Source organism: Linepithema humile, chromosome 6, assembly GCF_040581485.1.
Source record: "Linepithema humile isolate Giens D197 chromosome 6, Lhum_UNIL_v1.0, whole genome shotgun sequence".
Taxonomy (NCBI): domain Eukaryota; kingdom Metazoa; phylum Arthropoda; class Insecta; order Hymenoptera; family Formicidae; genus Linepithema; species Linepithema humile.
Genome location: NC_090133.1, coordinates 16,131,129 through 17,251,485, shown reverse-complemented (window position 1 = coordinate 17,251,485; position 1,120,357 = coordinate 16,131,129). Strand labels below are relative to the sequence as shown.

Below are 1,120,357 nucleotides of genomic sequence, written 5' to 3'. Positions count from 1 at the left end.
GGCAGATATAAAAAGATATGACACGTGGACACAATGATAGTTTCCTTTTGAAACCGGAAAATTATAAATGGACTTTAATATAAAAATAACGAATTCTTTTAAAGAGCCGGAAATGCATAAAACAATCGTAAAAGGGATAGATATCCCTTTCAGCATCCCTCAATCTGCCGCTATAGTTGCGTCTGCAGATATATGCGTAGACGGATCCGGAAATTTTTTTGCAATGGCATTAATAGTCATCATAGTGTAACTCAGGTTATCGAACGTGTTATTATTATTATTTTTTTTTATTGAAAAGAGGATAATTTTGCAAACACATATTATTTGAGATGTAAAACGATAAAATTTGACTCGGTTAAACTCGACGTGAGGTTGGCACAGATGAAAAATAATTGCACGATCGATGCTGTGCAGAATGTGTGACGCTGACACAAATATTTCTTTACATCTCGAATTTACAAGGAGCGAGAAATTCCAGCGAAACGAGTTTGAGCTCCGTAATCTTTAGCTACTTCATGGCACGTGGTCCGGCGCTCCTCTCCCAAATCCGTCTATATGCGTACGCATCGCGCGATTGTAGGCTCTCTCGTGGGGAAAATAAATCAACTGAGGAAAACCTGCCGGAAGGTATTAACGTCGCATCGCGCGGGGAATCCTTAGCGAGAGAGGGTTAAGCCGGCGCCCTTATCGCGCATCCCCGAAACGCCGCGTAGTCCCGAGGGGATCTTCTCGTTCTCTGCCTGATCCTGCCTGACGCGCGGACGATTTGCCCGGCTCCGATTCTGCCGGTCGCATGATGTGGGACGACGAAGAAAGAGGATAGTGACCGGAGGGGGGGGGGGGCGGGAGCAGGGCACAGTGGGCCCTTATCAGAGGTCGCGCATGACGAGACAAGCTAATTGTGTTATCAGTGTGCAACGGACGCCACCATCCCCCGCTGCACCGCCGTCCCTCAAGCTGTCGCCCTTTCAACGTGCATGGCACGCGTGTTTGTTTTCCAAACGGTGCATCTGCTGCAGCGTAGTTACCGAGAATTGCAACGGGCGCGTGACTTCACGTATTCTCTCTCCTCGCAGGGCGTTTTAGAATTTCCAAACGTAAACTTTGAGAGAAAAGTTGCATTACTTACGTTGACTGGTCTGAAGAAAATCTTGGCAAGAAGTTTGCAATTTACATTTCAAAGTTAAGAAATATTCGAATAATTTTAAGTAACCGTCTTTTTCTATCGCAACGCTGATAACACAACATCGATAATGCACATTTTTTTCAATTACATTATCTTAACACAATCGTTGAACTTTATTTTACTCAATACATTTTATATTTTTAGGTATTTTGGGAATGTCAAAAAGATAGGTAAAGAACAAGATTAAACGAAAAATTCTAAATTTTTAGAAGCTTTAGAATACCATTTTATGCATACCGCGTTTATCTATTTTTGTTGACTCACCAGTGTTTAAAATTTGTCATTTTATATCAGTGACCATAAAGACAATTTAGAAAATGTTACAAAGTATTTCTTTTAATACGCTTTTTGACAATAGATCTTTTTATCGTCGAGACGTTTTTAGAGGCAGAACACTCAACGTTTCAAAGCACGAAATACGCAGTGTCGATCTGTTGCCGCAAGTCTGGCGCCGTTACTTATCGCTCTAGGTAATGCGTATTTTCTATTTGTTACACATTAAGTTAACGCAATCCACCGGCGCGCGCGCGGCAATTACAGTAGTGCATGCTGTCATCGCTCGAACGAACTATTAAAATAATTACAGGTGTCGACACGGTGCAGCGGCAGCGATAAGAAAGATCGGCCGCCGGCGGATATTGTCGTTGCAACTTTGTTACAACTACGCGTGGATAAAAGCCTGCCACTTTCCGCCCCGGGGATAAGAAAAATTGGGCGGGGGAGGATCCCGCACGGTGTCCGACTTAATTATAATATGGCGTGCGGACCGGAGCCCGGGGTCCATTTGCCCGCCTTGGTATGAATATCGCATTAAGTCGTGAGTGCGAGACAGCTCTAGGCAGGGGTGGGCCCCGACGGGAAACTACGAATTTAATAGAATAATAAATGGAGCTGCGCGGAGATGGCGATGCGGCGGTGTGCCCGAGGCATAAATCGATGCGCCAATCGTGATCACCCTATATAATAACTCAGATTGCTGAAAATTGTAGCGGTCTCGCTGCGACAAGGAAGCTGGGGAAATCATCCGCGGTCGATACGCTTCCCTTTGCGCGATATGCAACAAGAAACGTAACATTCAGTATTTTTTTTTTTTCACTTTCAGCATTATGAAAGAATTGATAGAAATTGTGCTCATCGTTCTTTATTACTTTAATGAATGGGATTACTTATGCTGATACCAACATACATGCGATAAACTGTAGAGTCCCAAAATCTTACAATTATTTTGCTCACATACCGTGGAAACTTTAATTTGATTCTATGTCACTCAAAATGTAAAAGTTATGCTACACCGGAGTAATTTGCACTCAAAAGAATTTTTTAATTACGAATAGAATGTAGGATTAAGTCAATTCTCTCGACTTTTTTTTTGTTTCAAAGTCAACGAGTCGAGGAAACGGAAACCTTCACCGCGGCGCGGCATGTCCCGCGAAGGAATGCGTCTCGGCATATAGGTCTGTGGAGTAATACCTAAATTAATAATCGCACCTTCCCGGCGGTAATTATGTGTACACTTGCCTGCTCGTACAGGAGGGTGAGGACGGGGGAGGAGCGGAGGTGGGGAGACTCGTAGGTAATTGCATGCGCGCATTCCCGCGTATCAGTATGCAGGCGTGCATAAGTGCGCTCGCATACGGGGTCGAACTCTCGGTACATTTGCCATAATGAATCCCGCCGGCACACGCGCGTTTCCGTCCGTGGAAAACAGGGAAATGTTAAGCGAAAATAATAACATAAATAAAAGATATCTATCCGGACTGTGGAACTGAGTTATGTTGGCATATGATATAAATACGCATGGCGTTATAAATTTAGAAGTTGAGAAAAGTATAAATTAGTGATTAGCAATAATTTATAGATAATGACTATAATTATATATACAAATATCTTGGCGATTAAAACTTAAATTGAAATTCTATTTAATTAAATTTCCATTAAAGTTCTTTGAAAAAGTAATTTTCATTGTTGATTACGTGGAAAATTAATTGATTTTTATTTTAATGGGAAATTCTTTGTTCTGTAAAATATCGGTATAAAAATTAATTTAAAAAAAGCTGTACAAAAGAGAGATAAAAAAAGACAGTAATTTTGTATTTTTTTTATTGTTTTATAATATCATTTTTACTCCGAATTGTGTATTAATTTAAAATTTCTCTTATACATTACTTGAATTTTTTGAAATAAAAAGGGAGAGGACAAATTCTTATTATCAATTTAGAACCTATTATCTCCGGTAAGCTCGCAGACCGCAATTTCTCTCGAAAGGCAAAGTCTTGCTCGAAAAATACGCGGTGCATGTTGTTGGTTATCATCGCGTACACGCATCACCGGATATTCTCGTACACAGGGACAGCTCGCGCGACTCGATACATTTCCCATAATGAACCCGCTGGCACGTACACGCGTGTATACGGTCATCGTCGGGCATCAGGGGGGTGTGGGACGGGACAGATCGAGCTGTTGGAGTATAGCCTCTGTGATGTTACAGGTTCAATGCATTAGTTTGCCTAAAAGGTTTGTGCCATCAGTCTCTAAATGTCCCTCTGTCGTTCGCCCCTCTCTCACTTCTCCCTTCTGTCTCTCTGTTGTCCCTTTCTCTCTCTCTCTCTCTCTCTCTCTCTCTCTCTCTCTCTCTCTCTCATTCGCTCGCAATTTGCTCGTTCTCTATCCCTCAATCTCTCCCACCATTCGCTACCGCTTTGCTCGCGCGAACGCATCCTCCGGGGAAAAGGAGGGCAAACACACCCCCGTACACGATATACACACGCGCACGCGGTCGATGCTCGCACGTAAATTAAGTGCGTTGCATCAGCGGAATTCAGATGAGTTAGTGCAGCGCGTTAATTCGCGCTAATGGACAGGTTATGAAAGTTTAATTGTCGGTTAGGCACACCCGCAGCGAATCCGTAGGAAGAGAGAGAGAATGAGGGAGACACGGAGAGCGCCGGAGAAGGCAGAAGCTGTTGCTTTCCATGTTTTTCGAGACCGAAGAAATTCCCCGGATGCAGATAAGCCTCTCTGCTGAAATAAGTTATGCTAATTTAAAAGAGAAGTGTGTAAAACTTTGATGAAAATGTAGCGTACGATGTATATTAATCACGGATGCCCGAAGATTATGATAATTTAAAACTAAGTTGCATAGGATAGCTTATTCTTCAATCTATATAATATTAAATTTGCTGCATTAAAAGTATGCTAAATTACCAAAAAGTAACCTTAATATGGCAATAAAAAGGGACTGTTAAGGTTACTTTTTGACTTTTTGACTCCCTTGTACTTATAAATCCAATTACATAACCATCGAGTGAAAAAATTTACATAACTATCTTTTCTTGAATGAAAGTCTAATCTACGTATGTATAAATGAAAATAATTTCAGGTAATTAGCATCAATAACTAATCAATCCATGTTACAACCGGCTAAAATGTTGATAAATATATCTTCAAGATGCCTGTTGGAGAAACGTTGCGCAACGTGCTTTCCAATTCTCGCAGTTTCGCGTTATCGATCGACCTTTAATGCGCCATGGAGCCGACCAGCTGCTTCGTGATTAGCAATCGCGATTTGTGCATGCTGCAATTGCAGCGATACGGCCGCGTGTACCGTATGCCGTTCTTTGCTTTCTCGTTTCTCTCTCGTTTCGGTCACGCGCTTTATGTTACGCAAAACGGAATCGCGTTCGCGAGATAAATCCCTGCACACAATTTCTACAACGAGGTGATATAATACGACCGATTATAATGCGAGGTCTGACACAGACCGTGTGTCACCGTGTTATGCTTACTATGCTGTCTACTAAGATTGACTTAAAAGTTGTCGTTTTCAGCCGTTCAAAGTACGCTTTAGTTGGATCTTATTTTGCTTTACATTTTTTGTCTAGAGCTTTAGTTATAAACGTTATTTATATACGTAATATTACTTTTTACTATCGAAAAACTTAATAATAATCTGGTGAACTTTTCGGTTTAAGATTTGTCGAAAATTTTGATGCAGTATAATTGACAATTCTGTATTTATTAGAAAATTTTCCATTAACTCTCATAAAAATTGGCAAAAACATGTTTTGTGTTTATGCAGAGCATAATCATTTGCATGATGAGATGATATAATCTGATCACGGATTTAATCCATGTTTAACACGTGCTAGCGTATCTTTTTCTATTACTAAGATTAAAATAAAGAGATTTTTAACACTTTATGTTCTTTTTTAATTAAATAATAAAAGTAAAATTGAATAATCATACTTTTTTGTACTTTTTTCTCAATGTTAAATATCTTGCTTAGTCTTAGATTAAATTTAAAAAAAAATTTTCTGGAATTTTATATAACTAAAAGAAAAGTAGTATATAATTGCACTCCTAGAATTCCATGCGTAGAATTCATTTGCAAGAACTCTATTGTCGACTACTTCGAACCTACTACAGGACATCGATTTCTTTAGCGAGAAAGATTTGGCTTTGACCGCGAAGTGCATGTTTGGTATTTTTTCACGCTATACCTTAGCTTTGCCGTGTATTTTTCATTAAATACTTGTACATGCTGGGTGTTCTTATTCCAACTGCGTGCGTAATTAATGGCGACGCGCGGCGCCGATAAAAACGGCACGGACGTATGCTACTGCGGACTGAGATACGCTCGCGACGAGCTATTTAGAAGAGACGCGGTAGGTAGGTATGCACGTACACGAGGAGGTAGTCTCTCATTTGCATCCCTCTCCTCGCGGGAAGGAGGCAGCTGGTCGCGGCGGTTGGTCACTTGCTTCATCTCGTTCCACCGACCGAGAATTCCTAGACAGTGGAGGCTCTGTGCGCTCCCGACGTTTCTGCTCGGTTTCACCGTTCAGGATTTCCTGTTTCCTGCACTGCAGATGACTTTGTGAGCGTCCATCGACGCACAGCCGCGTGCATGGCGCCAGCGCGCTTCGCGGCGAATGCATCGCGCGATGCGTGAACCGCGTTTCTATGTTCATATCGCGAACTCGAGAATTCTAAGAGAATAAGTTTGAAATGCACGAAAGGTGGTCTAATTTAATTCCCTCTTCAATCAAGTGCTCGTGCAAATATCTGTAAAGCCAACAATTTTTTACACAGCAGGAAATGTAGAGGAAATGTAGATAAAACCCAGTCTTTGCTTTCAACGGAGTTCGAAGTAGTCCAATAAAAAAATGGATTAAGTAAATTAAAGAGTACTAAAACGCACAAGATATCTGATTTCTTGTACCTCTTTGCACTTATAAAGATTCCATTCAGTACTGTGCTCCTTTGATTCTAGTCCGCGGCACTCTTGCTTCACGGTAGTAATTAATAGACGAGTTAATTAATTGCTCGGCGCTTCTTCGAGAAATTTCGCCCTCGTGCCCCGAGTTTGATTACGTATACACCAACGTGTTTCTACGAAGAATTCTGCATTCCAGTGCAGTATTCAGAGAAGTAATATATTACATATGTCTTAATTTATTTCTTGAAAGCTTAGAATTTTTTATTTATGCGCGGTAAAAATTCTGGAGCTCAAAATTTGAAAACCTTATCTTTATTTCATTGTTAAGACGAACAATCGACCTTTAAAAAATCATAAATTACTTTAAAATGAATTTTACTGTTAAATTTTATAACTTTTTATAACTTGGAAAGTTATAGTTAGGTTTCCTTCGGATACCTGGACACATTGTGCACCTGACGAATCATATAATCTTCTTGGGTTTCATATACCGTCACTTATCATTTTTTACCGTCGGTTTTTCCCATGGACTACCTGAGTCCAGATATCTCGAAACTAAAGCCGCCCATCTCACTTTCACAATGGATTTTTTAATCTGAAAGATAAAAAATTGAATCTATTTTATCAGATAAATACTGTTCAATAATTCAGTATTTTAATTTTATCCGTGTTCAGATATATATTCGTAAAAAAATTTAGAATTATTTAGGCTTTAAATGGTGATTTTCGTGAGTCGAGCTTAAGTGCTTTGTCAATGGTGAAACATTAGAGCTCATTATGAATTAGCGATAACAGTACGCTCGCGTTTGCGGCATGTGTCATACACAAAATATGTGGAAACTGCTTAATGTAGAACGGAAATATCTTTCGAGAAAGGTAACGCATTGCGATGCATCTATTAAGGCCGATAATTTTTTAAGCAATAATGCATGCTGAGAAATGGATTTATGATTCATTTTAAATTCTTCGGAAAATCACAGGACATGTCCATCATTTAAATGCACCGCTTTCTCAATTCTTATTAATGCTTTTAGAAAAAAAGATTAACTAATTAAAGGGGGATTTTATTCTCCACGTATAATAAAATGCTTTTTATATTTTACAGAATAAAATGCATACGGTTTCGTATTTTTTCCCTTCTTAAAAAAATTAATTCAACTGACTACCGATTTTTTCTCTTTTACTGCATTTAATATTTAAAATAGATTCTTTTAGAGAGAATTTTGAGAGATATGCTACACAGAGACGCGATACACTTTTTAGAAAAAATATTCTGAAATGTATATCTTTCTATATTTTTCAGTCTATTCTATTTTATTTCTTCTCTTAATGTAAAATATAAATATAAATGTTAATGCTTTTTTTCGGCATTAAAATAATCATCAACCATTTCTCTCAACTTCCAAAATTGACGGCAGAAAAGTTCGCAATAATAAGTTTGACGAACAACTGCATTTTTTGAGAAAAACAGATTCACATCTCGAAGAATCAATTGATGATGCATACGGCATCGTTCGCGTGCCGTTGATCTCGACGCGGCTGCAGATCGGGGCGGCTTGTGCCTTAAGACGTATTTTTGCGTCGCGATGTGCCGCGTAGCGTCAATATTAAATTCTTTCGCCGACAAAGAACCTAGTGTTCGATGTTGTACGACAAGCATACCGGCGGGTGATGCGTTAATAACTGCGGCCCCGCTATAAAGCAATAAGTAATCACCGTCTTCGTAACTGGGTTAATTGCTCCGGCGACGGAAGATATGAAAATGCGATCGAAAACGGACGGTTCACCGGCGGACGGTGCACTCCGCGAACGCATACCGGAAGTGCATTTTCGCGGGGCAGCGGCGGTAACGACGACGTCGACGCGCAGCAGCCACCGAAAATAACCCCGCCGACGAAACTCCTGTAATACGCGGAGTGAGAAAGCCGGAGGGTCGCTTAACTCGTTGCAAGCTTTTGTCCGTTAGAAAGCTGACTCAAGGCTGGACCGAAATGTACTTTTATTGCCGCAAGATTCGCACGAATAAGGGAATGCCGACGTTTATCCGGATATTTTTGTTTAAGAACTCGAGCTTGCATTTTACAAATAAATTTTTTGAATAATAATAAAATTGTAATATGTTTGAGAACTAATATTTATAGTACAATAATGAAAAAGAAAAAATATGTTTTAATTAATTAATTTTAAAATTCTCTAAAATTTGTTGCTATTATGTTACCAACTCAATTATATTCCAATTATATCGAGTAAACAAATAAAAAAATCGCATCAGTAATACCTTTTCACCGAGAAAACTTTGTTATTGTACTATATCCGGTCGCATTCGCAAATAATTCAAACAAACGATTGGCGGATCAGCACGAGTTTGCCCACTGTTAGCCGGGTTAAGCGAGCCGTTTTTCACGGGCCAGAAGACCCTGCGCGTCTGTTTCTTCCGCGTCATATTTTCCTTTCTCAAAGAAAAATATTATTTCGCGTGGGAATTTCTGCGCGCCCTATACGGAATCGTTCTGTCTTTGTTGTCTCGCACACGCCTGTGTTTCTCCATTGCCTCGTATTTCTCGAGGGAGACACATAAACAACCCCCGTTCTTTCCCTTCCGCGCTTTCTCCCCAGATGTAAATAGCAGGGGAGATAACGCGTTGCGCAAACTTCGAGTGGAATCTCCGTCAGCTCTGAGGAGCATTGCCGTACAGGTGAAAATGAAATCCGTGTTCTCGAAACGCGCCAAAGATATGCAGAACTGGATTGATTCATCGCGCAAGCTCTCCTTGCTTGTTTTCGATTAATGTCACGTATTTTACTTCCATATTGTTTGCATCGCTCTGTGAAAAACAATTAACCAGTCGAGCTTCGGAATCTTGTAAGCCTGGACAATTTCGGTTTTAAATTTTTAGCTGTATAATCCAATTTATTGTAAACACGACAGGAAGTGGGCAGCCAATTTTGTCGAAAAAATATTTTTTCATTTCTCTCATTTACTTAAATAAATTTCTGATATTTTAGGAGTCTTACTCAGATTGCTTTATATTCTCCGGGTCATAACAAATTTCTGTGAAAACTTTTATCTTTATCTTATTTTCTTTTGTAGATTGCTAGGTTGTGTACATTATTTTTAGTATATTTTTATATTACAAGTGCAATTTGCTTTTTACTTGCAGCAGAAAAATTTATATTTTTTTTAAACAGATATTTAAATAAAGAAAATACAATGTAATGTTTTTCTAATTTCCCGCATAGTTAACATGTCGTTTTTCTTCGAAAATGTTTTTTTAATCACTATTTGATTATTTATAAATAATTATTTGTTAAGCAATAACGTATAAACGTGACAACAGATGATAGCAAAATAAAAGAAAAATTGCGTAACGGAAAGTTATTTAATAGCCACTTGTTTAGCCAAGCGGAAACGTTTTTGCCTCTCGTGCGTCTACCGTGACAACAAGAAATAAATTTCACTTGCAAAATTGATTCTTCTGCGTACAATATCTTCCTGCTCGCCAACGATTACTCTGAGATTTATCGAATCGGTAATGGCAGTAAAAGAAGCAAATTGAATTTTTCTGCTCGATCGCACCGCCAAGGTCGTCTGGACGAGACGGAGAAAGGAACGGAGGCGCCATTCAAAAGACGGAATTATACGGAGCATCCACGTGTTCTCTCCCGGGAAGTCATCGAAAGAATGACACGAGACAATGAATTTAGAAAAAAAAACAAATGACATGTTTTATTTTCCTGGATGGTAGCATTATATAATGCGTCATCTTCGTTTATAATTATACATTGATTGCCAACTCGAAGGAGACATAAACAATAAAGTATCTCTATATTTATCTATTGCTACACTTGACATTATGGCATTCTGGCTATATTGACTCTTACGTAGAAAATAAAAGTATAAAATTCTCAATTTTAAGCAATTCCAAGTACTTTTTGTGTGTTAACAAGAGGAGTTTAAAATACTACACAAAATTTACTTGCAAATTTTTGCAAAATATTTTGAGAATTTTTCCTTAATAATGTAATTAACAATAATTTTTTCTCATATTTTTATTTGAGAAAAAAAGAAGAATATAATAAATTAATATTTTTTAGATTTATTATCAATGCTATTATTATTATCAACATTTTACTTAACGCAGACGACAAAATCGAAATCTTTGTTTTATCTCTATTTCACAAATGACGTCAGACGTCAATTTATAATGTATCTGTCACACGGATCTTGAGAATCATTTACCATGTCATCAGAAAGATCAACATGATATTTCGGGAACTCTTTCGGCAATAGTGCCAGTAACCTTTTTTTACATCCTCATCATTTTTTTGCGAGAAGTTCTATTGGACAATTTCCAAAATGCTTTTTACAACGCTTGCCGTCGTAAACCTGTCAAGAATTGATCATAAAGTTTTGTTTCCAGAATTGTCAAAAATGTCAGATAAAATATTTTAAAAATATATATATATAATAAATTTTACTTTATTTATTATTTGAACTCTTTAATTTTTAACTGCATCAATTTTTGAAAAATTATAAGTATTTAGATATCTGTGAAAAGTTTATATACACAGTTCGATATTTGCAATATAAAGAGATATAGGAGCATCAACTTAAGAAAGGAGGATCCATTAATCGTGTGATTTAATTGATTTATAATTTGTTTCTAATTCTGAATCTTGATAAAAATAGTTTAATGATTGATATAATTGTGGATGTCATTTCTGTCATTGTTCATTTGTTCATTTGTCGGATATAATTCAGGAATGTCGCTATTCAGTCGCTATAATTAGGTTACATTGGGAATCTGCCGACAATTCGAGTTAATAATTAATGATTTAATGGTGAGTCAAACTGAAAATAGAGAATCGAACGAGGATGAAGCTGCATTGGAGCTTCACAAACTCCAACAAGCTGCCAAGCTTGCGGCTATCTATTACAGCGAGGAAGGAAAGTTTGAGAGAAGGACAGATCTCTCTCATATCGTGCACGCCAGTCTACACTGTGTTCAATTTGTAAGAAATCGAATATGATGAAAAATTTACCTTAATTGTGAGCGGACAAATTAATTCTCATATGCAAATTAATCTCGCAAGAGCTAAAGGTGGTATTAATAGCGGAAAGTAATTACGATTTATTTTTAATGTTTAACAATTATAATTAAAAGAAAAGTCTATAATAGCGCTGCTAGAAGTATCTGAAAATTTATATTAAGTATATTTGTGTGTGCACATTGCATTGTAGAAATGATAAATAATTGAATCTGTGGCTCTGCGATCGAAATGTAAACGAAGTAAATATGTACAAGATATTTTTTCACACGAAATCCGAATGCATGAGAGAAATAAAATCATTTGATGATCTAGTTTTCTCGTGTGATGAAAAATACGATACATAACACCTCAAGATAGCATCGTTATCTTTACGTGCCATATTCCATGCGAGATAAACATAACTTTATATTAAACAATGCAGTTGAGTGTGACCCAGTTTTTTTCGGTTCGGATTCTTCGTCGTTGCGTCGTGATTCAGTAACGATAATCGTGACATCGATATTTTTATTATGTAATCGGATACGACAAGAGGATACACGCATTTACGTATATAAATATGCGTGTCAGCGCGTACGCTTCGTGCGAATCTTAATCGTTTAAAAAAAAAAGAGAACCAGCGACTTCTCGGTTCGATTACCCGCGACCGGTGTTCAATTACGCGCGTTCTATTTCAGCTGACAATTTTGTCACAATCAGAGGAAACCTGCTAAGAACGTTGATGACACAATTCACGTTAGAGCGCATATCTCCGAGTTCTTGTGAGAAATCGCTTGCAACATTTTTTCTGTTCTTATATTTTGCCGTAATGTATTTTACTTCTAACTTGATCATTGAGATTTTTTTGTCTTAAATTTATTTTTATCATTGTCGATATTTTTGTTATTAAATAATGTTATCGGAGATATTTCTAGATAATGATATCGTGCATTGAACTTTTTCATCACGTGCATTACTATATGAATCAACTCGCGCACGAAGAAGACTGGACGATTCCGTTATTGCCGGAGGAAAGAAATCCCATTTTCTTTATGTATCCTATTTGCATGCTGGTGAGCATTGTTCTTGCCGTCCTTTGGTTTGTTAAAAAGATACTACCCGGCAGACCTATGATAGTGAGTCCTTTTCCAAGCCTGTTTACAAAGACGTGCTAACGAAGAATACAATACACTTAATTATTCTCCACGGTGTTTCGTTTCACATAATTTAGATGCAAGTTTGAGATCTAGATATTTATTTAATATAATTGCAATCTAAAATATAATATTAAATTGTCAAACCTAAAATTTGTGCTTAACATTTACTTTCATTTGCAACAGATATAATAATTTTTGTCACAATTGTTTTCAAAAGGTTAGATAATTTTATTGTATCTCTGGTAAAAGGATAAATATTTGTGACTTTTCTTAGTTAACGTCTCAATTTAGCGAATAAAATATTATTCGAGAATTAAACATATCTACACCAAATAATTATGCGTTGAAAATAAATTTACAAGCCTCTCGCAGCATGCACGATAGCAGCTATTCTGATGCTTGTGGCAGGAATAACGGAGATGAAACAAGCTGATATATATATTGACGTTACTTTATTTACTGACGAAGAAATACTTGATCATCCCATTTTCATTCATAATTTTGTGATGTGCATATTATCACTCTTCGTTATGACTATGTATTTGATTCAAACGTGGGTTCTCGTCGATGAATGGCAATGGGTGCGTTTAAACAGAAAACAATTATTCAATATTAAATACACTGTACAATAATTTTTTATTTTAACATTACCAGTCTTGCCTGACTTAGTAATATGTTTTCGTTATATATGTGACATTTCATAGGAGAATAATAATCCTCAATACTTTAAGAAATTAAAAATGATTGATTAATTACGGCTTTAATAATTTATTTAACGTAATATCTTGTTAACTTTGCATCATTTAATTCGATAAATATGAAATAACGTAACTGTTTACGATCGCGACTAGGTTCGAAGGCAACAAGGCACAAGTACATCGGCAGACACGCAAAGTTCCGACTCTAGCGTAAGTTCTGACGTAACTGATACTTCTATAACTGGACAAAAAATAGATGAGTCCGAAGCGCAGGTTGGAGAGTTGGCACCGATTCCCACTTTGCAAGATTTATCTACCCCCGTTATGATCGCCGATAATGTTGTAAGAGTGACGATTTATCGATATCTTGGAACTTGAAATAGATCATGTCATCCTATAATAAATATAATACAAGCACAAGAGCATTTTGCGTTTAGATGTGAAGCAAGTATCTTATTTTCTGTCCATGGAATATAACATTTATCGTTTCAGTTCTAAGGTTATCGAATAATCAGCAGAATCGTTCCTAAATATTTTCTAAGAATATGGATAATCCTTATAAATTAAAAAACCATAACATATGAAGAGGCAAAAGTCTTTAAAAAAAAATAGTTCAAAAAGTTTGAAGTTTGAAAGTTTTTGTAGAAATAATTTGCAGTTATTTTATCTTTATAGGATTTGGAGGACGAACCAATTATTTATTGCTGTTTCGTTGATTGGTATAATTATATTAAAATGAAGATGAAAAGTAAACCAAAACACGAGTTTCAAGTTGTTCACATTATGTAATATTTGGAAAGAATAAGATTTGTAATTGTAAAAACAATTAATTGAATAAATTAAGGATAACGATTGCCGGTACATCGCTGTTACTGCTGTTCCGTAAAATCTCTGAACTGGGATCCATCGCGACATCTTGTGAAACGCTTAAATGTCAGTCAGTAAACCGCTTCAGCTCTGCGAATAAAACAGTTAATTTGTAACGAGTCGTAATTATTTATAAAACAAATGTATTTTCTTCATAGTGCACAATATTTCTAATAATAAAATATTGTTATCAAGTCTTGAAATCTGCTTGCGTGATTTGTTTTATTAATAACAATGTTTATGTCGGTCAAATTTTTTTTATATACCATTTAAATGCAATATTTTTGCAATTTGTTGAATAAACAATGTGGTTATTTTCTAAACTATGAAACTACGATAACGATTTTATTTAGATATCAATTTATAATATTTAAGTAATAATCAATGGCAGCAATGTGTGCCTGTATGTGTATGTGTAAGTTACGTCGCTATAGAATGACGCATTCAATCAGATTTTTCTGATGATATAATCTTCTTAAGAAATTTGATACTTCATACTGTCAGCTTAATCACACGTCATATATCATTAACATGCGTACGCTTAAGCGCATTTAGATTCTCGTCACAATTCTGTTGATACTTCAAAATTTGTTTCTCTACACAAGGAACAATCTATTTCTGCACAAGCAGAATATCTGATTATAACTACATTCTATTAATAATCTAAAATAATTATTTAAGATTAGATTTAAACGAGATGTTTGTAAGCCACATAGAAATTTTATGAAAGAATTTGAAGCGGTGGATTATTAAGTAAAATCTACGGTAGGCGTGTCAAATTCGCGTGAATCCTGCGAAAACGCGTGTTGTATCGTAAGTAACCGGCGAAAGGAGGCTAATGCATACGAATGCGTACGGTCATGGGCAATTTGCTGGTAGTATGCACACATGTGGTAAATACGGGTCGAAGAGCAGCGGCGGAAATAAAGACGGTGAAAATGTAACACGAGCAAGCGAGTCCGACAGATGTGAGCGAGGAAGGTTCTAATAGGCACAAGTATATATGGGATATTTCAAAGCTACTGCTATACGATCTATCCTGCATATGTGGGCAATGTGTATTAAAGAATGCAGTATAATATTTTGGTATATCGAGCATAAAATTCTAAATTTATTTTTGCCCGATTAAAGCATCATTAATTGTCTTAGAAGTATAAGAGATTAAAAATCTCTCTCTATTCAGCATTCCCAGAAGATAAATTAAACTTTTAGAATGCAGTTAAATAAGGAAGTATTGCTGCTCACTTCAATTTGAGCGGTTTTTATTGTTATAAAACTTTTAATCCGCTGTTTAAATATTCGATGCTAAAATATTTAATATCTTGATGAGTTTAGCCAAAAAAAGTTGGAATAAAAATATTCAGCTTCCCCCTATTATATAACGGAAGTTGCTTATTGGTCATTATAGAACTCCGAGTTCAGTTTGACATGTCATATTGTTTGGATCGCTACGATATGTGACGTCATCGTATTATACGAACAACATGATGTCACGCACAAGGCAGAATTGACGTAATTCTTGAAACACGATCTGATTCATGGATTCAGTTTTATCTCTTTTATCTTACGGATGATACTCCCTACTTACACCATTGCGAAAGAACGAAGCGTAATTACTAACAATAAATGGAATCTTCGCGATAAAACAAGAAGATAAATGGCCAATTTAAACGTGGACAGTCGACTAGATATTAATATATCATAATTTCCAGATTAATTAATGATTTTATAGCTATTTACAGAAATGATAAAACTGTCTTAAAATATGCAGCAAAGTTGATTAAACAAATATAATTTTTGTGACCGAATCAAAAACATTTTAATTATCAAAATGAGAGAACTTTAGGTAAAGTTAGATAAAATGCTATTTAAAAAAAGATGTCTTTAAAACATTTATTTTAACATCATAAATGTTTGAATTAATGGAATATACAGTATTTTATAGTACAATTCAATGTGGCATAGAAAAGTTTTTCAACAAACAAATAATTTCCTGAAAATATACAGCATGCATGCACAGCAGATTATTTATTTATTCAAGTTTTTAAAATAAATAATGTTTAAATATTCCCAAACCAAATTATGTATTCTTTTATTAATTTTTCTTGAGAGTATTCCTATGAATCTGAATAAAAATCAATTGTACTTTAAATAGCGTTTATAAAAATAGATTCCTAATTAAATTCTTAAATATTGCGTTACAATTTTTTTCATTAGTATACTTCTAATCTTCTAAGCTCTATTATCACGTATGTGTTAGTCGGACAATCTCGTTATTTTATTCTTGTTCCTCATTAAAAATCATGATAAAACGTTTATTTATGGCAACATTCGTCAAGCTAATCTAAAGCTAAAATGAGCGCCACTGGACCGTAGCGTCTGTACCCGCCCGATGCGTGAACATACTATGGTGTTTCCGTCGAACGTAAAAATCGAGGCTGGGGCTGACGCGCCTCCACAATGCGTGGTCGGTCTTCAGCATCAGTCACCGTTGAACTCTCGTCTCGTGAGCAGCTACGACTGTACGGTGAATAAAAAACGCGGACACGTAAGTACTCTCTACGATTATACGACGCCAAACTCACGCCTGATGTATGAATGAACCTTAGCTTCCGAAATTTTCTTTCTCGTATTTTAAAAATGGGAAATTTTACGGTAACGTTTACTTAACAAGGCTTAAGGCTCTCTTTCGACGCCAATACTCGGGGTTCTTTGTTCGTACTATTCTTTTGTGTGCTAGTTTATGGACTGACCAACCTTGGCTGGTTAGAGCAAGATATTAGTGTAACAAACGAAAACGCTGTATTAAATAAAAATTTGAAAGTTATAATATATTTATGCAAAATTTAATTTATTAATTGTAAAAATGCAGAATTTATTTTTAGAAAATATTTCGAACGGAATAGATGCTGTAAAAGAATTAATATTTTATTTGAACGAAATCAGATTTTAATCTGCGGTGACGCGTAATTTCATACCGGAACAACTTTTTTTTATCGTTTTATGCAACGCAGTTCATGAAAAAAAGTAGTTGAACTTAAGATAGTCGTGTATTCATATGTAGCGCGCAATATGTTTTAATCAATATTATAGAATAAGAAAATTTTATAAAAGATAAAAATGGAAGGATATAAATAACACCATATCGCGATAAAATATCTTTTATGTAATTATGTTTTTTAATTTTGCAAACTTATTAATTACTGCAAAATAATTATCAGTGATATTCAGAAATATAAAAGGCAAAAAATATTTAAAACTAATACGACAATATAAAAAACACAATTTTTATGTTTTATATATTTATATATTTATGTTGTATTATGTTGTTTTATATATTTATGTTGTATATTGTTTATAAGAAAATTTTATAAAAAATTTTTCAATTATTTGCACTCGTGATTTGTTTCAATGTATTGTCGAAAAGCACAGTTTCATTTAAAAGGAAAAGATACCGATAGAGATTGTAAAAACTAAGTCAAGGCAGTGCCAAGTAACGTGAAAGTATCTTCTTTTTTGGAGTAAAAAATGCGTTCTCAATCTTATGCGATATATGACCGCGATTTACGCTTCGACGCTTAATTTACGTCGCACACACATTGAAAACTGTGGGTTATTGAGTATAATAACGAGACTCCATATCAGATTTTCGACGTAATTACATGTCACGGAGGATAAACAACCTGAACGATTCTCATTTTCATCTTTAATGACACCACATCGTCCAGATCGATAAAACTATATTAATCTTATAAATATTATTTTTGTTACTTTAAAATTTATTTTTAAAAAATTTTTATATTTCTATATATTTCGATGACTCAGTAAATTTATGATATATGCATTTTAGATATATGCATGTACGCACTCGATTACCTATATTTTATGTTAGTTTCTCATACATATTAATAAGATTGGAAAACGAAAACAAATTAAATACAACTGTATTATATCTAGACTTACATTTGATATATATTTAGATTAGGTGACTTGAGATACGCGTTATTGACAGAGGTTCAAATTCCGCAAACTTTTGCCAAAAATAATAAATATTCATGATATAATTGTATTAAGTCATAATAATTGTAATTTAATGTCTTGTTATCAATTGTGTACAGGCAAAAATCAAAATTAATAATTTTGAAAGTAATTATATCCGATACTCTTTTTCCGTATGTGATAACTCATGTTGTTTTCTGCTAAGATTACGTGTTTGTTAATTAGAAAGCCGGCCGGCCTATTTAAATATCACTTTAATGACTGAAGTTGGCGCAATTAACAAATTCACCTCTTGACATACTGATAAATGAGCGTTCTTGCTCAATGGTGATATATTTATATGCAGGACACATATCGCGCTATTTCTACCAGTTTCGTTGCATTTTATCCATCTTGGGTATGTCATGGTCGTCATACATGCCGACCTGCTCAAGTCATCCAATGAAGGATGACGTAAAGTTTGACTTATGCTAGTACACGTATGCAATTAAGCACGTATTATTTGCCTATGCAACTGACGATATCATAGCTATTTTTTCATCCATACTCATTTAATGTCGTGTTGTTATGAATCGAGAATTTTGCATAATTTGACGGAGACATAAAATTATAATTATTTTTTATTTATCTTTTATTTGCTCTGCAATCCTGGCAGGATTTTGATGTGCTCACATAATTCATGCCACGATTTCCTATTGTGTAGAATATTCTTCTATTCATTTTCTTTAAATCTTCGAGTTTTTCTATTCGTATTCATCCGAGGCTATTAGTTTTCTCAAATGTGTTTTTCCCGGTTAGAAGTGTTAGCCTTATGCCCAACTTTTTTGTAAGGGTTAGAATGGATAACATTTCCTCTATTCAAAATATTGAGATTATATCAACCATCCTTGCCAGAGTCTTGTTAGATTATGCAGGGTGCACTACGAGCAAGAGAGATTGGCATCCGCCAGACGAGCTGGCTTTACATCCCAAATTATAATTATTATAACTTGATAATATGAATTATTTTCTAAGAAATTTTTTTATTCTTTATCTTTTCCGAGAAAAATTTGTGTAGGTTTAAATTTCATGAGTAACACGTGCCTTAAGTCATTCGATATGTATATCTAAATATAGCATAGTTGTTATTACAATGCTCCGATTCGATGACTGCGATACGAAAGTTTTGTATGTCCTATATTGCGTTTTAATATGATTCTAATAATACTTTTTGCGGGTAAATATTTTTGTCACTCTTATATTGAATCACAAATAAAATTTTTCATCTAAAGATAACATTGAATTTTATAAGTACGCACATAAAATGTTAGAGTTGAAAATTCGTGGAAATGATCAAAGAGTTAGATTTAGACTCGCAACTATTAAAAAGACCAATATATGTTGCAATGATATATTAAGGTCATTCTATCTTTTAATATTTCATAAAATAAAAACGCAAATTTGATTTCGGCGAAGAAGAAGAATTTTAACTTGGCTATAATATGAAATTGTTAATAGTAATATATAAAAATAATATAAATGGTAATTTTTACAATAAAATTGAAATTAAATTACGATTTAAAAAATAAGCAGATTGCACTATTCGTCTGCCCATTTCTGTTTAATATAAAATAAGAGAAGGAATTTACGCTCCTTAGTGTTATCTATGCACAGCTGCAAAATCTAATCGTATTTTTTTAAAGTTTATCAAGCATATCAGTACGCGTGAATCACATGTAACAGTGTTTGATTGAGTATTCATGTGAGAGGTTTATTTTATTGATAACGATTTCTTTATATAAAAAATCTTTCATAACATAAAGAAATATTCTTGGAAAATTCTATATTTACTTAAATGTCTGGCGAAAATTTTCGATCAAAAAGCTCATTAAAAGAGGTCTTTAGAAAAAATTAATCCATTAATTTAGTTCTTGTATTTAAATTTTATATCTAATTGTGAATTTATTATACTAATTTTGCTGCAATTTACACATTAATCTCATTGAACGGTACGTGATTGTTTTGCAATATGTTCATGTCTTTGCGTACAAAGTAGCACATCTCACATTAATAACATCCTGCGTTTCCAATTTTCTTTACATACGACTCTAGTACAACTATACTATATCGATTACTATATCTCTATTCTACTTTGCAGTTTATTTTATTTTTATGCGACTTACATTCTGTACTCTTGTAGTCGTTATATTTGCATTTGAACAGCGAGTCTCCTACCAATGGACACGTAATCATAATCTATCATATAACTTCGTGTAAATAGAATTTTTTATTTTGTATTTATTTTAATGAATAAATCATTTATACACTGATTTTTTTTTTACAGATTAAACGAAATGGCTACCATTACAAGGCTCTCAATCGTAAAATTCCTTGAGCTTGTAAGTATATTCATAAATTTAAATAATTATTAGTGTTTTTTAGTTAGTAACTGTGATATCATTGAATCATGTTTAATTCGAACATAGCACATTATTTTATATCTTCGTGTAAAATGCAGATTATTAATACGCATAAATTATGATTCATTCAAATGACATATGTAATTATTCAGATAATGAATCATAATATAAATTATATGAATATAAATCATCCCAATGCTATGGCATCATAAAGAAGAAATTATCAACGTTGTAAAGCTACGATGTTATATTACAAAATATTAATTAGCACAACCAGAAACTTATCATTTACAAACTATTATAAATAGAAAAAAAAAAGTTATTTTAAAGAGGACTGCTTTTTTCTTAGCGTTTTAAATTAAAAATCAAAATAGCCTTGAGAAAGTACGAGGGCTGAATTGCATAAATCTGTCAGTGTTTCTTTCATGCGTATTTCCAGCCGCAAGAGAAACATTATCCTCGAGGTCGTCCGACACTTCTCTAAGAAGGTCCATCATGCTCTCGAATTTATTTTTAACTGCGTTACGCCGCTTTTCTTCCGATCGATCGGCCTGATTTTGAGTAGTTCGCGTCCATCACGAGCTGGATCGCGCTTTTCCGAGATCAAGGAAATCAACATACGTCAAAGACGTATTGTTGGCATTCCGCATTGCATATCTTTTGTGATTCGTAAGGCGACGAAAATGGAGAATGACATAACCGGCACTGATTAACGCACAAGAGCGTTCTCTTCTCTTATTATAGTTCACTCGAAGTCGGCCGGAAGTGAACCGGTATGAGGGTTTCCGTTAGGATTACACTGTGAGAAGTTCGCGCCCTTTGTGTATAAGCAGCTCCCAGTTGTGTTTTTAAACAATATAAAATTTTTACTTCGTATTAAATCTGGATAATGTCATCGAAATGCATCGTATATTTTGTTGTATACTTAAGAATATTTATTGACAGTATATTAATGTAATTTTTACAACACATTTAAATATTTGCATTTTAAATATTTGCAAAATAGTAAATGTGTGAACTTATCAATTGATAAAACATGTTATCAAAAACATGTTATTTATAACATAAAACAGCCAAACTTTGAAAACATCTATCTCTTAGCGTCATGTTTATTTTGATGAACATTTATCTAGCTTTATTTAGAAATTAACGCCGGCCCTCAGCATCACGATTGCGCATATTTCGTTTGCGTCTGGTATTTTCTAAATATAATTTTAGTTCCTTCCTGTGTTTGATATCTGCATTCTTTCTTTCCTTTGTTTAATATCACTTAGCACGTAAAGTTTCTTAATGTGCTGAATGAGAGAGAAGAATTTTAATTTGTTTTCTGGCGAGTTATACAAAAGTAAAGTTGTCTTTATAAAAGCGATTGTTTAATAAATCAAGATATATTTTTTTATAATTATATTTTGAATGATAAATTAAATAACATTGTAATTCAACTATGTAGATACAAGCTTAAACTCTAAATTGATACTGATCAAAACGTATGAATAAGAATTTGTAGCGGAGCTTTCTTCAAATGATGCGAGAGAGCTCAGAGTATATATTTATACCGCTAACGCAGCGGCACTCCTTAGCGGCAGATCGATCTGACTGTGGTAAATGCGACGTATCGCGTGCTTATCGAGGTACACGTGGGTGACCCAGCCCGGGATTCTTTAAGATACATTGTACTTAGCATCATGCGTATATTCACCACGTCAAGGCTAACCAGTTTCATTTTAACATTGAATATAGCGGAGCATTGAAGCAACGAATATCTTCAAGATGAGAATTAATTAATAGTGAAATCAAGCGCCTATATTATTCTCTATTTATCAGTTGATTATTATTGAATGACTATTAGTGAGAAAAATTTTATATTATTATTTAATTCTCTCTATGTATTAGTATTATGTACTCAGTAAGAACAAAATATTATCGATATTGACAACAAATTTCATCAAATTTAATCAACAACATTTCATTAAATTTTCTGTCAAATAGCCAACATTTTGCTAACATTTTGTTTAGATGAGAATTAGATTCTTTCTTGAGAGAAAAATCTAAGAACAATTTTTGAAAATTGACCGATTTTATATCTTAACCATTATTGCATGTATTTTGCTTGTGACAATCGATGATGCACTCAAAGTAGATCTTATGTTTATACTTGCGTTAATAATTTGAAAAGCATTATCGAACGATTATATTCATAAGTCGACCTGTTGCCTGAAAATACAAGTTGTTTGCCAACTAGGGCAATAGTGGGTAATATTTTATTTATGCTGGAATTGAGAGAGAGAGAGAGAGAGAGAGAGAGAGAGAGAGAGAAAGAGAAAGAGAAAAAGTTGACGTACTCTCATCGGGTTGACCTAGTTTCGTGGATATCAGTACCTTCACTTTGGCATTAAAAACTTTTACTGTTATAAAATTTCTGTACGCGAATGATAAAGATCGAAAATGAAAGAAAAAGAATCCGATGAGATCGAAAGAAGGAGAAATTTTGATACGTGAAATAAATTTTTGTTTGTTAACTATCTATTTAATTGCAGCTCTTGGTATGCATTCTTATCGGATTGCATTACAACTCCTACAATGGGGGAGATCCACATACTGCGATGATAATCACGGGTACAATCTGCGGATACCTTATTATTCTCGTTGGCTTATTCATTGGCAGTGTCATGGGAACACCGGTAAACCGCCGTGTGGTACGTTGAAACAGATCTTTGTTATATCAGATATCGTAAAAGATATAATATATTTCACTGAATGCAGAAATAGAATTAACAAGACTCAAATATAAATGAAGAAATTGCTAAGTTTAGAATTATCATTGTATTTTTTATTAAATGCGATTTTTTGTCTTTTAGGACCTCTTCTTCTCCCTCATCGGATGTGCTCTGTTCATCGCTGTGGGTGCACTTAACATCGATTATTTCCAAAAGCAATACAAGACGTCATCATTCCGCGATACCGGCTTGGCCAAGGGTTCTCTTTGTATCATTGAGGGTATCATCTTTCTCGTGGATGCGTTTCTTACATTTCGGGGGGAGAACTGAGAAACCTGAATAGCCTTCAAGTACAACGGGGGACTGCGCGCGGCAATCGATATTAAGCACATTCCGTGATCTTCGAACGCGGAATCTTCTCTAATTCATAAGGGATGATACTGCCAAAAAGTTTCCCAATGTAAAGGAAGCTTTCTTTCCAGCCGGATAGTTAAGTGTGGAAAAACTATTATAGCTTCGCAAACTTTTTTTTTTAAATAATATGGAGTGCGAGTAAATAAAATGAAGTACGAAGTTTTGTAAAATTCACGAGGTGTCTATTTTGTCGAATTCCATCTCTCTTTCATTGATTTAATCAGTCAGAATTTAGATTTAAAACTTTCAAAAATTTTTTAAGTAAGTTATTTATTAGACATCATTCCTTCTGCTAATAAGGAAAAAATTCTTAATTGTTTAAGCAATGTGTTAAAGTATGATGTAACTTTGCGACAGTACCTAATTAATCATAGTACAAAAAACATGCGAGATTTATATTTAAAAACAATTTATACGTATATATATGCTAATACTAATCAGCTGCAGTCCCTTCGTAGAAGCAGGCCAGTTACGATACTATAATCGTTAATAATGTACTGATATCACACTCGTAAGTTTAAGTTATGCTACTTTTAAGTTTGATAAGCAGCAGCAACAAAAATATCATGACACATTTTTATATAATGCCATTCGTGCGTGTTTCAGCGCTAAATATTTGTCGCGACGGTCTCAAATTGTTTACCGTCTTTCACAAGTATTTGCGGATATTTATCTTTTATTTGTACGTTTTTACGCTAAGATTTCAACAATATAATAAAGGAAATTTATGAACCAAATGACGGAGAACGTCATTTTTATACCATTTTCCTAATATCTTCTCTTATCCGGCACGTACAAAATGTGAAAATATTTGAATACGAATCACATCTGGTGTAACATTGTACAATCAATGTTATACAAAGTGTGGAAAATTTTATGAATAATTTCAATAATTTTTGTTAAAGTGTGCACAATACGTTTAAAGAAATAATTTTAGAAATATGTAAAAAATGTCTATATTTTAATTTTATAAGTATCAAATACATATCAGTCATATTTAATACTTGAAACAAGATAAAAATCCAGAATATTTAAAAAAAGACGGAGTCGATGTTGGTGCTGTATTTTTTATTTTGGATAGATATTTAGTATTATTTGATAAGTTATATCTCAGATGGTCGTTTAGCAATATTAGATGCCAATACATAAACAAATATATTATTTTACTTATCAGAATTACTGTCAATCTGTCAAAATAGTTAACATTTTGCTTACTGAGTATAAAAACCATATTTATTTGAATGAATTTTGATAAGTAGAATAATACGTTTGTCTGTGTCATCATCCAACAACGATATGCAATCGGAATAAATTGCGATACATCGAATGAAACAGCCATTATCTTTTTTTCTTCCATACGATTTTATCCTTAATGTTGTACATATTCTGTCCAATTGTTTGCTACGTCCAGGACAAGGATCGCATGTTACTGCACGATTCGAGATCTCTCGAAGGCGTCGATTCACCGTCGAGTTTGCTCCGAGAGTCGACTAGTATCGGAGTCGATAACTGCGTTACGAAAGAATGCTTGCGTGCGCGTCTGTGTTGGATGCCAGTGTATATGTATGCGTAGTGCGGGCGAGTGAAGTATATTACCGCAGTCGCGCGTTCCTCTGGCAGGAGCAGCGGATACTTTATTTACCAATTATAGCGCCGATGCGCGGTGCGGAGCGTTAAATGCGCGTGCAGAATGTCGAACCCGTGCGGTAGCAGGAGGAACGGGGCCATGAAGATTCGTCTGACGAGTGAGTGTTTAGCGTCCTCGTCCACGGGAGCGTCGAGCGTCTCGCCACCGAGCGTGAAAGTCGCCGCGACATGGGTCTCGGTTTGCACACGCAAAAGCACCCACCTACCTACGCACGGCCTGTTTTTTTGTTGTGCATTATTTAATTAGTGCGGGAGGGCCTCGATGGGTGATGCAAAACGTCAATCGTTTGGCTCGTCCTCATTGGGTCACGGAGATATCGCGCACCCTGGACAGAAGCCGCGGCCTCCATCGGAGCTTTCTCGTCCTCTAGTTATGATAATTTTCTGACTCGAGACCCCACCACGAGCCCTCTCCGGGAGGTCGATGAAAATGTTAATTTTGGACTGTTATCGGGTTTATTTAACGTGTTATTTTTTCATATTATTCTCTCGTTGATCCGCAATATTTTGGAGTCAGTATGGGGAATTTCTGGAACATTGTATTATGTATATTTCACATAGAGTGCAATATTAATTTACACTACTACAACCAAGTGTTAAATTTAATTATAATAAGGATATCTTATAAAGCATCAAAAAGAGAAAGTAGCTTATTCTATGCTGATATTATTTTTTGCCAGTTTTTTGTTATGTATGGTCATTCCTTTTTTATTTGTTATGAAGGCCATTGAATCATTGTTAGCAATTTGTTAACATGATTTATTACATCATTTATTACACCATTTAAGGCATTAAGCACAAATTGTCTTCATCATAAAAGTGAAGATGTAGTCGTACTTCCATCATAGTAGTTCAGAGAATATTATTTTATGCATAATAAACATGCATGGATATAAAATTGCATTGTAGATTATCAAACAAACTAAATTTTTTAAGAATTTTTTAAAAATTAAATATTGCCATAGTGTGATTAATTTACTAAATTATATTAATAAAAATGAATAAAATGTATATTTTATTTAGTTTTAGGCTATTGGAATTTTATACTACAAATCTTAGTAGGCTTAGCATTTTAAAATTCATATTTTCTTTATTATAACGCATTAAAGTCTTATATTTTAAACAAAGAAATGGTCTAGAATTTCGATAATTGCATATATATAACTTAACGTAAGAATTATTGAGTTAAATATGATGAAACGTACATTTTAAATTTTATTTTATTCAGCTGTATTTTCTTTTTATATTATATTTGATATGTTGAAGGTTAAATTGCACACATGATGTGAATTATACATAATGCATAAATCAGAATTAAAATATTTTAGTGTAACATTAGCTTATTTTAAATATAAATTTAATCATATAATACAATATTGCATATTTCAGTTTTATGCGCCCGTAATCTTGCTAGGAAGGATTTATTTCGTGAGTATTTTTATTCTAATTCTTATTCTAATAAGGTGTTTGGTTCTATTATGTAGGGACATGAATAACATAAAAATCATTTCTTTTAGGTTTACCCGATCCCTTTGCTAAGATAAGTGTCGATGGTTCTGGACAGTGTCACAGTACAGATACTTGTAAAGCTACTCTTGATCCTAAATGGAATCAGCACTATGATTTGTAAGTTTTTTTCTTAATTCTTTATAAAATAAATTTTGTATTAGAATAAAAAATAACTTATTTATTTATGCAGATACATCGGAAAGAACGATGGGATCACTATATCTGTGTGGAATTACAGAAAATTCCATAAGAAACAGGGTGGAGGATTTCTGGGATGTGTACGCATATTATCGAATACCATTCAAAGACTTAAGGATACAGGATGTATGTTTGTGTTAATTTTATGTTATTTATTTTAATCTTCACTAAACAGAATTAAAATTAAACTAAAGTATAAATTTATTTAAATACAAAGTCTGCATTATATGTGGCGCATGACTTGTTTTCGTGAATGCGAAAGCAATACCATTTTTATAACAGTTGATCAAACAATGATTATTTTTATGTAAATATCTTCTCAGACTTGTTTTTTAAAGTCAACACTGGATATTTTGATATATGTTAGTTTTAAAAGAGAAAACGTCTTATATGTTATGATTACATATTTTATAAGGAATGTTTTTTGTAACGTGTTTACTTTTAGATCAACGTTTGGATCTGTGCAAGGCTCATTCTGAAGACACAGACGTTGTTAAAGGACAAATTGTAGTGTCTTTAATGTCACGGGATGGTCATAATGGTGCCGTGAGCAATACTGTCGGTCACAATGCTGTGGTCGATGTGCTTGGAGATCTGAGCTGTCCGAACGACTTACCGGACGGCTGGGAAGAGAGAAGGACGGAAAGTGGTCGGCTTTACTACGTGAATCATCACACGAAAAGCACGCAATGGATCCGTCCGAATGTCCGGTAATATTCAACAACTATGAATGTCACTTATGCTGAAACAAGATATTATGACGAGATTTATTTGAATCATTTTATTAATAGGCCTAATAATGCTATTATACCGACAACACCGGAACCACCTCCATTGTCGTCATCAGAGCCGACGTCTCCCAGCAGTAGCGCAAGCTCACCGAATGTACGAAACGAAGAGAGTCCTGCAAGGCACACGTCGTCCGAATGGAACAGCGATGGGACGCCCTGTCAGACGCCCAGTCGGGACAACTCGACGCAAAATACTCCGAGAAACACGCCGACGCAGCAACAGCAGAATCGCAATCAACAGCATAATCAGCACAACATGAGAAATGCTACGACGCCGGCGTCGTCTGTGAGAGAACGACGTGTCGTCAGAGGGACCGACGAGCAGAACGGCAATCAAAATGTGAACGGGAGGATAGAACGTGGCCTTAGTAGCGGCAGCCAAACGCGAAGGCCTAATCGCAGTAACAGAAATAGAAATAGTGTTATGCCAAGTAGTGACAGACGAAACGATCCCCCGCAACCGCCAGACTTGCCTCGCGGCTACGGTACGGATAAAATGCCAGTATAATTTTAAATGCAATACAAATTATTTCGAGAATAGTAAAAATGCAGTTTAAATTATTATTTATCAGAAATGAGGAAGACCCAACAAGGCCAGGTATATTTCTACCACGTACCAACTGGATCTTCCACCTGGCATGACCCGAGGATACCGCGTGACTTACAAGCTAACGAATTGGCGAGTGAACTTGGTCCTCTTCCTAGCGGATGGGAAATGAGACAGACGCAAAGCGGACGGGTGTACTTCGTGGATCACAATAACAGGACAACACAATTTACCGATCCCAGACTGTCCAGTCAAATCATAAGCAATCTGCTAAAGTAAGTACAACGTAAGTAAAAAACCAGTTATTTACAATTAAGAGGATATAAATTGCTTACTTAATCAACAGTAGGAGGCAAAATAACAATATGAATGACCAAACCGCGAATAATTCGATCAATTCTGTGACGAGTGAAACTGCTGAGGCGAATACGACGAGTTCATCGATGGTTCAACCTAACACGCCGCAGCAGCCGACGAGAAATGAAAATGGAAGCAATAACAATTCTCCAACAGGTGAATTCTTGCAAAATTTCTTTAAAAACAGTATGTTCTTAGAAAAAGATATTATTTTACAAGCACACATGATGCAGAATAACTCTGAAGATCTTATATACTTACATCTGTGATGTGTATTTCATATTTGATAACAGCAGTACAATAAGCAACACTGCTTATTTCTGTATGAAAACAAAACAAAACGCATGTCTCAAAGTTTTATCTTATCTGCGTATGCGTTTATCTATGTAACGCATAACTGACTGTTAATCAGTCTCGGTTGTTTTGTCACTTTGAAAATGCCGTTTCACTTTGGAAGAATTTTGTTCATTAGGGCGCATTATCGTAAAAATCAGAATTTTTAATTTTGTTTGAATAATGTTATCGGCGCTTATAACATACGTTTGTTTGTGTTGCAGTGGAAAGCACGCCGTCTCAAAATACTCAAACAGTGTCAGAATTACCAAAGGAGCTTATGGACAATGAACTCCTTCCAAAATACAAGCGTGATTTAGTGGCGAAGTTAAAATGTCTTCGAGCAGAATTGAATGCTCTTCAACCTCAAAGCGGGCATTGTAGATTGGAGGTGTCGAGAAATGAAATATTCGAAGTGCGCAATTTTTGTCATACGTACAAATTCTTTTGTTCTAGAATACTTTGTGTCATTATCGTATTGTGTAAATAATTAGAATTTCTTTTTGTGAAGATATCGTGTTTGTAAGAAGTATCGTTTTTTTTTACAGGAGTCGTACAGAATGATAATGAAAATGCGTCCGAAAGATATGCGCAAAAGACTTATGGTGAAATTCCGTGGCGAGGAAGGGCTTGATTACGGCGGTGTGGCACGCGAGTGGTTATATTTATTGTCTCACGAGATGTTAAACCCGCAATACGGACTCTTTCAGTATTCGAGAGATGACAATTATACGCTTCAAATTAATCCGGATTCAGGTATAAATCCAGAACATTTATCGTATTTTCATTTTGCTGGGAGGATCATAGGCATCGCCGTTTTTCACGGTCATCACGTCGATGGTGGTTTTACAACTCCGTTCTACAAAATGTTGCTTAACAAAGCTATAACGTTAAGCGATATAGAAGGAGTCGATCCTGAATTGCACAGGAGTCTTACATGGATGTTGTAAGTAACATATCTTTTAAGAAAAATTTATGAATATTACATTTGTATGTTATTTTGAAGGACAGTTTGAAAAAGTTGTAAATTTATTTCTCCGTTATCAGGGAAAATAGTATAGACGGCGTGTTGGAAGCTACGTTTTCCGTGGAACACAGCAGTTTTGGAGTGCTGAAAAATCACGAATTAAAGCCGGGCGGTAAAGACATCACGGTCACGGAAGAAAATAAGAAGGAATACGTTCGTTTATACGTGAATTATCGATTCATGCGCGGTATCGAGCAACAGTTCTTAGCGTTACAGAAAGGATTTCACGAACTGATTCCTCCTCTGCTACTAAGACCATTTGACGAGCGTGAATTAGAGTTGGTTATCGGAGGGCTAGGTACTATCGACATAAACGATTGGAAGATGCATACTCGACTAAAGCATTGCACGCCTGATACACCAGTTGTGCAATGGTTCTGGCAGATAGTAGAGTCGTATGGCGAAGAAATGAGGGCGAGATTGCTTCAGTTCGTCACCGGTAGCTCCAGAGTCCCGCTACAAGGATTCAAGGCTTTGCAAGGTAAATTTTCATTTTAATATCAGCTGTTTAAACACACGTTGTATGAAAAATGATGTGCAAATAACTTCACGCATTCCGTTTAATTCCAAAGGATCGACGGGAGCAGCAGGTCCTCGACTTTTCACAATTCACGCTATTGACGCTCCGAGCGAAAATCTACCAAAAGCGCATACCTGTTTCAATAGAATAGACATACCGCAAAATTATCCGACTTATCAAAAGATGCTTGACAAGCTTACGCAGGCTGTTGAGGAAACTTGCGGCTTTGCTGTCGAATAGTATGGTATGTTTTTGCAGCTTTAGTATGATCGTTTTTATGCGTTAGTATAAAAAGGATTTAGGTAGTTTTCAATTTCCACGATAGATGACATTCGACAAGGTTTGCTGTTACTAAGAAGAAAAACTTTTTATTCTCTACACTTATAAAACACCAAAAAGAAATTTAGAAGAACCCAGTGAATTACACACACACGCACACACGCGCGCGCACACACACACACACACACACACACACACACACACACACACATAGAAAGAATGTTAATAGATAAGCTATCAGCAAAATTATTCTGACTTGTGTACAAATACCTAAATGGCCTTGCAATTATGAATTAGCAATTGTGAATCGTACCTTGCATATCCCACACGTATGTTCCCTTTGGATTCCATTAAGTAATATTCTTCAGAAAACTGATATATTAGTCTTCAAATATTTATCAAGTGATTAAATAACTCACGTTGTTAGGATTATGCTGTTGCTAGGATTCTTTGCAGTGAATATCTTAATCAATTTGTTTTCTACATTTACTTACGTTCTTCAAGATTTTTATTGACTCATATTTTTCAATTATTGACTCATATTTATCAATTAAAATCACTCATTGTAGTAGATTCATCGAAGTTAGCTTTACTATTTGAGTTACGACATAAATGTAAGATAAAGCGTGCACAAGTATTTGTGGAAGATGAAATCTTCCAAAAATTACGAAATTATGATTTTCATATTGTACAGATTTTTTTATCGAAACATGAAAAATATCTAAATAATATCAACTTGTCAAGAATCTCGAAGTTGCAAATATAGCAATAAATGACAGGAAATCAATTCATATTTGGAAGTTTTCAATTTCACTTCACAAGTATCATAACGAACTGCACAGTCAATTAATTCCATATCAGAGTTATCTATCAAATAATAGGATTTAGTATTGTACGAAGAAGAATATATATAGATGTAAAATTCGCTCTAATAGGGGCAAACAACACGATGCTGGAAATCTAGTATTTTAAAACGTATTATTGGCGTCTTGGAGAAAAAAAAAAATAGAGAGTTTGTACATATGTATATTTCTGAACGCAAGTGTTAAATAATAAAGTATGATTTAAAAATTGTTATAACTTATAGAGAGAGACTATAAAAAAATGGCAATTTAATTATTATTGGCGTATCTTCAATTATTTATCAAACTCTGAATTTGGGGAAACATGTGATATATTAAAATGCTAAATGTAAATTGATTTATCTTACTTTTTGACAGCATTTATGTTTCAATATATCTGTTTTATTTGTGGAGAGATTGATATTTGACAATTTATCGTATTTTTATTTTCAGAAATTATATTGTAACACTTTCGTTCAGAGTTTTCGTAACGCAATCGGCAAATGTTGTTATTGCTGTACAACCTACGCGGCAAGAAGATAATTGTTGCTTGTTAAAAGTCAATATTACCGAATGCGTTGACAAGATGTAAATAGTTTATTAGAAGTTAATATAATAGTAAAACGTAATAAGTTTTCAAGCGCGCAAATGAAATGTAGTCGGCTCTGCACATAATAGAATCACGCTGATTTAAAAAAATTGGCAAGTAAAATCATGTATATTAGTTTTAATTTAAAACATACTTATTTAAGGAAAGAGTTCATTCGACGGGTTTATGTAAGTTTAAAATGTTTCGATCGAACTGACTCTTTTGTTTGAATTTCACGAAACATGTCTATACCTTACTAAATCGCTTTTAGTAAGATATAGCGCTATTTCTTATTTATCGCACAAAATCCTCATTTACTGTTCAGCAGATAATGCTGTTGTAAAGACGTTTAACAACATAACTGCACGGATCATTGTTTTGTACAATTATTATTGCATTATTATATTTGTATTATGCACATAACTGTGATGAAACATATCATAGACAAAAGCCACGCAATGGGGAGAGCACCTAATATCTCACTTTTCGAATTCTGAGTGTTGGTGCATAATTTTACGTTCACTTTTATATACACGATATTATTGAGATCAATATATATTCGTTTTGTTAATTCTCCTTCAGAATAAAGCGTCCCCGCACCTTGTTGCGCGAAGTATCATCCGTTTTTAGTGCCTGAAACACGGTCTGAATACTAAGCGTTGATATAACGGAAAATGTAGCTATTACGACTCAAGTAGAATAATGAATACAGCTCTTAGTGCTAAGCCAATATTATCGCCTGCGCATATGGACACTTTTAGTGATGTCTATGTCTGTTGCCTTAATTGCAAACTTGTACACAAACTCTCGTATCACATATATAGTCTGCTTCTCAGATGCAGCTAATGCCTCAATATTCTATAGATGATATAACGTGTTAAAGTAAATTTACATTAATTTTTTATGAAATATATAACTACGCCAAATATGAAATAATGAAGGAGAAAGACATATTTTCGGAAGACATTGCGATCAGTTTAAGACGAACACCAGACAATTGATAAAATTGAAAAAGATATAAAAAAAGTATAATAAGATTCGTATATGAATCAATGAATATTTAGAATAACACATTTTTAAATATTTTTTTCTATATCAAAATTTTAAATAATGTTTAAAATGAGAGATAACAAGAAAAGACGGCGGCGAAGCTTTACCATAATTCTCTTATTATTCTCTCTAATCGTTATCTTGTCGAAAGAGCAATAAAGGCCTTGAAAGTGCCTTGTTGTTGACGTTGGTGATAAAATAGCAACAAAAATTATATTCACAATATTTTGAGAAGCGATGTAAATTCTATTCTCATTTCAAAACTATATTTTAACAGATACATATGTTACAACTAATACTTATACTCTCTATGACGATTATATTAGTGGTTAAAAATGATAATAAGAAGACAGATAATAATATGACAGATAATAATAAGATTATGATTTAAATAAAAAGTAGCCAAAGAGAAAAAAATATCTTGGAAAGTTCAATATCTCTTATACAAAAGGATTTTTTTTTTCTTATATGTCTCTAATTAACGAAAATATTATGCGTAATTTGTAGTTTTTTTTATTGTTTATTATTATCATTACTATATATACATTTTTTAAAAATAAATCACGTTGTAAATTTTGATTATGTTAGATTAATAATGTTTAATATCAGAAGTTACATTATATATCAGAATATTGTATATACGTACGGCACGAATTATATTAATTTTAATAAATAGTGTACAATACATTTTTTTAAATAAAAATGATCGTAAAACAAGCATTTATAATTACTTTAAAAAAAATTCTTTGAAATATATTTGGATCAATATTATTCTATGAAAAATATATAAATATGATTTTAAGTTTATTTGAATTTTTAGTATTAAATAATACATTGCTTGAATAATAAAATGTTGTTACTCTGTTATTCATTGAATATATACTGATTATACAGATTAAACAAATTATAAAAAAGGGAGATAAAGAAAAAAAAGAGAGAGACAATATTTAGGATTCACATAAAATACGTACAAATGAATATATCCCACATTACACGTTGCACAAAATAATTTTGCTTACAAGAAATAATTATTACGATGTTTGTGGATCAAAAAGGATGTGCAAGCTTCAATATATATATTATCACTAGAATCTGCAATTTGTCTTATATTCTAATGTCACGAGTCTATTTTTAATCCTTTATCAATCCAGCTTGCTGATTTTAAAGATTTTTAAAATTAGTGAAAAAGAAGGCCTCAACAAAATGGATCTGTTTATAGAAAAGATACAGCTTTATGAGTGCATATACATGAAAATTTTACAGAGCAAAACGAGAGATATTGATAAAGGATTAAACATTACAAGAGCAGAAAATAATAAATAACACTTCGCAGTAAATTATAGATACCGTCTTTTTTTCTAATGACAATTAGTGAGTGTGCATGTTTTATTATCAGTTCTATTTTTAAGAATGAGTATCCAATTAATAAAAAAAATACATAAAGAAGATTATTATCACTGTTGACAGAAAATTTGTACTCGTTTAGAAATTAAGATTTATTTAACAGTTTAAAATTAAAATTTGCAAATATATATAATTATAATATAATTGTTTATACTTAAATTATAAATGATTCCCTTTTCATGTTTATAACTACATGAGATTATGTGTACTATTATTACTGCGGATGTATTATTATTACAGCTAATAACACATTTATTACTATTGTCATTATTAAGCAAACTTTTTAGAAAACAAGTGTATATAATTTTTCCTTTTGTATTCTGGACAAAATGTATATTTTAATAAAATATCCAAAATATGGAATCTTATAATGTTAATGCATGTAATGTGATTTTCACTATCATTATAAAATTATGCAATAGATTAATATTTGTTACTTGTGTTTTATTTGTCGCTATACTTTGACAAAACTACAATTTTCTAATTTTAGTTATATTTAATTTAAATATAGAGTTATAAATAATGTGATAAAAAATATCAAGGTTTGATTTATATACTAACCTAATCTAACCCAACCTAATTTACAGTAGCAGTCTTAACCTCTAATTTGCTGTTTGATAAACTAAAAAAGTGAAAATATGTAATAAAGCCGGATAACTAGAAGAGTTGTTTTCAATAAAGATAACAAATATCTATGGCGATATAGTTATAAAAATAATCATGGCAATGTTCGAAGTGCTAAGGAAAGACTATAGCGTAAGTAATAATCTCTTGACATTTGCAATATATAAGAGGATGTATGTACTGTTTCTTTATATGTTATAAAATGGTTTGTAACAATAAAAATTAATAGCTATATAAGCCCAGAGCCACGTTGTAGTTGCTCAATAAAATGTATTTAAATAAATTAGTTATAACATACGTTTCGGCCCATTTGTTTTGGCCATCCTCAGTGACAGAAAATGGTTTGTTTCTTCAGGATTATTTACAACAATATTTCAAACTATCAGATATCTCGTCATTTCAAAAGAGATGTATTGAACGTTGTGCTAATGATGGTGACAGAAAAGCGGCCATCGATCAAGCGCTTAGAGATACTCTGTTAATTCTGCTGAAGGAAAACCCATCAGGCAATGTTCATTCTCTTGAATCATATATTACATTTTGCATAGAATTATGCAGGAGAGATTTAGCAACGGCAAGTATGCCGGTGATGCTTCTGAGTGATATATTTGATACAATGACGCTGGATTGGTGTGAACAATTGTTTACTTTTGTGGAAAATAATGTCGCCATATGGAAAGAGGACTTATTTTTCACCGCATGCAAAAACAATTTATTAAGAATGTGTAACGACTTGTTGAGGAAACTATCACGCTCACAGCAAACTGTATTTTGCGGTAGAATTTTATTGTTTCTCGCAAAGTTCTTTCCTTTTTCTGAGAGATCAGGTCTGAATATTGTTAGTGAGTTTAATCTAGAAAATCAGACGGAATTTGGCTCTGAGAACCCAGAAGGAGATGATCTGGAGCAAATAACTAAAGATGATGATAAGTCAGAGAACAAAATATCAATCGATTATAATTTATATAGAAAGTTTTGGGCATTGCAGGATTTCTTTAGGAATCCAAATCAGTGTTACAGTAAAATATATTGGAAAGTTTTTTCAGCTGTAAGTTTATATCTTCTATAAATTATAATATATATATTTATTGTAGATAACTTATTGAAAAATTTATATTTTTTGATAGCATGCATCTAATGTGCTGTCAGCATTTGCATCTTTTAAATTGGAAGAGCAACGCAGCTACCCTACAACATGCAAGATGGATTCTTCTATGGAAGGCTCTCACAAGGAAACTCACTACTTTGCAAAATATTTAACTAATCAAAAATTATTGGAGTTGCAGCTATCTGACTCCAATTTCAGGCGATACGTATTGCTGCAATTCCTCATTCTTTTCCAGTATCTGAATAGCACTGTAAAATTCAAAGCGTAAGTATTCTCTGTTAATGCAATACAACAAATACCTTGTAACAAATCAATTTCCCTTCACTGAATTAGCAAATTGCTTGTCGACACAATTAGTAACACATCCCTGAATAGTCATAAAACACTGTTTGTTTTTCAAAGCTTCCTTGCCAGTGGCTATGAGACAAGGTCTGCTTTTCTTAAATTAAATGTATTGTGATATGTACATTATTGAATCACTATGATATCTGTCGTTTTTAAGTGAGACGCATGAACTCAAGCCGGATCAAGTGGAATGGGTAAAGATTACCACTGAACAAGTTTACACTTTGTTGACTGAAACACCACCTGATGGGCCGATATTTGCGGAGACTGTGAAAAACATTTTGAAACGTGAGGAGCATTGGAATGCATGGAAAAATGAAGGTTGTCCGCCATTTAAGAAACCAGCATCGGAACTCAGCAGCGACGAAGAACCGAGAAAACCGAAGAGATCAAGACGAAGAATCGGTGATGTAATCAGGGATGCACAAACGGTTGGCAAATATCATATGGGAAAGTAAGATAGATTTCCACTAGAAATAATAACATTTACGAGTGAAATTACATGATTAAACATACATTATTCTTCAATAGCCCTGAACTTACTAAATTGTGGAATCTATGTCCTAACAATCTCGAAGCTTGCAAATCTAAGGATAGAGATTTTCTCCCGTCTTTAGAAACATATTTCGAAGATGCGATAGTAGAATTGGATCCTGCTGCAATGATTGATGATAAATACAAGTAAGTGCTATTGTTTGCAATATATTTATTCTCATTGGAATTATTAACATTTTTATACTTTTGCAGAAAAGTAAATGACGGTAATTTTGGTTGGAGAGCATTAAGACTGTTAGCGAGACGAAGTCCGCACTTTTTTGTTCATGGGAATTATCCCATAAATAAATTGCCTGAGTACCTAGAAACAATGATAAAAAAAATTGCCAAAGACCGTCCAGTAAGTAATATTAATTATTTTTTTATGATTATATTTTCAATTTGCTTTATCACAACTTATATATTTGACTACATTTCATAGCAGACACAATCTGATGCGAAATTGGAAAGTGAGGAAACACCATCATCAGAATCTAACGAACAAGAATTTAACGAAGATGTCTTAAAGCAAGAAAGTGAGCAAGTAGATTCTGAAAGTGCTGACGGAAAAGCTAGAAAATTGAATAAAGTTACATCAGAAATGGTGGCGAAAATATCGGAGAGCCTAAAGAATGATTGGAAGAAGTTGGCGACGAAACTTGGTTATACAAACGATGAGGTATATTAATATACGAATTTTTATCATAATATTGTAATGCTAACTATGAAATGACGAGATTTTAACAGGCAGTATTGCATTTTAGATTGCTTTCTTCCAAGGTAAAACCACACCATATGAACAATGTAAGAGTATGCTTGAGATATGGGCGGAAGAAGATGAGGATGCGTCAGTTGAAAATTTAGCTTATATCTTAGAAGGCTTGAAATATACAGAAGCATTAGCAGTGCTCAAATCTTAATATATATATATATATTTTTTTAAATTTACTTAAGAAAAAAATACAAAATTATAATGAAGCGTGAAAACTGTGTATACAGTATCTATTATAATAAACTTTTTGATCCTTTCATCTTATTTTAGATGGAATAAAAAGAAAAAAATCGTTAACTTTTATTTATATACTTAAATTTGAATTAGAAAAATAATGCAATATTTAAATAAAATTATTAAAATAGTTTTTTTACATGAAGGTAATATTATGTTGGCAGCAGTGGATACGCGATATATTGCTAGTCTCGCACCATGGTTGCGTGTTGCTGAAATGGCGCAGACTGGCGCAGACGCACGTAAAGCACATGGTAAGTTAACATTTCAAGTTTTATCATAATTTGCATAATAATCTGAATTTGCGAACAATTTTGAGTACAATGCAATTCTAATAATATTACAGAAAATGTACTGTTAAGCGATTTTTGAAAATTTGATGTAACGATACTGCAATTCAAGTTTTAATTTTCTCGTGAGAGATACGCAAATTTGCATATAATTTTGAGATATATAATAATTATTGGATTTATAAAAAATTATTGCATTTTTTACGGGTACTTGATATAGTATTGTTTTATGATGCGATATTAGTATATGTTGATTAATCATTCTAACCTTGCATGATAATTACTATAAACAATACAATTTCAATTTCATTATTTTAATTATTGTGTATAATTTGTGAACACATAAACTCACATAATATCGAAATTAAAAAATTTAAATTTATTTTTTCACATATAACAACAGTAAAATAAAGTTGGTAACATGGAATATTACAATTCCCGCTCATTTGAGAGGAAAAGTACAGTTGTTCTTCGGAGATGCAGATGAAGCATGTCGTAAGTTTAAACTCTAAGATTTAGATTATAATTTGTATAATAATCAAAATTCGTAAGCGATTTTGAGCATAATAGAATTCTGACAATGTCGAGTACGTCAGTTTTATAGATATAAACCGAATATATCAGTTTTGCGATTTACAAAATAGAATTTGCATACGGGCAACGCAAGTTTTGATTTTCTCGTAAGATTTATATAAATTTGTTTTTGATTTTAAGATATAATTAAAAATTATTGTTTTTTTATAATAAATGTGTAGTTTTATAAAATATTGTATGCGATACTTTTTGTCTATTAATTATATTTTATTTTTTTACTGATTAGAAATAACCTGAAATTCGATTATTTTAATTATTAAATACATTCATGAGTATATAAATTTACATAACAATATCAAAATTAAACATTTAATGTAATTTTTTTCACATGTAGGTTGTTTTCAATCACAAATATTATACTATAGGTCTGTTTTTGTTAGCTGAACTAGTGCAGCTAGTTTACCTAAAAAGAACAGACCTTATATACTAGACTAGTCATAACCCCAAAGATAAAAATTAAGTTGGCAGCATTGTATTGCCATTCCTGCCATCTATGCTAAAATATTTTAACGGTCATTGTACTATCTCTGTGCGCTACGTCTCAGCAGAGTGCGAACATTAATTATGTATTTTTCATATCATTCTGTGTTAAAAATATATAACAAATTCATATTTTTGCAGGAATGCGGATCAAAATAACGAGGGGAGTATTGGAGTGTATTCTTTTCTACATTTGTTCTCACTTAATGGTGTTTTGCCGATTGCTGTATCATGGATTCAAACCGGCGCCAATTCCAGTAATATAAAGTGCCTGTTTTTTATTCGATTCTTCGATGGAACTAATAAGCAGTCTAAAGCAGATTTGAGGCGGACATAGCAAACTGCGATATTCTATAACTGGTGAGTACAATTATAAAAAGAATATATATATATATTTTATATATACCCAGCAAACAACAATAACATAACATCAATAATAATGTTATAATTTTCTACTCAACAATGTTATTGTAGTATAACATGTTTTGTACGTAACTATTATATTGTTGAGTGGAAAATTATAACATTGATGTTATGTTACTGTTAGTTAATGTTGCTGGGTATATATACTTATGTAATTATGTATTTATTAAATTTATTTAATATTGTTTATTATTTAACATTAATTATGTACAATCTAATATATTTGTATATGATATATATTAAGATGTTATATATTAAGATATATGTATTCAGATTTTCAACAATATTCTTTGACAATTAATTACATTTTTGTCTATAGTTTGAATTTTTACAAAAAAAGTAATAAACAACTTAATTATTTTTTTAACAGTAAAGAATTTTACATAAATTAAATATGTAAGTTATTAAAAAGATAAATTAAATAATGAATAATATAATTAAACAATAAATTTATACATTACTTTTTTATTGTAAAATTACACAATTAGAAATATATATTATATAAATAAATATGTAGAAAAAATTTTTATGAAGGTATGAATTATAGAAAATTAAATTTAGAAATAAAAATTCTGAAGATATAACTTTTGAGAATATAATATTTAATATAATTTTAATGATTATAAAAATATATTTTTTATATAATTAAAAAAAATAATATTAATCTTTTAACATTTCTACAAAAATTGAATTGTCAAAATATGGAATGCACAAATTGTAAGGGGGGATGAAAAGTTATGATTATAGATACCATTGCTGTGTAAGCAATTGATATATAATTGATACCCCTTTCATAATATGCATTTTTTATTGAATTATTTTTATCTTTTGAATACTTTGAAAAGAAACTCTTTGGTACAATGACTAAAAAAAATATACATTACATTTTTTCTCACTGCAATTTTATTTGAATGTTTATAATGTCTTGAACAATTTTTTACTGTTTAAATATTGAAATTTGTTATTGTTGTTCCGAACCAAATATTACCAAATATTATCATTTTATGTGTTATATAACATGTTTGAATAAAAATATATAATTTTATACATGAAGAAAATTTTATATAAAAAATTACTATGTACGGCAATAACCGCGGATTATAAAAGAATTATAAAAATTTTTACTGTTTTTCACATGTGAAACATAGTAAAAATTTTCGGTTCGCGGTTTTGTGGTTCGCGGCTACAGCTGTACATAGTAATTTTTGACATAAAATTTTCTGCGTGTAGTAATGTAATTTATATATATAAGAAAAATGAAGGAAGGTGGAGAGAGAGAACTCGAGAGAAAGCTCTTTTTCGTCTTTTATTTAGAAAGACAATAATAAAGTGTATAAACAATACAAAATTTGGAAACAAAACATTCTCGGTGCAAACTATATCGAAGGTCAATCGATTGTACATTCTTGAATGTCACGAATTACTACTGACGACATTTAAAAAAGTTTACGTAGGAAATATTCGCCAACAAGCATGTGCTGACAACCTAAGTGTACATATAACGGTCTCACGATTAATCTCTACGTAACTGTAATAAATAATATTAACGTTAACGGTATATCTTCGAGTTATAGACATTGACTTAGATTCGATTTATGCTCAGTGTAATGTAAGGGTTGGAAATACAAGTTCGCTTAGAAATGAGCTGTGAAAAAATAGCACACACAAATGAAAGATATATTAATTATTATTATACATATTTCATGGCAGTATCATAGAGTTAAACGATTAACGTTTGGTAAATGTTAGTTGTTTGTATACTTTTAGGCCAGCTTGATGAGGTTTATACATCATGCGCAGATGAAAGAGATATTATATCATATATGTAACTTAAAGTTATATATCAAAGATAGGCAGGTGCTACTTTTTAAGATCTTGTATACAATAGAGCAATATTGAAATCATACACGATTGTTAATATCATGAAAGTTGTTTAAATAAGTATGAGAAAAGATTGTAACTAATTTATAATTTTTTATTCTTTTCTCAATTCTTAATTTCTGATCATTAATCTCAATTTTCGTAAAATTTTTCCCAAAAAAATCTCTGTGTCAAAAATCTTCAAAGATTTAAATATAAGTCGATCGTAGATTATCGTCTAAACAATCGATGTATGATTTTAAGAAAAAGTAAGTTTTTACATGTTGACCCACGAGATACACGGAGCATAAATCTTTGACAGCCGAGCGATTCACTGTCATCTGAAACTCCTTAATCGATGTGCCTCTTACGTCTAACATACACACTCAATATGTATCAGCTAAAATGTAAATGCAACTTGATCGCGGGTATGAACTTTGTTTAGGTTTATTTAGAGCAGTGTTAATTAGTTATTTCTTTAAATAGTCCGCACTCGCAGCACACATATTGTGCCGAACATGATCATTTGTATGACCATTTGAAGACTCGCGCAATTGTATCAGCTGTTTCTTGTATTAAACATGACAAATGAGAAAATTTACACGAACAATTGAGACTTGAATGTCAAACCGCGTTAAATCCATAAATAGTCATAATTGTTTTAGCTTTATGAATGAGACTTTGCACAATATTATAACAATGTTTTAACTTCTGTTTTATGTTATATAAAACAAACTTTAAGAAAATGGTCACTGAACTATGCTACTCATCAAAAGTCATGAACTAAAATCTCATGCTATGTTAATTTATTACATTTTTTTAAAAAAGACATAATTTAAACAAAATATATATTTTGTATCTTTAAAAATTTATAGGTTTTTTTTACAACAAAAAAAAAAAAGAAATTAAAAAGATGAAATAACAAGAAGAGAATTAGTCAGATATTAATTTTTTCAGAAAATTTCTAATTTTTCTTAAAAATTCCTCATTTTAATTAGAAAACTCCATATTTTAGCACGGTTTTAAATTCAAGTCTCTAATTCTTTCAATGATATGTTATTATGAATCTAAACTGCAAGACTCATTACTTGCATTTTCTGACTTCTGAATATTTCGAAATGTTGAATATGTATCGCGGAATCCTCAAATATGGTCTTTAATCACAAGAAGGGATATAATAACTAGACGGTCGTTTTTGAAGTGCGCCATAAACACGAATCTGAGCGAAACGTGTATGCCTTGTCCGGATTCGTGTTACTCGTGCGGCGATCTATAACTATTTTTGGACGTTTATCGCGATGAGGGTAAACGCTTAACGAACGTTGAACTGTGATGGGCGTTCGAAAAACTTCGAACGGTCGAAGTGCTCGGGTCCGGCTTAAAAGGAGGGAGAGTACTCGGTACGAATACTCACTTACGACGAAACACTGACGAATGAGTATCTAGACGATCAGTCTTCTTTTTATCTTTAAGAAAGATCGAGACAAGAGAGAAAGAACTGAGACGCGATTGAAGCGGATGGCTAGTGACTCGCGGTGAAAGTACAAGTAATTATACCTTTGGAATCGCAGATAGTTTCGTGATTTGGGGGGGAACGAGATGAGACGCGACGCTACTCGCGATGGCTCGCGCACTATCATTTCACGATATGTATGTCGATATGAATTATTATTATTCGAACAAGGGGATATGCTTGTCGCGCGAAACAGCGCAGTGCGCGCGCATCTGCATTCCTATTTACATAACGGTTCGATTTTCGCGCTGCTGGTGATGGTGGAAATGACCGAAAAAGAGTGTTCAGTATTGCATGAGTTCCTCTAAGTACTCCATATAGTCGTTCTCCGTCATCTCGACATCGTCCTCCGGCCGATTGTCGGTGCTCCGCCGTCTTCTCACCACCTCGCTCGTCACCTCGATGCAGAGCAACGCGAATTTATTGTCGCACGAGTATCGCACTTGTTCCAACAGTCGACCGCCGGTCAACGGCGAGCCCAGTCCGTAGCGATCCGAGCTGCTCGAGTGCCAGGCGTCGCAATAAGTGTCCATTGCTCGATCGCCGAGTTTGTGAGAGCCATGCCACGCGACTTTCTCGGGCCTGAAATTGAGACGAAATTTATTTAATAGCGTTAAGAAAATCGCGGAGATTAAAAAGTGTCACGTCTATTTCTGTTAATAATACTATTCGCAGATTTTTCTGACATTTTTAATGAAAGTGTCATTTCCAAGTTATTAATTATGTCTTATATGGTAAATTTATATTTGGAAATTACTTAGTTCTATGATAAAATTTTCATAAATTTCGTCCTATTTTAATAAATTTTTTATGCATTTACCATGCGAAGTCAGTTAGGATGTTCTTCCCATTAAAGCTGTAGATTCTGGGATTCTGAGAGAAGTACGCTCCGTTTCCATTGAACATTTCTTTCCAAGAATTAAATAGCACATCGCCCTATACAATTCAAATTGTTTATCACTTGATCAAATGCATCATTTAATAAAAAAGCGCATAGTGATAAAGAAATATTTCTTAATTCCACCGTAATTACCTTTATATTAACGATCGGGAGATCTCGATCTCCCAGTCTGACGATACTATCGACGTTCTGAACTCGAGAGCTCAGGAAAGCGCGGAATGTACCTCTCAAACCCGCTCGCTTCGCTTGTCGATAGCAAGCATAGTCTGCTCCTCGTATACCATGCATATCTCCAGTGAACGGTTCATTCAATGCAGCCATTCTTAACTGAAAAGTATAATTCGCATTTGAAATATTTATTTGCACGCGCAGTATTATTATTGCAATATTATTAATTAAACATAAATGTACAGAAATCGGAACTAAATTCTTTTCCATTACTTGCGTAAGAATCTTAAAAAATGCAAAATAGCCGGTTACAAAAAAAGTCTCGGTTAAATATGGTACAATCTCACCATTCGCGGATACCACTGTGCAGCATAAAAAAAATAATAAATTATTTATTAATAAATTATAAATTATTTTCTGAATCGATACGATTTATATTTGCAAATATGTTTTACGCGAAATGTAGTTAAACTTTCAACTTACTCCTGTTCCGTCGGCTTTCACGGGTATCTGGTTAATCAAGTTAGATGCTTCGAAGGGAGGATTCGCTGGTGGCGGTGCTGTGGTTGGCGGTGCTGGCGTTGTGATAGGCAAAAGTGATCCGAGCTGAGTAGAAAATTAAAGAGCAACTTTAGTATACTTGTAACACTAAGCTTGTAATAATAATTAGTATCAATACTGACTGCTATGTATTGCCATCCGTTGTTAACTCTAACTAGGAGAGCTTGTTCGTCTATAATGTAAGCCAGAGTTCCAACCGGGCTAACGCTAGACATCTGCAATGTAAATGCAATGTAATGGGAGTTAAAAATAGATATTTTAAACGTTCATGAAGAAACAACGAGTCTTGATAATTGGAAAACTTTACCTTTGTCATGGCTTCTGTGTTTTGGAACGTAACAGCTCCTGGCACAATTTTCGTTGTACTTTCTAAAGGTCCCCTTGTAGCGGCAGTGACAACGCCTTGAAAAAAATATCGTTGAAGTCGATTAAAAAATAGTGTTACACGTAATTTATCGGAATAATAATTCGAAATACAACGACGGCCTTGGTATATAATTATTTTAATGTTATACGGACATTACCTAATTGTTTCAACTCTTTCAATTGCTTGAGTTCACGTAGAGCTTTCAATTCATCCAGACTACTTCTAGGTCCTTCAAGTATGCGAGTGGGAAATTTAATTATATTATAAATATTTGATAAGCTTAAAGCTTGATGAAGCATTCTTTAATAACGATATTTAAAATAGCTTAATAAAAGATACATAAGTATATTATTAGCAAAATGGATACTTTGATTAATATTACTTTGCAATATCGCAATTAAAGTCGCAATTATTTAAAAAAAAAAAAAAAAATAATATTAAAGTTATCATCCAAATGTCATCAAATTATAACAACTTTTATTGAACTTCTTTAAAGACTTTAAAACTTTACCTTGTCGGGGACCGTGGTAATCTCTTTCTCCGAAAACGTGGCCCCTCCCAATCCCAGGTTCTCCTTTTTGTCCGATTAAAGATAATCCAGGTGGACCGGGCGGTCCAGGGGGACCTGGAGGTCCTGGAACCGGGATATACTTTCCTTGAGACGGTGGTCCAGGGGATCCAGGAGGTCCTGGAGGTCCTCTCTGGCCGTCTCTTCCCGCTTGACCGGGAATTCCGGGGAAACCGTCGTCTCCTTTGTCTCCTTTAATCTAACAAGTGAATAGATTCATGATATTTTTACAAATGATATTTTTGTAAAAGGGTATTGATAATCAAAGGCTGCTATTTTGTGAATTTTCTTTTTCGTTGCATCGCTTCGGTGAATAAACAGGAAAACAGATGGATAGGTTTGTAGTAAGTAATAAAATATTGCCAGGAACAGGAGTATAGAGAGAGAGAGAGTTGATTTATTGGAAGTACTTGAAGAATGAGATGCAACGATCGCTTAGGCGCATCACGTCGGCTTTCTGTCGACGTTCCTTCGTTGTGTTCTTTTTCACGAATGTTCAGCCGAGACGGTTTACATGCTAAGCATGAGAGGTAGCTTTTCGATCGTGGGAAGACGATATCGGAATTTTCGCTCGACTGTGATCACTCTTTTTCTCTCTCTCTCTCTTTCGAGGAATAATTTATCTTTGTCGTTATCAATGTTGTATTATATTTTTAGAAAAATGATGAATATCTCGAACAATTTTTATTGTTACCTACGTATTTTATATTTTTATGGAATTTCCATCAGAGAAATTTCTTTTTATTGCATTCGCCAGATCTTTGCAATCTCTTGGTCGACAGCGTTGTTAGAAATTCTGCACCAGTAAAATATCTCAAATACAGCAAAAAAAATTTTAGGAGCTTTTAAACAATTTTTGTCGAGCTTTTTTAAATTTTAATGCAAAATTTATCTCAAACCAAAACTGTTTAAATAAAATTGACCCAAAAATCAGAACTAATCGGAAAACCAAGTTTGTTATTTACACATTCTCAACTCTTAATCAATAAAAAGTTTTATCTCTGAAAAATTTTAATTAAGGCGGAATTAATTTCGAACTTTTTCAAAAACTTGCATTTAAAGTATTGTTCGGCTTTGGAACTCTTTGCATAAATAGTAAATTGTGAATTTTTTTTATTTAACGTAATTATGTTGATCTATATTCTGCAACGCATACTGGAGAGTCGTAACATTTAAAAGGATTGTTATTTATGTAGTGTATGCCTGGATACATACAAAAACAAATACAAGTCTGTGGTAAAGCGAGGCGCTATCGCGCGTATCAGCATGTGTTATTTGTCAGTTGTCAGACCGTGACAGCTCGCGAAACTCCGCGCGCCGCGGCGGAGAAAATTTCTGTTTGGCGCAACGAATAAATCCAGCGACGAAGACGCGAAAAAAAGAGTTTGCACGCCAGGTACACTCTTGCATTAATTTCCATCACTCGCGCACTACGCTGCCCGTTGTTCAAAGACTTCCGTATCGTCCCATTCGCAGGGATATATATGTCCCGCCACTTTAATCTGTCAGACCAGAAAATAGCGCAAAGCGAAACCTGTTATTTTTTACTTTCGTCTCTCTTTCCGTTTCTCTTTGCAACGGAAAGCAAGCTTTCTCGTTCGCCGCTGATCGACTGACACGTTACTCTTCGCGCTTGATTTTATTTTCCGGAACAGGCTTGCTCCACAGACTTCCGCCTTCTTGATTTTTGCCTTTTATCAGGCTCTTAGATTTATATGTAAAGTTAGCGCGGGAAGTTACGCGGCCGATATCACGACAGTAGAAACTGTAAGTTACTTACACCAACGGAAACACCGTAAGGACTCGGTGCGCCGGGCTCCCCCTTTTCTCCCTTGGGTCCCATTGGTCCGATACTTCCCGGAATACCCGGATTCCCAGGACGACCCTGCGGAAGACAGTGACAGATGAATCGCTCGTTTGCGTTTTAATTAGCGCGGGGATTTGGTTGTTGCGACACAGTCGACGGGCAGCAATCTATTTTGATCTGCGTTTAAACGTTTAATAAACGTTTACGTAAATGCTAAACGGCTAAATTCACTTCTCATCTCACATAAGAAAATGCAAGACACCATTTTTTATTATTTGCTCCAGAAATGATAAAAAATGCTGCATAATATGTGTGTTAAATACATATTGTTTGGTGCAAATTGAATGTAGAGCTCACCTTCATGTTCTTCAGTTGGCGTTGCGAAACAAATGAAAAAAGTAGCATTGTTTAGAAATGAAATATTTCAATGTAACATGTATCGTATGAAATGAAGGAGTTATTTGCTTGATATTTGTCGCTGTTGATAGCAAATGCCAATGCATATAATTACAATACAATAATTATATTATATAAATACTATTTATTACGATCAATAGTATTATTGTATAATTATCGTTATTAGCGTTTCCATCAATTAGCGTTATTAAAACGGGATAAGAAATTGAAATGCGTACCATCCATCCCGGTAGACCGGTTTCTCCCATGGTTCCCGGTTTTCCGGGCGGACCCACAGGACCGGGCGGTCCAGGCCGTCCTCTCCTACCGCGTTTTCCTTCGGCGCCTTTCTCGCCTTTGATGGTGATATAGTCTCCGGAATTGGCTACGGTGGTGGCTCCAGGAGGACCTCTTTCCCCCCTCTCGCCCTTGGTGCCGGATGTGCCGGGTAATCCCGATACGCCGTCTTTACCGGGCTCGCCTTTATCTCCTTGAGGTCCTTGAATACCGTTTATTCCGGGAATACCAGCTGGCCCGGAGTCGCCCTTATCGCCCTTCTCGCCCTTCGTGCCCTTATCGCCCTTGTATCCACGCGCACCAGTATCGCCTTTGTCGCCTCTTGTGCCGAATCCTTAATTAAATAATATTTCGAATCTTATATCCCGCCATCCTTTGTTTTGATACAGTAGATATTGAACTTCTTCAGCGTAAGAAAACAACGTTAATAACGGTCCGTAATCCTCGATCACTGTGATAGTATCACGTCCGATGTTACACAAAGCATTAGGAAAAATGTAATGAAAAGTAGAATCATCGTCCCTTTTCATTAACATGAATTATAACGCGATTTATTTAATTTAATATCACCGTGTCGTCATTTATTTAATTTAATTTAGAGTTTCATTAATGTCAAACTCGCGTTAGCGCGATAATTACAATGAAAATTTCATAAAATATCTAAAATATAAATAAATAATTAAATAAACAATGTGATATTCAGGTTAAACGTATTATCATGCAAAATATTTAAAATGACTCACCCAAATCTCCCACATTTATGCCACCGGGGCCGCTCGCAACGGGTGAACCGGGTGGTCCCGGAGGTCCCGGTTTGCCTTCAGGCCCTATGTCGCCCTTGTCGCCCTTTTCAGCTGGCCGTCCGTTCTCACCGGGTGCACCAGGCAGTCCGGGCGCACCGGGCGCTCCGGGTTCACCCTTGAAACCCTGAATTCCTCGCGGACCGTCCTTTCCGTGGTCACCTTTGCCACCTTTGTGCCCGGGTTCGCCTTTGATACCCTTGGAGCCGGCTATTCCGGCCTCGCCTTTAGGACCAGGGTTTCCTGACGTCCCTGGCTCACCCTTTTGTCCCGGGAGTCCTGGCCTCATCGTGATACCTTCCGTCTAAATGCGATAGACGAGAGATTTAAGAAATAATATAATTGAACAATGAAATTGCATAAATTGCTTATTGGCATCTTATCACTTAAAAAGAGAATTCAGAATATTTGGAGGTATTTACGGCGCAATCAGAATGCTCCAGTCCGTACTCACCCTGTAAATATTTCGAGGTTTCCAACTGGGCTGCATGCGCATAATAATCGAAATTTCCCCGTTAGATCGTTGGAATAACGTTGCGAGAGACTGAAAGCCTTGCGGCTGGTTCGACATTGCCGTCTGCACGTTTGCATCGCCATTGATTAGCGGCCGAACAATTGTTGAGGGAACAATTGTTGATGGCGCGTGATTTGCAATAGCTTTAACGTAAATCGAATCGCGCGATATAGAAGCATGAGTGCAAATTTCATTCTTAAATGCTCGAGTTTCCTTCACTCGCTACGCGATTTCAATCTTTTCAAAGACAAACCAAGTTTTCAGATGTGCGGAAAACTGCGGAAACTGAAAGGAGATTTTCTCTTTTTTTTTTGTATAACGATTCTCTAGGGAATGTATGATAATTGCGTATTATATAAGAAAATAATTATTCATATAAGAATACTTTAAATATATATAAATATTTTGCACACACACACACATATATGTATGCTAAATTATGCAATTAATTTATACATTATATTGTATTATTTATGAATCTTTTTTATTTCAACATATTTTGCATCTAAAAGTTCTGAACAAAACAAGATTAATTATCAAGCACCAACTCGTGATGCTCAATGCACGGCTCTCAGAATCAAATAGAATACGTTCGTATAAGTGTTCGTATGTGTGTTTCGCTTTTTTAATATTTTTTTTGGTCTGTAAATCTGCTTTTTGAGGCGATTATTCTCTTTTTCGCATTAGTACGGTATTCCGCTATAAATCATGTCGCCCGCGATTACAGCAAACCTATATATCAACGCCACCGTTCATTCCATCGCTCGTCATATCTATTCAGAGCTTCTCACGAACGGTTTTGAAACTTTTAGACTTCTTCGGCTATTGATAAAATAGCAATATATATATATGTATAGTTTCTTTTCCGCTTTCTATGTCCAACTGCATCGATATTCGTAGGATCACGCTTCCTCTTCGTAAATTTTACGGGGATAACTTGCATTGTATTTATCCCGTTTTATAACAATTGTTGTCAGACACAATTCACGTTATGTATTCGGCAAATATTAATAGTATTAATTAACTCAATTAACAGTCTGGTTGGTGATTCATTAATATTGATATTCTGTGTACATAACACATTCGCTATTTCCGAAACCAACAATAAATATCTAACAGGTCTTGTTTGCGGTAAAATTGATTTTCTCAGATTGTAAAATTAGGGGGATTTATTTTACATGTATCTTTCGGCTGAAATTCGATGGCACTTTGCTCTGAATGAATTCTATTTCCGCGCGTACCGCGCGTACCGATAAATCCGCTTCTGTTTTAAAGCTGTTCTCCCCCCGACGGTAATACTTCGCGACGCGGCCTTAATACAGTTTCCGAATTTCCTCTTGTGCTCTCCATTCTATTCATTCAAATTTCGGCCCGTACGATCGCTCTCGCTGCGAAACTCGTCTGCCAAACCGATCGGCACGCATACATGCACACGTCAAAACGCACTAACATCTCAATCGAGCGTTGCCCGTCTTCAACGACGTTCTAGGATGCAACACCCGCGCATCTCCGTGCCCGCCTTCCTTCCTTCCTTCCTACCTGGCGTACACACCTAGCCGGCATGCAATAGGCAGCCTAGAAATTGGTTTCTGTATTCCCCAGGGAAATTGGGCTCTCGCACATCCGAGGAAGGGACCGGTGTACGGCGAGGTCACGTAAGATAACCGTTTCAGTGTGCGTGTATGCGCGCGAGTGTCTGTCTTTGCATGAATTGTCCCGACGACACAAGGTCGGTTGTTGATTTTGCCGTGAAGTATCTAGACCTTGTTCAGCCATTTGTACTCTAAATCGGTCCATTTGGATCGGATACATTCGCGAACAATCGTGCAATAACGACGAAGCTATTTGCGGACGAAAAATCTACTGGCAGATCCTCCTGATTGCTTAATATCGCGATGCAATTAGAAACAGATGTTAAACGCATTCAGTATTTGGAACAATGTGATTGAAACGATAATTACCTATCGACAAATATAAGACGGATTTAACAGATGTTTTTGCAGCTAATAAAACATTATTGTTATTATTTTTAATATAATTATTCGACAACCATAAGTATTTTTTGTTACTTGGTAAAGAAAAATTAATTTTAAATTGGATGAAAAATCTTAAAAACCAATAGAAAAAATAAATAAATCGAACAAATCATATTTGATACATTAAACAATTTATATATACATTTCATAATATTTTTAAAATTTATATATATTTTATAATATTTTATTTTTGTTAAATGAAACGTACATCTATTCATTTGGTTGCGAATAAGTGTCTCAAAAGAAGATTAATAAACATAAAACATGCACGTCGGGAGCAACAATCCGGAACATTATAACGACTTAGACATTATCCGCGCAGACTTCTTGGGGGACGTCTTTATCAATGGAATGCCAGCGGGCATTAGAGTTAGCAACAACACAGTTCTATTGTCTCAAATCGCTCTGTATGCAACGACGTGTATATCCGGTGGTATAGGTTGTTGTGTCGCATTTGCAGCTTGTGGTTTTGCTCGTTTCTAAGCAAAGCTGTGAGCTTACTGTTCCGTAAAGACGTATGTCTCCTTTACGGTTGCACGAATCATCGATATTGTTGCGTCGTCGCAATACGAGAATATATCGTGTGTACAATGAATGGCATAATATAATTCTCAGTTATCGCGTTTTCTCTCCTTTATTCTGTTGCAATGTGATAAATTCTACGGAGGGAATTTGTACAGACAAAAACACTTAAGGTTTTCTTAAATATAATTTAAGAACTCAACGGACAATAAAAATAGATAGAAATATTAATTATTTCGAATCTATTTAAATCGACATTAGTTTAGTAAAATCGTTTGTTGACAGCATCGATGGACATAGCGATATTAAAAATTCGCATTTTTAATCAATGAGGAATAATAAAATTTGAAAATGACACAGATGATATTGAATATATTATTAAATGAATGGTCACAAAGAAACGCAATACAATTATTTAATCGAGAATTATAATAGCGTATTAACGCTCTAACATTTACTGGATTTGTCATATATAAAATTCGAATGTGTGATAATTGAATGAAATAATATCGCGAGTGTGATTACAGCGGCAGGAAACTGCCGCGTTTTCAACGCTTTCAGCTCCGAGAGTAACGAAATTTTTCCACCGTTGCGACGTCTCAACAATTACCGGGTCGGGTCAGACCGGCCTTTTTTTCCGGCGATGTAAACTTTGGAAGTGTGCCACCAGCATGAAAACAGAGAACGTGTAACGTGAAGCACTGCATTCTTTTTTTGCAATTTCTCTCATAGCGAGGTATGGCTATGAGGGTGGAATAAATATTGCGTCGCCACCCATCTTCCAGTGGTATGCGGGCGCATCTGTGTCAGAGGTTTCGTGTCGTTGATAAAACGGAGCGATGCGGTCCGATAGCGCGACGATGATGCCTCCGTCGCTCTGTTACGCCGCTTGCCGCTGCATTTCTGTCGTTACGCTTTTCCTTCCGCAAAAGCCGCGTAACAAGAGAACAAGGTGAAAAACGACCGCATCTCCGGGAGTAAATTGACGGTTTGAGGCGCGACAGGATCGTTACGTTCCCGCGACAGCGCGGAGATTTCTTTTCCCTCCCGTGGCCAGAAGCGGTCTCAGGAATTGGACCGCCTCCCGCTGACTTTGACAGCGCGGAATATCAATCTTAAGTGGATTTAAGTTGTTCTACACGCTGCGCTATCTGAGCGTTACCAGAATGAATATCTGTCCGAAAGAGTTGTACACAAGTCTAGAAAATCGAAAACATCAGTAAAGATGATGGGAAACGTTGAAAGTGGCGCGGAACATCGAAAAAGTAAGGAATTTGAGGAAAAGAACTCATGAATATATATACTGTTGTAGCAATGAATAGAAATATAACGAGAAAATCGTTTAATAGCCAGTTTCAATATTATGCTAGCAATTATTATATGTTATGTTTAAAGACAAATATAACAAAGAATAGCAGTCATTTTCTTTCTATGTGCACACAAGTCTCTTTACTTTTCCGTTATCAGATGATTTTTCATCCGTGCTCATTGAAACGTTGTAGTTACAGTTACGGAGAGAGTCAGAAATTTCGCAACTACACTCCATCGCAAGGTCAGAAAGAAAATAGTTTATTTATCGGGAAAGCCGGGAGAAGTCGGGAATTTTTCGAGTTATACGCGTGTAGCATCTATGGCGCCGTATATCGTCCACGCGAAGTTTTCGCTGAAAACTTTCACCACCATCAATATCGCACATATGTAGATGTATTGCTCTATACACCATGCACCGTTTTAATATCGCAAGCCTGTCAGCGCGATTCGCAACCATTTTTCGTGGCTGGCAAAAAGCTGAGTGAGACTCGCCGTGTTGTTAAGAATGGTTTGGGGCAAACTGTGGGCGGCAAGAGAGGGAGAGAAAGAGAGAGAGAGAGAGAGAGTGGGAGAAAGAAGGCGCAACGGCGAACGCGAATACATGGACGAGAAAAGGGAGGAGGCTGAGGGTCGGACTTACAACTCGGCCGTTATTACGTGCAGCGTTTCTTATTCCCCGCGGGGCGATACGCGTTCCATTTCCATTCAACGAATTTCTTGTCGCGTCGTTCTCCACGGTGGTGAGGCAGGATCACTGTAGTTGTCGTCGTCGCTTCGATATACGTAAAAGCGGCTGCACGGGGAATAGTGCACTGCGATGTGCGCAATGGGGCCTTGGAATGCACTATCGCGTGCATTTTCATGCACTTCGGAACGCGATAGTACGGATAATAGGGCAATAATATTGCCGTCTCGAAAACTAGATATAAATTGGATACTCATAGTTTATGGGAACGTCGAAATTCTATGCATGATTAGTACCATAAATTTCTAACGTTTATTTGATATCGATATAACCCCGGTCCTTTATGCCGAACAATAAGTACCTAATAAATATTGTCGCGCTGCTTCTCTTGACTTGAATTGCGTTTTAAAGCGCAAGTTAATAGTTCAAATGATGGAAACCATTGTAATATAAACAGTTTTTATTCTTAAGACAAGTTTGTCTTAAAAGATTGCTTGAGAAATTGGAAGCACACTGTCTCTTCGGAATTTTCACAATGTTAGAAAATATTAAAAAAGACATTTCATAAGAAGAGTTTTTGTACACAACGATAATCCGCAAACCTGAATAAAAAAATTGTTAACATAGATAATTTGCTGAGTTAATACTCGGTGGATATCAAATACGATGTTTAAATAGCATACTTTTGATAATAGCTCGACGACTTCACGAGAAAAGATACGGCTTCCATTTCCGTCCGCGAGTTTCTCGCTGCCGCGTGTCCGTTTCGGGAAAATAGCGAATAATACGGCTGAGCTAGATTCATACGCGGATAATGAAAATTTCTTGAATGAAGATACTTATCTACTTATTATAGCGACGACTTCGTACGGTTGGACGCGCTTGAATTTCCGCTACTTCGCAGTAATCGCATACACAATAAATTCTCCTCTAGCAAATTCCTCAATGTCATATCTCTCGCGTTAATATTACCTTTTCTCCCTCTCTGTCCTTCCTATCTTTGTTTTCATATCCAGTAGACATCATCATTTGTATGACAAACATTCTGCATTCTCTCCCAGCTTATCCTCTGATATTAATGGAATTTATTAAGTTTTTAATTCTACAGTCACCTGCTGTTATTCCAAATGTATAGTCATATCATTAAACAGACAAAAGCCTGTTTCACAAAAGTCTTACACATAATAAATGTTATTCATAGACACATTGTTGAAGCAAACGCAAAATTGCTTATATAGCGTAAAAGATATTTTTTTATGGGGACGACTATTATCGTCGCGTCCTCATTTTCGCTATAATAGCTAGTGCGGCTAATGGGCGTGAGTTATATATATATATATATATATAACAATAGTAGAAAGCAAATACAAATCTCAACGCAAGTTTTATGTAGATTGCAACTTGTCACCGGAAATAGCGGGCATAAAGGAAATCTCACGGGGTAAGCAGAAATGGCGAATGCAAACTGCAAAGAGGGCGTCGAAGAAAATATTTTAACTCGGCTTTCGGTCTCACCGCATGACAGATCATATTCAAGCGTGGTAATCTACTTACGTCATAGCCAGAGAATTCTCCTTTTCCGGGCGGTCCCGGTGGACCTTGCGCACCCTTTTCACCAGGAATTCCATCGCGACCCGGTTCGCCCTTTTGACCTTGAGGACCTTCCGGTCCCGCTATTCCAATATCACCCTTGTCACCTTTCGCTCCGAACGGACCCTGAAGTCCTCTTTCCCCTGGCGGTCCTGCCGCACCCTGAAATTGTGATATTGACCTTGCGATTAAGCATACTTTTCAATTGCGAGAAATGAAGTGCCGAAAGTAATATAGTTTTAAACAAACAAAATTAATTTTTAGTGAGAGAAGAAAAAGAAATCGAATAAATTTGAAACGATATGCATTAATATGTCTTTTGCAATGTTATATATTAACAATTGCTGCATTATTGGGATAAATTTTTGATATAATATATTTATTCAGATTTATTTATGTATAAATTGATTAAGGCTACACCACTTTTAGCACTTTGATTAATGATATCTCAGAATAGCAATGAGAGTAAAAATCGATACCGTGAGGCCCATCAAGCCCTGCTTGCCTTCCTGTCCCGGTGTTCCTGGCTCGCCCTTTGGCCCTTGTATCATCTTTGGCATCGTAAAGGAAGACATTAAGGCCGTGGCGTTGCAGATACAAGTGCCAGGGTCTCCCTTCTGACCAGGTGGTCCCTGTGGTATCTTCATCAGCCAATCCTTCAAAGATGAATTTATTTAATTTATATAACAGTGCTTTCGCGAATTATTCCTAATAGTCTTTATAAGTATTGATGAATTATTTATTGTGGTAATAATTAATGCTATAACAAAATAATATTGAAATATTATACAATAGTATTTTATATCTAACAATCTGACTTACAGGAGAAATCAAGTTAAAATTAAGCATTCCATAAACTGTCGCAATTTTTTGTTTTCTTATTAGTTTAATTTTATGCAAATTATTATTAATCTTCTTTGCGACGATATTATTAAATTTCAACGGTATGTGAAATTAAGTAAATACGTATGTGTATACTGTGTACCAATAACAGCGGAAGATAGTAAGCACCGTGAAAGCCGCTTTGGTGTAATCAGTGTTACATGCGACAGGCACCGGTTCTCCGGTGTCGATGCTAAATTGACTCACGCGAATAACAAGATAAATGAGTGATCCTGGATTCAGGCGCATTCAGGCGCCTTCAATATCGTATCTGTGGTCGGATCAACGGATGCGATCCCTACGTTCAATGTAACGAGAAATGTCTACATCCATAAGAAAATAAATTTTTGTGCTTTCATATACGCGAAAGTACACTTAAATACATATGTATTTTTGAAATATTCTAAAACCATTTATTTTTTAATGATACAAGTGTATATCTCGATTGTCGCTCTATTATTATTTTATTGACAATTTTTTTGCACTACCTCAAACGTATTTATGCACAAATCTTTGAATGATTTTTCCTCGCGTATTCTACACTTCATGTAATTTTGTGTTTTGTATGTTTTATATAGATCATGTAAAATATGGTCTTTATATGTAAGTTAATCTACATTATATCGTTTCCCTTTTGCCATAAATGTGCAAATTTTAACCTAACCTAATCTTGTTTTTCTTTGTAAAATTTATTTTGTGTTACTCGATTTTATATTTACAAAGCTTCAGAGTCTAGGATACTTTAGATACTTAAAGTATTTAAAATACCCTAGACTCTCTGAAATTTTGTAAATATAAAATCAAGTAGCACAAAATAAATTTCACAAAGAAAAACAAGCCTAAGTTAAAATTTGCACATTCATGGTTTTGGCATAAGGGGAATGATATATAAATGTAGGTTATTGACATTATATATAAATGCAATAAAATAATTAATTTAAATAAAGGCGTTTGTGCGATAAAAAAATTCTTTTCTGCCAATGTACATTTGTTGGTGTATTTAAATTTTGCGCCAAAATTGAGGTTTAATGGTGATCACGTGATCTCGTGATTATCGTGACGTCACAATGGCTGCTTCACTGTCGCAGAGAATGGCGGGATTGTTGCGCATAAAGTAAGGTTGTTTCGCGTGTTTTCCTCATTTCGACGTAAATCTATGCACAGATGATATCGGATGTGTCGAATTAAGCAACGCACGATCGCCGCGGATACTTAATTAGCACGTACGATTGCCATTTCTCAGTCTTTCGATATTTGTGGAGTCAAACGCTTCGTGTTGAAACTTTGTTGAACCTTCTAACATAAATTCAAAGTTGCCACTGTAATTATATGTCTTCGGTAAATACGTGTCGAAAGCTTCCGGAGAGCATTAAATCGAAGAGCGATTGCCACGAAGAGTAAATCCGCGCATATAATCGCGATTGAATATAACCTTATAATACTCGTAAAGCTAATCAATTGCGTCGATCGAACATTGCCGAATCTTTTAATGTATCGTGAAGTTGCTTCTGTTTTTTGTATTCTTTAACCGTGTTTAAGTGAGACGCGAATGTCGAGCAAGGTTATGGACGATCATTGTTTTTCGTATTTATTTGTCGAGTGTATCGCGCGTGTAATTGCCTTCGGGAGTGTCGAACATATTGCTGGTCGACGAAATGATAAAGGCAAGTGATGAAAGATCAGTTCTTTCAATAATATTTGCATTCGATATGTTTTGGCTCGCTATTATTGCTCCACTGAACATTGTTGCAATGCTAAATTTTTTAATAGACAGAATTATTTAGCTTATAATAATCAAAATTACTTTGGAATTTCAGGAATGCCGAATTGACTGACTGAACATCGCTACCCGAATCTTCGAGCGTCGTCATGAAGCTGCTTCCGTGTTTTATATTTTTCATCACATTGGGTTAATCTCACAAGCGACAATGAATGCCATATAAGTGTGCGCTTGGAGCAAAAGCAGGGGCAACGGATTGTAACTGCAAGACATCGGCCGGTGAGTTTTTAATATTGCATCACATGATTATTTAATTATTTATGATATTTTGATATCATTATATGTTATAATGATTGAAGTAATAACTTTTAATTCACTTTTGTGAATTAATAGCAAAGAAAGATATTTTGCTGTTTGTTGCATTGTGCAATGAATTAAACTTGGCGTTTTGCAAGAAAAGAAAGTTAAGCACGTAAACAGAAATAGATAAACAAAATTGTTATACATATAAATTACACGATTATTTCTTCAAATCATATTGATGAATGAATTTTGTATATAATTATTTTGTATCTGATTTTTATTAATTACTGTTGTATTAATTATTTGTTGTATTAGCTATCAAAGCTGCAATTATGAAATTATCAATTTTCTTGCAAGCTGCCAAATTGATTTTTGAATCCGCCATTACTTGCGTATTTTTTAAATGCAATTATTCATGCTGAATATACTTGATTTCCCCAAATTACTATTATACTATATTATAATCGATTATACATTACTATTATAATTGATCTTCTAATGTTTCTTATTGAGTGGGAATTGAAAAGCCACTTTTTTTTATTGTGGTTATTTTGGAATTAGTCTATAAATAAGTTTGTTGACTGAGCTTACCTCGTCGCGACCAGGCGGGCCCGGCGGTCCCGGGGGACCTCTGACGCTTTCGCCTTTATCCCCTTTGTCGCCCTTTTCGCCTTTCGGACCTTTATCTGAAAAACGAACGCGTCGCTGTAAGTCCACGCAGCTTCGTCGCTCTCTGTTTTGACATGCGGGGTGATTTATGCGCGCGAAAAGTAGATTAAAAAAGTTTGCTTCATATTTTATCATCGTTTCTTCGATGCGATACCTCTGAAGTCGACGGCGCGCGTCGACATCGGCCATGGCAAAATTAATAAACGATTTTTAACGCGCCGTCCCATCCTTACTAAGGATATCGGATTAAAAAAAAGCGCGAGTAAAGATATTGATGTTTCGGCGCATTGATTAATTGAGGAACTGTTGAACTATCTCAAAATATCGATGCATTGATATTTTAGAACAGTGTGTTTAAATATTCTTGCAATAAATTAAAATACTACGAGCATAAGAAAAAATAATAAAATATATATTTGATTACAGGAAGAACAGAGAGAGTACAAATATTTGCTTTATATTTTTCGTTAAAATAAATAACAACTTTGTAATAATAAATAAATGATTATCAAATATACAAGGGGAAAAGGAGAAATATTGAATAAGTGTCAAACGTTTCTTGTGCAAAATAATCTTAATTAATTTTTATTAATTGGATTATTTATCCATTAATTCGAGATAAGACATAATTTCATAAATCGATTATTTTGTTCAATATCCTTAGTGATTATGAATGTGACGTCATTTGGTGTAGACGTTTTCTAAATTGCCGGGACGTAATTCACGATATAACGTTATATTTTATAAGCGGTTAAAAAATCGTTACTGCGGCTACTTGATGGCCTTACTCACAATCTGGATTGGGAGGCGGGGGCGTGATGAATGGCGGTGGGTTACTCTCCTCGCTTTTGTCTTCGTCCGCATCTCGACTGATCTGAAAATGTATCATAAGCAATGCCGATAAAATTGGATTACACCATTTTGTCAATGACACGTAATAGGACGATTATTGGATGTCGTCATCGTCGATTGTCGGTTTCGAGATTCCACGCGGATAAGCGGGTGAATAGTACAGACACTTTATTTATAGCGTTTGCAATTGCGACGAAGATTGCGAAACAGTGGTCTGTTTATCGATCGTTTGCTGATTAGTTATTTTATATGCAAATTACAAATATATATTGAACCACAATGTTCAAGCGACACACGGAAATGTGTTGACTGTTGTTGATTAGCTTCGCGAAGGGGCGACAAATATTTGCCAAGTGTTTCACATATAATATCATTGAAATTCATGAAACCATATTAACGGAAAACTTTCGCGGTGCTGTGACAAGAGACGAGAATCAAGATGACTCGAGGTGAATTTATAATTAGTTACACACAATAGAATCTCAGAATCGAGGCACAATAAACTACAAGAGTAAAACGCATTGACTAAATAAGAAAATATATTCTTCTATATAATTCAAATAGATATGATTACTATATAATTCAAATAGATATGAAATATAAAATAGAATAATTTCTCTTATATCTATACGATGTGTTCTTATATTTCGCTGCGTCCCGATCCTATCTTGTCATGACTTGCCAGCGCAAATTATTAGTCAGTAGTATAAATGATCGCATGCGCCAGTTGTGAACAATGCAATGTCCAAGTAAAGTTCCTCAGACGTGATACCGGATCTGTCTTGTACGTTAAAAGCGAATAATACATCAAGCAGTGACGGTGATTAATGAAGTTCCAAGCCAATCAGGCAGTATGGTTAGCACACATGACACCAGCCCTAAGTGTTTTCCGATAATTATCGGTAACGACGGTGCTTTATCGGGCTGAGTCGACGTCCAGTTAAAATTTTTCGCCGATCGAGCGTTCTTGCATTATTACAAAAAATATCATTTTCCATTTCGCGCCGCTAAAATCTGTTAAATCCATTCAAATCCGCAAAAATTACTTTTCGGATCCTCGAATTTTTCCTTCGCATTTACCCATTTAAAGATATTAAAATTTCCACAGATATCATTAAATGTCCAAGCGACAATTGAACATCAATATTTGATGAGATTTAAAGGAATATTATTGTTTTCTACTTTATATTTTTATAATCTTTATAGTAGCAATTTTCTAATAAGCTTTCGAATTGATTTGTGGTCATTATGCAAATGGTACAAGGCACGAATAAATCGATTTATAATTTATAAGATTTGAAACGTAATATCTCATATTTAAAATGAATAAATAAATGATAAATTTGACTTCATTATAATTTATCATTTATGTAGAATTTGCATATGTATAATTTCATAGATGCACTATTGCAAGCTGTGCTACATGCATATAGTACGAATGTAGCGAAGCATGACCTTTTTGAAATCTCTTTTTGTCTGTGTCAAAAGAGAATGCGATAAATATTTCACTTTTAAAAATTGGGTGACGCCGCAGTGTGATTCGTTTTTCGAAGACTCGATTCGATCTTTTGGATAGGGTTTATTCGTGGCATCGCACCATCGCAAACAATTTAATATTTTCATACTATTCTATTTCATAGACTGATATTTTTTTTCGACAATTCAATATTTTTCGAAACGATTTAATAAAAGGAAACTTCGCGGCAGGTCGTATTTCTCGCCACAATAAAGATTCTGATTTTTTTGATCGCGGATTTTGTAACGTTTTTTTAAATGCTACGTTTTTAGTTACAATGCGTATTCGAATACTAGAGACACGTGCGAACAAAAAATACATTTTGTCGCATCTGCCGTCCGATTGCAATAACGCGTAGTATCGAATAAAACAAAAGGGTATTCAGCATCTATTCGTGTGTAACTTACATTTGTTACACGCGGTTCGCTTATTTCGTGTTACGGTAGATTTATAATTTTGCTTAAATCATACTGTCGTTATTATTAAAAACATAGTTATTTACGAGTACGATGCATACGCGCGACGAGAATTTAGAAAATATAAAATAACGATAATGCATAAATAAATATTATAATACGTTCGGAAACTATAGAACGGAATATCGTTATTGCATATTTTAACGCGAGCGCTGCATAAAAGACATCCCGAGGCTGCAATAATCGATCGTTATTACCTCACTTTTGTATTCGTCCGACTCCGTTAGATTTATAGCGTATACATATAATAATAATAGCCCGCAATTCTTACGTTATTTCAATATTCGCCCGACCGCGTGAGATTTATAGCTCACGGCCAGCGTAGTTTGAATAATTATGCATTTAGACTTACGCAATGGGTTATAGCGTGAAACTGGCGGAAACGCGCGCGTTGGGAATACTGGCGGGGGTTTTCGCAGTTTCGGCGAGAGAAGTACTCGAGTTAGCTGCCGGCGTACTCGTCATGTTTAATTCCCGTTTTTTTTCCGCATAGGATATGGTGAAATTACGCGAAAGCACACACGCATCTCTGCACGGACGCGCGCGCGCGCACACACACACACACACACACACACACACACACAGCGAAGCGGGCGCGTAACACCTGCCGCACGATCGCAGTAACACGTAGCGCTATAACGACACATTGGGGGTATCTCGCGCGAACGCTCCTCCAGGCGTACCATTGAAATCGTTCACCCGGTACATACCCTGATCAGCTCTCCCATGCACGACCGCGTCTTTGCATCCCGCCGCCGTACATTCCCGGGGCTTTCCGCGAGAGTGGGATTTTACGGGTGAAATAAATTCCGTTCTCTCCACGCGCGAAGAAAAGCCTCCGTGCGCGTACGAGCCTGCCACGACTGAACTTCGACTGAATTTCCGGGTGAGCGCCAAGCGGCAGGATCCTGCGAAGGATTCGGGATGATGTGGGATTGCTATCATAGGAATACGCATTTACCGTTATTTGTTCGATATATCTCGTGAACTCTCTGTAATCGGACGGGATGAACGTCGGATTTTTGACTCGGATTGATTTTTATCAATTGGTATTTGATATATACATCAATTAATATAATAGAAAGGCATAGAGAGCCGTCGCGGGATGTTAGTGCGAAATTATAATTTTCTTAAAGAAATTAATTTGTTAGTCTACGTGAGACAGTTAAATTTGTACACCGATCTCTGGTTCGAGATACTTAAAGTGTACGAAAAACGTTTTCGTACACTTTAAGTATCTCGAACCAGAGATCGGTGTACAAATTTAACTGTCTCACGTAGACTAACAAATTAATTTCTTTAAGAAAATTATAATTTCGCACTAACATCCCGCGACGGCTCTCTATGCCTTTCTATTATATTAATTGATTGTTATCATTTGAGCCATTCCTTTATATGTGTTAAATTGATATATACATTACTTATAATATCGAACTTGGCTTGCTCCTTAATTATTGAATAGTATTGAAATATATGGTATATTTCTTACATCTCCAACTTACGTATAATATATAAGCTTTCGATTCTCAACTCGAAATATAATATTATACCCGAATCTTATATAAAAGTAATAAACTTGAAATTAAACGTATTATACGTTTAATATTGAATTTGAAGTTCTAATAGAAAATCTATATGTTAAATGTCTAAAGAGAAAATTATTAATTTAATGGAAAGATCAAAGAATATAACTCTTTTGCTAAATAATTATTTTACAATAACATTTAATCTTCGAATATATTAATTTGAAAGAAAATTTAAGAAGAAAATTAACTCTTGCAAAAGAGAAAAACGAAACAGAAATAAGAATTGAATTAATAATTCAAAATGGATTAGAATAGGCGAATCAGAGTGAATCGTCGCCATACAGTTGACAGTCACGTTTTGCGGTTGAAATTGATATCAAGCCATCTGTGCTAATGTTACGTTAATTCAATATCGTGATGTTTTGCGATGTGTTCTGAGGATGAAATCGATAAGAGTATCAAAAATTTCGCGACTCGTCGACTAAAGTTAAAAAATGCTATCGATTTCCGGTAGACAGAAATAGTAACGATTTCCGGTCGACAGAAAAACGTCGTGATATACGCGAGTCGGATTGATTTAATGAATTTAGTAAACGGTAAAAGCGTCGGAAACTGGGTCGAAACCGAAGACGGCTTCATCAAAATGCTATTGGCCTGTTACGGATCACCGGTCACTGTGACAGAAACTACCATCTCAACTTCCGGTGAGGTGTACACACGTAGCGGATCGTCAATTCATTACGGAATTTAGTGGGGAAAGGGGCGAATCGTCTGTCTCTCTGTACTGCGCATTAGACGCATCGCTGCAGTTTGTCGGAAGTTAGTTCTGATTCGTTCTTAGAAATGTATCAGACAGTTCTTCATCTTCTCCACATGTTCGATTGACATTCCCATGTACGAGCTTTACCGAGTTTGACTTCAGTCATATAAACCGAAAAGAATCAATTGATTTTCGAATACCCAATTCGATTAGTTGCATTAATTATTATTATTAAATCCTATTTTTCGAAAGATTTTTTAGTATTAATCTCTTGTTTATAAATAAGTCAGTATAACGCACATGGGTTTAAATATAAGCTGAATAACTAAATTTAAATAATTTACTTATATGAAAAATTGGGATAGTTGAGATATTATTGCGATAACGCTGTAAAATCCGCGTATGCTGATGCGTGTTTCTTTTGAGAATAAATTTGACGGTTTGACATAATTTATACCCGCATTGCCTCGAAAACATGTCCAAATTTCATTCGGATTACGTCCAACTTCGTAATGACTGTAGATGGATGGCAAAAGATAGAGCGTCAGCAGGACATTTCGGATAGGCAAAGTTACCAATGCGAAATCCTAACAGAATTTTAGAGATTATCCTCCCAGTATTTACGAGATTATCCGCGTAACCTAATTTCTCGTTCCTCTTTCTCTCCCCGCTTTCTCCTAATGGCCGACAGCTTTTAAGAAAGTTCTCATTAAAACTTCGGTCCATTATAAGGATTAGTTAATTCTGAGGATATAAACCATAATGTCGTCGGCGCATCTGCGCGATCGAAATCAATAATCTATAAATTGGACAGATTATTATAAGTGATTATTATATATGCGCGTTGTTTGAGATAATTGATTTATTAATTATTTAATAATTAAATTTAGCGATAGATGCTTAACGAACATTGTGTAATGAAATTACTTGTTAATTATAGTTATAATTTAATCGATTAAAAATCAAAATTCTCGAGTTAATTAAGTTATAATATAATATATTGTTTTTTTTAAAGCAAAAAAATACTTATTTTTATATTATCTTTACTTGTAATGAATTCTAAGACGCGTGTTTCTTTCTACTTTGAAACTTGAAATGAAACATCCAGTACATACGTCGATGTGGATAACTTTCTACTGTCTGTAACTATAATAATTACGATAATTATGATAAAGCAGTCATCTTTTTTCTTTTTTTATTTAGAAACTGTTAAAGTAACATCTATCAGTTTTTAAAAATATTGGATAAGTAAAAAAAAAAAATGCAGATGGAATATTTCTTTTTATTTTTTTAATTATTTTTTTAAATGTATTGTAAAATATGGTCGATAAAAGTACAATTAAAAATGGGATGTAGCTTCATCATTAAAAGATTATTTTTATAATGGCCCCCCATGCACGCGGACTCTCAATCTCGTTAGTAAATTACCCAAGCTTCATATTAACGCTTATGAGTTAGTGGTCCAGCGGTGATGCAACGGATAATTAGTTAGTGCATATATTGTCAATGTAGCGTCAATTTAGCGAAGCTGGAGCGCAATTTGCGACCGAGCTCACGTCTACCTTATTCAAATCACTGTCGCCGGAACCATCGAACAAGTTGAGATCGTAATCACCTGAGCTGTGCTCTTCGTCTGCTGAAAACTATAAAAACATGTGGCATTAGTGAATGACAGCATCGACAAATTATAAATCCTTGTTAGAGCAACATTAAAGATCTTTGGCTCAAACGAGGTCAAAAGCAATATTTTTTTATATAGTGCGCGTAAGAAAATATATCGTTTGCTAAAGTGTATGCATATAAAATAGAAATCAAATTATTGCTATTTTATTTGTAATATTATTTCGGTGATAATATCGTCTTACTGATTTTTCTATTTTATCAGAGCTATACAATTATTTAAAATATTTTAACATTTAAATTTTTAATTGTGTTAAGGTTAAGAGTTTTCAAGTACTTGATTATTTAAATTATGTTTAACAACTTGCTTATTCGCTTAACTAATCGAATATTCAATTACATTCAAAACAACTGAACATATTCACGATATACAAATACAGTTTAATACTAATATATTGTATACCTGCATTCTGCTTAGAATAATATTGCTATCGATGGATGAGAAGACGATAAAGAATATTTGTATACGCATATCAATAGCATTATATGGCATTATGGAGGATTTGAAGTATAATTATTAACATTGGAATAATGAAATATAATATAGGTAATATTATAGATATATAGAGGTATCCAAACACACGGATTTAATTAATCGCGTTTGAAGTGATTTGTGTCGTGCATCCTTTTCAAACTCTCATGTTGTGTGCTATATACGTATCAAAAGCGACAAAGGGAAGGTAAATAATTATCGCAGATTAGAGTAGCATTTAATTATTAAATTACGCATTATTAAAACTAATCGTGTTTGTCGAAAAAATAATAAAATATTACCGTAACAAAATAATTCTTTTTATGAAGTTATACATATGTATTTGTTACGTTGTTTATTAAACATTCAAATTAGATTCACTCATACTGGATTCATTATCGTTTACAACGAAATATCGTATCGTATGTATTGGTACATATATCGCGGATATGCCGATCATAATTTGCTTCATGTTAATTCGAAAATTTGCAGTTCCGGCGAACAGTATGCAAACGTATGAATAAACACCTTAATAATGATAGAGGAAACATGATGCCATATAACTGCCAGCAACTGATGTCAAATACACGCAACGATAGCGTATCGATTTTGATCAAATTAGATTTATCCAATCTTGTACATACCAGTAATCTCATATGTTTGGTATCAATATATATACCGATTTCCAGGATAATTCCAGAATTTCGTATACATTAGATATATTACACACGAGCAAATAATGTAGGTGCCTATTAGAGTAAAAACATGATACTTTTACTTTAGAGAAAGCTGTACGTTCGAATCGAGTAATCATTGAACTTTCAATAAATAATTTTTTTTATAATGGACACTGTATATAGTTTATATATGGAGCAAACTACAGTTTTTTTTATAAAATATAATTTATTTGAATTTAACTTTGTGAAAAGTTATGACGTACTGTGAGATAAATATTACGTATTGATAATCCCAGATTTCTTTTTTTGGTACTTCCTCTGCTAGTGCTCGTTGATTTGCACTTAAATATCGGCATTTTCCTGAAATTTTTCGGGCTGGTATCGAATAAACGTATCTTCAAGAGCTGAGCACTCGAATGAAAGAGCACTCGACCTCGATCACAGACAAGCCCAAAATATTCGATGATATAGAGAGATAAAATATCGCTGCATTTGCAGTGAGTATTTCACGATATCGAGGGACGAGGTTAGGACTCAAATATGAGAGTATTAGTTGTACAATATGCTGATCTATCTTTCGAGAAAGCTTAGCATTTTTACGGCAAAGAATATTATATACATAATATTCTAGAATAAAAAGTGAACAAATAACGTTGTTGTTCATCGTCAAATGTAAAATAAATTGTCTCCTTAGGGAAAATATTGAATAAGCATTAATTTAAAAAAATTTTTTAAATTATAATTGATATTTTGATCATGAAATTTTTCATTAAAATCTTGTTAAAGTCCATCGTAAGTTGAATGACAGATTTATGTAATATCTCTGAAGTAATTCGCGAACAGTATTTCAGTTTTATTGGTTTATAAGTTATTTTACTTGTTCGAAAATTATTAATGGCTGGATATTTTTACCAGTAGAAATTTATTCTAAATTTTGTAAGAAATAGTTTATTTATTATCAATTTTGGAAAACTTTATACTTTAATTCATACTTAAACAGTTATGAATAAAAAGTTTATAAGATAATAATTATATGATTTTATTTTTTATTTTTATTTAGTTAAAACTAGATATAATAGAGATAATTCACATTCATCTTAGGGAGTTTATCGCGCATTTTTATTAAAGTTTTCCAAATACGCACATCGCGTGTGCCACGAGAGGATCTCTGAAAGGATTTTTTAATTTCACATACTGGAGACGCAGAGAATGGGATTTGCAGTGTGAATTGCAGGGGTAGAGAAGTGGAGAGTTGTAAAATCTTCTGAAGGAGAATGTTATGAGGCAACGAGGGGCTGTGAAAAGGGTAGGGTGCTCAACGAAATGTAAATCCCGCGGCACGTGAAGCGAGTGTGAAATCTGCCTGTTATTCGCGCGATGCTAAGTATTAAAGCAAACTGAAAAATCGGCGCACCTGTCACGCTTCGTGTCGTTATACGTAAAGCGACTGAACATATTGATTAAATCGTTTCTGAAATTTCAGTGCATTGATTCTGCATTGACTTGAAATTTTTCTACTAAAGCATGTATCGATAATAAAATATTGGAATAAGAAACTTTATTTGCGAAGAAGAAAATAATAACGTAGATATACGCGAAGATAAAATTTTTTAAAGTTTTTAATGAAAACGTAGAGTACATAGAAAATATAAACATTTTTTTTCTTTTTTCCTAATTAAACTTAATTAATGTTATCGAAACTTATTGATTGATATTGACCTACTCATACCAAACATATGAAATATTATAATTAAACAATTTTTAATTTATTAACACAAATAATTTTCAACTAGTGAAATATGTATTGACTTTTTTTTTTATGAGGAACAAGTTGGTCGCTTTAACTGCACGAGACCCCGCTATAACCCTTGCGATACGTAAGATCGACAGGTTCAACTCTCGATTATACAGCGAATTATCGTATCGCGCGCATACATACAGCCGTATACAGGCTGCTTCTAAATTCATGGCCGTGAGCTGCAAATAACAATAATTTCAACTTGCCGCGAGTTACAAAAGGAAATAAAGCGCGCGGTAACTCGATTTACGTGAACACCCCCGGGACTTCCGCTCTTTTTTTTCTTCCTTTTTTCCGCTGGATTTTATGCTTTTTTCGATACACTTGTGTTTTATAGAAGAGCATTATCGGTATCCACGCGAACCGCGTGCGTTTAACCGCGTCTGAAGCAATTTACATGTGGCATGTATGAACGTGAGTCGCTCATCTTCGGTATATGGCGCGAGTGACTTTTCCTTTATGAATTTGTAATTTTTGATTAATAGAGATTAACTTTAAGAACTTTATGTGAAATGCATTATAATAGTTTCATAAAACTTTCTCGGCGATTCTCTGACAAGACACTTACGCATTAAATATGCGATATCTATCTTTATTTCAATTAGACGATTAAAAACTCGCTTCTTTTATTAAAAGTTTAACGGAAAAAGATGTCTGTTCTATCATAATTATGAGTTTCCAATATATATCAGTATTAATGACACATGCAGAATGTACTTTAACTAAATTTTTAATAAAAGAAAGTCTGTCCGATATTTTAATTATTTGCTATAAATAATAAAAATATAGAATGCTTGAAACGTAGAAATATCTTTTCAAGACTTACTTCGTCCATAATGTCCAGTCAGACGGACTTTACAATGACGTATTTCCGATATTTCAGATCATAGTATGAATAATTCATAGAAAGCTCCAAGTTTGATTGAGATATTGCGGAATGACGTCCGAGTACTTCAATTTGTGTTTGATTCCACTTGATTTTAGTCTAAAAGACGTAACAATGCTTCCCTTCTCCGTGTTATCGTGCAATATGAAGGAATTTATCCGTCATTATCTTAAATAAACGTTATATTCGTCACGCGAGGTAGTTGAAGCAAGACAACTGCAGTTGAAGTCAGGTACGGTCACATTTCTACGAGGACATGGATAATGAGACATTTTTGCTGAAAAAGCTTGAATCTTGAATACGAAATTTATGCTGCGGATTTTTTGAATTAGCCACGGACTTTACGTTAAATTCAGATAACACGTATACCCGAGACTCGTGGAACGGTCACTCCTCGCCCTCTTTCTCTTCCTTTCTTTTCATTGTAAGCTTTCTTTGTTTTTGCTTTCTTTTTCTTTCGTCTTTGAGAATGTATTTAACGTCCCATGAAATTAAAATGTCGTCGCCATCGTCAAAAGAATGAACAATAGCCTTACTCTATCACGTCGTCACATTTACTATTACAAATTTATATTTCTCGCTCTTTGTTGCTAATCTGTAATTATATTCTTTGCTACGTCTTACCTTATAATTATCATATTAGGTATACTTTGAGTCTCATTTCATATTCTACATAAGAGTGTATATAAGAATATTTTTTATGTAACATTAATTTTTATATTAGTATTTTTATCGCGTGGACGAGAGTTATTTTCTTGAAAACTAGTAATCAAACATTTATTGTATATACTTAGCTTATTTTTTGTGGCACATTTTTTTTTATTTTATTCTTGTTTCACATTTAAATATCTATATCAGCTCAAGCTTTTTTAGTCCTGTCTTTCTTGCAGAGGTACATTAAATTTGATTAAAAGCAAAAACTTCTCTGTTTTAAATATAGTTCAATAGTTTCAATTTTTTATCCTTTTGTCTTTTATTCTTAAAAAAAGAGATTTATTGCATTTTCTATCTTTATATAACCTCTGTAGTATCATATATCATATTGCAGTGAAATCTATTCTATTTACTCTATCACATATATTATGTATGCGAAGCCAAGCTCAATCTAAAACCAATTATGTCATTTACCTAACCAGAGATTCGATTAAAATAGCGCGGCTAACGAATTATAATTAGAAGTCACGCGCCACATGTTTAATTCGTTCCGTAAACTCGTCGCGTAAATAAACCCTCTCGTATCGTGCTGAAAATACCACACTCAATGATTAGAATTCACGAGGATCCAACACACACCTCTCTCTTGGTGGTAACGCAGTGATTTAGCCGTCGTCACTCTCGTCTCTTTGCTTTTCTCGCCCATTTGTTTCGCCGCTCTCAAGATCAACCAATCTTCACGCCTTCGCCGTGAGATACCGATCGACTCTGTTGTATTGGGCCTTTTTTTCTCTCTTCGTCTTCTTGCGAATTAGCTCGCACGAGAAAGCCTCAGCTCTATAGTCAAATTTCGATTATCGTTATTATAATAATATGGATTTTGGTAAATTTATCGGCGCGTCGAACGCTTCGGGCGTCACGCCAATTTGACACAATTATCCGACGTCTTACGTTGAAATCCTGATCTCTTTATTTCGATCCATTATATAGCCGGATATTTTCTTACTAGTGATTTTCAATCTGCCTCAGTACGGGATAACTATAAGTTATTGTCTTCTTTTGATGATTCCATTTTATAATTTAGGAAGAAAATTGTATAGTTTGTTTCGTGGTGAAATAATGCGAAAATATTAATATTTATATTTTACGTAAATCATAACAATAATTTGAGGTGTTTTATTTCTTCCGAGAATTTACCGAGTTGATCGAAATGTAATTATTTACAATCTGTTGCCATCATTTTCGAAATCAGGCTGGAAACTTAATAATTAATAATACTTCTGGATATAGCATTTCTATTTCTATGACAGTTTCAGATTAGTTAAAAAATATTTTCTGGAGAGATTTTTATAGTTTGTAATAAAAATGAGTCTGAGTGGATTTCATGATTCTTCAAAATGTCTTTCCATGCGAGCGGCTTATTTCATGCCGCACTAACATCACTCAAAAGTCGCAGTGCTGCTGGAAGAAATTTGATTTATATTGGTGGTGTTGCTTCGCCTTCCAGGTACAATTTCCGTCGAGCACTGTGAGTGTATTTGTTCTACTCTCACTCTTTTCATGTTATCAAAAATCCTCTGAAATTTGAATGAGATCGCGGAGCACACGATTCTTCTCGCTATACTATGCCATTTTTCTTTCGTTTCTCGGTTAATACTTAGATAAAAGTACCAACGTCGTTCCTTCTCAGATCGTCGGGCGGGATGAGCGAGGAAAACTCATAACTCGCGAGAGTCGACGAGAGGCGATATTAACCGCAAGATTTGTGTCGCGATAAAAGACGCGCCGTACTAGGGATCAAGATAAATGCGCTTATCATCGAAGAAATTGGTCTCAGTATCGACAAGCAATTTCTTTTTTCCGCGGGTTTAATATCTTACATTGCAGTGTTTTTGTAATCCTTATGCTTCCAACGCTTTTATTGTTTGAAAAAGGCAATTAAAATCATACAAGAATAGTAGCAATAATATAACTTATCGTAGTAATAAAGCATAGTAAATTTGTAAGAACAATTCTTGTAAAGATGAGCTCACTTAAAAGCTTGCGATATTTTTATCGAAGGATTGGTTTGAAGCCTGTCGAAATATCCATCTTTAAAATATTATTTGATAGTTTTGGATTATTCTGTTATTTTAATGATTTTAAGATCATCGCAGTGTAACTATTACGAATATACATTTTTTTTTACATAAAGCGATCTCTTATATCACAGAGAAAATACTTTTCTTTGCAACGAAAGCAGTCGGATAATGGACATTGAAGGTAGTGGCCGACGTGCATTCGAGCAGAATTGTTCGCCCGTTCGAGATTTCAATAACGTCCGTGCAACTTTGTTTTACTTCGCGGCGATAGTCAGCCGCTGCCTGTTATCCAACATCGGTAGTCCATTTCCATTTTCAAGAAGGAAGATCCTTCCCGTATTTTCAGTGGATGCTGTGCGAAAATGGCGGGACGTATCTTACATCCTCGGATGATCTCTCTCGTCGTCCTTCGAGAACACTTCGACTATCGATCGCGTAAGATTGAAAATCCCGTCGACCGACGTCGCCGGGTCACCATGGACCGGCGGGTAGCGTTTTTACGATTCTTTGGCAGACGTTTACGCTTTATTGATTTACGTGTCGCTGCGACGGTTTATGTCTCGGCAATTTCAGGCGCGGCAGCATTGTGCAATATTACGACCGTGATTTCGCGTTACGATCGCGTCGCGCGTGCGATAGGTATTTTCTTCGGCGCGGAAATTAAGTGATAAAATCATAAGTGTTATCGCAACGTTAAGTCTGGGTTTGGGGTCGCGACGAAGGCAGATGCCGTTCATACGAGATCTCTTTACGCAAAACGAGTTAACGTGAGACTTTATGAAGCAAGTTTTGCAATATCACCGCGCGTACAGTCGGCCATGCAATCATTTCCTTCGACTGAATTCGCCATACTCTTAAAAAAGGGACAGGATAACGGTACGGTTCTCTGGTGAATTTTTTAACGGTTCACACTCAGTCGCAGCAGTCGTTTGCAACACCATTATCGAGAATTTCCAACACTTTAACGAGCGCCCCGCGTAACTGGTGAAAATTAAAAAAAGAGTAGTTTAAGTGGCGATAAATCCCAGTCTCCGCTTGATGCGAATTGATCAGCTGAATTTTGCCGAATTAAATCGTTACCGGGGGCACTCTTAATTACCATATCGAAATAGTAGCTTCTGGCTAGCGAAGGTTAATGAATGATTTATTATATTTCGCGTTTTATCAAGAAAGCCATCATTACGTCGATTAATGGTATCTTCTAAAGTGCTTTTTCGTTGCAATAAATACGGAAGGACGCACGGCAAAGTGCAACGCGGTCTTGCATCAATAAGAAATTATTTTTATAATAAAATTACATTAATATTTTTATAATAAAACTGCATATTAGATTGTTGCTAGTTTTTCCTTTTATAATAGTTTTAAAGCAGTGATTGCTTCTAATGATCTCTAATGTCACATTATGAGAAGATCGACTTTTTGTGCGTTCAAGTAGTATTTATTTAGTACCAAAGGGCAGGTTGAAATTAATTAACCGTCAATAATTATCGAACATACTATTTGCACTCTGCGCATTTACCCAACGATCCTGAATAATTCTTCGGTGCTATACATCCTCGATAAATAGTTAATTACTGTAAGCTATTTTCCAGTCGATGAATTAAGTGGTTGAATATAAAATTGAAACGACTAAAAAAATAATCCGTGAATGAATAAAAGAAAAAAAAATTGTTTTGTACCTGTATTATATCTGCCAACTGGATTTAGTTATATTAAGCAATCGGGTTAGTGCGGAACATCTCGTTTATTGTAAAAATACGCGAGACCGCGCTACGTCGATTTTCCAACCGTTTCCGAAATGTTTATCTTGTCGTTACATCGAGCGCGCATATTTCCGGCAGAATTTTTTACCGATGGATTTTCCAATCACTGCCGTTTTCGCTACGCTGTTTATTGAATCGTACCTCTTGTTTTTCACCGATGCTTGCTTGGATAACATTTAAGTACGGCTGTTAAACTTGCATTCGCTCACTTTGCCAGGAAGATTAATAAAACATAAACATTGTACAGTGTGGCATGAGATGAGCGTGTCGTATGATTTATAGACAGCGCTTTCAAAGGTAGATGTATGCGAGATTTGCGAGATTGTATCAGCGCGTGCATGTTCCCCATGATTGGATAATTACCGTAGCTTCAACGTCGAAATCATCTTCTATGTGCCGTTTGAAACCTTAACGATCATGTGTCAAGATTCTCCTATATATTCTCGTAACCTCTTTACCTAATCGGGAGCCAGACTCTAAGCAAACTTTAGGGCGGATCGTATGATTAACGGCATGTTTCAAAGGGTACGATGTCTTGTTGTTTAGACACAGAAACGGTAATTATCGACCGTATCTTTCTACGCAATAAATCCGACGTTAATTATTTCATTTTGGGACTATTATTTTCGGTAGTTTCTTAAATGCATATGATATTATTTTAGATTTGTACAAAATGATCTATGAGTAATGCAAGCAGGTTGAAAAAAGTAAAATCTTATTGTTCATTTTATTATACCGCTTTATTATATCATAAATTTTAATAGATGTTTAACGACTACATTTTTAGTCGATATATAAATTTGCAATTAAAATTGAATTATATACTACACAGTTAAATTTAGAAATTATGCTTGAAAAGAATTTTTCATCAATTTATTACTATCATTTTCATCAATTTATTACTATCGTCTTATTAAAAATAGAGATTATCATTGTATTACAATCTTGTAATCTTAATTTATACTCAATAATACTTTACTTCGTTGTGTATTCGGTTATTTTTTTCCGCTTATTATTTTGCATTTTAAGATTAATATTGATTAATAATTTCTACGACACAATCATCAATATATTTCGGAAAAGATGTGATTTATTGTTTTGAAGTTACGAGAAACACGACAATTATGGACAAAATATCATTGTAAATCGATCTACTAACAGACACTTTTAATTTCCCTTCGTTGTAATCCTTCATTGGAAATAGGTATCTTGATGTAATATGATGTATTCGCTTGAAATTTCGTCCAGTATCATTTGTACGCGAATGGACGTTTGTGGATGTATTTTGAATCCTAGTAATTGCCAACCCAACCCTTCGAAATTCAAGTCCGCTATGCGGAAGTCCGCTATTTCGAACTGCACGTGCGAAGTTTCGTCTTTGATGTGGTTGATTGCTATTTTCGATGCATCCATGGACAGTAGAGCGAGGTTCGTTTAATGCAACAAGTTCGAATCGAGGTCGGTATGTATGTATACGTATATTTGGTATAGATTTGTCCCCGGTAAATTAGTAAGGATTTGAAAAGAACTTAGAAACACGAATCTATTAACGGTTTTGTATAAATTCTATGAATATAACTATTTTATTTTATATGATGATATAGGCATCAGTAGAAAAAAGCGAATGAATCTTGGAATGGATCTTGGTTAACTGCAAAATATAACAATTTTTCCAATCTCTTTTCTTTTAAATAATGCTAGCGTTTGGTACGCTGGTGAATAAAATATTTTCACTATTATTGGAATTAAAAAAAAAGCAATTGAATATCTCCACCAAAAAAGAGAACTTCTCGTGCGCGAAATTGCGGCCCAAGAACACTTCCTTTGTGCGAGCACTGTAAAATTGACCAATGCCATTTGTATGTTGATATCCGGGTGTCGACGACCAAGCCATCTCCACTTTCAGAAGAAATTTAAGATTGTACTGCAGCTTTGTAGTGAAAGTTAAAATGGTTGTCGCGAGTATGTCCTATGTTAGCCGATAAAAAAACTCATTCTCTCGAGTGTAAAATCCGAGAAATAAGTGGAAAATATTTTAATTAAAAAACACGGAGGAAACTTTGATTAGTCAAAGCTGTTGTTTTTCATTCGTTTTTATTTTGTTTCCATCATCCTGCCATTACGGTACGTGATAGTAGTAACAAAAATAAAACAGTGGTAATAACATAAAACTTTACCATGTGAAAAAAATTAAATGTGAAAAAAATTTATTATCGGTTGTTGCAAATCGAATTTCTAACAAAAAACGCGTCATATTCTTAAATAGAGAGAAAGCTTTTCAAACGGCATTTGAAAAATTGGATTGAAATAGAATAGAATCAAAGATAGTGAACTTAAGAATAGAGAAAGTGAATGTAAGCAGCAGTTTGAGAATATCAAGTGATTTACAGAAATGATAGATTGCATAATCTATGATCACATATTTCCGATAACTTTTGAAATTTAATACCTACAAATTTGCAACGATTATGTCTAATATGGTATAATAGATTTGAAATAACAAATTAAAGTTTGATGTAATCTAAAATAGCAGATTGCACATTTGTCACGCTGACTACATCGCATTTTGAATAGCGCTTACATAATTGATATCGATCTAATAAAGTTTAAAATCATATTTCATAATCTACGAACTCGCAACAGAATTCATAAGTATGTTCATTGAAATGTGAAATCAGAATGAAACAAATCGTTATAATTATTGAAGTATTTTTAACTGAATATGTTGGATAACAACCGTATCAGAAAATTTCATATTTTTCAAAGTTGTTCGTAGATGGGATGATACGCATTATGTAGCTGAAATGATACACCGATCTATTTTATTATATACGCCTTGGTGACTCGTCGTTACGTCGAAAATGAAGGGAACGAGTATCTCGTAAATATATGGGACATATTTAGAAATATCTTATTACGAGCGAAATTTTTTATCCACAAAATTATGAGATATCTTGGTTAATGAAGACATGGAAATTGTACATCTTTTTTTTCATATATTGATAGATTTTTTTTACATTATAGTATATATGGCTTTGATAATGAATATATGAAAAATATATTTTTTCGAGTTTTTATTTGCCGACGATACGATAATTATATATTATGTAGCTGAAATGTAATGCGTGTCTCAATAACTCGTTGTTAAAACGAAATTGGGGTGGGGGGAGGGGGGGGGCTCGGGTATCCTTCACGTCACCATGTAAAACGGTCTTATCGCGTTACCGTATAACGCGAGTGGCAAGAGATTGGAAAATGATGGGAGCGAGGGAATAGGAAAGAGGGAATATTTATGATATATACCGTGGATCGAGCCCTTAAGGGGGACACGTATAAATTGGACGGCTGGCTTATTTGTAACAAAACCATTGGCTGAAAACTAGCAGCGCGCGAAGTTTATCGTAGTAGTGGGGGAAATGTGAGAATTATATCGTGATAAAAATTGGTGCGGTAAATCTTCCTTATTTCATTCATTTCGTCACCGGCATCACTCGAATTGTTTGTGCTGCATTATTCGCGATAATTGCGATCCTGGTTTCTCCGAATCGCGCACTGAAAAATGTACGACGCGAGACGCACTCGTGAATAACGAATCGGAACGGACAATATCGGCGAATGAAATGGACGGCTGCGAACTACCGGAGAATAAGGACGCGGGATTATTCATTTAGCGCAATAAATTACATTCAAGCAGCGCGAGTGTTTGTTCGTATTACGAGTAAGCCGATTAGGCGGGACAGTGGAAAAACGTAAAGTCGAAAAAAGATTGAACGCCGGTCGAGCAGAAAGTACTTCACGAAAGATACATCGAGCAGACAAGTAGGCGTGCAGGTGCTTCGATCGACGATTAATCGATCGCTGGCCCTATCGCATAACCGACTATTGAATTAACGAGAAATGTTTATACATTTCTTTTTCTTCTTCTCGCGCTCTTTCTCTCTTCGTTCTTTTTGTTCATACTGCCTTTCGCGATCGCGCCTTTTTTCTCTTCATCCATTCTCATCTTCTCATTTGCTCCGTCCTCTTGATCGTTTATCGGTTCTCTTGCTCGCTCTTTGATATTCCAGCTGATTGGAGCGTACGCAGCCAGTGTGGAGCATTAAATTCAATCGGGAACTATTTTTTCCCGTCGGCATGCCGGCGCAGACAAATTGTACTCTCCACATATGCCGGTCCCGTACAAGGCCGGAATGTTTGATGTTATTTAGAGCTCGCGTCCGATTCGCACCCAAACTCGATTGTGATGGAGGAACAACGATACTTTCATGAATATACACGTGTTAGTTTATATTAATTGCCGTGTCTTTTATTTATGATTGGCCGAAATGTGAAACAATTACGAACATATGGGCACATAATAAATCATATAAATAAAAGTGAAGCAGATGCTCTTAGCAGAAAGCAGGATAGCATTTGTTTAAAAGATCGCAAGGCATTAATCTATCTTTTTATATTTTAAACAATTGTTTTCTTTTATTGCTAAATAATTTCTTTATGTTTGCACGTTTTTATTTATATTTTTTTCATCGGTGTTTTAGATTGATAACGCAGCTATAATAGCATGATAAAATTTTTAATATAATTATAGATTAAATAATGATAAATTTTGTTTTATTTAAATTATTAGCCAATTTTAATTGATTTTGTTTTTATCGAAGAATTTAATTTCAAAAATAGCAAGTCTTCTTTCTATTTATATACATTTGTATTAAATATATGTAAATGAGTATTCTAATATCTTTGTTTTAATTTTTTTTAACGTTTGTTCAATAAATAGAAACAAATATCTTTGCTTCACTTTGCTCATAAAATCTGTAAATTTCATTCTACGGAATTAAAAGATATTGAGTGAAGCTTTGCTCGTCGCTTTTATATTTTCACGATGGTGTAGATTGTGTAGCATATTAAATCCATGAAAAGTATGTATAATTAGTTTTTGACGAACGGTTGCAATGAAAAATACCAGCGCATAAAACAGCAAAACTCAATGCTGGCGCGACAATGTTGTTAAAAAGTTATTGTTGACCGACCGAATTTTATTTTTAGCATTGCTATAACGGATATTACAACAGATAATATACAGTCGCTATAGTGAAAATTTGTTGCATGTTCCACATATTTCGTAGCAAATGTTCGCGTGCTTATCGAGTTTTAATTAAGATGCAATGCAATCGCGAAATTAAAGTAGTACGCAACAGTTAGGGAGCGTCTTCAATGCTTTTGCATCATTAACACAATTATCAATTGTGTTTCATGCACGATAAAGGGATAAATAAACGGGTGTGCAGAGAAAGAAAAGCGTCTGCTTATAAAATAGTACTTTTTTTCGAAATCTTAAACGCTGCAATCTAAGCAACGGCTTTGAATTTTAATGAAATGCGATCGATTAATTTATATCGTTTGTATTAGTGCTCACGAAAATGTAATCCGTATAATATTCGTATGAATAAACATTACTTCGTCGTTCCGCTAAATTCTATATGAACTTCAGATGTGAAAGATATCTACTTTCGCAATTTCGTAATTTCGCAGAGTATAGAATAACGAACAAACGATCGAATTTAGATCGAGATAAATCTGAGACCGCGGTATTTGGGTTTGGGAAATCATTACGGTAACATTGGAGCGCGCGAGAATATTGAGAGAATCTGAAGAAAATTTGCCATAGGAATTCGTTATTATACGTAATAATGTAATCAAAATATCGGGCGCGCTCAAGGCGCGCGCTATCGAAATCTTCGCATAATTTCTAAGAAAATTACATAACAACTGGGAGAAATTTTCTCAACGGAATAACATAGCCGTTTTAATATAATTTGTAGGAAAAGCTGTTTATATGCATGGTGCTAAAAGAAAAAACTGTATGTATAAACTTCTACATTGCGTTAAGAATACGAAGTGAGAAAAAAGTTCTCATAGGTCCAGAAAAACTTCCGTTTTAAGTTAAGCAAGAGATTAAAATTAAACGGTCTTTCGCGAATTAACTTTCATAAATATAAATAGAGATAATAAATTCTTAATTAACATTTTATTTTAAAGGTTTTTTTACTTGAATATAATGTTTATGTAATGCAATTACTACGATATTTAATATTAGTTAAAAAAATAACTTAGAATCGAATTTTTATTAAAATAAATGATTTTAAATTAACTTACAGGATTTGTATGAGAAATTCGTATGTATAGTCTTTGAATATATTTCGTAATTTGTAGCTATCGTTGAATGCAACATTCTATCATATCAGACGGACAATCAATAGATTACTCCTTCTTGATAATTTCTCTCGTTAAAGTATTATTTACAAATCACATTCTCGTGTAATGGTACAGTAATTTATCGTAACGAGCTGTGATGTGATCTCGTAATACCGTTAATGGCCACAGCGTATCTAGATCGTAAAATGGGTGTAAAAAGTGTGACACTAATTAGCCGTACAGCTTTTTGCGTGATCGATTAAATTAGCCTTCTCCGATAAAAGTTATCAAGGAAATTGTGAGAGATACTGCGGATAATTAATGTATACGGGCTTTGCTGAACACTTTGGTAAATCTATGTGATAAAAACAACTGTGATTTTGAATTCTTTACAATATATTTTATCAAGGAAATGTACTATATCAAAGATAATGTACTATAATTGACATTATATAAAGTATTATGAATATTTTAAAACTCTCGAGCTTAATGATGATATAGCTTATTTTAAATTTTAAAATAATTTTAATTTAGAGAAAATATATATTTAAAAAATTTAGTGCTTAAAGGACATTTTACTTTATAATTTGATAATTGATATTTTGACGAGTAATAATTAATCTTCTGAAGCACGCTATATGTGAACATTATATTTAATAATATGTAGAATAAATTAATTAGAATTATTAATAGAGATACAAAAATTACAATCATAAATTTTTGTAAAGTATTTGATTTGTAAATCGCTTTACTTAGCAAATTTAAATGCAATTGCAGGATTACGTATTTAAAATATTTTTCCAGACGTTTTAAAAGAATTTTTTAACGCCTTGTGTTCTAAATAATTCAATGTTACGATCGAGAATCGATTTAATCATTGTGTTCTGCAGAACTCTTCGATTCTTATCTGAGACAATTAACAAGGCTGATGGGCGTCTGAAAATTCTGACGATCCGCCTCAATGTCGTAGATCGATCCCGACATTATTCCTCGAGAATGGTCGTTGGCCGTGCCGCTTCATAAATCGCTCGATTTATCGTTGCTGACTCACCGCGATCCGTTCGCGGCACATTGCTGCCCGCAAGGGGTACTCGCCGACCCCACGTAGCAGCACAGGTGAGCTATGGAGGAGCCAGAAAATTGTCGAGGATATCCTCCACGGTAATCACGGACATAATCGAGCGACAAAGTAGCGTTGCGCGCATCCTTACCGATATCAAATATCGTATGAACCTTTATTTGCTAATAGATTTTTGTTGCGACCAGTATAATTGGCAAATTTGTGTTTTTTTATAATGTGCAATATTACAATATTTTATATTTTATTACATTTTAAGGAAAGACATGGTGTCTCAGAATATTTATAGTACTTTTCATCCACGAATTCTTGAACTAGTTTGAAATAGACTTTTCCTACAGCATAAAAATATCGAGGCACTAACTGCTTTTGAATTAAAATTACAAAACAATTGGGAAATCGAATTTTTAGGATTTAAACGAACTTTTCAGATCGGCAAATAGAGAAGATAATTTAATTTTTTAATTAATTTTGAAGTTGTTTTTTAAAATTTAATAATTATATTTATAAATATTTCATTGTTAAGTGAATAAAAATATGAGGAATATAGTGCACCGTATTTTCATAAAATAAAATATAAAATAATATATTACAGAGATATGTTGTAGAGAATAATTAAAAATTGTTAGATGACATAAATGTAAACCATATATTAAATATGCAAACGGATAGGAATAATTATACTTATATAAATTCCTCCAAAATTATTTCATTATATTCATTTGTTTGACCAGTAATATGATATTTGTTTCAATTCAGCTTCCAAATTGTGATGAGATATAATAATTACATCTCTGAATAAACATTTCTTTTTATTATTTCATATATTAGAGATTATAATATATCTTCTATATATTTCTCTTATGTATTGAGAATTGTGTAGTAAAAAAAAGAGATATACTTACGGCAAAGTCAGCAGAGCATTTTACAAGATCCGGAGGATGGCCGGAATATAGCTTCAAAGATTGTAGTAGGCCCTTTAAATAAATAACCAGGAAATAATAGACTATCGTACGACATATAAGGTTCATTGTCTTGTTTCACGAGTTTCGTTTTTGCTTCTTCCTTTCTTCCTCTTGTAAGGAACACTATTTGCAAGTTCCCATTAAAGCACTTTTATTATAAACTATCAGATTTAAAAAAAATATATAAATACGATATAAAGAAATGGAGTATTTTAATTACTGTATTTTTATATTAAGAGGGTTCTCAGTAGGAAGAATATTATCGATTTATCGTATCGGGATAAGCAAAGTAAATTGCATATCAGATTGCAATTGAGAGATTTCACGATTCTTGACTCGCGACGTCTAGCTTTTTAATGAAGAATCGATTATTACACTCAAACCTTATAACATTAGTCGATATCCGAGTCTGAGACGGATATAAAAAGATGATTTTTAAATATATGCGCGGAATCAAATAATGCAGCGCTTCCGAAAACTTTGTACACTAGCGAGATTACTACAATTTATGATTCTCGTATTTTTCAATACACACTGTTGGAGAAAATCGGTGATTTATCTCTGCACAGGCAACGATTTCAGTCTTCTATTTTGGAAAAAGGAACCGGCATACTGGGACGATGCATCGATCATTCTGAAAGTGTTCACGGGATCGATCGATCTTTCTAAATGGCCCGCAGTAACGCGCTTTACGGTGCATTTTACGGTTTTCGGTTGGTGCGAAAGCTTGTTTCTTGTTTTTTTATGCCCCTACCGGTCCTGTTAGTCTGCTGTAGTCGTAATACTTTTTTCGTTCTCGAAACAACTGCCGCGGATTTGTACAGTTGAAAAGTCGCTTCGGGTTGTACCAGCAATGCTTGTCTATACTTTTCCACTTTGCCGATAAAATATTGCATACCGATAAATCGGTAATGTAAGCATAACATATCATTATTCTGTTAATGTATCAATTATCAGACGTGAATAATGATTTTTAAAATTCAAGAAAAGTAAAATAAAAATTTGGGTTTTATGTGCACGCATATATTTGCGTATATTTGCGAAAGATCATTAAAATACGTTTTCAATTTGTTAATGTTTCATAAGTATTCTCTTATCGGGTAAATAAAATTCATGGCTTTAGCCGTAGCGCGTAAATATATTATCATAATCCTGTGGGGGTTATCGCGCCGCAATTAAAAACGTTCCGTAATTCAAACGTAAACGTGTTAACACAGCAATACAGAACTTTTTCGAATTCAACTGAGTCCTTTATTGATTTGTAATTAACTAACATTATTATTATTATTAAACACTGTTTCACATAATTTAATTGTCGAGAAATAAATAATTGTTCCGTGCAGTAATTATTTCTCACAAGAGGATACATTTGTGCGGAGAGTCGCGAGATAATAATAAAATGTCAATTACTATGCACCAACAATTTCAGTCACGATCAATTGATTTCTCTAATTTCCGACCGCCTTCCGTTGCGAACGTTCTGCGCGAGATGACTGAGGATGACTGTTGTAGTACGTTAGCCAAAGGCTGCTATAAACTGTGGGAAAGAGGGGATCCGCTTGTGCGGCTCGTTTATATTCGGCGTTTATAATATCTAAATTCGTTGCAATACATCTTGTATAAACTTTCCATTTTCGTCAGTATTACTTCTCAGTTGACGATACTTTATATCAAAGTATGTATATGAAGTATGTATATGAAAGTATTAAAAAATCAATAGATATTGCATGTGCAAAATGCTGAGAATGATATAGATTTGAGCTATAAAGATTAATTTTTTTTTTAAGAGAGCAAAGAGAAATTTTTTAATTTAAGACATTGCTAGGTAATTGCTATGCTAATCGTGGAATAATAATCGCAGAGATAATTGGGAAGCACTTTTTGATTAATTTTATTTTTTAATCTACTATTTTATTGGAGGTATAAAAGAGACATTTAAAAATTAGATTACATGTATCAATATTAATTAAATAAATTCAATTTTTGCTGTATTATATATGACAGCTATGTGATGTACGCGCGCGCGTATAATGCCATAAAATAATAATATCAGAATAAAACGCAATATTGCGTGCATTATTGCGTCAATTTAATGCGAAAAACAAACTTCACTACGCCATAAGGTTTTAAATCGATTACATTTATTTTTTATTATTAACATCACAAACAAGAAGTCATGCATATTTCAGAGCTCATAAATATTTTATTGCGGCAATCCTTGAAATAACTTAATTTTTTTGCATAGAATTAAAAGAATAGACTTGATAGATTTTTACTCTCTTTTTTCTCTCTCTCTCTCTCTCTCTCTCTCTCTCTCCCCCCAAGTTCTACGTTTCCAGTAATATAGATTTCGTAACAGTTAATTAATTATGATAGTTATTTATCTATTTTGAAACCAAAAATGTTTAATAATTTATGAGTTTATTGCTTCACATGCGAGTTGTGGAATGTCAAAAAAGTTATTTTAATGTGGTAGCGAAAAAATTTCGTTACCACATCAAAATTCAATATAGCTGACATCACAATTCAATATAGTTGCTAATGTAGAGTCTCTTAAGATAATTTTTAATAATATATCATGATAATAAATTATTATTGTATGATTATTAGCATGAAAAACTCATTATAATATTGAATCAATAGGGAACAGCGTAACGAGTACTTCTAAAAGAAATATCTAAATTATTTCAAAATATTATTTACCTCTCAATTTGCTGACAGGCAAGCATTCTGCTGTACTTTCTCTTAATTTATTAAGTCAACGTCAATTATTTTGCTTAGACGGAAAGAATATGCGGCTCTCGGCCGAAGTTAGACAAATTTAATCCTACGCGCGCGCAAGGGAAGTCAGTAGTGCGCGGATTGAGAGCAGGGATAACAATAATAAGCTTAATTTTCGTCGAGTTATTAGAGTACAAGGAGGGAAAGAGGGGAATTGAGTTAGTTGAGAGCGTACACCGTGAGGATTATTGTGCGGCCTGTAAAATCTAGACTGGCTCGGGCGCGATCAAATATTTAGAAGAATTTTCCAAGCGTATCTGACTAGTGTCCTGATCGTGTTTTATATATAGCAGAGCCCCTTGCAGCTGCCCACTTCAAAAGAGCCTGGGCAGCAAGTCCACGGGAAAGTCCGTGAAACTTTAACAGCGTCTTAAATACTTAACTCTCGCCCGCATCGATTCCAAACTCGGCGATGGAATTACCGTAACTCTCATCCACTTACAAATAGCCCTCATATCCGAAATCTGTGGAGCGGCGAGCGTATTCTCGCGCGTAACGAACGCAGACAACAACCTGGCTGTAGCGGTATCAAGTGATTACAAATTAATCGGTTATATAAGCGAAACTCAGAAACATTTTCGCTTTTATTTATTTAAAGTTTTGAACGATATAAACTGGATAGTGGAGCATCCGACTATATTATGAATTAGCCCATTGTCCATCATAGCATTTTAGAAATACGTTTTCTATAAATATATATTTTTTATCAATTTTTTTTATCGAGCGATCTATCTGTCGCGTGAAAAATAATATCTTAATTTAGTTTTTATTTCAGAATATATTTTTAATCGATGAGTTTTAAAATTAACTAAAAAAGTAAGGATAATCGATTTTGGTAGTTGGTCACATCGCTTCTATATTTTCCAAGAGTTGCAATATTAAAGATTATTTATTCCAAATGTATTTCTGCTTTTTCTTCATATTCTTATTTTAAAAAATCAATATTTGTGTCATTCTCTATTGCTAATGTTAATTAACATATATTATTAACATATAATTATACATATAATACATATAATTATTTGAATGTTTTTATTCATATAACTTATTGTGAGATCCGACATAATTTTGTTTTTTATTTTTGGAAGTATTATCGAGTGCTTACCAGCGCGCGAGAAATATCTTAATTTAACTTTTATTTTGGATATATATTTTAAATTTATAATGTTAATTAAAATAGTTTACGATCTTGGAACTTGGAACGGAAATGTCAAGAATAGATTTATGGAATATGTAGGTTGAATGATAAAATATTCAACTATCGGTGTTACTTGAAATAGCTCTCTTTAATAAAACAAGAGTTTACGCTCAATTAGAGTACGCTAGTAACAAATGGGTTAATTTTGGTGCTAAGTAAAATATCCACAGTGAAGGGAACGTTTTAACACTATACATACAATTGATTGCAACTGTAAATGTCAGTTGGTAATGTGCCCTGTGGTCAGTACGAGAAGTGCGTTCACGATACCCGAATTAACCCAAATTATGATTTACATACATGTATTTCGAACTCCATTATGTTAAACAATACTGATTGCTACCTAAGCGTTAAATGATTAAACCATTTATATGCAGAAATGGTAATTTAGGTGACGGTAATTCAGTCCACTAAATCAAAATAAATATATTTCCGAAACTTATGCAACTCACAAATACATCAATAATAACGGTCTTTTCAAAATTATATTTAAATAATAATTTAATTTTCCTTTATTTGTCATTTTTATTAATTTTGAAGTGCACTTGTTTCTGGCAAAATCACTTTTCCGAAACAGAGGTTATAGCTTTCTGCCGTAAACGCCGATTTTGATTATTTTTTCAAATTTATCAATGGAAATTTAAAAGCCTTAATTTATCCACGCTAATATAATTTTCAAAGCGAATTATAATTAAATTGTTACAATTGCTATAATTATACATTCGTTGACAGATTTGTTTTACAGACAAATTTTGTCGACGATAACCACGAACAAGGAGAGAGAGAAAGGGAGGTCAAGCGGTACTTATTTCGTTAACCCGTGCAATTGCCATGGCTAATTCCTCGGCGTGCCTCCAAGACACGACATTTTGCGCTTGACCCGCTAAATGCATAATTTTACAGGCAAACAAATGCCAGCCTTTAATGGATCTGCATTATTCCGACAGCGCCGCATGATGCAAACGAAGCTCTTGCCGTTCCGTTCCACAGATCTCTCTTTTCATCCTCTAAATCCCATCGGTTTTGAACTTCGGAATACCAGGCATTACTTCACGCGCAATTTTTGACGCATCATATGACGCCTGTCTATTAAATCTCACCGGTCGAATATCTCCTTGTCACCTTTTGATTACCGAATTTGCGCGATTTAATTTGGAAATTTTGCACCATTTCAGCACCATTGAATTAATCTCGGATTTCGCGTTTAGGATAGTAGATGGTATGAAGCTGAAAGAGAGAGTTGAGAGTGGACAGTTTTTATGTAAAACGTACCAAATTCCTCTGTCATCTGATAAAAGATATTTGATTCTTTATACAAAAATTATTTCTTTAATTTATTAGCGCTTAGGAAGTGTTATCAATTCAAACATGACACTTTGATTGCATAAGCTATGTTATGCATTAAAGTAAAAGCAATTTTAAACATTAAAGTGGAGTTTTGAACAAATAGATTTGAATTTCATGTAAATTTAAAGATCTGAAAAATAAAAGTTAAATAAATCAGTGGAGCGTGAGTTCTTCGAACTCCATTAATGCAATGAATACGCTTTTACGTGCCTACGCGTGTTCAATCTTTGATAAATGTATTTTATTCAGACTACTACGCAACGGAACTACGAAACGTATTAGTACGTGCTTAGCGAAAGAATACCTGATTGGAAACTTAAATAAGACAAAAGCAGCCAAACGTTTATAGCTGTGGTGATATATAAATACGTATGACAGTAAATATTATGAATAAGTAATAGCTGAGAAGTAATTTGGGGGGGGGGGGGATGGAGAGAAACTTCAAGTACGAAAATGAAAGGAATGCTCATGTTACCATAGAATGAAATGACATTAATTAATTAGTTTGTCAGAAGAAGAGCGAGCAGTCAGTCCAATTAAAATTAAAGGATGTTTTGATGAAAATATCTTCATTAAATGCAGAAATTGGAAATGTAGATGTAGAAACTTCGGGTATCTTGTATCGGCCCCTTACATTATGCACGAGAGTTCAACTCGTTAGTTTAATAATGAATTAATCACATGTTAAGAGAAAGTAGCGGAGTGAACGTCCGACGTACGGTCGGACACGTCGAATAGTTGAATCTACGTGACCAGATAGACGCGAGTATCATCGGCCAGGCTGTCGCATGTTAATGAATGCGTGCTTGTCAATGTCGCGGTTGAACAGGAACAAACGCATAAGGTTCGTTTTCCATTCGACGGCCGACGTAGCGGAAACGTCGCGCGTCGTGATTTCAACTCGTTAGGAATAATCGAATCCATTTTGCTCTGTTGACAGTATCATTTTAATATTAGCCATTATTCTAGCTGCAGTTTGAGAACTTTATTCCCTTCGGAAAATTTACTAGTCATTTTAATCAAATCGACGCGTCTTTAAACAGATAAGTGCCGCGTAATTCATTTTGAGTAATGTGATTTCGTAAGATGTATTTTATTTTCGAAACATAAAATAGCTTATTTATGTAACTTCCATATTAGGTTTTTAATGTGGATTGACTTAAGAACTGCCTGAATGTTTTATGTTTAATCAATAATTATTTTTGTGTTTGTATTTTTTAAATAAGTTAAATCAAATATGCTTATGTCACATGAAGTGATAAAAACATCATTCTTATATGATAAAATACGATATCAATTAAATAGTAATGAAATAAAATGATATCGTACTCTTCTGCCAGTCTTAATTAATCCATTTTTGACGTATTAATTAGCGAGGCAAATATTGCTTGAGATAAAAATATTTTCCCGTTAAAAATTAACAGAATAATCATAAACAACAATATTTTTAACAATTTTTCCAGATGTCATTAATAACGTTTCATTTTATTCGAAAAGTTATTGCGCGACTTGGTTTGTTTTTATCTCGATTAATAGCTGTTTATGTTTCTGTTATTTTACTCGCCGGACTGTATAGCGTAACATCATATTTCAGCATTACACGATAAATTCTAATCTGCGCTAACCAGGCTTGTCTGCCACGTTACCGACTTCATTATACTGTAAACATTTGTTCCACATCACGTATTAATTAGACGTAGCTCCCTTGACGTTTTATGTACAGCCGCAAATTACGACGGTAAGGAAGGTTTTTCAAATAAGCACATTTCGCACGCTATACATCATGTTTTCCGCCAAGAATTTTACGACGCCAGCCATCCCTTTTTTCCGTGACGATGAGGCCGACTGTACTTTTTTTCCCGTCGATATACCAGGTGATATACGTATGATAATAAAAATTACCCATTTGAAAAAGTGTATATCAATACATATAAAATTGATGTACAATATATATCACGAATGTTATATAAAGTTCCAAAAATAATTTAAACAGACTTGACAGGTTTTAAAATGTTCAATTATTCATTTAGTTGCAAACAATACTTGGATATACATTTTATGATCATTTTTAGAATTTCGTTTCAAATTAACGTTCAAAAGTTGTTTTGCAAGATAGATAATTATTCCTTTATGATATGTGCGACAGCTTAGTTTCTAATATAGTTTACGCGTTGTTCTTTAATATAAACGTAAAACATAGTGTTTTTTATTTTTCAATTATTATTCGTTATTAGCGCGCTATTTGAAACAATATATTTAAAGGTAAATATTTTTCGTGCAAACTGAACGTATACTACACGCCGCGTTTAGTACTAATTACAACACGAAGTGAACATTTACCATCGATGCTGTTGCGCGCCCGCTGTTCGTGGCGTCGACGCGACGGGCGCGCGCGATAACAAGTGCACGAAAATCGTTTCAAAGCGCGAGTATGCAAAGACAATGGCGGGTAACAGTCGTCGATCCTATCTTAACCTCGTTCTGTAACCGTATAAAAGCGGTCAGAACTTTATCGGCGCCGGTATTGCCCGTCTCGTGTAACGTCGTAGGATTCGCGCGTTTCGCGACCGGCATGCAGTTGTCCGGATGTGTGCTGCTGCGCGACGCGATACAGGCAGGCATCGGCCTTGCGCTACGTTGGTACACGTTGCATTTGACACACAGCTTATTATTGGCCGTGAGTGCATAATAAGCTCCCGGGCAAACTGTCGACTTTACTTTCCACCCGAGACGCAAGATCTTTCGCGTGCGGTCAGAGAGAACCACATTGTGGAGCTCGGACCGGTTATACACGGTTATCGATTTTCGCGCGTATTACCGCAAGGATTGCACTCGATTAACGGGGAAACGCAACGGGAGGACGAGCAAATTGTAATCGAGTTCGTGACAATTTCCCGCTAATCTTTTGCGCGCTGATCTTTTTGTTTTGCTACTTCATATGCTTGGCGGTGATTGATTTGTGTTACACGCGTAAAACTTTACGTCGCGTCTATTTGGTCTGCGTTGAAACATGAAGATTTTATGTAGCTTTCTCGATATGTACATAATTGTAGGACCAATTAAATTTTACGAGCAAATAAAATAATCAAAGTGAAAAAAGAAGGAGTTTTCAAATTTGTAAAATATTTATGTGCACTATATATAATTAAGAAATGCAGCGCGCGGTCCATTATTAGCTATTATTGTCCGCATTAAACTTGAATAGTGAATTCTTTCACGCATAAAAAAGCAGCTAAGGATTGCAGAGTGCATTTACTAATACTCTTGCCACGCCACGGGTTCCTTATCCGGCAAGTACCTTTTCGATAATAGGTTAATTTATTTCAGTTTGAAAACAGATAACACTCGACCGTAATTACGCAATTAGAAGATAATTAGCGTGGCGCTAATCGTAATTGCACTCGCATTCTGTTCTACTTCCCTGATTGTATGAACCATATGAACATAAGGCACATAAGGATATATATAGCCCTGAAGAGCGGTGTCTAATAATAGGTAAATGCTCTCTACAACGTACATCGAGTGTTCCGTTAAATGCCGAAAGTTACTTGACGACAGACACGGATTTTGACATGTAACTCCGAGCCGTTTCTCCGTGATCCGAGTAATCAAACTTCGATACGTTTTACCCGCGTTATATAAACTTTATCGTCATATACATCCAAGCTGTCGGAGTTTGAGGAAGCAAATAAGCCCTGCCTCGAAATAATGTCTTCCTCGCCACGAGAGTGGAGGCACATCTCGCGCGGGGAGCGCAGCTGAAACTCGCTGAAAACGTAGCACGAGCATCGCGTTTAACCGTGGAAATAATAGACCCGCGATACCACTTAATGATATTACTCGTGCACAAGAGAACCCGGGCCGGGAATCCTTGTTAAGCTCAACCGGCAATAATGTCCCTCTATTCCGCACATGTGTAGCCCTCCTCCCTATCGGCCGTAACTCCGATGATGGTCCATCGCTCGTTTTGTCAGAACAATGAGAGTAATGTCCGTCAGTTTTACCTCTTATTGTTAGACGGATGAAGATAGCAAAAAATGAAAAGGTGGTGTATAAACGGGAATGATTAATCTCTATTACGCGTTGCTCAGACTTTCTCAAAGCAGCATCTTCGTCATTCGTTGATAAGAGGGAGACAATGGGGAAACCCGGGAAACTATTGTCCCCCCTTTTATTGGAGGGAAAAAAGAGGTAAAGAGAATTCAGGAGGCGAGTTTCGGTAGCGTGGCGGTTCTAATTAACGAAACCGTATAGCGTGACGGCACAAAAGCCGAAAGAGGAGAAAATGAAGAACCGTTCGCTGTCGATTCGTTCCGCGTATCGAGAGTTAAAGATAAAGTCGCTCCTCTTTGCTGCATTCACAGCATCCCCCACTTCTTAAGCCCTCTTACTTTTATCTTCCGTTTGTTTCTCTCGTTCTCTTTTTAGCCACTAGAGAATTGGACGAGAATGAGCCGCGGTAGAATTGTAATGTTGCTTTTTATTGGTAGTTAAATCTATATTATTAACTGTCACGCGGTCGTGCACTAAAAAAAACGATAATTCATCGTACTGTTAATAAGAGTTAACGGAAGAAATGTTGGTAAACAATTAAATTAGTAAATCTATTATTCTGATATTAGGTTTGTACGATGTTACTTCCAATTTGTTTTATATTTGCAACAACTTTATATTATTTAACATTTAGATAATTTTGTTATTTGATAAATATTTCACAACTCTCTTTTTGATTCAAGTTTTTAATCGTATTTCTAAAGTGTGCTGAGATACTTTTATTTACTTAAGGAGCTCTAAGCTAAAAGTTATTAAAATTTATCGCTTTTCCTTAACTTTCGACTCCCGCATTCGGGATTACTTTCACGGCAACATGATGATAGCGAACGGATCGAATGGCGCAGATTGATTGATATTCATAATGAGTCGCCGTGAAAGGGAGAGCCCAAGGGACCTGATTTTTTTTCATCGTACGCGCAATAACGGATGCCGATCAAGCCGGCCGTGCGATCGATCGACCCGTCGTGCTTTCACGATGCCGGACGTCGGCCGCCCATTTAACGGTGGAATTACAGCGTCAAGCATTACGGGCTCTTATTGCGCCTCGGACACAGTATATAAGCAACACGTTTTTTCAACTGTCTGCGGCGAGTGCTTAGAACGTTCTGAGTTATGCCGTGCCGGATAAACTATCTGGCTTATTTACGGCGACGTTGGAGCATTCAAGTCAGACGCGGAGAAACATAAATGGAGAAACATTTGCAAATCGGATAGGGAAGAGAGATAGTCCTTAATTTGAATAACGTTTTCGCCGACGTGCGTCTGGTAATTAATTTCATAATGACCTACTACTTTAAAAACCACTTGAAAAGTACCAGTTTTAATTATTTTTATGTGAATTTATTTCTATGTCATTACGTTTAATTAATTTTATATAAGCTTTTTTATATGAAATAAAATGTTAGAAAATTAAATATTAATTACTCGTATAAAATACTTTTAAATTACGATTAAGGGAAGTTTAATTTAGAAAATGTTAGTAAAGTTATTTATCTAATTGATACTGAGAATTACTTGGCGATATTAAAAATATAATGTCATTATTTTATCTAATTTGGTGCATATTTTCCATTGCGTTTCTCTATTATTTTAAGATAGAATCTCGATTATGAATTTGAATGCGTTCAACGGAATTGAATGTTTTAATGTTCGAGCAGCAGTCTTCGAAGTGCTGGCAATCTGATGTGATATTTATTGCAGCCGACGGATACGCGCCAATACGAATAATGCAAAACCGCCACGAGGCTCCCGGGTGACAAAGTTATCGTCGTTCTGTAAGTGGCGCGAACTGTACCTTCGTTGCGTTATGAATGCTCGCGATTCTCCGTTCTAGATACTCGGTGATTTGTGCGTTTCCTCCCGTTGTGCTTTTATTCCTCTCGGAAAGTCGAATCGCATTCATGACTGCCCGGAAAATCACCGGATCCGAAAACTCGTAAGTCAATCACATTTGTCCTGCCTCGAAGTCGTTGAATGGCGCATCTTAAACGAAGTCTTTTCGTTGAAACTCCGCATGCATTACTCGCTTGATGCATTAGAATAGTGATTAGTAAGAAATATTAAATTTTTACTCTTTTTTTTTTTACTGACCGCAATATGTGGCCAATATTAATTGATCAAGAATTAAAAAAAAATATCTGTTGAAAATTTATGGCAAACTGTAAATTTCGAGTGTGCGAAAGCAGTCGCTGCAATTAATCGATTGAAGAAGGAATGAAGGCGTTTTGCTCGTATTGGCAAAAACTGAGAGAACGTTGAAACTCCTCAAGGAAGTCATATTAGTCGAGACACTCCTCAGAGTCCGAGTTATGCTCGAGGTATTTAAGTTGATGTATTCGGGCTCTTTCGGCTATACAGGCCACCTCTCTTCCCTCTTTTCACGCTCCTTTCGCGTTCCTTTTGCTGCAGCCTTCCAAGATAGATGCGACACGAGAGTACGCGGTATAAGATTGCCTTTCTATAAGAAGTCCCCGGCCGGCTTTATATTAAACCCCGATTTTACGCGAACGTAATCATAAAGATAAAGGCGCGTAAACCGCCGCATAAAGGGGCTCTTCTTTCGCTCCCTTGCGCTCCCTTTCTAACAGAACTGGCGCGGATCGTTAAATTGATCCTCCTTTCAACGCGAGCGACGTTTTATTCGATACGTAACTCCCGGTCGACAAGAGGCCGAGACTCGACGTCGCGCCGCGATAGCGATACCGATTACTACTGTCGCTGGATATATACGCCGCTCGTATTACTGTCGCTATGTAATCGCGGACTGAGCGAAATGACACCGCGGAACGGTGAAATAGTTTCCGATTATACACGCGTCGTCGCTCCCCAGTTATTTTATTTTGTGATTTTGTTCCCGCGATATCCACACGTTGCGGAATATCCGTTCCACGGTCGGCCACACCGACGCGAGTTTCCGCGATTCCCTAAGCTCTACGGAATACGATGTTGTGTCTCTAATTTAATATCTTAAGTGCGACTGCGGAGGTCAGTGCAGCCCCGAGTCACGCAAATGTTGCATAGTTCGCTCGGAGACCTACTGCATGTAGTTAGCCGCGTATAATATGAAAAATGAAATGGCCATTACCGTTGTATGTTGATAAGTTGATTGTGAAATGATAACATGATATGGTCTGCGCTTTATTTAAAAAGCATGTAATATTGAGCGTAACGATATTATGATGAAGAAGCGTCTCTCGTTTCGCTATTATGGTTTCATCGTAAAGGCTTTCGTTAGACCTTCGAATAAAGAAGGCAATAAAGATGAAAATGAGTTGTTTCCACGATAGAACAGTCATTGTAATTTTATTAAATAGTAAAGAAAATTTTGGTCAATTTTACAAAAGTTATACGGTAAATGAATATGTATAAGAAAAATTTAAGACGGACTATACTAACATTTAGAATTGTTACTACCTTCGTAGATTATTATATTTTATTATTCTTTAATTAATTAAAGAATAATTCTAATGTTAGTTTAAACAATTCTAATGTTAGTATAGTCTGCCTTAATTTTTCTCATACATATTCTTTTACCCAATACTTTTATTTTTTAATTAAGGAATAATGAAAGAATAACGAAAGATGCTCTCATTAAAAATAACTAGATTTAATTAACGCTTCGATGATGTTAATTTGACGTTTGACTTAGAATAATAAAGGTCAGGGTAGACATTAGTTTGCAAAGGCTTGTTATATATGCTGATTTCGATTTAGGTCAAAGGGTAGTAAAGTGGAAGGTAATCATGTACGCCAGTTGAAACAGTTAGGTCGATATCCGGTATTAATTTCAAAAACACGTGACCCAAACTGACATTAACGGCGATCGCTCGGGATGGTTTATAGTTTTAATTAAATATCTCCGTTTAATCAGTCTTCCGAATTTTTGATCGGTTTACTAATAACAATCAATCGTGTGATGTGTTTGTGCATATTCCGTTTGTAATCGGGTCCAGATTAGTTCGCGAGTGATTCTAGATAGTATCTTCATTATCTCGAGATTAACTCAATACGCTGGGCTTACTCGTCCAAGCTGTGTGCATTCGAATAGCAGGGCGTTCCGCAGAGATGCATTAATTAATAAACTAATGTTATAAATGATGAAATTAATATTTGATGGACTTAATCAATGCACGTTGACATTATTTGTCACTTTTACACGCGGCGGAGAATCGCAAAGAAATTAAGCGACAAGATATGTCTATTTTATATTTATTACATTACATTAAAATAATGTTATTCGAAATATATTTTATAATTAAGCAGTGAAAAAAAATTAGCAGCACAACGGTAGAATTCACGGAGATATGGGATGTGTTATGATGAATTGTTATGCCATCTCGATGCAATATGCATTCACGGCCAAGCTGGTCTCTCCTCTGGTGAGATTGATAGGGCAAGTCGGTGTTTCCAAATTAGTTGCGTATTTGGCGTCAGAGTGACGTTGACTAGCAGGTTCCCAGAATAATCTATGATCTTATGTACGTGTCAATCTATTATCTTATGTACATTCATAATTGTTGCGGAACGCGAGCTATGTGCATCTCGGACAAGTGGATATATTCCGCAGTTTAATATCCTCGCGAATTTCTCTATTACTTAACTCTTTAGCGAGTTCGTAAATAAAGACCGCGTTCTGCGTTTAGTTGGCAGGCAAAAGCTTCATGCTCCCCAATACTTTGATACTTTTCCATTAACCCAGATTTTGATATAAGGAGCAGAACATTAACAATTGACGAACACCGCTCATTTTACTTCATGAAGATCGCTTTTAAGAAGAAAAGGAGTCGTATCCTTGTTTTGTACGATAAATAGCTTCGAATAAAATTTTCGCTTGCAATTTTCTGTTTGTCAGGAAAAAGATATCATGAAGAGAAGTTTGCGTGTCGTATATTTATGACAGGTGCATTTCATTATTTCATTTCTCATGTATTTTACGCGAAAACTTATAAATTAGTGTTTTAAATAATGAATCAATGATTAATTATTTAAGTAAAGTTGCTTCGCTGATGTTTGATGTATCTCCGTCCTCTCAACAGTTTATCTACGGCTGCTTCTTTACTCTCAAAAATACAATTAGATAATTACGATCGCGCGAGTAATAAATAATCAAGATATGACAATCATGTGATTTTATCAACATTATAATAAAAGGAAAGTACAATTGTGCAAAGCTGCAATTCGTTCAACTCACGTGGCATAAAAAGCAGATAATAATAACGAAAGAAAATCGAAAATTGCACAACTAATTTTGCAGGTCACTTGTCGCGGCTATTGTTATATATTTGAACTTTCGTACGCTTTCTGTGTTTTTCTGTGTTTTCATACATGTAAAGTAGTATACATTTGGATCGGCAATTTAACAAATATATTATTACGAGATAATGTACTCCGTTATATATACTCCGTTTTTCATGTTTTATATTTTTGTATTAAAATGAATCATTGTTGTATGAGTATAACTTTTAATATTTTGGTTAACGTAAAGATTAATCTCACTGTATTGAAATTTTAAAATATTTAAAGCGTTTTATTGGCGATCTGAAAATATGACGGCTGCTTTTCACCGCGCAATGAATTTTAATGGAATATGTCTTAGGAAACTAAATTTTCATCGCGTAGACAGTCAGCAAAGTGGCGATCATGGTTTGGATATATCATCCCGCTCGTATCTATATTTTATTTTGTTCACTTAAATTATAATACAGACGGTAAAATTCTCTAAATAAATAAATACTTTAAAAGGTGGAATTTTAATTGACTGGAATTAATCTTTAAACTAATACTGGTGTAGAACAAAAATAAATACGAAATACGAATAGTAACATGTTTTTTAAAGTTAACATTTTTGACGCGAGATACAAAATATATTATCTTGTAATATGTTGAATATTTTAAATGTATTGTGCCAAGTGTATCGTGCGCGTCTCGTGGCGCGCTGTTTTCGTTTCCTTGACTTACGTCACGGCGAACGTCCGCTGTTGTGTTTACACATGCCTACCACCCTGCTATCAATCGTACAGAAATATTCAAGTGAGCAAGACGCGACGGAAATCGCTCCGTATATTGTCAGAAATCTTTACGTAAGTAGTTTCACATGAGCCAAAATCGATAGGCATTAATATTTTACTTTACGAATAATTACTGATTTGCTATATTAATCATTTCTTACGATTAACACCCGGGAATTTACATAGAAAGCGCATATGAAAATTTAGGTGTACAATAGAATAACCGCGGCGGCTAACGAGTAAAGTTAGTACGCAACTTTTGATTTTTCTCTGTAATGTTTGTTTACTTTTTACTCCGCGAGTAAATATTTTTAAATTGTAAAGTCTTAATAATTATAGCTCAGTTAATCCTAATTAATTGTTTCGCTATTAAGTGCAATAAATAATCATGAATGGATCACTGAAAAAAGAAGCAGGCCTAGGATTCATCAAGCATTGACAAATCAATTTGAAGATAATCGATTTATAAATATTTAATTTCTCATGTATAATATTTTACACGTAAATTTATAAATTAATGTTTTGAATAATGAACCAATGATTAATTATTTAAGTAAAATTGCGTTGCTGATGTCTGATGTATCTTCGGCCTCTCAATAGTTTATCTACGGCTGCTCCTTTACTTTCAAAAATACAATTAGATAATTACGATCACGCGAGCAATAAATAATCAAGATATGACAATCGTGATTTTATCAATATTATAATAAAAGGAAAGTACAATTGTACAAAGCTGCAATTCGTTCAACTCACGTGGCATAAAAAACAGATAATAATAGTGAAAGAAAATCGAAAATTGCACAACCTAATTTTGCAGGTCACTTGTCGCGGCTATTGTTATATATTTGAACTTTCGTACGCTTTCTGTGTTTTTCATACATGTCAAATAGTATACATTTGGATCGGCAATTTAATAAATATATTATTGCAAGATAATACACTCCATTATATATACCTATTCCGTTTTTCATGTTTTATATTTTTGTATTGAAATGAATCACTATTGTATGAGTATAACTTTTTTATTTTGATTAACGTAAAGATTAATTTCACTGTATTGAAATTTTAAAATATTTAAAGCGTTTTATTGGGAATTTGAAAATATGACAGCTGCTTTTCCACTATTCGCGCAATGAATTTTAATGGAATATGTCTTAGGAAACCAAATGTTCGTCGCGTAGACAGTCAGCAAAGTGGCGATCATGGTTTGGATATATCATCCCGTTCGTATCTATATTTCATTTTGTTCACTTAAATTATAATACAGACAGTAAAATTCTCTAAATAAATAAATACTTTAAAAGGTGGAATTTTAATTGACTGGAATTAATTTTTAAACTAATACTTGCGTACAACAAAAATGAATACGAGATACGAATAGTAACATGTTTTTTAAAGTTAACATTTTTGACGCGAGATACAAAATATATTATCTTGTAATATGTTGAATATTTCAAATGTATCATGGCAAATGTTATCGTGCGCGTCTCGTGACGCGTTGTTTTCGTTTTCTTTCGTTACGGCGAACGTCCGTTGTGTTTACATGCTACCACCTTGCTATCATCGTACGTTGCTCAATCGTACAGAAATATTCAAGTGAGCAAGACGCGAAATCGCTCTGTATATTGTCAGAAATCTTTACGTAATTAGTTTTACATGAACCAAAATTGATAGGCATTAATATTTTACTTTACACGTAATTACTGATTTGCTATATTAATAATTTCTTACGATTACGCGTATTTATACCGCATAAAACATAGAAAGCGCACATGAAAATTTAGGTGTACAATAGAATAACCGCGGCGGCTAACGAGTAAAGTTAGTACGCAACTTTTGATTTTTCTCCGTAATGTTTGTCTACTTTTTACTCCGCGAGTAAATATTTTTAAATTGTAAAGTCTTAATAATTATAGCTCAGTTAATCCTAATTAATTGTTTCGCTATTAAGTGCGATAAAGAATCATCAATGAATCACTGAAAAAAGGAGGCCTTGGAGGCATCGAGCATTGGCAAATCTATTTGAAGATAATCGATTTATAAATATTGTAAGAGGTCGTGGGATATAAAATTTAATAATATCTAGTATAATCTGCTGATTTATCTGATTTTAAATGAAAGATATTTCAAATATTATTCAATTTTTTAATATTAAATATTAAAAGTTTATTTTTTTCAGTCTTTTATACTTAAATTTAATTATCTATAAATTATTAATAAGAGAAATATTGAATAGATGACAAATATCTCTTTTAAACATTTTATAAATCAATTTTATCAAATATCCAGTGGAATAACGATAATATTAATAATGTGATATTGACTTCTTTTAAAGAAAAAACACAAAACTGTTTATTTTCTGTTTTTAACGCGTACTATTTTTGCTTAATTGTTTTCACTCTATTTAAATTGCTCGAATTTTCTTCACTCGGTCTGAATTGTTTGAATTTTCAAACATTTCAAGTTGACATTGCAAATTGATCACTGCTTTAATCTGATGGAATTGTTCGAGATGTTTGAACTTAACTCTTTTTTTGTTTACTTTAGTTCTAAAATAAAAATAACGTGTTATTTAGTATAATTTATTTCTTAATTATACATAGAATTGTGCACTACATAAATTGAAAGTTTTTCGTAGATTTTTTTTATCATGCATTTTCCGTTGGTAAGCATAGAATTAATTGTTATAGATTTAATAATGCAAAACGCGATAAAAATCGTTGAAAACATATAACTATTGTTATATGTATATATTATTATATAATTATTATATATTATTATATTATTATATAACAATTATACTTCGTTTTTTTCCCATTATTTTTGCTTTTCACAAGACAATGATGCGCAATATACTGAAATTTGCACGTGTGGTTTACAGCAAATGTCGTTCATGACGTAAATTGCAGTTGCAGTTTCATTGACAGTCCGGAAATTTCGGTGGCGTACTCGGGTGTGCATGCACACCCACATAGTGCTACGTACACGCGAAAGTGAGACTCGGTCGTACCGTGCGGTTCACTTCTGTTCTAATCTTCTAATTGCGTTTCCCGACGTACGTCAGTGCGGGTTTGGCGTGATATACTTTATCAGTTTTGTAATGAATTTCGAGGGGGATAGAAATACAGATATAGTCAGAGAAGATGCGTTGTCGTTTCAGTTCTCAATCTCTTGAAGGGAGACAGGCTTAAACGGATTTATCAGCGGGAACGGATGTACGTTTATCGGATGACTCGGAAATTGATTTATAGCGAAGTGGTCTGTGCCAAAATTTTTAAGCTTGCAGCAAAATTTTGACGTGCTCGCGCGTTCGCCGACCTGTTTGACAAACGGAATTGTAAACTTGGATATTGATTGGAATATTGTCAGAAACCAGAATAGAGAGCGGGGAACAATAGCGCGTGTGGGGGAGGGACGCAGGAATTTAGAACTGTATTGTGCCGCAACGATACATTGTTATACATTATCGCTAAATAGCACGTGAGCTTTTAATGGTAAAAGTAAAAATCTTTTTTATTAGATGTGATTCGGTGAAACTCTAATTGGTGTTTTAACGGGCCCGTGCTTTTACTGCTCAGAGAAACGCACCGCTGAGCAAGCGCCTGTGCCAATCAACGATACTATGTTTCTTGCCGATTTCTGATATTCCACGCTAATGTTTGCGCTGTTATCACTGACGACGTGTTATTTGATTTTCATTCAACAGAGTAGAGCACTGAAAGTTTTATTCCGCGCTAATTAAAAGCCTTGATTTCAAATGGAAATCTCTGTTAACGAAATTCAAATAATTCTCGAATCACATCTCATTATAAAAGTTGAATATTACTCAAATTTATTACGACCCAGAAATGTGGCATACCACTAGGCAAACTTGTTCTTCCTATATGTAAATTATGCAGTTTTTACTTATACTTTGCAGATACGTTGGTCGAGTACCAAAAATGATTTCGCGATTTTTTTTCATCAAGAAGTTTTATCAATCAATAATGCAAATTTGAAAAACTTATTAATTCTACAGTGTGTTTTAAAAATAGGAATAAAATCTTATTATACTTTAAATGTGATCGGATAAATTTGATCTCAAAATGGAATAAGTTTTAATGCAATATGGAAATAAAATTCTTTAACATGCAATACAATATTAAGTAGCACAAAATCAATTTTGCAACGAAAAAGATTTTAGACTTTTGTTTCATCCACCAAACAATTTTCAAAAAATTTACTTTTAATATATACAGAATCTTTTTCACATATCGATTTTTTTTCAGAATGACGATCTTTGGAATGATTCTGAAATCTTTTTCTGCTATACAATATTGATCTTGCTACAACAATCTTTTCAACCTTATAATAGACCAACTGTATAATGATTTAGAATTACACAATTAAAATTAGAAATAAATTACAGTGTAGCTTAATAATAATATTATTATTTCTCATAAACCTGTTTTGAACGCTGTTATAATGTATGTATATGTATTTATATTTTACAGATAAACCTTCGCGCTTCAAATCGCGTCGTATTTGTTCCGCCGTAATTTCGTAATATAATAAAACGTGCGTCGGGAGTGGCGTGATAGTTTCGCGCGAGTACGAAACGCCGTATTTTAACGAATCTATAGATGAACGCATTTTTGCTATATGACAAATATTGGGACACGATTTTTTTTTACTTTAGGCTTGGCTCGGGGGAGGGAAAGGTCGGTTTTAATCATAAAATCTCGACTACGGCAGGGCAATCTTCGGTTCTACGTGCAGCGCGCTAGTTGTACAGATAGCCGGACTGTCGAAGGTAGTCGAGGACGGCTACCGGAGTTAGTCAAACGCTACCGATTGCTTTTTCAGATGTCTTGTATCTAGTCGGTTGATTGGATGACTAATCGCACCTCATCTTCTTCGAGCTTACCTTTGCCCTCTGTTTTGAGAGAATCGTGCCCCAATTGAAAAATGTGGTCGTCTGAAACGCGGACGAAATTCGCGCGTAACGTCGCAGCTTGGACAGTTCGGTTCGATTCGCCTGCGATGTCGGGAGTGTCGTTTTAAGTATCGCGCGATTTTCGTATTTAGGTACGCATGCGAGCAATGCATGCGCCGCGAACGCGTGTGATTCAGTGTAAGTGCTTCGAAGGACCACTGAGAGGAAGAGGAGGCTCAGGAGGAGCATCGGGCGCCGGCGGAGCAACTTTACGGTAAGCAATAATTCATTTATTTGTTATTCGCAAAATTTTGCATATAAAATATTATATAATGTAGCGGATATAAAATATTTAAAATACTTTAAATATTTAGTAAAATATTTATAATAGTAAATTAATATTCACCATTTTTAGAAATTTTTTACATATTATTATTTCAACTAATTAAACTTTTTTCTTTATTCAAAAAATATATTTTTGAAAATTTTAATTCTTTGTTTAGACGTGTGCATAAACAAACGAATATAAAGTTTAATGTGCGCAGTAATTATTTTATTAATATTAATTATTTCAAACACTAATCTGCATTTATTTTTTTATTTTACAGATCAACTTTGTGCGCGTAATCGGTGCTACAAAATATATTCGTTCCGTCGTATAGTATAACAAAATGCGCGTCGGGAGTGCCGTTAATGCCGAGAGTTATAGCGAATCTATAGATGAACGCATTTTTGCTGTATGACAAATATTGGGACACGATTTTTTTTGACTTTAGGCTTGGCTCGGGGGAGGGAAAGGTCGGTTTCAATCATAAAATCTCGACTACGGCAGGGCAATCTTCGGTTCTACGTGCAACGCGCTAGTTGTACAGATAGCCGGACTGTCGAAGGTAGTCGAGGACGGCTACCGGAGTTAGTCAAACGCTACCGATTGCTTTTCAGATGTCTTGTATCTAGTCGGTTGATTGGATGACTAATCGCACCTCATCTTCTTCGAGCTTACCTTTGCCCTCTGTTTTGAGAGAATCGTGCCCCAATTGAAAAATGTGGTCGTCTGAAACGCGGACGAAATTCGCGCGTAACGTCGCAGCTTGGACAGTTCGGTTCGATTCGCCTGCGATGTCGGGAGTGTCGTTTAATGTGAGTCGCGCGATTTTTCGGACACGCACGCGAGCAAGGCGTGCGCCGCGAACGCGTGTGATTCAATGTTGTGAGTGCTTCGAAGGACTACTGAGAGGAGGAGAAGGCTCAGGAGGAGCATCGGGCGCCGGCAGAACAACGTTGTGGTAAGTAATTTATCGCTAAAAATGTTAATTTTTTTTAATGATAGTGGAGGGACTGGTTTAATACAGGTATAGATGCCGAGTTATTTTTCATATTTAGACATTCACTCGCAATTGCGAGCATAGAAATATTCATATTACTTAGCGCAGCAATAAAGAGATTTATGGCGTTTTTGATTGAGATGCACCAGCATCTCGTATCAGTGTCACTAAAAACGCGTTCCGCGTTAAACGTAATGGTTGGTCATATGGCGCCCTACACTAGTGGAGGACAAGCTAATCGAATATAGAAAACTGAAAAAGGGCGCATTCAATCGAAAACGCCATTAAAGAGCAATAAATCTGTGTAAAATGTCGTTTTCTGCGTCGTTTAAAATTTTTCAGTAATTTGGATGTAAATATTTTACGTTCGAATGTTTAAATAGTCGAAATTAAAATAAAGAAAAGCAATTTATTGCACATGTACATGTTTTATTTATGAAATTAAATAAGAATTGTAAATGAAAACTTTGTTCTCTTTATTGCGAAGGATATATTTTAAGTAACTGAGCGATTGCCGCAATTTACGGCGTTGTTACACCAGCTCAGCCCCAAAAATACGTCTCCGACACGTAATGAGGTTGTATACGAAGAAGAAGCTCCACGCTAAATCTCCTGTCGCGGTTCGCATTACTTATTCCATTCGCGACTACAAGGACACACTCGAAGTGTTGCTAGGGGAGCGCGTGTTTTTTTGCCGTATGCGACCACGTCGCATCTTCGTCGTCCTCGTTTTACGAACTCCACACCTGCGGTTCTCCTTCGCTTTCGACAAACCCGGTCTTGTTTACACGGGCAATTCTCACGTCGGGTCTCTTTTCCCCGGCGAAAGCCGAATGTCAACCGCGCTGCGTCAACAGTGAGTCCCATCGAGGAAAATCTCGGCGGGATCGTAAACACATCCGTTCCGCGTTCGTACGCGATTTTTCGCCTGTGTTCACTAGAATCCTGGATGTTTAATAAGAATTTCTGCTCACACCCGACCGAGCGCGAAGCAGCACGATGAAAATTTAGGATTAAATGTAGATAGTACACTATAATGCACGGCGGCGAAACGACTTTTTTTTTTTTTAATTTATCTAGCTTGTAGGACCACATAACACGACTAACCCAGTCCCTAATGTGCCATCTTTTATCCGTTCTTTACAAAGTTAAATAAAACACAGATGCCTCTGTGAATAGCCATAAAAAAGGAGAAAAATAATAAGTTTTAATTTTAAAGCAAGATAAACAATTTTTTAATATTAAAATATTAGACATTTGTATACGATGTGCTATGTAGAATGGAAAATTTATATTTTAGTTTGAAAATAATTGAAAGAGGAGACTTTAGTCCATTTTTATAATTTATTATATAATCGATTTTTTTCCATGTCGCGGTAGTCTCGTCGTTCTTCATAAATTTAACAAATGTTCCCACTTGCTGCATGATTTTACTCTATTGCATAGAAAGCATTAAACCGTTTCTAACGTTATTTTATACGCTCGACAATTATATTTTAACATCGCTTCTAAAATAGCGAGCTAAACGAGTGTTAATTTCAACTGTCGTTATTGCGTAGAATAGGAAGTTTCTGTCGTTTCGCGTGTACCAACTCACTGCATTATAGTTCTACAAATGGTAGTTTCATACATCGGACATTACTAATATGCTCCTCTCTCTCTCTCTTTCTGTTTGCAGGAGCTGCGCAACGCACGCAACGTGGATCCACCACCTGCAGCGGAGCGGTAAGTTGTTCTCTTCAAATTATATGCCAGCTCGCAGTATAGCGTAACAAGGAGCAATTTAAAACGTAGAAAGAGCGTACTTGTAGTACGCATTACTTAGTCTTTAATTAATAGAACTTGTCGCTGGGCGTCCCCCAGTCGCCCATACTCGCGCGAAGATGCGCCGACGAGATGGGAAACAAGGGTGGCGAATGACGGCGGAGTTCTACTCTCTCCCGGAGAAACTCGTTTAGGGGTTCACGCGTTTCGGTGTACATCCGAAGTAGCGGAGTTTCCATTGCGCTGTTACTCGCCGAAAAACTCCCCGTGTCCCGTAACTTCAAAGGGATTTCGAAACTTTTTGTCGACCAGGTCGGGCGTTATTTCTCTGTCAGCTGGTTGGAAGCGTTCGTTCCAAAGCGTACGATGTAAAAGTAATTTAGAGAGCCCGCGTTTGGCCCTGCATTCGGCCCCGTGTATATTTATGAAGCAGTTCGTAACTGCGCGGAGATACGCGCGGTATATATTGGAAATAACTTTGATCTAACAGACTGAAAATCGGGCGGATAATCTCGACAGTAGTTTCTTTGTACGATTTTCGCAGTGATTCTGACAAATCCTTTGTCGCCGTAGGAAGATTCATGGCAAGGCGCCTCGTCTATGCGAACGTCGTTGTTTAATGAACGCTCTTTTCGTACACAGAAGTTGATACCGAATCTGGGACAAGTCTCTTTGGGTTAGCGAGAAAAGTTGCTAGTGTTTGCGTTTTAATGTAGGATGAGCACACGATTATTGAGATTAAAGTTATATCTACAATCATATGAAACTGCAGGAAAAACACTTTATTAAAAAAATATTTTAGTATTTTAATAAATTTTTTGAAGATATTAATATATCAGATAAATATATCACGTTTTGTGTCCAACATTTCTACACATTCGTATTTTCAACGGTAATCGATGTACGATAACTCTGTTAAATCTTCTCGCCGTGTAAACCTTGCGCTTTCGTCGCCGATCGAAACTTCAAACTTGCTTCGTGCCGAAGTGCAGCATGATCGAAGTTTCAAAGAAATTTCCGAAGTGTTTGTCAAGCGTACAACGTTATTTCGAGGTGCTCGCGTGTTATTCCTTTGACGTAGGATCGTTTCAAGGTGCGGGCTATCGACGAAGCAATCGCTCGGAGCGTCTTATATTACATACATGTTTTAAAATGAGGGAAGAACGAAATTGTGTCTTTATCTTATATATATTATTATTTGTATAATCCTAAATTTCGTACTGTACATTTTGTTAAAAAAATTTCTTATTCTGTTTATTCTTATTCTGTTTGTGTACATAATATTTCACCTTTTCTCAACTATTCATAAAAGATGAAAATATTCTTATCTTTCAAATATTCTTTCAATGCTCACAATATTCTTGATCTTGCGTCTTAAGAATTGTCACATGAGAATCGGCGAAATACCACGAAATACCGGTCCTATGCAATCGCCTGCGCGATATTCAAAGTCAACAGAGAGACATTTAATACATGCTTGACTGCTCACCCGATATACGCAAGGTGAGCCCGACAGTTCGAAGTCCGTGTCACAAAAAGTTTATTTTTACTGGGAAACAGGAGCATTACGGAAACGAATGCGTCTTGAGACTAAGTTCTATCAAGTGTGGATACGTTTATCCAATCACGCTGTTACACTTGCGAGTCGTTTATTATTTAAACTCGAAGTTCTACTAACGATGTAACTTTTGATGCAAGAACGCGACACATTCCTGTGCGCGACAAAGGTCGCAACACGATATTATCCGCTGTTATGGCGGGTTGTTCGGTGACAGAGAATTCAAAAATGTCGATCTCGACTTTTACTTATTAAGATTTACATTAACATCTCAATATTGAAACTTAAAAAATCAGCGTTCGATCAAATTTTGATAAAAAAAAATATATATATATATATCGGAATACATTGTTCTATTTAAAACTGAGTCTTTTACAAAACAAGATATATATTTACATAGAGTGCATTGTGTTTATCCGTTTGTTAAATTTTCTCTCATCTCAGCGCGGCGTCAATCTTTTTCGTCAGTCGCGTCGCTACCACGGCTTCGATAAAAAATGTACTTAGCGGACGTTTCTATACTCGTGGTGTACTCTAGAGTCTCGAGGCGTTGACGTCGTTGGTAAAAAGTTTATTTCCGGCCACGGCGAACGGAAACTTGGAAATGAAAAGGCTTCGAGACAAAATTTCATGTCACTGCCAGACTCACTTATTCATTGCATCGTTCGCGCGCTTTCACGATATTCGGGACACGCGAGGGAGGGCGGAAGACCGCGGGCATAAAGGCACGCACATTGTTTCCCCACGTTGCTTTGCAGAGTACGAAATAGAGCTCATTGCGGGTTTACTGTCGCATCTAGAAGATAAGCGCGTATAACATAATTGATTTAAGATTGCTATGCAGATTAGACTAAAAAAATCTAATCTACGATACACCTGAATTGCAACCTGCGGAGTATACGAGGCAACAGAACACGAGCTTTACGCTCACGGCACACAAAGCGCGTTTTGTTGCTGGATTCCTTGACAAGCTACCTTGCCTACTGCTGTGCATGTTTGCAGCAATGCTCGTTGCAGGCTGTTTCGTTGTCTGCTTTTACTGATAGATCTTGTGCTGTTTTCTGCGCGTGTCTCGTTACATGCAACTTCCTGTGAACCTGTTACAGGAATCGTTTCATAGGAAATTTCACAAAACATTTTCACTTTACTGTATATGTTTATAAAACTAAAATAATTTTTACCACCATTCTATTTCTATTAATATTGACTGATATAAAAAAATGTTCTGTGGACGTTTTAGATAAAAAAGATAAAAAAGATAAAAAAGATTGTTTAGTTTAAATCTTTTTTATATGTCATATTTAGCTTTGAATAGATTCGAAAAACTGCCAATCGATAAAGTTGATATCTAGCTATAAAAATAGTAAACCGAAACTATTTTTTACGCCTTTTCTATTTGCTTTATTATTTTAATATTATAACAGTTGTATATTTCCTTAGAAATTGTTTAAAAGATCTTATTTTAAATATATACATTTTATTCATTGAGAATTAGGTCAGTTTGATTTGTAAAAACCAGAAGTTGAGTTAGGCTCGAAAGAAATTTCGATTAGATTATTTTTCACTTTGCATTTTACGTCTCCTTTTTTTTCCGAAAAAGAATGCTTAAAAAAGAGTAACATTTTAACCCAGACAACGTTATTTCACGGTGGTCGCCCTCTGTTGTTTGTAGTAGGTGTAGCCAGTAAGTTTATAGCGCTAGGGAGGACGTTTAACCTCCTTCGAAGTCGCAACCGCGTTAAAAGAGTTAGTGCACTGGTGCCGGCGTGTTCGTCGGGTCTCACTTTGTATATGAAGTTAGAACCAGAAGACTCGCGTAAGAAGCTCTATTTTACTGACTACCGTCCGTTGTAGACTGCACAGCTAACACAGAAATGAACGTGTTTTACAACGTAACTTGTTTATGAGCTGCTTTAGAAGCGGCCGTGCTCGCTTTTTTTTCCTAACGGCGTCCGCTTGCACACTGGTGTAACTGACGCAAGATCACTTCCTTCTGTGAAAACTACAAAGCAACATCGCAGATACACACAGCGCAAGCTGTAAGGGAGAGAATGTAGTATTCAGTATGAATTTAGCAATTTATGTAATGTCCTCAACGAGATTTGGTCCGAAGAAATTGCAAATATATTTAGCTACATTACGTAAAATCCCACATATGATATGAAAATGATTAGTGTAGCGTTTCATAGTAATTAAAATTATATTTAAGCGTAAAATTATATCTATCGTAATAACTGTTTGTAGACACATTTTACATCTTTATTTTCAACTTTTTTCACTTGTAGGTACAATACATAAATTTTCATACATTATTTAAAATGGTTTAATTTGATTTTTATACACTAGTTTTTTTACATTTTAACTTTTATATTAAAATCTGTGATTTTAAAAAATTTTTAGTACTTAATAAAAGCAGATCTCTCTCAACATCTTTTCATCAAAAATACCCAGTCATTTATTAATCTACAAGTCGAAAAGAAAAATCATTGTTGCATATTCTTTATTAAATGAGTCGTGCGGCATGCAGAAACGCTAATTTCAGACTATATGCGATCAAAAATTACATATACTTTTTCGCGACTAACGCCACAGTGCAATATGATTGCGGGGATGGATCAGCTGCGATCTAATTAATTTTTCTTCCTGGCTCTTCAATTATTCATAGGCCAACGTTGCATTTTCTAGACCATACTCTCCGAGCGAGTCGAGCTCGTTCGATACAACGAAATCTCGCGGCTTCGACGCGTGTACGGCCGCGTGCTGTATCCCGGGACAGCCCGCATTCGCGCAGACTGTAGTATATTCCATGTTGGATCAAATGCTCGAAACATGGATTTCCGGCCGCGCATCGGACCGAACTAACTGCAACGGCGTTAGAATCAGTGGCAGCGTTAAACGGCGCGGCTGGCACCTTCGCGTGACTGCTGCCGCGGTGCCGAGCCGAGCCGAGCCTAGCCGCGCGGTTTGATTTATGAATCAACGGCTCGTCAGTAGCCCCGGTGCCCCGACAAGTTAGTGACGGGCCAGTTATGGTTCGCCGTAGTAGCGGGTTTACAGGTTCGCGCGCGCGTCCTACGTAGTGATATAACTAGTCCATCACCCCCGCGAGTTTGCCCCTCCCCTCCCCTCCCCCCCTTCAATTGCGGATGCGAACCCTCCGGCTAACAAGCCATTCGAACTTCGCCACAGCACCCGCCCCGGGGAAACCCCGTGGCCTCTTCTCTCCTGATAGAGTGCGAAACTTACTTGCCTTCTACTCCTTCTCCTCCTCTCTCTCTCTCCCTTTTCTATCCAACCTCGCGCTCGTTTCCTATATAGACAACATGACACCCGTTTATCCGCGCGCGCCCTCGCAGACAACATCTCCCTCCTTCCCTCTTCTCTCTCTCTCTCTCTCTCTCTCTCTCTCTCTCTCTCTCTCTCTCTCTCTCTCTCTCTCTCCCTCTGTATAACGCGCATCGCGTGGAAAGCCGAGTTATTCGAGGGTGATGGATTGTTTGATCAGTATTAGCTTGAGCCAAGCGACACCGCGTGGCACCGCGTTGCCCTTATCCTTGTGAGCGAATTAAGACTTGATTGCTGACACCTATAGCTGGGGAAACTTTCATCACAGATATAATGCATATTAAGTTTATAATTTTCTGTCGCACACGTTGTGTTATATAAAAAACAGGGAGAAGGGAGGGTGAACTCTGATTTTCCATTGTAAGATTGCAAAATCTAAACGGGGAATTTTTACGATAACAAAATAATTTTAATTATGTAAGTACGTTTTTTTACATATTAATTTCTAGATTAGTGTTCTTTAGAATATCACAAAGTGAAAATATCTTTGTATGAAAACTGTGTAAAATAAATCTGTAACGATACACGGCTTTAGATGACCTGAAAAAGCTTGAGATAAGTTCTTTTATGTAATACAACGTAGAGCCAATTTGTTGAACTTATTCGCATTTATTGTGAAATCAGAATGAAAAAAATAATTGTTAATATTCCGAGCGATATTTCAGACAAAATTCGAGGTTAGGGCATGGCTAGGAATTTACCACTTGACTTAACCGCGTTACATCTTAATTAAAGTTCTGCATTCCGTTGTTAAGAGCTGGCTGTCTCCCCGATTGCTAGTGGACGCTCTCGGCTAACAAGCTATTTCAAGTTTGTTGCTGCGTCATGGAGAAACTACGGAAGGGTCTCCTTTCCTAATACAACGTACGCTCTATACGTCGCCCACCTCTATATAAACGGTTCGATGCTTAGATCGCGCGCGCACCATCCCTATTCTGATTCTAGTCTTTGAATAGTGATATGAGTGACATTTGTAGATATTAATGCAAAGCAATAGTTATCTTTCATCGAAGACATTCTCTGAAGAAGCACAGCCAGCATATTGTGTTAAAGAAAAACGTAATAAATATATAAGTATACTTTAATATATGTAAGTATACTTTTGTGTGAAATTTATACAAAACATTTTTCATAAGAAAATCTAAGAGAAACATATCTTTGAACTTTTTCTATTAGTCTACGATTTTCCTGCGGAAGTTTAATATAATATAAATAAAATTTGTTTAACTAAAAAATATATAAAATATCTTTTTTCTGAACATTTGCAGAAATAATTAATTTGCATTAAATGGCTTTTAAGCAAATAGCTTTATAATTCTTATCAAACTTGATAACTCTTTTGTTCGCATAAATCCGCGATCTCTCATCGCTTTGATGTTTGGCATTACATTTAGTAAGCCGGAAATTTTACATCTCTATAAAAAAAAAAAAATACGCACTCTGACGAGTTAACTTGATAATCGTGTTATTTGATTGGGAGGCAAGATGCACAGGGAAATATTGATGAGTGCGTAGCTCTTTGTACAATTAAAAAAGCAGTTGTGTACTTTATTCACAGGCACGCGAAAATTCACCCGTATACAGTTGCAAATTTGCGAATAATTATCGCGTGAAGTACCGCCAACCAAACAGCGCCCAGTCTTTAGCGAATGCATTGTGCGATGCGTGTCCTGCATTTTTAAAGCCGTGATTGCGCGAGGGGAAATGCATTGCTCTCCGAGTTCCTCGTTCGGTACTTCGTTATGTATCACGATTTTTCCTATTTTCTTACCGTTCCGTACCGAGTCTCTCACTTCCGCTACGTGCATACTTCATTGAATTATATGAAAAAAGTATTTTTCTATACTTTATTTATTCGTCTGGATAATTCTAATGATAGAAAGACTCGTTAACATTTCATTAAAAATTTTTTTAAGAAAGTTAAATGTACAAGAGATATATACATTCTTTCTGCAGATTGCATATTTTGTGTCAATTTAGCATCTTTGAAATTTTCATATCTTTACGCTTCATAATTTTATCAAGCTACATTTAAGAAGATACTTCACTCACGTGACGAAAATTGTTCGTTAACATTTATTTGAAAAGGAATTTAAAGCGTTTTAATGCAAAAGAGGATACGTATACTAGTTAGTAAATATGTCACATCGTGTGTGTATGGCAATTAGCAGAAAGCTTTTATCTTTTCAGTCTTAACTCGATTTTCGACAGGCGAACAGTCATTCATGTGATGTTTAATTACTAAACGACAGCAAGAAGATAAGTCAATGTTGTAAGAGAAAAGTTCTTCAGAGATCTTTTGTACGGGCTATTTAGCTTTTGTATAAAATTTTTATGCAGTAAACGAGCGTATAAACGGAAAGTTCCCGGACCTAATTAACATCTATGATATATACGCGAGTTGTCGTAACCAACCTACAGAAAAATTCTCTCGAGAGCACGCGAGTTTGTAGGAAAATCACCAAATATGCTGGCAAATCGGCCGCCCTACATTTTTCGTTTTTCTCTGCACTTTGATTACGCTTGCTAATATTACTCATCCCGAATAACTAATGTTACTCTCGACACTGGCCTTATTAATTTAATGAAACGACGGAAGTCGCGCTTTTTCGCTTTTGCATACTCGACGAAACCCGTCGCTTCACAAATAGTTGGTGATTTTTAAAACGCATACGCGCGTATTGTACTTTTATAACAACCTGTCCCGCTAAGTACTTTCTAGCGCGAAGGCGACGAGCGGAAGCTGTCTCGCTCCTTCTCATCGTTTTACGCTTGTCAAAGTACAGGACGAGGCAGCCGGCAGCGATAACCGCGCACGTTCGTTTCCGCTAATGGAGCACTCGCGTGATTCCTTTTCCTTTTTCTTCACCGGCAGTCGAGATGCGAAGCATTCGTAAAGGAAGCCCGCGGAACCTGTATGTACCGCTGGGAGGATTAACACGTCGTACATTAAATGATTAAGGATTGCTGCAACGCGAAATTTAATTTAATTTCCTCTTCGGATTAAAGGAGCTATATAAAACACAACCTTCGGATTGGAAATTTGCTTGTATATATTTATTCGAAAGATTTCGTAGTTTTTACTTGCAGTAAAAGTATTATAAATATTAATCCAGTAAGAATCATTTGACTTTTGAGGTAAGTTGAGGCAAGTATACACATTAATGCGAAAGTGAATCGAAAATGAAAAATTTAAAGCGAGTGTTGAGATCCCGGGAAAGAAGTAGAAAAGTGACCGTAACTTAACGTTTTCGTAGTTACCTGCTCTGGATATCTTTCTCAACAGCTTTGTTTACTTTGCGAAGTTAATTTGGCAAAACATTTATATGTTTGTACTACGAACCGCTTTCCGTCGCCGTCGTTTGTACTTTCATGAAAATGGCAAAAGCGTTCATCACCGTTATAACCAAGCTTATATAACGGCTTTCAATTAATTTTGTCTGGTCTCAGTTTTACGATGCTTTTCGACGATCAATAATGTAAATTTTAAGTAATTACTAACTGCTCTGCATGCTAACCAAGCAATTGGGTCGAGCGCTCTTAAAATTCTTGCATCCTACGTTCATGATAACATCTCTAACTATGGATCTTTTATTTTTGATCCTCATCATTGTCCATACTTTGTCCGTCTGTCAATATTTATGCATATTTATGATATAATAAACTACAAAGCAGAGTTATTTCCACAGCCAATATTATTTTATTCTAGTTTTATCTCAGCAAGATTTAAATTTATCAAGTTTATTTTTATCTTATATGCGGATTTGTGAGGGATTTTAGAATTTTTAAATGTTACATCTTAGTAAGAGATTTGCAATTTTAACTTCTTATATAGCTTACTTATGGCCTTAATTTCTGATACTTTTGCCAATTTTGGAATTAAGTCTTTGTTAAAGTAATCCAATAGTAGCTATATTCAAAATCGATTTTTTCTTTTTTTATCCGTTATATTTACGTTCGAAAAAAATGTAAAGAATTCAGAAGAATTCTCACATTTTGTCATGCGCTTTCGTCGCAGAGTCATAGCTCGCAAAACATGTATATCGCGTGGCAAAGTGCAGGTTACGGTTTCAGGTCGCGACCTGTGACGCGATCGGCAGTGGTTCAAACGTCGGGTCGCGCTCGCTTTTGAGAATGGAGCAACCAGAGTAATTCACGCCAATTAATCTCGCTCTTTGCGGCAAGACATGCCGACACATTGCAAACACGGTGGTACACATGCCGTGAAACTCTAATTGCACGCTGTGAGAAGGCGAACTTTGTCATGTCGACCGTGTCGCCCCCCAAACAATTGTGCACGTAGACGTCGTATTATTAACCGTGGAATACGTCGCGCCATAGAGATTATGAATCGATTATTCTTGCTATTACACCTGGTCGGTAATAACGTATTTAAATTTTATTTTTAGTACACTTCTGCGAAAATTAGAAGTGAAACGATAATAATCGATCGATATTTCTTAACACTTGAAAGAAATTAACGAAACTAATTTACTTAGAAAAATTAGAAAGTCATAAAATTTTTTTTTTTATAAATTACAGTGATAAAAGCAAATTTCAATCGCCGTTAATCGTCGTTGCATCGAGTTAAAAATTTTAGAGTAGTTTTACAGTAGTGTGGATGTTGCATGTAGTCAGACAAAAGTTATTTGCAACTACGAATTCTAACTCCGTTCTCTCTGCCGGCAAATCGTTTATCGTAACGCATTTGTTTAAAACTATCTTATGTGTTACTGTGTCGGTCGCGCATTCTCGATTCTTTGTTTTCGTTCGCATTGCAAGTCCACGCGCGCGACAACGTAGTAATGCAGTTTTTGAATTTTCGATGTGATGCCCATCTGCAACTTGAAACAGTCGGGAAGAACATTGTGTAGAACGTGCTATATGATGTGATACATATTCACGCACATGTGTGACACATTTCAGTATGATTATGCCGTAATAGTGGAGCGGATAAATCATAAAGCATTTGCTAGATATGAATCATTTTTTATTTATCAGCGCTACACAGAATGTTCAGATTTCTCACTTGTATTTCAATTTTAACTGAATAGAATTTTAATTCAATGTTTAGCTGCAAATACGTTTAATATTTAATATTCAAACATAGCGCAAAAATATGAAAACAAATAAAATATTTGTTGAATCACAATTGATTGTAAATCAAGGAATGTAAAGAAAATCAGAAAAATTTGAAACATCCTGTATATATTGATAAAAAAAATTAATATAATAAATTTTCCGCGTTGGCGTGCTTTTGGAATGTATAAAATTGCAAATATATATATATATATATATTTTTTTTTCCATAATTGTAAAATTACACATTTAAATGACTTTTTAGACATCAGATCGCACAATGATAAATACGCTGCGTTTGAAATTAATCATTTATAACAAAAGCGGTGCATTTCGATAATCTCGACCGGGTTGCAGTTGCTTTGTAAGTCAACGGTAATTACGGGCGGAAAAAAAACCATGACGGATTCTTGAACGAAGCCAAACACAAAAGGGAGAGAGAGAGAGAGAGAGGGGGGGGGGCAGAGAGAACGGAATTCGTCCAGAAGTCGGTGTAAATCGGTCGGAAAGCGAGCAAGTTCGGTCAGCGTGCAGACTTTACGGCGAGGCACCGCGTGCGAGCCGCAAGTACAATTCATTTGGCTGCGCCGATAATTATAGCGATTTATTCGCGGTGAACGGGTGCCGTTAATTCCAGTCGCGGCATAATGCGTAGTCATACGTCACCGGAATAAATTATGCAAACACACTGAGATGTAGGTTGAGGCTGGTATCCGTGTAAAGGAGGGGGAGGGAGGGGGCGCAAATCGGTGATATACATAATATATATTTATGCGAGTATCAACATATATTTTTGAGCGCGATCAATATAAAATATTATCAATATAAAAAAAGGTGTGCGGAGTTGTCATCGATATGATTTACTAGACCGTTCCGAGTTTATGGTACAACCATTAAAAGTCACAATTTAAAACGCGCATATCGGATTGATACGTGAAACGCAATCGCACGGGCGGGCTTTGTTGCAGCTATCCGCTCTCCACTATCCCTCCATACCTCGGTCCGCGGATCCCTAAAACCCAAAAGGGATTTGCCGCACTTGATAACTCGAGCCACCTGCCTCTGCATGCCGTTATTAATTACAGCCATATAATAAACGTCGATGAAATGACATTTCGAAAAATTAGACCGTGCCAATTCTGTTGGTGAGATTTATCATTTGTATCGCCGCGTATCATCCGGGCGCGCGCGGAGTAAACTGATACGGACGGAAGTTAGTTTCTCGTGAAACGAGTTTCTACAACTACCAATTTTTTTTCTTTCCTTTTTTTTAGTGCCGGAAATTAAAACGGAAAAACAGAGAAGAACATTCTCCCCCATTAAAAAGCAGAAACACAATTATATTTTTGCAATAATATCGCGAATAGTCATAATGTGCTAAAGTAAAAAATTCTTTTAAATATCTTTATTCTTTTTATTAAAAAGAATCATTCTCTGGAAATATCTTTAAATCTGTACGCTTAATTGATTTCAGAAGTTTAAGCTTTTCTGCGAAATGCGGTTTGTCATAAAATGTTTTGAAATACAGAGTTTCTTGTTTGTCAGACAAAGACAAATTTATTTATTGATATTTCTCATTGATAATTAGCAACGCATTAACAAATTCATTAAATAGATCGTAGCGATTGATTTAGATTATTTTAAAGTTAGCTACGATTAAGAGCGTAATGAGAGCATGTGCTCTCAGGTCGATGTCGTTGTTAATTCTGCGCGACATCTTTGCTTTAACTTCCTAGCTAGTTCTGTACACCTCAGTGGTCGTCTTGGAACTTAAATGCGATTGGAATAGTGCTGTCGTTTAACAAGCGAATCATTCAATTAGTAGAAATATACTTTGCAAAGTCGTCTACAGTTGATAAACTCGAAATCCACTTTTAACTTTGATAATATTTTGTTCATTTTTGTATTGACTTCTGATCTTACGTAGTTATGTGAAATTTACGTAATAAGGTTGTTTTCTTTTTTCCTTGTTATTCATGTTTCAATAGAAATATGCAAAAATGTTGACTGATATACAGTTCTGTGCTACAATTTTAATGGCGGATTTTAATATTAATAAACTGTAAAATGTTGTGCGTTTTTGTATTTAGTAAAGTATTGTTTACTTGTTTTTTTATTCGCCTATAAAAGATTAATAAAGTGCGTCACATAATTGTACATTAGAATACATCTGCATACAATGCATTTTCTATGAAGCTGTGAATAGTTAATTTTAGAATGTGATTTTTAGAATGTGCGAGCTGATGCATAACACCGCGCGATGAGCTGTAGTTGTAAGTGATTGTGCAAGTTAAACAAAAAATAGGTGTTTGGCGACAAGCAGAGTATCTAAATCAAACTATTTTTGCTGAAACATATTTGAACTTAACGTCATCATGAAAGATAATTATTGTCGTGTTCTTTAACACATGAATGTTTTTATACGATTATCATTTTAAACATATTATTAATATGATATTATGCGATTTCGATTCTATTCTTTATGATTGATTGAATTAATCTTTAAAGATTAATTATTTCTAAGGAAAAGTCACTTTGTAATTATGCATAACCTTGATAAATAATTAGGATAATGAATTAATTGTGACAAGTAAGTAACAATATATTAATTGACAAATTACAGTCATATTTTATATATTTTTTTCTGATTTCTTTCTTTATTTTTGCTTCTTTTCTTGCGATGTCCTCTTGCTATTTCACATTTATCTGATCACATTAAAGTATAAAGCGAGTGAAGAACAAAAGTTATCATCCAATGCACTCGTTGATTCATTACCACAGAGTACTTTTTTTGTCTGATGTCATCAATCAATATTAGAATTTATTATATGATATCTTTTACTCATCTTTCACTCTAATGTAATCTTATTATGCGGTTAAATAAATGAACAGTGGGAAAACAGCACAAAAGGAAAATCAGAAGAGAAAAACTGAAGTTTGACTGCAAATAAAAATTATGCTTATTCCGTTACATTGCTTATTTATTGCGCGATGATTTGACATCGTCGTTTCAACATTAATTACTGTACGTTAACACACGATTCCGATTTCCTTGATTAATTACCGTCAATTAAACGTAAATTAAGGCAAAGTAAAGACTTCTTATTTACTTTACTATTTCCTCTTTGGTATATCGACTCGGCAAACGCCGAAATTACCGCCTGGGATTCTCGTTCATATTGCCAACAACGCGTTATCAAAGGAAGTAGGATGAGTAGGGAAGGTGGTAACATGCTGAAACAGCTCTCCGAAGTACTACCGGCGATTTGCTTGCCGCGATAACGATGTCTGTCCTGAAATCAGTCAATCGAATTTTACGCGGAATCGTTTCATCGCGTTAGCCTCCCCCAGCCTTTCCCTTCTCATTCCATTCCGGTAGATATGTCGTATATGATACATATGTATCGGCGGGTATGTGCCGAAGAATATTCCGTCGAGCTTCGTTCAGCGGTTTTCACAAAGGACAGTCCGCCTGTATACCAGCGCCTCTCTATCTACGACGCCGACGTCGTCCGAATGCAGTCGCAAAATTGCAGTCACGCGGGAAATTCTCTCCACGAAATTCCGGGCGTTCTCCTGCGGGACAGCTTCGACTTCCGCTTTACGGGAACGCGACGTTGGTGGACCGCCGTAATGGATCCGAGTCCCGCGCATGCAATTATTATAATGGACGCCCAGCGCGACGATATAACTTGATTTGGTCCATCCTACTGTGGAACGCGGGCGACGACTATGACGACGGCGAGAACGACAACGATGAGACGTTACCGTTATAGTTCGGTCCGTGGAGAACGCTACCGTTGCCTACTGTTGTCTATTGCGCGCGTTGTATTGCCGCGCTTCGACGCGTGATTGGACGATCTAAGGGGCTACTTCGCCCCGCGATTACCCGCGGGACCCCCGTGGCGGATGAAGGCGGCCTTGTATTAAGCGTCCGCGATTTCACTTCATCGTTCTCTAATCCCGCATCGATATTGCGGCCGTCGCGCATCTCCTGGAACTTCGCGATACTGCTAAACTGTGGAATTAGCGCGAACGTGGTTATCTTAGTTTGGTTACGATCGCATATTAACTAGTTCGGGGGAGTATTTTTGAGAGTAAAGTATCGCAAGTTTTGAGAGCGTAAACTTTAATGAATTTATAAATAATCGATCGGAGATATACTCGTATCTATGCCACAAGTCTGCAACTTTGTTTGTTTTCGGACTCTTGAAGCTGTGTCGATCTTCCAGAATTTTTTTCACATTTATTCATATTATCAGTAAACCGCGAGAAAAATTGTAGGATAATTTTTTATAGATAAAATTATGAAATAATTATAAAATTTTATGCATAGCGTCATGTGAGATAATTTTGTACGGTTGAAATATTTCTGCAAACGTATAATTCTAACAGTTATGTAAAATTATTTAAAATAACGGAGAAATATCATATTTTAGATGGAATTGTCATGAATCGATCGGGATAATTAATCCTTGTATTGTTTTACAATGAAATTTTCATACACTTTGAATTGATTGTAGCATGATCTGGGGATTAAAAATTGAACTGTTATCGATTTTATTCGGCTCACTTATCTGGAAGTTTCTACGTTAGCGAAGAAGAAATTATATTTCGACGTTTTACCCAAACGAGCGGCTTTATAAGGATTTACAACAATAATCTACCTGTAATCTCTCGCTTAATGCTGGTGCGCACGTAATTTTCCAATACGTTACATGCGATAGTAAATAATAACTGCATCCTTAAAACGCGTTATCCTTGTTACGGCCGTTCCTATACGTAAAGTAATAATTAATTTAACCGATGATCCGCCTGTAACAATAAAACATCGCTGTATGTGAGTCAGCCGCATATACAAACTACGTTCTCTTATATTTGCCTGATTTGTTGGCGCTTCGAGCAGCTTCAGAAATGGGTTAATCGTGCCGCTTGTTTAATTAATCGAATCTCGGTTCGCATGTAGTAACGTACATGGGCGATCTGTAAAGTTACAACGGGAGTAATTGCACCCGAGGGTATCGAAGAAGCGTAGCCAGTTAAAAGTTTGTATTAAAATATACATATATTAAAAATCACGGCAAAATTTTTTTCCGCATTGTATAATTTCTGCAATATTCGAGATTTGTATACATTCGACGTACGCGCAGGATGTTTGATGTAGTATGTTTAATTTTGCATATGTACTAAAAAACTTTAACCAATAATGATATTTACTTCTTTCTCAAAAGATGAACTCTAAATTGATCAAGAAATCATTTTTATGTATGCAAGCATATAATTTGCAGAATTCTATAATATATTAATGCTAAACGTCAAATTACATTTTTATTTAACACAGTGAACATGAAACGATTAAAATATTTAACATTTTTCTAGAATATTATAAAATATGGAAAGATAATTTGGAACGAGGTCAAACATTCTTTAATTTAAATATTTTATATTTTTTAACGTTATCTAATTTGATTAAAATATTAGCAATTAAATTAGTGACAAATGTGACAATTCAAATGTGTTATTTTATTTATAAATTTTTTATCAGATAGTTGAAATAGAAATAAAGCTTTTGATGATCAAATTGTTGAACTATTTATTTATTCTAGTATATATAATATCGAATTTTCTTTTTAGTTGTTTTTTCATGGAAATATTATAACTTATTAGGTCAACCTATTTCAACGCAATAAAGGAATATATAGGTCATTTGTTTTTATGTCATTTTAAGTTTTTTATTTTACTAAATTAATTTTTTTTTAACTTTGTGAATACATTGTCATTTTTTAAATCTGAAACTTGATGTGTTCATTTTTTTATCACTTTAACTTTATTAAAAATTAACTCAAATTGATAAATAATTCATATCGATTTTAGATGTCAAAATTAAATTTACCATTATAAAGTTAATAAAACATATATTTTTTGATGGCATTTTGAATTAACGTAATTGTTAATAGGCGACATTAATTTATACAGTCTGTTCTAGTTTTATTCTCAAAACTAAACGTTTAACATATTATAAATGACTACATATATGTTCAATATATGTTCAATGCTCAAAATATTTTCTTAGGAAACTGTGTGGACGCTAAGAATATTTGTAGATACTCTTTCAACTAAATTGTGATGATGATCTCTCCATTTTAAACGATTTATCAGTTGTGTAGTCTGCTTTATCCTTCACGGCCGTCTCTTAGCGAAAACGTGATATAACGTCAGTTTACGGAGCTGTTAGATTTTGCTGTTATTACTGCAAAGCGTTTCTGAGAGACAGAGAGATCTTCTTGTTATTATTACATTTTGTGTGTGTGTGTGTGTGTGTGTACGCGCGCGCGCGCGCGCGCGGTTGTATGCACGTGTATGCACATGTACAAAGGTAGAGTACAACGACTGTTATCGCGTCGAGACGTCGATATCCGGTAGATCGAATCTTGCCCGCCCTTGTAAATTCGTAGATGGACAGTGGTTCTCTTGTAGTAGAACGTATCTTGGTTTGCATCGACCAGTGTCAACACGCTCGCTACTTGTGCTGCGACGCTCTATTTGAATAAGTGGTACAGCATCGTGATATATATGTTCAATTAACACGAATTACAAACCGGCATTATTGCCCGGATGCTTTATCGCTTTATCTAGATGAAATTTCAGCAACTCTTTTGCGAATTGCATATTTAGATCAATGTTACGCGAAGAACTTTTTTTCATCCCCACAATAAAACTCGTGGCAACTGTTACTCGTGCCGCGAGTAGATTTCTAAGCACAATATATTTCATGCGATCGATATAGACGTACGTGTTTGAATTTACAACCAGACTCCGGCGTTGTCTTGGTCGTATGAGCAGAACCGAATTTGCGAATAGCGTTTGTACGCCTCTCCGAGTGTCTCTCTCCCGTATCGGCGTATCGCTTCTCCGGCTTGTCGTCTCTGCTCCGATACCTCCCTATGCGGCTACGCTTTGCGTGTAATTGCATTGGTCGTGCGCTCATTTGAGCGTCCTGTGATGAACCATAGACGCGTAATAAGTCATTATATCTACAATAACAGACGTGAATCTGTTATTACAAGGTATTGAGAAGAGAAACATTGTTCATTCTTTTAATTTAGGAAGAATATACCGACGATAACTCTCAGCTATATATAATAGATTAACTTGCATAAACTTTATTATTCATACAAGTTTAGAAAAAAGTAGCAATAATATTTGAATTGCGATCATAAGAATATATTATGAAATAATAAAATAAAAAATAAATTTCTTTTTATATAAAATTGTGAAAAAAAAGTTTAGAGCGTTTTCCTCAAAGTAAAGTTTTTTTATACAGTTCCTTTATACATAAGTATAACTTCTCACTTTATTACTCGAGTGTGACTGTACTCGACACTTAAGACGCAACGTAGTAGTTTCCATCTTTCGTTTTGTCGATGCTGTAAAACTTCTCTTGATTGCCACTTACGCCAATAAAAGGACGCAGAATTTTGTTCCTAAGTTTCGACTCACTTGAATAGTGATTCTCGGCGGAGAGAGAATCGCGCGCTTGTGCGAACTGGATTTTGATTTAGGCAGGCAGACATCCGGGGAGATTAATTAAACGGATTTAACAGAAATCTCGAGAGACAAGGTTTCTTCAGAGGGTCTTTTGCCGATCGATAAGACGGGAGGCGGCGACAGCGGAGACGCAACAAGTTTTGATATGTGCTTGCAATATGACTCGGCAACGAATAATGAAAGACGACGATGTTGAAATCTGCATTGTCACCGTTATCGAGATAACGCCATAAATTACTAAAAAAAAATAATGAAATTAATTATTCAAAATGCAATTTACTTCGTGATATTTAGGTGTCATCTTTTTAACAGTTCTACCACGAAATATTAAATCTTTTCGGCAAATTAATTTCTGTTGAAACTTGCTTAATGTAATAAACGAGAAACCATAAAAGAAATTAAAAAAAGATTTAGCCCACAGCTTTCTTGAATACTAAGAAACTTTCATCCTTTGAATTCTTAAAACGACTAAAAGATTGAATATGATATAACAAGATTCATAAAAACTACGTAGCTATAATATTAATCTTCAGAAGTTAATTGCACTATCTGTTATATACATATTACGAACAATTTTGCATAATTATATTAATTATAATTAATTATATTGTATTTTCTATAATTATATTTTAATTTTCGTTCCGCGCTACATAAATAAATTATTCATAAAATGTTTCTGAAGAACTATAACTAAATAATGATATTCGCGCTGTAACAACATTAATTATGAGCACATTGTGCAAATGTTAGTTTCAAAACTTTCAGGTTTCCCCTGAACAGCTCTTCCTTCCGGAAATTTTTGCCGTTGCATGCGTGGCTGCGAATTTCTCACGCACAACACAGAGATATTTGCCGGCGGTAATAACAATTTATTAGAAAAGTTTGTCTCTCTTTCTCATCGCAGCCGTGGGCTAACTCTTCCTAATGCCGTCGGGTGCTTAGCCGCAAATTTGCCAGGTCTAAGGTGCGCTTACGTCACACGAGCATTCGTTGACTTGTTAGAGGTACTGGCGTCTGCATTGCCGCGAATTCTTCTTACCTTCAGTGATTTAGAAAACTGACGTATACTACACACGTTTTATACGCTGTATTATATTTATTATTTAACTAAATACTTTTGAACAAATAATAATTTGTTATAGTTTTCGTGCAAGACGTCTTCTTTTATATCTTTCAGCAATGACAGTATTAATAAATGTTTAAAAGTCTAGACATTGTAGGTCACTTGCGTCTACTATAGATCTCGTAGAATATGCTCTGAGTACCAATATTATGTGGATAGAGGACAGTAGCGAGCGCGATTATACGAGCGTATTTGTCCTAAATCCTCACACACATTACTACAAATCTGTTCGTTCGGTCGTGCTTGTCCGGCAGTGCTCGCGGGAGTATTAAACGCAGCTTTAGAGCGGCGAAGTCACGCATTTCTCCATGGTTACACCGCATTCGGGGTGCCGGCGGGAGCGTACGAGGAGACGTACAAACATCGCCGCTAGGCTCCTGCGACGTCGACCGCGATATGCACCGCGAAAATGCGCGCAGGGATGCGGGTCAACGATATGTCGGCCGGCTTGAATACTGCATTAAAGTGCCTTCGTTATTAGACGCATATACACTCCGCGCGCGTCTCCGCGCGTATCTGGGAACGACGATATTTCGAGAAATGAATAACTGACGCTGCATATAAAAAATTCAGCGGGCGAATTAACGCCAGAAAAGCCGTCGTAATCAATCCCGCGCGCGTTTCGGGGATTTGTCGCGTTGAAGCTTTAACGGACATCCATTCGGAAGCAATTTTTTTTCGTTGGAAACCGGAAACACGGGTGCACTCAGAGATTATTAAAAAGTTTCGCTTCTGTGGTTGTCGTTTGCAATATTTATGTGCCGCATGTTTGCATGATATATCGCAAAGATTTTATAAAAAAAGCTTGATATTCACAAATTTAATCTTTTGGTGCATTATTTTTAGGCTTTATAAAAAATTATCTGTATTAATTAAAATAGCAAAGTTGTAGACGAGTGATGAAACTATATGGTGCAAAAAGGGGAGAGCATGTGTTAAAAAATAAACCACAGCTATAAAGTGTACTATAAAAGTAAATTAAAGTGTTCTCTCTTTTCCGCGCTCTTTGTATCACATTAAAACAAAAAGCCCTATTTTTCACTCCTCCAACATAATACAACTATCTTTTTCTTTTTTAAAATTTCAGATTTATTATCTCTTCTCTCCTTTGATGGTTATATTTTCACATTTTGCTAAAAAATAGATGGCAGGTTAAAAATTGTCCACTAGGGACCACGCGGTTGCTGAGCAAATGCTCTTCTCGTAGCTATCTTGCTGGTCGCAGAAAAAATATAAGTACTGTCCTTCACACCACGTAAATAGCAGAAAGTGCTATTGTACAAAGTAGAAGATGGTACAGTTGTTTTTAGGTCAATTTACAAAATAATTTTCCTCTTTTTCTAAACATCTCGCTGTTACTCTTCGTAACTGTGGTAACTGTAGATGAAAAGTTTAGACTATGTCATAACAAGCTCTCATATTTCCCACGTGAAGTATGTTTCCTATATGAGCATTACTAAAGAAAGTTTAAATCCGAGGGGCGAGCTTTTAATTTGCTTTGGGAACAAAACCGCAAATTTTTTAAGCTTAATGTCAAGAATGTAATGTAATTGCACATCACTCACGTTTCGTAACGCGACTTTCTCAAAACTATATGACGTAATCCTGAAACACTACATTTTACTCGCCAAGTTTTCAGCGAGCGCAGAAAAATCTTCCCGGAAGGAATCGCGGGTAAAAGCGTCAGCAAAACCGATGATTTTTCCAAAACTTTGGAAACACGTAGAGTGGCACCGAGTTTTTGTAGCGTAACTCGATTTTTCGGAGTTAGTTAAAAGCACTCTTTAAAGTTCCACTCGCCGCAACGCTACATGGGAAGCTATCAGAGATGGGAAGACGAACTTCACGGGCTCGAAAGTTTTATGAGTTCTAATGCAGAATAAAGGGATAGTTACGAAAGTTAACCGCGGAACAACCGTTTATTTTAACGCTCAATCTTTACATCCTGTCTTCGTGCGATCTCATCGAGCGAGACCGCGCCCCAGCAATGGTTCATGTTATAGAGTTATCTATCCGCTGCGAGTAGTATAGCAAGAAACTAACATCGCCGCGCGAAATCGCCGTTTCTCGGCGCGTAGCGACCGCGTTTCTCTAATTCGGTTACGGGGTGGCGAGACGGTCGAATTAAAAGTGCGATAAAAGAGAGATGCCAGCAGTCAGGATATAAATCGAAGTTAGCGGCGGGTCGATTCTTCCCTCAGTTACGGAGGGCACTTGCGCGGACGTGACCTTTCTCGTTCTCTTTCTCTTTCTCTCTCCTTCTCTGAGGTCTAGTAAACGGAATCGCTTGAAATTCAATGGACGTTGGCAGGCCGCATAGCCATTCGTTTCTGCCCAAATACCTTTCAGAACGCCGGCTCCGCGCGCATCGTTCCGTCGCCAAGCTCACGGTCTGATATCCCACGTTTCTCGCTTGCGCGGTTCAGGTATCGTAGATCGAAGTAAAGTGAGAATGTTACATCGTCGTCTTCGTGGTCTACCAATGCCGTTCCCTCCAGGGAAGCGTCGCTGTTAGCAGAAAATTACCTCAAGCCCAAATAACATCGTTACCGAATTAATCGCATGTTGCCGTCGAGATAAGTCAATTTCTCGGTCTTCGGTAAATCTCGGGATTTGTGAGATCTTACTTTAAACTTCAATAAACTGAGGGAGTTAAGCACAAATTGTATTCTTAACAGAAGAACTTCAAAATAATTACATATTTTAATTCTTGAATTATAATAGATAATATCTATATTACAAGTCTAGACAGATAAATAAAGAAATATATAAATGCATATCCGATTTTTTAATACAAGAATAATGATTCAGACATGATTGTTTGCATTTTCTCAAAAATTTGACAACAGTGAACTGTTCTACAATTTAAACCGTTTACGTTACTAAATTTTAATAACATTATGAATTAATTGCAATACGTAATTTTTACTACTTGCAATTGATCGGCGGTGACTTAGCGCGGTAGTATAAACTTGCCAGTAGTGAGTTATGGAAGATTCGACTGTGAATATTCCTCGGAAAGGAAATATGTTTTACGGAAACTTCCATTTCGTTTCTCTCTAAGGAGATTTGGATTACGAAGGGCCGATTCCGCGGTATATCAGAATTCCTTCTACCGCCGGCCATTTAGTACCTCGTAAAAGTGCTTTGCTTTGGCTTCGAGTGAGATTTTCCTCAGCATCGTGACTCCGAGAGAATGTTCATATCAGGGCCATTTGAGTTAAAGTTCATTTTGATATTACGGATGACTTCTCTCATTAGTACAAATCTCTGTAAGTTGTTGCAAGGCTCTTAAGCCATTATTAAACGTGTATTATGCGATCAATAAAATATCTAAATGTAGTTATATATGATAATGCTGATTATATTTTGGTGAAAAAATTTATGCTTGTAATTAAATTCAACGCCGATATGTGATCTATAAATTACATTACGTTAAATTGTAGTGCTTCAAACGAGAAATTTAAGAGATGGCTTAAAAAGTACGTAATATATTTGATCGTTTCTCATTTGTTTTACGTCGTTGATACCGTGCTTTTGCGTTTCACGTGTTTAGTTTGCGCTGCGGAGAGACAGCATTATACGGGTATGCCGTAATTTATCAAGCCGCTGCTTAAACGCGACGATTTTCCGAGCTGTATTTAAGGTAGACAAATTTCTCCGAGCATTTTGACAATAAAAAAAGGAGCGCGTTGCTACGTGCCGCGAGATTTAGTTGTTCTCCGGCAGGAAAGACCTTCGTAACATTTGTAGGAACGTGAATATATCGTCTACCTGACTACATGGGATCTCTAAAGCGATTTGGATTACCTATTTCTTCTCGGAGCCATGACTGATATCGCCAAGATTCCTACATCCAAAACGATTTGTCCTCGAAATCACCTGGTCAAATTTCGGTATTATTATGTTATGAGCATACGTGTCGGTGTTTTTCATAATATTTATGTCGTGTTCGTTATTTTAGAAAGAAATTGTTGCCATAAAGAAAAAAAGGTCACTCGGTTATAAAACTATGCAAGCTTACGTCTTTCAATGCTCGTAACTTTTCAACTTTTGACATTAAGTAACAGTGCCCCGGATTATGGCGGTGAACTTGGGAAAAAAGAGACGCGAGTTACTTTCTTTCATGTTGAGGATCTTTCAAATTCACAATTCATAATTATTTATTTCACTATAAGCACAATACAGAGTTTCGAGGACAATGAGGAAACTGCAATTTTTTTCCATTTGACAATTTTTACGGGGAAATGATATCAGATGATATTAAAAGTTCTAAAATATAACAAATCAGTCCTTCCTTGCTTTCACATTTTTACAATATTCATAATATCGAAATAAATCCGTGCTACTTTGATATAATACCTTGTTATTGTAATAATTTAGTGACGAATAAATAAAACGCGATAGTCATGTACAAAATAGATACACTATATCTCTGCCTGAGGTTTTTTGTATATTCTGTCTGTTCCAGAATGCAAATATTTAACGCTTCTTGGATATATGTATGTATGTATGTATGTGTATACGTGTTATTTCTCTTTTTACATTGATGTGAGACTATATTTGAAACGAGGATATGACAGGAAATTTGATCAGGAGATAAAAGCGAAAAGTCCACAAAATATTTCGATATTGGTTCAGAATAGAAATAAATAACATATTTCATTGATTTTTTGTGTACGTCATTTTAAAATTCGACGATTGAAAACAGGATTAAAAATAGTCCCTTCAATGACGAAAATGCTTTTTTGTGCTCTCGAGAATTAGTTGCAAATAAATTGCACCGGACAATATATGCTTTTTTTTTGAATCTCTTCAAACTTGATTAAAGTGCAAATGGCATTCATAGGTTTTGACAGCTAAGACAGATGAAACATACGTTTAAAAAAGCATTGTGCGCCATTTTCCAAAATTTCCCTTAAAGTGATAAGTCCGAATTGGTATTGTACCTTTTGTAGAGTCTATCTTTTATAACAAAATAATTGATTTATTCGTCAGAAAATCCGCAACGCAAGATTCGATTATCGTTGATTAACGACAAATCAATACAGAACGCATTGCAATGTGTTCCCAATTTTAATTGCCGCAATGCGATACAGAATCATTTGCTGACTCGCGTAACACGAAACTTTGATAATTGCGAAAAGTAGCCGCGAACAGGTAGGAATTTTTAATTAGCAATCACCAGTCACTAACATGACTTTTTTATTCGTAACGACATTGACAGATTCACTACGGAGATAACTACCATCGCTCAGCGAATTCGACGCGAATACTATTCATGGAACTTCGACGTTTTCTCCTAAATAAAGTATTTTAATCGCGAGCGTCGGCCGTCAAACCATTTTATATTTCGGCCAACTGATACAAACTACAACGGCGAATTTCCATACATGCCTTCGTCATGTAATAGGACTTTTCTGGTATGACGTAACTGCGATACCGACACGGTTTACACCGTGTAATATTAATACATATGCATGCAAACTGTGGAAATCAACGCGAAGCAGCGCAGCGCGAAACAGATTCAGGGATGCAAATACGTATCCGTGTATTTGTGCAAATCAATGTATAATTTTATTCACGGCGGAACTGGCGCGGTGGAATATGTAAATTATAAAGACCTACTTAAAAGTTTTCTGTCACGACGCGTTATTCCGTCGATAAACGGATTAAACATTTGTAGTTTTCAATGTGTACGGAACTCGCGCGACGACGCTTGTTTCCGCAATCGTATATATTCGTCGTTTTTCAATAAACAGAGAACAGCAGCATGTTCCTCGAGTTGTACCTCTTCGATGCAGTCGAGGGAAAATTTATTCCCCGCGCAGCACAGTCGATAATGGCGACGTTAATTTCGTTTATTTACGGCGTTGCACTTCTCAAGCGCAGGCCCAGTGATTTAGGAACCTCGAGCACATTCGCGGTTCACATCGAATAATATTAATATGCATGAGAAGACGAGCGCAAAGAGAGAGAGTGCGCACATCTCACGCGTGGCAGGGACGTAGAGCATTCCGCCGCGATCGTATATATACACGGATATATGTGATAACACGCGTGCAGCGCGGCAATGTCGAAAATTGCATCTCGGGATAGGTGCATCCAATCAAGCGCGATGTTAAGTACGTTAACTTAATTATGCAGAACGGTAGGAGAAAGGCGGAAAGTAGGGTTGAATTTCAGCAATACATGATATTATTTCATCTAGCGGAATGAATTTTTTATGTGTGTGTGCCCGCGGTCCCGAAAACTGTATAAATTAGTCCGTGCTGCAGGCGTCTGTCTTCGTGAAAACTTATAATAAAGCCGATCTTCTCGTGAAAATTAGATGGCTTTTACACGGAATGTTTCGTAGTAAATGCAGTTGGCGAAGCAGGCGGTATTCCTTGGAGAAAAATTAAATGATTTTTACGCTACTAGAATTTAATTAAATGCCATCTTTTTTTGCAATTCACAAAACTTTTTTTTCATTAAGTGTTAGTCAAATTCTAAATGGAGCTTTTGATAAAATATCTTACAATTAATTTGAGAATAAAATTATTTTATATATTTGTATGCAAAAAATTTATTTTTTTTTAAATTTTTTTTATCAAAAAACGCTCATAGTTTAAATATATTAACATCGTACAAAATGAGTTTAGCCGTTGACAAAGAGAACGAGATTTTTTGTATCAAAGAGAATAATTATTCAAATTCTTATATTTATTAAACCGTTCAATTCCCGCGGAAAGATCGACTGCAAATTCTAATGAAAGTAGAAACCATGTGATATTTTATATAAAAGAAAACAAACGCCATGTTAGAATTGTGAGCTGAGTTTCTAAAACTTTCTCAGCAGAAAAGTATGTGGTGTGTGTTAATGTAATAATAGCTATTTTATACCACAAATATATTTTATAAAATAGTCAATATTTTAATATGTTTGATAATATCTGTTTGTAAATGTTTTCACATTTATATAAAATAAGTAATCTCGAATATCAATTATTCTAAATTGTTAAAAAAAATAATGAATATAGCACTTGGTTTTCTTGATATAATTCTCTTTAAAACAAGAAAGCGAAGTGTTTCAAAATAATTGTATCTAAATAATTAAAAATGGCGCCTGATTCATTGTATATAAAAGCCAATTTATTCCGTGGTCTCTCTACTCTCTACTATCATATTTTAATTACCGTCAACTATGTGCTAATTACCAATTTATATTCGCAGTATGATAAAAACCTATTAATATTAATTTTCCGACTTTATGCATTCTCCAAAATTCTTTAACATCTCAGTATCACAGTCTTCGGCTATGTATCCGCCAAATAAAAAACATGTATAAAAAAATTGCTATTAAGACGTATGATTTTCGAGACACCGACTGATCAGTATTCTTATTAAATGTAAGAAAACTTATCGAGCAATCTCGAATCTTTGCGAATTCGAGCAGTTAAGCTTTACTCACGTGTTGCATGGCGGCATAGCCGGTGATTTGTTGCAGCTTACTGCTGACCATCTTTGTCCCCGCGCCGCTTGTTTTTTCGCTCTTTCCGCTCCAGATGCCGATCACGCCCGTTATAATAAGAGCCACCAGAGTGATGATGCCGATGAGTAGGGACAGCGTCACGATTTTGCTGCGGGGCGATATTACCATCGCCATCTTTCTCCCGGATTAAAGTCCGCCGCGATCACTCGCGTTCGAATATGGTTCGAAATAGAAATTTACACTCAACAGACAACGCTATCCATCCGACGTGGGATGGATCGAAAACATGCGTATATGTATTTATGTATATATATATATATATATATATGTATATATATAGGTATCTCTATGTATATGAATAGCTCTTTCTCTCCTTGGTGACGATGAACGCGGGGGGATTAAGGGGATAAATATATAATTTTCTCTCGTCGCGCGGCGCGATACCCCGCGATCATTATAACTTTATCACTTCCTCGCACTCGAATATCGACGACGACGACGACGGCGACGATCTGTCGGGCGAATCCTCGTGTGTCATTCTTGAAGTCGTCCGCTTGGACACACGCTCGCCTCTTCGAAGCGATTTAATTGAGAGACCGCTGGATGCAACACTGAGATATGACGTAATCCGGCATCGCTTCTCCGTCGCACATCCGATCGGTTTGGTGTGATTTGCGAATGATGCGCGAGATTTTCGAAATTGTCGTTCCGGAGACGCGCATCCGGCATGTGCGGCGAGGAAAAATCTTAGGCGCCTCGTGGAAATCTCTCGTGTTAGCACGTTCGGGCGAGTTCAGCGGAGCTTCCAGCGCCTCGGAAGATTTTAAGAACGCCGTCCTTGTCGCCTCGAGGATCCTCGAGCGAGCCTCTTCAGCGACGATTCTTTCAGTCCGCCCGATAGATGCACGCGCACGGATCAACAAGTTCAACGAGTGCGGGTGTGAGCGAGCGCGCGCGCGCGCGCGCTTACACCGGCTCAACAACAACGACTCGCGATAAATTCGTCTGAATAATCAACAATAAAGTTCTCCGAGAGACGTTTCAGCCCCCGGGGTATATACGGGCGACGATATTTCTCTGCAAGGATGCATATAATGAGAGCGCGAAGCGGAACGGAACAGGGTCGAAGACGCAACTTCTTGTTTCTCGAGTTTCTTAGATTTTCTTTCAATCCACTCGCTACCTTCGTTTCTCTCTCTCTTTTTCTCCTTCCCCCTCTCGCGTTTCATCCACTTCTCTCTTTCTCCGTTTCTCACTATATCTTTTACCCCCCTGTGTTTCCTTCGTGCTTGGAGGACGAACTTTGAAGGTCTTTAAATGTCGAGGGAACTTACCGCAGTTTACATCGCAGGAATAATGATTCCACGCTTCTGTATTACAACGATCGCTCGCTGCAACGTTGCATATTAAATATGTTGGCTTTCGTCATTTTATCAACGCTATTATCTCGGCTCAGGTGAGATTTATGATAAGTATGAAGATAACATTAATATTGATTATTCCAACTGCAGCGGCGATGAGTAAAGAAATATAACGATAGTATTTAATTATAATGCCTGTCTCAGAATTTAATGCGGAAAATATATAGAGCGTTCTGGAATATCTCAAAACTTGGAAAACTCTATTTAGTGAAAGCTAGATAAAACATATTAGCCGACCGAGGAAGATGTCTTATTGCTTCGTAGATGTCTCATTTTCGCCGTCAATCGAGTTGACATCCACATAAATTAGCGCAACGCTGCAGCGTCGAGTAGAGTGTCGAGATCTTAAACGCGAAAATCAATTTCACCGAGTTGCAGTGGCACGCGGCGAAGTTATTTCCATTCCATCCACTCTATCCTCTCCGGTAATGCTATTTTCATTTTACACAGCAACGCAGTGTCGCCCGCTCGTGTTGTCGGTTCGCGACCCGCTGGCAAATGGTAGACGCGAATGTAAATGCGCCGAGCACACCCACTTGATCGAATAGCGCTGACGAACTTGAAGAAATGAAGTCATCGACTTCGAGTCTAGTAGTCTCGAAATTATTAGGATAAGTCTTATGTAGACACTTCTGTTTTTATCGTTACAAACATATTTCAATTGTTTACAATAGAACTTAATAATACGAATATTTTTTTTTTGGTCTAGAAAAACAATTTTAAACTCTATTTTGCCTCGTGAAAGAAAAGATTGGAATTGTTTAATGATAAAAGAGGATGTTATCAGAGGCTAATGATATCGCAGATCATTGGCAATTATTATTGCTTTTTCTATAGGACTTCGATATTATTAATTAACGAAATAAATGGGATCGCGTGTTCTCATTTATAGATTTTAAATTAATTAACTTTTTAAAGCGAATAATATAACGGTTTATTCAAAAATTTTCCAGGAATTTTGAATGTAATTGTTAATTATTAGTAATCGGATAATTGGTAGCATTGATAACGAATAAAAGCATCTTTTTTTCAGAATTTTATATTCTGATGATAAAGTGTATTATTTATTGAGTAATTTAATACTTTGATTAATAATATATCTTTAGAAAAATTGTGAATTTTCTATTATCGTCGAAGATTTTAAAAGATGCTCCGCTATTTCTCCTATGAGAGAATCTTTTTGAGATTACAGCATAATAAAGTGCAGCCTTCGTGGAATACCGTCGGCACATAATTTTGCGCAGGCAAGGGAAAAACCACGAATTATTAAATATGCCCGTCTGAATAACGCCGGTTCTTTACACTTTATTGCTAGTATAGAGAAGTTTAATCATAATCCTGTTGGAGAGATATAATCTGTCGTTTAAGGCTCCGAAATATCGTCCGTTTGCCGAATATAATTTTACGCTCGCTCAAGATAATTGCTGCATCACAGCGGGAAAGAACGAGGTCGAATTGCGCTGACGTGTTACCGCGAAAGAATAATTATAACGAATAAGAGACGAGTATATTAACGTTGTGTAATGCTCCGGGCAATGTGTTAGAAATTCAAACGAATTGCGCGTATGCAACTCGGCAATTTCGCAGTGTTTTTGTACGCATCAAATCATTAGCAACCGGTGAATTTTTTAAGTTGCTTCCGCGTTGCACTTTTCGAGAAATCCGCGTCTGAAATACTTTCTGTGTACCGGAAAATAATTAAAATCGTCGAGAATATTCTGTTTTGTTTTTGCGAAAAGATTTAGTATTATAGATTAAATTGAGCTGTTGGAAATATTTTTTGCAAGACTTTAAACAATTAATATTTCTGGTAAATTTAAAAAGTAGCACGGAAAAATATTCAGTATCCTTTTTTACGAGAAGAAATCGTAGAATGATTCTGAGAACAAAGCCTGAAAGATGGAATATCTAATCAGTTCGAAGAAGTATGTAAACGAGCGAGCTTCATTTAGAATATGACGCTTACAATCTACGCGATCCGCACAGGTAGAGAATGTCCTTTTCACAGTGTAGACTTTCCGGTTTCCATTTCCGCTGTTTTTTCTCATTCCGCAAACGTAATTCAAGAAATTTCTTTGCACTCACTCTTTTGCAGTTTGCCCGACGTTTGCAAGGGGATTCCTATCTACCTTCTTCATTCTCTCGAGAAAAATTTCAAGACCTAAAACGATCCTTTGATTATGCGATTTCGTAAGTTTTTAATGCATTTGCACTCTCTCGTGTTTAAATACTCGTTGATTTATTTTTGCAAAAATATTTGGTATTTACATTTTTTTTGCGATTGATTTTAGGTATATCAGTAGGTATATGCTATTTAGATGCTAGATACTGTGTCTCTTTAAAATCCTTAAAGTGTTTTTACGTTTTGATGCTTCGATTTTTCGATTCGCAGTTATTTTTACTTTGATTTATTTAGCGCTTTCCACATACATAGCATTGACGAGCTCAAATCGAAGTATTGGCTGTTTAGAAAGAAGTGAAATAAAGAGAAGTGACTTATCAAGATTGTGGGATCTCCGGCTGGATAGTTTCTTCGATTGAAAAAGTTCGAAGGTTGTATAAAGGGTCACTGTGTCAAGTGCCAAGAAAAATTACCCAGTTTTGGCGTGTTCTTTTCTTTGTGGTCTTCAACTTTTCGCCACAAATAGTTTTGTTATACCCATTTTGTTTGACGTTCCTCTCCTTCTTTTACTGCCGACTCTTATCACTTCATTGCGCCATTTCCACTCGAAAAGGAAACGTTGCCTTCTCGGGAAGCTCGCGAAAATTCAATTTTCTGTCTCGTTTACGATACTTGAAATATTTCTCAAAGACATGTTACGTATTTTCTAATGTATGTTAGGTATTATATTAGTAAATTTTCCTGCAATCATGCTTTATATTTACAAGAGCTTAAAACACCGTTATTTATTTGAGCACTATCGTAATATATTGATTACAAAATTGAAATAAACATCAAATATAAAAAAAAATGTTAAATAAATATAAACAACAAAAAAATGATAAATGGAAGAATTTATTTTGCACCATAATTATTATTGATAAAAAGTAATATTCAATAATAAAAATAATATTATTACTAATAGTACTGATTATTATAATAATGAAGCTATGAATATAAAGAATAAAATATCAAGAAGTAAGACGCTCATAAATAGCCAAATGTTAGCAAAGCATATTTGCTTACTGAGTAAAGTAGAGAAAATTTTAACAGAAATTGCGTTACTTTCTGCGTAAATGTCAGAGTTGTTTTTATATCTTTTTCATCAGGTTACTTCCGCTCATCCGGTCTATATCTATAAGTATAGAACGAAACATTTCACCTGGCGTGTCTTTTTTGCCAAGGCACCAGTATTTTCCAGATTGTCATAGCGTATAAAAGAGCACGAGAGAGAGAAAAGTCTCCACACGCAAGCGTCTGTACCTACTTTCTCCAATCCTGCGTACATGCACTTTTCTATACATTTTACTTAGTTTCATCTCCGATACTGCGCTCGCAATTCACTACATTTTCGCGGAGAGGAAAAGGCGACGGCAGTCCTTCCTCTCGCCCCTACGCTACGGTTGTCGCGGTAAATTTCTGAGAGTGGCATGTCGAGTACGTTAGGTTTTTTCACAAGCTTTACACAGTTGTACGTGCAGTCCGCGGGGGTTACTTTCTGTTTGCACGTACACAATTTTTGACTCTCACCTGGGAATATTATTTTTTGAACGTAACTATATACATATGTGAAAGCGTATGCTTCTCGTTTTACCGTGTGCTTATCAGTTTTTGCCGTTATCATTACAATTTTAACAGTTTTTTAATAATTGTTTTTTAACATTGTTTTCCTTTTTGTTACGGCCTTGTTTTGTTTACCACATCTGCGTTTTGAGTTACTTGAATCTTTTTAGTAATACAGACGTTGCTATAAATATTTTCTATTTTTCAAGTCTTGAGTTAAAATTTAGTTTGTTCAATTTTATCGCATGTTGGCAAAAAAAGAAAAGCTAAATATGAAATATTTCAGTTTTAGAAAAAATAGCAAACGTTCCAATTGTTAAGATTTTGTTATATCTTTTTTTACTGAGATTTTGCATAAAAATATGTATGGCATAGCTGAAAAATATATGAGGAAGAAATGGATCACAAATTTTCTAACATTACACGGCTAATGAAGAAGTGAAGTACAGTGAACTCAATGTCGCGAGATAAAATTATAATAGTATTATGTATTACAGAATAAATATAGCTTTGTCGCATTACAGCGTCCGCTATTTCAGTTCTCTTATACCTACAAACATTTCGCAAGACATTTCGCGCGGAATAGGTGCCGCGGTGCGATTTTATTTCGACTATATTATGACACGAAAGAATGCACTTTTACAGAATACGGCGCGGCAGCGGAGACATCGGCGACAACGTAGCGGCGCTTTTAATAAATTTATCCCGTAAACGAGTAAAAAGAAGAATGAGTAATTTCCGGGGAATGCCGGCATATGCCCCGTTTCCATATTTATTTGCCGCGAGAGAAATGCGCATCCACGATTCTCACACGTTTACGCAAATCAAAGCACTTCCGCCAATTCGGCTGTTCTCGAGGCCAGCCCGCCGGCGCGGCGGTCCCGTTCGTGCAATAAAGGGAGTTTTAACTTCCTCGCTGTTCCACATTGTTCGCGCTTGCCATATTGGCCAATCGTGCGACTCTTACTTTGGAAGTGCACCCATGTGATATTGCTACCATAACTAGATATTCGCGTACCCTCTTTCCGTTCGAAAATTTGCCGTTCATACTCTCCGGACGATCGCATAACGCGACCGAAGCGCGCCATTAGAGCTTTTACAAGAGTTGTTTTTACGGTCGAGCGAGCAGCATTATTAGAGAGCATGTCGTTCAATTAACTGTCGTTTATTATCGCACAGGTTCGCTATATTTGGGGCTATTATATAGTCGATTGTCTGGCTTTTACTGGCAGTAACGCAAGATAATGTTTTTACAGTACGCTGGATTTGGATGACATGAAAATGATAAACGCGAAATAATATCGCTGGAGTGGTATTGTACGTTAAATTCGCAGTCGTATTAAATGCTTACGAGCTATAATGTCAAATTTGGAAAATTTTGCTTGATATACTTATTAAATATATATCAGATAGGATAATTTTGGATCAATCCTGCGACGATCAATTCATAATAACGTAAAATAATCTTAGACTATTACTGATCAGAGATTAATATGTCATTCGACGTCGTCTATTATTGGCGATTAAAATTAAAACTGTGCTGTAGATTGAAAGCGCGAACTAAAGAAACATTTTGTCGAGAAACAAAACGAAATAATTATGTCGGTTAACGCTCGTTTTAATTAGAACAGGGACAATGTCTGCCAAAAGACGTCAGCAAGTTCTACGGTCTACAAGCGAGCAGAACTTTTTTTGAACATACCTTCGGACTTTCTGTCGATTTTACGTTATGCTGGATAAAAATTCCCAACCAAGTTAACGGTAGCTCATTCTTTCTCAATTAATTCCGAAAACTTTCTTTGACCATGTTCTATCAGATTCGCGTAATTAAATCAGTACCGTCACTAATTGCATTTCCTGTATAAGAGAAACCGAAATATATTCTGCATGAAATGTTTAATTTATAATATATTTTTACATACTGTTATGATTTTATTTTAGCACGGATATACGCGGTTATTTTTTAAACGGAAATGTTTAATAATTTAATTTCGCTATTTCTAAGAAAATTATTTTTATCTCTCTGTAAGTATAAGTAGGTCTGCAATATTTAGCTACAAATGCATTATAAACTCTTTCGGTAAACTAACGGTTCAGAAGAGCGATACTGAGCGGTGCTACTATCCGCTACTTAAAGTAGAAGACTGGTTAGTTAGGTGGTGAAATTAAATAGCAATTCCGGTCTAACTTGAAACTTAAGTAATTACGATGTTTCAATGTGCTTTCCTATCAAAGACGAGTATGAGGAACTTGGGTAAAAAATTAATTAAAAGAACACGGAGAGACATTGGAATTGAAAGATCAAAAGCTCGGCAGCTTGCAGCTTCGATCGCAAACGCGATTTCGTAATTCATTAAAAGCCGATGGGATTACCTACCAACTGCGTTCACAAACACTCCCAGTTACTATCACTATCGATAATCAAATTAATAATCTCAAGTAAATTGGGATTGTTTGACCTGAATGTGGGTAATTGGTGGCATTTATGCTACATTTCAACGATATCTCTAACCAACAAGCGAGCAATATCTCGAATGGCAAATCTAGCATAAAAATATGGTTTGAATTATACGCATTTTTAATTGAACGTTATATAATTGGCGAAATCAGTTAACTTGGCTATAATTATTCTTATGTTTTCGCCGTCGAGAATAAATAAGATTTCGCAGACAACTTTGCCGAGTAATGGTCTAAATATAAATCAGTTTAATCTGTTCCGATAATAGACATGGAGTTTCAGAATTGATAAACTTTTAAACGTTGAAGATTAGATAACAAACTCATCTTAATCGAATTTGATATCTTCGATAATTTAATAGAGAGGCTTCAAAGTTACAATTGCAATATTTCTAGTGGAATAGCCGTTTCTCGCGAGAATGTATAACTATAGCATTAACTAACTTTAGCGTGGAAATGCGCTATTTCGGAATCATCATTGGACAAAGTTACGCTTCCCGGTGCCCAAGGGGCCCGGATTCTGTCCATCGCGTTTGAGAGGATCGAAAATTCGTACTCTGCCATCCTTGTCTTCTTCCCGAGATATTTTCTCACAGTAATCTTCATTCCTTTTTTTCTCCTCGAGGAAAGCCATCGCTGTGACGTGCTGCCGCGGAAATTGAACAGTTCGAACGAGCCGCGTCGTGCTGGTGTCATCGAAAAAACATCACGCGAGATTGGAAAAGCATTTTTGAGTCCGGTTTTTTTGAGTACGTTTTTTTCAGAGATCACTGGTCAACTCGAGTCGATCACGATGGAAAAAAATGTTCCAGATTTTTGCAGCAAGTTTTGTTTGCTTTTTTTCATAAATAAGTCTTCATTTTCGTTAATTAATACGCGATTTTCCATTAAATAATTAAATTATTTTATGTTAACTATGATATGCATTGCATAAAATTTGTATAAATATTTAATTGTTAGTATTAAAATTGATATATAATGAATGACCCGTTATTGACCCCCTAAATGATTATTGCATTTGTGTAAAATGTGTAAAATTAAGCTGTGAAAAAGCTGCAGCATTATCTCTTTCAAATCTGATTGCGAAATTTTATTTCAAAATCTCGCAGGATATTTTTGTGGACGATCTAACGATCATGTGATTTAACGGAAGTTGCAAAAAAGAATAAAACGTTTTACATCAATATTATCGTTCATTTATCGTAAAAATCTATGATAAAGGAAAGAAGTAGTTCTAACATGTGTATGTGACATTAGAACATATTTGTGCATTGATCGATTGAGGCTTTAGTGGCGTCACGTTTCATTTTTGCCGAAACGAAACCTCAGCGTTGGTTACAACTTGAGAAAGCCATCGGTTACAGCCTGCTGTTTCCGACGTAAAGTACTTTTCGACATGTATGCGATTCAGCGACCTGCAACTTTGAAATGGCTACGAGCGCAGCAGTCGTGCGGTTCTGCAGCCTTCAGCATTGCATTGTGCGATACATACGTGTTATGTGACGAACGTCACAATCCGCTGATTTTGTCGCAAGTTGTAATCTGCTCGATCTCTTCGCGTTTATCCGCTGGAAAATATATTTGCCTTATTGAATCATTGTTGCATTTCAAGCAGTTTGATACGCTTTGATCTATTTAATTTGGAAAATTTTGAAAGATCTTAATTGTGGATTGATAATTTTAAATATATGTGATGCGTGAATATAATGCATATTAATTATGATGCATTTGAGAATCACGAGAAAAATCTCGCGTTTAGCGTAATAATATCTTTCGTTTTCTTCCCCTGCGTAATTTGTAAAATGTATTTTTAAGAATAATGCAAGTACCACAGAGACGGTGAGGAGTACAATGCGCTAATGGTACGCTTCAAGCAATGCATTAGCGTCCGTAATATAACCTCAGGTTGAATTCTCAATTCTAGAGATAATATTGTAGATGTTACGAGACGCCCTCGTTACGATATGCAGACGTGAACTCGAAATGAATCATAATAATTTCGGTGCACTTTGTATATTAATCGAATATTTCCTTTGAAAGACAAGAACAATATATTCGCAAGTATAATCCATTCAACTTTTTTTTTTTACATAATATCTTTTTTTATATAATATCTTTTATATAATATCTATTTTTTTATATAATATCTCTTATACATTGTAAAGTATTTTTGAATCATTGTTTCAACATAATATTTTCCTGTTTTTTAATCGCACACACACACACACACACACACACACACACACGCGCGCACACACACACACGCATACACTCGTTTCCTATTTGTTACATTTTATATTAAATTTACAAAAGCCGTTTTTTGTTTATTTTATTTTATTGCGTATGTAAAATTATATATAAAATTGCATTATTATATATAAACCGATACATTTAATTCATATAAATATAATTTATAATATTTGTTACTCAGAGAGATTATATAACCAGATTAAACTACGTATATTCAGATACCATCTATTTCTATTTCAGAATTTTCTAAATATTGAAAAAGTATTATTAGAGATTGCTTGATAGTTTTATCACTAATTGATTTTTTTATTGACGTTATTCACTTATTCCGTTTCTGTACACTAGAAAAACTATATATATATATATGTATATATATATTCTTAGGAAAGTAATTTTATATATTTATCTAAAATAATTTTTCAAAGCCTGTCACCACTCCTCTATTAATACAAATTGTATGAAATTTAATTTGCAGAATTGAAATACTTTTGACAACAATTCTATATTAATTGTGAATGAACATTTTAATTATAAAGTTTGACGAATTTTACATATCATTTTACAATATCATGATATTTTGTACTCTTTCGTTGACGGTTCGGAAAATAGCTCGAGAAATGAATCGACAAGTCACTTACGGCCGACGTGCTCTCGCGCGAAAACGCCGTTTTAATAATAGCCACTTTGACCCTGTTAATCACGAATTCTACGGTATACCGAAATCGCGCGTCTCGCGTAGCCGTTCAATGCGCTATACGGAAATGTTTGTCAGAGCGCCATAGGATAACTCGATTTTACGATGTTGCGTCGACGACGCGTAATTGAAAATCCATCCCGAAGCGTTTTCGGCGATCTCGCCGTGTGCACGTCAAAAAACTTTATCATACCGCACAGCGAGACAAACGTGTATGTGGGAAATGAAGAGGAAACGATGGAGTGCGTGATGTGGTACGTGAAAAAGAAAGGCTGAGGGAGGGGGGGGGGAGGGGGTAGAAAGCAAGGGAGGGTCGAGAGGAAGGATGTATCCCGCGTGCTTCGTGCCCATGGGCGTTGAATTTTCTGGGTCGACAGCTGTCAATTGAGAGCAATGTCTACTGAAGACTACTCGTTAACGTATCGCGCTGCATCCTGCGCGCCGCAGCGTGTGTTTTTTCCCCTTTCCCGCTTTTATTTTCCTTTCCTCTTTTTGCAAAGCCTTCGCTGATATTCCGCGGTAGAATCGAGTAATTTTCTTACAAACGCGCGGTATTCCCGGATTTTTCGCTTCGCTATTTCCATATGATGGTTCCTGGCTGCCTTCGATAATCGAGTTTCTGTCAACGATTCGTAACCGTTTATGCAAGTACGAATTTTTGAGGCTGTTGATTAAGCGCGCGCGCGCTCTCCACCGGAATTAAACTCGACGTACAAAGGCGATTCGCTCTGCGGTTTTGGTGAATGTGAATCGTTCAAGAATTTATCACCGTAGAGGAACGAGCGAAAAATCTCATCGTGCCGCGGCCTCGTCGTTATCGGGAATTGATAGTGGAAAATAAATAAAGCGGCCACGGGGTTTTCGTTCGCCGTACGTTCAGCCCTGGGAAAAGAGCACCGCGAAAAAGAACGAACGGTAAGATAAACCGAAGTCGCAAAGTGCATTCGCCTGAACAAAGGGTGAAAGTTAGTCGCGAGGGACCACATCCGCGCGGTTCTGCTTGACGATATTTGCGAACCGAATACAAATACCGCGACGTCGATTCGACGACGAACGTAGGTGGGCGAGCTTCAAAGTGCCGTCGGGATTTCATTTTTGGCACGGATGTTTGTGGAAGTGACAGAAGTCGCGGTGGGCCGCGACTATTTGAGGCGCATTCGGTATTGAATTCAAAATCCGGCGGCGGAAGATCGGCTCCCGCGAAAACGGATTAATTTCCGCGTAAATTGAAAACTATTTTCGGCGAGTTCGCCTTTTGTGACGCCTTTAAATTGACGGCAGGGGTCGACGGGCAACGTGTGAAAAGCTGCGATCCGTATAACGCGCCGAGTGGTCAAGCGTGTAGACAAAGCCTGTTGAAAGCAAAGGCAAATTTTTGCCCGATTTCGTGTTGTGACATATGTTGCTACTATATATCGATGTCAACGCAAGTCACCGTCAAAAACGGCTGAACGTCATGATATTGTGATTGTTGAAAATTGCTTCTACACGCAGAGCCGACTCAGAAGATGGATTTATGCACGTTTTTTGAAGCACCACAATGGATGGCGGTACTAAACATCCTTTCCACATGAAACTCATAGTGTATCAAATCTTTTTAACTTGTAATAACAATAAAAATAAAATTTTTTGAGAAGTTTCGCAAATATTTTACATTAAGAGGAAAAAAAGTTTTCGAAAATTGTGGATAGAAATGGCGAATATGAAAACTTTGCTTTTGGGAAGCTTTTTTCCGTGCTATTTTTAAGTTTGGAGTATTCACGCCGTGCCAAACAATGCAATATCTGCGCATTCTTTCGTTGAGCTCACTCGCAAAACCTAGTTAGCAAACTATTTTTTTATTTGAGTCCTATACAGAGAGTTTTTGGCTGGTCCTATTACTACGCGTAATGTCACGTGAATCCTTTAGACGTGAAACAACGCCGAGCTTCGCAATGCGTTCGTTTCGCAATGGGATTCGGTCGGCCGCGATTATTTAACTAGACAAAAAAAAATGTATTTTCCAGGCGCGGGTTCACTGGGGCAAGCAATATTTTTTGTCCTACGCCGGCAGCATTTTGTCTCTAGGATCAATTAATGGTTTCAATATCCACATTGGTGTTTTACGATTCTGCTCAGCGGGACAGGAACATTGTTTTTTTCGATCATGCGGCGCGAAATGCATCGCGGACTGAAAACGGGAAGCGGCGAAAGGAATGAAATAGAGAAGGAGGGACGAGGGGGAAAGAACTGTATTTCGTATATGAACTTTATCACTTGATATTGACTTTCCATTTTTCTCGGTAGAAAATTTCTATAGTTACACAATTCGCAATTTTACTATCCGCCGTAGATATAGGAATACAATACTATCAGTATTTTCCCGGTTTTAGTATTCTTCTCTCAATGAGCGAATTTCAATTAGTACTCTTTTCACGTAGAGCTGACAATATATCCGATTTAACTCGGATGTTAATTGACATCTATGAAATAAATATGCGACAAATATACACATATATACCGCTGCGTTTGTCTTCTACTTTTTTTCCAAGTAGATCAATAAACCGGTGTACGGACAATTTGTGCACGTATACGCTTGAAAAAATAAACGAAAAGCGTCATCGATGAAAATTGCATTTTTGCACGCAACCGATCACGCTTGCAACGATCACGAGGCGTAATAGAAGAAAAACGTCAATCAGAGAAACGACAGAGTAACCAGAGAGACAGCAGACATGGTCGTCCATATGATGGTAAAAAATCGTTGTCGTTTCTGGTACACGGCATACCGCGCGAATCGATAAAGCCATCCGATGGAACTACGTAAAACCTATTGTAGTCCGAAGGGTGGAAGGAGATCGATGATTGAAAGGTGTCATGAAACAGACCAGGGCGCGGACAGGACGAGCGGACGTCCTGAAAAATATTTTGGGGGTGGCAACGAAGAGGAATCGTTTTCTGTAAAGGAACTTCCGCAAGCTCGTGATCGGTTGCTGCGCATCTCTCGACGTCAGCTCGTAAATTCGACACCCGTTGTACATTAGAAGCGAGTCGGAAGACATCAAGAGAGCGACGCATGACAATGTCGTCCTGCGTCGGAGATAAGATTAATGCTTCGTGGACTGATGCACGAAACTACTCTTGTTATTTTTGCAAGCAAGTTGGAACGTATAATAGCGACTGCACGTAACGAATGATCAAGATAAATGCATTTTTGAAATTACAACTACTAGAAAAATTCGCGATTCGATTAATAGGTTTTTATTTTTTATATATTAAAAACGTTTTTATTTAAAAAAAACGAAGAGGTTGTAATTCCTTTAATCCGTGACGTGAAAATATGATTATATGTGTTTGAAAGGCTGTTTTTTGTTTTTTTTTTTTTTTTTTTTTTTTTTTTATTGGATTTAGAAGATTAATTTTAGCACATAATAACAGCGGTTTTTGTTCAACATTATTATTTTTAAAGCTAAAATGAAGGCATATGAAAAGGAATTATTTAATTTTATAGAAATTAAGATGTATTTTATCACCAGGCTTTTGTATTGTAATATAATTAGTGTAATTATTTCTCCGAATAAGCTGTACGGAGAACACGTACATGCAACGAGAAGCTTTCACAGCTGAATCGCGCTCAATGGATGGACGAGTGATGCATCCATGAAGCTCTCGCTACTACCGCACGATTGCTTGAATAAAACGAAAATTACCCCCGAGATAATTAAATCGGGATTCGCCGATAAAGAGGAGAAAGAGGAGGAGCGGAATGATAATTTACGGTTAATGCAAAGCCAAATGCGGCCACTGGTAATCGAATATCGGATATCGGGAAGGTTGACCATTCAACACGCCAAACAAGTAGCCTGGCGATTCGTGCAGAACGGTTGGAAGGAAGAGGAGAAATAGGAGATGAAGAAAAGAGACATCGGTTATGCACGAAGGTAATCCGGAAAACAAGGGCAGCATGCTGGAAGAGAGACGGGGACTAAGGAGTAACGAAATAAAAGATTCGATGGTACGTGAGTGCGCGCTTTATAGCGTACGGACAGGCTTTATGTACCTTCCGTAGCTCCGATCTCTCTGATTCTTTCAGCACTGTGACGTGTTTGGCATTTCCCCGTGACGGCTTTAAGCTCCGCACACGCGCCACTTGGTCCGTATCCCTTTCGCTCGACCCGTTCTTTCTGCTGCAGTATTTTTTGCCGCGTCTCTCACAAGCGCGGAGAGATAAACCATGAAGTGAAAAGGAGCGCGGTGTGACTCCACGTCGGACCAATCACAAAGTTGCCGAGAACGAATCATAAAATTTTACTCACCTGCGCGCGTCAAATAATTTATAACCGCATTATTATATTATGAATTCTAAGATGACGGTATTCTCGATTTAGCAAAAAGTCTCTCCCGCAGATGAGTCGGATGCGTTCAACAGAGTGTTCAATAAAGATGCCATTTTCCAATCGGAATTCTTTCCGATTCAAAATGAAATAAATCGAACTTGATACTATATGGCACCGTGAAACGAGCGAAAGCTCATTTTCACGCAGCGAATGAAGCAATTAACCTGAATCAGCGCAAGTTCTAGAGATTCGTCATGAATTTTTGCTCGCTGTAAGTAAATTGCATCTGCATTATGGAAGAACAATGTTACCTAGTTATATTTACTTAGTCAGCGATTACATCATTAATTCAATGGAAACCCAAGTGGTTCCGAACTTGTTTTGATGTATGTAGCACGCGCGGTATTTACCTATTAACGGCAATTGAATAACTGATATGAACCGCCCGCGATCGTTGTTTGCTGCTAATGTAGCGCGAAATTGTAGCCGTGAGAAATAAGCTCGCATGCCGCGATGTGGTTAAATGGAGGCGGAGAGCAAGCTGTTCTTGTCCATTGAATATTCCTATTTGAAACTTTCCGGCGAATCGCAAAACTTCCCTCTTATCGCTATACTCGAGGCGGCTGCTACACGTCAGACTGAGTATCGTTGTGCAAACAGCAAGCGACGTGTAAATTAGATACGATTCAACGTCGGCAAAACGGCGTCGTTGTATGTCGTGACGTCATAATAGCGCGTCGATTCGCTTGTCCCTACATACGTGCAGAACGGAACAAGATATCTATCTTGTCGCTGTATTGTGCTCGTCGTATATAAAAGATATAAAAGAACCTTTCTGAAATTCTTTCCCGTACCGCTTTTATTTGAAAATGGAAATTAGAACTGGGAAGCAAATTTCGAATTCTAAATGTGTTCAAACATGGAATATTTTCTCCGCAATTCGGAATATTTGAAAAATATCAAAGTATTTCACTCATTTGTTAGTAATATGCCGAGAATGAAATTGGTTTTCCTCGTATGTCTGTTATCGCAGCGCCAGCCGCTTAAGCGATTCGGAAAGATAAACAAGCAAAAAGCGCAGAATATTCGATATATAAATCGAGTGTGCGAATGCGTATAAATATATCTACACACAATAGAGCAATTAAAGTGGAAAACATAACATTGACGCAATGAGTTTCCGTACCGCGCCTAGCTCACTATCGTCGTATTTACTCTATCAAGTTTCGCGGCACATCCGCGTTAACTGCATTTTAGTCAACTTCACGGCCCGAGTACTTGGTCCACTTCGCTTTAAACCCTTCACACGCTGTTCGCCTGTCGAGTGAGCAGTGAGTTGTGTCAACGCGCTAATCGAATCTTTAGCGGAGCTTGATTTCGGAGTGGAATTAAGTGTGCCGCAGGGCGATGTAAAATCATTTGCACTCAGACATTATTCAGGCCTTCCAAGATTAACATTCGCTCTTATTTCGAGATATCTTAAGTTATTGCACCGTTTGCGTACATTTAAAAATCACGATGGTTACAAATATTACGAATAAATTTTAAAAATAAATAAAAAACAACGTAAAAGAGTTTATAATTAATAGAAATAATTTTCACTAATGTTGTGTCGATTGCAATATTATTTTATTAAATCCTGATTCAATTAATAAAATTGTAATATTGATCTAATTTTGCCACAAATAACTTATAACATTGCATCATATATTTTGTATTATATGCAATAAAGATAAAAAAACGTTAAATTACTCAATTATATTACTCAATTGCAAAAAATAGACATTGTTTTTCGCGACGAATATAAAATATTCCGTTACCGCGTTTAGATAAAATTTTTCGCAACAGTGCGTGATCGATATTGCCTTTTGTATGCACTATTTGTACTCGTTATTCTCTCAACTCTACACCGAACTAGTTTCTATCCGCGCCAAGCGACTCATTGTGCCGTCTGTTGTCGACGTAATTCGGTTTTATGGCAACAATTAAAATTCCTACCGGCGCCTGATTCCGCTGGGAGTTCAGTTCACCCCTACGAATAGCCATCCTTGAACACAATGCAATGAGAGGGGATACGCCTGTTATATCCCTATTAACATTCACTCTGCATCTGCTTAATCAAATTTCCAAGTGAACCGGGCTTCGCTGCAACATGAGGTTTACCTCGAAACTGGTCATCCATAGTTATGCACGACGTACGTAGAATACATCTTACTGCGAGTTATTCGGGACGCGCGCATTTTGAGCGCGTTTCGATCGCTTTCATTATTACACGCACGATATGTTTCGCATAAGGAAATGTATACGCATGAGAAACAGTCGGGTGAAACAACGCGATACTACAGATTGCATATCTACCGCGTTTCTAATTATTATGTACATAATTTCGTAATATATTGTAATATTATACCGAAAGAATCGTTTAAGCGCGAAGAGAGACAGTATACTTCAACTCCTGTATTATCAGAGATGATAAAAATTTGTCGCGAAGAAAAATGTTTTTGGTAGAAAAAAGAGATAGTGTGCCGATGGAAAAATATTTTTCTTCCAGATCTTTGAATTTATTATATCTCTGTCGACTCTATATGGAATTACATATTTTTATTCCCTTGAGTAATTTTCCCTTGACGTATTTTTTCATAATGAGGTTACTTTACTGATTTATGAATTGGAATATATTATTCCAATTCATTTTGTTCAGGATAAAATCCAATTTTAATAAATTTGCGAATTAGGATCGAATAATAAATTTATTAAAAAATGACAATTTGCATAAAGGAGTATAAAGAAAGATGTACGCAGTGGTTATTTTTCTTGCACTACATTGTTCTCTTTGAACTGTACATTTTTGTCCGCAACGTTTTCCCTAGTTACCTCAAGCAGACAGAAAAATGCTTTAATTTTAACAGCTTTTAATGAAAGAGCGCACAGTATAAAGTTTTGCGCAAAAGCGATTTATAATTTATTTAATTAATATATATGTACGTTTTTAAAATTAATTTTGTAATTGCTTTTGTTTAAATACGAATTTCATCGCGATGCTTTTTCTTTCAATTATTTTTATACGCGCGTTGCAAGAAAGTAATATAAATTATATCTTACAGTTAGTAAAATTATCTTCATCTCCGTCAGGAGGACAATCGTTTCAAAATTTATGATATGCCATTTAATATTACGTAAAACGACCAGTCTGACTCCGTCAAAGTCGTAACTTCGTCAAATTAGCGTTTTACACTGCTCATAATTTCGACGACCGACTTCTATATCAATCGTCGTTATAAGCCTATCAACTCCAATCCTAGTGAAACTCTCGTAGATTATTACAAAGCTTAGTGCTTAATGGTCTTAACGTTCGCCGTTTAGTAGTATATACTACTGTGCAAGTTGCTACGATCAGTCGTTACTAAAGTCTAATATAATTGCGTTCGACATGGCTAATACAAATTATTGCAACGTAAATAAATTAATTTGGTTTTTATACTAATTGTAAGGTACAATATAAATCGGTAAAAGGTTTCGTGAAATCGGTAATAAAACAGTAGGATAGAATAGCAAGCCATTTCGGTAAAATAGCGCAAAGATAAATTAACTTCTTTTTTAATCTGAATAATGAAGGTTCTTCGTTTAATGGATGCATCGATGGAATTCCGATACACAAACAAACTTATATAAATTTCAAGCTACCGAGCGGTGGATTATTGGAGTTGTCCACTTATCCAGCCATGTTAAAACTTAGCTGTTCCATTAGAATAACGTAGAAGTGTATAATAATTAAGAGTATAAAGAAAAAGAACAATAAAAAGTTACGAAAGTTTAAAATTAAACTCAATACATTTCCATAATATTTCTTATAAAAATTCAGAACAATGAATTCAAAAGCAACTATATTTATAAATGTGATATAGATTTTTTAATATAGAAGTAAAATAAATTGAAAAAAATAAAAATTTTGCGAGTCAAATTAAGTAATAGTAACAATTTCGAATTTTTTTATTGTATTTTAAATACAGAAATACACTTACTAGACAATTATTTTAGCAATCTATCATCTTCCTACACACAGAAAAATACATACTGTATTTAAGTAAATATTACTTGTTTGAAGTATTTTATAAATTCATATATCCGCAAATCTATTGTGAGTTCATCATAAGCATCAAATTTATTTAAAATATATTTTGATCCCAGTAAGTTTAATACTTCAATCAAGAATATTAAATTAAAAAAAGAATTCTATTTGCTTATTAAATTAACCAAATCTGACTTTTCTTTGATACAATTTTATAATATTCTTCACCAAAAAATAATTACTTCTTTTGAATACATGATAATGAGTTTATCAAAAATTTGTGATAAGTATATTTTAAGACTATTATCAAAAAAATATTCTTTATTAAAGATAATTGTTACTTAAAAAAAGAAAAGTAAGCCGAGTAATTACTTTTCTTAGCAATAGAATGATATTTTTCTGTGTGTACTTTTTGTAAATAATAATTAATATGATTGATCATTAAAGATACCGTATTTTTGCTTCCCGCTACATCTTATTGAGTTTTCCAATGGAACAGCTGGAATGACATATCCCAATATTTGCCAGTTTAGCATCGTTCGCTATTCTGCCGAATTAGCCCCATTAATTTTGCGCCGACGCCGCAATCGCGGCTGCGACCAGTGCAATTGTGTCGGATCGTCAGCCGTACGCTGCCGGAATTTCATCGCGTAATGGTCATCGCGGGTGCATGCTGGTCACTTCGCGACGTGTTCATCGGAAAAAAAGCTGCACGACAACCATAGCCTAATCAGCTTAATAAGTACGTGGCACGCGTGGAATAATTATTTGTTTGAGATAAAACGCTTGCATGGACGTTCGCGGCAATGAAAACCGGTCCTCAAAACGGTCTCATTAACTTCACTCCGATTACGCCCCGAGATTTCGATATAGCAATGAAGTCATTTATTTTATCTCGATGAAGTTTTAATTTCGGTAGATAAGATTCAGCTCTTGCGTGCTAATATCCACAAAAGAAAGAGAGGGATCGGAAGAGAGATAGAAAGAGAGAGAGAGAGAAGTAGAGGAGAAATACAGAACGAATAAGAGAGACAGGAGAAAGAAGGGAAAAGTTTAGCCGCGTGCATTAAGAACTCGCGCTGTTAAAGAGTATCTCTTTCAAATTTCACCTTTAGACGAAACACGATTCTTATGAGACTCTTTGAAAGCGTCGTTACGTCTTTACTAAGGACAAACTCGTTGGCGTACAACTATCTTCGTAATATCGTCGGCTATTACGTTAATTCACGTTAAATCGACGCCCGCTCGCCAAAGGGAAGCTCTGTCGCGGGAGCTTATCACCCGGAACTCGCGATTTTTCTCCCGTATCTCGCGGAACGGAAAATTACACCGGCCCGTTATAATGAAGCAATTAATTTACCCCAAGTTTTAGTATCGATAGACGGGCTTTTATGCCGGGCGCTTTATACATATATAGTGTAGAGAAATTTATAGGCGTGCGAGAAGGTTCGTAAGGAATTGTAATTCTCGATTTCGCATAACGTTTCACCAACGAGAATGATAATAAAGGTTAACATTTCCCACGTTTATCAGATCGACGTGACGCGATTTCGTCGCTCGAAAATTATTCACAAACGCCGCGGGCTCGTCCCTTTCCTCTTTCCCCCAACATTCAAGATTTTTCTCAACCGCGTTAACGAACCAATTTATCAAGCAATTTGTCTTATCTCGATGAAGTTTTAATCCAGATAGCTGTGACAGTGGCTGACCGCTGATGAAAGAGTAACGAGAAAAGAAAAATTTGTCGTTCCGTAATAACGAATCTCTCAGTATGCGCGCGGCATTGTCGACGTTTAATTAATTCCTTCTATGCATTAAAATTATAAATCCTTTCATTCTTCTTCCGACTATAACAGTTTCTCAAATTATTTGCAATCAATTTTGAATTTAAATATCATAGAAATGATGAATTACCGTAAACTGGAAAAGCAACGTAATGGCACAATGGTGTAATCTTTTAATCCCATCCATCACAATATATAACTGATTCGATTTCGAACGATAATCTATTAATAGAGAAAGAGAGAAAGAGAGAGAGAGAGACAGAGAGGGACACGAGAAGGCGGGAGAGTCGCGCTCACGTCTTCGTTCGCGCAAATACTTGCATTCCTCTCGTGGGACGCAAGACGGATATTCTCTTCCACCACGTCGATCCGATTACTTACACCAAGCTCCAACACTCCGCGTGTATCTCCCCGACATTTCCTAACATCTACAACTCACTGGCGAAGCACTATACCGAACGTAAACAAGAACACATCGCGGAGAAAGGAATTCGCGCGCACTTCCCGTCGGAGAACGGTCCTTGAACGTGTCGCCGAGATCGCCCCGGAGAACGATCCGTTTCCCGAAGGTCCTCACGCGACGTCGTCGCGACACCTTGGATGCGCCGTTCCCCTCGTGGATCCTCGCGTAGATCCGCGCGACTCGCGCCTTCGCGGTCTCCGCCAACTTTTTTCCTACGCTTTCTCCCACATCGCCGTACTCGCGCGAACTTTCCCCGGCTTTTTCGCGACGTCCGTACTTTCGGCCGGCCGCAGCAGCCGTCAGTCGGCTGCGTCGAGGCGCGTCTCATAAACGAGGACGGCCGGCATTTGAGCGCGCCCGCCGCCGCGGTTGTGTTCGGCCGATTCGTGGATCCTCGAGTCGCGTCCGAGGGTGGCGAACGCGCGGGGCGGCGGGCCGGAGGAGCGAGATTGCGTGCGGCGCAAGGAGCAGGACACCGGCGAGGGGTTGAGGAGCCGGTGCTGCCGTCGCAGCGGACAGCGAGCGAACTAACCGGAGCGCGATCCGAACGACGTCGGGAGCGATGAAGCCGGGGCGCCAACCCCCAGTTGCGTCGCCGACGCCGACGCCGATGCCGAGTGGGGGATGTTGCCTGTCCCCGCCACGCCGCCGCTCTGCTCGCTCCCACCTCCGTGTAGTTTCACGGATAAATAAAATAGGATATGCGTGCGGAGTGATATCATCGCTGGGGGTGGCGCATGAGAATGATCCCTCTGTGCTCTTTAGGGGATGTCGCAGAGAATCTCGGGAATGACTTTGCTGCTTGAGCTTGAGCTCCACTATTTTCTACCGCTTGTCAACATCGCTGGTCATCTGTTATTTTCGTTTTCTTATATCGCCAATGTTATATTGAACGATAAATATTTTATATTTAATACTTTAAGTAGATATAATAGATTGCCAAAACTTGGTGGAAGAAAGATGGAAAATTCAATCTTAGGTCGCAGTAATTACATTGAATAATACTTATCAGAAACTTTCGCCCGAGAATATATGGTGAGATAAGGGTGGAAATCTTAGGATTGCCTGTCTCTCAGAACTGTCGATCGGTTCTGTCGGATAAGTTAGCGTAACAACACCTTGTTGCAACTTGATGGGTGACTAGTGAAGCTTTACTTCGCGTGTCTAAAGTTGAGATAATGGGCAAACGCCTCGCTTCATTTACCGGTGACATCCATAGGTATCGTTTCAATGCCTCGCGAAACTTCGTCAAGTTCTATATAAGCGCAATTATTATATCAGCTTGAGTAGCAAGCTTGCAATTTTCTCAGGGTTAGTGAAAGCCGAGAAGCTCTCACCACAGAAACGCTGGAAATAGGCTGGATATATGTGCGGATTGCCTCCTTTTTTTTTTTCTTGCTCGGAAAGCAGAGGTTCTCAAAGCGCGGGAAAGCTTTCGCGAATACGTTGAATACAATTACGCAACTGATCGATGTGACGCACAATGCGACGTGTCGCGAGAAAAAAACCGGTGGCGGGTCAAGCGTGACTTTCGGCACATAGTATCAGCGCGTCAGCTTTACGGAGTCTTTCATAAATAAATATGAGATCATTATCTCACTTGTGCAACGCGTATTAAAACTACGTACCATCTCAGCATGCTGTAAAAGGTCGGTGACAGGGGATTTTTATATTCCGTCATCACGTAAAGATAAGAGGATTTAGTGCACGGTAGTTGTCCCTATTTTCTTGAAAATAAAAACCCCCCCGCCGTGCCTTTTAATTCGCAGCGACGAGTAAAGCGTATTTCATCCTTTGGAGGGAAGGTTCTTTTCTCCAGGATGGAGGAAACGAGGTCTTTCTTTCACTCCGTAGATCTAATATTCATACGCTTTTTAATGTGCCGCTTCGAGTAGGAGAACAGTTAGCAAGACTGCTCTGAACTGCCTCGTTAATTGAATTCTACGAATTGCGGTATTGAGCACTCCGGGAATTCCGCAAATGCATTCGAAAGCTACATTGATGTTTATGCGGATGCGAGAATTCGTGCGTGTTACGAAATAGCATGGATAGTGGACAACAGTCAACAACACATTGTCTCGAAAACATATACTTGAAAAAAAAATAAAATAAAAAATACGCTTGGATGACGTGTTTTTTTTTTAATAAATATGACAAATGCGCCCGATGTGCACGAACTATGACATGACCACTAACGGTAATATACGGTTTCAATCCGGATGATTGATTTGGTGGTGCAAGTTGAATAAACCCTGATCCTCTTCTCGGCAGCATAATGGAATGGTTTGAACGCTGCATGCGAAGATGCGAAATATCGAAAAGTCTCCGGGATCGATTGTAACGATTTTGACATAATTCTGCAGCGGAAGCGTAACGGGATTATGATATTTTATAGGACGGATTTACTTAGCGTTATCGGGACTTAATTCTTTCTCTTCTCGGCGTTTACGGTAAACGATGGCGTGAATTATCATTGATATTACAAATGTTACTGCAATATTTTGTTTCAATGGGTTTCTAGATGCTCTATTTCATGTCAGATGTATTGCTATGCAGCTTTATTATTCATGACGAACAATTTTGTTATAGTCATTGCATATTCCGTCTGAGTGCGTAACTTTATGCGTAGCTTTGCTCTTTCGACGAACTGATTTTAATGGTTCAATGAACTGAGATATTTTTTTATGCGAATGTATAATTATTTTTAATTTTTTTTAATTTGTTTGACTTTTTTGTTATTAAAATTTTCAATTTATTTTTTTGTAATAAAATTCAATATTTAATACTTAATCGTATGTGGATATATTTGTTGAATTCAAAATATAATGTAATATATAAGCACAACGTTGCAAGCTTGAAGTTAAGTGAACAATGAGATTTTGTAATTTAATTGAATCTCATAATTAAAAGTTTCCATGATGGGAAAATGATTAGTCTCTTGAGATGTTCTAGTTAAGAAAAAGATTGATGATAAATTACTCAAAGAATTTATGATTAAAGTAAAGGCCATTGTAGTTCCGCGTGGCGTTCTCCATAAAGCATTTGTATTCGCTTACTAGGTTCTGCTTAAGTATTTGTAGAGACACATCTAACAATTACATTGATATTCGTACAAAAGCAAGAGCTTGTTAAACTCAGAAGACAAACAGCAATTATGTCATAATTGCTATGTGCATTTCTAACGCACCTCTTTATCGAGATATTTCAGTTTTCTTATTGTATACAACAAATGCACCACGACAAGGCAGATATCAAGTTTTACACGCGCAACAATTTTTCCTGTGAAAAAAATGCTCATTGCCCAATTAATAGGAGTCATTTACAAGATCGAACTACATTCGAATGAGAAATTACTGCATTCGCGAGAGAAAGAAAGCGAGGGAGGATCGATGTTTATCGTGCCGCGCGGGACTGCAAGCCGTTCGCGATGGTGTGAAGGTTCCAGCGGAGGCTCATCGTTGCTCGTTAGATACTCAGTCGTGCGTGACGATCACTTCCGTCACGCATGAGCACGTTCTTCGTTCAAACGTTACTCGCTCGGGCAATTCGTTTCCCCGCAACCCAGATTTTCCAGGACTCCCGCACAATCCACGATTTTGTTCCGAGTAATTCCACGCTCGCGAAAAATTGCAACCACTTTCCGGTAACGCGTGTCGTGCACGTTTGTTCATTTCAAGTTTAATGAGAGTTCAGAGCGTAACTATGCATCCGCTGAAATAAATGTAATTGTTTGATAAAATGCGCGGCCACGTTTTAGATATGTATAACGTTAAAACTTCTTTCATCATGGATTTATTTTAATAATAGTTTTAGTAATTTGCACGCGCTACTATTTTTTTCTCAATTTTGCCTTGGAATTTTTAGTTTTAACTATATATATATATATATATTACACCTTTAACGTAGCATAAAAAATGGAAATTTATGATAAGTGCAGAACTTTTTTATCACAGAAATTAGCAGATCGCGAACAAATTCAGATGGCAAGCACATCTTTCTAATTTTGAAAAGTGGATAGATTGCCGATGAAACGGATGCATGGTAATAGCATATCGTGCTTCTACTGCTATTCGTTTATTGCTTCTTCGCGAATAACGAAATCTCCATCGCTCAGTCATATCAAAGATAAAGCTATGCGCGAGGTACTCGATAACACGATGTAAGTAGAAATTGAAATTTCCTGCTGGGTTGAATTGCTCCGTAACTCAATATCCTAAGAGTTTACTGACCTCGTTACATGCTCGCTCGTGTGTGACCGATTACTTTCGTTACGCATGAATATATTTTTCGTTTCAAACATATTTGCTGTAAAATATAAATAGTAAGACGCTTCCTTAAATTTATAAATTATCCTCGTTACCGGAATTTATAAAAGTTGGCCGTCGAACACTTTTACGGCATTTATTCAGAAAGCTATTTGTCGCTTTTTATGTATTATACAATTACTGATCATCATGATCAATTATTAATAACATAGAATTAAATTTTAATTGGAAACTTCTTTTAATAACCATAATTATTTTCAGTTACATACTTGAAAAATATATAATTAAATATAATTAATTAAGTATCACACACAGTTAAATACTTGAGAAATAATTAATTCAATATAATTTTTGCTAAATTTTTATCTTTTGAATACTTTTTTCGTATTTTATTTTGAATAAAATAGATATCAAAAACAATATCTATTTTAATTAAAATTTTAATTTTAATTCAATTCGAATTGAATTAAAATTCAAAACAAGTTAATGTTTATTTAATTTATAAATTTATTTTAGAAAAATTATCTTAATATGTTTGATCAAAAGTTTTATGTCATACAATATATTATATACGGCATCACTACAAATATAAAAGAGAAAGATACTTATTACTTAAAAATTTAGGGAAATATAGTATTGTAGAGACCGCCGTGAGGTGGTACTGTTATAATTTTCCGCCCGACTTCTATGGATTTGAATAAAGGCAAAGCGAGCAGAAACCAGCGTGTTTGTTGATATATATATGATTATTGCAATTAGAAGTATCAAAGATACTTTATCAGAGATATTCTGAGTTGGTTTGCCTTCGAAAGCTCGATTGCCTTCGAAAGCTCGATTGCCTTATTCCGGATATTGATCAGTTTCTTCCCTTTGTCGTCTCTTCTTTTGCTCTGAAGGATTCGATTCTGCGATTTTGAATATTTTATACCGTTTTGAGAATTATCGCATATCTGCTCCGAAATCAGAACCATATTGTTATTTCTTAGAATTCAATTTGTTATTATTCCGACGATAGGGATCATATTTTGTCACTAGGTTATAATATCGTCTCGACTCGACAACAACTTTCCTAAGGCAAATTTACTAATCATAACAGATATATCCTTGGCTCGAACGTTCGCGATAAACGGCGATCTCCAATGAATATTATGTTTCACGTTTACAGTATATTCACGTAGGATGTGTTATATAAACATTCAAGTAGTACTCAGCCAAACTTGAATTGAGTTTTTCGCTGGCCAAAAGTGTACCGCAATGCGACATACGAAAGGCTTATCATTCTTGTTACGCACTTGTTCGTGCGTAACGATCACTTCCGTCGCGCATGACTGACTCGCTGAATCAAACGTTACTGCTGGGTCAATTTGTTTTGACAGATCAAAGAATGTAATTTTGGCTTTAGAAATGTGCATTTCGATTCTTTATTTTAAATAGCTGAAACATTTTATTTATAATCCTTCTGAAAAGATTCATTATTATCAGATTTTTTCATAATTCTACTTCAAATAGACGACTGCATTAACGGATGATTCTAGGAGAATTTATAGAACGCTCAAAATATATAATAAGGCATAGATTTTATTCTAAATAAATGCTCTTGTAAAAAGAGTTAAATACAATAGCTGTAATGTCATAACAAGTATAATTCTTGTATTTATGACAAATCGTCTGCATATTGTTGTCCGGTATTTTCCTTGATGAGCGGAATAGTCTTGAATGAGTGTGTGCGCGCTTTCAAAGGGATGGCCCTCAATGCTATTGCGCCAAGCACGAAATGACATACTGCGCGCGCGTCCATCAGACCGCTCTCTCCGACGAGAACGATGAAAACGACGAGCCTTCGGGTTGCCGCGAATCGATGTCCGACCCCGCGAATGCAAATGCAAAATAGAAGCTGACCCATTTTTTCCGCGCTTATCGCGTCGCACTGTCTCCGCTCGACTTTTCTCCCGCCTTCACAGGCTTCACCATCAATCTCCGCGTTTCGTTCATTCTCCCCCCTTCCTTCCGTCCTCTAGTGTTACGTTGAATATCGCGAACCGCACTGGTCCGGCCGATAAACTAATTTCAACCGGAAAAAGCTGTTCGAGTTCCTACACTTCCTGCATCCGCGTTCTCCGCCCTCCGAAAATCCGAGCCCGCAATCCAGCACCAAAAATCTCATTTCGCATTCTTTTTTTCCGTCTCTTGTCGCATGAACATGTCGCCGTTTCGCCGTTCGCGTTTTATTCTTCGTCCGTGACAGAAAAGGCAGCCGCAACGCTTTCTGCCGTTCGTTAGGATTAAATTACGATTTCAAGTGTTCGTCGAGATCGCGTTTGCGCATTCCCAAATAAGCGACGAAAAATGTAAAACAAAGTATTAATTTTTTGACGGACAGAGCGAGTTTCCCGTAGATTGAACGAATTATGAGGACAGATATTAATAAAAAATTCGAAGAATTGCAAAGTTTTTCGATTACATTCAAATTTTAACGTTTGATCTATAAATTGTGACCTACATTTTGCAATATTTATCTGTCGGTATTTTCCAGAATTTTAATCTTTATTATTTTTTATCGATGAAAATAATGGGTGTTATTATTATAGCCGTTATTTTTCAATTATTCTAATATAATGCTATTTTTTTAAAGTAATGACTGAAATAAGATGTTTTATTTTCATAAAATATCGATAAAATGAATATATGTATATAAATTGATCTGACATTTACAATCCAACTTCTACGGCTGCATATAAATCAAGATAAATGTAGGTATTTAAGCTATTCAAGACAAATTATCAGAATCGAATAAATTATATGTGAAAATAATTTGTAAATTTTTTGCTATTTTTTCCTTTAAAAAGTAATTTTTTCGCTGCAACTATTAAAAAGTTACGAAGGACTAGATAGCTGAAGACTAAGCCACCAAAGTCATTGTAAAAATAGCGTATATGTATGTCAGAAGAAACAATCAATTATACCAAAATTTTTTGCTATTTTTCTGCTACATTTTACTTCTAAAAATATTTTCCAAAAATGACTTTGACTTACGCACACGCTATTTTTATAATGACTTTGATGGCTTAATCTTAAATTATCTAGCTCCTCGTAACTTTTTAATAGTTGGAGCAAAAAAATTACTTTTTAAAGCAAAAAGTTCGCAAATTATTTTCATATATAATTTATTACATTCTGATAATTTGTCTCGGATAGCTTAATATATCTGACAAATGTTTAGAGTTAAATTATAGAAAGATCGTGTAAAGATAGAACATCTCCATGTATATACAATAGTTTATCCAACGCGGTCGTTTAATAATTTCTAAATTTGAGATGACGTAAACATATTTAGGAACGGATTTCTCGTGTCAAAGCTTTTAATCTTAATAGCGCGAGATTAGAAACGATACGTCGGGTGACCTACATTTGCCGAACACACACCATCTTCGTGCTGGGTGAATGTGTTTACGAGAGAGAGCGCATAGTTATGCATAATTCGATACTCTCAGGTCCCCGGGACGCCGCGTCGACGGATCGAGCGTATGATTTTCGGATCGCTTGGCATCGTCCGACCCGTGTGAGAACTTGTCCCGGCAAGTCTGGTAATCCGAAATTCTCAGATAACAAGAAGGACGTTGCATCACCGTGGTCGATGCCCTAGGGGGTCGCTGCAAAAAGCCGAGTTGCGATTTAGCGGTTACTCGGGCGTCGCTTAAAGGAAAACGTATTACTTGACATTTCTAAGGACTGACGGGCAAGCAGACGAGCAAGAACGAACGAGATTTGCCATTTGTGAAGGGCTTTCCGAAGTCGACCATCTCCATAGTTCAACGCCTTTGACCGGTGAACGGCGTCATTTGTATCAAAATGTTCGGAGAGACTATTTTTCCCTCGGAATATTATAATAATGATGAATAGTTAAAGAGAAACGACTTATGTAGATCGATATCTCAGAAATCAGAGAATTTAACGTACATTTTATTGAGTAAATAATTTCTATTGTTAATAGGATTCTAATTCAATCGATATTACTTATTACTTATACATACCTATATTGAAATTAATATTGATCAAAATTTCAATATACCAAATTTATTGGTACTCGCGATTTTAATTATTCTTTAAGAAATAATTTATCAAAAATTTAAAAGTGCATTCGCCATTTAAACTTGGGCGATTCTGCTGGAAATTATTTCACTAACTCGCGTCAGAAATAATGCTTTTGTAGAAGGATAAGGTTAGTTACTTGTAGTAATTACATCTCATTGTATAACGAAAGATACGTTTCAAGCTAGACTACCATTTTTATTTTATCTTCGTGGTTCTTGCTTGTTGTTGACCTCACGAGCTCTTTCTTTGCAACGATCCTATTACGACCGTTATGATATAAAATATCTGCACCACATTGATATTTTCCTTAATTTTAATTCTTTCATTTTGCGAGATGTGATTAAAATTGCGAGTCGTAAAAAAATTGCGCAACTAACAGCAAAGATAATTAATTTGCAGTTTAATCAGAAGTGAAATAATGCACGCTTTAATAAGTACGCGGGACAGTAAATGGTAGATGCAGATCTTTCCACTTCGCTATTATTCGTCGCTGAGCGCGCACTGAAATTTGAATCTAAAGCTTTCGCGAATGAATATGAATAACAGATAGCGCGGATTATACACACCTTGAAACGTTCACAATTAACATACAATATAGATGGTAGATAGTAGGCTACAATTAGTTTCGCGCGTTACGTGTCATTGCAATGTGCCCGTAGGCAAATATCGGCGAGTACGTGTATTGATAAACCGGAACACGTTTCACGGGGATGTTCGCGCTTCAGCGGACTATCGTCTGATTTCTCTCTCGACGTCAATAATGGTTGCCTTTTTCTCCAACTTGACTCGTCCCGTTTTATAGTCCAGTATCGAAATATCTCACGGATGCCCGGGCGCGGCTCTTCAAACAGAATTTTTCGATCTCACCTTCGCCAGATATGTGGGGCGTGATGCATTTTTGCAAGCTGCGTTATTTTTGTTAAATTTAAAAAAAAAAACTGTAAAACGTAGGTGCATTTCGCTTGCATTTGAAAAAGAGATGCGACGGAAATTTACATGTGAAAAAGTGGCACGTTTTTGCATTTTTTTCGCTGTTATACACGCATGTAGCGTACGAGTCGCGTGAAATTTCGAGGGAACATGAACTGAAAAACGCGGTGCATAAATCCGCGAGGTGTCTTACCGAGCGTTTGTCTTGGGATGTGTATATCGCGGGATATGCACGCCGCTGCCGCCGCGAGCTCGGCCCGCAGCCCGGCGCGCAGCGACAAGTATTCAGGTGTTGCTCACGTAGCGCCGTTATACGAAGTGCGGGGGAATAAAAGCTGGCGTCCGACTGTACGGCCACCCTCTGTGGACACTTTAGTGTACGACACTTGTTTGCTTCGCCGAGCAGCGTATTTTTCCCCGTCTGCCTCTCTATCCATCTGTTCCAAGTCTCTCGTTCCGCGCACACGACTGCAAAAGAGCACACTTGGCGGAAGCGCAACGGCGCTATGAGATGGCCGAGATGCGCGTCGAGCGAAAGTCTCGCGTTCGATTGGACCGAAAGTAACGAGGACAAATCCGATCGCCTTTATCTGCGCGACTGCAAAGTGCCGCCGCACTCCGAGACAGGTGCACTCGGGGGTGGACCGTGTGAAATGTGATTCGGTGCTAACGCGACCATTTCGTACGTGGAGCTACGTGCCGGAATTCCTAAATCCGCTTTGCCCCATGGTTGTGCCGGCGGGACGTTTGTCAGAGAAGCGCGCGTTAAGATGCGAATTTCGCGATCGCTCCGAGCAGCCGTCATCTCGCAACTGCCGTTGAAACTTGCGACTATAATGACGCTTCCAGATGTGGAAACTTTGACGATACTGTCGAATAATCGAATACGTGTCGAATAATCGATTTGGAACAATTTATTGAAGTTTCTGAATTCGAAACAGTTTATGGATTTTGAAAAAATGTGATAATATCTTGAATATTACAAATTTATGAAAACATATTTTTTTTAATAACGACCGAAAAATTATATTTTATGACTTTCAATTATATTTTTTCACTTTTCTCTCTGGAAATTTCCAAAAATTTTGATATACTATTTTAGAGATACTAATTTGGAGAGTTTCGTTTATTTTTCGAAGTCTTCAGCCATTTCAAAATTGAATGCCAAGACTTGATGACGATAATCGTCCATCTGTACTCCGACCGGCTGATCAAATATAGGCCTTTCTACTTACAGATGGAAGATAAGCTGCAAGGAAATTTCCTGTACGAGTTATGATAATATTTAGCATCTTTTATTTATATAACATTCGTGTAGCAGCGAAAGCATAATGTAAAAAGTTTAACAATAATGTTTGAACAACACAAAAATATTATCGGAAAAATATAAATTCTAGCAATTAAAAATAATAAGTTAATAATTCGTACAATAGCTACTTTGTAATAGCTACAATAGCTACTTCGTAATAATAGCTAGGAAAATGTATTTTAATTAAGCTAAATCACACACATACACACACACATTACGGAATTAAATATAAATTGCCAATAAACATTCGATTTATTGAAGCCGTTCTGATATCAACTGATTCCCCTTAGAGGTTTACTAAGATTCTCAATACAAAGTTATCGGTTATCGTCTCAGTACACCGTATCAGCGCTGAGTTTCATGTACCGTCCTTGTTTTGATAATACTGTCCAGCTGGAATGCATTAAGCATCCGAGCTTTGATGCACTGCTAGGGAAAAAGAACCTACGCAGCTACACAAAGGAATTGCGATCGTTTGAATCGCCTTTGGAATTAATTCTGTGGTATACAGGACTCCTTTGCGGAAGAGCAGAGGCAAAGGTCAGAAGGGATGGTATCAGGAAATCACGAGAGAAAGAGAGGGAGGAGAGAGGGAGGAAGAGAAAAGAAGAGGGAAAGAATCATGAAATCTTTTTCTTTTTAGTTTAGTGTATAACATCGCTTATTTTTGCCAAAAAATGCAATAAAAAAATGTTTTTATTAAATTAAAAAAAATTTTTTTTTAAAACAGTAACATGATAGAGTATATTTTTGTGTATAAATTTGATCTCAATCGATATTATTACAATATAAAGTGATAATAAAAAACTCTGCAATAATAAAAACACTATGAAAAATAAATAAATAAAAAGTATGAATAAATATTTTATTTTTTTTTATTTTTCTAGAAATATTGATAAAAAAGTATCACTTTCGTAAAACAATATATTTAACTATTGTTTTTGTACTTATTCTGCGTCGCAAATGCACTTTATAACTTTGAGAAGTATTGTTATTGAAATTCACAAATAAGAACCATCTTCGATATTCGCCGTCTTGGCGAATGTAATAACTACGTAAAAAAGAAATGTGATTTGCCTCGAGTTATTATGCATTATTACAAAAGTTGCTTGCAAAATTGCCGCTTATATAATCTAGAATGCGTTTTACATAATTGAAGTACGATGATCTTAGGCGAAATACGAAATACGATAATGAAATTTAGGAGCAAAAATTGTGAATGCCATTTTTGTTCGCAGGCGCATAATGCAATTTGCAATGATTATAATTCGTGATCGCAACATGCATTTCATATATCGTCAACGCCTACGTATGGCATTGTTCTGAAATTGTAACGATTTTACCATAATTACAAATGGAGCGTCCTTCATTAACGCAAATTGGTGTTAATTTTACCGTTCGACGTTCAGCGAGCTATGTTATCGCTAATTAAAATTTTGATTATCTGTTGCTGTTGGATTAAGCTCAATTTAAATAGCACGCTGAAATCGTTCTCTCTCGATCGCAGCGATTTTTTTATGGTGAACCAGAAATCGATGAAAGAACGGCATATTTCGATAATAAAACAGTCACCGTGAGATTATACATCTGACGAATACATATATCTAATCTAATCGATGGAATAACTCGAGAGGAATTCAAGACGGAAAGTATTCTCAGTACTCTTTGTGGTACTTTAGAGGTATGTACTTTGTGGTACTTCAGGGACAGGTATTGAGAGCGAAAAAAAATTGCGCAAACTAGAACAGATCGAAGCCGTCCTCTTTTCGCGTAGAACATTACCTTTTATTGCCGTGGGTGGCCGTCGGGTAATCTCCAGGTGCCTATATCGATTAGAATTTCAGTACTCATATTGACATGCAATGGAGCAATCAACGCCGAGCGTATTCATCGTGATAAAATAATATGTTTGCGTTTTCTACATTTATGATATTCAATAAATTTTGCCTATTATCGCGCAAGTATCGTTATACAATTTTGACTATGTGGAACATTTTGCAAACACGTTGTTCTTTTGTGTAATGCGCGATATAATTCAACTGATTTAATGTATCTTTTCTTATCATTATGGTGGCTTGTAACTTCTCGTTTAGTCCGACTGCGCCTCACGTGTTTTGCTGTAGCACATCGCGTAACCTCTCCTTCGCACCGCATCACGTTCCATTTTGGTTCCCCCATAACCCCATTGCGCGTTCCACGTTGCTTATAGTACCGTACGAGTCTCTCATTTTATCGTAACTCGATCTCGGATCCAGACACCTCGGATGCTCGTTCCATTTCCTGCACTCATCATCATTTTATTTTATTACTTTGCGCGGCAGTCTGTTCTCATTTAACGTTAAAGTGTACCAAATTTTTTTCAAAATTTTCAGATAACTTTGAGTTTTAGAACTTCATTGCTACGCTTAGCAGAATTTTTTTTATTTTAAAACAATTATCTGTATAAAATTCTTGCGCGAAGGAGTATATTTCTATTCTAGAAATAGAATATAGGATGATATCGTTTCCTAGTTTATGCATAATTTTGAAATGTTTTGCTTCTACATGCTGCTGCATAAATTTACAGAGGAATTTTTTATTGGGTATACTTTTATTTTTTTAATCATGGACTGAAGTTGATCTGTCATACGTCAAATAAAAGTAATAAAAGTTGTTCTACTGCTACCCGCTGTAACAAGAGAATGTTTTAAAACTGCTCGTAAATTAGAAAATAATTTTGCGAGAGAGCAAAAATCATCTTTCGAGGAAAACACGCTGTTATGACTATTTATATAACATATCAATTTCATAGCGAAAATGGATTCGATCAATATTTCAGTATTTCGCGTTACTCTGTTCTCTTTATATGGATGCCATCAAATTCATTACACATGTTATATTTTTTTTTTATGGATTTGCAAAATCTCGATACTGTTCAACCTAATACGTATTGCGAAGTTTTTCATACATACATGAAAGTACAATTTCACCCGCTCACCCGTCCCGGCTATTACTTTTTTTTTTGTGATTCAACATTCTCATCATACAGTTTACTTTTGATTTATTATGATTGTTTATTCCGCTCGACCCGATTGCACGACCATTTTACGTCAGGTCTATATTAATTCCATTACCTACGACACGATACAGCTCTCGGTACAGCTCTGAATGTATCGATATCAATTTCGACGTTTAATTAATGCAATACCTTCAAAGAAACGCGAACGGAAAACCGATGACATTTTTTTTCTCTATATAAAATTCATGCATTCCGCGGTTTAATTAATTCTTAAACCGTATGGTGCGACATTGCGGTCTTTATCCCCATAAGTCACCGCGTAACGATTAAATTTGCGCACTAAATTCTTTCCATTTGATTTGAAATATTTTTCTACTTACGGTAGAAATTAAAATTCCATTACTTCCTTAATTTGTGAGATTCTTTTTTAGAGATTCCAAATATATATCGATTTTTTTGTTACGTTACGCGATACGTATGCAAATAAAGATAGAACATATCTATAGTGTAGCTCTTTTAAATTCATAATTTGTTTCTACTTTTCCCCGAGTGTAATTGGTACATGTAATTAGTATTTAACAATGTTGAGGTCAAGTAAACAACAAATTGCAATGATTTTAGCTTGATTTTCCGAGTCGACAAATTGCACTCAATTACATTATTTACTTAAGTTATAACTTAATTATTTGTTTGAATTTGCAATGAACGAGTTCAGTGTTTAAAGACGCATCGTCGATATTGTCACCGAAATTCTCTCGTAAAAGTTTTATCGGTCGCAAATCTGATAATGTGCTGAGGGATTAAGGCGCCGAATAAGAAAATTTCACTCTACATCCTCCGTTGGCCACATAAATCGAAACTAGCTAATCCTCCTCGACTACGCGTACTTTTATCCCCCCCACTTCTATACGTTAAGATTTAAGTTCGCCAAATGGCGCTACCCATTCGCAAATCTAAAACTGCGAAAAGCTCGTATCCGTGGCTCGATGCATCTGTAAATGTTTTCTGTACATTTACTCTGTTGAGGAAAACTAGAATAGAGTAAAATAGAATAGAATCCAAGTTTATCTGTTCTCGTGATCCCCTAGGAATAAACATACCTTACACAAGTACAGAATTATTTCTGTGGAAGAGAAGAAAGCTATTAATCTAAGATGTGCTTTAAAGCTTTCGAATTGAATTTTTATGTCAATTGATTTAATTTCAATTAGAACAGTTTTGAAAAGAATTATTACAGTGTGTAATATGAAATATCTAGTTTGTCAAATTTTAATTCTGCAAAAATTCAATTATATTTAAATACAATCAGATTTTTGTTGCACACATTTACGTATTTCTTACAAATTAAATATATTAAGAATCTCTAATTGTTTTATTCGCATTGACGAGTTGAAAAATATTACTCGCGTATATATATATATATATTGAATAATTATACATTTTTTTGTTAGATATAAAACAAACAAGTGTATAAAATGTTTTTTTTTTATTTTTTTTTATTTTTTATTTTTTTTTTTTTTAATCTGCTCGGTAACAATGTTATTTTCCAAGCGTCTCTAACGTTTTGTTGCAAAGTGCACCGAAGAATTGTCCCCGTTCGTGGTTCTTTGCGCGCGTAGCCGGGCGTTATCAGGGACTGGCGGAATAAAAAGAAAGAGATTGCTAAGTCAGGGACGTAATTTCACCGTGTTGCTCCGTGGTAATCCGAGCCTGCCGGCGGCAATTCGTCCTTCAGGACGCATTGTACTTCTAAGCTACGGATATAACGCGCCTTGCGGCCAGGATCGGCCCCGTGAATCTCGCGGGTGAATTCGTCCCCACTCGAGAGTCGAGCTTCTGGATTCCTTGGGAAAGGATAACCCGCGACCACGAGATCTGCGCACGGAAAATTCCTTATCTGTATTGCCCCCCTTCTTCCTCCCTACCACTGCATCACCTTCGCACCGGCCGCGCTTCTCTCGCATCTACGAGTTATTCCTCCTCGCCTATCGGGCGGCGCGCAGTTCACCGCTCGAGAAACTGTTGTCCCTTCGCTTCCCCAGAGATTTCTTACGGCGCTCGAGTGCCGCCGAGTAGCGAAAACCGCACGGAAACCTCGCGCGCGTTGAACCTCGCAGCGCGGCGACAGAGCCATTTATCTGTAGACTTTAAGAATGATTAAAAAATTACTCGAAGCATACGTATAATTGTATCGACAAATAATTCTTACATATTTATATAAATATCCAAAATTATACTAGAACCGAATGTTAATTTTTTACCAACAAGTTTCTGTCGTACAATTGTTTCAAATTTTATGCATCTAGTCACGCGAATAAATATCATTGTCCCACTATTTAACTGCGACCTTTCCTCTTCGCGACGACGCAGGTGTTAAATACGCGAGGAATGTGCGAAGAGCCCCGCATGAGAAGCGCAGTACAGAGGCGTTCCGGTGAATAAGCCATTCTTATTACGTTGAAGATGAGAACTCGAGCCGCGCGGAAACCCACGAAGTACGTCATTTTTAACGATAAAACAGCCGGAGCAACCGGGAACACGGTTCTCGCTATTTCTCCGGTATCTGCGGATCGTACATGCAGGAGGTACGCGCGCGCGGTACCGCCACAACGATTTCCCTCTTATATTTTACGCTTATATTTTATTCGTTCCACTTTTCCTTCTTTCCCCAAGCAAAGCGCCCGGCGGAGGTTAAACTGCGACGCGACAAGAATATTGACATTTTATTCGCCCGAAACGATCGATCGCTATCGACGGGAAATATATTATTGCACGACGGCGACGGGATCTTGCCGAGCTCTTATAGCCGATTCATACCGGCCGCTCGCTATTACCCCATTGGCTTTCCGCAACTTACCTGTAAGCCATCGGAAAACCGTATCGCATTTTTCCACCTCTCGCACCGGCCTATACCTCCGCTGCACGCGAAGCATTGCAGAAACGCCATCGCCAGAAAAGTAACGGCAGACTGACTACCGCTAGAAAATAGTCGCGAAACACAAAGATCAGCCGTGGCAGCTCGGAGAATACGAAATCGAGTTACTTAGTATTTGTGAAATGTGTCCCGAGCGTTTCTCAAGAATCCGTCGCGATAGTATTATCGAGTCTGTCTCGAATCTCACGGAGAAGAGTTCTCTTTGTGCGCTTGCCAAATTGATGTGACCTCTTCTAATTCTTGGCGAAGTAACAATCCGATTAGAATTGGAACGCAAAAGTTATCTCGTCATTAATTTGCCGGAATGCATTATTACAGAAATTGACTCGTTTTGCGAGAAGTGTTATTTAGACCTAGCGAAATTAAGAAGTGGGAGCTTAAAATTGTACTATAATTGAAGAAATGTGGATAATATGACGCCTCTTGAAATATGACTAATAACTTAATACCGGTTTAACGTGATTTTCCTGAAATGCGCAGTTTGTGAGACGGAAAATAGCTGCAATAATAAGAGCCACGTAAATACAATTTATATATAATAACAGAGTGTGTGTGTAAAAATCTGCAGAATAGTTGCGATATCAATAGCAGATAATTAGGCGGCGTGATGATAAATTATGTACCTGTGAATAAACGGAGCATGGTATGTATGATTCGCAATCTCACTTACATAATTAATTATTTATGGTTCTCCACTTCCCTCAATAATTACGCAAGTCGATGCTTAAAAAAACATTATAATACCGAAATATCGGGAAAAAAAGCGGTCGACAAAAGAGGAGATATCCTATGCACGTCCTTTACATTTCGAGTATTAAAGTCGCGGAATAATTTAATGAGATCCGAGCCGGCGCAGGATTGTAATTCATATTATAACGATATTTATTCATGAATACCATTTCCAGCAAGCAGTCGTAAACGGTTATCTCGCTATAAGTCCCCACGCGGAAGTATCGATCGCTTTCGGTAGTTTGTTCCCACGGGGCGGAAATCAGAGACATGGCCATCATGAGGATCGCGAATATCCTCGAATTGTTTCGCCTCGATAACGTTTGATACGGCCGATAACGCTTCGTTCATGTATTTGCTCCGAGCTAATGTGTGACGCTGTACGAGTTCTGACACCCTCGCCGAGAGGGTTTTCGCCCTTTGCGAGGGGACAGGATGAGGAAGAGACAACCGCGTCTTTGCTTGTCCCATTAGTAGATCCATTAGAAGATTATTTGCTACGGTGCTGGATGATGTCTGCCCCTATTATGTCTGAATGCGGTTTGCGCCAGATTTTCCCGTCGCTTTTTCATTCGATTCTCTTGGCATCTCGTTAAAATAAACCGATAATCGATAATATAACGCGATTAGAATGAATGTACCAGAAGCGGCCGATTGATTCACATATTAAGTAAATTACTTATATTAATTTATCGCTAAATGACATTTTTTAAATTTCTTATCTTCTACATATCAAGCGGTTATGCTATTTAATTATCAATAATTGAGCAAAATAATCATTCCAAGTTCGTGGAGTCATGATTATCGCTACTACAATCACGAAATAGGATTCAGAATGAAATACCGCATTACGCACAGCCTAAAAGCGTGAGTTTCTAGCGGGCTTCTAGCGGGTGACACGAGTTTCCGCAGAACTTCAACTGCAGTTTGCTAACCAACAAATGACGGCGTCCCGCAAAGCTCGCCGTCACATCTGCGTGTGATATATTATTTTTTTTTCCTCCACGTTCCAATACTAATTTCCTGCAGAATTAGGAAAATTCGTGTGCAAATACGCAACGCAACGAATACATGCGTTACAACCGCATACGCCCGACGAGTATAACGCTGCCCGTCTACCCGCGATGCTCTAATTAACGTTTGTTCAATAAATCGCATCGGTGTGAAAACGAAAATAATTTCAGCGCCCGCTTTGGTCAATTAATTCGCGTATATTTGTCATATTGATATTTCAACTGATAAAATTATATTCCGCTGTTAAATCTATCCTGCTCAATATGACAGTTTGATGCAATAAAGATCAAAGAAGACGCAGCGTATTTTGTAAATGGGAAAAATCCCGAGAGAATATAAATATGTATTGCAACACGTAAATTCAAAATTGAACATATTTTCAGTTTTATTGTATTGTTAACTTCAAAGGGACGCACTATTCCCTCACAGAGAGTCTCTTAACACCGACAAACGTGAAGCTTTCGTCGACGACAGGTGAGTTTAGTCAAGCGTGGCAGGAAAATTTTTTATCAAATTATCAATTTTTGCTCTTGCGTCAAGGGGACGATTTATTGCTTTACACTTGGGACACGCTGAGATATGAAAATCGATAATCGCCGGGAAAATAAAATTCTGCTGTCTTATGCAGGCACCGGTAAATTGAAACGCGAGATGAATTTAAAAAAGCACGCAAGCTTGGGATAAGATTTTTCTAGAATTAAACATAACAAGCATACACGTCTTTAAAATGTTTAATCGTTGAAGAAAATAGAACTACATTACGCAAACAGATTTTAAGGAAAAGTGTAACGATCTTTGGTATTGCAATTATTTCTGATTACAATAATATATTTATTACCGTACATATAAGTTTGTATTTCCATCTCTAATGCTTCTTTTCACCATTATCTGTCACTCTTTTTTCATAAAACAAGCTGTAATTTAAATTATAGATTACGGGTTATCGCATGATTCTGCTATTCGTTGCAAATGCGAAAGGCAGGCGTGTGGCAGTACTTTCCCGGTCGTTTAAAAGCGTTTCTTAGGAGGACGCGACTGTTTAGATGGTCATCTTTTGATTGCCGGGATTTATACGAGTGCCCAGATCAGATAAGTCCGACTCCAATTCGCTTTGGAATCGGTAGTGCCGGCTGCGCGTCTTACTCTTTGGCAAACTCGGGAGAGTCCAATTTTCCGGTTGTGTCCTTTTTCCGTTCCTCCGCCATCCTCTTCGCTCTGTTTTGTTTATCTTTCGTTTTCGTTTCTTCGGGGATATCCTGAATCGTTTTCGGAATACGCGTCTCGAACTTGCGTACCGAAGGTATATCTAATTCGAGATAAAAGCTACTCCTTTTATGTAAGCAACTTCTTTTGAATTCAAGAAAATGCGCATCGCAAAGTGAATGATACAATTTTTAGAGAAATTTTATATTACGATAATTTTATTTTAGAACTTTGTGATATTTGTGAATTTTATTTTCATTTTTTTATGAAATACAATTTTAAACGCTCTATTTTAAGTTGGCAATATATGGAAGCAATATATTTAGTAAATAAATTTTTTATTTGTGGCTAATGCGCTATCTATATTCTCACAATTCAATGCTGAATTCGAAATTAAATATACTATAGTTTTGGTTTTTATTTCGATTCTAGACTCAAAAGATAAAAAACACGTAAAATTGCGATTATAAATTATAAAACATCGCGTGAATTAAAACATACATGAACGATGAATGATGCGTAATAATATATGTCATAATATATTACGCTGTGTAACGTGCAATAATGAAATATTCTCCCCTACGGTGCAGAGAATGCTTCGCGATCGACACCGCAGCTTATCGATTAAAACGCTTTAAAACGCTCTTTAACATTAAATTTCATGCTTACGAAATATTATAATAATACGTTATCGATATAATATCCATTTCTGGTACCATAATTTTACCAATTATTTTCACCAAAAATTGCTTGCTGGAAAAGTCTCATGTTACCCGGAAAAACGCTCGGAAAATTATCAGATAGCATTCTGAAATCTGAAAATATAATGAATTCCTCTACTTCGCGTTCTTGCTATTTGCAGTTAAAATATTGATATGTAAGGTAATCATTGTTTTCTATTTTTCTACTTTGCATTTTTTGTTTAAGAACAATACTTCAACTTTAATATTTGCGATAATAAGTTGAAAATAGTTTAATTTATTTCTCTAAATGTTAATTAGAATTCATTACTAACTATAAGACGGTATTTGATACTGCTAATAGAAAAAAATTTAATTACAAAACAAAAAGTATTGACATTTTCCTAATTTAGAAATCTATATTTCTAATATAGGTTATTAGCTAAAATAGCGATTGATTGTCTTCATATGAAATATGTCAATAGATTTTACTCTATAGATCTGTCAAATAAAGTTTATCATTTTCCGCATTAAATATATTAATTTGTTTGAAACATTATGTTAGTAATCAAAATAAAATTTCGCCGTGATTATACACTCGCAAAAATAATCTAAAGAAAGTCTAATTTATCCTCTAAAATTGCTGTAGCGAGAGTCTATGCAATTCTAAGCAATTCAAATCTCAATCGTCGATTTCTCGATGACATATTCCCAAAGCAGCTGTACACAATTTGAACATTAAATTGAACTAATAAACAATGTCAAACGACAATCGATCTTTCCTCTTAAAAATAAAGCGATAAGTGAGCTGCAAAACGATACATTTTTGGTGTGAAGCTAAAATTCAATTTTTAAAACTCAAAGAAAGTTATTTTATCAACAATTTTATTTATACCCGCAATTTTTAAAAATCAAGTGCCAATTTTACAGAGGCATGCAAAGACTCGATCGATTCGAAACGATCTTCGACGATGAAAGAAAAAATGCGACGCCTATAAAATTTTTTATTTTGTGCATCCGGGACATGCCGGCGGAATTTAATGGGCGTTTTGTTCGCCGTTTCGGAAGTTTCGTTCGGAACGCCCGGGAGCGACTTTCTAATTCGATCGCTAATGTCACCCAGAAAATTTACAGCGCTAAAGTTTATCTTACCGGTTAATTCCGCCGGCTACGTTTCTTCCGCCCTGTCGATACGCTCATTTCGAGTTCCTCGCGAGATCCCCTCGCGAGTTTTAGCCCGGATTCAAGCTTGCGGACGGTAGATGTGGTTGCGCAGCCAAAAACTTTGCGGTTCTTCTTGTTCACGTCGATGGCGAGATGGCGAGCGTAAGTTTGATCGATTAAAAAGAAAACTCGTCATTACATTTAATTGTAGGAATTGTTCGTGTTATATATTGGTTCCCGCAATTTAAATTAATATAGTTTAGTTTATATATTTTGTAAATAATTTTTTGCATTTTTATTGAAGTTTTTTTTCAAATCTTATAAAAACTTTTCAACTTTGCGATAGCAAGCTTATCAAATTTTCGATAAAGAAATTTTTTCAAAATCGAAATGTGTGAGTTAGCACGTTGACATAAAAATCGAACAAAATCTAATTTCAGTAAATAATGCGGTAGTTTCGGAACATTTTATATTGCGCTTAACCAGTAATTCGCGTCGTTCACCGTTAAAAAAAGTTATTGAATCGCGCGACTGAAAGCTATATGTTTAATCGAACGCACGCTCATCTGCACGAGCATTAAACAAATGTGCGATCGAATTTATTTCCCGAGAGAGAGCACACATGCGACGACTAATCGGCAGTAAAGTTCGATCGCGTCACCATAAGACTATCTCTTATTTCGATTTAAAAAAAAGCAACCTATGATGCATTTTCTATTAAATCGACTATATTTAAAATCATTTTTGAGATAATTGGAGGGAACTTAAGTATATAAAATTAAATAAAATTATTGATTAGTTTTCTTGCAGTGAATGCTTCATTTACTGATAATATTTCTGAAGAATTCTTTTTTTCAAAGCATTTTTCCGCTTTTTTCTTTCTAGATTCATTTATATAATTTATATTAAGATTATTATAATTTTTAAATATTTGGAAAGATGACGAAAGAACGATATTTACTTAAATTACGAACATGTAATGTTTCGTTGAAGGATGGATAAGTATATATGTCGATTAAAAATGGAAGAGATAGAAAGTTTTTGAAAATAAATTGCCTTGGGGAGCCAGAAACATAAATGTGCTCTTGCCGGAAAGTAAGGGGCAGATAGGAATAAGGAAAGAATCTCTCCTTATTGGTAGGTGGAATACCCGGTGAGTGCGCGGCCCTGACAATAAATCGGCGACGCTCGCGTCGCGACGGCCGCAAATCCAGCTTTTTGGAAAATTAAACCTCTCTAAATCTCGCATCTACCCTCCCTTCGCTCCACAAAATGGCCACGTAATGTCCTAACCCCCTCTCGCTCTTGTCCCCCACCCCTATATCGTCTATTTATTTGCTATTGGCAAGGTTTCGGTGGCATACCGCTGCGCGCAGGTGTGCGTGTATACGTGAGTGAGTGGCTGCAGGCGTGTGTATCGAATGGAGAACCTGCGGCGTGTACAGCGATATATCTTTTCCCCGGAAAGAAGGTATTCGACGAAAAAGATCGGGCGAATGGTTTGAGAATCGAAAACATACTCTATCCCTTTGAGCTGCCGAGAAGTAAACTGCTTTCTATCGCGCGATCTTCCGTATCGATACGCATCATAAAAATATCCTGGAATAATCAGCGATCGAGTGATTATTGGAGTCGGTCGTGGCTTAAAGCGTAAGCGCAATGGCGACTCAATAATCCTGCTCGTTTACAGGGCTAAGTTGTTTTCGCTTCGGTGCAGCAGAATGCGATTTAATACATTGCCGGCAAAGTACACCGAGCATACAACCTAAAATTAGCTACTGAGAGTTAAATCTACTTTAGTACAACTAAGCATTTCGTCTTGCACATCGCGGCATAGAAATCACAAAGTGTTAACATCGTCATCTTAGAACAATTCATTATTTCACGCCGAGTGAACAGTAAAATTAGCGCGGGAGAAGACGAATCGCAATTTAGTTTGTTCATTTAGCGCGTACATTTATTTACCGTAATAGTCGTAAAAATATAAAAAGCAGCTTGCACGTCGATTGAGCAAGCGGCAAGTTAACATTTTTCCACAGAGTCATCAAAACTTTTTTCCAGCTCGCTCTCGAGCGCGAATAAAAGACATGCTTTGACTTTATAAAGCTGGGTCATGCTGTTATGAAAAGGAGAAAAGCGTCACACAGCACAGTCGTTTATCTGAAAAGTGTGCACTCCCGTCGCGTTAAAGTAATTAACAAATATTGCGTAATGAGAGGCAAGGCAGACCGTATAATAGTGAGTCCGGCAATGTTCGTTGAAACCCTATATTTCCTGCTGTACATTTTTACGGTTGCAAAGTTTCTTGTAGTTGTTAAACTAAAAAAATCGTCTTAAAACCTTATAGTGCTACATAATTATTCATTGCCTGGTGTAGAGAAAAAAATGCTACGAAAAAGAAAAAAGCAAAAATAATATCGCAGCTTAGTTAATTTGTTGCGAAAACTTATTTAATTAAAAGGGTATATTAAATGAAGAAAGACATATGAACGTATGTACGTACGTATTTTCTTTTAAATATATCTTTCATAATTTCTGAAAGTAATAAATGAAATAGAAAGAACGAGAAGTATTTTAATTCTCAAGTGGTTATCATGCACCATTTCTTTTTAATTAAAAACCATAGGAATTGTGTATTACACAATTCTGTAGAAATGTAACAATAATTAATTGCTTTCTTAATATAACGAAAGGCTCGCTTTGTGTTCTCGGTGAAATGCTTTAACAAAGAAAATCTCATTTCAATGTAAGCGATGAAATATAATAAAATATAAAGAAACCATCTGTGATCGGCAAAGAAGTCAAATCTGCTTTGAATTCAATGAGTTCCTTTCGTGAACTTTTGTAGTCATCTTTTTGACACGCGACGACATAAAACGCTCGAATAAAAATTGCTTCTTTCATCCACGCGGCACATCAATTTTGAGGTCTGGAACGCCGTTTTTTTTATTAACGTGTACTTTATAACAGTTAGTTTCTTTCATTTTTTTAAACGGCTGCAAACTATTTGTTAAATAAATTTGAACAACAACAGAGGCATACGAGCGTGCCTGCTGTCAAAATGTCAAAATGCCAAAATGTCAAACTAGCAATCAATTCTGAGTAGCGAATTTTTTTATATTCCGGAATTTTTGTGTCTCGCGAGTGTAGTCATGAAAGCTACGCTCGCGTTTATTAATTTTCCCGATGGTGCATTGTTTAAATGCAGGATATACGTCCATGTAGACAGTTTTTGCAATTGTGCGCAACGTGTCTACAATGAGCAACGCGACAGGGAAACGCTTTCGAAAAATAATTGCTGCGTTTCTGTAGCTAAAAATATCGTATCTATAACTCATTAAGGCTTTGGAAGAAAGTAAAAAGTATGGATAACAAGAGCTAGTGTATCAGCCAATCATTTCATCTAAATTTTTTATTAACAAATACAGCCTGCAATAAACTACTTATTTTTTTGTATTTAAGATCTATTCAACTGGACACTTAAATTCTACACATTTACAGATTTTTAGAAATTTTATGATATTTTGTAAACTATAATCATTTCCTGCTTAACTATCTTTCTCGGATAAAAAGCAATGCAGCGATGCAAAGTTCCCAAGGATGAAATTTTCCATTACGATCCCAAAAAGTTGCCGGAATCGTGTTATTTCTTGAAAATTTCATGCCACGTGCTGCATATGTTGTACGTAGAAGTGACGAAATATTTCATAGCATTATTTTGCTCGGTAAATTGCGCGTTATGAGAAACTTATCTCTACGTGCGTATACGTGTACGTTTGCTACGTGTGCTACAGATATAACGGAATATACGTTATTTATTCGCGAGGGTAGGAAAAATTTCAATCTCAATGTATTGTAGTAACTTCCATTTGATAATACCCAATCACGCCAAATTATTAATCGGCATTATTAATTACTCGGTAGTTCTCTCCCCCCCCCTCCCCCCTTCTCCTACTGTACAATCAGCGAAATGTTTGCGTAAATTAACGATATTTATTTAACAATCCTGCATAACTGATTTCTGCTGCTAAGTGAATTTTGCAGTAATTACTACAGTGTTGCTATAATTAGTAGCGACATCAATTATGCACCGTTTCTTTTTAATACAAAAATGTTCTGCACAATTTTATAGACACGATGAAAAATATAATAATAGTGAATTACTTTCTTAATATGATAAAAGTCATCTTTTCAATGTTTGTGAAATTTTTTAACAAAGAAAATCTCACTTCAATTTAAATGACAACATATAACAGGTTACCTATGTATCTCACGTAAAGGACACATATAGAAAGGACATATATGGCAAGGAGAATTTTACTCGTAAAATTTTAAAATTTTGAGCGTGATGTGCGTTGTCAAGATAGAAAAAAATAACTGCACGAAGAGGTTATATAAAAAAATGTATTTCGTGCATCTTCACGACTTTCAAATCGTACGTTTCCATAATAACTTCACCCGATGTGGCATCGCAATTCGTTTATACGTTCAAACATTTATTGTTCGATAAAGCGGAGTCATACAATGTGCGCGAGGCGTGGAAGGGTCAGGTACCGAAATAGAAAATTGGTGGAAGAGTAGCGGGGAAAGAGATCAAAAAATCGATAGAGAACTTAGTTGTGAGTCTCCAAACTGAAAGTACGAAAGAATATTGAAATAAAACTTATTTATAGAATGATATACAAAAAGATATAATAGAATTTTGTGTTTAGAACAATAAGAACTTAAAGTATTTTAATTTATATTAATTATTTATAATTTTTCAATTTTTTATCTTCAATATTCCCAATAAATACTGAATTTTTGCTGAAATAAAAGCAAGTTTCTTCGAAAGATACATAATATTTTAGTGGAATTTACATAAACATACAAATGAATATGAATAATACAAAAAGATTATTTTTGCAAAATACAATTATCTTAATTTCAAATAAAGCACATATTAAATATTTTAATATCTTTAATTTTGCAAAATTTAATGCTTTGAAATCTAATTTCTTAGTTTATTTCTCCCATCTAATTCTCTTAGTTTCATCAGAGACACGGTAACCATTTATAGACTTTCACGGCTTTCACGACGACAAGGCAGAGTAACGCGCGCACGATCGTTTCAATGAATTAATTTTATCGGCGATGCTAATTGCCACCGGTTGTTTTTTGGTGGCAAACAACTGGTAGACAATTACAGTGCGTTGTTTCGCAGACGGAGGCGACGGGAAGTGCAAACAGACGATCGAAAACAAAGCGAATCTCGCGGGTTGTGCGGGAGACGAAAAAAAAAAAATAGCCAGGAAGAATTTGCTTATGCTAATCCGATATACGCCGATCGCATTTTAATCAGTCGACGATTGTATCGCGTCGCGATGCCAGGGTTTGCCGACGGATTTTGCATTTTCGGCGCCTCCTCTTGATTACTCGCAAATTTGCGGCCGACACGGATTGACAGGATAATGTTTTAGTTAGCTAGTGACGATAATCGCGAATACAAATGCGATGTTGCAATGCATATTAATTTGCAATCCACCGCCACCAGCGAAATAATTTTGCTGTATACTTCGTAAATTTTTGGATATTTATTGGCCGATATTATTGTAAGCATATTCGAAATACATTTTTCATAGCGTCATATATCGGCAACAAGAACGGCAAAATTATTGTATGTTAATATTCCATGGTATGAGAGAGAACTTCGAAATGCACCGACAATTAACTGACCGTAATAGCATTTTATTTAATAAAATAGCATTTTGATAAAATATTTGTTCTTCTTCGGTATCTACGCAAATAAATAAGTTACAATAAATAAATAAGTAATAATAACGTTAATATTATTAGTAATTTTCCACTTTGATAAATGATTTCAATAAATGATATTGAATGGCAATAGGTGAAAAATATACATATATTGGAAACATTTCGTAATGAAGAGTTTATAGCTAATTAGAAGAATATAATATAAATAATATATTACTACATTTTTTTTGCTACTCATTTTTCTTCCATTTCTGTTATCACATTTGATTATTTTTGATATCATTCGGTCAAAATGGGAATTAACGAGGCGATTTTGATTATTAATTTGAATAACCGCAAACAAGCGTAAAATCACTTTGCTGTATTAATTGTGTTGAAAATAACACAATTACACTTATTAATAAAATATAATCGGTAATGAGTTCAAAATTGTTCCGAGCCAGAAATTATTTACTTAACTTCATATTACGCACTCAAAACTAAAGAATGTAAAATTGCGGGAGAAAATAAGTCTAAGGCTTCAATTATGTATGTAAGACCTGGTTTTTACGGTAAAATAACTTTGATACGCCAACGGAATTCAATTATAGTTGGATTGTTTCCAACTTTTATCGAAACTTAATAATTTAGTAATGAATTGCTATTTCTACGACAATTTAGAAAATTAGCAAATTTTTACAATGCATTTTTAAAGGAAACTTAAATTCAAAAATAAATTCTAAGTTCTATTAATGATAATTGAACTTTAGATAAATTACAATTTTATTCGTAGCTTTAAATACACATTAAAATAAGATCGATTTGACTTTCGTTATTAAACATGCAGTTTTGTATTAGATTTACAGTATATTAACTCGCATTCGGGGCAATATTTACATATTGCATGTATAATGTACCTATACACATTATTTATAAAACAGAAATGATTTAATGATAAATTGGTAGAGAGAGATATGCAAAAAAATAATTTACATACTTAAGAATATATAAGTGCAGTTTAATCAGGTGAGAAATAACAAGTTCGGACATTGAAGAATAGAGATGGATTTTACAAAACAGTTTGTCTGAAGTTTAGGATTAATTTTCATTTCGTTTCTATAAATATCGCTGAATGCTATGCATTTAGTCGACAGCACATTCAAGCTCGTCGAAAGACAGCTTGCAAATTGCGTTCACGCGATAATCCCCTTCTGTCTGTCTACTCAATCGAGAATCTTTCACTTCGAGAGCGACCGGTTTAATTAACTCGCGGCGAATCCTTGTGCCGAGCGGAGGAAACTCTTTCCTGGACGCGCACCGTTAAATTCCTAAACAGCCGGCTAATTACTTTTCCATCGTTTCCGGTTTACCGCGTGCTTTCAAGATTTCCCGGGAGCGGCGCGAAAAGCGCGAGAAAGGAAAGTTTCTTGTTTGCGTCCGTGCTCAGACGCTCAAAGGTCAGCGTTGCCATGGCGTGCCGTATCTGTGCACTGTGGATTTATTCGCATAATCGCAAGCCAAGTTTTTCGATGAACTTCGCCGGTGTATAATGAAGTTCAATCGTTTCGCGGGATGCGATGGGATATTGACGAACTTTTATGAATTCGCTGCGTCCAACTCGTAAAATTTATCGTCGATTCTCATCGCCGGATAAGTTATCACCAGAACTAGAACTAATTTTCTGGGCAATACGAGATTTTACTTAAGCCATTTATTTTTTAAAACGGCACAAACCATATAAAATTTGACAGCCTAGCAAAGAAAAAAAAAAGAAATCATAAATTATTAATGAGATTTAATATTCTTGTCTTAATGCGACTTTTAAACTTTTTAATGTGTCGTTTTAATAAGTAGACTTTTTGTTTACATCATTATCTTAAACTCGTGCATATGAAAAATTGTTAATTTACTTAATTAAGAGTTTATGTAGCTTTTTATATACAGAGTGTCCCGCACAAGGTGAATCACCTCTCGGGTGCAGGTAAAGCGGATTAAACCAAGTAGAAAAATCCTCTACCGTTTTGCGATTTTTGCAATAATTGATGAGAAATTAATTAAAGAAGATCGACCAATTTGCGCGAGTCTAAGCGCACGGCGGGAAGAGACAGCCCACTGTTGCGTGGTCGCTAGGACGCAAGGATCTAGCGTTACGCACCACTCGTATGTTGCCGTTGTCATTTGTAGAGCGCTCCTCCCGCTTCGTCGCGCGCCTAGTAACCAAATAACAGTGGGCTGTACCGCCACGGGGGTCTCTTCTCGCCGCGCTCTTAAACTCGCGAATTGGTCGATATTTTTTAATTAATTCCTTATTACTGCGAAAATCGCAAAACGGTAGAGGACTTTTCTACCCGGTTTAACCCGCTCTACCTGTACCTGTACACGAGAGGTGATTCACCTTGTGCAGGACACCCTGTATATGTATATGTGTATCTTAATAAATTATTATATTCCTACTTTTATTTTAAATATTAGTATAGTATTGGAATTGTCGATGGTATGTTTTTATAGGTTAATTTTGAGGTTATAGTTCATATCGAAATAAATTTTCCAATTAAATTGTTTTATTTTCTCGGAACACTGTATCTTATCTAAATATAACGTGTTTACCGGAAAGACAAGAATAATTTATCGCGGCACAATTTTCTGTTCTCGAGTATTTTAAGAATCCAATAGTAGGTATATCGATTTTATCGTTAAATAAATTACAGATACAAATAAATGTAACACTATTCCAATGAAGTTGCGAAATTTTCGCTTATGTCACATCGAAAACAGCATTCATTTAATAGCACGTTAAACCAACGGAAATAATCAAATTATTATGATGTTATTAATTCTACACCCATCAACTCATTCAATAACATGTTAAACAGATGTAAATTATCTAAATTATTGTCAGGCCTCGACAAATATGCTCGCCCGCTTGTAGTAAATGGATATTAACAACTGACAAATAGTTACAGACTAGGCGAAATGCAGAATATAGAACTTTTTTATACTAATGAAATATTATTACGATACATGATATTATATTATTATGATGAATAATATTTATAATTACAGTTTTATTATTAAAAAATTTTTTTAGTAAAGTTGTGTGTATTTTGTGTGATGAGCGGACTTTTGCATAATTGGTTAAAGCCTGATTGTTACAATTTTGAATACTAATTCTCAATTTTACTCTTAATTTTATTACTTTAACGACACGTTAAACAAATAAAAGTGAACTAAAGTTGATACGACAACGTTGTTAATCTTAAATTCTCCCCCCCCTCCCCAAACGTAATTTCATCGATAGCTTGCTATCGCGCCTTAAATCGTCAACCAATCTCTCGCACGCACACGAAACGATTTAAATAAAAAAGAAGGGCGGAGTTCCCGGCTGTGCTATAAGAGCTCTCATCGTTGCTGTCGCGGTCCGAAGTAAGAGAGCACTGATCGAGGAGGACCTCGCAGCGCGGGTGAGCGTAATTTATTCGGAATCGATAATCAATTTACTGTCCGTCGCGCGCGGCGGAACAACACCGGTCGCGCCGTGTCACATGAGAGGGAAGAGCATGGCGGAACAAGAGGTCGAAGACAGAACACAGAAAGCGGGATGTATGTAGTGCAAGCAGAACGGCCGAGAGCGGCGCGGCTGTTATGGCAAGAAAATAATCCGTGTCCATCAGTATTTAAATGAGTTTCGTCGAAGGGAAAAGCGAAACGAGGCCACCTCATCGACTTCTGCATCTTGTTCATTCCGCGTCCATTCGCGAGCACAATCCGGCAAATTGGAGATAAGAGATGCCATTGGCTTTCGCTATGCAAAAATCACTAATAAGGCAGTATATTTTATTCGTGTTATTTTTCAATTATTCTATTCGCGTGATATTATTCGAATATAATAAGCGATTTCTTTCTGTTTTAATCGCAGTTTATCACAAAATAGAATACAATAAGTTTGGATTTTTTGTAATAAAAGTAATAATTACATATTTGCACTTTTTTAAAAAAAAGATGCGTAGATTTTGAATAGAAAAAATAATCCAAAGAACTTGAGATAATTAAAATAGCAATAAATCCTACATTAAAAGATACAAACTTTCAACTATATTGATTTTTTATATAATCTCGATCTTGTCAATTCCCTCGAGTTAATTATCCCCTTCAGTAATGACTTTAGCTGTGATAAATTAAAAAAAGAAAATGTTACAATAATATATCGACGTTGACGTTGCAAAACTTTTAGCTGTATTTTTATTATTGCAGATATATTGATTTTGCTGAAAGTATTAATTTGTTGGTCAAACTGGGAATGGCATTTTGAAAAATTATTTTAACAATATTTTAATAATTTATTCACACACACGTAAAATTATTCTAAATATATATTTACCGAAGACGTATGCTCTCTTTTCTTCCTTCGGATAGCACTTAGTAAGCCTACGGTGAAGATTGTCGGAAGCGAGACGGGTCGTAACCGTTTCATGCTTTTATCTAAGCGAAATGAAGGTGATAGGTGATGCACCTGCATCGCGCGTTGCAGCGCGGCTTATGAAAACGCAGGATGCGCATCCTCGCTCTCATCACTCATTTTGTTTGCTGGTAACGCGTGATATTAAAACGTGGCAGACTCCTGCGATCGTTACTTCGCGGATATATTACGAGCCTCTGAGATTTTCGGATCCTTTGAAAAATGGTTTAACGCCAAATTCAACGCGCGATAGTTTTTCCTTCCAAACCATTGCCTATGATTAATAAATGTTGCACTGCGCAATTGAATAATGTTACATCATTTTGCGGATGTTAAAAAATACGTAATAATTTTTATAATTATGCATACTGCAAGATATATTGCACGCATGATTCCAAAAGGGTAGTACAGCAATATATATTTCTGGAAAGGAAAACACTAAGATAACTAACACAAATAGGTAATCTTACGTAACAAAGTGGCTACAACATTTGTTGGGAATTATTGCGTATTTACTCGAATAAAGATCTCTCCAGCGACTGAGATTTTACTTGCTGTATCTTATATTTACGATTCATTAAACCGCTAAGATACACATCAGAAGGAACGTCTCATTAGACAATGCGCTCTGTAATCTAAGAAGATATAAGTTAAATCCACGGGAAGTCAGTCAGCTCTTTATCAACAACAAAAGAAATGATTTTACCGTTTTGTTAATCCGTTGATTAAACTCATTAATTTTTACCACTATATTGTAAGTGTGTAATTATCTCCGTGATTATATAATAATGAAGGTATATGGAGTCGCTACACCGGACCCGGCTGTTCCTAAATGGCTAATTTCTTCTAATGAAGTAACCTTCGCGCGCACCAACGCCAGGCTCGTAATGGCCCTCGTTGCGAGAGCGGAAGTGGCACGAGCGGAAAAAAAGCCACAAGTCTGGTCGCATAGTTAAAATTTTACGATCGCGCGTATCGTATTTACGACCGGCTAGAGCGAAGGCATGTGAATAGTCATTAAAAATATCATTTTGTACAGCGCCGTTTTAATTAATATCGGCTAAGTGAGTCGCGCGCCCGAGGTTAATTAGATTCGCCTGTGTCTATGGCGTTTTTCAAGACGCTGTCTAAATAGACTTGTCTCGGTTGTCATCGTTATCTTGTTGTCTCAAAGGTTAATTTCGCCATTTTGCTGGAAGGAGCGGCGTTGCGCGAAAGAAAATTATTACTCGTTAAAAAGAGAATACCAGTCTCAACAAATTTTATTAATTTATTACTTCGTAACGTCCGCTCGAATTCTGGAACGTTTAATTTTAGAACGGTCGAATGACACAATGTAGGCGACCTACTTTTAAAAATTTTACCATCTGCATCGCGGCCTATTTAAGAACTTTAACAGTCTCGCGCGGACGATCCCTTACGTATCTGAACTAATACGGATAGAATTAACATTTTCCTCGGCCACGAATAGCTCTCAACTTCCGTGGAACTTTCGTGAGCGGGAAGATTCAATTAGAGGGACGGGAGCGTAGAGATCTCCGTTGACGTTTCTCGCGAATGACTAATTCCTTACGAGGAAACGATCGTCCTTTTTCCCAGCCGGAGCACGCATTCCGCATCAAAGCTCGTCGGGGATAAACGAGGCCGGCCGACTGTAGCTTTTATCCTAACGGGCACAACAGGCCCCTACGCTATTCCGGGACTCTATATTCCGTGTTTCTGGGGTTGCTCATGCTGGCACACGATGCACGTGCACTTCGTCCTCGTTACATTCCGCCCGCCCACTTTCCTTACGGAATAACCCCCCTCCTTACAGGAATGGGTAACGGCATGGACGTTTCGTTCCGACGGAAGATCCTCGGGGCATTCTTATCGCGGGGAATTCGCCTCGCACAAAGCAACATACTAATTTTTTCTCTACGCCCCCCATCGCGAGCTGCGCACCGCTGTTCGTAATAATACGGTAAAATTAAAGAGGCCGCCGCGGGTTAATGGCTCCTTTTTCGTCATGGCATTAAACGCGCACATGGATGTTAGAATGGATGTTTCTTTTTCTTCTTTATCGAGCTGAATTTCTTCTACGTCGCCGCTGTTTTCTACCTATCGAGATTATCGATATGTCTTCTCTAGTAATCGATTTTCTGTAATTTCGGTGGATGAGGCATTGAGACACAGCAGTAACATTATCGCAAGATTTGTCTTATTTTCGCGATTACTTTTCAGACGTTTCACAGAGACAGCAACGAGAATTCTATGCAAATTTGAGCATCACGTAGAAGTTAGTTTCACGATGTTAACATAATATGCTGACATATTTCCAAGGTAAACAGTGTATGTAGTGCTGCAGCACCATCGCAAAATGCAACGTTGTTCTATGATTATTTTCAAAAAATAAAGCCTCTGGTACTTTTCACCTTTTATATTTTAATCTTAATTATTGTAGGAAATATTTTTATGTAACTCTTTTCATTCTAAGTTAATTAAAATGTTGATTTTTGCAATTGTCTAATATTTCGTTAATGAAAACGCATCTTGCAGTTCTTATATTAATAATGTGGATCTCTTAAATTTTTTAAGATATTTTTTAAGATATCCAAATAATCGTTAACAAGATGGATTTGTGCGCATAAATTTTCACATACTTGCGGTACGAATGTGCATTTCTGTACATACCGGATCTTAATTACGGGTTTTGGAACATGCCACGCATATTGCGGACGCCAGTGCGGCGATAAGCCGCAGGCGCAGCAAAATTGCCCAAAACACTCGGAATAACTGCGGTTCTACGGAAGTCAATCGTTCTGTTAATTTATTGACGGAACTGTCAGCCGAGAGTACCTTAGAATACCAAACGAAAATCGAACTTTCCATTTCCATTACTTTCGAGAGAGTGTATGTTCGCGAACGCGAAAGGTTAGTAATAATCTAAGAGAGAAAATAATATATAAAACGACCATCATCGGTTTTAAATATACATGTTGCGGTATCGAAGCGTTTCTCGGATTTCAAAAGAAGTGTTTAAATATATTTGATCAGTTGATTTAAGTATGCACGTTTCTCAAATGTTATTGGGACTTGATAATTACTAAATTTGATCGATCGCAAATTATATATTTTTGCTGCAGTTTCATCAAGTTTATAAATTTATTTTGCTTCCGCGATGGCTGTTTTCCTTTTCCACTAAAAGGTTATCTTCATATACAATACGTTCATATTCCCTTAAAATAACAATTTTAATGGGTTTTATTGCCAAGATGTGGCATCTAAAACTGAATAAACATGATATGCAATCTGCAAAAAGAAATTTAATTTTATCGCAAACATATTGCTTGCTAAATACATTATAAAATTGAGTACTCACAGGGGATTATTATTTATTCAAGCTATATGAAAACATCAGTTTCTGTCTATAAGAGAATTCGTTGGACGCGAAGTTAAATTCGGTCAACAGATGTATGGAAATAATAATATTTTTCATCGGTAACACAAAAGGCAGAGAATTAACGAGGAAAGTAATTTTCCGAAATGGTTTTGTCGTGCATGGTATTGTCGGGTTACTTATCCTTATAATTTCCACCCAGGTAATTAACAAGTCAGAAATTACGAACTTTGTGTGCTTTTTATTTTTAATAGATTATTTATATGTGTATGCACATGCGTACATAAAAAAAGTACAAAATAAAATTTCTTCAGAAATGCAAATTGCTGAACATTACATATTCTGTAAAATATAAATATGTAATACTTGCATAATAACTTGCGTGTAATCTGTTTAACATAAAAAAAAATTCAAAAGGGGGAGAAATATTCAAACGATATTGTCATCATTGCTTTGCATTACTTTTTTAAAAAACGATATTTGACGCGTTGGACAAAACGTTGGAAAGTTTTGCGCACGTATTTGTGCACGTAACCGCTATGTTAACCCCATTGTTTCCGCCATATAAAATACGAATGTCTCACTGTCTCTAGAGAAAATGGTGACGCGTCCTCCTTGCGGAACTACCACCTTGCAAAACATCTCTCGTCGTCGTCGTCGTTGGCGGTGACGGCGACGGCGGCGGCGGCGGTGGCGTCGCGGCACAATTTATAGAGATTAGCCCGCGAGGGGCGAGAACTTGCGAATCGTGTCGATCGAAACGGCTGCGGAACTTTTCCGTCGCACTGTTATCCTGGGAAGACATGAAAAAGTCAGGCGAGAGACACAGGAAACAGCATTGTGAGACTGGAACGACAGCGGATGCACGATAAGAGTGTCTCTCGGGTGCGATGCAACTCCGTTTTGGCGTCCTTGTTGCGCGCAAATACAAGAAAAGCTGATCGTGAAAATCGCACGAATGTTCTCTTACGCATCTCTTACACGCATATTTGGATATTTTCATATCTGTTTTAAACAATGAAGGAATTCTTATAATTTTTTTGTCAGCGGTACGTTGATCGGTATAAGTAAAAATGCAATTGCAAATTAAAAATATACCTATACAGCAAAGTAAACGTGAAAGATATTTTTCAGATTTTTATATTTTTTCTATCTTTTCTGTATTGTGCGTAAACAAATTATTTTATTTGCTAGTAACAATATTATTATATTTTTTTTCTGCTTCTACGTTCCTGTTCCTTATGATTTTAACATATTTCTTTTATTGTATCTATAGAGTCAAAATTTTGTATTTTTTTCTAAGATATTATTTAATAGATTTTAATATTAATAGATTATATTAGACAAAAGATATCTCTTGCAAACTGTGATATTTTAATTAATACAGTTATTTATTTCTCGTTTTTCCAATATATTTTTGAATAATAATTGTGACAACACATACATATACAATTTTACAATTTGTATTTATAAAATATTTATTCAGCTATTTGGAAATATTTAGTAAAATATTTGTCAAATATTTATTATAACATTTTTAAATAATTATTTAATTTATTACATATAGTTGCGCTTTAATCAAAATAAAATTTTATATATAATACATCATAATTAATATATAACATGTATGACATAATTATTATTAACTAAAATATTTATTAATTTTTTCAGGCAACGGTATACTTCGCTACAACGGTCAAAGTTGGATACAGCGATCGGTGAGTGAATTTATTTATTATGCTTGCATTAACTATTGGTGTCATCTACTGTCTTCATTTCCTAGTATTTATTATATGATAAATGATTGTGCTTGACAAATGCATTTTTATTTGCAATTTGTATTTTTACAAGTAAATATTAAAATTATTAAAATATTAAATATTAAAATATTAAATATTAAGTATTAAAAAAAAATTATTTTCTTCTTATTTTAATTGAAAAATTGCAAATTTGACGTGCGATGAAAAAACAGTGGTTATTGCACTATTGCTTTTATAATACATGTTTTCCTCAACAATTTTCTTTTTTCTTCGGGTCTTGTTATTCAAAGGCTTTTTAAAAACAGCACGTTTCATACGAAAAAAATTTCTTTTGCACAACTAACAAAGTATTGTTATATTATATCTTTTATCTCGCTGTAATTTTGGTACAGGCTTTTTAATTATCCAAATAATTTCTAATTGAGAACTAATTATGCATACTAATTATGTATGAATAACAAATACGTACGCATTCATCAATTACGATCGTATATTAACAGCTTTGAATTTTTACGATTAAAAATGCAAGAGAGAGGCGTTATTATTATATTTGAGTGTAATCATGTTTTCACAACTTTATGACGCGCGAGCGTGATTTCCACCGCCACGAGTGTCAATTATTTATCATCATTTAGATAGCTTGTCATGTATTTTGATTAAATTCACCTAAATAATGAAAATGTTGAAACAGATTTCAAAATAATTTTACATATCCATTGCTTTCTCGGTTGCTTAAGATAAATAATAAAATTTTTTAATTATTTTTACAAATCCAATCTTTATATGAAAATATGAAATAATACTCTTTTCTCTTCTTGACGGTAACTGAAACGGAAACTTTCTTGCAGCGGCAAGATAACCCATAATTATCGACTTTGCAAAGTAGACGTCTTTAGTAGCACTTATTAAATTAATGACAAGACGGCTTGTATAAAGTTCAAAATTGCATCTCTGCGTTCATCTGCATAAAATATATCAATTAATACGTAAAAATCTTACTTTGTATTTTAGTATTAAAAAAGAGCATGAAATATTTATACTGCTTGCGCAATTTTACTAATACGGCGCATAAATTAATTATCACAAGAGATATTTCCGTCGCAAGATGAGAGCAATGTTACACAACTGACGCGAAATATTGCAATATGCACAGTCCGCTTATTATTGTGGATAACTAATTAACGAAGGATCGAGTAAATCAATGCATTTTACGCATCGATGTGCAACACGTGGTCTCTGTGTAGATGATCATATTGCGTCACGATGAGAACTAATTATTCTCTCCCATATCGATGATATGTAATCATGCTGCCCCCGCTGTTAATATGATATGAAGATTCTAAAGGACTGCGATGATACGTAAATACTATTTCTACGTTCATCACTGAGCGATATTAATTATTTGAAACAAAATACGATCATTCCTATATAAAAGCGTCATTATCTCAAAAAATTTCATTAATGCATAGATGCATGCTACATATGTGTTAATATGAGATTATACGATATTTGTTGATTAACATACATATATGATCGCTGAAAGTTACTTGAATCATTTTTATTACTTTTAAATTTCACCTTATTATTTACATCGTCATTTCTTGTGACTTGATCTGATTTCTTTTTTTATCTTATCTTATTATTTTTTAATATATTATAATAAATTAATCAAATTTTGATATTTTATGATATCTGAAATAGTCTTTTATATTACAATTACATTAATGTAACTATAATAATATTAGCGTTATAATCATCATTATGATATTATTAGTTTCTTAACATTATTTTTATCAAACAACAACAATAGATGCGTTGCTACATTGAATTTTGTAGTATAATTTTGAGTATAATACTGATTGATCATAGTGTGAAAGAATCGATCATAAATCGCTTTTCTTCAGCTTGACGTATGGCAAGCGATGAAAATCTTTCTATTTTCATTGTGATGTCTCTCGAGCCACTCGAGTGTTCTTTGAGAGAGCAATAGTGGCAACCGAGACAATAGATCTGTAACGTCAATATATAGGATTTCGATGAGGTATTTTGTACTCCTTCCACTTCTTCTGAACTTACTACTCCTTATTCGATGGCGCTCTCCACTCTTTTACCTCACTCTCTTTTTTTTTCCTATTTTATATTGGGGGATATCAGATACGGTATTAAATTCTTAAAGGATGTACCGGTACGGATTTACTCCCACGATTCGCCGCTTCTAATTCCGTTTCGGATCTTATGTTTTATTTTGAGGTTTACGACTGTACCCTCTTAATATAACAAAACTCGTGAAACAAGCAATAAATATTTAAGGAAAAATTTGTTACGAATTTCCCAAGCGAGTCATTTTCGTCTCGATGGAAGAGTCAATCCGACATGGCTCAATAGCACGAGCAATAATATGAATTAAAATTCTAAAATGCATAAAATCCATCTTCGAATGCACTTTGGAGTTATTGGGATGCTAAAGAGGATTTGATAAATGCGATCATATCTCTCATACGTTCGTATGTTTTTGATGTATTCGTTCATATCCTCCGCGAACAAACGGAATCAATTTGCCGACATGTTCGAAACGAAACGAGACGAAAACGACATCGCTTACGAAATACGCGTGTGGCTTCGCGAAACGAAACTAACTTACACTGACGTACGCGCTACGAATGTTTTTCGAATTTACGTTATTTGTTTTGTGTCCACCGAGTCAAAAAAAAATTACATTCGATCCATGCAAGTTTGTTTATTCACGTTGCTTCATTGCACATATGCACTGCAGAGCTATACAGCTATGTCGATTTCCATGGAAAACATCCGTCATGCAACAAGCATTGTTCATTTTATTTTGTTTCGCTGCGCCACACACGAATGCTCACGATGTCCATTTTTTTTTTCGCGAAAACGAAAGGTGTGCACGGTACTCACGTCGTATCGCTCCTGGATGTGCGGCCCGGCTTGCGCGATGTACAGCGTGCTGGCGGTATCGAATACTAATTCCTGCGGGATCCTCGTAACCCTTTGTCGTGCCATCTCGTGGCAATTGAGATAGAGGGTGACATCGGTTGCGGATACCTTAATGACGATCTTCGACCATTTCTTTGTAAGCTTCGGTACGGTGAATTTCGCCACCTCTTCCGAATGTGAATGCTCGTCCGAGTTTGTGTAGACCAGTGAAACGTTCTGATTCGAGCCGGGTCCATCCTTCGAAGCATGATCACAAAAAACTCATGAATAATTTTCTGTTAATAGATTTTAAGCATAGAGAATGATACAGACAAGATGGAGCAAAGCACATTTTTAAGAAAACTACAAAGTAAACTTGCCAAATTTTGCATACTTCAAATAAAACGTAACAATACTCTTCTCCAATTCTATGTGTTAAACAATAACGATACTACTTGAAAATATTCCGAGTATCGAAGCTTTCTGGAAACGTCCGAAGCATTCGAGGTTGCTTATTGTTCGGAACACGTACGTGACATGTTACGAGAATGGTTGCCCGAAAAGAGCGCGAGAGTAGAAGAAAATATAAGATCGAACGTGTAATGACATCATGGAAGGAATCGAAAAATAGAAGATAACGTTTAAAGATCACTATTTAAAAGGTAGTGCATTACATCGTAAAAATATAATTTATATTTTGTGAAAACAAAATATTAGAATCCTTTGGCATGAGTTTTTCCAATTAAATAAAAATAATGGTTCTATAAAACAGTTTTTTGTCTTCTCTTTATTTAAGTAAACCACAATTTTGCTTGTAATATCAATATGAGAAAAATTTTATTCGAGAAGTAATAAAAGAAAAATTCTTGTAGAAAATGGAAGATTATTATTATTATCAAGCACATTAAATTATCTTTCTTCCATTTGAATGATATTTATCCATTCATGAAATATATAATGTCATAAGAATATCGCGGTTACCTTGATAAAGTGCACTTAAAGAGCTAATAACCACCCAGCTGTTAAAGCGGATTCCTTCATGATTTAATGTGACGTCGTATTTCACGCCCATCCTCTCATTTCCGCGAGACATTTGCTTCTCAATCTCATACGCTATTATTTTCTCTAACATTATTCCCCGCTAGTTTAGCATGACCCACCCGTAATCTTCAATAAAGCCACATAACGTCCGCGAAAGGGAAATTTTGGAAAATTGCAAATAATTTGTCGCGGCTACGGGCATAGTTGAGAGAGGCAGGTATTATATGCAGCTTACCGAAATTCTAATACCCAATTGGACAACAGTTTCGAAGGGATTAAGAACGGCGAAGAGGTAGCTCGTTCTAAAGGAGGTCGGCTTGAATGTAGCCACTAGGGTGAACTCGGCCGGCAACTTTTCCGGAAGGTACATTCTGTAGGGCTGCTTCACCTCGGAACCGGGTCGAAAGCCAAACGCCGGAAATCCGTCCACGCCGTCGCCTATGTAAAAATTATTTTCGTCCGTCGTCGACATCGACGCCTCTAACAAATCGTATTCCATTTCTGAAAGCATAAACATCAATGATTTTCCATTAAATTGAGTTTAACTGCGGCAAAGGACTGTTAAATGTTGACGGTTTCAACAACTAATTAATTTAATGATGTTAAATTATTATTATAATGTTAAATTGAAATACTGCATAGATTGATAAATAATGGAAGTTATTGTTTGACTACAAACACTGATCGAAAATAGATAAATTAGTACATATATAAATTAATGCTATATTAGCATTATTAACTCTCCGATTTGCGAAAAAATTGTTCTTGAAAGACAAAAAATATATTATATAGGGAAAAGATTTTTTATAGTTAATATATATCTTTTACAGTTAATATATTATATTATATATTATAATACAATATATCACAATAGAAAAATAATCCATATAGTGATTAGTCCATATTTTCAAATTAACGCATTTTTTACATATCTTATCGTATATTTTTTTAAATTAAAATTATAAATTCTTTAATACAAATAACAGAAAAATTGTTAGTTAAAAATGGAAAATTAACTCGCTCTATTAATTAATCTTATTATGAGAATTATTTTAATTTGCATAATCTGTGCTTGGATAAAAAGTTAACTGTATAGTATTTTTGTACAAATCAGCAAATATACACGTAGTAATACATTGTTTTCCATGTATTTTAGCGCGATTAGCTACGAGAGTCCAAGGAAAATGAGGTTAATTAAAGAAAGTGTGGAGAACGGGATATTTTGCGAAAAAGAGTTCCGTGAGCACTGGAGAAAACTACGGAGGAGTAGTTTGGAGCGCGCGCGAATGTAGAAACTTTAATTAATTTTTCGTGCGCTGGTTTTAAGAGTTGCGAGAGATTAGCGAATGATAATCCAATAAGATTATATCAGGAGGAAATTATTTAACGATTAATTCATCTAATTTGTAAGTTTATCGATTATACAAAATTATGACGTATTAAAGAATTTTACTATCAATTACAGTTCGTTTGCCAAAGAATAAAATCTTCAATCGCAAAAAATCTTAGAAAATATAAATAAAACTGACAAAAAAATTATGAAAAGATCGTTTTACTGTAAAAAAAACGATGTATGCTTTTTAAAAAAATTATTGCAATGTTGATGATTACGAAAAAAATACATTAATATAAATGATTTAATTTAAAAAAATACAATATACATTTATAGTTTTACTTTAATAATATTAAAATGTATAACAACAATTCATAATAGATATATTTTGCATTATGAAAATTTTAATAATGATGATTGTTGAATAAAAATATGGCAGAGTTTTAACACTACAAGGCACTACATTGTATGCATGTTAGTTCGTGTGCGTGGTATGATTAAGATCATAATTCTTTAATGTACGACAACACCATTTTGCTCGCCATGCGTCATGCTCCGATCCGTGACACCCGATACATCGCGTGATATTCCGCGGCTGAAAGCTCGATAACCGATATTTATTGTCGGGGACACGAGTCGCTGCAGTAAATCGCATTAAAAATCCTTCGGACGACCAGACGTCGACACGCTCGACTAGTCATTGCTAAAAGACGCTTCTTGTTGCACTAAATCAAACCTCATACTGTTAGCATTGGACAAATGATTCATTAGCAAATTCTAAAACATATCCAGCAATTCCATTACTTTTGATATATATATATATATGTATATGTATAAAGTTTCTTCTTGGTCACTACAAAAAACAAATGTTTCTCTCTTTTTTCGCAATATATTTGTCGATCAGTTTGTTTTTAAAAAAAATACCGAAACATTTGCATCAAAAACACATTTTGAAATAGTATTCTATAAAGGTAAAAAAAAAAATACCGTAATATTTGACACATAGTGCTCGCTTCATATTTTATCTCACATATATTTTTCTATCATAAGCAGCTGCTCTAACAGGAAAATTCATGAGCTACCTAAAAATATCCGGCGAAAATACAGGTAACGGCATGTCGGCGAACAGTGTAAGTTAAATTATCGCCACGCCCGAGGTAATTTCCAAATTGCATTTGGCGTCATATTCTCATGTAACATATTCAGCTATGAAAGCTTTGAGTGCTCAACGAATTCTTTTCGTTGCTCAACAAATTTTGGTTCTAGTATCCAGGGTCTTCTTTGCAGATTACATTTTTTTTTGTAAATTACGATGGAGTAGCTTCTCCTGTGAAAAACGTAAATTAATTTTTTTATCTTTGAGAACCACAAAAATATTTTATTCACCCGGTACTTTCTATTTGCTTTAATGACAGAAACTATTTTTATACTAGCATTCAACACCAAAATAATTTGTACATTATTTATTAGTAACAAATTTTATATGATTATTACACATGGAGTATAAAAATATTTTATCACAGTCTTTTAAATATTTCTACACATTGATCTTTTACAATTTTTTGTTTGCAAGGACAAAATCAATGTCAAAATAATTATGCTTATTCGGAACTTTATTTATATATAACAAATTTTATATAATCACCGCACGCGTACGTAAAACATAAAGAGATATTAACTATTTTTCTTATCTCAAAGATGGATTTTACGCAATGCACTTTCTATCATTTTCCTACTCTTGAGATAGATTCTTAGATATATATTCGAAAAACACTTGCAACCATTATAGGGAAGATTTCAATGCTTGATGGATTGCAGCGTGGAATTGATATGCACGGTGATTCGAATGCCGGCATAAGAACCAACTAGATGACCTCCTACACCCGTATACGCTCCTAACGCGGATCTCTATTTCGCGTTGAAATTGCGATAGGCCCGAGTGATTTCGAAATCCAAACTAGGAAGAGTACGGTATATTAATTAGGAAAGAGCTGCGTAAATAATCAAAGTGTGAACCAGACTTAACAACCGAATGTATATATGCGAGTTTGCTTCTTTTAACATTTTAAAACAATCGCTACACGAATGTATGCATTTCTGCGGGTGCCTATTTGCAAAAAGTTAATGTTTTATTTTGTTGTGTTTAATTTATTTCCGAATTAATTATTAATTTCCTTATTTTCTCGCGTTAAATGTGACAAATTTAATCTGTATATCTTGTAAAAAGATTTATATATATCTCTATTAAATTTTGCGCTATCGCAAATATGAGATTTATTATTAATAACTAGTTTCGGATATTATCACGTTATGGAAATTACAGATGAGATTTCACGACGATATCTACGTTTTATAATAACCATATATTAAAAGTGCTACTATCAGTTTTTCGTCGCATGATAAACGATCGATACAAAATAAAATAAAATAATAAATTATTGCGTTTGCAGACCATGCAGACGTATCGGTGGTAAAAATCAAAATGAGGTTTATCGCTTATCGATTGTATTCCATTTCAATGAAATCAAGTTCATTTTGTCTCGGTGATGAGAGTGCTCTAAATACAATTTAATATGAAAATAGTTTTAAATTTTGTAGAAGCTTGATAATATACGGGCAGCGCGTGCGAGGCTACTATACTTTTCGCGGAGGGTAATTAGATAATAAACACGAGGTCGTGCTTATTAACGCGCGAAAAAATGATTATGAGTTATTAATAGTAGTATGCATAATATACGATTTCACACAAGTCCGCTCCACCGTAATCCTTGTTTCCTTCGTATTCCGTGCAAATCCATTTGCATAAATCCGTATGCCAATTTGCCGTGTCAGCTTGTTACAATTCTCTCAATACGCATACAGGAATCCATCTCGCAATTCGAACAAACGTTGAATGTTTCAATATGAGGCGAGATGTAAATGTCTTCTTTAAGCTCTCAGTGTTTCGTGGTCGCTTTCTCTATATGTTTCCACGCTGTCATATGACCTTCTTTATTCTTCGATATTATAGTTTTTCATATTAGTTTTGTTTTTTAAATAGTAGCTTATAATTTTATTTTATCGTCATTTTTATGACACTCGTAAGTGCATGATATAAAAATCAACGCGTACAAAAAATACGAGCATGTTTGTACAAAACTGCTTTCACAGCTACAATTATCGTCAATTCGCGTAACATTATTCGAAAAAAATTGTCCAATATGAGAAACGAGATACTGCACTGAACTGAGTACATATATAGGTATCATCGTCCTTATTGCGAAGCCCAGTCGGTTTCCCTGTGAACGAAACGTGAGAACGACGTCTCGGGAGAGGTTGTTCTTACATTCCAGCAAGTTTCCTGATCTCCCTCTGGAGACCGCGCTTCTTTCTAGTTTGGTGACGCAATTCTGCGAATTTTACGAGTGATTTATTTCCAGTGCGCTCATCTCATATTTTTGCATCACGTATTTTAATTCAAAAGAGAAAGTCCTAGACAGTAAATACATTAATATATATTTATTATAGCGAGTGGAATGAGCACTTTCTATAAAAACTGTCTGAAGTATATAAAAGAACTACATGGAGATTGCTTGATTTAAAATATAATGTTTTACAAACGATATTAATATCTGTAGTTTAAATATTAATAAAAGTGTAATAACTAAAAGTGTCGAAAGAAGCTGAATATATTATTAAGCAAGTTTTCTCTGCAATTAATAAATTCTACGATGCCATTTGATAGCAGTTAAGTTGAAATATTTAATTACATTACTTATATATTATATATTTGATATAATTGGTATGATATTTGTTATTGGAAGCAGATATCAGTGACATTATTGACACGTGGAAGCAATTAATGCGTTACATTTGCAACATATAATATCCTTTCATAAGCTGCATGTATAATTAATTAAAGATAACTTTTTGCCAGCTGTTCTACATTGTAGAGTTATAAAAATTAAAGTTTTACGTAATAATAAAAAAGAATCTTGGTTAAACAAAATAGTCATATCAGAAATAAAAACAAAAAAAAAACATTTAGAGTCATAGTAATAAAATTAACAAAATCGCAACAATAATAATATGAATAACAAAGTTTTCAAAAAATGTTTACATTTATATTTTTATACTCTTCGCTGTATCATTACATAAATTTTATGTATTTCTGTATTTATATCATTTAACTTGTTTTATTTTAAATTTTGAACAAAATAATTTTCTGTCACATCAGCTTTGCACAATAAACAGGACATTGAGAGATTAGGGAGCGTTTTTTTACATTTTTTCTAATAAGATTTTTAAATCACTGTCATTAGAGAATTCCATAAGGAAGAGTAGCACGGTTGCAATAGAAGACTGAAAGAATTCCTTTTTTTCATCAAAAGTTCAAGCAGTCAAACAACAAAAAGATGTGGCTTCGTTAGAAGCAAGAATACGCCTCTCGCTATCTTGCACTGTTTGTTGTTATATTGAAAACTGTCGACAAGTACTGGTCGCTATGCGAGCGGCATTGTATTTTTAAGTCTTATAAGCTTCTGTTTATTGTGCATGAAAAATATACGCCGAAATGATTGTGCTCGAGCTTCAATGTTTACTCTACAGAGAACGTGGAATAAAAATATTCTCTCAGGCTAGTGCATACGCGACATATTCACGAAATCGCACCACTGAAATGCGTTTGTTTTTGAACAATTATCACCATGCTGACAAAAATATTTTCTATTAAAGTTCGCAAGAGAGCAGAATAACATTTTTTGCAAGTTCATAAATGCGTCATGATCTCATTAAATTCTCATTGCAACATTTGCCCGCTGCTATGTTTTCTATTGTTCATGTAACTTGAAACTTAAATTATGTGAATAATACGAAGTACTTATATTTCTAGGAACTACTGACATATGCATGCGTGTGCGAGTTATATAACGCGATAAAATAAATAGAAAAAGTTATTCTAACGTAAATGGATAAAAATGTTTTTTATCGTAATAGATAACGTTATAATATTTAAATCTAAACAATACATTGATACAATCTGTTGTTTTTTATCGTTTAATTTTCAGTAATTATCTTTTAAAATTTATTTTTATTTATTTTAATTAATTACGATTTATTTGAATCAAGAATATGTCCTAAAATATTATATTGAGAACATTAGATCGAGGAAAACTTTTTATTTATATAGGAAGTATATAGGAAGTAATAAAAAACTACGTCTTCATAAACATCTATGAAACCAACCAGTAAGCAAAATGTTAGCGATGCTGGCACATTGACAGAAAATTTGATCAAATTTGTCGTCAATCTGCTAACATTGCTAACATTTGGTTATCTGGATATTTACGAATTCTCAACATCTCTGCCTCGTGATATAAACTAATTAGTAGAATATTGTCAGCAATTAAGATAATATAAAATGCAATCTGCAGCTACGCAAGCGTGCGTTTTATCGCAAGCTCAGCAAAGGTAATCTCCTGCAAATCGTTCGCATCACGATGCAAACTCGTTTCCAACGCGTTATTTCCCACGTAAATTCTACGCGGCGGTAGGAAGAAGTTAAACGGCGAAACAAACAGCATCGCTTAGAAGTTGGTAGACCGGTGGCGAGGGAAGAAGTTGCGGGCGGGTGCGGGAAAGCGAAATCAGATTACAAAAGATTGCGGCCAAGAGTGCCTCCAGCCTCTTTCCACCACCAACCTTCCCTCCTGTTTCCCGCTGAAACAAACCTCGGGCGATGGCGCAGGACTAAAAGCGAGAGATCGAAGAGAAAAACAGGTGCAGCCGCTACACGCGAGTAAATCGAGTTTCGAGAGCGAATTTTCCGTCGGGTCTTGTACGCGAATTTTAGCGGTCGCGTTGTAATGTCCGACCACTCGCAAGTAGTAATCGAACGTTTTTGTCAGGCACGTCGGTTCGAATATCGGCTGGCAGATGGCGCCAGAGAAGCCGTTGACCCGACTTCCGGGCTCGTTACAGTCGCTACCTACTTTATTGCCCAGAGCTCTATGCATTTTTTTCCGCGAGAGTTTCGATTCCTTGAAACTTTTTGTCTCGCGCGAATTCGTTTCTTAGTTCTAACCGCCGTGATTGCATCCGCTGTTGTTTCAGATCACTAAGTTAAAAGTAATCCTTCGCGTCGAACTTGAAGCGGTGAGAATTTTCAAAACGTCCTTTATCTCTTATGATAAAATTCTTTTTATGTGAAAGATTAATTCTGCGCGTTGCCTTTAATATAATAAAGCGAAGGAATTACGAATCTGCAATTACGCGATCAGTATCTAGAAAAAACAAAGTTTGAATAAATTGTAACCTCACAAAGAAAAGCCTTTTCTGATTATTCAACGATACGAAAATCTTATATACAGAACCGTCTCGTGCAGCAATTTAAAGTCGTCAGAAAAGTAGTATTTCCCAGAACAAACAATTTTTTCCCTTAACCTACTAAGAGACGGTTGATGACGCAACTATAGTGAGCGAGTTGTAAATTTAGATCGACAGAAACTTCTCGTCAGAAATATCAGGCACGTTGAATCGGAAATACTGAAATACCATTCGTAACGAAGTATGCCGGAGCCCGGCTGACTCGTTACGCCCTCCACCTACTTCGTCACTCGTTGTAGCTTACGCGAGCGAAAACGCGGTCGTCAATTGTTCTACTTTTTCTCCATCGGTTTCCGGGCTTCACGCGTGGCTAGTTCTCTTTTCAGTTCTTCGTCGCTTATTGCAAAATGGTACTGATATGATTTCTGCAGATAGCGCGCAAAGAGCTATCTCGGAGACGTTCGATCGAGGGCGAAATATAGAAATAAAAGCATTCCTATATTTTTAGCTCGTCATACATTTCACCAATTTTCTTTACTTTATATTCTTTTCACTCATTACATTTATTTATTTCGCCATTCAAAGTGTAAAGGATATTTTACATTACTCACAAAACAATATGTTCCAAATTATGTTTAATGAATTTTTTGCCAATAGATCGACATTAATATCGAAAGATTCGTAAGTACCAAAGAAGTGGCAAGAAGAAATAGTTTTTCGTTGAAATACGGAGAATCAAAATCGTTATCGCATGTAGGCACTTTGAAATCGCTGTTGCAGGAACTCGTTACATTGTGCTAGATGTAATTCCCGAGTCGCACAGCGAGCTTAGTGATTATCCGTCAATAACGCTCAAACTGTTTCATACTGTATTATCCTCTCTCTAAGGTACATTATCTACTTATGCCAGGAAACTTTCTCTCCCCAAACTTCCCCGCGCTTCTCGCTGTTGCACGAGAGTGTCAAGTCGAAACGGGGCATCGCCGTCGACGGGGAGGATCTGCGTCTCTCGAGGTAGTTTTATTTACAATAAAAGTTAGGCTAATTGTACCGGAGGAAGTCGACAGGAATGAGCAGCTATGCCGACATCGAGACGTTAATTGCAGAACGCGCCACGATTTAACGCGCCTCGAAATCAAAGCACATGCGGGCTTCGCGTATCTCGCGACGAACGAGCTTACACACAACTTGAACCGATAGGGACCGGGTCAGAAGGGCGCGGGGAGGAGAGGGGGAGGTAAAGTGACATACCCGAACTCGAGTAACTGGACGAGCGAGTAATCTAGCCTGGAATAGTTGCAACGGTACAGCAAGAGAAGCGGAGGTGCTGTGAACTTTCGTGAGTTCTCATCGCTTCTGCGTCTACAGTCGACGACTTTAGGATTGCGGTCATCAAGATTAGATTAAGCGCGAGGTAAAATTAAAATTGTTGAAATTTAGTTTAGAGAGGAATACTTCAATGAGTTGGAAATAATCAAGCGCTTAATTGGTTTTTTTTAATTTTTTTTGTTTTTTTTTTTTCCCTAGAAATAGCGCTGGCAATTTATACCGAGAATTTAGAGAATGAAACTTAAGATATATTATTAATGTCAAGAGTTTTATAATGATTCTTAAAATATAAAAAAAAGCTCCAGCTTTATTACTCTTCGTTTTTTGAGCGTGTAGATAAAAATATTCATGGAACTCACCGAAGTCCTCGCAGAGCACAAGAGCCATTGTGTAATTCTCCTCAAAGTACTGTATAAAATCCGACTTTCAAGCCGACTTTTGTCATTCTCGTTTACCGCGATGAACAAAGGCCGATGAAAAGAGAGACATAAAATCATGAATTTCGTATTTTATCGTCCTTTACTCGAACTCTGTAAAATTTTCCGGTTGGTATTGCGCGAGGTATTAATTGAAACTTTGTAATTGGAGGACCTCTCCTTAATGACCGAAGTCGCACGAAGCACGTTCGAGTAATACTTCGGCTTTTCGTTTTGTGTAGGTATGGCGAGAAAATAGAATACTCTTGAAAGCAGCTTTGTTGAAAAATATGATGAGATTATTGCTTATTGCCTCTAAAAATCATGTTTCGCAACATTGACAGAGATTAAAAATTGCAGGGAAAGTTTATTGATCAAGCTTCTTTTTCAACTGCTGTATCATGCTATACTTATCTAGATATTAAAACCAAAATTGCTGCACGTGATACTTTAATCATAACAAACAATATATGATAAACTATATTTATTTGATTTTTTTGTCACAACTTTTTTGCACAAAATAAAATAATCTAATCAATCTCGCTGTGACTATACGATAAAATCTTGTAAATAAATAGATCTTCGAAATAAAATTTACACATATAAATATCTATGTGTGTTCCTTATATAAAAGAATCAAAGACATAAAATAGGACGCTACCTTCTTTTTATACTTACATTTTTCATCCGGGGATTTTTTTATATCATTTTTACCCTGAGATTTCTTTTGATGTCCAACCTGACTTGGAAAAATTGACCTAGGTTTTTTTTCATGCTGAACCTCGAAGACGAGATTTAATCAGAAAACTTTAGAAGATAGGATACACTTTCTTTCTCTCGTAGCGTCCATTGTTCGACTTTCGTCAAAGTGCTTCTTCGTGTTTCTTCTTGTAGCCGTTTAGTTCTGGGAATCCTTTCGCAGAGAATGCAAAGCATTCTTGCTACGAGATTAGATTTACACCAGATTTATTTCATTTTACGTTTAATTTATCCTAATACATTGTTATATTAACAATTAGGAATTATCGTTGCTTACGAGCGCTTCTGATTTAAATTAAACTTTTTATCAGCAATTTTTTTATATAATATTTCTGTACATAAATAAAAGTAGACTATTGTATATTAAAAATACAATTTTATTTTTGTTAATCTAATTGACTTTCTCAACAAGATTTATTTTGTGTTCTACTTTGAATATTATATACAACTTGAATATTATATAGGTACATAAATCATTTATTTTAGTTATATAATAATATAACGCTTTAATATAAAATGACATAAAGTAGTGCTATATATTCCAACAGCCCATTCCTTGGATAAACTTTTTATAGAATTTTTTGTATTGCCGATCGATTTACGCTGCATCTGGGAGAAATGTTCAGAAAAGGCTTCCTACTTAGATTTCCATACGTTCTAGCAATAACCAAATATGACAGTCTAGTTCATCTCCTAGCTTCGTCATAAATCAGGTGATCTCAAAAGGCAAGGGTGCACAAATTGGTAAGGGAAGTCTCACTGAAGGTGAAAACTTTCAGTATATTTCAGTTTTATAAGGCGACTCTTTGTACATACGACATAGGAAGAGTTTCCTCGTGACAAGTGAAGGAGATGAATGCAATAGTTTCCCGCGCGAAAAGCCTTCCATATTTTATAAAAGACTGAATATGAAAGAACAGAAATAAAATAATATCAGTCGAATAATATTATGAGTGAATATACATCCAACCACGACACGATAGAATTAATAAAATTCTAAGCACTATTTATCTAATTTTATATATTAATTAGGTGAACAGTATAAAAATAAGTATATATTTTATGAGCGTAAAATATATTGTACTACACATTGCATTGTTCCATTTTTGTAAGACCTCAATGCAAATGTTTCTCAAATTACTGCAATAATCTATTTATAGATAAAAAGCAATATTGTATAATTAATTTTTGCTGAATAGTTTTTAACTTTTAATTTCTCACAATTATTATCATTTAGACAAATTAGATTATATCACAGCGGATCTATTTCTTACTTCAAAACATAAAGATCTTGAATTATGTCACAGTAATTGCAAATAGTTAATTATAATCCAAATTAGCAAAAATACGCACACAGAAGACTTATCTTATCGTTCTTGAACGGCAGGTAATGACTTGTTCAACAAGGAGCGCTTGACGATCGTTGAATCGAGCACGTCGTTGCACGAGCTTTTGAGCGCCAGAGTGCTGCTTTTAGGAGGGGAGCGAAAAAGAGAGTGAGACAGGTGCGCACCGTTTAAATGAAAGGCGTTAATTGGCGAAGGAGTGCGTTTCCTCTCTTATTTTCCCCTTCAAGGCGAAATCAGCCGCCACTTAATAGGCTTGTTATTAGTTTCTTGAATCCCGTTTGCTACGAGCAAAGGTGACGTGATGTCTGGTTTCTGTCGGTCCAATAACGGATAATAAACAAGCTGGCAGTGAAATCAAAGGCTTCATTGTGCCGTGAGAATTAAACAATTCTCATTGCACTGAAACAAATGTCTCTTTTCATATACGCGATTTCGCTATACGCAAGTCTTTCAACGTAAATATTTGCAGAGCTTGCTTTAAAGCAATCGTAGAAAAATATACGAATAAATAAATCGTAATGAAATGGTGTCATGTTCAATATTTGTCAAATTACAATTTGTATTAGATATGCAAATTAAAAAAATATGCACTTATAATTGTTAATTCTTAAAGACATGGAAGATCTTTAAATGAGATCTTACATTTTAAGCACCAATTGTGAGTTACTCAACGTAACTTTCGAAATCTTAAAACTTCTATCAATTTTGTTAACAATTATAATATTTCTAAGTTTTTCGATAAGTAGTTTTGCATGTATCATTCTATTTTTAACTCATTCCTAACAAATTGAAACGACATTGTTCAGAGTTTGATTTAAAGTAGTCATTAAAGTGCGCGTAGTGCGATACTGTAGGGCTCCCTCGGTGCTTGACGACATCTCAACGTCAAGTGAGAGCCATATTGTTTATTACAGAACAAAAGGTGCAGGTGAGAGCCATATTGTTTATTACAGATAGCCTAAGGGCAAGTCTGAGTGCTAGTCTCGACATGTACTTCTCGTATTGTCTTCTGAAGTCAGCCTCGAGGTATCGTGAAGCACTGCTTTCTTCAGCAGTTTTATATTCGTGAGTTTCTTTGAAAAATGTATAACTTATAAATGTGTATATTTAATCTCAATTATAAATATTCGATATGGCATTGCCTATTGATTTTTTAGTATTTTTCCTAAAAACATATTTTGCATTACAAACATATACGTTAGCAAAATAATTTGAAAAACACAAGTATTAAAACTTACTTTTTAATTAAAAAATGTAGAGTATGTAAATTGCTTTAAATTAGGAATTTATGGAATCGTTACATTTACATACACAAATACATTCTTGAAGGAATATTTTAATATTACATGTATTTTGTTTTCCGCGCAAAAATTGAAGGGTCGAACCGGTGTTATTGGCGGTCTCTTCTGAATAAATAATTTGAACATATGGAATTTCACGTACGATAAGCCGTAGTATTCACAGTGCGTTCGGATTCCGGAATATTCTTTTATTGCACGCACCATCGCTGAACTCTAGGGCACTTAAATCTGAATCCGATATCGGAATGACGGTCGGTGATCGGCGGTTTGTAAATTATGCGAAGCTCGCGGAGGGAATCTGGCAGGTCTGACCATGTGACGAGTTCGATCGCACCGTTAGGTGTAGTAAAACTATTTTAATTTCACTAACTTTTCGATGAACGTGTGCCAGAAATTAGTTGAAAGAGTAAGTGAAATTATCATTATGTTACCGGTCGGTTTCTCCCCTTTCGTTATTAATTCTCTGTGGAATTTTACGGTTAAATTAAAACATAAAATTGTAACATTGTTATGGAAAGATATCTAAAGAAATATGTACTATTAACTATTTAGTAATGACAAGTAGTTCTCGTGTTATTAGAAAGATGACAAGTTTAGAAATAACAAGCTTGTATTGTACGGTTTTTTCATGAACAAAATATATTTTTAAACTGACTGGCAGAAATAATTAATCCACTTGAAAATTATATTCGGATTTCTTACTATATCCCGCTTCATTAAGAAATATGCGTCATTCGATTTACAATACTTTACTAAAAGAAATGACATAAAATACGATACGCTCTGAAAGGAGAAAGCGAGGAGATCATTTTCACGGATCTATGAATTCTTAAAGAGCGTTGCCACCCTCCGGTTAATATTTGGTTCGCGGCTGTCAGGACTATTGTTACGACCCCTTGAAATCGCGTGTTCGTCTACTCGTTCCCGCCAAATAAAGCTCTTCACGTCGATTTCTTTGCTTTTTTTTGAGTTTCCATATATATTCGCAGGATCATAGTGTCGTGACGGTTGAAATTAAATCCCTCCCGCGGTAACCCGAAATTCTTTTCCTCACATGCATTTTCGTCGTCGTTCGTTTTGCGAGCATCCGCCCGTGCCTCCATCGATATTCTCGCACTGATGCAGCAAATGTACCCTGAATAAATTCGAATCCGGATAAATTATTCATTTGAGAAATCTCATATTGCATTTATTACTTCTATTTATTATTTACGTTTCCCGCTTGGGATGGAAGAGGTAAAACCAAGATTTACAGGGGAATAGATATCGAACGAAGGTTGAGGGTAGAAGTCGAATATTTGCGAAGTCAAAACTTAAATCTTGCAACTTTCTCTCTTTCGCTGTTTTTATAAAAATTACTTTTAGTAATTTTTAATGGCAATTAGAAACCCGAGGGAAACGTGCAATATTTTAATTTTTAAAGAGAAGGGAATTTTTTTTATCGTGATACAATCCATGTAATACTCTTACGTTAAAATTATATTTGATATATGTTATAATAACATTATAAACGCTTTCTACGCGTTACATTTTACAAAGTTTTACACGTTTTACACGTTTTGATGATTCTGGAAATTTCCAGAAGTTGAAATGCGCTTAAGGAAACATTGAAAAGGTGTCGACCCGTAACGGAATAGAATTATTCGCGAGAGAATTCACGAATTATTAATTTCGTGAAAATTGTGCTGCGTAAGTCGCGTGCGCGAAAGGACAAACGTAAAGTAAATAGTGAACGCACTCGTAAACTCAATTGTTATCGCTCTCTCTCTCTCTCTTTCTCTCTCTCTCTACCTTTATCTAAAATTAGATCCACCACACGATGATCTAACGTAATGATTCTCCTTTCTTTGTATCACCAAGAATAGGAATTCTACCAACGCGTCGCGCATCGCGTGTTAAAAATTCCTTAGAAAATCTTTATAAAGGAAGATATTCCGACAGCGCGTTAATCTTCATTTTTCTTTTAGTTTTTTTGATCAAATTGCATTGTGTTTTTTTAAAAATCTGCTCCACTTTTTGCAAGATTATCTTCGATGTTAAATCATATTTTTTAATAATTTAAATATTTTGTGTTAGGGATGCACTGAATATTCGGCATTATTCGGTATTCGGCCTATTCGGCCACTTTGGCCGAATATTCGGTTTGGTCGAATATCAGCAACTATTCGTCCGAATATTGATTTTTAAATGAATTGTTCAAGTTAGTGTTAGTTACATTAGAATATTAAAGTTTTAATTAAGTATTTAATAATACAATAATATGAATACAAAAAATAAAAACACATTCTTGGAATACGTAATGAAGGAAAGACTAGAAAATAAAATAAAACTCTTAATTACAAAAAAAAATAAACAAAATCGGGTAATCAGATATAGTTTTCCGCAATTTTCCGATAAAAATACACGTTATAATATTAGAAATAATATTGATAATTTAAGAATGGTAAATTGTGGTGCAAAAATATTAGTTTTTCACCGTTATCTGGAAGCAATCTGTTTCTTTTTTTCTTATAAACTATTCCAGTTTCGGAAAAGAGACGGTCACTATATATGCTGCTTGCAGAAATACACATATATTTTTCTACTAATTTAAATAAAATTGGCAGTATTTTTTTGTTGTCACTATTCGGCCGCCGAATATTCGGTATTCGGCCACGTAACATCACCGAATATTCGGTATTCGGTTTTTTCAAAAATCTCTATTTGTTGCATCCCTATTTTGTATACCAATTAATATAGAAAATTGTATAATACAGACCACTAATTATAAGAAAAGCATAAAAAAAGTCTCAAGAGCTATTTTTTTAAATTAATTCGAGATAGCATATTGTCCATTAAATTAAATTACAATTTCTTTGTTAAAAGATATTTTTCTCTTTCCAATTCGTAATGGATTTTCATTCAATATTCATACACTCTATGCAGGACAATTGATCGCTCGTGACAACTGTAGTTTGTCACGAACGATCTCTTCTATTTTCTGTGTATCCTTCTGAAAATATTGTCTCTCTGTCACCTCGATCTTAAAGCCTGCCGCGACCTTACAGCCCTCAATTATCGGATTATCGACCGATCCGATATCCGTTGAAATATCGTAGCTGCACGTAGCGTCTATTAAACTCGCAGTGGAGGCGTCGTGAGAGCCGCGGGATTGGTACGGAGTTTGCGCGTGAAGGGGATTGAGCTCGCAATCAAGTCGGCGTTATGCGTGCGCTCTTTCCATCGCGCCGCGCGTAAAGGGTTGTTGCATAGCAGCGAATTATAAAAAGGGTGTCCTTTTGTGTGCCACTCTCTTTCTCTCTCCGTTCTCTCTCGCTTTGGTACGTGCCACTAACCCCGACCCTGTTATCGCGCTTCGACTTTCTCTTCTTCTAAAATATTTAATAAACTCGTTACGTGGCCATCCCACGCCGAGTTGGCAGCCGACGTAATAAATCGTCAACGAAGTTTTACTCCGCTCTGCCTCTTCGCACCCCTTCGCTTCTCACTCTTCTCGGCCTTCTCACCCTTTCGTCTTTCTCACGCACGTACCTTCGACGTGTTCTACAATTATTTTACGCTGTTTCGAGAAACCAAAAAAGTTTGTCGGCGAAATTCAAAGATCTTTCCGGCTTTTCCATCTAGAAATGAGAGAAGCGAGACTTTGTTTTTCTTTTAATAAAAATACTCCGGATGTTTTCTTTTGTTTTGTTTTGCTTGTAAGATTAAAAGATTGTAAGATTAATGTAAAGAATGTGTGATATTGTTTCTAATGAATATTGTATTTTTTTCCGTTTATATTGAGAGTTTTATATATTTCATTATTAAATTAAAAGTCTTTAATTTTATAAATCTAAATATATTTTTCTTTAAAACACGATAGCGAAGATCTGAAAAAAATCACAAAAAAGTTTTTTTTCGTTATAGGAAAATGTAGAATTTTGTTTCTAACATTTCTTCATATCTTTACATTTAATAAAAATATAATATTTTGTTAATTATAATGCTAACCACTTAAACAGCCACTAGACTAGACTAGAAATATTTAATACATTTTAAATAACGAGTTATATTCCAGTGTAGGAAGGAAGATCTTGTTTTCGATCGTTCTCATTATGAAATTACAGTTCAACGAACCCGCGTAGCGTCGCGTCCCGGAAATGTGCGTCAACGGGAGAGGAAAAGGGAGGCATCCCGTTGGATGCCGCGTATATCCGCCAATTAAATCGCGAATCTCATAACGAGGAGACTTGCCGAAGAGCACGGGGATGTAGCCTCTGTGTCTACGGTTGTGTCGCGTCGCTTTGGGATGAATCTTGCGTTATCGTTACTCGTGAAAAGCCGGGTTCCCTCGCCGGTGCTTGCAGTTGCAATGAACACGGCCGAGAAAGTTTCAGCCGTGCGATCCATGTGTATGCGCGCTTTAGAAACAAGTCGACTGCGCAGTCACAAAATCAACAGCCGTCGATGCACATCAGACGACGTTAATTGGATTCGAGTCTATGCCGTTAGTCGGACAAGTGTTTAGAACAATCACGCCCTAATTATTCTTGCGATTGTAGTGTAACAATTCCACCGCTTTCGGCGGTTGTCTTCGGTTGTAAAGGATGTCTCTAAAATGTCGAAAAAGAGGAGTGCGCGAAATACCATTCCCAAATTTTTGAATTTCACTTCTTTCTCAGGCGGATAGAAGAGCTAAAATATAATGCGTATTATACTTTTATATTGATTAAGATTAGATAAGATTCTCTTACATCTCCGATATGGCTTATGGAGTAAAAATTATACAGAAACATTTATTCTACAAAATATGAAAGAGAATGCAACACAGTATATTCTTAGTAAACGTTCGTGTTTTTATATAGACGACATAACAATGAAATTGAAATATTTATTCCAACATTTCTCGAATTTAAAGATTCCTTCGCGGTGAAATATCTGCCCAAGGCTCACATATCTCACATGCATTTTATTTAGCGGACAACGCTTGTATTTATCGTTCCGTTGCTATTGCTGCGACGTAATAAGCGCAGAAAACGAGATCAGCGATGCAGCGCTTATGTTTCTGCGACTTGCTTCGCTCATGGTGTACAATATATGTATTCTATTTTTGCACGAAAGAGAGAGAGAGAGAGAGAGAGAGAGAGAGAGAGAGAGAGAAGGGACAACAAACTTTACCTCGTTCGCGCGAGCGCGAGTGCACAATGGTTTGCTGGGGAGGCGCAGCAGGCGCGCGCGTAAAGAGCAATTTGTCGCTTTCACGAGTCGCGGGGAATAAACAATGCGCCCTGTAACGCGATCTTCAAAGCATCCCCTCCGTCCTCCTCCGCCTACGGCACCCCGAGTCGGAGATGCGCCCCGCGCGTTCTCGCCTTAATTCAACGAAACTTAACCTACCGCGCGCGCGAATTCGATACCTCCCGCAGTCGCGACAAGGGAAAGGAAGAATCCTCTCTTCGATGTAACTTTGTCCGCCGTTTGATACCAACGGTATCAGGTCTGATCTCGAAGTGTGTTGGGAGGAGGTTGGTTTCCGAAGGGATGACAGATGGACGGCCGATAATAACGATCGCGCGAGCTAGCGTTTCCGATGTCTTGTAAGGGGATATGGTTTCGACAGCAGAGGGATGAATTTACTCTCTGGAAATTTCCCGCGTCCATTATGGGAATTGTTTATGGCGGGAAAGGCAACGTATTCTTTATTGTACACGATTTTCAGCAAAGTAACCCACCACCCGCGTAGAATCATCATCCGAACCTTCATCCGAAAGTACTTTTATAGCGGATTCTTCGGCATATTTGGCGGCGATCTCTTCTTAGAAAAATTTGGTTGCAAGTTGTCTCGATTTTCATAATTAATTATGTTGGTGATAAAATCTCGAGCTCTCTGTAAAAGTAAATTGCGGCATTATTGATCTTGCTTCAAATTGTCACGTTTGATGTTAAAACACTTTTATGAGCTGTGGCAGTAGAATTTATATATTAACCGTATATAACTTGTACATTGTTTGAATATAATTTCAATGGTTTTTCTTTCATACTGCAAAGCGGGATTACCGTCGTCGAGAAAAAGCGTGAAAATCGAAGAATAATACATCTGTGCGGTACAATCGAGAACTCGAAAAATAACATTCAGCACGAACGTGTGTAATCGCAGTCGATGCGCCTGTCATTAAAATTTTATCGCTGGACTCTCTTTTTTTAATGGCCACGTATATTTTTACTCCTGCGAAAAAGTCAAATAATTGACCAAATCGAGTAGAAATAACATTATTACATTCACTGCCGTTGATATGCTTTACAAAAAACAGATTTTTTAAATGATTTTTTATTATTACGAGAAATGCAGCTCGTCATTCTGATTCTATATTTCCATTTGACTTAAAAAATTCGTTTAATTTTGCATATTCATATACAGTACACGCTGATTGGTGTCGCGATGTCTAAAGCTTGCTGGGCAAAATTTTGTTTGCGCTACAGAAAAGGTATTTTTCGAACGAATTCGGCGCAGGTGCATCGAAGATCTGGCAGGGTAAACATCGCCGTAGCTTGGGAATACGAAAACCCGGTATGCGCTTTCTTGTATATCTCCGATCCTATTGTCGGGAAAAATCGAGATACGCCGGGACTCATCTGCTCTCGGATATCGTTGTCGTCGGCGCCGAAGTTGCACGTCGGCGTCGGGTCATCGGGCATCCTCATTCCCAACGTGACTCGCGACTGCTTCCTTTTCTGCGGCGAAAACCTAGGACGAATCCAGCCGCGCGCACACACATCCCCGGGCGTATTTGCGTATCGCCACAGCGAAATCGTGGTGCGCGGAGTTTTCGTCGATATTGGATGACGTCGTCCTTTCTGTTTTGTTAAACGCGGAAGCGCGACGCTCCCCCCCTCACCCCACTCGCGAGTTATCTCGCAAAACAGTTGCGATTATTCGCAGCGGAATTGATTTGCGAAGGTCTCTTTTCTGACGCGGTCGACTCTCACAATGCTAATCCGGAGCTATAAACCAATATTTGTACTGTATATGGTATTAGCAGATTGATGATACTCTGATGAAAAGCTCGTATCGCTTTGGTGCATATTGTTGATGCAAATTTTTTATTAAAAATACATGGAAAGCTAAAAAAACAAAAACTATTGTACAATATATGCTAAATATAAATTATCAAAATGAGCCGAATATATAACGACATTAAAACTGCTTTTAAATTATAATTTTTGTTTTTGTATTTTTTTATTAAATACACAAATCCAAGAAGCTCGCATTTTAAGCACGCCAAATTTGATTATTATTAATTTATCGTTGTATACACAAGGATGAATTGTATTTCGAATTGGTAATACGTCGCATACAATGCACGATACTTGCGAGTGTTTTTTGGAAAAAAAATTGGAATGCATGCAGCCCATTGTATGATAGCTCACAATGTAATCGAAGCTCTGACCTCCTCGTAAAATAAGCACAAACCAAAATAACACTGGTGCAATGGTTGTCAGCAGAAAAATAACAGTTGGTCGAATTGTTTGTCGTTTTTTTCACGCCATGTGCTTATATTTTTTTGTATTTTCCGCAACGCTTTTCGAAGGCAGGTCACTGCATCCCGACGTGACTATCACTTTAATGTTCTTGCCCATCTTCCGTCGCTTATCGAGTACCTTTTTACCGATAGGATCGTAAGACTCGATGTCTCACGGGATTTCGATGTGCAGCGTACCGTCATGCATTCTGCATACGAATAAAAAAGATTGTTTCCATCCCTTTATTCGACCCGCTTCTCTCTCCGTCCAACGATAAGATGATGGCGATAGAAACAAATCGAGAGAAAGCACGTAAATCCTTTCGAGTGCCTTAGCCGTCACGTCATAAAAGATTGAAGTCATTACGATTCGAATACAAGTGCTGAATTTGAAGATCGTCGACAAAAAATGTTCAAGCCATTATAAAAGTCAATAAATAAAAGAGTAATTTATTGTTTTTCGATCTTTTTTCGTAACTGTAAAAAACAACTTATCTCTGATAAAAGTATGCAACAAAACTAAATTTTTACCATAACATGATTATTTTTATGACAGCTACAAATGGTTTAGCTTTTTTAAATTACAGCTTTGTCGCAGCAAACACTTTTGATATGTTTATGATTAAATCAAAAGCTGAACTGGATACTTCAGATTAAACTTTCTCACAGGATAAATTTTATACACTTAGAAAATCATATGTTGGCTTAATTACATTTGAATGAGTTGTAATTAATTATAAAAGTCGGAAGTTCTCGTTGAAATCACATCTCTCTCCCTTCCGTTTTAGCAGCAGTTTCTCTCTCAAACCGGACGAATGCAACTGTAGACGACAGAATAATTAAATTTTCAATGGCGGACGTTATTAAATATCAAATGGCAAATATTTGTGGATCTGTCTGGCGGCTGACACGGTTCGTGCTACTTTAAATTGTAACAGTTGCTGACAGCGAGGCGTTATAATGTGATATTCATGATATTATGTTATTTCTATGATAAAATCACGTAAACGCGCAAACAAGAACATTGAATGCAACGAGAACAAAGTGACAAATTTAATTATTGATTATTTGTTGAATATTCTTTGCAGAATATTTGTATTTCAATGGTCTGTTATATGTTGTAACATACACTTCGGCATATGCAATATTTAATATTTTAGTGATTTGATTTGGCATTCAGAAAAAATTCAGTTAAAAAAACAAAAAAGATTTTTATTCTTTCTATTATTTAACCTACCTCCAAAAATTTTTAAAGTCAATGTAAAATGCAAGATTTTGTTTAATGTTGTATAACGAAAAATAATGAATATAATAACGAGTAATAGCAATGCAACTTTTTTTATCAATTATATCTACTGACAACAAAATAATATTGCGCAGTATTACGCTACTTACGTGCGAATGTATTTAGGCACTTTGTAAAATCGAGACACCTTCTTGGTAGTGTGCGAACGTTACTGCCAAGAAAAGCAAGGCAGTTTCTCGGGGTTATCGCAGACAGCAGGATCAAGAGAATAGCGCGCGGGAAGTATCCTTTTTACGAGTGGACCGGAATGAATGGATCGAGAGGAAAGCGCGAAATTAATCGCCGAGAATTTATCGTCCGCCTAAACGATCGTTGTGTGCTGCTATAACTAAATTCGCCCTACGTTTCATTTTAGTGTAATCGAAAGTAAAGCCGCAGCTTAGATTCTCCTTGAAGTAACAAAAACATTTCGCGGAATTACACGTAAGCGCACTATGCAATTCTGAATTTTAATTCGCATTATGCAACATTATGCCGTATCGATTAATGAAAAGAAAAATAGTTTTACTATCCAAATTTGCGGAATTTTCTAAGAAAAATTGTTGATAATTTGTGTAAAAAATATAATATTAGATATTTTATCTTATAAAATGTGATCTTGTCGACTAGAAATAATCAGAACGCTTTGTAGAAGAATATGAGATCTCTTTGTGCAATCACGGAATATAGATTACGAGATAGCTAATATTGGAGACAGCTATTGTCCTCCGATACCAGGATTGCCTCGCTCGATAGAGACGTCAGGCGGTCGCGATCTGAAATTATTCGAGAAAAAAAAAAATGATTAAATACGGAAGAAGTGAATAAAGATGGAGATGACAGACGTATCGTCCGACGTCATCGAGCTGAGCGGCTCGGTCGCGTGATTACTCGCTCCATCTACTTTATTAAGGGAACTTCTCGATTACTGTACCGCCGACGTTCGACGCGAAAGAGACCAGGAATCCCATTAATCTCGGTTCGCCTTTCATTCGATTCACCGATATCGTGATCCGTCGGCATCCCGCGCGCGGAATGCACATATACCGCTGCGTAGAATTCGCCGTTTCCGCAGTCGGGATGGCGCGGCTACGAAGACGAGAAAGGCGGAAGAAGGAGGAGCAGAAGGAAGCGAGGCGTGAAACGATTCGAGCAAATTAAACGGCGCCGTCCGCGCGGCCGTGATATAACGTATTAATATTTTACTTGCGCGAAGAGGCGGCCGGCTGGCGAATGGGTAGGGATAAACAGATGGAAACGCGGGAAATGAGAGAAGCCACCGTAAAATTTATTCGGGCGCTCTCCAATCCCAACGAGATAAGCCCGTGAAGTTATTTAATTGCTTACCATAACGAGACACGTCCTCTAAATAAACTACAATGGACTGTAACAAACGGCGAGAATATTATCTTTGAAATACGATAAGAATCTTTTTTAATGAAATAGATTTGGAGTGCAAAATATATGAAATATATATATTTCTAATTAGAGACACTATTGTGTGTGTGTCTACTTTCTATTTTTGTCGAGTGTCTTGGAAAAATTTTGAAAAAAGCACTGATGGAAAGCAACGACCAATATGCCAAAAATAGAACAAAGCTCGCCCTAATTTTCTCACCGCGCGGAAGGCGTGGCCGTACTCGCTCTGATTACGAGTCTCAGGGAAGCCTTTTAACGCGGAAGAACTTCCCTCGCATCTGGTTCGCCCTCTCTTGAAAAAAGATTTTCCGCCAGTTTTCCGCGAATCGCGTGCGACCCGGAAAGGACGCGCTAATTCCAGCAACAGCGGTGGGGGGCCGAACTTAATTACGCGTCGGCGGGAAATGAGAGTCCCGGGCTTGGGTTGGGTATACCGCGAATGGGTATTCCGCCGCGACAATGATCGTGCGACAACGGCAACAATGATCGGCGACGCGGTATAACCAGCTAGCGAGATACGCGCCCACGGATATAAACCACACAATGCAATCCGGTGGAAATCGCACACGCCGGCCCGGCGGCGCCGGGTTTCGATCGGATTTCTTTGTTTATTACGCGGCTTTGTTTCTTCGGCGCTCGACTAATCGAATCGCCGAGTGTGTGAATCGATGCTGATTGCGTCGCCGGCGCTGCCGTCTGAAAATTAGACGACGAGAGTCGTCGTATTTTACTTTCGCCCGCGTAAAATACGTCGCGCGCCAATATTAAGTACGTGTAAAGTCGACGATGTACGTAGCCTTCTTATCCTTTTCTTCCTTTTCGGACAACCCTTGAATTTCTGTTGCATTCTTTTCGCTCTGCAATAGTGCGACTCGTTTAAAACTTCGCGCGAAGCTCGTTTTCCGGCAGTAATCAACCAGTTGCTACGTTGATGTGAAATTTTACGGCGCGAACACTTTAGACCCTTGAATATCAAGCAGACGACAATAATTCAGCACGCGCGAGAGGTAGGTTTTATTACGCGCGATAAGAGAACTATGCGGATATGTATCCTCTCTATAAAGCGGAATTTGCTGTGGAATCCAAAGTATCGGGTTCTCGATTTATTGGCACCCTCAATTTTTAACTTTCGACGAGCAGCCGTTATCAATCTGCTATCATATTCGGTTACCGCGCTTGCAAGTACTTTCCGCGTGGCGTTTCACCATTTATCCTTTCGAAAAATACGATATCAATTTTTTAATACCGGTATTTCCGAAACGCGGAACTTCGGCTTGAATTTTTGATCCATCTTTCATTTTCCGTCCAATAGCGGTCACTAAAAGAATAGCCGAGGAGTCGAAGTTCGAGATTCCGCATTATGCCATAACTTTGTAAAGTTCAATAATTTTCTCTTATCACAGCCTGGAGAGCCACTTTTACGGCAGTGCCCTCGGACTTTTCCCTTTTGCCAGACGTGACTTCTGGCTCGCCACGAAATCAGTTTTATCTTTGCGAGAATAATTTTCCGCCAGAAACTTTCTCCATCACGAGTGTCGTTAGCGCAATTAGAGTTCATAGACGCGATCTATCCGAAATATGAACGTACGTATTGCCGGTTTTTTCCGTATTAAACGCTCGAAAAATTGACGTGGTGTTCGTGAGGAAAAAAAAAAAAAAAAAATAGTAAAACGAATTGGAATCGCACTAGTAGAGATAACTTTGCACCAAATAAATGAAGGTCGAAAGAAGGAAATAACTCTTTTGACAAAAGCAAAAAGTCGCACGTATAAGTTTGGTCTTCGAGGAAGGTATAAAGATTGGAATCGCTATCTCGCACGGTGCATTGCATGTTACAAAGTACAGACTGAAAGACGCTGATTTAAAGCGTCAGCTGTGCTCGCCCGAAGTGCACCACAAGCCTCGTCTAAAGCCGTTACAATAAGGAAGACGAAATAATTACTCACGCTCACTATAGGTAGATTAGGAGTTTGTGCGCGGCAACTCGTCACTGCCTAAAGGAACAGGAGGAGAAACTTGCCGCCTGTGTGCGAAGCATACGTATAGATTAAAGGATTTCTAGGAATTACCTATCAGGCGCAGAAGGCGCATAAGGATGGCGCGCGAAGAGAGCAGCGCAAACGGAGAAGCGGCACAGGTCAACCGATGCGTTTGCATAACTCGCACATACGTAAAGACACGTACGCCCGGCTCGTAGCGCGGAATAGCGGATTGTCAGAAAGTCTGCGATTAAATATTAGCGGGAATAAACTGCAACCTCCGCGAGGATATCCTCCCATCTAGTGCTGCGCGAGCGGAAACGCGGAGTGGAGAATCCCGAACCGCTTCCTTCTCATGCTACGCTTTTCCCGAAGCCACTTATCCTCCCTCATCCTATCCGCGTTTCCCTGATCTCCCACTTCTTTCCCGCGGCCCGTAAAATATTTCTCGTCATCGCGGAATTGCGGATCTTAATCGTTTTCGTGATCATTTGAGCGACCCTCGCCGGAAAGAGAAAGGCGGATGGATAAAGAGATGAAAGCAGAGACACGATCGGGCTTAAAAACGAGAAGTGCGGAGGAGTGCAGCATATAGGATGGAGGACTCCCCCGGAACAAACGATGCCTGTAATATCCCAGGAATATCCTCGTAGCCGCCGGCGCGTCGTATTCAAACTTCCCGATTATCTTCTCCGAGACACCGCGACCCCGAGATTAAAAATCGCTGTTGCGGAATGCCTCTAATTTTCCGGGCACTGCAAGAATTATATCAGCGCCGGGGGGGGGGGGGGTACACGTTATATTGTCAAATAAAGATTATCATTGCGCTTATTATCATCTCAAGAATTGAAATAACATTGAAAAATCAGGAACAGAAGTCGCAGAAAGAATTGCTCTTTTTCAAATAATATTTTATTTGCATTATAAAATATAAAAAATATCCTGTCCACTTTTGATCAGCTTAAGCCGAAGAGTGAAGATTTGTCAAATAAATATCAAAAACTTTACATTTAAATCTGCATATTTTAGTAAAATATTATTTGACTCCCATGGCTTTAATTTTACACAATTTTGTATAGAATATTTGAACGGTGCATTTTTATTCAAGATTACTGGTATCGAAATTTCACATTAATAAACCATCGTAAAGCGCTCGCAAAGCCGCGCTCAAATTTCAATTTCCACGATAAATCTTTAAACAAATTACATATCTTTGAAAAGCGAACCAATACAGCGCATGATGCACAGAGATTAGTTTACCCTACCTGGGCAGAGACGAAGCGACGGAGGGTAGATGGAGATGCTGACGGCCTGCGAAAGAATGGCAGCGAACGAGGGTGGAAAAAGCCGGTGGTAGAAGCTAAAGAAAACTGCCGAGAGGGATAGCAACCCTCGAACAAACGACGCCTGTAATATCTCAGGGATATCCTCGACCGGGTCGTAGCCGCAGGGAGAATCGTATTCAAACTTCGCGATTATCTTCCCCGTGATTCTCCCGTGGCCGTTCTCTTCTCCCGTCCCCCCTCCTCCCACCTCCCACGCTCCCGTATTTTTTCCTCCACCACCATCACCCTCGCCGTCACACACCGTCGCCGCCGTTGCGCGGTTCGCGCACGCGAGAACCACTCGTGATAAATGCGGCCCGATAAAGGCGCGCACTCGTCATTCGCTTCGGCGAATCGACCATTCGCTCGATTCTTTCTTTCTCTCCGTTTCCTTTTTTGACGAATCGTCTTTGTCGCCGCCGTGAAATGGAATCGAGCGCGATCGGATCCCCGAGGGGGGGGGGGGGGAGGGAGGAAAAACAAGCCCGGCAACCCGGTGGAAAGATGATATCGCGGAGCGATTGTCACCTGGTGATAAAGGCGCGCGTACGGGAAAGGATTATTTATCGCATCGCGTCGTGGTCTTTCCTCGCATCAAGCGAGAGAAACGATCGGCAACGACAACGATTTCACGGCGAAATGGTGTTATCACGCGAAAAGAAGTGTTCTACTGCAAAGTCGTTATATATGTTAATTAAAGATATGACATTATTTTGTGAAGGTTTAAAATTGATTTTTAAGATTGTTTTATTTCGAGGATTACTGGTTTTGCGATAAGAAAAAAAAATCATATTTCCGTGGGTTATCAATATCTTAGAACAAGATCGTCATTCTATGACTCGTATGAAGGTAAAAGGAAGAGCTGTCATATGTCCCAATGTGAGACATTTATTTTTCTGTCTATGGTACTGACATATATGTATTATCGTTCTAAAGCATTGGTATATATTACATCAAAAACGTAAGAGAATAAGGTGGAATACGATGATAAAGAATCGCGAAGAAATGGGAGGAAATAGGTTTTTAGAAAGCTCATCGTTACTTTCGAAAATAATAACCGTGAAGAAAGTTTTGTTCCTGTCATAATGCGCAGTTCGCATTTCCTCGCAAAATGTACAAGAATAATTAAAAAAAATGAATAAACTCAGTAAACACAGCGAAAAGCATGAAATTTCCTCCACGGCTGCAATGTCCGTCTTCGTCGCTTCGCGCGTTTAAACAATCCTACGGATAAACGTGATTACTTCCGGCGCCGATCGCGTGCCGTATATTATTACATGCACATGTAAACAATGGAACTTTTCATAATCTAGATTTACCAGCGCGTGGAACGATACAAGCCCGGAGGCTGTAAAATCGAGTTCCCCCAAGTTTTTCTGATAAAGAAATCGAGAGGCTCTAAGTTTGTGAAATCGAAGTTAAACGGAAAGATCTCTCTTTCTCTGTTTTCGATACGATTGGTGGTAGTTTCGAAGCGGTAGCCGTTCAATACGCGAAATCCGTGGCTGATAACGAAATCAATTTCCGCGGGATTAGAAACCGAGCGACGATTCGTTCGTTAGAAGCTTTTTTATTAGGTCATTTGAGACGTGAGACGTCGGCATCGCCGTCGGTTGCTGCCAACTGAGGACCGACGTGCGACATTAAAGGCGATGGACGGGAAACGTTCGGCTGTTAAGATAGAGATCGACGCAATTAATCGCGGGTTACGGCGTCAACTAATTACTTCGGGGCGTTTCGAGCCAGTTTGAAACGTGAACCGTCATATCATCGCGCAACTAATGGCTTGGACAAATGTAAAGATCGAGCGGAGATCGATTTATATAACTTGCGCATTATAGACATGTGACATCACGCCATTTTTCCAAGATTGCATTTTTTGCTCTTACATTTAAAATAATTATAAACAGCTATTTCCGCGAAATCATTGCTTGTAGCGCGGCATCCATTTATCAAACTCATTTATCAATTGTAGAATATATAACAAGTTTATGAAGAGATTTCTAGGAGCTGTTTTACATATTGAAATAATTTTATCATTTTTATTATATTTCATTATAAAAAAGTATTTGTATCAGATTTTAAGATTGTGGTTTTACAATTGAAGATTTCTGCTAAGACAATTATAGTCTGCACTGAAAGCATCTAATGTTCAATCATATGTTCGCATATATCAATCATATGTTTGCATACAAATTAATATGACGTGCACAAATGTTGATGAATAAAGAATAAAGTGCAATCGGAAATGCAAACTCAATACGTTTACACTTGCGTGAAACGACCTCGTAATTTTTCGGTTTCATTTGGCTGGTCTCCAAATAACCGCATATTGTGTGTGTCACCCAAATTCTCTTCAGACACGCAGGAAATTGCTTGGCCGGAAATGGCCACCGGATGCGGCGTTGTCCGGCTGAAAGCACCGCAGGAAAATCGTTTTAATTGGCGCCGCGGAAAGCCGGAAAATTGGCCCGTACGATCGTCTAGACGGCTAATTTGAATAACATGATAACGTCCGGCTGCATTTTCACCGGGCGCGCTAGATTATCGAGGGAGAACTGCAAAAGAAATAATGTTTGCATATACAGCTTTAGCCCACGGAACATCTCTTATAAATTCTGCTAAGAGAGAGTTATCTGCTCAACATTCAAAAATTAAAAAGTACAATAAAACTTTTGTTCTACTGAATTGTAATGAATATCAAGATACCTAATTATTTTAAAAACCATTTAAACAATTTTCTAAAGTCTTTAATTTGCGAATTATTTGCAATTGTTGGTAATCAATTTATCTGTCTTCAATTTTATTAAAGATTTTTTCATTCTGTTAACTAAAGCTGTAAATTTTAATTTAAAAAAGAATTATGGAAAATTTCGTTACAATATATCTTGGATACTTTTTTAGATAAAGCAAAGTTTTATTTTATGTAGATATAACTCTATAATTAGAGATATAAAGCGTAACAATTTATTTTTTAAAAAGAAAAAAGGAAGGATTTACGATTACCACCCATTCGTTATTCCTAATATACTTTCATCTTTTTTGATTTTATTGGGTTAAACCGTCCTTGGCCTCAGTTCAAAAATATTGTTTGCAGACATATTTAACTTTGCGATCGAATTAATATATTTTTATACTAAACGTCGAATGTATTCTTAACCATCGACTACATTAAAATTTTCTGCATTGAAACATAATATTGAGGAATTTGAAATAACAATTGAACCATGTTCACTTTTAGTCCTTTTGAATCAACTAAAATAGAACTAATAATTTGAGTAATTTATAATTATAACGTGTCAGATAATTCTCTATTGTCGTAAATTTTAGTAATACGAATAATATCTCGAATCGTATTTTATTGAACCGACATTCAATACATATAACACGTATTGCATTTCCAATCGTAATATTGCACAATGCGCGGATTAATAAACGATATGACGCTGCATTAAATTATACAACTTTCGTTGAACAATCTCGTTCGACTATAATACTCTTTGCAGCATCATGCAGAGCTCTCTTCGGCCTGCCGTGCACATTTATTTCTATCATCTGTCGTTTCTCAGCTGGATATAAGCGACCATGCGCGCACGTACCTGTCTCTGTGTTGTGCATTATTATATTACGCTCTCTGCAAACGCATCAGTGTCTGCAGTCGGAGACGAAATGGAACACGTCAGTGTGGAAAAGATAACTGGTTAACTCGATAAAAAGGGTTCCGCAGAAAAGAGAGAGAAGAATAGGAAAGATAACGCAAAGTTGAAGTAGTAGACACGACAGCTCGTGTTACTTTCATCAAGTGAGCTAAAGTGTTCTAAAGATTTGAGAGAAGGAGTGAACTTAAAAATGAAATTAAGACGAGCAAACTCTTAATGTCTTTCCTTGGCGAATCTACAGGAAAAAAATGGATTGTGGATAAAACGTTACAACGTGCAATGAATACAATTACGGCCCGATTTGTTCAAATCTCTTCTACAGAATTTGGAGAAGTGAAAATTTATGAAAACAGCATTTAATCGCATCGTGCTTAATCGCATCGAATTGAATTTCACAGTTTGATTCATACAATCTTCTACAATTATAATTATAATTTTATGCCACATCGGAACTCTGTATGAAGATTCGGCTAAAATTGAAAATGAAAATTGTTCTCTCTTTTTAGATATTAAAGAAAGAAAATGGCTAAGAAAATTGAAGCTTAAAAAATATTAAGGACGTGACAGTAAATTTTGTATAAAAAATAGGATTATCTGTAATAAGACGATATGAGCACGTCGCTCCTTTTCGTTCGCAGAACTTTCTAACACATTTGAAATGTCGAAAACATTTCATAATCAGCGTCGAGTTCAAGACGATGTCTGAAACGTTCCTCCTGGGAAACGTCAAGTGATCGCGAATAATGGGGAACAGGATCAACAAAATTGAGGGGCGCAGTATGTTCTTTGGAATTGCTCGTTATGCCGACGTCTCTGTGCGCGCTATTGGGAGAAGCAGCATTGTTCGTTATTACAACGCAGGTGAGACTGAACTTTGAGGTCTCAAAGGGTTGCTACGAGGACTAAAAGCGTATCGTATGAGATGCAGAGAGAGAGAACTGCGGAACGAGGCTGCCAAGAAGTGGAACTCGGATGAAGTCAGCGCATTCATGGCACGCGCGCGTCTACACACGCTTCGGAATGTTCTCTGCAAATGCAGTCGATTAACAGCGTACGATTAAGAAAATTAGGGAGAAAACTGGCGGCGCCATTTCAAACTCGGCGCAATCACGATCGGCTGAAAGTTGATGATACATACGCGGATGTGTAGAATCACAAAACAAATATAATTAATAATTATTATAATATTTTATTGTACGAGAAATTTACGATACTTTGTTAAAAAGTCGCTCATAAAAGAATGTTATGATAAAAAGAATCCCATGTACATTGATTAGAAAAAAAAGAACAAAGAGAGATTATCAACATAAATTTACAATTTTCGTCAGAATTGCACGGAAAATTTGAATCGTCAAGTGCATCGCATCAGAACTATTCGTAAAAGCGGTTTCGCTCGTCGAATGAGAATCATCCGCAATGATATAACGATCGTCGCCAAAGTAACCCGAGGTCACGTTTCCACGCGTGTGAATTCTGGTTCGCGCCACATCGGACATTATTCGACTCCATGAGAGGAATTGCTGCGCAGGGTCTCAAAGGGTACGACGCTGTTGAAACCAGAGACGGAAAGGAACACGAGGCAAGAGAATGGAGGTCGAAGAGAGGAGGAGAAGCGCGGTAAGGAAGGTGGGGAAAGGAGAGGATGAATCTAGGAGGACGGGGACACAGATGGAGGGAAGCGAATCCAGGAGAAAGGGGCCGACGCGCGAGTGCGCGGGAAGTGGATCCTGCGGATGTACCGGCTCTCCGGTATGATTCCCAGAGCAAACAGGCACCGTCTTCCTTACCGGAAGGCAGACACCGCATACAGCGTCGCGTCTCCTGTAGGAACGGCTACGCCGCTCGGTGTTTGCTCGCCTGGGCGCGAGGAAAAATGGATTTCCTAGGGTGCGCCCGCGTGCATAGTTTCTTTTTCCTCGAAGAAGCGCACCGCCGGGGCGTCGCCCTCCGCGGCACCGGCTCGACTTCGGCGAACGCAATACGTAACTATTAGCGCGTCTCCCGGGATTATTGGAAATGCGATTACCGCGATCCCTGCACAGGAATATTTACTATTCCATCACGGTGGCTTGCTCAAAGCAGCGAATATCTATTTGTTAATCCCCGCATACTCTGTCTTCGTGTTTCCGAATGTCTTCGGAATGCCAACGAGCGTTATCGCCATGTATCGTGTGCCTTCGTAATTTCTTCGCAAAACCATAATCTTTCATAATGACAAAACATATCCACGTAAAATTACAAAACGTAAATTTGCATATTTAGCTTAGATAAAGTTCACCGTGGCAGTTCGTCATAATATTCGTCTTAATATTATAATTTATTAAGATTAAGCTATCGAAGTCACAGTAAAAATAGCGTATACGTACGTCAGAACAAATGATCAATAATACATACTCGTGAAGTTAGCCCCCCAATATTAGAAATAATTAAGTTATTTTACATGATTCGATTGCACATTATTTGCACATGATTGTACTTCTTTTATTTTCGTTTGCACATCTCTAGTAAAAAAGTTATTAAAAAAAAAAATTTGGGGGGCCAATTTCACATTAGCCACCCAATTTTTACAAATATGGTTTTTAATCAACCTAATCGATAGATTTTCGTTGCACATTTACATACAGTTTGAATTTTCGTTTGCACGCCTCTAGAAAAAGTTATTTAAAAAAAAACTTGCGGGGGCTAACTTCACATTCAAAAATGGTCAAATTTTGCGAAAATCGTTTCGTAACAAGTTCAACCCATAGATTTTCATTTGCACATTTACATACAGTTTGAATTTTTATTTGCACATCTCTAAAAAAAAACTTACGGTGGCTAACTTTACATTCAAAAATGGTCAAATTTTGCGAAAATCGTTTCATAACGAGCTCAATCCATAGATTTTTGTTTGCACGTTCATATACAATTTGAATTTTTATTTGCACTTTTTAAAATAGTTAAAAAAGAACTTAAAGTTCCATGGATTAAGGCTCTACGCACAATATAGAAAATATTAGGAACAGGAATAAATATTAAATATTTGGAATAGGAATTAGGAAATTTATTTCGAAACAAGGGAACAAAAGAATTAATTCTGAATGCATTGTGTGCTAGTTCGTTTCCTTGTTTTAAAATAAAATAATTCTCATTCCTAATATTTAATATTTATTCCTATTCCTAATATTTTCTATATTAGTAATATTAAATATTATAATATTATATAATATTATTAGTAATTATTCGGTAGCTTATAATAATACGTGGACGCGATGCGACATTCGCATATTATGACATAATTTTCTGCGAGATCCGTGTATATCTCCGTGAAATAAAGACGGCGTCGCGAGATGCATTTCGGCAGTGGTGCAACGCGCAGTGCATCATTCGGTGTAGCAAAAAAGGGGGAAAAAATAACCGTGAAACGCGGCGCAACCGATGCGCTCAGCGGGCCACGGGGATAAAAGATAATTAGAATAGACGAGACAACTCCATCGCGCGTCGTTTCCGAGTTGATCTCGCCGGTGCAACATCTGTCGAGGCCCGGGCTTTTTTATTTTTTTTATTATTTTTTTTCCACGTTAGTTCACCCGTCTCCCATCTCTTTTTCTTGTCTCCCACCGACGAAACCTGTTCTCGCCGCGGCGAAGGATGCAAAGAGGCGAATACAAGTTCACCGAGAGCAAACACGTGTAGGTGCATATCAAGATGCTGTGAGAGCAAATAGCGAGTGTACTCTTTACAATCGTGGTATTTAGCGAGAGCTCGGAAAGAGAATGCCTGGTTCTCATTCGCTCGTGATGCTAATTGAGCGATTTATTGCATGATACAGTCGACCGCCGCGAATTTATTACGCAACAATGGCGCCACGTTGATCGTGATCAATATCGCGCCGATTACGTTACAATAGCAGCCTTTTAAGAGCGACTCTCGCTCGATAAATTTCAATTTAAATTGCAGGTAGAAACGTGTAACGTATCTTTCTTAATTATAATCTTAGATATTTTCAGTAATGATAAAAAATATTTAGTAATAATAATAAAAAATCAAATTGTATAAAAAGAAGGAAAAAACTAAAAGAAAGACAAATATTTTGATAAAAATTTTGTAAAACATCGAAGATTATAAACATTGCAAATTTTTTTCTAAATACTTCAGAAAAAATTTAACAGATAATTCTTTTATATCAAATAAAAGTGTACTAAAATTTTTATCCTAAGAAAAGAATTCTAAGATTATATCGTTAATTGATTTATTCCACAATAATAAATGCATCTAACATATTTGTTTTACCAGAATAAGGATTGAGATTCCACTGTGATTCTCTCTTCTCGTATTATATCTGTGCTTCCCTTCTAACACCTATTATCCTTAAATTCTTGCCGCGTTGTTATTGAGCCGATTATCGTTTATCATGATGGGTGACATCACCCACGGTCGGACATATGTCGCTCTCTTAATAAAACCGCATCCAATAAAAACGTATGGTCACCTACCCTCGAGGGCTCTAGATAAGCCTGGAATCAAGTTTATGGCGCTGAACACACGAATAAACTCTAACAAAATGAACCGTGACTCTTGGTTAAGTGTTCCCCTGCCTCTTCACATGCCTTTCAGGCGGACCACACGTGTACTAAAACGTCGAACGTCGTGCAGAATGCATTGTCCGAATAATGGGATGAGAGTATTTGCATCAAGTGATCACGAATTCTTTACTACAAGTAGAACTTTTGAATTTTTCACGATTATTCTGACATTGATTAATGCTGACTAAAATTAGCACTTTTTTCTTCTATTTCGCAATTAGGAAAATAAAATAATCAATTAACGCTCTGAAATCCACACTTAATAATCAGTTAGAAAGCTGATTAACATTTAATACATTTTATCTTTATTTGAATTTTTTTGCATTTTATACTCATATTATTATATATTTTTTATAAAATTTTGTCAATGCCAAAATCTCGATAAAAGAAACGATTTTATTACAGAGCATTGTTTTCTGTTATTTGTAAAAATGACAATTTTCGCAATAAAAAAAATTTGTTTAAATTTATTTGAAATCAAAAACAACAGTATAATAAATAAATATGCGTGTTGCGTGCACAACAGTTATAAATATACTTTTAAGTGATCGGTAGAAATTTCTAATAATGTGATAATGCATCATGTATTGGTGTAATTGTGGACGTTATCAAAAGATTATGTGAGCTTAATATTTATGTTACATGCTGATACATTAATTTATTTCAATCCGGATTAAACTTGATGAAAATTTATATCGGGGCCAAAGGCGGAGATCGTTCTGAAACTCAATGATATTGTAATAAATTAAAAACATTTTGTCTCATGCTGCAGCAAGCTTAACGGAATGATAAAATATCCTCAATTTATCACAATATCATTGAGCACAGCTTAGAGTAAAAATATTAATGGTTATCAATGTCTAACGGACAGACGTCAATACGGCATTAATGCAGAGCCACGGTTATTATGCGAACACGCATTATTCAAATGTTCTATTATCCGAACAACGTGTGCATTCTGTTGATGCAAATTACTAGAACGAACAAAATCGTCGAACGTAATGCTCTGATAACATTTTCTACAGAGAATTCTGATAATCTCGAAATTTGTCGTGCGACAAAGCTTTAATGCCGCGCTGGCAGGAACAAAAGGATCAAATTTAGAACGAATGAAAATAGTGCGCGCCGTTATCGCAATCTGGCTAATAGCGTCTCCTGTACAAACAATACTTGAAAAATTTCTGTTTCGTATAAAACGAATTTAAAAACGACGGCTCTCAAGTGATGGCTTTTGAGAGGCCTTATCCTCGCTCGTAGGATGCGAAAGCTGCAAAAGATGACTGTAAGAGGGAATAAAATAAACGGCCCGATGGGCTTCGTTTGATTCCGAGTGCTACTGCGAGAAGAGGGATAGAAAGGGATAAGAGATCGGCAACTGGAAAGGTTAGTAGCACATGTGCTTCTGCGCTGCACGTCAAGGATGATGAATGTTACCGAAGGGTTCTTGCGGCCATTCAACGACAATGGCCCCGAGACGTCAAGACTTTTAATACCGCGTATGAAAATTTAATAAATCTGTAGAAACGAATTCAAAACCACATATGAAAATCGTCGCCAAATAAAATTTTAAAATTGTATTTGTATTCCTGCAAAAAGATCTAGTTATGTTGTATACATTTTTTACAATTTTCTTCACTTTCTTTTCTCTTACACGAAATCTGTACATTGTATTTGTTTTGTCGTCGTATAAAGTCGTTTCTTTTCCACACGCAAAAGATATTTTTCGATTCTGGAAATACTTTTCTTTATCATAATAGAATTTATATTTTATTTACAAAATAAAATATTTCTTAGGAATTTCAAGAGATATAATTATTAGAAAGGTAATTTAAATCTTCTACTATTGAAATAGAAGAGTTATTTAATTATTCTTAAACTAAATTTTTATTTAATACATTATATTAAAAACAATGATTTCTATTTAATTTTTTATTTTTTGTCAAAAAATCTTTTGATAACAAAAATTGGTAAATATATCCGTTTTATCGTTTCAAAAATAAATGCTTTGAAAAATGCCCAAAAAGGTACAAATATATTATTTCTCTAACAGAGAATTTTTATTTATAAAAATATAAATACTTTGGAAAAAATAACTAAAACCACATTAAACATTAAATAGTTTAGTTTTTTAAATAAAATTTAATTATATATGTTAATCGATACTTGATTTCAAATGCAGAAAATAACAAGTAAGCGATCAATCAAAAAATAACACATTGCTTCGAAATGATTGTCAAATATGATGGATCTCACAATCATGCGGATGATTCGAGCAACGTGATAAAGAGCGAGAAAAGGCGCACGCGATCAATGAATAAAAAATGGCTCAGCGCGAATCACACACCTAATTACACATTGTCGTATGACGTACGAATGTTTCACGCGAGGATAACGGTCCGGAAGGAAACCGGAGTTAAGGGGAGAAGTAGGCGGAAAAGGAGAAAAAGGGTCAGGAAGAAGGTCAGGCACGCAAGCATCCGTGCTTTCCGGGACACCTGATGCAGAGTACGTGTACTCCCACGCAAAAGAAAAAAGGGAGGAGCGCGCAGTGCATCCAGCGCTTCTCGACAAATCTCGTGGAAAGATACAGCCGCAGCCAGGAATCCGCTGCCAACCGCGATGCAACTCAGCAACCGCGATCCGTCGAAACAGAAGTGCATTTAATTTGAAATGCAAAGATGCACTCAACAGCGCGATTGAATAGACGGTATATAAAAAAGGATGTTTCTCGTAGCAGTTTTACATGAGAATTGTTTGCCAGCGCATTAGTATATTATTTCATAAATGCGTAAGGTAAATCGAGCGAAGTATTTGAATTGAAAATGAAGGGGAATATTCTTTTTCATTTGCATCTTACAGCTAACTTATCAATATTTTTAAGATTTTCTTTCATTTTTTCTGTGTTTAATATAAAAATAAAAATTATAGCGTAGCTGGAGAATACGAAAAAATATAGGGCATCAAAAATGTGTAGCGAAAAAATACATATGAAACAATTTGTGAAACTTTTCTTCAAAATATCCATTTCGTGTTTAAAACGCGCTTCCGATCTCGACCTCTCGATGGTTCATTTCGTGAGTCGGAGTCGTTCGATGGACGGACGAAAGTCGTTGACGGTTTTAAATGTGAAACGTATGAAGGATCACTGACTGAGGTAGCGGGCGAAACGAGCGAGATCACCCCTGAAGCGTGCGTCCCGAGCGGCAGTCTGTTTTGTTTACGAGGCTTTTGTCTCGCGCGAGTGGTAACGGCCATTCGTTACCAGCTACTCGTCACGCGACCCGGTCACAAAATCCGGTCTCATCTGGGTAGGTGAGAAAGCTCACTTCTCGTCTCGCATTCTCGCTTTTCCTTCCTTGTCACGCCACTTGCCCCGTCAGCTCGACCTCCCTTCGCTTTTTTTTATCAGCGCTGCTCCGCTCGCGAGTGCACGTGTGCAAGAAGCTCTAATAAAGTTAACTCTCGTCGGAGAATCTTCAGGACGAGATGTTTCTCTTCCGAGTATCGTAGCGCTTGTGTGAGTAATATCACGCTGCTTGTCTGCCATTGCTTTCTTGCACATCGTGTCACTTTTTTTCAGACGACGAACTCGCGTGCGCATTAGAGACAGTAGAGACAAAGTCGCGCAAAGAGGCTCTTTTGAAAAAGATCTTTCTAAAGCAAGCAGATTTTCTACAATATAATGGCGAATTTATAATACAGAGAGAGAGAGAGTTTGTGTAATAGTTTTTTCAATTAATTTACAAAAGAAAGAGCACACACATTCGAAATCCATAAAACTGATTGACGTTCTACAGCATTGCTCTGAATATTATTATAACTCTTTATTTGTAGTTATAAAAAAAGTATAATTTAAATTGCGATTGTAAAAGCGGAAGGGGATAAGAATTAAAATTTATTGCATCTATAATATCCTATTCGTGCAAAATTCAATTTTTTTTTATACGTTTAATGCAATATACAAATTATGCATGAGAGATATCACAGAATTCCGCAAATACTTCCGTGGCAAAAAGGCGGTATATTGGAAAAGCCGGCGAAACTTATTATAAATTTAACTGGCGCGGACTGCCTGCCGATACGTAATGCTCTTAAAAGACAAAGTCGATTTTTTTCATCCTCTTTTCCCGCCAACTCTCTCGCGGCCAGCTACCTACACCTCGCTTCAATTTCCGCCTGTCCCTTTACCCCTTTTTGCACGGTCGGGATATCGTTGCCACCGCTGAGCTTTAATCCGGCGGGCTGCTAGAAATTTCAGTATTTATTAATTTCCGACCGATGCGAGCGACCGGTACGATTACTCGACCGGGAAAGCACTTCCGATCAGCTGCTTACCAACTACGCTGTATGTTCGCCCGCAACGATTCGAATTACAACGGATAAATCCACATTGCGAATAACGCTTACGAATCGTTCTAAATTAATAGAATGTAATTTCCGCGCTTGCTTTTTTATTTTTACGCAAAATTCGGGGAATATAAGACTTGCCGTCAGGACTAATACTTTTTTCCCCGCGGATTATAATTAAACGGTAACGAATATAAATTGATCAAATTCTCTACTTCCATACTCTAAAATATAGGTTAAAATGTATAAAATAACATATATTTTACTCAACTATTTTTCGTGTAAATCGATCGGTACGCTACTTAAAAGGAAATAAAAATACAATATGATAAAATTAAAGGAAATTGGATAGTCGCCAAACGATCTGCAGCGGGTACATAACGAAGATCGTATTGATTGATAAGGAAACGATATGGGTACGGAAAAGCGTTATCGGAGGAAACGGGAAACGGCCGTTACCAATCGAAAAATGGCACTGAGAAAATAGGAAAAAGTGTGCAGAAACGAACGTCAGCCGCGGGTCGCGTTTTATCTCGCGCGAAATACATACATCCTCGCTTGTTTTACGAGAGTGTCCATCCGAAAACAGGATCGTTCATTGCTGTTCGTTTTTTACATGCCACCCCTTTGCACCTGTGTGTCGTTGGACATGCCGTTAACGTAAAATCGGATGTGTCGCGGAAAATTGAACTGTTCTGCGTTCGATAATCTTCAGAGTAATAAAACGCAAAGTTTTTGCATTCATGTAAACATAAAAATACAATGATTCCAGTTGCATGTGTCATATACAAATCTAATCATTAAGTAGATGCATTTACCGGTAAAAATTATAATGAGAAACTCAGATAAAATCAAGTTGCAAATAATAGTTGGCAAAATCTTATTTCTAAGTTATCAATAATTTTCCAGTCATAATTGGTTCCAAGAAATTTTTCAAATCTATCGTTAAAATATTTTTGGTGATCGTAAATATATATTATGTGTGTTATTTTGTTTCTATAGGCGTCATAAAATGATTCATACGAGCGATAATTTCTCCATGCAGATTCCTCGAGCAATTTGTCGCGTCGGAAATATTGAGAACAAACGACCGAATTAAAGCTAAAACGAGATATCGCAGGAGAGATGACAAGTTGCGAACGATTAAATCCTGTTCTCTAGAAATCGGGAAGGGCTTCCTTTTGACTTTGTCCTTTGTTCGTGACCAATGAATCGCACATGTCGCGATGTGCGAAGTGCACGAACGAGCGCGTTACAACGAGCGAATATCATCATCAAAATTAATGAGCTCGTCTATTTGTTCTGGCAAATCCGCACGGGATATGAAATGTGCGCTCAGTTTACTGAAAAGTTCACTAGAGTATCAGTAACGATTTGAAATGATAATCGGCTAATCAGATTTAGCACTAAATATATGAAACGCACAGACCAATCTCGAAAATTTTGAAGCGTAAAGCCATTTCTCGTTATCTATTTGAAGCTTTAATACCGATTAAATGCATATTTGAATATTGATTATGCATTGCATATATAAGTTTCAAGCTTTTTTAGCGTATCTATATAATAAATTGCTCTTACTGAATTATCGGTTTGTAAATAGGAAAAAATATTTAAATAACAAATGAATTATTTCAATTATTCGTCGCAAATTACAGATAGATAAATTATTTAAGGATTGAATAGCAAATTATATGAATGTGATGCGCCTAAATTTGAAGGCGCGCATTATACAAGGTTTATACATTTAACGCATAACGCACCGGCTGGTCATGAAAAATCGCAAGTTGTTCGCGAAACAGGCCGCAGGATATGAATGGAGATCCACTGGCTGATAAACTGCAGGATTATGCACGCGCGAGAGACAAGAGGCGGTAGGAACACGTTACAAGCAGACGATATATTATAAGGCGGGTTAGCTGAAAAGGAAAAAGCCGATGAGATAGAGAAAGAGCCGGCGCATAGGTGGGGGGAGGGGAAATAGTGCGGTGGGTGAGCTTCGAAATATTTTATACTTTCCGAGCACGCTCCGGGGCCAATATGTCTGCCCCGGGCAACAAGCGACTGTATCACGTCTCTGCGATTTTGTATGGTTTTTGCATTCGATCTTTGCTGCCCGTTTTACGCTGCTTCCGCTGCAGGTGCGCACGTTAAATGCAACGCCGGTGTATCTTTATATCCAAATAGCTTGAAAGCACCGGAGTAAGGTTAGTGCTTTCGCGGAACCGTCATGCATAATTTTAAAGAATGGCAAATTTGCAAGAAAACAGCGTAAGCAGCTTATGTAAAGAGCATCGAACGACAAAAAAATGATTTGCACTTCTATTGATTTTTCGTTTAACGATGTAATTTTATATTTTTAGAATGGCGATGTAGAAAGAGAAACTTTATATTTAGACATTATTTATATACAGGGTGTCCTGTGACTCACCAACGCTCGTGAGCGGATAGAGCACATTAAACAGAACAGAAAAGCTCTTTATCATTTTGCAATTCTCGCAATAATTATTTAAGTATTAATTTAAAAAGATGGGCGAATGAACGCGCGTTTCGCGCGGTTAGATCGTAGGATGTAGCCGGATGTGGCTCTAGGCGTGCCAGCGATGAGTGTCGCACGGCAACGAAAAGTTTGGTCGAGCGACGAGAGTCGTTGCCCGCGCGTATCGCGACTCTCGTCGCGCGACCGAACTTTTCGTTGCCGTGCGACACTCATCGCTGGCACGCCTAGAGCCTATTTTCTGTTCTGTTTAATCTATCCGCTCACGAGCGTTGGTCCGTGAGTTAGCGGACACCCTGTATATAAAAATATCTTTCTTTTGTTGTAAACGTCTCGGTGATCTCAATATGACAACAGCGAATACACACGATACACATATCATGTCGCGTCTCAAGATTCATGACGTTTCAGTTATTAATATCTATTAGCTGCACTCGTTGCTTCAACGATGACATCACGTTCAGTCAACTAGAAAATGCGTGCCAATGTTAAATACGGCTGATAAAGCGTGCGCGCGTGCTTAGTCATTATGGGTCAAGATCATTGAAATGATCTCATTAGAGTCGGAACGTGCTTCATTAAATGGCGTCTCGCGGCAGTCGGATTTAATAGATAACTTTTACTATACATTAAAGCTGTGTCACATCTCTTGCGACAAAATATTGAATAAAACATTAACTCCTTATTTAAAACAATTCGATGAATTGAAATAAATGAATATTGTAATATTTTGTTACACGTAATTGCAATTGACGTTCGTGAAAATATTTAATGGTAAAGCGATACTACGATGACGCTTAGAAACTGCGAATTGAAAATAAAATGTACATGTAGATACCTGTACGTCTAATATATTTCTACCGCGTTCAAATCACAGAATGACATTTGCTTTCGAAAGCACGATTAAACAGCGATTTAACATGCTAAAAATGGTATAAGCAAATCGAGCCTACAAATCAGTGATGAACGTGACTCATTGTGTCGCAAAGACCGCTTGACCCGACATGCTCGGCGAGTAAGGATATGCTTGAGAAGTCGTTGATGATCGATGAGTCACGGCGGATCATTGAATCCAAACGTGATTACAACAACGCATACCGGCATGTATGTTCAATTGACGCTTACATCCGGTGTATACGTCGGTACGCCCCTAAAGAGAAATTTAACCTTCTCGCGGCGATGTCGGACAAACGTCTCAAGCGCATCGTCTTTATGTGTCTGGCTTTATGTTCGCTTATCACGTACATCATCGAATGTTATTTCCGTCCGTAGTGCTAAACAACGAACTTTTTCAAACACCGTTTGACATTAATTAATTGCTGTTTGCTCATCTATTAAAAACGCCGCATTTGAAGAGAGCTCTTTGAAATTCTGCCAAGACTAATTTACTGCAGGTTTTTTTTAGAAAATATCTGCGCGAGTATTATTAGAAAATATACAATCTTTCGAGGTATCTACGCGAGTATTATTAGAAAATGTACAATCTTTCGGAAATTATATTCGCGACAGCGTAATATCAAATTTATTTTGCATTATGTGCGTGAAATAAATTTTGCAAACATAACGAAAACAAATTTGATGCAACATAAATTTAAATATTTTAAATAATTTTATAATTCGTACCTTATTATTCCGTCAGTAAAGAAGCTTTCATAATATCTCGGCAAATGATTTCGGAAAATGGCTTTCGGAAAACTTAAATGAATTGCATTTGCATATATTATCAAATAATATTTAATCCGTGTATTTTTAAGAAATATTAGATTTAAGAAATTGACGAGCATCATCTGGAACTTCACGACACGCGTCTGTTAGACTAACCTAAATTGGTCGACGGAAATAGAAAAGTTTTCCGACACGATCGATCTAAGAGTATAAAATCTTTGTAGCTTGCGTCTCGCCTTAATTTCACTTTCGTTCTCGGAAATGGAAGGCGGAAAGTAAATTGAAATCAGTCGCATTTTCTTAGACTTTTAACTGCTCGCAGATCGCGATTTCATAAATTTTAATCGTGCCGTCTCATCTGTTTTTAGAAAATTAGAGTATCTTATACTTTTTTTTTCTTCCTCCTTCTTTCTTTCTCTATATCTTGCCCAACGCGCTATCTAGCATTCCTCTCCATAATGTCAAACCCAATATTTTCCTTTTATTAGTCTAGCTTTCTGGCTGCTTTCTTTGGAGCATGCCGAATGGAACATTGATAACAAGAATAAAAGCGGTCGATGCAAATTGTTCTGTGAAAATTTTTCACGTAGAAGTTTCTCCATTCACAATGTTACTTGATGCATAATTTTGTATGTAATATTACTAAACACATTAGTAAACACATTTACTTCTAAATAAAATAGAATACAAGTCAATTTGTCAAAAAAAACTTGGAAAAACGCGAAAATTGTATTTAAATACATGTATTTTTTAAATACAATGAAATACAATTTCACGTTGTTATTTAACAAACGTTAAAAGTTTCTCAGATTTAATTCATCATATTTTTTATATTCCGGCTTTGTTACTTATCGCAACGATGATACGTATTTTTCAATGAAACATTTGGAAAATGCACAAGCGTCAAATCAAAGTTTACTATTCTCGCGGATGAACACGGACACGATACTGCAAAGGAAAAACCTGACAAATGTTCTTTCTCTGGCGCGATAGATTCGATTTTCCTGCTCTACCTTTAATAGTGTACGTCCTCCTGAATCAAGAACGGGTGCGGCAGGAGAATCTCGAGAGTAGGGCGAGAAGGAGGAAGAGAGAGAGGGACAGTTTATCGCGTGTGCACCTTGAGGAGAGGAAACAATGGTTTTCTTGACTCATCGCGATCTGCTTCGATATAAAGGAATAAAGGGACCATTTAAAGCCAGACATATAAGGAATGTTTTCCGGTGAATAAATCCGCGCGCGGCGCCGCACAATAAAATGCATTTATCCTTGCCTCGAGATAAATTTGCGGAAATTGGATTTGAACGCCGCGCACGATTTCCATCCGCTTCGGGAAACGCGTTTAATTTTCCAGCTTTTTTTTTGCACGGTAGAGAAAGAGAGAGAGAGTTTTCGCGCTCGCGCGCGCGGTCGACAAGTAAAAATGGGGAACACGATTCTCCGCCGGTATTATACATCGCGCTGAAGATTATTTCCACGCGAATCCTGTAATCTCGCGCCACTGTAAAGCAAATGAAAACCGCTCGGTCGCGATAGAATTTTTAGTTTGTGGGCGGGAATTAAGCTGATGCAAAAATCATGTTGCGCGACGCGTCGCGTGCGCGTATCTCATTCCGTTCTATTCGGGTCCGATTCAATCTGTCATCGGAACAAAAATTGACCATCTTTTGTGATCGCCTATCGCAGTCGATTGCCGCTGCCCGCAGCGCGCGCTCGCGCGTTCGCGAGCCACTCTATCTAAAATCACGCGATCGTAAATCAGTCGGAGAACTGCGCAATGCCAATTTATCTATTGTGTACGTCCGTATTGCAGTGCCTTGCCGAAACATTCATTCACTCGACGACTAATATAAATACCATTGTGTATTATGAATTTGTGTGCTCTCGCCGTTGTGTTTCCGTAGACGAGCCGGTGAATGGATTGGCTCAGATACGATTTGAAAGAATATTTCTCTGTATCGATTAAATACGAAAGAAATTCGATTTATTTCTCAACAGGAGGAGACAAGCGACGAGAATAAAATTAATATTACATACTTTTTCGTACATCAAAATTTAAACAGGTATTCAAGGCATTCTTTTAGTTAAGCAAAAGCGCGCAATACTTTTCCATAATGCGAAATATTAACCGAATTATTCGAAATTAAAAAGATTTATATTTAAATATGCATATACAGAAGTTTCATTTATTTTGTTTTCTAAAGATTCAAAGCATCTTGATGCTTTATAAGGAAGTTATCTTTTTAATTTTAAAATAATTTTTGCCTACAAGCTCCTTTTTATTTTTCTTGCAATTTAATATCGTATTTATAATCAGTCGGAAGGGAGCTTACGTTTTTGCTTTGTTGAGAACCGTAACATTTCTTCAACCGTCCATAATCACATTGTGGAACTTTGCGAACTGTCAAATCCGGCGGGACGATATATCCCTTTGAGGAGAAGTTACGAGAGCGATTCATAAGAACAAGGCGGAAGTCGGCCCGAAAAATTCTCATTTCTACATCGTCGCGCAATTGCGGTTGATCGACGAGCGGCCGTTAAATATTGACGAGGTAGACGGTAGATGCAAAAAATAGTGGTTTCCGCGGGAAACGGAAACGGGGTGGATACAAATGAGGCTGCGAGGATGAGCGGCGTTATCTCGCATCCTGCGGGAGCTATTCGTCCCGGGGCCGCCCCTTTCTCCATCCTGTGCCACCGACCCCGCTATCGCCACCACCCCTCTGGCGCTCTCTCGTAACCCCCTTGCATCCGCTCCTGATAAGAGAAGCGCGAAACCCCCGAAGCGAACCCCCGATTCTTCGACAGTTACGCGCCGATTATAATTGTCGCGATCCTTCCAACGTTGACCGTCTGCCCGCGCGAATAGCGCGACGAGAAGGAAAGCGAGAAACACGAGCGGCTCTTCGCGGCGAGCATACAGCGAGTGAATAAGTAACTTTTTAATATGTCACGCAAGAGTAAGTGCAAACTAGAATCTCGCGTTAATTCGTTCTTATTGCGAGGAGGCAAAGTGGCAGCGCCGTTCGTTTTATTATTCTTAATAAAAACGGCCAGCGCCAGATTAAATTTTCTTTGCGTTCGCGGGGCGGAGCTCCCTAGGTTATGAAATCCTCATGAGAGAATAGGGATGAAAGATGCGACGAAAATAATCGTCGCTTTTGAGAAAGTGACAATGAACTAATTACGCTCAAAGAAGCTCTTTTATTAAGTTGTCCTCTGGTCGTTCATGATTCCTCTTCCAACACTTTTTCGCAGCGCTGTCGATGAGAACTTCATGAATAATAGAAACGCTGTTTTTAATGTGCATTATTACTTCTATTGTTGTATGAAAATAATTTAGTTTACGATACTTTGTGTTACTATTTTAAAGGGACAGTTTTATATTATTGTTTCGAATATACGAATGAAATTTTCGATAGTTGCTTTATTTTTGATCGGATTACAAATTTTTTGTTGTTAAAAATTTTGGGATTACAGCTTTTTGGATTACAGCGACATGCGAGGGTAGATAGAAACAAGTAGATATTGGAATAGTTCTAAGTAGAGCGAGAACATGGCGCGAGATTACAGGATTGCGGCATGTCTGACCATACGTCGGCTTTACCACTGCGGAGGTGAGCAACTGGCGGTTCTCTCGTCAGGAAGGGGAAGTGAAAAATCCCCAGATTCCCTCAGGAATTGTCGAGGTATCCTTATAAAACTGGCAGATTAGAGTGAGACGTGACGAGAGCGTGGAATCCGCTCTGAGTATTAAGCATCCCAACGATGCGCGAACAGAGTGCATTACGCAGTTGTATTTGAAGATAGACAGATAAGATCTGACTAGATATATATTATGCAGACATGGTTCTACTTAATTTTTAATGTATTTTACAAAAATTTTATTTTATAATGCAGCAGTCCAAAATCTCGCATATTAGAAGAGATGTTAATAGAATTTAATTTTTTGAAGCCCGAGACTTACAAATATACTAAAAGCATAAACATAATAATATTTTAATACAAAAAGAACGTTGGTGAATTGCATTTATGAGCTTAGTGTATCTTCTATTTCTAAGCTGTTACACAAAGATTGTTCATGCGTATTAAATAATTAATTGGCAATGATATGAGGATTATAGTAATAATGGCAAATGCTTAATAATTACAATTTGATGAACATTAAACTTTAATGATTAGAAACGTTGATATAATGAGCCCTAACTAAATAATTGAGTAATATTGGAAGACAAAATTATAATTAAAACAATGGCGTGTATAACGAGTTGAAACTGTCGATTGACAAAACAGTGGATTAACAAAAAGTTTAAGAATCTTGTGTGTGACTTTATGCAACTAAATTTTTTCCGGAAAAGAATACGATTGATCGCTTTAGATTTGAAGCGAACTAGAGGAAAAAGGGAGACGAATAGTGGGTATTGTAAAGGTTAAAAACAAATCACTCGCTCGACGTTACAATCGACGGACTGCGTTCATCAGTATAAATTGTCCAATTTTCTGTTCCAATTCACCGTTCCTTATCTTTAAAGAGAAGTATCAGGAGCTTAAACTGAATACAAAATTGAAAAGTTTATTTCAGCGTAGATTTGTTTGGAATAATAGATAATTCTAAAAATTATAAAACTGTCCAATGATTTAAATAATGTAAATTTTATTTTGCATTTAATTACACACGACTGGCACCATTATCTAGTGAAATTTGTTATACATATTTGATATATTATTATTGTTGTTATATAAACAGAGATATTCGATACTCTATATACATTATTACCAATATATAAAATATTAAACGCCCCGTTGTTATTCTTTGCACTAATAAAATATAGTTTAGTGTATATTCCTGTTAACATTTTAATGTAAACGCCGTTTGTATCTGTCGCATGCAATTAAAATTGCTGCTTAGATCGCAACATACGTGAATTCATGCACGTCCACAACAATTTGTCCGCTGTCCTTATCGTCCGATATCATTATTCATCGCTTGACTAAATACATTCCGTACTTAACATAGTGATAAATCACCGGTCGCGTGGGCGAATCGTAACGGCGAGCGCGAAGGGAAGAAGGAGCGTCCCTGAGAAAAAAGCTGCTGAATATTCGCGTTGAGGTACTTCGCCTCGGGGAGGGAACAGAATCCCCCAAGGAGAATAGTGCAGTGGATCGTCAGTGAGTAAGACACGCGAAAAGGCGGGGATGTACAAATGGCTGCGAAATCCCCGCGCTGTCGCCGCGAAAGCCGTGAGTCCATTAGCGCTGAAATTAACTTCACTGAAACTCACCCTTTCTCTCGCCAAAGAAGTCCGCGCGGCCGCACGTCGCGCAGAGCGCGACGAAGATCACCAGTGACGATCTGAAAACAATTTTTTATCTTTATTTCTCACGTTATTAATTACAGCTGCTTATAGCTAAATTTCCAATGTAAATTGGTCAATGTATAGCACGAGATGCAACATGTTGCGAGAGAAAAAATTATCATACGTTTATCGAGCTTCAAGAAATTAATTATTAGATAAAAAATAATTTTACATAAAATTATTACATAAGAAAAAGTAAAAATATAATATGTTATGATAACATGATACAAAGTGTGAAATGAAATTTAATGAGTAACAAATTTAATGAAAATTATATTTCAATTAAAGCTTGATATAAAAAAGCTGTAAATTCTAAAAATAAAAATATCAAGAAACGCTAATTTCTTTAATAACATTTAAACATTTTTAGAATTTTATATGATATTTCTATTTAATTGATTAAAATTGCGATAAAACGTAATTTATGCCAGATATCGTTTGATATGAATTGAGAAAAGAAACCATGCATCGCTTCGCGACAAGGTACACGTCGCGAGAAAATGTCACGCGATTACTGAACATAGGCCAGGCATTTCGAGCGAATTGTTTTGTTATTTTAGCATTATCTCTGAAGACACGGGTAGCAACTAATACTAATTAAATAAGAATGGAAAGCGGAATGTCGAGAACGGCTGGAGTGAGGACGATTAAAACAAAAACGATGAAGATAATCTACTAAGGGATATAAGGCTGGTACTAGAAACGCTACGTGATCCCGTGGAAGACAGGCAATAAAATTAGCGCTAGAGCGATTCGAAATAACAGCATTGTTCCTAAGAGAGAACAATAAAGACACACCCGCTATACTATAATCAGGTTAGGCGATATCCTGAATCGTCCAAGAAAAGTGAGGGCTTTTCGTATTACGCCAAGCCCTTAGCTTGACACTCTTGCGCTTTTATAAGGGGCGATTTTCTAACACGAAACACAATCACGACCTCGTCGTGGTGAGCTAGTCTTGCCGAAGACGCGATAACACACAACCTTTAATTTTAATATAACTTTACTCGCTCGCGCGCATTGTCCTTAATTTAACTTGAACTTTTAGCTGTCTTATTTATATTTAAAACTTTTAATGGACTTTGTTCGATGAAATTTTATTATCTCTTTGCGGTTACATAAATCCAAACCCACATTTTTACGGCCGCTAATACATCCGTTTTAAGAAGAACTAAAAATATTTTTGCAAAAGTTTGCAAGAAATCTGTACCAGTTACTCTCTACTATTATTACACGGCATCAAATGGCATGTGTTCATTCAACCATTTTTATAATTCAGTACACCTCGCGAATACCTTCGCGTGGCTCGTAGAAACAAATCGTGACTCGCTTGTCGGCGATAAATCTCAGTCTTTCTCTTTCTCTCTCTCTCGCCGGTCGCGTATTATTTCCCGACTAGACTAAGGTCAGTGGAACACGGGGAACTCGGTAAGTGTGACACGCATTTGCATGGCGACTTGCACAACAGCCGGCGCACACGTGGGCGTAGCCACTACGTTGATTGTGATTCACGATCGAGAATTCCGGCCTTGCGCAACGATCGCAATCGCGAGGACGGCCGTGCCCGTCGATTTCGATTTCCATTTAACAAGACCGTCAACCCCGCCTCTTCTTCCTTTTGCATTCAACAGGCAAATGTTGACGAACGTTTGAATTATCGACATAGCCGAACTAACCAATAAACCCGCATTTCGCATAATGTGAACATTGTTCAGAATATTGAAAAATTGTAGGTATTAGTTGTTGCTGATATCTTGATATGTAAAAACAACATGTAAATATTGATCAATTCCGAATTATACATTACGCATAAAATTAAAATATTTATTTTTTAGTAATACATTAATTAATTATACGAAGAAAATAATAAATTTAGAAAAATAATTTTATGAAATATTATTTTTAAGTTAAACATCGATCTACATTATTGAGAATTCAAAAGCAATGCAACTTATGACATTTTTCTGACATTTCTATTAATTAATTTTAATATTTAGTTTGTGAAATTACATGTTAATTTTACATGAAAAATGTAAAGTTGTACCACAATTCAATTAATACAAAAATATTAATTTCTTAAATACCGCTATCGAGGAATAAGCGATGCAATAATGCTCTCAGAAACCAAGTCGTTTGGCGAAACATATCACGATTATCCAGAGATTTCGATTGCTTTTCGTAAGATCATTAAACATTTTTAAAGCTTCATACAAATTTCATGAGAGCCCACTGCTTTCACAGAAGTTTAAGAGGTTACGCCGAGTTTCGTTGAAGTTTATGACATTTTATAAGGTCTCATGAAATTCCCGAGGTTTCGTACGACGCAAAGATTTTATGGAGCGAAAGAAACTTTTTACCGTCCGTAAATATTGCATGTCTTCGCTAAGCTTTGCTCCGATAAATCGCACAATTAAATACTAAAAACTCCAAGATTATTGGACAATAAATTATAAAACAATTTTATACAAAAATATATTTTAATAGAGGTCCGATAATTACAATACTTATTTTGCGTATTATAAAGCACATATTAAAGTTATGATGATATATAATAATTATAATTACGCAATTTACGCTGACATGAATGATTCTGATTCGCGTAAATTTACGTTGCACCGCGCTTTATTTCCTTCGATAAGAGACTATCGGTACTTGTGCATGACATCACTGGGAGTACCGCAAGAAGGAGGAGCTTCTTGTAGGAAAAAGTGGAATAAATCTCAATGTGGACGGAAAGTGGTCGTAAAAGAAAAGGCAGAGTAGAACTGCCGGCGATAGCGCCGTGATGATAATCGATCGCTATAATGTATGATGTAATATACTTATTTATAAACGCATGAATTCTTCATTCTGTTATCTCGTGATTTGGCAATTTCGAAAAAAAAATAAATAATGATATGGAATTTTTATACACTTTGCATATGTGCGAAGTCTGGCTTTAATTTAATGTACTCAATTTAATACTTATTTATAATAGTTATAAAAAGATTTTTACTTCAAAAATTAATTTTGTTTAGCGTGATAATTTTAGCACAAAATAAACTCATTATCATTGCACATATATTAAATATATATACACACGGAAAAAAAAGATATTCTTATTTTTAAAATATCTTTATTTTTAACATGAAAATCTTTAAATGAGATTATATTGCTTTAAACGAAGAAAACTGGCTTGAGTGAAGTCATTTTATATAGTTCAACCAAGAAAAAAATATTCTTATTATTTAAGAATAATTTTCTTGAATGGAAAAGACAAAATGTTGGATAGAAAATAACATATTTTTCAAATAAAAGATTATAATTTTCTTAGAGTAAAATTAAATATTGTATTCTTCAAGTGATCATTATAAAATGGAGATATATATATATATAAGACTATAGTATTGTTAAAATTTAAGATTATTAAATTCTCATCGGAAGATTATAAATTGTTGCGTATATACGAAACAATGAACGCGTTAATTTGAGTATATAAGCTTTGATTTGACACTACTTCTTTTTCGTGCATATAAAATAAAATCTAAATTGTTCTGCAATATTCTTAACAATGCAGGAAAGAAGAGAGAGAGAGAGAGAGAGAGAGAGAGAGAGAGAGAGAGAGAGAGAGAAAACGCTTATACACGTAACTTTCGCAACTTGTGCTACTCGTTGGAGCGTTTATAGAAGCCATTGCAGCACCATAAGTAAACCTCTTCGTAACAACGAGACGATTCACGAAATGAGAATGTGAAGGTCCTATCGTTGACGATAATGACGACGAATGACGACACTCTATTAACTCAATGGTCCGAGTAGTATGAAAGGGAATTAAAAGAACGGGCTTTGGTCCAATGAAAGCTCGGAACACGTGTACCGAGTGGCGGTAGAATAATTAAGCGAGAAGACGACGACAACGACGACAACGACGACGGCGTCGAGGAGTTCGTTAATGAAGCGATGTGCCGAGGACTCTTGCAAGTCGACGAAATTCTCGGAGGAAACTCTGGAAAGAACGAATGATTTCATTGCGACATATACGAAAGAGAGGAACGGCTGCTAATGAGGGCCTTAGGGGGGCGCCTGCTTGTGATGAATGCATTGATTTGAAATAAAAAGCCGAACTTCAAAATTTTCATTGAAAGAGCTTTTTTTGTTATAATTTGTTTTCTGTTACATATAATTAGAATTTAGTATTAAATTTTTTTGCATAATGGAAGACTAGATTGTTTAATTTTACTGAAAACTGAAATATGTATATAATTCTAAAAACTTATTTTTATATTATATTTCATGAACCTGTATTAATAACGCGGAAAAAATTTCGAAGTGCTGCATTTCGTCTAAGATAAATATAGGAAAATATTAAAGTAATTAAAGTATGGGAAAATAATTTTCGCCAAATAACTTTATTTTCAATGATAGAAGGAATAAATTGGCTTATAACCGATTTATAAACTGTTACGGATTTCTATACGAGATATACTCAAGTCGAAAAAATATATGCTGCATATAGCAATCTTGAGAAATAATTTTAAAAGCATCCAGAATAAGCTCATAAACTGACAGCATATCAAAAATATTCGTAAAGAAGAAACGGATCTTAATCTCGTTTATAACTTCGCACGTCCGTTACGTCAACATAATTTACGATGAAAAATTGCATGGCACAGAAAAGAAAGCGTCGTATACTAAAATCTGTGTCGATCATTAATTTTCTCAGAAACCACTATGACGCGTGAATACCACATATAAACTTCATTTGTGAATGGATTTATATTTTATCACCGCATATGTTTCATACGCATATGCATATAATACATATAATGATAAGGAACGTGAAAAGATTACGAGGCGTGGAAAATTGTAAATGTAAAATAGTTTTAAAACTTGCGCAATATGTTGTTACATTATGCTATTATAATAACATGCAACACACAGGTACGTATATTATAGCTAATAATTTCGAGGGAGTAATTTCGCGAATGCGCGTACAAAGGCCCATAAGCTCTGATGCTGCTTGCATGGAAATTTCGAGGAAAACAGAGGCTAATCTCTCTTTGATGTCTAAAAATAAAATCAGATCCTATAAAATAAAGTTCCAATAATTTCGTCTTCGCGTTTATCAAATCTTTATATAATTTCAATGTTCAGAGATTACAAACTTATTTGGATATCTACACTCACCCGAAAAAAAAGCGGTACACTGAAAATGTGGGAAAAATTCATCAAATTTCAACTGACGATAACTTCGTAAATAATAAAGATAGAAAGTTCTATAAAATATGGAAATGAAGCTAAAAATCTCTACTTTAAGAATCAATTTATTTCAATGTTGCAAAATAAATTTATTGAAAATGGCGGATGACAAAGCGCGAGCATGCAAAATTGAAAAATAATGGTTCGAGTTTGCGACGGTGCACGGTATAAACAAAAAATTGTAGCTTATTGGGATCAAAAGCGTACGAAAGTACAGAGTCTCCTCTTTAAAATGCTTTTTTATGCATCTCGATACGATGATTTTTCGCCGAGAGATTCGCATTTGAAGAAAAAGGCAGATTCTTACTTCAAATGCGAATCTCTCAGCGAAAAATCATCGTATCAAGATGCATAAAAAAGCATTTTAAAGAGGAGACTCTGTACTTTCGTACGCTTTTGATCCCAATAAGCTACAATTTTTTGTTTATACCGTGCACCGTCGCAAACTCGAACCATTATTTTTCAATTTCGCATGCTTTTGCTTTGTCATCCGCCATTTTGGAGAAAATTGTTGCACATTATTGCGTTATGAATTTTCGAACACTAGACATCCAAACTTTTAAAATGGTTTTTAAAAAATCCTGCTAGCTGTATTACGTGCCGAGATATTCAATTTTGAACCAGACCGAATTGCAAGAATAAGAATTCCGTGGTCATCAGCTCCGCGGTATTTTAAAACTCCAAACTCTTCTTACGGTTGTAAGTGTCAATTCTGCTTTTAGCGTTACCCAGGATCAACGGCGTGGACGTGGCAGAAATCTGATCCCGTGTGTGTGTGTGTGTGCGTGCACCACTGGGATAAGGACCTCATGGCTCGTCAGGTCCACGATATTTAACGACTCCAAACCCTCCCGGTGGTGCGTGTACAATTGCGTGTGCGCGCGCGTATATTAATAATGGGTATGACCTCCTCGTGCGCGTATTACCTCATTCATGCGACGAGGTATACTCCTTATTAATGTTCTAATTTCAGACTGCGTAATGTCATTCCACTCTATTTCAAGAACTCTTCGAAGTTCTGGCAATGACTGAGGAGCAGGTATATGATTTCGTACTTTTCTGTTAATATTGTCCCATAGGTGTTCAATGGTATTTAAATCTGGACTCATTGCTGGCCATTCGAGTCGATTTATGCCAACTTCATCGCAGAAATCAAGCACTTTTCTCGCAATGTGCGGTCGAGCATAAACAAAAAGTCAGGGCGGAGAAATCACAAAAGATCTGCAGACATCTCCTTCGGATGCAAAACAATTGATTGAAAAATAATGGTTCGAGTTTGCGACGGTGCACGGTATAAACAAAAAATTGTAGCTTATTGGGATCAAAAGCGTACGAAAGTACAGAGTTTCCTCTTTAAAATGCTTTTTTATGCATCTCGATACGATGATTTTTCGCTGAGAGATTCGCATTTGAAGTAAGAATCTGCCTTTTTCTTCAAATGCGAATCTCTCGGCGAAAAATCATCGTATCGAGATGCATAAAAAAGCATTTTAAAGAGGAGACTCTGTACTTTCGTACGCTTTTGATCCCAATAAGCTACAATTTTTTGTTTATACCGTGCACCGTCGCAAACTCGAACCATTATTTTTTAATTTTGCATGCTCGCGCTTTGTCATCCGCCATTTTCAATAAATTTATTTTGCAACATTGAAATAAATTGATTCTTAAAGTAGAGATTTTTAGCTTCATTTCCATATTTTATAGAACTTTCTATCTTTATTATTTACGAAGTTATCGTCAGTTGAAATTTGATGAATTTTTCCCACATTTTCAGTGTACCGCTTTTTTTTCGGGTGAGTGTATTTACTATTAATCGAAACAGATAAAAATTTAATAAAATATAGATAAATATAAATATTGATACATAATTTTTTGTTGCATATTAATAAATTTATACAATTTGTAATACGATTAAAAATTTTTGCGGCTGAGAAACGCGATAATTAAGATAATATATGATAATGTAATAATTATACTACAATCTTTTTAGCTTACATTATTAAAGTATCCTTGTTATAGAAGCCTGTTCATTTATCCTGTGTAATTATGCTACGCGATACTGCCGTTTAAGTCATACGAGCGAGATACGTGAAATTTTGATGGAACGATTGATATCGTTAACGCTTCCTCGCCGAAGAAAAACTTTGCACCAGCACCTCTTTAATCTATCTATCTTTAAATCTGAAGAGACGATGCCAAGATTAAACTTCAACCTTGCGTCGACAAGCATAGTGGCGCCCAAGGTTTCGTGCGTTGTCTCTTGTAACATAAAATTTATCGCAGAATTATACAATATTATCTGCTCTTTGAATTTCAGATTATTATCAGAACAATGATAATTACATACTTGATATCTCATCTCTTTCATATGTAGCGATATGCGCATATTTTTTCATAATCACTTTCGAAATACCATTTGATACATTTTGTATTATTTTAATTTTTCTGCTATCGAGAAAAATTATTAAATTATCTTAAAGCAATTTTTGAAATATATAATTTAAAATGTGTTAAATATGTAATTATAATAAAAAATTGTTAATCAAGTTTAAAGAATTATTATTGTTATTTTAAAAGTTAAAAGAAATGATAATGAAAATTTTCATTCGCAATGTTTATTTGCAACAATTACTTTATGCTGGAGTAATGAGAAAAAATAGAATTGAGATATTAGGCAATCAATGTAAAACGTAGGCATTTGTATTCCCTCTCAATATTCAATTAGCTTTCGGGTACAGTGCTTGTCGTTCTATGAAACCGAAAGCAGGACGCGCAGAGTGCGTGTACTGATTATACGATGTACCTTGTTTCTAAACATGGAAATAGAATATGTGCCTCGGTGCGTGAACAGTAACTTTAATACACTTTAATATACCGCAAATACGGCCAATTTATTTCTATTCACAAAATAAACATAATTTACTTGCAATTCTGCACGACAAACGCGAAAATATAATATTACAATCAAATAACAATTAATAAATTCATATTTGATTTAACGTCATATGCATAATTTTTAGATCCTCGAAATATGTATTTTATTATATAATCCAACACTTCTTTTCTCATTATGTATGAAAGTAAAACTTTTTATAACAACGTCGTGTATTCAGCACACAACGCGCGCGACTGCGAGAAGCAAAAAGACACGGCCGTTAGAAGGTTAATTAGCGGCACCTAGAAGCTTCAAAGAAGCGGAAGTAGACCGTGCATTTGTATTTTATCACGATTTTGCGATTGGTGTGCGGTAGCTGCGGAATCTCGTAAATTCGCACGAAGCAGATGGATGACGCAAAATAAAGAAATGAAATTTATTCCCGTCCCTAAAGAGAGACGGACATGTCGAAAAACGGACTTCAAGCTGAAGCCGTTTCCGCAGGCAGTTCCATTCCTGGAACATTCTGTTTATTCGTTTCTCCAAACGTGATCTTGAATACGGTTAGCTCTCTGCTAGTGTGGTCTTCATTACATTAGCAACTATGATTTCGTTAAATAATAGAATAGAAAGATTGCCTTATGTTTGAGTAGAAAAGCTGGAAATTGCAATTGTGCTAAGAGACAATTGTAACATCCAGGACAGTTTAATTTAATTGCCACACGGCAATGTTATAAAAGAAAGAATTAGATTTTTCGTGCAATAAGTTGAAATAATGTTCCGTTTAAAAAAAAATATTAAAATTCTAATTTCCTATTAAATATTTGGCGAAATTTATCATAAAATTGTTGTAATTTAACTTAGATTTTTCTATGTGATGTGTTACAATGGAATAACTCTTGGAAAAAGTAATTAATTCGAGCAAAAGCGAGTTAAAGTCGCGTCGCCGGTAAAAAGATAGAAAGGAATACAAAGAAACGCGTATGTTTGCTTGAAGACACGTATTTCCAAGCCTGCGCTTCTCTCTCCTGAGAAAAGACGAAGTAAACTGCTAACTCTGCAAACGGGTCTGGACTTCGTTTCTAAGGAAAACCTTTCAGCAGACATGTATAAAATATATATGTCGATAGATGTAACGACGTTAGAAGTGCACTTAACTGTGCCTACAGCATGTTTCTAAATTATCACTCATCTTCGACTCCGAGATTAGAAACTCCAAATGCGCTGCAAACAACAGCGCGCGAATATTACAGCATAAATAAAAAAAAAAACAACTATTGCATAATAATATTATATTTAAAAAATTATTATTCTGATTTAGAATAATTAGAATAAATTTTATCACTATGGCTTTCTTAATTGCTTATTATTATAAAAAATACGATAGTAAAAAATTAATATTGCTTTACTAATATTGCTTTATCCTAAATATAGTACAATGAAAACTTTATCGTTATTATGAAGTCCATTAAAAAAAAGATATAATTCGTGGAATTTGTTTCGCGCCGTGCACAATTGCCATCGATAGCGGTTTAATTTGACTCATTCTGAATTTTTTCCTCCAGGAATTACATTTCCTGGAAATACATAAATGCGACTGAATAAATAATCGTGATGCCTTGGTATGCGAGTAATGGCTCACTGCTCTAAATATAATGGCATTGCAGTCAATAAACCGATAATATGACTTTATTACGACATCGTTGTGCTTGTGAAAGTATTGCGATCGGCACAAATTCATTGCAACCATACGAGCTTGCAGGTGGTCTATGAAACCGTTTTACACTTCGCGAGATACCTAAATACCGAATCGTTATACGATAATACGATTTGCATGTCGTGCAACATCGAATCGTGACAAAAATCTAAAAACAACTGATCAAATCTATTCATATATATTTCAATCTCATATTTGATTGTAAAATAAAATATTATAAAAGATTATATTTGAAATAAAAAAAAATAACATTGTAGTAATTATGAAAACAGCAATTATTCTCCAAGTAAAACATATATCACATGAAAAAATACAGATTACATCTATAACTGTTAAAAACGGAAAATCGAAAAAGCGATCATGCAATATAAACAAGGTTTCACGTATCGACGTATCCGGTCCCTCGATCCCTTTTCGGCGCATCGTACATCGAGCGATAATGAAACGCTTTTCAAATGAAATTGACATCGCAATTCAATGGAACCTCGTTATTCTCGTTGTCCAATGTTCCTCGAAATTCCAGTGCTAAAATTTTTACTTCGTTGCAAGCAAGAATTTCATTGAAAAGTCGAAAACAATATGCGAATATAAATATCGAATAATATTTTTAATATCAAGAATTATAACTATCTTTCAATTAAAATTATAAAAATTATATGCTGTCATTTTTAATATCGATCATTCAAGTCTAATGATCGTTTAACGACAAACGCGACTGATCGGAATTGTGCTGTGCTAACTGCATAATCAATATCCTCTGAAATAAGGGCGATTCGCCAATTTGCGTGTAATATAACGATTACATTGAATTTTCTTTTTAATCCCCGTCGTTTCTGACGATTTATCGACGGCGGGAACCTTTTCGTCTTGTCGCCGCGAGCGATTTTCATGGCGAACGAAGGCGGGAGAACATTATCTACGTGCGGTTTGCGGCCCGGTCCGGCAAGAGCAATAATTCAACGACGATTGCAGAGAGAGCGACGCGGTCTCTTAAGCCGTCTGTGGCACGTCGCTATCTATAAACTGACGTTTAGGACCCGCGTGCCTCCGGCGATGCGATGCTGTGCGCGAACGCGCACCAAATGCCGACCGTTGAGGGTTCCGGCGACAAATAAACGTGCTTTCGCGCTACGATCGAATTTCAAGAAACTGATTTATGCGTTGCGTATCAATAGCTTGTTATGCTACACCGTCGTCTCCACGTGCATTAATTCAATTTTTGCCCATTATAAAACAGTCCGTGACTTAATATTTATATCTCGAATAACGGAAACGAAAACCTTAGATCAAGTTTCAGATCAATCAATTCACAGAAAATTAGATGATTTCTTGAAACTGTAGATTCAGATATTTATTACTTGTTCTAGATTTGATGCTATATACTCTTCTCGCATTTAACATGTTAGTAGAAACTCTGCTGTCTAAAATTATGTGTTTTAAGCATCAAACGTTGTTAGAAAGAGGTTTAAAATCAACAGATTAATTTTTGAAGGAAGGAAATTTGAAATAAACAGATAATTTAATGGAATAGTTTAATTCTCCGATAATAAGTGACATAAGGCGTTTATATTCCGTCTTTATCGTCTCGACGAAATGGATCATTAAAACGAAATCATCTGATATAATGCGTGTTCGATCGTCATGTTATTCGCATCGAAACGTGTATGCGGTATCCCGCATATGTGGAACAGTGCCTTGCCATTATCGCTCAAGCTTTCATGAGGAGGTTTGCTGTTATCAGGCGACCTTTCGCCGATGGTATTTGTGCTCGCGAGCATAGGTGGCGAATAATACGATAATTGGAGGGAGACGAGGCACTGATTAATACGCGCATAACAATATCCCTTACTCCGCCACGAGAAACTGGTTTAATTTCGATGACATTACATTTCTCTTGATCGTCCCGCAAAATCCCTAATCTCTCAGAAGTTTACTGAAATGTCGGAAATTAAACATGACGGTGGCTTTTTTTCCTCTTATCCAGTGAAATAATATTTATTTGCGAAAACATAATATTATCACAACAGCAATGAAAGAAACTTGGCTTTTTATCATAAAAATGAAAGAAAGATTTGCAATTATTTCATGTTTACTTTTTGATTTTGTCACATTAATTACTTTATATTTTATAATATTTATCTCAGAAAAATTTGTCAAAGAGATGAAAGATTTTTTAAAACTATATTTATTTTTATGATAATTTTATCACATTTTCATACTTTATATTTTTTAATATAAATATTATTTCCTCATTTTTACGAAATTTGATGTATCATTTATCATTTATGTGCTAAAAATAAGTATGAGCAATAAGCGTATCAAATAGCGAGAAAAGATCGACGTTGAATAATGTTACATTAATCGAGCTTCTTGCTTCAGATTTTAGTTTCGAATATCCGTCACACAAATGTTGAGTGGAAGGCTGCCAAGTAGCCAACTCGGAACCTCTCTCTGTATCCTCTGTCATATTCCGACCCTCGAGAGAGAATACGTGAGGCAATCCCGTCCGCGGCTATGTAACTAATACGAATTCTTTGCTTCCGGGGTTCTCTAATTCTCAAATGTGAATCCAACACTGGAATGAGAGGAAAAAATCTAACACTGAAAAAGAATATTCAAATTTCTCGTTTTACAGTGATTCCCCGCACATTTTATGCATTATATTATTATTGTATTAATTATGTATTCTTAATTAATGCAATATCGTGATTATTAAAAGAATATAAAGACTATTTTTTTCAAAATTAAATTATATAAATTATATTAGAATATCAAACATGTCTTAAATATCTTGATTAAACAACATTCTTTTCATACTGAATTACTAATAAAATTTTTATTTAATATTACTATTGTGAAGATATTCTAATATTTAGCTAAATATAAAGATTTGTCAAGTAATTATCCAAACTATACCTGATCACGATGAAAATTGTAATGGCTTCTTTGATGAATATGAGTTGTAAATTTTGAACACCTTCGAACTTTACCTAGTGCCTTCGTATCGAAATTCACGTCAAACTTCGCGCACCGCAGTAGCCCGCGATCGAGTACCGTGATAAACCAGATTTATGCTCCACCGAGACGATACGTCTTGCCGTATTGTCTCGACAATGAAACAAGTCATTCAAGGCAGTATTATCCCTCAAAGGATGACCATAAATTCGATCCTTATCCGCATCACGGAAATCGTAGATCATGATCTAGCGATAGAGGAACGCATTTAGCCGATCATATTAAACAAAATTTATAAAGGATTTTATTTTTGCACATTCCATACACACTATATTTTTCTGTTCCTGCAATTCGGAATTGTGTAATTACGAAAATAATATCCGGCAAGGAATTAATTAATATCATCGGGGCTTATTTTCAATCAAATTTTGCACACGCTTTCATCAATTTTAATCCCTCGCGTTTGTGCAGGTGAATATAAAATAAACGCAATATTTTAGTATTGTCGTGTTTATTTCTGATGCAATAAAAATTGTTTACCGTGAGTTTTCGAGTGTCAGCTTGATTTTTTTCAGGAATTTCCATGCGGTTCCCAATTCAATCAAATTGCTGCTTCCGCATTTTATCGGAAAGTCTTTCATTAAAAGAAAGTATTCGAAACAACTGGTATCGTAAAATCGACTTTTTCGAATATCAACACGACGATTAAAAGGTCGCACATAAACGGGACCGCGGGAAGTTCTCACGATGTGTCTCACGCGCCACAAAGTTCTGCAGCTTGTTTTTTCCGGTAAAAGTACCATGAACGCGAACTTTCTTGTTAATGCTTGCCGCGCTTTAACCGAAACTTTCCACGCGCGGTAATATTTTCCAATTAGACACGTATGCGGTCTCATTATCTTGTTATCAGAACTGCTGTAGGCGACCGAACTACCGAGAAGAGAATCTTGTGGAGAAGCTCAGTGATCCCGCAATAATTACTTGCCCCCTCTCAGCTCCGTATTACATTCCTCCCGGTTTGTACAAGAAAACGCGTTCTCGACAAAATAGCTCGGTTAGATTCTAAATCATTTAGCTACAAATACAAATTTGCGATCCGACCAGTGCAATAATTACGATAGGATAACTTAGTGTCTAAACTATTTAAAATTATTTTCTTGCTAAAAAAGTTCATTAATATAGTGATATAAATTGGCAAAATGATTAAAACTGAATATTTGCTTAATTTACTTGAAGCTGAATTTTTTAATGCTATTTACAGTTTGGGATTAATTTAATGCTGCGTAACCCGATAAACAAGTCACAAATTAGACTTTTTCTAGGAAAACAAATTACAAATTACCTCTTTGTTGTGTGCAACTTGTAGCTTGCACGAGAAATACCTCAGTATTCCGCGATATACTAGTCGGAAAAAGCTAAAAGTTGCGGTAAATAGATTATATGCTTGTAACCAAAAGCGCGTGGAGAATCACTCGTCTGGAAAGTGTGGAATTTACTCGTGACAGAGGCAATTTTACAAAGTAGTCGGAGTAACTTTTCTCCCGTGTCCAATGAAGATACTTTTAAAGATTCATTCTCATTTCAGCGTCGTCGTTCGTTGCCGCGCCTCGCACGCGAAATTAAACTACGATAAATTTCCTTTAAAATGTGACATCCGGTTGCAGAACGCCGCACCGCGAATTCCGCGACCACATTTTCAACCTCGTTGGCGTGTCTGAAACACAGCGTTCCGAACGGCGCCTAAATAACAACTGTCACGACATGCACTAAAAATATCGATACGTCGCAGAGAATGAAATTAACGTATTTCGCACGAAATGTAGCCTTTAATTGCGAATACTTTTTTCTGTAACGCAAATTTGTGGTCAAATTTATTCTCACAAATATCTCTCAAAAAAGCGTAGCAAACTTGTATATATTTTTTTTTGTGCGGACCCTAAACTTTTTAAAATTCTTAAGTTATGTATATATTGCAATTTGTTACCGTTTTTTAAATAACTAAAACATAACGCGCGCAATTTAGCCTTAAAAATGTACGTTAACAATAGCAAATATTGGCAGTAAGAGAAATTAATTAATTATTAAATTTATGCAAGAACTTAAAACATTTCTTTATAATAATCAACTTTTCAATATCAATTTTTAATTTATATTAATATTCTTAATTTTGTTAAAAGTATCGGTAAATGAAATTAGTATAAATTTTATAGTGAGATATATTTGCGGATGTATTAAGCACGATTATCATCATGCGCGTAGCTAATAAGTTCTAATAATTATTATTGCTGAAATAATTAGGTCATATTCACAACATAAAGATAGAATCTAAGAACCAAGCAAACTCATATACGATAAGAAAGTAGATCAATAGTATCGAGAAGTCGTCCCAGTTGTAAATGTACGTGCGTCGTAGTAAATAGCAAATAGAATTGTAACTTGTCTGACATGATATGATTATTTCTACTAAATCTATAAATAATTACATGATACATACGTTGTTTAAACCTCTACAATAAACATTTCTTGATTTATAGTTCAATAAAATACGCTTATTTAACATTTTTTTAAATTTTATCGATTATTACAAAAAAGCGGGTTAAAGAAGCTGAATTAGATAATTTATTAGCAGCAATTTCAGTTTAAAGCAAAGTAGTTATTTGATAAAACTTGAATACTGAAATTATCTTGGATTATCGATTTGCTTTTTTACTAAATTATTTGCTTCTCAAATATCTTAAGATTGTAAAGACACTATATTTTTATGACGGAATGACATTTATCGGTTTTTAATGACATTTAGAAATTTATATGATTTATTGCAAGTCGTTTTCTTTAGTCATCAGTTTGCTTTGTAATAAATATACATCTGCTCCAAGCGACAAAAATTTGAAGGCACTTAACATTTATTTCATCAAAAGAACAGGTGTCATTATTTTTGCTTCAATATTAATCACCGTATTCGAATAAAAACGATACTCGCGCAGGAGCCAGAGTTATGGCGAGCAATAACAATATTTCCTATAAATCCGGAGTTTATTCTTTGTTAAGGACCGCAATTCGTAAGCACACTGGACGATATCATGTTTTTAATGCTAATATTTCCCACCATTGCTCTGAATAAACAGCTACTATTTTTCGTAGAAGAAAAAACCTATATGACTATTAACTGTAAAGAAGTCATTTGTGGAACAATAAAACGCGATTGCGCTTGTAAACGGTAGAAGGTATTTTCGCGCATATTCCGGGAAGTCGCACAGAATTAAACCATAGAAAAACTTTTTCGTCTTCTGAAAATAGCAGGATTTAATGAGAAGGGAGATTCCTTAGCGCGAACGCTGCGAATTACGTGGGGGACATTATTTTTCGCAATTTATAGTAGCGACAACATGTACACGCGCTTCGCCAGGTACTTTCATCTGAATTGCTTAATCTAAACACCCACGTAGAACCTCTCATGCACGGGCGCAATTCCATTAGTAACAAATCTTTGCCGCGAGACTCGTTTCTCGCTACGGAAATCAGCGGCGCTTTATCGTTCCTCGCGACACTGCGCAAGATCAATCTTCGACTGCGAACGATATTCGAATCTCCATGTAAGAACCACTCTGCCATAAATTTCCCACCCGCATAGAACGAATTGATTTCGTGCGTTTTTGCTACACACTTTGCGTCACACAAAACAAAAGTTGCGAACGGAAATGTTTTGTTAAAAATATTTTATGATTATAAAATGTGTATAAATTAAAATTTATTAAAAAGAATGAATTTTTTAAAGAAGCACTTTTACAGTTTTGAAATAATTATATATGAAAAGCGCTTATTTCTTATTTTGTATTATACAATACATTCAGAACTTATTCGAAAGCGAAAAATGAATAGCTCTTTGTGCTACAACTTGTGTTTTTCGTGAAGTGATTCTCCACGTATCGACGTTAGGACGAAAGCAACATTCTCCGTGGTACAAGCAGACATGCCTTTCGAGATGCCTTTTGACCTCGCATCACGTTTGTTTCTCTGCCCATTTTGCACTCGACGTTTATTTCGCCTCGTGTCTCTCTTTCTCAACCCAACGGATTCGCATCGTCAAGGAAAAGTAATTTGTTGCTTATCGCGCGAAATACAGGCGGCACCTCTCTTCTTTCACGAAGAGAAACGTGGCGATATACGACGAAGCAAATATTAATTTCTACGTTCGAGCTCGTGGACGGATATCGCAGACTTTCAAGGTAATTCCGATCCCAAATGATGGGAAATGACGTTATTTCTAAATTCATCATGCAGTAGACCTTATTCACAATCTGCATTTCATTGGAAGCTATTCTCGTTAAGAGGCGAATTCTGAGAAAGATTTACGAACATGGTCGAATATGGTCTGAATATGGTCGACCATTCTTCCATTGCATACAAATGCATTTAACTTTTTCAGTATTTATGATGTATTCGCGTAATGTGCAAAAATAAAATTTTCACATTGTTTAAATTTCTTTCTGAAATTTTAAATTTCGACTAGCATGAGATTGTCAAGTGCAGTATTAAAATCTCATATTCAGGATCAAAATGCAAAAATTACCAAAAATCAGAGATGCTGTTTAATGACTGATGAATGATGTAGTCTATGTTATTGAGTTTATTGCGCTTCACCAAATTACATGAAAAAAATATGTATCGTTATTCAGATTTATACTGAAAATTCACATATATTATTTACAATGTATATCCATAAAAGCCATTGTAGCTTCAATATATTATTAGCTACATTAACGTTACCAGCGCTAATTAATTAATCATGTACGCTATTATCAATTTCAACGGCCATTAAACATCATTAAATTGTAACAAAGGGAAATAGTGAGAAGAGGGAGAAATTTAAAAGAGCATCTGATACGAATTTATACAGATAGTATTTTATTAATAAATTTCGTCGCATACATCGAGCATTTTGGCAACTTTTCTCGAAGATTGCAAGGCTTACGACGTGAAAATTCTGCCCGGTATTTTCTGGTGTTAAAACAACACCGAAATTGAGTAGCGCAAAGTTCCACGTGTCGTTTACGAAAGTCCACGTGTATGGCGGCGGTTGGATTGTGTTAAACCGCGCGCCATACGTGCGCCGAATGTGACACCGACACGATCCGGTCACTCGTAAACATACTCCACGAGGATTAACACATGGCAGGTAAATGTGTATGTGTGCCTGTGTGACGGCAAATCTCTCTCTCTCTCTTTTTTTCATCGAAGGACGACTAGACTGCGCGCACCGAAAAGAGCATCTCGGTAAATTATGCTAATCGAAAATCTGATCCAATATATTTAGCAAGCAATTACTTAAGAACGTCCAGAAATATCGCGAAATGTTAATTATTAATTTTCAAAATATATATTAATCCCAGCGATGATAAAACGATTTATAATTCACGACTAAATTTAAGATCCAAATCTGATTTAATGTTAAACAAACAACCACTTAAGAAATATCGCGAGATGTCAATTCATTAATTTACAAATTAATTCAAGCGATGATAAAACGATTTATAATTCGCGACTAAATTTAAGATCCAAATCTATTTATCATCTAAAATGAGATAATGCCGTGGTGATTGTACAATAATCAAATTTTTTCGATGGGAATTTTGCTGGCATAATTCGCGATGCCGCGAAGATTATAAAATTATAAGTTTGTTATTATAACGTTGGAATATAATTACAAAGACGTGATTTCACAGAGTTGCAGTTCCATAGTGTTATGGATATACGATTCCATTAAAACTTTAAATTACATTAGAGTATCTAATCCTAGATTATCTAGTGGGAAACTGAAGTATCGAAAAGGCAAATTTCTGCCATTCGCGTTCTTGGCAATTCCCGCGAAACCGGCGTCTCGCGAAATATTTCCCGCGCACGCTCGCCGGACGTTTGGAATTTACTGCTGCTAAATGAGAAGCCCGGGCTCGCTCGCTGCAAGCGTTCCGAAATTTTACGGGTGACAATGCGACGTGACGTCGAGCGGTTTCCCGCTCCGAAGATGTCTGTCGTTGGCGCAGCTGCAGCTTCGTTACCATCGTAAATAATGGTCGTACGATTTGGAGAACGACGATGTGCAAGCGGCATTCCGCCTGCGCCTACTACGAGCCATCGGAAGCTGGTGAAAATACCTACATCTAATTATCACACGTGGATGCCCGTCATGAGAGCGCGAGAATGCGCTTGGATGAATTCTATTCCCGAGCGGTCTTAAGAAGATTTACGCGTTCTCGCGGTGTGACGAATAACGCGTCGAAATTATTTCTCGCGAGTCGAGATTTGCATTGCCGCGCAATCTTTACAAGAATACTTGATTCTTATAACTAATGATTACTAATCTCTATGACTAATATCTGTTATTTATGTATGTGCATTAACAGCAAAATCTTTTCCTCTCGTCTGTCTGAAGCTCCGGCTGAAAAATTGACTGGCACGAAATTGTTTATAATGTATAACTGTACGATTTTGTGTAATTATGTATAACACACGTTTGTGGACAGCGACAGGAAACAACGTGCAATTTATCCGGTGAATTTGTACAAACGAAAGAGTTGGGCAGGAAAATACGGAAATAAATTCGATTTTCGCGTGCACTCTCGGTGCAAGGCAGTAATAAATCGTCGAATTAAGGATTACGTTGAATGTAACAGGTCCTACGCAACAATCTCTGTGCGGCAGTGATTCTGTTCTCCCAGCGAGCGGTGAAAGAGGATTTGTTCATCTCTCCGTGTCTCGTATACGCTCGTGATCGGGACGGATTTTCAAAACGCGACATATCCTCGCGAGTGTTCCACATGTAGATACGTGTCGCGAGCGCAGGTGTGCAGCGAGCGGATTACGGGCAATAAAAGCGCAGTAAAATCTGTTTTGTAGTGTCCATAACTGTATGATGAACGTAACATTGTCTTTCTGCGCGATATAAACTTATCCGTAAAAAAATCCAGTCGCGAAGAAATCAAAGTAATTCACGATTTAAAAATAGATGAATATCTCACAATGATATCAATTACACGAAATATAGATTGTTAATTATTAAAATAATATAAGTATTACAAATTCATAAAAATAAATAGTTTCATTTCGAGTCGTTTGAAACACGCAAATTAGGACAAAAATAGGCCAAGTAGCAAGATTATGCAACTAGTCAGACGCCATGTGTTTTATATGTTTTTACGAGAGCGGCGTTTTTATTATTCCTACATATTGGATTGATTCAGAGAAAACTTCCGCCAATTTTCCAATCAATTGAAACACCGGCATCAACCAACGCATACACATATGTTCTCTCAGGCATTGACCAAACCCTCTCGCCCTTTCAACTCGGACCCTCGAGTCACGGAGCGTCAAAGGGTAGAAGCCGGAGATCACAAAGTGGTGTTTCCGCCTCTCTCAGCCAAGCGCGGCCTACCTGTGGCTCTCGTTCGCCCCTCGTTTACCCCCTTTAATTCACCCTCCCGCCAATTACCACCCACAGCTGGGCGGCCTCGCGCGCAAAATTATTTGCTCGTTCTTTTGTCACTCACCTAAGCGACATGTTGAATCATTCCGTCGGTGTGACAGGTGGTTCGATCACTGGCAGTCGTCCCTCCACGTCGTCGCAAACAAAGGAAACGTGACGAAACCTCTTCGATTAGCAACCGTGATCGCGCGTGCTCCCTCTTTCCGCCCCGAACGCTCACGTGTCCGGCGGGAGCCGGCGAGTGGTCGCAAATATTCTCGGCGAGCGCGAGCCACGCTCTCGATAAAACGGAACGAGATGTCGCGATCGACAGTGGCGCCAATTTCCAAGGTCGGGCTGCAAGGTCACAGTCCTCTTCCGGGCCGGCCGGTGCGCCGAGGCGATCGGAAGCGGCCGATCGAGTCGATTTGCGCGCGTGCTCGTATCGAGCGCCGTGCTTACCGCTCCCTCTCCGCCGTTCTGCACTCCCCCCTCTCTCTCTCTCTCTCTCTCCCTCTCTCTCTCTTTCTCTCACACTCTCCTCGAGGATCACACGCGCGATGCCCACCACGATCAGCACCACGGTCCACCACTCACTGACAAGGGTCCCTTCGTGACACTTGCTACTTCCTTCTTGATTTTTCTCCCTCTCCTGCCGCCGGCAGCCGGCTACTCGCCTCCTCCGCCGCCTTCTCCGCCGTCGTCGTCGTTGTCGTCGTCGTTGTCGTCGTCTCCGCTGCTGCTTCGACGCTTCGTGGTGTTCGTCGCGGTGCTTAGTCGCCGTTCGAAGCGCGTATCAGTATGACACTGGCTTACGTCGCTGATGAAATCAGCGACATGGAGCCGACGCTCGCGCTCTCGCGATCAGGCGCGATGTGAACTACTCGTCCGCCTCTCTCTCTCTCTCTCTCTCTCCCTTTCTATCTTTCTCTCTCTCTCTCTCTCTTTCTCTCCTTGTTGTCCTATGATATACACTGTGAGATTACACTCGCGGCCGCCTGCTCGATGACAATGTTCCAGATCACTGACGTCGTCACGTGGAGAAAATTGTCGACAGACGATGACAGGTGAAGTGTCACGTGGCGCGATGATGCCGGCACCGGCAGTTTGATTGTAAACACACACCAACCGTCCGCAACCAGGATAACCGGTTGACTGGTTCTTTGACCCTCCCCGTTCACTGGTGACAGCACTTCCGTGACAGTTACCGCGGAATCCTTTCTTCCACGCCGTGTTGACATTCCATTATTGACGATAACGCCGACACTTGGTCTCTGATTCCGCAACTATCGCAGATTATTTCCTGTGTTTTCGTGCGTCGAAGATCCGGTTTCCGCTTGCTGCGTATCGCTGAGTTCACATTTTCGTTCGCCGCTTACATCCCGCGCACTTTTCTCCTCTCCAGCTTTGGAGTTTTCTCGCAACACACTTTTCAGGATCGCTGCAAACTAATTAAATGTACATTTTTTTAGTTTAATACCTCTTTCCGTTTTCTCTTCGCATTTTTCGATGCGCAAAATTTGGAGTGCTCGCGCGCGAATCTCAAGTTCCGCGCGACGTACGCGAAAGGAATCACGAGTGGGCACCGGTGCGAACGATCGCGCCGACACGGTGAAACAGCAGGCCGGAACCGGTGGCGGCCGATTCAAATTCACTCCCCACGTGGCGGCGACGGCGTCGTCCCCGAGACTGCCGCCGGTACGACGCCCGGCGTCGGTCAGTGCGTCGCCATCTCACGGCCCGCTGGTTAACCGTCTTTACCGCCGCGAATCCTCCTCCTCGAAAACGTCGTCGAATCCTTCTTATTAGTCTTCGAAAGAAATCAGTACTGTCGTCCTATTTTTACGTATAATTAATTGCGATTTATGATTCTTTAACTTATATCTTTTTTCAAATAGAATTGTATAAAATTTAAAGACTGTATCGACGTAATGGCGCAAAAGAAAATGTTGACGAGTCACGCAAAGGAAAATGAATTGTAAATCAGAAGCAAGAATATTTGTATTCTTGAAAAAGTAGGTTGAGAATAAGCTAACAATAATTAAAGTTGAGAAAGATGTAAATCAATACTCGAGGAAAGCACGTTCTTTGATGATTTCAGAATCACTGTTTGCTTTGTGGAAATAAATGTAGAAAGAATATTGCAGATAAAAGAGTTCTGGTAAAGCGAGTTTCACGGGTACACAAACAGATAGCGAAATTTCATTTCGCAATCATAACCAAGCGGCGTTTTTGCTTTAAGAAAATTTAATTGAAAGATTAACGATTACATCGTGTGGTTTAAAAAATTTTAAGACTACGGTGAAGCGATAACCTTTACTTTTATCATTTTAATGATTATGCGTATCTATAATGTAAAAACATGGTGCTCTCGTAAAAGTTAAATTACAAAATGATAAGATACAAAATATCCGACTGCATTAGTCACGCGTAATTGATATTCTGCAAACTTTGACGACGAATAAGATGCATATGTCAACGTTAGTGCACTATAATACAGCCCGCATCAATTTGGAGGATGTACCATCTAATCCGCCGCAATGTCAAGGATTTATCATCCGAATTGCATTTGTGATCCGTAATAGGATCTAAGATCCGGGTCATGCTCATAAAGCAAATCTTAATGTGCATTCACCTCGGAAAACGCATCCCATTCTCTCAGTCAGTATTGTAAAATGCACGCTAACAAAGGCTGAAATTATTTGAACAAATGTAATATAATAAATTGGAGACTACAAAATAATAAAACAATATTATTTGGATTATCAAAAAACGTTTTATACATAAAAATCGTGATAAAACATTTTTTGAGATAAATTTTTACATCGAGTTATTATATAATTATAGAATTATTTTAAATTTTAAAAATCTATTTTGATGTAATAATGTTAGATCGACGTTTTACACACTTTTCATACGTGAACAAAAAATCTAGAATTTTAATCGAGGTCGTCTTTCGACGGAAACCGAGTTGAAAGAAACGATTCACGTAACGTTTATCTCTTATCAACTCTTGACTAACCGCATGATATTACTATTAAAATGACTCACTACGCGTTCTCTCTATGTGTAAAAAGAATGTCGGAACTGGAATGAATTAGTTATTATCGCACCAATTAGTTATTATCGATTTTATCGTCTGTTTACGCTTGTTTTACTAAATTGCACTTTTTGTTTTCGATATTATCTAGTCAAATATTAATTAGCGTACACGGTGCATTAGTGCGTTCGTGAAATAACGAATTAATCGCTCTCGTGGACTTTATTGACGGATATGAGGTACGCATCGAAGCGAGAAAACGGATCCGTGCCGATAACCACGGGTTTTAAAACGCTTTTACATCATCGTAACTCGACAACGGGATGCGCCTTCCCTCAGCTGACCCACCTCCATTCATACGCCCGTCGTCCATTCATTCTTACACTCGTACAATGAACCGTGACATTTACGTCGCTGCAACACGGTTCATGACCTCCTTCGTCCATGCAGTCTCTGATGTAACGAAATGCTCTTTCAAGATCATTCCGCAGAGTGTTTCATAATCATACATCTCTTGTGTCCGCGAGAAACTCAATATATTAAAGCAAACAAAGTTTCTTGCAGATTTTTTTAAGTCCCTTGTAATATTTCATGTGTAAAAAGTATTATTGCTATTTTTTTAATATTCTATTTATATTTTATATATTCCAGAAGTGGTAAAAAATTGTAGCGTTTAATCGTTCCATATTAAAAATAATACACTAGAAAATTGTTTTTACAACAAGAGAGAAGAATCTATAAATAAAAGAAATAATTTTAAAACATTCTATATAATTTCAATAAAAGAAGGTACTCTCAAAGAATCTTTGATTACATGATAAATGCATATTCTTTCGTGGAAAGGACTTTTAATATTCTGGTTGAAGAAGTTTGCGTGCATCTATCAGCTTGCGCCGTCAAAAAAGACCCTCGCTCACAGTTACTTAAAGTTCGATTACCAGAGACCTATTATGATAATCATCACGGAAGAAAGCGGGAAGTGACTAAATGAATGTCAGGTATACAAACCGTAAATGCATTAACGCACATTGATATCCGAATTTTTCTGGCTTCGTATTGCTTCATTTGCATACTCAGTGGAGTACTTCCTGCATCTGCTGCGTTCTCGTGCCGACATGCTTAACGAGATAACAAAATGATCAAGTGTAAATCACCGGTTAATCGAGCCGAGTGAAACCAGTTTTCCCCTCAGAAGATCCGATGTTAAATACTTTAAAATCGTCGCCGATACTTACCTTCTAATCAGATATTCTGTCATTAGGTAATTAAAATTGATTGATGATGGCAGTTGTAATACAAAAGTATGTTTGAAAAGTTAAACACTTGAATAGTTATATGAATCTGTGCATGTAGAAATCTGAATTTTTCTACAAATGGATTGAATCTAAATAATTAATTGATTTCTTTATTCAAATATTTTTATTCTCACATTTTAAATAGCAAATATCGAAAATTAACTTAGCAAATCGGAAATTAACTTAGCGTTTGATCCACGCGATTCGGTATTATTTGCGCTAGCTAGCTCGATTAGCGCGACGGTATTCGCGTACTCGTCTTAGCACCAGATTTGTAATTTAACGATCGGCGAACGCATTATAGCGACTGCGTCGACGCGTAAATTTTACCGGTACATTCATGATCACAAGCGAGCGAGGCGGTGTTAGGGATCTCTTTCGGCGCGAGAAAGCGGCGACGTAAGGATAAAGGAGAATTGTCGAGTCGTTAATTGAAATTGTAAAATGACCAAGCCGACGACGCGACATTCCCGCATTTACGTCCGTCCGCGTAATTTAGCGAGAGATTTCAGCGCGAGACGTCGCGCAACATTTGCTACCTGGACAGGAAGGGGGAGAAATGGGGAAAGAGGGGTGAATAACGACGTGGGACAAAGTGTCGCGCACAGGTGCGCGCCAAGAATCTCTGAAAATGCGGGAAAGGCAGAAGGACGGAAGAGGGAGGGGGAGAGGAGGGTCGGAGCAATTTGTTTGGATCCGAGATGCAGGTGAGATTAACCCTTCGCCGGCGTGTCGGGAAATTATTACGCTGTCGCTTTGAGCGGTATTGATCAGATACGTATCGTGCGACGAAATTCGTAAACGCGAGAAAATTAAATTTCTTTTCCTGCAAGTTGATTAAAAAGTCGAGGAAGAGGGGACAATGTTATTCAGCAGGGAATTATTTTGTAAATTGTTTTCTAAGCAATTAACGTGCAAAACAATTAACGCGCTGTTTAATGATTGTCCGTATCTACTCGATAAGTAAACATTGCACCATCAATAAAGGAGTCGCGAAAAATGTTGAAATATATATATGTGTATAATCTTATAGTATTTAAAAATTTTTAATTTATGGTTTTTGTCTCGTTATTGCCTCAGAAATTATGTGTGGGTAAAAAACTTTCTCTCTTTCCATGAAATTTTTTATTCGCTCGTATGATGATGTGAGGAAAATTAATATAATGGTATTCGAAATTGCGTGACAAAACTTTACGATGTATAGCTCAGGTATTAAATTACAGACCAAGCGTTTAGTCATTATATAATCAACGCATAGTCTTGATTTGATAAGTAGTTGTGGTAATGAATTTTTCACATCGTGTCGTATAACTGTTCGCGTTATAACACAGTTTTAATACAATTTATGTAGATGAAATCTTGGTATAATAATACCAAGTTTTAGCAATTAAGAAACTGATTAGATATTACTTTAACGATTGCGTTTAAAGAAGAAAAAAATAGGAAACTTATTTGATTACACGGGTTGTGGTTTCCATTAGTAGTTTCTTGGTCACGAATGCCGAAATCCATTTATCATTTCAGCAGACAAGATCGTTACGCGGATAAAGTCTTTCACGCGAAAGACATTTTTAGCAATTAAATCATAATGTCACGTACCTTTAAAGCCTATAAAAATTTATTTTTTATAACCTTTACATATATTATATTAGATTGATAGTTTCATCTTAATGTTGCCTCTTGAGATTATACAATGCTTTAATCGATTTTTTACGTTTTATTCCATTTGTTTACAATATTATATGTAATTGTTCAAATTTGTATAAAATTTATTTTCCAATTTTTCTTTTAATTTTATTTGTATGAAAATAATCTTTTTTATGCTATTAAATATCAATGGATTTTTTGTGTATTTTATTATCTCAATTAAAGTCTTAATAGATAAATTATATTGATTAAATCAGTTTTTGTAAAATATTGTTTTAATTACAAATTTTCTGCACTTTTGTGATGCTGAAAATTCAGTCACCGACGTTCGGTTATATTGGCGTCTTCAATTATCTTCAAGCTCACTAGGTTCATTTTCGAGGTACGATAACTTACCCACTGCGATGTTTCATCGATGCATATACTTTTACCTGCGAGATACCTGAAAGTGGTTATCCTGACGCTTTCCATGGGGGACACTTATTGATTTCTAATTAACTCAGCTCTCTGCATTTATTAAAAAATAAAAACTACATAGCCACATTTATTTTTTGATACTATTGGTAAATGAACAACATTTATTGCATTTCAAAAATGCATAACTTTTTAAATTATATATATTTTAAAATAATTTATAATAATATTAATAACAAATATGTCTGCATTAATACAATTGTATTGAAATCTGTTTTATTGTATAAAAAATTCTTATATTTTTAATAAAACAGTAACAATTAATATTTATAACAGCAATAACTAAACAGCAGTAGTTGTGTTGCTATATACATATCATCGTCCGGTATTACACTCGTTTGGGAGAAGCTGTGTCAGAAATATGCCGCGAGATCGAGAAGCGTCGCGTAATTGTGGTGTAAACTGCATAGTTTGGAGTGATGGTTGATCTTCGGCGGTTGGTCTCGAGGACGAGTGTTTAAGAATTGCTCTTTGTATCACTTGTAAATAGTGCTGTACTGATTAAATCAGTGTCTTAAATTGAGTTTTTATTTACGCATACGCGCATTATTCGCGAGTGCAACATATACGAGGGCAGTCTGAAAAGTTCGCGGAGCGGAAATGAAAAAAATAAGTTATAGTTATGTCTATGAAGTTAGCATCGCCATTTTTGAAAATTAAAAAAACAAAAGTTGTACTAGATTATGCTACGTTGTGCCGCAAACCGCACTTCAATATCTCCAAAAACAACCCGAAAATTCGAAAAAAAAAACGATTTTAAGGCCTAGCACCGCCATTTTGTCAGAATGAAAAAGTAATGATTGTGCTAGGTTGTGCTAGGCCTTCAAAATGGCGGTGCTGGGTCTTAAAATTGTTTTTTTCGATCTTTCGGGTTGTTTTTGGAAATATCGAAATGCGGTTTGCGGCACAACGTAGCACAATCTAGCACAACTTTTGTTTTTTTAATTTTCAAAAATGGTGGTGCTAACTTCATAGACCTGTTATAGTTCTAGAAATGGCTTTATTTTTCAACATAATTTCTTTTAACTTCAATACACTTAGTGCAGCATTTCTCTAATAAATGTATCCTATCCCTGAAATGACTTTGCGGAAGGTCTGCAAAATACTCGTCTACGGTTGCAATCACTTCTTCATTGGAAAAACGCTTACCAGCGAGGAAGTTTTTCAGTTTTGGAAACAGGTGGAAGTCGGAAGGAGCCAAATCTGGTGAATAAGGTGAATGTTCCAACAATTCATATTTTAATTCGTTGATTTTTTTCATCGCATTCGATTCCGTTTCTCATCAATTCTTAGCATGCGGCACCCATTTTGCACTAAGCTTTTTCATATGCAATTCTTCGTGTAAAATATAACCTACACGTTCTTTTGAGATACCCATGGCCTCAGCAATCTTACGCACTTTTATTCGCCGGTCATCCAATACCATGTCATGAATTTGTTGAATGATTTCCGGTGTTGTAATACTTTTTGGGCGTCTACTGCGGAGATCGTCTTCAATGCTTGTACGACTACGTTGAAACTCAAGTGCCCACTTGCAAACCATTGTTTTTGAAGGAGCAGATTCTCCTAACACATTTACCATTTCAATATGAATTTACATTGCCTTTAAACCTTTCTTAACAAAGAATTTTATTACAACACGATGTTTCAAATTTTCCATTTAAAACACACTGACACGTTAACTTTGAATGGCTTGTAAGTAAAGAAACAATTGACAGATGGATTTCACATTTTACATGGGTTCATATCACGGTGTAAGAATATAAGGTGATTTCACGACCATTGTATTCTATCAAAAAATCTGTGATCAAGATGTCATTAGTTAAGGCATGTCACACAAGATGTCACGTTGGTGCAAGATCCCAAGTAAAAAAGAATAGAAGATGTGGATAGACGTGGATAGAAAAGGATAGACGATGAATCTCTAAAGCACATCTATATATAATTATAGTCCTAAATAATACAAATTTTTTAAAATAAAACTTTTAACATTGTGTATAAAAATATATATTACTGACAAAATATTTTTTTATTTTTTTATAACAAATTATTCTTAGTTAAATATGCAGAAAAAATAATTAATAATGTATTCCAGTTTTTATAGAAAATTAAGTTTCTTTAAGAAAATGAATATTTATAATTAAGTTCCGCAGGACAATAAAATTTTAATAAAATTTCAATATATGTATATACATGTCTGGCAATAATCGCCCCACCGGTCATATACAGGTAGAGGAGGTCAAATCGAGTAGAAAAGTCCTTTACTATTTTTTAATTTTCATAATAAGTACTGAGTAATTAACGAAAAAAGATCGGCGAATCCGCGCGAGTAAAGCGCGCGCGGTGAGAAGGACGTCCCACTGCTACGCGATCACTAGGACACAAGGATCTAGCGTTACGCGTCGCTCGTATGTTGCCATTGTCATTTGTAGAGCGCTCCTCCCAACGCTTCATCGCGCGCCTAGTGATCGCATAGCAGTGGGATGTCCTTCTCGCTGCGCGCGCTTTACTTGCACGGATTCACCAATCTTTTTTCGTTAATTACTTAGTACTTATTACAAAAATAAAAAAATGGTAAAGGACTTTTCTACTCGATTTGACCTCCTCTACCTGTATATGACCGGTGGGGCGATTATTGCCAGACACCCTGTATATATATTTAAAGTCCCTCAACACGTAGCCATCTAGCGGTTCAATGTGGAACAATGACAGGAAAATCACAAAAATTTGTTGCCGTGAAATCACCTTATATTCTTACACTGTGGTTCATATGAAGAGTGAAGTTGTACAACCAATTAAAATTTAAAACTCTACTGTTGACTTACAGATGTCGCTCCGCGAACTTTTCAGACTGCCCTCGTATGTATACTGTTTAATTTGCTTACAGAGAGAGCCAAGGTCATTAAATGGTCACGGTCAATGGCAAATGTGTAACAGTATCCCATTCTTGGCTTATGACGCGCGAAGTGTCGGGTTTTAATAATTGATTCGCTCGATTAATAATCGGAACACACACACACACACACACACACACACACACACACAATAATAAATTTCAAAATATAAAAAAGATATAACGATACATACTTTGTATAGCTTGACAATCGAATAACCCAGAAAACAAAATGTTAGCAATGTTGATAGATTGACAAATATGATCAATTTTTGTATCATGTTTAAATTAAATTTTTATTAAATTTGATTAATTTTTTATCAAATAAAAAATCAATTTGTCAATGCTGACATTTTGTTTTCTGTACATTATTAATGTCAAATGACATGTTTTTAGCTGCGGCAAAACGCATTAGAAAGAATGCAATTTTTCAGACATTTAATTTTATCTGATTGTTTTTCATTAAGAAGTACTCTTCAAAATTACTTTGGTATGTTTCAGGATAATTCAATTGAATGGAGAAATGCCGCATTGTCCCGAGAATCGATCGTTTCACACGAGGTGAGTCTTTCAAGTCTCTATGCTACGATCATGTCGTAGCGTCGTGCATGTCAGAAAATTAATTATTCCAAATGGCATTCTTTCCCAATCGAACACACGCCGCCGCGTTTACACACGTGTCCGACATACGCACGGTCGCTAATTACTCGGCGCCGATCACTCTTATTCAAGCACCGCTGTTTATCGAGGGCCCACGCTCTGGTCGCATCGGTCGCATGTGCATCTCACGTCGGTGATTGTGCTCTGTGCCTCGTGCATGCAGCGCGAATAAAATTCATCCCTCGTCGCACATACGAATCAGCAGTCGCGTTCGAGCGTCGCATTCATATGTTATCTCGGGAGTAGGGTTACTGAAATGTCTTGCAAAAGGCAGAACCGATTCTCTCGACGAGTCACACGTCAGGCACGTTAAGTCGGTTTACATCAGCACAGTCCAATTATTAACTTTTATTATTGAAACGAAGAGTAAGATAGATTGAGGGTAATTAAATAGATTAAGGGAGATATATTTTTTTATGGAAATATAGATTTATAATTAAGAAAAAAAAATTATACTAAAATTATATTTTGTCATATTAATTGCTAGTTGAAACACAATGAACAATACGAAATAGTTTTGAATAATAATCGTAAATGAAAATTTTTAGAACCATGCAAAATAGTTTATTTAGTATACAATTTAGATAATTTATTTATATAAAATAAAAATAAAGAGTTAGAGATATATTATGTCTTATGTTAAAAAATAAAAGGTTTTGACCAGAACTAATTGCTTGCTTTCTTTTTCATCAATTTTGTAATATGTTTGCTCAGAACAAGAAGTTGATATTCTCAAATTTTGTGTTATCTAAACTAAAAAGTAATTGCAAATTTAATTTGAACAAGAGTGCAAGATGTACAGCAGAATTCAATTATAGTGAAATTCAAAACGTCTCGCGTGGCCTTATTGCAAAAAGTTCACGTTCACCTGGATAAACCTTCAGTTTATTACTTAGTAGCTACAAGCGCGCAGACTCCGGTATCGCTTGGCCTGGGCGCGATAAATTATGCAGTGTATGCTGTCGGATATCATTATCACAATTACGCCAGTTCATCGCAACTTGCACGCGCTCGTTTCCGCTCCGCTCTCGCAGCGCGCGAGTCACGTGCGGGCAGGTGGCGCCCGCATAATCGCGGTGAAAAAAAATGCAACCGCTGCAGAAAAGAGTGCGACAAGAAGCGGCAAGACGAGGTCGTCGCGCGCAGACCAACGAAAGAAATTTAATTGGTAGTTCCTTTTATTTCACCTTTACCTTCTGCCCCCTTCTGTCCCTCCCTTCCTTCGTTTTCTTCACCCCCCTCGTCGCCCTTCGTCCTTTGCGTCTTTCATCCTCGATGCGCGCCTCCGGTAAATTGCAACTTCGCGTCTCGTGCCTGAACGGTGCGGATAACATCGCGTGATTAAGGTCAGCGCCCACAGGACGCTATTTTTTCTTTCTTTTTCATCCTACGGATTCATAATTCCAATTTCATAAGACATGTAATGAAATATGTCATTCGACTTTCCTCGAAAAATGAAATTAGTTTTATATTAGACAGCAGCAATTTTCATTACGTTTGCTATAAATTTATTACAAGTGTCTTATCTTTAAGTTCAAAAATTACTATATCTACTATAAGTATTTAAAAAATGTTTTGAATTCCAAAATTAATTTTTTTATTTAAAATATATTTGATACAAGTTACTTGAAGAAAAGACACATTTTTCTTTAAGTAGAAATAATTTTTTAATTTTTTTGTACATGAAATATAAAAAATAGCTTCCTGAATAGCTATTAACCAGTTGATTTAATAAAAAACTCGAGACATTAAATAGACCTTGAGTTATGAGTATACTTCTGTTATAAAATCTCGCATTTTAGCGAGATCACTTTCAGGAAATGTATCGTCGTGTTCCTTTTAACGAAACACAGAAAACTTAAATTCGCGCTTCGTTGATTCTTGACTTACGCAAAAAACCTTCAGTAGACTACAACATCGAGTTGTAACATCGAGTCTGATTTTTAAGCTGCTTCCTCTCGCTTTTGTTCTCCCTCTCTTTCTTCACGCTTCTTTCTTTATGATTCTATACACTGAATTGTCCCGATGTTACGCTATCCGTACTTCTGACCCTTTCCTGCACATAATATGTGCAACATGATTGCATATTACGCGACGCGGTCGCGCGCGCGAGGAGGGATCGACGATTTTGTGCACCTGCGGAACGAAGCGTAACTAAAGCGCCGACTGAGAAAGTAGCATAATCTTTGAAACTGAATACAAAAGAGGAACAAAACCAACGTCCGACGTATGTCTTCATTGGAACTGCGCTTGAGTTGTTTGACCTATATACGATAACCAATACTACATAAGGCAGAAAATTCGTAAGAAAATAAAAGTTATATTTCTTATAATTCTCATTAATTTTTGTATCGTTTAAAAACGACAATTCTCTATTAAAAAAATTAAAGAGCGATGTGCAATTTTTTTACAGTTTTTATTTGTTTGGTCAATTTCGTGACTTTATTAGCTTCGACAATTCGACAATTAAGAAAATCTTCTTCAACAATCTAATGATATATTAACTTGTAAGATTTAAAATGCCATTAAATTTTTAAGTAACCATTTAGAAGATAATAATATTTATTTTTATACATTTATATGGAGAACCGTTAAATCCACAATTCGATTAAATTACGCAAGTCGTGTTTTTTACGCACTGCAATTTTTCGAATTTTATATTTTGGAATTTTGTCCATTCAGTATTCACTTGCTTCAGAACTGACTCGACGATAGAATGAAGTTTCTTTTTTCATTCCTTTGCATCATGAACGTGTTGCATACTGTATCGCGCCATATGCTCTCTCTGGCATTCGCTTCCTACGTACTGCTTCGAATACCTTACTGCGCGTACACCTCACTACAAGGAGGAGATTGCGGGAGAGGGTGAATCGGCGATTTTATGCACCTGCGAAACGAAGCGCGACTAATGCGTCGATTCCACTGCGTGGAAGACGTGCTTTAATTTACGAAATTAATAATGAGTTTTGTGGGGGGAAAAGCACGAATTGAGCAGCGCGTGATCAATTGTTTATACAGCACGCTTATGTGCGATGCGTAATAAAGATCTGTGAAAAATAGGGATGATAACAACACATTTCATGCGATGACTTTAATTATCGTTATAGAAAACTTTAATACTTGGCACTTTTTCTTTGGCATTGAAGTCAAGTATTTAAATTTTTTTCTGATGCAGAAATCTCAAGATGTTTGACAAAATAAAAATAATATAAAATACATATAATGGAAAGGCTCATATGATAACTATCAAATATAATATAATAGAAGAGCATCAAGAGCCATCGCAGGAAGTTAGTGCGAAATTTTAATTTTTCTTAAAGAAATTAATTAGTCTGCGTGAGAGACAATTAAATAGTTATATGAGTCTTTCCATTGTACATATTTTAAATCACGCGGGCATTATGACGCGTTTATCTCCTACAGAATTGTTTATTTCCTAATCCAGCGAGAGATAAATATTAGAAGCGTGGGATCTGAATAGTTTAGTAGTCAGAACAGTCGCCCGGCAAACGGAAGATCCCGGGTTTAATTCCCGGCTTAGCCACTCGCGCTTTAATATTTTTTCTCTCTTCTTTTCTTTTTAATAATTTCTATCAATACATTATGATTCTCCATATGTGAGAACAATGTACTCAACTTTTCGTACATTGAGGAGCAAAAATGAGGTTTATTTTCGGAGTAGATACTCTAAATTTCTTAGAGTGATAACGCACTCGAAAAATTGAGTGACTGATGAGTGACTCGTGTCGCTTGAATTAGAGTGACTTTTCATTTATACGGAGTTAATTTTTCCTCTTTTTGTTGTAGAGTAAATTTTTCACTCTGCAAAGTAGAGTAATTATGTGTACTTTATTTTATAGAGCGAATATTTTCACTCTATGCAGTGTGGAGTGAATATTTCATTCACATGAAGAGTGCAATCTCACTGTTTTTAAGAGAACTGTTAAAATAAACGCCTTACCAACGAAGAAGATTTCATTCTCTGATCGAGTGAATTCACGCCGGAACGAGTAATACATTACTCTACGTGAGAATTAAACAATCACTTTTGTGAAAAGTGAATTTTTACTATTTACGAGTGGCAGTATTTTCACTATTGCTTGAAGTGAATATCCACTCGTTTGGAGTTAGATTTCACTCTAAGAAATTTAGAGAGTAGGTGTAGAGCGCGCCATTGGCTTTTGGATATAGGTGTGACGACAACCCATCAATGACGCGCTCATCTACACCTATCTACACCGAAAAGGACCGAAAGGGATCTCATTTATGCTCCTCGGTGTATACTTTATGTATCTCTATCTGAGATCGGTGTACAATTTAACTGTCTCTCATGTAGGTCTCTCACTAATTAATTTCTTTAAGAAAAATGAAAATTTCGCATTAACTTCCTGCGACGGTTCTTCAAAAATAATATAACTTTTTCTATAATAATCATATTTTACTAAATTTGTAGTTATTTTATTTTTATTGCATGTCAATTTTTAGGATTTGTATTAAAGGAATATTGAACGAGTTTATGCTTTCCGATATAAAAATATACTTAAGCTTTTTTATTAAATAAAGCAATTTGGCAAGCGCAAAAGATTAACAGACGAATTTGGAATACACTCGATACGTTTAAACGAATGCTCAACATTCTGCGAAACGGAAAGCGAATGGTAAAGCTGTAACGGTACTCATAATGATCCACTGTTACTACGATTACGTATAATTTCCTGATTGCTTTCTCTGTATGACTCTGAAATAAGTATATGTGGCATAAGGAGAACGCCCTTATTTCGTAATGGAAGCGCGTTCTTAATTCACTCCTCTCGATCGCTCGATTCGACCGACCGATTATGCGGCGCGAGAGCACCGCGAAACACGATCGAGTAAATGGCAATAAATAACAGAGTACTACTTCTGCGTTCGGGTAGATTGATAGGTACCGTTCGTCGCTTAGCGCGTGATACAACATTGTGTAAACTGGAACGTTATAATGGCGAGGAAACTACGGACAATTATTTCTCTTCGAATTCGCGTCTGCTTCTATTTTCTCTAATAGTGCGATTAGAAAAAAAGGATCCATAATTGATATGGAGTTTTTTTAGCTCGGTTCAGGGTGCACAAAAAATGTTTTCTGCTATTATGAGTAGACTATTAAAAAAAAGACGGAGAAGTTTTTGTTTGAATAATATTAAAAATGTTGACGAAATAAATATACAATACCGATTATTTAAATAAACATGCTATATTCTTTAAATATTATATTTTTTAGCTTTAAAACTCCTACTTCTTGTGCTAAAATGTACAAGAGAAGAAACACTTTTATCTAATTAAAATACATTTTTCTAAAATATCGAAGTTTCGCATTTTTTTTTATAATGACAAGAAAATCAAGTATGTATATAATGTGTCCAAATATAAGAATTTAAAAAATACAACTTGTCTTGAATAAAGTCATGAAAGGAGAAGTCTCTTGAAATCTTGTAGCAAGAGAGCTTTTGTGCATTTTTATTCCTTAGCATTCAAGCGCGACCTGACGTTGCATGTGCCCTCAAAATCGCCGCTGGTAAATTGCAATTCGTCTTGAACCTTCGACGCGGATAACATCGCGAAATTAAGGTCGGCGAGTAGTATTCGCAAGCCTTCGTTGCCTTTTAATTCCTCTTTCTTTCGCTTGGCTGCGTATACTCCCTTATTGTGCATCGAAACATGGTATCCCGGAATGTGCTACGCAACAAGGTTGCTATATAATATAACATCGACTGGAATGAGTGGGCGGTTTTATATAAAAAGAAGCGAAACTAATACACAAAATTTCATGCGAGGCAAACGAGATGCGTCGAGGTCAGGGCTTAGCAACTTGGTGAAGAACAGGCTGCTGTATAAGAAAAAAAAGGTACGCGGAGACTATCGCGACCCAGACAGCACAGCATATCCGAAAGACATCCAGAGGATATCCCGAGGATGTTTTTGGGATTACAAGACGTTCTTTGGATATCCTTTGGATGTATTTTGGACATGTGTGTTGTCTGGGGAATCAACGCGACAGACAATGGAATTTAAGACAATGATATTATAGTAGTGTGCTTTAAATAAACTTTGCTCGATCTTAACTTAAATTTTATCATATATTTTTATAGCTAGTCAAAATATTATACAGGGTGTCCCGCACAAAGTGAATCAGCTCTCGTGTACAGCGGGTTAAATCGAGTAGAAAAGTCCTCTACCGCGTTTTGCGATTTTCGCAATAATTAATGAGAAAAAGGACACCTTGTATAAATATTTAGCATGTTTGTTTATAAATAGTTATTTGAACAAGGAGAAAGTGTATTAGGTTTTTTATTTAAGAAAAAGGAAACTTTTGTTATATAAGTTTTGTAGCTTTATATGACAACGTCTTTTACTGCAACAAGCACAACGTGACAAATGCTGTCATAATATTTCTTCCAATCATATATTTATAAATTATAAAACGCTCTCAATTAAAATTTAATAATTTAAAAATTTCAATAGTATGTAAAATGGCTATGACTAGATATTGGACATGGCTAGACATTAGCAAAAGCTACGACAAGAGATATTGTATGTCAACAATTCACCTCTGTGAAGTTGGCCCCCCATTTTTCAAAATTGAAAAAAATGATTAGAGTTCTGGATGCCCCCCGAAGAGTTCTAGAGTTCTCAGACCATTTTAGAAAGAGTTCTGCCATTTAAAGTAAAGAAAACACCATTTGAAAAATCGGAGGGCTAACTTCACGGCGCCCCCCATTATGTAAAAAATCCAAATTTTTTTATAGTTCTGAGTAGATTTCAAATAGTTCTATAGTTCTAGATAAGTTTCAAAAATAGTTCTGCTCGAAATACTACGTAAATTAAATTTGAAATTCTCGACTTAGAAAACGAAAAATAGCGAGAATTCATTCAATTTTGATTTTAGCGTTTCGAGCCTTAAGGATAATCGTTAGAACTCGTGAGGGGCTATACAGAACTCTCAACAGAACTGCCGGTTACCGAGAAAAAATTTTTTTTCCTATAGGACAGAAATTTTTCAAATCCGAAACTTCAATCATCGAGAACTTTTTTATTTTGCCTCTGAGCGTTACGAGTGTTAATAATTATCGTTAGAACTCGTGAGGGGCTATACAGAACTCTCAACAGAACTGCCGGTTACCGAGAAAAAATTTTTTTTCCTGTAGGACTTAGAAATTTTTCGAATCCGAAACTTCAACCATCGAAAACTTTTTTATTTCGCCTCTGAGCGCTTCGAATGTTAATAATTATCGCTAGAACTGTTCGGGGGGCGTCCAGAATTCTCAACAGAACTGCCAGTTACCGAGAAAAAATTTTTTGGTTGAAGTTTCGAATTCGAAAAATTTCTAATGAAAATTTTTCTCGATAACCGGCAGTTCTGTTGAGAGTTCTGGACGCCCTCCGAAGAGTTCTAACGATAATTATTAACACTCGAAGCGCTCAGAGGCGAAATAAAAAAGTTCTCGATGGTTGAAGTTTCGGATTTGAAAAATTTCTGTCCTATAGGAAAAAAAATTTTTTCTTGGTAACCGGCAGTTCTGTTGAGAGTTCTGTATAGCCCCTCACGAGTTCTAACGATTATCCTTAAGGCTCGAAACGCTAAAATCAAAATTGAATGAGATCTCGCTATTTTTCGTTTTCTAAGTCGAGAATTTCAAATTTAATTTACGTAGTATTTCGGGCAGAACTATTTTTGAAACTTATCTAGAACTATAGAACTATTTGAAATCTACTCAGAACTATAAAAAAATTTGGATTTTTTACATAATGGGGGGCGCCGTGAAGTTAGCCCCCCGATTTTTCAAATGGTGTTTTCTTTACTTTATGGCAGAACTCTTTCTAAAATGGTCTGAGAACTCTAGAACTCTTCGGGGGGCATCCAGAACTCTAATCATTTTTTTTTATTTTGAAAAATGGGTAGCCAACTTCACAGAGGTCAACAATTCTTATATTTACAAAATTATCTTTGATTGATTATTCAACCATCCTCAATATACATAAATTATAATATTATTAATACAATCCATTAAATATACAAAGCACAAAATGGACAATTTATATAAAATATTAACATGTCACTCAAAAGACTTGAAATATGTGAATTGAGATTCATGCTGCTGTGAATTGAGATTCACAACTTGCGATTCATGCTGTAATTAACCAATAATTGATTAGACAAATATTTAAAACATAAAATGAGAAACCAATTAGCACTTAATATATCTGGAATGATGTGCATATGTGCCTAGATGTTCTAAATCAGCGCTCGGAATTAGTTGCACATTTCGGGCCAATTTAAGAGACGACGCCTCCTGTTCCCCCACTACCGCCCGGCCGCTGGCGATCGAGCCGCCGATAGCTCTGGCGCAGGAGTGTTTTATATAAGAAATAGGCTCGGTTGTTGAGGCACCTCTCAAAAAATAGTAATATTTTCTTTGCTACATAAATAATGTTTATTTTCATTAATAATTAAATATATATATTATGTATTAATGAAAATAAACATTATTTATGTAGTGAAGAAAATGTTACAATTTCCCGAAAGATGCCTAAACAATCCAGCCTATTTCTAATATAAAACGCTCCTGAGCCAGAGCTATCGGCGGCTCGGCCGCCAGCGGCCGAGCGGTAGTGAGGGAACAGGAGGCGTTGTCTCGGAAATCGGCCCGAAATGTGCAACTAATTCCGAGCGCTGATCCAGCAGATAGAGGTACTTACTAATAAGATCTAGCAAATGGACCATTTTACCCCGCGGTCCGTTTTACCTCACCTTCCCCTATACATATACATATAAATATATGTAAATATACTTTATTTTTTTATTGATTTTTTAGAAAATAATAATTTTTAAAATGAACGGGTACTATACTGCCGTGGTTGATGAAAAAGGTGCTGTCCACCAAAGGAGGACGGTTCGAAGAAAAAAGTTTGAGTCTATGCTTAAGTCTTAAGCTATGGATTGATTTCGATTTGTGAGATTTTCAGTTTTTTGTCAGTTATGTAGCAGGTCTAGTATTAGCCGCGGCCGGTATCGAGTAGCGATCAGAAGATGGTGTCTCCCCTGCAAGGAGCAAGAGGGGAGACAATTGATGTAATGATGCGAGAGAGAGTGAACACGTTGTAGGTGCAATAATAAAAAATTTATGATCTAGTTTGTGTTATTGTAAGCAAAAGCTCCCGGTCCCCGTTTCGTCATAAGAATAATCCCTACAGTTATAGTTGTAAACTAAATAAAATTTATGACATTTGTTCATAATAATTAGTGTTTTATTAACAATTTTCCCGGCTTATGCCCCTGTCCGGAAACTTTTCGATGGCAGTGTATATTAAAAACCTTTCTATTGTAAATTGTGTTATTTGTGACGATCTAAACGTCCAACCATTGAAACATTTACCTTAAACCATTTATTATGATATTTTATTTGTAACGACACTGATGAAAGCCTAACATAGGCAGAAACGTTTGTCCTTGTAATTTTATAATATAATACAGTGCTCGGAATTAGTCTGAACATTTCAACCGATTTCCGTGGTATACGCCTCCTTTCCTCTCTTTACCGCGCGCGCCGCAGCCGCTAGGGCCAGCGCCGCCGAGCGTTAGGAGCGGCACTATCTGATTAGGTTCTGTGAGTAGGTTCTTCTCCCTATTTATTAAAATTTTAAAAAATTTATTAAAATTTATTAAAAATAAATTTTTATTTTTAAATTTATTAAGTGGAAATATTTCAATAGATTTCTACGTCACCCATGAGGTACTAATACTGACACGTTTTTCAAAAAGTGGTTTCTATCTACATTATTGCATCAATTGTTCATTCTCATAAAAGGTCAAGAAAATCTAATTAAGAAAATCTCTTTTATATATTTTTTTTTTAAATTAAGAATTTATTTTTATCTTTAGTGGAATAGGTCTACGGGGGAAACTACTTTTAAAAAAACGCGTCAGCATTAGTATCTTATGGGTGACGTGGAAATCTATTGAAATATTTCCACTTAATAAATTTAAAAATAAAAAATTTATTTTTAATAAATTTTAATACATTTTTTTAAATTTTAATAAATAGGGAGAAGAACCCACTCATAATCAGATAGTGTCCTAACGCTTGACGGCGCTGGCCCTAGCGGCTGCGGCGCGCGCGGTAAGGAGAGGAAAGGAGGCGTATACCACGGAAATCGGCTGAAATGTTCAGACTAATTCCGAGCACTGATATAATATATTGCATGAACAATTAACGGCTTTTTTCGCCTTTTTCTCCTGATTAAGTCTCCTCATATAGAGCTCCCGTAGCGTTCCCATAGAGCTCGCGGCCATGTTGGCACGTGGTTGCAATTTCTGGAAATGCGCCGAAATCCAACCTAATCCTATATATATATATATATATATATATATATATATTTTTTTTTAAAAATATATTAATAATAATACTAAGGCTCCACTAAATTAACAATTAAGACTTCTGGGTACTCGCCGCGGCTATATTGGATCGTGGCGTCAGAGGCGAGGAATACGATTCATATCACATTCATTTTATGGTTGTTTATTAACTGTTAAGGAAAAGCATCGTTTTCGGACAATTTTACAAGTGTGCTAAAGCGATCTATAATGTTATTTCATCAAAATATCTTTTTATTTAAAAATGACACGCACTTCTAACGTGCCATTTCTCACCTCTGGTGTCACGATTCAATATAGCCCAGCGGCATTTCCAGAACTTGCACTCACTTAACTTGCAATCACTTAATAAAATACTTTAATTTTTCTTTCAAACAAATCAATACTCAATGCCTAACTCTATAAATCAAATCAGAAAGAAAGAGACAAAAAAAAAAAAGAAACAGAAAAAAGTGGAATACCAGAATATATATATAATGAAATCTATAAGAGCAGAATTATAAAAATTAACATAAACTAATTAAAAAATTTACACATTAATAAAATATTTTTAGTTTGCACGAATTAATAAGCTGATATCTTTCTCGAAAAAGGCACATATTTGTTAATATGTACTCATTTATCCTAAGTATAAATGGTATATGATAAGTATGAAGCACGTGGTGTATTGTATGGCTATAAACGTGTCCGTATGATGTTCATTTTTAATCATTTTCACTAACAAACTTTGTATTATATGTACACTAAAAATGTATAAGAGACATCACAGACTATTCTAATAATTTTGCGCGTATTATAGAACCACCATTCTACATGCAAAGTTCATGCAAACTGATACTCGTCATTCAAAAATAATGAAAAAAATAAAAATATATATATAATAAAAAATGAAAAAATTAGGCAATCAGAATACAATTAAATTGATGAGTAATTACACACAAATGTACTTACAATGCATATACAAATTCACTTCATTTCGCTACTTTATTTCATAGCGCGTCTTATTCAATAGGTGTCTTCGTACCACAATGTGAAAAATTTTTCCAACTAGTAACTTTTATACGCTTCTCCCCCTTTACCCTCCAATCACCAAAATCAACTAGCCATTCTAAAAAATTGTGCGTCTAGAATCAGTGATACCAATCACTAGTTGAAAGTTACTAAATATTATATAACGTCTAGGATTACGTTAAGGCACTAGATATGTAGGTATTCTCATCCGCCATTTTAGTTCCTACTAGATGGAGAATTATAGCGTATATAGTACTTTTCAAAAAAAGCTAACTACAAATATGAAAAATACAAAATATGAAACTTTTTACAAAAAAATGTGATATCAGAAAATGACGCCAAGTAGGACTAAAGAACTATGGAAAAAGTTGTAAACTATTTTTATAAAGACTCTTGTATATAAAGCTGTCATATATATTAATGTTAAATAACTAAATATTTAATTTACTTCTTTGATTGGAGTGTAGATTTTATCCTAAATAGTTTAAACCAATCGGAGAAGCAGATTTAGTTTTCTGATTAATATTAGATAACTTTTGTTTAGTACGCGTACCAAATATTTAATCTACTTCTTTGATTGGTGTACATTTTACCCTAAACAGTTTAAACCAATCGGAGAAGCAGATTTAGTTCTGGTTAACGTTAGATAGCTTAAACCAATCGGAGAAACAGATTTAATTCTGGTTAACATTAAATAGTTTAAATCAATCGGAGATTATAAAAATAAATAAGTTAATACGTAAAAAACAAAAAAATAAAAATATTAGAAAATAAAAATATTTAATTAAGAAATGAAAAAAATATATTAAAAAAATTAAAATAAAAAGATTTTTTTCAAAATGCAAAAAAAAACTTGGCGCTCTCTCTCTCTCTGCTACAACCTCAAAATATTATAAAAGAATAAAAAGGAATAATAATGTAATAAATTGACATCAAGTAATTGACACATGTAATTGACAAATAAGTTAATCATGTAAGTTAGCAACGTAATTCAGTGTACTGACATCATGTAATAATAAGTTGACATCATGTAAGTTAACAATCTAGTTCAATGTAGCAGCGCCAAGTTTTTTTTTGCATTTTGAAAAAAATCTTTTTATTTTAATTTTTTTAATATATTTTTTTCATTTCTTAATTAAATATTTTTATTTTCTAATATTTTTATTTTTTTGTTTTTTACGTATTAACTTATTTATTTTTATAATCTCCGATTGATTTAAACTATTTAATGTTAACCAGAACTAAATCTGCTTCTCCGATTGGTTTAAGCTATCTAACGTTAACCAGAACTAAATCTGCTTCTCCGATTGGTTTAAACTGTTTAGGGTAAAATGTACACCAATCAAAGAAGTAGATTAAATATTTGGTACGCGTACTAAACAAAAGTTATCTAATATTAATCAGAAAACTAAATCTGCTTCTCCGATTGGTTTAAACTATTTAGGATAAAATCTACACTCCAATCAAAGAAGTAAATTAAATATTTAGTTATTTAACATTAATATATATGACAGCTTTATATACAAGAGTCTTTATAAAAATAGTTTACAACTTTTTCCATAGTTCTTTAGTCCTACTTGGCGTCATTTTCTGATATCACATTTTTTTGTAAAAAGTTTCATATTTTGTATTTTTCATATTTGTAGTTAGCTTTTTTTGAAAAGTACTATATACGCTATAATTCTCCATCTAGTAGGAACTAAAATGGCGGATGAGAATACCTACATATCTAGTGCCTTAACGTAATCCTAGACGTTATATAATATTTAGTAACTTTCAACTAGTGATTGGTATCACTGATTCTAGACGCACAATTTTTTAGAATGGCTAGTTGATTTTGGTGATTGGAGGGTAAAGGGGGAGAAGCGTATAAAAGTTACTAGTTGGAAAAATTTTTCACATTGTGGTACGAAGACACCTATTGAATAAGACGCGCTATGAAATAAAGTAGCGAAATGAAGTGAATTTGTATATGCATTGTAAGTACATTTGTGTGTAATTACTCATCAATTTAATTGTATTCTGATTGCCTAATTTTTTCATTTTTTATTATATATATATTTTTATTTTTTTCATTATTTTTGAATGACGAGTATCAGTTTGCATGAACTTTGCATGTAGAATGGTGGTTCTATAATACGCGCAAAATTATTAGAATAGTCTGTGATGTCTCTTATACATTTTTAGTGTACATATAATACAAAGTTTGTTAGTGAAAATGATTAAAAATGAACATCATACGGACACGTTTATAGCCATACAATACACCACGTGCTTCATACTTATCATATACCATTTATACTTAGGATAAATGAGTACATATTAACAAATATGTGCCTTTTTCGAGAAAGATATCAGCTTATTAATTCGTGCAAACTAAAAATATTTTATTAATGTGTAAATTTTTTAATTAGTTTATGTTAATTTTTATAATTCTGCTCTTATAGATTTCATTATATATATATTCTGGTATTCCACTTTTTTCTGTTTCTTTTTTTTTTTTGTCTCTTTCTTTCTGATTTGATTTATAGAGTTAGGCATTGAGTATTGATTTGTTTGAAAGAAAAATTAAAGTATTTTATTAAGTGATTGCAAGTTAAGTGAGTGCAAGTTCTGGAAATGCCGCTGGGCTATATTGAATCGTGACACCAGAGGTGAGAAATGGCACGTTAGAAGTGCGTGTCATTTTTAAATAAAAAGATATTTTGATGAAATAACATTATAGATCGCTTTAGCACACTTGTAAAATTGTCCGAAAACGATGCTTTTCCTTAACAGTTAATAAACAACCATAAAATGAATGTGATATGAATCGTATTCCTCGCCTCTGACGCCACGATCCAATATAGCCGCGGCGAGTACCCAGAAGTCTTAATTGTTAATTTAGTGGAGCCTTAGTATTATTATTAATATTTGTTTAAAAAAAAATATATATATATATATATATATATATATATATATAGGATTAGGTTGGATTTCGGCGCATTTCCAGAAATTGCAACCACGTGCCAACATGGCCGCGAGCTCTATGGGAACGCTACGGGAGCTCTATATGAGGAGACTTAATCAGGAGAAAAAGGCGAAAAAAGCCGTTAATTGTTCATGCAATATATTATATCAGTGCTCGGAATTAGTCTGAACATTTCAGCCGATTTCCGTGGTATACGCCTCCTTTCCTCTCCTTACCGCGCGCGCCGCAGCCGCTAGGGCCAGCGCCGTCAAGCGTTAGGACACTATCTGATTATGAGTGGGTTCTTCTCCCTATTTATTAAAATTTAAAAAAATGTATTAAAATTTATTAAAAATAAATTTTTTATTTTTAAATTTATTAAGTGGAAATATTTCAATAGATTTCCACGTCACCCATAAGATACTAATGCTGACGCGTTTTTTTAAAAGTAGTTTCCCCCGTAGACCTATTCCACTAAAGATAAAAATAAATTCTTAATTTAAAAAAAAAATATATAAAAGAGATTTTCTTAATTAGATTTTCTTGACCTTTTATGAGAATGAACAATTGATGCAATAATGTAGATAGAAACCACTTTTTGAAAAACGTGTCAGTATTAGTACCTCATGGGTGACGTAGAAATCTATTGAAATATTTCCACTTAATAAATTTAAAAATAAAAATTTATTTTTAATAAATTTTAATAAATTTTTTAAAATTTTAATAAATAGGGAGAAGAACCTACTCACAGAACCTAATCAGATAGTGCCGCTCCTAACGCTCGGCGGCGCTGGCCCTAGCGGCTGCGGCGCGCGCGGTAAAGAGAGGAAAGGAGGCGTATACCACGGAAATCGGTTGAAATGTTCAGACTAATTCCGAGCACTGTATTATATTATAAAATTACAAGGACAAACGTTTCTGCCTATGTTAGGCTTTCATCAGTGTCGTTACAAATAAAATATCATAATAAATGGTTTAAGGTAAATGTTTCAATGGTTGGACGTTTAGATCGTCACAAATAACACAATTTACAATAGAAAGGTTTTTAATATACACTGCCATCGAAAAGTTTCCGGACAGGGGCATAAGTCGGGAAAATTGTTAATAAAACACTAATTATTATGAACAAATGTTATAAATTTTATTTAGTTTACAACTATAACTGTAGGGATTATTCTTATGACGAAACGGGGACCGGGAGCTTTTGCTTACAATAACACAAACTAGATCATAAATTTTTTATTATTGCACCTACAACGTGTTCACTCTCTCTCGCATCATTACATCAATTGTCTCCCCTCTTGCTCCTTGCAGGGGAGACACCATCTTCTGATCGCTACTCGATACCGGCCGCGGCTAATACTAGACCTGCTACATAACTGACAAAAAACTGAAAATCTCACAAATCGAAATCAATCCATAGCTTAAGACTTAAGCATAGACTCAAACTTTTTTCTTCGAACCGTCCTCCTTTGGTGGACAGCACCTTTTTCATCAACCACGGCAGTATAGTACCCGTTCATTTTAAAAATTATTATTTTCTAAAAAATCAATAAAAAAATAAAGTATATTTACATATATTTATATGTATATGTATAGGGGAAGGTGAGGTAAAACGGACCGCGGGGTAAAATGGTCCATTTGCTAGATCTTATTAGTAAGTACCTCTATCTGCTGGATCAGCGCTCGGAATTAGTTGCACATTTCGGGCCGATTTCCGAGACAACGCCTCCTGTTCCCCCACTACCGCTCGGCCGCTGGCGGCCGAGCCGCCGATAGCTCTGGCTCAGGAGCGTTTTATATTAGAAATAGGCTGGATTGTTTAGGCATCTTTCGGGAAATTGTAACATTTTCTTCACTACATAAATAATATTTATTTTTATTAATACATAATATATATATATTTAATTATTAATGAAAATAAACATTATTTATGTAGCAAAGAAAATATTACTATTTTCTGAGAGGTGCCTCAACAACCCAGCCTATTTCTTATATAAAACGCTCCTGCGCCAGAGCTATCGGCGGCTCGACCGCCAGCGGCCGAGCGGTAGTGGGAGAACAGGAGGCGTCGTCTCGGGAATCGGCCCGAAATGTGCAACTAATTCCGAGCGCTGTGCTGGATAAACATAAAATTAATTTCCTTTTTGATGCTTTTTAACTGTTTAAAAATTACGTCATTATATTATAAGATTATCGTGAGTTATTTATAAAGAAACGTCAAATTCTTGCAAATAGATCTCGTGATCTAATTTCTTAGTATTACATTTTAACCCAGACAGCACACATGTCTAAAATCGGGACATAAGACATCTTAAAGACATCATTAAGACGTCTTTTAGATACCGTGTCTAAAAGGCGTCTTAATGACGTCTTTAAGCCGTCTTATGTCTCGATTTTGGACATGCGTGCTGTCTGGGAAGTGACTAAGATTGCAAAACTTAATATTTTTAAATTTTTCTACAAGTTCCATATTTCTGGTTATTTAGAAGTAATATTTCATCAGTTACATTTAAAAAATAATTTTGATACAGGTAAATAAAAATAAGATAATATTAATGTTGTTATGTGCGGTAAAATGGACCAATTTAAATGGAGTAAAACGGACCAATTTATATATTTGTTCTACTTATATTTTCTACTTATACTTTCTACTTATAGTTTTCTGCTTATATATTTGCTCTGATTTGAGAAATATTTTACATCTTATTTTTTTTACTGGAAAAAGCTATGAAAAATAAAAAACGCACTGTTAAAAGTAGAAGAAACTTGAAATTTATTGAAAATAATGTCTCCAAATAAAAACAGATTTTATAATAATTATTTATTTTATTTACATGCTTTATTTTAAAATGTTATATTTAATGTTATATTTAATATAAACGTTAAAAATTATAAAGATTATAATTATTTTAAAGATTTATGTGTATAATAAAATGATTAATGTTAAATTAATTTCTATTCTTATTCAAAAATATTTAATAAATAATATATAGTTTTGATTTTGAGTTGATCAGTTAAATTATTTCTTGATTCATATTATTTCGGTTTGGTTTATTTTACCCCATGGGATGGTCCATTTTACCCCACCTATGGAGTAAAACGGACCGAAATTAAGTTTTTAAAAATTTTAATAATAATTCAAACTTGCAAATTTTGAAAATTTAACATTATAATCTTATAATAAACATTCTACAGTTTCTTCATGCTAAATTTCAGTTATTTTTTGTCATTAATATAAAAAATATAGCCATTTTTGCTTAGGGGGTCCGTCTTACCCCACCTTCCCCTATGTATATGAAAATATAAATATATGTAAATATACTTTATTTTTTTATTGATTTTTCAGAAAATAATAATTTTTAAAATGAACGGGTACTATATGATATGCTTTTTTACTAGACTGAAACACTTCACTGCGTTCGCCGCGTCGCGCATGCGCGAAAAACCGGGCCAAATCTGACTACACTGAACCGCGGCATCTTTTCTACGAGTTTTTCCAAAACAGAATTTGGTATTTCACTCAATTCTGGAGGATCTCCCAAGGTGTTTCTGAGAGGTAGGACAGACCTTCCGGACTCGGCGTTCGAGTTCATCCCACAGAAGTTCTGGAATTCTCTAAGGAATTGATGAGGAATGATAATGGTATAATCTCTAACATCGATTTGAATATAGCAATAGAATAGTACAATAGAAATACTATAAAATAAAAGCTATTACGAGCCGAGTTGGGTGGCAATTGCTCCTTTTCCATTTATTAATAATATTGTATCCACACAGGTACTGTGACCATAGTAACCCAGGTTCGTATCCTGGATCCGCTATACCAGGCCATAATTCCAATATTGCGGATGATTTGATTTATCATAATATAATACTGTAAGATTCAAGACGATCGATAGTTTCAATAATAGAAAATAAAAGATCTTATTTAAAAAACACTAAAGATATATTTAACAAACAAATTAGTTCACACAAATTAGTTCACACGAATCTGTTAAAAGGTACGCTCACTTTTTTAATCAAATAATGCACGCTCGCATTGAATGTCACTAGATGCACGCTCGCACCGTTCACTTATAAATTGTTCCGTCTTTTATGCAAATTCTCCGAACCGAACACACACTTGCACGGTCGAAAGGACTCTCTTTTTCCGTGTTTGTCTCTCTTTGCTTGCTCAATTCAAACTGACTCCGAATCAACGGCTTCTTATTTATTTTGCCTTCTTTTATACTCTAGATGGCCTTTTATCTTTTCGATGTACAGGTGGCCTACTGACTAGTTTACCATATATGTATTTACATATCTCTATTATCTATACTCTTACAATACTTTGTATTTTTCGTAATTTTTAATATGACGCAATAATGAAACACTATAAAGTTTATGAGCCCTATGAAAGAGAGCACTACAAACACTGGTAGAGAATAATAAGAGTAATCCCTGGGTTAGTCAAAAATATAAAATTATACAATAGTTGATATACTTAAGCCGAATTAATTAATTCGCAGTATTGTAACATTGCCACATTGTTATTGCAATGTTTTGTGTTTGCTGGGAATAAATAATAATTAAAAATTAAAATTATAATGATTAATATATTTATATTTTAATTGCAAAAAATCATAGTTTGATATTACGATGCAATTTACATTTTATCGGTAATTCTTAATTTTCGAGTTATTAAGCGCACTGATAACGACTGATAGAAAAAACTGACAGGTTACAATATTGTATATTATTAATAGGTGGTTAGAGGGCAATTATGTATTCTGCATAATTGTATAATGAAGAGGAAGTCCACCCTTTGGAAAAGAATTGGATATATCTGTTATCAAGCTTGAACATCGCGAGTAAAAGTTTTTACGTTGATAGAATCGCCGCGACAACCTGCTCACGTGTCTTTCCCTGATAGGGAAACTGACGAAATCTTTCTAATTACCCGTCAGGAATTCCGGGCGCGCGGCAAGTATACACGTGGTTTTACGATCGCATATATGAGAGAATCGATTTGATCAAGAACAGCACCTGCTTAGTCGCATGTGCAGCTGGTTGATTTCTCGGATTCGATTGCTCCTCGGCTTTTCCAATGTATAATCGCGCGAGGAAGGTAACCACAAAGCACCGCATCGAAAGCCGGGAACAGTTCAGGTGAAACCTGATAAAGAGTCGCAGGTGACGCGGGCCGCGAGGCAAAAGACCAGATTTTCGAGAAATGAAAAGGTGAATCACCGGGAATCGGACTATTCAGAAAGATAAACGAAGGGGAAAAAGAGACGATTGCTACTGTTTTGTTTCTCTTATTGCTCTTTTTTTCAGAGCATTTTTCACACAGGCGAAGGTTGCGTTAAACGAAAGTGATTAATCGCTGTTTGCAGTTTTTCATATTGATGTCCCACTACTATTCGCGATGGGCCCAAAATGGACAATATCCTTAGAAACGTTCTAAGCTGCGTATATGTTTACAAAGAAAACAAGCGTAATAAATTAATACACTTCCATTAGTTTCATAATCAATTCACAATAATGAAAAAATTGCTGGCATCTAAAATAATGAACGAATAATTTTATTCGTTTTATATTTATTTTTGTTTTTTCCTCAAACGTTTCTTTCAATTTTCATAGATTTTTTATCATTTTTCTCGATTGTCTAAAAAACTGGACATGATGAAGCAAAACGGCGTACGAATTCGGAAGACGGAATCTATAAGAAACACTACTTTGGTTTGAATTTATTTCCAAAAATTTTTTTTTATGGTTCTGTTATATACATAATTATAATAGCGTTATATATAATTTCAGAAAGTTGAAGGGTTCCGCCGCGTCGCTTTCTGACGGTGGCCGAAAACAGAGGTATTTTTTAAGGGAATTTTTTATGAAGCAACCATTGCACCAATAAATTATAAAATTTGTGCATATCTTTATTCGTGTTTATCCTACGTGTATAAAAAATGAATTAAAAATATAAAAAATCATGTGCTATTACTTTATTTAAAGCACGGTAATCTACACACATTCTTATTTCACCATTTTTTTTGTGTTAATACAATTGGAGATGCGTACTCGGATGTACTTGGTCAAATAATTTTTCTTTCCAACAAGTTATCTATTATTTCGCGTACTTTTTCTTTCTTACTATAGCTTAATCTTCGTGGGTTAAATCGGATCAATTTATTTTCTTTTAGCGTTAATACAGCTTCTATTTGTACACTCGATAACTCCGGACAATTCGGCTTTCGATAGCAATTAGAGAAAATATTCATAAATAGTTCACGATGTTTTGGAGCAATATCAGGATTAATATTAATATTATCAGTTATATTGCATTTGCAATTAATATTTAATATTTTATTAATTGTCTTGTCCAGTTCTATATATTTGGTCATCTTATATCCAAACAATTTTAACGTATCTCTACCAATTAATAATGTAGGGGAAATTATCTAAGCAGAGTTATTAATGAGTAAACAGAAACTTTATTATGCTAGATAAGAGAGATTTCGTCGATATGTTTGCTTCACATGTTTCTCGATATATTTTTTGTTACAGACTCTCGCTTTCTTAGAATTTCGGCGCTTTTTATTAGTAGTCAAACGGTAAAAAAAAGTGAGATAACAACATTCGAGGATGCACGCATACATACACATATAGACGATTGTTCTCGCTTTCGAGAAGCTCTTTGTCGTATAATAAATACCAATAAATATAACCGTCGCAAGGTCGCTTCCAAATGCTCGTCTACTTATCGCTTCAATATAATATGTTTCAAATAAAATAAAATTATCGATCCTACACTTATAATTGATTTTTTTATACATGTAAGACAGTGCTAGACACGATCTGCACATTTCGGTCGATTTTCGTAAGCTAACGCCTATCAGCCCCCCCACTACGTCTTGAAACAACATACGCGTTGCTCTACCTCAGGTACGACGCATGTAGGCGACGCCGGTAGGCGTCGAAAATCGACCGAAATGTGCAGATCGTGTCTAGCACTGATGTAGGATAAACATGAATAAAGATATGCACAAATTTTATAATTCATTGGTTGCTTCATAAAAAGTTCCCCAAAAAACACTGTGTTTTTGGCCGCCGCATGATGCGAAGCCTTTAAGGCTGCTGGCAATGCTAGGTACTCGCGGTAGGAATAGGTACTCGCGCCTTGTTGGAATCGGATTTGGTACTGGGCTCTTTCCTGTTCGCTCGCCGCTACTAAGGAAATCCTGGTTAGTTTCTTTTCCTCCGCTTAGTAATATACTTAAATTCAGCGGGTAATCTCGCCTGCTCTGAGGTCGTCAAATCAGAAAAAAATTCCTTTTCTTCCTCTTCTCCGCTGCTCTCAACCACTACTACTGCTCTTACTCTACACTGCGCTATACTCGTCGCCGCAGTCGTCGTCATCAGAGGCGAGAAGGACACGCTGAGATTTCTTGCATGCCATTTTTGAATAAAAAGATATTTTGATGAAATAACACTAGATCGCTTTAACACACTTGTAATAAAATAAAATAGATCGCTTTAGCACACAGTTAATAAACAACCGTAAAATGAATGTGATACGAACTGTCAAGAGAAAAGCATAATTTTCGGACAATTTTACAAGTGTGCTAAAGTGATCTAGTGTTATTTCATCAAAATATCTTTTTATTTAAAAATGGCATGCAAGAAATCTCAGCGTGTGCTTCTCATCTCTGACGTCACGCTGCGTTGATTCCAACGACGAATATCCAGCAGCCTTAATAACGTTTTTATTTCTTATAAACTTTTATATTATCGAAATTTATAAAATCTGAAGAAGCACTTCCGTGATTTTTTGAGCTTAAACATAGCGGTAGTTATTGTGGACGTTGCATGCATTGCCAGTAAACCGCTAGCAAATCAATTTTTACGCACCATCCAAAACTTTCGCGAGCAAATTGACGGAAAAGAAATAACGCCTGTACTTCATCCAAAGGGGAAGTAGTAACTGCTTCCTGTTGCCGTTGGCGAAACGCCGTAATTTCAGTAATTCCTCATTTTTCTCCATGTTCCTCCTCCTCTTTCTCTCTTCACTCTTCTTTACCCCCACCCAATGTTTTGTTTTGTCAAAATTACTCGCTGCAATGCTCGAGTCGGCACCACTTTCTTTTTCCCTTTTCAACCTCTCTCTTTCTTGATCTTTCTCCTTCTTTTTTTTTTTTACTCCAAGCCTATCACACGTTGATTGTATCAGGCTTTGTGCGGTTTCCTCGACGTTTTTCGCGTGTTCGCCAACTGTTATTGACCGAAAAAAAGATTATGCGCGGGGCTCCATTTATCGTCACGCGGTGCACGAGGGCGGCTCGGCAAAAATAAAGCAGATAAAAGGGGGGCAGAGCAAAAGTAAGCCGAGAGAAAGAGAGAAAAGGTTGCGGGTACGCACTAACAAGTGGCCAGATTACAATGTGTACGCCGGCAATTTAAACTTTTGCGACTTGGTCAGTGGCAGTCGAACGGCACGGCGCTGCACGGCAAAAACATCCGTAGGATGCATGCCGTCTTGGCCAGGTGTTGCGTCTTTGTTTGCATAAAGAGGGTATTGGCAGTGGTATCCTGTTTGGTAAGGTATTCGTTTAAATAGGATTATACAGGCGCTTTGCGCGGTATAAATCGCGGCGGGTATTTAACGCGATGAAATATTACATCATAAGATAAATCGGAGTAATCAGATATCGTTGAGAAAATGTCACGCGAATTGCTTGAAAGAACACTGAATTTATGGATTCGTGGACTAGAGTTATGGATTTACGATTTGTTTTCTTCTTGCGTCTTAATTTTTTAACAAATATGATATTTTTCTTTAAATATCAAAAAATAGTTTTGAAGTTGTAGATAATTAAAAATTTAAAATAGATAAATGTAGTAATTGTTCCAAAAATGATATTGTGATCATTTAGTAATGCTTAGATTATAGTTTTTCCAATTTTTCTTTTAATCTTTTCTAAAATTTCAATTGTGCGACTTGGATATACAACATTATTCTTAGCACTTGTAGCTACATATCTCATTAGCATAGGCGTTCTCCAAACTGTCAGAAAGTTAATGGATTATCTTAATTCATATAATTTTTATAAATTTAATATTTACATTAATAAGATGCTTTCGATCTTATTTGCAGTGATCGTATCGATATCATATTAAAGGAGATACAATCTCGCAGTTTATAAATCCACTTTTGAATAATTCCGTAGCGAAATGTGCGCCTTTTTCTTTATATAAATCGGCGTCACGTCAACAAAGCTGCAGCTGCTCGTTTAATAATCATCCTCTTAACATCGATGCGAATTGCATTCGCGCGCGATCACTGATGCGGATATTAACTGTGCGCCGGCATTGCTGCGATTGTCAGTCTAGACATCCGTATCCTCGTATCCTTCGACGGATTCATGAATATTTGCGATAGGGAGAAGAAAGAGATGTTCGCCTCTCTTGGTGCCACCTTCAACTTGGCCCCTAACCCAGCCATTTTTTATTCTTCAGCAGGCGCATGTACATTATAAGTACGAGCCATAAGAACGAAAAGGAGAGCCCCATTCGAAAAAGCGCCTTATTCGTGAAGGAAGATCGCAGCTGTCGCTCTCTCAGCACCTGCCTCTCCTGCGATCAATCCTCCATTCTCTCGTGCGTATGTACACAGGTCAGATCGGTAGTGTAGGTGCACGTTGAATCTTACGTTTTACCTGCGGGTTGCCGCACACGCGTGCGGCCACGATTTACGAGGCGCATCGCGCGAACGAGCACGAAAAAATCGGCTGGGCTCGGGAGTTAGCGTGAGGGGGGCCACTAAATCGGTGCGTCAAACGGGACGGAAACAAAATTGTGCACCAAATATAATAATTACCTCATCTCTCTTTTTTTTTTGCGTTTGCATAAATAGGACATTTAAAATTTAAACTATACCAAATTGAAAAATAGATACATTTTAGATATATTATTAGCCGTCCGATAAATTGGCATCGTGAAAAAACAGTAGAAAAATATAAAAAAGGAAAGTAAACGCTATACTTTAAATATAGCTAAAAATTTATCAAAGCAATTTCCTATAATTATGGCAATTATTTAATGTCGGCTTAAAGTATATTAATATCTACTTTCGATTAATTTGAGAAGAACTATATGATAAATGCAATGCGCTGATAATCGTAGCGGTTCGTCCTGCTGGCGCTACTAGAAATTAGTACCGGGTGCTCTGTTTGCGTGAATAATCTCATAGTAAACACTTCGGCAAAGATAAGGATTTCCAATGAAGTGAATCCTCGCGAGAATCTACACTGTGTTATGTAACACTCGATGCGTTAATGTGTTCATGCGAGCGGAAGGGCAATTAAAGAGTAACTCGGCCGAGAGCAATTAAAGAGTAACTCGGCCGAGAGTACGGGTTATCTTCTTCCCTGCGAAAGTAAACAGACACGTTTCCAGGTGTGTCGATATATCGATATATCGATATATCGGTTACAATTGACATAGCAATTTTTGGCTGCGTCCCGAAATTCACTGCCAGTGCTGGAAATCTATAATTTACGTTACGTATGTTGTAGATTTTCAGCACTGGCAGTGAATTTCGGAACGTAGCCTCTGTAATAGCATTTATCTGCGATTCTTCATTTTTATAAATTATCAATGCTCAACGTATCATCCCTATTTTATTTTATGCTTGATTGCTGCAACTTGATATGTCTGATCTACATTATGAATGAAATTACCATTAACTGCAGTAAAATGATAATATAATTTAATATTATTTTTTGTCTCTAACACATTTAATCTAATTAAATGTATTTTAATTTTTAAGACTCCTGGGCTCGCCACGGCCATGTTGGCAATCGTGGCGTCAGAGACGAGGAATTACACGCTGAGAATTCTTGCGTGCCATTTTTAAGTAAAAAGATATTTTGATAAAATAACACTATAGATCGCTTTAGCACACTTGTAAAATTGTCCGAAAACTATGCTTTTCTCTTAACAGTTAATAAACAACCGTAAACTAAATGTGATACGATTCATATCGCGATTCATAAAGCGATCTATAATGTTATTTCATCAAAATATCTTTTTATTTAAAAATGGCACGCAAGAATTCTAACGTGTCACTTCTCGCCTTTGACGTTTCACGATTCAACATGACCGCGACGAATACCCAGGAGCCTTAAATACAATATTTTTGAAAATACAATCTGCATAAAAATTATAGTTCCATAATTTCAATACTTCAATATTTTTTATCCAAACAAAATAATTATATATATCTTGCATTACATTTATAATTACAAATAATATTTTAAAATGTCACCGTAACATATATTTTTTTAAATATTAAAATTACAAAGTTTATTATGTTTTATAATTATATAATATTACATAATATAAAATTACAAAGCAATAGATTACAAAAAGAAATTCTCATATTTAAAATTTTTTTTGAAAAGAGGATGCCGGAGTTGTTCGGTTTTACCAATATTATAAAAACGGGTTATTTTTTTATTGCTTTCATAAAATCACAAATCCTTTTGTGTGATTAAATTATACATGCTAATTGTTTGGCGGCTAATAAAATAAAAAAAAAAAAAAAAAAAAAAATTTGTATGTACCAACGCATGTCGATAAAATTTCCAAAATTTTTTTTTTTTTTTTTGGTTTTTAATTTGACCAATCGCCAAACAATTAGCATGTGTACTTTAATTACACAAAAGGATTTGTGATTCTATAAAAGTAATAAAAAATAAGTTGTTTCAGATACACGATCTGTTTTACCTTCTATTTTTCGTGAAATTCTTTTTTTGATTGTGTGGAATAAAAAATTCTTTTAAATCGACCGTTTTCTATACTATTAGCATACAAACTTTAATTTCAGAAAAGGATTTTTCATTTATGCAGCCAAAAAAAAAAATTTTTTTTACAAAAAATAAAAGTCGGTAAAACAAGACTGCAGCATCCTGAGTAAAGCAGATCAGACTATTCTTAGTTGAGAAAAAACTTACGCGGAAGAAGACGAGATGTCACTACTGGTTACCATTTAGTGACACAAGTTGACACAAGATGACTCTTAATATCATTTCTGCTTTCCATTACTTTTGTGTTTCTTTTGTCGATGACACAAGTCGACTTCGATTGACTCTGCTCAGATGCTGAGTCTAGCGTGGTTAAACGTGGTTGAAAAAATGCTTTCTATTTATTGTATTTGAGATTATTAACTTGAGTTGACATAAGTCGACACAAATTGACACAAGTGCATTTAAATGGAAAACACCTATCATAAAACTATAGGACGTGCCGTCCATAAAACATATTCGTTCTCTACACATTCGTTCTCTACAAAACGTATTGCGGAGTGTGTTTTAAATGACAATTATTATCTGCACGACAAGATCAAAATACTTTTTGATGAGGCAATCAGAAAATTTCTGTTGAAAATAATCGTAATTTATCTCAGTTTTGGTGATAATTAGATCTTTGTTTTTCCGCGTAACGACAAATTTTATGAATGACACAAGATACATTTCTACTTTAAATATTCTAAAGCTTTTTTTGAAATTTTTGTTTAAATTATTTAAATTATCACATTTATTTAAGTATTAAATTTATTTAAATTCTTTCTTAAATCGAACGAATAAAAAATCAAAATTAAGTTAACGTGAAGTATTTATCAATGAACTATATAACGTCTTAAACGTATTTAACGAAACATATTTAATTTATATGTCGATTAAGTATATATACGTGTATTACACCAAGTTCTCCGTAATGCCATTTGCAAACTTCGCAACTCGCAACTGTGCCGCGACGAAATTGTCGTTTGTTCTCGTCGGCGGATATTGAATCGACTTGTATTTCCGCGTAAGTTTCTCTCGGTTACCTCTATATATTGATGAGATTAACGGCGTAACATTTTTGCATTTAATATTTTCGACAGTACGGCTTCTATGCGAGAAGTGCATTGTTTACGCACGATAGAAATATTTATAGTCGAAGTTGAATCCGACAAAAAGAATACAGATATGAAGAATCGTGTAAATATGAAGTATGTACCTTACCACGTACCTACACGCGAACTATATCGTAATCTTTCCTCTGGGATTAATAAATATTTGCAAGTTTTAATATGTCGCGTGTACATACTAGCGCTAGCCTGTGCAAGTCGATGAAGATAAGTAGTCTTTACTGCAGTGTACAATTTTACGTAATAATCATATCTCAATGTAATATTTTATAATTTTAGTTTATTCTAAACATCAGAGAATGAAGCATAAAATATATACAATAAAATCATACATTTCACATAACACATAAAGAAAATTAAAATTATTATTTATTAAAGCTTTGATATAAAGAAAAATTATAATTTTATTTGTTAAGCAAATCAAATTCGTAAACAAAGCGCAAGTTATTTTCTTTCTGCACCTATTAGAAAAATCTTAATAAGCACAGCTTCAACAGTGTGTAATGACATATCGTTCGCTGCAATTAACAGCATAAAAACGATCTTCTTTATCTGCGACTCTTAATACTCGAAATAATTCGTGAGCCATCGATGAAATCTTTTTATTTATGAACGGCCGGCACGCGCGTGCCGGAGAGAAGTTACTTTCGGAATCATTACTGGCACGAACCATGTAACGGTATTACATTATTTTACTCACCGGGTGTGCGCTGTTTACATCGTCAAAACCACCACCTTGTAACGCCACGAGTCGGTGCAAGAAGTAGGTGCGTGCGAGCGTCATGTACACACGCGTGCATCGTCTTTAAGTTTGAAACTCTCTGACTGTCGTGCGGCCTTTTTTACGCGATGAGGAATCGAGGCCTTGGGGCCCCGCTACGGCAACGAAGAGGTAAGGTGGCCCGAGCCATCTGCCCTCGACCGGATTGCGGGCTCTCGTCGAGTGACGAAGAGAGAATAAGAGAGGGAGAGAGGGACGCATAAAAATCGGACCCCGAAAGCGTTACCCAGCTGGCACGCGTCTACCTCGCAGCGCCATTATCGTTAAACAGGATCACATCGCGAGGACTCCGACGGGATTTCTTCCTCCGTCTTCTCCTCCACCGCTCATCCGTCTCTTTTCTCCTTTGCTCCCTTCCTCTCGCCCCTCCGCTCCGCTAACTCTCGTGCCCACGAAGCCGCTCTCTTCCTTAAGCTCGTGCTGCTCTTGCTGTTCGGAAGCACCTGCCGGCCACCGTCCCGGTGTTTTCGTCCTGAGCGTATCTCGCGACTCGCAATCCGTGATCTTTCGCGCAAAACTACAATTCACACATGTAAACGCGAGCACAGTCGGATCGATCGCGTTAGATTACAATTCGGCACGACACCTCCTCGTCTAGGATCGATTCGCGTGTTTTCCCATGGGCGAGTCTGCTCCCCGGGCGGAAGTCTAATTGGAATGTCGTTAATCTTCTTTGTGCCGGCTTCACGTGCCGCTACACAACGAGCGCAAATGGAGCGCGCAGTGTTCTCGAATTCGGAGCCTTTGTGCTCGCAATGTAATCCTTCTTCCTTCTTCCTGGCCTAAGTCCTCCTAATGATCTCGAGCCAGGATCCAAAAAGGAAACTTTGCCGCGAGTCCGCACCGCTAATGACCAGGTCCGGCATTTTTTCCTGGCCACAGGACAGAACTGTCGAGATCCGAAATTGTCTTGCTGTGCATCTCGAACTGTCGTGTAATGCGCGCTTAATTGTGCTTCCAAAAGCAGCTGCGAGTTTCCACCGACGAAATTAGAGGAAACTGTATCACCTTAAGAGTCAATCAATTTTGAAACAACTGACGGACAAATTTGACCCGGTTAGCTGAACTATTCTAGTATCTGGTCATTTCTCGATTTTATAAATTTGTGTTGATTGTTTAATTGAAACTCACATATAGCTTTAATTGAAACTCACATATAACTGATAGATATCAAATATTCTACAAATCGTAAGCTAAAATTATATTTAAATTGGAAATCAATTTTTTTATTAAAATTAATCCACTGTTTTGTGATAATTGATTGCGTCGTTTATTATGACATTACGTAAGTACGCGAATATTAGTATTATTTTATGATAATTGATTACACCATTCATTATGACATTTCGAAATACGCAAATATTAGTTATGCAAATATCTTATTTTTATTTTATACATCATCTTCATAATATGTTGGAACTTATTATAGAAATTTTAATACGAAAAATAAAATGACCTCGAAATTTGTATATTCCGTCCGGACAATGTTATTTCGTTTTCCTCATTGCTTGACCCGCATAATTTCGCCGATCACGAAAAAACTCGCCAATTACCGAATTATTCCTCTTTCCCTCTTTCTATCTTCTCATATTGCATCTATCGGAATAATTCCGGACAGAGAAGGAAAAATATTTTGGTCACCCGCAGACACACGCCTAATTTGCTTGCAAACCTTCGTGATTCCAAGAAACAAGAGACGGGTAGTGGCCGTAAATTTAACCGGCCGAACAGCTGGAATACGAATGCACGCACATTCGTGACTTCAATGTACACGTGGAAACGGGCGGGTGGGAAACATTGTACGCGAGGAAGAGAAAGGGAGAGAATACAAAAGACAAAAGGAAAGTCTGAGAAGACATTAAGAGCAGAATATCGCGTTGGCTCGAGTCACATCTACATCTTTCACTAGCTATATACGCAATTTCGCGTGATATCCGATATGATATCTGATATTTTGGTAAATGTCTTTCCAACGCTACAATAATATCCGTGTACCAATTATTTTTTGTGTTTCCTTCTTACACACTTCGCTATAACACACCGATCATTTTTAACACGCAGCACAAATACTTTTAGATATTAAAAATATCTATATTTATATAATATTCTTTTTTAATTTATTAGGCCATACAAGCGCGCGTCATTTTTTTCCATTACAAGCAAGGCTTAAAAAATAAATTTGTCACAATAGGATGGAAATAAACATAAATTTTGCAATAAAAGAAATAGTTATACCTAGAGCAAAGAAAAGGAAAGAATATATTATCGAGTATAGGTTAAACATATATAAACAACACGATAAAACAAGCATAGCAATTAATTTTATCTCAATAACCGATTTGCAAGTATTACTTTATTTTTTTTTATAAAATACTCGTAAGCATAATCGCCGATTGATATTCTCACAGGTCACGCCTATTGCAATATCCGTACACATTCACAGATGACGCGATTGAATGGGTCTTTAATCGATTGAATATATTCGCGACTGCGGCGTAACACACGGAAGGTGCAATTTCCGACACGTATTTCCACCGGAAGCGCGTCTCGGAATGATAAGTAGCGTCAAGCTGACAAGCTGATCGATGGATGCGCGTTCCCTCCTTCTTTTCTTATTTCGATTATTTTTATCTCCATTTGCACGTGCTGTTTTATATCTCTTTTCTTCTTTTTTGCATTGCACAAGTATCTGGTGTTATTTATATACCTTTAGCATAAAACATATTTTACTTTTCTCATTAATGATCAATTTATTTTTTTTATTCTTTTCAAAAATTAAATATTTAAAAAGTTTATTAAAAGAAATTTTCAACATAAATGAAATCATTTAAAAATTAAACTAAAATTCTAATACAATTTTCTTTGAATTTTAGCATTTTATAGCTCAGTTGTATCAAGCTTTCATCGATTATCATTTACCCGCGTAGAATAACTTGAAGATGCTCCAAATAACTTTCTCTATTTCATTCTGCCTCCGTTCTACTCGTGTGCCAATATTCGATTATAGAACAAGACTATCAAGAGTGGAAAAGTTCACTTCTGAACTTTGCTTCTCGATACGCACACAGAGGTTGTTTTGTGATCGACTTTCGTATTTGCGGCAGTTGTTTGCCGCAGATCTCGAACGTTTTCAGAATGCGATGTATTTCTCAGTAATACGATACCACTACGTATCATTTGCTCCTCGGTTGAGCAAAAGTTTTCCCTTTTCTTATAAATGCTGCTTCGCTTGCGATACGGATTATTCCGCACGTCGACATACGTGACGCTCCAATAAACTATAATCATCTTATCGAATTCCGTGTTATCACACTTCTCGCTTTCACACTGTTAATTTAATATAGAAACTCGATAATTACATTAATTCCTTTGAGAAAGCTAGATAATGTCACGGATTTGCATAATGCTCGACGCAAGACGTACACTCGCGATTACTATATTCCGGAAGATTAAATTAGACAAACAGAATTATGTAGACAATTCAGCTTTGAATTTGATAATTTTCACTTATCTCAATTATTCATTGAACACATTAAAGCAAGATGATCAAAACACTGTTACAAGGCATCGGGATAAAAATTAATAGTCGACGGTGCACTTCGGAAATCTGCATTCGAAGAATTAGTTCGAAGGGTTGCACCGGACAAAAGGAAAATTAGTCACGATGGTTTCACAGCGGGACGCAGTGTCGTTGCATTATTCAAAAGACAGCCTTCGTCTTTTCTTCTGGATTCCTCACGGTTGGACGAACGCCGTTCAGTTGACCATTCATGGAATAAACGCAAGAGCAAAGAAAAGCCAACGCTTTCTGTCGATCGAAATTTGTACAGGTTGTAATAGATTATTTAGTAAATGACTTGATCTTCTACGAACCGTTACTGCGTAAGTGGGCGTAGAGAAAAGAGATGTCCGAGTATCTACGTAACTTGTAATTAACATTACAAAGACTACTGGTCATGCCAGAACGGCCGCTGCTCGCGTTAGGATAATGAAGGAAAGTAGTTTTGTAAGATCTATCTTTGAACCTCAAGCGCGGTAAAAAATAGTGCAATTAGCGACCGCGCCACGAAAACGGTTTTTCGGAAGGAGTCATTCCGCCTTTTAATGTTCTTGGCATCGAGAGAGAAGCTCGGGGGACAATTTCGCGCTCTCCCGAATTCGTTCCAAACTCTACGGATTCCCAATGGATCTTCCCATCAATCACACTTGAAAAGTTTTTATATGTACAGGTACTTTCCTTTGCCGCTCTCATTTAGTCTCATATTTATTTTTCTTTTATGTGTATGTATGCAATGCGGAGCAAAAACACTATTTTTTTATAATAAAATATCTATGCAGAAATATTACGTTTCGATACCTTTGTATTATAAAAACGTAAGAGTTACACATAATTATTTTAAATTAAATGAGCAATTTAATTTGTTCATAGAACAACTGATTGAAGTATTGTTACAAGTTAATTATTAATTAATTAATAATAGGACAGCAATTATATGTATAATGAACTTTTAACTTTCTTTAAAATAAGATATAATAAAAAATTGCTGTCCTATTATTAATTAATTAGCAATTAAGAAATTGTCGAAAGCTAATCCGACATCTAAAAAATTCAAGCTCTGAAAGTATTTTACATTTCTTTTTGTTGATGAAAATGTTTACAACACTATTTTTGTCTTACGATATTTAATTTACGTGATATCGATATGCTTCGATGCACTTATTGCACGATTTCGCGCAACGAATCGGAAGATCATCGCGAGAATCTCGAGCCGTGTTCACTATTTATTATGTTTAATGTACTTCGGATATTGTGTTACCGGTAATTTCTTCGGTGCTCGAGATGGCTATATCGATCGTGACCGCATGAGCCGAGGGTTGAGAGAGGTCGCGGTCACGGAGAATTTTGCGTCACGTTGCACCACATTGTGTCACATTGCACCAGTTACGAATGGCACAAAAAGTAACATCGCATCCTTTCGCGTATAAATGCGCTCTTCGTTGCCAAAGAACGTCAGAACACCCAAGAAGTTTCCATTCAAAAAACCGAAAAGAAATTTAACAAAAGATACTATTCATCTTATTGTCGAAGATCATTACTTCGACTATTTTTGACATACATTTTCTTTGGAAAATTGGAACCTTTGCATTTTCTGAAATATTATTTTTAATCAATATTTTTAAAATATAGGATATTGAAAATGGATAAAGCCAGACGGAAGATGTGTGTCAATTTTTATTTTTTTAAGCTGAAAGCACAGAAATTTTAAGTCATTCATAGTTTGCACAAACAATAATTGATAATCGTGAAAATATCGGAAATTAATTTTTATTTATCAATAATTCTGATCAATTTCTTTTTTTTTACATATACATATATATTATAATTAGGATTGTATATAAAAGCATAATTCGCAAATTCGGCATTAGTTAATTACTTCTTAAATCTATATTTTTAAAACAATGTATCTTACAATGGACATTGCATTCTAATGATATTTTAATTTTTAATTTTAAATTAACTTTCATATTTTTTTGTTAAAACACTTGACGTTCAAAATAACACCAACTTCACTATAATTTTTCACTAAAAATAATTCCATGCATAAAAATAAACAAAAGCTGATAACGTTGTAAGATTTTCTAATGAAATTGTTCCTCAAGTTAATCAGGATGCAAATTTTAACTCTTATAAGATTATCGCATGGATGGTGGGCGCTTAGTAAAAAAGATTGTCTATTATATTTTTTGTTCGTAATGAAATGAATCAACTAATTAGATAATATAATTAAACATGAATTTATTAACCATTAAATTATATGGGTTAGTGCGGAATGTGAAATATGAAAAATATGATAAGCATGCAAAGATATTTTTCCACTTACAATTAGCTGCACACAAATGATTCCAGCCAGCAGTTTCATTGATATAAAGTCCAATTTTCCTCCAATAATGTAATTTCTTATCGATTCCTCCTTGGCACAGTCAGCTCAAATGTTTCAGCAAAGTCCTTTTCTCCCTATTCACACTACAATAATCTATATAGTTCACCAATTCACTAATTCACTAATTAACTGAAAATGTCATAAGCGTTTTATACAGGGTGTTTCATAATGTCCGTGCCAACGCTCGTGTGCGAAATAGAGTGCGGTAAACTGAATAGAAAAGTCCTTTACCGTTTTGCAATTTTCGCAATAGTAATTAAGATATTAATTAAAAGGGATTGACGAATAATCGCGCGTTGCGCGTAGTTAGATCGTGGACTGCACACTCTAAACGTGACAACAACGAGGATCGCATGGCAAAGAAAATTTCCCTGTATGCATTCTTCAATGCATTTTGTGAAAGATCACCTGTGACCCATTGGCCAGTGACAGCCAATCAGCTGGCACAATTGGAAGGGGAATAGTCCCCTTCCTTATGAACAATTATACAGTTGGCAAAAAGTTTCGGAATCTCTCTCTATTTTTTATTGCATATTCTTGTAGTCAATCTCGAGAGCTTTTCAAAACTATAATAAAGTTATTTTTCATTAAGAATTTTTGGAGTAATAAGGCTTGAAAATTACGTAGAATGAGAAAGAAAGAAGCGCGTTGAGCGCGTTGCCTCATTCTCTCTCACTCTATTGTAACTTTCAAGCCTCATAACTCGAAAAGTTTCTAATGAAAAATAACTTTATTATAGTGTTTTGAAAAGCTCTTAAGATTGACTGCAAGAATATGCAATAAAAAATAGGGAGTTCCATTTAAAAAATTGAAGAGGACCTTATCCTGACCTTGGTGACATCACCCAAGGTCAAAATAAAAATTATCAGCTGATAGATTTTTTTAAACCCTACTTTTTTTGTTTGAAACATTTTTCCAATAAATTAATATTTTCTGAGATAATTGGCTGTTCCGGAACTTTTTACCATTACTGTATATTATATTCAACACTAATATTACAATAAATTATCGACTGTTTGGACATTTATCACGCGAGTTTCTTACAATATTTACACCGAGGGTCCGAATCAACATTATTAATCAAACAGAAAATATTATCATACTCGCGTCTTTTTATCTCAAGAAAGAGTCCGAAAGAGCATATACTATACTATTAAGCGAAAGAAATTTCGTGACTAATGGGAGAATAGACGGCTTTGCCTTACGTGGGGTTTATCATCAACACAAAGCATCTGGAATGCCAGTAAATCTTTTTCAAACAAAAAAAACTTTCTCTTTTTTTTCTAATTTTTCCTTTTTTTCGGTACCAAAATGGTTGGAAACAAAAGAACACAGGTTTATGCTGTTTTTTTTTAGGGCAAAAAATTACTTTTCTATAAAGGTTTATAGCTCTTTTCAATATGCTGTCCAAAGAAACTTAATATTTTGTGTAAACGGATGATAAAATTCTGCTCATTTATTATTGACAAAATGGAACTGAACATCGCTTTCGAATGACCGTAATGTCCAAATGTGAAAATATTTTTTCAAAATTAGCCGACGTTAATTTCACACGACGAAAACTATTTTTAATTATCGCCAGATAATGTAAACCAAGTTTCTCTTTTAAATTAGTCATCTTTGTTATTTTTTTAAGTTAGTCATGCTAAATTTTAAAGATAAATTCAAACATATTATTATATGTACAAAATATACTGTATATTTCTTAATTATTTTGCCTTTTCTTAGTTTTCACAGTTAATATTCTTAACTTCTCTTCAATTTTCGTAAATACATATAATGGAAAAACTCATGTGATAACAATCAAGTAATATAATAGAAGAGCATTTAAGAGCCGTCGCAGGATGTTAGTGCGAAATTTTTAATTTTTCTTAAAAAAATTGATTAATTAGTCTACATGAGACAGTTAGATTGTACACCGATCTCAGACTGAGATACTTAAAGTGTACGAAAAGTATTAATACATTGTTCTCACATATGAAGAATCGTAATGTACTAATAGGAATTATTGAATATAGGAAGTATTTATTTCGTAAATACTTTAGACTGAGACTTCTGACATTTAATTTACCAGAGTTAATCTATTGAAATATTAATGTTTACGCAATACACATGTAGTTTATAAAAAATTTTTGTTGAAATGATCTTTGCTATCAAAGTAATACATCGTACATAATATTAGAGCGAAAAACACGTACATTAGCGGCATGTCATACATTTACGCAGTAGATCTTCATTTCGATCCTCGAAACAAACGCGAAGTGAATACCGTCTCGAAGACTGCCGAAACAAAGCGCGAGCTGTCGTCGGCCGGTTGAGCCGGGCGTAGTCTCTCGCGCATTATAAGAAAATCCACGTCTCGCTGGGGTGGAATCACCCCCGCAAATGCGACCTAGCTCAATCCAGCGACCTTCGGCCCAGGCTGGTGAGAGCAAGTGCGGGACGGTGGGGCACGAGCCTTGCGAGCTTTGCGAGAGCGGCAGTAACACGGGCGGCAAGGAGCAGGGCTGAGAGCTTCATGGGGGAAATATCTCGGGGAATAAAGGTATGGGGACGTCTGTCTCCATGGTGATCCCATCGAGCGGCTTCGGGCGCAGAGCGGGAAAACGCCCTTCGCGCGCGCCTCGATCCCTTCCCGCGCGTCGCACGCCGGGCCGCGTCGCGTCGAGCGCCGCGTCGCGCCGCAACGCGTCGGGACGCGCTGAGGGTCAAGAAACCTCCTCTCGCGCGCACTTTCTCTATCTCTCTCTTTCTCTCTCTCTCTCTCTCTCTCTCTCTCTCTCTCTCTCTTTCTTCTTGTCTTCGCCGATCGTGGAACGGATGTGTGAAGAGACGCGACAAGGGGCGCGCGCCGTTACCAGGATGAAACGGGAGACAAACTCGATTTTCGTCGAAGGAAGGACACCGGGACGCGACGGATCCTGACGCGCCGATGATAAGGTCAACCCCGGTAAACGAGAATTTGACCTGATTGATGGAGTAGTCTGGCCTAATAAGAACGAATAAATAATAAGCGGCGTTTTTACGAAAAATAACATCTCAGCACCATCTGACTGCCACGTAATTCATATCACGAATGACACTGTTATTCGCTTTAGGAGTTGCGGCATTTGCATATGAATGATGACTTTACTTTCCACTTAATTCGCATTCATACTCGTCGTTCATATACGCGTAATGTGAATTAAATGAAAAATAACATTTTCACACATATACGAATGTGTGCGCCGCGGCTTTTGAGGAAATCCAGGTGTGCAATTAGCATTGCATATGATTATGATAATTAACGCATACCACATTTTGCATATGCCCTTTCGCATTAGCCTCCCGAATCGCACGTGGCGTAGGAAGTGACAGCCTTAGAAAGTGAAATGGTTTCTCGGTAACCGACGATAAATCTTTTTACATGTATTTGAACGTTTCTTCACGTTTGTACCCTTTCTGAAACGGTTGTGTAACTTTCACACAATAACCAGCTGTTTTTAAATTGCTTAATTAACGAATTAACTATTTTTTTAACTTATTTATAAGATTTTTTTTTCATATTTTAAAGCAAGCTGTTTTATGAGATCTTATTATTGGCCTTGGTAGGCGTCTCTCTCTTTCTCTCTCTCTTTCTCTCTCTCTCTTATGCGCTGCATCTATAAATGATTAATGGATGAAACAGCTGTGTCTGCACTGCCAACGACGATTGCTGTTTATGCGAGAAATACAAGTGTTTTTAGCGCAGTTGCAGGTAAATGAAGTGATGACTCTATTTACCCGAAATAATACTCATGCCGTTACGTAATGAGAAAGAAAGAACCTTCTAATGTCTGGCGTGTGCAAGAGAGGTGATTTAAACTTGAGTCAATTGCGGCGTCAGCTTATCACGAGCAAAGTGTTTAACAAAAGATAAGAGATTGCTCTACATTTCTCGGCTCAATGGAGTGATTCAGACGGGAGTTTTTGGATATCAATTTATTGAATAACAGATACAATCTTTAAAATCGATATTAATCCGCGGTCTCATATTGACATTTCTTATCAATTATATCACACATTGAATCAATAAATTATATCAATAAGGTTATATCACGCGTCGAATAATTTTACTTGGGGATATATTTATTTATTTATTCATCTTGAATCTCAATTTCTATCATCGATTCCTAATCGTTCGATATTTATACCGTAATGACACTTGTCGGGTTTGCGCACTCTATGGAAGAAACATACGAATCGCGCGCAAATTTCCCCCACGCAGCGAATCTAACGCGTCTGTATTGATCCTTGAATTTTAACTTTCTCCTTAAGCATACATTTGTGGTGTTTGGACGAACAATTATGCCAGGTTTGCATAAGCGCAAATTTCAATTAACCGAGATTAAATGTATATTGAACTGAAATTGAGATTCTGACATACCAACAACTAGCTAGACGTGCGCACGAGAAGTGTTATTCTATTTAAAACTTACCAATTTGTGTTAGCGCGTTCAGTAAGAGCGCTGGAGCTTTCACTCGCGTGCACGGATCTATCTCCTTTAAGAACGAAAGCATCGAAGAAGGCGGCAGAAAGCGTTGAAAATCTTTTGTTATCTAGATTGGCAGAGAGTTCTTCGTATTATCCCTTTTAAAATCGATACGGAAACCGAAGACTTCGATTAAAACTTATATCGAATTATCAGAAAAAGCAAGAAATATTCCTATGAATTTAAAATATTAAAATGGAAAAATATGTAAAATTGTCTAAACATTATTGTACGCAGTCAACTGTTTAATCATTGTTATTAATATATCTGCCAACAGAGATAAATTTATACGTCATCAAATATTGAAAATTAATTATTTCGAAATAAGTTGACGTGTTTATATATATATATATATATATATATATATACAGATAGAATACTCTCAAATATGACGTTGATAATGATTAAAAAATCATAGAGCCCGAAAGTACAAGTTATCAAATATCAAGCAAACTTTTAATTGAGTCTTTTTAATTTGTGCTTTATTCTATCTGGAAGCGCACATATATGCGAGCATACAGAATCGTTTAATGATTAAGTCTGTAATATGTGCATAAGTGTCAGTAGGCACATGTATCAGCACAACGCAAATTTCTTACGACTCTACTCGCCCTCCTTGCCAGACCGGTGCACTTTATCTCACTTAATGTGTATACTAATTTCCTGAAACTGTAAATTATCATTTTCATTAATCGCACGAGGGGCGGCCTTTTCCTTTGCAATCGTGTCGACATAACGACGGTGTGTCGCTGATCGTGTGAAAACACATGCCTACGTGAATGATTACTCATATTGTACTCATCGAATATTTATGTGAACGCTAATACTTGTGATAAAAGATTATTAAGGTACATTTCTTCACGAAATTTTGCACTAACGACTGCACGTGCGAGACGAACGAGATCAGTCGAGCTTTCCGTATTCTAAAATTAATTATCGTGTAATCGGTCGGTATCAGCTGTTCAGATAGAGATCGCATGATTTCGTGAACATAAGAGATTGCGCGATGCTCGTGGATATTGAGACGCAAAATTGAAATTGTGTATTAATAAAAGTCATTTGCTTACATGCTGCTGAGACACGATCTGCGCGATAACCGCACGCGAATTTCGAAAGTCTTATCGATAATGAGTGAGAAAGAGAAAGTCAAATTACTGACAATTCTTAGCGATTGATCGATCATTTTGACAAATTGATCTTTTTACTTTATCAGTAACGCGATATATTAAATATATTGCTAAGCATTCCACGCGTCTCATATTCTACATCTATATTCTTTTGGGCGAGAAAAAGGTTTCCACGTATCGGCCCTCTTTAGAGAATTGAGTCCCAGCAGGTCAGGCGATGATTTACTATTCCGTGTGATTTTAATTATTCATAACGATAAGAAAACGATGGCGTCCCTTGGAACGCGCCTTCGTCTCGATCCTTTGAGCAGTCTCTTTTTTCCCACGTCGCGCTTTCTTAGAATTCGTTAAGCGTTGCCGAGAACTCCTAATTTGCGCCAACCTCGCCATCGCCCGGCCAAATAAATCTCCTCGCTGTTCGAAGCTGTTAAGCAATTCATTTCAAGCGTTTCGAAACTGAAATACCGCGATGCGTTTAGCAAAATTCCTATAGCGTCATATATGCTTTTATTCATTAATGAAATGCTTTCAAACGTTTTCCGCGATGAGTCAGTTAGTTTTATTCTTAAGAAAGTATTGCACAAAAGTTTTTGTTCGGTGTGATTCATGGATGCAGTCGCCACAATTGTCATTAGAATTCCAGATTACTAAGACTGAATACAAATAATTTCAAAATTGATGCTTCAAAATTAATTAACGAGTTAATCGATAAATCCTTAAACGTTTCGCATAAAAGTAATACTTGTAATAATTTAATTCAGAAATTCCTCCAATTCTCAGACTTTCTGACATTTACATTTTGTTTTGATAATAATAATTAAATGATAATTATGTTCATTGTTTCTAACGGTACATATTCGGGTACGCGGAAATCGACTACTCGGTATTGAAACGATCTCTTCGGATCGTCGTAAAGCCGATCTTAAAATTAAAAGTACCGCTTTCTGCAGCTTGTGTAAATGATTATGCGTGCCCAGCGCTGCAACTGCGGCCCCCATCGCGATGCTTATACTTACTTCAAACGAGCCTGCACTACGTGGTACAAGCGCTGTCTTATTAAAGTTAAAGGGCGGTGATCATGTACTGTCTGCACGTGGCGAGCACCTGCCATTCGCAAAGACAGTGCCGCGTAAAGAAATACTGGAATACGTGCCTACGTTTTATTAGAGGAAAGAAAAGAGACAAGACAAGCCGGTGTACAAATAGAGAATAATTCGCGATAAAGAAATAAGTAACGACAACGTCGCAACTCGGAGTCGCGGTTCGAAATGACTGCGCCATCGATCGCCGATATCGCTAATCACATTATGAATTTGATTGGCAGGGCCATTAGCTCGTTGGCGTCGCCCGATAAGAGTGGAGAATCCTGTCCGGAAGTTCGACGCCGAGATGTCTTTGCGGAGTCTAGACGTTGATGGGTGAGTATAAAATTAAAGGCCGTTATCGTTACACATATTAAACAATAATTAACATATACTAGACTCGAATTTAGTTCGACAAATATAACGCTGCTATGCACACAGATAAGCATCTGTTTTTAGTTACTTTACATCGAGTACAACGAACTTGCTGCTCTAAACAGAGCTATATGATTCATTGGCCAATAATAGTAATTAACTCTTGGCTGCTCTAATGAGGTCAACGAACCCCAATGTGAGAGAACATAACTTTGTTAATAGCCGCTCATAAATACGCAGCTTAGTGTATAAATGTCATTTATGAAAATTACATTCTTGTTACGTCAAAGAGCAAATAAGACTAAAGTGCATCGGCAAATTTTTCAATAAATTTAATATTAATAATTTCTCGGCGAAAGTTTAAAACAATTAATTTATTAATGTGGCAGTTTTACAACTTTTGCCAAAATGTCTCGCTAATAAAGCCTCAGGCTTCATCGTATTTATTAAAGTCTGCTCGAAAGTAAATGGAAAACAATGCTTCGATATCTAATTGCACGCTTGAAATTTAATTTACGAAGTTTCTCTATTTTCTATTGTTTATAATTTTCTCGAGGCTTATCAATAACGTGTTACTTTTAAACTCGAGCCTCCTTAATTCGCGCAGGTATCATATATGACATCACCCGTTTTTATAACCAGCCTATCATAACTCCTGCCAACCCGTTGAATGCGAAAAACAACAGTCTCAACTTTGAAATCTCACTTTAGGCTTGATGGGGGTTAAGAAAAAAAAAAAATTGACGTTAGCACGATCGGAGAATCGAGGCTGAAAGAGAACGCGCGGTAGGTCCGGGACGCTCCGAGCAGAAGGATTGAGACCGTTCCGTCAAAGTAGCAAAGGAACCCGACCGTCGCTAACGTAACCTCGCGACTCGTGAAGAGCATTACACGCGGGGGATTCGCGCAAAACTGTTCTTGTTCGCTTGTGCGTGTAATGCGGGCGACCAGCGAAGTTCGGCAAAACCACCGTCGAAGTGAGCATCCGACGGCGGCGAATCTCTGAACATATAAAAGAGCGTAATCCGTGATCGGCGTATAGAATCGACGTTTTTTTTTTTTTATCAGGTAGCGAAATTACCGGCACGCGCAAGAAATTCTTGTCAGTGTGAAGCCAGCCGTGAGAGTCGGCGTGTTAAAAGTGTTACATGCGGTCTACCACGATTCTAAATCTTTTCGCTATGATTCGACGCCCGCTTTCTTCTGCTCGTAGATCGATCGATCGATCGGTTAAAAACAACCACTTTGCCAATTTTAGAAAGAAAAATGTAAAAAGAATTTTTTAATTATCGCGGTTATTTAAAGCTTGCCTCTGCTTTTTTTACGAGATATAAAAACAAGGCGAATCTTTTTATGAGCCATGTTTTCAAGGCTGAAAATAACATCGGCGGCAGGTGACGGTGGACCGCAAAGAGATGTCCAGTTTAATTCTCATCATCGTTTTTGATTGTTCCGCGATCGGAGGCGGCCGACGTGGTTCGTGCTCGTTAAGCGTCCGTATTCATACCCGGTGGAGGGTTATATAAACTTCACGCTGTTTGATTTTTTTTTTTTTTTTTTCGACCGAGAATGCAAATTTTGTGCGTCTTCGCGACGTCTTTAATAAAAGACCTTCAGCTGTGATATCGCGTAAATGGGTCAAAACGCATTCGTTCCAAGTGTTGTAGCCGATATAATTCCATCACGAGTTCAATCTTCTGTATATCTTACAGCTAATTGTGTTGCCTTGCTAATATCAATACCGTTAATTAATGTCAGTCATCTGAGCTTTGCATTTAAAATTATATTGGCTTCGATAATTTTCTGAAGCGATCGGAAAGCTACTAACTTGTACTGCATATTGCCTTTATCGCTTTTTGCTACCATCGCAGAGAATCTTATATTGGTAAACCTTGAGATGAATTCTTATTTACATTGGTTTACTACTTACAGTGTCCGAGCCACAGCGACTTTGCACAAGCGGCGTTGTCCTTTTCTTGACATCGGCGCTCCACAGTCGTCACAAGGTAAAAATCTAAAAATACGAAAACTGCACTTTGTAAGTATTACGAGCTCGGGGATAAGCTCACACTTTTAAATTTCGCTCCCGCAGAGATCCCGAAACAAAGGGAGGTGCCTGACAAGGCAACAAAGTGCGAGAAAGAAGGAAAGAGAGCTCGGACACTCAACGGAATCGCGAACAGCCGAAAATTGCGGTTGAGGATCAACCCGTCTGCCCAAAATAAAGAAGTTTTCAAGAGAGAGAGAGGTAAAGGGAAGGAAGGGTCTTCGTAATCTACCTGTTCGGGCCCCACCGGCTCGTGCTTAGCGCGGACGCTTACGAGCCGAGGCGAAAAAGTGATTTCATTGAGAGAAACGGCCGCGCGTCGAACCGCGCAGTTCATTAAGATAATTTACACGTTCAGGCACCGAGCTCATCGTTCTTTTTGTCTTTTTTTTTCCTCTCTCCTGAAAGAAATACCTCGCGTGCAACTTCTCTCGACCTCGACGGGAGCTACAATCTAGCAATTCTGTGATCGCGCGCAACAATGTATCGTTGATTGTTGCGAACGAAAATGAGTGAATAATAGACGAGCGATTCGGAGAAACGATACTTCGACGAGATTTCGACGACGCAATAGATATTTTATAGTTGGAAGTTGCAGAAATTCGTGGCTCTCTGTAACTCACTCGGATTAGATATTTTTTAATTCTAAATTTGTATGACGTGCGTTAAATTTAGATTAGATTTCAATATCTAGATTTAAATCGTGTTAAAAATTTATTGAAATTTAATTGAAAGCTTTAGTAGAACAATATCACGAGCAAGAAAAATATCATTGTAGCGGAAAAGTGCAATTAAAATTTGAAAGCAGCGCTATGTGCGCGCATAGCTCTGAAATTAATATGAGTAATACTCTAACACTTTCACTGTCGGTACAGAATCAACAAGTTTCATGCGGATATAACTAGTCTAGACTGACTACAGACTAGATATAACTAGATGTAACGAGCAATATAAAAGTAATTTAAACTATTATTTAATTTAGTTTAATTTAGTTTTATTTAAACTATTATTTTTATTGTTACAAATTTTTCACTTTACACAGTCAACACACAAATTAAATGTTACATCTCAAAATTATTAATAATGCTTATAATTAGTTATTTTTCTGGAAAATTTTCTTTCCGGAAGAGAATTTCCTTTTCCCTTTGATTATTTTCTCTTTTGTAGGGGAAATTGATGGAGGGTTTCCCAATTAATAAAAAAAATAGAATAAAAAACAAAATGTCAGGATAGATATATTAACACCAGATAGTATAACTTGATGATTACGACCAATCTGTTCCGTGGTAAACGACTCTCTGCTCTCCGATTCACGCGAGCTGCTCTCGCTCGCTCGTCTTGCCGGCCAACGGCCGCCGACGCCTGGACGCCTTTTGACGTCGTGTTTTGGTTGATCGCTACGGTCTCGATCATCGCCACGAAAACACAACTCTCTCATACTTATTGGACTATGTTCTTACGCTATATTCCTACATTATACTCCTGCACTTTAATCCTTTTATATTTCGAATATAACCAATGATTTTATTTTTTCCGCAATGCGCGCACTAATTATACGTTCCTAATAACACCTACCGCACGCAACACTATTAATTTAGGGTTTCAGATATATCTGATATATACGCCGAGCTGATATATCTCTCCACTTACTTATCTCTCTACGGGGATACGTCATGTTTACTGATGAAGGAATAAACTCTCCCAACATCTAAAGGCAACGCAAGTATAAATTAACAATCTTTAGATCACAAGCAAAAACGAACGGTTCTCGTGCGTAACGCGGTATTTATTTAAACGCGTTAATAATTGCGTTGTAAACGATGTGTTTACGACGTGATGATGCAAGCGAGACACAGTGTTGTGGTTTCTGGTATTAATCGAACGGACACCTCGTTCGGCTAACGTGTAATCTAAGAAACGAGAAGGCGATGAGCCGTGAAGCGCACTTTCGTCTACAATTCCGGCATTCGATGCCTCCTCCTGCTCGTAAGACGGGTTAGCCGTCTTTACGTCAAGGTTAATGGTTTCTTCGTGCCGCTGAGAGCTTCAAATTTCAGATTTTGCCAATAATTTCTAATAAATAATAGTGATGCTTGAACGCAAACTGATATTTTGTAGCGTTTTATCGCATGTAGCACGATCATATTTATATCAAGGATATATCAGAAAACGAAGAGTAACTTGCTCGTCTCAATCAAATGTAGACTTTAAAATATGTGAATCATTATCATATATTCTAGGACAATATTTATTAAAAAACCGCTCAAAAAGTTGATTAAATAATTTTTTAAATAAATTAAGTTTTTTAAAATATAATTGTATAATTGAAACTATTGACATAAAGTTATGTCACATACTATTTATTAAAATTTATGATCGAATCTAAAATTGTTTGTTTTCCTTTTATGAAAAAAAAAACTATTTATACATTTAATTTTATTTATCAATATTTTATTGAAGTATCGATATTTCTATTTAAAATAATTATATTTGGTTTTATCTAAAAATTATAGAGTGACATAAATTTTTGAGCGATAGCAAATATTACATTTTTTTCACAAATTAAAGCGGCACGCAACTCTTCCCTAATCTTTATCTGGAATATAACGTTGCCAGACTCCCCGCAACGTTTTCACTCTAATCGCATTAATATTCCTGTTATGCATTCGTAGTTCCAGTCATCCCGCGCCCTTTATTTGCACTAGGATAAGGCCGGATGCAGTTATCAAATTTGCAGATAAGGATGCCGTGTTAGAACGGCGTTTCTCGGATTTATAATATTTGATGTAGCGGCTTTTTCGTTTTGTCAAAGTAAAAATATCGTATCATTTGCTATTGTATGATTTGAATGCAAAAACCTTTCGACCAAGGTTTTTCAGAAATAACCCCGGGTACGGGGACGACAGAAATATCCAGGTAGACAACACCATTCAACTGTTTCTATTGACGTTATTTTAGAAAAGTCTTGTAGAAAAGGCTCGTTTGTAATCCCTAAGTGGAATTTTTCGCACAAAATTCGATACGGTGAACTACCTTATACCATTTTTCTTACTTTGTTTTCTTGCTTCTATTCTAGGAAGGATTGGCGGATTTTAGACCTTTTTACTGATGGTTCACCATCAGGATTTTTACCATTATGGTAATTTTTCAAAGCCTAATCTACTGACCAAATAAATTTTCCATAGACATTAGTTTCAGGTAATAGAAAAATGTAAAACCATTAGTAAAAAGATTCCGTTTTACCATTAGTAACAAATTTCGAATCTTTCAAAGCCTAATCTAGACTTTGTCCTAAACAAACTTCCGTTTGATCATTGCTTTCCAAGAAGCAACAACAAAATGTGTGTTTAAGAGAAAGTTATATATTTTTTAACTAAAAATTGATTACTGTTTATCTTTTAAAATTATTATTGATCAATATCGACATGGAAACATGGAAAAACATTATTTCTGTCCAAATTTATTTTTTGATAGTAGAATTTAAGAATTTATAAATATATAATGTAAACTCTAGATACGATAATTATGTTGTATTTAGGGGACATGGCGGGATTCTTTATCATCTCGAAATTCCGGTCCCATTTAAAATCAATTCGTCGATGCAAACGACAACCGTCGTTGTGATGAATCAAGTGTAAGATTAAATCGTTCGTCAAATCGTCCTGTACAACGCACCGCTCTTTCAAATAACGATGACCTAAGCACTTAGTTGATTCTCGGTACGGAAGTCGAGGGCTATGGTACCAGGGCTATGGTATAAGGTTGAACGGCGAACCGTCGAATTGTAACCATCAGGGACCAAACATTACCTGCACGAGAACTAGTGATTTAAGTGTGCTGTACTCATTTATCTTTCCGGATCCATTTTTTTTTTTTTCTTGGACAGACCTTCCTTACGGATTTTCTCCAAGGATGTCGTTAACTTTATCTGCAGAAACGGAACTGTATTGTCCAAGAAAAGTTGTAAAAGTACTATCCTTGGGCTAAATTCGTTGCTTCAAAATAGATTTTCCATAGACATTAGTTTCAGGTAATAGAAAAATGTAAAAAATGTTCTAACATAACAAATTGCACTTTCTCTTTGCAATAGACACATATATCTTGTTTTTCGGAGAACCTATTTACATAAAAAAGTCATTTCTTCATATAAAGCATTATTTTATAATTTAGAAGAGATCTGAAAAATATTTACAAGGCATTAAAAACGATGAGAAACGCTAAAAAAATGTTCAATTAAAAAAATCATACGTAAAGTGGAAAAAAAACGATGTAATTACAAGACATTTTGCGTAAAATCGTATATTATTTGCATACGACCTTGATCCAATTCAAAAATCCAATTTATTTTTTGATAGTAGAATTTAAGAATTTATAAATATACATATAATGTAAACTCTAGATATGATAATTATGTTGTATTTAGAAGACATGGCTTGCGGGATTCTTTAGCATCTCGAAATTTCGGTCTCATTTAAAATCAATGCGTCGATGCAAACGACAACCGTCGTGGTGATGAATCAAGTGTAAGATTAAATTGTTCGTCAAATCGTCCTGTACAACGTACCGCTCCTCCAAATAACGATGACCTAAGCACTTGGTTGATTCTCGGTACGGAAGTCAACCAGGGCTTTGATGTTAGGTTGAACGGCGAACTGTAGCCATTAATTAGGGACCAAACATTACTTGCACGAGAACTATTGATTTATTACGCTGTATTCATTTATCTTTCCGGATCCATTTTTTTTTTCTTAAACAGATTCTTTCTTACGGATTTTTTTTCAAGGATGTCGTTAGCTTTATCTGCAGAAACGGAATTGTATTGTCCAAGAAAAGTTGTAAAAGTACTATTCTTGGGCTAAATTTGTTGCTTCAAAATAGATTTTCCATAGACATTAGTTTCAGGTAATAGAAAAATATAAAAAATGTTCTAACATAACGAATTGCACTTTCTCTTTACAATAGACACATATATCTTGTTTTTCGGAGAACCTATTTACATAAAAAAGTCATTTCTTCATATAAAGCATTATTTTATAATTTAGAAGAGATCTGAAAAATATTTACAAAGCATTAAAAACGATGAGAAACGTTAAAAAAATGTTCAATTAAAAAAGTCATACGTAAAGCGGAAAAAAACGATGTAATTACAAGACATTTTGCGTAAAATCATATATTATTTGCATACGACCTTGATCCAATTCAAAAATCCAATTTATTTTTTGATAGTAGAATTTAAGAATTTATAAATATACATATAATGTAAACTCTAGATACGATAATTATGTTGTATTTAGAAGACATGGCTTGCGGGATTCTTTAGCATCTCGAAATTTCGGTCTCATTTAAAATCAATGCGTCGATGCAAACGACAACCGTCGTGGTGATGAATCAAGTGTAAGATTAAATTGTTCGTCAAATCGTCCTGTACAACGTACCGCTCCTCCAAATAACGATGACCTAAGCACTTGGTTGATTCTCGGTATGGAAGTCAACCAGGGCTTTGATGTTAGGTTGAACGGCGAACTGTAGCCATTAATTAGGGACCAAACATTACTTGCACGAGAACTATTGATTTATTACGCTGTATTCATTTATCTTTCCGGATCCATTTTTTTTTTCTTAAACAGATTCTTTCTTACGGATTTTTTTTCAAGGATGTCGTTAGCTTTATCTGCAGAAACGGAATTGTATTGTCCAAGAAAAGTTGTAAAAGTACTATTCTTGGGCTAAATTTGTTGCTTCAAAATAGATTTTCCATAGACATTAGTTTCAGGTAATAGAAAAATATAAAAAATGTTCTAACATAACAAATTGCACTTTCTCTTTACAATAGACACATATATCTTGTTTTTCGGAGAACCTATTTACATAAAAAAGTCATTTCTTCATATAAAGCATTATTTTATAATTTAGAAGAGATCTGAAAAATATTTACAAGGCATTAAAAACGATGAGAAACGTTAAAAAAATGTTCAATTAAAAAAGTCATACGTAAAGCGGAAAAAAACGATGTAATTACAAGACATTTTGCGTAAAATCATATATTATTTGCATATGGACCTTGATCCAATTCAAAAATATCCGGGCACAGAAGTCTAAATACAGACAGAGACTTATCTTACGCGTGCTGATCCCCACATTGGAATTTCTCTGTTTACTTTGCCGCGAGTCAGCCGCTTGTAAAATCGACGCGAGTCGCAATTGCGCCAAAAATATCCGATTTCTCGGCGATGAATTGACGTTCACCGTCACGACACCATCGCCAATACGGTTGTTCTGAAAGCAGCATGGGGGGAGAGAATTCTCGGGGGATATTGACCTAGGTTCTCATAATCTGGAGCACGATAACCCCCCCTCCCCCCGTTTCTCCTTCGTTGCTCTTTTTCTCTCCCTCTCCATTCTGTCTCTCTCCTTCCCTCCCTTTCTTCTCGCCGCGAGGACGAGAATAGACGGATCATAGATGGATTATATGATGTCACGCGCATCGTAACGCGCGAAAAATCTAGTCCCTCCGAAAGCCGAAGATCTATATAGCTCATCTTGTATAACGGAACTACATAACGTTATAAAATGGTCGTAATACACACGCGTATATTTTTGTATTTTCTGCAGCACAAAAAGTCGAACTCGCCGAAACTGATTTTTATTTTATTAACTTTATATTTTCGTACTTTATCTTTCAATGTTTGAAATTTATTTTGCATTTCTCTGCACCGTCCGTATATTTTTTTTACTGTCATAGTTTGAAGTACACTGCGAGCGAGACATGATGTACAATTTACAGCTTTGATGTTCTTTTTTTTATGTTCGATCCCTAAAATAACTCGCAACTTCTGATAACGCGACTTTAACTTGGAACTGTTAGCTGCGCCTTTACGTTTCCGGGGGGGTGGCATGTACGTACCGTTATTCCCACGTGAATATCGTCGAAAGTACCCTGACTTTCCGTGCGAAAGTCTTAATCTACGATTAAAACGAAGCTGTCTTATCGAATTTTTGACAGTAATATATTCGCGCAGGAAGGAAGGGTATACTGATATGTGCTGCGCTGCAACGAGACACCAACGTTGATAGCAATAATTGCCATTATGTGATTAGCATTTGAGGCGCCGGAACGTGCATTTGCATTTTTCCCAGCCTCGTCATCGTGGTCGTGAAAAATAATTGCACATTATTGGATAAACTTACTTCGATATGCGTGCGCAAGCGGAAGTATTAAAAACAATAAATTGCATTGTAGACTCTGTTGCAAAGTTTAATACATAATTTTACATCGCGAATCGAATCATATACACACATTAACATTTGTCGCTCGCGCTATAAACCGTTAGTTGTTCACAGTGACGGTTCGTTAATTTGCGTGGCTGCACGTAAGTCTCTCTACGCGTATGAACTTTTGCATATTCCACAAACAATAATTTCAAATGTATGTTAAGCACCGGATGGACTATGCAAAAACGCCAGTGTTAAAAATGTCTATCCTGAAAGCATAAGCTTCATGCATACGTGCGCACATTACTTGACTGGCGGACGAAAACTCCAGAAGTGTCTCGATATCCTCGGCTCTACAATAGGTCAAGGTAGGCAGCATGCCTCTTCTCATTTTCCAAGCGCAAAAAAGAGTCTGCATCCCTCTCATATTCCCCTCTGCCTTCCCTGCGGAAAGACCACCAGTTAGCTCGCTCGCCGGACAGTTCCGAATTCTAGAGAATGCTTTCTCGGGCGCCCCTCTTTTCGGACTTGAGCATATGATTACGAGCGATATCATTAAAAATAACCTTTCATCAAAAGTGCTTGCGAGAGCATCACGTTCTCGTGCCCGGATATAGTTGCCCGGGAATGATCACAAAGTACCAACATTTGCATAATTAGGAATAATCACGCGAGATTAACCGTCAAGATTGTCAGTTCACGACGTGTCTTTATTAGCATATTCCTCGCGATAAAAAACGCTCGGTGTTCCTTGCATCCCTCACTCTCCCTCCTCCGCGGTCCTTTCTTCTTTCTCTTTGTTTGATCGCGTGCCGTTGCAATACTCTTCACACTTAACTGCAATCGCTGCGATTTATATCGGAATGAAGCAAGTCGAAGGAAGCTTACTGTGGTCGTACGTTATCTATCACGAATTCAATTTTATCAATCCTCACTGACAGAAATGGTTATCTGAATTTTCGGAAGAGTGAAATAGCGGTATAAACTATATCTCGTTCATCTTGAACGGCAAGGATTATGAAAATATATTTAATATAAACGTCAGCCGCTTTATTGAAGTATTGCTTTACGATGTTATGAAGAAAAAATTTATATAATCTGGACAATGATTATGTAAGAAAAATGATACGTGCACAAATGTCATTTTCGCTTATTTTTACATACAGCTTATGTCATTATTCCGTCCGACGGTTCGGTTAATCATTAGCATTCTTTCGCTCGTTGCAAAATATAATTTGTTCGATTTATTTCTGAGCATCTACTCGTACAACATAACGCATCGTTATATACTGCGCACGTGTATGTGTTATAATGACAAATTAATTACGGTTATTTTCTAGGGTGTCGTTATACGATGCCGACAAAAAGGGTCGGAAAATTACTTGCGTTGGTAAATATTAAATGAACGAGGGCTGTCAGTGCGGCTTTTTTTTAGGCACAGATAAAAGTTTACAGAAGCCGCAAACATGTGTTTACAATCTGCTCGAGCGATCGCATGAAAAGCATGACATGTCGAGATATCTTGAAGAGATTTTCCGCAAAAAAGAGAAGACCGCCGATACCGCTCAATAGAATTGCTGCTGGCTAATCTCTAAACTTCGAGCATTAGTATTACTAACTGAGCAGACTGTTATCGTTTAGGCTAATCGCCGATTAATTTTCGTCAGAGGCCCGCCGGCGCGACGCGCCGGCGAAATTCAAGATCCGATCGAAGGTCTCTCTCGTAAAGAACCTCGGACCGGCGGGCCAGGTGCGGCCCCGGACCCACGATGGGGAAAGAAAGAACCAGTTTTTTTAGGGGTCTCCTTTCTTTCAATTCGACGCGACGAAGGGCACCGTATTGGCTCGCGCGCGCGCGTTCACTCGCCGTCTCGTGTATATCGCTTTTCGCGCGCGAACAGTGGGAAAGTTACACGGTGACACTCCAATTTCGAATCTGCACGACTCGGTTCGCTGCGTTTTTCTTGCTCTCGCAGGAAGATGGGTGGTCCACGATTTATGATGACAATAATGATGAAGTAATTTAAAGCTTGGAACGAATTAATAAAGATTAATCGACATCAGTATTTTATACGCATATTACAATTATTTATCTCTAAATATTCATATACATTGCTAATTAAAGTACTAAAATACAACCAGACTAAGTTTAGATAAATTTTAAATTAAATACGTGAAAAGTTTCTTTGTTGCCTTACAGAAAGAAAATTTAGAATTTAAAATCAATAATTGCTTTATTTTTATTGTGCTTTTTTTTTATTTACAACGCAACAATCTCAATTTTGTTTTCTTCAAAACTCCTTTCGCATGATTTAATATCTATTTGTATTTTCATCGTTATAATTGATACGTTCTATTGCAACATAGAATATTTTTGATAAAAATATATTATTTTACATAGATATTACATTTTAAGCACTTCAGCGACCACCTAACTGATCATTTCTGACAGAAATTACCTGTGAGAAGTTGTCACGCAATACACGTCTTTTAAAATTTAACGGTATGATGCGGTTACTTTTTGCGCAATACCTTTTATTTACTTCGCGGAGCTTTAATGAGCCCGTTCCGAAATTAAATGGTCAGCGGAATGAGTCGATTACGGACTAATTAACCTGCCTGCGAAGCGAGATCTCCGTCGTGCATCCCTGAAATTTCTCTAATGGAATTTTACGGGAGACTGAGCAATCTTGTCGTTCATTTAGCTTTTATTGTATCTTGTGTCCAAGAATTTCCATACCTAAAACCTTTCCCTTTTCCTTTTCTAAAAAATCTGGTGAAAATCTGTAAGAATTTCACAAAGCCGGATACGCATAAAACTAAACGGATGAACGGACGAGCGGATGAGCGGACTAGCGGATGTCGACAATCGTTTTAGCCAAAAAGCCACATTTGGTACATGTTTTTCAAAAGATAATGTCGTGCTGTTTAACCTATGAAAAGTACCGCATGTCAATCATATGTCAACAAAAGAAAACATGCCTTTCTATGCTTTGTTCAGGTATGGCCTTTTTTTGAAAAAAAGTCATAAATCTTTTCGCTTTCTTTTTTATTTTATTATTTTATTATTTTATTCAGTTATTTCAGTTATTTTATTTACGACAGTTATTTATTATTTTATTTCTTTTTTATCTTTTAGTTTAAGAAACCTGTAAGGATACGGTAAGAAATCTAACAAAATTTCTTATTTTATATAGTTGCCTTATTCAAAATCGTTTCGACAATATTGCAAAAGTACCGCATGTCAATCATATGTTAACAAAAGAAAACATGCCTTTTCATGCTTTGTTCTTGTTCAGATATTGCTTTTTTTTTTAAATAAAGTCATAAATCTTTTCGCTTTCTTTTTTGTTTCGCTTATTTTATTCAGTTATTTCAGTTATTTTATGTCAGTTAGAATTAATTATTAAAGACAAATATTTAACCGTGACTGCGATAAAGAATAGAATTTTTCGCATTATAAATGCAAAATTTTTCACACACTTACTCACACATTTAATAGCAGATATAATCGATTCAAGCAATTGTTTTGCCGTACCCGAATAAACTTCGCGTTTCGGGGGGGGTTAAGTGTTAAGGGTCAGGGACCGCCGCAGTTTTAACGCTAATCGAATCGCCTGGGCGCGGCCGGCCGAAACTTCCGGAGAACGAACGACTCCTCATCTCTCCCTTCTCTCCCATCTCTGTTTCTTTTCTTCGATGCGACGCGATGCTCCGCGTCTGCATACGAAACGCGAAAGAACGGCGATGCCACACGTGTATACATGCGAATGTACGGTAGGACGCGCGCGTACATGGTAGTACGCGCAACGTATTTTTGCAGGACGCGTCGCCGCGCTCTCCTCTCGCAAAACTTTCCCTCCTCACCGATCCCATATGTCTTTCTCTCCCTCCTCTCGCCATCCGCGACTCCGCTCCGTCCTTTATCCTCGCGGAGAGGACAGCCTCTCCTTTTTATCCCTTATCCTTTATTCTTTATCCTTTATATCCCGGTCTGCCTAGGTAGGCAGACGCGAGTGCGTCCCGAATGGCATAATGCATCGCGAACTGGTTCCTTACCGACTCGCGCAGCGCGTCTCATTTTTCCCATTGGTCCCCGAATTGCGCCACGCACGGTTCCCTCTTCCTTCTTCCTCCCCCCACGTCCCCCCGCGTGCGCGTTCCCGTTCACCTTCTCTCCTCTCTCGTTCCTCGCCCCCCGCCCCTACACGCCGATCCCGCTTCCTTCCTCTCTTCCTCTCGCTCCGCGTGCGGTACCGCGCACCCGATAAAAGAGTCTAGACCGACACCTGTGTGTGTCCCGGACACAATCGCCTCTCTTTTTCCCTCGGTTCCGATCCTTCGACCCTCTCTTCCCATCTTCCCCTCTTTTCCTCTCCCCCCCCCTCTCCCCAACGCAGGCATCTCACGTCTCGGCGCACTTCCCACCTTACACCCCATTTGTTTTCTGAAGCGTCGCCCTTGGCCACCACGGACCGCCGTCGTTGCGTCAAGATGCGCTTCATCCCGGAACTGCATTTTGCATACGCGCCCGTGCGCAGCCGGACGGAAGAGTCGTTGGGACCTGTTCGAGGCCTATTCGACACGAGAGATCGGCGAAGAATGAAATTAAAAGTATGACGCTGGCGACCCATGGGAGGACCATTGCGACGATATTACGACACGCTTCGTTATCTGATGATATCCCTATATGAGGCTATAAAAACTCTCTGCAAAAAATAGATAAACATCTGTTTACACGATTTAAATATTTGATCATACGGGATGTTTGTAACATGAAGTCTTCAGTATCATCGAGTCTTCAGAAACGGGGAAAATAGAAATGCGATAATTTTTTGGTCCGATGAATTTATCGAACTTAATATTTCTCATATCTAATCGTCAAATTCTTTCAACTAAACCATGAGTAAGTAGTTCGATAATCCGAATATTAAAAATTCGATAATATTCCGTATCTAAAAATGTCGAAAGTATATATAATTATATTATCTGTGTACGTGCGATATATTTCTAATATTATCATTGATCAATTTTTATTTTACAAATATTTCAGAACAGCAAAAATTTTATAATAGAGTATATAGTATAAAAATGTTCTACAGTTTTCATTATAATTTTAAGAATACTTTGAATTTTATAATTAAACACGATAAGACATTCACTTATATAAATAATTTATGTTTTTTTCGTAAACTTTTATCTTTGAATGTTTTTAATATTCTTTATCTTTAATATTCAGATATCTATATCTCAAAGACAAATAGTACAAAAGCTGGATCGATTTTATTAAAATTCAAAGTTGATATTATATATATATAATATCATAAACAAAATGATATTTATCTTATCATACAACGCGTGTGCGATGCGTCTGTACTTTTCTAGAGAATGACGCAGATGCTTCTCCCGATCTTCATCTTCGTTTTCTCGCGAGAATTCCCACGATCGATATTTGTAAGGAGCCGACGATTGCCAATCGACTCAATGTAACCCGCAAAACTGCCACTTCCGGCGACGCAGCACAGCGATCCTTCGCTCAGCTTCGGCCGGAATAGTAAACTCCACACATTTAGCTACGCTTTTACACCACAATCCCGATTACACAACTCTTCTGTTTTGCAACCTCGAAGTTCCTCACAGAGTGCCGGGTCGCTCGCGCGAATCACATCATTTAACGAAGCAGGATGCGCCGCCAGCAGGATCAAGATCGTGGGCGATTTAATTGCCTAATTAATAGGGGGCCCCAATTACGGACCTAGATAACCGCAGCACACTTTTTAAGCGTTCTCCCCTTTGTTATAAACGCCGTATTTATTAGCCTTTTTGTTCTCTCTCAGCTTTTTGTTCCGAATCAGGCTATTTGAAGATTCTTCGTTCCACTTATTGTGTGTTCCACTTGTTACTTCTCATTTACATTTAAAATATTCCAGGATGTATACAACATATTTGAGGTTTCATGTACTTTTTTCTTCTACTATTACATTTACTAACTAGTTTTTGATGTAATAGATTCAATGATTAAAGTTAGAATAAACTTACAGTGCCGACTTGGAATAAAGTTTATCTCCCTTAACAAGTTTATTGAAATGTACATAACGTTTTGATTATAAAAATATAACAATATTCCAAATAAAGAAGAAAGAAATTTGTTTCTAATCTAATTAATTTCGATACGTTTCAAATTGTTCTTTTGAAACAATTCCCTGCACTTTACACAAACGATTACGAGAAAGTTAAATCGTTACATATTGATCAAAACAATGCAATGTACGCAACTATTGTTAAGACAGCTTTTGCGGAGGTAATCGAATGATTTTAAGCCCGGCAGAAAATTCCGAGACAGGTAGAGAATTCCTTTGTGCGAATTCCTGCGCGTCCCTTATTCGAATGTGAAACCAGTCGGCTGCTTCTGCTCTTTCTGGCATTCATTTATCCTCGTTCGTTACCGCAGCATATCTTCACGACGTAATTAAGGCATAAATTTTAACAAGGGAACGACGAACAATTTGATTTTTGATCGGAAATACCTGTCATAGCTATTTGACGTATTGACAGCATAAATACATTGTGCAAGTATTAATATAAGTGCAAATATTACTTTTTCCGCGAAAATTTTATGATTTATAACTTTTCGTAAATAATTTATTTAAATATATTCATAAGAAAAATACTAAAATATAACAAATATAAAATAAATTATGTAAAATAAAACAATCGTATCTATTTTTAACTTTTTCTCAAAGTATCAAATTTTTATATGTGTATAAATAAGTGTATAAATTTTTTATTTCAAAATATTTAAGTAAACTTTTTCTTTTCTGGTTAAAAATTAAAATTGCAATGCACGCTCTTGCATCACTTTTAATGCGTTATACACAACGCTGATTTTTCAGTAATTTTTATTCAACTTTCTAATCCTTAATACTCGGTTACAATTACATTATGTTGTCCATTGCATAAAATTACAGGCAAAACAAAACACAGACGTTTAATTGTAATTACTGTAGGAGCAATTGCATGAATATTCGATTGCGTCGCCAAGGTTTCGATTTCCGTGACAATGTATAGAAATTTATGCAACAAAGACGTAACATTGAGGCAGGGAAGAAAAAAAAATTATAGAGAGAAAACAATAATGCACACCGGAGCGGAAATATTAAGTGGCACTCGTACCACCCTTACCTTGCACGCACATCTTGGTTGCATGTCGTGTTTGTACTGAGCTTATTGCCAGATACAATCATCTTCTCAACGATGAATGCCTTACAAATTAATTAGCTGCATAATGTATAGATCTACAAGCATATAAATACGCGCGGCGCCATATATTTATTGCATGCCTTAAAAGAAATTTTGGTCTTTATCGAATTTTAAATCTGTTATCGATATTCGAAAGAAACAGACATTTCTTATTTTATTACACAAATATGTATTACATTTTTCATGACAATACTACATTTATTGTTGCATGCAACTATGTTTATTATTTGCCTAAACTTTTTTTTATCGTACTTGTTTCTCTTACAGTTATTTATTCGCCATTTTTATATTCATACACTTGCTTTGCTTTTGATAAGTGGGTGCTCGTAGAAGGAGGTGTCAAGCATTACACAAGACCGGTATTGGTCTTATTCATTATGTATGTGTCTCTGAAAGGCAGGCCATTTTTCAATACACTTTCACGCTCGACTCTCTTTTTCAGTCAGGATCGAGGTATAGAAACATATCGTGAGTCTATTAACATATAAACTTTAACGAGAGTAGCGGTGGGGTCCAATTATCTTCGGCGATGGCATTCCAGCGGACCATATCCATCCCAAAATTATAGGTTTACCGAGAACGGTTCAAGGCGCTGTTCCGTGTGCACCATCCCGCCTCGCGACTTTTAAAAACAACCACGGCTTTTAATCTCGCAACACGAGAACCATCAGTTCTCGATCGCAGATTATCGATTCAGCGAGGCGTGGAGCTCTAGGAACTATATTTTATCGATATTAAAAAATCCGAGTGTCTCTTTAAATCAGCTCTCTCCCTTTCCCCCTTTTCATCCTTCTGTCCCTTTTCTCCGTTTCTCTCTCCCTTTTGCTAATTTTTTTTTTTAGGTGTAAATAAAATGAAAATATCTTTGTCATTGTTTTAACGTTTATACTTTTTTTTTAAATTAATGATAGTTGCAAAGACTATTCAATAGTAGATATCGATATTTTTGTCTAAAATATTACAATATTAAAAATACTTTGAATGTAGCACAAGAAAAGAATATTCTTTTTTTGTTAAAAGAAGAATATAGATAAAGAGCTGCTCGGATTTTTTTTGTAGTATGAAACAATTTCGTATAATCTATCACACACAGCAGTGCTGATGAAATGTTACAAGTTTTAAATCATTTTTTATTCTGTCTCCAGATTAGATACGCTATAATTCGCTAAAGCTTTACAAACGACGCAGTAAATGCTACAAGATGTAGGCAAGAAATTTATGCTTGTGTTTGCTGTGTATAGGATAAAAAGATAAACGATATTTGATAATTTCAGCTGTGGTTATATCTAAATTAAGCGAGGTCCTCATCTTCAATCAACAATTGCTACTTTCGTCAGACTATTACGAGCTATCTCTTAATTTTTGATAACGCCCGAAAAGAGCGGGCTGTCGTCCCATGCAATTTATTATGATTAAAGAGGGTTAAAGATTAAAGAATGCAGATAATTTTGGACGCATCAACAAATCGCATATCGGATTGTTGCCATCCGCGCCGAAATTTCGTGTCCTTGTAACATTTTACAGACCACTGTAAAAGATTGACTACTGTAATCACTGAGTTCAGATAAGAGGAGGTAATTTCGGTTCAACCATGATCAGCGAACAGTACGAAATTTTGATCTTTTTGATAAGCGAGTTTCTAAAAGCAGAAACGAGGTCATCTGATTCAGTTTCTTAAATTTCCCTCATTAAGCTTTATCCTTTTATGCCTCACGAAACAGAATAATTCGAATCCAGTTAACCAATTTTACATAATATTGTATATCTTGTTGCACTTATGCTTAATGGTCTAGTTTTGTTTGCGTTAAATGTCATGCAAAAGATTAGTTTCGCTGCAACGGAATACAATTATTTCAATATATTAAAATATATTAAGATAAACACGAACAATTTATTAGTAAATTTTGAATAAAAGAAACATGACATGTATGAAAGCGATCTTTATTATATGCAAAAAAAATGACAAGAAAGCTTTGTCTATAAAAATAAGTTTTATCTTACTAGTGGTACAATATTAATACAGTACAATATTAATTTCTCAATAAAAAAAATGATTTTATTATGAATGCGAAATATTGCGTCACGACTTTTTTCTGTGTTACAGATCCGTATCACCTGCGGCATCGCATTGCGGAATGATGTAAATTAATCGTAGCTGCAAGTGTCCGAGTCACTTATCACTGCTCGCTTTCAACAGGTATCGTGCTGCGTCATGTCATTACTACCGCAAGATTATGCCGAATGCGGCTGTACGATTATCATGCTTTCGTTGAACAATTTCGAGCGGACTATCGGTAATCATCGGAACCAATATCGACTACGAGGCGTCGCGATTTCGCGTCAGTTGAGAACGCGCGGGGTTAGAGATTGAAACTTATCGATGCTTATGCGCGTATCGCGAAATTACAAGGCCGCGCCATCCACCAGTCGATCAGGCGAATTCGCTGGGTCGACCGTTGCCCGGGTCGAGCCGAAAAAGCTCCGCGTGACTGCATTCACGAGTGATAAAAACTTTCGTGGCTGAGACACTCTAATGGCTCGAATCAGAAATAGCGCGAGACAGTCCCGCGGCTGTTCTTATCTGGCCCGGTCACTTTCCAACTTTTTCACAATCGCGTAACTTTCTTTTCTGTCTTTTTTTACTTACTTTTTTCTTTTCTTTTTCCTCCTGTGCTTTACTCCGCTTTCTGCTGTAACGTTTTGCAAGGGAAAAAGAGATCGACAACTGGCTCTGAATTATTCTTATCAGGTTTTCTCTGGTCACGCGAAGTTATCTCGACGAATCTCCAGAAACACTCGCCAACTAATCGCTAGATGCGTTTAAGAAAGTGTTTTATCTCTGTGCGCGACAATCGATCGAGTTTTGCATAGTTCTTCGTCGTCAGCTCACGTGATCCTCTTTAGATTTAATCATTTACATGATCTACCTCAACCTTTTATGCTTTATCTAGGAATATTATGGTAACACGGGACGTATATATTGTAGAAAACTCTATTGCTTCAATTCTTTAATTATTCTTCACGTATTCACTTACAGAAAATTGAACTAATTTAATAAATTTAATAATTGCGATTTTTGAGATAAAATTCAGCATTTTTTATTTACAAAATTTATATGTATCAGTATTGCAAAACTGATCGAAACATTTTGCTACACAATCACAGTAATAAATGCATTTATTTTCACTTTAAAATCAAAGGGATACTTTTGTAAATTTCGTTTTTATCAGCGAGTTTTTCTCCGATGCCCGCAATTCGAAAGTGTTGGTGTTTTTTTCTCGCCTGAACGAACGCCCTAAAAACGCGTTGTGTTCTATTCGAGTCGTGCTCGCGGTCAAGATTAAAAGCTCACGTCGGATAGCCGACGAAATGACATAAGAAGTCTTACACACATTGGGCTCAGGGAACAATTTATGACTTAATAGGAAGGTCAGCTGCAAACATCGAGCGATACTGTCGTGCTGTGTGTCCTGTAATAAAACAAACTTTCTCCGGATCTTTTTATTAGTTCCGTCGCAGAAGAGGAAGGACGGTGCCGGACAGTTCCTAAACATCGTAAATCAATTTCAGAAGCGAAGCATCCCGTAACCGGGAACGTTTATAATAGCCCCAATTTGTAATTCTCAGTTCAGCATGGGCGTTCCCAGCGATCTCGTGCGATAATGGCCGCTAATTGGTATTCCAATTCGTCGGCGGTTATCACGCCAATTCGCTGAAATCTAGGTCTCGATTTGAGGGCTTTAAAGGTAATCGAATTATCGCGCAACGTCATCGCGACGCGGCCGATTCACTCTGACAAGGACATGATTGAGCATCTTGCGACAAGCTTTGCGGAATTACTGCTCGACAAATGGCTGCGAAGCGTGATGCACTACGTGCCGCAATCTTCGCGCCCGCACTTAGAGCTGCGATAAGATAGGTCGTCAAGAACCTCCTAAATGTTTAATTACCTTATCTTCGACTACTTGGTTCCCCTTGTCACTTATTAACTGTTTGCTGATAGAAAGCGAGTGAATAGCGCGCGACGAGGGGTAGGCGCTTATTTCCAAAAATCTTTCATCTAGAAATATAACTGTGTCTGCGGGAATAAAATTTATAAGACCGGCTGCGCGACTGGAATAATATTGCCAGAGTCAATCGACAAATCTCGCAAATAAAATCTACTCGAAGCGCGTGTTCGCAAACGCTTGCGTGACGTATTTCGAATCACGTATCGTGCAGAACGCCGTTTCTTCTTTGGCAATTTATCTTTTTCTTTGATTACCGAGGGTTCCAAGCTCGCACAATCTGAAACAGTGTTGAATGAACTGTAATTCTCGAGCTAACGGCGAACTTCCAGTTAAGTGTGTTTACTCGTCTCCCACCTTGCCGTTTCGCTATTCTCCGCGCGCATTTACGTTGAATTATCGACGCGCTTTTACCGCGGGGGGACTCGTGACAAAATACGAGCGAAATACGAGCCGTTTCAGATAACGCGGCGGCGGTTCAAATTGTCTTACGTGAAACGTGCAATTTTCTACGATACCGCGATACTTCGCTTCTCATTATCTCTAGGGGACGCCGGCGCCCTTGGCCCCACGAGAGGTCCCGATGCGCACCTTTCCCGCACTCTTCTCCCCTCACCCTCTGCACGTGTCTTTGTAAAGCGGCAGGTTAGGAGTCCTACGTAGAGGATTCCTAACCTGCCGACGTCCTATTGAGTAAGCAGCTCGTTACTCTTTCTTTGTCGGTCCGCATTTCCGGACCCCATTCGGTGTTGCAAAATTTTGAAGACCCTATTTCTGAGTATTTCGTCCTTCAAAGCCTTTAGCAATCTCACTGGCTCATAGGTCCGATCCTTCTACCTGACTCGTCCACTAAAAGCGACCATCGCCCACTAAAGAGAGAAGCGCCGGCGACAAGCTAGCGGGATATTGTTTCGTGATTTACGAGATGTCGCACACTAACTTGTCAAAAAAATGGTTCGTTCAGTAACAACATTCGTCCATATCCGTTATTTTTTTCCGATCTTCGATACATTTCCTCCTTTCTCTGAAAATTTTATTAATGGATGACCTACTGAAGTGACAGTTCGGGACTTCTTCTTTATTCTTTTATGATGGGCTTCCCTTTCTTCCTTCTCAGTATTTCCTTTTTTTTTCTTTCGTTTATCCTGCATCTTTTTTTTTATCGCTGTTCTCTTGAGTGAAAACACTTGTTAAATTTGGGTGTGATCGTGGAGTGTCTCGGATCCTGTAAATATCACGCACTTCTTTTTTCTTCACCGAAATTACGTACTGATGAGATCGTGTTGAGACAAGAAGTGTAAATTCTGACCACGAAAGAAGACCCCGAAAATTGATCTTTTCCATAAAGTCGCAACGATTTTATTATACGCGAAAAGGGTAGTGCAAAAAATTTATCTTATATAGTTATACAATTTGCTACTTTACTCGTAATTGTAAGAAAATTAATTTTAATGAGTTTGTCCTTCCAATTATGATTGTTAATATTATGAAACATTTTGCATATAATTACGAAATAATTAAGCGAGATAGAAAGAAAATTATGTAAGTCTTATTTTTTTTTAATTTGTCAATGGTTAAATTAAGTTGTGCAACTTTGTCCATATTTATACAATAAAATTTTACAATGTTTTAATTATGACTTTTATATATCTGCTCTTCAACTTTATCAAAGAGATTATACTGCTAGTATTACTGCATTACCACGAATTATATAATTTTTCAAAAGCAAATATATTGCGCTTGATGTGATAAATATTCCGTCGTACGCTTTAATTTTTAATTTGATAAATTATTTAATTTTTAAAACAAAATTAAACAAAATATTAATGTCTTCGTTTTATAAATACACAAAATTATCTGTTTTCTTTCTTATTCAACTCTAAAAGAATTTATAAAATTTATTGTGTGTTGTTTAGGATTTTCTATATGTTTTCTTATCTCAAATTTGATTATATTTTCGAAGTTGGCAAACATCCGCATTATCTCATGAAAATTATCTCGTGTAAATGCATATGGACCTCTACACGAATCTTACCCAGTTTAAAGTTTAAGTAAAAGACGTTAATATCGTTATCGAATTCACCTTCAAACTTTGTTAGTGTTATCTATAGATTAGCAACTCGCTCAAGCGTTATCACGTGAGAGACTCTTATTACTATCGCTACGTGAATTCGATGTATCTCTTAAGAATTTTCATCTTATGATTACATATAACTTTCTATATTTTTTTTATTTTTAATGTTCTTACGATAAAGTGTGTTTGAAATCTTATCGTGATGTAACAGTTATTTTGCGATATTGAAAAAGCCAGTGGCTAGCATCGATATCATCGAAATGATATTTTCTTAACAGACAGAATAATATGATGGTGTATGAATGTTAAATGAACTGCCACACAATATTATTTTGTAATCGAAAAATACGGAAGACAATTTTCTTTTTATATAATATTTGTTATGTCTTCATGAGAAAAATTGTTTAAAAATGACCCTAATGATGCATACTCTACATATCGCTCGACTATTCTATTATACTCGACTTTACGAATCTCAACTGAATACTTAACTCATATTTGATACATTCGCAGTTGTGATGAAATGTAAAATAAAAAACCGGTCTATCCGGTTTTGACAGAATTTTTAATCTAAATTTTATACCCGCCCTTAGTGTATAATCACCTACTCTTAACTAAACCGGACGTTTTCCTGATCTAACAGTAAGTTAAGTTTATATAACTTCGTATTTTTTTAAGAATTTGTCTAAATCTCTTTTGAAAGAAATGCTAAAGAAGCTTCACTTTCACTTCAAAGTTGGACTATCTCTTGCCTTTGTTCCTTTATTGAGAACATTTATTTTTTCCAATGTATAGAAATAAATGTGAAAAGAAAAAAATTTAAAAGAAACACAAGAAATGCAAAATTCGTATGCCTACAATGAATAGGAAACAGGAAATGAGTAAAAAGGGATTCTCCACTCTGCGGGAGGTCTCAGCACAGGGGTCTGTCAGGTCTTTTGGCATTCACTATTTTACCTATAATCTTCAGGGTTTCAGAAACGGTTAGAAAACTCTAAAGAAAATGACTAAAAGTAATTACTTGTCTTGACTTTGCAGATTTTTATTCTCATTTATCAAAATTGACAAATGACAGTCGGCACACACTTGATACATACGGATTATATTTCTTCTTGTGCGGCCAAGAACATTAAGAAACGCTTTAAAAAAATTTTTTTTTTTTTTTTTTTTTTTCAGGTTAAAATAAACATTTTCTGGGTGGTTTCTTAAAATGGAAACGACTGTTATATGGCACTATTTCCTGTGAAAGAAGTAAAAATGTGTTTTATCCTGCCGGAAGAAATATTAATTATTATGTCCAAGGAAATATTTCGTTTGATTAAAAAGTCGCTGTCGCAATTCAAATTAATATATTTTTTAATATTACTTCATGGAGAAGTGCACAAAATTATTCGATTTCGGTGTGCCGCATTTCACTTGTACTTTACGTGTACTTTTTGTAATTACGAAGTCGATTATAAACTTTCTTAATTTAAAGATTATCGCTAATAATGACGTCACCGCTGATGAATCTGCTGGATGGCGGCAGACGCTGGTTGACCTTGCGCACGCGGTCATCTGCTATACGGTTATTCACACGAAAAGAGAGGAGAGGTGTGAAGGTAGATGAAAGAAAGAAGAGATTGTAGAAGGAGGGAAATAAATTGAAAGAAGACGGCGAATCGGAGGAGGAGAAAGGGAGATAAGGGGGTACGGAGAAGGATTCGCAGAACGCGTATGCTCGAACTGACCTCCCACTATTACTATTACCCCGCGTGTCCTCTTTCTCCTGCTTATCCGCCGCCACCGCCGCCGCCGCCGCCGCCGCCGCCGCCTCCACCTTTCACTATTTTCCGTCTGAGAGCCGACCGCGGATACTTAATGCTGTCAGTCAGCGCACGGCGTGGCGAGCACGGATTAATGAATGAAAGGAATTACAATCGCCGTACGTACAGTGCCGCTACTACGAGAGAGTGCAAGAGGAGGATCCGAGAGAGTAACCAAGCGGAGAGATGGGTGGATAAGATCGCGGCTCGCCAGGGATAACGAGCAAAAGCTGATCAATCCTTTATGTAATGCTGAAAGAACCTGAGATGAATCTTTCATATAAAATGTTCCCTCTCTATCTGAAAGCAAAAAGTTTTTTTCCGATCGTTCCTCGGACGTTGGGATGTGGGGAGATGATCTTGGTACATATTGACTCTGGTTGCCAGAGGTCGTACAATTTTTCAGGCAGAATGAAAGCAATTTCATCGTAAAATGTCCAAATAACGGAAATTTCGGGAGAAATTTTACGACGTTTTGTTCGACAAACGACTTTCGAACAAAACGCTGTACAATAGAATGCGTAAAAATATGTTTTGCTTTTACTCTTACTTTATTATTTATATTTTACAGAAAAATTGTGTATCTATTTGGTAATGAAAAATAGGAACGCGTTTTATTGTTTCTGTACTATTATATATATATATATATATATATATATATATATATATACACTAGCGGATCCTGATGTCGATAATGGGGGGGAGGGGGGGGGGGTTTGACCTGCTTTAACATTTAATGCATTTTTTACCAAGATTCTTGAAACAGTAAAATTGATTTTTTTTAACTTGGAAGTTAACCCCCCCTCCCCCTAGGATCCGCCAGTGTATAGGGTTACCTCCCTCTCTCCCCCCCAGGATCGGCCAGTGTATATATACAGTGAGTGGCAGAAGTTCCGGAACGGCCAATTATCTCAGAAAAAATTGATTTATAGGAAAAATGTTTCAAATAAAAAGAGTAGGGTTTAAAGAACTCTATTAGCTGATGATATTTATTTGACCTTGGAATAACCTTGAAAAGCCCGGTCAAGATTAACATAAAAATAAATTAAATGGAAACCTCCATTTTTTATTACACATTTTTTTTGTAGCTGAAGTCGAGACGTTTTCAAAACACTTTAATAAAATATTTTTTTATTATATATATATAAGCACTTTTCCAGTTATAAGACTTGAAAGTTACAGTATTTTGACATAAAATACAAAATATCTTGTAAAACATTCAGTTTTCGGTAATCTTATCTTAATACTTTTATGCACATAATAATGAGACAAATCAATTCGTCGAAAGAAAACACATAGTTGTTTAAAAAAAAAAGTATGCAGCTGCATGTTGCAAATTACATATTTTTTCCTAGAAGCAACTATGTATGTGTTTTCTTTATACAAATTGATTCGTCTCATTATTTTGTGCATAAAAGTATTAAGGTAAGATTCTCGAAAACTGAATGTTTTACAAGATATGTTGTATTTATGTCAAAATACTATAACATTCAAGCCTTATAACTCAAAAAGTACTTATACTTAATAAAAAAATACTTTATTATAGTGTTTTAGAAAGGTCTCGACTTCAGCTATAAGAAAATGTAATAAAAAATGGGGGTTTTTGTTTAAGATTTTTATGTTGACCTTGACCACGCTTTTCAAGATCATCCCAAGGTCAAATAAATATTATCAGCTGATAGATTTCTTTAAACCCTACTCTTTTTGTTTGAAATATTTTTCCAATAAGTTAGTATTTTCTGAGATAATTGGCCGTTCTGTAACTTTTGCCACTCACTGTATAACATCAAAGAAGACGAATTCCATTGACAAACTCAGGTACGCTGTTACGGATATTATTTAACCATTTTTCAAACTGAGAAAGAGAGAGAGTGTGTGAGATTTTGGCATTTGATATTTTACCTATAATCCTCAGAAAATTATGCAAACTCCATCACTGTCACCACGACAATACCTTTGCTTTGTCCTTTTGATGGCTTTGAGAATGATCCGATTTTAGTCTCTTCTTAAACCATTATCCTTTTTTGGTTTAATTGTAAAAAGAAAACTTAAAAGTATTCGATCTTTTCTCTTTTCTCCAATATTATCTTTACACAAATAAGCTTAAGAATTCAAAGATCATAAAAAATTTAAAAAAGAAAAAGGCAATAAAGATACCGTGGTCAGTATTTATTGTTAACTGAATGGTTTTCTAACGGTTTTCTAACGGTTTTCTAACGGTTTTCAGTGGACAATATATTCAGTGGTCCCTGCAACAATAAATCTGTCTATTTTATTTATTATAGAAAGTTGTCATATATATATACATATAAACTTCGGAAAACGGAGTACACAATTTTACTTTTTCTTTAAATTTATATAACATAAAATAATTATTAATTACGTATAGAGAGCAAAAAATTAAGATATTAATTTTACTGCATTTTATTTTATCTTGGAATTATTATTAATTTATAACTCGAAAAATTTTCTTGATAAAATCTCCATATTTCTATATATGATTTTAATATCTATACATGAACATATTAGAAATATGAATTTTAATTCAGAATATAAAAAAGTCTTGGATGTCAGTTTGCAATTACCCGATCTTAAATAATGATTATTAGCCTATGTCACGTTGTTCTTCCGCATTGTTTGAACTACTTTAGACTTTAGACGCCCTAATGACAGCGCAACTTCCTCATCCATGACCGCGCGTGTTTATTATCTCTTTCTTTACATTTTGTGGCCGTGAAAATAAAGAGCTATATGTCTTATAACGTATTTTGATCTAGCCGAAGCAGTCGTGACTCTCAATTCACTTTTTGTAACATCTGGTATTGAAAAAAGACCTTTGATGTTTATATTATTTTGTATTGCTGTGTAGCTATATGTATCCCTCGTTGTACATTCAGTTATGGAAGAAATTTACATACATTTGACATCTTAGCGGGACATCGAACATGAAAAGATTTTTTTTTTCTCATCCGGTTCAAACTTATCGATATCATTAATAACAAATTTTGTTTTCTTATTATTACATTATTACGTTAAACTGTATTATTATTAGAATATTGTGCACGTGCCTCTTTGAAAGAAAGTAGTTGAGAAAAAAATAATAGCGCTCATGCGACATGTATGGTTATAGATGAGGATATAAAGTATCGCATAATATATATACGCTAGCTGACTGTTAACGTGAGATAAAAGTAGACGTTTATTTCGTGCTAGAGCGAAAAATTGGAGAGGCGGTTCTCCGTTTCTGCATCGATGAAGATATTAAAAGCCGCAAAGGCGATTGAGAGTCACGAAATTATGCGGCGACAACCTGGTGAATAAAAGTCACATCGTCGGGATTGATTCTTTGTAGTGCCGCGACAGCTTTACAAACCTGAAGCTGGATCAATTTTCAAGATTCTCGTATTTCAACTTAGACTTTTAGAATCGAAGTATTGCGATGCTTCTGAATCGAACTAGTCGGGTGTGAACTGTCAAAGGTGATCTATCTCCACCAAGTTTTTGTCTTTTTCTTACCGTATCGCTGTCCAAATAGAGCTTTATTTTCGAGTTATCTCGCTTTTACGACCTGATTGTTGACAATCAATATTTCAATTCTTTGTACAATATGGGCCGATATCTAAAGTTCCTCCGCAAACCATGCTTATAAATTTTGATGAAACGGAATTTTTCGAAACTTATATTTGAGAAATGAATAAGCTTTATAGATTTAGGATTTTCAGAAATATTATCAACAACAAATTATCTACAAATTCTCTACACATGTTATCTACAAATAAGATTTAATTGTTAAAAAATTCGAATCTCATTTGGAGAGGAAGAAACAGCATTATTAAAATACGAGAAAAAAAATGCACTAGTGCGAAGGACGTTACCACACTTAGTCTCTTCAACAGATTTTCGCTTTTAAAAAATCTTCTCACACATTGAGGCTGATTGTGAGATGTGCAGTAATCGTGTGAATAATTACAAGACTGGCGCGCACAGATTGAAACGCTAAACGTCAAATTTTTCACTTGACCTCCAACTCCTTATCGACCTTTGCCTTGATCCCTTTTTTATCGTTCTCCCCACAATGAAATACTGCAGGCGTTTTTGTGCGTCCGCGTTATCGAGTGCCTATGCATAAATAACCGAATGGTCCGTGAAATACGAGTGCCGTGCTCGTTTCGAGGACGCGCGACAAAAACGATCTTGCTCCGTCAGCTCCACGCGTTATCGTCTACTTTATTACTGATCGTATCGCGTAATTATTTGAATCTTTTTTTTTTAGGCAAATCGGGCCTTATTTGAATCTGATATCTTGTCGAGAAACTCGCGAAGACTCGCAGTAAATGTCATCCGCGAAATAAAATGTCCACACTTGTGTGTGTGTATGTGTGTGGACGGATTAGATTTATAATATTAATCTCGGAAAGCGCAACGTTTGTTAAAAAAATTGACGTGACTTAATAAAAGATATCTACATACATTACGGAGGAACAGGATGTTATATATGTGTCAAATATAGGAAATGTATTATATTTATCTCTTTGATTAATCGCAAAAACTCAACAAACATTTCGGTGTCTTTCTACAAAAATAAAATGCCGGTATCAACAAAGGAGAAACTTGAACCGTCGCTATTGGCGATTCAAAAGAAATGCCGTTCGTTTGATCTGTCCGCGAGCGTCTTGGAGTTATCGCTCGGCAGGCCGCGTATCTCCCGCATACGCCGGATAAAATAGTCCCGTCATATGATCGTTGAACACGAGATATCTCTCGAAGTACGATGCGACAGATTATGAGCTTTGTCAGGAGTCTTCGATTAAAATAGTGGAACGACATTCGACAAGTTTTTCGCGCAGATATGCTGTAATTGTTGTAAAATATGCAACATTATGGGACAGTTCTGGCGGGCGTAATACTTCACGCGCCCATCTTCAGGAGCGTCGCGAATTATTATGGTACCCTGATAGTATACTATTAGTAGGCTTTGTAAATTTCTTCCAGTAAGATATTTCCAAGTCAAACGCATAGAACCTGAATATTCGCGATTATAACTGTCGGTTAAAAAATCCAAAGCTATCCAAATAATTTGCTAGTTGTTTAAAAAGTCGATCAATAAATATAAAGTTTAATTAAAAGCAAAAATATTAAATTATAAATACAAAGTATAGCATTCAATGCTATACTTGAAGACGAAGGTAATTTAGTATTAAAGAAACTGTATTTAATAATTAATAAATTAAATTTTATACACGTTAACATCTCAGTGATAAATTGCTTATAAAACATTCAAGAAAATATAACAGTGCTGATTCTTAAAACTGAAAAATACTAATTCATTTAAATTGTGAAATGTATAAATAAAGAAAAAAAATAAAATAAAATAAAATAATAAATAATAAAATAATAAAATAAATAATAAATAATAAAATAAATAATAAAATAAAATAAAATAAAAAAAAATAAAAAAATTCTAAATGCAGTTCTAATACACATTAAAGACTTGACTGAGAAAATCACGAGTATAAATGGATGCAACTGATGCATTTGCATCCATTGGAATAATTACTAAAGATCGTAAGATCAATAAGATCAAAAGCATAAATTAGAGGATTCTGCATGTCATCTATCATGAATGAAATGTTTACATATTACTTGACATTCTTAGAATAGAACATGGAAATGCGTTTCTTGTAGTGCTTCGACTTAGAGACAAAATTGACAATTTTATATTTCGGCCTCCAATTAACATGTTAATACTCCGTAATGTTTCTAATGACGTCGCTGATTAATTTCTTCCGTTTCCGCCGGCGCGGCGAGGATTCGCGAGAATCCACGTGTATGCATAGCCAACGAGCGGCCCTTGGACGTGATGTAACGCGACGCTATCGACGTTCGTTCTTTCCGCGCCGCTACGAATTGCACAACATTGTGTGTCAAGGGCTCGTGCACGAGCTGCGAGAAGAGGTTGTCGTTGGAACGTCACGTCGCGATGCGCGTGGCGGAAAAATGACAAGCTAAATTCATCGTTTCGGGACGAGGTGCATTGCGCGCACGCAACACGACGATAATAATAAACGGCGGGATTACACCCACGACGCTCCACCGACCCAGAATCGCGGGCTTTCTATCAGTAGAGTTATCCTCGTGGATGCTTTGTTGCTCTCACATCCACGTGACGCGCGATTCGTTCCACTTCGGAAAATTTCTAATCGATTGCACATTTACGTAACTTTGTACCTTAAAAGGGGGAAGCGTAGGAGTTTTCTGTATGTCCGCAGAAAATGGAAAATCTCACGTATTTTCACTTACAACTGTTCCGTATCTCGAAATTCTACATTTCGAAATTGATTTTTGTTTCTTAACGAGTTTTGCTTCAAGTGATTATTCTTTCGAGATTTAGACATTTCCGAAGTATTTCAAGTTGAATGTTAAGAAGCTACATAACGAGTTGCATAATATTTTTCGAAACTTTTTATAGATATAAAATCACCTGTTAAAATTTATCAAAAAGACTGTCATTCAAATTTAGATTTATATGTGGACCTGTACTGTTTATTCGAAGCATTTATATATCAAAATATCAATAACTATTTTATTGGTGTCCATGGAACGTAAATAGAAGCATATCATCGAGCACATATGCTCAATTGCAATTCTTTCGTAAATGCATCGCGCAATGAAAGGAAGTCGTTATTAGGTTGCGCTTAAAAGGCCGGAAATGTAACGCGTAGATTCATAATCGAACAACATGCTCGTTCGTATTATCATATTCGCAATGCGGTAGAAGATAAATAAATGCAATACTGTTACGATACATATAGGATGTACGTAGGAATTATTATTTAATTTTATTTTTTTTATCGTTGTTCAATGTTATTTATAAGAAGTTAAAAAATGTTAAAACATTTATATAAAGAACATGCAGGACCTAGTCAGTATTTTACGTTTTTGGAATGTACATAAGAAGTGTAAAAGAAAACGTTTCACGAAGAAAAGATTTTTTCTTAATGAAGAATACTTATTATTTTTGAGCAATTAGTGAGTGAAGATAAAAGGATTTTTAGAAGTGAATCAAGGATAGGATTCTGTCATAAAATTACACATTATATCAAGTAGAAATTACTTCAATTTTTTAAGTGCAAACATAAACACACACGTCTACGTTTATAAATTAATTATAAAAGAAATTAGAGCAAGAATAAATAAAGCAGTATAAACTAACAGAATAAGTCAAAGATGAACGAAGGGACAAGAGCGAAATAGATTAAATATTATAATTCTCGAAGGTAATTAACAATATAACTATTTTTATGTGCAAATATTTTTCATTTTTTAATCAACATTTTTTTGCGTAAAGTTAGAATACAAGCACATATCATTTTTTATTTTCAATAATGTACAAAAAATTTTTGTCGCAATAGAAATTTCTCGTAGAAAGTTTACACACTCACTCACTCATACATACACATATATATATATATATATATATATATCGGTGGTTACTATTAGGCATCAGTTTTGACAAAAATTAATGATCTAAAATCAGGTAAAGTCCTACCGGCTAGCAGATAAAGCAGGTAAAACAGGTAAAGCAGGTAAAGCAGGTAAAGAGTTCGGAAGGAACATCTTTGATATTTCTCGATGTTCAAAGTTATTCTTTTATATTTCTTTTATACCTACAATACCTGTTGTTTGAGCAAACGCTGGTCAACTTTTTGTCGAAGCTTGTAACTATGATAAATGAGGGATTCCAATGAATGCGAGAAATGTTATATGGTATATCGTAAAAACACTTTCTCTTATGTTGCGACAATTTCTTAAATATTTTCAGACGATAGAATTTTTTGGATTTTTATTGCTCAAGGTGCATCGACCCAAACTGCGAGATAAATGTCGCGAAATGTTACGCATTATTGGAGAGAGGGAGAGAGAGAGAGAGAGAGATGAGATAGGACAAGCCGCAACTCTAGATGCGCTCGGCAACGGTATTAAATCCGCACGGTACAAGTTTCCGACAGGTTGCCGACCGCAATCCGCGCCCCGCATGCGGCCTCCGTTGTGTTCTCCCATGACCAGCTTTACGTGCAACATTGTACGTACGTATTAATATGAAACCATAACGTGTCCTACCACACTATACAAAAGAGTGACTACCTGCTTGTCACGAGTGTGCGGATTCTTCGACACATATCCCTCGATGCCTCACTCTTTCGCTGTCGGAAACAATAAGCTTAATACTATACGCGCCGATGCGAATGCAATGTCGCATTTTCAAAGAACAAGAGCGATTAGAGATTCCGACCCCTTTATTCATTTTGTTAACTCATTAATATTAATAGCTTTAAATAAATTTCTCGTAGAAAGGGATTATCTCGTTCTAATTTTATCTCATATGCAGCGCACATGCGAAAAAAGACAATAAATTATTATTGCAGCTTTTATGTTATAGAATATAAAAATAAGATATATTTCATACAAACGGAATTACGTAAAACAAATAAAAAAGACATTTCGACAGAAGAATGACACACTAGCAAGATACTTTAATGATGCTAAACATCATAACAGGAGGCAAAACAGCTTTTTCAGTCAGTTTCGCGATGACGTAAGTAAACACTAGAATTGTTGACATAGTGATAGTGATGACATAATAAATATCAATATGTTGGAAAGGAATTTGTAATAATAAAGAGTATTGTTGCACGAAAGTAATTTAATTAATAAAGATAGATCTCGAGGCTTCTAATGATAGGAATATAAAAAAAATGTAGAAAATATTAGAGAATTGTTTTGCTCTTTATAACATCATTGAACTTATTTTTAATTACAAGAGATAGTAAGATTAAAAGAAAAACTTTAAAATACTAATGTACAATTAAATTTACATTACCTTATCATTAAACCCGATATATTGAAAGTACCTCAATAATGTGCCTCGATACTTTTTTTTTTCTTTCACAGAAATTTTAGTCATATTTACTTAAGCGAAGTCATTAATTGTTATCTTGTTGCGATACGCTTGTGTCCTGCGTGTCCTGGAATTTTATGCTAATTGCAGAACAAAAATTTTTATAAATATTCGTAATATATTTATAAGTATAAGCATTATGATATTATTAAATATACAAGAAAAAACAATAAAAGATAAATTGACGTAAGTATTGACATAATTTTTTCAATATTTTATTTTTTGTTATTAATCACATCATATATATCAAAAACTATGTTTCGAATATAGATACATATGTGTATAATTTATAAGCAATATAGAAATTTAATTCCAGTTAATAATTATTATTTAACAAATAATTAATATAAATTTTAATATAAATTTTGAACGTTAAGAAAAAAAGTGGGGGCTGGCATAGAAAAGTAGGTTTAAGAGAAGCAACATATGAGAAGCCCCACCTATTTCACAGAGTTACTGCCCCACCTATCTTATAAAGCTGTGTTTTCCTACCTATTTTACAGAAAATAGCTAAAGAAAGGGAAACAAGAAAATTTAACCACTCAGATTTTAGATTTTTCAAGTTCACAGCTGGATGTCAAAGAGAAACGTACCAATGCATGCTACTCTGAATACTACGCCCCTGTCCGAATAACTGAGATCGTGCGCAAGCGCCTTCCGCTCTGCTATAAAGTTCCGCAGCAGAGCAGCAGCCTGGCGTAGTCGTTAGATAGAGGTTGGTGCGAGTAGTCGGTCGTCCAAGCGGTTTCATACTATACGCACGCCGTTTACGAGTTCAAGTGACAGCCAAACGGCTAGTTGTCTATCTCATTCTGGATATATTCTAAGAATGAAATTCTTTCTTTGTCTGTCACAGAACGATAGTGGCAGATATAGCAGTAGCACTGAGAACAGTAATACTAATTTGTTGTTTAATTGTGTCTTTGTTCGTTGTATGAAAGACTTGAATCGGACGATATATCAGAATCACTATATATTGTAATAATATCTTGTAAAGACGCTATACGCGCGTAAATCCTTTGTAAATCCGTGTTCGCGCGCGGTATCGTATTGCCGCATAAATATATTGATTATCGCGCGCGAGTAATAAGATATAAATATAGTAAATAGTGTACAATACATAGCTCATCGTGTATTTGATCTGTCAGTGACGGTGAAGTGGAGTGTATATATTTTCGTTCGTGTAGTGAACTCACTCATCATTGGATAATTGAATATGGATACCAATAGGGAGTATCCATTGTATTCATTGAAGATAGATCATTTTGAACAAAGCTACTGGCACGAAGTATCAAAATTCTGCAACTTGTCTAAGAGATGTAATGCGGCGTTATCAGTTCGATCACCATCACGTTCAGCAACTTCATCGAATAGCACAGGTATGTATAACAATCATTTCACTCGCAACGCACCTTCGCGTTCGCACTATATTACGCGTGTGGGCGGTAACGCTCCAGCATCGCAGTCAACGTCGGCGGCGACCGGTCGGCCAGCCGGCCGGCCGGCCGGCGCGTCGCGACGCGACGCGACGTGACGCTCCCTCGATCGGGGGAATCCGGAGTGCGCGATGCTCTATTCTTAGCTGGTTCGCGACGATCGATGAGATCGTTCGCGCGGACCGCTTGGAAGCGGCATTCACCGCGCGTTCAATGAATCTTGTTATCCTTTGAATAACGTATATCAGATGATCACTTTTTCTCGTGAGTAACTCTTTGCTAAGGGCGGGATGACATTTGCGCGACGCTCAACAAAATTTGATCGGTAGCGAGGGATAGATCGTAAGAATCATGTTATCGATTTTCTTTTGAATCTGAATAAGTCTTGCATTTTGCTATCAAGATTTAATATATAATGATATAATCGATGCAAACGGAGTTCAATCGCTAACTTAGAGAAAAAAAGTTATGAGATTTACGGCAAATCTATTTCCTCCTTTATAAATGTATTGCTTTCCCTTTCCTATACTAATTTTTTCATCTTCATTTCACCATACCTTCCCTTCCACTCCTACTCCTTGTTCTTCTGTCTCTCCCCTCCCCCCTCTCTTTTCCATCATCAGCTGAATTGCCTTCACCCAATTTTGGACATTAAGATCTCAACCATCATACAGTACAGATCTAAGATTTTTCTTCTACCTTGCTTCTTGTGCGTGGATGTGCTCACATTCGACATGGGTTTCATTACAAGTATGTACAATTTATTTCTATCTCCGGTCAGCGCATTTTTTATAACACGAATTCTCATTTATTTTTATTATTAATTAGCGACTTTCGTGCGGTTTCGCGGCCGGTTCATCGAACTTTTCTATTTACCTTGCATACGACTCTTATTGAGTTTATCGGGAATCGATGAGAATAAATATATGACACATATATTGCATTTTACATTTATATCTTTTAGTTTTTTTATTATTAAATTTAATTATATTTTATTAATAATATTTAATTTAAGTAGTTTAAAAATTAAAATAATAATTTGTGGAATTATAGTTATATAAATAGAAATATATCTTAAATTATTATTAATATATTAATTTATTCATTTTTTATATTTTTAACATTTATTTTATTTTTATTAGTAAGAATATGATTATATGTTTTTGATTATATAATTTTTATGTTTATTATATCTATAATTATTATAATTTTAAGTCCTAATATTTTTAGAATTTTATTTGGGTGGTCCGTGGAAATCCGATTTGTGTGTAGTGCTTTTTAAAGGTTCTTTACGTAACATGACGGGCTTGCCGACATCGCGCTGTGCCGGGAAAGACCTTTGCTTTGCTTCGTACGCGAGCGGAAACAAACGGGCGCGAAATAAGCTGGACTTGACGTACTTAAGGCGATATCATGAATTTTATTTACATGTGACAAATTTTTTACCATTTTTTTTTTTTTTAACAAATCGCGTAAAACACGACTTTGAACCGTTTCTCACATTAAAATTTGATTGACGATTTTCTTGCGTAAGTAACGAATGTCACATTGTGATCAACAATGAAATGTCAAGTTCGTCATGTTAATCCGACAGCACAATTTAGCGTCTTTGATTTCTGAACAAGAAAGTGCGAAAAATATGAATTTTGATACTTTTGCCTGTTCGTCGATATACTTATTCAAAGGATACTTTTGCATTGATTTTTTTTCATTAAAAAATAATTAAAATTACAAGATTTCGCTGCGATCGTGATTTTACTGCCAAAAATAATAAAACAAAAACGATATCTTTTCTCAGTTTTAGACTCGTCCTGAATGTGCAAATATTTTTTTACTGTGTATTTGTTAATTTATTATTTTTATTGAAAAAAAAGATATTTTTGTGTATTTATACTCCAATTATTTATGTTGCAAAAATGTAATTAATGTGCGTATCTTTTTAAGCTAGGAATGTTGATGGCAAAAATGATTCGATATCTGCTCTCTTTTCAATTTGTCAATACAAGTAAAATTTACTGACCTTTTTATGTTTTCATTCATTCAAATATTTATCGAGAGAAGGATATATATATATTTGTATATTTACAACTTATTTTTTTTTCCGTAAGCCATGAATACGTAGCTTCTCCGAAAAATTTTAATTCTCATTCCAAAAATTTGTTCACATTTGTTTTCGTAAAGTATTTTCTGATTTCTTTCCTGAGAATCGCTAATCTGTTTTTCCCATCGGCAACTGTGAACGCGATTATTCTATCGGCCGCAGCGACGCGACGTAACAGTTGTTTGACACATGAAGTAATAAAATTGATTGATACGATAAAAATGATCGCGTATTCGGCGCGTATTGTACTTTCACTGATTATGTGGAAACGCTGTGCGCGATATTTATATTTCCGCTCTCTTTAATCGACAATTAACCGCGATTGATGCGCGATTTTTCGCCTTCCCGTGATTTTTCGTATCGGTTGTCCCTTAATTAGTATCTGATGGAAAAGTTGTCGGCTCGTTACACGCTCGAGCGATAATGTTCGACGGAAGCCGGGCGTATACCTGCCTATCTAAACTCGGACCGGTTTCCCGTTTCCCTGCGACTCACGTAGACAGCAAGAGGAGGTTCGACACGGCGCTGATTGTGATCGTGTGTGTCGCGCGTTTCGTGCGTGTGTGTTATACATTTTCGAAAGTCCAAACGAAAGCAACTCTGCTCTTTATCAGATTGCTCGAATAATTTCTCTCGTCGAATGTGCATGGCGGTCGGATTTGGACGTAGCGATTTTATACCGGCGATGAAATTGCTTTTCTTAAAGGGGAGAGACCGCGATAGCCGTTAACCAGCTTCCTAAAGTTTCGCGCGCGCGCGCGCGCGCATAAAGAAGAATAAATTCTGGTGACCGGTACAGGAAATTAAATTTAATGAATGTAGAATATTAAAAGTAATATTTGGACTTTAATTAAAAACTATTGTACGTGAAACAAATGTACGATAGATAATTCCGATTCTAGCTCGTGAATGATGTTTGTGATGAATTTAATTTAATTTGTGCTATAACGTTATTTAAAAATGTCTATGTTTATTTATTTGAAAGAAAAAAAAATTAAGTAGTATTAAAAAATTAATTTAAATGTCAATTTTTTTACGCAACACTTACGAAAAACTTGATATACGTGATAGATATCGCGATACTGACCTATCTCTGTGACGCTGATATTGACCTCTCTACGGCTCTATGTCACTGACCTATCTCATCTATTTATATGTGAACCGGCGGCCAACTATACTTAATAAGTGTTATCGCAAATAGAGAATCGATTAAATGAAATGATAAACAGTTGTATTAAAAATTATTCATTGTTTTACGCGGTCTTTAATTGGATAATTTTAATTAATTAGATAATTCAATTTTTAAATAACTGATTAAAATCAGCGCACCACTTAACGCATTAAAGTCTAAGAAACGTTCAACAAAGAGCGACAGTAGCCAATAATTTCATGGTTTCATGTGTCAACATACGCCTTCGCGATCACTTGTTGTCCGCGTGTTTGTAGCTGCGAACGAGATTGGTTTATCTTTTTTCATCGGCGAGCCGGTCTTTCTTTGGTCCTCAAGGCTGTTCTAAAGGTGATCTCTTCGATTACCTTTAAACTTTTTTTCCGCACAAAACTTAATATGCTGTCAATATGGAATTAGAATATATATAAAGATACAATTTATTTATTTATTTATTTGTTTATTTATTTATTTATTTATTTATTTATTTATTATATTTCTTTCCTTTCGTTTATATTTAATTTTTTCCTCATTTATTGTAACTTTATTATAATTTTTATTAATTACTACATCAAAATTCAAAATTTAAATAAATTTATTCTCAATTCTATTTTATTCTTTTTGAAATTTGTGTTTATGTTATATATTTTGATAAAGAAAATTAGTATTATTGCAGAATTATAAATAGCTGCATTAATTATCATGTTTTAATGCAAAGAGATGATTTTGTGCTATTAAAAAATAATCGAGATAAATATGTCAAGAGAATCGCGATAGTGTCATTAGCTAGCATTTTGGTAGAAGGTTTCGCAAATTCTTAGAAATATAGGTAGTAAATGCCGTCAGATTAATCTCTCTGTAATTGCGATTCACACGCATCAGGCCGCCCGCACACGTCATCTGTATGCACAGTTTCCCATCTGTTTAGACGAAACTACAATCTTAAATCTTAGCGCACATCTCGCTGAAACAGTCAAGCGATGAGTCATCGAGCAACATAGTTGGCTTTTCCGCATATCTTCGATAGATGTATTATTTGTGAAATCATTTCCGTATTATTGTCACTTAAGATTTTTAAATCAAATCTTGAAAAGTTGTTATCGGATTGATTTCGAATTATCTTGTATTTAACTCCGCATCTTAAATGCATAAATTTAGTTGTTGCTTATATGACGAAGGGAGAATATTTTGTGCCGCGGCGATTGTTATGAGCTCCACGTTTTTCTTTATGGTTTCTTAATCACGTTAATTGAATTATCAAAGAAAAATACTCAGCAGATAATATTACCGTCCCGCGCGCGCACGAATTTCTATAGATACACATTTGTATCGCGAGAAGCCGTATTATGCGCTTCTCAGTTACGAAATGGTATTGGCCGATCAAATTAGATTGGTACGAAGAAATGTTGAATGCTCGCTACATAGTTGCACGTGCTCGGTTAGAAAGTAATGTTAAGGATCGCGCACCTGGTAACGAAACGCACCGCGAAGGAGCGCCCAGCGATTGTACGCTACGAGTAAAGAGGATATAACAGTTCTCTCTATGCGGATAAAAAGCTATCCTGCCATTGTAACGACCGCGATCGTCGATGATTTATTAAGACAGTCTCGTCGGATAATGAATTTGATTTGCCGGTTTGTGGCGCTCTGTTATCTACTTCGGTTCCGCTCCGTGTTGTTTGCCTGCAACCATATGTCTATACATAGTTGCATATTTTGTACCTACGGTCTTTCTAGTTACATAGGATATATATATATATATATATATATATATATTCTCGCGCGATAAGTCGTCTATTTTTATAATCCGCGCACGTGATCATCGTGCGATTTCCATTCATATTTTCAAATCTATTTATATCGAGTTGTTTTACAGATGTAGACACTAAAGAACCGTCGTTACGATACATGTTGCAATTCCGCGTGTTATACTATCGCGATGAAGCAATGTGTTGCAATTCGCGGTGGATAGCACTTACTAAAAGGCATAAAATTGTGATCGTCATCGAATTGCTGAATATAAGAAAAAGAGAAGATCTCTCTTTTTGATATTTACATAAGATTTCATACTTTTGCAAAGTAAAATAATTATCAGCATATTTTGACGTCAACGATATATTGAGATAAAGATTATATGAGATATTTTAACTATGAAATTATTTTAAAATTGTTTTGAAAGATAAATGTTTTTATTTTATTATAATATTATAATAATTACGTGTTTGTATTTTAAGAAAAGTTTGCTTGCAAAACTTGAAATTTGATTGCTTAACACAAATATCCACCGTATAAGGGCTTTCATTAATTTTATTCATTTAACTTTTTACTTAAGAATTTAATTTTCTAAAGCGATTAATACATACTCTGAAGAAATTAATACATTTCAAGGTTTTTGTACTTTTGTTGTGATTAATATATAATAGCAACTTAATTACGAAAATGTTATAATATCTAAACTTTTGAGAATCGTAAATATTATGCAATTTTATTAATTATGATAAATAAAGGAGTAAAGAAAGTTTCACTCTCTTAAATATGAATCTTTAATTTTGTGCAGATTCTTCATCGGAAGTCTGTGATGCTATGTTGAGTATGGAACAGACATTGAACGAGGTTGTAAAGGAAGAGAATGTGGAGGACATGCAAATGAAACGGAACTCGATTGTAGCTAACGAGACGAAAGAAATGGATCATCTCTTAAATAGTGAATTATTGTTCGACGAATTGCAGATGGATTCTAATATAGAATCTAATAATATAGTACTTAATGCATCAAACACAATTGATATTGATACTGCAAATGATAACTCAACCACTTTGATGACAAATTACTGTAATGAGATATGGCAAACTTCATCCGAAATGTTACCCTCAGAAGAGAATCTCAAGCATTTTTTGAATCCGGAAAAAGCGAATGATATATGGTTGCCCATAATTGATAGTCCGACTTCCAGTAGGACATCCTATTGTGAGAGGAATAACCCTCAAAAAAATTATTTCCAAGAACTTTTTCAATTGATATCAGATTCATACAAATTAGAAAATCCGAAAGAAGTAGAAAATGCAACAGAAACAAAACCAAAAAAAATAGAAAAATCAAAGGAAGAAGTGAAGCCAGTGGAATATTCGCCAAGCCTTGTACAACTTAAAAAAGAGATCCCATGTACGATAACCTCGCGTGACCTACAAACTGATGCCAAAAAATCCACTCTCCAAGATTCTCCAAAGACGCGGAATTGGTCGTCCATTAAACAGAAAATTAGAAACTTAGAAAGCGATGGCGATTCTCCACGCTCGCAATCACCACAGAGCTACAGCGGTGATGATGAACGAACGTGCGCGCAGGATTCAATCCAGTCCTTAGAGTACATAATGAATGGAGCAGCTGCGGCGAGTAGAAACAAACCAGAAGATAAAAACCGCGATCAACGAGTCAGACGATCACGGTTCGTCCGAAAAAATCCAATGCTGTCGGACAGTGATATTCGGCGGAACACCCTCAACGATCACTCTTACACTCTGAATGAAGACAGCCTGCGACGTTTAAGAACGGATTCCACTTCAGAATCTGGTAAGCGTAAGTAACCGCTTTTGCTATTGAGATTGTTCGTGTGATTACATATATGATTACGATTGAAAGATTTTTTTTACGATTTAAAGTATATAAGGTAAAAAACAATCTTTTTATTTTTTTATTTTTATTATTAATACTGTTTTGAACATAACGAATTTGTGATCTAGTCGTAAGACAGTTTGTAGTCGCTGTTTGTATTTAATATTTCAATATGCTGCACAAATATCAACTTCATGTAAATTTTATCGAAAGTAATGCATTCAATGTAAATTTTTGTCAAGTTTAAGAAATACGCGATTACTTTGTGTGCGCTGACACGTTAAAATTCATATTCCAACAGCGTGTGCACGATATGAATTATTTCTCAATAGATCACAAAATTGTTATTATTTATTTTGCATGAAATTCTTATAAGCAGATGTGTTGCGTTTGTTTGTATCAAAACGGTTCAGTTAAAAGGATTCTTGTACGAGCGATTTTTTTATTTCTATAGTTTTTTTCTTCTTTTTTTTTATTTACATACACAACCAAATTTATTAAGAGCAAAATGCGTTGTAGAAAATGAAAAGTTGCACAGATTCTACACGAAATAGTACAAAGATCGCAAAAGAAGCGAAGTAGTTAGTGTTTGTTTTATTCAATACGGTATTGCGCGGGATCATCCGCTTGTAATCGAGTGTAATCAACGCGGCGCGGCATCCAGAGTGCATTCGGTCAAATTCGGCTACCCGCATGAGGTATGCTAATCGCGGAGACTCGGTTATTCGTCATCGCGCAAGTGTGAGCGCGAGCGAGAGTGCGATGACTGAGAAACTCGTTTTCGTGCGCGAGCGCGGAGGTCGGTAGACGCGAGGGCCTCGTCCTCGGGCCAGTAATTTATTGTGAGAGAGATCCCGTGAGAATTTCGTGCCGTCGTGGAATTGATTCGTCAATACGTCGTGGAAAGAAAGAAAAAGGAAAAAAAAAAAGAAAGGAAAAGAACGGTAGGAGAAAAGGAAACGCGCCGGGTGTTCCGCATTCGAGCGACGCGTCCGACAAAACGAGAGACAACGCTGTGTCTCGAAATAACAAGCCGGCCGTTGCAAGTACATCGGATATTTCGCGGTGTTACATATTAATGATCTCGCCGCGCGCTACCTTCGTCGTCGTGACGTGACGTCATTTTTAGCGTCTTGCAGTTATTTAACGACTCGCCGATTATGTGAATGCAATGTATTATGCAATTTTTGATTCGACTCCTTGTCCGCTTTCCTCGAGTATTATGCAAATTTCCAGGAACATTGTTTCGTATAAATGCGGTTTATTTACCGGGATGCGCGCGGATCTTTCAGAGTTTATTTTTCATCTTTCCGCGATCTTTTAAAATCTGTTTAACTTGTAAATGCTGTGCTAACCAACGCTAAGAATCTTCTATGAATTTCCATGTTGGAGGCGCGTACGACGGTATTTCTAAGACTTGAGGGATATTTGCAGTGTATCCCCTTGAGGTATGTTTCAGAGAAACGGTTGCCATCTCTCGCTAAACAACCGTTGAATGCACGATGTGCATTGCGTTTCTGCGCACGACCCCCGTAGTCCTTCTTGAGGCGAGTATTTTTCACGTCGCTCATACATACATATAGTCGTCTTTATTGTAAGATGCAAAATATCGAGCGCACTCGTACGCCTTTCGAAACACGACGAACAATAAGTCTGATTCGCGCTGCATCTCGTCGTTTGCGCGCGCCAAGTCAATATTGACGAAGAATTGTTGCGACGTGCTTTGCAGCATCGTAAATGTGGCTTAATTGCCGGTCTCTCTCGGCACTGTTTTCTCTCTCAATGACACCAATGATTACGGATTATAATCGATGGAGGAATGGAGTTGATAGATCGCAACATCGATCGCCGCGCGACCCGCTGAAAATTCTTTCTCTCTCTCTCTTGAGGTATCTTCGCGCGCATCGCAAATTTGTGTCGAGGTCAGAAGTTATCTATCTATTTGTACATTGCGAATTGAAATCGCGAAGACGCCGATTTTCTGCAAATTGCTACGATTGCTTCTCTGACATTTTCTTAAAAAACAGATTGATTAATTTTAAATTATAATACACTATAATCAGAAATCAAAGCAGCATATTTAACAAATTATTAACGTCATTCAAAAATTTTAGCTTATAATATATGAAAAGACAAAAGATATTAGGCTGAAAGTTACTTTTAAAGCGCCTTACTTTACTATTAGTTGCTTGTGTGATAAAAATCGTCAAACAAAAGTGTATAATTTTTAATGCATTTGCATCATAAATTTACCAAAGTACCGTATGATGTTTTTATCGTTCTCGTGCATCACGCGAATTTTGATTTTTTTCACGCTTTCGGTATGTCGCGCGCATTTTCTTAGTAGACGCCGTTCCGTCACGTGTCGCGACATCGGCCGTATCTAACTATAGTGATTCCTAGCGAGGAGGTATGCGACTTGCATAACTCGAATAAGCCACGCGTGATGATAAATGCTTTTTTTTTAAAGCGTGCGCATGAAACAGATATGAAGAATGAGTTGCACGTACCGTTTGTTGCAAAAATCAAGGTGTTCTTTTTATATAATCGTATGAAAAGTTTGTTCAACTTTTAATAATTATTATATTTTTGCCAAATTGAATAATTTTGAAATTAAAATTCACGCGAAATAAAAAATAAGCTAAAAAGTTGCAGACAGCAACTGTTTGGAAAATAAAAACGATTTACTTTGTTCATTATTTGTAATATTGTAATTTACTTTGATTATATTTTGTAATTGTTACCTTAAAAATATCTAATTACATTTTTAAATGCAAGTTAAATACCACAATCATGACATTTTAAGGATAGTTGAGTTTTTCACGGGACTTCAATTAAGTATCCGCAATGTCTAAGGAATCGGGACATGCCTTCGTAAATCATGCTACAAAGTATTCCGCGCGCGTAATTGCCAGCACTGGAATCCAGCGGCGACGTCGCTCGGCAGTAGAATCGCGCGTTAACACTTGCCACCTGAAAGTATGTTGCACCACATGGCGACATCGTCTATCGTGCATTCGTCGTCGTCGCGCGAGCGTATTCATACATATATACATATGTATGCGCGCCTGGCCTTTGATCGATCATAGAACTGTTGTTGTTTTTTTTTATAGCTTTCTATACTTCCTTTTTTTCTCCCTTTGTTTCTAAAACGTGGCGAGCATCTCAAGGATACGAAAAATACTCTTAAAGTAAATAAGATGTCGAAATACACGTGGAACGCGAGATCTTACATATCGCTTATTAAATTATTTTAATTTTGATTTGAATTAAATTTGCTAATTTGAATTACATCGTGACTTGTTAAGAAATAAATACATTTTAATGTAAAAGCGTACGTAGATTAGAAACGTTAGCCGATCGAAGTAACGACGCCAGCGTCGGATGTTGCAATCTCGCAACATTGTCACGAATGACTTAAGTAGCGCTTATTGTGAAGATCTCGGGAAGTACGAAGTATCAAATGTGTTTTACAAATGGCAAGACAGTGGGACGTTTCGAACTGCGGGTTCTTTCAAAGTGCCGCGCTTCCTCCTCGGCCCTTGGCTCCTTAATGGTCCATCCGTGTGGCCCAGTGGGCCTGACCAAGACGACGCTACGACGTCGGTGGCGTGTGACCGGACACGTCGCGTATCCCGACCTTGACGTTGCCCGATCCGTAATTGGTAATTGGCCGATTCACCGACGCGCGCAAGTCGTCGGTTTCGATCGCAGTCGGCCGGCCGCCGGGTCAGTGAAACGCGCAGGTGATTGGCGAGAAATTATAAATTACATTTCTCGACGCTGATAACTTTGTTCCGTATTATTTCCGTGTCGCCTTCAGCGCTAAATATAATCGCCTGGTTCGGACCTTTTCTTTTTCTTTCATTTTATTATTACGCGAAGTTTGCATTTGCTGTTATCGCGAGTCGAGAATTATGGCATCGAATTTTGCCCGTAATGCAGGATATTTGTAGCTCTTATACCGATTCACGACACGTAATTGCGCTCGTAAATTATCGGCCGCCACTCGGCGCGTGTGCCGGCCGTAAAATCATTTTTATCTCGCCGAGAGCGTAATCGTCTACGCTCGCGTTCCAGACTGACTAAGTGAGATAATTTTCGTGAAGAACGGATCGATTCGCTCCGGCGATCCTCCCTTATCGGAATCCGGTTAACCGTTTGGCGCGAAGTGACCGGTAAAATGCGCTGCATGCGTAAACAATCGGCTCTCGATTTTTACGTAATCCCAGATTACAACCGACTGGCCTTGTCTCTTTTTTTTTCTGCCCGACCGAGAAGTACCGCTGTTTTTTCGTATCTCCGCGAACCTCTGCACCGCTTGGCTCCTTGTCTCTCATTCATCCGAGAGAGGATCAAATTACTCACTCTTTTTTTCCTCTCTGTCTGTAAGTTATTCTCTTACGGAGAAGATACGAGGCGATCAACATCCGGCGCAGATAAATTGGTTGTGAGCTGTAGTTTCATTTTTTGTTCTTCTTTATTTTTGCGAAAAAATTTTAACTCGTGAACCCATCATATGTAAACGTTCACTTCGTAGGTCTAAAATAAGACTTAACGGATCCATGATCTAGATTTCGTGGCGAGTAATCTTTTCGATCTTCTTTTCGCACGTGTAAAACTCTGAGTAAAAACGTCAAATTAAATCTCTAACATTGTCGTGCCGTCTTTATTTATTTAATGTTAGCTAATTGAGTCTGTTAATATTTTCATTGAATTACATGGAAAATCCGAGAAATGTTTTTTTTAGAACAGTTATTAAATACGGAGGAATAATGAGCGGATTATATGTGTCACGACAAAAAAAATTAACAACCGCTTGGTCTGATCATATATGCGCCTTGTTCTACTGAAAAGATAAAAAATTGCTATTAATTCGTACAAATTAAAATTTTTCCTGACGTAATTTGCGAACAGCGCGTTTCTCCGCGCCAAGCGGTTTCTTCGAGCGAGATGTTCCTTTCGCACAGTCGAGAGATCGACGGTACATGCGCGTTTGATCGCGCGGGAACTCGAAGGTCGCGCGGTACCAGTGACGTCAAGCCGGCCGGCCGGTCTGCCGGCTCCGCTCGGCCGATCGCCGCTTGCGGTCAGGCGTGGGACCCCGCCGTGGTGGTTTAAATGGTCTACGGAATGTGGTTAAGCCTTTTTGCCATTCGCGCCGCAGTCGTGCACCGAACGGCGAGAGGTATTCAACGCTGTATCATACGGGCGCTTCGCCCTTGCGGCATCTGCCTTTTAAATCCCGCCTGTCAGATCATTATTTTAATTTAATGAATATGATTAGAGGATAATATAGCTATTGCACGGAAAAGACGATGTTCAATATTCCATAAGGATTTATTGATTTTCACAGATGGCACGTTGTTTCCTGTTTCTTAAATTAGAACTTATCAGTGTCGTTTTCGTTAATGATGAGGAACGATTCAAAACAGAACAATGTTCGTAAAATTGAGAAATTGAGTTTTATTTATAAAAATGCTTCTTAGAATTTATTAAATTTGTTCGCTTATGATCTTTCACATAGTTCTTCAAAATTGCAACGGTAAACGTACGAGCTAACATTACAAAGTTGGACATATTCCAAGCAGATGCGAAATGAACTGTAGAAATTGCAGAACCGAATTTCCACGGAAGAGCGCATTGTATGATTCATACCACCGACATAGAATGATTCATCGCTGAGAACTGAATCCTGTCAGGGAAACGAGCGCGTTTTATTCTCAATCGGTCAATTGACCATAATAGCTTCCCGCATGGAGGTGGTGATTCTCGATACTATGACGTTTTCCTGCATTGCTTGCGACACCGACTGATTCTCGTAATCACGTAACAAACATTCATCGATTATATAATAATGATGTATGTTACAGTTATGAAACAATTATCGAATAATATAATTAATCAATATATTTGAGTACAGATATTTCAAAGCAACACAATTTACATTCTTCTATTATTTAAAATATTTTATAAACACTAGAAATTTAATTAGTACATTTTAATTATTTAATACTTTGAATGTTGGTAAGAACATTTGTAGAAATGTCAAAATTATGCCAAATTTATATTGAGAGAATTAGTAAAAAGTCAAAATTGTGATTGACGTGTTAATTAATTACTTGTAACGAGGAAACTTTTTTCATCGATAATTTTATCGTGAACGTGTTTGTGAATGCAATAAATATATTTTTTCCTGCACAAATTATTTATAAGTTAAGGAAGCTTTTTACACTCGTGCGTGTGTCAGCATATGGCGCCAAGCGCTTAGCGCCACTAATTACGTAATCGTGGAGGTGGCAATACGTGCAATCAGTAGCAATAGCGATTCGCGATAGAGCAGACAGTATATAGTAGGAAGGGGGGGGGGGGGCAGGAAATTCTTAGCTAGTGAGGAAGGATGATCGTGAAATTCCTCGAACTCGGGCCGACTATTCGATCTCGCGTCTTGCAAGATTAATCACCAGGTGAGGACCGGGATGGCTAAGCGACCGGCAAAAAACGAGTGCATTTTGTTCGCCGTATCGAGATCGCATCTCGGAATCTCGTGATTAACGTCGGCCGGCGGATCGGTTTTCAGCGGCAAGTCGGTCTTTTCGCCGCTTCTAAGCATAGCCATTTAGGAAGTTGCTTTTAGGGATAAACAGCACCACCAATTTTTTATCTTACCGATAAATATCTCGCTTTTTACGATCTAAATATCATCGCGAAAAATAAATAAAATTGTTAAAAGGGAAGAAAATTTATAAATTACATTGCTTACAATAAATAGGAATAAACGAAGTAATTTGATATCAGGATTTTATCGATGACAGATTAGAAAAATTCTATTGCTTACAATTAGAATAAATTACTGGCAGTTATTTCGCTATCAGAGAATCCACGAGGTATTTAGAACAGCTTTCGATCAACTTGTATGTGCCGACGATGAATTTCTCTCTCACACGCCTTAATCAGACACCCACGACGGTGTTACGTCATTTCGCACGATAATAGCATGAACATATTCAGTGGATATGATTCAAGGAAGACGCCGGCTCGTCTTACGTCTGAAGCCGTCTTTCGTGGTATTCGCAACCCAGGTTCTTTTTCCATCGATGGTACTCAGGCCGCGGTACCGCACAGTTCCGTTCCTCATGCAAATTTTTCGCTTAAAGCTTCCAGGAAAGTCGCGCGTTGGAACGCGCTACTTGCGCGCGCCGCATCAGGAATCAGGATTCGCGCGTTTCGCGAATTCAGACGGCGGCACGCGGCGGTCACGTGCGTGCTGCTATGCGCGTCTGAAAGTTAATTTCAGTTTCGAAGAAACAGGTGAAACGCGCAGTTTTTCCGCTTTGTCACCGCGACAGATAAATTCAGAATTAGAATTGCAAAACTTTTTGTACAACTTTTCTTTTATTTACAGTCTTAACATACAGAGTTTTGCTATGTCTTGCAATATATGGAAAATAGTGCAGTTTACAAAGTTCTTGGTCGATTGATAAAAATAAGACGTTAATGGCCAGAATAATTGTATAGTGAATTTACGCGTCTGACGTTGCATTGCAAAAGCTATCGCTCGAAAGTGTGGAAAATGTCAGACGATCCATTATTAAAATACGTATATAATACGAGCGGTTGACGTGGGTTGTATTCTAATATCATTGAATTGCAGTTTCACTGTGAGAATGAACCTTCTAGTTATTGCAAAACAATTCTACTTCGCAGTATCGGCTCTGCATGCAGGCGAGTTCGGCTCCTTATAAAAGTATTAGTTAACTTCTGTCTAATAAGCAGAAACTGAAACCAACTACTCTTGTTTTTTTTCTTTATACCAATTAATCTTTTCGTATAGTATTTCGTATTATATTACAAATATCATCATCAGCATTATTGTACAGCTTTTTAATATGATTCAATAATATTTTTTATTATTCGTTTGTTGAATATTTTGCTTAAATTAATTTTGAATTGAGTTATTAACAAATATCATCATCAGCATTATTGTACAGTTTTTAATAAGATTCAATAATATTTTTTATTATTATTTTGTTGAATATTTTGCTTGAATTAATTTAGAGTTATTATTATTAAAAAAAAATTTATTTTTGCACTTTGAGATCTCTGGAATTTTTGGTAATTATTTTTAAAGTGAATGAATCTCAAAATATAAATAACATTTGTAGTTATTTCAGTTTCTAACTTTGAGAGTGTAACGAAGCACATTCCTTTCTCACTTTCACCGTCTTCCTCTTCCTCTTCTCTCGTTTACTTCCTCTTCCCACTCGATATAATTATGCCTTTCCTTCGGGAGCTAGTGGGTGCCTATTTTTGTGCAGGGACTGTACGTAAAAGCGCATCTCCGTGTAAGATGACGTAATTCATTCATTCATTCATTAACTACGGCCGCGTGGGAGTAACTGCAGATAAGTGCCGTAGCAAGAGCGCCGTGTAAAGTCGCGCTTAGGACTTTCTAATGGGAGGGAAATGTTTCCGGAATAATAAAACAGCGCGTTCAGATTCTATTTAAAGGTCAGCTGGTTGTAATCAATTACACGGGAGTACTTTGCGAAAAATTTAATATCGATTTATCTTTGTGTGATTTGTCCGAATACCGTTATCAATTTTTCTATGACTTTGTATTGTAATTGCAGAAAAAGAGCGTAAAATCTCATTTTTGTTACAAATATATATTTTTATTTATTATTATATACATATATATGTTTAGTGTTACGATACAAGCTGCTTTGTATTCCTCAAAGTAATATTCCTACAGAAGGCATCATTATAATTTTAAATTCGTCGCGCAAGTTATTTAGATAATATTCCAAAGACGGAGATAATAACTATTTGGTAGTATCATTTCATCAGGGTAATTATCATTTTCGGTGAGTCGAATAGATTTATCAGTTATTTTCGTGTAGACGCGAGATATGTTGATTCGTATAATCGTTTCTGATTACCGCCGTACGAACGAAAAAGAAAGAAGGAAAGATAAAAAGAGAAATCGTTTGGCCGATTAACCAGGACGCCTTGACTCTTGCACCGGCAATTAAGAGTCGGACGCCCGAAATGTCAGATCGGCAAAGTCTGATTTGGGAATGTTGGCCCAGTGTCAATGGCGACTTGGCTGCTTTTTCTCGGTTAAAGAGTTTGACCTATCTCCACCTATTTTGTCCTTAAAAATTATTTTTAGAAGGCACGAAAAAATTTGCAAAAGATCAAAGAGTAAAGAATTTTTTAAGGTTAAATATGATGCGATTTAATTCACTCAGTTTTGATCGATTTAATAATCTGTTGAAATAATCTAGAAATTGTGTTAAATGTTAATTAATTGAATAAATTTGCTGCACTATCTTTTCTTGGATAGAAAAAGAATATTGAAAATTGCACATTCACAATTTTTATTTTAGCTGTTTTACTACTGGAAGTTAATGGATAAATTATTTTTATTTTTGCATTTTTGATAATTAATTATGCTATATATTCGGTGACAACGCATGTTACGCTCGCAATCATTCTGTTCCTCATCGAGGCTCCTTCCTTTCCTCTCGATCGACTGGCCGGCTCGTCGTCTTTTCATTCTTATTGCATTTCTCGTTTGAGGCGGTATGCCAGTCGCTCGCCTACTCTCGAAACGATAGCGCGGTAGAAAGGCCACGGAGAAGGGATGTCGGGAGAGAGAGAGAAAAAGAAGAAGGAGAGAAAGGGACAGGCAAATAAAGAGAAAAAGGTAGATGCAGCGAGGTGAGATGAAACGATAGCTAGCAAACTGGCATTTTCCGCGAGTGATTCGCGCGGTAAGATGCACCTCTTCGTCTTTTTCTTAATGCCATCACGCGTTAACGTCGCGGAAGTCCTGAGGAATCGTCTAAAATATATCGACCATTCTTATCGCGATTATTTCTATCGACAAAATTTTCAGAAAGTTTTTACTATCTTTCACTCGTCATCTTTTTTTTTGGTCATTCTACGGGAACCCAGTGATAAAATCGAATTGCGAATTTAGAGGCACACGTTTAGAGCAAATCCAACTCTTCGTAACTTCCGGTTTGATACCGCGTGATACTCGCGGTAACTAATTTCACACGTAAAAGCTACTCCATGCCAGCTTAACAGGCATGATTCATTCGATCGCACTTTCTCGCGGGCAAATGAGAAAGGATCGCCAACATGTGGTCGTCGTTAATGCATCGTTAATTTGCGGCCGGCTATCGGCGCGTGGGAGTGCTCTGATTGCGTCTGGTTACCGGGACGGGCATCGGCTGTACTACTATCCGTACACACAGAGATACGAGCGTGCGTATCTCGTATTTGCCGTAAGATATTTATCCCCCCTCTTCTTTCTATAATATCTCTCTCTCTCTCTCTCTCTCTCTCTCTCTCTCTCTCTCTCTCTCTCTCCGGTTGGCGCGATTGTATTTGCATGCGAGCGAACTGAACGGATATGAGAGTGGCGAGACTTCGTAATTGGAGTGCTCGCCGACGAGCAGGAATGGGTGCGTTACCGCGTGTGATTTTTTGACACGTTAACTTTTTTACTCGCGCTCCCGAGCTCCGGTAATTCGATTCGCTGATAACGCACGACGCGTGGGTGCACATGCACACATATACACTTGATGATACCGCTCGTACTTTGAGCAGCGTTCTGACTGTCGCTCAGATATCGACGTTATTCGATGCTTTCCTCAAAAGTGTTGATATTGTGTTACATCATCGCAATCATTATGCTGATCGAGAAAAATGCGCGTGGCAGCAATAAATTTATGCAAAATCTAGATTAATGAAAATCAATTAGCAATATATTGTATAGAATGCCTTAAAAACTAATTTAGAAAAAATAGCATTTAAAAATTGTATCTATTATTTGATATATTTGCTCTCTTTCGGATATTTTTAATATTCGTGCAAATGCGCAAGGCACACGAGCGACGAACAAATTTTTAATGGAATATTTATCGTAGCGCGTGAGCAGTGAAAATTTGATTGTGCTCGACATATTTCGCATATTTACGGTTGCGTAACACAATTTGTGGTGAGATAAATATTCATACAAACTTTAAACGGTGTTATATATTGCATTTGTCTACTTATTTTGGCATCGATGTTCACGTAAATTCCATTCGTTTGAATCCCTTTGCGCTCACTTTCGTAACTGGATTGGACGGCTCGTTGGTTACAAGACATCACGAGCATGAGGAGATTTATGGCTTCGTCTTGTATACGGGTGACCAGGAAGAGAAACGTGCCGTCGCATATGCGGCATGAGGAAAAGGATCATCATTTAAAGCTGCTTTAAAATATAATCAGCCTCTCGACGTACATTGCTTGAATTACAACACATGTAATCGCGGATTTGCGGAAAACTCGGAGAATCTTTCCCGGAAACCGAAAAATTTTTAAACTTGGAATTAAAAATTTCGGAAAAATTATTGTCTCTCTTACTCGATTGTTAAATTTCCATATGGCGCAGAATTTATAGTTGACGCTGCATTCGTTCATTAATCCGGAAAATATTGTCAGAGAAATTGAGTGAAATGAGAAATGTTGTTTTGAACCGAAGAGTTTGGTGACGTAAAGGAAGGCAATTCTTGAATGGAATAAGAATGAGAGTTCACGCGGGTCGTCAAAAGTAGATCATCTCTAAAGGAAGCGAGCATCTATTCTCTGAATCTCGGGAGCGTCGCACGGAGAATGCGGGAGAAAATGATAATTTATGAACGACGACGATTCATGGAAGTTTTCGTGTATGCGTGTCACTGCAGTTTAAAGGGAAGTTCGCATAGGTCATGGAAATACGAACCTCGTAATTTTTTTGCTATCAGCGTTTATCGGCGGATGGGGGTCGCGCGGGTCAACGCGCGTATCGATAGGACTAGCGTAGTTATCACGCGAAATACGAAACTCGTACATGATTTAGCGTGTTCGAGCGTGTCCTATCAATGCGATGATACCCCGCGACACTCCCGCAACTCTTAATTGTTACGTGTCACTCTGATTAGATTATTTCGTATCTATTTTTCTTATCGAGGTATCTATAGATTGGTCGCTCTCGTTTAATCTTTCCTATTCTTAACTAATGAGTCCTCATTTGTCAAAGATAAAACTAGTAATTAGGTTGATGATTTAATCTTATCTAAACTACGAAGATATTTATATGCCTCTTCAAGTAGTTTCCTAATTTTACTTATAATTTGTATAAAAATACATTTGCGTAAATTTCTCGTTATGTTATGGATTAGTAAGTGAATTTGACATTGCTTTATATTAATTATGGTATTCCGGAATTATTACATCCGCGTCTCGTGCGTCTTTGTGACCGTATTTGGCGCTGCTCGTGGATGGGTTACTAGTATCCGAGGGAGGAAGGGACGCAACGGGACGTACCACCTGGAAAAGCCGAAGCGCGGGAGTACTTTCACCCAAGATCCACGCCCAAACGTCCCCTAGACAGAGGCGCCGCGCTCGATACGGCGCGCGGAGGATGCCTCCCTCCTCGTCGCGACCCTCGCCCTCCTGCCCATCCCGTCTCGCTCCCCCTCCTCCCCCTCCTTTATCGACGTCGCGTCGTCTAACTGAATGGGAGAGAGAGGAGAGACGATCGATCGCGTCGACGTACTAGTATGGCCTGCTTACGCGGGAGAGCACTGACCCCCAAGGTCGTTCTTACGCGGCCTGCACGTGCTGCCGCGAATTGACGTTGCCCCCCTCCACCGGTTCTCCTGCTCTCACTCCCGTTCCTCCTTGGCCTCTCGTAGAGCACCGCCGCCCCCGTTTTTCTCCCTCTTCCCAGCCGAGGCGCGCGCTGCATCTATACCGCTTGCATCGGGACGACAAACGAACGGTGGACCGCCGCCAACCACTTCCGCAGCCTCCTGGCTCGCCGTCGCGGCGGCGCGTGTGTATTAACACACGCATCCACGAGGTAACTCGTAAAGCGCTATACAAGCACAGGGACCGGACGGGGATAGAGAAGGCGAGAGGAGATGGAGATCCGATAAAACGCGGAGATGGGCAGAGGTAGAGGAACTTTGAGCGAAGTCAGGTGCACCTCGTAACGCTACGTAATGTGGCGATGATTTTCCGAATCACTAATTTTTTATAAATTGTTATGTATCTGTGTACGACTAAAATGTGAATACGCGGTTGATGTGCAAATAATCCGTGTGCGATTTGCCGGAAGAATTATCGACTTGACATAGTAGTGGCGTGTTAATTGAGTATTTCTCTTTACTTTGCCGGATCGGCCGAAGGACTCTCAGCAGCGAATTAACGACGCTTGCTCCTGTCTTTGGCTACTTATCACACGTCCTCCGTGTGAAGACTCAATTAGTATCTGCGCGATTTATTGCAGGGAGGAATCGGAATGGTCGCCGGTTAATGAATTGGTTGTTGCGCACAACAGTTGACATTCGATCGTCATCGTGTATTCGGTTGGCGAGCGTGTGGTGCGCTCGCACTGTTAGCCGTATGTCTGTCATTATTGCCGCATTATATGTATGATGCATACGCTATTACACGAGCTTATCACGACGAAGATACGAACAGCATAAATTCCGTTGCGCCTAGCACTGTCGCGCGATTATTAGCATATATTCTGACGCTCAATTGTGCTTACGACGTCATCAACTACTTCCGCGTTCCCGTCTTGCGCGATTCACTCTTGCTCGGGCTGCGTTCTACTACTGGTTCGCCGCGCACGTGCATGCTTACGTCACTGAACCGTGGCTAATTAAACATTTATATCGCGGAAGAGCGAATATATCGCGTTGGAAAATCTGCGTGAAAAATCTGAAACACTCCTTCGGTCGGAAGTGCGTTATAAAGTTTTGTACTTTTTATATATAATTTTTTTCTTCATTCTCTCTCAAAAAGACAGCAGACATTACATTTTAATATACTTGGAGAAAAATTTAAAAAGCATTCTATAATTTATTAATTACCATTTATTAAGTAATTGTTGAGACAATTAATAATGACATTTGCTAGTATTTGATTTTAAGTACTATTGAATAATTACTATTAACTATAGTTGTTGTTTAATTGCTCAGTACTTATTATTTAGAATTTTATCACAAAGGAGTTGGATCGCAAATGTCATAGCGCCGGGATAGAAGCGCGTGCGTAAGTAAATCAAACTCTCGCCTACTAATTTAACTGGCGCGTCGTTATTTTTAGACGTTTCGCGCCTTTTTCACCGAGGGCGACGACGCCCTGGCGTCGCGCCAGTTTCGGCAAGATTCATATGTCTAAATGCACCGAGCACGTGGAGGAGAGCACCGACGCGAGCCCGTTTTCGTATATGTTCATAGGTGCGCGCGCGGAGCCTGACAGGCTCGTTTTCTTCCTCGTTCCTCGAGCGTCTCCTTCCGCTTGTCCCCGTTTGCCAGTTCGGACTGAAATGTTACGGCATCTGTGGAACAGTGCCAAAAAGGGCATGCATGCTGGAAAATAAATGTTTTAAATTAACAAAACTAATTAAGAGAGAAAACGTGTTGTTGGATAGCGCATATATATTTAGTTTAAAAGAATATTCTGCTTTGGAGCACGAAAATCTAGCCTGTTTTTGAAGATTAAAATAAAATTCATATTCCAATTATCATTTATTCCAAAATTTTTTGCATACGTATTTTCATGAATTTCTGCATAGCAAAATATGAAATATTTGTTTGTTTTATAATTTTAAATATAACGTTTTAAAAAGAGTAAAAAAAAAGACAATTTTACCGGCACTCACGTAAATGTAATAATTACATATAGTTAAAAAATTAAAGTAATCAGTGAATGCAAATGTGTATTAATAATCTCTTGCGGCTACAAACGATATAAAATTGTGATATAAAATTACCGATAAGATCGGCGTGGGGGATGACGAATTTATCGATCGACAAAACATGTGTCGGGGAAATTTTTTGTTCGTGAAGTTTTAATCAAAAAGTTCCGCTCGAAGAATCAGTTGAACTCTGAACTTTTTACAAGCGACTGAAGATACGGATTCAGGGAATTTTTTAATGATAATCACGGGCAATCAGGGAACAGAAATATTGAGACATAATAAGTTAATAGCGGTCTATTGCGCTTTATTGCGTATGAATCACTTTGAAAGCCAAATGAATTGACTCAATAAAGATAAGACAAATTACAACGGATGCGAAACGATGCGGTCGAGATGAAATTTTATTACAACAATTGTGAAATGTGAACTGATTAGGGCTGGGCACAAGAACCGAGAGAAAGAGAGACAGGCGATCTCCACGTGTGTATGAATGCGACAATATCGAATTGTATTACGGAAGTGTTTTTGTCGAGGGAATTAGTAACTGCATCCAAGAGGAATCCGGACCAACCGGATTTCCACTGATTGTGTCAGACGTCGCGGATAACATAGTTTGCAGAAACGCCCACGGTTTCGTATGTCATACGCCTCTGTGACCACATGGTCTTGCAAGAATTCGTTGACAAAGGCTGTCAATCATTTTTCTCTTTCGTATGATGTATTGCTACAGTTTTAATAATTGTTAATTCCTTTTCAAAGGCAATGCTCTCGTGAAGTTTTTTTTAAAATATATAATTCTTTTTAAAATCAATTTTATAATTAAATTTTTATAGTTTTTTTTTAAATATAAATATTAAAAAAGCTTATCGGTATAAAAATAGTTTAAAATATAACATTATTTTTAATCATTATGTAGGTTACTATAATTATTTATTGACTTATTTATTTATTTATTACTTACATTATTTATTAATTGTTCAAATCACACGCTAACCATGCGCTATTACAATTTTTTATATAAATAATCAGTTGCTAGCTGTGCGATATATATTTGACCACAGTTTCCTGAGTAGCATTGGCAGGATTTACTCGTTATAACAATTACTCAGCTACGATTGCGGAATTTTGAGATAAATATTATCGCATGTCCGTCGGCATATGATTTCGGGTGCGTTTAATAATTTTATATCTACAGTTCTTTCATATATTTTCGACACAATTCTCAACTCTGAGCGTAAAGATATTTTGTGAAGAGACGGAAACGATTGTCTGGTTGTATTTAATTAGCGATGTCTAGTGCATAAATAATCTGTCAACAAGAGTGCTAGCAATATAAAATTATTAGTTTGAATTTGGAACCCGACAGTTTTGTCACTTTTTCTAATAGTTCTCGATCGAATACGATCGTTTAAGACCGTCTTCACGATTGATGATGTATTATGAAAAACGGCAAGAACTTTTTTAGTTACCTAATATTTTACAGTATTATTGGTAGTATCGATTGGTTGTCCGACTTTATTTGACGGTGATGGTGAATAAATTCTTGCGTGAAAGATATATGCATGTTAAATTTTACGACGGAAGAAAACACTCGTAGCCGACGAGCTGTACTATTAGTAGTATATCATATGATGCGTGAAGTATTATTTTATCGCGTTACGCGAGCATGACGTTTGCGTAACGCTTGTGTTCTTGCCGCAGTGTTTGATACATTGACTACACTGCATGTTGACTTTACTACAATAGCAAATCTATTCTGTTACAGAAGGTTCAGAGATCGACGTAGTATCGTTCGGCAAAATGGGATTTCAATTTAAAAAGCCGCAAAACCCGGAGAGCGCTACCCAGTCGGTCGTACCTGTTCGCCGACCTCGCGGCAGACCACCCGGCTCCACAAACGCGAATCGGAAGAGAGCCCTTGAAGATAAAATGCTTCCTTTCATGAAACGTGTTAAAACCGAACAATCGGATAAGAGAACTCTACACAACACACTGGAGCGACAGCGACGGGAAAAACTGAACAATTTGCAGGAAAAGCTAAAAAGGGAAATTCCGGAACTTGCGAGGAAACCAAAAGCGTCAAGAGCGTCTGTCTTGGAGGAAGGGCAGAAATGGATTGAGAACATAGTCGAACAGGAAAGAGAACTGATGAGTGAAAACAATATATATTCGACAATGAATCAAATGTTGTTGTTGAGAATGAACAATCTCAGGAAGCAATGTGATCGGCTGCGGCTCGGAGACAAGCGGTTTGTATAAGTACTCTAAATGCTTTAGCGATATATCGATGGAAAACGAATTGATTCGTTTTTCTATAGCTACGTTTTAATATTTATTTCTACCTACTGTAATAAACTAGATTGTTTTTTTTATTCGATCGCGAGAAAATTCTCGCGTTTCTCAAATTAGAAGAATAGATCCCGATAGATCGAACCGCCACGAGACATTTGCTTCTTTATCAATTGTATAAAGCCGCAAAAGTTTCCCAAATTTGAATTTATGATTTAGCTTTCAGATAAGTATCGCTCTCTCTTGTTCTTCGTCTCTCTCTCTCTCTCTCTCTCTCTCTCTCTCTCTCTCTCTCTCTCTCTCTCTCTTTCATTGCATTTTTACGGTCATACAATAAGCGCTCTATTTGAGAGCACCAGTGAATGGTATTCTTCTTCGTGTTTCTTCGCAGCTCACCTAATTCATACGGAAAAGACATTTACAGTGATGGTCATCAGACGACCTTGATGAAAGCGAATCGCTTTTCAGGTCTCTTCTAAAAACACATAATAAAAGTCAAAATAGTCACTTTCGGCTACAATCTAGTTTGTTACAGTAGATAGAAATAAATATTATAAAAAAAGTAGTTATAGAAATAGCTAGCGCGCATCTGTACAAATGTACATATTCATTTCACTATTACACTTTAATTCAAATTATTTGTGAAAACATAAATAAGTTAGTTATTAAAACATGCATATTTTATTGGGTGCAATAAAATAGAGCTTTAACGATAAACTGTTACCATCTATCTGTAACCCTCTTTCGTCATTAATTTTGGCGTAGAAGGAAAATAACCTGGAATTAATTTATTTTGTTGATAGAATTTTATGCCACACCAAAAATCCATTTTAATAATAATTTGCCGGCAAATAGCCGGCATTTTTAATGGATTTTTTCACATATATTATTGAAATTATTCGTTAATTGCTTTATTTTGTTAAACTAATAAAATTTAAATAATCAAATATTGTGAAATGTTTATTCTAAACATACATAAGAGATATATATATAAGAGTGTATAATTACGTATGGTATACTAGTATATCATGCATTTTGTAATAATTTTTTGTATCTTTCAAGTTATCTTATAAACTGCACAAGTTTCTCTGTACAAATTTCTCTATATAATAAGAGAAATGATACAAATTGACGGAAAGAAATTATTATTATGTTCTAATCTAACTTAATCTAATTTATAAGTTAACTTATAATTGGTAAAGACTAGAGAGGACTAGTGATTTTGATATTATTATTATGTTAATACTTATAAACTTGTACAGTTTATAAGTATTAACATCATATGACTTTAATATACCGTTGATAACCCATAATAATTTCTTTTTTATGTATTTGTATATGTATCTTATACACATATGTTATTATACATATATGTATCTATTACACTCTTATGTATATCTTTATGTTATTTAACATAAAAACTGTTGGATAATCACAATACAATACAATTCAGTAATAATGAATTAACAGAAACGAAGATCGCATGGACGCGATCTACAATTAAGAATTTTTTATATTATTAGTAAAAACAATTGTGTTCAGTAAATTCATTACAAATAATATACATATTAAAAGGTTTTTTATAATCATATAATTATGATGATAATAACATCATATGCATAAGAAATAGAGCCATCAAACATTCGAACGCCAACGAGACGCAGAGTCTCGTCGACATTTCGACATTTCGAACATAATAGAGGAAAAAGGGAATCATGCGAGTTAATATTTTAATTATATAATAGACACATATCGCGTACGCGCGAGCATACGTACATACAACATATATTTTTATCACAATTTGAACTTTATATTTATAAATATACATACCTACACAGTTTAAAATAGACGACAACATTAATTGTTTCAAACTGACAACACGTTTATGTTAATAAACGTGAAAGATTAGAAGTTGAGCAACTACCATAAAAATAATTAACAGTTTTTTATAAACTGTTTTTTATATTTTATGTTAATATCGCGACCCGATAGATGAATAGAAACACACATCTATCGCACGCGATTAGTTAGCTCAATCACTTCCATGTAATTTGGAAGTGTAGTTTAGGACATTACGTTATATATTATATAAACATTAGGTATTTTTAAGTTTTTTTTATGAAAAAAGCATGCTTTCCCGCGTGGAGAGATAATTACGCGAGGAGAATCTTGGTAAAAGTACTCGTCGACTAGATTGTCGAAATGCATCGATGTATACATCGCATCATCGCTTTTTGCAGACTTTTGAAATTCTTGAACCTTCTGTTAATTCGACAGAATTAGATAAGCATGACGAAACAAATAATGCATTTTTTCTTGCGAAATATGAATAATGAACGTTGTTAATTAGGCGACTGAATGCGAGTACATTTACCGATCTTCTGCATTGATAAATATTTGTAAATACGGACAAACGAAAAATCCTCGCTCCAAATCCGTTCTCCTTGAGGAACGGAAACCTTTTTTACACACAAATCCTATCTTTTTCTATTTCCACATTTTTCACATATGTATTCTGGCTTGTGAATTCCATAGAGTGCCAAATTTCGTGCTTATATTTAGCATGTGATTTAAGAAATAGAATAAATACCATCGGCTTACAATTAAGCATTTATCCTAACCCTCTCTCTTTTTTTTTTTTGGAGGATTTTTTTTTTTTTTGGGGGGGGGTTAATTTAGTAGAGTTATAGTCGTTTAAGGAGCTTTCATTGAAAAGTTCTTTAGAAAATCTAATACGGATTGCGAAGGTGTTTTTTTCAATTTTTCTACATCTTGTAGTTTTTTTTTCTTTCAAACCTCTCGTTTTGTAAAAATTTTTACTATTCAGAATATAATTCAGAAAATAAATCAAGTTTTGCAAACAATGACAAAACAATGATAAAATTGTTACATCTTTATACAGAATGTTTAACTAATTATTTGAGAAATAGTAACAAGTAGTCTCAAATTAATGATGATAAAGTTAGACAATTTTAGAATAAAGGAATAATGTATATTAAAATTACATATAAATTTTGAGCAAATTTTATTTTGCCGAAAATAAAAAGATTTAGTTTAGAGAATAAAAAAGATATTTACAGTATAAATTTTGCTTTTATTTTTTTCATAAATTCCTCGAATTAATACATTTTCTCTCAGTTCATCAAAGTTATTAAGTTTGCTATTGTATATTGATATTACAGAAGAATTTAAAACGTAAATCTAAAAATAATAATTATTCCTTTAATATTCCTTTCTATTAATAATAATTATTAATTTACTATGCAAATTAATGCTCAATTGTTCTCCATTAAATTTCCATAAACACCTTGCCATCTGTTTTGCCACGTACCTGCTAATAAATAAATCTAGAAAAAAATAAAACATTGTAAAGTTAAAATTAATATTATAAAGAAGTATATAGCTTTAATTAGAACAATAGTAATTCTATTACCGAGACAATAGCCAAGACTTGCGAGTTTCGCTCCTTTTGCAGTTACACATTTTTTTTTAAAGATTTTGTTCTTACCTCTCTTACATTCTCTAAACTAAAATTTTTTTTTTTTTTTTTTTTTTTGCGCCCTAAAATAAATGCTTTCGTCGAATTTTTTTATTGCACATTATTGGAGCAAGCCTCGCTGTGTATATTTTCAGAAAACTTTTATATAATACAAGGTATTTTTATCTGGTAAAATTTAAAAAGAACATTTATTTTCAAAACATGATAAGATCCTTTCGCTTTATACCTTACAATCTTTTTCCGCACATTCGTAAAATTTTTAGCTTTTAATATGTAATTTCAAAATTTAGTATAAAATACCTTGTATAAATATTTTCCACTCCGTCTAGCTCCAGGCCTATTTTTTGTTATAAATAGTTCGCGTCTCGAATTTTTACCGAATATATACAATAAGTAAGAAATACTTACATTCAGAGCGCAGATATTCATTGGCCGAAGATGCGACCAAGGTTTAATTGTGCTAAATAAAATTTACATAAATAATATATCTAACGATCGTTCATACGAGATAATTTTATATACATGTATCGTTAAATAAATATGTATGAAAATAAATATAGTTAAAAGTGGTGGAATGGGATACGATAATGGGCGTGACGAGAGTGGAAACGTTTTATTAAAAACAAGAAAAACATATTTTTTATTTGTCTTTATTTTTATATAACTGCAAATAAAAATAATTTCTGTGGAAAGCGGACGAAAAATTAATGCCACCCCATGAAGGAGATGCGTAACAGCAAAATTAATATCATATTATATAAAAAAACATATATGGGAATTTAAGAAATATGTACATGTATATAGATAAATATACAGTTTATAAAATTTCTTACGAGATAATCTTGTGATAAATTTTTTAACTGCGATACATGTATATTATACAGGATGTCCGATAATTGCTGAATCACCTCTCGGGTGCAGATAGAGCGGGTTAAACCGAGTAGAAAAGTCCTTTATCGTTTTGCGATTTTCGCAATAATTAATGAGAAATTAATTAAAGAAGATCGGCCAATTTGCGCGAGTCTAAGCGCGCGGCGAGAAGAGACAGCCCGTTGTTACGTGGTCGCTAGGACGCAAGGATCTAGCGTTACACACCGCTCGTATGTGCCGTTGTCATTTGTAGAGCGCTCCTTCCAACGATTTATCGCGCGCCTAGTAACCAAATAACAGTGGGCTGTATCACCACGGGTCTCTTCTCGCCGCGCTCTTAAACTCGCGCGAATTGGCCGATATTTTTAAATTAATTCCTCATTAATTATTGCGAAAATCGTAAAATGATAGAGGACTTTTCTTCTGTTTAAACCGCTCTACCTACATCTGAGAAGTGATTCAGCAATTATCGGACACCGTATATACAAATAGAATCTCTTATTTTTTCAAAAAAATCAATCTAAAAAAAATGAAAAAAAGTAAAAAATTAGTTTCGTTGGGTTGTTTGCTTGCTCGGCGAGGAAGAGTACGATGTACACATATTTTGTACTTTTCCACGATTGCATCGCACATTTCCTCGTCGCGATGGAAAACGCAAACGAGTACTACGAAGACTACTAGCTGTTTTAATAGAGAAGTTAATATTGTTTGTACTTCGTTCTTGCTCTGAAAAATTGGTGCTTTAAGTCTTCCAATAACAAGAATGGCGAAAGTATCCAACATCGTGCACAAAAATTTTTATTTTATTGTGATCTTTTTATGTCGTGATTGTTTTGTAATTCAAATATTAAAGTGTAGGAAAGACTTTTTCTTACCTCTTAAATAAAAAGATCTCAATAGTCTAATTTTTTTGATTTTAAATTCGACCATTTGTATAAATATTTTGATGGAACTGTCAATTCTGTATTGTAACGATTTGTTCGTAGATATTTGTAAGATTGAAATATCGTGCGAGCACAGAGACGAATAATTGATGCGTTGCGATATATATATATACCTCTATAATTGTTATTAAATTACATGCGAATGAGGAAATTTATATGTAATTTCATTTATAGAGGCAGGCAAGCCTTTTAATGACCAATTTCCTCTGGTCTTCTGATCATAATCGAATGGAAGACCGTTGCCGAGTCGCTGTGACAGCTTACAGAAATCGTCCTTGTACAAATTTACTTACACTTAAGTCACTGAACACATACAAATAATAAGAATATATATATATATATATATATATATATATATATATATTATATAATAGATAAAATCGAGAATATTTATAGCAGAAGTTAATAGTATGAAAAAAATTACATTAGAAATAATATTTATATTTCTATGTTATAAAACAGCCTTATCTTACAGGCAGTTTATAAATAGCCGCCGCCATTCTGTTTTTTGTACAAGGACCGTGTAGGTTTTGTATGAGGACCTATAGATGAACAAGTGTTTGTTCACGAAATTTCTTTTCCTTTTTTTTTTTCATTTCGGAAGACATTGAATAACTGTACTTAAAATTATGTGAAAGGAGGCTCGTCCTTCCCGGCGATTCGCAATATTGATTGAGCGAAGCAAGTTCAATATATTAGTACAATATAGTTATTCAGCTTTAAATAGTTAAATAAATAATAATAAAAGTACAAGGTGCAAATCGCCGATAGCTGGACGATTCTCTTGTTTAAACCTTGATATTATATGCGCTAAAATTGTTAATTGCGGCGCGATATCTATGCTACATTCGAAAGTGGAAGAAAAAGTGAGAGAATACTTCTTTTTAGACAGTTCCTATTCATTTATTGTAATTTCATAACTAAATTAATTTCATAATTTTTGAATTATTATATGTAATATCTAAAAATTACTTTATTATATGAATTAAATATAGCATTTAACTTTTGTAGTTTTTTTTTTACTCCTACGTCATTATCCGCACCTGTTTCCTTTCCAACAAGCGCAAGATAATTAATTTATTAAAAATTGCAGGATACAAAACTTCAGTTTTTGAAATATTAACAGTGAATTTGTTCTGCTTTTTTCCGTGTTAAATTGGCTTTATTTCTTTGTTCTCATTGTCAAAATTAAATAATGACATAATTTTCTGCTTCGAAAAGTTTCAATCAGAATAAAATGTTTAAAATAGATTTTATTTTTAAATTTAATGTATGCTTGTATATCGAACATTTGTAGAGAATAACAAAGGGAAAAACGATTTTATAAAGTCTTATAGCTGCATTAATTCGATACCATAAAAAATAATGGCTGGATTCAACGAAAATTGCAAACAGGTACGTTACAAGGAACGTCATAATTCAATGTTGCAGTTGGTAAGTAATGCATGCGCATAAACGCTTTTTTACGGATATTAATATTAATATTTGACTTAACATGAACGGCCACGATTAATCTTGGCTGTTTTTATTTATTAGATATAAGGTGTAAATTTACTAAAAGTACGCATATCATACTTTTTATTTAGTTTAGAAAAAAATCGAAACGTTAACAGATGTAGATTCCATGTATCTCAAAACAAAGCTGGCATTTACTTGCAACTTCTAAAGCAGATTTTACTGATGGACTTACATTATCTTCTCTTTATCGTTGGTATATTAGCGCAAATGAGAGACATATTGAATAGAAGCGGCAATCCTGGATCAATTTTGAATTAAGTGCGATAGATCGAGAAAATATATTCTTCGAAGATAAATTTACAAGTGATCTCACACGAGAAGCTTGTTACATAACGTTGTATTAATATGCATGTCCGCCACCACGCAACTGGAAAGGTCAATGGAAACCGCGGCGGAGTCGTCTCGTAGGTGTGCGGCTCCTTGCGTTTTGCCGTTCGTCCGTGATGTGTGCTTCCTGTGTAGTGGCGGGAAAGTTCCCGTGCAGTTGCGTCAACACGCGTTTCGGCTCGCGGACCGGACGGTCGTGGTGATTAGACGGCTAAATGCGAGAATTATGGAAAGCAGAATCGACGCGCATATATATTCCTTCGCGCCGCCAATAAAGTGAATGATATATAACGAGTCTCCGTGCACACAGATTCCACGAAGCTCCGGGCTTGTGAAATTGCTGGCAGCCCTTCATTAGGTGTAAAATTACCGATAAATCAGAACGCCGAAGATGCGCCGTTGTAACTTGGCCGTGACGCACACGTCTTGTTCGAAAATAAAGACTGCATCGCGGAGGAGCTTGAGTATTTTATACTAATTGTGAGGCACAACCCCCTGACTCACAGTCGCTTCTATCAACGGTTAACGTTGTCGTGTAAACCATTTATTATTATTGTCAAAATTCTTTTCAGTGTAAAAAAATATATACAAATTAAAATGCATCGCAACATAACGTAACGCGTCTGAGTGCAATGCGAGATATTAAAGTACTTTTTAAATTTTTTTATAAAAATTTGTTAGATATTTTATTAAAAATGTTGAATAATTAAGCAGGTTACACAGATGCGAAGAAAGTTCTTACAACAGATTGTTTTAATATTAAAGTTTTGAAATCAAAATTAAATGTCTCATGTAAGGTCGTCGCACTGCATGTTGATTTAGGACTTGTACAAACTGACGTTTGTACATATACGTGATTAACTGTCTCTTTTCTATGCTTACATTATAGTTGAAGTTGTACTTTAAAAGATATGACGCTGCAGAAGAAATTATCTCGCTTTATCTCGACTCTTGCGAAATTTTATGTCATTTCTGTCGACATCGAGTCGAAACAATTCTAATGCCAAATATTTCGACAAATTTTAGTTTACATCCAGTCAAAAAAGGGATGTTAAGATTAGACTCGAGTTGCCCTTATTATACATTTCATCGGTTCATTGATCCTTTCAAATTAGAAATACCATTGAGAGAAAATATGTTTTCAATCAGCTGTTGCGAACGTGGTCAAAGCTGAAAACAATTTACAAAAATAGATAATATAAAAAATTAATTCTAAAGAAATATGTAAATTAAATAGACAGCTTTTGCTTTATTAAAAATATATAATTAAAAAAAAAAAGTTAAAATACAAATAAAATTAATCAATATCTTTAAATATCACATATATCTCTGAAAATAGTACGCGAAATAAGACAAAACACATAGAACGTGTAGAACGAATTTGATTTTTTAGAATCCATTAGGAGATAAGAAATAATGAAGCGCAATGATTTATTCTTCAGTTAGCATTACGTTTCATTGCGTTATGTCACGTTGCGTTACACTGACACTGCACCCACTATGTTGCATTGTGTTGCATTACATTGCGTTTGAATTTGCATGGCACCCGCGTTGGCGCGTCTCGCTCACATATTACGTTAAACAGCAAAAATCGAACCGCCAATGTTCACCTCCTCGCTCGTCTTTACATCCGCGTTGCGTTGCATTACACGAGCGTTGCATTCGCATCACGTTTTCCGTTACGTCGGCATTACATCGGCATTGTGTTTCGCACTAAGGTTGTGTTCGCGTTGCATTACGTAGGCATTGTATTACGTCGGTGTCATATTCGCGTTACACTAATGTCGATCTATCTTCTTATCAATTGCCATTTTAACGAAAGTGCGGGGTGGCGTTCAGTGTTAACTTTTTGCATCAATGAATGTGCAATATGCGCGAGAAACTATGATCTTTGCTCGCGCTCGCTCATTTCTTTCTTGTATACCTCGAGTTTTTGTCAGCTGCAGTCATAAACATTTGTTTGTGTTGCAGTCATAAACATTTGCTATGTTATTTAATATCATAGTGTTTGTATTGTTATGCAATGTAAAATGTAAATATAATGGCGCTTCTTGATTATATATATAAGATAATGTTAGTCATGAAGTGCGAGGTATGTATTTATGAAAATTACGCAACATGCAATCAGCATAGCAATTTAATTATTATTATAGTTCTGCAACGCAATGGTGTAAAAAAGGTTTGTATCATTGAGATCTTTATCTGTTGTCGATGATGGATATTTTCGCTTGAATATATGCAAGACTCATTATAATGCACTATTTGCGAATGTGCTGTTTACTGGAATTAAGTACTCTCGTAAAGTTCGAACTATGTACAGGTCTTTTGGTTTTGCACTAATGTAAGAAACATTGAGTGCGCCTTGTGAGAAATTACCAGTTAAAATTCAATATTTTTTTTCTCAAATAGATTATTTTATTTAGTAAATACACCAAAAGTAAATCGACGGAATAATAATTTATGTAAATGTGTACATAAATGTTTAATTAATGTTGTTCTTTGCACTTGCATAATTAAACGCAATTAATTTAATAAATATGCATTGAAGAAAGTGATTCATTTGGTAATGTATTTTAATGTAATATAAAGAAAATTTTGTATTATTTGCAAATCTGTAACAAAACGTAACAGAAAAATGTTATCACTTTTGTCATATCTCCTACCGACAGACTGTACACACGATTTGTTAGTATTTAATTAATGCAACCGTTTAACGGATTAAGAACAGCTGCGTCATACAATACGGGTAGCGCATTTGAGCGATTAATCCCTCACGCAATGTTTTGAGTATTCGCTATATTTTTATTAAACTGTTAAATGTATATAAAATTGCTGTCCACGTACAAGTACACAAAGTGATTGAAATTACAAACGTATGTTTTGGTATCATATTTGAGATTAAATATAACTGTTTGCAATAAAAATCATGAAACAAAAATATATGAAAATGTTAACAAAAAGATAAACGAAAACATATTTCAAACTATTAATAACTTCTTTACTATTTTCTCATCATTTAAAGTGATATCATACTATCATTTAATCGTCTAAGATTTGTATTGATGACATAAAAAATCCGTGCTGATAACATAGTGACATAATTTATGCTAGTAGTAAAATTTGTTTATACACTTGTTATTCATCGGGCGATGAGAATTTTTTAATATCATTGACAGAATTGCAATTGAGTCGAGCGAAATATAAGCTTTAAGAATGGTGCAATATAAATTTGATATATTTTTTTTTAGAAATAGCATGCATCGAATTTGATACGAGATGCACACATATACAACACCGCACACAAGTACGTGAATCCAATTGTTTGCACCATTTTGTACGTGATTCCGCCTTCGCGTTTCAAACGTAATCCACGAACGCATATAGAATGATAAACATCGCTTTGTTTAGCATGATTTTATTTTGAATACCGTTGAGAATTTACACGTTATGTAGACGGAATGTAGCGGTATTTCGTGCTTTAAAGTTTAACGACGGATCCTTGATAACAATCCTTGACCAATATAAAATCGATTTTCTGAAGATGTTAAGATATAATAGCTCTTAGCTTTTAGGAATATAAATTTTAGAGATATAAATTTATAAATTATCTAAGACTTTTTTCACAATTTTAATCAATTAGAAATAGATTTTAACGATATTTTTATTTGAGGATTAAATAGAAAGATATTTAAATAATATAAATTTTAAATCTTAAAAGTAAATAATAATTAATAAATTTTTTTAAAGAAAAGATCAACTCTAAATTTATTACGAAATTTGTAAATAGAAAAAAGTGAGAAATTTGTAGCGTCTTGCAACATATATATTTCTGCAAATAAATGTCTCGTTTTCTATTATAGATATTTATAGCTTGAAATGACATATAAATTGAAAGGGCGATGCTAATTATTATTTTGAATGTTTCATTAATTTAGGTCAATTCATATCCGCGTAATTGAATTAAAGACAATGGTATCTTGGTGAGAATTAAGCTGCTATAAGCTATATTGCGCTTTGGCTTTATTCAACAAGATAACTCAATGCTTAATTTCATGCCTTTATAATTTCACGCTATGATCGTATATGATTTTCTTTATTTACTATTGCGGATAATATTTCTCACGCAGATCGTGATTTTATTTTGTCAATATAGCTCATTACGTAATGCCTCTTAAGATTTAACAATTCATGCGTCATGAATCAATACTACAATTTGCAGAAGTTGTTACATCATCACCGTAGCGTGCCTGTTATGAAAAGTTTCAGTTTTGGTTAGAGAGAAATTTGACACAACACTTTAGAGATTTTTCATATCAGATTTTGAAAAGAATATTTTGTATATTATAAAACTTCTTTTTGTTAAACTTTGTAAAACATTATTAATAATTAAAATAAATTATTTTTTAAATTTCTTTATTTACGATAATAAATAAAATGAGTAGTGATGTTAATTAAGAGAATATTATTAATTAGTTAGACGAGTATACAGATTTTATCGACGTTCATGATTATAATTACTTTATTTAATTTAACATGTATTTAAAGTTTTAAAGTTTGAAATGTTTTAAAGTTACAAATAAAATATTGTTTTTAATTATGAGAATCATATGTTGTCTGAAATAAATTTAAGTGCACATTACGGACAACTGATTCGAGAGAATTATAATCTTCATTATCATTGAACATCGCTGATGTCATGCTTGTTATTTTAAAATCTAGCGCGTGATTCAAGTCCGCGCGTTCCGCTTGACGGAACGACGGATCGAGTGGGCCGCTCAGAAGAGATCACGACGCATGCGTCCAGTACCGCGTTACGATGGTTGATCGGAATAAGGTGGAAATGTCGCGTGTGCCAATTTTGGTGATTTTGGGTGCTACGGGTTCCGGAAAATCGCGACTGGCTATTGAGCTGGCCCGTCGTTTCACCGGGGAAATCATTTCAGCAGATAGTATGCAGGTGTGTATTGCTTTTTGCTCAAGCTTCCACGCGACGCTCCCGTATAGGTTAGGTACTACGGTACGACTTTCAAACTTGTTATTCTCCGCGTGGAAGCGCTCGTGGGAGATGATCGGAAAAGTGCTGTTTTCTGAAAAGTTTCACGACGATGGTGATAAATAATAGTGCCTCGATAATAATGTTGCAGAATTGTAAGTGTAATACGTATTTTTATACACACACATATATATATATATATATATGTATATATATATATATATATATATATATATATATATATATATATATATATACACATACATATATATTATACATATATATATGTATACACATACACACACACACACACACATATATATTGAAAATATATATCTTCGTTAAAAAATATAATTATTCACTGTTACGAGGTTAGGTATTGAATATGAATGCATGAATTTCACGTGATTTAACCGAATATTTGATTCTTCTGTACGGAATAAATTAGCTTTGAAAAATAGCTTTTACATTTTTCATATCTTTAAGAAACTTTTTCATAGCATTTAAAAACCTATTTAAAGATATATATATATACTTATATGAAATCCATACATTCATATTTGATACCTAACCTCGTAACAGTGAATAATATTTTTTAACAAAGATATATATTTTCAATTAAATGTAATTATATGCGAAAATAGTGATATAAAGAAACAGTAAAAAGACAGTGTGCCAATTACAATAATAATGAACAGCATGTTTAATATTTTTATCAATATTAATGCTAATGTAGTTAACAGAGTATTTACAATTCGCATTGATAAGAATACATTTTTTTTAACATTGCAATACTTTTCGTTACGTTGTTATTATGAAATTATTGATATCTTTATAAATTAATTATTATAATATAAATGATAATCGAATAATTATATTGCGGAAGCATTTAACTATTAATATTTTGAAGTTTATATTTTTGATAAAGCATAAAAAATGTTAATTAAGTTATTTATTACAAAATTTTATTCATATTGACCTTAGCTTTTCGTATCTTTTTTTGGCAATTATTGCAACACACTGCGATGTTACTTATCGATGCTGTCACGAAATATTTAAATGCACGAGTGTTAAATTCATTCGTAACTCTGACTTTTAAATTCGTCTGACGAGGCGCTTAGTTAAAGCAATTCCACGTGCTAGAAAAAGCAACGCCTCTTTCTTTTCTTGTGAATATAAATCACATTTCGACGTCGGTGATATGCATGCTACGTAAAGCGACGATATAGTGATTATAATGCACACGTACGTTTCTGTAACCAAGTGTTTGTATTTCCGTGTGGCGATCGGATTCTAACGCATCTCATAACGATGCAAAACGATATATGTTATTATTATTTTTATTATCGATGTCATCTTGATTCCATTCTTGTTTTTGCTTTTATCTTGCATCTTAGCTTCTATCATTGTCATTCTTCGTCGTTTTCGTCTTCGTCGTTTTCGTTGTCTTGGACACGAGTATGAGTCTCCTGGTGAGGTCATAGGTCGCGTAGCGCCTACGCGCGTGGCCTATAAATTAACTGTTTTAATTGTCGCGCACGTATACACGTCAGTAGGCGTGTGCGAGGCGCGTCGATAATCTAATCGCATGGCCTTGATATGAGTTAACCGCATACACGCAAAAATGTATCGTTATCGTGTATGTCAAATTCCGCTTTTTTTAACAGTATCGCTGGTGAGAACTGTGTGACATTTAATTAAACGAATTTCAGCCGTTTCCACTTTTATTTTTGGAATAGGTACAAAAAATCGACTTTTTTGGTATTATTTTTCTAATTTAAAAAAAAATAGCTTTTTATGGTTTTTTTTTGTGGCTATATGAAAGAGAAAAATTAGAAATAGAAATTACTTAATTGGCAGTTTTAAAATTAGTCTTGAGCGATATGAACGAATATTAATAGAATTGTAGCTACGAGCTACAGTATACATATAAACGGTATTTAAATTGAGATATGTTTCGAGTTGCATCTACAAATAACATGTATCAATCATTTTCATTGAGTTCTTCGCAGATCCGATTTGAATGTCTGTAGCTCCTTTAATCTTTTTTGAGCTTTTATTATGTATTTCTTATATTCTTTTTACACAGTAAACAAGAAATCGCAGTAAAAAGAAAATAATTTTTGCAGATTAAAATTTTTCTTATACTTTTAATTAATTTAATACAGACATCTTTTATCGGTTTTTGATTACGTTTTTAATTTTTAATTTCACAGTTGTCAACTTTGGTACTCGAAATTATCTCTACATGCTTATCACGCTTTTACTCACGTGGAAAAGTACGACACTCTTGAGGTTTCTAATCTTTCTCGCCCTCGCGTTTATTTCGGTACTTTTTTCACACGAAGCATCGGCTCCGATTTCTTTTTCCGCTCGCGGCTACGCATGACTTCATTCGCGTGCATAAATCATGTGCTCCCGGGCGGTGCGACGCCCACACACATGTGCCGGAAAAAAAAGATATCTGCAAATTTCCGTCTTCGCAGACCCTCGGTCCGTGTTGAACTTCAAACGGCGCGGCCTCGCTCGGGGAATCACGATCAGTACCGGGATTGTTTCTTCTTGCGACCAGCGAATCCCTTGGGGACACATCTCGCACAACCAGACGTCGCACGAAGGTGCTCTTAGTCTTCGCAAAGCCTGGCTCTACACGCCAGACGCACAACATATTTTAGTAATGAGGCAATGATATTCGCTTATCGAGTTTTTGCTAAAAAAAAAAAAGATCGATTGGTGTTACGTGGTCAAGGAATCTGATGTGTTAAATGCTGAATTATTTTGCATAATTAAAAAATTTAATTAAAATCCGCGACACACATACACACAAATTTTTAAATCTTGCTTCTTGTGCAGTTAAAAATATAATGTCTATTAAGAATTTAAATGTTAAATAAAAATTGGACTTGATAGATTTTAACTTTATTAAATATCTTCTTTCGAGGTGCTTTAAGTTATATGAAAAATCACCTTTTCTTAATTTTATAAAATATTAAACTTTAGAATCTAAATTTTGCTTAAAAATCTTATTTTACATTAGTAAATTTGAAATTTCTCCCAACTGTCTCCCAACTTGTCTAGAAACAGACTAGACTGTACGCCAAAAGTTGCTCTGTTAGAAACACGACAGGTCGATATTCCTAAAATATTCAACGCATAAAATTTTAATACTGCCGTTAAGAAGGCGCGCTGGAATTCCGCTGGAGCACTCTCGTGAGCATCTATTAAGATGATTCGCCGGGTGGTGTGAGTGGACGGCCGCAAAGTTCTTAGCGGTTTGTAAGAATTTCACGAGATTTTAGTGCCCGTCCTTCAGCTATTCTAGAAATTGTTTTACAAAAAGTGAAGGATACAAAATTTTTGTAGGAACAAAAAGAAGATTTAATTTGATTTTTTTTAAAATTTACAATGTTTACTAAACAATACACGTTCTTTTCAAAGAATACTATTTTTTTAAGATGATAATCGAGAGTTACAGTTTGAATATAAATTGTTTCAGAATTAATATTATGTGATAATAACGAAGAATAATTGTGAGCTAAGAAACGCGTAATTATTTTACTTAGCGTAGAAACGTTTTCGTTTCTTTTGACGATTTGTGCATTTTATATACACTCTGTATATATTGATATACACGCATTGGTACTATACTATGTAACTACGAGTTATGCAGGCCACAACCGGCACACTTGATACACGGTTCGAGAAAGTGAACGTTTAGACGAGACCTTTCATTAAGAACACGCCGGGGGAGTATGCGCGCTTGGCGTTCGGGTGGTATGAAAGCAGCCTGAAAGTAGTAATTAGTTTATAATTCTATATAACGAACTATGCAGTCGAAAGGGTAATTGCGCTCGATTACAAATTAAACGCGAAGATTCGTCTCGCAACGCACTCTATCTGTTTCGCGAAAGCTGGTTGCATAAACACCCGGGCGGCGAGTGTTATTTACATAAAATATTCCACTAAAAAAATAGCAAGTTATTTAGCATATTAAACGAAAATTTCAAAATTATTTACTACACAAAGTATCGATAACATATTTAACGTTTAATTGAAAATCGAAAATAAATAATCAAAAATACGGTCAGTACATTTTTCTCGATTAAGGGTTAAAAATAATGCATCACTTCATAGAACACGTCAGCGATTTTGTAATGTGGAATTTTCAAAATCGCAAACTAGCGCAAATTCATTGATACTTTATCGTGACACTGATCTACGAAAGGCAACGCACTTCAGTCCTTGAATTCGAAATAGTATTCGTCTCCGGCTAAGCGGCTGCGTGTCGTGCATAAATTTCGTTTTAACTCGTCAGAACTTCGGTGTATGTTACACGAAAAACAGAATCCGTTACTAGAATATTATGCTTGCTCTCATTTTTGCTCCTTTACGTACGAATGAAATGTTATGAGAAGCTTTTGCATAATTATTAATTAAAATCAAAATTTACGTTTAATTTTTTTATTTCTTTATGTGCAAAGTATTTTTTGATATAATACATTCACTATGTTGATTGTGAAATGGTGACAGTAACGGAATGTTACATTATTTACATTTATCTAAAACAATGTTAAATTTGTAAAATTTAAGATATTATTTATGCCAATAATGAAAAAAATATACAGGTTAATTAAAAATCTGATACAATTAACATTCTTCATTCTTACCGGTACGTTGACCTAAAAGCAGGTGCATCTCAGAAATGCAACTCGGAAAAATGATACATCGTTTTTTTTCTCTCAAAGACCGACCTTGATAGCGATCAGGTACGCGGAAATCTCATAATTGACACAACGGAATGTGCTTTGATAGTTACGGCAGTGAGCATTATAATGAAGGATGAAAATCGTCGTAAAAATCGTGCGTTACAGCTGGTTATGTAGCAGACCAGCCGGCCAACCGGTTTTAAATCCACAGCGACGCGATGACGCGAGATTTACGAGACTCTTTTGTCGACGTGGATGCCTCGAGAGATGCTCACAGCCCGTTGTTTTATTACGGCGCTGAGTTGCAAGTGCAATCTTTATCAAGATGTTGAATGAAGCTACTCATAACGATTATGAACGATTAATGAATGTATTTAGCTCTGTGCTGAGGAGACGCGTAATTAACGACATTTATACTTTACGTAATATTAAAAAGGAAAAACTTAATTAATCTCGGTTTTAATGATAAAAATTTCTCATGGTTTATCATTTGCCGAGTTACATTATTAATTTCGAGGGCTGTGCACATTTTTTCCGCATTAATTATATTTGATGATACATTTGTGATAACGTAATTCTGGAGGCATAATCTCGGATCGATATTATTGTGCTACAATTATATTTTTTTATGATATAACTTGAATAGTATTATCTTAAAACACGCGCGACTGCTGTGTCATCTATTCCGTGATTAGAATTACTGTAGACGATTTGTCATACTTCCGTGATTAAGCTGATGCACTCGCTTGCAGTGATTATATAATTCTACTCGGAATATGCTGTCGTAATTGCACGATTACTCATGTAAGATATCACGCGTTGGCGCCACGTTTTATCTTGAAAAGACAGAATATATGTATAAATCGGTTCCAGTGCGAAAAATTTATTTTTTTGCAATTTCTATTATATATTGAATATTGATAATGTTATATATTATTACATTTCAAAGTGTTATCGAAATCGTGAGAATGTGACTGAATCTCATTATTCGACATCAAAATTTCAAATGCAAGTTTCAACATTTCTAGTTTGATTAAAATTAAATCCCGAAATTTAAAATAATATTTTTTTTTGCATTTTAGATTGTTTTTCTTTTTCAATTACTTATCATTTAAAAATTGATATTTTTCGTTGATGCAAAGTTTGTAAACAAACGCATTTACGATGTTTGTTAGTACATTGTATTATTATTATTTTTATAATATTACATTGCCTCTCGTGATTGTAATTTTAGGAAGCTAAAAGTGTGATTGTATAACGCATAAATATATGCATGCCATTATTTAATGAAATAATAATGAAATATGAAATATATTGAAATTAATGAAATAATAACAAACTGGTTAGCAGTAAAATAATATTTATCGTACGAAAAAGTTTAGCACGGTTTATTTAATCGGATTTTAACGAGATTTTTCCTCATCGTCGACGTGGGCGAACATGCGTTATCGCGCAATGACAGAAATACGCGTCTTGGTTTCGCGGGTCGCCGACCTCAAACGCGCAGACGTTTTCCGCACTAAAATCGCTCGAATTCGTGAGTCGAGTTGATGGAAATTGTTTTGCAATGATAATGATCGATGTAATGATTCATCATCGCTCATCTCAAACATTCCGATTGCACAATGATGTGTGCAATGACTTGCGTCAATAAATACGACTAGCAGGCAGATTATTATATTTATCTCTTTTTTGAACGAAAAATTCTCTGGTTTCAAGTCAAAAGTGGAAAATTTAATATTTTAATATTAAAACAAAAATTTTATAATATTAATATTTATCACATATATTTAAAATATTTCATTACGTTATAATAAAATTATTGAGGGATTTGTAAGGCAATATTGTAGAAAAAAATTATTTATTATTTTATTTTTTGTGTTTTATGATACAAATGATAAATAAATAACTGTTCTTTCCTCGCGGTATTGTCATTTTAAGTCATGTATTCGATACGACATTACAATAGCAATAAATGATATTACTTAGCAACATCGAAATAGTTTAGTTTTTATAACTAGCGACGAAATATCGATACAATTCACTCACGTTTATCTTATCGCATTTAATTAATGGCGATATTTTTCCCGACATATATGATTTCCGTAGTAAAATTAAAGTTTAACATCGGCGTTGCCGATGGATTTTTGTAAAGAAGATAGTTACGACAAGAAAAACGAGAAATGAAAAAGCAGTAGGATACGTAGTCACCGTTTTACTTAATGCAACGCCACTAATGATCGCGATATAGCATTTAGAACTTAATTAGAATTTGTAAAATGATTTAATTGGATTATTATGATACATAAGATTTGCAAGAAAATTAATAACTGCTCTATGATTACGGAAAATCGTTACGCTTCTTTTGATCTTATCTTTAATTAATGTTAATACTTTACAAAACTTTGCCACACTTAGAAGGCTTATCATCACGAGTTCATCAGACTCTAAAAGATACACTGATTGTGGAAGATAAAATAGTACGATAAGTCTGACGAAATAGCAAATACGATCGGTTTTTTCTGTGTGTCGATCGTGTATTTCGATATTATCGCTTCCAGTTAATTGCAATATTTTTTTAAACTTCGTATCTCTAAAAATATATATTAGTTTTTCATGACTTGCCTCATAAAAGAACATTGTTTTCAAACACGTGATTTAATAATTGCATGCGTCGGAATCATGTGTTTTCTGAACCGCAATTCCTACAAATGTTAGACACGTTTTAAGCGTGGCTCACGTCAGGAGAATATTTCCCTGTAGAATGCTGCAACAGGATGTCGCAGCACTTTTGCGATGCGTAGATTAACAGTGCAGAGCGGGATGCTGGGGAAGAAACCAGATCTTGGATTATCGCGTAGAGAATTCAGTCCTGTCGCATTGCAACGATTTCCGCGATCCACGATCAAAGTATTCGCGTTGTTGATCGTGAATGGGATTCTTAGTAGACGATCGATGGTGGCATGTACCTGACGATTCTCTCTCTTTCTCTTTCACGAGGCTTGCGCAATTGGCGTATCAAGGTTATTCTTTCTTCAAGGTAGCGATTAAAAAACCTTTTCAAATTTATGAATCACCAGATTTTCGGGAGATTCCTTTGTTCTAGAATTTATGATTCTACTAAAGAAACAAAACGAGGCATTATTTATAACGATAAATGTACAGAATTAGTTTGAAATTAAAAAAGAGAGAGAAGATAAGAGCTGAGAAATAATTAGTTGCTAATAATCGGAAAAATCAATAGAATAAATTACAGTAAATGTGATGATGAGCACGATTCCAATCTTAATTCCAATCAAATACATTTTCAATATTTATATACGTCGAACGGATGCAATTATTATCTTTGCTTTCTCATTTTTTAAAGCAATTTTATGATTCGAGACAGCTTGCTTAATTATTAAAATCGAGAGTATCTTATTGATGCATCAAAACGCATTTTCGTAAATAAAAAATGGTGTATCTTTTCCGATAGTTTCCTGAGTAATAAAATCAGAATGTGATCATTTAAGATTAATGTGCCATTAATTAGATTAATATGACCTGGGAAATATCGCGGTTGGGTTCCAATTTATTTCTCCAGAAGTGGGTTTTGAGAAAAAAGATATTTTGTTCTTCGAAGACGCGATGCGAACAGGTTCATATCTTTTTCACTGAGCGTAACCTTTCCGGTAACAAGATGCTGCATTACCGGTTCTATCGAGAAAAAAAAAGTCAAAAGACTGGTCTCCGTGAATAGGACCATCGATAAGTCCGCGGCATCGTGGCGTCATCCAACACTATGAAATTTAATTAAGCTCATCAATTGGTTCCCGATCGTCTTTCCGGATCGCCGTGAAAACGAACGAACGGTCACGATCTTTTTATCAATTTCCACGTTACGTTATATCAATCACTTTCTTCCTGCGTATCTAATTAACGCGCCGCTAACGATGCGACTGAATCGAACATTGTAGAAATGTTTGCGTGAAACGATTACAAAGAACGTGGTCCACATCGTTTGACGGGATGAGCGATAGGAGTGAGATCCATCTTATATTCGATCTTTAATTATTACTTCATCGCGTGATGTTGCCGCAAAAAATAGCGATAATTAAAGATCTCCGAGATTTTCCAGATAAAATGAACAACGCATACCTACTCGTTTAATAAATCAATTTTTTACAACATTGTTAAGCCATCAGATTGTGTTAGGTGATGTTAATTATTTCAATGCACAAAATATATCTAATTGCAAAATTACATTTATATCAATATTGTTAAATTACATCTAATAATCTTTTCGAATTGTCAAAGTCGGTTGTTAAAATTAAAAGTAAACTTGAATATTTTAATAGTAAACGAAAGTATACAAGGTGTGCATGATAAAATGTAACGTAACATATAAAAGGAAATACAAGCGCATAAAACTATTGTAGCATACTTAGTAATTATGATTGATAATTGAGGGTTAAATAGTAGCGAGTGGAGGTAGAAGAAGGCCTGATTTCTTATGTGTTTTCTTGCGGATGTGTAGAACATGCATCCGGCGAATTTGCTCATTAGCATTGTACATCCTTACTAATTATCGTAAACGTCAAGTAGACATAGTGATACACGGATCTCGTCGGTCGGAAATCCGCGACAGCTGGGATATTCAAAGTGGTCAATTTCGCGGTTTCTTGAATGACGGGCATGTTTATGCGACAGCTATCCATATCTTCATTTTTTATCTTACATTTGTTAAACTTTGTTTTAACGTGAAACCACAATAAGGCGATAATACGCTCGAAGCAAGCGTTCTGTCTTTTTAATCCATTTCTTTTGCGAAAGTATTCACCTAGGCACACTACGACGCGTCTGTAAGAGATTTAAGTGATGTGATATATTTTTAAGTCGTGTCACTTATTATCGAAAGTTAGTTATTGTGCAATATTTTGTCAAGCAGTATACAGGATCACCTATTCAACTGTCGCGTGTATTTCTCGAAGTAGTATCGGAGAAAGTATCTACGAATGTAAGACTTCGTGCTATCAGTTGTAAAAAATTTTAATTTGTTCTTGATTCTTGTTTTGTTTTGTGCATTTTATTTTTGTTTATTTAAAAAAATTTTCTATATATTTTCTGCAAAATATAATATCTAAAATCAATATTAATATTCTGAAAATTCATACCATGACATTTAATAACAGGTAAATATTTTCGCGAGATACGTATCGTGATTTCCGTGTGATCTCGAAAAATATCCCGAAACTCATATTATTCGGATTAGGATCGAAGTGCGGACGAGTGTAAATATTTATATAAGGGAGATGGAAGAATTTCGACGGTGATAGATCGGCATCAGTGGCATCTCTCACCTACGCGATCAATGATTTGCGTGTGATCGCAGTCAGCGAGGAGAAACAGAGGGAGGACTGGTTTCTGAAACTTGATAAGAGGATGACGTGAGAAATTCTCGGGTCGAAAATACAGGGGGGGACGCCCTATTCTGCGACGACGGTCGAACGGAGACGGATGATCCGATTAAGGGGGAAGAGCACGAAGAGAGATAGAGAAAAGAAAGGCAAAGTGAATAAGAGAAAGAGAAAGAGCGGTCTCTCCAGGAGAGAGCAAAGACGAGATCATTTGTATGCGCCATTCCGCTCCACCGGACCAGTTTTCGTGCAGGTACCTCAAAGCGATACGGCCCTCGCGGAATACTTCAAGGGCCGGTATTTGCTTTCTACAAGTTCATACTTGTTCTCGTTGTCATACTTTCAATTTAATCTACTTGGATGATAGATAGATTCTTAGGACTGCCGACTCATGTGCTTTCGTAATTCATAATTGCTCGATTATTTTGAAAAGATATAAGTTTGATTGCGAATGGTCTGTTAATTAAATTGTATGTCGCAATTCTGTTCAATTTTTAACATTTTTGTAATTAGGTGACTCTCGTATATTAAAATTTACATTTTAAAAAGGATTTTGTAAATTTTATAAGATTTAGAAAATTATTGACTTAAAATTGTTCTTATTACTAATTAACCATTTTAATCTTCGCAATTTGATGAAAATATTGAGTTGAAAAATTTATCATTAATAATATTTATTATATAATATGTTTATTAGAATTTATCGTTATTATATTTATCGTATATTATTATATTAATATTATAAGTGTATATCGTTATATTATTATATTATCGTTATTATATTTATCGTTATATTCACTCAAAAAAATATTTCGCTGATGTAGTTAGATTTCTAGATATCGCAACAAGAATGTATCGCTATTTTTCGTATCTGTGAAAACATTGTTTGTCACATACAGAATTTATAGCAGTAATGTTCTAGCAATAGCTTCTGAAAAATTTAGATACCATTGCTAAATGTTATTCATTGCATGATCTAACACGTGACTGATCTTATATAGATAGGCGCTTTAGAGAAACTTTCTTTTTAAAGTTCACAAACAATACAGATATATATTCTGTTTCTGTCATCTAAACTGATTAAGTAATTACATATGCAATATCACAACAGTTGCTAATCATTTATCTGTTTTAGTTAATTTTTTACACCTAGAAAATTTTAGCTATTATTGCAAGATCATTTTTTTGAGTGTTATATAATATATTTATTAGAATTTATCGTATTATAAAAATTACAATTTTTATAATAATTTTTGCAAATAATAGAAAAATTCTTTTTATAATATTTTTTAACTGTACACAAACGTTTATATATTTTATCTTATAGTTGTTGAATAGTTATAAATCTATATTTAATTTTTTTATTTGCGATTTCGTGGAATTTCCAAATTTGTCGATTGCGTCATGTATTTCAACCAAAATTTTTCACGAGTTTGCAGTGTGAATTATTGCTCGGACGTGCGTCGCGTCAGATCTGATTATTGGTATACTTTTAATTTCTTCTAAAGCCATGGGCGCTCGTATAATTGGGGACTTACGATTCATTATTTTCAGCGCTCGTCTGAGCCTAACTTTCATTGACTTCGTCTCATAGTCAACAGCCCGGTTGGCAGTAACCGTCGTGAAAAGTAAGCCGACAAAGAGATTCCGCGTCCCCGAGAATTTTTATGGTACGACTTGGACAGACTCGGAAACTCTTAAGTGCACGCGGCCGTTTGCATATGAACACCGCTTAAAATTGTCTGCTGGGTGCACTTCAGAAAGTCTCTCCGTTTTCTTCCCCCTTTCGTGCTTCACGCGAGATATTTCAAACAATTATAGATAATTGCGTGAATAAATCGTTCGTAGTCTATAGCTGAATTTTATTCAAATTATCGTTGCTACGCTTGTGATTTAATTCACAACTCTGCTCACGCAAATTTGAATCTAAAAATTGCATTAAAAGATTGATATCTAGCACTTTCACCACAAAAAATTCAAATCTATGTCAAAATTAGTATGATTTAAAATGCTAGTTTAGTGCTCTGTTCTTTATTTCAGCGTACTAATCATTTAACAAAAAATTATGATTTACTGTTTATGTAAATTTTTATCTTATATACTATAACATACATTTCAACATATTGTTTATGGCTTCTAGAAGCACTTAAACTTTCGTAGCATTATCTGAAAAAACAAAATTATCGTGTTATTATAACGATAAGAATATTTTATACCGTTAATTATTCAAACATCTCATTTGTTATATAAAACCATTGCAAATTATACTATTTACCATGCTAAACTCATAAAAGAAATCGAAGGCAGCACGTATGAAGAATTAACCTGCAAAATTGCCCTTTGAAGTTGCGCCAGATCCGTAAACCTTGATGAATATTAAATAGGCGTGCAGTAACTAGCGTGCCTAATGCGAGTTACCTAAGACGAAGTTGAAGTTTCCACTCGCCTTCATGCCTGCTTCGGGAAGTCATACGTATTGCGATGTCCTCCGGCCAGACGTCCTGTGACATTTGTACAAGCCGTGCCGCACATGCTTATGCGATTTCGGATGAATTCGTCTAAGCAATTCTACTGTCGCGACGACGGCAGCGTGTCGCTATGTGTCGACCTTCTTGTCTTTTCTACTGATTAAATATTCAACCTAGCGAAGTCCATACGTCACTCCCTTTTCCTATTTGATTTATAGCTATCGTGGCTTAACCTGAAACCTACCGCACTAGAATTTAATGGAGCCTAGTCAAACACACGTGCTTCACTTTTAAATCGCGAAAAGGTCGCTCGTTCTTTCGTAAAAAAACTTCCAATTTGTTTCAGAAATCTTAGAAGTAGTCTTAATTGTAGAATTCTTCAGTCACAGGCCTGAGTACATGCCGATCGATAAGTTTTACAAATTGTTTCGCGATTGTGGTGATGATTTTGCCACTTTGTGCGATTCCTCCTTCAGCGTTAATGTGCGGCACAGGATATTCCCGATCCGTGAACCTCTCTATCGTACCGAGCACCGTTAGAATGCTCCGTTCGGCCGACACGACGCGACTCTTCCCCGCTTTTCCTCCAGGCTTCCGTAGCCGCATCGCGACCTTGAGTCTAGGAAACGTTTGGAGACCGCCCTCTTCGGGTTCGCTCCTTCTCATCTATTTCTGAGATCTCGAATTAGATCCGTCTAGAGTGCGGTCGCGACTTCCGCCAACACCAAGTCGTGTAATGCCACTCGCTCGTTGACGAGCCGGTCACGGAGTGACGAACAAGACAAGAAAGATAAATGGTGTCTCGCTTCTTTGAACCTCAACGTGAATCTTGGTGCCCGGTCTACTTAAGTTGTCGATCGCTCTTTCCGGCTGGTTTTATTGCTTCGAAATTACGTAACAGGTCGAAGACTCGTACGAAATTAGAACTGTTTGATGATTCGTACAAGATTCGGAAGCTATCGATTTCTTATCGGAAATTATAACTTATTTCCAGTCAATTTCCGAACTTCTAAAAGCATTAAATAACCAAAATTAAGCATCACAGGGAAAAATATTTTGTAATCATGAAAGAATCTAACGCAGCCGTATCGAAACTCAAGTGTACATATGTTTACATAATTTTTTATCCAGTGTGGATTTTTTTGTCTCTTTTGCCCTTTATTCAATTTTTTTCTGCGTAATTCGATGTGTGTTGCTTAAAAATTTGAAAAAATAGGTAAGAGCTCTTAAGAAACAGTTACTGAAGCAGCTGATTCGTCGTAATGGTTTACCCATCGCTCGTTTTATTCACCTGTCGGGTTGGAAAGTATTAAAGATCTACGAAAAATTTCAACCTGCGTCTTGAGTTTCAAGATGATACAATAATTAAATTATAACATTATTATTCATGTTTAGAAGGGATCGCGTGTGTTTCGTCACATTAAAAATTCCTAGGTATTTCTCCAAATGTAGGACAGATATTGAATATATAAATAGAATTTTACACACGATTTTTATTTATTATGAAGCATATATTTATGATAATGAAAATAATTTTCAAGTGCTTGTAACTGAGAAATTATTGTTGGAAACTATTGATGTTTCGACATTTTTGTTAAACAAGAAACTTTACTAAAATATAGAATAGAAGTATAATTTCTCATCTTGACATTTAAAATAAAATTGAAATGTATGATGTATTTGTATGTGTAGAGTGTCTGCAAAATTTCTTATTAGTATCATTTCAAAGACAGAATATTGCGTAAAAGATAGTATGTGCCGGCGAGACGATACTGCTAATTTTGTTAATGGAAGACGGCGGTCATCGTCCGTTTTTGTCGTTGAACCTCACTAATATTTCCTCTACGTATTATTCAAGATCTGCCACTTTCTTTTTTTCTACTGTTGTTGATTTTTTCGATAGAAATGTTACTTCCATGTTATGTTACTTCCAATCGTGCTAAATCGAAAATAATAAGTTCGGCAAAAACGGCGAATGGCGCTAATCGACGTTCGAAGTAAATTTATTTGAGATTATTTTTAAAACGATGTGTAAATTATTGCGGTACGATGAAAAATGGAAGCGATTAGCGTTTTTGTTTGCAATGATTGGTTATGCAATGATTATTAACTAGCAAACGATATTTTTTAAATGTAGGTAACTTATTTAAAAATATTTAAAAATAACTTTTTCTAAAAATGATGTCTCTTAATGAAATATTAATAAATTAAATAAGAATCTTTATTTAAAAGAGGATCTTCGAAAATTGTTCGGAGCTAATTAGAACTATTGTTACGATCGCGCATTATTTTTGTAATTATGTCACAGAACAAATTAAACCTTTCTTTTTTAAGATACTTTTTTAAGATAAGAAAATAAAAATCCAAGTGCATTGAGCGTTCATTTCTTTCGATTTATTTTTATCGATAAATTAACTTATTGTTTATTAATCGAAGATCTTCAAACGGTCCTTTAATCGCTTATCGATCATCGCATTTGCTTAATTTTTCTTTAATCTTTTGGACGTAAAATAATTACGAAATAATGAATGAAGGCTAATGAAGGTTGTAAACATTGAAAGTATTTGACGTGCCGGAAACGTGATTCATCAAATGCATCGCTGAGGAGGATATTATTCTTTTCGAAATCGAGCAATTTTTTATTCCTATCAATGTTTGAGGGTTTTTTTCTACTTCGAGAATGCTGTAAAAGATTTAATGTTTTATCAAGTTAATCGATATCTGCACGACATGTTAAGCCGTAAAAGTGTCGTGAATTTCACAGCGTGTGCTGTAATAATAGTCGTTGGCTTCCGTGCGATTTAAATGGTTGATACCACTGACACCTGCGGCTTTAAACTTCAAACGGCTTGCGTCATTGCAAGATTATGTTGATACGCATTATTTTTCTCAGGTTATAAAGCAGTTTCAATAGAATCGACCGTAATTATGTGAATTCCTAAACGGTAAAAGTCGATATAATCGACGAATAATTCGACTGGACGCAAAAAAGTGCCATTAGACGCATTTAAGTAATTAAGAAGTCTATTAGAGCCTGAGTTCTGATCGCGAAAATTATCTTGACGATAGTTAGCACGTGTCTGACTTCGCTTTTACTCCGCGTATGCACTACACGAGTTCTGCGATCGTTTCCACGTTTCGCTTCCATACCTTCGCTATTATATAAGCGAATCACGGAGCACCGACGGAACTTCGTTTAGCAACCGGTCGATTAACGAAGTAGTAAAGTGATTGAAAGCTCTATTGATCCTCCGAGCACGTATTCGATACGTATTCGATTTTTTTCCCTCAAATTAAAGAATATCCTTGCAGTTGCCAAATCACGAAACACGTTTTCTCAGAAGTGTAGAAACATCGGGAAGAGGCTACTGATTGATTATCAGTTGTATCGGCGTGAACGCCTTCGGAATTAATCCATCTTCGTTATGTCAGGAGTGAAATAATGAAAGAAACATCTTCAAAGGCGTTATCAATAATCTAATCACAGTTAGGCCTTTTGAAAACGTATTTCTTTTTTCCTTTTCCGTCTATTTTTATTTTTCCTTTATCTGTCTTTGTTGCGAGACCGCCCATTTGTTATCTGCTGGCGATGAACTACTTTTCGAAATCATTTGTCGAGACGTCGTTAACCAATAATCCATCTTACTGACATCTTCATACCTCCTCGGCTTCTGCTTTTTTGCAGCCAACACTCACTCTCAAGGCGACTTAGTGAATTTCGAGTAGCAGCTTCAATTGGCAAGCCGGTCACTGTCCGCGAGCACTTTGACGATACTTTGTACGCGTGTTGTGCCGTCACGCCACTTCTCTTCGGCATTCCATCGTTGTAGAAATGACGTACGATGTTTCCGATCGTAGCTCGCTCGCGCTGATGAACGAACCGTGACGAAGGTCAACCACGCGTTTCATTTTTTTTTTCCCCACACATTTCGATGGTACGACGGGATATAGATTTGGCACGTGGTGTCCAGTTCAGTGACATATCGTAATGAATATGCATGCGATATGTATATGTATAACGTTATTTCGTTGCAGAACTCGCGACCGTCGGTGGAACCGGCGATAAATTTTTTTGTCGCAGGAAAAATTAATTTCAGATTCATCGGGAAATCCGTAAAGTGGGACACTTTGTAACTGCTTCATCGAAATATTCGCAGTTCCACGTGCTTCGAATGGAATCGTTAGCAATAACAGTGCCAAATAAGAAAGGCGGAGGATATTATTTGTTTTTACGTGACATCAATTTATAATTGCCACCATTTTAAGCGATTCTCGTTAAAGATCCGGTTCTCCGTGTCTTGTGTTTCTTTTGCGATATTGTCGGGAAGCTCGTTTCGCTGCATCGACGTTTTTCTCTGCATGGGGGCCTTTATGGTACACTCGCGATGACCTCGGACTTACATATATATATATATATTGCTCTATTGGATACCGCTGCCCGTCCATAAATTCGCTTGTAAATGCAAATTTGACATATATCTGAGCGAAAAAATTCCAACAGTGGTGCTCGATTCGAATTATCGGGTTATTTCTGATAATTTATTTCATCATCTTTACAACCGTTCTAACGGATCGATTTAATTTTGTTGCGTAATAATTTTGTATAAAAAAAATGCAAACACACGATTATAGTTTACATGAATAATTCATGAATTATTATGTAAAGATAATGATCCGAATAAAACTCGTGAGAATTCGAGCGGTACACCGGAAAATATGGGTGAAGCACAAGTTATATTAATAAAAAATCATATTAATTTATCTGTTTGCGTTGTACCGATTAAAAAATTTACGCACGCTAAGGACTTGATAAGCTGTTCTTGTTTTATTTCTCTACTTTCATGGCGAAAGAATCGATCTCGAAGGCGGCTCCGCTGGATTATATGACTGCATTATATGACAAGTCTGCATTATATGACAGATTTTTTATTCGAGCCGAAAATAACCACTCACAAGCGATTGCAATTAACGGAATCGTTCGATCTTTCATTATTTATATTCATTCATTATTTATCAACCGTTACCTGTTACTCGTAGCTATCTCTCGCCGCGCTCCCTCATTATTTTATTTTTAATTATGATGATTCTTTCGGCCCGCAGGTGTACAAAAGCCTGGACATCATTACCGCGAAGGTGACCCCGGCGGAAAGACAAATGGCACCGCATCACATGCTGGACGTCGTGGATCCGCTGAACAACTTCTCCGTAATCGACTTTAGGGACATGTCTCTGCCGATTGTAATAACCATTTTATTTTTTATCCTTTTTTCCGCCGCGAATGGGGCTGACATAATAATTGTAAATATCGATATGCAGCAATAACGAAAATTGTACAAAATTCGCGGATTATATCGGCTTTGTAGAAGCTTGAAGCGGCTCAATATTAATTAATATATTGATTTCTCGCGAGATAACTGGAAATTAATTCAACGACGTAATAACAATTATAATTTGCATGCATTAACATGCAGCGCTCAATTTATTTCGCATCCTGAATTTTATTTAATGGACAAGGATGCCTTCACACGCTAATATCAATGTTTATTCGAAAACGATGAGAACGTTTAAAGAATCCGTAAACCATCGTAAGCGTCAGGTGGGCAAGTCATTCTTCTCAGAGCTCAATCGGTGTACAAAGAATGCTTAATGAATCGCAGATGTCGAAAGTGATATCTTTTTTTCTTTCTTTTTTTATTCAGTCGGCACGATGTTCATTGTTACGTTCAGGATTATAACGCCGACTGGGTGTTCGTGCGCGCGCGCGCGCGCGCGTTTTTATCGCGATGGGTTCACAGCTAACAGCTCGCGAAATCGACTTCGTAAAATAAAGATCTTGGACGAAGCCAGGCCGATCGGAACGCCCCTAATCCTCGCGAAGACCTTGATAGGATCATTAGCCATGGTCATTCGCGCGGATCGCTCGATCCCGTTCTCTTCCACGTACCGCCGCGAATGTGTTACTCTTTCTATCGATGTAGATAGACAAGCTGCTGGCGAGGAGGAAACTGCCCATCGTCGTCGGTGGTACGAACTATTACATAGAATCTCTGCTATGGGAGATTCTTATAGATTATCCGAAAGATCCGCCGGTGCAGGCCGACTCGAGTGCGCCGATCGAGAACAGACGATCGGACGGTCGATATAACGTGCGAGACATCCGACAGAATGACGACGACGACAGCGACGATGACGATGGGGCGGCACCAGTGAAGAAGTTGAAATTTGATGCGAGATTGTGCGACGAAAGCAACGAAGTACTTCATCGAAGACTGATGGAGGTCGATCCGGCGATGGCGCGCAAATTGCATCCCAACAACAGGCGAAAAGTTATAAGGTAAGATCATTGATATGAAATATTATTGCCATTTATCGGATAAATTGATTAATTGAATAATTATACTTTGTGTTGAGTATAAAATTTATCACGACGGCGGAATCGTGAGAAAATCAAATAACTCGCACAATGTGTCAAATCAAATTCGAAGTATTTATTAGTTTTATAACGGCACGTCACATCGAAAAAATTTGAGAAACTCAGAAGTATTTAAGACGACATATCTGAAATGAAATCGATCGCGAGTGTCATTTGTATCGTTAACTTTTGGTCGATGGGTATTACTTATCGCGGCACGTTAGTAATGCAAAAGTAATATCGGCCGCATCTGTGATACCGAGTTAATTACGGATAATTACGGTTAGTGTTTTATGCGTCATATGAATCATGTTCTGTCAATGCGACAGGGTTATTCGCTTGTCGTTGTAACGCCACTTGTCGCATTACATTTAATATTAAAAAGATCGGACATTAATCAGACGATCAGTATCCACTGAATTCATTAACATTTTCCACTCGATCGCCATGCAAATGAATCCCAAGGCGACGATCGTAAGCTTCTGAAAACGTTACGGGAACTTGTAAAATTCCGTTTTCTCGTCGTGACTGATAAAATTCTGACCCACTTTCGACGACAGAATTAAACTGCTATCGCGTCGACATCTCTTTAACTCGCTGTGACAATCTAAAAATCGATTCTTGTAATTTAAAAATCTGGAATTAATCATTGCAAAAAAGAAATATATGTCACTAATAGAAAAATTTTCTAAAAATGAAGAAAAGTTCTTGTGATTTGTATTAGACATTTTAATCCACAAAAATTATTATTAAATAATCACTGGCTCCTTACATTCTTTTTGCAAAATTCAATTTTATCAAATTCTCGGGAGTATAATAAATTTTTTTAATTATTAAGTTTTGATTTACGTTTAATAATATAGGAAATTATGCAAATTTAGCAAGATATATTCAGGTGCGATAGCGAGTGATATTATATAATTCAGCTCAGAAATGAATTGATTACATTCAGAAAGTAAGAGATAACGAAGAGTTAACACCTGAATCGATCTTACCTTTATAGCTGTCTTGTCGCACGGCCAATATTTGAGTTTTCTTTTACTAATCAGTCAACACTTTCTATTCAAGTTACACGACTTTAACGTGATATTTGTAATTTATTCGGCGTTATCTGAATGTTGAAGAAAACGCTTTATCATCATTGATCGATAAAAATTCGGCCCACTTTAGGCGATATTCTCATATCGAATCGGATTCTCATATGCATAAGACCGGATGCAGGCCTTCATATAGATAAACATAGTCTATGAACTATTAATGTCGAGCGCTATTCTTGCAATTGAACAATTAATCAGCTGGTCGGTGCGCCGCGCAACACTGTTGCAATCTATCTATTATTACGAGCAGATGCGATCGTGAATTTTCTATTATCGCAATGCTGCCGATAATGTTTCAAAGGTTCAGGTGCTTAAAGTTTCCTCATTTATTGCTTATTTCTCTTGAAGAGAATATTCTTCCTGTAAGAATTAATTTATTGAATCTAAAACGATATTTTAAATATTTTAAATGCATTCTGCGAAAATAAATTATTTCAAATTAATGAATTCCTCCGCTGATAGCAATCAAGACATTTTCCGAAAGATTATTTTATGATAAATGCCGATAAAAAAATGATATCCGATTGTCCATGACAATCCATAATTATAAACGCAGATATGCGTTTTAATTATTGTCGTGTTACTTTGATGAATTCCGATAATCGATCAATTTTATTTCATAGAAAGATTATTATGAAACCTAGCTGTTTTCGTTGACATAATTTCTACTATAATCTTAAAAATCTTGTTTACACGTGTATACTATAAATATCAATTAGCTTAGTGTCAACATTCGGTAATATGTCAATCGTAGGAATGTTGCGGATGATGTATCAAACTGTTTCGATTTTGACATACGATCCCTCGTGAGAGGCTTTCAGCTTATCTCACTTGAGCAATCAGCTGATAACACGCATCAGCAGAACCTAAATGGTGTCGCAACTGTAATCGTAGGTCAGTGGAGAGTCGCTTGTGAAATTTCCTCGATCACGCTCGCCATGCGCAATATAATGGAGATAACGAAAGATATTTGGGACATACAAGTGGCAATTCGTGACTTCTCATTAGCATTGCCTGTTAATTTAACAAGATTAACGTATCGCGTGATAAAAAAAAGTTAAGCGTATAATATTTTAATTGATACCAAGATTCAATTTTTTTGTTTAAAATTTTAATCTTAATTAAAAATTGCAGCTTTTTTTTAATTGTATATCCGGAATCTAATTTAAAATTAAATTTTTATAATTTTCTTGTTTACTTTTTAATGTAGCATTGTAATTAAAAAAATTGTTTCCAAGTTATTTGTAGATTAAAGTTAATTTGAGTAAAATTTCGATCATCTATCGAATGAGATGATTAATTGGGCTCTCAAATTTCACTTTATATACTTTTATTTTATATCTCCTTTGAGATGTGTGTGAAATTTTTTGTGGGAAGGAGAGTGAGAGAGAGAGAGGGAGGGGGGAAGACTCAGTCCTCGTCGGAATTCGCTGTAGGTCCACCTGTTACTTTGCCAGAGTTTTTCGCGGAATCACGAGCGTATATAAAGCTACGTTCATACGGCAATTTGTACAGCAAACGCGACGCGTATTGGAAGCTTGAAGCGTTTTAATCTTCGCGCAATTGTCATCCATCAAGCGAGAAATTTTTTTCCCTGTAATACGTCATTAAAACTACTTCATGATAATTGAAACTACTTCATGTTCATCCGCGGTTTTTGATTAATTTTGATCATGATTAACGGTTCGCCGCGTATTGCGCCACGGCTAACATCATCAATGAATGTCGGAGTCAGTGGGATGATGCATTTCCCCGCATTTTCTTCTGACCTGACTTCTGCATTCGCGTATCCAGCTTTTGCGAATCGCTTTACAATCGCTCGGTTTGATGTGAATGCGACGTCACCGTGCAAGACGACCGACAATGGCCAATTAGGGCAGGGCAGGGCAGGGCAAAGCAGAGCAGAGCAGAGCAGGCACGTCTTTTTGGACAACTGTTACGCTTTCACAATATGGCCACCGAGGGCAGCTGCGCCTCAGGACCACCTTTTTCTCCGCGATGCGACCGTCCCGCGCGCGCTTTCGTCTCATGCGTGAAAAGACGTCGAACCCCATAGAATATTTTGGAGCGGGTTGGGTTAGGTCAAGCGAAGGACCGAGCGCGATGCCAGCTGTCATACCTTTCTTCCTTTATCCTGTCACTTTGCACGAAGCGGACGCTTCAAGTTATATTTACTCACCGTGTTTCGGAAGCATCGAATAACGAGTGTTCAATTAACCTTCCGCCTGTCGCTTTGTACGAGCAACCGTGCCGTGCACTGATTTTCTCATTAAGAAGTATGATTTTCTTAAGGAGGCCTTTTCTCTCTCACCATCAATCTTTGATGACACGTCCATTGGTGAACCTAGAATTGACTTTTGTTCATTTTATTTATTTAGTTTGCCTTTTAATTTACTTTCGTTATTATACCTGTTTTTTTTTTACCCTAATTAACGTGAAATAGTCTTTGTTTATTCATACGATGTGGTGAACGCGAAATTATTTGCTACCAGCTTTTGCGTAATAATTAATTACATCGGCCTATTCTATTAATAAAACAATCTGCGTTCGTAAATTCGAGGAACATTAGAAGATTAATAATTGAATTGCCAATAAATAATTTATTTATCTTTGCCGATGAGCCGTGCTTTCTAGGACGTGCTTTAGGACGAAGGATAACGCGAATAAAGATTTTAAGAGTTACGCGTGTAACATTTATTATTCACCGCACAATTCCGTCGATAATCGATGAAACTCAGTTCTCTTGGAGTTCGCTTTACGAGAGAGCACCGTTATAAATATTAAAGTGTTACGAACGCTGTGCCTTACCAATTTGCACCTTAACTTTTCAATACTCCGTATTGCAGTAACGTGCATTTTTGGTACATTACTTTTTACGAACAGGGCGGGTCGCGTCCACAAACGATTGCGGACGTCTCTTTTCGCGGTGAAAGCCGCGATAATAAGCCATGTTTTTTTCCCATTCACAATGCGAGAGTGTCGACAAGCCGAAATCGAACCTGCGCATTGCAAAACTGTGCCCGCAAATACGTTGATAACGTGTCATCGAGTTTTTACGAATACATATCTAAAATTTAAACAGTCCTCTTTTATGTCGATTGCTTAAAAGAAAACGGTACTCGTCATTAACAGCCCTTCTTTCAGAATATATTTTAATGTATCATCTTACTATCGCCGCGGCTCGTAAAAAATCTTGGTATTTTTTTCAAAATAGCAGTAAATCTTACGAAACTTTGATTGGCGTCTTGTAGAGATTTTATTGTAAAATTTCCTGAAGATCAGAAAAATTTATTATTTAAAAATCAATGTTTTTACAATTAAATTTATCTTATTTTGTTTCCCCCAATTAAATTAAAAAAACTTTTTACAATGAAATACTTGAAATACTTGAATAAATGTCTTGAATCTTCAAATGTTTTTTATTACATTTTAAGATTTTTAGCTTTGATTGATGTATTTCTCAAGTATTCTTATGTATTGGTAGTTTGTCGATTAAGAATTTCATTCATATTTGCGCGATGTTTTAAATTGTGTTGCCGAGACAACACGCACAAGCGTGTCATCGTACGCTCCGTGCTTGACACGCAACGCCGACGTCAATAAAACTTGATGAATGCTCACTTCCTATTCAGTAGCGCTACGAAGAACGCACAACAACTCTGTTTTGTTTTTTTTCTTCGTCCTCGGCGACACTTCACCTCGTCTTCTTCGTACGCGAAACGTGACCTACGAAGAGCGACAGTCATGATTACTCATAAAAAACGTTTAAAATAGAAGACGAAAATATAAGTCTCGTATTTCGCTACAGTTGATCAGCAATGTTCTTATCTCGATTTTCTCTTCTTAAATCCATTACTTCTCAAAGTCGATAGCAAACTTTTGCCGGAGAAAGCGTTTCAATGTTACGCACTTCATGGGCGTGGACAGCTCTACTTATAAATTAGGGAAGAGTTGGGCAGCGTGAAGTTGTGGTCTCGGAAACCACGAAGGGACAGGAAGAGAGGATTTTCGCGAAGTAAAGGCGGTAAATCAGGCTTAATTTAGCAAGCGTATGGTCGACACGGTTTCTCTGATCCGTTCCCAAACCACGAAAACCGCCGCCGAAGACTTTTCGTAAGCTTTCGCGATGTAATTTAGTGTCTGCGGAGCGCCGGGATACTAATGGGTACTACAGCGTGTAACCAGAGTGATTAATAATATCACGTTGTACAAGAAGTATGCTGCTAGTACTCGAGATACTGCATGATATCTCAAACTTCCTTCCGGCACGAAACCTATATTGAAAAATCTATAATAATATATAATAATTAAGAGATTGAAGTTTTGATAATTTAGATTCGAAAGGTTTGATTATATTTTGATGAGGTAATAAAAAAATATAGGACGCGAAATAATAAGAGGCATATTTATCCCATATTTTATATGCACGTTTTTATTGTACAATTGCGTAATATATTTTCACAGGTAAATAAATAAAGTATTTGTACAAAAGAGATTAATATGAGATAATATTTTGCTACATCTTTGCATGCGTTGCAGCAATAATATTTTCTGTTAAAGCGTTAAGGCGATTTGTTCTTAAAGATAACAGTACATGCATGTGCAAAAAATACAGTTCTATAATGTGCGCTTTTCTCCCTCGGATAATTATAGTTCACAAGACATTGAAACGTATGTCAGCTTTTTATAAAATTCAAGGCCTCGCACGACAAACTGCTCCGATTAGATATTCTTCTTTGATTTTTTTACAATTACAACGATTGCAAGAATGCAATATAATTAATAATGCACAAGTCTTATTTTTCTTTCATTGAGAGACGATGTTTTTATCATAAATGGCGGTATACTAGAAAAGATTTCATTAAAAATTGCTAGATGCGCGCCGTGTTTGCACTCGTATTATAAATGCGCGCGGAAAATATCTCGTAATAATTGTCGGGTTCAAGAAAATATCATGAAGACGGCCTTCAACTGTACGCGAGCAACTTTGCAATTCGCATTTCCGAGCCATTTTGCAGCGGCAGCCGGGATGCGGAGTTTCTTTTTCACTCGGCGCACGCGAGTAACGGTAGAAAGAGAGAGAGAGAGAGAGAGCAAGCGCGCGGCCGGTTCGCAGCAATACTAATTTCACTGAATCAGCACTCAAGATAAGCTACTCGCACGAGTAATGATTTATGATCGCTTCTAAACAAATTATGTAGATCGCGGTATTTGATTAGCGGGCGAGTGCGACTCCGCCGATACGCGCCGTGTACATGGCGCTGATAAAGCAGTGCCTTCGCCTCTTTAGTGTCTCACATTTGCTTAGCTTTTATTTCGCGAGATTCCTTCGCAGTTACATCCTCTCCTCTTACTTGTTTAGTATTGTTAGTATTATTAGATATGCAAAGATACACCACACACTATCGGCACTATCACGCGGACGTTATAATTTCAGATTTCTACATTTCAGTACTTAAATGGCTATTAACTGCCAATTATCGTCGGACATTTTACATCATTTTTTACAACTTTCAAATATAGCTATAAAAATTGTTCTTTTTTTTATATTCAATATGTATTTAATCTTCAGAAGTCTTTTTCGAAACCCAATCAATTCGTCTAAGCTGTGCCAATTATCGAAATGAAATTCGGATCTGTCGAAATATTCTGATTCGCGATAGAACTTAAAACTTAATTTTGACACTCTTTGTGAGTATTTAATTAATTTTTTTCTGGTATCTTTCGATAAGACGAGAACAACTCTAAACTGTAGTGTAGATTCTTTGCAAAAATTCTTCCAATTGCGATTTTAATGAACATATTTCGCACGCGATAGAAGTTTACGACGCGAGTAGTAAAGGAAATGTCGTGTCTTTATCGCGGCCAGTGTACCACTATTGACCCCGCTGCTTTAATAAAGCAGCGGGTTTTCGACTCGATCTGTCTGGACACGCCCAGTGATCCTTTCACGCTCCTTTTCCATCTCCCTGTCTTTCCCCCCTTCTGCTCGCTTATCTCTTTCTTTCTCTTTCATTCTTCCTCGATCTCCGGTCGGCGCGCGCGAAACAAATTTCGATCATACTTCTACTTCGTCCAGGAGAAGATACCGCCGCCACGCAGCCGCCGGGGATCTTCGGAACGCACAAAGTTCCGAAGTAATTAAACAGGTATAGCTTAGGTCTTTGCGAAAAAAAAAAAAAGATATGTAGGTATCTTGCCTCAGACTCGTCGACTGAGAAGTTTTATGCCACGGATGGTTCGAGTATACTTCGCACCATTAAAATACAATTCCCCGACGAAGAACAAAAATGAATAATAATCTAATTATATCGGGCGCAAATTGAATAAGCAGAGATACAATCGATGTCAGAAACAATACAGTGTAATTTTTACTATTTAAACTATCATTGTCAGGAATGTTCTAATATCGCATTATTTGATTATCTTTAGAAATACATCGGACTTGTTGTTTTTTATTTTTTTTTTTAAGTATGCTGCTCAATTTGTTTCACTTAAGACCTTTAGGAAAGTTTATTAAACACGTGAGATCGTATTAGAAATAAAAATATATTAATGTAAAATTATTGTTAAATAACTGACTCAGATATCTGTTATCTGTTCCACCGCAGGGATTTTCTCGATATTTCTTTTCTAAAAAAATGTTGCGCAAGTTTTTCAATCTTTCCGGTATTTCTCGATTCTTTCCCTTTAAGCAATACCCAAATGCTGAAGTCGCCTCCGGCGATGCCCGCTTTTTCACAATACAAATCGCCACCGAATATTTCACCATTCTGTCGGCAATGCACTCAGAGCCACAATCCCGCTCGTGGGTCCCTCGAAACGTACTGTAAAAAAAAAAAGGGAACGAGACTGGACACGCTCCGAAGGAAGGGGAATAGGACGTCCAGACCGTTCGAGGAAAGTGCGGGTGAAATATTCTGGCCGCGCTCCGCTGAGACAGGACCATACAATCACTGTTTGAATCTTCGCCAAGTATCGCTGCCCCTTCTCGCGGTCTTACCACCCTGACATCTTTCTCCCTCGAGACTTCGGCAATAACCTGCCGACAGTAACCGGGCGCTTTACTGGCTCGAACGTCATTGTGATAGTTTAGTTCAAACATTGACGAATACGCTCGCGATGCATCCGGACTAGTCGGCATTCTTCGTCGATAAGCGCTCGCGTGTCGGGCTGCAACGCGAGCTATTGTACGCGTGTTCTCTCAGCTTTTGATAGAAGAAAGTGGAAAATAACATCGTTTTATTTAAGCTATTGATGCTGAAAAGTCTATTTGATAGCTATTTTCGTCTGAAAATTAAAAGGGCGAAAGGTTTCTTTCACACAGATTTTCTAAAATTGCTGTGGTTTATTTTCTTTTGAAAAAAAGAATAGTTGAATAAAAATCAGCAAACGTTATTTTACATTATTTATGTCATTAAAGTTTATAAGCTTATTTGTAACAATACATGAAAGGTGTTTTCTGCTTCTATTATGCATCAATTTAAAAACATAAGAAACGTAGAAACTGCGTGGGAAAGATTATTTTCAAGAAAATTGTTTTACTCGTCTTTATTGCGCAACCTGCATTTTCCATTCTGCGAATAACAAACAAGAATACAAAATCACAATGCTGTAATAATAAAGTCTATTATTATGGAATCGCGGGAGATGATAGCCACGAGTGCCTTGAGCGCGAGAAAGTAGCTGGCAACTATCGGGAATAATCGATATTGCCGCAATACGCCGGCGTTCATTTCATCAACAATGATAGCTGTAACTCACATTGCAATGTAGATTTCCAATGCTATTACAATAACATTGCGTTTGCATTATTATCGTATCAGTGATGTCGAAAGGCTTTTCTCTTAAACTTTTGAAAGTTTAAAAGAGAGAAAATATAAGAGGAAGAGGAAAAAGGATTCACGCGTGAATATGAGGACAATTGTCATTCGGACGTTTACCGTTATTCGTAGCGCTGGATGAAGCACTAACGGTAACCCAATTCTGATTCTAGATGAAACAGTATATACAATTTCATGCTCATCGTTTCGTAAATGAGTGGCATTCATACGAAAGGGAATAGAGCCGGGGCTATTTTTATATCCTTTCAGACTTTCAAATTCTAAAGTATGTTAAGCATATGTATGTTGCATGTTCTGCAGGTATTCTTATCTGTTATACGTTAAGTTCTTATCTTCGATTTAACTTGTGCTTCTAATATAAGCAGGTAGGGCTGAGAGATGGATGTGCGAGATAAGAAATAATTAGAAAATGTCTTTTCAGGCATGCTAATGTTCTCGTGTTGTCGTATTTTACTGGGAACGGCATGCCGCGGATACCCAAGAGGTCACTTTGAGGCAACGCGGTTAATGGCATGTCGATAATTAATTTGCAATATTAATTTCGCTCGATGTTATGCTATTAAATGTCATTTTCACTCTTTGTGTACGACGTGAGCTCTTGGTGCACTATAGAGTTTGTTTTAATGGAACGAAGCACTGAACTCACACTTTCAATATAGATTAAAAAAAAAAAAAAAAAAAAAAAAAACATTACGTTTATCCAATAGTGCATCTTGTAAATGGTGTGAAAAATTACTACAATATTTGCTGGATAATTATATGAAATAATAATTTTAAGTCGGATTTTAAATTATCAGAGAGATCGTAAGACGATTAAAGATGAATTAAGAATGTAAGATTAAAAAAGAACAATTTTATTTGGCAAACATTTTGCGAAATAATGTGTGTATATTTCATACACAAAATTCATTAGCTATTAAGTTCTCACAGAATATTTATGCGCGATATTTCGATTTTGTAAAAGTAATATTGAAAAGTAAGACATAAATACTCAAGTAATTATAACGTGACAGATTAATTCAAGAAATGTAATTTTATTTTGTGATTGTTTTTACATATTAATACACGTTTATTCGCAAAATTTATAAAACTATTGAACCATATGCAGATAATTAAGTAACTGATTATCACTAATGATTATTGGATTTCGTTAAAATGGAAAATCGCTATATTGTGAGTTGACCACATTTTGACCATGTGTGAGCGTGTAGTAAGAATAAGACGACGAAGAATAGTAAGTTAAAAAAAGTGAGTGGAGCACAAAACGAGCAACACGTGTGTATATATGTGACGTACGGACACATACGGGCTACATAAAGCGCCTATTCCGCAAGAAACACACTGTGGGGCCTCACAGTGCTGTGCACCGTTACGTAACGTTCTGGTAGGGCGTGTTCTCACTGATAAATTCCATAACGATCCGAGTATGTGATAATTACGATTCGTGATCGAAAGATCAACGGTGGCGAACGACTCGTCGATCAAGCTCAAGCGGACGAAAAAAAGAAGAAAACGAAACTGAACGAACAAAGTTGCAATACGCGCGCGCGCGCGCGCGCGTTCTGTGTTACAGAGTTGAATTAATTTAAATATTTATTTCTTATAACTTCTTAACTTCGAAATTGTGACCTTCATACACATTAATAGCATATTTGAATTGAGCATTGAATTTTGAGCATAACGAAGCACGCAATTACATCCTGTAATTAAATTTCTGAACAGTTCGATATCATAAAGCTTAACGAAATTGGTTAAACTTCGCGCTTTATTACCCCGAAATTAATTTTCTGTACTTTGACAGCTCCGAAAAATTCAATTTAGGCACAAAATGGTTCGATAAAAACTGTATAAAATCGAACTACTCGACTTTTAGAGCTTGATTAGAACTTTAAATAATTTTTGTTTTTACTTTTTTGATAGGTTTTTAAAGTAATTGTTTTAATTATAGTGTTACATATTTATATACGTTCAGGAAGATTACTTTAATAAATGTCTGAATATTTATTCTTAAGTCAGACATTTCCAACACTGTTTAATTCAAAATTTATCGTTCTTGTACTTTACGACTTAATTTAACATCAAGGAATATCGAATTATGTTACAGTTGCGGTTAAAAGTAAGAAGATAAAATATATGTGCGATATAAATGTCACATATGTTGACCAATTTGTCACAAAGAATTGATGAATATTTTAGGATAATAATTAAACGTTTAATTGACGCTTTTAGCATTATAAAACATTTTATATATGTCGTAAGATCGTCCAAATTTGGATATCAGCGTGTGCTCTTAAGTTTCTGTTAAATTCATAGGATTCTCTGAATCGCCTGGAGTAAGGAAAGCGTTTATCTAAAGTTTCGGTCGTTGACTAAACGATTATTGACTTTATCAATGTAAGATATTTGGAAATAATTCTAATGGGGCGAATGTCTAGCGTTTCTTCTATCATAGATCATTTTAAGATTTCGCGTATGCTTGCTCATTATGAATTACATCAACTTATTATTAAATGAAATCAAAGTTTTCGGTAGCCGCTTAGCGTGAGTAAGCATGCGTAACAACTGTGCACTTTGCGGCTGACCCGTAAAGCCGGACTTTCAAGTACGTTCAGTGAAATAATTCCAACAATTCTGATCGGTTAATATACATTCTATTCTTGGCCCATTTACATTCAACGGCGACAATCCGTTGACTTGTATTACTTATTCATCAATTATGTAATTACATCCCGCAAATAGCGCACGCTATTTTTGCTGCATGCAAAGCAGGAAAATGATTAAAGTGACAACCTTTATCGTTCAACATTTTCAGTTTAATATTATACTTCTATTTTTCAATCTCTATTACGGAAAATATTTTATACTGTTATTTAAATATTCAAATGCTACAAACCTGTCGACATTTCAATCTGCACTATATCTGTTATAAATCTTTTCTATCTGCCAAAAATAGCCGGATAGCAATTTTTAGTGAATTAATATATCAAGCTTTACATTAACGGAAAGTTGCAAAATGATTAAAGAACGTTTATTTTATAAAGAAATACAACATTGCGCCATAGAAACTATATTTAAGTACATTCTCTCTATTATGTAGCTTGGAATATTATCTCGCTTCGAAAGTATTCCCGGCGAACTGTATGACATTCATACTGGTCCCTTTATACAGCAGTAATTGCTATTCACATACCATTCAGCGCAATTTATAAAGCAACCGGGTAAATTTGCTTGTTAAGTAGACCTGGCAAATAATGTTGCCAGGGAACTTATCTGTGCGCCCGTTTTCCGTTTAACCCCGCGGTCAAATGACAAATCGCATGTCTATTTAATTTATTCGACGGGTGATTTTTTTTTTCTCTTCCGAGTTATCTAGCGGCATATACGTTTCCGTTTGAATGGCACAAGACTGAGTAATTTAATTCTTACCATTACGTATTCCCCAAGATGTATTCCAAGTTTCTGCAGTATTTGTTCCATGAACTACGCATTTTACGAGTAACATAAATCTATTTTTGAAATATTTTCAACCGCGATGCGGATGTAAATTCACGCGATGCTATTTTAGTGTTATCAAGATTGAAAGAAATATCTCTTGAAAGATGTTCGGATAATAGATTTTCCTCATGTTAAATTAATTCGGGGAAATTAATGAGGAACGTCGAATTTGTTCGCAGTCGAAATTCTATCAATCAACCAACCTGCCCTTACATCGTCTCACGTTACAGTGTATGTATCTTCATTACGTTTGCCTTTACCCTTAGCCGTAATGAGATAACGAGTTTATTGCCGAGGGATCGATTCGATTACCGCGCGCGCGCGATAATGCACGCTGCCAGCGCGGTATATTGCGCGTATATTTTATCATCCCGCGCTAACTTTCACCTTGATGCAGAAAAACAATTGTTTCGCTATCGCACAGCCGGACCGAACTGTTTTCCCCGCGCGCTTCGTATCTCAGCCGAGTTTTACGTTCCTTCGTTCGCGCCCGATAACTTCCGCTTATTCTCTTTTCCTCTCTTCGCCTCTTCGTGCTTCTCAGGTGCAGAAGGGCGCTAAACACCTGTGCTCACACACCGATGGTGCCCGGTGTTTCCTAAGTGGATGATATCGACCTACCTCGAGAAAAGAATGAGAGACCGGGGCCTCTCCGCGCCAGAGCACTAACCTACGCGTTTATTAGCGCGGGAGCTTAAATATGAACAGGTGGCTTTACACCTTGCTCGACTACAAATTGCTGGTCGTCGATGATTAATGATTGGAAGTGGCTTGTGCTCCAAGTATGCGCACGTGCAATTGATAAGAGAATTCTATGACGTTTTAAATTGCTTTGCGTAATGTCGCAAAATCGCGATAGAGAGAAAGCAAGAGCGAGAGAGAGAGAGAGAGACGATGTAAACTTTTTTAAAATTAAAAAATTACGCCGGATAAGCTATTCATTGAAATCCGATAATTGATATTAAAAAGGGGAAGAACAATTTTTATGATAGATTCTTTCGAGGGAATAAATCGATTTGGCACAAAATACGGCACAGGCATAATTTCGTCCCCGTCTATTCTCGCGATTTTGGAATGCAGTTAGCTGCATCGTCGTCTAATCTTCTATAAATTTTCCATTTTTTCTCACACGGCGAGCATTCGCGCGTCGGATTTCCGAATAATCGTGCGCGTTCGACGATGAGAATAGTCCCTGGGCTGCCGGCGCGGGAATGCCGACGACGGAAGCACCGTTAAACGACGGCACTATTATTGGAGCGCGGGTGGAATTACGTTACGCTTGTCTTTTATTAGCCGACGGTCGCAGCCTCGCCTTTACTGCTCTTCGCACGCTTCTTCCTACTTCAGTCCGCCGCGAAAGGCGAGACTCCTGCGGGATGACTAACGTCTGCCCGCTCTCTCTTCTCTGGCATCGTTCCAGCACTACTCTCCGCAGCGGGAGATAGATTTTACCTACGACCCCCCCCCCCTCTCCTCCTTCCTCACCCGTCGCTCTTTCTCTCTGGAGTCTTGGCACAACCTTGGCCAAGCAGGTTACTCTTGTCATTGCCACTTGGAATGGACTCGTCGGGATCTTCTTTTCAGCGAAGTTCGCCGGTAGCAGCGATGAAACGTCGTTTCGTTTGCTGACGAAAAATCCTTGTAGAATAAAATAGTTAATTTTCGACAAAGCACACCGGTGATTAGATTTAATACAGTGTTTTAATTTTGAAGAGGACATTTGATTATATATATAAATTTTTATAAAGAATTAAAAATCCAGAATAATATATATATGTTTATTGATTACAAAAATGATGCAAAGTTTGATGTATAATTCATTTTTTTTAATTTGCCCACGTTAAAAAATATTCTCCTATTTGGTCACGAAAACTTTCGAGGCAGGCAGTTCGTTGTAACGAAAGTTTAATCGTGTTTCTATGTAGACCATGCGAGATTTTCATCGCGGCTAGGATAATACTTACATTACGTAATTATCGATAACTGGAATATAGGTTACCATAAAGTGTAAGGTGCTTGGAAACCATACTTTTCTCATGGCGCAAATTCTAGTCGCTACATGTGGGAAGAAGGATTCGCTAATTTTACTGTGTGCCTTTGTAATTTTCGCAAGGAGCAAGTTTCTCCAGAATAATTTCTTATACTTTTTCTTTATGTGAGAAATTATAAATTCGCATATAGATACATAATGCACAAATATTCCACTGGTTTTAGCTAATATAAATGTTATAGAGAAAATTAATATTTTGTAATCAATTCATGCTGAACAATTCGACGGCTTTGATGACAGGTAAAATTTGTCAGAAGAATTAATATTTCTACAATAATTTTTTTCCATAAACTTTTATTAGTTGTACAATAAAGGAAAATAAATATAAAATTACATCAATTAGAATTACAATATATTTCCGAAGCATTCTGTTAATATAATAGCACTACTGAAAAATTATTGTAATTAAAAATTTCCCAAAAGTTACAATAATTTTCATCGATATCGTCAGATTGTCGAAACACAGTCGCATCAGAATTTGATTTCTACATTATTGAATTATATAACATTGAAATTTAAAGCATTTTATGACAAGTGCAATGAGTCTATCGTACTGTAGCACAATCGATATCAAATCTCTCTAATGTTCTCTCTCTTGACACTTCCAATCTTTAGATCTTATCAATCGCATTAAAATTTAGTTATCAAAGCGCACAAAGAAATTGCAGCTTTAGTAGCAGGAAATTGTCGCTATCTACCCCGTATATCGTGGCTCTCGAGTGTATACCCCGTGGCCGCTAGGATTTATGGCAACAACTCGGCTCGCCTGCAACGAACGAAAATGCGAGTGGAAAGTGGCCTTTTGCCGCGCGCGGAACAGCTCGTAAAATTCTAATCTCGCATTATCTCGGCGTACGTTCTCCTTGCATATTTCGCGTTAACCGCATTATGTCTCGCGCGCGCGCGCGCGCGTAGCAAGCACGATGGTTGGTGGCGGTTCGAGAAATCTAACGCAGGGGAAAGTACGATATAACGAATCGCGCCGGGTGAATTGCGGAGTCGTTCGCAACAGGCGCGCGCACGGTTGTCGACGCTTGGTATACCGCTGAATTTACGCTGACCCCATTCCACCGTCCTAAATACGTTGTGTAAAGTAATACCGCGCGTGCGAAGCTCACCGCGCTCTCGCGTGCGCTAGACCCGCTAAGACCCGCGAATCGACGGTAAGCGCAGCGGAGCCGAGCGGGCGATCGACGTCGATCGCCTCGAGGATCATCGGCGGCGGCACGTATGAACGTAAAAGATAGACACAGTCGATCAGCGACACGTGCGTGTTACTCAATGGCACGCGATTGTCCCGTTCGGTGGCACGCGGATATTATTTCAGACGCGTGAGCTCACGGCTCTATTTCTCGGTAAAGCGATATGTATGCGCTCGAGTAAATATAGCTAAGTAACTATTGAACTATTTAAAGATAAAAGGATACAATCGGTAAATCAAATTTTATGACGCTTGTCCTTCCATAAATGAGTGACGGAATGAAACCGGTTGATCCAATCGGAATTGGAATTGGATCAACCGGTTTCAATCGGAAGGACAAGTCCGCCATAAAATTTGATATACCGATTGATTCTTCTTATCTTTAGACAGTTAAATAGCTATTCTTAGGTATCTTTGCTCGAGAGCATATATTTTTTTTATAGAAATTTTATAAAAAAATATTTTGGAGACTGTCGATGGCATTAAGAATATATGGATGTATTAACGAAAGTAAATTTTTTCATCAAATCGCGTCGACTTGTAGATTGGCAGCTTTCGCTCACAGTAACCTCTGTGAAGTTGGCCCCCCATTTTTCAAAATAAAAAAAAATGATTAGAGTTCTGGATGCCCCCCGAGGAGTTCTAGAGTTCTCAGACCATTTTAGAAAGAGTTCTGCCATTTAAAGTAAAGAAAACACCATTTGAAAAATGGGGGGGCTAACTTCACGGCGCCCCCCATTATGTAAAAAATCCAAATTTTTTTATAGTTCTGAGTAGATTTCAAATAGTTCTATAGTTCTAGATAAGATTCAAAAATAGTTCTGCTCGAAATACTACGTAAATTAAATTTGAAATTCTCGACTTAGAAAACGAAAAATAGCGAGAACTCGTTCAATTTTGATTTTAGCGTTTCGAGCCTTAAGGATAATCGTTAGAACTCGTGAGGGGCTATACAGAACTCTCAACAGAACTGCCGGTTACCGAGAAAAAAATTTTTTTCCTGTAGGACTTAAAAATTTTTCGAATCCGAACCTTCAACCATCGAGAACTTTTTTATTTCGCCTCTGAGCGCTTCGAGTGTTAATAATTATTGTTACAACTCTTCGGGGGGCGTACAGAACTCTCAACAGAACTGCCGAATACCAAGAAAAAATTTTTATTAGAAATTTTTCGAATCCGAAACTTCAACCATTGAGAACTTTTTTATTTCGCCTCTGAGCGCTTCGAGTGTTAATAATTATCGTTAGAACTCTTCGGGGGGCGTCCAGAACTCTCATCAGAACTGCCGGTTACCAAGAAAAAATTTTAATAGAAATTTTTCGAATCCGAAACTTCAACCATCGAGAACTTTTTTATTTCGCCTCTGAGCGCTTCGAGTGTTAATAATTATCGTTAGAACTCTTCGGGGGGCGTCCAGAACTCTCATCAGAACTGCCGGTTACCGAGAAAAAATTTTAATAGAAATTTTTCGAATCCGAAACTTCAACCATCGAGAACTTTTTTATTTTACCTCTGAGCGTTACGAGCGTTAATAATTATCGTTAGAACTCTTCGGGGGGCGCCCAGAACTCTCAACAGAACTGCCGGTTACCGAGAAAAAATTTTTTTTTCTGTAGGACTTAGAAATTTTTTGAATCCGAAACCTCAACCATTGAGAACTTTTTTATTTCGCCTCTGAGCGCTTCGAGTGTTCATAATTATCGTTAGAACTCTTCGGGGGGCGTCCAGAACTCTCATCAGAACTGCCGGTTACCAAGAAAAAATTTTTTTTTTTATAAGAGAAATTTTTCGAATCCGAAACTTCAACCATTGAGAACTTTTTTATTTCGCCTCTAAGCGTTACGAGTGTTAACAATTATCGTTAGAACTCTTCGGGGGGCGTCGGGGGTGTCGGGGGGCGTAGTTATTTATGTAAAGCATTAATCCAAAGTAATTTCTTAAACATGAATAAAAAACTATTTCTCGGTAACCGGCAGTTCAGTTGAGAGTTCTGGACGCCCCCCAAAGAGTTCTAACGATAATTATCAACACTCGTAACGCTCAGAGGTGAAAGAAAAAAGTTCTCGATGGTTGAAGTTTCGGATTCAAAAAATTTCTGTCTTACGAAAAAAAAAATTTTTTCTTGGTAACCGGCAGTTCTGATGAGAGTTCTGGACGCCCCCCGAAGAGTTCTAACGATAATTATTAACATTCCTAACGCTCAGAGGCGAAATAAAAAAGTTCTCAATGGTTGAAGTTTCGGATTCGAAAAATTTCTCTTACAGAAAAAAAATTTTTTCTTGGTAACCGGCAGTTCTGATGAGAGTTCTGGACGCCCCCCGAAGAGTTCTAACGATAATTATTAACACTCGAAGCGCTCAGAGGCGAAATAAAAAAGTTCTCAATGGTTGAGGTTTCGGATTCAAAAAATTTCTAAGTCCTACAGAAAAAAAAATTTTTTCTCGGTAACCGGCAGTTCTGTTGAGAGTTCTGGGCGCCCCCCGAAGAGTTCTAACGATAATTATTAACACTCGTAACGCTCAGAGGTGAAATAAAAAAGTTCTTGATGGTTGAAGTTTCGGATTCGAAAAATTTCTAATAAAAATTTTTTCTCGGTAACCGGCAGTTCTGATGAGAGTTCTGGACGCCCCCCGAAGAGTTCTAACGATAATTATTAACACTCGAAGCGCTCAGAGGCGAAATAAAAAAGTTCTCAATGGTTGAAGTTTCGGATTCAAAAAATTTCTAAGTCCTACAGAAAAAAAAATTTTTTCTCGGTAACCGGCAGTTCTGTTGAGAGTTCTGGGCGCCCCCCGAAGAGTTCTAACGATAATTATTAACGCTCGTAACGCTCAGAGGTAAAATAAAAAAGTTCTCGATGGTTGAAGTTTCGGATTCGAAAAATTTCTATTAAAATTTTTTCTCGGTAACCGGCAGTTCTGATGAGAGTTCTGGACGCCCCCCGAAGAGTTCTAACGATAATTATTAACACTCGAAGCGCTCAGAGGCGAAATAAAAAAGTTCTCAATGGTTGAGGTTTCGGATTCAAAAAATTTCTAAGTCCTACAGAAAAAAAAATTTTTTCTCGGTAACCGGCAGTTCTGTTGAGAGTTCTGGGCGCCCCCCGAAGAGTTCTAACGATAATTATTAACGCTCGTAACGCTCAGAGGTAAAATAAAAAAGTTCTCGATGGTTGAAGTTTCGGATTCGAAAAATTTCTATTAAAATTTTTTCTCGGTAACCGGCAGTTCTGATGAGAGTTCTGGACGCCCCCCGAAGAGTTCTAACGATAATTATTAACATTCCTAACGCTCAGAGGCGAAATAAAAAAGTTCTCAATGGTTGAAGTTTCGGATTCGAAAAATTTCTCTTACAGAAAAAAAATTTTTTCTTGGTAACCGGCAGTTCTGATGAGAGTTCTGGACGCCCCCCGAAGAGTTCTAACGATAATTATTAACACTCGAAGCGCTCAGAGGCGAAATAAAAAAGTTCTCAATGGTTGAGGTTTCGGATTCAAAAAATTTCTAAGTCCTACAGAAAAAAAAATTTTTTCTCGGTAACCGGCAGTTCTGTTGAGAGTTCTGGGCGCCCCCCGAAGAGTTCTAACGATAATTATTAACACTCGTAACGCTCAGAGGTGAAATAAAAAAGTTCTTGATGGTTGAAGTTTCGGATTCGAAAAATTTCTAATAAAAATTTTTTCTCGGTAACCGGCAGTTCTGATGAGAGTTCTGGACGCCCCCCGAAGAGTTCTAACGATAATTATTAACACTCGAAGCGCTCAGAGGCGAAATAAAAAAGTTCTCAATGGTTGAAGTTTCGGATTCAAAAAATTTCTAAGTCCTACAGAAAAAAAAATTTTTTCTCGGTAACCGGCAGTTCTGTTGAGAGTTCTGGGCGCCCCCCGAAGAGTTCTAACGATAATTATTAACGCTCGTAACGCTCAGAGGTAAAATAAAAAAGTTCTCGATGGTTGAAGTTTCGGATTCGAAAAATTTCTATTAAAATTTTTTCTCGGTAACCGGCAGTTCTGATGAGAGTTCTGGACGCCCCCCGAAGAGTTCTAACGATAATTATTAACACTCGAAGCGCTCAGAGGCGAAATAAAAAAGTTCTCGATGGTTGAAGTTTCGGATTCGAAAAATTTCTATTAAAATTTTTTCTTGGTAACCGGCAGTTCTGATGAGAGTTCTGGACGCCCCCCGAAGAGTTCTAACGATAATTATTAACACTCGAAGCGCTCAGAGGCGAAATAAAAAAGTTCTCAATGGTTGAAGTTTCGGATTCGAAAAATTTCTAATAAAAATTTTTTCTTGGTATTCGGCAGTTCTGTTGAGAGTTCTGTACGCCCCCCGAAGAGTTGTAACAATAATTATTAACACTCGAAGCGCTCAGAGGCGAAATAAAAAAGTTCTCGATGGTTGAAGGTTCGGATTCGAAAAATTTTTAAGTCCTACAGGAAAAAAATTTTTTTCTCGGTAACCGGCAGTTCTGTTGAGAGTTCTGTATAGCCCCTCACGAGTTCTGACGATTATCCTTAAGGCTCGAAACGCTAAAATCAAAATTGAACGAGTTCTCGCTATTTTTCGTTTTCTAAGTCGAGAATTTCAAATTTAATTTACGTAGTATTTCGAGCAGAACTATTTTTGAATCTTATCTAGAACTATAGAACTATTTGAAATCTACTCAGAACTATAAAAAAATTTGGATTTTTTACATAATGGGGGGCGCCGTGAAGTTAGGCCCCCCATTTTTCAAATGGTGTTTTCTTTACTTTAAATGGCAGAACTCTTTCTAAAATGGTCTGAGAACTCTAGAACTCCTCGGGGGGCATCCAGAACTCTAATCATTTTTTTTTATTTTGAAAAATGGGGGGCCAACTTCACAGAGGTCTCACAGTAAACCATCGAAGCGACATGGAATCGCATGTCGTGGGAGTGACGCGCCACGAGGTGTCTTTAAATTGACTTGTCCTGGGAGAAAGTCGCCTTTTCCATTCGCCGTCCGCCGTCTTTTCCAATTCCCGCCGATTACGCGCCGCTGCACAAGAATTGCACAATCGATGCCGGACGATTTACGAACACGAAGAAAAGTGGGCGACGCAAGAAACGGCGGATCGAAGTCGCGATGCGGATCGGAATCGGAAAACGGGATCGTTCGGTAGAGTCTTACTTCAGTTTTTCCCGCTGCGATATCTCTTTTATCCGGACAATCACCTTTATAGTTTAACGTCAAAGTATCGGATTTTAAATCAAGCGTGTACTCGCTATAATTCTTGACACAATCACATATATGAATTTAAAACTTTGCTCTATTTAACCCTTTGAGTTCTGGACTTAGATTGCGCCGTTAACAAAAATTGTTTTTATAATCTGTACTGTTTATTATATTTTTATGAAAACAACTTTTAAGATTTGATTTTTATAAAAAATAAATTAAATAAATAATCACAAGATTTAATTTTGTTTGAAGTCTATATACATCAGGACTTAAAGGATTGAGAAATATACTTGATATTGAAACGCTAGGAGCAAAATTATTTGTGCAAAACTTCGTATCGTATATTGCAGCGGATTCAATGACATTAAATAGCGTATAATTTTCCATATATGGTAAAATCCGTAAGATCCGTATACGGACGTATATATGCGCGATACCGGTATCTTTGCGGCGTTTCATAATGAACCGGCTTAATTGAAGCAGAGATTATTTAATGAGAGTCAAATATCTTTATCAAAGCAATTTCATCCGTTGAATTCTTTGGCTTGCTAAGGTATTTGTTTCAATAATTCGGCCGATGAACCGGTTACGAGAAAAGGCTTCTGTACTTTTTCTCAGTGTCGTATTTAAAATTTCACATTTGGTAAGGACATTCTCGAGGGCCATCAAGGCGTTCCGCTTAATCAACGGGACATTTCTACGGACATTCCTCGTAACTTTTCGTTCTAATGACTTCCAAAAGTATTATGCTGAATTGACAATCGTAAGAAATACTCGCATTTATTCTAAAAACACTGATGTTTTAATAAACAAACAAACAAATGTTTTAAAATATGGAATATTTAAATAATAATACATAGCGCACATCAATTCTAATTAATGTGACCTAAAAATTTATGAATTTTAACTAAAGATGAACTTCAATATCAGCTGATTACCATTCGAGACTATTTTTTTTGTTTAGAATATAAGATTTTAATGCATTGTAATAAAGAAAATACGAATTTTTAAATGCTAAGCCCACCAAATTTATAATATAAAATTCCTGTGCCTAAAGTGGAATAAAATGTACATTTTAACATTCTGGACCATTTTTCCTTTAAAATATAAGATTTCAATGCATCGTAGTGAAGAAAGTGCAAATTCTAAATTGCTAGGCCTAGCAATTTTTATAGTATTTTAAGAGAAGATATAGTTATTCATATCATTTCGGTTTCAGTATTATCAGTCATTCTTAAAGAACGTGAAAAAATATCAATGGTTATTCAATGACTCGAAGATAGCGAGTGCTACGTAATTCGGTATCATTTTATTATGTAACGAAGGAAGACGTCTCGAGTTAACCGGCTCGTTAATTATCGTAAATTACATTCGCTGCACATTACAGAATATTTACGACTGGTCGATCTCCCGGTGACACAAAACGAGCGACACATTTTCACGTCACAATGCCGATTGTTGATACAAGAGAATCGCGCGTCTTCGAATGAGTTATGACGACATTATTTTACAAGCTGTTATTAGACGTTGACACTGGTCCGTGTTGATAAGTGGGTAGGTGGGCCGTGACCCATTATTTGTGACGGCCCGATGAAAGCATCGGATTAATTAACGCCGGGATACCGTGCCGGATGTTTAGGCGACCGCACAGGACTTCGATTGCAAACGCGCGCGAACCGCTCGGTGTAAATTCCGAGAATAGGATAGCAATACGCCCAGGATTCTTCGAGCATCATGCCGTGCGTGCTTCAGATTGCGTGTCCTTGTAAGATATTAATCAGTAATTTATAAAAAAAATTAACTTATATTTTCACCCCATTTTGTACAAGTCTTTTTCGGCAGTTTCTTAAATATAATTTTATTTATCAATCAACGATTTAAATATTTTTGCACTCTGCAACATAACAGAAAAATATATTCACACAATTCAGGTAGCAAAGAATGTCTCTCGAGATATTAACAATATATATTAATGAATTTTTTATAACTGAAAATATTTACTTCCACGAAATTTAATATTCGATTTATACATTATTATTGATCTCTTTTCGGTAAACAGAATGTATATAGCACATCTAAATAAATATTTATATCGTTTAACGCGACATTCTTTGAAAGAAAATAATATTTCGATTCCATCAGCATTATAAACATTCCAAAAAAATGCCCCGTCTCTTCGTTTCCACGTCGGTGGCAGATTCCCGCAGGCGATCGGATTTCGCCTACCAATCCAGGAACGCGAAACACGAAGTGCGACATTACATTTGCATAATTCCGAGCAACGCCGAGCGTCCATTCCGCATTTTCACACTGTGCTGTAAGAAAAGTCAACGACGTGATGCGAAAACGACTACAGCCGCATCTCACACCCTCATTTCTAAGTATCTTGCTTTTTAATCCTTTGCGTTAAAATTCCACAGCTGACTCGGGTATTAAAGTCGAGCATCTGAGAGCGCGCAAGCCGTAGGATTTAAAGCAACGAAGTTGCCGGATAACTTTAAATTGTTTTACACGGAACTCTACGAGTAGTACCGTTCTTTTAAATAGACGCAAACTTTCTGCACTCCCTGTAATTCTTTAATCGTGCATTTCGGTGGAAGTTTTTTAACGAATTAAATGTCTGTTGCAGAGTTATCTGTTTTTTCTAATGATGCAATATATTATTTTGTAATGAAGATGAACCACAGAACTGAAAGATACGCGTGAAGTTAGCCCCCCCCAATAAAATTAGGGGTGCTAATGTGAAATTGGCCCTCCCCCAATTTTTTTTTTAATAACTTTTTTACTAGAGGTGTGCAAACGAAAATAAAAGATATGCAATTATGTGCAAACAATGTGCAATCGAATCATGTAAAATAACTTAATTACTTATAATATTGGGGGGCTAACTTCACGTGTATAACTGAAAGTGTTATTCGAATATTTTTGTTCACAATTTTTACTGTTGAAAAACATTTCTAAGAATTTTAACAGATATTTAAATTAAAAAGGGATTCATTGCAGATTTATTATAGGTTAAAATCTGCTGAAAAATAATACAATAATTTTTTAATAACAGTTTCTTAATTAAAAGCATTTCTTAATGGTTATATTTACTATTATGTTTGCTATATTGTTATATTTACTATTTTTTAACTTTGGCATTAATTTTATTATATGAGAAGATCTTGTCTCATCTGCTGATTCTGGTTACTCCTCCAATTTTAGATAGCAATGTTGACAGATTAATAATAAGAATCAGATTTAATTTACTAACATTTTGCTTATTGGATGACATACGAGAGTGAGTGAAAAAGTGTCTGGAAAGTCGTTGTTAAAACATTTAATATAAAACTTCTCTCTCAAACAATAGCTCATTTCTTCACTTGATTAACACATTTTGACAATTTTTTATTTTTTTGAAAGAATCTTTCAGGAAATTACCTAGCGATACACTTTTCGGGGGGAAACTTTTTTATTCATCTTCATATAATTCGAAGTAAGACGGTTAACAATCTATAAACACCTAAAATGCACCATCTGTGCTCATTTCGTGCGGATGTCTACACTATATAACCTAACCTAGGCCAATAAATTTCGCTCGATTGCCAGAGACGTTCGGTCGTTTACCTCATTCGCGGCGCCGTTTCCTCCGGGCAAACGATGTGCATCTAATTCTCGTCTTTTTTCCCTCTTTGTCCCCACCGCTCGTCGGACCCGTTTAGAACGAGACGCTGACGATTCGGCCACGGAAATAGAAAGCGGCGTTTAGACCCGACGTCGTCGACAAGTTCGTCCGAGTTAAAGTGAACCGTTGCTCCCTTCCCCGGAATCTCCGTCCATATATCGCGGGATCCGTCGACGGCGACCCAGTCACCAGAATTAGGCGACCCTCGTCGTCGATTCGGAAAGTCGGGATGACTTCGTTAATTCTAGAAATTGCCCTGGCCCGGGCTTATAGAGACTTTTGTTTCCATGACCGGCTGGCGCGTATTTATACACGCGACCGCACTTGTTACAAATTTGTCATGTTCTGTCGCATGTCCGCTTTCATTAAGCCGCCGTCCCTTTTTCGCCATTCCGCAGGTAAATGAACTTGATCGAAGAATCGATAGCGCATCGTCGTTTTACCGTGTTTGTATTCACAAAAATAAATAAGGCTCTGTAGAGTAAACATTGAAATTGCATGTACGGCGAGCAGTGTAAATTGAGATTGAAATTGCTCTGACAATTTCTAATTAATATGTATAAGGATTATATGAAGTGTTTGTTTTCTAAAACATAGTATGTATTCTCTGAAACTGTTAATTGCGTACGATACAGTAATCCATTGTTGGATGTTTTAGCTTCAAGATCAGAATCGCGATGTTACAGCGTGTAATATGTTGTGTAATTAACGAGCGCGCGACAATCGTTAATTAACAAGGCGAAATGCTTCATTTCAATCTCTCCGATTGTTTGACGAACGATCCTTTAATAATTGAACCCTTATTTTCACGAGCGAACGATGGCTTGCGTTAAATTCATTATGGATCATTGCGGAATGTCGTACGATTATTCGATATATAAATCTCCGAGTTTGATTTTGGGTATCCAGTCGAGAGACATCGAGATACTCGCTAATTTCGAAAAGTGGTGCCGGGTGTGAGTCTTAAATCGCGGAGTTTAGTGCCTTGTGTGTTTAAACATGATCAAATAGACGAGTGTTTCTATTTTACGAGAACGCGCTAGACGATGAAATCGGCTCGCTCTTGAATATTTCAAATAATGGTTGTATCTACACATACGTGTACGTGGTTGTATTTATACACATACATACGTTATTTTTACCATTTCCGCGATGTTATCTGTTCCGGTGATAACAAATATATTTTTAATCTACTTGTTTGGACGTCTTCCTGTTTCGTCGAATTGTCTAATATGCTTCGTTAAATGCTAATCATAAATTAATGTAATATATAAGTCATAAATGGACCAGTGACGTAAATTAAAAATAATAATATACTTCGACGTATTCTAATTTTAATTTTAATTTTTATTTATTCGACATGATGCTAAATTTAGTGTTTGTTCGAGCCATAAAGAAGACCGATTCTCAAGATGGAAAAGATGTGACTGATATTATTTTATCCTTCAATTTAGTTCATATAAAGGATTCAGGACGATTATGAGATATAATACATACGCCATTGTAATTTTATACAAAAAGCAGTAGTGGTGAATGCGCAGGATTAGGACAATCAAAAAAGGGATCGAGAACATTGGTCGAATGAAGATTTTATCGAATTCGTTACAGATCTTTGGAGGTTTTTCATCAATTCGGAAAAACGCACTCCGAACTTCTGGAAGCCCAACGCGCCGCTGGCGGCTGCGGATTAGGGGGACCCCTGAGATACCCGAACACCATCATCCTGTGGCTGCGCTGCAACAATGTAAGTTCTATCGCACGTATTGCCAGGTTCTTTCGACACATTAGACTTCGTACATTGACGATCGATATCGCCGTGAACTACTGTCGCAGACCGTATGATGTATTACCGAAATAATGACAGAACTTCCCTTTATTTGAGTTCACTATCGTGCGTTTCCCAGACTATTACTTCTCACAGTTTGTCTCTGTCAGCACATTTATTGATTCTGGATTTGCTCTTGCTTCGAGTGGGAATCGCATGATGACACATGGGTTGACGAAATAGCAGTAAAAGTTAGCAATTTGAGAGACGTCAGTTTTCGTTTCCTTTTTATAAATATTTCAAGATAACTTAGGTGTTCACAAACGAGATACCATTTCGATTACGGAACCGTAAAGGAACATCTCATAGATTAAAATAAATAAATTCGTCAAATGATTCCATCAAGTTTCTCTTGTGCAAGGTCTCGGCGGAATGTCTTAAAAACCATAAAGAGTTATCTCTTACTTAATTAACGACTTTTAGGATAGCTTTCGTGAAATATTTTATCTTTATGAGAATTCTCTATTCATTATCGACATGATTTTTATTACAAAGTTTTCTATAAGGCGGTGTCTACAAACTAATAAAAACTCTTCTATGTATAATGATTGCCATCGTTCGTTTCTGTCTTTAGATTAATTTCGTGAAAATGCATCATTTTTTAAAATTTGGAACACTTAAACGTGTATTTTTAATTTTTAATTTTTCAAAGCAAACAAAAGTCAAAAGATCGAGTAAATAGCCAAAAGCCAATGCTGGATGGTCATGCATATATATTAGACAACATTTACAATACAAAACAAACGTTTCACAAGTGTTTCAGGACGTTCTTCAATGTTAAAATAAATATAAGTCATGCATCAAAGGCCTCATAGCAAGTTGAATGACGTTTTTTTGGAATTTGCATGACCATCCAGCATTGGCTTTTGGCTACTTACTTGATCTTTTGATTCTTATCTATTGAGGCTTTTGAATATAATTTTGTTTTAATTTTAAATAAATACAAAACGAGTTGAAGAAATAATTCTCGGTCTCAGTCGCTAATTTAAGCGGGAAAAATTTAAATACACCCGCTTGCTGATCATAAAGTACTATCGCGTCGTGCGTAGTTAAAATTTATTATGCTCGATGCACCTTGGTTTTGCTTTATCAATCTTCTCTTTATCGTCCTAGAAGCATCTACTAATCGACGGTACCATATTCAGTACGTCGTGATAAATACGTTATTTTACGATCGTGATAGAAAAATCGTCCCGAAGGACGCGAATTATCGAGCCGTTTATAAGAGTAAAAACAGGCACGAGCATATTGCATACGCGTCACGTACAACATTAATTGTTCAGAATTATATTTTATTCGGTATTTATTCGATGTTATTTGCGCAATTATTGCAGCATGCTCGCAAGCTTGTTTAGGTTAATTTACGAGGATAAAACATGGCAAGAAAGTAGTATCGCTCTTTCATTTTCGATTCTAAATTTCTCAAGTGAAATAACTGTATCGCGTTCTCAGCGGCGCTACTCGTTTTCCTTGATAAACGATAAAGTTTATCGCCTTCGAATGTGGCTTGGTCTGGTTTATCGTCGTCTGCGATAGGTCGGGATAATCGATGGTGGTGCGGCTTTCAACGTAGTAGATACTTCGTTCCGCCGTCTTGAAAGAAATCACTGTTCAAAAATTCTCGCGACAGAGATCGCACAGGAAATATTATTCAGTGAAGATAATCTGAGCTTCACTGAGAAAAATGTTGAGTCAAAAATAAAATAACACGATTTTATAACACGATCACGGCGACAGCGAGTGAAAACGTCAGGAATGAAAAATTGTATGTAGAAAATATGTGGATTATTCAACATTATGTGCAGTTAACTATAATTTCACGCACTACGTCTTTTTATCGCCCAACATTTTATTCCACGCGAGTAATTCGTAGTTTGTATTCATTCTAACTACTTAATGCGATATCAGGATTACACCGCTGTCAAAGTAACGCCAGCTACTTCGCAATGGAATATTAAATCGCGCGTGCTCCGAACGGGGAACATTTCGAGAGAATATATATTACGGACTAATTACTAGAGTAGGTGGTGATATTGATTGCACGGTTTTGCAAATTTATCGGAGCTAATGTATAATCACGTTACACGGGTGAAAAAAAAAGAAATGGGAAAGAAACTCTGATTCTAGACGTTACTTCATCGGAAATGTTTACTTGAAATGTGGTTTAGAAGTACCGCAGCGGAAGTGCCGAGCGTGGGGACCTCCTGTCACGAGACCTATCATTTCTCGGTAGCACTTTCCGCGTTATTAATTTATCCACAGGCTGTTTCGCTACACCGATCCGCCAGTAAATAGAAAAGCAAATTAGGCGATACATTCCGAGAATAAGTACTGGTTTCAGATGGAATTGCTTCCAAGTATGCGAAATATTTATTTCAACATTTGTCATGATATATTGAGTTTTTCGTTTTTAGCATTGCTTATAACACGTGGCTGAACATACTTGCTCTTTTAATTCTCTTGATCAAGCTAATCGATTAAGCAAATTGTTTATCGGTTCACAGCTTAATATCGAACTTTTTTGTCAAATAAAAGAGATAATTAAGTAGTTAATAAATCAATTATATTCTTTCTCAATGAGAAAAGATAATAATGTTTCGACATGTTACTGAATATGAAAAATTTATACTGATGAAAGTTTGCCGCAAATATTTATGAAAGATTAAAAAGAACAAACAAATTTCTTAGAAATTCCTACATGAATAAAATACGGATTAAGATACAAATATTGATAGAATCAAGACTTTTACCTCTCAATGTGTATACTTTCTCTCTCTATATAAATATTTTAAATACACTTTTGGTATAATAAGAAAATCTGTAAGTAATTACTCGCTTTATCGAGTTCAACTTTACATAATCTGAAAAACAAACTATTTTTGCACACAAACGACGTTCCGTAATTAAACTACCAAATTACGAACATTTACACAGCATGTGCGGATTTTAATCAATCCACGAATCGATTAACCTTCATCTAATTCGAGAAAGAGGAAGAGAGAGAGAGAGAGAGAGAGAGAGAGAGAGAGAGAGAGAGAGAGAGAGAGAGAGAGAGAGAGAGAAACTTGTTATCATAAAAATCGAAACCAGTGTATGCTAATGCGCAGCCGTTTCAGTACAGTGTCAAATCTCGAGGCCGCCTGACACAAATACCGCTTTCGCTAGAAACCATCGTATCCCAGATACCGCGCAAACGCTCGATAACTCAGTTCGATTTCGAAATCGGAAGTCGATCCCTCGGCCTTGCCTGTGCCGCGGCACTAAGGATAGTTTGTGAATTTCTTTTTTAGTCTACCACAAATCTGCGGTCTCAGACTTTCCCTGAGAGCGATGGCGTTAAGTAACGGCGCGCTCTCGAGTAAGGTCCCGTTCACACCATATTTCTCAATCGAGTTGACTGCGCGGCGCGCTATAATGCGATAGAAAATGAATGGAGTTATGTTATTCCGCGTGGAGCAATATATTCTGGTCACTTGTGATTATTTTACGTAACTTCATCGTTTAATCTTGTGTCCACCGTTTATAAACGTACGGCATATTCTATGTCATACCGGCTATCTTTAAAACTATGTATATTAATTGATATATTTGATAAAACGTGGCATCGATTTTCGTTCGGTAACTTTGTAATTTATCTTTAATTTTTAATGAGAAATCTTTTCATAAAACTTGAATTTTGTTAAAAATAAAGTTCAGTTAAAATTGACTCACAGATGACTTAATTTTAATTTTAAAAATATGCACATGAGCTTGAATTGGGAATCCAAGTGTTAATCGCATAATTGAATAATTGACTCTCAAACAGAATTTTCATTAACTAACAGTGATGCATCATCAGCGGAACATTAGTTATTAGCGCGCTTGCGATTACTGTCGGCATGGCACTCTTACGAGGGGTTTTCTTGCGAATCTATTAAGAAAAGATGATAGAGTACGAGAAAGGCTTAACGATCCGTACACGGATCGCTGGCTGCGTTTCGCGAATAGCCGCACTGGAATGCCAGATTTTTCTGCTGTGGTGCAAATACCCCTTCCTGGCTACCTTTCCATCGATTCCTCGCAACCATTTGCGCACACATGCGCCTACTTACGAACGCATACAGCATCGCGCGATGCGAACTTCCGCCCCTTCTCCATTGAGCACTGGAGAGTGAGAGGCGATACGATTTGCTTTTCCCGTTATCGGTTGCAACTGCCACCTTTGATAAAGTGGATCGATTAAGTTCCCTCGCGCGATCGTGGATATCAGGGTGCCTGGACTAGTTACAAAGTTGCGAAAGAATCACTGATTCCAAAAGAAAAGCAGAGATATTCCGTGAATGTAAAATAAAGTAAAACATATGAAAATAACATAAAGTAAAATGAAGTAAAAAAGTGAAAGTAAGAAGAGAGATGCTGTTGAAGCAAATCGCGATAGAAGAATAAATTTGGGAAGATGACGTCACTTTTTGACAGACTCTTTACGCCGAAATTGTCGAAAATATGATTGAAATCACGCGTTATTGCTAAGAACAGAAACATTAGACAAATCATTTATCAACTTGTCTTATCACTTCTGTGTATATAAATAGCACCACACCAAAATTATCTATGCTTTGAATCACCAGCTACAATCTATCTAGAAACCACGATGAGGTCACTCGGTCATTAGCTGATGTCCCGATTTCCGTCATTGCGGTCATCTTTAGTTATTAATAATCGTACGTCCAGATATAATCTCTTTTTATTTCTGCGATAAACTCTGCGTCCATTTGCGGAAGCGATCTTGTAAAATTAAATGTTCGGAGAAATGAGTTGGGTTGTGATATAAAAATCTGAGCAATTTCGCCCACACACGATGCTTGACTTGCATGTCATGCAAAATTCTCAAACATCAACGAAAAAGTTGTCACGCACCGTTTCTTTCGTTGTGTTTGCATATATATAAATCGTCGATCGATGAAGGCTTGCGCCAATTAATGCAGTCACGATGTTGATTGCATTAGTAATTTTTCAAAAATTAATTAAAACAAAATTTGAATAAATAGCCGTGTTAAAAAATTAAATAAAATTGTATTAAAAATGTATACATATATTATTATTTTTTTTATTATTAACGAATTTTAGTAAATTTATTACTTATTGTATATTTTTATACTTATTGTATGCAATAATATAAATTCGTGAAAGTTATCATAAGATTATTATGCAATTGCAAAAATGCTGTAGTATAGTATTTATGATTAACAGACTTTTACATTTATGCAGTTTGTGCACATTTTTGCAGACTATTTTTGCGTAAATTTAAATGTTTTGTTATTAAATATGTCACGGACTAATATTATTCGATTTTTGTTGCATTTTTCTGTCATTATGATTATATGAGCACTTTTTCGTCTTCTTTTTTGTCTTCATGATAGTTCAGTTTTTCGTCTGTGACGGAGAAGAGACAGAGCAGGGTCGCGACTACGCGAAAACTCGGCTTTGGATAGAGTCGCCGACGAGAAACAGTGAAAGAGAGGAAGAGAGAGACGGAAGTGGATGAAACGAGCGGCATCGTGATGGCTAATTCGTGGAACGGATACTAATTATTACGAGGGGACGTAAGCGCGTTTAAGTGCGCGTAAACGCGCGCATCCGCGCTTTGACGCTCGGCCCTTCGTGTATTTCTTGCGCGATATTGTTGCGAGATACGTGTATCTTAGTTGTAAATAACGAAAGTAGAAGAGACATTTGTGACAGCGGTATAAATGGAGAAATGCTGTCTTAATGGTTAATTCAATTTTTCTTTCATTTTCGGCAGTTAGCGCTGTATGACGAAGGCTTTTAAGCTACTTTAAAGTAAAATCTTGAATCTTAAAAATATATAAATCTGTAAATTTAACGCATTTTAATTAAGCCATTAAAGCTAACGAGTTTTTTTAGGCGCTTTTTTGTCATGAACGATACCTGCGCGACTCCGCGGTGTGTCGCATTTCGTCCGCATTGCGGATGCGAAAACGCGAGCTCGTGAAAAATCCCGATGACGACAAGCATGCTCCACGCTACCGCCGGCCGCGTTAAATTCCGACGACTGTCCAGACGTGGGAGCTATCGCGAAAATTGTTCCGGGAAAATCAACGCGGTTCGAGTATCGCCGTGAGCGGAATTTATACGAAGTGATTCTTCCGGGCGCGCGAGCGAATCGGTTACAAACAAGATCCTCGCTCAGGAAAATCAGCGAAGTTCTGCGCGGCGCTAGCGGCCGCCTAGCCTTCGAACGGATATACCAATTATTATGCAAGGCGTGAGCGTGTTCAAGTGTGCGTAAATGCGCGCGTCCGCGCGATGCACCTTGAGGTAGTTCAATGCTACTTTTATATCGAAAGCTTTTTCAAGGATCATCGGTGAACATCAGTCTTTAACATCGTTACGACGTTCGATAGATTTTTTAAACATAGTTTTAGCGCTAGTCTCTGCGAAAAATAAGTATATTTGCGCGATATGTCTTGAAACAGTTTAATATTACGATTTATTATTTGCTTCATTTTTTTCTCGTTTATTTTTGCATCGTTTGCATCAACCGCTATTACTTCAGTCGCGGAAAAATATGTTTATCGCGAAACGTAAACATCTCGAGGAAATTCACCGAGCAAAGGTTTTCCTGTGAATATTTTTACGTGACGTTCTTATCAGCCTTTGAAAATTATTGAATCATCATCGTATTACATTTTCATTAGCAATGTCTCCACTTCTATCTTTGTATTCTTGGAACACGGAAATTTATAGGATTACTTTGACATGCGCATTGATTTCTTCAGCTCTCGGTATTCAGCGGTGACTTTCCCATCAGGAAGTTCACGGTCAGATTTGTAATAAGTACAAACATACGGTTCAGTTAGTCTAAACAGTGTCATGCATAATCTTTATTCAATCATTTGACACCCTCGTTTATAAATACGATATCGCGTAAATAGAGTTGCGCAGAATTGAACTTTGGTATTACGAAAATACAATATATCGTGTATTTTGCATTCTTTAACATCGAGGTATTTGCGTCGGGAATAAATATCCTTGTTTGTTTAGAATTAATCAACATTTTTAGATTAAATTTATATCACCTTGTGTTATTCCTTTCCGAAATGAAAATGCAAATTTGCTCGCGTAAATTATTATATCAAAATGATAATAATCACATTAATTTCAGTGGAAAATCAAAATAGATGTAAATTTGTTCAACAAATTCAATCATAACAATCAAATTAAAATTTTATTGTCTGTGTAATATGTCAAATTTCAGCTTTTATCAGATCAAATTCCATATAATTTTGATGGCAAGAATTTGCCATGTTTTATGAATTAATTTAATTAATTAACATATTATTGTGTATTAATATAGTTAAAAAGCTTTACATTTATATATAAAAAATTATAAATATAATTGATAATTGTTGTGAAGTTAAGTCTTACATATTTCTATTAGACTTAGAAGATTGTTTCCTGTTTTGCGAAGAATTATAGAAGTAACTTTGCTCCCGAATTATGCCTCAGCCCCTGCTACGAGTCGTATTTTAAGACTTATCGTCCGCACAGACGCGAGTAAATTATGCAAATTCTATGGAGAATTAAACTGTACCTTTCAGATAAAATAGTGCGGAAGTTGCAGTGCCATGTAGATTGAACTTCGTCATTTGACCTCGGCGTTGTCGAGATTGTTATCTTTTTCTTTTAATTTAGACTTTTTTAGAAGTTAATGAGTCCGTTTCCATGCATATATTCTATCCGTACGATTTAAAAATACTATAGACAGAATTATACATAACATATATTTTTTCAAAACTTTATTTACATAACTAAAATATTATTAAGTAAATTTAATATTCAAATTTAAATTTAAATTTAAATTAAATCAAAGTGACGATTTTCTAATAAAAATATTAAATATAACAAGATTTAATGTGTACATAGCATAATTAATTTCTAAGAAAATAGAACACATATTAGAATTATAAAGATTTTATTTTAATAAATATTTAAAATAATGATTTTTCATTATCAATAATAAAAATAAAGCATTATATGCAAAAGTGAATTAGAACATTGATTTATAAAATGACCGTGCATCACCTTTTTATTGTGCGATATAATCGCTCTTATCGCCACATGTAATCAATGTGGAATAAATTATGCTAAAAATGACATTCGAAACGGTCGAGGACGTCGTGTGCGACGAGCGTAAAATTCGTTTGACTTGGAGCCCGTCATTACTTTCTATAACTTCTTATTGGAGCTTGCGCTTATACATATCTCTTTCTCTCGATACACAGTCTCGCGTGTGTGCGTAATACGCATTCTCCCGTACGTCACGGTCGCGTCGTCTATATATGTATGGCACACTACGCGCCGAAGGCGGTTCGTAGTATTAGTAGTAGTAGTAGTAGTATACTCGTGCATCGACCACGTTATTTTTATGAATGACTCGCCGGCAACGTAATCTTGCGCGTGCAACTACATCGGCGTGCAGCCATATAGCTGCACTGCGTCACTCAAAGTGCCGGCCGGTGATAGAAAGTTGAATGGATCGCACAGTTTTCTGATATTATTGTTAGTAAAATAGGTCAATTCGAAAATATCGCTTTGCAAAATATCAATCTATAACAGAGATTCCAGAGAGCTCTTATTCTCAAACATTAGATTGGAATCTCTATATTTTGTACGTTACCAAATTATTAAATCTTAATAAATCTTTGGTAATAAATTTGAACAGTAAAACTAAAACCAAATATATAAATCAAAATCTTTGTTAAGTTTCAGACGGAATAAAATTGTATAGGCTAATACATATTAATTTCTTTGGAGAAAAAGTGAGTTTTATAATAATTTTATAATAATAACGCTAGCGTCATTTTCCGTGCTAGATACGCGACGATACACACGTGCTCCTACTTTCGGCTAAGAATGCTGTTCTAAGAAGAGACGAGATAGACGATCGATTTTATTCCGGTTATCTACTGACGAGACCAGCTCGTTCGCAATGTTTGTTATTCCAGATTATACAGACTCGTGCGATAAAACCCGTTTACATTATATCACGTTATGTAATGGAATATTTCGCGCGAAACGCTTCCGGAATTCCGCATTGGTTTCCAAGGAACAAACATATCGCACGATAAGCGAACGATATATTATCAATGATTTTTTGAAGATTTTATTTATTCTAAGAAAATTTAATAGTATGCTTTCGTTTGCAAGTTATATCGCAATGTTTATTGCGCTAAGAAAATCTATTAAGCATATAAATTATTTCTGATTATAAACTATTTCCGATTGAAGGATTTTTTGGCGACTTATAATTTTTTATATCGACTTCTCTTATCGAAATTTATGTCACTACTTGATGTGAGAATGTTGGTCTCACAAATATATTAATGACACGCCTCATAGAAAATCGTGAAACATCTGTTAAGCGTATTCTTGCAGAATGCGATACATCGTAATGCGAAAAGTGGAAGTCGGTCGAATGTGAACTTCAGACCTGCGTGAAATTATATCTCTTCTCGAGAAGTACTTTACATTCTCTCGTCGATATCCCGAAGTCCGCGTCTATGTGAGAAACGTCATTTCGCGTGTCCAGACAACGAAGGAGGACAGAAGGGAGAAGGGCGCGCTTCCTGCTATCCAGAGGACGCGCCGCGATGGGAAAAGGGTCATCGAATGGCCCTGAGTTCGGGGTCATCTGTCTCGGAGGATGTCTGGACGTTAATTAAAATGTGCCGCGCATCTGGCAGAGTGCCGTTTCTTTCTTCCATTCTCCCTCTCTCCTCACCTCTGCCCTCCCCTCCCGCTTCATTCTTCGCGCTGCAGCTTCTTGCGCGCGCGGCCGTTGTATGCGTGCGATCGCACGCAAACGGAATCGACTTTTAAAGAGCGCAACGGGGACTGTCACTTGGACGGCAGCTGCTGGTTGTCTACGCGAAGCGTCTATGCGAGAAGTCGTCGCGATATGCGGCCCTAAAGATATGTCGTCACTTCCTGCCACCGACCGACCACCGACCGGCAGACTCCAACACCCTTCGAAACGCAACGCGGAACACGTGGTTTTGTGTCTTCGGCGATATACACTTGATAGTCGCGCTGTACCGCGCGCTTTTTTTTTTTCGCAAAAAACGGAGACAGTGATGTCAGACATTGTGATCTCAGAGATCGCGGCGTAAGAAAAGACGGTCGATCGGCTTTGATTCGGGCAGACTTTAAATATATATTATGGTTCTGCAGATTTTTTCGAAATGAAATATGGAAATTTGAGATCAAACAAAAATAGATAACACGATATACGTTATTTTGATTGATATTATTCAGCGGTTTGATTGATGAGAAAGAAAACTCGTCACCTTCAACTAGTTATGTATATCTAACGAAGTTATTGGACCGGTGAATGGTTATTCGAGCTGTTGTTATGTATATAAATAAGGTTCATTGTTTTCAGACACGGAAATAAAGACGCCCGTTCTCGCACGAGCCCGTTTAATGTTGTCCAATATCCTTTATTGCCGACAATAAGGCGTGAGTAAAGTCAGGGACTATATCCCCTCTTTAATACCAAAGAAAGGCGAAGGTCGTCCGGTAAAGCATTATTTCTTGCATTTTATGTGAGTAGTATTTTTTTTGCCCAAGTGGCACGTGATTATCTGTCACTCTCGTGTTTTGTTTCTGGACGATAAGCACACTTTTATTACGACAGATAAAGATTTTGAGGAGAGAGAAAAGTAAACGATATACAATTATCGTTTTTAATGTTTCTTTTTATAAATAAAATTATTATTTAATAATACAAAAGTGTATGATAAACGTTACATCATACTGTATATTATTATAAAATATGCATTATTTATCATAAAGTTCATTTTCTTTGAGCAGGTGCGTGAATCTCGCGCCTGTGATTTTTTGATATCTGTAAGTTTTCGGCTTGTCGGCAATAAAATGGAAAAAAGAGTAGTATAAGTCTGAATGGCCAGCCGCTCTTCTCAGCGGGACAGGTTTGAGGAATTTATTTCTCGCATCCACGCGCGATTTCGCAGACTGTGGTCGTAACTTCTGACCTTCGTGGCGCTTGTGTTAGGAAATGCGTTGAGAGAGAGAGAGAGTCGGATTATAACCAATTTACCGTTTTTAATTATTTTCGATGCAATTAAATCGAAGGATTCAATTTAAGAAAAGAATTTTATTGGCGTCAATCGGAGAATAATAGAATTAAAAGTAACATAACGTTATATAAAGTATTATTCTTCGATGTTAAAATAATAGTTGTGTTATGTATATGGAATATTTTAAAGAAATCATGTAATGCCAAAAAGTTTTAATTTTTGAATATAAAAGGTATGAAAGTATTGTTCAATTTTGCGCAAAAAAAGGTTCTCAAAAAGTAACCAAAATCAGAGATTTCGTTGAAGCGGACGGTCAACGTGTCAAGAATTCACTTTTCAATCGCCTTTTCAATTTGCCATCTGAATTATTCCGCATAGAATGTGCATGGAGTTCGCCCGAAGGAGCTGCATTATCGCTTTCTTATGGTCGAGTTTCCTCTAGTCGCTCTTCAAAGGAAACTCGCGGAACACATTGTATTCTCGGTCGATCTCGCCCTTTGGACCAGACGGTACGTGCTCGCCTCGCTCTCTCTTATCGCGGTTTCGTGAAAATCATCCTGGAAGTCGAACCGCTCGTGCTCTAGATCTCCACCTCAGAATCCGGGAAGCTGTCGATAGGGAAACCCGCTGAGCCAGTCGGCCGCAAAATCAAAGTCTTCCGCGCGAAACGAATGCTTCGATCGGAGAGAAAACGGTGTTTTGCTTTTGTCCCATAAAATACATTCTCCGATTTATCGATGCTACTTTTTCAAGCATAATAATAATTACATGAATACATAAATCAAAATTATTTTTTACAAATGAACGAATAATTAATATACATACTTGCGAGTATAGCGCACTTTGATCGTAAAATAAGAATTGTAATATAATAACAAAGTTTTAGAAAATTATAAAGATTTGAAGAGGATCGAATTTTTTGGAAAGAGTTGCAACTATTTAAAAATGTTTCGGCCGCAGGAAACATCGAATGATAGAAGTGCGATTTTTTTTAACACGACCACAAGATTTGCGACAATCGTCGGAGCAACGACATCTAAAACTTTCGACACGCGGAGTGTCTTTTAAAATTAGACGAGCCTCCCACAGTGTCGGTACCGCGGTGTGAACGTGCTCTTAACACCACGAACCTACAGTGGGCGCTATTAATAAAGCAATTATAAGGGCTACGACCGCCATCGCGGTTACGCGTCGTTTGCTTGTGAAATTTGGACGCACTGTCAAAGAAAATAAGCACGCTTACGAATACTTTAGGAAGTACATCAAAGATTTGTTTGTTTTATACACCTTGTCGCGAATATTGATTCACCCCATCATTACGTGTTAACAATTTGCGTGAAAAGAAATATTTTTTTAAAATTTGAAATTGATAAACTGGCTATTTTTATCACTGAACGTAGCCATTTCATGTATTCTAACATTTATTTAAATACCCAATACACATTTTATATTTTTTATACGAACGGATAATATAAAATAATAATCCATGAAATAATAGGAAAAATAACGTAAGTAAATAATTATGAAGATAATAAAAAAAAGCAGAGAAAATGTGTCTGGCAGCGTTTATTCCATCGACATTTCTTTCTCATGAAAATTGTATTATCTTACTCCTATTATCGGAAAGCCCATAAATAGTAATAAATCAACCTATATCCTTCATTTTAATTTCGCAATGAGTCACTGTTTTTCCTCTGGGATCAAGGAATGTGTGTCATGTGGGGTTACAAATTGGTCTCTCCGGGAAAGGGGGCTCGAGTCGAAATTTCCCGGGCAGCAAGAAGAGCGGAACGCGGGCGTGATACGGGATCGGGGCGTCAGCTTTTTCTGCCGTCTCTTTCGTTTCCCCACCCTAAGCTTTTTATCGGCCGCGCATCTCGCATGCGGATCCTGACTGTCGCGGTTTTAGACACCGCGGCACGCACGGCATTTCCGGCAACTCGACCCAAGCGCGTTTGCGTCGGGCGCAATCGGGGGGAGGGGGGGGGGATAGCGAGGCGAAAGAGGGCGGGAGAGAGATCGGGGAGGCCGTCGTGTTTTTTATTCGACTGAATTCGCTGTAAGGATGAGCGAGAGCGGATGATGACGCACGTCGCGTCGTTCTGCGGCGCGGTTACGATCGTTCCGCACCCGCGTTAGTGCAGTCAGCAACGAGGAAGGATTATCGCCTGGTGACAGGGTGCTTCTATGCAGACGTTCGTTAAGAGAGCCGCGTCGAAAGCCACTTCTCATACCCAACTATTTCTGTTTCATCCGCTGAATCTCCGGAAGCGGATGAAATTAAAACCATAATCTTCTTCACGACTCGCGCGCGATGGAATTATGTTTGCATGTAAAATAAGAGGTTTCCAAATTAATCGGACATACAAACGGAATATTGAAAAAAACAACTGATGGTGTAGCTACGACGAATAAATTCACGTTGTCATATTCTTTTTTTATAACGTAGAAAAATTAATCGACTGTCATATTATAATGTGGTCCTTTCCTCTTTTCATATTTTAACATTTTTTATTATTCCCGGCTTGTGTAAAATAAATTATTTCTCTTTGCATAATAGATTATTACTTTTTCTGACGCAAACTAAAAGATAAAACTTCACAAATATCAATTTATTATGGAGAAAATACGGAAAAAAGTTGAAACACACGAACAATGCGGCATTTAATTATATACATTCGAAACGTTCTTTTGCATTTATATGGCTAAAGTTAATTCACGAATTTGTGTCACGCAAAGTGAAAAAAAAAAAAAAACGTCAAAAGAGATTAGTTCTGAAATGCATTGAAAGCGCAATACGCAGTATCGGAAATTCCATTTTATTTAAAGTTTACAGCTGAAAAGGATAAGAAGGCTGTACCTTAGAGGTATAACAGGATCAGCGTGATAAAGGCAGCCGACCAATAAAAGCACTTCAATTACCAGGTGAAAGACGGGCGTTAACTACGTTCCTCCGCCGTCAGAGACACGGAACGTAGAGAACGTAGTACTAAAATTAAATAGCTCTCTTGCACCGTAAGGCTTCGTCCTGGCAGAATACTACAGGCGAATGAAGTCACTAATGTCGGCATCATTAACTCATACATCGCGTTGGAAATTTATGTGTGGCGTGTGTGAGACGTGTGCGGCCGCGCGCAGATTTGCGCGCGAGCGCCACTTAATGGACTTTACCACTTAACGGAGATAGGATTACATAAGGATAGAATTTTCCCCCGTTCTGTAATTGAATGTGCATAATAATGCCTTCGCGCGTGTACTTGCCGCGTATCTACCTGTCGTAGAATATCGATAAAAATGACATCGCCGCGGCGTGATCTAATGAGACAAGGTTTGAGTATCGTGCAGTAAAGCCTAATCGTGAGTATCCTCCATATCCTTTTTTATAAGACGTATAGCATTTTACGCCAAAAAGTTTGATAAATCTTTAGTACTTTCGCAGTTATCTAGTTTTATTATCGTGTAACTGACACACAAACCGGCTACTAAATTACTAGATATTTGTTATAAATTATTTTTAACAATCAGTTGGACTGTTATTAGATTGATTAGTGTTTGCGGTTAATTAACTTTTTCTCCATTTGTATTAAAATTATAATTACAAAACGATAATTAATGAACTATGCGTGTTGATAAAACTTATACAGAAATTATTTACTAATTTTATAATATTAGACGCTGCTTATATCATACACGGTTTTTCTTGCTAATATTCGTATCTTAATTATTTTGTGTCATAGAGATTTTTTTGTAGATGATCGCGCGCAAAGCAATTTTTGTGTTCTTCTTAGAATCGTGGTTTGGCAATAGGGACTAGAATCCTTTCGTGTTCGTGCCCTCGTCTCGTTAATGCCTTGGGTCACATATATACGCACACAGATGCATATACATATACGCATACACATGTAGCGGCTTCTCTGCCCTCGTTTTTTCTCTATCGTGCCGCCCTTTCGATCGAGAAATTACGCCCAGCGGGCCTGCATCGAGTCGCCGGCGAAAATAAAAGGAAAACAAACGCGTGCAAATTTCGGTGAGAACCGAATCAGGGATGAGTAAAAATATTATTTGAAATAACAAGGTAATAGAGATTGGATTTATTTTCTTACGCGGCAATTTACATGTGGAAACTTCAAATATTTCTATAAAAAAGTATTTATTTCATGTATTTTATTTAATCTCTTAATATTCTCTTAATTATGTCAATTTTATTTTACGAACGTACAAGTCATTCATGTCGAAGGCAACACTTGACGATTAATTAATGTCATCTTAAAAATAAAAGACAAGAGTGAAGGATAAGAGCCCAGCGTTGCTCAGGGATTCTCTTCAAGATAAAGACAATTACAAGATAAGACCTATTTTCTATCTTTCTCTGAAAACTTGACTCAGTATTACTCGTTTTATAACCGCGATAGTGAACTGGTTACGAGCCTATTTTTATGTATCGTGTAACGCCTGGTAGGAAGACATGCTTCAAGTTTCTCATAGAACGGGCACTTAACTGCTTTCTTCCCTCACCTCGATATTGTTAAAGGCCCATTTCGGTCTCATTAACTGTGATATTTATCGCCCGGTTGAGAATTTACACACCTGCTTTTTATGTTCTCTTGCTTGTAGATTGACTTTTTCGATTATGTGAGAAAGACTGTACATTCATCGATATTGCAGATTATTTAGCTTAATTTTACTGTGAGCAGTCCGTAAAATGTAAGTCTTGCGAAATGGCGACAAAATGTTTGCCGAATTTAATTATGTTTATCTAATTGTATCTACGTACGAAATGGATTTTTTAGATGAATGCAAATCTTAGATGGAATTTGTGTTGCACAGGAATGTAAACAGAGTGAAACGCATGAAAGAATTCAAGGATATTCTATACAGCGCTACATCTTCCGACATTTCAAACGAACAGTTCTATTTTGTGTTTTCAAAATAGAATTTTTTTGTTCGTATTTTATTTGTGTTGTAATTCGATTAATAACTAAAAGATTAACAGTATTACATGATTTAATCTCTATCGTTCTACGCGTAAAAGCTCACGGCGTAAGCTTTTAAAAAGCGTTTAAAAAAATGAATGAATTATACATGGACAGATCTCGTGCTCTCAATGTACGTCGTTTTTTTTACCGACGGCACGGCCTTTTATTTCGCTGCCCCTCGCAGCGATTCTTTCTTGTGGACCTGAAAAATCGACGCAAACGACCAGATTCGCACGAAAGCAGCGTGGCCGATGCCGTGGGCGTGCTCGATTTTCCACGAAAATCATTTGTCCAAATTACAGGACGAGAGTTTCTTTTTCGTTCTGCAGCCTATAACATGTTGCGGAAAAAAAGAACTGTGAAATCGGCCGTATTTGCGTGCCGCGTTAACAATTACGCTGATTCTAGAGAAAATGTAATATTCGCCGTAAAAATTTGAAAGATCGCAAGCAAGCTAGTCAATGGCCTTGTCGCAAACTATTTCGAATTCTTTGCAGGCGCACGTGTTTGATACTCGTGTAGAGCTAGCGACAAAATGAGTTCTCTCTGTTCTATTTTAAAATCACGTAAAATAGAATTGTTCGCTCGAAATGTCAAAAGATGCGTCAAAAGATACAGAATATCTCGCTAAGTTTTTTTTTTCACACGCTTTTCCGCGGAATATGTAGGTAAATTATTTTATAACGTAAAGAACAAAACAAAAAGAATGCAGACCCACAAATCAATATCGTACCGCACTGCTTGCATCATAAGAAACGATCAGATTACACATCGGGGAGGAAAAAAAACGTGAGCCAGAATGAATAAACATGCATTGCAATTTTGTGATGCCGGATACACGTAGAGGATGCTGTAATATACATGAGACTGCCGATGATCGATGCTTCGCGCGCGCTTCGAAGATATGACAACGCATGTCGTTATCCTTCGCCTCGTCTGGGGCAACTGAAGGAGAGATCGCCGTAGGATCAATGCCGGGCTACCTCGCCGACGTTCCGAAAATTGCATCAACGTCGCGGAATTCGCGCCCGGCACGTGCGTCGTTTTCGGCCGCTTTACCGCGAAACAAAACGACCGTGTTTTATCCGTGTGATCTAATCGTGTATTCGCGGTAGCGCCGCCCACACCACGGCGACGACGACGTCGTCGTTGTCGACAAACGGCCGGGACCGCGTTTGTATGCATACGGTTACCGAATTCGACCGAAGGCGCGTAGCCCGGGCCTTTGACTTTTTCACCTCCAGACGGGATCATTGATTTCGGCGAAGGCCGCGGCGCAAAAGCGCGGCGATGATACGACGTAACGTATCCGCGCGTGTAAGTAGTTAGCTGCCGCGTGCTATTTGCGGGACATTCAACATTACCTTTCTGGACTGTTGAGTACTTTTTTTTTTTTTTTTCCCCCCTTCTTATTAGTCCGCAATACCGATCCGTCAATTTTAATTAGGTGTCGGACGGTGCGCAGTTTTCAGTAGGTGAAATAAAATTGTACGGATCCCAACGGGTTTTCAGCAGAGACTCGCTTCGTTGTGTTGTAGATTGATTTTAAAACCCAATTATTTTAGAGAATACAGATTCATTCTTGTGACTTAGTAATTTGAATATTTATTAATTGTAGCTTTTATTCGTGAACGTAGATTATAAGAATGTTAGTACAAAACAATTAGGAAACTATTATTATCTCTAAACAAACGAGTCATCGTTATAAACATTAAGCATATTTTTATGCGAAGTTCACGTTTAATTTAACGTTTTAACGTGCTAAATGATGAATGTGACGACACGTCATAAGTGGAGTCGCAAAAAAGGTCGCTCATTTAGTTTTATCTTGCTTTGTTTCCGTTCTCCACTTCATCTTTTTTCTTGACGAGACCTTGGTTTATGAGAAATTTTGTCTAGGTGCAAACGTGGATTCTCTAGTTTCGGCTTTGAACTTTTGCATTTCGGATTGTCTGGCGAAAACGGCAATTTTATCGTCTGCGAATGTTCCATCTTCTCGGCAATTTTTCATTTCTCGGAGGACACAATAATTCTTGGCGATTACATGATTCATTTTGCGTAAAAATTTATAAGGATTCTCGAATCTTTAATTCGGGAGATAAGCCTCTTATATCATTAAAATTTACATATCCTCATCAATTAAAATTTTATACATTCTAAGGCCTTAATACATTTAAAATCGAAGTTTTGTGGGAAGACATTATACGTTCCACTTTTTAATATTCAAAATAAAGAATAAGAAATATCGATATATTAATGGGTTAAAACTGTTTTATTATTCCAATAGTTAAAGAATTTAGAATAAAAACGTGATCAGGCCACAACTTGCAAAGCCCCCGTTTTAATTACGAAACATTTAATATGCACGGAAATAAATTTATCAAACCGGTTCTAGCCAGCGGCAGATATCTGCTGTCCTCAATTTCCCTAGTTTGTACTTGTGTTGGTGAAATTACAAAAGCGCTGTTCCGACAAAGCGATTATAAATGCAACTAATCATACACATCTCTTACATTCGACACGAAAGAAAAATCGCCGAATTTAACGTAGATACCATCTCAATGTCAACTGTCGTAAAGTCCGTCATGGCGTGAGCACACATCGCGACGCACACGCGGATATACTTGGAATGTAGCCGGGCCACATAGTGGTGCATGTACCGTGTGATCGTCAAATACTGACATTGGCCATCGGTTTGCGTCATCGACGGTGCGTTCGTGCGCCACGGCATGAATGAAACGAGTAGAGAAGAAGAGTCCGTGTATATAGCACACACATTCGCGCACGTATGAACGTGTGTGTGTGTGTGTGTGTGTGTGTGTGTGTGTGTGTGTGTGTGTGTGTAGGGCGCGAGGCTGCGGCATTTAAATGGGATTTAAAGTGAACGCACAGCCGAAACGAGTTGCGGAGGTCGCGTTTAACCGTGAACAATCGTGAGAACGATCCGACGCCGCCTTCAGATCGTATACGCGTCTCCGTTATGTTTTTCGGTGTTAACAAACATCCTTCCGAATTTCTCACCCGAATATAGGTAAAGGCGCCGACGAAAATGAATTTATACAACATAGAGACTGTGGAAAATCCTAGAGATTTGCAATTATTTTGTTAATTAACCTGGTTTACTCCCGACATGGAATTTTATTAATACGGTTTTTTGCTAGAAAAATATGTTTCACTAATCAATGATCGAAGCCAAAGATTTAATATTTTCTCGTGCCACTTTGCCGATAGCCAACAAATTCGACGGGATTTCTTTTTAGAACGTAGATTTCGCAAGATTTAAGCCTTTGAGCATCGAAACGTTGAGTGTCCCCGCAGGTTCGCACAAGAAACGCTTCCTAATCTAGTATTTGTCTTAGGCGAGTTGGCGTAGTCCCAAACATGTATACACTTTTCAGAGTTTTGTTTGTTATCTCGGTGCTAATTTTAGCGAAACCTTCGAAACTGCTTTCTAATACTTATACTAACTCCGAACGGCTCGATTAAAGCTCGAGTTTGCGTTTGGTATGACATTGCTGCTTGCCGAAGTGCTTACCTAACTACAAGTGTTTGCAATTGTGTCAGCAGTGAGGATAGCGGATCCGTGTTTCGACTCTTTACATTCTACAGGCCATTGTAGCAGCGCGGCCACAGAAGGCATTCTGTTTCAGCCGTTCCATTGTCGCCGTTTAATCGTATTCAGCCGGGCACTCATTACGATTTATATTAGTATTTATCAGCATTATCATTTTATCGTTAGTAAGAATTATAAAAAAAAAAAACTGAATTTAATTAATTTAAATTTTACGGTCCGCGGAACACTCGTACGGCCTCGACTTCACTCGGTCATTGACCAAGGCCTTCGACGAGCAGTGCAAAAATCCGCCAGACAGAACGCTAAAATCGGAAGCAACATTTTTATTACCAAACTTCTCGTATTTCCACGATCGCCGGTGCGCGCGTAAGAGAAATCTTATTCACGCAATTTAAAACGAGCTCTCTGATTCATATTACACGCTTTAATCGAATCCTTTTGTAACGTGTTGGATAATAAAACCGCGGAAGAACCGAGACCGCGTTTGACATTGAATTTTATGTGTAATTGCATGACGCATCTCGATGTTGTCTTCCTACATTGCGGGAATTATCTCGTATTTGAAAGGTGTCTATTTGCTGCTTAACTGGCGAAATAAACCGCGCGCGATTATCGGCAGTGCTTTTTCTGTTACTCCGCGGACACGATACTGACGCTATTGCACGCGATCGCTTTCAGCGATATCGCGAACACATCGCTCGTGAAAATGGTCTAATTCGCCTCGCGGTTTGCAAGTTCCGCGATGACGTATCGGCAGTGCGAAGCCGCTGAAAAATCAGCGACATGCACGATCTGTCAGGAATTTTGCGCGTCAGTCGAGTTCGAGGACGCGCGCGCCGTCTTCTTCTAACACGGCTGCGCGCCATTAGCGAGGTCGCTTAGAAGATAATTGTAAAACTCTCTTAGCAGCTACCAAGGACACCGGATTTTTTCCTTCTAACGGAATGGCCGCGCTATTCTCGATGTCGTTGAATGGTTGATCGATAGCAAAGATCGTCCTTGATATTGAGCCCGCATATTGATCAGTCTTTTCTTGACGGTATCGCGATCTCTCTAACGAGGGACAGACATCGAGACGATCCTGATACATTCGACAGTATCCTATCTGATCGTAAGTGCTAGGTGTCCTAAATCCATCCCACGAATTCCAGGCCGTTTTATATATCGACGATTGATTGTAATGTATGCGCGGTACTTTTCCAGGTTCACTTTGAATTTTGCAAACCGCTCTTTATCGCAATATTAAATTAATTATAATAATATTAAAATAATTATTATATTTAAATATCGAATGCGATATAATATTCGCCAGTCTTCATAATTCCTTTCGCGACACACTTTCTTTCCGATCGCAACACGTGGCAAAGCTGATCATTAAAATGCTTATTTATTACAAATTCGATTGGTCGGGTCAAAAAAGGATTCGCGTAGTCGTACGATAGAATATTTAATGTACGAAGTAGTCCCGGGCTCAAAGCGCTGGGAAACGCGGTCGAACGGTTTCGAAACGCCCGTGTATCTTAACGGGCGATTTCTGTCGACGTCGTCGTGCTTAATTAATAAGGGGGCTCTCCTTTCTCCGAAATTCTTTGCAGAAAGTCCTCGGCAAGAGGCTAGATAACAGGGTCGACGGCATGCTGGAGGCCGGTTTGGTGCAGGAACTACTCGACTTTCATCGCAGATACAACGAACACCGGATTAAGACTAACACGTGAGTGCATCTTTCAATATCTCAAATTACGTAAAAATTCGATGCAGGTTCAAGAATTTAATGTCTTTGCATTTCCCTTTTTTCCTGCTCTATCTTCTTATTTTTAATTAAGACAAATGATGGTTGAATCTATTACATTGCAGCGCTAAACATGGTCGTAACATCGGTGTTTTACGAAATATCGAAAAATATAGCGCTTGTTTTTAGTTTACAATTTGTAATCCATCTTTTTATATTTGTCATTTTTATCAATTTCATTACCAAATGTTGATTATTAGATATTGATTGCAGCAAAACAAATATCTAATTGTTTGGAAATAATTTTGTTAACTAAAAACAAGAGGATTATGAGCACGTGAAGAATTCCGGCTCCGTTTAAAACAAAAAAGGGGGAAAAATTCCATGCATATCGAATTCGCAATAAAAATTTTGCGGTTAACGATTAAGTAACGATTGTTGCGATTTAATGCGGGACTTTGCTGATTCCGACAAGTACGTGTCCTAATTAACATGTTTCTTCTGAAGGAACTAGACGAATAAGCGGACAACAATAAGCGGAGTTTCCTTACTGTAAGCAGAAAATGTAAATGCGGATGCGCCAAGGATAACGAGTAAATCAATATGCGAAGTTGTAGCGCTTATCATGATTCCCCGCAGTAAATGAAATCTCTTGGCGCTCTCGACTCGATACGTGTAATACTGTCCATTTAATACGTGTAATACTGGCCATTTAATACGCCGTTTTTCGTTGAGATAATCTTAAGCGTCTTCAGAAACCGATAAAATTTTGTAATAACATTTGTTTAAACATAACTTCACGCAGTCAACTATCTCTTCTCATTTTATGTACACATTTTTTTTTTTAAGTTCAAATCGACTGTCTTAATGAAAATTAGATCGCACGCAGATTTGAGAACTTTATACTAAACAATAACAATTTTATTTAAGTAAAAATTATATTTTCTTGATTGTCGAGTGAATTTCATTATTTATTTGCATGTACACTAAAAATTCGGTTTCTTAATTTTCAATTATTATCATAATGAAAGAGTTGAGATTATTGGAGGAGATTAGAAAATTAATTAATTCATCTAAATATGAGTCATTCACTATTTATATATTCGAAAAAGTAAAATCAACAGTAACGCGAATAATAATAAAATAGTTTGTAAAACATTATTTAAATCTCAGGAGATGTCAATAAAAATCAAATAAAAAATCTATAAATCAAAGGATTTACAGAGATGCCCCGTACATTCTAATGTGTATGAGTCAAACATTATCAGACGTCAGAAATGTCTTGTTACTTCTTCTTAACGCCCAGTAATAAAACAAATCTCAGATTATAATTGATTTACAACAATAATAAAGCGTAGATAAGAAAAATGATTAATACTTCGATAAAGATTTTTTAACTTGGGAAGAATATAACTTCAGGAAAATCCGCGGATCTTATATTAAATTAATCTTCGTTTAGATGACAAGAAGTTTAATCGGTTTGTTGAGAGTTAGGACAATTTTTAATTTCAACCGCGGGGACGCGTCCAGCGAGACGATTCCACGCACGTTTGTACACAATCGTGTGCAAATCGCTTCATTGAATTCGCGAATCCTGTCAATGCTGTGTATGCTCGGCGCCGACAAAGCACGTGACTTGATGACTCGAATATATTATCGTTAATGCAGACATGCTTTGTGAATGGGGTTCTCCTGTTCCGCTTGTCCCCCTTCCTTGCTCGATTCCGGAAGTTGCGGGCGTTGCGCGACCGGATGTCGGTGTGAAAATAAAGGAAGTAGCCAGCCGCGAGGAAAAGCACGGGCGCGCGATTACGTGCACACAGTGTCGGGCCGAAAATTAATCACCATCTAATGAGCTACCACTCTTTCCTCTCTTTCTCCCCGCTTCTCTCGTCGGAAAGAAAAGACAGCGGTTAAATAATTGTGCTGCGGTTTCCCATAAACCGAGCTGATTTTCATTTCTCAGAAATCAGGGACGTGACGATGCGGAATGTTAATTATTCAAAGAATCGTGATAATTGAAAGTACAATTAACAACGTGACTGACGTAAAGGCATTTACAGATAAACGTGTGATTAGCTGAAGTAAATGTGTCGGATGGAAAAGTTACGAGATCGATGCTTTCATAAATAAAGTCAAATTACTCGCAAAAGTGACCGACATTATTTAAAATACAAAGAATCGAATTATCGAGTGCAGGAAAATTGGTGATATGAGGACGATGGAGTGTAGAAAACAGAAGTGACAAATATCAATTATCTTGTTACGAATGAATGTATTCATCAGACGTGACAGGTAGTAAATTATGAGAAAGTATAACACACGAGAACACGCAGCGAGAAAATATCATGTATCTCGATTGCGGCGGACAGGTAGAACTGCGGGAGGAACTGCGCGAAGAAAGTGCGATCTAAAAACTAATTATTTGATCGCGACTGTAGTAACGCGTCACGGATGATGAATAACAGAAGTTCGAATAACAAGAAAACGGCATCAACGAACTTCCTTGATCGCAGGCGAGAAGTTCCAATCCAGAAGTAAGAAATCGCAGATAATCAATGTTGTAAGGAAACGACATCGGCTCCGAGTTTGTGTGTAATTATTTGCAGGACATATAAAAAATTGGCATTGTTTTGGAATTTAGAGAAGAATAAATATACTCTGATATATAATATACAAAAAACTGATAGTGTTATTAATACTAAATCTTCTTTCACGTGTATATATAAAAATATCTCAATTCTATAAAAAATTATATTAAAGGACATTTTCCAACGAAATTATATATTTGCAGCGAATTTATATATTTTGTATCGAAGGTATCGACTTGTTTATACTAGAAAATACTATTGAGAAAGAGACGTTGAGTAACGAGAATATTTTTCCATTTTGTCCAAGCTAACCGAGAGACATAAACTTTCTCAGGGAGGCAGAGATCTGCGACGGACTACATACGATTACTTAATCCGGCATTACATATTTGACGCAGGAACGAAACCTGACGTTGTCTTTTCCCAGAAAGGAATGGAAAGTAACGCGTATCATACGATAGTGTAACGTTACCACTCTTTGCGCATCGTGTCACATTATACACATACTGCACATTTTTGCTCCACGTATCGTGCGTTGATGCTTGTGTGTACAAGTTGAATCTTTTTCTTGTTGTTTATAACTGCATATTTTTATCGAACAATTATAAGAAGAGAAAAATAAAATAAAATATAAAATAAGAAGGGAAAAGTATTTCGTAGCTTACATTATTAACGTTACATTATTAATTGCCATTTTTTAAATTAATATTTATGTTAATATTTTTATTAATATTTATAAAAATGTTTAATAATATTAAATATTTACATATGCTGCATCTATGCAGCAGCATTAATTATGTCAAAATATCGCTCATTGCAAGGTTTGTTAACTGTTGTTTAACGGAACAATCTAAAGTCATTCGTACGCAAGAGCAAAACATCGCATTAAATCACGGAACTCCGCGGTCACAGATCCTTGGTTTATTTGCCGTTCCGAGAGAGAGAAAGATCCAACCCATCGTTCACACCACGTCATCGGATTCCGCAAGAATCTGATAGCCGCCGTGGAGTATTTCGCTTATCGTTCACAAATTTCCTGCGCGCGAAATGGAATCGGCGCGAAAGAAACCTATTATTATTAGCACGCGATAATATCCGCGAAGTTTGCCGACCGCGTGAAGTTGATTGATCGTTTGTTTCTGGCTTCTTGGAATTTTGAAAATACTCGATACCAGCAGGCGAGATTAATTTGCGAGTGGCCTAGTTTCGAGTTTGAGACTCGCGAAATAGGATAGGAGAGGAAATTGATTCGTGACCCACTTATATGTACTTTAACGAGATTTCCGAAAATTCATTTGTAAGAGAATTATGAGATGAAATTTATGCTCTAGAACGAATTAACTTTCTAAGAAACATGATGTAATATTAAGATAATTTAATTGCAATTTGTAGAGATGTCATAGGATTTGCGGCTGTTTGCTTTGAAAAAAATGTGCACGCTACTTTCGAAATAAACTCACTTGAATCAATGGTCAGTGATTACTCGCGAATCTGGGCGGGCGAGCTTCGCGGCCATTTGGCGCTTTCTTCGCCAAGATCTTCGTATAGTAATAATAGGGAAAGTCGTGCGGTACAAATAAAAGGGCATCAGTCACGCTCGCGTTTATTGCCGGACCACGTCCGGCTTGTATCTCCTTCGCGTACACGCGGATGAGCGGCCAGCCGCCTCCGGCTGTCTTCGATTTGCACGTTACGAAACGGCTCCGTGATCAGACAGCATAGATAGAATCGTAACGAAGGAAAAAGTAGTGAAGTAACACCGTGGGCAACCATATTAGAACCGTCGCTGCGAATCGTGGGCTTCCCTTCCTTACAACGGAATTAATTAGACAATTGGTATCGTCACGCGCGCGGGCACGCATTTGACAGCAGCTGCTCTTATCGCGTTGATAAGCCACAATGGTATAAATCATTGCTGCATTGTATACGACTCGCATTAGAAGTATCATATAGATTCCTGTTATTTTTATGTTTTCTGTTATCAGAGAATTATATACAATTATATCTATACAATTACATACAATTTATAGAAATTATCTAATTTGCGTTATTATTTATTTCTTCTTTATCCAGAATTTTATGACACGTTAAAGTATTCAGTTAGCGTTTCGTTATCGCATTATTGATACAAAATAAAGGAACGCAGTTTAAGTATAAATAATTAAAATTTATACTTGGCACGTATTTAAACATAGTAATACGATAGAATTTATATTACTACAAGTCGAAGTGGAAGTAGAAGCTAGGCTTTGATTATTTACTTCGAATGTCTGCATTAGTAATTTGTTCACTGCTCAATTTAGCAGTTGGCGTTTTTACTTTAGCTGTTAATAAAATTAATAAAATTAGTCGCAACTCTCCTAAACCGGTACGACCGGGAGGAGTCGTGCGGGACGAGTATCGGAACGAATCGCTTCGCGATCTCTTCCCGCTAGTAGGTGCGGTCGGTCGCGCACACCGCACATCGCGTGCGACTTCTCTTATCGGTGCAGGCAGGTAGGCAAGTCCAGTCGCTCGGTTATCAGTCAGTGCGCTCTCACTTCCTCTTCCACCGTCGTCCACCGGTCTCTCGTCTCCCGCGATTTCTCTTCACGCTCGCTCGCTCGCGGCGATATTGCTCGATTTTCCCATTTGGCGGATAAACTCTTATCGAATCAAAGCGCGCCGTATCTTCCGCCCTGAACGACCACGCTTACGATATCGCTTCGACTATTATCGCTAATTATTACTGGCCGACCCGTGTGTACACGCGCACGCGGCGCGACGGTGCATCCGCTGCGACGGCTATGCAAATCGCGACGCCGCCGGTGCAATTTGCAGTCCTTGCCGCAGCGTGTAACGAAGAACCGGCGAGACAGCGTCAGATCGAATTAAACGCGGAGCCGAAAAGGAGGACCAATTAAGTCTGAAATTCGGCACGTTTGTTTCGTCAATTAAGCCCGAATGGCGCGCATCTCAACGGCTGAATAATGAAGGATCTTTGTTAATTGGAAATAAGACCACGAAGGACATCGAGTTTTTCTTGTCCACATGTCAAATAACTTAGATAATAAAGCCTCGAGATGATTGATGGCGCTGCCTATTACGAAGATTGCCTTTACGCTGATAACAATTATATCATCAACAAACGCACACTGGTCTTTAAAACACGATGTATTTGTACCCTAATATGTATTTTTTCTCACAAAAAAGTGAATTAATGATGCAGCTGTACACGTTTATTAACTTTTTCTTTTCTCGTGTGAATATGTTGCGGCATAAGATTGTACGCGGAAGGATATCGCGGTTGTTTTATGCGGAAAATGAAGGATGTCGCGGTTGTTTTACTTCGTGTAATCTAATTACGATGCATTCGTAAACAGGAGTTTAAGACTTTAATAATATGCGCGACAAATCTTTCAATAATTAGCTACTTGAATTGACATTTCTCTGTGATATTTATTCATAATTCCGTCTCTCTGCTAAAACAGGATGATAGATGTATAGGATAATTATTTATACATTAGATTTTCACCTCTGTTCTAAATAATCCTCGAATAGGATTTCTGAGAGGCAAAAAATTGTGCTTAGCTGATTAAATAATGGAAAAGACACATTTGTTTTAATTTTATGCTACAAACAGAATAATAATCGGATCATCTTTTCTAAGAAAGAATTTGTACTTTATATTATTTTTATATAAATAATTGTGTAAACTATATTTATATTCAAAGTTATGACGTAATAAAAAACGGTGTGGATAATTTAAAATCGAAATAAAATTTACGGATGAAATGAAATATGTAGGGCATCGATATTTGCTATAACGCAACGGCAAAAGTATCCCCGCGATAAAACGAAACTGGCGATTTGCTGGGTCGACTGCGTAAAGTGTAGATAAGCATTTTATCATGTGTTATCGCACACATATTCGGATTACATTAAATCCAATTTAGAAATATCGACGATAATAATTAAAGCAAGATTGAGGCACAATATGAATGAATAGGTAAACTAGCCTGAATGAGACGGGCGATAAATAGATAATTTATCGATTTATAATTGTTTTACAATTTGTTTTCAATCTCCGATATTAATTTTATATGTCTTTCATGACAATCGATTATTAACGGGCTTTAATTGAATCAAAACATTAAACGAGTATAATTCAAATATCAAACGTGAAATGGCATTTTGCTCGCTTTTACGTCACACAAATATCAGAAGCTTATTTTATACATTCTATTATCGATTCTTTGACGTATGCGATTTACTTATTCCGATCATAAGATTGACAAATATCTCATCAACCCCGTTCTGCGAGGTATTCATTTCTCCGTCTCTCATTTTACGAAGGGAGAAATTACTCTGCGGAGAAATTATTCACAATTGGTAGAAAGGTGTGCTCCGCTAGATCTTCGATAAATCGCGGGTCCGTAATCAAGATTGAATTCGCCAGCTGTGCGCGGATGGAAATTAAATGTCTCTTGCACGCGGCAATTGTAGGTTCGTCTGTCAATTACAGTATTCTTGATAGTACAGATAGTGCCCCGATAAAAATACCACGTGGACCTTTCGTGATAAATTGATAGATGGCTATCGCGTATCATTAATCATCGCGCAACTCTCATCGCAAATATATTATGTCAATAAATCTCGAAAAAATTTATTTAAAAAAATGCTATCCGTGTGTTTCAATGTGGCTCCGTCGAAAATTTATATCTTTCAGGATGTTCGATTACTTCAAACAATGCGATTTGACCGCGCATTTAAATTTGTTGCATAATTAATTTTGTTTACACAAACGAAAGACACGTTTGATCGATATGTCCGAAGCAAGCAGCGATAAAAAAATCGGAATACTCGATCAATCTCTCCATTGTGATTCGCGCAATTTCACGAATGACATGAGTAACATTGTTCATTGGAGGAGACAATGAAGCCACGGCAAAAAGAGCTAATGGGGATGGACGACACAATCCAATAGCAAAAAGTAATACAGCTGCATTATATTACGCTCTGCTAACATAAAATGGCGCCATTAATGCCGTAATTGTGCGCAGTGTAGCATACGTAATCTTATTATCGATACGGTGACCACCGTGGTAAGCCGGCGAAATATCAATGTAGATCGATCGGCCTTGGAAGATTGGAAGATTGCTGAATACGTTGCTGACTAGCGGAACCTCTCACCGTTTTACACACTATTGATCGTTTCCGAGCGAAGCGAGTCCGCAACTATGTCGATTACATAGATTCACCGATTCGTGGAGAAGCAATAAAAGCATATATGTGAGACTATTAATGACACTTTGAGAAAAATGCATTTGAAAGTGTGAAACTCTGCAATTAAAAAGCGGAATAAAGTGTGAAGTACAGCTTTATGATCTTTTGAATTTGTAAAAGAAAAATTCGGAACGGTAATAATTAATGTGTCCTATTTTTTGTCGGGTGAATCTTTATATTAAAATTCTGTCGGTGAAAGTGCACTGATCGATTATTGTAATATCGCAAACTTTCATCTGCACATTAATACGCAAATATCAATCGATAATTTCCGCGAAATGTTTCGGCTCGGACTTTACACTCTCGCAGTAGATTTATCATTTAGCATTCGGCCTCCTCTCGCGAAGGATGTCAAACTAGGAAAAAAAAAAATATAGAGCAGAAAAGATAGCGTGCTACTGTTTCACGAAGATCATAAATCCTGGCAATAGTGGTCGATTATCTGTCTCGCAAGTAACCCGATAACTCTATACTTCGCGATGAAGAACATGTCATATCGCGCGACATGTAGTGCGTACGAACTGCCTGGCAACAAGTTGTAAAAATATTTTAGAACGGTTACGTATACGCGCGGCGCTTATTGCTGACTCTCTGTCGTTATCTTAATTACAAGCTGTAGTACTGGCGCAGAAGTGCTATCATTGCTACTACCAGAGAGAGTTGCGACCTGTAGTCTGTTAAATATCTCGTCGTGACTATTATCAGTACTTTATTATTATCACTATCGTGCTCACTTTTTGAGAAAAAAAAATATAGAAGTTGCCTGAGAAGAAGAAAGCGCGAGTCTCATTTCTTTCCGGCTGAACTGAAGGTCTTGCAAACAATGTTAATTGGAGAATAAATAGCGTTTCTCCCGTATATATCACTATATTGCATGTAAAAAGTTCGAATACTTGACGAATAAAATAATGAATAGTTATTAAAAGCGTAACACTTAAACTCGAAATTTGTACTAAAAATTTTGACTTTTTTCTCGTTTTAAAAATAAAGAATTTTATGATCTTAATAATTTCAGTTACAGATATTCGTGCTTATAATTTATACTTACGACGTATACTTGAAAACTGGACAAGATGAAATTAAATAGTCTTGGAAAATAAAATGAGAAATAGATAAGTGGAGTCAACACGGCTATCGTAGGATAGTCGCTAGCGTAGAATTATAGATAAACAAGTTTACTTCTAATTATTTCGAAATCGTATTGGTTATTGCAAGTTTTGAGATCTAATTAATTGTACATTTTACATTTTTGTCTTTTTAATAATCTGATTATTTCTTTCCAGCGAATTTACTATCAGTTACAAAGATGAATGAAATTGTTCAAAAATCATATTTTACAAAAAGCTTAAAATTTATTATCGCGAAACAAATATTTTCCTTCGATGTTGAGTGCACAGCGTATGAGAAAATACAAAAAAAGCGAATGCATTGTGTTAACAAAAAACAGTCAAGCAACCAGTAATGTTCGAAAGGCATAAATTATATTGGTTCATCAATTTAGCCCATTGATTTTATTCACATCATCTTGCAGTATCGATTTCGATGCTTGAAATTTTGCGGCAGGATAGCTTGCGAAAGCCACGTACGCACGGCACCACCGAATCTAATTCCTCGGCACCAGCATACATTTGGCATTGACACGTGTGCAAACCAGTGAGACGTGCTAGCGATAGCGCGGACTTTTTCCCGCCATAACATAAGTCGATGTTACACCGAGCGAGGTCGTCAACACGATTGCTGTCATCGGACGCGTGTGATAAGATTTCGCGCGAAATTGACGCGCCCGTATCGTCGGTCCTTGGCAGAGATGCCTTCGAATAGTAAATCGTAAATTAGCCAGCAAGCGCTAATGAGTGAAGAATTTGCAAAAGGCGGCTATTATCATAATTCAGAAATATTGGGATACATTGTCTTGTTGAATGTTACTTATGTCTTAAGTAATCTTTCAGAATTAGATCTTTAATGCTTGAACAAAGTAATGATTTCATATAAAGGACGCTTAATAAATCTCGTGATAGTGCAATATATATGTTTCTACTATAAAAATTCTATAATTTGCAGCAAAATAATATAATAAAAATTAGATATCTCCTCTGTCAGCCGGCTGTCAATAATTTATTCATATCTTGCTTTGATTCTCACTCTTTTACATATTAGCTTTCGAAGCACACATTTCTCCTTGAAATAATGACGCACTGTCACAAATCTTATAATCTTCATTTCTCGACCTCAACAAATGCAAATACATGTATGCATGCAAGCGAACATATATTCGGATGACATTTTACGCTAAACATAGTTGCCCATAATGACCATGTTCGCAAGTAAAAATAATTATCAGCGTTATCTTCGCACTTCCTCTGCCATGTACGATACATGGTAGCATTTACGCAATTATGCTGTCGGAATCTTAAGAAGCTTGAAATTCTTTTCACGCAATCTGTTATCTGTGTGATATAACTTATCTCTTTATAACGATTACTGCAATTAATATTAGAAATCAGGCCGGTTTCATACATTTTTTTATCAATCCGCTGGGATTTTTCAAGTAAATGAGATAATCAAATTCTATAATTATATTTTTTAATCAAAAGACACATTATAGTATTGTTTAATATGACTGCGTATGAAAATAATTTGATAATTACAGTTTCGACATTTACTAATTTCACATTGTTGGCTTATCGTACTGGATTATTCCACAATCTGTCTCTCGCTTTAAAAGTTTTTTATATACTGCAAAATTATCCACGCTGCTGCAATGTTATATCATTTTGCGGTGCATTATTATAAAAAAAAGTTTATACTTTTCTCTCTCTTACGACTAAGAGCGTTTCACATCTCGCGCCGTCCGAAGTAAACCGTAAATATTCCCATTAAACGGATTTTAAGCACGAGCGAAATTTAAAAGACCGCCCGAGCCGACAAAAACGCCGCACGCAATTTCTGCGACTGTACGATCACATTTGATACGCCAGGTGCAATATCCCGGTTTGGGGTGGGAGGGAGGGGGGATCTTGGTTAATCGATTATTAGCCGCACTTCTGACGATAATACGAGACAATTGCGCGAAGAGAGAGAGAGGGAGAGAGAGGGAGAGAGAGAGGCACGGAGAGAGAATCCTGTCGAAGCGACGGGGAAGAAAGAACCGGCGGGCGCGATTAAAGAGAGAATGTTTACATTCCAGGTCACCCGATTACACGAAAGGCATCTTCCAGAGCATCGGCTTCAAGGAGTTCCACGCTTACCTCACGTTGCCTGAGGAGGAGCGCGCGAGCGAAAAGGTAAGCGACGCGGAGATGGCTCATCGATACCTGCGTCCGCGTAGCCCTGATCTCGCCGTTTGCTTTAGCAGCTGCTCTTCAGCCGGGATCCCCTGGCCTTTTTCTGCCATTAAAATGCACCGTGCAATTTGCAACCGAGTTTACTACGCGGTCGTATCCGTCTCTCGCGGTATCTTCACTGTGCAGTCCTCCGTTTTTGCTTCTTCCGTCGCGCGATATTTCCTCGCGATTGTACGTCGCAGTTTTTTTTTACGGCTTTTTCAATTTTAAACGTTGACAAATCGTTTGCTAACACTGTATTTCCGGTGCAGTTGTAAAGAAAGTTGTCAAAGTTGTTTAGCGAAAATTGCATTACAGCTCTAGATAAATCATTTTATATATTAAAAAGAAAATATTTGAAATATAATTAAAATGTGAAATTTATATAATGTATAGTTAATTGATAAAGAAAGATCGATAGCTGTCTAAATATTAAATTTTTGTACAGGGAAAAAAATTACTGCAACAAGGAGTGGATTATTTAAAACTCGTCACTAAGAGATACGCGAAAAGGCAAGAGCAGTGGGTTATGAATAGACTGATTCGGCGGAGTGATCGACAGGTAATTTATTTGGCTTAGTTCGTTTTTAATAATAAACGTGCTCACACTATAAATAGCAATTCGATTGAAATAACTCAATCTATCCACTGCCAATCATTTTTCCCGCGAAATACACAAGTCTAAATTGAATATATCATATATTTGGTTTTGTTTTTTTTTTCAGGTCCCCCCTGTTTATTCTTTGGATTGCACTGACGTGACGAAGTGGGACTGTTGCGTCTTAGAACCTGCAGCAGCGATCGTTTCCGCAATATTGCGAGGTGAAAAACCTGAACAACGACCGTTGAATGAAAACATCGAAAACCAAAAGATCACTGATAGCAGTACAAACATATATAATTATTGCGAGGTAATTTATGAAAAATTTACTTCAGTAATTAATTCCCTGATGCATCATAAGATCAAACTAGCTTATATATTATTGTATAATTTTTTAAATATATTTTTATAGTATTTCTAAAAGTTTTGCTTTTTTTATATTCAACAAAATGTCACATAAGCGATATTGACATTTAATTAAAGTTTTTAATTATATTACTTTTAAAATAAGCTGAAAATTGTGATTAAGTTATATGATTCAGACTTTATTAATTTTTTGTATAAGATTACTATTACTATTAAGTATAAGATAAGTATTAATATTTTGTTATAAGATTGTATTATATAAGTGCTTTTATATAATTCTTAAAATAAAAAAGTTTTTATGTATTTCAGGTGTGCAACAGAATATTTATCGAAGAGGATCAATGGCAAGCTCATTTGAAAGGTGCAAAGCATATGAGAATGTTGAAAAAGAAGAAAAAGGAAGCGGAAAATACTCAAAAATCTAAGAAAATGACAAACTTGTGACAGATATCAATTTCTATATAAACAATGCGCAAACATTTGTTCTTGTGTTTATATCGAAATTATGATTATTTGCTAACATTGTATATTTTGCTGACAATCGTCAATGTAAATATATATAAAAAAATAATCTCGCACCTTTAATTCAAGAAATCTCGATTGCCAACCGTTGGTAAGAAGAAAAGTGATGCTACAAGATTGTTACTGTTGCCTTTTTGACCAGTTATTGGTAGAAAAAATTTCTATTGCATTTCTAATCAGTAACTTATTTTCTGACGATAATTAGAAGTTAATCTCTAGTTACTAACTTATTTCTTAATGATATATTCACAAGCCAATTCGCCGACGATGGGTGTTGTATTAAAGATCCAGGATAAAGTTTCACGATTATCAAAGTATAAAAATAATTGAAGAGAGCTAAATAGTAAAAAAATAGTTAATCATAAATCATTTATTAAATAAATAATTTCATAAGAGTTGTTTTATAATTGAGTAATAAATATTTTTTTTTAATGAATATTTTTTAACATAAACTGGTTCTGATGTATGCAAAGAATTATATTATAAGAATTATGTATATATAAATGTATATATAAATGTATTATAAGAATTATATAAATTAGTAATCAGTTATGTGTAGTTTGCATCAAGTGAACAATACGAATGAAGCATAATACAACCCACACGTACATTGCCAATTGTACCCCGTCGAATTGTGAAAAGATTCTCTTTCAACTATTGTCACGCGCGCAGTTAATTCATGTGGATAAATTTCTTCCGCCTGTCTAATAATAATAAACGCGAATAACGACGAGATATTACATAATAATAATAATTTTCTGCGAATAATTTTCTGCGATATATTAAAGCACTGCTAAATTTGTTTCTTTTTTTTTAACTGAAGCGTAAATGCACTTTATGTAGCGAAAGATCGTATTTCGTAGTAATCAGAAAATTATTGTTATATATATAAAACTGTTCGCGACAATATACTTTCAGAGATAAGGTAAAATATAAAATTATAGATTGTGATATTAATAATTGAATAGATATCTTCATAAAACTTGTCTTCAAATCATTTTTATAATACAACTTTTATATCAACTTCAAATTCATCTTGAAACTTTAACTCCAAATTTCTATTTATAATTTTTTTTTTCAAACCGTTCATTACCACAATATCCATGATTTTTTTAAGCGTCGGATTTTTTTGCTGACAATGCTAGTCAGAAATACGAGAGCAAACATTTTTTTAGCGTACGCAAGTAAATTTACTGTCACGCGACGTGTGTCGAGAAGACGCATGCATCGGTTGCGTGCGGTTCGCCGTTTACCGAGTCATTGTACCCCGGTATGCACTAATCGCTATTACATATGCACGTTGCATTAAGGCAGGTCGCTGATGCATGTTGGAAAAGTACTTTCGAGTAGGAAGCGACTTATTCATTTCTCCCGGTTTGCAAATGGAATGTGGATTTCTGAAAGTACATCTTTCGCAACTGATAGCCGGAACATGCGTAAGTTTAACAATTCCAGATCTCTGCCAGAGATTCTGTCCTAATCAAATATTTATTCGACAGTGAAATCTAACCTTCATAGAAGAATTTTTATTTCGCGTATGACGAATAAACTATTCGCATGAAATTGTTTTTTGCGGATTTTCTGATGTGCAAAAAATAACGTAAATAGAGATTTTTGACACTTGATCTTATTCGACATTTTTTCACGCAGACAAAGTTTGATTGTATAAATTAGAATAGAAACGAAATAGGCGTCAAAGTTCAGCGGCAGGTTCGTTTTTGCACAAAGCAACGATATGCAACAAGGTGAGTCGCACGAAATAATGATTCGTTTGCTATATTCTCTTCTATATGCATGATTCATAAAGTTAAAGAACAAAAAGAACGCGCCGTTATTCGCACGCGTCTTGCAATAAATCGTTAAGTTGCTCACCTTGCACCCATTTTTTGCTAATCATTGGATAAATTATGCTGGTAATAAACAACACAAGGTTACATAGGTTTGGTTACTGTGATAATCTATTATAATAATTTATATTGAAAAAGCAGAGTAAGATGTATAATATACTTGACTTTCTAGATGCACGCAATAAATTTATTACAAAAATTACACGTAATGAAGTTTATGCATTTCCACATATTGCGTAATACGCAATTTTATAAATATTTATATTTTCTCTTAAATAGATATTTTTGTAAGACTGCATTGTTTTTAAATTTTGCAGCATTCGTAACCGTTTCTTTTGACGCACAACGAACGAATTCACGCGTTGCTGTATGCACCTGACGAGAACATGTGTCGGCATTTACGCGCCAGCTGGACAACCAGCTTCACGGTTGCTGTTTCATGAGTCATTGCCCTTCTGACGTACGATTCTTATCCTTGACGCTCTCTTCTGGTTTGTTAATATAGTTACGTGATACGTTCTGATAAGTAGATCAAAATCGATAAGCGATTAAAAAAAACAAGCATTAAGCAATAGAAGGTAAACAGGATGATGCGCGATGAGCGATATGATATTAATAATTATTTGTATAAGTTTGATATGAAACAAGAGAGAGAAGAATATATAAATGCATTTCTCGGAAAAAAATAATTGTATAAAATATACAAGCATAAAATTTGAGTAATGAATTTGAATGAATCAATAATGTCGTATGTGTCTTTTAAAATAAAACATATCTAAATTAATCTTTAAAAATTTTACACGCATTTCTACACACACTTTCTGTTTTATCTATAATTTATGTAAGCAATTAATAGGAACTAACTGTTCCACTTGGAGTAAAAGCGAAAGTTTGATCATTCTGATAGCGTGAAAAAAAATTCCACAGCGATAAATCTGAACCCGATTCTATTTAAGAATAATTTAATTTATTCTATTTAAGAATAAAAATAAAAAAAAATACACAAATAGAAGAAATTAGTTTATCTTTTCTTTCATTAAAACAGAATTTAGATTTCCCGGAAATATAAATATTCTGCAATGTTTTTAGTGTTAATAATCTGTAGCAATTCTACATAATATTAAACGCAATTAATTTTATAATAAAATTCAAAATATATTACATAATAAAAATAAAATAAAAATAAACATTTATAATATAAATACATAAAGTGATTATTATGATTTCTATAATAATTAGTGTTGATGAAGAACCATGTTGAAAAATATTATTGGCTCTTCTTTAAAATATACGCATAGATCGTGAAAAATTATAATAAATTGTACAATATTCCAATAATGCAATTATATTCGAGAAGAAAGACAGATGCAATTTCTTTAATAAAACTTTATAAATCGACTTACTATGATTACCATCATTTCATTAAATGCAACTGTAGCTTCTGATGCTGCATCTGCGTTAAATTTTCTCTACAATTGCGAATTTCTGACAGCGTGTATTACAATTGGTGATGAATCCACACCGCGGGAGGTAGTGACGTGACTTCGAGAGTGGGGGCGTCTAGCTGACTGGTCGCTCCGAGCGAAACTGTCTCGGCGTTTGCTCCATGCCGCCGCTTTGACAGTCGTGTAACAACCTTCGCGAGAGTCGTGCCGTGCCGTTCGTCGCGTCGCGAGCTGGCATCAAACTTATTGTGTTGTATTTTTGAGAAATCTATTGCCGCGCTTCGTCACGAAGGGTGCATCCCCGCCGTTCATTTAAAAGTTTGGCAAAGTTGTGACGCGCCTTCTCGAACTCGTCCTTCATCGAGCGCCAGTTCAATTAAATACGTCTTGTTAAAGTTTGAAAAAATATCTTTCAAAGTTTGTCTTATGAGGAGAAATTTATTTCAAAAGTATAGAAAATTATTTCCATTTAATTACTGAAGTTTCTTCTTCGAGGAAAAAGTGCAGTCGAGCGGTGGATCGATACGATCGAGCTCTATCGCGAGCATGATCCGTCAAGTGTGATCGACAATTTTTAAACACGCTCGCGGACGTTTGAATAAACATTTGAAGGAGAAGATAAAGTTGACTGTTGCGTAGCGGACACAAGGAAATCATTATTACGAGCACATTGTGGTCTGTGCGTGTGATAAACGTTATCTACTGCAGTATAACACCAAAATCCTTTCATACGGGGGGAAAAATCGTCCTTTTCGAGAAGTGTCAATACCGGAGTTCCTGTTCTGTGGCACCGGAAGTGCATATTAACCAGCTAAGAAGAACGATATGAACGGCGCTCAGTGGCACTCCAAGTCTCATCGCGCCCCATCCGTTTAATAATTCGATCATTAAGTGATGCCACGACTCGTTTCGCTTCGTTAGATGGTAAATAAAATTTTTTCATGCATCATGTGTCCTCTGTGAATTCCTCGGAGCTTGTTGCTTGGAACGAACGTTTGTATTTTAATTGTTATGATTGAGATATGTTCTGATTTCAACGGAAATGTGATGTAATTACATGCAAAGATAATATACTTAACACAAATTCCTCCTTAAATTTTACTTGTTTATTTCAAGTTTTTAATTAAACATTTTCTCAATCTGCTCGTATTAGATATTATTCTTAACTGAAAATTAATACAAAATTGCAACAGATTAATTTAAGAAGTGAAATAAAATAATTTGTTTAAAATTTTTCTTGCTTTTATTCAATGCGCGTCTTATAGATTTGATTTAAATGCGGATCACACTTTTATCGCTTTGTTATCACGGTAACCTCTCACCAAACTTTTAGTTTCAATCTTAAAAAAGATACGTAATGTGTTTTATCCTCTACATAATAAATACTCTTAATGCATACCATTATTCTTAATATGCTCAACATAAAAAGTAACGCTGGAGCAGTTTTATCAATTATCGGTATAAAAGCCACTTCTATATGTCCAATTAAAGCTTTTCAATGTCATTTGTTTAATTTCAAGTAACGTAATAACAAATACAGGAAATGATTCACGACCTCGAAATTGCACCTCTAGATAGCAGTCAACACGTTACTTGATCGCATAATCTTCACTTGAATGATTCGCACACGGTCTATTTGATGACGTATCGCTCTTTAGTTCTGCAGTTTCTGCATATTTAGCGATTTACTAGATTTGTGTGTGCAACGGACCTTCGTGGAATTAATTTTCACATAGAGGTAAATTCTAACACGTTCGTTTTTAACACGCAAGGGATAAAGCACGAAAGCAAAAGAAGTCGTTATGCTTGGTTCGCATGAAATTGCAGATTTCAGCCTCATAACATACCGATAAGCGAAAGGAATCTTCTTCGAGTTTTTCTGTATATCGCCTTGGAGAAATTTGCAATTTAAAAAGAGAAAGGCCCCTTTGTCATTTCATTAAAAAAAATTATACTAAAGCTTTGCTTGTTTGCTCTATTGCTTTAAATCGAGAAACATTATAAGTTTTAAGATTTATTATGTCATTAACATCCAGTTATTAACCATTAATTTTATTATTAAACATTAATATAAACATAAGACGATTTCTATGTAATAATAGAAGAAATTTGGTTAATCTAAATAGACAAATAATTAATTTATTGACATATTAACTTAATGGAGAGCACTTTGTTTCGATAAAAATCTAGTTATCTAAAATAAAGTGCTCGAGAACTAGTGAAAGAATGTGCATCGCAAGAAACGTTTAATTTATACGATAAAACAAAATTTATGTGCATTCGCTTATTTATCACAATTTCTTGCGGTCAGTCGTGCTGTGATATCTCGACGAATTAATTTTCGCGCGAATGCAATGCGTGGCATGCACGCACATTATGCGACTCTCACATAATCAGTATCACTGGCGAACCTCTGTCATATCAGCAGTTTTATTTTTTTAACACAGTAACACTTATAATTGCCGATAGCGTGAGAATCCTTTTGTGCGTTTATTAGTGTGCGAAAAAGCGAGCTTTGCATCGAGTAACGAGCGTGATTGTCGCTTTCACAGGCTTTTCATCATGTTACGAAGAAAACCGTGAAACTCGAAACGAGTAGAATAATTTGAACAAGGCCGTGCGTTGTTTGCAGCGCAATTCTGTCTGCCACAACGATTAATATCACCGGCAATGCCGAATAGCAGAACGATTATTTTGTTAGCTCACTTTCCTGCGTCGTGGTTTGAACTTGGAAACCGCATTGGGCGCATAATCGTCAATAATACGTCAAACGCAAATGTAACTATGACGACGGCGGATGTCATGTATTCATCACTGTTTTATTTAAGATGTTACATTTTTCATTACTTTTGTATGCGTTTTGTCATCAATTCAAGTAAAATAAATTTAATTATTAATTCACATTGATGCAAAAGTCGGACTTCAAAATCTGTCTGAAGATCTTAATTCTTGATTAAAATTTAATTCTGTAAAGTACATCAGATAAATCTCTGAACATTTTAAAAGCCGATTTTTTCACACATTTATTTATTGATCAAAAGTGGATAGTAATTTACTTAATTACTGTATTGGTTTTTGCCGTTAATTAGAGCGTAGTGCCACCTGTCGATAAGTAACAAGTAGGTCACTCGATCGTTCGCTAGGACGTAAAGGGTGAAGCATAAGCATAGGTTCATCAACTACTAATGGCGTGCTTCATCGATCGGCTGGTATCATCGAAAATTTCGCATCGTATATATGTCTCGCGAAAATCGATTCTCTGAACTTACTGTCGAGGTCGCTGAATTTCTGCTGGGTATTAAATTTTCTGCTAAATGAAATAGTATCTTATATCTTGTAGAGTAATATAAAGCTTTAACCTCAGATATAATAAAATTAACGTAAAATTGTTATATTAGAAAAATATATAGAAGTCTAAAATAATGTACGTAAGTGGATAAATAACACAAAAAATGTATTAATTTATAATAATTTAAAAAGTTAAGATAAAAATGTGTAATTTATAGCTTTAAAGAGTTGAACTCATTTTTAGATACATTTTGCTTTTTTTATATTTTGGTTTAAATAGTTGTAAAAAATTTTTTTAATTCTGCTATACATGTTCTTTTAATTCTTGTCTTAGAAAATATAATAATACAATATATGTATTATGCGTCAAGATATTATATGTATCACGATAACCAATGATTGACGGGCGAATAGAAAAAACGGACAACTCGACAGTTTCGAAAGCTCTCAAAAAATCAAACTCTGTGAGATTAATGCATTGACGCGTAGTAATCGACGAACTTGTTGATCCCGAAGAATACTATCGGCAAATATTGGAAAACGCTTCTAAACGTATGTCCTGTGATTTATATCTGTCGGGCACAAGAATTCTTGTGCACAATTCAAAAAACTAAAGCAACGAACTTTTGATAACTGTACGAATTGGTAGTTTTATTTAAATGTGAAGCACACGAGATGTGGTGTTATTATTCAATAATAATAAAAAAAAAAAAAAAAAAAAAAAAAAAAAAAAAAACTTAATTAAAATATTTTGAAAAATAGATTTTTCAGCTTGAACAAAATAATTCGAATATTCGTTTTATTTTTATATATAACAAAAATATTTTTTTCGTAAAATATTGGCATACATAAAGGAGTGAACAGCAAATATTCTTTTGCTTCACATTTTACAATTAGAAACAATCTATTAATAAAAAAATTTACAATACTTTTTGTTATATACTGTAAATATTTCATTAATAGATTGTATATAATTGTAAGATTTAAAATGAAAGAATGTTTTATCTACTCCTATGTTATCTATGTTACGTTATCTCTTAACTTACGTAGTTATAGAATAAAGCAGCTATCGGCTATATGTCATGCGCCAAATGTTAAGAGAACTGAAATGGATACCGTGTCCCTGGAATCTAAATGCACTTGTGTACGTATATATGTACGTGAAATTAGACCGCAGCGACTGTGCGTGCACTCACAGGCCTTTAACATTTTATAATGCCATATGGGCCATTTGCTCCAATTACGAATCCGCTTTGTGTTGCAATTTTCGATTTTTCTAGGTCAATCCTAGCGTGCCCGTAATATACTGCTTTCATGCTTAAGACGGTTATGTGACTGTAGATTGGTACTAAAATGACAATTAATGCTTGCTGTGATATATATCTACGATATTTCAGATTCTAACATATTCCCTTCCTGGTTTTCACTCCAAATACAAAGTCTAATAATTAATATATCATATATCTAAATAAATAAAAATAATTGCAAAAATTACGCAGTAAATGATTTCAATAAACACTTTCATCAAATATTTAAATGAAATATTTTGGATCTCGATCTCATTTAGCGTATTCACTCTTCTCGTCGATAATGAAAAATATTCACTCATGTTGATCGCGCGATTTTCACTGTGCTCATCACTCCGCTTTCGCTCGTCGATCGTTTCTTTTCTGCTTTCATTCACAATCAAACGTACGCCGATGCTTGTTGACGCATACGCGCGTACGACCGGAGGGGAATTTTACTTGGAGGTTTCCTGTCTTCGTCCGGGATATGACGATATCCCCCCTGCCTGGCCAGTGGCGTAAGCATTCAGAAAAATGTCTCGTCTAAATTCAGTTCTTAATAACTGCAATGCTGCGTACATTTATTTCTCAAAAATGGCAAAAAATAAAAACTATTTTGTATAATATAAAAATGCTATAAGTTGAACCTTTAATCCGTGTTAAATTATTACAAACCTGCTAAGGGTATTATATAATTGTAGAAAGTAAACTATTAATCGCAATCGTGAAAAACAATAAAGCTGCATTATATCATTAACTTCACAAACAATGTACATTTTTCTCGCACATTTAATTTCGCGAAGCGCATGTTTCTCTAATTAATTGGCAGTTTCTGAACATTTTCTCGCTGACTTTGCCATTCTCGTTCTCATTATTGTTAAGTTTCAACAGCTAGAAGAAAGGAACTATGTAATTGTCGTCGTGATGTAATGGACGTGAGAGAATTTCTCATCGGTTGAAGATGCGGTTAAGTCGCATAATAGCGAAGAATAAAAAAGTCGAACAAAATAAAAAAAACGCGACATCGACAAATCCCTTTAAATTCATTATTGAAAATATCAAAGAAATCTTTGTGCCTCGATAAACCTCTCGATTGCCGGTCTTACGTGGAAGCGGAATAGTTCTCTTCCTTTTTGCAATCTCGTCTTATCTTTATCTACATTTTATGCTTATCAGCAACATGCTCGTAATGACTTTTCTTTGAAAATATTCTCGAGGAGATTCTTTCCGACGGTCTACTCCTGTAACGGCAGGCGGTCTTTGAAATCACCGCCGAAAGTGGGTTACGATGTCTCCTGGAACTCAAATTCCTATCTTGAGTTCTCATAAGCTGTGTAATTGCTTTTTCAGCAAACTAAAGCGCACCACCACTCTCGTTTAGACTTGATATCGCTTTTCCTGATTTTTCTCTTCTGGAAAGTTGGTTACTTCATCACGCGGACACCCTTCGTCCCTTATTTATCGGTCGTATCGAATTCTCATCTCCGGCTGGAGATCGTTGGATCTTCGCTCGATCGTTTACTTCGATAAAGTTCGCTACATTGTTAAAGAGGGCAGGGTCACATGGGGGAAGCTGGAAACCAACGCTTATGTCGTCCGCAAAGGCTTGCTTACAACATGTCGCGCGCGTGTCTACGATTTAACGAAGCGTCGTGTCCTCGTAGTCGCACCGAGCGTCTCTTTGCCTCGATGACATTTAAGCCGTACGCACACTTGCCATATTAAGCGCGCTAATACATGCTGATGTTAGGACACGCTTGTCAGGGCCGCATCAATTTTCATCTGGCCGACGTGGAAAAATAATTTCTGTGCGAGTAGCCGTAAATAATAAATTATTTAGCGAAATTGGTAATTAAAATAATTTAATTGAAGGCAATAAATGGAATAAATAAACCAATTTTTTGTTTTGGAGCAAACAAATAACTTTAAATTCTCAATAAATTTGATTCATCAAAATGATGAAAATATACTTTTTACTTTTTGTTATTTATTTATATTTTCTAAGTATAATTTTAAAAAATCATACGCTCTTTTCACATTCGAAATACTATAAGCTAAATTCTAAGTTTGACAGTTTTGTGTTACAAACGACTGAATATTAAATGGCAAATAATGCTTTAGAAATCAAATCGATCAACATTAATTAAGTTGCAATTTTCCTTATTCTTAACATATTGTAATTAATACCGTTATCGAAGTTCTAATTAACACAAACCTCATTAACATGATAAAGGTGGAATATGGAAATACCTTCAACCCTGATACATCGTCTTTAAAAGGACACGGCCAGACTCTTTTCTCCGCGACACTACATATTGTAGACACAACCGTGTCGTTAAAGATTTTTTTTGCAAAGCATGACGACATTTGTATCATGCACATGCTGAAGCACTTTGGCAAAAAAAATGATGTCTTCTTTTTTTATATTTGTTTCATATGACGGAACTAATTACTTTTTGTTGTGCAAGCGCGTATGTACATTTATATAATGAATTTGTTGCATCTTTTCGAATAACTTGTCGATAATTGTTAAAACAGCAATACATGCTAAGTTTTTATTTTCAGTGGAATATCACAACTCTTGCATTTCTATCAAATTTGATCTCTAATTTTGAATTTTGCGTTTAATGTTATCGGGAATTGTAAATTAGACAACTGCATCGCAGCTCATAATAGACACGAAGTACAGGGGGATCTTAAGTTCACAAAATTATTGCGTCGCATCGCAGATGCGCGGGAGGTTAAGCTGGAGGGTTGTGTACGCTGATGGGGAGATCTCAATTGATTTGCTGGAATTGATGCACAAAAAGGCCTTTAATAGGTGTCGATTATCCTCGCCCACAATTTCCGACGATTATCCAATCGCGATATTGAAAGAGGTGCAAAAATCTCGTCGCCGCAACGACATTTAAACCCGCCCATTGCAATCGTGAACACACGTCATAGCAAATATGTATGACGGATTATGCATAATGAGCTTATGGCATATTTGCCGATTAAATCACCGGCGCTTTGAAGAGATTTGCTAAATTTATCGGAATATATTTAAAATGGACGTTAAAATATGCGTTGAAGTATGCGATATTCAAATAAAGTGTCTTAAAAAGCAAAGCTGACGTTTAATCGCACGAGAAAGAAGAACGCCTTTCACTAAACTTTTTGTTCTTGTAACACTCAAATGGAGTAATATTCACAATAACTGAGAAATAAGTCTTCAAATCTTTTTTAAAAGCACAAAAACGTCAAGTCGTTCAGTTATTATTAAGGATTACTCATAAAAATAATCGAGACCTGGTTTTAACTATTATCGATTAAAGACATTTTTGAAAAATCAATGTCCTGGAAACACAAATGCAAGAAGAACCAACAATAACTACTGTGTATCTTAAATAAACATTGCGAAGGCAGACAGAGCGAATAAATAGCTAATCGATGTCATTTATCTGTTCCTTTATATAAATGTAAAGATATTTATAAGTCGAACCATTATCATATACTTTTTTCTAGCGATTTTTCTCTTTGGCAGTTTCTTGAGATGCTAGGTTTCATCTATAAAAGTTATCTGCATATTTCTCACTGTTGAATGAAAGAAATGGAAGCCATCGCTTGCAGCGAAGAAGTTAACCGTCACGGGATGTCATTTTTCACGGAATTCGATCTGAAAAATCGAAGCTGGCCACGTAGAAACGTCTGTTTACGCGACGAGCGTTGACCCACAAAAGCATCGATGCGACCCACCGCGATGCCGAGCGACGCGAATACTAATTCGATTAGCTCCCCCGGGTGATTCGGTCCACCCTGAGCGACGTCGGTCGCCCTTACGTGACGCCGACGTCACCCCGTTGGTCCGTGAAGAGAGCGTAGTAATAGTACTGATAATAATAATATGAGACACGTGGTATCGACTAGTAGTAGTGGCAGATAGTGTATATATCCATTTCCCGCACGTGTATCAATCTCATCGCGTGATATAATAGTATTGCGAGGATTGCCAATTCTTTCGAACAGCGAATCAATCCATTGCATGCGCTAGATTGATGAAATGTGAAAATGGGGTTCTGAATGCTTCATTACATTCCTTTTATTACGTTACTTGTCATAAATTGTATGTTATTTCTTTCATGTCAAAAATTTGATTACGCAAAAGCGATTGCAATATACTGCATTATTAAGATCGATGCTCGTTTGATACATCTCTGAATATTTGCTAGGTTTTTGGCAATAATTAAATATGCTTGGAGCGCGCATAATTTTGTTGCAAAATTAAAATCGAGGACGTATGTGCACTCTGACATTAAAATAAAAAAATTATGAAATTAATTAAAACAATTCTTGCCTTCAGAGCTATCATCGATGATTGGTGCAAAAAAAAGGCGCAAAAAACACATGCAGTGTTTGCATTTTCAATTAAATAAAATTGTTTTATCTGTTAAAATTGTATAAAATAATTTACTTTTAAGATAAAATATAAATTTTACGATATATTCTTTAACACGTGCCACAATAAAAAACAACTTTTTTAAAACGCTTTTTTAGTATTTTGAAAAAAATCATATTTAATGCCACAAAGGAAGTTAAAAAAAGAAACATATTTTCTACGTGTGTGTTTTTTACAACATCCATAATTATTCATTTAGTGGAAAAATTTAATTAAATTTTTTAACTTAATGTCAGAATGCATGCAAGTATGTTTATAGTTAGCAAAGTTACTTCTATATAAAAACTAACAAAAATTCAGCAGAAAAATAGCTCTCTAAATAAATTCCGTTACTTATCGTGATGGGGAGATAACTCCACGTTCGCATTGATAACGTCTAAAATATGTCTTGATATCGATATTGGAAATCTTCGTAACATTTCAATCGCAATTCTTTTTCCAACTATATTATTGATCCAATCTTTATTCGTACATTTATCAGAGAGAGATTGATTTTGTTTGCACTGAACGAATCTTTCTATGTCAGTCAATCTCCTTTTTCGGTTTATCTTTAGCGCTTCTAAATTTATACAAGCGAGTTTCGATATATATTCGGCAATCCTTTGTTCAGCGCCATCTCGCCGCTCTTATCGCGAAGCAACCCCCCATCGATTTTCCGCGCGCACGAGCGTGCCACCACCGCCGCCGTTTTACCAAATAAGGAAAGGACTCGCGCGCCTAGCGCGATCAACCCCCCGACCTCTACACAACATGGCCGGTCGCCGAATGACAGTTGTTGCACTCGCCTCGCCTGCTCGTTGACCCCGTGACGCATCGGCGTCTCGTTCGACGTTGCACCTGTCGGCGTCATGTGTCGTGCGCGTCGTCGTTCCCGATTACGCCGCGATTCCGCGACGGTGAGCGCGTCCAACGTCACGCGACTAATGCCGCTCCGGATCTTCGGCGTATCCTCGTAAAATCCTGCCACAGGATTTTCCGACTCGAGTTCCTACGGCGAGCCTGCCGCTCCGTTCCGCCGCTTACCGAAAGTAGACGGCGGTCAAACGGATATCACAACGATCTCTCGTCTAATTGTGATACTGTAAATATTTTTTGATCCAGTGATATCGTTTCTTAATGCTACTAGCGACTGTTCTTGTTTACGTTGGTTAATTTAAAATATAATTAAACTAATCCTTCATTTCCATTCAGTTCTGACACCGAAAGCTGAAAGATGAAGAGAATGAAAATTAAATGTAGCCAACGTTAATTAAACCGAGCTCAAGTCTGATTTATTTAAACATCTGTCTGTTGGAAAATTGATCTATAATTATCATCGATTGTCTATTCATTAAAATTAAAATGTGATGTTTTTTAAAGGTTAAAATCTTCAAAATGTTGTAATACAATCCAAAGATTTATACGACAGAAATTACGTGTCGATTTCGTCGTTTTATTGATCATGATTCAATCAGCGAAACGTTTGAAGTTTCTAGTGTGCAAAGTTCTTTGAACTCTGTTTTTCATTGTTTGCGAATACGTGGGAGTTTTGGCATCGAGTACTGGGAGATCTTTTTGGATAAGTTGGATTTGTTGTTTTACTGCAGTGGTATGCGAAAGCACCGTTCGCGTTAGGTTGGGATTCGCGTACACGCAATGCTTTCATTGTGAATATTAGTGTAGGTAGGTGAGATGAGAAAATATCACGGAACTTGTGGACAGTTCAATGAACCATGCAGCAAGTGCATTATACGTTTTTAATTGCAATGCGTCGGTACTTTGAAACTTTGCAGCAATGCGACTCTTTTCAGCAGAATGCCTTTTAATTACGACATAAATTGTTTCTCTTCAGTTAAATGGTTTCTATCGCCTTTTGTTTATTACTGAAGGAATATGAAGGCTGAATATGAATTAATCATACATTAAAAGCCACGTGCAATAAAATTTCAAAGACAAATAAGCGAGCGCATTAATAAGATTCTATCTTCACTGTAAAATTAACTTTTTACAATCGTAAGGTAATCAAGGTTTTGCAACCATTTTCAGGATAAGTAATATTCTGTATTACGACCGAAAAGATTAAACTTCTTTTATCGACAGAAATAATGACGTGATAAATGCGAAGGCTTTAATTAATATTAGTAAAAGTGTAAATAAATAGAATATCAAATAAAACTTGAGTTGAAAATACTGAAGTTAAAGATATTATGAGTTTTTCCATATGAGTTTGTATGTTTTTGAAATTTCATAACTAAAATTTTGATAAACTTAGTTATTTTTATTTCAAGAATTTGGGACAGAAATAACTCTGTCAATATTAACATTAAAAATGATAATTATCGCATATTTAGTATATCTTAAATTTCTGAAATAAGCACGAGTTTTTTTCATCATTAACGATTAAATTGTCTTCTTACTTTATGACTAAATTGCAATAATTATTATCAGATTGATACGTTAATGTTTACGATAGATTGTTAATATCTTAAATACATAAATTTTTTATCAGACTTATCAAATACGGGCTGTAAAAAAGGAGACACTAATAAAGCATAAATAATTTCATACATGAATATATCGCAAATATACGTATGTTACTTGTTTCAAATATTCCGCACTAGAGAGCATGAGAGGAATGTCAAATGCAAACATTTATTTCGCAATGCAGCTCGGTTCAGCTATTTACGTTGCACATTGATATTGCCTGTGGTTGTTGGTATAATGTGCTATTAATTGACACTGTTAACAGTTCAACAACGAGTTGGATATTATTATGACAATAAATTATCTTTTATAAAAATATTACTTTTATGTAAAAGAATAACAGCTGGAAAATTTATTCTCTTTATATTAATCTTTAACTTGTATATCTTTTAACATTGACGTAATGTAATCACATATTAAAATTTCTTAATCAATTCTTTTCGGAGATATACATTTGAAAAATTATTTATCTCAAAATTCATCTTTCTTTTACATACAGAATCGTCTATATGTAAATTTTTAATTAACATTTATAATAAAAGTTCTGATGAAATGATATACCAACTTCTTTTTTCATTAGAAATCAAGTCTTTTTTAAAACTGCTTTTCTAAATAATGTCGGTTGTTAAATTTGACTCGTAGATCGCTATAAATACTGCAAATCGAAAACCAAATTTCAATAGTGTATATATATAGTCACCTCTTCGCGAAGAAAAGGACCGAGAGATGCTCGGCGACCGGAGATGACGAGCGCGAAATGTACTTTCGGTCCGAAAATAACATGGCCATTCGCCGGTACAACGGAATCCCGCCATTCGCAATTTTAGCAACCGTAAAGCCAATCGTGTGCGCAAGTGACAAAAACGAGCTTAGTCTTCTCGGACGTGTCTCGCTCGTCGGATCCTTGCGGCGTAAAACTCGATCGCGACGTTCCCACGTGAGTCATCGTTTGTATCTCGGTGTCCTCGTCGAACGCGAACGACCGCATGGAACCCCTTCGCGAACGATTCAGGTGAGGTCATCGGAGTCGTTTGCGTTCGCCGAAATTGATCAACGAGAGGATTCATCCCCCTCGCTGACGATTTCGAAGAATCCATTTGTTCTGCGGTATCGATAGGAATACGCGTTAATCCCAGGCATGCGCGTGTGTCGTTCGTTTGAAATTAATGGTTCGATGTATGTACCGAGCGAATATATAGACTCAGACTCCGGCCAGAAATTTCAATTTCATTGTAGTCTCGCACTGGAGACAAGTTACCACTCGTCAGTTGGTGCTTGAACAGGGATACTGCAAACGTACTCCGTGTTCGCTGTTTAAATTAATCTCGGATAAACCTGGCAGTTTATTTTATCTGCGAAATATAATTCTGCAACCTCCCTTCGATGTGTTTTTAGCAAAAAAAAAAAAAAAAAAAAAAAAACATTTGTGTATGGACTGTGTTGGAATGGTTCTGATATGTGGGATGTTCGAGAATTGTTAAATTTAATTTCAGTGAAAACTTTTTTATCAAATTTTTCGAATCGGGTTTCGGCAAAGGAAAATTCGGAAGAAAGCACGTTTTAACGTTCAATATTAAATCTTGAAATTCAAATGCCGAAACAATACATTTGAATTAAGTGGAAAATTGTAATAGTGTAACGTTGAGTGAAACGATAAAGTTTGTTACGTAATTGCAATTCAAGAAGCGCAAAGAGACGTTTGTTTTGCCCTCAATATCACTTGAGTCACGAATTGTGAAATTGATCAAAGCAGTTTCGGTTAAAGAAAGCATCTTGAAACATCCTTTATATTTAGCAGTTGTATTGAAATTTACATCGTTAAATTTTTATTTCTTGTTCGTATCACGTAAATTTGCGTTATGTAAATTGTATTACTTCGACTTGCAGATGCTTTTCGCGTTATAAAGTGACCCTCGTCGAAAGAAGCTGTACACTTACGATGGGCAAGCTTTTGAGTCTTTTGGCTCGAGACGAGTCTACCTGTTGCACGCCTCAAAAGTACGACGTCTTCTTAGATTTTGAAAGTAAGTTGACATCAATTACTATTCATGGAAACTTGACGTATTAATTCTTAACACTGTCTCTTTCCATATTAATATTTTTTTCATCCGATCTTTCATCAAACATACTTAAATATCTCCTTTATAGAATAAATACATAATAAATTTTATACAATAAAAAAATATATGTTTTAATGATTTCTATTTTGTGCTACGTTTACTAATTTGTTCTATATCGTCTGTTTTCAGACGCACAACCCTCGGATCTCGAACGTGAGACATTCGAGGCGGTGCAGAGAGTGCTGAAAAATTCAGAATCCATTTTGGAGGAGATACAATGTTACAAAGGAGCCGGGAAAGAAATTAGGGAGGCGATTTCGGCGCCCACGGAGGAATGTCAACGAAAAGCTTACTTAACCGTAGCACCCCTTGTCGCGAAACTCAAACGATTCTACGAGTTTTCTTTGGAACTCGGTACGCTTCATTAATCATATTAACGATAATAATTTTCTATAAATACTAACTTATACTTTGTTTCTCGTAAACTCGATATCGGCGTGAATATTGGCAAAACTTCAACCTACACCAGCAAATTGCTTTCAGCCACGCCGGTAGCTTGAGTTTTTAATTATGTTAAGTATCGATGGTTATTGGAAATATGCGCGCAGAAAAGACATTTAAAAATGGCAATTTCTAACTTTTATTATTTTTAATGCATGTTTTTGCAAAAAAGTTATTGCAAAGGCACAGCAGCATTGATATTAAATATGCATTGTTTATATTTTATTCGTGTAAATGTTGACAAAAATTATTACAAACAGTCTTAAATTATTCATATTAATGATTGATCAGAAATTAGTTTTTGATTATTAAACATTTTTATTTGTCAATTATATTACGCGTTACTTAAACAATTAATTGCTGCACGTTTTGTTAATAAAATAACTAATCTGTTTTGCATTAATTTTGATGTTTGGTTCCATATAATAAATTTTTGTTATTTATTCACAAATGCAGAAAGGGTCGTGCCGAAAATTCTGGGACAATTATGCTCGGGAAATCTTTCGCCGACCCAGCATTTAGAGACGCAGCAGGCTTTAGTCAAGCAATTGGCAGAGATACTGGAATTTGTATTGAAGTTCGACGAACATAAAATGAAAACGCCGGCGATACAGAACGACTTCAGCTATTATCGAAGAACGTTGACAAGAGCGACACTGGCGCATCAGGATAACGCCGAGAAGGACCTAGTCGTCGGAAACGAGCTCGCCAACCGAATGTCCTTGTTCTACGCCCACGCGACACCCATGCTTCGAGTTCTGAGTCACGCGACCATTACTTTCTTGATAGACGTAAGTGGTATAGCCTCTCGACATTGTTCTCGTCCGCACGACCTCCTATTGTAGCTCAGACAATTATTGATCCGGCCAGATACTAACTGATCGCAATTAGGTGAAATTCTGCGGTTATCCAGGCCTTCTCGATGTCGATCCCTTATTCTGATTAATTATTCCGATTACCCCTTCAATTAAAAAGTAATCCTCTATTTCTTCCCAAACTATACAAGATATCTATAAAATTATTATTTCTTTTTACTATATAAATTCGAATATAATAAATTCCAATATATAAATCTTCTCAAAAATCGCAAATATAAAACCGTTAGCTAATATATATATATATATATATATATATATATATATATATAATTTTAACATTTGTATTAATAATTATAAGACTTTCAAATTCAACAACGTAAAATTAAAAAGATTGATAAAGTGTATGACAAAGCAACATTTGTTTCATTCGCTTAACAAAATTTTTAATCAAGTTTTGTGTACTGATTACCTTGACACAAATATATTTTTCCAATGCAATGGATTATCGGGTTTTACTTGTGTTCATCGCGATGACAACCGCGTTACGTGATCGGCATGAAATATAATGGCCAGACGGACAGAAAAATTTGTCGATGAGAATAATGAGTTTGCTGAAGCAGAAAATTGACAGGTATTCTCTGACTGACGATTTAAATTACCCGAGCTCTACATCGACGAGACAAATAAACGTGACATGACGAGTAATCCGATATATGCGCGAGCTATTAATTAAAATCGATAACAAAGTAATAAGTCTAATAAAAAACTGAGTAATGTTTTTGGTTTGTACAAAACAAAAATATGTTTACGGTATGTTTTTGAAAAACAAACTCTGCAATAAAAATGTATTAAAGAACGAAAATTATATAAAAAATGTTCGTAAAAAGATTTAGAAATAGAAACTGTCGTTTTCAATGATACATTTCTAATTCGTAAAATATTCTTTTTAGAACGAAGATATAGCGAGAGAGAATATTACAGAAACACTTGGTACAATGGCAAAAGTGTGTCTTCGTATGCTGGAAAATCCGTGAGTACTATTTTCATCGGAATGCAAAGAGAACTTTGCCTCAAGATATTAGGAATTTCTTCTAAGCTAATTCGGGAAATATCTTTTCTCAGGAATCTGTTGGCGCAATTCCAACGAGAGGAGACCCAACTCTTTGTTTTAAGAGTTATGGTAGGTCTAGTGATCCTCTACGATCATGTACATCCCCAAGGTGCCTTTGTAAAGGGTTCGAACGTGGATGTAAGTATAGAAAAATGCATCAAACTTTTCAGTAAATTAATTTTAGCGCAATCGACAGGTGTTTTTAATGTGCGTCGTACTAATTATTTCAATTAATTTCATTATTGCATCTACTGGATAATAAATATTATATAACTTGCAAAAATGAGAATGTCATTTTATCAATATTTGCAATAATTTTACGTATCTCTGAACAGGTCAAAGGCTGTGTGAAACTATTAAAGGATCAACCGCCTTGTAAGAGCGAGGGTCTCCTGAATGCCCTTCGCTACACTACGAAGCACTTGAATGAGGAGAACACACCAAAAAATATAAAAAACCTGCTGGCCGCATGATTACCGAAGCAACGCGGCTGCTGCATCAGAAGTTGAGACCATCGGCCGCACTTCTCTGCACAAACTTCTCGAATGGTCGTCTCTAACGACCGTCTTTGTAGCTTCGCGCGAAGGCCCAAGGATCGTTCACTTGCATACAAAGCGTGACCTCAGGCGCTTCCTATCCGCACGCATCCGGCCCGGTGGACCACACGCGTGTCCTTGGAGTCACGTCAAAAGCTGCCCGAAAACTGCCGCGAGATACTTGAAGTCTTTGAACAACAGTCATTGAGTGACACATGGCAACGCAACGCTCGACAAAACGATCGATCGTTGCATATTCCTTTTATTTTCCTACCGTCTTCACAAAAGTCTATGTATGTGATTATTATTATGAAACGATTATTTTGCAACATTGTCGTATTGTCATAAATATTCCAAGCATTTTTGTGGAACATTCATTGGCATTAATCTTTCCCATTGACGAACTGCGCGGATTTTTAGTTTACAACGTTTGTATTTTTTTTTTATCGTAGAAAAAGTCAAATAGAAATTGATTCTTATAAAACCAGATTATTGCGCATAGCGATATTTTCCTTGGTGCGGTGTTCCAACCAAAGCCGTTTATTTTACATGATTTCCGCCCCGACGGGATAAGACGTTAATTAGAGCATATCATATAGCATATTTAGGATAACGTGGATTGTGGAATTTGAAGATGTTACGAAGAGAGCTTTAATCACGTTATGGATATGGAGATCTTTAGCTCTTGTTTTCTTTGTTGAATGGGCGGGCGAGAGGATGAATTGTGAGATTGTGAGGTACTGTAAGTCGCGGAGTCGTATATTACCGGATCATCGAGTTGATAATCTCATTTGATCGGTAAAAACCTATATTTTCACCTATATTTGGAAAGTATCGATATTATTGTGCGATCTGGGTTTTCATTATTAATCTAAAATCATTTTGTAGGCTTTTCTTATATATATATATTTGAAAAATAAAAGAACCAAAGATGTGCTTTTAGCGTATAGTAAAGTTGCGAGAGAACTTAGATGTGATTTATTATTACTATTATTATTATGATTGTATCATTAGTATTCTCATGATCCTAAATGATCCTATGAAAGTTCTATTTATACTGACCAGCGAATTCGCACGTATCGCGATATATGTCGGCGGCACTACGTCATTATTTATGTATCAATCCAGAAATTCACGTACAAACATAACAATCATAGCGCGACAATTTGTTGTACTTTTATGTCCGCAAAACATGTGCAACTGAACACACAAAACCGATTTAAGTTGCAGACTTAAGTCTTGCATCAAGATTTTGTCACGGATTTTTTTTATCTTAAGCATTAAAACTTTAAATATAATTTTTGGTTTATTATAATTAATTATCCTTCTGTTTTTTATACTTTTCCAAACTAGAAAGTTATTCAATTTTAACAATTTTAACGATTAATATAACAATATTTGATTTTCCGTGCTATTCAGTAAAATGTTTGAGTTACTATATTTTCTATATGATTTTTTTAAGATTCTGCGGAATTTGCAAACAAGAATTTGGAACGGTTTTCGAATAGATTTTGCAAATTTTTACTGTTATACTAAAGAATGGTTTGTGAGAAATATCAGAGTTCTTTTTACAATAACGTAAATATCGGAGAAAAGTTACAGTAATTTTCGAACTAAGTCCAGCACGAAACGCCTTGCGCATTTTAGAGATTAATACCTTAAAGACTGGTTGCCGACCATAATGTGGAAATTTGTGTGTAAGTATTACATAACTAAACATCTCTCACACAATTTATATAAAAATTTATCATGAAACGTTCGTCAGTAACAAACCTCAGACACTTACGATTGTATATACAGATTGTTACAATATAAATCGATATCCGCAGATATTATACTGTTACATTGGCACTCCACTGACAAGTGTCCTGAATTATTGCCTTGATAATTTTTAAGAGAAAAATAATGGACATAATATTGAGTCATTTTTACGTACCGTTCATTGTATGTTTTATTTTCTAAACATTATTCAATGTCAATTAACACAAAAATTATTATTATTGCACGTATTACGATTGTACTTGAATTAAATTGAAGGCCCTTCAAACATATTAAGCTTGTTATTATTTCAGTGGTTGCTGATGAATCACTTCTTTTCCCGCAAATGCGCGTATGTGTGTACCGCGATAAACATTATACGACTATTTCCACCAGAAACTTCCTTCCTGCATGCATTACTGTTTTATAAAACGACTACTATTAATAACTTATGTTATAGAAAAACAGGATGTGGTTATAATGTTGATACTAATGACTTCAATCAGTATATGCGGTTACAAGTATGCATCATTTCATTCCAATGTTTCTTGATTCTTTGAAAAACAAGAGAATTTTTTCATAACTTTCATAATTTTTTTCTTACAACTTTAATTTAATATAATATACTGAAGCAACATTATAGAAAAAAATATGAAATTGATGTAAAGCCAAAGAATCAACTTTTTATGTAGTTTGGTTATAAAAAATATTTGATAATAAAATACTGATATAATAAGTATCAACAAAATTATTATTGCATAGTGACAAATAAAAAAATAAAGTAAAACTATATTTTCTGAAAGAAATTATTATAAAAAAAGTATTCAAAATTAAGAGATAAAAAATACCGATAAATTGATAAAGAAATTTTATGTTAAAAAATTTGTGATTTACTATTTTCTATAAATTTAAAACTATTATTTTCAAAAGTTAATAATTGAGTAAAGAAAATATTGTATAAATATTTCAAACACCTGTGTGTAAAATTATATCTCTTGCATATTGAAAATTATCGACATCACAAAATTTTTAATAATTAAAAAAATTATTTTTGAGTTTAGTTTTCAATCTTTACTAATATTCATATTTTAGATGTGCAGCTACATAATTTCAATTATAAAATTGGTAACATAAATTGGTAAGTTATCCACGAAAAGTATCGACGTGGTTCAAGTTTCTCGGAACTGAGATGTCACTAAGGTAACTAAAATTGATGCAGGTAACAGTACCGAAGGAAGGTAAGCTGAAGAAAGGTAAGTTACTCAAAAAACATCTCGAATTCAGGGTAAATTCAGGTTTCTTAGAATTTACGTTTCCCTCTGTTAGTGTTATGAACTGTTGTACTATCAACTGGTAATACGTACAAATCAGGAGTACTATAAGCGATGTAGAAAGATGAGAATTCTTATAGAAGGTGGCGCATCAGAACTGGAGCTCACTATTACGATGGTTATTAAGGCGCAATTCTTTAAATATTGATTGAAAGTGGGCTAGAGTGGGTGGTGCTCGGGGGAGGCTAGAGGGATAAAAGTGGAAGGTGGAGGCTGGTCGAACTGGCGAGATGAGATGAGAAGGTTGACCGAGAAGGGGAGACCATCTATTATATATGATGGGCGCGGTCGCTCTTTATGGATTTTTTTTCATTAGAAATGTGAGCTTCCATGAAGATAAATTTTTAATTATCGAGTTTCCGCCAAGTTTGATTAAAACATTTTTTAATCTTGCAATATAGCATACTATTAAATAGTTATAAATTGAAAAAATATTTTGAAATTAATTACCTTTATAATATTCAAATAAAATAATGTATGCATTAAAAGAATATAATTAAGTTATAAAAGCTGCAAATTTTTGCCATTGGCAATTGGTTCAATATTACCGTTGTTGAAATATAACGCTTTAAATTTTTCGCAGTATACAGATTTGCATTGAAAATATGTGTAATTTATTATAATTTTGCTTTAAATGAATACACATTTTTTCATGAAAAATATTAAAATATAAAATTATAATACTTAAAGAAACTACGAATTGTCAAAGTAAGTGGCACATATCTATTCTTGAAGATATCAATGCTTAAATGTTTGATTATCATCGCGACTTATTAAAATTAAAAATTTTCTATTATTTCTTTAATGTGTGTGTCATCACATATATAGTTCTACTCATAAATAAAATATTTCTTTACTGTATATTGCTTTTTCTCCGTTTTTCAGCAAATATGTGTAAAATCTAAACAATCTATCATCTATCATTTTTATTGCTTAACATCCAATTTGTTCTAAAAATCGCGAATAGCTAGAATTAATAATTGCGATTCCTTCCGGAATCTCTAAGAACGGCCATTTTTTCGAAGGCGTCCGAGAATGTCGCCTAGCTTTTGTTTTGCCTTTAGCGCGACCGCCACCGCCATCAGTACCACCCTTGTATGTTTCCCCTCCGCTTATCCCCTGCCGCCACGCACAACCCGCTTCAGCGACCCTCTTTTTTTTCGGACTGGATGTTGCGGAGCGAGAAAGATGAACAGAGGGATCCCTATGGATTTTTTTCCGTACCGCGAGAGCGCCCGCTCTACGCCGCTCACTCCGTACTTCTCTGTTCGTGATATTTTAAGGGCTGCAGTAACGCCTGGTGGCAGTTCTAAAAAAATTCAACCTCCAATTTGTAAGGTTGCCGGCCTGTTTAATTGCGATATCCAATTCCTCCTCGCAATCCATCTTTTTTTTTCCTCCTTTTCCAGCTCACTCTTCTCTCCCGCTCTCGCCCATCTCTCTCGCTCGCGGTTTTCGAGGCGTCGAGATGGTTCATAAGGGCTGCTCGCTCGTTAATCTTCCGAGACGTTTTTTTCTTCCTTTTTTTTTACCATACCGAGGCACGACGTTGCCTCGCTCGGGAATAATAATGAGACTAATCCGCGCGACACACCTCGTACATTAATTCCTCGCACGGAACGCTCCTTTCGAGCCGGCCACTCAAAAGTTACGGCGATACGAATCGCGATTTTTTTTTAATAGCGACAATTTGAAGGGAAGAAGGGCGACAGTATCTCGAAGTATAAATGGAAGCAGCGAAAGTTGTCGTACTACGAAGAACGACTATTTCTTCGCGTACGTCAAATATAACGCTACATCGGATCTTAACATCTCGCATGTTTTTATCAAAATTTCCCACGTAATACATTTACAAGTTTAATCTATTTATATACCGTTGTTGATTTATTCTAGTTATTTCTACACAACAAACGTGGCAAAGTATATTTGACTCTCTAAAAATAGTAAATAAAATTTTCTCACTCATCTTCCAATATATTCGAACAAGTTTTCCGTAACAAGAAGCAACTACGTCGACTGATTTGCTATAAAAAAAAAAAAAAAAAAACTGTATTCAGTGGGCGAACATAATGCTGGAGTTTACAATTCCCCTCGCGCGGTTAAATCGTGCCACCCCTTTCTACCCTTGTGCGAGACATTACGTAACCACCCCTCGGTGCGACCGGTCTAATTGTGATATCGGTTTTTTTCGCTCCCGGCTTTTTTTCTTATCCTTTTTTCAACTCATCGCCGCGTCCCGCTTGCTCGCTCCTCTCGCGCGCGGTTTTTTGTCCGTTATTTTCCCGCCACCCGGTAATTATGTGGGCGCGGCGGACCAAACAAGGGAAGAAGTCGACGTGGTAAGGAAAAAAAGTCGCTTTGCATATTTAAATCCCGCTTGTAGAGCGAACGGGGCAAGCAGCGGTGAAGCACGAAGAGCGAGTGAGAGAGGAAGATGGGGCGAAAAAGGGTACGTTTTCCGAGCTGAGCTACCCCTACGACGACGAAGCGAGATGGAGAACGGCGAGGGCGCGTGCGCCACGACAATGGGTCGTGTTTGCACACCCGAAAATTGGCCGACGCAAAAAAAACGGCAACTGTCTCCGCATGAGACAAAAACTGCTTAGGGAAAAAAAAAAACAGTAAAAGGGGAAACGATTAATCGGAGGACACGCGCTAACTACTCCCGATCTCGTCACGCTGGTGCTTATTCAAAGGGTGGTTCACTCTCGAATGAGACAGTTACGAGACGATATGTCACAGAGATATTAAACAACTCTTCGATATTATTCGAGATTCAAAGTGCTGAATTTTGGTTGTATATCCAGATAACGGCATTTCATAACACATTTCAATTATTTTGTTATAATTGCGACTAAATGTAATTATTGTCCTTCTGCGTTGAATATATCTTTATCATTAATCGAGATTGTAATAAATGCATGTAAGAAGAAGTGTTCAATTATATAAAAAGCTAAAAATGGATAAACTCACACTCATCAACGGCAGAATACTCATTCGGCTGTTAACAGCGTAGTTTTCTGCGTCGCAGGTTTCTATCCTGAGCATTTCATCGATCTGTAACAAATAAATAACTAAACTTAGCTCCTTGTTTGTTTTTGTACTAAAATAATATCACTTTTCGTCCGCTCTTTAATCGCAACATTCACTGAATTAATTAGAACCGCAAAAATAATTTTTCCCGGCTGCTGCCAACCGATAATGCATCATACGCATCGACAAGCAACAAGATACGTGAACGTAGGCCAGCATCGATCGCGGGGATTAGCCGGATCCAATTTTCCGCGGGCGATAAATTAGAATTTATGAAATGAGCGTGAAAGGCGGCGCGCGAGTCCTTCGAGGGTAAGCTCTCGCGAGGGAAGTCCAGTCTCTCCCTGCTATCCACGAATACCTTCTTCGCCCCCGCGAGCCTCTCCCCCTTCTCAACCGGAACTAATAGTTTTTCCTCTGTTTTTTTTCACACGATATCCCGTGGTGCCCGACAGAACTGCATCGTTCTAGTCGTCAGCAATTTTCGTGCTGACTCTCATAAAACTCATTATTATATCTGCGTTGGCTAGAGAGAAGATAATTTCATTCTCGTAATATAACTTATTCTTGTATGAAATATCTTATATTATTTATACATTTTTATAAAATAGTCTGAGATATATAATAATATATATTGTATAAATATTCTGTTAAAATTTATTTAAAACTAATGAAAAATACTATTTTCTCTTCATTTTACTTTAATTTTTAATTAACTTTCAGCTTAAAAATCTTAATATTGTTGTGAGATTGGTAAAAAAATTTATCGCTATCAAAATATTATGTTATATTATTTTTAAGGTTATATTATTTTATAAGCTTATAGTATAAGGTTCTATTTTTCTAAAATCAATAACGAGTATTTTTCTTTTTCAATTTCTTCTTTAGATAGTCTTGTTATATGCTATAATGTTTATCAATCATTATAAAAGTATAGCACATTCATGGAGAACACTCCATCTTGATGCGCGGAGAACTAGTCGAAGCGTTCGATAGACATCGAGGACCGACAGATGTTTCCCATTTTTTCACACTCCCTCTCCTCTCTTTCGAGAGACGGAACGCCGTTATTTTCGCAAAAAAGTACCCTGAAACCGATCAGCCGCTTCCGCACACACGTGATCATGTCCCGTTTCACGAACGGATGTTTCATCGACCAATCGTTCATTCCCTTTCGAGGGATTCAGAAAACGCTTCGTTGAACAGTTTGTAAGCATCGATCTTGCATTGCTTATTGTTTTCTTCTTTTCAGTTTATATATTTAAGTCACTGCATATGTCACGAATATAAATAAATTTTTGTATAAATGTGTCTTATTTTGAAATAAGAAAAAGAGAGAAAAGCTATAAAAATTTATTGCATAAACTGTTAGTTTTATTCTGTTAAAATTTTTTTAAAATAGCACAATAGACATTAAAAATCCTGATACTTTAATAAATGTTTAAAATATATTTTCCGCTGTAACGAAAATCTTGTCACTGCGCTCTATTTCCGATGCTGTGCTTCACAAAGGAACAGAACGTAACTTAGGTGGCCGTTAATTTTTTTCGTGAAGATTATACGATAGTTGGTCATTTTTCTGGGGAGAGAGCCGTGTAATCCCGTCGTGATACATACAGATTCGGGAGACTTTTCCTCGAGAAAAAATCTTGGAAACCCCGTAATCCTGGATGGACAAGAATAACGAGTGTTTGATTACGGGCACGGTAGGGCTTCGAAACCACCCAGCGGCTGGTAATGTCCGGGGGGTAAGGGGGTTAGGCAACGTGAGAATAAAAAAAAAGCTGGGGCACGCGCTCTTCGGGATAGCGTTTTGTGCGCTATCCCTCGTAGGGACGTCTAGAAACGAACCTTATTCATGATTCATTACTCTAAAATAAATTAATCGGTTCTTTTTTTGAGTGGTAATGAAACCGAATACTCAAATTAATTTTATTGATTTAATCCTCTTTTATGATGATTGATTAGTAATTTGTAATTAATTTATTACGACGTAATTGGCATGCGTATTATACTTTTATTTCTTCCGCGCATAATCAATCAATTAATAATATGCAATAATAAGATTAAATTGATACTTTAACATTCTAATGACATTGATCATAATAATCTTGCGCTATTATTTGTTTAACAATCATCATTATTGTTCAGTACGATTAAATGATTGTCTGATTAAATAATAATTATAACAGTGGAGATTTCTCATCGAAACAAGCTTTATAGAAAAACATATTTCTCTGGATAATCGCATATTACCAATTTTATAAATATTTCACGTGTGAACTTTGCGATCAATTCGTATCCCTCGCTACTGGGTAGGTAGGTGAGTAACCCCCTTCGGTTTTTATACAAGGGTTTTCCTGAAGGGGGGGACTTTTTTTTTACTCTGAGGGGCACCCGTGCCTGGGGTGGAGTCCTTTTTTTTTATAGACCAGCATCTGTACCCTCGTGGCTAAGAGAGAAAAATTTTTCAGTCAGCCAGTCACTCACCTGGCCTACTTCGGGACGGTGAGCCCCGGAAAATTTCGTTTCTCGTCTAGCGTCACAAGTTTCGCGTTTACCGAGTGCAAGCTGTGAACGTTTAAACTTGTGCTTTCATCAATTGCAAATGTAAGATAGAAAATAGTGTGCGCTACGAGTGTAATGGAGAAAGCATTCTATTGATATGTCACAAAATTCAAAAAGTTTGGAATCATATTGATTATTGATAATAATTGATTTTAGCGAGTTTTACGCAAATACGTCGCAGAAAAGATAAAAACATTTTGTTTGTAATAAATATGTGCGCATATTAAATTGTATCGATAATTATGAATCAAATATGAATAAGTACGAAATCTTAATATAAATTTTTAAGGTAAAGTATCATAAAAATAAAGTAAAAAGAGTTATAAATAACACAAAATATTCGCAATTGTACGATTTTTAAATATATTATTTTTTATAAAAGCATTTCATGGTGCATTAAACGACGAAAAAAACGTACGCGTATATAAATTCGTAAAAAAATTTTAGGAGGCATTCATGATTCACATCCACGATTGAAAGCTCCCGATGTAGTATGAAGGAAGGACAAAAGCGTGGTATGAAAAATTCGAGACACGAGGGACACAAATTCGGGCCGGCCGCTTTTTATCCTCCGCCTTCGTAACCTTCCATTAAAAAGAAAACGCTTTCTCCCGCGCCCTTACGCTCCCCTGAGATTAAAACATTCGCGAGCGACTCGTGAACTCGTTTGTCGTTTATGCGCGCCATCGTCCCCTCCACTCCTCTATTCGCGCCGACAAACGATCCTTTTCGCTCCTCATTTCTGGCGACGAGTCACGTAACGAAGCGCCGAGCATCATGCAGCTAATTTTCCGCAATTTCTCAAAAAAAGAAACGCCGGCGGGACCTCTTCTACGACGTCACCTCTTAAAACTCACCTCCGGTCTTGCTGGGAAGCGGGAGGTGGCCAGAAAAGAGCGGTGAGAGAGAAAAAATAAGATAAAGTGAGAAAAAGAGAGAGAAGAAAAGGCGAGAAAGGAAAGAAAAATAATCTCTTATATACGACGCCCACGGTGTAATGGAGGGTATTTCGCGCTGCAAAACACCCGATCCACCCCCATGCCAACGTCCCTACCCACTCTCTCGCCTTTGGTAATCCTCGCCGCGTCGCGCCTGAAAATAATATCTATCTCTCGCCGGCGCGAGAGGAAGAAGGACGAAATCGGGGAACGTGCCTGGGAAAGAGAGATACACAGTACTCGCTGATGTATCCGCGCTGTGCCATCCAGGAAGAAACGAAATTTCCAGACCGACCTCCCGACTGAAATCGAGACCATCTCGCCTGTTTAACAATAATTAATACAGGCGATATTAATGTTGCGGAGGGACGTGTATTTCGATGCTAAAATAATGCAAATGATTATGACTCGTTCATCGCCTAAGTAGTCAAAATGCGCTCTGCAAGACGCGATTTGATTCGATACAATGTAACAATGTGGATTTTATCGATCGGCTTACGGAACGGAACGAACGCTCGCCGATAAAAGACGAAATGGAATCTCGCGGCGGAATAATAAATTCGAAGGCGGTGGAACAAAAAACAGGAATAATAGGCGCGAGAATCGTGGCGGTAAATCAAGCGGAATCGTACAACGATAAATAAAGGTAAATGACGGTGGTGATTCATAATTAAGGAGCTGGAGACCGGAGCCGCGACAAGGCGACCGTGACTGTCCGGTAGTGAAAAAAAAGAGCTAGCATGTGTTGAAGAAATTGTGATAGAGGAAGAAAGAGAGACAGAGAGAGGCCGGACGATTCTTTTGTACTCTAAAAAGCAAATATCGCGATCTCCTTTAATGCTAACGCTTAGCTGCCCAAAAGTTAAGCTCTTATCGTAATTACGACTTTAAATATTTAAAGTAATAGATTTTAAAACAATTAAAATCAGATATGATTATAATCAATATTGATATTTACCATCATTTTAATAATTATTAAAGATAAATTACCACATTATTTATAATCGTTCTTTTTCGAGCAAACCAGCAATACGTTTATTCACAAATTTTAAACATGCATAAAATATAAAAAATGCAATAAATAGTATATTTTTGTTCATCAATTTAATTTGTATTTTTAATTGACCTAATAATTTTAATAGGTCTCTATTTTTTATTTGCCGTTTTAATTCACAATTATTCTTTATCGTTATGGATTGTGCTTTGTCTTGTTTCTTATTCAGACGTAAAATTAGACGTAAAGCTGAGTTATTTTTTACACGGATTATACACTTATCCCATTATGACAGCATAATGAATATTAAACGCGCAAAAATCTGCGAGCAACGCGAGCATTACGGCGTTCGTTTGAATTGTATGCGCTCAGAAGTTTGCCTGCCAAAAAATTAGGAATTCTGCTTTCTCCCGCCATAAGAAAATGCATAGTAAAGTTACGTTTCAAGAATTCGAGTGAATTGTAACACATTCGAGGGCAAACTAGCATCCGCCCGTCGAGAAAAACATTCCTGGCATATTCGGGAGATTTCTTGGAGGACTCGCCACGGGCACGCGATGGTATATTGGCGAACGATAACAAACCGTATCGTGTCTAAGGAAACGTTTCACAAACGAGAAATCGCTGTGCGCCCTCTCCCCCTCCCCCTCCCCCCCCTTTCGACCATGGGCAGAGCTTTCCTCCAAGTGTACTCGAGATGTACTCGCGTCTGGAATCGAGTCCCGGAGCAGCAATTATCCCGAGAAGCTCCGTCGATTTTGCATCCGCATGAGGGAATACCTGGACCGATGGAAGGAGACACAAGGTAAAGAAGGAGCGAGAGAGGAAAAGAGAGACGGAGAGTGACGCAGAGAGAGAAAAAGAAGGGAGAGGAAGAGTGAGCACAAGAGAGAGAGAGAGAGAGAGAGAGAGAGAGAGAGAGAGAAGGGACGAGGGAAAAACGGTAAGAGAGGAGGAGGACGAGAATTCAGGAGAAGGATGCACTTTGCAGTGGCGGCGGAGTATAAGCGGGCTCCATTTTGTCCTAGGGGGGTCCTTAGGCGCCCCCTCCCCCTCATCTCTCGGTCTCTTTTTCCCTGCTCACCACCACCACGCGCTCGTATTCGATGCACACACTCATTAGAAGCGTACACGCATGCACACACGAGCGCGCGCTTTTCGCCGTCCTCTCTTTTCCTCTCTCTCTCTCTCTCTCTCTCTCTCTCTCTCTCTCTCTCTCTCTCTCTGTCTCTTTCATTTTCTCTCTCGTCTTTTCTCTCTCCTGCTCTCTCTCCCTCTCATTTCTTTTTTTCGCTCTCTCGTGTCTGTTTCTACGTGTGGACCTCGAGGGTTCGTCGGAAGGGATGCTGCGCGCTGCGCACGCGCAACTCGCGAGATATTGATAAAAATAAGGTCCACCCCCACCTACACACCCCCGACGAGCCAGCCCCCCTTCCCCATCGTAGGGAACTAAGGAGATATTCTGACGTCGAGAAAGAAAGAGAGGCCACCTCTCCGTTCTCACTCTTTCTCACTCTTTCCTTCTCTCTCTTTTTTTCTCTCCGACTATCCCTGCTCATGTCTTTCGACCGAGAGTCTTATATTACGACATTAACATAATTATTAATATTTTCGTGGCTCTCGTCCTGTTTCCTCTCCGGTTTCCTTTGTCGTCGAGTGGCGCGGCATCACCGCCATTATTCGCACAATGCCTGTCGTTCGTGTAACAGTAGAATTGTATCATTTCTACTTTCTTAAACTTTTCCACTTGAAGTTATTTCTCAGAAAAATATTTTCAAGATTGTTTTCTTTAAAGAATTATATGGGAAACATTACTGGGGCCGTTTATATAATATTACTTTACAGATAAAAAATACAATTTACCTTGCATTTAGAATTACAACAATGATTATATTATTCTTATGCATTTTTAATTACTTTTTGATGATTTCAACACGATTAAATAAAATTTTATGCCAGAAGATAAAATCTAGTCTTTTATTTTTTTTTAAATCTAATTTAGATTAATCGTAAAATCCATCGTCGAATCATTAGCGGTTTTGCGAAACATCCTGTAGATATAATTTCACTTAACATCATACTTTACATCACATATTCGATGCATATATCAATTTGCATAACAGTTTAAAATTAATATCGACATATTCAATCAATATTAATTCTATAAATAAGATTTAAGAATATGTTAATATTTGATTCTATTATAAAAATAGTATATACTATCTTTTATTTTTATCTTTCAATTTAATATTATTTCTATTTCCCATTTATTCTTTCGTGCATAAGATAACAAATCAATTAATACAAAATTAATTTAGCAAAATAGTTCATTTCCCCCGTCATTTTTTAAATCTGTCTCTTTGTATTCCTCATTTTTTCTCTGTCAATATTCACTCGATTCTATCTTGATTTTCTCGTTCATACTCTCGTCGGCCGCCTTCGTTTTTTTCCATTTTTCCTCGCTTCTTACCCCTCCGTGAATCACCCCGTCGCCGCAGTGCGGCTGAAACGTTTCATTAATCCTAACGACCCGCGGCTTAACCAATGATCCGTTGTTCCCCCGTCATTGTGCGCGAAGATTTCCTTGCGTTTCCCAAGATTTCTCGAAGAAAGAGAGAGAAAGAAAAAGAGAGCGACAGGAGCTTGTGCTACGACATTATCGATCTTCCTCCAGTGCTAAGTCCTCTCGCACATTTACGATCCCGCGTGCTTATTCGCAGTGTGCAAATTTTTTAGAGAGCTCAAGATTTTAATTATCTTACGAAAAAAGGACGCTTTGACTTCAATTGAAATAGAAATACTCGATTGTAAGAAGCAAAACTTTTTTTCTCCACTTCTGCAGTACTTCTGTAAAACTGTAGAACTTTATTTCTAGGATGTTATTTCTTTTTTTGCGATAATCTTCAAGAATCTTAAGAGTACCCGCATTATTCGTATCGATTATAATGAATCTGGCCGCAGTAAAGCAACGGGAAAAAGGAACGGAGATTTAAAGAAATAGCAAAGGGACGGAGAGAAAGGTGAAGGGAGACTTTAGAGGAGTGTGCGCACACATAACCGTCCTTTTCACGGAATCAAAGGGCATGTCCCCTCGGATTTTTCGGCGACTTTTTAAGAAGCATTTTCTTCCTCCTTTCCACGTTTGCTATCGCGGTAGAATACTCGCAGACCGAGCGGAAACAATGAGATCGCTACGGGGCTTGCAATTAAAACGTTCTGGTTCAAGTGTTTCCCTTTGAGGAGAATGCCAGAGAATCCCGAAGGAAGGTCAGGGAGGAGCGGACGAGACCGGGGAAGGAGGCCGATCAAAGGGGATTATTTCATTAAATCGACTAATCATGCACGCGCTTTGTTCGAACGGTTTCTGATGAATTGCAACGAGAAAACGACTCGTGACTTTATTAACAAAACGTCGATCGAATAAGCATGTTAATACGTAGCCAATTGGCTCGATAATTAGTTCCAAGGAAATGCGTACGAATTATACAATTATCTAGACAAGAGAATAATAAATTAAAACTGAAAAATGTGTAGAGATATGTTGACCAATTTTAATTATATCTCATTTTAATAGAAAAGCAATATAGGATTTTATTACAAAAATATTTAATTAAAAAAAAAGTCGCGCGGTATATAATTTTAATAAAAAAATCTAACTATAAATATCTAATAAAATTGATCGATGATTAAAGATTCAGGGAAGATTTGGATCTTTAAATCTTTTTCTTTCATCGAAATATATATTATGTCAGCGGACTTTCATATTAAATTTCTTATGTGAAACGTGTTAATCTTCAAGACCACCATCGAAGAGCTATAAAAGCAGTAGATGATGGGGCGGCAGGTTCGATTCGAAATTATATTTTTTGTCGTCCGGACACGTTCCCGGTGTCCAGGACACTCGCATCCCGAGGGTATTTAAAGACTCTCCGTCGTTCGACGGGGTGAAAATCGGGGGGGAGGAGGGTTGAAAAGGAAGTGGGGACGTCAGGGCGGCTCCTAAGGCAGTAATCCTTCGAGCTCTCACGTACGAGTATTAGTCTCGCGTATAAGATGAACACGTACACAGACAAAAATACACACATTCACATCTGCGTCGGCGTAACGCGCACGCACACGCCGGGGAAAACCGAAAACCGCGATCAAGTAGGATTACTTCGGAGCAATATGCTCCCTCTCTCTTTCGGCCGCCTCTTTTTCTCCACCACTCTTGACCTGCCTGCTGCCCCGCAAGCTCCGCCGAAGACACCCCCGCACACACGCGAAATATATACACACGTGCTACCCTATCTCGCGAGCAATGGCCGTTATCTGGGGAAGCAGCCTGAAATAAGAATTTGCCGTGTGTGTCGGGCGCTGAAATCGCCAGCCGGTTGCTTAGATTTGCCGCTAAATGCGGAAGAAAGATGTTGATAGCGGATAATCGACTTTCTTTCAGTTCTTTGAACTCGCTATTCTATTTATCAAGTTTCATTTTTCTCTTTCTCCTCGATATGTTTAAGATCTGCCAGAGATTTTCAGATTTATGCGAATATACTTCGCCTTTGAAGATATGGATTTCGACAGAAATTTAGAATTTAACTTGCTGAATGCTAAATTAAAAATTTACAGTTTCTTGAAGCTATTTAAAACATATAAAGTATGTAAAGTGCAAGTATTATATATCAAAGTATCAGGTACATTCTTTTTGCTGAATTTATAAATATTGTAATATTTTCTTGAACGTCACTTTTCTTACAGTCTCGAAATGTTTGATACTGCATTTTGACAATGAATTCGTAAACTTTAAATTCTAGTTTGTCAAAAGTTTTACTACTTATCTATCTTCTCGAAGCATATAGATTTCTGTTTGTATCTTAATTTTCAGTATTAGATAATTCAATACATATTTGACAAGGAAAGAATAAATAAAAAATGCCTTCTTGAATTTTTATGCGAATCTTACAAAACATCTCGTATGCACATAATATTTCTGATCAAGAAGGCACCGATATATTCATCAGTCCGATTTATTTTTAAACAGACACAAATGCATACCCACGTCTTATATCTCGCGCACAATGGCCGTTACTGAGCGACCTGAAATGAGAATTCGCCGGGGATTTTGTTGCTGCAAAAGTTGGACGTTATAGTAGGCCACTAAATGCTGACCAGACATTAGCTATCTCTCAGCGAATCTTCGTCTTATTGACCCCTCGCACTTCCTCCGTCGATCTCATGATCTTGGGAGTATTCTCAATTCTTGACTATCTTTCTCGATCAAGAGCAAAGTTTTTGCTATAATTTATTCTCAAACTTTCGAAACTAGGGGCTATTCTTTAATAACCTAATATATATTAACTTATATATTAAATTAAAACCGAGATAATATTTCGAGAATATGAAACTGATAAGCGAGTGCTGAAACGCGCGGTAGAGATATCGCGAACGACGAAAGTTATGTGGTGCGTTCATGAGACACCGAGCGGTGTTAAAATATGTTTTAAGGACGACCACATAGTCAACTTGGCCAGCCGCGAATGTGATATTCGCATATTATAAGAGTAATAAAAGAAAGCGGTCTAAAATGCAAAAATTTGGTTATGCTATCAAGTGTTTCAAAATATAACAAAATAGCACATTTCATTTATCCGCCAACAACTAAATAAATTTATCCGAAAATGATAGAAGCAGACGTAATATGTGTATTAATATTTATATCAAAATATAAAATAAGATAATTTTTGAATTATAAAACACATTAAAATAAATATGTAATTATAAGTATCGTGTAAAATAATAGTAGAGAAGAAATATGTATTGTGTAATTAAGCAGATTAAGTAAAAAAATTAAAAGAACATTACCAACTCTATTGAGCTTAAACATCCAAAGTGAGGGAAGCATTCTGAGAATAATATTGCTCGAAGGAGCAATTAATGCTTCGAAATGTACAATTTTATGGAATTCTGACGAGCAACTTTGGATCTGACTGTAGGAACAGCGGTGTCGAGAAAGTAACGTGAAATCCAAGACGCGTCGAGCAGTCAGCCTTAAAGCGAGTTAAGGATGGTTACACAGTCGCCCCGGTAAGGTGCAAGCATAATATTCCCGAGGCGGGCAAAGTAGGTGCCGCGGTGCGATGAGACGGCGAGGTGAAGCCGGATGAGAAGTAGAAGGCGTAGAAGAAGGAGTCGGGGTGGAAGAAGTGAAAGAGGCGGAGGAGGAGACGGTGGAAAGAAGTGAGAAGGAGTACATGGAAGAAGGCGAGGAGGAAGTAGAAGAAGAAGCGGAGCTGCCACCGCGATGGCAGGGGTAGGGGAGAGAAAGCAGAGCCGTGGGACCGGCGAGGAGAGGGTGGCGGGGGGGTGTAACGCGGGGTAAAAGTCCGCGAGCCATTTTTCCCCATATAATTATAAGAGGGACTGGGCGTTTCCATGGCAACCACACACCATCCTCTTCTCGCCCACCCCCGTTCCCCAACCCACATACACCCCCTCATACACTCTGCACCCCGTTTACTTATATGCCGGAGGACGCGCATCGGCACACATATATATGGCTGTGTGCATGTTACGTACGTACGCGCGCGCGCGCGCGCGCGAGTAGCTAGCGATGGTAGCTCTTATGTCTCTGTGCGTACGCATATATATATATACTTGTATGTGTGTGTGTGTGTTCGCACGCTATGTCTCCGAGCGTGAGCGCGCGTATATCTTCAGTGAGGAGAGAAAGAAAGAGACGTCGGGAAGGAGAGAGAGAGACGGGAAGAACGGAAAGACGAGGGCGAATTCGTGCGCGTGTCGGAGACCAGGCGTGTGTTTATACGGAGAGACGGCGAGTGGCGCGAAGGGTGGGGAGAGGGTGAAATTAATGTATTTGTTCTGCGGCCACCCTCATATGCTCCTGGGCGAGAGAAGGCTCGCTGCTCTCGCGAGAAGGTCTCACGGCGAGGCGGATGGCCGAGACGACGTGGCCCAGCTCCACGTAGAATATCAGCCCAGCGTTATTGCTTTTGTGTGCAAAGGACGTCTGTTTCCCTCTCCTTCCTCCATCTCCATCACCCACCTACACCCCCGTCGTTCCTTCGCGTTAGTCGTTGCTTCGAGGCGCGTATATGCGCTATATCGCACTCTTCAACGTGTCGTTGCGATACGATTTGACCTCGCATATTCCAGAAGAAAAGATACTGAGTAATTGGAATGCAGATTCCAAATACGCACTTGATTTTCTTAAACATCTAACATGCCCAATCGCAGCTTGTTTATTTTATAGTAAAATTATGGATCTATCAATCAAATATTACATACCTTACGTATGTTGTTAATACAATTTTGCGAAATTCTGCGTAGAAGATGCGTTTGAAAGAGATAATTATTCTTGTCTATTCCTTTGTCAGTTTTTTAAAAAGTTTTTTAAATTCATTGGACAACATCAATTTTCATAATTTCAGAGTGTGTTATTAAATATTTAGATGCATTGTTAAAAGATTATTTTAAACCTGTAAAATACATTCAAATTTTGTTTCTATTTGCATTTCTAAAGATTAAACCATCAATTTCATTATAACTTTGTATATTTATAACTTGTAAATTAAAAATATTTTTTGTAACAATAAAATTTACTTCAAATATCAAAGACTTACATACGAAAAGAATTAATTAAGAATATTGTAAATATGTATTTAAACTTTTTTGTAATTAATGTTTTGCAAATATTTGTAATCTATAGATGGACATAGAGAGAGAAAATGGCAGTGTCCTCGCTTTGAATTATTTAGACTTGAAAAGGGTCTCGGAATTCGCAGTAACTAGTGCGGCACTGAGGGATGAAGGGTGGGGTTCCCCTTGGAAAAAAGCTATTTAAATAGGTACGATCCGTAGTGGGTGGGGTTGGCTTGATGGTGGGTCGGTTCTCCATTGCTTCATTCTGACGAGAGGCAGCCGACCATACGAATACGTAACATGGCTGGCTACGATACTAGAAAAACCCTCGAAAAGAGAAAATGTCATGAATAAAATCGAGAGTTTGTAGGATGAGTGCAATTTATTCTAGCTTTTTAACATTAATTACCAGAATAAATGTTAAAAATACTTTCGATAATGTAACAGATCTTTGAAAAATTTCCAGAATAATCGTAAATATTTTATCGAAAACTTTATGTCGGAAAAATATATAATGTAATATTATACTATCTATACGGAGATACAAGTTATGGAATTAAAAGATAAATAAGAAAAAAATATAATAATTTCTAAAATATGATAAATTTTATTATGTGATGGAAAAATAGTAAATTGTATATATTGCGCGAAGTAATTAATTATGATTCGAGACTTACAAAAAATAAATAAAAATGAGAGAAAATGGATTTCAAATTATAACCTATACTACTTAACTTCCATTCATTTCTTGTTTTATCACTTGTTTTGTTCGTCCATTCGCCAAGAGGCAATTACTCTCGCGTCTTATTAGAACTTTTTTCGGAGCGGGAGAGTTTAATTCTGATCCGATTCACAGTCCGATTCCATTCGTTCGTTCCGGCGATACTGATTGTAATGCGTTACTAATTATAGGATGATACGCGATTATTGAATCAACTGTACCCTGGGTGTTCCGAAAATCGCACTTCGCATTCCCGATCTTAAGACCGCTTCGCTTCTATCATCGGCCGCAGCTGCTGCGTCACGCCGGCCACTTAAAATCACCTGTCTTCGTGTTTACGTCCCGCCTGGCGGGATCCTGGCGGCGACCAGGCGATGTCGGGAGGACGTCGCTTAAACAGTGGCGCCTGGAGATTCCCGTGAATAATTGAGCCGCGTAATTTATCGCGCGGAATGCAGCCGGTGGCTTCCTTTCCCGGATGCTGAGGGTCTCCTGAACGGCGAGGGGGGAGGCCAAGGAGGGGTTATAGGAGATGTAGAGGAGTTGGAGGAGAGGGCTGAAGGTAGGTAGGTAGGTGAGAGGGGTGGGCCGGTGGAAATTGAATTTCGATCGAACACCGCCACGGCGATGGAGAGAGTCAGAGGGGCGGCTAAAGCGAGAGGCGGCGGGCGGTTGCGGAGGAAGAGGGCAGGAGAGAGAAGCAGCGCGGAGGGAAAAGAGAGAGACGAAGACGGCGGGAGGGGGGAGAGAGAGTAGAAGGAGGCTGTAGGACATTACAGGGCATCCTCCGGCCCCGTCACTACGGCGAACAAATGAGCAATTCTCTCAACCCCCGTGTCCTATGATGTCCTGCACGTAGGACCTGGCGATGGGCGTCTTCTGGGTCGATCTCGAGCCATACAGGTCCCCTTCCTTCCCCCTCCTCCCCCCCCGCAGCTCCTCACCGTCGCACCGTCTTCGATCTTCTTCCGCCTTCTATGTACTAACGTCGGGGCTACCCCCGAGGTGATCGTAGTTTAAAATTTCTCACACGGAGCTCGGAAACCACCCGCGCTTCCTCCTCTCCCCTCCCCCTCCACCCCGCCTTTCTCTCTGCCCTCATTCAGCCCCTTCGGGGTCCTACGTCGACGACAATCACCCATCTGCCCGTACGTCCGACCGAGCAACACTCGCGACTCCCTTGCCGCCGCGAATGCTGACGAATTATTTTTCGCGAGTTCCAGCCTCGCAATCTCGCCGGCGGACGCGTCGCGCTAGATTGACGTTACCGGCATCCCGGCAACTCATCATCGATTACGCGAGAGCGTCGCCGACGTAACAGCGAGTGCGCCATGCTCGGATATTCTTTCAGAGTTCCGCGATAGGTGCGGCGAAAAGAAACGCGCTCTCGAATGTTTTATATATCGCGACGAATATATTGATGATGTTTTGCGGGCTTCGTAGAAAATATCGGGATTCGAAATAAGACCGTACAGTTTCGTGAGAGACTTGATTCTCAGAATTGTGCACTCTTGCTTGTAGAGATTTCATTCCGTCATGCATTGCTGCTGGGAAGTTCTCGAAGAGCAGCTTAATCATTACTTCGCGTAAATCGTAAAATCGCACAGATTTATATGTTTACATAGCACATTCAGCAATGAGATAGATAACTGTTCCATTTTAAGTTTTATCGATCCAATTTCAACATCACTGCTCATTCAATTTCGCGGATTGCGATTACGGTCGCCGTAATGTCACGCAATAACTACCGACGAAAAGCTAGCTCGCTTATTTACGAGTGTTCATCCTGCGAATCAGCGTTCTTCGGAGCATCCTCTTTTCATTACTCGGCGCACCTGATCTCAGCGATCTCGTCTCCTAACGGGCAGGCGTGCGGCGGACACGTTAATCAGCCAGAAGTATACTCGCCGCTATTCTCAGCGGAGGTAAAGGACTCTGTGCGCAGAGAAAGAAAATGGCCGGTCCGCCATTAATTAATAATAGAGGCCAGTGCAGAGTCGCTCGGCTGGCGGCGAGAGGAAGAGAGACGGGATGAGAAAACAAGATGGAAAATAGAAGAACAGAGTGGATGAAGAGAGACACACGAACAAGGGTAGTTCTCTCCCGCGATCTCCGTCCCTCTTCCCTCGAACTGGAAGGGGGTGGGGCAGTCTAGGGGGCGGAAGGGGGACTGGAACGGGGAATGGATTTTATGCCCAGAGCGAGATATATGGCGGCCGCTACGCCCGGGCAAAAATAATATTAATATCGGAAAGGAAAGGAGGGAAAGTTTCGCAGGCTGGCTGACTGGCTGGCTGGCTGGCCCTGCTTCGGGCAGGGGATATCAAGTATAATCATAATAATAAACGCCCGCGCGCGGGGCGCCATTGCTGGCTCCACCACCCCCTTGTTTCTCTCTCCCTCTCTCTCTCTCTCTCGTTTTCTCTGCCACCCTCATCGCGCGCACACGTCGGTGACACACATACGTGTACATACAAATGCTACTCTCAGGTATTATACGAATATCTCTCTCTCTCTCTTTCTCTCCCATCTTTCGCGTATGTGTATGCGTGTGTCCATCGTTGAGCCAGCTATACACTCGAGGATTAGATTAGCTTCCAGCGGCTTCGCCGCAAAGGCTTGTATCCGCGAGTCGAATGAGCGGCAAACAAAAATGGCTCTTTCACCGAAAAGCGCCGCGAAATCGCCCGGAATTTTTCATCGGCGTTGGCCGCCTTCGCAGCGCGCGTCGCGGATTTATGGCAGAATGTAGATGTAATTTCCGGAGATATTTACGCTGATTACTTATGTCGCGGCCGATCATCGTCTAGATTCAATCATCCATGCTATGTATATATTTTTACTACATAATTTCAGTTTCACAGTCGTTAAAAAAACAACACTAGCGTAAACGCAATCATTTCAACTGATTCAAGGCTGGTAAAACAAGATAATTATACCGTTGTATTATACTATAAGTATTATATGATTAAACTTTGCAAGCAAATTTGGCAAACTTCGAAGTAACATAGCTTAATCGTACATTTTCTCTACTTAAAAGTAGACTTTATAAAATTAAATTACTTAACCATGTCTTTTTCGCTTAAAAATCGACTTTTCACGATATTTCTCCCGGAAATTATAATTATACAGAATAATATCAAGAAATGTCATTAATAATATAATCTTAATTTGCAAAAAATTATCCAATTTTATTCGCCTGTAATTTAAAAATTTGACGTTTCTAAGAAAATTAACTTTAAGTTGATCAAAAAACCGTCCTCAAAATGGCGTCATTATGTAAATTATTGAATCATAGTCTGTGCACATATATTAAATTTTATACGTTAGGAGAATCCTCGTGTACTCTAAATTAACTGAAAAACTGATAAGTAAAAACAGAATCCGTAATAAATTTGTATAAAAATTTCTCACAGCATAAGCATGCCATAACATATAAAACGCTGCTTCCTTTTATCTCCTTTCGTTCTATTTGAAAATCCGAGACTCCTAGATTTTAATCTTCGTCGTCAAAGAGAGATCCTATTACTCGAAATGGTATCGGGATAGCCTGTGTCGTCATCCAAAAGACACCATTGTTTATACGGAATCCTGAAACCCTCGATCTCCTAATTAATCCACGCGTCGGATAAGATGGCCTTTCCGCTCAAGCAGAGACATCCTTCGACCTGCTCCCTAATCCTCGGTCGACCACCCCGTCCTATCTTCTCCTCTTCCTCCACCCCGAGCCTCCGCGGAGCTCATAGGGGTTACGAGTAGCGCAGATGCATTTATATCGAATTGCAGCTCGGTCGTATATTGGCTCTCTCGGAATGGAGGCTTTTGTCTTGGCGCGCCTCATAAGCGTGGATTTGCCCTTATCCTTACCATAGTTTCCTCTCCCTCTCTCTCTCTTTCTGCCTCTGTTTTTTTCTCTCTCGACTCTTTATCCGCCTTCTCACTCTCGCACGCGTCATTCTCCGGTCCACGCTCGACCACCCCCAAAGTCAACTCCCTACGTTCGTCGAGTCGAAGCGAGTGGAAGCGGGGAGGGCCGTTTTTCCTCTCTCTCTCTCTCTCTCTCTCTCTCTCTCCCCGCTCATTGTATTCTCTCTATCCCTCTTTCTCTCTCCTTCCTTCTTCGTCTCTTCCTATTTTCCCTTCGTCGCTTAGTTTCGCGAAAGTGTGTTAGCGCACGCTCGGTCGGCGCTCTCGCTACGATTCGTTTCATTATCATACCATTATTTTTTGCCGGCACTCATAAATTGCCTTTTTTCCGTGGATTTCCCGTGCTTTATGCGTCCCACTTCTGCCATTAATGTCACGGACTCGACCCCACCCCCCCTCCCCCTGCCACCCCTCTTCTCATTCGGCGACCATTTATCCGGGATACGTGACTTTCGTTGCCAAAAACACATTTCGTCCCGACCAGTTATTAATGAATGGTCCATACCCGCGAGATTCCCTTTCTTGTTCCTCTTTCGAGGCATTTTTTCTGTTTCAGAAGTAGCCAGAAACCATCAGTGGAAGTGTATAGATTGGTCATTACGATATTGATGTCTGAGTCATAGCGTGCGATTCGATTCCAGCGAGTCGCTTTTCTGTCAGTTAATAATGTTTGATTTTAATTATCTAGTAAATAATAAGCATATAGAAAGTACAAAAGATGATAAAATTTGCATCTTGTTTGAACGTGATACCCATAAATATATAAGAAATAGCAAACTTTGGTTTTCGCTAACTTTCTTTGAATAGACATCTCTGCTAGATGACACGATTATAAATACCAGTGTTCGAATATATCACTGCAAAATTTTAATGTGCGCTGATTTTGATAAAATAAAAGGTTGTCATAAAAATCAAAACATTTTCATATTTCTTGTTCGGAGCGAAGCCCCGCTAACTCCGAGCAAAGAATTTCGCAGTTGTAAGAGACAGCGAGATTGAAATTTGATGCCGAGACAGGTTATCGGGTACTTGACCCCAGGAAAGACTGGGAAGAACAGGTTGCACTTCTGGTGATTAAAGTAAAGCCAGGAATTAGAGTGAGGCGGAACCGCGAAGACGACGGCGCCTGCCGAGGTAGCGGGTGCAAGGGGAAATCCTGGTAATCAGCGAAATGGCAGCGAAAATAAATGAATGGAAATCGAGTCTGTCTTTTCCTCGGTGAGATGCCCCGGTACAGTCGGGCGAGCGGTGAACGAGTACCGGCGTATAGCGGCGGCACGGTGCAGCCGATGAACCGTTCCACGTCGCCTGCACGAGCAATAAGAACGGATTGCTGAGTTAACTCGAGTCACATTTGTGATTGTAAAAAGCCTCCGCTGTTCTCCGGGACGACTCTGTTGCATTATTGCGGACGCGCCTTAGGGGAATGTAACGATAGTGGAGTCACTGATACGAAGCGGCGGCCAGAAGATTTATAGTCGTTATGTAGCTGTCCTTAGAATTACAGTCGAGTTTTCGAAATTCAGGTCGCCGCTCGCGCGGATTGTAAGAGCGGCTTTTCACGTAACGGATTGCATCGACGGAGGCAGCGGCAATTACGCTTCAGCGTGTGTCATAAATTTCCCATTGCGAATACTTATTAGCAAAAGATGAGAAAGATGATCAAAATAATGATAAGTAACAGTTAAGTTGCACAATGTAGCGAATCGAAATGTTTTGCATATTAATTAATATTGTTGCTCTATCTATCGTTGCGTTGTATCTATTTTATATTAAAATAAAAAAGTAAAACTAGATATCATCAAACATTGTTGTTTCAATTTAACGCCGTGCTTATACGGGCGGAAATTTTTTTCTTCCCTCATTGGACGGCTACGCTTTCACGAGTATACTGAGAATTTTTGGAGGCCATTGCTGAACAAACCGGCAGGACACATTAGAACGGCAAAGTCCTTGACTGTGTTTCGCGTGGAATCCCTAAACTAAACTAAACCTCATCCCTATCGACGAATAGGCATCCCTACCCTCAGGAAAGCAAGCTTAATGCCTCGGAAAAAATAACACATACACATACGCAGACGAGCGCGCGCGAGCATCCCCACACGCATCGGGGATCCATGCGTGTTTCCCGTGTCTTTTTTTTGCTGGCAAGAGGGTGGACATTTAGGGCGACAAAAAAGGACACTCTGTCTCCCGCAGGAAGCCCCCAAGAACACGCTGGAATTTCGACCCCGTCGATCGATCGAATCTGCATGTTTTTCTATGTCGGGGAAAACGATATTGGTACTCGCGCGATTGCGGAAGCGGCGATTGCTACGCGAGTTCGAGTAGTCCCCTCTACTAACTGTCCTAACTGCTTAAACTTTGCGAAAGTTTGATTCTGCGTATATACCGTGCATCTCAAAGTCGATGAAACACATTTTTCTACTTAAATTTTCGCTTTTTATAAAGAATTCTCGCTATCAAAAGTATTTTCACGATTGATAATTATAGGTTTGATTTTCCTGAAAACGTTGAATAAGAATTCTAGATACGTAGATACTTAGCAGTACGGAAAAGGCTTAAAGAATATGTTTATATCAAAATCTTAATCAATTTTAATCAGAAATTTCGTGTAATGAACAATTACTAAAAAGTTTATTATTAAGAATGGAAAAGGTTGCAGCCAATTTAATGATAGTTGCTTATCACATTGCAAATTGCATTTTGAATGAAATGTTATTAATTTTTAATGGAATCTCTTGTTCTTATTTCTGATATTATCATGTTTAAATAATATTAATGTCATCATGCGAGATATTATAATTTAATTACAGTACTGTATAATAGGAAACTCCCTGAGAGATAATGTTTATATGAAATAACAATACTCTTTGATATTACACATATTACGTGCAATATATTTCAGATAATATTCGCTGAGCAAAAGTGGAGACAATTGTCGCGTGAAATTTCCATTTTCACCGTTTTAATTAACAGGTAATTAATTAATTTCTCTAATTATCAAGTTTAATTGCTTCAAGTACCGAGCCACACCTTTCGAATAGCGCATAGATATGCCCAGGACCGTGTACCCTGCCATCCCTCCAGCGAGAGTTACAGGAACGTCGGGCATATGTATTTCACGCTCACAGCCATACTCATATGTGTCCGGCGCACACGTGTGCCGTCGTGTATAATTCTCCCACTCGCTTTCTCATTCCCCTCATTCGCTCCTACTCTCGCCCTTCGTGGGTGCGGCTTCGGCCATTTTGGTACCACCTACCCCTCACGCGCAGGTCCTCCACCCTTCTGGGGGATCCCACACACGCGCCGTCGCGCACCAAAGGTGCTTGAAATCGCGGCAGGGGGGGATAAAAGAGGGAAGCGAGAGGGGTTGCGGAGGAGATGACACGGGGGAGGGGTGGCTGAGCTTATTCCGGAATCTAACGTGCAGCGAGAGGAAGACGGTGAAAGAAGAGGTGTCGTTTCGAGGAACGTTGGGGCTGGGGAAGCGACTTAATTTCTACCGCCCCCCTTTCCGACATGTTTCGCCCCCTCGAGCACACTCTTCACCCCTCGTGCCGCGGAGAGTTCACTCGTTACACGCTTCGAGTCACGGTGTAACTTTTCTCGTTGGAGCGTCGGTGCCGATTTTTCGAAGACTCCTCGCCTCTTTTTTGCCCCGACATAATCTTTATCGCGAGTCTCTAGCAGGAGGTTTTCGAACTTTTTCACCGCTGCGCGATCTTGGGAGAAGATAACATTCGACTTGGTTTAATGAAATCTTTCATAAACATTTGCCCACATCCTCGCTTTACGATCGGCGTTAAATATTTGAATCTCACATTACATCTACAATCTTAATATCAGTAATTAAAATTAAAATTTATCGCGCGCCTGTCTTTCTTACAGACTGTGTAAAAATAATAGTATAATTCAATAATTAACAAAAAAGAACGAGTTTGTATCTATTCAAAACTTTTTCCGACTATTCTAAACAATCAATTTTTCTTTACAGCAGTTTTCCTTATATTGCGTCTTTCATTCTAGATTTAATATTTAATACAAATGATATAATAAAAATATATATAATTGTGATACATGATATCCAATATGTATAAAAATAAATAGCAATACTAATTATTGGATATCATTTGTAGTTGTCGAGCAGCTAAACAATAATGAATACCAAGTTACGATATCCAGAGGAGTGGTATCTTATTACGTTGATTGAACGAAGACAGAAACATGCAGAACGTTCTTGATCACAGATGGCGACACTCGTATACTATTCAACTTATGCAATTAGCAATTTATTATAAAACATTATATACACCTGCAAAATTGGAAACTTTTATAATTGTGTATTTTTGACTATTTTATTTAAGATGCATAGTGTAAAACAGAATAATTGCATTCTTTTTTGCTAATTATTATTTGTTATTTATGTTTTTTATCAACAATTGTATATAATTATAATAATACTAAGTTAATCCATGTTTATTACTTCTAAACAATAACAAAGAATTTAATAATCTGATGCTAGTGTGCAGATATTTCATATTCTCTCAATGAAGAAAATACGCAATTCCTTTTGTAGTTCCTTTCTTCGCATTATTTTATGTCTGACTGATTCTGTCCTATTTCTTGTGGAATTTATCTATATTTATCTACAATAGCTAAGATTTTTTTAATCGTATAAATTCGGCCATATAGAAAAACGAAAATAGCAGATAAATCATTGTAATCCGTGCATATTGAAATATAAAAATGAGATATTAATGAATGCATTAGTATACAAATAAATCATGAATTCTGTTTTTTGTTTTCACTGTTCAAGAATAATCTTAATTTGCTCCGTAAAATATACAAAATTTTTTACGAAACTATAAATCCACTTTCGTGCCTTCCGGCCTCCTCGTCCGGCGCGAAACATGTTTCCATGAGAGGGTGGATAGGTTATAGGAGGGGACGAGGAGGCGTAAGTGCTTCTTGTCGGAAAAATTATATGATAGCCGGCAATGCGAGCTTTCGCCCCCCGGGCCCAGTTCTGCTTCTTTTCCCTCTAGCTTCGGATTAGAAAATATGATTAGCTTCGTGCCGGGAGTTTATTCGGCAGCAACGGCGGAGCAGGAAGCGAAGAAAGGGGTGGCTGTCGTTCGTACCCTTCGAGTTTTATGGATGACCATGGCACCCCTACGTGCCTCGGCTTGACGACACTTTCCGGGAAACAGTCTCTACCCTTCCATCGCTCCGTCTAATTCGCACAACGCGATTACATTCTTCAGTCACGAGCTTTCATCGCTACCATTATCACGCGCGTTTCTTAAACAACGTTAACTTGCAAAATAAATGTCAATTAAATAATGAATGACGGATGCTACGGATAAAGAGATATGTTGCAATTAGCACATTACATTAATGTATTTTTTATGTAAACGACTAAATGCGCAACGATACAAAATAGTACATTAAGATGAAAACCCGATTATTGAACATCGTTTTAAAATGTGTGGATGCGACTTTAAAATATCAATACAAAAATAAGACACAAGCTGAATGAATAATAATTTTAAATGTAAATGAATTTAATGCCTAAGAATTTAAATTTTGTAAATTTTGCTTTCATTAATCACACGTTTTTCAGCAATAATAAGTTTTAAATCACTATAAGATTACACTAAATTGGATCAATATAAAGCTCATAAAAATCCGATTGTTGAACATCGTTTTAAAATGTGTAGATGCAATTTTAAAATATCAATACAAAAATAAGACACAAGCTGAATGAATAATAATTTTAAATGTAAATAAATTTAATGCTTAAGGATTTAAGTTTTGTAAATTTTGCTTTCATTAATTACACGTTTTTCAGCAATAATAAGTTTTAAATCACTATAAGATTACACTAAATTGGATCAATATAAAGCTCATAAAAATCCGATTGTTGAACAACGTTTTAAAATGTGTGGATGCAACTTTAAAATCTGTATCGATCACCTTCTCAGTCGTATACAAATGCTCGCGGAATGGTAAGCATTCGTACTCATTCAAGGGAGAAGGAAAGTAAGCGCGCGAGGAGAAACGGCAAGCTATTTCGTACGAAAGATGTCCGCCATGAGAGTACAGGGTTGTGCGACGGGATTGGCGACGATGAGTATTTCCCAGAGGAGGAACTCGGAGTCGACTCATCAAACGACCCTAGCCTTAACACCCGGGTTGCATAATAAAGCCGTGCCAATTTTTATCGAGCTGCCATTGTGCCGCACGGGTACCGGTGGATTCTCGCCGTTTCCACCTCCGATTTTCCCCCGGTATTCTCGTCGCGACGCCGCGCGACAGCTCGATGAAAACTTTCGAAACGCCACGAACTGTGGACGTGCGTGGAAAAAAGTATCGGTTTTAGTGCCAAACTACGACCGGTTTGTCAGAATCGCTGAATCAACGAGATCTCGTGCGGTAATCGGCACAAAAAGCGGCAAAATCAAGTACCATATGCACAATATTTCAATATTAAAATCGTAACTAAAATAATATACAATCGAGACTGTATTTATGCAATCGAAAGATCCAAATCTGAGAAGACTTCTTGACTCTTGCTCTTTAATTATGAATATTGAATAATTATTCAGTTTCCTTGAGACAAAAATATTTTAAAAAGTAAAATAACGTTTTTTTCTTGTTCTCTTGTATGCTTTGTTCGCTTAAAACAGCTTATTAGAAATAGATTATCAATTTTCTTAAAAAACGTTTAAAAATTGCGCAAACTGTTGAGTTTTTCCCTAGAAACGAGAAACGGCTAAACGCGAAATATCGACGTTACGTCACATTTCCTCGGTATAATACTTTCAACGTGCCGGCGTACCGATGAAATTAGATTCCGGAGACGCGAGTAGCAAGCGATGCATCGGTGCAGGGAGGGAGGTGATCGATGAAAAAAAAGGGCGATCGGTTTCAACCCCATCCACGAGGTATGTTTGCGACCCCAGCGGATGAGAAACGATCCCCCTGTCCCCACCGAATTTATATCGAGATCGAATTATTGATCCTTGCCGGCGCGACCGATTGCGCCGACCCCACGTGTCAATTTTACGGTTTTAACGAACTGCAAACTCCAAAATGTATCGCCGTTATTTCCTTCGGGCTAGAGCGGGGTCGGCGTTTCTGGCGTGCAACCAAAACTATTTTAAAAGCGGCACATCAAAGATATATTTATAAATGTGGCGTTAAAATATTTACGTTCGCGTAAGAATTTTATTGTATAACGTGTATTTTATTTTGTGATAGAATATCCTATTTTTGTGAAACAAAATTATATGTATAATTTTTATGCGTAACAATACGAGATTTTTGTCTTATATAAAAAAATCTATAAATAATCTAGAGTTATAAAAAAATATTTTAAAGTTCTTGGTAAAATTTGTATCAATTTTCTCACCTTCTTGAATACTTAAAAAAACTTTATTACAGAAATACTTATATCGAAAATAAAAACCAAAGTTTCTATCGCGCGCGCGATAATATTTTTTCACTGATCAAAAACATCATATATGGAAAAGAACTACAAGCTTTAAATTACCGGATACATATTGTTCGCTATAATTTGCTTCGTCAGCGAGTTGAGAAAGGCTTAGGTTCGCGATTTATCGTGAGTGGTCAAGAGACACGGCGACCAAGTAATTAATCTGGCTCCAAGCAAATCGCGGGCTCCGACTAACCAGATGTCCGACCTGTCTGACAACGATCTGTCAATGTCCACTTCTGTTTTAACTACGGATTAAAGCGAACTAACTGTCAGCAGCTGTAATAAGTGTGTTGGTGTAAAGGATTAAGGAACGATGCGACTTCGATACCGTTGGCGTTCGAAGCTTTCATCGCTAATCTTAATCGTGTCTATCTAATTTGTACTATGTTCACGTTAGATATAATTATTACTTGCCAATAGAAATCTATCATTACCGAATCATGCGAACGGAATAATTGTCAGTGTATCGCAGTTTCGAGTGACGACTGTAAAAATAATCCAGACTGGCATAAAGCGTTCTAGAAAAACCGTCTGTTACTGTTTGCCTCTAAAACGCCCTATCGCCAATTATTCGCAGACGTTGGCGCGTAGCGTTTTTCCGACAGTCCCCGCGTTTACAAAATTTCCAGGGTAAATCCTCGTATATGAAATTCCATAAATTACGCGACCCCTCGCTCACCGTCACGCGTAGAGCCCATTATTATTGGCTCGCGAGAGAAAGAGAGAGAGAGAAGAAGAAAAGCGATCCAGTGACGAGTGTCCGTCCGGTCGAAGACACCCCCTTCGCGTTGTCGTATTTACCCCTCGACGGCCGATGCGTGATCTTTAAGGGGATGTATGTAAGCTGCGGGCGGCAGAGGCGTCGCGAAGAGGGATGAGGCAGGAGGGAAGAGCGGCGAAACAAGCGAAGGCGTCCTAACGGTGTCTGCTAGTGGTGGTAGGGTCGAGATGAGGACGACGGCGATGGTGGCGGCGGCGGAGGTGGTGGCGGCGGCGGCGATGGTGGTGGTGGTGGTGGTGTAAAATATGGATTTACTTCTCCTCCAGGGCCGCGGCTTTTCCTTCGGGCTCTATCTCCACATACGTGTACTTCTAGGCGCGTGTGACGTCATACGCGGCGCTACCAACACCATTATGCGAAGGGTGAAGCGGGGCGAGTGGCGGCGCGGGGGGTGTCATGGCTCGTTTGTTAGACGGGGCTCGGAGATCCAGGGGGTGTTTTGTTAGTGTTTTCTTTGCACCGTCACACGAGACGACAGTGTTTTGTCTCCGTGCGTGAAAAAAAGCGGCGAAGATTGGGGGCAGAGAGCGCGGAAGGAATAAAGCGAAGATAGAAAACGGGAAATGCTTCGGTTAAGCGCGAAGCCGGAATGGTGGACTTTCTTGCGTCCTTAAACGATTCCGTCAATTTGGTTCTTGCGACACTTTGTCGAGAATAAATCGTTGCTGCAAGGTGGATCTTAGATTTTTTCCTACGCATCTATTTGCACGTATGTCATTCGAGATATCCATGAGTTTCGGTAGACGCGTCAGAGTAAAAATGCAACATTACAATTGCTTGAAGCGTTTTAAGTTTTAAAAAGACGCTTAACAAAGGAATGAATTTTATTTATATATTATTACCAATGTTATTTTCTGATTAGTAATTAGCATTTAATATGTCATTAACATTGAATGCCAATACAATTCTACTACTGTAAAAAATTATTTATACAATTATATAGCACATTGCAAATTTTTTAACAAATATTTGACAAAACAAATCAGTATGAAATAAAGTAATATTTATTAAGAATCTATCTTTAGCGAGATAAGTAATTTCTTTTATTTACTTGGACTAAAATTTGCAATCATAATGCAGAAATTGGAAATATATTAATTTTCTTTCTTTAAATTTTACAATTTGCACATTAAAATATCGTATATATTTCCTTTTTATTAAAACGGCGATTAAGATTTGATAAGTTTTTAAATATATATGTAAGTTAATCTTATAAAGAAAAAAATACAAGATATATTAAGTATTATTGCAAGAATAGACAATGAGAGACGGCGAAGGTAGAGGTGTCATTTATTTGGACCTCTTATTTTCATCAGACACACACACACACATTTCCACGGAACACAAGAAAGATCATTATTCTCCTAACACTGCCCGCGTATCTATCGATCCGCGCGAGCACTGACATTCGATCTTCCATCGGCCATTTCCATCCTATTCGACTACATCTATGTACATCCATGTACCTACGTGAGTAATTTAAAATGCGATTACTACAGGGATGTCCTACGTGGGAGCGATGCCTGTGTCGATGGACATAAGAATAGCTAATACGTGGATGGTCGAAGGAAGGTCGCACGATGAAGGAGGCAGGAGAGACGACGGTTGGATGGCTGCCATTAAAAGATTTCATCCACTCCCCCCCTCGCTCCCGACTCCCATCCTCCCCTGCTCCGCCATCCGGCTTGCCCGCGGCACCCATATATAAGGGTGAGTAATCTGAGAGCCATCCCTCCTTTCTTATTTTACGTTCTCCCTTTTCTCGCTTTTTCACGTGTTTGCATTCGTTCTCGCGTGAAAGGGAAATAGCGGTCGTGAAAAAAAATAGAACGTGAAAATAGGTGTATGCGTACAGTTCATATTAGTGCTGTGTATACTTTAATGTCTTCATATAGAAAATATATTGAACGCATCTAAGATTAGGAAAATGACTAGATAATGCGGATGCAGTTTAATAACAACTCACACATTACGATGAAGATAATATTGCTTTGAGAATGTATTAAAAAAATCGTGAAATTTATATCCTCTGTTTCCGCGTATTAAGATTACGATCCAAAATAAAAACCGATAATTGAATAATTGATATTTCCCGATGAAACGGTTAAGCAGGATAATTAAGATAGCAGTTCGATTTAAGTTTTATAAACATCGTGCGGTTTTCTAAATAGATATCCCTATTGCGCAGCAGATGCGAAAGTATCGTAATTACAGTTCGACAATATTCTATTTTCTCAAAGCGACTTCATTGAGCGGGCAGTAGTGCGTCTCGGCGTACGGCTGCATAAGAACGACAGATACGTACGAGCTGGAGGACGAGCGGACGCAGACACTGCACCTAAAGGATACGTAAGAGCCAACCAGCGCACACGTACGGATTACAGAGGGTAGGATTGGCAGCTCTGATCAATATTCGATTTTTGAAATATCTCCCTCATCCCCCGTGCCGGCGCTATCCTGGTCGTCCGCCGCTACCATCCCTCCCCCGGAGCACCCTGGAGCCCACCTCACCGCGCGTTCCCGGACCCCTCGCGAAACGTTCCTCGAAAGCTCGATACTCCATTTGTATTTTTAAACTGGAATCCCTATACTCGCGCGCGGACGCGTATATGTTTGTGCATGTACACGACGACACGGCAAAGCGTCCTGCCACCACCATCGCCATTCGCCATCACCATTACCACCGCCGCCGGCGGCGGCGGCGGCGGCGTCGCCCTCCGCCACCCCCGTCTTCTCGCAACCCTCTACTACTTCTTCGTCTTCTTCTCCACCTTCATCGACCCCTCCTCCGTCCCGAGCCTCAGCCTCTCTCGCTCCGCCGCCGTCTTCCAGGCCGTTCTCTCCGTTTTCTCCTCATCCTTCTCTTCCTCCTCTCGCGCGAGCCTTCTCTTCTTCTCGGTGTTATGTGTGCTACGAGCACGCTTTCGACGGCGTGTGTGCATACGCGCGCGTCGTGCCGGTGCGCGTCTGTGTACGTAGAACGCTTGGGGGCAGGGGCATACGATCCATCGGAATTTTAAGGAAATAGAAGGACACTCGATGCATACCGTCGCTGTGTAGTAATGCATCGGTGTTGGTGGTCGCGTGTGTGGGCGTTACAGGGCCGGCGATAGCGACCGAAAGCGAAATATCTCGAGGCGACAAGATTTGATACGGATAATAACTACGAACGAAGTGCATCGACTCCGAGCACTTTGATCAAATTACGTATGCAGCTAATTCAGACAAACAGCTTTATAGTGATTGCAGCTACTTTAATCGACTTTACGCGTTATTGATTTTAAATAATTTTGTCTTGAATAATAGATTAGTTAACTTTAGAATTTTTCAAAAAATTTTTCAAGTCATCACACGTGAAGTCTTAGATAGATTTAAGTTAACAAATACTGAATAAAATTGTCTGTTCAAATTATACTTCCATATTATTCAATTGTGATATAAAAGGATATAATAATAAGCCAACCAACACGCAAATGACACGCCTTTTGCGATTGCTTATCACTCGACCATTAATCGAACCGTTAAATTATGCCGAAAACGTTATAACTTCTCGTCGGAGAGAATAACCCAGTACAGCTATCTTTGACACTATCAACGATCCCAGGTGGATCAATTTTCAGTTGGCCCAGTGGAAGAAAGTAGCTTTTACCGGTCCTGTGCGTCCTTACACACGTCGACCTGAGACGCACACCCGCGCGCACACTTAGAAATACGTCTGGCGGGTTACAGGAGCGCGCGCGCTTGTTCGTTCGCTCGCTCGCGTTTCAACGGGAGATGTGGAGGGATGTAGATACGTGTACTCGTAGAGAGACGCGAGGTACCTATAGCCGTTCCTCTTTACCCGGCGAATTGGAATTTCTCGCCGCGGATAGAATTCTTTCGCGAGAATCACGAGACGCGAGCGCGATATACGCGACGTCCTGGGCGTCACGTTGCGCGAGCGCATTATACATACACAATGTGATTCATCAAAACGTGGTTATGCGACCGATCGTATATCGGCGCCCGTCTGAATTCCCCAGGACGTATCCCGAAACGAATGGGAACGCGAACGATTTATCCGGACTGCCGCGATGCATTACAATCGATGCGGTCATCATCGCACCGATGACACCAACGTGGGCGTTATCGATCATCAGCGTAAACAGCGCATGCATCGAATAGTTGTATTCGATAAAATGTCAATCATATATTACTCAAAGTGATGTTTGTAATTTATTACTTAAAATTTATTCATCGAACCTGCTTTGATTATTTATCATCAACGGAGTTTTAAAGACATGCCTCTTGACTAATTCAGACAAAACAGCTTTAAGATCATTAATTGTAAATTATCCACTTAGCAATTAGTAACATCATCGTCAGCATAATCATTAAAGATTGTCTACAGTAAGCGCTATTTTATTGTAAATTGATATCATTAGAGATCAATTGTGCCAAAAGTACGATTAATCAGTGTAATTGAGATTAAGTAGGATGTTTTATGTAATCAGATTTATGAAGAAAAAAGCGTATAATACAAAATTTTCTAGACGAGTTAAATTAAATGAGTCAATCTTATAATTATAAAGATTAAAAATGATCTCGAAATGACTTTGATACGACCGGACAAACGCATCGTTACCGCGAGAGCCTGCCCTTTATCCCGGATGCGATCCGCGCAGCTGCACCGGCTGCCGTCGATGCAGCGCTGGACGATTAATTAAACGTCGGCAGGGCGCACGGCCGCTCATTAGCGGGCGTTGATTGGCTGCTGGCCGGTCACGTGACATCCACGCCGGTGGTACGTCGTCGGGAGTGGACGACTGGGGATCGGACCGGGGAAGGGGGTTGCCGGTCGGTCGGTTAAAGGGGCGAAGAGGGACAGGCGGCGGCGGTGGCGGTGGCGGATCGGGCTTTGAGCTGGGGTTCAGTGGGGTGGAGGGAGCAGCACTGCACATTCGTTCAGTTGTTTCTGCCGGCGAGCCACGCCCTGCCCCTTTCACGCCACTAAAGGCGTATACCACGGGATTAATTAAGACGCCCACCAACAAATGATATCACGCCGCTTTCGAGGCGCCGTGCTCTTTCGACGAACGGGGAGGAATGTTAATTAGAAGCACGGAGAATGGAGAACAACCCGATTGGAGGTATTTGCACGTACCGGGGGTTGGCTCCGTCCGCACGGCGTCACTGTGAGAGTCGACTGGACGGTGGAGACGTTTCGCGTAGTCCATGGGCGGGACGCACGGATCGCCAGAATAATTATAAAGCCAATTAAGGGAAGCGCCCGCGAGGGAATTTTTCGTTCAGAGATTTAGCGAGATCAGAGAATGGCCGCGTCTCATTACGCGGCGCGGATTGCCTTTGTCGTTCCCCGATAGCGCGCCTGCTATACAACTACTCGGCTTTTTCAGTCGAGCCAATTACTATGTAATTGCGTTCGTATAGTAACAAAAATATTAATTTCTTTCATTTTGTGAATAGAATCGGATGATAAATTAAAAGCAAAAACTAGCTAACGGAAGTACTAATTAAATGTAAAGATTAAGATCAATATGAATGATATCAATAGCGTGTATTTTAATATTTTAATATTCTGATTTTGCTAATTTAAATAATTGAACAAGACAATTGCGGATAAGATGTGACACATATTAAATAAATTCGCTTATAAAAAATGTCCCATTTATTTTTATATTTTTATTTTTCATTGTTTCTTATCTATTTATTTATTATCCTATTTTTTATTGTTAATCACAGTGTGTTACACTCATCTTTTCTTAACAACTTAATAAAATTTTCTAGGTAAGCAATTAAATTTCACGAAAAGTACTTCTGCGTCAAAAATTTGCCACTGTTCTTCCTGTCGGTGTCTCAGATGTGTCATCTCTTTTGTCGCGCGTAAATCGGAATGTAGATTCGATGCAAATTGCTCGAATGCGCCTTCGAGAGGGCTCGATTGGCTACTCGGCGAGCTCGTAGATTGGATTGTCGGGCGCTATGGCTAATCACGCAATTACTGTGCCCGGCTTTAATTTTATCCTTAATTAAATCCAATTTTACGGAACGAACGTAACGACGAGGCACTTTTGCGGCGCAAGCATTTCCGTGGTGTTCGTAATTTCAAAAAGTCAAGCGTGAATTGATGCGTAATAAGTTAGATGAATTTTATTACGCGCAACGGTTGACTAGTAACGCGATCATCCGTCTTTACTCACATTGTGATTTCATTAGCGACAGTAATAGTACATGCCGGTCAATTTGCCATATTAATTGCAGTTAAATTTAATTTTCAATAAAGTTAAAAATAGAAGGTTATTATTTATATTAGTCAAATTATGAAATAAACATGTTTAAAAATTATTAATATAAAATTTCAGAAATATATATTTATAGAAAAATATAAAAGTAGTGATTATAACAAAATATTAATAAAAATTGTAATAAACAGATCACAAAATAAATAAGAATTGTATTTAACAAATTACAAAAAACAATAAAAAATAAAAACTTAATATAAAAATAATCGGAACGTTTTTCTATAAGCGAATTTATTTAATAGTGTGTCACATCTTATCCACAATCGTCTTGTTTTTTTTTCTAATAACTGGCATAATCTGTTTTTCCCTTGTCAAGCCGCCAGGGTTCTACAGGGCAGTTGACGAACGACCCTGTTGACGTTCGCTCTTTCCATCGCCTTTTACAAAACGAAAGGAACCGAACAAACTTACCCCGGCCATCGTTGCGGCCTTCATATTTCATATTTCGAACACCCTCGATCTCGGCCCCTCTCCCTTTTCTGAACTGCCACCGTTCGCTTGTCTCCGTTCCTGTAAATATACGTGTATCACGAAACTCCGGGCGAGATTAATTTCTGATCTAAGCCCAGAGCCAGGCGACTCCTCAGGGACGCTCAGTGAAAACGGATTTTCGCGAGCAGACCGAAGTTTACAGAGTGGATCGTCCCGACGACGACGACGTGTCGTATTTTTATTTTCGTAGAACCGCGCTGTCAATTTCACGGCTTCGTTTGTCGTTGATTTATAGTTTCTGTTTTGCAAATTTATATCTCAATTCTCGACAGAATGGAAGAATGCCAAAGAGGCGTTTTAACTTATTTGCGTGGCCCACATCATATTTCTTAAAATACGCGTTGTTAAATTCCGATTATGTGTAATCTAAAAACTAAATTTGTTTCACAGTTTAATTAATTTTTTATCATAAATAGAGTCAAGTATTTTTGGCAATATGCTGTCGTGCTTTTAAAGCTCAATCTGCTATAAATGTCGAGGATGCTAAATTGTGAGTTTTCTCCCGCGTGACTCTGACTGATAAAACACCTCCGAAGGATACGACAGGATTTTAATGCAAGTATCTCGTCGTGATTTCAGTGAGGAACGGTGATTTCCACGGGTTTGCGTAAAGCGAACGGAAAAGCGGTCGAGGCCGCGCTTGTTTCTTCACGGCTTAATTTAACCGAGCTCGGAACGGGAGTAATTTTGTTTAATTTATTAAAACCCCGGAGGCCCCGTCTCTCCACCGTTCGGCTAATGACGTAATCCTCTAAAAAGTTATAAAGTTACCGAGTTCATTTTTAAAACCGAGCGCACCCTCGCGTCGCCCGCACCACTTTCCTTTCGAGCCACCTCACCCCCCAGTCTGTCCGCCCCACAACGATGCCTCTTGCCGGAGATACTTACGGTACTTTTTATTACGCAGTATTTCATGTCTAACGCAAGTTACTTTTGCATATTTATACAGGTGAATAACTAGGCTCTGTCTCCGCGCTAAGGCCGCTTCGGCGAAATAGAGGAACGAAGACGTTGAAAAAGACGAAACTTAATAGAAACGGAGAAAAGAAGTAATCGACGCTTTGGATTTACGAAATTCTTTTTTCCTCGTTATCGCCTTTTTATATCTTACAAAGAAAGAGAATATTTTGTAAAACGCGCTTCCGATAATCTAGAATTTGCGACAGACTTCGAGATAGGATTTTATTTATATAATTTTACACATAGCAGATAATTCAAATGTTTTCTATCACATAAAATTAATGGGTTTAATAAATTGACATTATTTATTAAGCCTCTTGTTCCTACTTTAATTGATCATTTTCATGTATTGCTTTTAAATTAATATAATTTCTTCATATAATTTAAAATTAAAATATTTTACGCCGTAACTTGTGTGCAGTGCTGATAACAGTCGGGCACAGTAACTTTAAGGTTTCCAATTTCAGCTGCTTTAAAGATCGGATTAAACCGATAACTATCATTCGATTTTCGAATTTATGTAACGCCGCGTCCAATGCGAAGCATTTTATTTTTACAATTCAGCCAGCAGATAATATTTTCCACGTGAATTTTACTACCAAATTCGTACATTTCGAAAATACCAGTTCGACGATTGATCCCCCGAAAAATTGTTCTGTCCAATCGGCACCATGAGTGAGTGAGGATTTCAAATTCAAATTTCGCTGCAATCGAATTAGCCGACAAAAGAGCCGTTTGATCTCGTCGAGTTTGTGCCCGCGGAACCCGCACAAAGTGGCGGCCCCAATTATGAATAATTCGGAATATAAATTTGCTTAATTTCTCGTTCAGTTGCCCGAGAGCGAGAGAGGCAGAAGGTACAGCGGAAATTAAGGCTAACGATACCGGTTCTCGATAGCTTCCATTCGTAAAAATAAGATGGCAAAAAATCTCCTTATACCGGCGATAGTATTTTTTCAATTTTGCATAATTAAATAGAATGTCTCAAAATCCTCGTCAGTTCTTGTATTTTCTTAGATCAAATACAAGTCATTTTTCTTCAATAAAAATATATTAGACATTAGAAAGACATATGTGTGTGCGTATGAATATAAAAGTCGTTAATCGACTTTATTTCTATTGTTACTGCAGTAATCTATTCTTCAAAGTATCACGCTAATCGCTATTCGCGGCATTAGTCGATCCTATTATGCGACTCTAATTAATCTCATGGGTAGACGGAACAGCTGCGCGCACTTCGATTTTAATTTATTCCGATCAGCAGAAAAGAAGAGGGGAATCGAGTCACCTGCTATCCGTGCCACCAGCATTCATTCAATCATTCTCCCATGCTTCATCAATCCGCCATTACACTACTAGTCTGATGCACACGACAAAAATCAAAAGTATGTAGTTCTGTATTTTACAACGCAAAAGGTTATAAATAAAACTTTCTCTCGCATTTTGTCGCAAACCATAGATTTTCTAAAAAAAACTTTAATTATTGCTTGGACTTACTCGATTTAATCCGCAAAGTATTTAAGTGTTCTAGTTCTATAAAGAAATTTCTTTGCAGGACAGTATCAAGCATTTTTATACATCGCTTTTTATACGCTTATGTGCATAATACACGCCCAAAGTTTTAACATTCTATAGAATTACATCTCGTACAACATTATCGACACTATTTTTCTTGAAAAAAATTTTCCTGCACGCTGTCAATAACGCGGATTTTCACTTTATAATATCAAGCACGCTTAATGCAAAACGTTAGTAGCGAAAACGCTACCTTTGTCGTCGAGCTCGTAAAACAGGGTCCAGACACCGCTCGTTACCAGGGTGCCACGGCCGGAGCACCGCTGGCAGGAATCCACTGAGGAGCGTTCGCCAAGGTGAGCATTTTTTCTCCGGTTTGATTGACTAACGTCAGTCACCGAGAGATCCTGAGACTCGCCACGGTGAATCCCCATTTGGTATGCCATGTAGATAAGTACAGTCCCCGAAGAAACTTCGATTGCGATGGGCATCGGAATAGTGTGTCGCGTAAAGATTCGCGACGGTGATCGCGGATTGTACAACTCTAACTTCGTTAAAAGACTCCTTTCGCGGCTTTACATAGTCCTCTATTTTTTTGCGATAGCCTTTTGTGCATATTCAACTCATTGTGCTTGCGACAAAATATTCTTTGTTGAATAAAAGATGATTATTTTCTCTAAGTCTCTTGCATTATTCATAACTTTATAATTTATATATAAGTATTATAAGTTATTTAAATGTATAGTTACTGTGATGTATTCAGCTGTATCACTTCAACAATACGACTATCAATAATGAAACATTTTGATAAAAGATGACCAAGTTATAACACGAAGGTTCAACATGTCGAAATATCTATGTGAAAACATGTCAAACAATAATAAATAACACGCGACAGGCAAAGATAATATTAATTCAGATAAATGCGCTAGCAGAAAACAGACACGTACGCGAATTGGCTCGAACGCGAGTGTAAGTTCGTGCATACAGTAAGTGTAAAACGGAGTCGAATACGATGATAAAGAGGAAGACAGAGAAGAAAAGACAAGCAAGGCGAACAGAGAGGGGTTTGGGCAAGGTGGGGAGAGAAGCGGGGGGTCTAGTGTAGAAAGGCGAGCTGGCGACCATCACCAAGTCAAATCGTCTCGCAACGCGCCAGCGAATAATCTTAAATTCAAATTAAGAGTGGGTCTACAAATTTAAACAATAAACGATCAGATTCGCCGCGATTCAAATTTAAACGCGGCGGACAATGGGCTTAAAGAACGCGCATTCGCGGCATTCCTCGGCCTTACCTTGACCACTACACGCGTGTTTCAATTTCGGCGATATTATCCGCATATTCGAGACTGAGTAATAAATTTAGATGTTAATAAACGAACCGACGAAAATCATTACGATAAGAAATTTCTACGCAATTATTTTACGATATTTCTGCTTGTTACGAAACAATCGACAAGTACAATTGTCAGCTAATAGAGACTTGTTTGCTTATTTACCTATCGGTTTAAATTTCACAAACTATCGGCAATTGATGAACCTTCAGCATTCATTGTAACCTGAATATAGAGCGCAAAGTGTCTAATTTTTCAATCTCGTCGTAGACCGTCGATCGACGCCAAGTGTCGCTACGCAAACTCAACCTCATTACGAGGCGGTGCACGGTGGTGAAAGAAGATAGAAAAAAAATTTTGGTAACCTGCCGACCACCAAAAAGTGAGCCCCTAATTCGGCGGGCCGATTCGCCGACCGAGTCACTGAGCGGCGAGGCGGAACGGGGTGTCGAGAGAAAAACCTAAGGACGACGACGATCCTGTGGAAGCGAGACGCGGGATAAAGGAAGCGACTGTTAAGAGCAGAATGAGAAGAACAAGGAGAAAGAGAAATACACCAGTAGAGGGAACGGCGGTGACAGGAGGGTGAGCAGCACGGCGGGGGAGAGAGGCGAGGGACAAGAAGCGATCGGGACGTCAGATCGGATCTCATTGGTGAATCAAATTTGGCCAAATAAACGAAGAGACTAGAGGGGGATGGGGGACGGGACGAAGGGGCCGGGAGGTGCGCGGGCGAGAGCCCGGAGGGCCCGCGAGAACAGTTGCGCTTCGTGCGTGCATTAGCATGCGGGAAGACAGCGAAAAAGGGGAGCTCGAAAGACGAAAGGACGCGGGAGAGAGTGAGGGGGAGGGAACGCTGAAAGAGGGACGGGAGGGAAGAGGCTTCGACGAGATACAGGAGCGGGAGGACGAGGGCAAAAAGGTTGGTAAGAAGGGACTTTTCGAACTTTCTTTGTGTGCTAAGCAGCTTCTCGGGCCATCCGAGCGAACACAGGAGAGAGCGGCTCTCTGCTCTTCTACGTGTCGTCCCATCGGCGATACCGAGCGTCGCAGAATCGACGCAGCGCGTAAGTGCAGAAGCTCCTTCTCGCCGATCGTTTCGAGTCTCATAATCGAGCGGTGCGGCGGGCGCGAAAGCGAACGCGCCGAGAGAGCGACGCACTAATCTAAAATCTCGATTCTGAGATCTGTTACACTAAGGGCCGGCTCTTCTTAACTTGATTCAAGCGAGACTTTATCTCTTTCCAGAAGCAGGCAAAAGAACGAAACTTAAAACTGCTAAAGTTAGTTTGTAAATTAATTAGTAAATTAAAGTTGATTATAAATACTATAGCTATTATATATTTTTCTAATTTTCTTTAATTATCAGCGTTATTACTTTGTATTTATAATAGAAAAACTATACAATCAACACTATTTCATTTAGAGAGAAAGAAGGAAATAAATTGAGAGAAATGTTACTCGAGACTTCACACTTGTCGCAAGCATGTGTCTTTTCGAGTTTTGTTATTATTATACTTTAGCGCGTGTGTTAATTGATTAATAAGAGTTCCCTATTTCTGCGTAACTTAAATTTTAGAATTACTTGTGATATATATCTAGCCATCAATCTTGGCGCCTGGAATTAGGCGACCAAAAAGCATTTGAGCTCATGGTGTAGCACGACTATTGCTCATTGAAGTAAATAACTCTGTGATATGAAATTTTCATGAGACTCGTAAAAATATAATTATCACGATAAGTTGAATTCACATTTATAAATATGTAGAAGAACTTTGTTTAATTTACTTTGTATTCTTATGTAAGAAGCTGGGAAGAGAGTTTTTGTTTCTTTTTTTTTTTTCAATTAGGTACTCCCGACTTTCCTTCCTTATCGGGGGCAAATAAATGGTAAACTTTTATCATTCTGGGATATATATGCGATCGAAGACACTTTTCTCAGCGTATCGATACGACGCTGAGCAGGACGCTCCGATATTTCCTCTCAAGTAAAAGAGATCCTACATGAAGTATATGACGGAACGGCTCCATATAGATATACGCAACGCGTCCAAGCAGCGCGTTATCATTCATTGCATCTCAAACTTTTGCTCGCTTTAAAGTGGAAGCCTGTTGAATATTAAACAACAGTGTCAACAGCGAGGTTCAATGTTTTTCAAGTTATGCTGCGTTATCTATATTGCGTCAATGTTGCCGGTAAATATTCATGCCTGCGTTTTTTCATAAATAAAAAGATAATCATCTATTTTATCTTACACATCGCGCCGTGATTTAACAATCCGATGTAACAAATAGCCGCGTGAAATTTTTGTGATACTATTATCGGCGATACTTGCAACACGTGGAAATAATTCGAGCATAACACATGCACAAACAATTTCGAAAAAAATACTAAATAATTAATTCGAACAGAAACGTTAACAGTAGATCGTCATTTATAAAAAAAAAAAAATAGTTTCTAACCAAATAAAATTTACTTTATAGAAGCCGGACTATGCAAGTGATAACGTGGCACCGTTAAATTTAAAAAGTCACTCGTACAGTTGCATCCGACCACCGATATCGGCGAAGCTGTCTGTCATGGAACATTCACGGACTAATTTACAAAGATCTTATTAATGCACGGAAACGCATGCAAGCGGACCGAGGGAGCGCTGGGTAAGCGCGACGCCGCGTGAATTTAAATCGTCCTCTTAAATGGAGCACCGGTTGTCTAGCGGGGAGATCTCGCGCACGTATTCGGACACGTTTCTCTTAGGGGAACTTGTAAACTTGTCGGTATCGTTACACTATACGCACAGGCTCTGGTTAGAGACGTTCAGAGACTCCACACGTTTTCGCATGTCTGCGTGTCATTCACAGAGACGCGTTTTACGATAAATACCTTGTCGTTTACACATTTACTGCTAAGCGTAATCTGCGATCAGACGATTCCGACTAATTCTAAAATCCAGTTTGACTATTCATAATAACACGGTGCCGTTTCTTGACTGCGCGGAATTCTAATCGTCTTCAAGACTGGCTAAAACGAGAAATAAGCACTCGCTGAAAAAATGTTTCATAAAATGATGTTAAATTGTTTGAACAATAATAACCAATATAATAATACGATAATCTGAAAACTTAGAATTGAATAAATGAATGAAAGAAAGTGTATGAATTCTTAAACGAAACATAACTCTGAAGAAAGGAAAGCAAAAATTACGCGATATGATTAAGATTATATAAAATTATTAAACTTAACAGTCATTGCTGACTTAAACAAATCAATTCGAATATCGAATAAATTAGGATAATTACGGTCTATATAAATGCATGGTAGAGACTTTGAATTTTAATTCAATCGAGATGTAAGCTGCGATCCGCGTTTGTGCCCCATGGCAATGTAAATGATGGACTCCATACGCCACCACACGCCATAAATGATGTTCTCTCAAGCCACATCAATTAATTTATGACTGACGCACTGCAGCGCATCGCAACGCAAAACGCGCGCCTTATGGCTTCGATGCGTCTTAGTCTCGTCATTAAAGGCGAATTCACGTGTTTCGCCGTCGATAATTATCCCGCATGATTATTCAAAGTAAAATGCGCGAAAATAAAAAGCTTAATTTTTTTCACTATTCGACGACTGATTATTTCAATCAAAACATTATCTACACCACAATTTATTCTTCTCTTTTTTTAGCTGCAAACGACTTATTTGGAATAATCATCGAAAGCTGGCTGTAAATTTGCCTTAACGCTTCGGGGAGAAGAAGAAACGCGCGGGAGATCTTCATCGCTCGCTGTTCCAGCGGCGACCATTGCGCGCGGCAACCAATTATTACGGGGGCGAGAATATTGCCGGCGTGGTGTGTTATTAGCGCGAGGCGTTCGCCGCGCTCTTCTTTCCGGGCGATACCCGGGATGCGAGAGGTATCGCCGGTGTCGATCGTTACCATCTTGGCACTGACGCGACGTGTCTTTCCCCGCTGCCATAACCCGCAGATGGGCTCGCCGATAAAAAGTGTATCGCCGCTGTGATCACGCCGCGGTATTTTGAATTGTTCTCGCGGCTCTGAACGATGGCTGATCTCCGCCGATTTCAACAAGTTGAAGGATCGGTGCGAATGCACTGGTTATTACTGGCTCGCCGCGAGCGCGTCATCGGACGTATTAATCTCGGTAGAGGGTATTGTGTGGCTCTTTGTGTGATGGCTATCGTATACTATAGGTGCAATCATATACTATTAGGTGTTTTGTTCAAATTGGTACTGTGAGATTTTACAAAACTATTTTCAAACTTTTGCTACTAATTATTATTCAGGTCTCCGCGTCTTTATAACACTTTGAAGCAAATAACATGATGCATACCTCGAGTTTGTAAACAAAAAATAAAAGAAAGGAATTATTAATCTTGATTAAAGCAATGAAAAAGGCGTAATGTTTCAAAGGCGAATATTTCAGACTTCATAAATTTAGAAAAAGCTTTTAAACAGAAGTGTCACATTACCTTTTACTTTAGTTAAGAAACTAATCGTTCTAATAGGAAACGGAATGATTATAATAAAACTCAGAGAAATTTTCACGACCCCTCGAATAAAAACATGCAGTTTGCTTCGTTCGTATTTGCGAAGCACGGGAAAAATGTACCGCCCATGCCGAATTAAAGATGTCCGCATCGATAGAAAACGAGACACGGTATTTAACGGATACTGCCGTTAAACATCGCGTATCTCTCTCATTTATTATGCATACCCGGCCGATACGTGTTGGAGATTGGTACACGTGACGGTCTACCTATAGCTATACATAGTAGCTACACGTGTGTAACGAGACGTGAGATCTCTCGGGGGAACCAAGCGGAACAGGACCAGACCCAGACAAGGACCAGGAGAGGACCACACCTTCTCAATCCTGCAAGCTTCACGAACTTAGATGCATACATCGAAATAAACATAATGGCTGTGCATTCATTGAGATTGCATTTAATTCTTTATTTTTATAAATGCTTATACTCGTTGGTGAATTGATAATTAATTACTTACATCACTTGACAGAGAAAGAGTTATTTCTGAAATATTTTTGCTAAACAGGTGTGATATATATAAGTATATCAATTCGCGAATCGCGGTAATATTATCATCCACCAGATTCAAAGTTTTGTATAATAATGTAATATATTTTGTAATAGATCGATGTCTATATATATTCCGATTGAGCACATCGATATTTCATGATTGCGTTCCGTCTCGAGCCCGTTTATCCTGATCCTTCGTAAAGCATCTGTCATCATATGCGAAATCGAAAGACTATCGCCAACAGGACAGCGGCCGGATGTCTTCCAGCCGATTTCCGAAATGCGCATAGATAACGCGTAAAACGTAAGAGATACTATGACTTCCTGTCTAAATAGAGCTGTTTGTATTTCTCTGCCATTATAATATAGACAGTATTGTATTATGGAAAATTCATCTTTCACATTATTTAAACATTATTTAAATATTAAGTCAGTCCGAGGTATTGAAACATCTCCTTCTTGCGTAAACGTTTTTGTTCCGTCGGCAGCACGGCTTCTCAGTACGTGACGAGAATTCACAGCGACAAGTAAACTTCACGGTAGTTCGTCGGTTTCGAATTATACCGCGGCGTTAAGTATTCATCTACTTTCGAGGGCGCCGATCACATGACACGCGTCCGTGAGGCCGCAGCTCTCTCTTCTGTCCGAGACGCGGATCTTATCAATCGTCTCGTTTCGCGACGGAGATCGCCGTGGACGCAATCGTTTGATTTAAATGCGAACATTTTATACCGAGATATGTCTATTCGTTTATTCGCTCACAACGATTGTTCTGCGAACGAAAAAGAAATCGCGTCCACTTTCGAGAACCGTTCGCGTGTACATCTGGAATGCAGCTCGGTGCCATAAAAAACGGTACAATTGCATTTGCCGGTACGTCTTCGACGCACGCACGCATAACACGATGTAATGCGGCTGCATAAAATCCCAAATGTCTCTGACGTGCATTTAACCTCCTGCGCTTCGCCGAATGAAGAATGCCGGACGTTGCACGCGGAATGCAGTGTGCGCCTCGCGATTTATAAAATCGCTGAGAAAATCCGCGCGGAATGTTCGATGTCAATGATGCAAATCGCGCAAATTGAAAATTATATGCGACGCATGGACAATTACGATAGATAACTGACAGGATCAACTAGCGCAGAGTTTTCATAAAGCACCGGAAAAACTTTCTGATTTACTTTTTTTTTAAATTAAATCCTGCATAATGTAAAAATAATTTTTTTTATTCATTATAATGACATAAGAATGAAGTTAATAGTGTTTTCCAATCTGTTTACAAAAATGATCAAACTACTTTTTTATTTATTGGGGCAAGTTGTGACATAAATTACAATACATGTATAAGCTAAATTTATCAGAGCGCATTATGTATTCATTAAAAAGAATGTAAACGAGAATTGTGTACTACTAGAATAATCGAGAGGCCATCGAGAGGCGTAGAAATAAGGTCAATGAAATGCAAAAAAAAATCTACTATTGTTCTACTATTGTTAGTTCTGGGGTTATCCGGCGAAATCTCTCGATCTGTCCGTCATTATTATTCGCGCTTCGTTCTAAGCGAAAAGTACGAATCATAAATGAGACAGCATCGTCAACGATCGCTCATGAACAGAAAAATTTTATGCCTATTCACCTGTGCATCCGAGGCGGGTCGTAAAAGCGCGTACTTGTTATTCTCGAGATGCGGAGAGCAAGAGGGGAAAAAATATACACATGTAAACGGGCACTTACGGGTAAAACAACTGCGGTAAACGCTAATAGCAAGAGAGGCTCTCTCACGTATTCTCCGCCCGACAGCCGAGAAGAATTCGAGAAAAGAGCAGGAGGCGATGCAGGGGCTGAGAACGAAGTCGGGGGGAGGGGGGGGGATCGAGGGCGGGAGAAACACGGACGAAAAGCAATGTAGGGTCGAGGAAGGCCGAGGATCGCCTAATGAATTCAAATATTTGAATTACAAGAGTTGTGCTCGCGGTCTCTCATTCATGGCGGTGCCGCAATAGAAGACGGTCGGGGGATTTAGGATCTCGCGCGCGGGGGCCTGCGATGACTCCTCTGCCGCCGGAGAGTCCAACGGGCGTGCAATCGGCCGCTACGATCAGAAAAAAAGAGCGGGAGCGAGAAAAGAAAACCAGTGCGGACACACGGCAGCGACGGACGGAAGAGAGAGAGAGAGAGAGAGAGAGAGAGGCGAAGCTACACCTAAAAGGAGAGGAATCACGTACGGACTGGACCGGAACCATCCGTCATGGCCGCGGAAGATTTCATAAACCCAAACGCGCGCGGCGGCATACCGTCGCGGACTGCGGCCCGAAATTAAGATGATATTACGGATAAACGAGCACGCGCGTGCTGGAGCAGTGAGGAATACTCGTTAAGGCACCGCTTGAACTTGCCAGCCTCTCTTTCGTTCGAAAACGCCCTTTCAGAGGGTGACGTTAGAAATAATTACCTCGACAGTAATTACATGTATCTCCTTTCTCCCTTCTTTTAAAACGTCATGGTATTTGGTCGTTAATATTGGATCATTTCAAAAGTCTTTGTGTATCTTTCAATAAATTTGATTTTAAAAGAATCAATTAATTATTAATTTAATCTCTCTTTTCTCAAAAATTGTTTTGATTATTTTACTAGTCTGCTTAAAAAATTCAAGAAATTTTAGATCAAAGAAGGAAAATGCAAAGACTTTTAATATAATTTAATATATAATTGATACGATAAAATGTTTAGAGTTATCGATATGATGAGCTATCATAAATAATAAAACAATCTCTAGATGACTAAAAATACTAACAAATTTTACTAATATAGAATATCATTAGCAAGATTTGTCGACGCAGTTGAGACGGATGGGTAACCGTTTAATTCGCAAGGACCAACCGGACCCTCTTTACTCCTACACGGGAGGGCTTTCCACTCTCTCTCTCTCTCTCCTTCTTAGTGAAAGTGGCACTTCGCGGCGAGCACTCTTTCCAGGAAGGATTTCGATAAGGACACGCGGTTTCTTGTCAGGAGGGTCATTGAGCCGTAACTCCTTCCTGCGCCGGGAACACGTCTTTGTTAAGCTTGTTAGGTTAATTTCGCGCGAAAGAGCGCTTGGCAAAAGGACGGATCTTCACGCTCATTCCCAGTGCTCTTTCATGTCATGCGTGTCGAAGGTCCTGCCTCAAGAATGTTGCAGCAAAGAAGGCAAATCTCTCGAGAAAGAAGGCATCGCATCGCATCGAGTTAATGCTTATTATGTTAATTTTGCGCATTAAAGTATATAAAATTAAAAAAAAATTTGCTGTTTAGAGAAATATATTATCTTTTCTCATGTTTCTGAATTCTATTCAGATGTGACTATATTCTGCGGGTTTAAGTGTACTGCTGATTGAGTTGGATTACAATCCACGACATCGTAACAGAAATGTGCGAAGCAATCGCTGAAAGAAATAGTGGTTAAAATATTGTTGGTTGCGTTGTCAAAAATAAAATACACTTTTCAGTTTCGAGTATAGTCATAGACAAACATATATGGAACACGTACGCGTCATTGGCAGTGAAAGGATCAAGGGATACTCGTCACGTTGTATCTCTCGGCCGACCTTTCACCGTGTCGATCGTCATCCATCGATCGATCTCGATTTCCGACGATGGCCGCCCGGCGTCCATCGGCGATCGCTCGAATGTCAAGGTTTCCCGTCGATTTCCATAGTCGCCTATGGAAATTCCCCCAACCGCGACGTGAAACGCGACGGACACTAGGATACGGACGGGAAAAGAGAGAAGGAGAGAGAGAGATATACCTATATAAATAGATAGAGAGAGATTTCGTTACGAATATATGCGCCTTGCGTAATGGCTCTCGGAGCGAAACGCATGATTCCGAGGCAACGAATCTATTATAATACATCACGAGCCGGTTGAACGTCCACTCGAACGTATAACGCGAACGTGTCATCGGTGGGCCGAGGGAGAGAATCTCCCTCCGCCAGAAGAGAAATAGAGAGCAAGATGAAGAAAAGATAGACAGAGAGAAAGAGAGAGAGAGTAAGCGTTAGAGATCGGATCGGGCTGATTTGAATTAGAACAATAGTCGTCTCCGACGCACGCACACACTCCGGCGCTGTCGGTGACGTACGAGATTAATGACTCGAAAATTCAAAAATCGAGACCCCGTGGGGCGCCCCACACCTACACTGTCTCTCTCTTGCTCTCTTTCTGTCTCTCTCTCTGCCTCTTTCCTCTCTTTTCTACGATTCCTCTCGCCGAGCGCGCGTCCGGTCAAACTCTCACCGCGCCGAAGATACTTATTGATCGATCGCGCTTTGTTTCGGCCAAATTAATTTTAAACGCTCCGCGATGCTCCATGATGCTGCGGACAGATATCTGGCCGCGCTTAAATCATTCTCGCCGGGGCACGACGGGTGTTCTTAGTCGATGTGATTCAACGGTGACGGCTCTCTCGGAATGATCGTGGATGTGCAAGGCTGCGCGTTCAAAATTTTTTTAGAGCAAGCAGCGAAGACGAATCGCTAACTCGGAAAATCGACGCACGCGAATAAAGTTCGAATTATGAAAGGACTAATTGCGCATTTTATACACATTTTATGTATACTTAAGTTATTATCATCCGACTAATATGCACGTTTTCATTCGGAGAAAAATCGAAATTTTAAGTTCAATCTGATCATAATCATAAATATATATGAGGAACGTTCACTTTGCAATTTCGTGTATCATAAAAGGTTGACACGATCACACGAAAGGCATAATAAGTATTTAATAACTCACGATAATTGCACTTCGCAGTACGATATACATCTCTCGCGTTTCGCCGGCGGAACAATTCCACCTTGCATCGCTGTCGTCGCTCGGCCAGCACATGCAGAGAGCCGCGCGAGAACGTTAAAAAAAAAAGAAGGAGAACAAAAGAAGTAGAAAGAAGGGAGCCACGAAATCGCCACGGCCCACCCGTTGCAACGAAGAGAGTTCGTAACTCTATAATGCGCCCTGTAGGGAGGAGAGCTCGTGCATTCCTGCCGGCATTCCACTCGACTCCCACTTGCACAGCACGGCGATCTGCTTGCGTGGCCGGCGGGTGCATCCGCGACGATGCGCATCGCGAGAGACTATGCAACGCATCGCCAGGACATGTACACGCCCGTGATTACATACTATTCGTCCTACGTCGCGAACCTCGCGTATAATTTCGACGGCACGTCGTTTTTCGCGCGTCCATGTAACGCCGCAAAGGCGTCGTCCTGTGACTTCGCTTACGCGACGTTGTTATAACGGAATAACGCAGGCACGTAGAAGAATGTACGCGCAAGTAGTATGCATTACGTGAAGTGATAAAGAGCAAGGTCGCTGTAATGGCGAAGATTTTACCATTTTGATTTACGTAAAATGTACGAAGCTGTTTGTTTTTGCCAAAGCTTGAATATGCAAAATAATGAAATGATAATGTATTTAATTAGAGAGATTATTCTCCGCAAAAAAGTTTTGCTAAGGCAAAATTACGCTAAAAGAATAATTGCCTTATTTATAGTTTAATAATTTTTTTCTGCTCAAATATATAATAGGCAATTTTCTTTAATGATCCGTAATTTATAGTTATCGCGTCGCGCATAATGTGTGTAAGCACGAAATACAAGTATAATGATACGTTGCACACGTAGAATGCACCAGACGCGAGACGGACACCGGAAACGAACATTTTGTAATCATTCTAATGAATCGCCGGTGACAAAAGCGACGTTCGAGCTTCAACGAAATTTCGTCGCAATTCACATGGTAGATAGCGATCGTGCGGAACGATACGTGTTGTTTTGTCGTTGGAGAATCGGTTCGAGGACAACGGTGACCGTGTGTGCGATGATAGCGATCGGTCTTTTGTTTCCATTCATCCCTCTTGGCACCTCGACGTGCACACCCTCGGCAAAGTATCGGCCCTACTCGTCTTCCACAATCCCGTACGCCTCGCCGACCAGCCGGCCGGCGAAGTATGCTAATCGAAAAACGATTCTCATTTGCTTAATCGCTGACCGAAACACCGCGCCCTTTCGATTCCTTTTCGGTGGACTTGACTCACGTTTGTGCAAGAAGGGCACGCAATTGAAAAATATAATAAAGAACCGATGGAATGTTTATAATGTATTTTAATTAATTTAAATTAGAATTTAATTAATTTTTATTTAATTTATTTATTTCAGAAGCGAAAGAACTAAAGTGAAATAAATACGTCTCGTATTTGAACAAGAGTGAAATCTTGTAAAAGCTTCAAATGCTTATAGAAAGATTTTAATAAATTTTGAATATAGATATAAATCTATTAATGAAAACATTAATTTCACATTTTAAAGTTATTATATAATATGCTAAAAATGATTAACATAACACTGTGTTCGTATTAAAAACAAGTTAAATTTCTCTATTGATCCTAGTTTAGATTGTTATAAAATATAGTCTCATCATATCGATACGGAAATTATTGGAAATAAACATGCTACAATATTTTGTAGCATATATTTTTGCTATATATTAGAAGTGATAGATAGTTTTGTAAAAAGTCGACAGTCTATAGCTTGCCTGAAATAAATTACGTCTATTCAGATTACAAATTCAAAGATAAATTTAAGAAACGCTTGCCTGCTGTTGAAACGTATGTTGTCACCAGTTGCCTAATTGCGGCTTAACGGAAGTCCGTACAAATTTATTTTCGCTGGATGCAAACGCGACGACATTTGGGCGACGAGCGTACTCCGGATAAATTTACGGTCGCAAGAGTCCTTGACAAAATGTCAATTTGTTTACGTGAAATATTTTAATAATTATTTCGGCAAAAAAGGATTTTAACAAGAATTAAAATATGTCATAAAAATATGTCTTTATAACATATTTCACAAATTTCTATTAATCGGGAAACTGCATTGTATTCGTAACAACTACTTTGAAGGAAATCGCGCAGGTAGCTTTGCGAATATTGTAAACATCTCACGATCGTAGATGGTCGGCACATTCTATCGACGTCGGCAGCGAAATTCGTAATATTTCGAGGATGCCGACCTCGCAGGACCTGCGGGACTCTTGCTTCCGAGAAGGTAGCTCGAGATACTTGTTTGGCAGGACCCGTTCCGCCCCAGGTCGCCGGGACTCCAGTGTGTCCGGCGTGTCTAGTGTTTCCCCCGTGAACAGACACGGCAGATTAGATCTTAGCCACTACTATATAAGATTCTCATATTACGCGCGGTGTCGGTTTTATTTGAAAACCGGACACACGGAGAAGCTTGCGTGCCGCTATGTCGGCTCCCGTTTTGCCATTCGACCATCCTCCTCTCTTCCCCTCCCCCTCGCCTTCTTTGTTATTCTTCTATAGTTTACCCCCTTCGTCCTTTAGACACTTCACGGTAACCATTCTTCTCTTTTTTTTTCTCTCTTTTTTTCTTTCTCAGCCCGTTATCAGTATTATGATTATTGCGCGATTATCATTATGACCACGTGCAACTGCGACGCGTACTCGAAATGAAGTTGTACCACCGTGAGGACCTGGTCCCAGCGGTCTTATCTGCTAATCTTAATTTTCCGGGTTCCCCGTCGAGGCTCTCGGGCAGATATAATGTTACCGGCGCGTCCTCTCGAGTGTGACTCGATTGCAAACGTCCCTGCTACGACGGCGGACCACGTCGTCGAGAACGTCGTCGAGGGATTTAATCTTATCCGGATACTTAGGGATAGACGATGAGATTGTAGAGTTGAGAACGAGCGTTACGCGTGCGGCGCGATCGTTGAACACCTTGTTCGCGACTTACACAGATGCAGTCAAAGGAAGTACTTTTGGAGTACAGTAAATTGATACCATTTCGATATTACTGTAATTTTATGACAGCGAATATAGTTCTATTAAAAAATAAGTATCCTGAATTGCTCAAAAAATTTTTCGAAATGCTATTAGCAAATTTATCTTTGCGCTAGAAAGATAAAATGCGAGTTAACAAAAATTTATAATAATAATTAAGTTTCAAATAAAAATCTGTCTTTAGAAAAAGACACAATCAGACAATTGTAGCGTAATGATCAAATTATTGTATGAAAATGATAATTACTCTATGAAATTATAAAGATCTATCGAAAAGAAATTTGAGAGAAGTTGATCGTAAGACGTCACAAGAAAGGAATGAAACACACAAAAAATTAAAACGCCATAACGCACGAGACGAAGGGGGTGAGTTTTGCGCAAGTAGAAACAATAATAATGACAATGGTATCTGGGCAGGGTGGCCCTCGGGATAGTTTATTAGCGCTCGCGAGACAATGGAGGTCGGGACCCGAAAAGAAGAAGAGAAGGCTGAAGAAGAAAAACGAGGAAGGAGAAAAGAGATGAGGTAAGATCCAGCAGCGGCAGCACGAGCCGAGGACAAGCGGCGGTGCAGGAGGTAGAGGACGAACAAGAAGAAGACGACCACGAGGAAGAGCTGGACGCAAGGAGGGTTCGGTCCGTATTTAAGTATGCGCGCCCACCGCCTTCAAATTTATGCACGGCGACAAATATTTCAAAATCATTCCCTCCGTCTCCACCGCCCTCTTCCACCTGCCCTTGTCCCCTTCCGTTCCAACTGTCGTGGCAGAGCAGAAAAGAGGACGATAGCCTCCCGCGAGAGAGCCATGATAATAACGCGGGTGGGAAGGTTCCCGGGAGAACGACAGAGAGAAAGAGAGAGAGAGAGAAAGAGAGATTGTGCGAGGACACGTCGAACGAACAAAGCGCAGGCCGGGAGCCGAAAAATATATTCGAAAGTTTAAATCATCTATTAGAAACAACAGGCCCCACGCGTACGCGTCGATACGCGAGATTGAGGGGAGCGAGCCCGAAGGCGGAGACGAAGAAGGTGGACAGAGAGAAGAGGTAGAGTCTTTTCTCGGGCCTTTCGTAGATCCCGACGAGAGATAACAGCGCGAGGAAGGCGCGAGGGAAGAGAGAGAGGAAGTTAGATGCGAATTATAAACCAAGTGATGGTAGCCAGTGATTCTTTCTCTTTCTCCCTTTCTCTCGGTGTGCGTCCCCTGTGTACGGCTACGTGTCCTACACAAGTGCGCGTGTGTACAACGATCGGACAGGTCGACAGGATCCTTCGGGAACCCAGCTGGAGGTCCTCTCCGCGATCGTCTCCGAGCACTCTGCTCTGGTATTTAAGATCTCGCTAAGACCGCGCTCTCGAGAACGCGATGAGTGGTGACAGAATTTACGGAGTTGCTGCAAGAGGGTGGTGAATATATAATATAAAGAAGTCTAGAAGGGACCCTGCCGCGTACTACAGTTTCTTTGAAACTGTAAACTATACAAATTTATTCAATAGAAACTCCTGGCTATCCCTTTAATATTTTAACATATCTACGAAATTCGTAAATGTTAATACTGTAATTAATCTTTAGAGAACCTTATAGTTTTTTAAAGATTAATATTTTGAGCTTAAAAAATCCAATATTTCTAATCATTTGATTCGCGTACTCTAAATTTGATACAAAAGTATTAAACTATTGTTATATTATTATATTAAGTAACACAAGCGTATTTTTGGATTCTTTTTCATAATATATAAAATATAAAAATGATGAATAATGAAATAGAAAACAATGTAAAAAATACTAATATTTTCCTCTCTTCTTTTACAACTAAATATCAGAATTATTAGATATCAAAGATAATATCTAATTCGTTAATTAGCATAAACTATTGTTACCGCTAATAAGGTCAGCAAAATATCGCGCAATTCCTGTATTAATACATTTCGAAAAAAAAGCCAAAGTTGGAACATTTCTGAATCTATTATAGATTACTGATTTGTATCGCGAGCGTCCATTAGCTATATTGGCAGCAATTGTACTTCTTGATTCTACCCGCAAGAAGTACACAGCCGATGTGGAGGGAGAGGAAGAGAGGAGAGAATGGCAGGACATAAACTATCGCTGATCGTACACATTTAACTTCTTACCCTATCGACCGCAGCGTAACGTTGCGGCGTAAATATAATGATCCAACATGAAGAAAGAATCACCGATTAACGTAAAAAAGTATTGCTCGCATGTTAGTATAAGTGCGCGGAAAAATTTATGTCGCTGAAAAAAAGTCGACCTACGTGCACCATCTCTTTAATCTTGTAAAAATTCGGATACTTTACTTCTTCCTCTCGTTTTTGTATTAAGTTATAAGTTATAAATATATATTTGCATCGCCGTTATTAATGACGATCGCACTTGAATACATTTATGCCATTTACGTCAAGTGACAACGGAAATCATCGCCGATCGCGAACACGGTGGCGCTCGTCCGATTAAATTGTTCCGCGCGTATCGACCCGGGTTTCGGGGACTTAATTTCCAGCCGTGGCCGGAGATATTAAAGCGGACCGTGTGTGACGTCGTATGTATGCAAATCCCGCCGTTTTCCCCCGTTTGAAAAGGGGACGGATGTAGGAGGAGGAGAAGGAGAGGAGATTCCGCTTCCGTCTGGAGCATTGCTGGAGCTTCGGCAGCCACGGATATCGCACGCAGCCGCGTGCGAAAGGGCCACACATGCGCGATTCGCGACGAAACGGTATATAGATCATGTATATTGATGGTACGATACGAGCGTTCGATTCTTGTGCCCTCTAAATATTCCACGTCCCTCCCACACGCCGCGAGACACCACTGTCGATGCTACGATGCATACATATTTCCATACGCACGCATCTGCGAATGTGCGAATGTGAAGTGAGCGTTACTTCGAAGTATTGGCCGTTTTTTTCACGATACAATTTTGTTCCAAGCAAATCGCGATAATTTTTTATTACAAAAAAACCACAAAAAATGTTCAGCAGAACTATCTTGTTCCTATAGAAATATTTTATTACGATAAAAGAAATTAAAAAGTTATTTGACGATTAAAAATTTACTTTATGTTTCCACAAGATTTCTTATTGTGCAATTGAGTTATTTCTAATGTCATTCTAATAAATAAAAATAGAGTGAGATAAATAAAAACTCTTCGATATTCCTCCGATTGAAAAAAAATATGTAGACGTATATGTATGAATATTCACACCATACATATGTGCACATATGTTTTTCTTTCTACTAAAATTGCGTACATATGTAACTTTGTACGATCCTTCTACGACAGCAAGAACGATCTTATGTCAAAGAAAAGAAATTCCGCAGTTAAGGGTTGAAGAAATTCTTTAAAACCCAGACTTATCGTAGCTATTTTGCCTCAAGCAAAACCCTGCTGCTGCAACAATGCGGTATATTCGCTTATGTATGTGTTTCTCGTTAGTTTCGTTTTGAGAATCGTTCGGTATAATATAAGGAATATAATAAGGATCTAGAAAAGAAAGCGCAAGAAACGAATAACGCAAGTTCCGTAATTTGGCTAGAATGCATTCAACATACAAATATTAAAAATAACCAATTATCAATGAAATGAATATTTACTTCGGTGAAAGCACACTCGAGAAAATTATACTCGCCAATCGCGCTATCGTAGATATCACGCGATAGTCAGAGCGATAGATTGCGCGTGTCTTTTGAAATCGAATCTCGACCACGTCACTGTCGTCTCCTGCTGGACATTGGATAAGTAAAGGGATGACAGGTAGCGAGTGTAACCGTGTAAGGGGTTGGTCAGCGTCGAAGAGGGATGATCCTCGATGTATATAGCGGTGAGACGTGATTTGCGGCTCGGGACATCCCAAGTCCCGGATTTGAATTTATCTTATCCCGCTTCGCTCCCTTCACCTGCTCCCTCGATTCATCCATCCCCTGTTACTCTGTCCCTTTTGGATCAAGCCGCGGCTGTTCGGCCGGACACTCGGATGTACTTCGAGATCTCGTTTAAGAGCCGCACACTCTCGCGCGCGGACTTACACGGTGATTCATAAAGGAGGCCACGGCGAGGATTACCGCCTGTATGCAGATCATCTCGTTCCCCATGAAAATTGCGTATCCCTTTTTAGAATTTTTCGAGACCGACATTATCGCGGTGTTCGATCGAAGGAAAAAGAATAAATCGAGGAAGTGGCGAAACTCGGCGCGCCTAAGAATTGTCCGAATGCAAATTGACACTGTCATTTACAATGCTAAATATTATTGGATTATTTCTCATCTCAAGTTCTAAGAAGATAATTGTGAAATAAAATTACGTAATTAAATAAAGAATATAATTATGTCCGACTGTTCGTGAAACTAATTCTACACAGTCAGTTGATAACGAAGCGAGGTAATGAAATTGCATGATCACAATTGCACAATAGAGTCGAACTGTGCGAAAGCATGCACGATCGCAATTTCACAGCGCGCACTCGCCATTATAACCGAAACAAGCGGCTAACGACCCCCTGTTGGACGTCGATTGGCCGAATTAGGCGCGATACGTGCGCGTTCGTGTAGTCGAGTATGACCCGGCGGGGATGATAATTAGCCCCGTATGAATGAGGTTTAATTGGCCCGGAGAATCAACCCCTTTCGGGAAGTCTCGCCGGAAGCTCATGGAGTCCGCCCTTTGACTCTGCGAGACAAAGTGATCAAGGCAGGGCGGGATTTAATGTTATTTGTATTATAATCACAATATATATGTTGCAACAGTCAATAATTTTGCAATATAAATAACGCATGAAAATATGCAGATCTATAGTAATATGAAAAATTGCCTCAAAAGCTGACGACGTTTTTTACTTGAATAATAATTGCTTTTAGTAAAAATTTAGTATTTTTTATTATAAAAAAATCAAGTTTCATATTATTTAGAAAGCTCAAGATAAAACTATATTTATTGTAATACAAGAAACATGTTTAACTCGAGATATTTTAACACGCCAAAATAAAAATAAAATAAATCTAATGTAAATAATATTATTATTATTTCTAGAAATCATTTTTGTGCGTTAAAATCTTCACTGATCCTTTCTTTTCGTGCAATTTTTAAATTGTTGAGAAGGAATGTTTAATATCACTGTTAGTAATCGAGGTTTGCTGAAGTCAGCCGACCCTGAAGCAAAGCGAATAAAGGGCTCACTTCTCCTAGCCGTAGCAGTCTCATTTGGATATTATTAGCATTGTTAACCAACTAACTCGAGCGATACCCTCTGATGTGTGAGACTCGACCCTGAATTCCGGATCACGATATTCCTCAACCCTTTCGGGCCCGCGGGCCATTCTCACTCCACGCCCACCCTTAATTGGCGTACTAATGTAATGGTGATCCTGCCAAGTGATCACAGGACCCTCTTCTCCGCAGTACCTTTCAACCCTTTCGCGATTGACGGGAATCTCTCGAAATTGCTTCGATTACGCTTTTTATAGTTGATTACGATCTCGACAATGTTGACGCTCAAGTTTAAAGTGCGCAATAGTATCGAAACGTGCGTGTTATCCTGATTATTTTAAACGTACATACACTTAATTCTCTCTTAATTTTGTCATAAAATAAAAAAAATTTACGTTTGAAATTTCATTGTGAGCTGTTAATATCATTTAAAATTTTTGTAAAGCAATTTCCAGAATAAAATTATACTTTATGCAATTAATACGACACTGGGGAAATTAAATTATACGTTTTAAACCGTGGCTTATGAGATACGATTTCCGTCACGCTATCAACAAGGAAGCAGAATGAATCCTCGTGTTTCCGGGGAACACAAATACTGTCGTGGACAAAGACCGCGGTGGTGGCGGATCGGAGCAGAAAGAGAGAAAGAGTAAGGGTGCAGGAGGGGGGAGAAATCGTGGAGACGAAAGTCGTTGGAAAGGACGAAAGCACGAGGCTGGCATGACGAGTCTCGGGTTGACGTTTCATTCCCGGCCAACTCCCGCACTATGCATACTAACTAGCCTTCGCTGTGTTAGCTATATTCTGTATCTAACTTTCCCTTCTTCCCTCCCGTCGCCTTCTCCCGCCCCATTCCTTTCCCTCATCGCATCTCTCCTACAGCACGTCCGATTGCCCCTCGGCTCGGCTGGTTCTTTCGAAGACGAGACGGAAGAAAAGATGGAAAAATTCGGAGAGGTAGCGTCTAGACCGAGCAATCCCCGATTAGCTGGACTAGAGGGATGCTGACCACTGGTTAGTTCCCGCTTTTGCTAACAGATGTAGTCGGCTGTTACTCTCACTGGTTTGGTTTTTTTTATAACTTTGATTACTGTTATTCTTTAAGATTCTCACCAAAATTATTCGTAATATTTCTATAATAAATTACTTATGAATGTTTCACATTCAGAGAAAATATAATACTTAAAAAGAAAATTAATTGGAATCTAATTTCATAACATTTGATTGTCACTTCAGATCTCTCCTTACTTGATTTTTATTACGTGAAAAAAAAAAATAAATTTTTTTATTAATGATTGGAGCGAAAACTAGTTAAGTATTAAAGCACAACTGTAGCGTAATAAAAAAAAATGTTTAATCTACTGAAAGTGTGAATTTTAATTGTAGCAAATTTTACGTAAAGAACTAAATTAATTCTTATATTCATTTATAAAAGATGCAAGCGCAGATTGAATGTGCATAAATTCGAAGGAATATTTTTCTCTTCCTGTCGAGAGGAAGCATTAGCTTTTAAAGTAATTGCGGCCTAAGCCCCCGCCCGTCTCGCAACAGTTTCCTAACGACGAAGATATATCGCGGGCCTTTCTTCGTGCCACGCAGGGGCTACGGCGCGCTGACGTGTCCCCGCGAAAATACCAACGTGAGTTTCTGATTGAAATCGCGGAACGTATCATGCACAGGGATGATGCAGACGTTCGCGAGCAATTATTCGCGCTTCACTCGAAAGAGGCGGACGCGAGGAAGACGAGGGCGCGCATGGGGACACAGGGCAGGAGGCGCGGTGGTTGAGAGGATCCTTCGCTCGCTCTCACGTAAGGGCGTACACGTAAGAATCGCGCATAAAGCGTAACGTGAATTTCGACATAACGGAGGCAGTCACGAGATCGCGAACGCCGAGTCGGTCTCGCCGTAAAGTCCTATTTTTAAACGGTTCCTTTTCCATTACCCCTGGCAACTATCTCCGACGACGGATCTAACCATTATTTTGGTCTAGTCTTGTTTTTAACCCCCTCCCTCCCTCCTTCCACCCCCACCCCTCCCCACCACGCCGTCGAGGCCGTCGCCTTTCCACCAGAACGCTCTCATCCCCTTGCGGACGGTGGATTTTATTTGCTTTTATTCCGACGTAATTGTTGGGGCCAGTCACCACTATCGCCATTGCCTAGCGATGCCTAACCATCCAATTCGCGAATGTTTCTCTGCCACGCGACCCTTTTATGGGATCTAGTCTTACTACCTACCACGGCGCGGGCTCTCGTCCTGCGACCGGAGGATATCTTCTCTACACGCGGCTTCCACGCGAACGGGCACGACGGGCGCGAACCGTTCCGCGAGATTGACGAGTTCCATTTCGGCGCGTAAAATTTTTTCCTCGATTAATACGGAAATGCATAATGTAGAAAGGCGGTGTATTTTCACACCTAGTAGCTTAGCAGTTTGCAGCGGTTCGGAATAAATAATCATGAAGGTATGAGACCTTCTTTTTTTCTCGAAAATGTTTCCCAGTGTTTGCAATAGCTTCGTAAAGTTCTGCTGTAAAACAATCGCAATTGTTCGCATAGTATTGTCAAAAACTTTCCACACCAAGATTCAAAAGCACTCTAATATTATCAGCATTATGATTTGATTAGCGTTGCATCTTTATTTACTGAAAAACAAAAGTAAAAAAGTATCTTAAATTGTGCCACTATATCAAGTAACTATTTAAATTCGTATACTTCACGCCAGATTTCCATCATGACATCCAATTGTCCTGCATGACAGATAACACTCAATGTGCAACTGTCTTACACCGTAATTCGAATTAGAGGCGTGAACCGGTTCGCTTAGCGGCGCGGACAAAATGCGCGAATGCAAATTTCGGACCGCGCGATTTCCCTCATCGAAGCGAGAGGACGAGGGAGAGCGAACAACAGCGGGAACGGAAGAGACGAGGGGGGAGGGCGCGACTTCGGAGACCGGCGGGACGCAGTGAGTTTAATTATCGGGTTAAACGTAGCGAGCGCTGATTTTGATGAGAGTTCCGGATTCGAATGCCCTCTCCGGTACGTGACTGTCACCCTGGCGAGCCAGTTAACTAACTAACAGTCCGGGACAGTTAGCAAGTACCGGGCGGGAGCCGATCCGTGGGGGAGATACGGCACGTATAAGCCCCCCTTTCCTCCCCCCCCCCGCCCTTCTCTGTCTTCCGTCAAGACCGCCCCCGCGCTCCGCGCAATGACATTGTTCGCACTCGGATTCATATTCAAATTGGCTGAGACCCGGGCGCGATTGTGATTATTGCGATTATTACTACTGTCGATGCGCCGGCGATGTTACGGAAAGGGATGAGGCGCCGAGGGGCTCGGATTACACGCCCGCGATATTCGCCACGCTGTTAATCCTTTCGCTCCAACGATGTCTCGTATTGCAATTGCGTGACGCGACAATCTTGATATACAGAAATTCTCTTTCGCGCTGAAACGCGAGTTTGTTCTTAATTAAGATTAAAAAGCGTTGCACGTCTTGAAGTAAAAATTCTCCCGAAGAAGATTGTTCTTTAAGTGCAACTTTCGCGATTCTGCGGAAGCATTAAGAAAACATTCCGCTTATTCTTCTTAATACAGATATTCATTCTTTATGCTCGAAGATTAAAAATTATTTTCTTCACAGTCGCTTTGTCTTCATTTGATCATTACCGAAGAAACCGTGTGTATATTATGAGAGGATAAAGGTAGCAAGAAATGAGAAGCTTGTAAGTTATTAAGCTCCGGCGAAAAAAATACCGAACATTTTAACGCGCGTCTGTAAACCACGGAAGGGAATTGGCCACGAGAAGGATGAGAGAGCTACGGTAACCGCAAACGTAATCAGCGGTGAAAAATGCGGCGCCTAATGAGAACTTGCGCGCGCGCGTGCGAGAGAAAGAGAGAGAGAGGGTGGTGAAGACACCAAGGGGTCGTTGGGAATAATAATAACAATAAACACAGGATAAATCACAGGGGACGAAAGATTAATGTAGCGCGAATCGTCCCAATTAAAAATCCAATTAAAGAAACTGCCGGTCGCCGCGTTAAAATTTAAACGAGAAGCAGAGGCAGTCAACGAATCAAAATCACTTCCGCCCGATAAAGTACGCGTTCATTTGTTAATGGTTTTCCCACTTTAAGATTCAGCTGTTTTTTCTTTTCGGTCCTTTTCGCGCTCCTCTTTCGTTTTCTCTGTTTCTCTCTCTCTCTCTCTTTCTCTTTTCTCGTCGTTAATTCTCCACGTTCGGGCGTTAGTTTTATGGCTCGTCATTTTTTTAAGTGCAAATGAGTTCCGCCGCCGTCTTAAGTCCTCCCGGCGCGCGAAGATCCTTTCTTTATTTCTTTAATTTAAAAACGGAACGATTACACGAGGGATAGCTTTCTGGATTAAAAACTTCACCGCCACGGAACCTTACTCTCGTTTCCTTTTAGCTGTCAACCCTCGTTCTCTTACCCTCACTTTTGACGACACAACTTTCCTCGCATAAAGCAACACGAAGAGGGGGAGAAATTATATTTCCGGATTAATTACGGAACCAACCACGATTTTTAGATCGATGTTTTATATTTGAAATATGAACGCGCACTTAATATATTTTTTAAATCAATATCTTCGTGATCGAAACTATTTCTGAGCTAAATGTTTGTATAATATTTTCAAACAGTATGCGAAAAGATTCTGAATTATACTAAGAAATTATAATAAAAAATAAATATGCGTGAAATTAAATAACTGTTGATATTCGGAAGGAAAAGTCAGCAATTCTTTTATAGTGCGCATTAAAAACTTTAATTTAAAAACGGTATTTTTCCTTGCACATAAATGTAAGAAAAATTGAGAAAAAACATGAATTTTTTGTTATTGCTAAAATTTGCCTTTTATCTCGTGACGATTGTTCGTAATTTGTGCAGCAAACAAATTAATTTGAGTTAAGTGTATTTAGAGTGTATTTACTCTACACGTTAACGATCCGGTAATTTGTCAATCAAAATCCACAAGTCTTTAAACCAGCAATTATGCTAAAGTCCAATGAACTTGTATACGCTTCGGTGACGACGGCTAGTCGCGGTATTCCGAACAATGGTGGACGGCATTAGGTAGTAATTACCAAAATAACGAGTGTACCATAACGGATGTTTGCTTCGGCTGTGGTACCATCATTAAACACTATAATTGCCTGCATCCTGTGTGCGTTTCCGTTATCCTACCACTTCTAAGATATCGTTTCGAGCTGAGAACGCGAAAGAATTTCTTGCCGATCCCCGCGCGCTGGCCCGCCTCTTTTCTTCTCGATGAATATTGCATTCGACAACTTGTCTCTCGCGCGGTATATTTTTTCTCTCTCTCTCTCTCATAATACTTTTATGAATTTTTTAAATTTATAATGGTGTAACTGAAGAATATAATCTCATATGTTTCTCGCACAAAGATAAAATTCACGTCAAACTGATAGTTAACTATTATATAGAATCTTATAAACAGAAAATTCACGACACTATCCATATTTTAAATATACTGCAATTGTAATTGTTTAAAAAATGCCACATTAAATTTATGCTTTAAGATCTCTGTAAAACGAACGCAACAAATAATAGTTCAATTCACAGTACTCTGAGTTTGAAATCCAACAGACACAATCGCCGTAACTGCAAATAATTTCTCTAACGACATATGCAAATTCACCATGCATTTCTATCCCCATCGTACTCAAGTCGATACTTCAAGTGGTTACGCGCAGGAGGCACGTTCGTTTATTAGACATTCCTCCGTTACCGGCACATCCGACAAACGTCGTCCCTCTCGCGTACTGCCGGGTGTGTGGACGGTGTGCGCCTAATCGGGTGTGAACGCGCCTTTGTGGGGTGGCGCGCGCGGGCAGCCCCGAGATATTGCAGGTTGTTTAATTTCGCGTGCCCGGTGCTTTCTCGGCCGCCCCTTTGTTTCGAGAATGGTTCAATTTAAATCGGACCGGTCGGTCGGTCGCGCAGTTCTGACCGTATATCGTGCCCATGGAGGGAGCGGGGTTGAGGCGCCGATCTGTTATTAATTAGAGCGGCGTCGGGCGGAAAAGAGCGGCTTCCAGAAAAGAGCCCGCGGTCCGATATCGGTTCTCGATTTCAGGAATCCCTCCCGGACACGATCCCGCAGAATACTCGTTCGCCGAATTCGCGCGAAATTAATTGCTCGACCCATCTGAGATCCCGTTTGACTGCCGAAGCGTTCGATATATTTCCAGAGGGGCGAGAGAAGAGAAGAGAGAAGATCCCGTCCTTGCGTCGCGGGCCTTTGTTGCGTGTGATTTCCGATCGGAACGATTTATCTACGATTTACGGTTACCCCGTGTTTAGACCGCGACAGAGTTACTGGGTTCACTAGTGTTAGAACTACATGCTATGGTAGAAATTCGCAGTTGCCATTCAACTATACTTTTATTTATTTTATGAACGTAATTTAAGAAACAAATTTTTTAATTCAAAAAAATTATTGATAAATGTCTCTTTCATATTTTGTAATAATTAATGATTCATAATTAATATGAATCTAATCATATTCAGATAGAATATACTTATAAAAATAACATTACTTTAATAATTATATACTGTGCATAATTATATTATGCGTAATCATGTGCAAATTTTTAATTAAAGAGAATAAAATTTTATACAATACTATTGGTTCGGTCATTAATATTATTCGAAAAAAAATAAATAAATTCGACAATGCTAAAAATATAGCTGTTATTGGGAATTGTAATTAATTAAGCGGCAAGTGCTAAGGGTACGCCGTAGAAAAAGGATCCGACCCGATGTCGCAAGATTTCTTTGGAATAGTATCCTTCCGCGAAGCTTTGTTTTAATTAATTCGGGCACAACAAACTTTCTGGGTTGCGAAATCTTTTGGTATGCTAGTCGGCACTCTTCTCTTAGCTATTTGGAATAAATAAAACGAAGAGAAGAAAAGTCTTTACATATATAAAATAAAATAAATATCAAAACAGGATAGATAAAAAAATAAAAATAGTTGATTCATTAATATTCCACTCGAAAGAATATTGTGTACATGAATCACATTTTCTCATGTCAATACATATTTAACATTGAGTAAACTTGCAGAAAATATTTAAGCATTTAGAATGCATGTTAACTTGTGCTAAATTAACTTGTACTGACGCTAATTTCAACAATCACTTCATTCTTTGGATAATTTAACAATAAAGAAATCAATTCTGGCAAATTAAGGTGCGCGACTTAATACAACACGGCGAAAATACTCCGACGCTCAATAAGTTAACTTTATCGCGCGCATTGCACATGTTACAAGGTTGCATCTGCGAGAGTGATTTATCCTTAATGATAATACCGCACCTGGTTTCGAGCGATCAACGAGGAATGCGCATATAAGCCCATAAAGTCATGAGGCGGGCGAGTCAAAAACGCGCGGTGCAGAAAAACTCGTCGGAACGGCGATGAAGAGGAAAAAGGGCTTATCGCTAATGAAGCGAAACGCCTTCTTCGCCATCGAGCACGGCCACTGTCTTGTAAGAAGTCTCGGTACAGCGGCCGTCGTGTAACGAGTTTTGTAACAGCGAATCGAATCGAACCTGCTCGCATCAAAGGGCCCCGTAAAAATCGAAGACCTTCGTATTGACGGTAGCGCGGTGCCCCGCTGGTCGCGTTAATTGAACGCATTTACGGCGAAATTGCGGGATTGATTTCGTTGCACCTTCCGCGGACCGGATCTCGAATTATTTTATAGCTGTACACGGTGGTTTGGAAAAAGCGTGTACGAATTCAGTACCAGATAGAAATTCGAAAATCTGTTCCATCCCAAGATTTTTATCATAATAATTTAAAATGAGTAAATTTTCATAATTAATCGTTTTTCCCATCTCTAGCATGGGAACAAAATTTATATGTTTAAAGTAAAAATGTTCTTTTAATTAAAAAAAAATATATATAATAAAGAGTGTCAATTTATCCATATAAAATTTATACAATCTTTCACAGATAAAAGGCGCGCTTCTTAAATCTCTCGTCTTTTATTAATACTTGTTTTTCATATATAATTATTTTATAATATCTAATTTTTAATATAACATCTCTCTGTAAACAACTATGTCAGCAAATTCATTAATTAAATATAAATAAAAATAAATTTGTTTCGAAATCTAACATTGTATGAAATTGTAAAGTAATTATTTTGTAGATAATTCATAAAATGTATATTGGCGTAATATCTAAATCTTTCTCTCTCTTTAAAATATATGTTAATTCGTCTTTCTAATTTTTAACTTGGCGACATTTACACATTTACTGCGTACAGACACAAAGAATAATGTATATGAATTTAAGAGGCGCGTCTTTTGTCCGTGAAACGACGTCTCCACTTGCGCCGATGCCATTAAGGTGGATTAAGGCCGGCGTGGCTAATAAATAAAATATAATAAGAATAATAGTGGCAATTTCGCCGACGGCAGCCACCCTGGAGGAAGTCAGGTATTATAGTGCAGCGTAATGCAATCCGAGTATTTGAATACCTAATAGTTTTCAATGCATACATTAAGCCTTAAACGCCTATTACCCTGACGGCGTTGTCCTATAGCGTCCCTGAATGCTAATTTTAACTGAGCCAAATTTGAAGCCGATGTACAATACATACAATACGTTCGTATGCCCTCATTGCATGTCTGCGTGTATGCAACATTAAATCCTGGCAAATAAAACGAGGTTCGTATATCGTGACGACGGAAGTTTTTAATACGCCGCTTCTATACGCCTCGCGCGTCTCCGCTTTTCAAAATTTCTCCGCGTTTTACGTTATTAATGCAATCTCATTACTTGAAGAAAGTCACCGATTCTTGGCAAAGAAACGCGAGTCTCTTGTCATTCTTTCCGGAATAACAATGTGAACTATTTATTTTTCCCGCTATTTACTCGAGAAAACTCGTTTCACTATTCACGTTTTCTGCTGTTTGTTACTTTTCTTTTTTTTCTTATTAGCATGCGATCATTTATTCCGCGTAATGCCCGTGTCATTTAACTTCTGAATATTCAGCTTAAACGCGAGGAACTTTAAATGATAGCGGGAAGAGCCGGAAATTAAGTCGGAAGACGGTGGAAGGCTGCGATTACGAAAGAGAGGTATTGAGAGCGAGAGGACGAGCGAACTAATTTGCCGCGTTTGAATCAGTCTATAAAGACTGTGATCGCGCCTTCTCTGGCGCGAAAGGAGAATTCTAAGTCCTCGATATGAGTCGTGTAATCCTTCGTAATGAACCTCTCAAGATCGTCAGGCAACGCTTCAAATATTTATCCGGGCGAAACGTCGTTCTCGCGCCCTCCTACCTCTTAATAGCAGCTCGCCATTCCTAGTAGTTTCAAGACATTATTCGAAAACGTTAAGCCGTCGCGCAGCTGCTCCCGGGAGCTTTAAGAAGCGGAATTTGTTGCCGTCTCTAAGAAAGTTCTCAACTTTCCTCCGCATTACGTATGTAATTGTGATTTTTTAAATTTAGGTTAAAGCATTTTGTTGCAACAAATATTTTGTATGCGTTAGATTAAATAAAATAAGTGACTTTGCTGCATAATTGTAAAATGCAGCATGTAATTCGTATTTGCAATTTGGCATTAACAGTTTAAGTAACATATGCAATATATTCTTCTGCGACTATGCGCACATATAATTAATAAATATAAAAGTATAATTTGCGTAGCATTTTATACCTTAAACTCGCATCTTGTTACGCATTTGACGATATATTTAGCAATATAATTATACGAATTTTTCACATGATCTGCATGGTAGTTGAATAAAATCAAAGCACTGCATTTAGTGCTAAACGTGATATGCAAATATGAAATAATATTGGCAATTTGATGTGAAAAAATACTACTTACCGTGTCGCTAATGTCCGTGTCTGTCCTTGTCCTACGATTCATCCCGATGAGATTTACATAGTTCACGTCTCGTGGCAACTTTCCTGAGTCCCTCTATAATCGCAGATTCACCAAAATTACTTTCAGAACCGGCGTATGGTGCTTAATTTCCTGTCCGTGGTAAATGAATGAACTGGTCTCAAGCTCTATAAAAGATTTAAAAACTTAGGTTATGATCCCTCGTCGCGACAAATATTTTGTACGCTTTTTATCAAAAAAGAAACAAAAGTAATAAATTATACTGCATAATCATGTGAAACTTTACAATGCAATTACGTAACATACGTACGATTCGATTGTAATTTAATTGACGATCTAAATAATAACATATGCAAATATATTTTGAAGAATTTAAATACAATACAACGCGTTAATTATAATTGGCCGAGATAATCTATCTCCTTTCAGAAGAAAATAACGAAACAAGCTTTGCATAGCGTTTAATTTTCGAACTTGCATCGTATTTCACACTTGATGATATGTTGATGATGATATGCAATTTCCATATATAGTAGTTGGCGAACATGATCTATTGTAACGACAAGAATTCTGGGTTATGTTTAGTACCGAAGATGATATGCAAGTACGAAACAACAATAAGTTTTGAAGGAATGCTTACCATGCTGATTCGCGCTATTCGCGCGATATCATTCTGATAGAATTAACGTTGTTCCCGTCATAGTAGCTGGTCTAAATTCTTCTGCGATCACGGGCTCATTAAAATTATTTTCCAAATCGACCGTTGTATTTCACTTTTTGACCGTGGTAAATGGTAAACTGCGTCATTCTCTGCTAGAGATTTTAGTTTACTACGCGTGCGGCAGATGGCGCTAGCTGCATCGTTACCACGGGCAGCGATAAGTCCGGCGTGAAATTGCCGGTGACTTTAAGCTTCTGCACACAGGACATATCAACGCATGACATAGTGGTGAGAAATGACAATAGCCAATCAGATACCATCTTAGAAGAAGATTGGTATCACTTGTTACGTGTATTCCGATTTATGTGTAGAGCCCTTCGGTTAATCTGGAACGCGCATTTCCCGCGCAAAAAGTCGGCCGTTTCGCATTTTCTCTCCGCGACTCGTTCGTTCAACCACATTATGTGAATCGTATAGTGTGACGCGAGTTGTGACGCGAGTTGTGACGCGAGTTGTGACGCGAGTGTGCTCGAGATCACGAAATTGTGACATTCGGAAATCGATCGGTGTGTGTGTTCACCGCTCAAGGAAATATTCTCATCGAGGAATCCCTCGCATCGCCGGTACGTAAACATGTTTATATGCTTAGTATCACAGTAATGGCGTTGTCAAAAAAACTGTGAATTGTTTTCAGGTGATCTGCTTTAGTTATGCTGTGTTCAAAGGAGAGATATACATTTATCCGTATTATGCTACGATGTTGTTAGATTTCGCAGTCCAATTGACGAAAATTCACTGTCGCGGTTTTAACCATGTTGAATCTAGATTCGCCTTAGTTCTTCGGATCGCTATTTGTTTCACGCAAGTATCATATTTATTGACGTACCCTTGACTCGACTAATTTAGTACTAAGTAATTTTGATGAATAAATGCCTTTTGTTTATGATATCTATAAGAAAGTGAACGAAGACAAATAATTTAAATTAAATGAAAAATTTAATTAATCGTAACATTACTCGAAATGCATCTGGTTGTATTTTCTGGAAGACATTGCTTTTTAATTATGTGATTTTATCATGATTGCTGTTTTAACAGTACATTCGAATACGTGTGTGTGTGATGAAGGCTGATTTGAGAAAGTCTGACGAGAATAATACGTAGGTAGTGACATAACATACTTAAATTGTATCAATTATCTGTGGAATATTAAGCGCGACGATCGTGATTAAATTTGATTGAGGCTTGAGTGACGATCGCGCATTTAACCTAATTAACTTCGATATAATCAGCACCGGCGTGCGAGCGAATCGTACGAACTTTGTGACAGAAGCTGCCGCATCGTGTTAAATCCTACGAAAAGTTTGCTGTGCATGCTGAACAACAGGATGGTGAGTACTTTAGTAATGTTATAAAAACAATGAAAATACATCAAGCTATATTGCTTGAAATAATTAACAAGTAACATATTTCAAAACATTGAAAATTTTTATGGTTATTACGATATTATAGTTTCTCTTACAATATATTTATTGAAATTGATTTATGAATTAATTGATAAATAAGTTGATTATAAAGTAAAGTAAAAGATTTTTGTTTATTTTCTCTAATTTTCAATATTTGTGCTTAAACATAAATAACTAAAACACTGAATATCTCATATATTTGATTATAGAAAACAATTAATTAGTTAAGTAAACTTATTGAAAATATCATGGATTAAGTTTTAAATTGAGTGTTTGAAGAACATATTACAAACATTTATTAATAATAACAAATATCTTAATTGGAATTGCAAATTTTACTTGAAACAATAGTATTTTTATATACACTGACAAAAATGTATTTTTATATTGCAAGATGCGCATAGTATAACATTATTTTGAAACATTACATTTCAAATATGTATAATAGAATTATTTTACAGTATGTATTACTTTCTTATGTACTTAAAGTTTAAAGAATGGACTCTTTCTCCTCTTAATTAATGAATTCTCATCAAAATGATGTTATACAGCGAATATCAATATATTATATCATACATTACATCATCGCGAGGAAAGGGTTAAGCGTTGCAGTATCATATAACGCTTTTCTATATTTTTTCCGCGTTGCATTACGTCGAAATTTTTTGTCTTCGCACATATACAAACGAATCTCACTATCCTTGTCGAATTCCCTCCATTCGTGCGCGCACCGCAGCGCGATAATTAATAATGGTCGGTGAAGCTTTTGTACACAAACGAGTTTTCGAGAGACCCTCGTGAAAGAGCATAATAGCAGAGTGACCATACGAAAAAATGAGAGCTGAAGATCACCACTGAGATCTGACCCGAGATAGCGCGAAGCGCAGGCCTTATGTATTCGAGCGTGCCATAGGAGCGGGTATATCTCTACCTAAAACACGTGCCCAGAAAATATTTAAACCAGTTTCCACTACATTCACTATGTCTTTTCTTCCTTCCTGGAAAAGATATGAAGTAGCGGATTAATCATTGTCGTTGACAGTTTCGCGAACATCTTAAATGAAGAAAATTATGCAATTTTTAATCTTTTCCTCGTTATATGATGAAACAATTGCTTATTATTGATTGAATTATATTTATGATGTTTTATTGTGATTATTTTTATGGTGATTTGATTTGATTTTTATTATATTTTATAATATGATGATTGTTTATGATTTATTATGATTATTTTTATCTATTTACACAGTTTGATGATTTATATCTGATTATTTTGATTTATCAACGAAATAACGTTATATTATGAAAATTATATTATTTTATCATAATATGATTTTTTCATATCATGATCTATTTCAAACACATGTTAAAGATGACCTGATTTAAAATTTTAGCAAAATATTTTGCTGTATTTTTGATAGTGCATAAATTACACACAGCGAGTTTATATCTATTTATCACAGACAACTTTAAAAATACGAATATTCCAACAATGAAACAAATTAAAAGTATCGTATAATGCGTGAATCTTTGTCAGGAATCTTATAGTCACGAGCTATAAAGAAATACTTAATTAGAATTAATTTGGGTGGGACGTTAAATCTAGGCAAGTGAGCTCGTCGAACAAGAATAACCCGACCGGCTCTGATTAGTCTTAATGTGTTAATTAGAGAAAATTGCCGTCTGGCTGCTTTCTCGCGTTCTTCCTTTCTTCGTCGCGGTCCTCGGTGTTGCCAAAGTCGATGGATAGGACGGCATCGCGGTGGAATCGCGATAGGGGAACGTTTGGAGGAACGTGGGGGGATAGAAGCGGCAAAGTGGAGAGGGTAGAGTTTACCGAGTATCATATTTTACCGGGCATCGGCGTAGCGACGGGCACGCACACGTACCCGTTTCCACGCACACGCGGCCACCCGTCGGATCATTAATCACTATTATCTCGAGGTAATTTTTCTTCGATATAATTTCGTCTGTTTACCCCCGCGAGTTGGCGCGCGAGCCTGCACACCACGCGGAGAGCCGGACGTGGGGCACCGTTTCGAAGAGAGTGGCGCCGGTTCCTCTCTCCTATTCTCCTCTCTTCCAACGCCGTTTTCTTCGTCGTGGTCTTCTTCTTCTTCTTCTTCTTCTACTACTTCTTCACGGTTCGTGAACTCACGGTGTCGACTTTGTGTGTACATATGCCTGCAGCTTCGTTAGCCTCGGTTCGCGTTTCTCCACATCGACGACTGTCACGTTTCATGAACTCTTTTGTCCTTAAGGACGTCATGATCTCAAGACTTGCTTGTTGTTAGAGCAAAACTTGTAATTTCGCACTACCGTTTTCTATATTGTCATCGGCGCGGCACATATTTCATTAAATCTTTTAAGCGTGTAAAGATCATCCAGTTAAAATACACATTCTGAAGTGTCAATAAATACACATCATGCAAATTTATTGTAATTAGCAAGAAATATTGCTAGCAATCGATTTACATAATTCTTGTCTCACGTATTACACGCGACTGATTAATTAATTATGTATTTTGTAATAAAGTATTGCTGTGAGATATACAGCTATAAAATTTGCGTAAGATTCCAACACGACACACTTTTATCCGACAATCGCAATCATTTTTTTTTTTCTCTATTGATCCGTGAAATAATACATTCCTCTTGCCATTAAGCAAACGAGGTAGATATTCAAAGTAGTTGATATAATCAACGATCGACATCGTCGTGTCATAAAAGTCGATTAATAAGGCAGATGGAAATAATTGTGCGTAGGTCGACTATTAGGAATTCACATCACCTTCAAGCAGTTCTATTAATCATTGGATAAATTAGACGGCTACAAAATCTCGATGATCCTGCCTTCAATATCGCATAGATCGTGAAAATATTGAAATTAATAACTTTTGATGCGTGCAGCTAGTCGAAAGATTCTTGTAATGCAAATTTTTTTTAACTTTAATAATTAAATAAAGCAAATTGCTTTTATATAATTTTTACAATTTATTAGTGAAGTAAACTTGGAAAATAATTGATTTTGTTATTATTTCATAAATGATTATTTTTAAAGAATCTTGAATTTTTTTCTTAAAACTATTTGTAAGTTCTTTGTGATTAATCAGAGAAGCATAGAACTAACGCGAAATTATTATTGTAGTTACAATATTGTGTGCAGAATATTATGCGTTATAACTTTTGTTGTTTTAAATGTTGTTAGAATATTTCAAAATGTTTTGACTATTTAGAAAATTAATAATGAATTATTAACATTATATTGACTATGTAATTAAGCAGATCGGTTATTCTTATCAACGGACATTGTTATTTCACTAGGCCTTGAAGTCTTTTTCGCAGAAGTATCGACAGCAGTTTTTCAGGATTTTACGGAAAAAGATCGTGGAAATGGATAGAGAGTAAGAGAAGTAGCAAAAATCCACTCGAAGGTACTCGAGACTCGCGACGCCATTTCCGCTCGTTTCTTTTCGTGTCTCCTTGGCGTTAAAACACTAATTCTTATCCAACCACTCATAAGACAAACAGCTATTTACACAGTTAATGCGAGTACTTGTACGCATACTTACCCCGGAGAAAGAAAGGGAGATAACTTTGCGCCACGGTCGACCTATTGCCGTCTGTGCTATTTTAACATTGTTTGCCTCGGGGAATATGCACTTAACTTCGCGAGTTGGCTGGCCAATCAAAGTCGGCGAGAGCTATTGTGTTAATTCTTTCTCAGAGTGCACTCGTGAACGCTTTTGTTCCTTCGTGCCTCGCACCTTCGTCTACAGGAGGTGATTTTATGCCGCACAATCGATAACTTCGCCATGAATACATCCGATTTTTATTTCTCATTTAATATCAATAGTGCGCGCGGTGTAATTATAATATTCGTGCTCGAACAGTTCGATACCATTTTTCTCGTTTGCATTAGATCCTCAGTCCGGTCGATCAATTTCGCAACGGTGTAATAAATATGAACGATTAGGCAAACGGTGATTTTAGATAAGAGTAACGAGAGTACATCAAAATTATATGTTTCGGGTTACATAAAGCTTTCCATTATACATTAAGTCGTACTACCTCCCCCTATCTCTACACACTTACCTGCGTCCATCGTAGGGACTAACTATCCTTCGTTGAGCGACTAACTAAGCGTCTCGGAGAGATCCTGTAGATCTTTCCGTGAGATGATGGTCATTCGACCAGCGGGTATAAATCACCTACGAGAAGTGTCATCCTGAAGTCCCACCTACCCCACCCCATCCCACCGCCCCCGACATTCCTTCATTTGAATGCAACTCTCTTTCTCTGTCTCTTTTTGCCCCGTCTTGCCCCTCGATCCCCCCACCGTGACATTATGAAGCATAGACACACATGCAGTAAATGAATATTGTATCAGTTGGCTCTGTTGTGTTGTGTCGGCTGTTTTTTTTTTCCATCTCTCCTCGAGTCATTGTAGCAAAGGTCTAAAGAGATAAACTCTTTCGACGTGTGGCAATGAACAAAGGGGTCTGTGCGCACGTGGAATGCTTGGATCGATATGTATAATTGAAATCGATGATAAGAAAGAGGAATCGGTTTCTGACCTCGGCGAGCTCGTCGATGTAGATTCGGTTTGTCGTAATTGAAAGCTGACACACCTGACAATATTTGTTTGCTGCGGCAATATCTTATTTATAATTGTTTTATTGTTTTCCACAGTTGTAAAGAAATCTCATAAATCAAAAGCTACCAGTCATACGTCATAATATATAAGTTAATAATAAATTATTTACAAGCTTAATAATTAATAATTTTTTATTTAATAATAAACTATTTGTCTAAATAATTGCATATTGTATATAGAATTTATAGTTTTCGAAGCACAAATTAATTTAACTTTTGGTTTTAAATTATTAGCGATTATTAGTGTATCTGGTTTTAACAAATTCAAGAATATACATTATTATTATTCTGAATTTTACTGTTTTTTTGTAATTATATATAACATTGTAAATAATAAATTAGTGCATTCAAATTTTGTAACTTGAAAAAGTATGGTTATTATTTCTAAATAGTTATAATTTTTCTAATTATGCTAAGTCAGATAAAAATTATAACTTTTTCACGATTGACAAAGTATACGATTATTAACGTCTTTTATACATTTGTATAGATTGTTATCTTTTGCATATCTCCTATGATCTTTCAATATTGAATATTTTCTTCCTACACATCATCATACGGTATCGAATACATAGTATTCAAAGTTTGTTTTTAGCGAGGGGAGGGATCGAATGACGAGTCGGCGGATTGTGAGATGTTCTTAATTAATCATTCATATTCAATAACGAGCGGTCGAGCGAGAGAAGGCTTTGAATACTTCGACGATGATTCTGAGGTTTATCTCCGCGTGCTCGAGCACATTAATAATTAGGAGGCGAAAGAGAAGGAGAGGAAAAAAGAGAGAGAGTGAGTTTGTGGTATCACTCTGTTAGTCTCTCTCTCGGTGTTGATTCGATCAACGGCTGTCTGAGATTTCTTCTTCGTAGGTGTAACACATGGGCGAGAGAGAAACAATCAGTGTGTGTCTTTGAGAAAGAGAATGTTCCTTTTGCACGCCAGATTGAAACGATTCTTGCCACAGGATGGGATCGAATTCTTCGGACCTTGTGTTAATCGAAATCAGTCGGAGATCTTTGAAGATTAAAAATTTCTTCTTTTATTATTAGCAGTTTTAATTTTCTTATTCCATCATGGATTTAGTTTATCTAAATAATCGTACGTAATTTTACGCATTATTTTTCCAGAATTTTTAAACAGAGATTAATTTTTTATCGTAAATTAGAACACGCGATTTTAATATAAATTTAATATGCACAATTAAGTTTTGTCATTCAAGAATTTTGTACACGAAAAAAAAATTAATTAGAATTTTATCTTTATAATGGTTTGTTGAGATTGGCCGATAATTCTTCAAATTCCATTCCGTGACTATCTTGAAATCACTCTGCAGTCAGATCCGGAGTGTAGTCCCCCCGACGCGCACGATTACAACTGTAAAGTCACGGAGTGACCGGTTAAGATCTTCGCTAATTATCATCATTTATAATTGTCCCTTCTCGTGTCTTCCCTCCTACCACTGCTCGACCTTACGGAGGGTAGGGAGGCAAGCGGGTAGACTCGCTCTTTCTTTCTCCGTACCTCGAGGTTTAATATTTCAAATAAATGCGTGCATTAACGCGCTATCTCGGCGCGATCCTCTGTTGACTCCTAACAACGTCGGGCGAGCCACTATTATGACTTATCTGACCGCAAGTCTCGTTACAATGCCTCCCCCGCTGTCCTTCTCCGCACCCCCGCCGTCACTGTTCCTCGTATGGTAATAGTTGCTTTTAATGTGACATCGCCAGACAATATTACATGTCGGAGAGAATATTAAAATTTCGAATTTTGCTGGATTTTCATAAACAATCGCACTTTCTTATAAAGTGAAAAATTCAGGCAAATCTCGTATTATTTTCAATAAATTATTTATATGTTATTTTACATTTTGCATATATCGATTTATTGATTGTTGTAGACCAAGTGTATGTGTAAATAGCAGATATAAAATTTATTATTTTGTATTAAATTTCTATTTGTTTCGCTATTATACATGGACATTTCTGCATGTTATTAAATTAACGTCGTTCATTCGGTTCAACACGAACATTAGGGCTATCCGAAGATGAAAAGACTCTCTCAGATGCGTTTGCTCTCCGCGAGAGTAATAAGTCACCGGATAAAACATTCGTTGCCACTTGTGCGTATCCATTAAGAGATCGGTGGGTTCTCGTTAATTCTAATGATGCGGATCACCCTTCACCGTGCTTCCGTCTCACCTCCCCCTGCTCGGAAATATGAGAAAGGCGCTCCCCCAAGTAGCGTCGGCCGTGTCGCGTCTTCGAATTTATCTTCGGCTCATTAATAAGGGACGACAAGCATCGATATGGAAGTAAGGAACGAAAGACAGTGGATTGGGGCGAAAAGACAAGTAAGGAGAAAAACTACTAGACCAGGTAGTCTCGTTCGGTCTCCTGGTCGCGTTTCTCGGTCATCAGTCATTAACGCGCTACCGGGTGTCCGTGAAAACGTTCGACTGCTTAATGGGCCGATCGTAATGGCGAGATCTGTTTCGGACATCATCGCTAGGGCAAGACGTGTTTCGGCGATCAACCTGTCCGAAACATTTCCGTGAGAGTTTCTCATTTCGTAACTGATTTCCTCATATTCGTTTGTCTCGTGCGATTCTTAGAAAATCAGGTTTTATTTTAACTCTTAATATATTATTGCTAATATGAATCGCTGTGTTTTTCACATCTCTTGATGCCTGAAGCACGCAAGATTATTTCAAACTAAGTGTTTAATTAGGGAATAATTGATTTTATCATAATTTTTCAAGTCGGTAAACTCATATAATAAACATAACATTAATAAATTAAGTATATTATTAATTTGATATATTTCAATTAGGATTATAATTGTAGAAAATGTCACAATTAATTTTTTTTATATTTGTGATCTGCACAATAATAAAAAAATCAACTGAAGAACGAAAAAAGAGGATAATGCAATTGAGACACAAATCGTAGTACAGATATAAATTTCTCGCTGACGCTTAACGTTTCATGATCCATCATAGATAGAGAGAATTCTCTCGCGGATCGTAACGAGAGGAGAGCATCATCACAGGGCGCATTCTCGCTCAGAGATTTGGTACCGACCGCACCCTTTGGCCGTGGGGCCCCACTTGCTCGCCCTCTCGAAAAAATACCACACCCCCCGCCGCGTGAGTCAGTTCCCCCCCATCTTCCTCGCGCCTCCTCGCGCGCGCTCTCTTCTCTCCTCTCGCTCCTAATATATATTTAATCAGGCCCAAAAGTGCGCTCTCTCGCGCGGCCGTGCGAGGAGGAACTTAAAACCTCGACTCACACTCAACACACGATCACCCATACTTAGACTCCGGAACATTAAGCTGACACCCACACGCGGACGCCGCGCGGAGACTCTCCTCGTTTCTTTTTCTCCCGTTCGCTCGCTCCTTCTCCCACCTGCCGTCACCGGTCGGCGCTCTCCTTCTCGAATGGATTCGAACACCTTTTTTGAATCAGAGGGTCAAGCGACTCGGCCGTAGATCATCTTAATGCCTCCATTGTTGTTTTAGGATGCCCGCGACTGTACCGGGTCTCCGCCGCGATAATGTCGACGTATCTCGCGCGCGCGCGCGCGCATACGAGAAAGAGAGAGAGAGCGCGAGAGAAACAGATCAAGCGAGATCCCGAATAAGCCCGGCAGAGGAAGGACGCGGGAGAGAAAAGAGGTACGCGTTATTGACCAAATTCCAGGGCGTGTCTCGAGACTTTAATGTCTTTTCGTGCCGCGGAGGATTGCGCGTCCGACGCCCGATGCACACATCGCGTATCGCGCGCCCCGATGTGTCCCGAACTTTTATTGCGACCAAAAGTGAATTTTTACTTTATGCCGCGAGTTACTCGGCCTTTCGACCGATCTTCTTTCGCGGTCTGTATGATCCACTGGGGTGAGCTGAGCTTTCCGAGCCGAATTCCTCCCGAAATTGGGCGAGCGAGAGAATCACATCCCTGTGTATGTATCGCGTCGAAGAATATTTCTTTTCCGTGCTTCTCGTTCCGTCAAATCGCATTCTGTCATCACGACGCGAGATTTTTCGCGATCGACGAATACTGTTTAATTCAAATCCATCATATAGTTTATGTAAATTTTGTTGAATCGAAATTGCAGTAATCGCGATGAAAAAATTACAAGATTTTGTTTCCAACTTTCCGTGAATTAACATGATTCCGAGATACTCGTCGTCGCGTACTTTCGGCGCTCGATACATCTTTGTATTGTTCCTGAATGTATCTCAGTCGTTTCTTTCGGGCATTCCGTCTGCGCTCCGCGGACGGTTCGCTTTTTCGGTACTTTCCGACGATTTCAGGACCCGGCGCGACGAACAGGAAAGGCCACTCATGGCTGGCTTGTAAATCCGCCGCTCCTTGTAAATCTGGCTGTAATTCTGGGCGCGGGAGAAGCTTCGCGCGGGGCGGTTGCAAGAAAAAGAAGAATTACGATCGACACGGATCGCGAATTATCCTTGGAAACGGACCGCGGTAGACATCGGAGGTCGCAGTTGTTGACATCAGAAACTACTTCGATCTTTGATCGCCGGTTTGCGCGATTCACCTGGCTCGAGATCCGAACTTTCGCGAAAGAGCCCGCGAAAAATTCCTTTCCTCCGAAGAAACAATCTTCGCTCCTGCGATTTAATCGATTTACCTGAATAACTGAAACGTAAATGAAGAAATAAATTGGATCGCATTAGCTTCTTGCATCAATGCAACACGTTGAGAAATTATTTACTACTTTTCCGAACAGCGTAAAAATACACAACAAAGGCATTTAAAAATACTTTCACAAAATTAGAATATGTTTTTAAACTCTATGACATTTTTCGAATATTTGTATAAATTTTTTTTGAACGATTCTCTGTCGAAAATAATAAAAGAATAATAATAAAAGAAAAATAAGCGAAGAAATAAAAAAGAATCAGATTGTGCTTATGTATATTAATTACATTAGAGATTTTATCGCGTATAGAATATGTATTAGTCTGCTATCGCACACAAAGGGCTGGGATCCTTACCGTTCGCGATGTAGACGCATCTATTGAAGCGATGTTGGCGTCTAGACTTATCTTTGCGTGGGAGTGAGAGCGGCAAGGTAAATACAAGATGAGGGCACGTGTAATAAGACGGGCGCGTGATGAGGAGGAGGAGGAGAGAGCGAAAAAGAGCATTGAGAAGAGACGGGTAGGAATCAGAACCCAGCCCTGACTAATCCGACTGTAGATCTGATCTCGCATCAATAACCTTAATAAACCAACAACCACTCACGCTAACGTGTAACACACAACGCAGACGCGATATCACGCGGTTCCTCTCCCGGGCCCTTTAGCTCCGGGCCCTCTACTCACAATGCTCCGGCTCGATTGGCATTTAACCCAAGGCCCCGAAGCTCTTTTTCGAACCACCTTCGGACCTTTCGGACGCGCCGCGCGCGCGCGCGCGCGCGCGCGCGTACTCGAACTCATCTTCGACGCTCGCTCGAGATCGATGAAGTTGGTACTTTTTTGCAGCGGGCAAATTCAATTTGGCGCGGATCGGGTTAGCGAATCTAAATGCGACCGAATCGTATCGGCAATCGATCATTATCCTCGCTCACGAATTCGTCGTAATTTTTCGTACTCGCCGAGATACACGATGATGTATCCCGATATCTTTTTTTTTTTTTTAATCTCGCATTTTATTTCTCTTTAACGTGCCTTCTTTTTCTTCTTCGCGCGATTTCACCCAAATGCAATCGATCGCGCAAATGCCGTCGAGCAGTTTCGAAGCTGCGACGTGACATAAAGCGCTGATAAAGAAACGCGCAAAGAGCCCGGATGCGCGCGATTCGATTTCGCGCGTTTCCTTCAGAAGTTTAGGACCCCCGTTACATGCCGACGAATTTCGTACTGTCGAGTGTTATACGCGGCGAACGACATAAACCCGGCTCGTAACGACGCGCTCGCTATAGAGATTTCCTTGCTCTGGTCCTCTCACCCCCATTCGCAAGTCCGGATGAAGGCAAGCTGAAGGCGACTGAACGGGAGGCAGGAGGAGGGAAAGGAGTAGTAGGTGGAGGAGACCTGGCATATGCATAAGCGAACCTTACCGGTCTCTGACACCTTCGAACCGCTAAACCTGCCGCCTGCGCCCCGCAGTCTCTCGCCTCTTTTTCTTCCTCGAGCCTTTTTGGCTTTCGCCCGGGCTCGTTCTTTCGTTGGTTAATTAGATTTTGATGGCCGGCGCGAGCATTTGCATCCTTTATCTCGCAGATTCGCCGTTCCTCTCGCGCACACCTCTTTCACTCTCGCCTCTCTTCGTCGGGCTGGAAAGACGAAGGAGATAGAGAAGGGGAGAGAGCGGGAAAGATGCCACGAAACGTTCTCTCCAGGCGCGTTCTACAGACGCGTTTCGTTACCTCTCTTCTTTTCGCGTTATTCCCTGGCTCCGCAGGGGAGAGACGTTTAGGCCAGCGCGGACGCTTAACTCCAAAGCGATTTAGCGGCCCAGGGGCCAAGTGTCAACAAGCCCGCACTGCACAGGTACGTACGTGTACCACCACCTAACTGCAATATTTTAAGACCGGCTCCCTTCGCCCGTCCCTCACCCGCCTGCTCTTTAACTCGCTCATCTTTTTATTACTCTGTCTCTTCTGCGTGACGGACGAAACCTGGTGCAATGTGTCAGCCTCGTGGACACATCTTGCTTTTGCGTGCGGTTTTTCATTTAGCGTCTTGGACAATTTTCACACGTGACTGACACATGGAAATTGATATTTATAGTTCCGTGTTATCGATACTGAATGAATAGTGCATGTTTTTCAAAGAAATATTATCGAGAGTCAGAGCTGTCGAAAGTGATACTAGGCCGGATATATTGCTGAAGAGTACTCGAAAAACTTGCTCTTTTATTTATTTTTATTTTCTTAAATGGATGTATTAAACTTGACATCTTGTTCAATTTAGTTTGTTTTCAGGATATTTATTATTTATCGAACTTAGTGTCTTTGATGAGGATATTTCAGATCATTGATTAAAGATTGGCAAATCTTCCCGAACGCATTTTCCACGAAATATTTACAAAGAGCATAATTAATCATTCACATTGACGTGATAAAATTATAGCTATCGTGAGTTGTTAATTCGAACAGCTAGTCAATTATATTAATGATAGCCACCGAACTTCCGTAGTCGATCTGCATAAAAATCCGCGAATCAGTCCGGTTACGGGAGAGTTTCGCGCGTCTCGAATTCCGACACGACGGCATCGAAGGAACGAGAATACCTGGCGTGAGGGCAAACGTCAAAACACACCTCGTCCACCCACACGATCGCGCGGGCATCGCACGGACATATGTACACGGTCGCGCTCGCACACACGTGGCGAGAGATTCCTATGGAGCGACCAATGACTGGAATGACTTGCACTCGATGTCGAACCGAAGATCCTTCTCGGTCTTCCTCCGCTTCGCCCCGTCCCCCTCCCGGCCCGTCCGTCTTTCTCTTCCACCGTCGATCTGCTCGACGTTCGTCGTCTCCGTCGGCCTCTCGCTCGGGTTACCTTCTCCGAGGGAGGTGCGGGCTTAATTTAATTAATTCCATGCGCCATCTTGACAAGTGTGCGCCCCGTACGCGCATCCAGAGAATAATTTTCATACTCATCCACCGTTCCTCTCCCCTGCTATCCCCGGCCTGCCTCCCCTTCCTTCTCTCCACCGATCCCTCACCTCGCTCTCGGGCTTCTCTTCGCCCGCTACCTCGCCTCACGGGCCCTCACTCCGGACGCTCGAACCGTTTCTTCGGTTATCAGATCCCCGATTCATACTCGTCAAGCGCGAGCACGCTGCGAGGGGGCGAAGGGGAGGCGAGGAGGTGGGGTAGGAGGTCAGGAGAAAAAAGGACGCATTTATCCGCTCCCATCTCGCCGGGATCATTTGTCTTTTTGATGTCGCGTCGTATCTGATTCGTTAATTGCGAGACCTTGCGTGTGATCGACTCTCCGCGGCTCATGTCGGGAAATGAAGAATGTAGGAAACGAATACAGAGCGCGCGGATGATATCTTCGACGAGAGATGCTGTGTTACGAATTTACTAACAAAGATAATGTTAGGATCAGGCTTGCCGGAACACTCGTAAATTAATCGCGGCGATCGAGAGGATGGGTTGATGCTGCGATAGCTTAGTGAATAGAACAGATGCTAGGTCAGGAATTTTTAATGCGAACAAAGCGAACAGATGTTTTAAAAATATATCAGAAAGAAAAAATGTATGACACGTCATAAACGAAACTTGAACGATGTTCGTATAGAATATTTCATTGAAGTAGAATAAACAGCTTTGTATTATTAAACTTGTTGAATTGGAATTAATTATTTTTTACATTTCTAAATCAAAAGTTGTTTTATTATTATTTTATTATTTTGAGATTAAAAAAAAATACATATAAATTAGAATTCAGGTATAAATATATAGACTGTGCGCTAGGCTCGCTTTCATTAATGATTTCATTGGCGCTGCGCAATTGATAGACTTACGAGGCAGTAAAAATCTCGGATATTGGACAGCGAGCAACAAAAGTACAGACATCAGCGGACGCGCGTTATACGCGAAGATGGAGATAAATCACAAATCGGTGGGCCGGATCCGAAACGATTTACTACGGTCTTCTCGAAAATAACCAGCGTTTAAAAAATTTCAGTAATTACGTACAGGCGAGGAGCGCAAAAATGCGCGATCCGTCGGGCCACTTTGCGTTCCACCCGCGGTCGCTCAAGGCGATACCGTTGTTGAGCATCAGCCGCAGGAAGGAAACGAAGGAAGACGAGTCCGTCATTTAAGTCGCCGGCCTCAAACCTTTAGCGCAGATTTATGGGTAATCGAGCGGCAAAAGCGGCCATCATCCGCGACGAGTGCCGAGGTTTCACTCTTCAATTGGCCGACAAAGTCGAAGCGTTCGCCAAAACCGAAAATTGCAAGCGGAGAGGAATTTATACGAGGCGCGACTCGCACGAAAACAAAAGCCTTCTAATTGTTTCGTTTTAATCTTTTTACGAAATCCTTTTCGGCAGTTAAGCTAATATCTGCTCTCGTTGGATTCACACGTCATATTATTGTGCAGGATTCTAATAGTGAAATATTACGCGTGCAAAAGAAGCGCTTTGTACATGAATTTTTTCTGTGAGCTAACGTATTTTTTTAATTTATAAATATCAATAATTAAACAGGAAGATAAATTTAGTAATTTTTGGATAGATAAAATTTAGACAGTTTAAATTTTATATATATCGAATTTATTTTTGCAAATGTAACTAGCTTGTAAACATTTTGCCAATATCATTTGATTCGCTATATTGATATCTATCGTTAAAAGAAAATACTATTGATCAACGACATCATATACATTTGCCAACCGAGTGAAAGAACCGAGACACCTCATTCTTCAGTGATCGATTACACTTCTCTGTGGAACATGTCGCGGTGCTTAGGATGGCATTTAAGCTCCCTAATTTTCGATCAATCAAGAAACTTTTCGTAGAAGTAAAAAATGAATCACAATGATGCGCCGGGCGATCCCTGCTGCTAACTAGACGCACAATGTCTCGGCATTAGAGGACTTTACCTTCGGATTAGGCTCGTCAGAGTTGGTGACCACTGATGCCACTGATGAAGTCGAGAGAGAGAGAAGGCAGGTCCGAAAGAAAGAGAAAGAGGGAGATAAGAAAGAGGCAGAGAAACCGTCGCGAGATTTTCGATATCGAAGGTGAGAGAAGGTGCGTGCAAGAAAGAGAAGATGAAAGATAACTTCTCTCTTCATCTCGGGAGCAATGAGAAATAGAAAACGAAGAATGATCTCTTGTGAGATTGAGCCGCCATGAAGAGGGGGGTATCAGGGTGGGCCGAGGGTAAGTGAGAGAGAGATCCCCGCGATCGATAACTAACTCAGCGTGATTACTGAAAAATGGCTGTCAAACATTCTTGTCCTTTTAACTCGCCTGGCCACCCCACCCACGGAGATCGTCCTCTCCCTTGACTTTTTCACTGTCCCCCCAACGCGCTCCCTGTCTCTCTCCGCCCTCCACGCTAGAGAGGCACGGACGAGAGGAGACTAATGGTTCACGAACGTGACGGACCATGGTCCTTCTCCACGAGCACAGGATCGCTAATTTCCGGGATCCTGCTGCGGGCACCGAAATCTTCTCAATTCGGTATTCGGGTACTCGTGTTATTTTAGTGGTTCTTTCGTCGATCTTGTTGATTACTCATCTCGCGTGATTGCTATATTTATGTAATCTTGGATATCTCCTGATATCATTAATATGCGGGATCTTTGATATCTCTGATATCATTAATATGCAGAATAAATGCGATGTAACGTATTCTTACGCTGTTTTGAAATTAATAGTTATTTTTAAGTATATAATCGCAGCTCTTTGAATCTTCTTCTTGATAATATATAAAATACTTCGACAAAATATTAAAATCTTTATTATTTATTAAGTTAGTCGTGAGAATTCTATTATTTATCAATATAATCGATATTGTCTATCTTTATTTTATTATATGAGCTGGTTTGATAGGTAAAATATACGATCGTCAAATTTGAAAAAGACATTCGCAGATGTAAATATCCTCTTGATGTATATTTTATGGTGCTAGCATTGTCCGATAATATTTCACAAAAATCTCCTTGTACATACTTATATCGTCTGCAGTCGTCACTCTTTAATAGAAAAAGCGTGGCTTCGAGTGTACCACGCTTTCCTGTCGAAATTTCACGCACGTATCCACACGCTGTTACACACGATGGAACACAAACGGAGACGCCGCTCGGTTAAAGTCAACGGCAGCCGCTGGTGAGATTATGAACGAGCTCGACTTAAGAAAGATCCGACCGTGCACAAGGGTTGTGCTCTCGCTATATTTATTTATTTTTCACCCTTCCAAGTCCAATCTTTTCCGCTCTAATGACCGTTATAAATTTTTCTGTAAATGGTTCCTTAACGGCGGCTATCATGATCTGTCTCGGTGGAAGTAGCAGCAAAAGAAGTTACTTCTCTCGGATGCTAAAATGGAAAAATATCCTATAAATTTATATAAATACAATTTATATAATTTTATATAAATAAAATAAGTATATTTTTTTAAAATAAATATAGAAAAGAATATAAATTTAGAAATTAATTGTTATTTTACATTTATAAAATACATTTCAAAATTAGTTTACCTAATCTTTTCTAATTTTAAAAAGTTCTTCAAGTATCTATAATTATTTAAAAAAAGAAGTTATTGCAAATTTAAATCTCCACGTTGAAAAAATAAAGAATTAGCACGTTCTTTATTTTTACCGAAGAAAATGTGAGATTGAGAGAAATGCTTTCGGGCGATCTATTCTAAATCGCCCGTTTTAGCGTTATACTCGTCTTGTCGGGCAATCAACGAGGATCGACGAGAACCGGACAGATAGGAAAACGGCGGGTAGGAACGAGCGGTGAGGAGAAAGAATAAGGAGAGAAGCGGTTTGCACGCGGAGAGAACACGGCGAATGAGGCCGAGAGGAGAGCGGAGGCCAGATCTGGTCCCGCGTGTTGCCCGGGGGTGCCAACCGCAGGATAATAATTTTATAATTGGGGGAATTACTCCGGCTCGCCGTGGTACAGTCCGTGTACCGCGGCGTGGGAGGGTCCGCCGACATTGTTTCCATCCGGACGGCGGCGGCGGCTATCTCCTCCACTGCCTGTATCCCCGGGACGGTGCCGTGGGTGAGATATGGCCGCATAATCATCTCGAATCATTATATCCACTCTCGAAATACCACGGGGCCGGAGCCACGGCCGAATTATAAGATTACGCGCGCGGTTCACTCGTTAAAAACATTATGAGCACTTTATCATGGGGAACCCACGGGGCCCGCGCGCGGTGTTCGCGTCTTTCTGCGCGCATCCCCAGCCTCGTGGAACTGTGTCCTGAAGGTCCTGTCGCGGGACGGTCCGTTTAACCCGTGACCTGCGGGCTTCTCGATGCTTCTTCGCAGAAGAAAAAAAAAAAAAAAAAAAACGATTAACCTGACGTTGTGTCCCGCCGGATATTATCGAGCACGAAAATGACGCTCTGTAATTATCGAGCGATTTAGTAATTTCATGCGAGAAGTTGTGGCTAGAGGGCTTTGAGATTCCTCTCGAGATTCGTGCGTGAAACCGCTCACACGATACACGATCCTATCGTTGTTTCGAATTTTTTCTTCATTTAGTCTTTAATTCATTATCCGGCGAGATGTGCAAATGCGATTTCGTATTAATATCGCTGGTATTCAAATGCGCGAAGCAGCCCGAGAAGCATCGCGGATCTATGCAATATGTACGATCATTATCTCAGACAATTACCTCGTATTCCACGAACCTCACGCCTTATCCGTACTGAAAGCAAGAACAGAGTTGTACGCCCGCAGGGATGTTCGGGGTATTCTCTCTCATATGGTATGTTCGTATCAACTTCTTCTGTGGATTGTCCGACAAGACGTGGCAATCGTGACCCCTCTTCTGCCTTCCTGCTTCATCTCTCGGAGATGCTTTGTATATTCTTCTCTTTTTCTTCAACAATGATGAGAGATCTGAATTGCTATTCTAATTCAACCAGCACCCAATCGTAAAGCATCAGTACAAGGTTATTTCTCTGCATAAGCTGAACGCGCATACAGATGTTGCGCGAGGCTGTTGATGCTACATTATAGAGTCAATGTTCTCAATCTTTTTCGTAAAGAGAAATGTTTATTCAATTATAATAATCACGTTATTTTCTACGTAGCTTCACCAAAGTGTAATTATACAAATTTTCGTACTCTCACCGACAATAGTTTAAGTATTTAATATATTACAAAAGATTATTTAATTTCTTTTAAACTTGTTATTATTAAATAACGTAGTTTTTTACACTGTGAATATATTTTAATGCAATTTTTTACACTAATTTTTTACAATAGTGGCACAATCTTCGAGGCAGTATTATTATGCGAATATGTTACTAGAGTTTCCGCACGTTATTTCTATGTTTCAGTCAGTGAAAATAAAATACGCAGTAAATTGCGATAAGATTTTCTCGTGCGATAAAATGGCCTTCTCGCCGCGCGTAAAGTCGAAGTTTAATGTGGGCCAATCCATATTCTAATCCCTCGGGATTGCGCGATTACGAGGTTCGAGCAACAGAGCGTAGGATATTCGCGGCCGAATGCAACAGGGCGTACAGATCGCGGCCGAGGAGGAATGATTGGGTTCGCACGAAGAATGAAGATGATGATGAGGTGGAAGGGGAACGAGGCGTTCGTATTTCGTGAGGCTGCTAAGGTCGTTGGTTAGTTGCTTGGAAATCGAAATAATGAGGCATCGCCTCCTGGGCATAGTCATTGGATCACGTGCCACTGCGGTCGCGATCATTTTCCATTATTATTGTTATCGATCGACGTTCCCTGGCTCTACCTCCACCACCCCGACTCACTCTCTTTCTTCCTTCTCCTTCTTCTTCCTCGACCGATATTGTGACGACTTGCGGTGTACTTCACCGAAGGATAGAAATAACTCGAGTAAATTTAACTTTCGATCTCATTTCGGAATGCGCGTACCTTCATGATTACACGCTGTGGATCGTTAAAAAGTTTTGCATCAATTCGATTTCGTCTGAATCGAAACGCGAATTCGATAGATGCCGATGAAATGAAATCGTATTTTTAGAATCCCATCTTATGGATCATCAATATGCTATTGTCGTTTAATCAATCCAATAACGCACTGGCATTAATCTCATAGATTCAATTTCAATAAATTTATACATAAATTTGTTGCAATTGAATTTATCGAATAAATTTATGTATAAATTTATTGAATCTTTTTTGTTCAAATTATCTAAAAAGTAATTTGGATTTATTTTTGATATAGGTTGTAGGCGATAAAAAATTGTTACAATAACAAGAAAGTTTCCGTAGCTCGTAAACTTGGACGCAATAATTCCGTTGCGCAAATAAAAATTTCAGCGAATGTGCCTTATAACATTTTTATAATTCAATATTTCGCGCAATTGATGAAGAAGATTGGTTCGCAGGTGGTAATATACGTCAACAGATTGTTGCGAGCAATTTTTAATCCCCTATCGCTAAGTAGCGGTCATTACCGAGCGTGCGTTATGTCGAAACTTGGGCAATAAAGAAGTTCCACGAACTCGTACCGTTCGTTCATTACACGAGGTGGAATGGCTCGAGCGATCTTGCACGTCGGTTCCATCCACTTAGGCAGATTCTTGGGCGAATTCCGGTGGACAGCTGGCCCATCACGCGGGGCCGAGAGTCTAATCTAATCGCCAAAAACTCACTCTGCGCGTGGAGAAACTCCCTTCATTTCGTTCACCATATACACCGCCCTTCTCTCTTCCTCTTCCTTGCGGCCGAGCTTACGAGAGTTAACAAACTTTAGGAACGCGGACCGCAACGAGAGAGAACCCCTCGTGAGGTGGCGCTTCATCCTGAGGTTATTAGCAAAGTTCTCACCGCGCGTAAGGCATCTCCTTAATTACGCTCTTTTAGCGGGAGTGCTCAGTACCGCTAAACTTTGATTTATTTTAGCAAGGAAAATTGTCACGCTTCTCTGCAATCGGATTAGCAAATGTCACTTCGCTTAGAATTATTGTTAAAAATACTTGGAAATTATTCAGACATTGTCTAATATTATCGAATAACTAAATTTCTTTATTTCCATAATAATTTCCAGTTTAGTCGGACTAAACATCTTCCTTGCATTAAGTATATACACTGTCGCAATCTGTCATGCCAGAGATCATAACGTAGTACCGTCCGCGCCGGTATAATTACGAAGAATAAACGCAGGAAGTCTCGAGTTTATCTCAATCGGCGCAAAACATCTCCGCCGAGCCGCCAGCTGACTTCTTCGCGTTCGCATCGCTACAGATATCACTCATCACCATGCATACTTATGCGCTATTCGCTACTAGCCGGTACCGTTACACCCGGGCACGCGATGCGCGTACGATCGAAAGCCGGAGATACCTGGAGGGCTTCGACGGGAGGTTTCTCCGGCGAGGAGCATTCCCCGTCATCGGCACCGCGCGGTCGCGCGTTCAGATAGGCAGCGGCGCGGATAGTTGCATGTGGCGAAGAGAGCCCTAAGTGCAGCTCGATCATTAGAGCCTGGTCCGTCCGACGGAGCCGCATTGTATAATGACCGGTAAGAGGTCGCGGCGAGCCGAAGGGTACTCGAAGATCAGAGGCGGGGCGGGGCGGAGGAGAGGGGACCGCCGGTCGGAGATAACCGATAAGTAGAAAATCGATGATTCGGAGGCATGCTAATTCCAGGTATAAAGCCCAGCCCGGCCGCGGCGTGCTCTCTCATGACGGCGCGGCGCTCGCCGTCGGCATTAATGTAACGAGATATCGCGGTCGAGTCAAAACCGCGCGCCGCGGAGCAGCGAGTGCGCGTCTGCAGCGCGCCGCTCTGATGAGACTCCACTCTCGTTCTCCCGGATTGTGACAGTCTCTATTTTCAAGCTTGTTACCGGTAATCAGCGTTTGACGTGGAAGAACGAGCGGATGGTGGCGCGGGCTTGAAAGCTGCGCACATCCCTCTGCGCGCGAAAAGTGTCGGCTAACATTTTATTCTCAGGATAATTTCTAGCACGATTGTCTGTGCCTCTTATCTGAAGAAGTTACAAAAATTTCTCGTTTCTTAACAACATTAATTGTTGAAGTAATTTTCTCACGTTTCTTTCTCTCCCGGCAATTTGAGGTTTCAAATTTAAGGCGTTTCACGTAAGCAACTTTACGTAATGGAGAAACAAGATTTCCTTCTTAGACTTTCACGGAGATAGATTTTCAAATAATAAAAATAAATTGTGTATTTCGGCAATGTTAAAAATTATATATCGTTAAAATAATTGCTTCGCTCGCGGGCATACCGTTTGCTTTGAAGGCTGGATAATCAACTGTTGTATTCACTAGTGTTTGTTGCGACTTTTTTCCCCCAACTAGGTGCGAACGAAGTAGAATCGAATTGCGCATATAATATGCTCGTATCCTCATCTCTCGGTTACCAACGCCGACTATGTTGCTTAATGACGAGAATATTTCACGGGCTGGAAATCAATGGTTCGAAGCTAAGCTAATTCCGAGCATAAAACCTGCCTTGGTCATCGTGCCCTCTCACGTGTCGGAGCCGCGCTCGCCGACGGCATTAATGTAACAAGAAATTGTGGTCGAGCCGACCGCGCGAGCCTGATGGCACTCTATTTGCTCGCATTATGACATTTCCCGTCTATTCCCGAGCCTGATACCAATAATCCGCGTGTTGCACGTTTATGTCTGTCCGCAAAGAACGCGAGACAAGCGCGCGCGCGCGCGCGTCTCTGCTTATGCAATTTGCATCCACGCGTGCATCATATCCGTCCCTCCTCTTCATCTTCTCTCTTCTTTTGCTCTTTGCGCGCCCTCAGGATCGTTACGGATTTATATTTACGCGACATCCTTAACGCGACTCGTAAATTTCTTCGAATATCATGCATGTTTGTATGTTTCGCGCGACGTTGGATCTATCCTGCTGAAATCGTCACGCTTCGATTCTTTCCATCGAGCGCGATTCGAATGCTTCCTTATAGTTACGAAGTTAGAAAGTGTGAAACCAATGTTGATAAAATGTTACGAGATGTATTTTAGTACTACATTTTATTTTCAGATGTTCGCAATCTCAGAGTTATTTGAATTTTAATTAATCAAATTTATTACGAATTGACACACAAGTCACATCACACATGATACAATGGTATTTTTATATAATTTACATAAATAACGATAAAATAAAAATAAGTAATACCAGTAAAAATAGCGGAATTATACATACTTATTCTCTTTGCACTGTTGCGGTTTTGCAGTCTGCATGAAGATGCAATCATAACCTGAAATTGCTTGTGCTTAATGAAACTTTGCAGTTTGTAATATATTCGGCATGAAAGCAAAACGAAATTTACACAAAGAAAGTTGATTTTATATCCCACGCTATTGACTAAATTACGCAATATGTTCCGAAGAAGAATAGGAGGCTGAAATTGTTCCACGGAAATCGCCGCAAACCAACGGTCGGGGCCGACGATGGCCCGACCCTGTAGGGCTAATTACGGAGGCACGCTGTAATTAATCCGTTCCCGAACGGACGGTGCGCACCGTCCGGCTCATTGTCGAGATTCGCCGGGTTGTCCCCTCCCATTCCTCCGCCGCTTCTGTTTTCACGAGCACGCGCGCACCCCGGATCTTTTGTCGGCGCGGCGCATATGAAAGGGGTTTTCGGAAGAGAGGGGTGTGGAAGGGAAGACCGATGGAAAAGAGAGCGTGAGGCAGCGTGCGAGGAAAAAAACTTACGCACTCGTGGGGCCCAAAGGGTGCGTCCCGCCTTTTGATTCGAAACCGAGCCAGGACTCGCTGAAAGAGGATGAATAGATGAGGGAGGACGTTTAGGAGCTGTTTTCTCTTTTTTTTTCTTCTTAATTCTCCTCCGTCTATCCTCTCCCCCGAATTTCTCCCCCCCCCCCCTTCCCTTCTCCCGGTGGTTTCCCTACTTCGCACACGTATGAGCTCCCCGGCCCCCCTTTTGTCCTCCGATGCCGGATCGGAAATTAGCTGCCTTCCAGCCATCGCTTTGTTTTCCCACCGCACGGGCCCCGCCCCAAAAAACTACTTATTACGCTAATTATACGCGATGCCGCGCGTCGACGACCCCCTCGCCGCCCACCCGCCGCTTTCGCCCTCGACGCGTATGTCACGGTCTTTTTGTTTCGCAACACGCTGCTGCTGCTGCTGCCGCCGCCGGTCTCCGCGCGATTATCGCCAACTGTCGAACCGCGTGCCCGCTGTCGATTAAATCCGGTATTTAGGCAGCGCGCTGGAAACACTGTTGATTTGCGTCTTCTTTCTCTTCCGCCGTATTCAATGTAGCCGCATGAGGGTCGCGACTAGCGAAGACACTGCACGCGATGCACGTTTTTGAAAAGCGAGTCTTTTCTTTTGATGAACTTAACGAAGAGGGGGGACAGAACAGGTTGCGTAAAATGACTGTTATACTGAAAATTGCACCGCCGAACCTAATATTCTACGCGTCAAAAAGATGTAATGAGCAAAAAAAAAAAATGTATATAACTGTCAGAACACATCTGTGGGAAATTTTTGTAAAATGTTGTGCTCTTTTTTCAATTTATTATTCTCTTATTCTATTATTATTCTTTAATATATTATCTTTTAACAGTTTAAACAAAAAGTAAATATTGTCTGTAAAAAAGAGTGACTCATCGTTATTTTTACCGTTTGCTACGTCTCATTAGATTTTACACATCTTATTTCATATACGGCTGGCGACCTATCATTTTGTGCAGAATTAATTCGTGTGTTGTTAACGTGTATTACAAAATGTGCCATAATGCGCTCAGAGCGACGTAATCATAAGCTGGTGGGTAATCGTCGTGATGAAGGGCTTGAAGGAAGGACGAAAACGTCCGCGCGACACCCCCGTGATCGCCGCGGCGGCATTAATTACTGTGTTTAGAGATAATTATGAACTGGCGCGCCGCGTGCGCTATTTATCCCGATGTGCATTGTGCCGCTCGTCATCGCTCGTACCGTTTCTCCTTCACACACACGCGAGCCTGCTTATTTCGGCGAGAGGAGCGGCCGCAGATACGCGCGATCGCGTGTACGCCGGGCACTGGGTGTGTGCGTGTGCTCAGGCGACGGATGTAAGCAAAGCCGCAGATGCAGTCTTTGTAATGCTAATGCTTAGTTTACTAACAGCGCAATGCGCGCAGCGCCCTTACACGCCGTGTCGGTGCGCAGAGTGGGATAAGTTCTCGCTTCTCCCTTTGTAACGCCGTATTTCCTTTTTTTTTCCTCCGCTTGTCATTCTATCAGAACAGAGTTGGACTATGTTTTTAATCAATTCTTTAATCAGCTATAAAATCTGTATTTTTTTTTTTTTTTTTTAATCTCAACAGCTGGTTTCTTCTTATTTATCAGAAGGTAAATCTTTCTCTCCAAGCGCGGGCATGATTTCGCGAAAAGATTCCGCGCGTATTCTCTTGTCGACGCGATACTAAATGGTATTATATACGAGATATCTCTTGACCGCGACTGTTCGTCCTCGTAACAAGATCCCGCAGGAAGAGGTGGGCCACGCGGGTGCTCTTCACGATCCGGACCGCGTCCTTCTTTAAATATTGACGGAATGAGATAAACGTATAAATTACCAGCCACCTCCAGAGGAGGACCCTCCGGCGAGCGTGCCTCCTCGTATCTTATACGGACGTTGATCCGGGTAGCCCGGGCCGCCAGCGCCAAAAAGGTGCCAAGGTGTATCGTCTTGTTCACCTTTTTGATCTCCATCCCCGGAGCTTGCATCGCGCGCGCTGGCAAGCTGCTTCCTCGAAATCTGGTATCAATTACCTCGTGTAACGTACAAGCGGTAACCGCCGCTGGGACGATTATGAACACGTTAATGGTCAGCGTCCCGGGACGCCCGAGATGCACGACAGACGCCCACTGTGTAATTTCGTGTTATTTTACGTCCGCACGGACATATGCATATATTACGTATCTATCGCGCGTTGCCGTAAAAATCTTTGCGTACTTTTTTATGGCCGCTTACATATCGAAATGCCGAAGGTGAGAATTATCTCTTTTTCCATAGCGCTGTTCTATTATACGCTTCAATTTTATTTTATCATCGATCAAATAATTGAAACATTAAATTAATTTTTGATATAACTTTGCATTTTTTGACAAGCTCTTTCCATCGTTTTACCAGATGATTTGTGCCTTGTTCAAAAAAAGGTACTTGATTTTTAATCGAAAAGAGTTTCAAAAACAACTTTTGAAATAATAGTTCACGCTCTTACGTTTATTCATTTGCATTTTGTTGCCTACGCAACTGATGCATTTCACAACAGTGCTCTGGCAAGAAGCGTCTCCTCATTTACATAGTTTCTCATCGTGCCTAGCCGAGGTGCATTAGGAGGCGTTCGAACATACGTCATATCGCGATCGACGTGTCGACGGGCAGGTCGTGCGCATTCGTCAACTCCTGCTTGCTCGCCTGTGCTCGTAAACGGGATTCAAGGACGCGGAGAAGGGGTACCTCTAGGCGCAGAGGTCTAGAAGACGACGAAGAATTTTGCGTAGCATCCTCCCGGCACGGCCTGCCCGTCAGACGAGGTGCTAAGTACCCTCCGGCTGATGTTCGGTCAGTCGAGAAACTATTTCTGTTCCCGGTGGCAAAAAGGGCTCGGTGGGACGCGCGCGTAACACACACAGGCCGGCCAAGGCGAGAGGAACGCGCGCGATTCGACCGGCCAACAGGTGCTTTATACGCGACTGTCCGTCGCAAGAAGGATCGAGGAGAATCGTCCGCGGGGTTCTCGCAGCGTGACGCGGGTACTTTTCGCGCTCTTCACGCGTACGTAGATACGCGGCGGGACTCAGTCACGATGACTACCGGCCGACCGAGAATCCACACGTGTCTTCGGCCGTTTATTGGACGCGAAACACCTTTTGTTTCTTCCGCGGCGCCACGTTTGTCCGGCGGCGCGTCTGTGAGATTCTACGTAATTGTCTCAGACAAAGTAACTCGACAAGAAGTAACATATTATACCTTTCGGACGTGATGTTTCCGGTGACGTATGTGGAGTCTGACGATTCAGACGTCAAGAAATAGGAACTTGATGCCGCTTATTATTGTTTTAGTATAGCGGTGGCGATTAAGTTTGGAATACTAAATCTTTCTCTATTTGAGTATCGCTATAAGCTTTCTGTCTCTCATTATTCTTTTATCTCTCTTTTTTAATCACAATTTTTAATAAATATTGTGAGAATATATATCCGAAAAATTATGTGCCACAGAAAAATCAATTTTTTTATTGAATTAAATTTAAAAAAATTACACGAAAATATAAAAATATATATTGTTGATAATATTACAATTTTTTTATCAAAAAGGGTTTTGTTAATATGCTTTATTAAATGCCGCGCATTCTATTTTGCTGTTGGTCGTTGCTTACATCGGAAATATCATGTAAATTCTGAACAATATTTTTTCCACAAATATACATTTTTGATTCTGTCCCTATTTCCGGCATAAATAGCGAATGAGCGAAACTATCGTGAAAATGTCGCCGAGATATTCGGATTTAATCATGGCGCACGCCATTACTCGCAATGGACCAGTGCTGGTACCAGGCGGACCTCTTCGCCAGGTGTGCAGAAGTCCGCACCGCAGCTCGACGTTCGGTGTTGCTTGTACCATGTACAGCATCGCCAGCTACATAGCACCAGCAACAACTAACGTCTGGCAGCGGGAGCAGCAACGACAGCGGGTCGCTAACGACCCCGTAGAACATGGATGTAGGTAGACGAACGTGAGGGAGAAGGGAATTGCGGGTGGGTTAAAGTCGGGCTTAAATATCAATCAGCGAGCGAGCGAGCGAGCGAGTGAGCGGGCGAGAGCGGTGTGGCGAGCGGAGATGCGGGCAGGGATAAGAGAGACGGAAACGGGAGAGAAGAAGAAAGACGGCAGCCCGTGGTAACGTAGCGAACCGGTGTGTGACTTGCACGCCCGTGTGTCGGGGCACCTCTTCGCGGGTGTTTAATTAGCAGCTCGGCAAACCAGACGCCATATACTCAGAACTCAATCAGATCCCTTCATAAGCGTACCTCGGCTTGGTCCTCGTATGCATAATGCGCCGCCGTGCGCTGTTCCACGCGCGGGCGCGTTCTCTCGCATCGAAGTGATGAAATACTAAGAGAGAGAGAGAGACAGACAGAAAAAGATGAAAGGCTCATGTGAAAATATAATAGCTGTCATCGTGTGTTATTGCATATTGATGAGCAATTTGTTTATTTTGCAATAATTCAATAACTATGATATTCTAAATCCACCTTTAATTTTAATGATAAAATCTTAGATTTCAATGAAAGAATTTGTCATTAAAATAAAAATTGCGGATTTTATAATATTTTATATGTACAATAAGTAATTAATTAGTCAGTTTAGCACTGTAATAGTTGTTCAATCTATGATTTACACAACTATGCGTTATAATCTATTTTCTCTAAATCTTTTAATTATTGGTATTTTAATAATTGGAATTGTATGATTTAGAAAGCGCAGCCTGCGAAGTCAGGTTTAAATATATTGCGCGGTGAATATATCCGGAGTACCGTTGTTGTTTTCGCGCAGCTCTACCGAGAAGACGAACGATGCTGCTCGCGGCTGTTTAATTAGCAGCTCGGCTAACCAGATGCCATTTACTCAGAACTCAATCAGATCCTTCATAAGTGCATCTCCCCGGCTCTCGTATGCATAATGCACGGGACGCGCGGGCGGCTCGTTCGCAGCCTCGAGATGAACAACGCGGGCGAAGGAGTAATTAAATTCTGGTATTGTTGCTTCGGGATAATCGCATCCTTCAAGCGAGAGTACGTAGAAGATACGCTTAACGACGCGCAGTTTTAACGCCGATTACTATAATTAACGATTGCAAGAGCGAGTCATCTCGCGAAATTGCGCAAGATTTTTTTTCAGCGCGCTCATTATATCACGATTCGTGTCTGGAAATCGTGCGCATTCGCGTTCCCTTAAGCTAGTATTAATTAATAATCGCCCGGCAATTGGCCGCGCGACGTTACAAAACACTCGGCTCGGTTTTAGCGCGTTTCGCTCTTCGGTCCGCCGACCGAAAATTGTACGCGTTTCCATTCGGCTCGCCTTTACGTTCGTGAAAAAGTCCGCAAACTAGTTGGTCGCGCGCGTTATTAACGATGGGAGACAGTCTACCAAGGTGAAAATTCATTACGCCGGATGACTGCTGGAAACGATTTTTATCGGGGATCGGGGCTTTCGGTTCGTAATTACCATTTCAAATACTCACCTCTGCCCACCTGGGGCTCGGGGCTCACTCTCGAACGGGCGATTCCTCGTTCCCTTGCACCGGGTGGTCCGTTTGGGGTCCTGGATCGGGTAGTGGGCCAAGTGTGGGCTTTATTATTTAGTTTGTCTGTTTCTATCTCTCATCTCCCCGTGTCCTATGCTCGAAACGCCTCTCTCCTTCCAATCCGGGAAGATGCGTCCGCGCGTCCACGTCCGCATCTATTCTCATTCTAATCAACTCCGCCGCCTTTTTTTTTTTTTTTTTTCTTTCGGGCTTAAGCAGCTCGCCTCTTCGCGCCTCTTCGCATACGGGCGAAGCCCCCTCCCCTACTCTCAGCTGCAACCATTATTATTTTAGTGTCCTCTTCTCGCGTCGTATCGAACGCAGAACGCCTCGGTGCGGAGTCGCGCGGCACGCAGGACGCGCGCGCTGTCCTTATCCCTCTGGTTGGCGTGTCGGTGGCCGGATACCGCCAACGCGTGACATTCGCTCAGTGGTGCTCACCGGTTTCCTACCGGTCTCTAACCTCGAGCACCCACTGTTTCGCGGACTATTCATCAGCTCGATGCTGCGCGCTTTGAATACCCGCGATTGCGCTTAGAATACCTCCTCCAGTCGCAAAGGTCAAACGCACCAAAGTGATTTACATTCGTACAGGCATATCGGTGCGAGGATTTATTACCGTTTCGGCAGCGCTTATACGGATGCTAAATTAATTTCGCGGCTTTTTTAAATTATTACTGGCTGCGAGGGATTTATTGGTCGTGCGGGAATAATTTACCAGGATAACGAAGTAAATTTCGGCTTGCGTTAATTTCTTTTTTCTTTTTTCAAGATTGTAACGGTGTCGCGTTACGGGATATTACACGACGTTGGACATAATTGACTGATTATGAGAAAATCAGTAAATTAAAGTTCTCAAGTTTCCTGCTTTGTGTATACAAGTTTGTGTTTGAAATGCCGAAATTTATGGCTGTATTTTGTCAAATCTAAGATGTAATTTTTACATCTCGAGAAAGAAATCGAGCAATCGAATTTACAGTCGCTGATTACTGAAATCTATTCCTCACACATAGCTCTGCCCGCTCAGCGGCGTGATTAGCATGAGATTGTTTCGATTCTGATGATTATAAAATGAAGCCGAGACGGAGAAACGCGCGTCACACGCGAAAAATCGTAAAATGCGTATCGCGCGAATAAAAAGTCGAGAAACGTGCTGGAGCTCGTACGAATAACAAGCGATAGCCACCTGAGCAATGCCTATAAATGGTGATTTCTTCGGCTCTCGTCTGTCTTTCGCGGAAATCCTCGTGTTTGTCGACACAAAGTGCCGAGTCCTTCGGCATTTACGAACCTGATCAAGGGATTCAATGACGCCTCGAGCCACTTTGTGGCTGTGATCTGCTTACAGATGTAGTCTACATTTATTCGCACGAAGACGCGTAGCGCAACAATTTAATCAGCGTAGAGAGCAACTCTTTAGGAAACTCCATTCCGCCATTTCCCTTTTCTTCTCTCCTTGACGACAAACTAGTGAATATATCATTATCATTTCAGCTGTAATACATTACAAGAGACTATAATTATTGCGCCATTGCCGCGGTGCTAAAATACCGAGGGGAGGGCGAGGGAAATAAAATGTAATATGCAGACGTCGTAAATACTTTTTCTCGCCGGGCTCTCGGGGCCCGCCATTATCGAACCGTTTATCGTGCGCATCCGGGTCGACCGGCGAGCGAGGAGAGAGAGAGAGAGAGAGAGAGAGCTCGTCACGCCAAAACGAATGGATAAATAGATCAACAGGAGGACGCGGCGCGGTAATATACGAGCGTATACGCATCCGAGAAGTGCCGGGGAGGAAGAGTCAGTCGTCGGTGGTGTATACGCGCACCGGGTATATATAACGTGGCACCGTTTGTGTGCCCAGTTAATTACTCGTGTAGTAAATTATCGGGTAATGAGGTGCCGGGTTCGAGCCCGGGGCCTTCTTCTCGTCTCTCTCTCTCGCTCTCTGTCCTCTCCCCCTCTCTTCACCCTTCTCTTTTTCTCTCTCCCTCTCTCTCTCCTCTTCCTTCGCGAAGCACTGCCCTCCACCCCTCTCCGTTGAACACCCTCCAGTGGAAAGAGAGAGAACCAATAAATCCGCCGGGGCCTTAAGGAGGGATATTGTTAGTTGTAAGGTAAATCATCTCCGCGGCTCGAAAACGGCCGCCTCACCTTGCCGCGACCTCCTCTCCCCGCCTCGCGAGGCCTCGAGGAGACGTTTGTTACCTCCGCAATGCCGTTCTGCACGATACTCAGGCTGCCCAGGCATCGCCACTTCTCTGCCCCTCTCTCATTTTCTTCTTGCCCTCCGCCCTCCGCGTCCGCAGCTCGCCTTTCTCGCGGTCAGTCCAGTTAGCGTCAATATGCGGACACATAGCCTCGTCATTAGCGTCATCGGATCCTTGATGCCTTCACGAGCAGCCCTTACCGCGCCGGTCCGAACCGCAAAACTCTCGACTCCGCCAAGTACCCGGACTTTCTGAAATACTTGCCGACGAGACGCCGTTTCGCCGAGACGTTGCATCTGCAGAACGTCTTGGAATATAATTTATTACGGAGACAACGCATGCGAAATGCAATTTTCTCGCAGTTTGTTGAGCGTGTAGTTTTATTTTCACGTCAAATTTTATTCTTACCTTCCAACTGCGACGTCTATAAAAGGATTGATAATTTTTAATTATTTGGAGATGAAAAATATATATGTGCATATTTGTACGTTGCTTATTTCACACGATGCTTTGAATGATCGTTTAAGAGTATTATCGGCGATACGACAACGGAGACACGAATCGGTGATGTCACCAACAAAGTATCCAGACGCGAAAGAATTTTAAGACACCTTCCCATGAGCCGTCATTTCTTCCTTTTACTCTCACAGCGTTCAGTTAGTTTTCATATCAGAGCTAGGACTTCATTGCTAGTGTCACCACATTCTTAACGTTTGTACGATCAACCCGTGCCAAGTGTGAAGTCATCGTGGGACCGCGCGCGCACGTCAACGGTGTCTTATAGTTCATAGAACGCAGCGGCGTAGCGTGACTGGCGTTTTATTCCGATTAAGCACGGCAAATTATTCCTAAGCCGGCAGATATGTTGTAAAAAATAATGACACTTCCGGGCTCTTCCCCCTCGGTTCGACTTGTTACCGTCGATTTATCAAACCGACAAGGGAACGTAACAAACTGATCGTCACTTCTTCGTTCCCCCTTTTCGTGGTCAGTTAGTGTCACAACACGTGGACACGGGGACCCCGTCATTAGTGCCATCAGATCTGTAACGCTTGCACGACGAGTCCTTACCAGCGCTTGCGTTCCGCGAAGTCCTGTTACCGTTCCTCCAAGCAGAAGCACGTAGCGCCTTGCTAACACTTATTACGCGATCAGCTTATCTTTTTTTTCCTTTCTTTCTAATCGAGAGACCTGTGGAATCAGATTTTAACAACGAAGAAACACATTTAAATTATATCACACGTTTGCATAACATTTACATAATACGCGCGTTTAAATATGTTTTTTTAAATCTTATTCAGATATGAAGAAATACTAATTTACTAAATACTGTATTAGCGTCACGATAATAATCTCACGTAAGTGAAGCGTATCTTTGTTAAGTAAAAATTGTAGTAGCCAGCGTAACGGGCAAAGAAAATGATTGCTACGTGCGTGAAGGAAATATCATTGCATCTCATCGAAATGCATTGCTAGTCGTGCGTATAATGCTCTGCGTAGTAATTAACCTTTCGCGATATCGCAACTTTCTTAGCCGCGGGTTTTTGTGGTCATATATACATATACATATATATATGTATATATATATATATATATATAATATATATGTATGTACACACATATATATATATACGTATATTTTATGTGTACTACTTATCGGGTTTCTCATCCATTGTATGTTTCCTGCCACGCCTACGAACCTTTCACTTAGATATATTCGCTGTAATTGTAATTAGACGATTCTGTCAATACTCATTAGGACAATTTCACGAGGAATTACTTCTGCCGTTTCTCTAAAATTACAAACACGCTTCGTCTGTAGATCGTTTGTCTTCGAGGCAGGCTTCGAGTTTGCGTGATAAGCGTTTTTCCGAGACGGTGTAATTCTAGAATAGAAAGTATTAAAATTATAAATGACGAGGTGTCTTCATAATAATGATCGTCAACGAGATTGTGTTTGTAGTCTCTAAAGATTTTCAAGCAGGACACTCTCGAGGAAATCAAATGCCGTTCGCTCGCGCGCGCGCGCACGAGAAAACAATAGATCCTCAGATCGAGATCTATCTCGGAGCCCCGAGATAAAAGGGGAACCACTAGGCTTCAAGGTGGATACCTTACTAATGATTCGCCAGGACTCAGCGTCCTGTACGCGTGACGAAGTATCTACATTCGCCACGGCGTTGTTGTACTAAGAAACAACTCCGCTGCGCCGGAATCATTAGCAGTACGATTGTGCTGCCTTCTGTTTAACGAGCACCCTCCGGAGCTCGCGACGATATTATTATTTGCAATAATTTATCGCATCCTGATCCACGTCAACGCGCATCGCCTCGTTGTGTTTTCCGCCTTACGACTGAAGTCAGAAAGCCGATCGTAATGCTTCTTACTATATCATTTCGTTTAACTGCAATGTCGATGCCGAATCCATAAATTTTCCATAAAACTCAATTTCGTATCGATGCTTAAATGGGTGCTTGAAATGAGCAGTAGAGAAACAGCAATGACTTTATTACATCATCCAATGATAATAATTTATTTTTCGTGATAGTGAGATTGTTATCTATTTTTAAATTAATTGTTTTTATTTAATGGGGTTGAAATGTATAATTTAGCATGATTATTTTGTCACGTTGCTGACTAAAAAGTAGCTTCATTATTATGATTTTAGATCTCTCACAAATCAACGAAAAATTCGTCGTATGTGTGAAGCTGGCATATCATTTCGCGGAAACTCACAAATAATTAAGAGTTCTGACTTTATTTTCAATAGGTCTAGAGTTCCTGATAGTTTAAACAAATAGTTCTGGCCATTAAACCAACGAAAATGCCTCAGGACAAACTGAGACGCCAACTTCACGCAGCGTCACTTTGTCCTACGACATTTTTCTTGTCAATAATTGTTGGAAATTAAAAGATTTATAATTCTACAAGAGTTCTAAGAAGAGTTCTGCCTTCTAAAAGCAAAAAAATATCAATAAAGATAAAATAAGAACAAGCGAATCCTTATATCTATAGATATACAGATGAGACGCCGGCCTATTTTCAAGAGTTCTGTTTATTCCAACTTAGCTCTCGTATAGTTCTAGGCATGCACAATGCCTTTCCAAAAAGTTCTGATAGTTACAACAATTAAAAATTAAAAAAAAAATTATTTTGTTCGAATAACGTATCTTTTCGAGTATAAAGGTGAAACGCTGGTCGTATTTCGATAGTTCTATCGATTTTAAATGACATTTTGCGTCAGGCTGTAATCACTTTTCATTTCTATGAAGAGTTCTATGCGTTATTAGAATGTTAATTAAATAAATTAGATCTTTTGAAGCGCTGGACGTATAAATACCGAGCTATCGAGGTAAAACGTTGATTGTTTTTCTACAACGTCATGGATTAAAAAATTTTTATTTTACTGTGTAAGTATATTGTTTTAAATGTCCACGCCGTGATTCTGGATTATGCTAAGAACAAGATAAGTACATTTAAAACAATACACTTTCACACAATGAAATAAAAATTTCAAAATCCATGACGTAGAATAATGATCAGTCTCACCTCGATAGCTCAATATATATACGTCCAGCCTCTCGAGAGATCCAACTTGTTTAATCAACATTCTAATAACTTTTACGCATAGAATTCGTAGAAATAAAAAGTGATTACAAACTGACACAAAATGTCACTTGAAATCGATAGAATTATCGACATACGACCAGCATTTCACCTTTATACTCGAAAAAATACGTTTTTCAGGCAAAATAATTTTTTAAAAAAAGGTCAGTCTCACTTCGATAGCTCAATATATATACGTCCAGCCTCTCGAGAGATCTAATTTGTTTAATCAACATTCTAATAATTTTTACGCATAGAATTCGTAGAAATAAAAAGTGATTACAAACTGACACGAAATGTCACTTGAAATCGATAGAATTATCGATATACGACCAGCGTCTCACCTTTATACTCGAAAAAATACGTTTTTCAGGCAAAATAATTTTTTAAAAAAAGGTCTAATTGTTGTAACCATCAGAACTTTTTGGAAAAACATTGTGCATGCCCAGAACTATACGAGAGCTAAGTTGGAATAAACAGAACTCTTGAAAATAGGCCGGCGTCTCATCTGTATATCTATAGATATAAGGATTCGCTTGTTCTTATTTTATCTTTATTGATATTTTTTTGCTTTTAGAAGGCAGAACTCTTCTTAGAACTCTTGTAGAACTATAAATCTTTTAATTTCCAACAATTATTGATAAGGAAAATGTCGTAGGACAAAGTGAGATGCTGCGTGAAGTTGGCGTCTCAGTTTGTCCTGAGGCATTTTCGTTGGTTTAATGGCCAGAACTATTTGTTTAAACTATCAGGAACTCTAGAACTATTGAAAATAAAGTCAGAACTCTTAATTATTTGTGAGTTTCCGTTGAAATGATACGCCAGCTTCACACACACAAATTCGTCTCTTTGCTTGGAATATAGATATCTTAAATTGATACGCAGAAGACACATTGTGAGTGATAATTAATTACTACCGGCCGATCTTGATTTAGACTTTCCTTATTGAGCTGCGCCGTTATACATCGTAAGCGTTCGCATCCGGTTATCAACGTCGAGAATAGTACAATATCGGCACATCGATCATGACACGCCGTTTTAATTAACCCACGCTAAATCAAGTACAATCAGATTACCACGTATATCTATCTCTCCTGCATTAACTGGCAGCATTTATTAGAGGATTGCGCTCGTAGTAGTTAAATCGTGCGGCTAAGCTTTTACGTACATGATTCAACTACCACGACACTCACGACGGTGACTTTCTATTACGCAATTATCTATTAATTAGAGACAACTACTCTCATAAATCTACAATCTACTTGAATCAGATTTCACAACACAGAAGTCGTGAATTAATTTGTCGTATTATGCGAAAGATTAATGCATGCATAGAGCTAATAATACCCCAAATATTCATTTCAATGGCTTTTTGGTGGCCATTTAAATTCCAAACGCGGTTGTCAAACGCGACGATCGAATCTAGGTTAACGAGAACGTCGATGTCTCGCGAAAACCGACTCGGGCCGCGCGCTCGCGTAAATCACGCGCGTCCACCGCCGTTAGTCCGCGATCGCGGGCCCCCGATTATCCGCGTGCCCTATGCAGCTGCGTCAACGGCGCAGCATGTTCAACGACACACGTAATAATGATTGGCCAAGCTGGCAATTACCCAGCGTCTCAGAGTCCCCGAAATTATCATTCAGCTCGTGAGCGACGATGCCCGTTGTTCAACCGCGCGGCTGACTGGAATATTATATGATCCTCATAACAAAAGTGCTCGTCGAGGCCTCCGCTGATCGCGCTGACCGCTCGTCCGACTCGTCTGCTCGCTCGTCGTCATCGTTCACCGAGCCGTCTTCGTGAGACGCGCGCCTCGAAAACTTGGCTTATGGTCTCTCCGCGCAAAGGTCTGACCCAGCTGGAGCTGTTTCGCGCGAACCGTGGCGGGCTTCGGGAAGAGAGCCAATGGGATTGTGCATTGCTTACTGGAAGGCGCTGACGTTATGGATTTTTCCGACTCGCGCGCGTCTGGCATCCATGGGAACTCTTCACGACGCGCCGTTCTTCGCGAAGCCGTTCTCACCGGCGCGGCGTTCTCCTTCTCTCGTTTTACATCGCACGCGTTTTTGATGGTTTTCGATCGCGTTCTCAGACGTCAGAGAGATGACCATCGCCGCTCCATAAAGTCGTTTCCGCCAGATTGCGCAGGGAAAGGTGTCGGTTTCCTGTTTTCCTTCCCGCGTTCCTCGGTAGTTTGCCCGTCTCGAGGATGAAGCCGATATCGAGGCATCTTTCGCGGAATGCAGATGTCTTCCCACGCCGTAAATTATTCTTACTGTCTTGCCAGCTATGTTTTTCAACGGTATACGCATTTATATGCGATCTTCTCCACTCGAAGTGTACGCAATCATGCCATAGCTTCGAAATATCGTTTTGCGTGTAAACTAATTTATGAAAAACTTATTTGAAAAAAAAGAGTAAAACAAGACCAGCCAAGTAGCGCTTGTTGAAACATATTGTGTCCCGATATTATTAAATTAAAGCATTAAATTTTAGGTGTACAATTTTTCATTTTTATTCAGCGTAGTTTTGATATCACATCTTTTGTGATACCAAATATATAAAACAATTTTTTATTTCTTTAGTAATAAAATATACATTAAAGCAACTGTGTTTTATGAACACTCAAAAAAATGATCTAGCAATAATAGCTAAAATTTTCTAGGTGTAAAAAATTAACTAAAACAGATAAATGATTAGCAACTGTTGTGATATTGCATATGTAATTACTTAATCAGTTTAGATGACAGAAACAGAATATATATCTGTATTGTTTGTGAACTTTAAAAAGAAAGTTTCTCTAAAGCGCCTATCTATATAAGATCAATCACGTGTTAGATCATGCAATGAATAACATTTAGCAATGGTACCTAAATTTTTCAGAAGCTATTGCTAGAACATTACTGCTATAAATTCTATATGTGACAAACAATGTTTTCACAGATACGAAAAGTAGCGATACATTCTTGTTGCGATATCTAGAAATCTAACTACATCAGTGAAATATTTTTTTGAGTGAATAACAGTGTTCCGATGAATACGTGTACTTGGCATCTTTTTTAAAAAAAAGTAATTTTTTAACAGATGATTATTTGCTTTAAAGTTGTTTTGTCGTATCCAATGCCCCTTCTGTACTTTCTCTTCCTTCTCTCACAATCAGTATGGAAACACAATTCACTCGTGAAAATTCGATAAATTATTATTGCGCGACCTTTTATATGGCACATTCAATGCATATTTTGACATTAGGACAAAGATAAAATTCGAATATCATTGTACAGAACTAGGATACGTTCGACACTCTGAAAAAAATGACGGAAAGAAAGGAGAGTAATTAATTTTTGCGCGTTGATCTTTGCGGCTATGCTACGCTTAATTTATTTCAATACGTTTTTTATACTCTTCTCATTCGAAAAATACTTTGCAATCGCATTTTACGACATTTGAAGCATTTTAATATTGTGTATTGTAATTTGCAAATATAAATATGTAAAAGTTAAAATAGAGAGTAAAATAACCGCAGAATAAAATATCCGCATTATTAAACACGGAAGTTAAGTATTGGGACAAGCTCTTTATCGACAGTTGCTTATAAAAGATAATATCTCATCGTAGTAGTGATTTGGAAAAATTATTATGATAATCCGACTCGCGGAATTTGGTAGTTGTGTTTACGTCGGGTTGTTTTCGTCGCGCCGTAGCTTGCGTACTCTCTATATTTCCTCTCTCTCTTCTTCACTTGTATCGGTACGCACGTTGTTGTTCTCTATTGCGCATGTTTCAAAATTTCGAATCGGCGCGACCTTGGCCTTATTCTATTTGCTCAGTTATCAGTCGCACTTTTGTACGAGGCGGATCGTTTTGTCCGGCGCGTTCTCCTATGATTTCTACTATCTTAATTACTTCCGTACCACAATTTTATTATTCCTCAGTCATAATTATTCTTCAAAATCACTATTGCGGTAAGATAACATTATTTTCTGTACACGTAAAAAAATTACTAATCGTTTTGATCTCCCCCATCTTTCTTTCTGCCGTTTCCGGCAGATTATCGAATATATCTGTGCGATGATATTCAAGTATTATATGTTGTCACATTAGGACAAAGATAAAACTCGAATATCATTGTATGGAACTAGGATACATTCGACATTCTGAGAAAAACGACGGAAAGAAAGGAGAGTAATTAAGTTTTGCGTGTTGATTTCTGCGGCTATGCTACGCTTAAATTATTTCAATAGGTTTTTAATACTCTTTTCATTCAAAAAATACTTTGCAATCGTGTTTTATGACATTCGAAGCATTTTAATATTGTGTATTGTAATTTGCAAATATAAATATGCAAAAGTTAAAATAGAGAGTAAAATAACCGCAGAATAAAGTATCTGAATCATTAAACACGAAAGTTAATTATCGGGACAAGTTCTATATCGATAGTTGCTTATAAAAGATAATATTTCATGGTAGAAGTGATTTGGAAAAATTATTATGATAATCCGACTAGCGGAATTTGGTAGTTGTGTTTACGTCGGGTTGTTTTCGTCGCGGCGTAGCTTGCGTATTCTCTATATCTCTCTTTTTTTCACTTGTATCGGTACGCACATTGTTGTTCTCTATTGCGCATGTTTCGAAATTTGAAATCGACGCGACCTTGTCCTTATTCTATTTGCTCAGTTATCATTCACACTTTCATACACGAGGCGGATGGTTTTGTTCGGCGCATTCTCCTATGATTTCTACTACTTCAATTACTTCCGTACCACAATTTTATTATTCCTTTGTCATAATTATTCTTCAAAATCACCATCGCGATAAGATAACATTATTTTCTATACACGTAAAAATTACTAATCATTTTGATCTCCCTTTTTTCCTTCCGCCGTTTCTGTATATTATCGAATATATTTATGCGATGATATTCGAGAGTTATATTTTGTTACATTAGGACAAAGATAAAACTCGAATTTCATTGTACAGAACTAGGATACATTCGACATTCTGAAGAAAACAACGGAAAGAAAGCAGAGAATAAAAAAGGAGAATAATTAATTTTTGCGCGTTATTCTTTGCGGCCATACTACGTTTTTACACTCTTTTCATTCGAAAAATATTTTGCAATTACGTTTTACGACATTCGAAGCATTTTAATATTTTGTATTGTAATATGCAAATATAAATATGTAAAAGTTAAAATAGAGATTAAAATAACCGCAGAATAAAATATCCGAATTATTAAACACGAAAGTTAAGTATTGGGACAAGCTCTTTATCGACAGTTGCTTATAAAAGATAATATCTCATCGTAGTAGTGATTTGGAAAAATTATTATGATAATCCGACTCGCGGAATTTGGTAGTTGTGTTTACGTCGGGTTGTTTTCGTCGCGACGTAGCTTGCGTACTCTCTATATCTCCTTTCTCTCTTTTTCACTTGTATCGGTACGCACGATGTTGTTCTCTATTGCGCATGTTTCGAAATTTGGAATCGGCGCGACCTTGTGCTTATGCTATTTGCTTAGTCATTATTCGCACTTTTGTACGAGGCGGATTGTTTTGTTCGGCGCGATATTCTATGATTTCTACTACCTCTATTACTTCCGTACCATAATTTTATTATTTCTTTGTCATAATTATTCTTCAAAATCACCATCGCGATAAGATAACATTATTTTCTATACACGTAAAAATTACTAATCGTTTTGATCTCCCTTCTTTCCTGTATATTATCGAATATATCTGTGCGATGATATCCGAGTATTATCTTTGTCTTACAATTAATGTGACAAAGAACGCGTCGGGAGTGTCGTATAAAATATCACACGATAATCGGGTTTTGGCGAGTGAATCGTGTTTCCATACTGACAATCAGAGGAGGAGGGGGCTCAGGAGGGGCATCGGGTGCCGATGGAGAAACTTTGAGGTAATTATTTATGTGTTATTAAAAAGTAATTTCAAAATAGTTTTCCAATTTCTTTAACTTTCTTAAATTACATCAATGGAAAAAATATGTTATACTTTTTATAACTTTATGACAAACTGTCACTGTGTGTATGTAAATATGTATGTGTTTGTTCCTTTTACTTGATTCAAATGTCTTTATTTTATAAAACAACTTGGATATAATTCCGATAAAAAATCTGAAATTCTCTTGAAACATTCATACACGAGCAATCCGAAATTGCGGCACCTCTTACGTAGCAGTTTCAAAGAAGGCAGCATCGTCTAAGAATGTAAATCGTTCTCAAACCAGCGGCGCGTATAGCGAATACAAATCCTCGCGTAACCGCTCGCTCGCGCGCGCGCGCGCGCGCACACTCGTCTCGACGGCATTTAGAAGCGTACAAAGAGGCGGATCTCTCCGTTACGGGATTCGTGCGTTCGCCGCAATTCGCCTTGCGTTAACGTTTGCATCAACTGCGCCGCGGCATACCATCCGAAACTCAAGTACTAACCAAGAGAAGCTTTATGTTCGCAAAGGGGCTGTCCGCGACTTGACTATCGTAAAAGTCATCGCGCGATCGATGGGCAAAAAGCTGTTTCGCGGATGATACCGGCCGCGTTGCATCGCGCTAAGCATTTAGCCGTCATGAGAATGCCCATCGTAAAGAACGACGCTGTGAGGAAATCGTTGCGCTTCGCGTCGGCGTCCAAGCGAAATTCAAAAGACCGAATGATTTCAGGGCGGTGCATCCGTTTGACTGTCTATATCTCACCTTCATCCGGCCACACGAGAGATTTGCCGTTAAAGTGCGGCATGCTTTATAACCATGCCGGAATATGATCGTTCTACCGTTCGGTGCACCATCGACATTCGTACCGACAGTTCGCACGTACTCGAACAATCGTTGCGAAGTACAATAATTACAACGGCCTTGCGGCAATCGCGTCTCTCTCTCTCTTTCTCTTTCTCTCTCGTTTCTTTCATTCGTTCTGATAGCGGCGCGACAGTGACGAACAAAGAATCGTCCGAGCGCCTAACATCAACCGAATGAAGTTCTGCCACAGGAAGATGTTCATTGACGGAATTAAATGATAACTATAATCGGCTCTTTTACATCTGCAAAATCTATCGAACAATTTTAATTCTACGCACTCTGTGTAATCGCTGGATTAGAATAATTTTCCGTCGTCGAGACTAATTTTATTCACCAATTTATCTTATTAGTTTCCTGCAGTTCTTTAAATTACTGCGGAAAAAAATGATTCCCGGCAATTCTCCGGATGTGCTTGCGGTGCACGTGTCGCGCTGTAGAAAAGACCGGAGAAAACGGCAACGATTCCAAATAGACGGTGGCAATAATAACGTTCCGCGGTATTTTTTGCGTTAGATATAATTGGAGGATGGGCTTGAAGGCAAGTAGCGCGAGTTTATCCCTATGCGATAAAAGTCAAGGATGGAAGGAAAGTGCTGGACGCGGGCAGTATGGGTGAGGGGAAGAGCGGGGGCGAAGGGGGAGTACGTCACGGAGGAAAAACGCGAATTCCATGGGTGGCGGCGCGCCCGAAAGCACCGGGTGGAGCTATGAAAGCGGGTTGCACAATAAGATCCTTCGACGCGGTCCGAGATAGAGCTAGGAATAGCGACGGGAGGAAGAAGAGGACGGATAGACCGGTAGACCGAACTACAAAGCGTTCAGCTAGCCCATCGGCCACGATCTACCATGCGAATAGACAGGGTAGGAGAATCGAAATAGGAGAGAAAGATTGCGCGAGGAGGAAGGGAGGAGGAGGCAGACGGTAGGTCAGGACGACGATCCTGGCTGCGTAGGCAAGGAGTAACGTCGAGACATTATCCACTTACAGGGAATTATCCTCCCGGCAGACGAGGCTCGCGCGCGCGCGCATTTTTTTCCCTTCTTTTCCTTTTATCTTTCTTCCACTCTGCCTTCTCCAGTTCCTTTATTCGGCTGCCGGAAAAATCGCGGCGCGGAATAGCCGCTACCATTGTTCAACAGCTCTGAGGAAGATTCAGGCGAGGATCCTCCGCAGGAACAAAGGAGCTGCGATGAAAACGGCAAAGGTGGAAGAGAGGTTCCGCGCGCTTCCTCGCAATTCATTTGAGTGTTAATCGCCAGCCATCGGGCAAATTACCGACCCTCTCGGTACACACGCAGAAAGAGAGTAAGAGAAAGAGAGAGAGAGGGAGAGAGAGAGAGAAGCTGTGTGTGGATCTTTCTTCTTTTCCGGTCATTGTTCGATGACGGTCCTCGAGACCGTTCGTGTGCGCGTAACGCGCTCTTCGCGCTGCTCATTCCGCATCCCGGCAGCAGCCCTAGACGGGGCTCTCTCGCTTAAGCCGGTCATCTCCTTTCTTCCTCTCGTCCTCTCGTTCAAGAGCCACCGCGCGGCAGGTTGTTGAGCGGCCTTGCGCAAACCCGTAACTCAAACAAACGGAAAATTCATGCCGCCGTATACGACGGTAATCGCCGCGCAATTCGACAAAATTGCCGGGTCCACCTTGGGCGAGCGCGAACGGAGCCCGCTTATCTCTCTCGCTTGTCTTTTTTTCGCATCTCGCTGCGCGCGCTTACCCGCGCTTTTCGCATTATCCCCGATCGCGCGTACTTCGCTGCGCCACGGTTTATTCCCGCACTGTGCGATGTTCTCTCTCCAAAGTACGTTTGTTATTACGCACTCTAGGGAGTTACGTGATTCGACCGATTCTTCAGCAATTGGTACAAACAACGTGATGAGCGAAACGATTTGGAAACAAGTGCCTAGGCGTCTTTCGCAGTTATGTTTTTGCGCTGACTTTTATATTTTACAAAAGTTGCTTTCAAGCTCTCTTTTTCCTGTGGATTATGTAACAGAAAAATAAGGATTAAAATCTTTTAATTAACGAGCATCGTAATTTCATATTATTTCAAATAAAATTCTCTTTAAAATTCAGCACAGGAAAATGCGTGTTACAAAACTTAATAACAATATTCGCAAGAATGCAACATTTCGCGAAACGTCGATCTTTTATCGTGCATTCAATGCAAAAGTATTACGATACACGAACTGAAACGAACGCAAAGCCGTTCGGCGAACGCACGTTTGCTGCGCGATTTATAGGCGACGGTGCGATTTTGCTTTCCAGTTTGGAGCGCGCGAAAACCGACTCGCCTGATCTGGATTCGTATCGGGCGTATCGGGAGCTCGTCACTGGACGCGGATAATTCTTGCTGGGCCCCGGAGATAGGTATATATACGCGAACCCGTCCGATCGTGAGCACGAACGATTCGCCGCGCGCCGGTATCCCGAGAGAAAGAAAGAGAAAGAGGGAGAAAAAGAAAGAGCGTGGCGTGGGAGTTAAAATCCACGCATGCATAAATTATGCTTGTACCGCGCGGGAGCGCGCGATAAGTTAAGCGGTTCACGTAGACGCCGGTAATTATGGATGCGTTTAAGTCGCGGCGATTCGGGTACCAAATAAAATAATATACGTGAGCTGGCGTTTTTATTGCCGAATTACGGGCGCCCACCGAGACGTAGCTCCGTGTCGCGGTCTTATCCGTTGTCGCATCTCAGTCCCAGACTGAGGGTCGGCCAGATGTAACTCTCAGTCAAGAGTGGTCTCATCCGATACCCCGAGGAATATTTAATAAAAGGCCGCGACGTAAATAGCGTCCACATATTTTTGTTTCGCTAGGAAAGTCGGTGGGAGGAGAACGATTTCGCGCCGATGTTTTTCATAACTTAAATCATCGAATCTTTGATGATTTTCTCATAACGTGTACCGGTATTGAATATTTTTCTATCGCGAATCAAGCTACGTGGAAAATATTTTGTTATCAATTAAGTAAATTGCTATAAATAATTGCAAAATTAGTTCTTCCTGATTAATATAGTTTTATTATCAATTATTTATCAATTTATATTATACATAGGTTTTTCAAAAGTATGACGCGTATTTAACGAAAACCCAGTTTATTTATTCTACTTATCTCACTATAAATAATTCAGCGCTGTCGGCAATTGCCAACGCAATTCGTTTGTCAGCGAGCAAGCCTGGATAAAGAGAGATTTTCCGACAGTTTATTATCCTATTGTCTACCGTCCAGCGGAACGATTTACGCGGCGATATGCGCTTATCACACTAGCTACCGACCACGTTAAAGTTACTACTGAATTTCGCTAAACAATCAAGCGACGAAAAGACATATATTACGCAACGCTGCAAACCGAGCAGGACTTCTCAGCCACGGATTAACCATCCAAGTGCACTCAAGAACGCGCGTACAGCCGTCGTCACTACAAGCCATCGGGCGATTTATCGCGATATTCCATTGGACCCCCCTCGGCCAGAAGCGCGGCGAGTTCCTCCGGCATTGCAAAAGGAGATCATTGAGCGCAGAGAGAAGGAGAGTGAGAGAGAGAGAGAGAGAGAGGGAGCGGCGCGACCGCAGCCCGCGCACGGCAGTTATTATAAAACAAAAGACGATGGTCGACGCCGATAATAAAGAAGGGGGTACGCGCGCCGATGCGTCCCCGTGGGAGCGAGAAGGAGCGGTAGGCCACGACCGGGCCCGCGGGGAAGGGGCACTGAGACACACCGGCAGAGAAAGAGGCGATATCCGCGAGGTAGAGGCAGCGGGCGCGAAGGATGTGGTTCCACGCACCACGATCGACTTAATTCGCGCGCTGTCCGGACTCTTTTTCCGTCCAGCGGTCGTTCCGCCCCTCCGCCGTTTGCGATGTCCTTCTTCAGCGTTCGCCGCGGTTCCCCCGCGTCTCCCTTCCTCCCCCCTGGATCTCTGGGTTCTCTCGTGGCTTTCTTATTTAGTACCCCTTTACGTGCTCTCGCTTGCTTCTCTTCTTCTTGCCCTTCCTCGTCCTCCCGCTTCCATCAACGCTGGCAGCCCCGCTTACCGCCAATCATCATTTTCAATTCTCCGTGGTGCAGCGCCTCCGCAGCACCTCTCTTTCTCTTTCTCTCTTCCTCACTTCGCGTCCTGTCCCTCCCGTGTCTGCCTTTGCGCCGTTTCTCTTTTATTTGAGAGATGCGTAGCTGTGTAAAAAACTTTGGAATATTATTTCCGAGACCGAGAAACGACTGCTGGCGGTTCCGGTCGGTGCTGCTGCCGCCGCTGCGGCTATGTCTGGTCGTTAGTGCGTCGCGATTTGATGCGCGGACGACTGTCTGTTTGGTAAACGTACGTGTAAGATCAGCTTCGCTGTAGGAAACGTCAAAAACCCACACCAAGATGCGCGCGTCACTATGAAATAAACCTTTGAAAAGGACGAAGCTCAAAGTGATAAGATACTGGACGTACAAATGAGGAGAAATCCCGCTGTAATCGAATTATTTCTTTTAACGGCACTTATTTTCCATGCAAATTATTCGAATGCATCCACGTCTAATAGACATGTCTAATTGTCATACAGATTTATGTTATATGTTCGCAAGCTAAAGGAATAATTTTATATACTACTTATGATATACTTGATATATTTTCTCTCTTCTCTTTCATCCTTGTATAAATGTAGCTGGTAAAGCTGAACGGACGCATCCTCATCGCTCAAGGTAATATGATTTGCGTTCTCGTAACTTCTCGCGTGACATTATTTCGCTCGCAACGACGAAGAACGGTGATTTCTACTCATTAGTATTCAACGTCTCTCGTTTAATGGTATCGTCGTATCAGTTGTTTCGATATATTACCGCTTCCTCCTTCATGTTATATATACTCCTCTTCTCCGCCGGACGGAGAATTACAATTTCTACTTACGTGCATTTTAACGAGTCGTACAGGATTGTCGTGCTACATAAGGAGATTCCGTCAAGCTAAGTGGAAACGAACGAATGTTTGTATGTACATGCATGTGAAATAGGAGGAGCCTCTGTTTGACAGAGGTGGAATCTGTGGGACGTTTAAGAGTATCTTCATGAGAACATAGATCCGCCTTCCCTCATATTATTGCTCTTGCGAGAAAAGCAAACATTCTTGTATTGTTGTGCGAATTATCGCAAATTGAAAACGTTGCTATTAAGCAACAAAATAACGATTAATTAAATTTATTCGTTATTAATAATGTAATCATTTTTTTCAATAAATATAATATTGAATGGAAAAATAATAGAATTTTGTAAAGTTACTTGTCTATTGTTTATTCGTAAATTTTGTTTTAAATTTTAATATAAAATCAATTTTAATTTAATTTTTAAAATTATTTTCAACCAATAACCAATGTGGTGATGTTAATTGTATGTATCAATATGTTTATTGTCTTGATATTCGAGTTAGTGTTTAAATTATCATTTTTCGTAAAATTTTGTATTGATAATTTGTTTAATTCAGCTTTAAAATACTTATTATTGACTTGATTACATAAAAATAACTTTTTCACATAAGTAAACGAATGATGCATTTTATATTATTTAGATTCTTGAATTCGTTCTCAAGAACGTACGCGCAATGAAGTGACATCTATGCTGAGCTTCTGATTGGTTATGCGCATACGTTTCTTGCGAACAAATCCCAAAACCCTGTGACGTCAGTAATCACATAACTTCACGGTGCTTTACAGCTGCATAGTAACTAATCGACTAGTTTACAAGAAAATGGCAGTGGTATCGAATGCGTTAACAAATGCGTCTTTTATTTTTTTTTAAATGGGTTCTTTGTGGAAACAAATATCGAGAATGTCGAATTTAATGATTGTGTGAGATTATGTAGTATTAGCACGTACGCTATTCGTAGTCATTCAGCGTTAATCGACATCGTGTCGGATATTGAAAATATTGTACCAATACTCGAATCACAAATATCTGTATAATATTTGCATAATCTTCTACGTCTTTCTAATTTTTTACACGCATCTTGCGATCATCGAATTAAACAATTTGTCGTGAAAAGCAAATGAATGCTATTGCGATTTCATTTAACATAACTTAACCTATTTAATTTCACTTAATCTAACTTGATCTATTTTTTGCAAGTTGTAATACATTGATATAATTATATTATTGTCGAAATATATCTCGGAAGAGAGTAGGGCCAAACAAGGTTAGGTTGTCGCGTTGTTTCGCGTTGTTTATTCGCTTGACGGTATTGCGCATGTAATTGCTTGTTGGGAGTGTAAAGAGTACAATGGCGGATGACGTGATACTAAAGGCAAGTGATGACTCTTCCGCCGATATTCATGTTCGGCATCTTTTGATTCGCGAGGCTGAATTTTTCAATAAGTAGAATAGTTTCACGCTTATAATAACCGAGATGTTTTTGTTTCAGGAATGCCGTACAAGTTGAACTGTGATATCGTGAGTGAAATAATGTGTACGTATGTGTTTGGAATAATGACAACGCTACCCGTGGATTACAATGCTGTGACGACTAGTGAGTAAATTTTAACATTATTTTAATTGATTAATCTTCTTTACATACACGCGGCGCATACGCATAAAGCATAAAAGCACAAAACAATTAGGTATCAATGTATAAATCCACAAATGATTGATTGCGTTTTTTTCGATTTCCCCAATATTTTTTTTTAAATCTTTAAAAATAATTAAGAAAACAACTGTGAGACTACGACTTTTTGTAAATCTCACTATTTTATATTTTAAATATTTATAATAATTAAAAAAATTATCAACACGTTTCCTGCCGGACTGATTTTTGATGATTTTCGAAGATGATTTATTTATATTATTAATTTGTGCAATTTAAAGATTCCATTTTTTTCTCTTGTCTTCAATTAAAAACAAAAGAAACGTACATTTTCTTGATGTCTCAGCAAAATATCTTCTTTAAATTTATTAAAGTTAGATCTGTTTGGTTCAACCGAGCTTGACTCGATTGTTCTCTCTGCTGATATTCATGGCAGTATCGATCGCGCGTATGTAGATTACATACGAAGATTGGGGTATCGTGTTTCTTCGTGGCGTTCTCGAAGAAGGTTTCGGATCACGATAAATCGCCCGCGGTGACGTTATTGATACAATGGTGAGGGCTTAAGAGCGTCTCTGGAGCTCGACAGCTCCGGTGGACCTACACCTTGCATCGCACGCCGACCGTTCGCATCCTTTCGCGACCATTCGCGACCGTCGCCGATTTCTCTGTACGATTGGACTCTTGTGCCCGATTTATACCAGTGTGGCGACACAGAGTCACCCACCATTGGTGGATCCCAGTGGCGATGGTGTTGGGCATCCGTTCTTTTTCTCTTCCGGCTGCTTCCCTCGTTCCTTCGTTCTTCTCTTCTCCTTCCCCACCTCTTCTCTTTCTCTCTCCCCTTATTCTCAGTACAGACTGTTAAGAGTAAGGTGCTTCGACCGTTGCGCGGACTGGCCGGTCGGATGGTTCGATGGTTGGCCGGTTAGTTGAACGACCTAGCCCGGATCCGCCGGCCGCGTCCATACCGATCGCCTTCTTCTGTCTCCTTCCTCGCCTTTCTGACCGGACTCATGCCCATAAATACGCGCCGCGTATATACGGCCGTCTCTTTTCGATACATTTTCACGCTCAGACTCATAGTGCTCGGCCGTACGCACGCGGGGCGCCCACTTTTTGCGAATAGTTCATCTTGCTGACGGCCGCCGGTTTGCGAATGCATCGCGGGTATCTTCTGCTAGTGATTAACCCTAAGCGCATTAAAACCAAACATTCATGAATTTTTTATTATATTAATATTGTTTATAAATGTGGCGTGCAAAATATGCACAATCAAGATAACATTCCCCTTTTATTATAAAATATAATAAAAACAAAATACTTGTTATTTTTTTATTTTTATGTATATAATTCTATGTACAGATATAAAAAGGTGATTAAAAAGTATTTATTGTTTATAATAATTATTTATACTCTTACATTATTGTGCTAATATTGGAATATTATTTTGATTGCGCTATTACGCGCACTGCCATTTGGAAGATTATTTATTTTATTATTTGCAATTGTGTGTGTGTTGCATTATTATTTATCTTGAGAGATTGTCGTTTATCTTTTACATCGCACTTCTTATTGTGATTTCTCACAATTGACACAGTTAAAAGACAGGAGTGGCTTATGAAGTATACGTGTATACAATGCTAATATTGACTTCAATACAGACGAATGAACAACAGCTCGTTTAACTGACAATGACCGATTTTTTTTAATGATTCAATCTCGCGAACTTGCTATGCATTATGATACAGAAATATACAAGACACGTTTATTAATTAGCTATGAAACTGTATTGCATAGAACTATTATAGCATCTACTAGCGCAATATATAAAGTTACAAAGCTGATGAAACGTCACTTTGCTCAAAAATTTTAAGCATCTTACAATTTTTAGATAAATTAATCTTTATTTACAAATACAATTATTAATATATCAACATACGTTATAAAACATATACACACAATATAATTTTCTACGTGCAAATAAGACAGATTGAATGGATATTGTAAGATAATAACCACTATATTTTGTAATTAAATCTTTTTATACAGCTTTAGCTTATAAATACATAATAATATCTTTTCTGCAAAGCGCATGAAATATTCATCAATCTCTCACGTTTACGACTGTTTTCTATTTTAATCGATTTTAATGCAAAAACTATTATAAGTCTTCGATCAGTTTATGCATATTATCGGCGGAACGATAATGCGGTTGTAACGCACGACAAGTCGTGTACTTGTCCCAACGACAATGATATTCCATAATTGTGCTCACGCGGCGTGAAAACCGATTTAATTCGATAAGAATATTCAAGTGCAGCGATGAAAAGGCACCGTCGTTGACTCGGGCCGTACATGAAAATAACGGAACTAACGATCGAGAGGCACGTAGGAGGGGGAGGATAAGGGGGGCAGAAAGAGTGCCATTAATGGTCGTAGCTTCGAAGAAAAGGTTTCATAGAACTATTGTACGATCGTCATACCACGAGTCACCCTTGCCAACTCGTGCGACTCTTTGTCTCTGGATTGGCGCACACTCCATAACGCTAAATGCTCTAGCAACGGGCATACTCGAAAGCGAAGGGCGCACGCGACGCCGTAACAACGTTGACAATACAGTCAAAACATTATTTTTTTTATCCCCCTCTTCCTTTTTTGTCGAGTCGTTCATTCCTATGCACCGGGTGCGAATGGCGACAGGTACTTCGTCGTCGCCACTTGGATGTTACTGGCGTATTTCGCAACGTTCGTTCGACGTTTCTCGCAAGATCGGTGTTTCGAGAGTAAACAAAGCGGTAGAGTAAACAATAATCGATTAGTGGTTTCACAATTTCTCAGTAGAAAATATCTATTGAAGATCGTTGCCGCGCGGAGATATGATTTTAGTTCGCCGTAAGCGTACATTGCGGAAATACGGCGGCATTTCGGTAAAATAAATACGCAGCAGCGATAGACGCATCAATTAATTCTGCCGTGTGATTTGAACTGTGTCTTTTGTGACGCGATGAATACGGAGGAAGAAGAATCGTTTGGGTTATAAGTACAATGGTAATTGCGACATCATTTCCGTTGCATATGTCCGCGCGTTTGGACAGAATACGTAACGCGCATCTGTCGCAATAGAAATAACAATAATTGTAGTTAATTTTTCCGCGCGCCATTGTGCGGAACAAGTAATACAATCTATGCCAATAACCGCAACTTTGTAGCGGGTTCTGCACTAAAGTACAAAAGAGTCGTATATATGATTTTGTAGAACTATATATTATATAATAATAGTACGTGTGCAATGTATTATTATTATTTTTTTATTTGTTATTGGATTATTTCAATATGTAACGAACAGCAGTATTCAACGTTAGACGTAGAAACGACAAGTTATTTTTTTTATCCGTGTTTATTTTTTATTTATGCTATTCATGTTTGCCTGGCATCCTCTAGTTTGTCTCTAAAACTACTATTATGATTCCGCCTGGTAATTCTCTAAATCACGAATTGTGTTATATTGTAACTAATGTACCAAGTTTACGAACCAGCAGCTGCAACGCGAGCCAAGTTACTCTGCTTTATAATAGACAATAACGATCACAATCGGGCCATCTCGCTTTATCGACGTCTCTCTTAGTCACTTCGGGACCAGGGACGGATTTAAATATCCGCAATAAATATTTTAAGTGGTTACTATTAGTCAACAAGAGTAATCAAATTAAGATGAATTCGCGCTACTTCAAATTAGACAGATTATTTTGGATCTGATGCACAATTTTCAGTTTTATCTTAAATATTGATCAAAATGCTTGTGTAATTATATTAATATCTACTTTTTATAATTTTCCTTTTAATACTTATAGATTGTGACGCGAAGATAGGTGTATATTTTTGAGATTGTGCCGAATAATGATTGGTTTATTACGTCGTTTAGTTGTCGGTTTGACTGAGATTAATAACGCGACCGTTCTCTTAATATATCTTAACTCTGTGAAATATGACAATTGCCGTCCATCATGTTGCATTTCCAAAATACATAAAACAGTCGCTATTCTCTTGTCCGATGTACGAACAGAAAGGTACAGAATTAGCACGAAGCTGGCTGTTCGTGAAGTATTGCAAAACCGGGATTAGTATGTCGCACCTGTCGCAGTGACGAGAGAAGCTTACGGAAACGAACAAAGTCTCGTCGTTCCGCGCTACTCTTGATTACTCCGCGATGTCTACGGCTTGCCCAGTGATGACAGTGATGTTCTCGCGTATGGTATCGGATACTTGACGCCATGTATCAGTCTTTCGTAAGTCGCTGTTAGTGTGGTAATCCCCTTCCGCGAAATATGAATTTCTTAGGCAGAGTTCCAAACTGTCGCGAGTATCATGAAATAGCGGATCATTAAACTACATGCGCGCGGCAACAGAAACTGTAAGAATATAAGCCCGAATATTTGTATGCGTGTTTTTATCAACGTATAATTGGTTGCATCAATGGTGTTCTCGTATTTAATAATTAAATTTCTATGATGTTCAAGAAGCATACTTTTTTTTCTTTTTACGTAATTAATTGCACGGTTTAATCGCTTCATATTTGCAAAGAGTAAAAAAAATTGGCGTATTGCGAAATATTCTTGCCGGGGAATGTTAAATATTCTTGCTGACGTGCACCGCAACACCATTAATGCACCGATGGTTATACGTGACGTTTCCGAGAAATATCGCGTCCGTTGCCGCTGGTGTCAATAAGTTTCAATAATTCTTGCCGCAAAATTCAATCTTCCGTAGGGATTATCATTAGACTTGTCGATCAGGTCCAATTTCGCAATTATCATCGCGATGGCACCGATCTTTGTCAGCGTCGTCGTCTACCCACTACGTTCCTGACGTAATTCCGCCACTGATACTCTTCTCTTTGTCTCTCTCTCTCTCTCTCTCTCTCCCGCGTCGCGTCGTTGCGAGAGACTGACATCTCCGCCGCGTCGCTCTCCTCTCCCTAACTCTCGGATATCTTTTTCGCTGCCCTTACCCCTCGGTGCCTCTCGCGCGCTTTGCTCTCGCTGATTGTATAATTGGGAGGCAGCAACGAGCTACGTGCGTCACTCCGATGATTTAGCCTCCCTCTCGGCGTCGCCTCACCCTCGGCCAACGGGCCTTCGGTCAATCACGTCGTAATTACTTTTAATGCTGGACGACTCGACTGACACAATATCTAACCCGTCGACAGTTCGTCTCTCTCGTTCTCTCTTTTTCTCTCTTTCTCTCTTTCTCTTTTGACGCCCATCTCTGTTTCTTGCTCCCTCTTTCTCTCTTGCTCTCTTTGTCTTTCTCTTCTTCCCTGCTGCCCAACCTTGTGCTCATCTCTTTTCCTTTTTTATTCCTATCTCTTTCACGCACTGCGGCCTAACTGCCCGCTCGCAGCATACTTCGCACGATCGGATTAATTGGTAATAGAGAGCGCGACAAGGACCAAGCCGGGCAAATATCGCGATTAATATTGATAGGGCCACTTTGCTGCTGCGAGCGATCGAGCGAGCGAGCAAAACACGTTCGCTGTTGCAGGCAATGCTTCGGATAGGTGCCAACTGGTTGATTTTTTAGAAAAAACTCATCTCGTTACTCAATTGTAATAAAACAATAAAAAATCTAGGCGCAAGAACAAATCAAGTTTATTTTTTTTAGTATTATCGCCAAGAAAAAACTATTTAAAATATTTCAGAGTTTTAGCATACTTTTTTTTTAAACGGAAGAATGTACTTCAGCTGACATTGCTGACATACTTTCATATATATTGAAAATTGCTAATATCGCTAATTCTTGTGATTAAAATTGAAACTGTAAATCGATTTTGTTCTGTTATACGATTAATATACAATAGATGTATCTCTTCGCATATTGATTAATGAACTATTATTACGCTGATTACATTTTCATTTAAATTAACTTGGATTAGTATCGATTATATTTTGCAATAGAGTTTTATTAAAGCAAAGTTCAGTAGTATGACAGAGTAGTATTACAAATTATACGCGTTTAATATATTGTATGTAATTTTTTTAAAAACATGATTTATTTAGGTATTTAATTACTATGCTTTAATATCTCTCTTTCTTTCTCTCTTTTTCTCGCAATATGTATTTAAACAGAAAATTTCTAAAGTGTTGAATCAAAATAGTTTTCTAAAAACGTCGCTGTATATAAAATATTCATTTATCGCGTTACTAGCAATAATTTATGATACAATATTTTATGCAGTGATGTCTAAAAACGCACGAAGATGAAAATATCGTAAATCGAACAGCGAAGAAATGCGGAATCGTATAATGTAACGATCCACGTCGAGAAGTAATTATCCATACTCGAATGTGCTGTTGTACAATTCGAGCTGCTTCTATTTGCATAATCGCCATTTCGACTGCTGCGTGGCTTATGATTGCGGGTAGCTTATCGACGATGTTGACAAAATTATGAGATCGAGCTTTATGAATGTCCGGAGCCAAATAGGTCGCGATGGGCCGTGTAGCGTGACTACGAATCTTCCATAAATTCAGCCGAATCGACGTCACGTTGATGCTTTGTTCGAAGATTCTTATTAGAAATGCTAATTTGTCGCAAGTGAGTTCGACTTTTGCCCGACAGCGATAGAGCGTAATCGCGATCGCTCATGCCCGGCACAGAGAGATCCGCGGTACGACGAAAGTTCGCCCGAACTTTGTCTCGTTTTCTCGTTAGCTCGATAAAAAGAATGAACGATAAGGGTCGAGAAAGGGGGAGGGAGAAGGAGGGAAGGATACACGTCTGTCGCCGCGTAATTCGGAGCGTACGGGTAAAATTCTCGGGGCGGAATCGTTGGCGTCGTCATGATCGTCGTCGGTACTGAAAAAGCGAGCGACTCGCCGTCGATGTCTCATCGCGTTTATTGGGATTATAAAGCGTGCAGAGGAAGGAGGGCAGGAAGGAGAGATTTGTTTGAATTATTCAAATTAGATACGAAATTGAATGCGTGCTCTGCTCGTGTGCAGGTAATGACGGCACTTGCATATAAATGGTAATTATTGTCATTATTCTGCCCCGGTCGTCGTGTCCTCTCCTCTTCGTCTTCCTCCCGCCCCGCCCTTCCTACTCTTCTTCGCTCCCACTCGCTCGCTCTCTCTTTCCACCATTTGTCTCTCTCTTTTTCCGTCTCTCTGCCTATGCGCCGTGCCCGCCGTAATGCCGTGTGTTCCCATACACTAGTTGAGATAATTATCAAAATTGTTTTATTGTTGCTATAATTAGGGGGGACATGCTATGCTGCCCTCCTCCCCCCTCCGTGCGTTCTGGACAGGCAAATATGCGCGTTTCTTCTTCGCTGCCCCCCCCCCTCCTCTTCTGTTGCCGTCTCATCCCTCGCCACCCCCTTACACCTCCCGCTGCCCCCCTTCAGTCCTCGTGCCTACCCTCTTATCCCTCTTTCCGCGCGAACTACAATACGGTCAGCTGACGTTTCGCCTTTTCGAATCGCTTCCGAGAAAATCGGCCTCGCGCCGGCACCGCAATTACTCGGACCCGCAATGTTGCAATCACGCGAGTTAGTCGCGAGTTCGTGGCACGGGCTCGGCCGCTTCCGTGTGAATTTTATTCGAGGCCTCGTCGCTCTTTTGCATTGCGTTCTCGCATGGGTACGTTGCGGTGCCGCCGGTGATACCGCAAGACACACTCAAGTCAGGATCTGACTAATCCATCATTTTCGATCAACTTCCGTGGAGTGGAATTGGTATAGCGTAATACTTTGGAATCAAGTCGAGCAACATGTGAACTATCAATATATATTCATTAATTGTTTAATTGTGTCAGTAAACTAATAACGAGAAAACTATACGAGAATATGTGTGAAAGCCGCAATCACATTAAATTTTAATTACTACAAGAACTTTATTCTTCTTCAAATTGAATCTTTTAAGTTTAAGTTTTAACAGAAATAGTTAGCACCACATGTTGCTTTGCCAAACTGAAAACAAAGTGTTAAAAAGTAGCAAAGATTTATCTAGCAGAATAGTCCGCGTATTTTATTGCTTCTTATTGCAACAGTATTAAGAACAAAAGTGGGAAAGGGAGTACAGATTCTATTGTCACCGACGACTGTACTTTTTTTCATTCTCATTTTTCTTTTCTTTTATTTATACTCGTTTGAGCGTCTCTCCATCTCAGTTTCTGGTCTCATAATTGTCCCTCTTCGGAAGAAGCAAATCATAATAAAGCCAATAATTAAGCCGCAATATATATGTGCCAAGGAGGAAAAGAAAGGCGACATTTCTCTTACTCATTGTCCTCCTCGGGATGAAAGAGACTATAGAAGGAGAGAATACGAGGAGTTCTCGTCGCGAGCACGAGCTCCGTCAGGGAAACAATAACCGCGGTAAGGATCGCACAATGCCAGAATTATTAGCTTTCCGGCGAATTAAAAGCGCCGGATCTTTTCGCTCTTTTGGCACTAAATTTTTGGTTCCGTTTCTCCTTTCCGTTTCAATGCCATTTTTTTCCGGATGATCCTATTGTCTTCGTTTTTATCTCATTGTATGCAAGATTATGTGTACATTATAATATTAAGTTTTACAATATCGTAGAAATAGAAAAAAATGTCGAATTGTTTTGTGGTTAGAAATGATCATTGGTCCGTCAATTTAAAGTATTTCCTATTATGAGAAATTTATGGCAAATACTTTGTGTATTTCTATAATTATTAAGAAATTCTTTTCTTACCTAAAAATGAGTGACGAATCGATTAAAATGTGTATGGAGCTTATTATACATTTATAGTTGTATTTTGTAGATTTTGTAGATTTAATCAGAAGTCCGCGCAAGATTACTTCTATTGTTGCGGCCATTATCGCGATCATTACTTTAATCAGATTTTTCCGCAAAATGCTATCTCCTGAGAAATTGCAGACGCTCGTCCACGCGGTGAACGAGTTTGGAGGTATTATGAAATAAATCTCGTTATTGCTTGGTCGAGGAAGAAAAGCGGGCGGTCAGTTTTAATTAAAGAACTCGAGGCGTCAGCTGCTCCTTGCCAACGGCTCTCCGGTTTCCCTTCCATCCCTCTTTTTTTCTATCTGTGCATTGCGACCGATATCGTCTACGTATACGTCGTAAAACTTGCGGAGTTGATGAAAAAATGGTGCTGCGTAGGAAATGATAATCCGTTACGATATGTGCTCTTTGTATTGTCTCTTTGACTGCCATATCTGTTATCAATTGGTACATAAAGTATTGAACATAGATTGATTAATTATGTGTAATTAACTAAGATGTGTTTTCGATCTTACATTGAGAATTCATTTCTTTCCAATTCACTAAAAATTTTAAAAATAGTACAAGTCCAATTGTGAAATATTATAAATTTTAACAAGATACTTCTTGACTTATTTAATTTTTGTTTGAAAATCTGTTTCATTTTTTGATACTTTATTGTAAAAAAAAAGATTAAAATTAATTTTAGTAGGATTTTTAAAACTAGAATTTCAACTTCGAAAATGGGTGACTAATATGAAGCTGGTGTAAAAGGTAAAAGCGTACTGTTTATCAATTTAAATATCGCGCAGTTTTCAACGTTTGAAGTTCTTGCGTTAGTATTTTATGTGGATATAAGAGAGAGAACGCAATACGAATTTACAGCGGAAGGTTTACTTGCGATTACACGCGTCCCCGAGGCCAGCACCTTTATCATTCGAGCGAATGCGCACCGTACACCAAAGCGTGTACTACATCGTAGACGCAACGTTCTATGTTGTCTACCGATGACCTCACCTTTAGAGGCGGGCGCGGTGAATTTCGTGAATCTCCCGCCGCGGCGGAAATGATATAGGTAATCCATTAAAACACAAAGCGGCGCGGCGGTCGAGTAACCAAACATCACCAAATCCGATAAAGTGCCGTACTTGACGAAATAATGGCAGACCACTGGCACGGCGGGCAGACGTAATTGACTTGGTAATGATGAGGTAAACGGACAGTTCTATTAAGCGCCCCGGCTACGTGCTCGCCGCGTGTGCGATGCATACCGTGCGTAATTGACCGCGGACGCAGAACTAATTGTTTTCACGTTTCGCAAATGTGACACCGCGCACACAAATACCGTTGTAACCACGGTGACATTTAATTTGTAGCTCGGGGATAATTAATAATTTCTTATTCGTCGCCGAGCTACAAAATCCTATTTTGTCGCGTATTAACTGAAACGCTGATAAAAAAAAAACTAGGACAACTAGACGTCATAATTTTTGACAGAAATATTTTTACGTAACTCTTGTTAGTTCGGTCGGTCGGAAAAAATGGTTGACTTTTTTTACCGATTCTCTTTATTATATATTTTTGATATCGAATATCAACAATTTGATTAGAGTAAATTTTCAATTTTGGTTAAAAAATTATATAATGTTTAAAAAAGATCTATCATTTTTTTATTCTATTTGAAATCATTATACGCTTGTATTGTAATTCTTAAATTACGCTTTAATTAGTATGTTTGATGCGAGAAAATTCCATATCGCAATAAAGTAATTAGCTTAAGATGTTGACGTTTCGGTTTGCATTCTAAATGACATCAATAAAATCGCTATCGATTAAAAAACACGTCATTAGATTTGACTTGTTTTGCTCGTTGCGTTAACATTTGATTTTGTATTATAGCTTAGTCAGCATATATATTATACATAGATTTATACTGAAAATGATAACATACCTGTCCATAAATTTGCAGAGAAAAACACGTTTTGTATCTTATTAGGTAAAATCGCAGTTGTTAATTACTGATCATAACAACGTAAACATGAGTGAACGTATCTCGAAGTAATTAGCTTGCTTTTACGTGGCAATTTAAATCGCGCAAATGTGGAATAAAAGTATTAAAAACGTAAAAAAAAGGAAAAAACGCGCAGAACTATAAACAAGACTAGCCGATGACAACACGTGATTTTAATTGTACTATTATTAACGCTTCGTGTTCAATGTCAAGAGATCAAGAATATCAATGCTGAGTTCGTACATGTTAAAATAAAAATCTTTTAATGAGCACAGGACGGTCGCTAGCGAGTGCGATTAGCATTCTCACACCTTATTAGTGACTTTTAATTTTCCAAAGCGAGTTCTCGCGGGCTATTCGGAAGCAGTTGCCGCGCGGCGACGTTAACGGCGAAAAGAAAAAAGGGTTAAAAAAAAGGACAAGAAAAGCGTAAAGAAACAACGAAAAGAGACGGAAAGAGGAGGAGGGCAAAGACAGCGACGTCGGACAGCGGCAAACAGCAACGGCAGCACGACTCGCGGTGGCTCGCGCGCCATTGTTCCCTCCTGGCTCTTTATTTCTTCCTTCACGTCCCTTCTTTCTCTGCCTCCTTTCTCACCGCGCGAGCGAGAGGCGCGCACTACGGGCTTTATTGTGTTTGAGCTCGACGCTTCGCTCCTTTGTTTTGTTTCTCGGGCCATTAGAGGGGCTAATTGCCGCTCATACGCGATCGCCTTTTGTTTCCTCCTTTTGCCACCTTTTCTCCACGACTCTTTCCCTCTTGCCTCAACCCTCCGTCCACCTTATTCTTGTCCTCTCGCCCGATGCACCCCAACCGATGCCAGCCGACCGCGACCGCGAAAAGAGAGGAGGAGGGCCACAATGAGTCATAGTCCTCTTCTTCTCGCGCGTTCCACCACTCTCGAGCGTATACGCGTGTACCTATACTCTTCATCTCGTCGCCTCTCGTCGCGACTTCCTTCGAAACGACGCGGAGAACCTGTCATTCCGTCCCCTTTCCCTTTCCTCCGTGGAAACGATCGGTTTTTGCGTCGCGTCGCGTCCTCTTCATCTCTCGCGTTCTCGCCCCGGCCGCGCGACCGCTTCTTCCTATCCCATCCTCGGCGATGCAGAATCCGGTGAGAGAAAGCGAATGAGGAGGCGAGGCTGCGGAGAAGAGAAGCGAAGGGACGTTTTAACGCGTCAACGCCTCGATGACCTCCGGTTTTTCTTCGACTTCTTCCGCCGCTTGCGCGTGTGTGACACTCTCTCGCCTCTTCGGACTCTTCGGCCGCTGCAATCGCTGAATCGAATCGATCGGATGAGTTTATCGGCGGATAAAGGCGCGAAATCGATCGGGAGAGATCGGGTCCAGAGAATTGAGTATCGCGTGATCGCGATTGACACATCTAGAATGCGCACCGCCAGTCTAGCAGAACGCAGTAATTATTGAAAGGGTAAATAAGTTATCGGGTACGCGTGATAACATCGATGAATGCAATATTTTTATTATAACTGACTTGTTAATTACCAGTTCTGGTTTCTGTTCCTTTTAATGTGACGTGATTATGCTGCAGCTTTGCTTTATTGTAAAAGAAAAAGAAAAACTTTGAGATCAATCTACTTAGTTGTGCTGTACATTCTATACGTATTATTCGACACGGACTGATAATAAACGTCAAGATTAAATTAAACAAGTCTTAAAATAGATCGCGTGACATTTATAAGCTATAGCTATGTAAGCCGTTAAATGCATCGTACACTTTCTCTCGACGGCAAATTTGTAAATTTCTAGTTACGGAAAATTGATTTATATATTTTTATCGTTAGTCTTTTCTATTATACATTATTTTTCTTTTTTTTCCTAATTTACTCAATATTAATTATTTCTAACATATCGTATCCGAGCTCGCGCTTGGCAATTAATATTCCGAGGCTTTTCTCTCACGGTGCTTGTCGCCGAAACGCAAATCGTCGTCACCAGTCGATCGGCGGCGAACCGTTACGTGTCGTCGACGAGGCGATAGGAAAGCCGGTGTCTACTAAATGCGCGCTGGTCAATGCACCCGTTATCCTTGTTCGCCGATTTGCATATTCATAATGTCCGCGCTACGGTATGTCGTAAGAATGCAGAAAAGCAAGCGATTCCACTGCAATCGCGCCTTCTGCCCATCGCGGCCCAGGAGTCTTCGGCTGCGAGACGTCGTAAAAGTGCGTGCTTCTTTTTTTCTCGCCTCTTGCATTATCTCTTGACGGCCCTTACGCGTGCGAACTTTTCATTCTGCTTTACCAAACATAGATATATTCCTTCTTGACTTGCTATTGCTATTACTGCTGCGTAATGTAATAATTGCGCGATGCTATCGAATTTATTACAGCGACAGGCAATTATATTCTGCTAGATTGAATTCAACGTCGAAATTTATTTGCAGTTGTGAAATTTCAGAATGTATATTTGATTATTACGAACTTCAAAAAATACTCATATTTATATATTTTACGACTGTCGATTTTACATTCTGATCAATGAAACTAAAATAAAGTATTAAAACTTTTTACAAGTAAGCTGAATAATTTAAATATCAAACAATTTTCGCGAGATTGCAATATTAAGAATTTATGTATATTTTGATCTGTGTTTAAAAATGATTAAAAAATGATAAACATGATTTTAAGAAAACGTATAGGATTTATCGCTACATGAATCATTGATGACAGATGACGATAAACTTAGAATCGATTTTTGGTTAGCGAGAATTTGATAGCCGACTCAGTTGTATCGAAGGTCATGTGTGTTTGCGGGAGTTTAATAAAAATAATTCGGCCAGTTTTCAACATCAATTCGCACGGAGAATATTGCAAGCGTTTCCCAACGCTCAGCTGTTCCGCACGCGGACACGTGGTGGGTTATTTGGCGGGGGCGAGAGTGCGGCGCACGCGTGTGCGTGCATTCGCCCGCTCTGGTATCTTGGTGAGGAGCGTCTCACACGCGTTTATTCGCAGGCAAACAGTCACATATACACTTCGGCATGTGTACACACTTTCGGCTTCCTATCTGGCGGGCGTCGACGCGGCGCGGTGTGTGCATGCGCGCGTATACGCTCCCCCGCTCGTACATAAGTCTACGTACACCCACACACATCGGCGGCACGTGTGTAGCGATCTCTGTGTGGAGACCCAACGAAGGGAGGCAAGCCAGTAAGCTCGGGCGCGCCGGAGCGGCGAGAGCAGCCATTTTACTCGATTCCGGGTGGAAAGCGTCCTCGCGCGCTCGTCACGACGACGACGCATCACGTCGACGTTGTCGGCGACGGCGTTTTTGCACCGCTGCTGTGTCCATCGCGCGCGGTCGACGACGTACCCGACCGCCCGAGGATTACCGTCGACGACGGCGCTCTCTCGGGAGGTATACGCGGTCGTCGCCGCCACCGCCGCCGCGTACACGTGTATCAGCTCGCGGTGAGACGGAGAAGGGTATCGCGGAGAAGGACAGCGCGGGAGAGGAGCGCGACTGTGTGCGTGTGTGTGTGTGTTACCGTCCTTGTCGCGCGCGCATCGCGAGTGGAGCGAGAAGAGCGTGCGGTCTTAGTTGTGTGTGCGGGTGTGCAGCGGCGCATCCACCACGCGAAGGGATCCGCGAGTGTGAATGTTGTATGCGTGTAAGAGAGAGATAGAGTGAGAAAGCGGTGAGCGCGGGAGCAAGGACGAGAGAGACGGAGAAAGGGAGACTCGGGTAGAGCACGAGGTGAGGCCATTCGTTCTGCGCAGGACCGTTTAAATTCGCCGCCTGCTTTGCATACCGCGTTTTCACCGATCGTCCGCCTCCACCCCGCCCGCGTCGTCCCCGGTTTCATCCGCGACCCGCCCTTCGCGATTTTCCACGACCAACCCCCTAGGAGAGGCACTCGGGGCTGATTTCGGCGCGGCTTTCGCGACCGCTCGCGATCCTGCAAATTTTTCTACGAATAATATTAGCCGGCGAACAGCGCCATTGTTATTTGCAAATTGCAATAAAAGATTACGTTAATTACTTTGCTGTTTTGAAACGACGATTGAAAGGCTTGTCTGAGCACAGCAGACGAGGAATAGAATAATATTAATTTGACATTGTTTTTGCATTAGTTGTTTTTAGTATTTCGATAAACATTTCTGAAAATCGCCGGCGCGGACAAAATTTCACGAATGTTGTTTACAGGCGACGATACTATGTGTTGTTACACTTCCTCACTATGTCAGCTGTTCGGTCGCGTTCTCTCTCTCTCCCGCTTGCGAATATCTCGGAGCCGCGTTGAGGAATTGCGCGGCGTGCTTTTTGCGTTATTTGTTAATGGAGAACTCCATTCCCGATACGATCTTCAAACGTTCGGGATTCATGATTACGTCACGAACAGATCGATTGATACCGTTGATTACGCTTCGAGGCAGAATTCCGTAATGACCACTCTCGAACGACGATAGACCCTCTAGGTCGTCACGTACCTATGTATCGATTCGCAAAGACTGCTTAGCGAGCGCGAGACGAGAAACGATACGTGAACCCAATAGTTTATGAAAATGTAATCGAGTCTATACTTTTCCTAAACATATTTATCGAAATTTGCAAGAATACATTGAAAGAAAAAGATTATAGCGTTTTACATACCTGATACTTGAGAGTTAAGCGTGCATATTTCGATATCATTCAACTGATGTTTATGGCGAGTAAAAATTCTATTTAGCGCGAAAAGATACCGAATTTTAAATTAGTTGTACAATGTTGGCCAATGTGTACTGTGACGACGAAACTAGACAGCATTGACCTAGAATTTCTCAAATAGAGGAGAGAATCGTGACATTTTCAAGGACTTTGCTTTGAGCTGACAGAACGGGAAATTTCGAAAAGTTTGCCTCGGATACCGAAAGTCGTCGTCATACGTTTGTAGAAAATCGCAACGTTTCATAAGTTTCGCATCATTTATTTCAAGTGCAACGTCCACAATTGCATAGCAGCTTCATCATGGATCTTTCTTTCTCAATTGCTTGAAACATTAAAACAGTATTTTACAACAAAATTAAAATTATTTTTATAATAAATGGAAAAATAAAAGTATTGGTTTTCTCAATAAAAATAGTGAAATAATTTTTAGATTGTAAGAATTTGATTTGAAATTTGCTCCAAAATAAGAAATTTGTGAAACATTCGTTAATAATTACAGTATTACATGTCTCTGAAATAAAGCTACTAGTATAATGTTGATATAGAGATAAAGAAAATCTTTTACTTCAAAATGTCAGAAATTGTTTAATATAATAAAGATTAGAGTTTTGCACGTTTTTTTTAAGTTTAAGAGTGGCAAGAGTATTCTCCAGTGTTTATGTTCTCGATTAAATATTGATCTAACGATATCCGTAGAAGAATTGGACTAAAAGCAACAAAAAAAATTTCGAACGCACACTTTATGACAATTTTATGCGAGAAAACGAATTCCCAAGCGCTTTAACGCGAAAATGCCGGTTTACTGCGTAGATTGCTCGCTGCATATACATATATTTTGACACGAGTGTACGATGCTCAAAACTCCCTGGCTGCACCGACCGCGTTAATGCTGTCTCGCGTAATGAGCGACTTGGCTCCAACAGGCGCATATTTTCTTTTACGATGCCTAAATATAATCTTAACGATGTTCTTATGGCCTAGAGCGGACACACGCGCGGTTTCGCGAGAAATTCGAAATTTTGCGAGGCCTCGAAAAGTCGTCGTCTGCCTACCGCTTCGATCCGATCCAATTGCGTCGTCGCGAAAAATTCGCGGGACTCGGGCGAACACTCGTCTATTTTTACGCTCGCTTTTTGTGACTGTGTGCGTGTGTGGTATGCGATATATTTTTTCGATACACTTGTAGCATTCGATTCGAAGGATATACGCTGCTGTCTAGTGAAATCAGGACATTATTTAAAAAATTGACTTATGTTAGTGATTTCTGTGCGATATGTGATAATAATATTGCATTATTGAAAGTGATAAAGTGGATTTCAAGTAAATATCAAGTCTCGTTAAGCAGTAGCGTAATTCTTTCTTCGTGCCGCTTGATTGTAATAGCTTTTAATAATAGCTGATAAAATTCTAAATGTGACTGTGTCTCTTTTAGTTTGCAATGTGTATGTCGTTTTGCATAATAAATGCATTGCGTAGTTTCGTCTATTTCATTATGTTCTTTTGTGCAATGTCATTATGCCTGTATTTTTTGCTTTCTTTGGAATATTGTACGCGATGTCTTGTATCGTATAATTTTTAATATTATATTATAGTAGACGGAAAAAAATTGAAATTAAACATTGTAAATCAAACATTAACGATGAGATTTTCTACATCGCTTAGAAAGTAAAGTTGTATCTACACGGGATATTATATTCCGTTACGTTAGTTGTACATTTACATCTTCGTACAAAGATGCGGAATCAATATCGTAGGTCTACGTTCGGATCCCAGTGGATTATGGTTTGTTTTCTTCGCATTTTCTTCCCGTTTCTCTTTTTCCTAGATTCGTCACGATTAAAGATCGAAGTCACGTACCAACGAGTCGGCTGTCGATCGCCCGGCGATCGTCACGTGTCAGCCGATTTTCCCATAAAACCCGCGGAACAACTTTCGATCGACGGCAATCAACGATTATTATCCGCGTGCCCGGCGATCTTCCTCGACGTCAGGGCCCGATCGCTCTTCACGATCGCGTTAGATCGTGCCAACTTCTGAACCGGTAATTTTCTGCGACTCGCAGAACTGCGAACTCTACGGTAAAGTAAACTAAATGCCGCTTCCACAATCGACCATGTATAAAACAATTGCGTAGCGGCAAATGTAATTTATTCTACGTCTACGTTTGATGTTGAAATTGAGAACCAAGACTGCTATAATTATTGCGTAGTGACCGCTTTGCGCGTTGTCACAAAAGAACCTTTTTCCTGGTAAATATTTGCGTGTTGCCGATTCAGGAATACATTAATCGACACGCTAGATGATAATTAACCAGGCGAAGCAGGGGTCTCGCACTTTCGCCCCACCGTTCTTTCCCGTCGTCTCCTTTCGAGTCTTCTGAGAGGGTTGCCGGTACAAACCCGTCATTATTTCGATTATTCTTCCGTGGCGGCTAATCACCGCTGTCTCTTGTGTCACTGCTTCGCTAGGAATCATTATGTTTCTCATTATTATTTTTATCTAGGATCCGACTTCATTGAAACGCCACTGACGTCTTCAGAGACGAGATGAATAAAAAAGGATTGACGGGAATTTATTCTATAGAATCGCCTTTTTATTAACTTTTTTTTTATCGTTTCTAATTACTTCCATAGATTAAATTGGAACGATGTAATTGAATATCGTATAAATATATATGACATTCTATTGTATTATTCCACTTTATAAGAAAAAATACGAGCTAGTTCTTATTAACAAGTTTAATTTCCGGTTATTCCTCCGGGAAAGTTCAAATGAATAAAAGGAATTTTAATTAAAAGGAAAAAAATCTTTCTACGGAGTTGTGGAAATAGGAATTCATAATTTTGCGGAATGAATTCTCATCGGTTTCTCTTGATTCATCTATTTTTTGCCGGCGTCGCTCTCGCAATCGTCTCTTTCGACGGCCGCCCATCCATTGCTCGCCGTTTAATCCTACGCGTTCGCTCTTTAGCTCGAGCGAAAAAGCCCATTAGGAGGGAAGAAATTAAAGCCTCGCTGTGTATGCGCAGCACGAGCTTACGGGTGTTCGCGCTATCCGATCGTTTCAATCGAACTGCCGGAGGCTCGGCCTCGATATCGTGGAGTGAAACGATCGTTGATTTTAAGACTCGCATCGGCAATCTCAGTTAATTAATCCTAGTTGTAAATCCAACGATTTGCTATCCTACTTCGACTATGATTGTATCGCGGATTCTACTGATTCGTAGTATCCAAGTTTAATGCAATTTGAAATTTAAAGAGATTTTCACGTGTTAAATTTTAATCACGAAAATAAATTACAAAATTTTTGTCCGTATTTTTCCACTCGATATTGGATATAGATGAAATGTTTGAAATTAATGTTTTAAAATTATCTGAAAACTATAATATCTAATCAAATTTTCGTTAAGGAAAAATCGATTTCAAATTGATCAAAGAGCTCGTAGATGAAAGGCACTGCGAGGAATCTCGGCTGTATGGACGGGGAAGGAGAATTTAGTTAATCAGAGTTAATGTTGACTGACATTCGTGCGAAAAGCTCGAGAGTCATTCCGGCTGCCGAAATCACTCGATGAAAGCCGAGTCCCGCCGAAAACCTCGACCGGTTCTCTCTTCCTCCTTCGCTGTCGCGGAACCGTCAAACGTAAATGAAATCTCTGCGCAGACTTGAATCCGCGCCAACAGCTAATTAGACATCAATGCGAGCTAAACGAATTCGGTCGCGGTATCGCGAATTATTGCGTTGCAGTTTTGACACGAAGATAACATAAACATACGTGACTTTATGAAACTGTCGCGATATCAAATTTACGCGGGCTTCATTTTTCACCAATTTAACGTGCAGTTTTATAAATGAATTACACGCGGCACGCATCGAATCTGGACGTGGAGTAAGTCGCGATACGCGGCACGAGGAAAGGAGGATGAGCGATAAAACCGCTACCAGAATGAGAGACAAGTCGCGACGTCGAGGAGCGGAGGGGTGAAGAGCGGTGAGACGAAAAAGAGCGTGATAGAGAGAGAAAGAGGGGAGGGGGGGGGGATTGTACTCTGTCCGGTGCAGAAAGGATGGCGAAATATAAAATAGCGGGCGGCGTGCACCGGTTAGACTATATGTTCTAATTTTAGGCGATTGCCTCGCTCCCTCGCCCGAGGATTATAATTAGATACAGAAATACCCGAACGCCGCCGCGCGCCATCAGCCACCCACCCATCCGACAGGCCGAGCGAAAGCGCGGGTGCGCTCGCGAATTACGGAGTCGAAAGCTGCACATAACGCCATTCCCGCATTTGCGCTGCGTTCGTTGTCACTCAGGACGACGTTACGCATCCGCAGCTGTCCGTTCGGAATGACTCCTACAGAGTGCTTCAGCCTTGAATTTGAATAGCGCGCATCTTCAATAAATCAACTCTTACTTTTTCTTCGGCGAGAAATTCGACGAAAGTCTAATTATGGAAATTAACATCGATAGTTGAATCGTTCTTGTGAGTCACGCGTGTCAGGACAATATATGAATGATAAAAATTAGATTGACATTATAATTAAAAATTTTTCACAAAATATATGGAAAAATATATTTGTTTGCATTGTTTATGCTATTGTTTTACGTGAGAACGTTTAAAGTTGGCCAAAGTTAAATCGTTTGACGTTGTATTTATTTTTTATACTTCACTGTTTTATACGTAAAATATCTATAGATGCTAAATTAAATGCAGCAACGTGGTTTGCGGTAGAAACAAGTATGTCATTTCATTAAATTGCATGATCGATGCATTTTTTTCGCATTAGGACACGCCATTGTGTAGGCTTTATAATAAATTGCGGAAACCGCCGTGCGTGACAAGCGAGTTTATACGTAATATTGTTTGGCCAGGCTACATTCTAATGCGAATCAAGAGCAAAGCTAATTTTAAGGCCGTGAGTACACGCTCTGTGGCGCAACACGAAATTGCTAATATGCTGTCTCTCTGTCGCTGCGAAATATGAGGACTGCATTTGTTGTCGCAAAGTCTTGCGCGATAATAATCACATCCTTTATTAGATTCACATGTATTTATAAATTTGAATTTCTGTATATTAATTACAAACACAATTGACCGTTTTTCGACATATATATAAATATATATATTTTCGAAGTGCAGAGAACTTCGTGGAATATATTTCTCCCTTAAAAACTTTCGGTAAACCTTATTTCCATTTGCGGCGCCTCCGAGGGTCGTTAGAGCATCGCTCAGAGTTAAGTTCCGCCCATGTAAAGGTCGCGAGCGTTTCTTAGAAACTACCGATTGGTTACGCGGGACGATCGATGCCGCGATTCCCAGGAATTCCTGGTCCGCCTCATCATAATCGGCAAATATTTATTCGCGACGCGGATAAATAATTAATTAACGCGGCCGGCGAAGGATTGGACAACGAATGGAGCAGCTGTCGGGCTGCGATCCCCCTTCGCCACCCGCTTATATCCTCCCTTCCTCCCCGTTCCTCCCCCCTATTCGTGGCAGAGTCTAGTCTAATAGAAGACAGCGGGGCTCGTTTGCCATGGCGGTGGGGGTAGTGCGCCCCTAATGCGGGAGAGGTAATTATTATACGAACCAATCGATACTTCGATGAACGAATCGCCTTTCAGCCCGAGGAAAAAAGCGCGGCGCGCTTCGACGAAGTCGACGGTATTCGAACGCGGAGTCGTTAACAACCGTTCGTTTCTCTCCGTGGAAACTTCTACGCACATTGTTGCACGACGATAAATCATTGCCCGTGTTACAATGGGCACAAAGAAGCTCATGTGCGTGTATATTTCGGTGTGTGGATGTGTATGTGGCTTGGAATGTACAAATACTTCTGATGCACGCAATTTGTAATTGCTTAAGTAGATTCACGAACACGTTTTATTTTCGCAAATAGCAGGTTTCAATCGCAATTTCAATAATCATTCATTTCATATTCTTAGAAAATTTTGTAATATCAGGAAAAATATGAACAGATGAAAAATAGTACAACAATATGATTGAAAATGAAATGACTCTGTTATTTACGAGATTATTTTAACGAGACGAATTTACGAGACGAAAAGATGAATTGTCAGAGGACCAATTTGTAGGTATAATTTTATTCGTTTGAGATAAATATTCGACTGTAACTGCTAACATTGTAAGGATAAATTGAGACAAGGAAATCATTCTAATGTGGCATACGCGCCAGCGTATGCATATGCTCCCGGCGCGGAGCCAGGCGTAACTATTAATAATATCGATAATTACCAATTATTTTTAAAAGCGCTGGTTAAAGTTAATTTTAGCATATGAGCTCATACACACCTACGCTGATATCTCGTAGCATGCACAATGCAATATGCATCACGTTGCGATGAAGAAGTATTTTACTTTGCGATGAAGAAACATTTTATTTTCATTATTACTTTACGCAGAAGAAAGTCTTGTGTTTTCAGATCAACTATTTATATTAACATCTAATTTGTTGCATAATTAATATACATGTTTAAATTTCACATTTAGATTTTCAAGCAACGTCCGCTTGAAGTTGAATAAAATGTAAGATTTGGTTTATTTTTGGGTCTAAAATTTGTACAAAAGAGTTACAAAGATCTACTTTTTTCACGTTGTCTATAATTAAAATATTATTGCATTGCAAATTTTATCGAAGACATATCAAATTGAATTCCCCCACATAAAAGATACGCGGATGAATATTCTGCGTATGAAGTATTCATGCATAATTGAAATTGTTAAAAATGCATACTCTCTATACAACCACTTACTTTTTCCGTATACGCGCCGAGCATCCACACCAAGTTACTTTGTTATAATACGAAGCCAGCCGGTCCCATAGCCCTGCTTGATTGCCGGTTAAAAGATCAGCGGACTGTGACAGGGCCGTTTCTCTCTGGCAGGCGCGCAAGACATACCGGTGACACACGAGGACGAAGAAGTCGCGGTGGACGGTGGTAAAGGCGGGTGCAGGGAGAGGGACGGGGGAGGGCCCCGAGGATTCATGGTCTCTAATTTTTACGGTGTAACCAGCATGCGCGTCCCATGCCGTCTATATTTACAAGTACAAGTAGCCGGTCATTAAATCCGATAATTAATCACAATCGTCTCTATTAACGGGAAGACTTAATTGCTGTTATCCGCGCGGCGCTCCGCTAGAAGAGAGAGAGACATCGCGAGGGGAGGCGGGGTTGATGGAAGAGGCCGGCCCAGGATGTGCCTGAAGAATGGGCCAGTCGATCCGTACAGACGTCTTTTCCCTGCACTTCGAACGGTAGCCGGTCCCGGCTGACCGTTCGCCGTGCGAAACCGACGACGAAGTTTCACGGTTAAAGACCGCGCCGGCTATTTGCAACGACGAAGCCCTTCACGCGATAATCTGTTTGCTTCTGAAACGCGAGAATCACCTCACGTTAAAGTTTATAAGATATTCCGTTTTCAACTTTATTCGAGGCAAATGATAAACATCAATGTCAAATGAAGCACAATTAGAGTATTTATTTTGTTTTTACAGTAAAAAAAAAAATTTTACTTACAGAAAGGTAAAGTATTAAAATATTGATGAAGAATCTGGCCCTCGCGATGATTTTACTTCGCTCGCGACAGAGAAATTAAAGATTTCGTCACCGTGCTGCGTTGCTGATTGCAACCCGCCTTCCCTTACGTTTCATCGATCGCTGTTACACGGTTCCTATTCGATGGCTACGTTCGACAATCGACCGCAGTTATTATCGAACTCATTAGCTCGTGCGCGCTATTACCGCGCGCCGAAACATTTTCGCTGAAGTAATTATGGCTCGGCAGCGCGCTGGCGCCGCGGCTAATTCGCGAGGTATCGCAAAAGTGGTGGACGCCGGGCGAAGTCACCGCAGCTGCAGCAGCGACGATGTAGCTGTACGCGGCGAGGTTAAGACCCACAGTTATGTCCGCGTAACTCTCGCAGGCCGAGAGTCTCGGTCGTGGTGCCACGGCAACGGCAACAAAATATAGCTACATGCGTTTGCTCGTATATTTATATATATATATATATCCACACACATAATTGTGTGTAACCTCTTTCGCTCGCGCGCGTATGCCGCACGCACACCGACGCGCGTTCTCTCCTCGTATGTGGCCATCTACTTACTTTAGTGGTCAGCGCGGAAGAAAAGAATTAGCTAGACGGGGGCGCGTCTCATCTAGGTCACTCACACCGTCGTCCGCGCGGCCGAGTACGTACACGGTCGCTCGCGCACACACACGCCCGCACCCGAGGAGCCTCATTACGGCAGCACGGTGGTGAGGGGGTGTGCAGCAAAAGAGGCGAGCGTTAATTAAGAACAGACTCGCCACCCTCTAAGTAAGGAGCACTGACCAACCCCGCCGTTCTCCCCGCTTGCCCCCGAGCCCACCCTCGGTCAAGCCACCTTCCGCCGTTCTTCTATTCCTTCATGGTCGCCTTAGCCGCAGTCTCACACTCTCTCCTGAACTCCCACTGCGAGAGGAAAAGCCGGGAGAATCGGTGTGAGGGCGGCTGGGGGAAGCTCGGGGGTTAGGGAGGGAAGAGGAAAACGGGGAAAGGATAAGAGAAAGAACTGCACTTAAGTTTCTTAACGTTGTCGGATTAGACGGATTGGACACGACTCTTTATGCGTATCGCGATGATTAGAAAATGGCACACTGTCAAAGAGATGTTTTTCAAAAAAAAAAAAAAAAAAAGAGATTGTTGTGTAATTTATCGGCTACTCTTTGCCCCTCTCGCGACAACCGTCAACTCCGCCTTTCCTCTCTTTCGCGCTCTCGTTGCAGTTATGGCTCGTTTTATGGCTCGTTTTCTCACGTTCCGTCTCTGCTTTTCGCTTTCCTCCGTGAAAGAAAGAGTTCTGACATATGGAACGTCTTCTTCGGCGAAGGGGAGGAAGACCGAGAGTGATAGGAGTTGGCAGAGAAGGATGACCACGAAGGAAATTAACTAAGATTTCGCTATATGCCGCACTGACCATAATACTGTCACACAAGTGGAGAATTTGTAAAAATGCTTCGTCGCGTCTTTTTCTAATCGATTTTCACGTTACTGGTTTAACAGAAAGATGTCATTGATTAGTTTTATTCATTAGTTTCTTTTTAAGGAAAGGGAAGGGGAAATGACAGGTGGCTATTTCTGAAAAGATGGCTTTAATTTTTAATTCAAACTTGCATTTTCAATTTAAAATTGCGAGTTCGATTATCGGGTTTTAAATATTCTATCTTATGAATAATATCATTTTTATTTATTAATTTTTTTTAATAATATATACGCACTGACACTTGCCGCTGTTAGATTGCGTCTTGTAATAACTTGAACGATTTTCTTCAACTAACGCGTGCTCCTAAATCATGACACAGCAATGATCAGCCGATTTCTCGTCGTGACGACACGGAGGCACACATGTTGCCAATGTTGCACAATGGGTGTTCCTCTTAGAGACGAAAAAAAGTCACCCAACTGTTCATCCCCCCCCCGTGAGCCATAAGCTGGCCCGAGCTAGGGTGAACCATGCCCGATTGTTTCCAACAGGTTTGTCAGCTTTTGTTTCAGTCCGTTCTCATGCGCGGCGGAACTGGTCATTGCTCGAACCCCAAAAACGGTTGAACAATGACCCTTAGGCCGTTACATTGCGCTGCAATAACGACCCCCATTACCCCGAACTCAATGAGAAGGAGAGAGAGAGAAAGAGATTTGGACGGGCTGAGAATTAATCCAACGAATCCCGACGGCAGTAGGACGGATGGATGATGAATTTAAATAATGCGATGCGATCTTGTGAAACTGGGGTTTCTACTTTCACCCCTTTTTTTTCTATCTCCCTTTTCGCTGATAAAGGATGTCATTTTTATTTTTACAACGGATTTGATTTTGTTATTAATTGTAATTATAATTACAAATTTGGATTTTATTATTTGTAGATGCGATTCTTAATATATTTTAGATTTGTGTTTTCTCAAATCTTGTTCCACGATGTTTACTATGCTCTAAATTATTTAAGAAAAATAAGAAAAATAAATTTTTATGAATTACCAAGATAGTTTTACCAAGAAATACGCTTAGGCATTATAATTCTCTCCTGATAAGAAGCATTTAAGCAACGACCGAAATTTGCTAGAAATGTCTTGCTCGACGTTTCGAAAAATACCAACGTTTGCTCTAGATTCTTCAAATATCTTCTCGTACATTTACGAGCGGAAGCTTAATGAGACGAACTCGTGAGGGTTCTCCGACTTCGCTAGTAAAAGGATGGTACTATCCTTTACGTAATCTTTCGTCTAACCAAAGGATCTCTATCGCTTAGAATTCTGATTTCGTATGCTTTATTTATGTGCATGGAAATTGACAGAAATTACGTTAACCGTCTCTTCGTAATCGCCGTGACTTGACTTATTTCATAATGTCACACATTTTATAATAGTCGACATTAATTTTATTGCCTCATTTTTATACATGAAGCATTCTGTGGAATATTGGAGTTGTTACGGAATAACATGTCACATTATAAGTGAAAGTTACTTAATTATATTTCTATCATAAAACATTTTATATCATTGATGAGACAATATATTGCAATCTCCCAGAATAAAAAAATTATACATCATATTTATTTAGTTTTATCGCGAGAAGAAATTAAAGAATATATCAGAATATGAAACGCTGCTATAAGAAAAAGTTGAGTCGCACTGAACAGACAGCTCTCTTTTGCGGAGACACAAGCCAGCGAATCCGCAAATTAAACAAACACCCTATTGACGCGCTGATCCGCCAGCGAGGAGGCGTCCTAGGCTCATTCGCAAGAATGAGAAAGACAGTAGAGAAAGAAACGATCGCCACCTCCATGAGGCCCTCATTCAGCGGATAAGAAGAAGGACCAACGTAGTAGAAAACGGCGAAAGGCAAGGAAGATAGAGACTTGGCAATTCGAATGAACGGACTACATCGCATACAGGGTCTTAGCAGGACTTAACGAATATTGCCGTCGATATCCAGGAGTCCCCAATTCGACACTACTCCTACTACTCCCTTCGAATTTCTTTTGTCCTTCGCGTGAAGACGCGTCACGGATCTTCGATTCATCAATTCCTTGGTTATCAAGTTAATTCCATGCGAATTTTATTTTTACCATACCAATATCTCGTGGCAGATTCAAAGCTCAACTAAACATTCTTATTTGTGGAATGCGAGTTTCTTAATTTTAATAATTGTATAATTATAACCGAGATATACATATATATATTCAATATTTATATCATTTTTTTTTATTTGAAAAAAGATCTTTTCTCTAAAATTTTGCATAACATTTTATATAATATATTTTAAAAATAAATTTTATAAAATCGCATATTTAAAAAAAAATATTAAGAGCAATATAAGTATTTTTTTAAAAGTAAATTTAGATAATTGCATTTCCTTTATCAGAAGAGACAGTGCAGGCATTTTATTTATTGCTCGTGTAATTATGTTAAAAAAAGGATCGCGTACTTGCACTTACTCGTGCAAATTAAAGCGGGGCGGATTCTTCGCTACATTACGGTTGTCTTTCACGTATGTATTGTACAAGGGTCGAAAACGTCCAGACACGGAGGCCAGAAGGAGTCGGACGACAACCCAGATAAATTAGTGCGAGTAATGAAGACTGAGCCTTGTGTCTGATTAAACAAACACAGGGAAGCGCAAATAAGTGAGAGAACGCCGGGAAGGCGAAGTGGAGAGGAAGGAGGAGCCCGGGACACAGGATGGTGAAGGAAAGAACGAAGGACGCGGCACAAGAAGAATCTGTGATTCCTCGGACCTTTCTCTCATTTTACTTCCAATTAACTTAAGCAGACTCAGTAATACACTGCGTCCAAGTTATTGTCCGCCATTCTTTCTTCGCTTTTCGTCCGCCTTTCTTCTTTTCTTTTCCTTACTCGCTGAACTATGATGTAGGGAGGAAAATTTATACCCTGACAGTTTAAGTCGAAGCGTGTTCGCACAGTAATGAAGTCTTATGTATGATATAAAATTGATGTTGAAAGCAAAAATTACTTTCGCCTTATAATAATTGAAATCATCGCATGCATAATCAAATTTATTGTATTCTCCTTCGACCGACAAGTTTTTTAGCTAATTTGAAATTGAGAGCAAGTATTCAACATTTTTTTTATTAATTTACAAATTAAAATTTTATTGAAGCAAAACTACTTGTGCGATTTTTATATGTCGAATGTATTAGCATTCCATATTTCACAATAAAGAGGCGTCAATAAAAAAGTCGCTATATGTCGCTATTTTTTATTTTTTGAAAGAGCTTTGATTCGTCATCAAATGATCATCTCATTAACATACTTTACGATCCTCTTTCTCCGTTTAAGCCGTGAAATTTAAGCAGAAAAGCGCCAGATGTCAGACGCGTAAACGCCTATGCGTTGCGGCGCCAGGCTGTAAATTTATTTATAATCCGCGTTTTTTTAACTGTCCGACGTCGTGTCGAAGAATTAGTGTCCGCGGATGCGGCGCGGACGATCTTATTCCCGTGGGTCGACAAGGACGGTGCTAGGGAAAAAATAAGTCCGACGTTAATAATTATTGTCGAACCGGCCGAATCGAGCGTCAAGGTGGCGGCACTCAACTCTCAAAAGAGAGGAGAGGAGAGACAAAGCGAATAGTCGACGACGATGCTCGCCGACAAGGACGTTCAAGTTTAAACGAAAATAAAAATTCCCCCGCGTTCGGATACTAATTATAGAATGCGCTCATCGAATGACCGCCAACTAAATCGTTGATACGCATACGTGGTTGCGTCGGCGCTTGACCGGATTTTTCTTCTGTGACTCTCACGACGACGGGTATGTGGGCACACACCAGGCGCATCGATGTTGCTCGTCGACCGATAAATCGCGGAAAATTAATATCGTTTTTATTGACGGCGGGATAATTAACTGCGGTAGTTCATAAAAACGCGAGCGCCGACGAGACCACGTGATGATCGAAGTGATCTCGTTCGTGTTTGAGATACAATGAAATGAGCCGCTAAAAAGAGTGGTGTATAAGTTGCAAAAAGAGCTTTAAAGTATATCGTCTTTTTGTATTTAGTATCTGAATATTATTTATCGTAGGAGTTAATTGAAACCAGTATAATTCTGGCGAGTTTAAACTTCGATATGAATACCGGAGAAATAATTTATTCCTGGCGAAATGTGAAACTTAGCAGAAGATATATTTTTTCGCATTTAGAATATCGAAAATTGAGTTTTCCGAAATTGCATTGGATTCAATTTCTGGCCATAAATTTATTTTTTAATGCACCAGATATTCATGAGAAACTTTATATTTGATAAGATATATATACACACACGCGAGTCTTCATATGATTAAATCTCGCTTCAACATTTTTTTATTTTATTTTGCTAAATATAAAAAATATATATATATATATATATGTATTTTTTTTTAATATATACATTTTATACGTACATCTGTAATAGACTTGAATTATTTGCACGCTAAAAATATGGATACATTTTTAAACGAGAAGCGAAAATATAAATATTTTTTACGACGAACATAAATAAGTGGCTACATGTCAAAAAAGACAAGAGAGCTTCATTGTCTTTCGTGTTTTTACAAGAGTTTCGCGTGCGCGCAGAGCGCGTTATATTTATTTTCCGTTTCTCGCATGATTAAATTTATAGATAAAAGATCTGGTGCGCGTGCGAGACATCTCGCGCGTGCAAATTTATTCAGCCTCCGTTTTCTTTTGAATTTGACGTCGCTGTTTAATGCAAATTTTTTTGCGTTTTAGACTCGGGTGAAGGATGTGACGTCAGCAGAAGCCCGTGGGATGAAGGTCATGCTGGTCGCAGAACGGTGAGTCATTGATTAACCAACATAGGCGTCCCCCCCCCCCCATTCTAGGCGATAATTATTTAACTTGGCAATCGAAGTAATTACTCGCTTGTATTGACACACCTATTCTATTTCATATATCTATACACGCGCTTACGTGCGGTTATCTTTCGCGTCAGATCGATTCGAACACCATTGGAAAGACTATCCGCGTATCTGTCACTGCCAATCAAGGTGGTCTTACTCTTAAACGGGTACGCAATAGTAAAGCTACGTGCCAGATTGTGATCGCGAAAGGTTATACGAACGACAATGCCGATAATGCATTAAACCGAACGCGAAATGTGTTACCGGATAAGAGAAACTATGTCGCCACTGAGCGCTTTAAAAAAGACACATATTGATATCCGATCGTGTTCCGTGTTCTTAAAGTAATCGTAAAAATCGTCGTAATTCGAAAAAATTAATTGCAAACAATTAGCGGTTCGTTTAGTGCGAATTTTGACACAAATTTCCTCGCATTTATGCTTGCTTTTATTGTCACGATTCCACGTTACCTTTTATCGCAGACAATAGAAACGTTTAAAATACATCTTGGCGTACTCGCTCGCTCGCAGAAAAGATATGTATCGTCGAAACAAAAGAAAAATGGATCCTGGGGCGAAGTATAAGAGTGCAAGGTACTCGGAAAATATAGTCTGTTAGTATATCCATTAAAGTAGTACTGTACCTATTAAACGTAATTTTACACGTAGGGAAGGGAGCTGTTTCGCTGCGCCGTGCGCTCAATCGAAAGGGTGATGCAGAAGTACTATACTATAAAATAAATGGTTGATAAATTCGAAGATTTTGTGAACACAGCCACATACATGAATGACCATAATCCGTATTGAAAAATCGTTCATGTTTTATTCAGGAAACCAACACTCGACGTCATTTGCTATTAATTGCATTCTATATATTAATTATACCGACATTATTGCCTTTAACTATGAAATTAGTGGAAAAGAGAAATCCCTCTCTCCTCTCTCTCTTATTTTACTCACAGATAGTGATTATAATTTTTGTAATATAAAAAATGGACGGATACGAGTTTATGTGATATATATATTGTTCTGTTATATCGTTAAATGGTGTTTCTTTTATTGCATTTGATATAAATAATTTTGTGATAATTTACAAGAAAATATATTTAAGATTAAAGATATCGGTATTGATATACATTAATATAAATGATAAATTAACATAAATCTTAAAATCGATAACTTTATCATTTTACGATATGTTTGCTCGCTCGGGAAAATTTGCTATCAATACTAGGTCACGTTTCTCCGCAGCAGATTACAATTAAAGATCACGTTCGCGCCCGTTCTTCGATCGGAACGAGCGTCGACCGGTTCTCAAGACTGATTTAACGAATACAATAAGCGATTCTGCGCCGCGGCTATTATATCTAATTCCAACCGAATAGAAAAGGACTCCGTGCGCGTCATCCTTACCTCTCGAAGAGGATAGAGCAAGACGAAGAATGAGAAAGAGAGAGGGGGAGCCCCACCACACGCGCGGTGCCCCGGAGCGACGCGGAATCACTCAGAGAGCGCCGGCCGTTACTTCATTTTTGCGGAGCGTTTACAACGTCCTGTCCACTCGCGTGGCATCGTTGCTGGCATTTCGATGCATAATAAACGACCGGTTAGCCCTGTGCACCACGGCTCACACCTCTGCCCCTTCTCTACGGCGACTTGCGCGCGGGAACGAAGGGGAGAGGTAAAGGGATTTCTCTTTTTCGCTTCCTCCTTCGCTGCCCTGCATCTCTCTCATCTCTTCTTCTCGTTCAACATCCGTAAGCTGGATGCATTCCGACTTCCTTTGTGGACTTTCTTCCTCCGCGAGTGCATCTAACGAGATGCAAGAGGAAAGAGAAAAGCGTGCGCGATGCGAACAGAGAGGGACAACACGCTTGTCGAGAAACCATTCGAGAAAAAGGTAAGAGAAAAGCGAGAGGAGGGAAGATAGAGAGAGGCAAAGGAGGGAAAGCCGTTACGAACGAAGTTTAACGAAAGGAAATCCGATTTGCACAGCGCGCTGTTCTCTTCTGTCCTTTCCTAACCGCATCCGATTCTCGTGTGCATGCACGAGATGACACGCTGCATGCTTCGCTCGAGGAACGTCGTTCCAGGATGTACTTTGTGTCTTTAGCTTCTCGAGAACGGTCATATAGTTTGCGCGAAACTTGAAAGAAAAGTAACGCTCAATTAATAATTAAAATTTTTCAGCTCCGGAATTTCTTTTATTAAAATTGCGTTTCAAGATGCAGAAATGATATTTTTCAACCCAATTTTATCTCACTTTGAAGAATATTATTTTTGCATTTTTTTTTATTTATGCTATTCTATAAATTAAATACGCGGGTTTTTTAAATAATACGAATTACACTAAATAAACCTTGCTTTTCGATTCCATAATTAAAATTTTTTAGCTCCGGAATTTCTTTTATTAAAATTGCGTTTCAAGATGCAGAAATGATATTTTTCAACCCAATTTTATCTCATTTTGAAGAATATTATTTTTGCATTTTTTTTTATTTATGCTATTCTATAAATTAAATACGCGGGTTTTTTAAATAATACGAATTACACTAAATAAACCTTGCTTTTCGATTCCATAATTAAAATTTTTTAGCTCCGGAATTTCTTTTATTAAAATTGCGTTTCAAGATGCAGAAATGATATTTTTCAACCCAATTTTATCTCATTTTGAAGAATATTATTTTTGCATTTTTTTTTATTTACGCTATTCTATAAATTAAATACGCGGGTTTTTAAAATAATACGAATTACACTAAATAAACCTTGCTTTTCGATTCCATATATTCTTTTATAAAGTCACAAATATGTACGATCTAAAGTAGCCTGTAGCGAAACAGTGCAAATCGATTATTATATTCATTCGATAAAAAATCTGAAGCGTATGGTGAAACGATTATTTGCGCAATCCGTTCATAATGGGAATGAAAGGGCGATTTGAATCCTTCCTGCGAATGAATTCCATTTACTGCAATTACTGCAAAATTTGCGAATTTGCATGACTAGAAAAATCAAAAGGTACGAAAATAATAATAAATATAAATTTTTCAATAATTTAGTACAAAATGTGTAAAGAATGTTTGTAGCATATTGAGTATTATAATCCATTTTTTCATTATTTTAATAATTAATAATTTAATATAAAAAATTAAAGAAATTATGAATGCAAAATCCTTTCGAAGAGAAATCCACTTGAAACCCGTCAAAATTTATAGCTGAATGGAGAAATAAAAAATCTATGCATTTTTGCAATTGTTTGCGTAACACACAAAAGATAAAAAGTAAAACTCGCACGAAAGTTATTCACACACGTGCCAACTGTTTCGAATTTTTGAAACTGCTCGAAAGCAAATGTACTCCCATCGCAGTACCAAATCAATGTTCGACGCTACCTGTGCGACACGCCGCGAAAAAGTGGAAGCGGCGCGCATCGGAGCGATTATTTGCGCCGCGCGACTATAATGGATACGGAAAGGCCGGTTTGAATCCGGCCGAATGGGCGTATGAATGGTCGCCGTTTAGCGTAATTATTGGTGCATTGTCTACGGCACAATGCCGGGCGCGAAATTGGCATGCAAAAATCGGATGCGATCCCATTGTCGGCTATTGTCCGATCCAAGCTGCTGCCGCGTTGCACCCCCGCCCTTCCTCCGCGTGGCCTCAGTTTTCGAATATTTCGTCGTCGATTCTCTCAATTCTACACCGCCGATAGATTTACGCGGGTTGGCCGGCGAAAGGAATTTTCCAACGAGCACGGGTGATTCTCGAATGCTTGCGCGCTCACGGACGCAGAAAACGCGACTGTTAAGCGATAAAAGTAGTTTCGTACTAAAGCATTGAGTGAGAAAAAATACCAGAATCTTATATTTCAGTTTAGCATCGTAAATAAATCGGTGAAAAAATGTTTTAATAATATTTTAGTATTGCACCTGGTTGCAAAGTTAAGTTGAGAAAATTTTGGAAATGTTACGAAACAGTTTATAGAACAGTCAAAAGAGTTTTATTTTAATTGAGATATGTCAGATATATCTTATGTTATTGAGAAAAATTTAATGGACATTGTTAAATTCTCTTCCAACCAATATTAAATATTTATAAACATCTTGTGTGATAATGTGTTATATTTATTTGCTTACTAGACAAGCGAGCACACAGCACTAATGCACTTAAAAATTATCGGACATTTAATACAATCTTATTAGTCAGTCGAGAAGTTTTTCCATGGAATTTGATTCTCCGTCTTCTAATTTTACGTTGCGACTACAGTTGTGATTTCTCTCGTGTTAGGAAACTAGATTTGTAGTGGTCGGAGAAGCCGAACGGTGAATTTTGTCGGTTATTAGGCAGAGACGGCGGCATGGTTCCGGCTCGTCTTGAGAGCAACCACGGGCTTTTTGTGCAGCCAGATTGGCGGCCATTATGCCCACGAAATTGGGCCTTAATTGTGCCAGCGGTAATGAGCCAGGTTGCTCTAATGCATCGGCACACACTAACCACCACACATAGTGTCTTATGATGTAGCTATGGTGTCCTCGTAACGGGTGACCCTTCGATAACGATCTATTTCTTGTTATGCTACATCATTTTATATTTATCTATTCTTACTATAATGCGCGATCGTATAGCGAATGTTTTGAATGAGCAATATTTGATAAATAACTGAGAGAAGAAATTAAGAAGCAATTATTTAAATTATCATAAAATTGTCTTTGATTAAAATTTACGTACAGTATAATTTTAATTTTTATTGTTCTATTCTATTCATGTATGATTTGAAGACAATATATATTTACTGCGATAAAATCTTGCCTTAAATTACTTCATAAATTCATAAATTATTAATGAATATTTGCATCAGTGTGCTCAAGATGATTGGGACACCCGGTACAAGCAAAGGGCGGTAGAAAATGCTACTACGTGGCGACGTAGCATTATTTAATTGCTCTTCCGTTGTTTTTTCGTCGCCAGATAATTTGTGTACCTGGCGGCGATCTCTCTGTCTCCCCTTGCTTTTCTTTTCTGCCTCTCACCCTGTTCTTTCTTTGTCACTCTATTTCTTCCCTCGTTCTCCATCCTTATTCCTCTCTGACCAGCTGGTTGTCTTTCTTCCACCAACCCATGTCGTCCCTATATAGGTTTAGTCATCGATAAAAGAAGCAGCACGAAGGGCCCAACGGGAGAAAGAGAGACAGAGGGCGAGAGAAAGAGAGGAGAATAGCGCAAAGGATGAAAGTTTGAGAGAGAAGGCGCGGTCGGCCTACTCCTAATTGCGCGTAATTACCTATGGAGGCCAATTAGCTCAGATTGGTCGGACGATCCGCGGCTAGCCCAGGGACTTCAAGCTCCGACAGGATCTTCGTGCCGCCTTGCCTTGGGTAAACTCACGCGAAAGCAACCGTCTTTACTTCGTGGATTTCTTTCTTTCTAGCGATAAACTGCTTTATAGTTCTATAATGTTGCCCGGTTTCGTTCTCTCACAATTTACATAGATATATGAATCATTTAATTTTCTCTCTTATCTCGTTCTCTCGCTTGTTCAATAATGCGTAATAATAATAATATACATTACTTAAAAATTGTTTTATTTTATTTATAGAAATTTGAAATGAATGAATATAATTTACAATCAATAACAAATTAAGCTTCAAGTCAAAAAGAAAATTTCTCCAACATATAAATTTTTGCTATGTTTTGCATCATAAATGTCTCATATTTATATTTTACTTAATTTAGTATACTACTACTGATATTATTATTACGTAGTAAGCATATCTTTTACATTTCACATAAAAGAGCAATTATTCTGATTATTGCTAATACACATTTTTTTATATAACTGTTATTGATCTTAAATGAAATTTCGAAATATGTTTTGTTTAACATGTTTCTGATTTTCTAATTTGTTACGATAGAACATATACGAATGCGTAATGCTGAAGAACACGCTTTTTGCATTCTCTTTGTTTCTGATTGAGAATGTCGCTTGAAGGCGAAAACCTATCCCTTGTATGTAACAAAGTTATCCGATCGCGATCTGTCATCGTTACGGTGCTATTCCCACATTCTCTTCCTCTTTATTCATATCACAGAACAACTTAATGGCAATATCAATGTTTCATACGCTTGAACGTTACGAGCCATTTACTCGTAGCATAGTGCTGCAATTATGACCAGTCTAATTACGAGACCAACACTGTCCACTCCGTTTTATTTGTACTGCCATTTCCCGAGATGTATACACCTGCGGCGCTTGCACTCGCGTGCGCTCGCAAATAATCGCACGTACATCCACAGCCATTTCCAGAACACGCGTGTAATGAGCAATCAACGATCGATTTCCTCGGCCGAGCAATAACTGTTTCGTCGGCGCGGAAATGTATCCAGCATGATGTAGATTGCGTTATCATTTTGCAAATCGAAAATCAGTCTCGCTGCTTAACTGCATCATCATTCAACGCGCCATTAGACTTTCGCGATGTGCTCTTTTACGACGGCAACTTTCAATATAGTAACAACCGTCTTCTCAATTGTAGAATGCCGATTGAAAGGCTAAACATAAAATACGTCGAGATTGAATATCACGAAATTACTAAGAACTTTTAACATTTTAAAGTTTGCATTTTTACATATATTCGTCTTTCTTGGAAGCATCAGATAGCCCTTCTCCCCTTTAAATCAATATAATATTACATTATAATAATAACAAAATGTACTTGCGTATGAATCGTGCACATAAATTTTCATATTTTTTTTGTACATATAAAAATGAAGATTTCGTTTTGGAATTAAAAATATTTGTTTCTTTTATTATTTTTTTTTCTAATATTCTTTTCCGACATTCTATTCTTTTCATAAGTTGATTCAGGCTCATTTTTTGTATCTAAACTTCGAAACCACGGAAAATAACCTTGATGAGGAAAAAGGTACGATCTCACACACTGAAAGTTGCCCATGAAAATACATTAAACCACCTTTTAAAATCACAATCAGTCATTCGTAAACAAACAAGTATAGAATCTATAGTATACAATCTGCAGAGCTGGGTCGAACCTATATAAACTGAGCAACAATGAATCAAAGAAAATCCTCCTCACCTGCACCTGGCATCGTGCATTTTACAAATTTTTCATTTATTAGTTTCCACATACCTTTGCTGCAGGTAGAGACGTATCATTTTTAGAAAAGAACAAAGAAATTACCCGAAATAGTTTTGCGGTCAGTCACATCACGATTGATATCTTACCGTCTCTTTATTTTTTTATACACATTTTTTCTTAAAGTTGTTAATATATTTAGTTAAATGTATTGTCCGTCCTAAACAACTTGGTGAAAATAGACTTCTCATGACTGGTGGGAGAGACTCTTTTGTTATTTCGTATATTCACCTTTGAAAATTCGGAACCTAACTCCGTACATAAACCCTCGCATAAAAGAATTGAATAGGAATATTTTCACCTGTCCGAAACAGATTGGTTAAAAGAAGCAGATTGAAAGGAATTTTTAGGATTCATTCGTCGCCTCACTTAAGGACAGGAATTTCTAATCTTCTTTCTAGCATTGGCCTCTAAACATTAGCTCCTGTGAGGAGTTGTGCCATTTTTTTTTTTTTTTTTTTTGTTTTGTTTTGTTTTGTTTAGCAACACTTCTAACTTGTCCTTTAATTGTTCAATTTATTAAATGAGTTACGGTTTTCAAATTTGTTAAGAACTTTTATCGAATTTAGCTGGAAATTATTTTTACCGAAAAGAAGTTTTTAGGAATGTTTAACGTAGAACCAAGTCCCTAAGTTTTGTTTGCTTTAGACTGGACGTTGTGATGATTCGGATATTTGTTCGAAAGATTGCTATCGTCATTGATGCAATTCTTTTTCTTTTCTTTCTTTTTCTTCTCTTCTCTCTCTCTCTCTCTCTCTCTCTTCCTTCTTGCTTGCGTCACGGTGAATAACCGATCGTCGCTGACATTCGTTTAATCGTTGCTATACTTTAAACTTTCTTTCTACTTTTCGTACGACGAACATGGACGAAATGTCCGTTCATTGCGGCATTTTCTCCTGCGCTTGGCAGAACGTATGTGTCGTAAATAAGATCGGACTTACTTGCAGTTCATCATTACGGTTTATCTGCCAAAACTGCGAACCCCGGGAATCCAATGGATCGTACATATATTGAAAGTAAAAAAGTAGAAATAGTAGTTAAGATAGAATATTTGTACGTTACGACAAGCTATCACAAATTTTTTTATCTGATTAAAAATCAAATTAATCAAAAATTCGTATTTTTTTATTATATTAAAAAAGACCATAAAGAAAAAAGCATTAACAATTTTTTGAATTAATATTAATGGAATGAAAAACATGTTTTAGATTTATATTATTATATACATTTACATTTTTAAACAAATTACACATATAAGTTTTTATTATATGCAAATTCTCATCTAAAATCACAAAAATTAAATATTAGTCTATTTTTATCCTCTCGTTCCATCTAGTTCTTTCGTATTTTTTCCCCTATGTTTTGTATAAAATATAAAAATCACTCTTTACTCTGATCTCGAGAAGGTCCGGTCGCGCCTTTGTCCATTCTGGAGTCCTTGATTCTTTACCCTACCTAGATTATAAAAAGAAAGAGAAAGAGGATCGCTGAAGACTCCGCGATAGATTCCGCGGCGTGATTAGCATGACAATGTGCTTACCGGCCACTCGTTATTCACATTTCGCGATCCGACGTAACGTATCACCCGTAAAACAAAATTCCGATCTATGAGACACCGACTAACTCTTAGGAAGGTTCCGACACAACTGACGGTTACGACGCCTCCAACCTTTTTCTTGTTGAATAACAATATTCTCAAGGTTTCTGAGGCGTCTAGGGCAACTTTAGTTTATGAATACCAAAAATGGATGAAGTGAAGCCTCTTTTGACGCATGCGCGTTATCTTGGGATTGGATTATCTTGGGACATTTGTCGTGCGCAAATCGTCGAGTTGCGACCAAGTCGTATTTTACATTTCTGGATCGAGAATGGTCGAACTGTTGCCAACTAGTTATTCCGAGTATATGGTTCCTTCTATGGTTTATAAATGTTCGTCACGTTATATCACTGATATTTATTCCATAAAACACATATGTGCTTCGCGGCACATATTCCGTGCACCATAATATTTTACGTTACATTCTAAGCAACAATAACTTTTATTTATTTTTATTTTATTAAAAATAAAAGTTAGAGATTTTACCAGAAATACAATCTTATATTATAAATAAATTAATAGAAAATTCTTTTTTTTTTTTTTTTATTTTATGTAGAACCTAGAAGATCTTGAATTTTTTTAAATTTACATTTTATAAATTAAACATTTGTGAGAATTATACAATATAAATCAATGGAATAACTTACACCAATATACCACCAATTATCAATCTTCTTAAACTTATTTTTATTAAATTGGAAAAAGACTCATACGATTAATAAATCAACTCGTTAAATAAAAGACTTAGAATTACAGCAAGAAATCCGTGCCGAATGTACAATGTACTTTATTAGTTAAAAATGTAACATTAACAATTTTTTATTGTATTAGTTTATTGTATTAGTTTATTATATTATTGTACTCTTGTTATGAATTACTGCTATGGTTGCTTTACTGCTTTCTGTTAAAAAAAGGCGTTCCTTTTAAAATCTTAATCTGCAATATGGCTACTGGTATCTGTGAAAATTACATCTCATTGGTCAAAAATATCTAACAATAAGTTACCTGCTGTTTTCAACGTCCCTAAATAAGCAACGATTTTAGAAGAGATTGAATATTCGTCCAAACCTGTTGTAAAGGAAACCTCTCGTAAGGGAAATCTCGTATTTCATTTATTTAGCCAATTGAATGGCTTTGCAGGTGTTTTCGCGTAGGTGGTAAAAAGGGATGCAGATCTAAAGATCTACAAAGATCTTTTCTGAATTTTAGATACAATAGCTCACCCCAAAAAGTTTCAAATTCTTTAATCGAAGGGCACATAATCTCTCTCGTGGACGGTCTCTTTGTGAATACCGTGAGAATGCAGTGAGAAACAGTATTGCTGTCAATAGATTGTGTTGAATATATAAAGGTGGCAAAAAGAAAGAGAGAGAAGAGGGCAGAATGAATGAGAGATGAAGGATGAGAAAAAAGATTCTAGATATCGCTCTTTCAAGGAATTAACTGTCAAACTATGTCTAATGCAGAGAGCCTGAATTGCATTGAAATATTTTTTTCTTTTCACGCCACAATCGCTCACGTATATATCGTTCACATTTATATATTTGTATATGTATTTATATATTTGTATCACGTATATATATTCACCTTTTCATCGAAAAATCGGAAGGCAGCTGATTGTATCGAAAAAGCGGAAGGCAGCTGAAAGTACGTTTCGTGCTTGTCTAATCTTTTACAATAATTACAGATTACAGAATAATTACAGAACAATAAATACAATTATAGATAATGTATTTAAAGTTAAAATGGCCACGTAAGTGGCGTAGGGCTGGCGCAACTTAGCAAGCTGGAGAGACCTGAGTTTGATACCTGTCCACTTTTGTTTTTCTCGTAAGGCATTGGCAAAACCTGCGAACAGTATTCTTGCCGTTAGAAAATTCATTGAGACACAGTAGTGTCTCAATAGTGCTAATAAAAACAAGTTAAAAAGTATTTAAAGTTAAAATAATATATTATTATTTATTCCAATTTTTTCACTATTTTTTAATTTAAAAATGTTTGAGAAATTAGAAATAGAATTGTCAGAATTGTCAAAAGCATTCATTAGGTATTTCTACACCTCTGTTTTCTTTTCACGCAGTGTGAATATTCCTAGCTTATCTCGCTTGTCTAAGCTTGTTTGACAAAAAACTTTGTTGATATGTACATTTTTCTATTAGATTGTTTCTTCTTGAAAGACATCACGTTTTTGTTGTCTAAAGATTTGTTCGTGTTGCATGCCCTAATATGCTCCGATTTATAATATACGTAACGTAATACTATGAAGCATACTGGAGCGAGTAGGTTGAGACGTGAACAAATCTTAAAATTAATTTTTGTTTAAAACGGACGATAAATTAGCAAACACTGATTAGATGTTTGACCGTCCTTGTGCGAACGATAGGTAACGCTAGTCGTATCGCAAACTTAAAAATAGTTAATTACAAACTTGCCGAACAATAGTCTTCACCCTTTTGCGGCACTGAACTTCGTGATTTTCTCATTCAGTTATATGCAAATTAATATTCTCCGCTCTGTACAGGAAATTACAATAACAATGAATGGCTAGCCGTTCTTTGCGCACGGAATAATTAAACATAACACAATCGTTTATTGGGCGCCTTTATAACGCGACACATCCGTATCTCCCATTGAAAGATGTCCGAGGATGCTCATCAGCTGTCCAGATTTCTTTTTGAATCGTGAGACTGGGAAGGGAAAAGGAATTAATTAATGCTGTAACGTACTTGTCTTGGTCACTTTTTGCTGCGCGTTGACCGGTCTTTTTACTTTGAAAGAACGTAACCCCCCTAATGCTGTTCTATGGCTAACTGCCCTGGCATACCGGAATACGTGCCGTGTGAAAACTCATGCGGCCTATTGTTTCGCTTTGTCACTTTTATGCGCTATATTTTTCAAGTTTTATTTTTGTCAGAAGGGACTGCTCCAAATCTATTAAAATTAGTTCTTCCTTCGATTTCAAACAAAAACCGCCAACTTATGGCAAGTGAAAAGGCAATTTGATGGACTATAAATAGGAATTTGTACGTAGAAAATTGGAGAATAGAAATTGTTAGGATAGATTTAGGAACAAATAAGAGCAGGTATCAGTTTCTCCTATTGTATAAGACATTTTAAAATTTATGCGAGCAAATTACTCTTTACGAGAAGGCTCTTCGCCTTCGTCAAACTTTGTTTTTTTTTTGCTCCTACCTGCGGTAGGAAAATTTATTGCAACAACGAATTTAATTTTTAACATTTATAAAAATTTTGTATCAAAACTATTGCAAAATTAGACATTAGATATTAATTCTTAGACATTAAAGCAAAAGTTTGAGTTTAAACATTAAATAATCTTTCTGTTTTTTTTTTTTCTCATTTTTATCATAAAAATTGGTATTAAAAAAGATAAAACTTACATTTCTAGATGATTTATATAAATTTTACTTTCCTATGACATGTAGACGGCGAAGAGTGTAGATTTATCCCGAATCTAGATCTCTGTTATTTTACTTACTTCTGTTCGTAGTTTCCTCTCCGGGGGCGGTTGCGAGACAAAGCGGTCATCGTAATCGACCGTAAAAATGCTAGGGTGCTCCCGAATTCGTTAATCTCTTTTCTTTCGCCTTCTTTCGGCCCTTGTTTAGGGTGCTGACGGTTTCCTGCTCACGAGATTCACCACAATGCTCTTTTGTCTAGCCCTTCTGCCCCAGTTTCTCATTGCAGGACCAAGTTTGTTTTTCCTTTCGGAACGCCGTAATTGAATCATTGCCACGAGAATCTTCTCATATTTTCATGAATACTTGTGAAACGAGATACACAGTAAAAGCGTTATGTTTTATTTGCATTTACTTTTTTTTACTAGTGCCCTTTTTACGAGTGGATTATGACATTATTTACATACATCACGGAAAAATGTATATAATTTAAGAACGAAGAATTTATATGTCGTTAATATTGCGATGTTTCTAAATTTAATTAATTACACGATTACGTTTATTTGTTTTATAATAGGTAGTATAGGTTATGTTAATTATTAATAGGTTATATTATTATAAAAATGTGGAAAATATTTAAATCTTTAAAAACACATATAAATCACATTTAACACATATAAATCACATATAAATAACATAAAAACACATTTAAATCTTTATATTGATTTTTGTTTATGTGTTTATTGATCTTTAAACATATTTGACGCATGCTGTGATGTAGTTCTTTTATCTGTGCACATTCCAAACTTCTATTCTTTTTTTTTACGACAGAATTCGGAAATTGAAAAGCATTCGGTGCATTGTAATAATAACAAACGTAGGAATTCAGTGAAGCATCATTATTCCGAATTGTAAAGCGTGTCTCACGGTCGTCCTTTAAAGCCGGCATATCGCTGATTTCGGACGTTACTACTATGATCGCGCGCGATTCTCTCGAACGTACGTGTGGATCGTGCGTCGAAAAGGTTGTGACGTGTGGAATCCGCAGGCTTTCGGTGGCATTGAGCCGAGTCGAAGCAGGAGGAGTGAAAGAGAGATAGAGAGAAAGAGGAACACGTGGTTCCCATTCACGGTTGCCTGTGCTATACTACTACGGTTCGTGCGGTTGGAGGTCGAGTAGGTGGAAGATAGAAGTCGAAGGGGGAAACACAGGGAAAGTTAGAGTGAGAGAAAAGGAGAGAGTGGAGTGGCGATGTTGCCGGTGTTAAAAGATACCCTCGCAAGGTGAGGGTGAGGAACGGAATGAACGGAGTGCCCGCTATCAGGATAGAGAAAAGTCCACTACTACTGTCGTCATCCCTCGACTTCGATGTGAGTGGTGGTCTCGACCTCTCGTGTTGTTACACGCGTCGCGATCTTATGTTATACTCGTCGAAGGCTGTAAAACTTACTGGGATCCAATTCGATCGGTCCACTCGGCTGGCTCTGTTACGTGGACTTTTACTTTTGAATCGATCTGATTAGATTGCTATCCCGTCGCGTGTTCTTCCGTCGCGAAGTGGTCTGTTGTGTAAAAATTATTTAGTTAACGCAAATACGATCGTTTATTTTTAGTGCATTACGCAACAGGGAAATATGTTCTCGCCTTCGAAAAAGCGGTCTATAAAAATGGATAAACTCGAAGAAAGGGTTTTGGCGAATGTACAATGATTTCCGGAAGATAAAAGATCTTAAAGATTTCAGATAATCTATACAGATGCCTCATCTTTCCTTCCCTTACGTTTTTTCGCCTATAACACAGCCATACCGGACCGATGTCTGCTCTGCTCCTCTTCGTGTTTCACCTTCATTCTCCCACATCTCTCCCGTGGTCCTTTACAGAAGGATTTTGAACGATAAATACGCGCGGCGTATAACTCAATATCGGGCCACGAAAAAGAAGGCGGCGGGCAGAAATGTTCGTGGTTCGACCTCGAGGGCAGACCGAGCGGGGCATTAAAAGGGAGAGGACATTAAGAACCGCCACAGATCTTGTGTATAAGGATCCGGCAGCCGCGCGGAGAGGGTGGAGGGGGATGCCGTTGGAGGAGAAAGATAAAAGGAGGCTGGGTGGGAGGAGGTGGGGGAGGAATGGTGAGGGAGGCGGACGCAAGGATGCTCACGTATGAGGCAGGACCTCATAACTCTTTATAATGTCCTCTTCTGCGGATGCCTAGCATACACCCCCGTTCCCGTATGCCGTCACCGTGAACACACCAATGGCCCCTCTTCTCCCCCCTTTCGCTTTCTCTCTCTCTCTCTCTCTCTCTCTCTCTCTCTCTCTCTCTCTCTCTCTCCTGTCTATCTCCTCGTCTCTTTTTCGTATTTGTCTCTCTCGCGCGCGCTTGTTCTCCTCGTCGTCGTTCTCGTATTCGTCGTTCAAGTGTGGGTGGTTTGTGTATACGTGCCATAAGGCCTGCTTGCAACCTCTACCTCCCCGGCCGTTCCACCTCCCGTCCTCCCTCGGGAACCTGTGTACTTCTATATGCCCTTCTATACGAAAGCCATACCTTCGCCAAGGGAATAAGAGAGTTAATCTTGATATAATGGCCGCGACTGTCGCGGCCCACAAGACAATAGTCCAAGATATATCGTTAGCTTCGCCCTTTCGCGTCTCGGCGCCATTATACCGGCACGCTCGATTCTCCTTCTTCTTCTTCTCTTCTTCTCTTCTTCTTCTGTTTCTTCTTCTTCCTCTTCTTCATCGTCGTCGTTGTCGTCGTTGTCGCGCTTGTCTTTTTATTCCTGTTCTTAGTCGGCTTCACGGGGTGTTACGATGCACGTGGAGTTTCGGCGCAACGATAATGCGATTCGCGCTCGATACGCCACCGATGCGAGGCTCCGAGTCCGAAGGCGGGAATACAGGCTCAGGCATTTCAAAACTGCGAAGCTGGTAGGCCGATTGGAATCGCAGATTATATAATCGTGCTCTTAACATATACTCCGTCCGTGTTATTTTCGTTTTATTCACTATTATTTATCGTTTGTTTTATTCGCTCATTCCATAAAATTGCAAACACAATTTATGATTGCAATATTGTTATTATTTTATTACAATTTTTTTTTTTAATTATACGCAATTTCTCTTAAGACTACAATTAATCGTTTAATTTATTTTGCAATATTCCGCATTCTATTTTATTCACTTATTTAACTTTGAAAGAAGAATTCTAAAAGCGTGGAATACGAGCGAATAAAACATTAGCGGAGTAAAACTCGCCAACTTGAGAAACCCGTCTTTTTCCGACACCACGAGAATTCGGCGAGTTACGGCGGTACCTCTAATCACGAAGAAGAGGAGAAGTGCCGGAGAGAGAGAGGGAGCGGAGAGCCCTACTCTGCTCGACACCAGAACTCTTAAAGACCTCTACCAGCTTTTCTCCATCTCCTCGTCAGCCGACTCCCCCGCAAAATCATAATCTGATCTCGTATTAAGGATCCGTTTTTGCGCTCCGCTCTTCTCCCTGGTGCTCCCCTATTTTTATGCAGATCAGAAGCGAGCGCCCTGAGGTGGGAAGCTGCGCTATAAATGCTTTATAATCTCGGTTTCGCTCGTTCGTACGTGCGAGCGTCCGCTCCGAAGGGCCAACGGGTATACTTCCACGCGTTCGTGACGGAAATCGATTAATCTCACGGTGAACGAAATGGACTCTCGATCGAGGTAATCGACGAATAAAGTTTATCGAATAAACGTGTATACGATCGAAGCATCTGCGAAATTGCGCGAATGAAATCTTCGCCCATGAATTTATAAGCAGGTGTTTTTTTAATGACACGATCTTCCACTATTATTACATCTTTCCGAATACAGATAATGAAGACTTTGAAAAGAATATCGCGGTTAAGACATTAACCGGTTGTAAAATTCTTCAATATTAAAAATAAAAAATTTTTAATTAAATTGTTAATGAATTATGCAGTCTTATTCGAGGTTAATTTGAATAGAATTCCAAATGAAATTTCTCAAGCGTATTCAGCGTTTGTCGGCTTTGAAGGTGAACTCTATTTTTACGCAGACCTTGTTTAACGCGTCGAAACGGAAGGACGAGATCCGTTAACGATGTCCATGGGATCGCATTAAACGCATTCGGACGTTACTTGACAATGAATTAAGCACCCCTGAGCTGGTGCGATATGAGGGGCGAGACCGACAGGACATGTGAGGATTCGGCTGCTCCTTCTTTCGCACAATGCTTTCCGGACTCGTGGCATTGGCTCTCCCGAGGGGAGAAATTACCCATGAAATATTGACGGACTTTGCGAGCATTAACCCTCCATCCAATTGCATCTCGTACGCCGCATAACCGGCACTTATAATGTTCATGTTGCTCGTACAGGTGCGCCAATCTACGTCTACCCCTGAATTCTACGTCTACTCCTCTATTATCAGCCGCGATCCGCGCTACTTTTATTAGTAATTTACAACTGTTGCGAAGGGCATTTTCTCAATCGGCTGCGACTAAACTCTTCAGAATGCTATGCTCTTTACCTTCAATTTCTATAATTCCGAGCAACTCGCGGGAGGTGTTTGCGTTTCAAAAATTGACCTCGAGAGTATCGATTACTTGAATTATACCGTGTGTTATACACAGTTCACTTTAATTGTACGAATGGGTCAACGTGCGTGTTTATATTCTAACATCGTTACCTAAATAATTCCTCGCTCGTTGTAATCAACGGTTACATTAGAGCTTATTAGGAATTAAATTGGCGCATTATTGCTTCCTCAATTTTTTTCTCGCGATGCAGAAACACAGAACGCTTCTTTTCATCGAAGATTATTCCGCGCGCAGTCGAGGCTATCAGTGACGGATAATCAAGAAAATAATCGAATGTGCCGTTGGCGACCACATACGCGCGTGACGTATGCCAATTTTTTTCCCCAACGAGCGGCAGCACTTTAATCATCTCGTACTGGTCGAGTACGTCGCGCTCGTCTCATTTATACGCGCGCCATTGTTTTTTGCCGACGAGAGGATGAGCTTGCCGAGTGGAAAATCGGTTCGATAGATTCGGGGATGTTGCACCCCTTGCCCTCAGCGAGGGTGATAATACCGGTGAATTTGTATCTGTGTGCGCGTGTAGTAGACCGAAAGGGTGGGAATGCCGATCGCCCGCTCAGCGCCCGCCGATGCTCGTAAGAATCTACTTGGCGTACTTCTCCGGGTAGAAGTGTATCCAGAAGGGTATCTCAGAGGGGTAGTTGGCGTGGCCATTAATTCATCTGCTCGTTGATTGCCTGGCGGCCCCGTAGATCCCCCCTTCCGCGTCGGCCGTTCTCTCTCTCTTTCTCTCTCTCTCCGCACTTTTCTAATTAATTTCTAACTCGAGGTTAGTCCTATCGGTCGGTCGGTCGGTCGGCCAGCACGGCCTGCCCTCCTCCGACGATTTCTTCCTCGCGTGGTAAGAAGGAATGGAACGTTCTTGTCGTCACTTTTATAGGCTGGCGTAATCGATGCCGACGAGTACAGCGTGGAAGCGATGACTTCTGGGTAGTCCGGACAAACCCAGACTTCTGACTAATTCGGGAAAAGAGGTTGTAGAGGGCATAGAGTTGTATAAATCAGCACAAACAAGTTTCCTTAATGTAGTCAGTAATTTACAAGATAGCTATTTCTTTATCCTTTGATTATTAAGTCAGTATCTTCTACTTTTGGACGATTGGTAATTTATGAATTATGGCACACTTAAATGTTTACAATAGTTTTAATACAACAGATTAAGTAAAACAGTAATCAACCATTTTTTTCAACTATTGTTAACGAAATTTCACTTTTTATTCCATTTAAGATACATTTTCTAAGAAGCAAAAATTGAATGTTATTAAATCGATAACAGATATTTAAAGCTCGTTTCGTTATGTTTGCAGAGTTTATCGAATAGACGCTCAATAAACGATACGTAGTAATACATGATGCGTATAATTCCTATCTTGTCTTCATTAGACATCGTTGCTGCTGACATGATATTGACTCGTCGTGTTTTCGTTTGTTTGAATCGGATCAATCGCGCGTGACTAATCGTGTTAAATCGCGCTAAAATAGAGAAAAACACGATGTTTCTTACATATGCGAGATAATGTCATATCAGTTTTTCATTTTATACGTATAATTAGATGACGATTGCTGTTATCGATTTCAGGTTAATCTTATCATTTTTGCAAAAAAAATGAGTATATCTTTTTAATCCGTTTCAAATATACGGTGTGAAATAGCACATGTCATAAAAACGATATTGGTATCGAAAACTATTATTATCCATCGTTATTTTCTTATTCAGTTGCAAAATGAACTTCGATCACTAACAGTTACCAATAACTATAGTTGTCTGTATCACTTAGGATTTGATTATTAGATTATTAGTTGTTCAATATAAATATATTGATTAAAAATAAAAATATGTAAATATAAATTTTAAAAATTGTAAAAAGTAACTAATTATTTTTTCTTTCTAAATATTCCGTTCAAGACACGAAAAATCATGGAGGAGCAGATATTTAAATTGGTTATTATATTCCTTGTTTATATAAATCAAGTCGTTTCACTCATTTCGATCGTCGCTCGTTAACGTTAATTTATAATACGGCTCTCTGGATACCGATTTCTTTGCGTCCGCGAAGAACACCAATCACGACATTCCGATCGCGTGATTAGGTCTTGTTGTTACCGTCTCTCGTACTTGTCATTATTTCCAATATTTTCTAAATTATCTTCATATATCAGAGTGCAATCGTTATATACCGATACATCGGCGCAAAAGAGAAACGCAGTTTTCTTGATAATTAACCGCCGTGCATTCACTTAAGGAATTATAAGAATTTTAGCTCGCTAGAGTGACGGAATCATTGACGCAATGCGGACACGCGTTGGATAATGCTCGGCGATCAGAATAACCATAGCGTGACCGGACGTATAATTTCTGAAAAACTGCACAGCCCGCGCGCTCACGTAGTCGTTCGTCGCGAAATTCCATGGCTGCGAATAATACAGAGCTTGTTTCGTAATTTCGTTGCAACGCCTAATTAAAGTTTCAGGCTGGACAGAGCATCTCGGGTTGTCAATTAATTTGTTCTCAGTTAGTCGAGAGTTAGCTATCGGTGATTCGTACATTGGAATTATATTAATTTATCGTATCCGAAATCAAGATAAGTATAAGTGATGAAAAGAAGTGGATATCTGTCAAAAAGGGTACGTTTTTTTGTTACCAAAAAAGTTTCTGGCGATAGAACTTTTCGAATAATTAATGTGCACATTTTTAATCAAAAACTTGATTTTTGAAATGTTGAAATGTGAGAGCTGAGCTTTTGCTCTTTTATATTTATCATAAATTAAGTTTATTTTTGTGCCAGAAAAATTTTCGATTATTTCTGGTAATTCAAAATCTAAACTTTTTTAAAGATTAGATACATTTTTACATGGTTTAAAAATATTATTAGACATATATGTGATGTGATGACATATAATGGATTATTTTGATTTATATTGACGTTAACCAAATAGTATTAAACTAGCAAACAGTTTTTGAGCTCTTAGAAATGAAATGAAAGAAACAGGCGACAAAGCTCTAAGAAACCATGAAATTGACATTTCTTTGCACCTACTTTGCCGTTCATTTGCATTGTTGTCGGCACTTTACACTTGAAGTATTTTGACTTCCGGTTTGTCGATACTTCTAGCTGGTTAACCACAGGACTACCATTTAGATTAATCTTGTTCTTGTCACCTTAACAAAGACTACTTGAGGATAAGGGACTACTTCAAGGATTCCATATGCCTGGTGTTTAAAAGGTACTGGTTAAAGGTAGACAAAAGGACTTGAGTGTTAACTGAAAGCTGCAACAGTTTTTTTTTCCGATCTTTTTCTGTTTTTTACTTTCTTTGTCTCTTCTCTCTTTCTCTCTCTCTCTCTCTCTCTCTCTCTCTCGGCTAAGTACCATTATGTCGGCATAGGCTACGCCCTGTACACGCGTACGTAATAAAACGGCGGGAGAAGGAGAAAACCGGGCGAGAGACAGAGAGGAGAGAATCAAGCGGGCCTACGCGGTGGGCAGACTTGGGCATTGTGATGCAAATGTGTCTAATCGGCCGAGCCAGCCGACCATATGTCCGTTTGTGCACCGAGGAGGCCCCGACGCTGCGTTGCACCGTGAGGTACACGCTAAACCTAACCATTAATCATTATTGCGCACTAATGATGATCGCGGACACGCTTACTTAATCGTACGTTTTGTTCGCAACAACTTTGAACGCCGATGCGACAAGAGCTGTCGTTAACCGCAGCACGGCGCCGTTCTTGACATTCTTCAGAAAGGATTCTGCATTGAATCGTGTGCGGCAAACTACTGTGTTTAAGCGTTCTCTCTCGTGCATTCTCGCTTATTCTTAATTCAAACTAAATGGATGATTATTTATTGTTCTTCTCTCCGTCGCTAGTACTTCGCTCGGCACAGACGCGCGGTTAATATAATATTTTGAGATGCGTCGAGTAAAATGCAGCTACTGTTGCCAATTTATAATAACTTTAATTAAAGAAAAAATATACTTGGTATTGATTAAGGAACTTTTAATTACAGTTAAGACTTTTTTGCACCAAATATTTGTTTGATAAAATTATCCCAATTATTTATCTGATTTTAGATATTCTGATTTGAATTTACGGCTATGTTGATTCAGATTACAGAGACTGCGCTATGTTTGAAGACGTGATTTAAAAAGAGTCAGGTGTCCCGACATCTGTCTTCCGTTTCGCAGCTTAATTTCGAGTTGATCGCAGCGGCGGCGGCGGCGGCGGCGGTGGCGGCGGTAATTCGTAATGCGCGTTCGTAACCCGATACAATTCCATCCCGGTCGTCGCTTCGTCATCCGGTTATCCGGCCTAACCGTGGCATCTATATGCTAATGACGGCCGATTCATTACGCAAAACGCACACGGCGGACCATTATCTTTTTTCTCCACTGCGAGAGGCGCGGCGTGCGGGAGTAGCGCCGGGGAAAAAGTGCACAGAAACAGAAATGCATGGAAAGGACGAGGGGAAAAAAGGAAGGAAAAAGGAGAGGAAGCGGACGATCATCCGGTAGCAGTCGATTTCCATGCGCGTTAACGGTTCGCGGACGGCAGTTGGTACTCGAGAGAAAGAGTGAGACGAAGAGGGAAAGAGAGAGAGAGAGACGGGCTACGCGGACGCATTACCGCGAGCTCCGACGTATATTTAGGCCCCGATTATTTATGATTACGATTATCCCGGACGGCTTTCGAGCGCTTTATTGAATGTTTAGCATGTGCCGGCCACGCTAATTCTGAGCAGTACGTTTATAGCACGTGGGGGTGGGGGTGGAGAGAGATAGAAGTGGGGGGGGGTGTGGGCATCATCCTCTCCTATGTGCGCTCCTTAGACGAGTTTTCGCTCTGTCGCTAATTCGACCCGTTCGATCAAATTACTTCGGCCGGCGAAACAGCCCTCCGCCGCCGCCGCCGTTTTCGCTCCTTCGCCCTCCGTTTCTTTTTACTCTTTCGACGCCGCTCTTCCCGTTCGACTAATGATCGTCGTTAATCCCCCCTTCTTAGCCCTTCCAAACCCATTTCGCCGCGGAAAATATCTTGTTCGCGATTCTATATGATAATCATTTCCGCCGCGAATTGAGCGCGACCCGAAGGATTGATGTCGGCTGGGATGGGGTCGGCATCAAGAGACCCGCCGGTGGATGTCGTTAACTAATTATAGTTGCGCCCGCCAAATGGTCGCCTATGCCGCGAGTACACTAATGAACACTTGAGTAAACACATTTTACCGTTTTCTCTTCGCAGAGCTATCTTGGAGCGGCATTGAGTCGTCTCTAAGCAAGAAGAAAACTCGAATGTGCTAATGACATCGGTTGGGTGGGGGAGGGGGAAGGGGGGGGGGGAGAGATCTGAGATGTCGCGAAATATCGAAGCTTGAAAAGCCGGCTTTCGAGACTTTTGGATATAATTTGTTCAAATGACATTCTGCCCGTCTTTTCCGATATTTTTTCTATTATCAGATTTATTTCAATACGATAAAGACTATCTACTAATATCAAGATAAAATGTTAATGTTGAAAATACTAAATTCTGAAAGCGAAGCCATTGATTATTCCGATTAATATTACACGTCCGACACATTGATGTTGAGTTTTTTTTAATGAAATTTAAGCGCTGTCACTCTAGACTCGTCGAAGCGCCATTGAGATTTCCTTCGTTAGTGGCGACATACCCTGTGTGGTGTGGCCGACCTTGCAGTCTAAGAAAAACAATGAGAAGTAGTAGCGTGTATGCCGGGCGATGCGTGTGCGGTCGCGTGCTATTTCGAGTCACAAATGTTTCGCGCGCGGATCGTTGCGCCTGCCGGCGTAGGTGGCGCACAATTTATCCGAAATAATTACCGCGGCGATACCGGAACGCCCGCACGCGTATTTAGGACGCAAGTTGCCGGGGTTCTATTTCGAGGCGCGGATGTTTCGACTTTAATTAATCGGCCGCTTTTGTAATGTAAGTGGCGACGCCGCACATTCGAAATAACCGCATGGGACGTAACGTAAGGCGGGCTCGATCGCGCAACCGGTTCTACTGTTATAAATCACGCGCCGTGTGATACTAATTGACAAGAAGCAATTGTTAAACTTTCCGACATTCGCCGGCGTCAGAAATCATCTCCGGTCTATAGCGATAGTTTAGCTTGTAAATGTGTGGTACAGAGAACGGTATATCTCTTACGGGATCTCTTTTATTTTACGATCGTATCGTCGTAGTCATTATGACGCATCATATTACAGTTTATTAGAGTTCTACATAACTGAATTTAATTAAACTTCCTCATATGAATAAACTTTAGAAAGGAAATGTCACGTTCCACGTCACTTTTGGCAATTTTTACTTAATTTTTAACGTTCAGTATTTTAATACCGCTCCGTTCATTTATTACAGTTTATTATATATCTCATTTCATACATTTTTGGATATTGGACCCACACGTGCCATTTTATTCTTTGCTCTTTCATAAATTCTTTAATATTTTATCTCTTACTGAATATTAAATATGTAGCTTGAAATCACGTTCACTGCGACTTCGCGCGATTGTTTCTGAAATTCAGCGCGGAGGAAAACGTCAGCTATTTTCGGATGGTAACGGCTCGCATGTAGAATCCGGCTCATAGATAACTTCCTGTCGTAGCATATGGTTCATCGTGAACGACACATATAGATTTCACACGGTTCGCTGTTTCAACGAGAAATAGTAATGATAATTTCAACAAACTGCCGCTTTGCTAATCCCGGATCTCGATTACATCGGTCGACCCACTTTAACTCGAACTTGCCTCGCTGCGAATACCTCATTTATTTTAGTGATTATCCGCCAATTAAGTGTAGATTGCGGCAGGTAGGCGGACAATCCGCAATAATTATCGCGTCAACTCGCACGGAATACAAGCTTAGCGCCGCGAGCACCGGATATTTCGAGCCGCACATACGCTCCGCCTTTAGACGTGAACTCATTGATAATATTTTTTAGAGAAAGCGCATTGTACATCTGTAATATAATACGTACGAAAGTCAAACGCTAATGATATCTGTTATGTATTATTGCACTTAAAACAGTGTCAGCCCATTTGGATGTCGACGATGCTTGCGTCATGTTAACGTAAGCTTCTATAAATGTCGGTTTTATGTTACTAACTGCTGCCAAATTTCAATCGTTAAGGAAAATTCGTACAACCTATAAATTATCTCGGTTTAAAAAATTTTTTAAATTGACGGTACCAAAAAACTTTAAGAACGTCAAATTGTTCTCAAAAAATATTATATTTATTGCGCTTAAAAGATTTCTTCTTAATATAATCAATCTTGTTGCATAAAGTGCACATGCATACGCGAATAATCGAGTTTGATCTATAAAGACAGCCGTCGACAAAGCCAAAATTTCAGCTGTAAGTGCATCTCGCTTACTTACAAATGACGAGATAAGCTTACTAATATCAAGTAGTGTCTGCGCGGCAAATTTGAGTAGATAAAGAAAGTGCTGCGTCCGGCTGGCGGTCGTGTTTCTACGCGTCGATTCTCCGCGACTACGCTTGACAATAATAATATTATTCTTAATTGTGACTGCGATACTCGTCGTTAACATCTACATTCGCGCGCTCGCGAGGTCTAACTCATTTCAATTCGCGCGCACGGACGTCAATGCGTTTATTGAAAATAAATACGCGACGCGCCGCCGCGCCTCTCATTACAAAATCCGAAGACGAAACCGAGCCTTAAGTGCCGGGGACCTTTCGCCCCGGTGATTACCGCCGACGATGGTATCGCGTGAAAGGTGTCTTTGCACTCACGGCGTTTTCCACGGCGACCGGCCGTAGTAGTCACGTGCTGAAGGGAGACGGACAAGCGCACGCGGCGTGCGCGCGCGCGTCTCGGCGCAGGAGGGAAAAGAATACCGGGACCGTACACCTCATCTTTAAATAGCGGTGGACGTCGCGCGAGCACGGCGAAATCCATTTCCAAGTAGCCACGGACGTTTTAGAGAGGCGGACCACCCACGACGACGCCACGCGCTTTCCGGCTCTTTCCCCGATGTTCTTCCGCGAATTAAAATTCTGCTTCCTATCGCTAATGTCATCGATTTTACAAACGACGTGCCTCACGTTTCGCGCATTTCTGTTAACCTTTTCACACTGACACGGAATTTCCGTACGTAATTCTTTTCTTTTTTATTACGTAATAACGACGTTTATATAGAAAGAAAATTTTTTAAGTATATAAAGAATGTTTGGAAAATTACACTTTTGGTATTTTAGATATTTCTGAAATTTGAGCACTGGTTTAGAAATCTGATTAGTAAATTTGGCGCGAAGCTTCTCCGAAGTTTGACGAAAAATTTTATAAATTGCATTGTTTTATTTTTTGTATGAATTGTAGGGCGCGAGTAAGTAATTAATGACCTTCCCTTCCACTTTGCTAGTTTCTCGGACGATCAATAGCAACTGTACAAAGTTCCACTGTGCAGCTATGTCAATTAGATTGTTTGCCTATGCATCGTATTATATGGATCGGGATTCTTGACGTCATTGAATCGCTTGTTTTATAAACACACACTATGCGACTACTATGTTAAATGTTAGCTGGAAGTAATCTTTTAACGAAGTCTGCACGCTAATGATCGCAAACAGATATGTGCGAAAATATAAAACGCGAGATATTTAGACAAGAGATGTCCATGTGAGCAATGCTCAAACAACACAAGTCCCTCTAATCAATTACGAACTATCGTGTCTTCGGACATTAAATGTAATAGAATATTATATAAAGCGCTTCGATGTAATTCTGTACGAAGTAGAACAACCGACGTGAAGCATCAATACAGTAAAATGGAAACAATTATGTAATTCAACCAAAACTAGCTCGTGCCAAACTTACTAATTGCCTGTATAAATGACACAAGGCACAACTGTGCTATTGCCACGCTATTTCGTGAGGCCATTAAATGAGCAGTAAAATTACGGTAACGAGTGTCTTTTTTATATGTAGAAGCTATTTTTTATCTTCTCCTACGTGGATTCGTTAAAATTTCAAATCTAAGCTTTAGTTATTCATCAATCACGATCGCGCGCAGCGGGATCAATTACGCAGCGAGAGGCGCGAGCAGATGCCGCTTCTCTCTCTTTCTCTCCCGCGAATTTCGAGAGTATCGTTACTTCTGACGTCACCGCGGCGTTTAATGAGCGGCTACCAGAGAGTAGTTCTCCCCACATCCTCCCTACCCGCGCGGGGATCACGACCAGAGGGAGACGGAGCGAACAGCGATGTTGGTGGAGGGGGCGTAAGGAGAGTGAGAAAGACAGATAGGAAGGGGAGAGAGGTAGTATCGTGTCGGACGCTGGACGAGGCGCACGCTCGATGCGAGGCAGCGCGTGCTTTCATGCGTGCGAAGAACGGAGCAAGCGGTACCGGGACCACGGACAATCCTGGATGTCCACGACGTCCTGGTCGTAGGCATCGCCGCGGCAATCTGTTCCCGCGGGGACTGTCCTGGACCAGTTCGGAAAGTGGTTACGGACGTTGGTGTCCCGCCGTTGCTGTTGCCACCGCCGCCGCCGCCGCCGCCGCCGCCGTCGCCGCCACCGCGGCCGCTGCCGACCACGCGGCACACACACGCACTCATACACGTACGAAAATCGCGTAAGTGCGACAAAGAGGAGTTGCTATCGAGCGCAGCCGAGCGCCCACGAGGATCCGCGATCGTAACTCGAGGCGTCCTGGCGCGCAGCCGATTGGTCGACGGCCCGAGAAAGTGGTCACCTCCGACGAGGGTTCGAACCGGGCCGCCACGTGAGTCGAGTGCAATATCGCGAGACAGAATCGCGCGCGCGAATTTTCGACCTCTCGAAGGATTTATGACTTTTCGCGCCCGAGAGGCGTAAATTGACGTTCTAGTGGAAGCGTTTCGAGTAATAGCGGCTGTTTTCAGTGGTCGGACCGGCCGGAAGTGTCGTTTGGTACCGCGGTACCAAATACGCGCGAACTTGAAGAACGCAATGAGGTCATCCGACGAAACTTTAAGGTGATGGAAAATGCGCTGCTTGTCGCATTTTACAACTCGCACGGAAGATCACGCTATTTTGGAATAGTGCGAACGCTTTGCTTCCGACAATGTTCGTTGTGGAAGAAAGAAACTACATTGGGGAGGATCTCGCGCCATTTCCATTTTGAAATGGAACTGATAGAAGCCGCGTGATTGGGAGGAACACTCGTGAGAACGTATCGTCAAAACTCACAAGACTTCGATTGCTCGCCGAGTCACGTTCGTAATAGAGAAGCGGTGTTGTGTCTTTAAAGAACTTGATACACCGATTGGTCTTGAGAATCATTAAAAGTCATCTTGCGAGTATTCTTGCATTTTGAAATACGAGAACCCGTTTTTGTACTTCTTCGCGCTTCGCTGTACTAAGGCTTAGCGTATCTGTGTATTATTCACGTATAAAAGTATTTAGTAATAAGAGATCGATTAACCAGTTGGCGCTCTCGAGTCGAGTTTGACATTTGACGGAGCGCGCAAGTGCAACGCCGATGCTCCGACTTTGCCATCGATTTACTTAATTTCTGGCACAGTTTGCGAAGACTGACACGTTGACGTTGTCGCGCTCGCCACGTGAGTGATCGATCGCGACCTAGGGCAACGTTGCGCACGCCGAACGCCTGAAGAAGCGCGCGCGTGGCCACGCTCTTTGACTCACCCGGAAACGAGTTGCCGGTGAGAATAAAGGATCACTTTGACAACAGTAACCGAAGTGCGAAGGATGGGGATAAATTAAATTTCGGAGAACACCCGCGTTTTCTTCGTGAGCGAGTTCCGATTCCACGTTTCCACGATCGCCGATACTCGTCGAGACAATAATCGCGCCTAAACGCATTTTTCGCCGAGTTTACGAAATCGGGCCGACGAGAAGTTGTGTTCATCTACGCAGAAGTTGCGCGGTGAAACTCATCGAATGTAACGTGTGATTATATCATTAACTTCGGTTATCGGCTTGACGTGAGCGTGGAAACGTTTTGTCAGTAGTTATTATCGAGCACATCCGGAACGAACATTATTTCATAAGGATTTCGCAACAGTCGCGAGCTATTGACACGAGACGCATGTTCTGGTTTAGCGCACGAAATTTTCCGAACGCTGAAAATTTCGCGTGTTGGAAAAAGGACGCAAAAGTTGAATTGTAAACGCGTTTTATTCGACATTAATCAACAAGGACGGATAATTTGTTAAGGACCGCGCAGTGACTTGGTGAATTTATCAGTGAGAAACGGAGGGAGAAGGAAAATACAAAAAGTAGTGCGTATTCCTACAAAATAACGAAAAACTCTAGGCCGCGGGAAAAGTGTACCGGGCATTTAAAGACTGTCGCAACTTGGATCAAGCTGGATTCATGTCTCAGGTATATCACTTCTTCAGCTTTTGCTATTTTCGCAAAACTCTCGAAATCAGCAATAATAGATAGAATGTGAATTATGTATAGATAATTGATTTTTTACTATTTAATAATTCCAATAACTTGATAGTTTAATAATATTAACAATTTAATATTTAATTTAATTCCAATTTTTGTAAATTTGGAATTTAATCGTGTTTATTTTTTATATTTTAAGCACTTTTAATGATTAATGAAAATGAGTAGATATAGAATACAAAATTTAAAAGACATAATGTCAAGTGCTAGCACCAAAATGTATTACAAATTATAAAAGCTTTTTAAAATATTTGGACATTTAATTGAATAATACAATAAAAACTCATCAAAATTAATCACAAGAATTACTGAAAAATGTGCTTTGCTGAAAGAAGTATTTGCTTTCCGTTGCTTTTCATTGATCGCGACGCTATAATTAGGACTATATCGCATAAAACACCGTTTACTTCTCGAAGCGGAGGAATAAACAATTTTAAACGCAGCAGTTTCATCGGCGCAGACATTGCTGAAATTAGCGCTTGTAGCAACAGTTATTAATGACTTGCATGGTAGATGCATGTCATGAACGCGATAATTATACAATTAACATGAAAATAAATTAATGTAAGAAAGACGTAGCATATTTTATACTTTTTAACCAACAGAAAAGTTTTCTCATAATAAAATAACAGTTATCTTAACGCGTAGATATCCTTCCTTCAAAATATTATATAAATAATGATTTTATTCGAACAGTATACATGTAGATAAACTTTTTTTATCGCTGCTGATTCTACTTGTCATTCTCTACTCTGAGTGAATAGCGCATTCCGTGTCGACATTAGTGGCACTCAGCGGCTGCCAGAAACATCGGTGCACTAACTACCGTAAAGACCAGCTAGCGTAATTCGCGCATAATGTAGAAATAAACAACAATAAATCATCGTATTATACAACGGCAATGCATGATAAACAAAAAATCAAGCTGCAACTTATCCTTATCGTCGTCACTTTTTACAAATTATTTTTAACATAAAATTAAAAATTTATTAAAGTTCTTATAAAATTTATCAAATTAAAGAAAGTTGATTCTATTTGAAGACGTAACGAAATACCGTTGAAAACAGACTAATTTTGGCTTCTGAAATATTTTTTGAATTGATAGTAGATTTTCTAAATTTTTCCAAATAATAATTTTTCCTTATTTTAGAAAACACCGAATCTGGTAACGCTGCATGCTCTCGCGTGAACGTCGCGTTCTAATCGTTGTCGGCCAGTAAGCGAGCGAGTTAATGACAGACCGGAAGCGGCGTTTAATTAAAGTACGCACGTCCGGCAGAGACGTTTTCACGAGGCTCGATTGCTTGTCCGGCCGTTGCGTAATTCCGAACGAAGAGAAGAACAATAAATTATCGCGGCATGCACTAATAAACCTGAGTTTTTGAATATATGACTTGTATCCTGCAAAATCGACTGTTCTTCATCGAACCGTTGACACTGCGGTAATGATGTTATATAATTGGTGCTAATAGTGCACTTGCGCGTTTATTTGTACAACAATATAATTGTCGCGGATGCTTCTGCAAGCAGGATATAATCGTTACGTACAATTATGTATAATTTTAAAGCTTAAAGTTATATCAATCTTGACAATGACAAACGATTTATCAAATAATTAGAGATAATAAAAATTTAATGCTCTTTCAATGCTGTATATTTTAAGTTAAATATTAATTTATACGCAGTATGCTTTATTGATATATTAAATACGTTGATTTATATCTCGAGTTAAATATTTTCAAACTTGCGAGATCATAATATCTCAAAGACAAAGAAAAAGTTGGAAATGTAATTATAAAAGTTCCACGGTAAATCACAACGAGTCTTCGTTTTATGTCGATTGCGTCAAATGAATATGTTCGGCCTTTACGCTCCATCGACACTTACGTTTAGAAACAGCTCGACTCAGAATTGCCGCTTCACTGCCGATTGCGTCTAAGAACGACACGAATTTACTACTGAAAAATTAATTGGTACTGCCAACGCGACTCATTTTGATCGCGTCGCCGTGAATAACGGGACTGGAATTTTTCATGGAGCGAAACGTGAGCAATCGTTCTCAGTGTTAATAACTTCTGAGACTGCCGGTCGGTGCTTAACTTATTACTAATTAATTCACGTCGATTTTTGAGACCGAAACTTATTTATAAATTTGACGAATGGACATTACGAACATTGCATTAGCGTTCAATCTACTTCTCATTATTTTATGCAATTATTTTTATTACGCAAAAAATTATGTACTGATAAATACCACAACGGTTTTTTTTGCATAGTAATTATGTCCGTGCATATCTTGGTAATTTCTTGATTATAGCGTTTTTTACGAAATGTGATGCAGAATATTTTCAGGTCTTTTATTTCTTTAGTTAAACGAATAAAAAAAGATCATATGTTCGTTTTTGAGGTCAGATGAATTTACGTAGTTAATAACTAAAGATATAGGCGCACATATTTGTCAAATTAATTGATGAGATTTTATAAAAATAAAATCGATTTCAAGTTGCAGATATATTTTACTGAAATGTTTGGAAAGATTCTGACACGCATAGGAAATACTTGCTAACATATAATTATGTAAAGTTTTCTTGTTATTCTATCAACAAAAGAATATACGATATTAATTTATAAATACTTGTATAATAATTCGCAGTGAAATTTTTTTATATATAACTCCGAATACATCATTCACATTCTTACACAGAATTTTGTATAAAATTTAACACGAATTTGAAATAGCGTCCTCATTTTTTGCAGCAGCTCTTAAAGAATTGCGGCGCGAGAGGTGTAGAATCGAGCGATCGAAAGTCACGAGAGCGATCATTGTTTGAAGAAACGTGATGCCAGACAATCCGGTAAAAACCAATGAACCCAGTCGGCCGAAAGTCACGGCGGGGAGAAAGCGACTTCGACGGATCATAATAAACGGACGGGCCGCGTCGGTGTCGGGTGTAAATGATTTTATTGCGAAGTGTGTTACGGGGAAAATTAACGATCCAGCAATTATTTCGTCGTTCGGCTTTTTATGCACGGCCAGTTCCTGTGGGAAAGAAGCGCACGCGCTCTTTTTGGCGGAGGTAGCACGCACGGAAGTACACCGCGCCTCGTGATCGTTACAATGTAACCGATTCGTAGAAATCGTTGTCCAATTAACGCAGCCGGATCGCTGGTAACATCACGGAAGGGCAATTTCACCGAGTCTGGTTTTAGAAAATTCTCTCATTTGCTTCCCGCGCTTCGCTCTGCCATCGTACAGTATTTCCGTTGCGCTCATAATACTAATAAAATAACATTCTTCTTGTTTTCTTTCATATCGGTATGTTACAAACGAACGTAAGGTTACATCAATATGTAAAAAAAGTGAAAGAATTTTAGTTCACTGCAATTTTATTGTATGCAATTTAATCATGACAATTTCAATACGAACATGCATTATATTAGATTGTTTAAATATCGTTGATTGTAAATGCAGTATAGTTTGCACGAATGCTGATTGCGTGCACAGGTTGAAGCATTTTTTTCAGAGTGATATTTAACATTACAGCCATTAATAATCTTAACACGCGGCCGCTATTACAATAAAAACCGGCGCGCTTAGTTAAGTAAGCTGATCGGATATGTAAATTCATCTTGAGAAGTTACGCATTACACATTGTGGAAATCAATGGAAATCAATGCGTGCAACACGGCACATCGTTTTGCACTGAAAGCAAGTGGTCTTTGTAACATGTAAGGCAATTTCATGTAATTACATTCTTATATATAATTCGTATTTTTTTCCGTTGAGTTACTCGGCTGATCAACAGTTCTCACGTTCTCATTATGTCTCTCATTTATGTTTTGTCTGAAACTTACTAAAGACATAATTTTTCTAATTTGCTTATCTAGCCTTAATTACAAGCATAATTAGATTGCATTTAATTGATATTGGAGATGAAGTTTGCAAATTCTACGGATAATTAATTTTATTAAATCGAGAATCGAAAAATTGTGCTCTGAGCATAGAGCTTAATGAAAATTTTCTAATACATACTAGAAGGATTCGAGGGAAATGTGTACGTTTCTCAAGATTAATAGTTTATTGCCAGTTCTCAGTCGTCATGCGGATCATTTTTATCAGTAAAACACAGTAAATTTCCAACTTGTTGGCAACAAGTGTCTCAGCGTGTTACACGGCTCGCACGGCTTAAGTTTCAGCCGCGGACGTACCGAATTTCCGCCACACCTGTTGCGAAACGTCACGGATTTGCCAGCGAGCAGTACTTTTCGCACAGTATACCCCGGTTCGGTTTAATTTTGGGAATTATTATGTTCCACGCGCGCGCACGGATCGCGTCCCAGCCTCATCGTCTCTATTTTTAAATATCTTCGCCACATTCTCGGCTCTCAAGTTCCAGTTCTCGCGATTTTCCTTGTTTCTTTTTTTGTGTCATCGAAATTAATCGCGGCCGATGGATCGACGCTTGCGGCGGATTACCGACTTTTTATTTTTATCACGAAAATTGTTTCTTGGCAGAAATAAATTTTACGGCTTGAGTAGGATAATTGGAAAGTTAACGCTTTGGAAGATGAATCATGTGTCCATTTTTAATTATCTGTGACAATGTTTAATAATGAGTTTCGATTATTCACATAAAATAATTTAAAGATACATGCATTGTCGCATTAATTATTGTGGCGAGTTTTATGAAAAATTGATGCACGAAATTGTGCAACAATGACGAAAAGTGTGTAAAAATATGCACGAACACTGAAATAACGATTCGAAAGATCTGCAATTTTGAACGCGCGATGTCGTCCGCTTATTTCTGTCCGGATTTCAAACAAATTCGCGATTTGTATGATTTTTGTATGAATTTACGATGCATAGCTTTCTATTATATTTCTTCGATGATCGGCGTCCTTCGGGCGACGCAGTGCAATGACGCACGATTACGACTGACGAAGCGTCTTATTCGCGTGACATGCCGTAATCGTCTCCTCGTCAATTAACACCGCGCCGAACCCGGCTTCATTACGCCACCTTTGAATAATGCGCGCATATGAAACAGAAAGAGAGAGCAGGAAACATTGTGTCGCCGCGGACATCTGACTAATGCTTTTTCTGGAATCACTCTTCCATCTCACAGTCTCGGCCTTGCTCCAGATAATCCAGACAGTCCTCAAAACGTTCGGCAGTCTTTAATCCATCAGCAATGCGATCGTTCTTCAGGAATAGCTACTGAGACCAAGGTCCGCGATCACCGTGTGCGATTGCGCAAATATTTATTTATGCTAAATATATTTATCTTGCCTATTCCCTCTTTATATATATATATAAGTTATACATTTTTATAAATAAAAAAATATATATTTTAAATATATATTTTAAAATATCGAACTTTTTGTGTTTAACAATTTTGCAATACCGGATTTAATAAAATTTTTTTATTTGCAAAAACACAATCGATTATTCTTAATCGATTTGTTTAGTATACCGAGAAATCTATTATGAGATTCTTAATTGCCGCGCGGAGGTCGCGCGAACATAATTGCGGGATTTTAGTCTTTGTTATATTGATTAGTCGAATATGACGTCATTTAGAGGAAAAATGCGTCATGCTTGTTTTATATTGTGAATATAACTACGTTTGATAATTATATAATTTTTACAGATTATTCCGCCTTGCATCCCGAGCAATGTTAAACTCATTACTCTATCATTAAAAGAATAAAGAAATAGAATGCACAGTGAAGCGTTTAAAATGTAATAAACTAATATTTCAGAAAATACAAATTTTATAGAAAAATATTTGTGAAGTAAAAATTAAAGCAAAGGGATTCATAAGCTAATAAGTTATATAAAATTTTTTTTTTTAATCAAACGCCATCGAGTTTATGACAAGTTTAATAATATAATAATTTTGACATTCACGTGTTTTTTTAAATTTTGAGCGAAGATGGTTTCTTAACACTATCCAGCAAATCGATTTGATGATGCGACATTCGAGCACTCGTGGATACGGATTTTACGAGCGATATCTTCGGTCCCTTTAATTTGTTGCCCCGTCCAGTCAGCTGGTAGCGTCCCCCCGAGAAAAGAGAGCTCTCCGACGAAATGAATTCCAAGTAACTCCGCGCCCGTAAACGTTCGTCGAAGTTGTGTGATTGTGCAATTTAAGATGTGCATGCCATCCAAAAATTATTGACGAGGGAGAATATTGGCATCAGACCTTATTAAATACATGTTGAGTCATCGTTGTTATCGACATATTTGTCAGTTTTAATTTCGAAGTACTTTAATGGATTTTATGAATTGTTTCGCAGATCTGTGTACTTGGCTTTGCTCTCGATAAGCTAGATTTAAATTGGCAGGTATTACAATTTGCAATTCCCAAGTAATAAAACATATAATAGTGTAAAAAAATATCAGAATATAATGTGATTAAATTTATCATCAAACTTACGTTGAGTTATAATGCAGATATATTTTTTATGAATGTATATAAAATACACTCGTTTCACTTTTATGTTATGTATTACCAATTATAAGATTATGACACAACGCACAGACATATTCAACAGACACGCGGATATAGGAAGCATAAACAGACTATAACTGGAGCAACGATGTTGCGTTTTTTATCGGAAAATATGATTGTTGGTTGCGAAACAGTCAGATAATAACGAGTTGAGGGTGATTATGGACGATAGTCGATTTTATAACGCGAAACGGCGCGACGCACCGCGCGTTCAGGCGAAAATTGAACCCTATTAATACTTCAAATAATAGTTCGAATGCATTACGCAACCGAAAAGGGAGCTATTAAACGCTGAATGCATTGCCAAACGATAATGGCTAAACTATCAATCCGCTGTTAAAGATGAAAAATATGGTTCCGGTTGGGAAATGCAGTCGCAAATAATAGAATTGTAATAATGTCCACGCGAAAAAGTTCCCTACGAATAGGCGATCGTTTCATCGCGTCGCGCTCGGCATTTTCCCGTACGAATACACACTTTAATGACAATAAAAAATTTACGTTCCTATTACTTCGTTATTACATTGTGTCCCGCCAGTCGACATTATCGATTTATTCAAGCATTTTAACACGCAAATGTTATGCGACAATTTTCAATAAATGTAACTTGTAAAAGTAAAAAAGAATATTTACAATTGAAAATAACTAAACAAACAAATTTATTTGTGATATATCATAATTTTTATTAAGATTATACGAATATTAATACCACAATATTGCGATGACATTAATATAAATTTTTTTACGTGTTTTATTTTTATGCTAAATAAAGATGCTGCTGTTTTGAAAAATTTGTCATAAAATTGTATACTTCGATATTTTTTTTTCACATTTGATTTACTCATAAACAAAGTTAATTTTAGTTTTCAAGAATAATTTTAGTTTAGCAACTATTGTATTTACAACTTGCAATTTGAAGAAAAAATAGATTGTCAGTCGTGTGTACGTAAACAACAGATGACAATTTATAAATTACTTTAACAGTTATGTTTACATCGTATATTTCATAAAATCTTTGCCCATTTCTAAAAAGTGAAATGCCAATATTTTATGAACGTCAGAGCTATGAACGTCACATTTACAAGAATCTATTTGCTCGTCTATATTGTCTCAAAAATTAGATGCCGAAGCGCCGCTCTATAGCCTTGGCGAATCCTCAATACATCCACACGAGTCCGTGCGAGCGGGTAAGCTTAATTATCGGCTGGAAAGAATATAACAACTCGCGCGACGCTCGTGGCCGGACAATTAACGGGCCGAGTGTTTACAATCTAGCGCTTAGCGACGGCAAGTGGCAATCAAGCCGGCCAATTAATCGGCCAGTCTGGCCCGGCCGAGCTAGCCACGTTCATGCTTGAATTCCTTAATTTGCGACGATTATGCGCGGCCGGATAATTAGGCTCGGGCATGCGGCATGTCCCTACAACGTACGAAGGTGTCCTAACAGCGAAATATGTATCGGGCAGCGTCTCTCCCCGTGTGCCGCAGGCGCGAGAACACCGCGATCGCGCGATATCGCACCGGGCCGGGCACTTTCTAATTGATGGGGGGGGGGGGAGGCCTTAATTCGATGTGGACTGAACGATCGCGATGTAAACGGTCCGTTAGCCTATTCGTTCTTTTTGTTTTTAATGACGATATTAACAGGCCGGAAAGTATGCACGATATGCCGTCCCGAAACGTTACTTTGTATATTTATTTAAATGAATTGCAACTAAATGTAAATTCCTGCGCGAATTTATTACGGTGACGTCGTGGATTTTATTGACCTTTTTTTATTTATAATATTGATAAATACATATTGAAGGTGTATATAATATCATCAAAAATATTGCATTTATAAATGCATTTCTTTTTCATTTAGTTTGGCAATGTTTGACAAAATTTTTTTTCTGTGTTCGTATGACGAGCTTCAACTAAATTGTTAAATACAAAATCCTTTTCTCATTTTTTATGGCAGTTTCATACTTTAACGAGCATCTTTAAGAAACACACATATACGTCGTATTAAGCGCGAGTAAGACGGCAATGGTTGCGATAAATTATTCCTTGGCGATAGCGCGTTATAGTATCACTTTCAAGATCGTGTAGGTCGACCCGCAGTTATATAGGTTTTTAATCTACACCGTGTCTCGAGCAAGTCATCAGCCGATCGCATTAACCTTCGAGAACGGAGGAGTCAAACATTACCAAGCTAAGAACACGTTCTTATCCTCATTGTTCCAACGCCAAGGCTCCAGCTCGGAGCAACGGGCAAGAGTAATTGAACATCAGATTCAACTGGCAAGTGTACGTCATTAATTGGTCGTTTTTGATCCAGCCTCCTATTATTATGGTTACGACCATCGTAGATCACGTGCGAAGGGGATACGATATCGATGTGTTGCATGCGCGCGAGGGAATACGTGTACCGCAAATTACGGAGTGCTCGCGAGAAAGTTTATCAACTTAGATTAAACCTCTCTCAATCCTGAAATCCGAGATTTGAGATTCTTCGGCTTTATATTCCGTTTCGACTTCTTGGACTTTAAATCCACAAGCCCAAAGATCCCAAAGATATATAAAGCACGAGCTTTATAAATTTTGAATAGCCATTAATTATTTCTATATGCTAACTCAATTCAGTGTTCTTTTTCGTAAGAATTTTATTGTAATAGTCTTTAAAAAAATTATCCTTTAATTATCCATATATAAAAATTCAATTCTGTACATATTATTATCAACAGTTTGGATTCTAATTGCTATAAATACTTCGAAACTGCCTGCCGATTTGCTCATTACAATCGTGCTGGGGAAAAAATCAAGAGGTGGATGAAAACAAAAGATGGGCGTCTTGTGTATTAATAAAAAGAAAAGCTCGGGAGAGCGAAGTGTCGCTCGAGACAGCCGAATGCACGGTGCTCGTCTGGGCAATTAATAATTAATAGCTCGAGGCGTCGAGGGGAGGGGAGGATGGGAGGGACATTCCGTTAATTAATCGAGTCTACGTGGCCGCGCGAACGCTAATTACAATTTATAATTAAGCAGCTTAACTTCGCGGGGCCCCAAACGGCGACCGGACCCAGCTACGTGCAATTAATATGATTAATCGTTCCGCGAATTGTCGGGGGCCCGGGCCTCTCCGACACCGGCTCTCTCGCCTCGGCACACTCGCATTCGCATTTAAAATCATCCATTGCGATCTCCGGCTACCCGACCCTGCTGTGATATCAGCTTTCGAAACATTGTGGAAAAAAATTCAGGCGAACTTCGAAACTTTGTTGAGCGAGAATACTTTTAGTTTTTTTGTTTTTTTTTTTTTGAGCGACGCGCCTAATTAAATTTCAATGTTGAGTTTAGCAATCTGTCAGTTTGGTGAATTCTATCATGTGTCAGCAGGGATAGAATATATCCACACTGTGATTCCGCACATAAAAAATTTAGTTTATTGAGATTATACAGTTTTGTGATTTTTGACACACACTAATGTTGCGACGACGCTTAGGGGCTTTTGAACGCCCTGAGTCGCATGGACCTCGCCTAGAGGCGTTATGTTTTTCGCCCTGAGTCCTGGTGGTCGGACGAACCGCGACAACGCCTAGAGACGAATCGTCTTGAGTCGCGATATTTATTGATATGGATATGCACACACACACACACACTCGGTATCGATTTTTTCTTCGCCTTTATCGTCTACGTATGCAACGATTCAAAAGAGTCTAGCTGTAGAACCGTCGACTAGCTCGGGCAGAACAGAACTGAATAATAATTTAGCCTTTCCAAGCTAGGTTTGAAGCTAGGTTTCCAAGCTTGGATCCAAGCTAGGTTTCTTAGATCCAAACTAGGTTTCTTGGATCTGATTGGTTCTGAACTCCCATTGGTTCATATACATAAGGTGACACCAACAATATGCCGACAAAGATTGTTGTTTTTAAACTTACCCACGATAAAAAAGATCAGAAAATACCGCTGATCAAAAAATACCGCCGACGCTATCGTTAGACATTGCGCGGCCTTTAGATCTTCGCCGAATTTATAAGATCCGGTGTGTATGTGTATGTATGTGTATGTGTGTGTGTGTGTGAACGCATTATTCCGTCCGACCATTATATTTATTTTCTATTATTGCTTTATTGCAATATGAATTTATGCGCACAACGCATAGAGAGCTCTCATACGTGACAAATTCTTAAAAAGTTCTACACACTTTTATCTCAAGTGCAGATTTTGAAATCCTTAACCTAATTCTCACTCGATCGCTTTCACTTCGAAATATTTAATCGATTTTGATTGTTTGTTTCTTACGATTTCACTTCATGATTCAGGAGTAAATCAATAACACGGATATTACGTCACGCTTAACTTCACGACGTCTTCTCCCTTGATTTAATATCACACTCGCCGAGAGTTGCGACTGCCCGATTTTTTGGTGCTGGATATACGGGCGTCTCTGATTTAGGGAACTTTCTCTTCCACTTGTGCAACGAGGTGGAGCACACCGACGCGCGTTTTATGACGCGAGCTGGCGCGCGAGATTTACGATGTTTCCAGATACTTTATTATTTACTTCGAGAGATTCATTTACAGATTGCATTGAGACGTTTTCCGCGACACGGCTTCTTCATAGCGTAACATATCATGTCGCGCGACTGTTTGTCCACGACGTCGTCGGTATTTTATAAGACGATTGCGAGTATAATAACCGCCGTCACGCAGAATAGATAAGCGGCACTTTAGATTAATGTTACCTATTGATATCGAGTGGCAATTAAGTTAGCTGGAAGAGTATAGACGCAGGAATTGCTAATGTCATTGATAAAGCAGTATTGAGCAATGAGTAATTTTTCAAACATGAAAATGATATTTAACCAAGATATGCATAGAAAGACATCTTATACGCGGCGAAGGATACATCGCCGGCGAGCACAACGGGAAAAACATTAATAATCGCAATCTGATACATGAAAATATCTGATCCCCGTACCGGTTAATTAATCACGGCGGTCGAATGATAGTATTAATTTCTTATAACGCCACACTTGTACGTCCCCGAATTACTCGCGACGCGCAAAAAAGTATCGTTATATTCGATCATATTATACTCTCAATTATCGACTTACAATCCACATCCTGTTACGTCCGTGCGATCATAAAGCCATTACGAATTCCATCCCAATGGATTATCTTAAAACAACATTGCCTCGCGAAAAATATAAACTTCTATCGAACTAATAAACACGCGCATAAGCAATATATCGTACGTTAGAAAACACCGAACAAAGATTAAAGATGTCTGCAGCGTTACAGTAAGCAATTTTTTTTTTATCTTATTGTTCTGCAAAATGGCTTATCCGAGCTCGACGAGCTAAGTATCAAACGATGGATCTCCGAAGGCAGCGTGGAAAATAAGAAGGGACATTAGTGTGTAAATGAGGGGTTACGAGGAAGCGAGAAGGGAGATCGGCGAAAAACAACCTTCGCCCGATATTAATAAGGAATCGTTCGTTTCTGCTGTCTAATGAAGGTAGAGAAGTTGCGAGCAGGCGTATGTATGTGTGTATGCGTGCTCGCGAAATAACGCACACGTACGCTATACACGCGGTCACAATGGAGATCGAAGGGGTGGGTTTGTAGCGGAGGAAGAAGGTCCCGGGGCTGATTGTGTTTCTTCGAATCAATATCATTAATGTAATACAGCAGAGTGTGCTTGATGAAGGCGCGATTACGCCCGGAAAAATCCGCAGCCACTTCCCTAATCGCAGTTCCCATCGATCGAACGCGTAGCCAGATCCGCGCTGTGCTTCCGGTTCTGTTAGCCGAATTGTTTCGCGTTCGCGAGTCAAGAATCTTTCTCAGCGGAAAGATGTAGAAATGGAAATGTTATTTTGTGAGGATGGAAATATCAAGTTCGTCATTTCATTTTTCTCTGCTTTAATAAACGTCTGTGGCCAATCTTTTCATGTTCTAATTTCTTTGCTCATTTTCATTAATATATTATTAAATTGATCATATTTCATTTCAAATAAAATACATATATCTTTTAATTCAGCTTTTTTTCAGTTATCCTTACAGATGGCGTAACTGAAAGTTTTAATTAAAATTTTGACGTAAATCAAACTAATCTTAGATTTTAGTGATTCGCATATATTACATTGTTGTAAGGATAGAGGATGTATAATTATGAGTTATTTTTCATTTTATCACACTTCATAGTGTATAATGTATTATAATTTATTCGTATGTAGTATACACGTGATAAAGTGCACCGATTATTAATTAGCTTTGCAATTATTACCCGCAGTAATTACCGCTCTATCGTTTTCTGTTCGGTTGCAACACGTTGCGAACGAATCAGCTTTGTGATTAAGCCGTGACTCAGTGTTCATAATCGTATTCCATGTCGAATGCTTGATACGTCGATAAGCCGGTTGTCAATAGCCGACAAAAAAGTTCGATTTTAGATAACTACGCGCTTTGTTCATCACGGTCGTGATTAGAGTGCAGATTAGCGAGTGTATGCTTGCGGCGGCTCAAGTTGATACTCATACCGTATGTAACGCACGACGGCGCGATGACAGCTACGTTGTCAATGACCTGTGCAAAAGTCTCGATTTCAAGTGCCACTATGTGCTTATAGAAAATTATAGCAACACGCGTAAGATAAACGCATTTTTTTTGTAACAGCAATCATGATGATAACTAAATTGCTTAATAGTCTTGAAACGTGATTTATAATTTTTTAATTTTACATACAAAGTACACATTTTATACGCACGTAGAAAAATTATAAAACGTTATCAAGCTTTCCGCGTATCGAACAAATGAGATAAATAGTTTTACATCTTTTTTAAATGCTATAAAAACTCAAATGCAGTCGCACGATATTAATTATACTTTAATATGCTCGGCAATGAGTATTAGTGATGAGAATACCGCGTTTTCGTTTATGGCTTTGTTCATCTTCGCTCGTGATTAGAGTGCAAACATACATTAGCGCGGTCACTCGTATATCTGGTGTTCTCGTCACGCTTTATCGCGACGAAGGCGCGAGGACGTTTCTTAGGTATGTAATTCATGAAAAGAATATTCAATGAAAATGCTCGGGCATTGGCAATGGATATGCCCGACGTGCACTACATTGCAATTTACGACGATCTAATCGCGGGTAAAGTTCAGGGCCGTGCAGCGGGTTCCTGCAACACAAATCATATGCTTATCAAAAAAATGTTGAAAAAAATTAATTTGTTTCCGATATAATTTCTTATTGTTCGCAAAGATTATCCGTATAATATTGGAATATTTTATGATATAAGTAAACTGATAACGCTTACATTTTTAATATTTTTTTATGTCGGAAATATAAGAGAAACTATTTTCTTTTTAGGAGGATATGAAAAATATAAATTATATATTTAAAATATGTGTGCTATTGAATGCTGTAGAAAATGCTTTTTAATTGGTTTACAAATTAAAAGCTAGTTTATTTCTACAGTTTTCGTATATCAAAAATGCGTGTCGTACTATTTTATTTGTGTCATAGTATTTAATCATCAATATATTGAATTGTGAAAAATATAATTCGATATTATTTCGACTTAGCAAGCACAAAGCTATCGGGTTACTTGCCAAACCAGTTCACGCGTCCGACTAAATTTTTATTTCCCGAATCAGGCGTCCGTATCTCATATCCCCGTATCTCGTATTCCATCCTAGAGCGGCCGTCGCGATAGATTCCGCTAGGTACCTATACATAGCACACGACGAGCACGACGATTCCGCACGCTCCTTAGAATCGGCCGATCGATAGTTCGCGCGTCTTTCGAGAAACGGCGACATATAAGGAGCGAAAGATAAAAAGAAATGTAGTATCATAAAGTATTCTCGAGAGAACGTGAAGATTCTTATAAGTTTTTTTTTTTTGAAATATAGACTGAACATAAGCAGTTTAATGAATGGGTGGGTTTTATGAGTTTATTATACGGAGTATTGCAGAATTTTCTATTTTAATTTTAATGATAGATTCTTCGAGGAAATTGGTATCGATTTTTTCCTTGAGAAGCATTACAAAAGAGACTGTTGTATATATTCTTTGCATGAAACAAATATTTAGCGTAAAATAAATTCGTAATTAAATGTAAAATTTAAAAGCTTTTTTTCAGAAAGTAAATTACTACATTAAAGTTGCAACAAAAGTAACTTGGACTTTAAGTGACTTCTTTAGTTAACATAACTACGTTTACGAAATCAAGTCTTGTACGAAAAGACTTTTCTCCCCGATATTAACTTCCTGCGGTGAAACTATTAACGCTACAGTAGCGCTAAAATTTTCCGAGACGTTCTTAGCGACTCGCGTAAAAGTCGCAAAAGTGAGCACGACCTTCGTGTTACTCCGTCTTTTTTCGGCGAGGGACAGTGGCATCTTTCGGCCAGGATTAGGTCGGCGCCAGTTAATTAGAGACCACTGCGTGTACGTACACCGCGTCCACCTCCTTTCTTACGTCCAGCTTTATCAGCGCGCGATAGTCCTCAGCCGGGTGTAGCATGAGAACAGAAGAACCCTCGTAAAGACTTCGTCTTGGCGAGGGTGTCGCGGTAATATTCAGTACGTGCTGCAGGTCAACCGCTTATTAAAAACATCGAGCCTCGGCCCGAACGCCTCCCCTTCTATCCTTAAGACACGAACACACACTCGCGCGAACGATCGCGAGCGCGCATGTACACGCGATTCCCGTGCACACCGATGCGGCACACTCGCGGCGGTGTGCCTGTAACGCGAAAGAATGTTACCCTTGCGCGCGGACTAAACTCGCAGCTTATTACGTCTGCGGCAGCCAGTGCGGGGATTATTAACTTTCGCAATTTTACGCACGGGCCTCCGATATTGTAGACCCGCAATCCTTGTCTATTTAAATTTGCACGATCCTCCGCCCGGTGTTGCATATATAGCGCTTTCTCCGCCAGGATTGTTGCGTCGTGTGCAATTTCGCAGCCGGGACTAATATGAGTATCTACGGCGTCTCACGTGACCACCGGATTGGTGATATTTACAGGGGTTTATGAGAATAGGGTTAATCCACGGAGGAATATATTTATATTTAATCTCGCGCAAACTTGACGGTGTACAAATATATAGAAATTAGGTTTTGTTCTTTTAATTTGAGTTTCAAAATTTATGCCTGCAAAAATTTGTTTTGCATGAATATCTTTTTGTAAAAATTGGAAATGGCTGTTGAATTAACATCAATTCGCATCAATAAATTCCTCCCGCACTAATGTACGTACTGTCTCCCTGAAATCGTTACAAATATATATAGTTTATCGAACGGTACAGATGTGTTCAACCTGCTATAGATTCCGGTGTTTTTAATCGAACATGCTATTAATCAAGCAGTGTAATATTTATGCATCTATCGGGAAGAAATGCGATAAATCGCTGTAATGATCGTCAGGTCGTGCTTGATGTGTCGCGCAGTTACCCTTCCATTGCGGTAAATACCTGTATTGCAGGAAATTGTTGCAGTGTAGCATGTCACGGTTGCAGGCGCAATTACTGCTATCTGCGTTTGTAATCGTACGTACGCCGCACCGGCGCTTTTCACAGAACAATAGAAACGCGGCCGCGGGACTTATTTATCACGCATCTCGCCGTAAGTTTGCGCCTACCGAGATCAATTTGTTCGGCAAAACGAACCTAAGCGATTGCGTTCATTTTTCAGATTGCTTCTGCCCCTTTTTCCCCTTTCTCGCAACGAGGTTTTCTGCCGAGCGCAAACAATCCGCTTCTCGGTATCACGTGCAAAATTATAGCAAACCTGTAATTGTGTCATTCGAGCTGATAATTGCATCGACTGTTCCAATTTCAGCAGCGGCAACGCGGAGACTTGGTAATGAGCCAACTGATAATATTGCTAGCCTAAAGTCCAGTCAGATTTTCAGAATAGTTTATAGCTTATAATATATTCCTTAGTTACACGAGTGGTGTGTAAATCGAGAGAAAATTAAGTAAAATATGAGTTAAGAAATTGATTTTTTTTTTATAAATTACAAAAGTTGATTTATTTGTTACTTTACAAAAACACAAATTTTTTTGTATCTTATTCCTCGCACTGTAAATTTTCTTTTCCTAAATTGCGATTGATAAAGAATCGGATAATTTATTATCAGAATATTAGTGATCGAAGAATTCGAAATACAGTACGGGAAATAAATTGTCACATCGACGTAGATCGTATTGATAGGTTTCCTCCGAAATTCCCATTTGACGTGTAGACTGAGCACTTGGACGGAATGGCTGCTTGAAAAAGTAAAAGCTACTACTACCTCGTTGAATTTCGAGGAGTTACGAGCATGGCGACGCACGTTCCTCCGCCGTGACAGCGCGCCTTCGGTGATGCCGCGTCCTCCCGGGGGGTTGGCGGAGTTAACGAGACGTCATAAGGGCCGAGGCATAATTGCGTCAAAGGCGTATAACGGGAGTAATCGCACGGCGATGTAGTCGACTGCGACGAGCCTCGCCGAGTGGAACGAAGAAGGACGGACGAAGATCGGGGCGCGGAGGAAGAGAGAAGGATCGTAGACCGAGGCAGAATGCGTCTCATAGGGGAATGAAACGGAATTAAGGAGAGAAATAATGCGACGGGAAGGACTGTAGCTCCGTCACGCGGGGTTCGCCCGACAGCGCGCACGCACACAAGCGGCCGCTACACGGTGAAAAGAGCCTCGGTACACGCGTTGATGACCGAGACTCGGCCCTAATTGCGCCTGATGACACCGTGTCCTCCGGGGGTGAAACCGCAGACTTACCCTCCGCAAGTTTCTTTCCCCCTACCTCGCCCCCGCCCCGCGCGCGCTGTGTGTCCGACCACGAACCCTCCTCCACGGCCGGAGAAGAGTCTGGTCGGCCGGGACATGTGTCGTGCTCAAGCATCCGGAAAAGCACACTGGGTTATCTAGGATCCGGACCAAAATACACGGCGCACACTGGAGGGTCCTTCGCTTCTCTTTCTGTGTGTGTCATCTTTTTCCTTTTTTTTTTTTTTTTTCCTTTTTTTTCCCTTCAGCTTTCTCGCCGATAATTTCGCGAGGGCGACGATTCCGTCGCTTTCACCTGCGTCGGAAGTACTTTTATTACGTTACGATCGATCATTTATTTTTTACAAGAATTTTTTATTACAAGGAATTTGTCGAATAATTGCGATAATAGCTACTTATCAATGCACAAACTCTTTGTTCTGAGTTTACACGACAATTCGTTCGTAGGGCATACGAAAGCAAATTATTTCTGAGTAATAATTCTGTTTAAATGCAGAATGTAAGACTTGGCGATGTTGGGTTGATAAGTACAAAGCGCGTCTAATAAAGGATTCTGTTTGATGAGCATGTGCTGTACCTGACGCGTGCAAGTATCATTCGTCGTTGCAAAGAGAGATATTAAAGAGGAATATTTCACTATTCCGAACGTCATTCAGCATTACTAGCTTTGAATCCAAATAAAAGGCTCGTCGCACAATGAAGAATAATCGCAATCGAGAATATTTGCAGCGCGAATAAGGGGACAAAATTTCTATTAAACATGCTTGGTGTCTTTGTAAACTTTACTTTTATCGTGTTTTTACTGCAACTCATTGCTCGGCATAATATATAATGTCTGTCTCTCCAGCGGTCATTTTTCTAAATGATATACCAAGATATCAGGATATAACAAGAATAAATTTTAAACCTTAATTAATTGATGTTTACAGTTGCTGTGCACTTGCGTGCACAATTGTCATTTATAATCTCGGAGATAAAATTGTCCGATGCAGAAATATTTGGAATTATTCTAGGAAAATAGAGGTAGCTGTAAAAAGGAGAAGAATTATTCTTAGATATACATTGAATTTTTTATACATTATAGATACAACATTATATTAATATGTAGCTGCCAACTAACTTTTAATTGCCGCGACTCTTTGTCAGCTTCTCACTAATTCTCACGTGTTTATCTGGAACATCGACTAAATTTAATTTTAGTTAATTTTTTTTTTCGGTCGCGACCGCGGAATGTAATTCCGACATCGATCGATTAATCGGCGGTCAGTCTTGGCGCTGAATCGGGAATGAGTCTCGCCGCGTGGAAGAACGATGTACCGAAGCGGAGATAGAACGTCGACCAGGCACGTTATGAATATATTATACCTCCGGCTCCAAGGGATGCTGGCACATGCGCCGACTGGGTGGCTCCACCCTGTCCCCCGCCGGGACACTGTCTTCCTCCCTCATCCCCCTCTGTCTCACTCCCGCCCGGAACACCCTCCCGTCTCTGCTTGCGCTAATTATACATGCGCTAACCAACCCACCTCCAATGAGGCCCGACCTGTAGCCCTCTCTGTAGAGAGGGTTGAACCACTCTTGTCCTCGCCGCCCGGAGGCTGGGTGGAGCGTGGACCCGCTCTCGGTGTCTACCGCGAGCCTCACTTTGCTTAATTACGTGGAGGCGTTAACTAACTTTCGCCCACCCATGCTTTGCAACCCTTTGCTCGTCTGGGAACCGTTGATTGGCTCCTGCATAGCGGTAATGCCGGAGGAACGGCTGTCCTGAATGGTTAATTGAGCGAATTACCGCCGCTCTTGTTGCATTCGGGGTGATTTGAATATCGTGGGACTTGCTGTACGTGCAGGAGATGGTGCGTCTTTCTTCGCGGCTCTAATCAAGAGGTTTCACGTGGTCTCGCGTGTAACCATGTATTCTCATATAGAGTGTGCAGCTTCCTTCATTACGTCGCTTTTATCAGATAGAAATACCAGAAAATTCATTCTCTCGCGTTAACATTAATCAACATCATTTGCGAGACTGGCGTAAGAAGTTCATAACACGTTCTGGCATTCATCTAGTAATTGTTAAAGTACCATTAATCGTTCAATCCGTCAGAACTAATTCCGCGAATCGAGTTCTCGCGGATTAACATGGATATCCTGAACGACGAAGTAGACGACCAAGTCCGCTGTACTGCGCGATCATCTGTCGCTATATGTAAAACGCATCATCATCGCAGTTTCTATTTGAGATTATTATTGTATTGTACGAATATCTCGAATCTGAAATCCATCCGCCGATCGGTCGGTTTACTTTCTCGCGGTCTGTCTGGAAAAGCGGACACTGCTCTTATTATAATTTTACTGCTATTTTGCATTATTCTCGTCACGTTTGCCTCGTCACACCGACCTAATTCTTGACCGCGAATGAGCTTCGGCTATTTCTACGAATCCGAGAGAAACTCGTAAGTCGGCACTCGGAGCCGTCATACAATCGTACTCGATTCGAAATGATTAAAGGTATAGTCGTGACTGTTAAACGAGGCAAATGTGGATGCTAGTCTTTGTGTATACAACAAACCGAAAATATCGTTGCAACACGAAAAGGCAACGGTATTTACAACTCTCTACTCGAAACACGAATATCTAATGATCGCCATTTTATATAATCGCGTCGTGGCCGCAGCATCCGCCCCTATTTTAATCCTCCCTATTTGCGGAACAAATATTCCTCCCCGGGAGTATTTTTAACAGACATTCCGCGAGAAACGATCACGCAACGTCCAATTTACGACAGCACCGCGCGCACCGGGCTGTCGTAGATAGAAAGATTTTCCCCGCTCCGGCTTGCTCTTCGTTTCCATGGTGGAAATGACCGAGACGAAGCCGCGCAACGTCGGGGCAACAGGATAAATAAGACGCGAGCGAGAGGAGAGAGAGCGAGCGAGCGCGCGCAAACACATGGCACCCGGATAAAGAGGAAAGACAAAGAGAAGCGGGCTAGCGAAAGGGGTGGGAGGGCGGAGAGAAGGTTCAACGATGGGTGACGGCGGCGGCGGCGGCGGCGGCGGAGGACGGGAGGAATCGAACACTCTTCTCCCTTCGCGAAAGAGGCCAGGAGAGAGCCGCGAAACGCGGATTCGACAAATCGAAGTGTGCCCCTCGAAGTGTGCGCGAACGGGGAGACGACGAGGCGGGGGGTCGTGAGAGACGCGAGACTACTGTGCAGGATGAAATGAAAGAGAGAGAGAGAGAGAGAGAGCGAGCGCGCGAGAGAGAAGAAGAGAACGCGAGGGGGGAAAGGGAGAGATAGCGTGGGTGGCGGTGTGTGTGGCGCCTTCGACGCGCAGGCCCTATGCAAAATAGCTTGACTGGTGGGGTGGCGGAGCCGTTGGAGACCCCCCGGAGCCGCGCGACGGGGCAAACAACCCCTTAGTTCTGCCGTAGTAGCGGCCGCAGACGCCCCCACCACGTGTGCGTGTCGCGCGAGACGCCTCTCTCGTCGTCGTCGCCGTCGTCGCCGTCGCCGACCGTCGTCGTACGTCGTCGTCGCCGACGGCAGCGCCATCTCCAGCCGGAAACCCGCTCGGACCCCCGTGTCCACCCTCCCCCGTGGCGTAACGCTGGGCCTTGTGCACGCCGGGCCGATTTTTTTTCCGCCGATCGGTGTCGCGAAACGATCGCGCGCCCGGCTTCGCGATCGAGCGGGACACGCGGCGAGCTCGCGGATGACGGGTTAGTGAACGTGCGAGATACCGGAAACACGGGAGCTCCGCGGGCCACTGTGCGATGCGAAGGGACATCCCCGAGAAAGGATGCTACGTTAACCGGAGTCGTCAGTGACGGAATTCGACTCCGAGCGAAAGCGAGGTAAAGTCAAAGCGAATCGAGCGAGATCACCGATCTTGGGATCGCCTCGCGCTTCCGAGCGAACGATTAGTTCATTTTGTAAATCCTCTTGACAGGTCTCGGAGCTACTAGTCCGACCAACAAATCGTGCCGGCGTAATTCAAGTTCATTGCGAAAATCAGCGCGATCGGAAATCGATGATGTCGCGTCGGGTCTGCGAGTCTGTAATTCTGTCTTTATCTCGTCTTCGCGAAGCTGGGCAGTTATTTGCCGTTACGGGTGTAACGTACTCTCGTACGCGATGAGGACTCCCGCCGCTTTGCGCGTAAAAGGCATTCGGATTTACGACGGCGAGGAATCCGAAGCGGGACATTCAGATCGACGATAACGTAAACGACCGGTTAGAGCGACGATCTAATTTACCAATTTTTCTTTTTTTTCTTCTTATCATCGCGATATCACGCATCAACGGAATTTTCGCTAATCAAATGAAGGAGAAAGAAATATTGCGCGAAACAGAGCGCGCGCGAGCGAGCAATCTCGAGAGTCTTCGTCACTCACGTAACACGCGCTCCCGCATTCTTTATTCACTTGTAAACTATGTATGCGCACGCCTGCTGCATTCGCGAAACAAAGCCGGAATTGCCGCGCGCAATTAGTAAAGTGGAATAATTTAATGCGCCGAATAATTAACGAAAAAGTGAAAAGTCCGCCTCCTCTCGCGATTGAGCGGTCGACGACAGCGAATTCTGGGACGAGTTTCGGAGGCGGAAGGTCCGCTGTGAACGGATTGAAGATGGGAAAGATTAAAAATAGGTAGAGACGAAGCTGATTAATCGTCGATCAATTAACAGCCGCGCGGGACCCGGAGACGGCTGTTGCGTCACCTCCTCGCACAGTCCGGCAAGGCTCTCTCATTAATTACCTATTATCGCGCCGCGGTAATTACAAATGCAAATTGGCCCAGTCTACGATCTACGCCGTCATTATTTCCACGGCGATTTCGCAATAACCGCTATCGCCGTCGCGCCGTCCAGCTCTTAACCGCGAGAACGCCGCAGCGCTGTGAAAAAGTGCGCGAAGGTGGAAGGTCGAAGTAAAGACGAATCGTCTTGGGACGAATCGAATGAGTCGTAGTCGCGGATTCAAGCATCGAATGCCTTTTCGAGAGAAAGAGGCAGTGGATTCTCTCTCCTCTTCCTATCTCTCTCTCTCTCTTGTCGACTGTCCGCTGTAACGAGCGCGTGCGAACAATTCGGCGAACATTTCGGGAAATTATTTACGACGCGAGAATTTGCGCGGGGTCTCGCGGAGAGACATCTCGTACATCGTGTGTCGATAAAACCCGACGCGCGTTTCTTTTTTTTTTTTTTCTTTACCGCACTTATGTAAACTATATACGGTAATACGTGTATTCCGGCATTTAATATTTTAACGGAATAAAGGAGACGCCTCGATATGTTTACTGTCGAATCTTTCATAACGGAGAGGGAAAAAGGTATAAGTTAAATAGGAATACCAGGTGAGATGAATCGCTTTCACGCGACGATTCGCTGTTTAAAGGCGAACTCGCGCGCGAGTCACGCGGGAAGAGGTGCACGCGCGCTCGTTCGAGAAAATTATTCACTGTCCGGCGGGATTATTTAAGGCTACACGTTTTCTTGAATAATGTGCAACTCGATGAGCCGAATCCGAGGCACGGTTCGAGGCGGGATCCATCTTACGCTTATTGGCGAAATGCCATAAAACAAGTGTGCGATGATGGGAACCGAGGTAAAAGTCGTATCGCGCCCGCTCATATCGAGGATCCACCGATGCGTTTATTTTCAGAGATTTGTCTTTTGCTCCCTCAGCGTAAGACACAACGACCGTGAGTTGTTCATTGGTCAATGAAGAGAAAGGAAAAAAAAAAAAAAAAAATAATACGACGGAAGATTGAATTTAAGACGAATCGTAATGACAAAACTGTGTGTTGACTTACGATTTAACGCTTGACCTTTGAAAACAAGATTCTCCCTTAATATCGCGATCGCTTCTGCAAACAGTTTGTAGATTTATCTCAAGCAAACAGATTTCTTCAGATACATTTACATTATTTCGCGCGACACTCGATCTTAATTGAATTCGCCCACATTTCAAAGGTATCGATGCAAGATACTTTGCAGTTCTGTTTTAAAACAGATTAATTACGTTGATGTGAAAAAATAATTACTTAATATATAAATCTTGAGTAATGAATTATATAAAGAGATAATATGCGCTATATAGAATGTAACTCGCAACAAGTAGAATGCAATTGCATTTTTAATTGATTTTATTCGCACAATGAGGCTTTCTAAATTTTTACGAGTCAAGCTCGCCATACATAAAGTTCCCAAGAACATTGCAGTCATTGTTATTCGAAGAAATATATGCAGTTCGAGCGACTAACCTTTCGGTTCCAACACACACGGTAGATTTTCATAGCAAACACGGCGGGAATGTGAAGTGTGCTTGCTCGCTTTCCATTCTTCCGCCGCTTCGTCCTCGGCTTTCGTCGATCATCTCGCTACGATCTACGATCGGTCGCGACGCCGCTGCCCAGGGAGAAACGAGTCGTGCGCGATAATTACGATAAAACCGACGGCGGCGCGGAGCGGAGTTAATTATTCAACGCCACGCGTGCGCGCCCACGTCGTGTCCCACAAAGGGAAATGCCTCGAGGCGATAGCCCTTCGATTTCGATGAAACGCGCGTCCGCTAATAAAGAACGGTGGGACACGTAACGCTCGGCGACGCGAGTCAAAGTTTCACAGAGTGAATGACACGAGGAAACCGCCTTCGACATAGGTCGGTCGGGATCGTCATCATAACTCTCGATGATTAACGGAGAATTTGTTCTACGGGCGCAAAGCTAAACGGTCCGTTATTTATTTCATATGCTGTGGAACCTTTCGTATTTTATTGTAGCGTACTGTGATTTTTTTCTTTCGAATTTTTTTCAAGCACAAGCGTAAGAAAGAATGAGTTAGTGTTCTTATTAATTATTCAGAGAGTGATAATTTTTTAGCAGGCAATATTATATGCTAATATTACATTGCATTGGCTTAAAATGCCTTATTACACATGAAAAATATTACTTATTCTTATTCGACGAAAACGACAGACAAGGTTTTTTTTGCTTTTAGAGAGATATATCTCAATGTCATATTTAAAAAAAACCAACAATATTTACTTTTGCTGTATTATGTGATAAATTGTCCCGGAGTCAATAAGAAGCTGTGGATTTTATTTCTTTACTTGCGATTTTAAAGGAAATTCTCGAAACTCGATAAACACGCAGAATACGTTCCACTTTTCAAAATTCCTTGTGTCATAATAAAATCTCTCTTGAATAATTTTCTATACTGTGCGCAAGAAAACATGTGTCTTCTGCTGTGATTCTTGCCACGGACATTTCGGCAAAATCGAACAGCCATCAATGTGAAATTAGTATAAATCGATCGTCTCGTTGATTCGCGAAAGATTTAGCCAGCCGCCGGCGCGATTTGCCGCGGGCGGTCTACAATCATTCGTGACTTTGTGGGCGAAGAGGGTTGAAATCATTCGCCGAGGAAGAGAGTAGAAAGTTATCCTTTACCGGATCGACTACCAGCACATTGAAATCGACTCGTCGGAAAAAAAGGGGCGGACGTGGGCAGTCATTTGTTGCTGTTTATTAATTCGAGGCGAGGCGAGATGCGTCCACTTTGTGCTCTTCGGTTGCTCGTTTCGCCCACGTGCTTTGTCACTGTGTTCTATCCGACACGCACGCGGGCATACATACGCGCGCGATGATAATGCGGAACATCACGAATAAAATACACGCAGAGAAAGGAAGAAAAAAAAAAGAGGAAGGAGGAAAGAGACGAGCGCGGAATCTTCGAAACTGCGGGATGAAGATTTTCGGAGACACCAAATAGCGCGGGATGCGCGCAGCGCGCGGAGGGTATCGCGAAGGGTATCATAAAGGGATAAAAGCGTTGCTACTAAAATGTTGTTGCCATTTCGCCATTTTTTTTTTTTTTTTTACTGACCGCGAGTATCTGTGATGTTATTTTATTGGTGACAAGCGTAATGAGGCGTCCGCCGACTAATCGTGCGACGGTATTCCGGGTCGTTAATAATAACGATTTTATTATGCAGCATGAATTATCGCTCGTAAGAAAGCACGATTAATGATGTATGGTATGTGCATATATTACCTGATGATATCACTCGTAAATTTAGGAAATTAATTTTGTCGGACATATTACGCGACTATGAAAGATAAATAAATATCGTCGGTATTCGAGCAGAAGTCATTAAAGTTCGAAACAGCCACATTTGAATGTTACGCATTAGCATTTATACTAATATTAATTAAGATATTTATCTTTTCCTACGTGGACAAGCAAAATGTATTAAACCCGATCTACATTTGTCGTCGTATTTCAGAAACTACAAATTTTTACCAAGCTGTCACATGATCGCAGACAAGTGTAATTTTGCGCGGTCAATAATTTGTTCATTATGTCACTTGTGAAAATAGAAACTATTACAATATTCCGGTGAGAGCATTTCGTAGCATTTATTAAGTGCGGCACACCTGACTTTTATAACGGCTGTAAAGCTATAATTACATTTGTGTCCCAAAATCGTGTTTTTAGACTTGTTAATGGATTCTTGCCAGAGAGAACAGCAACATGATGCGGATGGAAAGCTATTTGAAGGATCGTGTATATAAAGGAGATATGTCACTTATCGATTCATCCAATCTTATCTCGAGAAGCTATAGATATCTTTAATCTTTGATTTGCTTTACGGAACCACAAAGCAAACCTCACAATGGACAAAAATTCCACACATTTGTTTTGATGATGATAATAAATATGATGCATTTTTCTTTTCGGGGCGTTAGAGGACATTAAAAATAACTGTCTAAAGGCATCCGCGTGTTAAACCACCCACGTTCCGTCTCACGTTACGACCGCGTATCTCTTTTAACGCGGCGAGAAATCGCTCAGCCGATACTCAAATACGCCGTTATACAAAGCTTCTTTTTTTCAGATTTTCGCAGGAACGTATCGTATCGACGGAAATAGCCACTCGGTAACCGAAACAACTGGCAGCAGAGCAAATCGCATTTATTATACGAAAAATAGACAGACTTTCTTCGTCGTCTAAAATTAATTTTAATGGATTTTGTCTAGCTCGCAAATTACATGTAGGAATGATTTTTTTATCGCATATTAAAATAAAGTGTCATTTTCTACGTTTTTTGGCTCCACGCCACACGTTTCTCTTACCGTCAAAAGGGGCGACATTAATTATTCTAACTCTTTCTAGGTTAATCGTATTTTAAAATCACATATTTATTTATTACCTTCAAAATTAATTTTTAAAAAGTCTTCTGCTATTCTGTAGCTGTAAAATAATAAAACTGCACAATTATAAATAAAATAAAGTTAGAAAGATAAAAAGAACAAAAAAAATGCATGCATTAAAGTTTCGATAAGTTATGCACACATCGTCACGCTGCAGTTATTTAAAACAAAAAAAAATAGGCTACATGTGATAAATACACTGCACATCGAAATTTTCGATCGTGACTTTAAACCTCGACTTTGTGAACAATTCTCCGAGTCCGAGAACGCGTACGTGCGCTCCTGCATTATAGAGTGGCAGTTTCACGACTCTATCGTGAAGAAGGGCGAGAATTACAGTCCATACTGTAAAGCTTAACAAATATCCTGATCAGGATGCGTCGCGGATAACGAGGTCGGACCTTGGAAGCACTTCCCGCGCCCGGCGAGGGACGTCGATGGTTATTATGGACAACGCCACGGGGACCCGTAATATGGCCGTTGCGTTGCTGTAGGTCCGCAAACTCCCCCCCTCCCCCCTCCTTTCCTCCCCCTTTTTCTTCTCCTTCTCTCCTTCGCGCGTTCTCTTAACGGCTGTAAAAAATGATCCTCGTGGCGAAGGACATGTAAATTTATGAAGACCCGGACCTCGCGCGGTCGCGGCCGATCCCTGCGGCCGATTCAGCGCCGCATTGTTATGCTAACAATTAATTAATGTTGCTTTAATTGTGCTAGCAGCACGTCACGTTTCCTTCCTTTTTTCCCCTCCCACTCACGCGCTCATCGCGCTTCCTTCTTTCCTCAGCATCTGTCCTCTCTTCTTAACGCTTTCGAGAGACGGAAATTATGCTGATTAAGACGATCCATTGTTTCTGCCGCCCATTGTTATGTCTTCAGGTGCTTAAGGAACCACTTTAAAGGGACTCGCCGCATTTTTCTACGTATGAGAATGATTAGAAACGGGGTCCGCTTTGTGCTTTATTGTCTCGCGACGCGCATTGTGGGCCTCGCTGCCGTCTCTCGTCTTTACGCAACGCTAAGAAGCGCCATTGTCAGTTTGATTAATTACTGTTTCGTAATTAACTGTTTTGGGACAGACACTCGCATCTCGAAACGAATTATAATTAAAATTTATTTAGCATTCTTTCAGAATTTTGTTTTCGAATATTGACGAACGACAAATGCATCATATTCAAATTATGACTGGCATCGAAGGTGTTCGTGCACTAATCACTCATCTTATTTTCTTTTGTTGCAGGACATAAGGAAGCCTGAAGGAGCGTAGATGAGTTCTACTGTCTGCGTCTTCGGTGAGTCGCACAAGTTTAAGCATTGCAAATATAGAGATCGCGTAAAATGTGTCACGCACGAAACGTGCAGGGGGTCCTTTCCGCTTTCGCATCCCGTTCTCGTCGGGGACTCGCGGCGCAACCGGCTAATTATACACGCAGCGCGAATGCCGTAACTCCAGATGCCGGATGTGTCACCAAAATGTTTAACAACTCTTCGCCTACGCGAACATTAACGACCGCGCTATCCGATTTCGCGCTTTGAACATTTTATCGGCTTTACATTTTCCGGTCTTGGCCCTAGGAATGCACCCGGAGGGGGAAGGAGGGTGTATCTTTGATTGCGCGCATCATCGAGCAGAACAAGTTTGAGAAACATTTTTTAATCGGTTAATTTAAAAACACTTCCTTTTCGAATATTTTATTTATTATTATCGCACAAACGTCAGATCAGAATCTAGATCTATGCTTTCAAAATAAATTCCATTATATAGTTTTAAAAAATTTTTAAATTATTTTATTTTTAAATTGATTAATCTATTCTTATGATAGAATTTTATTTCATTACAGCAAGCATTGACAGAGACAGATATTGTTAGACATATTATTAGATAGCAATTAAGATACGAAGCAATTCGATTCTGCAGATGTCTTCGAGATTAGGTAAGCATATCTTTGCGAGATGACTTGCGTTTTTTACATAATTATTCTGTTATGAATATTGATATAATGCCGATACGACACGTGGCCGACACGAAATATGTCATACTGAATTCTAGGAATTTCTGACACTCACACATTTGTCTTGCTATGGTAACCACTTATTATACGGATTTTACACTCATAAACAGTTTTTATAATCTTCGTGTAGCGCTAGATCGTTTTCTAGATTTTATAAATTACAGACGCTTCAGTTGGAACTTTTGTTCAACTATGTGAATATGGTAAAAGTTGCTGAACTATGTATCTATAATCTGCTCGGTGAATTTAAGTTGACGAATTTACAACTCTCGTAAACATCGGCGAGATCATAAAATTTCGACCGCGCGATTATCGTCGGGATCGTTCCGCTTGCTTTTTTCCTCTTGCTGTTAGCAGGCATGCGTGCATCTGCATTCGCAACTCTATATCGAAGCTGCACTCGCCGTGGCGCGTTCACGAGGAAAGTGCCGGATTGAGAAATAATTAGCAATCAGGCCGTTTGACGTATTCGTTTTGCGTGTCGATCCACTCGGCACTCCGCTTTTACGACTGCCACTAATATCAATCGATCCGCATATACCGCGGCTAAATGCAGATCGCAGATCGAGCAACAAATTAATTAACCGCCGATCGTAACTCTCGCGCGCCAGACCGGACAACAACGCCAGCGATTGGCGCGTTGCGCAACACGCATTCGCGGATTTGATTAATGAATTGCATGCTGATTAATGAATGCAAATGGCTTCTAAGCGCGCTCTCGCGAGTGTGGACGCGTGTAAAAATGCAAGGCGGAGGCGGGTTTTCGTGCGACAAACCCGGGCATCGATCAGTCGTTAAAAACACGAGAGGGTCGAGCCCCGCGCCTTTCGTGGACCTCTTCGGCCGGCTCGGTGGTTTCCCCGCGTTCTGCGCCACGCCGCGCGGAGGAACGAGAGGCGAGCGAAGAAGGTGAGAAAGCAAGAAAAGGAGATAGGCCGCGGTCGTGCTGGACTTGCCTCCTCTTCCCCATAAATACGGATTTAGTCGCGCGGTTTACGACCGAAAACGTGTCGAGCCTCGCGAGCAGAGCCGCGCCTAAATTATTAAAGTCGTAAACGATCGAAATCGTCGTTAAGCGCCGCGCGAAGAAACCCATCGGATCATGCGCCCCTCCCCCGCGCCCCCTTCGACAAGGATCGTTTTTCTCGAGGTTTCATTGTTAGGTCGCGTTAGGCGGGCCCCGATAGCCCCAAACAAGAACGCGGCACCGATACGATCTGTCGTAGGCGACAGTAAACGGGTTAACCGTCACAATTTTTGCGATGAATTTCCACGAAACGTTCGCGTAGATTAGACTCGAAGACGCGGTGACGAGACACAACAGATAATCGCGGCGGTGACTGCGCGTGCCAGTCGTGCTGGAAGATTAATCTCTACTTAGTTTTATGTCGGCATCTTAAAAATAGTATTTCTATTATTCATAAACACTCGTCTATTCTCACACATTGATGTTGCGGCAAAATTCGTTTCTATAAAGTAGGTTAGGATGAGAGACCAAATTTGGAGCAAATACCAAATGCGGATCAAAAATTTGACGTGAATGAGTGATACTTTAAAATTACTCGCTTAAATTTTGCTCTCGTATGTTGATAACTTTATTCTATATCGTCACTGTTATAAAAGGCATCGACGTTTTTATTTTTGCTCAGTGAAGAAAAAAAAGAAAGCATATGAATGACAGTAAAGGTGGCGGTTCAGTCGGAGCGTCTTTCGAAGGTACATAAGCAATATCACTATTTGCTTTCGATCCACTCCAAATATCTTTATGAAATTTTACAGAAAGTCGCAAGAAGATGTAACCTTTTGAATTTTTAGGTCTTCTGATTTTGTATAATTCAAGGAAAAAAACGCGAGTGGTGCCGAAATTTAATATTTATTACCGCCTGAAACTTCTACTATTAAACTTATGTTGCACTTTCACTCGTACACTCTCTTACAGAGAAGGGTTTTTAAAATCTGGTCCAAATTTGGTTGCTACTCTGAACAAAAATTGATTGTAGTCAAATTTGTGACATTAGAAATTTTTTAATTATGCTCACTATTACGTTCACAATTCACGCATACAACAGATTAATGTTATTGATTATAGAATTGAAACATTTTTATTTAATATTGCCATTTATTAAAAAATAAGAGAAAATTGAAAGATAAGATATGCTCTTTGAATATCTGAGATCGAGAAAATAGGTCAAGATAGTAGTAGATAATCAAATGACGCAGTAAAAAAACAATGTAATTAATGAACCGAAGATGAATTGCATAAATTGCTGAAGTGACTTAAAGGTTGCATTAATGTCGAATGATTCGAACAAAGAAGTGCGAATGTGTAACATTAGCATATTCGCAGTTATCCGGGTTTGCTCAATGTGTTGAGCGACCATAATCGTTACGATAATTACTAGGCCGTCGTCACATTTATTTCTGTAGACGCATCCGTGCAAAAAGTCCGAAACAACGCGTCACGTTTCCTCGATAAAACAGAGACGGGCAGCGCGCGCGCGCGCGCGCGGCAAGAAACGCGATTAAAATTTGTAATTAAAATCAGTTGTGGTATATTACCTGTAGACAATGTAGCCAACGAATTGCAACGTGGTTAGCTTACGGCGGTGCAACGGGCAAAAGATTTAATTGCCACATAATTACCCGTTATTATCCGATGATTGACGCAACATGTTTTATTGCCGTGCATCGCCGCGATAAGCATTCAAATTGAAACGTGGTTACGTAACGCAGCCGTATCAGGTAGTCCAGCGAGGAAACGCACACGATATGTCTTAAAATAAGGACTCCAGCTCTCCGTTCAGCCACGAGATATAAAATATGAACCGCCGCTCGCGCGCGCGATCGCTATAAATATCGTTCCCAAGATTTCCTTATAAATAGAACAGGAATAATTCAGTTGCACCTTCATGCACCGTTTTTCTCGCCGTGCGTTAAACGAGGTGCACGCTCGTAATGGCGCTTAAGAGTCCCTGCTTTGTCGGGCCTCGTTACTTTGTAATTTACTGCTTCCCTTTGAGAGTCGCATTAAAGATTTCCTCGCGGCACGGGCGCGAAAGAGAATGCGGGATTGCGTGTAACGATGATACATGCAAGCATATCGCGTCGCCGTATCAAAGTGCGAGTGAAAAAAAAGGGCCAGAGAGAGAGAAAGAAAACGAAAAGAAATACGCGTGTGTGTGTGTGTGTGTGTGTGTGTGTCGGAAGAAGCGACCACCCGGTTTTTTCAACGACGATCGTTTACTTCGCAGATATTCTTCGAGTCGAAGCACATGTAACAAGCCAGAGCCGCAAGAAGTTTACTTCAGTTTCTTTATTTTGATTTATTAAAGAACTTTGCAAGAAATTAACGAACTACGTTCATTATCTATTCCGATCAAGTTGAAACTAATAATTTTATCATAGATTGGAGTATATTTAGACTGGTGTTCACATGTCCGTTTCGCACCGATTCTCTTTTTATTTTTATTTATATTATTAATGCGTGAAACTGATTTTATTCCAGGGAATATTTAAGATGCAGTATTTTTTTTTTTTTTTTTTGCTCTTCTGCGTGAAATTTTAAATATTCTGGTAACTGTGTTAAATAAAAATTAATGCTTGTTATGAAGATTCACATTGATGAGAATATATTTATCGCCGACTGCAGGAAATTAATGAGGTGCTGTGGAAATTTGCATATTTGCCTGATATACGGCGAATGTTAAATTATTTCTTTGTGACACCGTGCAACAGTATAAATCGTATAACGAAAAAATAAGGTTACAAATATACGTTCGCGTATATGTATATGCAACAAGACACATATAACGATCAACAGTATATACTTCGGTAATGTATTCATCTCTGCCAATAATTATTCAGACGTGCTCGTAACAAGAACAAACATGATGACAGGAGTCGGATAAACACAAGCGTTGAACACAATTGTTGAAAAAGAAGCGTATAAGCGTAAAAGTTTGTAGAGAGAAAAAGATAAAAATATTTTTCGCTAACGTACTGTCAGATGAATAATTGAACACGCGCGCATACTTGTCAGTTGGAACATTTCTGAAATTATCGGTACAAAAGTCTCTTTCAGTATCTGTAGAAAAAAAATTCTTTGAATCGCATTTTACTTTGGCGAACGTATAGATTTATATTTGACACTCGTGGAATTTATCAGAATTTTACATAAATTTGCATGGAGCAAATCGCTCCTCGGATAATGATATAAATACGTATTTCATCTTGTGATCCGCGCGCGCGACGCGAAAATTTCGGGACGATCGACAATCCCCTCCATCGGCATGCTCTCGGGAAAAGAAATGTCGCCGGACACTTTGCAGCACACCTGTCAGGACTCCGGCACGTTTGAGATTAGAACGAATTCCGGGAAGAGTTCGCGCTAGAGTTGCGAGCGGTGAGATGCATGTCGGGCTACCGCGTCACGTATCGGAGATAGGTGGTACGCACTAGGTGGCTGACTACAAAGAAGCGAAATCAATTTGCAATTTAAATCCGTCGGCGTACGTGCCCGCGGGTCATCCGATTGCCGCGCCGCGCCGCGCCGCACCGCGCGCCGATGATTTCGCTGAACCTGGATAGGTTCGATAACGGCGCGCGAGCCGGGAGATCCGCGCGAGATCGAGAGTCGTTCGACTGCATTTCAAAGCCTCGTGCGGCTCGCACGATTCCACGGCTTCGAGGTTCCTGACCCGAGCATTTCATAGACGGCATCGCCACGCAGACGTGCCGCACCAAAGTGAGAATCTCTCGATCGATATCGCCGATTTTACCAATCAGCCATGTATATTCTCGCGTCAACGCGCATCACGAAGAAGAACGCCGCTTCTCGTTTGCGTTATGATGTACCGTTCACTTGGATCGAATTTCTTTCTTTTTGATATGGAGACTTCGCACTAAGATAATTCTTACGCGACGTGCACGAAGACTTATACGTATTTATACGTATCTTGAAATAATTGCAAGTACTTTTCTGTTTTTCTAAAATAGACGAAAGAAATAAGTTCTACTTAATAGGATCTTTTTTAAAGACATTTATTTTGATAATATTATTTTTAGCACAAATTATAAATTTGCTGTATTGATTTACATATAATATTCACGTTATTTTTTTATATACTGTTGACTCGCATATATTAATTTTTTTACACATCTATAGAATTGCATTTTTTATTAAAAATATTTCAGTTTCTCTTATATTTAGCGATGTTTGTCGAGAGACTTTAAATTCTAATTTGCATCTTGTATTAAAATCAGACATTTTGTATAAAAGAATGGATTTACGTATAAACCATGTTTCTTTCATGCTTGTTTGATTTTTTAAAACAAACATGGTGAGCCTCTCCAAGGGACTCCAGGGAATAGATTCTGAAGAAAGTTCAGCTTGTTCGACTTACGAACAGTCTTTTTGTCTTCGTTTTTCTTTTCTTTAACGACAATCTTCTTGCCAAAACCAACGTAGTTCACGCAATCGTTTTTTGTCATATTAATTTACTCAAACACAGAATTACGTCATTAATACAATATCGATTACGATAAACATCGGGCATCATATTATAAAAATTAAAAAAAAAAAAAAAAAAAAAACACTCCCGCTAACTGGAAGACAACATATCACTAACGAAATCTCAAACGTTTCCTCGATCACATCGTATCGCTTATCGGGGAAACGATCGAGGTCAGTTTCATTCACCTCGCCGCGCAGCATCCGAGCTCTCTCTCACCCTCGGCATCGGATAAAAGAACCGTATCCGCAGGCTACGGGCAGCCTTATAATTGTGTTTCACGGAGACACGTAGTGTCCGCGCGCGCGATCAGGACCACCGCGCGTGCGAGTATCCCGATTTGGGGTGGGATGGCGGTGCGACATTTTTCGTTTCCATCCTCGTAAAGACGCGAGGAGCTTCCGCATCGTTGGAGACGATTCAAACAAAGAAAGGAGCGGTTGCCCCTCCCGTCTCGCCTCTTCTCAAGTAATGCCATCCCTTATGCATCCCTTAACCCTCCCCCGACGCCCTTTGTCGCCGATCTCTCTTTCCCTCTCTCTCTCTCTCTCTCTCACACACACACACACACACACACTCTCTCTCTCTCTCTCTCTCTCTCTCACTCACTCTCTCTCTCTCTGTTCCATTTGTATTCTTTATCTTCCTCAGCTGCCTTCTCCTTTTTCTGCCCCCTCACCCTCTCTGCCCATCTCCTTTGCGTCTCACCCCTATGTCGATATTTCCCTATCGATTGATCCGTAAGGAGGCACCCCTGCCGTCTCGCTCTTGTACGGTTTTCTCCTTTATCTCTCTTTTCCTTCCATTCGATCCTTTCTTTATACGACGAACCGACCAGTCTCTCCTCTACCCCGCGCCGCCCTGCCCCTCTCCCGCCGCTGTTCTCTACTTTCTATCCAAAGCCTCCGGCTTTTTTCCCGCTTATTCGTCTCCATTCGATGTGCGTTATACCGAAGCGTGTCCTGCATCCTCCTTAGGCACATACCTGCAGAATTAGAATAGTCCACCATCTAATAATTTCTGTTGCTTTTAATGAACGATACAAGTAATGATTGTTTGATGCAGAAACTTATTGCGCGCGAGTTATATCAGGGTGAAGCTAAATTCGGATAATGCAATAAATAAATAATGTTTCGTATTAATGTTATATCAACAGGTTGGAAAACAGGTTTAGTTTTATTTTTTATCATCTTTATAATACGCAAGAAGAATTAGCAGAATTGCAGTGAAGGAAAGAAGCAAAAATCGGTTGGCAGGTGTCCGGATCTGTTTGCCCCCCCACGAGAGAAGCAGGAATATCGAGTTCGGAGAGGCCCTCGGAAACAGTTCGATCGGTTCGATCAGGCCCCCAAGCGATCCCTTTATACAATGTTTCTCACGTCATACAGACAAAGGGACGCAAATTCCACGTGAAAAATCCGTTCCAGTGCCGACGCATGCTTCCGTGGCAAGCGTGTGTACAATGAAGGCCTACATACACACGCGCGCGCTGGCAACCACGCCGTGAAATCAGTTACGAAATCACGGGGTCCCATTCCCGTGGCAGCCCCTCGCCCCCTCGCCCCCCTTATGATCTCCACAGGGTCGATCATTAATTTGTAACGAACCGGCGCCGCCTGTTATTATCCTACAGTTACGCGATCACGTGATTAAACGCGCATCGACGCGTTGGTTTCTCGCCTCGTTTCTTCCCAAGACCAAGATTTCTGCGTCATTTCAATTTACACAGTTCGTATCAGATGCAAAAGAGCACATTCTTTTGACTCGCTTCACTCGAAGACAGTGCATATTAAATTTTGCAGTGAATTGAAATTATATACAGGATAGCGTAATTTTGAGCCACAAAGTGATTCTTGTTCTTATTTTTATTCCAACCCTTTTAAAAGAAAGTTATACCCTAATGAAAAGAGAATAATGATTCACGAGCGTAATTATGATTTGAAAATAACGTTACTCAAATCAACGCGCACCTCTACACTGTTTTATGATTTTTGCAGCTCGAAACGTGAACAACTCTTGAAATAAAAACGTCTCTAATTTGTTATCCATCGATTTAATTGCGATTTTATTTGCCCATAAATTTTCCCTGTTGATCAATTACCGTGTTTCTCGGGAGAATCAATTAACCTTCGAGAAGAGCCGGCTTGAATAATCCAACGCGGCGCGAGAAGCGGCAGCGAGGAGAGGAAGTTTCTCTCGATGCGTTTCTCGTCTCGCGTAAAAGAGAAATGATCAATGGAGAACGAAATCGGCCGATTAGCGAATTCGATCGACGTGCAACCGTGCCCCAGGTCGAGCCGGAGGAGAGAGAGAAAGAGAGAGGAAGACTATCGATCGGCTCTTCCCGGAAGGTAGGGGTCGTCGTGTAATCCGTCGTCGTCCGCCCTGAAATGGAGTTATTTCGACTTGGGTTTCGATCGTCTCCACTCGACACGGCATCGTCCCGCGTCGCGTCCTGCCCGCAATCGAAAAGTTAACCGTCGGAAACGCGCCCTAACGAATACCCTCAACCTCCCTGTTTCTCCCTCCTTTTCTCCGCCGATCGTCTCTCTTTTTTTTTTCCTTTCCCATTACAAAATTACGGCCTATCACGTCTGTCTCGTTACTCACGTGTCCTTGTTCTATAAAATGTAGAGTTCCCCGAGATTGACTGCAACCGACTTTCCGAATGGCACTGTACGCCTTCTGGGAAAATTCGTAACGCGATTCCACGATCCGTACGTACTGAATTCACCGTATATATTCAGCGTGATATTTGTTTCAAATGGCGAGGCTCATCGCGATGAGCCTCGTAGATTCGATAATAATTGGTAAAGAGAGAAAGGCCGCCACGAGCAAAATTGCGATTGATGTATTCGCGATTGCGATTCTATTTACTTTAGTTTACGTAAACATCAACCGTAATTAACTTTGTGCATTAGCTTTTCCATTTATCATATATATATATATATATATATATATATATATATATATATATATATATATAACAAACCTATTTTTATTAACTTTATTAACAATTTTTTTACATGTCAGCGATTAAGAATTTCGTCTCTAATGGGTTTCGTTTTCTCTCGAAAGAATTTTTGCAGCAAAGAATCATGTAAAAAATACTGTGCATCGTTAAAAAAATCAAGAGCGGAAGGTTGTAATGTGCATCGACGTATCCATCGATGTAATTAAGTACTGATCCCTCGGTAATTCCATTATCGCTGCCATTGTAGTCCGGTCAAGCTACGAGAAATCCAATTAGCCGCGATCGACGCGACGTTATATTTAAACCCGTACGAGCTCGCAGCCCCGAGTGAATTTGTAAGATTTGTAGCGTTTATATTCTTTAGTAATCGATAACTAATACTTGAACAATATTTGTTGCGATACTTTTAGCCGTCATGAAATTTTTCTCGAATGTGTATCTTTTTAAAGATTTTCTATTATTTTTTCTAAAAATATTTTGAAGAACTTTATCAATATCTTATAGAATTTATTTTATGGAATTCACGAATCAAAGATTAAGATCATCTAATTAACTTCGCTTTCCTTAAAAGTATATTTTTTTTATTTCAAAGATCTTTCATGATCTGCTTGTGATATCAAGCTGATCATTCGGATGATTTATAATACATATATCGTCGTACGCAGTCCTAAATATAGTGATGTTTAGTTGCGCGCGTTGGTCAAATAATGACGTGTATTAATAGAGTTTAGAAATCTTCGCGACACGTCGCGTTAATCGTAATCCCGTCTCGCGCGGCACCGATGTTATAATTAAAGCCTTCGATATCAATCAATACGCGTTCTCGGTCGTCGCAACGAACGACGTGCGTCGGCGTGCGGGCATAAATTGCCGCGTGTCGAAACAACGAGGACGTTGCGGCTCTTTCTCCCCCTCCACTCTCTCTCTCTCTCTCTCTCTCTCTCTCTCTCTCTCTCTCTCTCTCTCTCTCTCTCTCTCGCTCGTGACATATATATAGACGCCGAAAGTTTTATATTTATAGCGTACCATTAGCAGTGCGCGCGCGCCGCATCGAGAGAACACCGTTTCTCTCGTGTAAACAATATGTATGTGGCGGTAAATTCGTTTCACGCGACAAACAGCGGGAACATTCCGGGAAACCGAGCTTGGCCATGATTAACAGTTGGCGCGACGCGACGTTTAATTGCAATAATTACGATAATTACCGGGCGAGTGTAGTGTGCCGCAAACGACCGACGTCACTCGTCGCGTCACGACACGTTAACGGCTATTTGTTGCTAACATTTCGCTCCGCGTCATCGAGAGCGTGCTCGCGTGATCGTACCGATCGATACACCAGGCTCGAGATAAAATCACCGATCTCACCCGCCATGGCCGTGTGAAGTCGGAGATTCCGATCGGCGCTGGCACTTCAGAAATTCGTTTGCAAATCGCTCTTGTCCCCTTTAATTAGCACTCTGTTTAACGGGGTTAATGACCGGAAATAAAAATGGCTCTCCGCGTTCCATTTCGCGTGTCAAGTTTGTTCCAGGCGATAAAGCCAGTTTTTAATTATCGCGGAGAGACGCAACGAAGGACATTTGTCTTTGTGCATTTAAAATTTTCTCGGCTCGCAAATATATATATTTTTGTCTTTGAAAACATTTATGACTACATCTCTTATGCGCTCCAGACAGCGAATATGCAGATTTAGATCACAGAGTATTTCGGAGGCTCGAAATGAGTGCATTTCTCGAAATTTCATACATAACTTGTTTCTAGAAGACATTAATAATTTATGTCATTTGACTCTCGTGATTACCTTTATTCCTGAGAATCTCTACGCAGAATTCGCATCGGTGAAGTCAATATTCTTCTTTTTTTTTTCGCGCGCTAAGCAATTTTCCGGCAAACAATAAAGTGACGAGTCCACATTGCGATTTAGTTTTCGAAAAATTGCGGTTACTCATTTTCTCGTGACGCAAATACGAAGTCAAGAAATGATGAGCTCGAAGGCAGGCGCGAAAGAAGAAATGGATCGGCATAAAACTCGCCCTATAGAATTTTTCGTTCGCACGGTTTCATTTCAATTAACGTTCCCTCGTCCCGGGAGGGTTGGCATCTCCGCCGTGTATATATATATATATATATATATATATATATACACACCTATATATGTATATATATATATATAAGTATGTATATAGTCTATCTCGATGTCTCACCGATAATTGCGCCGCGGTAACACGGCCAAGTTAGCGGCTGCTAAAGGGATGGATTTCCGAACCGGTTTCGTGCATTATGCACGATTCTCACCCTGAGGCGCTCGTAAAACCGTAAGGTAAGAATTTGCGCCGTGGGTGCGGGAAGGGAGAGGGAGGGGTGGGTCTTGAAGACCCTACGATCGATTTTCGGTGACTGTACGACTCTCAAATTCGCACTCGCGCCGGATTCAATTTAGAAACTTCGTTGCGCCACGTTGGGCTTCCGTTGTCTCGCGCTGGTATGAGTGCGCGCGCGCGATTCGCGTTCGCAATGATATAAAATTTAATATTTTATTTTAATATTGAAATCAGCATTGGCACAATAAGGAAAATTATAAGCACTTTGTGAAGTATAAAGAGAATACTTCTCGCGAGTAAACTCAAGACGGAAACAAGTTTCTCATCGTGCAAATTCGAAGCTCGGCGTTGTGATATTTGGTAAGCCTGTATGACTATAGTGGATGCAATTGTTTTGATGCGAAGCGTCGGAGGAGAATGCAATCAGAAAATCGACACAAAAGGGCTTTGGTTGCAGCGGGGGATATAACTTTTGGTCGGAGAATCGCGGTAATCAAAGCCGCGAGGCTCTCGGCGGATGTTACGATTTCGATTATTTGCACTGCACATCTGGCAACAAGTTGCAATCTATTCCCGGTGCATCAGCGTAGTAACCGTGGCGAATGCATACCGACGCATCGGGACGTCAACGGCGCACATATGTGCGCTCCCCCGCGCACAGATATACATACAAATGTATATACGTGCACATTACGCCCGCGATATTCGGGATGATTTCTAATGTGCGAATCGCGTCGAACGGGAAGCGACTGGCACGAATTTAGACACCTTTCATCAGCGGACTGTCTCTCCTTCCCAATAATGTGATTTATCCGTACCGTTTTCATCCGCGCTGACCTGGTTCTGTAACGCCGAATGTGACATACGTCGATTGCTCCGCAAGTCGACAACCTTTAATACGCGTATTTGTTCTTTTTTTTTATTATTATTAACTAACACATTCCCGACTGCCTCGATATAAAACTTAAATGTGATTTGGAGTTCCGGCGGAGCTGTTACGTGCTTGTCGCTCTGAATATGATTAAATATGCGCTCATTAATTGACGAAGTGGCTAAAAATGTGAATCACTCGGGCATCCGTCGCTTCTAATCTCGGATAAAGATGAATGTTCTCTACAAGATTGTTCTTAATGATCTTCTCTCTTCATTCGGATTCTGGAGCTAATTATTAATCTTTTTAAAGTTGCTTATCTAATATCTGTTTAACATTCAACAGAATCTGAAATGTATTGAATATTATATTTATGTAAAATGTTCTAAAAATGTTATAGACGTATTAAAATTTATCTAGAATTTCCTTCCACAGAATATTTGAGAAATGCAAGGCAAAATCGCATATTACATTGTGATAAAATATTCTCTAATATATAATATTCTTCAATTCTTCTCCAACATTTAAATTCAATAAATTGCAATTATTTAATGCACAGATAAATATCTGACTTATTTTTAAATCAACATCAAATTAATGATTAGACAATAGTTGATTCACCTTTAATTGCATTGGAATTCAAAACTTTCTGCAAACACTGTTACACACTAATTTCTTCGTCGAACGAAACTTTGGATTAAACTCGCGACATTAGTCCCATCAAAATCGACGCTAGAAAATAATTAAGTGACCTATTCCTAACCCACAATGCACGCCTCAGGCGCGCCCTTTCTTGCCCTTTACCACTGACTCTTATTCCACCCTGGCCTCTTCCTTGTTTATCTCCTTTCTTTTTTACTGCAGTGCACGGAGAGGCTAAGAAACACGGCTTCGCCGAAGTCGCACGCGTTGCTCGACGGTGTAATTATGCCGCGCAGTGATTGGCGTGGTTCGTGGAACAGAGGGTGGCGGCGTGGTCTAAGCATGAGGGTGGCGGTCGTGGTCGGGGCGGCGAGCGAGCGAGCGGGTGCGGCGCGGAAGACGAGGGGAGAAAGGTTTTTAGCTCGAATTCATTAGAAGTAAAAATCGATAGGCGACGCTCTCGTTGCTGCCTCCGCCGGCGGCGTTTCGCTCGGTAAAAAGAATGCGAGAACCTTGGCCACCCCCGAGAGGGGGGGGGGTTGCCTGCCTCCTCTCTCCTTCTCTCTCCCTCTCTTGCGTTTCCAACCGCGAGTCGCGCGGTTCTTCGCTTCCTTCACTTCCGCCACCGCACCATCCTGTTTCAGAAATCACCCCCGATCCGGGCTATCCTTAGCTTCTTCGCAAAACGATATTCGGTGCTTGAGAAAGAATCGCGGTGCAGGATTCTGTTGCCACTTTGCTCGCCTTTTTTCGCTTTATTCCTTCTTTTTTTTTAGTTGCAATTCTAAACGTGACGTTTTCATCATGCAAGTATGTAAATTATATCAATGCAAGACTGTCTTATGCAAGTCTAGCTTCTTAAACGAGCAAGTGTCAATATCTTTATCAAAGATGTAATGTGAAACTCCGATAACGCGACTAGATCGCGAAGCTTACGTCGAAGCTACAAAACTGAAATTTTAACCAGTGGATTTAAGTAGCTTTTTTTTGAAAAATATTGTCCATTTTTATGTCTCACGTTATGTTGTGCTAAATATATCAGATCTTAATGCACGATGACAAAAGTTAAAAGTCTAACATTAGATAAATTAATGGAATCAAGTGGGTAGATCTATTTGTAAATTTGCGATACAGACTGCAAACTTTTGTCTTTTATTAGCGTGTCTAAATTAACAAGAACAGAAATGCATGTGAAAAATTGGTGAAAAATCATACAATGCTTAATCTGGTTATTTTCTTGAGAGACATTACGCCGCCATTAATTTTGCAATCCTATAAATAGCGTTGTACGATAGATGCAACCGTGTGATAGACAGAAGAAGATATTCTCTCTCTCTCTGTCTCTTTCTTGTTAGTGTCATATCTTGTTTCATAACGCCGCGCGCGCAATGTAAATTCGAGAAACTCCGCTAGTTCCACATATGCTTATTGACTCGCCAATTAGATCTTCAGTAATAATGCAGCCAACTAGGATGCTCATGTGTATAAATACATATACGCTGCGTCTCAAAAGCGATTGCCGTTGGTTCACGCCAACACTCGGACATGTGTAAACTACAAACGGATAGCTGTCCAACCGACTCATTGTGCTTTTCCCGCCGCGTATAAACCCGGTCGATATCGATTACACGAACGTATTTATGGCGTGGGAGATAAGAATTAGTTGTACACGGTCTAACATGACACTAAAGTGCATTGACTGGCTTGAATGGAATAAAAGTACTTGAAACATTTTTGTACTCTATATTTCTCAGCAGTAGCATCACTCGTTGTGTTATATTTTGATGCGATATTGATTCCCAAATAAAGTAAAAGAAAGCAGAATTTTTAGACCATCAGGAGAAATGTATAAATTAAAACGGTAAATTAGTTTTCCACTTTATAAAATGCTATAAAATGTTAATTAATTCTTGGATTGATTCCACTTTATCGATTCTTCTGTGAAGATGATGGATTTTAGAGTCAGTCTGCCATTGTTTTTCTGGGTCATCCGATGAGAGGTCAGGGCGAGTGACGAAAGGGGCGGGAAGGAAGGGACAATGGGGAGACGATTGTACAGGGGGGGTGGCCGGTCTGATCCAAATTAACGGTTACCACTTCGCTTCGGTCATTAGGGAAAAACTTTCTTTCCACTGGCGCCGACCAATCCCGGCGCACAAGGATCTCTCGGGGACTTGGAGGAATTTTCAATCGGATCGCAATCTTCGAAACGCTTTCATTCTCGTTTTCGCGTAACGAAGACGCCACTGTCGTCCCTCTATCTCGTTTCTCTTCAGCAACCCCTCCGATCAAATCGTCCCGTTCGTTTCCCTCGAATATGCGAGTCCAATTTCAGTCGAATGAGACGCGAACTATCTAAAAACATGTATGCCGAAGAAACTGCGGTACAATCCCTGCATTGTAAAAGCGTGAAACTTTAATTAGATAAACAAAACAGTCGACGTAAAGATTGAAAGAAATTACTCCGCGCCGACGTTCGATGCCTACCGAAACTTTTTTTTTCTCCTGATTCAGTCCATCGATGGCTGCTCCTTCACTCGCGAAGATACTGTTAATTACAATCAAATATAATTACTTACGCGAGCAATAATTATCACGATATGCGAATAGTAACTCGTTCGTCGAAATAAAAATTTTGAGCGCAGTGCATAAAATATATGTACATTACCTCGGAATACTGAATATTTACAATACTTGAATATTTTAAATATTACCGTGTCAATTTTGATGCTAGCTCGTAATTTACTTTTGTTTTTTGTCATCTATGTTACAGCACGTTGTGACGCCTTACTTATTTCGATTTGGCTTGCGGCGCTGATGTTTTTTTGTTATTTACAACGCGACGTACGTTGGCGCGCTATCATCTTGCTATCAAGCAAGACACGACAGAAACTACTTCGTGACGAATGATTTTTTTGTCATATTGCTAGTGAAGCCACGCAATTCCTATGTCTTGATTATTGCTCGCGCGACTAGTTGTATTTTGTATAATATTTTCGCAAGTGAATGCGAAGCCAAAGACTGAGAAGAGAAAGGAGTTCGGAGAATATCAAGCATCAGTGGAGCAACTTTAAAATAAGTATAATTTATTATTTATTTATTATAATAAAATCTTATTTTAGACTTAAAAAGATTGGCAATTAACATATAATAATAAATTAAGATACAGTATAGAAATGTATAAATATTTTTTATTTTTAAAAATATGTGAATATTTTTCTTTAAATTTATTAGTTCAGTGTATGAATTTCACTGTTGACCTAAAAATATATCTAAAAATAATATTAAATTTATGGTTAAATATCATTTACAAGTTTAATACGAAGCAAAAATATTTTATATAAGCAAAGCTGCAGGAATATAATTACTATAGCGACAAGTGCATATTTTTTTTGTATTTAAATTGTTACTATATGAAAACATTACAAAACATGACATTAAAAAATACGAAATTTAATATTGCACGATGCATCATTTTCTGCTGGATATTTTTAAGTACTGTTATTTTATTATTTTTATAATTTCTTTAGTCGACTGAGTAGCATTTGTTCTCGATTCTCGAAATTGCGACAGATACGTTGTAAATATTCCATAAAAAAATTGGAGCAACGCGTCTGCCTTCTATGTGTGAAATCCAATATTAGATCTGTTAATAATCTACATATAGTAGAGTGCATTGACCAGCTGAATTGTTACACCGCGCACGTAGTATTTTTTTTTAATGCGACACGGCGTTCTGTTCGCGATGCGACGAAAATATGTGTTTTTACATCAATATAAATTTGCGTGATAAGCCTTCAATGCCCTGATTATGAGATTCTCTAATGTATAATATATTAATTGTTTATTCCGGAATTGTGTCTTATTTCGCGTTCGCCACAACTACGTCGTACTCTTCGTACGTAAAGAAAACTTTTTTAACGCGCAATGTCTTTCGTCCTTCGTCGTTCGCACCGTCTTTGCCCGGCTCTTAATTACGATCCGGCGATGGTGAAAGAAGTGGTGAGGCTAGTGGTGGCTATTAACGTCCGGCGATCGAAGGTAAGAGTGTGCCGGAACGATAGAGAAAGAGAGAGAGAGAGAGAGAGAGAGAGAGAGAGAGAGAGAGCGCACGCGGGTGAAAGAAAAAAGGAGACAGAATGACGAAAAAGAGTGGAATGAAGTTGAAGCGAGAAGAAACTAGGTACTTTTATGTATTCTATATCCAACGTGTGTGGTTTCACCGATCGGTCGCGGCTAAGACGCGGGAGTGTCCGGGCGAGAGCGGGAGTAGGAGAAGGGTGCGGTGAAATCGACAAGGAGCTGGCAGGGATAATTAGGCGGCGAGAGCGAGAGCGAAGCATCGAGGAAAGTGGCGAGGAAGTAGAAAGGAAGAAGGAGACTTCTGGGTGAAGCGGCGCCAGATAAGACTTAATATTTGATCGTGAGCCCACCCTTGGCTCGACCACCGAGTCAACCCGCTTCCACTCGCCCATCTACCCCTCTTCACCCCCCTTTCCCCCCCCCCCCCTCTCGTTCGATCGATCTCCGCTCCGCTACCTTCTCCGGACGAGGGACTATCGGGGGGGGTTAGAGAGGGAGAGGGCAAATCTGTTGACACTACTGTCCGGAACCTTGTTTCCGATTTCCGCGTAAACGTCCACGCGCGCGGGCGGAATCGACAACGGCTCTCCGTGTGCGTCCGGTGTCTTTCTGACGTCACGCTCGATTAGCCGGCACGCGAGACGAACTTTGTCCTCCGATTTTGTCAAATCGAAAGTTTGATCAAACACACGGCTTCGCCGGCTGGCGACGGAGGAGGAGCGTTTAGCGCGGTGGGTTTTCGAGAAACGCAATTGAGGATTTCCTGACGCTTCCCTCAAATCAATGGCGCTGATAAACCGCTCGCTGTTTTGCTATTAGCTGAAATTGAACTTTTTATCAGATCTGCCTCGGTTAATTGACCGTACGCTTTTGAAATGTCAAAATGGACCGCGTCACCGCTTGAATTTTATTTCGAGAATATATATGAATTTAATTAATTGATTTGTGCAAGCGGCAAAATGTTTCAATATCTGTTTGAAGTTTGCACTTTAATTGCGGACTATAATATTACCTGGAAAACGCTTGGCGTTCATGGGGGTTTCGTTGGTGTAACTTTAAGGGTTGCGCGCCGCCTTGTCTTCATTCCTTCGTGCTCGCGGCGTAGTCACGAAATTCGTTATGTACAATGTAAATGGCCTTCGTGACTGCAAAAGCGTTTGTTTCATTGCGCTCATTTTAATCGGGGACAGCGCGGCTCGTAAACCTCCGCAAAGCGTAATGAGGTATTTAAAGCCTGAGAATTCGAAGAAAGCGGATCGATTAAGCGACGAAGCGCCAGTTTATTTCCGTAATCATACCGCTACTTAACAATACACTTTAGTTATATTTTAAGGATCTTTTTGCACATTTTACCTTGAAAATTCATTTCAAGAAATATATATCAGAGATTTCAAAGTTAGTTGTTATCTTCAGAAATACCGTTTTATATAGCTTGTAGAATCGTTCTACATTTTTATACAACGTGACTGTTTACCTTTCACGTTTAGTTTACAATAAAGATTAAAAATTATCTCAAGTTGAACAATTTATAGTGAGTTAGATTAGATTAGATAAGTATATTTTGGCCGAAAAATTAAAAGTGCTCCAAAGAGAAAGATGACAATATCGCAGATTTGCTAAGCGCTTTCAGTGTGCAAATAAAGTTTAATTATGCATTCCTTAGTGCCCTTGGCCGTTGGTATCGTTAACCTGTCGATTAACGAAGCGGGCGGTAGCTAATTGACATTCATCGTGCAACGAATACGTCGTCATCGGATCATCGAACTTGCCGATCGCGCAAAAGACGGGAGCGAATGCGCGGGAATAGACCGACGAAGGGGAAGGGCGAGGTGACGGGTAGACGAGGCCGCAGAAAAGTGAGATGGTAGGTGTTATAGAAGAAGGGTAGCCCTAAGGGCTCCTCGAAGAAATTTCCATGTTGAGGCGGCGAATCGATTAGACGCCGGTCAACTCCGACCCTGTCGAACCGCAGACTCGATATTCTCCATTCCTCTCGCCCTCCCCGCCTCCTCCGCCAGCCGTCTCGCTGTCTCTCTCTCTCTTTCTTTCCCGCTTCCAAGACTCGGTTCGAGCGTATAATTATCAGAGGCACGCGAGCCCACGGAGCCTCTCTTCGAGAAGGGCTTCGGAGTCCTTTCTTCCTCATCCCCGGTCGCTATTCCGCGCTTCTTCGACTGCCTTCCCGGCCGCCGCCGCCGCCGCCGCCGCCGCCACCGCCGCCGCCGCCACCGCCGCCTCACCTATTCTAGTCTCCGATTCGCTAATACTAGGAAGAAACCTAGACTTACCGCGGACTTATCGGACTCTCCTACACGGCTCGACCCCATATCGGAGGAGAGCCACGGTGTACCCCATTACCATACGATTTTCATGTTAGCGCCTTCGGGCCTCCAAAGCCGCACGATCGCGCATTATATACCTAACCTAAGCCGCGGCGCGATATGTATATATACACGTAAATGTGCAAGCTAGATCCGGGACATTTATGTGTGCAGCCGAGGTGCAGGTGTAGGTGTGGCCAGGACCATGGAATCCCGGTCTAGGTAATTGTACAATACTGTAAACGCTTTACTTGAATGCAACGGCGTAGATGATCGGGGGACAGGAATTCTTAAATTCGCCGGAGAACGAGATGAAATGCGAAAAGGCTATCGCGCGGCCGTTTAGAAAAACTTTCTCTCTTTCTCGTTTCTACTTTGCGCCGCTTGAGCGTTTTTTCTGCGTTCAATCAACACTCGGAAGGGTTACGTGTGTGATTGTCGCACGATGACGTGGAGACGTAGCGTTTAGTTCAATGAGAAAAAAAAAGCCCGGTCTTACGCTAATGTTGAAACGTTCCCATCGGGTTTACGTATATCTACGCAAGTGCGACCACGGCGCTTGATTATGCGCGGCTGCGGAGTTATTTGCAACAATCGCGGGTATGCACTGACAGGTAGCTTTATTTACCTAATTGCCGGATTTAACTGCGAAAAAATGGCGGTGAATGATACGTCAGCTGACGCTCGGGTTAAGTACATGCGTGCTAGGCGTGTTCCTCCGAGCGTGTATGCGTGCGTGCTAAGTCGAGGAGAGAAGATTGAAGGCTCCGGCGTCGTTGTCGTGTTCCTTTCATCTGCACCGGCGAAACGTCCATTTTGTCAGGATAATATCGCATTTGTTGTCTCACAATGATGTAATCTAAGCGTACGTGTAATTATTTAACAGACGATTATATCGCAAATTTCATACAAAACGAACACGAGTTTAATTGTTATCTTGCCCAAATGTACAAACGCGTAGTTAAAAAATGAGCAGGAAGAAATTCGAAATACTCACCCAAGCTTGAATACAGGCGTCAGAAATATGACGGATAAAAAAAATGTGTTTTCGGAACGATAATTCCTTTGTTGCGTAACTTTGTTACGAATGTGTGGCGAGAAATGTAACCTCGATGGAGATATTTACGCGCCGCGAAAAGCACCGCGAGGAACAACGGAGAGAATCTCGTGTTTAAAATCCGTAAAGCTTGAAGAGGCCGTTTGCATGGTGCAAAACTGTAAACGACGATCGCGCGCGAGAGTAGAGAGGCTCGCTGTTGTTAGACAATTACTTACTCCCCAAGGGAGTCCGCCGACATCGACGCGATTACGCCGTTCCTACCAAAGTTTTAATTCGCGACGTTCGAGTGTGCGGATGCGAATACACACGCGGATCCCGATTTTGCAATACGGTCTTACGCTTCAACGGGTTATTTCAGACACACCGAGCATTCAGATGGTAATCGTAGGGATGCAAATGCGATACGCTAGTGAGACAGTGAGGCGTAATCAGTCACGTTGACAGTGAACCGTGGCTATCTCGAAAACGGAGATATCTGAAGCCGATACGGAACCTTCGGATCAAGGGTCTTATCAATTCTCTGATGCATCTTGGTAGCCAGAACAGCTCCTGTATACATTGTATAATTTTCTCATCACGCATGCATCTTTGGAATAATGTTCAAAAGTTTTGCATACACCTTTTTGATTGCACAAGCTTCGCATTGGTATGCGCATTCAATTATCGTTATCTTAATTATATATTAATTATAAAATAAATTGAAGTAAACCGAATGGAATTTTATTGCGCATCGGAGAATTAAAGAAACATTATCATCAGCCCGAAATGCATGCGATTGTCGCGATGTGAAGCCTTAAAACAGAGTTGGCAAGATAAAAACTTCCGGTTGCTACGCTGTCTCGCTGCCCGTTAAATAATATAAATGCAGGAAAAGCGAGTCCGCCTCGCTCTCTTGTGCTTCGTGATCCGCCGCAACTTTTTTCGCCAGGTGAGCGCCAGTGTTATACTACCGATTCTACGAGACTCGAAACTACAAATGTCGCATTGTAGTCCAGCCAATAAAGTTGCCCCGCTCGCCCACGCCGAGCCATCTTTCTTCCGTTCCCCTCGAAGCCAAGCGAGAGAGAACCTAGAAGTGTCTATCGAAGGTGCACGTCCTCGTAAATGCTTCCACTCTTCGCAATGTTTTTTCACTCCGCTTGAGGTGCTTCGCGGTGAACGATAGTAAGATTGATTCTCGAGATAGCATTCACAATAGCTGAATACAGAAAGGATGAATTAATTATATACAAACGAAAATATCTTACAAAATAATGTCACTTTTAAGTAATTCTATTTTATCGAAATATTTTTTATATAATGAACGTCGAGAAAATATATTTATCATTATTTTTGTTACTGCAGAAAACTTTCGTTTAATTTTACATTGTCAAGCGTTTAATTAAAGTTGTCAAATATATTTTAGAACTGAGAAAAAAAAGATTGAAATTTAGAGCATTTTTGCAATGAAGCACAATTGAATTTATTCTGTCTTAGCAAATCAAGTTTCTAACGAATGTTGATTTATGGAAGCACGAGGAGCACAGTTTTTTTTTTTTATTTTATTACATCGAGCTTTGTTACGCACTCGATGATGAACATTTGATAAGACGGATTTTTACGGACTCGTGGACAGATATTTTCTAATAAATATTTATGAGGCGTGCCGCCGCACACGATCGTAAACTAGAAACATAATTCGAAATTCGTCACGGACGCGCAGACCATTTGCATTGATTTTAACCATCATCGTCGCCGTCCTCGTCGTCATCGTCGCAGTTGTCATCGTCGTTTGAATGCCCACGTGTCGCCGTGTACACGGCACATTTTCTTCCTAACGCCCGGCGAAATTCCCCCCCCTTCGATCGGAGATGCAAAACGCATTCCGCTTTATTAGGGTACGTAATCGAATATGCGTCGATCCTCGATCGAGATGCGGCGTCGATCCTAATTTTATTATCTCGCACAACATAAAGCCGTGCCTCTCGCATAAATCTGCGCCGGTCTTCAACGACACGCGACCATTGGAAATTTGAATATCGCTCGGGCACTCGTGCCGGCCCGTGCTGATCATTTGCATCATTTTGATTTTTCACTCCTGACTACTTTACATGATCCTACTCTCTCGCCCCTCGGGCAGAGGCCTACTTTCGGATGAACGAAACCATAACAATCCATTATGCGAACGGTGCGCCACAATGTGCCACATAAATACGCGTAACGTATCTTCGAGTGTTCGTTTCTAATTTTCTGAGGTGATGCGAAGCGCTAAGACAATCCCGAATTGAGATGAAAAATCTTGTTTCAAATTAATAAATAAAAGTGTGCGCATCTCGTGATAAATTTTAAGTCTAAATTACTTATTTATTTTTCACGATATACAGAAATAAAAATAATACGAATGATCGTTTTAGGAAGATAATATAACTCTGCATCAACTTATCCGAGGTTTTTCGCCGCTCACAAATAAAGAAACTTCATCTTCCGCGGAAAGGAAAGGCTGCGCTTTATTGCTATAGATTTCCGTTTTCTACGCAACTGTCGTATTGTGCGTAAAGTACTGCGTGTCGCGCAGAGGCGAATGTCCGCGGGCCGACACGCCCGTTGTAAAGCTGAAATCGTTATTGTCACCCACGAATCTCGCGCCGGGATGAACGGTCGGCCCTTGCCTTAACGTGGCAAAAATCAGCGAGCGTAACCGGCGCGGCGGGCTGCTCGAACGTCGTTCGGCGAGCATCCATTCGGATGCAGGTACGACCGTACAATTATTATCATTGTCACCCACGGATTTCCATACGCGTCGGAAACGGCGTTCGTAGTCCCGGGCCCTCGCGGCCGTTAAATCGCGGGCCCCGGCGGAATATCGCAGAAGCGACCTCGGCGGGAACGCCGAATGGCCGATCGATCGACCGTACGCACGACAATTATTACTATCGTCATCCGACGATCTTCCGTGCCGGTTGTAAAACGGCGCGGGCACTTGGTTAACGCGATAAAAATCGCCGCGGGGAAAAGATCCGGCGAGAAGGAACACGAACTCTAGCCAAGGACGGAACCAATCTTTTTTCACGAGGACCCAAGGGAGGCGGGCGAAAACACAAAATCGCGCCATCGATCGACAGTTATTGCTATCGATGAGTCCCCGTGGTAAGGCGTGCTGCCCACGAGAGAGAGAGAGAAGGAGGAGGGCGGACCACGAAACTCGAGATATTCACCGTTCGTAATCCGGGCCGGTTGATCGCGGTAAATTTTTGCAGCGAGCCGCGCCGCGCGAGCCAGCCACGTTTCTTCTCCTTTTTTTTTTCCTTCCCATTCGTACGGAAATGAATTTCCGTGGGACGTCGACGCGCGCGATTAAAATCGAAGAGAAGGACCGAATAGTTCGTTTACGACTTTCCACACTCTCGAAAGCCGGCGTGGATTTGAATCGAGACGTTTTACGATGTTATCGAAATCCGCGAGGATATTCTAGCTTACCTTTCAGTGAAGTAGATAATTAGCAATTTTATAATGTTTCTGTTTGTGGTGTAAATGAATATTCCAAACCATCTTCTGAATTACAAGAAAATAAATGGCATGTAAATTTAAATAACAGATAAATTATGCGCAGTATTTTGACTAAAAAATCGACGGAAATCAAATCTTACAATTATTTGTTTATTAGAGATAATTATAAGGATTGTACATTAAAATATAAAGAATAATATTTTAACGAACTTATGACCCAAAGGATTAAATATAGATATTAAATGTAAAAAACTAATTTAACATTGAACACATTTTGACGTTGATAATAATATGACATCTTTTGACTCTCCAATTGTAAAATACTTTCTCAATCCCTATGTTTTATAAATTTTCATTCTCTTATGCTTGAGACATCAATATTTATATAACATCCCTCTGTATCCAAGGCGGATCCGAGACCCCCGAAGTAGAAAAGACTCGTGCCACTAAGAAGCGAGTAAATCATGCAAAGTAGTGCGCTGGATCTCAACAGTGGAAATCAGAAACGATGCAAATCGCCGGTGGGCCCGTGTCGGAATTTGAATGCGATTCAAATGCGGTCGCGTGTCCTCGGTTATATCCTGGACGCGCGAGCGAGCGCGCGCGACAGGACTGCGCCGCAGGATTGGGAGGAAAAAATATTCAAATCTGTCGCGCGAAGAGATTAGAATTAGAATCGACGTTTCGTCGGACACGTGTCTGCGCATCGAGACGCGCTACGCGATCCAGAGTAAGGTGGAAGGCGTGTGACTCGCGTGAACGGGGGGGAAAAATATTCAAATTTCGAAACGGATTCGATGACGCTTTTATTATTGTATAGTATTTGGGCGAATGATTCACTTAAGTTACTCAATGAATAGGCGGATTTGTATCCATTAGATATAATGCCCTTCAAAAAAATGTTTTGCGTGAAAAATATGATTATTATTCATTTTATTAAACCTTGATTTAATTCAAGTAGATTTTTAATGACTCGTAGCTCAACAATATTGTTGATGTTTTAACTTTTTAAGAAAAAAGTCAAGTTTACTTGTGTCTTATACTTGTCATTTCCATAAATTTTGTTTTATAACTATTTAACGTATTGCGTGCGATTTAATGAAATAAAATTATCAATTGCTGAAACATGGTATCCGAGCAATGCGCGGTTTTTGAAGGACACGCAAATTCTATTAACAACCGATACAAATGTGCGAGTTCAAAAGTCACATTCCCGCTCGATCGGAATAACCGTCACACACGAAGGACAAAGCTCCCGGCATCGGCGATCCACTCCTCGAGATTCAACGCGCCGAAGTATGTCGCCCATTTCACAAAGGGCGCTCCACTTCGTCATCCCTTTTCACGTGCTGGCCGTATGCAAATTTCGGGATCCGTGACCGCACGCGACCGACCGCGATCGGGATTCAAATTCAAATTTTCCGCTGCGAGGGTATCCGCGCCCGTTGCAGGTCTTACCTTCCTGCATCACTCGCATAAACTCGTACACTTGTCACCCCTTTCAGGCGGCAGGGATACCTGTCCTCCTCTGGTGCGAAAGGGGGAAAGAGACAGAGAGAGAGAGAAGATGAGAAAAAAAAATATAACACTATGCGGGCTCAGCGGGGGCTTCATATCGAACTGCCGGAAGCCACCATCGGAAAATTCGAAATCAGTTCTATGGAGACCAACCGTTGAAGCGCGGCCATCGATGGGAAGATCATTGATCTCATTCCCCCTCCCGAATCCCTCTTGCGATCTCACACGTTCGTTTTTTTCATCCTTGCTCGAAATAACGAGACCGTGAAAACCCTCGCCGGTATTATTAAGGTCTATTTATACGTATCCGTACCGTATGACAAGATTGGAGTATTTACACATATCCGGATCGCATCCGTGAATGTTTCGAAACATCAGTCTTGAGACATACATCTGACTGTGAACTACGCTAAACGAATTAGCGGTAATAGCATTAATTTTAGACGAAGAGGAATCTTCAAAAAGGAAAAGAAAACGGACTTTATGAGTTCGTAAAGCATGGACGAAACGAAAAACGGAAGCTGAATTTTTCACATTATATAAAGAATTGATCGATGATGCAACTAAATTTTATCAATATTTTCGAATGTCAGAACATGCTTTTATTATTTTTCTTTATTCATTTGTTTATTATTTTTCATTATCCATTTCTTTATTTTAAAAGAGTGCTCTCGATATCGCGGACTCATACAAAATGAGACTCAAAAATCTGAACACTACACCGAAGCTTATTTACACTTGTCAGCTCATTTACACAGGCACGCTCAGTTTCGCCCATAAAAATATCGTCGCCAACGACATCTGTGATGCCATGTATAATAAATGGACTTTTTAGTATGCTTACCTGCGAAAGTCAGTGCCGTTCTATGTTTCATCGAAATATTCCCACACATTTTGTGCGCCCATAATTCCGGGCATTGTCCAGACAGATACACTCTACGGGAGCGAATTCTGTCACTCAGCACGATAGGGTGTCCCAAAGACACGCGTGAATCGGTTTCTTTCGGTAGTACCGAAACAGATGAAGGATAAGGAAGGTACCGGGGATTTACGGAGGGAGGGAGAGAGAGAGAGAGAGAGAGAGAAAGGGAGAAACGGGGCGTCTCCTTTGAGACAATAATAGAAACAGTGCCTGCACTGCACCCCTCGCAGGCACGAACCCAAAAACCTTAAAATACGTGATACACGACGAGCCCTTTTCCTCCCCCCCTCTCTTGGACTCTCATCTCTGGCTCTACCTTTTCATCTCGCTGATACAATTAAAGTACGTTGCGGTCTTTAAAAGGTCGCCCCGCACCTTCGTTTGTCGACCGATTTATACGCGAACGCGACCCGAGAGGGGTGAGAAGGGTGAAAAATCTGGGACAGTGTCGTCGTGGATTCTACCTGTTCCGGGGACGTTGGCCCCGACGCTATGCCCAATCGGATCGACCCTCTCCTACAGCATAATAACCGAATCTTCGGTGCACCCCCTTTCCACCCGATGAATGAAAAAAAGGGCGCGCTCTGTGTAGATTCTTTGATTTGTTGGATATCGCGGGGCCTCGGAGCAGTCTATGGTTCGGTTTTGTTACGGGGGATACGTATGGCTCGCCGGGCCGGAAGTCGTCTTTTTCGAATAGCAACACTAGATGAGCTCGTGCTTCGCAGGCCATAAATTTCGAGCGGCTGCGATGATGATGATTCAACCGTCGAAAATTAATACAGGGTGATCGGAATGAGTGAATTTTAAATACAGATAGAAATGCAAATTTTTCTTCCTAATCGGAGATATATTTGGATAAAAATCTCTATATCTTCATTCTGCACATAAACTTTTATTTAAATATTAATGGTTTATTATAATTAATTGATTTTTAATGTCCAGCGGCATACTTTTGTGTAAAATTAACGAAATGAGGAAAATAATGATATATTGCATGATTATCATATGATAATAATATCGACGAGAATGTATGTTCTTTATTAATTGAAAATGTCAACCAATACTTTATGATTGGAATATTTATTTCTGTGACAAAGATCAGGAAACTTCCAGCAGAAAATTTTACGATTAATAGAACCGCAGACTTTTTTGCACCAAAAGCGTCATATTTTGCGTCATGCAATACGATACGTTTATTTTGGCTGCTAAGCGCGAATAGTTTTTTCGAATATTCGTTTATTTATTTCACAATCGAATATTGTTGCGCCAATCTCCATGCGGTTATTTTCACCATAGATAATCGATGATAATTTTTTATTCTTATCGAAAAAATGTCGGAATAATCTAATTAAATAAACGATTTATGTTGTTGTTTTTACTACCGAATGACAATGTGCGGTATTATAAGCACGTTTGGCGGGGGAAAAAAGATGAAAAATAGAGCGACGATTGTCGAGAGTTGTGCACGTTGGAGATTCGAAAGTCACGTTTTATTAACGTGTCGGTCGAGCAATCAACCGTGCTTACACATACTAATTATGTTACGTAAGGACAGGTATTAGAGCGTTAATTGTGGCCAAGTTTTCTTGGATACTGATCGATCGTTTTGCTAAAATGGCCAATAATAACGCACATTGAAAATTACCAAAGGCTGTTCACCTGTCATATTAATCGCTGTCGTATTCTTCCGGAAACTCTCTTTTTTTATTATTATCCCACTATATCTCATATGCCGTGTCAACGAACAAACTATTATTCAGCACTCATTATATCTTTGTCCGGTAAATTAATTCACAGCAACCGCTGGGGCATCAAGCATTAGCAATTTCCTGTCAGGTATTCTTTTTCAGTCTTTTTTATTGTTTGAAGGTATTTTAAATACGCCCGCTATTGTTAAGATGAACATTGGCTACTTTTTTTTCTATGACTGCGAATTGCATAATACAAAATTTACATAGTTATACGATTTTATAGAAACTCAATGAATAAAACTAAATAACTCGAGGCAAAGGTTATTGTTTTTTTTTTTTCAATTAGACAACAGTTTAAATATTTCGTTGAAATCTCCGAGTTTTCTTTACCGTCAAATAATTTCTCACCTTGGGCGGCGATGAACGCGCTATAAGATTCAGGATAACGTGAAGTACTGAACTTGTGGTTGAACGATCGTTTCTTTTTTCCTTTGTCGAAATTGCATGCCGATCGTTACGAAGCCACGACGGAAGTCGCTCAACGGTAGCCGTGGGAAAACGCGTGAGCAAATCGAGACTCGGTACATTTTTCGCCACATTCCTCCATAATTCATCTTCGCTCTCTTCACAACGTTCTTTTTCTATTCCACCCTCGACTTGCGCCGCGATCCATGCTTATTCATTTGAATTCCAGACGCCTTCTCGCGGGTCCGAAGACGCGGCGCGGTGCAGCACTTCGTGCCGTGTGTGTGTGTGCGGTATATTTGAAAGATTCGATATGTACTCCCATATCGAATCTAGATGCGTACATACAACCATATGTATGCGCGTGTATGTGCATACTAGTTGGCGAAGGTGGGCGTGGCATTATCGCGAGCGTAATATTAAATTAAAATAACACATTGCTGTTTTGCGTCGCTACTATCTTATTCCACTTTAATTTACTGTAATAATCGTTAAATGTATCGCGGAATTTGCCTGCGCGCCTCGCGATCACGTATAGCAATTTAATAGAAATTTCCAATTGCGGTTTAGATACTAACTTTGCTAATTCGCAATTGCGTTATCAGATAGATGGTGAATAAAATGTAATATATTGGGTGTACCTGCGAGAAGACGCTCCTCGCTATCGCGATTATTAATGAACGGACAATAGTTGTATAAATGCGTAACGATATTCCGATGTCGAGCAAAAGCCATTGGAAAATGCAAAACTGACATAATATAGGCATTCTTCGTTCATTGAAAGTACATCAAATTTATCTTTATTCTTCGCATTACCTCTTGATACAATTGAAGTTTGAAAGTGACACCCAGTATAGATCCGCTGTAACGCACATAGGCACGCACGGGAACGATCGGTGATGAGCGGCTAGATACGCATCGCTGCTTTTTTCCCATCGCAGCGGGGTGATCGCCAATTCAAATTCGTGCCTACCATCGAAGACTAGAGACGGTTTATTGCGACCCATAACGCTTCCGTCAAGCCGCGAGAGCGAACGGCCGCGCGCACGTGGATTCTTCGAAATTAATGAGCCGCGAGATTCGAGGCTATTTGCGAGGCGCATCCGAGCCACAGCCAATCGAGCCTGCAGTAACGCTAATTATCCACGCAGGTAAACTACGGGCAGAAAATGCGAACGCTCTATCCGTGACATCGAATAATTTTTCGATCGGCAGTAACGAGTGAGATAATTTCGCATACATTATTGTATAAGCGTATGCTCGTTAGTTGACCGTTTCGTTAACAGCACGAGCGAAAATAAATGTCATTTAATGGCCTCAAATATTAAGCATTGCTTCAATAAGGTATTTACAAGAGTTTCTCGCAGCTTTTATTTCTTTAATTATTTCTGGATCGTGGAGCATGAAATAATATGAAGATATAAAAATATTTAAACGTAATACTTTACGTAAACTATTAATAATGTATTTCAAACGTAGACTACAAACAAAGAATATTCTAATATTCTTATGACTTCGAAAGACAAAGCTGTTTTATAATTAAGAATTAATTTTATTTAAGAGAAAAATATTGTGATTTTAAATTTCAAAATATCGAAGATGTACATTTATGTTAAAATGTATATAATATATAAAGCCAATAGAGCAAAAGCTGGATCGATTTGCTCAAAAATTCCTTTTTTTATTATAAATTTATACAGACGTTTCGGCCAAGGTACGTGGCCATCTTCAGTATAATACAAAAAATATATAAAATTTAGTACATGATTAGAGAAGCGTTGGTAATATTTTTTGACTAAGGAAACGCATCCTGTTAAAGTGAAAAAAGAACAACCAAATTAGGGGTATTTTCACGGCTCAAACAAATTATTGAAAAAATTCTGTGTATAAATACCTCTGATAATACGTGTAGTACAATATTTGTGGTTAGTAAAATTATATACGTGTGAAGCCACGGACCGTCTAACTTGCAAAATTAGAAAAACAAACCAAATTGAAAGAAATTATAAAAATTAGTTAAAACAAGTAAAAGACATGAAAACATAAAAAAAAATAAATTAATTTTGAATATCTATACTTTGAACGGTTCGTCAACGACTATGTAAAAGAAATTAAAACTGTGACATGCGTCCACGGCTGTGAGTGGGACTCGACTGATAAAGATGTAGGACTTGTAGAACTGGTAAAGATGTAGGACTTGTAGGACTGGTAAAGATGTAGGATGAAAAGGAAAGAAGGGATAGGTTATAGACGAAAACTACAGGGTGGGGAATTTTTTGACTATTGGAAGATATGTATCCGGTAATAATTCTGTGTCCTCCTGTTTGTTCAGTCCTGTATTCTGTCTTTTTATATGTAGCATTTCGGAAGTTAATTTTTTACTGTAACAAGGTTCTCTGTCTAATACAGCGCTCGGAATTAGTTGCACATTTCGGGCCAATTCAAGAGACGACGCCTCCTGTCCTCCCACTACCGCTCGGCCGCTGGCGGTCGAGCCGCCGATAGCTCTGACGCAGGAGCGTTTTATATAAGAAATAGGCTCGGTTGTTGAGGCACCTCTCAAAAAATAGTAATATTTTCTTTGCTACATAAATAATGTTTATTTTCATTAATAATTAAATATATATATTATGTATTAATGAAAATAAACATTATTTATGTAGTGAAGAAAATATTGCGATTTCCTGAGAGATGCCTAAACAATCCAGCCTATTTCTAATATAAAACGCTCCTGAACCAGAGCTATCGGCGGCTCGGCCGCCAGCGGCCGGGCGGTAGTGGAGGGACAGGAGGCGTCGTCTCCAGAATCGGCCCGAAATGTGCAACTAATTCCGAGCGCTGGTCTAATATATCAATTTCGTCTCATTTGAAGTCATGATTAAAATCCATTCTGTGGCACGAAATTACTGAGGGAAAGCCTGATTTTTTATTGATATCTGTTCTGTGTTCTTTTATTCTAGTCCGTAATTGTCTTTTTGTCTGTCCTACGTACGTAGCGTCACAGTCTCGACAAGAAATCTTATAAACAATTTCACACTGGTTCATCCTATCTAGAGAGTCTTTTCCAGTTTTTATAAATTTGTTCAATTTATTGTCGCACGAAAAGGCCAACATACAATCGTTATTTTTTGAGATTTGAATAAATTGTTCCGATAAATTTTTTACATATGACACAGTAAAAATCTTTCTTTTGTTATTATTATTCGTATTTGCGTTGTTATTGTCTTTTTTGTTAAAAATCTTGTGTATATGAAATTTTATTCTATTTTTAATAGTTAAGAAAATAAAATCTAAAGGGTAACTATTGTTTAATAAAATAGTTATTATGCCTTCTAAATTCTTTTGTTGAAATTGTGGATGGGATAACATTAGTATCCTATCAACCATGCCAATAATAACGCCTTTTTTGTGTGTTAAAGGGTGGTGTGAATGGAAATTTAAATATTTTCCCGAGTATGTAGATTTGTGAAAAATGTCAAAAATAATGTTTGAGTTGTCATTAATAATTAAAACGTTGAGAAAAATTCCCCACTCTGTAATTTTCGTCTATAACCTAACCTAACCCCTCTTACCTTTCTATCCATTTTTACTAGTCGAGTGCTACTCACAGTCGTGGACACATGTCACAGTTTTAATTTCTTTTACATAATGGTGACGAACCGTTCAAGATATATATATAGATATAGTTATAGATATTCAAAATTAATTTATTTTTTTTTTTTTTTATGTTTTCATGTCTTTTACTTGTTTTAACTAATTTTTATAATTTCTTTCAATTTGGTTTGTTTTTCTAATTTTGCAAGTTAGACGGTCCGTGGCTTCACACGTATATAATTTTACTAACCACAAATATTGTACTACACGTATTATCAGAGGTATTTATACACAGAATTTTTTCAATAATTTGTTTGAGCCGTGAAAATACCCCTAATTTGGTTGTTCTTTTTTCACTTTAACAGGATGCGTTTCCTTAGTAAAAAAATATTACTAACGCTTCTCTAATCATGTACTAAATTTTATATATTTTTTGTATTATACTGAAGATGGCCACGTACCTTGGCCGAAACGTCTGTATAAATTTATAATAAAAAAAGGAATTTTTGAGCAAATCGATCCAGCTCTTGCTCTATTGGCTTTATATATTAAAACGATTTTTAATTTAATTAAGGAAGAGCAATAACCTAATATTATTTGTAATCAGGAATAAGAGGCGAAAAGAGCCGTTGCTAGGTGTTCGTGCATAAATTCAACTTATATTATGGATATAAATTACATTCAAAATCAAACGTTTCTGCCTATGTTAGGCCTTTCTCAGTGACATTACGAAAAATTACAAAATAAATACATTGTCTTGATAGTCGAAACATTAAAAATTAAATAAATAAAAACTATAAGCTACGCAGTGATTTCTTCTTATTAATTAGAATCCAATGTGAGGATATATACAATTGGAATTCTAATGGAAGAGCCAGGTAATGTGACATTATCTTTTCAACTATTTGATCAAGTTGACACATTTATTCCTATGGTTTTGACACTTTGGTTTTTAAGTTTTAACGAAATATTTTATTATGAGTGTTGAAGGCGAATCATGGGACAATATCTATCTCTGGCTTTTCCATTAGAATTCCAATTGTATATATCCTCACATTGGATTCTAATTAATAAGAAGAAATCACTTTGCAACGGCTTGCAACGGCTCTTTTCGCCTCTTATTCCTGATTATTGTTAATTTTGGAGCTTATTACTAATTCTAAATTGTAATATTATTTGTATTTAAAATGTATACTTTATTCATTTTTATGCCTTAGAATCTTATGTAACGTTATTTGGTAAGCCTAGAATTTTAAAGATAAGATTTCAATACATCTCAGTAAAGTTTTAAGTCTATCAAATAATATGATGTAAGATTCTAAAAGATAAAAATAACTAAAATATACATTTTAACATTAATACAAATTAAATATGATTAAAATGTAAATTTTTAATTTTATTTTAATTAGTTGTGTTTTTTTTCATATTAAATTGTGCGCGTGTAGCGCGCGCAATGTTCTAAATTTATAAATTACAAATTTTGTTTTAATTTATTGATTGAATAATAATCAATATGATTAATGAGAACATTCAAATACTTACAAAATCCAGCTAATTAAACGGTTGACTCCGAAATAAAATCGTACGAGAGCGTGATTGATATGTTTATGTCGAGAGAATGCCGCAAGTTCCCAATAAATACAAACAAAACTTCCATATTATTCGAACGACTTCCCTCCGCGGGTGTGCGCTCGCAACAGAATGCGCGCGTTAGATTCGTATCGCAGGAGAAAACGATCGTAGGACGTGTTACTATTGCGGACATCTCGCGAGCACGCGTACGCACACGTCAGGCGGATTTTTCTAGGTGTAGCTTCCTGCCTGACGTCACAATTAGTCTGATTATAATTACGAGCGAGAGAGAGAGACAAACGGCAGAAAAAGCGATGCGCGAAGAACAGAGAAACGCGCATTAACGGCGTAGCGAAGGACGGTGGAGCTGACAAGCGGGATAATTAGGCGGGACGGGACAGGACGTGCGCATTAATTAATTAGCCCAATCTAAGCCTACTTCGCTTATTGTGTGCGCCCGTGCGCACACGAACTCGACGCGACCTCAAAACCTATCCGCCACGATTTCGAAAGCGATCACGTCGCATAGAGTCTCCCTCAAACCGTTTCATTTCGTGGGAGTGTTATCGAAATCTTGTCACCAGTAGATTTTAGATGATTGTTATTCGTCTTGTTTGTATAAACATAAAAATAATTATATTAAAGAATATATATCCTGTGTAAAAATTATAACGTTAATGATGTTATAATTTGAATAATATTTATTATGATTTGATTGTATAAGTTTAATTTTTTTTCATTTATAGATTTTTTATTTATCACATAGATCGATTTTATAGATTGATCATTTATCGATTGATTATTTGTACTCAGTAGTATAATAATGATTTTAACTTTAAAATATATCGCGCGCAGTAGCGTTTATGTCATAGTCGTTAAAAATTGAAGGTTTCCAGTAAAAATTTTATTTTTTAATTAGTTTATCACACGAAATTTAAGTTTAGTAATGTTTAAATTGAACTTTTAGCACCCCCATTAAGTTGGACCCCACACCATCGCCAAATCAAGTCGCACCTATCAATTAATTTAGTGCTAATTATGTGCTAATTAGTTGCCGCAATCCGGATTTTGTTGCTCTTACCGTTTAGCAGGAATTCACGTTTAAAGTGGGGGGGGGGGCAGCTTGACATTAAGCTTAAGATTAATTTGACACCAGAAACATACGAGCAACAAATTATTTCAACTAATTATAACGTTTTTAATCCGCGCCATACCGTTCCGCGACGACAAAGTGTCGCTTCTCGATACTTTAAAACGAGCAACAAATTCAGTTTCTTATTTTTTTGAATAGTATATTGTTCGTAGATTAATTTGACACTAGAAACATACGAGCAACAAATTATTTCAACTAATTATAACGTTTTTAATCCGCGCCATACCGTTCCGCGACGACAAAGTGTCGCTTCTCGATACTTTAAAACGAGCAACAAATTCAGTTTCTTATTTTTTTGAATAGTATATTGTTTGTTGATTAATTTGACACCAGAAATATACGAGCAACAAATTATTTCAACTAATTATAACGTTTTTAATCCGCGCCATACCGTTCCGCGATGACAAAGTGTCGCTTCTCGATACTTTAAAACGAGCAACAAATTCAATTTCTTATATATTTCGATAATACAGAGTCTGTAGATTAATTTGGTACCGAAATCATACGAGCAACAAATTTCTTTTAGTCAATTTTACTTAGATTGTACATGACATGGTGCAACGTAATCATTCTTAAGTGAAGTCGCATCTTTTAATTAATTTATAATTATTAATTTAGTGCTAATTATGTGCTAATTGCTGTAGTCCGGATTTTGTTGCTTTTACCGTTTAGCAAGAATTGATGTTTGTATTAAGTGAGCTATCTTGATATTAAGTTAGCCCCCCCCCCATAGCGGAAAAAAATATATAGAGTGCTCGAATCAAGAAATTATTAATGCTAGAATTTGTTACTATTTTGTTGCTCTAAGATAGCGTGAAAACATTTTGAAAAAATTGCATTATTTAAGATATACACACCACTATACGACACTACGCATTTACTGTAAATAATACTCAGCGCCATCAGCGCAATTAACGTCAGAAATCGGAAACTGGACATTTTAGCAGGACATTTTAGCTGGACATTTTTATCGTATTATTTTAGACATTTCGACTTTGGATTATTATAACTTTTTTTCTACAGCACCTACAGTAAAAACAAGCATACTTTTCTTATATAATTTGGGTATGCGCTATCGATTGAGCCTAATATCAACTCAATCGGCCCAGCCGTTATTGAGATCCGATAATCTCGGCTCGTCTCAACTTTCGGCCTCGCGTAAAGATACACGGTCGGTCTTGCGCTGCGCGTGAATTTGCGCGAGACACTACCGTGTCTCTTGATAATTTTTTCAAAATGTTCTTACGCTATCTTGGAGCAACAAAATAGCAACAAATTCTGGTATAAATGATTTTTTGATTCGAGCACTCTATATATTTTTTTTGTTGTGGGGGGGGGGGCAGCTTAATGTCAAGCTGGCTTTCCCCCCCTCCCTCCACTTTAAACGTGAATTTCTGCTAAACGGTAAGAGCAACAAAATCTGGATTGCAACTAATTAGCACTAAATTAATTGATAGGTTCGACTTGATTTGGCGATGGTGGGGGGTGCAGCTTAATAGGGGTATTTTTAGCTACTTGATTATTGAATGCCGATAGTTAAGAATGAAGAAAACATTGTTTTCTATCAAATTTATAATAGACGGAAATGGATCGTAAATTCGGTAGAGGATCTATGTATAGCCGGCGGGTAGCAGAAGATTGCGCATCCGTGTTTCATTTAATGGGCCTTAATGTCCTAACGGAGGACAATCAACCCGTGAGGTCCGCAATGCGGCGTCTCGATTTCCGCGTGCGAGCAACAAGCCATCAAGCAACAAACGCATGGAGATATCGGGGTCTTTAGCGAGGTCAGACCGCCCCTGGCTATAGCTTTCCCCCCTTGCCGTTGCGCGTCCCTGAAAAATAATTAATTTATGCTAACGAATGAGAAGCGTAACGGCTGGCGCTCTTAAATTCGCGCCATTGAGCGGCCAAGTGTCCGTAAGTCCCTCCTGCGAGCGAGAGTCCCTCGCGCCCGCTCCTTGCTCCTCATCTCGTTCCGCTCTTTTCTCTCTCGCTCGACTGGTTTCCGTCGAACTGGTTGCAACCCGTGGACGCGACCGCTCTCTCGACATCTGGGAGACCGGGAATGAGTACGAGAATAGAGGATCGAGATCGGACTCTGAACTTCTTCAGGAGAAATATCTTTGCATAATTAAATTTTATTATCAGAAATTAAAGCGCGTTGTCAGTTGCAACGACTTCCTAATTTTTGAACAACGATTTTCACAATTGCCTGTTGGAATTGTAAGCTATTGATGCATTAAAACTGTCAAGTACTTTTCACAAGAATTCTGAACAACTGTGTTGAATTATAGCTTGAGTCACTCACAATTGTAACTGACATTTTAGTGAAATTATTATCTATTAATGTTATGATTTTTAACAATTATTAATTATTATTATTTTATTATTATTATTCATTACTATCATTCATCATTTCATCAATTATTATTTTTAACAATTATTTTAAATTAGAATATTTAGAGATTTACATTGTTTAAAAATTATACATTTATTTATTATGATAAGTGTATTTAAAGATAAATATTCTGTTTTTTTAAGTCTTTACAATTTTAAAAACAAAAAACACCAAATGTACTGATATTAATTGTATAATAGCGGTAACAAATATTTTAACAGTTTTCAGGAAAATGCGCACGACTCATTTGCCGTCATTCTTACCATTCCGACCATTTTTCACTTAATCTTTTTTCTCAGGAAAATTAAGTCGAATTCACGTGCAGCCGCTCGAATATAATTCAGTAACAATGCGTCGCGGCGCGAACAGTCTAGTCATCCTTTTCTCCTCTTCTTCCCCTCATTGTAAAACCACCCTTTCTTCCAAGAGAAATCTGTATTTGCTACCCAAGTATAATAATAAGCTCTTTGCAGGCTTTGATTTTGTCTGTTATTCGAAAAAAAGGGGAATCAGACAGGCATTGTAACCAATTTTGAGATTTTGTCGGTAATCGTCGTAAATCGCGATATGAAAGTGCATCGCGTTTCTAAAATTCTATGTATAAATCATACTAATTACCACGTTTTTGTTACAGGTGTGTTTGAAACAACGGCAGAACCAACGGATTGCAGTGGCGGGACATCGACCGGTCAGTAAAAATTTCATTATTACATTCATTATTACATTACGTAAATTGTTCAGAATAAGAGCGCGAAATGTTGGTTAATGCTGCTTCGAAATCTCAGTGGTCAACAAAAATACAGATGCGAGATTAATTGTATGAAAGAAAGCTCAACGACGTCATTAACGATACGCAAATCACCGGCGCTATTACGAGCGTTGTAGAGATTGAAGAGCAAACACGGCGATGAACACAGCGAGAAGCTACTCGAGAATTGTTCTACGAAATTTCGGAGGGAGTATCCGAGGAGGGAAACGGCCCTCGCGATGGTGGGGTTACTATGGGAATTTTATAACGAATAAAATTTTAAGCGCCTTATAAAACCTGGCAAGTGTGCACTAGCAGTCTGTAATATGGCCCGTATATCCGTGCACCGTCTCGTGTACATAAGGTCCGTCTCTCTTCTTCTGTCGTTCCTCTCTGATCTCTCCCCTGCTATTCGCTCCCCGTATTCAACTCCCCCCCCCCTCCCCTCTTACGACGTGTCTTCTTTGTGCACGCTCCGGACAGCGATATTTATTATTTCGTACTCGTCTTCTTTATTATTTCGTTGCGACGTTCTGCGAGACGATGCTCAGACTGTCCGCGCGCGATTTTAACGAGCCAGAGTTATAGTGAACCTTTTAATGGTCCTACATATTTGCGGACTTGGCGTTTCGACAATAGCATATAAATAACTTGCATAAAGTAATAATGAAAATTTTATGCGTGCGACACTACGGGTGTAAATGGATCGATAAAGATAAATTTGTTTTATATGAAATCTAGAAATTGTATTATTCTTAATCTAAAATCTTTGAGAATGCGAGAATAAAGCGAAATCTAACGTTTCTACTATCGCGATTTTTTTAATTACGGTAAATAATACAGACACACATAGAACGCGGCCGATTTCAAGCCCAACTTTCCAATGCCACCTGGCAGGCAGTTAGAATCGAATTAAGAGCCTCGTATGCAGCACGCTTTTCATACACGAGCATGCGTTCATATTGCCGCTTTAATGATATTTCGGAATGTAAAAATGCCCAGCCTAGCCAGAGACCCTAATTGGCTGACTGGTTATCTCTCTCGGAAGAGTCCGGAAACTTCGGTGGCGAGAGTAACATGTACGTGTTATCCGTCTTTCCTTGAGGCCACGTTCCGTAGCGAATAAGGCCAGTACCCTTATTTACTCGCTATATCCTGCGTTTGCGTACGCATAGCTACGTATATACTTACAATGTTTTTCTATCGAGACGTGGAATAGCCAAAGGATATAGTGATCTTTTGCACAACGAAGATACAACATCAGGATAACGCGTGTTATTCGTAATTATCGACACAAGTACCAGCTTTGAGCTCGGTAAAATGATCATTAATTCGAATCAATATGAATTTGAATGCACAGTTTAATGCGCTTTTTTTTTATTATACATATTACGAGTATTATAAATTTGGTGTATAAAAATATCACAATTACCGCATTCTCGATAATTAAATTCAATAATACTTTTTTCCTAATTCAACTGTGTTAATTTCGAAACACGCGAATATTAATGATGCTTAATTATGTCAGAATGGAATATTTTGATAACGCATATCATGCGGCACGTTATTTAGCAGAAAACCGTTTTGTGGCGATTATTTTTCGTGACTCACCACATATTTACCATATATACATCTCCGTGTCGAAATCAACGGGGAGGGACTTATAAGCAGAAGAAAGTTCGCTCAATCGGCACCAGATTGTATACTCAATCTAGTCAGTATCTATGACAAGAATCGAACAAGCGAGCTTCGACAGCGTGTGTAATTAATTACCAAAAGTAGAAGGATCGGCCGTAGGGGAGATACGAGACACCACCCGCAGGACTACTCAGCATATCCTCGTCACGATTCCCAGAATTCTTTATCCTAATACTTCTAGCAGTGAGTCTTAATTTTATTTATTTATTTTAACATTATGCCGAAGATGCAAGACTCGTTTAACTTCGCTTGCTGTTTATTGCCTTTGGTTAAATCAGTTCCTTCATTGTTCGCGCACAGTAGAAAGTGAAGTCCATTCGGCGATAACAACTCGCAGCGGACTCTATATCGGTCCGTAGGAAAAATAGTCGATGCTTTATTATAACTCATTCAGGCGTATCGGAAGGCCTTAGATCGGTCTTGGAAATGAGTACAACGCACTTGAACGCTGGTGGATTCGCAGTTTTATTGTTGAAATAAAAATGTCTTACACGCCATTCGTTTAAGACATAAGATTTAAAAGATATGTTGTATCTCTCGTAATAATTGTAACGACGTGTATTTATAACATGTCTCACTCGTCGCAAAAGGAGTTAATCCCCGCGATACAGCCCGAGAGTGCGACGACACTATCTCGCGACCGGGAATCAAGAGGTACTTTTTAATGATCAGCGAAATGACGCACACATTCCTGCGCACTTCTCGCTCGGGGAGGGAACGGCGCGGAGTGATCGGCACGGCGCGGCGCTAATCCGAGGCGAGATAATAAATTCTTCCGCGATAGAAGGAATAAAAATTGCGACGCGTACGTAACGCACCTGCGCGGGGAAATACTTACGGAGAAATAAGAGGTGAGAAGGCGCGATCTTCCATAAAATCTTCCAGACCGCTGCCGCGCGCGCCGTCCGTACGCGTACGCGCCGTGAAATATTTATCACTCGCGCTAGTAGATAACATTTATTTACGATTCCCCATCGCGGTCCACACGCTTTAAGAAAAGATCATTCAATCGGGTATAACAATAAACTACGTCCCTCGGTGTTCAAGCACTCTTTCTTTTTTCTCTTTCTCTCGTTATCAAGCTCACGTACGACGGAGTCTTCTTCGAAGAAAAGGAGAGTCCCCCGAAAATAGCCCAACTAAAATCAGTTTTGGGGAACGCGTAGACCGTGGCCAAGGTGACCGCAATGATATCTCGAGTCCGGTGTTATAAAACTCAGTTATGAGAGCTGGTCGATAAATTCCGATCGACCTACTGGAATCTTCGATTTCGAATTCAGGTAGTCACAACGATGACGGTGAAGGTGACCTCCTCCCTCCCTTCCTCCCGCAGGTGCACAAGATGTATTGTTATAATTCTCGGAAAATTTCGGAAACTTCTCACTCTTTCTTTTTCTTTTTCTGTCTCTTTCAAATCCGCTGCGTTACAGACGAGTGTCTAATAGCAACTTGTAATATATGCATCTGGCATATAACCTGGCCGATACTTAATCTTTGACAAAGAACCAAAGATCAATTCAGAAGAATACCTAAGACGCTTGCCCTGGAACCCTATAACTCTTGTTCTGGGACTCTTAGTCCCAGTTTTGTTGCGCCGCAAGATTATCCTTAGACCATTGACATTTTTCTATGTAATTCTTCCTAGTTCTAATCTTTTGTTCTAGCAATTTCTCGTTCTGGTTATTTGCCTTTTATTCCATTTCTTTCATGCCGGTTTTAGAAATCCCTTTCCTTGCCATCCTTCTCCTTCATAGGTGCCGGTGAAAGTATTTTTTCTTTTTCCTTGAGTTCCTTTTTTTTTGTCCATTTGCAAACTATGCATCAATAACGACCTTGAACTCACAAACCAATGCATCGGTGGTGCACGCTATTTTACACGCATTGTTCTTCATCCAGGTATGTCATGTTTCGTTTCATTTCTAACGGCCAAATATATTTTTATTAAGTGAGAAATATTTAAAGAGCGTCATTTGCGTTGTTTAAAAATAATAATAAATTGCAATTATAAGAAGACAATAATATAATATTAAATATCATAGTGACAGTAATTATTTTAAAAGACTTTTTTGATAAAAAAGTTCCTTTACTTTTTAACCTTTCTTGGTATTATCATACTCTATATTTTTTTAAATATATTGATTGAATAGACAATGTATATTGTATATTTATTTTTGATATATTTTGTATATAGTTGTTTTTTTTTTCATCATTTCTGTAGCCCTTGGTGGAACAGAAACGAGAAATCATCGCGCTTCGGCGATTTCTTCGCGGTTATTTTACTTTCCATAGTCGAATCCTCGACGGAGGTAAGGTGACAATCTTCACCTGGCCGGTTCTCGTCAAAAGGAAAGTGACGCTCCTTGTTTACACACCTGGATGCCATGTGTGAGTTGTTCATAATAATAGTGAGTTTATACGTGCGTGCAGGCGTTACGAGACACGACCGCTTTTATACACCGTTTTCTTCAGCAACAGTGCACAATCTAGATACACAAAAAATTGGTTATAAATAATATAAAGGACGATCATTATCTGCGTTCATATTAATCAAGTTCATAATTAATCTTGGGGCGTACAATAAGACAAGTTTCGATACGTCTCATACGACAATCTTTCTCGCACGGTTGATAAACGCACGCGGTTTTGATATATTAAAGAGAAAGTTTGTATGCAACATTCGCATAATTATTTTGAATCTTCCTGCGAGATTAGAAAATTGCCGCTTCACTCCTGCGTAGTGAACGGACGTCGCGTATTGAAGTTAACGCAACCCAGATGCGAAATTATCAGGCCATTAAGCGATTATCGCTAATCGATTCCACGGGTACATCATGCGATTTAAAAAACAATTATGAAACGCATAAACATTAATTGAGCTTTCCTTTTATTCCGTATTCTACACTATAATATACTAAAACATGATGCGCAATATACTAAAACAGTGTAATGTAACGCAAATGAGAATTAATGCACTCTGCAGTATCCATACTTTTCTGTCGCGTTATATATATTTGTTTGTGAGCCGCTCAAACTAAACCTGCCCATTTGTTCATCAAATCTTGCTTAAGATCAGGATTCCATCGTGTCTCAATCGTATCGAATTTCGATGGTGCGATGTAAGAAATTCCCGACATTCCTGATCGAGGAAAGAAAGACGATGTCACGGTTGCAACTGCGGGTGGACCGAAGGAATGCCCTCTCGAGTTTCCTCCCCCTTCGGCGTGCAAGCTGATCGATCTATCGATCACTGGGATCGGCGTCCGGCGGCGGTGCATGCGCCGTACGCTCCAGGGAATTGGCTTCAATCTAAAACGAGCCGCGGACACGGCCTAATCACTACGGGGATATTAGCTAATCTCGACCAATTAGACGTAATGGCTGGATTAAGACGGGTCGCACGCATGCTAAAATTGAATATTATATAATCCCCGGACGGAACCGCGCCACGTTTCCCACGTACGTATATCGCGAGCGCGCGGCCATTATTAACCGCCGACTTCTACCTACGATCGCCGTCACTGCCGCGTGTGTGGGACTCGAGGAAAACGAGACTTATGATCTTCTACGGAGAGCGATTTTCTGCGCCGCAGCACTCCGTGCGGAAAGCTTTTGTTGCGTGGACACGCGCGCGAGCGTCTCTCACGAACTTGTTGCTTGGCACTGCGCTAGAAGTAGAAAGTAAGGTGTATTAGCGATGTGTTATGTTAACAATGTGTAGTGATCCAGGAAATGAGAAATGGAAATAATGGTTGTATCGCGTCGGTTTTCATTCGAACGGAATTATAAGCAATCACGCTTTTATCAATTACGATATTTTTTTTTTTTTTTTAGTTGTCTTGCCATAAGAGTTTTTTTTTTAAATTGATGTTATTTCAACGCTATTCTCAAGAGAATAAAAAAATCTTACGATTATAAATTGTATAAATTAAATTTGTGTTTGAACGTAAATCGTTCACACGTCAATTTTATGCTAAATTAATATATTATGCGCAAATGTTGAAATATTTGTTTATGAATTAGTTTTTTCACCAGGTTTTTGAAAAGATACTTTGTGAGTTTTAGCAGGTCAACCGTAACGTAAAAAGATGGAAGCAGCGGATAATCGCTGGCAGGAGCCACCGCGAGATAGCGGCGGTCGGCGCTCACGTGTAATAGGAGAGACATGTGGAACGCTAATGCCTATAGAGTTAATTATGGTTATAAAGACGATCACTGCACGAGAGTTCAGCGTAAACAATTACCACGAGCAGCGTCGAACAGTGAAATACAATTCGTAATAATAGGTTGGAACTCCCGCCGCGAGTTCTAGATAATAGCTTCTAATAATTGATCACATTGATATCAAAAAGACGTTTCTTTGTCGTGTTTTATATCGAGCTCGTGATATGTATCTTCTTTTAATGGTTTTCAGAATTGTTACTAATTATTGGAGTTTATTGTTGGAAAGCTAAGTGGAACTTTCGAAATAAATATCCAGTACCTATATCTCTTATATGAATAATCGCCATATCAATGATTAAATTACAATGTATTATTGTTGATGTTAGAAGTTTTACAAATAAGAGAAAAATTTTTTTATACCATCTTTGATAGCATATTTTTCAAAGTTGATATATTATTTTTTAAATATTACTATTATATTTTAAGAACTGTTTATACTGCAGCTAATATAATCTTTCAGATTAAAATCAAGAACGTTATTTAATTTATTTAAATGTCGCAAATTTTTTTACAACGTGAAAATTAATAAACATTTGAAACGTAATTTTGTAAGAGAGATATATCACTTTATCGTAATATGTAATAATCAAATTATCGGGTGACAAGCTTATTCGAAAATACTAAGAATTACCAGCGACGCTAATAAAGAGCCGACTCGGCAAACATACGTGATGTCTGTTCGATAACCCGGCATTATGAAGCTTAGGCCTCATAAAAGCGCAGGTTTATCGCATTTACTTGATTATCTTGCCGGTGCAGCAAAGTTATATTTCTACCTAAGTGGCAGATAAAAGAAAATTTTGTGTTAACCGCACCGGGACATCTGTGTTTGCCGTGCTGCGTCTGTGCGTCCATCAGTCAGCGCTCGTACGAGCGCCGAAACAAACGGCGACGGCGACCCATTATCGACTGTTTGCGGTGTCACCTATTCTCGATAACAATAATCCGAACTTATGTCTTTCGGAGGTGCCGGAAACGGCGTTTCCATTCGTTTCTTAGTGCGAACACTAAGAAAGTTTCAATCGTGAGCCTGTAACTTGCAAAGCGGCGGTTTTAAGTAGCGTGTCTTGAAAATGGCGAAATAGATAAGAAAGGCGAGGGAGAGAAAAGCCGTACCTCGCGTGTAACGGCGCGTGTTTGTATATGAAACCCGTTCTTTATATTCTGAAAAAAATATATGAAGGGGATGTTGCGGAAAGTAATTGAAAACTTAAATGATGGCTTGGATATAGCGCATAAATTAGAGTTGGCGGCCAAGTTCTCAACTATGACGGAACAAAGTAAGATATCTGAACGTTAATCTCGACAAATAATCTTGACTTTGAAAAATTACTATAAAATATTGCTGCGTTCTAGAAACGGTAGCAGAATTTCTCTTTGTTTTATGGTTGATTCGAATCAAGCTTATCATATTATATGTTCTATTTAAAAGGTAAACTTCGTGCAAAAACAAATACGACTTTCAATGAAATTTGCATATTTTACGATCTGAGCTTATTATAGCGCTATTTCAAATATTTTGAACGTCTCAGGGTTTCGAAGAAAGTTAAAACTACGTGGAAATTAGAGCCGCGACTATTAAATTATCTTGCAAAATACCCCTATTAAGCTGCACCCCCCACCATCGCCAAATCAAGTCGAACCTATCAATTAATTTAGTGCTAATTAGTTGCAATCCGGATTTTGTTGCTCTTACCGTTTAGCAATAAATCACGTTTAAAGTGGGGGGGGGGGGGAAGGGCCAGTTTGACATTAAGCTGCCCCCCCCCATAACAAAAAAAATATATAGAGTGCTTGAATCAAAAAATTATTTATACCAGAATTTGTTGCTATTTTGTTGCTCCAAGATAGCGTAAAAACATTTTGAAAAAATTATCAAGAGACACGGTAGTGTCTCGCGCCAAGTTCACGCGCAGCGCAAGACCGACCGTGTATCTTTACGCGAGCCCGAAAGTTGAGACGAGCCGAGATTATCGGATCTCAATAACGACTGGGCCGATTGAGTTCATATTAGGCTCAATCGATAGCGCATACCCAAATTATACAAGAAAATTATGTTGTTTTTACTGTAGGTGCTGTAGAAAAAAAGTTATAATAATTCAAAGTCGAAATGTCTAATAAAATAATACGATAAAAATGTCCAGCTAAAATGTTCTGCTAAGATGTCCAGTTTCCGATTTCTGACGTTAGGTGCGCTGATGGCGCTGAGTATTATTTATAGTAAATGCGTAGTGTCGTATAGTGGTGTGTACTGGTATATCTTAAATAATGCAATTTTTTCAAAATGTTTTCACGCTATCTTAGAGCAACAAAATAGCAACAAATTCTAGCGTTAATAATTTCTTGATTCGAGCACTCTATATATTTTTTCCGCTATGGGGGGGGTGGGAGCTAACTTAATATCAAGATAGCTCACTTAATAAAAACATCAATTCTTGCTAAACGGTAAAAGCAACAAAATCCGGACTACAGCAATTAGCACATAATTAGCACTAAATTAATAATTATAAATTAATTAAAAGATGCGACTTCACTTAAGAATGATTACGTTGCACCATGTCATGTACAATCTAAGTAAAATTGACTAAAAGAAATTTGTTGCTTGTTTTAAAGTATCGAAAAGCGACACTTTGTCGTCGCGGAACGGTACGGCGCGGATTAAAAACGTTATAATTAGTTGAAATAATTTGTTGCTTGTATGTTTCTGGTGTCAAATTAATCTACGAACAATATACTATTCAAAAAAATAAGAAACTGAATTTGTTGCTTGTTTTAAAGTATCGAGAAGCGACACTTTGTCGTCGCGGAACGGTACGGCGCGGATTAAAAACGTTATAATTAGTTGAAATAATTTGTTGCTCGTATGTTTCTGGTGTCAAATTAATCTTAAGCTTAATGTCAAGCTGGCCTCCCCCCCCCCCCCACTTTAAACGTGAATTCCTGCTAAACGGTAAGAGCAACAAAATCCGGATTGCAACTAATTAGCACATAATTAGCACTAAATTAATTGATAGGTGCGACTTGATTTGACGATGGTGGGGGGTCCAACTTAATGGGGGTTGCAAAATTAGCAAAGATTCCATAATCCGAAAATTTGGGATCAAGTTTTAAAGTGCGAAGCTTCAAAGTCGCAAATTCATATATCATGCCGTTCGATAATTCAGCCGACTTCGTCAGATGCGAATTTCCAAAATCGGAAATCGCCCTTGCGCGCTTCACGCGCGGCGTAGACAAGAAACGGCCGAATAAAAGAAACAAAAGGGGAGATCGGAAATTCGCCTATCGGCAGAGTCGCCGACCTAATCCACCGGAGGAAAGAGATCTCCGGGCACGCTTTGGTCGCCGGGCGGTTTGTCGGCGGTCGAACGACAAGCGTTCCCCAAACACAGAGGGACAAGGCCAACCCCCGGGGGTGGCAGGCAACAAGTGACCACAGACATACGAACAACAGCCGTGAGCGCTTTTACTCTCCTTCTCCCTCTCTCTCTTTCTCTCATCCTCTCTCTTTTACTTTCGTGGCTGTCGACCAGCCGGTTGTTCGTCGACGACAATCAATATATCGATCGTCCACGGAAACCCGACGTTATGTCGAGCACACGTGAAAGTAGGAACGTACGTACACGAACATAGTGAAGAAGAGGGGGAGGAAGGGGGGGGGGAAACCGAAGGGCGAGAGCGAATCCGGTGCCTTATGTGGGTTGTGGTAGGCCACGGACGTCCGTTCATCTGTCTTTCGTGCCCTTCGAAGGTCTGTTATCGATAGCGAACTCTTCCTACCTTGAAGAGTGAACTATGTATGACGATTAGTCGTCAAAGTTGAAATATACGTGATACGCATCGGACAAACACGTTAAAAATTGCATTTGTCCGTGATGTGCTGTCTTTCTTAAAATAAATCCTCGTAAATTTTCGTAATTTAATACTATGTGTATTTCTTTTTTTTAGAATACTGTAGAATACGTTTGCGAGTGCTTTAATAATTTAATTAAGATTTTTAATTTTATATCGGGTCGATATTAAATGATTTTACACGATAATAATGTTGAAAGTGTATTCTAATTGTTTTTACACAAAGTCTGCAATCTCATATTTTTCTTTTGATTGTTTACCGCATTATAATTTTCACACATTTCTCTTATTTAATTTGCATCTATGTTGCATATTATTTTAACTTTTGCTACAAAAATTGTTTTGCTTGCGTTCATAGAAAAAAGTTACACGTGTACAAATATTTAACAAAAAAGTAATTTACGCATTAACAAAGTAGTAAGATCTTAATGAATAATTATTGATTGCGTTTGTAATTTTCAGTGATGGATACTTATTAGATACTTTGGAAATTTCCCGTGTTCTTTAACTTGAAAATAAACAATCAACTCTCACCGGCCTAATTTTATGAAGAAATAACGCAGGGGAATCTCACGCAAGATCCTCTATATCTTGTCAAATGAGATTCGTTGCGTAAATTTTAGTTACCGACCAAACAAAGGTATAAGCTTCAAGATAAGATGAAGGCGGACGAGAATGGGGAGAGAGAGAGAGGGGCAGAGAGAGGGAGAGAAATCGGGCAGTAAAAGGGTCGAAAACCGGATGTTCGTTAGCCGCGCGGACGCGGAGGAGACGCGGTGGCCGCTGGCTAAGGAAAAACACCGCCCCCGCAGCGGTATTTCTTTCGGGTTTTACACGGCGGCGTCTCGACGTGGCAATGTTTTAGCGTATTGATCCGTTGGGGGTTTAGCCGAGTCGGTGGTAAGAGAAGCAGCGCGGCTAAAGCACGGGGATAGGGACGGAGGGTGATGGTTGCCGCCGCGATGGTGGAGGAACGGTCAGCCAGGGGCGGAAGGGTGGGGTAGGGGGCGAGAGGGGGGGAGGGGGGTAAAAACTGGACGGCGGCACTTACTCGCTCATAATCACCCCCCTCCCCCCCTCTCCCCCTTCTTCAGCCACTCCAACCACCCTCGACACCAACTCGGCGGCGTTAGTGCCTCGCTGCACTTCCACCATCGACGCGCGTAACGGGTTTCGCGTTCACGTAGGTCCGCGTGTGTGTGTACGTCTGCTGAGGTAACACACGAAGGCGGCGGGCACCCAACCCCCCGACATACGTGCGACGATTAGGAGCCGCGTGCGAGCATTAGCTCCGAATGGTTACGTGTGTATTCGGGCGACGGTCGGGAGTTTATCGAGTCGATCCCGAAATAAGTTCGGCGGGTCGGTATTTTCGTAAAAACAAACACGGAAAATGCCACGTTATCGCGAGATAGCGTGAAAATTGTATACGACACGATGATTGTGATTATATTAAAATGTCGTATTTTTTGCCACTACGTTAATATTAAATTAGTATTATAATATTAAATTAGTATTATATTAACAATAATGTTAAAATATATTAAGAAAATTGGAAATGCCTTAACTTTAATCGATCTGGCTGTGTAAAAAACAGTTGCATCGATATTTCTAACAGCGGAAAAATTACATTGTTATAATGAGATTTAAAATGCTTTCGTCTAAAATATAATATATTTTTTTCTCCTTTTTTCTTATCGCACAAATAACTTTTCTTTCAATCTTCAGTTATAAATATTCATACCTTAATTTCTTTCGTTGGGGTTTGCGAACAGAATAATTTCAAGCATTTAAATAGATATTTCTATTCCACCACCGTTCCATCTTTCTAGAGCATATCCACTATTCAAATATGTAAATTTGTTTTGCATTCTCCGTAAAAATAAAAATGGAACTTCTGAAATGAGAAAAGGAAAAGAAATTACAGTTTCTAAGCAAGGAAGAACACAGTTTTTATCTTAATGGTCTAATAGTTTTTCCCTATTTTTCTAGTAAAATTTAATGCAAGAGACCCTTCATAATGGCGGGGGATATAACAGTGATACCGGCGGGAGATTATAATTAACCCTTCGAATCAACCCGATCATTATCATCCCCTTTCTGAACAATATTGCTTGCTCGATGGACTTCGGGGGAGCGCGCGGCGAGTTACGCACTTTATTAAAGCTAAAACTTTGCGATTTTACATAAATAATCGTTACAATGCAGCCCTCTCCGTCTGTTCACTTTCTTTCGACGAGGCCTTGTATCACTCTCGCTCCGACAACCGGCTTTTACACAAACGTTCCTACACGCGATCCTGAATCTCGCGCTTCGATCTCATACGAGAATTATATCGGGCACTGCGGGCCGGCGCTCAAATTTCTGGCTTTGCGACTCGCCAAATGGCGAACGTTTCCTCGCGGCGAAGAGCAAACATCGGCCGAGCATCGCCTCGCGTCGACGTGCATATCTATTACTTAAAGAAAGGTAGCAATTCTCGGAAGAAGTTACGAGTTCGCGGCTTCGTCGACATCGACGTGGCGATGGCGACGCGAATCGATAGAGTCTGGCTGAATGCGGGGCCCTATAACAGTTTCTGTCTGCCGACACAGATAGATAGATGGGCAAAGAGAGAAAGAGAGAGAGAGAGAGAGAATGAAAAGGGAGAAGCCACCCTCATTATCTATGCACACCCTTAAATAATTGCGGCTCGTTCGCGCAAATTATCCCGGAGTTTCCGCGTCGACTAAAGTAAAATATAATAACACGGTCGGTGCGTCGCGCGCGTGCGTGCACGTAATACGAGTGTCTTTCTCGCCTCGTCTGGGCGATTTGCTCGGGTGCACGCTCGTACGGGGCCCGTTCGTGCACGGCCGATCGCTTCTACGTAAGTACGCTTAGGCGTCCGGACCACTTACGCGGAACACAAAGTGTGAACGTGCGTTTAAGTCCCCGAGTCGTCATAAAATTCCTAGAGAAGGGAGGGAGTAATAAGATCTCATATCGCGATCATCTGTGTTTTCGCGTTTACGTCTCGAGTCGATCAAAGAGGATCGAAAACTGACTCAGTTCGGATTCAGTTGTCTTTTGTATTCATAGAGGATGCCGTTCTAATGATAGATGCATTAACGAAAAGGTGTTGAAAGGTGCTATTTTTATTGTTTGTTTGTTTGTTTCAGAACGAGCTTCCAGTTCTATGCTGGCGAACTTTTTCGGTGAGTCAATGTTTTCCTGTTGTATAAAAAGTCATGTTGTTTACGTAGCATGCAACTTTACATAAACACTATTTTAAACCACTTGGAACTTTAAATAAATTGACATTCAATAATAGCTGAAATTCGCAAAACTATTTCGCACATGGTAACTCATGTATAAGTTTGACGCCTGATGATTATTGTTTTATAAGAAATTTTTGAAAACATCAGCAACTAATAACATTTCATCTATTTGCTATCTTAAATACTACCGTTTCCGAGAGACGACGATGCAATTTCGGTTACTTCAATATGTGGTGCACGCTCGTGCATTAGTAAACAGATCCTCGCGTGCTACCGAGTTTTCCGATTTTCCATCAAAATTTCTCTCGATCGCGAGGAGAGCGAAAAGTGAAGCGGAGGGTAATCTCGTAGTTGGCACGGTGTAAACGCAGGCGTGTAACACACCCGAGGTGGTCGTCGGGATGCGCGCGATTACTTACTCTGCGCCGGCGAATTAACGACGAATCACCGATGGGAAAACCGGTTGCCGGTCGAACGAACGGCACGCAGCCTAACGACTTCTCTCCTCGGCTTCAACGGGCATTCCAACGGCACGAGTTCGCCCCGCGACGCGAATTAATGGAAACACGCCGCGGCATGCCGTATGCGCTGATAAAGCGGAACGTCCTCCTACCTCTCTATCCCGCCGTTGTCGCGCGGTGTGTTCCGTCACATTCGGTATTAAGCGATTCTCCGCCAAATCGTCCTTTTCTTGAAAAAGTACGACCTAAAATAATTTAGCAAGTAAATCACAGAAAAGAAATTAGCGATTTAATCAATTGTACACAGTCGGAAATTAACCCAGACAGCACAACATATCCAAAAGACGTCCAAAGGATATCCCGAAGACGTTTTTGGGACGACAGGACGTCCTCTGGATATCCTTTGGATGTATTTTGGACATGTGTGCTGTCTGGGAATCAATTCAAGCCATGAAACCATGATTGCAATTCTTAGTAACTATAATGTAGTTAATAGCTCGTACCATTGTTTTTTAAATTTGAAATGATTTATTAAATTAAAAATAATCTTGTTGTAAAAATAGTTTTTAGTTTACTGCTTTTTTATAATTGTAGGTAGAAGTATTAAAAAAAGTAGCTAAACTAATAATTACTTTTAACAAGATTATTCTTAATTTAATGTACAATTCTAAAGAATTAAGTAAAAGAAAATTATTTGATACAATGTTATTTTTCATTTTAATGCTCTAGCAAGGTATATAAATATCTGTACAGGCTTTTTATTTTGTGTACTATTGATCTTGCTGACTTGAATTTTGTTGATAAGGAGTTTCCGGTTAGTTATTATAGCTCTGTGTTAAAAGAAAACATGTTTTCATGTGTGTTATTTATTCCACGGATCGATATGCATAATCTGGTTTACATTAAAAAAAAACTGGCGCAACAATCACAAGTGAATGAAAATGTCCATGCAGAATAATAAAAGTTCGAGAAGCAGTTATTTTTATGCGCTGATGAAGTAGATGAACTCTTCCTGCGCAATTTTTTCCCTTTTCGTGATATGTTCCAGTGCGTTTGAAATGAAGCGATTCCGCATTCGCGTATGAACACAATTGCCGCGTACCGAATTACACGAGGCAAGACGAAACATGAAGATCGCGTTATAATCAATCGTGACTGTCTTTTTGCCGCTAAATATTCCTTCCTGGATTAGACAATCTTTCAGCATCCGTACGCACTCACCGTGAGAGCTTCGTTTGCTCGTTAATGAAATAACTGACGCTTTCCCGTGTAATGCATTAAGGCCGTTATATCAATAACGTGAGATTAGAATGACCGATTCTCCGGCCGGGAAGTAACATACGTACATATTAAGATGCACAGGACACATTCAGAAAGATTTATAATAACTGGAAGAAATATTCTATGTATATTGACAAGTTAATGAACAACAATTTGTACGTTGAAAAGTTAAAATACAATAGAACACGGAAAATTGTATCGTGCGAATTGTATATTCATGAACTGTAGGGCGCACGAACGAGGTTTATGCTTGAAAGGCCATCTCGTTTATTTGATTGCGGCTTTAAGAATTTTCTCGCAATTTCGAATAAAAATTAAGCCTCGCCGTCTTAAAGTGATGAGGGTTAATTGGATTTAGCTTATCAGATTCTGGACTCCGGACTTATTTACAGCCGATCATTTCGCGAGTGGGCCGTCCGCGTATGTTCGCGACAATGTAGCAAATTAGGTTGCGCTCGGTCTTTGCCTTTTACAAGACGATTCCAGCGGGCATTCCAACGGCACACGAGTTCGCCTTGCAGTGCGAATTAATGGAAACAAGTCGCGGCATGCCGTACGCGTGCTGACAAACCGGAACGTTTGCCATTCCGCGTCTTCGTTTTCTACGCGCCTTTCCGATGGTTCCGGTGCGCGTTTGGATTAACCGATTTCGTGTTCACGCATGTGGAAAAGTGTAAAGAGATAAAGATGTAGACACGTAATGTCGCGTTAACATTTGTAACACGGCCCATTCGCCATGAATGCCAGGAATATTTAAACGCCCGTGGCATTCCTGAAATGCTTTCTTGTCACACGTATTGGTAACATTTCTCCAATTATCTCAAAACAGATCGAAGAAGTAGATAATATATCGCCTAGAATATTTACTCTTGTCTAAAGTGTAAATTTTTGTTACATTATTTATTTTCCAGTTCTTGAATTGCAGAATCAAGGTTAAGTTTATAATTTTTACGATATCTATTTGTAATACTTTTTCGCGCTACAAGAACAAGCGTTGTCTATGAGGTTTCGAAACAGAGTTACATCCGATTCGAATGCTCGAAATTAAAGTCGCTTTGCACCTTTAGCGCGCGATGATGGTAATTTATTGAATTAAATGAGAATTTGTCGCTCGACAACGATTCGAAGCGGCTATGATTGTCCCGGTCGGTGTAAATGCCGCAGTTGAAAATCAGGTTTAAAAATTTACTCTCTCGGGTGGCAATGACATCGTCGCGATCTTGTAAAGAGTTAACTTACCTCAAATTGCCTAACGACGTCGCCTCTCGGCTTCGACGAGCATTCCAATGGCACGAGTTCGCTCGGCGACAGAATAAATGGAAATACGACAGCGCGCCGTATGCACTGATAAACCGGAACATCCGTTCAACGCGCCGTTCTATTCACATAACTGCCTCAGCACATTTTATATCAAACGATTTAATCCCACAACGCTCGAACGAGTTGCTGTTAAAAAAAAAACAAATATTTATTCAAATAATATTAGGTTATTGCTCTTCCTTAATTAAATTAAAAATCGTTTTAATATATAAAGCCAATAGAGCAAGAGCTGGATCGATTTGCTCAAAAATTCCTTTTTTTATTATAAATTTATACAGACGTTTCGGCCAAGGTACGTGGCCATCTTCAGTGTAATACAAAAATTATAAAATTTAGTACATGATTAGAGAAGCGTTGGTAATATTTTTTGACTAAGGAAACGCATCCTGTTAAAGTGAAAATAGAACAACCAAATTAGGGGTATTCTCACGGCTCAAACAAATTATTGAAAAAATTCTGTGTATAAATACCTCTGATAATACGTGTAGTACAATATTTGTGGTTAGTAAAATTATATACGTGTGAAGCCACGGACCGTCTAACTTGCAAAATTAGAAAAACAAACCAAATTGAAAGAAATTATAAAAATTAGTTAAAACAAGTAAAAGACATGAAAACATAAAAAAAAATAAATTAATTTTGAATATCTATACCTTGAACGGTTCGTCAACGACTATGTAAAAGAAATTAAAACTGTGACATGCGTCCACGGCTGTGAGTGGGATTCGACTGGTAAAGATGTAGGACTTGTAGGACTGGTAAAGATGTAGGATGAAAAGGAAAGAAGGGATAGGTTATAGACGAAAACTACAGGGTGGGGAATTTTTTGACTATTGGAAGATATGTATCCGGTAATAATTCTGTGTCCTCCTGTTTATTCAGTCTTGTATTCTGTCTTTTTATATGTAGCATTTCGGAAGTTAGTCTTTTACTGTAACAAGGTTCTCTGTCTAATATATCAATTTCGTCCCATTTGAAATATTTATTCTTCAAACGCAACGTCGATTAATCAAATAAATTCATATCAATCGTGATATGTAGATACACAACATTGTTCTTTACTTTTTTCAATTCTGCGTATTTTGTAAAATTCAATTTCGCATTTGCTGAAGAATGTGTCGATAAGAGAATGCGAATTTTATTTCACGTCGTATACATCGTGTCACTGAAGACTTTCATTTTGATTATTTTCTTAATTAAATGAGAATTCCACCAAGATTTATACAAATACCGGTGCGCTATTTACAATTTATGTGTGAAATGAAGAGCTTTCTTTGCATGTTCCACGTCGGCTTAATTCGCGCGCGAAAGTTTTTAACATTGTCGAAAAGCGTCTCCGGAACGTAAAACGAACCTCGCTGGCCGTTTTTCAAGACTCTCATCGGTAAAATACAGTTCCTTAACAAAACGCCCGGTACTCCCAGCGTCGTGGACAGGCTAACGACTTCTCCGCTTGACTTTAATGGACATTCCACGGCACGATTTTACTCGGCGATTTGAATTAATGGAAACACGCTGGCATCCCATTTGCACTGATAAAGCGGAACGTCCTCTTGGGGTTCCCCCTCCCCCCACCCTTCTCTCTCGCTCTCTCGTCACGTGTGTAGCTCTCTATCATACGGACGATTCTAAACGCGTTTTACATCGCGCCGCGCGATGCCGACGTATTAAGCGATTACGCGTCGGTTCTAACGTACGCAAAGTACGCGCGGACGTGTACGAGCGTATTAAAATCGCGCGGAAAGTCTCGCGCGAGTGCCCAAGAGCGTATCCACCGCGAATTCAGTTAAAGCGCGAAAATCGACGTGTGATTAAGTCACAGCCGGGGGAATAAACAATCACGCTAAAGTCCCGCGTAACGGTCTCGGATCGCCTAAGGTCGTCACCGTCTTCCGGAGATATTTCAAGGAAGAAGGAGCACAAGTTGAATTATTACGACTAGTTCCTATACAGTTCTACTATTATCTCTTCTATTTGTTTCGGATAAATTCTACGCGTGTGCACACACATGCATTTATATACGCAGCGACAGATTTCTGACATTCCAGCATAATGAATGTATCATGATGTCACAGATCTATAGTTAACAATTATTAGATCTACATACGAACGTGTGTATCTCTAAATCCAACGTATTCATGAATTTATTAACTCACGGATCATTCACATTAGATCGCCATCTGCGAACGCTGAAATTTATGGCCATTAATTCGCTTAATGACTACCAGTTTCACACATTCATAAGCGAATAAATTCTGAAATCCGTGATTTATTAATTATTCGACTATTACTATTCGCTGGTCTAAAAATAGATAGAAATGGAGAAAGATTAGAATTGTACCGTTGTGCTGGATATCGACTGGGATGCGCGACATTATTTATAATACGCAGTGAGCAGATCGGGAATGGTAATTCGCGATATCCGGAATGCCGACGCGCCGAGCCACTCGAGAGTCGTCGCGATAGCGATCGTCATGACGATTAATCTGATGCCCGTGGAGATCGCCAGAGGTGACGTGGCGACAACGGTGGGCGCAACATGCAGCTCCGGCGTTAAATTATTTCTGACGCAAATTAAGCGGCGAGAGTGGATAAAGCAGCGCGCATGTGTGCGGGCGAAACGCGGCCGCGCGATTCGAGACGAGAAGCGAAACAGCGTTGAGCGAAGGAACTGAAGCGAGATGGACGACGAGCGGTAATCCGACTCACGGTATTGTTTCACTGACGGAAGTCACTCTTTTATTACGAGACACTTCCGGCGCCGTACACCGTACGCCAGCATGTCGATGTTACTGTTTACAGAGTATATACATTACGCGAGCACGTTGGATTACTGCGCGTTGATTTCTACGGATTGGCGCAAAAGCACGCTTTTGTCATCGTTTAACAGCGAGAGAAAACTGAAGAATAATCAACGTCACCAATGTCACTTTTCAAGGAGGAATGAATTTTAGCAAGTGTGACTTTTTTCTAAGAAAACATTTTCAGGAAAATCAAGTTTTAGTCGCAATCACTCTATTTTCAGACGTGAAACTAATCTACCGCTCGATAAGTTTGCAATGCCGCTTCAATCATACGTCGAAAATACGTAATAATTCTAAATACCAAAGGCGCGAGAGATGTAGATAGAGCAATCATTTCGCGACAAACACGCTCTCAGAACGATCTCTCGATTTACATGCGAGCGGGATTTGTACAGCCGTGCACGCAACCTCCCGCGTGGCAACGTCGTCCACCGTAATTAAGGTTGATCGGGTTAATTTTTACAGCTGAGGGAAAAGAAGGGAGCGATGTGGAAGTGAAAGAAAATCGACGTGGCGCGCCGTTGCCTCCGCGTCGCGTCGCAAAGAGCGCACAAGTGCGTTTCTGTCGCTTCGCTGGCCTAATTGCGCCCGGTACGAATTCCGGTAATTATCATAATTGCCCGCCGGACCCGTCACGCCCGAATCGAGACTCGGTACGCTCTACAGACACGGTCGTTCGCGACGTGGCCGCGCATAGCCGGCGGGATCCCCCGATTCTCATTTTGTCCCCTCGACACCGCGCCGGTTTCGTGCATCTTTTGCGCTTGGCAATTTCCGAAATGAGAACATAATTGCCGGATCAGCCCGTCGACCCATGTCGTCGTGGACGCACAGAGAGCGGTGTTTGCACTCATTTTGCCACACGTAAATCGGACTTTTTCGTGCGTTTCCTCAATACCCTATACTGACCGCGATGAAATAATTAACGACGTGAAGATAATGCGATTGGTAAAAATATGTAAATCTAAATACCGAACTGATTCACAGAACTCGATTTGCTTCTTGCTCTGGTAATATTTCTTGCAATTCATTTTATTTTATTCTCGGGAATGCTGAAAAGAAGTATACTTAGAAAGATTATTATGCGGTTTGGTTGTATTCTGTTATAATATCAGCGGCGGAAAGCCTTTCTCTTCAGCTATACACCAAGCAACATGTAATAAATTAATGAACTTTGAAGCTCAGAGCACAAATGTATTAAATTAATGTTTTACTTACTACTAAAATTTTCATTACTCGTAATTATTCTTACTCTTCTAAATATTATCTCTAACGTTATTAAAGCAATTTTGATTAAAATCTCAGATAAGCCGCGGATCGTTACACAGTGCCGACAGAAAAAAATATTCTCCGCGCTCTATTATTTTTCTGTCTGGCGCAACGGCGCGATTTGTATAATTCATGCCGGCTCGCGGCTAGATAGCGCGCAACTTCCGACGCCGAACGATGGTACGAGATTGACATTTGACCCGGGAACGAAAACGCTCGGGCAAATGTGTTGGAATTAATTACTCGGCGAGCGCTATTTGTACAGCGGAGAATCAAACGATTGATCAAACGTTGCTACGGGATCAATCAATCTATAACCTGTACACGCGTTCGCCGGGAGTTATAAATTTACACCGGCTATTAAAGGGATCTTCCAAACCTTATCGTTCATTTATAACTGTCTGCTAACGTCTCATTAACCTCCCGCTTCCCGGAACAAAATGCGCGGGATATAGAGTTACTAATCTCGAAATATCCGCGAAAAGCTGAAAAAGGAGAGGGAGAGAGAGAGAGAGAGAGAGAGAGAGAGGGAGAGAAGAGGAAGATGAAGCAGAATAGAGGAAGCAGCGGAAGGACAACAGATTCATTCTAGCGTGGAGCGAACTGTTGTCGCAACAATTAATTAGCAAAGACAAAAGGGAGATGAAAATATTTATCTACGGGGAAAAAAAAAAATATACCGAGCGAATATGTTTCGCGAGACTTCTACAAATATTTTATAAAATATCAAATGATAAGTGGACCGGAGAGGAAGAATGAACGCTTTTGACGTACTTAGGATACATATGTGTGGTGCGCTTCTGTTCGCGTTTTTTAGTACAGACCGAGCAACCGTGGTTTATGATCGATGATACCTCATTCTCACCGGCAAAGCGTCAGCTTGTCGACGTTAATTATCCCGGAAATTAATTACGGCGACAAATGCACTCGGACGATATTGTTGCCGTTCTCTCCCTCTTTTTTCTCTCTCTCTCTCTCTCTCTTTTTCTCCCTTTTTTTCTCCTCTCTCCCTCTCTCTTTCTCAGACACGTTCGCGACACCGGACACGCCATATCGAGCTGCTTTTCCGCAAAGACACATTATAAGTTTTTTCTCCGGGGTTAATTTCGCCGGCGATAGCGAAATCCTTTCCTTCCTCCCCCCCCCCCCTCCTTCCCTCGTTTCTCCGTCCTGCTCCGGCTTTTATTCCGGCACCCTCGTCCCACCCTCGGTCAGCTCGAACTAAGAGCAGCTAAGAGTCGGTAGGAGCGTCTCTATGGTTAATTAAACGCATAGATCACCCCCTCTTACTCGCAACGACTCTTCCGCGGCTCACCCTCCGGCCACCCGCGTCAGAACGTCTTCCCCTTCTTTGGCAACCCCACGAATGTGCGCACACTTCTTTTATAAGCGTGCGTGCGTGTGTGTATGCTTCTTCTTAACGACAGTGCTGTGAAAAAATTTTCCAACAAATTTTTAACATCTTTGCGAGTCACATGCGAAACTGTATATTTTTTTGTAATAACATTTTTAATACGACTTGGTTGATTTTGAAAAAAAATAAATAAAAAGCAACACAATACGAGCTTTTACAAAAGCCATGTGTGATTGCAAGTGTAATATAATAATTAATTGTTGTCGTGAACGATCAATCGTACTAATTACGCTCAAATCACTTTGTAGCGCGATTTGTTTACCAAACTGCGTCGCGAAGAAAATACGTTTACGTTTGCAGCCCTTTTTTATGTGATTTTGCAAAGAAGATTGCGCACACTATAAACTTCCTTCTCCACGCCCACACGATGTAAACGAAGAAGACGGAAAGCTTTCCGGTAGATTCCGGTTCCTCGAGAAGGCGTAACCTCGACTTCAAACTACCGTTCACGCTCATTATCGTTTACGCCAGTATCTCAGTCGTCGATTCGTCGCCTCTTCGATCGATTGAACACCCTTCGTTATCTACTGATCATATAAATATGGCGCGCTTTACATACACGTATACACGCATAAGCTTCCGTTATATCGCGCTTGACGAGGCTTCGAGATGAAAGCCGATTAAACGCCCGGTACAATTTGTAATATATTTACAAACGAATCGTAAAAACTCGGAGTTCAGCAATATATTGCATCAAGTGTGTGTGAGCCGTCCAATAATTTAAATATAATATTTAGCATATAAAATTTTATTGATTCTTTTAAATCGCGAAAGAGTAACTTTAAACCAGGAATATAGATAAATATTGTGGCGCAATAGGGGATAAATAAAATTAATTGTAGTTACACAAGAACGATAAAATTTAACTTTTTATTATTGCAAAAAATTCAAGCACCTTTTACAAAGATATAACATTTTATGTTGCAAATGCAGGATTCATCGCGAGTAACGTATTGTTTACTTCGCAAAACGTTAGCTCTCTCGCTTGCAAGCGTTACAATTTTATAAAATTTTCACAGTCAGCTTCCATTTCCCTTAGCTAGAGGTAATATTCAGATCGTTGCTAGGGTGCCGTGGAATAATACTGAAATAAGGGTCGGTTACGTCCCTGCGTTGAAGGGGGTGCCGGCGGTGTTGGTGGTGGAATACAAGAGAATCCGAAGGAAACGAAGGAGGAAAAGAAGGAGCGCCGAAGGAGGGCGGCCGGCAAAGCAGAGGATATTCTTATGAATCGATGAAAGAACCGCGAGCATGCGCGCCGGAATCTTAATAACTCATGCGATACCCCCCTTCCCCCCTCCTTCCGGCGCCCGCTCGCTCACCCTCGCCGTCCTGTTACCCAACCACCCCTACGTTATCAAGCGTTCCCTCCGTCCTCCCGTTACCCGCGGCAAATATGCCATCGTAACATGCAGGAGTGGCGTAAACACGAGAGCCGGGCATTCTTTTCATACTTTTCCGAATATTTTGTCACAACCGCCAAAACGTACTCATCTCACCTTGGATATTGTCGCGCGTACGAGACGTTGTTAAGAGTCGTCGAGCTACTTCTTTGAGCTGACGCCCGAGGATGCGCCTTGTCCGTGGAAGAAGTTGTGCGCGATTGTAGGTACGTGTTGCTGAAATACGAAGTCCCTGTGATAGTCCCTTTTGCATTAAGATAACGACTCATCCTTTTTCTCTGTTAACGTATTTATCGAGGTTGAATTGTGAAAATGTATAAAAAAATTATGATCAGATTATTATAATTTAATTTTAACCACTGTTGGCAGAATGTAGTGGACAATTTAATTTTGCTATTTAATTACTGGTTATTCAGCAGTATTGCGCAACGGACAATTGTTAACCGAACTACACGTTCGATTTTTTCAATTGCTTTCTAATTTTCAAAAATTATTCGCGCGCACAATTTCGTTTACAAGGAAACTTATTCCGGTTTGAGAAAATTCTTCGATAAAAGAATCGGCGCCTCGAAGCGCCTGTACGTGCGGAGGGAAGAAAAAGATTCCCGCGTTCGCGCGGAGGAAACACGTCGGGTACCTCGCGCTCGTATATTCCACGGCTGCCGACGTGGAGGGGCGCGAAGGGGAGCACGCGAACAAATTAGCCCTCTATCTGAAACAACTTCTTGGAATAGCCGTTATTCACGGATGAGGATCTCGGATCCGTATTGCGGGCCGAACGAAACGGGCGGAGGAGTCGAAAGCTGGCGGAGGTGCGAAGGTGGGAAGCGGGGAGGGCGAAGGCGAATGCGCCGTGAAAGAAAATAAAAGGCTGGCGTACGAGACACTTCGAATTTCCAGCCTGGGGTCTTCCTCCAGAAGGAGAGGATGGGCTCTGTATCTGGCCGAGTCCAGATACGCGGATAAGCGGGTCGTTCGAACGGTGTTGAACAGGAGTGAATATTTATACGCGGGTCCTGCCTTCGCACCTTTTTTGCTGTTGTCGTTCTCGTCGTTGTCGTTGTCGCCTTTCTCGCGTTTCCACCTTCGCGCTCCGCCAGCGGTATCTTCTTGATTATCCGGTCCTAATTAATTCCTCAGGCTTTATCTTTATTTTTACCACGCCACGAAGCCGCCAAGCACGCGGCGGCTGGACGGACCGACCGTTCCTCCTGCCTCCGAGGTGGAAAAGGATGACGATTGCGCATCGGGCGAGGGAGGGGTTATAGAGGAACGCGAGTATGGTCATCGACTCTATCAGGAACGTCGTGAAGATGCGACGGGCCACTACCATCGAAAGTTATTTTCATGAAAGATTGCGCGCAAACATGCAATAATATTGCTTATTGTAAATTCTCTTCACTCTTTACAATAATATAACGATATTAATTATCTGCACGGTCTCAAAGCACTGAAAGCAACAATTTTCTCAGATTAATTCTCTTAATTTTTATAGTACTTTTCAAACAATTAGAATTTATTGTCACTTTAAACAGCATTGAAGATGCTGAAATGAGATAAAAATATGATATTTATCGATATTAATTTGGACAGTAATTTTATCTTTGCGAAATAAAATGCTGAATTGCACAATCTTTCGATCAAGCAAACGATCGCCGAAATTACAGTCGAGTTTTCCGCAAAAGTTTTTTAAATTTTGTCAATGTCTAAGCACGCACGCATCTTTCACTTTTTCCTTCGACCGTGTAGGCGTCCTCGGTGACGTCATAGAGAGGTAGGTCACGGCCAAGCCTTCGACTTCGGTAAGCGGTTCAGTCTGCGCTACGGTTATAACGGCTATAGAACGCAAGGCGAACCTGCACATGTCATATTGCGCGAAGCGCACACGAATTCTCTTCGAAAGCAGTTATTCTTTCGCGAAAAAAATAATTTGCAAAGTAATTGCGCTCTCATCGAGTAATCGATAGAAGATTCTTCAATTAGTCGTTAATGGAGAATATTTGATCAATTTTTCCGGACGGAAATTTTCTTAACATCATTTACACTAGATAACTATTTTTATTTTGACGAAGATTAATTTCTTCACGGTATCACGACTGAATTATATCTTAGCGGTTAAATATTAATTTTAGTTCTCGCCGTTTCTTCTAAATTTGCCAATATCCTCATTACGAAGTACAAAATGTTACTGTGTCGCGCACGATATACTTGGCAAAGATGCAGTCTTTAATGGCCGGAAAAATAACGAGGACATTAATATTGACTGTACGATCTTCTTGATGAGCGTGGTAACGAGATGTAACCGCGCGTCTCCACGCCGGGACGTACGTATCATTTTTAAGCGCCGGAAATGAGTTATTAGTGGTCACGACATGCACTCAATTGTCCTGATTTGGAAATTTCTGATCTGATCCTTTCTTATTACACGGGCAAACAAATTTCAGTCACCGCGCTTCCGTGCCGCTGATTGTTATTGTCAGCAATTTCTTCCACGGCGAGGTAATGTCCGATAAAGTAACATTATATTCGGATCGAATCACTGCTGCAGTGACAAGACTATTTTCTGTCTTGAATTATTTCTCGCTTAATCGATTATCCGAAAATATGAAGAAAAAAATCCTCTTCTCTCTTAGCTTGACATCGGAGGAAGTAATTTATAAATTTTTCAATTGTTTGCTTTATTATTAAATTGTTATTTTTTGCGAGTCTAAAAACACGTTTAATGCAATTTTTCTTTTGTGACATCTAATCTGTCTATATTGCTCGTTGCACGCCACTTTCGTGCATTCCGCGACTACTTTAACGCGACAATCCGCCGAAGCGGCCTTGCGATCCGCGACTAAATTACTGAAACGCTGGACTCTTAATTATCATAACGAGCGCGTAAATTAGCCGCCAGATTGGCTTGCAGCGGTGTTTTAAATTAGATTTTAATTAATTTACACGGCCACGATCGCGCGCTTTTATCAGATCTGCCGCGTAGTACGACGACGCACTTGAAATTCCGAGGACGAAGGCACTTTACGGCGTCCTAACGAAGCCACCTGCCTAGCAGCTCTGTCCACTCTGTTAATTTTAATCGGGTGAGACGCTTTCTCGCGAATTAGAGGGGGGCGGAGAGAGAAAGAGAGAGAGAGAGAGAGAAAATTTGTGGGATGAGAAGGCGAGAAAAGGGTTGCCAGTCGATGCTGCACGCTCGTAAAAGACCTCTGTATCGAAGTGTCGTCGCACTGGCGGAGACGCTTGGGAACGCCGAGCACGATCAAATGAATCAACAGAGACAATTAATAGCCCGGCAAGGGCCTTGGAAGAACGTCGGGACGCCGCCACCCCCGTCAGCGAGTGTACAGACAACAGATCTATCTGTATGTACTCTGTGCACACATTCTAGAATGTCGAAAGGAGCGGCTTCTTAGTCCACGCGATTTAATCTGCATACGATAATGCACCGATTATGTGGATGTAGCTTGAAGAAAACTGGATCATCTAAAAAAAAATAAAAAATTTGATACGAAAGCTATTGATATTGAACACAAAAATATTTGAAAAGTATTATTTCTTAAGAATGTCACGTATAGTTTCTTTTACGTCTTGTTAAAAAAAAAAAAAAGATATACATACCGATGATTGAATTCTTCTACTTCCCTCGTTAGATATCATTCCATCCGTTTGTTGCTTGATAAACACACTGATAAACACACTGCTGCTTGAAGCTAAATCTCTCTATCAGCATCTGCATCGATGAAAGCCCTCGTTCAGTAGCTGCAATTTGTACAAATATTTTAAAAAACTATAGCTTTTTGACAATTTTGAAGTATACATTACAAGTTTGCGAGTTGTATAGGCAGACATTTTGGCTCGCACTTGATTTGCAGATATAAAACAGCGCGTGTTTAAAGTTGGATTGGAAAAAATATCTATTCTTTAAAGACAAATTAAGATAATTGATTTCCGCAGCGAGAAAGGAAACGCTTGAGGAAACTCACCTCTACTTTGATATCGTTGTCGTTTGTTGGGCTTTTCGTCATGAGAAGAGCACTCGATACGCAAATTCGCAAACCCGTGAATGTCGACAGGCCGCGAAGGGAAAATCTCTGCTCATTTAACAAGGGTTCAACCCTTCCGAGCGTTTTCACCCTCCGACAATATTTAATGCATGTTTTAAGCGTAATTAAATGGCAGAGGGTTTACCGTCTGCGACCACGGCCGCCCTCCCACGCAAATTATCGCATTTAACTCCCTCCTTCGTCAACTATCCCCCTCCTTCCCCCCCACCCCCCGGTTTCTCATCGGCCATCCGTACCGACGATAGCGGCGGCATTTCAGGGCGGCTTTGCCAGGCATAATGTACTTTTCATTAGCTCCGCACCCCTTTCTCGCGGCGCACATTCAGCCGTGGAATATTCATCGCCTCTCAACCCTTTCCTCTGGAAAGTTCAACACCCGCACTCCACAGCTCCCGTAGACACTCAACAGGTTTTAATTACCGTCGACGCCTCTTCGACAAACCACTGGACACAAATCCGACAGCTGGCTGTAAAATATAATTTTTTTGTCAGTTAAAGCCCTTTGCAATCACGTTAATATAAGACATTTTTGTGAACAAAAAATCGAAAGTAGGATTATAGAAATATTTACTTCTTTCTGACAGTTCACAAATGAAACGTTAAATTAGTTTTAATTATTTTTAATTGCAAAATGTTATTGTTACATGAATGTCGTTTCAAAAGGGATCTCAAGAATGATAAAAGAGCAACCTGTTTGCAAGGAAATTCTTAACGAAAGATAGAACGAATTAATGTTATGATTAGCGCAGATTAATAACATTTCGTTAAATTGTCTCGCTTCTCCTAACATCTTCACTCGAATGAGAATCGTGAATTCTTCAATGTTTATCACGGCGTTACGTTTCTCTAATCTCGCAAGACTCCGCCGTCGTCCTGCATCGCATCGCCCTTCGCGATTCCGCGATACCCACCCTTCCGATTCTCGCGGAGCTCGAAAGCCAAGAATAACCCTTGCTTTGCATCTCACCTGTTGCTCGCCGACCCTCGACATCCCCGGTGCCGTCGCTTTAACGGAGGTGGCTAATTAAAGAGTCAGACGGCGGTCTGGTTTCGCGGCTGCTTAATACCCGGCACCTTCCACCCTCCGAGCCGGGCGATATTGCAAACTCCTTCCGCACTTCCCATTTTCTCTCTCTCTCTCTCTCTCTCTTTCTCTCTCCTCGTCGCTCAGACTGCGACATCCGTTCCCGGCCTTTATTTCTCTCGGCGTCTCGTGAACTCGGAATTAATTAACGGCTGCGATTAAACAGGGGGCGAACGATGCTGCGGCGATTCATTTAGGGGATGTTTATTTTAACTTTAGTCTCTCTCGGCACGGACTTTTCTCTTGCCTCGGTGGCCGGTCCCGGAGGCTGGTGACTTTTTTATTACTTAATTAACTTCCTATCCCGGCCGCAGCTTTTCTCCTGCGTCACCGCTTTCCCAGCCGCGGCACGGCCGTCACTCTTCCCGCAAAGCGCACCCTTCCCGCCACCCTCCACCCCCTCTGCTCCCTGTTTCTTTTAACGTCGTCTTTTATATAGTAACTCCCTTTACTTGCCTGGAATCTTCTCGTTGAGTAGAGACTTAAATACGTGCTCGCCCAATTTTCGCACAATGACGTAGCACATACATTATTATTTCTTAAAGATTTTCTCTACATCGTAAAAGTGAATTGTTACGATTGCAATTCAATTTTGATGTTTCTGTTCGACCAGATATCTCCGAAATGTTAACGTTGAAATTGCGATAAGTAAATCTCTTGGGTGATCAAACTTGAGATTCTCTTAAAACACAGTCGAATTTTTCTTCAACAACTTCGTTTCGATACATCAGGCTTTAAATTGCTGCACGAAAACTTGACGTGAGTCTTACGAAACACCTTGTGTATAATTAAAAATGTAATCAAATTGTTCTACGGCGATAATTAAAGATCCCGCATCCCGGGGAAACGAATTAAACATCGATCATGATCGCGCAACACGTCGGACGAGAAACCGATCTTCGGAGAGTCGCATGTGCTCCCCTTCTCAACGACCACTCTTTCTCTTTCTCTCTTTCTCCGCCTTTTTCTTCGGCGCAGTTCGACCGCAATTATTTCCTCGTTATTTTTCACCGTGCGAGCGACTCGCGACCCGCTGCCTAATTATCGCCGTGAAGATAATCATCCCGATGGACTGACCGTCTCCCGTCGCCCCCCTCGCCGCCGCCGGGCGGCCGCCTCGTCCTCGAGAGAGAGAGAGCCCCGGAGTGAACCCTGTGATTATAATACCAGCATCGAATGCGAGTCCCGAGTGTACGACGGCAGGGAGTGCGAGCGAGAGAGGCAAAGAGGACGCGAATCGTTTCTCGCGAAATTGCTTACGGCTCTCCGCATTTCTGCACGTGAAACCCTTGCAAACGCGGCCGGGCCAAGCGTGCGCCAGTCAGGGCCGGCGCGCACGGGAACGCTTCTTTGCGTGCCACGGCGCATGAGGACACGGCAAATTAGGTGTTAGAGAACCGCGAATTTACGAGGTGACCTTTTTTTTTATGCGCGCGAGCGAGACGGACGAGTAATCGCGCGCTCCGAATTTCTCGCTATTTGGCGCGAGTGCGGTGCGGCGAATCGCGCGACGCGACAGACATCCGGCCCGTCGAATGTGTTTCCGCGAGAAGCGCGTTTCTGCAAGCTAATTACGGAATAATAATCTCTCCGAGGAGAATGGATTCAGCGAAGTCTCGGCTCTTCTCGGCTGTTAGCACACGTCGTGAAATCTGTTTGATTTCTTCCGAGAAAATGCTTTAATTCCACGTGAGATAATTAATCATAAATGTATTACATACGAATTGTGTTGAAAGAAATATTTCCTAAAATTTCCAAAAATATTTTATCTTATTTTAGTTTCATGAGTATAATTTATGTTGTTTTCTTTGATAAGAAAAGATAAAATTTTTGTATCCGCTTACTAACTTCATTGCGCAATAAATGTGTAAGGAATATTTTACAACGAAGGCAGAAAGGTTTCATCATAGCGAGAGGTAATCATAAATCAATTAATTCAAATAACTGTCGCCGACGTAAAGTCTCTTAAGCGAAGCACGATTAACGAGGGGAATATCAGTAAAGCTTTTAACCTCCATGACACCGAGACCGGAAGCTCGTCTAATTAATTTTGGTCGTAGAAAAGAATCCCCTGACAGGGGTTGGCTTCGCAATTAAGAAAACTGCGGGTAAGAAGGTGACGAGAAGGCAGAAGAGCCGCGAGAGGAAGTTTCGTTAGGAGGGCAGAAGGAGATCGGGATTATTTTGTTATGTCTCACAGCGAGCCGGCTCGTTCGGCAATTAGCCGTCCTATAATTATCTCTCTCGGCCTTATTAGCTCATTCTACCCGAAGCGGTGACTGTTGCGTTGATTAGGGGACAAAGTAATATCCGGTAACAGAGTGCAATATCTCGCCGTCTGCTATACGTCTCGTTTATCGTGTTGATATTTCAGCAAGTCAAACAAATAAAAATATTTAATCATAGATTGTTTATGATAAATATGAATTAGTATAATGATAACTTTGGTAATATGTCAACCGGGATAAGATAAAAAGTTGTGGACATACAGATAATTTGTATGTTTCACATTCTATGATCAATGTTCTATCTATTAAGATCTATTTTATTAATTTTTATTTTTCTACTATCATATCGTATTCAATATTTAGGATTGAAATATTTTGATATAATTTTGTTTAAGTGAGTACACTAATGATTACAGGAACAGTAGAAGTGTGCTGGTAATTGAAAAATACGTGTACAATTCACGATTTCTTTGTTTGAATAAAATTAAAATTAGAGAAAATAACTTACCCATCAGAGAGCGCAACTTTGATGCTACTGACTTTTCGGTCTTTTATGTTGATGTTAGGTTAGTCAATTCGTGTCTGCTTTAGAACCAACATTGTGGGTGTTCCAAGGTAGTTTCTCTTTTTTCCTCTCTCTCCTTCTCATATACTCTTTCATTTTATACTTTTATTTTTTCAACCCTTTTTCCTTTTTTACTCTAGAAATCAGCCAGGTTGAATGATTTTATTGCAGTCTATATATCATATATATCATTTGGAAGTAACAATAAAATTGTGAAATTCGTGAAATTTGCAGATTAAAAGCACCGAATATTTCCTAAAATGTGTACACAATAATTGATCGTAAATCATAAAAATATTATTATTGTATTTTCGAATCCGGAGTAAACTGTCAACCATGCAACCGGAAATTATCGGAATAAATTCACATGACTTTAAAATCCTACTCACAGCGCTGAATATTTTTTATAAATAATATTAATGTAAAAAACGTGAAAACGGATATAGAAAAATCTTTATGTTACATTGACTTCTTAAAATAACTATTTTAATGGAAATTTGAATCAAAACATCACGCTTTTTAACTCTGCTTTCTCCAATCAAAAACTGTAATAAAATTCACTGCATTTCACTGCTAACTAAATAATTGCTTATGTATGCACCATTCAGACTTAACTTTAAATTTCCTACAGTTCTTTTTTTCTCTGTACTTTATACGTTTTCTTATATACTTTCCATAACATAACATTCATTAAAATACATAAAGTATCGCGAGCTAAAAGACAAATAAAAATACATAAATAAAACAAACAATAAAATACATAAACAAATACACAAAAAAAGAACATTTTATGTTAGCCTTTTGTTTCGCCGCATTTTGTTCCGGCAATTACTTCCGGCGGGTACTTCCGGATAATTTAGGATACAAAATAAAGTGCCATAATTTATGAGTCAATTTTGTTTCAAATCTCTCACAAAGCCGACAAAGAAAGAGAATAGTTTACAGATACACATATGAAGAAAGATTTTATAAAATAAGTCCATTGCCACTTCAATACGTAGAATGCAAATGTTGTTAGCTTTCTTTCCACTTATTCTCTTGGTGCATAATTATTATCATTCAACCCGCTATGTAATACCTGAATAAAGTAAGACAGTTCTGCTACTTTGAATGGCCGCTATTGCGAAATTGTCTTATTTCGCTGTTACCATGCTTGGCAAATATTGCGTAATCTGTGATCGAAGGATAAATTTGACTCCTGAAGAAAGTATGTATTTTACGAATTATATTATTTTTAAAGAATTATAATGAAACTTTGGCTCCACTCTTATCTACTCGCTTTTCTTGCCGCTCTTGCTTGCGTTAGGTGAGTCATTCTGCAAAATTTCTGTACCAGGATCAAAGTTAGAGTTAACTTTCCCACACAACGCGCGTACAAACTCATCGATTCCGCGGCACGTATTTATCACTTTAATTCTCAGCGCTAAGTCAAATTTCGCGGTGTCGCTTAACAATTAGCGCCGATACATCAAGCTCCGCTCACGTCATTAATCTTCATCAATGGCCTCAGCATTCCTTCCTCTCTCGATACGTTCGTTGCCGTTTGCCTGCATGTGATCGAACGCGGCATATCATTTAAGCAGTTGCTATTATCGTTTAGGATTTAGACGTAAACGGCGATTCAAAATTGTTCCATACTTAAAATTTGCATATCTACGCTAATTACATTCTTAAAGATAAAAATTAAAAATTTTATAAACTATAAGTTTTAATTGTATACAAAATACAATATATTATAATATATTGATCACAAAATATAATATATTGATCTAGTACGAGAAACTGTATCTGCACAAAATATTCCAATTTTTTTTCTAGGCATACATCTTCAATTATTAAACAAATTTTGATGTAGAAATTATTTGAATAAAATTATACTACCAACTTTTTAGCTATATACATATATGAATAAAATTTAAAATTAATAATTAGATTTTTAAAGTCAACGATCCAGGATTTAAAACACGTTTTCCTTGGGATAGTAGAAAGTTATTATGGATCATTTTCAGCTGAATAATTTATATTCTTCACAAGCATGAAAAAACAACAGTTCTGCTCGCATACACTATAGTTCTACAGTTCTAGATAGTTTTTAGCAATAGTTCTATCGAATTACGCCAAAAAAAAACAAAAATAAAATTTCAAGAAATGAGATGATGCTAACTTCCCGTCTCACCTTCCAGCATCTACCGGATTTCGAACGTATGAGCCATAAAGTACGAGTATTCAAAGAGTTTTACCGTTTCAACCCATCATATCAATAGTTCTGGTCATAAGAACAATAAAAAAAAATTCTAGTTATCATTAAAAGTATTTCACGCGCTGAAATGTAATATGCTCGTACAAACCCAAAACTATCGCTAGTGACGCTAGCATATCATATTTAGGCACTTTTGGCGGGCATAATAATTATAGACAAATAGTTAAATGATTGTTTCTAAATAGAACTGTAATGTAAATGATACTAGGGACTGGGAACTATGATTCTATGCTCGTACAAATCCAGAACTATTGCTAGTGACGCTAGCATATTACATTTCAGCGCGTGAAATGACTAGAATTTTTTTTTATTGTTATAACCAGAACTATTGATATGAAATGGTAGAACTCTTTGAATACTCGTACTTTATGGCTCATACGTTCGAAATCCGGTGAAATGCTGGAAGATGGGAAATTAGCATCTCATTTCTTGAAATTTTATTTTGTTTTTTTGGCGTAATTCGATAGATTGCTATTGCTAAAAACTATCTAGAACTGTAGAACTATAGTGTATGCGAGCGGAACTGTCGTTTTTTCATGCGATGCCAAAATATGATATGCCAACTTCACACACGTATAAAATTAATAGAATCAAATTTTTTTGATGAAAAAGAAAATGCTTCTTCCGTAGATATCTCTGTCTCTGTTTAATTCTAGCGGCAAGAAGAACAGAAAATAGTTACGGCTGCGTTATCAGCCCCGATTAATAAGACCTTTCTCGAGCGTTACGATTTACCCCGCGCCGCGGATCCCGCGGAACTGCCCTGTTCCTTCAATCACGGTCAAGATTTCGTGAGGGTCACGTATTACCACGTGAAAATACGCCTCGACGATGAGGACTGAGCGCCGCCGTTGTGCGCCCGTGCGCGGTTGGTTTAAGCGCGATTAATCTTCGTTAAGTAAGCAAGCAAGCGAGCCCTTCCACTTCCATTCCGTGCGAACGCCCCGCGCACGAGGAACGCGCTCCCACACTCGCACGTATACGCATACCATCGATATCTCGCGTGTATGGTGCACCATGAGTAGCGAAGCATCCCGTCCGATCCTCCCCACCCCCCCATCCCCCTCCCCCCCTTCCCCAACCCTTTCTCTCTTCTTCTCGCGCTCCCTCACGTCCTTCTCGCTTACTTTCTCCCCGTGTTTCTTCAACGTCGTATCTCTTCCTCGCGTCCGCGCCCGTTTAGTTATGCCAGAGCTCCGGTGTGTGTACACACACCGGGACGCTGATTAAATCTGAGTAATTAAGGGAGTTAACCTCGACTTAACTTGACTTAACGCAGTCACGCCCGCTTGCCCACCCCTCATATTCGCGCCGTTTACACGCGCTTTACATTGTTCCAGTAAAGAGAGAGAGAGAGAGAGAGAGGGGGGGGGGGGGGAGGGGGGAGGGAGAGCGCATCTTCCGCCCGCCGTTGCGTCCTCGTGCCGTCGTTCTCCTTCGTCTCTCCCCCTCCCCCCTCCCCCCTCCCCCCCTTGCATCCTGAGTCTCCTTATGTATGCACGCACGCATCCACGCATGGATTCGGTTAATTGCTATGCACCACTAATTACACAGCTCGTGCCCATCGGGGAAGAGAGTGCGCGCCGTTCTCGATGCAAATTAAACGCGTGGGTTTCCAATCGCGTCAGAGTTTCGCGAGCAGCGAATTGATTCTGTTGGTCGAAGAAATGGCGATTGGGCGTTGGTTAATTAGGATCTCCGTGGTTTAACGGACGTGATTAGTGTCCGTCGGCGGACGCGCGCGTAATGGCCGCGTAAGATTTATTTCCGTCTCCTTGTGGCGTGTGACACGCATCAAACAAGTTCGTACGCGACGGTACAGCGCCAATCTGATTGTGCAAGTTTTAACTACGACCGCGCCGATACTTTCACGTCTAAATGTAGCGCAAGAGTAGTGTAATGTAAAAAAAAAGGAAAACATATAATCTTTTTTCTGCAATCTAATGATATAATTAATTGTCAATATAATTAATTCCCTGAGATTACTAGAAAGTCATTTCGTAAATTTGCTGTATTGCTCGGTGTATTGAATATAATCCGGTACAAAACATTTTATAATTAATAATTAATTTATAATTAAATAATTAAAATATAAATTATATTATTGTTTTCATAACACTTTATATGTATGTACAAAAATTATTTATAGCTATCAAAGATCAACAGAAAAGGTACACAACTTTCTTGACAATGTGTGTTTTGTGTTTCTATGCAAAAGCATTGTCTATTTTTAGATTCTTAGATTTCATTCTTCCCTGAGAAATTCTCAGGGAGATGCCAAAGTCTTGCTTTCTGGAAGCAGCGTCCATCCACGCGACTTAAATAATTTGATGAAGCCGTATAAGTGCGCGTTCAGGAACGCGTTCATCGGCCAGCCTGGCGTCGGCTATTGTAAACGTGTTCAGCATCGCTGTAAATTAATGCACGACTCCCTTGCACTTTTTCGTGCATATTGTTGTCGCAACGACGCGACGCGGAGCGAAGCGTTGCGACGCGCATGGATTGCGCTCGCATTCGAGCATAGGAGGAGAGGTGCCTCGCCTAATTAGCCCGGTCGGGTATTTCCGTCGCGTGATATCACGTGAGCCCGTTCGCCTGGCCCGCGGCCAGCTTTTCTGCCGAACTATAAACCATATTCACACCCACGCTACACAATTAGCTCGCGCCACACTACCCGGGAGAATTATAATATCCGCGAAGCCGCGGCGTCGCGCGAGAGACCGTGCGTGAGCGGCGATGACGGTGCGCAATGCGAACGCTATACGAAAGTGCGGGTGGCGATGCTATATATTTTCTTGGACAAAGATCGTGACAAAAGCGTATCGCGGTATTTATGAAATATCAGCTTACAAAATACTGACAACATTTCACATTTAAGAAAATATTATTACGCTGAGAGACGAATAATTGCAGTAATTAATCATAATCTAGTGTTTTTTGGCGTCAACCATATTTTTATAGATATTCTAACTATATGGTTGGTTATATATATATGATTGGCAGCACGTGTATAAGATTATTATTGCTAACATTATAGTAATAATTTCTATAAAAATAAGTAATCTCACTATAATTATAATACTATGTGATTAGTTCCAAATATCACACGTACGTACTTTTCTCTCAGTGCAGTGTCTTTCAATTTTAACTTAAACATTTGTACTCACTTTTAAATCATTCAGTGAAAACTTCAGATTTTTCTGATTTATACATAGATTAAAAAAACAAAAACTTGGTCTATTTTTTCTCCAAATACCTCAATTATCAATCGAAATCCTTTAAATTATTTTTACAACACTGACTTATTTCATTTTAACGTCCTCCCACATATTGATTTGCTTGCGGAATACAATTTTCTAATTGTCATAATATTGCATTATTTTATGCATTTTATTTTATCACACACAACGCTCAATTATTCACACAATAGCTATAGATAAGAAAGTTGTGGTGCATTTGTAAAATATCAACTGTCGCATGTGTGTGTGTGTGTGTGTGTGTGACAAATACATAAACTTGTCTCACGTATTTTTCTCAAGTATCTGTTTTTGAAGAAAATTGTGCATAGATGTTTAGAGAATCTTTTGGAATTTTCGTCGTGGCGATTTTGCCACGAATTTCGCAGTACTTTTATCTACGCCTTCTCTCTTCCTGTCGCGCGCCACGCGAGTACCGAGTTTCGCGAACTGCATTCGCATTTCCACTTCTCTTCTCCTCCGTTGACAACGACCTCGAGACACAAATACAAACGTGAAAAGAGTCCATAGCACGTCATTTTTGGATATTAAGAGATTTTTCTTATACAATTCTTGACTCGGACGATACACTATTAACCACTTTTCTTTTTACATTTATAGATACCGTACTTAATCACCAAATTACAAGCGGGGAGCATTTCTAAATATAATATTAATCTTAATAAAAGACGTAGCTATAAAATAACTTTGTATGACTTCTGACATTTAGGCCCTGCGCACAATAGAGAAAATATTACGAATAGGAATAAATAAATATTAAATATTAGGAATAGAAAATTGGAATTATTTCATTTTAAAACAAGAAAATGGGTATTAATGTATTATGAATTAAAAATTAAGAATTAAGAATAACTAATACATTTCGTTCTTTTGTTTCAAGTAAAATAATTCCAAATTCTTCTTCCTAATATTTATTCCTATTCCTAATATTTTCTCTATTGTGCGCAGGCTTTATGTCTAAGAATATAATATACTTCACACACTTTTTCTGATACGCCTTCTGGTAATTTAGCAACAGAACTTTAGATTCCAGAATATTATTAAATAGCGATGCTCCTTGAAAAAAATTAAATTTAATCACTAGTTGATTGCAAGGGTTAACTAAAAATATTTTAAATTACAAACATTGATTTATTCCAACGTCCCATGACATTCTTTTGTTGATTCACTCAAGCCAAATCTTGATGAAGATTGATCGATTCTAATCTACTCATCTATTTCATCTAAATTGACTTACTCTGTTATTTTAGTTGCATCATCGTATCGCGCACTCTAACTTATTTTACTTTCCTTGACACATTGCTTCAGTTGCTATTGCTTTATCTCGTAAACGTGCCACACATTTCGCTTTTACACCAACTTATTCTAGTCGATATCTCTTATTGTCAGCAAGAATTTTAAGCGAGAGTATTGCACCACTCTATCGAATTAAACCTAAAGCCCACTTTACACCAGAATTAAAATTTAACTGCAACTTTCAACTGATACCCACTGTTTTCTCTTCAACACTAACGTGCCTTACTGAAAACCGTTGCACGCATACCTAAGGCAAGCTTCGAGAATAATCATGTGCGATTGTATCGTTGGAGTATCAATGGATTATATCATAGAAGTGCTATGATGATAAAGTAAATAAAATATCTGAAGAGTTTTGGAATTGTTACACATAATTAAAACAGAGTGATTTTAATAATTAATAATTAATAATTAATAAAATAAAACTTATTTAAAAACGAAGACGTCAGCGGAAGAGAAAGTTAACGGGTGTTATTTCGAAAGTCGGCAATGAAGAAAACCGAAATGTTCAAAGAAAAAGTTTTAATATATTTTTCAAAAAATATTCAAAGTGCGAAGTAGAAAATAATTTTCAATAATTTTGTTATGAGAATTTAAGAAATTTAATTTTTTCTGCGTCACAAATCGCAGTTGATTCTTTGAGTCACATTCCTTTATATTTGATTAGATAAAGCCAAGAAAACCATTAATCACCAACGTGTTCTAAACATGTTTCGGTAGATTTGGTGTACAAAATGCTAATTACCAGAAAAATATTTTTTTGTTATGTTGAGTATCTAGAACATCTAGAATTTTCTTTTCTGGTTTCATATGATAATAGACTTTTTTTTCAAACGTGCCTTAACAGAAGAACGTGCTTATAATATTTAGTCAGTAATTGTGAGAAAGGGACTGCTGGATTGTAGAAATATAATTTTAAATATATCTCAGGTATACGAGATACATTTTACAACTTTTAAACGAGGAGACCAGTAGACTCTGAAAATTGCGAATATTCGGAAAGAAATTTATACGCTACTCAGCAGTTTGGAACCCCTGCGTTGATCGGCATAATGCGTGGCACATAAATGTTACGCATGTGTGTATACGGACTTTTAGTTCTAGATTTATCCAATTTAAAAATTACTAATAATTTTTTTTATCTTTTAATTAATTGTGTAATAATTTTCAAACAGATGTTTTATAATATACTTTTTATCGATTAATACACATATTTTTTTTATTATAAATATATACATTATGTATATTAACATATGTCAAGCGATAAAAAGTACATTATAAAATATTTATTCGTCTGAAAATTATTACACAAAATTAAAAGAGAAAAAATATTATTAATTACGTTCAATCTCGTTTTGCCTATTTTATATATAAATATAATTCCGAATGAATAAAGTACGCTGAAATTATCTGTCGCTCTATCTTCGAGTAATTGCCGGTTATTTCGCGAACGTTTTCTCGCAATCCAACGAAAGACATTTACTCTCGGCATCAATTCTTAACATGCAGGCGAACATTCTTTTCGCTCCGCGGAAGTAAACAACGATCGACGGCCTTTCACTCGGCGGACTCGAAAATAGGATAACTTGCAAACTAAATCGGCGTGACGCGATGCACGGACCGCGAGAGCGTAAATTCGGAGCTGATCAAGCGCGTCGCCGTCGCGACTATCGAAAACGTTACCCGCACAACGCGAGAGATAAGGGGAAGAGGGGGGGAGGGGAAGAGGATGTTAGAACGACGGGACACTTCGGGGGTTGGAGAAACTTGAGAGAGCGTGTGCCCCTCGGAATTTCCCCGACGCGCGGAGAGATCCGTTGGCGAGAGAAAGAGATCGTCGAGGGTACATGGTGGGATGCGGGGAGGGATGGGGGGGGAGGAGGGGGGTGAACTGCTCCGGGAGGCGGAAGTAAGTATTGATTCAGATTCAGCTAGTTAGCTATGCTCGGAGTCGGCACCTACCCCCCTCGCATCCACCTTCCTCCATCGTGCCCCCCCTCGTCCCGAGCGTACCGCGCGAGAGGGTGGCCGGTGAGTAGCGGGGTGGGAAGACGCTCGGCGAGGGTGGCGGCGGTGCGGAGAGAGATAGAGAAGGAGATGAAGGGATGCAAAGTGAGGGGGTGGGGGGGGGGATGGGGCGATGTGTGGAAATCCGCGGAGGAAAACGTAGGTGACAACTTCCCTGTCTCTCTCTATTTCGCGATTTCGACTGCGAACAACGAACTCTATCCCTTCCTCCTCCGCGAAACGTTTCTCCTTCTCTTCTCTTCTCGTTTCTTTCACCCGCCATTTGCTTCGCTCACTACTTATCCACCTATCACCTTTGAATCTCTTTGTATTCCCATGACAACGGGGCCGGATGCGCTCGAAGTGCAAGTGGATGCACGATAATGCACAGGTCAACGTTTCGCGAGAGGGCGAACGCGCTTCTTCCTTTGAGGAAAGTAAGATTCGCGCGTTTCGCATGGAAACGAGATGATCTTTCAGCTTAATAATTTCGAGAAATACGTAGGATGTTTTATTATTTACGTGCAGAATGGAGCAGCGCCAAGGTTTTTAGGCGCAGATATTTCACAATTATATATCTCTTTCATAACTGACTTGAGTAAAATAATATTACCCTAGTTATTGTTACAAAAGCTGTCTGTTAATTCATAAATCGCGTTTAAACTTTCTCTCGGTTTACAAAAGTCAGAATATAATCGCCGATATTATTATTGCACCGAAGATAAATTTAATCTACATCATTGCATCAAATTATGTAAAATGCAGAAAAATCTTATTTCACTTATTTAATGTGATTATGCGAGAAATTGCAGAAATAACAAATGCAAATTTATCGGCCTTTCGTACAGCTTAACATTTTCTAAATCGAGCAGGAAATATGAAACGCGTGTTAAATCAGTTTAATCGCTGCTCTTGCGAACCAACAATAGAGAGCGAGCGTGCTTGTGGCACGAGTTCGAAGGCGTCGCGACGCCTCCGCCGCTGCATGTTTTTCCCACATTCCGCTCTCAAAGCTTTGCGGGCGTCCCCATCTCGCGGATTTTTCTGCAACCAAGGCGTCACGACGCTTTAGCAGCTAATAAGAGACGCCGCCGGATCCCTGACGCTTGCACTCGCGTCGCGGCGCTCATCGCAGACGGATCTCTCGCTCTACTCGCCGCGACTGCACCGCAACTGTACTACTTTCGAGCTTTTTGCTTCGCGACAAATAGCATATACTTGCGCGTTTTAAAACGCTTAGGGCCATTCCACTGTCTCGTATTATAATTTAAATGAATAAAATGCACAAATTGAATTCGCTTCGATGTATTGTACAATCGTATTTATATTTCTTCGACCATGCCGAGAGAGAACGACAAGATTTATCTCCGACCGAGGTAAAGGACATTGATTTAAGATCGCGGGCACGTCTCTCGGCATTATAAAACGGCGCATTCTATCGCATCGTCCTCTTCCCTTCGGCTCGCTCTCTACCCTCGCGATGTTTTTTCCCGCCTCGCATTAATTGATCCTTTGGTGATTTATGTAAACAGAAATACATAGATAATTACGATCCTACCTGCCGCCCGGCGACCCCGAATGACTTTATTCACAATCGCGATTTAACGATTCTCGACATCGATCATGCGAACAAACGCCGCTTTACGTTCGCCCGTAATTCGCGAGAGTGAGCTCTAAATGAACACCCGTCGCCCGTTACGAGCGGCACTGTTTCTTCAGCACGCTGTTAATTTACATGTTTGCGGTAAGCAATTTTTCCCACTGCACCGTGCCGTGATTTATACCTCGCAAAGTGCACTCCGCAACACAGAGCGGAGCTTTCCTTTCTCTCTCTTTCTCGCTTCTATTTTTCCTCATTTCCTTAATTACGGTCGCTGATTGCGCAGTCAATACCGCTATCGTAAAGTATTCCATTACTGCACACTGACATCCGTCACGTCTCCAGGTCGATTGTTTCGTATTTTTATGCCACGCTCGTTGATCTAATTTCCTTAGGAGGAAAAGCCGATATTGATTACACTTGCATGTCGCAGTTGTTAGCTGTGATTCATGTACTGCTTCGCTTCTGTTAGGAATCTTACTGGGCTTTTATTGCAATAATAATGTAGGTCAAGAATTAACGAAAAACGTCAAAAGTGACGTTCCATATCTTCCATAGTCTTTCTATTTTTTTTTTTCGTAATATGAAGTTCATTTTTCGCTTATTATCTGACATCTGCACCATTAATCGTTCTTTTTTTAATCCATTTTACATTTATACGGCGTACTAATTTCTTTTAATATTGACTCCATGTATTCTTGGTTATATTTTAGCCACATTTTTTATTACGGGTTTTCTCGTTTTAGTTATACCTTTTCAATTTTATGAAAATTATTCTCTCGACATATAAATTATTTTCGATTTACAATCCACAATTATCGTACTGACGTCTTTCGCCTATCGCACGATCTGCGGCCCGGAATTGATATCGGCGCGAAATCATTACTGCCCGCGAACTATATTGGCTGTAATTTGCGTAACGATAACAATCGGCTTTAAGTGGAACAATAGGGTGCCGTGACGATAATTAGTGCCACGTACTGTCTGGCGTGATGACAATTGTGGCGGCAACAATGAGTAAATAGTAACATTAATAATGGCCGTCGATAGCGCAATATTCGCAGCGGCCTGGAATAATTCTACGTTATATACAGTCAGCTTTCATGTATTCGAATAAACGAAGATGTATGACGATTACCGGGAAATGGCCATGACATGTTGCGTGGATTAACCCGCGCCAAGGCGTACTACAAATATAGATAGCAACGATAATAATTCTTTATTGCGTCTCGATATCTGCATCGATTATACGAGGACAGAAGTTTTTAAGACAATTTTTTTTATATTTATCCTATTCTGAGACTGACATACGCAAAATAGGAAGTTATAGTAAGAAATGTGACAATATCGTACACTCCACCTCGTTGAATCTCAATTTCTTATATTAGAAATGCTGTAAAAAATGAATATTACTAAATCGGAATAAAATAAAACGCTTAAGCGGAGAAAGAAGTCTCGCAAATGCGCGAACAGTGAACCGAAGTGTGTTAGAAACTCATCATAGATGCTTCGATTCGTTTAACGTACATGCAAAATAATTCAAAATCGATTTGATCTTGATACAAACGCGTCGCATATCGGACACGAAGCGTTCCGCGAAACATTATTACAGCGGACGAGGAGAGAAAGGATACAACAAGGAAAAGGATAAGAATCGGTGGTAGTCTCATGAGACAGCGGGTCAGCTTCTTTCTTTCTCTATCTCGCACAGACACGCGCATACACACGTAGCAGTGTACACCACTCTGTGTGCATACGCGAGACGAAATGCTCCGAAGGCAGCTCGACGACGCACAGTCGACTTTTATTGGAATATTTATGGCGGCCGGCTGTACGGGACGAATTTTTATCGATCCGTTGTGTTTGCCGAGCCGTCGATGCCGGGTTCGGGTTTCGATCTCTTCGACAGAAATCGCGATATTTATTCATAAGCCATGGTTAGAGCGCGCGCATCGCGCGCATAATAAAGATCGCGGATTACCCGACCGGCTGACGCTCCTCCACCTTCTGCGAGAGCCGCAAGTGCCTGATTTTGGGAGCACAACCTGCAGAAAAATAATGTTGCGAGGGCACGAAAGAAACAAGATTCGGGAAAACATATCTGATATGTAGAACTTTATCCACTAAATCCCTTCTATTTGCGATTAAATAAATAATTCTGTCGATGTGAGTCTCGATGTTTTTTTTTAAGCGCGATGCATTGAGATTTATGTTAAGGAAAACACGTGATTTTGATGTATTCCCTTATTTACAGTAACTCGTAACTCGATAAAAATTAATGAAATTTTTTATCAACTTTATGAAAGAGATACGTTTGCTTAAAGATATTTTTACACGCGACATAATTTATTGTTACATTACTGAATTTACAAATATTTAAGTTTATTTTATCATGCAGTCACATCCGGCGTATTAAGGAGGACTCTAATTTTCTTTTACGATGCTTCTAAGTTTTTCAACGTTATAATTTCACGACGGTGCTCCGATCCGATGGTGCCATCGCGGTTTTTCTCTCCTTTTCTCTTTCGCTTTGTAGGCTTTTGTTTTCCTGCTGGGTCCCAGCACCGCCCACAAACCTATTCCGGAGTGCTGCCGGCGTGGATGTTATTAAAAATTAGGGAGCGGATTTGAGGCGTCGGTTGCAAGTCATCCCGCCTGAGTGACGACGAGAGGCGCTTACGTAATTAAAAAATTACAGGGCCGCCGTGCCCACCGGCTCGTTACTTTCCCATCGAGGGAGCGGGACGAAAAGACGGCTAGTCCTATCTCAAAGGCGAAAACGAGAGTTCCTGGGTTCATTCATAGCGCCAGGAAGCAGTGTGGCGCTAAGACGCGATGCTTGGCCTCGCTTTCCGCTCGTTACCTTCGTCCCGCCACAAAATTATTCTCCCGGAGTTTTTAATCTTCACAACATTAATCTTCCTTTTTCAAATTTTACAGAACTATTTATAATGAATAAGTGGATTTTTAAATTATCCGTGTTTACCTCTGCAATTACAAATACATGAACACAAAAAGATAGTTTATGCTTAAAGTTGATCCAACAGATCATTTATAATAAATAATTGTATATTTGTGGGAAGGTGAAAAAATTTTGGATCCGTGAGGTATATCGAGTGTTCATCGATAGTCATAATAAATCCTGCGTCATATATCATTTATTAGATATATATCGAAGCGTTTCGCGTACGCGTGAATTACTCATCGCATCGAGGGCACATCCAAATAAAGGCGAGCTCTCGTCTGCGATTGAGCCGTCAATAAATTTGCCGTTAATCGAAGAACTGGGTCAGACTCGTGTCTAAGGAAAAAAGATTTACTCGGAGCGATAAATGTTTGCCGCTAAGGATCGATTTCTCCTACGTCGATTAATGTTAGACATAGTCAATTAAGCGTACTTCCACTTTCTAACTATGATTATTAATTACATAATAAATTATGGGTAATTTATAATATTAACCCATTAAGTCCCAATATACACATAATGTCTAGATTTTGAAGAAAATTATATTTTACGACTGATTATTTATTCATTTTATGTTTGTTAATTTTTTGTGTAAAATTAAATCTTGCGATTTTTCGTGAAGGCATAATAAATAACGCATGCTATGATAACTTCTTTAACAACGTAAATACTTAAAGAATTAAAAGGGACGAACATTTACTAAATTTATATTCTTGTGATAATAGAATCGAGTGTGCGGGATAAAAATACAACGCGCCGTGCGCAGAAATAAAAACGAGAAGGGCGAGGAGCGAAGGAGAAATCACCACACGCGTGTACGCCGTGTCTCCCTCGCGGCGCGACTCGAAGGCAAACTATCTCAGCCAATCCCTTCATCCACGATACTTTAATATCGGATATGGCAATAAATTACGTATCGACCTGGAAGCGGGTTTCACTCTGCGCATCCCCGCGCGCCCCTGCCACCGCCGGGGCAGCCCTTCACCTCGAGACAGCACGGAAACCTCCCCCGTCCGTGTCGCGGCGGGTGTGTACACGTGAACAGGCGGAGCCATATAATCACACTTAATGACACTCGATACGAACATGTAACATCGGCATTTCGCGAGATACTGGAACGATAAGGGACGTGTTTCGGGCCGCAGGCGCGTTGTAAGTTCTGCGGCGCGGACCCTCGGTAAGGGCTCCGCGCGTTTCATTCGCGTACCTACGCGTTACCTTCTTAAGTTTCGTCTCCTAAAATGCATACATAAAGGTCTCGCGCCGGTTACTCTCTCTCTCTCTCTCGCCGCTACGCGCAATTTAACCCTGGAACCTATGCGAGGGTTAGCCGTAACCCCGAGCGTTCTTCTGCGCAGCGATATCTCCGATACTGCGTTATATCTGCAGCATTGAGGTTTCGCATATTTTCTATTCTTCCTCGTTTACAAAACGAGTGAGGTGTGCTGTTGTGTTCATTTTGCAGCTTGTGTACAAATTTCCATGTTAATGTCGCGTATAGATAAGTCTATTTTTTTTATGTATCTTGGAATTCATTCGAGTATGTTAAGACTTAATGAAGATATTGAGAAATATTTACTTATCTGTAAAAAATGAATCTCTATCGAGATACATAATATATTAGGTTAGCTCAAAGACAGATAAGAGATTATATTTGCAACTCCCAAAAATTCATGAAAGCTTTGCGGCACAAAACGTATAGTGTGTAAACAGTAATACGTGCCGTTCTCTATATTAGCATTTAGTCATTATCTTATCCGTCTGATCAGCCTGTACTACAACGTATCAAGCTTGTATCTCCGTTACGTCCTTCGCGCCTTCCTGACACGCGAACGATTATTGGTGCCCCCGCACGGTGTATCACGAACGCGCGCCCTGAAATCAGCCGCAGTCAGTCTACCTTTTCATCGTTTCATTTCCCTGAATTTTTAGTAAAGTGGCAAGTGGCAAAACAGAACTGCCAACTTCAACGTTCAGCGTACAGATTATTTAGAAACAGAAATCAGAAATTTTTTTTATAGCTCGCGTTAAAATAAAAAGTACAGGATCGTTGATGCACTTTACCCAATTTTTGTTTACGAGTAATCTACAGTTGCAATTAATCTCCTCAAATAAAGTGCTGTTCTTAGAGCCGGCTTGTCTCACCGAGGAAATTGTTAAGATGTCTCAATAGGATTATTGTTCGCTAACTCCGGTGTTAGCATCGGGTCTTCGCGTCTCTCAAAATAGCAGTAAAATAAGTTTAAATCACTTAACCGTCCAAATTCCAGAGATAATCGGATTGGAAACCGCCACGGATGTTTTCCTATTTCCTTTTTTTCTAACCTTTGCCTTGAGACCCTAAACTAGAGGCAAATCCGGCGCTGTTAACGAGCATATAAAGGCGAACGACATTCTATCCCGCCCTACCTCTGCCTCTCTCGTTCGCTTTTGTTTACTTTTACGATATCTACTTCTCTCTCGCACACAAGGTGTACTCGAAGTAATTCCATTTTACTGCATGGCGTACTTGACACCCAGACACTCACTGTCGGACCGGTTCGGGACCACACGATAGAAACTTCGCGCCCGCTCCGACAGCATACAACGTAATCGGCTCGCCGGAATTTACTGTAATCTGGAAGCCGGGGACGATCATAATCAACTTTAGTCCAGCAGATTACGGCCGTTCGCCGGAAACGCGCTCCCGCCTCCCGCTTAATGTTTCGCGCGTACTTTGCGGCGTCGCGCGGAAAATTAACGACGTCCATCGCGCGACGTCGCGGAGAAAATATTTGTGTGTTCCGCGGCGATTGCTGAATAGAGATTTTTTGCGTGATAAATTATTTTCGCACCTCGCGTGGATGTATCTTGCTGCGTCACGGGCGGGAACGGACCTCGTTGGGGAAGTTACTCGGGTATATAAGAGGATCTATCTTTGAGAGAGAGAGAGAGACTGGCACTCGATGCTCGTAAAATGTTTGTCGTTAATAATAACGCAAGGGAGAGCAATAAAAGATTACGAGGATGAATAGGACAGTAACATTCAAAGATTCCTGCGTATCCCCAACAGACAAACGGATCTGATTATTCCTTGACATTAATATCTCTGAATGCGATTCTTTTCAATTTCTCGCGCTGGAATTTATCGATAATGGATGGCCACGCGGGCTCGCATAAAGCTGCACTCAAAATTGTTATCCATCACAAAAGATTGTTATTTGTTTAAATAATTATGCTGGAAAATAGATTGGATTCTATAGACAACATTTCATTCTCGCCATTTATTTTTACTGCAAATCTCTCTCATTTCACAAATGACGGTATTTTGCAAGAATAAAACTGCTGTGTCTAGCTGAAATATTTTATCGTGTTTTTCTGACGACGAGAAGTGAATCAACTTTACGTCGAAGATTACGCCTGCCACTTACGTAGTCTATTCGTCTAGTTGGACCAACAGGCGGCATACCAGTGACGTCATTACCCTTTCGTTTTATCGCAAGTTACGGTCGCGGACTTGGGGAAGGTCAGGGCTACTCTTCCTTCCCCCTCTCTCTCCCTCTCCCTCTCTCTCTCTCTCTCTTCCTCTCTTTTTCTGCCGACCGCCGAACGATTTCGCCGACGTATGTGCCGTGACCATGCATGGTCGTATCCAAGCTCTCGGTGGTGACCACGCGAAGGCTCCATACACGCGAGAGGCCACATCCGTGTGCGCACGTGGTATACGTACACCTAAGTACATAAGTATAGCCATAACCGCCAACTTTGTGAATGGAGGAGCGACGGACGATCAATGCCCCTTACGTTTATCTACCGCTTTTATGTGCGTTCCGCAGTTGAGCTTTCTGGCAACGTGACGTAATAGTGGTGCTGTGGCCCAAAGCAGCGGGATCGTCAGAACAGTGTCCTTTGCATTTTGTTTTACAGAAGCAGATGTGAGACCTAATCTACAGTGTGCTTTTTGCGTATTGTTTCTTGCTCTCTGCCTTTCGCAGTTTTGCTTTTTTATGCGTTTGTCGCATGGAGTCGAGAAACATCGAGAGACGAGATTCAGTTTGTTTGCACCGATAACGACGTATATTAATATTTATTGCAAGAGAAAAAAAAAATGAAAAATCCACAAAGATAAAGACAAATATTTATTTTTGTAAAGCAACTAAATAATTTTGCCAATAATAGAAAGACTTGAAATTAAATTTAAAAGAAAACATTTCGCCAAGAGTGGCAAAATTTTTAAACGACTTATTTAGAACGCGATAGGAAAATGGAAACGATTTATTTGCGCATGGGAATTTCAGCTGCATCCTGCATTCGACTGTCCAATGTATTTCTTTGTTGGAGGCAATACCCGACTACATTGAACAAACTCGCTCGAGAACATGTGGCTATACGCTATTATAGTTTATATCTTCGATCTGGGAGCAGGATTACCACCCGCGGTAACTATACATGCATATATGCTTATTAACTATTATTATCTTACGGTCGACGCACGTTTATGCACTGTGTCGCAGTTGGCCTGATCGATGCTTTACATTACATTGTTCTGACAAGGAAGGGTGCTCGAGTAAAATGCGTTCGAGTTATTAAACTTTATGAAACTTTACAGAACTTCACCGACCACCGCCGCGATAGAATTTTATTAATATATTAGATAAAAATATCTTGAATAAAAAAGATAGATAATTGCGGCGCTATTTGAATATATTTTCTTTTTTTCGTTAAGTACGAGGGAGAGTCAAAATGTAATATGCTTAATATATTTATAGTCCCTTTTTGTTGCCATATTAAGATTACTTTTCGACTCTTCCTCGTATCTTCAAGTTATTTAATCAAACAAGTGGAGGTTATAAAAATTTTAGATTGTTTTAAATTGCAAGATTGCAGTTGAAGGCATTTCATCTGACTGAATTATTTACTACTTCTTGAACTTGGTAAATTAACACTGAGTGTAATTGATTAATAGTCTTTCTTGATTTTTCAAGTTTTTTTATTCCACTAATTATATATTAAAAAGCCTACTTCCTCCATAATATTGCAATTAATTGAATCTTTTTTCGCTACTTACATTGTACTGCGGATTTTATTCTAAAGTAGCTCGTCGCGTATTCGGAAATCATTCTCTACAATCAGGCATTTTGAATTATACAATCGTTTACCGGGAAGAAGCATATCTCTTTTTTATCCTCCGCCGAGCGGATAATCGCACTCAGAAACGTTCCCATGGTTTTGTGGTTGAATACTTTTTGGAACGGGACGGTCATTAAGCCTTGTGGTGCAAACACGACGTTCTCGTTTCACCGAACTTAGGAACCTTCCACGGCGGGATTCTCGCGTGGTGAAGAGACACGCCGCGCCAGAGCTATAGTTGATCCTCTCGGACCATTCTCTAATTGCAACTAATTTTGTTAATTACCGTAGAGGCAGCGCGTAGGAAGACCCCCCTAATTCGAGGGTTCAACATTGTGTCTAGACCTTACAATATTCACGGATCCCGCCGACCAGGTCGTCGGCTTCCTCTATTCTTCCACCTATTGGGATTCACCAATTAGACGATTCCATCTTATCCCAACACTTTTGCATCTCCCCGCAAATTAGACTACGCAGTAAACCGTTTCCTTTTTTTCCTGTTCGTATTAAGAAGACGATTATTACGAATTGTGTTTCCGTGAATTGTCCTACCTTGGAAAACTCCATTTAAATATACTTATTTAAGTATACTTATGTATACAAAACTTATATGTAGTCGAACGTACAGTTAATGTATTTTAATGTATTTGTCATTATGGAAATAGATTACCTGTCCAAAAGTGAAAAACTTGTGCACTCATTAAGTATGCATTTGATTAAACGCATTATTTAACATAGTTTGCTAATGATTGAAAATATTCTTGCAAAAAAAGAGAAACGTCTCTTCTTCTATCGTTTTCTTTCGATCCTTTTTGATAAAAGATTCTTTCAAACGAATATCTATATTTTTATACCGATGTCTAATACTAATACCTACGGAAACAATAGATACCTACGAATGTGAACGGCTCCATGCATGCTGTTAGGCTTTTTGCTTCTGTAACCGCCATTCAGTTGTGAAATATCTTTTCCTTCTTTTTGGGTAACTAAATCATTTTTATTAGTCAACATTTATATTAGTGGACAGAAGAAATTTATATTCTTTTGAAATTTAGGATTTCTTAGCTATTGTTTGTCTATTGTAATATTGTCTATTATAATATTCCTTTTTTAAGAAATTTATAATATAAAATATCTTTTTATAGAAATGTCAAAAATGACAAAGGATATTTGTAAGAGAAAGTTGCTCTTTTGAAATGAGAAAGAAGAAAGGAATTTATATTGATAGAAATATCTTGAAATATTTTTACAATTTCGGCATTTAAAGATGGTTAACCCTTTTGCTACGACGGAATTGGCCGCCAGTGCTGCCGCTGTGCGGGACAGTTGGGCTGCGAATCTACGCTTTGCCGCAGAGTGTCAGCATATATTATTTTGTGGCATTGTGAGAATTATTGGTTTTTCCTTCACATTATTTTAAATTAATATATAAGAAATTATAAACAAATATATATGTCAGAATAATCAAATTTTATAAATTGTTTAATAATACAGTTTTGTATGGAAAATTTTAGTTGGTGATATAGTCACCCATCGTTATTACCCCACGTTAGTATACAGCGAGCGCTCGACGTTGAGTGACTATAGTCACTCATCTTCAGTAACAAAAGGGTTAAGCAATTTTTAATTTTTAATTATGTAGACTGATTGAAGATCCGAGTAACGAGCCACCGAACGCACACATAATCAAGAATCGTATGGCTGTGCAGAGCGTTTTGCGCAGCACGTACGCCAATGTCGCTTGTGTGCATCCGATTGCTCGTTGCTCGGGTCCTCAATCTGGCAGTTCTAATTATGTCTCGTATGTGTAAGAAGAAAGATGAATATTAAATATTGCAATTAAACTCATAGGTGAATTCGTCCTCGTATTTTCGAGGAATATTCAAAAGCGACCGCGCGTGTCAACGATCGAGATTACGTAATCAAGAATCGGCAAGGAACGACCGGCAGTTCGTTGATATCGAAGGAGGATGTTCACGGCGCCCGGCTGTCTGATAGATCTGGTTTCCCTTTAACTCAAAAGTTATGATGTAGAATGTCCGGTGTTTCTGTCTACCGCGTTCCCTTCCTTTACTTTCTCGACATCCTTCTCTGTCGATCGTGGCGGGGTATCTTTCCAATATTTTCGAAGAATACGTTGGAACACCTCGCGCGTGTCGCATGCGAGAATCACCGAGCAGTAAAACCCTTTGAATGTCGTCCTTTGAGATCTTTGGAGAAATCGAACAACCCTTTGAAGATGTGCGCACTTAAATGGTCCGATGTTATTCAGTAACCACAGGAAAGAACTTCTGTTCACAGCCTCCGAGGCCTTCTCTTACCGTGCAAGTAGCGAAGCTAGTTCATTGACTAGGACTGACTTTTGACTAGGACTCTTACACTCTAAAAAGTGAATTGGAGAAAACGTTTAGATTTAAAACGTTTTTTTTCAAAACAAGCGTTTAATAATGAAAAATGTAATAACGACCAGAATTAAAGTTTGAAGATTTTATCATTATGACATAATAGTAAAATTTTTCGATGAAGAGGGAAAATTAGCAGATTTTATTTGTACCGATAATATTATAAAAATGAAAGTTGAAAATCCAACTGCTGCCAAATCCATTCTTTGTTTGTTGAGATGTTATTATGCGTGGGACTCCCATTATCCAACAAATTACAAGACGGTGCTGGATTTCTTTGATAAAGTATTGTTGAATAAAATCATACACAATAATCAAAAGCTTTCCAAGCTTTGGACCTTATGTGTTGTTTGTAAACTTAATAAATTAAATAAAAAAATTAAATTAATTAAATAAATTAAATAAAACGGTTTTTGGCGTTTCATTTTAAGACTTTTTAGAATTCGGAAAAGTGTTTTATTCGAAAACACCTTTATATGTTTCCGAATAAAACACTTTTTAACGTTTCGCATGTCCGTTTAAAAATTAAACACTTTTGAGCGTTTCAAAAATGAAGACAAGAAATAAAACACTTTAATGTTTTAAATTTAAACACTTTTTTTTATGAGTGTATTCATCGGATTATTCGTAGAAAATATAAATGATGGAGATAATAACTCTGATGATGAAACTCTTTGCCATCGAGACATCGTGTTGTTACAATAAAATTCGCTATAATATTGAATTGTATTCTATCTTGTGGATTCCACGATTTGGCCTCTGGTGACAAAAGAAAATTGTTTCCCGAGAGTGTGATTGTAAAAATAATTCACACAATCCACATATTTTTAATTCATAAAATATCAATTAATAATTGATACTTCATGAACTAAAAGTTCTCACTTTCTATTGATATATGTGGATTGTGTGAATTATTTTTACAATTAAATTATAATTGATTGATTGCACGATAATGCGCGCCAAGGCGTTTATGAAAAGGAAAGAGTTGAAAGAACAGGGAAATTGAACTCTGAGATTTTCTCAGAGGTCTAAGTAGTAGAAGACTGAGATGGTCGGTCGAAATTTGTGCACGTTGCACTTGTTATTTCTTCATACTCTAAGCCTCATCTAGAAGATGAGGATGAGGCTCAAGATTTAAAGGAAACGTTCACAAGTGTCCCCTCCCGATTTGATTCTCCTTGAAATATATTGTAAAACATACAATTTGAGGAGACACGTATTTTTTTATAGCGGCCCTAACTCAAATTTAAGGGGTAAAACACCCTTTTGAAAAAAAACCGGGTTTTTTCTTTGTATGTAACTATCGCCAAAACCGTAGGAGATATAAAAAAATGTTTCAAATAGAAGTTGTATGGCTTGTAATGGGCTTTATACCCGTGTAGTTGGATTTTCAAAAATTTTTTTTAATTTACCCTCACTTCTTGTTATTTTTTCGAATTTCAAAATTTTTGTAATGACAAAAGTTGTAGCATTTTTTACGCTGAATTCAACCATATATGATTTTATTATGTTCCGAAATTGCATCTTTCAAAAATGAATTATCAGTATCACATTATATGCGTCGCGCTGCATGACGCATCGCTTATACCGCACATAGTGTGATACTGATAATTCATTTTTGAAAGATGCGATTTCGGAACATAATAAAATCATATATGGTTGAATTCAGCGTAAAAAATGCTACAACTTTTGTCATTACAAAAATTTTGAAATTCGAAAAAATAATAACAAGGAGTGGGGGTAAATTAAAAAAAATTACATTTTTTGAAAATCCAACTACACAGCCCATTACAAGCCATACAACTTCTATTTGAAACATTTTTTTATATCTCCTACGGTTTTGGCGATAGTTACATACAAAGAAAAAACCCGTTTTTTTTCAAAAGGGTGTTTCACCCCTTAAATTTGAGTTAGGGCCGCTATAAAAAATACGTGTCTCCTCAAATTGTATGTTTTACAACATATTTCAAGGAAAATCAAATCGGGGGGGGGGGGGACACTTGTGAACGTTCCCTTGTTAGTTACGTGTTCTATTAAAAATAAATATAATATTAAAGATAAATATATTTTAAACATTTTTCAATCAAAAATATTTTTAATATTTCAATAATATTAATTTTTTATTAACTTTAATAACCATGAATAATTAACATTCTTTATTTATATTTAAAAAAATAATTTTCTTATCTTATCATAAGAATTTATGTAACATTACGATTATTTTAAAATAAAATAAAAAATTAAATAATGAATCCAATTATGTATTTTTTACATACAAGTAAAAAAACTGATGTGAAAATGTTTAACGTTTCAGTAACATAGTTCAACAAAACAAACACGAGAATGCGAGATATCATTTTTTATAATTTTTTTATGTTCATGCGATGTCGGCTTTAGAAATGCTCTATCACAATTTTGAAATAATTAATTTTGTAGTACTATGTAATGAGTAGGTACAAAAATATATCAGTTTTCTTATTTTACTTTAATATTATATATCTATTTAAAATATTGAAAAAATTTTTAATATAAATTTCTGTAACAAATATAAGCTAAAAAATTTATAATAAATACTGTAAAAATTCGATAAATTAGGCACCCTATTAATACTTTTTTCAAAATAACATTTATTTTTTAAAAGAAATAAAACATTTCTTAGCTCTAACAACTTTCCAATGAACAACTTTTATACAATAGAAGTCTTTCCTAGTATTAGATTTTGCACAGTATAATAATTATAAGGATGCCTAATAATTTTGGCCAAGTCTGTATATATACCCAAAAGTTTCGTTATATCCAACAAAAAATACGTAAGAAATAGGAAAACCGCAGATAGCTAGCTGAGCCTACTCGTTTCGGTTAGTTAGTTTTTACGAAATCTTTTTTAAATCATAGAGATATCGTTGAGCATCTTGCTGCTATTTAACCCTTTATAATATTTTAGCAACCCTTTATAATATTATTTATGGTCTTAAGCCCATGGTCACATACCTTATTGCTTGAATAACGACATGGAATTTATAGAACCCTATGCATGCCGCGACTTGCAAAACGTTTTGACGACCTCATAAACCATACGGATGAGCGGTCTTCCAACGTTGCCCAACGTACACTCCACTGCATCTTTTGTTTTCTGTTCTCCTGTTTTTTAATCTTCTTTTTTCGCAGAAATTTTTGAACAAAACATAGATCCGATTATGCGAGTTCGATTATTCTTGCCGACCGTTTTGTTTTATTTGAGGAGCACGATTTCGGGAGATTTGAGAGTAAAAGAATCTAGAAACCAAAAAAATTATTAGAAAAAATTATTTCAATCAATGACATTCTAAAATATAATGTAAAAAATATTAGGCTTGCATGAAAGAACAACTCTATAATAAAAATATTACATTTTATAAATTACATAAAATTTTATCAATTATTATTATATTTTTAATTGTTATTTAATAATAATTTAGTGGAAATATTTAATAAAAGTTTCCTGAATAATTTAATTAATACCCTATCAAAGGCATAGATCCAAAAATTTCGTCATATCCGAAGAGTATCGATTAATAGGAAAGCATTATTTTAAATTAGTTTCGAATAATTTTTTAGGCATTTGGCAAACTCGTGAAACACATTTAGCAATGCTAAGAAGGAATTCTTAGAAATTTTAGAAAATTTTTAAAAGAGCGGTTGCTTTATGAAGGTAAAGATTTCTTTTCATTTTCTCTTTTATTTGTTTCGGCTTTGTTACGCTTAGTTCTTTTGTTTTGAAAAAAATTTTTTGCTCTTTCGTAACCCTTGCATCGCCTGATTTTACTTTTCGACTCTATGCTTAGTCAATATTTCTTTCATTCAGGTAGTTTGACTCTAAGTAGAAACGTAGTTTGGCTCCGAAGTAGAAATTTTGAGTTACGGAACTCATAATTATTCAGAACACATTTGTCATATTTCAACTTTGATTCAAATACGATCAAATTACGACCATATTATGTGCCGGATTTTGATAATGAAAAAGAGGTATGCTACTGGCTGTTTACGTTGTAAAGAAATTTTATTAATATCTGGTTAGATAAATGCATCGTTTGAATCAAAAGGCGATTTAAACAGCAAGTCAAAGTGATTCTTTGAAGAAAAGACCATCTCGGTAATGTCTCGGTAGTCGTAGACTAAATCAGTATCAAATAAAGTACATAGAAAGTACGATTTAAGAACTAAAGACCTACATCTTGCTATAAGAAAACGCCTTCTACTGTAGATAGCTAAAGATTTCACGGATAGCACAGACTTCATTGCGAAGACTGGTGGAAATTATCTTTCTCATCTTTCCAGTAGTTGTGTAACGCAGTCACGGTTAAATGCCTGTTTCGACCGCAAATAAATGACCATTGTGTAATGCAGTCACAATCGTTTCGGAAAAGCCTAAAAAGGGCCAGTAGCAATGGTTTCCTGTTTATAATGATTCGCGCAACGTTAGAGTCTCCTTACATATGAGTGATAATAATTTGTTTTATCTTATCTCTATATTGGATTGTGTACACTGAGAGAAAAGTATGATATTTGGAACTATAATTATAATCAGAATACTCTTTTTTTATAGGAATTGTTACACTATAATGTTAGTGATAGTAAAATAATAGTAAAATAATAACCTTATACTGTCAATTATATAATCAATTATACGTATAGTTAGAATACCTATAAAAATATGGTTGGCGTAAAAAAATACTGTAAATTATGGTTATTGCAATTATTCTTTTCTCTCAGTGTAATAAATAATTTCGGATTTTTAGAATATATCTATTTTTTCTCGCCCAAAGTGCAATTTAATTAATACATAAATTAAATATTCCTTTGTTGAAGTTAATTAATTCCATCCGACATTTCATGTTGCATAAAAGCATGCTGCGTAAAAAAAACAATAATATCATTTATTAGAAAATACGAAATTATTTATTACACAATCCAATAGATACATCAGGCTTACAAGAAGTTAATTTATACTTATTTTTCATTTTTATTGTGAACAAGCTCATTAAATCTAATTACTTGCATTCATCAAAGCATTGCATAATTATCATGTGCATCAAATTCTTAGTTTATCGCATTGATCTGATATTTGGATAGTTAATGTTTTAATCGGTATGTATTAACATACCTGCAAAAAGGGTATTTCTGTCTGTGCGTTACCTTAGCAGGTAAATGTAAAACGGGTATTTCTATTCTTTCGCCTACTCTGCGTACATTTTTTTCATTTACTCTACTCCATACGCGGGAAAGGTAGAAAAAAATATTCAATTTCTTCACACAAATATTTATTATATATTAACCTTTTCGCAAACGTCCGAATTACACTCATATCAATAATAAATCGTACGAATATCTCTTACACAAGACACGAACGTAAAAATAGGACTAACAATCTAGATAAACATAATTAAAAATCGAAATGAGTAGAAAAGGCGAATGAGAATCAAGTGCGATTAATAAAACGCAAACATATATTAATTTAATCTATCTATTAATCTATTAATTTAAAGATTAAATATTTTGACTCTAATTTGAACTCCAGTAGAAAATCATGCAAACTGTAAAGACAAGGCATAAACTTAAAAAAATCGAGTCAAAAGGACGCAATGAAACAAGGTTTGCATCAAAAGGATGCAATTATTCTTATAGCATTCTAGCATAGAACACCTTAAAAGTCTCATACACATGCCGTTTCCTAATCAATTAAACACATTTTTGATCTCAAACTTTTTATCACTAAAACTAAAAGACATGCAATCGGTACAAACCTGAGGATTCGAAACCGCATAAACACTTTTCACGATTGTTATCCGGATCTCGGCGTCTCGCGTTGGAGGGAAATCGGAGAAGCAAGAAAAAGAATTGAGAGGAAGAGAAAGAAGGCCGACGTGAATTCTTTTGGTCTCGCGACGAAGCCCGCTAGTGTCATCGACGTCTCCCGCCGGTCGGAAATCCTGGATCTTCGATCGCGGGCCGGTACAGCGGACAACGATACGTCCGGACGCGTAAATGGAGGCAGTGCGAGTGAGACGGAAAAATCGGGGCCGCACTCCCGTCTCTCCGGCGAGGAGAGGAAAGTTTACCGGAAAGATATCCGGGAAGTCGCGCAGCCCGGCGAGAGAGAGCAGCAACGCGCGCGCGACCGCGATAACTCGCGCCTCTTCCACCCTCCCGCCTTTCCCCACTATCAGACAGCATTCTAGCAAGCGTCTGATGTTGGCTTCTGCGCGAACGGTGCTGTCTTCAGAGTTCTTCAGCAGTACTGTAGTAGTGATATCGCGGAGCTACGGTGCTAGTGGTAGTGGCGGCGATGGTGACGTGGTGGTGGAAGCAGCGAGAGGTGGTGGCAATGGTTGTGACAACGTACACCGAGCAGCGGGAGAAAGAACATACCACCCCTCCACGTTTCACAGCATCCGGACGCGATCCCTGTAAGCCACGCCTCGCCAGCTGTGGTTGGCCTCACCACTTTCCTCCTGCCGCTTAACTCCATCGCGCAACTCTCTCGCTATCGCGGCATTGGGTCGGGTGGGGGATAGCATAAATGCAAGGTAAAGTCGCGGAGTGCACGGTGGTGGGAAACGGCCCCCCGATCAGCCGACGCCGCATTCGAGCCTGTCCGGAGCCGTGTGGAGAGGGGCGGAAAGTCGCGGACCACGAGGGGCGGGGAAGAGACCAGTTCGGCAGCGCGACCCGACGTGGGCACTTCGCTGTCCGGCCTTTCCTTCATTAAAATATTATTCCGTGCGTGTAGAGAAAGGAGAGAGCCCAGCGGAGCGCCGGCGAAAGAACCCTCTGCCGTCGTTATTACCGTACCACGAGCTGTACGCACACCCCCTCGTCACGGGCGTTACACGCTCGTACTCGCTTCTCACTCTAAGGGATTATTTCTTTGCGCGGACGTAACGTGTTGTTTTTTTTTCCCTTCCGTTCGTTCGTTCGTTTGTTCCGTAGTGATGGGAAGAAAACAGAAAACAGATAAGCAGCCAAGCCGAAGAAGCGTCTCACTACCGGAAAAGGAGATTTAAAATGGTATCTTCAATGCAGAACGATTATCCGTCAAGTTACGAAACAAGAAGACACTTCTGTCAAATATTAATGGAGCAACAATGCCATTAGAGCGGTACATCAAGCGATAAAACAATGACGGGTGTCTCCATTAAGTGCAAATATAATAAATCAATGATGGCTCTGGGACGAAAGTTACGGAGAACAAGGAATTACCCAGGAAGATATCAGTTTACATTTTTCCCTCACGTGCATCAATTTTAAAAAATCTGAAAAAATCATCAAAGTGAATCTCACAGGCGGAATCATCTCCTGCAAAGAGTAGCGAGAGCAATCGTCCTGACTGTTCGGTGAATCTCGGTGAACCTGATCCGGTGCTGGAGAATGCGGAGTGTACAAGATATGCCGCGACATACATCGGTGATGAAAAAGTGCCACAGAGATCCACAGCGAATGTTCGGATGGTGAGCTCGCTGCCTGTCAACTCACAGACACCCCCGAGAAGCCTGTGTGTTGTGCTTGACGAAATATCGTTCCTCTCTACGTTCCTATCGCGTTTCCTCCGTCCGTGTTTTCCCGATATACGCGCGCAGGATACTAGTGGAAACTTGAATGAAAGTGGAAAGTGTCGGACATTGTTCACTCAGCAATTCACTACGCGAGGCGGCGAAGAAGAAAAAAAGATCGTGTACAGTTGTATAGAGTAGAGTGAAAATCTTCAAAGGTGCGAGTGCGACTGCCGGCTAAAAGGTGGCAAACCGAGAGCCTGCAGGATATGAACCCAGGTACGTGCAGTTGCCATGTCACCTTGCTGTCATCGCCGATTGTCAATTGTTGGTTGTGGTGGTCGTCGATGATTTTACACAACGTGATCTTTTAACACCGGATTCTGTTAGTGATTGAAAAACGGCAGTAGGGGCGTGAAAATATCAACGCCGTAACAGCGTTTTCTCAAGTGCTAGGAAAATATCTTCCAATTTAAAAAAAAAATCCAAAAATTCACAACTCTGACCAAGGCGTATTGTGTTGTGTTTCTTTCTCAAAATTTAAAGTAAAGGGTCTACTCTGACCTTTTTCTTTCACAGTAACATAAAGGCGAGACCTTAGGAAAAACTAAGACCAGTGTAACAATGATTAAGGATAAGCCACAAATAAACAAAACAGCTACAAAATTTCAAAGAAAAGGATGTATAAATCGTGCGGGTCCAAACATTTCACGTGTATTGTTTTGCTTGGACTAAAAATGTCCTGCAGGGTCATTAAAAAATTAAATGTTGCCGACTTTTGAAATGTGTAGAACCTGAATAAGTTTTCATTTTGGCTCAGGCACGGCTGTGACAATGATGATGCTGGATCAAACTATGTGTCGACCTTCACAGAAATTTGTTTCTTCCTTTTCTTTGTTCGCCATTGCTCGGAGATTACATGTGACAAAACTGTCAAATTTTTTCGTGACATTCGTAGTCACATTTTTCAAAGATGTGCTGAGATATACGTGCAACTTGTCATGTTCTGTCATTCCAGTCATGAAACGTCATGTTCCGTACGCTTCGTCTATGAATCACTCCGCGCAAGAAGTCACTTTCTCTTCCTCGTGCGATTCCGGCATGTATATCCTGTATACGGAAACATTCAGTGCGTTAAAACAGTATAGGTAAATCTTCTTTGACACTGTCGGCCAGTATGTGACATGTGAAAATCGGAGTAGTGCGGAGTATCTTCTTCACTGGCCTACTTCAGTCTTTTGTAATTAGAGTTTTGAAGTTTCAATGCGTTGCAAATAGTTAACTTTTACTAAGAATTTTTTTAAATGTGTCACCGACTTTCACATTATTTTAATCCAGCATTGTACGGTCTCTTTTTTTTTTTATACAGTTTTTAACAAATTTAAATTACATTCCAGTTCAAGTTCATTATTTAAATATTAATCGCTGACAGGCAATTGATTATTTTACGAAAATAATTTGTTGAAAAAAATGCATTTAAAACGAGCATCGTGAAAATTCTCCGAGAGTGAAGATCGGAACTGTTACTCTTTTCATTCGTGCGAAAAGCGTATTAACGCCGAGTGTTGTCGTCTTCATTTGACGCGTCGAAGCATTATGTTGTAACGCGGAGCTTAGTACGGCGCGATGGAGTGCGCGGTTCGCGTGCGAAAACGTGGAATTCTTCACCGACACCGCGCGAGCACACGCCCGACAAGATTGTGCGTGCCAGCATTTATGCAGTGAGGGTCGAGAGAGCCCGCAGTGGAAACGCGTGCGACACGCCAGATTTCGATGCCTTCGTAGATAAGGGGAACCGGTATTAGGGAGCGTCTACAGCCGCGATATGCCGCCCGCTATTTAGATATCGCGTTTTTGTTTACCCATCGTGCTCTCGTTTTCAGGAAAGTGCGTTTGGATTTGCTGTAAATGCGTCGGCAATGCCGGATTATCCGATAACGACCGATCAAAACGTCACACTGTCTGCTCGGGCAATACGCTACGTCTGATTTATTTCTTACGGAATTGTGACTTGTCATCACAAATACTCACGAAGTTTGAAGGTGGATAAAATTACGTTGTGCGATAAACCTCACGGCTGAATGAAATTTTACCGAAAGGTGTTCCATTCGATGATCAAATAATTCAGGCACGAATCTTAAATTGTAAGTTTATCTGATTAGAAAATCGAAGCAGCTTGAACTGCCGGAATTCGGATAAAATGACAAAATAAAGGTGGACAATGTGAATGCATTCTATTAAATGAAAATAAAGTTACGAAGTCATGTTACTCAAGCAGAATTATATTAAAAGACAAGAATTGTCAAAATTAAATACTCACTTATTGTTAGATTCGTGAAATTCATTTATTTTACGGCAATCTATGTTTGACGTTTGTGGAATATCATACTACATATGAATATTATTTTTGCTCGAGCAAAGCAGTTCAAAATAAATGTGTTTCCAATTAATATCTGTCGCAACTACTGTGGAACTATTTTAATTTTCACGATTATTTAATGCTGCTCCGTCCTTTACGTTATTTTAACTTTCCTCAAAATTGGTGCAAAAAAGTCATAAACAAGAAGTAGCTATCGAAGAAAAAGTACATATAGTTATATCACCATAAAATCTCTTCAAGATTTATCTACGGATAAATATACGGTTCGAGCCTAATTGCGATTAGTGGACAAGTGCTTTTCCGGGTTTCGCCAGCGATTAATTGAACCTACTCAAGTGATCCTTTTTGAAGAGAAAAAGAGAAAGAGGGGAAAAGAGAGAGAGAATCCACCATCGGGGTCAATGATGTCACTGACTTTTTGTGCGTATATCGTCGCGATTTATTCCCGCGCCCACGATCGCGGTCCGCTACGTTCGCCGACGACTAATTAAACGCGATTGATATACACGAGAAGTCCGTTGCTGGAAAGCATAATCGCCGTCGCCAGAGGCGCGGAATGAAAATTACGAAAGGCAGAGAAATGCGAGGAATTTATTGTCGACTATCTTTCCGTTCTCCCCGTGATTATTCTACGTGATCGTGAGAAAATCGCGAGACGCGGCGCGACGAGCGGTTATTGATTGTAATTAATAGCCACGGTCAGAATTATTTGTCGTTAATCGGCCACAATCGCGCAAGGAAGCGTGCATGCTATTAAGAGCGATATTTCACGACGGCGTCCAATCGCGCGTTACAAGCCCCACTTATGAAACTGATCCCGAGACATCCGCGATGGTGAAGCATAACACCGCGTCACGGACGTTTGCCTAATTGCGTTCGTCTTGTCTCATCTATCGGCAGCAATTTGTTTATTGCGACGACGAACGGTGGTAGGACAGGCCGACCGGAATTTAACCAACCTGTTACACGTCGTAGACAAATGCGCCTACGAAGAACGCTGCAGCGCACATGAGACGGAATACTTTTCACTGCAGAGAGAAACATCCGTCTAATACGTTTCAAATAACGGCGATAATATATCAGAAATTATTGAAAGGATGAATAAATTGAATTTGGAAATTTTTAGGTGCAAAAGTGATTTTCTCCAAAAGGAATGTGCAACATCGCTGTTTTTTGCACAGTGCGCACATCCGGTTTTCTAATGTTACTGCAATTTGTTTAGTGATGAAGGAGGGAGTGCAATAAATAGTTCCCTCGAGGCTAATTAATTATGAACAGCACGAACGTATAGGAAATACTCGCTCGCTCGCTTTCTCTATCTCTAATTAGACCGACTGAACCTAAACGAGCATGCCGGTTTTTTTCATCCATCCGCGGTTTCGCGATATCGACTATTTCACAAATACATTAATCATTGCTCTCTCGCCGAATCATTGACACTGTCAGATAGTCCGCGGAGGGAATAATGCTGGGTGGACAGTAAATAACGCACTGTAAAATTAATTATGTCTTCGTGTTATTAAATCAATATCATATTTGAGGAAAAACGCGCGATATAATTTATTTACTCACGTTACGTTGCGAATCTTGAAACGATTGTAATTATAACGTGCGTTATTAATAACGCGACGTTAACAGTTCCTAAGCGCATCTCATTGTAAGCGAGTTTGGGCGGACAAAAAATTGATTGAGATTAAGTGGCCCGTTTTGTCGGAGTGACGCCCGAGTCTCAAAGTCGAATCCGCGAAACACGTTTAAACGGCCGGTCGTACTTACGACGATAAATCATTAGCGATTCGTGGATAGAATATTATGCGGGGCCGAGCACACATGCCGTTATCGTCGACTTTGAGTCCCCGCGAAAGAACGGCCAAACGGACGGATAGACGGCAATTAAAACGACCATAATTTATTATCTCGCTTTGTGTAACTTGTTTATCTACGTCCGTGCGGAGGTGCAAGGTTCGCGCGACAATTAAAACGTGCGTTAAAATATTTTTACTCTTTGCCGTTTGCGGCTTTTATCACGGAAATCCAATCGCGCGCGCAACCCGTTGGTCACTCGCCGCGTTCTCGCAAGCGGATGACGAGCTATCTCGTCGCGCTGGCGCCGGCCAGTCGTCGAATCCGACGGACGCGACGCCGCGCGTTGAAATCACCGCGACACTCCTCGCCGAAAAATTAACACTGCGACTTAATTGCCCGAAATCTTCGTAAAAGACTCCACGTATATTCCAACTTGTATCTACATTCTTGTGTTGATGCATTATTCGGGAGATAAGTTATTAATTTATGTACAAATTATAGAAAATATTTGAAAGAGATAAACTTTACGTACAATATGTGTAAATATTTTCGCCAAAGTTTCTGTATTCTATAATTTCAGAGTTTGTAGATAATTTATCGTAATTATCTCATATACGTATAGTGTGATATTAAGTATAAATATACCAATAATCTAATACTAATTTATTTTAAAAAAAGATACACGCACATCGAAACACGATGTAGTAATCAGTTTACTAACTAGCGATACGTTGGAAGAGAAAATTACAGATCTTTGAACGTACATCTCTCACGATATTTCTGCCAAGTTTCCAATGTCCATGCTTTTAAATTTCATGTCTGTCGATTTAAATTAAAAAAAAGTATCTTTGAATCTTATTTAACTTTACAAGGCCTCTGATTGTGCAGACACGAGTCAAAAGACTCGCCCGTCAAAATCTTCATTCACAGAATTCAAAAGTGATCACTCCGCCGTGCTTTTGACGACGATTCGAAAACGTAATCCTGTTATCTCGCACGATCAGGTTCCATTAAAACGAACTCTAGCCACTTTCTCTATCTGAAATGATCGGTCGTTTAATGGACACTCCGGTGCGGCGATAGCTGTTAGGGGCCAGTTCTCGATTTGCGCCGATTCAATTAAAAACGAGGGCGTTCATTCTTTGGCACTCGTATTTATCGCGCAACCGCGTTAATTGACACGGCGACCGTGATCGTCAACATTAAGCGAAGAAAAAGTGGTCAAGTCCGATCGGCTCGCGGCGACTGGAAATGCCTAGCTGGCCGCGCGGCGATACGCTTCGTCCTTAACACTAACAATGCAGGACGTGAATTATGGTGATCGGCTCGTCACTATACGCATTCTCAGCGAAACGCGCGTAAATTCTCGAAACGTGTGTACTAAGCATGCAGGATAATTGACGCATACCATCTTGTGGGAAGATATGTCCTTTTTTTTCATTTATTACAGTAGATTCATCATCTGAAGGGAACACGTTGATGAGGGAAGTTTGTTGCATTTCTAAGAAAATTTAACAATTCCCAATGAATTATCAAGTTGAATAAAGTGGTCGACATAATAGAAATATGATAATTTTTGTAGCGCAGCTCTAAACCACGAATTTATAGGCCGAGTACAATCGTGTAACTAAATTTGCAGATATAGAAATATGAATGCGTGATCTTTGAATGTTGAAATAGCTAGTGGAATGTGTTCTAAAAGTGTAGACATGCACTTTGTGCAAATTGTGTGAAAACATCAGTAGTTTATGTCCACGGCATGATGGCTATCTAGATATGACTCCATTTAAAAACAACATTTACACTTTAGTGTAGCAGCACAGTTTCTATTCTCTAAAAAACTTCAAATGCGATATACGATACGTTTCGCACTAACCGATACAAACAGTTTCGCATTCTTCGATAGCGCAAAGCACGGGACTTATATTTTATTTGCGCTATTCCAACGTATATTTAAAATATTGAAATTTGTGTTACAATATTGATTAAATCGCCAAGATTTGAAAGGATAAATTAATTTTTAATTTTTAATTACTAACATTAATATATATGTTACCGCCAATGAATTATCGATCGAGAAATGTGAGTCATCGCATTCGTTCCAAGTATATCACGAGACTGTGTCGCAAAATTCTGTGACGTGCAAATTAGGGTTCAACAGAACTCGAAGCGACGTATGGCCTGGAATCCGTGATATTCCGCATTCCGCTGAAAAATACGTGACGACTGATTCGAGGACACGAAACGACCGTAAAATTTTACGTCGCAGATTGAGCACCGCGATGCGACATATGCACGCCCGCCATTACGTCGCTGCATCTAATCGCGAGCGAGGGAAATAAATGCTCGTCGCGAAATCGAGTTGACGCGATGAATACTAATGCGAATCGCCGCCGACCCTAAAATTACCGAATTACATATGCGAATTAGTTATTTTTATTCGTCACTCGCGATGCATTCCGCTCGAATTCTCATAAGAAGTAGAAGCGTTTGTCGCGTGATAATTTTACAACTTTCTCTTTATCAAACTTATTGCGCAACTTTTACGCATGCGTTTACTCCATTAGTATTAATCACAATTATTGCGCCGCCCGCGAGGAAAATCGCGAAAGATAATGTAAACTAGATATCGATTTATCTAATAGCGTTATCTTCACTCGCGTGATAAGACCGGCTTCCGCGAAATGTATTGCGGGTATAAATATATCGCAAGTAATATCATCTAATGCTAAAATTAGTCAGCGGAACGCAACAGTATCGTTACAACCCGCTGATTGCTTACAATTTCAGCGAGCGGTGATTATTCCGCCGTGGATTTTGACAATAACGGTAAAAAAAGAACGCTGACTTGTCCCACGGCCGCTGTCGACGTTTGGCGAGCCGCGGTTTAACTGCACGTAGAATGACCGGCTTTACTAATAAGCACAATTTATAATGAACGGGGCGGCGTAGGCCGTCGTCGTCTGTCTCTATCTATCCGTCGATTAGGAATTCCCGTTTCGTGCTCGCTTCTACTTCTCTCGAACTGCCGCCGCCGCCGCCGCCGCCGCCACGGTGACTTTCGCGACACCCTAATCTCGTATTCATAAAGAAGAGAGGCTACCCTCTCTTACGGTGGATTTGCATGAAATTCACAGAAATGAACCCGATTGCATCGTAAGTTACCCTGTAGTTATAAACGCATTGTCCTGTCTGATTATTTTTTAAGCCCGCGACGAGCTTGCTCCCTTTTTTTCCTTCAACATTACCTTTCTTGTTATTAAACTGACTCTTCTTTTGAAGTTTATTTCTTTGTTCTTTATTGAGCGATTCGTTTCAACCAACTCGCCACGTTGAATATTCCTTAATCGCAATCCTAATCGCCGTAACATTTTATTCAAAAATTTTGCGTGCGAATAAATCAGAGAATTATAAAGGATATTTAAATGGAGAAATATTATTAGTGAACCCTGCAAAATATACTTATTTGATTTTTCGTTACACAAATCTTGCGCAATTTGCATAATATATGCGGCTACAATTGAAATTGCCGGGAACGCCGGAAAGGGTTACGCACATGGCACGCGTACGCTGTCGCGAGCAAGTATTCATCGTCGTGTGCTTCTGAAGCAGGGAGGGTATCTCTCATTCGATATTTACATAAAAAAATTCGTAGAAAATTCAACGAAGGGTTGGCAACGGCGTCGGAGAAAGGAAAGAACGGCTTGAAGGGAGGCTTCTCTGTCGCAACAGATGCTATTTAAGAGCACGCGCGAGCTATATGCATAAATTCGTGAGTCTCATGGACGCGTGCAACCGTATATTCATCATTGGTGCACCGTTGCAAGCGTGTGCTGGGCATGCGTCGGAATTTCGACTGCATAAATTTAACTTTGTTCCCGGCGATGAATCTGTGAAGCCCTTCTTTCTTAACGTCGAAGGAGCCAACGCGATAGGCCCCAGATTACCATGCCGAGGTTCGAATAAAACCGTCGAAATGCGCCCGCCACGCTTTTACCTGGCGTCGCATATGCTATAAAGAGAGAATTAAAAGTGGCCGTAAATTATTTTGACGTAGAACGCATCGATTTTCGGAGGCCGGTCGTCGTAAAACTTGGCCGAACGAAATCAGATCTTTCTGTGAGCGAAAACCAGACCTCTCGCTGATCTTAGAACCAGAACAGGTAACTGTCTGAATAGTTTTTATCGTTATGCTCGATTTTTCAGTCACGAGCGGCAAAAATCTGCAAGTCTATAATCGCTCGATCCATATTTTTCGTATAATTACACGTTATTAAAGTACTAATATATTCGAGATGTGGGCGCAACAATAGATACAAGTGCGCTTTCGTAATCGTGCAATTTTCTCGCGACAAAATGTTAGCTAACTTCCAGCGCGAAAAACCTGCAATTATTTATTTATCAGATGACACAAATTATACTGAGATATTGCTAATAAGATTTAAATACCGTAGTATTTTACATAATGTATTCATAAATATAAATGTAATAGTAATTTACAATCAGTGATGTTTCACACATTTCTTTAACGTCTTATTTTTTTTTTTTTTTTTTTTTTTTTACTATATCGTAATTGTTTCGACAAATCGTAAGTAAATAAGAAGAAAATATTTAAAACATTATAATCAATGCTAAAATACCACATTTCCACCTCGAAAAATTATAATAATATAACGTATTTGCAATGCAGTAAAAATTATTCGCATTATTTGAAATGCAATGCACATCCAGTGTTCAAAATGATATATAATAATGTGATTCTGGTAGCGCTAATAAAATATCTACAAAACGTTAGGATGAATGAACGTTAGAATGCTCATGTTAGAACATTCATCCGAGGTCACACGGCGTGTAGTGATTTAAATTTTAACAAATTATAGCAACCTTCACACATAGCAACCTTCGCACACCTCGGTACGAACAAAAGTTGTTTGCTGTTGCAGCAACGGTTGTTCCTCAGATTTATTGTAATTCACCAAGGATTTTTGATGAAACATTATATGTATTTGACAAAGCGTTATATATACAACCTTTACAAAGAACATATCTATGCCAGTTTCTTTTGTTTCCATAAGATTAGTTTTTTGGAATCTTTTTACACACGAGATCTATTTTGTGCTTAAACGGCGCATTCTTTACGATACTTCCAAGCAACAAGCCTTGGCGATGCCGAGCGACATACGAGAGAAACATATGAATGTGACTGAGATCCGGTGTTAGGCCGCCTTTATGTCGGCACAATGCCGTTTATTATCATAATCTATTATCGTGGCTTACGCGCGAACGCACCGCGACGCGCCGTTACTAACGCAAAGCCGGGGTGGCGGCCAGCCGGTCGGCCGATACACCTCGAGAAATCCTTCCACGCTCGTTACCCGCTTCCCGGGGCCCTTTGGGTATCGTCCTTGATTACGCTCGGTTCCGCGCGTTGTTTTTTTTTTTTTTTTTTTTTAAACCACTTCCTCGTCTCGCGTGTATCTCGCCTCGGCGCGACGGACAACGAATTAAAATCGCCATAAACTCTCGCGGATCAGCATTCCTTGCATCTTCCGGATTGAGAGATCCTTCGGAGAGGTGAGTTGACTGAACTGTGAGTTCTTACGCCCACGTTACGATTATATGAGATGTGTAATGTTGATGATGATGTTGATTAACTTGATTATTGTGGAGCGAGTAAATCTTTTTGAACCTCGGATTTAATTGCACCGTTGAAAAATTAATTTTTAAGTATGAATTACTCATCACCGTGTCATTATGCGATAAAAGGGCTCTGCAATTAAATGAAAACGACTGTGCAACTTAATTTTATTTTCAAAGTCTATCGTTCGCGATGCATCAGGACGGAAAAGATTAATGTCAAAACGTAAAATTTTGATGAAAATCTATCGATGCACGGCGTATTCAGTGCGAATTAATTATTTATAACAAGTCCCGACGAGCTGGCTTTTGTCATTTAATGTCGCGGACACGGTTCTCTGAATACACCGTGTATGTACGTTTGATTAATATAAATCAGTCGCGCGAGCGCCGCGCGGTCCCCGCGGTCGCTAATGGCATGCGGCAGATGTACAGTAAAAGTACAGGTATTAAATACCGCTTAGCATTCTCCAGATCGTCCCGCACGCACGATTATGTGCTCTCTTATCTCGCGCTCAAACATTCATCAAGGAACGACGCGTGACATACGAAGTAGGAGCAATGCACGCACGAGCAAATCGCGCGATCGATTCTCGACACTAACAAATATTCGCACGTCTCTGGCACGCCGATTTTTCGAATTGCTGTACGTACATTTCTCGCGCGCCTTCTCCTTACGAAGAGATCTATCTTTATGCGCATCACATTATTGGCAATAAAAATACTAGAGATTTTAAATGACGAAATTACAGTTTTATAAACACCTTTCGAAGCTTTTAATCGTGTACTATTTTTGTCTTATTGCTAACTTTCTTTTAAATTAGTTTTACAATATATTAATGCAGTTTTACGAATTGATGTAATTGATTGGCAACATTTCCAAGGCAACCTTTGAAATATTAAAAATTCATCGCGCACGAATACGTAATTAACACAGTTCCGTCCATTATTCCGCTCATTATTGATCCACCGCGTGCATGATGGTTTATCGAGACATCAGATCAATTTTCCTTCGGTGAAATCTCGTGCGCTGCTTATCCGGAGATTGGCATCGGCTTTGGCATCGGTTTACCAACAAATTGAGCATTCCGCGCGTAATTACGCTCATTACGCGCCTGCGGGTCGTCCGCGCGCGCGAGATCGTCGCCATTATGTCGACGAAAGCGCGTTATTAGCGTAATAATATCGATTAGCGCCGTCCCCGAAATCTCGTCGTCGCGTTGGCGATATTTTCGATCCGTTCCGTGCGAGGAATGCATCCCGTGGCATCGGTATACGATGATGATGGCGCGCGGGCCTCGCCGAGCCGCCGGTTTGATTCATTACGTGTCCCTTCTCGCAGGTGTTTATTTTATTTGATAATTATCGCGAGAGTGCGAGGCTGGCGTCCGGTGGGCACGATGCTGCGCCGTGGCTCCACCACGGACAGTTCATGGTGGTCATTAGTGGCTTAATTATATCTCCGCGGCGATTATTCTGGTATTTCTGCTTATACATATACACACAATCCACGTTGCTACGGCGACTGCGGCGGGGTAGGGGGGCCCCGTGAAAGGGGGCACGGGGAGAGACCGGGCGGGAATACGAGCCTGGTGGACTATAAAGGCCATCCTTGGACGGACCCTCGTAAAAACGCACTTTGTTGCCTCCTTAAATCCTGATAATTCCACGCTTCGCTTCTACCCGCCGATTACGGCGTAATCGCGTTTCGGCGGGCTTCCCGCTCTAGACGGGGAAGACCTTTTTGCGTTATACGGCGCGACCGCCGCCGCGCTGTGCTCGCTCGCATTAATTGCCGACGCTTTTGTCTCGGGCCATCGATCGCGTTTAGCCGTGCGCGAGGTCAAAAAACGCGATACGAGTGCCCGCTCGTGTCGTATCAAATCTTGCGGCATATCCTGATTGAGAAATTTGTATCTCGCCGCTCATGCATTATCCATCAACGGACGAAATATCGAGTGTAATTTAATTCGACGGACATGCCTCCCACAATTATATGTCATTCCGTATGTAATAATAGAATGCCGCGATGTTGACGTTACAAGACACCACGATGCAGTCTCAGATTAGAGTTAATCGTTTACGCAAGGTCTTTCATGCTCGTCATTAAACACAAGCGGATAACTTCTTGACGCCTTACATTGTCGTTAAATAGCGACGACTAAGAAGATTCTTGGGCGTAAAATCGAGTGTGTACACCTCATTACAAGGTTTGATCAACGACAGGCGGGAATGTCACTTTATGACTCATTATATGTAAATGAGAACCGATCAAGCGCAACGATCCGAAGATCGTATCAATCGCCACGGGATTGATCATTTTTGAAAGTTGATTAAAATATCAAAGTGAGAAGTGCGAGCCTTGGTTGAAAAATATATATCTTATTCTCTCATTCGAACCTTCGTAGTTATTATTTTTTATAAAAAGATAATCTCTCTCTTATATTTGACTGCATACAAATTAATATATGCATTCTATTTTATCTATGCCCACAATGACCATTGGATCTCGGGCCATTTATAACCGGACAAATTATGCGAAATAATGTAAGGAAAATAAATGAAAGAAACTGACATTTGTAGGGAATCGAAGTAACCGGACAAGAGAAGACAAATACTGCAACTTAATCCCCGTGGAAAAGTCGCCGTACTGCGATTTGCATTTGTTAACGCGGCTTAAGCCGCAACCAACGCGAGCTTTCCGGGTTCAACCGGTTATGGCGGGCTCTTTTGTCATATTATTAGCTACCTATTGTGAACTAATATCCGCAAGCGCGGAAGCGCACGACGAGATCCGAGATCGGACGGAAACGAGGGTCGGAATCAGAATACACAATTATAACATTTTCTTATCAAATATTTTAATGCGCGGAGAAAATTTTATATCAAAAGTCACTTAGCCGCGGATCATAAAGGAATTATAAAAATCTTCACCATGTTTTTACATAACACTGGCCATAGTATATTTAAACTTATAATTCCTCTTGTGCCGTATTGTAGTAATTTTTTATCTAAAATTTTCTACGTTTTTATCTGAAAGTTTGGTGTTTCTTTCTCTTGCAAACAATGGTGTACGTTTCGTTACGGCACGACATTCAAGTACATCTTAAAATAGGTGTAAAATTTTTTTACAGTGCAGGTAAACGGAGAAGAATTAATGAAATTAAGAAGATGTTGTGTACATCGAGATACAACTCGATACTTATTGCCTGAGATTATAATGATCGTAGGCGTGCCGCAGGCACGTCTCGTGTCGATCGTCTGTTCACAAAGAGAACGTTCATGGCGATTTTAATTGCCTCCATTATACACGACTTCTTGGCTGTAGTTTCTCAATTACACACTTACGCTTACATCGACTTACACTCTTGGCTCCGTGTGTCGCGCCGCACGAGCGGCAGGTTGCTCCACTACGTGCTTAATTGGGACGATTGTTGAATATATCGCGTAACCCAACAAGTCCTGTCACAATATTAGGATTTTATGCCGCCGGTGTCAATTACAGGAGATCCGATCGCATCGAAAGTGCATCTCGGGAACATCGATAAACAACTCGAAGAGACAAAGAAAATCTTTGCTTTCTTCTTGCATTTTTAACACGGCAAATTAATGTTCACTTCTTAATCACCGTAGCGACAATCACGATATTTTGCGAAGAAGGAATAAATAAAGCTCTGCAATATTTTTGTCTCAAGAATAAATTCTCTTCTCGAGCGGATTAATTTTATTCGAGAAGACACTTGTGTCTCTACAGCTATATTTACGTCGTGTATTATCATTTATGCAGCCATTATCTGCTTTATAACTTCAAACGATTTGTTGATTGCCGATAATGGTGCGCTGGTTAAGTCAAGTTGCAAGTCTTAATAATTCAAAAGTCGAATGGCGCGACGAAAAAATCCGCCACATACTGACGTTCTGGAAAAAAAAAAAAAACTGCATTAATCGAACATTACAATCGCTTTCGCGGAATCCGATCCGTCGATCAGTATTCTCGTGGTTAATAGATCCCCATAGCCGACACCTCGTGACACATAAACTGCAATTTGCAGCGTACTTGGGATATTTTTCCTTTTTCTCTCTTTTCTCGCTTCTTCTGCATATCGATGTTCCCGAGAATACTGGATTCTCGCGAGGGACGATTTACGAAGTTGATAGACCTGATCTCGTGCATGATGATAAAGTCGCATATCTGCTTTTCGCGTGATCGGAGCGAAAGTGAAGCAAAGCGTCAATGTGCCTGCGACACATGTTTTTCTCAATCTATGTTGTTGATCGTTCCTTAAACTTGCACATACAGTTATTTATTACTATATACAAGTTGATAAATAAAACGAGAAAGGGAGAAAAGCGAATGACCGAAAAACAAATTTTCTATAAACAATTGTAAGAAACTATTATTCATGAAATGGAAACATTTTAAATAAATGATGATCATAAATTTATTAAGTATTTTTTTTTAATCCAATATAAAAGCACGCTTCATTGAAATGAATAATTCAAATGTTATTTATTGTCATGAAATCATCTGTCGTCGATAGAGATTCATTGTAGTAATAAACGTAGAAGTGCTGCGCTTCGTAAATTATGGCGCTAATTGGCGAATATATGTCTGTTTGTGTTTGTCGCTGATGGCGTCCGATCAAGTTCTGAGAGCGTTCGCACCTCACATATTTATCGTGCGCAGCGTGGAACGTCGAATTAATAAATGGAATTGAATTATTCGTCGCGGCATCGTAACTCCAAATACTAAATAAATTCAGAACGCTTTTATTAGCTGTTCTGCGCGATTCCGGCTATTATTCGCAGCTCTCCGCGTCCCGAGATGCGACGGACGAATTAAATGATACCATTACGCGTCTAGTGCTCGTCAAAGCGAGTAATTTAGATTGCTTTGAAAATAAACCGTCGAAAAAAAAAAGGCGACATAAGTATCCATATATGCGGTTGATATGCAAGCTTTATTAAGGTATGCGAATTGCCGAAAATTAAGAAATATATATGCTAACTTCCAGTTCGGTCGCTGTTGCTCCTCTTTGCCTCAATCCACCGCTGCTGGATTATTAATCAGCTCAATATGCGGATTATGATTTCTTGGACGGTATCGATGGCACCACCCAGAAATCTCGTGCGCCACAGCGGCTATTAATAGATGGCCATGCGGTTGGCAATGCGGACATTAATCGACGTGTCGTTATTCGTGCATACGCGCCGTGCCTGGCATGGAAAACAATATATCACGCCGGCGACAATAGTTGTCGCCCAGTCAGACCACTTCTCTAACTCTTTCCTTCTCTCTTCTTCTTCTTCACACTCGCCGAGGTCTCCTCTCTCTCTCTCCTTCTTTCACACTCACCGTCGCGTCGGTGTTTTTCTCTCTTTATCAGACGTCCCTCTTTCTCATATACGGTCTTTTGCGTCTCTCAGCCGTCTCTCTTGCCTCGGGTAGAAACTTCGTCAGGTTTGTCTCATCGATGTAGAGACAAACATGTAGAAACTTCTTCCTATAGTCCCACGTGTACTCCTCTACGAACAGGTCTTGTCAAACCCGCTTGAGCAAATCAGAGCGCCGGCGATTTCTGCTAACACTTGGTTCACTCTTGCCTGCTGATCTTATTTTTGTTACACGCTTTCAGATTATTCTCAATCAATATTCGCTCGCGTGTTCATAGCATTTTGTTAATGTTAATGAGCTATGTCGTAATCTACGAGGATATAAATCAAATAGCGAAGAGATATTTTTCAATTAACTTGAGAATTAAAATGCTCCCGCTTAATTATTTAGATTCGCCGTTGTATTCATGATCTTAAAAATATGTTAACCACTAGAAAAAGAATATAATGACTTTCAGAATATTTCAGGATATTCCAGAATATTTATAATATTACTGTACGAAACATTTTTTTAAATGAAGATGACCGCGTGTCACATAAATCACTAAGATATTGCTAATAAAAAAATACGTTTGCCGTTTAATCTAATATTTAAGACGTTAAGCCAAAATTTATTTTTATTGATATTAATTATGGTTTTTTGATCCTTGCATAAAACACAACATATATAAACATATATATTTTATTGTGTCATCTTCGTCTCTCAGTCTGCAGCGTTTTCTTATATCTCTTATTGATATGCGATTTTAATCCTTTCTCAATTTCACAATGAAAGAGAGAAAAAAATCATAATGAATTCGAGGATAAAAAAAAATTACAAAGATTAATGATTTTTTTCCGCGATAGTTTTCTTATAAATTCTGCTCGGCACATTGTTACACAGTTTTTGCTGCTCGCTTCGTAGAAGCTCGCTGCATGCTCGTTCATCGGAAAGGGAACTATCTTGCCACTCGTGAGCGAACAGCTACGAGGACTACCGACAGTCCGCCTAATGAATGCGCCGGCACAACCACGATACCGTCACAACAAATTAATCCAGCCGACTAACGAATCAACTTATTTGAATATCCCCTCTCTACATCCGCCAGGACCCACGTTGCGGCACATCTTCGTCTCTCGTGGGCGAGTACCACTGTTTTCATCCTTCCCGCGCCCAAATTCTTTTTTTCCTCCACTCTCGTTCATCTTCATCTCGTATGGACCAGCATCACTTCCACCTCTCTGTCTTTTCCGCCGCACCTTTTATTCCCAATCGTTCTCTGTCTCACGATTTTAATCTCTCATAATCCCTCTTACCTTAACGTATACGATGGACTGTGCGAGCGTGAGCGTATCACTACGTCCACGGGGCCCGATGCCCACACACAATGGGCCTTTAGGACTAGGGATTAAGGGATGCGGACTAGGGATTAGGAGACAAAGCTTCGAAAGCGAGGTTTCATAATAAGACAAATAAATAAGACCGATTTCGACTACTTGGATCCGCGCTTGTTCGTCGATGTGTCGCGAAAATATGACAAAGAGTCTGATAAACTTTTTCGATTTGCGTCTAACTTTCTTTCATACATTGCCATAATCTAAACATAAAATTTTATCATTAAATTTTAACAGAACGATATTAATTTGACTTAAAATAATTTTAACGTTTCGAAAGATCAGAAAATGCTTCGAATATTTTGATATTCGATATAAATTTTTATTATTTAGGATAACTGAAACTATATTGATAATTCTTTTGCAGAAATCCTTTTTTCGTCTGTTTGATAGTCTGCGGATAAAATATAATATGTACGAGCGTTGCATCGATATCATAACTGCTGTCACCCGTTACAGCCTTCTGCTGCGACCTACTGATTTCCGTCCTTCTAGTGAAAGTGAAAGACACTGACGTATCGAGTGCGCAGATCATTACGCAAGTAGATATTAATTATTATCCTCGCAATGTCTCCTTTTATCACGCGGATATCCAATCAGTGAGTATCAGAACACATTATAATCTTATAGTGTTTTAGTTTCGCATATACATGTATAACGCAAATATATGGAAAAGTGCATAGCATAAAGTATATCGTTAAGTAAATTTAAAAAAGGTAATTTTTTTGATAGATATTATTTCTTTTTTTTTGTAATATATGAATTACCTGCAAAATAAAAAATTTTTAAAGGTGTAATAGATACTTTCTAAGACATTCACATTCACCAACATATCACATACACTTATTTTACTTAATACGAATTTCTAACAAATTTGGTCACTCACACTACACTGCTCTGGATTAATATAAGCAGTCTCGAGTGTAACCAAAGTAACAGAGCAATGTAGTGCGAGTGACCGAATTCACTATTATTATTTTTTTATTTTAACACTGAAAGGTTATGTAAAAATGTCAAATCGTAAGCGCGCGCCACGCGGTTTCTCAGCGCCATCAGCGCACCTAACGTCAGAAATCGGAAACTGGACATTTTAGCGAAACATCCTAGGAAAGACAATTATTTCAACATTTCGACTTTAGACTCTTATAACTTTTTTTCTACAGCACCTATAGTAAAAACAAGCATACTTTTCTTATATAATTCGGGTATGCGCTATCGATTGAGCCTATTATCAACTCAAAAAAAACGGCCCAGCTGTTATTGAGATCCGATAATCTCGGCTCGTCTCAACTTTCGGGCTCGCGTAAAGATACACACAACATACACACGGTCGGTCTTGCGCTGCGCGTGAACTTGGCGTGAGACACTACCGTGTCTCTTGATAAGTATTAAACAATTTAATGAAATAATTGAAATTGATAAATTAAGCTACGCAACAGTGTCGACAGCGTTCCGTATAAGCCGACGATTCATTGAAATTCGCAAATCATTCCCGATATTCCAGCAGAATTTTTCCGACGTTTAACCAAGAGTTCGTTGCACCGGAACCGCATTCTCCCATCGAAAAACTGCAGAATACTCCGTGAGCTTTGTTATCGACACGAAAATATAAAAATCACCGAGGCGGACATCGCGCACGGGTCGTGGCCCGGCGTGTTAGTTTGTAACGACCGGGTGAGAGATGAGATCTCGGATAAGATGTGTTCGACTCGTGGTAGATAGACCATTGGTCCCCTCTTCTTCGTGTCACAACTGGTCTGGTACACGTTTCGCGCTGCGCTTGTTCCGCCAGTCCCTCCAGCGATTGGAGCTGCATGATTTTTTCGCGCCGCGCCGCGATTCATCGCCGAGAAGAACGCTGTCATCGTAATCTTCCCGGACGGCACCTAATGCCGAGCACAACGACGCTCATGTCAATTAACAAGTCGCGCATCGCAAATAAGCCTCTTCCTGTGTCAGTTTTTTCTTTTACTTCTGTAAATTTTATTCCGTTAGAATTCTATCTTTGGAAAATCGTAAAGTGGTTAAAAGAGAGTGACCTTTGGTAGGCCTAAAATTTTAAAAATGGCCTAGAATATTAAAAGGTACGTTTTATTCATCTCTGTGCTTTAGAATCTTATATTATGTTGTTTGATAGGCCTAGAATTTTACTGCAATACATTAAAATCTTATATTTTAGAATTCTAGACCATTTCTTTCTTTAAAATATAAGATTTCAATGCATCGCAGAAAAGTTTTAGGCAAGTGATACCAAGTGATATAAGATTTTAAGACATAAAAATTTGTATATTAATAATAACACATTTATTAATGTTTCATTCAAATTTTTCAATGTAATCCAATATTTTGGTGCTTGCAGAGGTACAACTATATTGTTATTAACTGATAATTAACGGTATGTTAAAAGTAATTAGAAGTTTGATTAGTCTATATCGAGCAATATAGCGCAAAACAAATTCCATTCTTGCGGACGGTTGCATACACCTCAATCTTGCATCGAATCGCTAATTCTCGCTGGGTGGTTTAATAGTGCGGCGCGAATTTCGGTGTGGGTGTCTCTCTCTTTCTCCTCGTCTTCTTTCCGTTTCACCACACCTCGCATATTTGGCGCGTGATGTCGCGATCAGATTGGTTCGACATGCTGTACGAATGTAAAGGTCGGAGTCGTGAACAGACTGCGAAGGATGGCGAGTGGATTTTTAAAGTGACTGCACATAAACAGGCCATCCGTCGCGGGGAAATACGTAGGTACTTCCTGGATCAAATTCGAATACACCTGCCCTTATTTCTTTTTTTTTTCCTTTTTCAACACTACGTTATCAAGGAAGTTGATGAAATTACCAGCATAATTTTTCATACTTTAAACAATTAAACCAAAAATTTTTTGTCGCTTTATACATCGTCCGCTAATGAGCCTAGAATTATGATTGAAAACTACTTAAAAAAGAAAAAAAATTATTTTATTAAAAATATCCGTGTACTGTTTAATATAATATAATCATAAAACAAAATGGATCTTTCAATAATGAATATATCTAAAGCTTATATAAGTACAGAAATATTTTGACTTCAAAATGAATAAAATTCATGTTTTATCATCATATTTAACTAAAAAGGATTAACAGAGTTATAGTCGATCGAATAATCTAGAATGATATAAAATTTATCTTCATTTCTTACATCTCCGCGAGCAATTACCTGCGTGTAATTGCGGATTAACGAGCAAGGACATGATTAAATTGCGCCGATGACCATTATAACATTGCAATCGATTCGAGGTATCGTCGGTGATAGAAGCATCATTTATATCGCGTTGCGCCGTTTGACAATGTTTGCCGTGGTTAATGTGGTTCGGCAACTGTGATTACGCACGACAGGATTTAATTAGTGTTGCGTAATACCGGTGATTTCAGACAATTGCTCGCTCGTATACACATACACACACGCATACACATGTTTGCGCGCGCGCGCACGGAAGTCGTTGTATCGATTAGAACGAAACGCCCGGTTCCCTTCGTTAATTATTTTGTTCGATCGACAAAAGAGTCGGACGAAACAGTTACGCGGTCGATTCGGGCGACATTCTCCTCGCCACACACGCAGCGTTTAAGTATTAACTACTTGTAGGATTGATTCCTTCGATATCAGTTAGTATTGACTTTACTTATCTTTTACACTAACAGTGTAAAAGATGACTATTAGTGGATTTTGGCAACATTACGGATAACATTATGCCGTAATATCACATTTAAATCGCTTAAAATCTATCAAATTTCTCAATTGACAAATACATATATATATATGTATAGCTCTGTTGTTTGATATTAAAAATGATTTCTATATGTATTTTGATTCTTTTTAGCTGCACGAGTTTTCCCAAAGTTGAATTTAATGGAAATATATCTTTCACTATCAAGAAATATTTATTTTCTTCGACATCGAGACATCAATTCCGATTAAACAACTTTACATCTCATTTCCATTCATTTTATCGCGTCAAACATTTTTATACAAACTTTTCGCAGTTTTCTTGACTTCTTCTAACTGAATACAAATTATCACTACAGGTTTTCCTGTTTAACGAGAAACGGCGAAAAAGGTCTTCCTGCTTATGAAGCGAAGAGATACGGGAAAAAAAGAGGAACAGATAACATGAGAGAGAGGCGGTCTCTCCTCGGCTGTTTCTCTTGTTTATTTTCCGGTTCGGCGTGCCCGCCGGAATTGACGCCCGGCGACTCTCCGATAGCAGCCTTGAGATGTCTATCGGTGATTTAAAACAGAAGGAGCTTGCGGCGCACGATACAGCATGTCACACGCTTCAAGTCGGGGCGCCTGTATACACCAGCATAGGTGTGCTTATGTTGCATGTATGCGACCAGCTCCGGACGACTTTTTGCGCGGCGTCCGCGCGCTTCGGAAACCGCCAATAGGCCGTCTCGAAAGATGTGATCGCGCGGCGATCTTCTGCTTCTTCGCCTGTCCGGTATTCAGATCTAGCGCAACTCGCCTGCACCATATCGCGCGTTGCCCACATAGCTCTGTGTGTCAAGGGAGTCAAGAAAATTGTGAAAAGTTTATATAAAAATGTTTGACATAATAAAACGGATGGAAATGAGATGAAAAGTTGACTCCTATTAAGCTGCACCCCCCACCATCGCTAAATCAAGTCGAACCTATCAATTAATTTAGTGCTAATTAGTTGCAATCCGGATTTTGTTGCTCTTACCGTTTAGCAGGAATTCACGTTTAAAGTGGATGGGGCCAGCTTGACATTAAGCTGGCCTCCCCCCCATAACAAAAAAAATATATAGAGTGCTCGAATCAAAAAATCATTTATACCAGAATTTGTTGCTATTTTGTTGCTCCAAGATAGCGTAGAAACATTTTTAAAAAATTATATTATTTAAGGTAAATGCGTAGTGTCGTATAGTGGTGTGTACTGGTATATCTTAAATAATGCATTTTTTTCAAAATGTTTTCACGCTATCTTAGAGCAACAAAATAGTAACAAATTCTAGCATAAATAATTTCTTGATTCGAGCACTCTATATATTTTTTTCCACTATGGGAGAGGCTAACTTAATATCAAGATAGCTCACTTAATACAAACATCAATTCCTGCTAAACGGTAAGAGCAACAAAATCCGGATTGCGGCAACTAATTAGCACATAATTAGCACTAAATTAATTGATAGGTGCGACTTGATTTGGCGATGGTGGGTGGTGGTCCAACTTAATGGAGGTGAAAAGTTGTTTAATCGAGAATATTTATTGATGCCTTGATAGAGTTATTGATTCCTTCATGTCGAATTTAATTTTGGGAAAATTCGTACAGCTGGAAAGAATCAAATACAATGTTGCATCTGATGGAGTCTCAAAACAATCGTGATACGATTATCGAGCAGGATTTTATTCAAATTTTGATCATTAAATTTCTCAAAATTTATTTCTAAATTTATGACGCATTTATAAAGTATTCCTATATTTGGAAGATATCTTTAATATTTATTTGCAATATATTTTTGTTCTCAACATTGCATTTTTGTTATTTTTGAGATAAATATGAATCTGTATTACCGGCTTATTTCACGATATTGTGCATTATATATTTTTTTGTATTCAGATAATTATAAGGCGTTATAATGTTATTGTGTGATATTTTCAACTGCCAACATCGTTTCATTCCAGACAGTGATATTAGGATTGTACTAAGATCGTTCTTGGCACTCATCCTGTAAAAGGGACGTGTCGTGCTTTTCTATTGTAACACGCTCGTTGCAATAATAGTTACACGCGCGACAGTACAATACATTGACGTTGTTTATCATATAAATTACTTGTCTGAGTATACCTTTACTTTCCGCAAGTGTTAAGCATAAATGAACCGCGCTAAACATTTGAGTAGATATTGGCGAGAATTTTGCATTTCAAAGAAACGATTTCGTTACTTTAGCAGCGACTTTTTAATGAAAAAACTTTCAATAATTTTTATCGCTGTTACTCACACATGCACTACAGATTTGCGTCTAAATGTCTTCTTTAAAATTTTATACTGCAAAGTCGCAGATTAATCTAAATTTGTGCTAAAAAATGATAATTTTACTCAACGTTATTTTGTTGACTTATAAATAATAAAGAAATCTTAATTTGATTCATCGCTTGAAAACAAAATTCGCCCAGCTCTGATCATCGTGGATTGAGCGTTCTCAGCAACGGGGGTGTACGCAGCGCGTAGCTTAAGGCCCTTCGTATTGCAAAGAAGGGCCCTCACCACTTCCGCTCATCCAATACGTCTTTCTCTTCCTCGTTCCTTTCGTTCTGATCGTGTCCTCGTTACCGGCGCTTGCAGATTTAACTGTCCGCGTATCGTCTAGTGCGCGCATCATTCCACCAATCGCGCCTGTTCAATCGAGTCCTTTCGATAGGCGCCAAACGCCGTGTCATTCCACTTAATTCCGTGTAAATTTTAGGCGACTCATTAAGTAACTAGAATGAATGCGCCGTGAATGCGCGGACAAACGGGGAGAAGTAACAAACGACACAATTAAATAGCAATCGTCGCCGCGACGCTTGTTAATGGCCGACACGTCGGCCGACGCGCGAAGTTAAAGCTGTTTCACTCCGTCATTATTTGTTTGTACCAATTAAGTAGTACCTTCGGTTGGAACCGGAACGCCGCGTCATTCCGTTTAATTCAAGTCGAAATTTCAACCGGTTCTGGTGCCTGACGAAGGTCGAGACAATAAAAATAGCGAGTACGCCATTGCTGGCGTAATTAAGAATAAATAATGTATTTTCACAGAGACATACAATATCTCTAAAATTCTATTTAAATCTCCGTATTTTCACCAATGTTTTTCGGAACGTGCATTATAATGTACATTTATAATGTACTTTTCAGATGAATATTCATTGTTATCGCAATAAACAATTGTGAATCGATCGAATTGATCATTATTTGTCTCTTTCGTTACTTTAGAGTAGAGAAAGTTTCGTTACTTTTATAGTTTTGAAAGTTTTTGCAGTAGACTTGTCACGCTCCGGCAGAAACATATTATGTTTTCATTATTATTTTGTTAAATTTAATATGTGAATTTTATCTCCAACGTTCGATAGAAAATTAAAAAAACAGATGCAAAAGTAATAATATTTGGATATTTCAAAAAGATTTATTTCAAGATTAAGCAGCGATGAGTTACACACTTGTCATAATGCATTCATAGCAATATCATGTTAACTAGCGATTACGATTCCGGTTTTGAAATAAATCAGCAATGATTGAAAGTGTTGTCGCTTATCATTAATTTAAAAAAAAATCGAGAAATACGAGAGCGAGCGTTCGATTGCCGGAGAGATTAACGTAATAAGTGTCATTCATACTTCCGTTACGCTTTCCGATATCAAAACGACTAGTTCCTCGGAAGACGATGATAGCGTAGTTCTAATCGGAATGTAAGCTAATAGATGATAATGTAATCTTGATGCATCATTTAATGTAGTAGATGCTAAAATATTATTTTTGGCTGGATAACATAAATAGATTGCAATATAAAATATTATTAAAACTCTAATTGTTCACAATTTATATTCAATTATTAAAAACATTTTAAAACAATATAAGAAACACCATATTTTTATCACAACAAATTTTTAGTGGAATGATATGCACTATTAATATTCACACGGGTCTGAAATGCCGAAATGATCGACAAAGTTTCTTATTTTCATAGCTAGTGTTTTCAAGCGATAAAACCATTAAGCATCGGCCATTTTGACTTTTGTTTTAAACGTGATTCAGCTATCCCGCCTTTGCTACTATGTGCAAATCGCGTACGAAGTACGACACAACGTACGAAAAAATATGCCAGCGAAGCACCAAAAACAGAAGAGAAGGAATGGTCGGTGGGAATTACAATTGTTGGTAGATCAACGCGAAGAAAACGAATGACTCCTTGCTACATCGGGACTTGCGGCAGCGGCGGCAGAACATGAAGAATTTGAGCGATTAGTATACGTTGCGACCTTCCTTTCACGAGACGAATACAAATCGACATGTGTTGTTGACTGCCGCGCTACGCGCAGAGAAGTCCTGCAATGTTCCTTCGCTTAACCGGCTACGAGATATTCGTACTTCGGCGTTTTCAAGTCTTGTCAAGTCTTATGTATCTGTCTATCGGTCGATGCAGCCGGACAGCAACACGTGCCTATGTGCAACACGAGTGGGAGCTTCTTGCCAACCAATGGCGACTGTGCATCCTGAAGCAGTCCGCTTGTTCAGACGCGATTGATCAAATGCTGAAAAGAATACACTGTCGCGGGAATTCATCGCGGTAAATCCGCGATGGGCGTTGTAATTATCGTTGCAATTATCAGCTACCGTGATTTCTTCATGCTCAGAATTGCACAACAATCGATTAGACATGCTGAAACTGTTACATTGTTCAGCATTAGCAGCGATAATCGATAAGATCTAAATTTCTAAGACATCGTCCAGTCAAAAATTCTGTTTGTATTCAATTCCTTTTGACTTGTTCTCTTACTACAATTAAATTTTCCACAAAAATGCCACATCATTGATTCTTCAGAAATATGCTTTTGTGGAATAACGAATAACGATTTTTGACCGTTGAACTTTTCCAAGAATAATTAAGGAAAGAAAAAGGAACCTGCATATATTTGATGTTTCTTTTGTACTAAAATTTTTTACCTTTCTGCTAATGCTTTAAATTGGTTTTTTTTAAACATTAGTTTAAGACCTATTGAGTTGCTTAATCTTTTGCGGAAGAACCTTTCCATTTTTATGTTAATCCGTAAAATCTCCGTAAAATAATTATAATTTTTTTTTCTATTTAAAAATCGAGTTCTTCGAAACTTCTAATAGCGTTCTTTTTGCATGCATTTATGCGATTTTAAGGATCGACAGAATGGTCGACAGGATCGTTAAAATTTTTAAATCTCTTTTGCCAAGTTGTGGAATTTTTATAAAAATAAAATCATTATCAATCAATTATACGACAGGAACTGTCTGCAACGGTTCACACGCGGCATTCCTTTGTTAACGATGTACAACATCGCGCGTAAGCACGATTGCATTCATTATTGCAATCATGTTTTCCAGTAGCGACGCTGCGCTTCCAACATAATAGGTAAATAACACGCATGTCAAGGCGTGAGACCGAGTTGCTTATATATGTCGCGTTAAGCAAATTAGTCGTTAGCAATAGGTATGTCTTTAAGAAAACGCGAAAAGACTAAGAATAGCTTCAAGATACGTGCAATCGTAATGACAAAGTTTCATACGCAAGTATACTGCCAGTTCACTTGCGCGACATCCAATTTTCTTTCTTCAGAGAGAATTATTACTATATTTGAAGTGCATTACGTACCATTCTTATGTAGACATTCCAAATGTTTATGCAATTTTCACTTTTAAACACATAGGCAATAATAATTAATTTAGCAAACATTTAAGTAATCAAAGCATAGTTACAAGATACATGAGACGCAACTTCGACATTATAAAAATCGATATTCTATTTTATTATAAAATAACAGCGCGGTGGTACTTTTTAATTGCGCAATATGAAACAATAGCAAAAGTATTGTCGTGTGCTCAAGTTATGTGCAAATGTCGAAGGATGATTTTATCACGATAAAACATAATTAATCGCGCCGATAAATTAATGGGCTCGCAAGAAATATAATACGCTTCAAGCAGGAAGTCACCTTCGCGTGGGCGGAGGCTAACTATATGATCTCACCTTTTGATAAAACTACTCCAACAACTAGGAATACACAAATGTTTCTATGGGACAAACAGAAAACAAGGGCATCCCTCACGCCTCCAAAATAGAATTACCTTGCTTTATTCATCCCTGCGAGAGTCGTAGAACGTGTCACGTGGGCGGCTCCCATTATGTCCGGGGATTCTTATTTGTCCCCATCGGAACCTCGTGCCGCCTTGCATGCTGCGAAAGTTTTCTGCAGTCTCTAACATTGGCAGTGCTGTTTATACTTCGCAGTATGCAAGGCGTACTCTAGTTGTGATGCGATAAAAAAAACATGGTGAAATAAATAGAAATAAATAGAAATAGAATAACGTAGGTAAATTCAAGAACTACATTCTTACGACGATGTACAATTAAGATAAAAATAGTTCTCATTAAATTTTTCATTTATTTATATCTATTTCTAGCACACATCATTCTAATCTTCTGCAGCTTAAAACCTGTAATTAATTGCCGCGGATATTTTTGTACGATCTCACCGACGCGATAGCGCCGCCGATGCAGCGCTACAAATCTCAGCGACACAATTATTTGCTCTGCGAAACGAGATATTTTTTTCCCGCGCAGTAATGAAACTCTTGGATCGAAATTTATTCTTTCTCTTGCGCGGCTCATCTCGCCCGTGAGTCCTGCGACCTCCGCCGACGATTAAAATCAGCATGATCGTCGGGAATGACGTAAAGATTCCTCGGCGCGCGCGCGCGCCCGCGTACTGACTCACGAGTCATCCAATCAATCATTCACCGCGTGACTCATTGTACGAGGCGCGGATCATCGACGCCGCTATCGATACACCTTTATCGACAGTCACATTACACTCTTTTCTCCTTCTCACTCCCGCCGCCGCACCCCCTCGCCGCCCGTCTCACCCTCATACTTTCCTTTTTACCTGCTTTATGCCTATTTCCTTTCTCATCCCGCGCCTCCCGCCCGACCTCTCCCCCGACTCCCCAATAATGACACGTTGTTGCCCGAGGAAATTACACCAGTACTTACGAAACGAGTTGTGCGCCGCGCGCGCGAATCCCTTCGTGTCGCGCGCACACCCGGTACATACGTGCGTCGGCTAATGGTATATGAATAATTGAATATCCGCCTTATCCGGCTCGTATCTACGAGCCCGCGCGAGTACATCGCTCTGTCGGAGTGCGGACGGTTCGGATAGCCGCCGAGGAAGACGCGAGCCAGCACGTTTCCTCGTCACCTCATCGTTACCTGTGAAACAAATATCTCGTCTGCACTTTTGCCGCGCGAAGAATCGATGTCTAAGGGCGGGGGGAGGGGGGGTGGAGTGGCGTTCGCGGATCGGAGAAGTAACTGTGACATATCCGTGCAACTATAGTGATTAGGTATCGATGCGACGTAGATAAACGCGCCGTGTCATGCGCGTATCCCGAGCCCCCGATGATTGCGTGTCGGTGGATATAATCCTCGTGAGGGACGATTCCCCAATTTCGACCTCCCCCGGCGCTGGTGCTGCGCGCTCTCGTAGCAATCGCGACATATTGCCGACACACAGCCGACGTCTTCGAAAATGCCAAAATTTCATGCGCGCACGGTGGACATTATCGTCCCGTTATGTGCCAAACTGCGAGTATGCGTGTGCAAAGAGAAACGACCATTATCGATGTGACTTCGCCAAAATATCTATTACGGACACGTAAAATCAATCGCGATACAATAGCATGCAGACATGATTTCGTGCTTAAAGTGAATTTTTAAATTTACTTTAAATATGCGATTTTAGTTTCGGAATGATGAATTTCGTAGTATATTTATATCCTTAATGTATCTTTAACTGAAAACGATTATATTTAATTTATTCTTGCTTACCTAAGAAATTGCAGATAATTTGGTGAAAAGAGATACATCGAGCGATTTTACTTAATCGAATAACTGAGATATTCTATGAATAATTAATAATAATACACACACACACGCACACACATACAATGGTGTTCTCCCTGCAATTTATAAACTCGTTCCTTTTAACGTTTATATAGCGAAAAATAATTCGAGAATTTCCGATTATAACTATAATGAAACTTTTAGATAAATATATCTTAAGCATACTGTATTTCCTCGCGTGGCATAGCGTGTTTCAGCCCCAATAAGCCCTTCAATTCATTTCAAGCACATGGTATACATCTAATATAATATTATACCGTAGCATTCTACCATAGTTTCTTCTAACAATTTAACTACCATAATTCATACGCCTTCAAATTAAATTAATAAATTATGATTAGCATTTGTCTTTCTTTCTCTCTTACACGTTTTCAGCTTGGTTCTTCTTACATAAATTATTTGCTTTTCGTGGTTTCGACAAATGCGTTTCGTAACAACGTTGGTCCTCGAGCGAGTGCGCACACTCGAAGGACAACTGGCAATTAGTAATAATTTCAGCAGACAATGCGCCCGCATATCTTATTCTCGAGCAGAACAATAAAAGAGACGCATACGCGACACTTAATGGACGTACAATGATGACGTATCCGCCATCGTAGATGTTCAACAAAAGGGTTCTCCATTCGAGCAAGCGCAGAGCATGTTGGTCTCCGGGTGCTGTCGATACTTGGCGAACAACGTGCAGAATATTCTTCTGCGAAGTCTCCCAATGAATTAGCTTCTCTAACTTGTTGATACATTCTTGCATTTTGTTATGCTCATTGTGTGACGCGGAAAAGTGCCGAAAAATATTTCACCGATGATTACATCATTTTCTTTATTCAGAAAAGGACGCACGACGTTGAGATTTTTTCTTCACTTATAAAGCAACAATTCAAACGTTTTTATCTCGTGTATGTAATAACTCTATTCCGTGCTTCGACGTATCTCTTTTCTTTTGTAAAAAAAAAAAAAAAAAACAAGAAATGAGAACGGACATTGTATTTTCACTTTGAACCGCACGAAGGATCATAATAATAATTTCTTCGCTTGAGAGGCGGTGCGCAACGCGTCTCGCCGCGTCGCGTCGCGCAGCATCTGCTGATCGTCTCTCTAACAGGTGTCATCGACACTTCTGTGGCTTCAGATTGACGGCTCGTTAACGGCGATCTTTCCTCCCGTCTATCCTCCTTCACTCTTCTTTCGTCCACTTGTATTCGCGCCGTCTTCGAGGACGCTTCCCATCGAATAACGAACATGTTCCGATCGATGGAAACGAACGCAGCGACTCGACACGTACGGCTTTCTTGTCCGCTCATCTCGACAGCTTCTCTAATGATCTCGTTCGCGCACAGGAATTTGATAATTCCTCACCGAGCACAGCGTCTACTTTTTTTCACGTAACTTGGCGGAACGCATAAGTGCATTTTTTCCCGCTTCGCGTTTTAACAATATTATGGAAAGATCGGTTCTGCGACTACGATTGATTTTAATATATTAACAAAGCTCTTGATAAGTTGAACAATATAATAGAAATACATCAGAATATTTCAATTATTATTAATGTAATTTATCTCTACTTTTATCACCATTATTTGATTACTTTCATCCGTTTTTAATGCCGCAGAAATAAATATGCTATCGGAAATTAAGATCATTTCCAATCAATAATTAAAAGATTAAATTCTCGAGAGTGGTAAGTCCAATTGATACTTTATTCCAAATACTTCTTATTATATTGTGTAAAACATTAGTGTTATTAAATTAATCAAATTCTTCAGAAAGCAATAAATTCAAAACTGCTGCATATTTTCTAATAGTGCAGAAATGGATGAAAATAATAAAAATCTTTGTGGTTCGTGATGTGTAGAGAAATGATGGACATAATTGGCGTATAACTATCATCGAAAGGTGAAATCTAACTGATCGCTTAGCTCGACATACAACCGAGGTCGATTAACCCTGACATATGACCGGTCGATTAATCGCGATTAAGTAAGGGATTTAAGTCCCGACACAGAAAACCAAGTCGCGCCCTACCTTTGGCGTTTAATTTGATTTCTAGTATTCTCCACCTCGTTCTTTACTTTCTTTATTTAGCATGTGCTCAATTTCTTTAATTTTCCATCACACACAAATTATTATTCTTTATTAACGCGAATTACAATTATATGACAAAATTAAAATAAAAATTTTTACTTTAAAGAATTTTTATATGATGCGCATATGATAAATTACATTATTTTTTAATCGAGTCTAAAATATAACAAGCAATTAAATCGATTTGTGAAACGTGTCGTTTATGACACGCGAAGCAATTTCTTTTCTGCGAAATAGGAAAAGGGTCAATTTCATAAGCGACCTTCTTGCACTATGTATCTTGAAAGACAGGATAACAACCATCGCGAAGTCCAAGCTGCTCGAAGAAAGTATGTACGTTTTTTTTCATTCACGACGATGAAATATTTTTCCATCGCGACGGTATCAAACTTGCAACGATATCAATTGCTGAACGCATTTTGCCGGTAACGAGGTTCCATTTGTTCTTTTTCGATACCTTCGATCCACCCCGCAAGCTCGCTCTTTCCTTTTCACGAGTCGCTGGACGGAAGCGGATCCGGTATAAAATAATCGCATCGCACGGCGTCCGGATTTACCTCCTTCGTGCGCGCGCGTTCGCCATAAAGGGTTACGCACGATCGAGAGGGTGAGATGTATATCGGGCGTGGTGACGATGGCGAAGGAGGGGCATTACAATGTGAGAATGCGCGAGTCGCTATTACGCCGCGGATTGTTTGCTCTTGCGGTCTCTTAATGAGATCGCCGCTGAGAATCTAACGATCCGACGTTGAATACACGATGTGGATTTACAGCACGAAAACATATTTTTCAACTAACACAAACTTACGTGAATTTTTTTTTACTTAACCGTGACGTATTCTTTGTTGCTTATAAAATTGAAGGAAAATGTACTTTGCAACAAAAACAGTTTGGTGGAAAATTAATTTTTAATTCAATCGAGTATTGAAAATTAATTTCACACACTCAAACCGCGCTCGACTCTTACAAATCTATCGGTCTATTGTATTTCTTTTTGTTTTCGTTTGCATTGTACGTAAAAATAGATTCCTGCTCTCACAATAATCACAGGAATTACTCTGCGTAATTTCTACCGCTCTCTCCCGATCGACACAATCCCTGTCTCCGCCATGAAAGCGATGCAAACAATTTTCCCGGCCTGATCGCAACCATATTCGCGCTCGCTGCAATCCATCGGAACGCGGTGCCATGCTGTCGAGCGGCCCGCTTAGGTGGGCGTGCGGATCGTTTAAATCAATTTGTCGACACGCACGAGTACACGCGCGTACGAGTCTTCGTGTTTTCAGTCTTCCGTTGACGCGCGACGATTCTCGATTCGCGACAAAAGGATGACGGCACACTATCCCGGAACGCGACTCGTCCACGAGCTTCAATTATTCGAGTCCTTTCTCCGGCGCCGTCCGGCCGTCGCATTCTTCCCGAAGCTTATCGATGCCCGCTCACTTCGCGCCAGCGGAACAAACAACAATAAATTGTAAACACCTCGGGTGCGATTACCGGTTCCGGTTGCCGCGGTACGTCGGCGTCGCGCGTCTCGCGCCGTGTATAGACGCCCGCTCCCTCTCATCAATGTTTCCGAGCTTACTTGTGCGTCATCGGCGAGCGAACCCTTTGTCCCGGGGTATAATTAGCCCCGCGTACGCCACGGCTGGAGTTTATGTGCATAAAGACGCCTTCTCTCTCTATCTTCTTCGAATGGAAACGTGTACGACGCCACGTGTCACGGCGCAGCCATGTCATCGCGTCGCGTCGCATCGCCTCGATCCGCTCGGTTTTACACAAAGTTTTACACCAGGCAAGAAGTCGCATTGTGCGACCGGCGGACTTGGCTGCGTCGACTTCGTTCGCATCGAATAGAAGCTCGAAGTAATTTCGCTGCGTCATAACATGCGATAATGTTAACTCTTAAAGTGTGAAACGGAGACCAGCAGCTACCTGTTTCACATTTACCAAGCTTCATACAATTTCGAATGTAAATGTTGAAACATGATTTAATCTTATTATAATAAACTAACGCCTGAGAAAGCGTTCTTTGTGATTTTCAACTCTCAGTTCCTTAAAATTACGCGATTATTCGCTTAACAAATAATTATCGTTTTAGACACCGAATTAGTCGGATTGCAAAGTTTGCGATAAAATAAGTTGAGTGTGCAAAAACGAGTTTATTTTTTATACCGATTTCGCGATGGTATCTGATGGTACACGCATCGACAGATGGACTTGCCGGATCGTGAAACGTCGCTGCGAATTCACGGGAATTCTTAGGCGGCTATAAATCAACACAGTTCCCTCAGTGCGAGGCGTCTGTTAACGGAGATCATAAGCGCGGCACCTAGAATCGGCCCCGGAACCCAATCGGAGGGGGTCGTCCGCTCATCCGGATGCTGTGCCACGAGGAGGAGTCAATAAAAAAATTTTACCGCAGCTGAGAGACACAGGAAATTCGAGCGGAATTACATCGGCCTTTCACACTCCCCAGCGAAACTATACAACAAGACGATCGATGCGCTCGGTGCGCAAATAATTAATTTACGCCAGCGTTTGTTTCACTTCGATCGGCGGGTTAATCCGTCTTTTATCAGCCCCCGTCCAGCGCATGCATAGGATTGCATCGATCTATTTGCATTCGCGTTAAATGACATCGCGGGCGTCCCATTTCGAGGGCGCGTGGCGGCAAGAATCATTTTTTGACACCTCGACGCGCAGATCCGTCGCGCAACCCGGCGATAATTCTTCCACCGATTATTGTCTATCTGGGAACAATGTATTTGTAAAATATAGTCCTTTTGAATCTACAAAATAGAATTAAAAATTTGCATAATTATGCAACTGTATAATTTTGCGAATCATTGAGCATTAATAATCAAGCAAATTATTCCACCAATAAGAAGCTTGGGATTTTTAATTATTTCCTCAAGTTCGGCATGGAATAATTCGAATGATTCGATTGGTAGATTCGCCGAACCAACTTGCGAGTAAATACGATTATGTTTCCGCTTTTATAAAATTTCATTAAAAACTACGACACTTCGGCCTCTCGCTGCGAGAGAGTCCAAGTACTACTGCCACCGGGGTGAGACGAACAAGCACGAACTAACTACGAAGCCGTATCGATCACATTAAGGGATGTTTTTACAATAATTCCTCCCCGGTGCAACGGCGGGCTCGTGAGCGCGTATAGGTGGCTCGCACACGGACGAGCCTGCACAAGTCGCGGCACATCGCTAGGTAGTCGGGTAGGTAGGTAGCCGCCATGTCTAATTATGTCGCATTGATTTTGTCATTAGCCACCCCACGTCGACTGTCGACGCGGCTCGGGTTCGACGTTGGGGCAAAAAGCACTTCCTACAATGCCCGAACGAAGGCCGCATTTTTCTTTCCGATCTTGTGTCTGTCGAGCGAAGTGTCGAATCATTGAGTCAGAGCCGGCTTGGGAATGGCGCAAAAGTCGAAAAGCGCGCCAGTCCAGGCCTCATTATATGCGATTATCGAGCTAACGTTTAGAAAAAGGTTATATTGCGTCATAAATATGGAGTCAATTGCATCGAATCTGTTTGCGGAAAAGGTCGTTTCCAAGTGTTCAGTACCCTTGCAGGTTCTGCATCTTCGTTTAGCACTGACTTTATCCTCGACTCTCTTGTTTAGACTGCTGAAGCGCACATAACAATAGTGCGTGGACGTTCTTTGACGTACACGGGTCAAGTGTTGCTGGCAAGTTAAATGAGATCGTTATGGAACTCGTTTCGACGTTAGCGAACGTTGGTTGTAGATTTTACGTCATTTCTCGCGCTGCAGCCTCGCAATCTGTCTTTCGCATATGAATCGAGAGACTTATTTCTTGCTCAAGATTTCAAATCTTGTTTTTTTTATAATTCTTCCCTCAAACATATTTCTTGCATTTTAAACAATACATAATTCTGAAGAAGACTGCATCTTCCACTCTTACTAATTTTCAATGTTTTTTTATCATATCAGAGCAGCGCGCATTATAAAAAGAGAAATATCGGCGAAGTACGTGGCATAGTAATAGGCAGGATAGGTCATCGAGGACGACGGTTAACACAGTGAAATTGACGGCGCGGTACTTTGCATCCTCGTTGCGCCGAAAAAGCCGAGCGGCGATCGGTGAGCGGATCGGACTTCTCTCACGGCCGGCTTAATTGCGGATCCCCCACACGCTAACGGGGTTAATTGGCGGATTCGTGTCTGGACCGGATGCCTGGCGCGCGGACGACGAAAATTCGATGAAATCTAATAATCGGTGACCGCCAACGAGCGAGCGAGCGAGCGAGCGAGAGCAGGAGCGAGAGAGGGGTCCTCTTTCGGTGTACGTGCGTGCGCGTGCGTGTTACGGGCGAGTTTCTCACGGTGCATTGGGAGGAAATTATAAGGGAATGGGTTAAACCCTGGGTTACCCCCGCGGGGAGGGGGCGAACGGGTGGGAGAGGCAGAGGAGTGAGAGAGGAGAAGCCGCGCTCGGTGCGAAGAGAGCGACGGAGGTGGAGAAGAGGCCCGCTCCGTTGAGCCCGCGAGGAAGACAAGACCGCGGCGCGCTCTCGCGCGAGAGGGGGAAAATCATACTTAATTGATATCACAAAGAGGCCCTCCTCGCGCTCTCAGCACCTAACCCAACCCTAACTTCATAATCGCCGGCTCCACCGTCGGATTAAACGCCGCTCGGATCCATGTTGCACGTAAATTACGCGCGCTCTCGCTCGCCTGCCTTCGTGCGCGCTCTGCCCTTCACTTATTGCCGTTGTCTTCGAGCGAGAGAGGGCCGCTCGCTCGGCACCGCTCTTCTCCCATCCATCGATTCTTCTGCCGCCCCTCTTTCTCTTCTCGCAATCTCCGCTCCCCCCCCCCCCACTCCTTTCTTCTGCCCGCTCATCTTCTTCCGCCCGATCGCGAGCGAATACGCTTTACGGTGGTGCAGAATTCCTCCGGGCAATCGAAATAATATCGATTAATCGGCGCTTATCAGATACCGCGGAGAGAGGCGCGTCGGCCCCGCGACGGGGTGCAGCGGCGAGCGCGAAGTATGGAAATATCGATAAGACGAGGCGAACTTGTAGCACGCAGAATCGCGAGTCATTGGGCTGTTAAAAGGGCGTCTTCAACTTCTTCCACTACTCTCGGGCTTCGATCATCGATCATCGATGGAATCCGTTGGGAGAAAATTTCGCTTCCCCCGCGCGATGAGAAAAGTATTCCCCGTCTGCCCCGCGATTCCTCCACGCATTAACGCCCACCCACCCCGCAGCTATTTCTATAATTCCGAATGCATTAGTCCGCATCCGCTAGAAATGGAGATAATTATCGATTGCGTGTTGTTACCGAGCGAGCCGTGGCTGGACTTGTGTTTCGCATTGTAACAAGTTTACGTGCGCACTCGCATTATAAATCTCTAGACTGCTCATTATCGACAACGGTCAATATTTCTATTACGAAATACGAGAGAGTGGTAAATAAAACTATTACACGCGTTTTTCTGCCATTCGCAGTATCGTTACAAGATACGGCGCGCGGTTTACATAAACGCGAGAGACGTAGTGCAACGAACGGAACGTTTTTCAGCGCGATGATCGTAAATCGGGAGCCCCCTTCCTCTCCCGCCTGCGAGGACGACGGTCGATTGGCGCGTACGATCGAAGACACCGCGATGCAGAGTGTAACTATAATTATTTCGCGCTCCGTGGCTTGCATTTGCATACAAGTCACGGAGCACGCGTACGCGAGCTCCGCGCTGCGCGCGGCACCAGCGTGCGTTTCCGCGTGGCTTCGTATGCGTCAGCTAAGTGTGGTCGTCGGCTGCGGATAGCTCTTATCAGGCTCGGCTCGCGTATATTAAGTAGAAAGCTGTCCAGCCACGTAATAACAATAATAACAGAAATATGGCCGCAAGAGCCGTAATGTGCATTGTACTTGAGCGATTGATGAACGCTGCGTTATACATCGATAATTTTCTTAGAAAACTATGTGTTTAAAAATTAAAGTCACGTATTCTCCCTTTATACGCGTCATTATCAATATTTTTTATTCATTGTAAGTTTAATTTACTTTAAATACTGCAAATTTATTGATTTGTGTTGAATTTAAGTTTGCAGAAATCTTAAAACAGATGCATGCAAAAAATTGCAGAAAATCGCATCGTGATTAAAATAATGTTCACGAAAGCAACTTTCAACAATTGTTTTAAATCTGGACTTATTGACTTATTACCATGCTACCGTAAGATGTTTCTCTGATGTCTGAAAGAATTCTTATACTACTTATTGATTGATAATTTAAAGAACGATCAGACGTTGTATCGAGAGGAGTCTCTCCAGTAATTTGCCTATTTATTCTGCGTGCGCTGTCTTTTTTTCAAAAGTCTGCGGTTTTATTTGCGCGATGCGGAATTTCGACGACTTCCGGCTTCGGTATATCGGGTATCGAACAATATATGCCCACATCCAGAGCCGTGTCGAAACCCGGCAAAAAGGAACCGTCCCCGTCCGTCCGTCCGTCCGTCTGTCTGTCCTTACGCCCTTCGCTCCTCGAGGACACCCGTTTTCCTCTTACCGCGGCACGCAAGCTCGCCTGAGAAATAAGCAGGCACGATATTCAATAAATAACGAGACGCGTACGAGATAATTGAGAGGCCATAATTGCGCGCATCTTGCGTATTTCGTGCCGAATAAACGCAGGACCCATGTTCACCATGTGGGCCCCGTAGGGACCGCGGATGCCTCCTACCTCCGTTCAAAGGGTATACAAAGAAACCTTCGAGTGAAGCACCGCGACAAACAAAAGAGCTACGGTGCGTCGACTTCGCGGTCGCTCCTCTTCGCCGAACGTTTAACTCCCATCATCGCGCGAGGCTCTTTCCTACGCCGAATCGTCCTCGCCCTCCTCCCTTCGTGCCTCTTTTCGGATCCCACCGCGTGCCCTCCATCGTCTTTCTTCCCGCCGCGTTATGTCATGCGCTTCCCTTTTCCACTATTGAACACTCATCAGCCACCTGTGATCGTCCTCAACTTTCTCCAAAGTTATAATTATGTCTGACTTCGTGGTATCGTCGGCTTTTATACTCTTAGATCCATCGACGTTCGTTCTTGGCTTGTCTTACTTCCGCTTGCTTCGTAGAATATTTACCGATTTCATATCTCTTCGATTTCCATCGATTTATGAAATAATGAGCATAAAGATCATCATAGTTCACTATAAAATACGCTGAGCAAAAGAGATATTGCTTTTCACTAATTTCGAATATAATTATCTTTCAATTGCGAATAAAAAGATGATAGAAATCAATTCTTACTTTCTTACTGGATTCCATGATTATTCAAACTCAATTTGAATAATACTCGGAAACTAGAAAATGCTTTCAAGTTAATTAAATTATGGGAAAATGCAAATTTTAGAAATAAGCTAAACGTATATGTCTCGAAAAGATAAAATCGCTTGAAATAATTTTGTTCTTTTAATTTCTTTTTTTTTTTATATATAGTTTTCACAGATTTCTGGCTGATGTATAATATAAGCACAAGTAGAAATCATGACGATGCAATGTGAGGGAGCAGTCGAAACTTGGCACTCCACCCTCGAAACGATCGCGACCATGAATCGCCGCGTTAGAACGGTCGGGAGACAATTAAGATGCTATCGTTTAATTAGGGCCGGACCCTGCGAAAACAAAGCCCTTCGACGCCATACGCCGCTAACGCCGTGAACGCGTCGTCCTCCCGTCCTTCCTAACATTACCGGAACGCGTGATAAATTGACTAGAAATAGGCAAGTCGAGAGGCAGGTGATGTCAGATTGGCAGATGTTTTTCGTTACACGATGCGTCGTTACCCTCGTTCATCTATAACTTACACGTGAGCGCTGAATATGATAACATATCGATATGATACATATCGTATATACGTGCGATATCGAGAATTGAACTACTATGTCAGATTACTACATTAAGGAAATAATATATTCTTCACTTTGAAGTTTGAAAGAAAGTTTTTTTAATGAGTTTGAAACAGGATTTTTATAACTCACGATGCAGATGCAATGACCTTTGGTATCTATAAATCAATGTCGAACATACTAAACTTTAAACTGGCTTAAATTTTTGTACAAATATACTCGATATAAAAATATTTGTACAATCTTATTCGGAAGGATCAAATTGCGCTTTATTAATAATTTGTGCATTTTTAAGAGTATATTATATATCGGCGTCAAGAAGTTCGAGAAGAACGTTTTACATATTTGCGATTATACTAAAAGTGCATTTTGCTTCTCGCTTACTTACCGATGCAGTGCGCTATGCAATTATATTCCTCAACGTGTACGATTTTGCTCTAATGATCGCCGTCGACGAGGCATCCGTTTTCATTGGATCGCAGAAGGATTCTCGGCGCGCGGCAACGCGATTGGGGCAAAGAGGATTCGCCTAGGATTGTGGCTATCGATCGACGATAATCCGAGGGAACGATCGACGGTCGGCGTACCTCACGCATTACAAAAGCGGTATCGCTCTCGAGAAAGAGATGCCGGAGGATACGGTGACTAGATTATGGAGTTTGCACCGCGGAATTATAACTGTGGCGATGCGCGCTGGTCGATGGGGAGGAGGGACGAGCGCGCACACGGGGTGAGGGAGGGAGCCGGGTAATGCCGCGTATACGCGTATGTACCATAATGTCCGGCGATATACCGCCCGCGGCCAACGCGGGCGAGAGGAGGAAGACGATCGAGAAAGAGGGAGCGAGCGAAAGGGAGCGGGAGGCGAGGGAGGGAGAGAGGGAGAGAGAGGGATCATTCGAGACTTCTTCCGCAGGATGGGATGCTCTTCACGGATCGTCACGCCGTTCCACACCCCCGTAACACACGCACGCGAGCCGGCGCATAAATCCGTGTACACCCACTCGCGGGGCTCATCTTTAATCCGTTAGATTCCGTGAATGCTTGCGGCCGGCCTCCTCCTCACGACGTTGATTCGAGACCGCGATTCCGCGTAATTGGGATTAGATTATTAGAGTTCTGCCTTTCTGCCCTCCTCTCTGCCCCCCTCTCACTCCCTCTTTCCCTCTCTCTCTCTCTCTCCTGCTCCCGGCAGGAATTCACATCATCGCGCACGTTTCAGTGGAAACGTGGATTATGCTCCTGAGAGCGTGTTATGCCTCGCGGTAATCAAAGCGACCGACGTATCTCGTCCTAGGGGACGCACCGCGCACGCAAAACGCACTTAATCTTTTTCGCGCAGCACTCGTTAGTTCTCCTTAATCCGGAATTGCGACGAGTACGCAGTTGCTATCCGGACTTTGCAGTCCGCAATTTGAATTACTCGAAGCCAAGTGATTTGAACCGAATCGTCGCTGAAATAAGACCGCGCGTTGTCTTCAGCTCAGCTTTATATTTAATTTCTGATTTTAACCTTTTTGTCTATCAATAAAGATGTATTATACAACTTTTTATTCCTACAACAAACTCGATATGCAAATTCTTTGCAGATTGCTATTATTCGTTTTAATATATAACAAAGCTAATGCAAAAATGTAATTATATTTGCGGAAAAGTTGTGGGGAAATTTGCAGTCGATAGCGAGAAAGTGAAAAACAAACTGTTTGCGACTAGACGAGTTAATTCGGTGAACAGCGTAATGTAACTATTTGTAAATGCGAACAATGCTTCACTTTATAGTTCGCTATATGACGAAAGCTTTATTGACAAAAGAAGTATAAACGCGCGCGGAGGAGATGCGATGAAGGATCTTCGATCTGAGCGTGTACAAGCGAGCATTCATAGCGACGATTCGCTATTGAGCTCGCTGCGCTTCTTTCGGTCTCTCATTCTCGCACTGTCCCGGACGGAAACATTGATATTCCATCGATAGATAAGCCCGACCGATCGATCGCAAACACAGCTGGATTCACTCAGGTAATCCGAACACAACGAGTCGTTGTGTTACTGCGACAGTTCCTCCGTGGCTTTGTGTACTTATCCGCCGTCTTCCGCGGACGATCCTACGCACACGCAGCTTGCTGCAGTTCTGCGTATTTTCGCTATCTCTCGGCCATCCTCGGAAATATCTGTGTTTGACTGGATTATAACCGACTAGACGATTCTTATATGCATTCCGTCTGTGAGTTCATTCTTTCACGGGCGAGCTAACTAGTCTCATCTCGCGGATAGCGCTCCAAGTATTTTCGAGTTAATTTGCACAAAATTTGCGATATTTTGTTTGAAAAAGGTGTACATTATTATTATATATAAAATTTATATTATTAAAACATGAAGCATTTCAATCCTAACAATCGATTGGTTATTTGCTTGTTACAGGTACGACCTGGGCTTGCGTCGGGGTAGCTAGTGAACCGTCTCTCGGTGACGAGAAAAAGAATAAGACGGGGAGGCAGTCGGCGAGGAAGCGGGCGAGTTCGCGCGCAAGAAGAAGAAGAGGAGGTACGGAAAACGTAGGCGCAAGCGCCGTAGGTGATGTGAGGCTGGCGCCCGCCTCACGTTTGGGGTGATGCCCTCCAGTGAGCCCCATCCCCCGTACCACCTTCAGCACCGCAACATTCCTCCCTCGCATCTACAGCAACACACGCCGAGCGCGATCGAGCATCAGCTCTTTCAGCAGCTGGTGGCGCATCATCATCATCAGCAGCAGCAACAGCGACAGCAGCAACACGGCGGACCCTTCCAAAATTCCACGTACGCGCAGCAGAAGCAGGAGATGAGCCCGGAGGAGGAGGGGGGCCGAGGGGGTGGGTCCCCCCCTGCGGCTGGGGCTGCGCTACATCAGCCCCATCACCCCCGCACGGCTAGTCCACCTTCGGGCACGGAACCCTGCACCCGCGACGCGATACCAACACCCACCCCCATCGCGGACACCACCACCACCACCACGGCCACCACTATGACGATGCAGTCGCAGGGTCAGCAGCAACAGCAACAGCAAGGTCCTAGTCCAAGCCCGAGTCCGACGGGCGGCGACGTGGAGAAGTTTGACGGAAAAATCGTTTACAATCCGGACGGGTCGGCCTACATTATTGAGGGCGAGAGCGAGCTCAGCGAGGATGACTCTCTCCCGGACGGTTGTATCGTAGATGGGCGCGGTGTAACGGTTCCTCACTCCTTAGTTTTCCCGCAAATCGCGAGTGCGTATTACGTGTCGCGGTTGTACGCGCAGCAGGCTTACCAGCAACAGCAACAGCAGCAGCAACGCTCGGCGTCACAACAGCACAATCCTGATCTTCCCGTAATGCATAGTTACCGGGTGATCAGTTATAGAAGTGCGGAGGGTAGTAAACAGACACCTCCGGCGCCCGCGGCGCCGCCGCCGCCCGCTGCATCGGTACCCGTCAAACCTATTTTAATGTGTTTCATATGCAAGCTCAGCTTCGGATACGCCAAGAGCTTTGTCGCGCACGCCCAGGGCGAGCATCAGCTCGCCTTGATGGAAGACGAGCGGCAGATACTTTCCCACTCGACGGCATCGGCTATTATTCAGGCTGTCGGTAGGGGAAAGCAGCCGCTTGTTAGCTTTCTGGAGCCCGTTACCAGCTCGACCTACGCTCAGGCGTCGCCCGCGCAAATGCAAGGTCAACAACGTGGCGAATCTAACGAGCACGAGACAACGCCGACAACAACGAGTACACCGGCCAGCACCCCTGGCGTACCGAGCAGTCCTCAGCAACAGCAGCAACAGCAACAATCGCATACGCAACAACAGCAGCGGCCTTCGCCGAGCACGCCCACCACACCTACGTCGCACTCGAATCATCCTCTTACGTACAATCATCATCAACAGCAACATCAGTGGACCGGCGCACAGGTGAGCGCTGCGTCTTGGGCCAAAGCACCTGACGCCATGCATTACAGTTCACCGCCGCCGCCGACTTCATCCACTAAGGGATCCCCGTCTTCGTACGCCGCGCTTACCCAAGCTCCACCCAACTTTCTCACCGGTACTACGATAGGCGTCTGTCCGGAACATATGCAGGGCAGGCCAAGCGGGGTGGAATGCCCCAAGTGCGAGCTTATACTCGCTAGCAGCCGGCTCACTGGTCCCGGCGGAGCGCTCGCCGGCATCCACAGCCGGAATTCTTGCAAGACCCTCAAGTGTCCCAAGTGCAACTGGCACTACAAGTACCAAGAGACCCTCGAGATACACATGAAGGAGAAACATCCGGAGAGCGAAACCTCGTGCATCTATTGTATCGCAGGTCAGGCGCATCCCAGGTTAGCGCGCGGCGAAACCTACACCTGTGGCTACAAGCCGTATAGATGCGAAGTGTGCAATTATTCCACCACGACAAAAGGTAACCTCAGCATACACATGCAGAGCGACAAACATCTAAATAACATGCAAGAATTGCAGCAGGGGAGCGGAGGCGGCTCCGGCGCTAGTAATCCCTCCTCGTCTCAGGACGCGCCGATGCCAACGCGGAGTCCTCATCATCAACAGAATCACAGCCCGCACATATCCACCCAGGGCGGCAATCAGAGCAAGCCGAAACCTACGTTTCGCTGCGACGTGTGCAACTACGAGACAAATGTCGCGCGTAATCTAAGGATACACATGACGAGTGAGAAGCATACGCACAATATGCTCGTGCTGCAACAAAACGTCAAGCATATGCAGACATTGTCCGCGCTCACCCACCACCAGCAGGCGCAACACCATCATCAGCAGGCGCAACAACACCAACAACAGCTCGAGCAATTGCTCCACTTGGGCGGCTTGGACAAACCCCAACATGCGGAGGCGGCGTTGGCCGACATGGCTTACAATCAGGCGCTTCTGATACAAATGATGACCGGCGGTCAGCTGCCGCCGCAGCTTCCACCGGAGCTCATGGGTAGCATGACGAACATGAGCGCCATGAGCAATCTCGGCGGTGACGTCGGACTTTCGCCGGATAGTATGGAGCCGCCCCCCGAACCCGCGGATCAAGATCCAACCCATCTTTATCACTGTTGCGTCTGCAACAACTTTGAGACGGACTCGTTGGAGGCCCTCGGCCACCATCTTGCCGCCGATCGGACGAGAACTCGCGAGGGTGAGATACTTACAATGTTGAACTCGCAATTCATTTGCAAACTCTGTTCCTACAAGACCAACCTGAAAGCGAATTTCCAACTGCATTGCAAGACTGACAAACATCTGCAACGTTTGCAGCATGTAAATCACGTGAAAGAAGGTGGTCCGCGTAACGAATGGAAGCTCAAGTATTTGGCGTCGCCGACGAGCGCCGCGCAATTGCGGTGCCATGCGTGCGATTACTATACCAATAGCGCGCACAAATTAGCACTGCACGCCGCTTCGCCGAGGCACGAAGCCGCGGCGCTCCTGCTTCGCCATCTCCTCGAGGCGAGTGGCAACATTCAAGCTTCCGGAAAATTGTATCACTGCGCTCTGTGCGGATTTAGCACACGGCACCGATTGCCGCTTCTGCAACACGTAAGATCTCTGCGGCACCTACATATGGAACAACTGCATCAACTACACAGAAGAAGCAGTCTGCAAGGAAACGAGACCCCGCACACGGATATCGGCGATGTATTTCAGGTGGTGAGCGATCCCGATGTGCCGCCTACTCAGCAACCCAGTCCAACCACACCGACGACACCCAACGCTACGAGCACCAACAATGGTGAGTTGTAGCGAGCAATCTAACATGTTCGACGAGTTTGCTTGATATTTGCTTTCATCGTAAAATAATTGTTAATAGCGAAACGATGGCTTCTTAGTATGTCAAAAGTATTTTATCTGTTAAAGACGCGTTTGACGATATATATTTTATTTTGCTGAGAATATTTATTAATATGTTAGAATTGCGAAAAGCAATCAATAAATAACAACAAAAAAAATGAAGCATTAAGAAAATTATGTAAAAGTGCAAGGCGTGTCATTTTTCTCTATTTCTTTCGATGTATCACATAATACTTGACTCAACGTTCAATTCATTCAATTTTCTTTTAATATACTCCTTTCTTAATCGTGTTTGTTTTTTTTTTCTTTTTTTTTATACTTGAACAGTTATCGCTGTCGCGTATTGAAAGAGCATTGCGATATTATTTATCGTTCAATCAACACTTGTGATTTTTTTTGAGCTATTTATTCCTCACAAGCTTATAATTTTTACCGTAGTTTAACACATTCTACAGCTAAATAACATAAAGATATTGATTGTAAATTTATTATACGAAATATATTTGAATAATATTCAAACAAATATTCAGAATATCTAAAATATTCAAAAAAAAAACGTAGCAATATTTCAGAAATCAGATTAGAAAGCGATAAACTTGCGACTTTCGATAAAATTGCTTTTGTGGTGAATTTCTTTTATGCCGGCTCGTACGCTACATTAATTAGCGCGAGCAAAGAAAGCTTATACCTGCACTCTTAATGAATTCACTGGTCTCATTATTTTATTATCTTACAATTAGCCGACGATGACGGTAATTTTGAGTGGCATATGGTCGTGGCGTGTGCCGCCGCCACCACCGGCGACGCGCACAATACACCCGCGGTGTTATTATATATCGGTAGACTGTACTTACATATAAATATACACGGAGAGAGGGATGAGGGGGGTGAAACCAGCAGCACGCGTTGCGCCGTGTTACGACGTCGCAACTGACGCTGCCACGATGTAAGTGTGCTTTCGGACAATACCGCACGATGCGTACAGACGGTGCTATCCTTCTTTTCGTCCTTCTTTTTTTTTTTTTTTTTTTTTTTTTTTTTTGCTTTTCCTCTATTCTTTTTTTTTCTCTCTTTCGTAGAAAACCGCCATCGGTAATTCGGTATCGCCAATCTGTCATTCGACATATTATTGTTGCAAGACACTGGTGCGAGAGCATCTGTGACGCGTATAGATCGTGGTCGTTCTTTTTTTTTTTTTGTCCTCTCAGACGCTGCCGCGCGCATCGCGGCGAAACTTTCTCTCTGCGACTGACACATGTACGCGACACCGTGTGTATTACGTGTCTGCTTGCGTAAATCCTTCCGTCCGCGTTCGCGCACCGAAAAGATCAACCGAATAATTGCAACGGTAATTCTTGCGCGGATCGATCACCGAGGCGGGTGGACGGCAAACGAACGCGATTCTTGGACGAGACTAATCAATTTAATAGCGCCGCTAGAGAACATGCACATTGGCGACACACAGCCGGCCGTACGTGACACTGAACGCGAACTTTACGCCGTGTGTTGGCACTGCCATAGTTTACCGGTAGTACCTATCTATAATTTACTTTCTCTTGTAGTGTTTCGAGTTAATGTCTCGGGGAACGAATCGCTGCGAAATGGATGCCTGTCTTGCGCGCGCCCGTCCGGCTCTGCATATTTAATGCCGAACTTTAATATTATGCTGACCGAATGAAAAAGACCGATTTATTATGGCAAATCTCGACGCGTTCGGAATGTTAATAATCTTTGGAATAAAGTGATTATCCGGAGAAGATTGCAATTGCGAAATTTTCGACGATAATTCGCGAGAATTACATTTGCTACTTTATAAACTTTAATGCTTTTCTTATTATGCTGACGCATGTAAGTTAAACTGATTAAAATCCACATGCTTTTTTAATAAGTCATTTATTGCTTTTTTCAAAAATACAATTTTATCGCAATGCAAATTTTATCGCAATGAATAAATATTGATCATAACGAGCAAGTTTAATTATTCCACAAAATGCGCAGACATACATATTTGCAAATATTAATAATAAACGGGTCATAAATTTTCTCTTTCTAACTAAACAACTAAATTTTTTTCATGTTGCTTTTAATTTTGTATTAGGTCGATTCGATTATAAAATCAGAAATACCCAAGTGTTAATTACAGACAAATTGTATTTAATTTGAAGTTTTCGCATTGACTGGCGTGATTCGCGATAAAACTTTGCTTTACAATGCAAAACAATATGTTTCGCTATTTTGAAAAAATGTATATGAATGTTATAAGAGCAGCAAATCTCCAATTTTCTTGCAATAACGTTTTATCGCTATATTAACTATTTTACTTTACATTCGATGGGCATCACTTATTTTTGCCGTTTTATGAAAATTTTCTTTAATTTAAACTAACTGTCGTGTAAAAACTTTTGAACAAATTTTTCTTTTTGACTTGATTTTAGAACGACGCGAAGAAGGTAGTGATTGCGGTAGCGAAGTAAAACAAGAACCAGACAACGATCCAGAACCAGAAGCGGAACCCGAGAACGACCAAGACGATATTGCGTGCCTATATTGTACGTATCAGCCGACGTCGCGAGAAGAGTTACGGCAGCATTTACAAGTAGCTCATGTTCAAGATTCGGAAGAGAAAACTGAACCGGTGAAAGAGGAACCGACTGTGGAATTACAATGCCCGTTGTGCCAAGATAGTTTCAAAGAACGCCCCGCTCTAGAGAAACACGTGATGCAAATTCATTCTGTTAACACCGACGGCTTGCAAAGGCTATTAGTCCTAGTAGATCAGAGCCATTGGCTGAACAATAATCCAAGGAATACTTCGACGCCGGCCGTAACGGTTGTCACGACGCCGACATCGCCCACGACAACGACGAAACTCCATCATGAAGAAGAGATGAGCGAACGCGGTGCCAGTGACGAGATCGAGGAGATCACCAGATGCACGGTGTGCGGCCGAGTTTGCCGTTCCATCGATGAACTTCAGCAACATCACAGGGAAGCTCATCCGGCGGCTACGCCTACTTTGGCGGTTAGCGAAAAGCACGTTTATAAATATCGATGCGGACAGTGCAGTCTTGCCTTCAAGACCTTGGAAAAGCTGCAGCAACACTCCCAGTACCACGCTATCCGAGACGCGACCAAGTGCACGCTCTGCGGACGATCTTTTCGATCGGTCCAAGCGCTTCAAAGACATCTGGAGTCCACTCATGATTTCCACGAGGACGAGCTAGCTCAATACAAACAGAGCTTACTCCACGCGCATCCGTTGCTCCAAGCGCTGACGGAAGAAACGTTGAGGAGACAAAGCGGCTTGATGAACGAACAGAACGCAGAGGATGATACTAACAGAGGTGATGAGGAAGAAAGTGATGCAAGCGATTCGTCCCCGATGCAGAAAGAACGTCTGGTAACGTTGGAGGATTATCTGAATAGTCAAACGGTCGCAGAAGATAGTTATCACGATCCAAGTCGGAAATTCAAGTGCCATCGTTGCAGGGTGGCTTTTACGCGCCAGAGCTATCTCACTGGTCACAACAAGACCCTGTTGCACCGCAAAGGCGAAAAGATGTCTTATCCTATGGAAAAATATCTGGACCCGAATAGACCGTTCAAATGCGACGTCTGCAAAGAAAGCTTCACGCAAAAGAACATACTCCTAGTGCACTACAACAGCGTGAGTCATCTGCACAAATTGAAGAGGGCGATGCAGGAGCAGGGTAATAATAACACACTGATCTCGGTGATGCCTCCGGCCAGCCCGATCGAGTCGCCCGACTCCCAGCAGGACCAGAGTCCAGACAAGAAACCGTACAAGTGCAACATCTGCAACGTCGCGTACAGCCAGGGCAGCACTCTGGACATTCACATGAGAAGCGTTTATCATCAAACGCGCGCCAACAAACTGCCGGATCTCGCCGCCAGCGGCCAACTGGATCTCGCTCGACCGCTGATCGAACAACCACCGCCGACGAGTCCGAGCAGTCCATCGGTCAATACGAACACGGCAGCGGGGAGCAATGCAGGAGGAATGCTCTCTTGTTCACGCTGCAGCGCTTTGTTTGTCAATCAAGAGCAATTGGCGACGCATCAACAACTGTACTGCATCTTCAGCAATCCGCTGGCGTTATTTCAACAATTGGCTGCGTCACAGCAGCTGACCTCCACCCCTGCCAAGACGCCGCCTCCTGCATCCACGACACCAGGACCGCCGGGAGTGCAGCAACATATGCAACAAAGTACACAGCACTCCACGCAAACCACGCAAGACATTCTCTCCCAACCGCGACATAAGACCTCGCAGATGTATAAGCATTTGTTGGAAAGCTTCGGCTTCGATCTCGTTATGCAATTCAACGAGAATCACCAAAGACGACAGCGCAAAGAGGAAGAAGCGGCTGCCGCTCTTCAGGCACAGCAAGAGCAACAAAAGCAAGAACGACAAAAGCAAGCACTCGCTGCTCAAGCCGCACAAGAAAAAGAGGAAGAAGTTGAAGAGACTCATACGGACGATGACGTAATACCAGAACTTAAGCCCAGTACTTGCCAGCATTGCAATAAGGAGTTTAGCAGTGTTTGGGTTCTGAAGGCTCATTGCGAGGAAGTCCACCGTGATCTTGTACCCCGCGAATTTCTCGAAAAATATGCTCAACAATTCAAATGCGAATACGAGAAGAAAAGCGTCGTAGTGACTGCTGCAACGTCTTCATCAACTACAACAGCCCCGAGTAGCTCCACACCTGCCACCGCACAACCCCAAGATCTCAGCTCTGATAAGGAATCACGTGAGAAGGAGAAAGAAGAGAACACTGAGAGCAAAGAACGTATCAGCCGAACACCAGAGGCCACATCTACCACTCCAACGACTACTCCAGCATTGAGCAATACTCCGGTTTCAAGTACGGACTCTACGACGGCGACTGTGCTGCCTGCTAATTCGCAGCATCATATTCAACAACAGCAGCAGCAACAGCAGCAGCAGCAGCAACAACAGCAGCAGCAGCAGCAGCAGCAGCATGCTCAGCTCACATTGGCGCAGCAGATGTCTGAAATGCAAGCTGCTTTGAACGCAATGGCAGCGTCGCAAATACAGCAGCAGTTGACACAGTATCCTGGATTAATGATGGGAATGATGGGATTACCGTTGAACGTTGGATTGAACGTATCCGCTTTAGCGGCTATGAACCTGCAACCACCTCTAGTGCCAATGATGTTACCGCCACCGCCGTATGACGGTGCCACCACTGGTTATCCATCCATCAATCAAGCAGATCTCATTGCCAAGCACAATCTTGTCCTTCATCAACAACAAGTAAGTAGCATAAGATGCATGTGTTTGTAATATTTCTAATATTTTTTTAAATTTTTTTACAGAAATAATTTTTTGAAGTATTACAAATGTGCATATTATAAATTATTGTAATGTATTTAATATGGCTGTAATATTTATTTATTTTTTTTTTACAAATATATTGAATATTTCTACATTTTTTTATTTATTATAAATTACAACGTATTATAAATTATAAAAATATTAAATAAATATATAAAAGTATCAAGTACTAATTACGAGAACCAAATACTTGGTACTAATAAAGTACCAAGAATTAAAATTATGATTATAATGAAATAAAAATTATGATTATGATTATAATAAAAAAATTTGTATGTAAAAAAATGTTCTACAAATTCAAGAAAAGATATACAAAAAAATAATTGTCGAATATTAATGATGTGTAGCGAATATTAGCAAAAAAAGGAAGCAATCTTTTAACTTTCAAAAAAAATCAATACCAGAATTTTTTAATTTGTATATAAAAATGCTCTAAAAATCCAAGAAAATAATTGTCGAATATTAATTATGTGTATCGAATATTAGCAAAAAAAGGAAAAGCGATCTTCTGACTTTCAAAAAAAATTAATACCAGAATTTTTAAATTTGTATATAAAAATGTTCTAAAAATTCAAGAAAAGATATATATATATATATATATATATAATATATAACATAAAATAATTGTCGAATATCAGTTGTGTATATCGAAAAATGCTCTAAAAATTCAAAAAAAAGGCACACAAAATAATTGTCGAATGTTAATTATGTGTATCGAGTATTAGCAAAAAAAAGAAAGAGCGATCTTTTGACTTTCAGGCAAGCGCAGCTGCGTCACAGAAACGAGCGCGTACACGTATCACTGATGAACAGCTAAAAATATTAAGAGCACACTTTGATATTAATAATTCACCTGGTGAGGAGCAAATTCAAGAGATGGCCAATCAGAGTGGATTGCCAAACAAAGTCATAAAACATTGGTTCCGAAACACATTATTTAAAGAGCGACAACGTAACAAAGACAGTCCTTACAATTTCAATAATCCACCGAGCACTACTCTGAATCTCGAGGAGTACGAAAAAACTGGCGAGGCAAAAGTGACCCCGTTAAATTCAAGTGTATCTGGTAGTAGTTCCTCTGACGATAAAAGTCCAAATAAGCAAGGTACGCCTCCGCCGTCTATGCAAAACACTAGCGCATCACAGCCTGCTGAGATAAAACAGGAGACACTAGAACAATCGCAGTGCCAACAGCAGCAGCAGCAACAGCAACAGCAACAGCAGCAACAGCAGCAGCAGCAGCAGCAGCAGCAGCAGCAGCAGCAGCAGCAAGAAGAACAACATCTTTCACCCGGCAGCTCGAGTGGTCAACTATCACGTCCGCATTCTCCAGCGCTGAGTATGAGCTCCGTGTTTTCCGGCATTCACCATGATGTTTCATCCCATGCTCCTTCAATCGCAAACGCTCCAAGCACTCCGATGTTACCGCCTAAATTAGCACCTCAAACCTATCCCAATCCCGCACCAGGAGCGGGTGTAGTATCGAATGCTATTGCTGCGATAGCGCTCACTCCACAACGATCTCTGAGTCCAGGTCGAGGACCAACGGATTATTCTTTTGGCGGCAATAGTAACGGCAGCAATACCTCCAGTGGCAGCTCCGGAAAACGCGCCAATCGTACAAGATTTACCGATTATCAGATAAAAGTTCTTCAAGAATTTTTCGAAAATAACGCGTATCCGAAGGATGACGATTTAGAGTATCTCAGCAAACTTCTCGGTTTGAGCCCACGTGTTATCGTAGTGTGGTTTCAAAATGCTAGACAGAAAGCACGGAAGGTCTATGAAAATCAGCCCGCCGCTGAGCCTGTAACGACAGGCGGACGTGAAACTGACGACGGATCTGGACGATTTCAAAGAACACCAGGATTAAACTATCAATGTAAAAAGTGTCTCCTTGTTTTTCAGAGATATTATGAGCTTATACGCCATCAGAAGACTCACTGTTTTAAAGAAGAAGATGCTAAAAGAAGTGCGCAAGCTCAGGCTGCAGCAGCTCAAGTCGCCGCAGTTCTAAGTTCCGAAGACAGTAACAGCAGCTCAACAACGACTATAAACACGGTAGCCAATCAATCGGCAGCCCCCGCGCTTACCGAACAATTGCAACAACCGTTGAGCACCGCTACTCCACCTCAACATCAGCAGCAGACACTGTCGCAGACGCAACAGCAGCAGTCGCAACAACAGCAACAACAGCAACAGTCGCAAACGGAATCGAAAGAAGGTAGCTTCCAGTGCGACAAGTGTAACTTGATGTTCGGACGATTTGAGCTCTGGCGCGAGCATCAATTAGTACATATCATGAACCCGTCCCTATTTCCGGCGTACCCACCCGACTCACCCTTCGGCATTCTGCAGCAACACGCAATCAACGCTAGCACACCGGACAACCCGTGTCATCCACTCATCGCCATGATGCAGAAGAGGAAGTACGAGGAACTCGAGGAGGGAACGGGCAGCGATAACCGTTCAAACTCGGAGCACAACGAGCAACCGAAAGACAAACGTCTGCGAACCACGATACTCCCAGAACAATTGGATTATCTCTATCAAAAATATCAAATCGAATCTAACCCGTCGCGGAAGATGCTGGAGACAATCGCGCGCGAAGTCGGTCTGAAGAAACGCGTGGTTCAGGTATGGTTTCAGAATACGCGTGCCCGCGAACGCAAAGGTCAATTCCGCGCTCACAGCCAAGTGATCAACAAGCGCTGCCCATTCTGTCCGGCGCTGTTCAAAGTCAAATCCGCTCTTGAATCTCATCTCAGTAGCAAACACGCCGATCAGGTGGCACGCGGCGAGGTGAACATCGACAACATCCCGGACGAGGAGCTCTCGATGGAATCCGCTCCTTCGAATTCCAGCACACCTCACATGATGCCACCGCTGTTTCCGCCGTTTAACAACAGCGACGTGGAAGCGTCTTTGAAGTCTATGAAATACTACGAAGAGATGAAGCGATACTTTAGCGAATTACAGGCACACGCCAGTAACGGAAAACAGGAAACGACGAATCATCAAACCGGAGGCAATAACAACAGCGGCGAGTCACCGTTGGATTTGAGCAAACCGGTCGATCTCAGCCGACCGATGAAACTGAGTCTTGGCGGTCTGCTCCTCGAAGAGCAGCACGGCGCTCACTTCCGCGGTGGCAGCGACTGCGGGCCTCTGACAGACTTATCCGAACGTAGCATCTGCGACGATGACAGCATGAGTGAGACTACGGAGTTTTTGGACGACGACAGTCCGACGAGTCCAGCTTCGAGTACTCAGAGTACGAGACAAGCGCCTGCCAGTGGTGGTACCGGCAATGTTACCGGACCGCCAGTAACCGGCGGACAGTCCGGTGGCAATACCAGCCAATCCGGCGGCAAGCGATACCGTACACAGATGTCGGCCACCCAAGTGAAGGTGATGAAGTCGCTGTTCTCGGACTACAAAACACCGACGATGGCCGAGTGCGAAATGCTCGGTCGCGAAATAGGTCTGCCGAAGCGGGTGGTCCAGGTGAGCATCGATAGTTCTCACGCGAGCCCGGCTTCGAACTCGTGGTAGACAAATCGTCAATTACCCACGAGGAAGCTGTTCTTCGGGCGCGCGTACAAACCCCCCGATCCGAGCTTACGGAGACTAATGGAGACGAGTTGCAGGTGTGGTTCCAGAACGCCCGCGCCAAGGAGAAGAAGGCCAGGCTGGCGGCGGGCTTACCGGCCGAGGGCTCGGCCGTCCAGCCACATCGCGGCCCGACCGGGCCGGATGAATGCAGGCTGTGCTCCGTGCGTTACTCGGCCAAGACCCCACTGCAGGAGCACGTATTCTCACGGCGACATATCGAGTCGGTGCGCATTGCCGTCGAAGAAGGCACCCTCGTGCCGCCGACTCCCGGAGCACCGATTGTACCTGGCGGTGGTGGCGGCGGCGGCACCGCCGGCGGCGGCGTATCGGGCATCGGCAATTCGTCGGTGGTCGCTACGACCGGTCAGCAAGTCGGTCAACAGCAGCAACAACAGACGGACGAAAACATGATGTACGGTTCTGTGTTTCTCCACCCGACGGCAATGTTCCAGTCACAGCAGCAGCAACATCCTGCCGGCGCTACGGCCAGCGCAGCTAGCACTACGGCCGGTGAGTGTCTGGCTGACCTCTTAGACGACTAAACGCTCATATCACGCTCGTTCGAAATTCGTGCTAAGTTGATAAATTAATATATATTTTTTTGTTTGTTTTTTTTTAATTTTTGAAAATATAATTCCGTTCTTACTCTCAAGTTTTGAGTTTTAACTCATCGCTTGTAATAGAAAGATGTTTGAACTTTTCGTTGTATAATTTTCGTTGATGAGTGACTTTAGAAAGGTTGATTTTATAACGTATTTGTGTTCGTTAAAATTCGCATTGCGCCAAGGAATTTCGAACTCGCGGACGTTAAGTCATTTATAAATATGTTTTGCACGTATTCTCTGTGTATCGCCACAAAATTCCACGTATATATTAATTGGGCCTGTGTGATACCCTAAAGGGCCTATCTCCCCTACCGTCAAATTAATAATACAATATTAATTATAAGATGTTTATATTTCGAGATATATACTTTCACATGTATACATATATTTATATGTATATGTGTAAAAACTATATATATATACACATCATGTATATATATAAATATGTTCGCATACCTTTAGTTCATATCAGATATCTAGAATTAGGCAATGCTCTAAAAAGTTCCTATCGGTTAAATCTAGCATAAGAATGAAAATTTATTTTGGAAATGTGAAAATGGCGTGAAAGAGAGTGAGTGAATGGAAAAAAAAGAAGAATATAAGGAAATTAGAGAGACACGGCGAGAAAAATGTGTGATAATTAAATTATCATGTATGATAATAATATATGAGTTATTATATCTGAATTATTCACAGGTGAATAATTTATGTTATCACACAATTCTCAAATTAATCGATTTAAATTAATAGAAGCGGCGGTGAAACAGAAATTTAATCGTCGCTGTCGATTTAAGGACGAGTTTCTACTAAGGGAATAAACTGTGTTTTAAGTGTAAGTTAAATCTTGAAATAATAGCGCTCTTATTATATTTTATAATGATGCCTCTTAAACGGATACTGATTACTTTTAACTGCATACGCATATTATTATTCGAAGCGTTCAACATTGTTCTATTATCGTCGTCGTTCGTTATCGTCGTCAATATTTGCGAAGCCATTCCAACATCTTGACGTTCTTCCTCGCTGTACATTCAGCGTTTACTGTAAATACTTCGCAAATCCTCGCTCGGGGTTCAGATACACGGCCCTGCCTCACTAACTCTATACCCAAGTACGTATAAACTCAACTATACCGATTCTATGCGTTAGCTTACGAACAGGCATTTCAACGTCGACATAGCGTTTTATCTGCCATTAACGACGTCATACACATCGCAATCATAATTAGGCGCCCATTATTAATTATTATTTTGCGTTATCTTAGTTATTTATGAATCTTCTTTTTTTTGTGATGGTCATGCTCTCGTCTGCCCACGTATCCGATTTAGGAGTAGTCGGAACCGGATGTCGCGACCTTGGACACCTGGCTGCGCACGTCCGTTTATTTCTCTCTCTTCGAATTTATTTTATTTTACGCTCGTATTTTTGTGGCTGACGAGGGTGTGGCTTCACTTCTTTTTTTTTCTTACTGTACACGTACACAGTATATATATACACACATTCATATCACGTTCACAATATGTTCATATATACAATGTTATGTACGTCAATTTATTTTCCTACTACTCTTGTGTATATAGTTTATTACTATTATTATTATTATTATTATTATTATTATTATTATTATTATTATTATTATTATTATGAATTATTCTATTAATTTAATAATTACTTATTATTATTATTATTAATTAAAAAATTAATTAATAATAATAATAAGTAGTTAATATTATATCATAAATTAATAAAAAATAATAATGATAATAAATCTTTATACCTATTTATTATTAATATTATTTTATATTATCACTATTATATTATTTTTCCTCTAGTCTAAATAAAGAAATTTCTCAAATAATAATATTACTTTTTTGTTTTTTTTTTCTTATTTCAATTTTTGTGCCTTGTCCCAAATATTCTTTTCCAATTCCTATCATTAAGAAGCCATTACAATGGTTACACCAGAAACGTTTTGGTAAGTCGCGATTATTATAAATCTTATCATTTAATCAAATACGAATAAGTATGATTCAGATTTTTTGGATTAAGTATGATTTTGATTTTGAGTTCAAGAGAAATTTTATTTTTCAAACCAGGACAAAAGTATGCAGATTATGAGAAGAAAAGCGGAGTATATTTTGAAATGTTTAATCTACGATAAGCGTTTTATCGTAGATTATATTAAATTACAAGTGCGATGTTACATTTACTTATGACAAGTTAATGCACACGATATAGTTTGTTAAACAATTGGTTTTTAGTATTTTGGTCAAATTGACATATGTGGCACTGTCGCTACTAATCGAGCCTACAAATTGTAGCCTGCAAACTGGTAGACTAATTCGCGTTCGTCTAGTAAATTACAAGTAAAACAGGGAAAACAAACTAAGATGACATGTTCGCTTGAAATTATGTGCGCGAGTTTCTCAAATAATTTTTATTCTTGAAGAATGAACTCTTTGTTATTTTTACGGTGAGAACAAACTTTGTAAAGGTCAGAAATATTCTTAAAATTTTTATTAGTTACTTAACGTATTTAGAACTTCAAGTTTTATGAATTTAAAAAAAAAAAACTTGCAAATATAAAAATATATCAATGTATAGATTTTCAGTTGCCACAAAGATTTATAGTAAACTCAATGGATTTTCATAACTTTTTGATTGAACTGTAATTTTTGAAATTATATATTTCTATTATACATACAATTAGAGTGTTAAAAAATGTATTTGTTGCCAAATCCGTCCAGAATTTTGTAATTATTTAGCGTCGAAAAGAGTCGAAGATTGTTGAAATTGCCAGAGATATAACATCGTGATACGTCGTAAATTTGACACGCGCATCCGTGTTGCTTCAGCAAAAAGCTCAGGTATTAATTAGTCGCGGTGCTTTTTCATTGCGTTTTAAGCGCAACAAAAGCGACGTATATATACGCGACACCGAGCGAAGAGGCGAAGGATCGGCATGAACCATTGTACGCGTGGTCATGGTCGTTCATCGACAGTCCATCGCGGCGTCATCGCGACTGCTTCAATAAAATTTCCTAAACGACGCGATTGCCTTCATGAATAGAACGAGACGCGTGGAAAAAAAAGGGAACAATAGGCGTCGATATTCGATGGGAAAATTGATTTTCTAGTGACGGAGTGCTGTCGGCACTTTTAAGACGCGTCGCTTCACGAACGGGAACTCTCTATGTGTGTTTAGAGTTAATCTCTCTAAGATCGTTATAAACTTGTCACTGTTATTAAGTGCGAAAAAAAAAAAATGTGAAAGGGACTTTATATTTTAGTGAATAATTTAACGCTTTTTCAAATATAGAATCCAAACATTTTTGAGTATTTATTTGCGAGTAAAAAAATTAATGTATTAATGTGACACGAGAAATAATCCAATAATATACAGGATGTCGAGGCGAAGGTAGTTTCCGAGATAAATGATTTTTACTTCCATTCATTTTATGAACATTCTTCATAGAATTCCGCGTGAAGAGCCCGACCGCAAATCTCTTATACATTCCACGGTTGCACACACGCGACGTCCAAAAGAGCGTTCGCAAGAATAAAAGCAAGAAAATCTATACGCCGAGAAACTGACATTGAAATCTCATGCTAATGCTGAGTACATACAGCGGAGCGAGCAAACGCACCAGCGTGTCGCGGCACGTGTCACATCGACACTTCCGTATATACACCCATGTCTAAACATTCATTCGAGTTCCTGCGATCCGACATTTCGGCGTGACGAGAGGAGAAGGCAAACGGAGAGGAGGAGGGGGCGCTCTCATACAAATTCACCGGGCTTCAACCCTTCCGATTGCGCGTCTCGTGCGGGCCACGTGTCGCCGTCGCCTTCGTACGATAGCGGGCGACGAGGCGTGCAACACACGCGTCACACTCCGAGGATCTTATGCTAATGTCGAGATTCACGCGGGATCGCCGCCGGCACGAAATACCGTCGCCGCCGGCACGTTTTGTAACGCCGACGACGGCAACGGCGGTGGAACGATTATACGCGCGCGATTCGTAAAATTATGCAAAGCAGACAGCGCGCGCGCGAGAGGGAACTCTTCGTTCTTCATCGTTCTCGCGTACTTCGAGGGTTGCGCGAGAGGCACGGTAGGCACGTGGCGTCGTCGCATTCGTAAAGAATATATCAATAGTAACTTTTCTCTTGGGGTTGAATACGCTGCTCTCTATTCGGAGAAGATATCACCGGTGAAAATGTTGCGTGCGCGTTAATAATTTTGAATGGCTTTAAAGAAATCTTAAATCATACAATGTGTGAAATTGCGAAGCGAAAGTTTGTCCAGTGTGCTTTCTGTTTAGAACGTTATAAAAATGATCGTACGATTTAACTTACAGTTCTAAGTACAAAAAAACAGATTTCTTCGTGACGATAATAAATAAAAAGTACATTAACGCATTCTTCGATGTGAGACAAAAAATTATGCTTAATAGATTCATAGATGTCATATTAATAACTAAATATTATGCGAGAAAGAAATTTTCTACAAGTAAGGTCGTCGGACTTGGAATTATAAATGCATCCGGTATTGAACATGTTTTAGCTTTAGGATTACTTTGTCTTCATTATTCTATCTTATCTTCCTCGTAGATCAGGATCATGTCAGCTTTATCTCGGTAGTCGACGCCATGTCTGCTAAATAGCTTTTCGTTTCTCGACAAAAATTTCATATTGATGTAAGAAATATTGAGATTGCGGAAAAAGCGTCGCTTTAATATACTCAATACACTTGTTGAAAGATTAAATTATGACTCAATCCAGTAGTCGAGTCATAGCGATCAATGTAATTTCAAGAATCTCTATTATTTTATACATTCATTATATCATTAATTATATAATCCACTCTAAAAATTACAGCAATTTTAATTCATTCTGCGTCGAGCAAAGTAATGCATGCCGTTCTCTAAGAATCTGCTTTAGAAGTGCTCTCGTAAAATAAAGCGCAATTAAGGCGATCGGTGTAGTCTAAACGATCTGAGAGAATATCTTCTGGATAGACGTCTCTGGATAGAAGTAGGGACCTTGTGAACGCCACCAGGTAGAAATTAGCATGCCGTGAGTCGTCCTTTTTCTCTCGACATCGGGTATCCTCTCTCCTTCGTCTTTAATCCCTTTGAATCCAGCGGACCGTTCTCTCGGTCAACTCTTGAGGCAGCGGCGGCGAAGGAGGGCCCCGAAATCGGTTTCCTCTCACCTTTCGCCCGCGTCTGTCTCCTCCGTGTCCCGTCTTGGACCATATGTTACCCGATCCGTGGCCGAGCTATTAATTATATCGATCTATATAGGCTGCGCGCGTAGTTAACGGCGGCAGTGTGAGCAGTGCTCGACCCGGGTGACGCTTTATGGCCGTTCTCTTCTTTTGACCCCTTCCCCCTTTGCCCCCCTTTTCCCCTCGCGCGTTTCCCCTTTTCTCTCTCTTTTATTCTCTCGTTCTCTGACAGCGGGGTGAGAAGCCTAAAAAAAAAAAAAACTGGAGCCTCGCGCATTGCGCAGAAATACATAAAACCCGACTGAAGGCATAAATCATTAGGGCCGATGTGGAGAAACTATTACGTGACTCATGTCTGGGGATTGGGAGAACGAAGAAGAGGAGAGAGAAAAAGAGATAGCGAGGATTATACGAAAAAAAAAAAAAAAAGAAATGTTTAAAAAGTAGCGGTGCATTTTTTTAGACGTACCTAAACGCCGGCAAAGCTCTAGTTAGTAGATTATCCATAATTCATTTCAGCCAGCGAGATTTCCGCCGATCGTTCAATCTGGTCTTTCGTTGAATTACATTACACCGCCTACGATTCCATCGTATGGAGTTTTACATTAAAAGAGAAACATTACAACGAACACACACCATCTCTATATTATATATTACAATAAAATTTGATAATCTGCCATCGATTTAAAACACTTCGTGAAAAGCTCGCCGCTGACGGAAGAACTCGCGAGGAGAAACGATTTCAAAAATTCGTTCCCTTTTCTTTTCGCGCGCGTACACGATAGCGTTACGTCATCCGCAGAAAGAGAATCGTTCGTAGGCGCCGCGAAGTATCGATTCGCTCTCAGCGCATCACTTTCTCCACGTACGTACGTTATGCAGCGGAAGGCAAAATTCCAATGAGGGTTTCTTTGGGTCTCCGGTGCCGAGTGAATTTCGCCGAGAGTTGGACGAAGAGGAGAGTCCGGCGCGGAACGAGTCACGGGATAACCGTGTTCGTGGATAATCTAGTAAAAGTAGTGAACCGAGAGAAGACTGGCTCTCTTCCCTCCTCCGGTGTTTGTCGAAGGCGCTACTGGAATCCGGCAAAAAACTTGCCGGTCGGCTACCGGCCACTCTAATGCTTCACTATAATGTGCCACGTTATTTCCAACCATCTAGCCACGCCGATCCTTCCAACAGGCTTCCTCGTGACGCGCTACCTTCCTTCGGCCCACATATCATCACCTCGTTTCGGGCGCGATTGAAGGAACGACAGACATTCGCGATCGGAAATTGTAATTCGCGTATAAAGCGCGAATACGTGACGCGAACAAATTTTCCCGCCGCTTCTCAAAATTTCTATTGAATAATCCTTTCAACGATTTATTTCTCATTCAAAATGTCGAATAGAAAAAGTGGACCTCAAAAATATTGCAAAGTACGATTTATATTTTCATAACAATTAATCAATATATTGATATACATTTGGACGGTTGAAATTTGAAACGGGAGAAAAAATGTAAATCTTGTTGCTGGATAATTGAATATAGCACTCTTGAATGAACTGCAGCAGATTACTTGCGGCTATAAATAATTGAATATTCTTTTCGCTCTTTAGTTGATGGCGCGAAAAAGCTCGTTTTTAAGCGCATAAATTCTCCGATGAGTGAATTGCGCGAGGCAGCGCCAGATTTTGCTAAAAATACGAACGTAATTGTGCGCGTCTCGGGGATGCCGTAGCAACCGAATTGTTACGACCCGAGTGCGCGAGAACGACGGTGCCATAAACTCCGCGAAGGTAACATGGCGAGACGAGTTATGGCAATGATGCCGGGAGTTCCACGCATGACTCGGCACGAGGCAAGTACCCGCGGGCCTTGGACCGGCCAAAAAAGAGGCCGTTTAGTGTCTCGATGCGCATCGCTCCCTACGCCTCGCAAAAAAAGATCGATCGCTAATTACTAGAAACCGTCCCGATCCTCGATACGTGAAAGCCGATTATATAAAGACGATCTCAAATATACTAGTAAATCAGAAAGTTAACGGTATCCCGAGACATGAGAATGAATCAGCATGGAAATGACATGACAAAATATATTTGCACATTCGCAAAAATGAATGACTGATTATATTTACATTTCAAATTGGATTAGCTTCCTCCTCGCAATTTGTGCAATATGATGTTTCAATAATTAAGAAACATTTGAAAGGTAAGAAAACCTTCCTCGAATCTTTTTACCTTTTCTTTTAGCAAACATTCGCTTCGTTTTGATGAGAAATCAAGTTATGTAGATTTAGCAATATTTTATCTCGAGTTAGCAAAGTCGATAAATATTTGAATTGATAAATTTGAGATAAGAGCCTAATTACTGTCTTACTATTTTACCACATCCCGCGAGCGAAGGACATTATATTTTAAAAATAATTTCGCGCGTACTTTCGGAATTTATTATATCGACGCGGTCGCTGGAAGCTCGTTGTGCGAAACTTAATATATCTTACACCGTGCAAAATTAAATTTCTCGTGCTCATAGCGTACCGGTAACTCGATCATCCGTCATCGCAAATTCCAAAATGAATCCCGAACAAGGTAAAGAGGCACACGTAGACCCGAGTATAACGCCAATGCCTTAGTTTTACGGTCCCCGTTGACGACCGCAACTCGCAAACCTGCGGACTCGCCGGACGGACTTGTCGGCGGCGGTCGACGGTGGTTGATGTTGTTGTCTGAATTATACTCTGATTATACTGCGAGCTCACGGCGGGTATGATTAAACATTAAACAACGCCATTACGCGCCGGGGAAGGGGAGGAGAGCGAGCGAAACGCACGAGACGCGGAACGCCCGTGGAGGACGATGAGGATGAAGGTGAAGGAGGATGAGAACGAGGGTGGTAGAACGAAGAAGAAGGTGGGCAGTTCGGTGAGAGCTCTCCTCGTCTTCCCCGGGTGACCGCGGCCGCTCGTGTCCTCCTACGAGTCAAGGATTAGCTTGTAATTCCTCGCGCGGCGAGGCGCGGCGCGCCTCTGACTCTCTTGCCGGGGCTGCTAAGGCCCTCTCTTTCTCTCTTTGCGGCTGCGCTCGCCTAACCAGAAACAGGAATGCCAAGAAGCGTAATTAGCTATTCGCCCGCGAGAGGAGCCTATTTGCTTTACCGCATTCCACACCACCATTCACGACGGGCAAAGCTGGTCCCGCCGCGTCGCGGAACGATCCTCATAGCGGGAGTTCTAACGAGAGGCTGGCAGACAAAGAGATTCATCTCGCATCGTGTTCTAATACCGAAAAAAAAAGATTAATTACGAAATAATTAGTCTTTTCTCAAGTTTCGTTTGACGACTGGAAATTTTAATTAAATTGGAATCAAAATTAATTTCATGGCTGTAATTTATTAATAGATTAAAAATGTTGAACATAGTTTTCGTAACAAAAATTTATTGATATTACTTAATTAACTAAAAATAAAATGTTATTCAAGTTATTCAAGTTAGATAATCTCCATTTAGATCAACGATTTACTCGCTTAATTTTTTAATCTAAAAAATATGTAAAGATTAATAGTATAATTTTGAATAATTCCGTCAAGTATTTCTCCATTTACTGGATGCCTCGATGCATCGCATATATCGAGCTGCATAATTCTCGCCAGTGTCACGAATGTAGAAACGCGATTTCCAACACGATTTATGACACGAAAGAAACCTCGGGAGACTTGGTCGTCGCGGGTCGTACGTGACGTCGGCACATAGTTGTTCGCCATTGTCTATATCGCAGCTGTCTATGCCGTAAACACGGTTAGTTACAGGCAGGCTCCGCGTGACCGAACAACGAAAATTACAAGATAACTTCGCGGACGATTTTTCAATGGACGCCCTTGCGCTTAGCGCGAAGGGTGGTGTTGTCAAAGAGGGAACAAAAAGTAAACCGCGACAGTTCTAACAGCGAGGAAGACACTTAACGGATCGGTTTCGCTCAACGACGTTGTTCGAGGCACTATTTGATGATCTCCCGCCAGGATACGCGTCGGATTCCAAGTAATTTGTTCCTCACACTCTGAAGATTCAGTTATGAGGCGATCCTTAAATAATCAGAAAGTACAGGCTTTTCGATATAACCATGAATAGTAGTGGTGGCTATTTTCAAGAAGTAAATGCACGAAAGAAGAAATACAATTTCAGTCGATCAACTTTTTATGACGGTATCACATTATTAGAGAAGGAGAGAATGAAGGAGGAGAAGAAGCGGCATTATTATGATATTTCTGCATGTAAAGTTTTACTATTTTCTTCAAATTTATAAACAAGGTTAAATAGATTAAAATTTACTGAATATTTTTTGTTTACTTTTCTTATAGAAAAGAGGTGGAAATAAACGACTAATTGTTAATTTACAGTTAATTAATCCAAAAAATTGCTACAACGCACCGCGAGCAATTAATGTTTCAAAAGTCGACTTGCGAAAACTTAAATGATTACCAACTTTTTTTCTATCTTGTTCGTCCGGGTGTGTATGCAATTAGCCTCCGGCAATTTTCAACCGCTTTTCCATCGACCGTATCTTTTTCGTAGACGCAACGAGAAACCTAACCTAACGATCTGCTGTGCTGTCGTCCTAACTGGCTTATAATAACTCTACGGACCGGTAATGACGATCCGGTCGTCGCATTATTGTTTCTGCGGCAGATTGTCCGCGCTCCCGACAATTATTTGGATAATTCACCGTTGCTGTTATTGCGATGCTAGTGTGACATAAATTATTACATAAATTACAATCCACAAAAAAAAAGAAAAAAAATGTATCCTTTCGTTGAAAACAAAGTATGAAGAATAAATTAAAATTTTTTCTCTCCTTAAATTATAATTTATATAAAAATCTTAGGCACTATAAGTTAATAAGAAAAAGTTGGAGTTGTTAAAAAATAAAAATAAGTAGAAATTGTATTAATAACGAATTGAGCTGCTAAGAAAACATCGAAAATATAGATGGGAGGAAATTCAGCGTTTTTAAGATAGTCTGTATAATCTCTGCTGCAAGGAGTTCATTATTGTAATGTGCATGTGAGACTCAGCATAGGAGAATCTGAGAAACGCGCTTCTTTTCACGCCAAGACCATAAAAGAAATCTTTTTCAAACATAAGTCATCCGCTAGACAGAAGAAAGAAATTAAAGATGGCTGTGATTGCCGTTGGATCGCGGCCAGAGACGCCAGACATAACTAAGTTTTTCGAGCTTTCCGCCATCGATAAGAGATTCGAGGTACGGAAAGAGAGGGAGAGAGAGGATGGTTCTCCGTATATTAGGAATTCATATCTTCGTTGAGGGGTTGGGAAGTCGAGGTTTCTTAAATGTGATCGATATAGATTTATTCTTCCCAACAGCGATACTCAACCACGAAAAAAAGTAAAAGCTTTAGATACAAAAGTTGCGTGTTGCTCAGCAAACAGAAAGAATCTTGGGAAAGAAAGCGAAGTCTTCGTGAAGCTGACATTAGCTTGGCAAACTTGTGACACTCTTATCAAATAAGAATTATTACTCGACCCGTCGACGATAAAACCTGGAATGCTTTATGGCCGAGCATTAATAAGTGTTATTTAACGATCAATCAATCATTTACACGAATTAATCAACGTTTTATCGTATTTGTAATTTGTTCCATCGTGAAAACATGAGAACCGCCACTACGATGTTTTTCGAGTAATTTCAGAATCTTTCGCCTCTTCTCGGGGCAACCGAAATTGTAGTGAAACGGATATGTGTAGACATACATTAATAATCTTGGAGATACGCATCGCGCGTGTGGCACCCCTCGAGAATAGAAAAATACATCCCATACAAATGTACAGAAAGAAGCTTGGACTGCGTTTGTTAAAGAAAATCGAAACATCCGTATAAATTTTTTCTGCTTTTGCTCATTGATTAATTCGCGTAACGATGAAGATGGCTTTCACAAACTCCGATTTTAATTTAAACATTTGTGTTTTCGTTTAATGTCAAGAATTAGAAGAAGACAGAAATGATCTTATTTCCAAAATATCTGCTCCGAATCTCCAATTTTTCTTCCGTGAGGCAAATCACATCATCGATACCGAATACATTTTCAATGAGTCTACATTTCTCTTAAATAAGAACGTAAGTATTCGGAACGACTACATTTTGTTAAATATTATCTAACAAGATTTTCTCTCCATCACGATAATAAATTTGCACCGCATTTTTTGCCGAAACTATATTATTATTTCAGCTCCACCTTTGCTATTTGACACAAGCGCGTACTTCATATGAGAGACTAGATGTGCGTAATCGCCTAATGTCATTAATTTCGATACCGTATCGCTCGAAATTAACGAGCAGCGGTAATCGGTTTCATTAGCTGAGGCGGTGCGCACACGCCATAAATTATTAACATTATCAAAAGGAGAAAGGGAGAGAGAGAGAGATATGGCGGAGGAGAGAAGCATTCCCAGTAGAGGGAAAATATATCTCCTCGCGGTCGCGCCGAGATCTCTCACATATTTACGTCCCCGGAGAACGCGCCTAACGTATAACTAGAGCATTCAAAGTGCAATTTGCAGAAACGTTGGCAGAACCAAGTCCAATTCTCCACACCCAGGCAGATCTCGCGTGGATATTAAACATAAGCCTGCAATCATGCACGCTCGTAAAGACCCGTGATCGAAATAATTATCTTGCATATATTACACCGCGATCCCAAACATAGGGATTTGCGTTTCCGCGACAGTAAATTTATTTTCGAAGCCTCGCTTGTATAGTGCATCGGTACGACGAACGTTAACGATGCTTTTATTTTTCATCAAAGCGATAATTATATAGTTGCAATCAAATTTGTGGCAAAAAAAGCGGAATAAAAAAAGAAATATAAGCAAATTCATATAACTCTCAATAATTTCTTTCTCCAAATAAATGAGAAAAAGGGTTGAAAGGACTACGGACAACAAGAAGGTTTAATAAGAGTTAGTGGGAATAAAGGGGAGGGGGAGCTCGGCGGATCAAGAGAAGAGAGTCATTTACTCGGCCATTTTCATACTCTCTCGCCTTATCCACGATTTTTCTCTTCCATCGGGCTGCACGGGGGTCTACCCTTGCCTGTAATCTCGATAATACCCCACCGTAAGGGACACGATAGGCACCGGTAACTCGGCGGGATGTGCGCACTCTCTCGGTACACCACACGCTTTACGGCTCGTAGACATCGAATCCTGGGCAGTTAAGGTATCACGGCCTGAATACCCAATAAGATTCCGCGGGGCACGCGAGACTCGCGCGAAACACCGTGTGAATTCGAAAAAGGAATCTCTTTCGATTTATATCCAAGCGACCAGATATCTATTTCACTGTAAGATCATGCACAAAATCCGTTGCAATATCTATAACATTCATTTAAATTTTGTCGCTTAGGAATAATTAGCAAAATGTCGGTCAAAATCGAACAATCATTAATTTTGAACACCACCGACGACGGAAGATGATTGTTAAAAATAAAAACTAATTTTATGCGTATCTGTTCTGCTCACATTGTACAAGTTTGTGTGTACAGCATGAAATATCTTCGGGTAAAAGTGCAAGATAGTTAATAAAGAAAAATGAATATTAAACCTTTTAAATGAATATTAAAGCCACGTATAAGACGCGGGGAGATAGCAACCGCAGTTATTGAGATACTTGAAAAGTGCCCGAAGCTCTACGGATTCTCATCGGTCGCCACGAACCTGAACGTACGAAGGTGGTAATCGAGCGAGTGCTGATGGCGAACAGTGGCTGGCAAGACTACAATTATTCTGGTACATAGTACGGATGTAATTACCTCTAATTGTGCGTTTCTGGCATTGCAAGCACTAAATGATGAATGGCACGATAGCAGGTAAAGACGATTTCGCTTCACGCTGGACTAGTTCATGAAGACGGATTTTTTCGTCAGTAGTTGGCAATATTTAAATTCACGATTAAACGACGGATTTCACAATATACATTTGTATACATATATAAATCGTCTCGGGCGAAGCGTGTTTCACTCGAATCCGCCCTTCGAACGCTTAAATTAAACACGGAGCAATGCCGATCGGATCGCATACATTCGCAATTTTTTTATCGTACAGCAGAACGGATTAAAAAGAAGCCAAGTATAAAGGAAAGCAAGTTCTTGTCCTCGCGACATGGTCGAGTACTCGTTTGAACATAGTTGAACCTAACAAGGGAAGAAGAGGTTTTCGAGGGATTCCGAGCAAGCATCGCCTATCGACGACATTACACGCGATTCTGATGAAGAAAAAAAAAACAAAAAAAAGCGATAGCGATGCTCCCGCGAGCTCGAGCTCAAAGGAGAGGTTCCCCTCTAGGCATAATCAAGAGGAGGATGTGATCGCTAATAATATCGGTGGAAGCCCAAGAATGCACAAAGAGGCACTCGTCTGCGTGGCGAGCCGCCCGTAAATCTGGCGGCGTCACCGGCTGAATACTCTCCGAGGTCCTATAGCTTTGTCTGTTCGTCCGTCTTCCCGTCCATTTGTAGCATTTTACGACATTTTTAGCATTTTACGCAATTATCGATTAACACATGAAAAAAGATAAATAAATAAATATAGAACATTGCACTATTTTCAAATGACGATTATATCAGAAAATTAATTGGCAGCAGCATAATGAAAAATGTAAATATTCTTCACACAATATAGAACAAGTACAGTCTTTTTCAAAATGTTCATTGCTTTTTTTTCACCTTTCTAATGCAGTTTTCAAATTAAAATAAATTAACTCAATTAACTTGCATTAATTAATATTGTAAAGTAACCAATATCGAGTATAATTGAATAGAATCTGCTTGTAAATAGCTCGTGGATAGACAAAGCGTTGCCACCGTAATGATAAAAGTGTGCGCAGTCACTGCGATCGAGACGGATCCCCCCAATTACCGCGCTGTTCACGGATCGCTTGTCAATCCGTGATCTACGAATCAGCGTCAGCTGATCGCACGGCGGAACAGCGCAACACGTACTCCTCCGTCGTCGTCGTCGCCGTCGTCGTCGTCGTCGTCACCGAGCGCGCGCGCGTAGGCATTAAGTCGCCGCGCGCGAGTTGAACGAACCTAGGCCACCTAACGTACGATAAGCGTCGTACAGTCAACCAGCTTCTTCGATCGAATGCCGATGGAGCATGCACACTGCCTCCTCTCATCGCGCTCGGGGCGGAATTCGGCGCGCGTGAAAAATCCACGGCAACGCGGCGTGACGCGGGGGACAGGCCGAGCGGGGGAGACGCGGCGGGAAAGAAGAGGAGAAGCCGTGTCGGCTACGCCCCTAGAAAGAGGTGGTCGCCATCCCGTGGGTAGGAAGGAAGCGCAAATACCGGGATTGGTTCTCGCGTACGCGAGACAGAACTCCGGGTCTCTCGGTGCGCGTGGAGAGTGCCCGCGACGTTGACTCCTTCTCCTCCGACACCGCGGTTCCTCCTTCTCAGCCGCCGTCGCTGTCCTCCGCCGACTGCCCTCCGCGTCTTCCTCCTCCGCCGCCTCCTCCTCCTTCTCTCGCTGCGGAGTGCCCTGGTGGGGACACTGATTCGCTCTTCACGCGCTACGAGCCCGCGTTGCGCTATACATTTCTGTCCACTTACATCGTTTCCCTGCCTACTGCAACTCGAGGAAGACTCGGGGACCGGGCGAGAAAAGGGACGGCCGAGAGAGAGAGAGAGAGAGAGAGAACGAGATCGACCAACGAGAGGAGCATTAACCCCTTAACCCTCGCGCGTCAACCCCTTTCCGCGGCATATTAATCATCGTAGATTAAACCGTCTCATAGTCGGACGATAAATTGCGTTTCTCCGTTGTCCTTCGTTAAGCGACTAGACAAGTTGGAATAAGTGGCTTCCAAGTCGAAGCCTGAAATCGGTTTTACTATCTCGGAAATTTAATGTTACATTCCGATAAAAAATAATGAAATAATATATGATAGTAAATAATTGGGAAATAAAAAAAATTACAACGGTTTGCATCTCTCATGTAGAATGAAAGGATATCGTCAAAAAGATATATCCACGTATGTACAAACTTGATTAGTTCACACACCACTCGATACCTACTAACGGGTTGATGCATTACCGATGGGAAATCTCATACACATACATGAAAGGAAAGTGGCAACGTGAAGCAGCAGCCACGGAGGTGTCGATAGTCATCTCCTTCTCTCTCCGCTTCTCCGCAGGCTTACCGCGCGGTTGATGTTGCCGGGCGCGCGGCGGTTGTGCAGAAAATAATATATTGATAGGAAAACGAAGATGTTGCCTCCTCTCGCGTTGATACCGAGGCTCGTGAGAATCGCTGCGCGCCAGTTGGAATGGAACAATCCGCCCCGTCATAATTAAAGAATTTTATAATAAAATCCACTGACACGTGGAGTATCGGCTTGCAGCTGCACGCGTCCGCAGATCGCAATCTCTTGTGCAAATGTATAATCAAAGCTCGCATTCATTGTTGATTGCCTGATCAAATTACGCCGGCGAACGCTAAGTAAGCATTCACAGTAGGCAATTACGACTACCCGTAATTTCCCCCCGCAATTACCTCAACAATGTTCGATGCTAATGCGCAGGGATGATCCTGATGCGAGGTCACGAGAACGTTTAGAAAATATTACCGTTCGTGGATACGAGCAGTGGCAATAATTCACAAGTAAGATTTTTACAAAGCGGAGGGGAGCGTCACCGAAGCGTCTGCGCGCCCTGCTACTTTATTAAGCACAAAGACAGTCTCTCCCTTCCTCGAAGATGGCCTCAACACAAACTAGATTACGATCTCCGCTTCCCCGTTGCGCCGTCGGCGACCAAAGTACTTTCGTTCGGTGAGACAGCGAGGCGGCGGCCGTTGAAAATGCGCGGGACGAAGCGAGGGGCTCTGGCCATTGTTCGTCAGGCAGAGGCCCCGGCGAGGAACGGGAGATTTCTGGATGCTGTAACAATTTGGGCCCTAGAACACCTGGTCGGATGGCACTGTCTTCACGATCGCGCGGCGAGCATAATGCCGCCGTAAGAGAGAACCTTCCTCAACGCACACCCCCGATACACGACGGAAGCGCAGATGACAAAGCGTTTTCTCGCCCGAAACGCGACACAAAGGGCACTCCCGATTCCCAAGATTACCCGGGGTGCCCCTCGAAAAAGGGCGGAGGAAGAAGCGCGCGATGCTCGCTCCAGAGAGTTTCACATTCCAGCGCGATTCTCTTAAAGCGCGCGCGGGTGTCGAATGGCCGCACGAGCAGAAAGATTTTCGAAAGCTGCCGCGGGGATGAGAGAAAAGGAGAGACCGAAATAGAGAGAGAGAGAGAGAGAACCGTCTGATTATGCGCATTTATTATGCGCCGGAAATCAACAATGACACGCCCACTCGATACTTGAACCGATTTTTCCAGCGCTTAGAAACAACGTCGAGCGAAAGAGTCGCGCCGTTGCCCGCCAGGTCTCTCGTAGACAAAGTGTCTGTCCAACACTTTAGGCTGTGCGCTATCGAAACGTACGAGATATCCAGAGCCCCGCGATTCACACAACGGTGGCCCACTTTGGATCGAGAATTCTATTCCATTCAGAAACGTGATCCTCCTCGCCGCGTGTGTCATCTAGCGAGCGGGAGGAAGTTATAATTGAGTTTGAGATTAAAGGTTTGTCCTTATTACGTCCGGGCGATAGAAGGCTCCGAAAAGAGCGGCCGAGCCCCGAGAGTGGTGGGAGAGGGATCCAGTTTTTACCACCCTCCCCTCTCCCTCGCCCTCCACCCTCGACGGACACGGAATCAACCGTCAGCCCGATCTTGATGTATCTCCTCCACCCGAGCCTGCCCGTTGGCTTTTCATTCGGCCGGTCCTGCCTCCATTTATATCGCATTACGAGACCCAGCTCCTTGGAATCCGCCGCGAGAAGGACTGCCCAGAGACGACCCACTGGTCCCCTTGTCTCTCAACCGTGGCGCTCCCGCGCACCGGCTTCGGGATGAGTCAGGTCAGGACCGGGGGTCATCGGTTTCCGAGAGTCGAAGAGCGCGATTTGATTGTAATAAGTCGAGAAGCCAAGTACACGTGCTGAACTCGTGCACGCGCGAAATAACACCGCGATGCGTGTCTCACAAGTGTACAATTGTAACAAAACACTGTGCGCAAGCAACGGCGGAGAGAATCGATGCGAGCGCGATAAGTAACGCGATTTAGACTGAAAGTAATATTATATTGACCGATTTGAAGTTGTCCACTTTTGTTAGTAATTCGCGGGGAATTTGCAAAACATTTCGCTGGACGGTGATTCTCGCATGTCGAAAAATTTGTCGACTTCTCATTTTTCAAGGCAAATGTTCTTCGCATTAACGTAATGACACTTCGTAACGGCGACGACACTATTATTCTCGAAGTAACAGGCTCACCGCCAGTGATCAAGAGGAGTTTAATGATCATCCTCGGATTGTCTTTGGGGGGTTGCGAGAGTCGAGGTAAATTGGATCCCAATTTTAGCGAGATGACAAATGACTCGCGAGTCTACGGGAATGTTTAATGTGGTACCATCTGTGCTCCAGGCTCTGGTGCAGGAAGCAAAACGTGATGTTTCGCGCCGAAAGAAAAAAAGGAGAGAAAGAATAGAGAAAGGGAGAGAGAGAGAGAAAGAAGTTGCGAGAGGAACTAAATAAGGAAAAAAAAGAGATAATGCGAGCAAAATTGATAATGCCGCCGGATGTAAACCATTACGTTCCCCCTTCCACGTTCTTTCTCTCTCTCTCTCTCTCTCTCTCTTTCTCTCCCTCTCTCTCTCTCCCTCTCTCTCGTCTACTTCTCAAATTTTGGCGACGGTATCTTAGCCAAGAGGGACGTGCGAAATCGATTCGCGCCTCGATATTTTCTTAAAGTGCGAGCACAAAAATCGCGCGGTCCACACTCGCTAAACCGGTTTACAAAAACGACGACATAATGATAGGCAACGAATAAGGGTGAACTTCTTGTTCGCGAATTTTAATCCACCTTGTTTTGCACTACGACGCTCACTATCAGAAACCTGTTAATTTGCTGTCAACGCATGAAAAATCGTTTAGTTCGTGTTCTTGCTTGCAACAAAGTCGGTTTTCTTCTTCACTATTCGAGGCAATAATAAAAGTTGGACGTATTATCGATATTAATAAATATAGACAATGCGTTAACATTTTAACAAATTATTACTCGTGTTTTCAATGTGTATCAAAATAATAACTGTTCGTCCATTAAAGCTTTGCACGTATTTCTGAAAAAAAAAAAAAAAGTAAAAGTCAAATTAACAGAATTGTCATTATTATTTAATTAATTTTTTTTCTCGCGAAACTAAAGGAATTCGGCGTGAAGTGCAACTTGTCTGCGTCGAGCGCAGGCGATTCAGGGTCGATCCGATCGACTCGGCAGCTTCATTGTTTTTCTTCAGAATTATATCCGAGCTGCGCGATGAGGTCAGGGACGCGAGATGAGGATCCGCGATTGGCGCGGCCCACACGATTCTTTCGAGAGCGTACTTGCGCGCTTGCTTTAAACGCGGGGCGCGCGGGGCGTGCTGTTAACAATACAGAACAACGTCATTCACATGTAGATTCTCAAGATTTTCGGCGGCTGCTCCATTGTCTGGAATTCAGTGGAAAGTTCGTTATGGCGCGGTTCCGCGCGTGATCTCCGCGCCTTGATTTACGCGGTGTTTATACTTATTTATATTTCGAACGTTTAGTGCATACCGCGATGATCTATGACTCGCATTAACTGACTCTTGTTAAACAGGCCCTCAGGGCCAACGGTTCGACGATTCTACGGTGTGCGCTCCCTTCCTCTTACTATTCCGACCGACTTCTCTCCGTCCTTCTTCCTCACTGTCTCTCCATCTCTCTCTCTTTCTCTCTCTCTCTCTCTCTCGCTTCTCTCTCCGCGCTCCTTATCCTCACCTCTCCCGTGTCCTCTCGCCTCGCAACGCTGACCGCGCTCCATGACCTGACCCTTCATAAACTAGGGCCCAACTGTGCTATATTTTAAATGCATATAGACGTAGGCGTGCGTATGTGTGTTAAAATAAATACAACAAGTAACCGGCGCGTATCGGTTCGGGTATAAACGTGGGCCCTCCGACACCTCGTTCGTCTCGAAAAAAAGAAGGCCCGAGAGGAAAGAACGGGAGAAGACGCGGCGCAGCATCGCGGGCGAGACTCCGAAAGCGCCGTAGCCTCTTTCTCATTGCCAGCAGGCACTGTCCGACATGTCCTAGGCATTTCGAAGTAATTAAGTCTCTCTTCTCTCCGGAATGTTGTAGCCGGGAGAGTGGGATTTTTTGATTGGAGAAATTAATGGTCCGACGATTTCTCCTAATCAGAACTCTGCGAATACCATCTTGCGAGCTTAATCTCATAAAGAGCAATAATCATAATGCGTACGATGACTTGAAAACAATTTCTTCCCAGTATAATAATAAGGCAATATGATAATTTTGCAAGGAAATTACTCGACACCATTTGCAAATTACATCATGAATATTTTTAGCAACTTCGATATAAAATTAAATTAATTTAATATTCGAGCATTTCAGAAGCGTGAGAATTTTTATCAATTTATCTTTCACGGCATATGTAAATTTTGAATAAAAAAGTTAACGTTTAAAATCCGTGTTTTACAAGTCAAAAGACGATTATAAAACGTGTTCTGCGTTAACATGTCGCGAAAGTAATCGATTTTCAATTTTGTTCATTTGCGAAATATTCTTGCAGTCAAATTTTGAAAGAAGCTGCGTGAAATAAATTAACGCTCGGTAGAAGCGAGCCGATTCGTCTGCTGATGCATGAGCGTGCCGTGAAACAGACTCCAAGCTGTCTGGCCTCTCTGGTGAATCCTCGGATCGTCTATATCCCCCCTTCGCTTTATTGCCGTTCGACCTTTTTTTCTCCCCCTCCTCTCTCCCTCTTTCTTTCTACCTTCCCGGCAGCCCTTGAATCTCTTCAGCGGGTCCTCGGATTCTCGCCGCTTGGCGGCATCGCCGTGGTTCCGACGTGAAGAACGAGAAGGGACACAACGAGAAAAGGGACTTGGCAGGTTGAGCCGTGTAAAAACTTCGGGTTACCTAGTCCTCGCGCTTGCGGTGCGGTTGGTCTTCAGTCGGATAGGTTCGATTTACTTAAAACTCACCACGAACGGAGGCGGCCGCCCTCCCCTTTCGAGACCGATTTTTCCCACAATCAGAGAGTCGAATGTAAAGCGTAACCGATCGAAGAGAGCCGTGCGCGGCGACTAATGCCGCGCGCGGATTTCGCACGCTCGATCATTTCTCAGCGCAATAATATCCTGCCGAGAAACGGCCGGGTGCAGTAAAATCAGAGAGACCCGAGCCAAGGGAGTCGCAATACGGACATTGTCCGGCGCGTAACGCCCGCGATCCGGTTCGCGCTAAATCTCGGCCGAGATTTCGCGTCGCCGCATTTATCGCGTAAATTACGAGCGCGTTACCGAATCCGCTCCGGAACGGGGACGGGCGGTTAGGGGGGAGGAGAGAGGAGAACACACGGGACGCGCTCGCTTCAGGGACATCGCGGACCGGATTTTATCGCGGGGCGTATCTCGCCGTGGAACGGCGCGATGTCTGAATCGAGAGTGCATCCGGTCATAAGCCGGTACTCTCCTTCGTGCGGGAGGTAACTCGATTAAGGGAGAACCGCGCGAGGTTCTCTCTCTCTCTCTCTCTACATCTCTCTTATTCGCGCGCGCGCGAAGAGAACACATTCGGAAGAAAAGGGAGACGCGAGTCTCCTCTCGAAGACACCTCGATGGAAGTGGTGGCAATACAGTTGGTACACGGCGACTTCCTTGAAGACGAGAGAGGGGGAGAGAGGGGGGGAGAAGAAGGGCGCGGTTATACCGCGAGAAGGAATCCCGCGGTAACACATGGAAGGATAGAGTTATTTATTGTTATGGCCGCCTGCAGCACACGGCGTCGTCGTTGTTGTGTGTAGGTGTCAAGGGAGGAAGAAAAGAGGAGGAGGGGAGCGGGGGGGAGATTCTCGAGGGCCCCTGCTTCGGCCGGACTCTCTTTCCTCTTCCCTCCCCCGCACCGCCCCTCCCCACATCCCTGCCCATCTCGGTCCCGCGCTCGCTCGCGCTCTCTGTGTCGAGGCACTTCGGTATCTACAAATACAGATACCAAGACTCCTCTTGGTGCTATAACACAGCCGGTCTCGCCGAGCCACGGGGACCGCTGCGATCTGTCCTTTTCCTCTCTCGTGCGCGCGCGCGCGCGCACGCTCGCGCGCCCCGTTCCTCCCTTTACGTCGTTCTTTGTCAAGGCTCTTTCTGCGAGAGCGTACGTATGCAACGAGCCGCCCACTCCCGGTGTGTATCCCGCTGGGTGTCCGACACCTACCTACATGGCCGCAGCACAACTGTATCCGTCCCGGCTGACCCGGTCCGCAACGCCGCGACGACCGCCGGGCCGCCGCCAGCACCTTCGCCGACCGTACGGCCACCGTCGTGCGGGCCGCGCGCACTAAATTTATCCCCCCCCCCCCACCTCCGGAATGACTTTATTACATTACGCCAAACGTTTAATGCGAAATTATTACTTAAGCCCGAACTCTGGCGACGACGCGACGGAGGGAGCGTACGGGGTTAGTCCAACAAATGGGGGGGGGAGGGGGGAGGGACGAGACAGTGGGAGCAACTTTGATTTACACGCCAGTAAAAACCACCTATCCGGAGAGCAAGGACCTCGGCGAAATTTCACCGACCGCGAACCCTTCCGAGCGCTTCGAAGCGATCTTGCGACGTGTTCGAGAGAGATGCATTTACGATTGAAGCGTATTCCACAGCCGACGAGCACCGATTTCGAGAAATGCGAAAAGTTTCCCCGAAATCACAATTCGTTGGTAATTTTAATTGCGTCAAAAAATTCAAAGAGAAAAAAAAAGGAGAACCCTTCAATTTCGGAGTTTGTTTATGATTCGCGTACGAAATCGAAACATCACGACGCTGTCTGCGAGCACCGGTAATGATCGAGGAAGACCACGAATGCGCGCGCGCGCGCGGTACCGTCCCGATCGTGTCAGGAGTCATGAGTTCTGCTCGGATGCCGGGGAGAAAAGAGAAAGAGAGATAGATATATTTTTACGAGCCTGACTGAGGTTAGTCTTGAGGTTCGATTCCTCACGGTGGAGTTATAATTTACAGCCTTCTGCCTCGGCCTCGGTTCTTCTTCCTCGCGCGCCAGCATCATTTTCTCTCCTTTTCTCCCTCTCCCTCTCATTTTCGTCTCTTCTCGCTTCGTTCGCGTCGTCCTTCCTTCCGCCGCTCTTACGTATGATCACGCGCGCGAGCAAACGCTAGTGCCTAAGCCGGCGAAAGCATAGTCGAGCTTAATGGTGTCTGTGCGCCCGTCTGCCCGTCCGTCCATCCGTTCGTTCGTCCGTCTCTTACCCGTCGTTCTCTCGGCTCCTTTCGCACTCGAGAGTACGTGTGGGTTGTTAGTCGGCCAGTTTATGCCTGGCTCGCCCGCATGCTCTTCCTACCGCGTTCGCTTCTCTTCGTTTGTAAACTCTCTCTCTCTCTGCCTTTTTCTCCGCCTGTTCCCGCGATCAGCGGATTGCTCTGCTTTCTCGAAGCGCGACGACGGAAAGGGTGCACGGAAGGCACTGCGGATGCTGCTGCCGGCAAATTTCAATTAAAAAAAAAAAAAAACAGAGTTTGCTAATCGTACACTGCTTCAATTTAGAGAACTACGTGAAGGATTGTCGCGACATGTATATTGAGTCCAGTTTGAAGATAAAAGACTATTGAAGATTATTGCGTAAGAATAATCGATAGGCCTGATAAATCAAATTCCACAATATTTTCGGACGTGTCAGAATTAAGCGAGAAATGCGAAGGATGAAAACCGTATTGCCATTACGTCGCGCTAGATTCGCAAAACCTATGCGCATCCTCGCTCACGCACGACGGAGCAGTGAACGATGAGGTTGAGCAATGATCCGCTACCAGCTGACCGTCACATTGTTACGGCGGACGACATATAGCGTAACCGGGATACGCCGTGAGCGCGGGCCCGTGTACCGAGCATGTTACGTAGGTGTACTGCCGGAGTGTGGGAAGAGCGGGGGGGGGGGGGGGCAAGCGGGGAGAGTGCACGCAGGAGGAAACCGACTTGGAAGAGAGTGCGGAGAGCCTCCGTGGTAGCGTCGGTAACTTCGGCGGGCGACGCGTCGTAAACTTTCGCCTCCATCGGCGAGAGCGCCTCCTTCGCGCCTTCCTTGTCTCTCCTCCTCTGTCTTCTGCCTCCTCTTGTCTTCCTCTTCCTCTACCACCGCGCCGAGCTTCTCCGATTCTTCTTCGCTTCCCCCCGCGATCTCTGCCTTCTTCCTTTTTCTCCGTATCTTCTACCGCTTCTCGGGACGCCCATGCTACCCCCGCTACTCCCCCCCCACGCACAAATACTTCTCCCGGACGCCCTCCTATTCTTCTCGCGCTCTCGCGTATGATTCAGCCTCGCTTCGGTTAAACGCTTATGCAGATTGCCGATAGTAAACGGTCGCCCGGACAGAAATAGGGGCTGCAGAGACCGGCTGCTGCGAACGACGGGGACGGCGACCGGACGCAGCGGCGGAAATGCGTTTCGTAGGCCCGCACGCACGTTGGTATGCGTGTGTGCGAGTTCGTGGGTGGTACATTCTCGTCAGATAAGAATCCACACATTAGACGACGTGTAGTTTTGCGCGCGCGAGTTCTGACTGTTCTGATTGAAGGTGATGACATAAAGAAAGTTTGAAATGAATTTTCTAGACGTAGATGTATGTATTGCAACGCGGTTGCGATTGACACTCTTTTGCGCGCTCTTACGACCTCCAAATTACGGCCGTCCGTAAGTGTAGCATGAAAAAATAATAAATTGCTGTATCGCGCTATTCAGGAGTACGAAATAATGATTACGTCCACACAGGTAGACAGCACAAGTGACGAAGGAGGTCGAGGACAAATATTTCTGGAGTAACTTGTCTCTTCGAGATCTTTCTGCTTATTGTGTTCCATGTTCCATTAATGTGCGGATACGTTAATAAGTATAATGACGAAAATATACTTACACTCATATTCACATTTGAACACAAAACTTGTTTTATTAACTGTCAGACGCAGGTCTATTTGCAATATTATAAATTGTTAAAAAAATAATAAATCTAGCGATATTAAAAAAATGTTTTAATTCAAAGTTTAAATTCGTATGTAATTAGAGCAATTAGAGCATTAGACAAAAAATAATGAAAAATAGCTTAATATTATAAAAAATAATATCGATGGATAAAACCTATCGATTCATAAAACGCGATTGTTTGCGCAATGTGTTGTTATTTTATACTGAAAAGAATCCTGCAATTAGTGTCGAAATTTTATTCAACCTCTCCGTTATTTGAAATTTCATAGCAAATCACACCACACAAGTGCATTTTGAAGACTTTAATAAGTTTTATCTACTAATATTATTTTTTTATATTTGTTCATTTCATTCGCTATTAATTTTTTCCAATATACAATGCGTCGGCAAAGTATCAAGAGGAATCAAACTTGAAACAAACTCGATTAGACAAATATATAAACGGTCTTCTTTTTAACGGGAATAAATACCCAAAGAACACGACGGATCTCTTTTAAAAATTCGCATCACGCGTTGTGGCTTCCTAAAAAAGACTTAATTATCTCACGTCCATCGTAAGATCATTGCGCTCACAAATAAAGATTTTGACGTAGCCGTCATTCGAATCACGTAGTTGGTGTACCCGTATAGTTAAGTCTGACCTTGAATGCGAATCGTGGAACCGATTCCTCTGCCCGCAAACAATATCTATTTTCGGCGTGTACGAGCCGGCGTGTCTTTTTCTTCTAACAAACTCATCTTCTTTCACGACTAATATTCTCTTGCAAAAATTCATACAATTTCAAAAATTATATCAACTTATACACGATATGTATTATTTAAATAATATAATATTCATAAAAGTGTATTTCAAATTATGCTACTTAACTTGATAACGTATTATTATGCATATCACCAGAGCGACTTTGATCAGAACTTTCGGAGTTGCAAAAAATGCAACAAGACTTGAGTATAAAATTCGACTAAATATAAGACCGTATTATTCAGAGAAAGAATTCGAACAAATTTAGAAACTTTCGCTCAATCTGTTTTACAAAAATGTTCATCGCCACTTGACTCGGCAGCTCGCGGTCCGTTAAATACTTAGAACAACAGAGTACCAGTATGATCCACGAGTTCGTTTAGAATGCCACGCATAATGGACGGCATACGCGCGGATTTCTATAGGCGGGCGCGGCTAATGAATATTTATTCAGCAATTAGACAGCGCTAATTCCGGAACTGCGACCTGATTTCGCCCGCCGTCGTTCCCCGCTGATGAAGTCATGCTCGCGCAACGCGTCGCTCGCTCATCTGTCTCGCTCCCTACGCGTCGCACACACGAGCGGTAGCAGTAATTAATAAAGTAGCCGGCGACCGTTGAAATTACCAGAACGTGAAACGCGAGTGTAAACACTTAAGCTCTCGTTCAGGTGATACTAATTGAGACGCTCCCTCGAAAGACAGTCGTCCCACTGTGCTAACGTCCCGTGTCAACAATCACCGACGGTTTAATTATGCACGCCTCTAATTACCACTGCGTACCGGGTGTCGCGGCGGTGGGGGAGGGGGAAGAGAGAGAGAGGGAAAAACGGACCGACCGAGTGCGTGGATACCCGTGTCTGGTGTTAGCCGCGATCCGTGTTCGACGCCTCTCGCGCCAGTCTCGCTTAATTTGTTTAACTAATCGGGACGGAACGTTAATTGTTTAATTATATAGACTCGTGCATGGGCGCGAGAGCGTGAGGTCACCGCGCGACTAATGACGTCTGCAGCTCTTCCAGGAGTCACATTCGTGACCAAACCGTGCTAATTGTCACGACGCGAGCGATTCATCCTAATTGGCAATGTAAAAAAAAAAAAGGAAAAAGATGAAGAGAGACAGAGAAGGAGAGCGAAGATGAGAAGAGGAAGAGTCAGCCAAGAGACGGATAAGCAGCGAAAAATGTTGGACTTTTTTTTTTTTAATCAGCGACACGACTTCGATTAAGGGTGCCCACCTACAAACCGTCCCCGCATTATATTGTGATTAACGCGCCGACTCGCGCGGTGGTCCGCTCCGGCGTACTTTACGCCTTGCACATTCCACGCCGCGCGCGTTTCGCGCTAGCAGCCGGTCGTTACTTCGCGGGGCTGCAGGGCCGATCCGCATATTGATAACGCACGAGTCGGTTTACGAAGCGACTTGACCGGCCGCCTCTCGCTCACTTCTTTCCGATTTCTCATCGATAAATAATTCCCTATCGCGCTGGCTTTGTGACTCGCGGCGGAGCACTCGACGAGATGATTCACTTCGCTCCTCATTCCTAATGAATCAAGATAAATACCGGTCCACTTTGTGAATAGCTAACACAGAGCCGAGAAAGCCCGGTTCGTTAAGTATCGCGTATGACAAATTGCTGCGGGAACAAATGTAGCCAATCATGTATCATTAATTCAAAGGGATATTATGTAAAGAGATATCGGCTTCGATAATAAACTCACCCGGCAGACACTCGGTACATTAATATCCTATTACGTCCCGCATAAAAGTGAAATATTATATTCCCGAAGTAACGCACGTCGATCGAAATATAATCGTCGACTGTCGTAAAAACGGCACGGCCAAATTAGCCTCCCCGGATCGCGTCGCGTCGCAGAAAATACAAGCGGCGAGGCGGTTAAGCCGGCGGCCTCGTCTAGGTCAACAAGGGTCCAACCGGCCGAGTCCCCGTTTCCAGCACTACACCCTCGTGTCCTTCGACAATTTTATCAGTTATTCCGCGCTATTCCCAGCCGTACGATTCCACCTACTATGCGAGCGGACGGAGGAACGGCACGATTCTTCGGAGACTTTTTTTCGCGAAGGCATCGCGCAGGAGGAAGGGCGAAGGGGGGGGGGGAGGGGGGGATGGATCGGTACTTGAGTATTCCGAGTGAAAGACTCGTCATGCGTGAGAGAAACGTCTAGTACTTTCTGTCTCGTCTTACGTATACGCCACGATATTACATCGAGAAGAAGTCAGGTCGGGAGAAAGAGAGAGAGAGAGGAGAGTCTCGTTTCTCCTGGCGCAAGACAATCAGGTAATGCCTGCTCGGTATGCCTGCTGTCGGTCGACGTACGCCTCTGGGGTGCCGTAAGGCACGGTACTGGCGAAAAAAAGCGTGCTGCAACGTCGTCGCACTACCTACGACCTCCATCTCTCGCATGGTTCCTCCTGAATTCTTCATCGGCTGTTGCCTTTCTAACGGTTCGCGCGCCGCCTGTGCGCAGCGACAGAACAAAGTCCGCGGTCGAATAGAAGATGAATTTACGAAAAGGATGGAGAGAGAGAGAGAGAGATTCTCGGGGAAGATGATGACTGAAACACAAATCCCTCGCGCGGTGCAGGTGTAGCAGTGAATGGCCGGTCATCAGTGGATGACCACGGAATTCTATTCTTTATCGGAACATTAATTGTACTTATAATTATATTTTTTTTAAATATAATTACATCATTATTTTGTAATTATGAGAAAGCAATCGAGCGGTCGTTCACTGCTGAGCTAAATACGCGCGCTCGCTATGTTTGTAGACACGTGAACACAAATCGTTGACCACGATAAATTCATGCACGTACGCGTGTGCGCGTATTAGAAGAAAAACTGACAAATGCGTTACACGTTAAGTAAACAGCTTTAAACTTATGCAAATCGCGCAATACAGAAATCTTCCCGTTCTTACGACGACGTGGTGGACTTGGACGCTTTCTACGGGAATGCCTAACCGCGGCGCGCTTGGAAATCATATTGCGCGTTATTTTCTCCGCAATTATATTACCGAGAAAATGAGATGAGAAAGCAACGTCCGTAATCCGCGAAAGCGCGGCTGCTAATTGCTTCCTGTTCACACTTTACATCGCATCACTTATCACAATTATTCGCGAGCCTTTGCAGATACGGAAAATTGACCGCTTAATGATCGCGGAATCGAATCACTCTCTAAACTGGCGTCATAAATGCTAAGTGCTGCAAATTTATGACAACTTTGTATTTATACAACGGGCGTTTCGCCGGGAAAGATCTCTCTCCTGCTCGCAGCATTCGTATTGCACAATTAGTTATCGGAGATGATTGATTTCTGTAAATTGTGCACGTATCACTCTGCCTCGTCGATCCCTCCATCGATTTTCGAGATAATGAAGAACGAAGAAAAATACGGAATTAGATGTCGATGGAACACGAAGCAGCGGAATAAATATTCCGTATCGCTCGATGAAGGGTGACTATCGAACGGTCGATGACTCAAGGCTTTTTTTTAGTATCGCCGATGATAATTTACGTCAGGGGTGCGCGACACGATCAGCAATCAATACCTCGAACGATACCTCCCCTAGCGCTTTTTCTATACTCTGATGTGCGCTACCCCTAACGAAGCTGAAAGACTGCCGTTGCCATTTGGCTGTGTGCCTATTCTAACGATCCAAACTTAAATAAATAAGGTCGCACAAATTTCTTACATTGTAATATTTAATATATTAAATTTTTGTATATAAAATATATTCATTATTTGTATAAAACTGCTATTTCATGAGAAATATTTTCGCAAAAATAAAATATCTAGATATACTAATTTCTGTTTTTAATTATTTTAGCGTAAAATTTAAAATTTTCATTTTTATAAAATTGTAAGAAAGTATTATGATAAACTAATTTGTTTTCATATGCAATATTTTATGGATAATATTTTATTAATACAATAAAGGAAATAATTTAATAAATACTCGCAAAAAATTTCAATTTTACAGTTTTCGTATTAAGAAAAATTGCAATTGAACGTGAATTAATTATTCTATTATTAATAACTAATTATTTTTATACAGACTTTCTCTTTCTCTCCCTATTAAAAGTTTATTATTTCAGTGCACAATGTATGCCAGCTGGATAATTAGTAATGTCGCGCGAATGAATTAAGGTTAAAAAATTCAGGAAAATACAGGAAGATTAATATAGTTTTCTCAATCTGTCAGCAAAAACCTGACATTAAGTCCGGGCGTAGGTTCCGACAGCTAGCTCGTAAGAGTAGAAGCCCTAATGACATTCACCCGATCAAAGGAGAAGGCCACCCTCGGAATAACTGAGGAAATTTAAAACGCGCTCTTTTTTCAGTCTAAAAGAAATGAACATTGACGAGGGTTAATGCTGATCACGTACGCGAAACCCTTCCTCCTTTTCCCGCCTTTCGAGAGCAAAGCTCACCCTTCGTCATTTTTCCCAATACCCAATAGTACGTACCAATCGATCAATTCAGACGGCCCAGAAATTGAACTACGATGCCCAACTCTCATGAATGTTATTACGTAATCATCATGCTGAATACAAATGCAAACTTGTAAACTGCAACGGCCGTGAGTTTTAATCCGTCAATTGGCACAGCTAAACCTTGATAATATTGCTAATACGATCGGTTTAATTTCGACGAACAAAGAAGTGAAAAAATATTACTTTTAAAATAAAAATACTAAAAATCTTCTAAAAGCTTACTTTGTTGCCGTAGTATTTTACACAATAAAATAATTCATAATATTGCGTAGAAAAACACACTATTCATATTTACCAATAATTTCTTTGGATTCGTTTTCCGATGCGTTAGCGGATAAAGAATACCTAAGCAGATCCGCGATAAAGCGTCTCGATAATGAACAAACCGGTACTTAACAAACGTCCACGTGTCAACGTGGTGTGTACTTAAGCGACGCATTCGCTTAATTTAAAATCCTCCTAGCACTCGCACGACGATCGTAAAACATGTCCAGAGTGATCGACCTGCGACTATTGACGTCACAAACATGTGCGCTCAGACACAAAAGAAGCAGAGAGTCTCTCCCTCTCACTGATCGTGGCCGCACAAAGATCAGCTTGATCAAAACCGTCACGAATATCTGGATCCAGACGATCTCGTAAATATTCAACTGCTGCCGACAAGGTATTTAGTAATCAATCTTGATATGGACCTACCGGCCGTACATAACACACACACACACACACCCACACGCAGCACTCACATTCAAATTTATAATAATGTAATTCAATTATAAATTTCACTCGAGAAAAGATATATGATAATGAAAAAAAAAAATGTTAATCGTACGATTGTATTTTTGTCATTTTTTAAAAATGTAATATAAATAATTCTCTTGGTATAAAATTTCGCGTAACGATAACAAATTGAAGATATGTGCATCAATTTAGTATTTCTAGCTACGTAATGATCAATTTGTCCGAACACGGTCGAAAAAAAAGTTAATGTTCGTATTAAAGTATTCACTTATCCCCGTTCGCCTGCCTTGAAATTTGCTCCGATACAAGCTGATCCATATAGTCATCCAGTAATGATTACTAACGACTGTACGCAATCGTATACGACGGATGAAAATTCACCATTGCCGCTCACGTACGGCAGTCTGCTCGATCGGAACATGTCACGTACAGATAATCGTAATGGCGTGCATTTTACGGATAATCTGTCTGCGCAAAATAAGAGATGCATCGGTATGCATGTATTCGTAACGAGTCTTTGCAATTTTCTTTTGTTTATTATTATATAATATTCAATGTGGAAGAGAAGATCCTAGCAATGATATTTTATACTCCAGCGCGGATATATCGAATTGAAAAAAATATTTATACCATTAAGTTGTACAAAAAGCAACTCTATATAAAAAAAAGCAGACGCTTGCGAAATCGTAATGAAATATTATTCTTCGTATCATGAGAAATTGCGAAACCCTGGCTCGCGCTTGTTAATAAATCCCATTTTCCTCGCGAATTTTTGAATTGTGCTATCCCCGACTTGCACTGTCTATTGCGGCAATAATCGAAAGTGTCGATCCGGCCAACCAATCCGACAATCTGAAATCATCGGCATCGTTGCATGCGAGCGATCACAGAGTAGGAAGGAAACTGGCCTCTCTTACCGGTCACGTACGAAGATCCGCCCGATCGAACGTGCCGCGGACAGACATCTGGATTGCGGTGCAACGTACGGATAATCATAATAGGAGGCGTTTTACGGATAATCCGCGCCGAGTGAAGAATACATCCAGGTATATCCCCGACGGGACTTACGAATACCCTCGTATACATGTCCGTGTATTGGTAAACATAGACGCGAGCACGGGCGTAGCAGTAGAGATCCCGAAACAACCGCGGCCCTCTTGCTTTTCTTCTTTCTTCTTCCTTCTTCTACTCGAAGGCTCGAGCGAAGCGAAGCGGATAAAGTAAAAAATTGTCAACGTGTTTGATCATTAATCATTAAACTCGAATTTGACTGTGATACGGACAAATTTAAGAAGTATCTGCATTAAGTTCGGATCTGAATTAATTTTTCAAGTGGCAGGACAAGAATGATGTATGCGTTTGCGAAAAATGGAACGTAACGGGGATTGTATGTGTATGGAAACAAAAGATCGCAGAAGCGAACGCAAGCCAAATAACTCTCGTTGTATTATATATATAAGCGCGCAACGGTACACATATAAATAATTTTACGTGACATCGCGTGCGCTTGCCATATACGATTCTTTACGCGCACATGTCGTCGGTGGAATATTTGAGAAACTAAGAGAGAGAGAGAGTGGAAGAGAGAAAACGAGGAAAGAGGAGGCGCATCTTTACATTTCAAATAAGTGGACTCACTCGCACCCAGGTTTCTTTTTCCTCCTTCGAGAAAGAAAGACCTTTTCTCCCCATCCTTATACGTATTCATTATTGGTACGCTTCTAGTCGTGTCGCTCGAAACGTAGGTACCTGAGCCGAGGCCTCTTATTTGTCATAAATCAGCGCCGGATCGTGCATCTGTCTCAAAATTCTCGATTTCGGAATATCACATTTATGCCCAGGCGCGTTCAATAACATTACAAATAATTATTGTAACAGCGTTTCCCTCGACAGGACCATTCAATATTTCATTCAAAAATCCGCAGATGCGCCAAAAGCAGCAAGAAATAATAATGCAATCTTCTGTCGATAAATGAAAATTTTATTCATACCGTTGCGGTAATATTATATTCAAGTTTTTTTTATTAATTTCCTTTTTTAATCTGCGAAGCTTAAAATAGACGCATTATATACCACTTTTATATATCATTTGAGGGAAGAGATTCTTTGACGAATTTTTAGTGATCCCGTAGAAGTCCCTCATTTTACCGACGCTTTTATGCAAGTCGGCGGAATAAGGTTGAAGAACCCCGAGAGGAGCATCGAACGAGTCTAACGAAGCCCAACCCAACTACCGCCGCCAAGGGCTGTCTCGTTATCTTTTACAGATAGGAAGCCCACCCCCTCCACTCCCCATCCGTCGCGCCGCCCTCGTTCGGCTTTCCACGTGGAGGAACGAGCGCCATTATCACGAGAATCCTTATTTATTGGGAATCGATCGTATTCAAATCCCCCCCGGGTTCCTGCCTTGGACAAGGACTGACACAAACTTCTTTTTCCAGTCTATAGAGAAATCGTGGACCAGAAAAAGAATTTATCCGGTGCGCTGCCATCGCTTCGGCATTGTCGTGCTCCGGCAAACCGAGAAAATTTTTCCTAATCGAGAAAGAAGGAATTTGTAATCAGCGAGTCGCCGTAAAAAAATACTTCGATAACCATCGTCGATTAGAAAGCCCGCCAGATAAATAAAAGAGGATTGTCGCTGAATTCAATATAAAAACTATCTGAAACGAAATCCCAGTCTAAACAATACAAAGTCAAAACATATAAAGCTCCGTCTCCCTCCTCGCCACTTAACAAAATCTCCGATAACCATAGCGATTATCGTTCATTCGTCGCGAACGATGCAGAACGAAAGCAGCGCGGCGAGTCGCGCCGCCTTGTTGAGCTTGTTTTTCAATTACGACGCGGATATAGCGGCGATATAAAACAGGATTCAATGTTATTATCCTTGGGCGTAAAATGCACGAAATAAGACGGACACCCGTAAAACGCAATAAACAGGCGAGTTTATCTCGCGCAGTCGTCACTCTCGAGTTCGTTCGGCGATGCGGAGGCGCTTCGAAGCGAGTCTTACGCGCGCGAGTGGCACATTATGGCGTGCAAGAAGAACGAACGCGCAACTATGGGGACCATAATGCGATAATAATTGTGATTTTTGTCGCGGACGACGAGACGACAACGCGCTGAAAAAAAAAATATATATATATAACTCCGCTGTGAATTTCCGCTCATGAACGCCACGTAAAGCACGCGCGGCGGAACGCAGACCGGGCGACTTTCGTCGCGTGCGATTATCCCGTAAATGTCAGCGAGAGCCGCGGCTGAGGTCGATGGTGTGCCGCTTTTACGTGCCGCTTTTACGAGCATCCTCTAGGATGCTCTCTTCCAAAAAAGGGATGTCTCACTCGACCCCGCGCGGAGGACACGGAGACGCTCCACGAGATAAGACCCCTGACATGACGACCCGTTTCCTAAACTAATGTCTTTAACGATTCTGTTTTACTGCCAGAGGCTATATCGGGTTTAGCAGCTACATATTGATCGATGCAAAACGAAGGGAATATGCCTTGATATACGATAGCAATGATTTTAGCGTCTCCCCGTTTACACAAAATGCCTAAAAGATGTTGCGCGAATAAATCTCTCGCGATACGTAAATGAAATAAACTCGTATTCCGAGCTTACTTTCCGGCAACAAATTTGAATAAATTTAAACTTGAGTAAGAAAAAAAAACAATCTTCCGTTCCTCGGATAATCTATAATAATTCGCGAAATTAAACACGCAAATCGTCAGTCTAACCGCAAAAATATTCCTCAGTCGATCCAAGATATTCTGTATTGCCCGCGAGACGCTATGTATTCATCATAATGGAAGGTACTATATCTCGCGATCAATTTCTTACCCACGTTTGCGCTCCGCGTAGCTTCTCCTCGCTATCTTCTCGCGCGAGGATATTATTAAGAAGGGCGGCCGGGAGAGCGACGGCGCGGGGGGGAGAATTGGGGAGAAAGAAAATTGACTTGAAGAAAAACCCCGGCTCGGAAGACAGCCGGCTCCGGGGCTCGTGTGTAAACTTTTCTGAATTTCCTTAGGCAAATATTGGCCGGGTTCGCGGGCGCTCGCGCAGGGTCGTGCGAGGCGGTGGCTCTTGGGTGAGCCCTTAGGGCGAAGAAAATGAAATTTTTCTCCGAGAGCGAACGCTACGGTGCGCTCCACTCCAGGTAGAGGAGAGCAGAGGAAGGGGGACTCGAATTCGAAATTAGCTCGTATCGAGGTCGTGCACCGCGCCGCGCCGTCTCATATTACACGAGAAATATATATACGCGCAGACATGCGCGCGCGAGCGCGTGCATGTGTACCCGCGTTCATAAAAATATTCCTTGATCGTCGCAGAAAATTCTGAATTCTACGGAAAGTCACGTAGAAATGAACCACTGCCCCGAGGCACATGCAAATCTACCAGAAACGAGTACGACGAATTTCGCGGGAGCGAGTGCGAATCTGTCATGAGTTGCACAGCATCACAGTAATCTTTTCGTGCAATATTATGCGCGCGTAAATAATATATCTAGCTTCCTCTCACGCGTGGGATTAAAAATTTGAGCAAGCCGTTTGTGCTTCTCGTCAAGATACACGCTTTGAATTCCGCTATTTCATGTACGAAATTTATATGAAAATTTTTAACAAAATTGAATCTTTTAATTGTTAATTTACTTTTTTTTGTGAAAATTAAATTCTAATAGGCAATGTACATTATACAAATATTTTCTGGAACAGTGCGATATAAAAGAATTCAAAGGATTAATATGCCATTGTTACAAATCGAAATAATGTGTGAGTTGGAAGAATAATAATTCCATTTCGTATAATTTGATGAAAGATAAACAGATTCCGAGTTGAGATATTAGCCTACAATAACGTATGTACGTTCACTATATTCGACGTATGTAATTCAATAATAACTTCGTCAAAAGTAATATTGCTCCAACAAATTGTATCGGAAAACACTTATTATAAATTTTCTAGCAAATCCGCTCTAGAAAAAGATTATGACACGAGGCTGACATTGAAAATATATTTAATATTATTTCGCGGTATTTTCTCATTATTAAACGTCAGAGCAAAACGATAATACTTGAGCAACAATGTAGACGAATTTCTCGACATTTATAAGGGAACCTAGATTACAGCCAAACAGTAGTAGTAGTAGTAGTAGCACTAATAGTAACACAGTAGTAGTAGTGTGGTAGTAATGGTAGTTATACTAGCAGTAGTACTAGCAGTAGTGGTAGTAATCGTAATATTTAGGGCTGAAGGTGGTTCCCGTAGGTGAGGAGGGTTGCTGGTGGCTCGCTGTTGGAGGTGGATGGAACGGCAATCATCCCTACTTGATGAGTTTTTCTTATTTTCCCGGCGGAGTTTTAAAAATGGCCGCTTGGCATGCAAGTCTGCTCGTGCGACCCGGTCTCTCTTGGATTTATTTCGATTACTTTTTTCCACCCTCGTACACGAAGCCATCCGTGTCATTCTCCTCCCGCGTCCCTTCCCATGTCATGTTTACACACATCTATATTCGCCAGTGTCTGAGAGTTTTCGATCGCTCGCATCTTCACTCGAGATCCATTTGCATCTCTTGCAGAACGCTTTTATAGAGATTTGTAACTAAATGTTTCGTTTTTTTCTTTCTAGATGTTCGAATTAAGATCTAGAATAAAATGAGACAGTGACAATTATCCTCCTTTTGCTATTCTAAACAAATTAAATATTTATTAGAAGAGCAGCTTTTCTTAAAATGTCTCATTTTTATTTAGAAATAATATTTATTTCATCTTCGTGAAGTTAGAAAAAGTTAGTTGAGTAAAAGTTTATTCACAAATAAATCGATTGGAATTTTCATCTCACTTATTCGTGAATAATGTCCAATTCTCTCTGTCTTTAAATATCTCGATATATTTCCCATTATGTCTCTTTGCTCATTAGGAGAACAGAATCTTTAATTTTAATCAAGACTGATTATAGTTATGCGGGCAAGCAGAAAGCTCATAGATCATAGAACGATGTTGTAGCGGGTCTAACAAACAGGATATAGCAGGAACTGTGTGTCCAGCAATCATCGAGCATTGAGCGAAAAATTACATTAGTAAGAAGCCATTGATATTTCATAAGGCAGGATCGCACTGCCGTGCACACGCACATATCACGATCTCACGGACCTGCTCCCAGGAGATCTCAATCAAGGCGAAAAATAATTTTTATCCCGACCCACGTCAGCCTGCTCCAATAATCTTCGCCGGTTCTGATCGAGTTCCCTTCGCGCAATCGATGAGCATTACACATACACGTATAAAGATACCTAATTTTTTTCCTTCTTCGTATCTCAAATAGCAAATCTTAATTTTTATGTGAATGTGTGCGCGCGCGCGTGTGTGTGTCATAATTATTTCAAGTATTATGTCACGACTTGAATCGTTAGCACAATCGTGCAAAAGAAATTTTTGCTATCTTTCCGAATGAAAATTAATTCACTCACGCAACTCATCGAGCAATGTAATGTCAGTTGATTTCTAACGCAAGAAGATACTCCGACGGAAATCCGGAGATTAAGAATCACATCCGATCGTCGTCGGATGCCGCTCCACGAGCGCAATCGAATTTAAAGGAAAAGATCGAGCGACGCAAAGAGCATGCTTTCCCCGGCAAACTCGTTTTTCTCGCGTCGTCGCCGGACGCCTCGAGATCATTAGGTAGGAAATCGCATCGGATAGAGGTAGAGGAGGATTCGACGCGACGACTGCGCGGCGGGAATGAATTTTTTGAAAGATCGTCGCCTTCACGAACAAGGAAGAAGGGAGAGACGCGCAGCCGGCAGCCCCGGGATCTCGTTCTGTCTCACCTTCTTCCCCCTTTCTCACTCCTTCACGGAGCTTCCCTTGTCGTTTCGTCACACCTCCGCACCTCCTTTGTTTCAGCCGCTTCGCCCTCGGTTTTTCATACTCGGCTTTTTGCCCGCGCGTTTCGCCACTTAACTCTGCTAGTGTCGCGTCATCGCCGTGGCTGTCCAACGGCCACTAAGGACTTCGCGCGGAGATATTGGTGGTATGCGAGAAAGAGAGAGAGAAAGAAAGGGAGAGGCATCTGGTCCATTCTACCTTTGATCCACCCTCCCCTCCTCTTCCATCCTTTCTTGCTACATTCTTCTTGCTTCGGATCTAATATCGCGAAAGTTACAACGGCGACGAGGTCAATTCGTTGACGACGGAGTTAGATTAGCCCCAGATTGTTTATTAACGATGATGTAAAAGTGTTTTCGCAAACCGATAGCAATATTTAATTGCTATTTCAATTATTCAATTGATCTTACGTTAAAGTTGTATCGAACTGTTTAAGCGTGTGTCGCGAATATCATATTCCCAAGTCCGCAAAGTTTTCTGCGATCAATAAATAAATAAAATTCTCGGCGACGAGAAAATAGAAAACGCCAGACGCCGACAATCCCTTCTTCTCGCCGCAATTATATTTTAACGAGGCGAAAGTGAGAAATCGCTAGAATACAATTAATTAAAAATGCATCGGCCTGATTGAGTAAAACTTCGTCCGCGCATTTACCTATCTGTCTGTGAGCGTGTCTAACAACGTCGAGCATAGTCGTCTGAATGGGCGTTGGAATGCGCCGCTGCTTTCCTCCCTTCCCTCCCCGTCCTCTCTTTCTCACTCTTTTTCTCTGATCCTTCTTTGCCCCCAACATACCGCCGATGTATTCCCTTTATACGCAAACACATATATCCGGTCTCTCACCCACGCCATATATAGGACTCCCATCCAGTGATGGATACGAACGAAGCGTGAAAATTTCGGAAAAATTTCGGTGACCATCACTGCGCTTCGCACGAACACGAGACGTTTCGAAGCAGAAACAGTTTCCCCAATTCGAAAAAATTATACCTCGCGAATTAACTCCAACGCCGGATTACGGAAAGTTGCAAAGAACGTAAACCTGCAATTATGCGCGCGAACACCGGCATGATTTATTAATTCAATGAAAAACAATTTCCCGCACGCGAATCGCTCATTTCGTTAACTTTTATTAACCGTCGCTCCACGCCGATGCGAGAACAAAAGCTTGAAATAGTAATCTAACAGTTGGCAGGCTCTAATAATATTTGTTTGGGGAACTAAAGAGGTTACTATGTACATATTTGCAATCGCCAAAATAATTTCATCCTCCTATCGATTTTACCTGAATCTTCCAAATCTTCCAAAGTTAATTCATCACTTTGCCGAGAGAGCGCGATTATTCTTAAAAGAATGCCGAGGTTCGCGCAACAATGAGTTTGTAATAAAATTTATAAAAATTATCTGTTATTGTCACAATGCGCGTCGGAACAAACGCGAGTGTTTAAGAAATGCTTACGTTGTACAATACAATCTCCCACTGTCGATTTTGCGGCGAAGGAGCGCGGTCCAAAGCCGCGCAAAAAGGTCCTATTGAAAATCAGGGTTACGCGATTATGCGCTCGCCGATCCAGAACCTCCAGGCCTCTTCCAATTATCCCGAAACTATTGTCCTTCCGCCTTGCGATCCTCGGTCAATATCTTCCCTTTCATGCCCCGGTTCCTCGCGAAAGGAGCACAAAGGAGCGCGGGTTCCTTCATGGCAGAGCTACGACGCACTGATTAAAAATTATCACCCATCGACTACAAAGGGGGCACTTGCCCACCACTCGCTGTCCTCTTCCTTTCCTACAAGCCCCCTCCCCCCCCCTCCTTTTTCTTTTCCTTTTTTTGTTTCGCCGACACTTCGTCTTCTTATTTATCTCGCCGTGGTCCCTACGAAAACTAAACAAGCCTCGGTCGCCGAGGAAACTTGGCAGACGAATTAAAAGTTACTCCCGGTGTGTATATATGCTTGCATGCAAGTGTGTATGTGCGTGTGGGACGAGAGTTTCCGATTCGTAGCGCAAGTGGTTATGGAAACGAGAAATGAGCGATTGCCTCCGCAAATACTTGGCATTTGGCATGCAAAATACGGGCGTTTTCTAAGACCAACAGTTCATGACTCTTTTACTACATTGCTCGGTTTCGTCTCAGATTTGGTTTTAATCGTAAACAAAATGAATAAAATCGTGGTGCATTGCATTGAATATTTTTTGTCGTTTAAATTTGACCGAACGATTATGCGAATTCAAGCAATTAGTTCGCGTGCCGCGATTCGCAAGTGCACGCGAACGGTCGTTATTCTTAACGATGTAACTCGATGACTTCTGTTCTCTCGATGGGCAGGACAACGTGCCGTCAAATCGACAGAGTTCTAGACCGTGATTCTTTACTTTCGCGAGATAATAATAAACGTATCTTTCAATCATTATTTAATTCTCCCCGCAACCGGTATTTAATGTGCGGTTTCGTCATAATGGCATGTTAATCGCCGCAGGAGAGAAAACCGCTACCGCTGCCTCCGTATGGCAGACCCTAGCTCCTCGATCTCTTCTTAGGATCGATCCTATACCTTTCTGACGTATACACGAATACGCCCATCGGCATTCACGAGCGTCGGTCACGAAAGGGGCCATGACTCGCGACGTGATTCGCACGTATCGTTGCCCTCACGATAATCCCAATGCCAGTGAACTTTCAATCCCAAAGGAGCTCCGGGCTAGCTCCGTCGCTGAATTCCTGCATCACCTTCTAGTAATTGCCATCTGCTTCCAAACTGGCGCATCGCCGACAAAACATTCAGCTGAATCGTACAACGGACAAATATCGGCGGCAATTAAGATCAATGAATCCCAACACGATGAAGAGCACATTACACTTGAGAAAAGTAGCAGTTGTTTTCTACAGTTCTTTGCAGAAAACGCGGAATTGATGTTCTATTTTTCTAAATAGCTGTTCATAAAATTTTTTGCTTCGTTTTAGTGCTAAAACGCAGTAAAAATTGCACAATTAAATTCCGAATATGCAACATGATAATAATTATCCGATCTATTTAAAATTTCTGAGATTGAAATCTGAATTAGACCTAATTATTTAACGTCTGTAAAAATGAAAACGACTATGTTAAGCGATTATACGTATGTATTGGAGCCACGTGTGATTTAATTCAACGCGTGTTGTACGTGTAATTTCGAAAATTTCGAATGCACCGCGTGAAACGAGAGTCGCCGGCTAGTCGGCGCAGAACTATACTAAAGCATTGAAATGAGTTCTGAGAATCCGGGTAGAGGACTTCACTGTCTTTAGGTGCCGTCCTAGAATCTACGAAATTGATGACTCCCCTTCTAGTCCAGTCCATTGTGTCTAATTTGCTAATTTTAGACAAAGGTCATTGAGAGGAATATCATCCAACGTGAATCACGAAGGAATCGTTTCATAAAGCCTGCTCGTGTCTTCTCGAGCGCCAGAATTAACGAGATTTAAATGACAAATCGCAAAAACATTCACGAGTTCTAAAAAGTCGAATATTACATGTAACTCTTTTTCCAGAGGGATTATCATTATCGATTTAAGCATGAATTATTAATAATACGGACTCGTTTCTCTTTGGCGATCGTCAACAGAGCAACCGACATGTTTTAAAAGCACAATTTTTTACTACATTTCAATCTCGCGTTTAAGGCGGTGCTGCTATACAATAAATTGAAAGGGGCAACATTTACACGTGCGTCTCGCTGAATCAGCATGAGGAAGCACGGCATAACGAGTCGTCTGATATTACTTGTTACATCGCGTCGTAATTTTAGTAACTATTCGATGGAGAAATGTGCACGCCACAACAAGCACGAAATGTTAAAGGAGCTAATTCTATAGAAACTTGTCACGTAGAAGATGAAGAAAATAAGCAGAAGAGAATTGAGGATAATATCACAAATGTTTTATGTCGAGCGATTTTTTTATTCTACTTTTCAGCGCAACGTTCCTTTCTTTAGTGTACCTTGTAGATCCTGATTAAAAGATCTCCCCTCAAATCTTGATGATAGTTCCAAGTATGCTGCTGAATTTTGAAATAGGCGGAGAACGCGTGATTTGGCAATGCGCGAATCTGCCACTCGACCGTACTATAAAAACCTTATCGGCGATCTTGCTGCGGCTCGTGTGGGGACGCTTAATATTAATGTCTCCGCTCTTGCGGAGGTATCCTTGCATTCGTGCATACCGGGTGTTCCGGAATTGAATCATACTTTTTTCCCGGCACTTCTGCGTGTGCCAAATCCTGTTTTGTCGCGATTGTTCCAAGCTATCTTTGATTTAGCCGGTACGATGAAAAGATAAGAGATTCTAACTCTGAAAATTCTGAAAATAAACGCTTTCTAATATTTTAATTAAATTGAGAAAAATATTATTTCGCAAAGCTACTCGAGATTATCATCTTAAATGTGTTAAAAACGCATGAAAAATTATACGGTCAAATAATTATAAAATTATACAAGTATAATAACTGAATTTAATACAATAAATATTCACAAGTGTTCGTGACAAGTTTATAAATGCGGGATTCCGTCGACAATTCATGTCGAATTAATGTGTCAATCGCGCGGTAAGTAATCGCGCAGCTTAACTCGTGTCAACCTTCGAACTTATTGACCCAGAATGAGATGAAGTCGGTCTTTGACGCAGCCTTGATCTTTCGCGATCTTTCATCCTTGCACGATACTGAGGATCGCCGTCGATACCGAAGAGATCGAAATCGTCATTAATTCCACGTGACTCCGTCCGCCCCACCAATCGTTCTCTGGAGTTTCATGCTCCGCTCGTTCTGAGCACCATGACTTTTACCTCTAATTGCGAGTCACCTCGCCCAGGGACTTTTTCGCAAGACGAGATCGTTGCACGCAAAGGTCACTAAGTTGTTTACGAAGGAGCAAATGTTATCCTTTAGGCGCGATAACGGCCATCGTGGATAAAGTGGGAACGCTTGACACGTTGTTAATCAAAAAGTCACACACACACACAAAGAGACTAAAATCGATACACAAAGAAATACCAACTTTTGCGACCGCAATTTGCATACATAAGCGTGATAAATGCTACTTTCTTGTCATATTTGAATTAATACTTTATTAATACTCGATCGATGTAACGGGAAGAATGATTAGTTTCTAGCAAATAATCCTAAACAGTTTTAAAGACACTGTACGCGAAGATGAAATAGTTGCGTTCATAATTATATATTTGCTCATTAATCGATGTATGAAATATGAATATTACGAAAAAATAACTCATATTTATATTTTTATTTGTTCGATCAGGACGGCTTTGTAACTCGGTCACCCTATATAAGATCTCGGATATATAGCGGTGCTGTGCACCAGGTACCAACGTCTCGCATCCCCCAGTATAACGTATGAACACCACGGGCCCGAGATGGTATAGGAGTTTAATTGGTGGTAATATGAATCCGTGTAATATAAACCGCCATCAGTCTCTCTCGGCGGGAGAATGAACGTGCGAGAGGAGGACCGAGCGACGAGCGGGTCGGATCAGAGAGCGAGAGAAGAGGCACACGGGTCTCCGAAACGGTGTCTCCACCTTCGTAATACCGACGGCTCTTTTTATCACTGTCGCGAGATTCGGTGCTCTTTAAGCGCACCGATCGCTGATTACGCGAGCAATAATTCACGTGGGGCACGACGGCGTCCTAACACGGTAATCGAAACCTCTTATCAGACGCGATCCTTTTGTTGCTAAAAAAAAAAAGGAGCATCGGTAATCAAATCTCTTTGTAATTGTATATATCTCGTCCTCTAAGACTAATTATTAAGTGTATGCGATTAACGAGTTTACACAATTGATGTTAAATTAATGACAAAACTTATATCGCAAAGAAACATTTGGAAGCATCAGATTGCCGCGTGACGGAGAACAATAAATTCAATTGTTCAAATAGAGTTGGAATTATATTCCTGAAGAAGTCGGGATTCGCGCCAAATCACAAAGGCATTCAATAGAAACGGGAGAGCTAAAAATCCCGCAAGAAAGCCCAGTAGCGAGAAGCGTTGACAAAAAAAAATTGTATGGCTCGCAATTCTCAAATTCTCCGCGCGCGTAAGACGGAGAGAGAGAGAGAGAGAGTGAGAGAAAACAAAGTTCGTTGACTTTCTAGGGACGCGACCCCAGCGCGATCGGTGGAAGATAAATACCCGAGCTCGGGAGGAGGATTCCTCGTTCTCCTGCGGGAAACGAACCACCCCGTCATTCCTCAGAGTCCTCCCTTCGCGTGCGCCCTCCCCGAGGAGCCCCCACCTCTCTCTCTCTCTCTCTTTCTCTCTCTCAAACGCATTTTCTCTAATGTATTCACAAATCTTCGTTCTAACGCGGCGTTATCATTCTCCCAGCAGCTTCGACCGCCTTCTCGCGTGCAGCGGCCGCGCGCGAGTATGCGAGTGTGCGACTGGCGCACAAACGGGTGCTCGCTCCCGTTTTTCCGCCCCTCGTTCGAGGGGTGGAATTCATTTCACGGCCCAACGCCCTCGGTCTCCCACGAATGGCACCGTTCGATTGCTTCGATTATCCTTACCTTATTTCTCGAAGCTCATCCCTTCAGTCGTTCTCCAACCACTCTCGGCGCACAGAGTCTCCTCCTTTCCTTCGATCCTGATTCTCCATTCTCGTGACATCGAAAAGCGTCTCTATATGTCGCGACGACGCGTCTTGCAGCCCCCTCGTCGTCCCTCCGTCCCTTCCCGCCGCCGTCGTGGAAATTCATCACCGCAGGTATACATAGAAATCCCAGATGGATCCCACCTACGTCAGAATAGTAGTTGGAGCACTTTTGAAATCCAGGAAAGGAAAGAAAAAGATCGAGTTTCGCGAAAATTAAAGGCAGTCTGTGAAAAAAATCAACAATAGCGTCAAACTATTCTCCACTTCAACCGCAAATTTAAATTATTCTAAAGCAATCATCTATAATTATGAATTATACAACTAAATTGAAAAATTCTACAGATTTAGTGTTTTGTGAAATAAATTTTTCTTATGGATCTTCAAATCTCTTCCCTTTAAAGAAATAATTAGATATAAATATAATCATTGTGCAAGGATAATTAGCCAGAATGAATTAAAGTAAAAATAGCTTAATTAAGGACAATAATGCTTAAATATAATTAAGCATCCATCTCAGCCACACTCAATGTCACAATCGAAGTAATTATAATGTAACGTTCTGCCGCGGAACAAACTATAACAATGCCAAGAACCGCTCGTTTGCATTATAATTTCAGCCTCGGAACTCATTCGACTTTTCATAAAACTTTACGTCTCTGGTTACGTACATCGCTCGGGCACGAAAACGTATTCGTAATCGACTCCTCGCCGGTACATGCAGGATATTTCGAGGGTGAAGATAGGAATATTCCAACAGAACATCGGGAGGGGGGGGGGAAGCAAGCGAAGGATGGAGAGAGAGAGAGAGAGAGAGGAGGGTTGAATTCGCATCGTCATTCCGGAATATGAGATTTTCAGAAGCGCCGTCGATGGTTAGGCGGAAGAGAGGATAAGGCAGGACACGGGGTCGCGAGCCTGCGGGGGTGGAATTTCAGGAGTGGATAAAGCGGACGATCGCGCGCGGGCCGAGCTCTTCCGTATGTAAGCCGCATAAGTGAACGAGTGGCGCACGTGTGTGTGTGTGTGTGTGTATGCGACACATTACGTGTGTATAACAAAAGAGAGGGAGAGAGAGAGAGAGAGAGACGGCGGAGAGGACATTATTGGATTCTGAGCATTCCCGGAGTTATTAAAATTCGAAGCCAGCCGCGAGGCACACGGTGGCGCGGGGCTCGCGGGAGAGAGCGGAAGGATCCGTACGCAGGACGAAAAGCCAGTCCGTCGTGAAAGAGGGGTAAGACGCTTCCACGGGAATATTAAACTCTCGATACGGGCTGCCCCGTCTTTCAAGAAGAGCCCTCCGTTACCTCGGGCATAACAGTTTCTCCCGTGCAGCCGGCTAACCACGAAGAAGAGAATAAGAAATGGGGAGATTGCGTCTCGGAGACGAGACACTTAACAGGATGGAAAGTTAGCTGGGGTTTTAGTCAAGATGAATACTCGCAATTCCCGCGAACATGTTTTTTGCTGCGAGCTTCTCTCGAACTTGTCAACATGTGATTCACGCCCGGGCAAAATTAATATGCACACCGTCTGCAAATTTTTGCCAATTGAAAATGTGACGATTAAAACGATTCGCGGTAGGAAAAAATGAAATACTTTGCCTTACTTTTGTTTGCTGCTTAGTTTATTTCCAACAAACGGTATTTAGCATAAAAAAACTAAAAACTAACATGCCGTTTAAAATATTTTCAATTAAGAGTTTTTTGCAACGAAAAATCTTTGCTACACATATATTATATAGCAAATATAACGGAATATTTAAAATTAAATCACACTAAAAATATATTAATTTTGTTAATGAATATTAACTTTTTCATTTGCTGTCAATCAAATTTTGACTCAACGATACTAAGATAAGAATAATGGTTACACAAAATTTATTAACTACGTTACGTAAAGCTGAATTATCACATAGCTCTGCGAAAGTCAATATCATATCAATTTGCTGGTTGTTATTAAGATATAACTATCGCAAATCGATGAGACATTAATTTATTAAGACCTTGCGAGCTAAATCTGGCGATGTCCAACGTCCAATTCGCTGTGACCCCGTGCGACCATTTTCCTTTCGCTTTTAACGTAAACGGACTATTATCGAGGAGAAGTAATCGATCATCCGAGCCAATAACAAATGTCCCCGTGGAAAGTAGCTCTCTCGACGTCGCGACAAACACAAAAGACGCGAGCGGCGAATTTTCAAGAGGGTCTGCCGCAGGGACGGGGCCAGGATTCACCTTCGCGAGGGCCGATGCGAACGAGGGTGGAGCTGGCGTGGATTTCACCTACGATCGCATGTGAGCAAATATAGAGATCCTCAACGTAATCTGCGTAATCGCCGGATGACGTCGTTCATCGATCATGTCGCGACAATAAACCTAATATGATTTAGCGCGCGGAGCGATGTGGCCAGAGACGAGAGTTGACCGTGCTCGGATTGTGATCGCCCATCACAGCAATTCCATTATTTCGAAAACACATTGTACACGTGTGCCATTGTGCGGCAGATGATCGTCGCCGATTGCCATTTATATGCGCTGTTTATCCGTATTTGCGTAGGATCCGTTAGTCATCATAGTATCGGCCTTCGTGACAATGCAGTTTAATCACACGTATGTATGAGCTGTTCGGAATAATTATTTTCATTCGATTACGTGGCCGATCGCGTGCACGTTGATATATTAAACGTTGAGAGGCGTAATGCGTATAAATACGATAAATTAACTAAACGCATATAATTATTCCTGTCAATTTGTACGATATTCACGACGTTCGCAACATGCTAGATTCTTCTCGAAAGTACAGAAAATTCATTCTAACACGATTCCTCCCGCAGCCTTTCAATAAGCATTTATATAATTTTCGAAATATATCTCCGTTAAACTAATTTTTTCTTTAAAAAAAAAAATCATGCCGTGTGCAAATAAATTTCACTGCACAAAGTATACGTGCAAATAAAACCACCGGGATTACGAGCCGCGAGCGGGAAAAACGGACGAACCCTCGCGCGCAGGCACGTTTGATTTTTGAGCTGGCATTGCTGCCTGTCGGTCCGGAAGAAAAGCCTTCAGAGAGTTTTTCCGCCTGGCAGGATCGACCGAATATTCTTCGTTGTCGAGCGAGAGAGGGCGGACCTATCCAATCCGCTCTTTCATTTTCGTGATTGCTGTTTTAAATAATTGCATCTCTCTATACTACTCCCTCATCGAGCGGTTTTTGCAATATATTTCATACCTTCGCTAGTCTGCGCCATTCATTTTCTTTATGAGCCGCGATTGTTGATTACGGAACTTGGAATGGCTTCGAATAATTTTTAATTAGATGCATCCGGTAAGAAAAATTCGCTAGCAAACGCTTTCGAAATGCCAACAATTAATCACGATTGTGAGATTGATAGTTCGATACTCTCGATAAGCAAGCATTAAAATTTATTATCACGGTGGAGAAAATCCATCAAATAATGACAAATATCTTTGACTTTTCGCTTATTATGTATTAATGTTAACTTTTTCACACGATTTTTTATTTATTTTTGTTACTATTTAATTTTGGGAATTACAGCTGTTCTAAAATTAAAAAAAAACGCATAAAAAACGTCCTGAAAAACATTTTTCGCAATAATTCAGTAACGCTGTGAATTGAGCTGAGAAGCAAGATTCTCACGAAAGATTTTCTAGGTCAGTGTGCGTGCCGAAATCTGCCATTGGACATTTTTTAACAAGCTACTGTAGGGAGAGAATATCAGATTTCTGTAAAGCCAGGCCTCTCTCTCTCTCTTTCTTTCTTTCTTTCTGTACCTCTCGACCGGTCTTCCCTTCAACTAAATTTCCCCACGAACTTCGGTCACCACGCCGACCCCCGTGAACGATCGATCGTCTTGGTAACGTTGCCCTTCATTGTTTCCGACACCCCAGTGACGGCAACAGAGAAAAAATTTACATCGTCGTGCGTTTTCGACGCAGCACCCTCTTAAACTCAGGGTAAACGCGGGGCGCTGTGATAATACGAGACGAGGCGAAGAGGATGAAATCTCATCAAGCGGCAGCAGCCGAACGCCGAAAGGGTCGTTAGCCGCCTTAAGAAATTATCTCGAGGTGTTACATGATGGATAATGGTGGAAAACTTGCCTACAGCGCTCTTCTAATTGAGCCACTGACGGAATAATGTGAATCCATCAGAATATAATTTTGTTCATAATTGTCTTTCGTAATTGCATAATATATAATTTTAAATTGCACTTTTTCGGAACAAATATCTCAATTAATAAATATGTAAAATTAATAAAATGATGTCAGATCACGCTTCTAAAACACTTCTCGTACGTCTTCCTATTTCTTATAACGCTGGAAATATGACTCTGATTCAAAACTGGGTCCTCGATTAGGACAAAGGAGGGCAAAGTCGGTAGAAGAGGTATGCGAAGTCACACACAGTGGCGGCTGTCGTGCGAGGCGGCCCTTACGAATCGAAATCGCTCGATGAAGGCGAGACGCGGGAAACAACGAGCAAGAGGAATGAAAGAGGTAGGAAAAGAGACGAACGATGTTCTTGGCAGGGATAGGTTGTGGCAGGGAATCAGGAAGAAGGAGAAAGGGAGACGGAGAAGCGCCCCCGAGCACAAGTGCTAAGCCCCGATGCCGAGAGCGCCCAGGCTAAGCCCGAAGGCAGAGAAAGAAAGGTTTTATCTGCTCGCAGTTATTTATCGCTTTCCGTTGTAGCGGTGGCGTCGGGGCACAACCAATCAGAAGTCAGTATCCCCGGGTACCAGTCCGCGCCATCCGCATACATTATCGTGCGGAGCCTCGGCCATTGTCTTTCCACCGTTGTAAATCACATTTTATTCCCTCGCTTACGGTTTCGTTTTATTTATTTGTCGGAGAAACGTATCGCTACCGTACTCGTGGCCAACGCGCGCTCACACACACACACGCGCGCGCACACCCCCGTACTTGTGCGCGTACACATATAAAGTATATAAAGATAGACGCGAGCGCGAGCGCGCTTGTGTAGGTGGGCATACGTGCAAAATCGAGAGACACGTATTTTACAACGTGTATGCGAGAACGCAGACGAACACGAGCAAAGAGAGAGAGAGAGAGAGAGAGCAGCGCGCTCCAACTTGGCTTCGCCTCTTAACCGCAGAACGTGTCAGAAGGGAGGAGGACCGAGGGACCGCAACGAACGACTTCGATTTTTATTAACCATCCGGGCCCGACCGTCGTCGACGACTGTTTAACCAAATTCCATCGCGGCATCATCCCGCCGCGCTCCTGCGAAGATCCATTCTAATGTTCTTTTCTTTCATCCTTTCGCGCGCTATTTTCTTATGATCGCATTGTTCTTGTTAATTTTGCTTGAGGTATGGAGAAGAGTGTGCGAGGGAGAATGAGAAGGAGATTGAAAGAATCAAACCGGATTGTTATTTGTTAGGCAAAACTGAGGCATTACGGAGGAAATGAAATTATAAAAAATTAAATTATCCCCCGTAAATTGCTTTCCTTCTCTGAAAACCTGTTCTCAGAGTTTTTGACATCTTTCATCTTTACATTTCAGCGAACTAAAATAAAAATATAAATTACTCGCGACCATATGTTCGAATTTTGGTTGAACATATGTCGCAATTTATAATGAATCGAATAAAGAAAACGACTTGAAACAGAAATGCCGCGCTGCCGATCGTGAAAACAAAACAAAAATTGATTTAACACAATACGTCAAATTATACGCGCCGCAGACTTCATGTATGCTTTTCCGCGCTACGTCTTAATTATACGTTAGGTTGTTGCATGCAGATGCTTAACTATAGTATTGCCATTCCGGCGAGGCAGCGCATTTCTCGCTTCGAAATCGAAGGTCGAAGGGTAAATATGTCTCGTAAAGAAAAAAGAGAGAGAGAGAGAGAGAAGTATCGATTGCTATGGCGATCATCATGTAGAAATTAAACGCTCTAGCAAAACCCGCAATTTATTTGTCGGCGCCTACGGCTCCGATGATATTTAAATATGTTATAACCAAAAAACTTATATTGCTTGCGCTCGCGAAACATTCGTAAGAATTATATTGCGAGAAGCCGACCGTATCTCGACGCGAGAGATGCAACGAGCGGAGAAAAGTCACGAATTTCTATTATAATCCTAGAGAAGCGTAACATCAAGTCGACTGTCGAAATCAGAATGAGATTGTGAAAGAATTCTACACATTGATGTTGGAGGCGTCGAGGCGGAGAGAGAGTCTGGCCTGTCGTTCTATTCCTTCAGAATAAATCGGGGAGAAAGAAAAGATCAAAGATGAAAAAAAATCGCAAACGCACGCATCGTCGATCGAGACCGTAACGTTTCGCGAAACCTTCGACCCGCTTCCAAGTTCACGTAGAGTTCCTTGGCAACGCGTAATTCTGTAGATGTCGATTTATCAGTTTCCAATTTCCGCTGCCCGATCCCATTTCATTCTTATAAAAACAAAAAAAAAAAAATCATAAAAACTTAGAGCAATCGAATAAAATACCAAATGCTTGTGACAGTTTCAGCGGTGCAAGTAGACCATGCAGGCCAGGCTCTCTCCCAACCTCAGTCGCGTCCTGGCCATCAACAGGTCAGTACGATAAATATTATTCAAAGTTATCAATGTGTATCCAACCGCCCGATAGAACCACGACGTAATGCGAGATTTGTGACTGAGGTTTACGCATTTTTCGCGTTCCGAACACTTTCGGCGGCGAAGCGCAGAGTTGCCCTGTCGGAATGAACGACGTGCGGTTAACGGCAGCGATTGTACATTGTGATATAAAAAAGCCCCGATATAAATTAAATGCAGTTCTGGGACCAAAATAATTAAGTGGCAATTGAATAGGCGCAAATTAAATCGTGGACCGCCTATACACGTTACTTACGTGGATCTATCGGACGTCTCTGTTTCGTCAAAGTAACCAGTAATTGTGTAACAAAATTCACCAACACACACACACACACACACACACTGCTAATCTCCAGAAAAGAATTTACAATGTGTGCTTTGATAAATTTCGCGTTACAACGAACGGCGTGCCGTCCGGCCGCGCCACGGGGGTTGGAAAGAACTTTCCAACCCCCGACGACGCGAATTTGTCTCCCCGCGTGACATTATTTCCTTTTCTCTTGTCATCTTCGAAACAACTTGCTGACCGGAGGGCCGCGCGGAATGAGCACGGAGCACGGTCGTGCCCCACGAGGGAAAAGAAAGCACGAGGGTCGGCCGGGGAGCGGGGTAGAGGGGGTGAAACTTTAAATCGCTGTAATTCGTTTTCACGGGCGTCCGCCAAACCCTCCGCATTGGTCCCAACATCCTGATTACTTTTTCGAGCCCCTTTGAACCGCACACGAATGTTTTTTTTTTTTTTTCCTACTGCTCGCTCTCTCGTTTTCACGTGCGTGATTTTTTTTGTCGTCCGCAAAGTTAACCCTAACTTCAAATCAAATCATCCGCCTACCACCCTGTGAAATTATTTTTTTTGTCAAGATAATTTGAAATCACGTATTGGCAGTTATTTCAAGTTCCAATCCCCCGAGCGCAGTCCAACCAGCGGCGATTTGCTCCGCGCGGAATATGTTGTAACGTAAATCTCAGAAGCAACGAAACTGGAGGAACATATATTTTTGCTTTTTTCTACTTGTTAATTTGACTTCTAGATAAAAATCACAAATTAGTGACTCTGACACATGACATATGTTTAAAGAATTGCATTCGATAATCGAAAGCACAATCGAATGATTAAAGATAAAAAGCAGATTATGTATTTTTTTAGAAAAGTTCTGAAACTTCTACAGAATCTTTCAGAATCATTAAGCTTGCTTAACGACATTTTGATTTGAATTTGAAGTCCTTTTATACAAAGATATTTGTGTTGTACAGAATATATTTAACATTGCAGATTTTGTCGAAACAGAATACAACTTAAACAGATAAATGTCTATAGCGAAGCGTCGTTTGCCTATGCGGATGTACATAGCATAATCAATAGCTATAAATGTACTAGCTCTATAGATACAGCACTATATCGTTCGGCTGTTCAATGATTTATATGCCTGCTTATGAACCGTATCGATTTCTCAACATACACTAACATTACGCCTATACAATTTAATACAATTTACTTGCAACAAATATTCGGTCATTTCGTTCCATTTCGACCGCTCATTCCGAACAAAGTTCATTGCGAAATATGACTATTTTTCCCTTTGCTGAAGATGATACAAATTATACTTTGAATGAGCAGCTCAAGAAATGTTCAGAAATTGTTAAATGATAAAAGAATGTTAGATCATTCAAATAAAACTATTATTTTTTAAAATATATTTATGTTCAAAATATTATAGCATTTTTTAATTCAATTAATAGAGAAAAACATTAAAACTAATAGAGTCATTAACATGTGGTCACTAACTGCAATTGCTTTAATTACGACATAATAATTAATTAATTACTACATAATAAGTCCAAACTGACACGTTTCCATTTTTTTTTTTCAATATTTTCATAGTTTTATGGTTACGTCTATTACTTCAAAAGTAATCATAGATTTTATACCCGCAGTTCTTATTTTATCGTCTTTTATCTATTGTAGCGATACGAAACTTCAATAATGACATTCTATGACCGTGCTATACACCAGCCGAGACGACTATCCATGAACTCGCATTTCGCACGATATTTCAAATAGTTTCCGCGCTTGACGGACATCCAATTACACCCGGCATCGTCATTATCGCCCGGTCACGGTATCGCACAGGAGTAAGTTCTTCGACAAACTGGAGGAACGGGGAGGACGGGGAGTGGGTGTCGAGCGGGGATAGTGTCAAGGAGAAGGAAAGTCCGGTAATGAGACGTCCTCGCTTTGAAGTCCCCGCGCCGCCGCCGCCAATCGGTGCGAATCGAAGCGTAGGGGGTGAAATGGATGACGCGCGACGGGATGCAACGAGGAGAGATGCAGTTACACTTTCCGGAGAATCTCTCGCCGTTTGATACACGACGAGAGATGATACTTTTTACTCTTTCTCTCTCTCTCTCTCTCTCTCTCTCTCTGCGAGAGTGGCGTATCGACTAAACAATGTGCCATGTTCGAGAAGACATGGTGCCGAGCGCGAGAGCGACATCCGATCGAAGCGGCGGCTCTTTCCGCCTTTTTCTCGTCGCTGCGTCCTTCGGATGCTCTTCCGTGACTATTGCGAACCGTTGTCTCGTACTGCGACGTGTACCGAAATGACACGGCGGGACACGCCGCCGGCCCGGGTTCACCGCCCGCTCTTCGGATTAAATTGTCCCGAATAAACGTCTCGTACGGAAAACATTGTTAACACGCTCACGACGAAGAAAAAAAGAAATTTAAACGCGTCGAAAGATACGAACTCGCAAACTTTTTTAGTCGCATTCTGCGCCATCGGCTTGTGCCGTCAGCTTAAAATGTCTTGCACGGGACAGCCTCGTCGACTTAAATCAAAGATTCAATTTTAAATGAAAGATTTAATTCGTTCAAAGTCCTACATTCTTCCTCAGGCATCGCCCTGAAATTATTAGCACGTGTAATATGAACGTATATTAACAATCCTTGTTTATATGCGCAGCGAATTTTTCAGTTCTCGCAAAATAATGATAAAGGCTAATGCAATTCGTTTGCTTGCATAATACGTGATTCGACACGAGCTTCGCCGCGCACAATCATCGAGGCAGAACGACCACCGTGCACTATGCGCAAGGTCAGGGGTCATCCCTGACCCTGCTACTTTTCGACCCCTCGAGAAAAAAGTCTGTAATGATCCCTCGTGACATAAAGCTATTTTTTTCGTCGCCTCCCACTTGCGCTCACCCTGCACCCGCAAATGACATGCCCCCGCGACGCAAAGAAGAAATAAAGGGGCACATAATCGGAGCGCGTACGTAGAACCGCATTGAGAAGGGAATTCGCCCCGTCCGCTACTATATCGATAATAAAAACTCTTGAAATATGCATGCGAGTAGTGATCTATCTCTTCTTTCATTTGCAATCGCGCAAGGAAAGAAGTCTAAGAAGACTTTGAATTAAATATTAAGATGCGCCGTTGAGGAAACGTTACTTCGGACATCAAATGCGTAAAAGATGTTTCACATTTCTAATCCTTATACCTTTTAAAATTGCAAAAATAATGACCGCTAACAAATGTGTATAATAACAAAAATATTATACTATGCGAATCTTACTCAAAGTTTTCTTAACAATTCGACTGCTGATAAATTTTGTGAAACCTCAACATTGGTTCAAAAGAAAATTGCAACGCGCTACTTAATTATTAATATTTATTACCGTCGTTTGAGGGGTAAATAACGCTATCCGCTATTATCCTGGACGCAGGCACAACGGGCGATCAGTGGAAGCCGCCGATAAAAGTTTTAGTTGTCCGCGAACGGGAATGATTGAGCTGCGTGCGCAACGTGGTCATTTGATAAAATGACGGTCGCGGGAGAAAGGGCGATATAAAGAAATAACGTGAAAAGTTTCCACCGTCATTCTCCGCGTTCAAGATGCGGCCTGTCATCGATTTAACCTTCGCAGTATAACGACCCTTAGTTCCACCTCATCATTATGCACAAGACAGTGTCACAAGTGTACGCGTGCACGCACGTATTAAATAATAGATTTCATATGAAATATCTATATTAATAATTTCGAAAAACTCTTTCGTAAGCTCCCGTCCAGATAAAGATTAAGATTTGTTGAGATATGAATCCTTATTATGCATTAATTGCAAAATATCTAATTTTGTGACATTGATATTATTTTTATATTTCGCGATATCGCGCACATAAGTATATTGATATTCTGAAAATAAATACGTTTTTCTTTTCCTCTATCATTGATTAATGCACAAAGTTGCGAAATGTATTTATAGCAAGAAAATATTCAACGCACTTACCACGCGTGTGAATCCGCAGTCCATCGAAAATATGTTGCTTTCACCCCATGTGAAATCGTCCCCCACCCCTCATTCCGACTCTTCTCACTACGCTCGCCTATCACGCATGGTTATTAACGTAAAAAAAGGGCGCGCATTAACGCGCCACCCTCTTAGCTACCACCCCACCACTTCGGCGCCATAAATATAAAAAACAACCCTCACCCCTGAGATACCCTCTATCATTCGCGTCCGGACGCGGCGCGTGAAAAACACGATTCGAAACCGACATATGGAGTCCCATCGGGCCAATGGCATTGATGAATGCTCGTTAGAAAAAAAAATATTGATTTTCGAGAACTGTACTTAATGTTGCGTAACGTCGTCTGACTTTTATTCCGATATTTCGGACGCGATATTTTGCGGATATTTTTATAAAACGCGCTGCTCATTTTTCGATTAAAGACCTTTTGAGACTTCGCATAATTATTCGTTGCTCCACACATCAGTTGTTCAACCTTGAGTCTCGCATCAAAATAAAGTAAAAATATTATCACAAAAGTTTCATCGACAATGTTGAATCGATTTTGTTTAAAAAAAATAAATGTAGATACGCCAATCGATAACTTTGCAATTGCAACAATTTCAAGTGAACGAACATAACGCGAGTGTAAAATAATGGAGAATATCACGAGCTCTATTCTTCGCACGGCGCGAGGAAGGAGCTCGATGGACGGAAAAGTCGCTCTTTCTACGTACTTGTACGTGTTGCCAGGGGCGGTAATAAAAAATAACCAAGATATACAGCGTAGCCAGCCGTGCCTTCGGGGGCATAACTCCGCTAATGTACCCCACTGAAACCTATTCTCTGCTCCGCTCTTTTCGCCCTCCTCGCTCCCCCGGTGCCGCCACGACCTTTAGACCATCTCGCTGTTAACGCGGCAGAGAGGGCGGCCCTTCGCATTAAGATCTACGCGCCATGAGACGCGATATCCGTAAACTTCCTGCCGCGAGAGATCGCGGCGAGCTATCTCGCGCAGCGAAACGCCCACGACCTGTGCGGAATAGATTCATATTACGATCGATTGCATCTGCGCTTGATAAAATTAACATTGCACCGTTCGAAATTCATGATATTAATGCGGGTAAATGATCTGTAATAGAAGTAACAAATTGTTGAAGATAGTGTAGCGTTACGGAGGCTCGCAATGTTCGAATATTCTATGCACAAGTCTCTTAGAAGATTTCTAGCGAAGTAAAAGTTTCCACTTACAATTAATCAATTGCACAGCAAGATTATATTATCAATTTGCACTTGTAATTTTTATGCAAATTATAGGTAAAAGCGTGATGGACAGACTTAAATTAAATATTTCTACAGCGAACGTCCAAGCGGTTAATTAAGCAAAGGATGCGCATAGAAAGCAAAAAATGTTGCAAGTAAGATTTCTTTGCATAAATAAGTAACGTCAGCGCAAGACTTTTTTCCAAGTGACACCGGCATTAATTACGGGCGTGTAACTGGAGTGCAGAGAGAACCAAGGATAGCGTCATTGGTCGAGGGCTGCGAAAAGAAGCGGCCGCCACGGAGTCATAAACGTGAGTTATGTCAGCAGTTAGATAGTTGAATCTCAGTATTCTGTGGCGCGCTTTCGTTCCGTTAATATCTTCATTACTAAATCATCTCCGTCCTTCCCCGCGGTTCTTCCTCTCTCCTCGCGTACCCACGTGTACCCTGCGTGCGCACACATGTACAGCAGACGCGCGTGTGTACGCGGGGAACGTGCAAACCAGACAGCAATTTCTGGATATGGTCCTAAGTACTACCATTTTCACCCGCGGCACATCTCTCTTTTATACCAAGACCGATAAGGTCAATGACAGAGGCGAACTCGTAGCTTAAGTTTCTCGCGAGATTTCGCAGCGAATTATCGCCACTAATGTTATATTTATAGCGCTAATAATAAAATATGATCAATTTTGTATTGCGTTGGTAAAACACATAATTTTAGTTTCACCTTCCAACAAACTATCTCCGAAGATAATTCAATGATTTCATACCTTCAAATATTGCTGTAGACGTACGTATTCGAAAAAAAAAAAAAAAAAAAAAATACGAAACATCTGTACAAAAATAATTTATGAAATTAATGAATGATATTATCTAGATTCTTGATTTCTTAAATTTCGCTCTAAACGTATTTGAAATATTAAACATACAAATTTGTTTTAAGTATCTTACGAAAAAGTTCAGAAGCTGACTAACCTATTAAATCTGTGGATGCACTTTTTACCCACTCGTGGCCAAACTTTAAGACAAACAGTGCACGTAATACTTGAGAATTTTGGCGATCCACCTAATTGTGACTCACATCTTCCTTGCACGAATGCTATACCGAAAAGTCATGACGAACGGACGTGCCACAGCAATACGAACGACACGAAAGGAGCGGCGCATTTGAATCGAAAAGAGTTCCTCTTTTATCTCTCTCTCTCTTTCTCTCTCTCTCTCTTTCTTCTTGCTTTCGTTGCTTCGTTATTTTTTCTCTCTCTCCCTCTATTCCAGCTACTGTTGCAAATGCGCTTTCTACCAGGAATTAAACTGGCGACCTTAAATTAAACCGTTCGTACAGACGGGTCGTAGGGTCTGACACTCATGATAATTCACGTCGACCCACGTTGACAGTTGAGCCGTGTCGCATACAAATGGCGAAAATTCGTATGGTTGTTACCTTCGTGTAAAAGGAACATAAAAAAAAATACCGGTGCAGACTTGCGAACAAAAAAGAAGATAAGAAGTCGCGAGCGGGGGACGTCGACTGCAATGAATACGATGCATACGAGGTTGAAAACGAATATCTTGATAATATAATCGACTCTCTCGTAGAAAATTTTCTAGTCTATTTTGTCACAGTTTATCGCTAAATACTATAATATTTCTTGTCGAAGCAAATATATTCTTAAAATTTTAGATATGCATGTATCTTATATAATTGTGTATTTGATAGTTATTTTTTATAACTACTTTTAACAATGATAAATATTGTTTATGTTTTGTATAAATAGCATAAATTTATATATATGTTAAAAAACATAATAAAATTTACTTATTAAGTAAAGCTAGCTAAATTTAATGATAATAAAAACATTACTCATTCAAATAAACTAAAAATTCTTTACACATATTAACGCAATACATTGATACTAGTTTTTATGTACATAAAGAACAAAGTAATTCAAAAGATAGAAATAAATTTATATGTCGCTATCGCATAAATTCACGTACGCGCTTTGAGTTGCAAATAGGAGGAAGCGCGTGGCGCGGCGAGTAAATTGAAACTCAACGTCGAGTCCTTTAAAAGTTATCGCGAAGGGGTCTGCGGAATCTCTCTTCGGTCGAAGGAACAGAAAAGATCGCGTTAACGACGTGCTCGACAATTAACCCCAGCCGGAAGGGCGGAGGACTTTTCAGTGCGGCGCGATGCGGCGAACAAACTGGGACAATTAATTAATGCCGGTTCGCTCGCTTAATTCGGAGCGTAAACGAGTTGGATCCTCGGCTTACCGATAGCTTCTGACTCCTCGTGCAACCTGTTGCTGTGAGCACAAGAGAGGAGAGACGTGGGAAGAGAAGAGAAGAGGAGAGAGTGAGAGAGAGGGAGGGAGAGAGGAGAGGAGGGCGGAAAGGATCGGGGTGTAGGACGCCTCGATGGTGGTCGACTCGGGGGCGGCCGTGATGCTGCGAGCTGGCAATTAAGCCATCAACCCTTAATGAATGAATTCGCTCGAGCCGAGCTACCGACCCTGCCAACCCCATTAGCTAACTAACCCCGAGTTATTTGCATGTCTGACGCGGCGAGGGTGAGCGCTGAGATTCGTCGGGACAATTATGACTGACTTTATGGTCAGGTGCTTAAAGGCTTAAAGCCGACGAGCTCTTAAATGATGCTCGCCGTCTAGGCACGAAAAATATTCGTATCGCGAGAGAAAACCGTGCCACGGGAAATTATACATCGCCAAATACTTTTTCTCGACGGAAGTGCAATTGGATGTCAACAGACATTTTGTGTTTTCTATAAAAATATGCTTATATTTAATTATAGCTCGTTAATTTAAATTTGATTAAAAATTTCATAATGTCGAAGCGATTCGAGATGTGGAAAAATTTCACACGTGCATGCACGCATGCGTGCCGGTTATGCAACAATTATCAGGTTGATGGAGTCTTCCGAGTGGAATTAAGGAGCGTTTAATTAGTACAAGTTGAAGCGCCCGCTGCTCGTTCTGCCCAATTTCACACACGAACGCGCCCCTCGTAGGCACCATGAGAAAGAGCGATTCGGTCGCAAGGCGTGAAAAGCATCGAGATAGTCAAGCTTCTTGAGCATGTGGGCTGTCGTATCTACGAAACAGATCTCAGGACACACGTCAAACAAATTCCTCCTTCGATGGTTGCGAGGCGACGCACGCGCACACCTGGGAACAATCGGGAATGCGCATCGCGAAAATTTATGCCCCCGGGGACACCGAAATAAACGCAAGCAACACTGCCGCTTTATGTTAACATTTGCACGTCCGAGCATCACCGGTAAAAAACCTGTACACTAAAAAAAATATTTCGCTGATGTAGTTAGATTTCTAGATATCGCAACAAGAATGTATCGCTATTTTTCGTATCTGTGAAAACATTGTTTGTCACATATAGAATTTATAGCAGTAATGTTCTAGCAATAACTTCTGAAAAATTTAGATACCATTGCTAAATGTTATTCATTGCATGATCTAACACGTGACTGATCTTATATAGATAGGCGCTTTAGAGAAACTTTCTTTTTAAAGTTCACAAACAATACAGATATATATTCTGTTTCTGTCATCTAAACTGATTAAGTAATTACATATGGCAATATCACAACAGTTGCTAATCATTTATCTGTTTTAGTTAATTTTTTACACCTAGAAAATTTTAGCTATTATTGCAAGATCATTTTTTTGAGTGTAAGGACATGCAAGTTGTCTCGAAGAAGTTGATAATCAGCCATTCAGTACTGTTTTATAGAAGACGAAGTCTTTCTGATTTAGCTAAAAATTTGCATCTAATATTGTTGATATGAATTTATTGAACAAACTTCGCATCCTTCGTAACAAAATTTCTGCTTTAATGGTTTATTTGTGAAAAAAGTTTTACTTTTTCATTTAGAATAAATAATAATAATAATAACAGCAACAAAAAAAGATAATCACGAATATCAAATTTCTCGCGAGCTCGAAAATTCTGGGTGGGTTTAATCAAAAGACGAATCTTCACTCGGCGAGAGCGCGAGAGCGTTTTGTACCTGCGCGGTACGGTAGGATCGCGTGCCGAGACGCACTTTGTCCTCCTAACTCCTTATGCCTTATCCAGTCCTTAGCGCGGAAACGCTAATTCGTTGATTATCCTAATGACTGTCAGGGAGTCAGCGGGAAAGAAGCAAAACCACGCTCGCGCGCGCCGTGAAGCTCGCCTTGATTTATTCCGAGCGGAGTCTTTGAACGTGCCGCGGACTTCTCTCGTTACGCGTTACACGTTTACTCGATCATCATTGTTCCATCGATAAAAACTACTCTTACCGCTCTCGCGCGCGACCTTCGATTAATTCACGTAAGATACGTCACTACTGTGTAACGAATGCGCTTTGCAAACAAATCGGAAAAACGCGCGACCGATTTGCGAAATTAATTGCCGGCCACTGTATTTTTAACCCGACATAGTATCTAATTAATTTCAAGGTCTCGTTCGCCGAGCACGGCGTGTTGACTGCGTCAATTTGGATCGTTAGGAAACAGATGAAGCTCCGCGTAATCTTTGTATAATATTGTTCCGTGTTATTAACTGTTAAAAAATGGCATATGAGCAAATTTTCGGTCGCCACATGCTCGTTTATTCTTTCATTTGCTTCAAATAACGTGATTACTCAAGTTATATAATGACGTTTGATACGTATCGCGATATAAGTGTACGCTGAGTTGGTAATTTAAATACGTGAAGTTGCTACTTATTTCCAAAAAGATATACGATTCGTAGTTGAAATGTAATTACGATCTATTTTTGTTGCCAATAATTTTATCTTTATTCAGCTCTTGTCGCTGCTGAATACAAATATTGGCAGCTACGCGCAATAACGAGAAAATCAATAAATTTCAATGTATTCTTTCGTAGTTATTATTATAGATAACGCTAGATCGTTCGATTCTGAAAGATTCTAGTATGCGTGTCTCGTTATTTTTTTTTTTTTTTCGCGACGATAATAAGAGGTGATAATAAACGCCGAAGTCTTGGATATTAAAATCTCTCTCCTCAGAAATCCTCGAGTACCTCCTCGGGAACGGGTGGAAGTGGTACTTCTGGTATTGTTTGCAGGGTCGGCTTGAATCCTCCTAATTAGAAAATTCTCGTCGCGACCCCGCCGTCGCGTGCGCCTTCTTTCTCCGGCGAACCTTTTTATTATACGAGGGTATAACAAGGGCCGAGGGTGGCTCAGTAATTATTATTCAAATATTTTCCTTTGCCCGAGCCCGCCGCATTAATATTTACAATGCCTTCCTGTCGGCCACCCCCCTGGCTGGAGGGCACCGATCGAGCAAAGAGTTTCGCGGTTCGAACAGACGTTTTCACTTTTTCCACCCTGCATCTTGAAACGCGACATTTTGGAAAAGAATTACACCAATTCGAACAGCGCTTCGACAAGAATCTTTTTGAACTTTGCAAGCCAGCCGAAGGTAAAAGATAGTTACAGTTTAATGTTTCTTTTATTTTTACGAAATAATTGAATATATAACTTCTTGAATCTACAATTAAATGGCACTCGTAAGTGAAATGTGAAATAAACTAAAAGTAGATTGAAATGCGCTAAAAATACTGTGAGAGAATTCCGAAAGTCGCAGCGTTAATAACGAAAATATCTTAATTGTTTCGAGATTGCACATTACAAGTAACATATTCACTCATAAACTATCGAAGACGATGGAGAAGCAAAAATATTTCTCTTTCGACTGAATTATTTCCATCGGACTGACACAAAGTCCATTAAGACGTTGCCATTCGACGGCCAAGAAACGCTTCATGCAAGGTCAATCTCCTTGCGCGGTAGAAAGAGAATCGCCGAGCGGCTTTTCCATGCGAAGTATATACCCGGAGCGAACGCATTAAAGTTGTATCACGTTGCGACGTCCGCGTATAAGTTAGGGCTTGCGAGGTGCGCGCATGCATAAGTGAAACGGCGTATTCGCCGTTCGAGGAGGTATAATTCCGGCCGCGTCTGACGCGCGTAACAAGCCGCGCTGCACCGTTACACATCCAACCCCGTCTGCTATTGCCGCGGTGGAGGAAAACCGGGTCCCTCGTGCTCCCTAATGATGTGCCAACAAAACGCGGATGAAGAGACAAGGGAGCGTAAGCAGATCGAAGGCAATCGCTGTGCGGGAAGCGAAAACGGAACAAAAAGGAAGAGTGCTCGCGCGGCGCGGCGGGGAGAGAAGGAAGACAAATACGCTCGGCGAAACACAACGAAGTGAGCCGAAAATCGTGAAGACGACGCTCGCCCGCCCCCCCGATCTTCTCGAGGAAGAAGGGGTTTTTCGCCCTCCTTAATTATCCAACTGACAATTATTTTTAACGACTTTGCGATATCTTAACGAGACCTAATCCGCCGACGTGGCGTCCGTTAAAAAAGAGAAGAAGCGAGGAAGGAGTGAAAGGGGAGGGCGCCGCAAGGGGTGTCTCCTTATATCGCTCCTTTTTAATCCCTCTCGCTGAAATCTCTTATTACTGCGCGCCGTAACATTCTTAGCCGGCGGGCTACCCTCCGGAAAGATTCCGAAGGACCCGGCTCTTTCTTACGCTTGACTTTGTAACGGCGACACGGATCTGAGCGCCGTGCAATTAGAGGGCGAATAATAATAATCCTTGTGGCGAATTGAGATCCACGTCGCGTCTTATTTGAACATCGAAGCAAACTCGTCCTTTTTCGTCATTTTAATAGTCTCGGCTGGGAATTCAAATGTGATCCTATTAAAAAGAATAAATGTTTATAAAGCTGCGTTCTCGGATAAAAAGTACGTGAAAGCATCTTGGAGGAGCATATTAATGTTTTATTTAGATTTTATTATATAGTTATTATTTTTCTTTCATTTTCCATAATTGGACTTTAGAGCTACTTTTCCCACTCGGGATAAACTTACGCAATTTTTCCACCATTCTAGTCTACATTTAAAAATAAATCGTAATTTAGAATCACCATATTATTACTCTGTCATTTTCCGCGATTAAATTCTAGAGATATCACTTATTCGAGAAAAATTATGCGGGCCTTTCGATTAGATCGAATATCAGTTTTTGATTACAGATTCTTCATAAATACGGATCATCAAGCTTTTGTTTTCCATAAGAAATACAATCGACTGAAACCGCCGAAACGCGATATTGTTCAGAGCATAACGCAAACAGCGGGAGAAGTCTATTAGCTGACGCGATCGCGATCACATGAGCGAGCGTCCACTCCCATTTTCAATCCCCATTACGGCACGTCTAATCGTCTAATAATTGAAGCGAGGTAATTACCGCGCGATAGGCCACTTCCCACGTCTGGCGCGCCTGGCTCATTAAGTCGTCGCTTAATGATAGTCGCAATCGGTCAGTCCTTGCCCGCTATGGTCACGGCAAAGTGCGCAGTCATAACACTCGGCGTATTAGTTAGTTTAATCCCGTTTCATCATTTATATCGCCGAAGGACGCGGATTTATTCTTCCGCGTTAAGCGGAATCCGATGACGCGCCATTAGTCATCTCTCGGACGATGTCTCTCCGCGATATTTATTTATGATTAACGTCCGCGCAAAAGCGGTAAAGATATTCCGCGCAATCAGACGAATTTCAACGGCAATTCATTCATTATGCCAAACGATCGCTGCGCGCGCGCACGTTCGAATAATCGAGAAATCCTAACGAGATCCGCCGGGGCTTTCGAGTCGCGAGGTGCCATTAGAAGTCCGGCGGCTCAGAAGAATAGATTCTATCGCGCGCGCGCGCGCGCATTACCGCGCCAGGGTCAACGATGCTCAACGCCGATGCGTATTTATAGAGATAAATACCAAAGTGCTACCGGATACACCGCTGCCGCCTCGAGCCCACTTGTCACACTAAGGATTACTCGTGTTCCCACTGAGCCTAGCTCGCGACGCTTTGGGCAGGGACGGATTAGAGGAAATAAACTCGGATAGCCGAGGCGGAGTGAGCGATGTCGTTCCGCGACGTCGTTCGTGCACGTTGACAAATTAATCAATCGGGAGTGAGACATCGAAAACACCGGCGATAGAAGTGAACGGAAATGACTGCTCTCGCATTCACCGTTCATCGAAGAAGTAAAATCAATCGATAATCAATCGATAACATTAAGGACGAAGTGAGAGCGCGCTCGCCGGCTTTTATCAGAAGCGACGTGTCGAATCGATCGATTCGAGATCCGCGCACATTCGCGCGTGAACGAAGTCTCGCGTCCCGCAAATGCGCCCCTGTCTCTTTGGGGGGCTCCGATACCCTTCACGCCGGCTCTCCGCCGCGACTCTGCATTTAAATAATTAAAGATCCGCCGGGACGGATGGACGCACGGACACTCGTCGTATTAATGGGATAATCGAGCGTTCAACGTCGACCGAGAGAAGCATCGGCCGGGACGGGGCGGCGCGGCAGGGGAGAGGTGAGAGAGAAAAAGAGATCGGTGGTGGTGGACGAGTGATAATGATTTTATAGTCAGCTGAACTGTCCGGAGGAGGGGGGGGTGCGAGACAATTGACTCGATAATACGGGTCTTCCTGCCTGGCACCCGTTGATACCGACGGCGAATCGAGTGCGAGCGCTCGGCCAAGAGAGAAAGAGTGAGAGGGGGTGAGGGGGAGGGAGGGGGGGAGGCGAAGGACAAGGATAAATGTTCCGTTCGCTAATGACCCCGGGTGCCTCTTTAGGAACGGCTCCTCGACTTAGGCTACCGGTCGAAGACCTCTCCACCTCTTCGTCAGACGCCGAGAAATCAAGTACCTGACAGCAGACTCCACCTTCTGGCTGCTCCCGCCGATGCATCCTCGTCGCGTTTCAGGGGCTTGATTTTGCGAATGACTCGTCATTCGCGCCAACGTCTGAGTTCTGAAGACTCACCGGAAGGCCTGATCCAGATATCCGTCAGAGTAATAATGCAACTCGTGTGAAGCGCAACGTAAAATCAAGAGTAATGAAAAGTTTGATTTTTCGATCAACAGGCGGAAGGCCAAATTGGCGAAAAGGGACTGATATACGTTTTGATACGCGAGAGTCATTCAACCTTCTCAGACTCCCGCGAATGACTGTCGTGTATCAAAACGTACATCAGTTCGTTCGATCGAAAAATGAACTGTTCATTATTTTCAGATGCGTCTGCTCTAAGTAACAATTAGTGCCCGGAAATTGCAGGTGATCGAACAATCCGGTCAGTTCGGATTTTTTTAACGACTTTTTGAAGATATATTCGAACAGTTTGGGCTAACATCAGATCCAAAAATTTGGAAATTGTTATATAAAAAAAATTTTATACCGAATCTATCGAAATCAATTAACTCAATTTATAAATCAAAATCTTCCAAGTTTAGAAGTTATTCATAAATTTTTTCCTAGATTTTCTGTGTAACATAAAGTATCGATAAAAAGAATAATTTTATGCATTTTATATAAATTATTTTTCGTATAAACTTCTAAATGAATCTCGTTTCATTTAAAGAAAGGCAAGGCAGAAAATTCTGTAATCCCGCCGGCGAGAAAAGGATTCGGAATAAAAGACGGAAAAAGAGAAAGAGGCGTTTGCGCGCGCGGAGGGTTCAGGCGAGCGCAAAAATAGCCTCGGGACACGTCAATAATTAATTAACGAAATTTATCGATACGCCGGTGCCGTTATCTTGTCTGATACGCGTACGAAGTGATTTCGTGGCCGAGCCGCAAGATAAGCCGTCGTCGATTCATTCGGGTTTGCCTCGTTCGCGTGGAAATTACGACTTCCTCGTGATCCCTGGGACATTCAACATTTTCTGAGGGAGGCGAAAGAAACCTGCTCGCACCGAACATCGTCCAGGTATTAAAATCAGCCGGATGGGCAGGTGACTCGGGACAGTTGAGTCGATATTTAATGTTCCGAGTTCGATCTTTCGAGCGTAACGTACGCAGTTTTTCCCCGCTATTTATCGCGCGTAATAATGCGTGAACGTAATTTGTCAAAGTCATAAATTTCCTTATATACACACGTGCGAATTTTTCGACAAATTACTTCGACGCAAATTACAACCCAAGTGTATCTATATTATTTCGTGCGATATTATTGCGCGTTAACGAAATGTACAATTATTAATTTCTGAATAAATTCTCGCTTTTATTTAATCGTCGTGTGCGCGTTCGTAAGAGCACGATTAAAAATACGGCGTTGTTCTTTGAATCGCTGATCGCTATTAAAAATATTATGCAGACCGATTTCATTTATTTGTCCGACGCCGGTGCCATATGGATTAAACAAATACCCGAGTAAGTTATAGCATTGCTCACGCCACTTCCCAGAAACATCTCCCCGCCGTGAGTTAATTACAAGATTGGCTATCGCGGTTCGTCCGGATACGAGCGAGGCGAAGTACCAGCCCGCCGTAGCTTACCGCCTCGCCGTCACTTTAATCGGGATTGACCCGTTTTTAATGAAGCCCCATCGCACTCCGCGCGAGCGAGCAGAGCCATTGATCCTGCGTGCGATGCGCCGGGACACGATTTCGACCGTGTCCTCGGATCCTCGGGGGTATCGGGCCGCCCGAGACATCGTGCCTTGACATCTTAAGCGGGGTGGGGCGGCCATCGGGCGAGATAACGAAATTAGCCCGGCCGCTAATTTATTTCCTAATTCCCGCGCGAGCGGAGGTGTGAAACAGCCGTTCCGGGCCGTGGTATCCGCCGATAACGGGTCTGGATGAGGAGTAAAAAAAGAGAAGAAGAGGATTCCTTCTCGCACGTCGTCGTACAGCGGGCGTGAGAAAGAGGGGAAGTCGTGAGCGAGAAGGAGGGAAGGACACCGGGGAAACGCGAGAGAGAACGGACGAACGGGGGAAAGAGAAGGAGGGAAGGAACGAGGAGGAGATAATTCGAAGGCAGGAATGCACGCCTACGTTCACGACGACGTGTTTCCCTATGTAGATACGTGTGCGGTGGTCACCACACGAGAACGCGCTGGCAAGCACACGTGGAATGCACCGTTGTGTGTGCATACTTCGCGTAACGGGCAGTTATAGACTCGCTGATCCTCTCCGTGGCACTAAATTTCCTCCCTTCGTAATCCCTCCACCTCCTTTCTCCCTCCTCCCCCCCCCTCCCCCGCCGAGATGATTCTCCGCGTGATTTCGCCCAGATCGACACACCTTGATGGATCGAGCGCTATATGCGCGCGAATCGTTTAAAATTCCACGTTAATCTGGATCATCGTTTAATCGGCGATTAACGCGGCGAGTGAATTTCGGCGCGGAATAATCGGGGGGGGGGGGGATTTGCATATCGCCGTGGTGCGTGTGTGGGAAAAGCGATCGTGTTTATTACCTGAGCCGACGTGAAATATCGCGCGTTTCATCGCGTATCACCGCCGTCACATCGTATCGGCCGCCAAGATGCATTCCGACACTTGATCGTAGTTTTAACGATTCCTTTCTCTCTCTCTTTCGCCCATTCTTCCTTTCTCTTTCGTTTGCTCTATCGCGTCCTTTCAGCGTGAACAAAATAATGATAAAAGAATACGCTCTTGGGGACATCGATGCATTCGTTACTCTCAAATCACATATTTGTCCAGATAATTAGTAATAAAATGTTACAGAATTTGCTATCTTTCGTCTCGTCGTATGTATCGCAATTCGCATAATAATTGTAATGACGATTTTCGATGAACGAGATAATTTAATAGCTTCCTTCCAAGATTTTCAACAAGTTCATAAGACAATTCTAACGTGATTAATTCTTCGCACAGTCACGAAGTGACAGTCATTCCACAACGTGCTATTTCGAACAGTGACTGCGACCCGCGTGACGAATTACGTTTTTCCGCACGCACCTTCCAAACAGCCGTTAAAATTCCTGAACGCGCTAACTAACGACATTCTCGATTATTCTGTTCGCTGGTCCTCGAACGCCAGTTTATGGCTGTCAGGATATACAGACTTACATATACATGTATATACGGTATATATGTCTACTTACCAATGGAGTCCACACGGTATTGGATCTGACACGGAAACTCGCTCGTAAATTCCCGCCGAACAAATTTCCAGCATGTGTGTCGCGGCAACTCTTAGGGTCAGCGGTTCTCACACATAAAGAATCCGAAGGACGAAGATTCACATCGGCAACAACTAAATAGGGCAACCGTAAAAACACATTAAAAGTCTGAAAAGCCCAACAAAAAAGTTTGGGCATATATCTAGTGCTACTTAAAAAAAATTGCGAGTCATCATATTTGATTGCATATTGTAACATATTTTAATTTAATAACTGATTCAATTTGTTCCATTTTTCTGTAATAATTATAATAATATTTTCCATGATGACATAGTTGAATAATTTTTTCCAAGATTCTGTCAAGAAGTTTATGAAGTTCCAACATGATCGATTATTATACAATGATGTGTTACATTGCGAGATGAGCACATATTTCAGTATTTATTGCATAATTGTTTAATTAAATCGATTATAAATAGTGAAAGATATATATAAACTATATATGAAGACGCAAAACAGATTAATGAAGATATTTTATACTCAAAACAAATTTTACTCTTATATACAAAATTTTCTAAATAAAAACAGTACGATTGTAAGTAAAAATCTTATTAATTGTGTCTTTAAATAAAAGGTTAGAACACAAATAACAGCTCATCATTGCAGAGTCTATAAAGTTTGCTTCAATTGGGAGATGTTTGCGCGTATCGAATACTATATAGATGCGCTCTCTATTAGTATCATGGTCAGAATAATTTCCAACGCAAAGGATTAAAGCAATAGTGGCATGTTGAAATTAGATAATGAGAGCCCGTCGCGATGATGATCACTGGGGAGTTGGGAGCGGCCGGTAATCAGAATCTCGCGCGGGCGCGCGTCTACGTTGCGTTACACATTTAAACAAAAATACACATCACGCGCGCGCGCGCGCGCACGATGGAGTACTACTATCTCAATCCGTACGCAAATGAGACCCTCCGAGACGAAAGTGATGCGCGTACGGATCGCGAGTGTGTGTGTGTGTGTGTGCGCGCGCGCGTGTTTTCGTCTTTGCGTTTGCACGCATGACGTACGCACATGCGTACGCGCACGCAGACAGAACGTAGGCTGTTGACTGTGCCGAGGAGAAGGAGATACCGGAGGACGGCAGGGAGGGCGAATCAAAGCCACTCAAAGAAATAACCAGTGCTCATTAAGAGTAATAATCCCTCTCCTCGACCGCTTCGATTGTTTCAAGGGTGTCATACGCATCGTCCCGGCTGCGACGCGTTGCGCGTTATTTAACGATCTTCCTTATTATATTATATATCTTCGTTCCAACTCACACACGCGAGGAGCATTAATGATCTTGAAAGGAAGAGGTCTATCGGCTAAAGAGATACAGCGTTGAATAACTCGCGTTTCCTTTGGCCGAGTTACACCACACGAAGCTCAACGAGATCAAAACAATAAAAACGCCATTGTTTGTCAGCCGTAAAACTCGTTCATCAATCCTGAGACTCGTAGGATTAAGCATCACTGCGTTTCAAAATAAATATATTTAAATACGTGCATGCGTGTAAAGCTTTCACGAAAAATTTATTAATTTTTAATTAACAAAGAGAGGATATGTAAAGATTCCCTTATAATTAATAATGAATGCAGCAGGGTCAGCATCTTTTCGAAAGCTTCAGGATTTTATGAAACATTTACCGAGCAAGTCCCATAAATAGAAATAGCCTTGCATTTATTTACGCGTAAATTAATTCAAATTCAAGCAATAGCTTATGATTTTTGCCTTCCCGTGGAACGCGTTGTGATATTTCAATTCATAAATAACGTCCATCGTCCGTCACGTAACACACGTTCTCCATTCGCGGTACGAGCGCGCTCGAGTCATTATTCAGCCGATTATATGAAATAAGAAGAGCAAACTTCTTGCCTCCGATATCGCGGACGACGAGTCTCCGCGAGGTTCTCCGATAATGAATTTGCCATAATTCCGTGAACGCTCACGCAGCCGTAAGAAGAGTAGAAGAGAACGACCAGAACTATACTGTGGCCAATGTTGTTGCGCTAATCCCCCATTTATCCGTAACACTTTTCTCTTCTTTACTGCATGGCCGTGCTTTCTTGTTCCGAGAAGAGGACCCTCCCTTTCGATGGAACATAAAAACACGGATTATTTGCTCGTCCGATCGGGGTAAACCATAATCCACGCGAACGCGCGATACTCGAGAGCGAAGGTGTGAATCAAGAGGGACTGAAAGAGAAAGAGAAAGATGGAGAGATGTTAGTCAAGCAGTAGATTGTCGTACGTGTATCAGTGGTTCTCATTAAACACAAAGAGAGAACGGAACGAGCGCGAACGGGATTCCGCCACTCCGATCCAGCGGTCTAATAGCTATCAATTCCACACCGACGTTGAAGAGCGGAGGAACAAGAGAGAGAGAAAGAGGGAGAGAGAGAAAGAGAGAAAGCTCTCCATCCGCCGCTCGCCTCGTCCTCCTCGCTGCCCCACCAGCTCTGATAATTACAGCCGAGCGTCCAGCGAATGAGCAGGGATATCATTAACACTTCCTGCCACGTAACGACTCCTCATCTGATACACGATACGCGCGATACAGCCGTGCGCGTCACTGCGTAAACCTGTCAACCCGCCTAATCGACGTCAGAGGATGACGCGCTCCTCGCGATCGCGCGCGGATCGCATCGCAGGTTCGATCAGATCGGCGGCCGAACTAGTTCGATGACGAAGCGTTCCACACTTTCAATCGCGTTCACTTTGATGTTTCCACGAATAGCGAAAAAAGAGAAAAAAAAAGAAAAAAAAAACGAGAACAACTCCGTCCCTGCGGCGCGTGATCTTGAAATTAGAATTAATCATTCGTCGAGGCACCGCGCACACACGCGCGCACAGCCGTCTGATACACGAATCTCGGATTATCGACTCCTCGAGACGGCCGCAGGAATTATCCCGTCAATGCGCATCGGCCCGCGGGCCAGCTAATAACTACCAATTTACCTGTCTCGCTCGGGCAAAAACAGGTTCCGCATAAATTCTCCCCCGGTTACCACGGGGATGCTATTATGACAACTAAGTTGGCACAAATCAATTACGCACGAATATGCCATCCAGCCTTCTGCCATTCCTTCCCTTGCAAAAGTCAGATAATTTCTGGAATGCTATTTCTAGTTAGAGATATCTCTCGGATATTTATATACAAAACCACTCAGATGTAATATTTTACAGAGCTGACACTTGTTCCTTTCTCCGTCGTAGTGAGATTACTTTCCAAATACAGCATTTGCATTTCGCTTACGTTTTACGAAAATGTTTAAATCACACAAATTGCAGTGCTTTGGTAGTTTTGCAAAAACATTACAATCGCAGATAATTATCGAACATTTGTGTGTAAAGCGAACGAGATGCAATATTTTACGAAATTGACATTTGCATCATTGCAAATTGATTTCGAAAGCTAAAGGAACTCAATGTTCGGCAGATTGCTGCGAAAGAGTTGCGCACATTTAGTTTAAAAGGTAAACAACCTAATGATTTTTGCGCGACTTGCGAAACTGACGCAGCGATCAAGGCTGAAGAAAGCTGGCCTTAAAAACTTTCACGAGTTCTGCGCTCCATTCTAATGAGAATCGATCACGATTTGGTTTCAGTAGCGGCTGCGGGCTTGAGCGGCGGTCTACTCGGGGGCGGTCTGATGTCACTGCACGTGGAGGGCGGCACGCAGGTACAGGTACCGCGCGCCTTAATGCATGCATTCCTGGAGCAGGACCCGAATCATCCGGGGCTGGAAACGGTGCGCCTGCCGACAGCGGGATGCGGCGGCGCCGATGAGAGCGCATCGCCGCCGCAGCATTGTCGCGAGGTGGAGAGCGAGCTGTGCCTCGTGTGCCGGCGCTGCGGCCGCGCGTATCCGCAGGAGTCGACGTTGCTGGCGCACCAGCGCTCCTGTTACCTGGGCCATCAGCAGCGTCGCGGCGCTCTGCGCCTCATACAGGCGCGCTACGCCTGCTCGTTGTGCGAGCCCGGCGTGCCGGCGCGCACTTACGGCACCGTGAGCGAATGGCGTCGCCACGCCGAGACGTTGCAGCACCGTGCGCGTCTCGAGGCCGCTCAGGAGCGCCAACAGCACCAGCAGCAGCAACAGCAGTTCGAGGGCGGCGCGCAGTCGGGCGAAGAAACGAACCCGCTCACCGACGAGATGGAGGACGTCGTCAACCAGATCACTCTACTGGCGGCGCGTGCAGCCGCCGAAAGCACGACCGGTCAGCCACGCGAGGCCAGCCAAGAGAGGGCCGGCCAGGACAACAACAACGGACCCGACGCCAAACGGCAGAAGCTGGTGCAGGAGGTCGCCGCGCTTGCCGGAGCGCGTTAAACGCTGCCGCCGGATCGCGCACGGAGGCTGGTCGTCAGGCATCTCTCCTAGAGATGGGAAAAGATATACGTAAAGGCACCGGAGAACAATGGGGGAAGAGGCGAGCCGAGACTCTACCGATAAAAAAGGCGGAAGGGGATGAAAAACCAATGGACGTCGCTCGGAGATGAAAACTCGAGGACGTCACAGTGGACGAACCAATGTTCCTAACCGGCGATGAACGAGCAACACGGGAGCACATACTTCCGGTGGAGCATCCCGTCGGGGGCATCTGCCCTATGGCGGTAGCAAGGGAGCAGGAGGGGGGAAGCACACACATCATTTTAACGATCATCGGAGCGCGCGACGATCGTCGATCTCCTTTCTCTCTTAATTTTGTTGTTTGTGCACCGTCACTGTATAATCACGTGCCCTGCCATCCACACATCCCGCCCCTCCTCGCCTCTTGGCTTCCGCCACCGATTCGCCTATTATTTTTGTAATGCAAATTCCGCGCAACGCGCGCCATGAAGCCGCGCGCTCTCCAAAGTTCCTCTCGTAGCACACGAAAGAAAGAAAGAAAAATTAAGATAAATAATGAAGGTGAAGAGAAGAAGAAAGAAGTGTAAAAGGACTCGGCGAAGGCACGGGTGTCTAGGCGAAATCGCCCGAGGAACGATCGTACGAGCGCGATCGCGAAAATCCTAATCTGTTGGCGAGCCCAACGGCCGGTCGCGAAAACAGTCGGCAGCTCGAGCGGATCGAGTCGCGATGCCGGGCACACGTCTCGAAACGATGCGCGCGGTTACATTTACCAGGAGAGGAGAGTACGGAGTGAGTTCCGGAGGGAAGAGATAAAAAGAGTGCGTCGTGCGACGCGAACAACGCGCGACGTCGAGGTGGGCTAACTTAAACGTTCCTATGTAAAGTAATAATAAAGATTTAAAAAAAAAACAGAGTTAACTAAGAAAAAAAGAAAAGAGAAGTAAGAAGAGTAAGAAGCGAACGCTGTGTCAAGATGCGGCGCAGTAGGGTAGAGATGGTGCGCGATGCGCGAAACTAAAAAAACGCCGCCATTGTTACGAACACGTACGTACATATTCATATATATATATATATAAATATATACACACACTACACGCATTACACATACACGTACATTTTATATATATATTTATATATATATATATACATGCACACAATACCCACCATGCATAGATATCAGACAGTCTCTCTCTATCATTCTCTCGTTTGACGCGCGTGTAGCTTTTCACAAACGTGTATATATGTGCGCATTTGTGTGCGGGCGTGTATGTATACCTGTTTTCGCAAATCGTTGAGCGACTTTAACGACGATCTTGAGAAAAAGTAAGAGAAGAAAACATTATCGGAAAGATTTTGAAGTAAAAGTTCAAGAAATGTATATACATACACACACGTATACTGTTCTCTGCCACTTTCTCACTCACACATACTCACATATATACACACAACACGCGCGAACTAACATTGGGCTCGGCACGTTTTTTAACGTTCCTATTAAAATCTATTGTTTCTTGTAATTTGACAAAGAAAAGAAAAAAAAGAAAAACGTAACGAAATGGCGGACGAAAGGGATAACGACGGTATATAAGACGGTATCCGTCGTCGACACGATTCGCGTGCACGAACAAGCAAGCAAGACCCAGAAACATGGTTCCTATATTTAATAAATTATATTTATTAACGCTAAACAAATGATTAGTAATAACGTTAATGATTATAATATAATAATATTAATAATAGTAAGTAATAATAATAATGAAAATAGTAATAATAATGATAGTAATAACGATAGGCGTTAGAGAGCTGTCGGTAGCTATAACGATTATCGCTAAGCAACGCTCGATATGATCGAACAATTGATCGACACACATCGACGCTCGGGGATTGGGCAGCCCGACACCATCATCGAAGGGACAGAATCTGACCTCTGTGTTCTCCGACCTCTTCTCCATGTCGAGCGAGGGTCTTGCACAAGTTACGAATATATTCGAACGGAAAACGCGTACGAACTTTTCAAATCTCCAGAGAAAAATACAGACCAAATATGTGTGCATATATGTGTGTGCAGCACAACGTGAAAAAATAATGGCCTCAGACTTTTTCGGTTCACGGGTAGAGAATCAGACGAGTATTATTAAGATTGAAGAGCTCCAGGAGTATTTTCAATCCGGGACTTTTTACCTTTATTTAAAGACTCGAAAAAAAAAAAAAAAAAAAACTTTTCGTACGCATCTAAAGAAAGCAAATTTTGTCAAGATTGTAGAGATTGTTCCGAACTGCGGGAAAGAGAAAAGGGGGAGAGGATTGCGCCCTTTCGATCGGCAACAGGAGAGGGATCGTATAAAATCGAGAGCAAAGAATTCACTACTAGCTGATAAGTTATGAATAAATTACGATTAAACTGTAGAACTGTAAGGGGAAAAGGGAAGTACATGCGCGTTGATAGAGACGACACACGAACACACAATATACACTTCTCACTCATACATGAAGATATATATATAAATATATATATATATACATATATATATACATATATATATATATATACACATCAGAGTAATATATATACATATATACATTACATATATGTATATATATAAATAAATAAAAATGAATGATTTGAATAAATAAGAAAAAAATATATATATTTAAGTAGATAAATATATATATATATATATATACATATATAAATATATATATATATATGATGTTGTGACGTACTAGAATTCTCGCGGATACTGTCCGGAGCGGTGACGTGTCTACACGCGTACGTACGTCGTGTTCCTCCTCGCTTTAGAAACTCACTTTTAGGGCGGTTATCAAGAAAGTTCGCGCATATATTGCGGCGCGTCTGTGAAGTTACGGGACGCCGGAAGTGCCGCCGGAAGTGCAAACAAAAAGAAAAGAAACCGTAGCGTTTTACGTGCCGCAGTATTGAATTTATGCGAATTATTAGGTTTAAAAAAAGGGAAAGGGGGATATATTGGTGATCGGGGGAAAACTAAGGTGTCGCATGAAACAAAAGGGCGAATATTGGGGGACGCTTGGATAGAGAGGTGCACCGATAAATGAGCTCATTTATCTCTAAGGGTTAGGGAACTCGAAGAAAACGGGGGGGAGGGAGGGGGGGAGGGGTCTGAGATTCGAGGACACTAAACACGTGGTCGTTGAGATCAAACGAAACGCGAAGTAATAACTACATTCTAAGATACTAAGCAACTCGAGGTTCCTGTCTGCAAAAAAATGCTTTTTCTAACATAACGTTGGTAAAACGACGATCATTATATTATATTTGAATTATTATTATTATTATGATTATAGATTACGAATATTATATTTACATGTATGTGGTCATGTATTGATTATTATCTATATAAACGTTACAGCGTTGAACTAGCGTACATTTAACACACATATACAACACGGTCCAAGAGAGACACACGGAGAGACACGCGTATGCACATTTCTAGATACACATGTGTACACATACAGTCGCACACATACACACTAATCGAATCGTTAACGTCGGAATTCTCAGTGAAATCCGTTTTTTCCGACCGGCGGTGGTCCATCTTTACAGGACGTAACCGGGCGAAACTAAAAAAAAAAAAAAAAAAAAAAAAAAAAAAAACGTGAATCTTTATTTATATAAACCGATACCTCGCAAAATATAAGACAATTAACGGGTGCGATCGAACCCCGTAGAATTAATTAAGGCGATTGTCGCGGAATTGTGCGCACGTTCGGCGACCACAAAGATCCGTACTGTCTTTAGAAAAACATTGCAAACGCGATACGCGGCTTTATCACTACCATTATCACTAACACTAGCACGAGACAAAATGTTCCAAAAAGCGACAGCTTAACTTTTGAGCCGAGACTGCTAAGACTGCTAAGAGAAAGAGAGAAAGAGAGAAAGAAAGAGAGAGAGAGAGAGAGAGAGAGAGAGAGAGACAGAGAGGAGCAAAATTCATTTTCCCTCGTCGCGTTTCCTACGTATGTGTAGTTGTAGAAAAAGAAAAGAAGAAAAAAAATGCACTTGAACGCACAAGAGGATGCGCATCGACGGTATCTATTGCGATCTTAGTTTTTCGAATTCGTTCGCGAGAGATGGGGAAGAGCGACGTGTTTTGTCGTAAAGATCGTAATATTCGTTAAACACGTATCAAAAAACACACACGAACACACACACACACACACACACACACACATACACACACATACACATGTACACATACATACTAAAAAAATCGAATTTTGTGTATGAACTCGGAACTACACATCGCATACCAGCGTGATTCTCAAAACGCGGCTACGTACGTGCGCGTGTACGCAAAACCGGTGCGGTCGGTTTTGACGTTTTGAGTTTCGAATACGGGAGATTGCGTGATAGAGTAACCGAACCTCGCTAGCTGTTCCTAAAAATCAACAATGAGTGAGTGATGAGCGTGTGCGGATTATGTAATAGTGTGAGAGATGAGTCCATGATTATGAGAACGAATATGAAGAAAAAAAACGAATGCTATATACATATATACATATATATATATATATAAATATATATATATATATTACTGCGTTGCGCGGCGAGAATTAAACGTGACCGATGTCGCCGATGCCGTTTTCCGTCGATACGCACGCGGTCGCTGCCACGCGCGATCGATTTAACCGTGTCTCGCCCTCTCTTTTCCCGCGAGCGCGCATCGACGAGAGCAGAATCGAGCGGCGGCGCGATCTGATCGCGCGGAGATCAGCAGGTATTACGCACTTTTGCGGAGAACTTTTCTTCCGCCCTTTTCCCGCGGCTTTTCGCTCGACGAGGAAAAGAGAGAGGGAGATATATATATAGAATGAGAGAGAGAGAGAGAGAGAGAGAGAAAGAGAGAGAGAGGAGACGACGGTCGGGACAGTTTTGCAAATTTGTGCTATATTTCATGTGACCGTAACGTGTCACGTACGACGAGCGGACGGCCCGGTATGTCGTGTCAGTAGAACCGTTCGACGATGGAAGAGGCTACGGTGACGTTGAGGTTTTTTTTTTCATTTTTGTAATCTCGTTGAGTTTCTACGAAGTGCGTTGAACCTGTCTATTTATTATTAACTTTATCGATTACCTATATTGCTATTGTGATTATTATTGCGATTATTGCTATTATCATTATTATTATCATTATTATTGCGTTATTGCATTACTATTGTCATTATTATTACCACCATTATTGACCGATATTGACTTTTTGCGAATTTGTTCGAGCGGTACTTGATTGACTATTAATTAATGGATACTAATTGATAACAATAGTGACTAATTCTTGTGAGAGATTGCCATGTGTATATCTATATGTACTCACTATAGGGGCACTGTGAACCTCGCGTGGGTGCCGCACACCCACAGACGAAGCGGTGTACCCGAAACGCCGGCCCGTGCAACCCCGATGATGTTGGCGCCGCGCATCGGTTCGGTATACGATCGGCGAAGAACGAAGTCGTACGGTGTAATCGAGGAGAGAAATTTCATCACCTTGAACACCTTTTCGATAGAGGGAGAGAGAGAGAGAGAGAGAGTGAGAAAGAGGGAGAAGGGAGGGAGGGGGACGAAATAAGCAGATGAGCGCCTCTTTTCGCGCCTCTCGCCAGGCCCTTTTTGTAAAACGCGGAGGCGCAAAGAGATCGGCAAACGAACGCGAGGGTGTGAAGGCGGCTTAAGAACAGACATAAAGGTGACGCGCGAGTGCGTATACGCGTATCAAAAGTGACCGTCGGAATAAAATACGTTTTACAAGAGGAAAATAAATACAGCAGCGCGAACTTTTCCGCGAACAGTCTCGCTGCATTTCATCGTGCCGTCGATGTTAAATACGACACAATTGTCAATGTCGCATCTTCCGTTCCAGTCACTCTCGGGGGGGTACACGCGAATTCGTTTCACCGAATCCCCATTTTAAACTCGGTTTTCGTAAACGACGCGCGGAGAATAATGATTTTCACGCGATCGACGATCGGGCGAGGAGCGGTGGAGAGACAAAGAGCCGTCCTCGTTCTTCTCGCCTGATCCAGCGCTCCGTAGATTCGCGCGCGTTCTTCGCGGTGTGTACAGGCTTATCGTTATCCATTCATTGGTGTTGCCGTGTGCACACATAAACGTAAAAGAAAAGGGAGTCGTATACGCGTGCGTGTAGTAACGCTTTGTGGTTCGAAGACGGCGGTGCGGGAAGATCGGGTGGAAGACGGGAAGGCCGCGGCGGAGTCGCAATCGCGAAGGCGCCAACATCGTGCGGAAAAAACGGGCACGGTGCAATCATGTTCCTATTAGGTTTCATATCTAAGCGAGTAATTAATTATACCAGTAAATATAATGATGATGATGAAGGATACGATGATATTATATATTATTGGATATATATACATACATATAGTATATATGTATATATACACGTACATACGAATACCAATCGTGGTCTGCGATCCCGCAGAATCATCCAAATCCTCCTCCTCTATTTATCCCTTAAAAAAAAAAAAAAAAAAAAACTAGAAACAAAGTGGCATACTTGATCCTCGTGCGTTTATTATCGCTCAAAAATTCAAAGCGTTCTATTTTTCTTTTAATTCTAAACTTCGGTACTTGCATAGATTTCCAGTAACGTTATTGTATCTGTAAACGAAAATGAACTTAATTCAAGACTATAAAACGGTAAACTTTTGAGCGGTAGTGTATATCCCTATTTATGAGCGCACGTACACGTATGCAGTTTATCACGCGCGCATAGGAGTGCAGTTTTACAGCACAAACGAGCTGAATGACTCTCCTTCTTCCCACCCGTCCTGTCTCTCCGCCTATTTATCTCACACTATCATTGATATCGAAAACTTCGAATTTTGCTTTTAGTTGCAAAACAACTTTTTGCACGAGGCAAGAATCTCTTTAGTTCACCAACTCCGACGGAAGCATTTTCTTCACGTCAAGGAAAATCGCAAAGGACGGATGAGGACAGTATCATTGAACGATAAGGAGGAGAAAATAATACATAGTTCCTAACGCGTCATTCAGAATTGACATCTTCTAGATTTACTTCTATATCTTAAAAAAAAGGCTTCGTTTGCGAGATATTAAAAAATTTCGTTCTATCTTAATTGCCATCATTTTTTTTCTACAAAGTTCTTATTAAGTTCGGAAAGCTTGCAGCAGCAGAAATTATCTATGAACGAAACGTACACGAATAATACATTATCTTAATTTTTTGACAAAGATATTTCAATTTTTAAACATCGTTAAAATGTAAACAACTAATATCTTATATAATAAAAGAAATTCTTTATTATTATTAAAAAACGACTATGCAGTGCAGAAAATTACAAAAGTGGTATTAATTAAACTTGAAAGGATTAAACATTCGATACAATGTACAATTAATAAGATCAAGTCACACAAATTTATTACCGCACATTATATTACGTAAGATAAAATATAATTGTAGAATTATATTCATCAAATAACATTATGTATATAAGTCCCGTTAAATTTTTAAAATTGCAAACAATAATAATAATTTAATCTAAAAAGCAGACTGAATACATTGGAACTACGACAGATAAACTGCCAAATAATCTCTAAAAAATGTAAAATTATGTGACAACACAATCGAGAATTTGATCAGCGCTCAACTGCGAACATTATCGCGGACGCACAAGCTGACAAGCGACACTGTCATTCTATTACTCCGGATTTCATTTTATTTCCGGTTCGCGAGGCAATCCATTTCCGGTCGGCGAATATTAGTTCACCCGCAATTTGCATAGAGACGCGAAACACGCTTGCTTGAAGAACCAATGTCGCGTGATAAACTCGGTTATCGGCAGCGCCGATGACAACGATGACTCGACTGTCAGGTTTTCAATCACGGACCGGCGTTTATGCCATAAATTATTTTGCCGATTATCCCGTTACATTCTATATATCGCGAATACGTTACGTCAAATAAATCAACCAGCTATAAAAATCACACATGTTTACTGAATTGCGCGAGACTCTCTTGCTCTCTGCAATTGAGTTATTACTATAGAAATTGCATTTCGTATAATCACCGTCGTTATTGATCTACCATATCTTTGAATGCACCCTCTATTTCATCCCCCCTTGTCCTTAGATTCCTACACACCAAAATGCAAACTCACTTGATCTATGGAACCCTAACGAGAAAAACTAGACTGTACTAAAATCTCGACGTATTCTATTAAACGCTAGTTTATCAGAAAATCGATATTCCTGCGTGTTTATTGTTTCCTTGAGTTCTTCGAGGATGACAACGCTGGTTTCGGCGTGACGCTTAGTCTGCTTTTACCTCGGAAAAATTGGATTCTCTCGTCGTTGTATATTTATTGGCAAGATGGAGAGATTCATTTTAAGAAGCTATTACGGTAAGTAAATATTTTAAATATTTTAATCAGCCACATTTTACAAAAATTTAGTCGCAATATTCACACTTAATTAATTTTCTGATATTTCAAATTTAACAGAATAATAAAGAAAATTGAAACTCACAGAAATGTAGCGTTAAATTTTTATGTGACAATAAGTCGAATTATAAAAACCAAGTTCTTGAATTTTTTATACAATAGTATAGTTTGTAATTTTATTTATGAGTTTGTAGAAGCTTAATCTTTAGAAAGAAAGAAATTATATGCAACATATATGCAATATTGTATACACAAAGAATCACGATCTTCCGGCTTATTAATAATTTTTGTTGAATGTCAAAGAGACACGTTATTCAAAACATCGCTAAAATTATTATTATCAGTTGCATTTGATCTCTTATATCGCGACCTAGACAACTCTTATACTAGACAAGATTTTTTCATACGTAACCCAAACTCACAAGTTGCAAATGGCCAGATTGGTCATTTCTGAAGCTGATACACCTTCATAGCTGGATTACGTCCTGCGAGAAATTCGAGCCAACTCAAAGAGTACGCCCTGTCTTCGCCACCCACACAACGCTGTATATATGCGTATGTTATAACAACGGTGTCACGGATATCCTATGTCAGAGAGAGATTACGACGCGGAAGTAGGAAGAAGGGGGAAAAATAGAAGAGGCGAGTCGCGCGCACGGGCGCCCGTCTCGTTCTCGAAAAGTGTTTGCTCGCGAGATGGAACGCAAATTAGGTTTGGACGGGGATCGAACCCCCCCGTCGTATCGAAATAAAGGCGGCATGTAAAATATACGCCGCTCCCTCCCCCATCCCCTCCCCCTAACCCAGCTACGCCCGCCACTCGTAATCTTGCGGGGTGAAAGGAATAAGGAAGACTATATCTACACTCGCCTAAGCTCGTAGACGCTGTCAGGTTCCACCTTGAAGCGACGAGACGCCTTCCTTCGCATCGACGTCATTTCGTATGCTAACCTTGATCTCGTATATAGCTGTCCTTCTCCCCCCGAAAATTATCATGGAACACTATTGATTTCTCACATAATTGACGCGATATTTGATGGATGCGCAGAGAAAGTAGAGACGTCTATTTATAACAATATGCTAATTAGGAAATACTTAGCGATATACGATAATGCATCTATTTTTTACAGGTATTTCTTATTTAGGTAAAAATTATGTTATATGTATGTACGTTTTAATAAAAATATATTCTCTTACGACAACAAATTTTATTAATAACGACAGTTACACGTGACAACGTTACTAAGACATGGTAAAACATATTATTACAAACATGGTGAAACATATTATTTATAAAAAAAATAATAGCTATGTTCAACCAGCTATTTATAAAATATGTACAATAATGAATCTATTTTTTACAGGTATTTCTTATTTAGGTGAAAATTATTTTATATGTATGTATGTTTTGATAAAAATATATTCTCTTACGACAACAAATCTTATTAATAACGACAGTTACACGTGACAACGGAACTAAGACGTGGTGAAACATATTATTACAAACATGGTAAAACATATTATTTATAAAAAAAATAATAGCTATGTTCAACCAGCTATTTATAAAAGATGTTAATATGTACAGTACATACATAAATGTACAAGCAATAATATTTGATACTATCTTAAGTACATAGTTGGTACTAATTTATTCATGACGAGGAGGGAGCGTACAACCGGTCAGTGCCTCAAACGAGCATTATGTTAATTTTGAAAACCTCAAGGTATTAATACGTTTTGTCAAACCTCGCGGTACGATCGCATCGCGCTTAACTCAATCCGTCGTAATGGCGATATGCCGGAAAAGTGACGAGTGTCTCTCTCTCTTTCTCTCTCTCCCGCTATTTATATATATATATATATAAATTTAATGACACGCCGCGCATAAAAACATTTCTCCATTATACGGGATACGGCTGTACAAGGTAGCAGGTGTTAACGTTATTGCCCATTACAAAGTGCTCCACTCGAAAAGATTTGCATAAGACGCTAGACGACTCATTCCGCGCGCGCGTTATCGCGCTATTGTCGCATTATGTATTCTGGAAGATACAACCCCGCGGTACCCTGCATAATTTGCGAGCGTAAAGAGACGTCTTGCGCGATATCTCACTTAAGGCGTACCTGGTTGAGGAAACGGCGCGATCCAGAAGGCGAGAATCCGTCGCTTAATAATTCAACCGTACGATGTGAGAGCTAATCTTTTCATGTCAATAATCAATTGTTAAAAAAATATTTAACTCAATTGTTTTTCATTGTAGAGAGTTTTTTAGAAGTTTGTAGAGTGGAAAAGTTTCAAAACAATTATATCCGAATCCATTTTTCATGAATTAAATTTTCATTTTTATGAATCGCAATGTATGAAAAGTTTAGATGAGATTCAATGTATCGAATGAGAATTAAATGTTCTCTGGATGACAACGGGCGTTACATTTCCACTGTATTATACTCGAAATTCCAAGAAAACCCGTAGGAAAGAGTCTTCTTGACGGAAGGAAATGCAGAAATAAATTCACCTATACAGTTTCTCGGCATCCTACCCATTTCCACTCAATCGTATCGAGTACACCTCCGCCATTACATACTGGAGTATCTGGTTACTCGTGCAGCAGTATGTATCTACGAAACAATTTGTATTGAACTCGACATAGCTTCTATATCCTATGTATATATTTAGTTTTTCTCTTAAAGATATCGACCTTCTATGTATTCGAAAGTCAAAGACATTATAATTTTTATTAGAGAAAACAATATCAAATTAAATCAAGCGTTCCATTAATGCTCAAATAACTATTGTTTTCCGAGTATCCGAAAAAGAACGAATGCACAATCAAAAAGAGTAATATAAATTAGAAGAATCTATATGCGTACCCTGCTCGTTCAAAATAAATTTCAATATATTATAAACTATATTATTAACAATGTCGCAATTGTTTTCACGTTCGCGAGAAATACTTCCAGTTTCATTGCCATTTTATCTTGGCCTCAATCCATTACATTTGCTGTATTACATCGGCATTGTCATAAATCAATAGATAGCTCTAAGCTTGTTAACGCTGCTAGTCCGGATAAAGCATGTCACGTATCTAAAGCTTACGTCACACCGCTGTATTAAGACGCGTTACCTGGAACTATCACGACACAATTTTATTCAACTTATCTTTTTCATGAGACAATAGCTTTTTAATTTTCTCTACATTTAATTTTATACAAGTATTGGGACCGCAATAATTTTCCAACTATTGACAAGAACAATACTAGCTTTGGATTCATTTTCTAAAATTATAAGAAACTTTCGACCAAACAATATGCCTAAGAAATTGTACTGCGAATGAAACAAATATAAGTCTTTTAGTAAAAACTATCCTGCATAATCTATTTTTAGTACAAGTTCCGATTTTAAATTTAATTTAATGCAAATACTTCTTATGCCATGAATAAAATATCTATGAAATTAAAACAGTTTTTTTTCGAAAAAATTGCCATTTAATTACCATGTTAATAATTTCGATATTGATATAAAAAAGATTTAAAAAGCCAGAACATATAAGTTCCTATAAAAATAGATACACAACAACGCCAAATATAATTTTATGTGATAGAATTAACGCATAATGCAAAACGATTCAGCTAAACTATCTCGCTGCTAAATTAATTTGCAAATATTTATATTGCGAGTGATCAGTGGAATCGCGCCACCCGGTATGTGAGAAACGTACATCTTTTCGCGCGCGCTGCGCAGCACACGAGATGACGATACCTATATACACGTTTACCAAGAGGTCGTATCTTCTCGTTAGCCGCGCGATGAAGCTACCCGCTCGGTAGAGTCACGTTTTTAATTTCTACCCGGCCGGCCTTAGTTCATTTTCACACCCCCGCAGAGTGAGAGAGCCGCACAGAGCGCGCGTTCGCCGAGCGTCTAATAAGTAAATAATAACTCATTCCGCCACATAACTTCTGTTACACAGAGAAGTCGTCGAGGCTTCTCTCTCACGTGTCCGAGAGCGTTATTCGTTTCATAAGTAATTAATACGGATTCCCAAGTGACACCTCGCCGCAGCCGCTGACTTGATTTGCGACAAATGTCAGCCGGTTGGTACGCAGCGCTCGAGCGCAAAAAATGCGACGTGAATGTTGGTCGCAAAAATTGTGCAAGGTATAGAATAAAGCGCGAACGTATCTAGCATTTGGGGAGAAACTAGAAATTGTCGAAAAATCGATATGTATGTTATTTCATGATTTACCGATAATGCGATTTATATTTAAGGAAAACAGTATTCCTAACGCTTGCAATTTTTATCTCGCAATTTGTTGTCACACTTTAAGAATAACAACATTATCGCGAATCTTTTACTGATAATTTCGGAATAGATAATCGTCAAGCCTAGCGTTTAAATGTATACCTAGATAACTGACGGATGTACCTGCGGGAAGAAATAAAACACAGAAGAACGAGGCTTGGCAGAAGTATCTTCTCCCGAATACCCGAATACGTAGACGCGCGCCGCGGGGTGGGATGAGAGGCGGGGAGCAGTCCGAGGGAGGAGGGCCCAACCTCCTTAGGATGCATGTGTTTGCCTTTAATACATTTTTCGACGATGTTGACCGAGGCGTATCTCCAACCCGTCCACGTGTGCGCGCATATGTATGTGAAGCCGACAACCTACAGGGTGCCACTAAAATATTCACCTTGTCAGAGCTGCGGCTCCGCAAAATGTGGCTGGCAATTTCCGCGGTGCCAAATTCAAAGTGCTGGCAAATGAGAATGAGAAAGAGGGACGAATTCCCCGGAGGACTGCGCTTCGCCTGACTCCGTAAAAAGCATCTTTGCTCCAATATGCATTGCGACTAACAATTTAAGGCACGAAAATGCTTCCTTCTTCTTTGAGCTATTTCTGCACGGCCGAGAAAATAAACCTCAATTCGCCAGGATGATTCTTTTAACAGATATAAAACTGTATCTATATAAACAAGTAAATATAAACAAAGGCCTAACAATATATATATATATATTTGTTGCTATGAATTTATTTCAACACATACCTTGTACTTATATTTGTATTTATAGAAATATAAATTTATCTTCATTCACACTTGCATTCTTATATTTATATTCACTCCTATTTATATAGAATAAAACACGCAGCTCTAACTACGCAATACGTGGACGCATTTGTTTTTATCTATTTAAATAAGTTTCTCTCCGATCCGATTGCAACATGATTTGCAATATAACGCGTTTTGTCGTCCATCGCTACAATGGCCGAGCAATCTCCGGGGTGATTTCACGTGACATGCATTTCGCCGTGGAAGCGCGCGGCGGGTCACGGATCCAAAAGGGTTGGACTCAAAGACTTGCCGGCGCTATTTCCGCGAAAATCATTCGTGAAGGATCTCCTTATCTCACTATGCAAGAAGAAAGAGGGAAGAGGATAGAAATTGACAATTCCTCTGGTCTCTCAACCTGTGAGCGGTCCGCTCTCTCTCTCTTCCCTCCCCCGAGGTTCGTAAAGGTCTGAAAAGATGAGAAGCACGAGAAAGCTGGCGAGGTAGCGAAGAAGGGGGGGGGGGGGGCGCGACGAGTGTCCTAGCGCAGATAGAAGAGGAGCGAAAGCTACACCGGAGTGAAGGAGAAGTGTGCACGGGGAGTTAGAAGACGAAGAGGTGAACCTGAAAGGAAGGAGAAGACGACGAAGAAGACGAAGAAGCGTTCGTACAGTGTTTGTCCAGGAGGAACCGAAAGAGTAGCGAGTGTGTTCGTAGGGAACGAGGGCAGGGGGCGAAACGAAAGGGTGGCCACCCCTCCTCTCATCCACGGCGACCACCCACGTAGGTGGTGGCTGTGTGTTGCAGAAGAGCCCCGGAGGTGGGATGGCTCCGAGGCAGTCCTCTCTTGGAGCATTTCAATATATGGCGAAAGCCTTTGAGGTTGCGGGGGTTCCGACAGGGTGAAGCGGGACGAAAGGAGGCACCCACCTCTCCGCGGGGCCGCGCGGCGGGCGGGTGGAGTGAGAGGCGCTATTGATTCTTCTTTTAATCTCGTCGCGACCCATCCCTCGTAAGGGGGAAGCGAGCGAAGGCGAAAGAAGGATTCGAAGGGCGGCGGGGACAAGCGTCTCTCCCCGTTCAAGAAGGGCGAGGAGAGCCGGCCGGCGGGGGGGGGGGTGAACCGTACTTATTTGAATGTGTCGTCGCGCGAGACAAAAACGACGACGAATCCCTGAAATCGATGTGGCATCGCAGCACCACCACTAACTCGACGCCGACGCCGTCATCGACACTTGGCGATATCGCGGAAATTCGACGAGCGTAAGCGCCAGGCGTGGAGGCACGCGTGAAACGTGCACACGCAAGAGAACGAGAGAGGAAAGAAGAAGGAGGAAAGGGGTAACAGTGCGAACGGGCTTGCCTGCGGGATGATATTTATGTGTCTATTGATTGAGTGCCAAACACTGCCCGGGGCTGTGTCGATTCTCGCGGAATTCAGCATGCCGAGAGGGTAATGATAAAAATGGTGAAATAGTATTTTGAGCGATCCGAAACTAAATTCGAAGGAAAGATCTTAAACGGAAGATACGGGAAATACGGGATATTAATCAAACATAGCAAAGTGATACAAGTCGGAAAAAATAAAAGCCGGATACGTACATCGCGTAATTATTTTGCTGGCGTGAGATTTCAATAATTCGATTTTATTGCATATAAATGCTTGTGTGAATTCATTTCTCGCATCTGTCGGAATACAAAAGGCAACAGTTGCACCGTCTTGTTGTTTCTTACTGTATCGCGTGATCCACTGCTTAGATATCGCTATTATTGAGAGACCGTAATGACACGCCGTAAAACGCCAAATCACAATGTCCGTTCGACTTTCGCGAGCGTGTAACGGCATTACCTGCGCTAGCAATAGATCCTTAAAGCGTGGGCGTGTCGCACATGCCAGCGGGGCATTAAAAGTCCATAAGTATGGGCCGCATGCAGCGTATAAAAATTCAGGAAACGCAATAAGCGCAACGAAATAAAGTCGCGTAGTTTCTTCCGTTATCCGTTATACGCCGCCTCCGCAGCCATCCCCGTCCCCGTGCCGCCGTTGCGGCACTCCCGCGAAGCAGCGCACCATCCTCCCCCCTCACCGCGCCCGCACAGTGTGCCAGGAAGATTCTGCACCCTTAATAGAAACAGAGAGGGAAAGAATGGACGACGTGAGGGAGCAGCGGGGGGAGGGGGGGGACGAGAAGGTGGTATACGGAGGGTGGAAAAATCAGCCCCGCGACCAGAGCAGTCAGGGAGCAACGACTGAAACGACAGCGGTGGAAGACGACGGGGTAGTCACCCTATTTTTTTTTAGGTCCGACTGGGGTAAGATATTGATTTTTTTTATTTTATAATTAGGGGCTCGCACCCCTCCCCCTCCCCCCTTCTTTACTGTCGGAAAAACACGTCACCCTGTACGAAGCGTTCTCTCTCTCCGAAAACCTCTCACCCTACTACACCCTGCAACACCCTCGTGTGTTCGCAGGCGTGCCGCCTGTATACGTTATCGAAACGCTCGCGTGCACCATCGAAAGGCAATTTCTCGAAGCTGTAGCGATTCCGATTTTTTTTTTCTAATAATTTCTGTGCGCCGGTCGATGCATTTCTTGACAATTTCTCAATTGCGCTTACACTTTTACACGGTTTTTATAGATAATGAATCCAATTGAATCCAATTTGAAAATACAATGAATCTGAAATCCGAAATTGTTCCGGAAACGCAATTATTCCGATGCAAAAATGACGCTACTCCTGCGGTATAAATATTATTTTGAAACTGAATGACATTTTTAAATAAGAGTGTCATACGCTGTTGCACGAATTTGCGTTGCTTTTACACAAACTGTGCGGATCTATGTTTTTAGAATACGCCCCATGAATCCCGCGTATATATTACGTGTGTTCCCGTCGTTGTCTAAATAAATTTATTTCCTATATCGAGATCAATAACGCGTCACGTCACGAACGCTCCCGCGCAACATCGATGATTTTGCAGGAAGATACGGCACGATGCGCATTGGATTAAATTGAAAACGCAATCCCGTGCATTTCCCCGGCGACATACACGTTCTGCTCATCCATCTATACATAATCTACATCATTTCCGATTCCTCTCAGAAATTAAAAAAAAAAGCACTGATATAGTAGCCTGTATTATTCGATATTTGCAAAATAACAAACATTAATAATCTACGATTCAATAACGACTTTCAATCGACCGTTATAAAAATTCACCCGACATTGATATTGTGTTAGCCTTGTGTCTTATTATGAGCTTTCCACTGTAATTTTGTGTGTGTTTCAATTTGCATTCAATAAAAATACTATTATTCTTGCTATATTTGCAACTGCTTTTCGATACATGCCGAATTATAATCACGATTTTAATTATTTCGACTTTATTATTATTGAGCAGCTTATTGCTAGACACTAGTATTAAAAGAAATATATCAAAATAATATATGTATATTTAAATATTACACGAAAAAGTCATATGAATAATAGAAAAATATTATCTGGCATTAAAATATAACAAAGCTCCACAATACTTTGGCTATAATATCCTACAGATTTTACCAATTCTATTTATAGTAATTGCATTTACATAAAACTCCATTAATGTTCTCGCGTAAAAAATACAAAATTGGCCAACCTGTTTTACTAAAAACTGACTGATCAACATTTTTATCCAATTGAAAGAAGCAGAAATATAATCTGCCGGCAAACAAGCTCATTAAGATCGCACCCGAATCGATCGTGAATGATGTATCGTGAAAGATTTATCCGTTGTTTCGCAAACTGAAAACGAAACGACGGCATTGATTGCGCAGCGGCCCGTGCCGCACGCACCGTTTCAAATTGAAATCACGTCCGAGTGTATCCCGAGACACACGCGTATCCCATTCGCTCGCATAACCGTCACTTCCGATTCCCTTCAAAAAATCAAAGGCATCCCCGTAAAGTCCGTGAGCGCGACGCCCCAAACAGGGAAGAGAGAGCTCGTTGGAAATCACTGCGCGCCAGGCTTCGGCTTTTTTCTCTCTTTCTCTCTCTCTATCTTTCTCTCTCTCTCTCTCTCACTCTCCCCGTCCCCCCTCTTTCTCCCTGTTTCTCTCTTTTTCACCCTCAGACTCGTTCGTTTCTCCATACGAGATTCCAGGATTCGTAGAATTTCCACCGAGAGGGTGGCATGGGTCGCCGAGTGGGTGGCAGGGAGGGGGGGGAGGGGGGGTGGCTCGTCGACGATGGCGATGGGGTGAGTTCACTCGCGAGGCTGGAAGGCCGCCGCCGAGGTATGGGAGATTGCAGCAACCCTGCGAAGTACAAAGAGGCGGCATAGGCGTCCCACCTCTCCCCCCCCCCTCCTGCCCTCTCTCGCTTCCGCTACTCCGGCCACCCTCCCGAGCTTCCTTTCGCGCCCTCCGTTTCTTCTCGCTCGCACTTTTTACGATCACGGAGCCCCGCCGGGCTAGCTCTCTTCGCCCCTCCTCGTCATTCCACGTTGTCGTCGGAGGTGACAATTCCTCATCTGCCTGCGCTCACACCTCCGGGTTGATTCCTTTGCAACCCCCTCTATGCGAGCACCCACGCACACATACTCATACACACACACACACATACTCACACATACACATACACACGTACATACACGCACACACACACACATATATACATACGTACACACACATACACACAAACGCAAACATTCATACACATTGACGCGCGAGCGCGCGGAGGGGGTGGGTGGCCTACACCTACACGAGCATACATAACGAGTCGGCTTGTCACACACAGAGTATAATATGCAAAGACCCGCCCCCAGGTTGCCATGGAAACTCGGGAGCTGGTGCGAGAGGTACCCGGCGACGGGAGAAGAGGTCGAAGCGGCGAACGTAGAGTGAACGTAGAGAGGAGAAGGAAGAGGATGAGGATGAGGAGGAGGAGGAGGAGGAGGAGGAGGAGGAGGAGGAGGTGGAGAGAAGGTGGAGGAGAAGGAGGTCTGAGGGAACGGAGGGTGGAAGCAGACACTCTTGGAAATTTGTATAACTACCCCCAGGGGCGGCCAGAGGCGGTGGATGGGCAAGAGGGGGGCAGAGGGTGGCTGAGTGTAGAGAAGGCGGGGGCACACACATCGATCCAGGGAACCACCCCGCGCCCAGGGCTCCTTCGTCATCTCTCAGAGCTACTGCCACCCGTCCACCACCTTGCTCTCGCTCCTTCGTGCCACCCTGCCTGCCACCCTTTCCGCCCCCCCCCCTCCCCTCCCCCCCTCGCGCCGCCTTCTTTTTCACGGGCAACTTTCTGCGTGCCTGCAATGCTTCCTGCGCTGAGTGTTTATGTCGTTGTTGGCGTTAAAACCCTCCGGAGGGCCGGCTCTCCTCCAAGTTCGATGCACCGCGAGCGCGAGAGCGCTTCCTACCTCATTCCTCGAGTGCAAATTAAGCGAACGAGCCGTGCTTCCTGATGCAGAGACAGTTCGCCTCGTCGCGAACTGCACGCGCAGAATGGACCGCGTTCAAATTGTGTTTTGCAACAGCGATTAGGTTGCAATAAATTTTACAGTGGCATCGAACAAAAAAAAACATTCTACACACTCAAAATTGATCGTACACATCTGTATGTGTGTGATTTTTGCAATTTATTATATTAATTAAAAATAAAACAACGCGATGTACTGATATCAAGATATCATCAGATTGATATGCTGCAATGAATTGATTGCTAATTGCACTATTTGATTTTTAACCAATTTTAATTTTCGACGTATTTAAAATGTGAATTTAATCACGCGACATTCAATACTTTGTAGTTTCTAATAGTTAATTATCAATAAATAGTTAAACAATTAGATTTAATATATCGAAGAAAGGTATTTTGTGGCTGGCGTTTTTCGCTAGCAAGTGTCATCTTGATCCAATAATACCGACAAAATTGATCAATCGCTTTGTTTACGTTTCGTTACGTTAATGCTCAATTGAGCTGTGCAAATTATGAACATATATTTTCAACGATAAAAAGCCGATATTGATGTGAAAGCTTTGAATACGCATTTAAAGCAATGCCTGACTTTGCATTGTGCCTAAAGAGGGTCCATTTATTAAGACATGCGGTGTCGAATGAAGAAGATGAGACGTTATTCTTAACAAGAATCTCAAGATCGTGGTAGTTCATATGCCGAGTGATAAATCCACATCATATAAACTCGTAATAACTTCGCTACAAGGATAGATTGCTCCCATATCTCAACAATTGTAGCGAAGGCTTACATTATTTAACGCAAACATTATGCAAAGATTCTAGTTACAATCGGTAATTGTAGTCCCACCAAGATAGTCTTCGATCATGTGAGCCCGAGCAGCCCTGGGCAAGAAATTCTTCTTTATTGAATTGCTTTTGCTGCTCTCTCTCGAAAATAAGCGTATAAATCACGCCGCGAGAGCGTGAAAACGATCCGTGGATACTTCTATTTTACTCGCAATCGCCATTTTGTATGGTTTTTCATTGATAATTCGACTATTCAAATATCCAAAAAAAAACTCATCATTCCTTTTATTACCATTTTATAGAAATGTTTAATCGAAAGTTACCAATCATTAAAATCGTCTTCTACAAAAGACATAAATTGAAAAAGAATCAATCTCAAAAATGTCTTTCTTTTCAAGTACTAATCAATTTACATTTAAGTAGCATTTTTCTAATCAGAAGCTCTTTAAAAAATATACTAATCTAATCAATGTTTGAAATGATGTTACGCGATTTCTTTCTTTATATGTAGCAATATTTTATATATAGGCTAATCAGATACATTTTAATTAATAGTTAGTATAACTGAATAATTTAATAGAACAAAGGGGGGGGGGAGGGGGGGGGACAGTGATACGTAATCCATGTATATTATTTCTTACATTAAAAATATTTTGAAGACGGATCGTCTTTTGAGCTTGTTCTAAGAATGTATACGATCGATCCGTTTCAAACTTAGAGATATATGATTCCGTCCCAATAATCTCACGAAACAATAAAATACATCAAAAAGAGCAATCTATCGTGCTGAAATTAATATATCTGACCCAGAAATCTGGCACGCCGCGGGACACGGCTATCAAACGGATGCATCCAACAGCATCAGGAAGTACGACACTACCCAGCACGACTTCGCGAAAAGGAATACCGTGGATACTCTCCCCCCTCACCATCCCCCTTTCCCATCTACCTCCCCAGACTTCTCATAATCCGCACGCCGAGCGATAGATATCCGTGCGCGCGCGCTGCGGTATCCGCTATAGAGGATTGCTCGCGGCAAATCCTGACCGCGGATATACACCGGGGTGATTCTAATCGAATTAAGTGAACTTTCACCCGGAGCCCCCCCTCCGCCGATCCGACTGTCGGTCCCTAGCAATTACGACAAGACCCGTGTATTTTCCATCCACGCTTCTCCACGTTGAATGCCGTTTTTCATCGTCGCGCGCGTTCGTCCATCTCTGCCTGTTTCGCGCGCAGACGGACACGAACAGTCATTTCTTTGGCTTTCTGCGTTGCAGAAACTCGCGGCGCGAGCGACGTCTATTTATCGCGTGTTAAAGCGGATCGCGAAACGGGCAATAAGTTGCTGCTAATGAGGAGAATATGTATTCATTAGGGTCATGAACGGTTGGGCAAGCAGCGTTGCATACTGCGGCTAGAAAAAATGGCAGACTAATACGCAGCGAATGGTAATGTTAACTAATTGGAGAGAGAGAGAGAGAGAGAGAGAGAGCTCGCTAACGTGATCGGAAAATTGTAAGTTAAACATTGACTCGTAACTAAACTTTAAATTTCATCGGTCTATCCTTCCCGAGATTAACAAGCACATCTGCCGGAGAATTTCTCAAACTACCTTTTGAATTTTGTAAAAGTGGATTGCCAATATGCAGAAGAACTTTTTTCCTTTTATGTTTTAAAAATAGACTTAAATATTCCACTAGTCAAGCGAGCTTGTGAAAATTACTAATTGGTCAAATCTATGCTCGGCTTGGAATTCTTCCACTTCCAATTCGTCCGAATCTTCGAATAATGATTTCTTATCGCAATGTGGACATGAGTGTGATGAGATTTTGCAAAAAATGCGCAACGTTCTCTCTTACAAACACATTATATAAACATCACATAGGTGAATAGATAAAAGATGGAAAGCATAAATGGTTTTTATTCGCCTTCCGCCTCAACGAATAAATGCACTTGATAAATGCACTTGTTGCGTGTTCGTCGCAATATAGGAACAGCTCGCGCTCGGGCGAGTCAACGAAAACTCATTCACGGCAAATACTAAATGATTAAGTTCCAAAATGGTAAAAAAATACGAAATGATTACCGCGAGAACGAGAAAGAAAGAGACGTAGAGAAGATCTCGCAGCGGCGACGCGTCGGAGGACTCCGCTGGCCGAGAGAGAGACAGAGAGAGAGAGAGTCCGGTCATAATCATCATAACGATAATTACGTAGGTAAATGCGGTTACAGACGAAGAGGCGGAAAAGAAAGAGAGAGATAAGAATAGGACTCGATTCCTCCGTCGACCAGCTGCTTCATTCGATCCTTCGCTAATTATCGTCGTAAGCATCAAGTTAATTGCTACACTCGCTCTGCTCTCGCCCGGCGCTTGTTCGATCGGTCCCGCTTTTTCATCTCTCTCTCGTTCCATCTCGTCTCCTTTCTCCCTTTCTCCCTCTCTTTCTCTCACTCATCCTTGCTGGTCTTTCGCGCACATGGATACTCTTTCCGACGACCTCTCGCGCGAACCGTGGAAGTGTAACGTGGGACCACGTGTCTCGCCTTCCAGAAGTCGGGATCTTTCTCGCGCAAAAGAAGACCGCTTTCTTCCTCGCGGAACATTCCTCAATGACTCTTATAGTGCCCGCATAATCCTACAAAATTTATAATATATTGAACGAAATTCTCTGACTCCAGATATTCCGTCCGAATTTCAGTCCAAATATTAATGTAAGTTTAGTTATTTATAACTAGCTAGTGATTATATTTTGAGTATAAAGAAAAATATATTTCAGAACAGCACAAGTATTTTGTATCCAAGTGTTAAATTTGTCAAATTGGAAAACACCAGATATAAATAGTATAAAAAGTGACAAAACGACTGAAGATGTAGGTGATAAAATTAATGCTAAGTGTAAAAGCATAATCTTCTTTCTGCGCGATTTTAAAAACAAATTTCCAATTTCTTGTTTTAAAATCCGGTTGCGCGTTTTTAGAGGCTGGATTGAATTCTGGCTCAATGCCAATGTAATTCCTGCGCATATCATGTTTACGAAATTCAGAAATGCAGACAGCGAATGTATCTGCCCTGAAAGCCTCTTGTCTTTAGATACATGCGAGCGCAATATCAAAGCTATTCGACACGTAAAAAAAAAGGATAGGAATCAGTACTGCGCGCAAGAATTAATTCACCGCTGCCTTCGTACCATCCAATCTCCCCGTGCAAATAAATCAATCACTTAACAATCCTTCTAGAATAACGTATTCTTCACGGACTGCGAAATATGTCGCGAAAGCGCGTTACGCAAGTGCATAATAGCGTGACTTTGGAACGCGAACGTTCGATCGTCGGCAGTCCGAATTGTAATTGCGCGTGCAACATCGCCGCAATTTCAGAAAGCCGCGGCGACGGCCCAGATCCCCGAGACATCTATCCGGACGACAGCGATACCTGCGTGATCTCTAATTCGAGGTCGCGCGGGGCGCGAATCCAAATGGGCCGAAATGAGCGGAGCGCGCGCGGCGGCACGCAAAAATGCACGACGCGGGGGAAAGATTACAATGTTACCGTACGGTAGAACGGTGGAATTGCAGAATCGCGGGACGGAGAAAGGGGGAGGAGAAGGAGGAGGAGGAGAAGAAAGAGAGCGAGATAGAGCGGGCTCGCGGTGGAGAAAGATAGAGGGAGAGAGTACGACGGACGTAGCTACGTGGTGTGTGCGTGGCGTGGGTGGAGACTGCCCCACGAAGCCCTCCAGGCAGAATTATCATACCCACACACACGTACACATATACACAGGCGCGCGCGCGCACATCTATGTACACACGCGAAGCGGGGCCTGATCTAATCACACTCCCATATACATAAAATAACCGCTCTACGAAGCCCTATGGGGCACACACCGCGGCCGGACTCGGACCGCTAAGGAGGGCACGAGCGGGACCGAGACAGCGAGAGACGGAGAGCGAGAGAGGCGGATTGTTTTCAGCTGGGACTCGGAGAGTATAAATTGGCCAATTATTCGGAAATAAGGTAATTATATAAGAAGGGAGTGATCTCCAATCGCGCGCGGACTCTCGGAGAAGGAGATGAGGGTTGGCGGCGCGGAAGGAGGATGGCGCAGAGAGGGTGGCGGCCGGGGTGGGTGGGAGGGACGGAGAAATCGAAGAGAGAAATCAAAGGCGATTATCTGCCTATGAGGTAGGAATCGCGTCGGCTGGCGTTGCCTCGCTCTCGCTCTCTAAGAACCGCTCGCCGTTGGGCCCCGTCGTTGCCAACGGTGCAAAAGCGCTCGGGACGCCGAGGCAGATGTTTTTTCTAAATGGAGACGAATTAGTCGATAAATAACGATCGATCGATTCGATTCGTGCCCGCGACGCCGCCGTGCCGTGGCCGCCGCGAGAGCGGGGACGCGCGCGGAAAAACGATCGCTCTGAAAAAAAGCGCGCGAGGCTAATAGTAAGCGGAGCTTTCGAGAGCCGACAGATGCCGGATGATCGTTCGCAGACGGACCTCTCTAAAAGGCCTCTCGTCGTAATTTCACGAGCTGAACTCGCGGAAAAGTCCGCGGCGATACGATGAAGGAAATGCGTAATTTCAAAGGTATGTGGCGAGAGGTCAATGATTTTGCGATCGAGACGTTTTACGGAGTTCTTTCTATACGAAAAAGTTAAAATCCGTCGCGCGACATGTGTCAGATTCATGCACATTTAACGATTAGTACAAGTATCGAAATAAATAATATAGGAAGAATAATATATAAGAAGATAAAATTATTTTAATCATTATTGCGAATGGAAATTCTAAAAAAAATGCTATGTTAACAAGCTTGTTAGAAATTATTGTACGAGTTGTAATTGCAAATTATTTCGCGGTATAATAGTGAATCGTCATTTATCGTATCGCGATAAATTCGTAGTCACGAAAATCATACTTTGTTCAGCATTGCTGCTTCGTCGATAATGATAATCCACGGTATCGGTATCCCCTTAACCATCTTCCGCCCGCAATAAAGAGAAATGACCGAACATTTCTCAATACAGCAACGTACCAGCTTGTTTAAGAAGGCAGGCAAATCGCCACTTTGGCAACACATGCTCTACACATATCGCAATGTTTAAAAAATCTCTCTAAAAAATTGAAAAATGATAGCAACTGCGATACTAGTAACGAAGATAACGCTAATTAAGCCACTTAAAGCTATTTATTTAAATTGGTTTATCGCGAGATGTACAATATCTCGATGCTCTTTTGCCATTTTTGCGCATCTCATCGAATGAAAAACGTTATTAATTATAAAAAAATAAAATAATTTACATAATAAAAAAAGTCAGACTTTGAATAAATTCGAAATAATATCTCTCAGATATGTTCCATCTCGTGATAGCCTTATTACGGAAATAGCAACGGTATATATAAATGATAAAAGCTACGCACGATAGCGCGAGTACGATTATCGAGAAGGAGTGAGCAAGAGAGGGAAAGAGAGATGGGACATTATCCCAATTACACGTACGAACGCTAATCGCCGTCGTGAGTCCATGTAGGGGCGCCCCCGCGCCGGGACATTAACATTCCGAAAAACCGGTGATTCTCGCCGACGGTACCGGCGAGACTCACCGACGAGAGAGGAGGATGCCTCTATAACTACGAGATACACTCTCCGGCCCCTCCGCTCTTTCTCTGTATATACGAGCGCTAGTTGCCGGCATAAGAGCTGCTCAGCTGGCTATTAAGGGCTGCGTGGTGGCCCGAGGCCGGAATTAGCATACCCTCGAACCGAACTCCACCTCCGCATCGATATCTCGGCTGCACGAGGAGGAATATAACTTAAGTTCAAGCGGATATTATGCCACCATTCTTCCCTCCCCGTAATCTGGCCCCTTTAACCATATACGTAGATGCATCGGCCGGACCGTAAGAGCTGATAGAGGGGGCGGTTGAGAGGGGAGTGAAGGAAAAAGGGAGAGTCATGGGGGGGTCTGGAGGAAGGTGGATGCGGAGGTCGTCTTCGTTATCGGCACCGATCTCTTTTAATTGTAATTATATGCAGTCCAGTGCGCGCGATAAGTATCGAAGGCAGGAGTAAGACCCCAATAGGTCTTCCCGAGTATCAATCCCACCCAAGCGCGTGCCGTTGACGCCCAGAAACTGTTAAGAATTGGGATCGACGCGGCGAGTTAACACGAAATCGGATCACGACATCTTCTCCGCGAATTTCGCTCGTATGATTTTATAATGAGTGCGTTTCGAACTAATCGCCAATAAGATCTCCCTTCGAGCAACCCTTATACTTTATAATATCATTTCATAAATATATTGATGAAGACGGAGAAAAATTTCTTTAAAAAAAGAATACATTTTCCGAAAAAAAAAAAAAAAAAAAAAAGAAATTTTCTTGATTCTCTTCTTTTCTCTAATCTACGGAGAAAACACGAGAGAAAGAGAGAGAGAGAGAGAAGATAGATAATTGAATTTTGTTCCATATTTAACTCAAATAAGTTTTGTTGTAACATTTTAATTAAATAATTTTTAATTACAGAGATATGTCAAACTAGAGATCAAAAGTTGGTTAATACGGAGAATCCACTGAACAAGCTTTAATATTATTCAAAAAATGCCTTATATTTACTAAATTTGATAAATTAAAAACGACCACGTTATTACACAAGCCTTTTACGAAACTCTCAATTTCTAGCAGATCCGACAAAATAATACATTGATGTGCACATTTCTCTGCGAATTAAAATTAAGGCGACTATATTGTTTTGCAATATGTTATAAAGTCGAACTTTCAGCGAACAAGCGATTCGATTTCGTGCCGCGGGCAACGAATTTCCGGCGCATCTAATTTCGCATCGAATATTAAATTATAGCCGTTTTAAGACGCCATTGTATCGCCCGGCATTTATTTTTATAACTCCAGCATTTATTTTTATAACTCCTTTCCAAAATAGACGGATGCACGGTTTGTCTGCAATCTGTTCAACGATCTTTTTAACCTTCTGGCCTATCATTAGAGAAGAAATCCGAAAGGCGGCATTTTTAATAGCAAACCGCTGCAAAATCTTGCTCGCACACCTAAGTAAATTGTAGATTTCGCAGCTTCTTAGAATTCGGATTAGAACGTAATCGGGAAATAATAGCTTTTAATTTTCAAAGTTCATTATTAGAGTCGAGTCCTTGATTAAAGAAACATCGAATACCTATATATTCGATCAGTACGAAAAAGTGCCGTGTCATATCTTAACCCAGAATCGTTTAAACGTAAACTTTACTACGCAATCGGCAGAAAAAAGCGTTAAGATAATTGCATCGTGCAGTATTAGGAAATCAATGAACATTTCGAGATAACGTTTGCGTCGTGTTCTAACGTTTACTGCCGCATTCAGGAATTTCCTGCATGTCAGAAAATTCTTTTACGGCACCTTTTCCGCGAGGTAGGAAACCGGATACGATTAATCCGGACTCGTCGGGCCCCGATGATATTATGGCTGATAATTGGTCGTTCAGGGATCTCTCGAGAGCTGGACGGCAAGAGAGAGAGAGCAAAAACAGCGGAGGACGAAACGGACTAAGGGAAGAGAAAGAGAGAGAGAGAGGGAGGGAGAGGAGGGAGGCAACTAGCGAGATAACACGGAGCGCAACTTCGCTCGGCTAACCCATAACTAAGCCGCGCCTTATTTAAGGCATTATAAGGATTCTAATTAATACAATGTAGGGTAGGCGAGATTTTTTTTTACGAGGCCACGGGGTTTTATCGCCAATTAAGAGAGCGCCGCGGAGAAGATTGGCGGAAGGGAAGAGAGAAACACGCGAGTCAGCCAGAAACTACACTGGAATGAGAGTGGAAAAAACGGAAATAGTAAGAGCGACCAGCGGGAAGAGCGGAATACAAAGACACGTCTAACATTCGTGTGCGCGACGAGCCCCACACGACTTCGATTTTGCTCTTGTTGGCTCGGCATTTAGCTCTCTAAATAAGGCCGTCTAATTCCAAGGCTATGTTTATATCAAACGTTCATTGTACCTGAAAGCTCAGAATTCACGTGGTCTTTAACTTAGCACTTCGCGCGAATACCAGTCATTATTTTTATCGCGTTCACCTACATTTTGCGGTAATTGCCGAAGCGACAAAAAATCGCAGATTCGGGACAACGTGTCGAAACGACGGAACAACGTGTGCGCACGGCGTTTAAATTGTTCCGAGATCAAACGGAGACGATGTTGAAAGACTCGCACTTGCTATTTCTTTCTTCGCATCGATAGGCGCGTTGCGGCTAATCTGAACAAATTGCTTTATCGTCTCATTCTCAATGCGGAAATAAAACGGGCTTTAGAGCGGTATCCGCTCTTTTCGCTGCTAGAGATAAAGGAGATCCGCTACCGGGCTTCAGTAATGGAGTTACACTGATATTACATTTTCGATTAAAACGGAGGCATAAAATGCGGAGCGCGCGCACACGCGCGGAGAAGTGTATTGGGATATACGAGGCAGCGCGAGCTCCATTACAGCGCGCTACGCAGTAATATTACATGAATTCAATGGGCACGCCTGCAGATATCGACTTCGGCGGCGAGGGGCGGGAGGGGAGCGCGCGAGGGCACAGCAGTTTTATTTTACATGCCATTTCGCGACGCGATCGCGACTCGCCCCGTCGTCCTGGAGCATCCTGAAGCGTCTAGCTACTGAAATAAATAAACGTGCCGCGAAAGAGCCGTTTCAAAGGCGAGCCATATCGATTCCGCGTCGCGTCCAAAAAGAAACATCCGGCGGAATTTAATCCACTTTCCGCCGCGCTGCGCCTCGCCTCCCCCGCACCTTGCAGCCCTCCCGCGTCCCACGCCGCGTCCCGCGCCGCGTTACGCTTCTCTAATCGAAGCCTCGCCGATATTCCATCGTGGAATTGATTTTCTTCTCATCTGAATATCATTCGCCGCCGAGACGCGATCGTGGCCGCGCGCGGCGGATAATCACAGAGTTATGCCGTAACACCTCGCAGGCATCCTCCGTGCTGTACAGCACGTGCATTGTGCGCGGCGGAGCACGGGAAACGTTCAACCTGCCCGCGCCGCGAACTTAACGTACAGCAGCACATGTGTACCACGCTGCATGCACGCCTGGCATCGCTGCTGCTATCGTTGCAGCTGCACTCGCGTTCGGAAATTTCATAATAGCGTTGATGTACTGACGTATTGATGTAAACAATTTAATTCCTTTCACTCTTTGCGTACAATGCACGTGATGCGATTCCATTCTCGCCCTTTAATTAGCCTTATTTTCGCAAATATTTAAATTCAGTCGGAATAAGAAATTTGGCAGTCGTGACAATTAAAAAAGGCGTCTGAACGGTAAATTTTAAGTATGTAATATATTACAAAAATAATATAAATTTAATATCATCGGAATAAATAAAAATATATGAACATAAAATTGGCTGAGATGGACATTTAATTTGATCTGAGAGAATTCGTACACAATTTATATAGAACACGCCGTCATAAAACACATATAGCAGTTTCGCGATTGATATGAACGGATATAAAATTTTGAGCACAAATATGTACGTCGCGATACCATTTATGAGCGCAACATCGTGACGAATGGCGAGAGCGAAAGAAAAGAAACGAAGAGACGGGGAGAGGCGGATAAGGGAGGAGAGAACTTGTCGATCATTTCAATAGTTACTCGTTCGAAGTACATTCTCTTCGAGACACGAAAAACCTTTCTCCTCAACCCTCGCGAGCCAGCATCGCGAATTTATCCACATTGAGGGGATACGCAAAGGCGGAAAAGAGAGGTAACGCGTTAGAAAATGTGATATTTTGTTGCGATGTGAATGGCCACTCGAATGTATGCGAGAAATTTTTAAGGTAAAATTCTCTGAGTACGCGAAGAAGAAGATGAAGAACATAGGTTATCATAAAACGATAATCTTGGAGAGCAAAATGTTGGAAAAATATCAGACTCGCACTAACGTTGATAAATGACACGATATTTTTCAATATACTCGACATTTTAGTGTTTTACGTAACTTCATAAAAGATCATTACAAAAGACACCGCAATTTAGCTTTACACCGCAGACGGTTTAAAATCTATCAAACATTGCAAAGAAAACTCTAAAACGGGAAAGATAATAAAATGCACAATTTTGAAAAAAAATTTTAATTTAGTAAATTTAAAAATAGCAAACCATATTGTTAAATTCTCAGACAACTAATGGAATTTGCACATTATTGAAAAATCGTGTAAAAAAATATTTAAGTGCATTAAAGATATTAAAAATGAAATCATTTACGAAAGTACCGGGGCGAGTCAGAAATTATCCGCAACGTGAGAATTGTGTTTTGAAAAAATTGCGGATAATTTCCGACTCATCCTCGTACAGAACATATTTCTGCACTACAAACTAACACCCTTGTTACTACATCCCGCGCATCCTTCGGAAGGCACGTAAAGTAACGACCGCGCGCTGCAGACGCCGGCAGACTCGGAATTACGTCCCGACAGCAACTATCGGGAGGAACAACATTGTCCTTCGATAATACATCCTCCGCGGCATTTTTAAGACGACCGTAAAACAGCGTTGTAGTTACGGCCATCTAACCGCACATATTGCCCATCCGCGTGCGTCCGCGCGCGCGTACTTGAGGCACTTCTAGCAACGGGCGCTCGTCCATCCCGACCGATGGAGAGTGCATAAATAACCGGGCAATCGTGGGTGACGAGTTTTCGCGTCGACGACCTTAAATCTCTCCGCGCGCTCCGAAGTGACGCCTGGTAATGCCGGGGTTCCATCAGCGCGTCCATGTGGGTCGGCCGCGCATCCCGGGGCCCCGCCGGGGCGGTCCGTGGCGTTCGAATTGCCGCGAGAGACGACGCAACGTCGGTGTTACGGTCCCGCATTGGCAGGCGTTTGAAATACACTCGGCTGAATTATGAACCGTAAAAACACGGTGCGGCGACGACGGCGGTGAACGCCGCGCGCCAATAGACTCACCGGGGCTTTAACCTGCGCCTTGGTGAACCGTATTCATCCCTCGCGAAGGGTCATTATCGATGCGCGCGCGCGCGCGCGCCCGACTGCTCGGTGTGGTCTGCGGTCCCGAGCGGACCGCGGCCGGGATGCCTGAGCAACGAATTTCGCGCGAGAGTTTAAAAAGAACGAGAGGCGAAAAAGGAACGAAGCGGAGATCGAGGCAACGGTAATGCACGACGACGAGGGCTTGTTCCGCGCGCAAGCGGAATCGAGCGGTGGCCACGCGTCTCGTTAACCCGTCAATTACTCACGTCGAGCGTACGATTAAGAATGCCCTTCAAGTTGTATCAATTTTAGACGACTCAAGGCGTGCACATCCCGTATAGATATTTGTTTGCATTATGATTGATAATCTAAAGTCCAAAATTATACTTTCATTGATTTATTACACTTATTAATTAATTTTTTCATTTACATTTGATCTTTCTCATTTGTCAGAAATGCTTGTAAACGTCAAATCGTAAGACACAATTCTGAGATATGTTGCGTGAATATTTAAACGTAATGCGCACGTGTCGAATTGTCTAAAATTGATGTACTTTATACGAGAAACCATTTCTAATTGACAATGTACAATTCTTGACTTTTGATATTTTGTAAGTTGACTGATAGAAATTTTTAATCTTCCGAGCGTTTATGTCTTTAAATTGATTGTTATCTCAGCTATATGAGACTTGTTATTTCAGCTATATGAAAAAACGCATATTCCACGAACATAATCCGTAAGAAATCAATACAGAGAACATGTGTAATATATTATAAAATTCACTCACCAGTCTTGCTATTGCAATCCGTTGGCTGCGCTGTTGCCCCAAACACTTATACGGCATTAATCATCCTTCACGATGCGACCGATTTATATGGCATTACTGAAATTCCAAAATAATTGTAATTGTTACAAACGTAAAAAACAATACTGCTTAAATCTCGGCAACAACGTTTATGATTAAATATACTTGTGTATATTTGTGTAAAATTTAAAACAGTGGATTATAAAACATAGAAGAGCCTTAACTATCAATTGCAGAATATTTATTTATCTGTGAGTAATATTTATATATATATCTTTAACTCGCGGCGATTAAATTAGTTAGTCTATTTAAAAATAATAATAAATTTAATGAGTTAAATGGCAAGTTGTACAGCAAAGCCCGGGAACAATTAGCACGCGATAATAATAGGTATATTTATCAATGCCGAAGCAGCGAGACAATAGCACATTGTTGCAATCATCGTCGTTCGCGCTATATCAAAGGGCATTTCGTCCACGTGTTTCTTCCACTGTTTCCGGCAGAGAGATCCACCTGCCTTCGAGCCAGGCCAGGACACCTGTCGTTTCTCAGACAACCCCCGCGGACAAATTTCTCTCTCTTTTACTCTATAGAACAAGCGAGTGCACATCTGTGTATGCGCAACGTGCTCTTCGAACTTGCATCGTCGTGCAAGGACGATATGTCGCACGTTAAAAATTTTATTTCATCCTCCCCTTAGTTTTCCTTGCCATGTCGCCAATGCACTTCGGCAGAAATAAATTGTATGTACATTAAATCAATAATAAAACCAAAAATTAAACATCGAGCACAATGTCAGACAGAAATAAAGCATCAATTCTAAATCATATCACAGACATATGAGCGCTATGCATTTCAATATTACGCTTATCTAAAAATGTTTTAATTATATTCAACATCATTGTTTGTACGATAAAATCAGACTCCATAAAAAAGATTGCGTTCCGGAGATAAAGCAGCGATCAAAATGACTTCTCTCTTCGGCTTCCCGGAGAACTCGGAGCGCGCGTAGCGCGCTACTCTAAGCGCGCCGTCCACAATAGCGAATCGTGTCAAATACACTTCATAAGAAAAGCATAGTGGCCAGAAGAAGGGGCGGAAGAAGAAGAAGAAGAAGAACAAGAAGCGGGGAAGGGAATAAGGAGAAAAAGCCGGCAAACCGACGGCGACGCGACGCGACGCGACTCGTGGATACGCGAGAAGCAGAGTCCGGGGGAGAAGGAAGAGAAGGAGATGGACATTAGCGTAATGACGTCCGGAGAGTGAGGCGTAATGACACCAGGGTCATCGGGCGATGCTGCAGCGTGCGGATCATTCGCCGAGGTCGTGATGACGAGGTCGTTCCCTCCACCCGAGAGAGCCAGCTCCACCATCGCCACTTTACCTCCGTCTCTCCCGGCTGTTTCTTTCTCCTACCGCCTCCCCCATCACGCCCTCGCCGTCGTTTCCTTCTTCTCTTCCCTCCCCCCCCCCCCCCCCCCCCCCCCCCCCCCGCCTTCCCCGCCGGCTCCTCTTTTCCTCCTCGTATTCGCAAATGCGATCCCGCGGAATGAGCCGGCTCTCGGGCCGAGTTGCCCGCCAATAATAATTCTTACCGGATTCAATTTGAATAATGCCGCGTGCGGTTTCCATCGGCATGCCCGAGCAGGCCTTATTATCTCACGTACCAACTCGCCTACTCGATATCCATTGATGGTACACCACCTCACTTCGCCGGCCACCATTATATTCTCCCTCCCTCCCCGCCACCCGCATCTTTCTCGTCTCCCTCCCTCCCCCCCTGCGACCGAAGTGATCTACGCTTCGGTTTTCTGTTCGCGCTTCTCTCGCGCTGCTCCCCGGCTAGTTTCACGCCGAGCCGATCGTTACGATATTCCTGAATTTATTCCCGACCGCCTTCATTCGCGCTTCGAATACGTTGGCTCTTGCTGTTGCGGCCTGCGCTTTTGTCACTGCGACTCGCAGGAAATTCTCTCGCATCGCGACGAAAAGTTTGACGGATTAATAGTTCTTGCTTATTTATTGTTTATATTTTTATATTATTATTTTTTGTTTCAAATTATTGTAACGCAATAGTTATCTTTACTGTGGCACAATTTAATGTACATTACTTTAGAGCAAAACTCCACTGCCACTCGAGATAAAAATATTTTATACATAAAAATATCCGATACGTAAGATGCATTAAATGGGAAGAAAAGTGAAAAGGCGTAGCTGTACTAATCAATAAGTAATTGATTTAAAAAAATCAAAAAGCTCATAAAAAAGACTCTATCCTCCTGAACATGCTTATTATTATTTTACATCCTTTAAACGAATCATCGTTCTCGCAGTACTATGTAGCGACTGGCACAAGTATTTCCAGACTCGTCTTTTCTCGTACACGCTATATCTCGTAAGATATGCGCCTCGTCATGGTCCGTGCAGAGGACTTGTGCGTCTTCTTTAGGCTCGCATAAGGGGCGCGAAATACTGACCAGCTGACGACAGATCGGCGAGAAAAAGTCGAGATCCATCGATTGAACGCGTCAAGAACGCTACATAAATTATTACTCGCTTTCTTGCTCGACTTCGAAATCCGCCAAGCGGCCGTGAACGAGGAAAAACATTAAGTACAACAAACACCAATGTATTCAAACGTATTCTACCGATTTACTCTCAGTCGCAAATTCTTCATTAAATCATAATAATTACAGAATAATAACAAATATTAAGAAATAATTATAATAATTTAAAGAGGAAAAATCGATGCAATCTTTTTTCGATTTCCCTAGCAAATACTTTAATTTAAGGTAACATTGATATATGCGTACCTTAAATATTTTATTATTATTTATTGGTCGTTTTACTTTCGATTTATTTGCTTGCGCGTGTATTACACGTGTATATATTGTGCGACTGCAAAAAATAAAATAAATAATTCGGAAAAAAAATGTAAACGGCAAAACTATTTTGTCCAATCCTGTACTTTCGCGACCATTGTTCTCTCTCGTGAAGTAATAATGCAATTCTTTATTTTACAAGATACCTAATGGCTCACTCGTAGCACCCTCTGAAACATTAAAAGCGTAAAACCTCGTCTCCGTCGTAGCAACAACGACTTCGTGTGCCAGTGACTTCGGTAAAATGTCAACCTCGATCTTTCCTCACGCGTTGGTATAATGTCCTTTCAACCCCTTTTAAAACCCCTAAGAAGTAACAGTTACCGGGTAAGAGGCGGCTTTCTTCTGTAGCCTCATCGGCCTCAATACTTTCGTGAGAAAGAGGCCCGTACGTGACAAGCGTGTAAAGAAAAAAGTGTCTTTTATCTTTCGCCATTAATCGAACATTCGTGGAGTATGAATAATAAAATCATCATTGTACATACATCGGCATTAAAATAAAGATAAAATACTTCATACTGACTACTTTAAATTGAATACTTCAGATTAAAAAGGAAAAGGTTAATCGTTAAATTTAAATTCAATTAAATAAAATTATTTTTTAAGATTTCAATTTCTGTATATTTAATCTTGCCGTTTAATGTCTTGAAAATTAATTTTTACTTGTCGATTAAAAGATTTCAAAACTAAAGCAGGCATTCGTGTTGACGTGATGTTTGTAAATAACAATTTAATGAAATCAATTTATGTCTACGATGGAGAAATGCGCTGATATCTCCTCCGCGTTGAAAAATAACAATATGTACAAATTGTTCGAAAAACAATAACAAATCGTTATATCAGCCGTTTCTGTTCAAACCAAAGGGTTTCTTGCACACCCATTCGCCTGGTTATTGATTACCTGTCGTAGGAATCAAACGAGGGATCGACCGGACTTGCGGTTTGAAAGAAAGATCATTGTAGCACATGCGTCCCAAAGGGGCGCTTTTTATTGAACCTATTATAAAGGTTTCCCAAAAGTTTCTAGTGCCGCGCCCCTTGCCTTATCCACGCGAAGCACATTATACGCTGAGCTATCAAACGTAACCGTAATAATGACGGATTTAACAATAATCTACAGATTAAAAAATTGAAAGATATAAATCATCGATGAGACATCGAACTACATTATTCAACGCCAAAATAAAAATTCGCTGTCAATGCACAGTTTAATATTTTAATTAAATTCTTAAGCTGACTACTGACATAAGATTAAATATTTTCATGTTTCATATTATCCTTTTTTAAAGAATAATACAGCAAGATTTCTCTCTTCATAAAATGACAGAATGTACTACAATTAAATAAAATTAGTTGGAGTAAACATTTTCTTATTTTTCCAAGCTACCATCCGTCGAACGCCTTGAGTGGTAATTTACGAAGTTAAAAGCCCTGATGCGACTATTTCGCATCAACCGCGACGCGTGAGTTGTAAAAAAGGTGCAATCCGCGCGCGTCCTTGTTCCTCGCGGCGGCAACACCCCCTCCGATTCGCCCAGTCGTTTGCGATTCAATACGACACAAAAGTCGGCCCTGAGAGAGTCGCCCGAGACGAAAGGGACAAAACGACCTCGGCACGTAGCGCAGCCCTCCTCTCTTACCCGGGAGGGAGCCGCAACGCGGTAAATCGAGAAGCCGCGCCTGTGGAAGTTAGTCCCGGGCGCGGACGAGCGGAGAGGACTCATGATTCAGTTAGGAGTTTGAGGTTTGAGGTCTGGCCGTCATTATGTCGCCTGCCGCCGTAAGCTGGCGGCTGCCGTCCGACGAAGACGAAGCGAGAGAAGTGGCGGTGGTGCTGCAGCAGCAGCAACAGCAGCAGCAGCAGCAGCAGCAGCAGCAGCAGCAGCACCAGGAGGAGGAGGAGGAGGAGAAGGCAGAGGTGAAGGAAGTGGAAAGAGCCTTCAGGACGAGAAGGAGGCGGTGGTGGTGATGGCAGTGGTGGCGGACCGGGAGGGCAGATGGAGAAGGTGGAGCAGGAGGAAAAGAAGGAGGAGAAGGGCAAAAGCGAGGAAAGAGGAGGACAAAAACGAGGCATTAGCACTGCCCGTGCTACCGTGTGTTGCACAGTCCGCTCGACCGCCCGCTGATGCCCATTTCTACTTACCAAATTAGCATTATTATCCTGCGCGCGCGCGCAAACCGCGCAAAAATGCAATCAATGTGTATATCTGTTTGTCCGTACGTACGCGGGTTATATATACATACGTATGTATATATACATATATACATATGTTTATATATATATATATAAACCAAAAAGGAAGGTGCCGACCCCCGCCGGCCGATCCGCGTCGGCGCGGCGCGGCGCACCCGCCGCGCGCGGACCCGGTGTTAACGACCCTGATTTCTGCGCTTCGCCGAAGACGTACGAGTTCTTGCGCACCGGCACGCTACGCTTTATGCGCGTCGCGATTCCTCACCGTGCCATTCTGCTACTGCCATACGCGCCGCGAATCACTCGGAAAATTCGTAACGAGTATCGAGATTATCGTCGACCTCGCCAGATCATCTCGCAGTCGGCTGCTGAAAGCGAATGAGTATCTGGCTTCTCTCATGGCTCATCACCGATGAATTTTACATCTGACTGGACGTACAGATGTACTCGAGTTATTCTAAATAATGCGAGGAGAAGTGACAAATTCCACTTCTGCGAGAGTGGTTTTGCTATATTTCATAAATTCATTATGGAAAACTATTTTGTTGCGTCTGTAATTTATTAAACAAAATGACGCGCAGAAGCTGCCGTTATATTGGAAGTCGATTTCAATCTGTCGAGGTAACAGCGGCATTAATGACTACATAAGTTTAATGCGTTATTCAGTGACTCGACTCAATGATTATTGTAATTTAAGTACTACAAATTCAAGTTTTTATACGCACAGGCGCAATGTATCTGCCAAAAAGACAGACAAAATATTCCTTTCAATGTAAATTAATATTTATTCCTGATTTTTGACAGCGAGAAGTGTGCATCGGCTTCGAAGCCCCATCAACAACCAATATTTCTTTTCAATCAAAATAATATGTGCACATAATGAGCTCTACGCAGCTACGCAATCTTTCATAAGAGTGTTAACATTTCTTTCAAGGAAATAAAATTGATTGTAAACATTCTATTTTCAATCATGGAACTGTCTTCTCTCTCTGAAAGATCGCATTGTACGAACTCGTCGGAGCTCATTATGCAGCAAATTTTATTTCGAACGAAAAATGACATCGGTTCTTGCGTTAAGCAGAACCGTAGTAATAATATAATGTGACGATAGAGTGAATATAGGGTTTATGAGATTTATGAAATTAATAAATATGAAATTTGATCCTCTCGTGAAAATGCTAATGAATAATACAACGAAGAGTGACAAGGAGTTTCACAACGTTCCGATGTTTGCTTCATTATGATACATTAGCATAAAAAAAACTGACACATGAATCAAGACAACGTCACTTATACATGTCCTATCGAGTGCACAAGTAGTTCGATCGAATTACCTGTGACAGATTCGTTAACGTCCCCGTAACTCTACATCGCCGGACACGTGGGATAACACATGTATGCGCGCGTCCCGCGGCGTAATTAACACGCGCTCGCCGCGAGAGCAATCCGCCGCGAGAGTGAAAGGTTCGGAGTCGTGGCGAGAAGGCGTGTAGTACATCGGACATAGAGCATGCCCGACTTTAGACACGGCCGCAGACACCCGTGTCGCGCCGTGGCACGCGCGTATGTGTATTCCGCATACAGACGCGGCAACACACAGGCGCGCGCACACGCACGCACGCTGTACGACAGCGGCGCAGGGACTCGACTTTGAAAGCCTCCGGGCATGTAAGACGTATAGGCTACCCGTTTTACGCATCTCGCCGCTACACGAGGCATACATCACTCCACGCGCGTGAACTCCACACACGCGTTTTCGTCGCCGAGCCATTTAGGCGCCTCTCGCCGCCCTTCCCCGTCATTCGACTCTCTTTTTCTCTCTCACTCTCTCCCTCCCTTCTCTTTCTTTTGCGTGCACGCGCGCCTTGATAATTATTATTACCGAAGGATAAGAACAAGCCACGCTGCGGCACACGGCGAGATAAACAGCGGGGATCAGTGCGTGAATCTCTTTTCGGCCTATGCGTGCCTTCTCCCCTGTAATCAGCCGTGGACTTCGCTTGGCAGCGGAAGGATCGCGAGATGCGGCTTGCGAGGAAAGAAACAAAGAGACCGTGCCTCTCTGAGATGTTACAGAAGTATCGGAAAAAAAATCTGATTGTGATTGTGCTATTTTCGCGAAGAACGTTTATTTATTCCTGTATGATACTGTACATATAGGGTGACTATTTCCAGCGTCGATTGACTTTAACTATCGACAAAATTGCTATCGTGAATGAAATATCGTCTTGAAGGGAGAAAAAAGTTTTAATCTTTTTCTTCTTTCATGATATTTTATTCACGTTAGCAACTTTGTCGACAAGTTTTAACCGTCGGTTAAAATTAACCGAAGCTGAAAATAGTCACCCTTAGTAGCGGGGAGATTGTTACTGAAATATTACTAAAATCTGATCGATTGCTATATTTAATATTTAGTGAAAGTTTCCCCGGAATCATTTTAGTGTCATTTGTACCGTTTCAACATTCAAGCAGGCGAGTTCGAGAGAATCGTTCCGTATCGAAACGTTTTTTATTTCTGAATCACGATGAATATTGCAAGGTCTTTCCGCACGAATAATTACCGAATCGCAGTTTGCATGACTAATTAACTTCCGCAATTAACGACGCGTAATAACGAGAAGTATCTAAAGGACAGCTGTCTATCGCAGCGAGTATTTACGTAATTTGATCGCTCCGAGCGAGGATCGCGGCAAAATATTTTCGTCTGTAATATTTATTTCTAACTTTAATTCATATTCGTATTACATTCCAACACGAAATAATAAAAAATTCTGCTTTAAAATGCGGAATTTGCGTGAAATCAGTTGCAATCTTAGACGATGCTAACAAATCTAGAAGACACAAAAAATGTGATCTTTTAAATAAAAGTCCAAAATGTAGATAAATGAGCATACATTGTCTCGTAATACATTAAATATTTCAACGCTTAAATATTCGCGACCTTCGGTGTTTGTTTTTCCTTTTCATTGCGGCGTACGCGCACTATTGTCTGGACGCTTTCACCTTGTTATCATTCGCAGAAGGACTTTCGAGCAGACAAGACGCGACGAAAATCTCGCTCCGAATTATTACAATCTCTCAAATCACAATTGTAACAAATATTAAAAAATTGTTTCGTACAAATAATTGCCGATTCGTACTAATTTGCGTATACGAAAGCGTGGAAAGCTTGTGAAAGTAGTATAGATGTAAAATAACCGCGGCAGTATAACACAAAATTAACTGTGCAATTTTCGCAATTTTTCCTCCACCGTCATTTCAAACTAAAGTCCTATGCAATCGCGTCGTTTAAGTTATTATTTTTTTATTAAGTAACAAAGTATATTGTAATCAGTGCCGTGCAAAGTATCACGTGGCGATCGTAATTAACCGCGTTTTCGCGAGTGTTGCGCCATGAAGTATCGATGGATCATTGAAAACAGAAGACCCATCGGGCGAGAACAAAACAATCGTGAGGTAAGTTATTATTTATTTATTATATGCTATTTGTGTGATTTAATCCTACGATGATCACATTGCACATCGCATTGTTATATGATGAAATATGTATCAAATATATTTTTAATAATTTTATAATATTAAGAATATTCCGTGAAACCGCTATTTGCAATTAAGCATTAAATATTTTTCATACGTTTCAAATTTATAATTATTTCGAATATTTGTGCACTTGCATTACATTATTATTTATTAAACATTCCATTAAATTTATGTATGCAAAACTTTTTTTTTAATTGTATAATTCTTTCGTTATTAAATTATATTAGATATTTGTTTGAAAAACAAATTAGCGTTTCTCGAGAAAAGTATTAAATACGTATACTTCAAATACGTATATTTTTCTCATTTTTTTAGCGGACACATCGTAAGTTATAGATGCCATTGCATTTTATGATAGAATAATTAAGAGATAATAATCAGGTTTTTGGCTTAGCCCACTTATAATAATCAATAATAAATATTGATATACCTAATAAATAATAATCAGATATATTCATAAAGCGTTGTGTGTAAGAGAGACAGATTGTGAGAGAGAAGACAGGATTCATCAAGATGATTTTCCAAGATTAACGTAAAACATAAGCACATTTTTTCCAACAACACCATGATTGTTATCACGAATTAACCAGACATCAAAGCCCGCCTTGCGAACACAAGGTGGATGCGTTACGTCTCTATCTCGAGAGATTTACTTCCGATAGGCGCGCTCGTGAGAGAAATGTCTTGGGCCGAGATATACATCGCTCCGTCGTGCATTAAACGTCAAATTATCGTCGTCACTTTACTATCGTTATCCCCGCGTAATTAAATTATTTCCCAGAGCCCACCTGGAATTTAACTGGTTTTACCGCTTTCGTTGTATCGCGTCGATTTACGCACGAGGGCCGCGAATCTCAACTGCATAATTATAGGCACGATAATTCATCGAGCATGTACACACGCGTCCGCGCATACATACACGAGGCGACCTTAATAAGCGGCTTGCACCTTGGCGTCGGGATTAATTAGCGTTTTCCACACGCGCGTCGCTAATGGTGCCCCCGCGTTTGAAAGAGGGGGAAAAAAAGTGTCATCATTATCTTAAACACCGGCTTTCGGTAAAATCTGGATTTGCCTCGGAATAAATGGATAACAAAACGCGCCTGTCCTCCTTGGCACTCGCTTCCTTCTTCTTCCCTCCCCCACCTCACCCCCAATTCTCCACCCTTACTATTTTTCTGCTCGCTGGCGCTTCTAGAACGATAAATTTTCAGCGCTGAAGAAAGACTTTAGATGCCTGAAGGGCACGTTTTGCGCCGCTTTGTCCTTTCGACTCCTCTTTGCCTCCCTCATCCTGTTCCTTCCCCTGACTCTCTCTCTCTCCTTCTCCTTTCTATCGTTTTCTCGCCCTCTTTCTCACTCTCTTTCTCTCTTTCTTGCTTTTTTTTTAGACGTACCTGTCATCTTTTCTCACTCGCTCGCTCCGCTCTTTCTCGCTCCTGCTCTCATCCTCACTCGTCGCTCGTCGCTCGTCGCTTCTCCGCTTCTTCCCTGCAAATTTACAATGCCCTCGCTTGTAATAAGCGGTTGCGCGCTTCGTTCACGATTATGAGCTCACTTCAGGTACGGAGGGGACTTATCGAGTTAAGGCCCCGTCCGGAGCGCCGGGTGTAGGTAGGAATGTCCACGATACTTCAAAATGGGACTCTGTGAGAGAAATATATGCTTTGACTTGCTAATGCGATTTTATATTTTACGCACGATGAATTCATGCTCTACGCCGAAACGATATTCGCGCTATGAAAGTCGCTAGATAAGATTCACTCAATGCTCATTCCAAATTTTTATTCAAATACTTTTGTATGATTAATCTTGAGAATAACAAATTGATGCAATTTACTCCTAGATTTATCGTTTTACCCATTTATTCCAATATTTTATCAATTAATAACCTATGAAGTTAATTACAACATTTGTAAGAAGCGGCTATGGACAATTTGATATCATTCAGATAATCGCGTAAATTGTTTATTGCGTGATTATTCTCATAATAAACAAAATGCTGATTGATATTTAAACGACTCTGGATCTCTTTGTAAGCACTAACTTATAGAAAAAGCTAGTAAATTTCAAACTATTAACTACACTAACGTTTATAAGAACAGTAAGTAAAATTTCCATAAATACACGATTCGATGTAAGTTTCATAAATTGTGGAAAAATGTTAAACGTTTTAGAAAAAATATATTAGAGAAATAATATTATAATAATATAATATTATGTGATACATTTATACATTTATATAGAATATTTTTGTTGTGTAATTTTAATAGAATTATTGCAATATTATAATATGATATTATGATTCTATTAAAATTGCATAACAAAAATATTCTGCGACAAAAGAGATACTTTAGGTAGAATATTTTTATTATTCCAATACGTGATTGTATTGTTATATTGCAATAAGTTGTAAAGAAGTCAGTTCTCACAACACAAGTTTTCATTATTTTGAAGAAGTTGATATAAAAGTTTTGAAAAAGAGAAATTTATCAAGTTGCTCGAATAGCAGTGTCAGCATCATAGCTGTCAAGAAAACAAGTTGTTATTGAGAACACTCGAATTGTCTTACTTTTCAATTGTTTCTTACACGCTGATACCATCGTCTATCCGGAGATTAGAGAATCGAGACGTAGGAATGTACCCCACAAGGCGAAGGCACGCGATGTTTAGCATAAAGCGCATTGTTTAGATTTTTAAGGTCAAACGTAATCCAAACAAATCGTCGACAAAGTCAAGAATGACGCGATTGAACCCATATTTAAAATTGAACTCATATTTAAAATCTCGTGTTGTATTTATAGATTCATAGTAATTACATGCTTGATTATTTTTGAAAAATTTGTCTTACACTTTATGTTGAATCCAGTACTTCAAGAATGTCAAAAAATATCATTTGTTAAAATTAGTTTGACGAATTATGTAAAATTATATGGCCTTATATCTTTATAACTTTTATTACTTACAATTAGTGACAACAAAAAGTATACATTAGCTCCTTATATGTTCATTCTTGAAAATTGATTAAATATTACTAAATGGCATAAATTAATTTTTCTAGATTCACAATATGATATAAAATCAACATTATTTAAATAATTTACAATCGCTATACAAGATACACAAGTTGATTTATAAAACAAGGCAGTACTTTTTGATGTATCATTGTAAAATTTGAGTAAGCCATTATGCACCCTCCACATCTCGTGCCACACTTTCTCTCTTTAGTACACGTTAAAGATACGAAGAAGGACCGGGGAAGGTCTGCGGGAGGGGGTGGTAGGGTGTCAGCAGCGGTGAAAAATTCACCAATTAAAAAAATCTCATTTCTCCTGGTAACGAGGGGTGGCGAGCAATTAATGTCAGACGCGAAAATGATTTATGGCATGTGGGGGAGGGGAAGAACGTGGCCCGTGGGCGGCGCGGCCACGAGCTTATCATAAATTAATGAATTATCAGCGGGCGCGAGTAAGAAAGCGGGCGAGCGGTTCGACGAGAGTGCGAGGAAGAAAGCGAATCGCGCTTGCGATGCGTCAATGTGGTGGTCTAAAATATTCAACGGGCGCGCACCGGTGCTCCGAGTACTCTCCCTGTGCCATATTTATCCCGTCTAAAAGTTTCATGCCTACCTCAGTAACTTCCTCGCGAGAAGAACGTTGACTCATAAAAAAACACGAGAGATATGTAAATCGTGTTTGTGCGATAGTTTTGGAGCACAATATGGACGCATTGTGAACATTTCGGTCTTGATAGATAATTATTTTACGTACTTCGTGGATTAATAAGGTATTATTACATTAGGCGTCATTGACAATATATCTTGTTCGATGAAAACTGATCAAAAGCAGCATGATTTCAGCGAGTACAAGTTTCGATGTTCAAAATACGCAAATATATACTTTATAGAGCAACTGTCATCGCCTCCATTTTGTGTGCTTCATCACTATTCATATTATCCATGGTGGTTTTCCACCAAGAGACACAAGCGACACAAAAATATTAATATTCTCTAACTAATATTCTCTCAAAAATATTCTCTCTGTTGCTCATTGAATATCGAACAAAGACAGAGTGATACTTGTGTCGATTTATGTCAACTTGTGTCCTTTGCTGGAAAACATACCATATTAAGGTTAGAAAATATATATGATTTTGACTTACCGTTCTTCTTACATTGCGAGCATTGCCCATACATTCTCAACATAATTTCGATTTGCCCGCTGCCGCTGACCATTAATTAACAAGATGCGTGCAAAATTTCGACAAAAAAACATTAAAAATTGTCTAATAATGCGAGCGCGTTACGAGCTTCACACTCGGACTTGATGACCAATGGCAGATTTGAGTAAGAAAGGCCAATCCTAGACTAAGAAATAGAGAGAGACGAAACACAAGCTCGAGTAAAGTAACACGTTCGCGGCGGGTGGGGAAGGCCATATTTGTTTTCTAGTTACACACCATAGAACTCATATTTGTGCACGTGTAAGAAATGAAAAAGAAGAATAAAAGTTAAAACAGAAAGAATTTATTTCATACTTCTGACATTTAATATCTTTTTATATTTATTATTTACTAATAAATAAAATTACAATAAATAGGGCAATGTTATGAGTCTTTAAAAATTTCCAAATATTATCAATATTTTAAAAATAACATTTTATTAATATTACTTTTTTTAAATAACATTATATTAATTATATTATATTATATTATAATATATTATATTATAATTATATGTTAAATTTATATAAAATAAAATATCGCTTTCTTAAATAAAAAGAAATTAATAAAATGTTAAATAAAAACTAATAAAATTAAAAAAATAAACACATTAATAAAATTTTAAATTAAAAAAAGAATGTTTTTTCCATATTTTTAACATAAGCATTTATTGATGCTTATGAATTAGTTTAGTAAACTTCTGCCTATCCACTAATGCTTTTGTCGACAGTCTTAGAGCAAATGTAATTCAATCTAATTTTAATAAATTTTTTTATTATTGCTTCAATAAGATATATTGAATGAGCCTCTAAAGTATTTTGATTATTATTATGATTTTTTTAATTCTTAAATAATAAATTGCAATTTATTAATGATCATTTTATAGAGTTCAATAAACACTAATCTGAAAATTTTTTTAATAAACCTGACACTATACATTTAACTATTTTGATAAAAAGAAGTTAATTTTCTTAGAATTCTCTGTAATCTCTTCTCGTCTCGTAACACCACCGCACAAATGTAGGAATGTCACAGACATGTGTCTTTGTGAGAGAATGGAAACTAAAAGAACGAAAAGCAATTCTCCCCACATGCTTGAGCTATCGCCCCCTCACGCCTATACTAGGGTTTTAGGCCGGTATTCATAGTCCGTTCTTATATTCAAGATTGTCTTAAGTACAGACTTATATTCGCTCTCTTCGTCAGACACAATCTATGTGTGACGAAGAGAGCGAATATAAGTCCGTATTTAAGACGATCTTGAATATAAGAACGGACTATGAATACCGGCCTTAGAGTTAGTACTCTATTCCTTAGTCCGTGCCCGGTCCGCAAAGGGGCCTATTTTTATGTAGTTAGGGCGTTACAAAGGGCCCATTTTTATGTAATTAGGGCCCGTTTTTAACACTTGTTAATGTGTTCGCGTATCTTAACGAATCTCGATTATGTTGAATCTGATGACTAAAGGTGCCGTTATATGGCAGCAGTGGCACACTCAGGATATTTTTTTGCAGGGGGAAGGGGGTTAAAATTCACACATAAAATGAAACAGTATGACCAAAAGTCAGGATAATTTTATACTGCACACTAAAAAATATAAAAATGTTACATCGTTTAATAAAAAATACAATTTATTTTTATAGTAGCATAATTATAAATTGATATCGAGTTTTCTTGGTTTTTCTTAAATAATCAGATTAACGGGATTGCTTAAATAATCAGAAAATTTGTCTATATATATACAGGGTGTCTGGCAATAATCGCCCCACCGGTCATGTACAGGTAGAGAAGGTCAAATCGAGTAGAAAAGTCCTTTACCATTTTTTGATTTTTGTAATAAGTACTAAGGGCGGTATTCATAGTCCGTTCTTATATTCAAGATCGTCTTAAGCACGAACTTATATTCGCTCTCTTTGTCAGACACAATCTATGTGTGACGAAGAGAGCGAATATAAGTCCGTGCTTAAGACAACCTTAAATATAAGAACGGACTATGAATACCGGCCTAAGTAATTAACGAAAAAAGATTGGTGAATCCGTGCAAGTAAAGCGCGCGCAGCGAGAAGGACATCCCACTGCTATGCGATCACTAGGCGCGCGATGAAGCGTTGGGAGGAGCGCTCTACAAATGACAATGGCAACATACGAGCGGCGCGTAACGCTAGATCCTTGTGTCCTAGGCCGGTATTCATAGTCCGTTCTTATATTCAAGATTGTCTTAAGTACAGACTTATATTCGCTCTCTTCGTCAGACACAATCTATGTGTGACGAAGAGAGCGAATATAAGTCCGTATTTAAGACGATCTTGAATATAAGAACGGACTATGAATACCGGCCCTAGTGATCGCGTAGCAGTGGGACGTCCTTCTCACCGCGCGCGCTTTACTCGCGCGGATTCGCCGATCTTTTTTCGTTAATTACTCAGTATTTATTATGAAAATTAAAAAATGGTAAAGGACTTTTCTACTTGATTTGACCTCCTCTACCTGTATATGACCGGTGGGGCGATTATTGCCAGACACCCTGTATATACATATGGCTGCTAGATGTTTCTTAAGTAACTTATTTAAATCCTTTCACAATATAAATATCTTAAAGTAGATATTATATACGTTCAAACAGCAGTATAGCTGGAAAAGCTATCATAATTATTTGTGTGCAAAGATATTGGCATGAATTTTGAATTATTAAAATTGTGACTATAGTTAATAACAGACAAAAAATACAAATGTTTGAACCACGGACTAAGGAATAGAGGGACTGAGTCTAAAGTCCTAGTTTAGGCGAGAGGGGATGGTAATTCAAGCGTGCGGGGGGGACTGCTTTCCGCCATATTGATGTAGCAATTCTCACACAGAGATTCTGTGTCTGTGACATGGTTACACGCGTGTAGTGGTGCCACTAGACATAACGAGTGACAAGCGTAAAGAGATTAGGCGGTTTTATTATTGTTGTACTATAAATTTTATAAAATACTTTAACTTTTATTACTCTGAGGCTCTGCATACAGTAGACAAAATATTAGAAATAGCAATAATCATTTAATATTAAAAAGAGAAATTATTTTACATCTAACAAGAGAATAAAATATATTAATTAATTCCAATTCTTATTTCTTAATTCATGCATTAATTTTTTCTATTCTTTTTATTTTTAAAATAAATAATTCCAATTTCTTATTTCTAATATTTAATAATTATTCCTATTTCTATTTCCTATTTTGTTTATTGTGCGCAGGATCTGACTTTCATTTCTCACACATACGCAAATAGTGAGTTCTATGTGTGGTGATTACTAAACGAATATGGCGCCCCCCCCCCCCCCCTCGCCGCAAACGTGCTCCCCCGGTACAGCTTGTGCTCCGTCCCTCTATTCCTTAGTCCGTGGTTTGAACACATTTTATTTAACTATAGATTTTTTACTTTTTACTGTTAAGTTAATAAAAAACCAAGGTATATTAATTAAAGTTAAAATTGGGGGGATTTTAACCCCCAAAACCTCTCCTATGTGCGCCACTCCATGGCAGAATCGAGCATTTAGCATCTACGCAGAAAATCATTACGCAGGAATCTGATAGCGTTTTTCATTGGTCGCACTGGTGCGCACTGGGTGCGCACTAGATGAGGGCAACGTATTTCACTGGGCGTTTCGGTGCGCACGGAGACGGAGCGCGCTGTTTCAGTGAGAAGTGCCGAGTTTTTGCACGTTAGTGCATAAATTCGACATGAGCTCTAATAGCGTTTTTCACTGAGCCGCACTGAGTGCGCACCGAAAACTTGTTCAGTAGCAGCAGCACTGTACGACGTTGCCGAAAGTGCGAGTTTCTTGCACTTCTAGCTAAACAATAAACTACATGTGTCAAGTGCCAAAAAGTGCAATATTTCTGGATTTACGAAAAATGATGGAACAATCAGAGAAATTAAACATTTGCTTTAAAGTCAATAATGACATGCTGTTATTAAAACTTTAATCAAGTGAAATAGACTTATTCAATAAATTAATAATGTGTCAAAAATGATAATATGTCCAATTCAGCAGAGGTAGATTTATTACCTCCGTGAGTTCTATCAGACGGATAGAATTGTGAAATTGCGTAAATATCAATTATTTTATAAGCTGTTGCTCTTGCACCACGAAAATGACTTTTGAACTGTAACAATAATATATAATTATTTTTAGCACTTATATACAACACATGTATATATTTTTTTACATAATACAATACCAATACAGTACAATAAACAATACCTGTACAGCAACAATTAAATTATTAATAAATAATAAATATATAATCACGACTTACGTCCTTATCCGTAAGATTATATACAACATTAATAAAATTTTCGATTTTTGGAATTTTTTGTGGATTTTTTTTTGTTATTTCATCTTCATCACTGCTAGATGATGAAGAAAATAGCAAATCTAGCAATTGAAGAGCATTAAAAATATCGCGCGCTGCCATCTTGCACTCAACCGACACCGTCTCTTAGAGCTCATGTCGAATTTATGCACTAACGTGCAAAAACTCGGCACTCAACTTCTCACTGAAACAGCGCGCTCCGTCTCCGTGCGCACCGAAACGCCCAGTGAAATACGTTGCCCTCATCTAGTGCGCACCCAGTGCGCACCAGTGCGACCAGTGAAAAACGCTATAAGAGACGGTGTCGGTTGAGTGCAAGATGGCAGCGCGCGATATTTTTAATGCTCTTCAATTGCTAGATTTGCTATCTTCTTCATCATCTAGCAGTGATGAAGATGAAATAACAAAAGAAAATCTACAAAAAATTCCAAAAATCGAAAATTTTATTAATGTTGTATATAATCTTACGGATAAGGACGTAAGTCGTGATTATATATTTATTATTTATTAATAATTTAATTGTTGCTGTACAGGTATTGTTTATTATACTGTATTGGTATTGTATTATGTGAAAAAATATATATATGTGTTGTATAAGTGCTACAAATAATTATATATTATTGTTACAGTTCAAAAGTCATTTTCGTGTTGCAAGAGCAACAGCTTATAAAATAATTGATATTTACGCAATTTCACAATTCTATCCGTCTGATAGAACTCACGGAGGTGTAGTAAATCTACCTCTGCTGAATTGGACATATTATCATTTTTGACACATTATCAATTTATTGAATAAGTCTATTTCACTTGATTGAAGTTTTAATGACAGCATATCATTATTGACTTTAAAGCAAATGTTTAATTTCTCTGATTGTTCCATCATTTTTCGTAAATCCAGAAATATTGCACTTTTTGGCACTTGACACATGTAGTTTATTGTTTAGCTGGGAGTGCAAGAAACTCGCACTTTCGGCAACCTCGTACAGTGCTGCTGCTACTGAACAAGTTTTCGGTGCGCACTCAGTACGGCTCAGTGAAAAACGCTATGAACAAAAAATAGTTTGTTCTTTATTGCTGCACTGAGTTCACACTGCACTGAACTGAATTGAAATAGTGCAAGCAAGGACAAGTTAGTGTAAGTAAGTATAAAGAACGTTTCAGTGCAGTGATCAACAAGACATACCGCGTAATATTAAATGAATTATTAGATTCTTCGGATGAAGAAAATATAAATCTAATGCCACCATTTATACCTCTTTTAGATGACGATGACGGTGGTAAGATATGTATTTTATGTGCAATGTATTATTATTTATTGTTATATATTGATAAAATTAAAATTTTTTGGAAATTTAATCTAATCTAACCTAGTAACTATTTTTTTTTTTTTTTTTTAATTTTGATGAGTTATGATTATTACATCCAATTTTTGGAACGATACAAAGGATTGAACGTGTCAAAATAAATAATTAAATAGAAAATATTGTTCATAATTATGACAATTTGAATTTTATCATGCATTTTCGATTATCAAGGATAGTAGCATATGAACTGATAGATCGATTTAGAATGTTGGAAATATTTATTTTTTTACAAAGTATATATTATTTTTAGATAGAACAAAGCTTTGAAGACAATATTTAATTAAATTTTTTATATATATATACATATTTTTCAGCTGTTCTGTAAATTTGCAATTATTATTAACAATAAGTATAATTTTATGTTACACAAATACAGCATAAAAAATTTTTATATACATTTAGCTTCTCTAAAAAGAGATAAAACTTTCCACATTTAATAAAAGTTAGTACTATCACAGCTTGATTTTCTGAAATTCAGATTATTAGTACAATTTCAGTGCTTATAATTTTAAGAGAATTATTAATTACTTTAATATTAAATAGGATACTTTAATATTTATAATAGATTATGTGTACTTTTTAAATTTCCCACTATTACAAACTTACCCGATTCTCGCACTGCCCTGCACTGCTTGTTCTTGCTCAAGACCCAGAGCAATGAGTATCGTGAACTGTTGCACTGAGTTCTGTTGCACTGCAATGAAGAACGGATTGGTGCACGTTGCACTGCAATAGAGAACGCTTCGGTGTCACTAGTGTACACTAGTGCAGAAAGTTCAGCAATAAAGAACAAACCTATAGATTTCAGCTTCTTGCAGCTTCTTGCTAATAACATGGTAAGTCACACGTGTATGGTCAAAATCAGAAAGATTAGATTCATTGATCGGTTCACGTATAACATATTGTTTTTTTAAATTATTTTCTATTACTGATAATAGTTCTTCAAACTGTGTCATTGTCATTCTTGTATAATTTTTAAATCGAAGATCTTCCAATCTGATATTGGGAAATATTGCGTGGTAGAATCCATACCTATATCTTTGTTTGAATAATTTAAGCCAGCGGCACATGGTACGTTTTTTCTTACTGGATTGATTGCGAGGTAGTAAATTACTAAAAATACTGTGTGCTGTATGGTGCATTTCTAGTATTTTACTAGCTCGCAATCAATCCAGTAAGCAAAAACGTACCGTGTGCCGCTGGCTTTAGCCATCCAAAATCTCTTGCTGCGTATTTTTTTTTTAATTTTATTACATTTGCAATTATTGCAATAACTGTTAACGCAATTCTTCTTTGTCTTTATCTTTCTTCATTAATGATGGTAGTGCATTCTACTAACCATTGATAATACCAATAATTAATTGACATCTTGTAAGTTATTTATTTATATTGGACTAATATATATATATATATATCCTTTTTTATCTCAACGTTCAGACTCTACGTAACGATTTCTGCACTTGCTCAAATGCTCAGACGCTTGACGCTCGATGCTGCCATGTAAAGGCACCTTAATGACTAAATTTGCTCTCAAAATTTTTGTCTTTCCCATTTGTAGCTTTTAAAATTTGTTACCTACTCTAAATGAAACGTAGCAAGTTGATATTTCTCATTGCGTTTATGTTCTTTGATAGTAGAATTAGGAATACCGTAGTTTGTTTCACGATTTTACGCGTTACACGCCGCCCCGGGTTACTTTAAATGTTAATAAATTATATAAAATCAATAAGGAGCGTAAAGAGCCACAATGCTAGATCTTCGTGCGAAGATTATGATATATTCGTTAAAAATGTTTACAAACGTTTTAGCCTGCCATCAAGCCTTCTTCAATGTACAAAATAAGAAACAATAAAATATAAAATTTGCTCGCAATAATTAAATAATTAAAAGATGTGGAAGACGTATTTGCAATCCTTTATCGACCATATTGTTGTTCGACATTTGCAGACCATTAAATCCGCCACTGCTGATGACTCATATGAGCGCGAAAATTTCTTATTAAATATGAACAGTCGGTATGTCGATACGCTACTTGATCGATCAGTCAGTGCCGGCAACTTGAGGGAGCTTTGGGCGCGTATCGTTGTGTGCCGCGAGGCGCCACAGTCGCAATATGGCCACGTGTTGAGAGTGCAGTGTTTACGTGGGTGTTTACGACGCGTTTGATCAACGCCCGATCAAACATCGCGATCGCGGCTGGCAGCGTCGATAGGATTCCGCGAGTGATTTACGCAATCGCGCGATCAACAATGTGGTAACTGACCGATGTGCTGCCGTGTGCGCGCTTAGTCGTGATAGCATGGCGGGCGCGGACGAGGCCCAGGTCATCAGGTGCACCTACGGCTGTCAGGACACCGCTTGCGTCACCAGTAATGCCGGCGAATGCAATGACGGAAGCGTTAATCGCTCCGTGCGTAGCTATCGACCACATGGCAGCCTCGCCAGGGTGCTTTATGACAAGCGGAAGGCGGACGAATGGCTAGCGGCGTACGAAAAGCGCAGGGTGAGTGCACAATGTTTAACAAGTCGTTTCCGTATCGAAATTTTGCAAGATCTCAGTTTGTTTCTCTCTTATTAGAATGCACATATGTATAGCGATGCTATGAGAGTGTAGACATGAGTTGGCCCGCAATCATAATGTACTGTTTTATCTCGCACCTTGCTTCATTGCAATGCTGCGAACTTTATGCTTTAACCTCCTCCCCTGCGCACGGCATTGCTTCCCGTATCGCCGCTTTAGAGTCACGTCGGTGCTTGAACGTCCCAGGGCCGTAAACGTCACGGGATACATTACGGTGTAACGTGACCTAATTTAATCCCGTAATAAATTCAGATAACTATGAATTTATTTGATTAAATTGTTGTAAAAAATTTGGCGTGTAATTATAACAATGGAATATATTGGAAATATTTGCGATCCATAAAACATACAAAAGCGTAGTTTACAAATAAGTCGGTTTTTCCAATTATTCAAGAAGTAGTGAAATGACTAATTAATGATGTACATGAAACAAGACAATTATATATTAAACATTTTTCTAGAAATTCTCTTCAGGAGTTACTATATTAGTGTCAGGATAGATATCTTATTTTTTATTCGTTTTTTGATAAATTACAATAGTAAATAATATTTTTTCATTGCTCAATGCTGTTATTTCGCTTAATATACGAAATATCTTAATGATATCTTAACGATTATGACCAGAAATTTATATGAAATTAATTTCAAACTAAAAGACATTCTTGGAATTTAAATATCGATAATCTGGAGGATCATTAATATTACGATTGGTAATAATTATCGCACGTTTTCTGCAAAGATATACAGTTACATATTGCCTTTTATTTTTTTGCGACCACCACATCGCAACGCGTAACTGTATTCGGACTCCGATTTACGCTCACATACCTAGTTCCCTGTTGATTATCTCTAATTTATGCGGCCGTAAATTAATTACGATTTCCCAGAAAACCTCCCACCGTCAATTTTATGACGGCCGGCGGACATCTCTCTCGGGCGCTAAGAAAGATTTTTTTCCAAGAAACGACGCTCTGAAATCTCCGCGAGTCCGGGACTCTCGCGCTCGCGCGCGCGGGCCACCAGGGGGGTAATTGGGCGGTCGGGGGAAGGAAACCGGCATGAGGGGGGCAACGGGGGCGAGAGGGGCTGGGCAGTAATAATTAGTACAATTACTGCACAAGGCCAACCACTAACTACCCCCACTCGGATCACCGCCGAGACGTAGAGCTGCTCAAGACCGCGCTCGGTAATTATGGGATAATTACGTCCTCGATATTCCTGAAACATCCTCCGCGCCGCTTCGGGCACTGTCCACGACATGTACCGGGCCCATACCGCGCGCTTTCCTACCCTATTTATAATTACGGCAAAGAAGTCTACACCAATTTATCTCGCGGCAGTCACGATCGTGGTCTTCAACAACGATCGGAGCGAAAAATATGAACTCGCGAGTTTCGCCGATTTGCCATGGGAATATAATCGACGGTAGCGGGCATAGAAATCAGGCTCATCGACATCTGAAATATCACTCGAAAGTTTCGAAAACAAGACGTTCTGAAGTAAAATATTAAATATGTGGAGATACGTTGAGTACGTTGAATTATAATATAATAATACAAAGTAGCTATCTTTTATTTTAATAAACGATAAATGATTTTAAAAAAACGCAAGAAAAGAGCTATGAGAGCTAAGCGCAAATGTTGGGGCAAAAAAGATATTTTATAATAAAAAATAAAATTACAAACTACAAAATTGTAATTTTACTTTATATTAATATATGATATCTTTTATAATCTCGAGAGAGAGAGAGAGAGAGAGAGAGAGAGAGAGAGAGAGAGAGAGAGAGAGAGAAACATCCACACTTCTTATAATCTTTTTTATATTGTTTTTTTATATATATTCATGAAGACAAATAATTCATTTATTACGCTGGTATAAATTTGCCTACTTTTTTACACCGGACTTTTAATATCGAATATGTTTACAATTAATCTTATATTTATTTACTTTTCGCAATTATTATCTCTCGCGCGCGCGCGCGAGTGCTCCAACAATTGACTGAATTGATTTATCATTTAACTTCTTCGATATGAGTTTGTTATACTATAATGCTTTTATCATCGTAAATAAAATTGTTGAATATGATATTTAACACGTTATAGAATTTTTCAATGCAATCTACAAATATTTTACGATGAAATATTAAAATACAATAGCACTTTTAGCACTTCACAATAATTTAACAGAAATTCAATGTTATCATTGATGCTTCACTTATAAATTTCATACACGTGTGGATGACGTAAATACGGAATTATTATTATTACAAATATAAATGGCACAGAGTTGTATATGATGAATTATCGTGTGAATTACCTTTGCAATTAAATTCATATAAATATAAGAGAGATAACTCACGTTATCTGTTAATATGTCGTCATCGATATGGATGCAAGGAACACATGTTATCACAACAATTTTATACTTCAGGTTAATAGTGTTTAATTTGACTCATGTCACTTTAGCTGGATTTCCAAAGATTATTTCATATAGACTTTATATTTCTTTTTCTCATTTATTATAAATTACTTTCTTCTTTTATTACACTAAGTTTTAAATGCTTTAGAATATTTCTAATATGTTAAAAAGACTGCTTTTTATATCCTTTTTTACATTTTTTTTCTCATTTATATCATGTGTCAAAAAAAATTTTTGCATATTTAACTTTCCACATTTTTCTAATAGTATATTTTTTTACAAACTTTTTTCTACAAAATTAAATGTAATTTTACTACTAGCTAAGAAATACGGAAATTTTGCAAAAGATAAATTGAAATGTGAGTGTTACTTTCTAAATATCAATAAAACTTTTGACGATTATCGAAAACACGTTTTCTCACGGAGCGTTAATTTCAAGAGTTTTGTTCTCTATTAGCAATTTTCTAGAATTTCCCTGTTTGCGAGCTATTTTCAGGAGTTTCTCTCTTTAGAAGCTATTCTATCGTAAGTTTTTCCGTCCGCATGAAACTCTCCGCAATCTCATTCCGTGAGAGTGACTCTCGAGTCGCATATGAAGTATCTAAAAGTCAAAATTACATTCTTACATCGAACTCATCTTCCGCTTGAATCAGTCCGGACAATCCGATCGCATCTCAACGAGCGATAAAAGGGGGGAAAAAACAACAACAGGCTTTATCTTCGTATCCGCGAGTACCGTTCCTTCTCCCTCCACCCTTCTCGTCAGCCTCCTCGCGAGACGCAGAGCGAATCGATCTCGAGTCCGACGACTGCGGCGCGCACTCCACGGGCAGGTGCTCACACGGGAGAAGGGAAGAATCCCATTCGGTCGCGTGAAACGAGAAATTTGAATTTCGAGCGGTGGCAGAGAAGAAGCGCCGGGTGGAAAGGAGAGGGAGATGGGAGATGCCCCGCGAGAGGTTTTCTCCCCACGAAATCGACGCGAGACATCACGTCGTTCGTCGAGCTCGCGTCGCGCTCTAATATCCCTCAGCAAAGTCTGAAAACTTTGCCTGCCTGCCTGCCTGCTTGCCGGTTCGGGCGTAGTGGTGTTGATGCACAGCGGATAACTCCGCTTTGGTGTTTTAAGCTTTTAAAAAGGGCGATGTGGGGTTCACGACGACGTCCGCGCATCTCACCGGATCAGGGACAAAGGGGGGAGTAGGAGGGGGAGGAAGGACGTTACGCAGGGCGCTGCTTTGAAATATTAAGTGACTGATGGATGAGGTTCCTGAGGGGGAGAGAGAGACGAGGGATCTGGCAGAAGACGACGCGCGCAAGACGAGTATATCTCGTCCTCGCTTCTTGTCCTCCCTCGCCTGTATTGTTTCGCTTTTTTTCTCTTTTTCTTGCACTTTTCCACCCGAATGTAGGTATGTTCATAGGAATTTTAAGCATGTCATACACGATCACCGCGATCAATGTCAATGTTTTCTGAATCACTAACATCGCGGATGCGTAATCTCGCGGAGCGCAATTCTAGCGGTACTCGCAATAGTGATAAGGTCGAATGGAAGGGAGAAAAAACAACAAATAGTTGATTGTTGCTCAGGTGTCGGAAGAGATAACGATAACAAAATTGATCAGTGTCTGTGGCATTACGGTACTGTTTAATATTATAATTCTACATAATTCACACAATAAATATGCAACGTAATTTTATTAATTTTTTTTTTAATTTTTACAACATTATGTGAAAAATGTTGAATTTTGTGGCATTATTTTTTATCGCAAAACTGTCACTTTTATTATAATAGTTCATATTCTAATCTATGAGTTTACCTTCTCAAAGCGGACCAATCAATCTTCTCGATATCATAATTTTTTATCAATCAATCGCCATCGCGACGTGGGATAACACCAGTAATCTCGAACGCTTGTTATCAATCAAAATCCGCATAACCTCGGGCAAATCTATAGTATACATGTTATACTCGCGTTCCGTGCGCGTCAGAAGAAGGCTCGCGCTTCGCGGAAGTGTTACACGAAACGATCTGTTACAGTATGATTACAATTTGCGTAACATTTTACGGGCAACGTACCACACATGTAACGCTATCGATCTTGTCGTCGTAAACGCGAGACGTCTATGTCTTAAAATGATCTCTGTTAAGCTAGCACTTCCAGTACAGAAAATTGAAATAAAACTTACATTAAAATTTAGTGCTATTTAGATGCTAATTTGGAGCTCTATTTTTAATTTTAGTTCTCGAGCCATTTGGCACAAATTTACAATTAAAAGTGGGGGGTGCTGGTTTAAGGTGGTTCTTTAGTAAATCGAGTTACCATAGAAATCTCTAATTTCTTTATATAATGAAGTTGAAGTATCGAACTTGACGTGTGCAAAATTCTAGGGTAGGTAAACGATGAAATGAGAGAGAAAAAAATGTTGAAAATGTAACTTTTAACGTATAACTTAGTGACAGGTAAGGGTTGGAGACGCTTCTTTGACTAACTGCACACAAACATTACCATAGATTTCTCTAAAAAACAAGATTATAATAGTTTAAAAAATTACGATTGTAATGGTCACAAAAAAGTAATAGATCAACAGCCATTTTGGAAAGATATTTAATGTTGAAATGGCAAAATATCAAATCAACTTCTTTTTATTTCATCACTTTTGCATACTAAATATCGTTTGTTTCATACTATTTCATTAAGATATACACGTAGTTTTAATATTTTATCCAAATTATGCAGATATTTGTGATTTTGGGGTGGTGAGAGCTTTGGTGAAGCACTCCAAATTTTCGGCAGTTTACTAAAGAACCACCTTAACATTAAGCCAAATAAAGTACAAACAGCTATTTATTTTTATATTTTATATATTAGTCTGTATATTATTAGAATATCTTGGAATGTATATTATATGGTATATCGGTATCTTCTGGCCAGCCACGATAGTTACGCATTTTTTCTTGCAAAGACTCATTTTTTGCCTCCATGATGTCGTATTTTTCTTGCAGAGACTTATTTTCACGTTTTATTTTGTCAAATTTCTTTTTCAACAATTCCTTTTCACATATCATGTTGTTAATTTGCTGCCGTAATGACTTATTCTCACGTTTCATGATGTCGAGCTGCATTTCTTCTCTTATATTAATTCTCTTTCTTTCTCTTATTTTGGAATCAAACAAGTCTCTGTCATTTGAGCTTTTTTTGAAATACTTATCTGAAATCATTTTTGAGATATGATATGTTTCAATAGATAAATCTTGAATTAAATTAATTCTTGAAAAATTAATTTTTTGATATTTGATATACAATTTTTGTAATCGCAGTTTAAGTGAGAAATCTCGGATAAAATAAGGAATCCGCTTTTAATTTAGCTTATTTGTTACTTTACTCACATAATCTGAATATGAGTAATTCCTTATTACCACTCGTGCACAAACCCCTGTCCCTCAGTTCCTGTTTCAACTCTTCACAAGTAAAACGTTCCAGGGTCTTCTTTAGATCCTTCATCTCAATTGTTCTCTTAGGATGTACTTGTCGTCAAAGTAATTGCCAAAGTGATCGTGAAAATAAACTTTATACGTTTTATATTCGTCACTTTATTACTCATCGATTTCGATAAGATTAACCAAGTTTGTAATCTAGTAAAATGGCGCCACTTTAAGCCTGTATCAGACTGTGCATTGGAGATTGAATTGAAAATTGACCGATCAGAACAAAGTCTAAAACAATGCTAACACGATTAGATAATTTTCAATCTTCAATTATCTTTAATTATAATAATTAAAACGAGTCTATCGATCGTGTACTCACCCGCATGCATGGCGGCCGTTATAAACGGCAATGCCAGTAACGTCCTTTTCTTCCGCCCTCCGATTCAGTGATCATTACGTCGGCTCATTCGCTACAGCGTAAACAGAGCTGCCGCACAATGCTAGATGTGTTATCGCAGCGCGATTGTTTGGGGAACCGAGCGGCTGATACGCTTCGCGCGCGCGTTTATGGCTCCGGCGCGGTCCTGGAGCCTCGTGCCTTCTCTCGCGGCGCTCTTCCTTCTCGCCCGGTCCGATCCGACATCGCGCAGAAGAATCTTGACGAAGGAGGTTCCGCGATAAATTCAGATGACCGGCGAATCTCCGCTTATCGCGCCGCATAATCGTATGTGGCTCACGCGCGCGCGCGTGAACCGGTTATATCAGGAAACTGATTTCTACGAACGGACGCTTAACTCTCTAACAATGTGAAAATGGACAATGCTATTAACCTTTGCACGGTCGCGTTTCAGAAGCACAATAAGTATTATTTTCCGCGAAACTACGTATTACGATGTGCAGAATTCATTTATTATAACATAAGTATTTAAAAATTTATTAAAAATATGCAGATGTATAACTTGCATAGTTTTGTCAAAACATATTTTTCATTTTCGAAAATTTAACTTGAAAAATCTCTAATACCTTTGTATTGGTTCGTCGAGCATGAAATGGTAATTCATCGGAGATCACTAAGTTTCACGGAGTTTATCGATGAAGATATTAAATAAAAAATAGTTCTGTGGCGCGTTTGCAGAATTTAAAGGTTATGTAAAAGTCAAGGCATACTGAAACATATTTTTTTCTATAATAATATTCTTTAACTTTTCAACCGTTTCACGCTCGTCACAAATATATTTATTATAAATAGCGATAGAAACTTCAGGAAAATGATTCTGATGAATACAGTCACACTTTTTCGCCTCTCTTCACACATGAGGCAAGCGATACCGGTTCGCGGGTGGAAATAACACTCGGCCAAGTAAGCGCGGTCGAGAGATGCGCTTTGTGCGTCGCCGAAAGTTCGCGCGAGAAACTGAAACCTAGATTTAAAGCGTTGACTTTGAAATTGCACGGAACCGCCTTTGTGAGAACGGCGGAGATGAGAGAGATCTCGTTAGCCTTGTTTTCTCGGACTTCTTATTCCCTCCTATTTTTTTACGAGCGCATTTTTTTTAGTTCGCGCTTGCTGTATTCGCGCAACAGAGAAAGAATTACGCTAACAGATTACGCAGCTCTGTTTAATATATTGTTCGGCAAAAAGAATATTGCAGATGCATAAGCTTTTAAACGAATAATGTGTCTTCAGCAACAATATATTTTTGCTATAAACTTTTCAGTTACTATCTGTATATCCTTAGTCCATTTTTTAAGACATTTTTTGTTCTAGTGCATTCCGAAATGTCTCTTAGTTACTCGCAATTTTCAGTTACGCGAAAGAGAGTTTTGATCGACGTTTGACGTGAAGCGCGAATTGAAAGAACGCGACTGCAGGAGCGCGGAAAACGGGACCAGCCGCGCTGAAATCGGAGGAGTTCTCCGCACGGCGAGGATGCGGCTGCGAGGAGAGCCGTGCATTATAATTTGCGAGTTATTTCGCGCGCGCCGCTATAATATGGATCGGATAACGAAGCCGCGAGACGCACACAGATTGTTATCGGTTCGTTCTCGAAATGTTCCTCAGGGGCACAATACGACGCGGCGTGTCCAGGAACGTATCCGACAAGAGAGAGCTCCCTTCCGCGTCGACGAATGTTTCACGCATGATTGACCTCGTGCTGCACGTCGAAAAAACGGACTATCGGACGGATCTTATTGTCTGCTCGTGTGTGTTCGCGTTGTGCTTACGTCTGCTTACGTCTGATAGCGATCTATACTTTATCAGAACCGTCCGTTCGTGCATCACATATAGCTGCTCTCTTTAACTTGGAGCGATATGAAAAATTATATATATTCGTTACACTGCAATCATTTGTTAACCCCAGCATGGACGATTGAACTTGTATATTTTACACCTTTTTTTCTCAAATATTTCTCTAGTATTCCTTTATCTTATTGAATGTAAAATAGAGAAATTTAAATATAGAAAACTGCATAAAATAAAAATTTAATTAAATTAAAGTTGGAAGAAAAATAACACAATTACACAAGAATCTTTGAATTGAAACATAATAATATCTTCAGTGAACTACATATAATTGAAAGAAAATTCACTATTGAAGATGTTTTCTTCATACAAAACTTTTTGTATCGAAATGTGCAATTGATGGAAGATACTTTAGTTTTACTAAAATTAGGATAAAACGCGAACATGCGTGATGTGTTGATTATCTCCGCCACGATTGTCCGCATTGCCTTAAAGGTGTTTTTCGGATCTAAACGCCTCTCTTTTTGGCGCAAACGAACTGATATTCTAGGCGCGGCTGAGTTCGTTAGCCGATCGTCGATCTCGATGAAAACTCACGGTTAGTTACACCGCCGTTGCTTTCCCAATCAAGACACTCGCGCAACGCTCCCTTCATGTGATTTTTGCGAAAGGGGTAACTTGCGCCTCGCGCTCTTTTGCCGCTCCTTCAGTTTCCCGCCGATTGCTCTTCGTTAGAACGTTTCGTCAGAGCCAGACTTTAACGCGTGATTATAACTGTTCAATTTGACTTCTTGGCGCGGAAATATTCTCATTTGAATTTCCATTACTTAAACTTCGCTATTGAATATATTATTTCATTGACCAGATTTAAAAATAGATATAAGTAGATATGAATAAAATATTTTAATGGAAATGTGAAAAAAATATTATTGTCGTGTTAGAGAGTTACAGAAAAACATTTCGTGAGACTTGTGCGCATTTTTACATCTCTAAAAATAAAAAGATAAAATTTGAGTCTTAATATTTTGTAAACCAAACCTACAATATTCACATTTAAGCGATTATTTACAACAATTATATTTACACGAAAGCAATTATTTTCGTAATACTCTCCGTGTGCGAGCATCCGACGTTTCGTTCGAACATAATTTCTAATTTCGGTCTCGAGCGATTAAATCCCTTTTGTAAGTGGTTTGAAATCCCGTCACGTGTTCTCGCCGCAGCGAGGAGAACATTTCTCTCGTTTTCCTCGGAGGAAAAAAATCGGTTCCGAAGACGAGCTTCCGCGCTCTCTCGGATGCTTCTCTCCCACGGCGCCGATATAACGCTCGTCGGCTTGCCGCCGACCTGGCAGAAATTACATAATGGCACGGGAAAAGAATTCGTTTGACTTGCGATCCAACACGTCTCAGGAATCCGAGGAGCTCCGCGTATCCGAGCAGCCAAACATCCTCAGTATTCCGCGTGAAAAGCATAAACTGCTCGACGACGTTGTTTATCGCTCGTAGTTTGCGTTGGGTTTACGCGTGCTTCGCTCCCTTTCGGTTCTCTTGTTTCTTCGGAGCGAGGGATTTCGAGAAAAAGAGAATATACGCGCGACCTGCTGCTGGACCTTTGGCAGTTCTCCATCTCGTCGGGAACAATAGCGTGTTTTGAGCATAGCTGATCAAATGCGTTGATTTAACTCTTGACTGAAATTTTCTGACTATTTTTAGAAATACATTCTATCAGTTTTTATTTATCATTGATCGCGATATAAAGTGTCGCACATTCTTGCATCGATACTTAAAGCCACAAATGGTCTTTAAATTAATGACTTGGACTTTATTTATTAATTGAATATAAATAAAGGTTTGTAAAAATTTTATATGTTTGTAGATATTTATGTAAGAAAGAAAACTAGGTTTTTTTTAAATTCTGTTTAAATCATAGTAGCATATTTTATTAAAAAGAATTAGAATATTAAATATAAGAAAGCAAATGGTGTCGCAAGAAAAGCCGTTGAAGATTGAAAACTAGCAGATTTATTGTTGCGATACATCATGTAACCCGAGTTGCAATGCACGTAAACAATTCGGTAAGGACATGTCGATTCAGTAACACATGTCGCGAAACATAGTCCAGCCAAATGATAGCCCGATGTTACAGTTTGTACGTTTCACATTTACATTTTACAAGTTTTCTCATACATCGTTCCGCGCCAGCATAAAACGACGGCATAACCATCGCGAACGAGGTGCACTTTCGTACATAATTCGACGATGATCATCAAATGCGATGCGTGAATCACAAATCAGAGACTTTCTTCTCGCCATTGTTGCGAGACGTAATTATGTAATAGGATCACGGTTTCCCTGTTATTTTACATATGAGATCGTATAAAATCGCGTATTTCCTCGCTCTCATATTTTTAGACTTTTTTGCATTAAATAAAAAATTTTAACTCTTGAAATTCTCGACAAGCTGCATTATATCTCCGTCGAACTTTTTGACAATCGAGAATTATTTATGCCGCGAGTAGAAAATAAATACAACAGATTGCGAAATTGCAGTCATCGCGAAATCCCAAAATTATGTAGGACTTGGGTTCTTAATTACGCAAATGTGCCAGCGCGTATCTCGGATTCCGGGACGTTGATTTCGCCGGTTCGTCGCGGTGAACGCGCGACGTTGATTTAGATAACCGCGATTTCAGCTACTTGTTGTCGGTGGCGAGAGGCGCGCGATTGGTGCATGCTACACGGCTTACGCGGAAGGTGCGCGGAATAGCAAGTCGATTGTCTTTCCTTCTTCATCCTCGTCCGTCCGCCGCGTCCCGCGCGCGCGAATTCTTCCTTCCTTCCTTCCTCTCCTTAGGCACACACGGCACTGCGCAGAAAGTCGCTACTAATGACACGAAGAGGAATGCTGTCCGGCAGCGCGCGCGACCACATCGGTAGCCATTTGTAATGCCCCTCGGGGAAAAAGTTGAATCAAAGTATGATGACGTGGGGTGAGCGGCGTCGGGCTACCTGCAATTAGTGACACACGCTGGTAGCCATAATTAAAATTGCACGCGCGGCGTCCTCTTTGCGTTCGCGCCGCAGACACCACAAAGACGCCTCGCCTTCGCACTTCCATGCATCGCTGGACTCGTGTTTGTTTCGGTACTACTCCCGGGATGATGATGAAGCTTTTTGTACACCGCGAACAGCGGAATAGAAGCGGAAAAAGTACAACGTTCAAGGCATCGTAAATATTTTATTCTAATGTTGAATAAGCGTGCAATTTCTTTTTTTTTTTTTTTTTTTTTTGTTCGATTACTTGACGCGAGTGAAAAGGCTTCCGCAAAATTGATACTGAAAAACGAGATTTTATTATGCAAAATTAGCAGCTTATTTCTCTACTTAATTACTGTGTTCTTTAATACACTTTTTTAGCGAGACTCGGCAGTTTTTTATTCTCTCAAGAAAATCTTTTGGTTTGTAAATTATCCAGTTAGTTTTTTCAGACTTGCCATTATTATAAAAGCGTTTCACCACACTTTTTTTAACACAGTCAAAATCTGATTACTGTGTTCTGGTCATAAAAAGATCTGAGTGGCTCTGGAAATGTGGTAAGACGTTTTTCTAGTAATGACGGGCTTAAAACTAGGGCGTCTTTCTCAACCAAATTTTTTTTTTTTTTTTTCAAGAAATCGAGAAGTCACCTGACGGAAATAATTATGTAGAACTTTAAGTTATTGTTTAAATTTTTATAATAACTTATTTTTAATAATAACTGCGAAACTTTTTAAATTTACAATTGTATATTAAATCTCGCAATTGACTGTGCATTGGGAAAGTATTTTGAATCGTCGAGAGAGATTTGATATATCTTTTAAAAATGTAGAAACACGGGTTGCTCTCTTTCGGCATTGGTTGTGCGTTTTGCAACAGTTTCGTACACTTTCGCAAATGACTTGAGGTGTGCGGTTTCGCGGCTCTCGCTCGAGCAGTGAGCAAGCTGTTCGGTCCACGAACAAGAAACGCGATGATCCGTCGCGTCTCCGCCCGGTGGACGATGACAAAGTCGATCGGTGGCGGACTTGATAATGCTCGGCCCGGGGAGTTAATGCATGACCGGCGAAAGAGCGGACTGTTTTAATTAGAGAATCTAATTGATGGCCGGCTACGCGGCCGCGGCAGCCGAGCAATCCATAAACGACTTCTTAGGGCCGCGCACCTGGGCACCACGGTGTTAATTACTCTCCTTCTGTGGCGAGGTTCTTCCATCTCCCGGCTTTTTTCGCTGCCGGCTTCTTCTTCCTTTTTCGAGCCTTCGACTACCGAAGTGCCGTGCGCGGAAGAGAGAAATTTACTGGTGTGAAGAGGCGAGGGAAGAGAGAGAGAGAGCGAGAATGATGGAGAGAGAAGGGGAAGTAGCGATTTACGATCGCGAGATGAACGGAGACGGAAGAGAGAGAGAGAGAGACGGGAGAAAAGAACGGATGAAATGAAGAAAAGAGAAAGAGAGGGCGAGAGAAAATAAGAGAGCGGGAGAGGAGCGGAACGGAGCGGAGCAACAAGTGTCCCCCGTCGCGAGGCGCAAAAGCATTCCTAATTACGCCCCTGCCCCGCTCGGAGCGAAACGAGACAAAAAGCGCCTTGATTACATTTTCGTATAATTTCATCGGCCGGCTCTCGCTATTAAGAGCCGCCGCTCCGCTCCACGCCGCGCCCTTGCGCTGAGCGCGCAAATTAGATCGATTCCTTAATGTCCCGGGGCCGCGTAATTGGTTCTCATTCTTGGAAGCTGACGGTGAAATCGGATATCTGTCGTGTAGCGCGGAGAGCCCGGTGGACCGACCGGCCGGCCGGCCGGCCGGTCAACGTAATTGCTTTTCGGACTGTGTAGCGTTTCGCGGTTCTCCTCGAGGACGAGGACGGCGGCTGTGAGGCAGAGGGAGTATCGTTAATGTCGCGATACGCGCCTTCGATAATGAAGCGAAAAATGTTTGGCACGACGCGACGCCCCCCCTCGTTCCGTCGCGCGGCGCCTTAATGAAATATAAGATTTCGCAGGTTTTTATTTTCGCGCGTTAGCATGTCGAAACTCTACGTCGTCGCGCCGAATTGACGACAAATGTCGACGAGGACGTAATTTGCGAGGGCAAAAAGCGATGCGACAGGGGAAATACAGCGGCGCGTAATTGCGCGAATACTTGAAGTGTCGTGCGATCGCAAGGGGAAAATTGATCCACGACTGAAGGATATATGCGTCGTTAATATCGTAATACGCGGCCGTAATGAAGCGAGAAATACATTTTCGGGGCGGCCCACCCGGTGAGCGTTAATGTAATGTACTGGAGCCTCGCGAATTTTATTCCCACAAATTGATGCACTTTGTACGGTACAATGATTGTTAACGATCGAATGGTTTCGCCTGCAAGATTTTTTGCGTAGATTTCTGAGAAAATCAATTTTCATTAAGCGCTTATTTTTGTTTATTAATTTTTTTTTCTCTTATATATGTGTGTGTGTGTGTTATACGTTTATATATCTATATAAGGATTTATCGTACAAGAGATAATTTTAGCTTATAAATGTTCTGATATTATTTTAATACGAATAGCATTGAAATAAATGCAGAAAATAATTTGCCGTCATTTAATATTATATATACAGCGTTGCACAAATATTTAAATAGGATAAATTTATACATCTCGTTGAGAAAAGCGTAAGGTGAATAGAAACAAAACGAATAATCACTCTTACAGTGGTACAGAGTGGATAAAAACAAGATCAGAGAAGATTTGCTGGATCTGTGGATCCCGCTCGGTGCTGGTCCTAATGCTGACCAGCCCGACAAAGCCGCTGAAATTTTCCTTGTGAGATCCGCCGAGAGATCCGACTCGTTGCCCCTGCAGGCTTGGCACTCGTTAGCCAGATCGGCATTATCCTGGTTCATCAGTCGAACGTCCATAAACGGGTAAGTGCCCATTATATCGTTTAACATATATTGATTTTTCCTCGAGACATCTCGATGCTTCGAATCTCAATGTATTCTACTTCACAAATTTCGTATCGAGATACATTTGCCATCGTTTATTGGGAAACGCGCAAATCTCGCTTTTCCATTTTTTTTGCATATATTTTTATCAATAAGTATACGAGATATATTTTTAAACAATTGATAACGAGCCATTCCATGCTTTCTTCTCTACGTATTTCTGATATCTTCTCGACACACGATGTCTCAAAATGTTATTTCTAAAATATTATAATAATAAAATAAAATATAATAATATCAAAATTTAAAAGATTTTACATAAAACTCAAATATTTCCTAGAAAAAAAGACGATCTTTATTTCTTGCTTTACAATTGTTCGAATCATCAAATATTACAGCGTATTATTGCACATTTAATTAATGCATTCTGTATGCATTTCGACACAAGGCGACAATATCGTGCGATCGTCGCGTCTGACATTCGTAGAATCTTTCGCGATGTCACGTCTGACAATACCTACAATACACAATTTCGACTTTCATTCTCATATTTGTAATAATAATATGTCCTCCCGCGCGAGATCGGAGTGCGTGAAGCGAGGAGGTGCCCGAGTTACGACTGCGTACGTGCCATCTACATATATGCTAGGGCAAGGCCGAGGGCCCTCGGCTCGTTCGCTGAAGGCGAGATCGTTTGCGAGGTGATGAAAGGGGGCCTTCCCTTCCCGCCGGTTAATTAATAACCACGGAGATACGATCTCCGCCTATCTCACTGTCCGCTGCGAAGCTCGACAAGCTGGTGGCAAAGGCCCTGGCATGGCCGCGGGTTGGTCAGCCGGCGAGGTGGGCCGTGGGGCCCCCGGTACGCCGGGGAGAAGGACGGGATAAAGACGGGGCGCGGGAGCGAGAGAGCGAGGCAGCGCCGTGGTTATTGATGGCCAGCTTTGTTTGCCCCCCGAACCGTTTATTAAAATCCAGCGTGGGTGATTAACCTACCTCCCCTCCCCCCGTTTCGGCCGCGTCGTCTTGTCGGCTACCAGGCAGCGGGCAACACCATCACACCTCGCGCGCCGTGCGTGTGCGCGCGTGTATACGGAGAATTGGTGTGTGTGTGTGTGTGTGTGTGCCGGGGAACCGTTTATTAAAATTTCTCTTCCGACGCGGCTAGCTGCGCGGCTACTAGGCGTGACACCTCCGCTGTCGGTCTCGTAAGTCGGATGGCCGAGCGAGAGCGTGGAAGATCGGCCGGTCATGCCTGGCCGGATTGCTCTCCTGTAGGTCGTCGGAATATTCGGGAATGTAGGAATTTCAAAGTGAGTTGTAGATAGCAGAGATTGATACACTTATCAAAAGTCACTTAGGCCGTCACTTTTTCGTATAATTAATGACTCGTGAACATGTGAATGCACATTTCTACTTACGTTTTTCTTTTTTAAACCAATTCAACATTCAGCGACAACTAGTGAAATAGTTAGAAGAATATTTTCGTCGAAAATATGTAAATTTAATAATCGGTTTTAATTAACAAAACATAAATGCGAAGCGATCACTAAGCAATTGACGTGTGAAGATTGTAATATTTAACAAAGTAAGAACAATATTGGAAGTGTGTCATTATAATTATTATAATTAGTAATAAACAGTCATCTTCAAATTTCGCGAAAAGATGTTAACTTAGAAATTAATTCCAAGCAGAGAAAGATATGCACAGGAAAAAGATAAAAAATGTTTTCATCTAAAAATCGACTTTTAAAAAGACATTGCCACGTGTCAGAGCGCTGTAACAAATGGGCCACAACATGTACACATAACTTATAGCGGAAATATTTGTCGATACGCGGCGTATCGCGTGCAGTGCGAATTTAAATCCGATCATTGCGCCGCAGAAACGTGAGATAATCTAAGTTTGCCAGCTCCATCTTAGAGCGCAGGATAGTTCACAGTGAAACGAAACGTTTTTTATTGAATCGTCAGCGCTACGACGCAGAGTAATCTTTACGTGTCCGATGCAACTCAATCGCGTCTAGCTGGTAATGGGCATCGTTCTCGCGCTATATCGAAGCACGTCGAGGCACTTTAGTCACGCTGTGGGACCAGCTGATCGAAAACTCGACGAGCTTACTAGCGGCAATCACACTTAGGTATTTGTCTTCGTCATCGCTGGGACGCGCGTAATTAAACCCTTTCGTTACGCCACCACGAACCCTCCCTTGCCATTCCTCTCGTTCTTCGTACGCGAATTGATTCGTGCAATAATCGCCGATATATCGCGAGTCAATAATATTGGTCACGTATTTCTTTGAAAAACCTGAATTTATTTCTCAAGAAAAATAATTCTAAATAAAACATATACATGTATTGTATAATTGTGATTTGAAAATTTAGTATCTTATTGACAGAATTTTTAGCGCTGAGCTTGAAGAAAAATCAGAAGTTCGTATTTTTGCAATAAATTACACTTGTAATATTTTATTTCTCGTCAAACATTTTCTAACTATATTAAGAAAAATATGTGTTATGAATTTTTATCGAAGTTTTAATTAGTGAACGCATTTCTCAGAATTATTTATTTTATAATTATACTTTGATTATCAAGCACTATATAATTTTATAAAATCAATTTTAATAATCGGCGATAACGCAGAAGACTTACCTTGTGCAGAAGTTATAAATAGCTTTTTAATTTTGTAGAGCGACAATCGACCTCAAATTACTAAACAATTATTTGTAATTACATTTGATCCATAATTACGGTTACGCGTGATTTAAAAAAAAATCGGTGAAACCTTCACGACGACGTGATGTCAGAGCAATGTAATTTAAACAGTAATTAGCAATAATTGCTAGCAATTATATTGATCGTACAATCATCGTACATTGGGAGACCGCAAAGAAACGAAATAAGATTATTAAAATAATTGCATTGTCGACAATAGCTGATGAATTTTGTATCATAAAACTTGAAATATCAATTAATCCTTGCTGTTTTTTTTTTAATATACTTAACGTAATAAAAAAAATACTTCGGCAATCATCTAATAGTACGTGCGTTAAAGAAAAAAGCTGATTAATCACGAAAAAACGCGTAATCGTATTGAAACAAAGCTAGTGATTCCAACTGACTCCGAATATCGAAAACTTGTAAAATAAAATAGAGTCGAAGATAATATTTTTTTTATATAGAACCTTCAGCAACGTGTGACAAATTTTATTGATATAATCTTTGAGAAATTTGACTTGGTTGTTTTGCAGAATCGAGAACACGCGAATAGCCTGTGTAGCATTAAACACATTTTATAATACACATAATTTTCATTCAACAACCGAACGCTCCTCTCGCATCTAATAACACGCGCATTAAAAGCGCGCATGATAACCAGTCGTGAATAATCATCGCGCAATTATATTGAACGCGTAATTACGCGGCGCGCAACGGCCGAAAGAGGCTGCGCGCACCGGAGGAACACGGGAAATCGTCGACGTAGGAGTCACCTGGGTGACGTTCACATGACGTTGCAGCGCCGTCCCGCTGAGAATATTAATTACGTCCTTCCTCCCGTCCCTTCTCACCGTCCTTTCGCGTCCTGATCCCCCGCGTCCCCGGTAGCTCTCGGGTTCTCGAAGTCCTCGCTCGCCCGTCTCACAAATTAATCATAATTAGCGGCGAGAGATGTCCTCCATCAAAGCGCGCGCTGGACGTCTCATCCTCGGGACGAAAGAGAGAAGGTATCGCGAGACAAAGACGGAAAATTACGGCAAAGGGAGGCAGATAGAAGAGGGCTTAGACGAGGGGGAGGGGGCGACGAAGAGAAGGAAGAAAATTAGCCACTCGAAGCGTGCATCCGCTCTGCGCTGCGCTGCGAGAACGAAAAGGAGGGGAGCCTTTCTTCGCGCGGAGAATGTCTTTTCAAATCCGCCGTGTGTCGTGCTACTGTTCATCTCGATTTTATTTTTACGCGCGCGCGCGCAAATTGCAGCGCAATTTTTGTCGAGTCTGTCTTCACGCTCTTTCGCGCGGGGAATTCGCTTGATCAGCGTTTGATTAGCATTCGTTGGCGGGCGGAATAGATTGCCACTGCTAATTGCCGGTCTCGAATATCTTTTCCAACTATGCGGAGGGAACTTCTCCCCGTTTCTCCGATTGGATCTTGATGTAAATTTAGTTGTTATATATGCGGCGGGGCTCGCCTCTCTCGCGGGACTGCGCGCGTAATTACCGGCCCCGATCGCCGCCCGTTCCAATATTATCATTCTGGCTGCCGAGCGGGCACGCACGCAGCAGACAGATTGACGAATGCGCATTTCGGATTTAAGCTCCGCGATTGTCTAATGAGAGAGACGGCTCCGGGCCCGACGTGTAATTTCGCACCTGCTCTTCGCACGCTTGGTCTACTCTCGGTTCTCACCAGATTCACTTTTCGGTATCAACGATGTTGTTTCAATGTAGAAGTTCAATTATTATGAGGAAAGAAAGTGGCGCACGCTGGCGTGACGAGATCCTACTTGCTGCTCAGAGATCAGAAAATTACAAAAGTGTACCATATTTACCTAAAAAATGTATATATACATATTGTTTAAAATTGAATTCTTCTCGTGAGAAATAAAACTCGTATTATTTTATATTCGTACTTAATTGAATTTTATTTAGAACTGAATTTTAAATTATTTAGCGATTATTGTATTATCTTCCTTTTATCTCGCAGGTAATTATTATAAAATGAACAGAAAGAGTTATAGTCGTTCAAAATTGAACCGTCGTCAATAAACAATAAAACATCTGGGTATCAATGTCTGAAGAACATTATAAAATCGCGAATCAGCGGAACGGACAGATTGATAGCGTGAGCGCCAGTCAAAGGGTTAATTATTTGGTGCCCGATTCACGAGAAGAAAATGAAGAGGAGAAAATGACGTGCTGAGATTCTAGTGTAGTCAGGCCAACGAGCGGCGCGGGAGGGGTAAAGAGGGGGGGGGGGGGTTATCAGGTATACCGCGCGGCCGCAGAGGGAACCCAGTAGCTAGTTTTTGTCTTAGGGCCTCAATGTGTATGGGACTGACGAGAGTCCTCGATGAGAAGTGGTGGAGCGCGAGCGAGGGAAGGGGATATTTAGTTCCGCGCACCACCTGTTACCTCCCTGTCTCCTCTTCGACCTCTCCTCTTGCCCAGACCTGACTTCTGAAGGGTGACCGGACCCCCGACTTCTTTCCACGTAGAAATCTGTTTCATTCAGCGATATGGCTTGAATAGCCGATAAAGATGAAATAATTATCGTCTGATTTTGCCTATTGAGTCGGGCTTTCTTTTTAATTGCGGATTGTTTGCACACTTTTCATCCTGCAATCGAAACCATTTGCGGTTCGGCGACGAGAATGCGTGACTTTTAATAATCTCGATGCGATGTAAAATATCGAAGATGTGAAATATTGATTTCCGAAGAGCTTTCTTCAACCGATTGTTGTCGGCCCGAGCGGTAAAATTATACGTATGTGCGCACAATTTAATTTATAAAGTATCATAAAGTGGAATCTGTCTGAAGAATCCTGACACAGTTGATTTGTTGCGTTTCAATTTGAATTTAAAGATAGATATTTTCGTATATTCACCACGACGTTAAAAAAAAGATTTATGCAAATCAAGCGGGTGGGCATTTTATGCAGCAGCTACGCAGAAAATAAACACGGGATTTTGAATAATACTCGTGTAGAGAGGCGGAAGAATTAAAAAGATCTTATCGAGCATTACATGCGCGTGATTACGACCGGTTCATGCGTCACGGCTACTTTGAAAGCCATTAACTCGACGTGTGGCTCCGTCGTAAGAAATTTCAATATTTGAAACATGCCGTAAAAGAATGTTAAAAATTTAACACGGAACTTTTTTAATTTACCTTATTATCTGATGAATAAATGAAAATAAATATCTTTTCGCTGCTAATAGGAAAGTAGGAAAGTCTACTGGGACATGATTAATAATACAGACATTTTCCAGACACGTGTCATTCTCACATGCTTGCACTTCCTGAACGACGCTAAAATATTTACTCATCGCGGAGTACATTGTTCATATCGCAGTTCATATCTGTCACATATATTCGTGCCTCCCGTTTTGTCTCACGCCGAACACGAAATAAATGAGCGGATACGTATGGCACGTTCGAGCGCCACGAGGTAAATTTGATTTTAATGAGCGAAAAGAAGCCACGTAGAATAATAAAGCGCGGGGACCCGACCGGGCTTCCTCCTTTTTTTTTTTTCTAATTTGCTGGCGGTCGAACCGGTAATTTTCCGGAAATAAGCAACCGCGCTTGTAACACACGTGTTACCAGGAAGAAATTACCGTGAGAGGGGGAGGGAGAGACGACAGTAAGAGCGAAACGCGACGCGTTACATTCTGCTTCGCCACGTATTGGACGAAGTGCGTAACGGCCAATATGCACTTTTCTATATGTATCGATCTCGTTGACGTTGCGTAAAAAATTATATTGCAGAGAAGTGACAAAGTTAAATACGACGGAAGTGCGATTTCACCGACACTATCTCTTTGTCTTTAACGTTATAAATTGTCCGCAAAAAATTATATACAAGATATATAAATGTACGCTTAAAATAGATACCAAAGGAGAAAAAATAAATTGAACGCGCTAAAAATGTATCATCTGAATTTATCAAAACATATACAAATTACAACTAGCTCAATGGACGATAAAAATAATTGGCACAGTTTTTAATCTCGATTTTTATTGCTGCTTAAGAATTATTATTTTCCACTTAAGATAATTAAATAACGTTTACGATAATAAGTCGTATATATAGTGACGATAATATTTTCCAGCAATTTTCCTGTATTGTCTTAAATTATCCATGACGTTACTTAAGTCATCAGCAACTTTGTATACCCTCGATGCCGCCGCTTTCGCGATCGATCACCCTCGAGTCGCCGCCGTCTGCCACCCCCCGACGCTGCTCTTTCCTTTTTCCTTTCTTTCCGGGATTCCAGCATCCTGCGATTGGTCCGCCGCAACGCGGCGGTGTCGGCCCAATTGGTCAGTAATTATCATTAGCGCGTTTGCGCGTGGCTTTTTCCACGATTCGCAACCCTCTCCCGTGTAATTAACGGCGGGGCGCAGGCGCGAATTCTCGCGCGCCAAGCGGAAAAGCCCGTATCGGCGGCACCGCCTCGTCCACCCTCTCGGGATACCGAGTCAACCCGACCCAGGACCTCGCTCTGTCTCTCGGTTATGACCAGTAATTACGAGGACGACAAAAGGGGCGGCGCCCCGAGGGATTATTCCGGGACCGTGCGACGAGGCGCCGGCGCGCGTTTGCGCTCTGTTAATTACTCATTAACCCTTTCCGGGCGTTGCGCACGTCAGGAAAGGGGCGGATTCGTGTCTTTTCGCAGCCGCACAAAAGCTATTGTTTGCGGCACCTCCATTTTTTCCCCCTCATGTCATTAACGACTCGCTTAATTGAATCGCAAACTGCAACGAAGTCTGACAGTTCCTATTTCGAATTTTGAGCTATTTACTAGGTGCGCAACTAAGTTTCCGGGTTTTTTTTATCAATGCAAAATGGAAAATTTCAAGAGAAATACAAAAAACGGTTTATTCAAAATATCGTCCCTCGCTAGCTACACATTTTTGCCATCTCTCTGGCAATACATGAATACCGCGACGATAAAACGACGCGTCTTTGAATCGAAACCATTCATCCAACCAATTCTGCACTTCTTCGAAATTGGCCAAGTGTAGCCCAGCCAAGCCATGCGCCATCGACCGGAACAAGTGATAATCGGAAGGGGCCAGGTCTGGTGAATACAGCGGGTGCGGTAGCAGATCCCATTTCAGCGTTTTGATGGTGTCCTGGACGATGGAAGTGCGATGGCACGGAGCGTTGTCGTGCTGCAATATTACTCGTTCGTGTCTCGTGTCCCATTCTGGCCGTTTTTCGAGCAATGCATGGTTCAAATTTATCAGTTGTTGTTGTCTTGTGTTTGCGTATCATTTTCATCCAATAACGCTTGCAGATCGGCGTCCTCAAATGTTTTTGGTCTTCCGGAAGCAAACGACCTGCTTCAGCTGCATTTTCTTTCAAGTTGAAGCAGAAAAGCAAAGCTTCCCGCAAATGCTGTTTAGTTGGCACAAAACTCGACATCTTTATTGTTAGAAAAAAAATTTTTGCGTTGCGATATGTGTTGGTATTATAACTGGTTATTGTTGACAGATGTCCAAGTTAATAAAAAAACACAACTTTAGACATGTATATCGACTACATGTATCGTTAGCGCCATTCATGTGTGAAACCCGGAAACTTAGTTGCGCACCTAGTATATTTAATTTGGGTGTGTGTGTGTGTGTGTGTGTGTGTGTGTTAAAAAGTAATTTAGTTTTGTTTCTTATTGAGAACGTTTGTTCCAATTCTGCTTCAAATGGCGATAATCTATTTATTTGAATTATTACAAAATACTGCATTTATAAATGCAATTAACTTTATCGATTGCAAATCTCTGTAATTGCCAAAAAATTACGAGATACAATTTTATTTTATTTTATTTTACAACAGCAATATATATGTATATTGTACCGTGCTGCCGCGTGGTATTGAAAGTTGGCACGCGCACTAGTCGTGCGATATTGATTTGCCTCAACATTGTCTTCGTAGAATTGCATATAAAAGCGTACAAATGCAGGCGTGCTGTAACAAGCAACCCAATTAATATCGATCTACTTATCTTTAATTCAGTCACAATATCTCAACTCGTATTTCAAATTTCTTGTGAAAAATATATTAATGTCTAATTGTATTTTTCTTAATATTATTCAACCTTTACGTAATAAGAGCGCCCAAATATTTTCAATAAATTCTAGGGAAAATTTCAGGAAAGATTAAAGCATATCGAGCATTTTGGCATGCAATATTTTAAGAGAGGAATTATACCACGTTCCTTTTACAACGTGAACGTAGATCCAACGATGTGCATTACAACATGACAACGATTTGAAATAATTTTTTGTGCAACAAAAGCCTCGTTACTTACGTATTAATCCATTCTTTCCGGGAAGCTCCAGGTAAATGCAATGAAAAAGCAGTGCGCGGCAGCCAAGTTTTGCTCCAAGAAAGAGCCCTTTTAAAATTCACCCTTTATTTTTGCAACACACGCGATGCGCGTAATAATACAGCATTGTTGCTTTGCTCTATTTTTTTCTTTTCCACGTGGTTTACCAACTATCAATCATGCTGCCTTACACAAATTCGCACTACTGTAACGTTTCGCACATTCATTGCATACGAGCGTAATGTAATATAAAAGCAGTGAGACTGTTAGACTAAAAATATACTATTCCAAAGCAATCGTGATCAATAATATAACGCTAGCTATATACATTCCGATCTTATTATCTTCGCAATATAAAATATACAATATTTATAACTTTCCGCGAAAAGCCAAAGGTTGATAATAAAATTTACAGTTCTCTTCGAGAAACAAAATTTAAAGTTTAAACACATTTCTGGTGATTTATCTGTTCAACATTTTCAGTGCCTTTTACTCTTTCATTGCGCGCGAAAATTAAATCTCAACTTTTGTTAATGTATTAAGTGCCACCAATTATTAGAAAACTAAAAATCACAAATCTTGAATATATTAAATTGATTTTTTTTTTTTTTTATTATAAACTATTAAAAGTGTCATTTTTCAATTATTCTTGCCCCACGCGTAACTAATGAAGATGTGCACGCACATACGTGCAGGCGCACCGCAACTCAGCTCCGCCGTGTCTGTTGGTGCATAATGCACGCGTCGCTACATCCGAGTGTCGTTCGCGTGGTGCACCTACATACGTGCTTCGGCAGAAGCGAGTGTCCTAGCTAAGGAGCAAGGATATGTCCCCGTCCGCTGCATGCGCCGCTAAATATAGCCGGTTAAATAATACATCTTCTGATTCATATCGCCAGCAGCAGAGATATAAAATAACTTTTTTGAAACGATCGAATGTAATTTTTAGTTGCGATATATTAAATTGTCTTTGAAATTATCGACAAAGGAAATAAGAATGTATATGAACGTATTGCTTAGATAATTTGTATAATCGCATATTTTTTTAATTATAGATGTGCACGGGTTTATTAATGGTGTTCGGCGCATTTTTATTCGACGAACGAATTTTTTTGTAACATTTAAAGAACATGTCTTTTTATTTGCGTAATTAATTGTATGATTCAACTGATTTATGTCCACAAAAAAGGAAAGGTATTTCAATATACACGATTCTTCGATTCTTTTTAATGAGCATTGAATATCATTAATGCATATAATTTCACATATAGTGTCTCTAATTTTTACATTTTTATATCTTTTAATCAATACTCCGTTTTTTCAATTAAAATTCTATGAGAAAATCAGACATATTCCTTGAATCTAATTAATATTCTATGAATCTCATAATTTTATTTGGTGCAGCTTTGTAAGTATTAAGAGGAAGAATACACGGTTTCTTTAAAACATCAACGAATATTCGGCGTCTCTTTCTTTTCTCCTCTTCCTCGTCTCTTTTACGACACGCAGCGGTACGCACGACGTTCGTACGCGAATCACGGCGTTTAAGACGTCTAAAATTCAGAAATGTCTCCGTCAAGAGAGGGATTTGCCGTAGCCGGTGCCGGCGTAGAGGGAAACGAGTTATAAAAGTGTATATTTCCCTGGCGAATAGTGCGCGCCACGGTCCTCTTCGACTTTCCGTCCGCTTGAAAAATCCGACGGCGTCGTGCGACTTGAGCCGAAATTAACGACCGCCCTCGCTGTCACGTTACAAGAATAAAGCGATTTGATATTTTTTAACCATGTTACAATGCACTTCGGCAAACGCGTCCTTCGAAAAAGATTGTCGATAATACAAATTTTCTTCAGAATTAAAGAGATCTTGCGATCTTTTTACAATTAAATTGATGCGTATTGCGCCGTAACATGTTAAATGCGAAAACTGCTATGAGCTTTTCGGATTTATGTATTAATTTAAAAAGTTTATTACAGCTGAAAGTAAAAATATATTAATAATGCTTCCATTTACTGTCTGGCATGCGTGTATAATAATAATTAGTGACGATAACAATAACAAGTTGCGTTGATGAAGCGTTACATCACATTTTTTGTCGCGCAGGAACACGCGAGCAAATAAAGGTATGCTTTATAGGAAAAGAAATAAGTGGAGGAGTGAAAAGTATAAAATGGGTCTCAGGATGCTTCGGCAAAATTGACAACATTAATGAAATGATTAAACGAGCGAGGAGCAAAGTTTCCTTCTCCTTGCGCGGTTCTCTTATAAGGTCAAAAAGGAATGGACAGATTGCGTCTGCTCTCGAGCCTCGATATGTGACATATGATCTGCGCCGCGCTGCACACATACGCGACTCTCACATATACATATCTTCCAATACGCGCGGCCGTCCACCGTGCTGTACGCGCGCGTCCACTATACAGCGGAGGGATGACAGAGCGGCGAGATAGTAAGTCTACGGGGGTGAAACGAGCGGCCGAGTATATAAGAGAAAGGGTGGGAAATAAACGAAGAGAGGAAGAAGTGGATGAAGGAGGAGGAGGAGGAGGAGGAGGAGGAGGAAAACGAGGCAATCGTAGAGAGAGCATGAGAGAAGGAAGAGAGCATACGGGAAAAGACTCGCATAACGATCCCGTTTAAGAATCCACTCCCCACCCCTCTTCCGCCTCTCGCCACTCATCTTTTTCCTTTTTTCCCTCCTTCCGCTCCTAGCCGGGTGAGATAGCGGGCAGCGCAGGGTTTCCCCGGCACCCACTTCGTCCGACAACCCTCCCTGTCGCCCTTCCCGCGCTACCCCCACCCCTTTCCGTCAAAGGACAGCATTTGCAAAACTCCGGCGTGTATAATAATTATTATTATCCACGGTGCCTCTCACTCCACCTTCCTCCGTCATCCGTCTCTCCCTCCCTCTCTCTCTCTCTTTCCCTCTGTTGGCGTCTCTCATCCGTCCGCGCCCCCCTTTCCACGGCCGCGCAGTGGCGTGGTCTCCCCTCCAGCCACCCGTGGACAGGGTGGTCCGTGGTCCACGCCTACCCAGCATCCCTAGCTTCGAGTGACGTTCGTTTGCCTCCCCCTCCGCGTCCTCCCCTTTCTATCCCGCGACACCTACCCCCTCGGCTCTCGCGGACTCACACCCGTGTTCTCTATCAACGAAGAGAGACCGGCAGAAGCGGAGAGAGAAAGTAGAGAGAGAGAGAGAGAGTGAGAGGGAGAGAGGGGGGAGGGAGGGAGGGAGGGAAAGGACAGCTAACGAGACGCCGCACCGGTACGGGGAATGCTAAATACACGTCAACCCCCTCTTCCTCTTTTTTCTCTCTCTCTCTCTCTCTCGTTCTCACTTTTCTCCCCTTTCCTCCCCTCACGTCGGTTCGCCGATCGGTCCATGTATCTCTCAGTGTCTCCCTCTCTTTCTCCCTCTCTCTGTCTCTTTCACTTTCTCTCTTTCGCGTACCGCGACATCCCCACCCCCGCCGTACGAAACTCCGCCGCGACGGGGGTTCCCGCGAGATAAATTCGCCCCCTCCGCACTGCCTACCCGCTTTCTCGCTGAACCGAGTCGACCAGCCGGCGGAGGCGGCCGACATCCGCCGAAGAACTCCACTTACATTGTCACTACGAGAGCGCACACGTCGCGCGAAGCATGTCGTTCTTGTTACGCGCGTCTGTGTGAGTGCTTTGATGTAGTACAGTTTGCCTCTGTATGCGTGTTTCACGTCTGCCATTTCTCTGTCTCTGTGTGTACGTGTACGCGCGCGTGGGGTTAACGTCGATTGTATAATCGTGGCGGGAGAGAAAAAGGCACGAGGGAAGATGAGGCGCAATGATATCAGAGCGAAGGATCCTCAGCTTCTTTCCTGCGCGCTTTCCTTTTACGTCCTTTCACCTAACTGGTATTTTTGTCCATGACATCGTCAGCTAACTGCCGCGAGTGCTCCGTACATTGCCCTTTCGCCTTTGCATCAGCCTCGCTTACCGTATTTAGCGTTAAGCTCAAACACGTGAAACCTGTTTCCGGAATTTTTTTTATTTTTTTTATTTTTTTAAATATTTTATTTCGCTCTTAGCAGAGAGAACTTTTATCAGCTATTATTTACTGAGCAATAAAGATACAAGATCACCGAGTAGTACCTCGTATTTTCACGATGCCAGAATAATTTCCATTTCTTTGCTTTTTAATTAAAAAAAAAATTTGTTTCTGGCGTGTTAGTCTTTAAGGGGAATTTTTTGAGAAACAACTTTTGGGTAATTTCTATGCATTCGACGATGGTCAATGATCTATAAAATTTTCCGCGTTTCGCTGATTCCTTTGCTTTCTCCGACTCGAAATACATATTTCACGCTGGCGGACATTGATTGAGTGCACGTAAGGAAAGTAATATCGCGAGAATTTACTGGCATCAAGTTTCGTTCAGTATGAAATACAGCAGGAAGAAACCAGTTTTCTCTTTTCTTTAACATTGTCCCATCGTCGAATTCATAATTATCTAATTACCGTTCAGTAATCAAAAAAACTTATTAGGATTTCGAATAAAACCTTAATTATTTAAAAAAACCGTGAAAGCAAGAGTACAACAAAAGATCGCAAGGTACATTTTTATCAATTCTCGTTCGTCAAAAAAATCAATGACTCCAACGTCTTGAAGCTACATCTTGTCTGACTGTAGAAAGAATTTGAACGTATCGGAGGAACCGATGAGAGAATTGACATCGGGGGAAAAAAGGGGAAGTAAGAGAGAAAGGTCAGGACGCGGCTCGTTGCACGTTCAGTGCGACGACAAACGAAGGCAAAGATGACTGGTCGAATTCCTTAAGTGTTGCCCCAATCAGATCCCATGTCACTCGGTTCATTAATCCATTCAGTGGATGAACTTTGAAAAGTTCCCATCCCGCACCATATTACAGAATTACATTTCGTTCGCGCGCTTAATGACGTGAATGCGTAATGGTCCGTTCGAATCGCGGTGCACTCTCGAGCGTGACGAGATCCAATCGAGTTATCATCGTGCACTATATACACACATATATATATATATATGTATATATATATATATATATTTATACCACTCGTAACCCTTTAAGACGCGAAATTCTAACGCGCAATCTTCGACGTGATTTCTGATGCATTCAAATACATGTGATAACTATGTACACATTTGTCCGATGAAAATATGATTTACAAGTCTCATACACGCTGCTTTGCGTTGTTAATCGTGGGAATTTAGAATGCGTCTCATTCGCGAGAAGGACTTTAAAAAGACCTCAAATTTATTTTATGCAAATTATCAGCTTCTTAAATTTCTATTAATTATGGCGCGCGTTAATAAAGAATTAACAGTCGAATCCTTTCGTAAGCAGATTGCATATTTTTCGTTTGTTCTGCGATTAAACTAAAATGTATGCTAAATGAGTAATTAACGGAGTATAAAATTTTATCGTTTTCATAATTCTTTGCTTCTTGAAAAACATACACTGTGTTTGAAAGAGCAGCATTTTTCGTATTAAATTTATCTCAATAATCTGAAAAAAAAAAAAATTACATCTAGTCATCTAATTATTATTGTCAATAATCAGCCCGCATCTCCATACTATCGTAAATAGATAGCACGTCGTGTAAATGCATTTTCTTCTCAGATTTATTGACATGAATTTAATACCGCTCGCGCAATATCCGGCGAGGATTCGCGCGTTAAGAGAGAAAACCGCATTGAGAACGAAGAGGAGCCAACCCCGTGACCGCGCAATGCCAATTCTGCGCGATCGCCCGTCCGCTCGGCCGAAGATTTGCAAACAATGGCGCCGTAGCGCGCGGCGCGTTTTTTTTTCGATGCTGGCTCGATACGCATCGCATTTACATATTATTGCTATTATTAGGTAAACGATCCTCTCCGTCGAGCGTCTCTTTAACACTACTTGTTTGCTCGCTCGCTCTTGCTCGCCCTCTGGGCTATTTTACGACCGTGAGGCTTCCGCGCGAACGAGAGGGCCCTCTCTCCCCGCACTCCGATAAAAACTCTCTCTCTCTCTCTCTCTCTCTCTCTCTTCCTCCGACAGTATCACCGGCTCGGCGACAAAAATTGAAGCACCACCCGGGCATCCCGAGAGTGGGTGGCTGAAATTGTAAATAATCGTCCTGCGGGACGATCCTTATCGGTCGTACACGGCGCTATCCTATCCTCGCCGCTGGCGAATAGGCTATCAATGTCTGTGGGATCCGTATCATTTCCTAAACCGATTTTACCATCAACGTTACGTGGATAAACGTGGATAGATTGCGCGTTTCGAATACTAATGAGCGAAAAATTCATAATTGTTATTTTTGAGCAACTATATCAGTTTTCTCGAATCCGATAATAAAGCTTTTTCATAAAAACATTTCATAGAACATTGATCGATCGATCTTCTGCCGACGACACTTTGAAAATAAAAATAGAATTAAGAATTGAAGAAGGAAATAAATTGTGGAATTAAATCAATTACATTAATGTCAAATTTAACTTGTTGCGTATCTAACGAATGAGAGTAGAAATTCTAATTTATTTTTTTTTATTCGCAATTCATAGAGAAATTTTCTTACAAGCTTCCGACATTGATTGAGACTGGCGTGATTGAATCTCGGCCGTTTTGTGCCTCCAGATATAATTGCTCCGCGTTTTCCGATTAATTCTTTTGAAGACCGGATGCGGCTGCGTAGCTAGACCGCGTGACGCCGGGCCTAAATTAAAGCTGCGCTTTTACAGGCCGAGCGAGACAAAAGGGACCGTGGTGATCCGATAAAACAGAACGTGCAAGATAAAGCTCAACAGATAGACTGAGAGAGGAAAGGCCGAAGAGGGGGGGGGAGGGGGGGGGAACACGGGAGGAAGTTCGGAATCACGGTCAACTGAAAGAGAGGGAAGAAAGACGGAGAAACGAGGAGGGAGAGGGCTGTATGTGAGCGGGGTATGCGCATACAATGGGCGCACCCAGGGGGTGGGGGGGGGGGGAGAAGAGGAACCGGCGGAGCAAAAGCGGCGAATTAATTGTCGCTCGCGCCGCCGACGAAGCCGTTGCGATCCGCGGCCGATTTGTGGACCCACGCGTATATATCACCGCGGCCACACGCACGCGTGTGCGTGACGGAGCTCCCTCCCTGCTGTCTTCCTCTCTCTCTCTGTTTCTCCTTTTCTCCTCCCTTCTCTCGTTCTCCCTACTTTTCTCCCTTTTCCGTTCGGAGGCTTGCGACGGAGGCTGCAACGACGTACCGAGGTGGTGGTGCTAGTGGCTGACAATGGAAACAAGTCCAGAAAAGGAGAGAATACATATACAAAAAAGAATGACAGAGAATAAAGAGGGCGGGAGAGAGAGAGAGAGAAAGATTGGAAAGGGGGGGAGATAAGGAAGAGAAAAATGAGTTGAGAAATTAGGAATGAGAGAGCGAGAAAGAACATATGCGACATACAAAGGTGAATTTTGAGGACGGGAAGGTAGGAGAGACATGAAGGGGGGGGGGGGAGAAGGATGACTTAAGGATCCGCAGAAAGAGGGAACAAGGTAGAGAAGTCGAACGATACTACGAACAATGCGCCAACCGGGTCCGCGCGTCCTCTCCCTCTTTTTTTTTCCTTCCTCGTCTCTGTTCTTCACGCCACGTTCTCTCGTCCTTCTTCCCTCTCTTTCTTGTTCTTGTTTATTATTCAATGGGACCAGAAGGTGCTCGTTAATTGATGGCACCGGCCGTAGCCGAGCGGCGCGGAAGAAGGAAAGGGAAGAGCGACGAGGAAAAGAAAGAAAGAGAAAAGGAAGAAGAAATCGGAATCGGACGAGAAATACGGGCGGGAGGGAAGGGAGGCAAGCTTCTCCGGACTACCATCGCCTTATTTATAACGCCGGGATAACCGAATTCACAATCAAAATCCTGCGTTTCACGGCATTGATGGATCGCCGTACAGCCGCGCGCAACGTCGCGACGTCTCCGGTGTGTTTTCAAATGAATCCGTCCCCTTTTTCCTCGCGATGTCTTCCGCGTGTAGCGTAAGAAAAGCTATAGAACGGAGTGAAAACCAACCATCATCCAACCAACTTCTCGTCTCTTCTCTCTGCCTTTCTATTACTTTCTTTCTCTCTTTGGTAACATCGATGAATTCTGCCGGGCAACTTGCTCTGTCGCGGAGATGCCTCGAGGATTCGATTTCTATATGCAGGTGCTCCTTCGATCGATCGATTGCGAAGAACCGCAAAAGCGAAGCCTGTCCCGATGCTCTGTACGTAAAATGCAAAAGAACATAAGTCCAAAAAAAGTTTGTAATATAAATATGAACTTAATATGTAAGATCGAAGTGCGCCGAACTGTAAATGCAAAGTGCAATTATGTATTGGAACGACAGAGAAGAAATTACTGAGAAACAAATTGATTAATGAATTTTTTATTATTTATTTTTTAAAAGAAGAAATTTTAGGAGGCATAATTCTAATATTTTAAAATATACATTACGTAGTCTTAAAAATGTGACGTAGTCTTAAAAATGTGACGTAGTTTTAAAAATTTGTTGACATAAATTCTCGTTGCTTCAATAAATTTTTATCCCAAAAAGTACAAACTTTATATGTCGCGTTACAGCAATTTTTTTCTTTTACGTAAACTTTCGTTGTTAATACAATTATTGGCTTTTGAATAATCATACACTCACCCGAAAAAAAAGCGGTACACTGAAAATGTGGGAAAAATTCATCAAATTTCAACTGACGATAACTTCGTAAATAATAAAGATAGAAAGTTCTATAAAATATGGAAATGAAGCTAAAAATCTCTACTTTAAGAATCAATTTATTTCAATGTTGCAAAATAAATTTATTGAAAATGGCGGATGACAAAGCGCGAGCATGCAAAATTGAAAAATAATGGTTCGAGTTTGCGACGGTGCACGGTATAAACAAAAAATTGTAGCTTATTGGCGAAAAATCATCGTATCAAGATGCATAAAAAAGCATTTTAAAGAGGAGACTCTGTACTTTCGTACGCTTTTGATCCCAATAAGCTACAATTTTTTGTTTATACCGTGCACCGTCGCAAACTCGAACCATTATTTTTCAATTTTGCATGCTCGCGCTTTGTCATCCGCCATTTTCAATAAATTTATTTTGCAACATTGAAATAAATTGATTCTTAAAGTAGAGATTTTTAGCTTCATTTCCATATTTTATAGAACTTTCTATCTTTATTATTTACGAAGTTATCGTTAGTTGAAATTTGATGAATTTTTCCCACATTTTCAGTGTACCGCTTTTTTTTCGGGTGAGTGTATATTTCCGTCAGAATTACTTTATTCTATGCAAAACTTACATTATTGGTATTAATGTGCCTTACTCAACAATTCTCAACCTACTTTCTTCGATTTCTCGAATATGAATATGTTTTTTTCCAATGTGTTGTGCGACAGAATGTAAACGGGGACACGCGCAGATACCCGATGATTATGCGCCTCATAACGAACCTAATTAAGTCCGAACTTCGAGCTCGTAAAGTTTCATGGCGAAATAAAGATACATTATCGATCAGTAATATGCAGTAAAAATAATGATTGCTTAATGATACGCTAAAAGCGCAGCCTTCATCAATCGGCGAGCCTAAAGCGAAACCAGCTGAACTTTTTGTTCAAGCATTTTTCAACACGTGTGTGAAGAATAATTTTCATACATTCAACTCTAATAACAATTATTTTAGTATAATTTTTAGCTCATTATCTTACCGTATCTTTATTAATACTTATCAGTCTTTCAATCTTTATATAATATCATATTTTTCATATAAATATATATAGTTAAAAATTTGAAAATGTAATTATAAGTACAAATTATTGTTCAAAATTGAAAGAATATTTTTTTATTATACATGTGGATATATTATTTTATAAGACACTCCACTTCTGTCCGAGCTGTCTTGTAACGAAAATTATTTGCAGGTTGCTGGGCCGCGGCTCCATGCACGTATTCTCCAGCGAGCAATTTCAAAAGCTAATGGACGCAAGCGGCTTCACCGGCCCCTGGCATTCCTTGGTGGACCTCGGGGCAGGTGATGGCGCAACCACCGCCCACGTGGCGCATCTCTTCGAGAAGGTGTACGCCACGGATATCTCACCCCCCATGAGATGGGCTCTTGCGAAGAGAAAATTCACGTATGTAAATTCCCTCAAGCAACGGTGAATTTTTTATCTTTCACGATCTAATTTGTTAAATATATTGTTGTTGTTTGATTGTAAGAAAACACTATCAAAGTTTAGAATTAAATTAAAAATATCGTGTTTGTTGTACACAAATCTTTTATTACAATAATGACGATAAATTGTTTCGATAAAAAGTCGATGTGTAATCGTAATAAAAATTCCTTTTTTTTCTTATTTGTTATGATTTTATTTCTAACTTTAAAACTCCTAAAATTAATTTTTTAGCACATTATTTCAGTCATCCGTTTACTTTTTAAAAACTAATACCGAAACTGGTTTTACAAGACTTATAAAAAAAATTTATATATAAAACATGACATATAATTTAATTCCTCTAAAACTTCGACGACGTTTTTGAGAAACCCAAATAATAAAATATATGCTTTCGAAATCAAAGATTATTATTATGTATGCAAAGATTGTCCGATCTGAATATTCCGAGAAGAATCCCCACTGACTTGGCGGGAATTTTTCAACTACAAAGCTCCCTTGTGAACGTGGAGTCGCATATGCAAGAACGTGAAACAGATTACATTCTTCGAATCGAATACGAACGGCCAAAGGTGGGCGGTGGAATCCCCGCTCCTTGAACGTGTATTTGCATTTTCTCGTAACGGCGACACATACTCGGTAGATTCACGCGGCGGGTATTTTATCTTCATCACAGTTAAAAATGCCACGTTTTTCAATTCTCTTTAATAGTTTCAATTCTGAGAAACTTATTAAAATCTCTGCATCGTCTGTATCTATTTTTATCATTGAATGAGATCCTTGAATCGCTACATCTTCAGTTAATGAACTTTCTAATGGGCTTGCAATCAATTTTCTTATCGAAATTGATTTTTTTCTATGCAAAAATATAATTGACAAAAGAATTAGTGTATTCAATTTACGCGACGTAATTAATGTGACGCAAATTCTATCAGTAAGAGATCCAATATACACAATCGCGGTCACTCGATACAGATGGATCTCCGATAATGTGAGCGCGCGCGCAATTATGTGCGTTGTTCTCGATCGAATTGCGGGGCCGTTACAAGCAGTATTATTATGGTTGTCTTAAAAACTTCATGGGTTGGGCTTCATTATAAAGTGAGATAAGATAATTGATCAGCAGGCTGCGGCCGACGACGCATAAAGCGGCACTTGTCGACGCTCGTGTCGATACATAATATCCTCCGCACGGTGCGCCACTAACAAGTTTATTGCGCCGAATTGATTGGAGTAGAAATTTACGGTGGTTTTACACCCGGAGCGGAGCGGGCATCACCATCTGGGTGTTGCCGAGTCGCCTCTCGGCGTGGGTCACCACTCGAATTTTAAATGAGCATCCGCAGGGTGCGATGGACTCGTAACGTTTTATAGAATCCGAGCCATCTCCGAGCACCCTCCGGCTACTTTGCGTAAAATTAACAAGGGATTAAAGTTATCAATTTGCACGCCCGAGTAGTTGCAAAATAATTAGTTATTTTGTCCGAGAAAATGTTCAACTTTTGACAGAACAACTTGTAATATTTTTGAAAAAATTCTTAATTTTTTTGTACAATAGCCACTAGAGAGCAATCGGAAAAAAGATTAGCTAAGTTCGCGGAAAGATCACAAAACTGAAGTAGAATTTTATGTGCATGTTAATAAAAAATTTGCAATAAGAACCAATTTTGAATTTTATTGGCATCAGTGAGTAGCAAGGAATTTTCTCACTTGACTCTATCATCAAATAATTTACATTTCTCTTTTTAGGAGTAAACTTTATTTAAATAAAAATAAGATATAAGCGTATATGCTACGTGAAATATGCTAGAATTATACAAAATATAAACATTTTCTAAAGTACACAAAATCTCTTACAGGGTACTGAACGTGGAGAGATGGCACCTGGAAGCCGGTCCTTTCAATGTCATCCTCTGCCTGAATCTTCTCGATCGCTGCGACCGTCCAAACACCCTGTTGAGACTACTGAGAAACTCGCTGGCACCCGGCGGCAGACTGGTGGTCGCCTTGGTGCTACCGTTCAGCCCCTACGTCGAGGTTGGCGAGAGAGGTAACCACAAGCCGTCGGAGTACCTGCCGGTGCGAGGAAGCGGGCTCGAGGCACAGATAGCCGGACTGATCGACCGTGTTTTCACTCCGCTGGGTTTACGATGCCTCGTCTGGAGCAAATTGCCGTACCTCTGCGAGGGCGATCTAGGACAATCGTACTACTTCCTGGACGACGTGATTTTCGTGCTGGAGACGCAACCAATTAGTACACGATCCTGCGAATTCACGATGGACGACAACGGTGTTTCGTTGCGAAGGGACTTTTGAGATAGCCGTGCGGGCTCTGTGTACAGGAGTGGAAAGAGTTGGAGGGGGAGAGAACGACACAAGGCGAGTTTCTCACACTTGTAAAAACTTTAATAATTGCTGTCATGAGTTAGAATTATGCGAGAATACAGAAGAGCAATACTGGCAAGCGACGACGAGCTTAACGTGCAGACACAGCGGTTAGCGTTTGGTGTACGAATATCGATTAGCGATCCGAGTTTAAAAAGGGAACGACGGATCAACAATAGTGCACATTTTACAATCATTTATCATGTGACTGTCGAATGCGGTGCGGGAAGGGTCTCTATGGTATAGATATGGTGTGATAAAATATTGAGATTCGGAAACGAAAGCAGTACTTTTTTCTTTCTCCTTTCCACATACATGGTCTGTCTTAAAAGTAATGAGACTATTTTTGGCGGGCCAGTCAGAAGGGTCGGGGGATGAATCTATTGGACAGAGCAGTTGATAAGGGATGTCAGGTATATAGTCTGACCCAACCTGAGTTGCCTCCGAGCCGTTTGAACATTCAGATCGCCAGCAAAGCGTGATGTTTTAGTGTCGCGTCACGGTTAAAAATGCAGCGCAGTTTGAAGCAGCGGTACGCGATAAAATTTTGCGTCAAACTCGGTAAATACGCTTGAAATGTTAAGACAAGCCTATGGGGACGAGACTTTGTCGAAAGCACAAGTGTGCAAATGGCACAAGGCGTTCAAAGAAGGAAGAGAAGACGCGAAGGACGAACAACGCTCAGGGCGTCCATCAACGTCCAGAACTGCCAATGTGACTCAAATGAAGTCTGTTTTGAACTCTGACCGACGTTTGAGTGCGAGGTTAATCGCAGATAAGGTGGGACTGCCGAAATCGGATGTGTATTGTATCATTTCGGAAGATTTGAACATACGAAAACCTGGTTTCTCCACCACTACAACGCGCCAAGTCACTCATCGCTTCAAGTGAGGGAATTTTTGGCCAAGAAAAATGTGGCAACGCTTCCCCACCCACCGTACAGTCCGGACCTGGTCCCGACCGACTTTTTTTTGTTCCCGAAATTCAAATTCGGCCTGAAAGGACACCATTTTGGGACAATTGAAAAAGTCCAAGCAGCCGCGGCAAGTGCTCTGAAAGGCATTTCAAATCAATCCCTGCGCTGCTACAAAGAATGGCAGCAATGCTGCAACCGCTGTATTGACGCTCAAGGATCCTACTTTGAAAAATATTAAGTTTATTTGAACTTATTTTTAATAAAACGATTAATCCAGAATTAGTCTCATTACTTTTGGGACAGACCATGTATGCCTTACTCCGTTTCAAGAATGTTTTTGTTTTTTCTACAGAATCAAATATCCGAATAATTTTTTAAATTGATTAACATTATAATAAACGGCGTTCAAAGAAGTGATACATCGACCGTGATAACTGCGGCGGCAAAATTAGCTGTTACGAAATAAGTGACAGAAAATCTTTCAGGTTTCGACGACGATGATTTAATGTAGAACACAATAAAACATATAAAATACGAAACATAAAACATTAATGAAATGTGTAGCAAATGTAAAACGGAAAATAAATTTACTGCAGCACTGCAACTTTCGCTTTGCAAAACATAAACGCACAGACCTCCTCGTCACATACTTTGAGCAATTGCACGATTGTGTTCAAATGATTAGCAGAGGCTATAAAGATAGACCATAGATTTATCTCGAACGCAACCAATGTTTCGTGTATTTCGACATTCTATCTTATCTATGTCGAATCCACTCTTCCATTCGAGATTCTACTTCCGCGCTCCCTTTTCCACATTTGGCATAAGTTGCAGCGACTTAGTCATGGATATGCTTAATTGCGTCGGTCACACACAACCGACGACGGTAAGACAAACGGCGACGCGTTTGTCTCTTGTTTCTTTTTACGCAATAATAACTACCGTAAGAGAAATAAGTCCATCTAGTTGTTGGAAATATACTTTGGTGTGCAACAAGTTATCGTCGAATTATGAATCATATTGCAGCAACCTCTTTGTCAATATATATATATATATATATGTATGTATGTCAACAAAAACGCAGTCTATAGAAGCCGGATCTGCGTTCGTTTAAACAATCATTATCCGTGAAAAACAAAATAAAGAATCAGTGTCAAGAATTATTCTCCAGGCTTGTTAATTGCCATCGTATCTCTGCATGCACGATGTTTCTGAATGCAAAACAGATACAAAATAAAAAAAAACAGAAGAAGCAGAGTCAAAAAAAAATTAATAGTTTGCGAAAAAAAGGAATAGAACGAAAAGAAATTAATTAAATTGCACGGTTTTTCAGATCCGACTCCTAAAATGGTAATCGATCGGCACATTCGCTGCATACGTATAGTAAATATAACAGATACATGTATAGAAAGACATCTCCAACACGCATTCATATAAAATTTTGCTATTTGATAGCCAAAACTCCGCATTCTCTCAATGATACACACACACGCAGTCCACAAAACACAGTCCACAGGCATTCGTATGTACCGCGCACTACTTTGTGTATTCGCGGCACCGTACGGCATTTTATCGCTTCTTTACATTCAGAGACCAATGCCTGTAACTTTACATTATCGAGAAAGAAGGAAACATTTTACCATATCGCTTATATGCGTATATAACAATCGAGCAAGGGAAACGATTTTTACCCCTGCAACTGACGATATGCCGTTTTTTTTTTTTTTTATTTTTTTTTATTTTTACGCCGAGGCACAGCGATTGATCGAAATCACAAACGCAGTCCCCCTATTCGCAGTTTCTCCCGCAAGAATAAAAACGTTTCTGCGCAATATAATACTTAGTGCACGGTGAAAAGTCTTTGAGCGTCAGTGCAAATCACATCCTCTTAAGAATCCTCTAATGACGTAACGATTTCGTTCCATTTTCCTTTACTAGATATATTTATATTTATATATTAAGAAATAATTTGTTTCTTAAAAAATACCTATGAATTGACCAATGACTTTTTTTTACGTGCACACCGCATATCACTGCCCATGGAGCTTACAAAGTGTATCGCGAATCTTTTTAACATTCGTAACGCGTGCTCGATTGGCGAACAGTACTAGAAGTAACAATAGATATATGCTCATCTTATCCTTAAAAATAAATAATAACGAATACATATACCTTTTCTTTTTTTTCTTCTTTTTGGAGAAAATATATACATAAATCGAAACACCGCAATTTTTTTTCGCTAGTTGAATAACTCCCTATGTTAATTCAAAGTTAAACAATATATTATATCTAACAAACAGCTAAAAACATATAAAAACAAAATAACACCAATAATAAGGGAAACTGCTATCCCATCCTTTACGCACCTATATCGCAAACGTTAAACATTGATTAGTAGCAAAAAGCTTTTGTACCAGGCCAAATTTAGTCTTTGCTTCTCATTTCGACTTAAGTTTTACACGCTTATGTAACAGCTTTATACACAGTATATAAAAAAGCCCTACATTATACATATTATTAATCAGGTAATCAGATTGGAACACAAGCGGCAAAATTGTTAAATCGACACAGTAAAAATATAAATGCTGTTCGTACCACGCATCATGATAATGATTCACGCCGCAGCTTAATCGCTCGGCATCCGAGAAACGCGGGATATTAGTCGATATATTATTCGCCGAATATATAAGCTCCATAGGCAGCTTGAGAGCAATTACAATTACAAAATCACGTTACAGCGATGAAATAAAGCTAGTAAGAATCCCTAAGATGACGCGATGTGAGTTTAGTCCTACATATAAATTTTTTTTCTCGCTACCCACGTTTATCACAGTCCACGCATGACTCATTTTGTCTCTTAGTATTTGAAGTCCTAAATGCCAACAACTTTTTTTTTGAGCAATCCATCGGGTTGTTTAAATACGAAACACCCAGCTAATCAATAAACATCTTGTGACTAGAACATCATAGAGCGTAAAAAGACGAACTTGGTCTGTCGCGAGTAAAGCGAAGACGACGCTCAGTCTAGCTTACGCTGCTCGCACAATTCTTCCATCGCACCAGCTTTTCTGTTATAAAAGAACATGTGATATTTAATTAAAAGATAAAACTAAAGGGAGTGTTATGCAAAATGTGACAGTGTTATGTGAAAACACTCACAACGTTGACAAGTAAGGAGTGCCGGTGTGATCTAATCGGTGTTTATCTTCGTTTTTCCAACTCGAGACTGGTATATGCGGAGGCGGCAAAAAACTTCTCAACGATTGTACCAGCTGTATTGTGTCAACCAATGCTGCAATATGAAGCAAGCAGAGTTAAAATCTCTGTAAACTATTTTGATAAAATCAATCTATATAAATTCGTGTCGCGATGCAATAAATACAAAAGAAAACAATTTGTGGCTTGAAAATAGAAATTAAGATATTCTTATTACTTTTTTGCAGAGCCTCGGATTGTTTGCCATACGGCTTGCACATTGCCGGCCGTACACAGGCTTTCATCCTCGCCATGTTCTTCATCACTTCTGCAAAAGCACGCACAATCTTCTCTTGACCACCTAACAGCAGTAAAGTAAATAAATCAATACATCTCACGATAATTTTAACGTTGAAAAAATATGCTCGACACAAATGCGTACTGATTCTCACCTTCCGAATTTGCAGATGACGACCGAGATCCCTTTTCATTGTCTAAAGACCATGCGCCGTTGTGCAGCGCCAACAGATCCTTATTGGCGTTCCCTAATCCTTGTAAGTTTCCTAAACCGAGTCCAGTGAGATTGTCCAAGTTGTCGAGATTGGTGCGTAGAAAGTCCGTCAACTTGTGATCGGAAATTGGTATATTAGGTATTAGAGATTCGTAATGCTGCTTGCCGGATGCCACTTTCTTCTCTTGCGATACAGGCCGATGCGGAATATTTAATGATGGACGGCTTGGAGGACGTTGAAGATTCATTTGGTTGCCAGCACCTCTCATTTCCGGTAGATCAGCCGCCGATCCTCCTCCCATATGTGTATTTGGATTAGCACTGCTTAGTGTCTACGAATACAACATACGATAAAATGTAAGATGAGTAAGAAAAACTTAGTTATGTCAGTTTATACAGTAATAATAAGCAAAAGGCAGCAAGTGCGCACATAAAACTTTACTCACCGCCTGGAAATCTGTGCTATGAGGAAACCCGGTGCGCAGAAGAGATGCAGTTGCTTCGTTTTCTTGGATGTAGGTCGGCGCCATGTGACCCATCTTCTGAGTGAGTTCCAGCTGATTTTTGTAATAACGACACGCAGGATTGGGGCAGTTCTGCACAACTTCTATGATGAATTCCTTCTCCATTCCAAAGCATTCTCTTCCGATGGTGTAAGATTCCATGACTGCTCTAACTGTACCCTCCAAGCCCAAGTGTAAACCATGTGGCCCATTCATATGTTTTAACATTACAGCATTGGCAAAGTGTTCATAGGGAAGTATTATCTTTCCGTTCTCTCTCAGGACTAGTCTTCCCTGCGAATCCAATGCAACTCTGGAAGCCATCATCCTGCAAAGGAAAGGAAAGAGGAGTTGACGCTTGTGGATTGAATAGAAATAAGTTGCGTTCAATTGCAGAATAGCATTATACTTACTGCAAATAAGCAGCGCTTGGCATCATGGAGGCATCCTTGAATTCAGAAAAACATTGCAACAGCTCCATACTAGGATTCCACCCCTTATTTTGCAAATACGCTTGTAACAACATGTACATCTTCTCCGTTACGTAACCGGCGCTGCTTGGTGTAGCAGGATAACCTGATCCTCCACTTGGTGGACCCATTTCTGTTTGCATACCTTTGGCAACAATATTCTTCATAGTTTCCGCCAGGTCCATTCTGTGCATATGAATAATTGGATGCATAAATCTCTCAAATCTCAAGAAATCTCATTGTATTGTAAAAATTCATTCGGTATAAAAGAACATCATTAATTCGGATCGTCAGACATATCAGACGTACAGTATCAGTACGTACAATGAGTAAAAAAAAACAACAACACACAAATAAAGATATATTGATAGCCAGCGATCGACACGCGCCTCGATAATTTCATTCATCCATTATCACGCACGAGTCGCGAGAGAATCATAAGGCTCACGCCGATAAACGTCAGAGGGTATCATCATCGAGGACGTTGCCCCGTAGATTATCGCCGTACGTCGAGCACATACTTGACCACGACAGTCATTCGTCTCGCTGGTTGAGATTGCCGAATGCGCGGCGATGCTCGGGCGAGTCGCACCCGTCGGCATCGTCGCGGCGGTTGGCGGCGGTGGCTCCGGTGACCGTTTGCCCTCGGCCTGTCGCGAGCGACGCCGAGCATACACAGCATACGGCCATTGTTATCGCCGAGCGAGCCGAAGCGAGTCGGCGGAACCGATAAAAAAGTGCTCGGCCGCGGAGCGGAGCGTGCGAGCGAGCCACCGCCCCCCTTCCGACAACGCGCGGGGGGAACCGCCGAACGCGAACGTATATACCTCTCTCAGACGTGCACTCACCCCGGTGCCAGCGGCCACCGTTGTTGCACTCCACTCACGGCGAAGCCGGGTAGCCCTGGGAGCCCGTCCGTCGCCGCTAATCGCCGCTACTCGACATCGCCTAATTAATTAAGCCCCCGGATCACATTTGCAAATAACATAAATCGCGATAATTATTTCCGTGAGGGTCGCTTGCACGGTCCGCCGCCAGGGGCGCACCGCATTCTACGCGCTTTTCGACCGTATGCATGCTGTTTGTGTGTGTGCGTGCTGCGTGCGCGCGGTCGGGGTATGTCGTGTCCCCGCGGTTTTGTGTGTGTGTATATGCGTACACGGTCGACCTGGCTGCGCTTACGCGACGCCACTTTGCGCATTTATCAATATTACTTTTTGCAATTGATATATTACGCCGCGGCCCGGCACGGCACGCCACGGCGTACGACGAATTAGACCGGCGCCGAACGCGCCGCGTTTATTCGCGCACGCCGCGACTCCGAAAATCGCGCGCGGTCGTTGAACCTCGCGAGTAGCTCTGCGAATGTACGTCGTGTAATACGCCGGGACGAGCTTTCTTTGCATTCAAAGAAAATGCAATTGTTAGCCTTTCGGAAAGCATTTATTCCTTTTCTCTTTCTTTTTGCTGACAGATTTTTCTACAGGAACTTTTCCCCAAGTGTTCAAAATATCTTCTTCATTTATTATAATATGAAATAATACGATAATCTGCAACAAGAATCGATCAATATTTTATTATGCTATTGTGATATACATTATTTATGCCAATCAATTTGATTACCATATATTCATTAACTTGATTATCTCCCTAAGCACACAGTATGAACCTTAAATACACGGTGCCATTGTTGTGAACTCGATAATAGCCTAATATATAGTAGATACGATGAGATACGGAGCCAATCGATAAAATACCGAAATATACGAGTACTAAAATAGTTGGTCACGCGACGAACGGATGTTCGTATCTACCGCGCATGCAATTAAAAGACGACGATGGAACGATGACTGTTCGTTTCTAGTTCGACGCCGCGCGGCGTCGCGATTTTATTAAACGCATATTATTTCCTAATCACTCACGAACATTGTATGTATATATGCATATCACTCTCATCATTGGCATGTGCGGCTTTCGAACTTGAATTACACATGTGGATCGCAGGGTCGCACACTGATGCCAACAGTGTGCGTGTAAAAGCACGAGCTCACAAATAGTGTAAACATGGCCTCGCGGTACAGTCACGGTGTTCAGCGAGTTTTAGCGAAATTGGAGGCGTCGATAAACTCGGAAAATTATTATGAAGCCCATCAGATGTACAGAACTTTGTATTTCAGGTAAGCCAGCTGAACCGATCGCCGCGCGTCGTCAAAGCGTGCTTCCGCTCGCATAGTCCTCCTGTCGATCTAACCTCATCTTCTGTTTTACAGATATCTCGGCCAGAGAAAATATTCGGAGCTTTTGGAATTGCTATACAATGGATCGATGCTTTTATTACAGCATGAACAGGTATGTCCAAATTGTCCAAGTGTCGTAGTGTTTTACCCGAAAGATTTTCACATTTAAAAAAAATGATTATATTAGAATTTTCAACAAGGATTTTGTACATTTATACGTAGTTGTGCTTTTAAATAATCATATTTAATAAATTATATAATATTTTGAACGTGATTAATAGGAGAGGGAAACAAAATAATGTTATGATTTTACATAGTAATCATACATTGATTGTAGCATGCAAGTGGAGCCGACTTAGGAATTTTATTTATTAATGTCTTAACACAATCTGGGACGGAACCCACGCAAAGCTTCTTTGAGAAGATTACAAGCTTGTTTAGCTTAATGAGCCCTACTTCTCCAGAGAGGGAAATGTTTGTGCAATCAGCACTTAAATGGAGTACAAAGGGTACAGATTATAAAACTGGTCATCCAGATTTACATCAAAAGGTGGCTCAAGTCTTTTGGAGAGGTAATTGCTTAAGAAATTTTAGAGACACAAGTCTCAAATCTTGCGCATGCTACATGTATACTTATAAACTTACCTTTTTTCTTGTTTTATTAGAAAAGAATTATATAATGGCAAGACAACACTTTATACATAGTAGAGATGGTTCCGGATGTGCAGCCATGTTGGTTGAACTTCATGAACAACGTGGATATGTGAACGAAATAGATCTCTTCATAGCTCAAGCAGTTTTACAGTACGCATGTTGATTTTTTTGCTATTTTAATCCTACAAATATATACCACTGCGAAATAATATAGTAAAAGGAACAAGAAACGTATAATAGTGTAAAAGATTGTAAAATATTTTATTTAACACTTTATATATCATGACTTTATTGCAGATATCTTTGTTTACAAAACAAAGCAACGGCACAAGAGGCCTTCAATTCTTATACTTCAAGGCATCCAAAAATAAATAGTGGCCCCCCATATCTTCTTCCTTTGTTAAACTTCTTGTTTTTTCTTCTCAAAACAATTGACAGGTACGTTGCATTCTGTAATGTTCGAACTACTTCTGATTGTACAAACATATCTTACATTTTTCTCCTTGATCTGATTTTTTACAGTGGTAAACTAGCAATGTTTACAATTCTTTGCGAACAGTACCAGATATCCTTAAATAGAGATCCATGTTATCGACAGTACTTAGACAAAATAGGCCAACTCTTTTTCAATATTCCACCTCCGCGTCCACGTAATCAAGGATTATTCGGCTCATTGTTGCAATCTTTCTTCAATGGCCTGGAGGACGATGATTCGGATGATGAACAACGAAATACCGCCTCGACCTCGCATGCTGCCCAAGAACTTGATTGATTAAAGGTGAGACAACACTGTGCAGTGTGACGCTAAATATATGGAATTTTTTATATATTATTTCTCGACCCAAATACTTTTGCCAACTGTGTTGTTCAATAATAAATTTTCAAATTGTGAACATTATAACTAAAAGTGAAATTTAAAAAAAAAAAGAAAAAAGCTAGTAATACTTCTGGTCTGTGTATGTAGATCTTTGGAATGTGAAAGTATGTGGGACGACTCATGGAATTTATCAAAGTTGTATGTAAACTGAATTCAGAATAGTGCAGAGATATGCTAATTATTTTATACATATCTATGTATACTCTATATTTTCTTTTAATTAAATCAAACTTATACGGATGTGCAATAATGAGGTGCGTACTTTTGCATAATATAGTAGCTGAGTCTATAAATTGAGTATGATATTTAAAAGAAATAATGAGATGTGTAAGATTTCCAAATAATTCGAACTTTAATTAAATATAACATTTCGCGAAGCGAGAGAAGAGCCAAAAAAAAAAAACGAGTTGACTTTTCAGTAGTCAATGTTCACGGCAAGTTATCTACTTTGTATATGCTGTTATGAATTCAGCAACTCTACTTAGACTTTGAATAAAATCCTTGCCATTAGCTACAACCTGTATACCATGCATATAATCACATCAATGTATACCTGCGTGTAACTGCTGGATCAAAGATTTATTTTATATAAACTAAAATGCGTGAGACAAATGAGTATCACGTAATTATAGCTTTCGATAAAAAGAATTCTTAACGAAGATTGCTTGTTGCTCCGCATCGAGAAAATAAATTATACTTGGAACAACAAGCGATATATTTATTTATCGAATTCTACACTGATATGACATGATTATTTAAAGCTCTAGAAAGAAGCAAACACTTATACAGATGTTTAGTTAAGGAAATAAAATGATCAATTATCATGTAATGAGAAAAAATTCTTTACAGTATTAATTAATAAAAATATAACATTGCTGTGTACTAAAAATGAAATGGAAGCATAAGCATTCAGCTAATAAATTTAACTTTGTAATGAATATAGAAACCGTGTAAGTACATCGAGTATCCTTTGATTTTCTATCATATGCTATTTTTATTGATATTAATAGTAATACATAATTATAATTGTCAAAGTTATTGTATTTTACGAATATGTATAACTGAATCGCGTCATTGTTTATATCCGTCGCACATAATAATTCTACACTTTTTAATTAATTTTTTTCAAGAAATTAATTATACAATATTCAATGGCAGAGAGTCAAATTTTTGAATTAGGTCTCGCATTAAGATTTTAGAATGTATGTTTCTAAAAGTGGATACTCTGTACATAAACATTACATCAGTCAGATCACGTGTGGAAATGCAGGATTAGTATTTTAAAGAATTAATTTAGGTCTTACATTTGTATAAATTACTTGAAAAATATAATAACAAATAGCAAATATCTGATATTATTCTAATAGTGACTCTTTTCTCTTTCTGTCCCTGATAAAACACTTGATTTAATAATTGTATGTAAATTGAATGAAATGTGCAAATAAGTTTATCATGTTTCTAATTAAAAAACCGATACTTGCTATCTCGCAATACACCACTTGTATGTACAACATCGATACGTCAATACTCGCGCGTCATCTTTTTTTAAACCATATTATACATAATTGTTAAAAGACATTTTTTTTTATTCATGGATATTTCCACGATTTTATGTTATTAAATATCTACAAATAAATATTTGTTTATCAATCAAGTGATAATGTAAAAATGGTTTATAAGTGACAAATTCACTTATTAAATGAGTAACAATTAGAACTGAAGTGTTAATGCATGAATAAAATCATCAATAAAAAAATAATATAAATTACGGAAAATCTAAAATTTTGTTTTATTTTGTGTTATGTTGTACAAATAGAGTACAATTTTAAACTTAAAAGTTTAAAATTATGTACCTGTAAATATTTTTATAAAGTATTCGTTATGTGAAAAAATAACGTATAATAAATAACGAAAGGTTATCGCGTAGGATGTGTCGCAAGAATCCGAGAAAACATGTTGATAGGCCGACACAGTATTATAAATTTGTATTCTGAGCTTAGTAAGAACATACACATTTCTTTTTGAGATATCACACATTACCAAAAAAATATAATAATTTAATAAGAGAGCTATACACACATGCATACATACATATTTATAAACAAAACTATTAATGTTAAATTCTCGATAGATTTGTGTAGATCAGCCACATATTTATATTGTATAGGAATAAAATCTAGAGAAAAATTTATCATGCAATTTCTATTACAGGGAAACGTTAAGTAATTAAAAATAAACGGAAATATATGTACTTTTATTCATATAAAAGATGTTCTTTGTTTTCGCGAACATACAATTTGTATAGCAAAATATAAGTATATGTTCGAATATATTAAAAGTCATATTTTTTGTTATTTCGTAAATTATGATATCATTTTGTACAAAATCATAGAGCATCAGAATAATTTCAAATATATGATTAATGATATAAAAGTATTGCGAAACATTTCGAAATTTACATTAATTGAATATATTACAAAATATTAATATATTTCGTGACCAGGAATTTGAAATTGCTTCGAAAAGGTTTCGACTTCCTCTCTCAGACTCGCAACTTGTGCTTTAATATTCTCGTCCGTATTTAATACTCTCTTGAAGTCCACCAACTTCGGTCCGGAAATAGCACTCACTTTCTTCGAAAGTTGCAGTCCTACAGCGAAATAATGTAACATTAATTATAATCTCGTTATACGTCTAGATTTAAGTTGCAACGTTAAACTCATTAGTACTCAGAAACTGTGTCTCGAGAAAAAAATGTAACAAATCTATCACATATTATTTCTCGCAATTCACTGAACATTAACGAGTTTTCATACGATTCAGCGTTACCTTTATCTATAAAGTCCACGACTTTGTCGATGTCTTTCTCGACTAAGCCACGAGTGGTAAGTGCCGGCGTTCCTAATCTGATACCACTAGGATTCAATGCACTTTTGTCACCGGGAACAGTGTTCTTGTTGCAGGCAATGGAAATATCCTCCAAAATCTTCTCCGCCTTCGAACCGGTGATACCGAAGGAGCGTAGATCCACCAACAACATATGAACGTCCGTGCCATCGGTACTGATTTTGTAACCACGCTCCTGCAAACCGGCGCACAATTTCTTCGCGTTAGCCACTATCTGCTTTTGGTAAGCGACGAACTCCGGCGTTGTCGCTTGTTTCATAGTAGTGGCTATAGCGGCGATCGCGTGATTGTGAGGCCCACCTTGAAGACCCGGAAAGACTGCCTGATTGATCCTACTTTCTAAATCGTACATGATCTTCGTGCCATCCTTCGCAATGCTTCGGACTCCTTTTCGGAAAAAGATAACGCCAGCACGTGGACCTCTGAGATCGAATAAAGAATATAGGTAACGCACTATTTTTTCAAATCACTACAAGAGAATTAATAAAAAAAAAAGTATTACTGTACCGTAGAGTCTTATGCGTAGTTGTCGAAACAACGTCGCTAAACTCGAAGGGGCTGGGTATCAATCCGGCGGCGACCAGTCCAGAGACGTGAGCCATGTCGCTGAAGAGATAGGCGCCATTCTCATCGGCAATCTCGCGGAAACGCTTGTAGTTGAGACATCTGCTGTAGCAGGACACTCCGGCAATGATGATTTTCGGCTTGAACAATTTCGCATTCTTCGCGAGCTCGTCGTAGTCGATGAAACCGGTCTCAGGATTAACTTTGTACGGCATCGATTCGAAAAAGATGGACGTGGCGGAGATCTTCTTGTTCGCCGTGAAGAAGCCTGATAGACGCATGTATGAAATTTATTACGAAATGATTTTTAATCGATAATATATAAGTTTCATTGATTTTCTTCGCATTTACCGTGAGTGAGGTGGCCGCCGTCGGGCAAATCGAGACCCATTATGCGCCCGTGAGGCTCCAACAGACCCGTGTACACCGCGAAGTTCGCCGGACTTCCCGAATAAGGCTGCACGTTACAGCCCCATTTTGCCGGATCTAGATTGAAGGCGTCCAGAGCGCGTTTTTGCGCCAGTAATTCGATTTCATCGATATATTCGTTTCCACCGTAGTACCTGCAAATTAGTCAATAATGATCATTTTGACCAAACGATCGGATTCTAAAGAACGTGAAAGAATTTTTTGAAGAATATAGAAGTACAAGAGATACAAAATCTCACCTTTGACCGGGCATTCCCTCGCTGTACTTGTTATGCAGACACGAACTCAGGCACTGTAACACACTGAGAGATGTAAAGTTTTCACTGGCAATCATCTCAAGTCCGGATTCTTGGCGGTTCTTCTCTTTCTTCATCAATTCAAAAAGCTCGGGATCGGCATCCCAAACATTTTTATGGAGTATTCCAGCCATACTCTGCAATAGTAATAATCTTTATTTTATATTATCTATATTTTGCTACATAATATCGATTTTTTTTTACATTTTTATATAATGGACTTGTAACACTACAATTATTATTTAAATAACTAGAATAGTTGGCTAATTAAATTCTTTTATTTTTTTCGTAAGTTATCATTACCTTGTGATAAATCTACAGAAATGAATCGAATTCTAAACTTCGTCCAGCCACACTTTATATTTATCGAAAAGTGAGTATGTTACTTCGACTGCGACCTAATGTTGTATAAAACATCGCACTGCATAAGTTGACTCAGATTTCAGAAAAGTTTAAAGTTCAATTCAATCTCCGTATGATAACCCCACGCGTAGTATTATCACAAATTTGTAGACAACATGTTCAAATATGACGATCAATCATATTTTTTTACGTTTTTATAGATAATGAATAAACAAATCTTACCAATAACTATATAAATATATTGTGCGATAAATGCAGCAACGGAGGACTCAAAATTCTTCGCAATCAATTTCGTTTTGAGAAAACTAAAAGCATGATATTGGGATCGTTGATTTGTAAAAAAATTTAGGAAAATAAAATACGAGAATACGACGTTACAATAGTGAAGAAAAAAATCCATTTGAATACACATTTTCGAACGCTAAAAGTTTTAATTAAAGAAATTGTTTAAATTCATTTATAAGCTCTTACTCTATAAAATCTTATCGATTAATATATCCAAATACACCAAAAATATCTCTAGATATATAGCAATGTTTAATTTTAACATATCAAAAAATCAAACGAATCTGCATTCATTTTTCTAATTAATTTAATATACTGAATTTCTATATCGGAGTAACACGTTTAAGAACGGTGGCCCTTGTTATTTAGTTACGGCACTGTCATAATCTGTGCTAATCAAGCACAATAAGAAAATTACAGTATGACGAGTCTCAAATCATAAAAAACTATTTAATTATATAACTATTCCTTCGATTATGCGAATGTATCTATGTTAAGTAGCCAATATATCTACAAATTCTCTAAAAACAAAATTACTTAGCAAACACAAAAGTGAAACAAGTTCGGCTTTTTGAAAATTTAACTAGATTCGGTAATTTCGAGATTGCAGAAATGTAAAAATCAATTGCAGGCAATATTTATGTAACAATTGAACAATATTCTGTCACATTTGCTGCGAATGTTAATAAGAACGTACTTACATGCTTCGGTGCGTAGCACGTGGTCGAGTGATGTATGTTTCTGCCGTGTAAAGGGTCGTAGTTCAGAACGTGTCCTTCATCGATTATATTCTTCATACGTCGTTTCCGGACGCGTAGTAGATTCTCGACCAATTGAAGACCACGTCGGTTTAAACTCGACCAGTTTCCAGCCATTCTGGTGCATGTATGCACATAACCACACAACACTAGCAGAGTCGAGGTGCGTCGTGTTCCTCGTGAGATCGTGTTACTCCTTTGTATCTACCTCTCTTTCTCCCTCTTCTTTCTTGTGTACCGAATTCACAATAATTTTTTTTTTTACGAAAACCTCTTTGAAATCACTGGCAAACAGGCGTAATAGCGAGGTGAGTCGCTTCGACGGCGAGCAAGCTGGAGTCTTATAACAGCGAGACCGCGGAATTCGAAAGTGAGTGCACGATCGATGACTTTCTTGTTCCACACACAGCCGTCCACCGGCCAGTCCAGTCAACATTTTTATCTAGAATGCTCTCCGAATGCTTTTCTTTATCACATAAACTAGCTGCTGTCGATGCGGTTCAATCCAGATCTATTCACTTTACTGCGTGATATCAGAACGTTTCAACTTGATTTTTTAAAATTTATTTTTGTATTCGTATTTTACGAGAGCGGTCAAATATAAATGACTTCTTTCCTGTGAATATATATCGACGCTGGCAAATGTGTTTACACTAAGTAAAAGATAGCGTCTATTCTTGTCTCGCACAGTCGTCTCGCGATAATTGTTTTTGCATCGCGTTGTTACAAATATCCGAACAGTATAGAATTGCGCAACTCTTTGTTATCAGGTTTCTTGCGAGCGAAAATGTTAAAACCGGCGAAATTTTGTGTAGTTTGTATAATATATATATTGTTAAAGTTATTTTTCGAATAAAAAGGTTTAATAAAGTCTCGATTGTATTTGAACTGTCCTCGTATTTACGTGTCTAATTTATAACCGAAATAATGAGCGTATAATGAGCGAAATAATGAGTATTAAAACCAGCAAAAAATTGTTACCATACATCCGCGTTTCGAGCAGTCATCATCGTCGCGGTTTATAATGTGTGATTGCAGATCTCAATGTGAATGCAGACTGTAACTTTGATAACAGAGAGACTGACGGCCTGAAAATAGAATAATTGATGTAGTAGTTCGCATAACGTTATCAGCACAACGTGTACGCCAGATTGCATTCAGAAAAGGGGAATGTTTCCTTTCTCTCGCACTGTGCGAGAATGTAAAAGCTGCAAAAATTTCATAGGAATTAGTCGATTGGGATTCATGTAATCGATTCTCCGTTTCTTTCCAGTTCTATATTTTCAAGAAATCAAAAGATTATTTTCAAATCCCGTTGTCAGGTAATTTTCAGGCAAATTTACGAAAACAAAAAAGATTTAATTGTAAAATTTAATTATCCAATCATCTAGAATTCTATAGATATGTGTGTAAACATATGCAGCTACAAAACACAAACAAAAATATATAAACATTCAAAACATTTGTTGGTATCAGTTTCTTTTTATCGTTTATGATACTTTATCACTTTATTTAAAAGTCTTTTATAGCACGTTGCAAATAAATCCGAGAATTAAAAACACATGAATGCGTAACACGTGGACTCACTTTATGACTGACGCACACGCAACTCTTTGCTGACGTAAATTTAATTATTTTACCATCAATTTCATCATCAGTTTATTTTTATCATCGATTAGTGACACAAAGTGACATTCAAATGAAGAAAAGTTAATCGGCTAAAGAATTCCGACGTAATATCAGAGAAAGTTGATTTAAGGATACGTTTGCATACGTGCTCTGCATTTGTGTGCGCAAACGCTCCGAAGTAGTTAATCATAAAAGATAAAAAGTATATAACTACTGGAGTTTGTGTATGTGTTTAAACAAAAATATTAAAGATCACGAATATACGAAAAATTTGTTGACATCTATTTTAATGTTCTCTTCCTTTTGCGAACGCATAACGCAAACGCCCGCAAAAATACGAAATTATATTTAACTCGACGCTACGTATTGTCGATATACCTAATAATATAAGTGAACCAAAAGAAAAAGTATCTACTCACACCGAAAGACAGCGATATGACGTTGAAAATAATATAATGCATCCATTTGTATTGCTTTTATTATCATTTTTTTTATGCATATCTGCATCGCATTTAATTGTTTCGCACTCGCGCTCTCTCTCTCTCTCTCTTTCTCTCCCTCTCTCTCTCTCACTCTCACTCTTGCTCTAGAAATGAACTATCAAATATTCAAATTTACAATCGCAGTTGAGCAGTTTCCTTTAAAGTCAGCTCTACAAAAACGCAAAAATATCTGGTGTACAACCTATTACAAGCGATCGTATGCCAAATGTCTCGGTTGTCTTCCCTTGTCGTGCTCGTGCCGCTCGTTACAATCGCGCGCCACGCCGCGATGCCGTTCCGATAGTACAATCAATAAGCGTTCTCATCTTAGACTTTATGCGATTTCCTTCTCTTCCTTGGTGAAAAAGGTGCAGAGGTTTCACCCCTTTCCTTTTTTTTTTTTTTTTTTTTTTTATCAATTGTCATCTCGCATGGCTCATCGCTTTGACCTCAAGATTGCCATTAGTATTAATCTCCGATGAAACTAACAACGAAATATATATATATATATTTATATATGTATTATGTATGCATATATATATAGCGATATATACATATATATATTTCATATATATATATATATATATATATACATACACACAACAAAATGATTCGTATTTCCATCATGGCCTTCCGCTACATTACAATGTTACAATAATTGCAACAACCTGGTTTGAAGAGAATTTGTTTCACATTCTCTCTCTCTCTCTCTCTCTCTCTCTCTCTCTCTCTCTCTTTCTCTCTCTCTCTCTCTCTCTCTCTCTCTCTTGCGGACTGTATAAAATATCATTATCGCCGCTTTTATCACCAGAGATCTATCGGTAGCATGTTTTCCACCTATGTGACCCGGCAGAGATTCTTTACAATTGATCAATCTGTTTTTCTGTGTGTGTGTGTGTGTGTGTGTGTGTGTGTGTGTGTGTGTTCTTCTAAAAAGAACAGTGCTAAAAAAAAAAATGCAGTCAGGAACATACGCAGCTAATAATGCAACGATACTGTAAACACCAACCTTTAGGCGACAAAGATCTCGATCGTTTCTGTGTGAGATATCTCTTCAATAATCAGATCTGTGATGATGCTATTACATATTTTTCATTAACAATTCGTTTTGGATTTTATTATAAGTGACGCATTCTCTCTCTCTCTCTCTCTCCCTCTCTCTCTCTCATTCTCTCTTTCTCTCTCTCTCTCGCATTCGTTTTGACAACATATTTAACAAGCATACTGTTAAATTATATTCTGTAAACAGATTCAAGTAAACGTAAACGTAGAAGTAGCAAAAAACGCTCGACGTTCACACGCATTTATGTAATTTGGAATACTTTTTTTTTTTAAGATGCATAATATTAAAATTACGACTATATGCCAGTCTGTACAGCCACATTTAGATTTCCCTTTTTTTTCTTTTTTTTTACAAGATACCTCGCGTGCCGCTTAACTTACGCATCCAGTCTTCGTTAAAAAACCATTGCGTATCGCACAGGTTTCCTTCAATTGTGTTACCAATCATCGATCGGGTAACGCAAAGATTCGATAACGCAAAGTGCGCCTCTGATAAATTGCCGCGTGGATTTCTTTGAACGCTAGCAATTGGATGTTTATTGATGCAAAACAATAAGCATAACATTGATAAGTCTTCTTAGCGCTTTATCGTTCTATTTTCAATAACTGCTTATAATCGACATATTATTATGTTATTTCACATTCGTACTGCTTCGTCGTAAACTTTGTCTTTGTATGCCTTTGAAGCATTACGATATTTTCTCATGATGTTCTCATGTATAGTTCACAATTGAATAAACTTAAACATTCAAAATAATTTGTTCTGATTGCGAAAGCTTTTCTGGACTTTTCATAGATTTCGTTAGGAATTTACAAGAGTGTAATAAACGATTCCTCAACATAAAAAGAAATTTATTAAACAATCTACGTAGAAAGCTCTCGGCTGTTGTTGTTTCGACATTTACATTCGCTATTTCAAATATTTATGCGCCGATACGGCATTTTAAATACATGTTGGCTAAGTTGAGTTAATCACAGTAGGTAGAAAAGATAGATAAATAAAGGTTCATAAATAACGGATTTTGCGCAACACGACGCAAATTACCTTGCTGAAAGTGAACTCATCGCGCGAGATCAACTTGCTATGTTACAAATTAAATACAAAAGAAATAAATCGCTAATTTATAATCAAATTAAAAGAATACTATGATTGAATCACTATATTAAGGGGTAAATCGCTGGAAACATTATGGTATACAGATTTAGAGCTGGACTGCAAATGCAACTAAATATTTACAGTATTAATGAAAAGTTATGCACTATTCTTGATTCTACTTCAGGTATATCGATTTCGATATTCATCAAAAGCGTGAAACAAGGAATAGCTGTCAAATATTTTGAGAATTGTTTCTTACAACAAATTTTAGTAATCAAACATGCGAAAAACTTGATCCATAATTTCCATTTAAATTCCATTTTAAATAAGAATATTTTTAATATATTGTAGATATGTGTCATGTTCTATAAGTAAAAATATATATACTATATATATAACATATGTATTTTGTATATATATATTATATATATTTTATATATATTTTTAAATATATATATATATGTATGTATGTATATATATATATATATTTATTAGTAATATATAATATTAAGTGTAAGTTTTAAAATGTTTATTATCTTTTCTTTCTTTTTCTATTTTTATATTGTGAAAGACTTGTTCAATGCTATATACAAAGTATTCTACGTGCTGATAAGTGGAAAAATTAAGAAAAACTTGAAGAGAACTGTCTAAAATTAATAAAAAAGTGTTACTTAAGTATCATTTAGTACAATAGTAGGCATTGGTGTGCATAATTTCATCAGCGATTTACCCATGATAAAGTTATTACTTTCTGAATTGCTCCTCAAAGATAGAACGATTGTTTGCTCTCACTATTCTAAAAAAGATAAGGTATATAAAAAATGTATTCAAACACAAGAAAAGTGTTCCAAGATATTTAAAAAGCAGCTTGGAAAAAAATTTCTTTGCAAATCTTACAGTCTTCTTACTGCATGTCATAAAATAAGTTAGTGATTATAATTCTTTGTACTTTGAAGAAAATCGAGCAAATCTTGAATTATATATATATATTTCGAATTAATAAAGGAATTAACTTAGGACATATATGTCGGAATGTTTCTAATGAGAAACATTATATACTTTCACACAATCTCAGTGTAAAGTTTTGCACAGTTTAGTACAACGTTAAATGACAAGTTTGCATTTCAAATATCTTGAATATAGATACAGTATAAGAGAGGAGCGTAATTAATCTTTTTTCGCCAACGATGTTACAAGTGTTAGATGTTACATCATGCAGAACATAATACAGTACCTCTTATGACTACACGTACAAATTTTGTATATTTATATATCTTACGGTAGGATAAAAGCTGGAGTTTCACAAAAAATCACGATCTAATAAAATTAAAAAAAAAGAAATATAGTTTATTGGAGATAATTCTCAGACAATATTTAGATACAATATACGTGCATTTTGTAATCAAATGTTCTCAAGATTCTCTAGGTGAAAATCTTTACTGAGTGACACACTAAAGTCATTCAAGATGTTACATAAAATTTGTATTAATAATTCAAATCGAGGAACTATATCATCGCTCTCTCATGATGCACAAAACAGCGCTGAACGCGTCAGGGCAATGTTTTATTTCATCGTATACAAAGCTTGGATTTACTTGTCGATATCGTTTTTCGCTTGTATTAAAATCGCGCATTTAATCTGGCTGGAGAAATGAATATATATATATATATATAAACGCAGTTTTCCGATCTTTAGTACATCAGAACGTCATTCTCTTACTATACAGAGTTGTATAAATTATTATGAGTGGCTGCCTAATTTAATTTCTTCTTGGTGTGGTGGAAATTTAATTGTAAATCTTAATGGCCTTTTCGAGGTAGTTGATACGAGAGCGCTTTGGCGCTTTGTTGACGTGTTCCAGGCCAAGCCAAGGCCTGTGTGGCGATGTGCCTGCGTTTAAAAGTGGATAAACTACAAAATTCATTCCCCATCAGCATCGTATTGCAATATGCTACACACACACTAATTACTGCGAAAACTATGCGAGTTTTTTTACGACGCTTACTTTACTTTGTTACTTTACTGCTTGAGAAAAGTGAAACAAAAAATATATATATATATATATCTTGTACTTACTCTGACTAGTGTATCTAGGAAGGAAATCGTCGATTTTGATACAATAGTCCGGCGAGTCGATAATAAACTGTGGCTTGCCCATCGTCACCACCGCGAACTTAAACTTCAAAGTTTTTTATGAATTCTCATAAGAGATCAAAAAAGATTAGTTAAGGATGCCTACCTTTTCGAATTCTTTCTCCTGCACTCCCAGCTTCTTTAACAATCTGTCCTTCATTTTGGGGAAAGGTTCGCCCTGCGGGTACACAACAGATCATTGATACACCGCGCGTGTGGTTTACACGCGCATGTGGATTTAAACTTCAGGGATTACTCACGTGCTTGATCTTGAAGAAGAAAGGTATGCCGAACGTAGAGAAAACATCTTTGTGGAAATGCGCAACAGGAACCAGCATTTCGCCCTCTACTAGATTTATTTCGTCATTCGGAATCTCTTCTATCCTGTACAATTTGGTGCCTGACGTGTTTAGGTTATCTAAAGGTACATCCTCACTCGGGCCGGGCAACAGCTTGTTGCAATTTATTTCTAATATCCTCAGCTTTCCCGATCCGTTTTCCGACAACTCCACTTGCTTCTTAGCCTCCTCGAGTAAATTGGCAACGGTGCCGTTCTTATTTGGATAGAGGATAATCTCTTTCTCCTCCTTAAGCGACGGGCCCACCCATATGCACTTGAATTGTTTCTTGTTTTCTAGCTCGTTCACTCGAATACTGAGCTGTTGATAAAATAATTTCTTTACTTTCGTCTTGCAATACGAAACTAGTTCTTTGAGAGTGCCTTCGAATGTACACTTTAAAGGATGGCCAGGAGAGTCTTTGTAACTAGAAAAGAATTTCAGAATGAAGCGCTCTTCTTTAAACAGCTATAAAAGAATCGAAACATTGTCGATACATTGAAGTGCGAGTAAACTCTTACTTTTGACATTTAAAGAATTGTAAAAGATACGGATCTGTGCCGACTCGCTGCGCAACAGCCTTCGCCATTTGATCGTACGTCATTCTTAATGAAAGTTCCATGGTAAAACCTGGGTCGTTAGGAATTGTTTTATCACAAAACGTTACTTCTACCCTATAGAACAAATCCCTAAAAGGCACAAATTGTTAGAAAATGTTTCAACAGATTTAAAGACGCGCCTCTCACCAGCACTAAGCCTTCACATTTTGTTGCACTTACTTGAAATACTCCCGACATGTTGGAAGTTCATAAATGTCATTATCTCCTTCCTTCTGAAATACAATAATGTCGCCATCCATTAATTCTTCCAAAACTTTTTCCAACGGCTCCGTTAAGTTGTCTATCTTTTCAACTAGATTTGGTTTAATTTCCTCGTACAAAGCAAGTTCTGTGTCTGATGGAAATCCCGCTCGTTCGTTTAGAATTGGTATCAATTCCTCTGTGAATTCACCAATTTAAAGAATTCAAATTATACACACAGAAAAATACATACTGTATTTAAGAAAAATATTATTATTGTTTTAAGTATTTTATAAGTTTATATATCCGCAAATCTATCGTAAGTTCATCATAAGCATCAAATTTATTCAAAATATATTTTGATCCCAGTAAGTTTAATACTTCAATCAAGAATATTAAATTAGAAAAAGAATTCTATTTGCTTATTAAATTAACCAAATCTGACTTTTCTTCGATACAATTTTATAATATTCTTCACCAAAAAATAATTACTTCTTTTGAGAATATGATAATGAGTTTATCAAAAATTTGTGATGAGTATATTTTAAGACAATTATCAAGAAAATATTCTTTATTAAAGATAATTGTTACTTAAAAAAAGAAAAGTAAGCCGAGTAATTACTTTTCTTAGCAATAGAATGATATTTTTCTGTGTGTACATAGAAATAGCAATGCGTCTTGAATCTTTCTCCCATCATAGATTATTATCGAATCTTCAACTTACGGACTTTGGCCACAACGGGCATGTAATGATGACCGCAGTAATGAATCTTCTTGTTTTTGGGATCGTACAGCTTGAAAAACAACAATACATCTGTGTCTTTGTCGAAAGGCGGTAACGCCGTCATGTCAGAATCCGGGGGAACCAATTCGACGAAGACATTCCACGGATTGTGATTTTCAGCGCAGTCGATAATGGGCTTCTGAAGATCAGCGTCTGGTTCGATCAATGTAGGTCTGCAGGTCTGATTTGAACGTTGACTGAATGGCCAAATACGTATCTGTTCTATGGGATATTTCTGCAGAATAAATGTGACAGTATTAAACAGCTGTATATGTATCGTCTCTGCGTTGCTTTTCAAATTTGAAGATATTAGAGACAAAAAAGTTGTTTTCACACGATTTTTGTAACACTTATCATGCTGCCATATATAGATGAGAAACATTTGTGTTGCTTTGCAAAGAAAATAAACCATATTCTCTTGTTCGCACACGTAAAGAAAAAAAAGAAGAAACGATATGCTACGCTGCACTCTTTTATCACCTATTTACCTACCGTGATGAAAATATAGTCTGATAAACCATTTGTATGGCACACACAATATCACACAAAGTACATTATATGTTAACATCAGTATTGATTTACTTTGTAAATAAATCCTGATGTACAAGCAGAAAATCAGTCTCTAATGATAACGGCGCGTGTGAAGGCGCCGGAAGCGTAATTGAGTCTTGAGTTATAAGCTTACTTACCAGACTATCGCTCAGCAGCTCGAGAAAATCGTGCACCGTGCCCTGCTTACGTACGCGAAATACACGATATAAAGCGTGCTCTGGGTCGTAGAGATCATTCCCTTGGTGACCGTCAAAGCTATCCTCGAGAAGGACATTAACGGTCATGTACAAGTATGCTTCCGTTCTCTCCTTTCTTCTTATTTGTTCCAGCCTCTTCTCCTCTTGCAGCCTCTCCACCAGCTAGACCAACAAAATTAAAATTATCCACGTGTGTACTCGTTTTGCTCTCATTGATCATTTCTCCGCGACTGTCTTTTCAATTTACACAATTTGAGTCCTTTCTTTCTCTCTCTCTCTCTTTTTTTTTTAGAAAAAGGTCGTATCTCTCAATATCATGCTTTTGAGATTCGAGAACGAATTGTATTCGAAACATCAAAAGAATGACGGTACATTTTCCATTTCTGTAATTTTAATTTTGTTCATCTGCCGCTATATCGACTACCAAGTCAAACAATTACACAATGAAAATTATTTGGCGGTGAGTGATGGTTTCCAGTTATCGCTTGCTGGCTAATGAATACAATTACATAGTAAATATATATTAGTAATTATACATTGAAAAAAATTGATATGTGTATATATATTATATATAAATTATATATAATAGATATATATATAATGTATACACACATATTCAATTGTGTGATGTACAAACAAAATATACTTTTAATTACATGCTGTGTTACTGTCTGAATAATGAAATAATCTCATTTGAACATAAAAATAAGTCTTTATGAAACAATAAAGTGTCTTAACCATTACCAAATAACTATGTACATGCATGATACATACCTATTAAGGACACTATATAACCACCACCCATGCCAAATAATTATAACAATGTAATGTGTAACTATAGTAGTGTGGAGATGCTTTATAATGCTTTGATATATCTCTATTATTTGAAATCGTATAAAATAGACAATAAAACGGTAAAAATAAGTAAAATTAACGTGGTTTCCGCCTGTGAAATTTTCTAGTATCCAACAGTTTATTCGTTATTCCTTTTTTTTATTTTTATATATAAAATAGTGGTATAGCATTTAAAGGTATCTCACGATTAAAGCTATTATAAAGTATTATTTATACTCTATCAATGATACTTCAGCATTCTTCCGTCTCTCTCTTAGTTATTAATATACAACAACAAATAAATAAATACCATCTGTCAATGATCATAATTACTATTAACACGGAGAGAATTGAAAGAACTACTTGCATAAGTAATTACTTAATTCTCTGCTAAAAACACGAAGTTTTTCACTTTGCTCGTTATTGTGTCGACTTTAAATATTAATTCACGAAAAACCGCGCGAAGATGATTAATATAAATCACATTATGTCTCACTCACTAAACAATCCAGTTAAATAGCAAACACGCTAAAGAAGACATATCAAGGAAGCTGATGTTGCTGACAAGTATTACTTATTTCTCCTCCGTTTTCGCGTATGTATTATATATTGTAAGAGCTAAAACCCCCGTCAGCTCGAGTCGATAACTGTTATATTCTCACTAATAACTCTTTTTGTTTCTCTCTAATTCTCTTATACAATTATTCACATATATCCAATTTTTTTTTTCTCTTGCGATATGTTTGTTCATTTTTTTCATTCACGACTTCGGTATACTACAATACAGTGATTAAATTTTAATCATATAGTACTATACAATTGTTTGTTACAATAAACATTCCCAAAACAATCCTAAGGCTCATCAGGATTTTAGTCTGATAATCATCATACTTGACGTTTGTTCGTTTCTGACGAATAAACGTTTCCAACAAAAGTGACAAAAATGCAACACGTACATTATAGTCATGAATCTTTCTCTTTAATTCTTTGCGTCATCGATATAAAATTATGAGTTAAGAATAAATAAAAAAATCACATGATTCTTATATATGCCTCGAGCGTCCGCACTGAAAAAAATCCTCTGTCAAAAGAAAGCGTTAAAGGCGTCCTTGATATAGAAAACAAATCTCTATATAACATGTATTATATAGTTCCATATAGTGTATATAATGTACATGTGTTTATAAAATCATGAATTGTATCATGAATTTTTTTTGAATCTTCCTGGACGTTAACCGACTCTCATCCTTACTTACTCATAGCAGATTCAAATTTAATAAAGGAGAAATCAAGTCTGATAAAGCGCGCCTGACTTTTGTATCGAATGTAATCATCTCTAGAGAAATAAGAATGATGTATTTGGATGTCAACATTTACGGATATAACAGCTTAAAGTTGATAGCAATGTTAAGAAAATTCCTCTTTAATAACAATCGCTCAAAAACGTATAATAATAGAATATTTAATTTCATTAAATAAACTATCTAATTTGTATATATACAATCTCAAAAATTAAACTATCGATGCGTGGTAGCCAAAATATCGTAACGAGGACATAAAGTCTCCTTGAGTCCTCCTTTCTTATGTATATATTACTCCCACATATTTTTAATAACGTGAGTCTGAATAATTCTAAGCTATGAGCAAGCTCATAGTAGCTCAATGCAACATTAAGACTTCAGGAAGAGTTTGATCGAGAAGCAACGCAAGCAATTTACAACTCCTTCCGCATATTTCTCTATCGGCGTTTGTCGGTTAAAAATCATGAATATAGAGATTTGGATTTCGAGGATTTTGAGTGCATGGACGAAGAGTCGCGGTCTCTGTGTGCGAGTCTTTAATCGAGTCAGTCACGTCTTTGTCACGTTCAAAATCGCTCAACTCCTGGGAAAGTTCTCTTTGAAGGACGTTTCTGACCTCTTGAGGTATATCCTCTTCCTTGACCTCTTGCAAGACGTTTTCCAGCTCTGAATTCCTTATGTAAACCAGCATATAAGCGTTGGTGCAATGTTTCACAGCCATAGACATATCCTCGTCTTGACCACCATAGTTGTGTTCAATCGCTTCCTGCTTTGTACATCGCGAAACAACATCATCGTCGAACTTGCACCACTGTAATAATAGATGGAGCAAAATATTTCAGGGAGATATCGCAACATGACAATATAACATTTAAATCATACACAGTTATCGCTGAAAGAAGTGCACACAAAAAATAATACATGATTATTTCACAGAGTATTTCTGAATTTCCCACAATTATTCTTCTCAATATTTTAACCTTAAAAATAGAGCTCTAAATATAATAGATGTAAAAATCTACGATTGGAAAGGACAGATCACAATTCAGAATATATAAAAAATAGATTTACTAAAATATTATATTTACTAAAAAAGAAATTGAATGCTGAGAAAATTAAAGAGAGATGTATTGAGTTTACAAAATTCACATAATATCAAATCTTTTACAACTTACTTTTCCATCACCAGCGGGATTAATAAATACAACATAGTGTCCACCATGATTGTCGCCACTATGGACCAGAACTGCGTGTAATGTGTAATCTGCACTGGTTGCCTCTTTGTTTTGCAGATATTTACCGAGACTAATTTTTTCATAAAATTCAAACCTTGAAAGATAGATTTATACAATTATTCACATGCTAAGCAATGAAATTTATATTTTTCTTTTCATAGGGTATAATTTTCATTCATTATCCATGTATCAACATGAACAAAACAATTCCAACCATTGTGAATTGAATAAATTAAAATCGACAGTCTTCAGTTTCTTACCTGTCGTTAAACTTGACTGAACAGTCTGTAACTGGGTCGTATTGAAATCGCATTAGATGTAAGTGTAAAACCGGTGGAAATGATGAAAAGATAACACCTTTCTCTGCTTCTTGTAACCCGTGCTCGCCCGCGTCATATTTATTATCGCCGTCGAGACTCTCTGTACTCACATAATCGCTAAAAGACTCATAAACTGAAATATGAAAAAAAAAAGTCTATTAATCTTCTGTCATTAAAATATTGCATACTGGAAAACGCGATGTCAATTCCAATACTCACTGTTCTTTTTGCCCTTTATATTTAATTGTATGTCATAAAATGTTTCAACTCTCGTGGATTTGTAGTCTATGTTTTTACACTTGATAAAGGAGACCATTTTTCCCTCAAATAATTTTGGCACTGTACCTTCCACGCAAGTTCCTTTCATTTTGCTTTCCAGCTTGTCCAATAGCTAAATTTTTATATTTATTAATAAATAAAAATGTGTGTATAAATGTGTGCGTTTGCAGCGCAACTGACAGTTCAGTGTAACAAAATAAATAATGTATTTACCACACGTAAAAATTCTTGCACATCATGCTGCATGAAAGAATCCAACGTCTCCCATCCAAAGCTTTTAGTTAGCTTTTTTGTACCGACAGGTTTGTCAGAAAATTGTAACTCATGAAAGACCCTCTGCAAGGCCAGTGCCACACTCTTACTTGAATCGTCACTTTCTGTTGGCATTTTATATACCGCTTTTCGCAACTGGAAACGAGACCAAATGTAGATTAATATATGAAATATCGTAGAATGTCGTATTTTGCAAAAGTTCACCTTTTACCAACCTGATTTGTAAAGTACAAAGTTTGCAGTAAAGAATTCATGTAGCATGTAGCACCTTGATTCTTCAAGCCTACATATCCTGTATGTTTTTTACTGTCCCAACTGACTCCATGTGGTGCGTCAGCAACTACATGAACCTAATTAAAAAATCGAGAAACATTACAAATTGTACAATTTTGTTGACTTACAATACATATTTTCAGTAATAATTAAAAAATCATTATAAGTAGACAGAACTAGATAAAACGAGTATAAGAATGTTATCAAAGTTATTGATCAACAGAATAAGCAATATTACGAACCTCAAGAGTAATTGAATCATCTTTTATGTAACCTCTATCAGGATCCAGAACATCTTGCCATGTCATAAAATGACTAAAACCCCAGTCATTCTCTTTACTGTAGAAGAGATGTTGTATTTCTGTAAAAATATAAAATGTATTATCGCAAATAAATGTTTGGCCTTATTTTTAAATTAAAATTAAAGTTTATATATATAAATTAGATAAATGGAGTCACATTTACTTCTGCTAAATGGTTCCTGTCCTTCTTTACAAGAAAGAAGACGTAGCTCAGCAACAGCATAACAACTCCAGGATGTAGATTCACTCTCTCCGTTACACTGAAGGAAAAATCCAAGGGATCTTTGAGGCTGTCTTTCCTGCGTCTGACTTGATCGTGGCATCACCATTATTTTCCATGGTAGATTGCGGACATAACAGGCGGGGGAAAGTTGAGAATCCTTCATCTTGGATATATTTTCCACAGTATATCGAAAAGTAGCTTCTGATCTGGCTTCATCTAGTTACAGAAAATATAAAATTTATAAAATAATTATCAAATGGATTAAATAATACGCTTAAAATTGTAATTCTTTAAGAAATGTATGATAAAATTATTATTTATATTTGTCTAAGAGAACAAAAAATATATAAGTTATATGTCAATATAAAAATATTTGATATCTTGTAAAATTACTTTTAAATTACAAAGTGATTCAAATATGATGTACAAAACAGATCATACCTTCCTCCATTTCTTGATCTTGGACTATACACGCTAATTCAGGTTCACCATTCATAGGACGATTATCAGTTCCGTCTCCCCCACCATCATTTGGAGTTTCTACAAGAGTTAATATTTATTTTTACTAGCGGAGCACTGAGAAAACCTAATGAAAGTTTTGAAGTGAAAAAGCATTTTCAAAATAATGTAGGAGTTAACCTTAAATTTTACAACATGGATTGTAGCAGCAATAGATGCTTATGTAATTTGCATATGTAATTTTATTAATTAAATAAACGATTCATAACACATACGTGTGCTATGCTCAAAATTATATATCGAATGGGTAAAATTACATTTCTGCACAAATAACTTTAATGTAGTGCAATGTCACTATGAAGTATTTAGTTTACCTAAGGCGGCATGACAATTCAGAAAAATTTTTTTTATAAGAACATGAAGATTGCAGTCTATAGAATACTTCATGTGGAATGCTGGATGGCAAATAATTATTTCAATTTGATTGGAGAAGAAAAAGAAAATAACGAGTGAATTGCGTCAGTTGAAGATCATGAAGATCATGAAATCATTATAGGTTAATATTCACACAGTTGCACTACATATATTTTGTTTGATTCTCTATAAACTATAAATATTATATTCACGCGAATGAAAAATCGTCAATTTATCCACCACGTTCTGTATGTATTATGTACAACAGGTGCGTATATAATAACAACTACTTATCTAGCGCAGAATGTGATTTTCTTTATCAGCAGAAATGATTACATTTACTTATCCACGAAAATTTCTGATAATAAAACTGTGACGTAATGTTGTGTACTATCTCTCTACATAATCAGGTGTATCGATGAAGTATCTATATTCTGACACAATGCACACTATTGTTACAATACTATTTGTCATAATATAGCTGATATAAGTAAATTTTATTTTCCAAATAAAATAACAACAAAACGCTTAAATAAAATAAAATAACGCGACAGTTTAGGAAGACAATAACAAAAACTGCCATATTTGACATGAAGTGCAGTTTGACATCTAATCTGTAAGAATAATTTACAAAAATCTCGCGCCAGAATCTTTTGCTTGTAAAAAACATATTTTCTTTGAATAATTTTATTTAAAGACGATATATTGTCTTAAATATTTATATACTTTTATCTTCTCACAATATGAAATTGATTTTTCAAATATCACGTAGTCTCAAGGTCAATATATTATATTTATTTTCAAACCGAAAAAGAAAAAATAGAGAGGGAAGATTCGATACATAATTTTGGTTGCGCTAATTACACGCTGCGAAAAGTCAGCTACAAGTTGTCTCAAATCTAGTCGCCGTGCAGACGTGCTGCGACGGCAGCATGCGAGAAGCTCGGCTCTGGATCGTTCTTTTCGATCGTGATGCACACAAAGCTGCACCGCTATCCCACTCTAAATATAAAGACCATTCGGCAAGCGCGTGCTTACACGAAGTCGAGCGAGCGGAAAAAGAAGAAAATTCGAAGAAAGGTAGTGCGAGAAGGCATGCGGCGAAGAGAGGAAAGATGTTCTCTTTCCCTTCTTCGTCTGGAACGCTTCGCGTTTACGTTCCCAACGAAGCGAGACGAGAGAGAAAGAGAGAGAGAGAGAGAGTGAGAAGGGGTAGAAGGAAGGCGGAGAGGGAGGGAGAGAAAGAGACGGAGAGAGAAAGAGAGGGAGAGAGATATAGGGTTTTGTGGGAGATAGAGAAGGAGCGAGATTGAGAAAAGGTGCACTCACCCTCCTGTGTGTCCATCTCCTCGACCTCGTTAACTTGAACGGGTGCGAGGCTGAGCTGCTTGAGGTTCTCCTGGTCGTTTACGTGGTTCATCGCAAAGCCGATGTTGATGGTCGTTTTGATGGCGCCGGGTACCTCGGTGACGGCCTCCGCCGTCGAGGTTACGTTGTCGTCCGCGTTAATTGGTGCCTGCTGTTGCGGCTGTTGTTGGTTGTTGCCCGCCACTGTTGGTTGTTGCGCGGTCGCGATCGCTGCGCGATTCCGGCAAGAGGGAGTCGTCGTCGTCGTCGTCTTAGCGAGTGTCTTCTTAATCTGCACCGTGGCCGAGGATGTTCGTTCTTGCTGCGGATGTTGTTGCTGTTGCTGTTGCTGTTGCTGCTGCTGCTGCTGCTGCGGCTGCTGCTGCTGTTGCGGCTGCTGCGACGGCGGCGGTGACTGCCGTTGCTGCTGCTGATGCGGGTGTTGCGGTAACTGCCGCTGTTCCTGTTCCGTGTCCACGATCACCCGGCTATTATCGAAACCCACGTCGCCACCGGGACTCGAGAGCGACGTCGCTTTACCACACTCCGACGATAGATGTTTGCTCGCAGTTCGCCCAATTTCTGCGGCCATCAAGTGCCCCCACTCACACGGGGGACGCCCACAGCATATATTCCACCCTCGTGTGTATTAGCGAGAATAGGGTTCCGCGCGAGTCCCAAATACCGTGCTTTTACTCCAAATGCGTACTACTCGTACGTTCTTCCGAATGTCGCCACGGCTATGATCGCGGCTACCTTCGCGACGATGGCAGTAGCGATGTTTGTGATGATACTGGTGGTGGTAGTAGTGATGGTGGTTGGTAGTGGTGGTGCCACTGCTAGCGACGGTATTAGTGGCGACAGCGGCGGTTGTCTCGTTTACCAACGACGCGATCACTAAGATCACTAACGAAGACGATCGCAATAAAGATGACGATCACAGCAACAATGTTGCGCGATCGTATTTATTTCACGTTTAGCCACTCACACTCGCTCTCTCTCTCTCTCTCTCTCTCTCCCACACACACTCGCTCTTTCTCTCTCTCTCTCCCTCTCTCCCGCACCCGTGACTGCTTGTCGCCGCTACGAATTTCGATCGCTCACTCTGATTCTCGATCGACTCGCCTGCGACTTCCGGTTGCGAGCGAACCCACCTGTGTCGTTGTTCTTGCAATGGGTTCTCTTACGCTCTCTTTTTTTGCTAGTCCCGATTGGACGTTGCTCGAATAAACACGTATACGCGCGGGCCGATCCCGTACGCCGCGATCGTTGCTCGCGGATCTTACCGTCACGCGAAAATAAACAAAATGGCAGCCAGTCACAGCTAGTGCGGCGGGCGACTCGGATTCGCTCATGCGCTCGCGGTAAGCACACTCCCACATCACGGAGATTATTTATTGTTTGCGTCCGCTACGCGGCGCTGGGGATTTTTACGCTTACATGCACTAAGCATCATTCACTTTTCGCACTTCCGATTTGGGGTTTTTCTGATTTCAGCTTTAGACTTCTCGACCAATCAGAAAGTGATAAATGTGCGTGCGTCGGAAGATGATTGGCTGCCGCGACGCTTCTTACTAATAAAATGTTGACGCAATTCTATGTAAAGCAGCTCTTACGTGATCACGTGGTTAAGCAAGTAATGAAATAGTGGGGGAAACAGCATAAGAAGAATAGTATGTGCAAAAATAAAAAATTTAGATTGTGAAGATACCGAAGGTCTATTATAGAATTAGCGTGTAAAACGCCTTATAGTGTTTTATTATCGACATTTTCGGACGAAGCGCCAAATTTATTGTTGCTCGCCACCGCAATCGTGCCAAACAGTACAGGTTATCGGCGATAACATGGCTCCATTGTGATCGAGGCTCGGCGTTCGTATTCTGTATGACATGTTGAATCGTTGCACGTTGCGCGTTGCCCGTTGTCCAAGTAACTTGTCGCCGTTGCGGCTCGCCATTTAGCATCGCGAAATTACGAGTTACGTAGTGAGTACCCGCAGCGCCCACTTGTTTCATGCGCGCAGCGATATAATCACCGATACTTGCACTGCAAATGTGGAAGCCCGTTTCGTTGTATGTTGTACATACGTTACAATTTGAGCGTCTCCATTCGATTTAACCTAGAACCCATTCATCACGCAGTCGTTTCGCCACGAAACGATTTCCTCGTCCCGAGACATGATCGAAGATTCTTTCTCCTTATGCGATTTCTACTTGTGAGCGTCATAAGCCGTTTTCAGGAGGAGGTACGTTCATATGTGTTGTAAAAACACATTTTGTGAGATTATTATATGTGTGGTGTGCGTTTGATGAGATCAAAAATTATATAAAAATGTTTGTTCTATAAAATATGAAAAAATACAGCAATGTACTATTTTGTTGTGTATAAGTGATACATTTGTTCCAATGACAAATTTTAATCTGTAAAACTAAAAATTTTGTCTATAACATTTTTTCATATATGTTATTGCATATATTTGGAACGAATATCGTCAAAATCAGAAGGTGTGTGAAAAGAAGTTTCTAGAGAAAAATTTTGTGGTCAACTGTAATCAACTTTTGTGGTTGTTTTCAAATTGAGAGAATAGTTTAATTTAAAACTGTGTAGAAAAATAGGCATTGTTAAGAAATCTACTACTGCATTGTTCTTTCAAATTTCTTTTAGGTAATTTTTATGTATACCTTATTTATTAAACAATCTTTGTAGTAAAGAAGAGTGTACATAGCATGATATACAATATATTCTTCTTTCTTTATGAAATATATATCTTTTATAATTTTAATTTAATACTGCGTCTGTTATCATTATTTTTATCAGGCTTTTTTCAAATTATTTTTCTATTAAGATGAGTTAATTTTTTTCACGTTATTTTGTATTTTACTTATCACAGAGTATTAAATCTTATCTTATCATCAAGAGTGATTTTAATGTAATTTTGTGTAATTTATTTTGAGTAATTATCTATCTAGCTTATTAATAAGCTAAGGTGATATGTTAATATAAGGAATATTGATAATATGTTATATACATTTCCAGATTGTATAAATATTAACGATGTCTGTACATTACAAGTTTAAATCCACTTTGGACTATGATACTGTATCATTTGACGGACTACATATTTCAGTGGCTGATTTGAAAAAAGCCATATTTCATCAGAAACGTATTGGCAAAAATACAGACTTTGACCTGCAAATTACAAATGCACAAACAAAAGAAGGCAAATATTTTATTTTGTTGTTAAATCTTTATTTTAATTTGCATTTTATGCAAATGTAGATAATATATTTAATAATTATATTATTTCTCACAGATTACACAGACGATAGTGCATTAATTGCTAAAAATACTAGTCTAATCGTTGCTAGAGTTCCATTAACAGTACAACAAAAGCGTTCCTGGGATCGAAATGAAGCCCCTCCATTTAGTAATTTAAAAGATGAAACAAATTTGGGCCGAACTGTAGATCTTACAAGATTAGATGGTTCTGAGGAAGATAAAATTCGTGCAATGATGACACAGTCGACTCAAGATTATGATCCATCAAAGTATGTCCTTAATATAAGTTATTTTTTGCAGTGTAGAGTTTGATTTTTGAAGAGAAATGTTTGATATATCTATTAGCAAGCAATTAAATTTTTGTAATAATCTACATATAATATACGACTTATGTAAGAAAGTTTGGTGCATACATAATTTTTTGACAGTTATATGAAGATTCGCGGAGCTAATCAGACTGGTGATGTACCTGCCAATTATCGTTGTTATAAGTGCCACCAACCTGGACATTGGATAAAAAATTGTCCACTAGGCACAAATCAAGAGCCAATTGAAATAAAGAAAAGCACAGGCATTCCCAGAAGTTTCATGGTGCCAGTTGAAGGACCCTTAGTACCTGGTGCTATGATGACACCCACAGGACACTATGCTGTTCCTGCTATTGACCAGTAAGCTCTATTATAATACATACATTATTTAGATTTTAAGAAATATTACTATATGTATATATTTTATTACAATATTTGTATATGTGTATGTTTGCGGACATAAAATATACGATTGTTACTTTTCTTTCTGTAGTCAAGCCTATAAGGAAGGCAAGAAAGAACGACCACCATTTTCGCAAGACCCAGAACCTGTAGCAGAAAAACCAGAAATACCAGAGGATCTGTTATGTAATATCTGCAAAGATCTTTTAACGGATGCAGTGATGATTCCATGTTGCGGAAATTCCTTTTGCGACGAATGTAAATTTTTATCATAAATTATTGATGATTAACTCTGTACAAAATTACCAAAATATACATTAATATGTATATACATATTTTTTTTACAGGTATTCGTACATTTTTATTAGAATCAGAAGAACACGAATGTCCAGATTGTAACGAAAAGGATGTGTCACCAGAAACTCTTATTCCAAATCGATTTTTACGTAATGCAGTGATGAATTTTAAGAATGAGACTGGTTATGCCAAAAGACAAACGTATCGGCCTCCTGCTCAAAGCAGTGGACACTCTATTGCATCGTCGGATCAACCAAAACCTGAAGTACAACAAACTGCAAGTCAAGTAACCACACAAGCTAAAACCGTGCAACCGTCCGTTGTTCCTGATGTACCATTGCAAGAGTCTGCGGAACTTCAATCCACTAATTTTGAATCTGCCTTGCAACAAGCTCCAGCTACCACTTCTACCTCGCAGCCACAGACATCAACGAGTAAGTGTTTTTTGGTAACAAGTGTTATTTTGTTGTACATATAATTAAAAATAAATAGATTTAAAAAGAATGCAATAATGCAAATAATTTTGTAATATGCTAGGGAAATATTAAATATATCTTGTATGAAGTTTTGTGTTCAGTAATTATAGTTTGTTGCTTCATTGAATTTTCATTAGTTATTGGTGAAATCAGTGCGTGATAGCATGCAATTGTTATTTTTCTTCTTTTTTTTTTACTAAAAGTAGTACTTACTTAACCATATTAGGGACTTTTCAAAAGATCCAGCAAGGTAAATTAAAGTTTATGCATATTATATTAATACAAAATTGCTAATTTGTATATATATATGTATACATACATAATTTATGGTTAAAATGCTGTGATTATATTTGTAATATTTTGTGATGTATTAATTTATAAGAGTATGAGAGGAAAGAAATATGTGGAAGTATAACTATATGAAAATATTTATAATGTGTGAGAAAAATCTTATTAGCAAATTCATTGATTTTAGAGTTGATCACTAATGGTAATTTTTTAAGTTATTTTCTGTTATAAAAATATTGCAGCAACTACAAACACACAGAAGGTTTGTATTGTATTAGCGCCTCAAAGTTATAAAAAAAGATTACTAGTAGATTAGTTAACTTCATTGGCTTTTTATAAAAATTACTTATATCCTAACAAAAATCTAATCTATTATCAATTGAATATTATAAATATTTATTAATGAATAGCCAAATAATTATGAATGCTTTTTTATTAAAATTTTAATTACACAAATATTCAAATAATGAAAATTGATTAATGATATATACTTAAAGTCCTATCTACATCATAAAATATGAAAAGTGTTCCTTGATGTTTATATATATTTATATATATATATATGTATCTAAAATTTAGTAAAAAGATAATTAGCCCTATTTCATTTATATATGAAACGCTGTTTCACATTACATAGCACATATAACGTCGTATATTTTACTTACATATAATATACATAATCTATATCTCCCCTTACAACGCTGAACTTTCTGTCTTTCTACATGTTTCTCGTACGTAAACAGAAGGCAGACGCCATTGTTGGAGTATGTGATCAATGTAGCTTTGGCATTTTTAATTGACATGGCGCATAAATATTTGAAGAGATAGCTTTGATTGCAATGGAATGCGCTCGATTGTTGCCTAATCTCGCACTATAACATATTGCTAACAACTTATTCGAATTCTGATATTGGCCAGCTGACGATATCGAACACATAACCTCAAACAATATGAGGCTGAATCCCGTATGTTTTTTGCGTCTAACTCAAAAGTGCCATTGATGTACCGCGATTCGTATTTCTTAGCGAGCTTTATAATTGCCGATTTTAATCGCCTAATCGTACGTGATGTGCTTCTGACAGTTCTGCCTGAATCCACTCCAGAGTCACACTTGCAAAGTGATTCGGTAACAAAACTAACAACTGACGAGGAAACTGAGGTACCTCCTCCTCCAGGGACAGAGCCTTTACTTCCTATTCCTGCCATCGTAAGTTCGCCGGAACGGGAACACGAGCGAAGTGATCCTCCCAGTCGTGAGAAGAAAGAACGTGACAATGAATACGCAGGAGAACGTCAATCGAGAGAGCGTCGACGGAGTTTCAGCAGGGATGGACACCGTGAAAGGTAAATTTTCGCAAAAAGACGTCGCGTTCGATAAAATTATAACACTATGGATCTAGAGATCGATAATCAATACACACGAGGCTGATGTTAAAGCTGTAAAACGCAGTTGTAAAATTTCAAACATTTCGATTCCGCTTATTTTGACATAACTTCTTAATTTTTAGATTATACATGTATTGAAGAAGACTCATAGTCAAAACATTTGTCATTTCTTTACAACATTGCGCAAACAACAACCGCATTTTATAGCTCTAATGAACTTTATATGTATATTAATTTTATAAGTTCTAACAAAACATAAAATCTAACATTAAAGTGAGCTGTTTAAGATCACATTTGTTGACTGAAACGTTTGTAAATCAATTGATCTCATAGGTCATATTAGATTTGATATTGACTTCTATATTAAAAGCGATATATATTATATTAAAGAGAAATTTTCTCTATTTCAAGACACAAATCTGTATTACAATGTAAAATAAAATATTCAAATAATTTATTTTTTATATAATAATCTAGAAGTGGAGAACGTGGTCGTAGAATTGAGAATTTACGGCCGCTGAATCGCAACCGTAATCGTTCCCTGTCGCCGAGACATTCCCAGCATAGCGAATATCCACCTTCGGGCACGGTACTGCCTCATTTAATGAACCCGCCTCCTTCCAAGGGTTATCAAGGTCATCTTGCGGATGATGGACATTACCCGCCTGCTATGCATTATGACAGCGGAATACGTAGATCTAACGAAGATCGTGCAGGCACTCCGACGGTGAGTAAATATTCGCTTTATAGTTAAAATAGTTGAATCAAATTAACGTGCGTCATCTATACTTGGTGGTTGCCTTTACCTTTGTTAACGTAATTTTACAATCAAGAAGTTTAATCAAGTTTCAGAATTTTAAAAGCAGTTTATACCCTGTAATGGTCGTATTAATTCATTGTCACAACATTTCAGGTCGACGAGCCACATTTGCATGTTTCTTCGTCCGGCAATCAACCACCGTTACTGCCGTTTCCACCGGGCGAGGAGCGCATCCCACCGCCAAATTACAATCAGCCACCGCCAAACGTACCTCCGCACAATCCACCACTGTTGCCAGATCCGTATATGAGTCATCGTATTCCGATATATCCGCATCAACAGGGATCTCATTATGGACCGCCGAGATATGACAGACCTCCTTATCAGCAGCAGGGATACCGACCGTCTCAGCCACCTCGGAACTACAATGGACCACCGAGACCGATGAGAGGTTTACACCACAGTAAGCGATTTGTTAAATTCTATATCTAATCGTAAGTCATATGAAACAAAGTGAGACAAATGCTTTTAATCGAAACTAAAAGCACAGAATAAAAGTACTCTATACTTTCTCCCTGTAATTCTTTTCTTTTTTCTTTTAGAACAAATGATTGACTCCTGTTTTTTAAATACTTACTTTTTAAATATTGTCAGATCTCCATTTTATATCTATAATTACATTGGAATTATATTTATATATAATTAGTAGTTTTTATTGGTTACATCTTTTCGTATTTTCTACAAGCTCTTGATAGAAACAAATGTTGTGATATATTTACTCACATTTAGTCACATAATTCATAGTATGTATTTTAATTCTTCGCGGACAGGACAGTTTAAAAGAGGAGCGTTAGCATGGAGAGAATGACGTACATCTAAATATTAACTTATCTAATGTATTAATTACTAGAAGTAGGTAGAATAAAACTTACACACTTCAAAAACTAAATTTGATGCAGCAAGTAAACGCGCGTTCGTGAAGAGTCAATGCGTTGGGTAGTATTTCATTTTGCATATTGTATTTTGTTTCAGTGGGATATAGAAACTTGCAGCCGCCGCCGCCAGGACTAGGTAGAAATATACACAATGGAAATCCGCCAGGGTAAGCTAATTCTTCGCATTGATGTTTCAATCGATGAAAATATATTTGCGAGCTTCGTTCTTGATTAATGTACTCTTTTCAGTATTATCGATGATCCGTTGGAGGCATTCGAACGAATGCTCAGAGAAAAAGACGAAAGAGATAGACGTTTGGGAAAGCACAGAAGAAGGAGCAGAACCCGATCTCGATCGCGCAGCTACAGTCGATCTAGATCTCGTTCATTTAGCCGCAGATCGCCATTCGGATCTCGCCTTAGCCGATCACGAAGTCCGCCATCGAAGCGAAGATCATCGAGATCACCCTTGCCGCTCAGACCTCGTAGCCGCACTCCGAAACGTAGATCGCGAAGTGGGAGCTTTTCTATTAGCAGGTATTTTAATTTTCTATTTTTGTGGCTTTAATACAGTGACACGCAGTGTTCGCTTGATATTAAAGTTTTATCTGACATTCGCAGATCTAGATCATACTCGCGTAGTCAATCGCCAAGGTTATCTCCGTCAAGAGACAGAGATCGGGATAGAGATCGGGATAGAGATCGAGAGAGAGATCGGGAAAGAGACCGTGATCGCGACAGAGATCGCGAACGGGATCGAGATCGCGACTTACTGCCCAGATATCGATCGCCAGTCAGATCACCTCCGAGGTACGGCATTCATTATTGCACGAAAGACACTTCGTAAGATGTATTTCGAGCACGTTGTACTAATTGATGCAAACCTAATCTTGCAGATTTCAAAGGGAGAGAGATCGCGAGAGAGATCGTCCGCGATCTCGCGAACCTCGAGATGGATATGGTACTTATTATAGCGATTCGCCAGCTCACGATTATCAGTTCCGTGATCGTGAACGCGATTTACCACCAAGAGAGAGGCCGTTACCGAGATATCCAATTAGGAACCAGCCGCCCCCGCACAATATACCATTGATGCCGCATCTAGTCACTGGAGGTCACCCACCACCGCCGCTTATTGGGTCATTGGGACCTCCGCCTACGGACAGGAAAGACTATTATGATTCCTACAACAGGTATTTTCGCCTCAATAGTACTTTCATTCATGTACACGCTAAGCAGACAGTTCACCGACATACCTATGCCACTAGTTTAATTAAGCAAAAGCTGCGCAACGGTGGTTGATGGATTATATAAAAGCGATTACATAAAAATTGAATTGTCCTGTTGTTAGCGGGAAAAAACTCGTGCGCACCGAAATAATTCTGGAAATTTATTTTGACTGTGCATTGACTGTGCATTGACTGTGATATTATTTGGACGTATGTTGGTTATTGCATAAATTTGACAATGAGTAGTTCTATGTTTTGTTGCATATAAATTTTACGTTGATGCAAAAGTTCTTAAATAACGATTCAATCCCTCGCAATACTGACAATTCCGGCAATCGCACGCAATACGACGCCTGAGTCAATTCTGACCCATTTTCACTTGTGTAAATATTTCAAAATAAGTGCTCATTATTAGAATGACTGATATTTTTTATTTCTAAGATCAACTTTCTAAGAACAATACAAGTACTATCAAAAAATTATATTTATTTCATTGAGATAAAATGTATATCTTTTCTTTCCGAAATATTCGACACTGTTAAAAATACATTTTTTTGAGACACACTCGTCTACTTGTTCTAACAAAATTGTCAAAAACAAGTGACATACCAGTTGTGATATCCGGGATTTCGATCCTCTCGAATTTCGCGCGCTCGCGGCGGAAACGGAGAGAGAAGGAAGGGAATGAAGGGATTGGTTGTCGTTAGCGAGGGGTTGCCATATAAAGATGGTGGATGCCTTAAATTTACGGGGTAAGCAGACGCGAATAAAAGGGCATACGCGGATAAAATACGAACGCACGTCTCGCGGGGTGCGTCAGCCCGGCTCGACTGAGGGGGTGTAAATAAATAAACAGTTATTGTGTCTTTTGATATTAATTTAATACCACCACTTCCGGTAGATTCAAAATCTTAATCCTAAACGTAGGCGGTAATAATTGATTAAAGACGATTCTCGGTCTTGGTTTGGAATCGTGTAACAGCGTTATCTCTTCTGCTTCGGGAGGGTGCAGAGTGTTATTTAGTGACTCGAAGTGTTCGAGTAATACGTCCGCGTCCGGGTAACCTTTAGAGGAAATTGTCAAATGTTGAACAGTCAAGTCAGTTTTCTTTGGGTCTGAAAAGACTCAAGTACCGTTCGGCGAGGGTTAATTAACAAGCTATTAGTAGCACGCTTTAATTTTTCTCTTTATTTCTATTACGATTAATTGTAAGTGTGTGAATTTCATAGTGAAATTTATCTACTAAGTATACAAAAATGATGGCAACAAAATACGAACCACGAATATATCTAAAACGTTATTAAAGTACGAACATGTGGAACTTCTGCTACATGTCGAATTTATGCAATTCATATTTTACTATATAGCACAATTATGTAGTTATATAGTTAAACTCTAGCTCTTGCGCGCGCGCGCGCGCGCAAACTTTAAGAATTGTACGCTGCGATATTTTGATGTATTTGATGTGATTAACTTGTATCGCGCGCGTGATATCCAATTATACAAACTGATATATATATATTTTTTTTTATAAACTTATATTCCATCTGTGAAGATTGAGGGAAAGACTGAGTTAAAAGAGAATGCGCTTTTAACGCCGCATACTTTATATACGACAGTTTCTTATATGCCAAAAGTGAATTGTTAATTAATATTTCAAGTGATATTCACTTGAATAAATTTAGTGCATTTCAAACGCGCAAATATGACTTCAGGAAGGTCACAATTGCGAAAACATTGAACTCGAATAAAAAGAAAAGCATAGTACAAATATTTATATTTTATATATAAACTTACAATTTGGGAAGAAAATATATACATAAATGTATATATATAATTTTGGAAATTATAATAACAACATACAGAGTGTTCCGTCACGAAATCGACAAAATTGCAAGTGTGTTCGAATCATGGATGTATGAATATCTGGATGGTGCAATAAGTGGTCTAAAAGGCGAAGAAAGTGAAGTCTGAGCAGGGAAATCATGCAGCGGCATGTTGGTTGGCTAGAAAAATGGCGGTGTTAGTAACCTAACCTAACCTTGGCTTGGCAATCGCGTTCACATGGCTTGTAGAAAACCGAGCAATTTGAAGATTTGAACTTATTACCTCTACTTTTATGTATATATTCATATATTATAATTATGAATAATATTCATATATTATAAATTCCACGCTTGTTAGTTACCCGCCATCTTGGTTGGTTAGTTTTCCCCTTGCCCCTTTGGCTTCAACCCCTCATGCTATCGCTCCGTCCATATATTCTTATGTCCATAGATGGTCATTCTAGGCAAAAAAATTCATATTCACCATGGGTCGGCTTAATTCCCAATGAGCACTTTGTTGTACAAGACTCCATAATGAAAGCTCTCCGATTTCCATGTATACAGGATGTTCCATTTTATTTTTGACGGTCAATATCTAAAAAAATATGGGAGATACGGAGAAAAATGTTTCAGCCAAAAATTGTACGGAGAGGGAAATAATAAAATTAATTTGATATAATTTAATAAGAAATAGGTTGGGTTGTTGAGGCACCTCTCAGAAAATAGTAATATTTTCTTTGCTACATAAATAATGTTTATTTTTATTAATACATATTATATATATATATATATATATATATATATATATATATATATATATATATATTTAATTATTAATGAAAATAAACATTATTTATGTAGCGAAGAAAATGTTACGATTTTTTGAGAGATGCCTAAACAGTCCAGCCTATTTCTAATATAAAACGCTTTTTTCTAATATAAATCGTCTCGGGAATCGGCCCGAAATGTGCAACTAATTCCGAGCGCTGTTTTACGAGATATTTGGTACTTTAATTTGACATAATTTTACATAAACTATGAAATATCTCGTTAAATATTCATTTTTCAATTATCTTTTCAATTATCATCTCAACACTTTTATGCACAAAATAATGAAAGGAATCAATTGGCGTAGAAAAAACACAGTTGTCTCAGAAAAAAATATGATATATTTCAGCTATATATTTTTTCTGAGATATTTGACTGTCAAAAATACAATGGAACATCCTGTATATGATAATCATTTCGTAATAATCACTTCATCTTGCATGGAAAGCCAGAAACACGAATGAATAGTTAGTCATGACATTGCTAATGTTCACTGGACGCAGTCACTGGAGCAAGCGTGTTTGCAGCACCGTGATAAACAATTTGAGCAATACCTGTGCACAGGAGAACATTCTACCGAGCGTCAATGTGGTAATTGTAATGGTAATGTGATTTTATATGAATAAGTCACGAATAAACTTTTTTGCTTACACTGTAAAAAATTACTGACTGACAATTCAGACAAAAGTGTTTGAAGTTTTACTTACAGTCACATTGTCTGAATTTTCGGACAGAATATTGTCTGAATTTCTAGCCACAGTTATCTGAATTTCTAGTCACAGTTGTCTGAATTTCTAGCCACAGTTGTCTGAATTTCTAGCCACAGTTGTCTGAATTTCTGGTCACAGTTGTCTGAATTTCTAGCTGCAGTTGTCTGAATTTCTAGCTACAGTTGTCTGAATTTCTAGCTACAGTTGTCTGAATATTTCTGATCTCAATGCCTGAATATTCAAACACTTTTGTCAGAATTTAGATGTGGTTTTTTTAAAATACTAACAATATATTTTGATTTAAAGTATACTCAATGATGCGATGTTTCTTACCGGGCTCCCGACTTCCGAGCCCCACGCAAGCGAGAACATGTACGCGCTTCTCGCTTGCGTGGGGCTTGGGAGTCGGGAGCCCGGTAGGAAACATCGCATCACTGAGTATACTTTAAACCAAAATATATTGTTAGTATTTTAAAAAAACCACACTTATCCAAACTTGTTTTTTACTGGTATACATATATTTCATTAAAAAACACAAACGCCACGTAATCATAAAACTTTTCGGATGTAAGACTGATGACAGAGAACGAGATGTAAGTCGTAGTCGTGGATGTATGGTAAGGCAGAGAAAAACGTAAGTCGTGAAACGTATTCACACAATAACTTTTCACGACTTACGTTTTTCTCTGCCTTACCATACGTCCACGCTACGACTTACATCTCGTTCTCTGCTATCAACCTAACTAATATTCCGTAATGGATTCCACGACGCGACGTCAGTTGAGACTGCTTCAACTGCATTTGTTACACTGCTACTGCGTCTTCGCTACTGCACGGACATCCACGCATCGGGTTATAAAACCACAGCATGTCTGAAATTTTAGACAGATGCTGCTTTCAAATATGTTGTCTAATTTTTTGGACACCAATTCTAAATTTTTCGGACAGACGCGCCACTATTCTGAACTTTCAGAGAAACTACTCTGATAATTAAGACAGATTATCTGAAATTACTTTCAGGCACCCAGATCTGAAAATTCAGACAAAAATGTGTCTGAATTTTTAGGCAATTTTTTACAGTGTAGAATGACCATGCGAACACGCTGGCAACGTTTGTTGGTTTCGCGACGGGACACCTTGTATATATGCATATATTTATGAAATAACATGAAAATTTAATTGCTGGACAAGTTAAAGAGTAAAATAAGAGAAACTTGTGTGAAAGGTATATGCCAAAATTATTTGAGGCAGAAAGTGATCTTTCTTATCAAGTGTAAAAATATAGACTGCAAGTCCACGAGAGTGGATTACATTTTACGACATACTGTTAAATATGTTTATAAACTTTTATTCTACATATTTTTATTATATTTACTCTTACCGTTTTCGAACTGCATATATATTTTACGTTAAGTAATTTTATACATTAGGATTCCGTTTATACATACACACACATACACACACACAAATACACACAAACATAAAGAAAGAGAGAGCGAGAGAGAGAGAGAGAGAGAGGGAGGGGAGGGAGAGAGACTGAGAGAGAGAGAGAGAGAGAGAGTTTAAAGTTGTAAATCTATTATTTTTAATAGAAAGAATGAAAGATCAAAAGATGATTATATTTTTATTTGGCACACTTTTATAATATGAATCATCATATATCCATATTTATATTTTAAATTATTATTACTATTGCCATTTTAATTATTCTGCTCAAGTCATCATTTATTCATTTAATATACAAAAGCAGGAAAATCTTCCTGCTTGCTGTTGTTGAATGTATGCTATACGTACAATTGCATTTATTATTAAGGGAGAAATAAATATTTGGACGGAAATAAATTTATTTTGCAATTAAATATGTAGAGACCCAAGAATGTTTTGAGATTTGCAGAAAATATCCTGTATAGCTTTTTATCTATCTTTTTTTTAAAAAGCTTTTGATATGTTCTCTTCAAAATGATTTCTTTGTCGTGAACGTAATCAAAGTTGTTTTTGTAACTGGTACTCATTTCTTTTCACGAGATATGGAAGAAACTAGTATGTTACAAAAATGGGAATTGTTTTTTGAAGATCTTAAAATTCTCTTAAATCTCCATATGTATTCCTTTTTTTCTCTTTTTTGGTACACGATATAAAATGTGTGCAAATTGAAGAATATTTAATTAAAAATTTTGAAGACAGTAAACATAGATTAGAATATTAACTATCTCGAATTAATATTAACAGAAGTAATAATATAATGATGATATAAAATAAGAAACATTCTTTGATGAGAAAATACCTAATTTGCATTCGCAACATAGAAAAATAATTAATTTAAATTATAAACACTAATATATGTTTAATAAAACTAATCTTCTAAAGCTAATCTTTTTAATTTAGAGTATTTTACTTCATAATTTATTATAGAATTAATAATATATATTAATAATTTAATACATATAATATGCTATACATAAATATACTATCTGTATCTGTATTTATTTTTAACTTTAATACTTTATGTATTAATTTGTAGAAATGAAACTAAATTGTATAGATATATTGTATAAATATATATAAATATTATGTTTATGCTAATATACATATGTATGTAACCATATATGTATATGTGTATGTATATATACAGGGTGTCTGGCAATAATCGCCCCACCGGTCATATACAGGTAGAGGAGGTCAAATCGAGTAGAAAAGTCCTTTACCATTTTTTGATTTTTGTAATAAGTACTAAGTAATTAACGAAAAAAGATTGGTGAATCCGTGCAAGTAAAGCGCGCGCAGCGAGAAGGACATCCCACTGCTATGCGATCACTAGGCGCGCGATGAAGTGTTGGGAGGAGCGCTCTACAAATGACAATGGCAACATACGAGCGGCGCGTAACGCTAGATCCTTGTGTCCTAGTGATCGCGTAGCAGTGGGACGTCCTTCTCACCGCGCGCGCTTTACTCGCGCGGATTCGCCGATCTTTTTTCGTTAATTACTCAGTACTTATTATGAAAATTAAAAAATGGTAAAGGACTTTTCTACTCGATTTGACCTCCTCTACCTGTATATGACCGGTGGGGCGATTATTGCCAGACACCCTGTATATGAGAAACTTTATAAAATTGAGTAAAGTAAGATATATAAAAATATTTTGTGCGCTAAGAAAGCTGCATTTATATAAGTATTGAATATGTTATAAGATATTATATTTGTGTGTAAATATGTATTTTGTAATATTTATATATGTATTATATATGATATATAATTGTATAATACAATATTGCTACTATTGCAAATTTATTGCGCTATTCGTTCTTCTCAGTATAGTATTAAATTTTGTATATATGTAATTATGTACAATATTTGATAATTGTTATTATAAATTGCGTGAAATCTACTTTAATTTAGTTAATTTACTGTAGTTTAATAATTATACCGTGTAATTAAGTCCTGCAAAAATTCTCAAGCTTAGTTTAAGTTAAGTCTTAAGCTTAGTATTAATATATAATGTAATGTTTTATAAGGATTATACATAAGTGTGTTTTATATTTACTCGCAATATGCTGCTAAATATTATTACAATATTATTGTATATATAATTTTGTAAATTGTATGCATGTACATGTACTTTGTGTGTTATTTATGTGTATGATATATATATATATATATATATATATATATATATATATATATATATTATATATGCATACACATATACACATACTATATTACATTATGTGAAATATATATTAGTAATCTAAAAGTGCAAGAAGAAGAGAGAAGCAAGGAAGAGAGCATCGAGGACCATCGTGGGGATTGCAGAAGCTAGCCAGCTGATTGACAAGTCTGCATGGTTTCTGAATCAGGTGAATTCAGGGCCAAATCAACATTTGTAACGAAAAGAAATCATTTATTTTCATTCGTTTTCAGTGCCAGACTGAGGACGTGTTACTGAAAATGTTTCACTGATAAAAATGCCAAAATGAAATGAAGTGAAACGAAACGAAATGATAAGAATAAATGCAGCAAATATAATTTCTTACTTTTCGTATGTATTATTTGAATATTCACGGAATTGTAGTCGCAAAAAATTTAAATTATATAACAAATTGTATAAAGCTCTCGCAATTTTAAATTAAGTAACACGAAAAACGGTACGACTAGATATTATGCGTTTAATCTTTTTTATATTTACAAAAATGCTTTGAAAATACAAATACAAACGTTTCGGCCGATTATTCGACTATCCTCATGCATTAAATTAAAAGAATTACTATGAGGATAGCCGAATGATCGACCGAAATATTTATATTTGTATTCTTAAAAGCATTTTTGTAAATATAAGAAAAATTGACGTATAATATTTAATTGCAGCTCTTGCACCGTTTTTCATGTTATTTAATTCAAAATTATCTTTTTTACGCTGGACTTGAAAGCCGTTCAACGTTACAAATGTTGCTTTATGTACTTGATGATTTTATAACTTTAGTTATTGATTTTAACCAATCTGGGTAATATGGCAATTATGTCTTGTTCGTTTTTTCAGCGAAAATGACTTTCAAAAAGTGCAGTCATCTTACAAAAGGTTCACGCAATTCTTTCGTTCGAATTTTTATCAAATAAGTGTCTTCCATGTGTGAAAAAAAAAAAAAAAAGAAATAGTCTCGCTGACGGAGATACGGAAAGAAATTTATGGGTCGAATAAAGTTTCTTTTCTCTCTATATACGAAGTACCTTAACACGATTAATTTTTTCAGTATATCTCGGGATTTCAAATTCTGTTACTAACAACGTATTCTGTGATATACGCAGCGACGTTCTCCGCGCGTTCTAATCCAGTTTTGATCAAGTACCGCAGTGTCACAATAATTAGCTTAAAAGAAGGAAAAGCGTAAACGCATATTCGGTATTTCTGCAACACGGCCAATCTGTCAAGTACTGTACTGAACTTCTGTCAACAGGTATTCCGGACCGCCACCGCCGCAGCGCTTCGGCAGTCCTCTGAGGGACCTTCCGCCTCACAAGCGATTCGACGATGTAGCGCCGCCCGGTACCGAGGGCTACTACGACCTCTCGCCGCCGGGCGTCGAGCATTCCGAGAGACCGTTGAGGGATGATCGCGAGCGACAGCGTTCTTTGCGGGATCAAGAGGACCGCGAGCACTCGTCTAAGGATCGTGATAACGAGGAGCGCGACAGATTGAGAGATGACAGGTAACGTTGTTGTGCGAAAAATGCGAAATAATTTCTCTCGTAAAAGCAAGAGATTGTTAATTGGCTTTCTTCAACCTTATATTTTACAAGAAAATATTACAATTGTACATTTGAAAAGAGTAATATTTTCCTTCTATTGTCTCATCCTAGATTCCACCAAAAGAACCTTACAAATATTATAGATATACTCTTTATGAATGGAGATCCCTCTTCCGTTCATTTTTAACAATATACGTACGAGACTTAAATATCATTTCTTTAAAAAGGACAATATGACTAAAGACAATAATAATTTTAACAATAAAAATGACTCTGACAATAAAAAATATTTTGTCTTACCATATGTTAATGGAATTTCTGACAAGTTTTTCTTTGTAGCAAAAAAATACAATTCAATATTATCGTTCTCTCGTTTCAACGACTTAAGCATGTTCATTAAAACGCACAAAGATAACTTAAACAAATTCTCACAGTGCAATGTAGTGTACAAAATTTCTTGCAATGATTGCCAAGCAACATATATCGGACAGACAAAAAGACAACTGAAAACCAGAATTAACGAACACAAGAACAACATTAATTCCAACAATCTCTCTGTAATATCGTTGACAGGGAGAATTCTTATTGGAAGAGACTGACATCTGAGATGATTCAAATTAAACGCCAAAAATCGGCCATAAATAAACAGAGTGACACAGACCTTCTGTCCGAGTCTATTTACCACTCATTAAATTGTTACCGTCCTAATTCTCCTTCCAAAATTCTGCCTCCTATAATAATTTCAATTTCTACCGGTACCGTACGTTTTTACCTGTTTCGTCCTCACACAGTCAGCCACTGACATCACTAGGCGTTAACAAGAAAATCGTCTCACAAGCAATTTACAATTTAGATGTTTTTTGATTTTATTCAATGTGTTTCTCTCGACCAGTTTTTTTTCTCTTTTTTCTGTTTTTTCTTTTCTAATTCTGGTCATCTTTTATTATACAGTATTGTTCACTTATTACTCACAACATGCGATTGAGACTGTGTTTAATGGATTTTTTAATTATCAGGTATGTAACAACGATTCAAATTACTTTGCCGAGAATGTTTTTGTAATTTTTTAACTGTCGAATTTTAGCTATTGTACTGAAGGTGGCCCGATAGTGACCGAAACGTATACTTGTTAATAAAGAAAATTTGGAAAAGGAATAATCAGCAAAGAACACCTGACATTGGCTCTCGATCCCACTAATCATTACATTTTATTAATTTTTGTGAGCTCTTTAAGATTTTATTTTACTTTAGTAATATTTTCCTTGCGTTTAAAGGAATCGCGACCGTGAGGATCGTATGCGCGAGAGGGACGAGAGAGATCGCAGAATCGTAAATCGTGAACGTGAGGATCGCGACAGGCAAGCCCCGCCGAGGGATCACGAGGAGAGGATACGGGAGAAGGACGAGCGCGACAGAAGGGAGAAGGAGAAAGAACGGGACGATAGACACATTCGTGATCGCCGAGACGATGATAGGCACGTCGAGAAGAAGGATTATGACAAGGATCGGTACGTTCGCGAACTGCAATGCGCGTTAAACAATTTGTTGAACAAATATGTCATTTGATTTTTTTTTTCTTACAGTTACAGAGATGACAGAGATCGTCACAGGCAAGATGACAAGAGTCGGCCGCGTGAGAAGGAGAGACGCGAGCGCGAGTACGAATCCGAGAAGGATAGAGATCGCCACGAGAGATATGAGAGGCGTTCGGTAGAGCGGAAGAAGAACAGGAAGAGCTCAAGTCCGTATTCGCAAAAGTCGAGAGGCGATCTTAAGGACCTGTCACCGGAGCGGAGCAAGAAAAAGGAGAAGGATCACGAGGAAAAGACGGAGGAGAAGAAGAAGGAGAAGAAGATCAAGGAGAAGAAGAAGAAGAAGGACAGCGAGGAAAAAGAGAAGAAAAAGAAGAAGAAGAAGGACAAAAAGTCGAATCAGAAGGAGGCGCTCAAGGACGACTCGATGAAGGCGATGGAAGCGGAGGACGCGCTAGCCGAGAATAAAGCGACGAATGACACTCTGTCGCTCGGCAAGACCGATTCAGTGAAGACGTGCAACGAGGAGGACAACATCGAGAATCGGATGGAGTGCATCTCTAACGAGGCGTCCATCATGCCGATCAAGGAAGAATTCGAGGATAAGTCGCTAGCGATGAATCCGGAACCGCCGGAATTCAACGAGCCCAGTCCCGGCAGCGGTCGGCTCGACCGCACGGAATTTGGCACGAATCCGCCGAATCCGAACTTCAAGCCGATCCCGGAGCTCAAGTCGGAAATGAAGATCGAGAGTCTCTACAGCGGGCTCGACGACGCGGAAATCAACACTGTGATCACTGAGAAGTACACCTTACTGTCGGAACATCCGCCGACCGAAACGAAGGAAAACGCCGCCATGCTGACCGCGAGCTCGGAGAAGTCGCCGAAGAAGGACGAGTTCTTAGCGCCCATACCGGAATTGTCCAAGTGGGAGCGGGACGACACGACTGAGAAACCCGATGACGACGACGACGAAGACGACGACGCGGCGACGGCGGCGGCGACAGCGACTGCGGACGGATCGCCGACGGAGAGCATGCAGCGCGAGGACGAGCCGAAGTCGATGAAAATGGTCACCTCGGAGGTGCTGAAGCGGGCGGAGAATGCCATATTCCAGAAGGCCATTAACGCGATCCGGCCGATTGAGATTAAGAAGATCAGCGAGAGCAGGAAAATTCTGTACCAGAATCCGGAGCCCAAGGTGCTGGAGGCGGTGACGGAGCCCGCTAATCGAGAGCCACGCAAGAGCGTTAACGTAACAATCAACGTCGGTAGAAACGAGAGGAACGTCGAGATCACCGAGCCGGTGAAGAAGGCCAAGCTCGATCGTACCAAATTCAAGCCGGTTCCGGAGACAGCCTACTCGCCAACCAGACTGTCCGCCAAAGAGAGACTCGGCGACAAGATCGAGGACGGCAAGGAGAGGAAGATCAGTCCTATAAAGGGATTCTTGGAGAGGCGCGACGCGAAGAGCGAGAATCAGTCGAGGAGCCGATCGCCCAGGCGGGAGAAGCGACTCTCCTCGCCGCTCTTGGAGCGGCGAGTGGATCCCCCGTCGTTAAGCTTGAGCGGCACGAGCGGCGAACGAAAGGTATTCCTGGAGGAGAGAAAACGGGACAACAAGGATAGAGGTGATCGGTCGAAAGACAGATCCGACTTCCGAGGCGATAGGCACGAGTTGCGATCCGACAGGGAGAGTAGAATTGATTTCCGCTCAAGTAGAAACGACATGAAGGACAAGGATCGCGACAAAGAACGGGATCGCGAGCGCAGAGGTAGGACACCACCTCCGTCGTCCTGCGCGTTCAAGAGAACGGAGATGTCGAAGATGGGTCTGTTGAAGTCGAAGGACGACGAGGAAGAGAAGAGACGTGACAAGAAGTCGTCGCGGGAGGAGAAGAAGAGGAAGAAGGAGCATCGCAGTAGAAGCAAGTCCAAGGAGCATAAGAAGCGCAAGGAGAAGAAGCATAAGAAGGACAAGGACAAGAATCAAGAGAAAAAGCAAAAGCACAAGGAGAGCGCGGCCTCGAAGGACAAGTCGGACGGCAACGAGACCAAGATCGGTTACGAGAACATCGAGCCGCCTCTCGTTGCGGAATCGTTGAAGAAACAAAGGAAGAATCCGAAATTGGTGTCGGATCGCAAGCGCAGCATGCTCGACGAGGCGAGCTTCGAGCCCGATTACTCGGCTTCGGACTCGGAATCGGACGGCGAGGAGGGCAAGATGTTGCCGCCCGCGAAGAAGCTGAAACTCGACGAAGCGGAGCTGAACAAAGAGATGGAGATGAAGTCTCTGAAGAAGCGGTCCAAGTCGAGCAGTAGCGAGGATACATCCAGCAGTTCCGACACGACAACCTCCGATTCGGACAGCAGTGACGAGTCGCACAAGAAGAAGAGGAAAAAGCACAAGAAGCACAAGAAGAAGAAATCTGCCAAGAAGGACAGCAGCTCGGACTCGGATACTTACTCGGACTCGTCCGACAGTAGCAGCGACGAGGAAAAGCACAAGAAGAAGTCAAAGAAATCGAAGAGCAAGAGCAAGCAATCGAAGAAGAAGAAAAAGTCCAAGCATAAATGACATCACTAGACACCTTTGATGTTCGCGATGACGAAATCTTAATCCGAAACAATGAAGAGAGAAGAATAGAACTTTTCTTCTTTGAGCGCTTACGATTATTATGAAAATTACTTTTACGATATCGTCCACGATACTGGAGGAAAGATTTTGCAGCATTGTTATTCGCATATTTGTTAGGCAGATTATGACATTGCTATAATTCAATGTAAAAAAGTTTTTTTTAGCAACAGGAATCATTTAACAGTAGGTTTTTTATTTGCGCGAAAGAAGGAAAAGGCATTTGGTGGCAAAACAACTTGATAGATCGACGAGCGGTGAAAGAGGGAAGAGTGTATATGATAGTCAAGTTGCTCTAATTTAAAAAGGCAGAAAGGAGAGAAAAGAACATTATATGGCCTTTACATAATCATCATCACGCTCTCGTTTAGCATATTTAAGTGCTGTATGTAAGTTTATTATTACGATAAGTGATGTACATTGTAGTCGATGTAACTTGTACTGATTTCATCAAAGGATAATAAGTCTCTACAGAAATCATAGTAATTATACGATAAATAAATTAGGAGCAACTTTATTTAGGATCTCCGCTGTCTCTCAGCATTATATTGTACTTTCATAATCTAATGTCAGTATATGTAAGAAAAATCACAAAATAAAATAGTAAAATTCTTTTAACAATGCTCTTTGTGTTTCATCCAATTGCACACATAGTGAGCGATTCCTTTATAAGTGCATCTTGATATGTCACATGTACAGTTAGATATACGTAACGATGATTTGTTATGTAAAATTATACAATATAAGACTTTTCTTTTCTTTATTTAAATAACAAATATACAAATCTGTGTACTATATCTCAGTTTGTGCATGAAAGGCTCTCATACTTGTATGTAATACGCATATGAAATAAATAGCATTTAAAAATCGCGATTTTTTTCTCATCTCAAATGATCTACACTTTTGTTGCAAGGAATTTATAATTAAGTATTTTTTAAATCGGTAAACGTTTGCACAAGACTGCACAATAGTGGTAAGTTCCTGCTCTTTTCGTTGTCTTTCACTCTTAAACCCTGTGTGAGAAGTGTACGATCCAAGGCATGCTTTGGGAGATCACATTCTGGAACAATTTTTTTTTCATTGAATTTGTTATCACTTAAAAATGCATATATTATGTACAATTTTGGTCGCTGCATTATATTCTGCAAAACAAGAATGCACCTGCGATAAACACAGTGGAACTATATTTATATCCCATCCAATCCAGATACTCCCTAATGAGTTCATTAAGGAACACAATATCGTGTGACGGCTTGACAGTTTTTGATTTATTCTCTTTGCTGGAACAATCGAGCAGCTTTATCACTTCTGTGCGCATTTCTGCTTTTATGCGATCTAAGTCTCCGTCAGCCTTCAGTGATTCTCTTACAGCTGCAAATTCAAAATACATATAATGTATCAATTGTGCTTCAGAAACACGCCATTTATGCAATGAATGATAGCATGTGTACCTTTAATTAAGTTACACATAATATAAAAATAAAAAAATATCTTTAATGAAAGGAAATTATATTTTGTTGCGCTCCAATACGCTACATCGTGAAAATTATAGGTTACTTGACAAACATGTCATAGCTCAAACTTCAAAATGCTTATATGTGCAACATATGAATTATATGAACGCATACCATTCACTAGATCCTTTTCTGTCGCCATTTCACGCTGTATTAATATTTCATGGAAATTCGAAATATAAAATAATTGAGTCCATAAAGGCAGCCAAGGGAAGTATCGCTTCTTTCAAAATTCTTATCAAACTTCAATATCCTTTCGACATTTACTTCACTCGTTCAGTACTTGGATCTCGATATCGCTTGACATTTGTAAATACTGAACAGATTCACCCTCCATCACGTTCATGTTTGTCGTGAAAAAATGTCTGGAATCTCACAGCACAATTTTACATATATTTGCGAAATGCAATAAAAAATTTTTTTTAAATTCAAGTTTGCAAACACCGTTACTACACTAATCTCAGAAGCACGATCCTCCTCGGACCGGCATCAATAAATTTCAGTAGTACAACCTAACGTTAAGCCGGTCAATTTTTTTTATCGATGTTCGATAGTGCTGCTATCTTTGGTCGTACCGTTGAACTCAACTTTTTTTCCTTCAAAAAAAAAAAAAAAATTGTTGCGACGGTTACGACCCCCCTGGTTCAGTTTCAACACCTAATCACCCTTCCACCACCTTCTCCTCCTTTCGAACTTCCTCCCGCCTTACGCTTCTCCCCATCCCTGAACCAATCGGGCTTGCTACGTCGCTCGCAACGACGACCGCGCTAGTTTGACGTTTTCGTTACAATCGAGTGGGCGACGAGTGAGGGAACGGCACGATTGCAGCAGCACAGCAGTGGCAAGCAGGCGATTTTGCTTCACGCGTGTGGTGCGCGCGCGCGCAAACTCGTGACTACGGCCGGCCCAGCAGCGACGACGATTTTCTTCCCTTCACGAGCGACAACTGTTATACTACCGTTCGCCGTCTCATCTGTATGTCTTGCGTACGCCCCTATAGTCACCGATTTTCCATGAGTGAGTTGTTTATTGATTTCAAAAAGGACGCTTAATAGCGCGACGCCGCAACGTCAACCGTCGTAACGTGACGAATTCGGGCCGAGTGTTTCGATCCGGCTATCAACGGCGTTGTCATCCGCACGTTTCACCGACGACGGAGGGAAGAGTTTTTTAACGACGGTTTTCGAACGGACAATCTCCTTCGTGCTCTCTGCCGTCGCGCGCCGTTGCCACGCTTCATCGCGATATGTAATTTCGCGTAACAGCGCTCGCGGATCGAAGCCCGTGGGCAATTGCACGTCCGCACCGAACAATACATTCGAGTTTCTCAGTGCAAGTCTGCAAGTCAAGTATAAAATGGCAGGTCAAAGAATTCTATGTATATATCGTGTGCGAGCTGCGCGAGTAAAATGGGAAACTGGATCGTGGAAATTGGATTAAATTGTTCCCGCGGCGATTCAAACCGTTACAATCGCTAGAAAAATGAATATGCACTTGTGTTACTTTTTTTCCCTTGGTTTCTCAGGATTACAAAATCGCTCTGTTGCATTTCTTGCTTTTCTTTATTTATGTCTTTTATCTTATTTGCAGATGTATCAATTCTGAGATATCAATATTGAGATACAGGTCTTTTTGGGGAGTCAAGATATCAATGGTTAATAAAATTTTACTTTTATATTTTTTTCTGATGGTTCTGAGCATCTCTGTTGAAAATAATTATGAGGATTCTTTCTATTAATAACTATAATAAAAGATTTTATTTAATTTGTTTGTCGAGTACGATAGAGATACTTATACATAGCTGAAAAAGATGATTAATTATAAATGATCTCTTATAACCTGACATTTTTATGAGATATTTAACTGTCTTGTGTGCTTTTATGCGCAGTAATTGAGCATCTATTCCTTTGCATTGCAGATGTTAACATTGTCTTCCCGCAGCTGCTGGTAATGCAAATATTCTTCCTTGATCTCAAGTCTGCAAGATGGTTCTCGTCGTCCAGTTTCAATTTTAGCTGAGAATAATACAGAAATGTGAGCAGTGACTGTGCATATTGACAAAATAGCACAGAGCATTCCCTCTTACATCATTTATGAATAAGTATGGAATGCAATCATTATTAATAATTTAATCTGCATTGATAAATTATAACAATCTAAATATGGCATTAAAGATGATAATCTAAGGTGCGTTGCTGTACGATAGAATAAGTGCAATGTGGTGACTGGAAGAGCTTGTAGTAATTGAAGAAGATGTAATTTTGCTTGGATTACACTCGAATAAGTGAATGTGTCGTTACGATGCAATCTCCAATGTAGAAATAAATTTGTTTGTTAAAGAGCGAAACGAAATCGGCCCAGCTTGGTGGTAATGCGGGGATGTGGATCTGCTTCGACCCGATAGGAAGCCGAGTAGGCTGGGGTATTTCCATTTCGTTCGTCGCGCTCCTGTACTGGACGTCCATCACCATTGATGCCAGCCTGACGAATGCGGCTGCGTCCAATGTCCCTCGTAGCACCGTCACGTCGGATGTATCGCTACCAGCTTCGGCACACCACGACAACGACGAATGCAGGAATGTGACCACTGACAATAGAGAGGGTATAATTCTTCGCTTGTGAGATTGTTGCGGAATAACGGCTGCAATCGTCGCTTAATTGGTGAAATGTGTCGCATCTGTGCAGGTACTGGACTGTCAGTGGTCAGCCATGGATCCGGTTATCCTCATTCGCCGATAGTGCCTCCAAACTTTCTGTACGGAGCTCTTACCTGCCAACCCTACCAAGGAATTTACGTGAACCACATCTATTTTCAACTCGCAAATGCCTTCTTCCTATTGTCACACCTTGCACCGAGCGGCATACATGGTGTACTCTATTTAAGGTGCACTCTACTCGTGGGCTGTGCCTTTCTTGCTTTGTGGGGCTGGACAATAGCTTGCTGGCTGGACGCTGCTCTCTGGAATGCTCTCTTTGTTGCCATCAACTTCGTCCATGTATGCACGCTTCTTTACAAGCTCAGGCCTATCAAGTTTACAAGGGAAATCGAAGAGGTAAGGGAAGATCAGGTAAAAGGCATTGATTTGAGGGAGTACGGTCTCGAATATCTCTAATCTTGAAATCGTATATTATTTCTCTAGGCTCGTAAACCTCGTGGAAGTATTTATGCCCAAATTGTTTTGGTTATTCTAATAATCTATTCTATATACTTACATATATTAGAGGAATGAGTCGCAGAGTATACTGAGTAGTTTTCATGAGCCTATAGGCAGTTTATCGCAAGTTGCATGTCTATTTTATGTATGGGTTCTTGTAAATTATTGATAACATGTTGATTGGTTGTAAATTTAATCATTCAAAGGAGCGAGAAATAATCGGACCAAAATCAGATAACGATTTTTTAATTTAAAATGTAATATATAACAATTCCTTTTAAATATATGAAAACTTTTTATGCTTATTTATCCGTATTCTTCAGAATTACTCTTTCTTATCTGTCGTACATTTCATTAATAAATTATATTGGAAACCCAAACGAATCTAGCAGTGTTACATGATTTCTATATAATTTGCTTCATCTGGCTGCAGCATTAAACACAAAGATTCCTTTTTTATTTATTTTTGCACTGTTGTTACAAATATGCTGTGAGTGACATATCTATCTAGTTCCTATCTCAAAATCAGATGGTATGTTATGAAATATAGTGGCTGAGATAATTGCTATCCATTCTATCTTGGACGTAGGCGAGTCTGTTTTTCAATATTAGCAAGCTAATATTGAATAATAGCCAGTAATATATTAACAACACACAATAATGCAGATGAGATTTCATTCGAAAACCTTGATATGTTAATTTCTGCTCTCGACACAATCGATTAATAAAAAAATTACACTAGGTTTTTCTTTTCTTTTATGTAGGTGTACATAGCAGTGTTCCAGCCGTTACGTGTGTCCCGTCATCAATTCAGAAGAGTATTAAATTGCATGAAGGTCATTCGTCAGTTGAAGTATCAAGAAGTTTATGCACAAGAAAAAGTGACCAAAGTCGATTCTTTATCATTGGTGCTGTCGGGAAAGTAAGAACGATTTAAATGTATTCATCGTTACAAGAGTTTTATTTATTTATTAAAATTACGTTTTTCTTCTGACTCTTTTCAGATTAGTTGTCTCGCAAAATGGAAGAGCATTACATATTGTCTTCCCACATCAGTTCCTGGATTCCCCAGAATGGTTTGGTGTCTCGACAGATGAATACTTCCAGGTAAATGTTTTATCAAGCATCTATCATCGATACGGTATTTTTTTGTTCATCTTATCATTCCAATTAGATATCAATATAAACACTTGAAGTTGTATTATATTTGTTTAGGTGTCAATAACAGCTATGGAGGAGTCAAGGATATTATTATGGCATAGGGATAAACTAAAATTAAGCATAATTAGCGATCAATTCCTGCAGGCAGTGTTTGATCACATTCTGGGCAGGGATGTAGTTAAGAAATTGATGCAGGTAATTTTTTTCTTATTACACATTGAATTGGAATATTGCACTTGGCGTAGAACTATTGAAAGCGTATTTCTTTTCAAATCAGCTTTCAATTCATTTAATAGTCATGAAAAAGGTCAAATATTTGTGCTATTTAATCTTTGAGATTTTCTTTAAAGAATAATTTGAGTTTGTAAATAAAAAATTCCAATATATAAATGTATGCTGTTATATTTTTTGCAAATAGGTTAGTGAAACGATGGCTGCTAGCACTCATCAGCAGCAGAACGGACAGATAATTGGTTTAGGTGGAATTGGAGCCTTAGAAAATGACGCTGATACAAAACTTTTTGTTGTAAAGAAGACTGGTGACAGTCAAGGCATTACTGCTCTCATCAGTCGTCAACTTCAAGGTATGTGTGTGCGTGTGTGTGTTTATTTCTATTTACGATTTCTGTTTTTTTGTGATATCGCAGAATTTATCTAAAAATATGTACGATAAGATTTTTTTTTTTCATTTTGTATTACTTTGAACTGGTTTTATCATTTATTTTCTTAATACATCGTGATACTATTTCTTCTTAAAACAAGAGACTATATATGTATAATCTGTATATTTAATTAATTTTTATGAATAATTTTCCTTTAGTTAGCAAATCGCACATTTTTCATCACAATTCAGGCATGTGCATGTCTTGCATCCAATTTCTTTTCAATTCGACTAATATTATTTCTTATTCTTTGCTCATTATATGCAACATACATACGTATATACGTATAAAATGAGACGAAAAACGTGGTGCAAGCGAATATATGATTCTTTGTTAAGAAAAATAAGTCCTCGAATTTTTTACAACCGTATTTTCTTTGAAATGTTCATATGATACTTTGTTTCTCACCTCTTTGCTCTGTATTTTTTTTAGTTTCTGTTACGTTATGTTAAACTTTGCAGCAATGTTTCATACAGATATCTACGTAATTGATTGTAGTTAAATAAATACAAAATGAGCATAAAAAATTTCAATCGTGCTTCTCTTAGTTTCGCAATTATGTTTTCCGTTTCAAAGTAATACAATTTTTTTGTCACACCTTTATTTATTATCGAAGTGTAGTATTAATATGTGTCATAGAGTCTTGTGTTTATTTATATGCACCTCTCTGTTTTATAATTTTGCATCAACTCTGATTTTGCCTTGGAAATATAGAAGAGAGAATGCCGTTGCTGTACACGACGCAAGAAGTGCTGAACAATACCTTACACCATACGAACTGCCCACACGTAGCACCTTGTACATTCCCCTCACATCCTATGTCGTACGATATTCAGTCTTCGCTGTAATATTATCCCTGCTGATTGTGCAACGCTCTAGCACAAAGTCATATGTGGTGTAAATGTCATGTTCCCGTAGTGGATGCATATTACACAAATGTCACAGCGTAACACCATTTATTCGTTTTGTCTGGGTATCGTATTGAGGTGAGTTTTCTACGCTTTCGAGAATTTTTATTCTTTATATAATAAATTCGAATTAGTGTCTATAAAAGCATAAGCATAACGGTTCGAGAAGCATTTTTTATGAAAAGTCGAGGATAATAAATTGAAAAGAGAAGAAATTATTTTTAAATATTTAGAGTCTTGCAAATCACATCTTTCAGTTTTGACTGACTTAGAAATATTATAAAGATACATTCTCTTCTAATATCAATTTTAAAGACGTAATATTTTTTGAATGAATCTATTTGAGGCTAAAGTCTGATTTTTACATTATGATGTAAATTATGATGATACATTGCAAAATATATCGAATCATCTTAAAAGATTTCTATCAATTTACAGCGGCAGGGGATCCAAATGCTTGGAGATTGGGAAGAATCGAAGAGACTGATCACGAAACACCCGTTTAATGGAATGATTGTTAAATCGATGTCATCCTCGACAGTCAATATAACGTAACACCGGTGTTTTTACATATTGCGATTACGGCAAGCTAATATTTATTGTGACTAAAAAAAAACTATGGCACGTTGAAAGATGTGCATAGAACATTCTCTTGCCAATTGATAATTTTCCCAATGACTAGTCAAGCTGTATGCGATAATAAGAGAAAATTCCATCGTTTTGTAGCATATATATAATGAATTCCGCTCTAGTTTATAAAGCAACTAACAATAAGTTTATGCTTCCAGTATATTTGTTGAGTATGCTTGAGCATATTGAATTTATGAGTGGCTACATTTATGATTTACCTCGGTAAAAGTCATCATAGTGGATGAATATAACAGATTTTACAAGTATGCGGGTGAAATGAGGGTGACAACGTTCGCAGCGGCGTAACTTCTGTCAATGCGAGGTCTGTGATGTCGCGTGAGGGACATTTGTTAGAAGTGAAGGAGGCCTAAAGAAACTGATTCGTTCCCATACCCAGAAATAGTGCCTTTTTACTTACACTTCCTTTCTTAATGTTTTCATGGAGAAAATATGTATAATACTATAATTGCGCTACACATATTTTATACACACACTCACAGGACAGGTACACACGCGCGCGCGCCACACACACAGACACACAATATATACATATACACACAATATATTTATCCAATGTATCTAGTAGAATTCTCCAAATATCACTGTATTACATGTTCGAAGGTCCACGTTGTGATACTGATAAGCAACTAGTGTTCACAACTCAAAGAGGCACACGAAGTTACGCCATTAATTAATGCATTGAATGTTACGAAGAGTGTGAAGAATGTTGCGAAATTTGTATCGCCACATTGCTGCTAGACGCGTCGAATTGCGTGTACAACTTTCGACATATAACAAATTATTACAATAATGTTGTGATCATAATTATAGTGCGTTTGGAAATTATCATTGATTATTTTCATATTATTGTTTTGTTTGTTCGCGGACAGTGCATATGGCAGCGATTATATTGTGTAATTGAATAAGTGAAAGTAAATAATATTTACGATGTGTATATTCCGTAAAGAAAACTGAACTTATAATCACCCAAAAAATTAATAGCTTAACGATCGAGTCAATAGCTCACAACCCAAAGAAAATGAAAAGACAGTAATTGATAATGGAGCTTAAAGAAAAAAGAATCTCGGTTAAAATGTCTTCGTATAATTCAAAGGCGGTTGAATATATCGAAGGAGTAATCTTTTTGGAAGTAACTTTGTTCAATCTTCGAGAAAATATTGCATTAAAGATTAGAAAATTGTTGGTAAAAATTATCACGCCCATTTAAGGTTGTAATACATACTTTAAGAGAAGACTTTTTATATGTAAAAATCATAGAATCTGAACGTACAATATTCCATTTCAGGTATCGCCAATGTTTATCGCATAACGTAACACAATTATTCTCTATTAAGATATATACACACACCGCATATCCAGAATGACATTTTCAACTGGAAATATCATTTTACGTAGCGAAATACCAAAATGTAGGAATGCCTTTTGATATGTATAAATGTGGAACGCAGGACCATAAGATGTAACACCTTTTGCATACGATCCGTATAGAAAGAAAGAAGTGTATTACTTTTCATGAATGTGTATTATATGTTATTGTATCTTTGTTGTTTATCGTCTCTTATTGTTGTTATAATTATTTTTATACATAAAATTATTTTTAGTAGTTAGAGACAAAAAGAGAGTGGCTGATGAGATGGAGAAAACTTGAATCACATTGGATACAATAAGAATAAATATAAAGTGGCAGCGCGAATAAAGAAAGTTAGTTTTAGAGATGAAAGTAATTCTATTATGGCTCTTTACCCTATTTTCCTTCTTTTACCATTAGAGTCCATTATAAGAGTATATTAGATATTCAGATTTACTTAGTGAAAAATTATGTAACGTATACAGGAGGATATAAATGTGGATCATGATTTTAGTTTCATCGTTAAACATGTTTTTGTCAAAATTTATTAGATTCAATATGATGTAATAATGCATGATATAATATATTGTGCAAATTCTACAAATTCCGGACTGTATTCAGTCTTCTAAACTTGCGGAAGAAGAAATCATCACGACGATCAACATTAAGCTACCACTGAACAATAGTTTTAGAAATGCCATGCAAGTTTTCATTTTTTTGCTTAACAATTTAAAATATAAAACTATAAAGCTTATTTAAATTATAGAAATTTGTACTGAAATTTTACAAATGCAGTTTAGAAAAGAAAAAAATTTACAACATTTTGCTACACGTTTGTATGATGATAATAAACAGCATAGAATAGATAACATAGAAATATCTATAGCAAATTAAATATTTATAATTATTTTTATAATTTTTTATTTTTTTTTAGTACATAAAAAGTACAAATCCTAATTTGAAATAAATTAGTTTTTCCATAATAATTTGTAATTATATATTTCTTATATTGTTCTTTTCTTAAAACAATATTTTGAATAATCATGATTACAGTCTTTTCTTTTGTTACTGCATTTAAATTATTGAACACGATGGCAATTAAGTATTATTCTAAAAATAAACTGATAAAATACATAATTTAAAAAAATATATTTCCTTATTTATTCTCATAAACATTTTTCCAACATGTTTTTTTATAGTATTACATAATTTTAAGTGTCAATTATTTATAACATACGTTTGTAATATTTAAAAAATAAAATTATACATTTAAATGATAAAAAGCAGAAACAATTAGGAATTTAATTATACATAAATTAATATAAATTGACACAAATAAAAAAACAACAATATAAAGATAACAAAAAAAACAAACAATTTTCAATGCATGTACACCAGGTCACACAAATGCCTTGACATATGAAGTTGCACGGGTGTCAAGGCATATCGAGTCGGCGTGTTCCGACTCTACATATTTTTACATCATGACTATGGTTATGAACACAGCAGCAAAGCTGTTTTGACTGTTTCAAAGCAACTGGAGCAATTGACAAATAAAGGTTAATATTTATAATATCAATCAATTGTTCCAGTTGCTTTGAAATAGCTAAAACAGCATTGCCGTTATGTTCATAACCAGTCATGATGTAAAAATATGTAGAGTCGGAACACGCCGACTCGATATGCCTTGACACCCGTGCAACTTCATATGTTAAGGCATTTGTGTGACCTGGTGTAGATACATTTACTATAGATTGCAGATCATTGACAATTAAGTCGTGCTCACTTTTCTAAGTTAGAACCCGAAATATTGTATGTACTTTTGGTATGTGCGTTCCAATTGCAATTGCCGCAAATTTATTTTCATTAAAATATCTTCAAGCGCTTGCTTTGTAACATTGGAATTCATCATGAACTTTTCATCGACAAAAATTGATGTACTATTCTGCGTTAGATGAAGTTTCGCGAAATCTTTTATCTGTAATAAATTATTTAGATTTTTATTGCTAATAATATAATTCCACACAATAACAATTCTATATGACACAACATTCTGGCTTTCAATAGTTGAAAAATGACATATTTGTAATTTGCAAAACATATGGCATGTATATATAAATAAGTAACTTTAATAAGGAAAACTAATAAACAAGTTGATATTTGTATTTATAAAACTTGCCTTATCAAATTGCCGATTTGTATAAAGGTTGTTAATAATAACGCATAATAATGCAAGCCTATTTATTTTGCTAAAAAAAAAAAACAAAAAACAATTAGACTATTTATCAATAATTTTTATGATGTATTGTTAACAGTATATTTTTTTATAAAAAACAATGGTATTACCTAAGTTGTATGCGCTCAAATTTACTTAATATCTCCACAAGTACTACATCTTTATTTGCCTGCTTAACAATAATAGAAAGAATTATTTCAATATCGGCGTTGTTTATTGCTGCCTGCAAATAATTTAAAATAATATCAGAAATGTTGCTGCATGGTAAAGCAATTTGCAAAAGTCTTTTCACATATGGAAGTTCATCTTGAGAGATCACTAATACATTATTCCAAGTTTCCCGATCTGCCTTTACTAAACCATTGCAGAATGTCCAAACTGTCCATTCTGCTGAATACCTACATTTAAAAAAAATTTAATTATAATCAACATTACGTATATTCTTTATAATTTCATGCTTCAATCACAATTTATCAGAAATCTTGCGAGAAGTTAAAATATGTTTGCAATAAAGCATGGTTACAAAAAATTTACTTCTTTTTCTCTAATGGTGTAGAATTTGCGATATGTTCAAGCAAAATTTTTAAATGATGCGTAGCATTAGAAAAACATGCTGGACTTTCAAAAATACATGCCCATCTTATAGCTTCCAGCCTTAAACTTTTAATAAGTGTACTCTCGTCATTTATGTCTCTTTCTCTGTATTCTAAATAATTTATCTCCAAAAGTAAATCGAAAGTTTTCGTCATCATATGCTAAAATATGTTAAGTATATCAGTTGTTAATATAATAATTTTTACATGTACTTGTATTTTTTAATAAAAAAATAATCTTTGTTAAAATGTATGTCAGAATAAAGTCCTTTACGTTATTAATTACATGCCATGCTTCCAAATTTTCTCGATCTTAATTTTAATGTTAAATTAAGTAATACTTTTTATTAAAATATCTGCTATTATGTACCGTAAAATTAGACAATTTTTGGTCAGACTTAAATGCAAGGATACTCGACATGTATTCGAGAGCTTTAAACATAGGATACCATGCTATGTAGTCTGTTTCTCGCCATAGATATTTCGTTAGTCTCCAAAACAAGTCAGGAGGAAACTTTTGTGTAATCATAAAGTTAAACGAGTCGTCGATAAGTTGAGCACGATTGAGAACGTGTATTTTATCGTAATTTTCAGAATTCATATAATTGATAATATGCAACCAGTTCAAAAGATCATAATTAACACGATAGTATCCTGTTGTAAAGTAAATAAAATTTTTTTAATTGTTACAGCTTGCGTATGTTGTTGATTTTATTTACCGAAAAATATATTCGTATCCGAATTATTTTTATCTTACAACATCTTACGTAAATTCATTAATGTTTTTTTCGAAAAACACAGCTTTCATTTAATCAAAAACTAATTAATCATATATTTGCAAATAATTAACATCTTATTGGCTACGCTGTATACAATAAACAGTAGGTCCGTCTTTATTTGATCAAAATAGTCTCTTGTTTAATATAATCCTTGTTTACTGCAATACATACTAATTGTAAACAAAATTAATTTATCGTTAAAAATTTACCTGCTTGCTGTGAGTTAACTATAATCCAATCAGATGCAGGAATCCCAAATATAAAAACCATGTTTTGAAATGGTGTTAGCCATGTGACTCCATTGCAAACGTGTGCCAAATAAAAATAATTTTGCGTAACAAAAGTAACAGGTATAAGCAACTTGTTCTCAATGTAGATATTCTGTTCACTTTGAGAATAATCTGCCTGTATTGACACTGCGCCCTCATAAGTTCGTGTCACATTTAACACAGGAGGTGGTTGCGTTATCCAAGTGTTTATTAGATATTTTAATGGAAGAATGATGGACGAGCATTTTGTCTTATTTATATAATTAAATATTATTGTCTCTACAACATGTTGCATATGATACCAATAATCCTCCAGAGTTGAATTACTGTAACAGTAGTTATAGTAAATTAGACTTGATATATTAGATAGGTATAATATTAACTTTTGACATCAATATCGACATATAATTGATTTTTAATGTATTGCATAAAAAATATAAATTTGTGATACATTATCAATAAATATATATATTTATTTATTATTTTATTCAAAATTTATTCTTATATTTCTTTTATGCCATGCTACTTTGTTTGTAGCATTGCACATTTAAATTTATTGTTTATTGGACAGTAAAATAATATTAGAAGTTATGTTTTTAAAACGGTGACTCTTTTCTGTTCAGTTTACTCTCCTCTACCCGTTCACGAGTGTTAGTCCGATTATTCTGAAATATCATATGCATACACACACGTATATGTGCGCGCACGTGGTAAAATAAAACAGCGAATAAAAATTGCAGATCAATTTTTAATAAGCCGTTTTAAGAATTAAATCCCATTTTTTAAACCGCTTTATTAAAAATTGCAATTTTTTTTTGCAACTACATAATCGGAAACATCTTTGAGGAAAATTTATGAAAGTAAAAGGAAAGATTTTGCTCTTTAAAATGACGACAGAAAACTTGTTGTACAATTTTTTTTGTAAAGTTATACCAGTTTAACAATCGACAATTTTTTGCAAAAATTTAGTGATGCTTTAATTTTGTTGTTTAATATATTGATAAGTTTTCTCAATAATTTGGAGCATAATTTTTTGCGACTAAATTATCTAGAAATATTATTATTTCTAAGTTAAAATTTTAGTATTACGTATTTAGTATACAAAATATTGAATTGGAATTATTTGCAGTTATAAAAAAAAATATTTGCATGTAATTACAAAATTATCCTTTGTTGTCAAAAAATGTTTGATAGCATAAAATTCGTGCATGAAAAATTATTCCGTTCCGTAAAGCTGATCGAGATATATCAGCATATTTATGTCATATTGCTTGTATATTAATATCTTCTAAGCATGCAAACAAGAATTGTTACTTCGTTCTTATAATTTATTTTATAACGTGTAGTTATAACTCACTTTTCATATTTGTTGGTAAAATTGTCGAAGAATATATTTTCATGGAGCACTTGCTGTGTCATGCGCAGTATGAATGGTACTACAAAAATTAAAATAAAAGTATACTATTAAACATGTAAAATAAGGTAGACTTTTACTGTAACCGTTCATTGTAAATTTCGGTAAAATAAAATTTTATCGTAGCATCCTTAAATTTGAGAAAATAATGATTCTAGTATTAAACAAATAAATTATTTCTTACAACAAAGCAAAATTAAAAAATGTAAATAACTCTGGAAATAAATAAAATAATATGTACAATAAAGCCTTTTCATTATTTTATTCCCACATTCAAAGATTTATAGTTAATTCTTTAATAAAACATATTTATTTATTTTTACCTTTCATGTAACGAAGAAAAAAAAGAACTAAATCAGAGGAATTATTTGTTTCTGATGCTAGAAGATTCATTATTAAATCAGTATCCAAACGAAGAGATTCGTGTTGAGTTTGAACTATTAACAGATCCGTCATCCGTGCAGTTGGGTAAACCTGTAGAAAAAACCAATATTACTTTACAAAATTAAATTAATTTTTTATTGAAAAAGATGCTATTATTAATAAAGTTATTGGTATTATGATAAAATATATTAATGATTTCACTTGCTACCAAAAAAGAATTAATTTTTTATCATTTTTTTCTTTCAGTATAAAAATATACTAAACCCAAAATAATGCAATATAATTATTTATAAATAAAATTGTTTAAAAGACATTCTAATTAAATTCATAAATTTTTGCAGGAATTTTAAAATTAATTTGAAGCATTAATTGAACAAATTGTAAAAATTTGTAACAAATCAATGTACTAACAGATTTTAACAAATTTATAAAAATTTAATATGAATTTTATATCTTTATATTTTCATAATATCATAATATCTTTTTTTTAGATGAGTAAACTATCTAGCTTTTTCTATAGTTTAAAAACAACCTGGTCGACGATATATGCTTCGAGTAAGACAGCTAGACTTTCTTTTAACCACATATCAGACCAATATGGTTTAAGAAAATAATCAAGAAATGAATGGCCCACTGCACGGCCAATTAAACGCAGCATATTACTTTGATGCGCACCGGGATCGAAATCTGGATCGTAGATCAAGTCTGCTTCTCTGAAAAATTTTAAATAAATTTTCATCATAAAAAGAGTAAATCAGTATAATTTTTAATTCTGCATATTTAATCATATTGAAAATATTATTTGAATCGTTAACTCGACAATGTGTAAATAACATCTTGTTCGAAATGTTATAAACAATTACAAAAAAATTTGACAAATTTTATTAGACAAACAGTAAATCTTTTTTATGTAAACAATCAATGTTCAGTTATGCTATCATCAACACACCAAAATGCTTTGTTTTCAAAAAAAAGCATTGTCTTTAAAATATATTATATTTTAATTATCCCACAACGTACCTTTTTATATTTAAAAGATAATATTGTCATAATATTTTTCAATATTTTGAAAAAAAAACAATATAATCTGCTTCTATCAATTATACACTTTTTTTATTCTGCACTAACATAAAAATAAGATCACAAAAAGAAATAAATGTGCTGTTTTACGGCTATTATACAGGATGTTTTATAATGTCCGTGCCAACGCTCGTGTACGGATAGAGTGCGGTAAACTGAATAGAAAAGTCCTTTACCGTTTTGCAATTTTCGCAATAGTAATTGAGATATGAATTAAAAGGGATTGACAAATAATCGCGCGTTGATCGCGGCTAGATCGTAGGCTGTACGCTCTAGGCGTGACAGCAATGAAAATCGCATGGCAACGAAAAATAACAACGCATATCACTCCTGCTCTCGCTACGTGTTATTTTTCGTTGCCATGCGATCCTCGTGTTGTTACGTTTAGAGTGTACAGCCCACGATCTAGCTACGCGCAACGCGCGATTATTCGTCAATCCCTTTTAATTAATATCTCAATTACTATTGCGAAAATTGCAAAACGGTAAAGGACTTTTCTATTCAGTTTACCGCACTCTATCCGTACACAAGCATTGGCACGGACTTTATAAAACACCCTGTATATACTTACCCTAAAGTTGCTCCGCCGGTGTCCAATGCTGTTCCTGAATCTCCCCCTTCTTACTGTTCTTTTTACAGTCCTACAAGGCACTCACACGCATTAGCAACACAAATATGAAAATCGCACAATGTTTTAAACGGCACTCACGACGCGTACTTTCTCATAATAGAAGAAAAGTAAAACTTGCACGGATTATTGTCGCACGGATTGCACGTTCGACATTCTGCCTCTTCCGCAACAAGTAAGTAACGACGGAAAGAGTAAGATTGAAAACTACGAAAAATAATAAGGATTGTACTTTTGGAGAGGATAACGTACCGATACAGAATGATCTGTTTCGTACGAAGTACTACCGTACGAATAATAAGAATGCAATGAACATATTATAGACAAAGTCGAGTTGTTCTTGATATGTTTATCTCTTATTACATGCACGACACACTTCAGATCGTTCCGTATTACTTAACGCGTTATTCTCTTCAATAGTGCCATCCTTATTATTTTCTGCAGTTTTCGAGCTCATCCTTTCATCGTTACGGATGCAGCAAAGTGTCGAACGTGTAATCCATGCGAGTTTTACTTTTGTCCTAACGTGACAAAGTACGCGTCGGAAGTGCTGTTTAAAACATCGTGCAATTTTCATATTCGCGTCGCGCACAAGTGTGAATGTCTTGAAGAACTTGCAAAAAGAATAGAAAAAAGAAACGAGTTCAGGAAGAACATTAGATGCCGGCGAAGCAACTTTAGGATAAGTAATCATTTGTTTGTTGTCTATTATTTACAAAAATATTGCACGTAAAATATTATGTAATGTAATGCACATATTCAGTAAAATATTTGCAATTTTTGATATTTTTAGATTTAAATTATTTATAGATATAAATACATAAATCTTGTATTAGATATTAGTATAAATAATAAGTAAAAGTTAAATGTACGCAATAATAATCTTTCAAAGAGAGAATTATTTTAAACGCTGCTATAATTAAAATGTATTTTGTATGTTACAGATCAATTTGGAAATTCCGCTGCTGTGCATCATGCCGATAAGTCAATCCAATTTGTTAAATTTTAATATCACTCAAAAAAATGATCTTGCAATAATAACTAAAATTTTCTAGGTGTAAAAAATTAACTAAAACAGATAAATGATTAGCAACTGTTGTGATATTGCATATGTAATTACTTAATCAGTTTAGATGACAGAAACAGAATATATACCTGTATTGTTTGTGAACTTTAAAAAGAAAGTTTCTCTAAAGCGCCTATCTATATAAGATCAATCACGTGTTAGATCATGCAATGAATAACATTTAGCAATGGTACCTAAATTTTTCAGAAGCTATTGCTAGAACATTACTGCTATAAATTCTGTATGTGACAAACAATGTTTTCACAGATACGAAAAATAGCGATACATTCTTGTTGCGATATCTAGAAATCTAACTACATCAGCGAAATATTTTTTTGAATGATCATTAAGAGAATCATCTTGCACAAAATATCGATGCCATTGATAATGCCATTGATAATGCCATATTTGAAAATAAATCAGATGGATAAATGCATAATAATAATAATTTTTTAATACAATCAGTCAATCATATCTATTTATTTCTGCAATCGGTATATCAACTGCATTTAGAACAGTATAAATAAATGTAAAAAAATACATAGATTTTTTTTAATATAGCCCTCCTAATTTGAGAAGTTTTATTTGATGCATATTAAAAATACATACACATATAATATATTATTTGTGCATTATTTCTCACAAAATATATTCGTGTAAAGAATACATTGTAACGTCTCTTTTACTGACAATAATACTTGCCATGAGATATTACCGCGTGTTTTGATAATTGTCAGCTAAGTTTGACCGAAACGCTCTGCACAACACATGTAAACGGTTCTCTCTGTTGGTGTGTAGAAACCGCAGTGTATACTTCTGCCATCACTATGTATTGTATTTAGTTACACTCGTCCAGTCGCTTCAAACGGACACAATGTCTCTAAAAATTATAACTAACAAGAATGTGTGGAAATATTATACAAAAGTGTCGGATTTCAAAGCAAAATGCAAGTATTGCGAAAATACATATCTTTATAAAGACTCGTCAAACTTCAAAACACATATAAAAATACATAAAGAAATTTCGAAAGACGAAGAAAAGACGAAACTAATACGATGGAAGTATTTCAAATATTTAAACCAATACTCTTCACAATGTGTTATCTGTAATACAGAAGTTCCGTCTACAACTGAATCTGTAAAATATCATTTAAGTTTGCATTCTGAAGAACAAAAAAAGAATAATATATATGGAACAGATTGGACATTGAGATTTCGGACAGAAAAAAATGATAATATAGTGGAATGTAATATTTGTCATAAAAATATATCTCTTTGTATTTCAAAAAATTTAGATTATCATACAAGAAATAAACATTTGGACAAATTGAAAAATACGCAAGAAGCATACGACACAGTTGGTTCGTCAGAACGCGTTTCATCACTTCAAACGGACACAATGTCTCTAAGAATTATAACTAACAAGAATGTGTGGAAATATTATACAAAAGTGTCGGATTTCAAAGCAAAATGCAAGTATTGCGAAAATACATATCTTTATAAAGACTCGTCAAACTTCAAAACACATATAAAAATACATAAAGAAATTTCGAAAGACGAAGAAAAGACGAAACTAATACGATGGAAGTATTTCAAATATTTAAACCAATACTCTTCACAATGTGTTATCTGTAATACAGAAGTTCCGTCTACAACTGAATCTGTAGAATATCATTTAAGTTTGCATTCTGAAGAACAAAAGAATTATCACGTATATGGAACAGATTGGACATTGAGATTTCGGACAGAAAAAAATGATAATATAGTGGAATGTAATATTTGTCATAAAAATATATCTCTTTGTATTTCAAAAAATTTAGATTATCATACAAGAAATAAACATTTGGACAAATTGAAAAATACGCAAGAAGCATACGACACAGTTGGTTCGTCAGAACGCGTTTCATCACTTCAAACGGACACAATGTCTCTAAGAATTATAACTAACAAGAATGTGTGGAAATATTATACAAAAGTGTCGGATTTCAAAGCAAAATGCAAGTATTGCGAAAATACATATCTTTATAAAGACTCGTCAAACTTCAAAACACATATAAAAATACATAAAGAAATTTCGAAAGACGAAGAAAAGACGAAACTAATACGATGGAAGTATTTCAAATATTTAAACCAATACTCTTCACAATGTGTTATCTGTAATACAGAAGTTCCGTCTACAACTGAATCTGTAGAATATCATTTAAGTTTGCATTCTGAAGAACAAAAAAAGAATTATTATCAAACTTCAAAACACATATAAAAATACATAAAGAAATTTCGAAAGACGAAGAAAAGACGAAACTAATACGATGGAAGTATTTCAAATATTTAAACCAATACTCTTCACAATGTGTTATCTGTAATACAGAAGTTCCGTCTACAACTGAATCTGTAAAATATCATTTAAGTTTGCATTCTGAAGAACAAAAAAAGAATAATATATATGGAACAGATTGGACATTGAGATTTCGGACAGAAAAAAATGATAATATAGTGGAATGTAATATTTGTCATAAAAATATATCTCTTTGTATTTCAAAAAATTTAGATTATCATACAAGAAATAAACATTTGGACAAATTGAAAAATACGCAAGAAGCATACGACACAGTTGGTTCGTCAGAACGCGTTTCATCACTTCAAACGGACACAATGTCTCTAAGAATTATAACTAACAAGAATGTGTGGGAATATTATACAAAAGTGTCGGATTTCAAAGCAAAATGCAAGTCTTGCAAAAATACATATCTTTATAAAAAGTCGTCACACTTCAAAAGACATATAAAAATACATAAAGAAATTTCGGAAGACGAAGAAGAGAAGAAACTAATACGATGGAAGTATTTCAAATATTTAAACCAATACTCTTCACAATGTGTTATCTGTAATACAGATGTTCCGTCTACAACTGAATCTGTAGAACATCATTTAAGTTTGCATTCTGAAGAACAACAAAAGAATAATATATATGGAACAAATTGGACATTGAGATTTCGGACAGAAAAAAATGATAATATAGTGGAATGTAATATTTGTCATAAAGATGTATCTCTTTCTATTTCAAAAAGTTTAGATCGTCATACAAGAAATAAACATTTGGACAAATTGAAAAATACGCAAGAAGCATACGACACAGTTGGTTCGTCAGAACGCGTTTCATCACTTCAAACGGACACAATGTCTGAGTAACTAAAAGATTATATAAAATCATTCAACCCATCGGCCTGAAATGCAATATTTGTAATGAGAACGTTTCATTTTTATCTAAAAATTTAGAAGATTATTTACGCTTGCATTCTAAAAAACAATTAAAAAGACATACATCTCAGAGTTGGCTATGGGAATAAGTACAAAAAGTGATTATTTTGAAGTAGAGCATAACATGCAGAAACATATCTATTGCTATTGCAACTCATTTCAATCACCATATCAAAGATGAACATCATTTGGCAAACCAACTAAACTGAATAAAAAAAAGGCAGTAAGTTTCATTGATATTATTGTTAACATCATTATAAATAAATAATTTTTCACCATTTTTAAATCGCGCTTAATTTTATAAAAACATACAATATAATGATCATACCAAAACCCAAATAATTATTTACCATGTAAATATTATAATTATTTGCACAGATTTATCCAGAAGTTGACAATGGAAATGATGATCCAAGTAGCATCACAACCAGCAATAATGACAGTCTTGATTTTGACAATTATAATTTACTATAAGATATACACAAGAAAAGTGGCATATATAGCCCTAACGTATAATTATTTGTATTATAAAGTTATGAATAGGATGATCTATGTTATAGAAAACAAAATTACATTTTTTAATTTATTAATTATAATTATAGTTATAAATTTCATAATTTTATAAATTCAATTTAATAAAATTTTAAATTTTAAAATTTTATAAATTTAATTTAATTTTTAAATCTAAATTTAATTTTATAATTTTATAAATTTAATTTTATATATTATAATTATAACTAAAAATTTTATTGATGTGCTCTGTTTTAAATTTGTAAACTGAAACGATTTTGGTAAAATAATTATCGACTTCTCTGTAAAGGCAAAACTATCGATAATTAATACAACAATTTAATTTCAAATATTTAATTTTTACACAACTTTCAATAAATTTTTATAATTATGTATATTCATTACATTTTATGCTTTATATAAAATAAATTTATTATTATAACTTCTGTGAAAATCTCCGAAATGTAATATACATATTAATTGTCGATGAAATATATCAATTTAAATTTTAAAATTGTACTTGTTCGAAAAATGTTTGTATGAAATATAATGCATTCATCATAATTACAAATAAATTCATTATAAAAAAGTGTCATTTTAATATTTGGATATAGAATATTGTAGGAATTATTTGTTCTTGCATCAATCATGGTATTTGGCATCATTTTTATAATTCACAATGCGCGGCGAGGGAGCTGTTCACAAGTTGATCTATAATTTACAGAAGTGCATCTAAATTATAACAGCGTTTAAAATAATTATTTAACAAATAATTATTATGCACATTAAACTTTTACTCATCTTTCTTTAATGCAAATATCTAATAACAGAATTATATATTTATGTCCAACAATCAAAATATTAAAAATTGCAAATTTTTTACTAAATATTTCAAAGTTACTATGTGCGTTTACATTACGTAATATTTTATAAATAATAAATAACAAATAAATGGTTATGTATATATACTTACCCTAAAGTTGCTCCGCCGGTGTCCAATGCTGTTCCTGAATCTCCCCCTTCTTACTGTTCATTTTACAGTCCTTCAAGGCACTCACACGCATTAGCAACACAAATATGAAAATCGCACAATGTTTTAAACGGCACTCACGACGCGTACTTTCTCATAATAGAAGAAAAGTAAAACTTGCACGGATTATTGTCGCACGGATTGCACGTTCGACATTCTGCCTCTTCCGTAACAAGTAAGTAACGACGGAAAGAGTAAGATTGAAAACTACGAAAAATAATAAGGATTGTACTTTTGGAGAGGATAACGTACCGATACAGAATGATCTGTTTCGTACGAAGTACTACCGTACGAATAATAAGAATGCAATGAACATATTATAGACAAAGTCGAGTTGTTCTTGATATGTTTATCTCTTATTACATGCACGACACACTTCAGATCGTTCCGTATTACTTAACGCTTTATTCTCTTCAATAGTGCCATCCTTATTATTTTCTGCAGTTTTCGAGCTCACCCTTTTCATCGTTATTGGTTACGGATGCAGCAAAGTGTCGAACGTGTAATCCATGCAAGTTTTACTTTTGTCCTAACGTGACAAAGTACGCGTCGGAAGTGCTGTTTAAAACATCGTGCAATTTTCATATTCGCGTCGCGCACAAGTGTGAATGTCTTGAAGAACTTGCAAAAAGAATAGAGAAAAGAGACGAGTTCAGGAAGAACATTAGATGCCGGCGAGGCAACTTTAGGATAAGTAATCATTTGTTTGTTGTCTATTATTTACAAAAATATTGCACGTAAAATATTATGTAATGTAACGCACATATTCAGTAAAATATTTGCAATTTTTGATATTTATAGATTTAAATTATTTATAGATATAGAAACATAAATCTTGTATTAGATATTAGCATAAATAATAAGTAAAAGTTAAATGTACGCCATAATTATCTTTCAAAGAGAGAATTATTTTAAACGCTGCTATAATTGAAATGTATTTTGTATGTTACAGATCAACTTGGAAATTCCGTTGCTGTGCATCGTGCCGATAAGTCAATCCAATTTGTTAAATTTTAATATCATTAAGAGAATCATCTTGCACAAAAAAAATCGATGCCATTGATAATGCCATATTTGAAAATAAATCAGATGGAGAAATGCATAATAATAATAATTTTTTAATACAATCAGTCAATCATATCTATTTATATCTGCAATCGGTATATCAACTGCATTTAGGATAGTATAAATAACTTCGAAAAAATACATAGATTTTTTTAATATAGCCCTCCTAATTTGAGAAGTTTTATTTGATGCATATTAAAAATACATATACATATAATATATTATTCGTGCATTATTTCTCACAAAATATATTCGTGTAAAGAATACATTGTAACGTCTCTTTTACTGACAATAATACTTGGCATGAGATATTACCGCGTGTTTTGATAATTGTTAGCTAGGTTTGACCGAAACGCTCTGCACATCACATGTAAACGGTTCTTTCTGTTGGTGTGAAGTAACCGCAGTGTACACTTCTGCCATCATTATGTATTGTATTTAGTTACACTCGTCCAGTCACTTCAAACGGACACAATGTCTCCGAACATTATAACTAACAAGAATGTGTGGGAATATTATACAAAAGTGTCGGATTTCAAAGCAAAATGCAAGTATTGCAAATATACATATCTTTATAAAGACTCGTCAAACTTCAAAACACATATAAAAAAACATAAAGAAATTTCGGAAGACGAAGAAGAGAAGAAACTAATACGATGGAAGTATTTCAAATATTTAAACCAATACTCTTCACAATGTGTTATCTGTAATACAGATGTTCCGTCTACAACTGAATCTGTAGAACATCATTTAAGTTTGCATTCTGAAGAACAAAAGAATTATTACGTATATGGAACAGATTGGACATTGAGATTTCGGACAGAAAAAAATGATAAGATAGTAGAATGTAATATTTGTCATAAAAATATATCTCTTTGTATTTCAAAAAGTTTAGATTATCATATAAAAAAAAAACATTTGGACAAATTGAAAAATACGCAAGAAGCATACGACACAGTTGGTTCGTCAGAACGCGTTTCATCACTTCAAACGGACACAATGTCTCCAAGAATTATAACTAACAAAAATGTGTGGGAATATTACACAAAAGTATCGGATTTCAAAGCGAAATGCAAGTATTGCGAAAATACATATTTTTATAAAGACTCATCAAACTTCAAAACACATATAAAAATACATAAAGAAATTTCGGAAGACGAAGAAAAGAATAAACTAATACGATGGAAGTATTTCAAATATTTAAACCAATACTCTTCACAATGTGTTATCTGTAATACAGATGTTCCGTCTACAACTGAATCTGTAGAACATCATTTAAGTTTGCATTCTGAGGAACAAAAGAATTATTACGTATATGGAACAGATTGGACATTGAGATTTCGGACAGAAAAAAATGATAAGATAGAAGAATGTAATATTTGTCATAAAAATATATCTCTTTCTATTTCAAAAAGTTTAGATTATCATACAAAAAATAAACATTTGGACAAATTGAAAAATACGCAAGAAGCATACAACACAGTTGGTTCGTCAGAACGCGTTTCATCACTTCAAACGGACACAATGTCTCTAAGCATTATAACTAACAAGAATGTGTGGAAATATTATACAAAAGTGTCGGATTTTAAAGCGAAATGCAAATCTTGCAGAAATACATACCTTTATAAAGACTCGTCAAGCTTCAAAAGACATATAAAAATACATAAAGAAATTTCGGAAGACGAAGAAGAGAAGAAACTAATACGATGGAAGTATTTCAAATATTTAAACCAATACTCTTCACAATGTGTTATCTGTAATACAGATGTTCCGTCTACAACTGAATCTGTAGAACATCATTTACGTTTGCATTCTGAAGAACAACAAAAGAATAATATATATGGAACAGATTGGACATTGAGATTTCGGACAGAAAAAAATGATAATATAGTGGAATGTAATATTTGTCATAAAGATGTATCTCTTTCTATTTTAAAAAGTTTAGATTGTCATACAAGAAATAAACATTTGGACAAATTGAAAAATACGCAAGAAGCATACGACACAGTTGGTTCGTCAGAACGCGTTTCATCACTTCAAACGGACACAATGTCTGAGTAACTAAAAGATTATTTAAAATCATTCAACCCATCGGCCTGAAATGCAATATTTGTAATGAGAACATTTCATTTTTATCTAAAAATTTAGAAGATTATTTACGCTTGCATTCTAAAAAACAATTAAAAAGACATACATCTCAGAGTTGGCTATGGGAATAAGTACAAAAAGTGATTATTTTGAAGTAGAGCATAACATTTGTTACGCAGAAACATATCTATTGCTATAACAACTCATTTCAATCACCATATTAAAGATGAACATCATTTGGCAAACCAACTAAACTGAATAAAAAAAGGCAGTAAGTTTCATTGATATTATTGCTAACATCATTATAAATAAATAATTTTTCACCTTTTTTAAATCGTGCTTAATTTTATAAAAACATACAATATAATGATCATACCAAAACCCAAATGATTAATTATCATGTAAATATTATAATTATTTGCACAGATTTATCCAGAAGTTGACAATGGAAATGATGATCCAAGTAGCATCACAACCAGCAATAATGACAGTCTTGATTTTGACAATTATAATTTACTATAAGATATACACAAGAAAAGTGGCATATATAGCTCTAACGTATAATTATTTGTTTTATAAAGTTATGAATATGATGATCTATGTTATAGAAAACAAAATTACATTTTTTAATTTATTAATTATAATTATAGTTATAAATTTCATAATTTTATAAATTCAATTTTATAAAATTTTAAATTTTAAAATTTTAAATTTTAAAATTTTATAAATTTAATTTAATTTTTAAATCTAAATTTAATTTTATAATTTTATAAATTTAATTTTATATATTATAATTATAACTAAAAATTTTATTGATGTGCTCTGTTTTAAATTTGTAAACTGAAACAATTTTGGTAAAATAATCATCGACTTCTCTGTAAAGGCAAAACTATCGATAATTAATACAACAATTTAATTTCAAATATTTAATTTTTGCACAACTTTCAATAAATTTTTATAATTATGTATATTCATTACTTTTTATGCTTTATATAAGATTAATTTATTATTATAACTTCTGTGAAAATCTCCGAAATGTAATATACATATTAATTGTCGATGAAATATATCAATTTAAATTTTAAAATTGTATTTGTTCGAAAAATGTTTATATGATATATAATGCATTCATCATAATTACAAATAAATTTATTATAAAAGAGTGTCATTTTATTATTTGGATATAGAATATTGTAGGAATTATTTGTTCTTGCATCAATCATGGTATTTTGCATCATTTTTATAATTCACAATGCATAGTAGGGGAGCTGTTCACAAGTTAATCTATAATTTACAAAAGTGCATCTAAATTATAACAGCGTTTAAAATAATTATTTGACAAATAATTATTATGCACATTAAATTTTTACTCATCTCTCTTTAATGCAAATATCTAATAACAGAATTATATATTTATGTCCAATAATCAAAATATTTAAAATTGCAAATTTTTTACTAAATATTTCAAAGTTACTATGTGCGTTTACATTACGTAATATTTTATAAATAATAGATAACAAATAAATGATTATATATACAGGGTGTTTTATAATGTCCGTGCCAACGCTCGTGTACGGATAGAGTGCGGTAAACTGAATAGAAAAGTCCTTTACCGTTTTGCAATTTTTGCAATAGTAATTGAGATATTAATTAAAAGGGATTGACGAATAATCGCGCGTTGATCGCGGCTAGATCGTAGGCTGTACGCTCTAGGCGTGACAACAATGAAAATCGCATGGCAACGAAAAATAACAACGCATATCACTCCTGCTCTCGCTACGTGTTATTTTTCGTTGCCATGCGATCCTCGTGTTGTTACGTTTAGAGTGTACAGCCCACGATCTAGCTACGCGCAACGCGCGATTATTCGTCAATCCCTTTTAATTAATATCTCAATTACTATTGCGAAAATTGCAAAACGGTAAAGGACTTTTCTATTCAGTTTACCGCACTCTATTCGCACACGAGCGTTGGCACGGACTTTGTGAAACACCCTGTAGAAATCGCATGTTGCAACAAAATTTAATTTTATCTAAGTAAAGATATTATAAATTTTAAATCAGATATAAAAATTATGATAGATTTCTCCATTTGTAGAGTAAAATAAATATTGAAAATATTTGCTTAAATAATACTATTGCTAAAAGATCTGTAATGTGAAGTGTACAATCATATTTATGTTTATTTTTGAGATGAAAATGTGAAAAATGTTCAAAATATATTTTCTCTTTTATTTAATAATCTTATTTAATATTCTTATTTGTGTGCGTTACCTGATGAAAACTAGTCCTAAGTAGTGCATGAAGTCATGCGGATAGCTCGGGATTAGTAAATAATCCACTTTTGGAAAGTTTTTCCCGAATTTCCAATTTTTGTGATAAAACAACGTTATATTATTAATGCTTTTTTTTGCAAAGCTAACCATAGGAAAGTCCTGTCTGCAATACATAGATATTTTTGTCTCAATATTGTAAAACTTGATGAATTTGGAGACCATCGCTATTGCCACAAGATAATGCGGTATTTCATGAATAAGGTCAAACGTGGTCCGAACACCACGGTCAGTGTCAGATGTAGTTAATGTCGGCATATTTGAAAAAATAGTGTAAGCTTTAGGATGTACAACTTTAATTTGAATAAATGATGTTACTGATTCCGCCACGTCCCAACACGGAAACACTCGTCGAACTTGGGTTGGATAGAAATTTGTTGCGAGTAACCACCTGTTACATTTTAAAGACAAGATTTCAATATTTTTATATTTTTTAGGTGTCTATTAGTGATCGTAGAATATACAAATGCAATTTGTAATGTAATTAGAAAATAAATATTGAAAATATTTACTTAAATAATATTATTGCTAAAAGATCTGTAATATAAAGTGTGCAACCATTATTTATTTTTACAATAAGAAATCTTAAAATAAATACAATTGCCAATATATTTAAATAAACAAATTTTTTTGTAACTAATGCTGAGTTTAAGTATATACTAATTTTATAAAGTACATTTTGTAAAAAAAAATATAGATCGCAAATTGATTTTTAGAAATTTATATATTAATGCATTTAATTGCTGCTCACAAACAACAAAAGTTATTTGATTTTAATATTAAAATAATTTGCTTGTGCAATTAAAAATTATATTTATAAAAATAATACTTTAATTTGTATATCAATATGAAGATTATTAGTAAAACAGTATGTAGAGTTTACAATAAAATAATGTGTTTTTAATAAATTATTGTTTACTCACGTTTTTATGTTTGCATCATTTATATACGTAGTAGTAAAAAAGTTTGGATTATCTGTTACTACTCCGGTATACGAAAAATATATGTCGTAACGTCCAGGTGATACCAATTTCTCCACGAGAGAACAAGAGGAATTTTTACAATATTTTCTTTTCCATAAATCAAGAACAATAACATGTGTATGGTTTATATTCTCTTCTATAATCGGTAAACTATATAGAGTTCCATATTTAGAGGAGTGCGCAAAATTAAGAGTTTTTATATGCAGATTTAGTGAATGCAAAATTATGTAACGTGTGTCGCAAAAATTTTCGATTGTGATTTTAGTAGAACCAGAGAATACGCCTGCTTCAGCATTCATTACGTCCAACTCGATATCATAACCTTGGATTTCATAATTTTGTAATATATCATGCAAATTTTGAAAACTAGAATCATTATTACATCGCCTGTCTTCTGAAACTGCATCGCAAGAAGAAATTATCGCGGCAATCAGCATTAAACTATTACTGCAGAATAATAGTTTTAAGAAGACCATGGCAATTTTCGTTTCTGGTTTCTGCAAAAATATTTATTTTTAAAACAATATAAAACAAAAAATACTTGCACAAATTACAGCAATTTGTATTACAAATACGAGTATTACAAAGGATTACAAATGTTTAAAAAAAACTTATAATTTTTTGCTGCACGTTAATTCAATTTCGTTATATTTATCTTAAAACTTGAATTTATACCTTATTTAAAAAATAGTTTTTTTTCATAATTTACATTGTGCCAATTTTAAAGATTTTATCATCACAATGTATGTTTGTTATTAATGTCTGTTTCCATTTATTTGTCGTGCGCGAAGATAAATGCAAATTTTATCTCGTTTCTTTACAAATCTTTACACATGATATTTAGAAATATAAAATTAAGAAAAATAATTTACAAGTGATTAATTCAATTTCTTTGATTTCACTTATAAGTTAACATATGATTATTAGCATAATATTTTCGAAGTCTACAGTTGTGAACTCTCACCATAAAATCGATGTATATTTAGAGAAGAAACACGAAATATATAACCGACGTGCGAAAAGTGAAAACTTAAACATTGCTTGGGTGTATCATCATTTAAATTTCATGACCTAAAGTGTATCAAATGCTAGTGTACTTTCTGTTCGTACTTGTTATAACGTACATATTTTAAAAAATAAAGATTCTATTTGTTGTGTATTCATCCTTCCCTTGCTTTAATACAATTTAAGAAAAATGTAATCTTTAAAATTACTAATTATAAATATATATATGCAAAAATATGTAGAAGGAAAATAAATGCGTGATAATAAATGTCTATAGAAAATTTAATACAATAATTTTACAATTTTTTAATTTTTAAATGAGTAAATTCTATATTGCTTAAAAGCATAAATATATTGATGTATATGTTTGCAATCGTCGTTATATATCACAAGAAAAATATTTGAGAATTATTTCAGAAATAAAAGTATGGAGTAACAATAACAGTTTTGTTAATATGAGAACAAAATTGTACATTTCCTTCTATATTTAAAAAAATAAATTATTAAATATTGTTTCTGGTAACTCACCTTATATGCTAAAATGTAGCAACACTTAAGATTAGTATATCTCAATTAATTCAGTTTAAAGCACGTTACAAACTCAAGTTACTAATGCTACAAATATATATAAGCCTATCCTGATCACCGTATCGAGAGACCATCGAATACTAACCAAAGTATACGTAGATAAATATTATAAGAACTGGTGTCATGTAAACAAGTGTTTCTTATGAACAACGTTTATAAACGTCGATGAACAACTCATATTTGGCAAGAAAATATATAATAAAATATTATTAATTGTCGATGCTTTTTGTTGTATCGTATATTACAGAAAGCAACTAAAAAATTGTAATTATCACAAATCCTAAAAATTTATTTTTTATAAGCTTTTTACAATACATAATATTTTATAATCCTCTACTATCATTATTTCGCACAATATAATGTATTAAAATTGTACGTTGCTTAAAATTTTAAGTTTAACATAAATAAAAATTCTTAAAGTGTTGTTCTGAACTCATCTATAATTGATAAAAACTAAAAATTATGTATTTAAATAATAAAAATAAAGAATAATTAAAAATTTAATAAACCATACATTAGTACGAATCCTACTTTGAATTGTATGTGTTTTTCTATAATAATAATTTGTAGTTATATATTTCCTATATTGTTCTTCTCTTAAAATTATATTTTCAATAATCATGATTAATCTTCTCTTTTGTTACTGTATTTAAATTATTGAACACGGTGACAGTTAAATATTATTATAAAAATAAATTGATAAAACATTTATTATTTTTAAAAAATATGTTTACATATTTATTCTCATAAACATTTTTTCAACACATTTTTTAATAGTATTACATTATTTTAATATTTTAAGTGCCAGTTGTTTACAATATATTTTTATCAAAAAATATATTTTGACATTAGTGACCATACTGAGTTCACAATAAGTCTTCAATAATTTTTTATTCTGCAATCTTATTAGACACACATCTTAACACACATCTAAAACACATATCTAAAAAAGGTATACTACAATATTTGATTAGATACATATAATAGTTAAAATTTCAAAACAGTGTATTTTTTTTATATTAATAATACATTATTATTTACATTTAGCAGTACTTTTCGTATTGTTTTAACTACATTTATAATTAATTATAACTAAAATTTATATATTTAAGTAATAAAAATAAAAAACAATTAAAAATTTAATTAAATATATATAAGTACAAATTGTACAAAAGTGTACAACAGTACAAAATTAAAAACAATAATTCCCAATGCATGTAGATACATTCATCGCAAATTACAGATAAATAAGTCAATAGATTAGTATGTCAGTAAAAAAGAAATTCAATAGGTAGTCATTAAAAAAGGAACAGTAACATATTTTGTGTACCTATCGTATATACGTTTAGATTGAGCTTGCCGTACATTTATTTTTTGCATAATGTTTGCAATTATTTCTTTTTCATATTGGTACGAAACTACGAACTCGTCTTCAATATTGTCATACCATGATATACTAACCGTCGCTAGATTAGTTTGTATATAATTTGATATCTGTAACAAATTATTTAAATATTTATTATCAATAATATGGTTATACACCACAATCAACTCGACGTGAAACAATACTTAAATTTTCAATACTATTGAGAAATGCATACTTGTAGTTTGCAAATTATATAGCACATATACAGAGTGTCCGGTAACTCGCGGACCAACGCTTGTGAGCGGATAGAGCACATTAAACAGAACAGAAGAGTTCTTTACCATTTTGCAATTCTCGCAATAATTATTGAAGTATTAATTAAAAATATTCCCGAATAAGCGCGCGATTAGATCGTAGGATGTAACTGTAGGCTTCTGTCCGCTTGCTACTGTTCGCGCGTCTGCGACTCTCGTCGCGCGGTCAAACATTTCGTTGCCGTGCGACATGCGACTCGCCGCTAACACGTCTACAGTTACATTCTACGATCTAGCCGCGCACTTAATCCACAATCTTTTTTAATTAATACTTACATAATTATTGCGAGAATTTCAAAATGGTAAAGAACTTTTCTGTTCTATTTAATGTGCTCTATCCGCTCACGAGCGTTGGTCCGTGAGTTACCGGACACCCTGTATAAATAAATAACTTCAATTTAAAAAAACTAATAAATAAATTGATATTTGTATTTATAAAACTTGCCTTATCAAATAGCTCAATTGTATAAACGCTATTAATTATAATGCATAAAAGTGCCAGCCTATTTAAATCGCTAAAAAAAAAAACACAGAATCAGATTATATTTATCAATAATTTTTGTGATGTATCGTTAACGATACATTTTTTTATAAAAAAACAATGGTATTACCTAAGTACCATGTACTGATATTTGTTTAATATCTCCGTAAGTATTACATCTTTATTGGCATGCTTAACAATAATAGAAAGAAATGGTTCAATATTGTTACTATTTATTACTATCTCGAAATAATTTAATATGATATCAAGAGTGTTGCTGCATGTTAAAGCAGTTTCCAAACGTCTTTTTTCATATGTTTCATCAATGTCATGTGTTTCATCAATGTCATGTGTTTCATCAATGATCATTGATACATTATTCCAAGTGTTTTGATCTGCCTTTTTTAAACCATTGCATAAAAGCAAAGCTTTCCATTCTGTTGAATAGCTATGATATTTAAAAAAAAATTTAATTATAATCAATACTACATATGTTCTTTATAATCTCATGTCTTAATCACAATTTATCAGAAATCTTGTGAGAAGTTAAAATATGTTTGCAATAAATCGTAATTATAAAAAATTTACCTTTTTATTTCTAATGATAAAGGATTTGCGACATAAATTTTTAAAAATTGTGCAGCTTTAGAAAGACATGTTGGAGTATTAAAAATACATGACCATTTTACAGCTTCCTGCCATAAACTTTTAGTAAGTGGTTTTGTGTGAATGTCATTCAAATCTTTTTCTATATCATTTAAATAAGTTGTCTCCAAAAGATCGAAAATTTTCGCCATTTCACGCTTAAATTTGTTAAATATAACAGTTGTTAATATAATAATTTTGACATGCTGTAGTTGTATGTTTAAATGAAAAAATAATCTTTGTTAAGATATATATCAGAAAAAGTTCTTTTCATTATTTAATATATGCCATGCTTCCAAACTTTCTCGATCTTTATTTAATGTTAAATTATGTCGGTAATATTTTTTATAAAAGAAATTTGTTGTTATGTACCTTAAAATCAGACACTATGTCGTCAGGCTCATATGCAAGGCTAGTCGATAAATATTCAAGAGCTTTAAACATAGGATACCATGGTATGTAGTCTTTTTCTCGCCATAGATATTGCGTCAGTTTCCAAAACAAGTCAGGATGAAATTTGTTTTGTGTAATCATGAAGTTAAACGAGTCGTCGATAAGTTGAGCACGATTGAGGACATGTATTTTGTAAAAATCTTCAGAATTCATATATTCGCTAATACGCACCCAGTTCGAATAATCATAATAAACGCGATAGTATCCTGTTGTGAAATAAATAAAATTTTTTTAATTGTTACAGCTTGTGTATGTTGTTGATTTTATTTACCAACAAATATATTTGTATCTAAACTATTTTTTTCTTATAACGTCTTACGTAAATTTATTAACGTTTTTTCAAAAAACACAGCTTTCAGTTAATCAAAACTAATTAATCATATATTTGCAAATATTTAACATCTTATTGGCTACGCTGTATACAATAAACAATAGGTCTGTCTTTATTTGATCAAAATAGTCTCTTGTTCAACATAATCCTTATTTATTGCAATATATACGAATTGTAAACAAAATAAATTTGTTGTTAAAAATTTACCTGCTTGCTGTATGTTAATTAAAATCCATTGAGATGCAGGAAACTCTGGTATAACATACTCTACTTCTATTGGTGTTAACCAATGAACATCATGGCAATTGGGCGAAGTAGTAGGATTAGCTTGCGTAGCGTAGGTAAAAGGTATATACCATTTGTTCTCATAAATATAATTCTGTTCACTTTCAGAATAATCTGCCGTTATTATCACATTCTCGGCATTTCGCGTCACGTTCAACACGGGATAATGTCTTTGCGTTATCCAAGTATCAATCATATCGCTGAATAAAAAAGTGATGCTTTTCGGGCAATTGTTTGAAAAAGCATATTGTATATGAAGTAAATAACTGTGTAGAGTTGATAATCTGTAACAGTAGTTATAGTAAGTTAGATTTGATATATTACATAAGTATAATCTTAGTTGTTTGACAATATTGACATATAATTGATTTTTTATATATTGCATAAGACAATATAAATTTATGATACATTATTAATAAATATATATATTTATTTATTATTTTATTCTAATATTTTTTCTGTGCAATACTACTTTGTGTATAGCATTGCACATTTAAATTTACTGTGTATTGCACAGTAAAATAATATTAAACGTTATGTGTTTAAAACAGTAAAGAACTTTTCTATTCAGTTTACTTTCCTCTACTAATTCACGAGTGTTAGTTCGATTATTCTGAGACATCCTGTATACAACACACGCGCGCGCGTATACTTTTTTGCAACTAAATTATTTGGAAATATTATCATTTGTAGGTTAAAATTTTAGTATCAAAATATTTATTTGAAATTATTCGTAGATATAAAAAAAATATTTACAATTTATGTAATTACAAAATTGTTCTTTGATGTAAAAAAATGTATGATAGCAGAAATTTATGCATGCAAAATTATATCATTCCGTAAAGCTGATCGAGTTATATCTGCATATTTCTGACATATCGCTTGTATATTAATATCTTGTAAGAATGCAACGAGAAATGTTATATTGTTCTTATAATTAATTTTATAGTTTGTAATTATTTTACATAAAACTCACCTGGTACCATAATGGACATAATTGTTGAAGAGTGTATTTGCAGGAAGTATTTGCTGTATCATGCGCAGTATAAATGGTGCTACAAAAATTAAAATAAGAGTGTGCAATTAAATAGGTAAAGTAAGGTTTCGGTAAAATAAAATAAATAAATTTTATCATAACGTCCTCAAATTTGAGAAAAATAATGATTTTACCATCAAATAAATAAATTATTTCTTACAATATAGCAAAGTTTAAAAATGTAAATAACTATGGAAATAAATAGAATGATATGTACAATAAAGCCTTTTCGTTATTTTATTCTTACATTCTGAGATTTATAGTTAATTCTTTAATGAAATATATTTATTTATTTTTACCCTTCATGTAACGAAGATAGAAAAGAGTGAAATCAGAGGTATTATTCATCTCTGATATAAGAGGATTCATTACTAAAGTATCCAAACGAAGAGATTCGTGTTGAGTTTGAACTACTAACAGCTGTGTCATCCGTAAAGTTGGGTGATTCTGTAGAAAAAACAAATATTATTTTATAATATTAAATTAATTTTTCAATTGAAAAATATGCTATTATTAACAATGTATATTAACGTTTTCACTTGCTACTTTCTAAAAAAGAATTTATTTTTTTATTATTTTTTTCTTACTAGTATAAAAATATAATAAAACCGCAAAATGATGCAATATAATTATATATAAACAAAATTGTTTAAAAGATATTGTAATTAAATGCATAAATTTTTAAAACATAAATTTTTGTAGGAATTTTAAAATTAATTTTAGGCATTAATTGAGCAAGTATAAATATGTAACAAGTCAGTGTACTAGTTTTAACAAATTTTTAAAAACTTAATATAAATTTTATATCTTTATAATATAATATCTTTTTTTAGATGAGTAAACTATTTTGCTTTTTCTATAGTTTAAAAACAACCTGCTCGACGACATGTGCTCCGATTAAGACAGCTAGACCTTCTTTTAACCACGTATAAGACCAATATGGTTTAATGTACTCATTAACATATGGATGTGAGAATGCACCGCCTATTAAACGCAGGATATTACTTTGATGGCCAGCGGTATTTGACTCTCCTTTATACAATAAGTCTGACTCTCTGAAAAATTTTAAATAAATTTTTATATAAAAAGAGTAATTCAGTGTAATTTTCAATTCTGCATTTAATCATATTAAAAATATTTTTTGAATGAAAAATTCGGCAATGTATAAATAATATTTTGTTAAAAATGATATAAACAATTACAAAAAACATTTAATAAATTTTAACAAACAAACGGTAAATCTTTTTTTATATAAACAATCAATGTTCAGTAATGCTATCAACACACCAAAAATGCTTTGTTTAAAAAAAATTATCCTTAAAATGTATTATGCTTTGATTATGTCATATAAACTTTTTTATATTCAAAAAAATAGTAAGTCATAACATTTTTCAATATTTTGAAAAAAACGAAAATCTGTTTTTATAACTAATACGCTCTTTTTATTCTGCATAACATAAAACTAATAACACAAAAAATAAATTATCTAATAATAAGTAAAGATATTATAAATTTTAATCAGATATAAAAACGATTTCTTTATATATATTGTTCACAGAAGAATTATTTCTCTATAACAGACGCTATAGCGTCTGTTATAGAGAAATAATTATAATAATTATTATAATTATAATAATTAATATAATAAATAATTAATTAATATAATTAATTATAATAATTATAATTATTATAATTATTTACTATGCAATATATTGCATAGCGCAGGAGCGGTATTGTCTTTATAGATGGATTCGCTTCGGAGATTTGAAAATCATCGTTGTATTTTTATATAAAACTCCCAAGCTTTATTTTCTGGCAATTAAAAGAGCATTTAATGAACAAAAATGAATGTGTTTGTTAGATCCAAAGTCTATAGTTACCGAGATCTTTCCAATAAAGATTTAATTTCACTTATGACAGAGGTAAAGAGAAAGAATAAAGCATTAATCCAATCGCACAATCTCAAAATTACAATCAATATAAACAGTTTACTTTTGAAATCAAAATGTTGAAGTAAAAAAAAATTATTTTCTTTTATTTGAAAATTAATATTTTTCTTATTTGCGTGTTACCTGATGAAAGATAGTCCTGAGTAGTGCATGCTGTTATGCCAATAGTTCGGGATTACTAAGTATTCAATTTTTAGTATCCATGATGGCCATATCCAATTTTGGCGTGCAGAAAACAAGACTATATTATTAATGCTGTTATTTGCAAACTCGAAGGACTCGAAATCGTTACGCAATACATCTCTGCAAAACATATCTATGTTTGGTTTAATACTGTAAAATGTGTAGAATTTGCTGGAGACCATTGCAAATGCCACATCAGAAGGAGATGTAAGGACAACATCTTCGAAATTACTCTCCGTGTGAGTTGAATAACTTTCCTTCCATGTATTTGAAAAAACTGTATATTCTCTTTGATGTATGACCGTAAGATGGAAGATAAACCGTTTTTTATCCTGTTTTAAAACGTCCCAACATGGAAACACTTGTTGCGCTTTGTTAGGATAGAAATCTGTTGCGAGTAACCACCTGTTACATTTTAAAGGCAAGATTTCAATAATAATAATTTTTTAGATGTCCATTAGTGATCGTAGAATATACGAATGCAATTTATAATGTAACATTAAAAAATAAACATTGAAAATATTTACTTAAATAATATTATTGCTAAAAGATCTGTAATATAAAGTGTGTAACCATAAATATTTCTACAATAAGAAATCGTAAAAAAGAATACAATTGCCAATATATTTAAATAAACAATTTTTTTTATGCAACTACTGTTGAGTTTCAGTATATACTAATTTTACAAAATACATTTCGTAAAAAGGAATATAGATCACAAGCTGATTTTTAGGAATTAATATATTAATGCATTTAATTGTTGCTGACACACAAAAGTTATTTAATTTTAATATTAAAATAATTTACATGTGCAATTAAAAATTATATTTATAAAAATAATACTTTAATTTGTACGTCAATATGAAGATTATTAGTAAAACAGCAAGTAGAGTTTACAACAAAATGACGTGTTTTTAATCAATTATTGTTTACTCACCTTTTTTCGTTTTTTTCATTTATATGCGTAGTAACAAATAAGGCTGGATTATTTGCTAATGGTGCGGTATAAGATATAATTATTCGGTAATATCCCCTTTTTACGAAATTCTCCATGGATTTACATTTCGTACAAGGTTTTCTCCTCCATAAATCAATGAGGATAGCATCTTCATGGTTCCCTTGTCCAAGCGGTATTTTATCGGACGGTACGTCGTATCGAGTATTTGTATGATCATAAAAATTAACTTTTGTTATATTCAGATTTACTGAATGCAAAATTATGTAACGTGTGTCGCAAAAAAAATTGAAAAAGATTTTAACAAGGCCGTTGAACACGCTAGTATGAAGATTCACAAATTCCAACATGATATCATACTTCGAGATCTCATAATTTTGTAATATATCGTGCACAATTGGAGAACTAGAATTATTACTACATTTCCTAACTTCTGCATCGGAAGAAGCAATTATCGCGGTAATCAGCATTAAACTACTACTGCTGAATAATAGTTTTAAGAAGGCCATGGCAATTTTCGTTTCTGGTTTCTGCAAAAATATTTATTTTTAAAACAATATAAAACGAAAAATGCTTGCATAAGTTACAGCAATTTGTATTACAAGTACGATAATTACAAAGTATTACAAATATTTAAGACTTATAATGTCTTGCTACACGTTAATTCAACTTAGTTATTTCAACTTGAATTTACTCTCTATTTGCGAAATAGTTCTTTTTCATAATTTACATCGCACCAATTTGAGGATTATATCATTATAATATATGTTTATCATTATTAATGTTTGTCTCCATTTATTTATTTATTGCGCGGAGATAAATGCAAATTTTATCTCGTTTTTTTACAAATCATGATATTTAGAAATATAATATTAAAAAAAATAATTTGTAAGTGATGAATTCAATTTCTTTGATTTCACTCATAGATCAGCATATGTTTATTAGCATAATATTTGCATTAGCATAATAAGTCTACAGTTGTTAACTCTCATCATAAGGTCGGTGTATGTTCAGAGAAAAAATACAAAATACATAACCGATGTGACCAGTAAAATTTAAACTTTGCTTGGTATATTATTTTTAAAATTTCTTATGACTTCTTAAATGACTTAACGTGTATCAAACGGTGATGTACAAGTCATTTTGTATTGTTATAAGGTATACATTTTTTTACAATAAAAATTGCATTTGTCGTGTGCTTATTATTCATTTATTCAGCGCAGAGCAAAGTAATGGTAAGCTTTAAAATTATTAACCACAAATATGTTTTTGTAAAAATATGTGCACGAAAAAATATGCAACATAATTAATATTTTTAAATAACATAAGAATGTTTATAGTAAATTATTATAACTATAGTAAGTTTACATTTTTTAATTTTTTAATTTATGAATTTCATATTGTTTAAAAGCATAAACATATATATATATATATATATATATATATATATATATATATATATATTAATGTATGTGTAGTCAACATTGTTATATATTGCAAGAAATATGTTTATAAATTATTTCGGAAATAAAAGTATAAAATTTGAAGAACAATAACTGCCTTGAAAGTTTTAAAATCAAACTATACACGCTTCTCTACTCTCGCCGATAAAATTTTAAATATGCTGTTTCTAATAACTCACCTTATATACTAAATAAATTACTCACCTTGTACACTCAATAAAATGTTGGAAGAATTACAGTTCCTTTTATATCAATTAAATATGTTTAAAGCATGCGTTATAAATTCAAGTTATAAACGCTACAAATATATATAAGTCAGTCCCGATCTGACCACTCTGAGAGACCATCGACTACTGATTAAAATATGCCTACCTAACATAATAAGAAGTAGTGTCATGTAAACAATTGTCCGATCGTGTTTATGAGTGTCTTGCCAGAGGGACTTTCTTTCTGATATAAAATTGGTAGAAACAGATTACTAAAGAAAATAAAAGCCATGAAAGACTTGCTTCGGACATAAATTTTTACAGGAAATATTTTTTTCTTGCTTGCTGAATTTTATAGCTGATAAGTAACGCGAGTGACATAATTTGTAATAAATAAGATAAAAATTTTCGGACAAAACAAAACTTTTGTCTTTATTGCTTGGACTTTATTTAAAAAATGTATGTAAAGAATTTATATAAAAGGAAACGTGAATATAAATTTTGAATAATTAAGTATATTATGACTAAGATATGAACTGTGTATGTAAACGTATAGATAAATGATGCATGAATAAATCATTTTTTTGTCTTTGCGGCAATTTTTCATCTGTCTTTATCTTTTCAGAAAATGTTTATGGATTATATCACTCGTGTTACGTATTAACTAAAATTTAACAAGCAAAGAAATAATTTTTTTAATGAGAATTTAAATGCAATACGCGAGTTATATTTATATATAATATTAAACTTTTTATATTATATTATCTTGATAATCATTATTATACGTCACACTGTCGGTACGTCAAAGTGAGCATAGGATCTAATTGCAATTGCAATTTTTTTAGTAGTTCTGTTTGTACGTGACTAGCACTACAACTGTTCGAAGGAGAATTAATTAAATTAAATGTGGACTGATAATTGACTCAATGCTTATGCGAATCCAGAAACGACCCGAATGAGTACCGCTTAAGCGCTAATATCGCTTAAGTATATAGATCTCTTTTTCCTGTAATAAATAATTTCTATTTTTAATAGGTTTTTTATTTGCTGATTAGACCTTACTTTAAAAACGTGTTCAATAAATATATGAATAAGAAATAAAGTATGCACTTACATGAGTCGATAAGTCGTGAATAGATAAGTAAAAAAAAAAAAAAAAAAAATTATAAAATAGAAATAAATTAAAATAAATATTTATGTATGATAATTATTACAAAACAAATACACTCAATAGCAAAATTAAAGGCTTTTGAAAAAAATTGTCTATTTCTAAACGGTTGTAACTTTGTGAAAAATGTCCTACAATAATTTCCTTGAGATTATTTTAAAGAGCCATTAAAACTACTTTTACCTCCTTTAGTGGATTTTTCTTGAAGATGCTTTTTGCACTAGGAAGCAAAGTGGAAAATTGAAACATGATTTAAACCTCGAAAATTTTGCATATTTAAACGATTTGGAAGAGTTGTAAGAATTTTTTTTCTAATTTGCTTGAATTAAAAAATTACAATTTTTCTTTTAAAACAAGCCCTTGAAAATTGATATGTGATTTCTTTGTACCGTTTTATTGCGTGTTTTCTGAAAGTATGCATTTTGGACAATTTTTGGACAATATCAAGTGTGCCGCCGGGGTTCACGGGATTATTGAATAACTCTAAAATTTTAAGTCTTTTGTTTATCGCGTGTGTACATGTGATTAAATCTTAAAATAAAAAAAAATTTATTTTCTGCGAGATATATTTTGAGATCTCAGGACCGACTAATCTTTTTCGGACTGACTGCAATCGAAAGATTACATTGCAGGAAAAAAGTATTTTTAATTTTTTTATTAAGGCTTTAGTTTTTAAGTTATATTAACAAAAAGACCGTTTTGAAAAGGTTCGAGCTTTTTATATATTAAAACTATTAGGATAGATTGAATCCAGGAAAAACAAGCACACACATCGAGTTCGAACGGTTCAACAGTAAGCTCGGACAGTAAAGAAAAATGGAGTGAAACTAGTATGTATTTCAAATGAAAAACGATTGAAACGAGAAATCAAGAGTTTATTTATCACGATTCGAGCAGTTCGATCTGCCTATCTTCAGCTCGAAGCGTCCGAACGTTATTTTACACATACCTCCCCACTCCCATCCATTCGAAGAAGGAAATAGATTGGTATGATTTGGGAACTCAGTAGCTAACGGAACAGCAAAATATAAGCATGAAAAATATTTACGAAATTCGCACTCACAGAAGGCTACTAACATTTGTAATTGAGAATTCGTTTCGGAGTAAGTCAACAACAATTTTTAATTTTAATAACTCATGACAACTAACAACAGTTAAATCATAGATTGAAATGGCAATCGACGGCACGATGATCAATATTATCCTGCAATTATCAATAGCGCCAGTTAAAAACTCCGTCGTATAGATACATAATATTATCATTACATTTTTGACAGTATATTATGCGTTCTATTTAAGAAGTGAAGGTTTTTAAAGTCGAACGACAGACCGATAAAATATAACACATCCTATCCTTTTGCACATGTACATTTTTTTGTACATTTATCTTACATTTACAGATTAGCAAGTACACATTGCTTGCGCAACTCGAAGATGCTGCACGCGGTAATCCTGTTCGCCGCTTTTGTTGCAGTGGAAAGTAAGTTTAATACACTTTCACTCTTTTGTTATTATTTTTATTTTAAACGCATTTATTTTAAACACCTTTCTAAACTATGTGACTAATGAACATTTTCGAGAAAAAGAAACATATATTTTATTTTTCGTTAAATGTCATCAATGTTGCAACATAACTCCCGTTATTCGTACTTCTTGAAGGTTCAAAAGATATAATTTACAAAGTATAATTATTTAGTGTCTCGATGAATGTGGAAAATATTTGTGAAATTATTATAAAAAAGGGACAGAATATTATATATGATATAAAGTTATCACTAAAGTGTTTTTTTTTTTTTAACTTTTTTGTACAAAGTTGTTCTATGTTCTATATTATGTTTATATTAATAAATCATTGTATTTTATTTTACATGAAAAAGACAGTCCTACTTATCTTTTTGTCTTGCCTCGCTTAAAACTTTCATAAATTTTAATCGTGAAAGTAAATTTTAAAGTTTCTGATTATCGCCTTCGACGATTTGATGTCTAATATTTTTTTAAAAAATTCATGCAGTACCGTGATGATTTAAAAGATGCGCGCGGCTTAAGTTGCCAAAATTTTTAATTTGTTTTTACATGTCGTTATAGGCTACACATGCGTGCAACGTTCCGTCAGACCAGATGCTATCGTATGCGTCTGCAACTCGACGTATTGTGATACAATAGACGAGCCAATATTGCAAGCAAATCAGTTTCAGTTATACACTTCCACAAAAAGTGGCCAGAGACTGCAGCTCACTATCGCAAACTTTTCCAACGAGTCCGCAAATGGAACACTTCTTATAGTGGACAGTAAAAAAAAGTATCAAAAGATACATGGATTTGGCGGAGCACTGACTGACGCTGCTGCACTCAACATTAGAACTCTCAGCAATGCCACTCAACGAAAATTACTCGAGTATTATAATATAATCGGCATTATTAATTAAAGGCTTAACACAACGTTTTTTTAAAACAATAAATGCTGGGGAAAAAAATAAATTTTAATGATAGCAAAAAAAGTGAACAGAAAAAATGCTAAAAGAATCAAAGCGCGTTTGGTTCTTTTAGTCTTTCCTTATGTTTTTTATTATTATAGAAGCGTATGGCATACTAAATTTTGAAACAAAGTGCCTTAGTTATATGCTTTGGGATAATTTTAATATCCTCTCGCTGCTGGAAAAACAAGTGAAAGCAGACGATTTTTTGAGGCAAAATAAATACGGTATCAAAATGGAATCAAATTTCTAACTGCTTCAAAAATAAAATCTTTCAGCTATTCGGGCCGAATGGGTTAACAATGTGTTGGATTTATGAACATTTTATGAAATGGCCGCAAATGTATCTATAACTGGATGTAATTTATTTTGTACAATTATCTCTCACTTTTTTTTAGAACGTATTTCGGTGCCGATGGTCTCGGATATACGTATGTTCGTATACCTATCGCGGGTACCGATTTCTCGACGAGACCATATACGTACGACGACACACCCGGTGACACTACGTTAACTAACTTCAGCCTTGTGGAGGAAGATGATTACAAAATTGAGTATATAAAGCAAATAAAGAGTATCATGCCCGATCCAGAGAGCCTAAGAATATTTACCACATCGTGGTCCGCTCCGCCATGGATGAAGACAAGCAATAAAATGACATGGGGTAATTATCATTTGGTAGATGCATAAAATTTTGGTCCAAGTCAAGTTTCTTCAGCTGTTTATGTGAATAGAACGGGTACTTTCTTTCATACTTTTGTCTTTTTCTAAAGAAATTTTTAGATACTAATAAAGTGTGAGATGTACAATACAATGATACTATTATATTTAATTAAAACATCGATACGCCGTAACACATATTAACTCAATAGGTTTCCTGAAACGTAGTTATTATCGGGTTTACGCTAATTACATCAAGAAGTTTTTCGACGCGTATAAAGAACGTGGCGTAGAAATATGGGGCATGACGCCGGGTAACGAACCGTTGGACGGATTTCAGCCACTTAGCCGTTTTAACGCTATGGCATGGAAACCCCAGACGGTGGCGTTCTGGTCTACACATTATCTAGCTCCGACTTTAAGCAAGGCCGGATACAATCCTGTCTATATGGCACTGGACGACCAGCGCTTCGAATTACCGTGGTATGTTGCCGAGATGTTCAAAGACGAAAACGCTAAAAAATTGTTCGACGGTATTGCAATCCATTGGTACGCAGATCTGTTCTTTTCTCCGTCTATACTCACTCAAACGCACGACAAGTTTCCAGACAAGTTTATGCTAATGACCGAAGCATCCACTGGTAAGCATTACGCATTATTGTTAAAAACTTTAAGAATGATAGGCGATTGCAATAATTTCTTTTGGAAGATATCGAACTAATTGACATAAATTTTATCTTAGGTAGTAATCCTTTGAACAGAAGACGTGTAGTTTTAGGATCGTGGACGGAAGCAGAACAGTACATCTTAGATATTATTGAGGTTTGTACGTGCAGATAACTAACATATATTCCAAATAAAAAAACGCGCCTGTCTTATTTTCATTTCGTTTGTTTAATGGGAAGAATATAATTATAAAATAAAATAATATTTATATATATATATATACTAATATATTTGCAGAACTTATCGCATTGGGTGAGCGGTTGGATAGATTGGAATATAGCACTCGATAAGAATGGTGGACCAAACTGGGCCCAAAATTTTGTGAATTCCCCTATTTTCGTTATGCCGGAAAACGATGAATTTTATAAACAACCTATGTATTATGCAATTTCTCACTTTAGCAAGTTTGTGCCACGCAACTCGCACAGAATTTCATTCACGGACTTTAATAACAACAAAGACGTTAAGAAGATAGCTTTCTTGACACCCGATCAGCGAGTTATCATTGTGTTCATTAACAAGTTCGTAAAACAGATATTTGTTTTATTTTTTCAGAAGTTTGGAATAGCTTCCTTAATTTTTAAATTGGTTTTTTTAATAATGCGTTGAAATATACAAACTCTTGAAATAATTCTTTCATTCGAGATTAAATAAAAATTCTTAAAATATACATATACAATTAATATTAGGAGAAAAAGGCGAAAAGAGCCGTTGCTAGTTGTTCGTGCAATATATTATATTATGAAATTACAAAGACAAATAAAAATCATAATAAACGGTATCACAAGTGTCGAAGCGCCTTACAAACAAATAAGACGATATATCGGCGATATGATTTTTATTTGTAACGATATTGATGAAGGCTTAACATAGGCAGAAACGTTTGTCTTTGTAATTTTGTAATATAATATATTGCACGAACAACTAGCAACGGCTCTTTTCGTCTTTTTCTTCTAATATTAATTGTTAATTTAGTGGAGCCTTAGTATTATTATTAATACTTGTTAAAATATATAATTCGAAATTTTGTATTGCAGAGGTGATAAACTTGTCGATATAACAGTCAAAGACAAGTATACAGACAACTTCACTATAACTGCACAACTACCTGGAAAGTCTTTCAGTACGTTACAATATTTTGTATAATACAACTTTAATATTGTGCTATGCTTTGTGTAAATTCTTTTAAAAAGAATAAAGGTAAATCACGCATTGTACGAAAATAGACATATTATTGTTTAAATTGATAATTGTCTTGTAATTATTGCCACATTTCTACATTCAACTATGCGTGTACTTTTGTGTACATTCTTAAAGTTTTTAACAATAATGCGTAATGCTTACCAATGCATGCTTCGGTCATTAGCATAAACTTGTCTAGAAACTTGTCGTGTGTTTGAGTGAGTATAGACGGAGAAAACAGATCTGCGTACCAATGGATTGCAATACCGTCGAACAATTTTTTAGCGTTTTCGTCTTTGTACTTGACATCATCTTTTTAAATGTAACTTTTACAAATTTTAATCACTACAAATTACACATTCACAACGCCTTTGAAAGGTGGACATTATCAATCTTGTAAATCAATCTTGTAAATCTGCTACAAGCATAATATTTATTAAGAAAATCTATTATATCACAAATAACGTTTGTAACAAATTATAAATTTATTAATTTGCTGAGATTGTACAGATACTAATACAGGGTGTTTCATAACTTTCCATTCAGGCCGTTTAATATTTTATATAAACAAATATATTATCACAAGATATTTCACAACTTATTTCTTTTATTCTACACTATTTTGATAATACATCAATCTTAAATTTAATATAATGCAAAAACGGCTGGGCACAAAACATATTAACTCCCATAGCAAAACAAATCACACCCATACAGCACAGAACATTGCAATTACATTGCAGCAATGTTACAATCTTGCGAGTTGCAATGTAATATTGTTGAGATATTATTGCAACCTGTAATTGTAATATTTCATGAGAATGTGACAGCAACATTCCAATAACATTGCAATAGCAATATTCGGTAATCGCTAGTTCGTTCGTTTACCGCTATGCGACGCGTGTTGCAAAATCTATCTCGTATTTAAATTTTAGTCATGATGATTATATGAAACTTGCAAAGAGTGGCTAGTAAGATTAAAGACATAGTAATTATTTTTATCAGTTTAATTTTTCTGATACGACCTCAACACAGGGAATTCAGATATTAAACTGATTGTTCAAAAATCGGACAGATAAATATCCGAATAAATAAAAATATATGCAACATTATTCTAAGATTGCAATAACAATGCATTATTGCAAATTCATTACATTGCAATATTACTGTAATATTTCGTTACAATCTTCCTAAAAGCGGACATTTTAACGTTGCTGCAATCCCACAGCAATGATGCAACAACATTTTGCAGTGAATTTGCAATATTGCAACATTGCGATGAAAGATTGATGCAATGTGTATGCAATCTTTGAGTGCTGTATGGGCAGTGATATCATAATGATATTTCTCTATGACGCTCAAATATGTCATAATGAAATCATAATAAAATCATGGTGATATACAAATGTCCGCTTTATTACAGATATAATGTCATGACATCATTGTGTTATAAAAAATAAAATACAAATAAAAATATAAAATATATATATATTTCTAATTATTTAATTAATTACATTGGGCCAAGTGTTTTTGTCATATATATATATCTATTTTTTATTTTATATTTTTATTTTTATTTTATTTTTCATATCACAATGATGTCATAGCGACATTATATCTATGATAAAGCGGACATTTGCATGTCACCATGACTTTATTATGATTTCATTACGACATACTTGAGCGTCACAGAGAAATATCATTATGATATCACTGTGATTTGTTTTGTTATGGAGAATATGTATAATATATTTTTATAAATAAAAAATTTCGAAATTATTAATTGCCCTCTCCCCCTCTACAATAACTCATCATTATATGTAAATATCAGTATATTTTTATAATCGAGGAATTTGAGGAGAAATGTAAGCATAAATTACAACGGTACGTTCTGACGCATTCTAACAAAAGTAAATTAACAATTTATGAAAATTTTTTACTTTTAAGCAAATTGTGCAAATAAATTTATATTTACGCATAAATATGACACATTAAGAATTCGAGAATAAATTTTGGCGCACTGAAAAAAAAGTGTCATAATCTTTTAGCGGATGATAACACAAACAAATCGATTCAGTCGATCGACCTCAAGATTATCGATCAGCTCTGTGCATTTTCTTCGGGGATAAAATTATAATTTACAGTCATCCTCCGTTTCAAAGATCATTAATTTATGGTTTATCGGTCGGTTTGCGCCACGGACTCGGGCCAATTTTTTGCCTCAGTGCAAATGATGCTTATCGTGAACGTGCTGGAGTGAGTCGTCAGCGTAATTTTAAATTTGCGATGCGTCGTGCCGCTACATTATGGCGCGAGTTTGAATCGCTTAAGTGACATTATTATATTTTTCGTGTGGCTCAACGCCTTTCGGGCATTCATAATTTGCAATACGAAAGAGAACCAACACGATTTTACACCAATCGGAGAGCAAAATGTAACCCTTTAATGGTTTTATTTTTTGTTATTGTTAAAAATGGAGCAAAAGCTACAAAAATAATTCATACGACTAAAAATATCAATTTCCCTATTTATTAATACTGTAAAAAATTTTTACCGTATTGTTTGTTGCAAAAGATTAAGATAGAGATTGAAGTACGGCGCGATATCAGTTTCAAAATAATTAATCCAATTCTCTTGATTAAATTGTGGATTGAGTTTCGCGAAAAATATGCCTTGAATAAATTGCAATAAACGCGTCTCGAAAGTAAGAAGAAGAGAAATAATAATAAGAATAGCCTGATGCGATACTAAACGTATTTACGAGCATAACGCAAGACAAGACCATGTTTCATCGATCCGGGTAGCACGTGCCCAACCATAAGCGAGTGCAAATGAGCAGGCATAAAAATAAGTGTCGTGCAGGACAGAGAGTCTTACCGACATATCCTTCTTCTTCTTTTTCACCGCAGATCTCCCTTTCTCCGAAGACGCGGTTAAACAGAGAGACAGCTGAGGGACGTACACGGGTGCATCATGCGCGCATGATTGCGCACGCGGATATCATGCGCATGCATTGCGTGTACGTGGATTCGTGCATGTGCAAATAAACGCGTTGTAAACAGAATACTGTAGGTCGCTTCGAAAGTGATTAATGTTAGAATAACAATAAAGTATGTGTTTTCGATTGAAATGTGCGCATGTATAAATATAAAAACGTAATAGAAAAAGTTGAATACTTTATGAAGAAATAAGCACTAGTATACATAATAAAATGCCATAAATCCAAGGGACGAGGATTAAGTTTTGATCTGTTTGAATTCTTCATTCGCATAAAATTCAGATAATATTTACTGGTTAAGCTTATTTTAGAGGATCCACAATGTGTGTGTGTGCAACGAAATTTTTGATAAAATTCTATTTATAATTTTATGTGTCTTGTGTAACATAAAAAATTAAATACATCACTATCTCAAATTCTGTCGCGAATTTTCACCTTTAACTGCTGTAGTAAAATTAGTTTGCTGTTTGATAAAAAATTATAGTAATCTTTATTATATAAATTATTATTTCAAATCTTTTATTCGCGCTTATAATTTCTCAAGCTCTTACCGCGCTTGTATAAAATATATACTTCAAGATTATAATATTTTAAGAAATTAATTTTAGATGCACACTTATTTAAATTATTAAAATTCTACGCGTGAAATTGAATATTTTTTTTTTTGCTAAAGAGAAATACAGAGTTAATGACAATCTTGGAAACGCTCTATATAAATACATGCTCGTAAAGACGACACACGCGTGTTTATATGGACGAGAGTGGCCGTGCGTTAAACCGGATCGGAGTAAGGCGCGCGAATTATTTATTATCATACACTTGGCCCAGTTTAAGGCGCACACGTCGGGGTTGCCTCTGCAATTTCCAGACGACGACGATCTCTCATCGCCGGCCGCGGCGTGCCTACACGTGAGCACCGCGTAACTTATATGCACCGTGTTCATTGCCGGTGCAACCTGCTTGCCCCAAAGTCGATGCAACACGCACGAACCGACGACGCGCCGGTTTTCCTCGCTTCTGCATATATCTGATCGACCGGGGGAAGAGTGGACGCGCGAGCTTGGCATAAGCTTCTCGAAACTGGGTCTCGGCACGGAGTCATCGAGGTAATGCGAGTAACGTTTTGAAATGAAACCGGTTCGATGGTCGAGAATCGGTTTTATCAATTACTCTGAGTAATTGCGCTCGGAGTTTCAGCTCTGTGACATCGTTCAATTTTCTCATTTGCAAAAATTTGATGTAATTGAGCAACTTCCGACTGTTTGTCGAACAATTTTTTGAAAAGTATATTTGGGCAAATAAAAATTCGAAGATGTGGTATCGATTTCGCGATTTCTTTATTTCGCAATGTCGAAGCAATTTATCATCAAGGTATCGGAAGGATTAATTCCAATGTCAATCATAAATGTCTTGTAAACTATTTCATTGGCGAAGTATAAAATATCAATTATTAAATTGAGATTATTATAAAATTATATTCATCTCTTGATTTGTATCTTTTATACGATAATAATTATTTTTTACTCCGTACATTTGCGGTACAGTTTTTAACGTGTTTGGTCGGAAGAAAGTTGAGTAAATCAAGTTTTATGTGAGTTTGAAAGGAATTCTTTTAAGCAAAAACAAAGTGGGCACTATAAATCGAATAATTGCTTATATCTCAGCACACGTGCACCATTCGCGAACTCCATGTTTACCTTTTGAAATGAATTCAATATTTTCCCGCTACATTGGCAATTGCGTTTAAGATCAAATAAAGGTTGTCCCGTTTAATCGGTCAATTAATATTGCGCTTAACCTTTTTTTTTCGCGTTAATTTTAATACGCGCCGGCTACTTTGTAAAATACTTTGTAAAAGGGATAAGAAGAGACAACTTGATTCGTGCAACAATAATTGCGCAACCAAATATTTTGCAAAAATATGCGGAAAGGCGTGTGTCTTCACGCCGTAGAAAGAGAAGATAAAAATAGCAACTCGTCATTTGGCGATAGAAGTGAATTCTAGTTAAATAATACATGTACTTTGAGTATATTGATGCGGATTTTGTTCAAGTTTCCATATAGAGATTCTTAAAAGCATCGTCGGTCCATTTTTCAGGCCTGACGAAACGGTAATGTCGAAGATTATATATTAAAGAGCTGCTCGCCGCCTTCTCCGGTCGTAAAACGCATAAAAGTTCGGGAGCGTGTTATTATGATTTTCGAACTTGGCAGCCGAAAGATTCCTCGATGCTCGAACACTTCCGTAATCAGCAAAAGTTCCATTAAGCAACGCTCTTCTTATTTTAATTCTTATTTGTTCTTATTTTAATTGGATTAATTGGCTTTGGGATATAATTGTATTATCAAAACTTTAAAATAAATCCCACAACAATTATAAAGCAATCCACTTTCAAGTACAATGTGAAAAATAATGCATTTTGCAAGCACAAAGTTACGTTGTACAGAAAAACGCGTAAATAAAAAAAAAATCAAGCAAAGTGTGCGATTTGTGTAATAAATAACTTTAGAGCAGAAAGTTACGAAGCGACAAAATATATATCTTGGTTAATAATGAGAATAGTTTTTGTGAATCTTTTATGTTATAAAATTTGTTATGAAAAATCGGTTGAACGAAAATTAAACGCAGGCGGAACGATCATACGCGTAAGGCACAATGGAGTATGCCGAGTATGTACCGAGTATGCGAATATCGATGATCTCTGCCCGAGGTCCAGCTGGAGGTATCGCTCATCATCTTATTTGTTCCAGCTAACCCGAACGAATTTTTAAGGACTGGGCGCGAGGGCGGCGGTTGCCTGGCGGGTGAGGCAACAGGTGAATTATCGCGGACAATTTGTTTCTCCTGATAAATCAGTGTAGATAAACCGCCGCGCGTCTAGATGATCGCTCGCTCGCTCGCGCGCGCCGGCCCCGCCGCACCTGTTTTGTTCTGTTTTTCGCCCGAAAAACTACCTGCCGGCTGACTTCTTCACTTTCCTCGCGCCGGGCAAGAAGTGGCGGGCGCGATGGCTTATTAAGGGAACCGTCTGCTCGAACGTGTAATCTCGTGCTTCGTGATCTCGTGCGGCTAAACACTCGCATTAGTCACCATCTCGTAACGCTACCCGCAGTCGCGCGGAATTAATTTATTAAACGAAAATGCGACGGTGAGGGATGCGAATTTACGCTAGACGTCATTTACCTACGCCGTCTCGTGAATTGCGTCGTGCGAGCGTAATCGAGGCACAAAACTGACGAAAAGATCAAAAAAAAAGTTTGAATCGAGTCTACATTTACAACAAGTGTTACTGCAGCTCTCACTGTGAATCGGACATCGACATTTTATGCGCTTCAAAGAATGCGAGCGTCGCTGAATTTGCGAATTTTAAGCAGCCTGGTGTTGCAATGTAAAAAAGCGCGTTTAGATTAGATGGAACGGATACTGATTAAAACTGCATATCTTTTTTCTCCTTGAGTCGAGTGCCATTCGCAACTCCGATTATGCGGCAAATGATTGCGAACCGACGGACGTATGCACTCGCGCGGTACGTAGCCGCGATACATGCAGGTGGTTCTTTTGCAGTGCCACCTGTGCGGCGCGTCTCGTCTTCGTACATATTTTTCCGTTGCGGTCCCACAGAAAGTGCCTTTAAACGAATATTGCGGGTGCCATCAATACGCAACAATTCATAACTTATGGCTGCAACGTTCACGCGCCAACTCGTAGTGTCGCTAGCATGGAAATCGAACAAAGTAGATTACGCTACGCCGCTTGCAATAAATGGAACATGTTATTGCAAATCTGTTTAGTTTCGTGAATTCTTACGCGAATTTTATAAATTAAATAAAATTATGGCAGCTATTGAATGAAAGAGACGTATCAGCGCACAAGTTCACATGTTTCGTTTAATAATAAATAAATAAGTCGTAAATTTTCTATAAATTTATGCAAAAAGTTCTGTAAAAAGAATAAAACACGTCTGGTTCCGTATATATCAATAATGCGAGTATTGTATGACTTCAATATTTATACAAAATGATTTACAATTGAAAGCTTATACGAAATGATATACTTTGAGCAAACTTTTGCTCATATTTCGTAAATATTCTTCCTTATAAAGAAAACGCGAAATGTGCGTGGTGTGCCAGAAAAATGCGATATGAACGACACGCCGCTGGTAATCTGGCACACTCGTTGGAAAGCAGACTAATTTCCTTCATCGGGCAGCCACGATGACACAAACGCGGGCCATCTGCCTTTGCTTACGTCACTGCTAAATGCGCCGATTATTACAGGGAGGCAGAGGAAAACAAGATTTCGAATTATTCCAGATCGGGTCCGAGATATTTTCTCGTCAGCATCGTCCTTTCAAAACGAAACTTGCGGCGAGTCTTGCACACTCGCTTTACGAGGAGCCACCTGGATCAAAGATCGGAGAACCGATCGTTCTGAAGCTGTTGCCATTTATTAATACACTCTTCAAAAGCATTCCGCAAAAGCGATGAAATTAACGAGACAATATTGCAAATAATTTATTATGAATTACGTGAAAATCAACGAAAAACGCGATTATCAATAAAACAACGTCTACATGCCGTGATTATTTCACACGTTGACCTGATTACCGGAAAGTATTGATTTATCACGTGAGAATGCGCGCGATGTGCCGAATGTGCTTTGCTGGCATGCTTGCGCCATATGTTAATTAATAGCATATGGCGAGCCGCTGATATTTTTCGTGATATATGACGGAATTAGACGTTTGAACTATTTTGAAGAATCTTTTTATCGAAATTTATCGAAACTTCACATTTTATCTATTAGAGTGTTAATAATAGAATGTTAGAGTTTCTAATATTAGAATGTTAATTCGCGCACTTACTTTTCTCTTTAAACGGTCGCCATAATTTTTACACAACTTTTCTTCTGTATTTATAAAACAATCTACATTGCATAAAAATGTAAAAAAATGTGACTAGCTTTAGGATTGTCAGTATTTTGTGTAATCGTTTTTGCACTTTCCAAAATCATTTCGTGTAATACTTTTTATTAAAGTGCAGCAAGAATTAATCAAACGGGCTGAATGAATCATATAGTGTGAAAATCACAGACGTTAGAAACTTATTTAGACGGTTGGTGTGCAACTGCCTGTAATGAAGCACCGTGTATTTCCTTATCATTCGATAATATTACACCATAAACGTGTCACGTGTATGTATATAGCCCACATATGACGATGCGAATTAATGCAGGTTCATTTCCATAAGAACTGGAACGAATCGTTCGTCGAATGAACCGGGATTATAAATGGGTTCTCGTGTATGTCGATTGACATTGCGGTGTTTCGTTTGCATACCGCGGAAAGGATTTGATACGATTTATCAAAGAGCTCGTAACGAGAATTCTCAGCGCGTTATTTCGCCGTCTAACCGAGCGTCTGCGAGAGCGAGAGCTGTCACACGCACGAACGGAAATTTTTATTTTTTCTTAGACGTAATCCCCGATCTAATCGCATGGAATTTGTTCTCCACCAGCTGTATCAACTGGCGGGACAAAGCCGTCCAAATTAAACTTCCCGTGAAGCCGCAGCCCACACGTCTCCTAATGTAAAAATTTATGCGCCTCGAAGGTTTTCTCATAGGCGCGATGCATAAGCAGATCTGGACGTACAGAAGCGGGCATTTAGGAATAGAACGGACTGAATTAATGCGCGGGTTGATAAACAAAAATATATAACGCAATGCAGCAAAATAGTGTGGATTATTTTAATCGTCAATTATGTAAATCCCATTTACGCTTACTTCGAGGGCTTCGTTTATAAATCTTCTTATTTTAGAACTTTGTCCACTTTTTCAACACCAGTCTTGTCTCATCAGTCGATTTATTCTTCTGGGAAATAGATGACAGCATTCCTTCTATCGGTTATATATAATTCCTGGAAAAAAAAACTAAAAAAAAAAATAGTATTAGTACTAGTATTAATTTCTGAAACAAGCAGATGCCATTATATTTAATATTTTAAATGAACACATTGTTCTAGAACAAATATCAAACTGTTCTTCTTCTCATCGATACTAAATTCCTGTGGATCGTACTGTAATATTATAGTACGATTTTTGAATTTTAATAAACTACAAAGATACGAAAAAAATATTCAATAAATCTTTCCTAAATAGTTATTACTAATAAATCCTTAGTATTTACAAAATTATCGAGTACAAATAGTACACGAGTACAAGAGTTCGTCATTATTATTCAGAATCTGTGAATAACGACACGTGCCGTTATTTCGAAGTTGCATCAAAAACTTCGATAACGCGGTAGAGTCGTTTTCGCCGATGTCAGCCTGGGCAGTCTCTTCACCTGCACGGCATATGGTGGCAGGATACGCAAGCCGAGGGATGCTCAGGGATGCCTACCAAGGGGTGGATAGGTTTTTGGCCGCCGGTAGGGTGGGCGGGGTGACGATGCTTCGACGCCGGTTAATTTGTTGTCCATCCACGTGACCCACTGCTTTCGGGGGGCACCTCGGTGCCTACTTCCGGTACTTGACCCTTCCAGAGGGGGTCACGCACCGTTGATCCACCTCTCCGCCGGTCCCGCTTCTGCTTTCGCGCATTATACGTAACCTCTCGTTCCAACCACAGCGGCGTTTCGATTCGCCGAGCGTGCTAAACACCACCCAAATCCCTGGGGTGATTCACCCTCTGCCGACGCGAGCCCGGGTGAATCTTCGGACGATTTGAACGGCTGCGGCAGTGGCTGACGATGATTGCCTCGGTTCCCAGACCTACGCTGACTTAATACGCATCCGGATTGATGTGATACAATAATGACTTTTGACAGTGCAATCCAAAATATCTATTTGTGTCATTTATATTTGTACAGAATAATGTAACTATATTTTATTTTTTTAAATATACAATACTTTAGCAATTATTTTATCCTTATGAATGCAAATGTGATTAAAAGTAAAGTGTATAAGGCGATTACGATTTCAAATTATTTAATTACTTACTTTTATTTAGTTGGTCTTGTATTACTATCACTTTTCAGAGAATATTTAGGTTACAAGTGTCAAGTATTGTAAATAAATTGTGAAAAAAACGCTGAAAACAACAAAACAGGAGATAAGGCATATGGAAGCACGATGCTTTCGTAACAGCGATATCTCATTATGTATGCATCGTATTTATTACAATATCACAATTCCTATCAAATAACGTCGAAAAATCGATTTTATTCATGCTTTCGCGTTGAAGTCTCGCTTACCCATATTTAAGAACCGATCAACATATAAGATAAATGGGCTACCGAGATGGCATCACCTGCTTCTCTTAACCATTTTAATTTGTCACCATGCTGCCATCGCCGGGGAAGGTGAAGGAGTACTGGACGACTTTCTCTGTCTTCTTCCCCGGCACGTTGACATTACGCCTGCCTCTTAACGAATTTCAATCAATTACTTAGTATCATATGTGTGCCGTTAAAAGATTACAATAATTGGACACAAAAAACTTTAGTTCAGAGTGTAATTATAAATAATTTCATTTCAATATAGTATTTTTAGCTTCTTTCTAAAAAAAATATTACTTTTAATCCTAATTTTAATAGAGAAGTAAACTCAAGTGATTACATTCAAATAAGAAAGACAAAATAGATATAATAAAATTTACAAATATAGCAAAGCAAAAAGTTTTGTTTCTATTCCAAAGGTTTGCAAAATATATAGCATATTTGGCACATAATTGTATATTGCGATCGAAGATAATATGGAGAAATATTATGTAACTTTTGCACCTGTCATCATTTGATTATTCATTAAGTGAAAGTAATTAATAGATTAGCTAACAACTCCACCAAAGTGAGTAATCTATTGCCCTATTTTATATAATTTAAAATCACTAATATATATTCGTTGTAAGTTTTGAAACACCGCTCATCCACGTCGGTCACGTTGTTACTATTTATATCTCAATGGGAGTATTTCTGAGTCCGATGTGTAAGTGTTCTTTTATTCCGCGCGGATCCAATTAATGTGCCACATGACGTTTCCGACGAACGGAAATCGGCGGCCGGTGGGTCGAGGGTAGAAAAATAGCCAAAGAAGAAGCGCTCGCTCGGACATCGGCGGGCGCTACAGGAGGGTCGAAGTTAATTGCTAATCACTAAATCTACCCCTGCGAGAGTGATGCCGATCGTCTGTTGTTCCCTGCGATTTTTCAAATCTCTCGCCGAGAGTGACTCATATTTGTAAGAATACACAATAGTGACGTGACATATCTTCTTCTTAAAAAAAATTATTTTTAAATGTATTAATATTAACATATTTTTCGGAACACTTGGAAAGATCACATAGAGATAAGCTAGGGCGCTTCGTATCTCAAATAGTTTACGTAAAGTACACGCGCGCGTGCCATGTGGCTGACGGAATTTCACACTTCGAGGGGAAGAGTCGATTTTCCGGGGATTAATTGGGGAGAGCCGCGCATAAAGTTAAATGTTTCCGGAACAACGCTCTTCTTCGTCTAACGGTTTTCAAACTGTTATTGTCTCATGAGATCATCTCGTGACACCACACTTATCAAAAGTCACGTGAAAGTGACTTGAATGAAAACGCGCGCGGAAGAATAAAAAGAATAATAAGAGTGGAGAATTTTGCTGTATAAGTATACGCAAGTAAATAATTAATTGATTAATATTTTAACGTGGTATTATAATCAGAAAAAGCGCGCATAGAGAATATATACATTACGCATTCAGTAATGATAGGAATACGGATCGTATTTCACGATCGACATAAAAAGAGTGTGAGTATCTTCGTTGTTATAAGTTCCCATGCACGCGACTCACAGCAAACACCAAATGGTATTATAAAACATCAAAGGGAATACCTGGCTGATTGTATAGGATCGGTGTACGATTTTAAAATCAATACAAACAGTATGAATGTTCCATTATAGAAACATCAATTTTATGGAAGTTTCTCGAAATTTTTCGTCGGCTTACTTATGTTCCTCGCTCCAAAAATCATTGCGTCACGCTTGATCAATTTTAGATTCTTCGCACACTTTGAATATTTCATGATACTTTACAAATTATTGTGATAAAAATTAAAGTATAAGACAATGTGATAAGAGAGAATTGACAATAACGCGAAAGGAAGATTGAAGCCATATGGCTGAATCGCGTGAAGCACGAATGGAATCCGAATCCGTCGTAATTGTCGAGGATCAAGAGGAGTCGAGTGGGGCGATCCTGTTCCGCCGAAAACTCTGCGGAATCCTCTCGTCGACAAGTATCTTCTCCTACCTTTTCCAACGCTGCGCGATATTGCTCGCGATATTCCTTTTCCGCCTCGTAACCAAAGGTAACCCTGAATCACACACACACACACACGCGCGACAGGCGAGGCAGCGAGCGATGAGCCCTCGCAACTGTCCCCTGGAGTCAGCACGCGTCGCCACGTGGCTCAGGTAAAAAAAAAGGAAAAGGGAGAAAGAAATGAAAGAAGGGAAGCTAAAAGCCATTCTCGGACTCGCTCGTGCGTAGACTCGTGCGTACGTGTATATCAACGTTTCGTTCCCCAGAACGAGCAGCGATGCGTCTTTGATGTCGACGCGCGCGTCGTTCCGTGACGCAAATAGGTATGCGATTTTCCGAATTCATTTCGTGGAATTACCGACAATCCGATCCGATTGCAGCGCGTGTCTTTGAAAGCGAACGAGCCACCAGCGCCCTTCGTACAACCGTAATTATTATATACATTTTATGCTTCCCAGAGTATTTCTTTATCTTGATCGCTCTTTCTAAATCTCGGCATTTGCAAATGAACGCAATGTTGAAAGACGACGCGATGCATGCGGCGTTGATAAAAATTAGTGTAGTCGAAATAAATATGTTCGGTATAATGGAAATAATAAAATAACGAAAAACACAATATAGAAGTGTAAAAAATGAAAAAAACACAACACGAAATAAAGGTGGCCGATATTGCGCTGTTTGTCATCAATAACGTCATTACGCGTCCAGCTTATTGGTTCGCAATCGTAATATCCGCGCGGATAAGAGATTCAATTAGATTACGCTCCGAGTGTTACACGTATATGCATAATTTGCGACTGACTTCCCCTTCGAAAAAAACACTTGGTGTCTATATGGAAAGAGAGCGCGATACTGATCTTGCATCTTTTATTTATGAATATTCATTATGCTCTCCGTTAACATGTGTATGATCGTCAAGACGTCGTGCCGGGCGAGGATAAAAGCTGAGCAGTTGGTTTTCAGAAATTGGGGTCACAGGCTTTTTTTTATCCTCGTAACAAGCGATTCGTCGGATACTCCGGTGGGGCTCTACTCGCGAGGCGATCGAACGAGCGGATAAATCAGCAGGATAAATCGAATTATAGATAACGTGAGCTGCAATTGCGCCGAGATAGTGCAATTTTTCCGTCACGCAGCGAGCCGCCGCAAAATCTCCGCGGAAGATCCTCCGGATTGATGCAGCGCGAGGAAAATTACGCTTCACGAACGAGATCGCCGGACCTTAATCGCCGCAGCACACGACAGGTACGATATTTAAAACAATAAAAGCGTCGTGGTCCTGTAATATCGGCGCGGCATACAGCGAGCATATGGTGTCCCTGCGAAGCCCGAGCGCGCAACGTCTTCGGCACAACGGTGCAACAGATGGTGCAGGGGGCGAGTGGCTCGTGCTGCACTCCACCTCCTCCCTCCCCCCTCTCGCTCGTTCCCTGCGCCTCTCGCCCCTCCCTCGCCCTCCGCCCTCCGTTCTCTCGTTTTTGCCTGCTTTATTTGCACCGTCTCTAAAACGGTCGAGTCCGCACCGCGCATTACATGGCGTGTACACGTAACATAGAGAGAGAGAGAGAGAGCGATAGAGCGGGAGGTGGGGCAACAGAGGGAGGAAGAAGGGCGAAGAAGAAATAAAAATGCAGGCAACCGTCGGTACCTCATGCTCGCGCGCATCACTTTACCGCGTGCGTCGGTTTGCGGTCGTGCGTGTGCAACAAGATTTTGCAAAAGTATCATCTTCTCCGTCTTTCTCTTTTCTCTCCCTTTCTCTCTCTCTCGCGCGCGCTCTTTCTCTCGGTGTCGTCACGTATTTATCGGACGCTCTTTTATCGCTTCCGAGTAATTAGCTCTCGGAGGATCTAACATAAGACAATCTGCTAATAAGCTTGCGACTACGTATCGGACTCTAAGTAGCGATGATATCAAGCCTCGTAATATTGCAAGACGCGCATAATTAATAAATGTCTGCGTCGCTCTTTTAATTGATTGAATAACCTTTCGACTAGCTCTGCTGTGTATTTTTAATCTATTTTTACATAGTTCTTAAGCAAAGATTAATTTCATTCAAAATATTATATTGAGGAAAGCCAAGCGCAGTTTGATTAAGAAATGACAGCAACGTTTATAGATTAATAATAGAAAATAAGAAAGAAATAATAATAAATATAAATAATAATAATGAAATATCAAATTTGATAGACATTTATATTATCTTCTCAAAATTTCCTAAATTTTAATTGATGTGTAAAATATCTCGTATATCTATGACGCTGAATAAATGATCAAATCTGTTAATTTAATGCCTTTACGTCTTATCGCTCTTATCTCCGTTTTTCGGGTCGAGTTTCTTGCGCAACACTTGCCCGGTGAAAACGTATTGAACTTCCTTTCGAACACGCGTGTGTGATTAAGCAACAAGAACCGGCGTCCTCCTCTCTTCCGTGACGAGAGAAGTTTCTTAGTCCACCATCCAATTTTGCGCACAATATTGACGAATAATAACCCTTTCTGTTCGTTACCTTTCTACGCCTTTCTATTGCATGCGAGGCAATAATTATCATACATTGTTGCAATTCGACGTTTTACAATGCAAGACCACCTGTCGTGCCCAATGTGGTTTCTCGTCGATCAGTCGGTTCCTTCGGTTCCTTTCACGCGGTATTGTATCAGTTTTCTTTCCTGCCGTCCGCAGTCCTCAGATAACTGGGTTCTCTCTAATATCTCTTTCCACATCAACGCCTGTCGAAGCCGGTTGTTGCTAAGCACGCGCGACATATGCTTCGTACCAAAATTTGCACACTGGACATTAGATCGATTTGGCTCAATCATATCTCGAGCGATTTCGATGATAATATTCAGAAACAAATTATGCAAACCGCAACTATCCACATAAAAAGAACTCGCAAAAATGTTCCTTCAACACAAAAGCTCTTTTTTTTGTTAAATATCCAGAGATTTTTCAGAGGACTTTTAAATTTCTTTTCAAGTCGTTGTAATGTTTCGTAAATGTGTGTAAGTAATATATCATTATTAATATTCGTTCGTTACTGTAGATTTAATCTCGCTGCTGTCCTGAGAACTTCAAAAAAAGTCTGTCACAGTATTTTTTGTATGGCGTCGCAAAGAAAATCGAGATAAGTGAAATTTCACACGATCGATCGAGCGCACACTTTCTTGCCGAAGACTCGAACATGATACTTGATTATTATTTCCATAATAAATTAGCGACGGTCCTTAATGCGGGCGCTTCTTTTCCGGTTCGGTTTCTAGGAACGGTTTCTCACGCTCGATCGACTGCACGGATGTGATACGTAAGACGGCGAATTAAAATGAAGGAAGAGACAAGAGGGTAGAGACAAGGGAAACTAGCTGCGACACCTGCAAAACTTCACATATAATTAAATAGATCGTTGTCGTTGGGCACTCTTCGATATCACTTTGTACTTTCTCGAATACCAGTGTATTCCGGTGCGTATGCAGGCGATGGGGTAGACGATGGCGCCGATGATAGTCGGCGTCGTTTTACGTTCACAAGCGTCGCCGTTTTACCTCCTCCTCTTCTATCTCAATAATTTATTTTCTCGACGATCGTCGTCAAAACGGCCTTGCAATTGAGCTAACTACTTGAATTTAGATGTATTGAAAATAATACGGATGTAATTTGATCAGTGCAATGTACTGTGATCATATTTTCGAGATAAAAATTCAAGCTCCTGAATAATATTATGAACGCACTTGTAGCGCACTTTGCGTATTAGCATAATTTCATTGACTTCATTGTTTTGTATGATAAAGAAAATTAAAAAGTTATTTAATAGAAATATAAAATTGCCTATAAAAGAAATTAATTTATTGTCTTGTAAACTTCAATATTAAATTAATTTGTTCCAAAATGTATTTTTTAATAAAAGTTTCATGTCTTAATACAATTTTTTTAAATATATGAAGTTATGAATTCGTGTTTTCTACAAAGTAACCTACATTGAACATTCAACACCACTGTCGTTTTAAACACGTGTTGGCGTTTTTTTGTCAAACGAGGAATAACAGAGTATCAATTAATAGGCACAGCAAGTTGTCTGCGCACACGTGTCACTTGCAAGCTAACGTTGCGCCAAAAGTACGTTGGGCAACCTTTCTTTCCGTATTCAGCGATGTTGCAGGTGGTTTATCCTTTTCTTTATCTCTTTTCTCTTGCGGGTAGTGTCGCAAGCGCTATTAGAAAAAAGTACGAGACTCTGACGGGAAATTCTCATCGCGCACGTGCTTCGGAAAGAAGTTGTCATCTCTTGGTTGTTTACGAATACGATCGCACCTGCGACTTAGGCTTAACAGCGAGTGACTCGTGAGAGCGCCGAGGAGTTTCCGGTTTCAAGGATCATCGGCCCTCACAAGAGAGTCTTTAACGAGCTCTTAACAACATTTCGATCGATATTCCGATTCTCGCCGCATATCTAATTCTCGATCGTGTGGAACTCACAAATTAAATATTCTATCTCTACGAGTATAGCAATTGAACATTCGCGATAATCATATTTACCATTTTATCAATTTTACATTTTTGAGATTTTGTTGATGTTGTTTTTATTAGCGATAAAATTTTTATTATTATTCAGCATATTGCTAATGCAGCAGGAGCATTAAGCAGTTTAATCGTAATAAAAACGCAATGGAATAAAGATCGAGATAAAATTTCCAGAATGTGGGCACTTATGTGTTTGCTGAAGCGGAATAAAGGATCGGCACTGAACCTCCTAGCGACAGGATCGTTCCTCGTGCGACCTGGAAGTTCAACTTCCTGGTGGGCTTTCTTTTGATAGAAATTGATGAGTCGCAGCTGCCCCCCTCTACCGTTAACAACCTATTTCTCGACATGGTGGCGCACAGTAGGAATCATTTATTCATCCGATCATCCCGCTTCTTTCGCCCGTATCATTCGCGAACGAAATGAGCATGTGCAAGCAACGAAGCATCATTACGTTTCCGTTTACCATATCGCGACGGGATAAATTAAAAACGTGAATGAAAGATAAATTGAAATCTCGGAATTAGAGTGTTGGAAAAAACGTGCCCGATACAAAGGAAGGAACAATTCGTGGCGGGATATCGGAGCGTGCGCACTAATTGTAAGAGCTAAAAAGTTGTCCCACAACATTTTAGACATTTATACTTGCAATTATAAAAAAAGCAAGAAGATGAAGCAATTAATACACGTGTCAGTATAAATTATTCCCATGAATTTTAATTTTCTGTCTCCTTTTTGTCCTTAAAGAAGCAAAAATTGCGTCCTACAATTTTACACTCTCCAACGTACGTGATTGATTAGCATCATAATTATTACTACAAAACAATGTAGCTTACATATCTTTATTTATATAACTATAGTTATATAAATTTACGTAACTAATTATTGAATATAAAATTGGTTTTTATTGTTGAACATGTTTGCTCGTTGATTACGTTAAAATACCAATTACGATAAATTTTGATATCGCGAAGTGCGATCTTGTATTGCGCTGCAGGAGTAAAATGATGAGGAGGTCCAAAGCGCTCCATGCATCATGTTTCCCTCTAACTAGAACACCGAGATATCAACAGGTGCTCCCAAAATCGGTCCCTCACGAGAGTAATATCCAGTCCACTCAGTACAATTACTCACTCTCCCGCTCCATTTCGCTCGGAGGCGCGGACCGCGCGCCGATAAAACTTATGACTGCTCCAAACCCACGGCTCTTCGATCGGCGGCGAAATAACGTTTTCGGGTCAGAGAAGACGCGTCGATAGCATCTCCGACGATGTTCCCTTAATTCGGAACTGTCACGCCCGTGATATAGTATACAATGCAACCGTTCGAGAAACGGGCTCTCTTCGAATAAGTTTCCAAAAGAAAAGCGAGTAAGCTCCAAGCTACGCGGAAGTCTTGCACGTCTTGCGATATCGAAAATACAATTTTGCCTCTTCTCTGCATTTTTCGTGTCAATTTTTAGACGTTATTTTTGCAAGCACGCAAAAAAATTGATATGTTAAATAATTCGTGCAAGTTATAGAAAATCAAATTAAAAAAAAGTGAAGTACAAAAATAGAACGCAAGAAGGCAGCCAAATTGCCACGTAGCAACAAACATGTTTTCTCATTAATGTTTATGCTACAGAACGTCAGGAATCGAATCAACTTCTGAGTCAAATCATTCGACTCCGACATTCTGAAGTACGAATTACGTGTTCGTTGCTCCATGGCAATTTGGCTGCCTTCTCGCTCTCCGCTTTTCACTTTGCTCCTTCTTATTTTAATTTCTATAAATTTCTGTTTCTGAAACTTCCTGCTTTTTTGACTCGTGTAAAATAATGATTTAATTTGATAACGGTTACGCGCAAACTTTTGTTTTTCGTCCAACGTTTTAATTGCAACGTGAACGGGCTTGCGTGACTTAACGGAAATATTCATACTACAAATTCAATACTGTTATTTCGAGTTACACTAAAGATAAATTGTCTGGTGGATAATTATTCGATAAAAATCATTAAATCGAAACATATACATATATTATTCGCATTCTTACGTTAATTTTATTCGCTCCTTTCCTTCGTATTTATTGAATTAACAATATTTATTCGTTGAACGAAAAACTGGACGAGTGCAACATTATTTTTGAAGCGTGCATGGTAATAATAAATTCTTGCGATATCGTAAAATACATTTCTCTTCAATTTGGTCAAACGTAGAATGAGCATTTACTTTGAAGTACCGTTTATGCGTGCTAAAAAAATTATCCCCCGTTACTATATAATTCAACTATAATTAACGGTATAATTTCTACCATCTGATTAAGCGTCACGACTCAACCTCGCGTACGTTCGACCAGATAATTAACCAGAGCGAAATTAGCGATACCCGTTATCGAGTGCGCGTTTTGCTCGTCGTTCCGGTGATTCGTTACGCTCGCAATCGTCGTGCTTCGCGTGCATCGCGCCGCGTCACGAAGGGAAAAATGATAATTAACCACCTTGGGTGGACACTTTCTCACCCGAATCGAAGGCACCGAACCGCGCGCGCAGTTACAGCTTGCGCGTAATAACAGTTTATGCGGACCCCGGGACTAAATAATGCTTGCGCGCACGTTGATTCTCTGATTCCAGCCGCTCCAGGCGGGTCTCATTCCCTCCCCCGCTCCCTCGCGCCTTTTCGACCCCCTTTCGATTCAGGCACTCCACCGACGATCGTCGTACGTGCGGTCAGCAACGGTAATAATCGTGATGGCCGAGGGTAGTTACGCGCGCGCACTGTCGCGTGCAAGTCTCGCATTCAAGGACGGAGAAATTTTAAGGAAATCCTAATTGCGCTAATACCCAGGAATTACAATTTACGCAAGGTGTTGATCGCGAAGATATGCGGATACTGTAATTTTGCCCGTAACCAGCGTTTTGCGCTTACAATGTACGCGACGTGCCCGATGTCAAATGTTTCTGTTTTTCTTTCGGAATAATAAAGTAAACCGGACGGACGTCTTTCTGCAAATAATTATTTCAAGGTAAGGACTCGCGCAATTTGCATCAAGTTTGCATGACATTTCATGCGGATCGCAAATATCAACTGCACAAAATAAA

General features: G+C 38.3%; 22 protein-coding genes, 6 long non-coding RNA genes and 1 pseudogene across 79 annotated transcripts; 15 read left to right on the top strand and 14 right to left on the bottom strand.

Annotated features, from left to right (window-relative positions):
- The first annotated feature begins 10,380 nt into the window (after positions 1–10,380).
- Positions 10,381–14,588, top strand: LOC137000514 (uncharacterized). Its single transcript, XM_067357338.1, has 5 exons — positions 10,381–11,417; positions 12,368–12,568; positions 12,952–13,170; positions 13,441–13,629; positions 13,963–14,588. Exons 1-5 carry the CDS (start codon positions 11,244–11,246, stop codon positions 14,074–14,076), a joined length of 897 nt encoding a protein of 298 aa, XP_067213439.1. The 5' UTR covers positions 10,381–11,243; the 3' UTR covers positions 14,077–14,588.
- A 1,962-nt stretch (positions 14,589–16,550) lies between these two features.
- LOC105674752 (protein snakeskin) lies at positions 16,551–24,420 on the top strand. Its single transcript, XM_012371295.2, has 4 exons — positions 16,551–16,702; positions 20,477–20,531; positions 23,090–23,248; positions 23,411–24,420. Exons 2-4 carry the CDS (start codon positions 20,487–20,489, stop codon positions 23,597–23,599), a joined length of 393 nt encoding a protein of 130 aa, XP_012226718.2. The 5' UTR covers positions 16,551–16,702; positions 20,477–20,486; the 3' UTR covers positions 23,600–24,420.
- A 938-nt stretch (positions 24,421–25,358) lies between these two features.
- Smurf (SMAD specific E3 ubiquitin protein ligase) lies at positions 25,359–35,218 on the top strand. Its single transcript, XM_012371294.2, has 13 exons — positions 25,359–25,428; positions 26,720–26,758; positions 26,848–26,956; positions 27,030–27,163; positions 27,483–27,747; positions 27,829–28,313; positions 28,401–28,650; positions 28,722–28,888; positions 29,290–29,480; positions 29,614–30,011; positions 30,113–30,573; positions 30,665–30,856; positions 30,938–35,218. The coding sequence occupies exons 1-12, from the start codon at positions 25,374–25,376 to the stop codon at positions 30,850–30,852; spliced, it is 2,742 nt and encodes a 913-aa protein (XP_012226717.1). The 5' UTR covers positions 25,359–25,373; the 3' UTR covers positions 30,853–30,856; positions 30,938–35,218.
- Positions 35,219–36,838: 1,620 nt separating this feature from the next.
- Positions 36,839–38,416, top strand: Hpr1 (THO complex 1-like protein Hpr1). The gene is made up of 6 exons (XM_067357334.1): positions 36,839–36,937; positions 37,011–37,307; positions 37,385–37,534; positions 37,601–37,748; positions 37,830–38,066; positions 38,152–38,416. The coding sequence occupies exons 2-6, from the start codon at positions 37,300–37,302 to the stop codon at positions 38,305–38,307; spliced, it is 699 nt and encodes a 232-aa protein (XP_067213435.1). The 5' UTR covers positions 36,839–36,937; positions 37,011–37,299; the 3' UTR covers positions 38,308–38,416.
- Positions 38,417–38,595: 179 nt separating this feature from the next.
- On the top strand, positions 38,596–339,199 carry LOC105676895 (uncharacterized). Of its 9 annotated transcripts, XR_010890769.1 has the most exons (15): positions 38,596–38,647; positions 39,087–39,178; positions 39,899–40,117; positions 58,776–58,957; positions 102,910–103,605; positions 103,940–104,617; positions 106,335–106,381; positions 190,284–190,330; positions 272,832–272,891; positions 314,000–314,093; positions 316,065–316,138; positions 316,225–323,759; positions 327,845–328,297; positions 332,756–332,848; positions 338,210–339,198. XR_010890769.1 is itself a non-coding variant. In XM_067357335.1 (13 exons), exons 9-13 carry the CDS (start codon positions 272,846–272,848, stop codon positions 332,788–332,790), a joined length of 405 nt encoding a protein of 134 aa, XP_067213436.1. In that variant the 5' UTR covers positions 38,603–38,647; positions 39,087–39,178; positions 39,899–40,117; positions 58,776–58,957; positions 102,910–103,605; positions 103,940–104,617; positions 106,335–106,381; positions 190,284–190,330; positions 272,832–272,845; the 3' UTR covers positions 332,791–337,915. The 9 variants fall into 9 exon arrangements, 3 of the variants coding, with proteins under 3 accessions (XP_067213436.1, XP_067213437.1, XP_067213438.1); XR_010890770.1 differs by lacking the exon at positions 327,845–328,297 and having other exon boundaries at positions 338,210–339,199; XR_010890767.1 differs by lacking the exon at positions 338,210–339,198 and having other exon boundaries at positions 332,756–337,915.
- Positions 41,473–266,748, bottom strand: Mp (Multiplexin). 7 transcript variants are annotated; one of them, XM_012371309.2, is made up of 24 exons: positions 263,067–266,746; positions 242,663–242,733; positions 194,586–194,851; positions 193,292–193,567; positions 82,970–83,041; positions 66,343–66,423; positions 60,443–60,524; positions 59,573–59,667; positions 56,556–56,732; positions 56,041–56,238; positions 49,873–49,902; positions 49,362–49,722; positions 48,561–48,952; positions 48,283–48,291; positions 47,899–48,003; positions 46,062–46,317; positions 45,708–45,779; positions 45,491–45,585; positions 45,306–45,398; positions 45,106–45,228; positions 44,970–44,984; positions 44,587–44,781; positions 44,374–44,489; positions 41,473–44,135 (listed from the first exon to the last, which is right to left on the bottom strand). In XM_012371309.2, exons 1-24 carry the CDS (start codon positions 263,075–263,077, stop codon positions 43,838–43,840), a joined length of 3,489 nt encoding a protein of 1,162 aa, XP_012226732.1. In that variant the 5' UTR covers positions 263,078–266,746; the 3' UTR covers positions 41,473–43,837. The 7 variants fall into 7 exon arrangements, with proteins under 7 accessions (XP_012226732.1, XP_012226738.1, XP_012226735.1 ...); XM_012371315.2 differs by lacking the exon at positions 45,708–45,779 and having other exon boundaries at positions 263,067–266,748; XM_012371312.2 differs by lacking the exon at positions 44,970–44,984 and having other exon boundaries at positions 263,067–266,747.
- An 8,936-nt stretch (positions 339,200–348,135) lies between the features above and the next one.
- LOC136996847 (uncharacterized) lies at positions 348,136–379,173 on the top strand. Of its 3 annotated transcripts, XM_067357324.1 has the most exons (4): positions 348,136–348,211; positions 348,353–348,875; positions 354,759–355,778; positions 372,335–379,173. In XM_067357324.1, the coding sequence occupies exons 2-4, from the start codon at positions 348,713–348,715 to the stop codon at positions 372,826–372,828; spliced, it is 1,677 nt and encodes a 558-aa protein (XP_067213425.1). In that variant the 5' UTR covers positions 348,136–348,211; positions 348,353–348,712; the 3' UTR covers positions 372,829–379,173. The 3 variants fall into 3 exon arrangements, with proteins under 3 accessions (XP_067213425.1, XP_012230535.1, XP_012230536.1); XM_012375112.2 differs by having other exon boundaries at positions 348,173–348,875; positions 354,759–355,772; XM_012375113.2 differs by lacking the exons at positions 348,136–348,211; positions 348,353–348,875 and adding an exon at positions 349,585–349,682.
- A 5,615-nt stretch (positions 379,174–384,788) lies between these two features.
- On the top strand, positions 384,789–464,467 carry LOC105676896 (tRNA dimethylallyltransferase). Of its 3 annotated transcripts, none has more exons than XM_012375119.2 (9): positions 384,791–384,973; positions 402,680–402,817; positions 403,558–403,913; positions 430,153–430,288; positions 451,617–451,732; positions 462,794–462,890; positions 463,378–463,491; positions 463,655–463,840; positions 464,206–464,467. In XM_012375119.2, the coding sequence occupies exons 1-9, from the start codon at positions 384,833–384,835 to the stop codon at positions 464,338–464,340; spliced, it is 1,419 nt and encodes a 472-aa protein (XP_012230542.1). In that variant the 5' UTR covers positions 384,791–384,832; the 3' UTR covers positions 464,341–464,467. The 3 variants fall into 3 exon arrangements, with proteins under 3 accessions (XP_012230543.1, XP_012230542.1, XP_012230544.1); XM_012375121.2 differs by lacking the exon at positions 384,791–384,973 and adding an exon at positions 385,039–385,164; XM_012375120.2 differs by lacking the exon at positions 463,378–463,491 and having other exon boundaries at positions 384,789–384,973.
- Positions 464,468–467,860: 3,393 nt separating this feature from the next.
- On the top strand, positions 467,861–485,506 carry LOC105676897 (CYFIP-related Rac1 interactor B). Of its 3 annotated transcripts, none has more exons than XM_012375122.2 (7): positions 467,861–468,634; positions 481,073–481,209; positions 481,435–481,659; positions 482,203–482,537; positions 483,515–483,594; positions 483,687–483,813; positions 484,011–485,506. In XM_012375122.2, exons 2-7 carry the CDS (start codon positions 481,125–481,127, stop codon positions 484,146–484,148), a joined length of 990 nt encoding a protein of 329 aa, XP_012230545.1. In that variant the 5' UTR covers positions 467,861–468,634; positions 481,073–481,124; the 3' UTR covers positions 484,149–485,506. The 3 variants fall into 3 exon arrangements, with proteins under 3 accessions (XP_012230545.1, XP_067213434.1, XP_067213433.1); XM_067357333.1 differs by lacking the exon at positions 467,861–468,634 and adding an exon at positions 477,442–477,803; XM_067357332.1 differs by lacking the exon at positions 467,861–468,634 and adding an exon at positions 478,954–480,197.
- Positions 485,507–490,134: 4,628 nt separating this feature from the next.
- On the bottom strand, positions 490,135–554,936 carry LOC105676898 (uncharacterized). Its single transcript, XR_001101464.2, has 3 exons — positions 554,705–554,936; positions 554,047–554,231; positions 490,135–490,357 (listed from the first exon to the last, which is right to left on the bottom strand). It is a non-coding gene; the product is annotated as an uncharacterized lncRNA (long non-coding RNA).
- A 112-nt stretch (positions 554,937–555,048) lies between these two features.
- zfh2 (Zn finger homeodomain 2) lies at positions 555,049–918,405 on the top strand. Of its 12 annotated transcripts, none has more exons than XM_067357316.1 (13): positions 555,061–555,348; positions 555,420–556,113; positions 602,877–602,981; positions 632,272–632,336; positions 688,388–688,439; positions 726,381–726,434; positions 739,424–739,459; positions 826,527–829,846; positions 832,341–835,207; positions 836,048–838,795; positions 838,939–839,413; positions 889,954–890,024; positions 911,285–911,441. In XM_067357316.1, the coding sequence occupies exons 8-13, from the start codon at positions 826,717–826,719 to the stop codon at positions 911,297–911,299; spliced, it is 9,306 nt and encodes a 3,101-aa protein (XP_067213417.1). In that variant the 5' UTR covers positions 555,061–555,348; positions 555,420–556,113; positions 602,877–602,981; positions 632,272–632,336; positions 688,388–688,439; positions 726,381–726,434; positions 739,424–739,459; positions 826,527–826,716; the 3' UTR covers positions 911,300–911,441. The 12 variants fall into 12 exon arrangements, 11 of the variants coding, with proteins under 11 accessions (XP_012230508.1, XP_012230509.1, XP_067213416.1 ...); XM_012375092.2 differs by having other exon boundaries at positions 911,282–911,414; XM_012375085.2 differs by lacking the exon at positions 889,954–890,024 and having other exon boundaries at positions 555,049–555,348; positions 911,282–918,405.
- Positions 584,917–596,414, bottom strand: LOC105676875 (uncharacterized; annotated as a pseudogene).
- On the bottom strand, positions 603,347–744,231 carry LOC137000515 (uncharacterized). 4 transcript variants are annotated; one of them, XR_010890778.1, is made up of 4 exons: positions 743,238–744,226; positions 743,055–743,126; positions 742,504–742,710; positions 603,347–604,228 (listed from the first exon to the last, which is right to left on the bottom strand). It is a non-coding gene; the product is annotated as an uncharacterized lncRNA (long non-coding RNA). The 4 variants fall into 4 exon arrangements; XR_010890776.1 differs by lacking the exon at positions 603,347–604,228 and adding an exon at positions 672,393–674,316 and having other exon boundaries at positions 743,238–744,225; XR_010890777.1 differs by lacking the exon at positions 603,347–604,228 and adding an exon at positions 737,417–740,228.
- Positions 640,152–641,800, bottom strand: LOC137000517 (uncharacterized). Its single transcript, XR_010890781.1, has 2 exons — positions 641,096–641,800; positions 640,152–641,010 (listed from the first exon to the last, which is right to left on the bottom strand). It is a non-coding gene; the product is annotated as an uncharacterized lncRNA (long non-coding RNA).
- On the bottom strand, positions 752,712–956,559 carry LOC105676889 (uncharacterized). The gene is made up of 7 exons (XR_010890779.1): positions 956,384–956,559; positions 953,620–953,713; positions 943,589–943,684; positions 907,610–907,761; positions 883,348–883,574; positions 753,461–754,008; positions 752,712–753,236 (listed from the first exon to the last, which is right to left on the bottom strand). It is a non-coding gene; the product is annotated as an uncharacterized lncRNA (long non-coding RNA).
- LOC137000516 (uncharacterized) lies at positions 780,560–784,424 on the bottom strand. Its single transcript, XR_010890780.1, has 3 exons — positions 784,098–784,424; positions 782,526–782,748; positions 780,560–781,590 (listed from the first exon to the last, which is right to left on the bottom strand). It is a non-coding gene; the product is annotated as an uncharacterized lncRNA (long non-coding RNA).
- On the top strand, positions 951,715–1,001,961 carry LOC105676884 (protein-L-histidine N-pros-methyltransferase). 2 transcript variants are annotated; one of them, XM_012375097.2, is made up of 4 exons: positions 951,715–952,138; positions 978,581–978,792; positions 997,805–998,017; positions 999,916–1,001,961. In XM_012375097.2, exons 1-4 carry the CDS (start codon positions 952,076–952,078, stop codon positions 1,000,370–1,000,372), a joined length of 945 nt encoding a protein of 314 aa, XP_012230520.1. In that variant the 5' UTR covers positions 951,715–952,075; the 3' UTR covers positions 1,000,373–1,001,961. The 2 variants fall into 2 exon arrangements, with proteins under 2 accessions (XP_012230520.1, XP_012230519.1); XM_012375096.2 differs by lacking the exon at positions 951,715–952,138 and adding an exon at positions 963,444–964,671.
- LOC105676886 (uncharacterized) lies at positions 970,017–971,527 on the bottom strand. 2 transcript variants are annotated; one of them, XR_010890774.1, is made up of 3 exons: positions 970,978–971,527; positions 970,560–970,897; positions 970,017–970,381 (listed from the first exon to the last, which is right to left on the bottom strand). It is a non-coding gene; the product is annotated as an uncharacterized lncRNA (long non-coding RNA). The 2 variants fall into 2 exon arrangements; XR_010890773.1 differs by having other exon boundaries at positions 970,560–970,886; positions 970,978–971,420.
- On the bottom strand, positions 1,000,441–1,007,064 carry LOC105676888 (uncharacterized). 2 transcript variants are annotated; one of them, XM_067357329.1, is made up of 7 exons: positions 1,006,885–1,007,064; positions 1,005,980–1,006,222; positions 1,005,510–1,005,894; positions 1,005,005–1,005,395; positions 1,004,791–1,004,913; positions 1,004,517–1,004,649; positions 1,000,441–1,004,425 (listed from the first exon to the last, which is right to left on the bottom strand). In XM_067357329.1, exons 2-7 carry the CDS (start codon positions 1,006,219–1,006,221, stop codon positions 1,004,377–1,004,379), a joined length of 1,323 nt encoding a protein of 440 aa, XP_067213430.1. In that variant the 5' UTR covers position 1,006,222; positions 1,006,885–1,007,064; the 3' UTR covers positions 1,000,441–1,004,376. The 2 variants fall into 2 exon arrangements, with proteins under 2 accessions (XP_067213430.1, XP_067213428.1); XM_067357327.1 differs by lacking the exon at positions 1,006,885–1,007,064 and adding an exon at positions 1,006,558–1,006,797.
- An 850-nt stretch (positions 1,007,065–1,007,914) lies between these two features.
- On the top strand, positions 1,007,915–1,011,152 carry LOC105676885 (Golgi to ER traffic protein 4 homolog). Its single transcript, XM_012375099.2, has 6 exons — positions 1,007,915–1,008,213; positions 1,008,307–1,008,385; positions 1,008,611–1,008,845; positions 1,008,939–1,009,077; positions 1,009,225–1,009,365; positions 1,009,450–1,011,152. The coding sequence occupies exons 1-6, from the start codon at positions 1,008,101–1,008,103 to the stop codon at positions 1,009,697–1,009,699; spliced, it is 957 nt and encodes a 318-aa protein (XP_012230522.1). The 5' UTR covers positions 1,007,915–1,008,100; the 3' UTR covers positions 1,009,700–1,011,152.
- An 885-nt stretch (positions 1,011,153–1,012,037) lies between these two features.
- Positions 1,012,038–1,016,340, bottom strand: Shmt (serine hydroxymethyl transferase). 2 transcript variants are annotated; one of them, XM_012375094.2, is made up of 6 exons: positions 1,015,350–1,016,340; positions 1,013,944–1,014,137; positions 1,013,627–1,013,838; positions 1,013,219–1,013,543; positions 1,012,634–1,013,133; positions 1,012,038–1,012,454 (listed from the first exon to the last, which is right to left on the bottom strand). In XM_012375094.2, the coding sequence occupies exons 1-6, from the start codon at positions 1,015,521–1,015,523 to the stop codon at positions 1,012,288–1,012,290; spliced, it is 1,572 nt and encodes a 523-aa protein (XP_012230517.1). In that variant the 5' UTR covers positions 1,015,524–1,016,340; the 3' UTR covers positions 1,012,038–1,012,287. The 2 variants fall into 2 exon arrangements, with proteins under 2 accessions (XP_012230517.1, XP_012230518.1); XM_012375095.2 differs by lacking the exon at positions 1,015,350–1,016,340 and adding an exon at positions 1,014,304–1,015,258.
- A 1,155-nt stretch (positions 1,016,341–1,017,495) lies between these two features.
- Positions 1,017,496–1,033,111, bottom strand: Usp7 (Ubiquitin-specific protease 7). Of its 4 annotated transcripts, XM_012375105.2 has the most exons (19): positions 1,032,895–1,033,111; positions 1,031,723–1,032,646; positions 1,029,962–1,030,060; positions 1,029,461–1,029,736; positions 1,029,238–1,029,356; positions 1,028,938–1,029,072; positions 1,028,663–1,028,857; positions 1,028,390–1,028,561; positions 1,028,111–1,028,303; positions 1,027,791–1,027,944; positions 1,027,232–1,027,426; positions 1,024,421–1,024,642; positions 1,023,672–1,023,966; positions 1,022,927–1,023,146; positions 1,022,669–1,022,836; positions 1,022,070–1,022,574; positions 1,021,916–1,021,987; positions 1,021,753–1,021,855; positions 1,017,496–1,021,587 (listed from the first exon to the last, which is right to left on the bottom strand). In XM_012375105.2, the coding sequence occupies exons 2-19, from the start codon at positions 1,032,330–1,032,332 to the stop codon at positions 1,021,463–1,021,465; spliced, it is 3,858 nt and encodes a 1,285-aa protein (XP_012230528.1). In that variant the 5' UTR covers positions 1,032,333–1,032,646; positions 1,032,895–1,033,111; the 3' UTR covers positions 1,017,496–1,021,462. The 4 variants fall into 4 exon arrangements, with proteins under 4 accessions (XP_012230528.1, XP_012230529.1, XP_012230530.1 ...); XM_012375106.2 differs by having other exon boundaries at positions 1,021,753–1,021,849; positions 1,031,723–1,033,111; XM_012375107.2 differs by having other exon boundaries at positions 1,017,496–1,021,566; positions 1,031,723–1,033,110.
- Positions 1,033,112–1,033,292: 181 nt separating this feature from the next.
- LOC105676890 (something that sticks like glue) lies at positions 1,033,293–1,054,494 on the top strand. Of its 2 annotated transcripts, XM_012375104.2 has the most exons (16): positions 1,033,293–1,033,985; positions 1,034,777–1,034,960; positions 1,035,054–1,035,288; positions 1,035,448–1,035,687; positions 1,035,821–1,035,987; positions 1,036,077–1,036,460; positions 1,037,873–1,038,134; positions 1,038,654–1,038,903; positions 1,039,090–1,039,399; positions 1,039,969–1,040,038; positions 1,040,121–1,040,408; positions 1,040,493–1,040,681; positions 1,040,768–1,041,064; positions 1,049,416–1,049,667; positions 1,050,981–1,051,214; positions 1,051,290–1,054,494. In XM_012375104.2, the coding sequence occupies exons 2-16, from the start codon at positions 1,034,795–1,034,797 to the stop codon at positions 1,053,814–1,053,816; spliced, it is 5,871 nt and encodes a 1,956-aa protein (XP_012230527.2). In that variant the 5' UTR covers positions 1,033,293–1,033,985; positions 1,034,777–1,034,794; the 3' UTR covers positions 1,053,817–1,054,494. The 2 variants fall into 2 exon arrangements, with proteins under 2 accessions (XP_012230527.2, XP_067213419.1); XM_067357318.1 differs by lacking the exons at positions 1,033,293–1,033,985; positions 1,034,777–1,034,960; positions 1,035,054–1,035,288; ... (1 more) ...; positions 1,035,821–1,035,987; positions 1,036,077–1,036,460 and adding an exon at positions 1,037,608–1,037,755.
- A 122-nt stretch (positions 1,054,495–1,054,616) lies between these two features.
- On the bottom strand, positions 1,054,617–1,056,026 carry LOC105676894 (centrosomal protein 20). The gene is made up of 3 exons (XM_012375110.2): positions 1,055,502–1,056,026; positions 1,055,035–1,055,244; positions 1,054,617–1,054,933 (listed from the first exon to the last, which is right to left on the bottom strand). The coding sequence occupies exons 1-3, from the start codon at positions 1,055,527–1,055,529 to the stop codon at positions 1,054,797–1,054,799; spliced, it is 375 nt and encodes a 124-aa protein (XP_012230533.2). The 5' UTR covers positions 1,055,530–1,056,026; the 3' UTR covers positions 1,054,617–1,054,796.
- Positions 1,056,027–1,056,080: 54 nt separating this feature from the next.
- On the top strand, positions 1,056,081–1,063,644 carry LOC105676892 (popeye domain-containing protein 3-like). 9 transcript variants are annotated; one of them, XR_001101460.2, is made up of 11 exons: positions 1,056,081–1,056,404; positions 1,056,978–1,057,041; positions 1,057,306–1,057,421; positions 1,057,728–1,057,989; positions 1,058,073–1,058,455; positions 1,059,307–1,059,464; positions 1,059,547–1,059,649; positions 1,059,758–1,059,898; positions 1,060,122–1,060,287; positions 1,061,080–1,061,351; positions 1,061,712–1,063,644. XR_001101460.2 is itself a non-coding variant. In XM_067357331.1 (9 exons), the coding sequence occupies exons 3-9, from the start codon at positions 1,057,767–1,057,769 to the stop codon at positions 1,061,777–1,061,779; spliced, it is 1,227 nt and encodes a 408-aa protein (XP_067213432.1). In that variant the 5' UTR covers positions 1,056,081–1,056,404; positions 1,057,306–1,057,488; positions 1,057,728–1,057,766; the 3' UTR covers positions 1,061,780–1,063,644. The 9 variants fall into 9 exon arrangements, 2 of the variants coding, with proteins under 2 accessions (XP_067213432.1, XP_067213431.1); XR_001101457.2 differs by having other exon boundaries at positions 1,057,306–1,057,488; XR_010890764.1 differs by lacking the exon at positions 1,056,978–1,057,041.
- A 762-nt stretch (positions 1,063,645–1,064,406) lies between these two features.
- Positions 1,064,407–1,084,738, bottom strand: LOC105676879 (aminopeptidase N-like). Its single transcript, XM_067357323.1, has 12 exons — positions 1,084,521–1,084,738; positions 1,082,928–1,083,484; positions 1,081,946–1,082,395; positions 1,069,480–1,069,660; positions 1,068,887–1,069,037; positions 1,068,507–1,068,585; positions 1,067,090–1,067,475; positions 1,066,472–1,066,755; positions 1,066,043–1,066,263; positions 1,065,619–1,065,906; positions 1,065,452–1,065,521; positions 1,064,407–1,065,250 (listed from the first exon to the last, which is right to left on the bottom strand). The coding sequence occupies exons 2-12, from the start codon at positions 1,083,461–1,083,463 to the stop codon at positions 1,065,068–1,065,070; spliced, it is 2,829 nt and encodes a 942-aa protein (XP_067213424.1). The 5' UTR covers positions 1,083,464–1,083,484; positions 1,084,521–1,084,738; the 3' UTR covers positions 1,064,407–1,065,067.
- On the top strand, positions 1,077,775–1,081,875 carry LOC137000512 (uncharacterized). The gene is made up of 2 exons (XM_067357325.1): positions 1,077,775–1,079,943; positions 1,080,099–1,081,875. The coding sequence occupies exon 1, from the start codon at positions 1,078,059–1,078,061 to the stop codon at positions 1,079,643–1,079,645; it is 1,587 nt and encodes a 528-aa protein (XP_067213426.1). The 5' UTR covers positions 1,077,775–1,078,058; the 3' UTR covers positions 1,079,646–1,079,943; positions 1,080,099–1,081,875.
- Positions 1,084,739–1,085,567: 829 nt separating the features above from the next.
- On the bottom strand, positions 1,085,568–1,094,407 carry LOC105670430 (aminopeptidase N-like). Its single transcript, XM_012363951.2, has 12 exons — positions 1,094,246–1,094,407; positions 1,092,561–1,093,108; positions 1,091,564–1,092,028; positions 1,090,366–1,090,546; positions 1,089,791–1,089,938; positions 1,089,432–1,089,510; positions 1,088,378–1,088,739; positions 1,087,759–1,088,045; positions 1,087,330–1,087,544; positions 1,086,872–1,087,189; positions 1,086,706–1,086,775; positions 1,085,568–1,086,074 (listed from the first exon to the last, which is right to left on the bottom strand). The coding sequence occupies exons 2-12, from the start codon at positions 1,093,085–1,093,087 to the stop codon at positions 1,085,865–1,085,867; spliced, it is 2,862 nt and encodes a 953-aa protein (XP_012219374.2). The 5' UTR covers positions 1,093,088–1,093,108; positions 1,094,246–1,094,407; the 3' UTR covers positions 1,085,568–1,085,864.
- Positions 1,094,408–1,096,385: 1,978 nt separating this feature from the next.
- LOC105670431 (lysosomal acid glucosylceramidase-like) lies at positions 1,096,386–1,100,525 on the top strand. 2 transcript variants are annotated; one of them, XM_012363952.2, is made up of 8 exons: positions 1,096,386–1,096,518; positions 1,096,816–1,096,895; positions 1,097,501–1,097,810; positions 1,098,288–1,098,553; positions 1,098,762–1,099,190; positions 1,099,292–1,099,371; positions 1,099,513–1,099,796; positions 1,100,313–1,100,525. In XM_012363952.2, exons 2-8 carry the CDS (start codon positions 1,096,850–1,096,852, stop codon positions 1,100,419–1,100,421), a joined length of 1,524 nt encoding a protein of 507 aa, XP_012219375.2. In that variant the 5' UTR covers positions 1,096,386–1,096,518; positions 1,096,816–1,096,849; the 3' UTR covers positions 1,100,422–1,100,525. The 2 variants fall into 2 exon arrangements, with proteins under 2 accessions (XP_012219375.2, XP_067213427.1); XM_067357326.1 differs by lacking the exon at positions 1,096,386–1,096,518 and having other exon boundaries at positions 1,096,736–1,096,895.
- Positions 1,100,526–1,120,357: the final 19,832 nt, after the last annotated feature.

Excerpts from the sequence above, each read along its gene's own strand:
- LOC105670431 (XM_012363952.2), top strand. The coding sequence starts at position 1,096,850 with ATGCTGCACGCGGTAATCCTGTTCGCCGCTTTTGTTGCAGTGGAAA. Across the intron at positions 1,097,811-1,098,287 it reads ACTCAACGAAAATTACTCGA|AACGTATTTCGGTGCCGATG; the intron begins GTATTATAATAT and ends ACTTTTTTTTAG. Across the intron at positions 1,098,554-1,098,761 it reads AAGCAATAAAATGACATGGG|GTTTCCTGAAACGTAGTTAT; the intron begins GTAATTATCATT and ends TTAACTCAATAG.
- zfh2 (XM_012375086.2), top strand. The coding sequence starts at position 826,717 with ATGCCCTCCAGTGAGCCCCATCCCCCGTACCACCTTCAGCACCGCAAC. Across the intron at positions 829,847-832,340 it reads CGCTACGAGCACCAACAATG|AACGACGCGAAGAAGGTAGT; the intron begins GTGAGTTGTAGC and ends ACTTGATTTTAG. Across the intron at positions 835,208-836,047 it reads TTGTCCTTCATCAACAACAA|GCAAGCGCAGCTGCGTCACA; the intron begins GTAAGTAGCATA and ends TTTGACTTTCAG.
- LOC105676894 (XM_012375110.2), bottom strand. The coding sequence starts at position 1,055,529 with ATGGCGACAGAAAAGGATCTAGTGAATG. Across the intron at positions 1,055,245-1,055,501 it reads AGAAAAGGATCTAGTGAATG|CTGTAAGAGAATCACTGAAG; the intron begins GTATGCGTTCAT and ends TTGAATTTGCAG. Across the intron at positions 1,054,934-1,055,034 it reads TTCCACTGTGTTTATCGCAG|AATGTGATCTCCCAAAGCAT; the intron begins GTGCATTCTTGT and ends AAATTGTTCCAG.
- LOC105676879 (XM_067357323.1), bottom strand. The coding sequence starts at position 1,083,463 with ATGGTCTTCTTAAAACTATTATTCTGCAGTAATAGTTTAATGCTGATT. Across the intron at positions 1,082,396-1,082,927 it reads AATGATGCAAACATAAAAAC|GTGGTTACTCGCAACAAATT; the intron begins GTGAGTAAACAA and ends AAAATGTAACAG. Across the intron at positions 1,065,907-1,066,042 it reads ACACCATTAGAGAAAAAGAA|GTATTCAGCAGAATGGACAG; the intron begins GTAAATTTTTTG and ends TTTTAAATGTAG.
- Mp (XM_012371309.2), bottom strand. Across the intron at positions 56,239-56,555 it reads AGGGCTTGATGGGCCTCACG|GGTGCGGCAGGACCGCCAGG; the intron begins GTATCGATTTTT and ends TCACAATTTCAG. Across the intron at positions 45,399-45,490 it reads ACACAGAAGCCATGACAAAG|ATGTCTAGCGTTAGCCCGGT; the intron begins GTAAAGTTTTCC and ends TTTACATTGCAG.
- LOC137000514 (XM_067357338.1), top strand. The coding sequence starts at position 11,244 with ATGGTGAGTCAAACTGAAAATAGAGAATCGAACGAGGATGAAGCTGCA. Across the intron at positions 11,418-12,367 it reads GTCTACACTGTGTTCAATTT|ATAATGATATCGTGCATTGA; the intron begins GTAAGAAATCGA and ends AGATATTTCTAG. Across the intron at positions 13,171-13,440 it reads TCGTCGATGAATGGCAATGG|GTTCGAAGGCAACAAGGCAC; the intron begins GTGCGTTTAAAC and ends GATCGCGACTAG.
- LOC105670430 (XM_012363951.2), bottom strand. The coding sequence starts at position 1,093,087 with ATGGCCTTCTTAAAACTATTATTCAGCAGTAGTAGTTTAATGCTGATT. Across the intron at positions 1,090,547-1,091,563 it reads TCAGGACTATCTTTCATCAG|AGAGTCAGACTTATTGTATA; the intron begins GTAACACGCAAA and ends AAAATTTTTCAG. Across the intron at positions 1,086,075-1,086,705 it reads CAATTGAGCTATTTGATAAG|ATATCAAATTATATACAAAC; the intron begins GCAAGTTTTATA and ends AATTTGTTACAG.
- Hpr1 (XM_067357334.1), top strand. Across the intron at positions 37,749-37,829 it reads AAATTGCCAAAGACCGTCCA|CAGACACAATCTGATGCGAA; the intron begins GTAAGTAATATT and ends TACATTTCATAG. Across the intron at positions 38,067-38,151 it reads TTGGTTATACAAACGATGAG|ATTGCTTTCTTCCAAGGTAA; the intron begins GTATATTAATAT and ends ATTGCATTTTAG.
- Shmt (XM_012375094.2), bottom strand. The coding sequence starts at position 1,015,523 with ATGGCTGGAAACTGGTCGAGTTTAAACCGACGTGGTCTTCAATTGGTC. Across the intron at positions 1,013,839-1,013,943 it reads GAGGGAATGCCCGGTCAAAG|GTACTACGGTGGAAACGAAT; the intron begins GTGAGATTTTGT and ends ACTAATTTGCAG. Across the intron at positions 1,012,455-1,012,633 it reads CGTGGACTTTATAGATAAAG|GACTGCAACTTTCGAAGAAA; the intron begins GTAACGCTGAAT and ends ATTTCGCTGTAG.
- LOC105676895 (XM_067357335.1), top strand. The coding sequence starts at position 272,846 with ATGGAGAAATGCCGCATTGTCCCGAGAATCGATCGTTTCACACGAG. Across the intron at positions 272,892-313,999 it reads AATCGATCGTTTCACACGAG|GGCCATTAGCTCGTTGGCGT; the intron begins GTGAGTCTTTCA and ends TTTGATTGGCAG. Across the intron at positions 314,094-316,064 it reads CGGAGTCTAGACGTTGATGG|TGTCCGAGCCACAGCGACTT; the intron begins GTGAGTATAAAA and ends TACTACTTACAG.
- LOC105676896 (XM_012375119.2), top strand. The coding sequence starts at position 384,833 with ATGGTTGATCGGAATAAGGTGGAAATGTCGCGTGTGCCAATTTTGGTG. Across the intron at positions 402,818-403,557 it reads GGGACATGTCTCTGCCGATT|ATAGACAAGCTGCTGGCGAG; the intron begins GTAATAACCATT and ends CTATCGATGTAG. Across the intron at positions 430,289-451,616 it reads TGTGGCTGCGCTGCAACAAT|AAAGTCCTCGGCAAGAGGCT; the intron begins GTAAGTTCTATC and ends AATTCTTTGCAG.
- LOC105674752 (XM_012371295.2), top strand. The coding sequence starts at position 20,487 with ATGGCTACCATTACAAGGCTCTCAATCGTAAAATTCCTTGAGCTT. Across the intron at positions 20,532-23,089 it reads TCGTAAAATTCCTTGAGCTT|CTCTTGGTATGCATTCTTAT; the intron begins GTAAGTATATTC and ends ATTTAATTGCAG. Across the intron at positions 23,249-23,410 it reads CACCGGTAAACCGCCGTGTG|GACCTCTTCTTCTCCCTCAT; the intron begins GTACGTTGAAAC and ends TTTGTCTTTTAG.
- LOC105676897 (XM_067357332.1), top strand. The coding sequence starts at position 480,172 with ATGGAACCCCTTCGCGAACGATTCAG. Across the intron at positions 482,538-483,514 it reads CCATTACTTTCTTGATAGAC|AACGAAGATATAGCGAGAGA; the intron begins GTAAGTGGTATA and ends TATTCTTTTTAG. Across the intron at positions 483,595-483,686 it reads CTTCGTATGCTGGAAAATCC|GAATCTGTTGGCGCAATTCC; the intron begins GTGAGTACTATT and ends ATCTTTTCTCAG.
- LOC105676884 (XM_012375096.2), top strand. The coding sequence starts at position 964,468 with ATGGCGGGCGCGGACGAGGCCCAGGTCATCAGGTGCACCTACGGCTGT. Across the intron at positions 978,793-997,804 it reads AGTCGAACGTCCATAAACGG|GTTGCTGGGCCGCGGCTCCA; the intron begins GTAAGTGCCCAT and ends AATTATTTGCAG. Across the intron at positions 998,018-999,915 it reads CTTGCGAAGAGAAAATTCAC|GGTACTGAACGTGGAGAGAT; the intron begins GTATGTAAATTC and ends AATCTCTTACAG.
- LOC105676888 (XM_067357327.1), bottom strand. The coding sequence starts at position 1,006,718 with ATGCTGTGTATGCTCGGCGTCGCTCGCGACAGGCCGAGGGCAAACGGT. Across the intron at positions 1,004,650-1,004,790 it reads ATCCGAGGCTCTGCAAAAAA|CATTGGTTGACACAATACAG; the intron begins GTAATAAGAATA and ends TTCATATTGCAG. Across the intron at positions 1,004,426-1,004,516 it reads ACTCCTTACTTGTCAACGTT|AAAAGCTGGTGCGATGGAAG; the intron begins GTGAGTGTTTTC and ends CTTTTATAACAG.
- Smurf (XM_012371294.2), top strand. The coding sequence starts at position 25,374 with ATGTCGAACCCGTGCGGTAGCAGGAGGAACGGGGCCATGAAGATTCGT. Across the intron at positions 28,651-28,721 it reads ATCATAAGCAATCTGCTAAA|TAGGAGGCAAAATAACAATA; the intron begins GTAAGTACAACG and ends CTTAATCAACAG. Across the intron at positions 30,574-30,664 it reads AGGATTCAAGGCTTTGCAAG|GATCGACGGGAGCAGCAGGT; the intron begins GTAAATTTTCAT and ends TTAATTCCAAAG.
- LOC105676890 (XM_012375104.2), top strand. The coding sequence starts at position 1,034,795 with ATGTCTGTACATTACAAGTTTAAATCCACTTTGGACTATGATACTGTA. Across the intron at positions 1,034,961-1,035,053 it reads AAATGCACAAACAAAAGAAG|ATTACACAGACGATAGTGCA; the intron begins GCAAATATTTTA and ends TATTTCTCACAG. Across the intron at positions 1,036,461-1,037,872 it reads GCAGCCACAGACATCAACGA|TTCTGCCTGAATCCACTCCA; the intron begins GTAAGTGTTTTT and ends TGCTTCTGACAG.
- LOC105676892 (XM_067357330.1), top strand. The coding sequence starts at position 1,057,767 with ATGTGGATCTGCTTCGACCCGATAGGAAGCCGAGTAGGCTGGGGTATT. Across the intron at positions 1,057,990-1,058,072 it reads GACCACTGACAATAGAGAGG|GTACTGGACTGTCAGTGGTC; the intron begins GTATAATTCTTC and ends GCATCTGTGCAG. Across the intron at positions 1,060,288-1,061,711 it reads CATCAGTCGTCAACTTCAAG|CGGCAGGGGATCCAAATGCT; the intron begins GTATGTGTGTGC and ends ATCAATTTACAG.
- LOC105676885 (XM_012375099.2), top strand. The coding sequence starts at position 1,008,101 with ATGGCCTCGCGGTACAGTCACGGTGTTCAGCGAGTTTTAGCGAAATTG. Across the intron at positions 1,008,846-1,008,938 it reads GGCTCAAGTCTTTTGGAGAG|AAAAGAATTATATAATGGCA; the intron begins GTAATTGCTTAA and ends TTGTTTTATTAG. Across the intron at positions 1,009,366-1,009,449 it reads CTTCTCAAAACAATTGACAG|TGGTAAACTAGCAATGTTTA; the intron begins GTACGTTGCATT and ends GATTTTTTACAG.
- Usp7 (XM_012375105.2), bottom strand. The coding sequence starts at position 1,032,332 with ATGGCCGCAGAAATTGGGCGAACTGCGAGCAAACATCTATCGTCGGAG. Across the intron at positions 1,030,061-1,031,722 it reads GGAGATGGACACACAGGAGG|AAACTCCAAATGATGGTGGG; the intron begins GTGAGTGCACCT and ends TAACTCTTGTAG. Across the intron at positions 1,028,562-1,028,662 it reads TGCAAGAATTTTTACGTGTG|CTATTGGACAAGCTGGAAAG; the intron begins GTAAATACATTA and ends ATAAAAATTTAG.
- LOC137000512 (XM_067357325.1), top strand. The coding sequence starts at position 1,078,059 with ATGTCTCCGAACATTATAACTAACAAGAATGTGTGGGAATATTATACA.
- LOC136996847 (XM_067357324.1), top strand. The coding sequence starts at position 348,713 with ATGGATACCAATAGGGAGTATCCATTGTATTCATTGAAGATAGATCAT. Across the intron at positions 348,876-354,758 it reads AACTTCATCGAATAGCACAG|ATTCTTCATCGGAAGTCTGT; the intron begins GTATGTATAACA and ends AATTTTGTGCAG. Across the intron at positions 355,779-372,334 it reads CACTTCAGAATCTGGTAAGC|AAGGTTCAGAGATCGACGTA; the intron begins GTAAGTAACCGC and ends ATTCTGTTACAG.